The sequence below is a fragment of the Periplaneta americana genome, chromosome 12, assembly GCF_040183065.1.
Source record: "Periplaneta americana isolate PAMFEO1 chromosome 12, P.americana_PAMFEO1_priV1, whole genome shotgun sequence".
Lineage (NCBI taxonomy): Eukaryota > Metazoa > Arthropoda > Insecta > Blattodea > Blattidae > Periplaneta > Periplaneta americana.
The window spans coordinates 98,739,322-99,736,821 of record NC_091128.1 but is presented as its reverse complement, the minus strand read 5'-3'; the positions used below and the strand labels follow the sequence as shown (position 1 = coordinate 99,736,821).

The 997,500-nt window shown below is 35.5% G+C and overlaps 11 protein-coding genes, 1 long non-coding RNA gene and 2 other non-coding genes across 20 annotated transcripts in view; 5 read left to right on the top strand and 9 right to left on the bottom strand.

The window, feature by feature from the left end:
- Positions 1-30,512: 30,512 nt before the first annotated feature.
- TRNAT-UGU (transfer RNA threonine (anticodon UGU)) lies at positions 30,513-30,584 on the top strand. The gene has a single exon. It is a non-coding gene; the product is annotated as a tRNA-Thr (tRNA).
- Positions 30,585-86,522: 55,938 nt separating this feature from the next.
- On the bottom strand, positions 86,523-102,300 carry l(2)k10201 (lethal (2) k10201). 2 transcript variants are annotated; one of them, XM_069841783.1, is made up of 4 exons: positions 102,216-102,300; positions 99,786-99,929; positions 94,831-95,032; positions 86,523-91,962 (listed from the first exon to the last, which is right to left on the bottom strand). In XM_069841783.1, the coding sequence occupies exons 2-4, from the start codon at positions 99,914-99,916 to the stop codon at positions 90,922-90,924; spliced, it is 1,374 nt and encodes a 457-aa protein (XP_069697884.1). In that variant the 5' UTR covers positions 99,917-99,929; positions 102,216-102,300; the 3' UTR covers positions 86,523-90,921. The 2 variants fall into 2 exon arrangements, with proteins under 2 accessions (XP_069697884.1, XP_069697885.1); XM_069841784.1 differs by having other exon boundaries at positions 102,245-102,292.
- Positions 102,301-108,638: 6,338 nt separating this feature from the next.
- Positions 108,639-119,542, bottom strand: LOC138710715 (D site-binding protein-like). Its single transcript, XM_069841782.1, has 2 exons — positions 119,456-119,542; positions 108,639-111,604 (listed from the first exon to the last, which is right to left on the bottom strand). Exon 2 carries the CDS (start codon positions 111,580-111,582, stop codon positions 110,467-110,469), a length of 1,116 nt encoding a protein of 371 aa, XP_069697883.1. The 5' UTR covers positions 111,583-111,604; positions 119,456-119,542; the 3' UTR covers positions 108,639-110,466.
- Positions 119,543-167,728: 48,186 nt separating this feature from the next.
- Positions 167,729-170,322, bottom strand: LOC138710714 (uncharacterized). The gene is made up of 3 exons (XR_011335297.1): positions 170,168-170,322; positions 169,683-169,771; positions 167,729-167,868 (listed from the first exon to the last, which is right to left on the bottom strand). It is a non-coding gene; the product is annotated as an uncharacterized lncRNA (long non-coding RNA).
- Positions 170,323-170,578: 256 nt separating this feature from the next.
- B9d1 (B9 domain-containing protein 1) lies at positions 170,579-180,293 on the top strand. Its single transcript, XM_069841781.1, has 5 exons — positions 170,579-170,780; positions 171,371-171,482; positions 172,219-172,327; positions 174,706-174,824; positions 178,442-180,293. The coding sequence occupies exons 1-5, from the start codon at positions 170,655-170,657 to the stop codon at positions 178,570-178,572; spliced, it is 597 nt and encodes a 198-aa protein (XP_069697882.1). The 5' UTR covers positions 170,579-170,654; the 3' UTR covers positions 178,573-180,293.
- A 4,061-nt stretch (positions 180,294-184,354) lies between these two features.
- Positions 184,355-185,941, bottom strand: LOC138710712 (collagen alpha-1(X) chain-like). Its single transcript, XM_069841780.1, has one exon. The coding sequence runs from the start codon at positions 185,937-185,939 to the stop codon at positions 184,596-184,598; it is 1,344 nt and encodes a 447-aa protein (XP_069697881.1). The 5' UTR covers positions 185,940-185,941; the 3' UTR covers positions 184,355-184,595.
- Positions 185,942-205,353: 19,412 nt separating this feature from the next.
- Positions 205,354-270,981, bottom strand: LOC138709971 (collagen alpha-2(IV) chain-like). Its single transcript, XM_069840653.1, has 10 exons — positions 268,679-270,981; positions 254,625-255,624; positions 252,825-252,858; positions 247,762-248,025; positions 246,685-247,464; positions 218,049-218,233; positions 217,855-218,005; positions 217,582-217,689; positions 215,760-215,966; positions 205,354-208,713 (listed from the first exon to the last, which is right to left on the bottom strand). Exons 1-10 carry the CDS (start codon positions 270,142-270,144, stop codon positions 207,032-207,034), a joined length of 5,877 nt encoding a protein of 1,958 aa, XP_069696754.1. The 5' UTR covers positions 270,145-270,981; the 3' UTR covers positions 205,354-207,031.
- Positions 225,365-235,637, top strand: LOC138710711 (uncharacterized). The gene is made up of 3 exons (XM_069841779.1): positions 225,365-225,733; positions 227,969-228,054; positions 233,763-235,637. The coding sequence occupies exons 2-3, from the start codon at positions 228,043-228,045 to the stop codon at positions 235,281-235,283; spliced, it is 1,533 nt and encodes a 510-aa protein (XP_069697880.1). The 5' UTR covers positions 225,365-225,733; positions 227,969-228,042; the 3' UTR covers positions 235,284-235,637.
- A 10,073-nt stretch (positions 270,982-281,054) lies between the features above and the next one.
- Positions 281,055-774,412, bottom strand: LOC138710710 (regulator of G-protein signaling 9). 3 transcript variants are annotated; one of them, XM_069841776.1, is made up of 16 exons: positions 774,198-774,412; positions 631,014-631,177; positions 381,410-381,506; positions 355,821-355,871; positions 351,379-351,488; positions 349,291-349,407; positions 344,692-344,763; positions 343,573-343,758; positions 337,611-337,786; positions 335,828-335,901; positions 333,519-333,648; positions 328,988-329,209; positions 324,926-325,174; positions 310,875-310,925; positions 297,847-298,812; positions 281,055-289,814 (listed from the first exon to the last, which is right to left on the bottom strand). In XM_069841776.1, the coding sequence occupies exons 2-16, from the start codon at positions 631,062-631,064 to the stop codon at positions 289,754-289,756; spliced, it is 2,613 nt and encodes an 870-aa protein (XP_069697877.1). In that variant the 5' UTR covers positions 631,065-631,177; positions 774,198-774,412; the 3' UTR covers positions 281,055-289,753. The 3 variants fall into 3 exon arrangements, with proteins under 3 accessions (XP_069697877.1, XP_069697878.1, XP_069697879.1); XM_069841777.1 differs by lacking the exon at positions 310,875-310,925; XM_069841778.1 differs by lacking the exon at positions 310,875-310,925 and having other exon boundaries at positions 325,022-325,174.
- Positions 638,668-638,740, top strand: TRNAT-CGU (transfer RNA threonine (anticodon CGU)). The gene has a single exon. It is a non-coding gene; the product is annotated as a tRNA-Thr (tRNA).
- Positions 774,413-812,556: 38,144 nt separating the features above from the next.
- On the bottom strand, positions 812,557-821,115 carry LOC138710708 (uncharacterized). Its single transcript, XM_069841775.1, has 3 exons — positions 820,916-821,115; positions 817,993-818,078; positions 812,557-817,797 (listed from the first exon to the last, which is right to left on the bottom strand). The coding sequence occupies exons 2-3, from the start codon at positions 818,071-818,073 to the stop codon at positions 815,722-815,724; spliced, it is 2,157 nt and encodes a 718-aa protein (XP_069697876.1). The 5' UTR covers positions 818,074-818,078; positions 820,916-821,115; the 3' UTR covers positions 812,557-815,721.
- Positions 821,116-846,043: 24,928 nt separating this feature from the next.
- LOC138710706 (uncharacterized) lies at positions 846,044-921,624 on the bottom strand. The gene is made up of 17 exons (XM_069841773.1): positions 921,549-921,624; positions 921,244-921,296; positions 920,983-921,148; positions 908,812-908,994; positions 894,709-894,961; positions 894,390-894,551; positions 890,875-891,086; positions 887,132-887,278; positions 883,213-883,295; positions 879,241-879,421; positions 876,969-877,178; positions 874,999-875,125; positions 872,175-872,352; positions 871,427-871,673; positions 867,249-867,626; positions 851,459-851,588; positions 846,044-847,707 (listed from the first exon to the last, which is right to left on the bottom strand). Exons 1-16 carry the CDS (start codon positions 921,579-921,581, stop codon positions 851,529-851,531), a joined length of 2,673 nt encoding a protein of 890 aa, XP_069697874.1. The 5' UTR covers positions 921,582-921,624; the 3' UTR covers positions 846,044-847,707; positions 851,459-851,528.
- Positions 921,625-922,226: 602 nt separating this feature from the next.
- Positions 922,227-937,092, top strand: LOC138710707 (uncharacterized). The gene is made up of 8 exons (XM_069841774.1): positions 922,227-922,367; positions 922,609-922,843; positions 927,508-927,709; positions 928,812-929,101; positions 929,185-929,273; positions 929,923-930,181; positions 934,349-934,551; positions 936,496-937,092. The coding sequence occupies exons 1-8, from the start codon at positions 922,288-922,290 to the stop codon at positions 936,596-936,598; spliced, it is 1,461 nt and encodes a 486-aa protein (XP_069697875.1). The 5' UTR covers positions 922,227-922,287; the 3' UTR covers positions 936,599-937,092.
- A 15,588-nt stretch (positions 937,093-952,680) lies between these two features.
- LOC138710705 (cerebellar degeneration-related protein 2-like) overlaps positions 952,681-997,500 on the bottom strand; it is a 398,695-nt gene continuing 353,875 nt past the window's right edge. For all 4 annotated transcript variants that reach the window (XM_069841769.1, XM_069841771.1, XM_069841772.1 and 1 more), the window contains exons 2-8: positions 988,775-988,887; positions 980,899-981,047; positions 973,217-973,403; positions 970,107-970,256; positions 967,193-967,290; positions 963,946-964,102; positions 952,681-954,666 (exon numbers count right to left, since the gene is read on the bottom strand). In XM_069841769.1, coding sequence (XP_069697870.1) covers positions 953,272-954,666; positions 963,946-964,102; positions 967,193-967,290; positions 970,107-970,256; positions 973,217-973,403; positions 980,899-981,047; positions 988,775-988,887 — 2,249 coding nt within the window. In that variant the 3' untranslated portion in view covers positions 952,681-953,271. The remainder of the gene's footprint in view (positions 954,667-963,945; positions 964,103-967,192; positions 967,291-970,106; positions 970,257-973,216; positions 973,404-980,898; positions 981,048-988,774; positions 988,888-997,500) is intronic.

Below are 997,500 nucleotides of genomic sequence, written 5' to 3'. Positions count from 1 at the left end.
ACTGAGATAGAAACCTTACCCCACATCCTGGGATTCTGCCAACATGAAACTCTCATCCGGAATACTAGACACCATACAATACTAGAACTTAAAGTCTTCCTTCCTTCTACGAGGTTCACCAAGAAGTCCACTGTCTTGCAAAAGATGGAAGTTCTTGGCGAGTTGACATCATTGCCATTGATAGAGAAAATGACACAGCAATTATCATCGATCCCACCGTGCGCTTTGAAACTGCAGTTGAACAACCTGTAGCAGTACATGAAGAAAATAAGACAATCTATGACCCTACAATTGAATACTTTAGAGATTATTACCATATACAGTAAAAGGACAGATTGAAGTATTTGGATTATTGTTCGGAGCAAGGGGAACAATTACAAAATTTTCAGTTGAATGTTTTAAGTCTTTTGGAATTCCTTTAAAATTTTTGAAAATTATTGCTGTAGACGTAATGAAATATTCTGTTCAGATTTTACGTAATCACCTGTACACCTAAATTTCCTTATATTCTATCTGATTACTAATACTTAATGAATAAACTTACTTTCCCAAGGGTAGCTTCCATTTGAAAATAATAATCATAACACAAATGTTTATTTTTATTTGTTTAGTATGCTGTGTCTTTCGGCAACCCTTACTGAAGGGCAGCTATCCTTGTGGGATTTATATATACTGGCAATGCCATTTCTCTCTCACATCGAATGAACATTTCCATAAATCAGGAAGAAGAATGTAATAGTTATTTATTGCAAAATGTGTCCCATATCCCGCTTCTTGGTCTGAGGCTCATTACTTCTTATCTCTTACTACGCAAAGAATAGCTCTTATTCGTCCCTTCGAAATGCAACCTGCACTATATTCACAGCATCTGTCAGGAAAGGAATCAGGTCCCTTTTGATGAGAATCTATCAGCTGACTATGCTACTACTGTGTCAATGGCCTCTGTAGTAGTTTAGAAGGGAGCTAAATAAAGAGTTACAATCACGGTCATTTTTTATATTGGGCTGATTAAATTGAAGACCAAAGTCCTGTTACTCTGAAACTGCAACTGGATGATGCGGGCTAGTCATATAAAAATCATCTCCGCCCTCATATTTTAAATATATTTCACCTTATACTGCGCGTTGTCTACGATTCTCAATGTTATTACTGATTAAGTAGGAGAAGCCTGCGAAATGTATTGTAATGGTGACACAATCTGATGAATGCCAATTGGAGAAACTCCCCTGCGGAAAGGAACATCGTGCAAACACGTGACCCGTGGTAGTGCTGTTAATTGGCTGTGACTAGGGGGATGAATTTGCTGAGCACTTCACAATTTGAGTGGCAGAAGGGCTTAAAGCTCAGATCGAGCAGAGCTGTTTTCCGAATAAAGGAGTCAACATTGTCAAAGCTTACAGACAGCACACGTGGTAGATAAGGGGGAACATACCACTTTAAGCTAGTGAAATATTAGTGAAGTTAAATATTTTTTTCTTAGCAATGAATAACTCTGTAACCTTGAAATCTCATATGCTCAACATACTCTCTGTACTTGTGTACTATTTTTAGATTTAGCGAAACTATTGCCCGATATGGGTAATTATCAATTTTTGCACTCGTAACTTGTGCTTACTTCTCTGATAACTCAAACAGTTTTTAAGAGGTTGGAGTGAAATTTTGCGTGCGTGCAACTGTATTTTATACTTGTGAACAAACCTATCTATAACCATTAGTTTAACAATAACAATTTTTTTTCGCCTCATAAAATTTAAAGAAATTGGGCTTTAAATTATAAATTAATATAAAAACAAATATTTCTACTGACGATATTTCAAATATTATAAGTTATGTTGTTCACATGACATTTGGGGATAAGTATAGAAAAGAATCACTCAGAAATATTGATATTTGTGAAAATTATCAAAGAAACGGCATTTCAATGTACAAAATACAGCTCCCAATTTGAATAAAATGGCTAATTACTCGTAATGGTAATAGTCACACTAAATCTGAAAATACGAGTAGTATAAAATTGCAGAAATGGCGTATATATTTAGCATAAACAAATTTCAAGATTACAGAGTTATTCATTACTGAGAAAAAATAAAAAACAATATATTTCTTTTCAGCAAAGAAAGCATGATGAAATTTAACAATTTGACTGTAGAAGAGGTTATTTTAATTCTGTAGTGCTCGGGAAAAGTGGCATAAGTCAAAAATGTTAATTTTACATTAGAAGGAAAAAAACTGTCTTCACGCTAGTTTATGTCGTTTTGATTTTCTTCTGTATGAATTATTGTAATGGGAGAAATACTTATGTCTCTCTTCCCAAGCGAGCAGATGTTCCGTAATTTCTCAATAAATTATTAAGAAATGTTTGTGGAAACTGACTTATGCCACTTTTCCCAAGCATTGCAGAATTATACATGCATGTTTTATCGTATTCATTTATTTTATTAATTTAACCCCTTATCACATACATATGAGATTGTTCATTCCCATATTATGAAGTGGCAATATATAAAAGAGAATAACCACCAGGATTGCCACTGTTGATTGGTAATGACCGCTAGAGGGAAGTACAGTTGCTCCTTGCAATTCAAACGAGAGTTATAACAAGACTTCTTTTGCAGTCGTTAGGTGGCAGCATAGTGAAATTGATAAAAATTGTTGCCTTCAAAGCCCATAAAGCTGATCAATCTGTGATTATGTGATCTGGGATTTAATGTACATTATTTGTCTAATTTTAATGTAGTTTTTTTCCCAGGCTGTGAAGACTAGTGTACGAAATTTGGCACATATCGATGAGAGTGTAGATTTGTATAGAGAACATACACACATACATACTTTCACTTTTATATATTTTATATTTTTGAAATAGGTAGTCTTATTAAAAATCACGCGAGTTTTCATCGCTTTGGATTATTCACTCGCGCTACGCCCTCGCCGATCGACAAGATGAGAACTCTTGCAATATTACCTATCAAAGTCTTCTCGTAATATTACAATACTTTCCCAAATCACAAAGTATTTATAACAAAAAATATCGCACCTCAACGTATATTTACACAAAAACATCTACTGACTTACTGTGTAGAGGTCTACAATGACAAGACGTGTGTAATTTTGATTGTACTATTTATTTTAATTGTTCTGATGTACAGATACTTTGAGCACCAGAATTTAAAACCAGAACATATACTTTTATTCAGACGAACACTCTCTCACTGTGGGTACAGGCTTCATTGTTGTCAGTTCAAGATAACTATCTGTATTTGGAGAAAGTAAGAGCATTCTGTACTCCAATTTCACGGTCCAATTTGCATTCCTACACGGCTGTATAATTGCCTCTTAAGGTCAATGTTTACAAACAGTAGGCTATAATAACAGCTACAAAAATCGTATTCCATTGGCCTCCAAAATGCAGTATGTTCTGGCACAATGAAAACGTCAGTATCAGCTTCATGGATCAGTACAAGAGGTACTCACTGGCCCTGAAGGAATAGAGGTAAATGGAAACAATTTCAGACGCTTTCTGCAGTCCAGTGATATTCGTGCTACACTGGGGAACATATAATTACTGTATTATTAAATAAATTCTACTACCTTTAATTACGAGTGCAAAGTAGCCTACATGATTTAACAGAAATACCTATGTGTGGCACATGATAATGTGTTTTACGTTTTCTTTCTGCGAGGCTGAGGCATCTGAAAATTGGCGTGACATCATAGTATACATTTAACCTTGTTAAGCACAGCCAACTAGACTTTGAAATTCTAGTTGTCCATGTTTCAGGCTATGCTCTTGTCTGAAATTATTGCCTGAATTCGATTGTTCATTATTTCTGTATTAAAAAAAACTCGATGGTTGATGAAGGGTTCAGGAAATCGTAATCCGATATTGTATAACGAATAGATTCATTTACGGTAACTTTTTTAACGACTGAATGAAGAGGAAAATGGGAGAATCTAAAGAAAAATCTTCACAACCTTCGCTTTGTCCAAGTATAATTCCGCCACCGCTGGTATTTGAACTGAGGACTGCTATTGCCAATTGAATTATCGATTATTATTATTATTATTATTATTATTATTATTATTATTATTATTATTATTATTGGGTTATTTTACGACGCTGTATCAACATCTCAGGTTATTTAGCGTCTGAATGATATGAAGGTGATAATGCCGGTGAAATGAGTCCGGGGTCCAGCACCGATACTTACCCAGCATTTGCTCGTATTGGGTTGAGGGAAAACCCCGGAATAAACCTCAACCAGGTAACTTGTCCCGACCAGGATTCGAACCCGGGCCACCTTGTTTCGCGGCCAGGCGCGCTGACCGTTACTCCACAGGGGTGGACTTGAAACTATCGAGGGGGCTTAGAGAATCAAATGGGATTAAGATTACCAGATATTCGGATTTCGTCGAACATGTACTTTTTAAGTGTGTGTCCTGCGTCCGCCAGCCAATGTAGAAAATCAGAAATTGTCCTGCCTTTCCTCTCGCCAATCCTCAATAGACCTATGAAAGAAAAGCTAAGTCTGGATCTATCAGAGGATATACATTTGTAAAATTTAATGTAAGACAACTAGGAACAGTATTCTGTCACAGGGCGTACGGAGATAAGGTTAGTTGTTCATAGACAATAATGGCGTGACGTCATATTTGGCGCATGGCATAGGTACTGTTTATCCAAATGTATCATATCAATCGGGCCCTGGTGGACCAAAAGGATGGGGACTGTATCTCCATATGAAATAAGTTACGATGTCACAAGCCACACTTCCCTGGACTGAATTAGCCATATTGCACATAGCGTCCTTATCCAACCAAAGCCAAGCTGGTAAGCGTCATTTCCTGTTTAAAGCTTCTAGAAAGTTCTATTCATGATTCAAAACTAGATCTCGGAGACTGTTGAAAATTCATTCTAGTGATGAAGATTCATACTACGATGACCTTTCCCTACGATGACATTTTCAATTATTCCTTCATTTATTTATTTTATTTATTTTTACTGGTACTGGCAGAGTTTAAGGCCATAAGGCAGTATAAAAATTCATAGCAAATATAAATAACATCAATACAGAAAATAATGGAATAACGATATAATAATAATAATAATAATAATAATAATAATAATAATAATAATAATAATAACAATGATAATAGTAACAGCAAAATGTAGTTGTGTTTAGTTACATGTAACTCTAAGAGTTATGCAATTACAATTTAGTGTTAAATATGACAATTTGGATCGGAAGAATTATTAACATAATGAAGGGAAATTGATAAGTTATATCAAAAATAAATATTCTACAAACGATATATTTGGAGAAAGATCATATTCTAGAGGCGAAAAGCAGCGTTTCTGACGATCAGCTTTTCAAAGTAGTCAATATCTGACAGCCCTTTACACTATGTACACTAAAATACGCTATTTTCACTATTTTCACTATTACACTATCATAAAAAATGAAGGCTTTTACATTCATCAAACGTTATTTACACTGTTGTACACAACTTGCAAGATAAGTAGGCTATAGCATTATGAAATAAAATCCCTTGCATTACAATATACAACACTGTGCATAAGCTTAATATTGTAAATAATGTTCGATCAATGTAGGCATGCACTCTTTATTATAGTGTAGGCCTAAATAGTAAAAATACCGCGTTCCAGTGTACAAAGTGTAAATAATTTAAACTGTAAATATTAGTGTAATTGTTAAAGTGGTCCATGTTTTGTTTTGCCCCACGTGACGAAATAAGAGTCGCGTGAGCCGTCAGTCAAGAACTTCGCGTGCTAAAGCATGTGCGTCGTCTACTTAAAAACCCCAGTAATACTTAATCTTGTAGCCTCCTGAGACACTATCTCGTGTGGAATTTCCCAAATGTTTACTAGATGACAACCCCCAGTCAGGTCTAGGATGTTTCATTGAAAAATCCATAGTGACACTTGTGGCGGACAAGGTCACAGTTGGGATCTTTCTCGGAGTTCTCTCGTTTTTCCCCATATTAGGCATCTACATCATTCCGTACCATTTCTCCATTTCATTATCATTCCATAGCATTCCCCAATTGCCGGCTGGCGACGCACGGAGAGGGCTGGTCTAGGGACGAGGGAATGTCTGCTCGGAATCTAGGTACGCAGCGAACCTTAGTGTAGTCAGCCAATGTGGGTTTCAGAATGCGTCTAGCTTGAGGGTTAGCGCAATAAATCAAACAGGTCGCAGTGTTGAGCCATAGTGCCACTCCCGTAAATTCCATTCCATTACTAGATGACAACATTTCTTGCTAAAATAAATTGGGTCATCAGAAAAGTACCAACTATCAGGAAATTAAACAAGGTATAAGCTCATTTGTAATCTGTGCGGCTTAATGAATGATTATTAACAGTTTTGTAACAATTTTATTGTATACTGATACTAACAATTTACTTTATTATGAATATGAATATTTAGCATTCACAGCTGCTTCATGTAGTGATGGCCCTCACATTTCTGCATACGTTTAGATTATATAAAATACTGAAATAAACGTCACGTCGCGTGTCACTTTGTTACCATCTTCTGCTCTTTTGTGGAAAATCCTGCTCTTTCAGATAAAATGTCCTGCATTTCTTTTTTTTTTTTTTTTCATCTGGTGATCCTAAATGAGATAGATATTTCTAGAATAAAGCTTTAAGGAATAATGTAATTACAATAGAAAATATATCAAGTTAATTATATCAACTTACTTACATATTTACTTACTTACTTACTTACTTACAGGCTTTTAAGGAACCCGGAGGTTCATTGCCGCCCTCACATTAATCCGCCATTGGTCCCTATCCTGAGCAAGATTAATCCAGTCTCTACCATCATATCTCACCTCTCTCAAATCCATTTTAATAGTATCTTCCCATCTACGTCTCGGCCTCCCCAAAGGTCTTTTACCCTCCGGCCTCCCAACTAACACTCTATATGCATTTCTGGATTCGCCCATAGGTGTTGCATGCCCTGCCCATCTCAAACGTCTGGATTTAATGTTCCTAATTATGTCAGGTGAAGAATACAATGCGTGCAGTTCTGTATTGTGCAACTTTCTCCATTCTCCTGTAACTTCATCCCTCTTAGCCCCAAATATTTTCCTAAGCACCTTATTCTCAAACACTCTTAATCTCTGTTCCTCAAAGTGAGAGACCAAGTTTCACAACCATGAAGAACAACCATTAATATAACTGTTTTATAAATTCTAACTTTCAGATTTTTTGACAGCAGACTAGATGATAAAAGCTTCTCAACCGAATAATAACAAAATTATATCAACTACTTGTTTAAAAATAAATATACGACGAATGAAACTATAAAGTCACCGAAGTAACATAGGAATAGCGAGCGGGACTCGTGCTTCTAAGTCACTCTCGGGCGAAGGTTCGAACCCCGCTTGGAAAGATTACCTTTTTTTTTACTGAGCTTTTCCGAAACTGTAAGGTAAATGTCAGGTAATTACATGACGAATTCTTGAACCCATCTCGCCAAAATGTCATTTCGCTGTCACCAATTCCATCCACGCATGATAACCTCGCAATTGATACATGATCGTTAAATTTAAGTTGTAATATCAGTTATAATGTATGTTCCTGGGCAAACTCTTACGATCTGATCAAACATTCAAAACACTGCACGAGAAGAAGATAATGTTACTACCTCTGGTTCCATGTTACTCCGCGGCGTGGCTTCCCAGACTGCATGTGGAAAGCATGGGAAAATAAGAGTAGGTGTCATTGTTAGAAGAGGCACAGTTTGTCGTCAGAGAGGAGGGCCGTCTCCCACATAAATTACTCATCAAAACACACGTAGCATATGGTTACATGGTGGTGTCTCCTCGTATTTTAACTGGTCGTTCAACGGCTCCCGAGTGGTTACGAGGGCGAGTCACCCCTAATAACGTTACAATTACATAGGCGGGGCGTGCTTGCCTGAAATGTATTCGAATAACAGTGAAACATAGCGCTTCTCGAAACAGAATAAAAATATCATGTGCGCGAAATAAACTGGGAATTCCAGAGTGTTTGTCTTCCTTACACTTTGTTATTGTTCACACTTTCCATTAAATACACACGTATGTATAGTCCTGGATGCAGAGTGGAAGTGCTATGACTGTGCAGATTTGAACGGGGCAATATAATACATTAAAATAGATAAAAAAACGTATTACGTATGCGTTTTGTAATTAATGCATGATTAGTTACAAAATTAGTCCGAAAGTCCGTGTAGCTTGGCAACAGCGCATCGCCAGGCTCACCTACAAATAGGCTACACATAGGAACTTAGGTCTGAATAGCAGCATTTCGTCCCTTAGTCAGTGCAATACTGTTGCCAGACTTCTTAATGGCAGGAAATAACGATACGTGTTAATCTTTTTATTTAATTCCTTATCGGTTTCCCTAGCGACAAAAGTAAAAATCAGAATCGTACGGATAGCGTTTATCGAGTAAGTGTTCGTGTAAATGTATTGTAGGGAATGGGTGAGGATGATGAAGGTGAGGAAGGGTGAAGAGGAAACCCGGTGCCGGCACGTAGCCTACTCCTGTCGAATAGCACCAAAGGGGCCGCCAGACTTTACGTTCCCATCCAACGGACGAATCACTATCAACATATGATTATCTTCATATGCAATGCGGAGAGATTTAGGATTTAACCCAGACATATTGGTGCATAAGTTATTAATTAGGAGTTGTACACCTAGTCCCGAGGTAGAAATTTCACATGAAAATTTCTGAACCCGCCGAGAATCGAACTCGGGTCGGCTAGTCTGAAGGCAGACGCGCTACCAAAGAGCTAACTCGGCGGACAGATTCAAAATAGTTGTTAATATAAAATTAGCTAAGTGGCCTTCAAAAACTTCCTATCAATTTACTGGTCCAAGTTCAAAAGAGGTTTTGCCACCCCTGCTCTACATGAATGAACCCATCATGCATGGAAATGTAAATCTACTTCACTCGATCATATTCATAATCCATTCATAATCCATATAAATTAAAACCAATTCGCAACAAATCTAAACATAGCACAATAACACACAACAGACAGCATAAACGTTTGACACAAAATTACAATAATTCTACGAATCCCCTGTCACTTGCTTTTATTACAGAGTCACTCGTCCTCGGTAAGCTAGTGGCCACCATACTAGTCATTGGATCCGAGATTTGCGAGTTCAAACGCGATCGAGGGCAACAAAATTCTTAGCAACAACAAAACATGTTACTTTGCTATTGGAGCAGGACTAAAACGGATGCCAAATACTTACTTACTTACAAATGGCTTTTAAGGAACCCGCAGGTTCATTGCCGCCCTCACATAAGCCCGCCATCGGTCCCTATCCTGTGCAAGATTAATCCACCCTCTCTATCATCATATCCCACCTCCCTCAAACCCATTTTAATATTATCCACCCACCTACGTCTCGGCCTCCCCAAAGGTCTTTTCCCCTCCGGTCTCCCAACTAACACTCTATATGCATTTCTGGATTCGCTCATACGTGCTACATGCTCTGCCCATCTTAAACGTCTGGATTTAATGTTCGTATGTCAGGTGAAGAATACAATGTGTGCAGTTCTGCGTTGTGTAACTTTCTCCATTCTCCTGTAACTTCATCCCTTTTAACCTCGAATATTTTCCTAAGAATCTTATTCTCAAACACCCTTAATCTCTGTTCCTCTCTCATGTATGCCAAATATGGAGTTAAAATTACATTTATGAAAAATTAAACTTCACTCTTTCTGTAAATACACAACATACCTACATTTTAAGAATCTCGCAGTTTATTGGTAAGTTGCGCCATATTACAAAAATAATCACACGTTGATGAGTAGCCTATGCCAAGTTTCAAATAACTATTTCCAAGTAAAGGAAGGATACAGTTTGTAACTCAATTCACGCAAAACGTAGCAGAAAGAATAGGTTTTAGCCCTGATCACACACACAACTGCAAACTATTACTCAATGCAATTGAAGAGGTTTGATTTCAATGTGTCGTAAGTCCTTTTCTTAAGATTTTAATTTGCTTTATTCACGTTTAAATTTATCTTTCTCTAGCCTATATAATACAGTATATAACTGTGAAAGTTTATTTTACAGACTCTAAGTTTTGTCTTAGATCCGTTTGAAGAAACACATACAGAAACTAAGGGCATCAAATTTATTTTATCAGTTTTTGTCATTGTTTTCATAATTTGTCATTTGGACTTGGGCCAATTTGGAATCCACCTCTTCTATTCCATTGGGGTTATAACGTGACATCTATTGCAGTCGCTAGATGGCAGCATAGTGAAATCGATAAAAGTTGTCTTAAAAGTGCATTAGTCTGATCAATGTGTTATATGTGATCAGGAGTTTCAGATTCAATCTTTCAAAGCATATTCTTTACACTTTTATAATATTATTATCTCGTGAAATCGTAAAATAATTTGGGACTAAGTTAACCATTTGTACCACTTTTGCATTGCTATTATTCACAGTATTGTTAATTACCAATAATTGTTGAAACTGAGAACTAATGTAAAGACGTTTGTAAATCGTGTATTTCTAAATGTGTTTTTAAGATATAATGGGATAAAAATATAACGTAAAATAATTATTTCTGGAAGAAACTCTAAGCGCCGAAGAACAAAATGGTAGAGGATTTTTCCATTCATACTATGCTAAGGAATCGTCCCTTAAAGAATTGTCACTGAACACCCTCCATTCTGTACAATAATCTTTCAACACCATTATCATCTCCAAGGAATGGACTAGCTCTCTGCCGGGAATCGAATCTACATCAGTTATATACAGTACACTATCAATTAGGCCTGAGTGTGTTATATTAAAGATTTTTTTTATTAATTTGTCCTACAGAATAATATCTGTAACATTGACAATTAATATTAGAGGAGAAAAATTCGCTCCGGCGCCGGGGATCGAACCCGGGTCCTTGGTTCTACGTACCAAGCGCTCTGACCACTAAGCTACGCCGAATTCAATCCACAGCACCGGACCGAATTTTTCTCCTCAAATATTAACTGAGTGTGTTATGTTATTTATGCGGTAAGCACAGAATAGATAGGCCTACTGTAGATTTTGTCTTGTAAATAAAATCTCCCGTAAAATGAGTGTGGAGTTTGTTCTTTACGTAATCTTCAAGTCGCTTTGAATGATGCAGTACGTCGATTTATTCGTCTCTGGTATACAACACAATAATTATCCTGAATGAAGACTTCGTCCTCAAAAACTGGTAAGACGACTTGAAGCATGCGATGAGCAAACACACATGTTACGACCGTATTATCGCGTTTCGTGAAACTTGCGTAAAACGTATATCACAACAATCGACGTTTATTAACACAGCGCAATCCTCTCATTGCAAAATTATGACGAAATCTATTATTAAAACACGTGAATTACGATTTCTCTAGTATTGCCAAAACCCTACAGCAAATATAGTGTGCCAACACTGTTAGGTCAATGAATTTAGAGAAGTTTATTGAACAGATTGTCTTCAATGACAAAAGGTCGATCATAACATTTTATTTTTGGTTCTCACAGACAGTCCGTTTGTTTTCGTAGTGCTGATAGACATGGCGGCGCTGAAGATGTGTTATTATTGATGTTGGGATATGTGGGTGGTTTCGAGGGACATGGGAGAATCAACAGCCGTATCACTTCCCTTCGCAGCTGAATTAGTTTCGAATCCTGCAGTCAGCAATCCACAGCTGAACAGCCATATGTGGATAAAGAAAAGTTTTGGAATTTACGAAATAAACAGAGGACTGTATAAGCAAGAATTCTGCCACACAACTTGATTATACATATACAGAACGTTCGCGTAGCTATGTTACAAACTTCTTGTGATGATAGAAGCGATCAGAAAGAACATTTGTAACGAGAAGCCCATATCATGTCCGTCGTTCTACAGCAGTGATGTCAAAGCAAGCGCATTTTTCTGACCTTGACGTCGTGCGCGGGCAGCAAGCGTTAAGTTTAACAAGTACTTAAGATTCTTTAACTTTTTGAAACTTAATTTTTTGTACTAAGTATGTGATAACAAATAACATTAAGTAAAGGAATTGAAATAATTTTGAACTAAATGTCACAGTAATGCAAATGCTCGTACAATGTCACGTTTCCTTTTGTACGGATTGTAATAAGTAGGAGTATAATAATTGTATAATATGTACATAAATATTTACTTATGTTGAACTAGGAGATTCTCACTCAGATTATTCAACATTGTTTTGGGACCATTCTTTTATTAAGTATTGTGTCTGTTTGAAAATTTTTGTTATTGCTAAACTTGTATATAGTTTTGTATTGTAATAAAAAAAAGTATGGAAAGAGGAAGGGTTGTGTATATGAATAAGCAACCTGTTGGATTAAGAAAACAGTGGTGCACAAACTTCAAACGGAACGTGAAATTTTATATCATTTTTATATGGCTTCTTTCTGTTTAATATTATCTATATTGTCTGTAAAACAAAAGTACTAACACTGATTTCTTAATATTGCACTTGTGTTTTAAATCTTAATAACATAATAGAGAGTTAAGAAGGAATTTTCACTTAAATTCCATAGTAGTACAACTATATTGTACTAAATGGATGAAACACATCATTCATAAAGGAAGTGATATTCCAAAGAAAGAGACTGAGTATGACATGATAAGTTGGAATTTATATTGATGGTATCTTTAGCCTTAAAAAAGTAATCAATAAACTAATCAAAACAATATTACAGTACAAAGCAAAGTTACCTAGATACTGTATCTGTTTTAAGTGTGACTAATATTACATAACAAAACTCCTATCGCATTATGCTTTTAAGGTGATATTTGTAAGCAACTTCCTATCATCAGAATATTACATTATTTTCTCGAAATGTGCTGAAGCTATAGAGCTGACATTTTTACAACACATGGGCACATATCTTTTGGTTATGATGTAACAGTAGTTGCTTTGTTAATTCATTTCCTTACAAACAATTTCCATGCGAATATTTTCAAAATTTTCAATACACTATCTTCAGTAATACGTACATACGGTATATTAGATTTACGAAAACATTCTGTAAGGCTACTAAATAAATAGGCCTATACCTGAAAATTTCACTTTTCTATACGAAAAGTTGAGAAAATATTTCTTTTGAATAAAAAAATCAAACTTGTGAAAAATGAGCATTAAAATTAAAACTTACATTCTTATAATGCACTTATACTTCTCAGGCAAATCTAAAAATTAACATGGATACAGTTTTAATAAGTTCTCTTCCCTTTATCTATTGAATCAGTGCTGACCATCCCTGAATATAGCTCGACCAAGCGGCATATACCACCTCTTTCGTCTGTCTCTTTCCTTTCCACTGTAAAGCGCTCAGGCTCTCCTGGGCTCTAAAGCGCGCGCTTGCTCCTGTGGGCATCAATTGACATGCCTGTTCTACAGTTTAGACTAGGGATGCAAAACTGTGCTACAATTGTGGCAATACGTCACAAGCCGAAACAAGTAGCTCATCCCTTCCCTATAACCCTCGCTCATTGTAGGGTAGGGGGAGAAGAAATATGTATTCAGTGTGCATGCCAAACGTCATATTTATCATTGAGGGCTTGAACTTGTGGATGGGGGAACAAACTCTTTTTTCCATTCTTCCACCCCTCTCTTCCCCAGTTTTGCATCCCTGGTTTAAATTGTAGATGCTACAAGCCCAGGCATGTGCCCGCACCACCCTGCACGCTAGGCTGCACCTTTCCCATTTGTAAATGTATAGAAGGCTACACCCGCGATAAGGTGAGATGATGATAGAGATTTGTGACATGCCACAGGGGAACCGGAACTTCCGGAGAAACCCCTATGTTACTTGGACCACGGGCTTGGCCAACACAAGTTATAAATCGGGGGGATACACCAGGGATCGAACCCTGAGTCCACAGGATTATTAAGTCCAGCGCTCTAGCCACTAGACCATCGTGGCGGCAGCCTATATGAGTGATGTTTGTGTTGGCCAATTTTGAATTATGTTGTCAATATAAATATTAAATACAGTACCGATCGGTGATAATAGACCCTTGTCTTATACCCAGTGTAATGCGAAAATAAATATTTGTGGAACTGCATAACAGCACTAGTCTCGTGCTGGAACACGTGACACACGAGCGCGGATTATCTTGGTTTTTGTTAATCTGTCGCCACAGACTCCCACACGGCGGAACGTGACGAAACCCACAGATACAACGCGAAGAGGTGCGATCGTGACTGTTCAATCCTCTGAGGAACATGTCTCGTCAAACAAACACTGCCACTGATCCAGTGAGATCAGGCATATTATTGGACTCAAGAGTCTTTGGCTTGCAAGCCGGGGTCCGCGCCTCAGGATATTCGCGCGTGCAGAAAAACATTACAGGATTGATTACATCACTGCGTTCAATACGAGCTAGGGTAAATATTTTACTTTTCTTTCCTCTAAATTGTATCATCGACATACGAACGCCCACAATGTCAACTTCCCACGTTGGAGACCCGGATTTTAATCCCGGAGAGATTCTTCTAGTAGCTCAGTATTTGAGAGTGGTTTTATTCTACGAACGTTGAATGGAGTGATATACGTATGTGGAGTCGTTCTCGATTAATCTGGTAACCGTTGTATCCCAGATTCGTGGATTTAAACCCGGAAAGAGTGATGAGTTTTTTTAAAGGACATTAAGGAGAGAGGCTGGTATAATTTGAATTTTTCTCTAATCGATGGATATTTTTCACTTTTTTGTATATGTAGAAATATCATTGCTGCAAGAACTTAAATTCGAGATTAGTTTCTGAAAAAAAAGTGGAGCCCAAATTTTGAAGAAAAAAAAATGTACCGGGATACAGAAATTCACTAAAATGGATATACTTCAACCATTTTTGAAGATCAATTCAAAATATCTTTGACATTTTACTCCTAAAAGCACATTCTTTAAAATGTCTGGAGCATTGACTTTCAAAATTTTAAGAATGATTTCCAGAATGAATTTTAGAGAAATATGCAGGAATATTTTTAAAATACAACAAAATAAAAAAAGTTCTCTTCAAGTGGAAAGTTTCGTAATAGCTTATTTAGAATGCATGTTCCAAATAGCATGCATGTAATATTAATAATTCGAGAGATATGCGACTTTTTGTATGAGAATAAAGCAAGAAATTAAAGGTACGGGAAAGTGCAAACAAAGTTTGGAGTCATTTAAAAACACTGTGCAACAGAGCTTTAAAAATGAGCTAACAAGGCCATAAATCGCATGTAATATATTTTTCATATATCAAACATTTTAAAACACGTTATTTAAATTACTGTTTTTCCATCATATTTAATCAATCTTTGTGTCCTTCATTAGAAAATCTAAGTGGACAAAATAAAGTATTTTCATACGCGGATGGCCTACTCTTGATCGGGAAAAATGAGTTTGGAATACGAAATCAGTTTGTAGAATTGATTGAAAAGATTTTAAAAATTGATCTAAACATTAATGAAGTTAAAACAAAGTATATAGTGATAGCAAAAATAAATCATATCCCAAGAAGTCTCAAAATTAAGAATAATATCTTTAAAACAGATTATCAATTCAAGTATCTTTGTGTTTTGATACATGGGTGCAATGATGGAAATATGAATTCCTAAATAGATTACATGTTGCAAAGAAAGTTTTCCATACCTTTCAAACTTTGCCAGTAATGTGAAATTTGGTATCAATTTAAAAATATAATAATTTAATTATGTTTTAATTTAACGCAAGATAGGCGAATGTTTAAATTTTCACAGAATAACTTTTAACATATTATTATTATTATTATTATTATTATTATTATTATTTAGAAATGGCTTTTAGAGAACCCGGAGGTTCATTGCCGCCATCACATAAGCCCGCCATCCCTATCCTGAGCAAGATTAATCCAGTCCCTACCATCATATCCCACCTCCCTCAAATCAATTTTAATATTACCCTACTTCCTACGTCTCGGTATCTCCAAAGGTCTTTTTCCCTCCAGCCTCTCAACTATATGCATTAAATTTGTGGATTCGATTTCCTTTTACCAAATAGCAACTATAAGTATATAAATTTCGTTAGATAATGCGCTTCCACCTTCTTGTATTAATTCTGCTGGAATTTGATCGAACCTGGAGACTTGTACTTTTTCAGATTTTCTATCGCAATTTCGACTTCAGAAAGTGTTGGTTCGGTTATAAATGGCTCACCAGTTTGTATTTGAATTCGTCCCGATCATTTCTATTTGGCCTATGTACATTTAGTAGTTGCCCAAAATACTTTTGTGCGAGATCGTGCGTATTTGCTTGGTTTCCGCACAAAACCAATCCGCGGAAAGTCTGAAATTCCACATTCAGTATTCCCAACAAATAACAATTTTCCTCTTCTTACCGCTTAAGTGACATATTGATTTTACTGCTTTAGGCTTTTATCATATTATTTTTAGAGACGTTCAATATAGTAATAATTATAAATTGGAAACTTACCACTGCAATTTCACCTAAATTGCACTGTTAATTATTGTTTTTAAATATTTGCAAACATTAAGCAAACTCTACAACTCCACTAAAGTTACTGCATTCGTGATTCAAGTAACATTAAGGAAGCCGTGAAAAAATCAACAAGATTCCAGACTCATCATAGACTGGGAGAAAAAAAAAAGACAGACGTATATCACGGCCTGCTGGAGTATAATAAACACAGAAAACATTTTAAAGCAACAATGTTGAAGATAGATATTTTTGTTTTGCAAATTTGCCGTCATTGAACAGAAACCAAGATGGAGATTTCATTGCAACTAATTAGAAATTCCTCTTTCAGGTATGTAATAAACGATCTTCGCACAAAATAATGTACGATACACGAGCGGTATGTTTTCTTTCAATTCTCGGAAATTAAAAAAGCTGAACTACGTTTCGCTTTTTCAAACTTTTCCTCGAACATGAAAACTTCAACATACCGCTCTTGTAACGCATATTACTATTTCCATATATTCAGGATGGAATGAGAGCCTGCAAGCAAGTCGTCATTCTCATCCTTGTTCACGTTTACCCTTGTCTAATACTCTTTCTTAAATTTCTTTATGCCCTTATATAAATCTCTAATGTTTCTATTCTTACTACAGTAGAACTCTAATTATCCGAACTCCAAAAATCCGGATCACGTTTCTGGACAGTTTGAAATTGTTGCATATGTTTAGCTTTCTTTATTTCGTGTACTGTTCTATCATACATAAGTAAAGTTCTGTTCTGTATGAAGTATGAAGAGTTCTTATAATTTTAATCCATTTAAAATTCTATTTTGTTTGAATATGTGTAACTTTGTTCATTATAAACTGTAGGCCTACAGTCATTTTGCAGTTTTAATGCATGCAGTAGCTTACTACTGTTATTTCTAGACTCTTCATTTCCTACCCAATTATCCGGACTTCTGCATATCCGGATGATACTATCCTCTATTATTCCGTATAATTGGAATTCTACTGTATAGTATTTGTTTCTACCTCATTCAATTTTTCCTTCGAGTAATCTCTCTTTTTATTCGTAAGTGTACGACTTGCTTCTCGTCTTTCATTGAAATAATTATCTCTATTCGCCTGAACTGGACCCTGTAAGAATTTCAATTTTGTTCCCTCTTTTCTACTACCATGCAACAATCTTCATCAAACCACGGTTTTTATTATTATTATTATTATTATTATTATTATTATTATTATTATTATTATTATTATTATTAGGCCTATAACTTTATTCGCGCCCTCCAGTAACTACTGTTTGGGCCACCAGAGGACCGCGGTCCCTCGATTGAGAATCACTTTCCTAGCGCACTCTTCATAAACATACAGTATCCCTGCTGTCTGGACTTCTGCTTTGTTTCGTTCTGTCATTATTCTGGTTTCATTGCAATACATCAACACAGGCACAGATTTTACTGATGTATTTTTTTTCGTGTTTTGTTATGTAAATATCCATGAATTGTTCCACAAATACTTTTTAAAATATTCAATTTTAAATCTAAGTCTACTATATCCTTCCCATATGAAATCTAGCTTATTACATAACTTTGTCCTGTTTGTTTTTCCCTAAACGTATTCATTTTAAGTTTCTCTGTTGAGATTTTAAAACCATAATATACTCCTATTTTGTTTTAAACAAGTAAGATTGATTTCTTCAGCTTATCTTCGCTATCTTATATGATTTCTTTACCATCTGTATCTACAAAGAATTTAAAAATAAGCTGATTTAAAATATATTCCTGGATCTACATAAGATTTCCATGTCCTAAACTTAAAACATCAACATTACACACTTTTAATACTTTATACCACTTAAGATTAAGTTATAGAAACAACTTTATAGTGTTAAATTGAAACTAAATTGGTAGTTTACCTTAGTTTAGTAGCTTCGACTGCACTGCTAGTCATCTTCAGAACTAGTGAGATCGTTGCTTGTTTGTGGTTTCATTTGGAGTTGCTTTGGTGGGGGGTTGCGTTTGTGTTCGGTGGTGAGGAGTCAAATAGGATGTATGTATGTTCTGAATGTAATGTGTATTGAGGATATGTTATGGATGTGTTTTTGTGTCTATTGCACAGACCCAGAAACAAAATTTGGACCACCTGAATTTTCAATTTCAGTTGTCATATACTGCGCATGCTCAGTGCTTACCGTTCCAGGGTCTGTACTTCGATATACTGTACTACAGCTGTCTTAGTCCTTTGTTAGTGGTAAACACTTCAGTCACCTTTCCTCCTATGACTAGTAGCATTGTGCTGCTTTCTTCATAGAGACTCTAAAGCAGGTCTGCACAAGGTTTGCGCTCTCCGAGCCGGCTCACAGCTCATGAGCGGAATGCAGAGATTAGCTGCGCTCTGTATAGGGGTGGACTGGAAGAAGGGGTGATCTCGCACAAAATATATACAAAAGGAAGTACTATTACGAGTGTTTATGAAATGAATTCCCGTTCAGTGTTTGCAAAACATTTTACAGAAATAGTAGAAATTCTATATCTACTTAAATGTTATACTTTTATTTATCAGTACATCAAAACGAGATTTTATGCTGTTTGCAGCTGAAAGGAACAGTAGCCTGCTGATCGTAATGTACTGATCGTACAGATGGTCGATGCCTGCCTTTATTAAAGTTGATTATAGAAAACAGTTGTTCCCAAATATAAATGTTGAGCCAAACATAGCAATCATTTTCACAGCCAGCCTGTGTAGTCGTGGATATTATTGCTCATGTTTAGTCTTGTAAAACTCGACCAGGCTAGTAGTATTATTCAAACGATCTTTAGCCCTTAGGTCACATTGAAGATCAATAAGTTTGAGCTGTAAATCGTTAAATGTTAAATGTTACGTTCCGTCTTTTAGATTCCTCCATACTGTACTGTAGCAGTAGGTAAGCAACGTGAAACAGTTACTGAGAATAGGCCTACACACTGCACTCCACTAGATAGCTGAGTGGTCGTTTCCCCTCTCCTCTACCTATAGCAAGTCTATTGCCCACGTGCATCAACGTCGGTTAGTGTAACCATCGGTTAAAATTGTGACCTAATCCCCTATTAAGCATTTTTACGGTGGATCGATCTCGGTTACGACTTAAATAGGAAGTTAACCACAGTAATCTCTAACCGGCCAAATATGAGCGGTTAAAGGAGATAACCAGCGATTAGTAGAGCAAGTAAAGCAAAATGGCGGCCATAACCACAGGTGATTATTTCGAAGAAGATTATTATTGTGCAGTACTTGAATTACTTGGATAGAGCGTGAGCGTGAAGGTTCTTTAGTGGAAAGAGAGAATTCTTGCGAGCAATTAGGTGACAGAAAATTTCAGGAGGGATTTCGTTTATCAAAATCTACAAATGGATCAATTGAAATAACACAAGAACAATCATATTTCTCCTACGGATCGGCTGCTTATATTACGATTCTATGTAACTATTATTTTCTGTATTTTAAGAGGGAATACTCGAATACCAGTATCTCTTTCTCTATGTCACTGGCTGAACAAAGAGAGGTTATGGATTGATCTTAGGATAATGCACAATTCCCTGGTGTAGTCCAAGATCGTACACACATTCCTACCAATTTTCTACATCCTTTTCCTTTATGGATATTCCATCTTTTTTATATAATAGGCCTACATTTAAATCTAGTAATTAAGTCTATCGATACTTCAACCTAACATTGGGATATAATCATTTTTGGATTCAATTTTCCATTTTGTACGATTTTAACCTAAAAGTACTGAAAAACAAATAAATGGAACTCACAAATATAACAGCGCCCAAAGGCAAACAAATGCAACGCAAAAATGTAGGATACGTTCATTTCGATGTAGAACATAGTGAGCGCAGTCGTTTTTAGACGTTGACTATTATCTTTGCAGCGGTATGGATGCTTTCCTTTAGTCATTTTGTAGAAACAATGTACCATCATAGACTTTACTCTGGTTAAATGAGGTGTCAGCTAGCCAAGTTTTAGTAATCGGTGATTATGAATGGTGCACATAAATTACATTTTAACCACGGCTACTGTTTAACCATCGTTTCGTAATCTATGATTACTGCGTTTTTAATCAATGTTGATGCACTTCGCCATATGTCATTCTGACGTATCTTCCTCTCCGTTTCGGCGAGCGGTAAACACGGCTCTCCCGCTCCGAAGGAGCGCGCGCGCTCGTTGAGCGCTGTTTGTGCAGGTACAGATGCCTCAAACTAGGAAGCTGCCTGGAGAGGAGAAGTAGTAGAGCTAACGGAGGGGGCCCACCTAGGCTCCGATACCCAGGTATAGTCATATTATCTGAAAAGTTGACCTCTTGACAATGTATTCAAGATGTACCCTCCCTATGCAGCCTTCTCAACTGTTATTAGAACTGAGCTGTACCGTTCTAGTCCACCGTGCACAGCAATAGGCGGACAGTGGTAGGGGAGAAGTGCTCTATGCGCCTGCGCGAACGAGACAGCTTGCTAGTTTGAGGCATCAGTATGCTCTAAAGCTTTCACAGCCTACTCTTTCTAGAATAATCCATAACAACTTTCTTCTTATGTTACCGAAGGCTTTTTCGATATCTATGTACAGTAGGCTAAGTTTATTTCGCAATTAAATTCTCTCCTTTCTTCTATAATCTTTTCAATGTGAAAACAGCATCTACGTATGATGTTCCTTCCTATAGTCAATTTGCTCTTTTTATATTAGGTGATATGCAATTGTCTTTAGTTTTTCATTTAACATTCTTATATACATCTCGTAAGTTGTATCTAACAGGCTTATACCCCTATAATTTTTTGGGTTTGGTCTGTCACCTTTCTTGTAAATAGAAATGACTTTCCCTTGGCGATATTCTCTTGGAGTCTGTCCGGGTTGTTGTTTTTGTTGTTGTTTAGTCAACTGTCCAAAGACAGATCTGAACTCACAAGTGAAACCAACATGGCACCACTTATGAGGCAACTAGGTCAGGAGATAATGGGGTAGGGTGGCCAGTTCCTTTCCCCCTCCATTGCATACATCGCCGACTAGCTACTGTACATATTACACTAGTCAGACTTCAGATGCATACAAACAATTATTATTGTTATTCCTCTGACACATATCAAGGGAGATGTACTGCCTAATACTAGACGTACATATCAGCTAGAACTCATTTATTATAGAGAATATATTTTGGCAGTTCGTTGATTATACTGGCCACACAAAGTGCTTTCCGATTATAGTGCTTTCAACAACTCATCAACGATAACAATGTCCACTCCTTTGCATGTGTGCTTATTTGCTTATTGTTCCTACTTGTGCAACAAACGTTTGTAATGTTAGATTCAAACTTGCTTTAATATGGCGTTTGTTCCATTATTTTCCTTCATATGTTTTCACCATTTGTTGGCTCAACAACTGTGCAAAATAAAAATCATGCTCGATATATCCTATAAATTTTTCTCAAGAGTCTGTGTGTTTTCTTTATCATTATCTTTGCTTTAGTCCTGGTTTCTCCACATTCTTCCCGGTTATCTGCTATTGGATTAACCGAGGCAAATTTTACAATTTTCCTGTGTATATTCTACGCGACACAGTCTCTATTTCTTCTATTCGTATTTTCAATCCGCTTGTTTTCCTAAATATTTTCCGGAGTTGGCGTCTGTTTTATTATTTTCTGAATATTTTGTCATTCTTCTTCAATATATTTCCATGAAGAGTATTAATTCTGTTGTGATATAGATTTTGTACACTTTTCTAAAATATACATGGCGATTCAAAAGGTAAGTCAACACGTGAGGAGGTGATTCAGGGCGAAATTAAGAGCAAGAAAGTCCTTTGTCAGTTTTATTTATTTGCAACCGTTTCGAAGTTACAACAGGTAAAACATTTACTCACAACTAAAGTGACTTACTTGCAATAATTACTAATTTACAGTACTTTATTGGTGCAGCTGCTCAAAATGTCCTCCATTTGCACGCAAACATGCCTGGGCGCGTTCTCTTACTGCGTTGTGCACAAGATCTAACAGCCCGTTTCGTAGTCTGATATCTGTTGCAGTGCATTAATTCGCTAGAGCAGATGATCTCCGTCTGTAATCTCCGTAGCGTACACCTTTTCTTTCATAAAACCTCGTACAAACAAACGAGAGGCGTTAAGTCAGGGGACCGTGCTGGCCAATCACATTTCACAGCGTGTTCCATTTTCATTCCATCAATGATGGAAATCATGCTTTCTAAACAAACCTAGATCAAAACACCTAACAGTAAATTAGTGTTTATTGCAAGTATCATGAGATTTTAATTAACTGTTTAACCTGTTGTAACTCTGAAACGGTTGCAAAAATTAAAACTGACACAGGACTTTCCTGCTCTAAATGTCGTCCTGAATCATCTCCTAGCCGGTTGACCTTACATTTGAATCACTCTGTACAGTTTAAAAACTTCTCCTTCCATCTTGCCAGAAATTTAATCTGACAATAGGCCACCGGGTAGCTCAGTCGGCTAAGGCGCTTGCCTGTCGATCCAGAGTTGCGCTTGGGAGCGGGTTCGATTGCCGCTTGGGCTGATTACCTGGTTGGGTTTTTTCCGAGGTTTTCCCCAACCGTAAGACAAATGTCAGGTAATCTCTGGCGAATCCTCGGCCTCATCTCGTCAAATATCATCTCGCTATCACTGATCCCATCGACGCTAAATAACCTCGTAGTTGATACTGCGTCGCTAAATAATCAATTTAAAAAATCTGACAATATAATTATATACCTACTTTCACAGCCTCTTATTTTAGTTGCACTTTCTATAGCTACTTACGTTTTACTATTTTCTTATTTCCAATAATATAGTCGATTATAGATTAAAGTCTCTACCTTCCCAAGTAAACTTGTGTATATCTTTCTTCAATTTGAAAGCGTTGAGCATATTTACTTCGTTAAAGGCTACTAGTTCTCTCAGATTTTCTCCATTTGAGTTTCTTGCGTCTACTCAACAAATTCCCTCTATATTTTCTATACTCATTGTTCATTACTCTGCACTATTCGAATTTTATGTTTACATCAGAAAAGATCAAATGATCATAACTTCATAACACATGCACTACAGTTGTGTAACAGAGCAGTAGGAATAGACGTGAGGAATTTCAAAATAAAAGAGGATTGCGTGTTTGAACATGTAATATGTCAACTTCTGAGAAAATCTAAACGCTTCTGCATGAATATTTAGATGTCTGCGTCAGTTATTGTGAATCTTAGAGTTTGAGAAGTTTTCAATCCCGTAACAACAGTGTCACAACAACATTGGGATAAGGGGGTAAGCTTTATTCCCCTAAAATTCATAGAGGTAAATAGTATAGATTTTGCCTTCCTAAAATATTGAGTTGGTGCCAAAGTTCTTAGCGTTTTCTCGCTGTGACAGAAGTTTTTTATTTGGGGTTAATAATAAACAAATTAATCAATAATATATTCTCCTACATTATTAATCTTTCGATTCTGTGTGTGAAGAAATCTGCTAATATGGAGTTAAAGTGTCATCAAGTCAAGTTTGTAAAGCACTATCAAAGGACTTCCCTTGAAGATTGTTCGATAAAGAACTGAAAAGGTGGAAGTCCGAGGGCGAAGATCGGGAGAATATGTGGGATGTGGAATCATCTCCCAACCGAGCTCCTGGATAGCTGCTTTCGTCATGTTAGTGGAGTTCGGGCGTGCTTTATCGTGTAGTAACAGCATTTGATGCAGTCTTCCCGGTCGTTTTACTTCAATTGCAATTATAACTGTCAGCAATTATGGTTAAATTCCTGGGAAGCAATTCTTAGTACACAACGCCTTCTTTATTCCACCAAACGCATAACATCATCATCTGTGGATGGACACTAACTTTTATACGGGTGTTGTGTATTGAAACGGCAGACCATTTTCTTGCAGTGTTTTCTTCGCTTCGACGGCATCCTCGCCGTACACGGCATAAATGTTTCGAGCCGTCTCCGCCGCCTTTGCTCCTCTATTAAAGTCAAACAGAAAAATATGTCGTAAGTGTTGTTTTTTTTTTCTACTTGACACTCCATCTTCTTTAGCCCACAAACTTCCTTCAAATCCGCAAAAGTCAATGCGTATTTACAAGCACAACACTCCAAATAACAAATGACAAACGATAAACAATCTAAACAATGCAGTGTTGTGATGACAAAAATGCTATGAATTTATGCATCAACCTAATATTTGAAAAGTTATATAGTGTAGTTTTTACCCTTCTTTTTAGTGACTAGAATTTCAAGTTTATTTTAACGAGATGAAATAACTTGGAAGTCACTTCACTATAATAAAAAAAAATAATAACAAAATTCTAACCATTGCGACAATCACACGAAACACATCACGACAATGAATTCAGAGTCAGAATCAGGAGCTGGGTGGAAGTGATAGAACTCTGGAAATTGAAAGGGAGAATAGAATACATTAAAATAAATAAAAAAAAAACTATTATGCGTTTTAAGGTTTATTAGAAAATTAGGTTGAAAGTTCGCGTAGTTTGGCAACAGCGCATCGCCGCCTCGCTCACTGTTACATGCACTCGGTCGGAATAACAGCGTTCCGTGATGTTTTTGTAACTGTACGTACAACTTGGTACAACTGCTGCAGCGACGTCAGGTAGCCAGCAGATAGCTACGGGACAGCGACAGAGCACTAGGGAACCCAGGTGCCTAGATAAGTTGCGCGGACAATACCTTAGTCACCGCTTAGTTTTCCCGCTATATATGGCATTCTTCAGTGTAAGTTTAGTGGGTAAAATTTGTTAAATTTGTATTTGTTAATATAGGAATTTAACGGGTATTTTTAGCACGCACAGTGACAAAATAATCTTTTCACATTGACAATATAGAAGCAATTCAGCGACTTTTGCAGTGTTTTGTAGCGGGGTTTTTAAGAATAAAATTGGCAACACTGGTCACCGCAGTAGAATTGCCAGTCATCTTCATGGCAGGAAGTAACGATACGCATTAATGTTTTTATTTAATTTGCAAGAAAACTATCTGATTTATTAAAAACTGCAAAGGGATAAATTGTTCCGTATCAGTTCCTCTTATGATAAGAGTAAATATCAAAATCATGTGAATAGCACTTATTGAGTGAAAAATGTTGACATTTAGGGGAAAATTATTTACTTTTTTTAATTGGGAAAAAGTTTATTTGAGACTAATATGGTTTTATAATTTGTTGTTGCACTCTATCCGAGGAATAAGCTGTTAAAATCTTACGAGTTACTTCCACTTCGGCTAAGGCGCTTGTCTGCTGATTCGGAGTTGCGTTCGGGCGCGGGTTTAATTCTCGCTTGGGCTGATTACCTGGTTGGGGGTTTTTCCCCCGGAGGTTTTCCACAACCGTAAGGCGAATATCCGGTAATAGGTATATGGCGAATCCTCAACTTCACCTCGCCACGTTAAATAACTAACTGAAAAATTTACTTCCACTCTGCATACACATACTATTCACCTCTTTCGCATCAGGGTTGGTCATTCACATAACGTTTCAAATATATATTTTTTCTTTTTTTCCTAATTTTGTTTACAATCAACTTTATAAACATTAACATTTAATATGATTTTTTAAAATATTTATTTCAAATCAACTTCATATAATACAGTATGCAATTAACTTTTTTCACAGTTCACATTTTCTCTAATTATCCTTTGTTCAAAGTCAAATATTCTATTGGCATTGGACTATTTGTCACCGTGGCAAAGGAAAACACTTTTAATCTAGTTCATAGTAGGCTATAGTTACAGTCTATACAAAACTATTTTAATAGAAAGGTATTGACGGTTCAGCAGCTTCAAGGCGCCACCATGGTAACCGCTCAAATCAACCAACCAGAGTCCACGGTGACAGGTCGGCGTTGCCGATTCTTTCACAACGAGCACGTGGTAGCCAGCTGTTTTGTTCGGAAGAGTTTAATCTTCGTTACTGTGTCACAGAAATTGGTTCTGTCGACGCTATTGTTTTCGTAGGTATTCCGGTGGCATGTGCATTAATTATATTACCGACTACGTTTAAAGAGATGCAAATTTCGCTATGAGAAGCAGAATCTTCCACTGTAGTGTTTCTTCTCTACACACTATCGTAAAGAATTTAGGTTTCATATCTCCGGTGGGCGGGCAAATGGACTTAAGTCATTACTTTTCGTAATATAAGATTTCCTTCATTAAATCCGTTTCCTAAAAATCATCCATTTAGCGATATGATAGCGAAGGGATTAATTTATTACCCACCTTTTAGGATCGTCAGAAATAAGTTCACTATCATCTTTTGCCATTTCTAAGTCATAGGTATAATCTGAAATAGGGCTAATTGATTTTGCGTCATTATTACTGATATTCATATCTCAAACACTTAGCGCAGATAAATCACACGCCCCACTATTTTCTGTACTGTTCGCTACATTATGACACTCAAATTTATGTACACCGACACTTTTCCACGAAACATTATTAGCTGACGTAAGGCACCGTAGTCAATGGAGTAAAAACTGCATCTTTCCTTTATAACTTCAAGTAATTTATAGCATGAAATCTTGATTACTAGGCGAAGTAGATATTCGTCTGAAGAAGATTAGAGGAAGACAGGTGACGAAGAAATTGGACATGGATAAATTGAAGAACAAAGAGAAAAGAAAAAAATTTGAAGCAAATTTTCAAGAGAAAGTCGCTACATTACAATCCACACCTGAGAATATTAATGAGTACTGAGCTCATTTAAAAAACTGCATACAGACAACAGCAGAAGAAACAATAGGATACACAGAAGGTGTGAGGATTAAGAAATCTTGGGTCACAGGGAAAATGTTGGAGAAGATGAAGGAAAGGAGAAAATGGAAAAAGATCAACACAGAAGAAAGTAGAAGAAACTACAGGAAATTAAACAACGAACTAAGAATAGAAACTGATAACAAAAGAAGACCGGATGAAAAAGATGTGTGAAAAAATAGAGGATCTAGAGAGAAAAGGAAGATATGATTTAATGTACTGCGAAGTAAAATATTTGGACTTCACAAATAAGAAGAGGAAATCCATGTGGGTGATCGAGGACGACATTGGAAATTAAATAACAGACAGACTAGGACTACTAAACAGATGGACGAAATATGGTATGTAGAAGAATTACATGAAACAAGGAATCGTCCAGATGACTTAGCTATAGAAGATGAAGAAGCCGTATCAAAAGACGAAAAAGGATTTTCTATTTTAAGGGAAGAAGTTGAACTAGCGCTTAAGGAAATGAAGAATGGGAAAGCAACAGGAATTGATGGAATCCCCATTGAATTAGGGAAATGTTTGGGTGAAGACAAGAAGAAAACTCTATCATTATGCAACGAAATATATGAGCGAGGCGACTGGCTTGAAGATTTCACGGAGACAGTATTGCTTTCAATACCGAAGAAAAATGCCAACAAATGTAACGAGTTCAGAACTATCAGCCTGATATCGCACTCGGCGAAGATTCTCTTGCGAATACTGAACCGACGTTTATATTCTAATATGGAAGAACAGTTGGAAGAAGAGCAGTTTGGCTTCAGGAAGAGAAAAGGTACGAGAGATGCAATTGAACTGATACGACCAATAAGCGAAAGATATCTAGAATAAAGAAATGTATGTAGTGTTTGTGGACCTAGAAAATGCTTTTGACAGAATGGATTGGACTAAACTGATGGGGATCCTAAAGAAAATAGGTATGGATTGGAAAGAGAGAAGACTCTTCAGCAATCTTTATATGAAATAACGAGTCAAAGTCAGGATAGGAGAAGAAATGTCAGAAGTAAGTGAAATAGGAAGAAGAGTACGTCAAGGATGCCCTTTATCACCTACCCTGTTCAACGTCTACTTGGAGAATTGAGTGAATAACTGTTTCCAGAACATGGGAGAAGTGATAGTAAGAGGCAGAAGAATAAAATGCATAAGATTTGCTAATAATATGGCTTTGATTAGCAGAAGAGGAGATGATATTAAGAGATATGCTACAGGAGCTAAATGACAGCTGTGAGTAGTATGGGATGAAGATAAATGCAAATAAGACCAAGACCATGGTCATAGGAAGAAAAATGAAGAAGTTAAACTTGCGAATTCTAAATGAGGCAGAAGAGCAAGTCGACAGCTTCAGATACTTGGAGTATACTATAAGCAGTAACATGAGCTGCTGCCAGGAAGTCAAAAGAAAGATAACAATGACAAAGGAAGCTTTTAATAGAAAAAGAGCATCTTCTGCGGACCTCTGGAAAAATAACTAAGGAAGAGACTAGTGAAGTGCTTTGTATGGAGTGTGGTATTGTATGGGGCAGAAACGTGGACATTACGATGAAAGTGACGGGAAGCGAATAGAAGCATTTGATGTGTGGATTTGGAGAAGAATAGAAAGTGTGAAGTGGATAGACAGAATAAGAAATGAAGCTGTGCTGTAAAGAGTGAGTGAAGAAAGAATGATGCTGAAACTGACCAGGAAGAGGAAAAGGAATTGGTTGGGTCACTGGCTGAGAAGAAACTGCCTATTGAAGTTTGCACTGGATGGAATGATGAACGGAAGAAGAGTTCGGGGCAGAAGAAGATATTAGATGATAGACGACATTAAGATATATAGATCATATGAGGAGATAAAGAAGAAGGCAGAAAATAGGAAAGAATGGAGAAAGCTGGGTTTACAGTGAAAGACCTTTCCTTGGGCAGAACACGAAATGAATTAAATCTCGAATACGGTTATTAATACTGTACATAATTGTTAGCATACTGTAACATATTCATATTCACTCTTTTATTTACTTTATAATAATAATAATAATAATAATAATAATAATAATAATAATAATAATAATAATAATAATAAAAATATTATTATTATTATTATTATTATTATTATTATTATTATTATTAATTTGGAGCTAAGCGGGATGAAGTTACAGGAGAATGGAGAAAGTTACACAACACAAAACTGCACGCATTGTATTCTTCACCTAACATAATTAGGAACTTAAAATCCAGACGTTTGAGATGGGCAGGGCATGTAGCACGTATGGGCGAATCCAGAAATGCATATAGAGTGTTAGTTGGGAGACCGGAGGGAAAAAGACCTTTAGGGAGGCCGAGACGTAGATGGGAGGATAATATTAAAATGGATTTGAGAGAGGTGGGGTATGATGATAGAGACTGGATTAATCTTGCACAGGATAGGGACCGATGGCGGGCTTATGTGAGGGCGGCAATGAACCTTCGGGTTCCTTAAAAGCCATTTGTAAGTAAGTTATTATTATTATTGTCTAGGCAAAGAGTTTGTATAATACAAATTTACGAGTTTGCGTCAGATGCTCGATTCCAACACGGAAAGCAGCAGCGCAATCAGTCACACCACACTATAGCACAACTTCACAACGTCGCTCCCTTCCCGAGTATGAGAGAGAGAACTGTCTATACCTTTCTAGTTTTGTATAGGCTGTAATACCTCTATCACATTTACGGTAAGACATGTCGTGAAAATTTACACACGACAAAGTTCCTACCCCCAAAACAAATAACGTTGTAGCGCCACTACGTAAGAAACAGGGAGTATAAATTTGCCGGTAAATATCGAACTGTCCGTTAATAAGAGGTGTCCGTTAAGGGAAGTTCTTCAATGTCTTCGTGAAATTTCCCTTGTTTATCCCGCAGTATATCTAGAGAAGTCTACTTGAGAAACGGAAATATTTACAAAGATTAAGACATAAAAAGTACAATACCGAATTCAGGCAGTATAATAATATATTATATAACTCACTTTATGCAAATTACGCATAAAGCATACCGATAGCACCAAAACCTTGTTCCCTCATTATCACTGAAATTAACGCCCCTATTCAGGTTTTGAGTATCTGCTAAGTAATTGTATAATACATGAATACCTTAGGACGTAAACAATAAGTTTTTAGGCATGACCTGTTTTGAAGAAACCGTGGAAATTGTTACTGGCCGCATGAAGGTCAACCGGCTCGGTGAGGCCGCCGCTTGAGCGTTGCGAGCCGTGCGCGCCTCCTTAGCTCAGTGGCAGAGCACTGGTCTTGTAAACCAGGGGTCGTGAGTTCAAACCTCACAGGGGGCACTTGAATTTTTATTTTATATAATAACTTTACTTTCCTACAAACTTCAACATACAGTACAGAATTTCAAACAGACAACCACAGTATCCGCAGTAATTATTTTTTATTACTTGTTTTCATTTCGCGCAATAATGAAAATCCGCAACACTTCATCTTTATATTTTCTTTGTAACAGTCTGATTCGGTGGTTGTTGTTGTTGTCTTTGTCTTTGCTTTGTAACAGCCTGATTCGAATGTTTTTCTTCTTGCTATTGTTGTCGTTGTTGTAATATTTGTCTTTTCTTTGTAACAGCCTGTTTCGGACGTTCTTCTTCTTGTTATTGTTGTCTTTTCTTTGTAACAGCCTGATTCGGATGTTCTTCTTCTTGTTGTTATTGTTGTCTTTGTCTTTGCTTTGTAACAGCATGATTCGGATGTTCTTGTTATTGTTGTTGTTGTTGTCATCTTTGTCTTTTCTTTGTGACAGGCTGATTCGGATGTTCTTTTTCTTGTTATTATTGTCGTTGTTGTCATCTTTGTCTCTTCTTTGTAACAGCCTGATTCGGATGTTCTTCTTCTTGTTATTGTCGTTGTTGTCTTTGTCTTTCCTTTGTAACAGCCTGATTCGGATGTTCTTATTGTTATTGTTGTCGTTGTCATTTTTGTCTTTTCTTTGTAACAGCCTACTTCGGATATTCTTGTTATTGTTGCTGTCGTTGTCTTTATTTTTTCTTTGTGACAGGCTGATTCGAATGTTCTTCTTGTTATTGTTGTTGTTGTTCTTGTTGTTGTCATCTTTGTCTTTTCTTTGTAACAGCCTGAATCGAATGTTCTTCTTGTTATTGTCGTTGTCGTCTTTGTCTTTTCTTTGTGACAGGCTGATTCGGATGTTCTTCTTGTTATTGTTGTCATCTTTGTCTTTTCTTTGTAACAGCCTGCTTCGGATATTCTTGTTATTGTTGCTGTCGTTGTCTTTGTTTTTTCTTTGTAACAGCCTGAATCGAATGTTTTTCTTGTTATTGTTGTTGTCGTCTTTATATTTTCTTTGTAACAGCCTGAATCGAATGTTCTTCTTGTTATTGTTGTTATCTTTGTCTTTTCTTTGTAACAGCCTGAATCGAATGTTCTTCTTGTTATTGTTGTTGTCGTCTTTATCTTTTCTTTGTAACAGCCTGAATCGAATGTTCTTCTTGTTATTGTCGTTGTCTTTGTCTTTTCTTTGTGACAGGCTGATTCGGATGTTCTTCTTGTTATTGTTGTCGTTGTCATCTTTGTCTTTTCTCTGTAACAGCCTGCTTCGGATATTCTTGTTATTGTTGCTGTCGTTGTCGTCTTTGTTTTTTCTTTGTAACAGCCTGAATCGAATGTTCTTCTTGTTATTGTTGTTGTCGTCTTTATCTTTTCTTTGTAACAGCCTGAATCGAATGTTCTTCTTGTTATTGTTGTTGTCGTCTTTATCTTTTCTTTTAACAGCCTCAATCGAATGTTCTTCTTGTTATTGTTGTTGTCGTCTTTATCTTTTCTTTGTAACAGCCTGAATCGAATGTTCTTCTTGTTATTGTCGTTGTTGTTTTTGTCTTTGGTTTGTAACAATCTGATTCGGATGTTATTCTTCTTATTGTTGTCGTTATTGTCATCTTTGTCTTTTCTTTGTAACAGCTGCTTCGGATATTCTTGTTATTGTTGTTGTCGTTGTCGTCTTTGTCTTTTCTTTGTAACAGCTTGAATCGAATGTTCTTCTTGTTATTGTTGCTGTCGTCTTTGTTTTTTCTTTGTAACAGCCTGAATCGAATGTTATTCTTGTTATTGTTGTTGTCGTCTTTATCTTTTCTTTGTAACAGCCTAATTCGGATGTCCTTCTTGTTATTGTTGTCATTATTATTATTATTATTATTATTATTATTATTATTATTATTATTATTATTATTATTATTATCTTTGTCTTTCCAGGTTATTGTCACGTTTATGCAGATAATAGAGGCCTGTGTCAATAATAAGAGAATACCTTTTCAACCCCAATTAGATTTTTATGTAGATAATGAATTTTATACAGAAACGATATGACATTCGAATTAATTACTTACTTTCTTAAATGTTTTCATTTCACGTAATAACGAAAATCTGTTAACATTCAATGTTGTGATTTCTTATTAACAGTTGTTCTTTTCTTCTTCTTTCTAGGCTATTTGTTTTTTTTATATAAAAAAACAATTACGTGTATGTATGTTTCCGTTTTACGTAATAATTAAAACACACAATTACGTTATTTCTTATTAGCCTTCTTTTTCTTAGGCTATTAGCCTATTTTTACAGGTAACGCAGTCTTACACTGAAATAATAAAATATTTAGGTACATAAATTGTTTTATAAATGTTTCCGTTTTACGTAACAATTAAAGTTTAAAACATGCATTGCTATTAATTCTTATTAACAGTTTTGTTCTCCGTTCTTGGTTATTGTCCTGTTTTTTGCACATATACAGTAGTTTTGCACAACTAACGACATACTACTTATCATTTTTATATTTTCTTTTGCGTAATAATTAAGGTTTACAACATTAATTGTTGTTATTTCTTATTAACAGTCTTTAACAGTCAAGGTTATTAGAACATTTATGCAGATAACCTATTTTATTTATTCATTAAAGGCATCAGCTGAAAGAATTTGAGTGACCACAAGGGTCCTGAATACAATAAACATTTACAGGCCTATCTTTTCAACCCCAATTTTGGAAAAGCTAATTTTATTCTCGGAAAAGCTAACTTCAATTTCGGAGAAAGTAAATTCAGTATTGGAAATGATATCAAACTCAGAAAACAATAGAGTTAATTTAGAAAAATAACCAGCCTCCTTTTCCTTTCTAGGCTATTACTCTGTTCTCATACAGATAATGAAGTTTATACCGTTAACTACATAGCCTAATATTTGTTTCATGAATGTTTCCTTTTCACGTAAAAATTAAAATCTACATCATTCACTGTTATTTCTTACCGATAGCCTCCTTCTCCTTTTTCTAGGCTATTAACCTGTTTATGTAGGTAATAGAATTTTATATTGCTATCGGCATAATATTTATTTTATGAATGTTTCCGTCTTACGTAATAATGAACGTCTGCAATATTTCATCGTTATTATTTATCAACAACCTTCTTCTTTCGAGACAATCAGCCTATTTATACACACAATGAGTCATTTAATTTTTATAGGACCAACTTGGGTAAATAAACAAAAATATTTTTCCAAACGTGCGGACCTAATAAAACTTCCACAAACTGACGACTTTTCACTACGAAACCGAGCTTCCATTCCTGTAAGGTTATGTAACATTCGTAGTGAAAATAAATATAATTATGGGACAGGAGGTGAAACAATAGTAAAGAACATATCCAGGAAGCTTGCAGGATATAAGTTCCCAGATCGGAAAAGGAATGAAGATGTAGGCTATGTAAGGCAAAATTACAGAATACAGAAATAATTACCGGTATAACTGATATACTGAAAGACCAACTGACAATGAATTGCAACCTTCTATCAAAGTCGTCTTCCATTAGACCAAACTCCTGCAAGGATTGGACTTTATAAGTGTGATATTTAGTATTGTATAAACTCCGGTCAACATATACTTGGAGGATTTAGTGAAGAACTGTCTTCAGAACATGGGAGGTATAAGAGTAGGAGGAAGAAGAATCAAGTGTACAGGCCTAAGCTTTGCTGATGATACGGCGTTGTTACCAGAAGAGGAGACGATATTAAGGGATACGCAAATGAAGTTAAATGACAGCTGTGAGCAATATGGGATGAAGATAGTTATCGAAAGAAAATTAAATACCATAGTTACCGAAAGAAAATTAAAGAAGGTAAACGTGCGAATTCGAAATTAGGCAGTAGAACAAGGGGACATCTTTAAATACTTGGTGTATGCTATATGTATTAACACAGGAAGTCAAAAGAAGAATAACAATGGCAAAGTAAGCTTTTAATAGAAAAAGAGCATCTTCTACGGACCTCTGGAAAAATAACTAAGGAAGAGACTAGTGAAGTGCTTTGTATGGAGTGTGGTATTGTATGGGGCAGAAACGTGGGCATTACGATGAAATGAAGATAAACGACTAGAAGCACTGAAATGTGGTTCTGGAGAAGAATGGAGTGTGAAATGGGTAGACAGAATAAGAAATGAAGCTGTGTTGAAATGAGTGAACGAAGAAAGAATAATGCTGAAACTGATCAAGAAATCTTTAAATACTTGAGGTGTGCTATATGTTGTAACGAGCTGTTTACAGGAAGTCAAAAGAAGAATAGCAATGGCAAAGTAAGCTTTTAATTGAAGAAGGAGCATCTTCTGCGGACCTCTGGAAAAATAACTAAGGAAGAAACTATTGAAGTGCTTTGTGTAGAGTGTGGTATTATATGGGGATGAAATGTGGGCATTACGACGAAATGAAGATAAACGAATAGAAGCATTGAAATGTGGATATGGAGAAGAATGGAGCGTGTGAAATGGATACATAGAGTAAGAAATGAAGCTGTGTTGAAATGAGTGAGCGAAGAAAGAATAATGCTCAAACTGATCAAGAAGAGTAAAAGGCATTGGCTGGTTCACTGACTGAGAAGAAACTGCCTACTGAAGAATGAACTGGAAGAAATGACAAACGGAGAAAAAGTTCGGGGCAGAAGAAGATATCAGATGATAGACTACATTGAGATATATTAATCATGTGCGGAGACAAAGAGGAAGGCAGAAAATAGGAGAGTTTGGAGAATACTGGGTTTGCAGTGAAAGACCTGCCCTTGGACAGAAAACTATGAATGAATATTCTCCAGTCAGTTAGTTGCTTTTGAGATATCTAATATAGGTTCTATTTCACGGAGAGGAGAATGTAGTTTCTTTTTCACCATTAGTAAAACATCAAATTTCAAGTCGTCAGTGGACGATCTACCATATCTTTGTATGTTTCTGAAACGTCCATATTCTTCGCATTTCGTTTCTTTTCTACTCACAGTTGCCCGAGGAATAGGAGGGCGATTTGGATGAATTTCGTCAACATTAATATTGTGTGCATACTCTTGTTGTGTACGTTTTCTGTCACCTAATTCTATCATCATAATTTCAATCCTCTAATTTTCTGTTAAGAACACATCTTGAGTTATCTTGAATTCATCAATAAAACCACTTTCATGAAACAGGTACTAACAAAATGCATCAACAATAACCATAACCATAGTGCTTCTGAAAAAAAAAAAAAAACGGGACAGACTGTATCGGAGACACAGTCGCTAGTTTTATGCGTGAATACGTCGCTAATAGAATTGCTGTTGATGTAAACGTCAGCAGTAACAATCATCTCTTCTTTTCTTTGTATTGGGACTTCTGAGAGTAGGCATTTTGTATGTATTGAGAGTAAACGTGTCGATTGATATAGTAACCATTATGCTCTATAGTTTGCTACCCGTTGCTTATACGTCCACTCCCATTTCCGCTGCATATACCTCGACATTGTGAATTTTCTCTCTTCACTCAATTTCACTCGCGAATTTTTTCGATTCAACTTGTCGACTGCTCATTGTTATCAATTGAGATGGTAGCCTGGTTCGTTATGAATCGTTTGACAACGGTGCGAACGTTCTATACCTTCGCATTCTCATTTACATTATCTCAACTGCAGCGCGACCTGATAATTCGTTCCTCAAATTTTCCCTTCCTGCGTATCGCTATATGACGCCACCTGCTCCAATTCAAGGTTACATAGGATACTTCATCTGTCGATCGCCGTTTACTTTAACGAATAAGTTGTGTAGTTTAGAAATTATAGGTGCGACAAAACTGATTATGTCGGTCGACTTTCTGGAATGGCACCCTAGTACTGGTCCGAACTTACAGTATATACGTATTCACGTCTAAAACAATAATGCAGTAAGACTTATTGAATGAAAATTATTCTCTTTCAGGCGGTATTAAAAAATTATAGGGTGTCATTTAAAAATGTTCTCGATGATGTCATAACAGATACAACAATAGTCGCAAAAATATTTAGTTTCCATAAAAGTATTCCTTCCGAAATACAAGGTTTGACTTTACTGAGCTTTTCTTTATTTTCAGCCAAGAAGTTTCGTGACCTACAAAATATTTTTAGTTGAGAGTAAACTACCCAAAGTAAACACATACTGTATTTCAGGTACATAGGCTAGAATAAATATTAAATTTCCCTGTATAGTAATAAACTAGGAGTATTAAAAACAAAATGCCAACACTTGTGAAATTTTATCAACCAATGAGGATAGATCTATTGAAAAGTAATGCTGAGCTGGAAATGACAAATGGCGTAACTTCTTTCGTACACCTTTCTTGATCTGAAAGCTCTGTGTTACAATTCAGTACCAGTCCTCAAAAAACACAAGGAGATCGCCACGGTTGCAGTTAAAATAATATTCAATCTTTGTTTGGAAGGAGAGAGAGGGAGGGAGGTAGGACAAACAGGCTGTGTATCACAGGTTGAAAAGCAAAAGCTCCGAACCAAAGCAAGAAAAGAGCAGCCATCAATCACAAAGTCAGAGCAGAACAAATGGAGCAATAGAAGAATTCCTTCTTGTACATGGTCCCTGCTGGTTTTGACTGGCGCATTAACCACATGTTCGGGTCTTTGACCCCACTTCCGTCCAGTGCACTATATAAAGAACTGCATTCAATGTTTTTTATGCTATATTTTCGTGCAACCTGTAAGATCAGCAAGGGTCTGCCCCCATTAATATTCCTTTGCCCTTCTTCACTGCCACACATGGAATTCAGTCGTCCACCTGTTGGCAGACGGCAACACAGTTAAATCAGCCGTGTAAATTTATGAGAACGTGTCTAATTGAATCGAGGCAGCTGAACTAGCAAATGAGGCGATACGCCGCACCGTGACAGAAGAATTTGAATGAGAAGTTCTCGATTTCTGCAGTCGTGGCTTAAGTAGTAGGCTATTTCAGACGCAGATTAGAATACGGTATGGAAGATAATACATATTTGTGGTTTCAAATCTCGTCTAGGACACTTATGTGTCTTTTATCAACGTATTATCACAGTCTAGTATATACAGTCACGAAGCTCAATACGTAGTAAATATGCATCTATAGATAGTTGCTAATCACTAGGATCGCTAATATCGCCTCATTACAGACAATGTGAAATAGTACCGGCGCAGTCTATTGTTCCTAGCATCCTCACAATCAAGCTTCGTGACTATATATACTGGGTGTTCATTTCAAAGTGTGTCATGACGTCACTATTGTGAGTCAGCGATTTGAAGCGAGTTTCAGCTTTTATGTCAGAGAAGTTGCCTATTAATCAAGGCGTTCAACCTGAACTTGAGAACGTGTACTGTATAACTTGAACTTCGTAGCAATAGATGGCGGTCTGTAAAGTCTGTGTGCTACCATAACCTCTTTCGAACTGTGTTTTGCGCGGGCAAGCCGTACCCAGGGTATTTGTTATCATCGGTTGCGTACGGCAACATTCCACAATACAAATCAAATGCTCCGTGTCCATGTTGATCGTCCAAGTTAATGTCAACAAATACGTAAGTAATCGTCTTAACCATCTCCCCATATCCCGACAGTAAGAAAAAAACTCACCTCAGTACGTGTTTCCAAACAGTTCACATTCCTGCCACTACAGGTGTTACCGTACGTATCGGTAAGTACTCTTCAGAATGAACGCCGCACTTGCTAGGCATCTTCTCTGGCATATAGATAATATGCATCTGCGGAAGTGTAGGAAGATTGAATTCTCTAGGCTCATCAACTAGCCACATGACGGCATACAGCGAGTCATGACACACTTTGAACTGAACACGCAGTACTAGACTGTGGTATTATTCTGTTTTGTCTTACAAGTGAAATTCACTGAGTAGAAACTATTTTAATGAAAATTATAAGGAGGGCAAATCCACACATACAGTCTCTCTCTCTCTCTCTCTCACACACACACACACACACACATACATACATACATACATACATACATACATACATACATACATACATACATACATACATACATACATACATACATACATACATACACGTATCGCTTTTAAATTAGGATTTTGGTAAATAGAAAATATTAGAAATCATTACAATTACAGTGCGACCAAGCGTTCAGCTGTGTCGGCGAAATATTAAACTAAATGTGTGCCTCTACACGGATCAATTTTTCTTTGAACTTCACGCATCCAAGTAATGCATGCAACGCATGGCGCACCATGTAGACACAAAATCTACATGCGTCTAAACAGATTTTTGCGACTCTCTGGTCTTACCAGCGTATATGGAATTATAAGTATGGACACTGCGCGTTGGTACCTTTGATGTAGTAATGCCTTATTTCAGTGACCTTCAAACCAGCTCTATTTGCATCAGCGGGAAGTTCTGCCTTTTTTCCTACAGTTGGCGCTGATATCGCACCAGCAGTCGGCAGCAGAAATACTTTTAGCAGATTTGCCTACGAATCAGGATAGCTGTTCCACCGTTCGCGGGTGTCAGAGTCGATATCCATAGTACCGCAATCCTTTGCGCCGGAAATGCCGACAAATCAGCCATTGCTATTCCAGTGCGCACTATTCAGCGTACACAGTTGTATAGGGAATGAATGTGGCTTATGTAGCCTAAATCAGAGTCAAATATTCTTAATTTTAAGACACATGACATTGGCCTAAATTGAGTTTTACTTTAAATGTTAATATCCCAAGCGTATTGAAATGGAATAACAATGGCGGCCGATTGCGCTATTCGGGGTATCCCGAGCCGTAGCGGAGAAGTAAAGCAGCAGAAAGCCGCCATTTGTATGGTAAAAAAAAACGCGCGGGATTTCGAAAACGCTATTTGAATACGTGTTGTATTGCGTATCCGAAAGTTAAATGTTTTTGTTTAAAGGAACAATACTTCCTTTGCGAGATACCTTTAATACAGTGTTTCTGCTATTAGCAGAGTTGCTAGGTTTTCTGCGAGAGAAATTGGGATATCAAAAGCTAAATTAAGACATTAGACTTAACAACACTTTATCATAAGATTTATTGCAGTTTTCTGCAAAGTAGTGTTTAAGTGCTTTTTAATTAATAGGCCTATTCGCCTCCGTGAGAAACACTAAAATATGAAGGACACACAGTACAGTGAACACTACAATAATATCTTATTTTATTAACCACGAATATGTTTTAACCATTTGCTACTAAATTAACTTTGCAACTTTTCTTTTTGGAACCGGTACTGCAAAAGTTTCACTATCTGACGATGAATCCATGTTTAAACATGGTTCACTAAACTATAAAACGCAGCAATTGTATGTGTCTGTTATTAAAGTCGCGTCGCTGTTATTTCCGACTTGACTCCTCCTCTTTGCTTATGCCTTAGGAAGCGAAGGCTCTATAAAGTCTAGGTAGGTAGTATCGTTCGCCATTTTTGTTCTTTCGTTGCCGACCTACCAGACGAGAAATCTATTTGCCGCACCGTTAAACATTATCATGTCGTAGCTCCTATGATAATAAATCAAATGCACTGTAGGCCTAATTGAGCAAATAGTTGAGCGGCAAATATCGTCCTCGTGTGCTTTCTGCGAACGCCAACGAAAGAGCCAAAATGGCGGGAGATTAGATTAAGTATTTATCGAGCCTTAGGAAGTGCATAACGTCATCAGCAGCGAATGACAAGACGCACACGTTTAAATATAGCCGACCTGCAAGCGTGATTAGCTGTCGGAAATAAGAACGACGGGACTATAGTGTAAAATACGATATCAAAACGCTATCCTTTTTGCCACTCAACGCAATTAAAATACACAATGTTTACTAATTGCAAGAGCAGCAACTAGGGACCGAAACGGATTAATCAACAATGCGGTAGAACTAGGAGTATTATTATTTTGTGAGGTTAGTTGCCTTACGGCAATCAGCTTGGCTACCTCATAGACTTACTAAATATCCGCGGGTTACCTCTATGTTTACAATGTTACCATTTGAGTCAATGTGTAAATAAAAATATCGGATAATAGGAAATACAGATATAATTTGTTTAAATATGTTCTAGGCTAATGTCTGTAAAATCGGGATTTTTGTCAATCCCGACTCGCTTTAATCGGAATTCAACCAGGAAATTTGGAGAATTCCGCCTAAATTGGGATACTCGGCAACCTTGGCTGTCAGACTTGCATCATTTTCATAGGAACTCTGAATGTGAATATGCATAACCACGGTTAATAAAAGTTTATTCTAAAAACTATTTAAAACTTCTTCACATTCTTCTAGTGTAATAGTATCCATATTTATTTCTTTCGATATCAAATAAGTTTCCTTTTATTCCTAATTTTTAGTTCATAATGCTCTAAAAAAAAAGTTTAACCACTCATTTTCCGTTATTGGATTTAATTGTAATTTATCTTGCTCTTGGGCATTTAATTATCTTAAAACTGTATGTGTAAATTCTTGTCCTCCCTGCAGATCATGTCCTAACTCGTTAACATATGTATCCAAACTTTTCCTATGCAACTTTCTTACTTCTCGTTTGACTATCGCACATGTTCTCTTATATTCAATTTCATTTTGTATAGATTTGTCTTGTAAATATTTTAAATAACCTTTCTTTTAATTTGCAATCAAATCAGCAATCACCCTGGTTTCAAATACTCAGACCTCTTTTCTTAACTCTTCTCTTTCTTTTACCAAGGGCTTTCTCAGCTACTTGTAGTATTATTTTCTTTAGCATTTCCCATTCGATGTTAATATTATTACTAATAGGCATTTCTTCAGACAAATTGTTTAGTCTATTTCTATGTAAATAATGTATACTCCCTTGTTTAAGTAGGTGGGTTTTATGTGTTTCTTTCTTACTATTACATGCTAATTTATTCTTTTTCCAGGGGGCTAGAATAATTAAATTGGCCACAACTACTCGTAAGTAATAGTCTGTTTGGATGTCTCTACCTCTATAAACCCGTGTAACCTCTATAAGAGGTGATATCTTAGTATTTGCCATTATATAATCAATTATACTTGCACTGTTTCTATCTATTCGTGTCATCTTGTGTGTATCTTTATGCTCAGAAAAGGTATTTATTATCCTCAGTGCGTTAAATGAACAGACATCTCTCAATTCATTTCCATTTCTTGTTATACTTTGTTCACCTTTATTTCCAACAATTCCTGGGACTGTCTCATTATTATCTACTCTTGCATTCATGCCCCCTGCCAAAACGCAATAATTAATCATGAGGGTTCACTCTGTGAATAGTTTCCTGCAGTTGTTCATAAAATTCTTCATAGTCTTCTCTTCTTCCTTCCTGAGGATCTTCTCTTCTCCCTTGCTGAGGACCATACGCCCCCATAATAGTTAAATATCCCCTTTCATGTTTATATCTGAGCAGTAGGCCTATTATTCTTTAATTTATCCATAGGTAGCTTTGTACTTTATTCTTCCATATTTTGTTTATAAATATTGCCACGTCCACACCTGTGGAGTAACGGTCAGCGCGTCTGGCTGCGAAACCAGGTGGCCCGGGTTCGAATCCCGGTCGGGGCAAGTTATCTGGTTGAGGTTTTTTCCGGGGTTTTCCCTCAACCCAATACGAGCAAATGCTGGGTAACTTTCGGTGCTGGACCCCGGACTCATTTCACCGGCATTATCACCTTCATATCATTCAGACGCTAAATAACCTAGATGTTGATACAGCGTCGTAAAATAACCCAATATAAAAAAAAATATTGCCACACTATCAGAAGCTCGTTTATTAAGAGGGACTCCACTATAAATATAAATAATCTTTTAGTTCTTCGGAACCTTTCAGTTTTTTTTTAGTCTCGGTAATGATCGGTATGTCTATATGTGCTGCTTTAAATTCCTTTTCTAGAACATATGCATTATGTAGAATGCCACTTATGTTCCATGTTGCTATCTTCCATTTACTGTATTTATTTTTCCTAATCGTTTGCTCTTATTCATGTAATAGATCGTCTTCGATTAATCGTTCGGGTAGCCTTTAGGAGAATTCGAGTTTAATTGTTCTCACAGTAGGTAACCGGCCTATTGCTGAATAAGATCGATGGCAGGACGACTGCCTTTAAGTCTTCGGAACTGCTTCTCACTTGTACTATCTTCAAGGAGAGAGCTGCCTCTTTCACTAAAAATATTTTTACCGTTGAGCTCTTCATTCATGTTACCTCTGATATGGGCTCTCAGAAATTTGTCCCTAGAGAGTGAGGGTGCCATTTTCGTCGTTCCAGAAATTTCCGTTATGGACTTCACCCGTAATCCTGGGCAAGAGACCGTTATCGGGTACTGATAGTCGGGTCAGCTAAGCCCGGGATTTTTTACGAGGTGTACTTCTCTCCCTCCTCCTTTCTCAACCGGGCTTGGGACCAGCTATGGCAGAATGCAATAACTGTATAATATTATTAACGTATATCATACAGAATGCGAATTCAATATTTTCTCCAGGGGGGATAATTAAAATTATAACTGTCGATAAAAAATACTGTCCGTAATAATAGCAGTGTTGGTTGACTCGTATTGTTGTCGTGCTCTACTTGCATTAAAGAAGAAATAAGATCGTTGTTAAGCAATGCATTAGTAAACCTATCATATAAAATACGAAACTATAAATTATGCACCTGCAGGGAATAAACGTTGTCCCTGGCAGGGTAAATTAGCTAATACCTTTTCAGTGGGAGACACCAAATTCTCAAAGGAGGGACAATCCCAGACAACTCTCAACGTTAATTCGCACTCTGGTTCCATACGCTGTTTTATGACAGCATTAAAAACAAGTAATGATAAAGAATTACAATATGAAATTTGTAATGAGTAATTTTATATCATGGTCTATGAAGAATGGGTTGCTATTACAGCAGTATTATTGCACGGAAAATCGTTTCATTATACAGTATTAATTTTATGGCACAAGTTATGCCGTCATAATAGAAATCATTACGTTTTAATTGGCATGGTAATATTTTACGGAATTGATAAAATAATGTAGCATATTGTGCACGGTTTTGACTAAAGATAAAGACTGTTTATAAAGCTGGTATACAAAAAAAGCACTCATTATGTAAATATATTATTTCTTGGCAACACTGTAGGAGTCACATGTTTATATGTAACAGATCGCAACACCACCAGGCCTGTGCTTCTACGCAGCAGTATTGAACAGCTGGCGAATTCGGTCATCAGCAGGAAGGAAGGACGGACGAACGGAAGTATGTAAGGAAGTAAATTGTATGAAAGCAGTACGAATTCTTTTTTTAACTCTTTTCATTAAAGAGACAGGCAGATGTTCACAGCAATTTAAAAGTCTCTTCACCTCATATAAACATCCTTTGTTATTCGACGTCAGGTAGGCCTAGCCTGGTATATGGTCAGTTCTCTATTAAGCAAGGTCCTAGACAACTTTCAATGTTACTACGGCTGTTGAAAAATAACAGTCGCAGTGCTGTGTAAAGTAGAGCGAGATATATTGTGCAGCTGTAGTCAACATATTAAAGGCAGCAGTGTCACTTTCTGATGGCAATTCTTGTTCATTTTTCGTTCACAAGATTTGAGTGTCTAACCACAGTCTAGTATATATAGTCACGAAGCTCAATACGTAGTAGGTCTAAATATATATATATATATATATATATATATATATATATATATATATATATATATATATATATTTATTTATTTAAATTCAAATATACAGAGTAAAGAAATATAATTACAAAAACAAACAAAGAGAAATACAAATAAAATAATACAAGCAATATAAAAAGAAGATACAGTAGTATCAACAAAATTTGAGACCGAATGAGCAGCGCTCGTGCTCGGTCGCAGTTCAGATATAATATTAAAATAAAAAAAATAATAATAATATAAATAAATAAGTAAAATAAAATAGGAACTAAAATATAATTACAGCGGCAATGGAATTATATAATATAATATTAACACTAGAGAAGAATAATATCGCACGTGAAAAGTAGGATTAATATATATTTCAAAATTATAGACTACAAATATAATATAGGTTGATTAATTCATACACATAGGCTATAAATTTATATAATCAAATTGAAGATATTAACACGTTTCTAATTTTCTTGTTATATGTTAGTGGGTTACATGTTAGAAGTTCTGGGTGTAATTTAGTTAAAGCATTGTACAACCGAGGGCCAAAATTTATGCTATGCTTTAGACCAGCAGATGTGAGACATTTAGGTTCTACTAATGTTGAATTAATATTTCGTCTTGTGTCATAATTGTGTGTCTGTAATACAAACTTATTACGATTTTTATGATAAAATTTTAACAGCGTATACTTATAAATTTGTTCAATATTAAATACATTAAATTCAGAATAAATTAATTTAGTTGGATAATCGAAACGTTTCTTCAAACAAATTTTAATTATTCGTTTTTGTAGTAAATTTAACGGACTAAGATTAATTTTTGTACTTCCACCCCAAACAATTATACCATATTGAATGATAGACTGAATAATGGCCAAATAAACATTTCGTAGAACTCTAATAGGTAAGTAGCATCGAAGATTAACGAATTTATAAATTGTTTTACGAAGCCTCTTACAAAGATAAGTAATGTGATGAGGCCATTTTAAATTCTGATCAATAATGATACCCAGATATTTGACATACGTGGCTTCTTTCAAAGGTGGACATTTACAACTTTTGGGATCTAAACAATTTTCACTGTGTATTATTAGTCTATATTTATCGCTAAATTTTAAATTTTGAACACTGGCAGCTGTTAACGAAAAAGGAACTAAATATGCATCCATAGATAGCTGCTAATCACTAGGATCGCTAATATCGCCTCATTACAGACAATGCGAAATAGTATCGGCACAGTCTATTGTTCCTAGCACCCTCACAACTCAAGCTTCGTCACTGTGTATTAGACTATGGTCTAACTCTGAACGTTACAATCAAAGTTGTCATCCCAGAACTTGTTTAAGGAAAATTTAAGAGCACAAAAGAAAGTTTTCGAGCATTTAGGGAAACTGCGATAATTTTGAAAAATTTTTACTTCTTATAGGCTAATCAAATTCTCAATTTTACAGTCTTTTTTCTATCTGTTTTTCCTTGCCTTACGGCTTTAGAATACTCTCCTTCGGCCAATCATAGTAAAATTGAGCGACAAATCAAAGATGCAATGAAAGGGAATTCTAACGATTGAAATCTTTTAATGAATATAATCATTTTCTTTACGATTTACTTGAATATAGTGGTGATTTCAGATTATTTCTTAACAAGGGAAAACAAATTAAACAGCGCTTTGCATTCACATATAGAAAAGTCTTCTTCCTATTATTATTATTATTATTATTATTATTATTATTATTATTATTATTATTATTATTATTATTATTATTATTATTATTTTCATCATCATAATCATCGCTCATATCCATGTAGGTGGTGGTGGTGGTGGTGGTTGTTAAGGGGAGGTAACCTTTCGCTAGTAGGCCTATAGACCTACCAGTAACTATACAGTATATTATATTTCAACATATTTTTCCTCATAATCTAGAAGTTCTTTAGAAATAAAAATTGGTGTGCTTAATATAGTCTACACTGCCTGTAAATTACATCACTAAGCAATCTTCATCCTTTACGAAAGCACATTCGCTCTTTTTTGTTTTTCAGAAATTGCCACTACTATTAGGCTACTTGGTCGTCGGCGATCCTAGCGTAAGATTTTGTAAGTTGTGTAAAGAATACAAGATGGCTGTCTGAGAATCCGATGCAAACTCAACATTTGTGTTTGATATTCAATATTTCCTTTTTATGACTGTTAATGACAAAGTTAATGAAGATAATGAAGAGAAGTGTCTTAATGTAATAAGTGTTTTATGCTGTGAAGGTAGTGTGTAATGATGATGTTAAGGCTTAGTGGATTGTCATAGCTTCGAAATAGTGTTCCCTAGCTTGTCATTCATCATCATAAACAACAACATTCATAGATTAAATCGAATGGTATGTACCGATTTATGTACAGGTTAAAATTGATCTCAGCAACGTATTTTCCCGTTTTACGATGTTTCTACATCCTTTTGGGTTATAAGATAAGAGTTTTCTTGATTATATGTTTATCCTCCATTCGATAAAGATGTTTCATATTGTCATTTAATATAATATTGTTTTACATCAGAACCAGGTGAGTTGGCGATCACACTTATGAAATTTTCTGTAAAGTCACATATCATACCCAACATATCACATGCAGCGAGAGCTGGCTGTTCCGTCAAGTAAGCACACCCTTATCATTTTCATTAATTAACTGTTACAGGTCTACATGATCTTTGAGTTACACATTTTCCTTCTTGTGTATCCTTATTCTCTTTTACTCCTTTTCTTATTACTAAATTTTATAAAAGTATTACGATGTCGGAAAGAAATAATTGAGAGGGGATGGGATATACAAGATGGAAAAGCCCGTAAGACCAGTAATGCAGGAAAGTTGTTGAGCGTACTGTAACAATAATGCGATGTGTGGGATGAAAGGGGGAGTATGAATGAAGTGAGATGAGGATCGGCGATGACGTCTTACCTGGAGTGACTATTCTCTACATGTGTTATCAGCAGATTAAAGGCGATTAGCAGCTCGATAACGAAAGATAAGCAGTGAGTGACGTATGTGGCAAACAAGACAGTGAACTGCGGCACGTCATGTTGTATGCAATAGTGTTTGTTGTGTGCTAATGTCTTGTTAAACATGGTCCAGTCGAGATCAGTCAGCTGACGGCTTGTTGTTAAATGGAGACAGGGTTCAATCCAGGGCAGATCCTGTTAGATTTGTGATGGACAAAACAGCAGTGAGACAGTTTTACCGACTGACGTTTAGTTTATCATTGTCATTGTACCATTGCTCTAGTTGTAGATAATTATCTCAACTATACAGGATGTAACTAAAATGTATGTCAAAATTTTAGAGGCATATTCCTCTTATATAAAGGATGAAAAAATGCTATATGAACATTCATCCGAAAAAGCTTTATTTTCTTTTTACAGCCATTTTTATACAATTCTGCTTACATTACATTGTATGATGCGGTACATTGTGGGGAAAAAACAGCATACCACATAAAAATGTCAAAGTTTAGGCTGAGCATTGTTGGTGACGTTTTGCTGGGACTTCATGTTCTTACACCAAGGCTCAACAGAGAAAGATACAAAGTGTTTTCACAATACACTTTGCTTGTTCTGTTACACCATGTGCCGTTAGCAATATGACGAAACACGTACTTCATGCATGATGGAGCTTCTGCTCATTTCAGTGTTAATGTTTCTAAATCATGGATTTATTCCAATTAATCGAAATTTGCAGCTTGATGCTTTACTTTTCGCTGATGATTTAGTTCTCATGGCATCAACTGAAGATGATTTACAATATTCAGTACACAATTTAAATAAGGTCAGTGAAAAATATAACATGGAAATTAATATAGAAAAATCGAAAATCATGTCATTTTGTGGGAAATTCCCTGTACCAAGCAAAATCTGTTTGAATAATAAAATAATAGAAAGAGTAAATACCTTCACTTATCTTGGCTATACACTATCACCTTATGATGAAGTAGATATTGCTGAAAAAATATGTAAATATAATAAAACAATGGGGATCATTAATAAAATCATGAAACCCTCACTAGTACAAAGACACACAAGAATAGGCTTGTATAAAACCTTAGCACAGCCAGTATTAAGCTATGGTAGCGAAGCGTGGACTGTGAAGAATAAAGATGTCAGTAGAATAACAGCAAGTGAGATGAGGTTTATGAGAGCAACAGCTGGATATACTCGCTGGGATCATAAAAAAATGAGGACCTAATGCAAGAACTTCAAATAGAACCCATTATGTAGTTCATCAGCAAATATCAACTTCAGTGGAAGGGTCATCTCGAACGAATGAATCGATGCAGAATTCCAAAAGCACTGCTTCATTACCATCCATATGGCAAAAGATCTCTAGGCCGTCCAAAGAAGAGATGGACTGAAAATTCTAGTTTGAGACCGTAACAGGCCACTTGGCCTAATACTTGTTAGGAAGATGATGATGATGATGATGATGATGATGATGATGATGATGATTCTAAATCAAAGGTTCCGTGATAGATGGATAGATAGAGATGGCCCAATTTCTTGGCCTCTGCGCTCTCCGGACCTAGGGTGACCAGACGTCCTCTTTTATCCGGACATATCCTCCTTTTTAGGCTTTTGTCCGTGGTCCGGGCGGATTTTTTTAAAATCAAGAAATGTCCTCCTTTTCGTAACACAGTAATAAAGTGATATTTTGAAACTGATTTGACGCCTTTTTCAAGTAATTTGCCAGTAGGTGACAGCAGCATCGACGGAATATACTCTTTGCCAACGTTCATAACTCTCTTTGCTCCTGCTTTTGATAATAATTATAGTTTCCTTGGCTTTCATATGTAGCTAACTGTAAAATCATTTTATATTATTAAGTTTTAACATAAGTATGCTATAATAAAATAGATATTGACATAATTTTAAATACAATATAAGCCTAAGCCTAAATATAAATAGACATTTTCTATCCTCTTTAATAATAATAGTTCCCTTGACTTTCATATGTAGCTAATTGTAAAATCATTATTATTAAGTTTTATCATAATTATTTTGCTATAAAATAGATATTAACACACTTTTAAGTATGATATACGCCTAAATTTGTACTGTATATTGACGTAATTTAAAGTATAATATAGGTCTAAGCCTATATCAAAGTAGGCTACATATTTTCTGTCCTCTTTTTTCGAACAATGTCCTCTTTTTTTTTTAAACTTTGTGTCCTCTTTTTATCGATGTAAATCTAGTCACCCTATCCGGACCTAAACCTATTAGACTTTTATTCGTAGGGTCATTTAAAAGAACTTATGTAAGAAACCCCGGTACAAGATGAAGAGAGTCTTCGAGCGCATATTTTGGAAGACGAGACAATACAACATTCTTCAAGGATACATTAGCGCATCCAGGATTCAATCAGACGGCGTGTTGATTTATGTATCCGTCCTAACAGGGGTCTTTATGAGCACTTCCTGTAAGACGGATTTCCATGTGGTATGATATTTTTATTTCATAGTGTACCGCATCATACAATGTAAGCAGAGGTATAGAAATAGAGCTGTAACAAGGAAATGAAACGTTTCCGGACGAATGTACATATAATACAGTATTTGTCCACCCTCTATATGATAGAAATATGCTCCTAAAGTTTTTACATACATTTTAGTTACACCCTATATATTAGCCTCTCTACTTGAAAATGTCTGAAATAATGAATTTGTACTGTACTAAGAAAAATAAGAATACTCATTACTTCTCGCCAAAAAGGAGAAAATAAACTCTCTTTAACTATTAGGCTATTTAGGTCGTTGAAATTGGTGATAATGATATAGAGGATCCCTGGAAAACAATTTCAACAAGGTAATCAGCCCAAACGGGAATCGAACCCACGCCAAAGCGCAGTTTCAGATCAGCAAGCAAGTACGTTTACTGTCTTAGCTATGCCAGTGGGTAATAAATTGTATTATAGGAGGAATTAAAGAAAAAGGGGTGGTAATATTGAAAGAAATTAAAAGAGGTAAAGAAAGAAGGAAATAAATAAAAAAGAAATAAAATAATAGGAAAGTAAAAAACAAAGCTAAAAAGACGAGAAACAAAAAAATGGAATAAGAAAAAATGAAGGAAAGTGAAGATTGATTTTAAAAAATAAATGAGGAAAAGAAAAAGAATTACAAAAGTAAATAATAAAAATAACAAAAAAAATGAAGGAAAATAAAGAGAAATTTACTAAAGAAAGTAAAAGAAAAGAAAAGAGCTAAAAACAATTTTAAAAAGAGGTAAAGTCATCCCCTTTACAGGACATGGAGGCCCATAGGATAGCAGGAGGTTAAAGCTTCCACTTAATCAGCATTAATGGTAGTAGGGATTTCAGTTCTACATGCCCTCCGCTTTTACCTCCAAGTAAATACCCCTGGTACTCATTTCTGTTAGAGCCTGAGTAAACCCCAGGCCCATAATGCGGTCAAAAGAATTCGATCAGTGGAGAAAATCCGTGACTTCATTGGAAATTGAATCCGCGACCTTCAGCTTGCAGTGTTGAGCCTTAACCGCGACGATATCGAGCATCACAGAAAAACATTAAGGGGGGGGGGGAGGAACATGTAAAGAGGGAAAGAAAAATGAAAGAGAGCACTGCAAAGAAAAAAAAGAGACAGAGAAAAATAACAGAGGAAAAAAGAAAGCACGAAAACAGAAAAAGAAATGGATAAATAAATGAAGACAGAGTGAAAAAACGAAAAGAAACAAAGGAGAAAACAAGAATATAAGAAAGAAAAAGATATAAAGAAAGGAGAAAAAAAGAAAGTAATGAAACCAAAAAAGGACGGAATAAAACTGAAACTTGGAAAAGAAGAAAATGACGTAAATAAATGGAAAAATAAATAAGTAAATAAAGGTAAAGCATCTGAATGAAAGAAAAGACAAAAACATAAAACAAGAAAAAATAAATAAGGAAAGCAGAAAAATATATAAGAAACGAAACAAGACAGACAGAAAAGTATAGACAGAAGCAATGAAGAAAGACATTATACAGGGTGAATCATAAGTAGTAATGTCATTAATTTCAAGAGTTAGTCTTTGCGATATTCAAACAAAAAGTATAATATTTTTTTTCTCGTTTTTGCTTCCTTTTCGAGATAAAAATTTTATTATATGAAACATTTCATAGCGTGTTTTGACAAAGCCATTCATTTAATTCCTAATATACTTAGTCGATTTAAGAGAACAGTGTATTATGACAAATTATATTGAAAGAATTTTAGTTTTATCCTTCAAGTATGTGCAGAAATTTGATATGAACAAATGTAACTTTTCGTTCTGCAAAGGAATTTTACAATGTTATATTTGTTCAGATCAAATCTCTGCACATTTAAAGGTCCAAACTAAAAGTTCAAAGTTATGTTTTATTTAACGACGCTCGCAACTGCCGAGGTTATATCAGCGTCCGGCAGGAGTTCTTTTACATGCCAGTAAATCTACTGACATGAGCCTGTCGCATTTAAGTACACTTAAATTCCATCGACCTGGCACGGAATCGAACTCGCAACCTTGGGCATAGAAGGCCAGAGCTATACCAACTGCGCCAACCAGGCCGACCCCAAACTAAAATTCTTTCAATCATTTATTATCATAATATACTGCTCTCTTAAATTGACGAGAATATTGGAAATTGAATCAATGGCTTTGTCAAAACACGCTATGAAATGTTTCATATAATACCATTTTTATCTCGAAAAGGAAGCAAAAACGAGAAAAATTGTATAAACTTTTTTGTTTGAAATATCTCACTGAATAACCCCCTGATATTAATGACATTACTTACGGTTCACTCTGTATACATAAGAATTTTGATTAAGTTACGAAGCAAGTAAAGTTGATTGTAGAAAAATGTATTAAAGGAAGACCAGCAGGAGTCTGGAGCGAAAACCGCAGTTAAAATAGAGTAAATGGGAGCGGCCTTACGTAAGTGCGACCGCTGCAAGCCATTAGCCGTACTCTCCATTAAAAGAGATAACGGGGTTCGCGTTCAACGAATTATTGAATTAAATTTATGTAACCGACAAAGCTATGGTTAAGGCTCCCGTGACTTTAAATATCAAATGTTTCAGAGGTAAACAGAGTCAAGTGTTACGTAAAAGACTGAATAAGATCAGAGCACTTCCTTGACGACTTCAATTCTATTAGGCCTCTTAGGGAGAGTATAGAGAGTTCCCGTTAGATTGATTCGTAACAGTGAAACTTTCCAGTAGCGGACACCTTCCGGGAATAAAAAAGAAAAACCCTGCGCATTGCAGATGTCCGGTATTGGAAACATCAGTAGAATTAAATGTATTTTGCTATGCTCTGAATATGAATACCGTAGTACGAAACACATTATGTAAATTAAATTGTGCAAGATTACAAATAATATGTTAGGCTACATTTACTTATATTCATACATTATTCTAATTCAGGAGTTCTTAATCTTTTTTTGACCAAGTCCCAAAGCGATCAATTTGCGCGACTATTTTGAAGCTAAACAGAGCTAATGTAATAATTAGAGCTAGGAATTATAGGTGTCAAATTTCGGTCAAAAAGGTGTCTTAATTTAGTTGCAAAAGATACAAAGCTCCAAATTTCAAATGTGAATGTTCATTACAGACAGTACCAAGCCCAAGTACATCACATGGACACAAGATTCCTTGAATAAACTTAGTTTCATCCTCTTTTGTGAAAATTTCAGCTGACTAACCTACGCAGATGATATTGACAAGGAAAGGAAAAGAATTAATCTTTTATCAATGTAGGGGAAAACTCAAATTCCTTTTCTTCCTATTCAAAACCAAACGGGAGTTCAATGGAAGGCAAACTAATTTGAAACTTTTACCAAACAGGAATGCACTGAAGCGAAAGTAATGTAGTAGTTGTAGTACCACACTTTAAACAGTAAATTGTAATAAAAACATTCAGAAAACGTATCACAATCAACAGTAGAATAGTAGATTAAGGTGCCTGTAGATAGGTCAAGCCGCACATGTTTGATTTTCCTTGTTAATTTTTATAAGAATAAAATGCAGCAAATAAACCAAAGAAATGAGGGGAAAAGTGCAAAAAGATGCTGAAAGGTGCTGGCATTGGAAAAGATGCAAAAAGGTGCAACAAAAACACAGTTAGGAGTGTTTATTTCATATTTTCTTTGCAAGACAAGCCAATGTGGACATTTCAATAGCAAAAAATAATAATAATAAATAAAGTGTAGCACCTAAAATTCCTAGCTCTAGTTATAATACCGTATAAATAAGTGTAGTTTATTATTATTATTATTATCATTATCATTATTATTATTATTATTATTATTATTATTATTATTATTATTATTATTACAGAGAGAGAGAGACATTATCGTATTTATTTTTGTTCGTAAAAGCATAGTTCGTCTGCTCTAGTAAAAATACAATTCCCCGACATTTCTACTGCAGTATTTCTTCTCATTGTAATAGTGAAACTGTTTTATATTATATCCAAGCAGTGGTATAGCTTAATGGTAGAACATTCGACTGCAAGTCGAGACGCCTTCTGTTCAATTTCGAGTGCTCGAGTACCTTTAGTTCTTAATTTGTTATTATCGCCGCGGCCTCAAGCTTAACATGTCGGCATCATGCAATAACGTGCGGTGTGCTTTTAAAACATAATTTTGCCGACCGATTGTTGCTCTGTAGGTTTCACTCTAAGCGTCACGCTGTCACGTCTACTTCCTAGATAAGAATAAGCACTAGTTTGTTATATTGTTAAATGGCTATTATTATTATTATTATTATTATTATTATTATTATTATTATTATTATTTCATATACGAGTACGTTGACATTCTTAATTCTTAATAATAACTCTTTAATAATAATTTTTAATCACATACCTTAATGTTCATCCTCAGCACAAAACATTGCAACCTCGGTTTTAGTCCACGTGGATTAGACAAGTAGGTGTCATTATTTTAATAATGGAAGCAGCTTGTTGGTTGCAATATTGAAATTGAGGCGAGTGATTGGACCGGCTACATAAGAAATTGAAAACAATAACACAATTAAATTTCAAAGACCTGCCGAATGTTATGCACGTGGCCGCTCAAACACCTGCCGAATGTTAACCATGAGAGCGCAGCGATAATACTGTATATACAGTTATCAATATTGTTGGAGAAATTTATTTAATTTATGTACGTTTCTTAACCAAAAACAGTCATTTTAAAAGTAGGCCTGTCATTGTTTTAACTGCTGTAATGATCGACCGTGATTGTTGCCGTGTGGCTTATGGTGGTAATTGAACACCGGCACAAACAGTTGAAATACAGTGTTAAAAGAACTTTTCGCACGTTGCCGTATAATAAATAGTTCATTTTTAAGACGTTTGCCTAGCATTAAAATATCTACTTTTGGGAATGGCTGTCGGCAGAACCCGACAAATAAGGAAAACCAGCCAACCTCATTGTAACGAGACACTTTTGAACGACGTGGTGACTACGGGAATAGTGAGCTTTCGAAGAATTAGAGGCTGAACTTCATGGGTTCGAACTCTTGAGTACATTCCTTTTTCTTCTTAATACGTACTACGAATATTTACTGCGTCCGCATATTATGTATTATTGAAATTTAAAATACACCTACTAGCTTGTAGTTTGTTAACGTAAATAGTAATTATGCAATCTCAAATAGCCTACGTCAATACACTTTTCCTCTTTCGTTTCGAACACTTCAAAGATTAGATACGATCATCGTCATGAGGGATAAAGACAACTGACGTGTTTGAGATTAAATAACAAATACGTACGGTAACTATAGATTACAAATTACAACGTTTGAATAATACGTGAACGCAGTAAACAGTAAAAAAACCCAGATTTAGAATCCTCGAACTCTTTCTAGCACAAACGATCTCCTTAAACCAAGCGTCCCTAGCTTTCTGGATTGGTATTATGAGTGTCAAACCACATGCCCTAGAGACTTCTTTGCACAGTACTGCCGCATTACTCGAAATTAAATGTCAATTTTTTTTTTCAAAATGTAAGCGTTACACCAACATTTTGGCAAAAGTACCTATTTTCGAATCCGTTCTGAACAAGAAATTCCCTTCCGCGAATACTCTCCAAATATGCACACACATACATGTATGCATTGCACATGCATTGTTTTTGTCTCTCATTTATTCAAACATACGCAGCGTCAAAAAAATAAAGGCTTTCAGGTCAATGACTTTACAACATGAAAATAAATGCTAGTCGATATAAATATTCAAAGTGCAAGGTCATAAAAATTAAATAAAAACAGGCATTAAAATAATTTGTTAGTCAATATGAGTAAAACAAAAACATAATAGAAGCGTAATAATTGCTAGTTAATAAAATTGAAAAAAAAAAAACGAAAAAATATATAGTCTATGCATATAAACAAAGGAAACGGGAATAAAATAAATAGCAAATGCCAGTCAATAAAATTAACAAAAAAAAAAAAAAAAAAGAAAGTGCTTGCCAATAAAAGTAAATAATAAAACACAAATCCTAGTCAATAAAAGCATAAAGGAGCGCAAGTGAGATCGGGCGGTTTTGCCATGCTAGAGATTCAAATCCATGACAATGTCCTTTCTCCGATTCTAATAGCTGTGCAGTTGAGTACACCACGATCTGTACTTAAGAAAAGTACGTCTGAATACTTTTCTGTATATCAATCTTACAATCAGCCTCTGTGTCTATCTACCTCGTCTCCATCCATCCCACCTACTTACTTTTTTTTTACTTGGTTATTTAACAACACTGTATCAACTACGAGGTTATTTAGAGTCAATGGAATTGGTGATAGCGAGGATGAGGATTCGCCATAGATTACCTGACATTTGCCTTACGGCTGGGAAAAACCTCGGAAAAATCCCAATCAGGTAATCAGTCCAAGTGGGAATCGCACCCGCTAGCGCCTTAGCCGACTGAGGCTACGCCGGTGGCTCACCTACTTACAGTACTAATGGACTATAGCGGTTCATACATGTACCTACCCATCCATTGACTTACCTATGCATTCATGTACCTATAGGCCTAAATCCGAACAATGATCTTTATGTCTATCGATTTACTATCCACTTACCGATCCACCCATCTATATACCGATCTAAATATTCACTCATCTATTTAGGCCTACTGATCTATCAATAATAATTTACCAATTCACCCTATCCACCCATCCATTTACAAATCTATCCATTCACCTGCCTATCTATCTCTTTACGCATCCACCCACCCATTTACCTATCTATCCATACATCCTCTTCACCAATCCATTTACCTACATCAATCAATCCATTCAGCCATATTCATTCGCCTATACACATCCATCCATCCATCCATTTGCCTACATCCACCATCCACCCATCCATTAAAACATTCACCTATATCCATCCATCCATTAATCTATTTACCTACATCCATCCATCAACTCATTCACATCCAACCATCCATCCATGAATGTATTCAATGTATTCACCTACATTCAGCCATCAATCCATTTACTTATATCCATCCATCCATCCCTCAACTCATTGACATCCATCCATCCATCCAGCCATCAATATATTTATCTACATTCACCCATAAATCCGTCGTCGTCTTCCTAACAAGTATTAGGCCAAGTGGCCTGTTACGGTCTCAAACTAGAATTTTCAGTCCATCTCTTCTTCGGACGACCTTTCATCTTTGTCATCCGAGGCTTCTGTTGAGACTTGAAAGGAATGTGAAAATGACGCTCAATGGGTTGCTAGCCCAGAGAGGTACAATTGGTGGGGTTTCCACCTATCCAGCATTTCCTCTGCATATGACATTTCAGTTATACCGCTGATACTCGGTCCCCAGAGCCTCGTTCGTTCGAAACGGGTTGCACCACGTGAAGGTGAGGATGGGATTTGGGTAGGAGAGGTTGTAGATGGAATGCACATCACTACCTTTTCGCAACCCCAATTACAATTGTATTCTGCTAACATGATTTGATCGTCGGCAAATAGGTGTTCACTTCCCTGTCTGTTATTTGCACTCAAACCTACGTATAAATAAGATTTGAATGTAAGATAGTTTTGGAATGACCAGTAATCAGTTTAACAGAACACAGAGAGCTGGGAGCACTTAAGGGTTCTTCTAACTTGTTCAAATGTGTTTCAACCAATAAAAAATGACTGGAATTTGAATCGTCGTCGTTTTCCTAACAAGTATTAGGCCGAGTGGCCTGTTACGGTCTCAAACTAGAATTTTCAGTCCATCTCTTCTTCGGACGACCTTGTGATCCGAGGCTTCCGTTGAGACTTGAAAGCAATGTGAAAATTACGCTCAGTGGGTTGCTAGCCCAGAGAGGTACAATTGGTGGGTTTCCACCTATGCAGCATTTCCTCTGCATATGACATTTCAGTTATACCGCTGATACTCGGTCCCCAGAGCCTCGTTCGTTCAAAACGGGTTGCACCACGTGAAGGTGAGGATGGGATTTGGGTAGGAGAGGTTGTAGATGGAATGCACATCACTGCCTTTTAGCAACCCACCCATAAATCCATTTGTCTATATCTATCCATCCATCAACTCACTGACATCCATCCATCCATCCATCCATGTATTCACCTACATTTAGTCATCAATCCATTAACCTATATCCATGCATCAATTTATTCACATCCATCCATCGATCAATGCATTCACCTACATCCAGCCATAATCCATTCACCTATATCCGTCCAGCAATGCATTCACATCCATCCATCCATCCACAAATGCACTCACCTACATCCAGTCATCAATCCAATCACCTATATCCATCTATCCATCTATTTATCAATGCATTCACCTACATCCAGCCAACAATCCATTCATCTATATCAGTCTATCAATGAAATTTATTCACATTCATCCATCCACCTATCATTGCATTCACCTACATCCAGCCATCATTCCATTCACCTATATCCACCAATTCATTCACCTATATTCACCCATAAATGCATTCACATCCATCCATCCTTCAATGCATTCACCTACATCCATCCATCAATCCATTCACGTATATCCATCCATCAATTCATTCACATCCATACATCCATTCATTAATGCATTTACCTACATTCCTCCATTAATTCACTCATCTATATTCATCCGTCCGTCCATCCATTCATTCACCCATCCATCAATCTATTCATCAAAAGTTTTCATACTCTTACGAGATTTACGTAAATCCTTCTTTCTAGAACACAGAAAATCCGGACATACTGTGACACATTTTTAGCATAAAGTCAACAGGACGTCGGCCAACACAATTAACTAATTAATTCATCGATCCTGAGAAAGTGTTCGTACTGCTAACGGAGTTTACTCAAGTCTATACTTGACTTTCTTGACTGACACTAGATGAACGCCAGGTGGGAGTGTCGTGACGTGGAGTTAGCACGACGCCGAACCTCACCTAGCAACAGAGAACATCACGCAGACAGTAGGCAAACATCCATGCCCCAGACGTGATTTGAACCCACAACCTGGCTCTCACCCAGCACTAGCCGCTGCTATACAACAGGAGGTTCATATAATGATAAATCCGAATCCACACGTAATGAAAATTCATGAGCATAATTCTTTTACTTTTCCGCCATTAATCAAAGCACTCGTAATGTGATGGTATTTCTCGCTTCAAGTGCTGTCATGTTTTAAAAGCCATATAAAGGTGGGCCTTCCACGTACGAGCCGAACAAAGAGATAGAAAGCATCGCACGTTGTTCACATCCATGTTTACAAACTTCGCGTCGCATACAAAGTGTGTATCAATAATAGTGAAAGTGCTGTGCATGTATGGAATTCCCAAGCGATAATAATAATAATAATAATAATAATAATAATAATAATAATAATAATAATAATAATAATAATAATGTTTGACGTCTGCTGTGGGAAATGTAATGCAAATGAAGGCGGATTATTACATAATCAGCAGATAACAGACTTCAGAAGACAGGCGGAAATAATCAAGTAGTTAATGACAAGAACAAATTAACTACGCAATTTGTGTCGCAATGCTTAATATTTTCTACCGCTAATCGGCAATTTCACTGTCTGCTACCGACTTCCGCTATGCGGCCCGAAAAAGAGTGGCAAAATAGAAGTAGAGTCACTCATCATCATTATCACTAAACTTATTAATATAATATAGAAAATACAAATAAAATCTATTTTGCAGCTGTATTTTAAAATATTATACATGAGTACTGTCATCCAGGGTTCCCTGAGTCGAAAAATATCGTCGTTCCACGCTCTTTGTCTTGTACTAGTTCCAATTTATGCAATATAAGATCGAATAAGAACTTTGATGTCTGGGAATTCTCTGCAAACCTTCGCAAATGTCGGATAGACGCCTACGCAATAAGCCGAGAAATATTCTTTACGATCCGCGTCTATGGCTCACAGTTAGGGCGCTATTCTTCCATCCAGCTGTAGGTCCCATCCCCAGACGGGGATGGTGAAAAAGGGGAAGTGTAATTATTGATGGCGAAATGAGTTCGAGGTCAAACGCCGAAAGTTATCCATAATTTCTGCTTTATTGCTTGAGAAAAAAAAATAAAATAAGAAAACCTCAACCAGGTAAAGGCTGGTTCACAATAAATCGGGAACGGAAAAAGCAACGAGAACGAGAACGGAAATATTGTTAAAATAAATGTATTTAAATATGAGGATTCACCATTAACTATTGTGAACGCTCAAATTTAAATACATTTATTTTAACATTGTTTCCGTTCTCGTTGCCGTTTCCATTCCCGGTTTATTGTGAACCAGCCTTAACTTGTCTCAACCAGAATTTGAATCCGAGCCCGCTCGTTTTACGGTCAGACATGCTAACCTTTACTCCACAACGGTGAACGTAAAATGGGTCAGTATGAGCCAAAGTAAATGAAGCCATGCCAGGTTCGATCCTTTAAAAGTCAGCCAGTTTATTTCTATTCCAATCACATTATATACAGGGTGTTTCCGAGGTGTTTTTTTTTTATTTTACGACGCTGTTCCGAGGTGGTGTTACAAACTTTCAGAGATGATGGCGAAGGGCACATGTATCAATTTGAGATAAGGAGCCATGGTCAGGAAATGACTGAGTCGAAAGTTATAAGCAAAAATAGTTGTGTGGAAATGGAATTGTAATTTGGCACCACGTGCCCTCCTTCCCTTAACTTTTGAAACAGTTGTGGAAAGATGGTATGGGCCGGATGTCTTCTATGTGGATACTTGTCCTGATATAATCTGTGAGCTTGTCTACTGTTCCCATTGGCTCATCCGTATTCGAAAATCAGTCAGCGCACTGAATGGAATATTGTAAGTAGACAATGTAAACAACGTCAAATGAATACAGTATGTGTAAGATGTACAGATAAGTACACATAAATAAGGTGTACAGAGGAATAAAATTATTTCATTTCCACAGAACTATTTTTGCTTGTAACTTTCGACTCGGTCATTTCCGGACCAGGGTTCCGTATCTCAAATTTATACATGTGCCCTTCGCCATCATCCCTGAAAGTTTGTAACACCACCTCAGAAACACCCTGTGTATGAGCCATATCGAGCAAGAAACTTAACTCTCTTCCATAGGGACAGGATAGTCCGATTATTTTTTTGTTTGTTCTATATTATCTTAATGTTACGTGAGGCCTTAATCTTACAAGCAAACATTCTGATGGGGGCAGATAAAGTTATTTTTTTTTTTCTTCCATCATGTTAATAATGTCAAAAGAAGTGCTTATACAAATTTTGGTCACTCGACCGCAATTACGAGGCCGTCAAGAAAGTGATTTTCCTTGGGGCCGTATACAGAAAAAAAAAAAAGCACAATTGCATGGAAAGATTTATTGAAACAGATACAGAATTGTTGCGCTATTTGTCAACATATTCCCCACTGGAATTAAGATATTTGTCATATTATGGGATCAATTTTTGTATCTTTGTGTCGTAGAAGTCAGCCGCCTGGGATCGGAACGAGCGTTTGACTGCCGTCTGCACCTCTCGATCCCATGATATGAAAAATGTCTCAATTCCGGTGGGGAATATGTTGATAAATAGCTCAACAATTTCTGAGTCTGTTACAACAAATCTTTCCAATGAAATTGTGTTTTCTTTCTGTTAACGGTCCTTGGCGAACTTATTTTTACGGCCCTTATAATTGCGGTCGAGTGACCAAAATTTGTATAAGCACTTCTTTTGACATTATTAACATGGTGGAAAAAAAAATTTTAACTTTTATCTGCCCCCATCAGAATGTTTGCTTGTTAGTCTGCATACGCAGTAAACAGCGTGAGACGCGTAAGGTAAACTATAATAAAGCTGCAGAGTGAAGTGCTATTTAGCAATAGGAAAATAAAAAAGCGCAATATACTTTCCAGCTTTCATTTTAGAATTTAAATAAATATGAAGTGTATTTGTAGAAAAGCATTATGACATATCGCATTGCATAATGGGTTCCAAACTTTTTGGCTCCTAGATTTCTTTGAACTTCACGTACATTCGGCTCTCCTTTATCACAATGAAACATAATATTAAGTTGATGCATAAGTTCGCAGCGGTTCGTCATCACAATACTGCGTTGTTAGGAGATTATTTATCGTTTCTCATTTGGAGTGTTGTGCTTGTAAATACGCCTTGAATTTTGCGGATTTGAAGGAAGTTTGTGCTATTTCTGAGCTAAAGAAGATGGAGTGTCAAGTGGAGAAAAACTAACACTTCCTAAATGTTCTTCTGTTTGAGTTTAATAGAGGAGCACAGACAGGATTGGCGGCTCGAAACATTTGTACCTGTATCATGTACGGGGAGAATGCCATCGGAGCGGAGAAAGCACTGTAAGAAAATGGTTCTGTCGTTTCAACACACAATACCCGTACAAAAGTTAGTGTCCATCCACAGAAGATGATATGCGTCTGGGGGTTAAAGAAGACGTCGTGTACTACGAATTTCTTCCTAGGAATGTAACCATTTATTGCCAACAACTCAGACACCTTGCGGCCGCAATTGAAGAAAAATGACCGGGAATACTGCATCTAGTTCTACAGCAACACGACAATGCACGTCCACAGTTCGCTAACGACGAAAGCAGCCATCCATGAGCTTGGTTGGGAGATGATTTTATTCCCGATCTTGCGCCCTCAGATTAACACATTTTCCGTTCTTTATCCAACTATCTTCAAGGGAGCTCTTTTGATAACGACGATGCTTTACAAACTTGACTTGACGACTCCTTTAACTCCAAACCAGCAGATTTCTTCAGACACGGAATTGAAAAACTATCCCAGCGTTGGCAGAAAGTCATAATGTAGGAGAATATATTACTGATTAATTTGTTTTCTATTCATCTCAAATAGAAACTACTGTCACAGCGAAAAAAAACGCTGCGAACTTTTGTCACAGCGAAAAAAAACGCTGCGAACTTTTGTATCAACCAAATATTTCACAAATGCATTGGCTAATTCAACAAGATATGAATAATGGTTGTCTTTATACTGGTACTACGTAAAATGTAATGTATCGAAGTTTATGAGCAAAAATAAATGAAAATTGCGAACACATTGATCAGAGTCACTATCTCGTAACTCGTTATCCTAGTGCGCGAATGTAATCCTGCATAAAAAAGTGACAGGGGATTAATCGAACCCCGAATACCCATAATTGCATGAAACATTTATGCTGTTCGTGATTGTTATAGCAAGCATGGTTGGGATGAAAGGATGTTTGGGATTTGGATATTTATTTTGATTTGTCTTTACCTCCTCGCATTTAAATTTAACTTCTCGTTAATTACTTCGTAACTGCTTCCTCATTCCATGAGGCCAAGAGGGCTATAGCCCTCTTGCATGAGGCCTGATCTTGAGACGACAATGCAATTGATAGTCGAAACGGTTCACAAATCAATATAACACCAATGAGTTGTTTGAAATTATAACGAATAAAAATATATCATTACAGAGAATTGTATTCATTTGTAAATTAATACCACAATTAAGTACTTTAGAATCAGGCTACGTTAAATTAACCATTTCTGTCTTTATACTCCCCGCATTTATTAATGACCTCATTTGTGTACAAACATTTTTTACTTGGCTACTTAACGACGCTATAACAACTACTAGGTTATTTAGTGTCGTTGGAATTGGCATAGCGAGATGGTATTTGGCGAGATGAGGCTGAGGATTCGCCATAGATTACCTGATATTTGCCTAACGTCAGGTAGTAAGTCCAAGCGGGAATCGAACCCATGCCCAAAAGCAACTGCGACAAGTGCCTCAGTTGACCAAGCTACACCGGTGGCCTATACGAATAAAGATGAATTCATTACGATATTACATTCATTTATTTTCTCTTTGCTTTTTAACACGCCTGTCTTGTTTCGAAACTACTGTACTTCGTTTTAAACGTATCATAATTTAAGTCATCCAATGTCTACTGTAATTAATGACGTCGCCTATTAACAGAATATGTGATCAGGTTTCTCCAATGTCAAGCGCATAAATGTTTAACATTAAAAAAGGTCTGATCGAAGACTCCGACGTCCCAGCGAACCACGGTTTTTTTTTTTTTTTTTTTTTTTTTTTTTTTTTTTTTTTGGTATGTAAATTACAATAATATTTGATTTTAATTTTTCGTTATGGGTCTTCACTGAAGGCGTTCTATTTTAGATACACATTTGCATAGAACTATTTTAGCAACAATATGTTAAGCCACCAAAAAATGATTAATTTTTCGACAAAGTAGTAGATACTGTTAGACTACTAAACATCACACAATTTTCATGATGCCTTTTGTTTAAAGGAAACTGCAAGACAACACATTTTCTTCTTTTGATTTGTAAATTCTTATAAACTTTTAATGTTTATTATAATATCAAAACTGATTCATTTTGGCATAGTACATTATCGTTTCATGGCTCAAGCACTCTACTTATTGTATGGGTATTCTTGAATTGTTCGTTTTAATAATAATAATAATAATAATAATAATAATAATAATAATAATAATAATCCGTGGCGCTACAGCCCGTGAAGGGCCTAGACCGACCAGCCGGCTGCTGGCCTCACGCCCACATGGTGAAGCAGAGGTTGACGATCATCCAACCAGAATGGAGGTATCGTGTGGTTAGCACGATGATCCCCCCAGCCATTATAGCTGGTATTCGCAACCGGATTTCGCTACCTATCGTAGCTCCCCAAGTGCATCACGATGCTGGGTGGGCACCGGTCCCATACACTGGCCGAAACTTCATGAGAAATTTCTTCCCCTATGAGGAATCGAACCAGCGCGCATTCCGTAACGCGAGTCCTAGGCGGGATGCCTTAGACCGCGACGCCACGGCGCGGGACGTTCGTTTTAATACGAGTACATAAATCAGTGTTGCCGCTTTTGGTACAGTACAAGTGTACGGATTTGGTACAATTTTAAATGGTCTGTACGCTGGTACCGTACTTGCAATGGATTTTTGGTACAATTTAATACAATTTGGTACAATGTGTACTTCTTTATTTTATAATATGAAAACTGAGAATTTTACAAGCGAATAGTCCACTGCAAGAATGATGGATGTCATTTGGAATACATTTTACAGGAGAAGCAATTGAAAGTTTGAAATGCTTAGCCCTCGAAGCTTAACTGTGATTTTTCCGATCATTACTGGACAATGATTATCAGTGTTAATGCCATATAACTCTGTATGTACATTCTATATATATTAAGCTATGCATTGACAGTCTTAGTTCATTTTCGACAAGAAAGTGACATCCATCATTCTTGCAGTGGACTCTTCAAATGTTTTGTGGGCAGGGTGACCCGATTATGAAACTGAAAAACCGGGACACATTTTTAGTATGTCATTTTCATCAGCACATTTCTCCACCCCCTCCTCTCCGCTCTGGCAGAAAATAAATTTCAAATTATTACACTCACGTAACGTCAATATTACAGCACTTCAAGTGTATTTTTCAGAACCATGGACTTGTTTCGGGAGCTTCTGGTTTTCCACGAGATAGTCGTAAAATTCTGAACATGTATGACTGAAGTGTGTTTTAACAACTAGTACAGTCTTTAGAATTTCTACATGAAGATTTTTTTCTCGGATCAGTACATATTCATAAGACTGAAGATGCGATCAACAGATGCAGTGGTCCCAGGAACACTCAATACAAACTCTACCATTTTGGAAACATTGTCAACATTGATGTGACAATCTCTACATTGTTGGAATATTGCTATCCAGCACTGAGACACCGTAAGTTAAACTTCAACCAAAGAAAGTTCTTCTGACTGCATTTGTCTTATAGTCCTATCATACACATCTAGTTGTCAGCCAGGAATTTCAGCCATATTATAGAAATCTTCGAGAATACATGGACACTTCTCAATTGACATAAAGTGTGATTTCAAACCATCAAACACAGTAATGACCCTCTGAAGTGCAGAAAATAAACACACTCATCTAATTTTGGTGTGGCTCAATGAAGATCTGAACTCAACCTCTGCAAATTCACAGAATTCCTTCAGATACTCAGTTCTACCTATGTAAATATCGAAGTACTTGTAGATCTTGTAGAGGATAACTTCAACATCTATTGGAAGACAATCTGCAGCTGTCTGGATGCTATTATATAGCACATGTGCACCACATCCAGCTCCCAATATATTTTTGGCAAGTTTGTTTTGCAGTCTTACAAAGACATTTTTTTTTCTTTTCGGTCTATGCCACCAAAATTAGTGCTTGTGTTGTCGGCTGAGAAAGCAATTACTTTCTCAAACAGATTGTACTCAATTTTTCTCTATGTACTCAACTTGGGTTTCTGAACATTCCTTTGGAAGATTTGTTAGTTCGATTAATTTAGTAATGATAGGTACCTTCCCTAAGATCAAAATAACACACAATTACTGAAACTATCTTCACTGCTTTGTGGCTAGAGGAATCTATTAGCTCTGATATATATTTGGCAGAATTTAAATTGACTGCAAATCTTTCCAAGGTAAGTGAAGGCAATACGTTTAGCGAAGAAAGAATAAATTAAACGTGTTTTGCTAGACAGTTCAGGAAACAATAGATGAAGGTCGTGGTGCAGGAGTCAGTCATTGACTCTCTCCCTCCAGTATAATATAAAATAAAGAGAACCTAAACATGTCATTGTTTATTTTTACGTTATTACATTCTTCTAATTTCTTTATTCATATTCCTTAGGAGCGTAGCTATTTTTTTAGTGTTAGTATTTATTTCTATATTCAGTACAAAATAAATATAAATTATTAGTATTATTATTATTATTATTATTATTATTATTATTATTATTATATTTAATTTCAAGCTGACTAAATATCATTGTGTCCCGCGTCGTGGCATCGCGGTCTAAGGCATCCCACCTAGGACTCGCGCTACAGAATGCGCGCTGGTTCAATTCCTCATGGGGAAAGAAATTTTCTCATAAAATTTCGGCCAGTGTATGGGACCGGTGGCCATCCAGCATCGTGATCACTTGGGGAGCTACAATAGATAGCGAAAATCCGGTTTTGTAAACCAGCTATAACGGCTGGGGGGGATCATCGTCCTAACCACACATACCGCCATTCTGGTTGGATCATCGTACACCTCTGCTTCGGCATGCGGACATGAAGCCAGCAGCCGGTTGGTCGGTCTTGCCCTTCAAAGGGCTGTAGCGCCATGGATTTACTTTACTTTTAAATATTATTGTTGACAATAATCATACTGTTACTTCCAGTAATACAGGGTGTCCACCATGAACCTGACACATTTGAAATTGCTGTATAATTCATACTGCTTGGGGTAAAAAGAAAAGAATGCGTGCAATATCAAGAGTAACTCACCAAATTTTATTTAAAAAATCAGTACACCTCAACATGAGATCCTCTCGTTGCACGAAGAACATCTAGCCTGAATTCAATTTCCTGCCAGGTCTTCTGAAGCATCTCGGGCGTGACGGAATTGACGGCATCTCTAATGCTGCCGCGTAGCTGTTGAAGATCACGAATTTTGTGGCCTGTATACACTTTGTTCTTGACATATCCCCACAAGAAAAAATCTAGAGAGGTAATATCCGGTGATCGAGGTGGCCATCTTGTCGGTCCATCACGCCCAATCCAACGACCGGGAAATTGTGTGTCGAGAAATTCTCGAACGATCAGGCTCCAATGTGGTGGGGCGCCGTCCTGTTGAAAGATGACGTTCGGCTGCAAATGCATTAACTGAGGCACAACAAATTGATCCAACATGTCGAGGTAGGTATTGCGCGTAACTGTTTGTTCTGCAAAGAAAAAGGGGCCGATGATCAAATTGTGCATCAATCCGCACCACACATTTAATTTCGGGCTGTCATGAATGTGTTCCACAATGCAGCGTGAGTTTTCTGACCCCCAAATACGCGCATTATGTGTGTTGACTTTGCCCGATAAATGAAAAGTGGCCTCATCTGAAAAAGCAATGTGAGTTAAAACTGTTGGGTCTTCATCAATGTGCTGTAACATGTCGATAGCAAATGCCTGCCTCTTATTACCGTCATCTGGTTTCAGTTCAGGAACCAACTGCAATTTGTATGCATGAAACCCAAGAGAGCGATGCAGTATCTTATGTACCGTAGACTTCGGCATCTGCAGTTCTCGTCCCGCTTGTCGAACTGACTTGCGTGGACTTCGTTCATACGCCTGTCTCACTGCTGCTACACGCTTCTCTGATACGAGCACATTACCGCCACCATGCAATTTCACCACACTTCCCGTTGCCAAAAAGTGCTGTTTCCATGTCTTAATGGTGTTCCGTGATGGTGGGTCCTTCTGGAACACGAGCCGAAAGTTGCGTTGCACTTCAATCACCGAATTTGTTTCAGCATACCACCAGATCGCTTGTGCTCGCGCTTGCGCTGTCGCCATTTTGACTTAAGCTACCGCAGCGCCACGTACAACCTCTCGCGCGGGTTTTTAAAAATAGCCAACGAAATTTCTACAGTTTCTCTACATATTGCAATGCATGTTACCAACTTATTTCCATTCATTGATTTTTGGCAGCCAAATGAAATGTGTCAGGTTCATGGTGGACACACTGTATATTCAGCATTGGTAGCTCATAAACAGGGTGACCAGACGTCCCGGTTTTACAAATTAAATTTAACAATAAATTGTGTTACAGTATATTAGAACTTTTTTCAAATTGATAAAAGCTCGACTAATCTATTAAATTCAAATCGTTAAATGATTAGATATTTTTATCGATCGACAGCACTAGTTGGGAGTAGAACTAAATTTCGCTGTTTTGATTATGAAAATCCCAATAAAGAAATAAGAAATCCAAAAGAATTGTTTGGAATACAGTCTTTTTAATTGGTTTATTTTACGACGCTTTATCAACTTCGATCTAGCGTCGGAGTGAAATGATGGTGATAATGCCAACAAAATGAGTTCAGGGACCACGCCGAAAGTTACCCAGCATTTGCTCTTAATGGGTTTAGGGAAAACCCCGGGAAAAACCTCAACCAGATAACTTGTCCCAACCAGTATTTTATCTAATAATTGCATTAAAATCCATGAAGAAAATGTTTGAAAATCTGAATAAATGTAATCATTTATTTATATTTCTTTGTCAATTAAGAGAAATGGCCGAAGATGAATTTAAAAAATCTTGTTCTGATTTAGATGTTTCCCTACAAATGAATGATGAAAGCGCAAACATTAAAGATATTGATGATACTGAGCTCTTCAATGAGCTGGTAACATGCAGAACTTCGCACAGTGACATTACAGAAATTGATCCAATAAAAAACTTGACATTTAATGCAAAATAAATAAATAAAATAACCGAATGTCATCATTTCGTAATCTGTTCACAATTCTGAGAATTTTTCTCACATTACCAGTTAGTGTAGCATTAGGTGAAAGATGTTTTTCGAAACTCAAAATTTACAGAAATTATTTAAGAACATCAATGGCTCAAGAAAGGTTTAATAATTTGGGATTGTTAGCTATAGAAAAGGAACTAGAAGCATTTGAAATGTGGATATGAAGAAGAATAGAATGTGTGAATTGGACAGACAGAATAAGAAATGAAGCTGTGTTGGAAAGAGTGGATGAAGAAAGAAGAATGATGCTGAAACTGATCAGGAAGAGGAAAAGGAATTGGTTCGGTCACTGGTTGAGAAGAAATTGCCTTTTGAAGGATGCATTGGAAGGAATGGTGAACGGGAGAAGAGTTCGAGGTAGAAGACGATATCAGATGATAGACGACATTAAGATAATGGATCATATGAGGAAACAAAGAGGAAGGCAGAAAATAGGAAAGACTGGAGAAAGCTGGGTTTGCAGTGAAAGATCTGACCTTGGGCAAAACACTAAATTAATTAATTATCAGAAGCTGTTGATGAATTGAAAATAAGAAAGCAAGAAGAGTGCTGTTCAAACTTGATGTAAACAGTTGCATCTGTTCGATGTTTTGTACATTTTTCAACTTATTTTTTACAAAAGTAAAACAAATACTGTATATAAAATATTTTATGCATTTTCCTTTATCATCTACATGGTACTGCCACAAAACCATACTAATAACCTCCCCTGAGATGAGTTAAGTTGTGAATTTACTTGAAATCTGCATTGTTGTGGGCAGCCAATTATCTTTAGCACACAGGGACCTAACACCCAAAACCTTCCCTGTCTGTATTTCTTTATTATTTTTTTTTTTGCGTTTTTTAATTTTTATGACATGAATAATTATAATTTTACTGTATACTGTAATTGAGGCTTTGACCTCTTATAGACAAATAAATTAAATACATTAATGACGAATTACATTGTTTCCATGTACTAAAAATTTACAGATTAGCCCTTTTCTGCTTTACAGGAGTCCTAAATTTCAGTTTACTTAGGCAAAACTGTTTCATAGATGGACATCTCGCGCACAACTATTGGTACACGAACCACTATTTGGAAATATGCAATGAAAATGGATAAATTACATGACTGTAACAACACAATCTCTGCCATCTGTAGGCTAAAATTCTTGAAACATTTCCAACACACTATATTACTACTGCCATCTGTGCAGAACGTTTTGCACTAGTGATAGTACTGAATGTAAACGATGAATGGTAAAAGCAAGACCAAAAATACATTTTTCCCTAGTCACATAATGTGATCAGGGTTTTTTTACCGCATCTGTTCAATGTCTTGAAGTATTTCTAATAATAAACCTACAGTAGATTAATTGAATCACTAAATACGAAAATGGAATAAGTCATCTTCAGTTAGTTTTGAGAAAAACACAAATAACTTCTGCACACAACGAAATATAAACAAATTGCATCGAAAATATTTCTATGAACCAATCCTACAAAATATTTATGTTAAAAAAAAAAATGTATATTTCTCAATTTATCCTGCCCCACAGAAACAATTTTTGTGTGTGGACTTGTTTCCTTTTCATACCTAACGAAATATATTGTAAAAAACTATTAAACAAAATATATCATTATCTCTATTATTCAAATCAAAAGCTTTATTGCATGCCAATTATGAACAACAGTAGAGTGTAGCACACAGAAACATTCAGAGCCATCGGTTATTATATAAGCCAAAAAGATTTTGTGTGGGGATTTGTTCCCCTTTCATATCTAACGAAATATAGGCCTACTGTAAAAATATTAAACAAAATGTATATTGTTATTTCTATTTTTCAAAACAAAATCTGTATTGTATGCCAATTTATGAATAGTAGAGAGTAGCATACAGAAACATTGAAAGCTGTTGACCAACTTTGAATTTTCTTCATTAATCTTCAGTGTTGTTATCAGTAGTGGGCCACTATATGGTCTCATTTCAGAATTCTTTCACTTCCTCAGGTATGTACTTCACCAATTTCTTAATGTCCTCAATTTTGACATTGTGTTGCATAGACCTTTTCTATGGGTAAATTGGGAATAACATTTTTCCTCGACAAGAGCTCAAAAGTGTGAGAGATCAAGCCATGTTCTTCTCATATGCCACAATTCTGCCAGGATATGAGCTCTCATACACATACATGAAATACTGTGAAATATTAAAATTTATTTTTTTATGGGTGACTCTATTGAAAGTGTAGCCTATTCTTCTCCTCTAGATGATAGGAACAACAAACTTGAATTTCTTATGAGAAGGGAACAAGTCGTGGACTAAGCTCCTTTTCAAAGTAAAGTGTTGAAATCTAAACTAAGGAGATACGGACCTATTCCCTTTTCATGCAGAATGAAAGAGCATAGCTAAATTAGTATCACTACAGTCTTAACTCATTTTTGCCAAAACTGGGACATATTCCCTTTTCATATTTAGTGATTCAATTAATTGAAGTATAGCTTATTCCTGTAAATGGCCTGAAGATTCTAAATAACGAACTGTAAAAGAATTACTTTAATGTATTCTACAGAGTTATACATGATGAGCCTTCTATCCAGACAACTGTTAGTATAGTCTTGATGCAACAGATGACATATATATAAAGCACTTCTTGTTACACGTTATGTAATTAGGAAATTCTCATTTTAGACATATTCGAGCAGCAGCAGCAACAACAATGGTAGGTGTTGTTAAACAGCTCATCAATTACCATAATCACTTGCACAATGGTGTTTTGGAAAACCATTTTGGCAAGCATGCCTAAATATTTCTGAAAGTCGGTGCCCATGCCGTAATACAGAATAGTGAACTCCTTTTTTTTTACAACAGCTGAGACTAAAGTGTTAGTTGGGAGACCGGAGAGGAAAAATACCTTTGGGGAGGCCGAGACGTAGATGGGAGGATAATATTAAAATTGATTTGAGGGAGGTGGAATATGATAGAGAGTGGATTAATCTTGCACAGGATAGGGTCCGATGGCAGGCTTATATGAGGGCGGCAATAAACCTCCGGGTTCCTTAAAAGCCATTTGTAAGTAAGTAAGAGACTAAAAGAGAGTAGATGAAGATCTGATTTGTGTCTTGTAATAAAATTCTGGATGTTTTGTTGATTAATAAATAGTAGGTACTAAATGTATCTTAGATTTTAACATAAAATATCAATTAAGGAAAGAATGTACCCTCATGGTAATGTCAATGTTTCTAAATTTTGGAAAATATATTTATATGGTGTTCTTTTATGCACATCTCTATACTGCAGCTTCCTTTTTATAAAAGAAAAATGTGTAGCTTCAGATGAGTTGCACTAGAATATTATGCCCATTATACAATGAAGTGTGCAAAGTATGTCATTTTAACCGTGTTTATATTGCCAATATAACCGCCACAGTGGTCTAGTGGCTAGAGCGCTGGACTTATAATCCTGTGGACTTGGGTTCGATCCTTAGCATAACTCCATATTTTAACTTGTAAAGAGAGTTCTGGATGACTGAGGCCAGAATCGGTCATACAGCTCAATTCCATGATAGTTTCATGACGAAGTTAAAATTAAATTAGAAACATATATTTTTTAAGTTATGTTCATATTGTGCAGTGCATTTGACTATAAATCCAGAGCAGCCAGGCTCGATTTCCGGAATGGAAGTACATACCATATTTACTTCCTTTTCATAGGCTGAGTGCATGTCTTGTGCTTGTTCTTATCATCTTAAGTGGTATGATTGAGCAAAACTGACACATGGCTAGACAATCTCTTTACATATGAAAGTGTAGTGCTGAGTCAAAATTCTCATAAGAAAATGATGGTGGCGGTGATGGTAATGTGAAATTCATGGTAAGTAACTTATTTAATATATTTGAAGTTAAGACCAAGAAAGTTGTATAATACAGCACAAATTCACTGTTACTGAAAAATGAGATTTATCATACAGTGAGCACTTATACCAAGCCATTCCATTCTAAGAAGTCTAGAAATTTCGTTACATACAGTATTTAAAAATAAAACAAGGAGTTTTTCAATGATTAATATTTCAAATGTTGACTTGTTGAATACCCCACGATTATTATAAAACCGTATGAAATGTAATATTATCACGATGTACTTAATATAACGCAATGAAAATTTTTAATTGGTTATTTAACAACGCTGTATCAACTACTCAGTTATTTAGCACTGATAGCGAGATGGTTTTTGGCAGGATGAGGCTGAGGATTCGCCATAGATTACCTGAAATTCGCCTTACAGTTGGGGAAAATCTCGGAAAAAACCCAACCAGGTAATCAACCCAAGCACAAATAGAACCCATGCCTGAGCGCAACTGTGGATTGGCAGGCCTTAGCCGACTGAGCTAGCTAATGGCTTAATGCAATAAAATATTGAAAACAACTCTTAACCGTCTTCACTGGTTCCACTTTAATTGATACTGGTACTGAATTAAGATAATAGAAAAGGAGGGTGGGGACAAGGGGACGAGAGAAGAGTCAACAATTGATTATTAAATAAAATGAATCTATTGAAAAATAAAGTATGTAAAAGCAAAGTATATTTCCATAAACTTTTTCTAAGAAATAAATATTTCAATAAGTGAAATACCAATTGAAGTGCGCAGCAAAACTCAAAATACAAAGGACAATGAGAGAAAAGTTAAAGAAACACTTAAGAAGAGAAAATGAAAACAATAAGCGGAGTGAAGTCATGCAAAATAAACATCTAATCCCAGATTTCCCGAGGACAACATCAGTGGCACTGTTCCATCTCTACACAAGTCATGACTGTTTGGCCCAGTCCAGGTGGGACCCTAGAAAGCCTGCCTGTGTGCTCGTATTGTAGAGTGACTTGCATTCAGGGAGTCAGTCAATACCGGTACTGTTAAGATGAATCAGTACTAGTTTGAAATCTAAGTTCGTTGGCTATTTAGTCACTTAAAAAGATTTGTATTTTCTAGTAAAATAAGGCAGAAAATTCTTGATTAAAGAAACATAGTTTTACAATTTACTGCACTATAGAAGTTCATAAAATAATAATAATAAATAAATATTATACATTTCATTTTCCTGCAAAGTGTATCTGACTCAACAAAATAGTAACACTTAACTTTTGACTAGAGGAGGGGTGGGGAGGGGAGGAGTGGAAAGGAAATATGTTGAAAATACACTGGTAACAATTATTATGAATATCAACAACTATTATAGAAAAAATCCATTTTACCTTTTTTCCTTATCAACAACTAAAAATCTCATGAAGACATCTACAATGTAAAAAAGTTTTTCGTTCTTCAGAATATTGATTTGCTATTCAACTTCTGAGGGACAGATTGCTCTTTATATATGAAGCTTAAAGTTTGAAAGGTGTGCGTTACATTTATATTACCATGATGAAAGGAAAGTGTAAGTAATTTATAATAACTGTTGGCATTTAATGGATATTATGCTGACAGGAAACAGTTTTCTTTATATTTATTATTGGTACGTTTCAGAAGATGATAAAGTAAGTTTTCAGTAGTTTGTCTATATCTGTATGCTTCCTATCAGTTTTGGGTGAGACTTGGTTGATATTTATCAAGCATCTGAAAGCAGCACAGTCTGGAGTACCGTACCAAAACAGTCCTTTCAGGTCACTACCAGGACTGTTTGGAGCAATGTGGAAACCAAACTGTCCACCTGGTTATGAGGGAAGGTTGAGTGCAGGCGAACGATATCATACATAAAGCCCACTCATGAAGGTACACAGTTGTAGGCAGGCCTGAATAAGGTTTTGTCGGTCTCTATTAACAGTGTAATCACATTTGTTGAATGTCAAGTGCACAAATAATATTTCACGTCAAAACTGATAAAGTAATATAACCTATGAACAATTAGTTATTATTGGTTGTAGATATAAAAAAAACACTTAATCGCTGTTAATTATAATTAATTATGCATGTCCTTTCTCTAGGATGAGGGGAGTCATTTCAGTTTATGCTTAGGGACGGCAAGATTTTTCTGGGGAAGAATAGGTGAACACCCTCACAATATCATCGCAAATTAACTATTTTCTATACTGTAAACTGGGGTGAAATTGACAACTGGTGTGAATTTGGCCATAAAAGAACATGATATATCAGATGCGATGTATATATTTTTTAAGTTAATTATATTTTCTAAATTTTTTAAGTACCTATTTTTTATTATTTTGCCACAAATAAGTCATACATCAGTAGCGGCCGGTGATCGAAATCCTCAGTGAGGCCAGATGCAACTAGTTTAAGTGCTTCCGATAGGAAATGTTTATTTATGATATTAATTATTGTTATATTATTAATATGATTACTTTATTATTATTATTATTATTATTATTATTATTATTATTATTAGTATTAGTATTATTAGTCTATTATTATTAGCCTACTATTGATGAAAAATAATGTCACTCACCAAATAAGCTGTTATGCTGTGAGTTTCAGTGATTGTTTCAGTGTGATGAAGCAACCCACATTATGTGTTGAAAATCCCCTCCTTTCTGTTCTTTTAATATTTTTCCCTTAACAGCAACGAATAAGGCCAACAGAGAAGTTTATTTTGCATCACATTAACCATTTATGTTGTCATTATACCAGGATGCAATAGAAACTCGCGTTTTAAGATTATCTGTCAGAAAAATTGTCAGCGATGTTGTAGGTATCTCGGTAGGCTCTCTCTTTATTTAAAACTTCCTTTCTTTCAATATTATTTCTTCTTGAAAAAAGGACACTTTAACAATGAATTAACTACACCAGCATTATTTCTCGCATTTATTTCTGTTTATATTTTCCCGAAATACATAACAACATTGGCCTAGATTCATTACTGTACTATGAATTACAATAGTACAACACCCTCGCTTAAGTCATAAACTGAGACATAAGGGGAGGAAATAGTGTGAGTCTCTGCCTGCCAAAGAGCTGGAATTTGTGTTATTTATGGCCTATTTACGAAGACAAGTCACCACTGCTATTCCCACCCCACTCTACCCTTGAGGCCGGCCCATGGATGTGAGGAGTGAAACCTGACCAGGCCACGAGGCCAGACGAATTGTGCCTCAGCTACAACGTTTTAAGCGCAAGCTCAAGCCCCGCGAAAATACAGGAAATTCAGAAGACAGACCCGGCACGAACGATTCTGGCCTCAGGAACAAATTTTACTGCAAAACAGGTCTATATACATCACAACCAGACCAGCACGAGCGATTCTGGCCTCAGGAGTAAATTTTACTGCAAAACAGGTCTATATACATCACAAAGTTTTTAAATGCTTCTACAGCGATATATGCTTCATTCAAATAACTAATACATTATATAAAAACACAAAATTTGATTTCTGTTTAAGCCAAGTGACCGAGGCCCGGCCTCACTTGCCTCAGTCAATCAGCCGCCACTGTCATACATATCTTTTTTCTTTCATGGTCAAGTTTACCAACTTTACAATAGATTTCGTTTCCACTCATAGGCCTAGTTTTAACTTCTTATACTACCTATACGATACGTAATTTACATGTACCGTATTTTCTATTATTGTCAGTGTCCTTACTCCATTCCTGGACCATTCTCCTCAACTAAAGTCAGCTGGGACAGCCGGAATTACCAGTGTTTCAGTTCAATGGTTCGTGCGTGGTTTGTACGTGACTTTGATCAGTCAGTTCGAAATGTACTGAATACTGATTGATTGTAGGATGACGTACGAGTGAAAAAATGGAAATACAATGTTATTGATAGCCTATATAAATTTTAATTTCGGTTAACAAAAAAAACTGTACTGTACTTTAATTTATAATGGGTAAAAACCAATAATGTAGCAATGGGTAACACCATGGTTTCATTCGAGGTGCCATTAAGTAGCTCGTCTTTTATTTATTTTATAAAAGTGTATTTTAATATCAATATTACAGTTCTCACTGTTTTCTTTAGTAGTAGGTACTATTCAATTATTATTTATCATGAATTAGGGGTGGATCACCGCTGTGGGGTAATGATTATTACGTCTAACCGTGAAACGAGCGGGCCCGAATTCAAATCCTGGTAACAAGTTACCTGGGTGAGGTTTTTTCCGGGGTTTTCCCTCAATACTGTAAGAGCAAAATACAGGCTAACTTTCGGCGTTGGACCTCGGACTCATTTCGCCATCATTAATTCATATTATTATCATCCATACAATGCCTACCGGTACTTGTACAAGAGTGCGGTCGTTCGGCGGCTACCCAATCATTCATAGAATAGTAGTGGTAAGCACAATAAGCCTCAGGCTACAGTGTAGGCTAATCCTTCGGGTGTCTCCTCCGTACAAGAGAAAAAAATCGGGATGGAGGCAAATGACTCCCCTGTCCCCTCTAAAAATGACGCCCTTGCCTGGAATAATTGGAAACAATTGCGTCACATTAGTTGCAGTCATCTCTAGTAGACAGAAAAGTGTTCTAATTTGCATAAGTGTTCATTTTTCAGATTAAATTTCTTACATGGGAAGATTGGAGCAGCAAACGTCAATTGGATTCTAACTTCGTAGACCATACGAAATTTTAACCTCTAAATAATCAAATATCCTTAGATTGCTTGTTTGACTGGATACGTGTTAACTGTTGCTGTTATTGTTTTTAAATACGTGAAGGATTCGTTGAAGATAATCTTCTGAATGAATTGATCCATTAAAATTTTATAAAATGAAAATTATGTACCTGAAATATGAAAACTTTAAGTTTGAAGCATTTACCTTTATTCGGAGTCGAAATAAATTCACAAACACATCCATTTCACTACACACATACAAATTAATTCACTTTCATTGTTCAAAATTGAAATTTTTGAATAACACTGAATTCCTTAGAGTACTTAAAAATGATTCTTATAACAAAACTACGTTACACACTTGCCTCCAGGCAAACTACTCCTGTCAAGTTTACAATAGTCTCATAGTAAATTTATCTCACTGTATATGTATTGTAAAACATCAGTATATTTTATGCTACAGGATTTGTCAGTCCTGTCAGAAAATGACATATTACGTCAGAGTTCTATTCTTTGCAATAGACCATTAATTATTATACAATAGACATTCCATGACTTTCTGAAATGCATCAGTACAAAATAGGTAAAGTAGCGACATTTTTACTAAAATTACAAAATGTTTAATGTGTCACAACTTGCAATCCAAAGGTTTTATACATTTTACAATTCTAGTAGTTACAATAGTTCATTCAATCTCCGTGACTTGAAAGACTTCACACCCAACAATTGTTACTCTGAAGTAATTTTTGCAGAGTTGCAAAACAACCTTTTCCTAGATATCACGTACAGTATAAGCATATATTTTCGTATCTGAGGTAGTCTATTCAAAATTTGATACTTACTCTAAATCGGTGGTCGGAAAAGATTACGTTATATAAAATGCAGCCTGCAATACACAGCAAAGGGGAAAGTAGAATGGGGAGGATAGACAGGCTGCTTAATGTTGAATGAACAAGTGATGGCTAAGGTGTATTACGAAGTTGACTGACCAGTGGCGAAGTTTAGGTGTAAATATCATTCTAGGTAGGCTGAGAAAATCTGCTTACTGGTACCTTGGATTTTTTTTATACAGCAGATGTTTCTTGGCTTTTCTATCAAAATTTTTTGACACAGACCCCACAAGATGATGACCACCCATTTTCACCCCCAAACAAAATAAAGGTATAACATAACTTGTCTCAGAGCACCCTGTTAGCGAAGATATTTCCTATACCATGAAAATTGAAATTTTCTACTGTCTTACTCCATCTGCTATTTTAATATGTAAACATAGTGTAAATCTCCTATCTTTGTAAGCTCATTTTGTTTCATACACCTAACTTGAAAAGTGTCTCTTTTAATTCTGCAAATAATGACCTCAATGTTCTCTCAGTATGAGCCATTTGGCGCAAAATTAGTATGTAAAAATAACACGAGCGTGCGCACACACTTTTGATTAAACTAACAGTCAACAATGCAACACATTCACAGAAAGCCAATATAGCACAGCATATTATACCTCAGTTGAGGCTAGTCCCGCTACTGAGTTGTAGTGAATTGATACCCCCCCCCTCCTCCCTGGCTTCCCCTCAAGCTTGACAGTACTGCTGCCTGTGGCATGTGAGCAAGGCTGTCACATCTCGCTATGAGACTTATGTCACAAGCCTCTTGCAGTGGAATGACTGCCAACAGTGAATTTAATATATGGAAGAATCAGAGTGAAACCAAGTGTTATGATACATTGTTATTACGAAATTATACTGTTACCAGATATAATAACTCAAATTTTTTGGGTACGCTAAGCCTCAAAAGAGCTTTGCCACTGGTTGACTTGCAAGTCACAAAATGCCGAACACTGCTCTTGATATTTAACTTAGGATTTTGCTTCTTCTTGGGTCCAGTCCTAGGAAGGCATATAATTGGAACGTTGAATTCAGTTGTTTGGAGTAAGAACATTTTAAATAAAACAAAAAATATCCATTTATAAGTCATTGGTACAAAGTGTTATGTTATACAGGGTAGAATTTTGGACATTAGACTGAATACATGAAAACAAATTACTGACTATTGAAATTAACTTTTTGGCGGAAAGAAGCGAGAAAATCAAGAAGGGTAAAAAATTTAGAAATTAATTAGAGAAGCAAAATTTCTTTGAGTGAAGAATAACTACTGTATTGTATAAAAATCCTATTTAAAAATGTCTAATCAATTAATTTGGTTCCATTTGGAAATTATTTCATCTAAATATTAAAATAGGGTCGGTGATCATGGACATCCTTTTTTAAAATTGATTTTACGATGCTTTATCGACTGAGTTAGATGGTGATACAGCAAAATTAGTCAAAGATTCAGCACTGAAAGTTATCCAGCATTTTGTTCTTAATGTATTGAGGGAAAACCCCAGCAAAAACCTCACCCAGGTAACTTGTCCCTACCAGAATTTGAACATGAGCCCACTTGTTTCAGTCAGAAATTCTAAACGCTACTCCACAGCGGTGGACCGACAGCCCTGTTGAACTCCATTATTAATGTACCTTTTTTTTCTTCAGATTGTTTTCACTTTTATTTTATTGTTAGCGTATATTTCTACTATGTACTGTAACAATAAATATATATACTGTAATTGTTGTTTAGCCATTTGTCCGAAAACAGGTTTGAATCTCATGACACTAATAAGGCATCACTCATGAGATAACTAGTCCAAGAGATAATAGGATAGAGTGGCCAGTTCCATTCCCCCTCCATTTCATACATAGCTGACAAATAACATATTACACTAATCAGACGTAAGATGTACAGTATATAAACAATTATTCTTCCTCTGAAACATATTGTCAAGTGAGATGTACTGCATGATAAGATGTACAAATCAGCCAGAACCTCAATCAGAGGATAAAAAAATATATCATATTCTAGATTATCTTCTCCTGGTGATTTACTATTTTTCCATAAAGGTTCTTTCAATTCTTCTATTGATAATAATTGCTTATCCTCATTTTCCATCTGCAAAATATTTTCTTGGGAAGAATTGTCTTAAAGTTTCATACCTAATATCTGAAATAAACCGTTTTTGGGGCAAGAATTTATGCTTGTGGACTCTGATTTATCTCTTCGTGTATTTCCTTACTTTTTTATGGTCCAGTTGGTAGGAAGAATTAACTCCAAGCTGAAGACATATTATACCGACTAAAATATACGATATGGAGGACATAATGTTTTGAGATCTATAGCATGGTTCATTAAAGGCTACAGTTTTAGTTCCACCTCAGCACAGATATGTAATATTTAAACAGAAAAGCTAAACGAACCAAAGCTTTTGGCTTGGAGCATGGGCAGTATGGCATTTTTCAACTATTATGTGCCTCATCATACCTAAGATGGCAGTGCATTCTATGCATTCAATGGTTCAGAGAACCCCCAGGAAAAACAATTTAATTGTTTAAATAAATTTATTTATAATTTACACCATCATTCTTTGTTTCTTGCTCATCTTTAATAAGTTTAATTGTGGTTCTGATGTATTTTTGTCATATGAATACCTATGAACAGCAGAGATCGAATACCTACATGCTTGTAAGCTTTTGAGGTTCAATTTCTCCTCTGAACCTTGCCGGGCCAGCTTCTAGACTTGCATGCAGGGCGAAGAGGCAAGGGGAAATGCTGCATGGCAAACGTGTGGTTGTGCTGATGTTTGGACCAGCGCAGCTGTAGTCACATGATCATGAAACAGCCGACATGTGAAAGACTTCGTGATGCAAACCGGAAGTTAGCTCCAATCTGTAGCTGAGATCATGCTTTTAGCACGTGTATGTGTGTGTTGATTTCTGTATTTATTAATGGTTTCTTACAATCCTTTAATGTCCATTTAGTCTTTCTTTGTGTTTCAATCTTAATATATTTATCTGCGAGTATGACCAGTGTTCGTTTCCAAATAAAATAAATAGTGTTCAATATATTTTACAAACAAATTTTTTAGTTTTAATCTTGGAAGATAAGTGTAAAATAAAGAAGCTGGAAGGCCATTACCTCAACTCGATTTAAAGCAAGCACAAACAAGCCGAGGTAAGACATTTTGCAGGGCTCTCAATGTAAAAAAGTTTGAAAGAACCACCTGAATTTGTAGTTGTGAATCTACAAATAAATTATTTTGTTTCTTGTGCCTGCTATTTGCTAAGGGTAAAGATACGAGCTAGATATGCACTGGTGTGTCAGATTAAGCCATTTGACACAGAAAATTAAGAAGCATGAGGAATCTATTGCTCATAAGAATGTTTGTCTAGATTTATCAGTCCCTGAAAGGACAGAAATTAGGCAAAGCTTAGCTCAGCTTTCAGGCAGAATATTGAAAGACAGAATGATGTTGGGAAAAATCGCTATGTTCTTACGAAGATAATTGTATGTATTTATTTACACTGCAAGTGGGCAAGCACCCGGTGGCAGTTGATCATCATCAGGCTCATTTTAATGCAATTATCTACTTTAAAGAACTGTAGTATTTTTTTTTAAATTTTTCAGAAATGAGATATTGTTTAAACTGTTGGAAAACTACGTAATATCATAAAAGTAGTGAATCCTTTGTCATTTTAGGCACGAACCTTCACTGCTAAGTAAACTAAACATATTCCTTGTATAAGGACTTATTTGTATGATTAGTACTCTGACCAAGAATGTTAAGTTATCCCCACTACCTTAAGCTAACAAGAATATTAATGAACTCATTTCGACAACTTTACTCAAACTGCACATACTGTCAGATCTCTCCAGAAGATTAAAAAAAAAAAAAAAAAACTGTTCAAACTAATTGTAAGGTTAACTGTTAATTTAAGCTTAAATAAAATATTATCCAAAACTGAGTACCTTCAGTTCTCAAGGCATGTTAAGTCAGAAATCTACGCTACTAAGTAGCATTTCAGAGATGGCGACTCAATTACTATCTCCAAGTATGCACCGCTTCTTAATGCAACATTCCAAGTAATAAGTGTTCATACACATTGTGTGTATATGCTGTGGAGATCTGTATGCACACTTTGAGGGAAGTTTTCGACGTACAATCACAGTCTACTATATACAGTCACGAAGCTTGAGTTTTGAGGGTGCTAGAAACAATAGACTGTGACGGTACTATTTTGCATTGCCTGTAATGAGGCGATATTAGCGATCCTAGTGGTGAGCAACTACCTAATGTTTGCATATTTACTACGTTTTGAGCTTTGCGACTGTATATACTAGACTGTGGTACAATCATTAAAAGTCCCTTGCAAGATGACTATTTGTTCATATTGCTTGTTTGTTCGAAAGATGTCTACTTTTTTTATCGTAAATTTTACATGCACAGAAGTGTTATTAAATTGGTGAGCAGTAATATAAGTAAAGGTACTAAATTAATTGTGAATTCTTTTTTAAATTTAGTGTCATGTGCAATTATAGGTGTAACACATACAAAAGAGTTTTTTTCTTTAAAGGACATTAGTCAATTGACGTAAATGGGGATGGGGGTAGCAATAAAAAAAATTCTGTCTCTTAATAATGTACAGCAGGCATCGCAAAATTGTGTTTTGTGAAACAGAGCCTGATGTAAGTTCCATGTGACAACATTCCTCTCCGCGCTGAACCCCTTCCTCTAGCATTGTCCGTGCTGTCAGCAGAGGCTCATTCTTTTATCCAGTACTATCTGAATAGTGATTTGGCATTCATAACATATTTCTGAATAGCTGAACAAACTAAATTGCCAACTTCAAGGATGTGATCAGAACATAGTTGACATGTGAAGGGTACACGGGAATAACGAACAAGGTCCATTCAGAATAATTTTGAGATAAATGAAATTTAAAGTTTGAGGACTTGAAACGTATGGTTTAATGTTAACTTATCGTTTTTTATCACACAAGAATGTAGCATTATAAAGCAAATATGTGACAAAATATTGTTTTGATTTTATAAATTACAACAATGCAAAACTGCAAAAAGTCTACTTTGCTACATTTTATAAACAGGAAGAACGAACAATGTCACAATTTAATTGAATATTTGTTGAAAATAGAATCAGGCATAATATTTTCAAACAATGTAGCACATGTTTACTTTCGTGTAGGGTATTATTTTTAAAGGTTATAAATATTGTTGACCCATTATAATTATTTTTATCTTTGAGTGTTCATTGTTCCAAACAATTATTGAAAAACAAATCTACACACTAATCTAATTGCACTGAATTTTCCATTGTGAATGAATGAACTATAAAATCGTCTCATTCACTGTTATGGACTTCTTGTGACTCGTCATTGGTGGGAGGAAGACTGAAATATTCTCTAGCAGTTGGAGAACAAACATTTTTCAAAATTTGTAATTCCTTGTACTTTGCCTTGTAGCTGTTTACAGTTTACAATGATGAATGGTTTGGTTTCCTCCTAGAATTCGCAATCTCTTCCCTCCAGTCATCGGGTACTTCACATCTTGCTGATTGACAAGTCCCATGTTTTTGTCACATTCCAGGTATGAGTGGCCTCGAGTGGGAAATGTGATCCACTGAGCATCAAACCTCTTCTTAGTATTTACTACATAGGCCCTAACGACAAAATCTAAATACCGTAAAGTTCCTATTTTGTCCGGAACAAGAATTGTAGAAGATACGGAGTTCACAACGCAGCTTGGTACAATATTCATACAGTGGTGCCATAACTTAGAGCAAACTTCATCAGAGTCTTTACTTTAAATATTTTGGTCATACGTGTCTTCCTGTTGACAGCGTATGTATGTTACAAGAATAAAAGGGCACCTGTCGACGATAATGGACCTCAATAGTTGAAATGTTTGGAACTGGTAATTCTTTTGGAAATCCATGCAGATAGCCTGTTTATACTCTGACTTCCTGGATTTTAGACATGCAGCCCGTTTTACTTCATAAAACTTCTGTCCTTTTCTCTTGTGCAATTCATTCTACAAAATCAAATTTTGTTTCTCCTTCTCAAAATTATCTAATTTACTTGCATTTTTTCATTGGAAATTTCTGATTTAATGTGTGAAATGTCAGCTAATGTTGTATTTAGTGACAAAAATTACTCTATATAGCTCGTAACACACAGGGTTCGCAGGAAATTTTTCTAAGTGTAACTTAAGCAGCTTAGAAATATTCAAGTCCTCTGGAAGATACAACCTTCGGCTATCGTGACGAGATTAGTGGACTTTCTGACCTCTAAATGATTGAATGTGCTGACAAATTTTAGATAAAATCTCTCCTTTCAGTTGGTGAGGTTTGTTTCCATGTTTAACTCTTGTTTCTCTATGGACTTTTCCAGTAGTAACCAATGACGTTTTCAAAGTGACTAAACGTCTGCCTGTTATTCCACATAGAGCAATAAATGCTTTATAACAAACGGGAACATCAGTATTTTGCCCATCTTTGTTTATTCGCATTTTATATCTGTAAGAAAAATTATGAAAATCAGCTTCGGCTTCTTCTTTGTACAGGAAGTACCGAAATTAGTCCTGAAAGGTGAGCATTTTGAGTGTCATATGATGCTAATTCATTGAAATGTTTAATAAGATCGCTTCTTTCACTTTGGCTTATTTTCTGCAAAAATCCAGAAAAAGAGAACATTTACAGACTTTTCCCATAATATGACTCATAGCACGAATTTTTTTTATGCATCTGTAACACGTCCTGTAACTTTTCTCTTCCTTGAATTTACAGAACATGGAATGGGTCCGGATAATTCATTTTCTCTAACATCAGACATTATAAAAATAAACTGCACTAACCACAAACACTACAATATGTCATAAAAGTATAATAAATTAAATAATCAGTACCCTACAACAGACAACTGAACACTGGAATAGTACAGCTGTTTGTATTATGCTCACAAGTTCTAATGAAAATTAATATAATTTATTGTCACATGGAATAACAGCTAAACATCATACAGTCATTTAATAATATTATTATTGTATAATACAGATCGTATTGGAATATGTAAAAATAAACTAACCAGCAATGTGCTATGACTCTAAGATCGAGTTTGTAACAGATGTCTGCATTAGTTTCTGTGTTTAAAATGGACATTGTTCGTTCTTTCTTGGGATGGATGTGACATTGTTCATTCTTCCAAAGTATACAGAAACTTTAACGCAGAATACCGAGGACAATTTTCGTTCTTATATAAAACCAATGCAGCCACATGAAAGTACTTCCCTTCTACTATCAGATGGCACTATTAACTCAATTTCGATTTTTGATGGACCTTGTTTGATATTCCCGTGTACCCTTCATGTATGACGCAGTGAAATCTTTTTCCATGATAAATGTTTGGAAAGTGCAATTGAAAGAAAATGAGTTTTATCATTTTTCTCGTCTGAAGTCACTTTCAAATGTTTTTGATTCAGAAATAGATAAATACTGCAACATCCAGGAAATATTACTTTCAGAATTTAGAGATAGAAGGTTTTGTGATTTTAAAGAAATGGAAAATTATTTCTCTCTTTTTGCAATCATTCTGAAGGTACGATCAAACTTACAACTGGACAGTTATGCAACAAGAGACCAACCGCCAAAAATCTGTTTTCAAGACACTCGCCATTGAAATAAATCTGGTTTTTATTAAACATTTTACGCAAGAAGTATTGTAACATTCATACTATTAGAAAAATAGCACAATACTAAAAAAAAAAGGGGCTAACCGGTTTTTAATAACAGACCAGCAGTTGATTTAATATTGCAAAGCAAAAAAAAAAATAAATAAATAAATAAATTTTATGCAATAAACGCATTTTGCTTATAAATAGCAGGAAAATGCAGATATCACATTCTTTATTTTTTCCGAGCCAACAACAGAATTGTGCAAATGTTTCAATTTTTTTTTAAATTGTCTGTTGGTCTATTGTTGCGTAACTCCATCCAATTTGAGGTTTCTAATCTCCAAAATGACAGCTTTGTGAAAAGCAACCATAAAGATTGTGTTGGTTTAGATGTATTTAAAAATATTAATTCCTCTAAATATCCACGTCTTAGATCATTTGCTGCCAAAATCGCAGCTATGTCCATGATGTGCTTACAAACTTAATTACAATTACATTAGCATCATACTTATTTCTAACAGAAATTCTAGTAGAAAAAATTACAAACATTTCAAAAGGTTCTTTACAACACACAAATTAATGAATAAACACAAAAACATAAAAAAGGCAGACTCTTACATGATTTAATTAATGAAATTTCTGGCTGCAGTAAGGGAAAGCAATTACTTGTAGAAACATTTTAACAGAGACATTAACAATATAACGAATTGGATCTATGCTGACCTATAAATAATTTACATGCATAATTATTACAGGAATATCCATGGTACATTACTTCCACATTTTTGATCGGGCACAATCTGCATGAACATTTCTGAGAAACTCTCAATACCTTTAACCATGTCCACAACAACAGAACAAGCTGAATGATGTTCTTAATTTCAAAAGGTGTGAAAACATCTGAACCTAGTGCCACATGTCAGGATCAGGAAAGACTATGATTTTCATAGAACATTACTGTGTGTGCAGCATTCTGAAATTTAACGACAGAATGATCAAACAGCTCAGGATGAAGTCTTCCATAAATGACATTTTTCATCAACTACTGTAACCTGTAGTACATTTTAATTTTATGTTTATATAGATTCCACCATATATGGTGCCATGAGATGTACAGAAATGTTGCCTCTAACAGTGCACCTGTCATGCTCTGAAGTTAAGGGTGTTTGTCTGGCATTGCATGCATGCAATTCACCAGTCTGTTGTGAGCTACTGAAGGGATTACTCATTCTTGAGTAATGTAATGCATGCTACTGTATTATTTTTCCAGGTTATAGAAACTAAAGTTATTACTGTTGAAATGGCAGACAATTTCGTGGTAACTGTGTGAGGCGTATGGCAGAAAATGCTGCTGACCAGCAAACATCTCATGGGGGCAGATAAAAAAGTTATTATTTCTTTTCTTCCAACATGTTAACAATGTCAAAACAAGTGCTTATACAAATTTTGGCCACTTGAATGCAATTACCAGGGCTGCAAAAAATAAGTTTTCCTGGGAATCTTTACAAAAAAGACACGATTTCATGGAAAGATTAATTAAAACAGATACAGCAATTGTTGAGATATTTTTCAATATATTCCCCACCGGAATTGAGACATTTGTCATACCATGGGATCAACTTTCATAGCCCTGTGTCCTGCTGCCTGGGATTAGAACCAATGTGTGACAGCCGTCTGCACCTCTCTGTCGATCCCATGGTATGACAAATGTCTCAATTTCAGTAGAGAATATGTTGAAAAATAGCTCAAAAGTTGTTGTATCTGTTCCAATTTTTTTTCAATGAAATTGTGTTTTCTTTCTGTGAGGGAAACATTTTTTATGGCCCTCGTAGTTGCGTTCAAGTGGCCAAAATTTGTACAAGCACTTGTTTTGATATTATTAACATGGTGAAAGAAAAAAAAAATAACTTTTTTATCTGCCCCCATCAGAATGTTTGCTTGTGAGCTTGCAGTATGAGGGAAGCAACATACGAGTATGTGGAGGACCGTGTATATTACTGAGAGTAGGCTATTTAAAATTTCTGTTCAGGTTAGTCATTCATCATTCATTATTTTACAAGTCTCAGAAACACCTGGCTGTTACTAGTAGAGCACCGACAATGTGAGTGATGTAAATTCTTGGAATGATAGCATAGAAAATGGTAATAATCCAAGAAAATTTGTACAAACATCTTCTTTGTCCATTAAAAATACTATCAATTTGAACGTGGATCTTCAGCATGGAAGGCTGATGCTCTGATTATTAGCTAACAATCCATTTCATTTTTTATTGTAACTCAAAATATTGCTAAAAATTTCTTTAGATATCCTTATTAGGATATAACATATCCATGTATGGCACAATCTATAGTCAGGCATTAATCTCAAGTTACCTTTCAAAGTATGAACCAAGTCTGTTATAGGTCATTTATGTATATACAGTCAGTTACTATTGTCAATAAAAAATCTTCTTACACTCTGTTGTACTTCCAGGAAGAAACATAGACAGACAAGACCATTCCTCTTTGTGCTATTCCTCACTATTCTCTAAAGTGCCCTTTTTAATGTTGCATCAAAAACAATTTACTGAAAAATATTGGTACCGGTATGTGAACAAGTAAAATATTTTTTAAAATAACCAGAAAGATTATTCTAACTACACGAAACTTAATGCAAATATCTGAATTCTGAATGCAGTGAAAACTTTGTCATTATAGACATTCATAGCTTTGTGGGCAGAAGAAGAGAGAATAATAAAACACAATCTGTCCATTGCGCTATAGCCCTTAAAGACCCGGACAGACCAGCCAGCTGCTGGCCTCACATCCACATGCCGAAGCAGAAAAGAACGATCATCCAACCAATAAACACAGTAAAGTATACAAATTGCATGTAATCTTTCTTCAACTACTGTTAAGCAGCGTGAAAAATTCTGTTTCTGGGGTGGTAACAGCTTTACGGCAGAATTTATTATTCCAAATGAGAGCACATGAGAAAATAATGATTATGCCTAGCTGGTAGTCTCATAGCAGCGCTCTATTTGAACATGTGCTCGGCAATGTATCATTGTAGCAGTTATCAAGCTTGTCATTAGATTTGACAATCGATAGTTCAATCGCAGCTGGTACAGTGGATTTAAGAGTGATAAAACTCTTTTATCATGACTTTTTTTGGTAGGGAAGTAAAGCTGGGGGGCCCAGGTTAAATATTAATGGAATATGACAGAACCATGATCATGAACGAGAAGACTTCAGGCAAAATTTACAAGACAGATGTCTCTGAAATCAAAATTTACAGGAAACATTTTCAACTGGTAAATTCATAGAATAATCCTCCTCTGTCAAATTTACAAGCAGAGTAGAGAGATTGTGATTTTTTTCTGAATTACAGGACTTTCGAGATTTTCGTCCAATGGTCTTCCAGCTGAAAACATCTAGTTCAATTGGAATCTAGCATCCAGTACAATTTAGCTAAATCAGCTGCCTATCATTTTCTGGTGTTCAGTTACTTACAGATGAGAAGGTGGTCAGTGTTAATTTTCAATCCTGGCTATCTAATTGTGTGCATTCTTCTGATGTAAAGATGTTTATTTTATAGAGGTGAACTGTCGAAATTAAAAGATGAAGCCTTGATTCAGACTTGTCAGAAGGCAGTATTTTATATCCCTAACACTAAAGCCTTAAGGTCTAGTGTATTATTCTTTACTTTACATTTTTTATGTAACTTCACTGAATCAGGTTCTGCAACTTCTGTACTAGATTTTTCCTTCAAGATTTTTCTCTCGTGTCCTAACTCTTCACATATTTTGAAGATAATATTAATATAGGAGACTGTTTCTTCTCCACATGGCCTGCATATGGGGTTTTCTCTAAATATGCTCATTATGTGCAGATATTTCTTCACACTGCAGTAACCAGTCCAAGTACTACCCTGATTTTAGGTCAAGTTGAAGTTAGTCAACTTAGTAAGTAATGAAGATGGTTTCTCCATGATAAGCTTGCTGTGACAGTGTCGTTCCACACAGTTCCAATTTGTCCAGTATCTTTGTTTAATTCATTCATCCACTATCTCACAATTGTGATTTCTGTAATTCCAAATAGCTTAGGGCCAGTGAATGTTTTTTCAGATCCTTTCCTTGCCAGATTATTGGCCCTTTCATTGCCCACAATATCCTTATGTACTGTCATCCACGGTAGTATTACCTCTATGTGATTTGCTAGCTGTATAAGAAGACAATCTCAAACCAGTTTGGAAGTGATCCGAAAGCTTGCGAAGATCATGGCAGTTGGAGATAATCCACACACAATTATTTTGATCTCTCAAACTCGAACTTCTATTGCATATGAGTATATTTCAGCTTGACTATCGTGGTATATATCCCCAATGGCACTGTTGTGTCAAACAAAAGACATTATTAATATGAAAGTCTGAAAACTAAATAGAACAGAGTGGAGCTAATAATAAGTACTGTCATTTCCCATAACTATGGTCCTGGAACACAACTATGGTCCACGATACAACCATTCAAATTTTGTACTTCATAATATAGTACCTCGTTTATATTTTTGCTGCACTGTAGTTTGAAGTCAAGTCACTGCAGCTATCTATAATGTTCTTTGAATGGCTGTATCGTGGACCATAGTTGTCTTCCAGGACCATAGTTATGGGAAATGACGATATTTGAGAATATGAAACTAAGCTAAGACTCTTACATTCTTAACAAAAACAAAAACTAATAATATCCACACACACAGAACTTCAGTTATTTTATGTTTTAACTGACGTTAACTAATATATCAATTGCTATCCAACATGTGTGATACTTGTTCATCTTGTTCACTTTTCATATCTTCTGATAAAGTTTTGTTTTCATCTTGTTCACTTTTCACATCTTCTGAAAAAGTCTTGTTTTCATATTGTTCACTTTTCACATCTTCTGAAAAGGTCTTGTTTTCATATTGTTCACTTTTAATATCTTCTAAAAAAGTCTTGTTTTCATATTGTTCACTTTTCATATCTTCTAAAAAAGTCTTGTTTTCATCTTGTTCACTTTTCATATCTTCTGAAAAAGTCTTGTTTTCATCTTGTTCATTTTTCATATCTTCTGATACAGTCTCATTTTCATCTTGTTCACTTTTCATATCTTCTGATAAAGTCTTGTTTTCATTTTGTTCGCTTTCCATATCTTCTGAAAAAGTCTTGTTTTCATCTTGTTCACTTTTCATATCTTCTGATACAATCTTGTTTTCATCTTGTTCACTTTCCATATCTTCTGAAAAAGTCTTGTTTTCGTTTTGTTCACTTTTCATATCTTCTGATAAAGTCTTACTTTCAATATTTTTAATGACCTGCAAGGCATCTAACAAATCGGAAGTACCCCAAACATTGTCATGTATGGGTGAATCAGATTTGATACTTTTATTAATACTTGCACTAAAAACATTAGAGTTCCCTCTGTATACGTGCCGCTTCCCTCTGCCTCTACCAAGACAGAGAGGCGAAACCTTTGTTTTTTTATGTTGTTCTTCACGTGAAGCTTCGAGCACCATTTTGTCTATAGTTCCTTGTGAAATGTGCTGAACATCCGAAGAATCCATCAATTCAACTGAAGAAGTTGTTTTTGCAATTTTAGTCTTATGTTTTGATTTCTTTGACTTTGCATCTACTTCCATTGAAGATCCTGCTTTACTGTTCTTCCCTCTACCTTTAGCAGGTTTTTGTTTTTTTGCATCATCAAATCTGAAATCATGTGGAAATTTATGATACTCAATACAATGACTTCTTCTCTCTTGTGGTACAGAAAATACGAAATCACATTCTTCCACATAACAACGGTACTGCAAAAAAGAAAATACATATTAATAATACTCAAACAAAGAAAGAAAAAAAATAATAACTACAATCATAATCAATATTTTGGCATGAGGGTGTTGTTCTGAGGTGTTCCTAATTATAACATTACACAACACAATTTTTGTTATCTTAAAGAAAATGGGAGAATTTAGCATAATTTTACAAAGTAATCACCAATCTCTCACTATTTTCTTCTGTTACATACTGTTTGCTCAAAATATGTACGTCCATTTTTTTAATTTCCAAATTTAATATACAGTAATAAAAACGAAAGATTATCCTTAATTGTTTCTATCATTAGAAATATTTTTAATTCTCACATTCTTAACAATAATGAGGTGTGACAAAAAATTAGAGTGAGTAGAGCTACCACTACTCAAGAAATAACAGAAAAGGTTTTATGAGGATGAAGTTCTTTATCCTCACTCTCTAGTTCGTCGCCTAGTCATAAATACCTCATGCACACCCTCAAATAAGCCACACAACCCACTTGTGAAAGGGGAAAAAAAAACAACAAATGTAATCACTACAAATTAAAAACAATTAAACACAAATACAGTTCAGTTAACAGTACATAAATTTTATCCTAGAATAGGACACATTTCAAACCCATCCCATGCGCATGCACTGCATGCAGGTCAGTTGCCTTGCTTAATCAGTAATTTACACGATATCTGCAACATTAATAGTATGCGTCACAATTTCTATATTTCTCTGAATCTTTCATAAATTTTAAGTTCTTTGCTGCAAGTAATGGATTGCAGTCTCATATCTTTAGTGGTACTCATTTTCATAATTGAATATGTAAGATGCACAAACTATACACTTATCAAGTTATCACACTTGAACTTGATTCTGACACATGTACTGCTAATCCAAACACCATATTTAACCATTTTAACAATTGAAATACCTACGCAAGAAGATGAATGCCATGCACTACCACCCTAGGAGTTGTACAGGAGGAAAATCAGGCAATGTTGTCGACTTCATTCTGAGTAAGCTGTGCACCCATATTTTTTAACTTGTATTTCGAAAAAGAAAATTCGCTGGGTATTTGAGAAAATATGGTAGCTCTGCCTGCACATCTAGTTGTGTATGAGAAAGGGAAGAGTGTGAGTGTGTTTTTCTCTTATGTTCACTGCTAACGGGATGTCCCAGCTTGAGTAACATGCTTGGATTTAAGGTAGGAGACGCATATGAAAAATTGAAAACAGCTTATGGTGAAAGTGCTTTGACCCAAAAGAGAGTATTTAAGTGATTTCAGCAATTTAATAATGGCAGATTTTCATTTGAAGATGATCCCAGTAGAGGATGATCATCAACTTTCACAACCGACAATGTTGTGAAAATTAGTGACATCATTACAGGAAACCAAGACCTAACCATAAGAGAAATTGCAGCAGATATTTGTCTTCTCATGGCTCTGTTCAATTGAATATGAGATGAGTCAATACAAAAGTTGTCTCCGCTGTTGCACTCTCCCTCATACACACTGCAGGCTGCTTGATGTCGACTATTCAGGTTACAGCGTTATCTATTTTTTTTTTCGGTACTATCTATAGCGAGCGGGTATCACTAACTTGACATAACTTACATCTTACTTGTATTGAATAGTAAAATTAATTTAAAAGGAAAAATGTCCGTCATTTGCTATAACTCGACTATGATATTAATTCAGCTGAAATGAATAATGCCATTTTGTATTTTGGTAAAATATTAGGGAAGGCACGGAATCCCTTGTCTCCCCTGAAAATCCGCCGCTGTGCTAGTGGTCATCTTGTGGCCTTGATATCGCGAATTTTGGCAGAAACAAAGTTACAAGGGAACCTATCACTAATTAATACGTCCATAATAGGTTATCAGACTGTGCCCTCCTAAACTTATCAACAATCGCTTTGGTTTTGGATACAAAAATAAATCGATCTTATTTATCTATCCTGCAGAATGCTACGAGCATAGGGTTTATTGTAACATTCAAGTACGGTTTCTCCTAATAAATAAAGGATATTTTGATCTGTGTTCATTATAGATGCTTGCTACCAGTTGCCAGAATTCAGGTGTGGTCAATGTATGTTGCAGAGCTGAATGTTGTGTGACTGGTACTGATGGCTTTATTTGCTACTTTTAGGGTTTATGGATGTGTAAGACAAAATAATGTGTTCCAGATCTTTGTTTTGATTACACTAATCTGGCCTCTTCCTAGTGTACTGCTTTCTATATCACTTCTGTGCGAACTTTGCACCAGTGCCATGTGTTACTCTGTATTATTTTTATAATTATATATGTATACACAAGCTGGCCACATGTGGAATGCTCTAGTTTCGATATAGAACTACAAGTGAGGTGGTTGGCACAGCTTACAACATTAAATTTAATTATATTTTAAGCATTCTCAGTAATACGGCACTCTTGTTAATCCAGCACCCCTCTGTGCAAGGAATGGCTGGATTAGCAACAGTCTGCTTTATTACGCTATAGACAAAAATGAGTATCAGAACTTGGCACTCACATTGATGTAGAGGCTTAAAAATATTCATTAAAGCATACAAGAAACTAAGAAATGCCTACAGACCAAAATGAGACATTTTTAAATTGTTCAGAACAACATCCAAGGCATGTGGGCCAACAGTATAGTATACAAGTAGTGACAGGGACTCAATTATAGAACGCGACAGTCCTTTTTACATCCTTATATAGTTACAAAAATGGATTGAAATTCTGACCATAGTATACACTGCTTTAACACCTACTGTAGTTAATCATAAATACTAAGAAACAAAGCTAGTATCTAACTTCTAATGCTGAAAAACATTTTGGTAACCATGCTGTGTACCAGCTGCATTACATACCATTGGCTGTCTCTGAGCCTGAGCAAGAAAGAAAGAGTCATGAGTCTCTGAAATGTGCAAGTCCAATAAATGAGGAGAAGGAAGTCGCTTCTTGCATTCACTACAGTAGTAGCGATGTGCTGAGTTGTAATGCAATTCAAACTGCATCACAGAGTCGAACTCCAATGTGCAACCGAGCACCTGGCATGAGAATCTGGGAACTCTGTGGATAGAAGAAAATTTCACATCTTAGCAAAATTAATATTGTACAAAATCCTGCACTATTAACTTGCTGTTGGCATACATTGTGATCCTGTACTTCTTTCTTAAGTGCCTGACTGGAATGATCATTGACAATCTAATAGCTATCAGTGTCCACTACTGTGAAATAAAGGTTAGCATGTCTGACCATGAAATGAGTAGGTCTGGATTCAAATTCCAGTTGGGATAAGTTACCTAATTGGAATTTTTTCCTAGATTTTGTCTCCTTAACCAATTGAAGAAAAATTGCTGGGTAACTTTCGGCGTTGGACCTCAGACTCATTTAACCTTGATTAATTTCTACTTCATCTATCATCTTTCAACATTAGTTTCAAGTCGACAGAGAATGCACCAGGATGTAGTACCTGACTCACATACAAATGATATCAATCTAATGGGGCTGCAGACTTCTCGGGGGGAATGAGGGGTTTTCATAAGGACTTTTTTGGATCTGGATGTAGCTGAATCATTCCACTGAAACTGGGTGTTATGTAGCTGAATCGATAGATGGTACCAAATAGTGAATCACGATACTCACAGCAATGTGGCCCAGTAAACTCTTAAAAGAATCATCCCTATCCAAGGAGATAAACACAATCAGCATCAAGCAGTGGTGAAGCCTTTGGGCTCTCCTCCACATATATATAAAAAAAGCCAGCTATCGAACTGTACTAGGGAAATGGATGATACATGACAGTCTTCCGTTGCTGATGATAATGATGACAGTGAAATGAGCCTCAGGACCATACGCTGGAAGGTACGCAGAAATTTACGCTAATGGTAGAGGGAATAAATCCTGACAAAACCTTAACCAAGTAACTTATCCCAGCCAGGATTCGATTCCAAGTCCGCAAATTTCACAATGGCACACCGACCATTACTCCAAGTGGTGGACTCTGATCCTGTACATCAGACTTATTTAACATGATCTTGAATTGTGCTTTTACATGACATGATTTTCTTGTAACATTATGTTTAAAATATAAAGATTTATAGAGTATCAAAATATTTTTGTTTTACTTACTAAAAACAGGTCGAAAAATAGGAAACAGTGACGATGCGATATAAAAGTTATATATCACTTACAGTGCCTGAGAAATAAGGCTGTGGTTGGCATTACCTGCTGCCTCGTTGCATTAGAGCACAGTGTTGTCACACTTCCTCTTACTTGCTGTCAGTCTTCAATGGCGAAATTGGATGCAGAATACAAATTGTGACAACGTTGATTGCTTGTTCCTTCATGTCACCCCTGGGTCTTGTGATAGTCATGAATTGTGATTGGGCAAGGTGATGCTGAGCCTCCATACTTGCAAGTTCATCCAAGTAGTGTCAATCACAACATTATTTCTCAGGCGCTGTAGCTATACCCTCATCTAACACACACCAATCTTGTCATAGTCCTTGGCATCCTGTGACTTAGCTACTCATTTTAACCATATCATACTGTATGGTTGCCCCAGGTAAGGGTGAACGAATTTGATTGGCTCTCCCAACAATCGTTTTTACAGCTAACACCTGCAATTGTGTCAGTGTGCGTATGGAGATACTTCTGGCACAGTCGGATGCTATAATTAGTAAGTAACGGCTTCAACAATTGCGGACTTATGGTAGGGGTACATTATGGGGTATCTGATGCCGGTTACAGTCTTTCAATGATTGTAAAATGATGTAAAATGAAACGTCTTACCATAAGTAAGTCGTGTGTGAACTATATAACACTGCTGCACAAAAATTGATTTCCACCTCAAGCACAATCCGGGAAAAAATTAACGAGACAAAGGACGCAACCCACATGAAGAACAGCAGTAGTGGCCAAGGTGAGGATAGCAGTGACACAAGAAAATCCACCAATACAAAAAAGCATCGCCAACCGCACTGGAACATCTAAAGGCACAGTTTATCGCATAATCCATAAAAATTTGGATCTAGAGTGGCTGCATAAGCACTCGGAGATGTGTTGAAAGAGCAACACCTCAGAGAACGCTTCACCAATGCTAGAAAACTGTATGAACACCACCTGGCAGGTGAAAAGTGGCAATGGATGGTTTCTCTGGATGAGGCATGGATTTATCTAGATGATACAAACAAACCCCACAAAAGGGGCATTCCAACTTCATCCGGGAAAACAAAGAAAAGTTTTCCAAGGAGTTCCTGGTGGTTGCAGGTTACTGCGCTCAGGGGCAACTCAAGATACACAGAGTTGCGAAAAATGTAAAGATAAATTCAGCCTATTTTCAAGAGAATGTCATGGGCCAATTTTTTCATGAAAAGATTCCCCGATTGTATGGCAAAGGGCCCAAATGTTTGGAGCCACATGGATAAGGCATTCAGTCATACATCAAGAGCATCCCTTGCCTATTATAACCGGAAATCTGCGGAGACAGGTATTAACGTGGTACCTTTTAACAACATCCCAGTGAAGTCACCTGATTCATCACCAATGGATTTTTGCGACTTTGTTCTGCTGAAATGAGGCCTTGCTTCTAGACGTCCCATCTCAATAGAGGGTTTGTGGAAAGTGTGCCAGGATGTTTCGCATAGTATCCCTCTTTCTATTCTGCAGCACACTCTTCTGCAATGGAAATTGCGTTGCAGAACCATAGTTCATGCGCGTGGACATCACAGTGAACACAATCGGTTGTGGCGAAAGGGAATCTCACCGTGAAAAACGTAAGTAAAGAACGTCTACCCTTAACTGGGGCAACCTCCATAGTCCTCGCCTTCTGTCACTGTCCCCTCATCTAACCTCGTCTCCTCCACCTCCTGTCACTAGCTATTTCCTCACCTAATCCATTCAAAATCTGTCAAGTCCTCAGTCTCCTGTCACTTAACTATTCTTTCATCTAACCCACTCTAACCTTGGCACAGTCTTCGAACTCTAGTTACTTTGCTTGTGCCTATGTCCTGTAGAATACACCAATTTTGTTACACTTCACACAACAAAGAATACATTAATATTGTGACATAAACCTTTTCATGAAAACGTACCTTTTACAATATCGTCCTCAGTGGTATAGTTGTTACTGTGATTGTCTCTAGACCCAAATGTTGTGTATTCAAACACAGCCAAGAAGTATGGATTTTCTGTCAGAAAAAATCTTCAGTATGGCTTCAACCCAATGTTGCATTATTTTAGGTTCCACGTGCCTACAGTATTACCAAAAATATTTTTTCAGACAGAAGCCTACATATTTACTTACGGTGTAAAAATTGAAAACAGGTATGAATTAAGCTGAGATTAATGTAGGAGATTCCATAACTCTGTTGGTAAATTCCCAAAATTGGAAAGAAAGCAACCGAATTTCTGTTGACTATTGTTCAATCCATCCTGTGCCATAACATCACATCATGTCTAGGATTCGTGTTATGGAATGCATCTTGTTTCAAGTTCTCATGGGAAAGAAATTTTCTCTTGAAATTTCGGCAAGTAGGAGAAGTAGTAGGTTATTTTACAACACTGTATTGACATCTTAGGTTATTGTCCGAATGAGATATAGGTGATAATACCAGCGAAATAAGTCCAGGGTCCAGCACCAAAAGTTACCCAGCATGTGCTCAAATTGGGTTGAGGGAAAACCTGGGAAAAAACCTCAACCAGGTAACTTGTCCTGACTGGAATTCGAACCCGGGCCACCTGGTTTCGCGGCTGGATGCGCTGTTACTCCACAGGTGTGGACTTCGACAAGTATATGAGACTGGTGCCCACCCAATATCATGATGAATTTAAGGAGCTATGATCAGTAGCAAAATCAAATTTCAAAAACTTGCTACAACAATTTGGGAGATCATTGTGCTAACTACACAATATCTCCGTTCTGGTAGAATGATCGATCATACACCTCTAATGAGGCATGTGGATGTGAGGACAGCAGTCAGTTGGTCAGCCTTGGCCCTTTATGGACTGTTTGCTTCACAGGTTGATTGTTCAATTCAATTCAATTTTATCCTATTTGAACATTATTGTATCCGGAATATTCTACTGGATCACCTATCTGTAGAACAAATACTCTCAAACAAACTTTCCTGTATTCGGTATCTATAAGTTATAGTAATTTATCCTTGAAGCATGCATCTAATATTCAAAAATTTTTAATGAATGTAATAATACAATTATCTGGAGTAAGGTAAAGTAAAGGTAAGATTGTGATATCATGGAAATCAGAGAGATGAATTTTCACGTGGAAAAGTGATGGCCAGTAAAGTTTTCTTTGAGTCCTATTGTTGAGGAATAGCATTCTACGCAGTTTAAATCTACAATAAAACATTAGTCCTATTTTCTATAATAAAAGATTTGGATAATTATGTACTAAGCACTGGACAAGCTGCCATTTTCCAGCAATAAATGGTCCTGGAAACATTTGTATCAGTCACTGGCATAGCTCAATCGGCTAAGGCGCTTGCCTGCTGATCCAGAGTTGCACTCGAGCATGGGTTCAATCCCTGCTTGGACTGATTGGTTGGGTTTTTCCGAGGTTTTCCCCAACCGTAAGGCGAATCCTCAGCCTCATCTCGCAAAATACCATCTCGCTATCATCACCAATCCCACCAACACTAAATAATTTAGTAGATGATATAGCGTCGTTAAATAGCCAACTAAAAAAAATTGTATCATTGATCTTTAAAATTAAAGGTCAATTGACTCTGAATGAGTGAGTACTGAGTATAATAGTGAGCATAGCAACAATTCAATTACTCAACAAAATATTCGAGCTTACATGTCATGACACAATTCTTCTTCATCTATTTCCACAACGCCTTCTCGTTTATCTGCCCTGCATACTGCATCACCCTCTGAAAAAAATGGATCAGAGGGCTTTCTACGACCAATTCCAAGATGGCGTAACATTCTTCACCATAATCTGAAAAATGTAAAAAAAAAAGTAAGTAATTAATATTTTATAACTCTGATACTAAAATAGAAATGAAAAAGTTTACATCTATTATACAGAATGATCGGAAAATATCGTAAAAAAACAACAATGCAGAATGAACATAATAGGCTATCAGTTACTCATTATGAAGATAGGCCTACTATGGCTGATATCTGCCATCAAATTGGGCACTTTATTGAAGCACGTGAAAATGCAATAATAGGCTACATGCTACTGCTTGCATATTTCGGAATACAGAATATCTGCAGTGATTCGTGGTGAGGTTGGGACCGTGATCCAGGGCGAGATGCATGTTGCAATACTCTGCTACATTATAGGGTCCATTCCATTACAATGATCATGTCTTTGAACTTGCATTCACAATTTCATAAATGCTTTGATACTAATGTTGGGCAATATTTCACCTAACTAACAATTTTCAGGATATATGTATAGCCTATATTATTTTATTAAGTAGGATACATTATTAAAACATTTCAGCTTCCTTCTGCCCTGCCACGTCTTACAATGTACTGCTTGGGCCACTAAGTGCCTATTTCCAATTCCTAAATAAGTCTAATCTCTTCTAATATCACGGAAACAATTTCAGAAAGAATGGGGAATCCTTTAGAGACCAAACCTTGATTGAGACCACGTTAACCTGCAGAAATGAAATGGGCTTCATTTGCTTTCTGACTAAAATTGCTACAGCATTTTCCGGACATCTGTAGTGAGTATAGCAATACCTAAAAAATTCTGTTTCTATGTATTACCTGTACCGGGACTCGTCTTCAAAGGCTTTGCCTGGACTTATTGTGGAAAATCACTGAATAAATAATAGGAAGCTCATCACCAGCACCAAATAATTTTCATCGGCATTTAAAAAGCTTTTGTCTTGTGAACTAGAGCAGCGGTCGTCAGCACACTGTAGTACTCTCGGACTAGCATCTCTTACCCACAGCTCTCTTACAGCACCAACGTGCTACCATGGCTGCTGGCAGGTATGCTGCCACCCTATCCTTTCTGCACAATGGAGCATAATTCCTTGCACTGCTAACACTCTAACCATTTCAGCTAGTGCTGACGACCACTGAACTAGAGCACCATTTATTCTGGGATCCGATCTTAGTCCATTTGCTACACAAGTTATAGGCCTATTCAAACATTTCAAATCACGGTATTCTGAGACGGATCATATGAGACTAATTAAAAAGAAGTCAACTGTAAGAGACCTTAAGTTCGAGTATTAAAAGAATGAACAATAAGTGAACTAACTTATTTGGAACAGTTAGTGATCCACGGTAATGTGTACGTAAGTCGTTTTAATACAAATTTGGTCCCTAGTGAAATATTTATTTTTAAGCTTATTGTATTTTTTGTCCAAGGAAAATACTTGTATTTTTACGAGAATACTCTTCTTTTATTCACTGATTTGCTTAGTAACTTATTCTACACAAATGTCATAAGTATAATAGCGACTGTACCAAACCTTACATGACTTAAAGTTACTTTTCAATCAATACAATGGTTACGTAAGTTTATGTCTAAGTAGGCCCAATTATAAAAAAATATGTACAAAAGTCCAGTAGATGGAAATTAATGAAAAGGTATCTTTTATTGTTTTATTGCTCATAATTTATGTGTTTAGTCTGTATAGTTTTTCATGTTTAGATGGTATAATTTGTTTATGCGTTTAGTTTGTAAGTGTAAGCTCTCTTGGACTGGCTCCCCAAGTGTAGTAGACCTTCAGCTCACCCTACACTCCTGTAGGAGGCCGATGACCTTATGGGATTTCAGGCTTTTCGTATTTCGTATCTTTTATTGTTACCCAAGTTTTGCACGAGTGTAAGTAAGGAGGTTTTCACTTTCACCTGAGTTTGTATGGTGCCTACTTCTGCATGCAAGTGCGTGTATGTGTGAAGACAGACTTACAAATACGCAGTTGTATTGGAAGTCTTACAACGTATTTTTAAGTAATTCAGTTAACAATCATGAGATATCATTTAGACCTTAGTTTCTAAATTAAATACACAGTAATATAAGAAAGTACAAATATATCCTTTACTTAATGTAGACTCTCTTAAGTTAGCAGCCTATACTCATATTCGTCACTCTCACTCGTCTTGTTAATGCGTCGCACTCTACAAAACCAGGTTAGAATCTTTGCAATACCTGTTACGAACATTCGACAAACGCAGACAAATCTATTCTTTTTAGTATTTTAAGACATAATTTGGTAGGTGCAATCCGTGTTCTAAAATTTTCCCCACCAACCTTTTCTAATTTTAAGACGAGAAACCGACCTCTTCTTATCCTTACGACTGTTACTCAAATTTGGTACACAGGTACACAATGTCACCAACATTCTCAAGCATAACATCCCTCACGATTTCTCTGTATGGCCAACGTTCAACTTTTAAATGTTTCAATGGACTAAAACGTAACTTCACAAGTAACTCGACATAGATAAATAATTTACAAGTAGAATTCGCGCAAATTAACTATTATGAAGAAACTTTCTTTTTTTCTTTATTCGTAGACGGCATGTTTTTCCTATTAGGAAGATACTTCCACGGATGGGTGGCAGGCTTATCCCAGCCCAGTATACACTAGATGATGATGATGACGATGAATGATGATGATGAATGATGATGATGATGATGATGATGCAACCAATCGTCTATAGTGACAAATAATAATTTGCGCGTTTTTCCTTTTCACATGCACAATGTGCGCTTCAGGTATTCATCTTTCATTCGCAAGTGTTGACCAATGGTTAATTAGGATTCGAATTGCTACCGGTACTGGAGCGAATTCACTTATTATAACAGATTGATCATCCCAATGTTAAATTCGGTAGGATTTTGAAGAGAACAACCGCCAGGATCGCCACCCGTCCGCCGTAAACGAACACGAGATTGCAGTACAGTCGCTAATGCAATTCAAATGGGATTTATGACGTGACTCCTTATGTGACAACTAGATGGCAGCATAGTAAACCTGACCAAAGTTGTTACCGTCAAAGCCTATAAGGCCGAGCAATCTGGGTATATATGATCTATACTTGTTTTTTTGAAAGATGGGACATGACAGTTAAGCGGCCGAGCTTGGAACTACAGTGCCATGTTGCCAATATGGACTACCATGCTGCCAGCTGATGGAAACTAGCAATTGTCGTTAAGATGGCTGACATTAAAACATTAATTGACAATTGACGCGAAGGTAAGAAAACAATACAAAATCGACAGAGAATCAAACACGAAACGTACCAATGTTAACATTGTGTGCACAATGAATGTCGCCAACAGAGCTATTAAGCACTCGCCATGTGGGAATTGTAAGTTTGGCAACTCAACCGTTGTTACCATAGCAACAGCTGTGTGACATTCAGTTGTTTTTCCGAACGCAACGCTCCTGTCATGTCCCATCTTAAAAAAAAAAAACAAGTATAGGGTTTGCGCATGCAATCTGGAGAGAATATTGAAAGAATCAAGTTGAAAACTAACATTAAGATGCGTGCAATTTTTGTGTCTACATGGTGTGCCGTGTTGAATTTCATCTTCAGTACTAATTAATAAATACTAATTATCAATCCAATACTTAGGTCTTTCTTTTTATTTTTCTTGCACGGAGAAGGGACCCGAAGGCTTGCACTGCAGCCCGAGGCTTATTGTGCTTACCACTCCTCTTCTGTGAATGATTGAGTAGCCGAACAGCCACACTCTTGTACAAGTACAGCATGCCACATTTTGAACTTAACCCAGGTTAATGTATGGATGATGATGATGATGATATTATGTGAATTAATTATGGTGAAATGAGTCTGAGGTCCAATGCTGAAAGTTACCGAGCAATTCTGCTTCAATTGGTTGAGGGAAAACCCAGGAAAAACCCGGAGTTAACTTGTCCCAACCAGGATTTGAACCCAGGCATGCTCGTTTCACGACCAGACACGCTAACCGTCACTCCACAGCGGTGGACTAATACTTAGGCCTACTTGATTCACAAAATTGTGGTTGAACACTCCATAGGCACTCGTATTTGTGATAATCTTCAATAAAGCTAATCGTACTTGCCACCATTTTTAGCTTAAAAGGTCCACCATCATCAAACAAAAGAATTTTCAGTTTATTCACGGTCACCTAAAACAATCAGCTGCTCACTACATGCTACTGTTGAATGAAATAAGCATAAGATACCCACTGTCGAAGGGTAGCTTTCAATTGTCGCATGCACTCTCATTTTTAGTGGAAAAATGCATGCACAATTGAATGCATTTCATTCACTCTTGCATGCATTGCTTGAATGCTTAAAGTTTAACTGTGTAGATGCTTCTTATAGGTAGAGCTCCATGCTTTCTTGAGCTCGGAACTACAGAATGACGTGACGTGGTTGTACCATGCTCTGATTGGCTGTACCCCAGGGAAGACCAACCACTTGGTCTCAGTTTTCAAGCTTTTTGAGACAGTTCCACCTTTCACATGTCACATTTTTTGTGAGACACTTCTGTACTCCCCACCACCCCTCAAAAAATTTCCCAAATTCGATTTGGTGGTATTTTTTAAAGAAAATATCCATTTGCATTACTAGTTTGTATACTTTTAAATGTAAAATTACAAAATTAGAATAAAATAGGTAGGCCCCTACTATATACATATAGTATGTACGGTATGTACTGAAACTTTGCATGACACCCGAGACAAAGACCGGCATCATGGTACATATACAGTTTGAGAATCCCTGGTCTAATGGTTAATAATGCTGTCTCCTAGCCAAGAGATTTTTCACATTTTTCATTGGTTAGGAATTTGTTCCTTTAAATGTGTGGCTTGAGGGTGTTGTCCTTATATTTAAGTTAGATTTAAGTGATAGGAGAAGACTGGCCTAACCTACCAAAAATCCACTGTAAATATTCCATTGAGGGATCACCAGAGCACCCCAATGGATTTTCATCATCATCATCATCATCATCATCATCATCATCATCATCATCATCATCATCACCATCACTACTACCACTATCACCATCACCACTCTAGGGAAAGGCCAGTAATCAATTTGATAGAAGACTGAATGGAAAATTTAGTTATGAGAAAAATACCATCACCACTCAGGATTGGACTCAGAACATTCAAGTCTGCAACCAGTTACATTACCAGCTGAACTATCCAGCATTGCGAAGATTAGTGAGAAATAGATTCCGTAAGCAAGATACCAGTACTTGTCTCTAGATGGCTATACAATCAATCACTGACTGCTTATTGGCCAGTCTATATGTAATTTTTAATGATGCTCCCAACAGAAAAGGTTATTCAGTGTTGAATATTCTTTAATTCTTTATGTAAAGCACTTCTAATATCAGACCTTCTCTCATATTAGGAATCCATTATCTCATATTCAATATTGGTACCTCACAATGGCTGACATAACCATGATTTCGGCATTATTACTTTTAGAAATAGAAATCTCTAGTGCTGGTAGTGGGGGAGAATTGAACTTAATTTCAATAGCTTGCACCTCTACAAACGAAAATAAAAATTTGAAAGTCATATTAAGGTTAAGATTTCAGACAAGTTGAAAGTATATATAATAATGATAATAATGGTTTTATAATTTCAGAAAACAACTTGTCAATTAATACAGAAAACAAATTTCTGTTATTTCACATCACCAAGGTTATATATCTACAAATATTCTCGATTTCTTAAAAATGACTTCATTGTCAGTATTTGAAAAAAAAAATCCAATGCTTTGTTTTCTTTTTTGAAGAAATTAAAAGCAAAACTTCAGGCAAAAGCAGAAGAGGTATTGTAAAGTGGGGTTGGCACGAGGATTCCCCCTTAGGTATTACAGCTTGCTCAATGGTTCAGCTTTTTTTGGGCACATTTCAATAGTTTCTTCAGACACATTAGGGTCTCATTGGGGAAGAGTTCCATATTCAATTTGCCACAGTGGAAGACAGGACGAAAGTGAGATCAGTTTTAAACTTTGACTTTCAGAATAACTCAAAATGCTATATCTTGAACATTTGTGATCATAACCGATGGTGGTTGTGTAGTGATGATGGTTAATTTGACTTTCCACAAGTAAATAATTTTTCCAAATCAAATTAGGGTTGAGTTCATTATCAAGAGTATAGTAGGGTTATTTTTTTACAATGAATTGCATAAGACACAATAGGACTGCAAGAACATATGAATAGGATAGGTACCTAATTAGAAAAATGAAGTATTTGGCAGTGCAATTTTGACCAGACTCTATTACCTTACTAACAAAATGTAATTCCGCATTTAAAGATGTTGCTAAGATTTCATCAAACTCGGGAATCTTTAAAACAAATATTACAATCACATATTTTTACCTGAAGTAATGCTTGGAATTCACAAACACCAGTGTAATCTTATGTATTATATCAAGAAAATTAAATAAATATCTTTGAAATCTAAGTATTTATTAAAATACATTTTAAATACGTTCATAAATATATAGGAAGTCGATAAATATAATTTTATTCAAAATTCACATAATATACTATATAAAATAAATGTACATCTATGAAACATGAACATAAAGTATACATTGTATCCCTGATTTGTCCACACAGCGCCATTTTGATTACATATTGCTTTAATGTGCAGCAGAAAATCAATTCAAATTAAATATTTACCCGTATATTTTTTCTCACTTGTCCTCAAATTGACATGTCTTACATAAGATGTGGAGGACGACTGAACATCATGTCAATAAGATACTATAGAAAATTATTAAAAAATGAAGCAACCAATGCATTTGGATGCTATCTTTTTTTTTTTTTAAGTGTTAATGGCATATATAGGTTACTCACACATGGAAAGTAAAGTGGTTAATGAAATCATCTCTATGCTATTAACTTTCAAGCCACATAAAATTGTAAGAGTCAGAACTTTTCCCCATCTCAGTAGTCTGAAAATAAGTGGTTTATAATTGACTAGTTGCAATAATTAAATTGCATAAAAAAATTTACTCTTATGCTGCTGGTAAATATCCTACAAGAATGCACCTAATACATTTATGATAAAATATTTTTGTTAGCTCTAAATTTTTAAATCTTTGTTCATACATTCTTACACATTCATAAACTACAGAAACAGAGGTATATGTCAAATTGATTTTAAAATTGTTAAATTGCTTCTAATAAGAACAAGATCAACATGATTAACTATAAAATTACACTGTTGCTACTTCTACATGTTGAAAATACAATACTCAGAAAATACAGAACAGATGAAAGACGTTCAGTTATCATAGAGTTATTTAAACTGCTTCCCATATAATAAATAAATACAAAAATAACTTTAAAAATTATTACAGTTCTACATTTTTTCTCTCAGACATAGTTATGGTTGTACAATATTTCAGCCCAGTTTAACAGAAGGTCATAATTACACAATATCCTTTACACTTACATTTTTATACTTAGCTCATACCTAATCTTCAAGCAAAATTTATCAAATTGTGCCAACAGTCCAATTAACCAATCCTGAACTTGTTAGAGAGAATATGCTATTAAAGCATTCCTATCATACTTATACAATATGCGGATTGATAACAGTGTAATTCAGTGTATGAAATTCAATTATGTAGCATATATCGTCCCCTGCAAGACAAAGTATTGCAAACACCACTTTCACCGAAAATGAGTACCTATTTGGTTAGGAATTTGTTCCTTGAAATGTGTGGCTTGAGGGTGTTGTCCTTATATTTAAGTTAGATTTAAGTGATAGGAGAAGACTGGCCTAACCTACCAGCACTGCACATCGACTGTATAAGTTCTGTGAGCACCAACAATTTCTTTTTTTTTCTTTTATAAGTTTATTTAAACTTTCACTATTGTATTCACCACCATGTTGAATAAGTATCGTAATTGCCTCTCCTGTAAAGTTAGTAAAATGGTGCTTATGATCTTTGCCTTGCAGGTGATGATATCTTTTTATGGAGGAGGTGCATATGGATTCCCTTGTACTTGCAACCTCGGAGATGACACAAAGATAGGCTCAGGCAGTTACTCAACAGTCACCATATTATATAACCAATCTCAAGGTGTCAAGTCTCGTCATAGGCATTCTTGGATATTTTTGTGAAATTGAGAAATACAGGAGAACTCTGGAAGTCATCATCTCCAATTTCTTTCAGTTGGTTACTTAACGATACTGTATCAACTACTAGGTTATTTAGCATTGATGTAATTGATGACATCAAGACAGTATTTAGCGAGCTAAGGCCAAAAATTTGCCACAGATTTCCTGATATTCACCTTATGGTTGGGGAAAACGTGGGAAAGAACCAAACCAGGTAATGAACCCAAGAAGGAATCTAATCCACACCCAAATGCAACTCCGGATCAGCAGACAAACGTGCCGTCCACCTAAGCTATGCTAGTGGCTCTCTCATCTTGTCCACCACAAATATCAATCCAGCCAATAGCAGGGTTTTCAGAATGAGCCCATGCTCTACTAGAAGGCTACTGGAGAGGTATTGGTGTGGCATACCAACCCTGATATTTCTACATAATAAACCTATCAAATAGCAATACAAGAATTTCTTGTGCGAAAATTAAAACAAATTTTGAATACCGTATTTATCTGCATAATGGACGCACTCAAATTTTTCGTGTTGAAATTAAAGAAAAAAAAAAAGAATTCCCGCATAATAGAGATTTTTAAAAGTATTTCAGTATTTACAAACAATCCACAGAATGACAGTGCATGAAGGGTCAAGACCGATAAACTGACTGCTGGTCTCATGTTCATAGCAAAGGTAAACGATCATTCAATCAGTATACAGGTGTGATGTGTGATCAGTATAATGATCCTCCCATCTGTTACAGTTCACTTACGAAACCGGATTTCACTACTCATTGTAGCTCCCCAAATTCATTGGGTGCGCACTGGTCTCATACATTGGCCAAAATTCCATGAGCATTTCTTCTCCCATTAGGACTCTAAATGAGTACTAATTCCATACTGTTTGTTCAAGGCATGACACCTTAGACCATGGAGTTATGGCACAGGACTTGAGTGTTCGCATTTTATTCGTTAGTGTTACCGACTCATGCTATCCAAAAATATGAAACATTTCTAAGATAAATTTCAAGACTGAAATTAAGAAAAGATAAAACACTTTAAAAGAGAAATGTTAAAAAAACACAAGGAAACAAAATTAATTGGACATATACAGAGATCTAAAAGCTAATAACTGAAGTCCCTTGCTTTTCACCGTTTGTACACAAGAAGAAAGTATGAAGAAGATATTTGCATTTGTATTCATCAATACTGAACAGTAACTAAGATTGGCCTTGTTATAGAAAGAATTAAAAGTGAATATTAAAACAATAAACTTTTTAATTTTTACTTATACTGCTAGTTAAAATTGAGTTATTATGTCAAGAGAATAGTACAGTATTTAATCCCTTAGTGCGTGACTGTTATAGTAATTGAAATTTAACAGTTACCTTTGTTAATAAAATAAATGATATTATTAAAAGAAATTTAAAGAACGAATTATTTTTGTGAATTTTTAATTATCGGAAACATTACTTATTTGTTTCAACTGATTCTTCATCTATCTAGAGAACATTTGCAAAATGATATAATCGCTGTCGGTGTTTTCTTGTCTTAAGTAATATTGTTATAACAGAGCTTAACAATTTACAATGTTCTTCCAAAACATTTAAAAACATACATTAAATATTTTTTTGCACAAAATTTGTAAATGTTCATGAAGAATATATAATCGTTGAATATATGTTTAGTTCCAAACATTTCTTTATAATATTAAAATATTGTGTGCTTAAAAGTTGATTCAAATACAGGAAGTTGTAGAGTACTTTTAAGCATTGCTCATATTCTGTCAGCTCCACTACTCCAAGATAGGAAACAGGCCGACTGTTTTAATTTTACAGCTAATAAGGATATTGCAACGAAATTTGAACAATCAAGAGTATGTTCGTTGTGTGAGAAATAAAAATGAATGTGTCCGTAGCGATTGTGTCTAATTGTTACGACACAGAGTAGTGGTCTGCCAGCCTGTTTCGTACCATGGGACACACTGTACATATAAATGACAATGAGATATTTGTATCTTAAGGGGACACTCAACTAAAAAATTGGAGAAAAAGTGTCATAGAAATGAAAAATTAAATTTCTACACTAATTTACGTGACAGAACTAAATCAATATGTAGAATTCTTCCCCTATTCATTGAGAAGTCACAGTCAAATGCACAAAGCCAAAAAATAAAAAATGATAATTAAAAGTGATATTTCAATTAATGATTGATTAAAAATTGAAACATTTTTTATTTTGAAAAGTATTGGATCTAATGAGCTGAGATTTTGCATGTTACTTTCCATGTGTATATTAAACTTTTTCTCCAAATTTGAAAAAGATTGGTCAAATAGGAAAAAAGTTCCAAAATATAGTTGAGTGTCCCCTTAAGAAAATAATTTAATCTCCTAAAATATAAAGCACAAAACTCTTACTCTGACTTAAATGTCACTCATACCATGTTTTTGCACATAACTCCTGCCCCTATTGGTCATTTCCCACATCTGTAGCTTCAACAGCAAATTTTCCTGTTCCAAGAAAGACGTTCGGATTGCAAGTTCATCTTCTTTGGCCCTACGAGCATCTCTGGATCTCTTTGCAGCTTCATTATTCTTTTTTCGCCTCTCCCAGTAAGCAGCGTCTTTCCCGTCCTTTGATGTTCCTTCTGAGGATGAAGAAGATGGCTGAGGACTTGTAGGACTCTTATTTGCCATACGAGCTTTCTTATAGCTTGTATGCACTCGTTCCAGCACCTTTTGTCTAAATACTTGATACTTCTTTTCATCTTCTTCTCCCAGAGTAAGAGAGATTGCTTTGAATGGTCTTGTGTTCTTCTTTGTTTGACTGTCAAATGAACTTGTAAGTGGAAGTAACGGAACAGGATTCATAAGAAATGGTGGCGGTTGTAATCCAGCACCAATAGTAGTCGTAGTGGTAATTGCTGATTGTTCTGGTGTGATACTCATATCTGATGAACTTGATGTCGCATTATCTGGTGATGGAATTGGTTGAGGAGTTAGTTCTGGTTGAGGAGTTACTATTGGTTGAGGAGTTACCACTTGCTGAGGAGTTACTACTGGTTGAGGTGTTGTCACTGGTTGAATTGCTGCTGGATTAGGTATTGCTACCGGAGCTTCACTTATAGGCAATGAACGATAACAGAAATATCCTTTTGCATCCGCTGGCATTATCGTATGTGTAGTTCTCACGGGCAAGGTAACTGGTCGCACCATGACATAAGGGTATGGGGCACCTGGAGGTGCAGGAGCTAGCACTGGTTGTGCATAAAGAGTTGAGGTTATTTCTGAAGGAGGTACAGAATTTGGTGCTCCTGAGGTACCATTGTTTTCAGAAACAGCATGAGATGGTGAGGGTACACTGTTCTCTGTTCTAGAACCACATAGACTACGTATGCTAAGATCCAGTATATCACCTTCAGCGATTATATGATGGGGAGGTGGCGGGTATCTTTTACGTTGACATTCAATATCTTCTACTGAAGGATCTGTAAGAGATTTCATTGTAGCCTCTATATACTCGTACGATAGTGGTTCCATGATGTCGGAAACCAAAGTAATTCTGAAAAGAAAGGAAATATCAATTATATTAGATTTCATTAAGATTATACTATATAAAAAAAAAATTAACAAAATAGAAGAGAACAAAATTTCTTTTATTCGATTACAACTGACCAAACACAAGAAATCAGTTATCATGCAGATAACACACATTAGCCAATACAATTTTCAGGAGTTATGCAACACTTTACTTCTTTATCGTGTTATCAATGACCTCCTGCTTGTAGTTATTTTCTTGAGCTATTATTTACTGTCTGAAGGAGATAAAAGTTAAAAGATATAAAAATTGCAAAAAAAATTGGTGTAGGCACAGCCATAGGTTTTATGTGAATATGTATCGGTAGATCTGGGCGAGATCTTTCGTTTGGCACCAAAATCAAAATGCTAGCTGATCGGAGTCAGGAGAAATAGTTCTACTGACCGGACATTTTCGCGCACGCCCAAAATGGCCGCCAGTCGCCGCAAGCCCCACCACGTTTATGCTGGCATCGTAGTAGTATACCCAATCGAACGAGGCTCACATTTATTTCAATCGTGTTATTTGTCACGAAGTTATGGTATCGGAATAGATCACTCTGAAACGTTACATCATTACATTGAAGTTTCCGTTCTGGTACCCCATGTATTGGTCTGATTTTGAGGACTTATTCACGTAGGTATATACATACATGTCCACACCTGTGGAGTAACGGCTAGCACGTCTGGCCACGAAACCAGGTGGCCTGGGTTCGATTCCCAGTAGGGGCAAGTTACCTGGATGAGGTTTTTTTCCGGGATTTTCCCTCAACCCAATATGAGCAAATGCTGGGTAACTTTCGATGCTGGACCTCGGACTCATTTCACCGTCATTATCACCTTCATATCATTCAGACGCTAAATAACCTGAGATGTTGATACAGTGTCGTAAAATAACCTACTTAAAAATACATACATACATACATACATAATATAGAAGAAAAAAAAAAGAAAAGAAAATAGGGTCTACATTGTAACGAAACAAGTGCACAAAGGTTTCATTGTGAGCACTGCATTGCTTATAACCCGAAGAAAATAAGATTACCAATTTCAGTAAGATATACGGTGTAAGGAGATGTAACATTAATTTTGCACAGATTCCCATCATATTATAGCTCTTCGCATATTGTAATTGCTTGTAATACTACCATGCTAGTAAAAATTGGTATTTAATGTTGATAGAAATATGAAACGATGGTAGGCCCAACTCATTTTAAATTAAATCTTAATTTTATCAACGATACCACATTGAACAAATCTTTACAACCAAATGTCGAAAGCAGATCATTCTTCATTGCAAAGATTGATTCTTTCTGATCTAGGTTCTTCCCACTTCTTCAAATCTGTAGCGAGGAAGGAACTGCGACATGTGCAGAAAAATATATTTAACAAAAAAAATATAACACTCATTTTGTTGATTTTCATAATGATAGGGTTACGTTAATTTGGAAAGCAATTTATACACAGAGGTTTTTTTTTCCCATATCCGCAGGGAATTCACTTTCCCTTCCAAACAAAAGTGGCTCTAATACCAAATGAAACTAAATCACGCGCGGTAATATTATGTAACGTCTTTGACCATGCGTAGGTTAGAAGATGTATAAGCGACTTCCTATTTTAATTAAGGGTTTTCTTGTTCTGTTCTGTTTCAGGTGAAAGATGTCTCGAGTTCTATGTAAAACAAAGAGCTAAAATAGCCATCAGGTATACAGGATGAAAATATGAGTAATATAGCGTAAGTAACTACACAGAATTTAACAGCTTATTCCTCGGAGAGAATACAACAAAAAATTCTAATACCGTATTAGTCCCAAATGAATACTTTCCTTAGAAAAAATAATTTTCCCCTAAATGTTAACATTGTTTTACTCGGATAAGTGCTATCGGCACGATTCTGAGTTTTAGTCTTATCATTAGAGAAACTGATAAGAAAGTTAATCTTCATTTAGCTAAACTTGAATCTCGCAGTTCTTAACATTGTTTTAGTTGAGTTGTATGCAATAAGCCTCTAATTTGATTCCAGTGGCGTGAGAAAACATATCCGGCTGAAATAGTGAGAAACAAAACACTGTAAGCGACAATGTAGGCTTATGCCTAGACGCCATAACCACGGCAATGAAAAAATTCTGTATCTAAATTAACCTCATTTCGCACAAGAACATTTTAGTACGGGAGTAGAAAAAACTAGATTTTTCAGTTGCTTAGAATATTAGCTAAGATTGTCTTTGTCCAGCTAAAGGCTTAATCTCAAGATCTGTTTTACATTGTTTCAGTTAAATCGTGTATGTAGCCTACATTACCCTGATCTTTGATTCCTGCAGATCTAGAGAATTATATTATGAAGTGCTATATAATTTGAACTGGTAATGGAAATTACGGGAAAACGGCTCAACGGATTTTAATGAGTGACCCCTCATTTTCATGCCTGGCATCCAAAGTTTTTCGGAAAAGTAGTAATTTTCAGTGAAATGTCAATTTTCCTACACAATTTTCCTATTTTCCAAAATCCATCTGTTGTCAGTTTTGAGAACTAATTTTATTGAATCACGGCCGACTTGATTGAATTTCAGAACAAAACACACACTACAATAAACAATAGGCTATTACACGAAGGCCATAACCTGCAGGATTGCCGACATATTTAGAGCTCAATTTGTTATTAAAAACTGATTCTGCAGTGTTTAATTTTCTGAGTACAGCTGTGTATTGGATATTCAAATCTACGAAACTTGAGGTGGTTTGATGACATTATTACCATTAGAAATTAAATATTATTATAGTTAATATCATGATGTGACTATTTTTCATTAATTATACATATTAATGCTATATTGATGATATGAAAGTGAAACGTTTTGAGGTTATGCAAGTAAATGTAGAGAATATCTTAATTTAGATCTTCATTTCTATAATTTACCGAGTGACTGCTATATACAACTACAAAACTCAAGTAAGATAATAATATTGTTATTAAAAATCAAATATTTTTTATACTTATTAAACCAGTGGGGTTGGGTCTTTTTCATATACTTAATGGCGGTGTAGTGCAGATATTTATATGTGTCATTGTCTTCAATATTGGCTCGACAGAGCGCAAAAATTACATTTCCTAAGGAAAGATAGAAATATATTACTTACTGATAAAATAAGAGGCCTAGAAAATTTTGTAGTCTCCAAATCATTTCAGCAAGATCTCTTAGTAGGATAAAATGATTTTACGCTCTACATTTCAAGTTCTACATGCAGCAGATATACGAAAATGCTATTGTTGGAAAGCTTAGCAAACCTGACATTTTTTTTAACTTTTGCTTACAATCCACAATGACCTGAAATAGCTACTGCTATCGTCCTGACATTGATACTTGCATTTTCGCGTTGAAACTCAAAAACTGAAGTTGGATAGGTTCAAGAAAAAGTATTTGGCCTAAAAAAATCCATTCAGAGGGAGTATGTTTCATTATTATGGAAGCGAATAACTATCAAAAAGACAAATATTCTTCATTGAAAATAAATCTGAAAAAAATTTTATTTGAACGTCTAACGAACTTAGTTTGCAGCAGCATTTGCTGCACAAGCCGCTAGTATAACATAATTTGTGACTCAAATAGTCAATGTCCGGAGAGAATAATATTTACAACCACAAGCCTTTGTTTTCATTTGTTTCTGAAGTTACACCTCTCGTGTGATTAGGTAGATTCTTTCCATACCTTTGTAGAGTATTGTATTGTGTTTGATTGTTGCAGTAGGTTACACAACACCCGACAGATGGTAGCACGCGTGCTCTTTGGTACTGCAGCATCTAACGGAGACTTCATGAACTTCCTGTTACACACAAAATGTGACAATTTGCTCGGTTGTTTCTGCAGTAAAGACGTAGTCACGTCACAAGAATCCTAATATATCGAAAGAGAAGGAAAGAGATAGAATCACCTCTGAAAGATATTTTCGTTTCTTTAGAGCCTAGGAATAGACACACGAGTCAAACCATAAACATGAACACTTGGAATAAATACTTCATAAAGATTTTTATGCTTCTGATTGAGGTTCTGGCTGACATGTACATTATTATCAGGCAGTACAGCTCACTTGACCTGTGTCAGAGGAATAACAATTGTTTGTATGCATCTGAAGTCTTAAGGAGTGATATCAGTGTAACTGAGCCAAGCCCTGTCAATCAGGAGGCCCCTGTCCTTACGGGATCTAGCAGGCTAAATTTATTTATTTATTTATTTATCTGAAGTCTGATTAGTGTAATATGTAGCTAATCGGCGATATATACAATGGAGGAGGAAAGGAACTGGCCACCCTACCCCATTATCTCCTGGCCTAGTTGCCTCATAAGTGGTGCCTTGTTGGTATCACTTGTGAGGTTCAGACCTGTCTTCGGACAATTGACTAAACAACAAAAAAGATTCTGAACATATGGAGAAATAGTTCTGCATATGAAATTATATTAAAAAACAGAAGAAAAGTACACAAAAATAACCACATAGAAACGAAAGAGGTAATAATAGCGTTGAAATACATAACCAGAGACAGATATATGTCTCACTGAAGATCTATATCCCACGTGATCCTGAAGAACTGAATAAATAAGTTCAACAAAATGCATATACCGTGACTATTAACGATAAATGGCAAAGGGAAACGAAGTGACTCAAATGCAATATTTTCTAAGGCTTTAGAAAGATTTTAACCAACAGTTCGACAAAATGAATACACTCACAATTACCAAAAGATTTATGAAAGGAAGAGGCATTCTGCAAGCAGTTGAAAATGTGATCAATGATATGCCATAAGAGCTCTACTTTACGAAAGAGGGAAATTATAATATATACAATTTTCATAGACACACCAAGCTTTTGACCCGCGCGATACCGGTAGCGTTGTGGTGAAGGCATAACGCTGCAAGCCGGAAGATCGCAGGTTCGATTCTCGATGGGGTTATGGATTTTTTCCATTCACCTAATTATTATTCTTTCGGCCGCACTATAGCTGTAGGGTTTATTCTACCTCTAACAGAGATGAATGCAAGGGTTATTTCCTTTGGGGATAAAAGCGGCGGGAACGTAAGATTGACATCGCTATCGTCATTAATGCTGATTGTCTGTGCAAGTGGAAGCCTTAATCTGCCGCTTACTCCGTGAACTTCTATTTCCGAAATAGCATTCTCAAGAGTAGCACACATTTGCCGAGGTGTAAATTATGGTTGATTACTACGAACACTGCATGCAAAGGGGGATGACTTTACCTTTACACCAAGTTTTTGGCCTGCTACACGGAAGATTACTGATAAGGAAATCTGGAACCATAAAAGACCCAAACAACACCTTACAAGAACTGTAAGAAATATACTTGTCTTTAACAAAGGAATAGTTAAACAACTCAGTGAACACATTGAAATAAATCACTCAAAGTGATCTGTGTTTGAAGTGACACTCAGTCCACTGCGCTTCAATGTCGTCGTAATCGCCGACACTATACAAGCGATTAAGACAACAGTCTAACAAAACAATGTTCACATGTACGTTAACGATATGGTTCTAGGGTCCAGAGACAAAGAGAATTTGCACCAAGGTTGCGATTGGCAGAAAGACACTATAGGGAAATGAAAGGAAGAACTGCAAATGGTCTTCAGAAAAGGAAAGTGGGTAGCAACAAATGATTACATATTACATATTAGTCATATTACAACGGAAAGAACAGCTCGAAATTGTACTCCTTTCAATACCTAGGCATGACCATACAATACATCACTGATGAACTGTTATTTGAGTAAATAAATAACGACTTCACTGTGTTAACATTATACATTTTTAGTGTTATGTTACCTGATTTACTAGTTTCGATGTTGTTTGCATCATCCTCTTAATTCTAAAGAGGATGATGCAAACAAAATCGAAACTAGTCAATCAGGTAACATAACATAACGTTAACACAGTGAAGTTGTTATTTAGGGAAAATTTCAGTATAGGATTCCTCACTGACAATTATATCTTAAAATACTAAAAAGAGCAGATTTGTCTGCGTTTGGCAAATGCGCATCATCATGCTTACGAAAAGGCACTTTTCAGTGCCAATAATTTATTTTGTGTGCACAAGGTTGGAATTTTGAAGTAGGCGTAAGAGGGAAAGGAAGGAATCCGTGTTCTGAAATTTATTCAAGATGGGTTTTAGTCTGAGATGAATTTCTGTGTCGGTAGATTCGTATAATATTCATCGTCATGAAACAAACTCTTTTTCTGAGGGAACTCATTCCTTCCTCTCGCAGCTCACATGCAAGGTCTCGCCTCCTCATCTGTAAAAGGCCGCTAAAATGTAATTTCTGGAATTATCGGCGGAATATACATTAGGAGATTTAAAGTGAAATAACGATATTCGATTACTACTAAATTACAATTAAAAGTACCAGGTACACTAGACATTTTAGACAATTATAGATAGAACTGGTATGTACATCTTTTAAGAATTAAACAAACTCTGATTCCGTTACAAATATTGCATATACGGAGTGTATGTTAGAGATAGTCATTAACACTAAATCCACAGGCAGAAAAATGTACGTATTCTCTTGACTTTTGCTTTGCTATATACGAAATATAAAGAGCAAGTGTTACGGTGCCTTAAAAATTCGACTAACATACGCCTAGGCCTATACGTTTTGAGATTGAATCTCCAATGTCGAAAGTTTTTGGCGTGCTGTTCTTTTTCTCCTAAACTCTTGAACGAACTTTCTTCATATTCAGTATTCGAGCTCGTGCATCTGGAAAACGATGTGCATGAAAATGAAATATCCCCAATTTCTTATTCGAATGACCATTTACTTCAAATTGCTTGAATGCTTTTGTCATTAATTTATCTTGCATAAAATTAAGTTACAAAAGAAACTATATAGGCCGCATATCTAAAAAATGTTTGAAATATTAATTACTCTGCAAGAAGCGTTGGGTTGTACCACTTTTTAAATTTACTATATTCTATGACAAAAACTGATATTAATTATAATTTCCAAATTGGCTAAGCTATAATCAGCTACGGTAGTTACTATAAATAAGTGAATAACAGAATAGTTTTCGTAGAAGACGAGTATTCTCCCTGGACCAAAAATACAATACAAGTGGAGTAAAAATTAGTACTTTACCGTGAACCAAATTATTGGTAAAGTACACATTACTGTGGATGATCACTATAACTGTATCTCAGAATTATATAATACTGACGAAGTAAATGTAGTTCTCTCCTTTTACCGTAAATCGTTGATATATTTTGTTGAAAACAATATTACTAGTGTCAATTAAAAATTATGAACATAGAAATAAATCTACAAGTTCAGGTGGAGAAAATTTCGCGTAAAAATCTGTAAATTTGAGACTGACAAATATTAAGGAAAGAAATATTAGATTGAAAATCTAAAAAAAAAAGAAACTAAGTTACAAAATATGAAAATAATTCGGAAAAAATTTCATTTGACACAACGAAGTTTGGGAGAAAAAAAATAGAAAGCACGGGTACGGAGAAAAAAAATTGTGGATGTGAAATATGATCTACCTGGACAAATCTGTGCTGTAATTAGCTATACAGTGAAATTACTTGAGGAAAAATACATAGAGTCGAATGTGCCTTTCATTCGAAACGATCGCACTGTTAAATCACTACTTATAACCACAATTTATTCCTCCATTTAATATATGCATAGAAAAAATAATCGTAAGATTTTCATATAGAATTTTTGTAAATAATTTTATTCTGAGAAACCTCTTCGCAATAAAAGAAGACACGAATGAAAAATTAAGTCAGGGATTTGATTAATCTTCCCACAACAATTTACAGTAGTTACCTGCAAGAGGGTTTCTGCAGAACGGCCAAAAGCCTTCTAGCTGATCCGTCTTAACTCCAACACTTCAATATGCTAACTGCTGGTCACCACAGCACCAGAGCAAGTATTGCGGACACTCCAACCCTTGCCAACCAATCAACGTGTCGGGGGTTGGACCAGTAAGAAGAAGGGGTTATTTTCGGTAATAGTGGCGCGTGCCATTTCGCAGGGTTAAAGTATGATTACTAACAGAATTGCAAACATTTATCCTTACGCACTGTTTTCAATGTTGATATCTTAACAGAAATAGCATGTTACCAGGAAATGATGGTCATCGGCGATTGATTATAATAAAATACAAGTTATCAAGAGCATAAGCAAACTTAATGCAACAGCTGCAGATGGTTCAATAGTAAGGCTCTATTTATACTAACGTAATGTAACTCAGCGTAGGAATTTAGCCTCAAACGTTGCATGTACATTTATATGGAGGCAATTTGCATATTCAATTTAATTTAAGCGTAGAAAAAAGCTTTACATAATTTAAATGGAAACAATATTATGTCTAGTTAATGCAATTTACCTCAAGGACGGATTATACACTAAGCTTTTATGTATATATGTATAAAGTAACTTATATACATTTACCGTATAATAGAGGCAATATACCTCAAGGCACATGCCCATTGTGTGGAAGGAGAGAAGATGACATTCACATTGTTCTTGAGTGTCAAAATACTGAAGATATACGTAAGAAATTTATAAAAGAAAAATTCCTTCAAATAAATAAAGAAATAGCTATAAAAAAGCTCATGAACATTAATAACATAAAATTGCAAAAGCAATTAGGTTTATATCTTTTTTTGGTTAAAAAAATTAGAATGGATAGAATAAAGGAAATAGATGTGAACGAAAGTAATTAAGAAATATATAAATAAATAGTGAAACAATTGTAGTGTATGTGTATGTGTATGTGTATGTGTATATATGGTTCTTTCTTTTTCTTGTTATAGATGTAAAATTATGCATGGAAGAAAGTAACAAGTGTAGATGTATGGAGAAATACGAGGAAAGTCAACATCCCTTAATAATAAACAAATACACGGAAAATAAAATACCGGAGAAGATTGCAAAATTAAAAAATAGAAGGAAGGAAGCATTAAGGGAAAGTACAGTTACTGAGCTGACTAATAAATTCAAGTTTGGAAGGTACGCTTTGTCTAGACTCACAGATAATAACATATTTGACTTAGTTAGAAATTATTTGGCTATCTTTTTTATTTCTAAATTTAATAGTTTTGAAGGTACGTCAAAAGAATATTATGAAATAAAATTAAGGAATGAAGGCTTACCTACGAGAGAGAGCTTGTATGAACTGTATAAATACTTTTGTAAGGAAAGAGGTATGGAAGAAACTAGAATTAGAGATGATTTAGATACGCTAGCTGCACATTGCAGAGTGAAGAGGGAAATACATCTTATATACATTTACCGTAACTTAACGTACAGACCGATTATTTAGTCCTGACAGCTCAGCGACCCGAAAGAGGGGAAGTAATAGGAGGAGTGGGGAGAGTTCTGGAGTAGAGATAAGGGCGAGCGGTCGTTAAAGGAATGCAGTACAGCTTAATTGTACTGGAACCATACCGCTCCACCGCACGCATGACATCCGATCGCTCCGAAGGCAAGCGAGTGAATAACCCAAACATCTCTTGGCGTAACTAAATGGACTCCCAGGCGCATATCGCCGGCGACTGTCAGGATTAAATAATCGTAGGCCTACTGTAAAGAGGGTTCAATACTGGAGTTTTACTTACAATTTAAATTGACAGATTTACACTATTCTTAATGTAACAATATTAGAGAAAGTTCAGTACGAGAGTTCTAGAGATATTTGATGAAAAGTGAAATGATCTGATTAAATTAACTTAGTGAAACGACATTAGACAAAGTTAAACACATGTGTTAAAATGAAATTATTTTAAATTAATCTACTGTAATTCAGTGTTAAGCCAGAGTCCAATAAATGTTTGTACACATTGTAAATGCAAGTTATTTACATACAGTTAATGTAATTTGAGCAGCAGGGTAATTCAGTTCGTTGAGAAACTGGTTACGAACTGGAAGGTGGTGAAGGGATTTCGCTCGTTGTCAACACTTTCAGAACGGTCCCGAGGTTCACTCAGCCTCCTATCAAATTTAGTACCGATCTTTTCCGGGAGTAAAACGCGGTCGGGGTATGATGCCGACCACACACCTCATTCTATAGTGCTGAGGTCAAGAAAGCATGGATAGAGTGAAGACAGGAATTTGATGCTAAGTTATAATGAGTAAAAGTAAAAATCTCTGCCAAAATTCAAATTTTCTACCATAAATTTAAACAAAACCGTTTATGCATTTCATTTAATAGCTTAAATAATTGGAGTAAATATTTATTTATATTTATCTAACGTCGTTCTTACGGCTATTTTTAATATTCGAAACAAAAAACTTATAAGCTGTACGATTTTTACCGCAGAAAAAATAAAGTTTCTGAATTCGCGAATAAATTGCAATTTTGAGTTATAATATAAATTTACGACTTTTCGGACTCCGTTTATTACTTTGATCATAACGTATAATTAATTCGGCGACTTTTACATTTATAAACAGCTCTATAATTTTTATGTGTAATGTTTTAAAATGTATATGGACTTAAACATTCTGAGGATGAGATAGGATCAGATTTCTTATGCCGAAATATTTCTGAAACCACCCTCAGTTTGATCAATAGAGAAACTTTTGTGGAACCTAGCGAATTTGGAATGTATACTTGTTTTTTTTTTTAAAGATAGGACATGACAGTTAAGCGGTCGAGCTTGGAACTACAATGCCATGTTGCCAATATGGACTACCACGCTGCCAGCTGATGGAAGCTAGCAATTGACGTTAAGATGGCTAATGTTAAAACATTCATTGACAATTGACGCGAAGGTAAGAAAACAATACAAAAATCGACAGAGAATCAAAGACGAAACGTACCAATGCTAACATTGTGTGCACAATAAATGTCGCCAAGAGAGCTATTAAGCACTCGCCACGTGGGAACGGAAAGTTTGGCAACTCAACCGTTGTTACCATAGCAACAGACCTACGACGCTATGTGACATTCAGTTGTTTTTCCGATCGCAACGCTTCTGTCATGTCCCATCTTTCAAAAAAACTAATAGGCCTATAGATGAATTTATTTTTCAGCCCTGTAAGCGTCTGGATAACATCAATCGACCGTCACTTCCCTTTATCAAACAGTCTTTTTTATGTTAGATGTATTGCTGAATGGGTCCGTTTTAGATAGAAGAAAAGTTATCCTACTAGTTTTGCCTAAATTAATTTAGTTCTGTCTAAATGCACCCCCTATCAGGGACAGTTTTCCTCATATAAACGTAATTAAGGTTTGTATACAAAACAAATGTACAGTACTACCTGAAACTACTGCACAAAATTTAATGAAAATCTGTTACATAGAAGAAAAGTTATTAATTTTTTCCAAATGCGCCCCCTCTACAAGAGGTAGTTTCTCTTATACAAATCGTAATCAGAGTTTGTATACAAAACAAATATAGGCCTAGCCTACTATGTGTAATTACTGTACAAAGTTTCATGAAAATCTGTTACATAGAAGAAAGTTATTAATTTTCTCTAAATACAACCCCTATAAGGAGTAGTTTTCCTTATACAAACGTAATTAAGGTTTGTATACAAAACAAAACCTGAAACTAGTGCACCAAGTTTCATGAAATTCTGTTACATAGGAAAGTTATTAATTGTCTCTAAATGCACCCCACTATAAGGGGTAGTTTACCTTATACAAACGTAATCAGAAGACCACACGGTCAGGGAGAGGTCCACATTGTGAGAATCTAGTGTTGGTACAAAAATTTACTCTCCCCTATATAGAATTGTATAGTAAATCGGTAAAAAAGGGTTAAACACGAGAGAAAAAAGAAAAATATATAAAATGTTTATGTACTGAATAAATTACTTTAGTTGGTCATTCAACGACGCTGTACCAACTACAAGATTACTTAGCGTAAATGAAATTGATTATTAGCCAGGTGAAGCCGAGGATTCGTCATAGATATCCAGCCATTTGTCTTACTCTTGGGGAAAAACCTCGTAAAAACCTCAACCAGGTAATTAGTCCAAGCGGGGATCGAACTCAAGCCCTAAATAAATAAATTTTGATTATTATTGTATCTGTAATAAATATGGTAGCTTACCTAACCGAATTCTTCCCACCAAGCACGATTTCATACAATGTATTATAACCACCTCGAATCACAATGGAACAATGCTTATGGCATCCTATTTTGAAACCAAAAACGTTGTAGTTACATTTTGAAACATATCAAATGTCTCAAATGTTTTTCCTGTAACATCTTCAGCACAGCAATCAGAGTAGTGTAAGAGCGAGATTCAGATTGTCCAAGTTACGCATAATGAAATGCTAGTAACATGTTTTTGCTACTGGTAGTAGAAGCATAAGCCACTGTTATATTTCGTGACGTTGTACAGAAGTTATAAGGGATTGAGGGGATGACGTAAAGGGATGGAAAACTTTCGTGGAAGTACAGAAGAACCTTTGGTCTAAGACAATGGAAAGCTCGGCAAAACGGTAATACGTATTTCTGTACTGTATTTCTGCTTTGTCTGACCTCGCTGTACCGCACACAAATAAGAACGCGACCAAAACTAGCATACGGTGATGTGACCGTCTTGACCCGTCTGTGTCTGAAGTCGGGATTTATTTCGCTTGGTGTTACGGACATCAAAGATACAAAGCGGGAAAAATTTGGAAAAAGAAATACAGTATGTAAAAGATGCGCGCAATCGGTGTCACTGGAGGAGTGTCGAGACCGATGGAATAGCTATTTGAGCTTCAAGCTTTCTGGTCATTTCTGTCACTCCCATAAAAGGCCATCCCAATGAAGAGAAATGTGAAGTAAATAAATAGATAAATAAATAAATAAATAAATAAATAAATAAATAAATAAATAAATAAATAAATAAATAAATAAGTAAATAAGTAAGTAAATAAATAGATAAATAAATAAATACGTAAGTAAATAAATAGATAAATAAATAAATGAATGAATAAATAAATAAATAAATAAATAAATAAATAAATAAATAAATAAATAAATAAATAAATAAAAAGTCTTACAATTATTTAAAGACGTGGCAGCCAAAACTGACAATAGAAATATGGAGAAAGAAGAAATAAAAAGTAGAATTTTGTGTTTCATTAATTCATTTATGAGTTGATTAATTAATTCATTTGCTCGTCCGTCCATCCATCCATCCATCCATCCATCCATCCACCCATCCATCCATCCATCCATCCATCCATCCATCCATCCATCCATCCATCCATCCATCCATTCATTCATTCATTGTGTTCTGCCCAAGAGCAGATCTTTCATTGCAAACCCGGCATTCTTCAATGTTTCCTATTTTCCGCCTTTCTCTTAGTCTCTGTATTTGATCTATGTATCTTAATATTATTTATTATCTGATATCTTTTCCTACTCCAGACTTTTCTTCCGTACACCATTCCTCCAATATATCCTGCAGTATTCAGTTTCTTCTTAACCAGTAAATGACAACTAACATAAATCAATGGACACAAAATTTCGAATTTATAATCGTAAAATAGTAATTTTTCCTAATATTGGTTTCTGAACACGAAATTTGAGCTTTAAGCAAACCTTAATAATTTTTGAGAATACAATTTAAAGAATAATTATAGGACCTTAAAGTCAGGATCATAGCAAGTCTTCAAGAACAAAAACATCACAAGAATGTATCACAAGACAGCTGTAGCAGGTTGTTATAAATGTCGGTCTTAAAACAGTTTTTATCTTTTAACATCAGAACTTACTAATTACCAGCACAGTTATAATATGATTCTAATCTGCTTTTCAAGTCATCCTGTTCTATTTTGTTCTGTGAGAATTTTAACTACAGATAGCAGTTTCTGAGGATGAAATCACATTATTACACAGTAACCAAACTAGGTTATATAAAAAGCGGCAGAATAAAGATCTCATTTTTATATCTAAAATTTTCCTTTAGAGTCAAAGTAGTAGTTTTTAAAATATTAATTTAAAAGTATACACTTCCTTTTTCTCAATTTTTTGGAACTTCACGTACATTGAGAGACAGAAATGTTGAGCGGCTCGAATACTTTTTAAGTCAAAGAATGCCACACTGCGCATGCTCCGGGCCAAAAGCTTAGTTCATACCATGAAGAGATATTCGCTTCTCTTTTTTTTTTTTTAATATTAGATATCTATGCTGAGGAGACATTAAAAAATGGGGGGTTACTATATTTAAAATACGTATACAAATACAGTACAAGTTCCCATTATGTGAGATTCAGGGGCAATACACAAAATGCTAGATTATGTCTCAAATACATAGCGAACCTGCCACAGTATCAGGTTGGAACTCCCATTGAACGTTTGTACACGGATAAATGTGTAAAAAAACGTGACTACTGAAATCTAGCTGGTAATACTAAACGCAGTTATAAAAATAGGGCTAAAATATAGCTCAAAATGTTCAGTTCTACTATTGTTTTAATTACCTTTCTACTTGCTGTTAACGAAGAGAAGCCAGGCGCGCCACTCCTTACACAATAGTAGATGCAGATCGGTAACTTATGCACCAGTTTCAATGAAATGTGTGCTGTACTATCCGCTAATAGTAATACAATATGATAAAGAAGGCCGAAGAAAATGTTTATATTTGGTCTACAACCTAGATGAGGGGAGGCGAAGGTCACGGCGAGCCGTGCCAAACACGCGTGTACCAAGAATATTCAAATACTAGTTTTACGCTATTTTTGGAAGATGTTTTTATAAGTTACAGTTGTATTGACAGTTTTTTTGTATTTAACTTGCTATTTATAGTAATTATCCGCATCTGACTTTTGTAAAGGGGGGGGGTGTTTGGTTTGGTGATTTTAGAAAGTTCCCCAGTAAGACATTTAGATCGTCAACACGGCCAAAAATATTTATTTTTTGTATAAATAAAAGGAAATATGAAATTTGTGTCGAACATGTTGAATAAGTACCTAAGTTAAAATTTAAAATATCAAAGATAATACTTTGATGAATATGATTTATGCTTTCTAGATCTGTAAACGAAAAGAAAGTGATTATATAAAATCCTCGTCCTAGTGATGAATGTTTAATTTAGCTTACTTTATTAGCCTTAAGAATTACGTTGGATTCATGGCATCGTCAGTACATGAATAAGGTAATATATTGCTACAATATCGTCGCCTGAATGCAAGAACTAGGTAACTCGAAATTTGCGTTTTTTAGTTGCCTCTTTTATAGCATAGAAAAAATCGCACAAAATTAATCCAGCATCTAGGTAACTGATCGAACGATACCAGCGACATCTATTTTCCAATATAACAAACAGGTAAAAGAAAACGAGACATATTCCTTAGTGCAATAAATAAGTAAATAGGCGATATCACAAAATATGAAAAATCAAGTTACCTAGTTCTTGCATTCAGGCGACGATATGAATGAACGAATAAATGAATGAATCAATCAATGAATGAATTAATTAATAAATGAATGAACGAATGGATAAATGAGTAAATAAATAAATAAATAAATAAGAAAATAAATAAATAAATAAATATATATATATATATATATATATATACACAAAAGTTCTATAATATTCCTCCTACGGTAATATTATGCACTTTTGTAATTAAATGTGACATATCAAGCACTATTCTGGTTTACCGTAATGGTTCCTTTTCATCTCTGCCTCTAACTATATCTACGAGCTATAGACATAAAGGAACAAAACACTTCAATTTGAGATTTCTATTACAACTTAAAACTTAAGTATAGATTTATATATAATGCAATATGAATTAATAAAATATGCTTAACTATTGTCTTAAATTCCTTTTAATCAAGTTCTCTAATCTGGTCAGTTCATATCTTTATGGGATACATTCCTAAGACTTCTAGTAAACCTACGGTACAGAACAAAAGGTGGTAACAATCGAACAAATGCAATAATTTTCATTGTTACAATTAATTATACAAGATGGATGTCAAAAGAAAATTGCAATGTGTTTTGCGGCTGGAAAAATTTGAATCTGTGACTCGTGTATGACGTGAATTTCGTCGCGTATTTAACGAAGAACCATCACACGAGAATAACATTCGTCGTTGGGACGAAAAAGATTAGAAGCCTATAAGAGAAAAAGCGTACTGGAAAACCATGACAAATAATGAAATTGTAGAAGCCATCCGAAGAGAATTTGTTTAGAGTAAAAAAAGTCCATAGGTATCATGTCCGACGATCGTGGAGGCCATTGCTTCCATTCACCTCGCTCAATCCAGCGCCGAGGAATTCTTCCATTAAGAACATCATAACAATGTTGGTATGATGTGGAGGAGCACCATCTTATTGAAAGATCACATTGTCATGAAACTGTGGTATTGTTTTTGCACTTTTCTTTGGATATCCATATAATTAATTGTAACAATGAAAATATTGCATTTGTTCGATTGTTACCGTCTCTTGTTTCCTTCAGTGCCTCAAACTTAGAGACGAAAAACTTTGAGAATTTTATTTTCATCTGGCACCAATATTACATTTCTACCTCCATTACAAATAAGTGCTGTAGGGTTGTAACTAAAACTACTCCTTAAAAATATTATTTTCAAAATATACTATCGTGTAAAAAATACTGTACAGTACACGTTTGTGAAGTACATTACAAAATCTCAGAAATTGAAAAACTCGCTCTGTTCGTTTTATAAACTTTTCCACGATTTTCTAAAGCACTTCCCAATCTTGTATCGTAATATATTAGCCTATTGCGTAGAGTTTTTCTATATATGTATATAACATGCTCCTAAAGGTAAAACATGTCGATCATGTCTTGATGGAACGAATTTGGCAATTATTTCCAAAATCTCCTGTACTTTCAGTTTGAAAACCTGGCAACCCTAGGATAGGGTGACCAGACGTCCTCTTTTGTCCGGACATGTCCTCCTTTTTAGGCCTTTGTCCGGGGGGTCCGGGAGGATTTAAAAAAATAAAGAAATATCTTCCTTTTCGTAACTTTTATGCCTGATATTTTGAAAATATCTGATTTGGCGCCTTTTTCATGTAATATGCCTATAGGTGGCAGCAGCATTGACGGAATATACTCTTTGCCAACATTCATAACTCTCTTTGCTCCTACTTGTGTCGTTGCTTTCATATGTAACTGTAAAATAATTTTATATTATTAAGTTTTATCATACCTAAGTATGCTGTAATAAAATAGATATTGACATAATTTTAAGTATAATATAGGCCTAAGCCTAAATCTAAATAGATATTTTCTGTCCCCTTTAATATTATAGTTCCCGTGTTTTTCATAAATATAACTGTAAAATTATTATTATTATTATTATTATTATTATTATTATTATTATTATTATTAAGTTTTATCATAATTATTTTGTAATATATATTAACATATTTTTAAGTATGATATAAGCCTAAATCTAAGTACATGTTTTCTGTCCTCTTTTTCGAACAGTGTCTTCCTTTTTTAAGCTTTGTATCTCTTTTTTATCGATGTAAATCTGGTCACACTACCCTAGAAGCACAATAGGTCAAATCAAGCTTAAATTCAAGGATCCATTCCAGGTCCGGTCTTCGAAAAGCTAAGCATGTTAATTGAGGTGTATGTTATTGACTGTCCTTTATTATGATCATAATTATTTTGCAGGATTTCACATTTTGACGTATAAAAGATACAGTTTACAAAATATAAATCTTTTTCATTTCATTCACAGGCAATGGAGGCCCACAGGATGGTGGAAGATTAAGCTCTCCTCTGTAGAGACAATCGGCACTAGATGGTATTAGGGGGTCAGTCTTTTGTGTCTGCCGCGACGTCTTTAACACAAAGGACGCTAAGTAAGCCCCAAGACCATTCTGCGGCCGGAAGGATTAGATCAATGGAAGAAATCCATATCCCCATCGGAAAGAAAAAGAAGTTAAACGTGGAACTCCCAGAGGACTGAATTTAGTTACATGAATCAGTATAAAGTTTACTAATTTTCGGGGAAACGTGCAGATATGAACTTTCTTTTGTGAGGATGAGAAATACCGTTGCGTGGTGATTACTCATGTGCAATGAATGCGGTATCTAAACCCTCCTTCAAATTGTGTGGCCGAGTTGAATTCCTCGCGACTGTACCCCCTGTTTGCCCCGACAATTGTACCTTTTACCTAACGTCCAGGTAATGGATGACCTGGCTGTCTCGGCGTACGTAAGTAGCACATAACGGGTTCCAGGCGAATAACATTAAAGTTCTCGGAACTATTATGTAGAGGAAAAGTTTTCTTTCAAATTCTTGAAGATTGTATGCGGATATTTTTGTTGCTGTGTAACATTTAGAGAAGAAATTTCAGGTATTGCGCGTACTCCAACTTTCACTATTGACGGCATGTAGACTAGCGCAACGACGCGCTCAAGACAACTTATGGTTCATTGCCTCATGCAACGGCAATTAATAGATGACGTCAAGTTGATAGCACGTAGGAAACCAGTAACAGTAACTGATGTATTTTATTTAATGTCTCTTTTCAACTTAAAGAGACTATTCAGGGCTGCTGAGATGATAGGCAATAACGAAGCAATGACGTGATCACAATGATGGAAGGAGGCGAATTCTTCGAAGAAAACCTGCCACGAAACATTTTAATTGAATATAGATTTCCGACAATCTGACCAGAATCGGATTCTGGCGTGCTTTATTATTATTATTATTATTATTATTATTATTATTATTATTATTATTATTATTATTATTACTGTAGCTTATTGATACAAGAATAGATAATATAATAATATACAAGGAACAATCTATGGAAACGATACGGATAAATATAGTTCAAGAGGCATAAAAAAGAGCGTTAAAGTGGAACTGGGAAGAATATCGAGAGGAGAATGAGAAAATTGTACAAATGCTGGGTAACTTTCGCTGCTGGACCTCGGACTCATTTCACTGGCATTATCACTTTCATTTCATTCAGACGCTAAATAACCTAAGGTGTTGATACAGCGTCGTAAAATAACCCAATAAAAAATTGTACAACTTAGAAGTAGTGAATTATAAATAAATGAAGATTATTAGGGCAAACAGTTGCGATATAGAGAAGAGTGTAAATTATAGAGTTAATAGATATACTACTAGGTTCAAAAAGTTCCCGGAATTTTACTACCATTTTTCGTATTAATATATAACAAGGGATATTTTACATTTGTTTTGTTGGTAACATTCATGATGTCATTTCCTTAAAGTTTGTTGATAATGGCAATTATTGGTTTTGAGTTGTAGGCATTTGTTTATCATAGTGTTTTGTTTGTTCGTCGCATTTTGTAATTATGTCCACAGAGCAAAGTACAAACATCAAGTTCTGTGTTTTGCTGGGGACATGATCAGTATGGCTGATGAAGATGGTGATTTCTTAAACAAAATGAAACTGGTGCTACTTGTACGACCCAGTCCCTAAACGACAGTCATCTGAGTGGAAATCGAAAACATCTCCTCGGAAGCAAAAATTTCCTAGGGACACTTCCAAAGGCAAAGTTATTTTAAATGTTATGTTTTATTTAACGACGCTCGCAACTGCAGAGGTTATATCAGCATCGCCGGATGTGCCGGAATTTTGTCACGCAGGAGTTCTTTCATATGCCAGTAAATCTACTGACATGAGCCTGTCGCATTTAAGCACACTTAAAGCAAAGTTATTTTGGAAGTTTTCTTCGACTCTCAGGGTCTCATGCACCATGAGTTCATTCCAGAAGGTCGTACTGTAACGAAAGAATTGTACGTAGAAACCCTCCGTCGCCTCTGGGACGCAGTGAGAAGGAAACGTCCAGAAAAGTGGGTAGAAAACAACTGGTTCCTTATGCATGACAATGCACCTGCTCATCGCGCAATTATTGTAAAGAATTTTCTTGCCAGGCACAACATAACTGCTTTGGATCACTCACCATACTCTCCTGATCTCTCACCACCTGATTACTTTCTGTTTCCCCGTCTGAAAAGTCATCTGAAAGGACAGAGATTCAATGCTGAAGAGGTTATCGCAAACGCGACGAGAGCACTAAGACGGGTTTCACAAAATGGCTTCCAGGCCTGCTTCCAGGAACTCTACACGCGTTGGCAAAAGTGTGTTGTTGCGGAAGGCAACTATTTTGAAGGGAATGCTGTAGAATAGTGTTTAAGGTACGTTGTTTCTATGATGCTAGCAAATTCCGGGAACTTTTTGAACCTAGTATGTAATGCAAATAAAAAGGCATCTAGGAATGTATGAATAGTGATAAGTATAATAGTAGGCAAAAAAATAAAGATAAAGTGGAACTAAGAAAAGATTGAGTAGTAATAGAGAATTCTTACAATTTAAAGTATTAGATTTTGGTAATAGAGAAAATAAATAAATAAAATTTATATTATGTTTTCTACCATCTGAAAAGTATTGAAGAAAAGCCTCCTTTGTTTCTGAAATTCGTTGAAGCCAACACCATGCTTCTGCATTTTTTAGTGCATGGCTATGAGGAAAGTTGATTTAAATTTCTATGGCTAGTCCATCTTTAATATGTGGAGCCCTGTGTCTTATGAATTTGTTTTGACTTTTTTTGTCCTAATAGATAGGGATGCTTCACATTCCTTATAATTATAATTAAATGGAACTCAGTTATGTTGTCCTTCAAGTTAGTATGAATCTTCTGACTTGCAGTTGTCTGAAGCTGTCATATATGAAGGGTCCACGGAAGTAACATACTAAGTCATTTTTCTTAAATTTTTCAGGGGAGCATTTCTTAGCTTTAATGCACTCATAAGAAGTTATGAATTTACATCTCATATTCCGGGTCCTAATTATTATTATTATTATTATTATTATTATTATTATTATTATTATTATTATTATTATTATTAGATAGGTTTGGAAGTAAATCCCGAAAAGACAAAGTATATGATTATGTCTCGTGACAAGAATATTGTACGAAATGGAAATATAAAAATTGGAAATTTATTTTTTGAAGAGGTGGAGAAGTTCAAATATCTTGGAGCAACATTAACAAATATAAATGATACTCGGGAGCAAATTAAACACAGAATAAATATGGGAAATGCCTGTTATTATTCGGTTGAGAAGCTTTTATCATCTAGTCTGCTATCAAAAAATCTGGAAGTTAGAATTTATAAAACAGTTATATTACCGGTTGTTCTTTATGGTTGTAAAGCTTGGACTCTCACTTTGAGAGAGGAACATAGGTTAAGGGTGTTAAGAATAAGGTGCTTAGAAAAATATTTGGGGCTAAGAGGGATGAAGTTACAGGAGAATGGAGAAAGTTACACAACACAGAACTGCACGCATTGTATTCTTCACCTGACATAATTAGGAACATAAAATCCAGACGTTTGAGATGAGCAGGGCATGTAGCATGTATGGGCGAATCCAGAAATGCATATAGAGTGTTAGTTGGGAGGCCGGAGGAAAAAAGACCTTTAGGGAGGCCGAGACGTAGATGGGAAGATAATATTAAAATGGATTTGAGGGAGGTGGGATATGATGATAGAGAATGGATTAATCTTGCTCAGGATAGGGACCAATGGCGGGCTTATGTGAGGGCGGCAATGAATATGAATATAACCAAGAACCTTACGCTCCTCCGGGTTCCTTAAAAGCCAGTAAGTAAGTAAGTAAGTAAGTAAGTAAGTAAGTAAGTAAGTAAGTAAGTAAGTAAGTAAGTAAGTAAGTAAGTAAGTAAGTAAGTAAGTAAGTAAGTAAGTAAGTAAGTAAGTAAGTATTATTATTATTATTATTATTATTATTATTATTATTATTATTATTATTATTATTATTTTCATTAAAATTTTCAATTCCAGAATTCTGATCATAAAGAATGATTTCTGGATTGTCATTGATCAATATCTGACAACTCCATCGATAGCCGTAGTGGGAGAAAATGCCTTATTCTTAGGGTGAAACCCCAGCCTGACACGCCTTGCGGGTAGAAAAATGTTATCCAATAAACAGCACTGTCAGGCCGCGCGCCTCTCTGGTTGCTAGGGAACAATGAAGGGCTTGAGTGTCATCTGTCCTGACCTACATTCACACTGACCACCAGGAAGGAAGGAAGGCTTGTTGACAAGAACTCCACAGCAGCGGGGTGGGCGCGTGTGGGAACACGTTGAAAGGAACAATAGTTCTGTGGTTGGTTGGGGTGGCGCGCGTTGCAGAGCTGGACAGTCACCAGCTTCACGGCGGCCATTTTATATTCACTTTAAGCTTACGGTATTAGGAAGCGTCGGCCCATGAATACCATTATTATTGCACTTCTCTCATTTTGTTTTGAGATACAGTTGCAAACAACTTCTTTTAAATAAGGGAGATCAGGAAATAGTCAATCTGATATAAGTGAAGATTATATCGCAATAAAATTATAATTATTGTAGCTGCACAATAATATGATTGTATTGTATTGTATTGTATTTATTAACATTTCATGGTATTCATACATGCTTACAGCTAGAATATGGAACAAGTCAAAAAACTTGATACTATTATAAAATCTTAATTTATAGTCACAGTCTAGATGAAATATATATAGACGAGATTTACAATATAGTCTACTAGTACAACACAAAGTTTTAGTATCAATTTCATGAAGTGTTATTGAATGTCATGAATTCACCTACAGAATAGAAGGCGTGAGAAATTAGGTACTTCTTTAATTTGGCTCCAAAATAATCTTATGTTTTGAGTTTCATTTTTTATATCGATAGGGAGGCTATTAAAAATTTTTACTGCCATATAACGCACTCCTTTTTGATAGCACGATAGACTTGCCGATGGAGTATGAAAGTCATTTTTGACGTGTATTTATGCTATGAACTGTTGAATTAATTACAAAGTTTTCACGATTACATACGAGGAAGATTATTAATGAAAAGATATACTGACAAGCCATGGGCATTATATGTAGTTTTTTGAAAATAGCCCTACACGATTCCCTAGATTTGGCACCTACTATTATTCTAATTACTCTTTTTTGTAATAGAAATATATTGTTACTATCTGTGGAATTTCCCCAGAATATTATTCCAAAACTCATTACCGAGTGGAAGTATGCAAAGTAACTTATATTATTTTTAAGGTATTGATATTTACTATCTTTTGCATAGATCTAATAGCAAAACAAGCTGAATTTAGTTTGGGGGTAATTTCTTTAATATGATTTTTCCAATTTAACATATTATCGATTTTTAAGCCAAGAAATTTGGTTGTTGTTGTTTCTAATAGGGATCTATTATTAATTATTGTGCTAGAAATTTGCGACGTTGAATTTGGACAGGATTTAAATTGAATTATGTTAGTTTTGTTGCAATTTAATTCTAATTTATTGACTGAGAACCAGTCACATATTTTAAAGAGAATTTCCTCTGTTGAGGATTGGAATGTGTTGGAGTTATTGGCTGTAATTACTATACTTGTGTCATCTGCAAATAATATGGGATGACCTGCATCTTTTATTAGGGGGGCAAGATCATTTATAAACACTAGAAAAAGTAGGGGATCTAATATTGATCCTTGAGGAATTCCATTATTTTATTATTTATTATTATTATTATTATTATTATTATTATTATTATTATTATTATTATTATTATTATTATAATAGAAGGTCTTTTATTACGAGAAACTTAACCGTGTATCCGCCTTTATTCTGTAAGTATACTCTGTAAACCACTCATTCATTCATTCATTCATTCATTCGTTCGTACATTTCTTTCGCCATTTTTCGCCCAGAACCGCTCTCGCTGAAAAATATAATGAGGATCACGTAAGTGAGGTTCCTAAAAGTTTAATTTGGCCGTCTCTTCAGTGCTGCCAACTAATATCAGTTAACATGTGAAGACAGGGCTGGGCAGTATTTGAAATACATTTGTATTTTGTAATTTGCAAGGGTTTTCGAAAGTATTTTGTATTTAAATACATAAAATTGATGTGTTTTGTATTTCAAATGCTCAAATATTTTCTTCTTCTTCTTTTCCTCAAAACCCATTACCGTAGCCCTTGATTTAATGCAAAATGAGAAGACGTGCTATTAGGGCCAACTTTTGTCCACATTAATTTCCCTCAAAAACAGATTACATATTCTGTTATCTAGTAATCTACGCCATCTATTCCAAGTAACTCCAATCCTAATAAGTTCGCTTTCATCAAGATTTAAAGCGATGTTTGATCTGACCCCAGAAGCAGATTGAGCTATTTTGGCAGCTTGCTTCCACCAATCATTTAAGATGAGATGGCTACCTGGCACTGCCTCACCAAATGATAAGAAGAGGATACAGAATATGTGTGTGAAATCAGCTGAGCAGTTCTCTGCTACACCTTTGGTCAGTTCAGATGATGCAAACGATGCAAACAATTGTTACGTTTTCAAATCAAGTAAAACAGATTTTGAAAAGCAAAAAGAAAAGAACTTGTTTACTGCGTAGTATGAGCTCATACAATTCTTCAATGGCAAAGGGACAAACCCTGTGCACTCTAGAGAATTACCCAACAGTGAAACAAGCTTTTATGAAGGATAATACAAGTTTGTGTTCCTCTGCGCCTGTAGAAAGACTGTTCTGTTTTGCAGAATTTATTCATTTACAAGCAAGGGGATTTTTATCTGATAAACTTCTTAAAAAACGGTTTTTTTAGAGAGCAGTAATTATTCATATGTAGCATAATAATTTCATTGCTGACTGGGAAAAGGAAGAATGTTCAGTAACAGTGTTTATATAAAACTCCGAGGTAAAAATACTTTTAATGTTAATACAATATTTTAGATTTTCAGCAATATTCTTATTTCTTTAGGCCTTGGATATTGTATCGAGTATTTGAAATACAAATGTATTTTGGTTAATTTTTTAAAAGTATTTTGTATTTGTATTTCAAATACTATTCTTTGAAGTATTTTGTATTTGTACTTGAATGTCAATACAAATCGATGTCAGTATTTTGCCCAGCCCTGCCTGAAGAGAGTAAAATCACAATGCTACGTACTTATATAATAATAATAATAATAATAATAATAATAATAATAATAATAATAATAATAATAACCGACCAACCAACTACTGCCCTCACATTCACATGCCTCAATAGAGGTGAACGATCATTCAGCCACTACGGGGTAACCTGTGGTTAACACGATGAGAAAGACACCGACATAGCTCAGGCGCTATCGCGTTTCCCTGCTGATCCGGAGTTCCGCTCGGGCGTGTGTTCGATTCTCGCTTTGGCTGATTACCTGGTTGGCTTTCTTCCGTGGTTTTCACCAATTTTAAGGCGAATATCAGGTAATCTAGGCCGAATCCTCGGCCTCATCTCGCCAAATACCATCCACTATCATCAATTCCATTAACACTAAATAACCAGTAATTGATACAGCACCGTTAAATAACCTAGTAAAAACAAAGCACGATGAGTTTCGTGTTAGAGTTGGGTCGCGGAATCGGACTGAGAAATGACAGTAACAGTAAAATATAGCAGTAATTTCGATACGTTAGGGGAGAATCTGCAAAATAAATTATTACGAAAAAAATTCAGTATTGTTCTCGCCAAGCTAAGACGACCTCACTCACACCACTCTGCTGACTCGTGCCTTACCCAAAACATAATAAATCATACGGTGCATGCATGTTATGCAGCGTTGTCACATTATGACTCTGAATTAGCCCAGCCGCTGGGCTGAAGCAAGTACGATGTTTTTTTTAACAGATAAGTTAGTAGTTATCTCTTGCGGCAAGATAAGCGGGCAAACTGCATAACATAAACATCGAGAGCATGTTGATGTGACTTCTTTCCTCTGAGCTGGAGTCGTCTAATTTTGGCTAGTACAATACGTTCCGGGTATACACGACAGATATCAACTCGAAGACCTGCTTATTATATTAGCATACTACCCTATACTTCTTCCTTTAAAGTTTTTCTCCAATTGATATAACGGACGCAACTAGACAATTAACTCATCGTCGTGTGTGACGCATTCCAAGAATGTTTCTCTGCATCCAGACCCATTAGAGGCAATGTTCTCTCATTGCATCGCTCTGAAAGCTTGAAAATATCTTTGATGTACACGTTTCATCAGATAGCAGGTAACAGCTACCGAACTACCTCGTTAGGTAAGAATTGCATCCCTCAGGCTTATTTCCCGTGCGGAAGTGTGATGGCGGAAAGAATAACTGTCACTAATGTCTTCATTCATATGGATTTATTGTCTTGTTTGTCTAAAATTTTCACAAAAGTTTGTTTGACGCAATCTTACATGTTGACAGAGAAAGGACTTCGGAACTTTCGAATTGTTAATTTGGAAATACCCAAGGTCAATTTCAAGTTACTCAACTGTTTACGGTTTCGTAAACCCTGAATTATATTACAGTAATTTATTATTAATATTTACAATGACATAGGCCTACGCTTTTATTTTCAGAACAAATAGGTTATTGTTATTATGAACTATCTGCAAAGACAGACTGACTGCTGTGTACTCAACACCGCAGGCGCAGATTTCTTGTTACTGGAAGCTATTGTAGTGAGTTCGAATTCCACCTACAGCAGGGCTGGGCAGCAAGAGCGGATTATACTCTCTCACGGGGAACCATATGATTTCTCTTCATCCCCTTTCTTCCCCGCCGAACACCGACCAGCGTTAATTCAGTGACGGGTGAATATTAAGCGTCCCCGTTTAGAGACTGGTTCCGCTCCCGATGCCCAGCCCTGACCTACAGCATGATTATTTGCCCGTTCTTAATGTGTTTGTATTGGGATTGTTAATTTTAGAGCGGGACGTGAAGCACTCCTAAGCACTTAAGCACAAGTAGGCTTCTTGTGCACTCGGTATGGAATGGAGTTGCATGCCGATTGTGTTGTCCGGCTCAGCCGGCTTCACCATGCACCTCACCACGTATTTGTGTCCAGTTAACAAGTTCGAATACCATACTTCTGGTGGTGGTCTGCCGTACCGTATAGACACGCAAGAGTAGTCATATCTCCATCAGAATTAAGGAAAGAAGATGGTGAAATATGGTGAAAAACCAGTACAATTTTTATTTTTTTTTCCTTTAAAGCACTCTTTGAAAACCGAAAAACACATAACAAAATTTAATGAGTATTTTTAGCCTTTTCAGCCAATGTGATACCATTTTTAAAACTCTAGTGCACATGGTTTTTAAATGACACTAAGCATTGCTTGAGATTTCCCGTAACTTTATTTTATTATTTCTTAATTTTCCCTTTTAAAATGCTATGTCATATGTGAAAAATAGCCTACATTACATAAATTTTAATACGTATTTATGGCCTTATCAGTGCCTGTGACGCCATTTTAAAGCTGTGGTACACAGGGATTTTAAATGTTACTAAACATTGTTTGGAATTTCCCGTAACTTATTTATTGTTATTTTCCCTTTTAAAATACTCCTTAATATGTGAAAAATACATTACATTACATTACAATTATGACCTCATCAGTGGCTGTGACGCCATTTTAAATCTGTGGTACCAAGGATTTTAAATATTACTAAACATTGTTTGGAATTTCCCGTAACTTATTTATTGTTATTTTCCCTTTTAAAATACTCCTTAATATGTGAAAAATACATTACATTACAATTATGACCTCATCAGTGGCTGTGACGCCATTTTAAAGCTGTGGTACCAAGGATTTTAAATGTTATTAAACATTGTTTGGAATTTCCCGTAATTTTATTTTTTGATATATTTTTTCCTTTTAAAATACCCTTTCATACGTGAAAAATACATTATGTAAAATTTAATACGCATTTATGACATTATCATCTGCTGCGACGCCATTTTAAAGCTGTGGTACGCAAGGTTTTTAAATGTTATTAAACTTTGTTTGGAATTTCATGTAATTTTATTATTGTTTTAATTTATCCCTTTTAAAATGCTCTTTCATATGTTAAAAATACATTACCTAAAATTTAATATGCATTTATGGCCCTGTCAGCTGCTGTGACGCCATTTTCAAAGCTGTGGTACACAAGGTTTTTAAATGACACTAAACTCTGATTACAATTTCCCGTAACTTTAATCTTTTGCTTTATTCCATACAAAAAGTTACAGTATAGGACTATATCTTCGGAACTATTAATGCTACCTACATTATATTATTTGGTACACAGATTCATTAGGCTGTTAGGAAAGTTTTCTCTAAAATAGAATCTTGTTATTTTGTTGCATTTGAAAAATGTGTCTCCATATTTCTATAAAAGTATCTTTAAAACTAATTCTTTAGATGTAATAATTGTTTATCTTAAAATTTTGAAAATCAATGTCAAAATAATTATTCTCGAAACTTTTTAAGAAACATGCTTTTAGGAGTAAATGTGATAGAAATTTTGAATTTATCTTTAAAAGTGGCTGAAATATACTTTTTAAAGTGAATTATTGTTGCCTCCTTTTTTTAATTTGGGTTCTCCATTAAAAAAAAATTGACTTAAGTGTCTACAGGAATGATATTTCTATATACGAAAAATGAAAACTCTGAGTAAATTAGGAAGGAAAAAAAATCAAATTTCACCATCTTCTATTCTTGAAATCCTGGTGGCCGCAGTTCCTTTCCATAAATCTATGAGTCGTCTAGAATTCATCAACACTGCATCTATCAAACTTTGCACAAATCGCATGGCGGATGATAGATACGGTTCCATACTAACACAAGTTGTGCCCTGTTTTCCGAGACTGAGATTTTAATGAAAGTGGAATTGTGGAGAGTGCTGTTGAAATGACGATAAAAACGGGAGAATCCAGAGAAAAACCTTCTCGATACCGGCTTTATCCACAACTCCGCCATCTCCAAACTTTAAACATGGATATGGTAGTCGTAAGCCAGCTTTCTGGGGCTTTGTGAGCGAACGTAGAAGCTCCGCCCACGACCCATTCCACTTTTCCCCTACTAGCTCACCAGACACGCTACGTGATAGGCGAGTGTTGTGTCGAATGCACATTTCATATGGGTGGGGATAACTTCCCCTACTGGCGTTCGCTATATTGCGATTTATTCGCTTTCTGCCAACTAAGCCACCAAGATGGCATGATAATGTAGATGATTATGATGATGATGATGATGATGGTGAATTTTTAGTTGGTTATTTAACTATGCAGATCAATTACTAGGCTATTTAGCGTCGACGGAATTGGCGATTGTGAGATGGTATTTGGCGAGACGAGGCCGATGATTCGCCATGTAATTACCTCACATACCTTTATACAGGGTTGCTTTCAATCTCTGATAACGAATTTGAATGACATCATGTGCGTCAGGAGTCACACGACCAATAGTGAGTGATCTCATAGTCAGAGTGCACAGCGACTCACAGCAGAAATTCCCAAGAAAATCGAGCCTTTTTGGGAGGGGTACATAACAACCCTTTCCGATGTCAAGTAGCTACAGTTACGTGAAAATCATAGGAGCCTGCAAAAAACGTGGTTTCGTTATTTCCAAGAAAGACATCTTGTTTATGCCTAATAAGACTGGCAAAGCTCGGATGGGATTAATTCCAGAGTAGAAAAAGCAAGCAAATCCACCCCCCGTCAGAAGTCGCCGCACCCCACGAGATGATACAAATTAATTCCATTCGAACTTTACCAATCTTATTAAGTACACAGAAGATGCCTTTCTTGGAAATAACGAAACCACGTTTTTTGCAGGCTTCTTTTATTTTCACTTAACTGCTGCATTGCTACTGTGATACACCGTGCACTCTGATTATAAAGTCACTCAATTAAGGTGTCGGTGTGATTCCTGACGCACATGACGTCATTCAAATTTGTTATCAGAGATCGGAAACAACCCTCTGTAGTTGGGGAAACACCGGAAAAATTCCAATTAGGTATTCAGCCCAAGTGGGAATCGAACCCACGCCAGAGCATAGTTCCGGATTCAAAAGCTAAACTGCCTAAGCTTCGCTGGTGACATCATGATGATGATGATGATGATGATGATTTCTGAAAAAATCTATAAAATACTTCGTGATTTCTCATACAGTGATATCATCAATTTTGTTTTTCTCAAGAGTTGTGTAGATTTATGTGTGCTGCTATTGTAACAGGTCGTGAGGTCTTAATGTGTACCTACCAACTAAGCACTTTGTTTTACTTAATCTATGAAATTTAACATTGTCATTACTGATAGTTAACTCCTGTTGACGTATTTAAGATAACAATAAGTAAATCTGAGTTATTGTGCCTAATTTACGGAGGTCAGTTTCTGCCCTTTCTCAGCAAACAAATCATTATGGAAGAGTTGGATTCGTTAAAACAATGGTCTTCAATCTATGATGCGCGTACCTCCAGAGGTACGCGGGGTTGTCTTAAGAGGTACGCATTCCATTGACTACCTAGTAACTACATATCTATGTAAAAATGCTGATATATTTCGTTACATTTATTGACAATTATTGCAGTTTACATATTTTCATTGTTTGTGTTACATTTCTCATGTAATTACAATGCAGTTTGAGGGTTCGACGGTAAAAAATAAATATATCTTTTCGGTGTACGCTAACAAAAAGACTGAATACCACTGCCCTAAATCATACTTCTCTTAAAAAGCGGTGACCATGCGATGGTGATGAAAATAATGATGATGGTGATACAGATAATACGATGGTTTTGGTGTTAGTAGTGATGACGAAAATGGTGATGATGGCATTGGTAGTGATGACGAATAAGAAGAAAAATTTGTAATTTTTCCTGGATATATCTATACATTTTTTATGTTTTTCACAAAGTATCATTAACTTGAAAGGTTTTTGTAAATTTGTGAAATATTGTAATGGCTCTAGGGAATTTTATTTTCGACATTTAGCTATTTAGTCTACTTGGTTTATACCGGGTGATTCACGAGGATTTACGGACACTCACGGAGCTTATTTCCGAAGACATTCTGAGCAAAAAATGTCATATAAACATGTGTCCTAATCTCAATATTTTCAGAGTTACATTAATTTGAATTTGTTTGTAAAATACCTCTTTTCTTTAGTTCTAAGGGTAAAATAATATTACAAATATAGATTGAACTATTCAGAAGTATCATTTCTTTGATTGGCTAGTGTTATGAAGCTAAAAATGTGTTAATTGCTTTGTACAGATTTTGTTTCTCAATTTTTAATTAAAAATCACTTCATTCTTACGCACTTATCACAACAATGTTACAAATCATACGACTTTAGGAACTTGATTCTTTACTGTTTAATTATGATTACAGTCTTAAACAATTTAAAAGAGTGGTGTGATTTATAACAATTTTTGTGATAAATGCGTAAGAAAAATGTAATTTTGTAGTTAAAAATCGAAAAAAAAAAAAAACTGTACGAAGCAACTATGGAATTCACAACATATTTTTAGCTTCAGAATACTAGCTAATTAAAGAAATGACACTCCTGAATAGTTCATTCTTTATCTGTAATATTCTTATACCCTTAAAACTAAACAATACAGGTATTTCACAAACAACTTCAAATTAATGTAACTCTGAAAATATTGAGATCAGGACAATGTTTATATAACATTTTTTGCTCGGAATGTCTTCGGAAATGAACTCCGTAAGTGGCGGTAAATTCTCGTGAATCACCCTGTATAATTATGTCTGGAATTTAACCCTACCATCCTAAAAGTCGTCCCTTTTGTAAACTTATGATGGATAACACAACGTAAAATTGAGTCATGGAGCTTAGTTCATGATCAGTATTTGCTCTTCAGGGTAAACTAACGTCTATTGACTTCCCATTGAAGCGGGGTTGCATTGTTTTTAGACAGGAGATTTTCCTCAATTTTCTAATTATTTTTATTACTTTAAGCTATACTTATTTAAAATCAACAGAACTTATTTATTTATTTACTCTGGTGGAGTTAAGGCCATCAGGCCTTCTCTTCCACACCATCAGAAATACAATACTACAAGAAAAATTATACATCAATGCAATCAATCTACAGTAATAACGAGTGACAGAATGAATATGACATAAAAAATCAATAGAACATACAAAAAGAAATTGAAAATAATAAAAATTAGCCTAACATGTCAAATATTTGGTATATCTTAGGACAATATATAGGCCTATTTATTTTATAAACATGTTGACATTAATTACGTATAACCATGCATTTAGAATGGTGGGTCTTATGCAATCCGTTACTAAATTATTTTCTAGAATTTATTATTTTTTAGTATTTTATTGGGTAGGCCTACTAGACACATCAAAACTGAATTGAAATGAGTAATTTTTAATGTGTTGAACTTTGGATTCCCGACGACAATATCAAAATGTTTTTTTTTTTTAATCTTCAAAGTAATTAATAAGAATGTAAACTGCGAATCACTCCTTAACAATGTTGGCTCACATGTTGCTATTGAAGGCATGAAAAATCGTAAATTTCCTAAAGCAAATTTTTTTAATATCAAATATCTCCAGCTGTATTAAAACCAGTGGTGTATTTCAGGCCGGGCGTCGGAAACTGCACATCAAAATTTTCTACCTGGATTTTGGTCATATAGGAACTGCACACCAACATTTTCTACCTGGATTACGGCCATATGGAAACTGCACTCCAAAATATTTTCTACCTGTTTTGCCAATACTATAGACAGTTTTAATTTACCAAACTGTTTTAATTTTGTTCGAAATGGAGCGTCTGTTTACATCTGAAAGTGAACGGGGTAATATAGTACTGGTAGGCCTATATGACGACTGTAAATTTTATAAAGCCAAGGAATTGAAAAACTATGAAGTAATGTGGAGGTGTTGTGTTAGAAAATGCAATGCGAAAATTTATAGCTTGCTGAACAATGTGGAAGTTATTAGAGAACGCGGTGGGCATAATATGTGGTGGACATTAGTATATTAAATCGCCAAATAATTAATGCAGCTAAGAAAAGAAAAGCCATCGATGTTGTTAATAGTAAGTCATCAAAAATATTTCGCGCTCTTTGTCAAATCTTGCCTACAGAAAACATTAAAGTGCGTGACATATCTCGAATAAAAGATAACATACAAATCGTGGAAGAAACTTCAACCTAGTCTACCTAAATCGCAACCCGAAATTTATTACCCAACGAAGCGAAGATTTCGTTCTTTTCAATGACAAGAAGTCGGGGATTTCTTCGCTATGGAACTGGCTGAGGTAAAACCGATAAGTACGAGACTTGAGAAATTTACAGATTGTTTAGTCTACTAGAAACGTACATCTCCGAAGATGCAATTTTCTCTCCTACTGTATGGGCAGCCCTGACTGCATCGACATCTCGCACAACAAATGGCTGCGAATCATTTCACAAGCATTTTAATTTCAGATCTTATAGCAGTAATCTTTCATTATATAAATTTGTGAATCAAGTTTTGGCCATACAAACTGAGACTTACATTATTAAACTGGAAAGCACTGAAGGAAGTAACCGAAGTTTCAATGTAAAGTCAGCCAAATGCAAAAGAAACATATTTTGTAAATTGTTGCAGTTTCCGGTAAGATGAGTAAAACCCTCGTGAATGAAAGTGCAACATCCGGGTAGGATTAGTGGGTCCCTCGAAAAGCGGTGTGCAGTTTCCGGATCAAAGTGTGCAGTTTCCACCTACCCTTTCAGGCCTGGCAGGCCCTGGCAGCGCCACGGTACTTTCAATGAATTTCAGATTATCGCCAAATTTTGCATTTATAAAATGTCATATTTTATTATTTAAACAATTTGATAACAAGGCCTACTCTGTAGACGTAACAACTTCTATATCTATGAGTAGATTCGAACCCATGTATTTTCGTCTGACATTCCCTAAGTATTCCTGTGGAAATTATGATGATGATGACGACGAAGACTACTACCGGTACTACCGATATCCTAGAGCCAGGATACTTTTTTGTTTAGAAATCTGAAATACACCACTGATTAAAACTGTAAACGTAATGTTACAAAAACTATAATGGCTTTGCTAAGAGAATACACTAATTTCGAAAGTATTAAATGACATATATGTACTATACAAGGGTTTTCATAAATAACATATGAATTCAATTAAAATTAAACAGTGATTTTTTTAACGCTGAATAATGTTTATCTACGAGCCTGAGCTATACACAAAGTGTAAGATACACCGCAGCGTAAACGTTAAATGCCATAGCCCAGTACCGGTACCTGTAAAAGATAAAACAACACAAACCTGCATGCTTTATGCATGTGTAATTTATTTTATATTATAATGAATATTTTACGCATTGCTACAAAAACTAATGAAAACATGCAACAATTTTCCCTCACTTGCCATCTTCTATCGCTTCCCATGCCCAAAATACAAGAGTTGGATTTATACATATGGAGACTGAAATACGTAAGTAAAAACGAGCTTTCAAATCTTCATTTTGATTTTAGCTAGCTTTCATGGTTTGAGAGTTTTGGTATAGTTTGTTAAAAAAAAAATTATGTCGAAGAAGACGTATACGTAGTCCCGTGACGCAGTCCTCTGTGACGTCATATTCAGATAAAATATGCTGACGAGAAGCAAGCATGTCGAGCACATGTCCGAGTATAATTTACTGTAATATTAAATTTTATAACATTCAAAATATTAATACTATTAGTCATACCCGTGCGCTTCTACACTTGTTATAAAGAAATATAAAGTAATTACATAATTAAAATAGAGCATTTGGTCCAGGTAACATCCGTGTTTGATAGAAGGATAAATCGTTTAATATGTTACTTAATAGAATACTACTCTGACGTTACTGGAAGAGAACGTAAGGACGTTACTGGAAGAGAACGTAAGTCTTCAAAGGAAATAAGAAAACAAAGACGGAAGAGAAGCGTAACCTACAGTTTTTAAACTTCGCAGACTAGTAAACAGTAAGAATGAAACAATTGAGGTGTATTCTGCATTCTGAATTTAGGAATTCTGTGCAGTAATCTTTCCGAATATCGGTACATTAATTGCACAAAACACAATTACACAATCAAGGATCTGCAAGGACGCAGCGACGACCCACTTCGTTGCATGGTCAGAACTGCTACAGCGCAGCGGTTGCTTTTCTTTTGTGCGAATACCGTTATTGGGTAAATACTTTGCGACCCACAGCAAGTTGACAACAAGACTGCAAATTCGGAACACTAGTTACTGCAACAGCGAGACAAGTTCTATTACACTAGAACCATCAAATTTACAAAAACTATTCAGAATGCCTAAAAATACTATAGACTTAATTCTTTCAAGTATCGGGCTCAATGGCCCACTATGTCTGCAATATTGTGACGATTAAATTTCCAACTTTGCTGAAGTAAAATCTTCTCTTTTATCTCTCAGCGCGAGGAGAGAATGAGGAGGGCAGAACTTGAACTTGGTTGTGGTTTGTATCTCCTCCAATTTATAATTACATACGATAAATGCCTTCTTAAAATAGCAGACACAAAAAACGCTGCATTAAATATCAATAACGATGAATGGCTTGATTCTTTACTGTATGCAGATGACTTAGTGTTCATTGGCAGAACTGAAGATAAAGTACCTACAAAAAAAGTCCATAACTTACAAAAAAAAAAAAAAAAAAATCCCCACATAAATGAAAATTTAATTCATTTCGATGACAAGAGCCCAATAGAAATCAAATCTGCATGGAAACTTGTAACAGAACAGATAAATTCGTTTAATTATCTAGGTTGTACTACATCATTAAATTTGTAGGAAGAGATATGGCACTAAAATATAAAAAATAGGGGTCGTTACCAAAAGAGCGCGCAGTCCTACAAGAGTACGCAGCTTTAATTTTCTATGTTGGCTGCATTGCAACGAGCTAAAGTGTAACTTGTAAGAAGGTGCCTTCATAAGCGATGTTCTGATATAGAAGTCACTTTTTATTGCTGAGGATTATATTAGTTATTGGTAAGTTGCAATTTTTTATACTAATCTTGTAATTTTGTGTATTTTGAAATTAGTTCCTTTCTCAGGAAATAATTTTGAAATAGGATTTACAATGTGCGCGTGGAAAACTTTCTTCCATAACTTGTAAGCTCGCACAAAGCGGGAAATCAGTTATTGGATACTAATTCCATCTATTGTATTTTTTGTCAGTATAACCAGGCCTCAAAGAGGGCGCACAGCTGGTTCCCTCAAGAGTACGTGCGTACTCTTGGAGGACAGTAACATTTCTAGCATTGTCGGATAAAGTAGAGCAGTTTAAACTCCTTCTAGAAATGTTAGTGTTTGTTTCTTGTTGATGTTTATAAAGATTAATTTTTATATAAAATTTCCTCAACTGAGAGAGGACAGACAGTTTCAATTGTATGTTGTATGTCTTCAACAAGCATCTATATTCCTCCAGCTATTATTTTTTTTTGGAAGTGACTCAATCCTGAATTGTACAGAGATGCTGCTGAAGGCACCTTGTACCTTATTTCGGATTCTGGATTCATGAACACGGAGCTTTTCGTGGAATGTCTGCAACATTTCACAAAATTTGTAAAGCCAACCAAGGTTGAGCCAGCTCTTCTATCCTGGATAACCACACTTCCCATTGCAGCTTGGAAGTAATATTATACTGCAGAGAACACTTCATCACACTTCTTACTGTGCCCCTACATGCGAGCCACATGATCCAGCCCCTTGATAAAGGCTTCTTGCTTCTTTGGGTCCCTTAAATCTGCCTATTCTACAGAGTGTGATAAATTTATGGTTAACAATCCAGGACGTGTGATAACTCACAGGAAAGTGTCTTCTTTGTTCTGTAGAGCATATGAAAGGGTAGCTACTCTGGAAAAGGCGAAGAATTCTTTCCGTGCCACAGAAATCTTCCCTTTCAACCCAGAAATATTCACGGACGATGATTTCCTACCGTCTGCAGTGACATCTAGACCACAACCCAATCAAGACACTGAAGAGAGGAAGCCTCAACAGGAAATCAGTTAAATCCTGATGTAGAGGAATCTAAAAAAATCCGTCACCATACATTTCAAACAAATTCTATCTCTCGTCCTGACGATGAAAATAATCTGACTGGACAAGTTTGCTCGCCTTCCACTCTGCTTCGTCTACCTTCAGCAAATCTCCAATCAAAAAAGGAAGAGGACGGGGAAGAAATCAGAAATTATGACTTCATCTCCATACAAGAACGCTCTGGAGATATCAGAGAGGAAACAAACCGAAGGAACTGATCAGAAGTCCATTCGGTCAAAGGAGAAAACGCGACTGAGGATTGACCCAGAAACTCCCACAACATCCAAAGAAAATTGCAATATTTTCTGTCCAGGTTGTGGTAAAAAAAATATCAGGAACCGTTGACAGAAGACTGCTGCAATGTGAAAACTGCAGAGAATGGTGGCATGAAGCCTGCTCATGCTATGAGGGAACTGGTGTATTTATTTGTGACATATGTTAGCGCGTACTCTTGAAGGACAGTATGCGCACTCTTAGATGCTTGTTCCTACAAGAGTGCGCAATGCCCAGATTTTGATTAAAGGGCCAATACTCATCTATAATTTCTTGTGTAACTGATTTGTGTTTTATGTTTAAATAAACAATGTTCAACAACTTCAACGACATAAAAAGTTTTTACTTTATCACTCAGCTTTAATGCTGGCAAGCAAATTAATTTATGTGCGTACTCGAGTCCTTTCCCCTATATCAAAATCATAGGAGTAATCAACTAATATTTCAGGTCCTCCCAACAAGTTCATGAACACATTCGGTTGAAAGTTTATAAAATTATTGTAGCTTAACATATCCTAACTCACAGGAGTGAATCAAGGACTCTCTGGAAAACAGAAGAAAGACGATTTACAGCATCCGAAATTAGGTTTATGAGAAAGATAGTAGGACACACTGTTAACATCCAGAGTCCTTGGATACTCAGATTAGTGCAATCGGCCGCCATTGTTATTCCATTTCAACACGCTTGGGATATGAACATTTAAAGTAAAACGCAATTCAGGCCAGTGTTCATGGCCCTTAAAATTAAAAATATTTGATTCTGATATAGGCTACATAAGCTACATACATACAACTATATATGTCAAACAGCGCGCGCTGGAATAGCAATGGCTGATATATCGGCATTTCCGGCGCAAAGGATTGCGGTACTCTGGATATCCACGGACTCTGTTAACAACTGCAGAAATGAAGATATAGGCTATTATAGAAGAACTAAAGGATGAATCTATCCTTATGTATGTATTTTTTTATGAAATAAAATTAATAATTTCGGTGTTAAACCTGGCACAATTTCGGTGGGTATTTCGTTAAATAAGTTTTTAATTCGGTGGATACTTCGTGTAGTAAGTTGTCAATTAATTGAGGACCTGTATACAATAACAGCGTAAGTCTACTCACGCTGTTATTGCTTAAATATCGTTTTCAAAATCCTTAAACCTTCTGCTATCTGATAAACTTCTTCTTAATTCCGTCCGCAGCTCCTAGAGGTCAGGAGCTTACAGAAATGGTTACCATGTGCTACGCTCTTATTACACGGAACAAAGTCAATACCTCGGCTACAGTGTGAATAGGACAAAATGGCGCCTACTAGTGAGATAGTGCGCGAACAATGCATAGAGTGATAATAACAATTATGAATTTAGTGTATCTAATTGTAGTGATTCGGATGTTCAGGTTGAAAACATAGAAACTGTTGAAGAATACATCACCATAATGAAAGTGAGCAGAAAGAATCCAACCTTTTCTTACTTGTATGTCGGCCAACTTGATAAAAGATTGGGCCTCAGCACTCAAACCATTGTTCCTATAAGAGTACCTACTGCGAATGGGTACAAATTTTCAATTCAGAAATATGTGAAACTTCATTATCACAATGGCAATGTATCTGGGTCTCAATCATACTCTGCAAACTTCCAACCATTTACGTTCATAAATAAGAAAGTTAAATTTTTCTCTTACAATGATTTAAAATTAAACAATGTAAAGAAGCCAGGGGTAAAATCACAAAAAAGAACTGATATACGGTACTCTCTTTAACAAAGTATTTGAAACCTGAAAATGTAGAGTGGTATGAGTCTTAACTGTGTGCTGTGAATCAGAAAGTTTTAAAAATGAATCTGATTGTAACAATTCATGAAGGAAATAAAAACGTTAAACTGAATCATAAGCATGTTAATTAATTCAAAGAATCATCCAAACCTGTTTTCCAATCACAGTGCATTCATGTTCATCTGATAAATTAGTTAAAACTTGTATTTAAATCATATTTTACATTCCATGCAATAACAGCGTATGTTAAGAAAATTTAATCATTTATATCCTTGAAATCGTGCAAGATATTCAAGTACAAACTTTAGAAATGCCTTATCTGATTGATTGTTAACAACAATCTGTGTAACATTTAACGTCACACTAGTGTTTACTAGTGTTAAAACTTTGTCTTTCAATTTCTCAAAATAACTTAAATCTATTTACGCTGTTATTGTATCTAGGTCCTCAATTGTATTGAGATATGTTTGATATAAAACTTTTTGTTACTTTTTTCCTTTGGCCTCCGTTGCATAGTTCAGTTTTTGCTACAGTCGACTACAGAAATCCATTTTTTTTCCATAGCCATAAAGAGAGTACATGTGAGTGTATATGTACAATCTCCATAAAGAAAATACAGAAATATTGGTATTACCACAGTCTATTATGTCTATAATCCGTTTCCCTAATAGGCCAACAGTCTGATAGCTATTTGATTTGAAATGATCGTCCCGGGGAGGAGAGGACACTAAAAGAAGAAGATTTATTGCTGACTTACCAAGTCTGTGTTAGTTTCTTCAGTCACAATATCTGCTCTAGCTGTACACATTGTTTTTGGTCGTACTGAAGTGTTTGAACATGTTATAGACACATAAGCTAAAATGTGATGATACTGCAAACCATGACACGATACTGATGTGCCGAAAATAATTTATATGGTAAAGAACATATCCTTTGAAAAGACGTGAAATATTTCATTTCAGAAATGTGAAAATAATTTTTGTGTAATTTGTACAAAATGTGTCACTTTGTATTTTCGATGTCTGTAAATAGCGCTTTATCTGAACATGTAGGATCTATTTTCTATTAAGGGGTTAGGTATAGCTTACAGCAGTAAAATTTTTCGAAATATTCAACATTTTTTCCCCTCCATTTCTTTATCTTGTACAATAAGGAAAATTGATATGTGTAAAACACTATCCTTCTGCTATGTGTGGGAAAAAAAAAAAAAAAAAAAAAAAACCGATTAAAATAAAATTCCAAATGGTGGCAATTTACTGTGCAGTGATAAAGCGTTTTCCTCATAACACATAAACTTGTTAACTTTTTCATGTTATCTTTCTTTTATTTTATTGGTGAAACTCATGTTTACAATATCATGCTCTTTCAACTACATTCCTCAATAAATAATATTTATTTTTATTTTGTGTTAGAAGAAAGTACTGATATTTGACCATTTTTTTAAATTAATTTATTTTTATCAGACAATCTATCAAAGGTAGAGAAGTGACCTTGCATCATATTGTAGATATGACATGCATAAATACACACAAAATATTTCATCACAGAATATTGGCTAGTTTTTCAGTTATGTGGGAAAAGCTTCATCACTGCACAGTGAACTGAATTTTGAAAACAAAAATGTAAATAATTTTTATAAATCGTAAAAATATTTTTTTCATATAGCAGAAGAACAGTGTTTTACACATACTAATTTTCATTATTGTACAAGATACAGTAATGGAGGAAACAATGTTGAATATTTCCAAAAGTTTACTGCTCTGAGCTGTACCTAACCTCTTAATGGAGGACGTTTGGAGTTACCGTAGAAATAATCTAGAATTCAAGATATTGTTATTGTAAAAGCAGACATTGAGTGTGAAATCAACTGTTCTCAGAGTTGTTCAGGGTTTTATTGCTATTTCTCCTCTAAATCATTGCTCCTCCAACCCAAAAAAGTAACAAGAAATATATTCAGGTTTTACGATAGTCACTAATGGAATATACAACAACATAAAGAGTTTAAAAGCTCTAGTTATATAAAGATAATATTTTATTTGTGTGCGTTATTACTCAAGAAGAGAACCAGCAAGCATTTTGCTTACATTTACTAATAAAGAGCGAGATTACTTTATGTTCATACTGAAGGTATATTATTTGCGAGATTCGAGTTTTGTGAAAATCTCTCAACCTTAACTTTCCGTTAATATTTTGGTTTCTATTATTACAGAAGGGTAAGTCATTTCATAATTTCATTTCATGACTTGCTTGTCCTGACAGTAGTATCCGGAAAAAGAAAATTACGAAGGTGGCAACCCTAATTAACAACTAACTTAGATCTATACTGTTAAAGTTACGAAGATAGGCGCTGTACCTTTATGCCATTGATGCAAACGGACTCTTACGAAATATCGTAGACGCAAACGAAATGTGTATGCCGCTCTTGCATGTTCGCCGGGTCTTTGTACCCTTCCGCTTCCGTAACCGAGATCTAACCCTTTCACCCCAACTCTCTCGTAACTAAGAAGTGAAATACGCCCTCAAAAATCTCCCCCATTTTCGCCTGTTTGACTGACAGATACGACACATTGAAGCATCTGGCAAACTCTTCGCATAATAGAGAATAGCAGGGATTTTAAGTGAACTAACGGTACCTTCCTTTTCAGAATCATTTGCAGACTGGAAATGGGCAATATACAGATGTTTAGGACGTGTTGAGATTTTTGGAGAAATGTCTACTTGTTTAACAATGGTTTTGTTTGCACCAGCTCGAAAGTAACGGTAAAGAGGCTGCAACTGCGTATATGAAAATATGTAGACTTACAAGTAAAAGAAAGTTTCGTTAATATAAACCATACTACTTAATGATTTAACACGCATCAATGACGAGTGGTTTGTTTCCACTTGTTAGTCATCGGCATAGCTCAGGTGGTAGTGCGTTTGCCGCTGATTCGGGGTTGCGCTCGGGTGTGGATTCGATTCCCGCTTAGGTTGATTGCCTGGTTGAGTTTTTCTGAGGTTTTCCCCCAACTGTAAGGCGAATGTCAGGTAATCTATGGTGAATCCTTAGCCTCATCTCGCCAATTATCATCTCGCTATTACCATTCCATCGACTCTACATTAAATAACCAAGTAAAAAAAATTCTAATTGCTGAAAGTATATCTATCCAAACAGCACGACGTTTAGAAAGTTGTATCGACTTCCATCACCAGATAAAAGTATGAAGGAGAAGAAAAAAAGGAAAAGAAAACGGGAAAAAGAACGCAAAAGGAGAAGAATGGATGGTAGGAGCAGGAAAAGTTAAAGGGAAAAGCTTAGGGTAGGAATGGGCATGGAGAAAACAACGACGAAAAGAGGATGTAAATAGGAGAAGCAGGACGAGAAATAGATTGAAAAATAGAGGGTAAAAAAGGAAGAGGTATGTGAATGGTACCACTTCTCCATCTGCAGGAAAAGAACGAAATTTGTAATGATGGGTAGCTTGATATCATGGCCTATGAAAAAGGGGTTGCTATGACAATAATGATGATTAAATATTACTGCACGCCAAATCGTTTTATATTAAGTTTATGACACAAGTTATGGCGTCATAATAGAAGCCATGACGTTTTAGTTGGTATGGTAATATATTGCGGCACTGGTACAATAATGTTGCGTATTACATTTACATATGAACCATTTTCACTAACGATGAAGACTTTATAATGCTGGTGTACAAAAAAGTATTACATTTATTTTTATATGAAATAACAATTCAATAACCGGAGAGTCCACTGCTGAGGAGTAACGGTTAGCAAGTCTGACCGTGACGAGCGAACCCGGGTTTAAATTTCAGTTGGAACAAGTTACCTGGTTTATGTTTTTTTCCGGGGTTACTCTCAACTCATTAAGAGCAAATATTGGGTAACATTCTGCGCTGAACCCTGAACTCATCTCGCTGACATTATCACCTTAGTCTCACTCAGACGTTAAATAATCATAGCAGTTGATAAAGCGTCGTAGTCAGTTGTTAGTTACTATAGTATAGCCTACACATTTGAAATAGGGAATGTTGCAACCATACTGAACAATATTACACCATTTGGACCAATATTGTTACATGATGACTAGAGACGAGAATTCCATGCAAATTCATGTTTTATAGTAACTAGGACATAGCTCAAACTTAGTACTTATCCATTTCATTACTTTCCGGTCCCAAATATGTGTACTTTTTCCGTGCATATTTGCATGTGTTCCTTTTTGGGGATAAAAACATGCATAATACATATTTAAGCAATTTTTATCCTAATCACGCATATAATGTACATTATATTCTGTTTAAATGCATGTTTTAATGATTTTGAGTGGACATCTCAGTGTCTCGATTTTATGCCCGTTATTTTAGCTTCAGGAATCAGAAGTGAAGAAGGAAAAGAAAGAAAGAATTAAATAACGGAAAAAGGTTTATTCAAGTTTGCACCCATAACGTCTTGCGATGTAGAGAAGTCATTCTCTGCCTACAAAAACACAGGCTTATTGACTGACAAGCGCAGAAACCTCACAGAAACCATTTTATAAATGTTGTTAGTTGTTAACTATGCAAAAAAGTAGTTAAATAAGAAATTTGGAACAAAAATGAAAGTACATATTTTAATGTATTTTCCGCATGTTCGTGCATGTTTCATAGTTTGATAGTGCATGGATGCATGCATATTTTGGGATTTTATATGTGCATGAAATTCTCGTCTCTAATTATGACCAATCATCGAAACGCAAAATAAGATAATTATTTTACATCTCCGAAATTCGTCCCTTTGTAAAAAAAAATTGAAATGACTCGATAGACATCTGTTATACTAGGGATTGGGGCTTGAAGTTAAGATGGCGGCGACGAGGGTGAGGATGACTCAGCAAGATGAAGATGTGAAAGGGTCAGTTTTGTATTTCTTGAAGCAAATTCATAACCTCGGTTTGTGTGACCGGTGGTCAGCTATTGGCAAATAACAGCAATGTGTCGTATTATTCAAGAGGCAGATGTCCATTAGCGAGAGGGTTGCATAGGATGGCAGCATGGCTCAGAGCTAAAAGGACATCAGTACAACTGCTAAGAAGTACTGAAATATTTTTGGTGGCTAGCTTTTGAAGTCATCATTACTTTGTGACTAGTTTCATCATAAAGATGTACTGTCTTATCTCACAATACTTCAGAATAAAATCCATGTTATGAAGATGACGATATACCTATAGGCTATTCTCACTATATATTAAGCATTTCGTAACAAATTCAGTTCTTTTGATAAAAACTATTGTCAATGATATTTCTTTTATACTTTATTTTCTAGAGCTATAAATTAAAAGATATATACAAATTAAATAATGTACTACTATGAAGCCTAATAAAAAGATACATTTTCGTTCTGGATGCACACAATAATAATTTATGTAACAAGAGACTTAAGTAAGATTTTATTCAAGAGTGGAAAGTTCATCTCCTTCCGCTTCCCTTCGGGAGATAATTTCCACGAGTGAATAAAATCTATTAAGTCTCGTGTTGCAATACAATATTTTTTCCACTACTAATATGGAAGTAATATTTCTGTGAAAATAATTTTAATTGAAATTAAATATTAGGCTAATTTGTTATTGTTTGATTCAAAGCCAGCAGTGTTTCATAATAATGATACAGAGTGATTTATATAGAACTGACACATTTCTTTCATTGTTTCAAAACGAATTGTGCTAGCGACAACTTATTATACCTAAAATGTAGAGGAATTTTGGGAGATTATTTACCTCTATAGCAAATGTTGTCCGGCGTTGTCAAATCCGGAGATCTCGGTGGCCACAGGTTCCTGGAAATTATTCGGTCGTCACATAACCGGATAAATGGAACCATGCTTCATCTGTGAACCATGTGATGGACAATATGGCAGGATTTTGCACAATGAACGTCTGAAACCAATAGCAGAATGTTCTGGAGTTTCGATTCCTTGTCACTAGATGCGCAGATGTTTATGTTTTATTCCTATTGTTGGCAGCTGTTTTCGACATTTTGTGTCAACGTGAAAATACAGTACACATTAAATCAACGATTCTTCCTTGTGAAGCAATACTGGATTACGAATTCAATTACAGCTACTCAAAGGGCATACCAAAGAGAATTTGGTGTTCGCAATCCTCCCAAAAAAAACACAATTCTGGGACTGGTAAACAAATTGGAAACAACTGGATCTCTAGTGAGTGAAAAGGGCAAGCATCGTTCATCTAGGCTTCAAACGGTTGTTGTTGACGTAAGAGCACGACTGGAGCAGTCACCCAAAAAATCATTAAGACGTTTGTCGCAGGAGACAGGGTACACCTACTCAATGTGTCAGAGAGCCTAAAGCCATATAGGGTTACGGTTGTTCATCAGCTACAGGAACCAGATAAGGATAAAAGACTGAATTATTGTCGTTGGTTTCAGACGTTCATTGTGCAAAATCCTGCCATATTGTCCATCACATGGTTCACAGATGAAGTATGGTTCCATTTATCCGGTTATGTGACGACCGAATAATTTCCAGGAATCTGTGGTCACCGAGATCTCCGGATTTGACAACGCCGGACAACATTTACTATAGAGGTAAATAATCTTCCAAAATTCCTCTACATTTTAGGTATAAGAAGTTGTCGCTAGCACAATTCGTTTTGAAACGATTAATGAAAGAAATGTGTCAGTTCTATATAAATCACTCTGTATAAGCTGCTGGTATGAAAATATAAACGACTCAGAACGTTATCGCAACTCATTCATGCAGCTCGCCTACTGGAAATGTCATCGAGGTCAACCTGCCAAAATCGCTGCCTCCGACTGTACTTGATTGAGGTTTTTCCGGAGTTTTCCCTCAACCCAATATGTGCAAATGTTGGGTAACTATCGGTGCTGGAGACCCCGAACTTATTTCGTCGTAAAATAAACCACAAAAAAAAAAAAAGAGAACTTCAGATCTGATAAAGAGTAGGCCTACTCTAGATCTGATAGAGAGAGCCAAACCTCAACATAATACATGTTCAACTGCGATGTCTGCCAGCACCAGTGTCGGTATTATCTGAAAGTTATCAAAACAAAATGTTGATGTTTATGTCTGTTATTATATTAACTCTTAATTTGCTGTTTACCAATTGTGACAATTGAATAAGTAAATAAATTAGTTTAACTTAAATTTTGAAATGTGATTAGCATGTAGGCTAAGATAATAATCAATATATTACATTAAAATAGTCATGCCAACTATTATCTGTTCATTTCGAACTGGCGGATCAAGGTCACGTGCAAAAGTACAAACCACGCACGAGTCACTAAACTGAAAACTGTGAACTGAAGCACTGGTAATTCCGGCTGTCCCAGCTGACTTTACTTGAGGAGAATGGTCCAGGATTGGGGTAAGCACACGTGGCAAATGCAGTCCATTGCTTGACCGTGAGCCACCAGTTCGAAATGCACAGATAATAATTGTGATTGGCTGCACTTTATTCAAATGAATTATGATAAATCATATTTGCCCAAAAAAGTCTGCTCTTAAATTGTAGTTTTTGATTCAATAACTTTTCTTGGCATGCCCCGTAAGTTATGTACAGACCCAAAGTTTAGAACCTATATATACCAGAATGATATTTCATGGTTATACAGTATCTTGTTCTCTACATGCCTCTTTCATTCACTGGTTCAAATACTGAGTAGGCCTATTCCTCTTGTATTTTTTTAAGTACTGGCCTACCCAGAAAATTTTACTACCTAAGTCAAAATTAGCACCTCGTAGTTTTCAACTCAATCCTATGCACGGATAATTATTTCATAATCATTATTTCTCTTCCCAGAAAGCAGCTTAATTTTATCACCCCCAAAAATATGGTTCTCCATACATCACTATTGCAGGTAGCATAATTGTATGTAGGTCACACAAACAAGGCGGTGACGCTGGCAGCATGGTGCACAAACAGACAGGCATTGCGCTTCCTGCATCCGGGAGATGGTGTGCTAACGGTGAGGCAAGGTGGTCCCCAAATGACCAGCACTCCACCCCTTAACAAAAGCCAGCGGTTTGCTATCAACCACAGAGGGCGAGGCCAGCGTCGCCTCTCGCTTTGTTATCCGCTTGTGGAGGAAAGATCATTCTTCAATATTTACAGCGACAAAGCCATTGCTCAACTGACGATTGCTCACCAAACGATAGGAATTCTACTTCCAGAAAGTAGTAAAACAATTTCAAATGGATGAGAAAACAGTGACGATGGCTTCTCTTACAATTCTGTGATAGACCACGGACTTACTACGTCTTTATCCTCACTAGGTATGGGGGCGGGGTTAACTTGGGAATTGAACTTCACTATAAGAATGCAACCATCTATCGACCATGTATTCCCCTCATTACCCAAATTTTCCTTGTTCTTCTTGTATTCCCTTTACTCTTCTTGTTGTCCCTGAATTCCCCTTCTTCCCTTTCCCCTTGTTCTCCTAGTTTTTCCATATTTCCTTGTCGTCCCATTGCTCATCTTGCGTTTCCGTTGTTCTTCTTTTATTCCTCTTCTCTTACCCGTGTTTTTCTCGTCTTCCCGTTGTTCTTCTTGTACTTGTTCTCCTAGTCTTTCCTTTGAACTTCTGGTCGTCCCTTTGTTCTCCTTGATTCCCCTTGCTCTCCTTGTCGTTCCTTAAATTCTCCTTGTATTCATCTTTTCCCCCTGTTCTTGTATTTCCTTTGCTGTTCCCTTGTTCTGGTTGCATTGCCCTTGTTCTCTTGTATTCTCCTTGTTCCCCCTTGTCTTCCTTATCGTCTTGTTGTTCTTGTCCGCTTGTTCTCCCCGTCTTCCTCTTGTATTCCCTTTGTCCTTATTTTCTCTTGTTTTTCCTGTTGACAGGTAATCGCACCCACACGTAATTCTACATAACAGTGTGAGACTCACCTCACCGGCCCTGGCCGGAGGAGAACACAGGGGAAACTGGGAGTGGGAATGTAGTGGAACTGATAAGAGGTGTTGAACAGGATTCAATAATATATTATAGGATCTCTACGCAGTAGCGTAACTAAGAAAGCATGCCCCCTCCCCGCAAAAATGCCCATTCGACCCTCCTTCTCATATCCGTCCACGCGCAATGTTGTTGTATTCCTGTGTTAACAATGTATCTCTCGCAACTACACGTGCCATATTATTTCAGTGGTGAATTTGATTTTGCCAAATTAATAACATACTCATCTCACAAATTTCCAAAGCGTTGTTGCTTCGTCGACAGGAATTCACTGGCTACTTTCTTGACGTCAATATTCGTGCTTTCTTCACTTTCAATGGCGAATACATATAATAAACTGAATCTCGTCTGCGACATTTTACCACGCAACTTACGTTTTTATTAGTTTTAGCTTACTGAATTAGCGCTCGGCTGTTGCTGTAGTGACTGGTAAAGTGAGGAAAAGTTGTAAACTGTAGCCGTACATAGATCAGGAACACTGCTGGCAACAGCAGGATTTTATATTAATAAATCAGTCATTTCCTTTATTGTTGAAAGTTTACGAATCTCTTTCATCATTATGGATCGAATCGAAGACTAGTCAATTGTTGAGGAAAAGTAGGAGATTAATCTATGGCATAATATTCGCAAAGTATGTTGGCTTTTTCGATCACTTAATTTTCGATTAAGGTGCTGAGTTTTGATGGCAGGAGCAGCGAGAATTTAGCTGAGATGTTCAATGCTTTCAGGGTCTATTTTCCAGGAATCTGAGAATTCTTTCCTTTAAAACAGTAGTCGAAAATTGCTGCCTCAACTCTATCATAATATTATTATTTATATCCATTGTATTTTATATTTATGTATTTATTGTACATGTACTGAACTATAATTGGCCTCTGGCTGTTTTTCAGCACACAAATATTAACAATAAATAAATTATTATCGTTAATATTATTATTAATACTCGTATTATCAATATTATTATTATTATTATTATTATTATTATTGTTTGAAACCATAATTCACAGATTTTTTTTGTTAAAAACAAATTAAATTCTGCACAACACGGATTTACTAAATCTAAATCCACTACAACTAACCTAGTTTCTTATTTGAACCAGATAGTACTAGTTGTTGAATCCCAGGGTCAAACAGACGCAATATATTTCGATTTCAGTAAAACGTTTGATGTAGTTCCACACTGTATTCTATTATCTAAATTAGATAATATAGGACTACGAGTAGGCCTAAGCTACGTAAACTGGTTTAAAAATGATCATTATATCATGTGTACGACTTTCGAACACACTCTCTGATCCATTTAATATTATTTGTGGTGTGCCTCAGAGCTCAACTTTGAGACCTCTCCTATTTTTAATTTTCATTGACAACATTTGCAAAAGAGTACGTTCTGACTACCTATCATTCGCTGTCGATCTTAATATTTTTCGAAAAAATAAAAAAACCAAACCCCGCCGACGTGGGATTTGAACTCTCGACCGTGACATCGCGTGAAAACTGAGTCTTCAACTGTTGCGTCAAGACAGCCAGTCGAACTTTTAAATGGGTTAAACAAATTAGTTAAATTAATTTTGTGTATCAGTCGATACGTAAGTACATTTATCCTATCTCGTTTGCGAAATTCAAAGGGTTTTCAGTAGTTTATGAATTATGGTCTGTAACTGTGACGTTTCCCTTGTGAATCACCGGACCATAGATTGAATGTCAGGATTTCTAAATCTTCCCTCATGTTGTACCATATTTTTACCCTCAAAGATGAACCGCAAAGTGGTTAAAACTCATTTCAAAGGATGATGGATTAGGGGGCGCTGTCACTTCTCTTTAACGATTGCACATAACAAGATACAGACGTTCCTAAAGGCAGCAAAACTTCTATACCTCTAACAACCGAGTGAGGAACAGAAGTATGAAATTCAATTGAAAAAGAAGATTTAAAACGTATGCAGTTGTTCAAACACCCTTCAAGCAGAATTCTCCAAGAATACAATTTTTTAAACTTTCGCTGAAAAAGATATACCGGTACTCTATGAGTCCAGATAATGTAAATTACATTATTGTTGAAAGAAAGCTAACAAACAATAAATTAAATCGGGCAATTGTTTAAAGTTTGAAAAGCAATTAACTTGCACAAACTAATAATTTGTTGTTAAAGTGTTAACCGTAATGAAAAAACGGAACAAGGGCGGACCGCACAACATCGCCGACTAGTCAACGGGCCATACCGAGACGAACCATGTGAAAGAAAAGACAATCAAAATGTTGGTAGTAAATTCGCGACTATAATATTGAAATATTCTTAATGAATTGATTGCACTAGTCAAGTGCAAGGTTTACGGGGTATAAGCACTAAACAAAATACTAATTTGGTAAGAGGATATATCAGGTTATCACAAAAAAATAAAGGAGAAATAGGCCTATGTGGTTCGGGGAACGTAATTGAAATCGACGAAATCAAATTTCAGGGCAATCTTCGCCAAAGCGGTAAATAGGTAATTATGACCGCATTCATGTTGTATTTGTGGTTCAGAAAAAAATCAGTGGCTATAAAATTTGATTATATATATATATATATATATATATATATATATATATATATATATATATATATACACACAATGAATCGACGTTTATATTTTAAGATGGAAGGACATCTGAAAGAAGATCAGTTTGGCTTCAGGAAGAGAAAAGATACGAGTGATGCAATTGGACAATTACGAACAATTGGCGAAAGATACCTCGAGAAGAATAAAGAAGTGTAGACCTATATAGTATTTGTGAACTTAGAAAGGGTATTTGACAGAGTGGATTGGAACAAACTGATAGGGATCCTGAAGAAACAAGGTGCGGATTGGAAAAGAAATGTCTGAAGGAACTGACACAGGGAGAGGAGTACAAGGATGCCATTTATCACCTACCCTGATCAACATCTACTTGGAGAATTTAGTGAAGAACTGTTTTAGAACATGGGAGGAGTGATAATAGGAAGAAGAAGAACAAAGTGCATAAGATTTACTGATGATATGGCGATGTTAGCACAAGAGGAGACGACACTATGGGACATGATACTGGAGTTTTAATGACAGCTGTGGGCAGTAGGGAATGAAGATAAATGCAAACAAGACGAAGATCATGGTTGTCGGAAGTAAAAATAAAGAAGATAAAGTGTGAATGCTGAATGAAAAGTAGAGCACGTGGCCAGCTTCAAATACTTTGGGTGTACTATAAGCAGTAACATAAGCTGCTGCCAGGAAGTCAAAAGGAGGATAACAATGACAAAGGAAGCTTTTAATAGAAAAAGGAGTATCTCGTGAGGGGCTATGGAAAAGAACTAAGGAAGATACTAGTAAAGTACTTTGTGTGGAACGTGACATTTTATGGGGCAGAAACATGGGCATTACGACGAAGTGAAGAGAAGTGACTAGAAGCATTTGAAATGTGGATATAGAGAGTGTGTGAAGTGGATAAACATAATAAGAAATGAAGCTGTTGGAAAGAGTAGTTGAAAAAAGAATGATGCTGAAACTAATCAGGAGGAGAAAAAGACATTGGCTGGGTTACTGGTTGAGAAGAAACTGCCTACCGAAAGATGCTCTGGAATGAATGGTGAACGGGAGAAGGGTTCGGGGCAGAAGAAGATATCAGATGATAGACGACATTAAGATATATAGATCATATGCGGAGACTACGACAGTAAGATTTATGGATCGTTTGCGGAGACTAAAAGGAAGGTAGAAAAGAGGAAAGATTGGAGAAAGCTGGGTTTGCAGTGGAAGACATTCCCTTAGGCAGAACACTATGAACGAATGGCCGGTATGTAGGTACCGTATTAAAAAAAAAAAAAGAGTGTATTTTACAGTATTTTCCTGATATGTGAACCCTGACAACGAATAATCACATTTTTACGACGATTTAAGTAGGTTATTTTTACGACGCTTTATCAACATCTTAGGTTACTTAGCGCCTGACTGAGATGAAAATGATAATGCCAGTGAAATGAGTCCGAGGTCCAGTACCGAAAGTTACCCAGCATTTGCTCATATTGGGTTGAGGTAAAACCCCGGGTAAAACCTCAACCAGATAACTTGCCCCGACCGGGAATCGAACCCGGGTCACCTAGTTTCGCGGTAACCGTTACTCCACAGGTATGGACACGGCGATTTAAATATGAATTTAGACTGAATGACATATCAGAACAAGAGCTTTCCTTTTAACGTCACCAAAATCACAGTTACAGAGACTTCAAAGCACCAAAGAAATCGTTACGCACCTATGTCATTTAATAGAAATCGGTTGCGTTCGTCTCAAAATCACGTGAGTTGCCTGTGTTTCGATGTTGATACCCTTCAATAGCCTTCTGTGCAGCTCTGCACACTCTCTAGTCTATATTATACGATAACGTCTATAACTCTATGATTGTAACTGTAAGTTTAAGCGCGCAGGTAAAGGGTCGAATAAGAGGGTGAGGTGTTGTATGTTGGCTTAAGTGCGCAGATAAATCATACTTACCAAATACAAAGTTGAGTAAGAAGCAAGTAAAACAACTATTTTAAAAAGTAAAAAGGGAAAGGTACCGGAGCAGAGCCCTGGACGACTGCACTTCTGGAAAACGATAGTATATAAGGCTTATAATGGTAACATCAATATATTTCAAAATATTAATAAAAACTAACATGGCACTAAAGGGAGTATATTTCAAAATGTTAATTAACCTTTCCAGTATCAGTGCACTAATATGTCTCATCAAAATCTACCTAACTTTATCGCTGACAGGGGCTCTACCTCACAATAATGTTTAGAACGAGGGAGAGAAAGAGCAGGCAAATGTCATGCCTATGTTCGGGATATTGTGTACTTGGTTTTACCTCTTTCTCTATGTTTAGATGAAAAAACTATTTCTCAGAAGGATTTGGAAAAGGAAAAAGTTGATAAAACAGCAAGAATGCTCAATATTTATGTTCTTAAATACGCAGAAGAGATAAAAGTGCATTGTTGGTAAAACACGTCAAAATATGTAAAACGAAGTTAATAAACGTGGCTTTATTCAAACCTAAGATATGAGCAGCGAAAATATACAAGATGAACAGGTTAGGTAGGGTTTGATGAGGTGACAGTTGTCACGGACTATCCCGGGTTACTTTCATTTTAGTACTGAATTGTATGTACTTGCAGCATAATGTTTCTTCATTGACATTTCCTTTCGGATTCCAGGACGACTGTACTGAATTGTAGATCATAATTAAATGTTTTCAATCACAAGAAAACTACACGATTTTATGATGATTTTATCTTCCTAGTTCCTGCGTTTCCTTTTCCAACTTTCACTTGCTATAGTGACATTCAACTGTATGTTTTTACTGGTCCATTTTTTTTATTACTGATGCGCTGTCCTTTCAAGTGCATAATCCATATCAGGGGCCACTCACAAATTCACAATTCTACCCGATAAACACATGAAAATTTCAACAATAATTTTGCGTTTCAGCAACTCAGGTGATTAATACACAAGAAACATAAGCAGAAGCCATTTCAGGAGTTAGCCTATATGCAGACAGGTCAATTTCAAATAGGCCTACACAGTGTTTCAAAATTATGGTAACACTTTCATATGACTATCATTAAATATGTATTAATGATACAATAACTTACTTACTTATAAATGGTCTTTAACTAACCCAGAGGTTCATTGCTGCTCTCACACAAGCCCGCCATCGGTTCCCATCCTGAGCAAGATCAATCCATTCTCTATCATCATATCCCACCTCCCTCAAATCCATTTTAATATTATCCTCCCATCGATGTCTCGGCCTCCCCAAAAGGTCTTTTTCTCTCAGGTCTTCCAACTAACACTATATACATTTCTGGATTCACCCATACATGCTACATGCCCTGTCCATTTCAAACGTTTGGATTCGATGTTCCTAATTCTGTTACGTGAAGAATACAATGCATGCAATTCTGCATTGTGTAACTTTCTCCATTCTCCTGTAAATTCATCCCTCTTAGCCCCAAATATTTTCCTAAGCACCTTATTCTCGAACACAACCTCTGTTCTTCTCTCAAAGAGAGAGTCCAAATTTCACAACAAGTAATATGATACAATAACATAAGATCTCTGTTTATGGATGCAATCGCGGCAATGATCCAATACCTTACTTCTTCAAGGCACATAAATTGCATCCTTCACATACCCCCCCCAAAAAAATCAGTGTCAAGTCTGGTGACCTGGGAGGCCAATGGTGCTGGAGCGGATGTGATGGCGGGGGAACATAATGATTTACATGCAACATTTCGCAGCAACTGTAAGTCAGCAATTCTTGTGTATGCTACGCATACAAATTTATTACACCTCGTCTTAACTCAGTCTGCCAATTTTATGAAACAAGTAAAAGTGATCTTCACTAATCCTGCTGGATTTTCGAGTTTTTTCTCTAAATCATCAAAGTTGGAATGTTTTTTTGAATCAATAATGGATAATGAAGATTGTGAATGGGACCATGAAACTGTGGTTTGTGCACTAGGGGCTGTTAAGTTTACTCCGCTCCACCAATTCATCTTCATGAAGGATTTTGATTTTATTTTCTGCTAATATTATTCGCTGCAATATTCCCACCCACACTCTGATATTCTGTTTCGAAAAGCAACAGATGTTGAGTTTTGTAAAATAAAAATTCATAATTTCGAGGAGTACAAGCAAGGACTGAGAAATTACTTTCAGGAATTTTGGGAATGCATGGATGATTTTACTACTGAAAATTATTCTTAATCTGAAAGATCATGGCTGAATGCAATCCCTGGAGAGGATAAGAAAATTGTGTATAGGCGATTATTCAATGAAATCCTGCACGTTATTAGAATTGATATTATTCAAAAGTTTTCTGAAAATTCCAAATTGAAACTTTTGAGTGTGCTTGATCATACACAATTTACCACCTTTGTAAATTCGCTCCCTGAATAAATAATGTTAAATCTAAAAGAAAACTATGAAGCTTATTTTGAGTTACTGTATTATCAACAGTGTAGTCGGTCTCGTTCTATGCACTTTCGTCTTTCGTGTTTTATGTAAACATGGCCAGGCTTCGGCTCGGTAAATATCCTTATAACTTATGCTACAAGGAAATTATAAAGAAAATTTGAAAATTCAACCCAAACGTTCATCAATACGTGGCTATTTCCAGAAACGCAACTCCCACACATAACAAAAGCAGACTACTGTATTTTAATCATTTAAAAAATCGCATCCCTATGTCAAAATGTCACGTGACACCTCTGGTCTGCATGTTGTCAGATTGCAATAAATAAGATATAACTCTGTAATGTGTTTCTTCTGTATTCCATTTTTGTGATTTTTCTTGGTTTAATCACCAGATAGATAAAAAAAAATAACAAAAATATGTATTTATATGCACTAGAAGCTGAAATATGCATTAACCTCTTAAATATGTATAAATATGCACTATAAAATCTTGACATTTGTTTACAAATAACTTGAAATGCCTTTATGCAATGGTAGCATATGATTTGCAACTAAGAAATAAAATATGCAAATATGCTAAAATCCACCCCGTATTGATGAGTGACAGATGTTAAAATGATGTTTCAGATGTTTACAGATGTTCGTACAATCTAGTTAACAATAGAAATAAATAATTAGTTACGTAATAATATGTCAAACTCTGTATTATGTTCGAAAGATGTCTGTTATCGATGCAAGCAGAAGAAAAACACGTTATCTTATTCTCTTTGATAGCTCATGAAATACATTCATCATAGAGTGAGGCATGAACAAACTACCCCTCCATGGTCAGTTCCCACGGCTGGTGATAGTGAAGAAGGTAGTGATTATGATGACACAATTAGTCAAATTATGGACAAATTAACGAGTTCATTTATGGAAAATTTATTCTGCCACATGTGACAAAACAACAGTTATTTACATTTGCCTATTATTCATCAAAGTTCACAAGCTATTTTTTAATAACATGTGGTAAATCATATTTGCCACGAACACATCTGATCTTAACACCAGGCACATCTTGACATCTTCCAACACGACAGAGAACTATATTATGTTCCTGCAGATTGTGCCCAATTCCAGGGACATATGCCACCATTTCTTTACCAGTGCTGAGTCGCACTAACACACACTTTCTATTTGCTGAGTTCGGTTTCTTTGGCTTTTTGATAAGTGTCTTTAGCACAACACCTTTAGCAAAAGGTTTGCCATCAAGAGGCTGTCTTGGAGGACGTTTCTTCACATGAGGACCGGTGCGATGCATCTGATAGAGTGACGCCATATTCCTTATCCAACAGGAAGGTCCTCCTGCTAGCGTTGTCCCTACTAATTTAATTAATAAAATTAATTTCAATCATTTTCAAAAGATGATGGCTAGACTGGTGATGAGTAGCAGGAACACAGGCATTTAATAAGGTAAGAATCACACATTAGAAGATTCTGACTTTGTTGGTTATTATAGTTTGAGGAAACTCAAGCTCAGAAAAGTAAGTAGAACAACAAAAATAAAAATACAGAGTGATGCGCAGGAATGATTTTATACAGGGTTAACTTATAAAGTGCCGGCTGTGACATGTCCAGCTGCTGAGAAGCAAAACACCATGCCAGCAGTCAGTACATGTAAGGTTCGTTCCAACAAGCGGTTCATGGATCAGTTCATGTACGGTTCCTGTACCATCTTATGCGCATGCGCTAGTTGAGCATCTGCTATGGGATTGAAACTGGACTGGACACTGTTGGAATGCTTTCGCAGATCGTTATGTACTAAATCCAGAGATGCTATAACTGTGGTCATCTTTGTTAAGAACGGGATGCTTATTATTATCGTTTTGCAGCTAATTCTAATTGCAGAAAATAGAATTTCGATCATTTTCTATAAAAAGATGACAAAAAAAATATGAAAGGCAAGAATTCCGCTAATTCAATGTCGTGTACTGGGGGACTCTCATCTAAAAATAGTTCTTTTTTTTTTTTTAATTATTAATGTATGTACGTTATGTATTATACTTCTAATCAAAGCTGCATGTTGAAATTGTAATTAACTATTTCAATACCCAAATAATTTCCATTCCCTTTCCTTTTGGCGAAAATTTAAATTAAATCTCTAGTTTTATTATTTGTCTGTACTGTCACTTTTCATCTTTAACCTCATTGATGTGAACAGTCGATCATGTCTTTCTTCAGTATCCAGGAGACATTGGTGAGCTTATGCGCATGCACGTCTTGCGTACTCTTCTGTACATGCCTCAATCCACAGACTATTTCTGACCGTTCCGAACCCGTGTCAAAAGCTTGTTGGAATGCCCGACTGCAGTACATGTTTCCGGTTCAGGACTGGTTCGGATTGTGTTTGAACGCTTTTTCTGTACTGCGCATGCTCACGATGGTTACGGACGGTTCCTGACTGTTGTTGGAACGAACCTATAATAGAAGCCCTGTATATTTCAAAAATGCATTTCCTAGCTATGTCAAAGTGAATTCTTGTTAGATTAGGTCTGTTTGTTTTTAATTTAAATTCTGACATTCAACCGATTTTTCCGTACACAGGCATTGTCTATTTTAGAGGTAGACTAGGCATTTTCATACTAGTCTACATCTTTGGGAAATTTAATTTAATTTGTATCTTGTTTTCTTCATAAAATCAGAGAAAAATATATGCATACAAATATAAAACATGTTACACATTACCTTGACAAATGAAACAATTTCTGAGAATGGAATGAACATCTAGTAACATTTTGTATCACCTAGCAAGAAAATCCTCTTGCGAAGAACAGTGAACAATTGAACAAAGTTATTTGTTAACATTAAATTAATTTCAAATTAAATTATCAGTTTGACTGAGATTTAAGGTAAACTTAGCTTAACCTTGGATAACTTTCACAAAACTCTGTAAACCTTATTCAACAGTAGGCCTACTAAAAATTAGTCAGATTTCTACTTATTTCAGACGATAGAAGCAATATTGTGGATGAATGTAGTGGTGACTGTTATTTTCTCCAGTAGGATAATTCTTTATTCTATTTGCTACCACCTATCAGTAGGCATTTGGGATAATTTTCGTACCTGACACGTTATTTAAATAAGACACTTATAAAGCTTTAGTGTAATATACATAAACAGTAAGTCGACATACTTACTCATTGATAACGATGTCGAACATACGTTAGAAGTAATTATTTGTGAAAACTTCTGCCGCAATATATTCATTTTTGGTTATACTTCCTTCCTGCGTAAAAAAAAGAACTATACGTTAGAGGTAAAATGTAATACAATGTTATCTGTACGTCCTGGTACTCTTACATTTTTGGTATTATCAATAGGATATCTGGTAATTTCCAAGGAAATAGAAAAAAAATCTTATTCTTCGCCGAACCTAACCCAACCCAGCCGACTGTTTGGTTTAGTTTAATTTTAGACTAGATGAGGTTTGATGAAGGAAAGTGATTCTTTCTCTGAAAATAGCCAGATACTCTTTATATTTTCAGTAATAGTTATGCTTTGGAAGAAGATAATATTTTAGTACCGTCCTTGTAAACCTATTTTATTAGTAGTTTATTATGTATTCACATTTCAATACATATCTTATAGAAATATGTCCAACAATAATTATGCTTATGTTTACCTTAAAACTTTATAAAGCGAAATTAAAATTTTCATGTGTTATATTACTTTCGTTATTCGTCCACAAAGCCTATCACAGAAATATGGTACACCCATTTTCTGCCATTTTGTAAAACATCTGAATAATCATTTGCATAGTCGCCAACATTCGGTTTGAAAGGTTCTATAAAATTACTAAAACCCTAGATATTTTTTAAAATCTTGCAAAAATACATAAGTTTTCTTCTCTCGGGGAGAGTTTCTTCATTGTAACAAATAATAAAGGCAGACATATATGTTTGTAATGTCTAATAAATTGTATTTAACTGAACATAGTATAGTGCTCACTGATTTGTATTTGTACGCCTACTTTCTGAGTTCGTTGGTAGTTCGTTAGTTGGTATGACTTCATTTTCCATATTGGCAACATTGAATAATAAAACAAAAATAAACAAACAAGTCCTAACCAAAGCAAGCAGGCAAGAGGGAAGATCGGCTGAACAAATATTATGACTGGAGGGGGAGTGTTTATGATTTCTGTTGCAGGACAGATAGAAAGTGCTGAATTTCACGACTTTGATGATATATATTGCAAATTTTGTTTCGTATATGGTCCTGATTGGGTTGTTACTTCGGTGAGTAGAGTATTGCTTGAGCAAATCTCCAGAAAAGGTACACCGAAGAAAGCATGGTTTTCTTTTCACTGGCTTATGTGAGATGTATAGTGATGAACACGTGGTTTTAAATTTCAGTCATAAAAAACCTCAACATAAAAATCGTTTGATACTTGTATATTTTAATGCACTATTGTAGCCCTCCTCCCCGCTTGTAAATAGCCTATTTACCAACATAACATATAGAGGTCCAGGACGAATTATTAGGGAAATGGTCAGTTTCCCGAGCATTGGGTCCAGAACTTCTCTCTCCAGTGTTACCGGTATATTTGTAACAAGGGAGGACAGGCTATTCAGTGGCAGAGCTTCTGAGTTTGACATCAATGCTACAAGTTAAGCCATGATCATAAAATGAGACAAGTCAAATAAGAGCACGGTATTCCTTTATTATGCGTTACCACGTTAAAGTACAAATATATTTACATTCATAACACGAGAGTGGTCCTCAATTTGTTGGTTGTCATTTTAGCCTAGGCCTAAATCTTTTAAACCCATTATGTATATACAAACAGTTGGGAATAACAAACTTAAAAGTTACGTGCTATTTTTAGGGACTTGAAGAAGGCATTTCTCAAATTGTGAAGAGGAGTAGAGATGAGAGGCAATTATTTGTCTGGAATTTTCCTCTGGATATCACATTCAAGAGTACAAATCCTCATGGATGTAAGTTACACTGAGATGACAATTTTATCAATAAGGTGTATTTACTCATAAATGTAACCTATATGCTTACTTTTAATTTATTGGGAAAAATTACATAAATTTGTAAGTTATTTAAAATGTACAAATTCATTGTATAAAACTGCAAGATTGAAAGCTAATTATTATATTTTTATACAGGATTCTTTATATATGACCTATGACGCTTCCCTTACAACAACTCCCTTCTCCTCTTCCTCCCCCCCAAGCGTCCTCACGACTTATTTAGGAGATTCCTTTACTTTAAAAGATTTATATATTAGAATATTTTAAAAGTTTCCTTTAGAACTAACCATTACTTCTACTTCTCATCCAAAATTATCTACCAATAATAACCAATCACATTTAATTGATAAATGTATTGAAATGCCGTATATAATTGAAACTAACTGGAATGGATGATAGTCATTTCTTATGAGATGGAATGGAAAGATTTCTCAAAATTCACAAACCACTCCGGTCTGCTACGGTTCATTTCAAGCCCTATTAGGCAGGCAGATTGGGTATGGTAGAATAAAAAAAAGACTGCGCAAATATATATGTCAATGACTTAGTAGCTATGTGTATCAGTTTCCATAAAAATTGAATATCAGTCTAAAATTAATTAGTGAAACATGATTTTATTAATTTACTTCAGCAGTTGTTCTAAAGCGAATTGCATATAAATTTATATTATTTTTGCATTGATTTGCTTTTCCAGGGCCACAGTTGGTCGTGAGTGTTTATGGATTGGACACTTTTGGCAATGATGTGGTAAGAGGTTATGGTTTATGTCATCTTCCCATAGCATCAGGAGTATACAAGAAAACGTAAGTTCACAAGGTTATTTTATTCATTTAGATTGACTCTCGTATTATATGTAACAGTTATGTCTTGCACAGTTGATATTATAGTTCAGCAAAAGGAAAACTGTGAAGCAGTTTTCTAACACACCAAACATTATAAGTTGGTTGTTATAAGTGGGTGGAGGAAAGGGAAAGGTAGTTTATGAAAAAGAGGAGGAAAAGGAAATCTCGCTTTTTAAATGCTCACTGACAGATTGATAATTCTCAGTTGTAGATGGAGACAGATAGAACTCTGATCTTGAAGTTTTCAGAAAATTCCTGTTTTGTGCCTCTAATCTCCACTGGTGCATCAGTTGCAACACTAACTAGGTTTTTCCATTTCACCTACTTAGCTTCTACCGAATTGCATATTTGTTGGAAGATTTCCTTGCCTGTAGCACAATCCTTCAAAGATATCAAATAAAGTGGAAACTCTTGAACTGACAGATTTCCGTCTACTCCACGAATAAACAGAACTAGATGTGCTGTCATCAATAGCAAGCTAAAACCACTAAACTCTTTGCATTTGAACTGCATTTTGTTGATCAACCAGGAACTGTAATATCTTGATTTTTTTGAGGGTTCAAAATCATTTAGGTATTCAGGGAAAAATTTTTTCAGCGATTTTCGTAATATACATTTAATAAATTCACATTCAGTAAATAGTTTCATTGACATGACTATTATCTATGCTACAAGACTAGTTACAAAAAGAGTGTTGTTAATCTCTTTTGTTGGTACATTTTCCTCTAAATTATTTTTTGTCTCTTGTGAGACCCAATTATATGAAAGTCACTAATTATATGTTATTTTTAACGAACATTAGTAAATAGCTCGAGGTTAATTACACATACGTTGTATAAAATTAACTTAACATGTAAACAAGGTTTAGTACTAACACTAACGGATATGTCCAGTAAAATTTGTGGCAACATCACGAAACATAAATGAAATTTGCATGTAAAGCCAGTTAATTTTCAACTGTTTCACCAATGAGAGAAAACCCAATCATCACTACCTCCTGAATTTATGCATCTCAGTGTGTGTGAGCATTATGAACATTGGGTTCAGAGCATGATTTCGTTTTATTTGTGGTTGTAACTGAGGACGTAACCTTTGTTCAAGTTCTTTCACTACAAATTTTGGTAACCAAAATCTGATTTTAAATTAACCTGGAAATAAATATATTAATTTGTAATTTAACTTAACCTAGCAAAAATATTAAATGTGTCTATAACATATTTTAACCACAATTAGAGTTTAAACATTAACAGAAGTCTAACTGCAATGAAAATAAACTCCACTCACCATTTTACTTGTAAGGAGAAACTTTTCTCTTCATAAGTAATATATTAGAATTATTTGGTAAATCCTAAAAAATCCATAAATTCAGCTAATTAATTAACTTGAGAATATTCGTCAATTATGTTTAACTTAAAGTTAAGACGTAGTATTTATTCAACCAAAAATTCGCAGTTAAGTATAACTGAAGATTAATTTGATGTCTTAATTCGAGTTTAATTGTTTATACAGCTGGCCTCTATTGTCCGAAGACAGGTTTGAACTTCATAAGTGACACCAATAAGGCATCACTCATGAGGCAACTAAGCCAAGATATAATGGGGTAGAGTGGCCAGTTCTTTTTCTGCTCCATTGGATACAATGCTGACTAGCAATATATACACTATTCAGACTTCAGATGTATACAAACAGTTGTTCTTCCTCTGACACATATCATCAAATGAGATATACATATCAGCCAGAACCTGAATGAGAGGTAATAGGTATCTCAAATCCTTTCTATATCTGCATTGAAGGAGTCTGGCCTTCCTCACTTCTGATGATTCACCATTGATCAGTCCTTTATATAGAAGTATATAGAATAGTGAAATTTTGTCAATTTCCTGATCTTTCTTACTTTCATAAAATAGTTGGCTATCCTGGGAGGAATGTTAGAATAAGAATTATAGAGGAAATAAAAATATTTGGAAAGTAGCCCCAAGATTCTAATCTTCACGTATTCTTAAGTACCATCATTTCCCATAACTATGGTCCTGGAACACAACTATGGTTCATTCAAATTTTGTACTCCAAAATGTAGTACCTCGTTTATCTATATTTTTGCTATACTGTAGTCTGAAGTTAAGTCACTGCAGCTATCTACGAACAGTCTATGTTATTTCTACAATGTTCTTTGAATAGTTGTATCATGGACCATAGTTGTGTTCCAGGACCATAGTTATAGGAAATGATAGTAAGCCTACTTAATGCTGTAACACGAATAAATATATTTCAGACGAATATTTGTTTGTCAGTTTATCAGGTTTTACTTCATTCCTCAGTAGCATTTGTATGTTTTTCAGGTTGGCCATGTTTGTGCCTGAGTCAACATCATTATTACAAAAGTTAACCTGCTGGTTGACAGGCCGACGTCCTGAATATGTAGATCCAAGAGTCCTTGCACAAGGTGAAGGAAGGGAAGGTGAGTGCTTGTCATGAGACCAAACTCATGCAAGTAAAGTAATCCTCATTGTTTCTTGTTCATGTTAACACTTGTTTAAAATTTAAAACTTTATTAGTTGAAACATTAAAAGTGTTATAATTTTAAAGAGGTTATGTATCTTATGACAGACGCTGAAGATGACACCACACCGGTGTCGAAACGGGACCCATCTGTCATAACGTACATAATCTCTTTAAAATTATAACACTTTTAACGTTTCAACTAAGAAAGTTTTAAGTTTTAAACTAATCCTTTTTATAAAATTTTTACTTGTTGAATAGACCCAGATTGTTTTTAAATTTCTATTATGATGGTTGTAGCTTCTTCAGTAATTTTATCATCATGTGGCAAACATATTAATTTCTGAAGCAATGAAAGAGCCATTTTATAAATTTCATATAAAATATGATCATTATCTGTAATGATTTACATGATTCCAGTGATTATTCTAAGATCTTAATTTTGGACAGTTTCTTATTTTTGTAAATGTGTTGCAGATGATGTAGTAAGTGCTTTACTTCTGTATAATGACATAGATTTAATGTAAGTTCTGTATGTAGTGTTTAATCCACATTCTTTACTTTCTCTTTTCGATTTCTCATTAAAGAAACAAGTACTGTACCCTCATATCAAGAATTTCATGTTATGGGGGATCAATTGCATTGTTCTTTATGCGAAAAATAGCAAAATTACTGATACAGATCTCTGCATTGATAGAATCACAGAGATAAAAGACTTGTATCACTGAGGCCGTATCAAGAAATTGTTAGTTTTAATTTGTATTTCTGGAGCTCTTATTTTAAGACATTTGGCTTTTTGTTGTACAAAGCATGATCAAATGAAACCTCTATGCTTCTCCTCAAGTAATCTACCATCTTTGAAATATGATCACGGCATGATGGTCACCTTGCAGAAAGCAGTCAAGAACAGTTTGGTTCTATACACAGGATGTATGTACATGTTAGGTGTCTGTTAATATGGCAAGTAGCTTACGGCCTCGATTTGTCACCATGTGACTTTGGAGACTTTTTCTGAGGAAATCTACTACATGAATGTATCCAGCTGGTGATATCCAATGCTTCCCCACACGAGGTTCCTGCGTGAATGGCAATGGGAACTTCTTCTAAGGAAACCTATGGCATATCATGCTGACAGTATCTGATGCTTCCCCACACAGTGGGATGCAGTATGAATGCATATGGAGACTATTTCTGACGAAACTTATTGCATTCATGTATCTTTAAATATTGATTTTTCTGTTATCTATCATACTTTTTATGTACCTTAATAAATTTATAAAACAGCTCGAATGGGTTGCATTTGATCAAGCCTTGTACGAATATAATTAAATTGATTTTTTACCCATTTCCTGGCAAATTATATGTGAAGCTATTATATCAAATTCTTCAAATAAAATTTACACATAAGCTACAGTATAAGTCGACCATTATGTGAACATGCATGCCAGATATGCGAGTTACTCCTTTGATGGAATATAATTCCATGAGAAGCAGAGACAGTTAACATAAACAAAATACATTAATTAGGATCAATAATTCAGCTGCTGCTAAGCTGCCATTGGGTCACAACATTGATTGATGTACAGTAGATATAAGCACAATATTAGTGTCTTTGCAATCAGAAGCACTCAAATGATGGACGACAGTTAGAGGTTAAAATTTCCAATTAAAAATGTCCATATACAGGAATGTTCATACATAAAAATGTCCACACTACATTAATGTCCACTCAATTAAATGTCTGCTGGAAAAAAAATGTCCAATTTATTCATAGTCCACCAATTTGATTACATAAATGTCCAGTGTAAAAAAGACCCAATATATTTTTCATAATTTTACTCAACCTCTTCGTCCTGTGCCTCTGGCTGTATACGAAATTTTAAGTTGTATGTTACAGCGCTCAAGTGGCATTTAACGTCGTCGTTTTTATACGCATTGTACCTCCTGATTTAATTTCTTGTTTCCATTTTGTTGGTAATATAATATACCCTGTTTATAGGAGGCCTGATGTTTACGTGGTCTGCTTGGAATTGGGTTATCATAATTTCTCTTAAATCTGTTTCTTTCGGGAAACTATGCCAAAATTTCGTCATCAATTTGTCCAATGATCTCTCTTACAATTATGAATGGTCCTTTGTGTGACCTTTCTGTAGCCCTTTCTCTTAGTGTCGGATTTACCGTAGAACTTCAACTGCAGCAAGGTCTGCCTAATGCAAATATTGTCTTTTCCATCTTTTAACATCATCATGTTATCCAGATCTGAATTGCTTATACATCTTACATTACTAATTTTTCTTTCCACACACACCACGAATACAATTTATTTCCGTCTCTACTTCTGGAGTTATAGTAGTAGGCACATGTATTCATCTTTTACTAAAATGCTTTGTGCCATTATGTTAATTAAAGTTTATAACAGAAAACTTAGTAGCCTATTCCGAATTTTCTTAGCAACAGCTATATTGCAATACAATGCATCGAAAAATGTTATGTATTGTTGTTCAGTTGACATTTTCCTGATTGTATTTGCTTGCCCATGGATATTTTTTCTTAGACATTTTGCACTGGACTTTTCTACATGTGGCCATCTTTTACTCTGGACATCTTAACCTGGAAGCTGGACGACTTATACAGGGTGTAACAACTTTAATGTTTAGAATTTCTGGAACATGTTCCCTGACACATTCTACGTTGATTAAACCTAACATACCTATATCCGAAATTGAGAGGTTACAGAGATAACAGAGCTGGAAAAAATAGAACTTCTTGCAGCTCCAAGCATTATACCGTTTATACAAGGCCTATTTTATGGCATTACTAAGTAGAGATACATAAGAAACATTTGAAAAGCAGTGAATGAAGGAAATTTTACTTTTAAGGGAAATTAAATTAAAATTGTTTAGGTTGCTAAGGAAACGAAACAGACAACGGTTTAAAATAAGAGTTGTGGGAAAAATAAACCGTATTGTGACTAGTCTTTTTATTGAGTTTTGACCATTAAAACATGCCTTTTGTGTACACACATCAGGAATACGCCGACATAGTTTATGTGTATGGACTGTGTGATGGCAATGCAACAGCAGCTGTTTTGGCATATCAAGCACGGTTCCCAAATCGTAGGATTCCTAGTGCACAGGTATTTTCACGTGCCTATTGGCAAATTTCAAGAAGTACAGTGTTTGGAATCTTAAGGACATTTTTTTTTCAAATTTGCACTGCTTCTTTCATACTCACAAGTAGTTGATATTAAAATGTAATATGGTAATAATAAAAATAATGACATAGACATGTCACTTTCGGAAATTGGTGTTACTTCTTTCAGTATTCAGCGATAAAATTAAACTCAAAAATTTAACTTTGGGGGTACAAATACTCCAAACCTATAGAACTTTGGATATAGGTATGTTAGGTTTAATCGACGTAGAACGTGTCAGGGAACATGTTCCAGAAATTCTAAACATTAAAGTTGTTACACCCTGTACATTATTTTATGTCATATGTTTGTGCCTGTGGGAGGTCACAAGTAATGCATGTATGACTGAAGAAATCTGACCACATTGTGATGTTTCCTTTCAGTGACACGAGTTCGATCTCAGGGACATGTTAAAGTTAGTTTCAACATGGTGACCAGGGATCTTGCACGATTTGGCTACAACAACCGTAGTACAGATGTAAACAGATCATCTAGTAATGTACCAACTCAGTGAAATATACAAGACTGTGATTGTTAATTTATTTTATTTGTCTTTTTTTTTTCAGCTGACAAAACTTAATGCATTACATATTTACTGTAAATCATAATTTGATCCAATTATAACTCAGGGAACACATTCGAGGTGTGATCATTAAATTCCGAGACCTGTTCCATAAATGGAAATAAAATTAACTGATTTAAATTTGGCTGTCATCCCCTTCAAAGTAGTCCCTTTGGGCAGCTATATGCTAATCCCAGTACTTCTGGCATTTTTGGAATGCCTCCTGGAAGTCTCATTCTTGAAACCTGTCAAACACCTTCTGCGATTCACGTTGGATCTCCTCCACTGTGCCAAAACGGCGACCCTTTAGCTTCAGTTTCATCTTCGGAAACAAAAAAAAAAAAAAGTCGCAGAGGGCCAAATCTGGTGAGGAAACATGACCATCTCATTATGGGTGCAAAAGTAGCGTGTTGCGAGAGCTCTGTGATCTGGCGCATTGTCGTCATAAAGCATCCATTTGTTCTCTGTCCAGAGTTATGGTGGTTCATATTCAAAATGGACTTGAAGATCATTTGAACCTCTCCAAATGACATAATGACAATGTCAACAATTTCTCTGATGGTGATGCATCGATAATCATGCACAATTTGTCAAATTTTTTCGGCAGTGTTGCACATGTGTGGTCACCTGGCCTCTCGTCGTCTTTGAGAGATTTCTGAAACGTGAATGCCACTCAAACACTTCGTCGAACTCACTGCTTCATTCCCATAGGCTTGCTTCAACATTCCATGGGTTTAGGTTGCCGATTTCCCAAAGAATTTGATGTTGGCTCTCTGCTCCAGTTTCGAGTCCATCGTGATTTCATAAATGCGCAGCATGTGCTAACAAAACCTTGTGTAACACAGGTCTCAATGAAGATAGTGCTTTGAAACTTTCTGTTGCATCTCTTCAAGGTCAGCTAGTGTCTCTGCTGCACACGCATGTCAATCCTGTGATCCCTTCACCCACGGTAGACACAGTCTTGGAATTTAATGATCGCACCTCGTCCTTATACAAGAGAAAGATTAACAGTGCTAAGTAACAGGAGGCTGAAAACTGTGACAAGGTTAGAGGTGGGTTAGAAAAGGAAATAATCAAGTGACAACTTTGTCACAGTCCTCGGGCCTCCTGTCACTTGGCTGTCACCTCATCTAACCCACTCTAACCTATCACACTCCTCGGCCTCCTGTCAATTAGCTATCCCCTCACCTACACAGCTCACATTGTATCTTGAACAATGGGTGATGTCAGAGGATGCTAGAATTAAAGTAAGAGCAGGTACTTGTATATGGCAAACTACAAGCATTGATCACATATCTCATCTAATACAATTGATGTGTTCTAGTAAGAGTGCAGAAATAAGAGTAGCACATGTTTAGTGAGTATCACTTCCAGTCTAACATTTGCTATTGTTAAAGATATGCTGCAAAATATGTAGCCCACTCTAACCTTGTTAATGTTGTTACAGTCCTTGGTCTTTTGTTACTTAGTTATCTCCTCATCTAACCCACTTTAATCTTTCTATTGTCTTGTGGCCGCTAAAGTTAATGCTTACAAAAAAAATGCCTTAATGTTATGAAATAGTGAAAGTTTTGTTATTTTTGTATCTTTTATAATGTGTAAATAAATGATACTTTTTTCTAACTTCGTTTGTAAATTGTATATACAATAAATGACCGAGTTTGATATACACATATTGCTGATTTGATCAGATATACCCAGTAAATACAAGATTTCCTTCCAACTCATTGTTTACCAGTATATTTTGAGCTTCCTCAATATATGCAGCATTACAAGAGTCCAACGAATTAACTATCTCTTTTTAACTGGTTGTAGATGCTGAGCATTATATAAGGCCATAAGTCACTTCTCAAAATGGTAAATACTGGTGCAGATGGAAGTGGAATATTAGGTGCTATCAATCTAAATAACTGAACTCTTCGCTGGACATTTAATAAACATTTTCTTCGTGGAGGCATGCAAGTTAGCGACCTAGTGCATGATATTTGAGTATTCGTATTTCATCAATGTGATTCACACATTCTGTCTCCCAAGTAGCTCCCTGCTTTTTGCGTTCATGAGGGAAAATTCGTATAAATCCACTGGATGCAATTTGCTTCATTATGACTAGATTTTCATATCTTAACAGGTGTAACACTATGAAGAAATTAGCTTGAACTTAATTTCAATAATAATGAGTATCACTTTCACAAGTGGTTATGTATAACCCTTAGAAAATTATTTTAATAGAACATTCATTACTAGTGATCATTTTTCTGGTTTACCAAAACAAATCACGTCACTGGAAACTGTTGGCACTCCCTTACATGTGCCACTATAACCGAAATCTAATCTGAGTTCTGTTCCTGGCAGTGTAGAGCAAAACATACAGGAAGAAGTTACTAACATGATTAAAAAATTCCTGGAATTCCTGGATACCAAGTTATGCAATATTAAGAAAATCCTGTATTGCACTGAAAGATTTATCACTCTACAGAAAAATAGACACCACTTAAATATGCCACACTAACCTCGTGTGATATGGAAAGAAATATTCACGATACAAAATCGTCTTCAGGGACAACAGACGCATTTCTCAATTGAAAACCTGTCACACATTGGTTGTGAACTGCAACTTTTCACCGAGTTTAGACAACAGAACCACCTCTGCTTCAACCTCCGAGGAATAATGTAAGTTCATACTCATTAGCATTCGCACTGTTACGGAAAACGTAATTTCTCTTCACATATTATTGCATATTTATTGACATATTTTGTACTTTTTAAGGGCATATTTGAATGCATATTTAGTAATTTTTTAGGGCATGAACTTCTGATCCCTACAGTGGTTACTATATCGAAACGTCACAAGTTTTCTATTTTCTCAAGCCAGCCTTAATGGAGTTAATTGGTTTGGTTTCTGAATGCTTCATATAACTGTTTAGTAGCAACAAAAAAAAAATTGAGATAGATTCTCTTTCACTTATTAAAGTAGTGTTTGCCTCTCGAGATGTATACCCAGGTGAGAAGGTGGCTTGAAGATCTATTTGAAACCTACTGTCTGTCCGAATGATTATGTCGCAGGGTCATCAAAATGGGAAAAATCACATGACAGTCACTTAACGGGGCCCTTTTCTTTAGATTATTTTAAGCACTTGTATAATATTACGTAGATGTCCAATTCCGAACAGCAAGTGTTTTGAGGAAAAAGCTAAGACTGGCCAGCCAAAAGCCTTTACAGAGGGGCCAGAAGAAATGGGTGAGGGGGAACTGGAATGCGACATAACCACTCGAACAGACAGTAATCATTCTTTAGTAATTCATGCTGTTGAAAGCTTATATAGGATGAATAAAACTCTCTAGATTGTTACAGTACAGTACAGCAGTTATTCATAGGTTTCAAAAAGCATTTAACTCTGTCAAGAGAGAAGCGTTATATGCAGGGGCGAAGCTGAAGGGTAATCTGTGAGCCTTAGATTACCCATTGGATTTTCAAGAAATAAGCGCATTTATATTTTCCTGTTTTCATTGGTATAGGTAAATGAAATCTCTAGTTTTCAGTCTAGTTATGGAAGAATTGACGCCAACTCCTTGGCGCAGAACCAGCACGTAACTACAGTGTGGCTACTCGCTGATACTGCTTCAAACCAGGCTCACGGCAGCAGCTAGAGAAAGCATATGCGCATGCGCCAAGCGGAGTGCTTGCATACGTCACTAATGCTAGACAGCTCTGTGAAGAGCCTAGACTCAGCGTCACCAATCTCAGTACTAGTGAGTCTGCTTCTGCTACAAACGTCCTGAAATTCAGCTACAAATACCAAAATGAAGCCACACACATTCAGAGAGTAATAAACAGAATCCACGACCTATGCTATAGTTACAATGTTGGAAGGCGGATGTGTTGGAAATGTCATTCATTAATTTAGGGCCAGTTCATTTTTGTTGCATAGGCGACTCCCAATAAAGACACTGTCTGGTGTCGGCGAATTCACGAATCCAAGAATTGATGGTTAAACAATGGGCGCTATTCACATAACAGGAAAAGAAAACTGAAAATACCAAAGCTTTCCTTGCCATAAATAATGGTCGCTGTGTCCGGAATTCAGTCCTACCTTAAATTTTCTGTTATGTTTTCGTAATTTTTTGCGGAAGCGGGAAACTTCTTATGGCTATTAGAGTGTGAGAAAATAAAATTTGATGTCAGTGTGTGAGAAATAATAGGGCAGTATTCATTTTTCGTCAGTCTGTTTCCGTAAAGTGCAGATGTGTTCATTATTATCATGTATCATTCATTATCCACTTACGTTTTTATTCAAATAATCACCTGTGGGTTCGGTATTTCGGTACTACGAATACACTTATAGTATAGAATTCGAATTAGATTAACTACTAAAACGAATGTGAAATTGAAAATATATTTAACGGTTGGTAAAGAATACTACGTGAAAACGAACTTTTCCTAATGAAACATTTTGATGCAGGAGCATGACTGTATTGGTTAGCAGCAGCGTCTTTAAATAACGACACGGTGGTGAAGTGAGAGCAGCATTCCAGTGCATGTTTGTGAGTTTAAAAACATGGATCACAAACGTTTATTCTAACCAAACAAAGCATTTGCCTGCAGGTTTTTTTGCTGAAATATTTTCTGAACAATGGCCTAGAAAAAAATCTGTCAAGAAACAGTGCGGCTCATAAGACTGATTCTCACCTTCCCTGTATCTACTGTGTCGAGTGAACGAAGTATGAGTGCATTGAAGAGAGTTAAGACATTTTTAAGGAACTCCATGTCAGATTCTAGACTGAGCAATTTGAGTACTCTGGCTATTGAGAAGGGTTTGATAAACAGTCTTTCTATAAACAAGCTGTAATCAATGTGGAAGAGCAATTCATAGGAAATATGGGGGTGTTCAGAGCACAAGGAAATCAAGTCACAAAAATAAACTTCTCAGAAAATTAGACAAAGTCTTTATGTATAGTTAATAACCCATTAAAGGTGAGTGTGATTTTAAACATCTGCACCATTGCAAATATTGTGAGGACATGATTCTTTCATGCTCTGAAAGTAGCCTTAGCTAAGGTATACAGACGAAATATCTCCCAATTGACCAAAATGGACTTGATTCCCTTGTGCTCTGAACGCCCCATATGTCTTACAATAATTGTGAGTGCTGCAATGCAAAATATTGGAGATATGAGTTAAACACATATAATAAATACAGTAAATGCTCAAAAAACTTTGAAAAACTCTTAGAAAAAAAAAGTCAATGAAATCAGATGAAAGGAGTGGTGAGGAGGAGCGTATATCCTGAAGAATTTGTCAAAAGCTGAACATCAAAAGGAATGCCTCCATCATCAGCTTAAACTGAAGTAGGTGCTGTAATTATACTACTATGGGATTTTATTCCATCACAGGTTCTCTGCAATGGAACAAGATTGACAATTACATCTGCAAAGACACATCATAGAGGTCCGTGTAATCAATGGATTGAACTTACTGTTCTTATTTCGTGCATACCACTCATTCCATGTGATACTAGTATGAATTTCAAATTCACAGGGAAGACTTTTGACAGGCTCCGAAACCTATATTCAGTCATTGGCAACAATGTTTCTCTCTCAAAATTCGATGATTGAACTTATGAACTGTTGCATTTGAGAAGAACGAGATTGTTAATTGTGTCTAGTGTGAAACATAGGAATAAATGAATAAAATGCGTTGATATTTACTTAATAAAGTTTAATATCTGTTAGATGGTGTACCGGTATGTTATGCCAGGCACAACTAGTTTAAGTATATTAGTTTAAAATTAACATCAAACATTTTACATTAATAAGCGATATTAATCAGTAATAACATTGATGTTTTGTAATCACTTTATTTTGATAAATATCTTGTACCAATTTATATAGATAGACCATCTGACCTTTGGTAAAATGTTTTGCATTGTTCAGTATACCATAAAAAAGTGACAGGAAAGATTTCATGCACTTGTTAATCATAAATCCTCTTCTTCAGACTGCTTAGAGGGCGGAAAAGTGACAATTTCTTCTTCTTCGTCTAACTCTTCATTCTGTATCTTACGGAATACAACATATTTTTTCTTCTTTCCGGAATTTGTTGATCTTCCATAAGATCCGGGAAGATAGCCAAATTGCTCATTAGCATTAATTGCAAACGGTCTGTAATTAATAGATGTGGGTAGGTACTGATAGCAGTCAACTAAGTTATAGACTGGAATAATATCCAGTGGGTACAAGTTGTTAAAGAACTGAAAGTTCATATACATATCGAAATACATGTAAAAGTTAACTGCATTAGTGGTGTATGATGGTGGTACAACTTGATCATTTAAGTATATCTGTTCGATAAAGAATACCAAAACCACGCCATTTCCAAATTGTAAATATATCTGTACCTTATTTTCAATTTGAAAAGGTTCTTGCAGCCACGTATACACAATCATAACAATTTTGACATTGGTCTGTATATTGAAATAATACAATGAGTAAAATAATTTGAGTCCATTGGCTATTATCATCTCCTGATTTAAACAATTTCTGATACCGGGATATAATCTGTTATTACAATCATGGGGCACAAGATAGTAAAATGTTATGTTCCATGACATTAGCGGCTGTTGTACTTGTTGATTGGGGAGAATAGGGTAACCAGAGGACCCAGGAATGCCCGAATCTCCTGACATACCAGGATAACCAGGAATGCCCGAATCTCCTGGCATGCCAGGATAACCAGGAATGCCCGATTCTCCTGGTATGCCAGGATAACCAGGAATGCCCGATCCTCCTGGTATGCCAGGATAACCAGGAATGCCCGATCCTCCTGGTATTCCCGGAGAGCCAGGTGCACCTGATTGACCAGGTATGCCGGGAACACCAGGAGAACCAGGTATTCCTGGCACTCCATGTGGTGCAGGAAGACCTGGAATGCCAGGTACACCAGGAACTGCAGGTCGTCCTGGAATTCCTGGTAATGCAGGTTTACCAGGTAATCCGGGTATGCCAGGAAGTGCGGGTCTGCCAGGCACGCCAGAGAAACCTGGAGACCCAGGGAAACCTGGAGAGCCAGGAAAACCTGGAGAGCCAGAAAAACCTGAAGAGCCAGAAAAACCTGGAGAGCCAGGAAAACCTGGAGAGCCAGAAAACCCTGGGGAAACTGGAGAACCACGATGTGGAACCACTGGAGGCCCTCCTATCGTAGGCATGATTATTGGAGATCTTTCAATCGCAGGTCGACCCATGGAAGGTCTTCCTGGAATTAGTCCGCATATATTAGGTGACAAACATCGTGCTGCTATTTCAGTACCATTGTCATTGCTCATAGTGTCGTTTACATTGATGTAAGTTTTGTATTTTTGAAGTATAAAATCAGAATTAAGAATCAAATTCTTTTTTTCTAATTGAATTAACATCTGCAGGAAATATTCAGTTATTCTTTTAATAACTTGTTTTACGTTTCCTGTGAGAGGATCTGTCTTAATTCCTTGGGAATTTTGATGCAAGGGGACTGTGAAATATTTATGAAATTCATTTTCATTTACTGTTAAATTGTAATACTTGTATGTATCATATATATTCTGTATTGAGTCTATGATAAAATCAATAATAACGAGATAGCTAGTCATCAGTGCATGAATTTTACGTACAGAATTTTCATAGAAATTCATTTTTGATTCATTGTTATGAGTCCAAAGTAAAGAAAAATTATTTTTTGTATACAAATGTCCAGGAAATTGATAATTTACGAAGTTTGACTTCCATTTTCCTTCTTTTCTTGTTTGGTTATGTAATGAAGAGTCGAGATTGTTTGCATTTTCTAACACTCCTGAAGGTTTGAGTTTGGAGACAGGAGATTCTTGATCTATGTCGACTTTATGAATGCTCTCGTGCCAATCTGTGAAAGAAGTAGACTTATGAAATGCATTCATTCTGGGCGAAATAGAATAAGGTTTCTCAAATTTATTTTCTAAAGAAAAACTCAGAGTTTCACGACCCTTTCCTCCTTCCATAACGAGGGTTGCCAGACATTCGTAAAAAATATGTATTGTCGATATTTTCCATTCGTGCTATTATTGTCAGACCATCGGATTTAAGCCCCTTCAGCGCAGTCGTCGTTCTTGGAAAAGTTAACGCCTTTACTCACCCCATTCCACCCGTTTCTCTTCCACTACGTCAAACAGCAGGCCACGAACCTTGCCGAATAGGGATGTTTCCAAACTTCCGTCAAACAGTGTCATGTCTCCTGAATATTGCTTATAATACTGTAAGGTTAATTATTACTTATTCATAATTTAATTTAAGTAGGTCTCTTGATGCTGATTGATTTATGCAAAATGCTATTACTTGCTTAATAATATTTCTTTCACCACTCCGTGCTACAGTATTCATGTTGAGTTGACAACACTGGACTGCAAGTGCAAATAAGCTGTCCCGCAAGAAGGATCAAAATTGTGAGTAGTGGGGGAGAGAAAGAGAGAGGGATAGAAAAGAGAGAAATAGGAATGCAGGGAGAGAAATGAATTGCCGAGGCTGAAAAGGAATTAAGGTTCAGTTCGCATATCTTACAGGGGCACAGATCCGATGGTCGGACTATACAAATGAATCATCGCTGTTATAGTACAATTGAAGCTCACAAGGAATGAACATATTAAGATATTCTTTTTTTTTTTTCGAAATGAGATTTCACACATTCTTATGGCTGATTCTGGATATTATCTTACCATTAAATGTCCATGCAAATAATGTGCATAATCATCATGGCACTATTGTCTTCATTTGAGACATGCAGGAAAACAACCAATTTTAAAGTAGAACTTGTAATACGGTGTGTGAATTGAAGTTAAGATTATTTCTTTCCTTTTTGTATTCAGATTTTCAGGATCCACGTGAAATTTGTGGTGGATAAATAGCTGTGCTTACACTAGGGGCAGAAAGAATAGGTAGTTTCATGGTAGTGCAGAACACCTCACGCCACAATTATCCCTATGGTTTATGGTCCATGTACCTGAACCTTTCTAGCTCCATCCAAATGTCAGCTATTACTGCAGGGACGGCACCAGGATTTTTAATCTGGGGGGCAGAGGTGGAGCGAGAAATTAACTTGAGGGTGGATGCTACTTAAATTGTCATTGTAAAGTGTTACTATTGTAATAAGGCAACTATTCTTGTTTGGAAAATGTCCATGCATTTACATACTTATTTAATAATTTTTATAAATTAATATATGTTATACAGAGGGATTACAATTTACCATATTTATTAATTTTATGTCAGCAATGAAAAAATTATAACTTGTTTGCCTCAGTAGGAATGCTAGTGGAGATTGGTGAGTCTATTGTGGAGAGCATCAAATTTGTCCAAGATGGTGTCCTTGTTGAGGTGCTTGGTTAATTAATTCCCTTTCAATGCAAAGAATTACTTGGCAGCCTAAGGGCTCGTCTGCCATTTGGTTACGGATGTATGTCCTTATAATCCGCATACACAAAAATAAACTTCACATAAAGCATTACAAGATGGAATTGTCAATGCAATAACAGCTAGTTTGTATATTTCATGAAAAGCTAACTGAAAAAAAATTCTTTTCACTCACTTTTAGATTCATAGCTGCTTATTGTCTTAGGAAGAAGTTTCAATTCCACTTGAATACTATCTGTATCACAGTGGTAATGTTGGGCAAATGGCTTTAGAACTTCATATGCTAAGAAAAGTGGAGTTTCTGAATGTAAAGCGTTTATTCCACTAAGTCTGGAGCTATTTACGGTAAATCTTCTGTTCAGTTCTGAAATTGCCCTTTCAATTATTGTAGTATAAATACTGATATGCTGATCTGAAATTAATACGATTAAACAATTCGTATATTTTACCAGTATATTTATATCCATATTAATTTAAACATATTTACCATGATGTTGGGAGAAAATAGCCGCAAAAATCACTAAACTTAACACAATATGCAAAAGAAAGCGAATTTCCATCTTGATCCTACCCAGTTTCAGGAGTGTGTTACTTGTGAGAAGCAATGTTAAATAAGGTTCAGTACGTGTAATTAAATATTACTGTTGATAACTTCGAGTAAATTTATATCTCTGGAATTCGCATTAACATATTAACATATAAATACCAGATTTACAACATTCAATAAATAGTACTGTACTCATGTAGTCTGATTTGAAAATTCAGATATTACATTTAAACATAAAATATCAATTGCGTCATAAGGATTGTAGTGATTGTTACGGTATAAGTGCAGAAATAATATTTCTGTTTGCTGGTGAATTGAGGTAATGAACATTATGAACATTTTTATAAATAAATATTCTCGATATATTATAAAACAGTTAAGTTCAAGATTGCGCTCTGCAGTTTTAAAATTTATCATAGTTTAACTTAGCCCTACATGTATCTATGACCAAGAGAATGGGTCAGAAAATGAATCCAGTATAGTGACCAAAAGAATTGAGACAAATTAAGATAAGTAAATCAGCAAACAAGCAAGCAAAACAAGGAAGGTGAAGGAAAACAAATAAAGAAAAGAAAGGGAAACATAAATAAAACATATATAAATAAAGGCATCAATACTAGGTACAAACTAGAGTTGGATCCTCGATACTCTCAAGGGCGACCCGTCCTTAGGGGTCACCCCCGGGGCCGTACCCCACCAATATTTTGTTCCCCAGCAATTTTATATTCGCATTTAAAATGCTTAAGTTTTCTTGAGGTCAGTGTACTGGATTCATAATTGTTTCAGTAAATTTCATAACATGGCGCAATGTGTGTGTCAGTAAAAACGTCAAAGATTGTATGACATTAAATATTGTGAGCTTGGGCCCGCGTCAAAGGGGCCCACAATTCGAATCACTTTAGCGCTCAACTGCTATGGTGCGAGTATGAAATATTCACTATCGACAGAGATTCACGAAGTGTTACAAAGTTACCGTCACGAGTATAATGCTTCTCATTGGAGCCCGACGAGCCTGGCCCGCCTGCCGGACGGAAGCAACAGTCACAGTTATTTGTTGTAGTCGCAGTGGCACTGAACAGTGGGTTAATTCAAGAAGTGTCCATGTGAACTTTGATTAGTGCATGCGAGCGAAGTGTGAAAACATGAATAAAGTGGATTACCTATTAAAACATCGTTTTCTTCGTTAAAATTAGAAGTTAAACGACTAGGCACACATCAACCTAATGACTTCAGTTTTACACAGGCGGATTCTGCAACTCGTGGTTCACAAAGAAGTCCTGGCTAACTGTAAGTTAAGTGACGAAAAGCAAAGTTTATTTTGTTTCTATTATCTATTGTTTGGTGGCGAGGGACTGTGGACGTCGACAGATTGCAAAGACCTAAAACATTTAAGGAAGCGCATCAAAAAAACAAGAAGAAAGTGCAATACATTTAGAAAATTCTTGTAGGTTTAAAGAGTTTAAACTATTTGGGACAGTAGCACAAATTGATTCCGCGGTTAAATTTTCAATCCAGAAACACAACGAACAGGTCACAAAGAACAGATATATACTAACAAAAGTAATTGATTCTTTAGTATTCTGCGGAACTTAAGAATTATAACTGAGGGTTCAGAACGAAAATCAGGAATCTGCAAATCGCGGAAATTTGTTAGACTTGTTATCTTTACTTGCCAGTCTTGATAATGTATTGGATGAACACTTAAACAGTACTTCTGTTTTTAAATATACTTTACACATTATGAGCCGTATTCATAGATATTCTTAGAGTGGGTTTCTGGTGGATGATCAGCAAACTAACGTTTTTCGTATTCATAAACCATTGTTAGCATTATGATATGATATGATATGATATGATATGATATATGATATGATATGATATGATATGATATGATATGATATGATATGATATGAATGCCGTACAAGTAACCAGCTGATAGCCAGGGCTAGTTTAGCACGCTCGTAGCGCGGGCTAGCGAAATGTCTATGAATAGCACCCTTAAATACACAATGAATTATTAGACAGTATGTATAATGTATACATCAAAGGTCTGAAACAACATTAATTCTACAGAATTTGTTGTTGTGCAGGCTGACGAAACAACATACATAACCTGCAAAAGTAAATTTGTTATTATTTTGAGATACATAAAAGGTTGTAAACCTGTGGAAAGGTTTCTTTCTTTCAAAGAGGTAAACAACCGCACGGCTAATGGTCTGAGCGAGGTTCTAAAACATACAACCTTTCAATTTAGAAAATAAACTCATAGCTCAAGCATATGATTGTGCTGCAGTAATGAGTGGTCGTTTTAGTTGTATTGTGCTGAACTAATTTTTAAGCAGAAACAATTAACTGAAATGAAATAAAAAATCTTGGTGCATTATTTAGTGTATACCGCAAAATTTGTGAAATATCTGACCCCACCAACAAAAATGATCACGAACCGCCACTGGATACTCCCCCTCTCTCTTCCTTTGTGAGTCTGTGTGTGTCTCTCTGTCTTTGTGTGTGTGTGTGTGTGCGCGCGTGTGCGTGCGTGCTGTTCCCATTGAGGTGAGGATTTAATATGGTGTTCTTATTCTTAATATATAGGCGTAAGTGTACTTTGTCTTCATTTTCTGAACAGAATACATGTGTGAAGAGCATACTTTCAAAGGAAAGAAGACTCGAAAATAAGACTCATATGAAAAAGGATCCATACGAAAAAGTTCCCATGTGGATTAGTTCCATACGAAAAAGTTTGATACCAAAAAAAGTTATACCAGTATACGAAGAAATTCTCATTAAGAAAGTACGAAAATGTCATACAAAAATGATCTGATACGAAAGTATTTCATACGCCCAGTGAGGATGTAATTTACTTACTTACTTACTTACAAATGGCTTTTAGAGAACCCGAAGGTTCACTGTCCCCACACATAAACCCGCCATCGGTCCCTGTCCTGAGCAAGATTAATCCAGTCCCTAGCATCATATCTCACCTCCCTCATATCCACTTTAATATTATCTTCTCGGCCTCCCCAAAGGTATTTTTCCCTCAGGGCTTCCAACTAACATTCTATACGCATATGTACGTGCTAATACGTGCTACATGCTCTGCCCATCTCGAATGTCTGGATTTAATATTCCTAATTATGTTAGGTGACGAATACAATGCGTGCAGTTCTGCGTTATGTAACTTTCTCCATTCTTCTGTAATTTCATGCCTCTTAGCTCCAAATATTTTCCTAAGTAGCTTACCTTACTTTCGAACATCCTTAACCTCTGTTACGCTCAAAGTGAGAGTCCAAGTTTCGCAACCATACAGAACAACCGGTAATACAGTAGTGTCTCGATTATCCGACTTTCGGTCATCCGACATTCCGTATGATCTGACAGTCTTCGAGGTAGATCTGCAGGGAGAAAACGGCATTCAGCAGGCAAGCAAACATTGATGATAATTTTTTTCTTAAATGCTGTAGGCTACTGTACAGGCTAAACGTTTATAATTACTGTGGGCTTAATGTGTTCTCGTGTTCATTAACGTTTTGTTCTATTTTTTTCATTTAGTAAGTAATGTATTTTACTATAACACTTTTCTATTATACGAGTATATTTCTTTGGTATTCTGCAATATCCGACATTTTCCCTTATCTGAACCCTTCCAGGTCCAGTTTAGGTCAGATAATCGAGACTCTACTGTACAACTGTTTTATAAATTCTAACTTTCAGTTTTTTTAAAGCAGACTAGATGGCAAAAGCTTCTCAACCGAATAATAGCAGACATTTCCCATATTTATTCTGCTTTTCTCTTTAGTGTCATTTATATTTGTTAATTAGCCTACTGTTGCTGCAAGATATTTTAATCTTACACCTCTTCAAAGGATAAATTTCCAATTTTTATATTTCTATTTAGTACTATGTTCTGGTCGCGAGATATAATCATATTGTCTTTTCGGGATTTACTTCCAAACCTATCTCCTTACTTGCTTCAAGTAAAATTCCCATGTTTACCCTAATAGTTTGTGGATTTTCTCCTAACATATTCACTTCATCCGCATAAACAAGCAGCTGATGTAACCCGTTCAATTCCAAACCCTCTCTGTTTTCTTGGACTTTCCTAATGGCATATTCTAGAGCAATGTTAAAAAGTAAAGGTGATAGTGCATCTCCTTGCTTTAGCCCGCAGTGAATTGGAAAAGTATCAGACAGAAACTGACCTATACGGACTCTCTTGTACGTTTCACTGAGACACATTTTAATTAATCGAACTAGTTTTTTGGGAATACCAAATTCAATAAGAGTATTCTATAAAACTTAAAACTTCTCTCTTAACGGAATCATATGCCGTTTTGAAATATATGAATAACTGATGTACTGTGCCCTTATCGACCTACTCCCATTTTTTCTCCAATATCTGTCGAATACAAAAAATCTTATCAATAGTCGACCTATTACGCTTAAAACCACACTGATGATTGCCAATAATTTCATCTACATATGTAGTTAATCTTCTCAAAAGAATATTGGGCAACATTTTGTACGACGTCAATAAAAGTGATATAAAGATGTAATTTACTGTTATGAAATATAGGCTAGGCCTAAATCGGGATTACCGACATAGTTCAGGTGGTAGGCACGTTTGGCTGCTAATATGGGACTGTGCACAGGTGGGAGTTCGATTCCCACTAGGGCTGGGGCTAACTACATGGTGTTTTTTTTATAGGCCTACGTTTTCCCAACTGGAAGTGATTGTAATCACTATACTTCGTGGAATTGCCACGAGAATCGTAAGGTTTACTACGCACGCGGTATAGACTGTATGAGAAGGGGACGTGCAACGGATGGAGTATGCCTCTGATGTAAACACTGAGCAGTATACTGCGGTTACAATAAAACCTGTATCCTACATTCAAGAAATATAATGAATGATCATTGAAGTAGGAAATGTCTAAATATGTAAATACACAATTATTTTGTAGTGATATATTAACTCTTAAAATTTAATGTATTATACTCACATCATCCTTGAATATGTGCATTGCAGTGAAGAGTTACGTACATTTTGAGCGACTGCAAAGTGAACCTCCTCCGATGGTCACTCAAACAGTTTTTATATTGGGAAAATGTACATTCAACATCACACGATGTAATAGGTGCATATTTGAAGCACGGAAATTCACTACTTTTTAGTACACCAATTTCAGACGTCTTGTCGTGACCTGATAGTACATAATTTTGTAATACGAAGTTGTAAATAGGCAGAATTTTTAGCAATAATGTTTTTCAACTCACATTTCACTTTTTCTGAAATTAGTGAATTGTTATTTCGGTTAACGGTTTGTGATACTTTGTACATTATATTAAGGGCTTCTGAGAGTTGTAGTTTAGACGATTCTAATAGGATGATGCTTTTGGGCACGATTTTAAAATTAGAATCAATGAACAGAATATCTTCCAATAGCTGTTCAGAAGGCAATGATTTTACAGCTGCAACAGCGGAAGTGTCTGTGCTATCCAATGCATCAATTACCTCCATTATTTTGCCGTAATATTCTGCATAATAATTAACAGCATCCAACCACGTTTTCCAACGGGTCAAGACTGGCTGCGGGGGGCAATTGTTTGGAACAGCAACATTCTCATTGTGGTATGTTTGATTGAATTCTTGTCTGCACTAAACAAATATTAAGCTTTGACTATTCCAACCACAGTAATGCAAAAACAAGTGCTTATATAGGTATACATTAGCTGTAAAAAAAAAAAGGTAGGAGGATGAGTGAACCTCGGGGCCGTTCTGAAAGTTTGGCAACGAGAAAAAATCCTGTCACCACCTGGGATCGAACCCCGGACCTTCCAGTCCGTAGCCAGCTGCTCTACCAACTGAGCTACCCGGCCGCTATACATTAGCTGTACCTGCTTTATCTATTTGTACCGGTCACAGCTCTTAACATGAACTGCTTATACACGAGACCAGGCGGTCGCTCACCTCCTCTATACTACCGTACATCGGCAACCTGATTGCATGCTGCGTGTGGCAATTCAACGAAGTCTAGTAATCACATTGTAAATTCTCGGCCTCATCTCACCAAATACATCTCGCCATAGGCGGAGATAGCACGATTTCTGTGGGGGCATGATATTAATTCATAAATACGTATTCTTATCATAAGCATATGAATGTGCCCACGCATAAAAAAGACACATACATATACACAATGAAAAAATAAACATTCATTATGCCCTCTGAAACTTATACCTTGCTTAGCTAAGTACAACAAAATGTCAATTATATAAAATAAATATTGTCGGTTTTGTCAACAAGATCCTAAGATCCTTGCTTGAAGCAGAGAGCTGTGCCATCACTGATTCTGTAGAATGCTTCATATTTGTCCACTTCGCCATTTGTTATTTCTTGTATGGATACTATGATGTTTTTCACACGACTTAGTTTATACATTCCATCTTCTACATGGCTGCAATATTTTGTCTGGGTGCATGTAATATTTAACTTATTATAATTTTATTGACAGCGTCCGAGTCTTAACATACAACTCGGCAACGTTGCTTAAGTGCGAATGGCTCGCGTTATTTTGGGTATAACTAAAGCCCTGACTCCAAGAACTAAGTCGCATGAAAAGAGGTATGTACAGGGACGGCGCCAGGATTTTTAATCTGGGGGGGGGGGAGGCAAAGGTGGGGCGAAACATTAGCTTGGAGGGGCTATGTTAAAATTATTTTGCTAAGTGTTAATGTTGTAATGAGGCAATTATTCTCGTTTGAAAAATGTCCATGCATGTTCGTGTATCACAGTCGTTGTGTTACGTGTGTCCCGTGTTTTTCTTGTAGAATTTGTACATAAATAAAAATGTTGTTCATATAAGAAGTTAATTGTTATGTGATGTGTCTCACTTCTACATTTATGAAACATTAAAAAATGAAATGGTTTTGAAGAAATATAAACAAATGTCCATTTGAGCGTGACACACGAACTCTCAACCTTTCTATGTAATAATTGTAATCAAGCACGAAATAATCATTGTATTACAGTTTCTGTGCATTATGATTATTAACAAAGATCAGAACTTTATTATTAATTGAATTTAACATACAGAAGTGATGATTTATTTGCTTTAAATGTGCATTCAAATATGTGATTTCTAATAGATAATTTCGCGCTCTTAAACCACAGACTTCTTTGAGCTTTTTCTCCCATATACGTGTTGTTGCACAATCAGTGTTATCAGATTTAAAAAAATCGGATCATAACAAAAAAATGACATATAACAAGCAGAGATTCTTGAGATTTTTATCTTTCGTGAAAATGTCGTATTTTCATGGAATGACCCGATGGGAAGACAGAGTAGGAAAATATATTACAAATTGAAGGAGATTGACAATAAATAGATAAGCCTGGAAAAAACATCCCTAGAAGGCCGAGGTCCACATAAAGCTGCAAGTCCAGAAATGATAGCGAAGATTATAATGAAGAAGATCCGTTGTGCGAATGAGAAGACAGGATTAACAGAAAGGAGTTTTTATTCAAATATAGTCTTTCAGGTGAAGCTCCCTGTAAAGCAGATTTGAATAATTTCAAGGGAAAAATTGTTCCGGAGCCGGGTATCGATCCCGGGACCTCTGGTTGAACGTACCAGCGCTCTACCACTGAGCTACCCGGGAACTCCACCCGACACCGTCTCAATTTTTCCCTTCATATCCACACAACTCGCGTGGGCTGACGAAACGCCAGAGACCCACGACGAGTGCACACAATCTCTGTGTGACTTGGAATTGTGGTTTTCTGTTAACGTACACAGTAACGTATATATTATGCAAATATAGTCTTTCAGGTGAAGCTAATATATACGTTACTGTGTACGTTAACAGAAAACCACAATTCCAAGTCACACAGAGATTGTGTGCACTCGTCGTGGGTCTCTGGCGTTTCGTCAGCCCACGCGAGTTGTGTGGATATAAAGGGAAAAATTGAGACGGTGTCGGGTGGAGTTCCCGGGTAGCTCAGTGGTAGAGCGCTGGTACGTTCAACCAGAGGTCCCGGGATCGATACCCGGCCCCGGAACAATTTTTCCCTTGAAATTATTCAGGAGTTTTTATTGTTTACTAGACAAAGGATCGAAGATTGAAAATCCGCATGTAACATAGTGCGACAGAATAGTACTATAGGCAATGCAATCAAGGACCTACCGGTAGTCAAGGATCTGTATAAAAATCGAGAAGCCTGAAAACACTGACAAATGTGATAGTCCATAAAATTTGTAACGTAATTGTGTATTTTTCTGAAAACGAAGCCAGTAAAAAGTTTAAAAATTGAAAACAATTTCTTATATGACTACAATGCCTTCTGAATATACACAGAGCAGGTACTAATCAAGTTACCGCGAAAGCTTCAAGTTTTGCATAAAATACTTCTCCTATACCGGTACTTCACTTAACGAGGATTTAATCATTTATTAGCATGCGACTGAAACGCGAAAGTCCTTAACATCTGAATGTGTTTCGTTCAATAATTTCTTATCACATAGTTTAGATTGAGTGTAAACCTAAATATGATTAAACTGAATAAAAAGTTTTATAAAACAGTTTTGTTACGTAAGACATAGACTATATATTTAATATTTAATTTTGGTTGCCAGTATTTATGACCTGCTATTATTTTAATCTCTTTTGTTTCATTTTCTGTCAGATATGGGTCATTTCAGATTATTTCGAACTGTTAATGACTTCACTATATTATATTATATAATTGAATTCAATTGGAGCACATACAGGGTGTATCTATATATGTGTCCATAAATGTGGGAACGTATTCCTGACACCAAACCATAACAAAAAGTTCATATGAACACGGGTCCGCAAACCCTTCGTTAGGGAGATATGAAAGGAATTTCCTGTAGTGACCCCTGATTATGTAATTCACCTCAAACTTGCATTTTTCCCACTTTCTTCATTACAGTTGGTCATGACATTTGTTTTGTTTTGTCTGATTGTCTTTTGTTCAGTTTCGTGTTATTCACAGTAACATTAATCACATCACAAGATGTATTCAGTGAGAGAAATGACGGATATGCACTACATTTATGGCCTAGCAGATGGGAATACGGTAGCAGCACGTCAACTTTATGCAGAAAGGTATCCTGCATGTCAAACAAAAGGCAACCAGACAAAACAGAACAAATGTCATGACCAACTGTAATGAAGAAAGTGGGAAAAATGCATGTTTTCATAACTCCCTAACGAAGGGTTTGCGGACCCACGTTCATATGAACTTTCTGTTATGGTTTGGTATCAGGAATATGCCCCCACATTTATGGACACATATATAGATACACCCTGTATTACAGACCAGAAACTACATAATCTTTCGACAGATTTATTGGAATCAGTTATCTCTGATTTCAGAAAGATGATTTATGAAGTGTCTTCTGAGTAAGGAATTTGTCAGTAATTTTGCTCTGGAAATATCCGTGATAAAAGTTCACATTTCTTCTCATAACAGTAGAATTTCATATGAAACCATAATACGAAATGGGCACAATAGGGCTCGTGATTACATCCTTAATCATTATGATTATGCGTTCAATTTCCCCGGAAGTGCAATCAATAGTTGATAAGCAAACATCGATAACCTTACCACTCGTTACTGACAGTGATAGATTGAGGTGATGAGCTTTTCTCCGTTACCATGCTGCTACCCAATCTGTGAACTTCGCGAAGTGTTTAATTTACTTGAAGGTTTTACTTAGCACTTAGTGGAGTAGTGTTAGCAGAGGGCACTTTTTAAAGTTGAATAACGTTATTGTTCGGGGGTCACTAGGATGAAACGGACAAATTTTCGTGTAACACTGACACAACTCCATGTTTGGATGCAAATAAATAAATAAATAAATAAATAAATAAATAAATAAATAAATAAATAAATAAATAAATAAATAAATAAATAAATAAATAAATAAATAAATAAATAAATAAATAAACTTAATAGCTGACATATAAACATGTTATATGTAAATGAGAGAATAAAAACTGATCTCGAAAAAAATGTTCATTTTATTCCCAAAATTTTCCTAATTTTATCGACTTTCAACAGCCCGTCAAAGCTGAAACGTAAAAGATGGAACAGGACATATTGCAAGTGAAATACACTATCAAATGAGACTTTTTAAAAAATGCAGTTCATTTTGATCCACATCTTAAGATTTAAGAGTTAGGAACATTTTTGTTTGCCTTACATAGAGCCCAATCGCAAACTCGTGGCACCAACATGCGCGAACTTCTTTCTGAGGCTTCGGAGTGGGGGGTTCTGTGTGCGGGCGACTGCTTACTGTTCAAACACTTCTCCAGCAAGACTCTTGGGCGAGTCCATGAAAGTAGATGTCAATTCGTCTTTCGCGCAGATGCCACGAGTTTCCGATCGGGCTCTAACTGCTTTTCTAGCAGCAACCTTAATAACTGCAAGTGTATGACGTCACGCAGAAATAAACATACTTACAGGAAGCAGTCTCGTAGAATATGTGACGAATAGGAAGAGAAAACGTCAGCTACCACAGGTCTATCAAGTACAACCTATCAGCTCAACTCACTGACGTAACTCATGGATAAAGATAAAGATAGCCTATTGTGTCCCATGAAGAGCAAAAGCCTCCTTAAATAAGGGAAAGCTCTACTTGCCTAACGTGGTGAGCTAGTTCACGTTAGACGTGATATTTAAATCTGGTAACTTGAATTTCTTTAATAATGATGCTCTCACTGCCTTTCACAACTTCCTGTCTATGCACAAATGTCTCTCGAGTAGTTTCCACTTTCTTCTGTCTCTTGCCTCTCTGGACCATTGTTGACCTGCTTGTTCTTTGAAGAAGTCTGCCCATCTGCGCCGAGGTCTGCCTTGAAGTCTCCTTCCTATACGGGGGTCCCACATGGTAGCTCGGTATGCCCATCTGTCGCCTGGTAGCCTGGCCACGTGTCCATCCCATTTCCATTTGGATGTAATGGCTGCATATGTGATGTCCTGTGTATCTGCTAGTTGGTACAGTGTCGCATTTGGGATTTTCTCCTTCAGTGATACGCCCATAATTTTGCGCATCATTTTCCTTTGACACGTTTGTAGCTTGGTCCTGTGTTCTCCTGTTAGCGACCATGTTTGGCATCCATAAAGTAATACAGGATAAACACAGATCTCCAGTGCCTGTATTTTAGTTTTTCTGCTTAAGGTTTTATCAAGCAGAATGAATTTAAGGGCCCAAAATGCCTTCCAGGACAGGGAGATCCTTCTATTTATTTCCTTTTCTGTTCTGTCCTTGAAAGAGATTAGTTGTCCCAGATAAGTGTAGGTATTCTCATGAATAGGTGGCATAAATACTTTGGGTGTCGGTGCTATACATAAATAAAGTTATGCAAATCTGGCTTCCAGGTATAGCTCCCTGAGAAGCTGATTTGAATAATTTCAAGAGAAAAATTGTTCCGGAGCCGAATATCGAACCGGGAATCTTTGGCTGAGCGCGCCAACGCTCTATCGACTGAGCTACCCAGGAAATGTACCAGACAACTATTCGATACCCGACCCCGGGACATTTTTCCTTGAAATTATTGAAATCAGCTTCACAGGGAGCTATACCTGAAAGCCAGATTTGCATAATATACGTCACTGTTCGTTAAAATAAAACCACAATTCAAGTCACATAAAGTTTGTGTGCACTCAATGTTGGGTGTTTGACGGAAGAGGGCACTTGAGGTATGTGGATATAAATGGAAAAATGAGCCGGTATCTGATATAGTTCCTGGGTAGCTCTATCAGTAGAGCGTTGGGCGCTCAGCCAAAGGTCCCGGGTTCGATACCCGGCCCCGAAACAATTTTTTTTTCCTTGAAATTATTCATAAATAAAGTTGTTTTAATTCTAAACCTGTTACCGAATATTAATCTGGAACCAAGGTTCCATAATAATGTTTTTCCTTTGGTATGACAGGACAGGCACGAAGGCTAGCACTGAAGCCTTTACCGAATTTATTGTGTTTTATCCCTGATGTAATGGGAACTCTTTTTTTTTAAGTCTGAATAGTCACGTTTTGTAACTATGGCAACTCGACTGTGTGATGCTATCTTCCAATTTAGTATACTACACATGTCAAGGTTGCGGCAGAGTTCCTAGAGCAGCCTTGCCAGATAACAGCGCACGTCTAGGAAGTTGAGGAAAGGGACTAGGCCTTATAGAATATTCGGACCTTTGCAGTACAGCGCTTATGGAGTGCGTCGTTGCAACGTCAACTGCAGAAGATTACGCGCAAGAGTGGCTTAAGCGAAACGTCACAACTACATAAGCTTTCTATGAAACGTTTCTTCTTAATTTGAGAATTCATTTTACACTCTGATATCATATAGGCCTATATCTTATTTTATCTACCACAAGTTTTACTTTAAGAAACTCTACGCACAAGCACTAACACACACACACACACACACACACACACACACATACACACACAAAATTACTATCCTTACTTGTATATAATTGGAAATATTACACTATAAAATTACTTATGATCGTCAATGCACGTGACCGTCTCAAAATTGAAAAGTATATAACTCCGTGATCTCCATGAGGGAAAATTCGAATGTGTATGTGTTGTACGATGGCTGCAAGAGCTATCTCGTCGCGTCAAAACGAAACAGAACAGATATCCAGCCTTTCCTAAATCATAAATCTGGAACTAAATGAGCTACAGACTTGGGATTTGTTTCAAAAATAACTTTCATCTTCAAAGGACATTTCTCCCGCTTTGATCTCATGTATAGACAACATCGAAAAAGGTTTTCCGCTGGCTGACTTTTTCGTGTAAAAATTTCTGACTATGACTAAAAAGGAAGACATTCTGCATTTTTTATCATTCAAATGTAGATTTAAACTTACGTATGTGGAGAGTGAATGTTTCTTTACCAACAGTAAAAAGGCAAAGTTTCTAACGGATTTAATATAGGAATTATGACGAGATATGTTTCGTCTAGCGAAGATTTTGCATTTGGGGTAAATTTTCATTATATTGACATTTTAACCCTTAATTACATCGTAAGATATTTTTCATTAACGCCAACAGATGCAGCTTCAAATTCTCTACGTAACTATATATATATATTCATGTGTTTTAATCGATTACTATATATTTACGGAAATATGGCAACCTCGTTACATTAGAAAATAATAGTGCTTATGGTGAAATTCATGAGAAGGAAAGAGACGAATAGTTTCAATTCTTTGTTCTACTGCAATTTAAGGTCCGAATACTCTCTACCAGAGGTCTCCAAAAAGCGTATCGTCTTTCGTGCTCTCGATGCTTCCCGCCGAACACAGTGTGCCGTAAGGCTAGAGAAGGGGGAGAGACTCGTACCTCAACAGATAGGAAGCGATCAGTGGGAGATCGCGGCAACGGTCTGCTTATGTTTACAAATAATATCAAAATAATAAGAAATATCATACGTTTGTATATTATTTTGACATATATGAAGCTGGAGCCCCGTCTGTTGCTATTGACACAAGCCATTGCAAATTCAACCTCTTCTGTTCTATGGTGCCTTTCAGTGCCTGGAAAAGATCTTCTAGATTTGTATTTTGTAATTACATCTAGAAGACATTCAGACACAGTAAAATGTTCATTAACTCCTCGGATGAAAATGGCTAGGTGAGCTTTGTCATTTCTATCTGTGCTTTCGTCCAATGCAAGTGAGTAAGCTACAAACTGGTTAATTGTGGTTTCGACTTCAGATTCAATTACATTTACAATCTTGCAATTCCTTCTCTGAACTGTAATTGGAAACAATTTAATTTTCTTAAACTTTGACTTTGTTCTGGACACAGTATTTTAGTAACGTTCTGTATGCACGATTTTACAAATGACGCTTCTGTAAAGGGCTTCATTGATTTTCCAATATTCCAAGTTAGAACATAGCTAGCAAGAAGCTTTTTTTGTTTAAGACTGAGGACACGTGTGTGATTTGTGTTTGTATTTTCTTATTTTATATTTATCAAAATATTTGTAGGCCTACGCACTTCAGCTAAAATTAAACGAAAAACTATATGTTTGTCATGCGGAACTGAATGTAAACTTATTGTAATATACTGATTATTATGTATAACCAACAATTATACAGATAGCCCCAAAATAAATTATTTTCCACTTGTCCAACATGCCTGTATTTGTATGATATTCTTTGTGAAGAGTCGAGTATTGTCTTCGCATGTTGAATTTTAACACACCCTTAAATTTTTTCGAACAAATTAAGCATTTCACATTCTCTCCACTAACACAAAAATATTTCTCTTCCTATTCATCCTTGAATGTACTACATCCATGATTAGAAGACATTGTGAAACATTGGAACACTCCGACCAACACAATGATAATGGCAGTCCGCCACTGCTCTTCGTTTGCGCATAAACATTGAGTATAGTACAGGTGGAGATGGGTGAGGCGGAGCGCGCTCGTTACGTACTGGCTTCGGTTCCGTTCAGGGGCTTACTCGCAAGTACCGGTACGCTTTTGGAGACGTCTGCTCTCTACTTATCCAGAGAGAAACTCTCTCGTCAACGTCTGCTTTGTGCATCACAGATTCCATCACAAGGATGTTGGGGATCGAACACGTACCGCCCAAATAGAATACCAGTATGCTAGTGCTGAACCACAGACGCGGCTGGCTAGTCGAGCTAGAAAGTGATCGCTGAATTGTGGGATAACTTATATTGTCTCTTTTAGAAAGAAATTACCTCAAAATATAATTTAAGAATCTTTTAGTAAATCAAAACCCTCTGCAACGTATGCTGTGTCTGCAACGAATTCCATCACGACCGGACCGTGAAGCGAATCCGAGTCTTCTGGATGGAAGACCTGCAAGCTATACTCGTGTTTTTGAAAGATGGGACATGGCAGTTAAACGGCCGAGCTTGGAACTACAGTGCTGTGTTGCCAATATGGACTACCACGCTGCCCGCTAGCAATTGACGTTAAGATCGCTCATGTTAAAATATTCGTTGACAATTGACGCGAAGGTATGAAAACAATACAAAAATCAACCGAGAATCAAAGACGAAACTTACCAATGCTAACATTGTGTGCACAATAAATGTCGCCAAGAGAGCTATTAAGCACTCGTCACGTAGGAACGGGAAGTTTGGCAACTCAACCGTTGTTACCATGGCAACAGACCTACCACACTATGTGACATTCAGTTGTTTTTCCATCGCAACGCTCCTGTCATGTCCCATCTTTCAAAAAAAGAAGTAACTTATAGTGCTGAGCTACAGCGTGACATTCGAATTCCTACGTCACGCTGAATGAACCACTTCCGTAACTAAAATAATGTAAACAACAGGAAACAATTAAGGGCAATCGTGAAGTAATTGATTTTTTATTAATCACTGCTGCTTTACAATCTGTTCCCAAAGGTACATTCAGTAAATGTGTTGCAAGACTGGACAAGAAAATCTAAGAGTTGTTAGACAACACTCTAGTTATTGTTCACAAAACGAAATGTCAAATCAAGAATGTGATGGCGCTTGAGGCGATATTGTTCAGTAAGTTGAATGGCCAGAGGATTTGAAGTAAGTTGAGTCACCACTCGCCGCTGATAGCGACAACTGTAGAAGGTGATTTCTTCCTTGATGGTGAGGATTCCCAGGTCACGGTGTAAGTTAATATTAGATACTAACCATGGTGCACTGGATATACAGAGAAGAGAGTTAGCTTCGAATCTTCTTAAAATATCTATCTATGTTGCAATTGCTGGCAGAACCCCACAATTGTATTCCATATGTCCATATCGGTCTACAGTAATTACTGTTTTATACAGAGTGATTCAGTGACTATGTTACAAACGCTTATGGATGATAGAGGAGACAATTATGAACAACTTTCGTATAGGAACCTATTCCGGAAACATTCTGTTTGGTAGTTACAAGCCTAGATATGTTAGTCAGTGTAACCAGCTAGAATCGAACTCAAGGCAGAAGTTTTGTTGCAGACAACTCGTTCCTCCAAACCTTGGTGATTTCTCATAAACATGGTATAAGCTAGTTGGCATCGTAAATGATATTTTGACTGATTAAATCTTGCAACTTGCTTATATGCATTTCATTTATGGAAGAGTAAAAGACAACATAACATATCTAGGCTTGTAACTACCAAACGGAATGTTTCCGGACATAGGTTCCTATATGAAAGTTGTTCATAATTGTCTCCTCTACCATCCATAAGCGTTTGTAACATAGTCACTGAATCACCTGTAGATAATAATTTTGTTGTACAGGGATTGTTGAGAGCGCTTATTTAACAGCCAAGCTAGCCGATTGAACTAGAGTTTAGCTTCCATTCTCTTTGCTTTGACATGATGTTTCCATGTTAGCCATTCATCTAAATGCAGGCCAAGGTATTTTACAGTAAAGTTGTGGCTTGAAAAAGTTCTATATTGTCTATACTCCGTTTCTGAAATCTGTAGAGTAAGTCGACGCATTTGGATAGATCTGATGACAAGCGAATGGACGGAGCCCGTCATGCAGGGGTGTGTTGCGGGCTACATCGGCCCACGGCCGCTAAGGGGTACGATGCGCGTAGCAGAAAGTGATAAATAATTGTAAGTAGCATTTTAGATTTTCGTCTTCAAGTAACGCTTTTCTCCAGAGCGATCACTGACCTGGTCCCCTCCGCTCACCACTTGTGCAAAGGACTTCTTTCGTCTCCTATACTCTACAGACTTAAAAAACGGAATTTAAGAAGTATTAATCATGTAAAAAATGTTTCTATAATAATAAAATATTTATTTCAACAACATTCAGTGTAAACAGAATTATTCGTTCCCATGACATATGATTGCTTCATATACGAGCCAATTTTAATGAAGACGATAAGGCAAGAATAATTAAGGCGTTCTATGAAACAAGAATTGAACCACAAAATGTTGAATTTGAGATACAGAGCATCAAACATTTTAGATCTGGAACGAGAGCTTTGCGCGTAACAACATTCAAATATTTCTAGAGGACACTGTGTTTGTTGGAGGGAAATAATATTTTTCCAGGAGGGAGACGTGTTACTAACGATTCAATATAATATGCAGGGAAAAACGAAATATACTGGCGTCCAAAGATACCCAACACTACTAATCGATAATGATCGGTAATTTGTTGGTGTAAGTGTGGCTTCTTTAGTTATTACTTCTATGAGTAGATGGCGAAGATAATAGTGTGCCAATCGCCCATAAATATACCCACATTATAGAATTCAATATATCATCCCCCTCTCCTGATTGTAAAACACTGGGTTTAGCTGGAAATCGCAGATATGGTCAATTATGAAAATAATTTAGGCTTAAACTACATAATCATTTTCTCCGACACTTTTTTAATCGCCTCAATAATGGTATTGAGAACTAGCGGAACTATTTCAAAGTTCGTCAATTTGTTATATCTTTGGTTCTGACTTCTCTCGTGATTAGAAAGTTCGCTTACACGACCATGATATCTTTGAACGTCAGTGTACGTGTTAAGTTCTTATTCCTGGGAACGCCTCAATTGTTTTTAGTTCTACAATAATTTGAACAGCTACGCAAGCATCGGAAATATAACTGAAGTTAATGTGATTGAATATTTTCGTCTTGAAAACTTGCAACTTTGTAATAGCTTAAAGTTGTAACGGAACTCTAGACATAGGCCTATTTACTTTTTCTGTAAAATACGAATAATATTATAACAGTCGAAGGAGCAAAGGCATAGAAATATAATCATTACTAAACAAATATTTTACTTTCCTTTAATTCTCTGCGAAACAATTTTGATTAATACATTTTATGAAAAATAACGTACATAGGAAGGTAACATTTTCATACGCAATGAGTTCATAGCTCTCATGGTTTCTATTTAAATTTCTGCGACTTCAGAATGAAGAGTAACTATTTTTTGTCAGATTTATGCGTGTGTTTTAATGGCTATTGATTACCTCAGATATATGAAAATTACAGTTTTTGTATGCAAATTTATGAAGACCTTAAGTCTGACGGAAAGAAATACTGAAATTTTCAAGACATTAGAGGTCGATAACGAAAGCTTGTAATCATGCCGAAAGAAACTTCGACGGATCCCCCGAATGAAGGTGAGCCAGACAATATTAGCTGCTTCAGATTCTGCTACTAACCAAAACAGATTAGCTCAAGTGATCATGCAATTGTACATATATGGCTCGGCCCGCCTTCGTACTTGACGGAAAGTATAGTCTGTCTCTCCCATAATATTCATAGCTGCGCTCATGCCACTGCGCAACTTCGAAGTAGAACATAGTAGGCCTACACCCTCAAGAAAGGTGCGCTCGAGGTCAAATTTAAATTATCAATTTATTAAATGTTATTTGATCATTTCTTAATATTACTGGACAAATCCGTCACCGGTATGTCGCTATTATTGTACGAGGCATCGAGGAAAATTACTGACTAATAAAAAATCCAATTGACTGGCTTCCTTCAGGAAGAAAACTTCTACTGTCATCGAAGTTACAAACTGTGAGAACATCAAGAGGCATTATATTATGACAAAAATTAACTGCCTTACTATAAACCGTAAAATACAGCTCGTTGACTATCCCAGGTGTAATTGTGATTGTTTGTTGTTGGTAGGTAATGCATTCTATGTAAAAGAACATACTGAAATCACGATCTACAAAACGCAGCACTATCTTAACCGCGTTATCTTCCTGCCAGCGATAATATGTGTAAGCCAAAATTTCTACTTTGATACCAGTTTGTATATTGTAGTGATAAAACGTATAATACACCTTTCTTCCCATTAGTTGGTTCTCTATACAATCACCTATGCCTTGATATTGACTATTCATACTATTCTTAATCAGTAAGAAGAAATTTATGTTCCACCCATTCTGAGGAGAATGGTTATGCACATCTTTAACAGCAACCCATCCAGGTACACCAGGTATTCCCGGAACTCCGCCTCCTCCGGGTATACCAGGGACTCCGCCTTCTCCGGGTATCCCAGGGACTCCGCCTTCTCCGGGTATCCCAGGAACTCCGCCTCCTCCGGGTATCCCAGGAATTCCGCCTCCTCCGGGTATCCCAGGAATTCCGCTTCCTCCGGGTATCCCAGAAACTCCGCTTCCTCCGGGTATCCCAGGAACTCCGCCTCCTCCGGGTATCCCAGGAACTCCGCTTCCTCCGGGTATCCCAGGAACTCCGCCTACTCCGGATAATCCAGGTACTCCGCTTCCTCCGGGTACTCCAGGAACTCCCGGTATTCCGTGTTCCCCAGGAACTCCCAAAAGCCCATGTTGCCCAGGTATCCCTGGAAGTCCTTGTGCTCCAGAACTTCCAGGTGCTCCAGTCTGTCCAGGTGCTCCTGGAAGCCCAGGCATTCCGGGAACTCCGGGTTGTCCTACTGGACCAGGCTGCAACAATATTATCTGTTGCGGTGTTGGAGGGGCGGGAGGTAGAAGTTGGATAGGGGTATTGGCAAAAGAGGACACAGTCGAACGTGCCGGTACTAAATTCGGCATTGCTCCAATGATCTTGACAACACTGTCGATTATTGTCACAACATTCTCTAGAGATCCCTTGCCTTTACCTTTTTTACAGTATCTCCCCATCTTTGAACCGTAATAGAAACAGCGTTCCACAATTTCCATCATGTCCAAATCTTCGTCCCTTTTGACTTCAGAAATTGTTTCACTGTCACCGAAATGTTTACGAAGTTTCGTGTAGTCATCGGATATTCCTTTTAGATCAGCGTCTCTACTTCTTACAGACCATCCATTACTTTTAACATCAGTAGCATTTTCTGCATTGTTCAATTGTTTCGACTCCATTTCATGTGTTTTATGTACATTGTTATAATCGCTGCTCGGCGCAGTGACACGTGATGTGGAGGAGTTACTTGAAGTCCCGCCATTAAAATAAAGCTGAAATTCTGTTGAATCTGACAGATTTAATTGTTTCCCTTCTGCTGTAGATTTATATTGTGGTACTGGAAATGTTTCTGTAGGATCGTTTTTGTGATGTGGAGTACGAATATTATTTTCTCTAATCATATCTATGTCAATATTTGAACTATTGTATTTCTTCATAAACGTATTATTTATGTGAGTATCGTTCTCCAAACCTGAAACATAATATGAATCATCACATGCCACTCCTGGAGCCAGGGACAAATATACGCATAAGTAGATTAGGCAGCTGCCTACGGCGGCAAATTTTCAGGGGCGGAAAATTTTTAAATAAAACCGTTTCTTCAGATGGAAAGCCACTACAGTATTAATATTTCTTAATACACGGCTCCTACAAAAACCTTTCCGGTTTCGAACACATGTAATTTATGTTCTACGAATCTGAAGTGCACACAAATAGTACCAATAGAGAGAGAAACTCAAAACGTTTAGTTCCTTACCTTAAAGATGTTCAATGTATTCTCCCCTGGTAACACGACACACATCAAGTCTATAGCCTAGTCAAGTTCCACGTAGGTACGCGTATTTTCCGACCCCCAGATTCTGAGGTTATGTCTGTTCACATTACCAGAAATATGAAAAGTGGCTTCGTCAGAAAACACCACGGAACGAATAAATTCATCATCGTTTTCAATTAAGATCTGCATACTCATGTAGAAATTTCTTCATAGCGCTTTGTCCTCTAGTTTTAGGGCTTGCAGCAACTGTAGTCGGTACTGATGAAATCGTAACCGCTTGCGAAGAATCTTGCCTTAAAATCAGTGTACCATTTACGGATTGTAGACCCACTGGGTGGATCTGCACCAGACTTTGTTCGGTAATGCCGTTTCACATTAATAACCGACTGGTTCACAAGAAAATCAAGCTTTTCTGTCCTCCATAGCAGCCATTTCGCCTCAACAATGAACAAATTTGTTTATATGCGCTGTTATGAGACAGTGTTACCAACTAGGAAAAGAATTTTGGCACAACTAAACTTTTTGAGTTTCTCTTTCCATTGGAGCCATTTTAATGCACCTCATATTCATAGAATGTAAAGTTTATGTGTCCGAAACCGGAAAGGTCGTTTGTAGGAGCCCTGTATGTTGAATTGACACGATATTTTAGATTATAAGTGTCCCCAATAGTCGATTACGGAAACGTCACTTTTTTTTTAGACAATTTGAAAGTTAGTAATTTTGAAATATATTGGCCAGATAGCCTACCATGCTTCTCACAATTTTGTGTTATGGTATGTGCTTCGAGATTTTATAGTGGTTTATATATTATTTTCAGTCAAATAACATCTATTATTCATTTGTAGCCCTATATGACTAGTTAAATGAAAAGCATGTATCTATTTTATCTGAATATTACAAAAATTAAATGCAATTCTCAGGTAACTTTAAGGTAGGTCTACTGGAAACTATAACTCGCAGATAATATTTCTTATACATGATGTTGGCAACATTGACTACAGCAGATTTATCCAAACGTTGACATTGCTCTCCGGATGTACTGTAGCATCCAGCTGCTCAACAGAACGTGCATGAGAAAAGTAAAAAACGATCTGCGCACAAACACAACTGACGATCATCTCAAGTCACGAGCTATCATCTCTATAGAGCAGCCATTTTTAACCGGGTGTTGCAAATGATCAGGTGTGCTCCGAAAAAATGAAAATAATAAAGATTGTCGTAACAAAATTGGAACAATAAATGTGAAAAGAGCAGTAAAAAAGTGAACACACAATAGTCAACTGTCAGCGAAAGTGACACAAGTTAAGATTCAGTAAACATATGTAGGGTGCGATCGACAGAGGAGAGAATAACTGACGCGTAACCAGGGCTGCCAGATCAGTAAAGTTAGAATATCGTACAAACCTTGAACTGAATTTCAATTTAAGGGAGGGGGCACTACGACACAACACTGCGGCCATATTAGATCTAATTGATCTATTAGACCAGGCCTACACAAGGTTTGCGCTCTCCGAGCCGGCTCACAGCTCATGAGCGGAATGCAGATATTAGCTGCGCTCTGTATAAGGGTGGACTGGAAGAAGGGGTGATCTCGTACAAAATATACACAAAAGGAAGTACTATTACGAGTGCTTATGAAATGAATTCCCGTTCAGTGTTTGCAAGACTATATTAATTAATAAAGAAATATTTATTTTACAGAAGTAATATAAATTCTATAGCTACTTAAATGTACAATATCATTTTGTTATATTTTTATTTATCAGTACATAAAAACGAGGTTTTATGCTGTTGGCAGCTGAAAGGAACAGTAGCCTACTGATCATAATGAAACATCAGTTACAGATGTGCGATGTCTGCCTTTATTAAAGTTGATTATAGAAAACAGTTGCTCACAAATATAAATGTTGAGCCAAACGTAGCAATCATTTTCACAGCCAGCCTGTGTAGTCGTGGACATTATTGTTAATGTTTAGTCTTGTAAACTCAACCAGGCTAGTAGTATTATTCAAACGATCTTTAGCCCTTAGGTCACATTGAAGATCAATAAGTTCGAGCTGTAAATCGTTAAATGTTAAATGTTATGTTCCGTCTTTTAGATTCCTCCGTACTGTACTGTAAGCAACGTGAAACAATTACTGAGAATAGGCCTACACATTGCACTCCACTAGATAGCTGAGTGATCGTTTCCCTCTCCTGCAAGTCTATGTCATTCTGACGTATCTTCCTGTCCGTTTCGGCGAGCGGCAAACACCGCTCTCCCGCTCTTGAGCGCTGTTTGTGCAGGCCTGTATTAGATGAGCTCCCAAACCTATACCGGCTGACCAAACTGAAGTTCGATGCGTATCCAGGTTCCTAACAAACAACCCCAATCGTTTCTCTCCACGCGTCGCCTGCCGACGTTCGGGAATGCTCTGGAATGATTACGGAATGGAGAAATGTTGACGGAATGACGTAGATGCCGAATATAGGGAAACGGGAGAACTCCGAGAAAAACCCCAACTGCAACTTTTTCTCTACAAGTGTCATTATGAACCAACTTTAAAAAATATCTTATTTTATTTATTTTATGAAAGAAAACTCTCTCCTAGTTAGGAACCACTGGTTTAGATTATGAGTGGGCCTCGGGATTATAATTATAACTTTAGAGTGCCAAAAAAAGGTTGAAAAACGCTGCTATAGGTAGAGGGCAACATTTTGGAAAAAATGGACTTGTCCAAAATCACTTATCACTCTTATCAGTTTGCTCACAAGAAGGAAAGGTGAAAGATGTTAGAAAGGTGATACTGTATATTATAATTTCCAAATTCCAATTCTCTCCTTAAAATCAATACTGAATTCATAAGCCTTGTTTTGATGTAGAATACATCTTTCCCCGAACCCAGTATGGGCACTCTTTCCAAGATAAGTGGTGAAACAAAAGAAATGATAAAATGTAAAATTCTTACTGTAACAACATTATGAATCACAGCAAACTGCTAAAGATATTAGCAGATAGGCCATGAACCAATGTAACTAGTGTAACCAATTAATATTTGAGGAGAAAAATTCGCTCCGGCGCCGGGGATCGAACCCGGGTCCTTGGTTCTACGTACCAAGCGCTCTGACCACTGAGCTACACCGAATCCAATCCACAGCACCGGATCGACTCTCCTTCAATGTTTCCCTTTGTGGCCTGATTCCAAGTTAGGCATAGGCCTATATGTTGACGTATATGTCGTATGTCAACTGTCATTATACTAGGGGCGCACTCAGCTGAGTGATTTGTTTGGCCGGGAATCCGCAGTTAAGTGCACAGTAATCTGTACAGATATATGTTATCCGGTGCTGTGGATTGGATTTGGCGTAGCTCAGTGGTCAGAGCGCTCGATACGTAGAACCAAGGACCCGGGTTCGATCCCCGGCGCCGGAGCGAATTTTTCTCCTCAAATATTAATTGTAAATATTACAGATATTATTCTGTAGGACAAATTAATACATTTATAATAGTGTAATCAAGTCTAATGTTCTTCACCTGACATAATTAGGAACATTAAATCCAGACGTTTGAGATGGGCAGGGCATGTAGCACGTATGGGCGAATCCAGAAATGCATATAGAGTGTTAGTTGGGAGACCGGAGGGAAAAAGACCTTTAGGGAGGCCGAGACGTAGATGGGAGGATAATATTAAAATGGATTTGAGGGAGGTGGGGTATGATGATAGAGACTGGATTAATCTTGCTCAGGATAGGGACCGCTGGCTTATGTGAGGGCGGCAATGAACCTTCGGGTTCCTTAAAAGCCATTTGTAAGTAAGTAAGTAAGTAAATCAAGTCTAATGATGGCATATTCCCTCACTACGGACATGAGAATAATAGCAGAAAAGAAAACTTTGGGAACTGAAGTTTCTGAGATACATTGCTGAATACACACAGATGACCAGACGTAAGTGCAAGTTTGAACCAATAAATTATTGAGATTTGCGATAAATTAATTAGTTTAGGAAATTGTATATTTATTATGTATAACTAATTTTTATAGAGATCATTTTTTAAATTATTAAGTTTGTACTTTTGTGAACTAATATCGATAAACACAGATGAAGTTCGTTGGACATCAGAATAAAACAATGCGTATACTTCGCATTCAAATTGGAACAAGCGTAATGTACTAACACAAGATATTGAAATTATACAGGTATAAATATAACGAATTTCAAATCAACGTGATTTCGATAAATTTTGGACAACCACGAAGAAAGTAGGACTACTTATGACATGAAACAGAATGTAGATTTCTCTCTCGGCCACGCTGGTATGTCACGATTTTCACATTTCACTTATTCTACACCAACGATCGTCAGCACTCGCTGAAATGGGTACCGGGTAAGAAGTGTATTGCAATATGAACCGTCGTGCAGAAGGGAGAGGGAGGAAGCATACTCGTCAGCAGAGACGCTAGCCCGAGGGTGCACTGTACTGATGACCGCTACTCTACACCATTCTTTTGTACACTACGAGAGCCTTTAATTTATCGTTATTCATCCTAACATTACAAACGTGGTTCATGGCTCTAGTGCCGAGAAGCTGGACTACTAAGTCCTACAGAGAATATCCAGAATACACCACAGTCGGTGGATCTACATTATTCAGGCCTACATAAAACTGAGTGTCATACTGTGGCGAATAATAGGCCTACAGAGAATATCCAGAATACACCACAGTCGGTGGATCTACATTATTCAGGCCTACATAAAACTGAGTGTCATACTGTGGCGAATAATAGGCCTACAGCCAATAGTGGGGCGTGTGGTTTATGAGCCAGGCGTTTCTGATATAGTATCAGCAATAATGACGCGGAATCAATTAGACCTACTTAATTTTATCTCGATGACTTAAAGAAAGATGACAGTAATCCTATTTCTGACGATCCTACAAGATGGATAATTAATTAATCTTTTCCCAGTTATATCGCTAAATGAAGTTACGTCTCTCAAAATATGGACAGTGATTTTAAAAATTCACGCAGACAACATGTCGACTTTCTGAGGTATACTTAAATAAAAGTTTGTTTTACAGAACCGAAGATAGTGTTAGTTCTCTCCATTAACATCTTGTGGTAATTGATTTTTTAAATTTTAAACCTAAATTCTTTTCAATAGTAGGCTAGGCATACAAGAAACACTGCGGTAGAAGATTCCGCATCTCGTAGAGAAATATGCATTTTTTTAAGTAGTCGGAATAACTACGAAATAATAGCCACGATAGAACAACAATACTTTCTGACACACAATAACGAAGACTAAACTCTTCCGAACAAAACAGCTGGCTACCACGTGCTCGCTATGAAACAGTCGTCAACGCCAACCTGTCACCATGGACCCTGGTTGGCTGGTTTGAGCTGTTACCATGTTGATGCCTGGAAGCCGCTGAACTGTCAGTAGCTTTCTAGTTTTGTATAGGTCGTAGGACTTTCTTCTAAAATTTCACAGGGCGTTACGTTATTGCCGGACAATTAATTATCCATGCTCTTGACGTCATTACCAGTCCACAATAATCGCTTCCGCAGAACTTCCAAACTGTACTTAGATCTTTAAAACTACTGTACGTACATTACGGGAATAATCCTACTAGGCCTGCTGCTACTGCTACTAATAATAAAGGTTCACTATTCAGCTATGATTTGCCGATTCCTGTAGCTAATTTGTTACCATCTCTTTTCAAGGAATGAGTTCTATTGTGAGGATTTTGAACCAACAGTAGCTGGACTCTCTGACCACGTGGTCAGCATGGCGCAAGGTCACCGCTTAACATAGGAAGAATGAGGCAAGGAACAAAATATCTTGCTCTAGTAGACCTATAGAGAAATACAACTTCAATTTCAAACCACGTTCTTTGAATTTCTAGTCAGATATGCTACCGGTACAAACTGAGCCTTAACAACGGAAACCATCAATTGCAGAATTACTAATTAGAAATTGAGGAAGGCAAATTTTTGTGTGTTTTTAAGTACAAATATTATTTAATTTACAATTTCAACTTCCTACAACGACTGGAATCCGCATAGCCAGAAGAATAATTCGAAAATACTGAAGCTAGAACCAGCAAAATATTTAATTTTAACTTTGACTCGACCTTTCTGCACCATAACCGTAGCTAAAACCACAATAACTACCAGAGCCGCCACAACCACAATAATAATCACAGCTACCATAACAACAATAAACACCCAAGTCATTAGTCACGATAATCACCACAACCGCCATAATCACAATCACATCTGCCAAAACCACAATCACTATGATCACCAGTCACCAAAACCACAACACTACGTCAACCAAAACTACAATAATTACCACATCAATCATAACTACAATAATCACCAGATTCATCACAATTACAATAATTATCATAGTCACCACAACTGCATTAACAACCAAAACTACAATAATTACCACATCAATCATAACTACAATAATCACCAGATCCATCGCAATTACAATAATTATCATAGTCATCACAACTGCATTAACCATAGCCACTACAGCAAAAGTAATCACCACACAAGCCACAACCACAATAATCATTATAGTCCCAACCATAATAACAACCACGACAGCCAAATTGGCCACTACAGACGCCCTAACGACAATAAATATTACAAAAGCCATTATCACAATAACTAAAGCCACCACAATCACAATAGTCACCAGACCCATCACAGTCACAGTAATCACCAAAGAAGCCACAACCTCAATAATCACCAAGGCCATCATAAACAATGGTCATCAGAGCCACAAAAACCATAATAATCACCAAAGACACCATAAACACAATGCTCATCAGAGCCATCACCACCACAACAATCACCATAGCTGCCACATCCATAATAATCACCACAACAGCCACTATCACAATCACCAGAGCCGCCACAACCGCACTTGTCACCACAACCACAATAATCACGACAGCTGACACAAGCAATAATCACCACATCCTACAAAACATCAACATTCACCAGAACCACCACAAATACTATGATCACCAGCCATCGCAGCCACAGTAATCACCAAAGAGAGTAGATGGGGTACGTTATCAGTGGATACAAGTTTACTATACCCAGACCTTTGTCTACGTCACGAGGTGGGGGAAGGGGTCTTACCTACAAGGTACAGTCATTGTACGTACAGAGCTCTCTGATGCTATATGTGCTGTCTTAGATAGTTTTCAGTACCTGTGCATTTCCTGGCGTATTTGAATTTCCTGTCTTCTTCATATTCTTCTTTATTGGTCCTTCTACACTATTTCCTGTATTTACTTTTTTCCTATCGCAGTCCTTCTAATTAGTTCTACTTGTGTTTACCGTAAGTGCAAATTATTTATTTGCCTTTACATTACAACATAGTTTACGATATGCGGAAAAAAAAGAAACCTCGGCATGTACAATTGCAGCGATTTGTTGAGGAGTTCGGATCGCAGCACTTTTCCACGGATGGTGAAAAACTTACATGCATGGTATGTAAAGTCGATCTACAGGAGAACAAGAGATACCATGTACAAAAACACTACAACTCTAAAAGACACAAGGAATGTTTTAAGTTGTTGAATTTGAAGAAAGTCGAAGCTATTCCCACGAGTTCAAATATGGAATGTGATTTTTACCAAGACTTGGGCCACATGTTCGTTACGGCAAATATTCCATTAAAAAAACTGAAACACTCATGTGTCAGATCATTTTTGCAAAAATATACAGATAGAACACTATCCCGACAATCTACTCTGCGTACGGGTTATTTAGCAAAATGTTATGAAGGTGTCTTACGTGTAATTAGAGAAACATTAAAAGATGAAAAATTGTGGGTATCTATAGACGAAACGACAAATATTGCAAACAGATCCATTGCTAATATTATTGTTGGGGCACTTAAAACTGAATGTGTGGGCAAAATGTTTCTATTGACATCCGAAGAAGTAGAGAAAGTAAATCATATTACCATTGCAGCTCTGTTTGAAACATCAATGCGATTATTGTGGTCTGACGAAATGAAAGTAGAAAAGCTCTGTTTGAAAAATCAATGCGATTATTGTGGTCTGACGGAATGAAAGCAGAAAAGCTCTGTTTGAAAAATCAATGCGATTATTGTGGTCTGACGAAATGAAAGCAGAAAAGCTCTGTTTGAAAAATCAATGCGATTATTGTAGTCTGATGACTTGAAAGCAGAAAAGCTTAATGAAGTATATTGTCGTGCACTGTAACAAATGCAGTCATAAAGAAGAGCAAAGTAGTACAAAGTAAAATACTATGTTTTCTATGTTGTATTTATATACAATATATTGTTCTTATGTAGCTACATTAATATCATGTAACACAGAACTATGTATGTTGTAATTTTAAATGTTAAATATAAACAATAGGTTATTTAATATTACAAAGTGAAATTACTGAATAGTAAAGATAATTTGCTGCAGGAACTGTACTCCAGTCGTCGTTATTGTAGCGACACGATGACATTCCCCCCTCCCTTCCTTGCTCCCTAATACATTACGATATAGTGCATGTAGCAGTTAACTCAACGGTTTACGTACACCAAATGCTCTCTCTGGTAATCACCACAGGCGTCACAACTACAACCACCACATCCGCCAAAACCACAATAATCACCACAGGCAGGATAGCCACCAGAGCTATCACAACTACAATAATCATCAGAGTTACTACATAACACAATGATAAACAGAGCCACCATAGTAATAAACACATGCAACAAAACCACAATGAACATCACATCAACCAAAACCATAATAATCACAGACACTACAATCACAACAGTCAACAGAATCAAAATAATCACCACAAACCGGAACCACAATAATCACTACAGATGCCAGAACCACAATAACCATTACAGAAACATAACCACAAATCACCACAGCCACCACAAAGACAATTACCACATCTGGCAAAACCACAATCATCCCAGTTATTACAACCATGATAATCACCAACCCACTGCAACCACAATAATCACGACTGACGCCAAAACTATAATTACCATCAGAACCACCACAACCGCAATAATCACCACAGTAACCACAACCTCAATAGTCGCTACAACCACAAACACAGCTATCACAGCCACAATAAATATCATAACCACCATAGTCACAATAATCACCACGGACACCACAACCATAATAAGGATCAAAATCACCTCAATCACAATAATCACCACAGACACTACAACCACAAAAATCAAAAACAGCCACTACAACTACAATAATAATCACAGTTACTAAATCCACAATAAGTTCAACCTCCACAACCACAATCACAATAAGTACCAAAATCATCACAACCACAATTAGCATAACTACCATAACCTCAATAATGACCAATATCGTATGCAGAGACTAAGAGAAAAGCGGAAAGTAGGAAAGACTGGAGCATGCTGGGTTTACAGTGAAAGATCTGTCACTGCGCAGAAAACTATGAATGAATTACCACTACAATAACCACAAATATCACAGCCACAGTAGTCATCAAAACTACCAGAACCATAATATACACGAAAACCGCAACAATCACAATATTACGAATATTATCATGGGCATGATAACCACCATCTCCATAACCATAATCACAATCACCATAATTACTGCGATTACCATCAACAATAACAATAATAACGATAAAAACTATAATAACTCAACAATGTGCACTTTAGAAGCATAAAAGAAAAAAAAAAGACAGAACCAATTCAGAAAGTACAGATATTATTAGTTTAGGGGTTGATATGGTGATATTAAGTACATTTCTAAATGAGAATTCCAAACCAAAGTTCTCGTTAAAAGACTGAGTTCGTACATTTTAAATCTCGACTAGAACTGTGGCTGCATTTTTTTTATCCTATAGAACACTTCAAATGAAGATAATAACAAAATTGTAATCTGGGCAATAAAATGAAACTGATTAGTTACGAACAAAGTGTAACGTTTTCTGCTTTGATAATGCTTCCAAAAATGTATTCGTCTCAAAATGAATAATGTTGAGTGTAACGCTTTTATCTATCGTTATGTTGTAGTTATCCAATATCATCCGATGTATTTACCTTGTTCCTTTGCAAAAATGCTAGCAAAAGTCACGAGCAAAATAATCGAATTAAGAAAATTATGCTCCATACTTGATAATGCAATAGTACTTCACTCCCAAGGGTATGTAGGTGCAGACAGTAGCAGAAACTCGTCTACATTCCTCGTACCTTCGTTATTAGTTACCGTTATAAGCAGTGATGTAATATTTTGTGGTTATAATGGCAGTGTTATAAATATTTTATTAAATCTCAACGTAAGTAATTTCAATAAATCTGTTTTAACTCGAGGCCACCTGCCCTGTAAAATAACTTCGTTAAAGTATTAGAAGAAAAACCATTATGCATTTGTAGATATTAAACGCGCTGATTAAACGAAATTTATTCACATATGTAATAAAATATATATATATGTATATATATATATATATATAAAACTATAGAATATCAGAGAACAATAAATTACAAATGTTTAAATGCTACCGAATAAAATAATAAATTGTAACCATCTATTTATATAGCACAAATGAAGAACACAGGAGAAAAAACATAAGCCCAAAATGACTGATTTTCTGTTTTACATGTCATGTAATAGCTCATGTAGTGTAGATTTATGTAGTTTAACTGTACAGAATAACAACCTGATTAGTTCAAAGAAATTTGAAGAATGATAACGCAAAGATATAAGGATATAATGGGTTTTGAAACTTTTCACTTTTTATCCTGTGAAAACAGTAAAACGTGACTTTCCAGGTTTTTCCCCTGTACTCTTAATGTATTCCGCATTAATTTTATGTTAAAAAATGTTATGTTTTATTTAACGACGCTCGCAACTGCAGAGGTTATATCAGCGTCGCCGGATGTGCTAGAATTTTGTCCCGCAGGAGTTCTTTTACATGCTAGTAAATCTACTGGCATGAGCCTGTCGCATTTTAAGCACACTTAAATGCCATCAACCTGGCCCGGGATCGAACCCACAACCTTGGGCAAAGAAGGCCAGCGCTATACCAACTCGCCAACCAGGTCGACAATTTTATGTTCTGTATTATTTCCAAAGTCACCTCTCTCACACAGGGTCTACCGACTGTAAATTCATTTGTCGAATTATTCTTCCAGACGTTCTCCCAAGGATATGAGATCTCGATTTGTTTCTATAATTTTGAATGTCTTCTAAAAGTGTATCAATTTTGAATTCTTCGAAAATGCCAGTATTTCTTTTTCTTCTTCGCCTTCTTCTGTGGAATCAATGATTGGGTTCAAGTCTCTTTTATGTGAACCACTGTTACCGTAGTTTTTTCTCGGTCGTCCCAAATCCCGTCTACCAAATGGAATATAATTAAATCTCTGCAATGGCAAATCCTTAGGGAACATTCTCCATCCACATTATGATATGTTTTTACATCTCCAACCAGACTTATGTTCAGCTATTTCTTGAAGTTCAATCTTCTAATTTGATTTTCTAAGCTGACTTTCAATAAACGACTCAGAAATCTTATTTTCTGCTGCTTCTGTGTTTTTTTTCTCAATATCTACGTCTCACTTCCATAACAAGACATGTTTTGATACCTCTACTCAGGACCGTAGCGAGGGACTGGCGAACTGGGAGGTCTCTAGGGGCGCAAAATGGGTGATGGTGTTGACACGAATAAAATTAATCTCACTATATCATGAAACGATAACAATTTCGTACATCTTCTCACAATATGGTATTTTCTTCTTAAATTAAATTATTCAATTTTAAATTCCTTACATTCCTTCCTTTCATAGTATAAATGAGAGAGCTTTTACTAAAAAAAAAAAAAATGTTGTTTGCACCACATACGCAAAGAACTTTACCGGGCTCTTCCTATATTCCGGACACGACTGCTCTTCGCCCGGAAATACTGAATTCGCTCTTAAAGTTTCGCTTTTCGTACGTGATAGGCCTACATAATACACTATTAATATTAGAGGACCTAATCTAAAACCTCGTAATCTAATGGATAATATAGTGATAAGTTGTTTTCAGAAGTGGGAAGGGTGATCGTAGAGGAAAAAGAAAAAAAAATGTATATGATTTGCTGCTGATATGGCGTTTTTTAAATTAGTTACTTTAAGTCGTTGTTAGCAGAAGAGGAGATAATACTAATGGATATGCTACTGGAACTAAATGACAGCTGTGAGCAGCATGGGATGAAGATAAATATAAACAAGGTGAAGACAATGATTACCGAAAGGAAAATAGAAAAAGGTAAACGGGCGAATTCGAAATGAGGCAGTAGAACAAGTGAACAGTTTCAAAAAGTTAGAGTATACTACAAGTAATATATGATCTAGGTTAGGTTAGGTTATATCGTAGAACTTGGAAATTTAAGTGCTGAAAGTTAAGAATGACACTGAGTGTAGGTGTAGATGAATGGATGTGGTGCCCGTGAGGAGGGTTTTAAGCCTAGTTCACAGGAGTCCGATATGTAATAATAGACAACAGAGTCACAAGGACTGGGTAATGAAGCTTGTAAACCGTGCGCTAATTTGTAAGTGGTAGTTAAGAGGATTAGAGACCTTTAACTGTACCAAAAAAGGAAAATACTGAATGACGAGAATGACTTGTCAAAGAAGTGGGGCATGGCTTCTATTTTATAAACTATGTCGAGAAACAATATTAACTTTTAGCACCTAAAATTCCGGCTCTAGTTATATGATTTAGGAATGTACACACGAAAATAAATTCAAGTAAGAATCACGTTGCCATTGCATGAGAGGTCAGCGCATGCCCCACAGCAAAACTGTTCTTGTCGCGATCCCCTCATCTAAGACACGTACACTCGCAATATTTACGCAAATACATCTTGTCGCTAACAGTGGTGCGATCTCTCAGTAATGTTCAGAACGAAGGGAGAGGGAGGGAGGGAGGGATATATATTTTTTTCTCCTTCTAACGATGTCACAGACCAACGTCATGTTCTTATATTGGCGACATTGTGTATTTAGTTCAATTTGGACGTAACCATAACATCACGGTTCAAAGCTACTGTAACAAATTCTCCACTTTAGCGCACCCACTGATATAAAATGGTGACCATTTTAACTTTTTAAGAACAAAAACAAAGTTTCAGATTGCACTAAGACGCTTAAGACCAATATTATGAATAATTATCTTAATTTACCTGAGGAATCAACGTGACTGATATATTTATCAGAATCTTACTTTTAATGTATGAACTATCGTATATAATGTAACTCAAAAACTTCTTTCAAAAGTTTGAATTGCGTTAGTTTGCTGTCAGTCCAAGCATTATAAAATTTACATGGTTATAGATTTAGCTCAACAAAAATTGAGTTTACGATTAAAGGATTCGAAATAGACAGAACACTATTTTTCAGAACATAGAATCAAATGGTCTTCTAGAACAAAACCATATATAGTACGTACTACTCTAATTAGATATTACCGTAAGTGAAGACACAGATATTTGTTTCAAACACCTTATTCAATTCGTATAGAATTTCGACATTTTCATTCTGTTAATCTTTAATACTTCATTAATACGACTGTAAAAAAGGTTATTGGACTTCTGCAAAGGAAGTGCATTGCTTGATAATATCAATGTTACATCAAACTATTGTCTCCTATTTATGTTTGTATCATAACAAATTACAGTCTACTTATAAAGATTCTATTTTCTTCGTATCTAAGTTCACTTGAATGAAACAAGTAGTAGGATATATATATATATGAAACAACTCTTAAATTCAAACTTACCTTACCGAACCTAGGACCACACTCTCTCGCCCATGAAGTACGTTGGTCTAGTCTAAACTAAACAGAGGCCAGCGTTCAGCGACACGTACTGAACTGCAAGTGTTTCGGTTCGGCCAATGGCATTGCAGGCGGAAATGACATAGATATCGCTGTTCAGGTAAATTAACATATGTTTAATAAAATATAGAGTAAACAATCGATTCAAATAAGCGTATCTTTTGTTGAAATTAATTTTCAATGTAGCTACTTAACTTTCCTATCCGTCTGCCTTTCAAATAATACACACATATGAATAGTTGCTATAAAATAAATTAAGTCTGAAGTTAACTCAATTCAAATATCCACTTCTGCATTCGACCCCATCCACGTAGTATAGAAATTAATCAGCCCCATCGCTTGAACTCACTCAGGGGTGCACAAACACATTCATCCTATAAAAGTATTGGATTGTTTAATGAGTAGTATTATTACTAATATAAAAATGGAAAAAATATACGCAGTAGGCCTAGGTACCTCCAAGATCAGTGGCGCCATTGAAATAATGATCAGTATATACTATACATACCACAGTATATGTTTATACAACTTTGTTTTGGTTAACTATTTAAATAATTCATATTTTAAATCCCTAGTTAACCTTGGTAACATATCAGAGACATATAGTAAGGGCCGGGTATTTATGGAGATCGCGAAAATCACGACGTAATAGATATACTGTACAATAGAGTTTCACTAATCTTTACGAATTAAGTGATTCTGATTAATAATATGCAGATAAAACAATCGCGGCAAATCGGAAATAGGGTTCTAATAGCGAAATATGAACACATTCGCGAATTATTACTATTGCGTCGTTTTATAGCGAATTTCATATTTTGAGTTTCTTCGGATTTTTTTTTTCACTTGAATTTGTTATATACTGTATATCCAAGTAGGCTACATTGCATAGTATTCCAGGTGTTCTGATCACATTAGTGAACTCAAAAGGTGGAAAATTCAAGATTTCACTAATAATTTGAAAGTGTTAATTTGAGGGCTGCAAGTTTTTTTCTCGTTTTTAACGAATTTGTGTTAAATATAGTCTCAATCCAACAAATATTGTCTATTGGAAAGTATTATCCATACCACACCTTTACCAGAATCCAACGACGTTTTAATGTCGATTATTTGGAAAGTATTATCCATATTGAGTTAAGGGGACACTCAACTTAAAAATTGGAGAAAAAGTGTCATAGAAATGAAAAATTAAATTTCTACACTAATTTACGTGACAGAACTAAATCAATACGCAGAATTCTTCCCCTATTCATTGAGAAGTCACAATCAAATGCACAAAGCCAAAAAATAAAAAATGACAATTAAAAGTGATATTTCAATCAATCATTAGTTGAAATATCACCTTTAATTATCATTTTTTATTTTTTGGCTTTGTGCATTTGACTGTGACTTCTCAATGAATAGGGGAAGAATTCTGCGTACGGTATTGATTTAGTTCTGTCACGTAAATTAGTGTAGAAATTTATTTTTTCATTTCTATGACACTTTTTCTTCAATTTTTAAGTTGAGTGTCCCCCTAATATTCCAATTCCAAAATAATTGTAGTTTCCAAAATTTCCATTAATCTCCGCCAAGAGTACAAATCAATCTCCAACAATAGCCGCCAATACCAATATTAAAAAGCACAAATGATAAAATTAATCTCCATAAATACCTGCCCCCTGCATATAGGCTGTTCAAAGTTAGGCACTTTATGTTTTTATTTTATTTTAGTAGGTTATTTTACGACGCTTTATCAACATCTTTGGTTATTTAGCGTCTGAATGAGATGAAGGTGATAATGCCGGTGAAATGAGTCCGGGGTCCAACACCGAAAGTTACCCAGCATTTGCTCATATTGGGTTGAGGGAAAACCCCGGAGAAAACCTCAATCAGGTAACTTGCCCCGACCGGGAATCGAACCCGGGCCACCTGGTTTCGCTGCCAGACGCGCTGACCGTTACTCCACAGGTGTGGACCACTTTATGTTGAATTCTATCTACATGATTCAAGTCTCATATCATTACAGTTCCTTGTATGATAATCATGAAAATTCCAATTCAAAATAGATTCATATTATTATTAATATTCAATTTAATATGCAACAGACAATATTTTTTTATGTTCTTTTGGCCCGTATAACACAGGCGTATTATTGCCACATATTATGACCTAATACATTCATGTTTCTATTACTTAAGTTTTTGATGATGAGTATTTTCAATTGATGAGATAAATTAACATTCTTTTCTTAAATCATGCATTCTTCTGTTTTATAAGTGTTTAGTGCTGTCAGTAGGCCTACTGGCAATTTTCACATTACTCGTACAATGCGTGAATGCTGATCTTATTATTGACAACCATATACACATTTTATTTGATGACCACAACGACATTAATTATTTATTTCCGTATAAAATGATTTTCATTATCTTGTGACTTTCTGCCGTCCTCTCTGGCGACAATTTTCACACATGTGTTGGTAACACCTCTCAAACAAATCAGCTGTTGCGTTGAGATAGTGAAGTTGTGTTGAGATTTCGGATCTCCTCAGCAAAATCTATGAATAAATGCAGTTACACATATAAGTACGTAAAGATGTAAGTTGTACGTTATTAACAGCTATTCAGTTTCATCAAGTGCGAAAATCAGCAAATATCAAAACATTGATTAGTCATTGTTGTGCAACTTCAGATTGTTCCAAACATGTAATAGCCTACCACTTTAATACCTGTAGTGGAAGTGAATTAATACAACATAAGAAAGCTGCAAATTCATTTAGACAGAAGAAACAGTTCCACTGACCTTGGAACCGAATTAAATCACTCCATGTAAAAGAAGAAAACTGACTCCGAATTGGAGGTATGAAAAGGTAAAATTCAAAGCCATTGTTGACAAAGGGGCCATAGATAGTTATTATAGAACACTCACATGAACTGGTTAAGATAGGTTTGTTTCCGTGTACAGATAATTGGCCACGAAACGCCCTGGGGCCCCGTGAGTAGCCCCCATCATAAGTTTGTGTCCCCCTATAAACTTATTAGGTACTAGTGTAGAAAATTATATGCAATAAAAATCTGAAATGCATGCAAATGTGCACTAAAATGCCAAAATACCATAATATTTACTAAAACTAAAGACTTAACACTGTAACACACTAACTACGGTACTAGCCTTCAGGGCCGCATCCTCTGCAAATAAGGTAATTCTCCAGAAAAGCTACACTGAAAAAGGGACAATTTTATTTTGCTACACTGTCTTCTGAGAGATGTATATAGTAATAAACACGTGGTTTTAGTATGCAACCACAAATATTTTCAACATAAAAATCGTTTGATGCTTACCTGTATATTCTAATGCACTGTTGTAGCTCCCTCTCCATTTGTTACCAGTACCAGTACACTCGAGAGATCCAGGACGCAATACTAGAGAAATGGACCATTTCCCTAGTAATTCATCCTGAACTTCTTTAGGTAATTAGCTAATTAGTAACAAGTGGGGAGGGGGAGGGCCGCTACATTGCATTAGAATATACCTACAGTTAAATATCAAACGATTTCCATGTTGAAAATGTAGTTTAACCCTCTAATACTCTTGTCAAGGGTCTGTGTCCTTAAAGCGTTATAAGTGGAATAGCTCTATAGACAGGAAATTATTTATGAAAGGGCGAAAACAATTTAGACACCACTCCATAGGAAACATATTTTAGTGCGCATTAGTTACAGTGCAAAATGCAGATAAAAGCTAATCTCATATGAAAAATCTTTGATTGTTGTTTGCCATGTGTTTGTACTGCTACTGCTATTATGAATGATAACATTTTTTCTGCAATTGAAGTAACTACAGATATACCACTGAAACAACACTAATGTAATTTTTCACTTATAGACAGAGATTTCCGCTTTGTCATTTTGCACTACCAAACTTACTGCACACTTCTCAGATTTCATAGGATGACTAAATTTTACAGAAAGGACAGGAATGTATTGACAGGAAGACTTTTGAGTGTTAAAATTCTTTCATACAAAGGGAAGTACCAGTAAATACATCTTCGGATAGTGCTAACCAGAGGGTTTTTTCATGTAGAGGGTGACATTTTTTTCTTGCACCTGTGGTACAATGACCCTCAGTACAGTCACAACAACATATTTTTTCACCAAGCTTTTAAAAATATGTTTCTCAATTTATACGGATTTTTTTTTACTCATTTCCGATCTGAAAAAAAGCGCTACAGTACAAGTGGAATTTAATAGCGTTACAAGACGATAAAATTATGCAGGATTATTTATATGAAATGTCCAGGAACCGTATAAAAAGAGCATAATAAACGGGATAGTGTTATAAGGGGGAGTGTATGAACGAGGTTTTACTGCATTTGTAGTTACATAATAAAACCGTATGTTTATTATTAGGCAGAGGCATATGCAAGAGGGTGGTTTTACCAGGTTTGAAAACCCCCTACCCCCTTGAACTTAAAAAAACAAATTATGTATATTTCAACATATTTGATTGTTGGATTTTCCCATATGTACTATCATATACTTACAAATAATTGTTGACTATATATATATATATATATATATATATATATATATATATAATGACACAAACATTTTTTATTATACAAAATGAAACACAAGTTAAGATTTGTTAGAAATTGGATGGCTGTGAAAAAATTACGTTTCTAAGATTTTATAAAGATATTCATGAATATCTTCCATTGGAACATAATATAATATTCATAAATATACCATAACATACCGATAATGATAATAATAATAATAATAATAATAATAATAATAATAATAATAATAATAATAATAATAATAATAATAATAATATACAATTTAAAATATCGATAATATAAATTGTAAACAATTTTAATAATGATCCCCCTCCTTGACAAAAATTCTGCGTACAGTACGCCACTGTTAGTAAGCTATATATACATCTTACAATAGAAACATAGACATCTAGAAACCAATGAAGCAATATGACTAAAAATAAACATTTGCTTTGTCCACATTGTTCCGGAAAGATTAGGTTTTTTGAGATGAATTTTGTGGTTTGATGCACCTACTTGTTGATACTGGTACTTTCTCTGTAGGTGCAATTAATACTACACTGCTTAAACGACCCAGGAAAGATAATGCTGATTGTTTTGCAGATGATCCATCTAGCATGAATGAACTTGTAAGTGTAATACGTACTGGTATTGCTTAATGAAACATTAATTATTCAGGTATTCATTAATATGCAATGTGTAACACGTAATATGGAAATTCAAGATGCAACAGAAAATGAACAGAATGATATTAGCAAAGTACTGGTAGGCCTACCTACTATATTTCGAGTTAGGTCTAGTTAAAGAAGAGAACTGGATAGGATAATAATATGTAAAATAATGTCAAGAAGTAATTTAAAAATGGATAAAGTATGAAAAAAAAGGGAGTAATTTGCGTATGGTAGGACAAATATAATGGACAACAGTAATTGTATATTAGTGTAATAAAAGAGCAGAGAGAGTGTGGATAAAGGAACTGAGAAGAATGAAAGGACGATAATAAGGACTATAGAAATTTATGAAAAGCAGTATAAAAAATTAAGATTATAGTATTAGAAGGGTTAGTTTGGTAAGATAGTTACAAATTATATAGAGATAGTGGACTGAAAAACAAAAATGTGAAGGTCCACCATAACTAAAATGTAAGGTTATTTCATAGTAAATTAGCAATATCATTCTTGGAGACACTCTTTTAACACTTATATAATCACTGATGAATGTTATTGAACAGCTACCATCATTTCCCATGGTCCTGGAACACAACTATGGTCTATTCAAATTTTGTACCCCATAACATAGTACCTCGTTTATTTATATTTTTGCTATACTGGTACTGTAGTTTGTAGTCAAGTCACTGCAGCTATCTATGAACGGTCTATGTTACTTCTATAATGTTCTTTAAATAGTTGTATCATGGACCATAGTTGTGTTCCAGAACCATAGTTATGGGAAATGACGGTACTTTACTGTAAATAATTGATTAAATGGTGATCTTACTAGTGTTAATTGTGTAAGCATGTGCTTTACTGTGTTAATATTATACATTTTGGTGGTAAAATACCTGGTTAACTAGTTTCGACGTGGTAATTAACCACCAAACTTTATAAGATTAACATAGTGAAGTAGTTAATTCTTGTCCAATAACATTCATCAGTGATATCAATATCGTTATCAGTTATCAAAGTACTACCTTTAATGTGTACTTAACCCATTAAGACCTAAAATTTGTTTTAATATTTCAAGAGTTTTCCTATAAAACCAAGTCATACACAAAATTTAACTAAGAATATAATTATAAATATTTTGAGAAAATTGCACATACATGTAATGTTCAATATTCATACTTAGGACATCCTTTACTCAAGTTTTCCAGTCTTCCTGCTGAATGTTGGAATGGAAGAGAGTGAATGACATCTCTGTCAACTGCTCCACTTTAGATACAATCAACCAATCAACTACCAGTATTGAGGTCATCATATATAATTACTTGCACTTTATTTTTACACTTGTCTCTTCAGTTTTATAGTGTATGGTATGGGTCAAAACATTTAGCATAGAGTCTTCTTTTAAATTTCTCACAAATAGTTGGTTTTGCTCTTGAACAAGGGACATATTATATTAGTTTTCCTGTAAATTGCTTTTTTTCTATCAATCATATGCCCAGTGTTGTCAGACTGTAAATATATCAGGAATTTTTTTTTGGTTCCTGGTCTTGGAACCGAATTTTCTTCTAATACTAGAACTTGAGAGAGAAGACTTGATTGAAAATTTTAACTTAACTTATATTTTTCTTTTCTCATGTGATGTGTGGAAGAATAATTAGTTTTATACCCTGAATTATGGCAGTATATTCTAATTCATTTTCAGTATAATTCATTTTCAGTAAGTGGTTGCTGGTTGCTGAGTTAAACTTGCTTGCTTGGTGTAATTTTAACAGCCCCAGTAATCAATCTGAGGCTTTGATTCTCTATTTGTTTAATTTTACTTATTTGTCTTTCCTTAAGTAAAATAAAAAGGTATATTCCAAAAAAAAAAAAAAGAAAATTCAGTATTTAAGTTAGTTACTTAACAGCTTTGAATTTTAAATGATGACTACATATCGATCGTCTAGTTCAAAAGTGCAACAGCTCAAAAAAACAAGTTTTGAGATATCTTCAGTTGAAAGTTTCAAATAAATCACTTAGAAAGGAACAGAGTTCTGGTTCATAACCACGACAATTAGAAATGAGTCAGTATTCAGGACGAGTTTATTACAACCTTCCAGTTCATTATTAATACATTTCGAAATGTACTAATAATGAATTAGTAAAGTCCGTAGTTATAATTATGTCTAAAGCAGTTTATTTAATTTTTTTCTTTTTGGTTGTAAATATGACATCTCAATACTGAATCGGAAAGAGCTCCGAAAGGGGCTTTCAGTAGCATAAATAACTAAAAAATGGCAATTTTTGAGTTGTCGCACTTTTGAACTGGACGATCGATATACATTGTTATCTGTCAAGATTTTGTGAAGTTCTGTTCTCCTTACTTGAGTGAAGCCAGCAGCATTCCATTATAAGATTTTGCTATTAACTGCTGTCTTATGTATTTTGTCCTGAGTAGCAGTCTCTGCTTGGGGACCGGAATGTTTATGTTCTGGACATCATCACGAGAAGAAAATGGACAAAATTCTATTGGCTAAGTATGTTTAATGTGTGCTGAATCCGTTAACAATTAAAATTTGTTTTAATATTTTCAAGAGTTTTCCCATATATCATTTAATTAAGAATACCGGTATACAAACGTTTTGGAAAAAATGAACAAAAGTAACAAATTATAGCATGTCCAATACAAATGCCACTAAGATCATTGTAGACAATTACATGCACTTCATTTTCACACTTGTCCCCTAGCACTGAATGCTCTTTTATAAATCACAAAGTAGTTGGGTTCGCTCTTGAACAGTGGACTAGTAGGCATATCTTAGTCTCTTTTGTGTAAGATTTTTATCTATCATATATGCATATTTTTGTGAGACTGTAAATGTGTGAGATATTTTCACTTTGAACTATCTCAGAAATATAAAAATATAAGTACTGTACTCTCTTTTGAACATCAGGAGGTTGTAATCTTCCAATCAGCAAAAATATTGTTGTTGACAATGAAGTCATTAGCTCTCTTGCTCTAGCAATAAATTGAAAAGCCATATGAAAAGAATGAATCAGATTAGAATTTCAAAACAAATTTTAAAACATAAACTAGACCACCGAAGAGGTGGCAACCCACTTGGCCTAATGTCTGAAAGTGTGTGATGATAATCATCACGAGCATGCAGGATATGAAGACTTGAAGAACCTGGACACATGAAGCATTTCTGTATCCATTTTAGTATGAGCATGGAGTTCTACATTTTGGTGATTACCACATCTGTCATTGGTCAGTGGAACCGTTTGACCTAGCTGGTATCTCTCAGAAGAGTCCACAAACAGATCTCACATCTGTCATCTGGAGGTTGCCCCTATATACAATGACAGATCAATTTGAGACAGCAAGAATGTATAGTTATATAAGTAATTGATTAACTAGCGGACTTACTCGTGTTAATTATGTAAGTCTGTGCAGCTTACAGCTGTTTCGGTGCTTCATCACACCATCCTCAGAGCCTACTAGATCTCGGCGTCATCTCGAACTTCTCTGCCTGTTATGTGGGTGCGTTTGATTGTTGATTGTAGGCTCTGAGGATGGTGTGATGAAGCACCGAAACAGCTGTAAGCCGCACAGACTTACATAATTAACACGAGTAAGTCCACTAGTTAATCAATTACTTATATTCAAGTGTTAAAAGTAGTGTACGCAAGATTCAAAATGTATAGTTATAGTTTCCAATATGTTATTACCAAGGTGTCGAAGTTGATGGTAAGAAAAAAAGGAAGTAGGCTACCATTTTTTCCTCAGATTTAAAATTAGTATGCAGTGATTAGGTCATGAGATATATGAACTGTTTTGGTATATTTTTTGTTGTGTATCCTAATGCTCTACAGAATTTTAACTTTTGTTTTGGAAATTAATGATTTCTGCTGGCGGGTGGCTTTTCATGTTATGGACTTAGGATGGATCCATGCACTTAAGCTCATTGCTTTGGAAATTAATGATCTTATCTACTGATAGGTGACAAGCTGGCTTTTCGTGGTATGGATCCAGGTTGGATCCAACCATAGTCTTTGAGTTTGACCAACCTTTCGTCAATCATCAATTAATTGTTAGCTTGACACAAAAAAAAAAAAAAAAAAAAAAAAAAACTAATTTCACCAGAGATCGATTATAGAAGTCTGACTTTATAGTACTTATATTCCGTGTCTACATCACTGAAGTGAATATTCTATTCTTTATATTCTGGAATCTCTTTATGACATGCATTCAGTAACAAATCGTACATTAAGTGTCATGAGGTCTGTCCCATTACTTGTTCTCTGTTGACAAAGTATGGTATTCACTGAGAAGAATAATGCAAACAATGTTTGCTCTAATATTTTATAAAAAATATTATTAGTCATAGATAGAAATACATTGGAACAGATTTTCCTTTCAGATATTCTTTCATACATATATATCTAGGAAAATGGGTTCAGGTGGTCTTTGAGATTGTAGACAGCCTTTTTAACTTTTTTTTTTTTTAAATTTAGGGTCATATGACTTTTATTATTAACAGCTGTATGATTAGTCAGTTGATGATTTGAGGAGACTGTATTAGAAGATGCATTGCTATTACGAAGAGCCACATCATCATCCTCAGGAATAATTTCCACTGTACCTGCTATATCAGGGGGCATGTCAGAAGCTTTTCTGTAATCTTGATGGCACCATCATTATAAATATTTTCACAATGACTAGCAGCATCTGGTGGAAATGAGGCAATGTGAAGTGAAACACAACCTCATCATTCCCGTTATTATTACTTCTTTTTTGTGTGATTTGATACTCTTTTTCAGGAGACAAAAACTACCATTTCCTCTTTCCTAATATAAAACAACCTGTAGTACATAAAAATAATACTCCATATTGTCCTAAATAAGACATCGAATATAACTGTATCTATTATCAAGGTATAGCAGAATTTGTTTTGTTTCATATATTGACACAATTACCTTACTTACTTATAAATTGCTTTTATAGAATCTGGAGGTTCATTGCTGCCCTCAATAAGCTCGCCATTGGTCCCTATCCTGAGCGAGATTAATCCAGTCCCTACCATCACATCCCACCTCCCTCAAATCCATTTGAATATCATGCTCCCATCTGCCCAAAGGTCTTTTTCCCTCAGGTCTTCCAATTAACATTCTATATGCATTTCTGGATTCACCCTGCTAGATGCCCTGCCTATCTCAAATGTCTGGATATAATATTCCTAATAGATGAAGAATACAATGCGTGCAGTTTTGCATTGTGTAACTTTCTCCATTCTCCTTAACTTCATCTCTCTTACCCCAAATATTTTCCTAAGCAATCTTATTCTCGAACACCCGTAACCTGTTTCTCTTTCAAAGTCACAACCATACAGAACAACCAATAATATAACTGTTATATAAATTTTAACTTTCTGTTTTTTTGAAAACAGACTAGATGACAAAAGATACAATACAATAAAAATAAATTGTATTATAACATATAAATAGCGTAAGTATGAAATGCAGACATGCAAGTTTAAGTTGATAGTCTGTTATATAATTCATAAAAGCGAAAAAACTTAAGGTATTATTATGGGTTTAAGTAATTCCGTCCTATGTATAGACAATGAGTCTCAATGGGTTTTAATGATTTGATAGAGTTGAGTTACTAATTACAAATTACAATTTTACAGGATATCACTAAAAAGCTAAACATTGAAATTAGCTCAGAAGATTACAATAGAATTGTGGTGTCTGATGTGTTCATCGACAAAACTTTGCTTGTAAAAGAGTTCTTTCTGGAGTCAGTAGATGAGGAACCAAAGATGGAAAAAGTTCTCATAACGGCACCTGGATACTGTGGAAAATCAATAAACATGGATATGATGAGGAAGTTTTTTGAAATACAGGTGGATGAAGAAGGAAACCCTAAGACGTGTGTGAAAAGAAATGAAGCCGGTAAATGGATGGAAGATAAAGAAAGAATGCCAGCAAGCAATTTCAAACTATTCAAGAACAACAATTTGAAGATTTATCAATGTCAATGTAGGACAAAGTACACAGTCGAACAGTGTCGAAATGGAACATGCCAAAATAGGCAATTCTTCTATGAACATTGTGGTCAACATCCTGTTATTTTTGTGAACTTTAAGAATGTGCAATGTCAGACTTGGCAGAGATTTATGGATTCGCTCAGAAACGTTTTGCGTGACGCATTTCTGGTACACCAGTATTTGGGAGAAGATACTAGTAGTCATTTATCAAAGAGCAAGTGGCAACAATTTGATCGTTATTCTAATGGCGTTAGATGCAGAGATTTAAGTGAAGAGGAGGTGCTGTTTGGCCTAGAATTCTTAGCAGAGTGTTTACATGAACAGTTCAACCGAAAAGTAATCATTTTAATAGACGAATTTGATGTCCCTATTATGCGATTAATATATGATCCAGAAGATTTCAAACTGGAATACATCCATGAAGTTGTTGAGTTTATTAGTATCATGATTTTTAAAGTGTTGAATGGAAATAAACATGTGCTGGGTGGAGTAATCAATGCTTGTTCTCTGCTGGCAACAACACTGTTATTATATGCAAACAACATTGAAATTTGTCCATTTCTGGAAAATCATCGATTCTCTGAATACTATGGATTTACAAAAGATGAAGTAGATATGTTGCTTAATAAGCCCCAATTCAAAGGCTTCGATGAATGGGAAATTCTGAATTACTACAGTGGATACCAAGTATATGGGAGTGGCACTAAACTATTTTGTGTTTATTCCTTTGTCAATTATCTTCAGGATTGGAGTGAGAAAAGGAATCCGCAGAAGAAAGAAAATTATAATTGTCGAGAGAAAAACCAGCACAACCTAGGAAGATATTGGACTGGAATGTATGGCATAGCAGTACTGTGTCTGCAGAAACTGTATAAAAATGAAGACATTAGAAAGAAAATCAGTGTCATTCAGTCACATGGGTCAATTTCAATAAGGAATGTTGGGTATAGATTAACTCCTCAAGATATATTACATCTTAAAATGCTGATATCACAATCTATCAGTTCTTATCCTAATGATAACGATATTGATTTGTTCGTTCAATATCTAAAGGATCATGGTTACTTCAATATAATCAAGGAAAATCAGTGGTGGTGTACATTGGAAGTACCGAGTGGCGAAATTCGAGATGAAATTACACGGACATTTTTTTTCATATAATTCCGACTAATATAAAGAAAGAAGCTCTCTGGTGGTGTACACAGTGGAAGTAGCGGTACAAAGTGGTGAATTTTCACACATCAGGTAGGCAGTACCATACTCCCGAGAACTCTGCCCATGCGTGCATGATTGTGAGAGTGCTTTCATTCGCATTATGTAACCCATTTTGTGACGTCACTGAACTACACCTTTGTTGAAGTGTCTGTTTTGTATTGTGTATTGAGAGATCACTACATTATTATGTGTCTTACGTTAAAGTATGTATTTATTAGGGTATGCAACAATGGTAAACCATAAAAAAATTATTAGAACAATGGGTGTTTATGTACGAGTATGTAAAAAATAAAGAGTCAGCTGAAATAACCATGCATTTTTGATATACCATCTGTTTTTGGTAACTGCACCACGACCAGTAAGACCACCATCCTATCTTAGTATTCATTCATTCATAGTTTTTCGCCCAAGGACAGATCTTTCACTGCGAACCCAGCCTTCTCCAATCGTTTCTATTTTCTGCTTTCATCTTAATCTCCGCATAGATCTATCTTAAAGCCATTTGATATCTTCTGCACCGAACTTTTCTCGTGTTCACCATTCATTCCAGTGCAACCTCAATAGGCAATTTCTTCTTAGTCAGTGACCCAGTCAATTTCTTTTTCTCTTCCTGATCAGTTTCGGCATTATTATTTCCTCACCCACTCTTTCTAGCTTCATTTCTTAATCTGTCTTTCCATATCCAGATTTCAAATGCTTCCAGTCGTTTCTCTTCACTTCGTTGTAATGTTCATATTTCTGCCTCAAACAATGCCACACTCCACACAAAGCACTTCACTAGGCTCTTCTTAGTTCTTTTTCCAGAGGTCCGCTCCTTTTTCTATTAAAAGCTTTCTTTACCATTCCTATCCTCCTGGCAGCACTTCATGTTATACTTATATTACACTCCAAGTATTTGAAGTTGTCTACTTGTTCCATAGGCCCTACTTAAAATATTAAGTTTTGGTTAATTTTCCAGTAGCCCTACTTTAAATTAGTACTTTCTGAAGCAGGCCTACTTATTGAGATATGAATTACTTTACAGTTAGATTTAATAACAGTGATGGTATTTTTATTATACACATATTCTATACTCCACACCTGTGGAGTAACGGTTAGCGCGTCTGGCCGCGAAATCAGGTGGCCCGTGTTCGATTCCCAATCGGGGCAAGTTACCTGGTTGAGGTTTTTTCCGGGGTTTTCCCTCAACCCAATATGAACAAATGCTGGGTAGCTTTCGGTGCTGGACCTCGAACTCGTTTCACCGGCATTATCACCTTCATCTCATTCAGACGCTAAATAACCTAAGATGTTGATAAAGCGTCGTAAAATAACCTAGTAAAATAACAAAAAATAGAGGACAAAATGATATTAAATGATTCACAAACCAAGTTGAAATATTCCGTGCCGGCTACCAGTACTCATACCGATGCATTACTGCTGGTGTTAAAGTAACATTAGTTCATAAAAATATAGGCCTACTTCAAAATATCTACTGTATTACTGGATGTCACAAAACAGAGAAACTAAAACACATTAAATGTCCTTATTCATTGGATGCAATATTTTAACATACGTCATAAATTTGTTCTTATTAGTATTAGTATTCAAAAATCACTTAATCTACCTCTGTCTTGGTGATTGTTTCTAGAGTTGACGATTTATTTTCTTCAGTAACTGGGCGGTTGCGAACTTTTCTTTTCGTAGAGTTAATTTTAGAAAATATACTTTCGTATGTAAACTGACGTTCAAATACATCTGACCTACGACTTTATGATCGTGTAAGCGAACTTTCAAACCACGAGATAAATTAGAAGCAAAAATATAAAAAATTAACCAACTTTGAAAGAGTACCGCTAGTTCTCAATAAGTGGCACCATTGTTGGTGCTGTTAAGGGGAGGTTGTAAGCCCTATCCTCGCCGTGTTAAATTTAGCAACTTCAGGTACACTTATCTCAGAAACTATTCAATCTACATCTATGAAAATTTGCAAACCTGTAGTTGTGAGCTTCCTTAACCTACCGACTTTTTCTTAGTTTATTAGTTCAGCTAAAAACCAAAAAATGTTAATTTTGATCCAAATCAGCTTACAACCTCCCCTTAAAAAGTGTCAGGGAAAATGATTGTGTAGATTAAGCATAAATTGAAGAGTTGTATGTACAAAGGGCGTATACCAGGAAACCATGTTAGGAGAAAATGACATTTGAAATTTTCATTTTTAGTGCTTGTACTAAGTACTTAAAAAAACATTTTTAATGAATGCAATAATGAATATAATAATTTATTATTGAAGACAAAATTCTATGAAACAGATTTGTAACATTTGAAATAGCATACGCCCTTAGTACATATAATGTTAATGACAGGAATTTAATATACCAAAACTAAATTCAAATAGCTGTTTTAAGTCACTTGTAATAATAATAATAATAATAATAATAATAATAATAATAATAATAATAATAATAATAATAATAATAATAATAATATGGTCATACATTACAAAGAAAAGAGAATTCAGAATAAATGAGTAAAGCCTGGTTCAGACAGTGCTAGTTTCTGTGATGGATTCCAAGGTGGCTGCGCTGATGGCTGCCCTGCGTGCTCACTTGCTGGCTCCCCTGTTGCCTACGGTGATGGTAGTTGTTCACATGGAGCTCGCTCTTTTCACAGTTCAAACACAGTCTAGTATATACAGTCGCGAAGCTCAATACGTAGTAAATATGCAAACATTAGATAGTTGCTCACTACTAGGATCGCTAATATCGCCTCATTACAGACAATGCGAAATAGAACCGGCACAGTCTATTGTTTCTAGCGCCCTCAAAACTCAAGCTTCGTGACTGTTTATAGTAGACTGTGGTTCAAATTGGAAAATCATCTGCTGTTTCATCTGTTGCCAACACTCATGGTCAGAAAGAAACTAAACCGTGAGTAGAAAACAACTAAAGTCCTACATTAACAGTAGTAAATGTCGCAATAAAGTAATTGAGCCATAAGTGCAAAACAGCTAAAGTCCGATATTTAATTGTTGTTTCTTAGAAACTAAAGAATATAGAAAAAAATAGGTTTAGTTGGAAAACAACGAACATGGCGACATGGTTTCAGTGGTGATATTATATGATCATCTTTGGTTTCCAGCCTGCAAACCATCACGAAAAATAGCAAGGAACCTACCCTCGAAATCCAGCAAGCTAGCCATCCAAGGAGCCACCAGAGCACATTACTTCCGGCAAGTGAGCACGCAGGCTACCCATCCGCGCAGCCACCTTGGAATCCATCACAGAAACACGCACTGTCTGAACCGGGCTTAATTTATATTTTTCAATAGACTGATGTGCAGTCTATACTAATTTTGTTGATAGTTTAACAAATGATACACAAGCTTTTCTTGCTTGCTATTTTTCATCTCAATAGTCTTCTTTATTTGAGTACTTCGCTCTCGTCCTCCTGCCATTGTGTTTTTGCACACAAAGAGGGAGATGAAATTTTTAATTTTGTAATGCAGGTATAGTATATTTTTATGTACTATTGGAGACGCTGACAGAGTCCGTGGATATACCAGAGTAGCGCAATCACCGAGTCGGCCGCCATTGTTAGTCCTTTTCAACACGCGTGGGATAGGAATATTTAAAGTAAAACTCTGATATTTTTAATTTGAAGGACAAAAACTTCTAAAGGATCTTCTTACATTTTAGAACATTATTGTCAGTCAACATACTAATGTATAAAAACTTTATTTAATAATTATTACAGCATACATATACATTTAAGTGCTGAATACACTCCTTCATAAACGTCACAGTTATAGGTATTACTGCAGCATGAACTTAATACATTACAAGTAACAAAGGAAAACAACAATGTTGCAAATAAAATAACAATAAATGTAAACATTTCCAACTGCATTCCTCGTGCAAACTCTCCGACTTCCGCATATAAGGGGACACTATACTGAAATTTCTCGAATTTCATTAGTTTTAAGAGTTCACAATAGCGAAATCAATAACTACCACACTTACGAAGCTAGATTCACCAAATTTTGATCACTGGTATATCTGCTTAATAGTGACAAGTGTACAAAATTGCATCCGCCTATGATACGTGGTTTGCATTTTATTAATTATTTTATCAAAATATTGAACTGCTTTATATAAAAAGTCGCTTGCACTACAATTGACATTATTCTTAAGTGATTTTCATTTATATGGCTCCTTACATACATGGAATCAAAGCTTAATATAAGGTTCTGCTGTAAAATTATCAAGTAAATTACTAGAATTTGTATTATAAAAAAATAAAAAAAATTAATAGTCATAAAAATTCCTAGTAATTTACCCATTCGCTGTACAGAAAATTCCAATAGTAGGCCTAATGTTTGTTCCAATGTACATAAAGAATCTTATAAGTGAATATCAATGAAAAATAATGCAAATTGTGACGCAAAGGACTTTTTGCATTGAGCAATACACTATATAATTAAGTTAGTAATAAAATGCAAACCACTTATCATAGAGAGAGACGAAATTTTGTACATATGTTATTATCAACCAGATATACTAGTCATAAACATTTTGTGAGTTTAGCTTTAAAAATATGGAAGTTAGTAATTTCAGTATAGTGTCCCCAAGGATACACTGATGTGAGATTTTGTCATTTTTGGTAAAAAAAATCGTTTCTTTGTTTTTATCTTCAAAAATTCATTTATGATCTAAAGATGCCCTCTGCCAATTTCCATGACCATACGACCGGTCTATCAGCTGTTTAGGGTCACATTTTGATTTTTAAAAGGCTGACTGTTAATTTAAATGCTCCGTCCACGACCTCCACTCTGAATTCTGCGACTATTTTGGAAATTACGCTATATTTCATACATTATTTATTATATTAGATTTCCGATTGAGCCAATGTAGCTTCTCGACTTCTCGAAATATTTCTTCATAGAATCCAACAGGTGTTAGACCTACTTCAAAGGCTGCTTTCCTTTAAAAGATATTTAGTTACAAAGGAGAGCACAACTCTTGTCTAAAGGAAAATTCCACTTGTTGCTAGTAGCCATAACAACGTGTTTTCCATGCTTGCTTTTTGTTTGTGATACAAGAAATATTTGCAAGTTTCTAACAGTTTTATTGGTAGTATTATAATAGTGTCTACAGTCCATAGTGATTTGTAAATAATATTTATCTATTACAGTGTTTTCATAAGATTACATAATTTTTTTAGTCATCTTTATTTACTAGTGTAGGTTAGGTGTGCACAGCGTGGTAGCGTATATAAGGATAAGTTCTGTATGTAATATGCTAGTTCTATATGTTTCAAAATGCCTAGAAAATAAAAAAAGACATAGACCTGGTTCATTATTATTATCCCAAACTTTTGAAGTCAATTTTCTCCGCTTTAATTTTCGGTAAATTTTGCATTGCTAAAAATGCTACTCTTTCTATACCTATGTAGGCAAAAATTCTGGCCAAAATAGAGGCAATTTTTGAAAACCTAAATTTACACAATTTAAAATTACAAATTAAAAGTACAAAATTTCATAGATCTCCCTAGAATAGTTTAGAAAATTGAAATTTCACATCAGTCTAACCTTAATAGGGTTTCTAGTTTCTACGGTCTTTGTATTTTCCAATCGAGCCAAACAATACAATCTTGTCTCAAGAACGAATTCAGAACTTCACAAATATATTATGTAATTCTTCCAAATAGCAAATAGGATTAAATTCAGAAATGCTTGATTTGAAAGGGAGAAGATGGTAAAAACTTGACACTGATCCTAATTGGTACGTGATTTTCATTTGTTTTATGTAGAAATATCATTGCTGAAACAACTTAAATTCTAGATTAGTTTTATAAAAATATTTTGGGGCCAAAATTTTGAAAAAATAAATATCAAAATACAGTCATTCATTAATCTCACAATGTATGCTCGCTTAGGTAGCGGATCGTTCCTTTTTATATTTATAGTCACTTCTTTCCTTTTTCCTTATTTCTTTCACCTTGTCACAGAGAAAACAAATGTGCTCTTTTTTCAGTTCTCTGTGAACAGTTCTGAACACAGCAGCACTGCATTTTTTCGCATTTAAATTACATTCTTTCCCTATACGCGCTGGAATAACAATGGCGGATTTGTCGGCATTTGCCGGCTCAAACGATTGCGGTACTCTGGATATCCACGGACTCTGGACGCTGACTGTTACCTTCGCCATCTATTCGTAGAAGTAATAACTAAAGAAGCGATGTTTACAAATTATCGAACACTATCGATTAGTGGGATTAGGTGTCTTTGAACGTCAGAATACTATTGGCGGCACTGACTGTTATCTTCGCCATCTATTCATAGAGGTAATGACTAAAGAAGCCACAATTACAGGAACAAATTATCGATCACTAATATATCCACATTATAGAATTCAAATTTTCATTCCCCTCTAATATTATAAAAGCACTAGGTTTAGAGGCTGAGTAAGGCCAAGGGACATAGTGCGGCCAGAAGGATTACATCAATGAAGAAAATCCATGACCCCATCGGGAATCGAATCCTCGGCCTTTCGGCTTGCAGTGTAAAGTCAATTTGTTGCTGTTTGTACACCATCAACCAGCTCGCAATTAGCTGAGTGCTTATAGACTAGTATACATGAGCTGCGAGGGTCGAATCCCCTGCTTCTACATTTTATTTATTTTCAGTTTAATTATTTTTGAAGGTGAAAGCCTAGATCATATATGTAACAGATTGCTCATCCCTATGTTAAAATCTGGAGCACTTTGAAGAGAACAACCGCCAGGAACGCCATCCTTCCGCCGTAAACGAACACGAGATGGCAGTACAGTCGCTAATGCAATTCAAATGGGATTTATGGCGTGATACCTTATGTAACAACTAGATGGCAGCATAGTAAACCTGACAAAAGTTGTTACCGTCAAAACCTATAGGCCGAGCAATCTGGGTATATATGATCTAGGGTGAAAGGTAGGCCCATCATCTCGCACTTCATGGCGGAGTATAAGGGACATGGAGATAGAGCTCCAAGCTTTTATGACCTCAGCACTGTAATGAGGTGGTGTAGTCAGCACAACGCTCCGATCGCCTTTTACCCCAGGAAAGCAATCTGATAGAAAACTGAATGGATCTTGGAGCCATTCTGGAAGTTTTGGTAACAAGAAAATCTCACTTCTACCTGGGATTGAACCCAACATTTTCCAGTCCGTCACCAGTTGTAGTAATTGCTTTTTACTCTTCGATAATTTGAATTCAATACATTTATAACTATATTATTTATTGACACATACTTACATACATTTATGGTATGAACAAAGTCTGATGGGCTAGAATTCATAATGTAGTTCTGAGAATCATCCGATGTAGCTGCCAAACAGCATCATTACAGTTGAAGAGCTATTTTAGTCTGTATCTCTGTGCCATGTGACACTAGATTTAATGATTTAAATGTATTTTCCTGATCTGTAACGTATATAATATTAGTATTCATGTTAACGTGACATGGCACAACATGGATGCAGGAGATAAATGTTCCATAAATAGGCAAGGAAATTCATTTATAAAGTGCACGCTAGGGAAGCAGAAGACTGCTGACCTTTGTGCCATGTTGCCGAAGCTTAGGGACTCACAGTAGATGAGTTGAATCTTGTGTTGAGAAAAGTGTGCAACTAAAATGTCGGTAAGTGCAATGCTAAATTTAGTCTTATGTTGGATAAACTTAAAACATTCGAACAGAAATTCGTTCTAGTGCAGAGAAGAGATGTACAGTATGTATCACACAAGTTGGGCAAACTTCCAGCATCTACTGTGAGGAGGGTGAGCACCGAATATTATTAATATAACATAGTAAGTTTTAATCCAGTGCAGTGCCACGAGTTGTCGGATGCAAGCAGCTGTGGTAGTAAGGGGAATCCTGCTGCTAACGGCCGACAGAAATGCCAGGAACCTTCGCTAGAACTCTCTGTAGAATATCTTGTAGTAATGGAGTTCACTTAAATAAGTCAACTAATGGAATATATCAGTTACAACTGATGGGTAGTGAGAAATCTCAGAATAACACTATTTTCAAAAGTAGATTTTGGAAAAACGACTTAAGTTTACTGTCTGTTTTTCAACCTTTTTCAGCATGTGGCACACACTAAAGGTGTAATTTAAAATTCCACCTCACATTCATAAAATCTAAACCAGTCATTCCCAACCGGGGATGGAAGTTTTGAGGGTTTTAGGAGGGAATGACAACTATAAAAAATAAATAAATGAGAATTTATGTGCATTAATTTTAATCAACACAGAGGGAAGTGATAGTGGGATGAATGATGAAAGAACGCGTGGACAAAAAAGGTTGAGAAGCAGCAAATCATATACACATTATTCACAAATAAAACTAACATACTTTTTGTATTCATAACTTATTTGATGTTGATGATAGGAATGTAAAATTTGGTGACAAAATTATTACTCGTACGTTGCAATATTAGTGTAATAATATTATCGTAATAGGCCTATGCATGTTTTCTTAATTCTTTATTTAGGAAGTATGAAAAAATAAAATATTATTTCATGTTTTGCCGAAGTATTTGATACAAGTTTTTTTCATAAAAAAGTAAAATACGATATTTTTGAAGGTTGGTAGGATATTATTTTACTGACCTGGCAACCCTACATCATCGTTTAAAATTTGGTTATTTAGGAATATTATCCATAAAAAGTTTTTAATTTTGAAAAACTACGAAGTTCTTGAGCAAGTATCGAGATAAGAATTTAGAAAATTCCTGATTATATTCAAGAGGAAGGTTAGAAAAGGAAGCAAGAAAAATCGTATATTATTCACTGGCTCTTGATGACAGCAGTGACATTACTGATAAGCAAAGCTTGAGATTTTTATCCCCGGGATTGATCAAGATGTTAGTAGAGGAACCACCACTGGTTGTAGTTTTCATGCCAAGTACCTTTCCTTCGTCTCCTTACTTCATAGTCTGTCTGTCGCATATAATCACTGCAGCTCGAGATTTGGTCATCGCTGGTGTAAAGGTATGGGGTTAATGAAAATTTAACGTTTTCAATTTGTCTCCTCCCTTTATGATAATATTTATTGAACAAGTTGTGTACGGAATTAAATAATTATTATGCAAATCATATGTTTAGGAAATTATTATGTGACCTTTCTTGAGAATGCAATATAGATAATACATTACATTATACAATATTTTTTTGTACGCCAGCATTATAAACAGCATTTATTGTTAGTGAAAATCGTGCATAATATGCCACATTACTGTACCAGTGTCGTAAAATATTAACATGCGAACGAAAACGCCGCGCCGTGACTTCTATTAAGACGACATAACTTGTGCCATGAGATCCCGAGCGCAGTAGGCGGACAGATCACTGCGACCACTATTACTATTTAAATAAATGGCAAAACACGCACTCACTAGCCACGACCAAACGGTCGCAACGGCCAACGAAAACGAAGTGAATGCACAGACGAATAACGAATCGCTGCGACCAATAATAATATACAATGTTTGAAATTGCAGATAGCACATTTGAACGGCCAGACCAGTCTGTATATGTCCAAAATACAAACAAGTTGCTGCTTCAACGTTCAGATTGCAAATCAGAAAAAAGTTGCCGCACAGGTGGTCGCAAAGATAATCGCACTCTTCCTTGGCTGCTGTTACGTGGTCGTTGCGACCTGGCCATCTAGTGCGTGCGGGGTCTGAAGTTATAGGCCATTTGTTATTTCGTGAAACCAAATGCATTCGTGTGCCGTAGTTCATAGTAAGAAGGTTATGGTGGGGATAAGCGAGCTAGCTAGCTTACAAGTCGAAGCGTAGCGAGTGATGGAAGCTTCTCAGCCCACGTTTTCCTTCCCCTCACAAGCAGGTATGAGATACCGAATATTATGAAACAATTTGCTGTGTTACAATATTTAATACATCACTGGTGTCACAGCAACTTCATTCTTCATAGACCACGATATCAAACTACTCATCATTACAAATTTGATATGTTATTTCTTTATTAATTGTTTTATAATCCTGTCGTACAAAACATTTCTATAATGTTATGCAGTTACTGCACTCGTTAAAATTTCGAAACTCGCTCCTTTCGTTCCCTAAACATTGACTTAAGTCATAAAATATGACAGTATAAACTTGTTTCATAATATACTATTCTGCATAGTCTATGTATTTGTCCAGATAGCGCACATTGGTAGCCTTCGGAATCTTCATGGCGTTTTCTTTGATCACAGAAACGACAATGGACTCCATGGGTCACTGTAAACATGTCTTAAGTCGAAGTTGGGTTGCTACCATTAGTCAGTTTCCATGACGGAAATTTCGAAATGTCTGGATCACTAATGCTGCTTTTAGTTTCGTGGGTGGAAGTGTTACTCTCCTGCTTATTATTCATATTATGAAGGCTATAAGGACATTAATAAATAAGTCTATCTCTCCTAAGATGTATGTTAGCATAGATATCGTACATTTGGACAGTCTTCAAGGTTTCTCTGATAAATATACTTTGCGTATTTCTAGTATTCTTATGTTGTAATTCTTAAATGAGTCCATATTTGCTAAGTACATAATATGGGAAATATCAAGTAGAAAAGCTATACACCTAGTGTTTTGTTAAAAGACGGAGACTTTGTTCATATTTTTAATCTTCAAAATTGCATTTATTGCTTCAACAGTTTTTCACTCAATGTGTTTTGTAAGTGTTCTACCCGTTATCTGAATCGTTAAGGCTAGGTTTATTTATGACCTCCTTGTTTACGTTACAACATTGTGTAATTATCATTGTCTTGCAGTGAACCGTTCAATTAGAAATATAGAAATCGTGAAAACTAACCACTAACACTAATATCTAAAGCTACTGGTAGACCTGTTTGAGATGACAGAAGTGTATTGCAGTTGTCAATAGTGTAAACTACAAGACTTTTCACAGGGAATTTGCCGTTGATATAAGGATAGGATCTAATTTCTTGAATCCGAGGTTCCTCGGCGTAAACAAAGAAACGCAGATACATTTCTGGTAGATTAAAATGTATAATCTGTCCTGTAGAACTTGCATTAATCTTATGAATAAAAAACTTTATAGTTCTTCCAGATTCAGGTGCATATTGGGAGGAAACGGTTACTATTTGCCTCTTCGGATCCACAATTTCATGCTCAAATGATGTGTAGGCGTAAATAATAATGTCCATTTTCGTGCCTGTCTGCATGTTATTGTGACTTAGCGTGTAGTATATAATAGGTCTTCTTTCCACTAAAGTCGTATCGTAAGTAGGGCCTGGATATTCGGGGTGATTTGATGGATTTGGAACAAGTGAGAAAAAAGTGACGTGCCACAGTATTTGACCATCAAGAGGAGGAGTGGGATACCCAGGCCACGACATGTGAAGAGGATATCCAGGTCCTCCTGGAGACACTTGAAATCCAGGTCCGCTTGGAGCTCCAGGAAAACCAGGTCTGCCTGGATATACGTAAAATCCAGGTCCGCCTTGAAATCCAGGAGAACCAGGTCCGCCTGGAAATGCTGGAGAACCAGGTCCGCCTGGAAATGCTGGAGAACCAGGTCCGCCTGGAAATGCTGGAGAACCAGGTCCGCCTGGAAATCCAGGAGAACCAGGTCCGCCTGGAAATCCAGGAGAACCAGGTCCGCCTGGAAATCCAGGAGAACCAGGTCCGCCTGGAAATCCAGGAGAACCAGGTCCGCCTGGAAATCCAGGAGAACCAGGTCCGCCTGGAAATCCAGGAGAACCAGGTCCCCCTAGAAATCCAGGAGAACCAGGTCCGCCTGAAAATCCAGGAGAATGAGGTCCGCCTGGAAATCCAGGAGAACCAGGTCCGCCTGGAAATCCAGGAGAACCAGGTCCGCCTGAAAATCCAGGAGAATGAGGTCCGCCTGGAAATCCAGGAGAACCAGGTCCGCCGGGAAATCCAGGAGAACCAGGTCCGCCTGGAAATGCTGGGGAACCAGGTCCGCCTGGAGATAGATTAAATGCAGATCCGCTTGGAAATCCAGGAAAACCATGTTGGCCTGGAAGTCCAGGAGAACCATGTCCACCTGGAACTCCATGTGTACCAGGTATTCCTGGAATGCCTGGTTGTCCAGGTGATCCAGCAGGACCTGGTCTATCTATGACAATAATTGGAGCCTGGGTTATAACATATTGAGGCGGCAATTGAGTTACAGAGTAAGAAGGAGAAGGTATGACAGTTTCTTGTATATTTGAGGCCGCTTGTTTGATTAAAGAAAATAGAGATGATAGAAAAAATAAACAACGTCCTGAAACTTCCACTCCTTCGGTTTCCAGATCATTTTCGCTTGTTCTATTAAGAGGTTTATCAGTTTCGTTGTATAACATTCTTTCCTCTTCGCCAACATCAGATACTGATATGCCTTCTTTGTGGACGAATGACATCGTATAATTACCTGTACTATTACTAATATCAAATCTGTAAACTGGTGAAGTATCTTCATAATTATTGCCTTCAAGCAAAATTTCCAATAGTTCTCCTATTTTGCGAAGAGATTTTACAAAGGAATAGATGGTCTGCATTGCTTCTTCTTCATCTCTTGAGCGATGCTGAAATCTCAGTGGTTCTTCAAAGGAAGTTATCCTTCGTTTGTTTCCTGCATCATTCTGGTTGTTGGATGATGCCTGTAGTCCCTTTTCATTGTTTTCATCAGAATTATCTACGAAAAATGGTTTTAACATATCAGCAACAGCATACATAACTTCTTGTTCTTTTATTTGTTTTGATGTTGATTGAAAGTGGAATCTTTCAGCATTTCTTGATGAATTGCCGGAAGTCAAAATGCTAATGTTTTCGCTTGCGGCGGCTATTCCACCAGCATTTTTGTTAATAACATACACTTCTGGTACAAATGAAAAATTCCTATATGGCTTTGACATATTAACATATTTTGAGTTAGAGAATTTCATAGGCTTTGAAACTGCTGTATTAAAAGATTTTACTCCATTGTCAGTTTCTGTTTTCTTGATATTCGTTTTGGAAGCTTCTTCATTCAGACCTGCAAATATAAATTCAATGAATATTAATTACACAAACAATTTGCTAATTTCAGAAGAGTTTAACATTTATATTGGCCGTGTTGTAAGTCACGCAGCGGCTAACTCTGTCTGGAAACTACGGACATGAGCTTGTGACAATTTGTCAATGCGATATCCTGTATTGTCTTAGATGGCGGCCGTCGCCTTGCTGACCCTACAAAGTAAGAGTCCCACTCTGTCAGTGAAATATGAAGTCGAAATAAAAACGTTTAAATGTGTGCTTAAAGTTTGAGTCGCTCTTTTAAGTTATGATTGGGCTATGATATTTTTCCGTCTAAGAGCACGTCTATTGTAATATAATTTTGATTTTCTAACTATTGCAGTTTTAAAACTCTCATTTAATTGAAGGTATTGTAATGCTGCTAAAACAAATTTCGAGATTTCACGAAAATACGCGTTTTCAGTACCCGTGTTACCGGTTGTTTACCTGTGCGCTTTGAATTATTGTAGGCTTTGAACGCATTTTTTTAATTTCATATTCCGTATCTACAAGTCATTAATTATGTCCGAAAACAATGCAGATTAGTTCATTAAACAACAACATATGATTTTTAATAAAATAAAGATGGATCTTTACTTGGAATGTGATACAGATATTTTATTAACCACAAAGTCAATAAATGTTTTGGCTTCGTCAAACATTTATTTTAATATTACAATTATAAACCTAAATTTTATAATTTCTGAGAACCACAGAAATAATTAAGGGCTATTACATGTACTGTATACATACGTATATACAGGATGTTTCAGAAATACTTGGTCAAACTTTGGGGACATGTTCCTCACACCAAAACAAGAAAAAAAGTACATATAAACATATGTCCGAAAATCCTTAGTTTTTCAGTTATTAATGAAACATCTGTTAGGTATTTTCAGCTTGGTAGCAAGTGTTGCAACGTTAATCAATCCAGAAACTCATAACAAATGTTCAAAATGTTCTCCTCTTTCTCCACACACGCATGCACTCGTCGGATCATGGACTCCTTGGCAACACATAGCCATTTAGGATACAATGGGTGCATCAGCAGACTTGTAACGATAACATCATTCGATTATCTAAAAAAATTGAATATTATTATCGGTTACAAACTTACGTCAAGTTGTTGGATTGTACCTCGAAATGCGTTGATCGTAAACTTTCATTGTTATGAGTTTCTGAATTGATTAAAGTTGCAACACTTGCTACCAAGCTGACAATATCTAACAGATGCTTCATTATGTTCTTTCATTAATAACTAAAAAACTAAGGATTTTCGGGCATATGTTTATATGTACTTTTTTTTCTTGTTTTGGTGTGAGGAACATGCCCCCAAGATTTGTCAAAATATTTCTGACACACCCTGTATATATACATATATATATATATATATATATATATATATATATATATATATATATATATATATATATATAGAGTGTAACAAATGTTTCTGGTACAGGAAAATTTTAGTTTTTTTTTTTTTATATTTGATGGTAAATATCATACTTTCAGCCAAATTATTAATAAAGGATTGCATCACACCACAATCAATTAGTACTACCAACTCCTATACCATAACATTTGGTCATGGTTCCGGAGAAAATGGAAACTAAACAAGAACATAATTTTAACATACTGTTACAGAAACTTTTGTTACCCTCTATATATATATATATATATATATATATATATATATATATATATAGCGTAGACTTATAAAGTGACAAAGGCAAAGCAAGTAGACTATATGAAAACTAATTTGTTACTGAACCACCTAATACCAATTAACAGGAATTGAAATTGTGGCTGATTTAAACCTTGGAACTAAAGGATTAATCGAGTGGCATAGAGCCAAAATTGCCTAACGTACAGTTTGAAGAAGAACGTTGCGTTACCTCTGGAAATTCAGTCAGGATTACAAATAGACTGCTAACTTGTTAAAATGATTTTAAATTTTCAAGGTACCGTTGAAAACAGTTCAAACTCTGAATAAAATGTATGGACGAAAAACTGAAGTTATTATAGCCTATTTATAATCAAGAATTAGGCTATGTTTTGAAATTTATTTACTTCAAATGAGAAAATTAGGACTTTTCCATAAAAACACACACATTTAATAATTTTTAAAAAGCCTAAAACCAACATTAGTAAAACTGAAACTGCAAACATACAAAATTATTCTTCCGAATGTAGTGAAGCCCTAGAATTTTTTCAGTAATTTGTCAGTAAATATGTTGTGTGTTAGTTTTTGTAATGGTTGGTGGGTTTCCAATGTGCTGTTTTGTCATTTAAGGCATTAACAATCTAGCTCTCCAATATTTGACGGTGGTACAGGTTTCAGTCGCTGGTGCTGTTAGTTTTTTTAATTACAAATACAATTTGATCTCATCCATATGTGGTAATCATAGTTTTATACAGCCTTCATTAAAATTGTTATACATGTGCTTCAGTTTAACTCCAAAAACACAGAGTAAAAATAGAATGTATTATTTGGTCTTAAAAATAGCAAATCTACAATGAATCAGCAACAACAATTCATTTTCAATTGAAAGATAACAGTCAAAAGTAAGTTCAGCTTCTGGTGTTATTTTATTTAGTATGTTTTAAAGCTTAAATTTGCAATAAAAATCACTAAGATAGTGAGTACGGACGACAGAGATTTTTTTAATAAATTAGTCTGAAGGCAGCAAACAAACTTTTATCAGTTGCTCGAAACAAAATATTTGATGCTGTTTCGAACATCTTCAATACACACTGCAGCAAACAAGTCATTATCAAACACACAGCTGCTGTGATCCTTCAAGTTAAAGCTGTAAATGGCAAAACGTTTTTATATTCACATAAGAAGCTTCTCAGCATTATACTTAATCTAAAAATTAGTTTATTTTACTTTAGATCAGTGGTCGTCAACACTCGCTGAAATGTGCAAAGGGTAAGCGGTGCCGTCGTGCATCAGGAAGAGATAGAGAGCATACCCGCTAGCAGCTACGAGTGCACCATGGTGCACTGCGTTTTCCGCGGGCAAGAGACGCTAATTCCAGGGTGCTCTGTGCTGACGACCTCTGCTTTAGATAAAAAGGCTCGATTTGTTACAGTATCTGATTATAATTAGATTTGTTTCTATACATTAATATAGTAATGCTATTGTATTTTATTATTCTATATATTAAACAGTAGGTTATCGGTCTTACTAATAAACCGTGTATAGCTTTTATACGTGATTTATGCAGAGTTGAAACAGAAAACATTACTAATAAATCATACATAAGCGATGGATGTATAAACAGTCTGTAACTATTCATGGGAATTGCTTTGCAGTAATATAGGCTACACGAAACCCCTTTTTAAGCGTTTTATATAGAGAAAAAAATGACCGCTCCTCTAACAGCTTCAATAGGCTATACACGGTAGCAAACAAATTACATAGTCAGCTGGAAAGATATTTTTAGATTTTGATTTCTGCAAACTGCTAAACATGAAACAACTCACGGCTGTCGCTTCCTGCTTGAAACAAACAAAACGTTTCGTTTCATGCATAATATATTCACGTGACAGGCTCAAACCTGCTTAACAAGGTCTAGTTCTAGTTGGTTGTAGCAAACAGTCTGAGTCAGCTTCAATCAGTTTTGTTTGCCGCAGTGTGAACCTAGCCTAAGACGGTGGCTTGTACAGTAGTGGCAAAAAAGACCAGACCGACCCTTGTAGCTGATTTCAGAGCCTTGTTCACTCCAGAGCACGATATACTGGTAACTAAGACTTTCGTGGTTCAAATCCTGCCTGGAAAGGAAACTGTTTTTTGTTCCTTATTCAAATTTATTCCCAATACTTTTCGATTGCTGGTAAAATTCATGTTCTGGGAATAATAAGTTAATTAAGTAGTAAAATATCGCTGCACTCGAAAAGTATTGGGAATAAATTTGAATAAGGAACAAAAAAAAATGTTTCCTTCCCAGGCAGGATTTGAACCACGAAAGTCTTAGTTACCAGTCTATCGTGCTCTGGAGTGAACAAGGCTTTGAAATCAGATACAAGGGTCGGTCAGTTTTTTTGCCACTACTGTACATAGCATAGTGAGGCTAAAAACTACACTTGTCTTAAATTTTTTACATAATTTAAGAACTTGGTGGGAAAAGAGCCTATCTTACGTTTTTAAACTTTTGAGGTAAAAGCTTTCACCAAGAAGCGAAACAGTGCGTTTAGCTCCTCTTCTTCAACAACAAAAATAACAAGGTTAGGCATATCCCACAATAAAAAACTCGTAACCGTATTCAGTAGATATTTCGTAAAAAAAAAAAACTAATTTTGATGGAAGAATGACATAGACCCTTCTTCCACCAAGCCCTTCGATTACGATTTTGATTCAGTGAAGATATATCTATCTGTAAAGACGAGAAACAGAAACGTTTTCTGTTACTTGGACATTGCGTCTGTACTTACCTTCATGAGGCTGAGCTGTAATGGAAGTGATGAACTGTAGGAGAAGCAAGATTTTGACTCTCATTCTTAAGTGTGTCAAATAGGAACGAAAATCTACATCCACACGATTCTGATAATGAACTGCGATATAATATTTTCATATCTACTGGACTTTAACATCGTAAATAAAGGAGCTACATGGCTAGAAATCTTTTAAGTGGGGATACTTTATGTTTACTTGCAACTGTTACTTCTGAATTTTAATTAAATTGTACAATTTAGAAAGGTATTAAACATCGATAAAGTGCGAAACAATAGATCATAGTCACTGGTCTAGCTCAGGCGATAGTCACGTTCGCCTCCTAATCTCGGGCACTGGTTCCATTCCCGCTCGATCTGGATTTTTCCAAGACTTTCTCTAACTCAGAGTCTATGTTCCACAGGCGACAAATTGTTGAAACACATTTTTGTCGTTAACCTTTCTGGCTGGCAACTGCACGACAACAGTGAAAAATAAAACTGTCGTGTCGTTGGTGTGGGTGTTCTCCGGACACAGTTTTGCTGCCAGTGTCATCCATCACGAATGCAGTAGATGTTGGTGATATTTTGAGTGTTGTAGACTGGAATTGAAAACGACAACGACAATCAATTTTGGGAACCGGTACATCCTATTTATAGTGAAATACTCTCATTTGGACAGTTTTATACGAGTTTTGAAGATTATAGGAATTATGAAACTTTGCAAAGAAGCCTAAATAAGGTAACATTTTTCAGATTTAAAAATTTCCCGAAAATTCACTACAATTCAAAATTTCCACTCCTTAGGTCATTTTGTGCTAGGTTTATTTCAATGTTCGGTTCGACATATATATGTGAGCAATTTCTTTAAAAAATGAGACACGTTAAATGTAAAGCGCGCTCCCGATTGAGGATTGAGAGACCAACATTTATTTGAGTAATTACAAATTGCAACTTATGATGGAGAACCAGATTTCACTTCACTAATTAAAACATCGGGATAGGTTGATGAGTAATTTCAAATCCATCAGAAGGATGCTAAGACATCATATAGTTCGGTTACTTATTTTCAGACTATACGGGGGGGTCGAGGTTCAGTCCTCTCCTCCCCCCCCAGCCTACTGCTTTCTACCACCCCTCATCTTGCAATGCGGGCTGCGTTTCATATGACGTTCTGCCGACCCCTGCCGTAGCGGAACCATAGTTTTAGTTTATAAAATACGAGTATTTATATCTCAGGAGCAAAATTTGTGTTATAAATGTTGGATTTTAAAGTGTTTCCTATGTTTGTCATACTATCTAGAAATCTTCTCCATTATGGGAGAAATCAAACTTCGGCATCAATTTGTATTTTTTTAAAATATAATGATATAAAATAATCACATTGGCACCAGATATGTGAAATGTGTGGAAAACATATCCATATACAAATTCTTTTAGAATTCCTATTACAAATTTCTAGGGGTTATAAAAGGGACTAAGTAGATAAAGTTTTGATTAGAAACCCATGTCCGGAAAAGTATCGCTTCGATGCAAAATAAGTTTGAAGATCGATTCGATTTAAAATCTCCCTCTTCTCGGTACGCAAACAAAATGGGCTGAGGGCGACTTCTGCAGTCCCCTGATATTGTGTGTCTTCTGTACACAGGTACAGTACAGGTCGAGACAGCAGTCCCCTGATATTGTGTCTTCTGTACACAGGTACAGTACAGGTCGAGACAGCAGTCCCCTGATATTGTGTCTTCTGTACACAGGTACAGTACAGGTCTAGACAGCAGTCCCCTGATATTGTGTCTTCCGTACACAGGTACAGTACAGGTCGAGACAGCAGTCCCCTGATATTGTGTCTTCTGTACACAGGTACAGTACAGGTCGAGACAGCAGTCCCCTGATATTGTGTCTTCCGTACACAGGTACAGTACAGGTCGAGACAGCAGTCCCCTGATATTGTGTCTTCTGTACACAGGTACAGTACAGGTCGAGACAGCAGTCCCCTGATATTGTGTCTTCTGTACACAGGTACAGTACAGGTCGAGACAGCAGTCCCCTGATATTGTGTCTTCCGTACACAGGTACAGTACAGGTCGAGACAGCAGTCCCCTGATATTGTGTCTTCTGTACACAGGTACAGTACAGGTCGAGACAGCAGTCCCCTGATATTGTGTCTTCTGTACACAGGTACAGTACAGGTCTAGACAGCAGTCCCCTGATAGTGTCTTCTGTACACAGGTACAGTACAGGTCGAGATAGCAGTCCCCTGATATTGTGTCTTCTGTACACAGGTACAGTACAGGTCGAGACAGCAGTCCCCTGATATTGTGTCTTCCGTACACAGGTACAGTACAGGTCGAGACAGCAGTCCCCTGATATTGTGTCTTCTGTACACAGGTACAGTACAGGTCGAGACAGCAGTCCCCTGATATTGTGTCTTCTGTACACAGGTACAGTACAGGTCGAGACAGCAGTCCCCTGATATTGTGCCTTCCGTACACAGGTACAGTACAGGTCGAGACAGCAGTCCCCTGATATTGTGTCTTCTGTACACAGGTACAGTACAGGTCGAGACAGCAGTCCCCTGATATTGTGTCTTCTGTACACAGGTACAGTACAGGTCGAGACAGCAGTCCCCTGATATCGTCTGTCTCGTCCTGTACTGCTCAATGACTGAATCACAACTGATTTGAAAGCCGACTCCTTAGAACTGATTGTAAACAGAAGATACACGATATCAGGGGACTGCTGTCTCGTCCTATTACTGCTCAATGACTGAATCACAACTGATGTGAAAGCCGGCTCCGTAGAACTGATTGTAAACAGAAGAAACACGATATCAGGGGACTGCAAGAGTCGCTCTCAGCCAATATTGTTTGCGTACCATGAAGCGGGAGATTTTAAATCGAATCGATCTTCAAATTTATTTTGCATCGAAGTGATACATTTCCGGACATGGGTTTCTAATCAAAACTTTATTTACTTAGTCCCTTCTACAACCCTTAGAAGTTTGTAAAAGGAATTATGAAACACTCTGTATATTGGGGGAAAAATTAGAATGAACTTTAAATAAATTGATCCCAAAATTAACATTTTTCTTTAGCGTGTCGAGATGTCCCTAAACGACGCTATATCAGATTGGCCATTCTCATGTTATGAAATGTCAACATATAATAGAGAACAACCACTAGGATCTTCACGGTCGGAAATGAATTTCTTGGTAACTACCGCTAGATGGAAGTACTGAAGCAAGCTACTACTCCATGAAATTCCATTAGGGTTATAATGTGATTTCTTTTGCAATTGCTAGACTGCAGCATAGTGAAACTGATAAAAGTTGTCTTGAAAGTGCATTAGGTTGATCGATCTTCTATGTGATCTGGGCTTAAACTCAGCAACTAATAGTGTTCTACGCATTTTAATTCGCAAAATTAGAACGTACGGGTATAATTCGACCAGAATGTTATTACCCGTGGCAGAAATCGGAACACCTGTGTACAGCTGTCAAAAGAAAAAGTGGCCGCTCTCCTGGAACAAAGTTCCCTTCGGGTATCTTCGCTACAATTCGGAGACAGGCGATGTTACATGTTGTTGGACCACGTTGCCTGATATCTACAGTTATAATTGAAGTATTCTGTGTGTTATCGATAGCATAATGGTAGCGTTCAGGCCTCTTATTCATGAGGTCCTGCGTTCGACTACAGCCACGTGCTTTTTATGTTCTTTTTTGTTCTGTTTTTGAGAGAGACAAACTATACATAATGGCTCCTTTTTCTTTTACGATTATTTTAGTAATTAACATCAGGTTCATTAATATATTATGCCATGACTTTATCATTATGATATTGTGGCTGCAAATGGAAAGAAAAAAGATTTTATTCTCAATAAAAATATCTTTCGTGGCATAAACAAAACAAATTTACTGGCGTCGGCCTTAAAACATTCAAACAATTAAGCGTTCAAAAAACAAAACAAAAAGCCATAATTCAATATTTAGTCTATCTTCCTCTTATCTCGATCATCTTGCAGTCGAGTGGGCATGGAATTGACTAGTCTATGCAAATAGCGACTGTTTTTAGACACGATATTCCAGGCATTCTGAACATACATACATAAGTGTTCTGTCCATGGGCAGGTCTTTCATTGCAAACCCAGCAATCTCCAATCTTTCCTATTTTCTGCCTTCCTCTTAGTCTCCGCATATGATCCACATATCCTAATGTCGTCTATTATTCTTTTCAACCAGAGACCCAACCAGTTACTTTTCATCTTTCTAATCAGTTTCAGCATCATTCTTTCTTCACTCACTTTTTCAAACACAATTTTATTTCTTATTCTATCTGTCCACTTCACACGCACCGTTCTTCTCCACATTCACATTTCAAATGCTTCAATTCGTTTCTCTTCATTTCGTCGTAATGTCCATGTTCCTTCCCCATACAATGCCACACTCCACACAAAGCACTTCACTAGTCTCTTCCTTAGTTCTTTTTCCAGAGGTCCGCAGAAGATGCTTCTTTTTCTATTTAAAGCTTCCTTTGTTCATGTTTGCAGTTTTTCTTGGGAAGGATAGGCCTAAATGCGGTAACATCCCGTTGCTTTCCGCACACCACTATCTCTTTCGCATCTTATTAAATTCCAGGGGGCCCAAGCGTGGAGATGAGGAGAGTGGATTTGACTAATTGGGCCCTCCGGACTTCACCGAAAGTCACGGCAAGGGTTAAATATTAATTCTATCAGGATGTTTGACCCTATCAGAGATCGGGAAATCTCAATTAGCCTTTGCCCCCCGCATCCTGGACTAGCTTCTGCTTCTACGAATCATCAGAAGATCTTAGAGTGTGATTGGGCCAGTTTTTCCGAAAATGTTTCCACACTTTTGCCCTCGTAGCTCAGCGGACGAACGTCGGAATTTAGATGTCAACGTCTCAGGTTCAATTCCTCGTTACTCCTTTTCATTTTATTGTGGTTCAAGATAGTATAATGTAATAATACAAAAAGAAAAACTAATAGCAGTATTATGCAACTGGATTTTTCCAAACCTAATATTAAATTTATGTTATTTATATCGCTAAAGAACGATTACAATATAAATAACTTGAATATTATTTATACAGTATCACTAAAGAACGATAACACAATATAAATGATAAATATCGGTTTGTTTAATTAATATAAGATATTATATAATACGTGTTTAATTATCTAAATAAAGTAACCTATTTTACAAAGAAAGATGTTTATTTGTGTTATAATAATTACCTACATAAAATACAGATTATTTATATTGCGAAAGAACAATGACAATATAAATAACTTGAATATTATTTTATAATGCTAATGAAGGAAAACAGAATATAGGGTAAATGATAACTTGAGTATTATTTATATCGCTAAAGAACGATAACAATATAAAAAACGTGAATATTATTCATATCGGAATTTCACAGATTTATTACAGATGTATTTAAGAAATTGTAGAAGAATAGTAATTAGTAACAGTGTCCTATTTATTCTTCTTGGAGTCAAATTTGTAACTTTTAAAAGTGTGGTTACTATGTTGAAGTGTATGTGTTGGAACGGATGCTTGATTTGTTATGTACGTGAGTCAGTTATGGGATGCTTGATGTCGTCGAAATGTCGTAATTATAGTTTGATTGTGTTTGTGTGACTATTGTGTATTAATTTATGATGTATGGTATGGAAAGCTGCATATTTGTGTTATAGAAGTGTTACGTATGTGTGTTGTTAATGTCTTTGTATGTTTCAAATTGATAACTGATATTTGTTTTGCAATCGCAATGCCTAATTTACGGATTGTTTATGTTTTGTTTACATCGCGTAAGCTAATTTAATTTTCTTTTCCATTTCTCTTTATGCTTATCTGTTTTGTGTATAAAACTATAACCCTAACATACATATGTAAAATAGGGCTAACCCCCACTGGAGATACAATAATAATAATAATAATAATAATAATAATAATAATAATAATAATAATAATAATTATTATTATTATTATTATTCATATCGTTATAAAACGATAACAGAATACAAATGATGACTTGAATTTTATTTATATCCCTAAAGAACGATAACAAAATATAAATAACGTGATATCCATCAAGAACGATAACTGGATATAAATGATAATTTGAATATCATTTACATCGCTAAAGAACGATTAAAAAATAAAATGAAAGCTTGAAGAAGATGCGAACCCACAACCTTTAAATCATTAAACAAGCACTCTACCGCTGATCTGCGAGGAGCAGATATGGAACACTTCCATAGTTCCGTAACTGCTTGTACAAGCACATGCATCGTGTAACATCGCCGCGACCCGAAGTGGACTTTGAAAATATTCGCTGTTCACGAGTGCGGCCACTTTTTTTTTTGACAGCTGTACATATTCGTCCGTCCCCCCAACAACCCGCGGCTTTCTACCGATGAAAGATGACGTAGTGTATAGAAACAGCTGTGCCGTCAAGGCCAGGGGTAATAACATTCTGGTCGGGTTATATGTTTGTTCACAGACGATAACTTTATTGATTCACCTGGAAGATAAACATGTTATTTCTGCTCGTTTGAATTGCTGACGATTCATTATTTTTACGCCATCTTCAGAGTCATCACTGGTTTGGCTCTTAATGTTCCACTTTTTATTTGTTAACGGTTTTGAATTTTCCTTCTCATTTAATAATTCTGCATAGTAAAATTATTAATATAACTGTTCTGGGGGAAAGGAACTGGCCAACCTACCCATTATCTCCTGGCCTAGTTGCCTCATGAGTGATGCCTTATTGGTGTTACTTATGAGGTTCAAACCTGTCTTCGGACTAAACAACAACAATAACTGTTTTCTGTAGCCTATTTCACTATACTCATTAACACATTCCTTTTACAATATTAATGCATTCACACTTCATGATATCAAGGCTGTTAACACTGGAAACTATCAAATGCGTTTCTAGCTTATCACAAATGCAGTAAATATTGTTATGAAGGTAATATTATAAAATAAGTTACTCTATAAAAGAAATGCCTTAAAAACCTAAAAGCAGGATAATGAAACCATTAAATTTGTACAGTACACATAAAAATTCAACAACATAACATTTAAAGTGTGTTTATTAATATAGGCCTATATATACACACATTCAGACACTTTCTCGTTTACGTGCAATGCAGCCGTAACCAAGTACCAACTGAAATTCCGATCCTATCCTAACTAGGCTAAGAAAATTGGTTTTCTTATAGCTAGAACAATAACATACTTCAAGTCTGTTTTAATGACGATGTACCAACTACTAGCTTATTTAGCGTCGATGGACTTGGTGATAGCGAGATGGTATTTGGTAAGATGAGGCCGAAGATTCGCCATATGACTACTTGACATTCATCTTACAGTTAGAGAAAACCTCGTAAATAAACCCAGTCAGGCAAACGCACTACTCGCTGAGCAACGCTCGGTAGCCTGACAATCTATATGACGAGAAACGTAAGTATACAGGATGAAAGTAATAGAACTGTGCAGATTTTAACAGCTCATTCCTTGGATTGAGTTAACAAAGAATTCTAATACCATATTAGTCCCAAATGAACACTTTTCTCAGAAAAGTATAATTTTCCCCTAAATGTTAACATTGTTTTACTCGATAAGTATATCCGTACGATTCTGTTTTTTTCTTGTTAGGAGGGAGGAAACATCCCACGCACTACGACCTTGAGGTCTATTGTACACCCCCTATATGGGATGAGTTGCGTGCCCACCGATTCTCTACGCGCACCGACCTAACCACTTGACCCCCTTAACGACCGGTCCCTACAGCCAACAGAGTCCATGTACCACTCCTGCTTCGGCAACCTCCCCAACGCTCCCTTAACGGTCCGAGACGGAAGTCCTCCCCCAAGAAGGTCTGCTCCGGGTTCCGTTGCAGAAGCTATCCATCATCACATGAATACAATCCACGGAGACCGGTCGAGAGCCAGCAGCTTCGGAGGGCCGCCTGTAGAGCGGTCTGAAAACCAGAAGAAGTAACGGGATAATGGATGAAAGGATTATAGGGGAGGAAAGGAAGTGGCGAAGATGAGTGAGGTTCCAATCGCCTGATAAAGTTACCTGATATTCATCCATAGAAGTGAGGGGAAAACCCCGAAAAAACCGCACCCAGGCAACTCGTCCCGACCGGAAATCGAACCTGGGCTCGCTGGGTTCGGAGTTAGACTCGCTAACCCCTCAGTCACAATGGTGGACATTCTGATTTTTAATTTTATCATTAGACAAACTGATAAGAAATGATTGATACGTTTGCAGTTTTTCAACAAAATGCATGGTTTTATTGCAAATGAAATGAAAAGATTAACAAGTATCTTTATTTTCTTCCATTAGAAAGTGTAGCATCCATGCTGCAGGGACAAAAGGACGGAATACAGATATTCAGACCTTAATTTTATTCGTATGTGTATTCGTAGGTGCAGCTGGCGATGCGCTGTGGCCAAATTACACAGACTTTCATCATATTTTTTTATTGACCATTCACTTAATTACAATACGCTTAATAGGTTTTTTTTATTTATTTTAATGTATTCTATTTCACTTTCAATTTGTACAGTTATATCACTTCCACCCTGTATAAGCAATGAATGTTGTCACTATAGGTAGTGTAGGTCTACGTTGATTCAGATTCCGATTCGATTCCGGGTAGGGTCAGAAATTTTGATGTAAAATTTCTATCTCGGAACTAGGCGAGATGGCGGTGCACAACTTTTAATCACTAAATTGTGCACCAATATCTCTCCGCAGTGCATATGAAGAGAAGGTATATATCACTGTTGATAGTGATTCGTCCGTCGGATGTGGACGTTAAACCTGACGGCCCCCTTGGTGCTATTCTACAGAAGTAGGCTACGTGCCGGCAGCGGGTTTCTCCTTCCCCTTTTCCTACCTTGATCATCATCCTCATCCATTTCTTACACTACACTTACACATACACTCACTCTAGTACACGAATAATTCTTCATATAGCTATACACATCATGTGGCCTGCCGAAGTGGTGTGCAACTTGAGTTGCAATCCTGCCATCTATCTGCAGTATGCGGAACCCGAATTACGCAAGTGAAGTGGGTAGGTATTAGACACAGGATGCTATTCATAGACATTTCGCTAGCCCGGGCTACGAGCGTGCTAAATAGGATTCATATCATATATCGCTGACACTGGTTTATGAATACGAAAAACGTTAGTTCGCTGATCATCCACCAAAAGCCCGCGCTAAGAATGTCTATGAATATGGCCCACACACATACCACATATATAATTCCAGCTTAGAGATTTGCCGCTAAAACCAATATGAAGAAACTTCAGACTCTACAAAATAAGGTGTCTCGTATTAGGCCTATACCGGTATATAGTGGAGATACATGAGCACTTTAACTTTCCATCAGTAATGCATGTTGTCCAAAAATTGGGTAGGGCGACATACATTAGTGCGCGATTAAGTGAAAATGCATTCATACGTGACAGTGTTCTTCCAGCACACATGAAGAGGATCCCCAGCCTGAGAAGATCGTACGATCTACTATAACAGTGTGCTTCATACTGAGAACTTTTCAATAAACATTTCATTTTTCAACATAATTGAGTTTAATCTGCAACTTTTCATGTATTTTACCTCCTTTCTTCTGGTTTCACGGAAGTCAGGAAAGCCTTAAGAAGAGCCTTGGTGACTATTCAAATTGTACATATTCGAAAAGTCATGAGATTATCATCTCGGTACCGGGTCATGCAATGAATGGAAAAACAACAAAACAATGTCACTTCAGTAGCAACAAGGGTACTATAGCAATCAACATTGAGGAGGCCATGATTATGTTGTCTTGGTTACTTTGTTATGTTGGTTTTGGAAATATAAATAATACTAGTGGCTTGTGCAGCAAAGGCTGCGAACTAAGTTCATTAGACGTTTAAATAAAATTTTTTCAGATTTATTTTCAATGAAGAATACCAGACATTTTGAAAGTTATTTGCTTCCATAATAATGAAACATACTCCCTCTGAATGTTTTGTTATGCCAAATACTTTTTCTTGAACCTATCATTCCACCTTCAGTTTTTGAGTTTCAACGCGAAAACGCAAGTAACAATATCAGGACGATCAATAGGTTTTTCATATGGGAGTAAAGCAATAGCTATTTCAGGTCATTGTGGATTGTAGGTGAAAGTTAAAAAAAGTCAGGTTTGCTGTGCTTTCGAACAATAGACGTACTATCTTGGTATAGCTGCTGGATGTAGAGCTTGAAATGTAGAGGGTAAAAACATTTTATCCTGCTGAGAGATCTTGCTGAAATGATCGGGAGACTACAAAGTTTTGTAGGCCTCTTATTTTACCAGGAACCTTAGGAACTGTAATTCTTGCGCTCTCTCGAGCCAATACTGAAGAGAATGACGGATATAAATATCTACACTACACCGCCATTAAGTATATGAAAAAGATCCACCCACTTGATTAATAACTATAAAAATATTTGACTTTAGATAACAATATTATTATCTTGCGTAAGTTTTGTAGTTTATTTATATAAAATAGCCGCCACTCAGTAAATTATAGAAATGAAGATCTAATTTAAGATATTCTCTACAGCTACTTATATGACTTCAAAACGTTTCACTTTCATGTCATCAATATAGCATTAATATGTATAATTAATGAAAAATAGTCACATCATGGCATTAACTATAATAATATTTCATTTATAATGGTAATAAAGTCATCAAATCACCTCAAGTTTTGTAGATTTTAATATACAATACACAGCTGTACTCACAAAATTACACACCGCAGAATCAGACCTATAAATAATTTTTAGCAAGTCTTGAAGTTTTTAATAACCAATTGAATTTGAACTCTAAATATGCCAGCAATCCTGCAGGTCATGGCCTTCGTGTAATAGCCTATTGTTTATTGTAGTGTGTTTTGTTTTATTCTGAAATGCAATTAGTTCTCAAAACTGACGAAGGATGGATTTTGGAAAATAGGAAAATTATGTATTATATTTCACTGAAAACTACTATTTTTCTGAAAAACTTTGGGTTCCAAGCTTCAAAATGAGGGGTCATTTATTAAAATCCATTCAGCCATTTTCCAGTAATTTCCATTACCAGTTCAAATTATATATATATATATATATATATATATATATAGATTCTCAAATATTTTTCTGGAAATAGTAATATTATTACTGCAACTAAACTGAACCAATTGCAATTACCACGTAGGCGATATCGGATGTAATCCTTGATGCAGTGAAAACAGCTTCTAGTTGTTTGAACGATGGATGTTTAATAGTTTTTCACAGATTCCATATTCATAGACAAATTTTCTGCCGTTAATGAAGAGGGCACTAAAATCTTACAAGATCTATTGCGCTCTCAAGCTAGGTGCATTCCCAAACCCACACCGACTGACTACACTAAGGTTCGTTGACAAAGGAGGATTTTCAGTAGGGCACGATGGATTTGGCTGAAAGTGTTAATGTAGACTGATTTAAGGTTCCTGAAAACGTTGGTGAAGGCCTCCCGTTTCGGAATTGCATATTTGTGAAAATGCAGCAATTTTAAAAATCTGATTGCATGTCGTTCTTCCGCACAGCTTGGTCATAACTAGGGCTAGGATTTTGATGACCTATAAATCATAAAAAAATGTCCTAAAAACAATGCATTTCTGACCTAAAAATCTTTCAAAAATACCCTTAAAATGCCATAAAAATTGTTCTTACATAATTGGCTTAGTAGGAAAAGAGCACTACTTAATATTTAGACTAGTAATTAAATTAAGTTCTACGAGTAGTACCAAAATTTAAGTTTATTTAATTTTACATAATTTTTTCTAAGTGGTACACTTTAATTAATTATTTTACCTGATGTAATTTCCATGTAGCTCACCACAAGGCCGCTCTTACCCAGAATTTGAAGGTATAGAGGATTCTATATTGAAGGGGTGGTTGGAGTGTACTACGTTAAAATGACAAATTTATGTAGAAAAACGATTAAAATATTATACAAAATAATGGGTATTAGCCATCGGCGTAGTTTGGTCGGTTAAGGCGCTTGCCTGCCGATCCGGATTGCACTCGGTCGTGGGTTCGACTCCCGCTTGGGCTAATTATCTGGTTGTTTTTTCCGAGGTTTTTCCCAACTGTAAGACAAATGTCAGGTAATCTATGGCGAATCCTCGGCCTCATCTCGCCAAATATCATATCGCTATCACCAATTCCATCGGCACTAAATAACCTCGTAGTTGATACAGCTTCGTTACATAACCAAGTAAAAAAATGGATATTAATGGACAAAATATGTAGACAAATATCAAAGGATATAAAGATTATTTTATGTTAATAATGGGGATTTATGGCCAAAATTAAATTAAAATGCCTAAAAAATGTTCGAATAAAACAAAAGATGCTCTTATGAGTTGAAACAGGCAAAAAATACAAAAAAAAATGCCCTAACAAATATGTCTTAAAACACTCATTTTATCACATAACATATAAATACTAATGCAGCTATGTTTCTGGCTTACTAGAAAAAAGGTGCAATTTCATCAAAATCCTAGCCCTACTCATAACCTACTAGCAGAGAGCACTAGAGGCGAGGAAACTAATTTCTTTCATCCCCGTTAGAAATCTAGAAGTGAAATGAAGGGTTCAGAACCATAGTAGGCCAAGCGCCATTTACTAAAACCGTAGAAAACAAGAGTTAAAATGAAGTTATTACCATAATTCAATGGAAACATATAGCAAGTAATGTAAAGTATATATGTTGAAACTAAATGATATGTCAATCTTCATTAAACTATGGCATTCACTTAACTTTAACCCTTCCTTTCTCTGTTTTTAATAAATGGCGCTTGACCCACTATGGCTCTGAACCCTTCAAATATGTTCAAATTTGCATTCAGTTGTTTGCCATCAGTTCTGATCTCCTCCTCTACAAGACATGTTAAGCTTGGCAAAAATTGTGGATATAATACAGAAAGAAAAATAAATTCCTTCAAAAATGTACTTCAAATACTGTTGCGTGTGGAAAATAGTGTTTGTTGTGTCGATAAGTGTGAAGAAGCAGCTGTTATAAGATGCCTATATTGTGAAAAGATGCTGTGTCCTGAACATTTCTTGGCGATCCCGCTGTTTAAACATAACAGGTGAGCATATTCACAACATATGTGTTTAATAGATTATCACAGCGTCACCTAAGTTTATATAAACTACATTTAACATTCATTTTGTCATTCCAAACCTTTCGCCTTCAATCCACATCCTTTCTATTTACACCAACTTCAATATAACAATCAACTAGGACTGCTTACACCTTTCTAAACTTTTTTGATTTTTTGATGATATTTAGTTCTTTTGATATGTAATATTATCATGTGACTTTCTGTTAAAATATGCAAATTTAACCTAAGAGTCTTATTGTTAAACGAGTATTCATTTTGAGTCATTATACAGTTTATTGTTCCAATATAATAACTCGTTCGCGATCTCTAGCTGTCATAATGATTATAATATGACATTAAATATGTATATTTATCATACAACTACTATTTGTTGCTGTATTTTAGTGTACTTTTTTAGAAAACGTTTTTAGTGTATTTATAAATTTCCATTAATTGTTTGCAGAATTACAACATGTATTATGCAATTATGTACAGATATCTTTAAGGTCTGAAGAGTCCAAAATGGGCGAAAACGTTCACAAGTACAATATTTAAATGTGTTAACAAATATACTTCTGGGTTAACATTAAAATAAGTCAAGACGGAAACAAAACTAAAATTATATTATTATTTCTTCATTATAATAGGTGAGTTTACTCTAAATCCATTTCGTCTTAAATGCAAATATGAACATATTCTACTTCTAGTTTCTAACAGTGATGGAAGAAAGTAGTTTCCTCGACTCTAGTGCTCTCTACAAGCTGCGCGCAAGAACGACATGCAATCGAGATTAAAAAATTGCTGCATTTTCACAAATATGCAATTCCGACACAAGAGACCTTCACCATCGTTTTCAGGAACCTTAAATCGATCTACATGAACACTTTCAGCCAACTTCATCGTGTCTTACTGAAAACCCTCCTTTATGAGTACTCAGGTTTCGAGCAGGCAACCTCTCCTCGTCTCTAGGTCAGTCCCCTCCCGTGCTTCGCCAGCCTGCGTTCGGGCAATACTATGGAATGATCACGAAGTGGAGAAATGTTGACGGAATGTTGCACAAGTAGATGCCTAATATGAAGAAACGGGAGAACCCCGAGGAAAACCACAACTGCGACTTGTCCATCACAAGTGTTAGTATGGGCAATAATAATAATAATAATAATAATAATAATAATAATAATAATAATAATAATAATAATGAACAACAAATTTTTACTTTTTGTTTTGCTCCAAAAGAAAAATAGGTGAATATTACTAATATGTGTACCCTAAATCTGAATTTAAAATCCAAATTGCCCCATGACGTACCATTTTCCGGGGAAATTGAATTGAATTTTTTATGAAAAAACTTTTCATTTTTTTATTTTTCACTGTTACTGATAAAAATACAACACACTAGGGATTCAAAATGCCTCATAATGCTTGAAAAATGTGTACTGGATACAAGAATGATGTTACATAGTTTAAAACAGAACAAAAATAAAAATATTTCATATGTAAAATGAGAAAAATCTCGGAATTTGAACTTACCATTTAAAAGGATTTTCTGGATGACTTCCGTTTGTAACTAGACCCGGGATTGTCTTTTACAAGGAACCAACAATAGTTTGAAGCATGCAGGATAATGATCTTAATTTATATCACCTTTCCGTTTCAGATATTTCATGATGAAATCTTTCCCCATGCTCGTCGCTTACCGCTCCAAGGTTAGGAGAAAAGAAATCCAAATGAGAATGTAAAAAGTGTATTTTGAGAGACATATTACGCCCCATTTTCTCATATGCACTTAACATGGTTTCCATAAATTCGATGTAGTCGTCTGTGCTAGAATTTCCAAGGAAATTTGAGCAAACATATTTGAAAGCGGGCTATGCCATTTTTTCTGTAACAAAAATTTTTCCTCAAGCAAAGAGTCAGCCAAAACTTCGCAAATTTGTGGACCGATGAAAATTCATTATTTTAATTTGCTTTTACTCAAACTAGTAAACTTTTCTTTTAAATACTGAAAACCACACCCTTGTTTGTTGATTGCGTAGACCTCACTTTGAACTGTTATGATATTTACTGAACAGAAGAGACCAATATCCTATATTTTTATTTATTAGAAGTACGAAAGAACATGCCAGAAACAGGCAATAGGTCATAAACTCATAAAATGCATTAGCTTTCGTTTTGGCTTACAACCTCCAACCCGCGCCAGATGTTTCCTGGAAGGGCGCTTATCGAAAAGTGAAATCATAGTATATCTTAAAGACCTTACGTGATGCGAAGAAAGGAGATGCATTTTTGGATTCAGCGCACATCAAAGCATAAGGGGCACATTGTTTTAAGTCGGAGCAAAATTCTTGTTGTTCAGTGTAATATCTTTATTACTATTTCCAGAAAATTGAGAACTACTTATTTTTCCAAAACATATATAACAAAGTAACCAAGATGACAACACAATCATGGCACCTTAATGTTGAACTCTTCAGTAGCTTTGTAGAGCAGACATCTACTGGAATCTCTAGTAACTGCTAGTTAGAGTTCAATCTAGCAGCAGTTACTGTAACGAAGATAACCTACATCTGTTGTGCGGAAACTTTGTTATTTCCCGACCTTGTATAATATCGTAGGCGACATTCTAGACAAATTGTTCGTAAGTAAAACTATTTGAAGGGAATAGAAATATATATGTCCTGGTTAAAATATTGTTCAATACCATACGTATTAAACACAATAAGAGGTTGGAGTGGAAATCTTTGTGTGGAGTGCGCAAAGGAATTAACAACTTGTGAAGGATAAAATATATGGAAGTCTAGAGCACTTACGTCGATGTATGGAACGACATCTTCTACAAAAAAAATTAATGCACGACTTCGATCAATTATCGGGTAATCTGGATGCAGATATATCACTCGCTTATTAAATTCCGTCATAGGGGGGTTTGTATTGTAGGTATAGACTAGAAATTCTATCTTGATGCCTGTAACTCTATTACAATGAATTATTTTGTAAAAAATTTTAATGGGCTGGGTAATTAATGTATTTTCAAATTTTGAACCTTGGTATACGTTGTCATTGGGATTTAAGCAAATTATAAAGAAAAAAGTTATTTTCCAAGTAACTGGCTGACCCGGCATTCCATTTTCGCCAGAAATTCCAGGTTGACCGGGTATTCCAGGCACAGGAGGAAACAAAGCTTGACTCGGTATTCCAGGTACGGAAGGAAACCCAGGTTCTCCCGGCATTCCAGGAAAACCAGGTATTCCAGGTACTGAAGGAAACCCAGGTTCTCCAGGCATTCCAGGAAAACCAGGTTCTCCAGGTACGGAAGGAAACCCAGGTCCTCCCGGTATTCCAGGTTGGCCAGGTACTCCGGGCACAGAAGGAAACCCAGGCTGACCAGGTATTCCTGGTACAGAAGGAAACCCAGGTTGACCAGGTACTCCTGGTACAGAAGGAAACCCAGGCTGACCAGGTATTCCTTGTCCACCAGGTAATCCAGGCTGACCTGGTATGCCAGGTATAGAAGGAAACCCAGGCTGGCCAGGTATTCCAGGTACAGAAGGAAATCCAGGTTCACCTGGTAATCCCGGCATACCTGGAATTCCAGGACCAGCATTTATTCCAGGACGTCCAGGAATTCCATGTCCACCAGATATCCCCGGTTGTCCTGGTAGTCCTGGAGCACCTGGTGAACCAGGCCCTCCAGAGGCACCTGGTGATCCAGGTTGTCCAGGAATTCCAGGAGCGCCTGGTGCCCCTGGAATTGTGTGTATTATGATAGGCGGTGGTGCCTGTTGTTGCACTGGCAATACTTGTGTGACACGAGTTGGAATGACGGGATATTCTTCGCGTAAATTGTTTGTTCTGCGTGGCATCATTGAATTAAAAAGGCATGAGAGTAAGAATAAGCAGCGTTCAGAAATGTCGTTGTCCATAACATGCTCTGTACTGTTAAGATTATCAGTGACTGTTTCGTTTTTAACCTGTGTTTTTCTATCTATTGCAATGACTGTATCATTATTAATTCTAATAGTCGTGTTTGAATAAATAGTGTAAAATGGCTTCTCGTGTTTATCAGATGCCTCTATATTCACACTTCCATTTTTCACTTCTAGTATACCATTCATGTTTAAAATGCTTCGTGTTGTAGTCACTTCGTTTTCACTCGCCGTGTGATTATGAAGGATATCGAACCGAAAAGTAGTTTGTGATTTCTGATTCCGTGATTTTCCAGCAGTCGTGGCAGTTGGGTTGAATTTTCCGTTACTGTTTTCAGCAACTTGGTTGGCCGTTACTTCACGAAAGGTCTTCTTACTTGATGGTTTTCTGTTACGTCTCTTTTTACTTATTCTTGTAGCTACATGAGATGGAATGTTCAAAGTTAAATTTTGTTTTGTTTTCTGAACATCTGGATATTCATAATTAAATCTAATTTTTGAGTAATCTTTGGCACCAGTGTCCAAATCTGTAACAGAAAAATATATTTCAATAATTGAAATATCAAATCTTACAATGTATAAGTTTGTAAAGAAATTGTCAGTAATTCAATAACCACATTTGTATTTATGGGCCTACAGTAGGCCTATATATCAAAATTAATCCAGCCCCTAGCATCATCAAAGATCAAAGGATCGTTGAAATTACTCCAAATTCTGTTAGTGATGCTTTATATATACTCTTAGTGTCAAATTAGAATGGATTTTTCACAGGAACATGAAGCTTTAAAATTAAGGTTTGTCAAAAGTTTACATTTTGAGTTGTTTCCCTTTTGAATTGGGCCGTCTATATGTGCCGACGGAGGTTTCTGGAACTAACTGATTGTTTTGCATAACGGAACTTGTTTACACCATTATTGTTTTACAAAAGAAAGTCCTAAAAATAACAAATGTGCATAAAAAGACATAAAGTAAACAGATTTTCCAAAATTTAGAGGTGTTCACCTTACTTTGTGAGTACATTCTTTCTATGTTTATGTTTTATGTTAAAGTAAAGATCATTTTAATACTAAACACAAAATTCGTAACTTTAATACAAGACACAAATCAGGCCTATTCTCTGTTAGTTTCAGCTGCAATAAAAGTTGGAGTTCACTGTTTATGTATTACGGTCTTCAATGCATTGCCTAAATTATCTTGAAGCTTCGAAGAGCTAAAAAGTTTAGAACAGAAATAACGAAATTTCTACATATTCATACTTTTACTCATCTGATGAACTCTTTGTTGTTGTACATTGAATTATTCATGCATTATATAGTATTTTTGTATAATTTCTTGCTTGTTCTACATCTCAAAGCTGTAATGTTGGTTTAATATTTGTGGAATACAATAGATTAAATGAAAATTAATTAGAAACACACTGTTGCTCTGCCCTCAGAACACTGCACTCGTGTTTGGATTGACTAATACTTCTTGTATCTTACAGTTTGTATTAGCCGCTGCTATTCATTTTTATGGCTCACTTTTTCTTTTCAGTATTTTTCTGTGTACAACTTCTTAAAAGGGATTTCGGTTTGATATTGTGGGATTTTCGCTGACAAACAGAACTCATGGCAAATCTCATATTGCGAGACTGGAAATCAGTGTTTGAAGTAATGTAGGCCTATACAATGTATTGTACAATGATACTGTATCCTCTTTCCAATGCCTGAAGAAATTTTGACTTCGACGAATTTAATTAAAACATCACTTATCAGTTATTTTATGAACATCTGAACATTTTAATTTAGGGATATATGTCATTATATTGAATATAATAACTATTTAGCTATGATTAGGACTAATTTCAATTCATGTATTAACCAAAGTACAAGGTACTTTACTAAACAAATAGAATTATATTTATTTACTAATTTTCACTTTATATTTACCTCTAAATTTTCCTGTTACATTATCAGAATATACTGCTGTCACTAAGTACACAATGAACGCAGCAAGTATTCTTATTACTATATTCATGCTGAGATCTTTCTTCGAACTATTACAAATTGAATCAAAGTTCGTAAATATATAAAGTTTATACATTTAAGTATTTCTATACCAATATAAAGTCAATCGATTTATGATTTCTGTTATCAGCCTTCGTTGCGCAAAAAGATTAAAACTTAATTGCTAACATGTGGGCAATTAATTGTTTGAAACTGCGGGAGAATGTGAGCGTTCATATGACATTTAAAATATTTTATATAATGAACTGATATACCAAAATTACAAAACTAGAAATTTGCAAGAGAAATTATGTGTGTGCCTGTGCTCAAAATGAGAACCTATCACAGCAAAAAAATGTCCCAATCTATCACGGAAACAGTTCATTGTATTCCGTGAGGGAAATGGGAAAAATCCAGAGGCAGTAAGCCACCCTAAGGTTTTCTCCTAGCATACCTCCATTTAAAAAAGGCATACCTCCTCCCTTACAATATACACGTACATGATACATACAATAAATTGTTTCGTGCATTCAGTAACGCGAATCTTTGAAGCTTACGCAAAACATTCAATTTCTTGTAGGCTGGATTCATTGGGCTCAATCCGATCATCACTAACATAATCACTTTTGTGTCACTCAAGTTTCTCTTTACTTCTCGTATGACAAATGTATAAATTATTATATTACAAACACCACTACCAGTAATAACGTAATAACGAAGAATGAGAATTACTAGACTTAAACGTCTATGTTAGCCTAACTGTTACTTAATGACGCCGTGTACTGAAGCAGTAAAGCTCAAAATTCAAACCCAAACCAAACATTGCCAATACCGGTACTGCTTTACGGTAAATCACTAAACAGCGGTGCAAATTAATTTACTTCCTATAGTGTTAATGATTAAAACTTTATTTCTTTCATTGACGATTACTTAAAATATTATGTAATCCTATTTCAATAATAGATACCGGTAAGTAACGATATTATTTTGTCACTGACAAACATTTAAAGGAATAAGATCTGATGACACAGTCACTAAATTGGCAACAATGGCCAGCACAAGCTACAGACTACAGTCTTCTATAGCTACTTCAAATGTTATCATTGTAAGCATTCCATGGGTTAACTTGCCAAATAAACGTGTCAAAATACTGTCTAAGTAGTCTATTTGACAACAGGTTTTTTAAGTAGTCAATGTCCGACAAACCATTAAGGTATGAGGTAGGGAGTTCCAATGACGAAAAATTGAAACGGTGAATAATGAAGAGTATCATGAAGTGTTATGATGAGGTATACTCAAAATGCCGGTGATTTGAGGTCGAGTATTTTAGGTTATGATTGGAATATAAATACACAAGACGAGGCGACAGATAACTTGGGGTTGAGGTGCGTAGAATTTGAAATAGAAGAGAAAGACAGTGTAAAGTTCTGCGGTCGTTGATACGAGATGGAACAGATCAGTCATGTAACTGTGAGAAAAAGATGGACTGTTTCCGTGATAGACTGGAACATTATTTTGCTATGAATGGTTCTCATTTTGAGCATCTGTTGTTAAGTTTGATTAGTGATAATGTTTTGTTTACTTTATGGCCTACTCAACATCATTTTAGATACTTATTTGTCTCAAGTTTGAAGTCCACGAAACAAGTTTAATAAATAGATGGGTAAAATTTTTGCACATTCAGACGTAAAATTCAATGGAAATTCGGAATATGTAAATTTTAATACAGAGTGTCATTAAAAAAAATAAAGTTTACTGTCAAACCCTGTATGCCTGAATAACTTTTTTCGAATACTGGTATCATATTTTAGGATTTATCTCCAGCAGCTTTTATATAAACAATTTTTGTAAAATTAAAATTTAAGAAGTTATTAGTAATATTCCATACTTATTGTTCAACTTGTAGAATATTAAGTACAGGATGAGCGTCTCTAGTAAAAAAAGGTTGTTAATTAGTCGGCAGCAATTTTAACTATAATTATTTATAATGAGAATTAATTCCACAACTTCTAGATTAATTTCCTTATTATGACATTCCTTCAATGTGTGACTGTACTACGAAGACTTTGCCTGTAGCAAAACTATCAACTTGTAACTCCATTTTTCCAGCCGAAAAATTATTGAAGAACACTGCACATACACGTAGTACAAATGAGGGAAAATCACATACGTGCTTCTATAGTAGTTGCGCAACTCGCTGAACTGGTCTCATTAGTGTTGTTACAAGTACAAGGTTCTATTATATGTACTGACCGTTGGCACGGTGTTTTGTTTCTTGGCGGCTGGACATGTCGCAGCTGGCCGTACTTGTACGTTAACCCTGCTACTTAAAACGTGTATAGGCTATAGGATATGCTGGAAATGTCGTCCCCCCTCGGCTAAACAGGAGTTGTATCGAGAAAACACATACTGATTGACACGATTAAATTCGGCCACTTTAATATTTGAAGAGTCCACTGCAAGAATGGTTGATGTCATTTGGAATACATTTTGCAGGAGAAGCAATTGAAAATTTGAAATGCTTAGCGCTCAAAGCTTAACTGTGATTTTCTGATCATTACTGGACAATGGCTATCAGTGTTAATGCCATATAACTCTCTATGTACATTCTATATGTCTTAAGTTATGCATTGACAGTCTTGGTTCATTTTCGACAAGAAAGTGACATCCATCATTCTTGCAGTGGACTCTTCATTTTTGATTTCAATTGTTCTACCGGTATATACGATATTTAACCTCAGAATAATAAAATGCTCAATTTAAGAACAATGAAGAGTAGGCAAAGTGTATTCGGACTGATTTTATTCATCTTGCTCTAACAACACTTCATATGATGAAGAGGGATTTCGTGTACACAATGTAGATTTTCAGAACACCAATAGCGAGTGCTTTGATCGTTTACGCGACCATCGTCTGAAAAGAACACGAGTAATGGGTCGATTAAACTTTCAGTCGCTGATGAAAAACCACACACTTTGTCTACTCTTCATTGTTCTTAAATTGATCATTTTAATTATTGTGAGGTTAATATCGTATATATCTGTAGAACAAATGAAATCAGAAACATTACAGTGGCCAAACTTAATCGTGTCAATCAGAATGTGTTTTCCTTTTACATTGCCTGTTTAGCAGAGGGAAGACATCTCCAGCATCTTTTATAAGACACTATTTTGTGCACGTTTGTAGCGGAGTTAACGTACGAGGGCGGCCGGCTGCGACAGCTGCCCTGCGTCGAGAAGCAAAACACCGAGCAGCGGTCAGTTTTATAATAGCAGCCCTGTACAACAGAGAATTTTTCAAGATCTAAGACTCTTGACAAATGTTCTGATACTGTATGTCAACACTGTAATGCACTGTAATCTATTTTCATTCTAGAAGCTATTAATGACTGAATAAGAAATGGCAGTGACAGGCTTTACAGATAATGCCGCCTTTCTGTGCAAATATCCAAAATTACCTATTAGTTGCGTCTTCGATTGTGAGATTCCTGTTGTTCCAAGATGTCCTCTTGTCATGATCTTTTCAGCTTGCCCTTTCTCTTCTTCCCCGTTGGTTTCCATAGATATAGTAGTTGCTTTGGCCATCTTGTCTCTTTCACTCGTCATAATATTTAGCCAAACCATCGAAGGCATTTGTCATCAATTCTCTAAAGGACGGTATCTGTAGCGTTCTTTATTCTTCTAACTCTTGAAATTGTGGCGCTTCTTCTTAGGTAGTCCATATCCATTGATTTCTAAAATATGCATTTATATTACAAATCTCACAACCATAAGTTAAACATGATTATAATAATACTTATACAATGTACTTTATTAACTTTCCAAATATTTTTGTCTCACCATATCGAATTCAACCAGGAAATAATGCTTTTATTTTGTTTTATTTTATTCTATTACTTCATATTTGCAAATTCCACCTGATGCAGTAGTTATAGTTCCCAAATACTTAGGCTGACTAACTTGCTTAATGTCTATTACTTCGTCCAGAACCAAATCGTGTCTTCCAGTTGAGTTAACTGCCAAATATTCGCTTTTATCATCATTTACTGTGATACCTACCGACTCGTAATATTTTCGTAACATTCGTGTCATAAATTCCGAATCAAAAATGGTAGCCTACACTCAATGGTAGAGGTGACATATTACATCCTTATCTCAAAGCTTTGGTTGCTAAAGTTGGCTTTTAGAAATTTATTTACTTTTTATTACTAGTAAGTTTGAAATGAATACAAGTTAATATAATGTAAGATAAACTAGCCCATTCCTGAATGAGTAAGACTCATGCTCAGGAGGGGATTCCATTACAAACAAAAATAAAATTAAAATTGAGACTGAATATAGATTAAAAAGTGTTTAATATGTTTAAACCCAAACTATAAATCCAATACAATTTTTTTTTATTAATTTGGAGAGGATTCGTGGTTAAAATAATATTAGAATAAAATTTGTTTAATAATCTGGAACCTTGACTCATGCTATGATAAAAAGGTATGATGTAATTTATAATTAAAAAATTAATGTTGTCGTAAACAAATTTCAAACTTTCGTGAATGCATGCATTTTTTATTTCATGACAGCATTATTAAAACAAACTTTCAGCGATTTTAAATGAATCCAGGCTGTTGATCACCTCATTTTTACATAGCCAAGGATCCTTATAGCTGTCAGGGATGATGAAGCTATTAATTTCCCTCAAAACGTTAAATTAAAAGATTTCTGATCACAGTACCTTCTGTGCATTTCTTGCAGTATAGTGTAAAATTAAATATCTTTATTATTTGCGACTGGATAGGCTGTTTGAGGGAAAATTCATATATTTATAATGCATATAATAAAAAGTATTAACGGATTTAAATAAAAAACAATAATAATATTCTTACTGAATAAATCACTGCTAAAAGTTTTACTTTTCATGGATACTGATTCGAAAATAACTTTATTGCGGCATGGCGTTCTATATAAAATATTATAGATATCTAGGAAAAATGAATTCATGAACGTAATAAAAGATATATAAAATAATTTTATGTAGGTGCATAAATAGGGTCTAAAATAAAGTAAATGCAGAGGGCGAAATGGAAATTCTAAATCCGGCTCTATTTTTAAGTATGGGCGGAAAAGAAAATAACGCATGGATTTTTATTATGGGACGTTTCTTTGTCACTCTGTTCAAGTGAATAATTTTTTTCAACATTACTTTCTCTTTATTTCATAAAATTAAAAGTAAAGGAGGAAGTCTACCTACAATGATTATTAAAGTCTGTGAAGTTCTTCTGTAGATCGTTCGATTACATATTGTAGGTCGACCGAGCGGCGCGCGACCGGTACGAAGGCCATGCAACTCGCGGCAAACCGTCTCCCGCATACTTACTCGGCAGTCCAGTCCAATGTCTCTGTAGTAGTGGTTGTGTTGACTTTGTGTTAGTGTAGTATTTAGATTTAAATTGAGAAGTCGTCTTTTGTTGCTGTTACTATGTGGAACGCTAACATTAAGAACTTTTCTTGCAAATCGTCTTTTTACCTATTCGCAATCAGCAATAACTTTTTTTCAGATAAGCCTCTACCATGAAAATCCTTTGCTCTAATGTAAATTTCTGTGGTGTCATGTGAGCAAGCTAATCTAAACACTTCAAAGGAACAGACTTTTCTTTTGCCATTTTGCGCTATTTTTTTTTAGTGGGGAATCGATTTTGTTTCTAGAAAAAAATTGCAACATCGCAATAAACATAGTTGTATTTGCCAACGCATGGAAACACCCTTCTCCGCAGCAGCGACGGCGGTTATGTAGTCAAAGTCAACATCATATCTTTTTCACGAGGTGACTGCTCTTATGTCCCATGGTAGTCAGGCGTTAGGTAGAAGCACGCGTCTGGTAACAGCGTTGCCAAACATCTATTAATTAAAGTTATTTATTAATAATAAAAGTATTAACATACTTTTAAACCATAAACGTAATAGAAACATTATGCAAAATTATTTGTTTGAACAGATAACTCTAATGTAAAAGACAAAATAATAGGCTCGGAATTTATTACGTAAAATAATTTATTTCTGGAAAATCTAAGATCAAAGGACAAAATGATAGAGAACTTCTGCATTCATAACATGCTCAGGATTCGCCCTTAAAAGAACTGTCATTGAATACCTACCATTCTGTATTTTTAGCTGAGACATATAGACTATTATTTCCATGTCTGTTTCTATACAGAGTGTAAGAGGTATAAGTGCCGTCCTTTTCATAGTCGTCGGGGACGGTCTACAGGATAAAAAAAATGTCCATATAACATATGGTCAAAACTTGATAGTTTTCCCCGAAAAAAAATATTTCTTCTCTTATTTTATTCACGTTATACTGCTTATATCGTTACTAAAATTACGAAAAGTTTTCATCAGTATATCTAGCAAAGAATTAATATTAGTTTAAATACATATTTGTGTGTTCTATTACGTTTCCGTGAAATTAAATAAAATTGCATGCTTAAATTTGTTAATATTCTGGCGTGAGAGACGTGGCAACGTGTTCAGCAGGCAGTACTCTGCATAGACGTACGTACATGTCAGCTGAGTTCAAGCTCTCTGTCCATAGGTCTACTGCCGAGCGGATGACAATTCGGTACCGGGTATTCGATAAACAACTTACAATGCCATTCACAGTTTAGGAATGTCATATGATATTAATTTATGGAGAAAGTCGTTGTAATTCAAGTGAGGCAAGATGTACCATCAATGTTTTCCGCAATGAAGGTTACCTAATCGGCGAACTTTTGTAGCGATTTTTCAACGATTATTAGAAACTAGGAGTCTCTTACCTCGTTTCGAAAATCACACAAACAAAAATTTCTTTAAAAATTGGTACTGCTTTATGGAAGCGGGAGAAATTAAAAAGTTGCATTTAGAAAAAAGTTCCTGTGATTTTGTGCAGTAAACCATTATTGTTTCTTTTTTAGACGTACAATAAAAATTGGACCAATGTTGCCAATATTGTTAAATAAAATGGAAATTTACCATAAAGTTCTATTAATGAGATTGAAAGTTTGTATTTGGTGTTCGTTTTATGTAAACATTATACATTATAACAGAGCATCTGTTTTGTGCCGGTATGTCTGTATTCGCTTGAGCTGTACCGTGTACTTGCAAACTCCCTTCTCCCCATCCAGCAACGTTGCCAAACGCCTAATATTGTAAACTTTAATTATTAGTTAAATATTGCAGTTAGAATAAAAATTGTGAGGCACTTATACACCTTACACTCTGTATAGTTGTAATTATTAGTGTTGATATATTCTGCGTAATTCGATTTATTGTGTGATTGATGTATAGCTTTAATATACACATCAAGAAAGGTTTGGAACCAAACAGACTTCAAGAGCCTTTTCATATTCCAGTATTAATTGAGTTTGAATAAGGAAACCCTGTGACTACTTTAATCATATACAATAAAATATTAAACAAAGATTACTTTTAACTTTTTTATTGAGGCATAAATAAACAAAAGACAAACACAGTACTGTAAGGAGAATTAACTGTACAGCTCGATTATTTAGTCCTGACAGCTCATCGACGCGAAAGAGGGGAAGTAATAGGAGTAGTGGGGAGAGTTCCGGAGTAGAGATAAGGGCGAGCGGTCGGTAAAGGAATGCAGTACAACTCAACTATACTGGAAACACAACGCTCTACCGCATGCGTGACATCCGATCGCTCTGACTGCAGACAACAGACTAACCTGAACACTCCTGGCGTAACTTAATGGACTCGCCTGACCCAAACGCAGATCGCCGACGACTGTCAGGACTAAATAATCGGACTGTAAGTTCAATTACATGCAATTGGCAATATGGACATTTAAAAGAAACTGTTTTAGTAATGCATCATGTCTCCTCCGGTTCTGACAATGCCTGGATGCGTCTTGGCATACTCTCGATCAGGTTGTCGAAGTGCTGCTGATCTAGATGATCCCATTCCTGGATCGCAGCCTCTCTGAGCTAATGGAGGGTTTGAACAGGTGGTTGACGACGGCGAATTGCATTCTTTAGCTGGTCCCAAGCATCTTCTATAGGATTGATATCCGGTGAGTAAGCAGGCCATTGTATAAGAGTTATTTCAGCGGCTAGAATTCGTTCATTTACGTAGCTTCTTTGATGTGACCGACATTGTCATCTTGAAAGATATGGTTTTCACCAAAATTTTCCCTATAGACGATGACAAGACTTTGGACAATCTCTCTCCAATATTTCACTGTAGTCATATTGACTATCATGGACACTAGAGATGTTCGTAAGCCATGAATTATGACTGCCCAAAACATGATACTTCCACTTCCCTGCCTATAGTATGGCGGACGCAGGCTGCATAACCAGGTACTCTCCAGATTCGAACTTTACCTGAATCAGGTCTTAGACAAATCTTTTTCTCATCTATGAATAGTACAGAACCCCACCTTTTTTGATCCGATCTCTGATGCTCTCTTGATGCTGCGCGAGTTGAGTGGAGGTATACGCCATTTGCGCCTTGGATGCATATTCATCCAGTGAAGACCACTTCCGAACTAGACGCCCCAAATACCTGTCTTCAGCTTGAGTTGTTACCTTCGGACGACCTTCTCGGAGCCTATCTGCTACTTCATTTGTGTCCAGATAACGCTTCCAGGTCTTTCCAAAACACTATGGCTAACGCCAACACGCAGGACAATCTGCCTTCTTCACACAAGGTGATAATGCGCACAAGATAATTTACTGCTGTGTGTTCAGTCAGGCATGCTAACCTTGTTTTCAGAATCCCTTCAATATTCTCTATTTCAAGGGGAAAAACTATTCAATATCGTGTATTGATAGAATTGAATTATGCAGCGTTGAACATAATCCTGCAAAACAATAATTTATTTATTAAAATTGGTAACCATTGAAACGTGATTAACTTCAATAGAGTGGAAAGATATCAGTGGGATAACGTAGATTTTTTTAAAGAAAGAAAATATATGGAACACTGTTAGTTCCAAATTTTTTGTGTATATGTTCATTTTATCTTTTAGACTATTCTATATAAAAATATTGCAGTACAGAAATTAATTTAGGAACTGGAGGAAAGGGCTGTTTATGTTAATAATGTAAGCAGTAAATGTTTTTAAAATGCTGATTCAAACATTTTATGCTCTCTTTAATTTCACTTGAATGATCTACATCAGATGCATCAGTTTCTATCATCAACATCATACTAATTAGGAATGGTCATGATTATGATGAATAAATGACATTTATGATAATTAAATAAGCATTTAAAAATAAAAAATATATGTGTAAGAATTATTAGGCATTAATATTTTAACTATCAATTTTATTGATCATTCTGGATCAATAATAATAAGCCTTCCATTGTTTAATACAGGGTTGTGATTCGTTACTTGAATTGCAACATATTGTTATCCCCTACCCCCTTGTATCAAGAACTTGATGTACTTTGCACCAAAAATTATATCACTGAATAGAAAGGAACTATAACAATTTTTGAAATTTTTAGTGTTATCATTCAAACTAGATTCCAATCACAACAGTCTGCATGTACAATCAGGCTAATACTGGATGAAGGGAGAGGTTAAGTTCGAAAGCACTGCAGACGTTTGAGCTGTATGTTAGGCCTATACATAATAACCGGATAACGTTACCGTATCAAATTTCTTTGATAATTATATATGTGAATTCTAGACATAAAGAACATCAAGATGAATAAGTGATAAAAGAGAGAGGTAAGTATAATTCGGTAGTTTTAGAAGGTTGTAGATAAACAGTACAAGATTATAATCATAATAGGCCTATTGTAATATAGTAAGAGACTAGGTGTGACATACATCGCAAATGACTGGCACAAACTAAGCAACAGTTGAGTTACAAACCAATGAAAAGAGACCACCAGAAATACATGTCAAAGGTAGGATAGATGTTTATGAGTTCACAGTTCTCCACGCAACCTCATCAGCAGTGTCAACTGTAGGCAGTACTTCATGTTTCACTCACTATCTGTCTTACGTATAAGAGAAACGATAGATGGAAATTAAGGAATTGTTACCTGAGATATATAAGCCATTGTAACTCTGACAAACTTACACTGTCACATAAGTTACAATACTTACCAATCTTGATTGGAACTCAAATATCTGGAGAGACGAATACAATTTGTAAGATAAATTAATGCCACAAACTTCTATACTCATAACTGAATTGAATAACAATTTTTCAACAAGATGTACTATTGTTATGTATATTACATTATTATTATTATTATTATTATTATTATTATTATTATTATTATTATTATTATTATTATTATTACCTTTACTGTAACAACTTTATGAATCACTTCTATTATTAGGATCATACCCATCATCAAATGTTCACTAATAAATTAATGTCATCAATAACATTACAGATTGTTTATCACTGGTATTTACATTTTAAAATGACTATTACAGTTTTACTACGTCATACTACTTTTGACCAATAAAACGGTACGAAAGAACGTCTTTCAACTAATCGTGACTGCTTATCGCACAATTTTATCACTTCCTTAGCATTCGTTTAATTTTGTCGCTTCCTTAGCATTTATTTCTTTGTTTGCCAACATTTCAAACTGCAATTCTTTACGGTACTATAAAACATGCTTTGCAACCGTCATTTGTTTACAGTCAATGGCGGCTCTGTTAAAAAAAAATATCGATAAAATCAAAACCTCTAGTGAGATTACTGTTGATAAAAACTAATATCAGTTTACTTGTAAATGCAGGGAGAAACGAAACAAATATAGTTTCCAAAAAGGGAATAGATCAACAGTCGTATCCAATACCAGTAATTCGTAAGCTTTTATTTTAACAAGGATGAACCTCAGGGTGAGTAAGTATTAGGACTTCAATCCACTTAAATTATCGAATATTATAATACATTCGGGAACATAAAGTGTGGATATTACAGATATTAACGTCCTCTTGCAACTGTGGTCGTTCTTTCTAAGTTTTTAGTGGATATTAGTTCATTTTTATTGCCGATAAAAATAATAATAATAGAAATAGTGATGACGATAATGGTAATAATAATAATGGTGATAATAATAATGATAATAATAATGGTGATAATAACAATAATAATAACAACGTAGATCTAGTACATCTTATTTAATAATTTTAACATATTCTGTTTTAAGTCAATACTACTCATGTCATATTAAACATAATCACAACATTCAAATTATAGTGATTTTCTGACTAGATGGAAATCTAACCATACTCAAAGCATATCATCTTGGTCCACTGAGGTAAATTTCTATTCCAAACAAGTGTTAACTTTTTAATTACAATAAAGACCTTTCTCAGTTATCCCCACCAAGTGGGTGTTTGTTACATTCTAATTACATGAGCATTGACATAACTCCTGAAACATAAGTAGAAATATTTCGGTACTATGATTAACACTGCAACAAGGTTTTATCATACAATATTCCAACAATTCAAACTATTTCTACATCCAACCATATAACATTCCTAAATAACAATTTAATATATTCTTAATTTTTATAATCAAGAATTTCCGACACTGTCACCCCTTATAAAATTGGCAAACTTGATATACAAGTACAGTACTACAACATTTTCATAAAGAAACTTCTCCCGTCTCCATTCTTGACTGTAAAAACTGATATTTTATTATAATGCCATGTATGACTTAAAATATCACCATATTTATATTTTTACATATAAATATTTTGCAAAATGAGCTTAATACCGTACAGTGAGTTTGAACTATAACTCCATTGTAAACTTATCTGCTTTTAATGTTTCAACGAACACTGTACAAACTCATCCATACACAATATGGAGTAATACAATGTTATAATGTTACTATCTAACAATATATTAGAGCAACGTTGAATGAACTACTTTTAAAACAAAGTTTCTTCGTATGGGCTTATATATTTTCACAATAGATGTTTTCAATACATCATTTCCTTGATTTACATATGATAACACATTTTTTTTTAAATAATGTAATGAGTGTTGCTCCACGTGTATAGTTGCTCAATCATTTTCCTGTCTTTTAATACATATAGACGTATCTTTTCTGGTACGAAATAACTTTTTCCGTCCAGTCATTGAACACAACATTAATGCCCTAGTATCGACATCAGGCATATTTTGAGGTCTATGCCACGTCATTATGAAAATGTATTATCATCAAAAGAACTAAAAAGCACTAACTAAACAACTATATCATATAATGAAAATTTTAAAGAGTATTTTTATGTATTATAATATAACTCATGGAGAGTATCTGAAAGTTCGTTGTTGATTTATCACATTGTCTCAACATAAAATCTGAGTAAAAAGTAAGATGTGTGATAACATTTTAATGCCCTTCATGAGAAATGATTAAATAATTATAAGTAACTGAAATAAGTATCAATTAATAAAATTCCTAGACTTATTTTATGTATAGTATCTTAAACAAATCAGCATTCAAAATTTCAATAGACTCCAACACTTTGAATGTACTATACAGTGAAACCTGTAAAGTGTACAATGACATTTTAATGGAACTGACAGAGTATCCATATTTTAGAAATATTTTTGTAACTCCATTTCACCATATCGTATCTTCGTCACTGTTTAGCAAGAAATACGATCGTGTTTAAATACTCGTAGCTACATATTAAAGTAGCTTAATTTTATCATTTAAACATACTTAAGCTATATTGGTTTCCCAGCCAAAATATATATATTCCTTGTGCTGTTTCAAGAAGCAAGTTGGCCTACATACAGTATATGTGTACTTCCATCATGTTCGCTATATATAGGCCAATCAACAATAATAATTAGCTCTTAAATGTCTACTTCTTGTTTAATGTAACAATACAATGATATATAGTCATTAAATATATAAAAGTGGGAACATGAATATGTTTATGCAAGTTGTGGAACTAAAAACGGACAGGTTTTGCTATAGTGAAATAGTGTTTTTTTTTCTACACAATACTTTTAGAAATTTAAGACCTCAGAAGAGCATAGAATACACTTGTATATCACAGGCACCAGAGCACATTTATGTTATAAATGTATAACAAATACAATTGGTTGTTCTGTCATCTTCTATATTATCATAAACAATAGCTCAAATTCTAAGTATGAATAAAGTAATAAAGTTTAAATTCTACAACACATCAGATTCTAGAGATGTGAATAAAGTTTCGAAATTCAGCACTTGGGTTTTATGTCGTCGCAGATAAATTTTACTGTCCGAACTGTTCTACGACAACAAACAGCACAATGTAGTTGGGAAAGCGAGCAGCTACAAACCTCTACGAACACTAAGCTTATTTTATGTTATTAACCCATCCTCACAGTGATAAATCCACATTTAGTACACCTAATTGAATATGCATTGTATTATATAGACACTCACACATATACACACATAATAATGTGAATATTAGGATTTATATAATTAGAACACTTATTATTAGTATGTGCAGTTTACTACAGTTGTAAATGCTGGCTTCTCAGACCATCACCGTTCTGAAGGAGCTATATTATGATATTAGAAAACTGTAGTCAACAGTTTCACGCCAACAGCTGTTGAAATGTATTCATTGCAAAATCCAGATTGTTTCCTTAATTCAACTGAAATTATTTTTCACCCATTTTAGTAAATGTTAAGTGCTCTTTAAGAGTAATTGCATATGCACTGAAATTTTTGCTTACGCTAACAAAGATTGGGGAAAGGTTTAAATACTATGATTTCATAGTCGTTGTTTTGATGCAGATCTTTTAGATATTTGTTCAATGTGCAAGAAGAAGAACCTAGCATCTAAGAGAAAAATGTTGGCTGCATCTTCAAGTTAAATGCTACAATAGTGAAGATGAAGTCAACAGAAATATCTAAAGGACTGCAAGATATGAAAAACCAACCATGAAAATAGGAAAATATAATTTGATTCAAACTAATTTTCCTGTTGAAAATTACACCTTGTGAATATTATTATACAAATCACGAAAAAATGCTGATAGAATAAAAATTTGAAAGGAACTCTTTGGTTAGGTAGTATGTCAGTATTTGCAAGAATGGAAATTATACAGCAGCTTAATAAATATAACGGAATTTTATACGCAAAGCTTCATCTCATTTTCAAAGTAAACTTGAAATTAAGATTTTAAGCGTACCAGTACTTATTGTGGGGCTCTTTACTCGTACATAAAGCTTTTATAATATTTCAGAACTTCTATTTTTTCATGTTTATTAAAAGACATTTGGTTTAAATTCATTTACGTGATGAAATATGGGTATATAAAGTGAACATACAAATTAATTCTTTTATCTTTGAGGTAACAATGAGGCAAAATAGAGAAAAATCTCAACATTAAAAAAATCTGAAACTTAAGCCACGTTTGTGAGATTCTTGAAAGTAATTTAGATTCTGTAATATTTATTATTTTCCCCTTCTTTGATGATATAAAATTCAGAATATATCACATAGAGTGGAAAGTACTTTCCATCAATTTCATATGTTTTTTTAAAACGAATACGAAATATTATATGGATTCGATAATTCAACTTATAGCTACTTATTTTATTATTTTTGTAGTACCGGTAGTATTGGTTCTTGTATATGCAATTGATGCAGTGAGCACAAAACAAAAGTTAAACGTACTCAATTATAATAGCTCCAAAGACCAGTATTGTGCTGTTTGTTGGTAGAGTAATGGCAGACATCTATTCCCGTCCAGTCTGAGGCAATGGCAAGGGCTCAGATTTGTCAGCTCTCAGTGACTGACAGTACTAGTGTCGCCGAATGCGTTCAGTTAGCGATATCTGCAAAACATAGGACATTGAAAGCTCAAGTGCTGTTAAATTAGACCCTCAAATGAACAAATTTTGCATAAATTTCTATGTTACCTAACACTCTTTAACATTTATTATTCTTAAGGATTTGTTTATGCAGGCACCTGAGTTGGAATTACTTCTACATATATGTATATCTTGCATTTAGATCATTTACTATTTATAATTGAAATATAACATTGATAATTTAAAAGAAGTGATATTTCAGAGCTCTTAAACTAATTTTCAGCACCTTGTTAGTTGTTAATAGGTTGTGACAGTGGGATTCAACCAAGTCTTCAACACGTTTTTAAAGAAGAATTTAATAGGTAAGGACAGGAATATACCCAAAAAATGTAACATGGCTGATTTAAATATCAAATCTGTTTCTCTACTGAATTACACAATATGGTTTAAAAAGCATTAAGTCGTCAGTACAATGATCATGTAATAAAACTGTAATATTGTCGCTATAGTTTATTTTAATAGTATGGTATTCTTAACCTACAGCAAAAGAATGCATGTTTAGGTTAATTGATCTATGGACTAAATTTTATTCAGTCGATTTAACGACAGAGACACCAATAAAGATAATTCTTCACTATTCCCACAAAATATGATCATAAATTGAAGATCAAAATCATAAATAAGTAATTTGATTAAATTTTTATCTTCTTCGGTCTGATTATAATAATATTAAAATTCACTATACTGATTTAATATCAGTATGTGCTACTTATAGATAAATATATTTCATATATTTATTATATTTTAAAGAATTAAATTGAAAATCTCGCGGATGTTTTTACAATATTAAAAAGAATTAAATATTTAAGAATAATTTATTAGCTTCATTTTAAGTGACAATCACTTACTTGCTTAAGCAAATAATTATCTTTCAATAGCATCATAGTGCAAGTACCCCAGAACTCTTCATCCCATGCTCACTCATTTCTCACTATCATTTCTGAGTTTGAGTAGTGCAATATGTTACAGATCGATTGTTGGGGTAAATTACTAATCCATACAGAAAGAACATGTAACTTTTTTTCTTAACTTTGAAAATAACTTCGCAAGTTCGAGGCATTACATTCTTAATATCATCTTCTATATGTACTCGTATATTGTACTAACCAAATTACGTCAAGAGCTTTTATTAATAAATCACTCAAATGAGATCACACTTAACCTTATATTCGCTTTCTGGGATTAGAAATATTCGATTAAAATTGTGACCTTGTTGTCAATTTATGATTAAACACAGAGTAGGATGTATAATTTATTTCTAAAAATTGCTTAACTTTCGCATTACGTTATGTGTTCCGTGATATTATGGCTGCATCAGCAATTGAAAATTGTAGCAAAGCTATATTTATTTCGCGAGAAAATGTAGTAAAATGTAAACGCAATTTTAATGTATGTTTTAAGGAATTGTAAGAAATTTAATGGGATTTTTAAGATATATATGTATGTTCCTTTAAATAATATAGCATGTACGATTATTTTACATTCCATATTATTCTATAGAAAGTGTTTTCAAATTCTCTACAAATATCACTTCATTAAAATTGAAGGAAAAGTGTGGAAGTTGGCTACAATAGTATGCGAGTGCTTAATAATATTGTATGATAAAGTTTATACATTTATAAAATCAGATTAGAAAGGCGAGTTGTTACGCGAATTGTAACTGGTGGTTTCAGAAATTAAGCAGTTCTCCAGTTACGCTAAACTTCATCATAATGTTAATCTGAGAATATTATGCAAGACAATTGCTATGAATTATTTACTTAGAGATCTAGTTTTAGTGTGTATAATTATGATTTTTTTAACTAGAATACGTTAACGTGTCAACAAGTGACTAAGATAGTTTCATTATGAAGATCACAATGAACGAAGTCCATAATCTTACTGAAATTCTGAATGCAGATATTTTCCTATGTTTAACAAAACGTTGAAAAAATGAATCCATACGCAAGCCCTTAAACTGAATTTAATTTGTTACGGAAATGCGTATTAGTATAACTTTGAAATAATAATTCAAGTTCCTTTTTATTTCACTCTATCTTTTATGTTGTTCAGATAGTACACCAATGAACAGAACACGTGAAGTTTGTTGATGTACATGTTTTAAATGCAAAGTTATTTGAATATTTTGGTCAGCTGCTGTGTATTTTTATTAAATGAATGTATATACATCTGTCCTGTATTTATTTCTTGTAATGCACCTCCGAGATGCCTTATGATTTCTCCATTATACATTTTTACTTAGATCAGGAACAACTTTATTCCAGAAATAATGTTTTAATTAATTTATCTATAGCTTATTTATTTCAAAATAATAAAATAAGTTTAGATGTGAAGCTACAGGCCGTAAGTTTCATATTTTAAGCATAATTATATACCTACGTGAAATTACACACGCAAGAGAAAATACATGCGATACAAAGGCTTCGATAGGGTATTTTATATTCAGTTTCTTTGAATTTTACTTTCATTTCAATTTAAGACTGAATATTGTTTTCTCTCCCAGATACTAATTATGTAAAACTAGCAACAACAATTAATTCTTGTCATGTGAAAATAAAATTTCTTTCCGGCGAAATCAGAGGTTTGAAAGTGATATTTTTATGTAGGCCTATATATCTTGATTTAAGTATAACACTTATTTTAATAATACACCTATAAACTTAAATCAATAGTTTTTCTTTAAATTACTTAATGTTTAATTAGTGCATTTTAGCAAAAGTTTGTTTTTATTATTTCTTATGTTCATTTCATTCAGGATTACATATTATAGTATAAATTAAAAAGTAATTGTTTTAAACGTTCAAATCAGTGTGTAGTTTAAAGATCCAGGATTCTTGATCCATATAACCAACAACAAACGCACCCGAAAATTTCATTTTCAAGTGAATATTTTTCTATGTTCAATGACTGGCAGTTGTGAAACATATACCTTTCAGAGGTACCCTAGTGTTGCATATGTCTTCACAAATGGTGTATCCACCTTACAGCTCTCCCTGTAGGAAAGAACAGAGCAATCAATTAGGACCTATTTGCTAACGGGAAGAGATAAAATGTTCAATTGGTGAAATAGTTACCGTGGATGAATTAAAAGTAGTATTAATTTATACAAAAGACGATTTCCCATTCTTGTATCATAATTTTCATGAAGCTATGTACAGTAATGTAAAATTCATGTTTCGTATATTTAACAATATCAATGTTTCTAAGTTAGGGATATAATTCATTTTGGATATATGAACTTTGAGTGCGTAAGAAAATGAATATAGAAAACGAGTAGTAGAAATGAACTATAGTTTACAGGATTGATAGAATTCAGAACCAAGGAGGAAGAAGAGTAGATGAGAAGGCGTGGTGAAATAGATGGGCGATAGGGCTCAAAATTGGTTTGGCCTTGCTCTTCATATGAATGAATAGATGTGGTCGGAAATTACGAGTACCGTATATTGGACGACACTAGAGTGATGGAGGACATATGGGCCACGCTGATCATGGAATGAAATATATTGAAAGTTATGGGAATAAACGTCAGATCCTGAAGGTTTCTCAGATAGTCTTGTTTGATGATTAAGATAGACAAGACGGTGTTAAGCTTTGTAAAGCCACATTCTATCTTTACATATTGTGATTAAAATAATTTAAAGTAGGGTTATCACATTCCGGTTAATCAAATTAAGAAAACTACAATATTTGGTTCATCAAAATGAAGACTCCTCATACCGAAGATAAATGCATACCTAGTCATCCGAATTGTTTGCATAGGAATATTTATAGAATTTAAATTTAAATGAATGGTTTATAATAACATTACAGTTATTTCTTTCTTTGCCAGTCAACTTTCCTTACAACACAGTTCTTCAAAACCTTTGTAAATATTTTCAATTTTAATTCCACATTTGTGCTCATGAAATGTAGGCCTATAGTTGTAATTTTAATGAATTTTATATTTGTTATTAGCATTGATTAAGTAAAAACATTAAATGATATTATGTAAGATACATTTTCGTACGGTAACGAAATCTAGAAACTTCTGCCGGATTGTTTTTCAACACACAAAATGAGAACATGCCCTGAAAAGGGACATCGTATGATAACCCTAATTTAAACTAGGACATATTATTATTCATTATGTACTAAAATCTATATATAATTATTAGTTGTTCTCCTTTCAGTTGAACAAAACTACATAAATGACCAAGTCCATACCTTCGACCTACAGACTTGGTACCTAAGTCGTCAGATGTATGTGGGAGAGAGGGAAGGTGGAAATTTTTTCGCTACACATTGTTCTAAAACATTTGCTTAAATGTTTCAAATTAATCGGTAAAAGAAAGTTGTAATTAAATCACTATGATATATAAGTCTCTAACTTTCGCGTGATTGTCTTCAGAAGAAGTTTTATGAATTAACAAGTGTTTTCTCCCCTTCCCTTCCGCATACAAATTTCTAGCTATTCTTTTCTGGTGCAAGTTTATAATTTAATTCTCTATTTAGTTATCACTTCTATAAAACACAAACACGTTTGAATTCTTAACCAGACATTTAGCTCTGTTGACAATTAAAGAAATGTCACAAAGTCTAGCATATATATTTGAATTATTCGTTCTCATTCCAATATGACTATAGAAAATAACCTTAAATAGATATTATTTGGGACGTTCTAGTCGGCCGAAAAACTTATAATAGATTTCTGCCTCTCAAAACCATGATTGTACTACAAATAAGTCATGAGTAGAGCCCGGAATTTCAAACATTTATTTCGAAGAAAATAGACAGACAGAAAGGTATTAAAATATGAGAAATAGGCACTAAAAGGGAAAAACACCGAAAATAGGCCTAACTTATGATTGGTGATCATCAAATGTTGAAAGGTCTTGTATAAAAGGATAGCGCCATCGATAGACAATATGTCTTCGTCGAATTCACGAAAAAAAAAGAAAGATGTAATTTACTTCTTAATGACACACTACATTAAGGCAGCATAACTCACAATTTAATACAAAACCAACGTTGTTATCTCTACAAAGTACTGGGATAAATTGAATTAAATTGCTTTTAAATTCAAGCTGATTGTCGTGGCAATGTATTTTGATACACAGCTACAGGTTGTAACTTTAATAATGGCAACTATTTATTCATTACGAATATACAAGTGATACATCTGTGAAACTTCTACAGTCCTTCAATGTAGTAACCAGCATTGTCTACAACTCGTTGCCAGCCATGTAGAAGTCGTAGTATTCCTTGTAGCAGCTCCTGTTCTGTTGATGTTTCTGATGGACCGCCCTACTGCCTGCATAATATCGGGAACAGTCCGGAATCGAACGTCACGAAGTGATTCCTTCATCTTTGGGATTAAGTCATAGTCATAGGGGCTTAAGTCCGGTGAATGTGGTGGTTGGAAAAGCACTTCCCACGCACAGCGACGGTACAAATCAGCTACAGGATGTGCCGTGTGCCTCCTTGCGTTACCCTGCAAAATGATGGGAGGATTCTGCAAAACATGTGGGCGCTTTCTTCGCAACGCTTGTCTCAGATTATGCTCCAAAAACGACAGAAATACTGTGCATTAACTTTCTGTCTTTGCGGGACGGTGTGTGTTAGGATGACGCCGTCACAGTCGTAAACAACAATCAGCATAACTTCCACATTCGTAGAGGTACGACATACCACTGTTTTGCGTGGTGACCCGTAATGACGCCACTCATTTTATTGGCGCTTAAGTAGAGGTTCGTATGACCTGACCCATGTCTCATCAAGCGCAACAATACGCCGTAAGAAGGCGTCTCTTTCACGATCATAACGCTCCAAGTGAGTTTGAGCGGTGTCGTATCGTATCCATCGCCGTGTCTCTGTCAAATCCCAGGGAACCCACCGTGATGCAATTTTCTAATTTTAGGCGATTCTTTAGAATACGAAACACAGTCATATGCGATATTCCTATCTCCTGGCCTAACTCACGTACCGTCTGTCGTCGATCTTTGTCCAATAGCGCGGAAACAGCTTTAACTTCCTCTTCATTAACACTCGGACGACCCGGCCGAGACATGTTTTCCACGTGGTCACGCCCCTCGTTGAAGGCTCGAACCCACCTCGCCACAGTCTTGTATGGAACGCCGTCTATCCACATGCCTCAACAAGACCGTCATGACATTGTCGTGCTGTACGACCACAGGCAGATTGAATTTTTAGCCAAGATCGCTGTTCCTGCTTTGTAAACATGGCGAAACAACCGCTTAGAGCTGTAACTAACAAGAGACTAACTTCAACTCTCCACAGCGCATGCGCTGTGGGTCGGATGGAAGAATCCTTTTAGGGGGGAGGAGGTCAGACATAGACTAACATGTGGTAGAAGTGACAACAATTAACTCCGTCTCGTTTCGCTTTTACAGCAGTGTTGCCACCATTAAAGTTACACCCCACGTATTATTCTGCGGCAATGTCCTGTTTCCCGTTGATAGACTGTCTGTTAAATTTGAGCTGAGCGTCACTACTTTTTCTGTTGCCAGATCATGGTTGGTGTTATAAAGAGACAAAAAGGATAATAAGAATCCTTATGCTTTAGTTGCTTCATTTTTATGTATTTATTTTATTTATTTATTCTGGTGTTGTTAAGGACACAGCCTTCTCTTCCACACTACCGGAAATACATAACAACAACGAAGTTAAACTATAAACAAAGCAAAATCACACGAAAATACGAACATGTACAGGTTACAGTCACATAAACTTCGAATGAGAGACTTACTTTCAAGTGACTTTTAGAGAACCCGGAGGTTCATTGTCGCCCTCACATAAGCCCGACATCGGTCCCTATTCTGAGCAAGATTAATCCAATCCCTAGCATCAAATCCCAACTCCTTCAACCCATTTTGATATTATCCTCCCATCTACGTCTCGGTCTCAAGTTTTCCAACTAGCACTCTATACGCATTTCTGGATTCACCCATACGTGCTACATGTCCACCCCATCTGAAACGTCTGGATTTGATGTTCCTAATTATGTTAGGTGAAGAATACAATGTGTGCAGTTCTGTGTTATGTAACTTTCTCCATTCTCCTGTAACTTCATCCTTCTTAGCCCCAAATATTTTCCTAAACACCTTATTCTCAAACATCCTTAACTTCTCTTCCTCTCTCAAAGTGAGAGTCCAAGTTTCACAACCGTCCCGGACAACCGGTAAGATATCTGTTTTATAATTCTAACTTTCAGTTTTTTTGAAAGCAGACTAAATGACAAAAGCTTGTCAACCGAATAATAGCAGCTTATTTATTCTGTGACTGAGTATTATAATTATATCATTTAATTAACAGAGAGATTATTAAATTAATAAATACAATCAGAATTTTAAATTATATAATAGACCTATTCTTACGCTTATTTCGAAACATATAAGATTAAAGTTTAAGAATACGGCAAATGAGTTGAAAGTGGCAAAATAAGCAAAATGTAAATACGCACGAGAAACTGACAAGAATGCGAAAAGAAAACATTTATTCATTGAGGATATATTATGTCGATACCCGCTGCCGATTAAAAAGGCATTTTGCGAAACTTCCGGGCTCTAGTCATGAAAATGATAGTGGAAGTTTGTGTACATTTTACTGTTGTTGACCGGCACTTCCCATGAAATTCATGTCATGCCTCAAAGGAAGGTCCAAACAGTTCATAGTTCGGCGTAAGGAACAAACTACAGTCTTTGCGGTAAGAGAAAGTGCCTGACATTTAAACACAACAGCATTGCCACTCCGTGTAAATCACTGCTACGCAGCGAAGTTTGCCCGTGTAGTGCTTAAAAAAGAGCTGGCAACTATCCACATTTCCATGACAACCTAAAAGAATTCAATACCAATATTAGTTCTAGGAATAAACTGTTGGGATTTGTACTAAGTATACTAGTATGTACTAGTATATATGCTGTTGTTGACCTTGAATTATGGTGGCGTGAGAGAGTGAGGTAGAAAGGGTAATAGTTGTCAAGCACTTTCTTTCCTTGCACGAACTATAGTGACTGTTACTTTACTCTGGAAACAATTTTGGTTAGATAAATTCTTTGCTAACGAACATGGATATTGTTAACGTATTCTACTGGAAAGAAAGTTAAAACAGCCGACGGATTTTTTTATCAAGTGAACCAGTTCGTTCACAGTCGTATAAAATTCAAAATTGGTAATGCAACTATGAGAAGAATTTTCTTAGAGTAATTTATTTTACCTCTGTAATTCTGTTGTTAAATAGGTGTTATGAAGATGATACAGACTTTCTCATTATTAAGGACAAGAGAGAAGAAAGGAAAATGGAGGCTGAGAGGAAAGAGAAGAGAGAGGGGTAAGGAGAGGAGAAAAAGGGAGAAGTAAAGAGGGAGGGATTAGAGAGTAGGGAGAAGAGATAAGAGCAAAACAAGAGGAAATGAGAGTTAAGAGAACAAGGAAGAATTGAGGTAATGATAGGGAATAGGGAAGGGGTAAAGACAAATGAAGAGAACAGTGAAAAAAAACTATGCGAGGGTAGGAAAGAGGAAAGAACAGGTATGGTAAATAAATAACAATCTGTCGAATCAACTTGCACATCCTTGCCGTTCCGAGGGTTTCACTAGTGTCTTTCACCCCCTCGAAAGCTCGCCACGTCTTCTCAGACTAATGCCATCTGCGAGCTAGCCACAATCATCACATCGGCACCATTTTGGGTAATGCTATTGTAATGATGATAATAAATATTGAAATGTAGAGTGACGGTAAAATGATGGAGGGAAATGGGAGAACTCTGAAGAAAACACTCATGAATCTTTGTTTTGTCCACTACAAATAAGATTCCGCTATCACCGGCATTAGAACAGGACTCGCATTGAACGTAAGCCAGTTTTATATCAACTGAATTATCGAGGCAGCTAGACTTATATGAACACAGCGCCAGGATAATGGTTGTAATGAGGGCTAATGGAGAAAGTTGAAATTCTGGCAACGGAAACGGGGTGAATTTGCATTAAATTAATAATATAAATATATTTAAACTGCACAATTCATACATTAATTCAGATATCGTACTTTTTTGATATGATAAAAAATATCACTACTTGCAATTCAGAAGAAAGATTTTTTAAAATTTGGGTGAATAGTAAGTGCTTCATTTCTCTATACAGCGTGTCAAAAAGGTTCGTTTTCAACGTTTCGGAAATAATAGAGGAGGTAAAAACAAACATATTTCCTATGTGATAAAAATCTGGCAGATGCACCATTTTGCCAATGGGTGTTCTAAAAGGATAGGTCGCTTGGCTTCTTACAGTCAGTTCTGTTTTGCCTGCAACGCGATGTAAGGTAAATCGTGTTACAAACGCAATGAGTGGATTGCTAAGAAAGGTAGATTTGCATTTTGCTAGCAAGATCATGGCCACCTCGATCGCCCGACCTAATCTCTATGGATTTCTTTGAGTGGGGGATATGAAATGTCTGTTTTACGAGACCCCGATAAATATGGCAGAAGAGCAGATTTTTCACGTTGTTGAAGCTACAGCGATAATTCGACAAACTTCTGCCATATTTAGCGTAGCCTATCAGGCAGTCTGTACTACTTAGAAATCAATTGTGCATTCAGTAGAGGTTTTTTCACATCACTGCATTCAGGTAACAGAGTCTGGACACAATCTCTTCACACCTCTTATTAACTCACAGCGCCGAAATGACAAATCTGAGAGATATTTGTTGCATGAAACATGTGTTTGTTTTTACCTCCTTCACCATCCCTGAAACGTTGTAAACGAACGTTTTTAACACCCTGTATATTTTGAAATACAACTAAAAAAATGGACTAAAACAGGCATATAAATTACAATATGATAAAATAACTCAATTGTTGGGAAATGCGTAAAACGCATTATGAGAGAGTTTGTGTCATATTTGAAACACCGATCTTTTTATTACAATGGGAGTTGCCATAAAGATCAGGAAAATGCTAAATCGCTGAAGTAATGATACACGAGATACTGGGTGTCTGACATACGAGGAGATGAGCAAGAGGAAAAAATGCAGTAGGTACTGCGAAGTCACCGCGACTCATGCGTTCAAACAAGTTCTCATTCCCGCTGGGAAGCCAAACTGTACTCGCCTAGTAGCTCAGTAGCGTCACTGACCGTTGTGATAACATGTATTGTGTATTGATAAAGAATTAATTATTTTGCTAAACTTTAAAACTGAAGATGTAAAAGATAATATCGTAGAACATTTTCAGATTCCCAGATACCTAATACGTTTATTATTTACAACTTAGTGACAAAATTTTGTGCTACGGGATCACTGCTGTATAAAAATAACAATAAAAGTAGAGATATTCTTACTGAAAACAAATTGCACGAGATGGGTGCCTGTTTAGAAGCAAGTAAGAGAAAGTCTATTCTTAAGTCATTACGACAGAAGTACATCGAAAGAGTGTGTATGCCAACAATCCATATACGCTAAATAATTTGAAATAAAATAGGCCTATTCGTATAGAAATTAGCAACATCACTGAACAAGAACTTTACCGTGTTGCTATAAATATTAAGCCATGTGAGGTATATATCTTAGCAGAGGGACAACATTTCAAGATTGTACCTTAAATTAAGATGAGTGCAAATTTTTGTATCCCTAAAATGGCAATTGTTTAACAGCCAAACGGCGTAACGCCTTTCGCCATCAAGGCCGTAAAGAAGTCGGCAGAAAATCTCCTCATAACTCAGACACCCGTTATTTTCTTTTACAATAATTATATCATTCTTGTTTATGTTAGTGTGAAGTATTGGTTCGGTAATAGTCACTGATAATCGACACGATATTTTCAACAGATTTAAGAGAGGGCCGCTTGTTCAGCGAAGAACAATCACAGTGTCCATGTTTAGGAGAATACATCCATAATGTGCTGAAAGATTTGGAATTATGAAGTGGAAAAAGAAGCAGAAGAAGAGTGAATGAAGGGCATATTGTGAGGCGTAGTTTGAAGAAGAAGAAGAACACCATACAAGTGCATTTTGTTGCTATCGAGTTGTATGTACTTACTCGTCTTCCCATGGACATATTTCATTGACTTTCCTGCTTTGAGGATCAGCACGTTCCTCCCACGAAGCAACAACACTTTCAGTATGTAAAGCACTATCACCACCACTCGGGCAAACTGCGGGACTTTCTTCAGCTACTACCACAGGGGTCGGCTCCAGTAAAGTCTGACTGGCACTCGAATCTTCAACAGTGCTATCCACAACTGAACTTACACTTATGAGGGGGGCCACAGACACAGAGGATCTCTTACGAGACTTTTTATAAGTCCTTAAACATGGATCATCCCCACTCCTATTGGTCCTATCCTGTTTGTCTGGCAACACGGTCGTGGTGGATGACGAGTCAAAAGAACGTTGTGCTGGTGTTCCCAGGGCAAAGTCCTCCGAGGAAGATACCGAAGGCCTAGTACTTCCAGGAGGCTTCGTTGTTACCGACGATCTGCGCGATTCAGACGACCCTAGGCCAACGATGGAAGCGGTCGAGTATTTTCTGACCGTCGTCTGGATTCTGGCGATGACGCGCTCTTCAGATGGTACGCGAACATTTTTCTCCGGCTCCGGTATCGGGGCTCCGACCGGACTATGTTGCTGCAAGGCGCACGATTTTCTCAGCCTGTCAGAAACTTCCGTTATAGCGACACTGACGTCAGAAGACGAGCTCCCGGAATCCAACTGCATGGAATTCTTACGGGAAGGTCTTGGCTCTGGCAAGGATAAGGGTTGGCTCGATGGCATATCCCACGGATATACATCTTCGCACATCGAAGAGGACCCTGCCGTGACAGAGATGCTGCCCGTTTTCCTTCTGGCAACTTCAGGCTGTGAAATGACCTCGGTTGACGTTGCTGGTGTTTCTGAGGGCGAATCCCAAGGACAAACGTCGTCCTTAGGGTTCTCACCACCACCGCCACTACGTTTCTCTTGCGCTTTCGATCCGTCTTCTGTTGATGCTGCCCCAGACGGCTCTCTGAAACACCACCATATGAGAAGCGCTTTTACGTTTCAGATACAGGTGCCAGTTCAGCCTTTGCATATTGAAATACAAAACGTATTTATACCAACGTTCCTCTATTTTTAAAGCTGTGCAGACCTACTGCTACTCAGAGGGGGAACATTTTTGCACTACCTGCCAATCTTATGAAACTTTAAATTTCTTGTAACCTCGCTTTCAAAGTAAAATTCCAAATACAGAAGCGACAACTGAGTATGCGCCGGAGCATTTCAGTTACTGCGCGGTTACGCTTCTGCGCAGCATGAAGGAGGAAACATTGATTTACACATAAATGCAAAATTTTTAATACAATTATATAAGGAACATCAAATGCACTTGAAAAGTAATAATATAAAATATGTACAAAATGAAAAGAGAGTAATCCCTTTTCTACCTCAAAATATTATTAATCATACAGCATAACATACTAAAGCCTTGGTTTTTCTGAACCGACGCATGCGACGTGCGAGGCCCGCCTCGCACAAATCCGGACTACACGAGAGATAGTGAGTGGTTTCTATAACTGCGAGATGCGAGGTCTGCGCACCTCGCAGTTATACAAACCACTCACTATCTCTTGCATAGTCTGGATTTGTGCGAGGCAGGCCTCGCACCTCGCACGTCGCATGCGTCGGTTCAGAAAAACCAAGGCTTAAAAGTACCATATAAGTAACCCACAAAGAAAATCCAACACTACAAGATGCATGCAAAACAAAGTTACTACTGAAATTGAAATATCTATATACAAATCACACTGACTCAGTGCTCGCAGTAATGTTTCGTATTAAATAGCTACATTATTACATAATTATTGTGAAGTTGTAATCAGTTTGCTTTGTTAGAAATTATCATAACCTTTCGTTAGATATTGTAATTGCCTGGTTCGTTTTGTGTCTATAAGGTTATACACCAGATCCTAAATATTTACTTGTGAGGAAATCCTTCATCATATTATTTCCATGTCACGAGATTTCTGCTTTAGACAACTCGAAACAATTACGACAGAAAGCAAGATGAACGTCTTCAATTCCCTATCTGGGAATGGAAATCTGTTCCCTTTGGTTTCTTAGCCACCACTCCCCAACTACTTTAAGTCGCAGTGGAAAAATTGTTATAAAATATGCCTTATCAATGCAAATGGATTAGGAACTGAATGACAAATGGATATAAATATTATTAGAACTTCTATAAAAAAAACAACTGTAAAACATATTTGGGTCAAGAAAAACAAGAAAGATCACCAACTGCGTGATTAATAACTATAATGACATATTGTTATTATTTAAATGTAATTACACCAAATGCTTAACCAATACAAATTGTTTTAATATGCAAATATTAATATATGAGAAATACATAACAATTTTTATAGCCTATTTGATAGTTATTTTATAATCCCCATTACATTATGAATTTCTTAATATATTTTATTTATTTTATTCAGTACTCCGACATTTTATTTGGCATATAGTCATTATTATGATTATAATCATTTTATTCTTTGTCTTCTCCGTTACCATAATTGTTATTAACTGTTTTCTTCACGACAGCAGAAATATGTAAATGACAATGTCTTTTTTTTTTAGTAGGTTATTTTATGACGCTTTATCAACATCTTCGGTTATTTAGCGTCTGAATGAGATGAAGGTGATAATGCCGGTGAAATGAGTCCGGGGTCCAGCACAGAAAGTTACCCAGCATTTGCTCATATTGGGTTGAGGGAAAACCCCGGAAAAAACCTCAACCAGGTAACTTTCCCCGACCAGGAATCGAACCCGGGCCACCTAGTTTCGCGGCCAGACGCGACAATGTCTTAACCAACATTCTCATTATATTTACATCCCTACATTTATTATCTGATGGAAGATAGTCTGACAATATTATTATATTATTATTTAAGGTTTCTTTACATAATTGCATCCTTTCCACTGCGACCAAGATTGACATTTTGTAAAAGTCTTTCAATATCTGTATCTAGATCCTTTTATTTCGGCTCTCCTGAAGAAGCCCATTATTATTATTATTATTATTATTATTATTATTATTATTATTATTATTATTATTATTATTATTATTATTATTATTATTATTACTATTACTATTATTACTATTATTATTACCATCAGTTCAAAACAACAACAAAATGTATTGTACTCTTATGCTACCATGAATAAACAAATACCTGGGCGCAACAACCCATAGAGGACAAGGTCGACCAGCCGACTGCCAGCCTTATGTCCGCATACCTCAGCAGAGGTGAACGATCATTAACCCAGTATAGGGGTATAGTGTGGTTAACATGATGATCTCCCGTCCCCACGATTATATCTGGTTTACTGAGTCGGCTGTTCACTAATTATTGTAGCTCCCCAAATTCATCACGATGCTGTGTGGGCACCGGTTCCATACAGTGATCAAATTTCATGAGATGCGTACTATGATGACTTATACCACGACACTATGGTGCGGAACTTACGCTACCATGTCTCACTGTTAATGTAATTATCTTTTAACAATTCATGCAGAAATTTCTATTCTTTCAGATCATGACCTTAATGTTACCGAATACACACAAAATGTTATACCACTGTTATTGTATTTTATATATTCTCATGGTATGTTTTACATAAAACATAAATACGCATGGACATCAAGGGATTTATAAAAAATCTGTTTGTAAAATTAATTATAAGTTATTGATTTATTTTTTGCTACAAGTCATATTTACATCATAAAAATACGTAGAGTCCAGATTTAAACTTGATGTATGCATAACTGCAACCATTACTGTGTGTTGATATATAGTAGTATTAGAAAATATGCACAAAATCTAAGATTAATAATTATTAAAACTGTATACCTGTTAAGTTGATTATTTCGAATTTGACTCACTTGTACTAAGTAGGGAAGTATCAATTGTATCATCTCGTAAATACTGAAGAACAATGGACGTAAAAATCCTATTTGAATGAAGATTAAATAAACAAAAAATGCAAGCATACGCTGAAGTAAGCGGCTAACATTACACGATAAACAGGGTGAATGTAAATTCAACCGATAATTAATTGTGTTGACTGTAGAAGACATCACTTGACGTATTTTGAAGTAGTAAATCACATGCCGGAAACCCTTTGTTTCTTAGCAACATGACGCGAAAGTGTCCAGGTAAGAATCCGATGACATTTCTTCCTATAAGACGTAGGCGCTCACACTGTAATTCAACTGAGTTCACAATGTAAGGCACTATGTTTACAAATCGACTACGCAAATAGTACAATGGCTTGGTATACCTTGACAGTGCTTTTCGTGATAGATGGATTGGGAGTGGTGGTCCAGTATTCTGGCCTGCTAGTTCACCTGATTTAAGCCCGTTAAACTTTTTTGAGTGGCGACCGAAGTTTATAGTATTCCAGTTGCTTTAGTCGAAGATCATGTGGTACGGGCCGTTGCTGCAGTCCACGAGTTAAGAGAAATTCCTGATATGTTTGCAATGGTCAGGCGATCAATAAATTATGAGTTGCATAGCCTGTATCGAATCAGGAGGACCACACTTTGAACGAAATCTACAGTAATTTGTTTTTGTTGGACGACTGTGTAAGTGCATCTTAGTGCTAATTTTTGCTTTTGTGTGTACAATCTTAGATTATTAATTTGATTTTTATTAACTAATTATGGTTTGTTGAAATTATAAGTTAGAATTATTGTACTGCAAGTAAAATTAAAAATAAAGTAATAAAACGTAAGCAGTTTTAAAATAAAAATAAATAATTAACACCCTCTACCTTGAGAATAATTGGCTTCTGACGATTGGTTTGTTATCTCAAATTGTTTACTTTGATGTCCTCTACAACTGCTGGAGTTTGTCGGTTGAATTTAAATTCATACTGTAGCCTATGCTTAAGAAACGTGTTTGATAGAAAATCAAACAAATGATCTAGTTGGTCGTTATCTTGCCAAATCTAATGTGTGCGTCTGGTAGCAATGCGAGGAAACTTAAAAGTTTATATTCTAAATTCAGAAAATGTTAGCTGCACGAACAGAAATTTCAACACTATGAAATAGCAAAAGTCGTAAATACCTCCACCAAAAATAATAGAGAAACAAGTAAATATTGAAAGGACAGACTGACTGGTTGCAATCCAAAAACAAGAGACATGTTTAATCATGGTTAAGAAGTAAATGTATGAAAATAAACTTGGACGATCTGACAACTACTCTGCGAATTTTGCACTGAATTTTCTAACAAAATCTATAGCTCAAAGTAAGATGTTAGTTACTATGACTTGCCAAATTACAGAATGTATATATACTACCTGAATTATCGTGTGCATTCCATATGCTGACAAAGATATAAACATTCAGTTTACCTTATATGTAAGATCCTGTCATCAAACTCACTTGCATAAAAAAGGAAGTTGAGAATTCTCTTAAAATACAAATTTCTGCTTGCTATTTTCTGCTTTACCCGTATATTAAACTTCAATATACCACAATGTGCATACATCACACTAAGAAACAACTGTGTCTGTCTTACCTTTTATTTGTAATAGTGTGTCATGAATTCTTGTGTTTCACTTCTTTCCTGGTCATTTGAATAAAAGCTTCAAAACCAACAACATGCAAAATCTGTGCAAGATCAATACCTGAAATTCCCATTTTCCTTGTGATATTAATGTTTATATTTTACAGTACAATATGCATACTCACAGTATTGCTCAACATTAGCGTCTTTATAAGTTGTTGTCAACAATTCGAATGAAACTTCTATATCTTATGTGAAGCATTAAGGTACATTATTTAGCAAACTTCTAAAAATATTTTGATCAACAAAGTATTTCATACTTGTATACACTAGGAAACCCTAACTGATTAATATAAGAAACAATAACGAAGAAACACATTTTATGATTTGCGGATGGAATTGTACAAAAACGTCATAGAGCCAGGCAATGTCAATGTCAATGGGGGAAATGAGAGGAGAAACACTTAAAAGGTACGCGGAAACGCATTCTTACAAGAGAGATCGGGGCTGAGAAAAAAGAATATGTGAGTTCCAAGCCTGTTGACCACTTTTCTCACTCCGAGTTTCGCCGTTCCACTGAAGGGACTTTGAAAGGGAAAGCCAAAAATGGAGAGCACAGGTACCACAGAAGGGCAACAGGCCAGGATCGCCGAAGATGTTAAAAGCCGCAGTCCTCGCAAGAGAATGGATCCGAACCCTTATATTGTGCGAACGACACTCTAGTAAACTCGCTCCAAGTACCAAAGGTAATATGCAAAAGCAAGCATTCGATTTAGAAAGATTTAATTTGAAAAAATGCCGAAATTTGAGTGGAGAGGGAAATGTAGGTCTGTAGCCCAGTTCTCTTGGGGCTTGTTCAGACAGTTGTCTCAGCGCCTTAAGAAAACCATAGGCAGGATATGTTGTCTCAGTTTAGAAGACTAACCAATTCTATCTGAGGTGACTCTATTAAAATATAGCTCCATCGACTTTGGGGGCATGATTTTGGAAAGGATGGGTGTTATTGTTATTGAAATAGCCTGACTTGAACTTCAACACAAGACAGGATGTTGGGGAGGTGTTTCTGGCATAAGATGAGCTGGGGATGGGTCTTGAACATGAGCCTCGGTCAGGCAATAGGTGGTTGCCACTTCACAGGTTGCTCCCGCTGCTATATTCCGGGTCTCAGGAGACAGAATTCAGCTCCGCCAACTCAGGATAAGGGAAGGAACGAAGACAGGAATTTGGGGAGGGGGTTCTTGCTTAAAATGGGCTGGAGGTGAGATCTAATCAAGAGCCTCGATCAAGCAAAGGATGCTTTATGCTTCTTAAGTCTTTCCCGAAGCTTCATACCTGGCCACCTGTAACCGAGTTCAGCTCCGAAAGCCGAAATTGGAAAGGTTTACGGGTGGATTAAGCCTGGCTTAAGATGATTTTGAAGTGTGTCAGAATCGGGAACCTTGTGTATGCAATTCGCCAGCCGTAACACCTGTTCTTTATTAATGTATTATGGTCTTCAATGTATTGTCTAGTTATTTTGAAGCTTTGAAGTGCCAAGAGAAAAGGATCAGAAAAATTTCTCCACACTCATACCTTTTACTTAACTGATAAATTGTTTATACTTGTAAAATGAATTGATCTACTTGATATATATTTTATATTTTTGTATAACGTTTGACTTGTTCCACATTTTAAAGCTACAATACTGATATAAGGTCTATGGAATATAATACATGAACATAAAGAAAATTTTACCTAAAAGTCAGGATACTTCTGAAATCGTAAATTTTGCCCAGAGGATAATTCATCTCTGTTAGTCATTATACTAGCTTTTATATAGTCTTTTCATGGAGATAATGAGTTCTGCCTTGCAGTCATCCCACCCAAGGAATACATTTTTTACGCTGCCAGAATATCGGAATCCAGGAAGGTATTTAGCAAGAGTATCTGAAAATATAATCAACCAATCATAATTCGTGGCAAGTTTCGTCGGCCGTATAGTGTCAGTGAGAATAAATAAATCCTTGATTTTATTTACAAATAAAGTAAGTAGAAAGCTCACTAAAAATGTAGCAATTTTTGTTTGTCTAAATGAAATACTGAAAAGTGAAATTCTTCGTGGAATTTTCATATGGGACCTAATTTATGAGGACAGAAGAATTATGTAAAAAAATGAGGACTTTTGTACGTAAAATAACAAAAAATTGTTAAGATATACTGTAGGTACTGTTTTAATTTCCGTATTATAATTAAGTACATTTTTTTTAAAACTATTAACTACGCAAATATTACGATTTTACTTTATGGTGAGAAATACTGTGATAAAATATCAGAACTGTCATGAAATGTATTGTCTGTAGAAGCCAACAAATATGATTTAATATATATCTTTTGAGAACAAAACAACTCAAAACTGTTTGTACTTTCGTGACTTATTCACATGCACATGTTTTTATGGATTATAGTTAATGTTCAACATACCTGAGAAAACGAGATTTTATGTGAATACTTAACACCAGAAGATAATGCTGTCTGTTTTGCATAGGATGTTGTCAATAATACTATCATTCCCCGAAAACCTGAACTATACTGCGTTCCACAATATCTGACAGGCGACGTAAACATTACCGGCAGAGGAAGGGAGAACGATAATTGCTATTCAACTAATGATAAAGGTCACATTCAAGGTTTATCTTGACGTCGGACGATCTGAAGCGTTCTACCTCCAGTCAACTTCAAGATAATCCTAGAATGTGACCTCTGCCATTGGTTGAACAGCAATTATCCTTTTCCCTTTCTCTGTCGGCAATGTTAAAGTCGCCTGTCAGACATTATGGAACGAAGTACAGGTAACCTGGAACTGTTTATGAGTGGTGATGTGAATTTATCGTCAATATTCCTCTTGACTAAGCATAAGATATCATGAAAGCTCTAATTTTACTGGCTTGACAGTCTTTGAAGATACCAAATAATCCGCTAATCGGAGAAAAATAAAAGTACCAACCATTATTCAAGAAAAATTAGTCTTTACATAGAATAATTTTAAAGACAATTAATTTAATGAATACCACTCAATTGTCAAGAAATCGTCCTCAGAACTGTTGCTATTCGGAATTATTGATTTAGAGTAAATGATCCAGTTAATCATGGAATAGTGAATGGTAAATTAATTTTGGATTTTTATGTGGCATCGTATTTTCGAGATATATATGTAAATATGCAGAACAATTCTCAAATCATGTAACTAAATAAAGGCTACAAAATTCATTCTAAATGTTAAGATTATGTGTTTGTATTAAAAAATGTAAGCAACTATTTCCTCTCAATTTGTATGTTATCATCCTTAGAACTGCATGACAGAAATAAGTGAAAGAATAAGTAATCTGAGAAGATAGCAATATACAGGGTGATTCACGACGATTTACCGTCCCTTACGGAGCTTATTTCTGAAGACTTTTTGAGCAAAAAATGTCATAAAAACATTTGTCCTAATCTCAATATTTTCATAATTACACTAATTTGAAATTGTTTGTAAAATACCATTATTCTTGAGTTTTAAGGGTAATAGAATATTACAGATAAAGAATGAACTGTTCAGGAGTATCATTTCTTTAATTAGCTAATATTCTGAAGCTAGAAATGTATTGTGAATTCCATAGTTGCTCCGTACAGATTTTTTTTTTTTCGATTTTTAACTACAAAATTACATTTTCTAACGCAATTATCACAACAATTGTTACAAATCACGCCACTCTTGTAAATTATTTAAGATTGTACATTAGACTGCCCTAAAGTCGTATCATTTGCAACAATTTTCTTGATAAGTGCGTAAGAATGATGTAATTTTTAGTTAAAAATTAAAAAATAAAACTGTGCAAACCAATTAACAACACAGTTTTAGCTTCAGAACACTAGCCAATTAAGGAAATGACACTTCTGAATAGTTCATTCTATATTTGTAATATTTTTTTATCCTTAAGACAAAAGTAAAAATGTATTTCACTAACAACTTCAAATTAATGTAACTTTGAAAATATTGAGATTAGGACAAATGTTTATAATACTTTTTTGCTCAGAATGTCTTCAGACATAAGCTCCGTAAAGGACAGTAAATCCTCGTGAATCACCCTTTATATCAAAATGGATATGGAAAAGAATGGAGCGTGTGAAATGCACAGACAGAATAAGAAATGGAACTGTGCTAAAAATAGTGGGTGAAGAAATAATAGTGCTGAAACTGATACTGAAGAGAAAAATAAATTGGCTGGGCCCCTGGCTAAGAAGAAACTCTTTACTGAAAGATGCACTGCAAGGAATGCTGAACGAAAAAAAACGTTCGGAGCAGAAGAAGGTATCAGATGATAGATAACATGTAAGATACATGGATCATATACGGAGACTAAGAGTAAGGCGAAAAATAGGAAAGACTGGAGAATGCTGGGTTTGAAGTGAAAGACCTGCCCTTAGGCAGAACACTATGAATGAATGAATGAATGAATGAATGAATATTAAAATTAGTGTTACGTGGGTCCGGAACATTACACGTACAACTGGAACAAACATTAATGTAATATTTGTAAATATTAATTTTTGGTCCTACAGAATTTATCTTTTATGGTAACAATTGTAATTAGAGGAGAAAAATTCGCTCTGGCGCCGGGGATCGAACTCGGGTCAACATATATGTCGAAATTGGAGTAAGACCACAAAGAGAAAAACACTGGAGGAGGGGGACTCGATCCGGTGCTGTAGATTGAACTTCGGAGTAGGTCAATGGTTAGAGCGCTTGGTACGTAGAACTAAGGACTCGGGTTCGGTCCCCGGCGCCGGAGCGAATTTTTCTCCTCTAATTACAATTAATGTAATAGCCAAAGGACTGTCACATATGGAGAAGGAACATAGAATTTCCAGACAAAGAAAGAATCAAAAGTAAATTATACAGAAGTAGTTATTTAGCCGGTGATCGACGAGACAAAATCAAGAACTGCATTAAACAAAAAAATAATGCTAAAAATTAAAAAGAGTATTTACATTATTATACCAGGAAGAAGAAAAGAGGAAGATTTTAAAGAATTTGAATGTAAGGAATAGTAGATAAAATGCAAGACAAGGTTGGAAGAAGGTGATTACGAAGATTGAGGAATGAAGGAATGCTGTAAAAGTTAATCCTTGCGCCGAATATGCTCTTGATCTTGGAAATTGTAAAATAAAAAAAAATGTAGGTGTACATAAAGCAATATAAAATGAACAAAAGCTTTTGATCGTTTAATAGCTTTTATTGATTTCGAATTCGTAAGATAATTTAAGGTCTACGCGATTTTGATGTATATTCTAGTTACTATTCCTACATCTAACAACTAACTTAAATTAAAAATAATTTTTTCCGATACTAAAATTATTTCCAAGTTATTTTATTACTGCAAAGATGTTTTCTTTGCAATATTTCACATTCCATTTTTTCGCGTGACATTTCGCCAAAATTATATCCGGAATTAAATTTTAATCTTTGTTTACTTGTTAAAATAGTTTAACATACTCTATCTTATTGTTTAGCTTGGTGAAGTTTTTGCTTTGTAAGATTAACATTGTATTGGGAGTTTAGTTACACAGTTTTCACATGTGCATCTTTTGTTGCTCTAATGATGTCTAATCGATTATTAATTTCGGCACAAGTTTTTGAAACATACCTTACGAGTAACCTATCTGTTGGGTTTGTTACCAAAAGCTACAAAGGACAACAATAATTCCAAAGGCGATTTCGGCTAATCTGGCTAATCTGTTTTAGTCAGTTGCTAAGTGCTGAAATGATAACACTGAATGTAATAACCTGCATGTAAAATCTACACTGTACATCTCTGGCAAATGTGTGAGGACTGCCACATGTTTGCTACATTATTTTTATGCAGGAGAATTTAATGCTGATTAAAGTGGTATAAAATCTATGCCGGTAATCAAGAATAATGAACATGATGTGACTTCCTCTACGTACAGTAAAGCTGATTGCTTTACGAGAGGAGTGTTAGCGCTAGAGGTAGCAGAGGAGGTAAATGTAGGGAGGGGGTTAGAGATACAAGTCGACTCGACATGCGGAAGCAATAACAACCCAAGTTACCCCAGCAAGTGGCGGACCAGCAAGCTAGAACCTTTGATGGTGTTTGTCTTTTCTGTTCTGCGTCTTTGTCATATTTATTTTTTTCAGAAAGAAAAGCACTTAAGAATAATATGTTTAAGGAACCAGATATTTAATAAATGTAACCGATTCATTAAGATCTAAAATCATGTTAATATTGTATGCATAAGACATTAATAAAGAGGCACAATAAAACATTGCAAAGAATCTGAAATGTCAAAATAAAATGAATAAGGATAATTTCTTACAAATGAAACTTAGTTTTCTATTACCATAATTAATAGTAATAGCAATTCTAATAATATTTAGTACTATTCGTCATGATAATAAGTACAGTATACAAAATAATGCTTTTTAGTTCGAGCGTTATACAAATTATGGAGGCAAGTATTTTATTGTACATTGTGCAATAAATACCGTCTCTGTATGCAAAGAAATAATTCACGCCCCATTGTTCTGTATAAATCATTGCTTATTTTTTCCATCGGTTTGCAGTGGTGTTTAAAATTACTAAAATTTCGCTACTACGTCTATTTGCGTTGATTATCCACTACTAGGTCGTGGTGGAGGGAGAAAGAAGACATGTGACATTATGACGTATATGGCCCCGGGTTCAAATTTGCTTTACGAGATCATGGGGCCGCAGTACATAAGCAGAAACACTGAACTTCGCCGCCTTCATAACAGACGGTTGCTATAGTTTCCAAAATCCAATAGACAAGTTCATCTTTCTTTGTCTTTTCCGACGATCGAGCCAATATGTAACTCCTCAGCGTCTGATATTTCTGCTTCGACGGCACAAAATCCCCTCCCTCCCAAAGAAAGAAACTGTCACCAAATTGATACAGTTAAGTATGACTTGATAGTATTATTGTTTACATCCTTAGAAATCTGACAGGATTCCTTTCATAATTAAAGTTTATGCAAAAAATGTACTATTTAGATTAAATTTTGTTTGTTCTTTGTTTAATTCTAGGAAAGTGGGAATTATGTTCCGAGCTTAACTTACATATTAACATAACATGTAGCTGTATTTAAAGGTTTTGATGAATATATATATGGCAGTACATTCTTTCCGGAATGATAAACCACAGAAATTCAAGAAAAGATAATTCAAACATTATTTCCTTACTGTTGAATGCAGTGTATATTCGGTGGAACAGTATTGTGAATAAAATTAAATACAGTACGACAAGAATAGAGCTTTATACATGTTGGCAGTAGGCCTACACATAGAGGAAGAAGAAGAAATGTGTAATTTACATTAACATGTAAACAGTAAAAATGTCAGCTTCATTTTTCAGCAATGCTACAACACTCAGAAGGTAGAACGAACCACACTGATTCGCACACAACACCTAGAAAATGTGACACAATTTACTAAAGGAAAGGTTCCTATTGACTTACAGACTAGACCAAAGTGTTGAGGAAGCCTTCGACTGACAAGGTAGATCTCCCCTGAAAATCAAGTCATCATTATGTTACTCATGCTACGTACAAAATAAGTACCAACACAAATGTACCAAGCAATGCGCAATGAAATAGAAGCAACAAATGAAGCTGTAGAACTCAATGTCCAAACAATGTTTTAACATGACAGTGACTCACAAAAGGAATGTCGTGACCTGGATACTCGGTATTTTAAAGAAACCTGCACCAAATTATAGGACTTGAAGAATAGATTTGAAATCACCTAAGTTATTGTACTCCAACGGTTCTGCACAACACAAAGGGGCGAGGCGTGACGACATTCTATGCTACTACTCACTAAGAAAGCAACAATCAGGTACCTACTAAATCGTAATGCAATGATCTACTGAACAGTGCGAGGGCAATGTTTTCAAGTTGAACATAATTGAGAGGCTTGTCTTATCGCCAGCCAATCACAAATCTAGATTCAACCTCTGAGCAATAGATCCTACTGCACACCTCTCTGCTGTCGTACGAATTCTCTCGGTTGGAGTACTGTAGATATGGTGTTAGGCTATCAGACATTTCCCTTAAAAATGAGTTTTGCGTAAGTGCAGTCACTAGATTCATTGCCTAAATTACAATTTAGAGATCATAGACGAGAAGTAGTCATACTGGAGCGGTCAACGTTACGGAGTACTATGAGTGAGGTCCCCGGTTCGAGTCTAACTCTAATTTTCTATTCTTGCATACCCGTATGGAGTGTTATCCATTCTGCTGGAACTATCTTCACAAGTCATCATTGTTCAGTAGAAAAAAAAACTTATTTTTGTTTATGAATGGTTGACTGCACATACCTATGACCTAGGTCTCTGAATCTATCCTTCAAAGCCTATAATTCAATAGAATTTCATTAAAATATTTCGTTTTCAGATTACAACCTACCCATATCAGATTAATAGCTTTTATGTTCAACAATGCACAGAAATTTTCAGCACTTTTATTATATAATGTGTTTACGCTACTATATAGCACAATATATTCAGTTTAACAGCAATACAACACGTCCAAAAGAAGTATGAGTTGACAACTTAAATATGATACGTTGTTATCAATTAGTTTCGGTATCATAAAAGAGAAAGCATACAGAATTCACCCGTTATATAATAAATTAAAACGATGCTTAATTAATAGAGTTTTAAACTTAGTTCTTACTGTAAATCAATTATGTATCTTCTTTTGTATTATATTGATATATTTTGAAAGCAATAGATTAAGTTAAAATGAAGTAAATTTTAATATTAATTTTCATAACTTTCTAGCCTATTTCCGAAAATAAATATGAATTTAAATCCTATAAATTAAGATGGGGTAGATGGGTCATATCCTCATAAAATATTTATTGTGAACAAGGGGAAATTTGTTTCGTGTGGCAACACTTATACAGTTCAGAGCCTGAAACATGAAACATATGATTTCCCATTTTGCAGGTGACTGTTTATTGACAGAAAGAAATTGTGTATACTTTTCTGATAGCTTTCACTTTGAACTGTGGCAAATAAAGAATCAATCACTACAAAATTAGCAGGTGGAGAAATTTGTAAATTCACAATTCTGTTGCCCTGTTACTTAGTCAAATAATGAAATGGAAGTACACAGAGAAATAAATGGGGTGGTCTATTTACCCCAAAATTCTGGGGAATTGGAACACGAAGGTACTGGAAAGGAAAAAGTGAAAGGCTAAAGGCTGGTTCACAATAAACCGGGAACGGAAACGACAACGAGAACAGGAACGGAAATAATGTTAAATTAAATGTATTTAAATGTGAGTATTCACAATAGTTAATTGCAAATGCTCACATTTAAATACATTTATTTTAAAAATATTTCCGTTCTCGTTCTTGTTGTCGTTTCTGTTCCCGGTTTATTGTGTCCTAGAGCCGGGAAACAGCCGCTCTCAGAGCGCTTAGCTTCTCTCGCTACAGTTGCTACAGCACGGGTACTCATATACCGACTGCTCTGTTTATGGGTATACGAGTTTGCCACTCCTGCAAGTGTCGTTATGATTTTAAATGGACAAAAGGATAACATCGAAAGAAGTGTTTACTGACATTATGCATAGACGATATACAATCATGCCAATTTAAACACAATGAAATGAAATGAAACGAAATAGCCCAACATGTCCCATGAAGGGCAAAGGCCTCCTACCCTTGGGTAGGGTTAGCTCAGTTTTCCTAACTTGGCGAGCTACTCCATGAAATTATATTTATATGGATTGCATTGGGGGGGTGTAAATCTATGGCCCATGTACCCCAACGTACTAATACTCTCAAGAAACGCAGAATTCCTGCATGGAAATATCATATGTACTTCGGTACATCGCTATAATATGATATGCGTATATAATCACTTAGTGATTTAAGACGGCGCTCATTCAATCGGATCCCGGCCACTTAGTCACTCGTAATGAGTGCACCTCTGCACATTAGTGTGTTGGACATTGTGCCACTGTCACACATCTGTGGCACAGTGCATGAAGGTTGGCCACTAAAGGGAAACTAAGAGGTGGAGCTTAAACTGAGGGGATTCAATCCGGTATCGGAATTGGAATCCGGTGTGGCTTAGTGGATAGAGCGTCAGCAAGTAGAGCTGAAAACCCGGGTTCGAATCCCGGTGCCAGAGAGAATTTCTCTCCTCTCCACCAATCCTTCATCATATGACAACGCAGAATTCCTGCATGGATCTATGTACTTCGGTATATCGTTACAATATGGCTTTTAAAGTCAAGGAGAATACCAGATATGGATATCTGACGAAGATCTGCAAGTATATCAGGGGAGGACAAAATTAGAAATAATGTTATAAGAGAAAAAATGAAAATGCAAGGATCGCTTGTAGAATCTATAAAACTAAACAATTAAGATGGTTTGGCCGTGTGAAGAGAACGACAGACTATAGATTATCGAAGGAGGTGTATGAATGGATTACAACGGGGAAAAAGAAGAGGAGGAAACCAAAACTGACATGGATACAAGGAATAATTAGAACAATGAGAGAAAGGGGACTGGAAGATGGAGCATGGAAAATAGACAAGAATGGAGGAAGACTATAGAATCCTGAAAATTGGCAAAGAAAGCTGCCTTAGAACATAGTAAAACTTGGTCATAAATAATAATAATAATAATAATAATAATAATAATAATAATAATAATTTTGAAAAGACCTCTAAATACCACTGTGTTTGATTTTCATACACAAATTGTAGCACACTTTGCTTTCACTCACAAGCCGCCACTGGTTAATACATTATTGTGCATTATTATACTGTGAAATTGTTTTTCAGCGACTACTACACATCTCTACAAAAATTATTTCTTACACAAAGGATATCTAAGTTAAGTTGAAGTAATTATGTATCGAGGAAACCTGCCTTATTTCATTGAAGAATAAACATGATTGTAATGATTATATGCATTTACAAGTTAAGTTCTTGTTTATTTTTTAAGTGAAAAGAATAAGCACATTGTGCACAAGATTTTCACTTATTTGTTTGTTAAAATTCCTCATTAAAATCTGTTTCTTATGTATACATTTCTATTTAATAGCAATTGTTTTCAGCCATTTGGTACTTCATTCGCCGCATACACTTTACAAGCACAGTATTTTTTAATTAGCAGCAATTTGTTGGTTTTTCTGGATCATGCTACCTCATTATAGAGTAGGAAAAAATAAAATGAGAGTGTTTGTCAGCAGGTGGAAAATGTTCGGAATCCTCGTGTGTATCTGTCGGACAAAGTTTTAAGTCGCGGTACAACAAAGTACGAGTAAATAATTTATAGCAGCTATCTAATATCTAATCCAGTGATATCTCTTGAGACTTTTGACAGCTTTTGTAATTTGAAACAATGAGTTATGACTTGCTCACGGATAGATAAAATATGGCATTCGGAGCTGTTTATGGCTGACCGTCAAACTGAGGCCAATCCGTAAAAATTTGACTGGATATTTGCTGCATTCGAAATGACTGTTGAAGTAGAGGGGCTTATCGAAAATTACATAAAAGTCAGAAAAGAGTCACTAAACTACCGTTTGCTGAGATGACAGCTGACTTGAGGGAGAATTTTGAACAGATTTGATGTATAAAATCAATAATCTATTGTATTCTAATAACATAACGTTTATCATGTAAGGTTGTTGTGTCGAAGATCGCGGGTTGAAATCATAACAAAAAAATAATAAAATTGATTTTAGTTACTTATCTTTAGATTTTAGTTATTACTTTAATCTTTGAATATATTAGGCAATTAATACAGTCGATTTCGTAAAAAAAATAGTTTCACTATTAATGATTAATGTTATTTTAAACTTCTAAGAAAACTGGGAGAGGAAATGAAACTCGAAAGGCGAAGGCGGCTGAGCAGACAAGTCATTCTTTAACAGGACGTTTGCAAATCAAGCGATAATTCAAGATTGGGTTTAGAACAGATGAGATCTCCGAATTTGGCTTTATCATGTTATCTTGTTTCCATACACTACCTCGAACACGGTTTGAAAGGAATGTAATTTGAGACCGATCATATGATGGAAGGAGTGAATTACTGATTTTAGTCAAAGAACTTCTGACATTTATTTGGAGGCTAAAATATTATCAACACTGTCCTTCATACCGGGTGGTCCACTTAATCTGATAATGGAAAAAATATTAAAAAAAAGTTTCGGAAATAAATGTTTCAAATAAAAGTTAATTGACTTTAAAAGGGGAAAAACAAGTTGTATTATTTATTTTGCGCTTGGAAACGTTTTCATGGTCATTTGAAACTCAATATAATTTTTCTTAAAGGGACGCCTACATTTTTTATTTTTATTCTAATTTCTAGTAAAAAATTAAACAACTTTTGTATAAACCATTTTTAAATTTGGCGAGTAGTTTCACAGTTATTTTAAATGTAAAATATTGATAAAACTAATTCGTGCATTTCATAAGCATCTAAATTTGTATTATGAAAACAAAAAAAGTAGGCCTAACATTCAATTACATTATTCTAACGAGAAAGTTGATCAATATACCAACGGTTCCAGAAAAGAAACAGGAGCGAATATTGAGAAAGAAGTGAATATCGCACTCACCAAAATGAAGATTGATACAGCTCCAGGACCTGATCGAATTACTGTCCGTGTTCTTAAAAGAAATCATCGTGTACGACATGCTTTGGCGACATCGTTAAAAACTTTAAATTGGGAGATTCATGAGGAAGTACATTGTGTATCATCAGATGGTTCTTTTAGACGGGCAGACAATATTGCTATCAATGGACGCTTAAAACGGGCTCTTGTTCTTGACCCTACTATCCGTTTCGAAAGAAACCTAAATCAGGCCACCGAAGTTGATATTGAGAAGAAGTCTATATATGAACCTTGTCTGCCTTATCTTTCTCAAAAGTACAACGTCCCTCTTAAACAATGGTCTGTCATTAGTTTGCTGTTTGGCAGTAGAGGTTCTATTACAAAATTCACATGGAATTATCTTAAGGAACTTCACATTCCTATGTAATGTCTGTCCTTATAAATATTATCAAGGATTCTCTTCAAATATTACATCATCATCTCTATTTCAATTAATCCACTTATATTTGCCTTCAAAAATTAACTTTCTTTTTTCTTTAATGTATCACATTACATTATATTGTGCATGTTTATTGTATTCAGGACCCTTGTGGTCACTCAAATTCTTTGAGCTCATGTCTATAATTTAGAAAAATATATACCTACGTACATATCAATCTTTTCTTTTAAGAACCGAGAGGTACATTGAGGTACTAGGTCATCACTTCGAGAATTTTTTAAAATAATTTAATTGAATGTTACCCTTTTTGTTTTTATAACAATAATTTAAATGCTTATCAAATGTATGAATTTCTTTTATCAGTGTTTACTTTTCAAATATCTGTGAAACTACGAGCTAAATTGAAATACAGTTCATATGAAAGTTGTTTATTTTTGTACGATGAATGATAACAAAGAATAACTATAGGCTTCGTTTTAAAGAAATTGGATTTACGTTCAAATTACCTTGGAAACGTCCTCTAAATACAACATAAATAATGCAATTTTCTTTCCCCAGTAATGTTAAATTAGCTTTTATTTGAAAAAATTCTTTCTAAAACGCTTCGTTTTCGAGATATTTCGCAGTATCAACTTAAATGGTTCACTCAGTATACTTATACCTTTGTAACAGACTTAAGATCTTATGTTTTGCAGAAAATGCCAGTTTCACGTATTTTTGTAACAGAAGGACTTGAAAGTATCACACTATAAAATGCAGGTTTGAGGATCAGCTGAATCACCCTGTATAGCCTTAAATTTGAAACAAAATTTTCTAAAATAATATTAAATACGTAGTAAACCGTTATGTATACGTTTAATTAACGTTTCAGCATTTACCATTTTTTGTGATTATATAGGCTATGCATATTTGATATCTTATTCTCAAGTAGGCCTATATCCATATAATTTTAATGTTGAAATCTGCAGTAAAATTATAATGCATGCTGAACAGGCTGCCATCACTCACGCCTGGAAAAGCTAGATATGCACACAAGTACGAACAATAACATTTTGTAGATGCAACATTCGAGCAACACCAAATTACTGATAAAGACAGAGTAAGGCTGTCCTGTAGGTAAATTATTGATACTGTGTATGGGATCTTATTTACTGTTAACTAACAAACATTAAGAGCGAACAGAACTATCAGGATTAAATTTTTCATTTTAATTCATTCTGTATTTTTAGGATCCATCTGTTATCCATTTCTATATATAATTCACCATATTCCTATATTGGTTCCACCTTCATATATTTTTTACGCTGTTTCACAAAAAGTGAAGTACGAGTAAAACAAAGGTGAAATTAATTGCGGTTAGAAACACGTTCTTGACGTGGAATCTGAAAGTGTGTGCGGAACTGAACTGAAGGATGAAATGGCACACCATGAGAAATAAATTTATATTACCGGTACTGCTTGATATTTGACTTCAATATTTTCCATATTATGTGCGGTTGAAAATGGGGAGATATTTCTGCCTCACCTTGTACGAACAGAATTAAGTGTTTGACAATAGTAATATGCGTTACAAGAGCAGTATGTTTAAGTTTTCATGTTCGAGGAAAAGTTTGAAAAAGCGAAACTTAGTTGAGCTTTTTTAATTTCCGAGAATTGAAAGAAAATATACCGCTCGTGTATCGTACATTATTTTGTGCGAAGATAGTTTATTAAATACCTGAAATATTAGTTGCAATAAAATCTCCATCTTGGTTTCTGTTCAATGACGGCAAATTTGCAAAACAAAAATATCTATCTTCAACATTGTTGCTTTAAAATGTTTTCTGTGTTTACTATACTCCAGTAGGACGTGATATAAGTCTGTCTTTTTTTCCCCCAGTCTATAAATGCGAACTTAAAACAAACGGTAAGGTTATGTAATGAGTCTGGAATCTTTTTGATTTTTTCATGGCTTCCTTAATGTTACTTGCATCACGAATGCAGTAACTTTAGTGGAGTTGTAGAGTTTACTTAATTTTTGCAAATACTTAAAACAATAATTAACAGTGCAATTTAGGTGAAATTGCAGTGGTAAGTTTCCAATTTATAATTATTACTATATTGAACGTCTCTAAAAATAATATGTTAAAAGCCTAAAGCAGTAAAATCAATATGTCACTTAAGCGGTAAGAAGAGGGAAATTGTTGTGTGTGTTTGGTTGTGAATACTGAATGTGGAATTTTAGACTTTCCGCGGATTGGTTTTGTGCGGAAACCAAGCAAATACGCACGATCTCGCACAAAGTTATTTTTCGAAACATAATAATTTTGTATATTCGAGATTATCTAGTTCAATTTATTCAATTTGTAAAAACATTTGATAAATCAATGTAACTACTATTTAACTGACAGACAGACAGAGATAGAGCCACATAGATAATTAAACAAACAAAACAAAAACACTTACAAAAATATAAAAACAAAAACACACATATAGAAATACAAAAATAAAAACACATATACATAAAAACAAATGAATAAAATAAATACATGATTAAATCATTAAATGAATAAATATTTAAATAAATAAATGAAAAATAATTAAATAAATAAATGAAATAAATAATTAAAATAAATATCTTAACAATCAACACTTTGTCATGTGCAGTTAAGGTCATGTCCAGTTGTTTGGATATGCAAATATAAATAACTCAACTGAGACAGAGATTTAAAGAAAAATAAATCTTCCGGCCTTAATTAAGGGTGACCAAGAGGATCCGGAAATTAAAAGCAATAGAATTGAAGATGAATATCATTGTAAAAATAAATTGTAATTGTTAAGCACTGTTAATATCAATTACAACATAAAATCTTAAAAGATAACCTTAAAATTAAATTTATAAATGAAACATTTTAGTTAAAATTAGTATATTGCATGTCCTTAATTAAGACCTTCTGAGTTATATAAATGAAATTGCATAATCTGCAGGGAATCTTTAAGAATTTGGGTGATGATTTTTTTTGAATTTCAAAAGATGGTATTGATAACTGTTAAAAAAATATATGTAAATTTTGGTAAAGAGGGATGTTATACTTGACACTAAGGTAGAGAATACAATGCTCATAAATGGCCCTCTTTCCATGATCAACCTGATGAGCTTGGTTGAGATCTGTCTGCATGCGTATAGTTGGATCTATGACAACAGCCTTTTGTTGTTGCCTGTTTAATGCTATTATATCCGCTTTTCTGCGAGAGTCGTCTCCAGAAATATAATAGACCTCTTCATGAACTTCCCAAAGAATTATTAAATTACAATTAAATTACTACTTGTTTATATTATTTATTTTAAATGTATTTTAATTGGTAGTGTTTTCAATCTTATTGTGTCTGACGTGTACATCCATGTGTATATATATATGTATAAAATAATCAATCAATCAATCAATCAATCAATCAATCAATCAATCAATCAATCAATCAATCAATCAATCAATCAATCAATCAATCAATCAATCAATCAATCAATCAATCAATCAATCAATCAATCAATCAATCAATCAATCAATCAATCAATCAATCAATCAAATCATCCCTTGCCCCGAAGAAGACAGAGAGCTCCACGGACTCTATGACGCCTGTTGTTATGCAATAACTCTCCTTTCCGACAGAAGTCTCCTAACACGTAATAATTCCAGATTTCGAAAATTCTTGTACTGAGAATAGAACTTGTGAATATCTGCAAACGCCGAGGAAATTACATTCCAAAAAACAGTTGTAAAATATGAAAAATCTTCTTCACAATTCAGTCGTCACAAATGCTGCAGTCTCATACAGTTATTTTACCTTCAGTTAGTGTAGGTACGTGTGTGACATCTCTAGTTCAATTACATAATTATTATTTTATTTGTATTTCATACATAACTATATTTTACTTTTGGTGTTACTTGCTTGTTGCATCTTTCCTAAGACAGAAATACTTGCCTCATACAGCTCTCAAAATTAACATAGAAGACAATAGCACATTTATTATTTTGTCACTTAGCATAACTTACCTGAACAGACTACATATTTTTTTAAAATCCTATGTCCTTACCTGAATAACAACCCACAATTGTTATGCATTGCATTAAAGAGAGTTCTACTGTACTAGCTACATTAAGCACCACATAAATCTAGCATCTTTAAAATATGCACGGAAGTATACCTGCAGAAAATGTGGACATGAATTACACAACCTCCTACTTACAAGCCAAATTTAAACTGAAATTAATATCTTGGTTTAGGTGCGACTCCGGATACTTTAACACTGTTAAAGTTTCACGATTCTATAGCACGATATTCAATTAAGGTATTTTATTCTACCATCGCAGACTACCTAGTCTTGCAGAGACATCTGAACACCAAGAAAAAAAAATTAAGAGCGAAATATTAGCGGTGAACTAAATTACATTGTATTTGGAATAAGGCTAATCAGGACCTTGTATCATCCCTTCGTTTCATGTAGAAATACGATTCGAATTTGCCATATATTAAATTATTACTCCAATAATGGTACCATCCATATTGTCTTTTTTTCTCGCTAGAAATTTAAAGTTTTACATATCTGAATTTCTGCTATTTTTTCTTTCTTCTTTTTTTAAAGGGCCACCTTAATTCAACCATTCCAGTTGTCACGGATGCTACATTTTTACTATTTTTCAAACTCTATATATTAAAAATGAAATGACTTTTGTCAACTTTTATTATTAGATTCAATTTAGAAGATCAGTATCATTTTAATATTAATATTAATATCAGAGGAGAAAAATTCACTGCGGCGTCGGGGATCGAACCCTGGTCCTCGGTTCTACGTACCAAGCGCTTTAACCATTGAGCTACGCCGAAGTTGAATCCACAGCACCGGATTGAATCCCCCTCCTCCAGTGTTTTTCCCTTTGTGGCCTGATTCCAAGTTCGACATGTTTGTTGACATTTTTATATTAAGTCAACTGCCATTAGGCCTATACAAGGAGCGCACTGAGTTGAGTGACTTGGTGGCCGGGATTCCACAATAATAGGCAGTGTTGCTCGAAAGATCTACTTAAAGATTAATTTTTGGTCCTACAGAATACATCTGTTACGGTGACAATTAATATTAAGGGAGAAAAATTCGCTCCGGCGCCGGGGATCGAACCCGGGACTGTAGTCAACTGTAGTCAGAAGCTCTGACCACTAATCCATAAGGCTGATCAATTTTTCATTGTCATTATTTTGTTTCTGTCAATTAGATAAAGTTCACAGTCGATGGTTCTGCTCGTATTTGTAGAGAAAAAGGTTTTCTTTACGAATATAATGGGCCATGCCACATAATAGTATGTTAGTAAATTAATATCCCATTTAATAATTATAACAATGTGCGTTATTATATCTTTATTAATTGCTATCCTATTCGTGATATGTCTTAGTAAATAACACTTGAGGTTTTGATTTTCTATCAATTAAAAAAAAAAATTATTGGTAACTGACGTTGCTGATAAATATGTCAATAACTTAAAAAGTGGACACTCAGAAAAGCATATTAAAAGAAATTAAAAAGATATGGACTAAATGCAACTCGAGATCTCACCATTATCAAAATAACTCGTACGCACTGAGCTATCACTGCAACCTGATGGAAGAGGCAGAGGTTAACATTTTTTTTGTTTGCTATTTTCCAACATGTAGGTATTGCATTTGCTGTATTCTTTCTACTAGTTACCATTTCAAACAGTACAATTAAAATATTGGAGATGTATTAAGCGTATTCTCGCCTTGGTAATTTAAATGAATTCATTTGTATTGGCAATGTTCTGCTATAAACAATGCGCCAACATAAAATATTTGCTCTCGTATGTGAATTTATATCTGTTGAGGAGGTTGTGTAATCCAATGAGATGCCAGAGGTAGCTTCACACTACCAAAAGTACGGAAGTATTGAGAATGTGCTAATTGTTTCTTCAAACAAAACGGATAAAGAGCTCAGTCTTCAAGAATCTTCAGACGTTTACGTTATAATTTACTTTCATATGTATAAAACAGTCTGACTTTTATCGTAACCTAGATAAATATTTTAACGATACCAGAAGTCAGATATGATGAAACATTAATCTAAGTCAATAAAATACACTTAATTCTAAACCAAATAAATTATAATGAAGCCGAAAGTCGATGTTAATTTATATTAATTTAATGATTGGAAACGAATAGTGCGTACATTAACATTCAAAAGCCTTTGTTTAAATGTCTCAAATTGCAATATTGTATAATTTTCAAACATTTAGCAAGCAACCCACAAAGCAAGTAAGACAAAGAGTAATAAGAGTGTATTACAAGTAATAAAATTATATTTCATGTGTATAATTCCCGATTGAGTTGATTCTTAGATACTGCATATGAATAAAACCCATCGAATAGCTTAGAAGAAAAGGCTGTACAAAGACAGGTAGATTGTCCAGACAGAGAGCTAGACAAACAGACAGTCTATATGTCTTAAAAATACAGTTCGCCAGGAAATAGGCTCCACTTAGGTGAATGCCGTCGACTGCCTAAGATAGTAGAGTATGCACGTATATTTCTCCTGAATCAAACTTAGCAAATTTTGTATTGCGTGGTATGGACAGGTGGCACGGTTTTAAGAAAGGATAAGGTTACTGAATTAGTATACAGCTGACTTCCATTCAGTGCAGTTCAGTTTAGTTCGTGGTAATGTAGTATACATTAAAACAGCGAATGTTCATTTGTGATATGTACTGTATATTGCGAAAGGATCTTATAAAAAAAAAAAAGTCGTGCTATATTTGTATGAAAATTTCCAGGAATTCATTGTAGAAAGCTAACACACCCAATCACCGAAATTCTACATAATGAGTTTCTAGGCTGTCATTGTCTTTAACTTACTGATTTTCTATTAAAACAATCAGCTTTTAGACAATCAATTTTATTATCAGCGCCTATGATAAACTTTTCAGTATCTGACTGACAAAGTTTGGTACATGGAAATACTTTAACGTGCCAAAAATTCGACAAATTTAACACGTAACTCTATTTAATGTTTACTTTGAAACTGAAACATAGACAGAAATTATCTTTATCTCGATGATAACGTTGTGAAACTTGTCAGTACTTTGATAAGCTTAATTTATGGAGATTATTTCGTTTACATGACGTCATTCAATTTTCGGCCAATGAAGTCATATATCGCGATAATTTCTGCAGCTCGATTTATCACAAACAATTTATCAAATGGTCGTTCTTTTGTTTAGTCAGTGTCGCCAACTGTTTCCACGTAAATCGATGAGCATGAATCCATTGTACTAAATATATCTTACTTCCACATCTACACCTTCATCTTCTAATTCCATGTCCATTGTATATAAAGAAAATGACACTCCTTTGAAACAATTGTTCACTTAATTAATGTATTAATCAGGTTATTTATAATTATACTATAACAAGTTTAAATTAAATTATGATTTCAGTAGATAATGAAGACGCATTTCTGTTATAATAACAAGAGAAAAGCGCAGTATATATAATTAACATTTTTAAACCTGTATTTCGCTTTTCTCAATTGGCATTACTGAATAGTCGGTTAAGGCGCTTGCCTGCCGATCTGAAGTTACGCTCGGGCGCAGGTTCAATCCCCCCTTGGGCTGATTACCTGGTTGAGTTTTTTCCGAGGTTTTCCCCAACCGTAAGGTGAATGCCAGGTAATCTATGGTGAATCCTCAGCCTCATCTCGCCAAATACAATCTAGCTATCACAAATCTCATCGACGTTAAATAACCTCGTAGTTGACACAACGTCGTTAAATAACCAACTAAAAATTACTAAATAGCATTCAATTTTTTTATTGCAGTAATTGTTATTCATCTATTTCGACTTCACAATGTCTGAATAGGTTAAGTGTTCATTTAATATACAATTATTAACATTTTGTGAGCGAATTTTAGGGATATATTATTTACATTTTTATTTTATTCACGAAATAGTCCTAATAAAAGTCACTCGAGGTCTGAGATTAATATAGACAGTATCGCTGTTTATATATACATTTATAAAAAAATTACCGACAGAAATATTAAACATTTATATACAAAATAAAATTGTTTTTACTTCTCACAAAAAAATCACCGCTAAACAGGCAGTTACTTGCCCATATGAGTCTTCGAACGGCGCCGTACTAAGCGAAACTTGTTTCCAGGCGTACACCCGTTTATTTTTAATATCAGCTATTATGAAAACATATATATACCAGTGAATAACTCGAAATCGATTTTTTGCAGCATCATAAGATTTTCCGTTTTGTAAGCTACTTCTTAAAATGTGGAAGTTGAGCACTCCATCTCCGAGAACTGAAATGAAGCAACAAGCTGTAACTGTTTTTTTTTAAATAATTGTCAGAAACGGAACATTCTCAATACTACTCCTTGCTGGAATATTAAGATGAATTGCGGAGGGAGGCAGTGTGTTCCCCGTGACTCACCTGTAAGGGATGTCACTGAGGTTGGACTGGCTGTGAGAGTGAGTGACCCTGCTAGACATGTCCTTCACCCCCGACACAGCCAGCTCATGCACTGACCCTGACAAACTCCTGTCGCTGCCCCGACGCCGTCCCAGCGCACCGATCCCTTGCTGCTGAAGCGAAGCCGCGACCTGCTGTTGCAGCAGTCCACTGGGATTGGGGGCGCTGCTCGTCGACGTTTTCTTCTTCGCAGGACCGAATCCAAAAAACCTTGGCATAAAATATACTTGTTAAAACTGCACTGCAGGCTACAAACAACTCAATTAACCCTTAAAGTACTAATAGCCATTACATCGCGATTTTATAATTTTTCTAGGATGGTGGTGGTGGTGATGATGATGATGATGATGATGGTGATGTACTTTCTTTAACCCTTAAAGTGCCATTGCTGGAAGTGCCGGTCACGTTGATCTAATCGTGATATAGTTTCCATTTTAATACTACGCCAATACTACTAAGAGGTTTAAAATTTGCAATAATACCACAGTCTAGTATATGCATATATATTATTTTATGCTCGACCATGCCGAAATGTAGTAATTATACACCTGGCAGTAGCCCTTTAATGCACCTCATTAAAGTACACCTATTCATTAAAGTTCAAGTGTTCAGCCAATGGCAAGTCAGCTTTGTACCGTTATAAAACCGCAAGTATCGATTATTCTCGGATATGCAATCGAAAGACAATTAGCGAAAAGTCACGGAGGCTGGAAATCCAATACTGTCGCAGAAGGTTATGTTCTGTTACTATAATAATTAGCGTTAATTGTAAATAATACTCAAATAAATTCAATTTGTCATCTCGTTTTTCAATTCTAAATCAATTTCCAGGTTATATCAGACTAATGTTCATCTTATTCTCTATCAAGGTCAATGACATTCGGCCTCGGAAAAAATCCATACTTTCGCGTCTGCGCACATCTCACAATTCAGGTCAGTTCGCACATAACCATAACATGACCTAATTTTGAATAATTTCAAGTTAGAAATATGGTCGAGCATAAAAAGTCGTATGAAACTTGCCTATAATGGTAATTAAGACGCTCGTATGAAAATTATGAAACTCGCTTGCGCTCGTTTCATAAACAAACATACTTGTGTCTTAATTACTACCATTATAGGCTCGTTGCATAATGTACTATTAATGTACCGAAGTACATATGATATTTCCATTACTCTTTCATCGTATGATGACGCAGAATATCTGCATGGAAATATCATATGTACTTCGGTAAATTAAAATAATATATATGATATGCGTAAATCACACATCAGCACGTAGAGCTGAAAACTCGGGTTCAAATCCCGGCGCCGGAGAGAATTTTTCTCCGTTTCATTACTCTTTCATCGTAGTACATGCAGTCACGAAGCTTGAGTTGTGAGGGTACTAAGAACAATAGACTGTGCAGGTACTATTTCGCATTGTCTGTAATGAGACGATAGTAGCGATCCTGGCGGTTAGCAACTATCTATGGATGCATATTTACTACGTATTCAGCTTCGTGACTGTATATACTAGACTGTGATAATACTATCCTCTCTCTCTTAGTTATCAGACGCTTTATTTCAGTTCACGAGTTCTTTGTGCGTCATAAATGGAGTTTGGATTTCTATGTAGTAGCCTACCATTTAGCAAATATGAACATTACAGGGTGGAAGTGAAATAACCTTGTAGATCGAAAGGGACGAGAGGGTACGCGTAAATAAATAGAAAACCTATATTACGTTTTGTGATTTATTTATTTTTATTTATTTATTTATTTTGCTAATAATTGTAATATAAAATATAATATAAACAGAAAAACTTTAGCTCGCCCCTGAAAGAGCAGAACTCGTCCTCAGGGGCGGATTCTTAAATTGAAATTAAGAAGTATATAATACAATTTGTCTTATGTCTGCTACGCAGTAAGAATATATAAATTTAAATTTACAATTTTTCAATTTTTATAAAATCCATACATAACTTTTTAAATTTAATACTAGAACTATTAGAATTGACAAGATTAGGATATTTAAATGTAAATTTGTTATATATTCTTGGGCCTAAATTACTACTATGATTAAATACTGTAGCAGTGTTGCATTTTGGTTCAAACAATCTTAAAGAATTCATACCTTTTGTTTCATAACTATGAGAATACAATACAAAATTATTTCGATTTTTATGTATGAATTTTATTAATACAATATAATAAATTTGTCTTATTTTAAGAACATTAAAGTCTAAAAACAATTTTTGAGATAGAAAATCAATAGGTTCATGAAGACATATTTTAATTATTTTCTTCTGTAATTAATAAAGTGGATTAAAATTGGATTTAAATAAGCTACCCCATACATAATTACCGATTGAAATAAAGTTAAGTATATTGTGCCTAATAGACTTATTGACAAGTAATTCCTCAATAAAACAAAATAATATATTATTTTACGTAATTTATTACAAAGGTAATTAATGTGTTGGTTAGATTTTAAATGATTGTCAAAAGTTATGCCTAAATGTTTAACTTCAGAGGACTCCTTAATAATTGAGCCATTCAGAGCAGAAGTGGTGTAAGTCAAAAATGAGTAATGAGGGTTAAAGTAAACATTCTGTAAAATACAGCGCAGAGTAGCAATTAATATTGAATTTATTTAAACTATTAGTAGTCAGTGGATAGCACGAAGGATATATTAACTGCTACTTTGCGCTGTATTTTACAGAATTTTTATTTTAAACCTCATTACTTAATTTTGACTTACACCACTTCTGCTGTGAACGGCTCGATTGGACATTTACACTGTACAAGGCAACAATTAGATTAAATGCACGGTTAATTCTTTCATGGGCGATCATAAGAGTACAAGTCAATTTCTGGCTAAATTGAGATATGTACAGTTTTGTCATCATCAGCTCGATATCTATTTCTGGTAAAAAGAGTACAAGTCAAAACCTGCTGTAGAACGCCGCATTCTCTGATGCACATAACAGTATCTTCAAAATCATGTACGATGTTAAACAGTTTTTTTGCTCTCCTGTAAAATAAGGTTTTTTGACTTGTACTCTTATGATCGCCCATCAAAGAATTAGAAAATTAAGTTTGAAGTTTCAGCAGTCCGGCAGCATCGCCGTTTCTCGTGTTACAGACGTAAGAAGGTTAACGAACAAGAGCTGTTCTCTGGCGCTGTGTTGAAACCTGCTCGCATGTGCAGCGACTTGAAATTAGAGGTTTTTAAAATTAAATTTACCCGAAAAATGTTCATACTATTGAAATACGCCAGAGGAATAAATTATTCTTTATTAGTTTTTCTATCGATATGGACAGAAATCACGATCCTACTCCCAATCGTTACCGAATAAGAGGTTCTTAAACATTTGAGTTATTCGCTCTGAAAATCTCCAAGGCTATTTCACTTCCACCCTTTATATACGAGAAGAGTGAAAAACAGTGACATATGTAGTAAAATATGTAAAATCATAAAATATGTAATACAGTCGAACTTCGATATCTCGAAGTGCTTCCGGAAACTGATGTTTCGAGTTATCGAAAATTCGAGATATAGGAAACATGAAACATTTTCAGTACCATATACTATTATTGATAACAAATACTGCCGTTTTATTTTCAACAAAGAGAAATCTCGAGTTTCTTTCTTTTTCAGGACGACGACTTTAGCAATTCATAATAAGGTTTGAGAAGAATAATGTTAAAGACATGCCATTATGTCCGCTCAGTGGTGCTCATTGTGCTATACCGCAACGGTACAGATCTAGGCTATACAATGCTGTAACTTCATCCCTCTTAGCCCCAAAAATTTTTCTAAGCACCTTATTCTCGAACACCCTTAGCCTCTGTTCCTCTCTCAAAGTGAGAGTCCAAGTTTTAGAACCATACAGAACAACCGGTAATATAACTGTTTTATAAATTCTAACTTTCAGGTTTTTTGAGAGCAGACTGGATGACAAAAGCTTCTCAATCTAATAATAATAATAATAATAATAATAATAATAATAATAATAATAATAATAAAAGGAGAAAGAACCTTTTCTTCTGCAACGGTTGTACTCCAGCAGCCAGCAGATTCTTGTAGTGCTCGGAACGAATGAATCGCGGGTAACAGTCTTTCTTGAGTAACAGCGTGTAAACATGTTCTGCCGCCGAGTCGAACGTGAAGCGGCTTGGTGTTCGCAGCTCTTGGTGCACGCGTTCCATGGTCTTCCCATCAATGTTGATTTCACACGGCGCGCCGGGGGCTAGAAATTCACTGTGAAATAAGTTACACAAATTATTTGCGGTGTTTATGAAGGAAATGAAGAGTTTAGAGTATTAGAGGAAGACGTTTTGGTATTCCACCATGTTTAGATTTAGATTTATATTTATTTAATAATGAAATATACATAGAAAACGCTACATGAAAATACCCCGAAAGAGCAAAGATCATATTCGGAGACAGTTCCATTTTAATAGAAAGACTTGAAAATGACATACAATTTTACAATTCTGGATCTGAAAATTTCATTGCTTAAAGTAGTCAATTCTGGATGAAATTTTATTATCGAATTATATAGACGTGGACCATAATTTGTACTGTGTAGTAAAGCAGCAGATGTGAAACATTTAGGTTCAACTAAATTAAGAATTTAATTTCGTCTTGTATTATGATTATGTGGCTGAGCTATTTTTATGACAGAATTTCATTAAAGAGTATTTATAAATTTGGTCAATTCTAAAAACATTCAATTCGGAATTGATCAAATGGGTGTGCTGGGACTATCTCGAAAGTTACAGAATTACATACATGTTCCATCTTGAGGGCAAGACCTGAAGAGTCCCTATTCTGTTGCTCCCAATGAGCTCTATACTAAATAGGAGGCACAACTCAATGCTTTAAAAGCGTGACGCGAGTACTGAGCGCCTGAGGGTATTGCTCTTTCCAACATAGTGTTGTCCTTGTCTCTCTTGCAGTGAATGCTATCGTACACAATAACAGTATTTTTATTGCGTATTGCGCAAGACTCACGAAAGACTGTTAGAAAGAGAGAGCAATACTCTCTCCAACATGGCGTTCAGACAGGGAAGAGAATTGCGATTGTGTCTCCAGTTTACTATAGAGCTCACTGCTTGCGCCTCGTTATACCTGGATACTCCAAACAACTGGGCTTAAATATTTGTCTCACAAAGGAACTGTTAATGAGCTCATATCGAAACCTCACTCCTGAATCACAAACGAAAAGTGCTAAAATAACTTACACATAATTACCAAAATGGTCTTATAAACAAAACACGACAAAAATAAAAAAGTATATATATATGTATATGTACCCTAATAACTAGCCTACGTGCTAAAATACTCAATTTGTCATAAATATGTAGCCTACATACTAAAGCAGCTATATTTCTGGATTATCAATAAAAAGACGTGCATCCATCGAAATGTTAGCCCTAGTTCTAAGACAATATTAGCTAAACGAAATGTTAGTCGACACATTTAATAAAATAACGCGATTATCTATAGTAATCAGTGTTTAAATTACAGTCAAAATACACCGTCTGCCGAAATGATTGCTTGGATTTCACAACTTCATCTCTGTAACTGTATAACGCTACAGCAACGTAATAAGTAGGGGGTCGTATTCTGTCCCAGGGCCTATGGAAATAAGGTTAGTAGTTCATAGACTGTATTGACGTGACGTCATCTTCGACGCGTGGCCAGGTGCTATCAGGATTTGTGCTGCAGTTGACGTTATATTCATGATTCAAAACTAGACTCCGCAGACTGTTCACAATGCATTATAGATTATAGTGATGAAGATTGATACTACGATGATTTTTTCTACAATTTAAATTATTATTAATAATAGTAAGAGCAAAGTGTAGATTTGTTTAGATGTATGTAATTTTAAGCGTTAAACATTTACAATTTAGTGTTAAATAAGATAATTGGACCAAAGGAATGATTAACATAATGGAGGAAAATTTATATATTATAAATAAAAATCATATTCTACAAAAGTAATATTTGAAGAAAGATCATATTCTAGAGACGAAAAGCAGTCTTTTGACAATCGGCTTTTGAAAGCAGTCAATGTCCGACTGACTAGGCCTACATAATGTGTTTCACGAGGATTTACTGTCACGGAGCTTATGTCCGAAGACATTCTGAGCAAAAAATGTCATATAATCACTTGTCCTAATCTCAATATTTTAAAAGTTACACTAATTTGAAGTTGTTAATAAAATACCTTTTTTTCTTTAGTTTTAAGGGTAAAAAATATTTCAAATAGACAATGAACTATTCAGAAGTGTCATTTCCTTAATTTACTAGTGTTCTGAAGCTAAAAATATATTGTTAAATGCTTTGCACAGATTTTATTTTTCAATTTTTAACTAAAAATGACATCATTCTTACGTAATTATCACAAAAATTGTTACAAAACGTACGACTTTAGGAGTTTGATTCTTTACAGTTTAATTAGGCCCTATGCATCCTAATGTACAGTCTTAAAGAATTTACAAGAGTGGCGTGATTTGTAACAATTGTAGTGATAAATGCTTAAAAATCGAAAGAAAAATTCTGTACGAAGCAACTATGGTATTCACAACACATTTTTAGCTTCAGAATACTAGCTAATTAAAGAAATAATACTGCTGAATAGTTTATTCTTTATCTGTAGGCCTAATATTCTTTTACCCTTAAAACTCGAGAATAATGGTATTTTACAAAGAACTTCAATTTAGTGTAATTCTGAGAATGTTGAGATTGAGGCAAATGTTTATATGACATTTTTTGCTCAGAATGTCTTCGGAAATAAGCTCCGTAAGGGACGGTAAATCCTCGTGAATCATCATGTATACACAAGAATACGCCATTTTTAATATTTACACTATCATAAAGAATGTAGGCTTACATTGATCAAACATATTTACACTATTATACATATTTACAAAGTAAGTAGTCTATACTATTATTAAATAAAATACTTTACATTACAATACACATCACTGTACATAATAGTGTAAATAATGTTAGATCAATGTAGGCCTACATTCTTTATCCTAGTATAAATAGTAACAACAGCGTATTGTAGTGTACATAGTGTAAATAATTTAAATTGTATGTATTAGTGTAATTATTAAAGCGGTTCACGTTTTGTTCTGTACAACTTGATCAAACAAGGGTCGCGTGCACTGTCTATCAAGTACTTCGCTTGCTAAATGCACGCGCGTTGTAGACGTCGTACTCCAATAATACTTTATCTTGTTATAAAAAAATAACGGGGAAGATCCAGATTATTTGGCTAAAAAATATTCTTCTTCCCAATTAAGAGAATTTTTAGGGAAAAAAAAGTTTTAATTTTATTTCTTTCAATATATATATATATATGAAAAATTCCACCAAGATGATCCCATGAAAAAATCTTCGTGGAACAAAGTACGGTCACTCGTAATAAGGATCAATATACAGGTAAGCTCTCCAAGTTTTGTTTGATGTACGTTATAAGTTCTGGATATATCAACCTCTCAGCACACGACACACATCTAGGCAATATTCAAATTCCTACCGCACACTGCGCAGCGTGTCACCAGAGTCTACTATATGCAGTCACGAAGCTTGAGTTTTGAGGGTGCTAGAAACAATAAACTGTGACGGTACTATTTTGCATTGCCTGTAATGAAGCGATATTAGCGATCCTAGTGGTGAGCAACTATCTAATGTTTGCATATTTACTACGTATTGAGCTTCGCGACTGTATATACTAGACTGTGGTGTTACCATCTATAGCACGGACGCGCAAGAGTGACTGCACTGAGCCACTGAGCGGTGCTCACCCGAGTGAGGGGAAATTAGCAGGAGATGTTTCATTACGTCACAACGGTAGATGGGGGGACTTAAGTTGTTCCCCTCACTCGGGTGAGTTGCGCAAGCATAATCTATAGTCTGCATCGCAGCTGTGATGTGCCACCGTAGTTTCTGCAGGTTACTGGTCAAAGGGAATCGTAAAAATTGTTCTTCATATAGTCCCACAGAAAAAAGTCACAGGAGGTTAGGTCAGGTAAATACGGAGCCCAACTAATCACGTTTTGATCTTCGGCAGTGTAACGGCGAGGGAAATGTTCTTCATTGAGGTGCTCATGCAAATGTTTGTGAAACTGAGGCGATGCACCATTTTGCTGAAAAATGAACTCTTCTTCCTCTTCAACAGAATGACGAGCTGCGAAATTCAGGACACAAGAAGCTCTCTGAGGTTTCGACAGCACCATTTTCTAAGAATGACATTTTCCAATAATAGCCTGTATATGCGCATATTGTAGCCGTATGCTTAATAAATTAGGAGGTATTAGCTGTCTATTGAGGCTAACTGCGTTCCTATAACTTATACACTTTCCGGAATAAGGAATATTAAAATCGTAGCAATCATTTTGGGACACGATGTATTTTTGTTTTATTCCACTTGTATATCTCTGTTTATTTCTGTTGAAATGAGCGACATGAAAAGAAAAATCGGTTACACAATAAAATTTTGTTCAGAAAGTGTACAAATTAAAAATATTTACAGTGAATGTGAACTTACTCAAAGATCTCTCTCACTTTGCGCTGAATCTGAGACTGCGCACTTCGTCTCAAGTCATTCACTGCCATCCAGAACCTGATATTCTCATGACTGTATTCCTTGCGCAAATAGTTTGTGAATTCTTGCAGACCTATAACAAATACAGGACGAAACTGACAACAATAATTAATATAAAATACAGTATTGATTGTATATTAAACAATTCGAAAGCTACAAAGTTGATCATTTAATCGACGTAGATAACATAGAAACACATGCCCTGCGTCGACCCAAACTGTTAAACAAAAAGAAATTGAACAAAAGATGACAGGGGATGCATAGAATCGCTATAGGCCTAATGCGTGGTTTATGATTGCAAGGGTTTGATTGTGTGATATAATGTGTATGAAATACATTGAAGATCATTTTTCTTGGTCATTATTAAGAGTTATTTTATTTGTATCCTTTATGGTAATGTTGCGGTTTACATCGGCCCACTGCAGCTAAGGAGCAATGATATGTAGCGGGTTGCATCGGTGTTTCCGTTAAGGAGCAAGATGTGCGTAGAACAGTGTCTCCAAACCTTTTCGCTTCGGGGAACGCTAGAAATATTTAAATAATCTCGGGGAACTCCGGCAACCCGACTCGTAATGTTTTCACCTAGGTCATAGTGTAAGTTTGTGTTGTACAGTAGGTGATTCATATCACATTTAAGCTTATTACAGTTCGAAAACAAATTAAAACAATATTTATTTAATAATACTAGTCTATTAATAGAAAGACATTCGCTTTCAAGTTATATCTTACAAGAACCAATTAACAGATAATGTATTTATATAGGATGTAACTAAAATGTATGCCAAAATTTTAGGGACATATTCCCCTTATATAGAGGATGAAAAAAATGCTATACGAACATTGATCCGAAAACGCTTTATTTCCCTTTTACAGCCATTTTTCTACAATTATACTTGCATTATATGATGCGGTACATTATAGAAAAAAATAGCGTACCATATGGAAATGGAAATGTTTCAGCCGGACATGGTTGGTGACGTTTTTGATGGGACCTCATGTTCTTCCACCCAGGCTCAACAGAGAAAGATACAAAGCGTTCTTACAGTACACCTTGCTTGTTCTGTTACACCATGTGCCGTTCGCAATATGATGAAACACGTATTTCATGCACGATGGAGCTTCTGCTCATTTCAGTGTCAATGTTCGTCGATTTCTAAATCAAAGGTTCCATGACAGATGGATAGGTAGAGATGGAACAATTTCTTGACCTCTGCGCTCTCCGGACCTAATTCTGAAAACACACATAGCGCATTAGGCTCGCAAAATTTTAGAGCTGATGCGGAGACATAGGATATTGTCGAATTACTATTTTTTTTTTCTGCCACAAGTCGCAACTTTTCCGCACTAGCCGCCTTCATTTTTCGAAAGAAAAAAAAAAAAAAAAAGAAGAAAGAAAAATTCGATACACCCTACCGTACAACATTATTCAATCTTTGCTGCAGTCGACTACAAAAATCGATCGTTTTTCGAAGACCATGGATAAATGGATAGTAAAAATGTGTGAGCCGGTACAAAATATTCATAGAGAATAGAGAAATATTGGTGTTACCAAGCAATTGACAAATTAACTGAAGCAAAAGCCACATAACATATAATTTTAACAATATTGTGAATAAAATTTTGGTATATATTTCGTATTTTTTTTCGATAGAAGGGGTATATTCGTAGTTATTGGCATATTTCGCATAATGATCCAAATTTCGGGAGTATATTCACTTAAATATGGCATTTTAGGTTACCGGTATCTAGAAAGGTAAATGCAACAAAGAAAAATTTCACGCGTATCGCTATTACCAAAAAATACGGCCCCTAGTTAGCAACAATTCAACTACACTTACTGTTGTACATAGTTTTATGCCGCATGTTTTTCGGAGAGCGATGGTCTTTGACGGAAAGCGGCCTAATTACAGGATGTTGTGCAACTTAAATTGGCACTACAACATAGTCTACGTGATTGAATATCTTATTAAAGGTTTGGAAGTTCCATATTAATGGTTACAATTCTGAAACATATTCTCGATTTTCTAGTCTATGTACATTTTTTAAACTGTTGAAAATTTTGATTATTTTACAATAATGAAAATCATTTCTAGAAAAGAAATCATATTCTTCTTATTTTTTTTGACATTTCTTGCAGAATAGAAGACATCGCTAAAACACTGGAGGTTCTTTATATATTTTATGTCAATTCTGACCTGGTTTCAGATACGAGATACGCATGAAATATTTATTGTAAGACAAGGAAGCATTACCTGTTGGATCCATAACTAACTCCTCCATTGAGAGAGCCCATCGTTTCACCCTTTTTTCAGTTGGAACTTCGACCCTGAAAATATTACATTATAATTAAAATCATTGTCATGTTTAGAAGAAAAGTTTTGAGTTTTAAATCATGTACTTGGACTTAATATGCCCGATATTACATAAGCCCTTCCCTCACGTAAATTCCTATTTAATATTTTGATGAAATTAATTTAAATTAAATATAACATATTTTCCTCCTCTAGTAACGAACTAATTAAAAATATGTTGCGCCTTTTAGCTTTTTCTTAGTTTCTGTATTTAGATGTCAGAAACTAATAATTTACAATTAGCTGGCCATAAACTAAATTGTAGGAGAAAGCAAATATAATTTGAAATTTTAAGGAACGAAATACTAAAGTAATATCATTTGAGAAGAAAAACGTCGTATATATAAAATAATAACGATCAAATAATAGAGCAAGTGAATAACGTAAAACTTAAATTATCTGAGATTTTAGGTGTCCTATTGTCGAAAAGACGATGTTTGTAACAAAACGCAGCACACTAAAAATAAAACTTTACAATATACACAATTTCAATTTTATAAAATGATGGCAATACCGATGATAACATACGCAAGTGAGAATTGGACACTTAATAGATCCGACAAAAGAAATATAGAAACAGAAGAGATAAAGTTCCTATGTTCACTAACAAGAGTGACTCGTCTGGACAGAAAAAGTAATAAAGATACCAGAAAAGATCTGATCATTTTTAATGTTTCAGAAGAGTAAGTGAGCTGCAAGGAACTTCATATCAACATATTCAATGAATAGACCCCGATGGAACACGTCAGCTTATTAAACTACATTACATACATTTTATCTTTCCACACTAGTGGAAGTAGAGTAGAAGTGGCAGTGCAGAGCGCAGCTGCCCACACACGGCTCGCTGAGAGCTCGGTTATGAGTCTAAAACACGAGAGAGAAAGTGTAGAAATAGCAGTTTTTTACAACTGAAATTGTAGAAGTGCTAAATAGGGCTTAATTTTTGCGAGACGATGTTGAAAATGTTTCTCATTTGCTGTATGGCAGATGTTGTAAGGTCTGAACATATTTTGATTCACATGTTTTATTAATTTTCTACAGCATTATGTGCTGATGTACGGCTAGTCCCTGCTTGTTGTGCTAATTTCGTGAGAGATTTTCGCTTCGATTGTTCTAATTGAGCATCGATACAATGCAACTTTTTGCTCTGCTAAAACATGACGCCTTCGTATTCTTTTCTTGCCCATTACTCATCCCGTACGAGTTTTGCATTTATTCACTATTTTATAAACTGTAATCCTTTCCGTTGGGTCAATCCTAAGAAAACGTTCTTGAAATTGTGTACGACATTGAGCAGATGATTCATTTTTAAAAATGTTACGGAAAATGAAAATTATTTTCTCTGTATTAAATCTCTGAAAAACACAGAGAAATGAAACTCAACACTGCACACAATAACAGATGTACACCTCTGAAACTCAACTCATTATAACACACAATAACAGACAATCGTCTGAATCAGCGATTATACTTGTATTTAAATGACAGCGCGCTCAGTTACTTGCTACTGACTCTGGTCCCGTACGCGAGCGTGGAAAGATAAAATGTATGCACTGTATAAATCCAAATGAAGGTGAAACTTTGAACAAATTTTCTTGATGTGGAAACGAAATATAAGATTTAAATATGTGGTGTTGAAAAATGAGAAGATATTAAAATTGGAGAATGAAGGAAACTGACATACAGTGGGCTATTGAGCTGCCAAAACGTCGGGTCTTCAGTGATCCACGGGTTTGATGGTTGGGCTCCAGAGCTGAACGGATCGTACTCTGTGTATGTTTCACAATGCTGAATCAGGTTATCTAATGCTTGTGATACCTTGACGCGAGTTCTCACAAGACAGCTTCGCAAGAAATCAACCTGTAAACAAGACAAATACGTGTTAAAACAAAATTTGTTTAGTAGCAGTGATGAATTCAATGGAAGAGAAGGAATTGGGAGGAAAAATAATTAAAAGGTACGAGATCGCGCGTTCTTGTAAAGAGAATTTTGGACTGTGAGAAAAAGCCTATGTGAGTTCCAAGAGTTTTGCCTATTTGTCTCATTCCGTTATCCACCGTTCCGTTGAAAGAACGTAGATGATTTTGAAGGAAGAAAAGCCGAAATGGACACAATCTAAGAGCAACTACATAGGTTCAGAGGATGGGCTGGGAAGAGGAATTAATCTTCCTCAGAACTAAGCCATTCTTATCCGCCGGGGATTTCAAATGCATGTAAAGTATTTATATTATTTACAATTTTACTTTAAGAAATCTAGTGGCGATAGCTTCAGGCGCATCATTAAAAATGCGTTATTCTTCGTTTTCTTTACACCGTACGCCATGAACGCCGTGACACACAAAATAGTCGTCTGTTAGCGTATCCAATGAGAAGAGAGCACTGCAATGCTGAAAATATTCACCATAGACATTTCCTTCCATACTGTCTACAGTTCGTGTAGGTAAAGAAGAACAGATCTATTTTCTCTGGACCAAAAGGGCAGGAGACAAGGATTGTGACAAGGTTAGACTGGATTAGATAGGCTAAAGAGATAGTTAAGTAGCAGGAGGCGAGAATTCTCTCCCTCAACAATGCTACAACTTTTCCAATGTTGGCAACATTATTTCTGCGATTTCGCTAGAGACCACTCTAATAGAATGAGTCTCACGTAGGCAATCAGAACACTTTTCCTGGATGTCCTTCCTACTTCGCTTACAAGGGAACCGTTCAGGTCGTGTAGCTTGAATTTAATGAAAATTAATATTGAAGTTAATTTTCGTTCGTTAAGAAACGTGGCGATAGTCGTTCGTTTCGCTTTTTCCTCGATTACGAAATATACCCACTTTAAAGTCGTTGTTACTTATACCGCTTCTTGCGCGCACTCGGATCCTCCGCGACACCGTATCACAGCTCTCGCATTAATGCCCCAGTCAATTTGTTTTCTCTTAACTCGCATTTATACAGTAGTAGTGCAATCCATTGCATCTTTCACTCATTCGTACACCGTCCAAATCCATAGGTATGAAACTCTCAAAAAAGATTACGCTGTTATCCCTAAGGTAATTTAATCTTATAATCAACAAAAATGGATCTAGGAACACGATCCTGTACATACTATGCTTTCAAGAACCGAAAGGGGAATTTGGGCCTAAAGTAAAACAACGTGTAGACAATAATAAGCCATTTAATGTCGTGGTAGATGCAAGTAGTTCCGGTAAACTGAAAAAAAGAAAAATCACGTGAGAAGACAGTTAAGAGATGTATTTCTCCCGGATGTTAAGAAAGACACACTACTACTTCTGTATTCCTGGAGTGGTCAGATAGATGACATTATATTTACTTTTGAAGGAGTAAACAATATTGTACATGGTAAGACAATTAAAATAGAAATTGTCCATCCAAAACTACAAGATTTTTGTAACCCTTGGATGTCTATTTTTTAGGCAATATAAAATTGTAATTCGAAGGCTAGAAGAGTATTTCAGATAGAATATTATCTGTGAAAACTTTCCAGGCACATTGCACGTTAGGAGCTTCATAATGACATTCCATTCTGTTGTGTATCAACAGTTTCATTCACCTGTTCTCAAAAAACTTATAATAAATGCGTGACAGAGGTGTGGATATGTGACGGAAAAACATGTGAGAAAGTTTGATAACGTTCTTGCAACAATGTTGCATGTTGTAAACAGTGTGTGTGTTACAGAAGTGTGTGAAAAACCAGTCTACATAAAATGTTTGTACTGTTCAATGGCTCTTTGTTCCGATCACTGCATTTCGAATCCCACCATCATATTTAAGGTGAGTCACAAAGTTAACATATTTCAAATTCAAATTGAATTTGTATTTCAGCAAGAGAACTCTATTAATATGAGTTAAGAGAAAAAGAAAATAGTCTAGAGCATTAATGCTGAAGCTGTGATACGGTGTCGCTGATCCGAGTGCGCGCAAGAAGCGGTATAAGTAGCAACGATTTTGAAGTCAGTATATTTCGTAAACGAGAAAAAAAAGCGAAACGAACGACTATCACCACGTTTCTTAACGAACGACAATTAGATTAAATATGCATTTTCATTAAATTCAAGCTACACGACCTGGGACGATTCCTTTGTTAGGCCTATAATTCTTGTATAAAAGGAACTGTGGTATTTAGGGTTGACAGGTGGGTCACACACCTTGCGAGAAAAAGAATCTCTCTCTCAAGACAATCTAGGTAACCTTCTACATACATTCTATGCTCGGATATTGGATCCTTAATTATGGTGTGAGAAAACGAAGTGTTTAAAAAAAAAATGCAGGACGCTAATTTGGTTTGCAACTTACCGACTTTCATGTCTAGGGCAGGTCATAACTTATCAATTCTCATGCTTTAATCTATCGCAGCTTAGAATTTCTTTTAAAACTTTCATAGGACGAGGAATCCAGTTATCGTCATGGGAACTATAACTAGTGACACTTAAAGATAACACAAATATTTTGAAAACTTCTCACACCTTTAACTGGGATACGTAGTCTCATACCGTTTAGGAACACTTAGTAGTTTATTTTTCCTTTAAAACACCACCTAGGGAAATAGCATCAAGATAATGTAATCGAGAATGTAATGTAGTGTTACACTTTAACAGCCACAAGGTTTATTTTTGTACAAGTTCTTATGTTTATGGGACAAGTACATCCAAATCATAAAGAAATAAGCGAAATTTATATTTCCCTTAAAAATATTGGCTAGGAAGAGAAACGCCAGATATTTTCGTTGGGAATGTAAAGGGTATCACTTTAAGAGAACATAATATTACTGACAACTAGTATCATTAAAGTCATTACAAAAGAAACCAATACGAATATCAGGATATGGATTTAGGTTGAATATACTCTATTTGAGTCCGTTTTTGTAAAGGAATTCCAAACAACAAAACTATTCCAATTTTGTTGTGACTAGTACAAAATAAATTAAAAAAATGTGAATATACTATTATAAAAAAGTTATGAACCTTACTAAACCAAACATTATGAGTGAATGGTCATATAAAATAATTTTTATGGGAATAAACTAGGGTTTCCGACTTTTCAAAATAAAAAAGGAAGGTTTTATCGACTTTTTAGTGACTCATGCTTTCTTAATTCACATTAAAAATTACATATCAAAAGAAAAAAAAGCACACGCACGCACACGTGCACACGCACACGCACACACGTGTCTTAACGACATTTTCATATTTTGAAACTTATTTAGCAATTTATTGTTGTTTTTAATACATTAAAAACTCTTTGCAGAGCATGTCAAAATGTATACAGTTTTAATACACACTGTTATACAGTACTTTACTATTACCCAACGCCGAATTCGAAATTAAAGAAGAAAGTGTTGTACGGAGGAATAAAAAAAAAACGTAAGGCCACATTAGCATCCAGAACACGTCAGAATAAGGGAAAAAGGTACAACTTGGCAACCCTAGAATAAAGTCAGCTGTCCAGTAGAACATCAAGGTCATTAACATAATCAATTATGACAATTTTGTATTGATTTCAATTAAAAATAGTTTTTTAAGAAAAGGCAAAACAATTGTTTTGAAAAAAAATATTTTCATCAGACCATTAACTATAGAGAGAGCGCCACTTATAGAGAGACTGGTAGATACCAATATCTCCGATTGTACGAAAGGTTTTTAAGTTGTCAGCTAATAGTAAATAGTTGGAACTTACTCTCATCCAGTTGTAACAAAATTTGGTTTTGGAAAACAAAAGGAAATAACGAGATCTGTCCGAAAAGTATCCAGTTCCTTAAATATTAGGCCTAAATATTAGCCTACCTGGGGCAATGACGCTTTTCTTTCCTTTACAATACTTCCTTTGGGACTCCAAACTCTTATCCCAGAACCCTTTCCCCTTTTCAGCTGCCTCGTCGCGTTCTTCTTGATTTCGTTTGTAATCTTCTATCGTTTAAGGGCTATTTCTGCTTTGGGATAAAACCAAATGTTCGCTGAGCCCAAGTCTGGACTGTATGATAACAGAATCTGATGCGATGTATTGCCAATATATACACTGCACTGAATTTCCTCTGTTCTTTGATAGAAGCCGGGACATAAATTTTGTTGCCACACATTATTTTCATACCGAGATGATCCTGAAAAACTTCTGAAACTGAAGTCCGTATAATATCCTATTCTTCTTCTAATTCTCGCAGTGTCAGTCGTTGATTTTCATTGACTACAGCCCACCTGCCTCAACGTTTTCGGGTGTTTTACTTGTTGAACGCTTTATGCAGAATTTCGCTACGGTTGGCAACACCGGCTTCACGCGAGATGCGACTATTCACGCATGCGCAGTAGGATTCCCTCTGATTGGCTGCCAAGTTATACCAAGGCCACGGTGACCGATTCCCAAGATAATAAAAATGGCGGGATACTTTCTGGACATACATACCTCGTAATTTCTAAACCACTTTATGTAGCCTGTAGCTGGACTAATATTTCCCAGAATGTGAGGAAAAATGTAGCGTGTAAGAAAGGCGAAATTTTTAGAAAAAAATCCCAATAGACCGAGTCTATTTAACCACAAGTTCCAACGATAGTTGGTGTTCTTTTATTTAGGTATGAAACTAAGTTGATAATGATAGAATTAGACTTAACACATCTACGCTGATTTGAAGCAGACTGAGTTTATTTTTAAAAAGGAAATACACTTGTTGATTCATGTTCAGAGGGAATGGGATTGGATTTTGGATGACATTTTTATTTTTATTTTTTAAAATTGTATATCACACATGACTATACCTACTAAATTACATTCATTTTAATTTTTAGATTTTCCGAGAGGAGGTATACAAGTTTTAATTTTAACGCTCAATTTCCAAAAATTTACCGATTCTGGGCGGACAATTTTATATATATATATATATATATATATATATATAATTTTTCCAATGTATTATTTGATTTTTCCTCTTTAAAATGGTATATTACATATGATTATACTAAAATTATATCGATATTAATTTTTCATTTTTCTGAGGAAGTACTTAGTCTTATTTTAACGCTATTTTTCCGTAATTTCATTTTCCCAGATTATATTCAATATAGAAAACTGAAATTTTCAGGAATGGTTTATTTTCATATTTTACAAGTACTGAAACAATATTTTTGAACTTTGTTAAGTTTTGGAGGTTAATGCACTAAAAATCATTGAAAAACAATATACGAATGGGGAAAAATTATTTTTCAGAAAGGAAATAAATTAAAGAAAAACTACTATTTCAACATAAATCAAGTTATATGTACATGAACTATAAAGAATCAGCTATCTAGCTTCAATAGTTTTCGAGAAAAAGTTCCTTATGTAAGACAAATTAACATTGTCAAGTTAGGTAATTCCGTATCTCCTTCAATCTCTCTCTGACTTCATAATTTTGTGGCGTCTCCTATGACGTGTGATAGTATTTTGTTTTGAAATATGTCAAGGAGTATAGTAATAATAATAATGGTGGTGGTGGTAGTGATAACAATAATAATAATAGCAATAATAATAATAGCAATAATAATAATAATAATAATAATAATAATAATAATAATAATAATAATAATAATGAATTCAAAATACGTACATCAAATTAAGTTAACACGCAAGTTTTACGATACACCAATCTTGAAATAAATGATCGTGTATCTTACATCACGTTTCAGATCTTCAGATGTTCGCTTTTTGGCACGACATCCCCCCCTGCTTCTGTTGGGCACCGGGACCGGCTCGAGGAGGCTCAAGTAGCCTGGCGGGGGTCGGTACACTCGCCAGTACGCTCGTTCCTGGCTGTCACTCACTATTTTGTCACCTTTCTTTCGCTCCTTTGCTAAACGGACCTGAAAGAAAATATAAAACACTAATCAGAATTAAGTTAAAATCATAAAATAAAATAAAATTTAGCTATTGAAAGTACAAATGAAGAGTACAGAACGATTATTTAGTCCTGACAGTCGCAGACGTGTGCGCCTGAGTCGGGCGAGTCCATTAGTTACGCCAAGGGAAGTTCAGGTTAGTCAGTCGCTTGCATTCAGAGCGATGGGATGTCATGAATGCGGTAGAGCATTGTGTTTTCAGTACAGTTAAGCTGTACTGCATTTCTTTACTGACTAAATAATAAATCTGTACAGAGGAAAAAAACAAACGAAGTCACAATATTCTCTTAAGACTGATGTCATCTTCTAATTCAGTATACTAGTGCAACATATTTTTGATGTTCCTAATGAAAAAGTAGGAAAGAATAATTGTATCCATGGTGATAATTCTCCTTTACCATATTTTGATAAGAAAAACACTGAAGTTTGCAGTAATACACAGAATTAGATGAAGACAGCACCCTTATGAGAAATGTCACTTTGATTGTTTTTCCGCTGTACTCTTCAAATGGACGACTATTTCGGCCATATCAACTTTCAGCAAAGTGCGGCTGGCATACTAGATCGGTCACAGAAACCTCCAGGAACTTCAGTCAGTACGTTACTGGCTGACTAAATCAACCATACACTCTGCTTTGAAGTACAAATGGACGACTAGATCGGCCATATTTGCCTCCGCCAAAAAGCTGTCTGCAGTCTAGACTGAACAAGAGAAACTTCACCAAAGTGCAAATGACCCAGCAGTTCTGGGGTAGTTGTAATTATTGATCTACTGCACCCCAAGATATTATATTGCATTTTATCCTGAAGTAGATGTAGATATTACAGCAAGTCACATACATATATAAAAGAGAATCAAACAATAGTATGAAGATGAAAAATAAACACACGCATTACCTGTTCCTCTGCCTGCATGGATATGAAGTCCCATTTATTTTGCAAGTTCTTCTTCAGACTGTTCAGTGCTTCCTGTAAAGGAAAGTAATATTTCTTGTTATCACAAGCAAATTAATTGTACAACGCAACATATACCTGACAAAACATAATACAATCTCACAATTAATTGAGAATGTTAAATTATAATGTACTTTTTATGTACATTTTTAATTATATTTTTAATTGTGTATTTATACGACTCGTTTTCATTTCATATCACCAAGAATTTAAGTCTCGTGTGGAATGAGGCAAATGGGGAAAGAGGTGGAATAAAAGTTCCAAAGACGTGTGGAAATATTGTATATCCTTAAGAACTTTTGATGCTTACTGAGTAGCAGTGTGAACTATAGCCCTATGGCTCATCTATTTGACATCGGGAATCACAGGCTCATTAAAGGTATTTATGGGTTTGCAAGACTTACACAATTTACACTTAGAAAAACTAGAATAATTAAAACAAAACGAAGATTTTAACAGATTTATAAAATTTAGGGGACTTACCAGTAGATATTAAGGGTAATGTATAATTTAGAAGACAAATGGAATGAAGGAACTGAAGTATTTAGAAGAATCAAATAAATTTAATAGCCATAATTAAGGATGCTGACGAAGCCAAGGGAATTCAAGGAGAAAAGGATGCTCACGGAACGGAAGAAAGGATGTTAATGGAGCGATGAAAAGTAATGGAACGAAAAATGCTCTCGGAGAGAAAGATGCTTACTAAGTGAAGGATGACATAGAACGAAGTGTAATCTCAAAGTGAAGGACAGTATTGGAACAAAGAATGCTCACGGAACGAAGGATGTCACGTAACAAAGGATAGCCACAAGGCGAATACTAATCATGGAACGAAGGATAATCGCGGAGTAAAGGAAAGTCGTGGAATGAAGAATAATCAAGAAACAAAGGATAATCACTGAACGACTGACAATCACGGATCTAGGGACAATAACGGAGCGAAGGATAATCGCGGAACGAAAAATAATCGCGGAATAAAGAATAATCGCGGAACGAAGAATAACAGCGGAGCGAAGGATAATAGCTGAGCGAAGGATAACAGCTGAACAAAGGATAATCATGGAGCAAAGGATAATCACAGAGCGAAGTATAATCATCAAATGAAAGCCAATCACGGAACTAAGGACAACATAGGAGAGAATAATGATCACGGAACGAAGGATAATAACGGAACGAAGAATAATCACGGAATGAAAGGCAATCACGGAACGAAGGATAATCACGGAACGAAGGATAATCACGGAGCTAAGCATAATCACGGAACAAAAGGCAATCATGGAACTAAGGATCACGGAACTAAGGATAATCACGGAACTACAGACAATGGATGAGCGAATTATAATCACGCAACGAAGGATAATCACGGAACGAAAGGTAATCACGGAACTAAGGATAATCACGGAACGAAGGATAATCACGGAACGAAGGATAATCACGGAACGAAGGATAATCACGGAACGAAGGATAATCATGGAACTAAGGATAATCACGGAACTAAGGATAATCACGGAACGAAAGGCAATCACGGAACGAAGGATAATCACGGAACGAAGGATAATCACGGAACGAAGGATAATCACGGAACGAAGGATAATCACGGAACGAAGGATAATCACGGAGCTAAGCATAATCACGGAACGAAAGGCAATCATGGAACTAAGGATCACGGAACTAAGGATAATCACGGAACTACAGACAATGGATGAGCGAATTATAGTCACGCAACGAAGGATAATCACGGAACGAAAGGTAATCACGGAACTAAGGATAATCACGGAACGAAGGATAATCACGGAACGAAGGATAATCACGGAACTAAGGATAATCACGGAACTAAGGATAATCACGGAACGAAAGGCAATCACGGAACGAAGGATAATCACGGAACGAAGGATAATCACGGAACGAAGGATAATCACGGAACGAAGGATAATCACGGAACGAAGGATAATCACGGAACGAAGGATAATCACGGAACTAAGGATAATCACGGAACTAAGGATACTCACGGAACTAAGGATAATCACGGAACGAAAGGCAATCACGGAACGAAGGATAATCACGGAACGAAGGATAATCACGGAACGAAGGATAATCACGGTACGAAAGGCAATCACGGAACTAAGGATCACGGAACGAAAGGCAATCACGGAACTAAGGATCACGGAACGAAAGGCAATCACGGAACTAAGGATAATCACGGAACGAAGGATAATCACGGAATGAAGGATAATCACGGAACGAAAGGCAATCACGGAACTAAGGACAATAGATGAGCGAATTATAATCACGAAACGAAGGGCAATCATGGAACTAAAGACAATAGATGAGCGAAGGATAATCACGAAACAAAGGGTAATCACGGAATGAAGGATAATCACGGAGCGAAGGATAATCACGGAGCGAAGGATAATCACGGATCGAAAGATAATCACAATCATGAAACTAAGGGCAATAGAAGAGCAAAGGATGAACTCAGAACGAAAGATAATCCGAAATGAAGAATAATTTCGGATCGAAAAATAATTGCGGAACGAATGGTAGTCCTGAAGGAAAATCGAGAAATAAATATAATACCTTAGTGAAGGATGCTCACGGAGCGAAGAATGTTCAAAAAGCAATGAATAGGCCCATTGTGTATATGGAGGGAAGGATGCTCACAGAGCGTAGAATGTCTAAAGAGGAAGGGATGATCACGGGGCAAAGTAGGCCTATTCTTACGGAAAATACGTTGCTGATTAGCGAATATGATTTGTGTATAGAGAAGACAGTCCATTTTGTTCATTAATTAGTAACAGGTTCTCTTTCAGACTCTGTACATAATTGAGAAAAAATTCTGAGAAATTTTCTATATATTTTCTCAGAGCCTTGGCATAATCTCTATACCAATCCGTATCTTCAGAAACTGCAACCATTACTTCAGGGAATACATTTGAGAAAAAACGTAACAGCCCGTACAAAAATAACTTAACTATATTTGTTGCATATTGAAACAAACTTTATCAAAGTAAAAGAAATGAAATGACTGAAAAAATATCGCGAAACCCAAATGATATTTGAAATACATTTTTTAGTTTCCATGTAGGCCTAAGCCTTATTTTTAGAAAAGAAAAATCAGCGACTTTTAGCGATGTACTGATTTAAAGGTATTTCTCATTTGCTTTTTATTTGTTTGTTTATTTTTTTGCAGTCAATGAGTTACTCTTAATATGCTATTTATTATAATTTAAATAAGTGATGTTGCATTAAAGTTCAATATTTGTTCATTGAAAAGTATGTACTGAATTCCTCAAATGAATGAGTATGCCAATTTGGACCACAAGCATACGCAATAAGTTCTTCTATTTTCTATCACTCGTAGTCTGTTTTCGCCTCTAAATTCTAGAATATATATTATGTGTCGGAGGATTCGTAATTCTGGCTGGCAGAGAATTTCCTAACACAATGACGTTAGTGAGCGAAAACTGGTACAATGATAGGGTTTGAATTGTGTCTTTGGGACAAAGTCTTCTCTATAGCAGTTTGACTAACGATGTGCTATATTCTAATCAAATACACTGCTCCGTCCACTTAATACAATGCGTTTGAGTCTAAAGAAAGCTACAAAACAGTACAACGTGGTCTGTTGTTACGAGAACCCAAGCCCCCGAATACTGGTAAGGAATCGTGTCTCAAACACGTTCACGTCTAATTATTTCTGACAAAGTAAATATTATTCAACGCCTTGAAAACGGTGCAAATATTAAGGACATTTCTAGAGAGTTTAAGAAAATATTTTTTTATTTGTTCACTCACTCACTATTTATTTACTTATTTACGTAGGCTACTTGGATACTTAGACCTACTTACATTCACTCATACATGCATTCAGGGTTCTGCCCAAGGGCAGGTATTTCACTGCAAACCCAGCTTCCTCCAATATATTATTTTCTGTTTTCCTCTTTGTCTCCTCATATGATTCATATATCTTAATGTCGTCTACCATCTTATATCTTCTTCTGCCCCGAACTCTTATCTCGTTCACCATTCCGTTCAGTAGGCAGTTTCTTCTCAGCCAGTGACCCAACCAATTCTTTTTCCTCTTCCTGATCAGTTTCAGGATCATTCTTTCTTCTTTCACTCTTTCCAACACTGCTTAATTTGTTTATTTACTTAATTTATTTACTCATTTACTCACTCACTCATTTATTATTTATTTATTTATTTTATTTATTATTGCATCTTACCGGTAGGTATAGGCTATTCTAGAAAATAAAATTAATTTGTATTAACGTTGTGTCAGATTCACTTTTTATAACGAATTAACAACTCTTAAATATATTACTCATTCCCGTATGATCAATGTTTTACTGCCCGTAATATTCCTTGACTTTCATGCACTACCTAAACATGACGCTTGCCGATTGCAGGGGACTTGCTACGCGTGTTATATCCGAAGTAGGTAAACTTTGGATTTCTCCTATATCAACGGAGCGGTGTAATATTTATTTATTGTTATTTTCAGCTTGATATTATGTAGTTGAAGACACAATAGCTATATACCATCTCATATTCTTCCAGGCCATGGCGCTGTTTGTTGCGAAGGGTTCGCTTCACCAGGTAGATGGCATACTCTATGTTATCGGGACTGCGATGCTGCCACGGCCAATAGTAGGGAGTCTGAAACACACAATTAACATGTTCATAGGCCTATTGCATATCAAGGGAGTAAGAAAAGTATTATAGGTGTACATCATATTATTTCGTAATTTCTCATTTTGTCATCGCTTGCTGGAAACAAGCTATTTTGATCGGTCGTTAAATTTTTCATTGTCAATTTGCTAGTATTTGTGTCATTTATAACATAGTGAACTGTTGAATAGTTTACATTCAAATATTTTCAATTTATCGATAACTGATATGGATGCCGACGTGGTTTAGTTCCCTACTGGCAAGCTTTGTGTTGGATATATTTTTTATACTTGTAATGTCAGGCGGTGTTGTCACGTTTTCATTGTAAAGATTATCCCTATACAGTTCTTATATATTGACATCAATACACACAATACTACCACTCACATTTTAGACTATAATATGACTTTAATTCAAATTAGAATTAAAATTGCTGACCTTTTTTGTCGCCATAAATCAATTCGAGATATGATAACGTTGTTTTATACTCGACGTGGAATTGATATGTTGACATTATTGATTTGATTTCTGAAAATACCGTCAAGTGTTCATTTGTCGAGCCGCGTCAATCAGCATGTCGTTCTCGCCAATCAGATTCAGTTATAGCCTAACTACATTTCACGTGGAGTCATTTCCATATAACCAGATTGTTTTCACTTATATGATTAATCAGTTATTTTCATAAGTTCGTAGATGCTAATAGCGTTGTGATTCAGTCGTTCTTTTATTAAGATTAAGGATGGAAGGTTATTCGAAAATAATCAGCAATAGGTTAACCGGTTATTTTAAAATTAATTTAACCTGAAGGAGATTAGCAGATCAAATTATCCTTACAATGTCTTAGACCATGTGGTTTGCGATGATTCTTCTGTCGTTCTGAACTTTCCTTTCCAATTGGCATAATATGTATTAATAGTTATTTACGATACAAGTCACGTGGGCTGCGGACGGACGAGAGTATTCTCTTTTTCAATATTCAGCCCGATAAAATAATTTATTTTGTACCAAGAAAGTCAAGAATACGTAAAATTACTCTAGTTTTCTCATAAATGTCGATAGCAGTGACAAAAGAAAATTAACTGTCACTGGAAAAGATTCTCGGCCACGAATCTCGATGCTTCAAAGAAGGTTTTAATCTTGATTTGTATGTTCGACCGGTTAACAGATTATTTTTTGCTGAAAAGAAAAAAAACATTTTTAAAGTCGAAAAATTAGTCAGGAAAACAAAATGAAAGATTGTCAATAGTTGTTTTACTGCCACTTTTCGCAAGTTTCAGTAATGCGTCTCGTTTGACCGATATATACCAACCACTATATTTTCGTAACGAGTGATCGTGAAGTGTTAGTTTTTACATACAATTCAATCCATATTGTCCTCGATCCTACAGTGATCTTGGACGGCATTTTCCAAACAACATTGTGTATACAGGGTGGAAGTGAAATACCGTTGCAGATTTCCAGAGTGAATAGCTCATGTTATATGTAACAAAAAACTATAATATCGTATTGGTGGAAAGTTTATAATTTTTTTTCCAGAAATTTTTTTTTCAAATGTTAGCAATCTCTTATTCGGTAACTATTTCGATTAGGATCGTGATTTTTGTCTATATCGATAGGAAATCTAATAAAGAATAATTTACTCCTCTCTGGTGTATTTCAATAACGTTCACGGTTTTCGTGTAAATTTAATAACCTATCACGAGTAGAGTGTGTTAGCGGCGATGTTGCCGGACTACTGGAACTTCAAACTTAATTTTCTAATTAACCGTGCATTTAATCACAAAATGTAATATAGGTTTTCTATTCATTTACGTGTACCCTATCGTTCCTTTCAATCTCCAAGGTTATTTCACTTCCACCCTGTATGTACACATGTATAGATAATATCAATGGAAAATATTTGGTGGGAAATAATCCAGTCTAAAGTTTACGTATAAATGAATATAAAATTGCACTTGCCTGGAATCGATAGAGGGAGCTATCGTCTTTGACAACCAAGTTTTTCGAATCACTGACAGGAAAGAAGTATCCATACTGGCAGAGCTGATTTCCTATGTGGACAGCCTCAACTGCAACATAGACACAGTTTGTGTACTGCAAGAGGGCATTAACGCATACTAGCTACTATAACGAAGTATAGCTGTGCACTCTGTGTGTCTAGGAACAAAGTTAAGACAAATGACCTCACTTTTATATTTCTTACTATGTATTTTGATCTCTGTCTTATGTCGCTTTTTTCGTTGTTAACTTAAACTTGTATTGGAATGCAGGCAATTCCGATTCAGCGATGATTTTCTCATTTATTTGTTTTAAAAACGTTTTTATCATTTAAAGAATAAAATTATAATGCCTTTTTATGTTGTATTTCGTATAGGGTAACGTCTAACATGGTGTACCGAGGGCAACGCTATTGCGGCTGCAAAAATAACTACACCTTTGGTGTGTGACATAGATGGAAGCGTTTGGGTGAGTGGTGCACAGACAAGTATTTATTGGTTTCCACGACTTGCAGTTTTTCGAGTAGTAAAGGTTTCATTATAGTAAGCAAAATAGGCTACTTTTAAGTCATTAATGCCAGGAGAGAAGAACCAGAAATGTCGAAAAGACAACCTGGTGGCATTGGTTAAAAAAATATAACTAGGCTATAGGCCTACTGTACCTTATTTCACTAAGAGCGGGTGTTCGTTTGTGCTATTTTCATTTTCTTAATGATTCTTAATAAGAAAAGGCTTCTCTATGAGCGTATTCCGAGTCTCAGCACTGAGCAATCTAATGGCATCACGGTGTTCGAAATTTCAACGATGACGTCACTGATCGTCCACCGGTGTCGCACCGATTCCATCAGCTTGCAGAGGTGGTGGCAGTATCCATCAGCCGCCATCAGTGAATCTAACTGGTTCTTGTATAGGGCGGGAATTAACAGACGAATGAAATCGTCCACTGTTGTGTCATGGGGGTGTGTTCTGCTGTGTTGTTTGTAATGAATATAACGTAAATAAAATATGTTAATGGCTTATGAACGGATATGTTATTACTACTGGTTCAAGAAATAAATTGTTTATGTTCTCTCTTCTTTGAACGAGATGACAGTATGGAAATTTCGCAAAATCTTGCTAGCGTAGCACATACAATAACTTGTACAGCCACCATGATGGCCATTGAACCTTCCAGCAGTTTTGTTCCTATTTCGCTGCAGCGTGACGTCATTGATGTCCATCGGTCCGGTGAGATTCGGAATACGCTGTATCAGATCCAACTCCCAATAGTTTACGAGAATCTATTTATACAAGATAGGAGGCCAATGCCATTCTTGAGGCACTAGGGGCTAATGTGGACTTCCAACTTCAGAATTCACAATAGTGTTATTTTCATGGACAGCCGCCTAGGTAACATGGACAACGCCTTTATGGTTGACTGTATTCTTCATCTTCATAAGGTTTAGTTCACAATCAATTTCATTTGGTTTTTTGCCTTCTCTGAAAACCTCATAAAATCTGAGACAATCGCTTTAGTAAAATAAGGTTCTGAATAATAATTAATTTTTACCAAAACGAATTAATTATTTTAAAACAGAAATATCAAAGGCTCGCTATTGTGGTGAAAACAATCCTCCTTTTATCCTCTTGGTTTGTGATTATCCTTAGGGCTAAGAATCCTAACATGAGACTCATTTGAAAGAAATATATTATTATCCACACTTACAGGATAATGGTTGGTGTTGTAGTCGGCGCAGGTTACACCAAAATTATTAAACTCAGAACCTGAAATCTTTGTTCAAGCCTGGAGAAGTGAATGTTTTGAATAACTATTATAAATGTATTGCACGGGATTAAATAGATTGGCAGATCCTCTTAAATTATACGAAATTCTACATTTCTACAGTGGTTCAGAGAAACTAGCAGACACATCTTTGGAGAGGACTTTGCGATTCTAAATTGATTAACGAGTTCTGTAATCTACTCATTCTGGAACTTATTATATTAGATTTAAAGGAAGATTTCAAAATATCTCAATACAGTAATCAATTTCCTTGCACCTATCGAGGGCAAATCAGAAACTGTTATTGATTCTAACGTTACCTTCAATGTTGATGCAGGAGTTAGGCAGGAAGGTGGTTTATCTCCAAACTTATTTAATATTATATTGGAAAAAGATCTACGGACAGTTTAGTGTTGAACTGCAAACTGACTACTGCTTTTCTGCATATTCTCTTAGATGATTTATATACGTCTCATCCAGTGCTGTCATGGTATTTTTTTTCTTGGCCATACGTCTCACCCCTTGTTTTCTCCTTTGAAATATATTTTTCTCTCTTCTCTCTATCTCTCCGATCGTAATTTAATGATTTTTTAATATTAAAGAAGAAGTAAAGAAATTGTTTTGCTTTACATTTTAATTGTACATGCAGCTTGATTTAAAGAATACGTCATGTAGCACCACCGTAGATGCACACTTGTCTCAATGAATCTTGGAGTGTATATTTGCAGCACTTCTTGTTTTTCAACCATTATTTTATATAATTCTGGATTCCAATGCTGCAGAGGTGGACAATTTTTGTTTATGAAAATCAAAGTCCATTAGGAACAGCAAGAGATGATCTAAGATCTGTACAGATCTCCGCGTACAAAACGTAGGCATCATATGCTGTATGGCTCCATACAGACAACATTTTCTTTTCCCCATATGGTTAATTAAAAAAAAATTGTAGGTTTTCATACGGTATATGACCCCGTATGGCATCCATGACAGCACTGGTCTCATCATGACAAAAGCTTGAAGATTCCCTGTGTAGAAATCTGGCCCTTAACCTTCTATCAATCTTGGCAGCATCCTGTACAGCAGAGGTCGAAAAAGTCATAAATTAATCGAAAAATTAACAAATTAACTGTCTCTTGGCTTAGTTGCCTCATGCGTGATGCTTTATTGGTGTCACTTGTGAGGTTCAAACCTGTCTTCGGACAGTTGTAAAAAAAATACCTAGTATGATTACTACTCGTAAGCACAGAATGAAGGCTAGAGGTGGGGTTAATTCGTTATAGTAAGAAATCTTGACCCTATTTTATGAGTCCATTCTTTTTTTGATGATGTTTTATATTAGGATACTTTCTAGAACTTCAGCTGTTGAAGTCTGCGACACGAACTGACGAAGTGATAATGGTATCTACCCAATTATACACTTTTATGTCTGTTTTAGGTTAGGATATATTATATAATGTGTTGTGTTGTGTCATTCTCATTTTAATATGTGTGTTCTTTTAGAGAGTGTTTGGATATAATCATAGGTGAGGGGAGTGAAGCCTACAAAGTAGAACTTGTTTTAGGTACAAAGCACGTACGGCCAGAAGACCTGTGCATTGGATTTTAGAGAAAATTATGATAATATAAAATCTGTATGTATAATATTACTCAATAAATCCATCTATCTACTATTTTCAGTACTAATCAAAACATTCATAATTTTAATACAAGATACAAATCAGATTACCATCTATGTTCTGTTAGTTTCAGCTGTTATAAAAAGCAGTCCACTATTCTTGCAGAACTGGGCACCAATTGTAGCTTTACGTCACACATCGATATACGTCACTCACCCCTTCCTTCCACCCCCGCGTCATTGACTTGGTAGGGGAGGGGATTTGTATTCAGTGTCTGTCTTATGTGATTGCGTACGGGCCACAGATACGTCATTCAAAACCGGTGGACTGTGAACGGGGAACCAACGCTTTCCCCATGCTTTCCATCCCTCTGTCGCCAGTTCTGTATCCCTATATTAGTCTCTTCAGTGTTGTTTTTGGTCAACTGTCCGAACACAGGTCTGAACCCCGCAAGTGACATCAAGAAGGCATCACTTATGAGGCAACTAGGCCAGGAGATAATGAGGTAGGGTGGCCAGTTCCTTTACCTCTCCATTGTATACATCGCCCACTAGCTATATATCACACTAGTCAGACTTCAGATGCATACAAACAAATTGTTCTTTCTCTGACACATATCGTCTCAAGTGAGATATATTGTCTGATAATACAGTAGATGTACGTATCAGCCAGAACCTCAATCAGAGGATAGTCTTCAATGTATTGCTTAATTATTTTAAAGCTTTGAAGGATAAAGACAAAGTTTAGAACTGAAGTAACAAAATTTCTCAATATTCATACCTTCTACTCAACTGAAGAACTGTTTATCTTGTATTAATCTATTTAGTATGTAATAATAATTATGTACTATATATTTTTGTGTAATTTTTTTGTACTTGTTTGCATGTCAAATCGGATGTAAGATATGGGATACAATACATGTAATGAAATTATGTATGGTGTATAGGCTAAGTTTAAAGCACAAAATATGAATTAACTAAAATCTATTTTAGAAATATTTCTCCCAATAAATTTTGATATACTCACCAGATTCTTCGATGTTAAGGCGCTCCATCAACCATTCGATGAGATCATAGCCTGCAATGAAAAAGAAAATACTGAAAGATGGTTTCATTTTAACCGAAGTTATTATGTATTCATGAAACAATATCCTCTGCTAATTGAAGTTCCGGTTTAATGTTTCAGTCATTAGCAACATTTAGCGTAATTTGCATAATATGCATTAATCGCCATTAGCATTACCACGCATTAGACACAACATATTTATTCTGCTTGTAAACAAACCTACAACACTCCATTAATTGTTGAGAGTTGTTATTATTACGATAATGATAATAATAATAAATTTATTTATTTATTTTATATATTTACTAATACACCGTGTTCCTCTTAGAGGGATCGAGAAATAAGTGATAATTTCAAGTATAAATAATAGTTTATTAACATAACTTTTTCATAACTTTTTTGTTATCTTTTCCTTTATTATATAGGTCTTCAGCATTTTTAAATAAATAAATAAACAAACAAATAAATAAATAAATAAATAAATAAATAAATAAATAAATAAATAAATAAATAAATAAATAAATAAATAAATAAATAAATAAATAAATAAATAAATAAATAAATAAATAAATATTATACTTGAATTCTGAAGCACCTAATACAGTATAATGTATGATTAATTGCAACTCTCCAAACAATGACGCTGCATTAGAGCATACTGAAGCATAAAGAATTTGCTATATCGCTTGAGAAAGGTTAATGCTGATTCCCGAAGGTCATATGACCGTAAAATGTGTGTGTCTAATGACTACCCGTTTCACTTGCGTGATATGGGTTCCGTATACTTCGGAAAATGACACGATTGTGACCCATTTTCAAGTTGCACACCACTTCGGCGGGTCACTTTATGCATGATGTGTATCTGTGAAGAGTTACTTCGTGTATTAGGGTGAATGTATGTGTAAATGTTCGTGTAAGTGGGGAATGGGTGAGGATGATGTTGAAGGTGAGGAAGGGAGAAGGGGAAACCCGGTGCCGGTACGTAGCGTACTCCTGTCGAATAGCATCAAGGGTGCCGCCAGGCTTAACTTCCCCATCCGATGGACGAATCACTATCAAAAGTGACGTATACCTTCTTTCATATGGACTGCGAAGAGATTTGGGGTTTAACTCAGGTATATTGGTGCACCGCCATCTCTCCTAGTCCCGAGGTAGAAATTTTACATGAAAATTTCTGATTCCGCCGGGAATCGAACCCAGGCCGGCTAGTCTGGAGACAGACACGCTACCACAGAGCTAACTCGGTGGACCGGCCGTAAAATGTCAAATGTTTATAAATCAGATTGCTGTATATTATAACGGGGATACACACGGTTACATTAATTTACTGTTTTAATGAGTTTGTAATGTTCTCGTTTGCAGGCAAATACTAAACTACATTGACTATCACGTACTTGTGAACATACTGTATATTAATAAAAGGTGACTACCGGCATAGCTCAGAGTAACGAGTGGAACTCGTATCCTGAAGGCTAAGCCAGTTCTTGAGTTCGAATCCCGCTTGAGCTAATTGCCTGGTTGGAGTTTTTTCAAGATTTTCTCAACTGTAAGGCCAGTATCAGGTGTTCCGATTGCGAATCCTCTTACTTGTCTCAATAAAATTCCATTTCGTTTTCACCAATTTTTCCGACACCAGAAACCGCACGGTTGATACAACGTCGTTAAATAACAGGTTGAAATTAAATAACAAGCGAAGCATAGTCTGTTGTGAAGCGCAGTTTTATTAGTCACAATAGAATTTACATGTATGGTGCTAGTGTTTCTATACATTTACGAAATAGATCACCGGAGTTTGTTGTGCCTTTGGTCGATATGCTTAAGCTATTTTCGATAGTGGAGTGTCTTGTACTCGTGATAAATGGTCTCCTACTTTTACTATATATCTGACTGATACTTGTTGTGCTGTCAATATTTAATTTTATACTTCGTTTTTATTCTTTTCTCCGATAATTTCTAGCGCGCTTCTGCTATTAGGAACCACAGTCATACAACTTCAAACTTTTTGAGGTATACAGTACAACCTCACTAATTCGGATTAATTTGGGGGAAATCCAGTCTGAATTAGTAAAAGTCAAAATTATAAAGAATTTACTGGAACAGGATCATTCTTCAATTGAAAAAAATATGATATTGTACAGTTTTTAATTAGTAACTTTGTGTTTTAATCATTCTATTTAACAAACATGTGAAGAACAAAATATTAATTTAAAAAAAAGAGATGATTGAGTTTAAAGTTCTTTAGTTTAAGTCAGTTATTGCGCAGAAAGTACATAAACCTACTGTTACTAGCTTTTACAAACATATGAGACACAAAACATTATTTAAAAAAAATTATAAATTTGAAGCTCTTTAGTCCAAGTCAATTACTGCACAAGCAGTACTAGTAGCTTCGGAATTTTCAAACTGTGATTTAAAGAAAATGTCTGAGTCTGTTTGCGCTGTTGTTCTTCATGTACAATACCATAAAAAGTAATGGGCCGAGTCTTGATGGCAGTCCTCTTGTATGTAGGCAACAAGTTTCGCAAGACTGCTTACAAGTAAAATATATACAGGCGCTCTTGTTTAGTGCGCATACACAATGCGTTATATCTGAACTTAGTAAAATCAGGCACCTCATTTCTCTTTTCTTAAACTTTACACTCATGGAAAGAAATAGTGCTTTTTTAATTGATCAACAAACGGTACAGTTATCTGCATAAATTCAACCTGAATATAAGTCAAGTAATAAATTAAAACTAATCATGATGCTGTTGTATACAAGAACATGCATATTAATAAAGGTTTAGAAAGTTGAGAAGCTATGTTTATATGTGTAAATGATTCTTAATCTAAAAATAGATATTAGAGATCATCTAGTCTGCTGTCAAAAGATCTGAAAGTTCGAATTTATAAAACAGTTATATTACTGGTTGTTCTGTATGGCTGTGAAACTTGGACTCTCACTTTGAGAGAAGAACAGAGATTAAGGATGTTTGAGAATAAGGTTCTTAGGAAAATATTTGGGGCTAAGAGGGATGAAGTTACAGGAGAATGGAGAAAGTTACACAGCGCAGAATTGCACTCATTCTTCACCTGACATAATTTATTAGGAACATTAAATCCAGACGTTTGAGATGGGCAGGGCATGTAGCACGTATAGGCAAATCCAGAAATTCATATAGAGTGTTAGTTGGGAGACCGGAGGGAAATAGACCTTTGGGAAGGCCGAGACGTAGATGGGAAGATAATATTAAAATGGATTTGAGGGAGGTGGGATATGATGATCAGGCTTCGGCCTAGGGATATAGAGTAACCAGTATGAGTTTTAGAGTACACGGAGTATAAATGACGTCATGATCCGTGTGGGCTGACTGTAACAGCACAGGTGGGTCCGTAATGTGCATTACCGTTGTGTGTATTGCTGCTTGGCTGGAATACGTGTAACAGTCTTCGGCATAGGGACACCTGATTGAAGGTTACAACTCACGTTAATACTTTAATGATATACATTTATTGTCTACACTAGGAATGTACTGTATATACTGCATCTGTACAGGGTGAAATATATTTTGTGACTGACTGTTTACATGTTGAGACACGAAGTAACTACGCGCTCCATCTCCCAATCCACTCGACCAACACAACACTATCGCCCGTGCGTTCTGAACTTCATGCGGTTTTGTGCCGAGGACCGAAGCCTGATGATGATAGAGGGTGGATTAATCTTGCTCAGGATAGGGACCGATGGCGGGGTTATGTGAGAGCGGCAATGAACCTTCGGGTTCCTTAAAAGCCATTTGTAAGTAAGTAAGTAAACAATTAAGTAAGTAATTAAGTAAGTAAGTAATTAAGTAAGTAATATTATATGTCAGTCACCTTCAATGCATGCATTCTGTATCTCCTTTGTAACAATGTATAGCACGTTGGGCTGCTAAGAAAGCGTACCGTGTTCGGTCCCCGGTCGTGACTGTTTCTTTATTATGGTGTATTATACTATTAAATCTTCGCAATTTGAACGTGTGTTACTCCAAGTTTGGTACAGAGGTTCTGAATCATTCCGTATATATGAATCTTAATATACAAGTAATGTATGTAAGGCCTGATGCCCTTAACGACACCAGAATAAATAAGATGATTTCGGTACCTGAACTACAGCTGTTTAAAATGAGTTAACTCTAGCAGGCATTTGGCTAAGAAGTTCATTAATTCTTGTAAGTGACGCTACGTAAAGATTCATCTTTATTGACGAAGAAAGCTTAGTAAAGACAGTTCGTTTCGGTTTTCTGTATAGTTGAGTTTCCGAGAAGTATAACAACTAGTTTAATTAAAAGTAGAAGCAAAAAAGGAAGAACCGGGCAAGTTCATGTGCTTTCAGCTAATATAAAATAAAATACACTAATATGTTGAAGATAGTTTCGCAGTGGAATTTCCCCTGTCAATCTTTTCAACACTTTTATACACATATGATTTAAGTGTTCATCCGTGCAATTAGGCATTTTAAGTTCTTCCCAGAAGATTTCAGTAAAATTTGAAGTAATTTGTTATGTTAATGATGTACAGATCAAAATTTGTGAAAACGTACAACAGTAAGATATTGCAAGTACTGTACGTAAACGGTTGCGAAGGTGTGAAATTCAACACGCAACTGATTGCACAAATTCTGTTTCCTGCGTCTGATTTCATGTAAGTTGTTGCGTTAATATGAAAGCTGACAATAATTCAGAAACATTGGCGAATATAGTATACTGTACATAAATCTCGAAACTCTCAATACCCTGTTTAAAAACCCCAAATCCACTTCAAAACTCAACCACACATGAACCGTGACATCTCATATTTTGTGACTTGTTTTAAGGCTGCATATCAAACAATTTCCGTATAGTTAAGCATTCTGATTCCGCCTTTAAGTCTAGGCCGCTGCTGTGCGACACTTTAATGCACACAATGCACCGTTTACACACTGCATTAAATCGGTTTACGTACGCCCTGGTGATCTTGTATTGAAACAGGCTATGATTGCCGGCATTGTGTGTTTAATTGGCATGCTTATCGCAGCACGCCGACTTCTTGAGAAGTCAATTTACCACTGTCACAGTAATGGCTAATTCGCAGAAACGCTCGTCACACTTCAGCGACGAACCTTTGGCGAATCTGCTTTTCTAAGCAAAATCATCGCCTGAAACTAAACAGGAATAATACAAGACAAAAAATATGCAATTCCACTTCTCAGGAAAGGAGGGTAAATATGTATTTCCTGGCAGAATTTGAAAATTCAAAATATTTTACCTACAGTTTTCATTTTTTGCACACACATTATTTGGCGTATAAATAGTATTAATTATTATCAATGGCTAAGAAGTGTTACCTCGTGTATCTACAAAAATGGTAATTTAGTTTAACTATACACATATTTAGATCAATTACATTCAGAACAGAAGGAACCTTTATTTTACTGCAGTACGTAGAAAATTAAATTAGTTAACAGAACAGAAAGTGAAGCGACACAAATATCAAGGCAATAAAAATTCTCTTTTCCAGCATCTACAGTACCGGTAGCGCAAAATCTTCGTGTTGAACTTGAAAATGTGTGCTAAGTGAGCTTGACATCTGAAGCTGAGTTTTAAATACAGTTAATGATATAACTTGCATATGGGAAGACGGAAAGATTTAAGTTAAATCTGTCGGCAACAACGGATCAGTTATATTCGCCAAAAACAAGCATGACGAAATTTTAAACGTCCATTAGCAATGATTATGAGCAATATGGAAAATTGTAAAAGAAACGCTCTGTGTAAATTAAAAACAAAGCCTTAATTTAGTTAATACCACAACACTTCTGCACATTCATTCATATCACACAATATTCCCACGATCTGAAATCGCGTAAAATGTAAAAGTACTGGTGCCAAACTACACTGTCACTCAGTTTCTCACAGGCCTTGGTAAATTTGGTTCCTATTTTCAAAGATTTTATATTAATGAGAAAATTATTATTTCTGCAAATTTAACGAAGAATTACAGACTGTTAACCATGTGCTGTTGGATTGCCCAATTTCCTGGAGAAAAGATCTGTGTAGATAATTTAAGATCATATTTATACAAATGTAACATCATATTAAATCTTATTGTCCTCATATTTTCAAAACGTTTGTTAGACTTTATTGTTGTAAAAATGTTTTCTTGGTTTTACTTGTAATATTTTTAATATATTGTAAAAGCATTTGTGTTGTTATATATTATATTTTATTTTAATTATAACCCTAATATAATATCTTAGATGCAATGGGGTTACTTACAAATTTTGAAGATTCAATAAATAAATAATTACATAAAAACAAAAAACTTACGTAGTTATTGCACACTTTGGCAACATAGAATAATTCAGCTAATATTGTTACTAGTTGAATTACGTACTGTAATCGTACATAGCACGTGTTCAAAATCGTTTGTCAATTATTGAAAGCATTAGGGATTTGTTCCGTTTAATTTGATGGTACTGTTTTATTAGTATCTAACGGCCAATCCAGTTAACTTAACAATTAGCGTACGTGATAGTAAACAAACCGTTTATAGTGCAGTCCTGTGAGCATTTAATTTAATTGTAATTGCTGAACACAAAATAAGTTTTCTCTATTTCAAATGTTAGAGCTTATTGAAAAGGTTTTTTTATACAACTATTTACTTTATTTGGGATTAAATAACAGAAAGAGATTATTCTCTATTAGTTATTAGACAACTGGTTACAGAAGTGGAGCTTTAGTAACGAGAGGGTCAAGTTAAAACACGACAGGAGGGAGTGTTCTAATACCCGCGACTTACTAAAGCTAGTTTTGTAACATGTTGACTACATTTTATCAACGTTTCGTCTATTTTACGAAAATTATTTTAAAAGTGTGAAAAATAAACTTATAATAATTTGTAGTTTGAGTCGGCCAAAGCCTACTTGATTGTATACAGAATCGTTTCCAAGGAACAAGATTGTGTATGTAGAAATGAACTAATATTATGTGAAGTCGCCATTTTCAAACCTGATAATTGCGATTAAATATCGGAGGAAGAGATTGAAGTAGAAGAGTTTGCTAGTAACCCGCCCGAAATTCTGGAAGCTGTACAGAATGCTATATTAAATTTGCTGCCTGATAAGTCACGAAAACTGTATGAAATTGTCTATACGAGATTCAAGGAATAGTATGTAAAGAAAAAAAAAATAAGTCAGAGTAAAGAAATTGGGTTACTTGCTTATTTTTAACAAAACTCTAGACAAATCAAACCTTCTAGTCTTTGGTCAGAGTATTAAATGATAAAATCTACTCCTATTATCAATGATAATGTAGATATTAGTAAATATGCTAAACTTAGATAATTAAAATAAAACAGTCCGTTGATTTTCGTCCAAAGAAATCCAAAATTTTAGAGAAGAATCAATTAATACAGTTTCTGAAAAACTCAGCCGATGAAAGATATTTTATGATTAAAGTTGCTCTCATATTCGGGATAGCTGGTGCATGTACGCGAGATGAGCTTTACAAATTAACAGTCAACGATGTTGTAGATTGGTTCAGCTTTTGTCATTAGAATAGTTCAATCCAAAACAAATGTTTCAAGAAGTTTTGTTGTTGGTGCCCATTCAGATTCCATTGATTTGCTTAATATTTGCAGAAAATACAATGAACTTCGAGTTCGTATAAAACAAACTAGGTAATAAATATTTTGTTGTTTATCGAAATGGAAAGTGTGGAATGCAGGTGGTTGGAATTAATATGTTGGAAAAGCACCAAAACTAGTTGCCGAATTTCTAGGCCTTGAAAATGCTAAGGAGTACGCTGGATATTGTTTTAGACGGTCATCTACGACGGGGAGCGGATATCCTGATACTGAAACGACATGCTGACTGGAAGTCGAGAACTGTCGCTGAAGGGTACGTGGAAGAATCCTTAGAATTCAAGAAATCAGTAGTAAATCTTATCCTAAGGGGATTCTGTGGAATGTGTTGCAGGTACGTCCGTGGATTCTGGAGTCGTTCATAACTCAAGCCATGCAGATGTGAGTCCAACTAATGTCCCTAATGTGAGCATGCAAAATTGCAGTAATTGCAACATTTCAATAACATTTCGTTAATGTTTTTTCCTTAAAAAGTTACATTTGTTTCATTGCGGTAAATAGAAAAGTGTGTTATAAAAGTAGGGTATAAAATACTTCACAACACGTTGCTATGGAATCTCACTATAGAACAATAAAGTCAAAATTTTGCAATGTAAAAGTATCAAATGAAATTCTTCTTTTGCAACATTAGTAGACTAAATAAATTTAATTCTTGAATGTAATTCTAACCCATTCTCAGTCGGCATGTAAATTTGTCGCAGACACCTTTCTTTCTGTTTGAAGGTGAAACACTCTCGACATACGTTTCAGTTCCTTCACTTATTTAAACCGCCGTGTAGGCCTACATAGAAATATTGTTATGGATCCGAACAAGCCGTATTCCTTTTTATTCAATAGCGGGTTCTTGACTTTGCATCGTCCACTCACACGTCCTCATCTATGAGTGAGTCACAGAAGCTTCAGCTTTTTTTGCTCTCGGTGCATCATGGGAGGAGAACTACATAGCATTGCATGATGATTAATGGAGCAATAGTGGAATGTTGGTATGGGAAACATGAGTAGGTATATTTTACGAAAACCTACCATGTCTACCACAAATTCCACATGAACCCACCAGGATTCGAATCAGCGCAGAGTATGTAAAAAAGCAAATATCTAGCTGGACAAGATTAATAACTTCTTTGCATTCTAACAGATTGTTATGAAAATTTTTACTGTCATTGTAGGTAGCACTTACTTTTTGTGTACAAACTTTGATTACGTTTGTGTAATAGGAACTACCTCTTTATAGGGGGTGAATTTAAACAAAATTACCAAATACTCCACAACATATTTTATAAAACTTTGTACAGGAGTTACAGATAGCATATATTTTTTGTGTACAAACTCTATATGCTACCTATAATAATAATTCTTGTGCAGAGTTTCGTAAATGTTTATTGTAGAGAAGTTATTGATGTTGCCTAAATACATCACTATAAAGGGGAAGTTCCTCTTATAGAAACATAATCAGACTTTGTAGGCAAAAACTATACTACCTGAAACTTCTGTAAAAAGTGTCATAAAAATCTGTTAGATAAAGGAGAAGTTATTAATTTTGTTTATATGCACCCCCTGTAAAGGGGTAGTTCCTCATTTAGTATTTAGCCTATGACATCCCTTGAGGGCTAAGTCCTCCCGCACGTAGGCAGGGTAGCTCTGATTCACTCTTTAGGTGAGTTAGCCTAGAGAGTGTTCGACCTTGTTCTCTTGTTCATCGTCTCTCGTGTTGGGTATGAAGCACTTTCACTGGTTTACGGTCACTATTCACTGATTCTGCCGCGCACTTTGCATCATTTCACTATTCACATTATCATTCGCATTGCTGCTGGCACTTTAGAACACATTTCACTTTCCACCGATTGATGTTTCTTCGACAGTTTTTTCTATGTTGATCTGCTGCCCCGCTCTCTGTGAGAATGTATCCGCCCATCTGGTTCTCTGTCTTCCTGCACTCCTCTTCCCTATCCTGGGGTCCCACATGGTCACTCTGTATGTCCTCTGGGTGTCACGCATCCTAGCTACGTGGCCTCCCCAATTCCATTTAAGTTCGTCTGCAACCTGTACTGCATCTTTCATGCCCGTGTTCTTCCTGAGGTCCACATTGCGGATTCGGTCTTTTAGCGTCACTTGCATTATTTTTCGCTCCATTTTCCTCTGGCATACTTTTACCATCCGAGTTCCTCATATGAAACCGCAAATATAGTTTGTATACAAAAATATACGCTACCTGTAACTTCCGTACAATGTTTCATAAAAATCTGTTAAATACGAGCGAAATTTATTAATTTTGTCTAAATGCACCCGCTATAAAAGGGAACTTCTTCTTGTGCAAACGTAATCAGAGTTTATATACAAAACGTTATTATTACCTGTGAGGCTTGTACAAAGTTTCATAACAATCCGTTAGAATGTAGAGAATTTATTAATTTTGTCCAGCTACTAGATTTGCGTTCTGATCCACGGTGCATTTGTTAAGGTTACATAAAAATATGTCCAATGTATTTTAACGTGATGTTCGATGTCATGTGAATAATTTTGAAGGCCTAAAACACTCGCAAAGCTATTAAAAACTTCCTCGTTCCATGATTATTTTCTGCTGTTGAGCTAAACATGGAATAGTTGCCGCCTCATTACAGTGTGCCTCACCACTGAAAAATAAATAATTACTGATAAACGCGCAAGAACGCGAAAACTTTAAAACAGGGATTCAACACTCTAAATGATACTGTATTAAATGGTAAAAAAATTATTGTAACCGGACATGACCGACTACACTAAAACTCACATTATAGGCCTATTTGGAGAACTAAACATTTTTTTTCAATTGTAATATTTAAACACTACTGTAAAAAGAAAAATACTTTAAAAACTTGAAATTAAAGTTACATTAGTACCTGTGTGGAAAGATCTTATGTCTCACAACACAGTAAATCACTAACAATTGGCTATTTTTTACCCACATAATAAGCCTCACTTTCTACGAATGGACAGGAGCGAGAAATGTTAGGAAGAACTCATTGTTCATACCCTTCTAAATATAGCTTGATGCTGATAAAACAGTAAAAGCTATCCCTCACAACATTCTCCAAACACTACATTTTTTTATTATCGGGTTATTTTACGACGCTGTATCAACAACTCAGGTTATTTAGCGTCTGAATGAAATGAAGGTGATAATGCCGGTGAAATGAGTCCGAGGTCCAGCACCGAAAGCTACCCAGCATTTGCTCGTATTGGGTTGAGGGAAAACCCCGGAAAAACCTTAAATAGGTCACTTTCCCCGACAGGATTCGAACTCGGGCCACCTGGTTTCGCGATCAGAAGCGCTAACCGTTACTCCACAGGTGTGGACTCAAATGTTAAAGAACATGGATTCATATTCACCTATATGTGTATTCACAAGACGAAATTTGATTTTTGTCCACCTACAGTAGATTGGGAAAATTACACACTGTGCAGCGTTACCAGCGTGAAAAACCGACATCCAAGCCGTGTGACTAACGGTGCGGCTTCGTAGTAGTATGGGAAAATACCTGGACACTAGCAGCACTTTGATCCCATGTAATTTCTATTTTTTTTTTCACCGCGTCAATTTGCCTGTGTTCTGGAGCGTTGTATTGTTGGAAAGTGCATGCAGTCCGTTGATCAAAGCTAAATATCGACGCTTTAAAACTTCGTGTACTCGATCCAGTTGTCCACAGTATAGTTGGAGGTCAGTACTACGACTATTTGTGATAAGTGCACAGTACTCTCATAGTTTCAAAAACGAACATAATCTTGTATGTTTCTTTTTACTCCAGCAATTAGTTGTCTTTATAAGCATAGCGACGAATTATGGTTGCTCAGTTGAAGTCGTCAGACATAACGAGCCCAACAGAACAGGCGACCTTTCCGGTCTTAACTATTTGCTCTGATTATGAAACGTCTGTGTAGTTCCGAAACATTTGAAATGCCAAGTTTCAGGACATGGTGGAATACATTTCTGATAACCAGTGCCGGGTATTTATGGAGATCGCGAAAATCACAACATAATAGATATACAATTGATTTTTACTAATCTTTAAGAATTAAGTGACTCTGATTAACAATATGCGGATAAAACAATCGCGACAAATCGCAAAACAGAGTTATAATAGCGAAATATGAACACATTCGCCAATTATTACTATCGCGTCGTTTTATAGAGAATTTCATATTCTGACGTTTTTTTTCGGATTTTTTTTCACTTGAATTTGTTGTATATCCAAATAGGCTAAGTTACATGGTATTCCAGGTGTTCTGATTACATTAGTGAACTCAAAAGACGAAGAATTAAACATTTATCTAATAATTTGAAAGTGTTAATTTGAGGGCTGCAAGTTTTTTTTTTCCGTTTTTAATGAATGTGTGTTAAGTACAGTCTGAATCCAACAAATATTGTCTATTGCCCATACCGCACCTTTACCAGAATCCAAAGAATCTCTAATGTTTATTTGGAAAGTAATATTCATACTGAGTTAATACTTCAGTTCCAATATTGTATTTTCCAAAATATTATATTTTTCAAAATTTCCATTAATCTCCGCCAAGAGTACAAATCAATCTCCAACAATCTCCGCCGACACCAATATTTAAAAACAGAAATGATGAAATTAATCTCCATAAATACCTGCCCCTAATGATAACATTCACCGTGAAAACCTAAAAACGCATTTATCCCTTTAAGTTGTTCCATACCATGCATTGGTACTTCTGTTTGAGGTTCTAGCTGATATGTACAGTAGTGGCAAAAAAAAAAAACCGGACCGACCCTTGTAGCTGATTTCAGAGCCTTGTTCACTCCAGAGCACGATAGACTAGTAACTAAGACTTCCGTGGTTCGAATCCTGCCTGGAAAGGAAACTTTTATTGTTTCTTATTCAAATTTATTCCCAATACTTATAGATTGCTGGTAAAATTCATGTTCTGGGAATAATAAGTTAATTAGTAGTAAAATATCGCTGCAATCGAAAAGTATTGGGAATAAATTTGAACAAGGAAAAAAAAAAATCCTTCCCAGGCAGGATTCGAACCACGAAAGTCTTAGTTACCAATCTATCATGGATATTTAAAAGTACTCACGTCGTTTAAAATGTGACAACTGCAGTGAAACGACGTGAGTACTTTTAAATATCCAATCCGATTACAATTTACATTTGATATTCCCATTTCTATTATATTTTTATACATTTCAGATATTCACCACTCATTGGACTGAACAAGAGTTCCACATATTATGAAGTTTAATTACTAAATGGTTTTAACATTTTTAACATTATTAAGTTTACTACCTGTAATATTACATTTTAATAATGGAGATGGCTTGTACATCATTAATTCAAATAGTACTCACCACCAATAGCTACGTATGTGACATTGAGATATTGTATAACTCTGCCTGAGGATGCCTGAATAGGCGAAAACGTTCGCAATTTTGTAATTCATGTATATAAACTTAATGACTATAAAATAAGTCATTATTTTACATTGATTTGTCATTGACTGAGTAATAAAATATTATATTGTAGCCACCTATTAGGTTCAAGCCCGTCTTCGAACAGTTGACTAAAGAAACAACCAAGCATTGGAACTATACTAGTTTCTACCTTATGAGGCGACTAAACAGGAAGTGACATCATGTTGCTGGCAGTAGAGGCTCGGTTGCCACATAGTCGTGGCGCGAGTTCGAATTGAGTTAAGGTCTTTGCAGTTTTCACCAGAATATTTAAAGTATACGTATGACGGAGTAATTGAAATGCTTACGATTTACACCAAGGCTATCTCTAGGCTACTACAGAAAGCTTTGTTTACACACTTACACTCTCAATAGTAGAGGCAATGATACAGCACACGGAAGTAACTACATAAAACGCACGTGGCCTGGCGCTGTAAGTTTGGCAACATTGTCCCGCCGAACAACAGAGCAATACATAGCGCTCGGTTGGTATTGTATTGTCAGTTTGTCGCTAGCAGTCGAATTTTTGCATTATAAACTCCAGTGAAAAGTTACGTTCTCACTCAATGTGATAACACTGTACAAGCTACTCCTCTACCCGCACTCACCCTTCGCCCATAGAACAACTTCCTGTTTCGTCGCTTTAAAACGTGGAACCAGTATAGTAAGCTTTCTGCTTTAAGGGGTCCTTACTGATTTGGAAAAAAAAAAGTGTAGTATTTTAACCACTTTCCACTAAATTTTTAGTCTTAATTCAGAATCGTTAAAAGAAATACATCATTCAAATTCGAAGCGATGTTGATGCATAATTTTGGATTTATTGTATATTAAATATATATGTGAAGAATTTTGAAAAAGTTCCAGGTGTCCTAATTTTTTAGTTATCACCCTTAAATTTATTTTAGGATACAGATATGAAATGCATAACGTGTATTACAGGTCTTCGTTGTTGTACTGTTTTAACGTACAAAAATATATGTGATATCAACTTTTTAAAAATTAATATTTTTCGACTTTTCAGACTTCGACGTACAGTGTTTCTGAAAGTAATACATAATTTTTATGTTTATAGTAGACACATTTTATGTACAACATATATTGTATGTGTAATATGTATGTACATTTTCAAGGAGATCGGAGCAATAATGAAGCACTTGGAACATTTTGCATTGTAAAATGTTATTTTGAGAAAAAGTTACTGTAACTTCAACAAAGAATCAAAAGGGCAGGTATATGTCATTTAAATGCCGTTGTAGTTCCTTTCAAAATGGCCGTACGAAAGAAAATAAACATATCCTTGTGTGACGCAAGAGTTGGGATATGATTTTATGCCAAAACCCCAATTTTCGTTTCAGGACCTTTTAGCGTAAAAACTCATAGTGTCCTTCCTTGAAGCTTTATCAGCTTTGTAAGATATTTGACAGCCAAAATAACTAAAAAAGAACCTGGATCTATTGTGCAGGTTTATCATTGCTAAAATAATTTTTAGTGGGTTATTTTACGACGCTTTATCAACATCTTTGGTTATTTAGCGTCTGAATGGGATGAAGGTGATAATGCCGGTGAAATGAGTCCGGGGTCCAACACCGAAAGTGACCCAGCATTTGCTCATATTGGGTTGAGGGAAAACCCCGGAAAAAACCTCAACCAGGTAACCTGTCCCGACCGGGAATCGCACCCGGGCCACCTGGTTTCGCAGCCAGACGCGCTAGCCGTTACTCCACAGGCGTGGACTTGCTACAATAAAAGTGTTTAATTTTTGTTCATAAAATGTAATAAAGTATTTTAAATATATGTTTTTAACATAAATCCATAGTGTAAACACAACTTAATACGTAACAATTACTAAAATTAACTGAAAGTTGAAGCAAGATTCTTGCAAAAACATTCTATGAATGAAACGAAAGTGATAACGCAAAGAAAACATTAAGTTATAAACAGGAGGAGTAATAGTGCGCTATCTGAAGCAAAATGGACGGATGATGTTCAATTTTTATGAAAACGGAACGGCCTGTTGGTTTTTGTTGACGATGATGATCATGGCTATGAAAAAGGACTTCAATTGTCTGAACAGAAAGGGATTTCTTTTGAGCTGAAAGAGGGCAAAACCACTGTATGTTTTGTGTGCATAAAGTTTTGAATCAAGTACGTATTATATTTACTCTCTGTATTTATTATGTTTTTCTAGCTCTCTTTCAACTAATATCTACATTACATAACTCAAACACGCAACGAACAGACATAAAATAATACGCAATACAAATATCAACAAGAATTCAGAATTACACAGTGTGCACAATGTTTGTTCAGCATATATTAATGTTCAAATTCCAATGTTGTGTCGACTATATTACACACCAAAACATACAGAGTAAAAGTCTGTCATTTATAAATAATACAAAACAACCACCAGCCACTTCTATTGCACCAAAGAGAAGGAACTGTAATAGATATAAATTCCTAATTAAGGAAAGAGAATGAATGTAATATTATTCCCGCTATGTTTAAGGGGTTAGATACAGCTTACAGCAGTAAAATTTTTGGAAATATTCAACATTTTTTTCCTCCATTACTGTATCTTGTACAATAATTAAAATTTATATATTTTTTTTCAACATTCAAAATGGTGGCAGTTCACTGTGCAGTGATGAAGCATTTCCCTCATAACTCATAAACTTATTAACTTTTTCATGTTCTCTCTCTTTTATTTTATTGCTGAAACTCATGCTTATAATATCATGCTCTTTCAACTACATTCCTTAATAAATAATATTTTTTTGTGTTAGAAGAAAATACTTCTATTTGACCAATTTTTAAAATGAATTTATTTTTTATCAGACAATCTATCAAAGGTAGGGAAGTGACCTTGCATCATATTGTAGATATTACATGCATAAATACACACAACAAATTTCATCACAGAATTTTGGATAGTTTTTGAGTTATATGTAATTAATTTTTTTTAATCGTAAAAATATTTTTTAATATAGCAGAAGGACAGTGTTTTACACATACTAATTTTCATTATTGTAAAAGATACAGTATTAGAGGAAAAACATGTTGAATATTTCCAAAATGTTACTGCTGTAAGCTGTACCTAACCCCTTAAATGAAAGTGCAACTTTGCATCGGATCCAAGTACGAAATCTGTAATTTCATGTGAATCAGTTACAGAATGAATCCGTCTGATGATTCAGAAGCAATCACTGCAGATAGATGCCCAGAGAGAAGGCACGCTCCAAACCACTTTCATGTAAAATACGTCTTTCCATTTATCGAGTATGTGAACCCGTTCCGCGATCCATGGTGAAACAAAAAAGTGACAAAATTCCAAATGCTTACTGTTACAAGATTATGAGCCACAGTCACATGGTATTAGGGCATGAACCAATGAACTAGAGTGACCACGATCATGATGCCACATCCCCCGGCTACGAGCGTCGAAGCCGTATATAAAATTAGCGGTCTCGCGAGAACTCAACTCTCTAAGTAATGTCTCAGTATCGGGAGTAACTACTAACCTGTCCGACCACTCATTTGATTTTGTAATTGCGAGTCCTGCAATATTAAAGTGGCAAAATACACGCAAGATACATTTTGAGTGACCCATAGTGGAAAATTTGTTATGAACCGAGACTAATTTTGGAATGTACCTTCATATGAAGATAAAGTATGTCGCATGTCTTTAATTAATTGTTCATTTATCATAGACGCATAACCTCCATTTGTAAACCGAAACAAAAACAAAAAATTCAACATAAGCCTAAATGTAGTTTTATTTCCCAAACTGGGTGACGTATTCTACATGCCGATGTATCCCTGATACAGCGCAGACATTTTTCTGTTAGCCTACTTGTGCTACATAAAGATATGGAAATAGATTTTGTTCCAGTATTACATTACTTTCTTTTTATGACGCGACTATGTCTTCATTGGAGCTACAGATAGGGAAAGTGGTACATGTTTTATGTAACAAAGCGGTGATATACTCTGATATGGAACAGCCCATTCGCGGTAGTACTGCTGCCGGACTATGTAACAGGAGGCAGTGACGTCATGTTTTGAAGAAATGAAACTATATGAGGAGTCCGTTTCATACAAGAAGAGTATCGTAAAAAAATGAAGGCATAGAATGGGTCCATCTCGTACATGGAATGATATCTGGAATGGAATTTTTAATACAGATTAAATCTTTATAGTTAAAAATTTTATTTAATACTCTGAAACGTTTTCCGTACTGCTCGGTATAGCCTGAAAATTATATACAATCTTATACTATATATATATATATATATATATATATATATATATATATATATATATATATATATATATACATATAGTTTATGTTTTATTTGCATTAAAATAATTAATTTCTTTTGTGTTTTATTTACTGTAAATTAAAATTAATTAATTGCTTTTGTATATGAAGAGCACAGGAAAAGAACGTGCTTTGTCCACTTTATCAAATTTTTTAGGAGAGCAATTTCAAAGTTTGAAACCGAATTCCATGGATACTAACGGAGATATTAATGAACACTGAAGTCAGTATGAAAGAACAGGTTATCTGAATGAATTTGAATTTAAGTTTGCATCCTTATTTTTGAAAATTGTAGTTTTATTGACATTTACGTAAAGTAATGTCATAAGTTACAGGGAAAAAACGTGCTTCTTATGTACGGAGGAATTAATTTTAGATTAAATATTACAAGTAAAACTGTTCTCTTCCGGAAACGTGTTTGTATTGTGTGTATAGAAATTTTGAATTAACATTCAGAATTTCAAAATCACGGGATTGACAAACCTTTAAATGATAACATAAAGTTAAACATTTTCTCGTTCCTTTTTTAACTTTTTCTCTAATGAAGTGGAGTGGGGCATAATAATAATAATAATAATAATAATAATAATAATAATAATAATAATAATAACAACAATAATAATAACAATAATAATAACAATAATAATAACAATAATAATAATAATAATAATAATAATAATAATAATAATAATAAAGATCACTTTTGTCACAAAATGCGCAGGGCCTCATAAGAATAAAACAAGATCAATTCTGTCCCAAAACACACAAGGTATAATAATAATAAAGATCACTTTTGGCTCAAAATACACATGAACTAATAATAATAAAAATCACTTTTGTCCCAAAATGCACAAAGCCTAATAATAATAATAATAATAATAATAATAATAATAATAATAATAATAATAATAATAATAATAATAATAATAAAGATCACTTTTGTGCAATTTTGCCCCAAAATGCATGGACATAATAATAATAATAATAATAATAATAATAATAATAATAATAAAAATAATAATAATTTATTTATTTATTTTTATTTATTTATAATATTAATGTGCGAAACAACAGCACAAGGCCAATACTTGCTCACTTTTGACTCAAAATGCACAGAGCCTAATAATAATAATAATAATAATAATAATAATAATAATAATAATAATAATAATAATAATAATAACAATGATCACTTTTGTTCCAAACTGCACAGGACCTAATAACAATAAAAATCACTTTTGACCCAAAATGCACAGCCCAGTCTAGTGTGGAAGGTTTGTGTAAAACACACTATCTTCGTGTCCACGAAATTCCTTCAAAATCTGGAGGTCCTAATACTTTTCCTTCGATATTACCAGAGAAGTTTCTTTGTTAGAAATAATGTTACCGATATTTAAATTATTAGCGGATATAAAATAAATTATTCAAAATAATTTGTGTTTTGCCTCTGTAAGCAGGACATGGGTATTCTTCAGATTGCTGCTCTCGAAATCGCAGTGAAGCTCTCACCACCGATGAAATCCTAGTTCCATTACACATATCACGATGTTGAATGAGGTGAGGGTGTTCTTTTATGATGATTACCCCTCTGATGGGCCTTGTAAGAAATGAATATTTCCTCAAATATTTCTTCTGCAGAAATGACTCCCAACTTCCCATCATATCTTGATTGAACACCACAACATCAAAAGGCGTAGGTTTACTTCGAGCTTGTACCATGATCCGCACCCAACCCATTGGAAGTTCTGCTACTGCTTTTGTATTAGTTAGTCCTATACTTTATTACATTCTATAAACGAATGTTTCATTCTGTTCATAAGTTTCAATTCGTTCACAAGATAATTAAGAAACTTCAGAACAATATAATTCTTGCTCTGGCCTGAACATGAATCACAAAAATTTTCAAGATATCCGCTTTGTTGTCCATTATTCCTGTCACAAAGTGATTTAAAAAGGATACGACTTCATTGGCTCCTTTTCTACCATTATCTTCAGTACAACTAAAAAACACTGAAGTTTCATCTGAAATTTGATGAATATTGAAAGAGTAAACAGATAATTGCCTTCTGTAATACTAATGGACAACATTGATACTAATGTACGGTAAGCATACATTTTTTCGTAGTCCATGAAAATTGCTTCTGTTTCTTCAAACTTCCGACTTCTTAAACGAGCATTCCTCTTTCTGGTATAAAATATTTCAACTTTGAGTTTATGGACCTTGTTGTTACTGGTGATCTTATTAATTTATTCCAAAACTTGTTTCTTCATGTTGCCATCTAAATTATTATCAGTCAGTCTTGCATTCAGCACTTCCATCTCAGCTGTGTACTTATCGTATGCATGTATCACTCCTTGGATATCCAAATGCTATATTGAATTTGGTGTTGAACATTATTCTGTATGTTTCATATGAAATTATTAAATTTTGGTATTTTTTCTTGAACATTTCATACATCTTTTTCACTGATAGTTCTTCTGGGAGATACAATTTATTGGTCCTTCCATTGCTGTAATGACTGATCGCTTTCGATAAACTGCAATTATTGTAATGAGCCCAGTCATATGTAATGATTGTTGATTCCAATCTTCTAAATCATTAAATTGCCTTATAATACTTGATCTTTCTTCAGCACTTACTTCCTCGAAACACTTTAACTAACAGTTGCAGTCTTCTCCTACTTCATGTGATTGAACCCTTAATTTCTTCATGATTGCAGTCATTCTCCCTCGTACTTTCTTTTTCTTAACACTGTTAGAAGTCGAAGGTCTCTGAGTTCCATCCTCAGATGAAGTACTCAACATTCAATAATATAATAATATTAATAATAATATTAAAATTTAAGTGACAAATTTACAACACTTATACTTCTAAACTGAATTTCTCAAACTAAAAAGATTTATACTTGTACATAAAGTTTATGCAGCAAGAACGAATTTTCTCATTATAACAATAATGAAAAACAATGGAATATTAATTTTACTCCAATTCCCTTCTTCCTGCTATAAAATGCATGCCAATCCGTAAGGAAACTAAAAATTAAATCACAGAAACAGTGGACAGAGCACATTATTTCCCTGTAGTGAGAGGACTTAGCACGTTCTTTCCCTGTACGCCAAATCTAAAATCTCTTGTAGCACTTCGACTATTCACATTATCACATTGGTCGATTAATAACTTTAGACTACATGGAATCCTGCATCTCATAGCATGCATAACTCATTTTTGAAAAAAAGTGGACAAAGCACGTTCTTTTCCTGTGCTCTTCATATGTTATTGTAGATTATTTTTTTTTATTATGGTTCACTTTTATTGTGTGGGATATTTTATTAAATTTTATAACTAGAATTTTTTGTTGTACCTTGTGTATCAGGTTTTAAATTTTATTATATTTCTTAATACTACAATAAAAAAACAAATATTGGACATAGAAATTAAGAATTGAAATTAAGAATAGAAACATTTGAAATGTGGATATTGAGAAGAATGGAACGTATGAAGTGGACAGAAAGAATAAGAAATGAAGCTGTGTTGCAAAGAATGGATGAAGAAAGAATGATGGTGAAACGGATCAGGAAGAGGAAAAGGAATTGGGTCACTGGCTGAGAAGAAACTGCCTACTGAAGTATGCACTGAGAAATGTTGAACGGGAAAAAAGTTCAGGGCAGGAAAAGATATCAGATGATAGACGATATGTAGATTGTATGCAGAGACGAAAGGGTTATGGAAAAGATGGAATACTGGAGAATGATGGGTTTGTAGTGAAGGACCTGGGCAGAAAACTAGGAATGAATAAATAAATATTACAATATTTTAGGTAGGAAAGAAAGCAATGTTGTTGGGCAAACGATGGTGTTTTTCATTAGTTATTTTTGGATTTCTATAAAATTACTGTTTTGTTGATTAGAACATTTATGATATTACTAGTACTGCTACAAGAATTTTGAAATTTAAGACCATGGTTCTATCATAGATATCAGGATACAGATAGTCCAATATTGTTATGAAAGCAATAGGAGTCTTTCTCAAGATCTGAGAAAATTTAGAACACTTGTCGATGTAAGTACACTTGAATACAATCTTTTTATTTATTTTGAGCTAAGACACGAATTTATTAACTATGTGAAATTAACGAATTCAGATATGCGAAGAAATTACAGCTGTTCATTGGCAACATTCACTGTAGTCGTTAGAAATGTTTGAAGATTTATTTATTAAGTTTAATGCCTCCACTTCAAGATATTTCACCAGTTTAATTCATTCTTCTATATTTTATTTGTTTATATTTCGCTTGGTGTTTGTCTAGTAGTATCTTCTTGCAGACAGCATTATGTGTGATTGCCTGTATCAAATAGTTTCCCCTTTTACAGGCTGAATATATAAATAAATCAGGGGCGAATGCTAGTCACGAAAGTTAGGCTTGCTCTTTTATTCATAGGGGAAGATGGGAGGATATAATAATTAATAATTAATAATCAATAAAAATAATCAGACCCACATAAATAATTAATTTTATAATTATGAAATCATTATGAGTCATGGATCATATTCGCTTATCAGATGTAGAAGTTCGATATAATATAACAAACATGGCCAACAAAACAGTTTATTTAGTTTTTTCGACCCTGCTAACCAATATACATTGTTGTATTGAGCTGTACTGAACGAGCGCACATATTCTCTATAATGTCTGTCTTCTCTTGAATAGTCCTTCAAGAAAATGGATTTAATAATAAGGTTTCAATGACACACAATTCCGAACTCATTGCAATTCTTCAAATTAATGTTTAAGAATTAATAATACATGCAGCAGCTAACATATCCATTCCGCTCATACAATTACATTGCACTCGCAAATCACAGCACATTCCGGCTGCCAATACTGGTCTGTGTAGCTCTCGGACCAGAGCTTCAAACAACACATAACAGAAGCATGTGCGCCTAGAACGGGCCAAGGAGGAAGGCACTTGCGCGCGCATCATATTCTCGCTATTTCTACGTCTTTCCTGTAGCTCCAAGAAACGAGCAAGCGTTGCGATATTTGCGGTGTGCAACCTGCGGATGGTATTACGCCTATACAGTATTTCAAAACTCAAAATAAAGTTTAATGTACATAACGCTATTTTGAGAAATACACATTCTACGAAAATATTGGGCTTGCGCAGCAAGCGTAGCATGCCCTGAGAAATCGCCCCTGAAATAAATTAAGAGATTCGGCTCGGCTCAAGTAGACGCATTTAAACGCAGCCATTTATGCCAAGACGTCTGAGCGCGAAATGTTCTACGTTTAGGCTTGAGACAAAACGAGGTCAGGAGCAGAGAGTGGCCGAGTTTGACAGCAACGTTGCAGACTACAGCAATGTAAGATACGAAAGCATTGTCTCGTGTGTTCCTTGAAGTGTAATATTTCCTGTTTGTTGCCTTAGCAACGTATTAATTCTTTTATTTGCTCTTTCGCTTCGTTTCTCAGTCTTCCAATATCCTGTATTGCTCACAGACGTGTCTCAAGTGTTGATACTTCTTGATAGACCTACAAGGGCATCTTTGTAATCAAGTTGAGTGTTCATCTTCTGTCATCGACTAACGTTCCATTATTTAGGTTTGGAGGAAATCCTTGAAGCCTCTGTTAGCAACAAGAGCAATAACAATAACGAAGACGAGAATGGATAAAGTAAAAAGAAAAAATAAAGAGAAAAAGAAGATACGAAATGGAACACAAAGGATTGAGCATATTGGACGATAATGCACATGAGATTTGATTTTGAAACGACAATTCTGATTCCACTAGCCGAATTTTACATAAGAGTTAAGGCATAACCTACAAATTTCATATTAATTACAGTCCTGGGTTCGAATATAGGTCAGGGCATGAATTTTTCTGCTAATATTATGTCTCAGAATGACTTTCAACCCGATGTATGCATCAGAGACATGATTAGGCTTTGTATTCCAGCTATATAAAAGCTGAAGTTAGACACATCAGGTATATACTTGGTGAACAATCCTTCGCGCACCCGCGCTTTTAAGGCTTACGGCTAGTCGTAGGAACTAGCTGCTAAGAATGTTATAAATTCCCCGCCTTCACCGCGCTCAAGGTCGCGTCAGGCGTCAGTGTGAGTTGAACGCTTGCAAGATGAGCACTGTTCTTTAGGCGACGTAATACAGTGTGTTAAGTCAATATGGCTCAATTCAGGTCAGGTTAAAAGGCCATGAACTATTGTCATGATCCTCTTTCTATTGTTATACTTTATATATGGCTTATAATTCATTTAACTGATTTCAACTTTCAATGTATGTATGTATTTATTTACACTGCAAGTGGGCAAGCACCCGGTGGCAGTGGTATACACAATATAAACAATACACAATAAAATGATAAGCAATACACAATAAAATGATAAGCAATACACAATAAATTTACAATACACAATACAATTTTATACACAATACAATAAGAATACACAATATAATTTAACGCAATAATAATAAAACATAAATAAAATACCTAATTTTACATTACAACCTACATAATTATGTATAGGCCCTACATAAGTTTCAATAGTCTTTCACTTTACTCTCATCTCACTCACTGTAGTGGCACTATGACGCATTTCACTGACACTTTAGCACACATTTCACTGACACACTATAACATATTTCACTGACACTATAGAACACATTTCATTGACGCTATAAATTATCACTGATGATTATGATAATGATTATGATAAAAATTAAAATAGTGATAATTACAGTACCCTATGTAAATTTCCATGCGGCATTTGTCTTTTCAATGAGGGAGACAGTCAGCTTGGTCGGCTACGGGATTTGAAACCCAGATCTCTCGAATGCGGGTCTATAGCGTTACCACTGATCAATAACACTACTATTACGCCTATTATTATTATTATTATTATTATTATTATTATTAGTATCATTATCATTATCATTATCATTATTATTATTTTCATATGTTCGACAATACGCCATGTTTGGCTGACGTGTTGACATGGCTCAGTTTTCAAGGACCGAACCCTGAACGGATTCATGCACTTAGCTTAATTTGGCGCACTGTGAGTCCGCTCTGTATATTGTCGTTGTTTCTGCAATAACTCCTATGTGCAAAATATAAAATTTTTCAGTAGGAAGAAAAAACATGGCAGCCGTACATAGAAGACTGTGAATTCTTACATTTCCGAAACGAAGAAATATAATTACATATAGGAGATTTTATTATTTGCTGTATCAGTATTAAAGTTATTTAATAGCGCAAAAATCTGAAAAATCAATAAATATGTCACATAGGAGTTATTGCAGGAACAACGACGATATGATATGATTGTTCCAAGTCCGACTAGTGGCCCAGGTGGCATTCGTGAATATATGCTGACAGATTGGCCATTTGCCTCACTTCTGCCGTATGTCCTATTCCCAAACAGTTACCAGATAAGTCCCAGAGTCCAGAGTGCAAAGTCCTTAAATATTATATCAGCACCGGAGACCCTTACCGCCCGCAACACTTCACACTACTCTATTTTAACTATTTCAGATGATAAATGAAATGAAGAGAGATGGATTTTTTTATATTTTTATTTAAGTAGGTTATCATACGACGCTTTATCAACATCTTAGGTTATTTAGCGTCTGAATGAGACGAAGGTGATAATGCCGGTGAAATGAGTCCGGGGTCCAGCACCGATAGTTACCCAGCATCTGCACATATTGGGTTGAGGAAAAACCCCGGAAAAACCTCAACCAGGTAACTTGCCTCGACCGGGAATCGAACCCGGGCCACCTGGTTTCGCGGCCAGACGCGCTAGCCGTTACTCCACAGGTGTGAACAAAGATAGATGGAGAGTGTTGGTGGAATGAAAGGGGAAACGGTAGAACCCCGAGAAAAACTCTCTGCAAGCTGAGCTTCGTCCTCCAGAAATTCCATTACGACCAGACCAAGGGTCGATCTCAGGGAGTCTGGATGGAAGATCACTGCGCTGAGTTACATTAACCACGCTATCTCCGTAACGACAAGTCATGAAGTGTTTGTTCCCATACTTAGCCTAACGAGTATTACGCGCTCTATTCTGCATTGCAGTTATTGGACGGAATTTTGCAAACACTCTATATAAACTTACCAGAGAAGGCGGAAGGAATTGAGGTGAGGAACAGCTTCTGGCTCCGCACCGGGACTCCGGTCTCAGGGTCCTGCATCTCCCGCACCAGCCCCTCCATCTGCAAAAAACCAGATCACGGTTATATTCACGATTATGGAGTTTCTTCACGGAATATAAACATTCCCTGGCATTCCATTCTTGCCCACAGCTACAGCTCATGCATTTTGTCAAGACACTCGCAATGTGCAGTACGGGAACAACGTTTCTGTGGAGGGGGTAGGAGTAAAAGGGAAGGTCGGGCGTGTGTCTACCGAGCTCAAGGAAAAGAATAACCCATTCCCCTATAATTCGTAAGTAGACTCATCCGATCTCGTGCTCAGCTCTGTAGGAAGAGTGGGGAATATCTTGACAAAATGCATGACATGGATAAATATATAATAGGATGCGAAACTGCAGTCAGCACCATCTGGCGGCGGGGGGCTGAAATAAGATGATCAGCGCCCAACGTCGTAGGTGGTGAACATTAGAACTACGTGTTGGGTACATTACCCAGAGTTCTCTATTTATCCGTTCGAGATATTGCTCGAGGAGACGAGATGGCAGACAGAAACGTGCTAATAAGTGAACATAGAGTGATACGTGTGTGTATAAGCAGTGTAATGTTAAACAGTGATGTTTATGGACGTTGTAAAGACAGTGTTGTTGAATGTATTGTAAAGTAATAGTAATATAATAAATTGAACTATCTAAGTCGTTCTTGCAGACTTTTCCATTGCGCAGTACAATAAATACCCAAGGAATACAATCCCAATTATCTAACCTTTTGCTTTATTTTTTGTCTCTGTCTGGTTATATTTTAATTGGGTAGTGTAAAATAGATGTCTCTTTTATCTTCCTGTTGGCTCCGGTAAGAATTTTCAGCAGAAGATGCTGTGAGGAATAAAAATGTAAATGTTTTATTTTAAATTGGGTTAGTTTTGAATATCGATGAGGGTGGGAGGGAATACTTTCTGCACAGTTCAAAATTTTCGTCACCAGGTGCGCTGCTAAATGCATGGAGTAATTACTCTTTTCGCTACTTGGTGCGCTGCTAGATGTAATAACGCCCCTGTCCCCAACAGGTGGCAGCAAGATCAATTTCTACAATAGCGCCTCTAGTATCTGTTACAGGAAACTCACTAAGTTTCGCATCCTATTGTATATTTATCCATGTGCATGAGCTATACATGCTGCGAACATAGACAGTTCTTAGTAATCATCGGAAAAATACAGTAAGAGATGTTCGTGGCGTTACTAGGAAGTTATACCTACATTTTGTCAAACATTAATCATGTTTTAATATTCTTCAGCGACGGAACATGGTTTAATAACAGACGATGTTAAAGTAAAAGATCTTGACTCTCGATTAAAAAATTAGCAGAGCTGAAAAGCGTGTATTTATTTTCTTATATTAATTTTTTTATGAGTGAGCCATTGTCATTGCTATTGCAAATCAAGATTCGGTAAAATCATGTAGGGTTAACTCAATACCGAGAGAGATACAGCATTTTATCAAGCTATATTGGAAATCAACAGGAAGAGAAAAAGAAATATGCTGGGCCACTAGCTATGAAGAAACAGTCTACTGAAGGATGCACTAGAAGGAATGGCGAACAGATGAAAAATTCGGAGCAGAGAGAGATCAGATGATAGACGAACATGGATCGTATGCGTAGACTAAGAGGAAGGCGGAAACTAGGAAAGATTGGAGAATGTTAGTTTGTAGTGAAAGACCTCTTAGGCAGAACATTATGAGTGAATGAGTACTAAAATAGGGTCACAAATTTTAAGAATTGTTAATTATACCAAAAATAATTGTCTGAAGATTAAATTCTTTTACATTCACGTAAAAAAGACATAAATAGTTGTTGTTTAGTCAATTGTCAGAAGACAGGTTGGAACCTCATAAATGACACCAATAAGGTATCACTCACAAGGCAATTAAACCAGAAAATAATGGGGTAGGGTGGCCAGTTTCTTTCCCCCTCCATTGCATACATCGCTGACTAGTAACATATTACACTCAGCAGACTTTAGATGTGTACAAACAATTGTTCTATCTCTGACACATATCGTCAAGTGACATGTACTGCCTGACAATAGTAGGCCTATATATCAGCCAAAAATTAAATAAATAGTGTGGTGTGAAAATTTCAGTATTTAAATTTTTTGGGGTTACGACCTTTAACTGTAGATATGGTTATGTTAACATTAAAAATAATTGCTATTTGAGAACAGGAAATCTCAAATAAATTTAGGAGAAACCCGTACCTTAACATTTGAACCTGTTTTTACAACATTAAAAGTAAATTATTCGTTTTTCATGCAAGATAATGGCAGTGTACATGCCGTCAACCATTCAACTATAGCAGGGATGCAAAAATGTGCTACAATTGTGGCACACGTTATAAGCCGAAATACGTGACTCATTCCTACCTTTCAACCCCATACGTCATTGGATATTTTAGAGGGAGAGGAAATATGTATTCAGTGTACTTGCGGACGTCACAGACACGTAATTCAAGGCCGGGGATTGTGGACGGAGAACGAACTCTTTCCCCATATGTCCACTCCCAGTTATGTATTCCTGAACTATAGTGATGTCTTTCGTGATTAAGTTACGAAGTTTTCTAACATTAGTAAATATCATCTTTTCTAAATATTCTCCGGACTTTACTACAATAAAAGTAAAACGAGCAGCAAACAAAATAACGACATAAGAACACCACCATCACTTTCTATTGTTATTGTTATTTCAGTAAATTAATAACGTCACCAGTTTATATTATTCTTTTTCTTGTATCATACAGGCGTTTCATCTTAAGGATAAAAGTTTGATAGAGATATTTGTTTAATTATTTGCACTAGGAGCATGTAACGAACATCATTATTATTCTAGTTTTATTTTTTTGCCTAATTTCTGCTGTGCTTATGGCTATCGTCCCTTTAAAAACAGTGTGCTTAAAATATTTTTTCTGATTAATATTCGTTCTCTATAGGTTAGATTTGAGAGCTCTTATGTGCTCTTAAAACTAGCGAGCATTGCTAGGCGATAGCGGATATTTAATGTAGTAATTTTAAGAGTCTCACACTATATATAATAAGGCTGGTTGAGTGGAAGAGAAGGCCTTATGGCCTTAACTCTGCCAGCGAAAATAAATTATTATTATTATTATTATTATTATTATTATTATTATTATTATTATTATTATTATTATTATTATAACTAGACTCAGAAGGTATGCAGAATTATTCAGAAGTCAAAACACATTTCAAATCGATCAAACTGTTAAAAATTAATATTTGTATTAACCCCACAAGAGCTACACTTTGTAAAGTAAAATACAAAATAAATAGTACAACGATCGAACTACAAATTTTTCACAATTAAGGGTCTATGGAAAGGTAATGAGACAACATGAATTTTATTTAACATAGCTCTGGAAAAGGTAATAAGAGATGCAGAAATTGGTACTATGAAAACAATATATTCGAAAAGTTTCACTAACAAAAACAGATGGTAAAAGACGAGCTGGACGTCCTAACATTACATTGGTAGAAAGTATTGAACAAGATTTGAAAATGCTGGGAGTACGGGGGTGGAAAAGAAGATGGAAGATAGGAACGAATGAAGGCGCATTGTAGGGGCAGCAAGGCTTGCAATAGGAGGCTGTAGTGCCAATAGCGATGGATTAATTGATGAATGTTCGTGTAAACATAAAAACATGCGTTCGTTGACAACAGAAGGGGTTTAAAATCACAATATTTTTTGTGTTCAATTTCTTTTCTTCAAATACCGTACTTTGGCAAAGTTTATCTCGTAGACTGACAATTCAAAACTGTTTAGGGCACTACCGGTATTTATTGGGTTCTTTTTCGCAAATCCAATTCTCTAAGCAATTTATTTATCTCTTCAAATTCTAATTTGTTTTATTCAGTGGTAATATGAGTAGAGTAAACTAATTTCAAACGCTCTGAGCAGATTTGTAACTAGGCCCTATAAATTTTATGAGACATATGCCTTGTAATCTGTTATCATTCCAGAAACTTGTTCGAGTTTAAAGAGTCCGTTACGTGGGAGATAATAACATCGATATCCGGAAAAGTAGCACAAATTTTCGTCATAGGTAGACCTACAATTCGTCACATACCTACTCGTCATATAAAGTCAACTTCTCCTAAACAACTTTAGTTATACGCCACGTAACTTCACTTTTTTCAACAAAGCTATGGTTTCCATGGTTAATTTTTTTTAAACTGTGCTATGGTTTCTATCTTCTTTTAATTTCATATTTACACAACAGTTTCTATAGTTCTAAAAATTTCACATTTTCAACAGTGCTCCGATTTATATGGTTTTAACATTTTCAATTTTTCTAACAGTGCTATGATTTCTATGGTTTAAAAATTTAATATTTTCTCAACATGTTACGGTTTAAACATTTTATATTTCTTAACAGTACTATGGTTTCCATGGTTTTAAGAATTTAATACTTTGTCAACAGTGATATGATATCTATGGTTTTAAAAATAGTCATACTTTCAACGGTACTATGGATTCCATGGTTTTAAAAAAATAATATTTTCTCAACAATGCCATGGTTTCTATGGTTTAGTAATTTCATACTTTGTCAACAATGTTATAGTTCCCATGGTTTTAAAAAATTCATATTTTCAACAGTGCTACGGTTTCTATGGTTTTAAGAATTTCATATTATTTTCTTAACAGTGCTATTTTTTCTATAGTTTTAAGAATAACATTTTGCCAATAGTGCTATCGTTTCTATGATTTTACAAATTTTATATTTTTCAACAGTGTATGGTTTCTATGGTTATAAGAATTTCTTAGTTCTTAACAGTACTATGATTTCTACCGTTTTAAGAATTTCATATTTTATCAATAGTGCTGTGTTTCTATGATTTTAAAAAAATTCACATTTTTCAACTGCTATAGTTTCTATGGTTTTATTTAATACTTCGTCAACAGTGCTAAGGTTTCTATAATTTTAAGAATTTCATATTTCGTCAACAGTGCTATGGTTTCTACGGTTTTAACATTTCATATTTTTCAACAGTGCTATGGTTTCTAAGGTAAAAAAAACTTTCAGGTAAACAGTTTCGTAAGTCTCACCTCTAAATTTATCGTGGTATATTTTAAGTATGGAGGAAGAAATAAGGTTCAATATGACAGAGGGAGGAAAATCTAAATTAATTTACAGCAGGGTACATGTATAATAAATAGACTCCAAAAATATCGCATAGTTTGGCGTTGTGATTTATACTACGTCGTAGTTGAACGAAGAGAGGTTATGGATGGATTTTAGAATATCGCACTGTTATCTGGTATATAATTGGGGCCCTGGATTGTACACACATTCATTTAATCTTCTGGTAGTCTGTGCTTTCTCTTTTCCTGTATATTCCATTTTTTAAATATAACAAATTTAAATCTAGTAATTAATTTATCAATACTTCACACTCACGTTGAGATATCAGCATTTTGACTTTTTATTTTTAATTTTGCAAGATTTTAAAGTAACAACACTGTAAAACAACCCGGAGACATAACAGCGCTCTATGAGAAACAAATGCAACTCGAAAATACTGTATAGGATACGTTCATTCCGATGTAGAACGGAGTAAGCGCAGTCGTATTTAGATTTTGACTATTATCTTTACAGAGATGTGGATACTTTACTTTCGTCATTTTGTAGAAATAGTGTACCATCACAGATTTTTTACCCTGGTTAAATGAGGTGTGAGCTAAGCGCGTGCAAATAATCAGTGATATCAATGGTGCACAGAAATTATATTTTAATCATGGTTACTTTTTAATCGAGGTTTATGCTCATCGCCATTGAAGTATTATTTATTTAAGTTTGCAATTTTTATGAACGAATTTTGAAGTACTGATGAATAAGACCAGCCTCTCTTGTTGTATTGTTGAGTGAAATAAATACGATAATTACAAATCTTAATGAACATTGAACGACTATATTCAGGATCTCTTATGTAAAGCAACTAAACTGTTTTAAATCGTGGTCTTAGCAATAACCTGGATATTTTCTTGTACCGTAGTGGCCTACATTCTTACACTTACAGAAAAGTACCCGTATACGATTTCAGATTTCAGAAGATTAATCACGTTTTTCATCATCCTGCACGACTTGACTCATCACAAGTTAGAGGCAGTACACTGACAGGGCACCCTAGTTCCAGCTTCTAACCTGTCTCTGACGGAGCGTTTTGTTGACCAGTAATTAAACTTTTATAACAGCAATAAAATACATTTTGTACCAAAAATGTTAAGTATCTAAAATGTTCGTATTAATAAAATTATCTTAGGTATCTGAAAATAGAAGTGTGTAAAGATCGAAGTGTATAAAAAACTAAACGTTTAAAAGTCGAAGTTCCTAAAAATTTAATTATTCAAAAATTTAATTATTCAAAAATTTAATTACCTCTCTGAATATATAATGAACTAAATTTGAAAACCCAGAAAATCTAAAGCTGAAAATTAAAAAAAAGATACAAATATAAATAATGAAATCGCGAATATAAATCCAAATCTAGAAGAGCAAAAATTCGAATCTAAAATTGTACCAATTTCAAGAGCCACCACCAGACTCCTAAAACCTCGTTAATATGGTCCAGAAGTTCATGCATGTGCATACTTTTTTCTTGAGAGTAATAACTACATGCTTACACAATATCTATAGGAAACATACATTTTTGAGTCTATTGAACATGGTTTTATATTGCAAGTACGTGCGAATTTTCGACATTTTTATAAATGTATAGTATTTTCAATACACTGCTCCGTCGATTTAGTAGAATGCGTTGAGTTTAAGGAAAGCTGAAAAACAGTACAACGTGGTCTGTTGTCAAGGCGAGAATCCAAGCCCCCGCATACCGGTAAAACATCATGTCACAAACACATTCACGTCTGAATATTTCTGGCAAAGTAAATGTTATTCAACGCCTTGAAAACGGCATAAATATTAAAGATATTGCTGGAGAGTTTAAGGTAATGTTTATTTATTTATTTATTCATTCATTGTTGTATTTTATAGATAAATATATTGTAGGAAATAAAATTAATTTGCATTAACGTTGTATCAGATTCAATTTTCATAAAGAATTAACAACTCTTAAAATACCTATTACTGTATGATCGATTTTTTACTGTCCATAACATTCTTTGACTTTCATGCTCTACCTAAACACGATGTTTTCCGACTGCAGGGGACTTTCTCTGTGTGTTATATCAAAGGAGGCAAATATTGGCTTTCTCCTATATCGACAGAGCAGCGTATCTTAAGACCTATAAGGCATAATTATTTAAGATTTACAAGATTATTTCCCAAGTAAACGCAATACGAAATACGAACACTTAAACACACGTACTAGGTCGCTGACTTCAGTTCCTCCATAAAGAAAATTTTTGTTAAATATCCATCGAAGAGTTCGGTTACTTAGATCAACAGCACCTAATATTCCACTTCCACCTGCACCAGTGTTAACTCGATGGAAAACGCGACACGACGTGGCTTTATAATTATTATTATGCTCAGCATCTGCAGCCAGTTAAAGAGGTGATTAATTCGTTGGACTCGAATAATGCTGCGTCTATTGAGACAATTCAAAATATCCTGACAATAAGTTGGGAAGGAAACTTATATTTATATCTGCCCATTTTTTCGATTTACCAAAAGCAATGACGCCACTTGAAAATTGACACTTCCTTACATATATCGGACGATCAAGGATATAATCAAGAAGATTTAGGATTTCATGACCTCTAATTGAGCCAAAATGCAAGACCAAAGCAGATGTAAGGCACAGCTCAAGTTTTGACCCAAGACTGTATAATAAGTTTACTAAGTCAAACCCAGTTTAAAATTATTGAATAACAAAATATTTAAAAAGAAAATACTCGAACTGATTAAAATTTATAATCATTAATCTACATTATAATTTCTTCAAATATATATATGAGTAACATACATTTCGTATTTTTATTTAAGTATTATTTGTTATTATTTATTTTTCTATTTATTGTGATTGACTATAATTCATATTCATATTGTATGTTGCTCACTTTTTTATACTGTATTTTGTATATATCATATCTTCAATATCTTCATTGTTATCTTTGTGATGTCTGTCATACATTTCGTATGTGTTGTATCTGTTCACTCTTTTATATTGTTTTTACTAGGTTTCTTGACGACGCTGTGTCAACTACTGAGTTATTTGATATTGATGGAATTGGTGATGGCGAGATGAGGCCGACAATTCGCCGCGGTTTGCCCGACTGTCTTTTTTTCGGTTGAGGAGGACTCCAGAGTAAGCCTAACCATATAGTCGGCCCAGGAGAGAGTCAGGCCCACGCGACGGATCGGCGAGCAGGCGCGCTACCAACTGAACTACGACGGTGGAATTTCATATTCTATTTTTACTTTTATATTGTATTTTATATATTATATTAGACCTTCATTATTATCCTTGTAGGTTTTCCCTCAACCCAATACGAGCAAATACTGGGTAACTTTCGGTGCTGGACCTCGGACTCATTTCACCGGCATTATCACCTTCATTTCATTCAGGCGCTAAATAACCCAGATGTTGATACAGAGTCGTAAAATAACCCAATAAAATAAAAAAAATTATATCCTTGTATTGTTTCTAATTCATTTTGTATGCACTGTAATATGTCTTGGTATTTTTTAGTTGATATTTGATATATATTTGATGTCAACATCCGTGATGTCCATTAGTAGTAGTATTTATTTATTTAACCTGGTAGAGATAAGGCCGTCAGGCCTTCTCTGCCCCTCTACCAGGGGATTACAACTATAACATGAACAATAAAATTACAATTAATATTAAATTTACAATTACAATTACAAAAAAATTAAAGTACGACAAGAATACCTGATTAATGAAAGCTAGACATTTTATCATAGAAGTTAAGAACAAAGAATATTTTTGTATTTACTGAATTACAAATTAAACCTACAATAACAAAATTCTATAGTGATGAAATTACCGGATATTGAAATATTTTGTGATAGATTAAGAGAACTATTTACAAGAAACCATGTCTGAACGAGTCTCAATTACTGACCAAGTACCATGTAACATGGACGTCACAATTTTGTATCCGGTGCCACAATTACATTCATTACAAATATATCTTTGTAGAATCTGTAGTTTGAAACTTTATTACAAATACTAATTCGGCAAAACTGGAAAATATTCAAAGGAAATGTATATCATTATGTTCGTACAGATTTCTGCCTAATAACTCCGGGTATAACTATGATAAAAAATGCGACCCCTTTAATTGTCGAAGCTTGTATGCTATACGTCATGATCTATATTATTTATTCTTATGTAAGGTCCTTAAAGGTGACATTAATTGTCAATCTTTCTTAAACAGTGTCAGCCTTCGTATTCCTATGAAAAACATGAGACATCACAAACTCTTTTAGGCTATATTAGAAATTCTAAATATTCCTCGCCGGTCTCCAGATGTAGGCCTATTAAAAATGCTAACATACATGTAGACGAATTGGATCCATTCAATGTATAGAAGTATTAGGACATGGCACTGTCTTTGTTAATATTATTTTCATAATCTTTCTACACAAATTGGTAATACATTTGTAAGAATCAACTCCTTTCCATAAAATTTAATAGTATTAATTCTTGTAAATTAATCATTGTAATCTACGTTCTTCATTTTGTTGTTATCTCAATTATTTAATTCGTACCATAGTTATTAATTTTATTGTATTAATTGTATCACTGTGCTGGACTTTTATTGGCCTATGGCAGTTGTTCACCAAACAAACAAATTATTATTATTATTATTATTATTATTATTATTATTATTATTATTATTATCATTATAATATAGCTTTTGCATTATAGCTCAAGGGATTAAATCGTAATATCATTAGCAACACGATGAAGAATCTGAATTGGTGTGAAATATGTAAACCGTGTAACTTAGCGAGAAGTAAGTCATGTTTTATCTTCGTAACAATCATTTTGTTCCCTTCAAAAGACAGATATTAAATTTTACTCGACGCTGAGTGAGTAGCGGAGCGACTGTGGAAATTGTGCCTTTATCGAGATTTGAACTCGGCCTCTGAGTTCTTCGAACAGAGCCACTCGGCTCCGCTCTCCACTGTAGAAAGTCTACAGTCTACACATAAGTCGTCCTGCTAGCGTTGCTTCTTTACTATGGAATCACTTATTAAATTAGTTTTTGTATACTTTTTCTTCAGTTGTGACTTACCGACCTTTAAGACTTTGTATCTAATATAATCTCGCATAAAATGAGACTTTTACATGATTGTTTCTATCTTTGAGATGTTCCGAGGAAAAATATTTAATTATAAAATTATAGGAAACTATTTTGCTCGGAAGTTCCAATGTCCCCCTACGCCATCGCAAACGCAAATTAAATTTCCTTTGCCTAAGTAGTTCGGAAAACTTTGTCATTTAAAATTTTCGCGTCTACTCAGAGTTGTGTGGGAAGTATAAAGTTCAGGCGCAGTGCAGCAAATCTTCAATGTCTGCTGCTCCACTATATTGGGTATCAGTTACGGAGGTGACAAGATTCAGATTACTGTGAGTACACAGTCTCACAATCTCTCAAATATATCTGATTTAATCAGTCAATAAGCAATTATGTACTACACTAAGTCCATAGCTTATATCCTTCATGTATTTAAACTTTATACACTATCTGTAATAACTTTATTAATGCCGTACGTCTTGAGTTAACTCTGCGGTAAAACATTTTTATTATAAGATAATCATAAAACGTTTTACAAATAATGACTAAACAAAAAATCAGACAGACTGGAAACTAAATATTGTTAAGGTTTAAAAATCCATTCAAAGAAGTTTGTTCACGAAGTCAGGTAACTGTGCAAGCACAGAATTTCTCAGGGCTTAAGCCACAGTCTCATTTGTTGCATTTTCCTACTCGATTTCTGAAAATGCTATACATTTCATTGCATATGCAGAAATGCGACAAACACATTGAACTTGAGAAAACTTCAGAAACGAAAAGGATTATGGATAAAATTAAATCAAAGATGTGCAGTTTTGCTATTCGATTTGATTTATTTAATTTACACAATATTTGATAAGCAATACTGAAAAAATGTGCAAAACTATTAAAACACATTCAATATTAGACCGTACAATTAAATTAACTCTTTCTGACCTGAATTTATGGGTGCACAAGGTCATAGACACATCATGGAGGAACAAAAAACAAAGCAATCCTCTTCCACATAACAGCTGGCCAAGGAAATGGCGGGTGCTGCATTCTATCGGTAAAGAACGAAACTACTTCTAGTACTTTCTGTATTCTTCCACTTGTAGCATTAATTACTTTATTATTTTAGTTATACCCCAAGTTATTTGTTATATAGTGTTAGTAGTATTCCCTATTAATGTTACTGTGTCTAGAATTTATTAAATGATCCATCGTCCTTCTGGGTCAACAATAGAATGGGTCAAGTAACGTGAAACCAGAAAGAAACTAATCCTCTAATACCGTTTTTGTTACTACAAATTCCATGTGAAACCACCGGGATTCGAATTTGGTTTACCAGCGTGGAAAACCGATGCTTTAGTATTCGGCTAGGAGTGTGTCTATTGAACGGTGAATTTGCAAAACGACTTAAGTCCCTAGAAGTAGTTTTGAAAAAATTAAAGAAAACTGTTTTTGGCCTCGCTGAACCAGATATATGTAAGAGATATGTAAGACAAATAGTTTTATTATAAAAATTCATACTTTTGTATTCTTCTTCAGATCGTAAAAAATTTAATTATCTTCAGAACTTAAGTTGTTCTGCAAATTAACTTCAATCCTGCATCATAATTATTAGGTTACTGACACATAAACATGTTTAACTAAATGTATTTAGATCAAAATCATAAAATAACCTTATTGCAATTGTTGAACAACATTATTTTGAACAATTTGTTAATCACAAGAGCACAGACAACTCTTAGGAGTGTTATAACGAGACCATAGCTTAATTTAATCTTTCAATTCTTTGTTGTCTCCCATGCTATAATGTTTCCATAAAATATATACACATCTTCATCTCGAATGTACTTAAGGATTTTACGAATATCTTGAATTTTGGTTTCATTGATCGGGGATAAACAACTGTGTTGGAAAGTTGGAGAAAGAATGATGCTGAAAATGATCAAGAAGTAGAAAGGGAATTTGTTGGGTCACTGGCTGAATAGAACTGCCTACTGAAGGATGCACTGGAAGGAATGGTAAACGTGAGATAAGTTCGGAAAGGATTACCAATGACAAAGACAATTTGTCAGCTGAGTGTATGATTAGAATGACATATTATGCAAGTTTCTTCAGTACTTGGCAGGAAAAACAACTGAAGTCCAGGACTAAAGTCGTTTTACCCCTTAACCAAATATTCTGCTGCTAATAAAAACTATACAAAAGTCGTGGATTAAAGTCATTCTGCTACTAAACGATGCCCCTTGCACACAGTAACATAATCATGCTCTCAACTCAAAACACCCAAAATGTGGACTTAAGTCGTTTTGAAAATTCACCATTCATATATATATATATATATATAAGGGTAAGTTTAAAATGTATGAATGTATGAGTAAAATGATTTTAATAGCAATTACAGCTTGTAATCCCCAAGCAAGTGTTTCCGCACTTGGTATTTCTATTTTAAAATTACTTCTTATGACCCTCCATACCAGCCCTGAAAGTACAGTATGTAAAGTTGTAACAAAAACACACTGTATATTATATAATTAAGCAGAATGATTATAAAATTGCTGTGAGCTTGTATAGGAGAATGAGAGTAAAGAGAAGGATGATATAGGTAAACCATATTCGTAAACGTTTTCTTGGGCTGTTATTAGTTGCACCTGCAATAGGCGTCCCTTCTTACATCTTACGTTGTGCCATAGATATTGCGGAGTAGACGGTAAGCCAGTTGTTATATTGTACGAGTTTTCAGAATCAGGGGTACAGATGTTCTGCAGGAAAACCGCAAAAAATTAGAAGCGCTTATGTAGAAAATAATTGCAACATATAGGCGTATCTGTCTTCGGCACTTGATACGCCTCACCTTGTTGTATGAAGAAACAATGAATGAACGATGGAAGAGGAAGAAAGGGGAGGAGAAACAATTAAAAGATACGGGAACGCGTTTCCTTGTAATGTGTGGCTATGAGAAAAAATCTACGTGAGCTCTGAGGCTGTTGGCCACTTGTCTCACTCTATTTAGCATAGTTTCGTTGAATGAACTTGAGAGAATACAGAAAGGGAGAAGCCTAATACATAGTTACCACATGAGGGAGAGAAATGTCTCAAAGCACAATCCGCAGCACGACTGAACAGCAGCAGAGCAGAGTAGCGGAAGATATTAAAAACCTGAGTAGAACAAGTACGAGTAGTGAGAGGGGCGTCGCTATCCCCGCTGTACAAGGAATGCGAGATCTTGGGCTAGGCAAGTGACATCAAGGTCGTCCAGCAGTACAGAAAGTGACATGTGAAATCTGAAGCTCCAATTTGTGAAGCTTCTCATTTGAGAAATTTAAATTGGCAAAATTTTGACTGGGAGTATGTAGATTCTTTTAGGGCTCATCCAGACATTTGAACCGGTTATTTGAGAATCCACACATGTCCTTATTTACAAGTTTTGAAAAAAAACTGCAAAAAACTGTCTGCAGCTTATAAATATTTGATGTACGTTCTTAATATATCAGGGTGAATTTTTCATTTGAAAAATATTTTAAAGCAACCTTTAAATTATATTCGAGAGTGCAAGGATGCCCTGAACTTCGTGAACATATATTGTTTCTCAAATGCAAGAAATATTTGCAGTAAAAATTATAACAGTTTGTATTTATTTTGTATGTAGGCTAGTGGGAACAAAATATATTTAAGTACAAATTTAACACTTATTTTAACATTATTACTAATTACCAATATAGACATAATAATTAATAATATGTATAGAAATTATAATCCACGAAAATATTTATAATAAGCAAAATGAAATTATAAATTCATTAACAAAATTATATAATCAACCAACAAATTTAATCACAATTATGCTTGCTTCTTATTTATTTCTAACATTAATTGTTAACGTATTTTGTCCTTCATATTACAAAATGAAAATAAAAATTCTTAAAATATCTGAAAGCGAAAACACATATCTTATTGAAGTCCCACACTACAGCTCCTCAGGTGCGTCATCACTTGTTATGACTAAGGCCGGGAAAATACATCTTCATAAAATCTTTTGATTTCATCTTCTTCAGGGGAATACTATCACGACATCATCACTTAAAATAAGGCGGGGACGCCTACTTTCTCCTAAAGACGTGCAAATACATGTATTAATGTCAGCGAAACGCAATAAGCTCATTTTGGCTAAAAATGGACTTGTGTTGTTTCTGAAATAACTGATTCATTTGTTTTAGCACCATAGGAAAACTATGGAAAACCAAAGGCAGGATGAGTTGTCGCAATTTAGGAGACTGGCTAATTGGCTGTGAAGTGACTCTAATGAAATATGACGTCCTGCTCAATAGCGTCGTAGTCAAAGTTATCATATCTACACTGCGTTCCATGATGTATGACAGCCAAAGTAAACATTGCAGGCGGAGGGACAAAGGTAATTGCTACTCAACGAATGGCAGAAGTCACATCTCACGCTTATCTTCAAGTTAGGCGATCTCAAGTGTTCTACCTCCGCCCAACTTCGACATAACACTGGAATGTGACCTCTGCCATTGGTTGAGTAGCAGTTATCTTTCTCCCTTTCTCTGCCGGTTATGTTTACATTGCCTGTCATATTATGGAATGCAGTATAGGACTTGACTTGCGAATTGGTTCGCGCTGGTTTGAATCCTTATAGGGAAGGAATTTTCTCATGAAATTTTCGGAGAGTATTATATATGGGTTCGGTGCCCACCCAACATAGTGATGAATTTGGGGAGTTAAGATCCAAATCCGATTACGGAAACCAGCTATAACGGCTAGAGAGATCATCGTGCTAACCACATGATACTTCCGTCCTGGTTAGATTGTCATTCACTTCTGCTAAGACATGTAGACATGAGGTCAGCAGACGACTGATTGTCTTTGACCCTTCATGGGCTGTCATGCCACGGATTTAATAATACAAAATGGCTCGAGCCTGTGGTGATAGTGTAATGTGTGCTACGTTGGCTATTCTAACCAATTGTGTTAAGGGATGCCTAGCTTTCAGGCATACAACAATATTAATATTTTGTACTCTAAGCAGTAGTATTGTCATAATAGCGCGTATCTAAATATGAGTTTCCTGTGTCGAAATCATACCCTTGTCTCTCTAACCTTGCCTCTCTTACCCTGTATAAAGTTAAATGTACTATGATTAATTCATGTGTTAGTGGGGGTTTAAAAAAGGGCGCGTCAGCTACTATGGCTATTTGCGCCTTTGATTAATTCATTATTATAGTTTTGTGTCTCGATTCCTCATGGAATCTCTTAGGGACAAGAACTTATTTCATGGAATAAGACTAAATTAATCAGTTCACGACAGCCACTCAAGAAACGTTCAGCTATTTCCACTCTGTTTTTCTTTCGCTGACTATCGATTGCCGGATATTTCTCCATTTCTTCAGGCCGTCTGGTTATCTGTCCCCTATGGCCTATCCGCGAGTCTCTAGACTCACGTCTATGGTCCTATCGTACCACACGTCTTGTCCACCTTCATTTAAGGTTTCTGACGACGACCACTGCGCCTTGAATTCCCCATCTTTCTTTCTGACTTCCTCGTTTAGCACTTAATCTTTCAAGTTGTCATCTAGAATATGTCTTCCCATATTTCGTATAAAACTTTGAGGGTACATATGTTCATTATATATTTTTTTCTTTGCAAGTTGTTGGCATTGTCTAATATTAAACTGCAGATGCCGATCATTCTGTTGATATATGTCTTAATACTTCTCTTCCGCTAGTGTTAAGAAACGATACAGTTTGATTAAAATAGGTGTACAACAGCAACTAAACTGGTTCTAAGTCTACGGAAAATATTCAATACCAAATGATTGTATGGAGTTAGTTGGTATCAGAGTCCTGTCAAAAATACTTTTAATCCCCCGTCTGTACATGTACAGTACAACAGGATCTTCGTGACATTGTTGTCCATGTGTAAATTCAGTTTGGAGTCAGAAGTGTTAACAGATGGAAGTGCAGTGCAGCGATCTGCAGCTTGAAATCGAACCAGTGTGATTAATTTAACTTTCTGTTGCATCTGTCAGGGTCACTGAGACCCTGGTATATAGAGGAAGTTACTATTGTAAGTTTACTAAAATTTACATCTATGTTGTTAAATTATTATTATGAATAAAAAGTAATTAATATTTTATGTTCAACATTATTATTGTTGTCATCTTAGAATTTTTTCTTCCCCCACAGTTATAACTGCTAAAATTAATATTGCACTTGACGAGACAGCTATAGCCCGACCACTGACATAAAAACCTGCGCCACAAACCAGTGTTCGTTCGTGCGCAGGTTGTCATAGTGGGGGTTAGTTGTGTTGTAGATGCGCTCCCTGATCGACGTCTCGCAGCGAGTACGTTTTAAACTATTCGAAACAACAGTCATGTTCGCGTCCATTCTTTCACTTTTCAATCAATTAATATTCCATTTCGACTTATTGTATATAGGCTAGTGAAAACAGATTGTAATTTATAATAATGGAAGGGAAACCAAGTGTGCGCGGCAGGCCTTTGAAACGTGAAAGCTCCGCTACAGACACAGCTTTTGAATCGGATTCACAATTGGAGTCTGACTAGTGTAACCCGGCCTAGCGAGCTGCTCGCATAGTGATGACGTCTCCATGGCCACGTGAGTATTGGAAAAATTGAAGGTCTTTTTGTAGTTGGTCGAGCTATAGTAACCTTGCTCTTGATGAGGAGGTTAGAGATCGTGAATTGAATGAGTTTCCTGGTGAAATGCCCTATAAGATGAAGATTCGTGCGAGGAAAAAGTGCACAACTGTGTTACTGACGAAAGTCAACTTTCATCGTAGAGTAGTAGTCAACATATATTTTTTTGTGTTCAATAATTGTTTTGCTACGGAGCAAGTAATTTTGTTAGGAATTCAATACGTATCAACAATTTCACAAATAAGCCACCATTTTCAGTTGTTGCGTATATTAAAGTATAATTAACGTAAATAAATAATTGTAGAACAATTTCTAAATTGTTGTCGCATTTTATATTCATTTATAATTCTCCAAAATCGAGAAAGTATTGACAGGGTCTGCCTGACCCAGGTATACAAACCATGCGATAAAAATATACAGCCTAACATCTATCACGAATCTCAGGTTCTCATATGAATTTGTAGCACATCAAGGTGCTTTCCTGACGATTACTCTCGTGCCTTTGAATTTAAATGCAAAACACCCTCTGCATTTGTCCTGCATTGCTGTCTTTCAGTGCTGTTGATCTTCATAAATGAGGTTCTTAATAATTCATGAAATGTAGGCCAAGAAATGGCAAGAATAACTGCCAGAAGAAGGAACTTAACTCCACACGTAATAGCGGCATACTCGTAAACCAGAGCAATAAAGCAACGCCATAAATCGTTTCCTACCTTAAAAATAGAGTTTCATAATGCGATAAAAATCGAGAGTTTCCGGATTGTTTTGAATTACACTTTACATGCAAAGGAGAAGAAAGAAGTCGGTTTAAAGCAATAGGGCTACTAAATGTACTGCAACACAGTCTTACCAATGTTAATAGAAACAGCGAGGATGGCGAAGAATAGGTTGTAAATTATATTACAGAATAAAATGTGCCATGCATAGATTTTTACTTGTGAAAAGAAAATTCTAGCCTAATATACTGCCAAGTTGAATAACTTACACATTATTTTAAAAAATTGCTCAATTAGCAATAGCATTAAAATTAACTTTACTATCATTCTTGTCGGCGTTTTAATTATTATGCTTGCTTTCTTTCTATCACATGTGTTTTTTTATCTGTCATGTTTGTCGTTATTATTGTTGTCATCTTTTCGTTATAATTCTTCTATGCGGATGACGTGAATATGTTAGGAGAAAATCCACAAAAAATATTAGGGAAAACACGGGAATTTTACTTGAAGTAAGTAAAGAGATAGGTTTGTACGAAATGGAAATATAAAAATTGGAAATTTATCCTTTGAAGAGGTGGAAAAATTCAAATACCTGGGAGCAACAGTAACAAATATAAATGATACTCAGGAGGAAATTAAACACAGAATAAATATAGGAAAAGCCTGCTATTATTCGGTTAAGAAGCTTTTATCATCCAGTCTGTTATCAAAAAATCTGAAAGTTAGAATTTATAAAACAGTTATATTACCGGTTGTTCTGTATTGTTGTGAACAGTGCTGCCAAATCAGCGGTTTTCCCGCTAAATCTAGCTTTTTTTGTATAACCGTCTCGCGGGTAAAATTATATTATCCCGCTTAGCGGGAATACTAGCGGTTTTTAATTTTTAAAGTTTCTGAAATGAAATTCATATTAGCATTATAAGCGGCTTTCATAATTACATTTAATTCGTTCAGTGTGTGTTTTGTGAAATAATGGATGTGTTAATGTAGTGATAATTCCATATTATATATGTTAAAACCCGAAATCCGTCAAAACCAGTTTCAACTAGTAAAAACTAGTTTAAGCAAATGCAGATAGATAGAAAGTGAGTTTTCGTATGATTTAGAATCAGTGCCAGGTTAGGTTTGGTTTGTTTAGGTTTTTAGCCTAAAAAACCTAAACAAACCAAATCTGACCTGTCATTGATTCTAGATCTTACGAAAATTCGCTTTCTAGCTATCTATATTTTAAAACTAGTTTTTACTAGTTGAAACTGGTTTTGTCGAATTTTGGGTTTTAACGGTAACATATATCGTGCAATAAGAATTTAAATATGTTGTGTCTGTGATAAAAGTGTTCAAAATTGCTTTATAGCGCCATAATGGCAACGATAATAGTGTGCAATATTAGTTACATTGGCGGGTGGATGCTCTATATTGACCATTATTATTATTATTATTATTATTATTATTATTATTATTATTATTATTATTATTGAATAATAAGTGTACATTAAAATCTAGAGATATTTGTCAGAAAATCGCGGGTTTTCGAAAGCCATCTAGCAGGATTATACGAACAACTGTTGGCAACACTGGTTGTGAAACTTGGACTCTCACTTTGAGAGAGGAACATAGATTAAGAGTGTTTGATAATAAGGTGCTTAGGAAAATATTTGGGGCTAAGAGGGATGAAGTTACAGGAGAATGGAAAAAGTTACTCAACAAAGAAATGCACGCATTGTATTCTTCACCTGACATAATTAGGAACATTAAATCCAGACGTTTGAGATGGGCAGGGCATGTAGCACGTATGGGCGAATCCAGAAATGCATATAGAGTGTTAATTGGGAGGTCGGAGGGAAAAAGACCTTTGGGGATGCTGAGACGTAGATGGGAAGATAATATTAAAATGAATTTGAGGGAGGTGGGATATGATGATAGAGACTGGATTGATCTTGCTCAGGATAGGGAGCTATGGCGTGCTTATGTGAGGGCGGCAATGACCTTCGGGTTCCTTAAAAGCCAGTAAGTAAGTAAAGTAAGTAAGTAAGAATGTTTTCCGTTATTATTACGCTTGCCACTGTTATTGTTGCCTGTTTGCCTTTGCTATTGTTGTGTTTACCATCTATTTCTACGAATTTTATATCTATAGTTGCGACGCTGTTATTCCCGGCGTGACTCCTCCTCTTTGCTTACGTCTTAGGAAGTCAAGGCTCTATAAAGTCTAGGTAGGTGGTATCGTTTGCCATTTTTGTTCTTTCGTTGCCGAATTACCAGACGAGGGATCCATTTGCCACACCGTTAACATTATGATGTCGTAGCTCCTATGATAATAAATCAAACGCACTGTAATTGAGCAAATAATGGAGCGGCAAATAATGTCTTCGTGTGCTTTCTGCGAACGCCAACGAAAGAGCCAAAATGGCGGGCGATTATATATTAAGTATTTATCCAGCTTTAGGAAATGCTTAACATCTTCATCAGCGAATCACAGACGCACACGTTTAAATATAGCCGACCTGCAACGTGATTGGCTGCCGGAAATTAGAGTGACGGGACTATAATAGATGAAAGCAATACACCAAAATTATATTGGAGATCAATATTGTTGCTACATTATTGTCATGTTTGTTATAGTTATTTTTGTCATATTTGTTACAGCCACCTTTTTTCACGTTTGTCGTCGTTCATATTGTCATTCTTACCGTCGTTATTGCCACGCTCACGTCGTTATTGTTGAGATTCTAACGCCGTTATTGTCATTCTCACGTCGTTATTGTTCTACTGCTGATGTCATTGTTGTCATGCTTGTCGCCGTTATTGTTGTAGTGTTTACCGTCGTTATTGTTGCAATGTTTACCGTCGTTATTGTTCTCATGTTTGCCGTCGCCGGGGATCGAACCCGGATCCTTGGTTCTACATACCAAGTGGTCTAACCACTGAGCTACGCCGAAGTTCAATCGACAACACCGAATCCCTGGCTCCGGAGCGAATTTTTCTCCTCTAATAACCATTTGTACCATAACAGATAAATTCTGTAGGACCAGAAATTAATCTTTACGTAGATTCTTCGTCCAACAGTGCATATACTGTGGAATCCCGACCATTAAAGTCACTCATTTGAGTGCGCTCCTTGTATAATGGCAGTTGGCTTAATATATTATGTCAACATATATGCCGAACATGGAGTCAGGCCACAGAGGGAAAAACAACAGAGGAGGGGGGATTCGATCCGGTGCTGTGGATTGAACTTCGGCGTAGCTCAGTGGTTAGAGCACTTGGTACATAGAACCAAGGACCCGGGTTCAATCCCCGGCGACGGGGCGAATTTTTCTCGTATAATAACCGTTGTTACAATAACAGATACATTCTGTAGGACCGGTAATTAATCTTTACGTAGGTTAAAACTATTTCTGCAAAGTGTGTAAACTAAACATTAGATCGTAATAATTTGTATAGTGAAAAATAAATAGATTTTAAAATATGAATATATATTCTCACCTATTGCGCAAAAGTATGAAGTTAGGCTGATGTGTTAGGACTCCAATAAAATGAAAATCTTGTGAAAACGATCCTCGAACACATAAAAGTTTACGAGTCACTGCTCTAAATGATAAATAAAATCTGATTGCGGAGGAGGATTGAGGCGACACAGAATGAGATGGAAATACTAAGATTCATGAAGACGAAACCGGCTAAATAGCCTAATTTATTATTATTATTATTATTATTATTATTATTATTATTATTATTATTCTCAGTTTTCATTCTGTCCCAACTAGTAAATGTAACTAAGCATTATTTATCCATGACAATGAAACAATTCTGAACGTGCCAGTCAAATTAAAACCGGAAACAAGAACTTTTGAGCCCACTCATGTGAATAATAAGACCTCGCGCTGGCAGATAGGAACACAATTTCCGCACAACCGCGGAGGCGACACCTGTGGAACGCGGTTTCCTGCAGCCCAAGGCAATAAATTTAATTGTTAGCCTAGGTCACATTTGTTCAGGGTCTCGTAGGAACCGCAAGTACGCGCAGTGATATTTGGCTTGCACAGGGATGAAGATTAGTTAGTTAGTGGGGTTTAAAAAGGGCGCGTCAGCTACTCCGGTTATTTGCGCCGTTTGGGGGATGAAGATAACGGTGTTCACGTACATACCACTGTGGTGCACGGAGAGCAGGAAAGTAGAGCTCCCTGCTTTATTAGTATCGGTGCTAGAAGAAGGTAATATGGTCAGTAGTACGATCTAGTGAACGTTACTCCCAGGAAAGACCCGGTACTCAGTTTCGTAGACAGCGAAGTCGTTCTGGACGTTATCACGAAATACAATTCCCACCTTCATATGGACTTGAATCCGGGCCCCCCCCTATTTCGTAGTCCGTCTCTGTACCTACTTATAGGACAACTGAGATTCGCACGACACCAAAACTAAAATCGTAATGAGTCTAGAATTTAAAGCATGATGAACAAATTGAACACCGGATAAAATTCCTTAGAGGTAGCCTATTTATGTTAAATAGGCTAATGGTCTCTTTTATGTTATTTGATATTTATGTTGATACAACTATTAGTCAGTGACAATATATGCTACGTTAAGAATTTTATATACAGGAAAAGGTAAAAAAAAGGTAAAGGTATCCCCGTAACATGCCATGAAGGCACTTGGGGGGCATGGAGGTAGAGCCCCATGCTTTCCATGACCTCGGCACTAGAATGAGGTGGTGTGGTCGGCACCACGCTCTGACCGCCTTTTACCCCCGGGAAAGACCCGGTACTCAATTTTATAGAAGGCTGAGTGAGCCTTGGGGCCGTTCTGAAAGTTTGGCAACGAGAAAAAATCCTGTCACCACCTGGGATCGAACCCCGGACCTTCCAGTCCGTAGCCAGCTGCTCTACCAACTGAGCTACCCGACTTTTATATACAGGAAGTGTTACAAATATGAAATACCATTTTGTCTTTTTCGTTTTGGAACTTACATGTTTTGAATAGCCTACTGAACGTAAATTATTGTCCTGTATATTGCTGAATGTCCCTGTGAATGGTACACCGGACTTAAAAGTTCGTAATATGTTATAAAATGGCGTAAACTGTGAACTCGTCCGCTTCACTTGTATACATGCTTTGCTTGCTCTTTATATACAATAATGCCAATAACTAAAGATAGGAATTTACCCATAGAGACTAAAAAGTTAGGTATGCATAGTGCAGTGATGTAAACTGATGCCCATAGGAGCAAGCGCGCGCTTTAGAGCCCAGGAGAGCCTGAGCGCTTTACAACGGAAAGGAAAGAGAGAGACGAAAGAGGTAGTATAATTATGCCGCTTGGTCGAGCTATATACAGGGATGGCCAGCACTGATTCAATGGATAAAAGGAAGAGAACTTATTAAAACTGTATCCATGTTAATTTTTAGATTTGTCTGAGAAGTAGAAGTGCATTATAAGAATGTAAGTTTTAATTTTAATGTTCATTTTTCACAAGTTTGCTTTTTTATCCAAAAGAAATATTTTCTCAACTTTTTTTTTTTTTACAGAAAAGTGAAATTTTCAGATATGTTTGTTTAGTAGCCTTACAGGTAGTAAAACAATGTTTTTGTAAATCTAATATATCGTAAATACGTATTACTGAAGATAGTGTATTAAAATGTTTGAAAATATTCGCATGAAAAATGTTTGTAAGGAAATGAATTAACAAAGCAAATACTGTTACATCACAAACAAAAGATATGTGCCTATGTGTTGGTAAAACGTCAGCTCTATAGCTTCAGCAGATTTCGAGATAATTTAATATTACGACAACAGAAAGTTGGGCACCAATATAACCTAAAAGCATAATGCGGTAAGAGTTTATTATGTAATATTAGTTACAGTTAAAACATATACCTAGACAACTTTGCTTTGTACTATAATATTGTTTTGACTACTTTTATAAGGCTAAAGATACCATCAATATCAATTTAAACTTAACATGTCATATTCAGTGTCTTTCTTTGGGATAACACTTTCTTTATGAATGATGTGTTTAATTCACTTATTACAGTATAGTTGTAGTTATTATGGAATTTTTGTGACTATTCCTTCTTTACTCTTTATTATGTTATTAACGTTTAAAACACAACTGCAATATTAGACTAAGAAATAGGTGTTAGTACTTTTGTTTTACAGACAATATAGAAAATAACAAACAGAAAGAAGCCATATAAAAATAACGACATAAAATTTCACGTTCCGTTTGAAGTTTGTGCACCACTGTTTTCTTAATCCAACCAGGCTGCTTATTCCTTCTAGCATACCTAGCACTTAATGCCAGAAAAATGCGCTTGCTTTGACATCACTGGCATAGTGTGTTGTTGTTGAAAGAGAGTGTGAACGTAGTTAGTAATACAGGTGCATGTTAAGAAACTCTGCCTGGTATAAGCAGGGTGAGATTGTAGCGTTATGTGGTTAACCAATAAAAAAATCGCAGTGCAAACCAATTGCCGGAGCACAACGCTGAACTCTACGCACGAGAAACATATCCCCATTCAATTGCTGCGATACAAAACACATTTCAGTTGTAACTGGCCATATCTCAGGCTTCACGTCATTCATGACGTAACGACAGTTTAAGCACAACTAACCTAATATCCTCATGTGGTGGTATAAATTCCTACCTTTAGCAATCACTAAACACGTGCTGGTGTGTAAGGCTAGACCTGCACTGCGGCAAACAAAACTGTTTCAGGCTGATTGAAACTGACTCAGACGGTTTAGGTTCACCGCCGTGGAATAACGGTTAGTACGTCTGACTGTGAAAGAGTGGGCCCAGGTTCAAATCCTGATTGAGAGAAGTTACGTGGTTGAGATTTTCTCCGAGGTTTTCCCCTCAACCAATTGAAGCAGAATTGCTGGGTAACTTTCGGAGACATCATAATTACACATTCCCTCTTTCATCATAATTTCCATTTCTTTCCTAGGTTTCGGGCTTGCTCCGATGTAGACCTAGAGTCGTAGAGTAGTGGGGGATGGGGACCTGATGAGGCCTTGCAAGTGAAGCGGGTAGGCATTGGATACACACACATTCTAGGCAAGATCAGTTTTAACAGAGGTTAAATTAGACGAAATTGGTTCAAATTTCGAACGTTTGTCTCAAAAATTTTCAAAGAAATTAGCCTCTGCGAGAAATGCTGCACGTCTGTTACATCTCAAACCCTATCGCTATACACGAATGCATGTTGTGAATGAAAGTGAAGGAGTTAGACTGACATTTCCAGTATCTGCTTTAAGACAAGACTCTTATAGTCCATCGTTACGCAAATAATTTCCCGGGAATATCAGTTCTCTTGCCAGGGGACGTACACGCCCTGATATCGGTCCTGATATAGTATGAATAATGAATTTGTATGACTGGATAACAGATGAATGTGACGATTTGCACAAAATTGTCGGAAAGTTGAAATTAGATTTTAGGTACATAATTGGGTTATTTTCGACGCTGTATCAACCTCTAGGTTATTTAGCGTCTGAATGAAATGAAGGTGATAATGCCGGTGAAATGAGTCCGGGTACAGCACCGAAAGTTACCCAGCATTTGCTCGTATTGGATTGAGGGAAAACCCCGGAAAAAACCTCAACCAGGTAACTTGCCCCGACTGGTATTCGAACCCGGGACACCTGGCTTCGCGGCTTTTAGGTACATAAATAAATAAATAAATAAATAAATAAATAAATAAATAAATAAATATATATATATATATGTAGTAGATTATTTAACGACGCTTTATCAACTTTATCAACATCTTAGGTTATTTAGAGTCTGAATGAGATGAAAGTGATAATGCCTGTGAAATGAGTCCGGGGTCCAGCACCGAAAGTTACCCAGCGTTTGCTCATATTGGATTGAGGAAAAACCCCGGAAAAACCTCAGCCAGGTACCTTGACCCGACCGGGAATCGAACCCGGGCCACTTGGTTTCGCGGCCAGACGCGCTAACCGTTACTCTGCAGGTGTTGACACATAAATATATTATTTATCTATCAGAATAAGTGATATTATACATATTGTGCTAACTATGGGCGAGAGTAATCCGTCACAGTTCATGTATAGGCTATAATTACTTTAAATCTGAGCGCACAAATTATTTTTCAAATTCAAGTTCAAATTAAAAAATTCAAATTTATTCATAATTTACTTTTGAAATGGTACATATGAATAGATACCCGAAATGAAATGTGCTCGTGCTCGGGTACAGTCCAGTAGAGTCTACATAAATTTTACAGACATCAATAATAATATTGATGATAGAAGAAATAGTAACAATAATACTAATAATAATAATAATAATAATAATAATAATAATAATAATAGTAATAGTAATACTAATAATAATAATAATAATAATAGTAATAATAATAATAATAGTAATAATAATAATAATAATAATAATAGAACAACAGTGACGGAGATAATATAAAGATAGTAATACAAATTAATTAATTAATTAATAATAAAATAAACATATTAACAATAATAAAATAATAACTGTAAGACTAATAAAATAAATGAAGAGTCCACTGCAAGAATGATGGATGTCATTTGGAATACATTTTGCAGGAGAAGCAATTGAAAGTTTGAAATGCTTAGTGCTCAAAGCTTAACTGTGATATTCCGATCATTACTGGATAATGACTATCAGTGTTAATGCCATATAACTCTCTATGTACATTCTATATGTCTTAAGCTATGCATTTTCGACAAGAAAGTGACATCCATCATTCTTGCAGTGGACTCTTCAAATGTAAAAATCATTTAGCGAGAGTTAACACAACTGATAAGCATATAATAACCAGAAAAAAAAAATAATATACCAACTCGAAGTAAACTAAAAATTTCCTTCTATCACAGACGACAGCAACCGCCATATTGATATTGTGTTATGCATTATCGGGGGGAGGGGGGAGCCGAAGGTATTCTTCATAACGTTCTCTTCGAATCTTCTAAAATACAAACATAGGGAGTTAATGCTGAAAAACAAAATATCTATGAGTCAAACTGTTCATTATTACAAGGATAAATACAAGTAGCCTAAAGTACCATATTTTATTTGTGTAATAAGGTACAATGTTTTTGCAAAATTCCAATGGATTCTGAAGAAATTTCTTTTCAAATTTTCCCGCCATGTAGCCTATAACAAAATATTGTCTAAATCCATCTTTGAGTCGGCCTCGATAGCGTAGTCGGTATAGCGCTGGTCTATGCCCGAGGTTGCGGTTTCGATTCCGGTCTAGGTCGATGGCATTTAAGTGCGCTTAAATGCGACAGGATCATGTCAGTAGATTTACTGGTATGTAAAAGAATTCCTACGGAACAAAATTCCGGCACACCGGCAACGCTGATATAACCTCTGTAGTTGCGAGCGTCGTTAAATAAACCATAATTTTAAAAATCCATCTCTGATGGATACAGTTTTCTATTTAAGAACTCAGGGTATTAAGTTTGTTTATTTTGCAATATCATTATACTGTATACACGATCAAGATTGATAGAAACTCGTTCAATGAATTCACGTACGAAATGTTGTGGCGAGTCTTACATCTAATGTGACTTCTACTTCCCCGCTCTTCGTAGGCTGCTCCCGGATGATTTCCTTCCTCTTCTCATTTCAAACATAACTGCAGCAGTTGATGAAGAGGTTTCTATGAATCGAACAGCATGCTGCCTCCCGATAAATCGTGTAGCTCTCTCAACAGTACAATAACGATTTTGTTGGTTGAGGAATGAATTGCGAGGTTCCTGGAACCGGAATTCCCAGAGAATCCGCATTCATGCGACAATATATCTTCAAGATATACAGCCAATATCAACTTGACGTTAATTACTGCCTGGAGGCCTTCCAAACGGATCCTTATGAAATACGTTTACACTGACGAAAAGCAACGTCAAGAAAATGTTCACGAGCTTTACACGTGATGTGGGGAAAGAAAGGAATAATGAAAGAAATAGGGATTTGAAAGAAATTAAGTACGAAGGGAGGAAAATCGACAAAAGGAGCAGGAAAAACAGAGTGGAACGAATTAATGAAACCGACTCCCATGAATTGCATGGAACATCTTTATTCTTAGTATTATATGGACCCTCCTCACTATAATTGGGCTTCATCTTGGTGGCAATTGTATGCAAAATAATTATTATTTTAGTCGGTGTACATGTATCAACATTTTCTAATAACCAAACACAATTTAACATAACACAAATAGAGATATAAATTCGATTAACTAGGCCTATATATGGCACGAACTAGTGAAAACCATTCTGCTCGGTCTAAACATTGCTCTTCTCTTAACATGCTACTTTCCATAGCTTCCTGAATATCTTTCTTCCAAGTTATCTGTAGTTTTCGCCTTTTTATTTTTCTTGGTGGAATCCATTCATATATCATTCTTGGTAACCTCTCTTCACATGTTCTTATTAGATGACCATACAAAATTAGTTGCTTTATTGAAATATCCTCCACATAGTTATTTTTATTCCAATCTCTGTCTTATTGTATCACTTTTGGTCCTATCTCTTCGTGGACTCTTGTCGAATGTCTCCAATAAACCCATTTCCATTGCCCAAAGTTTATTTTTTTTAATTGGAAGGAGTTATCCAATAAGAGACCAAGCGCCAAAAGCCTGTTTTGAGATATTAGCCATTGAAATAAATGTTTTTTTATAAAACATTTTATGCGAGAAGTATTATAATTTTGATACCATTACAAAAAATAACACAAATAATACCAAAAAAGGCTAACCGATTTTTAATAAGAGATTAGCAGTTGAAATAATATTTCAAAGCAAAATAAATAAATGAATTTTATGCAACAAACGGATTTTTACTTATAAATAGCAGCAAAATTCAGATATCGCATTCTTGACTTTTTCCGAGTTAAATTAGTCTGCAATCAACAGATTTGTGCAAATATCTCATTTCTTTTCAAATTGTCGGTTGGTCTATTATTGCGTAACTCCGTCCAATTATTAAGTTGCCAATTCTCTGCACAATATAAAACTGTGCTTCTACTCATAATAACTGATTTATAAATTTGGTTCTTCATGCAACAGATCGAAATACAAACAAGATGAAAAATAATGAAACCCTTTATATATATATATATATATATATATATATATATATATATATATATATATATATATAATTGAATCGTTGAGTTGGAAAAGGGGTCATGTCCTGAAAAGTAAATTGTTCAGGAGAGACAAAAAACTGTTTTACTATACAAAGGGTTTAAGCATGATGTCGTGGAGTTGCTACGAAGCAATGGGTTCCAGAGTGAAACAATATACACCATTACAAGTTAATTTAGACATTGAGTGTGGTCAGTAATCCAGTTTAAACGTACTGGAGATGACCCCTTTTCGAATCTGATGACATTGATGAGACCACTAGCCATCTGTTTGCAGGGGAATGGTCATGTTATGCAAGGTTATATGTTTCGTACGTTAGATATCAATGAAAGAGTGTTTTGTGCATACACGTTTATTCACAATGTACCCAAAATACAGTCACGAATGCAGAAAATGGTAGGTATATTTCAGCCATCTTTATCTTCTCCATCCTTTGCTGGCCACTGGCAGATAGTGCCATAAAATGGTTTGTGCTCGTCAGGTATGTATTGCAGAATTTTCTTTACATCATCTAATTTCTTCCTGTTTATTGGAACAGGTTCACTACATGCTTGTTGATCTGGAAGATCTGCGTTACATCCTCCTTTGAGCAGTGAAAACTGTACTGAAGAGAGGTCATCAATGGATGTCCTGGCTTCAATGATTCCGGGACAATCGCAACGGAAAGTGAAGTGGCTGTACATAGATATTTAAAATTTCACTTTTGTTTTGCTACCATAATAGCACACTGAGGTAACATTCCTTTTGTAGTGGTTTGGCCACCACGACTTGAACTTCAGAATATCTTCTGTTTCCAGGTTTATGACTCTGAAGTTGTTCTTCTGACGCGATGAACGTATCAAAGTTTCATACTCCTCTGGAGCATATATCCTGTCCTCTCGTTTTATTTTCCTTTTTGCGACACTAAAGTCGCGATCACATGCATTGAATGAGTGACCATGCATGGGAAAGCAATAATGTATCTCTGGAATAAGGTGCGTCATTGTTAGCAAGAATCTAAGAACGGTATTATTCTTGTTTTGGCCAGGGCAGTTGTCAGCAAACAAATACAACTGCTTCACATCAGAAGTTAGGTTTTTCATGATGCAGTGCAACAAAGAAGTAGATACTTCATTTGGTCCTTGTTTTAGCAAGACCCTCATGGTAGGAATAAAAGTATGCTTCGCCCAATTTCAAATTATGAATACAAAATTCGTACACCCACAGCTGGCGATAGTAGAAAATCTTTTGGACAGGAATGTGTGGTAGCGGAAGATTTGACACATAACCAAAGACAAAGCCTGCCAAATCGTCTCTTTCTTTGCACAATTGCTGAACTTTCTGCATTATGTGGTAGAATTTCCTTGTTCTACGATTATGAATACTCAGTTCACCAGCAGCAACCCTTTTCACTGCATCACATAATGTAGAATTCCGCAATTTTGTCTTCCTTTCTTCACAGTAACCACAAACACCAACTTACGGTTGCCCAAACCCGATGTTGAAATTTTCATGCATGTACCTCACAAAGAAGTCATATTTCACCCCACTCTGAGGATTTTTCGTGATAAACATGTTGTGCAGAATTTTCATGTTCAAATTGCTTGAAAAATAGTACTTCTTTGTGTCACTGTAATGCACTTCATGCACAGGAATCGACTTTATGAAGTCATGGATTGAGAGAAAAATGTCTCCTGTTATGACATTATGTCGGGAACCGGCACTTCTACCTCGTTGATCTTTCGGCAATTTATCTTGAACCTGCAGCTTTTGCAAACGCTCCACTCGTTTCTTTGAAACACTGTGTAAGTTTATGTATGCTGTTTTACATACTTTCACTGTTTCACCGCTCACCTTCACATAATATTCATACGAATATGTCTTGGGTTTTGGGATAGATTCCATTGTTTTATTCCGGCTTCTGTGTCTTTCAACAGCATGATATTGAATGAGGCACTGTAAATAAGAGTCTTGATAATTTTTGTTGTCACATTCATTGATTCTACTAATTATCTGCGTTTTTTGTTCACTGGAAAATGCATCAAAGCATCTCAATTGACACCTGCAAGTAAAACACGACACGTACACAAATATAATATCTAGTGGATAAGTGGTACGTGTGATAACTAATAAAGTAAACAATCCTCTAGTGTTACGCGTCAATAGCATAAACAAGTACTTACGAACAGTCAGACCCAGTCTTGCGAGGTGCGATATGTTTCCCCCTACATACTGTGAAAGGTTGTCCTTTAACTTGTGCAATTTTCTTCTTATACGGTGAATAGTTTGTCACATCGCGACGTCGACGTTTTCGCCGTAACACATTTCCACTACTGCTGGATGTATCATTGTCACTACTCATTGTTATCGACTAATAAACTCTACACCAGAGAAGTGTCACTCACTGAACTTAACAGACGCAAAAAAAAAGCTTAAAACAAAATGGAAGTTCTGACTATAGGCCTACACAATTCCGTAATATGTGCGACACCTAGTATCTTACCATAGAATACTTCGAAAAAGGGTCATATCCGGACATGACCCCTTCTCCAACTGAATACTAATCTAACGCACACTTCTGTGGACGGGACATGACCCCTTGTTATACCAAACGATGCGTACAGACATAGCAGTTAGATATCGCCAATAAACGCCATTTTGAAAAATGATGGACTTGACCCCTTTTCCAACTCACCGATTCAATTATATATATAATATAAGAAACATTACAATATACATCTCCTCTTTATTTTCTCCCTAAATAGTAGGTAATTATCATTCGAGAAAAGAGTCTCCATCACTTTCGCAGGCAATTTATTCCAAACAGCTACCATCCTATTCACGAAGGAAATTTTCCTTACATTTTGTATTTCACTTGCCTTCACGTATCTTATACAGTACAAGTGGCTACTTTTGTAGTCTGAAACAAACGTCGCTCCAGGCCGGTTTTCCTGAATATGACTTAAATAAGCCACATAAATTTGCCAAAGGGAAAAATTCTATTATTTTCTGTTAAAAATAAGTTATCGCAGATGGATAAAAAGTGATACCTCGTAATCTACAAAAATGGTCATTAAGTTGAACTACATTATTATTAAATTTAGAAAGTTATAATTTACAAAACAGTTATATTAGAGGTACCTATAGTAGAGGTCTTACGTTTTGTTTCTATGGTACTATGAGTGACGTCAAAACGTAACAATTTTTCCTTTTCTTATAGGTCGAATTTGGCATAAAAAATTATGGCGAATTTGAAATCGACCCAACACTTTTTTTTTTTTTTTTTTTTAATTTCAGTTTTTCATAAGTTGAAGGAGTGCACGAAACGAGCTCTCTACTATGTTCCCAGGCCTCTACGCTTCAGAGAAATTAATTATAATTAACTATGTTGTTGTTGCTGCTGCTGTCCAACAGCATGGGAATTAGGTAATCTGCATAATTTCCCTCCGGCTTCACAATGTACTCGTAGTCCAACAATATTGTCACTGTTAGTCCTTCAGATTTCTTCATGCGGTTCTTGTTATGCATAACATCTTTATTTTTTGCTTATCACGCAATTATCAGATTGCACACACTTTATCCTGTACCGGTGTTCAGATAGGCATTCGTGGAATATTTATATTCTGAAAAGAGCAATTGTTCTCTTTCTCGGCTCGCTTAGTATGTCATGTTTGTTCTGAAATTATTACAGTCAGAATTTCTTATACTTTTCGTTGCGAATATTTTTAGAATCACAGTAGCCCTAGTAGTCTCCACTGCCACATATGTATATAAAGTAAGAATGTAGAACGTAAAAAACATAATACAAATTTAAAGAAGAAAAATAATATAGATGAACAGAATAAATTACGTAAAATAAAAATGGAGACAGGAGATAAGAAATAATAAAGGAAACTGAAGTGAATTAAAAATTAGAAATAGTAGAACTGAGAAAATAAACCGCGAATATAGAAATTAAAGAAAACGAAAGGAATAAGATTATAAAAGAATGAAGTAAACGGAGGAAGAAGAGAAGGGAGAAAAAATCAAAGAAATAGAAAAAGTAAAACATAAGGCACATGAACAAATAAAGGGGCAACGAACAAAAGCAATAAAGGAAGAGAAAATCGGAGTATGGAAAGTACTCAGGAGATAAATTCAAAATTACACGAAAGTGAAAAAATACAGAATGAAGAGAAAGGCAGACAGTAATAGAAGAAGTGAAAATTACAGATAAAAAAGGAAAATGAAAGCGTGTATGAAAATAAAAGAAAAAAGTAAGGACGAAGAATGATACAAAAGTAAGAAGATAAGATTTCCAAAAAATAAAAGAGCTAGAAAAGAACAAAATAAATAAAAGAAAAGAGAAAGATGACAAATGAAGAAAAGACAGAAAGAAGTTGAAGTAAATAGTGAATAAAAGAAACGAGAAAGGGGAAGAACAAGATGAAGAAAATGAAGTTGAAAGGAGAAAATAAAAATAAATCAAAGAACTGGAAAAGTTAAAGAACAAAATGAGTAAAAGGAACTAAGCAGTTGAAGAACAAAGTGGATTAAAGACAAGAGAAAGGGGAAGAATAAAATCAATAAAAAACGACAATGGGAGGAACAGAAATAAATCAAAGGGAGGAGAAACGTGAATAACAAAATTGAAGACAAGAAAGGAGAAAATGTAGAACAAAATTGAAGAAAAGGAAGGAAAAATGAAGAACATTTAAGAAAAGAAAGTAGAAAATGTGGAATAAAATTGAAGAAAAGAAAGGAGAAAAAAGAACAAAACTAAAAAAAGGAGAAAAGTGAAGAACAAAACTGAAGAAAAGAAAGGAGAAAATAAAGAACAAAGTTGAAGAAAAGAAAGCAGAAAATGAAGAACAAAGTTGAAGGAAAGGAACGAAAAAATGTAGAACATTTAAGAAAAGAAAGGAGAAAATGTAGAACAAAATTGAAGAAAAGAAAGGAGAAAAAAGAACAAAACTAAAAAAGGAGAAAGTGAAGAACAAAACTGAAGAAAAGAAAGGAGGAAATAAAGAACAAAGATGAAGAAAAGAAAATGAAGAACAAAATTGAAGAAAAGGAGAAAATAAAGAACAAAACTGAAGAAAGGAAAGGAGAAGAGTGAAGAACAAAATGAATACAATTATAGAGAAATGTGAACAACATCAATACAAAAGGAAAGGGAATAAACACAAATTAATGAAATGAGCAAAGAAGATGAAGAACAAAAATTAGTAAGAAAGGAGAAAGATAAAGAACAATATGAATGAAAGGTTGTTAGGATGTATAGGAATGAAGGGGGAGAGCAAAGGTACAAAGGAACGAAATGATAGATTAGTGAAACACCTAATTGTGGTGGAAAAGAAACGAAGCAAGATTTATTGGAAAGAAAAAGTATAATGAGTAAAGAATAAGAGAAGGAAAAAATGAAGGAGGCAAATAGAAGGATTAGAGAAAGAAAAAGTAGCGGTAGAGTAGAGTAAACATACGTATACAAGTCAGCCAAGTCAATGCCATTAACTTGATTGCAGAATTTCTCAGTGTATTATGCACTTCTTTGAAAGGACTGTGCTCATTAGAGATTTAGAATCCGAAGAATAGTCATGACCCGTTGTCTAGGAGCACTGGGTAGGATAAATTCATCCCATGCTAATAGATCCTGCGAACTCGATCATCAGTACTCCAGGAATAACTGGCTTCCTCTTGGAAGGAGGAGAAACCTTCGAGATGACGTCTCAAGCTAAATTGGGGCTCCTATAAAATCAATAACTACCCGTGACTGTATTTGGAATGGTCCATGATATTTCTACAAAGATACCTCAGACTACGTAAAAATGTCCAAAGAATTGGTAACAATAAGATATGTCAATGAAAAGTAGCTACAAAATTACCCAAATTTCGGAAGGTGTATGATATCATTCGTAAACATTAAAACAATTAGCCAACGAAATAGAGAAATAAGTTTCTGTCATGAAGTATTGGCTATAGTAATCAGATAATAAGTTTGTCAAACATGGGTGCTGAATGTAATCGAAGATATTAAATTGACAATATTTTTGTACTTTGTTATTAACTATCAGAGAGAACAGACGCAGAAACATAGAGACAGAAGAAAGTATTAGAATTGCTGCGAATTCAAAACATTAGAAAAAGAAGAAAATGAGGAGGAAGAAGAAGACGAGAGAGCAGAAGAGGGAAGAGAAATGAGAACAGGAGCAAGAGGATAAGAGCAGGGGAAGGAAGGAAAAAGAAGCAGAAGGAAGAGAGGGAATGTAAGTAAAACAGTTGCATTTAGTAAGGGAAGTTGTAAACGATTAAAAAGGTAAATACAACTCTCGAAAATGATATTTCAATATTTGAACAATAATGTGTTGTTGAAAATAATCTTATTAGAGAGAGTAAGAACAGGAGACGAAAGGGGAACTAAAAGAGGAGGAAAAGAAGGAAAAGATAAGGATAAAAGAGCAGGAGGAAGAAGAAACAATGAGCTGGAGGAGGCAGTGCCAGCTGGAGGAAGAAAAAGAGAAGGAGGAAGGAAAAAGAAACAGGAGGGAAAAAGAAGCAGGAGGAGAAAGAGAGGGGTAGGAGGAAAGAGAGAGAAAGTAAGAGGCGAATAATAGAACGGCAGGAAGTGAAGGAAAAGTAGTGAAGGAAGAAAAAAGAACAGAAAGAGGAAGAAAAAAAGTAGAAGGAAAAAGAATCAGGACGAGGAAGAATAAAGAAGCAGGAAGACGAAGGAAAAAGGAGTAGGAGGAAGATAAAGGAGCTGAAGAAAGGAAAAAGAAGCTAGAGTAGGAAGGAAAAAGAGCTGGAGGAAGAACGAAAAATGTACTGGAGGAAGAAGAAACGAGCAAGAGAAAAGGAGGCGGAAAGAAAGAGGCGATGGAGGATGAAGGACGAAGAAAGGAGTTGGAAAGAGAAGGAAAAAAGGAGTATGAGGACGAAGAAAAAGACGCAGGAGGAAGAAAAACGATAGTGCTCTGTAACAAGGAAACTCCTGCACGTAGAGTAGGTTACCAATTTCGGGACCGTTAGCCACGTTTCAGGACTGAACTATTCGTTCACTTCTTGTTGGTTTGAATGTCTTATTTTCATTTCGGTTTACAAATAAATTATTATCTATTATTACAGAATTAATAATAAATGAAAGGTATGTAGTCTAATACAACATATTCTCTCACAAGAATCAACATTCCGAAATTAGTCCAAGCTCCCAACAAATTTTTTACTGCGGTTCACTCAAAGTGTATCGTACGCGCCCATTACCACTTTAATATTGCAGAACTGACAATTAGAAATCAAAGGAATGGTCGGGCATGTCTATAGCTACTCTCGATGCCGAGATATTACTGAGAGAGGTCGCGCGGCTTGGCTAATTTATACTCAACTTCGGCGGCCTCATGCCCGTAGCGAGTGAAAGTGGCATCATTGGGCGTAGTCACACAAGTTACAGTACGATTATTTAGTCCTGACAGTCGCCGACAATGTGCGCCTGGATCAGGCGAGTCCTTTAAGTTACGCCAAGGGGTGTTCGGGTTAGTCAGTCGCTTGCATTCAGAGCGATCGAATGTCACGCTGCGGTAGAGCAGTGTGTTTCCACTACAGTTAAAGCTGTACTGCATTACTTTACTGACCGCTCGCTCTTAGCTCTACTTCGTAGCTCTTCCCACTACTCCTATTACTTCCCCTCTTTCGCGTCATCGAGCTGTCAGGACTAAATAATCGGTCTGCACATTGGTCCAAGTCTTAACTATTAATAATATTAGCATTCCGCTGTGTCTCGTAGTGGTACCACAGTCTAGTATATATACAGTCACGAAGCTCAATACGTAGTAAATATGCATCCATTCTTAGTTGCTAACCACTAGGATCGCTACTATCGCCTTATTACAGACAATGCGAAATAGTACCTGCACAGTCTATTGTTTCTAGTACTCTCATAAACTCAAGCTTCGTGACTGTATAGGCCTATACTAGACTGTGGTGTTACTATAATAAGCATTTGCATTTCTGTCACTTTTTGTTTCATCACGAATCCCGGAATGGGTTCCCATACTCGGTGTGGAGAAAGACGTGTTTTACGTCAAAAGAGAGCAGAAAAAGGGAGAAAGGGAGGCGCAAGATAATGAAGCAGGAGAAAGGATGAAGACGATGGGAATCAACAATAGCATGCCAGAAAGAATAACAGAATGAAGAGAGAACTAATAAAAAAGAATAAAGGAATGCAAGAAGGAGAAAGATGACGGAAAAGGGAAAAAGAATAAGTAGGAAGAATAGAACTTGAAGGAGAAAGTGAACGAGGAAGAAGAAAAGATGAATGAGGAAAGAGATTGGGAAGGAAAGGAAGAAAGAATTGGAGGAAGTCAGAAATATGAGGAGGAAAACGACGAAAATAATAATAATAATAATAATAATAATAATAATAATAATAATAATAATAATAATAATAATAATAATAATGTTTTATTTTCGCTGGCAGAGTTAAGGCCATAAGGCCTTCTCTTCCACTCAACCAGCCTTAATCAATACAATACATAAATTTAAATTACAAATATTTTCACTACACTTAAAAGGTTCTCCAGCAATAATCTTCACTACACATTTATTTAAATTTAGATAAATCTATAAGGTAAAGTAGTAACTTAATTTATGAGCTAATTTAATTCAATGAATTATAATTAATTTAATATTTGAGATAGCTAGTAAAATGATGAAAATTAATTTAATATAAGCTTACTAGGACTATGTTACAGGGAGAATATATATATATATATATATATATATATATATATATATATATATATATATATATATTTCTATTTCTATAATGAGAATATTAATGTAATTGTCATTAGAGGTTTTGTAAATCTATTTAGAGAAATTAAAGATAATAATAATAAGAATGGACAGATGTTAGTTTCATTATAAGTAACAAATATTAATCAGCAATTCATCTGTTAAGTAAGAATTTATGTAATTTTGACCTAAATGAAGCTATTGTCCAACAACCCCTTATATCGCTCGGAAGCGAGTTCCAATTTCTAGCAACTGAAACTGTATAGGATGAAGAATATAAAGATGTCTTGTGGTAAGGTATAATGAGTAAATTGTTATGATGAGATCTTGTACTTAGCTGATGATATGCGGATAAATTTTGAAAACGAGAAGCGAAATATATTGGGGTAGCGGTGCGCAGAATTTGAAACAAGAGAACAAGGGAATGCAGAGCTCGTCGATCGCTTAGCCTTAGCCAATCATAAGGAAGGTGGGAAGTGGAAGAAGTGGAAGGGATAAGATAAAAGGAATAAGAAATAGGAGGCGAAGAAATAAGTAAATGAAAGTTAATGGAAGGGAGGGGACATACAGTTCGAATTGAAACGAATGTTTGTAGACCACAAGCAGAAATATCAGGAGGAAAACAGTCTCAGAGGTGCTTTTCTTTACCACAAATTTCAGAAAGTCTCCAGGGAACTGAAACGCCAACCCTTTGTTGTGAAGCTGGTGGTGGTTGAGCAACGGCCGGACCTTGAGACGCTGGGGAAAACTTGGTCCGTAACGCGCTGTAAACTCCCAAAGAAGTTCACCACAACTAAATCACCGCGTCAAAGCTCTAATCTCATAAAGAGACGCATTCCCCAGCAGCCTTTTCACAAGTCTGAAGATACGATTGCCGGCGGCCTCCTAGCAAAGAACTTGGGTTCAATTTCCTGAGGATCCTGTGAGATTTGTGGTAGACAAAGCTGTGATCGAATAGCTTTCTTATTCGCAACTTCGGTTTCCCCACGAAATTCTCATTCCATCACTCCTCCACCGTAATCAATGGAAGTTGCTTTACCTAAAGCGAATAAGGCTGTGTCAAATGGTATAACCCAGTAACGTGACATATTTGCGTTTTACCAAGGTATATGCTTTGTATAAAAAGATTGCGCTTTTGCGTTCATCGATTTTGATCAATCTCTAATTTAGCGAATTCTTTTCTAAATAATCTCAGCGTTATTCCTAATGTTTTTGAATGGTTGAAATTTTAAAGATGAAATTTTAAAGACAGTTACCAAATTTAAAAGTTCTAAATGCAGGTATAGTTTTTGTTTCTCTTGATCTTATAAAACTGTAATTGATCTTGCTGCTGAGCTACTAATATATCGTATAAACCAGCGGTACTCATTACGCGGCCCGCGGGCCGCATGCGGCTCTTGAGGACCTTTATTGTGGCTCTTGGAAAATTTTACTTTCATTACATTTATATCTAAATTCTAAAATCTAAATTATAAGTATAAATGTAACTTTATTGAAATTCTACTAAACTTTGGATATCCCTGTATCATTCCTAGCAGTGCAATGCAGTAGCGCACGTGTTGAACAACGTAATGTATTAAATTTCTATGTTCAGCCTTAATGAAACTAAGGAAGAGACTAGTGAAGTGCTTTGTGTGGAGTGTGGCATTGTATGGGGCAAAACATAGACATTATAACGAAGTGAAGAGAAACGACAAGAAGCATTTGAAATGTGGCTATGGAGAAGAATGGAGCGCTTGAAGTGGACAGACAGAATAAGAAATGAAGCTGTGTTAGAAAGAGTGGGTGAAGAAAGAATGATGCTAAAATTGATCAGGAAGAGAAAAAGAAATTGGTTGGGTCACTAGCTGAGGAGAAACTGTCTGTTGAAGGATGCACCGGAAGGAGTGATGAACGGGAGAAGAGTTCGGGGCAGAAGAAGATATCAGATGATATTTACGACATTAAGATATATGGATAATTGGATAATATGCGGACACAAAGAGCAAGGCAGAAAGTAGGAAAGATTGGAGAAAACTGGGTTTGCAGTGAAAGACTTCCCTTGGGCAGAAAACTGTGAATGAATTATTATTATTATTATTATTATTATTATTATTATTATTATTATTATTCCATTGTTTTCTGCCTTAATGTTATTTATATTTAATATGTATTTTTATACTGGGTGAATGGAAGAGAAGGCCTTACCTCAGCCAGTATCAGTAAAAATAAATGAAATGGGTTAACAAATAATTTCAATTCTACGAAAGGTCATCGTAGTATCAATGTTTATCAGTAGAATACATTTTCAACAGTCTGCGAAATCTAGTTTTAAATCATGAATAGAACGTCAACTTCAGCAGAAAACAAGATGCAAATATTCCCTGATAGTACCTGTGCCATGCGCCAATTATGACGTCACGCCAATCTGGCCCAGGTCTCTATACGACCTGGTACAGAATACAGTTCCTAATAATAAGTATAATAATAAATGTAAACAATAAATGTAAATATTTGGAAAACAGTAAGCGACAGCAATATACACATTTAAGTCCTCGTAGGCCTAGTGTTAATTGGCTTTGTAGACCCCATGCTCCCAATCTCAAAATGTTCAGCAGAGGATCCCGTATTTTCTGTTTAATTTCTTGCACGCTTTTACTGACCCACCCTGAAATAAAAAGAAAACAAAACAAAAACAAAGAAACACGGCTCTAACAATTGTTATGAATTATTATTTTTGCATGCAGCCGTCCTGCACTTGTTCTGTATTGTGAGATTCCATACACGAAATGCATGCCTGCTATCTCTCCATTCGAGTAAGGGTTCACTATTACAAAATGCAATTACTAACAAGCTTCAAATTTAATGCAGTTATCGAGAGAATCAACAGAAATAATTCAAAGCAAGGTACGTGATCTTGTTAAACAACTATCAGCGAGGCCTTCTATGAGATATTAAACGTTGTTAGTCATATTTGAATACAGCCGGCAACGCTAATTCTGTTTAATTAAAGAACTGCTGAAACACAAACCTGGCTGGAAGTTGGAAACAAGGTAAAATCAGACCTTGAGTATTGTTTTAGATGAGTGTTTTGTTCTCGCACGTATTCGGAAGTGAATATTGTACAAACGCAGTGATACACATTAGAGTCGTGCATTTCATGCTCTATGTTCGATTCAAGTTTGTCGAACCGTGACAAGAACCGAAATCTGCTTTGAAGAAGCGGATCTGTCTCGCTCGCTCGGTCTTGCCCCTTGTATGATCTGTGCCCTTGAAGTTCGCTGGCCTCTCCTACACTCCTCTCCCAACCCTTCATGCTTTAAAGTGAGTAAGGATTTTAGAACAAATCTTGTGAAGTTTTATATAGATATAAGGACAGGTAATTTGTATTACAAAAACATGATTAAACTTCAACAGAAATATACGTGCATATAGGTACATCACATTATGTTTTTAAAATACATGACAGTTGTTACTACACCAATTACCGAAAGAAAATAGCTATAATTATTGCATTCTTCACATAATATTCAAGTAAAACACAGTTGCTCGGTAACAATATTTGTGTGACTGTACGGATGATGGAAGTATTACAGGCACTATGTTTGATTCGAGTTAATCGAGTATGACGAAGTTCGACATTTGTCGATGTTCGCTCTACAGAAGAAGGTCTGTTGTGTTTGTTCCACTTTGTTATAAAAATATTCGCTGTCCTCCACTCCCACCACTTCATGTTTCAGCATAGATCTTGCGATCAGTTTTTCATATAAAATAAGACGAAGTTTGTAATGTCTTGGTTTTCTCTCCCATGTTTGAACATTGCATATAGGCCTACTAGTCGGTATTTTGAACATATATATATATTTTTAAGTATATTTTGATTTATTTATACGTATTTTTGTTTAGCCATATTAATAACAAGAAAAATTACCTATACTCATTACTATGCGTAACTTCGCAAGATATGTGCCTGATATCCTTATGCAGCTAAAGCATAAAGACGCAGGGAGAGAAGGAACGAAAGAGAATGCCACCGAACATATGTAAGGAAAGGGAAATATTGAACAATCGCAAAGAGAGCTTCAGTTCTACAGACACTCGGCAAACCTGAACCGAACATGAGGCCTCTTACCGGTTTTCAATAGACTCGGTTATTTTAGTTTACATGCTTCACTTCCACGTACTGTTGGGATGTCTATGTAGTAGGGCGAAGTTTGTAGTATCTTGATATTCCCTCTCCTGTTCGAACATTGCACTAATACGCATATTGTGCTATTTTCTATCAATTTTGGAGTTACGGATGGTTTAAACATGAAACGCTTATGATCGAATGTCAAACGGATAACACGTTACGAAAATTTCAACATTTGATGTCACTTGATTAGCAACGGCAACGAGTTACGTCGCACTATTCTGACATTACTTACTCACCAACGGATAAAACTCTTGTAGTGTTTACTTTCTTGCATTAATCCCCATTTCTTATTTCGCTTATCATAGATCCATAATTCATTCATTCATAGTGTTCTGCCCAAGGCCAGGTCTTTCACTGCAAACCCAGCATTATCTAGTCTTTCCTATTTAGATCCATAATAACGGCTCTTAAAGCAATCAATACAGATGAAATTTCAATGTAAATACTTGTACAAATATTTGATAGACAGGGTAAACCGTAATTAATGTCAATTTCAGGGGTTGTTCTTTGAGATATTTCAAACAAAAAGTTTAATACAATTTTGCTCGTTTTTTGCTTCCTTTTCGATATATAAATTGTTTTATATGAAATATGTCATAGCATGTTTCGGGAAAGCCATTGATTGAATTCCCAATATCCTTAGTCAGTTTAAGAGAGCAGTGTATTATGATAAGTGATTGTAAGATTTTTTTTGTCCTTTAAATGTGCAGAAATTTGATCTGAGCAAATGTAACTTTTCGTTCTGCAAATAAATGTTTAAAGTTACATTTGTTCTGATCAAATTTCAAAGGACAAAACTAAAATTATTTCAATCATTTTTATCATAATACATTGCTCTCGTAAATCGACGAAGTCCACCACTGTGGAGCACCTGTTAACAAGCCTGACCGTGAAACGAATGGATCTGTCTTCAAATTCGGATTCGGACAAGTTACCTGCACGAAGTTTTTTCATGATTTTTCCCTCAGTCCATTAAGATCAAATGCTGAGTAACTTTTGGCACTGGAGCCTGGACTCACTTCGCTGGCATTATCACCTTCATCTCACTCAGAAGCTAATATAATCATGGCAGTTGAAAAAGCGTCGTAAAGTAACCAATTAAAAATCGACTGAACATATTGAGAATTAAATCTATGGCTTTCCAAAAACACGCTATGAAATGTTTCATATAAAACAATTTTTATCTCGAAAAAGAAGCAAAAAATGAGCAAAGTGTGTTCAAATTTTTTTGTTTCAAATATCTCAAAGAATAACCCCTTGAAATTAATGACATTATTTACGGTTCACTCTGTATAATCAAGAAAGCATAAAGAAAATAATAGGCAGTAATAATACAACGCATAAATTGCGTTAAATTTATATCACTTTCAATCATGTTGTCAAGAACCCCCCCCCCCCAAAAAAAAAAAAAAAAAACGAAACATCTTATCTTCACCTGTCCAAAACTAAAGCAACAGAGGGATAAAATGGTCAGAAGTGAAGAATGAAAATTGGCCTGTCTCTCAAGAACATCTAGTAACAAAGTTTCTAAGACAATTTAAAAACTTTATTCATTCTATGAACTTCACCAAATTGGAAATATTTATCAAATTGTAAATAGTCATAAATTTAAATTCGTATTTATTTACTTACTGAAATAGAAAGAAACAGGACTAAAACAACTTAGAATCATTATATTTGTTTAGTTTATGAAATTCATAGCAATGTAAAATGTGTTAAGCATCATGATTGGATAGTTGATTGTAAAAATTTTGTGTAACCAATGATGACCAGTTCTAGCAGTTCCGCGAAGACTGTAACGGACACCCTTAAACCGTTAAAAAAGATGCAGCTCTTTACACCCCTGGCTCAACTAATAATCGACCTTAATTATCCAGTGACGTCAGCGTAAGTGGGGATAACGATTGGCTGTAATTCTCCGCCTGGTGTATTGTTAAAGGAGAGAAGTGGCGTATTCGGGAGAAAATCAATTCTTGCTCCAGCGGAACCGAGATCCCAGCATCCACACACCGTATGAAGCCATTTAGAGATACTATCGTTTTATGCTATGGTTCAAGCAGTAGCGTTTCAGGATGCAAATCTAGAGGACACAGGTTAAATTCCTAGGAGGGAAACTATATTTATCTCCGTTTCATATGGACTGGTATGTCTCTCTTATCTTGTGGTTCTACCGTATTGCCTTAGTCTAAGCTTTGATATTGCCCCATGGCAACCATGCTATTTCTTACCTATTTGCAGCTAAAATTACTGCTATAGTACTTACACTTAATTTACGAAATCGGTAGTACAGTAGAGGAGGCAAGACCTGTCCTGTGACCTTATCATGTGCCATGACTATATCACCAATGAGTATAGAGGGGGAAGACAGGTTTCAGTCTGAGATGAACTTCCGTGTCGATAGATTCAAATAATATTAACCATCATGATATAAATTCTCTCTTTCTGATACCTCATTCTCTCCCCTATCGCACAAGTCACATGCCAGGTCTCGCCTTCCCATCTATAAAAGTAGTGTTTTACACTGTATCCCATTAGTCATGGTGCGGTTTCAGAGGATTATATGTTTGAATGAATAGAAGTAGAAATGTAATATTGGTGCAGGAGCGTACGCAAGGAAGGCGTTACCGGTTTTGAATCCCTCCTTGAACTTTTTGAAAAGAAAAATGACATATTTAGAATGGAGTATTTTTTTATCCATAATTGTTTCCCCTTCTCTAATTTTCACTGTCAGAATAACACAATCTACATCGACTTAAGGCATAGTCCTCCAATCTTTCCTTCAATATAATCCCTGTGCTTGGTCCTGCGGCACGTTGGAATTATAACAATGCTATCTTTATTACATAGAGACTTACAGCCTAGTACCGACCTTATAATAAAATGAAGCTAACACCAGTCAACGGCGTAATTACAGTAGTTCACGGCGTAGTACGGCAGTCCACGGCGTGCTACAGAAGTTCATGGCGTAGGTACAGTATTGCACGCCGTAAGTACAACAGTGCATGATGTAATAATTAGGGACCGGATTTTTATGTAATATCAAGGTGTGAAATATGTACATATTTATGTAAGAAAAACAAGCTGAATATGTACCAAAATATGTAAAATCACGAAAATATTTAATATCAATATCTGGCAGATATAGGATAGGTAAGGCTCTCCAGTTGCGATTTCATAGAGCACCCGACTTTTTTGCCGCACACTTGACACATTACTATTTTTCCATCTGTAGTGAAAGCTTCGTCCATTGCAATCCATGATTTTATTTTTGTCGTTAGGGTTGAAGATACAGGGGCCATTTTAGTTAGTTAAAAGCAGTAGATAAACTCACTTGCACTTTATAGGTACCGTATTGTAAGTACTAAAACTAGAAAATTGAGTGAAATGAATGACACAACAGTAATGCAAGCACTGTTTCGCAGTGGATTAGGAGAAAATAAGAGGAGATGTGGGACACATGCATTTTAGCTGCTCCTTGTAAGAAACAAGTACCTACTAAAACCTTAAACTATAGGCATTTACAAACTGTTGTTTGAAAAGTGACATTCCTGTCTCATTCAGAAGGGTAGGATTATTCCAGTCAAGAAACATACTTTCTAATTGCTTGGAAAATCCAATTTCCGTATAGATCTACTAAATTTAAAATAAAGAGGTCAAGCAATAACCTCAAAGTCTCATGTCAGACTTTACACGAGTTTTCCTTAGAAGAATTAGGAAGAGGGTGGGTAAGGTTGCAAATTGCATGGGAATGACTTGTTAAGACGTGTACAGAACAATTATAGTTTGAAACAAATCATGTCGTCCTCGTCCCACTCCACCGCATGAAGGCAATGCTACTTTCTGAGTAATTTTTACAATACAAGGTAGTTTTATGAGAAAGGTTGCCTTTTGTTCACTCATATTTACAGTGAGCGGTATTGGGTGAGTGCCTCTATTACTTCCTGGAACTAAGGACGTTATGTTTCGTCCCGAAATATATCCTTTCTTGGGTAGGTAAAAAGCCTTTTTAAATCTGTGTATTTCAAATTGTAAACTTCCCCAGCAGAAGGTTTTTTTTTTTTTTTTTTTTCCTTTCAGAGAAGTAAAAATGAATAAAACCCTTAAATATGTAGATTTATGTAATACCAAGCCATAATATGTAATGTGGAGTAAATATGTAAAAATATGTAGTATCAAATTTTAATATATTAATGGTAATTACAAATTCGCAAAGATTTGTTATTTATATTCGGTTAGGTTGAAAGAAATATAATACGTAATTACATAAAAATCCGGTCCCTAGTAATAATGTAGTGCACCGCGTAGTTACAGCAGAGCACGGCGTACTAAAGTAGTCCTTGATGGATATACCGTAGTGCAAGACGTAATGCAGAAAACTTATTGCGGCTACTTAAGAATTAAGGGGAATTTTCCAGACCCTGTACAATGTTATCTAGAGTTTCTCATGTGATTACTGCACGTGGCTGTCTATGCTTCTTATCAAGAACACTTCCCATTTCACGAAATTTATGTACCAATCTTTAAAACAACTTCGATTTGGAACGTGGACATAATAATCTCTTTACATCACGAGTCAATTCTGTACGAACGTATGAATCTTACATGAATTCTCTTTGGGGAGTAGAATACCTGAATTGAGCCATATTAACTTAATTAACACACTGTATTACGTCTCCTAAAAACACGTGCTTATCGTGCAAAAGTACAACTTACACTGACGCCTGACGCGAAGGATTGTTCACCTAGTAGACACAAAATGTAAAATGCATAAACGAAGATTAAAGAATAACAATTATTGCTTGTGAAGTTTCTCTTAACAAGGCGAACTCAAGTGCACGTATGGCAGATTTAACTTATACGTATTTAATGTGACTCTAAAAAAAATATATAACAGAAATATATTTATGAAAGAAAAATATTTAGAAGTATCAGATGAAGATCCATTTTGTAAGAAGAGAATTAAAGATCGGTCTTCCTGTCACAGAAAGGCCATTAGTTATACATTGTACGGAGAGAGCTTTGATTGCAGTCGGTTTGCAGATTGTTCTGCATGCAACGCCAAATACCTGAATACAGCGTATTGACTGGGTTAAGTAAACAGATAATTCAGTGTTAGCAAATATTAAAAACGTGTGGGAAAAATCGTGTTATTGTACATACCGTGTTTGAATTGCTGGCAAATATGAATATCAGTTTCACTGTGTACTGAAACTCTAAAATGATTTAGTATTACGCATTTAGCTTGCAGAGAGAAAGTCAACATCTTAGTGTATGCTGATGATATTGTATTACCAGCAGAATAGGGAGATAAAAGTAGTTCGCTCATTAACACTTTTGTGTTCAGCTGACATTGAAAATAATTCATTTAAATGTTTTTAAACCTAAAAGTTTTATCAACAGTAATCTCACTAGACGTTTTGATTTATCTAGAGAAATCAAAACTCGAGTGGGATTTAATTGACTATTACACGATTAGAAGAAAGTATATAAGATTAGAAGTAACGAAGTACTCCAATGCAATAAAATATTAATTGACTTACGAAAATACAACTGTCTTCAAATGTATTATTGTACCATCTCAACATTACAAATATTACGCTAGATGCATGCCAGATGGCAGTAGTGAGCAATGCCTTCTCGTCGAGAAGTTCTCGATCTATTATACGCGATGGCAATGTTACTGGTCAAGAAGGCTTTGTTGATTCAGTTTCATTTTTATTAAAATGCAACATTCCACTTCAATTATCCGAATCCCAGTAATCAACGTCACTTGACAGATGATTTTCAATAAATCTTAGTATTAAACAATCTCTGATACGTGACTATCCATAATATCATATAGCAGAAGCTATAACATAACCTAACTAATATACACAAGTGTTAGAAAAGTTTTAATTAACGACGATGACATAAAAAATAAACATGAATAATTTTAAAAGGAATAATTATTGAATGTACAATATTCAAATTTGAATGTGGTTGGTGGTTCAATTGATGTTATATTGGACGTGTGCGTAATAGAAGTGGAACTCGTTGATTTAGGCCTACATGGTGTATTCAACTTATTCAGAATTTCCGAATGGTGCTCTTCATTTATTTGTAAATCGGATTTCAGAAGATGCATAGGTATGATCAGTGATTTTTATTAATTCTTGTTCTTGAATGCCAATGCGAGTCATATTTGAAACTGCTGTGCATCGACTGGAGTGGTTTGTAATTATATATATATATGTATATATATATTTTTTTTTTTGACGTCCAGACCAGCGCAGTTTCAAATGTTGGCAAACAAAGAAACAAATGCTAGGGACGCGATAAAATTAAACAAATGCTAGGGACGCGATAAAATTGTGCGATAAGCAGCCATGATTGGTTGAAATACGTCCTTTCGTACCGTTTTATTGGTCAAAAGTAGTATGAGGTAGTAAGAGTGTAATAGTCTTGATAAAACTCTTTATTTGAGCCTTAATTAATTATATAATTATTGTTCAATTTTGTAAGTTTCTAAGTAAAAAAAATGCAGGAAAAAATTACCTAAGCGAATTTTGAGTAAAAAACCCGCTGTGGCGTCTTACGTGACATTCCCACCTACATGTCAAAGAACTGCATCACTTTCCTTCTTATTTTTTGTTATACATATTTTGTAGTCAATATAAAGCTCAGATTCTATTCATAAAGAAAGACACTAATTTAAGGAAGTGTCTAAATACAAGAAACTATATTTAATGACACAATAACATATTTTATTGAATTTACACTGAAAATTATACCCGTTTTCATGCTACTTAATTCATAGAGATCGCGGCTTTCAGCCGCCCAGAACAACACAGGCCATTTGCGCTTAAGCAACATTGTCTAATTGTAATGTTAAGATTCAGTTGCTGTTATAGTAACTTAAATATTACATGCTCCCAGACAAAATATTGTAGCCACAAATATGATACGTATAAACTAAGTCGCATGGAAAGCATTATAGAAGCAATAATTCATTATTTTGTCGATATTAACATGTACATTTTCTTAATGATACTATCAGCCGTCAGACTGAAGTAAAGCAATTATTTACAAGTATTTTACTGAGGTTAACAACATTTTATTTTAATAATAATAATCACTATCAACTATTTGGTATTTCACACCTTGGTTGCAGTCTGGATGAAACTCTGAAAATGTTTTGATTTGTTGTCAACAATTGCTTTGTCCATTAATCCCAGTTCTAAGTGTTAAAAGAGTATAATTAAGAATGAAGATTAAGCTTTCAAGTAAATAATTTTGCACGTTGACGGGTTATCAACCTCCAGAACAACCGTTAACTACTAAGACTGGGGTCGTTGAATATTTTGGTACTTTAAACTATGGAAATAATTGCAGTTTTTTACATAATTTGGTATGCTTATCGTATTTAATACTGGTATTATACCAGGTGTTAAAAAGACGTAGTATTTATCAAAACAAGAAAACATAGGTCCGTAACTAATATTTTTGGAGAACCAAGTACTGTGAAATTGACATTGTAACAACAGCGTATCTTCTAATGTGAAATTTTTCCTAGTTTCTTTTAACAATGCCGTAAACGAAAGAGTAAACAGGCAGCAATGACATTCCAAAAAATATTAGATCTTTAAACACCTGTATATATGTGGTGATAGAGAAAAGAAAATATCAGAACAGACTTTAACGGTATACAAATTTTATAATGACATCAATTCCAAAAATCTTCTGTTTATTATAATTATACAAGTGCTTTCCGAACAACATACGTTACTATTGGTATAAATGACGACGAAGAAGATGGTGATAATGATAATGATAATGATAATAATAATAATAATAATAATGATAATGATAATGATAATGATAATGATAATAATAATAATAATAATAATAATAATAATAATAATAATAATAATAATAATAGGATAATGGATTTACAAAATTGAACATTAAGAAAGAATATGGGAATGTATAGGTTTTCTTTTTGAAAATTATTTGAAAATGTTACATGTAATAGTATGCGACTGTACTTCAAAGGAATCGCTTCACTTCGCAGAATTTCTTTGTAAATCTCATTCATTCTACAGTTGATTCAGTTCCAACTAACCATGCCATGAGCACAGATCAAATCAATATCAACACTCAATTTTCCAGTTCTTGCGATTCCTGGAATTGACGAAACGTATCTTACTGCAACATACTATACTTATGCTATACCGGGTGAATCTTCTCATCCTGCGGATTGAGAAATTATGCAGTACCTTCTCTTTTCTTGATCAGTTTCAGATTATTCTTTCTTCACCCACTTTTTCTAGCACAGCTTCATTACTTTTTTTGTCTGTCCATTTCACATGTACTTCATTCTTCTACATATATATCAACCACTTCCAGCCATTTTTCTTCACTTCGTCGTAATGTCTATGTTTCTACCCATACAACGCCACACTTCACACAAAGGACTTCAATTGTCTTTTCCTTAATTATTTTTCCAGAGGTCCGCAGAATATACCCCTTTTCCTATTAAAAGCTTCCTTTGCCGTTGCTGACTTCCTGGCAGCAGAACATATCACTACTTATAGTACATCCCAAGTACTTGAAGCTGTCCACTTATTCCACTGCCTCTTCTTGAATTCGTACGTCTACCTTCATATTTTTCTTCCAATAACCATGGTCTTAAAGATTGGGTGAAGAAAGAATGATGCTGAAACTGATCAGGAAGAGAAAAAGGAATTGGTTGGGTCACTGGTTGAGAAGAAAGTGCCTACTGAAAGATGCATTGGAAGAAATGGTGAACGGGAGAAGAGTTCAGGGTAGAAGAACATATCAGATGATAGAAGACATTAAGATATCTGAATCATATGAGGAAACAAAGAGGAAGGCAGAAAATAGGAAAGATCGGAGAAAGCTGGGTTTCCAGTGAAAGACCTGCCCTTGGGTAGAACACTAAATGGAAACAATGGTCTTCGTCTTGTTTGAATTTACAGTAGCGCTCAAAAATATTTTGTAGAAAGGATATGTCACAATTACATAAAGATAAGTATTGAATAGAAAAAATGCCAATGGATAATTGAAAGGTATGTATTTCTAATCCATTTAATACGAAAATACATTTAGTTTAAACAGAGTTATCTTGCGTAAAAAATAACTGAAAATTCTTCTGGATAAAACGTAATTTGTAAGTCCAAGAATGTAATAATAAAACAAAAATATTCTGGACTCTGAGAAAAAAAAAACTAATATTTCGTTACATACCCCTGAGATTTGATCGCAGCAGCACATCTGTTTGGCATTGAATCCACAATATTTTGCAATCGCTCGAGTGGAAGTTGTGACTATTCTTCCAATAAGGCAAGAAAGAACTGATCCTTATTTGAGTAATTTCTACGACGAACATGTCGATCCAGTTCATCCCACAGATGTTCAGCAGGATTAAAATCCGGACTCTGGCTTGGCTAATCCAAAAGTTTTAATTTTTTTTTTCTGTAAAGAATTTTTTTTTAAATGGCCGGCATGAAATGCACCAACACCTTTCTTCTACAGCTCACTTCATATTCAAAATGTTCCTCTATACTAATATTCGAGTCTTTTAATGCTTTTTTACTGTCCATAATCTTCTCCATGATCATCAGGTTTGCTAGTCTGACCAAAATGGAGTTATTATTCCCTTTCCCTATCCGGTACACTTCCTTCACTTGTCCATTTCCAATAACAGTTCCTAACCACTTCCAACACACATTCACTAACACTTTGTACGTGTCCCAAGACTGTTCTTTTTCCTGTTCTTCTATCCCAAAGATGATCAGATTGTTCTTTCTTTTCTCTTCTTCTAAGTATTTCACCTTCTTTTTAAAAATATTATTATTCTTCTTTTTTAGATCTTTTAATTTTCGATTAATTTTGTCGATGCTCTCCCTTAGGCTTGTGGTATCCATTCCAAACAGTTCCTTCACCTCATTTTAATGTTCACTCGGTGCGCTGTGATGGCGTAATCAGAGGTTGTGACTATTAAGTTATCTAGTGCATAATTATGTCCTATACACGATGGTATATGTCACTTAGCTCTAGATTGTATGCTTTCTGAGATATATGCGTTGACCACGGCAGTCGAAAAATGTCTCGTGTCGTTTTCATACTGCCATCCATACCTCGGACCGAAAGAATAGATGATATTTACACATAAAAATGTGTTACTTTGTAATACACAATCCAATATATCAAAGAGAAACAACGACGGGTCTACGACCTAAAAAGAAGAATACGAAGAGTCTTTCACGTGATGTTCGAGATTGGTTTCGTAATCATCAGAGGGATTGACGTATTCTCCCTTTCCTTCAGCCCCTTGGTTGTTTGTGTTCTCGTGCTGGTAATAGCTTTTAAATCGACAGAGCAAAATGAAAAATGTAGTGTCTTAATATACCTAATAGAAGCTATCATATTGAAAATTGATGTAGTTACAAGAAATGTGAAAATATGCAGCTACATGCAACGTATGATAATGTTTAATAAACTTAACAATTGATAGTATGTATAGATAAGTTATCAGCCCCTGGAAAATGTAGATATGCATGACACTGTAAGCGCTAATCACAACACAATATAACAATCATGAAAACAGAACGTGATATGTAACAGAAAGCGTGATGTAAACTAGAGTAGGGAAGCGTAACATGACATAACGTGACTTAACATGAGAAAGCAACACAAAATAATATAACGTAATATAATGGACCACCTTTGTAGCTTACTTGACACAGCACTGGCCTACGATTTCTGCGGAGCCTATTCGATTCCATGCGACGGCAGAGTCATACAAGTATTTGTGGTGGATAAAAGTAAGATTTCTGTGGTGTTTTCTCGGCGTTCTCCAGTTTCCCTCATTATTTCGCAATTACTCTCCATTTCAATGTTCGTTATCAAAATTTAAATAGTATGTACCAAAAACGGTGCGGCGTGACATGATATTAAGACTGGGGTTCAGATGTCGTTACTCTGAGGAGGCGTAGTATGCTTTTGGAAGGGTGAAAGGCACTCTAGTGGGAGTCCATGGGGCCTTTAAAACGCACAGGCTTAATCGACAAATGACATCACAAAGATGAATAACAATTTCTACAAAAGGGGAACTATTCGTACTTAAAAAATCCAATCCCAGTATAGACGTGATGAAGGCACAATAGCCTACTAGATGCAGTGCTAATCTTCGAGTCCTTCCTTCTACCAAAAATACCAAGGAAAGATAATATATCTATATTCGACTTACCTCAGATTTAGTTCTGACTCGCAGAGCAAACATCAGTGAACAGAAAAAATAATTATTATTAATTTGAGAATATAGTTATGCGCAGTAAGGTGGTATCTGAAAATACAAAAGTGAGTGGAAATCTTTTGACTCCTTTTCTCTGATACATTTTACCGACATAAAGTGACTTAGCAGAAATCATACCCCGAGATGGGGGTAGGAAAATAGATGCATAGGTAAACCTCAAATGCAAGATAGATACATTCTTTTGTCAATGGGGAAATGGGAGGAAACACATTTAGAAGGTATGCGAAAACTCGTCCTTAGCAAGGGAATTTGGGGCTGAGAGAAAGTGTCTATGAGAGGTCCAAGCCTGTTGGCCATTTGTCTCACTCCGATTGAAGAAACACTGAAGAAATCAAAGGAGAAAAGTGGAAAATGGACGTAACCTAATAACTAGGACTTGAGAGAGGGAAAAGCGTGACAAAACAGCAACAAGTCAGGATCGCCGAAGATGTTAAAGCCTGCACACCGAGTGTGGAGCCTGGATGCAGCAGTCCCCGTGAAAGAAGGGAACATTCCTTTAGAATAGAGGCGGTAATCGGCCTGTTAAAAGTTCTTGTAATTATGGCATTTTTATTTAAATTCACAAATTATATAGGCTTAATCACAAGTAACAATTCTGTCTTGTCAAATACCGCAGTAGTACTGTAGAGAGATTGCGCGTAATCCAGAAATAAGTTGCAATTGAAATAAACTAATACCTAGTTGTAAACAAAAATTAAATAGTGGCAATTATAGGCATTTCTTTTTTTTTAATAGTATATGTTACTGAACACGAATAAGTCTAAAAAGAGAAAAAGTTGAAGATGGTAATCGCCAGGGTAAGATTTTTTGATGAAAACTGCTTAAATGTTTCGTGAAAAATAAATAAAATATCGTACTTATGATTAAAAATGCGGCAATTTAGTGAAAATTTCGTTATTATTTGCACTTTGTAATATTATACACTTTCACAATTATAAATCGCAACAATTTTATAATCTTATAAACGACATTATATTTGCAACATTCTTAACAAAATTAAGTTAATAATAATAATAATAATAATAATAATAATAATAATACCAATATAAATAAATAATGATTTTACCCTCTGTAAATCAGTCGTTTTGTTACTTAACTTAGTTTTATACAAAATCAAACTCATAAATATTCCTATGGACCATTAAAGAGAAAAATAGAATTCCGAAATAATTTGTCTCATTCTTTTGCAGCGAACATATTCAAAACAATTATAGTTTGGCTTCAGGAAGGGAAACGGTACGAAAGATTCAATTGGACTGCTGCGAACAATCGGCGAAAGGTACCTAGAGGAGAATAAAGAAGTGTATGTAGCATTTGTGGACCTAGAAAAGGCATCTGAGAGAGTGGATTATAATAAACCCATGGGGATCCTGAAAAAAAATTGGTGTGGAGTAAAAGAGAGAAGGCTGTTCAGTAGCCTTTATATGAAACGACGAGTCAAAGTTAGGAAAGGAGACGAAATGTCCGAAGAAAGTGAAAAAGGGAGAGGAGTGCGACTAGGATTCCCTTTATCACCTACCCTGTTCAACATCTACTTGAAAGATTTATTAAAGATCTGTGTTCAGATCATGGGAGGGGTGATGGTAGGAGGAATAAGAATAAAGTACATAACATATGCTGATCATATGGCGTTGTTAGCAGAAGAGAAGACGATACTAGGGAATATGCTACTGGAACTGAATGACAGTTGTGAGCAGTATGGGATGAAGGCAAATGCAAATAAGACGAAGACCATGGTTACCGGAAGAAAAATAAATAGGTAAACGTGCGAATTCGAAACGAGGCCGCAGAAAAAGTGGACAACTTCAAATACTTGGAGTGTGGGGTACTATAAGCAGTAACAAACTGCTGCCAGGAAGTTAAAAGGAGGATAACAATGTCAAAGAAAGCTTTTAATAGAAAAAGGAGCATCATCTTCGGATCTCTGGAAAAAGAACTAAGGAAGAGATTAGTGAAGTGCTTTGTGTGGAGTGATACATTATACGGGATAGAAACTTGGACATTACGATGAAGTGAAGACAAGCGACTAGAAGCATTTGAAAAGTGGATATGGAGAAGAATAGAGCGTGTGAAATGGACAGACAGAATAAGAAATGAAGCTTATTTGGAAAGAGTGGGTGAAGAAAGAATGTTGCTGAAACTGATCAGAAAGAAAAAAAAACGATTTTATTGGATCACTGACTGAAAAGAAACTGTCTGCTGAAGGATGCACTGGAAGGAATGGTGAAGAAGAGAATGGTTCGGGACAGAAGAAGATATCAGATTACAGACGACATTAAAATATATGGGTCATATGCGGAGACAAAGAGGAAGGTAGAAAATAAGAAAGATCGGAGAATGCTGGGTTTGCAGTAGAAGACCTGCCTTGAGGCAGAGAACTATGAATGAAATGTACTGTCATAAATCAGTCACATTTATGATAAAATCTACATACTTGTATTTCTTGGTACATCTCTCTGTCACATTTCGCGTTTATCTCTAGTTACAAAGAAACCTGGCCCTGATAATTGCGATTGGAGAGACATAACTAGGCCTATTTATTAATCTCGTTACAGATAAAATCAACTTCCTTCTATTACTTTGATTTTGTAATGAAACTGCAATGTTTCGAAAAGAATACAACGTTAGCTAGGTTTTCAAAACAGAACATGAAAGTTGCACCAGGATCTGAATTACGATGAAAAAAGTGTCCAACTTAAGTGCAAGCTACTCCAGAGTGTCTTCTCTTATGAAGAAAAATCATCACAACAAACTAATTGTTTCCGTGTTTCTTTGGGAAATTGTCACGTAGTAACAAGCTTTTCTGCGACACTGAGGTTGTTAAAGAGTGCACACTTGCTTCGTTGGAGGTGGTTTGTGATGACTGATGACAGTGTCAGAGGCAAGGCTATTTATTATTTATTTAAGAAAGTCACTCTTTCCAACAATACTACTACATGTCAAGTCGAATAGCTGAGAAGAAATACTTTTTAAAATGTAATAAGCGACTTAAAAAATTGACGTATTTTTAAATCCCATAATTGCATGACTTCTTCTTTAGTTTATTGCTTTTGCATTTTATAGTCTTTTTCTAACGTTCAATAATGTTTATATACGAGCCTGCGCTATACACAAAATGTAAGTCACTCTCGGGAGCAACATCATTAAATATAAATAACTCAGAATCTGTAAAAGATAGACAACACAAACGTACACGTTAATTAAGAGTAAATAAAGAATTTCCTATCTATTTAATTTATGTTATTCTATAATGAATATTTTGAACATTATTACATAAATTAATGGAAGCATGTAACAATTTTTCTCTCTCCCCCATTTTCAACCGCTTGCCACGCCCAAAATACAAGAGATGGATCCATATTTATTGTGAGTGAAATACGTAAGTAAACACAAGCTTGTCAAATATGTATTTAGATTTTAGCTAGCTTTTATGGTTTAAGAGTTTAAGAGTCAAATATTTGAGTATTCAGTAATTCCTGCCCACTGATCTGCATCTGAATACTACAATTTTCACGTAGGCCTTGAAGAGTAATTGATAACCAATGATCTGAATATTGTGGTCTCACTGGCGACTAGCGGGCCGTATCTGGCCGGCGTTCGGTCATAAATTGGCCCCCCAACACAAAATCACTGTAAACTGCTACATTTCTTACAAGACTTGGATGCTACAGTACGTAATACTGACACTTTCCTCTATTATGAAACATGTTGGCTTAGCACCGGAAAAAATTGGACCAGTTTCTTAATGTCAGGAAGAAATTACCTCGAAGTTTGCAAGAACATGTAAAAACTAAAACTTTCAATTACAAAATAAAAGTTGCAAAACACTTAATGGTTCTGTATATTGGCTTTTGGAGTGATCTCACAGAACATCTGAACAGCCTTAATTTGAGACTTCGAGGTAAGAAGCAGGACATCAAAGAGCTAAGTCACATTGTTTCATTAAGGAAAAACTAATACTGTTTAAAGAAGATGTTCCTAAAAATGACACGAAACATTTTAAATGCTTCTCTGCGATGAAGGTAAAGTGTGTAGATGCTGATTTTTCTTCATTTGCTGAATATGTGGCAGAGATTATGAAGGAATTAATCACAAGATTTTCTGATTTTCATGAACTACAATCTAGATTTCTTCTGTCTAACAACCCTACAGAGGATCCAGATCTGCAGATGGAGCTACGTGACCTATAAAGTCACAATTTTCTTATATCAATGACTCATTTTCAGCCCATTGAATTCGAAGCCTGGTTAACAAGAAACAGTATCCAAACTTGTAAAGTTTAATTTTCAAAATAATTACAGTCCATGTTTGGTAGCATAAACGTATGTGGATGTGCATTTTATACCGTTAAATTTAAAAACTTAATACGGAAACAAGTTATCACAAGATTTATTAAAATCGTCACTGTACAAATTCAATGGATATTATATTTTTAGTAAACCAATATACAGCTCAATTTTCTCAAGTGTATCTTATTGTTATTTTTGTATTCTTTAAGGTTATAAATGCGAGTCAAAATAGTTTGATACATCATATTTTTGTCCACTTTCTAATATAATTTTATTATACCATTCCGGCTTACGAATCAATTTTGGAAGTGTCATCTGGCCTTTTAAGCAGGAACATTTGGACCACATTGGTCTAAGACATTTAACCCCTGATCAAATAAAACAGATTGATCAGCCTAATGGACTCTGAAGACTACAACTTTGATCAATTTCACTATGCTGCCATCTAGCGACTGCAAAAGAAGTCACTTATACAATTTATTGCATGGAGTAATAGTTTGCAACTGCACTTCCATCTAGCGACCGTCACCAAAAGATGCCTTTTCGACAGTGAAGGCGCTGGTGGTTGTTCTCTTTTTATGTTGTCATTTCGTAATATGGGGTCCACAACTGCGAAGTAACGGCTAGCGCATCTGGCCACGAAACCAGGTGGTCCGGATTCGAATCCCGGTCGGGGAAAGTTACCTGGTTGAGGTTTTCTCCAGGGTTTTTCCTCAACCCTATACGAGCAAATGCTGGGTAACTATCATTCATTCATTCATTTATTTTATTTCATAGATCTTACATGAGCAATGAAGCTTTAAGATGTGGAACAAGTCAACATTTTACAATATTACAATTACAATTTTTACAAATTTTTATAGTTTTACAATTTAGTAATTTTCTACAATTTTGACAATTTTGTGCAATTTTTTACTTTTTTTTTTTTTTTTTTGCTGGACCCCGGACTCATTTCACCGGCATTATCTTCTTCACTTTATTCAGACGCTAAATAACCAGAGATATTGATACAGCGTCGTAAAGTAACCTACTAAAAATAATAAAAAATAATAATATAGGAATGACCAATCTGATTATTTGTGATCAGGGCTTTGACGATGCTCGAATTTCGGTTCGGTATGAAAGTTGTACGTTTTCAATGTGTTATTTTAGCGTAAGGTCCAGCGTCATATTCACACAGCATTTCGCGAGAGTCATGTATGTTATGTTAAATAGGGGAAAAATTCAGATATAGGCCCTTGGAAGGCTGTGAGTGCTATATAACGAAAAAAAGGTATGCAATAGTGTTGTTCACAGGTTATGCAAAGAAAACAGGCAAAATATTGTCGATGAAATAGAAGGCAATCAATAGCCCAAGTATAACTTTGACTGTCGAAGCGGACAGCACGCCTCGTGTTGCGGCCGATCAATGCCGGGCAGATAAACGTCTGCTTCAGAGGATAAGTATTTTCCGTGTGACGTTTGGAGTAGGCCTCGCACACGGTATATCGATTTCACAGTTCATGTAATAAAAGTGTGCTATCAAAGCCTCCTGGACACATGCATGTGTCGCGACAAGAATTTATCCCAAGAAGGTCCGCATCCATGCATTAACAATCGCGTTTCGAAACAGCTGACAGATACCAGGACACAATAAAGCAATACAAGCGACAATCGCAATATATCTTCCCTTCTTCTAAAAGCCTACATTGAAAGGAAAAAGTGTAGATATTACTTCAAGTGGTATCCTCCCTGGACGCAAACGATTTAAAAAATACGTCTTTTTTTCCTTAGAAAGTATTCTTATTTTTTTCTCTATATGCGATAAATGCAGTATCCATTATGGATTCTACCAAACTTTTAACATATTTTGGCCTGTATATACAGGGATTAATAAAAGTAGATACACCGTTATGTATTATTATTATTATTATAATATTATTATTATTATTATTATTATTAAGTAAAATACTAACAATAAGAATTAAGGACAAACACAGAACAATTAATAATAATAATAATAATAATAATAATAATAATAATAATAATAATAATAATAATAAAGACTGATATAGGGGAAATTCGACTAACTTCGTAACACGGCTAATTTCGTGATATTTTTATTTAAATTTATCACGAAATTATACAAGCGACAAATGTAATTCTGATGGTATAGTATAAATAGCAGAAGATGCATTATAACATAGATTTTGTTCGCTTGCAGTGATATGAGAGGATATTTTGGAAACTACTTGAAGAGTTGTTAGAATTATAGCTTTGAATTTGTGAGTGAATACGCCATCCGATTTCCTTTGTTAAAAGAAGAGTTTTTTTTTCTGTGTTTTGTGGTCTAAATTGTTTACAATGGTGAACAGTGACAGTATAGCCCATACTTCTTAGTGGTCAGTGCACTATGTAACACAATCTTATCTCGGGAGATTATTTTCTTAGAGTTTTTCTCATTCCACGAGGTCATTTTTCTTCTCTTTAAATTTTTTATATGGTGTAAGAACATTCTCTGGTGGAAGAAATATCAAATCCGTGAAATGTAAAGTATTTGTGTGTGTATTCGTAGCATTTCTAATATATTGCAGGCCTACATGCCATGCAATGTTGCGGATAGCAGATAATCGTATGGTCAAATGTGAAAAGAAATACAATATAAGTGGTAAGATAGAGGCAATTGGTTGTATCTAAAACAGAGGAAAACTGCCGCAGAGAAACCTCGTCTTTTTCTTGGCAAGTTAGAAGAGGACCAGAAGGGACCAAAGCAGCATAAAGAAGAATGAGCTTCTAAAGTGAAGTTAAAAGAGGTAGACAACGAAACAGAATCATCTTCAAGAGCCACACGAAGATGAGCTGTGCTTAAAGAAAAATCGAATGATAAGCCTAATGATTTGTGTGCGGATCTTGTTCAGGAAATTTCGAGGGCGACAAGCGTGGTGAAAGATGGATTCAGTGTGTCAGTTGTGATCAATGGTTTCATGATACATACCAATAGTTACCTTTCAAAATACAGAAAGAATTTAAAACTTGACTGAATATGCCTAAGTATTTTTAATTGAAGGACTATCACAAAAATACCATTGTACTATCACGAAATTATACCAACATTCTAAAGTGCTATTTTTTTGTTTATTTTTATTGCTTGTTTGTAATTATTGTATACATTTACTTGAGCTATATGTGCAGATGTGCAACTTCCTAATAATGTACATACATTAAAAATACTAATGTTTTACATGGGAATTATATTTTTGTACCAAAACCTTAGTATCACGAAATTAGCCGAGTCTGCCCTAGTCTTATCAAAACACAAAATCATGAAAAAGAAATATTAACAACTGTATTCCTACTTTTGACCATCCCAGCAATATACTTTAAGAGTAATCTAATTTAAATTCCTGATGTCTTTGATTATGGAAGTAAATCCCGAAAAGACAAAGTATATGATTATGTCTTGTGACCAGAATATTGTACGAAATGCAAATATAAAAGTTGGAGATTTATCCTTTGAAGAGATGAAAAAATTCAAAAATATCTTGGAGCAACAATAACAAATATAATTGACACTCGGGAGGAAATTAAACGCAAAATAAATATAGCAAGTGCCTTTTTTATTATTCGGTTGAGAAGTTTTTATCATCTAGTCTGCTCTAAAAAAAATGAAAGTTCGAATTTATAAAACAGTTATAGTACTGTATGGTTGTGAAACGTGGACTCTCACTTTGAGAGAGGAACAGAGGTTAAGGGTGTTTGAGAATAAGGTACTTAGGAAAATATTTGAGTTAAGAGGAATAAAGTTACAGGAGAATGGAGAAAGTTACACAACTGCACGCATTCTATTCTTCACCTGACATAATTAGGAACATTAAATCCAGACGTTTGAGATAGGCAGGGCATGTAGCACATATGGGCGAATCCAGAAATGCATATAGAGTGTTAGTTTGGAGACAGGAGGGAAAAAGATCTTTGGAGAGGCCGAGACGTAGATGGGAGGATAATATTAAAATGAATTTGAGGGAGGTGGGATATGATGGTAGAGATTGGATTAAACTTGCTCAGGATAGGGGCCGAAGACGGGCTTATGTGAGGGCAGCAATGAACCTCCGGGTTCCTTAAAAGCAGTAAGTAAGTAAGTAAGTAAGTAAGTAAGTAAGTAAGTAAGTAAGTAAGTAAGTAAGTAAGTAAGTCAGTAAGTAAGTAAGTAAGATGTCTTTGTTTATATTATGAAAATAATAAGATTGCTCTTTTACTATGTGAAGGACAATGTACACCCCAAAATGATTAGTATCTGCTGTTATTTTATCAAGAGCGTCACCTGGGGGAATCAGTGGAGGCAGCTGCCATTCTAGACAAATGAATGATGAAAAAAGTAAAAGGAAAAAAAGTGGAGAACTTACGAAAAAAAGAAGTGTGTAACTAAAAATCCGTTTTTTATTAAATTGAAGGAAGTAAAGAATGCTGAACTGCTGGAATATGATTAAATTCCGGAATACTCTGGAAAGCCAGTTCACAAACGAAGTATATGAAACTTTTCTAGAATCGTGTAGAACGTGCGTGATGTAGCCCCACCCACGTTTCCTGATTGACCTTTGGGTACATTATTAATCGACTGGAAATTATCTTTCTCTTCACGTTCTCTTTTCCTATAAAATCTCCTATATTTTGTTAGAATTCTTCATGTACACATGTTTATTTGTGCGTGGTCATATGCTTGCAGTTGTTAAGGTTATTGTGTCATGCTCTCAGCGTAGCAGTTACGTAAGCCAAACAAAAGTGGCCGTAACTCCTAAACCGCAAGAGAGAGATCGAAATGAATTGCATTTTTGGAAAGGTCGAATTTATTAACGTATTCCACTCTCAATATTTCCGGATCCATGTTTTGTTGCTTAGTCGTAGTAAGCAGTTGAAAGTATGTAAAATTGTGAAATTCATTGCATGTTTTGGGAGCATCATTTACACAATGCACAATTTTATTTTATTTTGGAAATTAAATACACGTCATTTTCGATAGATCAATATTCATTGTTCCATTTACATATAACAATCTCTAATAAATACGTAATAGATATTATCACTAGCATCCAAAAACGGAGTTGCGACAATGTTATGCGAAAATCTGGCGGTTTCATCCTAGTAACCCTATAATAATTTAATAATATTATTCAACATTAAAAAACACAATTTCGTCTATAAACATGTACTAATTTGTACAGTTATAACCAACTTCACTTGCAGCATATCATTCCATATTGGAGTTTAAGATGGTTTCAGCTGAAGAAGTTTTCTTAAATTTCCTAATATTGAAGCACTGAGATTGGTTTATTTTGAGTTAGGGTTTAGTTAGACTGTAGCAGATGTTGTATACAGTCATACGTTTTATTTGGAGCTCTTAGTTCATGAATTTTTACGCTGGAGGTTTCTGAATCACATTAAACTTCTTAATTAAATGGAACAGATGGCAGTGCAAAACATTCGTTAAAACGGACTTCCGTTCGTATGGATTAATGAATGTATAATAGGGAACGCAGACTAAAGTAAATTATGTCTCTTTTACGTGCAAAACAAAGAGATTATACCTAGCAGGCTACGAGTCCAAAGAGAGAAGCCTCTGTTGCATTATGTGCAACTCCCTATCGGTCTCCTCCTACAGCACTTTACATCCTCCTCACCTCTCCCTATTGCCCTCTCAGGGGCAAAGGAGGGTTACACGGTTTGAACTTCCCTTGAACTTTTTAAAAAAATCACATATTTAGATCTGAGTATTTTTTTTATCCATAATCGTTTTCCGTTCTCTAATTTTTCACTCTCGGAGTAACAAAACCTACATCGACATAAGGCATAGTCCTCCTACGCCTCCTTCAATATAATCCCTGCGCTTGATGCTGCGGCACGTTCGAGGTATAAGAATGCTATCTTTATTATAGAGAGCCCTACCGCCTAAACGACATTTCATACAAGTTGAGAGGATGCGAAGGCATTTCTTTCCCCTTCTATTTGCCCTGAGTCCGTCAGTAACAGACCGATAGCTGTTACCTCTTATACTTGCACCCCCCCCCCCCAAGTTGTACACACAAGAAAATAAAATACTAAATAAAATACGTAAGTGGATATAAAATACAGTGTCACAGATGTTTGACAATTACATGTTTCAGTATATTTTAGTGTCGTTCTTACAATATTCTCAACTAATAATTAATTAAATTAAGGGATGCTAGTTTGTATTATGAAGTCGGGGGGAGCGACACAGTGCAGATCGTCTCTTTGTGTATGCTTAGAGTAGCAACTAGCGGTGAAGAAAACATTTATCTTCTGCTGTCAGTAGCTTTTTAATGTGCCAGTTGATATAAACAACTATAAAATGAAATACAAACGCTTGGTATAGATTTTCGAAATAATATAGATTACCAGTAAACATTTTCAATAATAAGAATTTTCACTATGTTCAACGAACATTAGTAAGATAGACAGTAGCATCTTCTTATTCACGAATGGTAAAGAGTGTGAGTAGAGGGGAAAGCCTATCAACCAAACGGAAATGGGGATTAGTACCGACCTTGTAATAAAATGAAGCCGACACAATATGAAATTTAATTTTTTGTAAAACATATTGAGGTTGTTGTTTTGACAATTCTGCAATGCATATGTTAAATATTGTACTTTAAACTCATTTTAGGAGTCGTATTCACCTGTTCGTTAGTTTGAGTTCTGCCTTTATTGAGTAATGTTCGTTTAACTTTATGTGCATTTCACAGTTCATATTTTAAATACAAACTTCACATTATCGTTCCGGGTTCGTTGGTATGTCTAAGCGACCGCAAAGCTCAATTTTATAATTTTTTATATAAAAAAGCGTCGCATAGTGATTCTCGTGAGGTTAATGAAAATTTCACATTGGCAAATCTTTCTTCGCAGCCACATCGTGACGATGTTGCGAATGTTCTTCCTGGCACTAATTTCACATCGCCCTGTGAAATCTCAGCTGATGATGATAATAATAATAATAATAATAATAATAATAATAATAATAATAATAATAATAATAATAATAATAATAACAACAACAACAACAACAACAACAACAACAACAACAATAATAATAATAATAATAAAAAAACCCAGTTCTTTTATTTCCAATTTTTCCTGGTAAGTCAGTTTACCCAGTTCTTTACTGTTCAAAATTGCTTGAACAGAGTTCATTGTTTACGTTTCTTAAAAATTAATACATGCCACATTGCCGTTATTTACAAAATCGTGTGTTCAGTACTACATTTTGGTTCACAACACATTGATACACTACAGCCTATACCAGAACTGTAATCCTATTCCCATAGATTGATTACTATAAATACATGCTAATAAATATTATTCTTAAATAATATACACCACCATACAGATACTTAAATTCATACCACCATCACATTCAGCCAGCACTCTCGTAGCAGCACTGTACACAAATCCACATAAAGTAAACGTTCCGACAGTGAGAAATGCTGACACCTACAGGCTAAAATACAGACTATTAAATTTCCTCCTCGAGATATAGCACGTGAACGATAGGCATCGATGCACCTGACATCTGTAGGATAGATTCACTGTTCACTTAACGCTTTGTGCTCTTGACAAGTCATAAGCGGCCAGCGAAAGACAGTTTTCTCCAGCCCATGCGTGAAATTCCTGTAACCTTGAAAAGAGCACGGCTTATACGTGAACGCATGTTGCGAAGTTTACATAAGACGTTTATGCAAGATTTGGGAAGTTTAAAATACTCTATTCTTATATTATACATCCCCACTACGTCAATACAGTATTAGATAATAAAACTAGTCGTGCATTAATGGAAACAAGGTGTTCACATACTCTTGTGCTCTTATTAACGCACCGCCACTGATAAAGAGCCCGGTTGAGTGGAAGAGATGGCCAAATGGCCTTAACTCTGTCTGGCTAAATAAAACATTATTGTTATTACTACAGTAAAACCCCTCTTAACCGAACTTCTGTTAACCGAAATCCGGCTTATCCGAAACAACGTAAAAAAAGCCAATGTTTTGTTTATCCTTGCAATATTTTGTTCATCCCCTATAGCAGGGATGCGAAGCTTACTAGTAATTCTGAGCGCGAGCTTTTTTAAGCTCCTTCTGCCTGAAGCACAAGGGTATATAGCACATAAAACGTTGCAGATCATGACAGATCGCAAGAGAGATTACAATACAGATTTTTATATAATGAACACGGTGAAGTGCAGTGTTTAATAAGTACAAAATATATACTATATTATTTTGTAAAAAAAGTCAAACGTCAGTACGAAACACAACGCAACACAGATATAGACATTATTCTGGAGAAGAGAGAAATTGATTTCAGACAAGAAATAATTATGAAAACATAAGAAAATCCACGTTTTGTTTTTTATTTGTTTGTTTTTATAATCGTAACTATATTTGAAACTGTTTAAAATGATTTCACCATATAATCATATATGGCCATACATGTCGTGTGTGAGTTTAGAGGATTTTTTTTTTTTTTTTGTTTTTTTGTTTTTTGTTTATGCTGTTTTCTCGACTTTAAAATTTTAAGCAGTGTACTGAATGAAAAGCTCCTTGCATAACAGTTATTGTCATATTGGTCTGAAACGTCTCACAAAGATCAATTAAATGTTGATAAATAAAATTTAACTAGCATTTGTATGAAATATTAATATTAAGTTTCTTCGGGGAATATTCATATTGCACTTAGATTAAATATGCTGTAATGGTAAATTCATAAAGTTTAAACATTTATTGTGTCTCTCCATTTAGACTTATCTCCAAAGCCAATTAATTTTTATCCCCATAACTATTTTCAAGATTTTGAGAAAATATGAAATAAAAATTTTGAAAACTTTGACGCAAGGAGCCTTTTTAGTGATGTCAATATAACATATATATAAAAATATATAATTTCAAAACACTTAATGACACCAAATTGTGTATAGGTTATATAGTATTGTAGATCTTTTTAAATTTAACAAATTTTGGCCGAAAATTGTGGAAGTTTTAAAAATCATACGTATCTCCTTAAATGATTGACCCCAAAAATTACGATGGCTCTTCACTAGCATAATTTAATCAATTTGTTTTTTCGTGTTACTTGCATCTCACAAATCACTCTAAGAAAACTCACTACATAATCACGACTGGAGAGTAAGGACTACATTTTCACAATCACACAATCAATATACTCTATTTCAATCAATAGTGTCATTATTTTTTCAACAAATGTTCAAAAATACTTAAGAGATCACACACGTCGAGCAGATAGACCCTATTAGTTTCTCCTAACCAATGAAGTTAAGTATTTACATAATAAATAATTGCTTTTAACAACAAAATGGTTTACAAACAATTAACTTTTCCTATTTCTCTTTTTGTTCTTAAATCCCCTTTCCTTTACGATTTGTTTATATATGTACATGTATATTAAATGATTAAATAATTAGCCCTATTACATAGCCAGAAAATTAGTAACGCAAATTATTGTAGTAATTGCTGCCTTTATTCGATGCATATGCATGTACATCCCTGTGTCTATGGTGGGACGCTATGTACTGGATGCGCTATGCGCCCGTGATCAAGGTCGAGCTCTTCTACCGTGATTTAGAGCTAATATCGTCTCATCCCTGCCCTATAGCATGGCTACAAATTAAGTGCCAATGTCCTCACATCAATGCTACATCTGTTTTCCACCTCCATTCCCCCAAACACTTGTTTTGTATAGTAACAGGGCGCGGCCAGTTCCGTTAAGCGAGACGTTTTTTTCGCCACACCTCCTCCCATCTACCCGGGAATTACAGTATTATGGTGTTTGCATTCGAGGTAAGTTTCCAATTTCTCATTCATTTTAGTTGTGTTGCAGTTATCTCGTTATCGGTATATCGGAATGTCTTATTTTTTTTGTTACGCGAGTGCGATGCCGAATAAAAGAAAACGTGTTGTTGTGTCCATGAAGGATAAATAAGAAGGCGTGTGACGTGTAGAAATTCAATGCATTTGATTGTAATTGCACACCTAATTTTGTTTGTTTTTTTGTTTATAATTTACATGCTTAACGATCTCTTTTCCTTTCCAATTTTAACGAAAATATTTCTCATAGATTATCCAAAAAATCATGTTATCCACCAAAATGGCTCCGCACCCTTTATTTCGATAAACGGGATTTTACGGTATTATTATTATTATTATTATTATTATTATTATTATTATTATTATTATTTTATTATTCGTTCGTCCTCGAGGTTGCGGGTTCGATCCCGGCCGAGTTCGATGGCATTTAAGTGTGTTTAACTGTGACAGGCTCATGTCAGTAGATTTACTGGCATGTAAAAGAACTCCTGCGAGACGAAATTCCGGCACATCGGCGACGCTGATATAACCTCTGCAATTGCGAGCGTCGTTGAATAAACCATAATTTATAATTTTTTATTATTCGTTCGTTCATTCATTCATCCATTCATAGTTTTCTGACCAAGAGCAGATCTTTCACTGCATAGCCTACTCAGCATTCTCCAATCTTTTCTATCTTTTGCGTTCCACTTTATTATTATTATTATTATTATTATTATTATTCATTCATTCGTGCTCGAGGTTGCGGGTTCCATCCCGGCCGAGGTCGATGGCATTCAAGTGCGTTTAAATGTGACAGGCTCATGTCAGTAGATTTACTGGCATGTAAAAGAACTCCGAGTAAAAATTCCGGCACACCGGCGACGCTGATATAACCCCTGCAGTTGCGATCGTCGTTAAATAACACATACTTTATAATTTTTTATTATTATTCTTTCGTGTATTCATTCATCCATTCATAGTTTTCTGTCCAAGAGCAGGTCTTTCACTGCAAACTCAGCATTCTCCAATCTTTTCTATCTTTTACGTTCCACTTTATTATTATTATTATTATTATTATTATTATTATTATTATTATTATTATTATTATTATTATTATTATTATTATTATTATTATATCCTCTTTTTTATCATGGAGTCCACGGCTGTCCACAGTTAGCATGTCTGAAAGTGAAATGAGCGACCCTGGGTTCAAATTCTGGTTGGGACAAGTTATCTGGTTGAGGTTTTACCCAGGATGTTCCCTCAACCTATTGAGGGCAAATGCTGGGTGACTTTCGGCGCTGGACCCCGGGCTCATTTCCCTAGCATTATCACCTTCAACTCACTCAGACGCTTGATAAAGCTTCGTAAAATAATCCAGTTTAACATAAGAAAATACAACATGTGGTCAGGTGGAATAATGATGGTAAGATAAACAATACAATGTCTTATAAACCTATCCCATCACTACCTTACTTTGTCCTTCACCATGCGTTCTAGTTAAACCTCGGGACTGCATTCGCCAAGTAGCCAAACCCCTTAGCGCATAGACCAAATTGAATCAATAGAATGCGCCTCGGTTCACGTGGTGCGGATCCGCGCCTCCCTCAAGACAGGTCGCGTCTCGCCCTAGTATGTGGGTGCAATAGCGCATTGTAGGGAGACGAGATGCGCCGTGACGTCACTGCCGGGTCCTGCCCCTGGCCTCCGCTGGCATTTCGCTCCCTTGCAAGGAAGGATCCAATAAACCAGCATAGAAAAGAACGCACACAAAACTCTTCGAGTTAGATTCATGCAAATTGTAGTAATAGGAGTTCGTAGCAGTGACGACGTAGCATTGTAATAGTTGTAATAATAATAGTAATAATAATAAGAATAATAGTAATAATAATAATAGTAATAATAATAAAATAATGACAATTAAAAAATCAATACTGAAAAATAATATTCTGGCGAAAATATGAGTAACTGCTAGAGTAGCTTTTTTATTTTAGTAGGTTATTTTACAACGCTTTATCAACAGCTTAGGTTATTTAGCGTCTGAATGAGATGGTGACAATGCCGGTGAAATGAGTCCGGGGTCCAACACCGAAAGTTACCCAGCATTTGCTCATATTGGGTTGAGGAAAACCCCGGAAAAAACCTCAACCAGGTAACTTGCCCCGACCGGGTATCGAACCCGGACCACCTGATTTCGCAGCTAGACGTTCTAACCGTTACTCCACAGGTGTGGGCCCCTAGAGTAGCGATAATAATACAAAGATAGTAAGTGACGCTAGTAATCATAGCAAATAGCATAGAAAGACTTCAACTCAACGTATACGTTCGAGAAACTATTGAAATTTATAAGTGAATATTAAAGCTAACGGTGGCAAAAATCGGAACTACATCTCATGTTAACACTAATAGCTCGATCGATATTATAGGTATCTTCTACTACTGCTGCTGCTGCTGCTGCTGCCGCCACCACCACCACCACCACCACCACTACTGATACTGCTCCTGCTGTTTCTACTGCTACCGCTACCACTATCACCATCACTACTACTACCTTAAACGTAGGCTTTCACTGCTCTCTAGCCCGGATAATACCAATCCTAACGACTATTACCACTACCACCACCATCGCCACCACTACTACTACTACCGCAACCACCACAATCATTACTACCACTATCACCACCACCACTGTTACTACTAACACTACCACCACCAGAACCACTACCACCACCACTACTGAAACTGCATCATTTTAGCTTGGACATAAGGAAAACATTTTGTATCGTTACATAAATGAATAAAATTTAAAAAGTTAGTAATTATTAGTGATATAGTAGGTTACACACAATTTTAGTTAGGCCTACTTATTATAAATAATATATTTCATTAACACAATATATAGCGTTCCGCCGATGCATTTATACTCGTAACAAAAAAAAAGAAAAAAGTATAATGATAATTATCAATATTACAGACTACAGTAATTACACTTTGAAATTAATTCACTGCAATAATGTTTAATGATTTTATATAGACATAATAGTTTCTGTCACACCCAGAACGAAAAGAAATTGAAGAAATTTTTATTGCATTAGACCAAAAAAAAAATAATAATAATAAAAAATAAGCCATACGGAATCAGATGTATGTAGTAAATAATGATATCAATCACTAAAATCATAATTTTAATTTGATTCTAATCTATAGAGCAAGTCAATTTGCCTATTTTATATTAAAAATAGAAATACTTACAGAAAATACTCCTATTAAAAACATTTACCTACATTTACCTATTGCTTTTGTACAAGAAGAACCATTTTATTTCTACAACAGAACTTCTTAACACTTACAATAACTCGTTAATGGTATTCTTTCATATTCTAGCTAGAATGTAACAACTGTGGGAATATATGTAAATCTTACAAGCTTCTTTATTAATACAGTGTTGGCACCTGTTAGTTTAAATACAGACACATACAAATCTTAAGTGGTCAACATAATATTTCTCCAGTATCATATAGTAATAACACTAAGGGCATAAACCGTTAATAATATCGAAAAAAATGTTAGAAAATAAGACTTAAGGCAAAATAATCATTTTACTGTATTACGACTTGCATTCCACGCAGACACAAGTCCGTAATGCCAAATGAAATATCTTTTCAGAAACTAAAAATTGCAGAAAATAAGTGACTTGAGCCCCATTGACCATGCACCGAAGAATTACGAAAATGAAAATAAAAATAATTAATAAAATTTTGCTTTATGTAGGCCTATACGATAATTTTTAGAACTTCTGCGGCTCTGTTAAAAATGTAATCAGAGACCTAGTTTTTTTTAGAGATTATAATAGAGACTACAAGACTATAATAGAGACTACAAGACAACTTTTGTACAAACTTACGTTTTGAATTTCGGATTTTTTCGATACGCCCCAGTGTAGGTCTACAGGCCGACAGAGAAGGAACACAATGTAGTCACAGCCATAACAGATAAACAGTTTAGTTCGCAGAATTGCCGGGTCCTCACTCGCCTTGGACGGGTAATACTGCACGACCCACTCTGCAAAACGCTCTGTGCCACGCTGTACTCTGGCCTTAGGGTGAAGCACGCATCTACAGGATGTATAAAAAAAAGTATCGCATATTTTTACAGGAGGTAGCATTGGTCGAAACTAGAAAAAAAGTTCCTATAACATGTGTGTTGAGATATGGGCCATGTTGTATTGTCATCTGCGACACACCCCTGTTTGTTACGAAGACACTACAGAAGGTGCTCTATGTGGTTACCAATAGCGCGGGACATTGATACTAAAGCGATCCTGATGCCTCACCTGTTGAGCTGCTCGAGGATTTTCATCTGCATCCAAGTGTGTATTGCAATAATTTATTATGCCGTTTCTTGTGAATCCCGCCTGGTTGTAAATAAACTGCAGGCTGTGAACTGCGGATCTTCTGCATTCTGTAATAGAATGCCATTGACAGAACTCTAATTTGGCATGGTGATCTGGTAGCTTAAGCGCTTGTACACGTTGGATATGGTATGGATAAAATAACTTTTCGTACAGAATTGACCAGCAAAGAATGTTGTTGATAGCTTCAGCAGCTGCAATTCTTCGAATACTTGTTACGTACTAACAAAAGTAAACTGACTCCGTAGTATCTTGGACTTTTGCTTACTACTACATTCTCTGTTGACTTCTGTTGAGGAATGCTGTCCACTCTCAAAACATGCACCATTGTTTTATGTTCTTAAGGGGTTAGGTACAGTTTACAGCAGTTAAATTTTGGAAATATTAAACTTTTTTTCCTCCATTACTGTATCTTGTACAATAATGAAAAATGGTATGTGTCCTTCTGCTATATGAAAAAAAAAATATTTTTACGATTTAAAACAATTTTTTTGTTGTTCAAAATTCATAATAGTGGCAGTTCACTGTGCAGTAATGAAGCGTTTCCCTCATAACTCATAAACTTGTTAACTTTTTCATGTTCTCTTCTGAAATTCATGTTTACAATATTATGCTCTTTCAACTACATTCCTTAATAAATAATATATATTTTTTAATTTTGTGTTAGAAGAAAATACTGTATTTGAATGAATTTATTTTTTATCGAACAATCTATCAAAGGTAGAGAAGTAATCTTGCATCATATTGTACAGTAGATATGATATACATAAATACACACATAAAATTTCATCACTGAATGTTGGATAGTTTTCGAGTTATGTGGGAAACGCTTCATCACTGAACAGTGAACTGAATTTTGAAAAAAAAAGAAAAGAAAGTAATTTTTTTTAAATCATAAAAATATTTTTTTTTATATAGCGAAGGACAGTGTTTTATACATATTAATTTTCATTACTGTACAAGATACAGTAATGGAGGAAAAATGTTGAATATTTACAAAATTTTACTGCTATAAGCTGTACCTAACTCCTTAAACGAATGACGATCATAGGCCACAATACAGCATGGCCCATTTCTCAACAAATATTTGTTTCCGGACATATGTTTATAGTAACGTTTTTTTCTAGTTTCGACCAGTGCTATCTCCTGTAAAAATCTGCGACACTTTTTTTAAGCATCCTGTATATTTCGACAACAGCGTTGCCAATCATCCATTATTTAAAATTATTTAGTATTAATTAAAGTATTAAAGCACTCTTAAACCGTAAATGTGACAAAGCAATTTGGAAAATTATTTGTTGGAACAGGGATCTCAACTGTAAAGGAGTTTAAGAAATGTGTATTTCTAAACCTATTAAAAATATAATCAAATCAAAAATTATCATACAAAATAATTACCTCTGGGAAATCTATAAATCTTCTCGCTTTAAGAAAAATCCTAATGTAAACAATAGCACGTGACTGAAGCGAGGCTTCATTGGCCGCAGCGTGACGACATAGATTCTCAGTACGCCTACTGTTGCACATTCTGTTTCATGTTAAACAATTCCCGTTACTCGTCAAGTAGACCTAAACTCACTACTATGCATTAGTTTGCTTAGGAAACTTTTACTTTATAATCACTGTAATTAAATTATTTTAAACTTATGTGTAAGGTCAATCGCTGCCGGACAAAGGAGCTATTCCTTCCAGAAAGCAGAGCCATACTACAGTACCACGTGCTTACGTGAACAACTACGAGCTCAAGTGACGCCAGCTTGTTACAAGAACAGACTACCTCGGTATTAATCTTGGTATTCATCCGCATTCATAACAAATAACACAATATAAAAGTAGCTTTTCTTTTACATAGTGTTTCACATATAAGTGAAGTTATATATTTTATCGTATTTAAAAACTAGAATTCAATTTTTTATTTTCAAATAACACAAGATTATGGTTTCCAAATACGGAACTACATTTTCCTGCGTCGTGTGAGTGTTATGACTGGGAGCCAATCACGGGTATGACAGCAACGTGCTTATGTTTACATTAGGATTTTTCTTACAGCGAAAACAGTATAGGCACAAAGAAACAATATGGCACATAACTTTTCCATCCATACTATGCTAAAGATTCATCCTTTAAAAGGACCGTCATTAAACACCTACCCTCTCTCATATTTGAAACTTATTGAGCATATTATCGAGTATGAATAGGCCTGTATTAATACAATCATGTTTTTCAAATTAAAATAGTCGTGACGTTTATAAGTTGTCACGCTTGCAGTTAGCAAGACATAACCCTGTTTCTGGTGCCAAATAAGGTTAACTGTAGTTATCAGGTGTCCCATTCAACACTGGCTCTGAAATTGTGTATGCATTCCTCCAGGACAAGAATGGATGGCCTCAGTGCAAGTTGCTGAATGGAAGGCATTGTCATCGTCACCTCGGCGACGGCTTTTGTGTTACGTACGTTGATGGACGTTCGTCAACTATTCGCAGGAACTCGAAACCGTGACACGAACAAAAGGCGGTTAACAGCCAGCCATGAGAAATATATTCCAGTATTACCATGAATATTGAAGCACACTGTCACTGTTAGGGTCTAATTATAAACAGTAGCAAAGATAATAGTACGCCTATAGTACTACTGTAATTTCTACTCCTAGATCCTAATAATAATAATAATAATAATAATAATAATAATAATAATAATAATAATAATAGAAATAAATAAATAAATAAATAAATAAATAAATAAATAAATAAATAAATAAATAAATAAATAGTCCACCGTTGGGACTGAGGGGTTAGCGAGTATAACTCCGAACCCAGCGGGCCCGGGTTCGATCCCCGATCGGGACGAATTGCCTGGGTGGGGTTTTTTCGGGGTTTTCCCCCCCTCACTCCTATGGATGAATATCAGGTAACTTTATCAGACGCTTGGAACCCCACCCATCTTTGCCACTTCCTTTCATCCCCTATCATCCTTTCATTCATCATCCCGTTACTTTTTCAGAGCGCTCTACAGGCGGCCCTCCGAAGCTGCTGGCTCTCTCGACCGGCCTCCGTGGATTGTATTCATGTGATGATGGATAGCTTCTGCAACGAAACCCGGGGCAGACCTTCTCGGGGGAGGACTTCCCCCTCAGGCCGTTAAGGGAGCCTTGGGGGAGTTGCCGAAGCAGAGTGGTACATGGACTCTGTTGGCTGTAGGGACCGGTCGTTAAGGGGGTCAATTGGTAAGATCGGTGCGCGTAGAGGATCGGTGGGCAAGCAACTCATCCCATATAGGGGGTGTACAATAGACTTCAGGTCGTAGTTCGTGGGATGTTCCCTCCCTCCTAACAAAAAAAAAAAAATAAATAAATAAATAAATAAATAAATAAATAAATAAATAAATAAATAAATAAATAAATAAAGTGAAAAGACCACATAAGGGATAGATAATGGACGGGGAATAGCCTCTCTCAGAGAGCATAGGCTCTCCCGCTGCCTTAGTTGCAGTTGTATCGAGATTCTCATGCTTACTGCTCTGTTTACAATATGAGTTCCCCGTCCTTGAAATAGTACCATAACATCCCTTCCTCCTTTTCATTCCCCCAACTCAAGTAATGGTGGCTTCGATCAGCTTCTTTCAGTCCTGCATAGTGAATACCACTATACCATTTCAATCCAATTTCGGAAAATTTTCAATTATATCAGAAAAAAGTATAGGCCTATACAGTTTCGGAAATAGTATTGTTAAGTTTGGAAGCTGTAAAGTAAATTTAAAAAATAATAATTCAACATTAATAGAATCTAAATGTTTCACATCTGCTGGTCTAAAGCATAGCATTAATTTTGGCCCTCGATTGTATATTTAATTTTTTTTTATTGGGTTATTTTACGATGCTGTATCAACATCTAGGTTATTTAGCGTCTGAATGATATGAAGGTGATAATGCCGGTGAAATGAGTCCGGGGTCCAGCACCGAAAGTTACCCAGCATTTGCTCGTATTGGGTTGAGGAAAAACCCCGGAAAAAACCTCAACCAGGTAACTTGCCCCGACCGGGATTCGAACTCGGGCCACCTGGTTTCGCGGCCAGATGCGCTGACCGTTACTCCACAGGTGTGGACTCGATTGTATAATTCTTTAGTTAAATTACACCCAGAACTTCTAACATATAACCCACTAAAATTTAACAAGAAAATTAGAATTGTGTCAATGTCTTAATGTCTTCAATTTGATTAATTCATACACATAGGCTATAAATTTATTTTATCAGCCTGTATTATATTTGTATTCTATAATTTTGGAATATATAGACCTATTTTTTTCATAAATTGTCCTACTTTATTCACGTACGATATTATTCTTCTCTATGTTAATATTATATTATATAATTTCATTGCAGCTGTAATTTGAATTTTAGTTCCTATTTTATTTTATTTTCTATATTCCTCTTATATTAATTTATTATATGATATAATTTCACTGTAGCTGTAATTTTAACTTTAGTTCCTGTTTTAATTTAATTTGTATATTCTCTTATAGGCCTATTAATAATATATCTGAACTGCGACCGAACACGAGCGCTGCTAATTCGGTCCTTAAATTTTGTTAATATTACTGTATCTTCTTTTTTATATCGATTGTATTATTTTATTTCTATTTCTATTGTTCTAATTATTTTCTGTATTTTGTATACCTAAATTTAAATAATAATAAATAAAATGAAAAAGAAATTCAATTTAGGAAACCATAAATTTAATTTGCGAAGCTTTAATAATTATTTAAATGTATTTTTATTTTGATTAATATTGTATTAAATCAGATGTAGTTGCGCTAAATTAATCTGAATTGTGATGATCGGAACAATTCTTGTTGCCACGTAAACGAATATTGCCAACAAATGATGCTTATTGAATAAAATGTAACCCTGTAAAATTTCTTTGCAGAATGAAAAGTTACATTTGTTCGGATCAAATTACTGTACATTTAAAGGACAGAACTAAAATTCTTCAAATCATTCATAATCATAAGTCCACCTGTAAGTAGGCAACAATTTCGCACGAATGTCCACAAGTAGCACAGCCTATATACAGGGTCTCTTGTTTACTGCACATGCGCAGTGTGTTGTAAGCGAAACTTGCACAATAAGTGAGCTCCAAATTTTATTTCCGTATCTCTACATCCCCTTCTGAAATTGAAGACGAAAGTAGCCTATATAAATACACAAGGTGGTGAACATACAGTGCTTAAATGGATCAATAAAATTAAAATTTCATTTTTGTAGATCCATTAAAGGAGGGGGCCTTCCAGATTGCGTCATGGACGACATTCCTTTGTGTTCCACTGAGATGGTACCATTGGTCAAATCCAAATCTGGCATTTAGAATGGAATTATGAATTTTTTTATGTTCCCGTTCTCCTCACAAATCGGAACAATTTTGTTTTAAACATTTTTTTTTCCAAAGTAAAGTCGTAAGAAGTTGCAAATGAGGAATAGTAGGTAAAGATACTAAATAAGTAATAACAATTAGCTAAACTATTACTTTGTATCAATTTATTAAGTGCTTAAAGTAACCTCCATTAACATCTAAACACTTATTAATTATGTCGTGTGCATCGCTGTAGAGTAACGATTATCATGCCTGACTGTGGAACGAGGATTCGAATTCTGGTTGAGATAAGTTACCTTGTTGAAGTTTTTCCGCGATTTTTCTGTCAACCCATTAAGAGCAAATGCCGAGTAACTTTTGGCGCTGGATCCTGGACTAGTTTAGTTGACAGTATCACCCGAATCTCATTCAGACGCTAGATAACCTTAACAGTTGAAGAAGCGTCGTGAAATAACCAATAAAAAACTTTCGTGAAGCTTTCTTCTAACATTTTCCAATATATATAGGGAGTAATAGTGTCACAGATGGTTATCAGAATGTTACTGTAGCCTTTCTTTCCAAAGTTTCTTTCTCTGGTTCGAAGAGTATTAAGACTATTAAGCCCCTGCGGTGTCTGCATGCCTGCAGCACCAGACTGTCACGCAGGCGGACTAGGTTGCAGTTAGGGTTTTCTCGGGATCTATATTATTTTCAAACAAGCTATAACTTCTTGAGACCTCCCTTAAAAAAGTTTCAAACAAAAGTTGCCCGATTTGTTGTGGCGAACTAGAGTATTCAAAAATTTTCCAAACTATCAGAGCTGTCCCCTTTCCATGTCCCATGACTCGAGCCTAACGGAACGCCGTCAATTAAGCAATCTGAAAAGTCCTCTCCTCTAATGAGATTTAGAAGTATCAGCATTTAGTTTTATTGACCTATTAAAGAGAAACTTTGTTATATTTTCTTATTTCCAAGCCAAATTTAAACCCGCAGCTGTTATGTGCTTTCGTTACGCGCCTCACGCTGTGTACAAAGCCTAGGATAACGAGGGAATACAGGTCAAATACCACTCACCAGTCCCCATGCAAGGGAGTTGAATTTCCTGCTGGGCAGTGCAGTATGTATGAGTGAGAATTTCTATCATAGTTATTAAGTTATTAGAATGGACGTTTCTCGGTTTACTATAACATAACAGCGAATATTAATTTATTAATTTATTTACTTAGCCTATTAATTCTGTAGTGCTCGGGAAAAGTGACACAAGTCAGTTTCCACAAACTTTTTTTGATAATTTATTGACAACTTAAGGATCATCTGTTCGCTTGGAAAAAAAATACATAGGTATTCCTCCCATTACAATAATTCATACAGAAAAAAATCAAATCGACATAAACAAGTGTAACTTGTCAATAAATTATCAAAAAAGGTTTGTGAAAACTGACTTATGTCACTTTTCCCAACCACTGCAGAATTGATTTACTTATTTATTTATTTACTCATTAATTAATTTGCGTATATATTTACTTAGTCATTAATTAATTTTATTTATTTATTTACTCGTTAACCAGTTTACTAACCCTTTGTTTATTCACTCAGTCACATATTTATGTATATATCTATTTATGTATATATATATATATATATATATATATATATATATATATATATATATATATTTATATTTATCAAATTTTACTTCAAGCAAGTAAAGCGATAGGTTTGGAGGTAAATTCCGAAAAGACAAAGTAGGCTATATGATTATGTCTCGTGACCAGAATATTGAAAGAAACGGAAATATAAAAATTGGATATTTATTCTTCTAAGAGGTGGAAAAATTCAAATATCTTGGAGCAACAATAACACTCGAGAGGAAATTAAACGCAGAATAAATATTGAAATGCGTCTTATTATTCAGTTGAGAAGCTTTTGCCATCTAGTCTGCTGTCAAAAAATCTGAAAGTTAGAATTTATAAAACAGTGATATTACTGGTTGGTGTGTATGGTTGTGAAACTTGGACTCTCACTTTGAGAGAGAGGAGAAGAGATTAAGAGTATTTGAGAATAAGATTCTTAGGAAAATATTTGGTGCTAAGAGGGATGAAGTTACAGGAGAATGGAGAAAGTTATACAACGCAGAACTGTACGTTTTGTGTTCTTCACCTGACATAATTAGGAACATTAAATCCAGACGTTTGAGATGGGCAGGGCATGTAGCACGTATGGGTGAATCCAGAAATGTATATAGAATGTTAGTTGGGAGACCGGAGGGAAATAGACTTTTGGGGAGGCCGAGATATAGATTGTTAGGATAATATTAAAATGGATTTGAGTGAGGTGGGATATGATGATAGAGACTGGATTAATCTTGCACAGGATAGGAATCGTTAGCGGGCTTATGTGACTGCGTCAATGAACCTCCGGGTTCCTTAAAAGCCATTTGTATTGTATTATATATTATTGTAGTATATGTATTTATCTATTTATCTGTTTATATATTTATTTATCTATTCACCTATCTATTTATCTATCTATCGATTCATTCATTCATGGATCTCATGTACTTGCTAACTCTGCCTGCCAAGTTCAAGGAATATTTCTAGAAAATTTTCCAGGTACCGGCACCAAACTTCCTAGTATTCCTACAGTACACGATCTTGCTAGGAAACTGAGGTAGAGTCTGAAAGCGTATAAGACAAATGCTTAAAAGGGGAGACATGTGTCAGTCAGAATACGCTTCCGTCAGATTGATCTGACAAGTTGAGTAGTTACAGTCAGTCATCACCGTAGAACTTGGTTTGTAAAACCACTGCCCTAACCATTTGGAGCCATGTACTCGTAAGTGTCTGGATCAGGTTATTCCGTTATTATGTTAGTGCAAATTTCGAATTCCACTATATTTATTCCTGGTCGTCTTGATCTTTGATCTTCAGTCTTTTAGATTCTCATGCTAAGTATGTTTAATTTTATGTTCGTTAATAGTATTGCCATTCATACCATTTGGGTAAAAAGTATGAAATATTTCTTGTAGTTTTCCTATTTCCAGTTTTATGAAGAAACGCTATGTACAAAAGTTACAGAGAACGAAAAAAGCATTCCAACACCATGGGAAAAAGTTTAGCTTATTTCATGTCCCTCTTGATCTCCACAATGATTATTTGATATACTGAAGTAGGCTATTTTTCTTTGTTTATAGTCAATATATATCAGTGATAGGTTATCGTATTTAGTACTTAAGGGTAGATGGTGCGATATCGTAGATATAAATGCTCACGCCCCTACAGAAGAGAAAGACGACCATATAAAGAATAGCTTCTATGAGGAATTGGAACACACTTTTGATCAGTTATCTAGATGTCACATGAAAATGTTATTGGGAGATTTCAAAGCTAAAGTAGGATGGGAGGATATTTTTAAACCGACTATTGGAAAAGAGAGCCTACACGTAACTAGTAATGTTAATGGAGTTAGGTTAGTCAACTTTGCCACTTCAAAAAAATTAATTGTCAAAAGTAGAACATTCCTCCATAAGGATATACATAAATATACTTGGACTTCTCCAAATGAATTGACACATAACCAGATAGATCACATCTTGATAGATAAAAGAAGACATACTAGTATAGTAGACATTCGAGCCTTCAGGGGGGCAGAATGTAATTCTACCATTAATTGATAATGGAGAACTAAGAGAAAGACTATCAGTAGCCAAGCGAGTAGAGCAACAAGTTACTATTAGAAGAATCAATATTCCGAAATTAAAAGACGAGGAAACTAAGCAACATTATCAGGTCAAAATTTCAAATAGGTTTGCCGTATTAGCAAGTTCCGACGAAGTTGAGAAAGAGTTAGATGTTAATAGCGTGTGGGAAAATATCCGAGATAATATCAAAATTGCAGCTGAGCAGAGCATAGGTTACTATGAAACTAAGAAAAAGAAACCGTGGTTTGATGAAGATTGTTGCATGGTAGTATAAAGAAGGAAACAAACAAAATTGAAATTCGTACAGGATCCAGTCCAGGCGAATAGAGATAATTATTTCAATAAAAGACGGGAAGCAAATCGTACACTTAGGAATAAAAAGTGAGATTACTTAAAGGAAAAATTGAATGAGGTAGAAACAAATAGGACAAATAAAAACATCAGAGATTTATATAAGAGCATAAAGGAATTTAAGAATGTATATCAGACAAGAGCGAACGTGATCAAGGATGAGAATGGTGACTTGCTTGCAGACTCTCATTCAATCCTGAACAGATGGAAAAACTATTTTGGGCAACTACTAAATATACATAGGCCAAATAGAAATGATCGGGACGAAACCGAAATACAAACTGCTGAGCCACTTATACCCGAACCCACACTTTCTGAAATCGAAATTGCGATAGAAAATCTGAAAAATTATGTCTCCACGTATCAATTAAATTCCAGCAGAATTAATACAAGAGGATGGAAGCGCATTATCTAACGAAATTTATAAGCTTGTACTTACTATTTGGGAAAAAGAAATTGTACCAGAACAATGGAAGGAGCCCATAATCGTATCTATCTTTAAGAAGGGGGACAAGACTAACTGTAGTAACTTTCGAGGAATATCACTTTTGTTGACGTCGTACAAAATTTTATCCACTATTCTTTTGAGAAGATTAACTCCATATGTAGATGAAAATATTGGGGATCATCAGTGTGGTTTTAGGCGTAACAGATCAACTATTGATCAGATATTTTGTATTCGGCAGGTAATGGAGAAAAAATGGGAGTATAAGGGTACAGTGCATCAGTTATTCATAGATTTCAAATAGGCATATGACTCGGTTAAGAGAGAAGTTTTATATAATATTCTTATCGAATTTGGTGTTCCCAAGAAACTAGTTCGATTAATTAAAATGTGTCTCAGTGAAACGTACAGCAGAATCCGTATAGGTCAGTTTCTGTCAGATGGGTTTCCAATTCACTGTGGGCTAAAGCAAGGAGATACACTATCATCTTCACTTTTTAACTTTGCTCTAGAGTATGCCATTAGGAAAGTCCAGGATAACAGAGAGGGTTTGGAATTGAACGGGTTACATCAGCTTCTTGTCTATGCGGATGACGTGAATATGTTAGGAGAAAATCCACAAACGATTAGGGAAAATACGACAATTTTACTTGAAGCAAGTAAAGAGATAGGTTTGGAAGTAAATCCCGAAAAGACAAAGTATATGATTATGTCTCGTAACCAGAATATTATACGAAATGGAAATATAAAAATTGGAAATTTATTCTTTGAAGAGGTGGAAAAATTCAAATACCTGGGAGCAACAGTAACACGTATAAATAATACTCGGGAGGAAATTAAACACAGAATAAATATGGGAAATGCGTGTTATTATTCGGTTTAGAAGCTTTTATCATCCAGTCTAAAAGGTAAAGGTATCCCCGTCACATGCCATGAAGGCACTAGGGGGGCATGGAGGTAGTGCCCCATGCTTTCCATGACCTCGGCACTAGAATGAGGAGGTGTGGTCGGCACCACGCTCTGACCGTCTTTTACCCAGTTAGAATTTACAAAACAGTTATATTACCGGTTGTTTTTTATGGTTGTGAAACTTGGACTCTGACTTTGAGAGAAGAACCTAGGGTAGCCTACGGGTGTTTGAAAATAAGGTGCTTAGGAAAATATATGGGGCTAACAGGGATGAAGTTACAGGAGAATGGAGAAAGTTACACAACACAGAACTGCACGCAAGGTATTCTTCACCTGATATAATTAGGAACATTAAATCCCGACGTTTGAAATGGGCAGGGCATGTAGCACGTATGGGCGAATCCAGAAATGCATATAGAGTGTTAGTTGGGAGGCCGAAGGGAAAAAGACCTTTGGGGAGGCCGAGACGTAGATCAGAATATAATATTAAAATGGATTTGAGGGGGGTGGTGGGATATGTTGACAGAGACTGGATTAATCTTGCTCAGGATAGAGACCAATGGTGGGCTTATGTGAGGGCGGCAATGAACCTCCGGTTTCCTTGAAAGCCAGTAAGTGTGTAAGAGTATATATGTGTGTGTATGTGCGTATATATATATGTGTGTGTGTACGCGCGCGAATAAAGGTCATTCTACCCGAAGACCTTCATATCTAATTTTAGATTATAACCATTTTTTAGATTTCTTCTACAAATAATTCTCACTGCCATGTCATCGGTGAAAGATAGAACAAGTCCTTGCTAGTTTTGAGTTAAAATAATTAAGACAATAATATCGTGCATACATTATGTTCATACAAAATATTTTGTCCTAAAAGTTCCTCATTTGTGGAAAATATTAATGATTTATTTAATAGACTGAAAACATGAAATTCCTTAATTTTTAATCCAGTACTTTACTGTTATTATCCGTAAGCAGTTTAAAATTGAATTGAAACTCTCTATATGTTCGTAAAAGTACCAAGGGGTAGAAATTTTGAGCTCTTGCAAGTATTTTATTCTTAAGCTACCTCCTTAATTCATCACTGTATAAAATAATGTGGGTTTAAATACAGCTGTCCCTAAAACGCCATCCACATTATTCAAATAGGTAATCTAAATCACGCACGCCATCAGGAATGAGTAAACATGCTGACATAACGACTTTTAATACTTAAAAGAAAAGAAAATTTTAATTGAATGTAACTTTCAACACCCCAGATACTCCTTCAAAATGCATCCAACATGACTCGTAAACAATGCGAATATATAGTACAGATCGATTATTTAGTCCTAATACCTTCCGACGCGAAAGAGGGGAAGTAATAGGAGTAGTGGGGAGAGCTCCGGAGTAGAGATAAGGGCGAGTGGTCAGTAAGGAAATGCAGTACAGCTTAACTGTATTTGAAAAATAACGCTCTACAGCACGTGTGACATCCGATCGCTCTGAATGCAAGCGACTGACTAACCCGAACACCCCTTGGCGTAACTTAATGGACACATTGTTGGCGACTGTCAGGACTAAATATTCGTACTGTACTACAGTATAATTTGAGGAAATGGATGGCGCGTCAGGAGCACTATGTATATCTTCATGAAGTCTTAACTTTAAAATACAGAAAGTAGTTAAAGAAAGTAAGTTGTCAGTTAGAATTTATTGAAATATTACACACTGTTAGTTTTTATATCGTAATTTAGAAGTGACTCATTACAAAATTATTGTAGAGTATTTTGAATATAAATACTCTGTAACGACAGTTTTATAGAATGTGTCGTTAAGATGCATTTGATCTAATTTGAAAACCTTATTGAAGTAATTTCCTTTATCATTCGTATTTATTTTTGTCTTTCAGGTAGTTGCAGTCTCAGATATTTGCAGTCTACTTGAAGTCGTCCGGGAGGCCGTGAAGAGTGATTTCATGAATAAATTGTGTTACCACAGAGGACAATGTGTTCCAATGCAAGATGTAACAGGTTAACACCTCTACTCATCAAGTAAAGTGCCGCAGTGCCGAAGGGAGCTATCTTCCGTTGCGCGAAATACTCGTATATACGGGCTTTCGAAAACATACGGCTAATTTCATAGAGTGGACCATGCAGTTATGAAATACAGAGCACGCAATAATTACCTAAGCTCTTTTCCACAGTTACGCATATTCATTTCGAAAATCGTTTACCCATTACACCCTACGGACTTCAAAGCTTCATAACTGTGACCAAAGGAAGTGGTGACTAGGGGAGGAATTATTTCTGTACCCTCAAGGAAAATACTTTTTTATGGGATGCAGTTACACAAACAAATATTAATTTCTAGTGCCTAGAACATTCACAGACGTAGTAAATATAGGAGACTCTCTCTCTCCCCCCCCCCAGAGAATGACATCTATTTCCAACAAGATGGAGTTCTAGCTCACTATGGAATAGAATGTTCGTCAGCACTTAGAACTCAGACCAGGTTTTTTCACAACGATGGATTGGTAGGAGAGGTTACATAGAGTGGCAAGCAAGATCCCCAGATTTGTCGCCTTTGGATTTCTTTTGGTAGAACCATTTGATGTCAATAGTGTACCGAGAAAGGACCAACAACTTAGAAGATCCGAGTATTGAATAATGAAAGCATTCCTAAAGCCTGATTAAGTCATTCCTTAAGTGGTTTCTATGATCGACTGGCATATTGTCAAGCAGCTGAGGACCACTAGTTCGAACACAGAATTTGGATGGTGCGCTAGTCTTCTTTTGGTTTTGTTAAGGAAGGAGCATTTTATTATTTTATCATTCGATACAGTTTTCTGTTTTCTTGATTTAGCAACAATAAATTTGTACAGAAATATCTAGTGTGGGTACTTCTTGAAAAGCCTTAATGAGTATTATTCGAAAATACTTCCGGTTAAACCGGAAGTAGAAACAATTCGGCAATACCATTATTGTTTTCTTAGTATCCGGCTATTCCCACACACAGAGTTTCATGTGACATGTTTCAAAAGTTATTTAGGTGGAGCGGAACTTTCTACTAACCCTGTATAGAAGTTAATGTGATATTAGTTCTTCTGAATTCATAATGTCGAAGCATCATTTTTTTTAACAATTTATTGATCGATCAGCACATTTAGCGCTATACAGATCATTTCTAAAAAATATGAATACAATATATGACACTGAATTGAGGGCAGCCTAGATTGGGCTCCTCAATGAACAAAAATAATTGTTAATAAATAATTATTTAGCCTACATAGGTTGGTGTGATGATAAATTTTGATTATAATATGAGGTCCATTGGAAGTCGGCTCTTGATTCTTGAATGTGGACTTCCTTCCTAGAGAGTAATGGATGGCGCCTGGAACATTTTCTAGGTTGCTATAGAACTTCTTAGCTTGTGAATGAATAAACTGTTTGATTGTGTCAATACCAGTTTCTCTGTGTATTTGGCTGTTACTAACAAACCAAGGAGAATTGAGTGAAATTCGTAGGACCTTATTTTGAAATGACTGGATGAGTTTAATTTCACTTATTGCAGCTCCTCCCCAGACAGGACATGCATAAAGCAGTAGAGGTCGTAGTAGAGATGTGTAAAGTAGCATGCAATTCTGTAGCTTTAGAGATGATTTCTTGTTGAGGAGCGGATATAATTTAGCGAGTCTTGAGTAGGCCAATTTAAGTTTGTTGTTGATGTGATGTTTCCATGATAGACGGCGATCTAAGTGCACTCCAAGATATTTTACAGCTTCATCCTTTGGTTTCCACGGTATCACGTTGGTTGAAAGATTTATGCATGGAGGATTAGCAGGACGACACAAAGTAAATATCATTGCTTCGCATTTATTGTAATGCAGTGCGATGCGCCAATTTTCAATCCAAGGGCATATGATGTTTAAGGTTTCATAAAGGTGATTTGAGGCTATGTTAATGTTGCGATGGGTTGCATAAATAGCTGTATCGTCTGCATACATAGCAATTTGTGCAGTTGGTGATGCACAAGTTTAAAGATAACAAATATCGTTGAAGTGTTTTCTTCTATCGATAACTTGAATTTTGTATGGATATGGATAAAACATGGCAGTTAAGGTAAAGTACAGTACATTACAATTCCATGATTCATTACTGCATACGAGTGTATAATTCCTTTATTTTCATGAATTTACTGAAAGAATAACTTTCTGGTTAATTCGAATTTTGAATATTTTAAATTTACTGATACAATTTCTAACTTCTTTATCGTATTAATATTTAGGATTTATCTTGCTTGACTAGTTTCGAAATCTTGTGCTTCATTTAATCAGTGATATATAAGTGTTAAAAGTGTACATAGAAAAATTAAGAATCATGACTAAATAAGTTATTTTAAATTTATCCTAATTCCCCTTAGAGTTCGAATTAAAAAGACTCCACTTGAGCACCTTCATAGATTGTGGGTGTGATGTAGAGAGAGATAGAGAGAGAGAGAGAGAGACGAGGAGACGGACGAAAGTCGTTCTACATTTATATCACAATATTACGCAGTCTCTTTTACAGCTTTACTTATTCATTTCGCAAATGTGCTACTCATTTTAACTATAAAAAGATTACAATGTTTCAAAACTGCGACTAATTGAAGTAATGAGCTGAAGAGAGATTTCTGTTCACTCAAAGGAAATTATTTTCTCCCGGAGGCGATTACAACAAACAACAATCAAATAATAATCTTTCCCGTATTTAGAAAATTACAGCGGATTATCAACGACGTGCTTTATGACAGAAACGCTGAAATTATGAAAAGGTTCGTCATCTAGCTACACACTTTACATGTCGTCGCTTTTTTTTGTTATTTTACGACGCTTTATCAACTGCTATGGTTATCTAGCGTCTGGGTGAGATGAAGGTGATAATGACAGCGAAATGAGACCAAGATCTAGCGCCGAAGGTTATCCAGCATTATTTTGCTCTCAATGGATCCCAACCCGAGCCCGCTCGTTTCACGGTCAGACATGTTAATCTTTACTCCACAACGTTGAACTTGTCGCTCTAATGTACAGGGTGTTTCCGAGGTACTGTTACAAACTTTCAGGGATGATGGCGAAGGGCACATGTATCAATTTGAGATAGGGAACCCTGGTCCGGAAATGACCGAGTCGAAAGTTACAAGCAAAAATAGTTCTGTGGAAATGAAATAATTTTATTCCTCTGTACACCTTATTTATGTGTATTTATCTGTACATCTTACACATACCGTAGTCATCTGACGTTGTTTACGTGCCTATTTATAGCATTCCATTCAGTGCGCTGTCTGAGGGGTGGGGACAGGAAACTACACTAAAGCAATGCAGATAGCGTAATGTGTAACGGACATGGTCGATCCTGATATGCACGTCTGTAGACAGCAGTGTATGTGTACAAGTTGCAGTGTCCAGTCGTTCAGTCCTAGTGAAATGGAGGAGTACACGAGGGCGGAATAAGCAGACCTGATTTTCGATTACGGATGAGCCAATGGAAACAGTAGACAAGCTCACAGATTGTATCCGGCATAAGTACCCACGTAGGAGACATCCGGCCCATACAATTTTTCCACGACTGTTCCAAAGGTTAAGGGAAGGAGGACACGTGTTGCCAAATTACAATTCCATTTCCACACAACTATTTTTCCTTATAACTTTCGACTCAGTCATTTCCGAACCATGTTTCCTTATCTCAAATTGATACATGTGCCCTTCGCCATCATCCCTTAAAGTTTGTAACACCACCTCGGAAACACTTTGTATATAACCTTCCGGAAGCATTACCTAATTGCAGTTTTCAAGTTCTTAGTAGATATTTTGACATACAGTAGAATACGTCTTTGGCACCCGTCCCGGGATCCGTGGTGAAACAAAAATGGCAGAATTTTAAATGCTTACTATAACAACACTATGATTCACAGCCTAATGCTAATGTTATTATCGTGTGTCCACGTTCAATGACGCTACCTCCCCTCGCTACGGACACGAGGGTGCCGAAATTGCGTATAAAATTAAGAGTGCCGCGCGGCTTCTCTTAGTAATGACTCGGCATCGAGTGCAGCTACAGACCTCTACGGCCACGCTTTCCATTTATAATCGAGAATTATGCAAGATTAAAAGTGTTAATAGACACGTACGATATTACACTTCCACTAAATCATAATGAGAGATTTGTTATGAGATGGGACTAATTTCGAAACGTCGCTTCACATGAAGAGAAAATGTACTTCATCCCTTCATTAATTGTTCTCCTAACATACACTGTTATTCTCCACTTGTAAACCGAAACAAAATTAAAACATTTAAACCAACACAACTGCAGTTTTATTTCTGAAACTAGGTGCCATATTCTACGTGCAGGTATCCCTGATAAAGCACAGAATTTTTTATCGTTTAGTGAAAATATATATTATCTATTCTACACACAGTGCTGTAGTTGGAAACAAATTTTAGGGGATACTGTTGAAATCTCATTGGTCAGACTAGACTCTGTATGGACTTTTACTGCACTTCTTTTCCAAAGTTACTTCTTCGTCATGCAGTCGGCTCTGCATATCTCCTTCTAGATCGCAGCCTCAATTGCATATAAGGCAAGAAATTAAACGCTGACATTGGTGGCCCAACATTTTTTAGGAATAAAAAATATTTCCCTCCTCTAGCAAACTGCTGGCATTACGCCTGAGCGAGTTTTAAAATTAATGAATCAGTGCAGCAGAATTCTTGAGGCGCCACATCATAAAATTAGTGTTATGCGAATGCATCTACTCAGATTTATTGAGGCGCCATGCTATAATGTTAGTGTTAATTATTTATATAAATATCACGGCGTTATATAAGCTTGAAACTAACAAATCATAACTACTGAAGTGCCAGACCATGGTTTTCGATTAAACAACGAATTTACAAGCGTTTAAGCAAAGGATATGAGGTGCCTGCCACTACTTTTATGCCAGATATCAAAATCAAAATGTTTTACAAATAGCTAACATCCTACATTTCAAAGTATATTAAAGATTATTAAACAAAGTTAATAAATTTTTTCCGGTACGGTAACAGCGAGTTTTTATTTTTGACGGTACGGCGTACCGGTCCGTACCTGTCCAACTACAGCACTGTCTATACAGCTTAACATTTTATCTTAACTAATTTTTTTCCATTCAAATAATTACAAATGTTAACTTAAACAATCGTTTTCTCAAAACATCAATTTTGCACATACGAAGTGACTTTGGCATAAGGGCGAGTATGTCTAAAAGGTCCAAAGGAAGTTGTAACCTCAATTCACCGCAGTTCAAGAGATTTATAATCTCTCGTGCCAAATGTTCCATCAATCGTGCACCAACTCGTAACACACTGCTTCTGAACAGCACGTGCTTGTGGAACTGAATGCTTTTAGACTGCAATCACATACATTCCGTGCCAATCCCAACCACGGCACTCGAGATACGAAGAAAAACAGTGCCAGTAACATTTTGCACGTTGAAAATCATACGAAACAGTTATTAATAATTCCCATCGCTTTTAGAATGAGCGATATTGTTAGTGTCGCATACCTTCCATACTGACGGATATTCATGCCCAGATGAAGAGGAGCTTTTTTTATGTCTTGAAAACTTGATAAACGGTTCCAGAGTCCAACAAGCGTTCTGTAAATTCGAGTAATACTGGATCTTTTCCGGAAGTGAAAAACAACAGAGTGTGAAGCTAACTACATCAACTTCATCTCGTGCCGTGTTGTAGAAAGCATAGGATTTCTACTACCCCACCTCAGGTGCGGCTTAAACTGGAACATTTTGAGCAACTGCTCTGAAATTCTTGTAAGATTCTCTTCATTTCCTTCAATAAATAATTCAATAGTTAGCAAAAGTTCAACTGATATTCTAGTACCGTGAAGCAGCAAAAACGTTATCCGCGAGATCTGGCTATCTACTTGCCAGACCGTAGTTCCGAGAGACGGCAAGAGTAACGGTCCCTTAGGTTTGACTCGCCCTGTATAACGAATTTAAAGTAAGGCAATAACAGTCCAGTAGGTAGGAGAAGTATTAAAACAAAACAGACAGAGGAACAAATAAAATAAAATCGGAGACAACATAAATAAAGATTAAATTGAAAACTATTTCTAACAAATTCATACAAGTTAAAGAAATAATGAAGTGAAAAAGTGAAATAATTGGACCGAGATTCCGTATCGTTCCTGGATACCTCAGTGGTAGAGTGTTGATGCGCTAAGCCAAAGATCCAGGGTTTGATACCCGGTCCCAGAACAATTTTCTCTTTAACATTATTTGAACTAAATCTGGAAGCCTAGAAATGAGCAAGTAAGTGAAAGAGTTCAAATAGTAACTAAAAGAAAGCAAAGTAAATATTTACAATTCATATTGAGGATGTTCAGATAAGTCTATAGTTAATATTCAAATACATATTTTGTTATACTGGGTACGGGAGAAACGATTAGATAGTTTGTGTTTTATTAGCATTATAAAACTGAACTTATTGTATGCAGTGATTAATATAATAAATAATGAATCTAAAAAAACTCAGATGAGGTCACCATATTGAAAATTATATGTATAGTATCTGATGATGCTACAATAGTGTCGAAAACGTTCATATAAATATGTAAATTGTGTAATATAATATCATAGAGTAAAACTCAATATCATAAATCAGTGACGGAAATATAACAAAACATTTATTTGAATGTTAAAGTAAATATGTTGAATTGAGAACTATTTTTGACAGATGAATCGGCTATAATAAGTAAGAGAGTTCAAATACCTAAAAGTAAGCAATCTCAATAATATGTTGAATTGAAAACTTTTGTTTTGGCAAATAAATATAATAAGCAAGAGAGATCAAATAAAAACTAAAAAAAAAACAAAGTAAATATGTTGAATTGAAAACTATTTTAGACAAAATGAATAATAAGTAAGAGAGATCAAAAACAAATAAAAGAAAACAAAGTAAATAATATATTCAATTGAAAACTATTTTGACGAATGAATAAAACAAGTAAAAGAGTTCAAATGACAACTAAAAAAACCAGAGTGGACAATATGAGAATACTTCATTCAAAATAAATAACATAATACAATACTGTATCATTTTCAGACGAAATCTCGATATGATTTTGCGGTTAAAGTGACTATATACTTAATACCATATTTACTCGCATATTAGATCCCAGAATTTCCTCTTTTTTAATGTAAACAGTCTGGGAGATTTTGTATGCTCATATGTAGAAATCAGTAAGGAAATAAAGTTTTTAAAGGTACGTAACAGTAGGCTAAAATATGTAAATTACTTTTAAAATGCTAATTTATTTTCTCCGCGAAGTCAATCATATTCAATTTAAATGACACAGAATAACTGGTTCACTTGTTTATTTTTACATTCACACCTGACACCGACCTCTTTCTCTGAATGACTGAATTCTGAAGTAGCCTACGGTGTGCGAAAACCGATATCATCAGTAGAAAAAGGAAGAGAATTTGTCTATTTGTGCTGTGACAATGGACACACTGACGGGAGAGAGTACCGTAGATAGTTTGAGGATAAACAGACAAAGGGAGATGTTGTTCTCCTTTCTTAGCGCGAAGAAATAACTGGCCAACAGCATCGAGGATGGTTTCAGAAGTGGTTTTCACCTTGCAATCTTTTCACGAGTATTTATGATTGATAATGTTAGGCCTACTACTGTGCAAAAGTCTTAGGCAGGAAGTTAGAACCTGGAGTCTTATATTGTATGTACGTATGTCGGAGGGGTCTAAAATGCGGATAGGCCCATATTTTTTGTACATTTTCCTGTTAAAGTAAGGGCGTCTTGTATGTGAGGGGTCTAATAAGCGAGTTAATACGGTATTTAACGGAACATACGTAATTTTTAAAACTTCTACAATTTTCATCCAAAATTTGTGAATTTTAAACCACATGTCTACAATATTATTATCTGTACAAAATTTGGTGCCATTAGGAATAATGGTTTTGAAATCATATTTTCTAAATATATTTTATCATCTGTACAAAATGTGGTGCCATTAGGAATAATGGTTTTGAAATCATATTTTCTAAATATATTTTATATTAACGTCACTAAAAAGCTCCTTGCGACAAAGATTTCAAAATTTTTAGTTCATATTTGCTCAAAGGCTTGACAATGGTCATAGGAATAGAAAGTAATTAGTTTTTTTGAGCTCAGTCTAAATAGAGAGTCGCAATATATATATATATATATATATATATATATATATATATATATAATTATTTAATGAATTCACCATTACAGCTATTTTAATGCAAGTGCAATATGAATATGCCCCGAAGGAAGTTACATTAATATTTCACGCAAATGGTAATTAGATTTTATTTATCAACATTTAATTGGCCTCTGTGAGAAGTTTCAAACAAAAATTAATTTATAATCCAATTCTTGCCCCTAATAATGAACTGGATGAAATTAAAATTAATTTATTATCATTTATTCCCCTAATATCAACTAACAAGTATAACGCTGACCTTCTGTGCTCGAGGTTGCGAGTTCGTTCCCGGCCCAGGTGGATGGCATTTAAATGTGCTTAAATGCGACAGGTTCATGTCAGTAGATTTACTGGCATGTAAAAGAACTCCTGCGAGACAAAATTCCGGCACATCGGCGACGCTGATATAACTTCGGCAGTTGCGAGCGTCATTAAAGAAACCATGATTTAAAAAAATATTCAACCAAGAAATTTTATATATATATATATATATATATATATATATATATATATATATACACACACACACACACACACACACACACACACACACACACACACACACACAACAAAAGCCTCAATAATGTACTATATTGTATAAGCTTTAGCATCATCAATTCTGACAATAACTGTTATGTAAGGAGCTTTATTGTTCAAGAAACTGCTTAAAACTTTTAAAGTCGAGAGAACAGCATTAAAAAAAGACATTTCTCTCAACTCACGCACCGTATCTATGGTCACATTTGATTAAATAGGACGATACCTTTAGAACGATGAAGGTTTTGAGTCTGTATTAGCCACAGAAAGCATTTTGTAATATTTTACAATATGTTTCTTGTCTATTACAATATATAAAAGTCACGTGACAGTCTCAAGGGCTTTCAAAGAGGAAAAGAAACCATACTATGGAACTAGAAGTTTCAATTATAATTACGAACATAAAAACAAAACAGTGGATTTCCTTAATTTTTCACCATTATTTCGCTATAGTTTCCCCTTAAGTAAATATGAAACCGAAGCAAGTTTGATAACGAAATAATACAAGTAAATAAAATAAAATACAGTAAATATCAGAGTAATAAAACGGCAGAAAAAAAACTAATAATTCGTAGGCAGAATAAGAAAGAAATATAATATACACGTTCGTATTTATACTAAATATGTGTGAAATTGAATCCATCCATCCATTCGTTCTTTCGCTCATTCATAATTTCTGCCCAAGGGCAGGTCCTTCACTGCTAACCCAACATTCTCTAATCTTCCCTCTTTTCCGCCTTCCTCTTAATCTCCTAATACGATCCATATATCTTAATGTCTGTCATATTATAATATCGTCAATACCAGTTCAGTTAATTGTAAATATAGGCCTATACACTACATAATTACATAAGTCTGCAGAATTATGTATGTGTTAATTATAATACGTTTTCTACCTTATCGTAAAATATTTTGCTACAGATGATACACTGCACCTCATTTTAGCTATAGAAATGCACAACAATTATGTAGTACTTATCGTCGATGAAAGCAGCAGAAGTTCTCATTGCATACCTGAAATAAGAAGAAATATTTATTACAAATAACATCACAAGAGAACCCCAAAAATAAATAAATTATATTGAAAAAATCGATAGGGAATTTAATGAAATCTCAATGATGGGGTGAAAAACCTAAACTCTAATTAAAGCAATAAAATATCATATGCACTTTCTTTAATACTGTACTTTAGTTCATTTTATTTGATATTTATGTTTATATGCAACTCATAAAGGCCTACCCAATATTTCCAGGACAACTGTGTGGAATGAATGAATGAATGAATGACAAAGATGAGGAAAGGAGAGTAATAACAATTAAAAGATTAGCGATTGCGCCCCCTTGAAAAGAAATTTGGGATATAAGGAAGTGTTTATGTGAGCTCCAGCATGTTGGCCTCTTACCTCACTCCGATTTTCACCGTTCCATTTGAAGAAACATAAGAGAATTTTGACTCGAAAGCAGAAAATGGATGTAATATAATACCTACCATTTGAGAGGGCAGGAATATCGCAAACAGAACTGAACAGTAGCAGGGCAGAGCCGAGAAGAATTTTATAAACCTGGGAAGAGGGATTGGTGAGAAGGGAGTGTCACTGCCCTCGCTAGACATGTGATCAGCGCCCTAGCACTGGGCGAGTAACGCTCAAGGAAACTCGCCCTGAAGTATAAAACCGAAGCGAAACGCTAAAACAAAGGCTTTAATTTCGATAATGCTGACATTTATAGTATGTGGCTTTTTCATTCAGAATTCCTTCTAATAATTTTACTGTCCTATCGCTTAGGAAAATTACACAAAACCATAGGCAGGATGAGTTGTCTCTATAAAGAAGATTATACATTTATTGGCTATGAAATGGTTCTAATAAAATATGGATAGAATGGGGCTTATTCAATTATAACTACACCACGTAATGGTAATGTACCATAGGGCAAAACTTCTAGTGTTTATGCCACCCCTTTGATGTCAAAATACCTTGATTTGTTGATGTGGAAAGTGAGTTCATACATGGTACACAAGAATTAACAGACACAGAACCCATCGTGTGTTACACTCTATATCAGATGTCTTTGGAGCAGACCATAACAAAGGTCTCGATGCATCTCATTTATCGCTGCGCTCCCATTGGTTGGCGAGTCATTACTTAGCTGAGAGCGTTGTAGACACTAGCGCGTGCATATCCTGGTTACGAGACGGTATTCAGAGTCGCGTCCACTACTACAGTTCTATTGCGTCTAGCATCTGTGCGGTGTATGAGCAGACGACAGCAGTACAACTAGTGACTGATGCAAGAAGGTATGTTCAAAGACACATTACTTTAATTTTCACTTTTCGTTATATGAACGTAATCGGTAATTAAATTCATACACAGACATTTAGTATCGTGTGAACCGCGCTCTCTTGCATTTCGTTCGTTTATATCTGCTCCAAAGAATCTGGTATAGAGTGTAGTTAGGCTCGAAGTTGATCGCTCGAAAAGCCGTGGGAAGGCATAGGTTCGCTGTAGTCGAGAAGCATTGCATGCAGGGTTTCGGTACCCCAAAGTGCGCTCTCCACTAATTCCGCTATGAGTGCAGCGCGCGAATGAAACTTTTACAGTCGTGTACCCACGTTCTCTTCTTTCGAACCATACGCGGCAACGCTGTTTCCACCATGTCCGACTCGGTGACAACAACATATCTGCGTTACAAATTTTTCGTTACATACAACTCCGAAACGTCACCTCTGAGGAAAGACCGAATAGACTTAATTCTAAAACAAACGATTGTCTGTTGATTGGCACTTACCCGACCAGCCCACGTCGCGTACTTGTCGAATTACGAGCGCGAGGATGCGAGCGAGAGCGGTTTCGGTCATAGAAATATAACATATACTGTAAACAGGGTGCTAATTAAGATTTCAGATGAGGGCGGATAGAATCCTAGATACTGTTCTCCAACCAGGAGATTAACCGTGGAAGGAATGTGCTTACTATTGCGTCATCTATTGGAGCGAAGTAGATAGATAATATTACCGTTATAACGTCAGTTTAAAAAATATGAGCTCTCCTGCATATGTTATTTCCTGTATGGAGGGATTAAAAACCAGAAAATTAACCGTGATCTAATTTTGTAACTAGGGTAGTATAAATATGTGTGTATCAGTGTTATCGTTTGTACTTTGATAGTTGGCTAATGGAGATGCGTGTATCCACGTGTGTGACCTTATGACATCTTATGACATCAACATTCATTCATAGCATCACCCCGCTTCGTCTCATTCTCCTGAGACTTTCTCCTGGTTGGATTACAGTAGAGATTACCATACATAAAATTATTATTATCCTCATTCGATACGGCTCAACGCTTGGTCGCACTGAGTTGCTTGTCTTGCATCTTGATCATAATAATAATTATATCCATGAGCAGGCTTACGATAAGATGTGTAATTCCTAAGTTATTGATTGTTGTCAGCTTGCCTGTCATCATAATGCATCAATATTATTTTCTTTGCTTACTTTATACTTTATAAAGTAAACTCATATTAAAACAAAATTATATTTTGTGAGGGGGGGATAGAAGTTATCCCTGGCAGGAATGTTAATATGAATTTATGGGAGGGGGATAACTTTCCAACAGGAGGTGAAATCCCCCGTTAATTCGAACACTGCATATAAATACTGTATCTCCAATTTAAAGCGATGTTAAATCCAAGTCAACGGTGGCAAAAATCGGAACTACGATCGGTGTTACATTTATCCATTATGCAAACATTAGGCCTATTGTCACTAGTATTTTTCATATTACTTCTCAAAGGACCGTAATATTATAGCAAATAGAAGTTTTTGGTTTGACAAATGGATATGAATATAATGGTTAAACATTAAACTGAAAACCATTGACAATACATTCCCTCTACTACCCGAACTGTTCACATCAATCGACTATGTCAATAATATTGAAACGTAATAGATTTGCCAACATCTAATCACTGACCAACTTGAACAAAAGTGGCTAATATTGCTACTTTTACGTATCCGACTGGAATTCTAAATCGGCTATACAAAAAGACGATTTATACTGTAATTCAATAATAATAATAATAATAATAATAATAATAATAATAACAAAAACAATGGTAATATCAATAATAATATTAATGTTATAAAACTGATAAATCTTGTAAATAATCGGTATTCATATTATCTGTTTAAAATTATCAGATTGAGAACACTTATAACCAATTTCTAACCATCATTCCCAACGGAAAACATACCACACTCCGACCCAATATGGCAAACTAAGGAACTTCTATGAGGACACAGTTTCCACCATAAGAGTTAACCACCCCTCTGGTTTTAGTACCCCAATGTGCGTCCTCCATAGTACCGCTAGGAACGCATCGCATGATCGAAATTTTCACAGTCGTATACCCACATCCTTCCTCTTTCGAATTGTATACGGCGTTTGCAGTTTCCATTTCGTTCGAATCTGTGATTTTTATTACATCCAATTCCGAAATGTCACCTCCCAGGAATAATCGGATAAACGTAATTCTGGGTAAAAAAATTCCCCATACGGATTACTAACACATGTTTGGGCACATATAGCCATATTAAGGTATTGAGCGAGAAAGTTTGCAGGCCACAGTTTCATATTTACTCCGCAGTGCCTTTCATGTATTGTAGACACAGAGTCAACAAAGAAGTGATCACACTTGCTACTTGTACTCGCTATTATTTTATTATTATTATTATTGTTATTCGATTATTGTAGCGTAACAATAGCTTCGAGTCTCGAGTCTTTCTCGCTAGTAAATTTTGTTTCAGGCAATAAAGCGATAATTAAAGTCGTGTTCTGTACTATGCAAGTTGTACATTTATTAGGTTACGTCTGTTTATTGAGAAAACATAATTTCCTTGATTACCGAGTTCAGTCGATGCCGGGCCGCCACCGGTAGCGCGCTTCACACTGAAATTGAATTTAACTCCAGTTATGCCGCTGGGACACTGGGCGTGGCTGAACAGGCGGAAAACTACCAGACGCCGAATAATATCGTTAAGTATGTGGTTACTCGCATAAAAATATTACAATTTATCATTCAAATATTCCCTTCTTATTTAAAAATGTGTCGTCATAATCATGATCGTAATCATCGTGTCAGTTCTTAGACAATATTTTGAGAATGTGCAGTCCATATGTAGGCCTACATATTTAGTCACTTTACTGCCTAAAAATATATTTTATAATATGTATAATATATTATATTCACTTACTTGTATTTGATTACACAGCAAAGACATCATGTACCAATATTCTCACAGTTGGTATCGTAAAGTCTATACGAACTAGAGACAAACTTGCTAAGAAAATACATGAAGAACCATTCAATACTGAACTTAAATATAAATACAAAAAAAATATCGAAATATTCTAACAAATGTTATAAAATACAGGAAAATTAGCTATTATTCCGAAAAACTAGAAAACAATCGAAGTGATCCTAAAAAATTTTGGCAGACAATTAGAGAGGCAAATAACTTAGAAGCGAAAGTGAAAGATGATATTACGGAATTGTATAATAAAGATGGTGTATTAATTACGGACAAATTTGAACTAGCTCAGGAGTTTAATAATTATTTTTCAAATATTGGCATTGATATTGCTTCTAGTAGCCTATAAGAACTAGGAGGAATAGCATTTTTTGTAATGATATGAAACAACTACAGTCTTCTATGTTTTTGTTCCCTGTAACAGAAAATGAAATAATTAAACATATTTCCTCATTAAAAAATGACACAAGCCCTGGTGAAGATGCTATACCCTCCAGAATATTTAAACTGTTCAGTAGTTTCCTGGCAAAACCGCTTGTTCATGTATTTAATTTGTGCTTCTTATATGCTAAATTTCCAGGTAAATTAAAATTGTCCCTATTTTCAAATCAGGAGATAAAAAATGCATGAACAATTGCCGACCAATATCTTTACTCTCATGTATATCTAAACTCTTAGAAAAATGCATAAAAAGTCGTCTATTAAATTATTTGGACAAATACAACGTACTTTCTTCAAATCAATTCAGTTTTCGAAATAAACTTGACACAGATGATGCTATTACAAGCAAAATCATATATGAGTTAGACCGAGGGAATAAATGCTTGGGTATATTTTTGGATATTCGAAAAACATTTGATACCGTTAACCACAATATTTTATTAGAGAAATTAAACTTGTTAGGCATTAATGGTCATGTTCTAAGTTTATTTAAGTCATATTTGAATAACAGAAATCATGTAACTAAAATTGATAATGAATTTAGTTTTACTCAAAACATAAAAGTAGGGGTCCCTCAGGGCACTGTTCTTGGTCCAATTTTATTCTTGATTTATATAAATGACTTGTTATTAACTGATTTACGCAAATATAATGGGATTATATATTCATATGCGGATGATACCGTAATTCTTTTTGGTGACAAATCTTGGAAAGGCACTTATATTAATGCGAATAATGGATTACAGGTAATTAAAGAGTGGTTTGATTCAAACGCTCTTTCCTTAAACTCATCCAAAACAACTGTTGTTCCGTTTTCACTAAGGTCCAGTGGTCTTCAATCTCCTCAATCTTCTTTCAAGCTCAAAATTCATCATTCTGATTGTTCTTCTCAAAACTGTGAATGTCTCATATTAACAAAATCCTCAGAAGTTAAGTATTTAGGCATTACGATCGACCAACACTTACGATGGAATAAACATATTACATATTTATGCAATAGATTACGTAAAACAATTTATATCTTTGTTATACTTCGGTCATATTTACCAGTTAATATTTTACGTGCCATTTATTTAGCTTTATTCAATCCACTCTCCAATATGGAATTTTAGGATGGGAAAATGCTTGTAATTCTAATTTCACTCCACTAATACTAATTCAGAAAAGAATAATTAAAATATGCCTTAATAAACCAATTGATTACTCATCCGAGCTTTTGTTCACTGATTTTAATGTTTTGAAAATTAAACATATTTATTACATTGCCTTATTAAACTTCATACATAAACATCGTAATACATTCAAATTATATCATCATAAATGTGGAACTAAAAGATCCGATTTTATACGACTAGAAGAACCAAAGTGTTTCACAAGCACAGCTCTTAGCCATGGTACCTACTTTGGTCCAAGGTTATATAATAAAATAATACCCAAATACCGAAATTTGGAAAATTTTAGTATCAGAAATTAAAAAAATAGCATTAGGAATTTAATTTTTAAGGAATATATGTTGATTTAATATGCGTATATATTTGTATGATTTAAATTGTTAAAATTGAAATTGTATTTTTAAAGTTAATTTATTCCTATATATATATTTTTTTTCTTGACCCACTTTGTGTCAAATAATTATCTTTGTTTGTGTTAAGTATGTGTTTAGATAACTCCCTGAGCACAAGTTTTTACTCCTTCAGGGAAAAATTAAGACTGTATTTTTGTGCATTTTATTTTACTAACAATAAACAATAAACATAGAACAGCTTTTCGAAGTCAGGATTAAAATATTTAATAGTCTCTCATGCAGAAGCCAATGCTGTGTGAGTACAAATTCTAAACGTGGAATAGTTGTTTCAGTTTCAGACAGATGTGGTAGTAGCGAGCATAAGCGGAGAGAGAACAGTTTCCTTGGAGGAGGGGGGGGGGCAAAGCAAAACCGTAGAATCCCGATATACAAAGGTTATGGGGATATTATTTACCTTCTCCTCCCCTCCTTACCGTGGTACAGTATATCGGAATATGATCATTTAATAAAGGTATTTTCGGGAGGCATATTTCTTACAGTGTTACATCCATAACCGCGATGTTTCGGACCGAGTTGTATAGGGCTTGAACAAATTATAATAGGGCATAACTTAAGACAATCTCCCTCTTTTCTCTGTCATACACAAACACATGTATACATCAATAATACTACGTAACAGTGCTAACAGAAACCTTTTTATCTGAAGCTTACCTTCCTGAAGGTATATGAAATGTAAATTCTAATTAATTATTCTACTTAATCGCTTGTCTTTAAGTTTACACATATCGGGATCACTTTTCTTTTTTCTGCATTGTTGTGCAGTATATTATTCATATTTCTCCAAGTGGCGGCCAGAACACCTGCAAACTTCTAACACATGAGTGCAGGCTCTTACAAAAGAAACATTACAGTGCTTCCATTCCTCAAATGAGGGTATAGAAATTCTTATACATTGAGAAATTTAAAATAAAATAGTATAGTCCAGACACATGATCTGAATACATTAATTCGTCAATTTAAGCACAGAAACTTAATCATACACAAAACCAAGAAAAACCTTTTGAATTCAATATTTTCTAACGTTAATAGAAAAAAGAAAGAAAAGTTTGGGGGGGCAGTGCCCCACGTGCCCCCCCCATAACTCCGCCTATGGTAGCAAGCCACGATAGAACGAGGCATGCCACAACCAGCAGTAGGTAACCGTGACATCCCTGATGTAACCTATTTAGAAATCTATATCATGATATAACATATTTGTAAAGTTATGCCTTGCTGATTCCCATAAATTTACAACTTACTTTAAATGTATTTTAATTTTTTATCTTGGATGGAAGAATACCCAAGTTCATTTTCATTCAATATTTATTCCTCTGTTTATGCTGAAAATCGATGAAACTATAATGGAACGATATACGATAACAAGAAAAGAACAAGAATAAGAAATACAGCTGAAGTACACGTGGAAAACCTGCGTCTAGATTCCCAACTATGAGCCTCACAGCTGCTCTCTGAGACCGAAGCCTGATTCAATGTTGTCAACAATTATCACCTCAAAGTCGTCAAATAAGATGTCAAATGTCGCTAAATTCAATTTACAAGTAAAAAGAGTGTATCTAAAGAAATTGGTAAGATTAACAACAGAAAAATGTATTGTAACTTTTAGAGATATAAATCATCCATATCCTCCAATTCTATTGAACAACTGCTGACGCGGAAGACAGGGATTCATACAGGCAGGAAGGGGAACGTAAATACGCATCAGTAATTCCAGTCTTCACAAAATTCGGTATGTGTAAACGGTTTTCCCGAAATCAAGTTGCTCCTGGCATAAGGTATAGCACTAACAACTGTTTTGATATTAATTCCATTGCGTAGTTTTGGTTTCACTATGTTAAACTGACTGAATAGGGGTTCTACCTCATCATTCGAATAGGAAAGAGGAAGTATGGCCATAGCAAACCTTGTTATATCAGAGAGAATCTTTGTTCTGGTGTTCCTGCACCCAAAAATTTACTGTTGATGAAATACCGCACCAATTAAGAACGCGATAATTTCGCCAGGAGATTTCCTAAGACGTTGTCATGATCCGTCGTGCAGGAGTGTTCTTATAACGTTTTGAAATTGTGCCAAGAAAGATATTTTCTCTATAATAATATGAAAAATGCCAAAATACATAATCAATATTTCCAAATACATCTTATTAAAACAGCTAAAATGTCTAAACGTAAAAATCGTCAACTTCGTCGCCAAATAATGAATAACTCCAGGAAAGTCGTTGGTCGCTATTGCCTCACTTTTGTCGCTACATCTAGCGACTTGTCGCTAAAGTTGGCAACACTGGCTTGATATTATTGGGCAAGAAGCCGTCAGCTGACTGAATAGCATTGACTTCGAACCTGAATCCCCTGAAGTTTCATTCATTTGATCCACAGAGAAGAGTCAAAATGTGACAACAAAAAGTTTAAATTCAACACATACAAGTGCAATCTAATTTCCTGGCTTCCACAGGTCCACTTCATTTTATTTTTCAGTACGGACGACATCAAAAACATGCAAACGATTACCACAGTCTGGCCGGCACATTTGATCTTAGCACATAAATGAACTGCACTGATGTTCATGTATGAGTGTGTCCAGCGACTGATCGATACGCTGGAAACAATTGCGTGTGTGTCCAACAGCAACAAAGCTGAACTTCTCCTTCATGACTGTTACCGACTATTGATGCGTGCAAGGGACATGGAGATGAACTCCAAACTTGTATCCAATACTATCTAGCTATAGCCTACACTTTCGAAAGGTTTTATCCAGTACACAGAGAAATTACTGTACAGAGTAATTCAAAATTCGAATTTCATTTTGGTGAGAAATTTAACGCTGCAATTTATTTCTACTTAATATCAACAAGTGGCTATCCAGTACATGGGTTGTCTTATGAAGAGGTACAACAAAGAGTTTTGGTGGCTATTGGATACTTCAAATTAGAGCGATACCATGTGACAAATTTACGGAACTATTTTACGTTAAACAGAACAGTTTTTTAATAAATTTTACATGATGCGGACAAGTAATTTTGTGGACAGGTAAACCGATGTCAGTGGATCAACGTTATAATTTGAACAAAATGTTATAACTGTAACAATACGTTATAAGTAGAGCAATACATAAGTATAATATCAATACGTTATAAATAGAACAACACCTTGTGAGTGAAACAATACGTTATATGTACAACAATACGTCATAAGTGAAATACGTTATATGTACAACAATGCGTTATAAGTAGATACAGCAATATGTTATGGATGGAACAATACGTTACAAGTAGAACAATACGTCATAAGTAAAACGATACGTCATAAGTGGAACAATACGTTGTAAGTGAAACAATACGTTACAAATAGAGCAATACGTAAGTGGAGCAATGCGTCATAAGTGGAACAATATGTTGTATAACAATACGTTACAAGTAAAGCGATACATATGTGGAGTTATACGTTATAAGTGGAGCAATATGTTACAAGCAGAGCGATACATAAGTTGAGCAATGCGTCATAAGTGAAACAATACGTTGTAAAAACAATACGTTACAAGTAGAGCGGTACATAAGTGGGGCAATACGTTGTAGAACAATACATTATAAGTAGAACAATACGTTACAAGTAGAACAATATCTTACAAGTAGAGCAATACGTCATAAGTGAAGCAATCATAAGTGAAGCAATACGTCATAAGTGAAGCAATACGTCATAAGTGAAGCAATACGTCATAAGTGAAGCAATACGTCATAAGTGAAGCAATACGTCACAAGTGGAACAATACGTTACAAGTAGAGCAATAGGTACATAAGTGGAATAATACGTTATAAGTGGAGGAATACGTCATAAGTAGAACAATACATTATAAGTAGAACAATACCTTACAAGTAGAGCAATACGTCATAAGTGGAGCAATTTGTCATAAGTGGAACAATACGTTATAAGTAGAATAATACGTTATAAGTAGAACAATACATTATAAGTAGAGCAATAGGTTACTTAAGTCGAGGAATGTCATAAGTGCAACAATACGTTATAAGTGAAACAATACGTTATAAGTGGAGTAAAACGCTACAAGTAAGATGAGCATGTTTTAAACTTACTATAAGTGCTGTGTAGTATAATAGTCATGAATGACACATCCTCGTTCCAGTTACTGCATTACAAAAGTTACGTAATTAACAGTACAAAAGTGAAAATACAGTACTCTACACATAAATTACACGAAGGCCTACACTTTCTCCTGTTTTTATTTTATAAAATGTACAAATGTGATTTACACATTAGAAAAATCCAACACACACAACCACAAAACATCAATAACAAATACACTATTATTCCACTTCTGTACTTTATAAAAAATAACACATTATTGGAATTTAATTTTCTGGTTTTCTACATTCACAGCAAAGACAGTCTTCAATCTAACTGAAAACAGGAGTTAGAAAATAAGCGTTACATTATTGTCAGTAATACCCAAATACGTAACAAACAAAAATCAACATTTGACTTCATGCCCGATAAATTTCTCTGAAAATGTGATAAAAATAAGTCGTTTTATACGATAAGTCGCAATAAGCGATTTCGTACTAAGCGACTTTTTAAATACAGTGTTTATAGCTATAGGGTTTAGACGGGACCTTCAGATTTCGCCGTTATTGCCAATACGTCGTTAAAAGCGATGTCGCTATAAAAGGTTTCGACTGTATATGTCTCCTACTGGAAACTGAAAGTGTACTGGGCAAGATATGTTCAAATAGACCAGCGATCGACAGAACCAGTGCTCTGTAGCATCATCCTTCAGGGCAATCGTGCTATGTTTTAAGATTAAACATCGGTATTTAGAATTCTGAGTGGGTGGAGAAGGATTATAAGCTTCAATTGAACTCTACAGTGACGGCTTGTACGTCTGATTTCATGCACATAATACACCCACGATTGTATTGATAGCAAATTAATCTAAAACACGGACAGATATTGCAATTCATCAAAATTAGACTATATATTGACAATAGAATATCTGTGAACACAAAATAAAATTACTGTTGTAACTACAATGAAACAGAATACTGAGCAGCTAGCTGTTCTTTGAATTGAAGAGTTCAGAACCATAGTGGGCAAAGCGCCATTTACTAAAACCGTAGAAAACAAGGTTAAAATGAAGTTATCACCATAATTCAATGGAAACATATAGCAAGTAATATAAAGTATATATATTCAAACTAAATTATATGTCAATCCTCATTAAACTAAGGTATTCGCTTAACTTTAACCTTGCTTTTTCAGTCTTTAATAAATGGCGCTTGGCCCACATGGCTCTGAACCCTTCAATTGTTACATTAGTTGTATTGCCGATCATCCCCCTTATAGCTGCCACATTCATTGGCAAGACATGGTGAATAATGATGCTATAAGTTGAACCTGAAGGGAGTAAGTTTCTACTTTACAGTAAATTAAATTATTTGCCATTGTCATCATATTCCATAAATAAAAATAAATTTTCCCACACTGATATAAATGTTGTGGATGTTAATGGCTTTCACTAGTACACTACTGTATCTCCGCCATAGCGTATATACTCACTTCAATATAAAGAAGTCTTCCAATAACTGTATCACACTTTTAAAACGATAGAAGTTTATTTATGTAATTACTATTATTTTATCGCACACTTAATACCATTACGTATGGAAGAGACTTCGCGACTTCGTTGAATTGCGCGTATAGGGATTTTCCAACTTTCTATAACAGACAAACATAAGCCAGGCTCAATTTCACGAATAACGCACGTGATATTGTTCCTTAGGTAATTAACTGTTTTGGCTTAAACCCATTATTTAACATAACCCCATAAGAAGTAATCCAGCGGCGTTAAATCACATGATATCGGGTGCCAGTTAACATCACCACCACGCGAAATGATGAAGCCTCTGAACTTCTCCCTCAAAAGGTTGACTGTTTCGTGAGCGGTATGACACGTGGCTCCATCTTGCTGAAACGAGACTTTTCTGAGATTCATACCTTCCAATTGAGGCCAAAAATAATCCCTTAACATAGCCCGGTATCTTACACACGGTACACTTCACGTAATGCACGGAATGCTTGGCGAACAGATGACATTTTTTTATAATAAATTGTAATGGTTTCTACACGTTGCGGAATGGTGTTACGTTCTATGATTATTTATCAACAAGAACTATAACCATTAAAAAAATATGACTGCTATAGCTTCATAAACACGGAAATTGTTATATGTTAAAAGTAGAACATTCTTATTGGAAGACTCTTTACAAACCAATTACCACGTATAAATTAAATCAAAACTTAACCAATTCTCCCAAACTACCTACTACACAAGCCGCCACTGAACTGCACAGCTTGCCTCGACGCCATTGCTATGCTCTTCTTCAAGCACGTATGTAGACTAACCTTGATCCGATGTTAAAACTGCATAATCTGCCGACCACCGAGATGGACAGTTGAGGATATTCAACAAATTATTACACACAGTCCGACAGTACAAGATCGCAGTGTATATAGGCCTAACAGCTAGTAGTATCGAATAGAACAGTCCCAAGCCTATCTCATTCAAGTTCTTCATGGATTGGGACAAGAGAGCTATGCAGCACGCTAAGCTATATTTCATGATCATCTTGAAGCTGTTCAAAATGAAAACTCCGTGGCCAACATTCTTTTCAGTGTGCGGCCGTGTGAAGATGTACAGCTGTTGGATGTGGGTAGAGGAGCAGTCAACATACAGTACATGTTATGTTTGAGTGACAGAGAGTTACGCCAAAAATAAATGTGTGGCTAGATTTCACAAGAATTAAGATCTATGGTCTCTTCATGTTTGGAGAAGCTGCCATTAACGGAGCAAGTTATCCTGATAATCTGAAAGGTTCCTACATTCGAAACAAACAGAATTAAGTTTTTGGACCCTCTTGCTTTGTAAAAGAATAGAGTACTACTTAACTCTGCAACAGATGTGAATTTCTTCAGAACGTGGATAAGTAGAAGTGGGCAAAGACTTTAGACTTAATGTTCTCCTAGTTTTTCAATCAAAGATTGTTTTGTTTGGAGATGTATTATATCTCAGGTGTACAAAACAAATCCGTGACTTTGAGCACTTAATGTATCGGATTTCCGATGTAATTGACGCCTTTACAGAAAACATGTTACAGAGTGTTTTCAGAGAACTGTGGAGATCTGGGAACTGAGATTTACTCGGAATTCTCCCGTTTCCCTACGTCATGTCATTCCACAATCACTATTCAACCTCACTTGAGGACGGATGATTTTAAATAAATCTTAGTAGTACTCTTAAATATGGCGCCAATAAATCAATGTAGAAATTATTATTACGGGAAGCCGAAAGCTCATGGAGTAACTGTTACGAAAATTTGTTCTCCACAAAAATCTCACATGACCCGATCGTAGTCGAATACCGGTCTCGCTTGATGAGAAGCTGTAGTTGACGCAGCTTCGTTTTTCGGTCGATCGCATGAAGGAATCAATGGCTGTTATTAATATGCCGTTAACGAAGACCAAAAAGTAATGCTGAAGCACGTGTTTGTAATGGGTATTCAGAAATAAATGATTTCCATATGGCGTGTACAGATGGAATGTATACGTACACTAGATACGCAACGTATAATTTTTATGGTACATAATGCCAAATGAAAATGTGACACAAATCACACAATAGCGTTACACATGCAAACGTATCTTGAATCAGGTGCCAGTGCAATTCAGGCCTTGATCAGATAAAAACTCTACAAATAGTGCAAGAGAAATACTTGCGTGAGTCTGAGAACTGAACCACTCAAGATCAAGAAATAATTGAAACTTTCCTGTTAGCACGAAGTTTCGTGTGATTACAAGATACCAGGTGCGTTATTGTAAACCAAAATGACACTGGTTTGTGCTATACTCGTGATATATAATGTTTTATGGAGAATGTTTGCACTGAAATGAGGTAGCAATTCAGAGCACTGGCTTACTATGATTGAGGATCCTAGTTCGAATCACAGTGATGATGCAGTTGTATCGAAAGCCTGTTTCATAAAAACTAAGTTTTGTAATACTAGTGTTTGACTCGTTATTTTGAATGGTTTTACAAGACTGTGTTTCATGAAACTACTCCTGTACGTTACAAGCAAAAAGTTGCATCAGCTAATATTCCAAGTATTTTCCTTGTAATAAGTAGAGGTAATAATAATAATAATAATAATAATAATAATAATAATAATAATAGTGAAAATGTACTAGTTCGAATGGAATGGAATTTTCGAGAGGAGGCACTATGACCCGATACTGCCATCTTTCAAGAGCTATTTACTCTACTGTAACCGTCAAGTTGGGCGCATTCCCGCATACCGGCTGACTACACTAAGGTTTCAGACGAGTCACCTCACTCGTCCCTAGACCAGCCCCATCCGTTCGTAGTCATCCGACGTTCGGGGAATGCTCTGGAATATAGACGAAATGATGTAGATGCCTAATATGGGGAAACGGGAGAATCCCGAGAAAAATCCCAACTGCGATCTTGTTCGCCACAAGTGTCACTATGGATTTTTTCAATGAAAAATCCCAGGCCTAACCGGGAGTCAAACCCGTACCGCCTGCGTCACAGGCTTAAGATCTGACCACTCAGCTACCGCAGGGGACATACTAGTCTGAAGTTTTGAGTCAAACGTAGGTACAAGAGTGTGCATTAAGTTTTCGAAATGTGGTCTAGGGACTCAGAAAGAGATGAACTTGATGTTATTCAAATTCGAAGTAGAAGGGCGTCATTCATTCCATTAATTGATTAGTTAGTTAATTCATTCATTCATATATCATTTTCTTCCCAAGGATAGGTATTTCATTGCACACCGAGTTTCTCCAATCTTTCCCATTTTCTGCCTTCCTATTAGTCTCCGCATATATCTTAATGCCGTCTATCATCGGATATCTCTTCTGCCCCGAATTTTTCTCCCGTTCACCATTCGTAGAAGCTGTATAAGTTTGAATTTGATACGGTACTTTATAAAGAATTAATGAACGAATTATTTAGAATGAGTTCGCTGAAATTGAAGCGACTAATGGTGGATATAATATGCCCTTTCCTGGAAAATACTACGGAACGGAATCATACCCTTACAGCCAAGCAACATTTATTACAAATAATTCTACACTGGCTTGATAACGCTTATCAATACCATTCGGAGGGAGATATGCACGGATGTTTCAAAAGCATCTGTCTGCAGAGCATTACACGTCACAGTGAATGTAATAAATCGAATTCTACTTCATCAATTATTGAGACGATCCGAGAATATGGCACGTGTTGCGTAACAATTCCATCTTTTTAGTGGAATGTCAAGTGTGTGAGATTGCTTGAATGGAGCATTATTAACATGCAGCAGCGATGTCAACTGATGCCCATAGGAGCAAGCGCGCGCTTTAGAGCCCAGGAGAGCCTGAGCGCTTTACAGCGGAAAGGAAAGAGACAGACGAAAGAGGTAGTATATGCCGCTTCGTCGAGCTATATGCAGGGATGGCCAGCACTGATTCAATGGATAAAGGGAAGAGAACTTATTAAAACTGTATCCATGTTAATTTTTAGATTTGTCTGAGAAGTATAAGTGCAGTATAAGAATGTAAGTTTTAATTTTAATGTTCATTTTTCACAAGTTTGCTTTTTTATTCAAAAGGAATATTTTCTCAACTTTTTTTTTACAGAAAAGTGAATTTTTCAGATATGTTTGTTTAGTAACCTTACAGGTACTAAAACAATTTTTTCATAAATCTAATATATCGTAAATACATATTACTGAAAATAGTGTATTAAAATGTTTGAAAATATTCGCATGAAAAATGTTTGTAAGGAAATGAATTAACAAAGAAAAATACTGTTACATCACAAACAAAAGATATGTGCCTATGTGTTGGTAAAACGTCAGCTCTATAGCTTCAGCAGATTTCGAGATAATTTAATATTCTGATAATAGAAAGTTGCGCACCAATATCACCTAAAAGCATAATGCGATAAGAGTTTTATTATGTAATATTAGTTACAGTTAAACATATACCTAGACAACTTTGCTTTGTACTATAATATTGTTTTGATTACTTTTATAAGGCTAAAGTTACCATCAATATCAATTTCAACTTATCATGTCATATTCAGTGTCTTTCTTTGGGATAACTATTTCTTTATGAATGATGTGTTTAATTCATTTAGTACAGTATAGTTGTAGTTATTATGGAATTTGTGTGAATATTCCTTATTTACTCTTTATTATGTTATTAACGTTTAAAACACAACTGCAATATTAGGCTAAGAACTAGGTGTTAGTACTTTTGTTTTACAGACAATATAGAAAATAACACACAGAAAGAAGCCATGTAAAAATAACGAGATAAAATTTCACTTTCCGTTTGAAGTTTGTGCACCACTGTTTTCTTAATCCAACAGGCTGCTTATTCCTCCTAGCATATCTAGCGCTTAACGCCCGCGCTCGACGTCAAGGTCAGAAAAATGCGCTTGCTTTGACATCACTGACATACAGTATATGCAGCGAATGAAAATGAGCCAGATTTTGTGGATCGCCAAGGTAAACATTCAATTAATTGTATGGTGGTTTGTGGACCTGGATTATAGGTGCTTTACTAAGTTGATGCCAACTGACCAGGGAGTGTTCACAACGCTCGTTTTCTCAGGAACATCACCCTGTGTCACAGGACGGATGTTGAGGGATCAAGTCCTGTTACTGATGATGTGATCCTTACTGACAGTGATTCTTTCTAAATAATGAAGCTGAGGGTCGTTTCCTGAGACATCACAAACTCGGAGGGTAATATAAATTTTATTTGCCGTCTTCTAGACATTCTAATTCGTGCTTTGTGAACTACTGATAAGTGCTGCCCACTTGTCATATGACATCACAGACGTTGTAAGGCGACTCTACTTATAGAAATGTAGTACGGTAAATATTTATGAAATACAAATTACAACCTAACGAACACTGTTTACACCACCCCTTCATGTTTCTTCCATAAATATTCTACCTGTCTGCTTGTGCGTACAGCAATGATGTCAAAGCAAGCGCATTTTTCTGACCTTGACGTCGTGCGCGGGCGTTAAGCGCTAGGTATGGAAGGAGGAAGGGTTATGTATATGAATAAGCAGCCTGTTGGATTAAGAAAACAATGGTGTACAAACTTCAAACGGAACGTGAAATTTTATGTCGTTATTTTTATATGGCTTCTTTCTGTTTGATATTTTCTATGTTGTTTATAAAACAAAAGAACCAACACCAATTTAATTAATATTGCAGTTGTGTTTTAAACGTTGATAACATAATAAACAGTTAAGAATGAATATTCACATGAACTCCATAATATTGATATCCCAAAAGAAAGATGGTGTCTTTAACCTTGTAAAAGTAATCAATAAACTACCGTAATCGAAACAATATTATAGTACATAGCAAAGTTACCTAGGTATAATTTTAAGTGTAACTAATATCACATAACAAAACTCTTATCGCATTACGTTTTCAAGGTGATTCTGGTGCGCAACTTCCTATCATGATAATATTAAATTGTTTTCTCGAAATCTGCTGAAGCTATAGAGCTGACGTTTTTACAACACATGGGCACATTTCTTTTGTTTATGATGTAACAGTTGTTGCTTTGTTAATTAATTTCCTTACAAACATTTTCCATGCAAATATTTTCAAAATTTTTAATACACTATCTTCAGTATGATAATAAATAAAAGTCAATATTACGGTTTATGATGAAACTTACATTCTTATAATGCAATTATAGTTCTCAGACAAATCTAAAAATTAACATGGATACAATTTTAATAAGTTCTCTTCCCCGTTATCTATTGAATCAGTGCTGGCCATCCCTATAAATAGCTCGATCAAACGGCATATACTACCTCTTTCGTCTTTCTCTTTCCTTTCCGCTGTAAAGCGCTCTGGCTCTCCTGAGCTTTAAAGAGCGCGCTTGCGCCTATGGGCATCAGTTAACTTGGCTGGCGTACAGTAAACAAAGGCTGAACCCGATACTATAGCGTTATAATTATGGGTGTGTAAAGTGTTCGAATATGGCTAATACGTGATAGGTTTCGTTTTAATTTCCAAGAAGCATGGGAATAAGAAGATTTTATTATTAATATGAATAAAAATAAAGATCAGTGTCTCAACTGCTAAGTTTAAATTTACATGAAACATCAGAATATCAATCACTTTGATCTTGAACGGGTAATAGTTACTCGTTTATGTAAACAGAAGCAGCTCCGTCCGAAATATTGTGGAAGGAGTGAACTCGATCTTCTATACCTCCCCTCCTTTACTCCCATGCCTGCGTTAGGGAGATGTTATAATTGCTGAAGGAATGAAGATTGGACGGGGTGACGTTGATGCCTACATATGAGGAAACGGGAAACTCCCGAGAATAGCTTCAACTGTGACCTTGTCCATCACAAGTGTTACTATGGACATTTCAAATGAAAAATTCTAGTTCTAATCGAGACTCGAACCCAGACTACTGCGTGCCAGACCAGAAATCTGGCCACTCAGTCACCGCAGGGATAATGTTTTAGTAAAAATGTAATTCAAAATATTTACATGACTCGTAGATATTAAATACAAAGAAACTGAAGTCCTTAGTTTGGAAGAAGTTGCTGTTTGCACAACGCACTTAGCAATACTACAACGATTCCCTTTATATTTCTTACGAATAAGTAAACATGCATTCGAGAAAGTGTACATCCTTTCCCGATACCTTGGTTTATGTCTCCTGACTTTTTACCACAAGATTAAGAACTTACTGTCTATGTGAATGAATGGAGCACTCTGCAAGTAGTTACGTATCAATTATGAATTGGGTTGTGGGTGCAGAAGTTGTGGGTAGTGCGATAACTCCACATTCCAACAGGTTGTCCTGCTGTTCAACAGGTGAGAGGCTCCTTCAAATGACACTGAAGGTATAAAAATAGGTGTTCAAAGCAGACAGACTATAAAATAAAAATATAGATGGCATAAAGACGGCGAACTGCCAGTCCAGCAACCAAGACGTCAGTTTTGCACGCTTGGAAGAAAATTCAAATCCCGTCTAGAAACAATGAATTTAATGGCGGACAAGTACAATGTTGGAATAGGTTTTTAAGTAACTTTCATTTCTTATGATGGAATTTCTCAGTGGTGTCATTAAAATAAATTAATAATTGAATAGTAGGCTACTTCTAAAGAAAATGTGAGAACAGTACTTTAAAATTAAAATACTCGTACTCCACTTTTATGAACGTTTTTAAGGGATACAAAGACTGAGTTTTGCAAAAAACAAAAAATAAAAAAATAAACACATAAATAATAATAAACAAATAAATAATAATAGCCTAAATAAATACATACATAATAATAGCCTAAATAAATAAATAAATAAATAATAATAGCATAAATAAATAAATAATAATAATAGCCTAAATAAATAAATAAGTAATAGCCTAAATAATTAATAATAGCATAAATAAATAATAATAGCATAAATAAATAATAATAGCATAAATAAATAATAATAGCATAAATAAATAATAATAGCATAAATAAATACATAAATAAATACATAAATAAATAAATAAATAAATAAATAAATAAATAAATAAATAAATAAATAAATAAATAAATAAATAAATAAATAAATAAATAAATAAATAAATAAATAAATAAATAAATAAATAAATAAATAAATAAATATTCTGTTTTTTGTACGAACATATCTTTTGGGGACTTATGAAGTTGATAGTAAGAGGTTTTTTCCTCTACGTCTTCTTTGTGGGGTCCAGGAGCGATTTTTATGTAGACCTGCTCCATATGTCAATATTGTATCTCTTTTCACAAATTTACATTTTTATGGAAACTACATTTATGACATTCAAAGTGCTCCATGCGCATACAGTTTTCACCAAATTCAATTAAAATATTCGTACGTGTAGTACATGCATATTTTACCTGAAACCTGACGTTAAGAAAAGTTAAGTGTCTTGAAAATTAGGAGCTAAATTATTATGTTAATAAAAAATTGAATAACTGTCTGGTTTTCAAAAATGTATTGTGCTGCTTTACAGCCTAAATACCATGAATTTCTCAACGTTAAAATATTGGCCGTGAATTAAGAAAAAAAAAAGAACTTGCTCTATTTAAATGTAATGTGCATGAAACATTGATTATATCACTAATTTGCATAATTAAAATAAAATTAACGTCGAAACTAGCAGTCCGATTGAGCTGAAAATTCGCACACACCTTATTCTTAACGCATCTATCAGACAGTTAAAAAATAAAGAAGCCGAATTAAAATTGTAAAAATTTTAAAACTCAGTCCTAGTATCCCTTAAGAAATAAAAGATGATCTAGTTAATAACTTTGCTCAAATTAAACCAAGGCGTTACCACTTGCTACATTAGTCATTGCTATCTATTTCTAAAGAAAAGTACTTGCTGTTGTTAATTGAAATTATACTTTCTTTATCAATAAAATTATGTGCGCCATATTAACAATTACACGTAAATTACGTATCGTGTAAGTAGGATGAGAAGTTAAATCTTGGCATGTATGTGGAGGCTTGAAATGTACTGTAAAGTGGAGTAAACTTTACCATAAAACAATAGAACATTATGCAACGAGCCTATAGTGGTAGTAATTAAAACGCAAGCTCGTTTCATAATTTTCATACGAGCGTCTTAATTACCATTATAGGCAAGTTTCATACGACTTTTTATGCTCGACCATATTTCTAACTTGAAATTATTCATAAGTGTTCATGTTATGGTTATGTAAGTGAAGAGCGGATGTGACCTAAATTGTGAGATGTGCGCAGACGCGAAAGTATTGATTTTTTTCCGAGGGACGAATGTCATTCACCTTGATATAATCTAGAGAATAAATGAACATTAATATTGATATAACCTGGGAATTTATTTAGAATTGAAAAACGAGATGACAAATTGAATTTATTTGAATATTATTTACAATTAACGCTAATTATTATAGTAACAGAACATAACCTTCTGCGACAGTATTGGATTTCCAGCCCCCGTGACGTTTCGCTAATTGTCTTTCGATTGCATATCCGAGAATAATTGATACTTGCGGTTTTATAATGGTACAATGGTAATTTCTCATTGGCTGAACAACTGAAGTATAATGAATAGGTGTACTTTTAATGAGGTGCATTAAAGGGCTACTACCAGGTGTATAATTACTACATTTCGGCATGGTCGAGCATAAAAATAATTAAGCCACGATATCAGTTTTATTTATACCTTAAAATAAAAAAAAAACTAAAATTGGGAAAACATGATACACATCAGTGCATCGTGGGTTAAATTCATTTATGGTCAAATTTATTTCAGTGGTCAAGTTTATCTCAATTTATGATATGCAAAATAATTTTCAGAGGAAATAGGGAGGGACTACGTCACTGTACACTATAAGGCAGCGTTGTCAGACACAGCCTAAACGGAGTGGAGCGCTCCTCTATAACTCGTTGCGAGCTCCGGTGCTTCCACAGACATAAGCAAGTTCACGCTCCGACTGGACGTCTCTAGCACCACAACCGGTTTCGGAGCTTACAACTCTGACACTACTGCTATAAGGGGACATAACAAGAAAACTGCTTTGAGACCTTTACAAATTATTCAATATAATACTTCAAGAAATCGATTATGTTTTGATTGTCTTGACTCCAGTTAAATATCTATATCAATTGTCCTTAATTCTACCAGTTGAATTACTTATCAAATTAAGTGCTGCTATTTTCATGTATAAAGTTATTAACAATTTAATACATAGCCATATTATATTTCAATTTAATGAATATGTACATTAGGCTACTTATTCTACAATACAAAAAGAAAAAAAAAAAATTTTTTCTCAGAATGGCTCAGTAACTTATGGTACGAAAGGGATTAGGCATATTTAATAACAGCTTATAATCAACTTCCTTCAGAACAGACTACACAATTTTACCAATTACCCGGTATTTTAAGAAATGTTTAAGAAACATTTTTGGGAAGATTATTTATTTTAATTCTCGGTTGGTTTATTTATTTGATGGTTTTAAACTTTGTCCTATTTCTCTCTAAAATTCTAATGCTACCTTATTGTTCTTATTTATTGTATTTCTTTAATTCTTGTCATACTGTAAGTTTTTCACAGACTGTAATTTTATGATTTATTTTATTATATTGTACAAAATATGAATATATATTTTTGTGTAATCCCTAAATATGGGTTTTACTCGTTGGGGCATAGCCTACTCAATAAATTTATTAAAAAAAAATACATCCAACTGGGAATTTGCATGACTCACAGGAGAGACGAATGGAATCAACGGGTCCCAGTCGTAATTCAGTGAGCCAATTAATCAAAATAGTAGTTCATCAATCAGGTTGGTCCCTCGGCTAATCAGTCCATCAGATCAGATTTATTAGTAGATAAGTTAGTCCGGTCTGTCACATTGGTCAGCCAGTCAGGAAGTTGGATAGATTAGTCAGACTGACTAGTTACATCAGTTAGCCACTCCAGTCAATCCTACCAGATTGATCAGTTAGATCAGCCAGTCAGTCAGAAGGATCAGTCATGAAGTAAAACTGGCCAGTCAATCTGTCAGTCAGGTTGATCAGCAAGGTCAAACCATTCAAAGGATCAAGTTGATCAATCTGATCAGGTCAGTCAATGACTTATACATTCAATCTATCAGGTTGATCAGCCAGTCAGTCAGGGCAGATATATCAATAAATTCAGTCAATCGGCTAGTCGAATTGAAGAGTTAATCAGTGCGTTAGATCAGTCAGTCGGATGATTCGGTCAGTATCAGGTGAGTTAATCAGTTGGCTCAGTCAGTCAGTTAGTCGGCTCAGTCAGTCAATCGCATCAGTCAGTCAGTCGGATGAATCAGTGTCAGATGGGTTAGTCGGATGGTTCAGTCAGTATCAGGTGAGTTAGTCAGTCGGCTCAATCAGTCAGTCAGTCAATCGCCTCAGTCAGTCGGCTCTGTCAGTCAGTCAGTCGGCTCAGTCAGTCAGTCAGACGGCTCAGTCAGTCAGTCAGTCAGTCAGTCAGTCGGATGAGTCAGTGTCAGTTGAGTTAGTCGGATGGTTCAGTCAGTGTCAGGTGAGTTAGTCAGTCGGCTCAGTCAGTCAATCGGATCAGTGTCAATCGGATCAGTCAGTCGGATGAGTCAGTGTCACATGGGTGAGTCGGAAGGTTCAGTAAGTGTCAGTTGAGTTGGTCAGTCGACTCAGTCAGTCAGTCGGCTCAGTCAGTCGGATGAGTCAGTGTCAGATGGGTTAGTCGGATGGTTCAGTCAGTGTCAGGTGAGTTAGTCAGTCGACTCAGTCAGTCATACGGCTCAGTCAGTCAGTCAGTCGGCTCAGTCAGTCAATTGGATCAGTCAGTCGGAGGAGTAAGTGTCAGATGGGTTAGTCGATGGTTCAGTCAGTGTCAGGTGAGTTAGTCGGCTCAGTCAGTCAGTCTGTCAGTCAGACGGCTCAGTCAGTCAACCGGATCAGTCAGTCAGTCAGTCAGTCAGTCGGGTGAGTCAGTGTCAGATGGGTTAGTCGGATGGTTCAGTCAGTGTCAGGTGAGTTAGTCAATCGTCTCAGTCAGTCAGTCAGTCAACCGGATCAGTCAGTCAGTCGGATGAGTCAGTGTCAGATGGGTTAGTCGGATGGTTCAGTCAGTATCAGATGAGTTAGTCAGTCAGTCAGACGGCTCAGTCAGTCAACCGGATCAGTCAGTCAGTCGGATGAGTCAGTGTCAGATGGGTTAGTCGATAGTTCAGTCAGTGTCAGGTGAGTTAGTCAGTCGATTCAGTCAGTCAGTCGGCTCAGTCAGTCAGTCGGATCAGTGTCAATCGGATCAGTCAGTCAGTTGGATTAGTCAGTGTCAGATGGGTTAGTCTGATGGTTCAGTCAGTGTCAGGTGAGTTAGTCAGTCGGCTCAGTCAGTCAACCGGATCAGTCAATCAGTCGGGTGAGTCAGTGTCAGATGGGTTAGTCGATGGTTCAGTCAGTGTCAGGTGAGTTAGTCAGTCGGCTCAGTCAGTCAGACGGCTCAGTCAGTCAACCGGATCAGTCAGTCAGTCGGATGAGTCAGTGCCAGATGGGTTATTCGGATGGTTCAGTCAGTGTCAGGTGAGTTAGTCAGTCGGCTTAGTCAGTTAGTAGGCTCAGTCAATCAGTCAGTCGGCTCAGTCAGTCAGTCAGTTGGCTCAGTCAGTCAGTCAGTCAGTCGGCTCAGTCAGTCAATCGGATCAGTGTCAATCGGATCAGTGTCAATCGGATCAGTCAGTCAGTCGGATGAGTCAGTGTCAGATAGGTTAGTCGGATGGTTCAGTCAGTGTCAGGTGAGTTAGTCGGCTCAGTCAGTCAGTCAGACGGCTCAGTCAGTCAACCGGATCAGTCAGTCAGTCAGTCAGTCGGATGAGTCAGTGTCAGATGGGTTAGTCGATGGTTAAGTCAGTGTCAAGTGAGTTAGTCAGTCGGCTCAGTCAGTCAATCGGATCAGTGTCAATTGGATCAGTCAGTCAGTCGGATGAGTCAGTGTCAGATGAGTTAGTCGGATGGTTCAGTCAGTGTCAGGTGAGTTAGTCAGTCGGCTTAGTCAGTTAGTAGACTCAGTCAATCAGTCAGTCGGTCAATCGGATCAGTCAACCAGTAAGTTGGATGAGTCAATCAATGTCAGACGAGTCAGTCAATTGGATCAGTCAAAAAGTTAGTTGGATCAGTTACTCAGATCATTCAGTTAGTCGGATCATTCAGTCAGTCGGGTTAGTGAGAAGGATCATTCAGTCTGATCAGATCAGTCAGTCGGATCGGATTAATAAATCCGTTAGTCGGATCAATCAGACGGATCTGGCAGTCAGATCAATCAGTCAGTAGAATCAGTCAGTCAGGTGGATCGGTAAATCAGACGGATTAGTCAATCAGATTAGCCACTTAGTCGGATCAGTCAGATTGATGAGTCAGTGAATCAGTAAGTCACTGAACTCATATCATGTCTGCATAGTTTCATCTCCTAACAGAGTTACACGGTACTGTATGTGTCGTCCACACATAGGTATGCTACGTGTAACTTACCTTTGAAGTTTACCCCATCACGGCATTTTCACCCATTTGTGAATACATAGAAGGGGCGGAATGAGAGAAATGAACAGATTTCATTGGAAATTTATACAGGAAGGCTTTGTGAGGTATTATTTCATAAGGCTCATCCCTCGTTCAGGTCATATAATTTTAATAATCGATTCGCATGAAAGACGTCAGGCAGATTTCAGTCTCCATCACGCACACAACGGACTAACTCAGGTGGAAGATGGAGTCGTTTCGAAACGAGGATCATACAGCGCCATAATCATCCGTTCTGCGTATTGAGTTCAACCTGCCTCAAAGTCATGCCCACTGTATTGTTTAACTGGTGTACCTGGAAATTCCATCCTCTGAAAAAAAAAAAAAAAAAACAGCAAAAATTCAAGGAAAAACTTGTATAGACTGATACGAAAAACTATTTCAATAAATAGGCCCTACTAGCTTATAACAGAACCAAGTATACCATTTTAAATTCCGACCGCGATGTATGCAACGGCTAACAGTTAAGGTACGCTACTTTAACATGGCGGCGATCGTGGATTAAATCTGAACTAAGTCATGGACGTTTATGTCTTCTTTCTTAGTTGGTTATTTAACGACGCTGTACCAAGTACTAGGTTATTTAGCGTCGATGGAATTGGTGATAGCGAGATGATATTTGGCAAGATGAGGCCGAGGATTCGCCATAGATTACATGACATTTGTCTTACGATTGGGGAAAACCTCGGAAAATACCCAACTAGGTAATCAGTCCAAACGGAAATTGAACTCACGCCCAAGGGCAACTCCGGATCTGACAGGCAAGCGCCTCAGTCGACTGGGCTACGCCGGTGACCAACTATGTCGTTTTAGGTGAAGGTTCGGCGTCGTGCTAACCCCGCGTTATGGGAGCCTGATCGAAAAAGACTAAAATTAAGATAAGATTATTAGCAGGACCCGGTTTTTTTTGGTAAGGATTTAAAAAATCTTTCCTGAAAATGAATAAAACATCGTACTTATGGTTAAAAATGTTATAGTAATTTCGTCTTTTTTTCCACCATGTAGCGTCATGTATAATCTCAATAAATTAGCAATAATCTTGTAGACTATTTTAGTAGTAACAGCTTGGTTGTCACAAGGGTACCGGTACGTTGTCACAACGGTAGTTTTCGTGTCAACATATGGCAGGACATGCTCTTTATTGTAAACGAATGGTTGCCGCCATTGTGTTAGCTGTTTCTGTTGAGTTGTAGCGTTGTGAATGTTCGTATACGTCTTCTGTGTTGTATCATCCAAAATAAAAACATTAGACAACCTACCCCATAGTCTGCTTCGATCAAACCTGGGAATGGGATAAGTTGTCACATTTTCCCTACATAATAATATGAGTTGATAGCATTCCTTAAATATGATAACCAACTAAAAATGTTTTATTCTAAATGCAAGTATTTGAATGTTATACTTGAGGTACAAGGATATTTATGTGTTCACAAAACATTTTGTATACTTTGCTCATAAGTTAATAAAATTAAAATAATGAAAACTGTGATACCACAGGCGGGTAGTAGCAGTAGTACGAGTGGCAGTAGCAGTAGCGATAGTAGTAGTAGCAATAGTAGCAGCAAAACAGCAACAATAGTAACAGTAGCAGTAGCAGATGTAGTAGTAGTAGTAGTAGTAGTAGTAGCCGCAGTGGCAATAGTAGCAGTAGTAGCAGCAAAAGTAACAGCAGCAGCAGTAATAATAGCAGTAGTAGTAGTAGCAGGAACAGTAGTAGTAGTAGTAGTAGTAGTAGTAGTAGTAGGAGTAGCAGTAGTAGTAAGAATAGCAGTAACAGCAGCAGTAGTAACAGCAGGAGTAGGTGCAGCAGTAACAGTAACAGCAGCAGTAGTAGTAGTAGTAGCAGTAGCAGAAATAGCAGTAGCAGCAGGAGTTGTAGCAACAGTAACAGTAGCAGAAGTAATAGTAGCAGAAGTAACAGCAGTAGCAGTAGTAATAGCAGTAGTAGCAAGAACAGCAGTTGCAGCAGCAGTATTAGTAGCAGAAATAGCAGTAGTAACAGCAGGAGTAGTAGCAGCAGTAGCAATAGCAGCAGCATCAGTAGTAGCAGCAGTAGTAGTAACAGTAACAGCAGTAGTAGTAGTAGTAGTAGCAGCAGCAGTAGTAGCAGGAACAGCAGTAGCAGCAGGAGTTGTAGCAACAGTAACAGTAGCAGAAGTAACAGCAGCAGCAGTAGTAACAGCAGGAGTAGGTGCAGCAGTAACAGTAGTAGTAGTAGTAGTAGTAGTAGTAGCAGTAGTAGTAGTAGCAGAAACAGCAGTAGCAGCAGGAGTTGTAGCAACAGTAACAGTAGCAGAAGTAACAGCAGTAGCAGTAGTAATAGCAGTAGTAGTAGCAAGAACAGCAGTTGCAGCAGCAGTATTAGTAGGAGAAAGAGCAGTAGTAACAGCAGGAGTAGTAGCAGCAGTAGCAATAGCAGTAACTTAGTAGTAGTAGTAGTAGTAGTAGTAGTAGTAGTAGTAGTAGTAGTAACAGCAGCAGTAGTAACAGCAACAGCAGTAACAGCAACAGCAGTAACAGCAACAGCAGTAATAGTAGTAGCTGTACAAGTAGCAGTCAGTAACAGTAGTAGCAGTAGTAGTAGCAGCAGTATTTTATTTAACGTTTTCAACTGCAGAATTATTTAGCGTCAAAATTCTACGTGGAAGAGAAAGAGCAGGCAATGTGTTTCCTATAACCCCCCCTATTACGAACAGAGCTATTTTGCATGCAGTGAATTTACGGTACGAGACCTGTGACAACTTCTCTTCCGAAAGAAGTTATACTGAAGATTTCATCGCGTCTTAAAATATATCAACTTAGGCCAGATTTGACTCCGCGAACCTAAGATACAACGGCCAACTAGTAACAACGACACGACCGAAGAAGATCTGGCAGAATGGAGAATAAAGCCTTTTTAATTTAGAAACAACACAGCATCGTTAGATCCTTGAAGTGATAGATGATGGATATTATTAAATTTCAGTTTTCATTTGTAGACTTTTCAATTCTTCAACGTTTGCCTATTCCCAGATGTCACTAGTGGAGGTCCTTCCAATCTTCTTTTTGCAGACCTCCCTTACTCACGTCATTATTGATTTCCACTCTCCAAGTAGCCCCAGGCGTTCCTCGGCTACGTCTGCTACGGCTTGATCATCGAACGAACGTGGGGCTACCTCCACTCATATCTGTACCATCTCAGGGTTTGGAGTTTAACCAGCTTCTGTTTATCCTTTTGAGCATGAATATATTAATTTCTTACGCGATTCATATGTGATTCAGCATTCTCTTTCTAAAATGGTCCAATTCGATTTCAAATGTTTTCTTTCCATGTCATTCGGCGTCCAAATCTCACAGAAATATGTCCCTAAACTTCAAAAAATTACTACGAGACATTACAGCTCCATAGGATCTGATTCAAAAATATAATAGATAAATGCACCTTAGTTGCCAGATTCGACTTAAGTCGGGTTCACAAGGTACAAATAGAGAAGTAAGGTAAGTTGGTAACTTGCACCAAATCGCTTAATTCAAATGGAAGCTTACTTGCTATATTCCAGAATCTATGTCTCGGCTCAATTTCCTTCGAAGGTTTGACTCTAGACGTCTAGACTATCCATACACTTAGGCTTAGTTTGGACCATTTTGCGTCTTATATGCAATGATTGTTCCAATCCGACAGGTGACCCAGCATATAGATAATTATACAGTATGGACGGTACCTTTGATGTAGCAGGACTGATTTCAATGACCTTCAAACCAGTTTGAGCGTGAGATTATGCTTTCTCCCAGGAGTTGGCACTGACATCACACCAGCTAGCAGTCGACACAGCGGAAATATAACACAATTAATACATCTAGATACATTATGTACTCAAATAAAATAAATTGGACTGATGAAATAATAAATCCGTCATTAAATGTAATGTCTAGACTCTAGAGTTCCTTTATAATGAGAGTTGAGACGTTGACCCCAACAACAATTAAAATATGTAATGATTTGATAGCGCTGAAAATGGAAAAACAAAGCTTCTATGGGAAGTAAAACCATATACCTATATTATATTGTATAGAAATATTAAACGAATTTGATACATAATTTTATAATGTATTATGTTATTTTATAATATAGTTTATTATATATATATATATATATATATATATATATATATATAACAGAAAATATTATTACAACTAGTTTGTCACGGAGAAATAAGGAAAAGCTGTTAACTTGAATTTATTTGAAGCAAAGCGTTACTGGATTATGCAATAAGGTAGGCAATATTTGGATCCTGTGTCTCAACTCTATTCTCAATTATTATCTAGCGCTTGAAAGTGGAACTAAACGCCGGCGCACAGAGAAACAAAACACAGGAACATTCGCTCAGTGTCCGTTCTTTGTAATCCCTATTCGCTGGGTGGCCCAGGTAGAATTAGTGAACGCGATGCTGACAGGTGGGTCACATTATCTCAGCTCTGAAAAGTACGTGATCAGTACAGTCCTGCGTTTGGTTACTTTGAGTACAAGTCTACATGGATCATATACTAGCTTCGCTCTGCGAGTCAGACCTGTTCAGGCCGTCTCCCCGCTCCGTTTCTCGTGTTTACATTTGCTTATTCGTGTGTTTGTATAACGACTGAACAATGACAATAGCACTCACATACAGAATTACACTGTCACGTGAATTTAATAACAAAATAAATATTTAAATAAAGTCACCTTATGAGCAACAGAAGATTATTTTTACAAGAAGTAAAACGCATCTACATTGTAGATACTTTGTTTCATTATATATATATATATATATATATATTTTCATCCAAAAAGTAAAAACCAATGCTCATTTATCTCCTATATAGAGAGTTATGAATATTTAAATTGCACATGTTTAAAAGAAGTAGATATTTTTATCGAAGCGAAAATAAGTTTAGAAGTGAATAATATGATAATTTATAAAAGGAACTAAATTTTATTTGAATATTCACAATCACAGCTGAGTTAATATTGAAGTATATAAAATATACTTCGGTATTGATGTTTCAACTTTCTTTCAGTTAGAAATATTTGTAGAATTTTTTAATCCTTGTATTACCATCTCTAATGCCAGATTGTAGAAATTAATTATGAATACTTGTTTTCACGTGAACTGAACACAGGCCTATGTATGTACACATACAGAGTATCCCAAATGGATTTATACACATTTTGAAACACTATATCTCAGCAACGAGATGAGACAGAAATACGATTTTAGCGGTTTTGTATTCCTTAAGCCAGTACATGTTCAAAATGCCCCCTTCCGACACAGTACACTCCCAACAACGACGTACAACAGAGCGACATACCAACTGGATTGTTGCTAATGGAATATCATTACAGGCATGTTCAATCTGAACTACCAGTCCTCCAGTGTTTGTAGTTTTGTGGCGTACAATATGTCCTTTAGAGCTCTTCATAGGTAGAAGTCTGGAGGGTTAAATCCTGAGATCGAGGCGGGAACTCCGCAGCACTTCCTCTTCGTCCTATCCATTTCTGGGTCGTCCTCAGTGGACACTGGTCTCGGAATGTAAGACTTCCATTTTTGAGCGCGCAAAATTCGATGAATACTGGACTTGCTGATACCAATCTCACGAGAACATTGCCTCATTGATCTCTTTGACCTCTTTGGGGATTGTGCAAAAGCCTGCATGATTTCTGCATCAACACTCACGTTATCGGTGGATTTCTTCCGCACCGCCATTTCAACACATCTTACACCGTTACGTGAACTTCAAACTTGTCTCGGATTCTTGTGATAGTTAACCTTGTTGGTGGTTGTGTTCCAAATTCAACCCTCCAACGTCGTTGAACCTCTACACCATTCTCCATTTTCCAATAACATTTCGGTATCCACTTACGTTCATCAAACAATAATTGCACCACCATGTTTGTTTATAAACAGATGAACATGTTTCCATGCATTCCAATGCCTTCTGAATCATAAACCGCAAAAATCGTATTTCTATTTCATTTCTTTGCCGTGAAATAGTATTTCAAAGAGTGTATACATCAATTTTGGACACTCTGTAAATAAATAAAATATATATATATATAAAAATACATAAATAAATATATATAAATAAATAAATATAAATAAATAAATAAATAAATAAATAAATAAATAAATAAATAAATAAATAAATAAATAAATAAATAAATAAATAAATAAATAAATAAATAAATAAATGTTGGAAATTGAAATGATACAATGAATTTCAGTAAAAGCAAAATTATTTACACTGACTACTACTACTTTTTTCGTTTCGGCATGTACACTGTCTTACTCACTGAAGGCAGAATCGAAATGTGTGTCTAGGATTCAATGCCACTGATGTATACCCCATACGCAACTACACTGTTGATGGTTGCTTGGTGACTCTAGGTAACCAAACGCAGGACTCTACTGATAAGCCTCAAGATGCGGAGCCCCAAGCCCGAAGATCAGTATCGGAAATCAGTACTACCCTCAAGACTTCACCCCAGCCTATTTTAAATATTGCAGATGATAAATGAAATGGAAGGGAGAGTTGAGCATTTTGGTAGAATGACCTGAATAATTCGAGAGAACCCTCTGCAACGTATGCATCGTCCACCACAAATACCATTACGACCTACCGCTGAGCCACAGATGCTTCTTCATAAGGCACAAGTGGAGAAGCAAGGTGAGTGAGCAAATAAGTTTATTACCACAGTCCAGTATATACAGTCACGAAGCTCAATACGTAGGGAATATTCATCCATAGATAGTTGCTAACCACTAGGATCGCTACTATCGCCTCATTACAGACAATGCGAAATAGTACCGGCACAGTCTATTGTTCCTAGTACCCTCACAACTCAAGCTTCGTGACTGTATATACTGGACTGTGTTATTACCCCTACGCTGACTGCGTGGACGACTCTCCTACAGCCGGTCCAGAAAAAATCCATAGTGACGGGTTATCCCGTTTCCCCTCGTAAGACATCTACATCATTCCATCAAGATCTACATATCATTATCATTTCATAGAATTCTCCGATCACGGTTGGCGAAGAGCAGATGAAGCTGATTGGACACATGGGATTGCTTGCTGACAATTCGAATATACAGCATACCTTAGTGCAGTTAGTTGATATGATTAAGAATTCTTTTAGCTGTGCGTATTAATCGTCACCACGTGTGAATATGGCGCTCTGATACATTTAATGGAGGCTTTGTGAACGAATATGAGAGAAACAGTACGAAACAATGTGGCGGGGCCTCATATGTCCGCATTATTTGATCATTCCTTCCTGTAGAAAATTCAGTGATCGTGACTATGCACTCGTCCTAACTAACTTCAACGAACCATAATTTTCAATACAATGAGACGTCTTTACATTGGGCTATTCTTGTTAGATAGCTGATTGTTGAATAGGTCTATTATTTTCCTGAACGACAGTTAGGTCGGAATGGTCATTCACCTGGCCATCAAGGTCGCCAGATTTGACCTTCGTAGATTTTTTTTGAAGTGGTTACGTAAAAGACCTGGTTTACAGAAGGTCCCTTAGAGTCTCCAGGATTTGCGTCAAAGAATCACAGATGTCATAACTACAATAAATTATGTAAGACATGTTAGTGCGCACATTGATCGAAATGGAGTATTGATTGGATATTATATGAGCAACAAATAGCATATATGAAGAAACTCTACAAGAAAATTTTCACCCTTTGTGAATACTGTATGTCGAACTGAGTTTAGAAAGTGTAGTAGTTATAAAGTTAGTACTTCAGTTTAATATTGTAGGACTCTTTTATGTGCACCACATTATTATTATTATTATTTTTATTATTAACTTATTATTATTATTATTATTATTATTATTATTCCATTTATGCATTATTTACTCCATTACACGTATTTGTTTACCACATTTTATAGCACACATTTATTTTTTTTCTAAATATATTTTTTAAATTTCATGTTTTTTATATCATTATAATATGGTACATTTTGTCAGTCCTGGTAGCCATTAAATAAAATAATTTTTAGTAATCAATTCTGCATACTAATACTTAACGTTTCTAAGCCAAATATCTTACCGTCGTCAATTCTAACTTCATCGTATATCATTTGTCAGTTTGAGCTAGTATTATTCAAAAGGCACGGAAGATTTGAAAGGCCTCAAACTTTGTTAAGAAGTTTATAGAAAAACAATAGTAAACTTGTTTTATTGTTTCACTATTGTTGCTGTAACAAAGAACATGAGTAAACAATTCAAGCTATTGTAGAGTTAGGGTATTTTTTTTTTTTGCAAATTTATTACTTATTTACTTACAAATGACTTTTAGAGAACTCGGAGGTTCATTGCCGCCCTCACGTAAGCCCACCATCGGTCCCTATCCTGAGCAAGATTAATTCGGTCCCTATAATTATATCCCATCTCCCTCAAATTTATTTAATATTATCCTACCATCTACGTCTCTTCTTCCCCAAAGGTATTTTTCCCTCAGATCTCCCAACTAACACTCTATATGCATTTCTAGATTCTCTCATATGTGCAACATGCCCTGTCCATCTCAAATGTCTGGATTTAATGTTCCTAATTAGGCCTATGTCAGGTGAAGAATACAATGTGTGCAGTTCAGCGTTGTATAACTTTCTCCATCCTCCTGTAACTTCATCCCTCTAGCACCAAATATTTTCCTACCAGAAAATAACGATAATGGTTTTGCCTCTAAAATATGAATTGGCCTTATTTAGTGTTATTATGAACGTAATAGAGATTGTTCCAGCAGTGCATGAAAAGATTAAAAGTCTGCCCAATTTCATCAACAGGGGTTAAATATATATCAACCCTGAGTTTATTAACTTCAGGTTAAAATTTTAACTCCTCGTTGCGACTGAAGCATTTCATCTTTACCTTTTTTTTTTTTTTTTTTTACCAAGACGTTATTCATAGGAAAGAAACTTCATGTACCTTTGCCTCATTGATACTACAGCTGCAGACATCTTAGAGACAATTCTACTAACAGTAGTTTTTGAAACTCCAACATTGTCTCCAATCACTATATGAAAAGATTCTGTAGCATAATATCTTAATGTTAACAGTACCTGCAGCATAGGAGAGAGGGAGAGAAAGAGAGAGAGAGAGAGAGAGAGAGAGAGAGTGAGAGAGAGGGGGGATCTGTTGCCTCTTCTTTCAGTTTTATATTCTAACCTCTTGTGAATTTCATCAACAATCTTACTGACCACGGCTTTCTATCTCCTTAAAAATTGTTTCTCAGGTAAAATTGAAAATCATTTCTCTGTTAGGAACACCACTTAACATATCTGAATAGAGAAATTATGCGTCAAAAACATGATTTACAACAGCTATTTGTTGTTGTTTTTTAACTCGCTTATTTAACGACGGTGTATCAACTATGATATTATTTAGCGTCAATGAGATTGGTGATAGCGAGGTGGTATTTGGCGAGATGAGGCCGCGGATTCGCCATAAATTACCTGAAAAATCCAACCAGGTAATCAGTCCAAGCAGGAATCGAACCCGCGCCCGAGTGCAATTCCGGATCGGCAGACAAGGGCCTTAGCCGACTGAGCCACGTCAGTGGCTCATTTTGTTTTGTTTTTAGTCCAGAGTTGAACATTTAACCCAATTGAAAGTAGGTGTTAACTTAAATCCAAGCTTAACCCTTTGTTAAAATTAACTTCTGTTGATGAAACAGAATTTTAGTCAAATTTAGAGTTAAAACTGTAGCTATAACACGAGGTTAAGTTCGATGAAACCAGGCCTAAATGGATTGAGATTTTTTTGAGTGAGTTATTTTACGACACTGTATCAGCATCTCAGGTTATTTAGCGTCTGAATGATATGAAGGTGATAATGACGGTGAAATGAGTCCAGGGTCCAGTACCGAAAGTTACCCAGCACTTGCTCATATTGGGTTGAGGGAAAACCCCGGAAAAAAAACCTCAACCAGATAACTTGCCCCGACCGGGAATCGAACCTGGGTCATCTGGTTTCGCGGCCAGACGCACTAGCCGTTACTCCACAGGTGTTTGAGATATTGGACCCTGCAATTTCTTGTGATTGTCTTGTAAAATTATTTTCCCCATAATGTTTACCATGGACATGAAATGACGTCTCTATTGTATTGTAATGCCGTATACAACGAAATTGAACGTAATATAAGACAGTTACATTTATTATCTCCTTCAACAACAAAATAATCATATTCCCATTCCTCACTGAAACTGTATCTCGGTACTGTAGACAGTGTCATTTTCAAATATTTCGTAAACTGCTCGCCACTGAATGTTTACGTTCTGCAGCTAACGACCGACTAAACAGAATGAAAACAGAGTCGCGGACAGGACAAGCATCCCGAGATTAAATGTTCAAAATTTCAAACTCCTGCCTGAATACGTGTCGCAGCTCCTCGTCTCATCGAGATTCCAACTATTTTTCTTCTCTATATATGCGAAACTCATATCTCAAGTTCGCCTACATTTTTCGTTACACCCTGTATAAGCAAGATGCGTGTTTGTTTGCCTGCCTCCTCCCTGGCATCGTGTAAAGCCGGCTTAAGTATTACATGGTAAAGAGAAGTGGATCCCTACAGATGAGCGCGCCACTTGCTCTGTTTACCAACCGTGATTCAGAGCTGGGAATTAGTTCCCCGTCCTGCCGCGACTCCACTAGTCTTTGCTGTATTATATCTATGTAAGCTCGGATTGTCAATAAAATCTATCTCAAGTATGCTTACTTAAAGATTCTGCATTCTTTCATGCCATTATGAATTCGATGACCAATATATATAACGAGTAAAATCCGAAAAATACTCTTACTTTAACTGTGACAGAAAAATCTTCAAACACTAACAAACAAAAGTTCTGGCCTACAAGTCATCTTTCTTCTATAACCATTGGCATATTAGAAGAAAGCATTGCGCTATCCTTCTTATGGATTTGTCTATTGTTACTAGACACAAAATCTGTCAGATGTTTTACAGAGTGAACTTACAATATGGGGAAAACTTCAGGGGGTTATTTCTGACAGGAGAAGGAACAAAGAAGTCATCTGGACGTAATGTTCGAAAATGAAATATAATGGCAATACTGTTAATTCATAATGTCAGTCCTTTGTAAAAGCAATCATATCAGTTACATTGTGTTTAAGTGGTCCGCCGAGTTAGCTCTGTGGTAGCGCGTCTGCCTCTCCAGACTAGCCGGACCAAGTTCAATTCCCGGCGGAGTTAGGGATTTCCGTGTAAAATTTCTACCTCGGGACTAGGTGATGTGGCGGTACACAACTTCTAATCACTAGATTGTGCACAAATATGCCTGGGTTAAATCCCAAATCTCTCCGCAGTGCATATAAAGAGAAGACATATGTCACTGGCAATAGTGATTCGTCCATCGGACGGGGACGTTAAGGGGTTCGGTACACCTTACAGTAGTAAAATTTTGGAAACATTCAACATTTTTTTCCTCCATTACTGTATCTTATACAATAATGAAAATTAGTATGTGTAAAACACTGTCCTTCCCTAGGCCTATATGAAAAAAAAAATTTTACGATTAAAAAAAAACTTATATATATATATATATATATATATATATATATATATATATATATTTTTTCAAGTGGCAGTTCACTGTGCAGTGATGAAGCTTTTCCCTCATAACTCAAAAACTATCCAACATTCTGTGATTAAATTTTTTGTGTGTATTTATGCATGTCATATCTACAATATGATGCAAAATCACTTCTCTACCTTTGATAGATTGTCTGATAAAAATAAATTCATTTTAAAGAATGGTCAAATACCAGTATTTTCTTTAACACAAAATAAAAAAAAATATTTATTAAGGAATGTAGTTGAAAGAGCATGATATTGTAAACATGAGTTTCAGCAATAAAATAAAAGAGAGGGAACACGAAAAAGTTAACAAGTTTAGGAGTTAAGAAGGAAATGCTTCATCACTGCACAGTGAACTGTCACATTTTGAATTTTGAAAAAAAAAATATATATATATATATATATATATATATAATTTTTTTAAATCATAAAAACATTTTTTTCATATAGCAAAAGGACAGTGTTTTACACATATCAATTTTCATTATTGTACAAGATACAGTAATGGAGGAAAAAAATGTTGAATATTTCAAACAATTTTACTGCTGTAAGCTGTACCTAACCCCTTAAGCCTGGCGACCCCTTTGGTGTTATTCGACAGGAGTAGGCTACGTGCCGGCACCGGGTTTCCCCTTCTCCCTTACTCATGTCTTCATCATCCTCACCCATTCCCTATACATCACTTACATTTACACTCACCCTACTACACGACATAACTCTCCACAAATACGCATTATGCATAGCGTGGCGCGTCGAAGTGGTGTCCAACTTGAAAATGGGTCAGTCCTGCCATCTATCCCAATATGCGTAACCCGAATTACGCAAGTGAAGTGGGCAGGCATTGGACACACACACATTACGTTTACGCTTATTTTCAATTGTTGCTCAGCTCCATAGTGCACGTTGCAAAGTGCTGTTAGAATAGTTCAGTATTCAAATCGGAAACAAGCTGAGATGATATTCAAGTATGGACAAGCAAATGGGAATATTCAAGTGGCCGCACGAATCTACCACGAAAGATATCCTCACAGACAGCAACCGCGGCATGAAATATTTGCTACAGTGTTTCGTAGTCTGTGTGACGGAACATGTGACAGCATCAAATTCGTACGCATGAACTACAAGTACATGTTCTACAAGACATTGTCAATAACTCCCGTGTGAACTCTAAGCATGTGGCCCGTCAGCGAGGCGTAAAGGATTTAAATCCGATGGATTTTAAATAACGATAAAATCTTAGCATACGGGAAGGAAGTAAAGTTATGGGGTCCTGTGTCGTGGATTTACGACACGTAGAAGAACCCAGACTTTGTTAGAAGGCACCAGCAAATACCTTGGACGTTTTTCACCCACCTTGAATTTAAACGCTTAGTAGCAGACTTAGGATCCGGAACATTTTAGCAACCAATGTGCGCACAACTTGACTACAGAATTCCTTGAACATAGTAGACAGACATACTGTGAATGTAAACAACGACGTCAATGTGCTGCGTTATATTATACTGTTAATAGTACAATCTAGTGACGGTGGGAATTGAAGTAGGATACATACCTCAAGTTTTCATGTCCCTCGGCGACGTTGAAGGCGTTAGCGTTACAATGAACAATCTTGTACATACTTGCAACTAGTTTGAAAAAACTGATCACTATGAATGGAAAATGCACTTTGATGACCTGAATTCGTTTTTTTTTTCAGACCGGCCAGAGGCCGTTTACCAAAGTTAGCTTTGTTTTTCTGTTTTTACTTTTTCGTTTGTTTCCTTTGCTTCACTTACACTAATACAAACGAAACACCCATGCCCGAGGCTGGACTCGAACCCACAATCCTTCGGACCAAGCGATAGAGACATGCTGTGCCCCTAACGCTTGAGCCATCCGGGCTGACCGTTTCGTAGGGAGAGACGGAAGAATTTTGTACCTCTGATCACGAACCGGATTGTACACTAACGCATAGGTAAACAAAATTCACCGCGCCACCTCACTCCATCTGCACTCCGTTGCACTGTGCTTCACTTTATTCTTAAGTTGTCTCGGATCCTAAGCTGCTTAGTACATTCAGTAGTCTAAAGCGTCGCGCCGTTAAATAAAATAGAATTGGAAAATAAGATTAAAAATAATAAAAATTCTAGCCATAAATATTTTATATCACAAATATCTAAACTATTGATTAAATTTGTGGATTTAGTGACCGAATGTACTGACAGAAAAGGAAAATAAAAAAATCCGTCAATAATGCAACAGATTATCACAGCTTACTTCTAAGCAAAATGTATCAACAGACAGTTAATAGTTATTTATGATACAAGTTCGTAAAGATTCTCTTTTTGAAATGAGTGTAAAGTTTGTGAATCGTGGGGAAGCCGACTTTTACAAATCCACGAGAGCCAAAATTGTATGTATGTAATACAAGCATACATACATATTACATACAGTTCTGCCCATGGGCATGTCTTTCATTGCAAACCCAGCATTCTCCAGCCATTCCTATTTTCTGCCTTCCTCTTTGTCTCCTCATATGATCCATATATCTTAATGTCGTCTATCATCTATCATCTGACATCATCTTCTGCTCTGAACTCTTCTCCCGTTCAACATTCCTTCCAGTGCATCCTTCAGTAGGCAGTTTCTTCTCAGCCAATAACCCAACCAATTCCTTTTTTCTCTCTTCCTGATCAGTTTCTGCATAATTCTTTCTTCACTCTTTCCAATAGCGCTTCATACCTTATTATGTCTGTCAATTTCACATACTTCATTCTCCATATCCACATTTCAAATACTTCTAAGCGCTTCTCTTCACTTCGTCGTAATGTCCGTGCTTCTGCCCTACATCTACAATGTCACACTCCGCACAAAGCACTTCACTAGTCTCTTCCTTAGCTCTTTTTGCAGAGGTCCGCAGAATATTCTCCTTTTCCTATTAAAAGCTTCCCTTGCCATTGTTATCCTCCTTTTGACTTCCCGGCAACAGCTCATGTTACTGCTTGCATGTTACAGCCAAGTATTTGAAGCTGTCCACTTGCTCTACTGCTTCATTTCGAACTCGCACGTTTACGTTCTTCAGAAGTACATATTAATGAATAATGACGGTTCCTTCTTCACAGTGTTGTTTTTCAGCTTCACTTGTTTCTCGTTTATTGAAGGACGCCTTATCTCTAGATATTGCGACTCAGTTATGTGGTGCCATCTGTCGATTCAGCCATGTAGACTTACGGTTTCGATAGAGTACTACTACAGCGTCCTTCCAACTCTACCGAAAGAGTACTACTTCTCCTCAGTCTGATGCCATTTGTACACACCGATTATTTAGTCCTGACAGCTCAGCGACGCGAAAGAGAGGAAGTAATAGGAGGAGTGGGGAGAGTTCCGGAGCAGAGATAAGGGCGAGCGGTCGGTAAAGGAATGCAGTACAGCTTAACTGTACTGGAAACAACGCTCTACCGCACGCATGACATCCGATCGCTCCGAATGCAAGCGAGTGAATAACCCAAACACCCCTTGGCGTAACTAAATGGACTCGCCTGACCCAGGCGCAGATCGCCGGTGACTGTAAGGACTAAATAATCGTACTACATTACGACGCGTCATTTTTGGTGAATACTATTGAAATTGTTGATAATGAATATTTAAATTGAGAGTGACGGCGGTATGACGGAGGTAAACAGGAGAATCTGAGAGAAAACCTTCGGGTACGTTGACTTTACGCAGCACAAGCACTACTCTATCATCACAAGGATTCGAGCTCGAGTCCGTAGCTACCGTAAGTCAATGCTTTTCTGAGGAAACAAGGAGACACTGAGTTGATGTCATAGAATTTGTACAGGTGGGCCTCTAATGTCAATTTGCCATCACTTGTACCACTGCGATTCTTAACATAATACACTTACAAGAAAACATTCTGATGGAGGCAGATAAAGTTAAATTTTTTTCTTTCACCATGTTAATAATATCAAAACAAGTGCTTATACAAATTTTGGTCACTCGATCGCAATTACGAGGCCGTCCAGAACGTGATTTTCACTAGGGCAGTTTACAGAAAAAAAACACAATTGTATGGAAAGATTTATTGAAACAAATACAGCAATTGTTGCGCTATTTGTCAACATGGGATGAATTCTTGTATACTTGTGTCGTAGACGTCAGCCGCCTGGAATCGGAACCAATGTTTGACAGCCGTCTGCTCCTCTCTGTCGATCCCATGATATGACAAATGTCTCAATTCCGGTGGGGAATATGTTGAAAAATAGCTCAACAATTGCTTCTGTTCCAGTAATTTTTTTCAATTTAATTATGTTTCCTTTCTGTTAACGGCCCCTGGCGAACTAATTTTCTTACGACCCTCGTAATTGCGGTCGAGTGACCAAAATTTGTACAATCACTTCTTTTGACATTATTAACATGGTGAAAGAAAAAAAATAACTTTTTTATCTGCTCCTACCAGAATGTTTGCTTGTTAGCTCTAAAATATAATATTAAGTTATAAACTCGTATTGTGTTGCGGCTGTGGAAGAAGGTACTACCTAACCCCTGCAAACGAAATCAATGTCTTCCATTTGCTCTAGCGTCAGCTGGTAACAACGTTAAAAGAACTGCAGGCTTCGAAAGAGGGGGAAGAGTGAACGCTTGTTACGTAACAAGTTCAAGCTGTCCCCTAATATTTAATTATTTAGCAATGGGCCTCACGAAAGCCCCTGAAACATATTTACGCGGCATCGGGGTTGAGCGCGTGCTGTATGTAATGCGTATCGATCCAGATCATGTCAATGAACTTGCAATGCGGCTGATACATGACGCCGAACAACACAGCGTGTGAACTGGACCTTCAGTTTTTTTGGTAACATTTGCATTTCAAGCTTGTCACATTACATAACTACAACGCAAAACCAAACGAACAGTCCAACCACATCCATATGTAAGTATGAATAAATTACTGTTCCATCGAACGCATTTGGAGTGTGGCTATCGCAACATGAATCAACTGGCTTTCCAATCAGCGGATTACGAATAACCTTATCATTTAACAGCCTTGAACACGCCAGTCAACAACAAAATTACAAGTGCAATTCTTTATTCAATGTTTTCGAAACTACAAATCCTTTTCAGAAACGTTGAGATAAGTATATGGTGTTAAAAAGCAATAGCGAGATTATAACGGAGGAACTCTTTAAAAATCAACAGGTGCATAACTTCATCATGCTCTATACCTTTACATAGAACTGCTACTTGTGGGTGCGATTACCTATCGACAGATACATAGCTTTAGTCATCGTGCTGACCACACGTTTCCCCCCGTACTAGTTGGATAATCGTTCACCTCTGCTGAGGAATATGGCTAGTCGGGCTTGACCCTTCATGGGCTGTCACGCTAAGGACTTTTAGTTACTAATTATATCTACGAAAAATCTCTGCCCAATAATAACTTATAAATCGGTTACTTAATAACGCTGAAAAATTATTGGTGAAGAGTGTACCAGGATTAGTCATAGGATTACCTAATATTCGCTTTATGGTTGCGGAAATCCTCGGAAGAAACAATCAAGTAATCAGTCCAAGCAGGAATCGAACACAAGCCCGAGCGCAGGCTATCTCTAAGTCGGGAAGTTTAAGAAAAATCTTGACGGACATACAGAAGACGAGACCAAAACCATATTTTTGGTATCAGAGATGCTTAAAACATAATTATGTATTTGTGGAAAATCTACAAATTGATTCTTTTTTCAATTATCAGTATACTTAACATTTTTTTATCAACAGTAATCTCACTAGAGGTTTTGATTGACCTAGAGAAAATCAAAACTCGAGTGGGATTTAATTGACTATTACACGATTAGAAGAACGTATATAAAGAATAGAAGGAATAAAGTATTCTAATACAATAACATGTTAATTGACTTACCAAAATACTAAACTGTCTTCAGATGTATTTTTGTACCATCTCATCATTACAAATATTACGCTAGATGGTAGTAGTGTGTTATGATTAGGTGTTCTCTTGTTACCAGTTGTGGCAACTATACAATCTTCATTGAACTCTATAGACGATTACCAGTTAAAAAGACTTTGTTGATTCAGTTTCATTTTTATTAAAACAGTTGCATTCCACTTCAATTATCAATACATATTAAACAATCTCTGATGCACGACTACCCATAATCTCATACAGCAGTAGCTATAACATAATCTGAGTAATGTAAACAAGATAAATGATAGAAAATTTTAAATTAAGGATGGTTAAATAAACAATCTTTTAAAAGGTATAATTATTGAAAATACAGTGTTGGCAAACAAAGAAACAAATGCTAGGGAGGTGATAAAAACCAAATGCTAGGGAGGTGATACAATTTGTAAGATAAGCAGGATTGTTTGAAACACGTTGTTCCGTACCGTTTTATTGGTCAAAAGTAGTATGACGTAGTAAAAGTGTAATAATATTGTAAACAATTTTATTATTATTCATATACAACAATTCTAGCACTCTCCTGAGCGAGCTCATTGAGGTACGAGAAAGTAGAAACATAAACTCTCCGCAAGAATATTTGTTGTTAACGGAATCTACGAAACATAAAACTTGCAGTACTGATACTTCCATTAATTAGTGAAACGATGTCGGAAATTCCGAAATGAAATTTAATTGAGCAGAATACGGTCACCGTGGTTCAATTATCTGTTTGTTTCGCTAGCTTGTTAGCTTGGCCGCGTGAGGGCGTGTTTAATTGCCGGATGTTCTTCGCTGATAATGACTCAGAGTAGCGAATCGGAAAGCACATTTAAGTTAAAGGGACTGGCCGAACTCGCTAATTCACATACGAGTATACATGTTCTTATCATGACCATACGGATGCTTCTACACACATAAAAGAGAAAAGCACATAGGCCTTACGTACATATACACAATGAGAAAACCAATATTCATTATGTCTCTTGAAAACTATACTTTGCTTAGCTAAGAACAGCAAAATGTCAAATCAAATAAATAGGCCTATTGTAGATCTTTGTTAACATGATCCTAAAATCTTGGTGTTAACTAAAGAGTTGTGCCATCATTTATTTGGTAGGATGCTTCATATTTTTTCACTTCCCCATTTGTTATCACTTGCATGGTTACTATTTGTAGTAGGTTGAATGTAATCCAGCATTTGGTCATCGACTGAAGAAAACAAGTTAGCTGTGCTGTGGAGTATAGATGGTAGTACAAGCACACGGCACGTTCGGTACATACAGCGCAGAGGATTATAGTATAGGAGTACGGATGGTAACGTGGTTAGGTGCCAATTATTAACCTGATAGAAATTGTTTTTTTACCAGCCTACACAAGAAATTGAAACATACAAATAGACCATAAATACACAAGCCACCCCAGCCCGCCTAACTCGATTATAATTAGTAAATGTTTGCATGTTGTGGTGGACGGAGATCATGCCAATACACACATCGTTATGTCACATTTTATGTATGCACCAGTAACTTCTTATGACACTGAAAAAGTTTCCCGAAGTACAAACAGTGCTTATCAGAAAGAAATAGAAGGAATTTTAAAATGTACATAGTCATTCATTGTAAGCTTAATGGATTTAAAGAAAGCTGTTGAATATCACATTCCTAAAGTTCATTCTTTTTAATGATGGAAAATGGGTTATAGTTTTTTATTGTTGTGAAAGTCCTGCGATATTTTTATTGCATTTATAATTTACTATATAGGTTTATTTTTTTTAATTTATAAACAATTACGGAGGGATGAAGTTATAGGAGAATGGAGAACGTTACACAAAGCAGAACTGCACGCATTGTATTCTTCACCTGACATAATTAGGAACATTAAATCCAGACGTTTCAGATGGGCAGGGCATGTAGCACGTATGGGTGAATCCAAAAATTCATAGGCTATAGAGTATTAGTTGGGAGGCAGGAGAGGAAAAAGACCTTTGGGAAGGCCGAGACGTAAATGGGAGGATAATATTAAAATGGATTTGAGGGAAGTGGGATACGATGGTAGAGATTGGATTAATCTTGCTCAGGATAGGGACGATGGCGGGTTTATGTGAGGACGGCAATGAACCTCAAGGTTATCTAAAAGACATAAGTAAGTAAATATAAACAATAATGCATGTTTTTCTTATAATATAACCCATCGTAATTTCATAAAATAGAGTTTTGTAAATCAATACACTACTTTGTCTCGTGAGCTGACTGAACAAGTTTATAAATACCCAGTATCAGGAGTTAGGTCTTAGCCGTATCGTTTCATTGCACAAAACAGTAGCGAGCGTAAGTATGTGTCCACTAAACTTGTAGTTCAATGTAACAAAACACTGGGCTCTAGTCATCATTCATCACTAGAGACCGGAATCTTAGCCATTAATCTTTGAAGTTAAGTGAGTACAGAGTTTGTGTAATGAACCAAATGACTTAATGAAGAGTAGTGACACGCTCATCAAGGACAACCACAGTACACACATAAAAGAACGATTGCAAGAGTAGGACTGTGTTGTGTACTACAAAAGAAAGGAATAAACATAGTTTTTGCTGTGGATTTTTAAATTAAAATGTTATTGTTTCAGAGGCACTACTCTTAATGAAATGTTTAAGCCTATATTACAACAATATTTGATGTAAAATTTTAATTTAAAATGTGTGACTGTATCAGAGGCACTACTCTTAATACGTTTAAGCCTATATTATAATAATTTTGGTGTAAAATTTTAACTTAAAATGTTGCTGTTCCATAGGTACCGCTCTTAACGTTTAAGCCCATATTACGATAATCTTTGTTGTAAAATTTTAACTTAAAACACCGGTATAATTTCAACACAGGTACTCCTCTCATTGCAATGTTTAAGGTCGTATTACGATAATTTTGGTGTAATTTTAATTTCAAAACCCTTGTTTCGTACGATATTTAATTTTAGGACTCATGTTTATTAGACTTTTTTCTTGTTTTAATAAATACTAATACCTTTCAGAATAAGGAATGCTTTTTTTAAACACTTTGTATAACGAACTCGAAAGTTACTAGGCTGAAGATGGAATTTTCAAGGAGCTCGATACACCGGAGAAATTAAATTTCCGTACTCGTTTCAAAATCTAAAAATACTTCATCACAATAACATCATTGTTATGAGTAGACGTCGGATTTTAGGTAAAAAAAAACAACTTTGATCGTGAAGAGATGGACGCATTTAAAGTTGTATTAACACGTTACTAGATTGTTATGACTAGACTTCGTTGAATTGCCACACGCAGCATGCTATCAAGTTGCCGATGTACGGTAGTATAGAGGAGGTGAGCGACCGCCCGGTCTCGTAGTAAAAGCAGTTGACGTTAAGAGTTGTGACCGGTCCAAATAGATGGAGCAGCTACAGCTAATGATTACCTATGTAAGCACTTGTTTTTGCATTACTGTGGTTGGAATAGTCAAAGCTTAACATTTGTTCAGTGCAGACAAGAATTCAATCAAACATGCCGTAATATAATATTTCAGAATCGGCTCATGTCAGTAGATTTATTGGCATGTAAAAGAACTCCTGCGGGATAAAATTCCGGCACATTCGGCGACGCTGATATAACCTCTGCAGTTGCGAGCGTCGTTAAATAAAACATAACATTTTTTTTTTCGAAGATACTATTCTGTACATTGATTCTAATAATTTTAAAATCGTGTCCAAAAGCATCATCCTGTTAGAATCGTCTAAACTACAACTCTCAGAAGCCCTTAATATAGTGGATAACGTATCACAAACCGTTATCCAAAATAACATTTCACTAATTTCAGAAAAAGTTAAATGTAAGTTGAGAAACGTTATTGCTAAAAATTCTGCCTATTCAAAACTTCGTATTATAAATTATGTACTATCAGGTCACGACAAGAAGTCTGAAGTTGGTGTACTAAAAAGTAGTGACTTACCGTTCTTCAAATATGCACCTATTACATCGTGTGATGTTGAACGTCCATTTTCCCAATATAAAAACTGTTTGAGTCACCATCGGAGGAGGTTCACTTTGCAGTAGCTCAAAATGTAGGCCTACGTAACTCTTCACTGCAATGCACATATTCAAGGATGATGTATCTTACATTTAAGAGTTAATACATCTCACTATAAATAATTGTGTATTTACATGTTTAGACATTTCCTACTTAAATGGTCATTCATTATATTTCTTGAATGCAGGATACAGGTTGTATTGTAACCGCAGTATACTGCTCAGTGTTTACATTAGAGGCAAACTTCATCCTTTGCACGTCCCCTTCTCATACAGTCTATACCGCGTGCGCAGTAAACCTTGCGATTCTCGTGGCAATTCCACGAAGTCTAGTTATGACTATCAGTAAGACTGCTAATTTTATAGAGGCTAAAATGCCTAATTTGATGTTAGAACATATTTTATTTAAAACAGTGATAACACTATTTTATTTTGGTTTTCTTTCTTTGTAACAATGAAAATCAACTCGCTTTCATCTTGGCATAGTGGCAGGAAGATAAAGTAACTTGCATCTTCTGTGATACGGATCTTTTTAAGACGACTGTGGCTTACATCATGCAGCATTTTACATTCTTAGTTGCTGTGATTGCTTCTTTGGAAACTGCGGGAAAACCAATTTATGAACAACTTCACCTTCTAGTTCATGACAGGTCAGTATCCGAACCAGCTGGAGAAAAAGTAAGCAAAAAAAAAAAAACAAAGAATAAGGAATGTTCTCCAGAAAAATCTTAGATTTACCGATATCTATACAGTAGCGAATATCTTGTAGGGGAAATGTAACAAAGTGGAAAATATGACATCAGTAGACGTTAACCCTTAAATTCGCAAAGTATCCTATAGAAATATAATTGTATATAGGAGATTTTATTATTTGCTGTATCACTATTTAAGTTATTTAATGGAGCAAAAATCTGAAAATCGATAAATATGTGACATAGGTGTTATAGCAGGAAGAACAATAGAAAAAAATTTGGTAGGAAAATTAAAATTTCACAATATTATAATATATCTTATATCTTTGTCCCCTTTGCTGTGGAGACCTTCGGTCCTTGGAGTCATGACGCTAAAGTTTTGGTATGTCAAATCGGCCAAATTTTGATCTCCATTACTGGTGATCGTTGTTGCACTACTTATTTGCATCAACGTTTAAGTATATCAATTCAACGCGGAAATGCAATGAGCGTTTTGGGTACTCTTCCCGAGTTTAGCTCTTTGGATGAACTCTTTCTCTTGTAAAATATGGACATTGCGACAGTTGTTTTCTTTACAGTCCGACACGGTTTAATAAACTAGTGTGAGAAATGAAGTTTTGCCAATTTAAAGGTTAAGCGTTCGTTTTTTGGTTATAAAGTTTGCATTTACTGACCAAAAAAAATGTAAATTGTGTCTCGAAGGTTTAGAAAAATTACAGTCCATCAAGAGGTGCAGGGACTAGCCACAAAAGGAAGTGTTCGGTGAAATTGATATCATTGCCATTAAGAACAACTCTCGATCCCACCATCAGATTTGACTGGTGATCGTCGTTGCACTATTTATTTGCATCAACGTTTAAGTATTTCAATTCAACGCGGAAATGCAATGAGCGTTTTGGGTACCTTCCCGAGTTCAGCTCTTTGGATGAACTCTTTCTCTTGTAAAATATGGACATTGCGATAGTTGTTTTCTTTACAGTCCGACACAGTTTAATAAATTAGTGTGAGAAATGAAGTTTTGCCAATTTAAGAGTTAAGCGTTCGTCTTTTGATTATAAAGTTTGCATTTACTGACAAAAAAAATGTAAATTGTATCTCGAAGATTTGGAAAAATTACAGTCCATCAAGAGATGCAGGGACTAGCCACACAAGGAAGTGTTCGGCGAATTGATATCATTGCCATTAAGAACAACTCGGCATACATTCTCGATCCCACCATCAGATTTGAGACACATGCAGATCAACCGCATGAGGTGGACAGTGAAAAGAAACGGATCTATGAACCAACAATCCCGTTCTATAAAGATAAATATAGCCTGTCCCACATTGATGTAATAGGTCTGATGGTGGGAGCACGAGGTATCATACCCTCCTTCTTTGCCAACAAATGTAAAAACCTAGGGCTAACACACAGCATTGTGAAAGAAATTGCCATTAGTGCCCTCAAAGGATCGGTTCAGATATTGAGAAATCACTTGTATGGGAGTGATAATGGAAATTTCAAGTTATCTTAACCGATGGCTGTTGATTGGTTTAGATATCAATCCCAATAAATCCGTCCTATTATTTTTCTCGCGGTATATGGCATTCAAATCATTCTAACCTATCTGATGATATTTTTTTCCCCATTTTTTTAACTGTAAATGAGCACAAACGCTACTTAGGTGTAAATTTTTTTTGACATTTTGTATATTCGATTCCCTAACCGTTTCAAATGTAAATCATTTTACCTTTCAGGTGTGTTTCCAAATTATATGCAATATGCTTTGTAAAATCTGGCAACCTTTCAATAAGGGAAGCTAAATTTATTATTTATTATTATAGAGTGACTGCAATTGAATGTGTCACTACAGAAAGGTACCTAAGTCACTTGAAACAAAGTTGCGGGAAATGAAAAAAAAAACTGTCTACCACAATAACTGAGAATGTAGAGTAACGAATGAAACTACTGCATAATCTTCCGATTATGAGAAATAGATTCTGTGTAGGTAAATGCTCGTAATTGAAATAATTTAGCGTAAAAATATTCAAACTTGGTTGACTCAGGTACCTTTCTGAAATGAAAATTATATAATTACCATTCCGAAGGGATATGAGTTTTATGGATTAATTGCACTACAAAATGAAGGACGTTATTATTATTCATAGGTTAGTAGCGTAACACACAGCTTGACCATAAACCATGAGAACTATTATTATAATTTGTTATATTTAAATGGTAAATCAACACTTCAGGCATGTTAGCGTCGCATTTTCTTTACAAAATATGTTTTACTGTCGACATACTGTCCTGCTTTGTAATTTATGAATGTTTAAGTTTCAGCAAGTGGTCAGGACAAAACCTGTTCATAAAAATGAATGTTTTCCTGAGGGATATATCGAAGGACTTTTTAACATCCTCTATCTTTCTCGGTTTTGTCAGAATTTTTGCATCTGGATACAATGCTTTAGTAGGAAATGTGTGTGGAACTCTACCTGGCTGAGACAGACGAAAGATGTGCTCTATCATTCCACCAATTCAAAGTCTTGTTACCAGACCCTTTTCTTTTTGGACTAGTATTCGAAATAACTAAACTGGGATACATTGAAGTGTTGTTTTATGTGTCTAAGAGCACGTGATATTTCTACATATACAGTCATATTCTTATAAAATTAAGGCCACCAGTTTGAAAAATCTTTAACATCACTTATCTCAACTATTTTCAACGATAATGCACCAGTCTTTGAAAAAGAAGCAATAAGCCGCAATATTCATAGGGTCTGTAAATTCTGTTTCTTCTACTAAGAGTACGTTTTATCATACAAAACTTCCGATCACTTGGCAAGAACGAATGTCCTCTCAGTCAGTGGATAGAAGTGGAGAATTTTATCAAACCGATTCATATCAGTTAAAGCCAAACCAGTCCTTACATGAGTGTTGTTTTTATTTTGTCCACAACAGTTATCAGAAAATATATATAATTCTGATATATTCCTTGGAACAAATTCATGAACATAATCAATGAGAAATGATGACACTTTATCTGCGCACTTGAGATTTAATTTTTAGAGCTTGAAGTCCGAAGTCTAGTTATAACCAAAGAATTCAGCCCTAGTTTCTGGTATTTTTTGGGAAGTTGTATAAAATTCATGATTCGAAGTTGTTAATTTTTCTCAGTACAGAATCTATTGAGAGACGGTAATATGACAGAAATTGAGCAATAATGGGGAGGAAATAGCGGAGAAACCGAAGCGGTCTAAGAAATTATATTTACAGGAGCTTGTGCACCGCACTACCCTACTAAACACATGGGGGGGGGGGGGATGGCTGCACATTGTATGAATAAAATAATGACGTATAGCAATTCTGTGCAGTATTTTCCGAGTGATATTAGACTTTTATGGTCTCCAAATATCTTAAAAATGATATACAACTACATATGCATTTGCATCCATGTTATACTAAACTTTCAGTGCAATTATCTCAGAATTAACTAGATTGCAGTTACCCCTTCCTGTGCTTAATAGGACAGGAAAAAGCTCTTTGATATTTTCTGGGTTATAACCCTAATCATTTTGTGAAGAAACTATTGCCTGACTGAGCTGCAACTGAGAAAAAATTATTTCCAATGTTTGGACTTCAAATTTCGTATTTACCAGTTACTGTAAAAATTGTAATTACCATGTATAATTTTTAATGCTGTTACAATGTCGCTACAACGATTTCATTAAAAATTGCTTATCGAATTCCATACTGTTACTGAGAGCAGAATAATCGGTGCATGTATAAACATAACTTTCACAAAATACTAAAAAAAAAGTTATTTTTTAACCATACTAATAAATATTTACCGAAATGTGACCAAGTCATGTGTTTATATAACGCAGTATATTCAATGTAAACACCATAGTTTATTTAAAATCAATTGCAAACGAAGTAAAAAAAAACAACGGGAGGACGGATGATGCCTCGTTAGCTGATGGAAAAATCAGCCTCCCTGGATTACGGGTTTTAAAACTATGATCTCTTTCCAATTCATATAGAGGACGTTTGACAACATTTACTATCTACATGTACCGTACATCAATAACCATTTTATATGAGCCATATTCAATTCTTATAACAAAAACATATTTAGTTGCTGAAATATTTTAGAATAATTACATCAGGGATACGATTTCTTATCTGCATTTTTCACACCAACATTTCGTAACGGGAAATATGTAGGGATTGTAGCCAATGTTTTTTTTTCTATAAAACCATTCCGTAAAACTTAGTTTACCTTCAGCGCGCGACCTTCAATATATTCACTTCGAGATGATCCCTATCCCGAGTATTTTTCCTGGACTAAAAATGTACTAAATCTGTGAATAAAAGACCTGTATTTCCCCTGGACCAAAAATATAATTCAAATTGAGTGAAAGTTAGTGTTTCACAGTGGACGAAGAGAATAACAATGGAGTAGTTTCCCCTCGATATAATTAGCGGCATGTACAATTCCATAAAAAAAATGGCCCTCCTTAATTTTCAAAGTTCCAGATTCAACGCATTGCTCATGCTCAGAGCTCCAAAGCAGTGGTACACACGAGATCGCTTTGGTAGTTATGAAATTCATTTTACTTCGATTGTTGTCGTAACCCGAAAGACTTTGAAAAGATGCAATGGAAATTGTTCTAAGTATTTATTAATAGAGGACGAATATTTATAAAACGTACAGTAAAACAGAATGCTGGTGAACGAAATTAACCTAATTCTGATCACAGTCACCGTGAGAGCATAAAAGCTAACGACATTAATCTGTACTATAAAATTAATTTAAAAAACTCTCTCCTCAACGGTATCCGAACCCTGGACTTCATAGCCTGCGGTGGACTGTTATAATTGGGAATGTCGTACTATATTATGTTAATTTAATAATTACCCTTATGCATTGATTTGATCTTTTTAAAATTATTTTCATACTTTCTGCATTAGTTGCAAACTACCTTCGTGTAAATCTAGTCTTTAAGGTAAAGCTCCCTGTAAAGCAGATTTGAATAATTTCAAGGGAAAAATTGTTCCGGGGTCGGGTATCGATCCCGGGACCTCTGGTTGAACGTACCAGCGCTCTACCAACTGAGCTACCCGGGAACTCCACCCGACACCGTCTCAACTTTTCCCTTTTTTATATCCACACAACTCGCGTAGGCTGACGAAACGCCAGAGACCCACATCGAGTGCACACAATCTCTGTGTGACTTGGAATTGTGGCTTTCTGTTAACGTACACAGTGAAGTATATATTATGCAAATCTAGTCTTTCAGGTAAAGCTCCCTGTAAAGCAGATTTGAATAATTTCAAGGGAAAAATTGTTCCGGGGCCGGGTATCGATCCCGGGACCTCTGGTTGAACGTACCAGCGCTCTACCAACTGAGCTACCCGGGAACTCCACCCGACACCGTCTCAACTTTTCCCTTTTTTATATCCACAAAACTCGCGTAGGCTGACGAAACGCCAGAGACCCACATCGAGTGCACACAATCTCTGTGTGACTTGGAATTGTGGCTTTCTGTTAACGTACACAGTGAAGTATATATTATGCAAATCTAGTCTTTCAGGTAAAGCTCCCTGTAAATCAGATTTGAATAATTCGTGTAATACTATTTAAAATAATATTGAGTTGAAAACCGTTGTTAAATCGTTGTGGTTTGAATAGTCCTCTATAAGGAGCTTCAAGAGTCGGAACATTTTTTTGTTTTTGAGTCTATGCATTCTGGTGCTGAATACTTTAGAAGAGCAAATATGACATGTTAATTCGCTACAAAAACTTCTACATAAGACAGACAAGAAGATAATTTCAAATACGTTACAAAGAACACATCACAGCTATCACCAAACCACAGAAAACTTCCACATAGCAGAACACATCACAAACGCGGACCACACCTACAGCAACATAAATACAGAATTTCTACATCTCCAACCGAAAAACCAGAAACTAAACACACTAGAACAATACGAAATATACAGACACACAAAAACACACTCGCATCAAATCCTCAAAACACAACTTAATTTCAGAACATACACACTTTTTGACTCCACATTACACTACACAAACACACCCCCAAGGGAAATGCAATCAGAAGGCGCGAAGACCACCCAGTTCTGAGGATAGCCCACACGCTGAAACTAGTCAACAAGGTAACCTAGTTAATTAACACGTGAAAGCATATTATATACTTTATATTCCGAAGTGATATAGTATTAAAAGTTGTGTAATCAAATGTATAATCAACTTTTGTCTTACTTGATTAGATTAAATATTATATTCATGTCTTTGTTCATATGATTGATTATCGTACTATGTTTTGAGAAACAGGATAAAAGTCTTGTATATATAGTGATGTAAATGCATACCGGTATACGTGTTTAATTAATATGAAACCGTAATCGCCCAGTATGGAATTATATTGCATACAGGATTTTAAGTAAATTATATTTATTTTAATGCATATTGTAATAAACAAATAAACAAACAAACGTATTTGCGGAGGAATTGCTGATATTTACGGCCATCATGCACTCAGCTTTGCGAGGAGCAAGGGTCGCATTCCCAGACATACATCACTCAATGATATCATTAAAAGATCACCGACTTCTTGTGGCATCCCGTCTCTTTTGGAACCACCAGGTATTAGTCGCGCGGATGGTAAACTACCTGATGATCTCACCTTAATTCCATGGTCTAGAGGAAAATCTTTAATTTGGGACTCCACTTGCGTTGACACTCTAGCTCCATCTCACTTGCCGAATACCTCCAGACGCTCAGCATCTGCCGCTGAATTAGCCGTGAAAAATAAAGTCAATAAGTATGCTCATCTTTTAGACAATTTTATTATATCTCTGTCTCCTTTCCTGCGTAGACTTTCGGTCCTTGGAGTCATGACGCTAAAGTTTTGGTATCTCAAATCGGCCAAATTTTGATCTCCATTACTTGTGATCGTCGTTGCACTACTTATTTGCGTCAACGCTTAAGTATTGCAATTCAACGGGGAAATGCAATCAGCGTTTTGGGTACTCTTTCCGAGTCCAGCCCTTTGGACGAACTCTTTCTCCTTTAAAATGTTATTAAGTATTCCGTATGTAAACATTTGTATTTAGTTTTATAAACCGTATTGTTCAAATTGTTCCAAATTTTCAGGAAACTATTTCCAAAGAACTGCACATTGGACATTAGTTACTTATTAATAAAATTTACCATAGTGATATTAACTATTTAAAAAAATTAATTAATTAATTTCAGTTCATTTTAATAACCGTTCATTATTGCTGATGTGAAAAATCAATTTCCATGCATAGTACAATGCATTATATAATGCGCATCTCATCTTTGTGAGAAAGTTTGAATTCACAGCAGTGATGGCCGCTTATAGCCGGTGTAGAAAGTTGTGTTATAGTTTATTGGTCTGTCTACAACCTAAGGTTTGCTGAGTATGCTCATCTTCTACGATAGTTTCGTGTAGTAGTAGTATCGGGCATTATCACTGTTTTCATAACGATACAAACCGGAGTACTGAGTCCTTGACGTCACACATAAAGGCGAATACAATATGTCATCCGTCAAATCACGCTGTAGTGCTCATCAGAATCGGGAAACGCGATTGTACAATTTATTCCTGTTGTATATAAATATTACATAACGGGTCACACATTTTGTAGAAGAGTGCGTTTGGACATGTATAGTTTACAGTAATTAGTGATTTAAAATGCAAAATTATGCACATAATTGTTAGTCAATTACTGGATGACGGCATGGGAGTTCATGTTTTGTACGCTTACAGAAGTACAGGTTTCATTAATTATAAATAATATCTTTTATCTACTTGAAGTAGTACTGTCTTTTTTGTACACCTAGTGGAGAGTATTAACATCTGTTTGTTTTCTATAGTTGGATACCATCCTCTTTCACACCATTTTTATTGGATATCTGAGTTCCTAAACAGTTGAAGTTGTTGACCTTTCAAAAGTTTGTGTGAACTTTCAGGTTATAATCTTTATCATCAACATCACAACATCATGTAAGATGACGTAGGGTAAGATGCAAGTTCGAAGAAGACTCAAGATTGTTGTTAGTTTTTTCTTTTTATCCCTAACTTCCCAGTGTGAGAGAAGTTGCTTATGCCAAACGTGTTTTGCGGATGTATGCAATCTATTGAATTACATTTCAGTTACTACTTTAGTACTTAGGCATATGCTTTGATTCTCTTCTTATTTTTCTGTTTCTTTCTCTCACACCTCTGTCTTTTTCTGTCTGTCTCTTCCTTTCTTCCTCCTTCCCTCCTCTTCTTGCTTCCTTCCCTCCTTCCTTCCCTCCCTCTCTCCTTCCCTTCTTTCTTCCCACCCTCCTTCCTTCCCTCCCTCCCTTCTTTCGTCCCTCCCTCCTTCCTTCCTTACCTTCCCTTTCATCTTCCTCTCCTTCCCTCCCTCCCTCCTTCCCTTCTTTCTTCCCTCCCTCCTTCCTTCCTTTCCTTCCCTTTCCTCCTCCTCTCCTTCCCTCCTCCTCTCCTTCCTTCCTTCCCTTCTTCCTTTCCTTCTCTTCTTCCCTTCCTTCCTTCTCTTCCCTCCTTCCTTCCCTTTCCTTCTTCATTCTCTTCTCTTCTACCTTCCTTCTTTCCCTTAACTCATTTCCTCCCTCCTTCCTTCCTTTCTTCCCTCCCTCCTTTATTTCTTTTTTTCTTTCCCTCCCGCCTTTCCCCATCCTTCCTCATTTCTTTCCTCCTTCCCTTCCTTCTTCTCTCCTTCCCTCCCTTTCTTCCCTCCTACCTTCCCTCATTCCCTTCTTCCTTCCCTCCCTCATTCCTTCTTCCCTCCTTTCCTTCCTTCTTCCTACATCATTCTCTCACTTCATTCTTTTCCCCTTCTTCCCTTCCTCCTTCCTTCCCTCATTCCTTTCTTTCTTCCTTCTCTCATTCCCTTCTTTCCCCCTCTCTTCCTTCTCCGTTCCCTCCCTTCATCCTTTCCTCACTTCATTCTTTTTCCCTTCTTCCTTTCTTCCCTCATTCCCTTCTTCCTTCCTTCCCTCATTCCTTTCTTCCTTCCCTCATTCCTTTCTTTCTTCCTTCCCTCATTCCCTTCTTTCCCCCTCTCTTCCTTCTTCCTTCCCTCCCTTCATCCTTTCCTCACTCCATTCTTTCCCCCTTCTTCCTTCCTTCCTTTCTTCCCTTATTCCCTTATTCCCTTCTTCCCTCCTTTTCTTCCTCCTTCCTTCATCCTTTCCTGACTTCATTCTTTCCCCCCTTCTTCCCTCCTCCCTTCCTTCTTCCTTCCCTCACTTCATTCTTCCCCCCTTCTTCCCTCCTCCCTTCTCCCTTCCCTCCTTTCATCCTTCCCTCACTTCATTCTTCCTTCCTTCCCCTCTTCCGTCTTTTCTTTATTCCTTCATTTGTTTCTTTTCTTAATTCCTTCCTTTTTTCCTTTCCTTCTTTCTTCCTTTTTGTTTTATTTGCCATTATGTCATCCTACAAACGTAGGAGAGATTTCTTTTGCTCAACACTATAAATATTGTGTCTCTCTGGCCGCGGAATGGTCAGGACTCAAGACCACAACAGAGACAACACAGAGCAATCACAAGTCACTAAACAAACACTCAATGACATGAAAATTTAATGGAGATAAATTTCCGTCCACTCCGGGAATCGAATCACGGATCGCTGAGTTGGAAAACGCGTACGCTAACCTTGATAATTACGTGGATAATACTTTGCTGTTCGTACGTCAGGTTCAGAGCCCGGTACTTAATTTCAAATAGGTTATCTGCTCGAACAATGTTTATACTCGTACGTACGAAGCATGCAGTTGTACTTCACAACACAGCGAAGATGTGAACATAAGAAGCATAGCCAACAAAAATAAATGTTACATATGAATTGGTCCAAAATGAGATTGTATCCACGGACAGAAAATGATTTCACGAAGACAGTGACAGATAAATACTTTGTATAATTTGTTCTGTACCAAATGCGTGATATGGCGAGTGGTAGGGTCTGTTGATCCGAGCACCGCAATGAGCATGCAACTTATTCCATAAGGGGTACAAAAAGCCTACTTGGACTGAAGTGTTTAGGGATGCTCCATGTCCCGCTCGATAACACTAATATTAATAATTATTATTAAGTACTAAACACAATGTGTACAGAGGAAAACAAGTATTTGGGGATATAAATAATGATTGACCAGTCTTTTGCAAAACAACTGATTGGTTTTGTTCTTTTTGCACAGTTTGTCAAGTGGTAGCCGGTGCATTTGTCTTCACAGAGTAGGCATCTGCAGTCATCGTTTGGTGCGTGGTATCCTTTGGTTGTGCAAATTTTTCCATGGAATCCGTGAACAGCGAGACGGGTGTAGACGTGTCGCAACTTGAAGTTGGGCCCTTTCCATATGTCGGTTTTCATGGTTTCAGTTTCGAAGAGTTCTCTGGGGATCTCACGTGCTTTGTCTCTCCTTTCTTGCAAGACTACTTGAGAGGCAGTTGTGTCTGGTAGCCCGAAGGTCAGTTTTATGTCATCCAGAAAGAATGACTCATTGGCAATTATGTACGTTAATCTGCTTTTCGAAAATTTTGAGGTGTGGACACGCTTGAGGTATCTGGCTTTAATATTTTCTAATCTTCTAAGGTTAGATTCTGTAAGTCTATGCCAGATCAATTGTATGCCGTATGTCACTGCTGGGTCCACTTTGAGTTTGAACAGTGCCATTGCAGTGTCTGTTGAGAGGTTGTAGGGTTTTCTTATTTCGTACATAGCTCTGGCTGCTGCTGCTGCTGCTGCTGCCTTTTCCTTGATGTGTAAGGTGAAGGTTGATCCTGTAGTCTGCAGTGTGATTTCCAGATGTTTGAAAGAAGAGACAATTTCTAAGGAAGCGTTGTCGCAGGAGAAGTTATTTGCACTTAATCTTCCACCTCTTCGGAATTTCATAACTTTTATTTTTGCATTATTTACTTTTAGGGAGATGCTCTCTGCCCACTTCTTAAGGTTATGGAAGGTTGATTGTAGTGTGACCTGGTTTTCGAAAGTATCACGATGTCGTCCGCGTACATTATCAGTTTTGCGTCCATCCCGTTTAAGATCTCTGTGACGTATGCGGTAATCAGGTTAAATAACAGAGGTCTCAACCCAACATAGTATGTCTGGACCCATATTATCTTGATCCTGGGAAATTGTAAGGTCGAAGTGTTGGAGATATCTCACTATATGCAAGGCATTTCTAAAATTATATTCTTAAAATAGTAGTAATAGACAGAACAAGTAAAAATGTGAAATTTCATATTCTAAAACTATGGAGAAGTCTGTTGGTTCTAGAGAATCAAATCAGTTCCACATAATACCAAAGGTGGATTGATAAGTTTGAAGCCAATAATTTAACGCTTATGTCAGCAATTCAGGAGGTGGAAGATTTGAGCAAAATTGTTGTAGAAGTTCCAGGACCAAAGGCAGAATTGTGTCAGAAAAATTTGAGTCTATGCTGGACAAAATTAGATGTCACAAGGTACTGAAAGAAGTGTATCAAGTTCTTAGAGTTAAGACAAACATTATTCCACTAAACATTGAACAAATAAATGTAGAATGTTACAAATATATTTCCATTATATGATCTAATGTGGAACGAAGCTTCTCATCATACAAAATAATATTGACAGACAATGCAGTCTGCCTGTTCAAAATGTAGAGAAATAGAAGTGTGATCCCAAAAATCGCTCAGTCCATTCGGACATGTTTATGATGTATACATATGCATGATTATGTTTGAGCTGTCTGTCATATTTTAAGCACGTTTTCTTCCGAAACAACGCCAAACCTCATCTAAAAGGTTGTGTTATTGTGCATGTCACTTGAAAACTCGTTCAGTCCGTAGACCGGTGAACAAAAAAAAAAGTAGCCCAATCCTTTCACAAAAATGGACTCAACGCGTTTTGGGATCACACTCAATTATTGATTATATATTGCAACAAGTAGATTAATTTGAGTCTGTATTGTTGTTTTAAACGGGGTGACAGGTGAAATTTTGGTCATTTTCAGTCAAAAATAACATTTTCGTTTTCTTGTAAAAAATGAATCAGCAATCTGTTATTTATATGTTGAGCAAGTTTCAATGCTGTGGCCGTACTCGAAAGAATAACAGTTACTATGCAATATATAAATGGCTGCACCCTTGAACTCCAATTTCATACAACTTTCACAAGCTGTTTTCTCACACTTTTTTTCAGCACATTTCGTCAGATCCAAAGTGTAAAGGCTCTTAGAATTTCGAACATGAAATTTTTACTGCATTTTCTATACGTTACACAGTGCTTAACGAAATAACGCAAGAGTTGTATGATTAAATGGATACGTTGTGAAATAGAAAATGAAAGATTTATAGTGGCAATGGAAAATTTATATTTTTTGATATGCAATGGTTATAAATGTTTTCCCCCTTTTGTAGTGAAGATACAGGAAAACTGACGCGTGATGTTTTTCTGAATACCGATATACCACTGGTCTTGCAAAAAAAAAAAACTTCAAACATTTTACTCAAAAATTGAACGACAGTTTCATTTTCAAATATGGAAATGTTTGAGAACACTTTTGTTAATAATTCAGACTTGCTTGCAAATGCTCATTCAATCCTGAACAGATGGAAAAACTATTTTGGACAACTACTAAATATACATAGGCCAAATAGAAATGATCGGGACGAAATTGAAATACAAACTGCTGAGCCATTTATACCCGAACCCACACTTTCTGAAGTCGAAATTGTGAGAGAAAATCTGAAAAATCATAAGTCTCCAGGTATCGATCAAATTCCAGCAGAATTAATACAAGAAGGTGGAAGGGCATTATCTAACGAAATTTATAAGCTTGTACTTGCTATTTGGGAAAAGGAAATTGTACCAGAACAATGGAAGGACTCCATAATCGTACCTATCTTTAAGAAGGGGGACAAGACTAACTGTAGTAACTTTCGAGGAATATCACTTTTGTTGACGTCGTACAAAATTTTGTCCAATATTCTCTTGAGAAGATTAACTCCATATGTAGATGAAATTACTGGGGATCATCAGTGTGGTTTTAGGCGTAATAGATCAATTATTGACCAGATATTTTGTATTCGACAGATAATGGAGAAAAAATGGGAGTATAAGGGTACAGTGCATCAGTTATTCATAGATTTCAAATAGGCATATGACTCGGTTAAGAGAGAAGTTTTATATGATATTCTTATTGAATTTGGTATTCCTACGAAACTAGTTCGATTAATTAAAATGTGTCTCAGTGAAACGTACAGCAGAGTTCGTATAGGCCAGTTTCTGTCAGATGCGTTTCCAATTCACTGTGGGCTAAAGCAAGGAGATGCACTATCACCTTTACTTTTTAACTTTGCTCTAGAGTATGCCATTAGGAAAGTCCAGTATAACAGAGAGGGTTTGGAATTGAACGGGTTACATCAGCTTCTTGTCTATGCGGATGACGTGAATATGTTAGGAGAAAATCCACAAACGATTAGGGAAAACACGGGAATTTTACTGGAAGCAAGTAAAGAGATAGGATTGGAAGTAAATCCCGAAAAGACAAAGTATATTATTATGTCTCGTGACCAAAATATTGTACGAAATGGAAATATAAAAATTTGAAATTTATCTTTTGAAGAGGTGGAGAAGTTCAAATATCTGGGAGCAACAGTAACAAATATAAATGATACTCGGGAGGAAATTAAACACAGAATAAATATGGGAAATGCCTGTTATTCGGTTGAGAAACTTTTATCATCCAGTCTGCTATCGAAAAATCTGAAAGTTAGAATTTATAAATAGTTATATTACCGGTTGTTCTGTATGGTTGTGAAACTTGGACTCTCACTTTGAGAGAGGAACAGAGATTACGGGTGTTTGAGAATAAGGTTCTTAGGAAAATATTTGGGGCTAAGAGGGATGAAGTTACAGGAGAATGGAGAAAGTTACACAACACAGAACTGCACGCATTGTATTCTTCACCTAACATAATTAGGAACATTAAATCCAGACGTTTGAGATGGGCAGGGCATGTAGCACTTATGGGCGAATCGAGAAATGCATATAGATGTTAGTTGGGAGGCCGGAGGGAAAAAGACCTTTAGGGAGGCCGAGACGTAGATCAGAAGATAATATTAAAATGGATTTGAGGGAGGTGGGATATGATGATAGAGAATGGATTAATTTTGCTCAGGATAGGGACCAATGGCGGGCTTATGTGACGGTGGCAATGAACCTCCGGGTTCCTTAAACGCCAGTAAGTACTGTAAGTAAGTATTCAGAAACTAATTGACTCACAGAAGTAAACATCACTATCTATTATACCGTTATTATGTGTACAAAAAATCAAGGTCATAGCTTGAAAATGTACAAAATATAAATTTTGCCCATGAGCTCCCTTAGTGAAAATATTATTACCTTATATCAGCCGTGGCGAAAATGTGATCGTGCGCCGAGCCACTGTGTAACCTGCAAATTGCATAGCACCTATGGAGGGAGGCAACACCGGAAGGGGAAGTGAAGCAACTGTCTGACTTATTAACGGATTTTCATTTTCCTTACGTCAAGCACTCTAATACAATTTTATACAGTATAAGGTTACAAACTAACGTTTAGTATGTGTAACGAAAAAAGGAATGAATAAGAAAACATAGGACACATTATCACAATCTAAAATTAACTCTCTTCAGAATGTCTCAAAATCAGAGTTTCAAAATCAGGAATTATGTCACTTACTGCCAGTCGTAGTTGATCACGAAGGTATTTTTCTGTCAGTCGTGACTTAAATTTAGGTTTTACTATTTTCATTGTTGAAAATAATTTTTCGCAAATGTAAGTTGTAGCGAACATGGTTTCAACAGAGCAAAAAAGAACGAAGCTTCGGATATTTATTTTTTGGCAAAGATTTGAAAAGTTCAACATTAGTCAAGTACTTACATATATCTAGCTTTCAATTAACATCACATTGTAAATCTGTGAGCTAACCGTATTATTCGTACATCTTCTGTAAAAGGATCGACATACAGAGCTAATAATAATAATAATAATAATAATAATAATAATAATAATAATAATAATAATAATAATAATAATAATAATAACACTTAACCTTTTAATGTTTCATGAGTCACACGTAGTATAATGCCGTTTTATGTTATACAACCGTTTTCCTCGTAATACTTGTGAACAAATCATACATTTAATATTCTCACCATATTGGTAGCAAAAAAATGCGTCCTCTCATTCTACTTGAAACTTTCGTTTTTGTAGAAGTAGCCTACATGGTTTCGAGAGAGACATTGCGACGACGCCACTCGCAGGTCAGAGACAAATACAAATGGAACGGAGTTTTACTCCTGTGAGTCAGAGGGTGGGACGCAGGAAGCAAGAGAAATGCATAGCTATCAATGTGAGCCACAATGTGCTCTCGAGTCACATTTTCGCCACGGCTGCCTTATATGAATGAATAAGTATATTTTTAATTACTAGTCCTACGTTTTCACTTCAATGTAGATTTTTTTTCCTTCCCAGTGGAAATATTGAAGTCGACAAAAAACAATTCATATTATTTCATATCAAATTTCATATTTCCCATTTTTTGACATTGTCTTTTTCATATTTCAACAAGCATATCTTCATACTTTTACTCGCTATAATAATAATAAATTATTAAGAGGCAATTAAAAGCGATCATTTTGTGAAGCCAGCTTTATTATTGGAAACGAGTCTCAATTAGAATACACTTTGAAGGTGAGTTGTGTAATGTCCTTGTGATGTACTGTACGTAGGAGGCTAAGGAATGGCAGAAGAACGCAATAGGGATGTGGCTCCCCAGCGTCAATGTGGGAACTTAATGAAAGTCGAGAAAATTGGCTACGAGTTTAGTGGAGCTTCTAAATGGAAATGAACTTAGAGAGCGAGAACCAAAGGAAAACAATGCCGACTGCATGCACTTTTGCAATTTACTGAATTTCCAACCGACTGAACTTGAAGTTCTTTTTTTAATATTAAAGACTTTCTGTAAATGTAATACAATTTTATTTAAGAAGTCCTCAGTCAGTATTAAAAGTTAATTACATTTGGATGTACGACAAAATGTAATAACTGGATGTAAAACTTCATTGCTAAGATAGGCAAAAACTAAAATTGTCATCACTTTTTCATCATCATCATCATAATCGTCATCGAGCATATAATCACTGACAGAAGTATAAACATCAGCAGAATACAGATTAACAAATTTATATTTCACTCTATTATACATATGGGATGAAGATAAATGTAAATAAGACGAAGACCATGGTCAAGGAAGAAAAATACAGAAGATAAATTTGAGGATTGTAAATGAGGCAGTAGAGCAAGTGGACAGCTTCAAATACTTGGGTGTAGGCCTACTATAAGCAGTAACATGAGCTGCTGCCAGGAAGTCAAAAGGAGGATAGCAATGGCCAAGGAAGCTTTTAATATAAAAAAGAGCATTTTCTGTGGACCTCTGGAAAAAGAACTAAGGAAGAGACTACAGTCGCGTTCAAACCTCCTGACGTTTCGCGAGCGCCAGTAACATGCGAGCGCGACGTTGTCACAACTACTCTCGCCATCTGTCTCTCAGAGACAGAGTTTTAAAACTGTGGAGTGCGACCCTCTACCTGAGATTGGTTTGATAGGGAGATGCAGAAGGTTTCTTAATAATAATAATAATAAAATAATAATAATTAGATAATTCATTTTTAGCCCCATAACACGACAGACCGCGAGTGTTAAGTTAGCTGTACGGAGTATGGATGACGTCACTTGACTTTGCGTACGTACGGATCACATACAAAATAGTTGCGGAGTTGTAAGACAGACCGTCCACGTAGAGCACACAGCGAACGTACCGTGTCAATTATCTTTAGTTGTACAAGATCAGTGCATTTACAATGCCGAAAGCAAAATGTTCTTTACAAACGTTTGAATAAGATTGTGGAGGACTTTGGAAATGAACATATAAAATTAATGCCGACTCTATAATATGTGTTCTGTGTAAGACGTAAATAAGGGAAAATAAAAGTAAGTAGGCCTACTTGAAACAACATTGTAATTCGAAGAAATATATTTATCACGTAAATTTGTTCACTACGGTAGGCAATGAACAATCGTCCATCTCTACTGACAATCAGCTTAAGAACTCGGAATTTTACAGAGATTTACAGTATGTGAAATAATGGTTAAATATAATAAGCTCGAAAATAGTTATTTTAAAAACTTTCTGGAAAAAGTATACACAACGAATCGTTCGCTAAGTGCTTCAGGTGTTGGTAGTTTCAGGGTTCTCGAAAACAATTACACGTTTAGAAGCTCGCTATCTGAAAATGTCAGACGCCCTTAATTTAATAGAAGAACTCGAAAGAAACGTGAATGTTCCAGTTGTACAAGGTAATACCGTTGGCGAAAAAATTAAGAATAGACTTAAAGGCGTCCTACACAAGGTCCCTGGTTATTCGGCATTGTGGCAAAAAACTGGCACAAGGGGTAGTAAAATCCAGTAACGTTACTTATTTACTGTTTGCTCCAGTAACGTCTTGTGATGTTGAGAGAAGTATTCTCTAAATACAAATTGTTGAGTGATCGGAGGAGAAGCTTTAATTTCGATACTTTACGCATGCACTTAGTCATAAATTGCAGCATTTGAAGTTCATTTGTTTCGCTCAAGAATGATTAACAGAAGTGGCTCACCTTTATATTATTGCGAGTGTACGTGTCCAGTGTGTCCCAGCGGGTACTCCACCCCTTCGATCTGATGTCAACAAACAACGACGTAAACTCCATGTGCACACAACTAAAAGGTAAGGGGCTAAAAATGAATGCTCTAATAATAATAATAATAATAATAATAATAATAATAATAATAATAAATATCATCAGATTGCATCGAATGACATTAAAAGTCACAAAATATACAACAATTAGTTGAGTCAGACGTAAAGAATCATACTCGCTGAGTTTATATCAGTTTTTGTAATAGGCCTAGTTTTACGTTTATTAGGGTTAATAAAGTTGTCGAATAACACAAAGGCGCAGTGTGATAAAATAAATTGAATGATGGCTTAATTTGAAATAGCCCCACCATATCCTATTGAAAGAGGTGGAGAATGCTCTCCATACCGCCGTTTCTCTCTCACCCTTAAGGTTTTTCTTTCGTCTTTCCCCGGCAGCTTTTTGCTCAAATACACGGGAGAGTTTTCTTCTGCCAGAAGAGAAGTGCGAATCATGTATTTCAATAAAGAAAAACGCTAATAGATACTGTAGCCTATATTTGTGGCTCTTGGATACCACCGCTTAAGTTTCGTTTGGGGTGACGCGAGATTCACACGATGAAATGTTAAGCATCGAGGTCCGAAGAAGAAATCAAGTCGTAGCAACGACGTATCTGTATGTCACGAAACGACATATTCCTTTATGGCTTAGTGATATCATTCTTTCTTCTCGATACAGACCGGGCTTCGAATCTCTCTATATAAAACGCACGCGTATAAACAAGCGCACACGATGACTCGCGAGCTATTCCGAGGTGGGACTTTCTGAACAGCGACCGATTTCCGTGTCAAATGATGTACATGCGCGAATATACTTTAATGTTTAGTAAAATCTAAAATATACATCTATAAATAAATACATTACATAACGTTATCCATCGGTAACTTGGGAACAGAAGTTTCCCTGTTTATTTTTCTGTTATGTAAAATAATTTTATGAAAATTCACACACTAAAAAGAATCCCAAATTTCCCTCCGTTGGCTCTCAAGAAGAATTTAGTACAGTGGCTCTTGATGCCTCATTTTGATTACTGTGAGACTTTCTACACTGACCTTAAAATGAGACTACAGACAAACTAAACGTGTTCATAATGCATGTGTTCGATTTATTTGCAACCTCCGTAGATTTGACCGTATCACTAAATATGCTGTCCTGGGTCCGTCTCAAAGAGCGAAGAACTATTCACTCTCTCACATTACTCTTCAATATTCTTCAAAACTCTAACCTTAGCTACTTAGCTTCTCATTTTCAACACTTGTCCTCATATCACGAAATAAATACTCGCTCACAACACCATATCACATTCTCCATTTCTAAACACAGAACATCCTCCTAGTCTTTATCTCGCACCGTCTCTGCAGCTCATCTCTGGAACTCTCTACCACAACATGTCACAGACTGTCGGCCATTATCTAGTTTAAAAAATAAGCTAAAGTTGCACTTTTTCAATTCAGATTCTTTTCACTTATAAGCCCTTTTCTCTGCGATAGTTTTGTAAAAATATGTTTCTTTTTCTTCCTTTTCCTTTTTTTGTTCTATTGATCGCGAGATGAATTTATTATCGTACCCTTTTTATTGTTAATTCTATTTAAATTAAGTATATTTTCTTTTTTATTATTTTATTCCATTCCATTTGTTGTATCCTTTCTTACGTTTTTCCCTGTTAACTATCTGTACAAACTGAGTTGCTTTTATTATATTCCAATCTTTAGATTTGTATTTTACTTTTTTTCTATTATGGTATTACTTTCATATTTTTAGTGTCGATTTTGTTATGCTATTATTTTTTGTAATATGTTAGTACCCTGTTCTTTAACTTTTTGTTAAATTTTCACTCCTTGTATACTTTGTCACCTGGTAGAGTGTAAGAGAAGACCCTATGGCCTTAACTCTGCCAGTATAAATAAATTATTATTATTTTTCTATTAAGTTTATTAGTTGAGATAAGTCGTAACATAGTGGTTGTACCGGAAGGAGAAATTATAAATATAAAATATACCAACCAATAAAGGCAGTGATGCTAATAAAGTATAAAATAATAAATAAGAAATAAAGGAAACTTTTATAAATACTTAAAGATTAAATAATCTCATTAACATCTTCAATGTCACGCTCTATAATATAAGCTTTTCAAGTTTAAATAATTAATATAAATATTATAACAACAATCCATATTACAAAATCTGAATCGAAAAGTCTCACCTTACAGCAACATTTTGCGTCTTTATAAAGTAACAATAACATCTGGTGTTTTGGTGTGACTTCAGAGTATGGTATGCGCAGCGATTCACAAAAGACTATCTGCCATTCAGGAGAACATAAGAGTCATCCACTAGAACAATGCTTGTCCTTTTGTTAATTGTTGCTGCAAGCTGCACATTCTGATATAGGCCCTACGTGGCATCGATTTTCTTCGTCTTTGATCTTTAAATGAAAAAACCGAGTCAGCAATATTAAATCCAGTTTTAGAAGTGCAGAAATCTGGCGTAGTTACAAAGACTTCATACACAAGAGTGGTGCTTATTCTATTGACGTGAGCATCTACCATCTACGCTTTTACTCTTACGGTGATGAGGCAAAATAGGGTTAGAGCTTTGCATACAAATTCTCATTTTATTAAAATCAAACATTATCTTTACAATCATGTAATGAAAAAAAATCAAATTTTTTTTTGTTTCTAGACACTATTTATTTTGGGACCTATTTGTAAGTAGGACATTGCATTTTTATTGATTTAAATAACGGAAAAGCAAAGATAAATTGTTTAGAAGAAGTGTAGATGGGACTTCTTCCGTGGTTGATGAAAGAGGAAATCACAAAATTTAGAAGACTCGAGCTATCTTCGTCTATTGTTCGACAAAAATTGGGATGAGAAAGGGTTGCTACTCGTTGGTTAGTTACAAAAAATAGACTTTACGTATTTACTCATTATACGTTTTCACATATTTCGTAACAACTCAGTTCCATCATGTTGCTAATGATACAGGAAGATCCATATAAACCTTTATCAAAAGGCATCTCTTATGAGGCAACTAAGCCAGGAGATAATGGGTAGGGTGCCAGTTCCTTTCCCCCTCCATTGCATACATCACTAACTAGTAACATATTATTCTAATCAGACTTAAGATGTATACAAACAATTGTTTTTCGTCTGACACATATCGTCCAGTGATATGTACTGCCTGATAATAGATGTACAATGAGGGACATAATAGTTGAGCGACTTGAGTGATATGTACTGCCTGATAATAGATGTACAATGAGGGACATAATAGTTGAGCGACTTGAGTGATATGTACTGCCTGATAATAGATGTACAATGAGGGACGTAATAGTTGAGCGACTTGAGTGATATGTACTGCCTGATAATAGATGTACAATGAGGGACGTAATAGTTGAGCGACTTGAGTGATATGTACTGCCTGATAATAGATGTACAGTGAGGGACGTAATAGTTGAGCGACTTGAGTGATATGTACTGCCTGATAATAGATGTACAATGAGGGACATAATAGTTGAGCGACTTGAGTGATATGTACTGCCTGATAATAGATGTACAATGAGGGACGTAATAGTTGGGCGACTTGAGTGATATGTACTGCCTGATAATAGATGTACAATGAGGGACGTAATAGTTGAGCGACTTGAGTGATATGTACTGCCTGATAATAGATGTACAATGAGGGACGTAATAGTTGAGCGACTTGAGTGATATGTACTGCCTGATAATAGATGTACAATGAGGGACGTAATAGTTGAGCGACTTGAGTGATATGTACTGCCTGATAATAGATGTACAGTGAGGGACGTAATAGTTGAGCGACTTGAGTGATATGTACTGCCTGATAATAGATGTACAATGAGGGACGTAATAGTTGAGCGACTTGAGTGATATGTACTGCCTGATAGTAGATGTACAGTGAGGGACGTAATAGTTGAGCGACTTGAGTGATATGTACTGCCTGATAGTAGATGTACAGTGAGGGACGTAATAGTTGAGCGACTTGAGTGATATGTACTGCCTGATAATAGATGTACAGTGAGGGACGTAATAGTTGAGCGACTTGAGTGATATGTACTGCCTGATAATAGATGTACAGTGAGGGACGTAATAGTTGAGCGACTTGAGTGATATGTACTGCCTGATAATAGATGTACAATGAGGGACGTAATAGTTGAGCGACTTGAGTGATATGTACTGCCTGATAATAGATGTACAGTGAGAGACATAATAGTTGAGCGACTTGAGTGATATGTACTGCCTGATAATAGATGTACAATGAGGGACGTAATAGTTGAGCGACTTGAGTGATATGTACTGCCTGATAATAGATGTACAATGAGGGACGTAATAGTTGAGCGACTTGAGTGATATGTACTGCCTGATAATAGATGTACAGTGAGAGACATAATAGTTGAGCGACTTGAGTGATATGTACTGCCTGATAATAGATGTACAATGAGGGACGTAATAGTTGAGCGACTTGAGTGATATGTACTGCCTGATAATAGATGTACAATGAGGGACGTAATAGTTGAGCGACTTGAGTTATTTATAAGTCAAAGAATGCCACACTGCGCATGATCCGAGCCGAAAGTTTCGGTCATATGTTGACGAGATATTCGCTTCTCTTTTCTGTTGCTGAGAAGTGTATATTTATTTATTTGTCTATATATTTATATACTGGTTTATCTATTTATTTGTTTGTATATTTATTTGTGCATTTATTTATTTGTGTATTTATTTATCCATATTTATCTATATATTTATTTATGCATCTATTTATTTATTTACGCATCTATTTATTTATTTACCCATCTATTTATTTATTTATTATTTCAAACAGTGTTCATCATGGTGCCATATCAAAATTATTGTAAAATGAAAATAACTTAATGTGCACAAAGGGAATGGAATACTGCAGTTTGAAACCCTTGACTCCCATGAACCCGTGAACTTTTTACCCAACAGCTAAATACTAGAACATTGACGATTATTAAATATTGTTAAACACTTGTTGACATTTTTGATTGCAGTTCATTATGTTATGTGCCTCATTCTCTGATTAACTCAAGCGTAGAAAATTAATATGAACAAAACTTGTCCACTTGTTTAGGACCAATCGTTTTAAATTACCTTACATTCGCCTCTCGATTGGGAAAAACTCGGAAAGCCCCAACGAGTTATTCAGCTCAAGCGAGAATGGAACCCACGCTCGAGGGCAACTCGGTATCAGCAAACAAACGCGCTACCACCTGAGCTATGTCGGTGGCTCTGCATCGTACTAACTCCACGTCAAGGAGGCTCGCATTATGCAGTTATCTAGTGTTAGATTACAGAAATTATTTTGAAGTAGGCCAGAGATCCACAAGGGTTTTAGACACTTCACAAAAATTTTAACTACCGTACTCGAAAGAATGATTCCAGTCTTCGTTATCTTAAGTAGTGTCTCTCTTTTTTTGCTCTGAACTGGAGAATTAGCTACGGTAGCTTTCAACCATGTATTGTGGGTCCCTATCACCACGGCATGGCGCGTCCTCAGGTTGCGGATCGAGGAGACGGCCTTCAGATATGGAGGGTAGCTGTGAATATATTGAATAAGCAGTCGCGGACAGCCGATGAGGGGTGGTCCTCCAGCTTGGGGGTTGGGAGAAGGGCTAACAACCCATCACCGTAAAAAACAGCTTGTTACGAAACCTTCAAATAAGCCTCGGAGCGACAAGGTTAAGTAGGGTTTGATGAGGAGGTACGGTACATGCAATATATTAGTCTAAATTAGACACATGGGCAGTGCTAAGGGTTATTAATATTTTGAAATAGGCCTATACTCTCGTTAGAACTATGTTCTTCTTTAAAAGTATTTTGAAATATATTCTCGTTAGAATTATGTTGTTCCTTATCAATATTTTCATATATATATATTTACGTTAGTATTAGATACTATTATTTTTCTTATTACCAAATGTTTTACTCTCTCCCGACGTGTATTTGCGTAAATACTGCGAGCACATTATGTGGCTTACTTGAGGGGATAGCTAAATGACATGAGGTTGTGGAATGTGACAAGGTTAGATAGGGTTCGATAACGGGATAGATAAGTGACATGAGGTCGAGGAATGTAACAAGGTTAGGCTAGGTTTGTTGACAGTGACAGGAGATTTTAATATAACTTCATTTACATAAGTGTAATCATATTTTATGTGGTTGACAAAACTTATTAACATAAACATAAGATTTTATTTCATTCTCCATGTACTAATTTAAATTATATAATATTGCACTCAATAAATAATTTGTAACTTTATACATAAACATTTACACATTACTCGTATGTAATACAAAAATGTTAAGTGACGAGGTATTTACTCGAGACCAAAAATAAAACGGCAACGCGGTCATAATTACGTAATTAACGCTTTGGCGAACATTAACCGCAAATTTACTTTCATTCATTTCAATGATATTCCCTGAACCACAACTTTCTTTTTTCCCTTATTTCGTTATGATAACCTACTATAAGATCTTACTACATTTGCATTTTCTTTCAGTGTATTCAAAACACCACCGTTATACTCCGTAAACCTTGCACTTGACAAGTGGAGTCAATTATTTCAGAATATAGTTGCGAATTTTACTACCACCATTTCGATTGTCTTTTGTTTCACAAGGCTCGGTACGGCCCGGTGGCCAGCGTAGTCGGCGTTGCTCTACCGTGCGCATTATCCAGTTGTTACTTTTTTAATTGGTTATTTTACGACGTTTCATCAACTGCTGTGGTTGTCTAGTGCCTGAATGAGATGAACGTAATAATGCCAGCGAAATGAGTCCAGAGTCCGGCGCCGAAATGATTTGCTCTTAATGGGTTGAAGGAAAATCCCGCTAAAAACCTCAACCAGATAGCTTGTTCCAAGCAGGATTGGAACCCAGTCCCGCTCATTTCACGGTCAGGCATGCTAACCGTTACTCCACAGCGTTGAACAAGTGTCTCTTGTTTTAAAGATAAGTTATATAAATAAATATTAATTATATATTTTCCGTATCATTTCTGTAAGGAAACTTGCATTGACCTTACCTTTATTTCCGAAAGATCTTGCATAGCTTGGAATAGCGCCTTTAAGGTTAGAAAGTGAAATGCAGGGAAGAGTAATGGGTTGCGTTGAAATTACTCTTTTCCTCACCACCAATGTCCAGTCATTGCAATCCTGACCTCTTATAGGTCCAGTGGGTGGAGTTCTCAATCAATCAGATCGCTATGGGTTTGCAAATTAGAGCGACTTTCGATTTCACCTACAGCCACGCCCCAAACCCACCCCCCTCCGAATAACACCCTGAAAAGTCCTAATTGCTTTTGTAATTGCGTCGGTGCGCCGCATCCTCGTCACGTCGATTTCACGTCTGCTTATATAAACCTCGCATTTGTCACTTGAAGTGGCCGAGAGAGGGATGAGGGTAATTGCAATTCTTTATTCAGAGCCCTTTTCAAACAACATAGGCTATTCAGAGGCAATGACGTGGTGCTAAGACAATACAAGAATGATGAACTGGTGAAGTGATTTTTTTTCTCGTAGCACTAAAACATCCTACAGATGTTGTGAGCTTCCTCTAAACCAGTGGTTCCCAGAGTGTGATTCGCGATCCGCTGGGGGTTTCGTATAAAGAGCAGAGGCGAGTCGCGAGATGATTTACAAAATAAAACAAAGCAGTCTACTTACATAGGCCTACATTTATTTGGTATTTATAAGCAAACTTAAACAACGTTGAAAGTAAAAATTAAGAAAAAAGTTTCATTAATTATAAAATAAAAAATAATTAATACGATAAAAATGTGCCTGTTTTCAGAAAGTAACTTCTCATATCTGGACCCTATGTACGATACACACAAGAGATGAACAACGATCGAGAAAGCAAAACTAACACCGCCCGCAAAGCCGAAAACCCGCACGACAATGTCCTATATGTCGCAAAGACTGCTTGTGAGTGTTTCGAGACGCCGAGATTGATCACTCCCGAAGTCCCGAATGTCAAGCAGCTTGAATCGCCACAGTTGTTTATACCTGACTGAACTTTTATCTACTTTGACAACTGTTATACATGTATAAACAATCAAGTAGCCTATTTTAAACCATCTCTACCTTTCAGTGTATAATAATCCGTTCCCCAATATTTATTTAATTACTGGGCCCTTATTAAAAGGCTAGAAATTTTCTTTTCATATGTTTGAGATCAAGTGCGCAGTCTCAAGTAAAAAGATATTAACGTTATGTTTATGTTTCTTAGAAATGCAAATTTATTTGAGAATTTTTTTTTCTATTTATATAACCATAGGTAATATCTTATAATAGAACCAGAACATTTTGATAACTAAGATACCGTCCTGTTTTGTCTTTTTGTCTCATTTAAACATTTATAATGTTACTAATTTCAATGATGCATGTTATTCAAAGTTACGAAATCTTTCCACGCCGACCAAATGCTATTTCGAGAATGATGAGCGAGACTCGAAGTGCACGAGAATGACAAGACGAGACTCGAAAGACAAATGCAACGAACACAGCGAGCGAGAGCGGCAGTTAGTTTTGTTCATCTCTAATACACACATACAGTGGCATCATTTTCACATTCAAGGGAGGAGTGACTGAAGACGTTAATGATACTTGTAGCGAAATGGTAGCGCTCTTGTACAAGTACAGCACGCCGTACCGTGAACTCAACCCAGGCTATAGTATGGATCATAAAGATATATGAATTAATGATAGCGAAATGAGTCAGAGGTCCAACTCCGAAAGTTACCCAGCAATTATGATTGAATTGAGAGAAAACCCAGAAAAAAATCTCCAACCAGGTAACTTGTACCAATCAGAACTTGAACACGGGCCCGTTCGTTTCACGGTCATTATTACTCCACAGCGGTGAACTGTAAGCGTATGTTAGTTTTTTGGGTACCTATCCGGTAAAAATGTATTTCGAGTAAGTAGATATTTTTTTATTCTTGAAACTCAGGGCCTATAGAAAGAGTTTTCTGTTGCTTGATGGATATTCCATAAAGCTATAACAAATGGAAATTCTATTATACGGTTTGCGATTAAGTGCACGGTTAATTAAACAAATGCATCCAAAGTTTAAACGCAATGCCGAATATTCCACTCATCCGACATCAGATGTAAACAAAAAGTTGTATGCTTCGGCCCAGATTTTTCTCGGCCAAATTTAAAATCTCCTCTTTCCTTTCAACAATTTCTTGAGATCGTGGTTGGAACAAGAATCCTGGTTGAGGTTTTTCCCAGGGTTTTCCTCAATCCATTAAGAAGTAACTTTTGGCACTGGACCTTGGACACATTTCGCTAGCATTAACGTCTTCATTTCACTCACACGTTAAACACAGCATCTGGTAAAGCGCCATAAAATAATAAATTAAAAATTAGTAACGGGTGTAAGTTTGGGAATAGGATTCACTTATTACGATGCCGAACCGTTCGAAAAGTGACGTCAGTACCAAGAACCCGCTTAGTGGTGATTCAGAGCATCAGTTCTCGGCAATAAAATCTCGCGACATTACACTGCATATGTAATTAAATTGGCTTACCTTATGATGAGAGCTGGAACTGTCAACCAATCTAGCTAATATAATTTCACAACTTTTCATAAGAATTGTAGATTCACGCTGGATTTCTTCTCTATCAACAGAATTGAACCCTAGGCACATGATGCTTTTCATTCAATCTATAAACGACTATTGTTTTATAAGGCTTTAGTTTCAACAATTTCGTCGCTTTCCAAGCTGTTGTCTTTGCTACACCTGCCTGTATTCAGCTAACTTCCCTAAAGACTTCGTGGAAGTCTATGTTACTGATATTTTCTTCAGTTAGATCTACAACTCTTCCTTAAGTAAAGATTATATAGTTTCTCTCATTTTTTCATCGAATTCTGAACTGTTAAATCAGATGTTTTTTAGTAGGTTCTTTGGCGACGCTGTATCAACTACTCGGTTATTTAACAACGATAAAACTGATGATAGCGAGGTGGTATTTGGCGAGATGAAGTCGGGGATTCGCCATAGATTACTTGACATTTCCCTTACTGTTGGGAAAAGCTTCAGAAAAACCCAACCAGGTAATCAGTTCAAGCGGGAATCGAACCCACACCCGATCGCAACTCTGGATAGGCAGGCAAGCGCCTCAGTCGACTGAGCTACGTACGCTGGTGGCTTTAAATCTGATGATTGTTTAATGCCAGGATGTTTCTGTAGAAATATAGCAGTCCTTTTTGTAAGATTTCTTCGTAATATAAATAGGCTATCATAAATTGAGAAGCTTGCTTCCAAAAGGTACTACTATAAGCTTATTCACTTTTGAGAATTTTTCAGTTTGAAGGAAAAACGACAGGATATATGTATAATATTTATGATGTAATGGGAAAAAAATATATTTTAAACTGTTGATTTTAATTGGCAGCACAAATCGAATCGGCTACTTCAATATTGTATTAATATAAAAAAAAATCAAAATTATTTAAAAATGGATGTAGTACCTTTTGAAACAAGCTTCTCAATTAAGATTTGTAGTTTTAATATTTACTGCATTGCCACGAAATAAACTGAACTGCACTGAACGGAAGTCAGCTGTATACTAATGCTCTAACCTTGATATGTTTTTGACTGTGTTATCTGTCCATACCGAGCAACATAAAACCTTCCCATACTCGTTGCAAGGGGAATGAACATACTACTTCTCGGCAGTCGCATTCGATCGGCTTACGGCATTTACCCGAGCCAAACCCCTTTCCTAGCGAACGTTCTGTATAAAGAGTAAACTCACACACGATGAGATATCAGGGATTTTAATAATTTAACATCTTTTGTGAACAATAAATACGATTAGACGAATTATGTTCGTAATTGTTTGTTTAACATGTATTTCAAATTTAAGAGGATATTAATCAGGAATGAAGAGATTATCAGTGAACTAATTGTAAATTAGTTACCGTTTCTTTTTAACTATAAGCCTACATGTTATTCAAGGACAATAAAGTAATGCAATACAGTTGTTATTCTTTATTTAGCGTTCGTTTAAAACTAAAGACTATACGGAGGCGAGAATATTATAACTCATTATTATTGTTATTCATTCTACCGTCCCTTTAAAGCTACAAAGACTAATGAGAATCGATGAGATGATCATTTATCATTGTAATACTTTGTTAAATGTCTATTTAAGCTACGGATGCTATATGAAATCATGACACAATTAAGTATAATTATTTAATTCTTTATTTAATGTCCAATCTAAACTACATATTTCTGAAACTATGAGAAGATGACACTGTGATATAGGCGTAATGACAGAATGAGAATCGTAAGAGAAGTCAGGCAGTCGTGTATATATTTCAGCCCCTTTGTACACGAAAATCTCGCAGTTTCTGATTTGGACATTCACAAATAGGGAGACTTCTACGCCGAGTCGGCAGCAAGGCCAGAAATCGAATCCGGAGGCCGCCTGTTTTGCAACTGGAATTATTTAATATTACTTCTGGCATAGCTACGGATAAATAATTCATTCATTCATAGTTTTCTGCCCAAGAGAAAGTATTTCACTACAAACCCAGCATACTCCAACCTTCCCTATTTCCCACCTTCCTCTCAGTCTCCGCATACGATCCATATAAATAAATAAATAAATAATAAATAAATAAATAAATAAATAAATAAATAAATAAATAAATAAATAAATAAATAAATTTATTTATTTATTTATTCTGGTGTAGTTAAGTCCATCAGGCCTTCTTTTCCACAACACCAGGAATACAAATATACAATAATATAGAAAAACAGAGAAAAAAATACACTATATACAAAATAAAGCTACACAAAAAAATAAAGACAGAGAGAGAAAAAAACACTATAAACAAAGTAAAGTCACACAAAAATATACACAGGTTGCAGTCACACAAACTTTAAATGAGTGATTAAGTATCATAATTAATTGTGTCCTAACTAATTAACTAACATAAACAAGAAACTTGCAATTTTAATCTAGATTAAAAAAGAAAAAGAAAAAAAACACAAATCAATACTTCTAGCAATACCTAAAAACATTAACTAAGACAAAATTTTCCAATTTAATTTTGAATTGTGATAAAGTCCGGCAGTCCTGACGTCATTAGGTAACGAATTCCAGAGGCGAGGTATTTCTACAGTATAGGAAGATGAGTATAAAGACGTTCTATGATGAGGGATAGAAAGAAGTACTTGATATCGGTTTCGCAGAGTTGTAAGAAATTGAAAGCGCGATAACAAATAATTCGGAGTAGAAGTATGCATGACTCTAAACAGAAGAGACAGTGAATGTATTGTTCTTCGTTCCTTCAGACGCACCCATGAAAGTAACTGGAGGGAAGGTGTTATATGGTCAAATTTACGAGTATTGCAGATGAATCGTATGCACACATTATGAACACATTGTAGTCTCTATGTTGTCTATCATCTGATATCTTCTTCTAATCCGAACTTTTCTCCCGTTCACCATTCTTTCCAGTATATAATTAAGTAGGCAGTTTCTTCTTAGCCAATGGTCCATCCAATTTATTTTTCTCTTCCTGGCTAGTTTCAGCATTATTCTTTCTTCACCCACTCTTTCTAGCACAGCTTCATTTCTTATTCTGTCCGTTCATTTCACACACTCCATTTTCCCCCAAATCCACATTTCAAATGCTTCTAGTCGTTTCCCTTCACTTCGTCGTAGCGCCCATGTTTCTGCCCCATACAATTCTACTCTTCACTAATGTCCTCTTTGGTTCTTTTTTCTAAGGTCCGCAGAAGAAGCTCCTCTTTCTATTAAAAGCTTCCTTTGCCATTACAAAACTCCTTTTGACTTCCTGTCAGCAACTGACGTTACTATTTATAGTACACCCCAAGTATGCAGAGTGAATCGTAAGTAATGCCATTAATTTTAGAGGGTTATTCTTGGAGATATTTCAAACAAAAAGTTTAAGCAGGAATTTGATTCGAACAAAAGTAACATTTTAAAATTCTCTTTCAGAACGAAAAATTACATTTGTTCGGATCAAATTTCTGCATAATTAAAGGACAAAGCTAAAATTCTTTCGATCATTTATTATCATAATACAATATTCTCTTAAACTGACTGAGCATACTGGGAATTCAATCAATAGCTTTTCCAAAACACGCTATGAAATGTTTCATATAAAACAATTTGTATCTCTAAAATGAGACAAAAACGAGTACAATTGTATTAAACATTTTTGTTTGAAATATCTCAAAAGAATAACTACTTGAAATTAATGACATTACTTATGGCTCATCTTGTATGAAGCTGTTCATTTGCTCTATTACCTCATTTCGAATTCTCACATTTACAGTCTTCATTTTTCTTCCGATAACCATAGTCTTCGTCTTGTTTGCGTACATCTTCATCCCATACTGCACACAACTGTCATTAGATAGTTGTTTAGTCAACTGTACGATAACAGGTCTGAACCCCACAAGACACCACTTATGAGGCAACTAGGTCAGAAGGTAATGGGGTAGGGTGGTCAGTTCCTTTTCTTCTCCATTGCATACATCGCCGACTAGCTACATATTACACTATTCAGACTTCAGATGCATACAAACAATATTATTGTTCTTCCTCTGACACATACCGTCAAGTGAGATGTACTGCATGATAATAGATGTACATATCAGCCAGAACCTCAATCAGAGGATATCATAGGAGTAATGATATTAATAATAGTAATAATAATAACAATAATAATAATAATAATTATAATAATAATAATAATAATAATATTATTATTATTATTATTATTATTATTATTATTATTAATCATCATCGTTGTTAGCAGGAGAGGAGATGACAGTAAAAGACATGCTACTGAAGCTAAATGACAGCTGTGAGCAGTATTGAATGAAGATAAATGCCAAGGGGACGAGGGCCATGGTCATAGATAGAAAAATAAAGAAGGTAAACTTGCGAATTCTAAATGAGACAGTAGAGCAAGTGGACAGCTTCAAATACTTGGGGTATACTATAAGCAATAACATGAGCAGCTACCAGGAAGTCAAAAGGAGGATAGCAATAGCAAAGGAAGTTTTTAATAGAAAAAGGAGCATCTTCTGTGAACCTCTGGAAAAAGAACTAAGAAGAGACTAGTGAAGTGCTTTGTGTGGAGTGTAGCATTGTATGGGGCATTAACATGGACATTACGACGAAGTGAAAAGAAGCGACTGGAAGCATTTGAAATGTGGATATGGAGAAGGTTGGAGCGTGTGAAGTGGACAGACATAATAAGAAACGAAATTGTGTTGGAAAGAGTGGATGAAGAAAGGATAATGCTGAAACTGATCACAAAGAGGAAAAGGAATTGGCTGGGTCACTGGTTGAGAAGGAACTGCCTACTGAAGGAAGCACTGGAAGAAATGGTGAACGGGAGAAGAATTCGGGGCAGAAGAAGATATCAGATGATAGACGACATTGAGATTATATGGATCATATGAGGAGACAAAGAGGAAGGCAGAAAATAGAGAAGACTGGAGAATGCTGGGTTTGCAGTGAAAGATCTGCCCTTGGGGTAACACTATGAATTAATAATAATAATAATAATAATAATAATAATAATAATAATAATAATAATATATGTTTGTTAAGGAATATCTGCCTATTACTTTCATTTAACGTGTGCAGCGAGAGAGACCCGTAGGGACGGAGATAGAAGGTGGGTTACTCTTCAAGTTGGCAACCCCGGAGAGGCATCGGCGGCAGGGACCGACGGGGGATCGATAACGGGGAGAAGGCGCCGTGTAGCGAGGACGACAACGCCCCGAATCAATGCAGGCCGCATCCTCTATGCTGCACAGTTCCACTCCATTCAGCGCCGAGTCCGGGCCGCCGCGCCGCCGACCGCCACTCCGTGCCGTGGCCGAGGACGGCGCAAAATGCAATCGCCGATCTCGGCCTGCTAGCGGGACCTCACCACAGGAACGAGAGCACGACACCTTTGACATTCTTCCAGCTATTTAGTAGTTAAAGCTGATGTGGGACATAGTAATTTCCTCAAGAAATATTGCTTCCCTCTCATTTTTATTCCACCACTGCTCCATGATTACTGTATTATTCCTATGTGTTTCAGTAGATTTTTATTAGCGTATTCGGAGCAGTTGTTTGGGCACTTTCATTCGGATGCCTCCGGATTACCTCCGATTGATGCCGCACAGCTAGTAGCCTGTATGTGCTGTGGCGCAGATATACACTTTCCGCTGAGCATTCCTTTATTCGGATCATGTAGGGTTCGAATCCGAGTATTTTTTCTGTAAATATGTAATTTTTAAATGGAATTTAAAAATGGAACCGAAGAAACGTGAGGTATGAATGTGTTAAGGTTCACCGTTTAAAAATAATTTATTCGGGCTCTTTTAACTCTGGAAAAAAGTTTTACGTAATATTCGTGATATTAGAACATATTATAATATTAATAAATATACCGTAACATAATAATAATAATAATAATAATAATAATAATAATAATAATAATAATAATAATAATACACGAAATTTAAAATACCGATATTGTAAATTGTAAAAAATTTTAATAATAACCCCCTTGACAAAATTCTGCTACACTGACAACTACCGCCAGTCTCTCGTTCGGCCGGCCAACCGGTCGTCCTTGAGAATTCCGTCTTTCGATTGTCGCTTCCTCCGGAGTTCCGCATCCCTCCGTATTCTCTCTTTACCATCTACAGTAGTACCGGAGATCACCGGAGGAGAGCTTTATCCGTAATAGTCGATTCCTCCGTCAGTAGTATTCGTCCGCTGAGCAGCTCTGATTTTTATCTTTTGGTTTCCTCTCTTCAAAATTGTCTTCAAGTCTCATCATCATAACAACATAAAATGTGCATTCGGAAGTGACCTAGCGGCCAGCTGGCAAGATCCTCACACAGTTATTCCGTTACTTCCGCAACTCCTTTTAAGGAACTGAGTTGTGCACATCTCCTAGACTTTTTCTCTCCCAAAGTTTTTATTGCCACTGCCACTATCATTGACACTTATATATACATTTGCACATTCATTTCATTACTAATTCATTTTCATTGGACCATTGACATTATCATTGTTTCATAGCCATTGTGCTATTTCCATTATCATCATGACAATGCCATTGTACCACCGATATTACCATTGTCATTGTGTTATCGCTAGTGTGTCGTTTTGGGCATGTTATCATGTTCTTTCTTCTGAATTATTGCACCAACTATGTTAATATACAGAGTGGAAGTAATATAACCCTAAACATTGAAAGGAGGGCTAGATTATATGAAAATAAACAAAACATCTATTATACGCTTTTCGATTAAGTGTATGGTTAGGCCTAATTAAATAATTACGTATAAATTTTAAACTCGCTGGCAACGTCGCAATGCCGAAGATTCCACACGAAGGCATTGAACTCATCCGACGTCAGATGTAAAGAACAGATTACGTACTGCACAATCAAGAGACTGCTTCGGTCCGGGTTTTTCTCGACCAAATTTAAAATCTCCTCTTCCCCGTCATCAATTTCTTTGGGTCGTTGTCGACCCCGATTGCGAAATGTCGGAATTACGCTGCCCGTGTCACGGACCAGCTAGCAGACAGTGATGAGTGACTCTGCGCTGGGCACTCTCCTATCGGCATTCGAGTTGCATTTCGTCTCTCCGTAAATTAAAATAATGCCCAGACATTCCGAATTAGAAAATCTCGGCATTGCGATATACTAATATACAACACAATATTCACTTAAGATCGGAAGACTCAAACACCCATTTCCACTGGATATTTACGTAATACTGGCACAAGACGACCTGACTACCAGTTATCCCAGCGGTGACCAAAGCTGGTGTCGTGATTACATCGTGTAATCACAGCCATTCAAACGGGTACGAGGAGTTTCCTGTACACTGCTGTGTGTTTTATTCACGTACTGAAGGCAAGCAGTGGCGGTATTATGTCGCCCTACAAACTCTGTCTCTACAAGCAGTAAGAGATGGTTTCGTAAAGAACGAGAAGTAGGACTTTTTTGTTCTTCTGTCGGACGAAATGTAATGTTTACTTTCCTCAGCGGTTCAATTAGGAGTATATAGAAACATTAATTGCCACGCTGAATAATATATTATTATTATTATTATTATTATTATTATTACTGATCACTAAGTACGTGTTTCTATAATTCATCTATACGTGCAAGAATATTGATATTTTTAGATCTTCTCCCTAGAAGAATAAAATTATTAGGTTTTATCTCAATTTTAATCATCTTAATCTCTAGATGAAGGTAACTATTTATTACCTATTCATTTAATAATAATATCGTAGAAAACTGATTCAATATTATGTGCCAGCGAACTGTTAAACGCCAGGAATTGACATGTCTTAAATCAGAGCCAGGAAGAGAAAGATGAGACAAATAAATGTAAGGAAGTCAGCTACCTAATGGGGTTTGAAATATCTCGTGCTCTAAAGTCTTTTAATAGAACAGAATTTCGGAAAAGAGTAATGATTAAAATAGCTTAAATAACTTGTCCATAAGAAGTTTTCAATTTTGAAAAAGTACGAATTTCTCGACCAAGTATCGAGAGAAGAATTTAGAAAATTTCTGATTATATTCAAGAGGAAGATTAAAAAAGAAGCAAGAAAAATCGTATATTACTCACTGGCTCTTGATGACAGCAGTGACATTACTGATATAGCAAAGCTTGAGATGTTTATCCGCGGGATTGATTAAGATGTTAGTACAGGAACCACCACTGGTTGTAGTTTTCATGCCAAGTACCTTTCCTCCGTCTCCTTACTTCATAGGCTGTCTGTCGCATGTAATCATTGCAACTCGAGTTTTGGTCACCGCTGAGTTATTCGAAAGGAAATCGAGAATAGCTGATCAGTGTTGCCACGTCTGGTCATGTTAGTCAGGCAACAAATTTCCAATTATTTTTATTTGATTTGCATGAAAACCGTAAATTCAATCTAAATATGACAAACGAAAAAAAAAATGCTTTATTACATTCTCTATTAGCATTGAAGAAATCAAGATCCTATGCACAGTAACGATCCACAAGGACGATGTTAAACTTTTTTTGGCGGGGGGGGGGGTGGTGGAACTTAAATTTTTTCGAAAACTGTAAACTTCCTACCGATAAGATATTAGACTCTTTTTTGTTATACTCAATATGATGAATTCGCGTTACAAATCGGTAAGGTTATTTCACTTCCACCCTGTATATTCAGTATCTATAAGTAAATTTATTCGAGAATGATGCACATGAAATACAATAATGTGTAGTATAAAATTAATGTGTTTATTTGTAAAAAAAAATTGTCTATGAATTAGATATCACCTCTCGCATATTACGAAGCGCTAAGTGAAACGAACTGCCAGCATCCCACGAGATCAATAAGATTCGGAAAAATTAAGACTCAGTTGCTCAGAGTGACAGTGACCAGCTTTTTTTTTTTTTAAAGAGAGGGACTGTTGCCCAGTGTGACTAAAAGCTACAATATAGCTGCTACATGTTTTAACGTTCTCTGAAGTCCATATTTTGCCCACTAGATTGTCAATATTTATTCCACAACCCTACCCCGTTATCTCCTGGCTTAGTTGCCTCGTAAGTGGTGCCTTGTAGGTAGAGGTTCAGATATGTCTTCGGATAGTTGACTAATCAACAACCATTTTATGACTGCCCAATGTTATCTGGAAGTCACAACAATGTTATGTAAAATAAAAGAGGAATACCCTGCAAACACTAAGTTATCCCGGAACGATGCACTCGACGCAGCAAGAGCCCTGCATTCGTTCAGATGTAATTGTAGGTACAGTAAAGAGGGGCAAAGAAAAACTATTAAAGCGAATCTGTTCCTTATTAATATGAACCATATTGTTATTATTATTATTAGTATTACTATTATTATTACTATTATTATTACTATTATTATTATTATTATTATTACTATTATTATTATTATTATTATTATTATTATTAGCATGTAGTTAAATATACAATTATTGTTGTTTATTGTTGTTAGTAAAACAACATGTACAAAAATACAGTCTTAATTCTTCCCTGAAGGAGTAAAAACTCGTGCTCAGGGAGTTATCTAAACACATACTTAACACAAACAAAGATAATTATTTGACACGAAGTGGGTCAAGAAAAAAAATTATAAGAATAAATTAACTTTAAAAATACAATTTCAATTTTAACTATTTAAATCATATAAATACATAAACATATTAAATCAACATATATTCTTTAGCAATTAAATTCCTAACGCTATTTTTAAAATTTCTGATACTAAAACTTTCCAAATTTGGGCATTTTTCAATTATTTTATTATATAACCTTGGACCAAAGTAGGTACCATGGCTAAGAGCTGTGCTTGTGAAACACTTTGGTTCCTCTTGTCTTATAAAATCGGATCTTTTAGTTCCGTATTTATGATCATACAATTTGAATTTATTACGATTTTTATGTATGAAGTTTAATAAGGCAATATAATAAATCTGTTTAATTTTCAAAACATTAAAATCAGTGAAGAAAAGCTCGGATGAGTAATCAATGGTTTATTAAGGGATATTTTAAATACCAATACCAAAGTAGTCTATTCATTTTAAGTGTCATAAGAAAAATTAAATTCCTTCTATAAATAAAATATACATCTCTTTAAACACAATAAAACATAAATGTAATATTTTCATAATTTCAACAAAAAATTGAATAAATAACAAATATATTTCCATGAACTAACTTATTTTGTGACATAATTATAAAATTAATTACATAATAATCTCTGAACATTAATCAGATACCTTATAGTCAACTTAACTACTGGGTATTAATTTAGTCCAGCTTCTCTTTGTAGTTTCCATGGATACTTCCTTCCAAGCATTTTCAATGTTATCAATTGCATATTATTTTATAGAGTATTTCTTTAAGAACTCACGGACATTAAAATTTCTATTTGAATCTTCTCTTATCATGCACTGAATTGCAATATGGACGCTTCACAAATTGAGAAACAGGCGATGTATCAGCACTTCGTTGTTCGCCTAGTATTGAGATCTGGCGAATGCCATGACGTGCTTTAAAATTCCTTAACCACCGATTGCTAGCTTTAAATGTTGTATCACAACCAAGTTTGTTGTTAATTTCACAGGCTTTCACACACAGGAATTCCCTCACTTCTCTTTTGCTTGAATCATTCAAACGTTTCATTCTCTAATAAAATATTGTTTGTTATCAGGAAGTTTCATAGATTTTCTTTTCTTTGCATTACCTCTTTATTTTTCAGTTTTTCTGCAAAAGCTTTCATCTTTTCATTGTCACATTTTATCATGTATAGTGAGTGTATACAACAGATAAGGTTAGACGACATCGCTTAGCAATTTTGCTTATTTGTTCACCATTTTCTATTGCAGCAATAACCTGCAATTTTTCTCCTAGGCTAAGTCTTGTTCTCTTCCCTGACATCTTTATCGTGTATCGAGTACTCGCTGTGTACACGACAGCAGCGTCGCATGAACTGAACCAACCCTGCTTGCAAGGAGAATGCCGCCCTCCTCTAATTTGGAGTTCTACTGTATTTAGATCACTATCAACTAATACAGAGGCAGCCATCGGGGTAGCTCAGTCGGCTAAGGCGATTGCCTGCCAATCCGGAGTTGTGCTAGGGCGCAAGTTAGATTCCCGCTTGGGCAGGTTATCTGGTTGGGTTTTCTCCGAGGTTTTCTCCAACCGTAAGGCAAATGTCAGGTAATCTATGGCGAATCCTCGGGCTCAAGTCACCAAATACCACCTCGTTATCACCAATCCCATCGATGCCAAACAAAATAATAATAATAATAATAATAATAATAATAATAATAATAATAATAATAGGTTTATTTTCCCTGACAGAGTTAAGGCCATCAGGCCTTCTCTTCCACTCAACCAGGATCAAATCACATATAGAAAAATACATACCGGTATACAAATATTAACTTAAAAAGTAATAATAATAATAATAATAATAATAATAATAATAATAACAAAATAAAAAGAGATTGAATACATATACACAATCAGTATTAACTTAAAAATAATAATGATAATAAAAAATAAATATAATTAAAAAAAGAGAGATTGAATACATAATCACAAACAGAAAAATACATTCTAGTATACAAGTATTAACTTTAAAAAAAGAATTAATACATATGAATATAATCTCACAAATAAAGAAATAGTACAATTAATATGATCAGCACAGCACGGGTTACATTGAGGCAATGACAATTACCTAGATATTAGTGTTAATGGAAAAATAATGACTGTATATAATAATAATAATAATAATAATAATAATAATAATAATAATAATAATAATAATAATAATAATAATAATAACTTACCTAAAAAAACTAATTCTGTGCATTAAAAATATTTCTAAACAACCTAATTCTAAACAACTGAGGACTAAGACTACCCCTGATTTCCAGCGGCAGCGAATTCCATGAGCGGACCATGGCTATTGAGAAAGAACTTTAGTACAGAGATGTCTGATGACGTGGTATTGATAGCAACAGATTGTGCTGTGAACGTGTATTACGATTATGATGTGAAGCTAGGAGAGTAAACCGAGAGGGAAGGTAGTTGGGTGTGGAATCATGTATAATTCGATATAGCACGCAAAGAGAATGCACTAAACGTCGATCTTGCAAGCGGAGCCAGGAGTATCGTAGAAAATATTCCGATATATGATCATGTCGGCGGATATTGAAAATAAATCGGACGGAGACATTATGTAGGCCTACACGTTGAAGTTTTTGAGAAAGTTCAGCACTTACATGGCTATATAAAACATCACAATAGTCAAAGTGAGGCATTACAAGAGTCTGTACTAAGATTTGTTTGAGTTTAGTAGGAAGAAAATTTTTCAGGTGTTTCAAAGAATGCATGATAGAGAAAACTTTTCTACAGATATATCTGATTTACGTATTCCAGTTCATATTAGAGCCGAAATAGATGCCGAGGATTTTTACAGTAGCACTGAAAGGAATTATTTTGTTGTTGAGAGAGACAGGCTGAAGGGTGTTCAACCTCGTAGTTTATACAGCGTCGTTAAATAACTCAGAGAGAGAGAGAGAGAGAGAGAGAGAGAGAAAGAATATATATAGGCTTCAAAACATTTTCTGATTTCAGGAAACTGTTTGCGCTGTAAAAGGTTAATTAATGCATAATTATTTTCACTCTTCGTTGCAAATTTTATTAGAATTACAAAACGTTATAGGCTTTTAGCAGGCAGAATCAAATATAGTCACTACTTAGTCTTGGCTAGGTTTTGCGACGGCTGGACCCGGTGTGGATCCAGGCACTCAGGTCCGTTGTACGCCTTTGATGCGATAATTATCCAAGTCCGACTGGTGATCTGGGTGACGTTCGTGAATCTGATACTGATAGACAAGCCTCCTGTCCCAGCCCTGACAAAGCAAGTCCCCAATCCCAGAGGAGTAGCAGATAAACCCCCAGGATCTGGAACTCCAAGCCCTTAGAATCAGCATCGAAAATCCATACGGCTAAGGAAGGTTCCCTGTCTACTTTTAACTATTTCAGGTGATAGATGAAATGAGGGGAAGATAGAAAGTTTTTGTGGAATGAAAGAGGGAAACGGGATTACTTTAAAGGAAATCCTGTGCAACTTTTGTACTATCTACCACAAATTGCAACACGACCAAGTCACAGATCGAACCTGGGTACTCTATATGGAGAATCAGTAAGCTAGTCCTGAGCTACTGACAGAGCAATCGTTATGGGAATGACATCCCTTGTAACAATATTTGTTACGTTTTAGTGAACCAGTTTTAAACGCCCAATTTCATATATACAGTAGAAAAGGATAATAATAGAGTTATTCAAAAGTTAGAAACGATTATCTTATTTTCACAGATAATTCCCTTTCAGTAGTTTCACTATTGTTGCCACAGCAAATGAAAACTGTAATTCAAACTATTTTTTATTATTTTTTTGCAATTCCATACCGGAATATAATGCGTTTGCTTCCACAGTTGCCAATTGGTTAAATCAGTGCTTCTGGTATAATTATATACTAGAAATTATTGTTCCAGCGCAGTAAGATGATTCAGAACTCTAAAAGGATTGAGGTATAGACCCTGAAATTTTTCGTTATTGTGGAAGCTTGTAAAAAGTTTGAAAATGTTCCGCAAAACTTTCTTCTGAATGTTATTCATTCCCTAGAAAAGAGGTGCTAATGATGGAGGAAAAAAATAACCAACTTATCAGAATGTTTGGAATTGGTTTATACCTGAATAAATTCCAATATTTTATGAATAAAATTGTATTATTATTATTATTATTATTATTATTATTATTATTATTATTATTATGTTTGAATGCATCAGTTTTAAATGCAGAGTTTCATAAAATATCAAACATACAGAGTTATTCAAAAGCCGGGAAAGATACTTTATTTTTACAGAAATTTCTGTATCAATTGTTTCGCTACAAAGAAACAAACAAAAACAAACAAACAAATAAATAAATAAATAAATAAATAGCGATTCGAGGTATCTTTGATTTTTTTTTTTTGCAATTCAATAACAGAAAATTAGAGGAAAAGACACACTGATTTTTTTATGCTTTGAGGAACGTTAATGGACGTCACCCTCTCCACAAGTCTCATATTGTTTAAATGTTAATTATTTAAGCACAATTGATAGTACCAGTGTACAAAAATTTTCAAATAAATAAAAAACAATATCAGAAAATAATGTTTTTATCTCTACAAATGCTAACACTTCTTCACCAACATTACTGTGAATGTAATAGAGATTGTTCCAGAACTCTAAACGCTTTTCTTCTTAATGCTGTTTATTCCCTAGAAGAGAAGCTTCTAAACAGAGAAGAAAAATGGCACCTAATCAGGATGTTTTGGAATTGTTTTATACCTAAATTAACCCTATTCTTTTAAGAACAATACTCCATTGTAAATTTTCTATAAACTTAATTCTTAACAAAGTTAGAGAACTTTCAAATCTTTCTTGACTTCTGGATAACAGTATAATTACATTTGAGATTATTACAATTAATTCACAATTATTTTACTAGGCATATATGAGTTCGTGCACTATTAAATTGTAATACATGCATTTACTTAATCAGTACCACAATTTCTGTCTTCTTATTGGGGTGCATAAATTAATTCATTTCATTTATGGGTGAATTTCTAAGAGAGAGAGAGAGAGAAATAACTCGTCCGGCCTTAATTAAGGATGTCAACAAGGATCCGGAAATTAATAGCAAATAAATAATTATAATTAATTAAATATGAATATTGTTATAAAAATAAAAGGTAATAATTAAGCACCATTGATTATCAATTATAAAATAAAATCTTAGAAGATAACTATAAAATTATACTTATAAATAAAAGATTTTATTCAAAATTAGCATATCCTTAATTAAGGCCTTCTGAGTGGTATAAATGAAATTGTATAATCTGCAGAGAATCTTTAAGAATTTGCGAGATGATTTTTTGAAATTCAAAAGATAATACTGATAATTGTTTAAAAAAAATTATATGTAAATTTTGGTAAAGAACTCCGAGCACCAAAAAATAAACCTGTTACTGACCAATTGAAGAGAGGGATGTTATACTTGGCACTAAGGTAGGGAATACAAGGTTTATAAATTGCCCTCTTTTCCTGATCAACCTGATGAGTTTGGTTTAGATCTCTCTCCATGCGTATAGTTGGATCTATGATAATTGCCTTTTGTTGTTGCCTGTTTATTGCTATTATATCAGCTCTTCTATGAGAGTCGTCTTCAGAAATGCAGTGGACCTCTTCATGAACTTCCCAACCCTTGTTCCGAAGAAGACAGGCGATAGCTCCACGGACTCTATGATGCCTGTTGTTATGCAATAACTCCTTTCCTACAAAAGCCCAACACGTGGCCAAGACATTCTGTCTCGTTGCAGCCTGGTTGACGGCAACGGGTCGTGTTAACAATCCGAAGACTGGTTGGAACCACATAAGTGACACCAGTAAGGCATCACTCCTGAGGAACTATTAATAACTAGGACCAGAAAGTTCATGCAATTGCATGTATTTTTCCATTGGCTGTAATTAATTGCTGATTAATTATTTTCACGAATCATCAACATTTAAGCTAATCAAACCAAATTTTATGTTACATATATTTCCATATTTTGGCGTTTTTTATAAATACATAATATTTCATGATATTTATATTATTGTGGCGTATTTTCCCGTTTAAGCTCCTTAAAGCTTATTTTATGTTGCATAAAAATGCATAATTCTTTTGAAAATTGGTATTGAGTGAAATTATTATAATTATTTTTACTAGAAAAGTATTGAAAGTTTCGTGGCACACCTAGCGAATCTCACGGCACAGTAGTGTGCCGCTCTCAACAATAAAGTAAGTTTAATCTAATCTAGTTGACCTATAATGTTATTTTATTTATTTATTTGCTTATGTATGTATTTATTTATTTATTCACCTACTTATTTATTTATTTATTTATTTACTTATTTATTTATTTACTTATTTATTTACTTACTTATTTATTTATTTAATTGCTTATTTATTTACTTATTTATTTATGTATTTATTTATTTATATATTTATGTATTTATTTAGTTATTATTTACGTATTTATTATTATTATTATTATTATTATTATTATTATTATTATTATATTAGACTACTATTTATTAGTAATATCAAGAAATATAGAATTTTATTAGTGCATAGGCCTATTTATTGGCATATTTTAAGGTTTTTAAAGGCATACTTATATCCATATTTAGTAGGTTTTTAGGGCATGAACTTCCTGGTAATAATAATAATGATAATAATAATAATAATAATAATAATAGAGTAGATCAAGAATGTGTACTATAAACAGTAACATAACAGAACAGAGTTGTTACGAAACGCATAAAACTTACAATGGAAAAAGCATAATATGACTACTTCGAGACACTAATTTTCATTTTTATTTTTTTTAGTAGGTTATTTTACGACGCTGTTATCCCGAAAAGACAATGTATATGATTACGTCTCGTGACGAGAATATTGTACGAAATGGAAATATAAAAATTGGAAATTTATCTTTTGAAGAGGTGGAGAAGTTTAAATATCTTGGAGCAACAGTAACAAATATAAATTACACTCGGGAGGAAATTAAACATAGAATAAATATGGGAAATGCCTGTTATTATTCGGTTGAGAAGCTTTTATCATCCAGTCTGCTGTCAAAAAATGTGAAAGTTAGAATTTATAAAACAGTTATAATACCGGTTGTTCTTTATGATTGTGAAACTGGACTCTCACTTTGAGAGAGGAACATAGGTTAAGGGTGTTTGAGAATAAGGTGCTTAGGAAAATATTTGGGGCTAAGAGGGATGAAGTTACAGGAGAATGGAGAAAGTTACACAACACAGAACTGCACGCATTGTATTCTTCACCTGACATAATTAGGAACATTAAATCCAGACGTTTGAGATGGGCAGGGCATGTAGCACGTATGGGCGAATCCAGAAATGCATATAGAGTGTTAGTTGGGAGGCCAGAGGGAAAAAGACCTTTAGGGAGGCCGAGACGTAGATGGGAAGATAATATTAAAATGGATTTGAGGGAGGTGGGATATGATGATAGAGAATGGATTAATCTATCTCAGGATAGGGACCAATGGCGGGCTTATGTGAGGGCGGCAATGAACCTCCGGGTTCCTTAAAAGCCAGTAAGTAAGTATTTTACGACGCTGTATCAACATCTCAGGTTATTTAGCGTCTGAATGATATGAAGGTGATAATGAGGTGAAATGAGTCCGGGATCCAGCACCGAAAGTTACCCAGCATTTGCTCATATTGGGTTGAGGGAAAACCCCGGAAAAAACCTCAACCAGGTAACTTACCCCGACCGGGAATCGAACCCGGGCCACCTGGTTTCGCGGCCAGACGCGCTAGCCGTTTCTCCACAGGTGTGGGTCACTAACTTTTATTAATGCACAAAGTCTCCACTTCAGATAATACAGAAAAGTAACAAAAAAGGCAACAAATACATTCCTATAGGACGGAGATATACTTTATCAGAGTAAGAATTGAGCGAGGTCCATTTAGTTGCTAACTACTGAGGCAGCACACGCTGTGAATTATTATAAAAGACATGTACGAGTAGTCCAGCAGTGCTGTGATATGACTTAACACGAAGGGCACTGGGGTGCCATAAAACTTCACAGATAAGGTCGCTGTTTGTTTTAATAATGCTATGGAGACCAACTGGGTTTGTTTCCGTGATTTTAAAGACGTGATAATGCTTCCTACAAATTACAGCTCAACACTAATTTTCTGAGTGATGCATTCTTGTATATTATAGTCGTAAGGAAGTTTACACCTCAAGACTTCCACTATAATTCGATATTAGCGATTCCGCATACAAAACCAGCAATCCAGAATGTGATCACCCTACAAAAACGAAGGTTTATATATATGTCCTTACCACAGAGACTGCATTTATTTCTCTTTTATTAACCTTAAACAATGGCCTTGTACCATGCTATCCACTACAGAGGACAGCAGCAATGATTGTAAATGCCAAAGCTGGTTGAGTATCAACAACGAAAATTTCAATGGACGATGATGATTATGATTATGACGATATAGACAAACAAGGGTGTCTCTATAAACTGCTATTTTTAATCTTTATAGTACAATGGAAAAAGAAAACTGACAAGAAATTTAAAAACGTAATTTTAAAATAAATAAAAACTAAGGCATTTTTACTTGCTTTTACAGACTTAATTTATATTAATATCGAGATTTTATTTATTTATTTTTTTTCATTGTTTCATATCTCAAAACTATAATTCTTATGTAAAGACATAAGGGATGTCCGCCTTCTTGGTCTTGAGGTAGCGTGCTGGACTCCTGATCAAGGTGGCCTGGGTTCGATTCCCGGTCGTAAAGTCAGGGGGATTTAATCCGGACCTGTTCACGCGGGGACTGGTTGTCTGTCCATTGTCCCAGTGTGTGTGGTGTCTCGCAGTGGCCCCCGGGTACCCTGACCCAGTACACGGGGGAGTCCTGCAGTGTGTGCGTGTGTTCAGTAGAGTTGTGGGTCTAGGCACAATAAGCCTCATGCTGCGGTGCCGAAATTAGTAAAATACAAAGAAAAAAAAAAAAAGAGACATATGGGATACAATTAGGTAAAGGAGTGCGCATGGACAGCATGGAGTTAAGCCTTTGTTTTTCTGAAACGACGCATGCGACGTGCGAGGTCCGCCTCGTACAAATCCGGATTCACGGGAGATAGTGGTTTCTATGGCTGCGCGATGCGAGGTCTACGCATCTCGCAGTTACAGACACTCACTATCTCTCGTGTAGTCCGGACTTGTGCGATGCGGGCCTCGCACCTCGCAACTCGCATGCGTCGGTTCAGAAAAAACCAAGGCTTTAGAATTCCATGTTTAATGACCTCGGTACCAGCGTATGAGGTGTGGCCAGAACTACACTCCGACCGTATTTTACTACCGAGAAAAACACAGTACTACTCAATTTCACAGGACACTGAGTAGATCCCAGAACTCTTTTCAAAGTTTGATAATAAGAAAATCTCGTCACCATTCGGGATTAAACACAAAATCTTGCAGTCTGCAGCCAGTTGCTTTACCAACTTAGCTACCCGGCCGCCATGGAATACAATAATCAAAATTAATAATGAAATAACTATTCATAATCTAACAAAATAGCTACCGAATATAATTTGGAAACGTCTTCAAGAAAAGTTAAGTCATTTTATTGGAAAGGTACAATTGTAACAAAAACAATTATTATAATAATATCTATATTGAAGAAGCAATAGATTTTAATTAGTTAGATGTTTTCATAAAAACTAAACAGTTTATATAAATAGAAAAATATATTTTGCAAGAGAACATCAGCAAGAAAAGTACGTAAGGAAATCCTATTTATATTTTATAATGTTATGGCAGTGTCTGTGTTGTATGGTCCTCAAAGTTACACTTTCAATAAAAATTCAATACGAAGATGGGAAGTGACAGAAATGAAGTTTTCGGGCCGTATTCATAGACATTTTTAGCGCGGGTTTCCGGTGGATGATCAACGTTTTTCGTATTCATAAATCAGTGTTAGCGATAGGATATGATTTGAATTCTGTACTAGTAACCAGCGGATAGCCGGGGCTAGCTTAGTACGCTCGTAGCGCGTGCTGCGAAATGTCTATGAATAGCACTGTAAAGTTACATTCCTATGGATAATAGAAGAAATGAAGATATTCGCGAAGAACTAAGAATATTTTAATTTGTCAACAAAATGAAAGAATATGGAAGGAATCTGTATGAACATATTTGTAGAATAATGACGGTAGAATATCCCACAGTGTTTTGAACTATGAACCTGAAGGACAACGAAGTCAAAGACGATATGTCAGATACAATTTTATTAGTCTAATCTCCGACATGATGATTATTACGACAATATAAACTAATTAATTAGTGGTGTTTTTTCTCAATCACTTAAGGTTGCTAAGGATTTATATTTTTTCAAGAAAGATGATCCTTTGAAATTAGAAAATTATAGACCAATTTCTATTTTGCCTGTTTTTTTAAAGGGACACTGCTAAATCTTAAAATTGCCTCCGCACGATTCTTATCAAGGCAGCATATTTTGATGAGGTGACTATTTTGTGCTTCTGGAGAAGTCGCCAATAAAAGGAACGCCGGGCGCTTCAGCACATTCCTTTATATCACTTGGAACTCATGAATGATTCAGTGCTTGGCCGGCCTGTATGTCGTTTATGAAATATCTCACAGAATAGCAGGACTTGTGTATACAGCAGTTAAGGTGCAGCTTCAACGAAGAGTGGAAAACATAACCGTGAATTGTAATCCAGAGTAAATTAAAATTATGACAGTACTAGGAGAAACATTAAAAATAAAAATTACCTTAGCTGTAATGTCCATTGACGTCACCCAACGGTCGAGGTATACCGCGAGGTATATACATCTTTATTTTCAGGTGATCAGGGATCTATTACAAATCTAACGTATACTGGCCAAATTTTAAACAAAAAAAAATTAAAAAATATATATATATATAAATTTGGGATTTATAATTCGTAATTCTAAAGATTTGAAAAATATTTTTTTATTGATCACACTTTATAACTGGTTTGTCCGCACTAAATTGGATTTTACTTTTATAATTTGATCTCCAGTAAGTAAAATGCACCAAAAACAAATTGCAATAATTCTAAAGTTGTTTTCAAGATTCCTACATTTTAAGAAACATCATTCTACCAGCTTTTCGAAAGAGAATATCATACCAGAGTTCTGCAAATTTAATATAAATTAGCATCACTTACAAATAGTAGAGTATTATTTCTGAACAAGTATTTCATCACAAACTGATCAATAATTTAATAGACAACAATGCTCTTTTAAGTCAAATTAAGTTTAATATTAGGAAATCTAATTTACGAAATCGTCAACTGTTGCATTTTATGACTTCAAACACACTATGTCGTCAAAATTCACCTTTATTGACATTATGTTCTGTAGGGGCCTTTATAATGGGCTATGTAAAATTTGGGAATTAGATTTCAATTTTTCCATTATGCAACACAAGTTGATGATACTGAAAGCATTTAAGATGACAAACTTTCAATTATTTACTTAATTTTTGTATGTACGTATAAACTTCCTGAGTCCTGAGAGCATAGTATACTATACCGTATTTCATACATGATTATGATATAATATGTATGTACAGAGACCCGAAGTATAGCATAATATACCTGAATATGTGCTCTAACTGTAACCTGCAGAATTTTTTCAGCATTTTTCCTCATGTCAGTGACATTTTTTTTAAATGTAGAATTATATTGAACTTTAAAAATAAAACAACAAATGTTACAGGACTCAGGAGGGTATATTATAATTTAATTTAGAATATTGTCATTTTCATATTTTGTTACGTATTACATTAATACTGATCATCTCTGTTTATATTTATAATTTTATTTTATGTATAACATACTATAGGCCCTAATACGTAGCTACTGTAATTGGAGTATCTGCTCTATAGTAGCACAGCTTTTAATTGAATAAATGAGTGAGTGTCGACAGACAGAGTAAATAAATAAATAAATAAATAAATAAATAAATAAATAAATAAATAAATAAATAAAAATAAATAAATAAATAAATAAATAAATAAATAAATAAAAATAAATAAGTAAATAAACAAATAAAGAAAAACAAATATTTATTTATTTTAGTAGGTTATTTTACGACGCTTTATCAACATCTCAGATTATTTAGCGTCTGAATGAGATGGTGAAATGAGTCCGGGGTCCAGCACCGAAAGTTACCCAGCATTTGCTCATATTGGGTTGAGGGATAACCCCGGAAAAACCTTAACTAGGTAACTTGCCCCAACCGGGAATCGAACTCGGGCCACCTGGTTTCGCGACCAGACGCGCTAACCGTTACTCCACAGGTGTGGACAAACATAAATAAATAATTAAGAAATAAAGAAATACCGGCAACGAAAGAAATAAAGAGAGCAGGAAATAAGGAGAGGCGGAAATAGATAAAGAAAGAACGGAATAAATAAATAAATAAATAAATAAATAAATAAATAAATAAATAAATAAATAAATAAATAAATAAATAGACAGGTAGATAAATAAACACGTAACTAAATCAAATTCCGCCAGACCAAGGGATAATACGTCGCAATTCAATGGTAGCAAATAAAAGTTGTAAAATCAGCAGTTGTAGGCCTACTTTTCTGTTGCAAAAAAGTGGTATATTATTATAATCTCTGTCTGACATTTGCGGCCATGCGAAATATTTTAACATGCTAATAATAAAATACAAATTTGCAAGAAGCTCTTGTGGAACACATTTTTCTGATTTTCATTAGTTACAAGCAATTTTTTAATATCTGTTACTAGGTTGTTTACTGTTGATGGTATTAGTGACAGCGAGATGGTAGCCTATTTGGCGTGATGAGTCCGAGTCCATGTGAATACCTAGCATTCGTCATACAGTTGGGGAAAAAAGGTCGAAAAAAATATAACCAAGTAATCAACCCAAGCGGGACCGCAGCTCCGAATCGGCATCGACCACCTGAGCTACGCCAGTGGTTGCAAGCAAGTTTACTTTTGAATGGTATTATGGAATAGGCTCCAGCTTATATTCCTCAGATCTGAAAAGCAATTTTTAACAAATGCGCTATGTTTTAAAAACAGGATCTAAAATCTCTACAGCAATAGTATTCAGCATTGAACTAAAAGTAAGCTTTTCTTTCTCCTCTTTTTTTTTTTTTTTTTTTTTTTTCATGTATCGGTTTCTTTTTATGCCGATTAACAAGCCAGTGCGGTGTAGGGAAGAGTATAGACTGTCTTTGAATCAACATTACACAATATATTCACGCAATGTGGGGAGAAGTCACAAAAGCATAAGACAAACGAAATACACCTAGTCCCGTGGAATGAAGGTAAAACTCCGCCCACTCTGAGATTCGAACCTCGGACCGCTTGACTGGGAAGCGCATAAGCTATGCATAGAACACAACGATGGACGATAATCTCTTATTTAAATATTTTTTTCCTAAATCATTGTTGTTTAGAACAAGTCAGCACCTTTAAATGTTTTGAACAATATCTGTCACATAATCTATCCAATGACGTAGGTCGAGATTATATAAATTTAAACAACACTACGGAAGAAACCTTACAGGATAAAGTAAGAAAAGATACTGTTTTAAAGTTCTATAAAACTACGGTACTGTTAGCAAAACTTTACAATTTCTTCTGACGTCAGAGAAAACAAGGGGAGACGCTAGCATAGAATTAATGGTAAGATACTAACATTAACAAACTTAAAAATACAGGGTGATCCGTTTAGATATGGACAAATGAAAACTGTTCTTTATTGTTCGAGATCTTTAAATTGGTTATTTCATATCTCTGTTTCAACTAGTAAATAATTAGCGTCGATGAAATTGGCAATATCGAGATGGTATTTGGCGAGAGGAGTCTCAGGACTTTCCATAGAATTACCTTACGGTAGTAAAAGCCAAAAATCTCGTAAGACGCCAACCAGTAATCGGTCCAAGCGCGATTTCAATTCATGCTCGAATGTAGCCTCGGTATTTTGAAAAAAGAAGGAAAAAACTTTTCTTTCCTCTGTCTACATTAGACTTTAACCTAATCGCCACCGATTACACTAGTAACTTACACAAATCACAACGTGGGAATACTTCCTCCCATATATGATTTAATATCTCAGACGCAATTCCCGTGGAAAACTAAGATTATCTTGGCGATAAGATCAGCAGAATGTTGTTGTGCATATACAATGTTTCCCCACAAAACCCCACAAAAACCCCACACAAAAAAATTAGAGTCGGATCTAGTGAATTTAAAGTATGTGTAATTGACAATCAACGAGAGCATAATATGCCAGTACCAAGCACTGCATGTCGCACAGTTATTTCTGCAGATAAACACTTCGTAATTTAATTGAGACTCGCTGATATAATAGCATCAACAACAGCTTCAATTTAATTACACGCCTACGGCCACTAGCACACGATTTATAATGAATGCAGCTTCTTCAATCGTGCGATAATAAATCATTAATTACTCGTATTTTTTATACACATGATGAAACAGAACTTGCATTGCTGTAATACCGAAATTCAGCAAAATGCAAGGCGCTCTTCACTAGTTGTTGTAAAGTAGTCGTTCTTTCTTTCTCCTTCGATGCATCTTCCAGTAGGCAGTTTCTTCTCATCCAGTGACCCAGCCAATTCCTTTTTCTTCTCATGAACAGTTTCAGCATTATTTTTTCTTCACCCCGTCTCTTATTCTGTCTGTCCATATCACACGCTCCATTCTTCTCCATAACAACATTTCAAGTGCTTCTAGTCGTTTCTCTTCACTTCGTCCTAATGTCCATGTTTATGCGCCACACAATGCCGCACTCCACACAAAACACTTCACTAGTCTCTTCCTTAGTTCTTTTTCCTGAGGTCCGCAGAAGATGCTCCTTTTTACATTAAAGCCTTCCTTGGCCATTGCTATCCTCCTTTTGACTTCGTGACACTTATATTACACCTTAAGTATTTGAAGCTGTCCACTTACACTACTGCCCATTTAGAATTCGCACGTTTACCTTCTTGACTTTTCTTCCTATGACCATGGTCTTCGTCTTTGGAAACAAAAGTCACTCACCCATTAAGAAGTCAGATTATTCTCAAAGAAGTCTTAGAATACACTCTTATTAAAACTGTTACTCATCCGAAAACCATTAAAAAGATATAGCATTCAATTGTTCATTTTTTTTTCAGTAACACTGCATCTACTTTCACCAAGCAAACTCTTGTAAATAGAAAATTGAAGTTCTATGTCGATAGACACAAAGGATACGTATTTTCGTTTTAAATGGTAATAATATTCAGACCCTTCTCAGCTGCGGACTCCTCAACATTAGGCTTCCTAGCTAAGTTTTGCTCCAGTTTCTATTTTGTACTAACCTCCAGGGTTTCCTTAACATCCATGAGAACAGTTCACTGTTCTTCCTCCACAGTACTCTGCTCTTCCAGTTTTTTCATCAAAGTTGCCGGAAAGGAGTAACAATGTATAATGTAAACTTCATTTTGCAGTTCCTGTTTGCCTGCTAGATCTTTTCCTTTTTTTTATAGGTGAAGAATCATTTGGATAAACATCTAAAAAACTGCATAATATAGTATGAAAATTGTTGCAAATAAACACTAACTTTTAATCAGATACGCCATCTAGTGAGAACTGGGGAAGGTGATGGAGTAAGTCCTACAGTTTCTACATACTTTTATATTCCAACAGGTGAATTTTTAAGTATTTCCTTAATGCAAGACACAAATTCGTTTACATTTTAATATTCATCTTTTAATTCTTTACAAACTCTACGATATGCATGAACAATGCTGTCACGTGATGGATATTTTACAGCAGACAGAAGCATTTAGCATGTCGTGCACATTCGCTTTTTGCTTGTTTAATTTCTTGTAAGAAAGAAAAAGCAATAAAACGTGTCAAAAACAGGAAAAGAGAAGGTGTAAAACGTTCTGACATTGAGAGAATGTTAAAAAAAGTACACCCAAAATAAAGTCAAGTGTGTACAGTCTGATCCGTTTGGGTAGGGATAATATTAATTTATTAGTATTATAAAGCTATTATGATAGGAAAAATTTCTTGCTGGTTATATCATGATTAAAAGGTAGAAGTTCTATATATTACAATCAACAATGCATAATGTTAAGTACAAATGAAAATCGTAGATGATTAATTTTTTATTTTATTTTAGTAGGTTATTTTACGACGCTTTATCAACATCTTAGGTTATTTAGCGTCTGAATGAGATGAAGGTGATAATGCCGATGAAATGAGTCCGGGGTCCAGCACCGAAAGTTACCCAGCATTTGCTCATATTGGCCACCTGATATCACGGCCAGACGCGCTAGCCATTACTCCACAGGTGTGGACTAGATGATTAAAATGGCTACTACAAATCAACAGCAGGCACAATGTGTTCTTTGGTATGCTAAATTTGAGAATGTTAAAAGAGTTCAAAGGGAATTTCGAAGTGAGGATGATGTGCGTAATGTACCTAAATACGATTCCATAATGTTGTGGTATCGAACATTTGTAGAAAGAGGTTCTGTGTTAAAAAAGAACATGCAGAAGGTAGCAGGCGAAACCCAGTACGAGAAGCAGCTAATCCCTTGGCTTGGCCCCCAAACTCCCCAGATCTAACCCCTCCTGACTTCCTCGTGTGGGGTTTTGTTAAAGAAATTGTCTATTCACAGAAACCCAGGAACATTGATGATCTGAAAGTAAAAATTACTCAAGCTTTTCAACAAATAACCCCTCTTATGTTACAACGGACATGGGCTGAATTGCATCACAGTTATGAGTTGTGCAGGGTGTGCAATGGGGGTCATGTTGAGCTCTGAGGAATCTCCCCTCTTTCAGTGTTGTATGCACAGAGTTTCAACAAATAAAGTTCAATACTAAATGTTTTACGGGTTTTTATTTTAACCATACCCAAACGGAACACACTGTATATTTAATGTTCGCTTTGGGAGATTAGTCATTTTAACAGTAAAAATACCTCGGGTCCAGCACCTAAAATTCCTAGCTCTAGCCACTAGCATTACTGTGAAATACGAGATATCAGACGCGATAAAAAGTGCAAAGGCAGACAAAGTTATTTAAAATAATGCTATTATCTCATTAAAAATAACGGTCTTATGATTTCAGTTAAGTCACTTAAACATGATGTTCTTCTTTATTACAACATTTAATTAGTGCATCATATCATTTATTACTATTTGCTATGAACAACTTGATCAAGCTTTCGAAAACGAGCCACACTTTAAAGCTTAAAGAATGGTTCACATTACGACACGCAGCCTATCTTTACTTAGAAAACATTAAGACGGGAACTGAGAATAACACTAGTCGGACTAAAATAAAAATAACATTTTTGTTACACTATTATGTATTATTAGAGATGGTAGATTTTAGGAACTTAAAATTAAAAATTTGGTACTTTTAAAATCAGATTTAGCATTTTATAGCACTTTTGATGTTGGAATTAGCATTTGCAGCATTTTTAGATTAAGCATTTTTATGGAAAGTTGGGTGATAGAAATTCAGTGTCATCATTGTGTCAACAGGTGAATTTTTTTAATGTTCCAGATAAAATTCTTGAACATAATAAATAAGTAAAGGAACATATAAAAGTACGGTGAAACTGTAAACATTAAGAAACGTGCCAAGAGAGAAATCTTGTAACTCAATCACAATCACCCACTACCACTTACAACTATACTCAGTTTCTGGAATCTGTAGAGTATAGGAACCAAAACAAGTCCTTTGCGCAAGTGGTGAGTGAAGGGGGCCAGTCCAATGATCGCTCGGGGGGAAAGCATTGATTGAAGACACGCGTCTAAAATGTTCACGAGAAGATCCGAGCAAGGAATGGAGTTTTTCCCCCCCACTCTTATAACCTACCCCCGACAAGGAACCGGCCGGCCATTGACTGAGCCCTTGTTTGTACCAGCCGACCAATGACATCACTCCTATCCACTTGCTCCTTCAAGAACGCTGAATTATTGGCTTACTCTCTCCTCTTACCCCGCAAGGACCATGCTCCCCACGAAGGGATCCTCTCGTGAAATTTGGACAGTACCTCTACCTGTCACGCGGATTTTACCCCTTAGCGGCCGTGGGTCGATGCAGCCCGCAATACACTCTCGCACTGACGGGCTCCACCCATTCGTTTGTCACAGGCTCCACTCAAATGCGTCGATTTACTCCACAGATTTCAGAAACGGAGTGCACTTGTTTGTGAGCGAACACTGAACCTAGAGAGATCACATAGGCAGTCAATATTCTGTTACCAGCACCAGACATATTAGTCGAAATCTCAAGACAAAGGTACAGATAATAACAAAGAAAGGCCATCAGGTAAGTCACATTCCTGTGGTATTCATACTGTAAAAGCTAAATTGGAAGGGGGAGTATGGGGTCATGAAACTATTTGAAAAAAATGTTATTGTCAGTCCAATTCCCAGGCAACTGACAATTACATCATTCGCCGTCTTGTACGCCAGTATTATTTTTGGCAACGCTGTGCACCTTTGGTGTGTTCCATGTTCATCTCTTCATTTACATTACACAATACACAGGTGGATGTATGGGAAATTCATATTCTATGTACACTACCGGTCAAAAGTTTTCGATCACCTATCACAACTATGGATTTGTGGTTAAAACAGGGATTTCGTTCTGAATATTCTATCATATCATAACGCTAGGGAGAGAAAATATTTATTTTGTTGGTCTATTTAGTTTTTTCGATGTGTTTGTACATTGAAATAAAGTATATAGTTGTTTTAATAGCTGATCGAAAACTTTTGACCGGTAGTGTAGGTGGCTTGTCAAACAATCATGACCTGTCATGAACTGTTATCAATTGAACATCACAACAGCTTATTTACGTGGCCCTTGGGATATTATCTCGGGGTAGTCAGTAAAATTCCCCAGGTTTTATGTTTTCCTCCATCCGAATTTTGTTGTTTTGTGCAGATCTTAATATACTTTTGATTTGTTATTTTACAGAATAAAATAGAATTCCGTTAATAGATGGTTGTAAAATTCAGTGCCTCTTTTAGCCAAAAAGTCTGCCGTTTCATTTTTCCTCATATCACAATGAAAAGAAATCCATAGGAAATTATTTTCAGTAATTGAAAAAGTAAGAACCTATATTTCGTGGCCTTTAGGTAGAATGATTCCTTTTTTATAAAAATATTAAAATATCTCATACAATGAAATTTCGCTCTTATTTCGCAGAAACGCGCTATATATTTTGCATTTTGTATTCAATTTCACATTTTATCGCGGATTAAAAACTGCACTAACTTATTTTAACGAGTTTTTAAACAAACTGACTTATTTTGACAGCATTTGGGCATATTTAGGATTTATCGCGATTACGAAAATCTACCATCTCTATCTTATTGTATATTATTATTACTATTATTATTATTATTATTATTATTATTATTATTATTATTATTATCATCATCATTATCATCATCATTATTATTGAAATCTCCAAAATTTATAAATAAAGCTATTACTCTTAAGGTATCCTTCTCAGTCCTGATACATTTGTTGTTTTGTTTTTAAAGTTAATGTAATTCTACACTTCAAAAGAAAACAAGTCACTGATATGAGGAAAAATGCTGAAAAAATTCTGCAGGTTACAGTAAGGGCACAAATGCAGGTATATTATCCTAGACTTCTGGTCTCTGCACATACATCTTGTACCATAATCATATATGAAGTATAGTATAGTATAGTATAGTATAGTATAGTATTAGTATAGTATAGTATTAGTATAGTATAGTATAGTATAGTATTAGTATAGTATAGTATAGTATAGTATAGTATAGTATAGTATAGTATAGTATAGTATAGTATGTTCTCAGGACTCAGGAGAGTTCGTTAGAATAGTAGTTAAGAAAAATAATAAATTAAGACAGAAAGAAAAATAACAATCTATTAAGTAAAACAAATGGTGTTGCAGGTTTCATGCAAGTTGCAAGTAGATACAGCATACCAAGTCAATCAAAAATACACAGAAGTAGAACTAATACATAAGAAATATAAATAATACTTACTTACGGCTTTTAAAAAACCCGAAGGGTCATTGGCGCGCTTACATAAACCCGCCATCGGTCCCTATCCTGAGCAAGATTAATCTAGTCCCTACTATCACATCCCACCTCCCTAAAATCCTTTTTAATATTATCCTCCCATCTGCGTCTCGGTCTTCCTAGAGGTCTTTTTCCCCTCCAGCCTCTCAACTAACACTCTATATGCATTTCTGCATTCGCCCTTACGTGCTACATTCCCTGCCCATCTCAAAAGTCTGAATTTAATGTTCCTAATTATGTCAGGTTAAGAATACAATGCATGCAGTTCAGCGTTGTGTAACTATCTCCAGTCTCCTGTAACTTCATCTCTCTTAGTCCCAAATATTTTCCTAAGCAGCTTGTTCTCAAAAACCCTTAACCTCTGTTCCTCTCTCAAAGTGAGAGTCAAAGTTTCACAAGCATAGAGAACAGCCGGTAATATAACGGTTTTATAAACAATAATAATAATAACAATAACAATAACAATAATAATAATAAAAATAATAATAATAATAATAATAATAATAATAATAATAGTAATAATATATTACTCGTACGAGTACGTTGACAATATTTTAAAACTACTGCAAGTGAGACTCCGAAAATATTTATTACAATAAAGTCTAATAAATATTTTTAAAAGAGAAAGATAATATCGATGACATGCTGTTCATATCACATTTCGTCTATAAGCTTGATGCCCGTCTGCTATTTGTACACCACTGATTTCTGATCCCTCTGCAATCAGCAGGTTCCTACACTATTCACCTTATTAATCTCCAGGCAATGTCCTAGCGCCTGGCGCCCGAGAATGATTTCAAGGTCATAAAATGCGCTTGCTTTTGACATCGTTGTTATACCCGGTACTCTTTGGAGAGAAAATGTCAGATAATTGATCTATAGCTAGTAGACTCTATTATACCGTTATGCAACTAAGACCTCTGACTTTATACGCGTAATACATTTCCTGGGTGAAGCTGCGGGCTGGATATATTAAACACATTGGACCAGAGAGCTCCGTGACTTCACATCAGTTAGAGATCTCTCCTCGTTAAAATAATTGGATGGCTGGCACGTTAATCACTTCGCAATCAATAACCCGCGAAATTTTAATTGAAGTGCTTTCAGCGTCGGTATTCAACATTTTTTGTGTGTGACGAAAGTCATTCGTGGCATGAATTTCTCAATAATCTCACCGCAAGGAAGTATATGAAGGCTGCAAGACTATTAATAATACGTCCGTATCGAAAGATTTTCTGAACTTTCTTTATTAACTTCGTTAACAAATACGTTTCGAAAATATTTTTCGATTTTTATTTATAAAATTACACTTCTATTAACGTTTGATTTTATTTGTGAACAAAATACTTCATAATAATTTGTGTATGAAGCTTCGTAACGGTTCAGATCAAATAGAAATATTTCACTGGTAATGTACGCAGCAAGTAAAATGACAAGTAACTAATCCGATTGGCTCAGACAGCACTATGCGATCAAATACGCAAAAACATTTAAAAAAATGAATCGGACTCTAAAGTTATGGACATAATAAATGTTACAAATTTACAGCCATTCCGCCTCTCACTGCAGTACGGTACCTTTGCAATTGGACGGTATTCTGTATAGCCTACAGAAACCAAACCACAAAAAATATAATAGGCCTATTTCAATAATTACAAAGGTCATATTTTTATAAAAGATACATCCTATAATATGCTTTCGGTTAAAGCAGTTAATAGATAGATGTGGATTTATTCATTATTTATGCATATAAATGTATTTCACTTACAGAATTTGCTCTTAAATCCAGTGCACGGGTCTTTTGACCATGCGTGCTTTACAAAACAGGTCCTAGTTTGTAGGTTGTACCTCCCCCCCACTTGCGATTGAAATCCAACTACTCTCCATAAAAATATAGATTAATATGCAAATGGTACATACAGAATGCATTATAAAATATACCTTAGCCTAACTTCTTAATTGTATAATTCAAAAGTTGTCATTATCAGTGTAATACAGGGATCGGCAGAAATGTCATCGGGATCACAGGCAATAGTGACGTCACAGGGCAGCGCAATAAACTGTCTTTGCTTCACCTCCTCCTTTCCGTCCAACTCTCCTACAGCTCCAGTTCACAGGCATCTATCAGTGGCGGGTTACCTGATTAGATGTACAGTAAGGTCCGAAAGTCTTGTCACTCCCCTTTTTTGTATGTTGATGTGCATCCATTTTGAACATGTCATAGCAGATGTGTGACAATGGTTGATACTTTACGTTCCAGCTTGTTTGGTGATCCAGAACATCAGTATGGGGACTATCATTGTCGCGGCACACAATGATGCGGCGCCATGTCCTGTGTGAAATTTTCCGCAGCAAAGGCGGTGTGATTTCCCTGTGGGGAATAATTAAGCACATGTCTCGAAACATCGATACCAGACAATTGAAGATTTGAAGCAAGCTGTTAGGGGGGCATTCAGGGAAATCACACCGCCTTTGGTGCGGAAATTTCACACAGGATATGGGGCCGCATCATTTTGTGCTGTGACAATGATGGTGCCCATACTGATATTCTGGATCACTAAACAAGCTGGAACGTAAAGTATCAACCATTGTCACACATCTGCTATGACATATTCAAAATGAATGCTGCTGGGTAACTTTCGGTGCTGGACCCCGGACTCATTTCACCGGCATTATCACCTTCATCTCATTCAGACGCGAAATAACCTAAGCTGTTCATAAAGCGTCGTAAAATAACGTACTAAAATAAAATAAAAATGAATTCACATCAACATACAAACAAGGGGGGGGGGTGACAAGACTTTCGGTCCTTACTGTACGAGTAGAGTGCTTCTTTCTCAAAACCTTCAACGTCTGTTAGAAAACGTGGGTTTAAGGAAGAATGGGAGGAATAGTATTTGTTGTGCATATGGTGACAATGTAAACGTCTCTTGTGTTCTAAAATTCTAACAGGCACTTATAAATCAAACATCTAGTGACAATACGACACGTCATAAGATTGTCACGAAATCATAGGTAAGCAAGAACATCTATCCAATGTAATAAAATTGTAAACGGAAATGTACACAATAGAAAATAAGTATAAACATAGTTTTCTTTCCGTAGGGCTGTACGGGACGAAGCAATTAAAACATTAAAGGAAACTAATTTGAAATAATAGTTCCGGTACTAAAATATGATGAAACAAGCTATGAGTCAAAGGGAACTCCATGCAAGTTATGTTATTGCTTTGGAAATCGCAAAATCATCGAAGTCCTATAATGAAGAACAGTTCATCAAAACATGTCTGAATAAAGTTGCTAACATTATTTGTCCCGAATAATCTGAGGTTTTCAACAGTATGAAATTATCCACACGGACAATACAAAGGAGGATAAGGGTTATTGAAACACTAGCTGAACGAGAAATAAAATCAAAGATGCATAAACAGGGGTTTAATCTCTCGCTTTAGGTGGAAACACACATTGACAGAGCAGAACTGGTAAAGTCCACCCGCGGAGTTACGAAGGATCTCTCTGTATAAGAATATTTGCTCGATGTCATTGCACTTAAAAATAAAAAGGATACACTCTATTAAATTCCCAACTCCCGTATTTCATCTCTCATAGGCTGGCAGGTCTGACGTTACATGCGCTCTGCGATTGTAACAAGGCTATGGATTGTAAAGAATGACGTAAGATGTTTAGTTCAGTATTTTGCCGCTACGGCTGAACGCTTGATTGCAAAACAGGTCAAATTGTATTTATGAAAAATTCAAAATTAATAAAAAGAATCATGGAAATTAAGAAGCTTGCCAGATCATTAATATATCAGTCATTAAACACTTCCAAAATTCAACTCTGCCTCTCTTTGAAGAATATTCCTTGGCCACACTTTTTGGCAAGCAGTATTTTAACCTATCGTTAACAGACAATAAATGAAGCATTGGGTATTCCGAAGAAAGCACGGATTGTAAGACCATCCCCAGAAGCATACTTTTTTTAAATACAAATTCCATAATGGACTATTCAAGTTAGCGATTCATCTAAAGGAGCGAAAAAAAAATCCATTACACGGAGTCTTAGAGGACAATAGCAATGGAGTAACCCGAGCATTTTTATATATATAGGACCTAACAAAAAATATTATCTCGAGGGTACGGAGTAGAAGACTTACACAAAAAGCACAAGAGAAAGAATGCTTTCAACAATTGTGATGGTGTCACATTTCGGTTTACGTTGTTAATACGCATATTCATTTTATAAAGTGCAAACCAACTGAAAAGCGATAGAGGACAAACTAATGCCGTGATACTTCATGCGAAACACGCAGGGGAAATACGTGCAAACAAATGAGTGGTTGAATAGCCAACGAGGACGATGGCGCTCGTGTGAAGTTAGGGAATTAGCGAAAGCGTACGGAAAGCAACCGCTTTGCTAGGTAGTACGTGCATTCGTTTGTCAATTTATTCTCCCATTCACTTAAACTCCCATTCTTTTATTTTTAAGTTATTCCCTCATAATTGATTTATTAGTTTGTGTTTAGCCTAATATATTAACTGTAATATTTTTGCATTGATTTCTTTCAACTATTCGTTAATTAAATTCGATTACCAGTACCAATTTGTCTAAATTCATTTGTTAATCTCTCTATATACGAGTATTTGTGTATCCCAGTTTTTATATTCAAACTTTTATTTTCAATTGAATTATAATTCCTTTATTAATATGTTTAACGTTTATTTATTAATTTCTGTTCAATTTGTTTATTATCATGTTTAAATTTAGTTTCTTAAGTCCTATTGAATTCGTTCATGGTATTTAAAATAGTTTATTTATATGTATTGCATTCCTTTATTAATACGCTTATCTTTTATTTCTTTATTGTTAGCCTATGTTAAAAATTAGTTTGTTTTTTCAAGTTGGCTATTTAACGACGCTGTATCAACTACCAGGTTATTTAGCGTCGATGAGATTGGTGATAGCGAGATGGTATTTGACGAGATGAGGCCGAGGATTCGCCATAGATTACTTGGCATTCACCTTACGGTTGGGGAAAATCTCGGAAAAAACCCAACCAGATAATCGAACCCGCGCCCGAACGCAACTTCAGACCGGCAGGCAAACGCCTTAACCGACTGAGGCACGCCGATGGATAGTTTGTTAATTTGTACCGAATTCCTATATTAACATATACTGAATCCATCATATATAATATATATTAATACGTATGTTTAAAATTCCTTTATTAATATCTATTTAACGAACGAGTTGACGAAAGCGTTTGAGACTCGCATTCGGAAGGTGCCGGGTTCAAACCCCATGACTGGGATTTTTCATGTTTCCCCTCAGTTACAAAGACAAATGTCGGATTGAAATTTACATGCATGATTCATCATTGCCTCAGTCACCAATATCACAAACATTAATCAAAATCTAAAATCAGTTACATGAACAAAAACCATCTGAAAAACACAATAGAAGCAGGAACTCAACAATAGTACAAAAAAGACGTAGTGGTATAACCATAGATCCTAAACACGCGGTATGACCACAGATGGCACACACACACGCACGCACACGCACACGCACACGGTGCTGCATTTAAACAGGCCACCTGAATAGCATGCCATTCGTAATGATACAAGACAAATCTTCAGACAAAAGTTGTTTGGCGTGAAGGGGGACATATTGTGGTATAGGGAAGACTGTAGTACTTTGGAACACTTTTCATATTTTATTTCTTTAATTTTGGGAAATGAAATTTCTGAAATGAAAAAATGCTTAAATAATTATTGAAGATTCCTTTACAACTTCCTGTATGTATTTACCTGTTTTACAGATTTATTAAGGATGGAAGAAATAAAAAAATGAAGGGATATGTAATGTATTCAAAGGTACAACAGGTTCATGTACCTTGGAACATACTCTCTTGTAAGTTGGAACACGTGTAATATAGGTGGGAATATAGCTGTAAAAACTGACAATCACATTTAAAATATATTTGCCATCACAAACCAGAGCAGGCTTCTCTGATTGAGATTTTATTCCCTGCAGGAGCAATAACTGCTTCAACAGCTTTCTTCAAGGCATCCGTATCAATTGGAGGCCTCTTAATTCCAGACTTACTTCGTAACATGATCTTAAAATTAAAAAAAAAACAAAAACCGATAGTATTATGTACCTTGGAACATGTTCCACAGTACAAGATGTTTTGTATTCAAAGATACAAGAGGGTGCACGTTTAAACAACTATGGCTCCCAAAACTAGCTATAGATTCGAATAAGTCATGGAAATTAAAATATGTTATTACTCACCAGGTGATAGGGAACACACTCTACTCGATTGATAGTAACAAATAAAATCTGGTTTTGTGTTAGAAAACATATATCAATGGACGAAATGTTTACTTTTGGCACTAAAAAATTGTTTTGTCCACAGAACTCACACTTTGCAATAAATCAAACCGAAACTATGATCAGAGCTACTTAGCGGCTTTCTCTACAATCTACTTCAGTTTGAGTCCTCTAGGTAGCAGCAACAATTAAAAAACAAAAAATGTTCAAAGGTACACTATGCTAAAGACACAACAGTCTCCCCTAGATATTTGTTTGATAGGTGCAGGTGTAAAGAAGATATGGAAGCCAATTTCATTATTTTAAATTAATTGATATGATTTATTATTAACTCTTTAATAGTGCGTTTGAAGACGTATACAACAACTGTGTTTTAATGGTCATTGATGATAGAAGAAGGTCAAATATTAAGAAAAATTAGTTCACTTCAGTGAACAGATGTACTGGTTGCCAGATTATACAGTTTAAACCGTACAAATCGAATGTAAACAAAGATTCAGCTCGTTGTACTGTTTCCTTTACGTATATGTGTGCATGAAGGCACAAAATGGCCTGCACGTTCACCAGATTTAACACCAATGAACTTTTATTTGTGGGAAAAATTAAAACTAGCAGTGTACCAAGAAATACAGATTGTGTGATTGAAGCACAAGTATACTGGTGATAAGGACCCATCTAAAGGGGCAGAGGTCTTTCCCGAGTCGTGACGTCCTGCTAACGGGCATTGTCGGGATGCTCCTCCGGGCCTCCTCCCTGGTGAGGTGGTGGTTGGAGTTGTGGGCGACGCTTGGTTATTTTCCGAGTTAGTTAGGGTGTAGGTAGGGACGTAGTCCCTCCTCATGAGTGCTACCTTGACTTGGTTGGAGGGCTTGCGTGTCTCTTCAATCTTGAATGGATCAAAGAGACCAGACTAAATGCAGTCAGCTAGGAAAGATAATTGGGGACAGTTGAAGTTAAAAGAAAGGATTCCAAAAAGAAGAAACAAATGAAAGGTAATACAAGCATGAGTTTAATATAGTTTGTAATGCATTTTTTATCAACATGTTTGAAATTCGTTCGCTGATTGTATTTAATTTCTTCATTAATATGTTTAAATGTTAAGTTGTTATTGCATTTATTTTTATTAATATGTTTAACTTTTGTTTACCAATTCGTGTTCAATTCCTTTTTATTGTTGTGTTTCAAACTCGCTTGTTAATTCTTATTTAATTCATTTATTACTTTCTTTAAAATAATGAAATTCATTTATCAGTTCCATATTCATTATAGTTATTGAACTGTTCAAAATTCGATGTTTAAGTTCCTTTTATTATTTTATTAATGCACATATTCACGTTATAACTTCGTCTTAATCCAGGGCTGGGGTTAAGCCTCTCTCTGAGCGCGCTCGTGCTCACAGAGAAACCAGGTGGATAGGAACGATAAACAACGCTGAGGTTCAGTGGCGTGTCATTCACAATGAGTGCATGCTTCGCCTACATACTAGATTTAATTTTCTGTTTACAACAAATGTAAATGTAGCTTACACATTGCATGCCACTGATCGATTTTTATGTCCACGATGAACACAATTGTGGGGGTAGAAAGAGACCGCTATCTCAAGATCGCTCAAGCTAACGCATAAATTCCCCAGACCTGTTTAATCCGTTTATACTTGTTAAAGAATTTGTATTATTTCGTTGATCTGTTATTTACATATTTTATTAATCGGTTAATGGACTTATTTGATTACACAACTAATGACGAATAATTAATTATTTATTTAATTAACGAATAGGCCTAATTATTTACTTGGCACGTATATGAAATGTACGCACTTTCCTGCACCTAAATCCTGCTCGCTTTATTATTTCATTAATTAATTATTTGGTTTATTATTTTCTTACTTAAGCCATTTACAACTCAACGCAAAATTTCTTTAATTTACTATCATTTTTACTCTTCATTTCTATTTATTTCAGTAATGTTTTCATTCCAGTGTTGTCTTTAAATCAATTTTCAAAGGCTCTACACTAGCAACAAGAATGGAACAGTGTTCTATGATCGCAGATTCACTTCGATCCAAAAATCTAGACGTTCACGAGGAAGTTCATTGTATTGCTGATGGTGGGAGCAATCGTAGGGTCGATATCATAGCTATAAGTAGTAATAAACAGACAGCCGAAATAATTGATCCTATGATCAGATTTGAAATCTCAGCCACTCAACCATCTGAAGTGAACGAAGAGAAAAAGAAAATCTACGAGCCTACGATTCAGTACCTATCAGCGAAATACAACATTGAAAAAAATCACAGTTACCGGTCTCTTCTTCGAAGCGAGAGGCACCATTCCGAAAACCTTTGTAGAGTGGAGGGAAAATACAAGCTGACGAGAGATCTTCAAGATGTCATCGTCACCACCATAATACAATTTTCTGTACCGATATTTCGCCAGCATCTTTATGGTGTACACTCAATTTAAATTGTTCTAGGTTCTATTTCTTCTTATGTCTTAATCTCTTTTGTTTGAAAGATGTTTATATAATTTTTCATTTTAAATTTTATTGTGAGCTATTCTGTGTCGCAGGGAAACCCAAAATATTGGGTCAGACTAATAAATTAAAAATAAGAAAAAGAAAATACAATTTCTATGACCACTGCGATTGTAAAATGATCTGTCGGTCATCGAACTCCAGTTTGTTTAGTGAGAAGTCAGATAATGAGAAAGGACACTGAATTAAAAAAATGTAATCCATTGCCATCAGTTAAGAATTTCACATTATCTTATGCTTGATACACGGATTGTGTCCATATTAAGGCAACCATTGTCAACACACAAGCGCTGATGAAAGGGATGGGGTGTAATTAAGGGTTTAAAGCATAGTTAGCAGAGCCCGCGGGGAAGCCATTGTTAAGTCAAGGATGTGGCTGAGTAAATAATACAGAATGCAAAGTGTAAGAGGGCAAGGGGTTGCCAGCCAAGAAGAACAGGGAAGCTTGGAACCGCTTAAGACATACGGAAGTTTCTTCAACTAATTTATAACTTAACTAACAGAATTCTGTGATATGAGGAGCTTGCGATCAAAAACACGTTTGTCCACTCTGAAAGAAAAATGAGTCGGCTATGCGAATGTGAAGATAAATGGGATTCGCAGCATAAGTAATAGTTTTCATGATCGTATCTCTGTTAGTCTCACAATGCTGGAACGGAGAAATATGGTACGTATTTCTTTTATAACTCGGTATGTCCTGTATTTTGTTTTCAAAACTTTGTTAGTCCAATTTCGGTCATAACACACTGGCTTCGTGCAATTCAATGAAGATTGTTGTCGTGATTTATTTACCAGCAGGCCGCGCCTTTGAACGAGTTGAAAAACCATTAAGAAAAGTGTGTAGGCCTGTTATTCTCACTCCTAAGAAAAGTGTGTAGCCTGTTATTCTCACTCCTAAGAAAAGTGTGTAAGCCTGTTATTCTCACTCCTCAGAGGTACAGGGAAATCGGCAAGGACGTTTGGAGAGGTGATAATCAGTGGATATGTTTAGATATTGTACGAGTATGATATTCAGGGGTGTTACATATATTTCAGTCATTTTTTAAGATAAATAAAATTCCGAATTTCTACGACATTTAACTCCTAATATCTGCAACACAATTTTCATATTGACTTTGAAAATTGTAAGATAAAAATTACATTTAAACAATAAATTTTAGAAACACTTTCATAGAAATAGGCCTATGGGTCCACACATGAGGACTAACGGTCAGCGCGTCTGGCCGCGAAACCAGGTTGCCCGGGTTCAAATCCCGGTCGGGGCAAGTTACCTGATTGAGGTTTTTTCCGGGGTTTTCCCTCAACCCAATACGAGCAAATGCTGGGTAACTTTCGGTGCTGGATCCCGGACTCATTTCACCGGCATTAACACCTTCATTTTCATTCAGATGCTAAATACCTAGATGTTTATACAACGTCGTAAAATAACCCAATAAAATAAATAAATAAAAATATGGAAGCATACTTTTCAAATACAACAAAATAGTAATTTTATATTTGACAGAAGAGTTTGCTAATAGCCTAAAAATGTATGTACCAAATATCGTACATATAGCATTAAATAGTTTCGTGGATATACCAGTAGGCCGTTGTTATTATTGTTGAGATCCTGTTTCTATTGTGTGTCATAGATGGCTTGTGTTCATGTAACCGACTTCAGATTTTGATTAAAGTTTATGATATTAGTGATTGAGGCGGTGATGGATCATGATATGTAAATTTCCCTTTGCCTTTGTGATTGAGGTAAACCATGAAAAACTCCAGTCAGTTTGGCCGACCACGGGGTTTGAACCCGGAACCTCCCGAATGCGAGTCTCAAACGCTATCGTCTGAGTCAACTCGCTCGGTATTTTCTTTTCTTAAAATTAAAAAATTGTTCTCACTTTTAAATAACCCCATAAAGCTTGCATGCAGGCCTACATACACGTCTTGCTAACTAGCAGGGATTATCGAATATCGAAAATATCGGAGCTTAAATTTCTCAATGTGGTATCGATTATCGAATATCGGAACTTGAATTTCAAGTTTCGAGTATCGATAAATCCTGATGTCTTCCCATCCGTAATTAAATTCTGTGTCTTTGCGCGAAGCACCGGGCTTTACGCGTTGTTTGAAGTTGATTAAAACTTTCTCAGAGCGGTGGTTTGTAATAAATCACATTTTCCTTGCTTTGTGAGTGCTACAAATTGATACCATATTACACCAAAAGCAGCCCTCCTACGCTCAATATTTCCATTAGTATTTCTCTCAGCTTTTCCGCAGATCGTCCCGCAAGCTGCTGCATCAACTTTTCTGCCAGAGTCTCCTCCCACGCCACTAGGTCTATGATGTTGCCCAGTATGCGCCAGCAAAAACGCGCAAATACGTGAGGAAAATAGTGATGCGTCAGAGGAATACTGTCAGTTGCAACTAGAATCTATACTCTGCTTACCATGTTTGTCTTTGTCCAAGAGATGTCTACGATTGTCAGATCGGAACAAACCGAAATTCCTCCTTCGGAGAGGAACGAAAGGAAACAAGAAGCTCTGGCCTCGATCTTGCTAACTTCAATTTATTGTGAATGGTACCAATAATTTATTGTACTTGATTATCTGTTCATAAAAGTTCAAAGTAGCGCAGGGTGATTCTTACAGAACCGAATCCATTATCTGAACTAACTTACAAATGGCTTTTATGAAACCCGCAGGTTCATTGCCGCCCTCACATAAGCCCGCCATAGGTCCCTATCCTGAGCAAGATTAATCCAGTCTCCATCATCATATCCCACCACCCTCAAATCCATTTTCATATTATAATCCCATCTACGCCTCGGCCTCCCCAAAGGTCTTTTTCCCTTCGGGCTCCCAACTAAGACTCTATGCATTTCTGGATTCGCCCATACGTGCTACATGTCCTGTTCACCTCAAACGTCTGGATTTAATGTTCCTGTTTATGTCAGGTGAAGAATAAAATTTGTGCAAGCCACCGGCGTAGCTCGGTCGGTTAAAGCGGGTTCGATTCCCGCTTGGGCTGATTACCTGGTTGGTTTTTTTCAGAGTTTTTCCCCAACCGTAAGGCAAATGTCAGGTAATCTATGGCGAATCCTCGGACTCATCTCGTCAAATATCATCTCGCTATCACCGAATCCATCGACGCTAAATGACCTCGTAGTTGATACAGCGTCGTTAAATAACAAAGTAAAAAAAATGCGTGCAGTTCTGCATTGTATAACTTTCTCCATTCTCCTATAACTTCATCCCTCTTAACCCCAAATATTTTCCTAAGAACCTTATTCTCAAACCCCTTAATCATTGTTCCTCTCTCAAAGTGAGAGTCCAAGTTTCACAGCCATAAAGAACAACCGGTAATATAACTGCTTTATAAATTGGAACTTTCAGATTTTTTGACAGCAGACTAGATGACAAAAGCTTCTCAACCGAATAACAACAAGCATTTCCAATATTAATTCTGTGTTTAATTTTCTCCTGAGTGTCAATTATATTTGTTATTGTTGCTCCAAAATATTTGAATTTTTCCACTTCTTCGAAGAATAAATCTCCAATTTTTATATTTCCATTTCGTACAGTACAATGTCCTGGTCACGAGACTTAATCATATACTTTGTCTTTTGGGGATTTACTTCCAAACCTATCGTTTTACTTGAAGTAAAATTTCCGTGTTTTCCTTAATCTTTCGTGGATTTTCTCCTAACACATTCACGTCATCCGCATAGACAAGAAGCTGATGTAACCCGTTCAATTCCAAACCCTCTCTGTTATCCTAAACTTTCCTAATCACATATCTGAACCAACCTACAATTCACAAACAAATGCAAGCAAAACAGTAAAATTCGCAGGAGTCTTAATGACTGTTGCTCAGGTTAAATTTTTTGGTTAAATTTATTGTACAATAAATATAATGAAAATTTTGATAAATATTTTATGAAATTGGTTCCTTGCTCATGGTCAAATTTTTCATCCAATTTCTCTCAAAAACACTACAGGTATTTCTATCTATGCATTTAATTTGACACTACTATCTGTTTGCCCAGCCAACTTTGAGTAATATTTTGTAGTGTTTTCTCAATTGAAATCTGTTATTGTCATTCGTCTAGTAAAAGATTGCAACTTCATTGATCCACCTAGAATCAGCCATGTTTAATGTTTATGTCTGAACTTCACAATCTGCACATCAGATACCGCTGCTTCCACACACCCGCTTTGCTGATTGGTTGGTTTCATTCAATCTTTGACGAAAATAAGATCTGTTCTATTTGGGAAAAGTTGTGTTCTGTGTTTAATCAAATTTGGTTTTACTAAAATTTAGCCGTGAGAAACAGGAATCTTATACAATTCAATTTAATTAAATTTCTTGAACAATAAGTTTAACGAAAAATTTTACCGTGAGCAACAGGCATTACTTTACTTCATGGGAAACACGTTGATCAAAGACTTTCTTAAAACCTTCCTTTCAAATGAAGCAACCTTTCTTTCATCGGTTTAGATTAGGGTCCTTTGCTTCAGCGACGTAACTTAACACTGATCTTGCCAATGTTTTATACAAAGAACTTTTCGTTTTTCTGCTTTCCTTCTTTTCGGCACATTTTCCATTCTATCCGTTTTCTCACTCTCCATCTTCTAATCCTCTTGTCATCTAACACTCATCAACCTCATCCATAATAATGATCATCTTGGTCGTCCTATTTTCCTTTTTCCCATGGAACTCCAGTCAGTAACTTTTATTTTATCCACTGGTTTCCGTCTGTACTTCTAACGTGGCCGTACAGATGTAATGTTTCCTTCTTACAATAAAACATATCTATATGGTTGCATTTGCCTTAGGAGTCCCTCATTTCTCATTTTGTCCATTCTTGTTTGGCCACATCATCATCTCCGGTAATCCACATCTGTCGCATTTATTTTTATTTTTAATTATTTCCTTTTGTTCATGACGAATTTCCTGTACTATATATCAGAATGCTTCGTCAGAAAGTATCTATATTTATCTCACAATACCTACGCGATCTTCATAATATGTTTCCAACTAGAACAGAGACCTTGTGTATAATGAGATTCTAAGCATGCCTCTGCGGTATTGTTATTCACACGGTTGTGAAACTAATTACTTCTGTGGAATTTACTACACAAAACAAGGCCTTGAACTAGTAACCGCTAATAATCTTTACAGGTAGAGGGACAATGCTTAGCATCTGAGCGATAAAACTAGAGGGAAATTACAACGATAATGGAGGTATTTATTCTGCAATGAACTTACTTATATGAACAATTAATCTGTCATCTGTGTGTTCTTTATTTTGCAATATTTATTTCATATGATGCAAAATGTCACAAGGAAAATCATGTGGTCTTATTTACATCTTTCTCCTTTCCACCCCACGCTTCTTCCTCCACTTTCTCCCAATACTTCTCCCACTCCGTCTCCACACTTCTTCCTCCACTCCATCTGCATACATTTTCCTTCACTTCGGCCTCACTTTTTTCTCCAATCTGTCCCCACACTTCTTCCTCCATTCCGCCCCCATATTTTCTTCACTCCGCTCCCACACTTTCTCCACTCCGCCCCAACACTTCTTCCTCCACTCCATCCAGACACATTTTCCTTCACTCCGCCCTCACTTCTTCCTCCATTCCGCCCCACACTTCATCTTCACTCCGTCCCACCCTTTTTCCTCCACTCCTTCCATAGACTCTTTCTCCACTCCGGCCTCATAATTTCTCCACTCCGCCCCCACACTTCTTCCTCCACTCCGCCCCACACTTCTTCCTCCACTCCTCCCCCACACTTCTTCCTCCACTCCGCCCCCACACTTCTTCCTCCATTCCGCCCCCACACTTCTTCCTCCATTCCGCCCCCACATTTCTTACTCTACTCCATCTGTACATCTTCCTCCACTCCGCCCCCACACTTCTTCCTCCACTCCGCCCTCACACTTCTTCCTCCACTCCGCCCTCACACTTCTTCCTCCACTCCGCCCTCACACTTCTTCCTCCACTCCGCCCCACACTTCTTCCTCCACTCCGCCCTCACACTTCTTCCTCCACTCCGCCCCCACACTTCTTCCTCCACTCCGCCCCACACTTCCTCCTCCACTCCGCCCCCACACTTCTTCCTCCATTCCGCCCCCACATTTCTTCCTCTACTCCATCTGTACATCTTCCTCCACTCCGCCCCACACTTCTTCCTCCACTCCGCCCCACACTTCTTCCTCCACTCCGCCCCACACTTCTTCCTCTACTCTGCCCCACACTTCTTCCTCCACTCCGCCCCCACACTTCTTCCTCCACTCCGCCCCCACACTTCTTCCTCCACTCCGCCCCCACACTTCCTCCTCCACTCCGCCCCCACACTTCCTCCTCCACTCCGCCCCCACATTTCTTCCTCTACTCCATCTCTACCTCTTCCTCCACTCCGCCCCTACACTTCTTTCTCTCAGCCTCCCATACTTCTTCCTCAATTCCTCTCCCAAACGTCTTCCTCTCCCATCCGGCAACCTTTTTTTTTTCTCTTTTCCTTTCCATATGTTTTCTTCTCCTCTCATTTTACTCTTTGTGCTCCTTTTCAGCAGTATCTACCTTCAACCCACCGCCCTTTACATTTTCCTCTGAGACAAGAGACTACGTGTACATAATTATTTATAAAAAGTTCAAACTTTCGATTCTTTCTGTCCTCAGTCAATGATGTTATGCACAAATACTGTAACGATTCTCTTCTCTTCTGCACTGAAAGGAAAAGGAACCCATATCCACTTTAGTAACTTTACCATTGATTCACAGGGGAGAACTTTTTAAACAATGCCACTGACGTCTTACAAAAATACTCGCATCTTTATGGTAGAAGAAAAGCCAAGTGTTGCTTGTGGGATGTCAACCAGCTCCTGCCTCCCTCACTGTTGAAATGTTTCCAGGTCGGAAGTTCCTTGAAAAATGAGAGGCAGATATCGACACTGGCTACTACTAGCAGCTCGGTGACAGCTTTCTTCTCTTCCATTCCAAGTATAGAATAAGACTGAAAGTCGGGCAATCAGTCATGTCCCAGCCCGCATTGTTAACTGTCCAGTTAGATATTGCTATTAGTAGCTTTTGTCCGTGTAAAATGTGTTGTCATTTTGACAACAGCTACATATCACAGAGAAATGTGAAATTTTAATCTCGCTTTATAAAATAAAACATTAATCATTGTAAGCATCGTTTTACATAACAAGTGTTAAGACCATTTTTCGGAAGACTTGCATAAAGATAAAGATAAATAATTCTAAAAAATAATTCATAACTAGAACCATTTAAGCAAATAGTAGTCTCTATAATATCAAAAACAATAACAAGATAGTGAATTGTAAAATCAATAAATAGCTACCGACGTAGGTCAGGCGGTCCAAGGCTCTGTAATAAATAACATTCAATTTGCTAATGCTCCTTATTTAAAAAAATAAATGAAAAAATTACTGTTTAAGGAGAAAATATAAAGTACTTTCAATTACTGTAACATTTGTTTTTTTTCTCTTATTACTTTTTATTATATTCATTAATAAAATGTCTTAAAGTTTTGTGGAATGCCGCTTGAGCACGAGTATGTAGGCCCTACTCTTTCTGAGGATGTTAGAGTGATTTTTATATACAGGGTTCCTACAAACCTTTCCGGTTTCGAACATATGTAATTTACGTTCTATGAATCTGAGGTGCATGAAAATAGTACCCATGGAAAGATAAACTCAAAAAGTTTAGTTCTGTACCTTAAAGATCTTCAATATGTCCCCCCTTGGTAACATGGCACATATCAAGCCTACAGTCAAGTTCCACTTAGGTACGCGGATTTTCCGACCTCCAGACTCTGAGGTTATGTCTGTTCACCTTACCAGAAGGATGAAAAGTGGCTTCGTCAGAAAACACCACGTAACGAACAAATTCATGATTTTTTCCAATTAAAGTCTGCATATTTATGCAGAAATTTCTTCATAGCACTTTGTCCTCTGGTTTTAGGGCTAGGAGCAACTGTAGTCGGTACGGATGAAATCGCGACCGCTTGCGAAGAATCTTGCCCTAAAATCAGTGTACCATTTACGGATTGTAGGCTCACTGGGTGGATCTGCACCAAACTTTGTTCCGTAATGCCGTTGCACATTAATAGCCGACTGGTTTACGTGAAAATTAAGCACAGAAAAAGCTTTTTCTGTCCTCTATAGCAGCCATTTCGACTCAATGAACAAATTTGTTTATATGCGCTATTATGAGGCAGTGTCACCAACAAGGAAAACAATGTTGACACAACTAAACTTTTTGAGTTTCTCTTTCCATTGGTGCTAGTTTCATGCACCTCAAATTCATAGAACGTAAATTACATGTGTTCGAAACCGGAAAGGTCTTTTGTAGGAGCTCTGTATATGAAAATTATGTGTAACTTACGTTTGTTCTATTAATAAATTATTATTATTATTATTATTATTATTATTATTATTATTATTATTATTATTATTATTATTATTATTATTATTATTATTTGAAACGTATTTATTTGTATAACATTTAAAGTCTATTAATTGTTGAGAGAGTGAAAACGATTCCTATTAACTCCATGCGCAATATCTGTAATTTGTAGTGTTTTGCACTGAAGGACCGTTGTCCGCTGTTCCACGGAGCGTTCAGTTGCCCGGCTTCGTCATAGTGTGACAGTGATTCATTGATTGCCAATCACTAGCGTGAATTTTTGTGACTGGATGTTGCAATCCTTTCATGAAGATAACGTACTATTGATCCATCTCAGTTAATAATGACGGAAAAAGCTCGGTTCCATTAAAACGGTTATGTCCCTTTCAGAATACAACGCACTGGGTCACTGAAAATCCCCATTTAGGGCATGAAGTTCCTCTTCACCGATCAGAAAGTGGGTGTGTGATGTGACATTACTGCGCTCTGGATAATTGGTCCTATATTTTTTTAAGATACATCCAACTTACAACGTTGTGTGTGAGACATACTGCGATCTTTTGTTTGTTTTTTTCTTTCTCTCTCTCCCTCCCTCACTCTTTTTCTTTCTTTGCAATATTGACTGAAGCAAAAATAGTATGCTTACTTCCAGCAGGATAACTCCACTGCACATATAGAAGCATTGTAAAAAATTGTTTGACGATCGTGTAATTATTGGCGAACTATCGCCAGCTCGTTCTCCGTATTTAACGGTTTGTGAATTTTATCTGTGGTGGAATTTAAAACAGGAAGCGTATGTAAACAATCCACATACTCTTGAAGAGATGGAGGATTAAATCAGGAGAGTGTTGAGTGAAATTACAAATAGATAATTGCAGAAGATGTTTCAGATTTTTCTGCACACTGATGTGATTCTTGCTTCCAGAAAGGTGGAAATAATTTTTAAGGGTCTAGGAGTTTTCACCACCTGAAATTTCGTGACAGGTATAAATAGACACATTGTTTTAGCCATAGTAATGTGTGGTCACACTATGTGTTTTGGTCACGTTGGGCCATTAGTCACTTTGTAAAATAGTCACAATGATGGCTTTCGTCACGGGAAAATTCAACACAGGCATAGATGGTTACAGATAAATATTTATGTTCTTTCAGAGTGAGTTGTACAATTTTACAACTAAAAATTTCCAGCAATATTGTGCCCAATCGCTAGCAGATAACCGAGAATATCGTCACTAGTCTTATAATTCTCATAGCGTTCCACTAGAAATCTTGGCATCTGTATTAAGACACTTTCTCTTCTTCTTAGTGGGTGAGAAGCTAGACTGCAATCTTTTGATGTCTCGATCAATTACCACTACCTCATTCTGTAGCTGTTGATGAACATGAAGAAATGAAGGTTGTGGTTTTCCCATCAAGGTATTAATTTTCCTGTGCCATGCTTCGCAAGTATTAGTTGTTCTCGGTAAATTGTGAAGAGTAGATTGATAATTCCAGATATTTGAAGGAAAAACTTATTGTTGGTGTCCTCTACCGCGTCTACGACTTTTGATATAGTTATCTTCAACATAGTTCAGGATTACAGACAATAAATCATCTGCATTTTCTATCAGCAGATCAAAAGCTTCTCAAATATCGTCCTCTGGAACGAAAGCCAATGCCAATAAGGAGTAGAACTGTGTTTTTAGTTGCTCATTTTCTTCCCTGCGATATTCCTCAGCTAGTCTTAATTCTATGCATGAAGTTCTAAGTGTCGAAAATGTTACGTGCGATGATGAGGCTCTATCGAAAATGTAATGTGTGACGAAAATTCCGCATGTCAAAAAATTTGTGACGAAAACGCCGGATCCCAATTTTTAACATAGGCTATGCTTTGATGGAAGCAAGATCAACATAACGTTTTCTTATCTTACCGGCGCGTTATTTGTACGTCACTACAGGCCTAAATCATTGCCATTCACAGCCGATTCGTTATCCTTCCTTGTGAGAGAGCGGTCGGATCTCCCCATAAAACATGCGCGTTACGGTTGGTTGTAACGGCGATAAGTTTTGTATGCAGCACACTGTATTGGAAAGCTTTTCATACTTACGTTAGACCTACGGATAGTAATTCAGAACCAAATGTAACGTCGAGTGATGTCTTGGACCTATTGGAAGCTAGCACGCAACGTCAGAAATATCTCGTGCAGAGATTGGGTATTATCATTAATAAAATGAGCATCAGTGCATACATTTATCTTCTGAAATGAAACCATCTTCAGACATGCGTGACTGCACTGATGGACTTGTTGCTTGTGGAGCACGAGATGGAGCCATTGAAAAGACTTGTTGCACCGCAACATCTTCACAATTGACTCAAAGCAAGATGAAGAATATTCTTTAAATCCTTTGTGTGGTGCTCACAGTTCTTGAAGAGTCTTACACAAAGTTTGTATGTTCAATTTTTCGAGATACAACACATGCTTAAATAAATACATAGTGGGAATAATATAAAGTGCTGTTAGCATGATTCCAGAACTACGCCTACGACAAAATGATGCTGGTATGAGAACATTTTATAGAGAAGTACCATCAGAAATTTCACCAAGATGAGACTTGCACAGTTGACTAGCAATTTGTTTCTTGCAAGGAACGCTGCAAATTTATTTGCCCAAGTAAGCCAGGCAAATATGGAATTCAATTTTTGTGGCTTTGCGAATGCTCAACATAATATGCTAAGTATGGTTTTATTTACATATATAAAAGAATCCTAATCAACCTCCCTCATCAAAGTAATAGTGAATCCAATGACGTGGAAACTATTGCAAAGACACTTAAGAGGGAGTTCAATTAATATCCCCATTATTGTCCCTCTGTTGCAAGAATTGCTGTAAGAGAAAATTACACCACTTGAAATCTGTGGCTAAACAAAGCAGAGATTCCACCCGAAATGAAGCCATCAAAGACACGTGAGGTTTTGTAGTCAACATTTGGACAAAAAAACAATTTGTGAGTATTGTTTTCTATTTGCGTAATTACAAAAATTATATTTCATGTATGCCTACAAGCCCTTATGGTACTGCATTTCCTTTCTTTGAATATTATATTTAAATCGTGCAGTACTGTTTACTTCAGTAGTCTATACAATAAGCATATTTAATGCAAATTGTTATCATAATATGTTTATTCTCAATATGGCTTTAGAGCTGGTCGTAGCACTGTAGATGTGGTTACAGATTTTATTAAATGATGTTTATATGGTCTTTTGTCTATAGTAGATTTTTTGATCTATCAAAGGCTTTTGACACGGTTTGCCACATCTCTCTTCTTCATAAGCTAGCTTTTTATGGCTTTGATAATGCCAGTATTTAACTTTAACGTCATATTTAAATGATAGATATCAGTCTGTGAGTAATACTTCTCAGTTTAAGATAGTCAAGCATGGTGTTCCCCAGGGTTCTGTACTTGGGCCAGTCTTATTTTATATATATATATATATATATATATATATATATATATATATATATATATATGATTTATCTTATAATGTTCAAAATGATTTTGCTGATGATTTGGCCATGACTGTGATCAATATGAATACTTATATATTAACAGGCGCACTTGACGAAACTACTGGTAAAATACTGCAGTGGTGCAATGCTAATAAATTAAAATTAAATGATGAGAAAACATTAGATATGAAATTTAACATTAATCGTCCAGGGTATGATTAAGAAAAATCTTTTAAGTTTTTCGGCATTCACATTGACCCTGATTTAGAATGGCGTACGTACATAAATTCTATTGCTAATAAAATTATTAAAGGTATTTTTATTTTAAGATTATTAAGTCACAGTCTTGGTTCAATTTCTTTATTGACGATTTACTATGCTTTTATTCAAAGTCATCTCAGATATGGGACCCTGTTGTGGGGGAATCATAGCTTGACTGTTAAACTTCTTATTTTGCAGAAGAGAGCTGTAAGGATCATTTGTGGAGCTCCTCTACGATCGCACTGTAAACCACTTTTTATCAAATTGAGTATACTTACTTTGCCAACGTTATATGTTTTAAGCTGCCTCCTTTATATGAAGAAAAAAATTTAAATTCAACCGCAAATTGTTACCTACATGATTATTCCACCCGTAATAGAAATAATATTTATCCTAATAAGAATAAATTTAGTAGGTATCACTCAAAACAGTTTGGATACGGTTGCAATAAGACTTCATAATAGATTACCTTCTTATATTAAGGAATCTTCTTTTCAGTTTTATTATTTAAAAGGTCGCTCAAGCCTAAATTGAAGGCAAATCCTCTTTATGGCCTTGATGAATATTTTAACATTAATTGGTAGTATATTTTGTTTTTGACGTTGCTATACATTTTTTAAATGTCTCCAGCATTAAATATCCATCCATCCTTCCATTCATTCATCCATCCAAATTAATTAATTGGATAAAAATAACTGTGGATGGTTAAAAAGAACACAATAAAATTGGTATCAACTCTATATTTCAATAAATGCAATAAAAAAGTAAAAAAAAAAACACTAACTCCATTGATATTACATAGGGGCCTCCGAGAGTCCCATCATGCATTTTTGCAAGACTGTCACTCATGAATCCTAGGGTTAATATTTTAGGTGCAGAAACATGGAATATAAATGAAAAATTAAAAACAAAATTACATTGCTCAGCAATGGATTTTTAAAGTCAGCGCAACGTTCTAAACTAGACAGAATTAGATGTGATACAATAAGAGAAAAGGCGAAATTTAAAAATTATAGTATACAATTTGTGGAAACTAAAAAATTACAATAATTGTTTCGACATAAGAAAAGTATGCATGCAAATAGGTTACCAAAGAGGAGTTTAGAATGGGTTCCAACTGGGAAGAAAAGAAGAGAAAGCACTAAAAAAACTATCGCTGAAAAATGTTAGTGGTGATAGAAATGAGAGGATTACAGGATAGTAACTGGAAAGATAGACGTGAATAGAGGAATAAAATTGCAATTGTATAAAAGTTGGACACAGAAAGATGTATTTACATTTACAACCTGTATGCTATACCATCGGTTCCCAACCTGTGATCCGCGGGGTTTCGTGAGTGATTCGAAAGAGGTCCGCTGAACCAAAGTGCGTTTTAAAACGGTATTGTAATTAATCTTAACTTTATCACGTTCTCAAGTTAGGCCTATTGGAATATTTTTTACTTATCTCAAAACTTTTAAACATATAATTTAACAGCCTGAGATCAAGTGAGGGACGTCTCTCGGCTTTCAAGTCTTGGGTACTTATCTGATTTTTTTAAGTTTTTTAATTATCTAAATTCAAGTCTTCGTGGTCCAACTTAAACAGCGTTCACAGTTCAGGATGAGATTGAAGCAACGATAAATAACTTAAACTTGTGATCTCGCTGAATTCTTGATCGAGAATTCGATTCATCACCCACTCTCAGTGACTTTCTAGCAACAAATCATAATCCACTCTCGTCTGTTATCGTTGTAAATATAAAAAACACCTTGATTCATTAATTTTAATATTAAGGAAATATTTTCCGTTTCGAAATAAGAAAAAAGTTGATTAAAAACCTCTTCTTGGTGACAAAAATAGTTCGTTTGTCAAGGGAGAAGAGGAGCTGTTAGAGTTATTATCTTCTGGTTCGAGTTTAAAAATCGTATTTCCTAAATACAATTGCAAACTCGGTTGTATGCTCAAACTCGTAACACGATATTCCCGAATTGCAATAAAACACTTGAACTTGCATCCACGTACAGCACTTGCACTTCTGTGAGTGCATATTTTGTGCTCTAGTCTTCTTGAAGAGCAAATATAAATTTAATTTTGGGCCAGACTTCGCAAAACTGACAGCTGCAAGGACATGTTTTTGATACCGATAATGATGGATTTAAATAAATTATGAACAGTAATCTCACTAGAGGTTTTGATTTATTTAGAGAAAATCAAAACTCGAGTGGGATTTAATTGACTATTCAACGATTAGAAGAAAGTATAGCCTATAAAGATTAGAAGAAATAAAGTACTCTAATACAATAAATTAATATTAATTGACTTACTAAAATTCTATTTCGCTAATGTTAGCTTCACTAAAACGTTTGAACGGAGCCGTCATTCTAAGTTCTCTAAGTTGAGCAAACAAATGACGATCGCAAAGCATGTTTTATAGTACCGCTAAGAATTTGCAGTTTGAAATGTTGGCAAACAAAGAAACAAATGGTAGGGAGGTGATAAAAACAGAAAAAGTATATCAAGATTAGAAGAAATAAAGCACCCTAATACAATAAATTAATATTAATTGACTTACTAAAATTTTATTTCACTAATGTTAGCTTCACTAAAACGTTTGAACGGAGCCACCATTTTCAGTTGACTATCTATGCGGTAAACAAATGACGATCGCAAAGCATTTTTTTATAGTACAGCAAAGGATATGCAGTTTGAAATGTTGGAAAACAAATAAACAAAAGCTAGGGAAGTGATAAAAGAAACAAATGCTAGGGAAGTGATAAAAACAAACAAATTCTAGGAAAGTGATAAAATTGTAGCGATAAACAGCCATGATTGGTTGAAACGCGTCCTTTCATACCGTTTTGTTGTTCAAAAGTAGTATGATGTAGTAAAAGTGTAATAGTCAATTTAAACAATAAATTTTGAGAAACATTAATTTAATCACAAAGAACACGTACTTATTAATGACACAGAAATATTTTCCTATTTTTGAAGATATGCCCTTTTACAGACAATAGTTTTCATTTATTCGTCAAAGTCTGAGGTTCTATTATTACAGAACTTCCATCGAGAAGTGTAAAGAACTGTTTCAATGCACATCATGTTTGCTGAATGAATCTTTTCAGTGTATTCCAGTAGCGTCACAGACGGCAAGGCATTGTTGATGTCCGGTTTGTGTTTCTATGGCTTTGTTTCCGCGTGATACTGTAAATACAGTTTGTTGGTTTTAACTTGTGTTCAAGTGACATTCATTTAAACCTCTTTCAGAGCACAATCTCTCTGCGTGACGACATTGATTTTAACTTGCCTATAATTTGAGCAGCACACCAAAGCCAAACGCAGATCGCCGTCTCTTCTACATGATCATATCTTCAATGTCAAGAGAAATTTATGTATAAGAACTGTATTTTGTATATTTATGTCCAGTCAAACCTGCTTAATATTGACTGAATATACTTACAAGTCGTGACTGATAAAAATGTTCCATATCCTGGAATACCAGTTATCATCTCATGTTGAAAGGATCTCGAGGGTTTTATGATCACATTTAAACAAACATACAAATGTTAAATCAATATCTCAATTATAGCTAAGCCTGCCAGAGATGTATCATGAAAATACAGGATACTATTACTACCGACGGTTTTTTGAGGAGTTTGAAGTTAAAAGTTATTGCAAAATGTATGAAGTAAGCCTACCGGTAAGACTGAAAATAGGGAGTTACGGTAACAAAAGAAAGAACACTATTGCCTTCAAACAAAAATGTTTATTGATGTCAATTTATTCACGTCACTTGACAGTACTTGCACTTATCTTTTTTTTTCTTTTCCATTTTTATATAATGTATATCTAGGGTGATTCACGAGGGTTTACCGTCACTTACGGAGGTTATTTCCGAAGACATTCTAAGCAAGAAATGTCATATAAACATGTGTCCTGATCTCAATATTTTCAGAGTTACACTAATTTGAAGTTGATAGTAAAATATCTTTTTTCTTTAGTTTTAAGGATAAAATAATATTACAAATAGAGAATGAACTATTCAGAAGTATCATTTCTTTAATTGGCTAGTGTTCTGAAGCTAAAGATGTGTTGTCAGTTGCTTTGTACAGATTTTGTTTTCAATTTTTAAGTAAAAATGACATCATTGAGTGGTTGAGTGTAAGAGAAGGCCTTACGGCCTTGACTCTGCCAGGTTAAATAAAGCCATTATTATTATTATTATTATTATTATTATTATTATTACGTACTTATCACAAAAATTGTTACAAATCATACGACTTTAGGAACTCGATTCTTTAAGGTTTAATTATGCATCCTAATATATAGTCTAAGAATTTACAAGAGTGGCGTGATTTGTAACAATTGCGTAAGAAAATGTAATTTTGTAGTTAAAAATCGAAAAAAAAAATGTACGAAGCAACTATGGAATTCACAACACATTTCTAGCTCCAGAATATTGGCGAATTAAATGATACTCCTCAATAGTTTATTCTTTATCTCTAATATTCTTTTACCCTTAAAACTAAATTGTCATGGTATTTTACAAACAATTTCAAATTAGTGTAACTCTGAAGATATTGAGATTAGGACAAATGTTTATATGACACTTTTTGCTCAGAGTGTCTTCGGAAATAAGCTTCGTAAGGGACGGTAAATCCTCGTGAATATATTTATTTATTTATTCATTTATTGTATTCCATAGATCTTACATTAGCATTAAAGCTTTAAGATTTGGAACAACTCAAGAGTTAAACAATATTTTGGCGAGATGAAGCGGACTCTAATAGTATCCTTCATTCATGCAATAGTTCATTTATGTTTACTGATTTAAAAATCAAACATTTACACAAATCAAAACAACGATTCCAATATTAATTTATTTAGTAAACATTAGTCAGAGGAATTATTGATTTTTATATTATGAAATAAAGTTTGATTAAAATGTGGGATTTTTGCGCGTCCCGACAAAAATTTCGGAGACGCTGGACACCTAGGCCAAAAAAGGAGACTGTCCCGTTTTTTTTACGGGACGTAGCCCATGTTAAGCTTAAGTCTAGCGAAACTAAAATAATGGGTATCGGTAACTTGAAAATGACACATGCTCTCTCATTACACATTTAATAACAATAATAATAATAATAGTAATAATAATAACAATAGTAATAATAATAATAACAATAATAATATTAATAACAGCAATAATAATATCAATAACAACAATAACAATAGTAGACATAATAACAATAATAATAACAATAATATTTATTCTGGTGGAGTGTAATGAAGGGGCTAACGTGAGGGTTAAGCGGAAAAATCGAATACTTTGTAGCACACATTATGATTTCCGCTTGGGCTGATTACCTGGTTGGATTTATTCCTACGTTTTCCCCAACTGTAAGACGAATGTCATGCAATCTATGCTGAATTCTCGGCCTCAACTCGCCAAATACCATCTCGCTATCATCAGTTTCATCGACTCTAAGTAACCTAATAGGTGGTACATCATCATCAAATTTAATAATCGATTAGGTAAGAAGTGAGGGAGAGGATTCGTACAATCCCTATAATTGCAACTGGTGGTTATATGATTGTATGGATTTGGATGTGTGTAGGTTATGATGACGATGCCTATGAAATAAATTAAAGTATATGCATGTTGCATTAAGAGTCATTTTATTTGTATTCTTTATGCTATGCTGCGAATTGTATCGGTGCACTCCCGCCAAAGGAGCAAGATGTGCTTAGAATAACTTTTATCTAGCTCAATTTGTTGTGATCTTTGTAGTATGTAAAGTTCATTCATATGTATGTACACTTTTTGCTGGTTGAGTGGAAGAGAAGGCCTTACGGCCTTATCTCTGCTAGCTAAAATCATCATCGTCATCATCATCATCATCATCATCATCATCATCATCATTATTATTATTATTATTATTATTACGAGTTAGAGTCAAAAAATAACCTTAATAACTGTCTTATTAATTGAATATGTACAATAAGATTACAAACACTTTATCACTTTTCAACATAGTTCCAACTACGTTCAATGTAAGTGTTCCTGCTATACTATGTTGAAAGTGATGAAGTGTTTGTAGTCTTATTGTACATATTCAATTAATAAAACAATTATTAAGGTTACTTTTTGACTCTCCCTCGTATTATTATCATTATCATCATTACTATATTATTAATATTAATATTAATATTAATATTATTATTATTATTATTATTATTATTATTATTATTATTATTATTATTATTATTATTATTATTATAGAAATTTTAACTTACATTTTTCCCGAGGAGCCGCCTATCAGACTTTAGTGCAAACCCTCGTACTACCACTGTTTTACTATTGCGACGTAATACTTGCAGACTTGACAACTGAACTTTCGAACAAGCTGCAGCGTGTGCACAATGTGTGTGTGTCAGATTCATCAGCAATGCTCACAAATTTGACCATATTACACCCTCGTTCAAATCTTTATCCTGGCTGCAACTTAACAACCGTAGAACACTTCATTCGCTGTCTCTTCTGTTTCGAGTTCTGCACACTTAAATTCCAAATTATCTTCATTCCCGGTTTAACTACTTATCCTCCAATCACAATCTAAACACCAGGTCAAGGAGAGCCAAATCCTAGCAATTCCTGCCCATAGAACAACCCACTATTCATCCTCTTTTACTGCCTCAGTCTCCCGTGAATGGAATTCTCTGCCCCAGAAGATTAGGGGCTGCCAGACAACAACCACTTTCAAGAAAAGGCTAAACGATTTCTTACGGGCGCAGTCAAATTGATGTTATAATTGTGATCGAGTTTAATAATTTAATTTAATTTAATTTAGGTATGACATTATTATTATTATTATTATTATTATTATTATTATTATTATTATTATTACTACATAATTATTTTATTGGTGTTGTGAAGATAAAAAGAATTGTCATTGTATTATATTATGTATTATATTGTAGTATTGTATTGCTTTGTATTGTATTGTATTAACTATGGCCGAATGGCCTTAACTCTGCTAGTTAAAATAAACAATTATTATTATTATTATTATTATTATTATTATTATTATTATTATTATTCAAACGAGCCATGTTAAAATATTGTAAACAGGTTCAAATAGCAGTTAATTTACACAATTTTTCTAAAAGCTAAACCTCATTTTCTCCACAAACTTGTTTAACTTAGATTCGTTTTCGTGATTATTGCGACAGTAGCCCATTGATGACAGTAATGTTGGAAAACAGCGTATCATCGAAGTTAACTATGACATGCTTGAAATGGAATGCTTAGCTCTCTGTGTCAGATCTATAATTGGAACTACAAGGTATTAACACAAATAATCCACATTGTATTGTTTTCGCTATGTGAATTCCACACGAGATATTGATTTTATATGGTTTTGAGTCACTGTGACCTAACATTTAGACCATTGCTGATCCACTGCAGTAACCCTCAGTAAGGCGCATTCTCACGTACACCAATCGACTGTGTTAAAATTCGCTTGGTATCTTGGGTACATGCAAGTAACCTCACATGTCCTACGATATATGATCGGAGAGATGCTATGAAGCTGATAATCAATGAAATCGGACGGAATAATGTAGATGCCTATAATGTGAAAGCGGAAAAATTACGAGATAAGTTGCAATTGTGACCTTGTTCGAAGGCCTAACCGGGACTCGAACCCGGCTCGCTCGAATAACAGCTTGATCTGTTAGACTATACAGTCTGTGCAGAGGTCATACAATGTTGAAGTCAATTGTTGCCAATAAAAAAAAAACTCGCGGATAAAATCGCATAAGTTACTAATACGTTAGTCGGATGACAGTCTAAGTTAAATTCTACACCTAAAATACTTCACTGTTATTCTGAATTACTTTTACTTACTTAAAAATGGCTTTTAAGGAACTCGCAGGTTCACTGCCGCACTCACATAAGCCCGCTATCTGTCCCTATCCTGTGCAAGATTAATCCAGTCTCTATCATCATGTATGTATGTATTTATCCACATTCCAAATGGGTATATACCTGGTGGCAGTGGTAACCAATTACACTCAATAATGACAATTAATAAACACAACTAATAAAAGTACAATTAATAATACTAATAAAAGTAATAATAATAATAATAATAATAATAATAATAATAATAATAATAATAATAATAATAAACGTCCTAAATTAAATGAAGCACAATCACTTAAAATAACATTTAAAGTAAATCTAATTTGTATCTTAACCCTAAGTTAGAACTAAAATCCACAAGTATGATATGTTCATACCTGCACAAGTACCTTTCAGCACTACACTTACTTCGCTGTCAACTCACTCACTGCACTGGAACTACGACACATTTCACTGATTCTATCCTGATTTCACTAACACTTCAAAAACATCTCACTGTTCAAATACTTTGCACTGCCACTATAAACTATAAACTTCACTGGCAAAAGACACTTTACACTTCATTGACACAACACACTTCTTCACTGATACAACACTTCAAATAACAAACTATCAATTACACCCTTTAAATAGTGTGTATAATATACTACCGTCTATTAGAAAAGTCCTTCAGCCTATTTTTTAAAACATTTTTGGTTATTGGTAAAGCCTTTAGTAAGTCTGCAGGTAAAGCATTCCAGTCCCTGATAGTACCATTGAGGAAAGAAAACTTTCCAGTGTCCGTCCTCTGTCTTCTTTCCCTCAGTTTATATGAGTGGTCGTTCCTTGAAGAGTAATTTGGCGGTTGTAACTTATTTTTTATTTCTCTCCAGGCAGACTCACCTCTGTATGTTTTGAACGTTGCGCATAATCGAATTCGCGACTAACGGGAAGAAAAAAATATATCTTATGCTGTCAGTAGCTGTTTAATGTACCAGTTGATACGAACAGCAATGAAAATTAAATACAAACGGTTAGTATAAACTTTCGAAATATAGATTAGTGGTAAAAATTTTCAGTAATAAAATTTTTCATTCTGTTGAAAGTCAACTAGTCGAACGTTCATGAGATGGTAGAGAAATGTGAGTAGAGGAGAAAGACCTATCAACCAAACTGAAATGAAGAGTACAACCTCAGCAACTACTACAACCACAGCGTTTATATTTACCGACAACACTACGAGAAGTGTTACTATTATTACTACTGGCATTGTCAAAAATACTATTTTTATCACCACAACTATCATTATCATCACAAGCAACACCACACTACTACTACAGTCACATGTTCATTATCTTTACCACAACCACAACCACAACACTATCATGATCATTATCATTAACTTATCAATGTCATTATCACTATCCTTCTTTACTTTTTGAGAATGTGATATTCCTGTCACTTTTTTCTTCTCCAGATATCAAGAAACCATAAAAACCCGCTTCCTGAACCGTCTCAAATTCATACATGGTGATTCACAAGTTGTGCTCAAAATGGAAGAGCTTCCAGATGAGTTTGAATAGAACACTTTTACAATAGGATTGCAAGGTCTAGGAAATAATGCGAATTCAGTGTAAGCCTGTGAAAGTCACAACTACATGATAGACAACATACCAATGAAGTAGCCTAATAGTAATTTCTGTAAAAATTTCAATAGTCAAAGATTATAGGTACGAACTTCGCAATTAATTATGTATCACACCAAACATTACTGGAACTGGGGACCACTGCACTGCAGGCATTGCATCAATGAAGGAAATTCTAGCGCACTCTTTCTAATATCCCAGGTTCTCGAACTACATCGGATGCTGCAAGTATCTTGGTTAAAAGTCTTTCTCGGTGTTCCATCGGTGTCTCGTAAACACGACTTTTGATATGCTCTCAGAAGTAGTGACCAAGAGGCGTCAAATCAGGGGAGCGGGCTGCCTATTCAATCGGACCTCCTCTTCTGATCCAACGCCCGGGATACTAGAGATTTAGGAAGTCTCGTAGAGCAAGAGTAAAGTGTGCTGGTCCTCCATCCTGTTGCACGATAGTGACAAGTCTTGTAACAGCTCTGGAACAACTTGTTGCAGGAGATTGTTATAAATCTTTCTTTTCCATGCACGGGGAAGGAAATGAGCTCCGACCACGTGATCTCCGATATCTTCCCATACGTTCACCGCAAACCCCTCTTGTTGATACTGCGCCTAACCCAATACCTCCTCGAAAATTATGATTACATCCGCAATGTAGTAAATTCCTGGTATTTCGGAATTGTACTAATCGAGGATTACTAGAGTGACCATTAATTAATTCCTATATGAAAAATGTTATAATTCGATCCCCTGTAAGTTTCTTCAGTTCCATCAAACCTTTTGAGTCACCCACTATGCGGACAGTTCACCCTTTACCTTTACTACTCCTTCACACTCTCAAAGAGGGCTGGATCCCAACTATTTCAGTCCACTGCTCTCTGTCATTGGACTTAGTACTCAATCTCCCTGCTACCTTCTTCTCTAGTTCCGTTCCAAGTCATCAATCCACCTTTTCCTAGACTTGCCTTTCTGCCCACGCCCTCGTGAATTCCCATTAAGATATTCTCGGCGTATCTCCCTTCAAGCATTCTTACGGATTTGTGCCAGCCACCTAAGTATGTTGCTTTTAAATTCCACTGACAATATTCGGCTTTTTATAGGGAGCTTCGAGTTCTACATTCGGGCTCTTATCGTCCAACTACCTACCTCAAGAATTCTGGTGCAGGACTTTTCTTTTACGTTTCTTATTATTTCCCAAAGGAAACTCAAAATATATATTTATGATCGCTTTTGAGAAAGAAGCCTAAAATGTGATTCTACAGTGTATTGTTGTTATAGAAATCTAGAAACAAGTGTCGTGGGAAATAAAGAATAAAAAGCAAGTGCCTGTATTAAAGAAATCCATATCCATGCATATGCCAACATTTAGGAATCGATATAGTTTTCGTGTCTCCGCGGCATGAATTGGCTGCTGGACCGGACGCAAGATTGATGCGAGGAGTCTTCCTCTGTGGTTTCCGTAGTTACGTTTCCGATTACAAACTCATCGAACCCGACTTCGATTCTCGACTCGCAAATGAAAGATTACTCTTCATTCTAGAGAGTAACCATGTACCTTTATCTTTCTTTTTTGCCAATTTTCTTGGGCTGCTGCCTTTCGCCATGCTAACAACATAGATGGCCACTCCTATGCTAGAGTAAGAGTTTCCTCTTTAATAGGGAAACTTACTAACATTTTCCGAAAATTCCTAGGTTTAAATACATTTTTCTACCGTTATTAGGAAGTTATACTTCTATAACTTCTAGGAAGATGAGAAAGGAATGCACTCACAAGAATTTTTGCTCCAGTGGAGGAAGGAAGAAACAAGTGATGTTTCCACTTTCTTGTTCCACAAAATATTAATATGAGTGACCTTACTTGTACCTTAAAATGATACAGGTGCATAGCTTTACTATGCTGCATAATTTCAGGTAGAAAATTATACATGTAGGTACGATTATCTGTCAACAGATGAGTACAAGGCAAATAGGTGGAATACGAGGATAGAAGCGGAAATACAAGGAGAATACAAGGAGAAGAGGGTGAATACAAAAAGAATTAAGGGAATACAAAAGGCAAGGACAACAAGCAGAAAGTAAGAGGAGCAGTGGTAATACTAAGAGAAAAAGGAAAATGTAAGAGAATAAGGGGTATACAAGAATAACAAGGGAGAGTACAAGGAGAAGGGTGAATACAAGGAGAACAAGAGGAAATACAAGAAATAGAAGAAGAATACAAGGAGAACAAGAGGGATACAATGAGACCAAGAGTAATATAAAGGAAACAAGAGGAATGCAAGAAAAGCAAGGAGAACGCAAGGACAAGGAGGAGAATAAGAGGAGAACAAAGGAAATACAAGGATAATAAGGGGAATAAAAAGGTGGAAACTAGAATAACAGGGAGAATGCAAGGAGAAAAGGGGAAATATGAAGAAGGGAAGAGAGTCTAAGGAGAACAGGGGGAATACGAGAACAACAAAACGGAAGACAAAGAGAATAATAGGCATAAAAGGTAAAGAAAAATCCAAGGAAAACAAGAAGACAAGAACAACAAAAGTAAGGCAAGGACAATAAGGAGAAGGCAAGGACTACAAGGGAAAGTCAAGGACTACAAGGGGAAGGCAAAAACTACAAGGGGAAGGCAAGGACTATAAGGGAAAGGTAAGGGCTATAAGGGGAAGGCAAGGGCTACAAGGGGAAGGCAAGGACTGACAAGTGGAAGGCAAGGACTACAAGGAGAAGGCAAGGACTACAAGGGGAAGGCAAAGACTACAAGGGGAAGGCAAAGACTACACGGGGAAGGCAAAGACTACAAGGGGAAGGCAAAGACTACAAGGGGAAGGCAAAGACTACAAGGGGAAGGCAAATACTACAAGGGGAGGCAAAGACTACAAGGGGAAGGCAAAGACTACAAGGGGAAGGCAAAGACTACAAGGGGAAGGCAAAGAGTACAAGGGGAAGGCAAGGACTACCAGGGGAAGGAAAGGACTACAAGGGAAAGGCAAGGACAAGGGGAATAAGATGAGAATAAAGAGAATACATGGATAAAGAGGGGAATACAAAGAGAATACGGGGGATACAAGAACAAAGAGAATACAAGGAGGAAGGAGGGAAGACAAGGAGGACAAGGGGAACAAGGAGAATACAAGTACAGTAAAAGGGATACAAGGCGAACGAAATAATGTGGGACATTTCGCGACGTTGTCAGCTAACTCAGGCCTAACCGACAGTGGCCGTTCATATATCGTTTAACACTGTGTTTCTTCCTCTAGCCAACGGCAGAATATATTCATTATCTGTCTGTGTCTTTTATATGCGAGCAGCAGTAGCAAGAGGAGGCAACATTTTTATGTGACTATCAATTCATATGTTCCCTCTCATACTTAGTAAAAGAAAGACTAGTTCTACGTAAAAAATGTTGGTCCATTGTACATTATTTACCTACGACAGGGACTATATAAGCAGCCCAGAGACAAGTATGAACTTATATCGACTGATTAGTTTCAGTGGCAAAGCTCTTAAGAGGCTTTTCAGGTTTAGCCTACCCAAAAAATTGGGTTATATCTAGTAACAGTAGACCTAATAACGATGTATCCTAATACTTGGTTTCACTCCGATTCGTTCTTATATTAAATTCACTGTTGGCAATCATTCCACTGCGAGAGGTTGCAGCAGAAGACTCGTAGAGAAACGCCAACGGCCTCGCTCACAGGCAGCGGCACCCGAAAGCTTGAGGAGGAGGCCGGGGAGGAGGGAGTATCGATTCGCTATGACTGAGTAGCAGGATGCATTATTGAGTGTTAGTTTAATAAAGAAGTGCATACGTGCGCGCATGCGTGCGTGTGCGTTGTTTCTTTTACATACTAATTCTGTATAAAATGGCTCATACTGAGAGAACACTGAGGTCATTATTTGCAGAATTAAAAAAAGAAACCGCTTTCAAGTTGGGCGTATGAAACAAAATGAGCTTACAAAGATAAGCGATCGACACTGTATTTACATATTAAAATAGCGGATGGAGAAAGATGAAATAGGAAATTTCAATTTCCATGGTATAAGAAATATCCTTGGCTAACAGAATGCTCTGAGTCAAATAAGTTATATTGTATATTGTATTCTCCTTGGAGGTGAAATGAGTGGTCATCTTCTTGTAAGGTCTGTATCATAACAAATTTTGATAGAAAAGCGGAGAAGCATCTGCTGTACAAAAAGGAACAAGGTAAACATATTTTTTTCAGCCTACCCAGTATTTTAATTGTAATTGTAAATTTAATACTAATTGTAATTTTATTGTTCATATTATAGTTGAAATCTCCTGGTAGAGGGGCAGAGAAGGCCTGACGGCCTTATCTCTACCAGGTTAAATAAATAAATACTACTACTAATACTACTATTTACACTTTAGCTTCGCCACTGATTAGTTAACTCCTTAACTCCTCGAGAACTAAGAACAGTTCCCAAGGTATTTGTTTGTCCTGACTTCAACCAGTTCTGAGCACCGGAGCAGGACACATGAAGTTTCTTCTTGCTTACCTCATCGGGATTTTTAATGGTATTCATAACTTGTAGATGTTCTTCCAAGTAACAGTGACCTATCAGTACATACGTCGCCATATTTATACTGCTATTTAAAGACAGAATGAATGGACTGAGGACACGTCATGGTCCCTCAATGAGGAATTTAATGTTACAACTAAAGCTTCACTCCAAGTCCTCCATTATTTACCCTAAAGCAGAAGTGCCCGAAGCTTTGAAGATCTTCTCTCAGTGTACGGAGTTCAGTGCTTATAAAAAGGTTCATAAAAGTATATGGTCCAAAAGGAACATTTGAATCCCCATCTTCGCTCAAAGGACTATTAAGATCGTTGTCATCTGTCATGCCACTTTGTCCAGAACAAAACGTACGTTATATTTCAATTTTATCTCGCTATTATGACTTGAACAGTTTTCTTTCTCCACGATAGATCTGTAAACTGCTCGATTAAAAAATCATAGACTTTGTTAAGAAATATAAGAATAGCTACTGAGATATATTTGATATTCATAAAACATTTCGCAAATGTTTTGTATTCAAAATACATATATTTTTTAAATTTACAAACAGCTCTTACATTATACGTAAGTTCTGTTGATTCTGAATTCATAAAAGATGGTAGTACAGTAGGCATCTTCAATGTAGGAAGTTGCCGTTGTCATTCGTTTTGACTAAATCGTCAATTCAAAAATTCATCTACTGTTCATTTAAATAATTTTAGCTCGTACATTATTTGATTATTTTCTGCCAGTTTACTAATTGAACAATTTTCGCAGGCTTGCTAATCGATTAAATTATTTTTGCTTTCTCATTAATCTATAGAATAATTTTTAACGCCCTCTAGTCTATCGAATAATTTTAGCTCGGTCGGTAATGGATCGAAAGATTGTCGCTCGCACACAGTCGATCTAAATCATTTTCGCTCGCTCTCTAATCGATCGAATGATTTTAGCTCGCTCCCTAGAGGATCGAATATTTCGTTTGCATACTAAAGAATGGCATAATTTTCGCTCGCATACTAAAGAATGAAATTATTTTCGATTGCACGTTATGGATGGAATTATTATACTCTAATCAATTCAATGGTTTTTACTTTCACTAATTGAAAAACTTGCGCTTATTCACTTACTTACAAATGGCTTTTAAGGAACCCGGAGATTCATTGCCGCCCTCACATAAGCTTGCCATTGGTCCCTATCCTGTGCAACATTAATCCAGTCTCTATCATCATATCCCACCTCCCTCAAATCCATTTTAACATTATCCTCCCACCTTCGTCTCGGCCTCCCTAAAGATCTTTTCCCCTCCGGTCTCCCAACTATCACTCTATATGGATTTCTGGATTCGTCTATACATGCTACATGCCCAGTCCATCTCAAACGTCTGCATTTAATGTTCCTAATTATGTCAGGCGAAGAATACAATGTGTGCAGTTCTGCGTTGTGTAATTTTCTCCCTTCTCCTGTAACTTCATCTTAGCCCCAAATATTTTCCTAAGAACCTTATTCTCAAACACCTTTAATCTCCGTTTCTCTCTCAAAGTGAGAGTCCAAGTCACTAGTCGAATCATTTTCGCTTTTTCAGTAATTCAATTGGATAATTATTTTTTCTGCTGTACATTAATGGAATTATTTTCATTCATATATTGTTTTTCACTTGTATGCTGATTTATTTATATTCATTCGTTCACGAATTCATTTGCCATCACTAAACTTATTCATTAACGCACTAACGACCATCTATTCACCGACTACCTTCCGCATATATTCACTATCTCCCCCTCCCCCATACATTCGCTGACAATCCCGCTACATTCACTCATTACCACACACTATCTTCCACCTATTTACTGATAAATACCCATACATTTACTGATTACCGTTCATATATTCCATCATTCGCCCATTCAATCATATTATTCCAATATGAATCGCGTATTCATTTTAATTTTTTACCGATTCGTCATTAATACATTCATGCACTCTCATTCTTGCATTCAAACATTTGACTCATATTCGAAAAAGCCTTTATAACAAGATAAAAGCTAAATTTTCAAACATTCAATTTGCTAATGCTACTTATTAAAACTCAATTAAAAATTATTCATCTTGATTACACAACTTTTAACACTATATCACTTCGGACTATATACTGTAGTTTACTGTTTCACGAGTTAAATACAATGTTACGATTACTTTGTTGACTACTTTCAGCCTTTTTTGGACTATCTTTAGAATTGAGTACACAACAGGCTGAAACTAGTGAACAAGGTACCGTAACATAGTATTTAACACGCGAAAGCAATACAACCATAAAAATTATTGCTTAAGGAGGAAACATAAAGTTTCAATTATTATAATATCTGTATTTTGCTTTTTCTCTTCTTACTTTTTATTCTGTTAATTAATGAAATACTAAATTATTTATTTTAAAATTTTGTGGAATGCCTCCGAGCACGAATATTACTCTTTCCGGGGTGCTAGTGTGATTTTTATATAAAAATGTTTTTTTCTAGCAATAAATGGTTATCTTCTTCTTCTTCTTCTTCTTCTTCTTCTTCGGACATGCACATATTCATTTCAATCGCTCATATAGCTACTGTTATCAAATAATCATTAATTTCTCCAGTTTAATTTTATTTACCCTTATTCATTCATTCATTCGAATCCCTAAATAAATAAGTGAATGAATATACATATACACTGTCAGTCTTACTAATAAACCGTTTATAGTTTTTGTACGACACTTATGCAGAGTTGAGACAGGAAACTTTACTAATAAACCATGCATAAGCAATGGATGTATAAACAGGCTGTAACTATACAATGAGAATTGCTTTGCAGTAATTATATACACGAAACCCCTTGTTTAAGCGTTGTATATAGAGTAAAAATGGCCGCCCCTCTAACAGCTGTTCGTATCGACTGTCATTTTATAATGATGGTTGCCTTGTAACCACAGAAGAACAAACCAAAGAGCACAGAATACTTAGAATAATATTGCTATAGCTTGTACTCTTTGATCAAAATAAAGTGTGGCAATCGATTAGAACCAGTTGTACTATCGATACTTAACACGCCACACTAGAGCGCTCTACCGGATGCAATAGAGAACCTCAGATATTCTATTACCTTTCGTAACGAAGTAATGACGAAACTATGACGTAGCTGTGTAACAGTTGTACTGTTATACACGACGTATGTAGTGATTATTAGTAAGGAATTTACACACGACTTATAAACGAGCTACTCATTGTATTAGTATAAGACAGTTAAACGTCTGTATATGGAGTTTTTATTAGTAAGACCACGTATATATAAATGAGCAAATAAATTCATTTATTCACTCAATTAGAAAATTCGTTCACAGTACAAAACTGTTCAAAGTTTGCTATCCATTTAAAACTACTCAGGGTCTATACGGCATCGAAGCCCAGTCTTATTTGGCGAGTCTCCGATAGCTGATTGGTCATGTAGAAAATTGTGCCACGCTACATTAAGCCCGGAGTGCCTGCACGTGGTCTCACCCTGTTTGCTCGCTGCGGTCTGTGCAATAAGCGGTGTTGATGGAACGGAGGTAAAAATATTGTTATTGATTTTGCCGAGGCACGTGACAGAAACAGATTAAAGCTGGCGGGTGGGTGCGCCACACTAACTGATGATACTCACGCCGCACCCATGCATTCTGCGTGTCGCTCTAATTTAATACATACATACGCGAAAACATTTAGACCGCGGCACCAATTAATCTTCATAAAAATGGATGTTATTAAATGACACATTCATTCTCATATACGCTGCAACGTAACAATTAAATTATCCTCTATGAAGGTTTGTGAATTTAACCACTATCACGTTCGTACAGATTAACTTTTTTCCTCCAAAGTGTATAAACCTTCCACTGTAAAGACTTCATTGAGTGCTCAATCTTTCACCTGTGATCTACAACACATGAACAATGAAACATGATTACAATTCTCGTTTCCAAATCTGATCTGAGCCTTTAACTATAGTTTGGTTTCTTGATTGTACCAGTAACCCAAGCTCCCAAAAACTTATTAACAAGCAAGGGTAAGACAACAATATTTCTACATTAGCTGTCTTAGGCCTACAAATAAACCGTGTATAGTTTTTATATGAGACTTATGCAGAGTTGACACAGAAAACGTTACTAATAAACCATGCACAAGCGATGGATGTATAAACAGTCTGTAACAATACAATACATCCATCGCTTTGCAGTAGTTATATACACTAAACCCCTTATTTAAGAGTTGTATATAGAGAAAAAATGGCCGCCCCTCTAACAGCTGTTCGTATCGACTGTCATTTTATGGAGAACAAACCAAAGAGCACAGAATAATTAGAATATATTGCTGTAGCTTTTACTCTTTGACCAAAATATAGTGTAGTAATCGATCAGAGCCAGTTGTACTATCGATACTTAACACGGCACACTAGAGCGCTCTACCGGATGCAATAGAGAACCTCAGATTTTCTATTACCTTTCGTAATGAAGTCATGACGAAACTATGAGTAGCTGTGTAACAATTATACTGTTATACACTACGTAAGTAGTGATTATTAGTAAGGAATTTACACACGACTTATAAAGGAGCTACTCACTGTACAAGACAGTTAAACGTCTGTATATAAGCCGTTCAGAGCAGAAGTGGTGTAAGTCAAAAATGGGTAATGAGGTTTAAAGTAAACATTCTGTAAAATACAGCGCAAAGTAGCAATTAATATTCAACTTATTTAAACTATTAGTAGTCAGTGGATAGCAAGAAGGACATATTAATTGCTACTTTGCGCTGTATTTTACACAATTTTTACTTTAAACCTCATTACCTAATTTTGACTTAAACCATTTTTGCTCTGAACGGTTCATATAGACCGTAAGCCTATAGTATTTTTTGTTCACTGATGGTTTTAGCCAGTGGGCAGGGGTTGTAATTGTCCAAGTTGGAGCCAGTGAAGCGTATTGCACACGACATTTTCAAGAAAGCAAGTGCGGTTCCAACAACTTAGTTGAAGAGGCTAGTTAGCGTACACAATAACATAGAAAGACCTCCAACTCAATCTACAAGTTCTAGAGTCTATTGAAACTTACAGGCTAAGCGAATGTTAAAGTCAATGGTGGCAAAATTCGTAATTACATATCATGTTACACAGTCTGACCGACATTACACGTAACCATTATACAAATAATAATAATAATAATAATAATAATAATAATAATAATAATAATAATAATAATAATAATGTTATAAAACTGGCAAATCTTGTAAATATTGAGTATTTATAATACAGTGAAACCTGTTCAAGACGGAAGTGACATGGTCCTAATTTTTTTTCCGTTGTGGACAGGTTTCCGTATTATTCAGATGCGACATTAAAATGGAATATTTTGTCATTCATGTACATGAAAAACAAAATGGCATGCCGCAAACTGCAAGAATTACAAAATATTCCACTTAACACTAATCACATTAAATCAGCTTTCTGTCGCTTATTATGTCGGTGAATCATCTTGATTAAAATCTCATTTACTGTATAAATATTATCGTAACTCACTCATTAGTCATTAAACATTACTAAAGTTTACTAATCTCATTATATTTAATATCTAACACTATAATCTAATACTGTACTGCATATCACTGCACATTATTAATTAATTGGACTAGGAGCCATCCATTAGAAGCCTTGAATTCTGGTTTATTTAATTTCTTTCCCAGTTCAGTAGCTTGCTTTGCAGAATAGATCCAGAAATTAGCTTGTTCTTTGAAAGGTCATGAAGAACCCACTCCCACAACAGTTAATTTATTTTCACATAAACAGTTGCTTTCTGGTTCCTTTTGTGTCACCAATATTGGCCACACACCACTCACTCATTATGATCTTTATTTTTTAAAGTGTCGCAACTGAGTTTTCCACAACTTTACTTCAATATTATTTCACATAGACTTTGTTTCTAATTTTCCTTTATCTCGATAACTTTTACTTCATCACTTATTGTTAATGCCACATTTTATGCAATTTTTTTTAAACCTGGAAAACACTACACTTGCGCTCTGTTTAGCAACGACAGTATACGGGTGTGAAGCATTGAAAATCTTTGAAGGGACTCGTCTGCCTAGTCAACAGGGTAATAAAATTTATGACCGACAGGCCAACACACCCTCGTACCCTCTAAAATTTTGCAAAGAAAATTTGTTTTTATCTTAGTGACCTACATATTTCGTATATCCCTTGAAATTAAACGCTGTTTCAAAATATAGTTACAAACTATAGTGTGTCCAAAATATTGTTTCCGTTTTGAACAGTAGCAGACAGTTTCCGTTTCCGCGTTGGACAGTTTCCGTTTTATTCAGGAAAAATTACACATAATACATACAAATTTCGCCGGGACCAATAAATTGTTCCGAAATAGACAGGATTCCGGATTATTCAGGTTCCGATTTGAACAGGTTTCACTGTATATGTTTCGAATTGTCAGACTGGTAACACTTAGACCTATGTATATACAGTTTCCCCATCCCCTATCACACCCATCGGAACACAGCTAACAACTCTCCAGCCCCGATGAGGCAAACTAAGAAACTTCTACGAGGAAAAACTAACTATACTTCGTTCCATAATGTCTGACAGGAGAAGTAAACATTGCCGGCAGAGCAGGAGAGAAGTATAATTGCTGTTCAACCAATGACAGAGGTCTCATTCCACGCTTGACTTGAAGTTGGATGGTCTGAAGCGTTCTACCTGCTCCCAACTTTAAGACAAGCGTGGAATAATACCTCTGTCATTGACTAAATAGTAATTATACTTCTCTCCTTCCCTACCGGCAATGTTTGTCACTCCTGTCAGACATTATGAAACGAAGTATAGTTAGTATTCTTTTCTTATGAGCTGAAACTGACAAGCAAACATTATCATGAGGTAGATAAAAAGTTTTTTTTCGTCCATATGTTAATAATGTCAAAACAAGTGCTTACATATATTTTGGCCACTCGAGCGCAATTATGAGAGCCGTAAAAATAATAAGTTTTCCTGGGGTCGTTTACAGAAAGAAAACACAATTTCATGAAAAGATTTATAGGAGCTGATACAGCAATTGTTGGTGTTTTTCAACATATTCCTCACCGGAATTGGAATCAACATTTGTATCCCTATGTCGTAGAAGTCTGCGGCCTGGAATCAGAACCAGTGTGCGACAGCCGTATGCACCTCTCTGTCGATCCCATGGAATGGCAAATGTCTCAGTCCCCGTGGGAAATATGTTAAAAATAGCTCAACAGTTGTTGTATCTGTTCCAATAAATTTTTCCTTGAAATTGTGTTTTCTTTCCAGAAACGGTCTCAAGGAAACTTATTTATTTACGGCCCTCGTAATTGCGCTCGAGTGGCCTATATTTTATAAGCACTTATATTGACAATATTAACATAGTGGAAGAAAAAAAAATAACTTTTTATCTGCCCCCATGAGAATATTTGCTTGTAAGCTTTGTGTTGGAATCAGTGGTTCTGTGGTATGGAAGCTCGTATTCATTGTTTTGTTGTTGAGAGAGCTAAGAATTGTGTCTATAATAGCTAATTTGTTTCGCATAAAATTCACACACTGTTCTTCGAATTAGATCACGACTAAATAAATAGATTCTACAAAAATCTCTTCTCCTGTTTTGGACACAATTTTCGGCGTGGAATATTTTACTATATCTAGCTCAACTGCTTTCTTCAACGTCGAGCGTTGTACTCGTGTCGCAACTATTGTTCTTGCAAGTGGGCCATAGAATTGTCCTTTCCCTCACAATATTTATACACATTTTAGCTGACTATGCAAGTATGTGTGTACCGCATCCCAATGGTGACAAAACGTTCGTTTTCATCATCACTGTGAAAATTTCGAGAGACAGATTTCCAAAGACACCATATGATAACAACTGGTTTACACTTTAACAAATCATAAAACACAACTTAGTTTTAGCTCGTGGACGAAGAATATCAACTAGCCTCTTCAAATAACGTTTTGCAACCGCACTTCCTTTCTTCAAACTATCGTGTGCCTGTATGATTCACTTGCTATAAGCTGGACACGTACTACTCCTTGCCACTGGCTGAAACATCAATGAACGCAAGGAAAGATTTTGCGGACGTTTGCAGGGTTGTTTCCGATCTCTTATAACGAATTTGAATGACATCATGTGCGTCAGGAGTCACACGACAGCTGAACTGTGGCGCGAGGTGACAGACCATTAGTGAGTGATTTCATAGTCAGAGTGGACGGCGACTCACAGCAGAAATTCCCAAGAAAATCGAGCCTTTTTTGGGAGAGGTACATTACAACTCTTTCCAATGCCAAGTACAATTAAGTGAAAATAAAAGAAGCCTGCAATAAACGAGGTTTTGTTATTTGGAAGAAAGGCATCTTCTGTGTACTTAATAAGATTGGTAAAGCTCGAATGGAATTAATTTGTATCTTCTCGTGGGGTGCGGCGACTTGTGACGAGGGGTGGATTTGCTTGCTTTTTCTACTCTGGAATTAATCCCATTCGAGATTTGCCAGCCTTATTAGGCACACACAAGATGCCTTGGAAATAACAAAACCACGTTTTTTGCAGGTTTCTATGATTTTCACGTAACGGGTTGTTATGTACCCCTTCCAAAAAGGTTCGATTTTCTTGGGCATTGCTACTGTGATACACCGTGCACTCTGATTATGAAATCACTCACTAGTGGTCTGTCACCTCTCGCCGCAATTCAGCTGTCGATGTGATTCCTGACGCACATGACATCATTCAAATTCGTTATCAGAGATCGGAAACAACCCTGTATGCTTCTTGTTCCATTTCCCTTACGGCTATAGTTAGGTTAATTTTTATTTGTATAGTTCTCTTCAATTGCTGAAATAATTGTCTGAAGGAATGTTCGGTTGGACGTATATTTCTGTCGACAGTGTGTTCTTTTTTTCTTGACAGTTCCTGCTGCCACTGAGTGTAACTAAAAGAACGTTATGAAATTTGAATATTATAAATTTAACATTTATTCGGAAGACATAGGAAATGTTTTGAAATATCAGAATGTCGCAAAACACTTCAAATTTTACTTCGTATAGTAATGGCTCGATGCGGCTGCCATTGATACTGTGGCAGACGACCCACATGTAATCAATTTCTTCTCATACCCTCGACGTAGCATCTTTGGCACAATTTCTTTAACTCCGCTGTAATTCGAATTCTGAGCTTAGCAACCACTCGATATTTTACAGATACTCATTCAAAAAAATCCAGAGATGTAAGATCCGGAGAACCAGGTGAGCATGCTATTGATGCTCCGACCAGTCCAACCTGAAATAAGGGTGTCGAGGTTCTCTCACACTTCTCCAAGGTAATGGAGGTTGCGTTGTCTGGCTGGAAGTAAATTTATATTTCTTCGTCGTCTTAGTTTAATTGTAGAATCAGGAAGAGCTGGACCATTTTTAATATGATGATTATAATAGCCGTGTCCATGAGAAAGAAGGGGTTGTTCTCTTTTTCTTTATTACGGGCACAAAACACAGTCACCTTTGGGCTGTCACGAACATATTTCAGGAAAACATGTAGGTGTTGACCTTACCAGTAACACGAAGCTTGCTTTCATCACTAAAATTATGGATTCCATAAATGCCTCACTGCATTCTAAAGGATGAAACATTACCAATGGAAGTCACATCAAATCCATAAATATACAAGTAAAAGTACAAGAAATACAAGCTATATTCTTACATCTCAAAACAATCCGTTAGTTGTTTGAATGAATATTTATAATCTTAAACATTTCTAAAGTTCTTTTAGAAACACGGAATATGGGAGGGTGAATAGTGCAATTTATTTATTTAAATATTTATTTATTTACTTATTTATTTCTTACTTATTTCTTATTTACTTATTTATTTACTTACTTATATACTTATTTACTTATTTATTTATTTACTCTGGTGGAGTTAAGGCTATCAGGCCTTCCCTTTCACAGCACCAGAAATGCAATACAACTATAAGAAAAATTATACATCAATGCAATTAATCTACTGTAATAATGAGCGACAGAATGAATATGACATAAAAACAACTGAACATAGAAGTAGAAATTGAAAATAATAAAAATTAGTCTTATCATATTAAATGACGCAGAAAAAGGACAACAAAAAGTAAAAACATATAAAATAAATATAGACACAAAATAACAGTGACACTCATGTCAGCATCATTGTTATTAACCAAAGGACAATAAGCTGTTTTAGTATCCTGGCACAAAGACAAGAGAGGGGATTAATCTCATAAAAGGAAATTATTGCCAAAATACTGAAGATAAAAACTTCGGCATAAATCTAGCAACTTCTCGGAAACATACTTTTCTAGTTTACTTCTAAACTGTGACAGTGTCCAGCAATCCCTGACGTCACTAGGTAACGAATTCCAGAGGCAAGACAATGAGACAGTATAGGAGGATGAATATAGCGAAGTTCTGTGACGAGGAATAGAAAGAAGAGATTGATGCTGATTTCGTGAAGTGAATATAGGATTGATGCGGAGAATAAATTATATAATGAAGATGATTAATATTGTGTTACTGTTGTAACATACACTGCTCCATCGATATAGACAAAAGCCAATGTTACCTACTTGGATATAACATGCGGAACAAGTCCCCTGCAATCGGAAAACATCATGTTTCGGTAGTGCATCATACAGGAATGGATATTCACGAGCTTTTAATTCATTGAAAAAAAGTGAATCTGATACAACGTTAATATAAATTAATTTTATTTTCTAGAATAACGGTCTTACTAATAAAAACTCTATATACAGACGTTTAACTGTCTTATACTTTTACAATGAGTAACTCGTTTATAAGTCGTGTGTAAATTCCTTACTAATAATCACTACATTCATCGTGTATAACAGTATAACTGTTATCGCAGCTACGTCACAGTTTCGTCATTACTTCATTACAAAAGGTAATAGAATATCTGAGACTCTCTATTGCATCCGGTAGAGCGCTCTAGTGTGCTGTGTTAAGTATCGATAGTACCACTGGCTCTGATCGATTACACACTATATTTTTTGGTCAAAGAGTACAAACTACAGCAATATTATTCTACTTATTCTGTGCTCTTTGGTGTGTTCTTCTGTGGTTACAAGGCATCTATCATCATAAAATGACAGTCGATACGAACAGCTGTTAGAGACGCGGCCATTTTTTTTCCCTATATACAACGCTTAAACAAGGGGTTTCGTGTATATAATTACTGCAAAGCAATTCCCATTGTATAGTTACAGACTGTTTATACATCCATCGCTTATGCATGGTTTATTAGTAAAGTGTTCTGTCTCAACTCTGCACAAGTCTCTTATAAAAACTATACACGGTTTATTAGTAAGATTGTAAATCTGTAACAAATAAATAAATAAACAAACAAATAAATAAGAAAGTAAAAAAAAAACTAAGAAAGTAAGAATAAATAACTAGATGGTTGGATGGATTTTTTTATTTTAGTTGATTATTTAACGACGCTGAATCAACTACTAGGTTATTTAGCGTCGATGAGATTGGTGATAGCGAGATGATATTTGGCGAGATGAGGCCAAGGATTCGCCTTAGAATACCTTGCCTTCACATTACAGTTGGGAAACACCTCGGAAAAAACCCAACCAGGTAATCAGCCCAACCGGAGATCGAACACGCTCCCGAACGCAACTTCAGACCGGCAGGCAAGCGCCTTAACCGACTGAGCCACGCCGGTGGCTTGGATGGATGGATGGATGGATGGATGGATGGATGAAAGAATGGATGAATGAATTAATTAATTAAGAAATGAAAATATGAAGAAATGTATAAATGAAAAAATAACAAATTATTAAATAAATAAATAAATAAATAAATAAATAAATAAATAAATAAATAAATAAATAAATAAATAAATAAATACTGTATTCGTTAAACGCTCCAATAATATCCTTAATATCTGCACCGTTTTCAAGACGTTGAATAATATTTATTTTGTCAGAAATATTCAGACGTGAACGTGTTTGTGACATGATGCCCACCGGTATGCGGAGGCTTGGATTCTCGTCCAACAGACTACGTTGTACTGTTCCGCTGCTTTCTTTGGACTCAAACGCATTTTACGAAGTTCACGGACCAGTGTGTCGACATATCAATTTGCATTGTATTAAATTATTCTAACACAGGCATTCTTGAAAAGTGACAGTCTATAGCAGCTACAATTAGCGTAATTCATATTGGATGGTTATTAATGTGTAAAATTGTAGAAACTTAAGTACCATAATAGGCTATGTGAATTTAAATCATTAACAAAAATATTTGTGATGAGAATTGCTCTCTGTTGAACAGAATCATGCAAACTGTAGGATTCGGGAATTTTTATGCCCTACAAGGAAAAAATGTCCTGCAAGCCAGGGAAAAGCTTTCAGTAGAGGGCTAATTCTCTCCCAACTCCCCAGTTAATTCCCCACTCTATATCTGTCTACACGCAACACTGACATACTGTCGATGGTTTCGATAGAAATGGGAAATACCAGGTGCCAAATAATTCCGATAGAACAGTTTAACAATTGATCTGTGAACTGGTACTGTTATCTAGGAAGAACGTTATATGAGATTAAGACGTAACGATTCGATATCAACTGAGCGTAACGAGGTGAAATGTTCACACACACAACTCGAGTGGTTTCAAAGAATTCAAAGTTCTGTTTTAAATAGAAAATATCTTGTTATACTGCCATTTCGAAACTTCGCAGTCTAAGTAGATCTTAGCTATTTATTTAAATTAAATTTAACTTAAACAAAAACACGTAAATTTATAAATTTAGAAGAAGTTCAAAACCAGTATTAATTTCATTTTAGATTTCACCTCCTGGTTCCCCTCCATTCCCTCTTTGAAATTTCAAATGTCTCTTGTATATTTTCTTACTTAAATTTGAAAAAGTATTCAATTGTTTATTATACATCTCATTTAGACGGGAAACAAATGAATGAGATGCATAAACAATTTTACTGCATAATCTTTCAAATTTAAATATCAATATAAAGGGTGTCATTTGAAATTTCAAAGAGGAAAGAAGGAGAGTGAGGAGTTGAAAGCTAAAATGCAATTAACACTGGTTTTCAACTTCCTCCTCAATATCTAAATTGACATGTTTTTTAATTTAATTTAAATTTAATTTAAATAAATAGTTATTTAGACGGAGAAGTTTTGAAATGAAATTAAAGGAAATAGGATTACTTCAGTGCTGTGAAGTGGTCAATGCACACTTCTAAATAATTTATCTTTGTAAACAAAATTTGCAGAGCAAATTGCAGAGAACTGCTGTTGCAAACAGGGTGGAAGTGAAATAACCTTGCGGATTGAAAGGGACGATAGGGTACGCTGAAATGAATAGAAAACCTGTATTACGTATTGTGATTAAATGCACAGTTAATTAGAAAATTAAGGTTGAAGTTTCAGCAGTCCGACAACATCGCCGGGAACACACGCTTCTCCTGATACAGAAGTAAGAGTTCAACGAACTCGGTAACCAAGTGTGTCTCACTAGATGAGCTGTTCTCCCTGGCGCTGTGTTGCAACCAACTCGCAGCGTACAATGGTTTGAATTTAGAGGTTTTTAAAATTAGATTTACACGAAAAGCGTTCACGATATTGAAATACGCCAGAGGGATAAATTATTCTTTATTAGCTTTCGTATCGATGAGGACAAAAATCAGGATCATACTCTCTATAGAGATTGTTAAACATTTGAGGAAAAACTTTTTTTCTGAAGGAAAAATAACTCAACTTTTCACCAATACGATATTATAGTTTTTTTTTGTTACTTACAACATGAGCTATTCACTCTGAAAATCTACAAGGCTATTTCACTTCCACTCTGTACATCCAATGAAGCACGAAATTGTCAAGCGAGTTATGGAGTACAAAATGTGGCCTATGCATGGGTGACGAGTGCAAATAATACAGAAATGTTGCACATTGGCATAATACACTATACGTACGTAAGTTTTCTTCGTATGCAACTTTAGACATCGTAGCAAGAATAGACATCAAAGTTTATACAACGGATGACGAACAAGCATTTGGTGAATCGTAACCCATAAATGTTTTATTCTGTTATCACACCAATGACTTTGTCCTCGCGTCACGTGATAGTAAAAAAAAAGGTAAATTGTATCAGTATATTATTTGCATGTCTATCAAGAAAGATAAAATTTCTTAGGGCATTGGTGAGAAGATTCACTGGTTCTGGCTTCAACTGTGATTTTCTCAACACAATAGTATTCGTGGAAATAGAGTAAATATGATTTTTTTGAAGAGCCTAATTTGTTATTTAAAAAGAAAAAAAGGTTGCAATAAAGAAGTGAATTATTGCAACTTAATTTATAAAGTAACGCATTTATGCGAAAAGTCATCTACGGAGATCCTGCATTGAATATTGTGTAATTCAAACTGCCAAAGGTTAGAAATGAAAAGCATTAACCCTATGATATTCGGCACTCATCAACCAGTTGAAACACCCGTTAATTTTTTCTTGCTATGTCCCATCAGTAAGAAAACAGTGCCAGTAACTATTTCGGTGACAGATTCGCGCTACAAAATGAACATGAACAGTGTTTTTCGAAACTGAAATAAAGAAGGAATCTTTTTCATGGCGCTTCGTTACCAGTGTTACCAATTCAGCGGTTTTTCCGCTAGATCTAGCGTCTTTCAGGATTAGTTTAACGGGTAAAATTTATGAAATTTGTATTGCCCATATAGGGATTTAGCGGTTCTTTAACACTCACAGCAGTAAAATAACCATATTTCGACATTGGTAATATAGCAATTTTTCGGTTTCTGCACTGTATCTTAGCGGGCTTTTATAAATCGAGTTGGAAACACTGTTCGTTACACTGACACCTGCCGAATGGGTTATTCAGGGTGAAATAAGAGATTGTAAAAGTTGCAATAGCTCTCTTATTAACAGGTGTAGAAACCTAAACATATAAACCTATATTAATTTCATCTTTGCCTTACACTGTCATATCCGTTTTTCGATCGGTACCATTGATATCATACATAGCAAACGAAAAGCCATCTTAAATATTTGAAGTCCACCTTCTAACCAATCGCTGTTTTTCCCCCTATTTCATATTATGATACTATAAATATTTCCTATTAAAAAGCCGAGTCTCGGTGAAGAATAAAATGCATATCTCCCATTATTACATGAACATCTTAATGACTTGTAGACTAATTAATACTTCGTATTATTTTCTCTGAAAATTAGTGAAATTATATAGCCTAAATGAAAAAATGTACGTTAGCATATTAATAAGGTACTAACCTTGTCAAAGGCAAGAGGCCTATGCCCGCGGTCCCGGTCGGGTTGGTCCATGTTGTTCTTGGAGTGGGATGAGCGGGGGGGCTGGGGAGGGGGGGAGACGGTCCTAACCGAACTCCATGGGGCTCTGGCCCCACCCCATCACTCCAGTCACCCGCACATGCGCACTGAAAAAAATATATATGTTACCGATAATTCAACAGTGCTTTGACTTAGATATACAGTACATAGTTATATAGTGTGGCCAGATTTCCAAAATAAAAAATGGGACACTTATTAAAGTTGATATGAATAAACATGTTGTCTAAATATTCATTATTACTTGTGTTTGTATAATGTCAGTGAGCAATAAGGTCCAGTATTATTTATTTTAAAATAAATACTACACTGTTTACAATAACTAGGCTATAATAATTATGCAAGTACATAATAGAGTAGCAAGGATATTGTAACTAGTCTGGATTAATTAGGTTTACTTATTTGTTTAAAATACTTCAGCTTAATTGGACTTTATATCATATCTATATCACTGTATTCTGAACTTTGTTCATAACAAAATTTTTTGCCTCATTACTTTTTAACTATTTTAACTTTCTCCATGAAGATCAACTGTACAATTTGCATCATATTTCTTTTATGAGTGAATTTTCTCTAGAAGTGTTTGCCTTTCCTTCTGGAAACTATAGAAGTTCATGCAAAACACATTTTTGAATCCATGTTGAATCTTTCGTACACTACTTTTAACACTTGAATATAAATAATTGATTAAATGGCGATCTTACTCGTGTTAATTATGTAAGCATGTGTGGCTTACAGCTGTTTCGGTGTTAGGCTCTGAGGATGGTGTCAAGCAACACCGAAACAGCTGTAAGCCACACATGCTTACATAATTAACACGAGTAAGATCGTCATTTAATCAATTATTTACATTTTTGAAATTATATTTTGTGATTAATATGGCCTTTATGGTTTTAACTGAAAACTGGTTCCTTTCGTAAGACCAAATTGAATTCATCAATGAAAACACTCTTTCTTATGATGCATTGGTGCCAGGCATTCCTAACATAACTCTCACTATCTGAATTATGTTTGTAAAACTGAAGGTTCAGAACATAGTGGGCCCAGCACCATTTACTAAAACTGTAGAAAACATGGGTTAAAATGAAGTTATCAATGTAATTCAATGAAAACATATAGCAAGTAGTATAAAGTGTACAATTTCACACTAAATGATATGTCAATCTTCATTAAACTACGGTATTCATTTAATTTTAACCCTTGCTTTCTCCGTTTTTAATAAATGGCGCTTGGCTCACTATGGCTCTGAACCCTTCAACCTGCCTTTGACTTTCATAATTTGTAATGTTTCAGTCCATCTGTCTGTAATTTTAACATCGCACTCCTTCCAATATTCAATTTTTGCTCCGTAATATGTTCTTCACGATTGACTTCACTGAATAGGACATCTTCATCTATAACTTTTAAAATATTAGTGTCAATTTTGGCAGTAATGTGAAGACATTTTAACTTGAGATCAAGATGAAGGGACATTTAACAGTGCCCAAAAAATAAAATAAAAAGAAATATTTTAACAATAATTTAGAGAAACGGGACGTCATTTAAAAAAACGGGGGACAAGAGGCTGAGAAAAGGAACAATCCCGTTAAAAGCGGGATTTCTGGTCACCCTATATAAATGACAAAATTACGGAACATACAGATACATTATTAGATAAGTGATTCAGTGAGATAATGGTTAATTCTGAACTGCGAAGATCGTAGAAAGAGACATCAAGTTAACGACACAAATTACTCCTGGGTTTATGTCTATTCTTGGAAAGTAATGTAATATTACTCATCTAGAAAGATCTCTAGGCTGACAGCACACTGCATCGGACATTCTGTCTCGGATGGCACATTTTCGTCTCGGACAGTCCGATACCATACAAGGCAGTTTCGTCTGTCTCGGACAGAATTTCGCCGCGATGCGACAAAAACCTACGTAAAGGGTTTGTCCAAACACTGCTACTCTCAATAATATGACATGATGACAATTGATGACGAAATTTTAGACAATGATCTATTATTTTATGTGCTTAGAAGAAGAAAATCGCATAAAATTTCAACCCATGCTCTGAATGAAAAATTAATGTACTTGGTTTATAACTGCATCAATTTATTTCGTAATTTTTTTCCCAATGTTCATCGACTAGGTCCTTCTTATACTGTTTTTTTTCAATGTATAACCAAAAAGTGGGGGCACTGCATGCAGACATAAAAAATCTATTTGCGTCAAAATGGAAAATAGTCGTAAATAAAATGTAAGTATATAATTATGCCATTAATTCTGTAATGCTTGGGAAAAGTCGTTTAAATCAGTTTCCACAAACATTTTTTATTAATTTATTGACAATTTACGGAACATCTGCTCGCTTGGGAAAAGAGACATAAGTACTTCTCCCATTACAATAATTTATACAGAAGAAAATCAAATCGACATAAACCAGTGTGAAGACAGTTTTTTTCCTTCTACTGTAAAATTAACATTTTTTACTTGTGCCACTTTTCCGAGTACTACAGAATTACAAAGTGTCTCAAAATAGACCGTCAAATTAATTGTGGTAGTAGCCACAGAGTAAATAAATATGCCAGTGAAAATCCCACAGTCCTATTTTAAGTATTTTTCAAGTTATCATTCTGTGAATGTCCCAACAATAAAAATTAGACAATCCCTGAAAGGTCGAAAGGAGGGAAAGGGTATTTGTTTTCTATAAGAAAGGCATTCCCGATATTTTGTTTCTTTTTGCTTAAATGATATTTACAAGGTCTTGAAAATATGTTCAGATGAATCACACGCGAAAAATAATTCATCTGCGCATATAATATGTCTTCCACCAGCAGGACCGGCGGGTATTCACCTTACCACTCCTTAAAAATCACTTGTTAATGACTCGGGCCATCCTACAATACAAATGACAGCTCAGATTCCATGTCATATTGTGATTCCAATTGGCGATTACTGCATGCAAACCCTGCGCTTGGTGGGGGGAAGTCAACTGACATAGAAGTCCGCCAGAATTATTTTTATATGTGTTACACACACACACACACACACACACACACACACACACACACACACATATATATATATATATGGAGAAGTGACATAGTGTTAAGTATGTATAATAGCCCAAAAAACCAGTAGACTGACGTACACAGACACCCGCACCCTGATTGAAACAAATGAATTTCAATTCAATCTAATCCAATGCAACAAAACTGGATACAATCTAACTTAAATCTAGCTAATCCAGTAATTTCAGCTTATTTTAAAATGTTATAACTCAGAAAATACAAGCCGCATAGATAAGGCAGCCTACTTAAGTCAAGCTGCTTGGAAACGAGTCAGTCCTCTTGGAAACTAGCCACAATGCTTGGAACCTTCCATTGCGCTTGGAAACTGGCGGCGTCACTTGGAAATTAGCCAACTATAAAAATGAAGTTAAATCAACTGAAAATTAACCAAATGTATTAAAAAAATAGATAACCGACTTGAAAAATGAATCAACTCACTTGATAATTGAGATAAACTGCTTAAAAATAAATCAAATAATTTGAAAATAAATCGGCATACTTGAAAAATAAGGCAAATCACATGGAAGATTAATCACGCAACTTGAAAAATTAAGACCACTTCTAAATCAGCAAAATCACATGTAAAATAGCGGAATTCGTTTCAAAATTACGAACCTGGTTACTTTAAATAAGTTATGAAAAAAATCCGTTTAAAGTTAACAAAAGCCCTTAAAATGACCGAAATCACTTAAAAGCTGTCTAAGTCATTTGAAAAATGCCCAACATAACCAAAATTGTGTAATTATCTTGAAAAACGACGAAAGTAACTATGAAATGTATCAAATCAGCGGAATTACTTGAACAATGAACTAAACATTTGGAAATGAACCACGTCACCCAAAAATGAGATACATAGTATATAAAAAGCCAACATAAAAATTCACATAAATATACCCCGAAAGAGCAATATTCGTGTTCAGACACAGTTCCCTTTTTCATAAAATGAGAGAATTATTACACAAATTATATGTAATTCACAAAAATATCTGTTGTTTCTAAACTAAAATTTAAAATTCTAATTCAAGGATCAGGTTCTTAAGAGTAGAAGAAAGATAATAGCATACATAATCCGCAAATATATATAATTTATAGACTAAAATTTAACATGGATGAGATACTTAAGAAGTACATGTAAATAATAATGAAGTTAATAATAATAACACTAGTAAGTATGATAATTTACACAGTATACTTAAATAATTTCAGTATAAATAAACGATTATGTTGATAATGATCATAGATAATGATCATAGATTATTATTATTATTATTATTATTATTATTATTATTATTAGTCATAAACTCTTCTGTATTGTAAATTCTACATCTTTCTCTTCGGTCTCTAGACGTATTAAAAATTTCATTATTTAGGAGATTTCGATCCATTCAACGTATAGAATTATTGGAACATAACAATGCTTTAATATGAATTGTATAAACTTTCTACACAAATTGGTAATACTTTCTGTAAGGGTTAACTCCTTTCCATAAAATTTAATAGTATTTATTCTTGTAAATTAATCATTGTAATCTTTGTTCTCTATTTTGTTGTTATTATCGCAATTATTTAGTTAAGTTGTACCATAGTTGTTCATTTTATTGTATTAATTGTATCACTGTGCTGGACTTTTATTGGCAAATGTCTGTTGTCCAGCACATAAATATCAATAAATAATAATAATAATAATAATAATAATAATAATAATAATAATAATTATTATTATTATTATTATTATTATTATTATTATTATTATATCATCGTCATTATTAGCAAATCATATTGTTACAATAATAAAGATAATTTATTTATTTTATTTAAATTTAAATATACAGAACAAAGAATATAATTACAAAACAAACAACAGAAATAGAAATAAAATAATACAAGCAATATAAAAAGAAGATACAGTAGTATTAACAAAATTTGAGACCGAATGAACAGCGCTCGTGCTCGGTCGCAGTTCAGATGATAGAAATAATATACTTAGGGAAGAAATAAACTTTCTTTACAATACATGGTAAATATTAAGGAGAGATACCTCTCATATGAGTTGTTTAATTCTATATTTGAAAACGACAGTATGGAAAGTATCCAATTCTGGACGAATTTTTACTGTAGAATTGTATAGATGTGGACCGCAAGTTTTACTCGGCCTACTAGTAAAAGAGCATTTAAATTCAAACTAGAGTAAGAGAGTTATATTGTCGCATTTATTGAGAAGTGTTTTATATCTCATGAAAATAAACCAAATATCATAGGCCTATATATATATATATATATATATATATATATATATATATATATATATATATATATATAGACCTAGGTTAAAAATAACTTGAGAATAATCCAAACTACCTAAAATGGTCAACTTGTTTGAAACATGAGCCTATTATTTGAAAATATGTTTCAAATATCTTTCAAAATTGATTCAAATCAATTGGAAAATGAGCTGAATCTCTTGAAAAATCAGTCCTCATACTGAAAACTTAAGTTAATGCTATCGGAAAGTGAGTTGATGGGACTGGACGAAACCTGTGAGATTAATGGTTGACCATATTGTATACAGAGTCGTGCCACAATGTGGCAGTTGAACTACACTGACATGGTAGCTCAATATACAATGTTACAGGAAGGCCATAATCTGACACAGGTTATGGAGACAATGGAGTGCTATTAGCGTATCGAAAATTGTATCATATAGGATTATGTTATCGACTATTGGACGTGTTGTGAAATGTGCTGTTTACAACTTCAATAGTAGAAATGTGTGTCGGTAATTACATCGAAAATTACACGATACAATGAAGTCTAGTGATTAAGGGTTGTAGGATGTGGTAAGAAGAGGGTACAAACCTTTGCAATAAAATAAATATAATTTGTACTAGCCCAGCGTTTGTAAGGGAAGACTTGAGAAAACAAGAAAAACCCAACCCGGGATAACAGGCCCTTAAAAACGAACTCCAGATCTCCAGAGTACAAAGCAGGCGTATTAAGCACATCGTGTTCTCAGTATACTATCATCATCATCATCATCATCATCATCATCATCATCATCATCATCGTCGTCATCATCGTCGTCATCATCATCATCGTCATCATCATCATCGTCAGCATCATCATCGTCATCATCATCATCGTCATCATCATCATCATCGTCATCAATAATAACAACCGAATTATAATTTATTTCAAAGTCTTCGGACAGTTGACTAAACAATAATAATCTTTCTATTCGCTTCTCGAGAATAGAGATTTCTACGAGCTCCACGATGCTTTTCCTTTTTCGGTCCAATATTGCTCCATTATCGTTGTACGAATATGTGTCTCGAAGCCCTGAATTCTCTTTCTATATAGTTCAAAGAGGTCGCGTAACAATGGCATTACCAGCATGTCTGCCACCCGCATGACAAGCGTGTCAGAGAAGTTGCATGTGTGCTAGGTGACAGTTTCCTTCATTGTTTTCCGCGTGTGCAACGCCAGCATTCACTTCCAGATGACACCAAATGGAAGGGAAATGATGTATAGGCATATATTATCATGTTAATAATAACACTGTAATAATTGAAAAAATAATAATCATCATCATCAAGAATATCATAATAACGGTATTAATAATAAAATGATAATGATGTAATAATATTAAAACAATGTAATAATAATAATATTATTATAACAAAATAATAATAATTTTGTTTTACTTTCTGGTGGAAAAACCTGATATGATGCATATAATAATTCAAATAATGGACTTAATTAATAAAAAAAATGGTTTGACATAAATTATCTTTCTATCAACGAAAATAAAACCATAATTATTCCATTCTCATTATCTGAAAAATGTAACGAACCTCCTACACTTCGGATATAGTGAACGAAATATGCAAGTCCGAAGAGGTTCACTATATCCGGAGTTGGCTGTAATAATAATATCAGTGAGAGAGCATGCATTATTTATTTTGTCTCCTATAGTGAGCCATATTTATTGATTCGTATTTATGGACGTATATTAAACAGGGAAATTTAATTTATTTCATTAACTGATGTTCGTACTTTCTTTATCCATTCATGCGTACATTTGAGAATGTCCAGGGTGTGCTGTTATGATTTATTAAACCTAATTACTATTGCATCAGTGTGTATTTAACGGAAGCAAACTCACACCTGCTGTAATTAAACCTCTTTCGGGACTTGCGCTTTACACTGGGCAGAACCGCTCCCATTATTCCTCGAATCTCGTGTACGTTTCAGTGTTCATTGATTTCATACTGTATTATTATTATTATTTTTTTTTTATTATTTCGCGTTTCGAATGCAGCATTTCGATTCCCAGTAGGCGAGTGCAGATTTCTCTCCTACATATAACTGCGCATTCCCGGCCAACAAGTCAATCAGCTGAGTGCGCTCCTAGTATAATGGCAGTTGACATTGGATATACGTCAACATATATATGCCTAACTTGGAGTCAGGCCACAAAGGGAAACATCGAAAGGGGAAGGTTCGATACGGTGCTGTGGATTGAATTCGGCGTAGCTCAGTGGTCAGAGCGCTTGGCACGTAGAACCAAGGACCCGGGTTCGATCCCCGGCGCCGGAGCGAATTTTTCTCCTAAAATATTAAGTGTCAATATTACAGATAAATTCTGTAGGACAAATTAATATATCTATAATATTCTCCCTAATTATGTCAGGTTGAGAATACAATGCGTGCAGTTCTGCGTTGTGCATAATAGGCTTCCGGTAATAAAATTATCTTGTAAACGAACGCTGCGTAGATAACACCACGCGATTGTGTCTTACTCTACCGAGAAATATGGCAGACAGCACTCAGGCTCCGCTGGTCTGCTAGAGGAGCAGTAGTGCATGTGGTGTTTTGAATTCGATTTGTGTTTCGTTCATTTATGTAACAGATAAGTATAAGTTGGACATTAATAATTTCGGGTAATGTTCTGTGAGAAAAGATTTTATACGTTAACGTTAGGCAGGCAGGCCTGTGTTGTAGACTACTTGAAAATTTCATCTTATTGTAGCCTAAGTTTTCCGATAAGCAAGTTACAATATAATAAAGTTTCAATTGACCGTCTGTGCTTATATAATAAGATAAGCACAGACAGTCAATTGAAACTTTACTACTTGAAAATGCAAAAACAAAAGACTCAGTTATACCAAAACACTTATGCCTGAAGGAAAAACAAAATTCGGAGACTTAATAAGAGAGAGAACGGGAGAATCGTTTTTGAAATAATTATGCAAACATTTCAGTGACTCGAGCAAGAGAAACTAGCTTCGAACGCTTTGATTGACATGCCAATAAGAAAGTTCGAACTTACCAGGTTCGAAAAAGAGAAAACAGTGCTGAACGTTCTCAGAGAATTAACAAACAACGAGAGCGTATTGCTAGAACTAGAAGCATAGTCGAGAGTTAATACGTATGTTAGCATTTCATTACGATCTAAATATCGATGTTGCTCATTTTAATAATATTCAAATAGGTAAAACGGATAAAATGAAACGCAAAAATAGGGTAATGGATCAAACGGATTATGTTGTGCTGCTGGAAACGTTTTCTCTGATACTCAAGAGCCCCCACAATCATTTAAAACTTACTTATAGTAGTACATCCGTTTAAATACAAGTTTTAAATAATACAAGATAGTGCAACATCTTATTTCAAATGGTGCCGTTTGGTGACAAAACAGAGAGAATAATCCTTTTTTTTTGTTATTTTACGACGCTTTATCAACATCTCAGATTATTTAGCGTCTGAATGATATGAAGGTGATAATGCCGGTGAAATGTGTCCGGGATCCAACATCGAAAGTTACCCAGCATTTGCTCATGAGAATAATCCTCAGTTCTTACAAATATAGGCCTATTCTATTTCAGACGCTGTTAGGTCTAACGTAATAGCAAGTTTAAAAGTAGAATTAATTGAACAACTCCAGAGTGTATTGCATTGTAATAACAATTACATTTATGCTTCTAAACATAACTTTGAAAATAATTCAGGAGCAAACGACTTATAACTTATAATAAACTAATTATGCCTATTCATTAATAAAAACAAAGCTGTATTTGGAAATATAACAGATTTAAGTAAATGATATTTATTTATAACAAGACGTGCAGCGAAGCGCAAGGGTATGGCAAATAAATAAATAAATAAATAAATAAATAAATAAATAAATAAATAAATAAATAAGTGAATAAATAAGTGAATAAATAAATAAGCGAATAAATAAATAAGTAAATAAATAACTAAATAAATAACTAAATAAATAAGTAAGTAAGTAAATAAATAAAGTGAAAAACAAATGAAACCGCTGTACATAGATGACATACCAACAGCAAATATTTCGGTATCGAGGATGATAGGAATGTATATTTCGTTGAAAATTCCAAATATAAGTAAAAGGAAGATTGAAAGTTTCGAGAAGGAACCATAATTGATATTCCAGCTCTCAGACATATTTCCAATAGTCTGTCTGTGAAGTACGACTAAGATATTTTGAAACTGTATTTTGTAGAGTTTAATTCCGCAGTATATCGCAAGAACAAATTCATTGTCTCGGGCCGTCGTACTTTAAGCCAGTCCATCATTAATCTAGAGGAAGGCAAAATGAAAAATAGGAACTCTCTCTCTCTTTCTCTCTCCCTGTAGCAGTGCTTAAATATTTGATGAGGGCGAAGCGGGCCTCTCCACTGGAGTGTCTCGTTTTAATTACAATTCTAACGTGTCTTTTACGTGTGCCATACAGAAGGAAAACGTCCTCCACGGACATTAAAATACATTATGTTATAAATTGTAGCGACAGGAAGCAAATTTATGTAAATCTTCAGAAAGTCTTAAGAAATATTGTACTGACTTTCTGAAAGTACCAGAAAGCTTGGAGTCATGTGTTAAACCAGCTACACTGTTCCTCTCTGTCGATTTTTCTCTACTTTGTCTTTCTCGATACGCTTGAATCAAAGTCTATTACAAACGAAATCATCTCTTAGCTCATAGCAAAGAAGTTATTTCAAACTGTGCAATTTTAGACTATATTGAAATATATTGATAAAAACTGATACTTTTAAGGACCCTCGAGTTATTTATTCTTATAACTTACGCAATACATTTACTCTTAAAATGCACAGCGGCCATTAACCTCAGAATTAGCGGAATATATAATAAATTGAAGATAAACGAGAAAATAGCCTTCACAAAACTAAGTGGGCAGTTAAACACTAACAAGCTTAATAACTTAAAGTGAATATAGGTTTAATGGGTCCGTCTGTTTGCTTATCATGTAATGTGTAGTCTTGTATTATTAACTAAGCCACATTTATTGATGGGATTAACGTTTTCGGCAATTGTTTGCCATCATCAGATCATCACAAGTATCATATTATACACACAAATACTAAATACAAATGTGAGTTGAATGAAGTAATATTCGGGCAAACAAACTTGGTTACCACTTGACTTAATGCACGTTACATTATGATTAAATGCGTCCTGACTCAGCTGTTTACATGAACAGTATTTACATTTTGTCATAAGTGTTATTGAACTCCAAATTATGACATAAAATAATTACATATGTTATTGATTCTTCGTGTGGAAGTATTATGTTCCATATATTGCATAAGTTAAAACTAGCAGGTTACGAACATACTTAATGCTAAATAATTGTTGTGTTTGAAAAATTATGCTGTTGAAATTATATTTACTTGTGTCAAGTAATCACCCGTAGTATTGCATTTTATCATAAATGTTAAAATTGAACATACAATAACTAAAACTGTGACGTGAAATGATTACATATAATATTCATTCTTCATGTAGGAAGTATTATGTTCCATATATTGCATAAATTGAAACAAATTGCCGAAAACGTTAATCCCATCAATAAATGTGGCTTAGTTAATAATACAAGACTACACATTATATGATAAGCAAAGCTCGGAACTTGGGGACTTGTGTGTCGTGTGCATGAGTAAGGTTACAGGTACAACGTAAACAAAGCTCACCCTGCAAGTGCTCAGGGACAGTCGTGTTTACTAAGAAAGTGGTCACATCGAATGGCAAAAAGACGAACGAATAAACTGTGTCATGTCGAAGCAAATGACATTCAGAGAATTACAGGTAAACGATCTGTTAGAGGAACGAGAAAATACGTGGTATTCGAATGGGTATTATATAAGTTTGAAAATATATTTCTTAAATTTTAGGTACAGAATTTCGTGGAGGAATTCTGAGGAGATACATTATTTTCTTCGAATGAAGAGTTTATATTTTGTAAGTTGTGCCACACACACAAACTAAAGACTGGAAACGGGCATTAATTGAAAGACATTGCAGTCTCTTAAATCGGTGGAAAATTTGTCCATAGCCATGGATCAAGTCATAGTGGAACCTTCCCTAGTAGTGACATAGAAATTGAAAACTATTTTCGAGAAAAATTTAGAACACTTATCTTTCTCAGATACGAGATCAGCTAACAACTGCTGAAAATCGAAAAGGAAACAGTGACAGTGAAAACATTCAGTATTTTAAGTTCGCTCCCGTCACTTCATGTGACGTGGAAATAAGTTTCTTTCGTTTCAAATCATGTTTAACCAACAGACGAAGAAGTTATGGGTTCGAAAATCTTCGAATCCATGTAGTCATATACTGTAATAAAATGTACAGAGCAGAACTGTAAATTTGATATATTTTGCATGTTTATATATATATATATATATATATATATATATATTCTTTAAAATTGCGTATTTCAAGCTACCATAATATTATCAATATGTTGTTCCGGCCAGGAACCACCTTTATAGCAGACCTGACAGTACCTCTGTGCTGGAAGCGGGAGTTTGTTGACATTGAAGTCCGGTAGCTTAGCCACGTTCAAAGACACAAGTCCCCAAGTTCCGAGCTTTGATGATAAGCAAACAGACGGACCCATTAAACATATATTCACTTTATTCAATTGCTTATCGGTCTACACCGCCTCTTCAAAATGAAAATATTAAGACCTTAAGTAAATTTCTGTTCAGAGTCAAAATTAGATGGGAAAAAAGAATAAATGAACTAGTTGAAGAGAGATTATAATGCGAGAGAATCCTTCATTCTACAAAAGCTATTAGTTAAGGAGTTGCCAGATTAGTAACTTGTTAAACTGTTTAGTAAAAAAGAGAAAAGATAAAATAGAATAATAATAGTAAAACATTTAGGAATGGTAAATATAGTGAAGTGAGTTTATTATGATATTATTATTATATTATTATTATTATTACTATTACTATTATTATTATTATTATTATTATTATTATTATTATTACTGCATTCGTGTTGTGTTGTATAGTATAGTATGGTAGATATACAATATTAAATAATACTATACTGTTACTAGTAAAGCTGGAAAATTAAGAAGTAGTTCATAGGCTAGTACTGGTAAAACTATTGTTATATTTACTTTGTATTTGATATGGGAATGACGGATCTGAACTGGAATGCATCAAATCCGCCATGTCCAGACAAGATTGATGATAAATAAATAAATTCGTAAATATTAACTATATCTATTTATCCTTATAAACAGGGACCGTATTCTGTCCCAGGGCGTACGGAAATAAGGTTTGTTGTGCATAGACTATATTGGCGTGACGTCACGTTTGGCGCGTGACTCGGGTACTATCAGGGAACATTTGTATCTTGTTTCTGCTGCAGTTGACGTTCTATTCATGATTCAAAACTAGACCATGAAGATTATTGAAAACACTGTACATTCTAGTGATAAATATTGATAATATGATGAACTTTCCCAGAATTTAAATTATTTGTTACTCTACTTATTTGATTTATTTTTACTGGTACTGGCAAAGTTAAGGACATAAGGCCTTCTCTTCCGCTCAACCAATATAAAAATACATAGCAAATATAAATAACATCAATACAGAATACAATGGAATAATAATAATAATAATAATAATAATAATAATAATAATAATAATAATAATGCAACAGTAGCAAATATAAATCATACTCGGGAGGAAATTAAACACAGAATAAATATGGGAAATGCCTGTTATTATTCGGTTGAGAAGCTTTTATCATCCAGTCTGTTGTCAAAAAATCTTTAAGTTAGAATTTATAAAACAGTTATATTACCGGTTGTTCTATATGGTTGTGAAACTTGCACTCTCACTTTGAGAGAGGAACATAGGTTAAGGGTGTTTGAGAATAAGGTGCTTAGGAAAATATTTGGGGCTAAGAGGGATGAAGTTACAGGAGAATGGAGAAAGTTACACAACACAGAACTGCACGCATTGTATTATTCACCTGACTTAATTAGGAACATTAAATCCAGACGTTTGAGATGGGCAGGGCATGTAGCACATATGGGCGAATCCAGAAATGCATATAGAGTGTTAGTTGGGAGGCCGGAGGGAAAAAGACCTTTAGGGAGGCCGAGATGAGAGGATAATATTAAAATGGATTTGAGGGAGGTGGGATATGATGATAGAGACTGGATTAATCTTGCTCAGGATAGGGACCAATGGCGGGCTTATGTGTAGACGGCAATGAACCTCCGGGTTCCTTAAAAGCCAGTATGTAAGTAAGTAAGTAAGTAAGTACTGTACTCACAAGTTAGGTAATTATTTATACATTTTGAAAAACCTTTTACAGGATGTATTTTTATGCACATCTGTCATTATCGTTATAGATTTCCTAATTGAAACTCTATCGATGGAGATTATTAGAGTGACAAAGAAATTAAAATAAAGAAAAAACAGATAATCAGCGCTTACGCATTATTGAAACCTGACTGTTAAGACATCAGAAAAATGTCGCCTCCGTCAGCCAGTGTTATACCTGTACATTTGGTATACTGGCATTTAAGCAATTGGCATAGGACTAATGTAATTGGAATAGAAAGTACCACAACAATAACCCCCCCCCCACTTACAGGTTAAGGGGTTAGATACAGCTTACAACAGTAAAATGTTTGGAAATATTCAACATTTTTTTCCTCCATTACTATATCTTGTACAATAATGAAAATTGGTGTGTAAAGCACTGTCCTTCTGCTGTATGAAAAATATTTTTACGATTTAAAAAAAAATATATATATATTTTTTTCAAAATTCAAAATGGTGGATTTTTACTGTGCAGTGATGAAGCATTTCCCTCATAACTCATGAACTTGTCAACTTTTTCTTGTTCTCTCTCTTTCATTTTATTGCTGAAACTCATGTTTAGAATATCATGCTCTTTCAACTACATTCCTTAATAAATAATATATATATTTTTTATTTTTGTTAGAAGAAGATACTGATATTGGCCATTTTTTAAATTAATTTAATTTTTATCAGACAATCTATCAAAGGTAGAGAAGTGATCTTGCATCATATTGTAGATATGACATGCATAAATATACACTACAAATTTAATCACAGAATGTTGAATAGTTTTTCAGTTATATGGGAAAAGCTTCATCACTGCATAGTGAACTGAATTTTGAAAAGAGAAATGTAAATAATTTTTTTAAATCGTAAGAATATATATATATTTTTTCATATAGCACAAGAACAGTGTTTTACAAATACTAATTTTCATTATTGTACAAGATACAGTAACGGAGGAAAAAAATGTTGAATATTTCCAAAATTTTACTGCTGTAAGCTGTGCCTAACCCCTTAAGCAGGGACATAGCTAGTTCGCTCAAAGTACTGCATGGGTATTTTTCTTCTTTGCTCCTCATCACAAAAGCTCGTTTTATCTGGAGTCTTCATCTTACCTTTCAACTCTACATTAACCTGTCGGCATGCTCATCATATTTATATCACATAATATAGGTACTGTCACTTCAACTACAATCGATACTCGTATTCAGGAATGATAGTGTATTGCAGATGGTCTTGTTCCCGTAACAGAGACTTCAGTGTTTTGTTTCCGCATGTTCCAGATAAGATTAGCTCATAATGAAAGGACACAGTTTTGCTTTCATCACATATTTAATCTCTAAATTTCTATTTCAATACCATGTCACAGCTATGTGATTGATGCCTACACTTTTTTACTATCTTCGTAACACTACATATTCAGTCTTTGGTAATTATTATTATTATTATTATTATTATTATTATTATTATCTGAATTTAAAGAAGAAATATCTTATATATGTAACATTCTGCAAGATATACAGAAGGGATATAAAGATATAAAGAAATATTAAAAGGTCGAGAAAGATGTGAATAATCTCCAACTTTGTTAAGAAGTAAGTTCACAGAAAAATAATAATAGAAGAATAAAATTTATTCGGATATAAACAAGTTTCACAACATTCGGATATGGTCGCCATTTATGTCTATCATTTCTAGCCTCTTTTCCAGTACATACAAAACACTCTGAAGAAAATATTGCGGAATAATTTCACAAGCTTCCATAATGATAAGTTTCACGGTCCATATCAATTCATTTAAAGTTCTGTATCTTCTCAGCACACTAGAGCAATCTATTATATTTATAATAACGTTTAATAATGCCAATTCGCATCTGTAAAGACAAAACCATTGTATTCTGTTATGAATTTGCAAAAAAAAAAAAAAAAAAAAAAAAAAAAAAAAAAAAAAAAAAAAAAACATTTACTCACTCAAGGATAGTTTGAATTGTTGTTCGTTTATTTCATTAGTATAGCAAGAACAGTGAAACAATTGAGGCGGTAGCCGGAAAAGGGGCCCATGGGTCTATAGGCCCTTTTTCGGGAGAATGTTTAATTCGATTCTCCGTGTTAAAATCTACTTGCTTACGTAGTTTCTTTTCAATATCTTGTACACAGAGGGGAGGATAGCTAATTGAATGAACCCATGCACTCTTGCATAGTTGTGGAATGCAGCAAACATGAACACAGTCAGCTTGAGGCAGGCACTGCAAGCAGTATAATTGTGTTGTGTGTAGCAGTTGTGATCTGTGTGCGATCTGAATTGTTTCAAAATGGGATGAAATGAACATAAACGAAAAAAGAGGAGAGAGGACATGAAAATGAACTTAAAACGGGAAGACAGAAAAATGAATAAACAACATGATATCACTTATGTAACTTCGAAAGGTGCTATTGTTGAAGGTAAGTTTCTAACCCATTACCTCCTGCTGCCAGAAGGAATGTTTCTCCAAGTTCACTGCTGATGAACGGAAAGATCTCTTCGAAATATTTTACAGGGGGCAAACAAAGTTACTACACGATGCTACAGTGGCAGGCCTGTTATAATAAAAATCTACTAGTCATAAAAACTTAAAATCCAAAAGTAAGTCGTGAAAATGCATGGAGATTTTCTCTGCGTCGAAGTGGTGTTCAGCAAGAGGTGTGTCGTCAAATGGTTTTGGGAATCTTCAAAATGTTTGCCAAAAGACAGAGTAATACAAGGGTAAATATTAAAAGATGAAAGATTTGAGAGAAAAAGGAGTTCGCATGAAAACAGACCATATAAAATTAACAACAATATAATGGGATTTACTGCAGTCATACCTACAATCGATTCCACATAACAAGATCCTTTATTGTCCACTAACCCAAACCTAAACATCAAGATTCTCTTTGGGTTATCCTGTGATTATTACAAAGAAAAGACTGGTGAAAAACTGAATGTGAAGTGCAAAACATATTGAAGAGAGAAAAGTTAGATTGGGAGAAAACATCAATGTACTTAGATGATTCCGAAAGTGAGTGTGAGTCCATCCAGGATGTGCACTGAAGTGTAAACTGCACTGAGTGTGAATCCATTCTAGATCAATATTAAATAACTTGTAATCTGTATTCTGTACCCAATAGACATTCTTGATTCTTAAGTATTCAGTATAATTTATGACGTAACTACGAGATATATGTAAGAAATATAATTTTACTAAAATGATTATGAAATCGTAAACCTCTGTAATGAGCGGTGTTCAATGCTGATATCAAATTTTGCTAAAATATAATCATATTGAAAGTATATTGATAAAATAAACTTGTTCTCTGGAAAAAGGGCCTATAAAATGCTTCAATAAAATATATTCTTTTATTAACACTATTAAAGTCGGAATATATTATTTAACAAAAACTTGTAGACAAATATTATTTTAACAGTATGAAAATTCTTATCTTGATAAAAGTGCATCCCAATCGCAATGATATACAAATAAATTTTTCAATCATTGTTTTCTCGAAACATGACATTTGCTTATGGGCCCTTTTTCCGGCTACCGCCTCAATTGAAGTTTTGTGAAAACGAAATAATTCTTCCTGACTTTTGGATATCCCTATACTGTGAGTCTATAACACATAATTTGGTTGGAAATTTGACATGTTCTATGTTAACATAAATTTCAATATAACAATATTTTGCTTTAATATTTTCTATTTATCCAATAAAACGCGTATGTTCCATTAATATTGCATTGTTTCAAAATTGTTTTCCTATAAATGTTCTACTCGTTTGTCTTCGGGCTGCTACACAACGAACGATTTGTTTACGCAGTATTTGTTGCAGGTATTGTTTTTAAACACATTTCAAAAAGGATTACCATAAATAACGTATACCAACTTCAATTTCCCATTGAAAATGTGCGTCGACACAATCGTAATTCGAATGCTAGCATTTCTTGAAGGAAAAAAAAATGCTTCACAAGGAAACGTTCAACACTGGGAGGTTGCGTAGGACCTTCAAATTTTGCACACAGATACGTCTTATTAGTGTAAGTTGTTGAGCCAAAAATAAGTTGCGAAAATAACGTGCAAGGCATTAAAACGATGTTCCGAATAACGCTGTGAATCTCTGTGAATATAGTAGTTGCGGAGCTTTTTGAGTGCAGAGTAGGGATCAAAGCATTCGTGGAGATGGATGACGGACTCTGCTAATTCGTAGAATCAACACCGGTCAATTTACAACGGACGGGTAGTAATTCAAGAATGAAATCTGATGTCAACATATGCACGTGTTCTGACGTCTCATGATTGGCCGTCTACCAAAATATACTTTCGGCATAAAGAATATAGTCCGATATCATATTCTACCACGTATTCTTTATTTTCAAATAAAATCAATGTTAAATAAACAACTATAGGCCTATTTCATTTTTAAATACACCGTGTCCCTTTCAAACCTCTCATTCATTTTAATTGATCATTGCTAACAAAGTATGAGGAATTATGAAATTAGACTGGTATTAAAAGAAAGAGAAACTCAAAGAATTTTCATTACCACACACTAATACACCTCTACATGTGCACCATTGGTAGCACGAACAATATCAAGTCTCTAATCGATTTCGTTCCACGTTCTGTCCAACATGTTCATTGATACTGTTGCAATCGTGTCACGCGTACGGGTTCGAAAATCTTGAAGATCTTGTACTGAAGTCTCAAACACACGGTCTTTTACATAGCCCCAGAGGAAAAAGTCCAGTGGAGTGATGTCTGGAGAACGTGATGGCCACCAAATTAGTCTGCCGCTTCCAATCCAGCGATCTGGGAAGGTTTCTGTGAGGGAATTCCGAATATTCAGGCTCCAGTGTGGGTGGGCTCCGTCTTGTTGAAAGATTACTTGAGGTTGCAGATCAGCTACCTGGTGGTACAAGAACTGTTCTAATATGTCTTGGTATACCGGGCCAGTTATTGACTCCTCATGGAAGAAAAAAGGACCGACAATCTTGTTCATCAGGCCGCACCAAACGTTTACTTTTGGGCTATCCCGGGCATGTTCACGGTAGACTAATGGAATTTGTGTATCCCGGATTCTTACATTGTGCCAATTGACAGATCCTGATACACGAAACGTTGCCTCGTCTGAAAACAAGACGTTTCCAAGAAATTGAGGGTTCCTGTCAATACAATCCAGCATTTCAATAGTGAATGTCTGTCGTCGTGGCCTGTCATCTGGTTTTAATTGTTGAATAATTTGCACCTTGTATGGGGTACAAACAAAGTTGCTTAAACATGAAGCACTCGATGCACAGTTAATCTCGGCACATTGAACTGCCGGAATGCATGGCGAATTGATTTTTGAGGACTTCTCTGAAATCCTGCTCTAATTTCTTCAATCTTCTCTTCTGAGACACGACGAGAACCTCCGGATTGTTTGTTCACACTTCCAGCCGCCAGAAATTTCTCACACCAAACTTTAATTGTTTCCCCATCAGGTCCATTTCCTCCATATTCTCTCCGGTAATTTCTTTGCACTGTAATTATTAATTTCGTCTCTGCATACCAGAAAACAGTTTATGCGCATTGCTGCGGAGTCGCGATTTTGTTTTATGCCATTGTTGCCTAACATATAGTAGATGAATTGGCCTACTTCAAACAAATGAAATAATTATTTGAGATTCTGCGGAATCGTCATTTTGTTTTATGCCATTGTTGCCCAATATATGACAGATGAATTTTTTAGTAGGTTATTTTACGACGCTTTATCAACATCTTAGGTTATTTAGCGTCTGAATGAGCTAAGGTGATAATGCCGGTGAAATGAGTCCGGGGTCCAGCACCGCAAGTTACCCAGCATTTGCTCATATTGGGTTGAGGGAAAACCCCGGAAAAACCTCAACCAGGTAACTTGCCCCGACCGGGAATCAAACCCGGGCCACCTGGTTTCGCGGCCAGACGCGCTGACCCTTACTCCACAGATGTGGACGACAGATGAATTAATTTCAAACAAAAGAAACAAGAATTTGTTTAATTTCTCTTTCTTTTAATACCAGTCTCATTTCATAATTCCGCATACTTTGTTATGCAATGATTAAAATGTGGGAGGTTTAAAAACAACACAGTGTATATTTACTGTAAAATTATATCATTCGTTAGCCAACACTTAGTAACCAATAATTACATTCAACGGCCGCCTCTAGAATGACATCATTTGGAAGGGAAGAACGTTATAATGTGACACGGCCCACTTTATAGTTTTGGCATTATTGCAATGTTGTTAAACATGAAAGTAGCAACGCTGTAAATTGGAGTAGAAAATTGTTTAGAATATATTTTTACTACTTTCCTTAAACGCTATCCTTGTAATATCATGTACAAGTGAACTGAAGTATAAACAAATGTTATGTTTTATTTAACGACGCTTGCAACTGCCGAGGTTATATCAGCGTCGCCGTAGTGCCGGAATTTTGTCCCGCAGGAGTTCTTTTACATGCCAGTAAACCTACTGACATGAGCCTGTCGCATTTAAGCATACTTAAATGCCATCGACCTGGCCCGGGATCGAACCCGCAACCTCAGGCATAGAAGGCCAGCGCTATACCAACAGCGCCAACCAGGCCGACACTAAAGTACAAGTTATTTGAATAAGAACATTGAATTTATGTAACAACATGTGATAGACATAACATGTGTGTTAAGGTAAGAGTGCGTGGAATCCTACAGCGAGACAGATGTGAACCAATCACGCTCCTTGAGGGTGGAGTGATACAAACTACATTTTTTTTAATGTGAGACTTCTTTGAATTGGGTGGATAATAGCATGCGGAGTCGCTAGTGACCAATCATAGACGCATCGCAAACAGGTTACCATCAAGTACCGGCGTGAGGGGTTGGTAATTTCAGTTTCATTCACATCACTTGAGTCTTTTTAGTAGCTCCGTGGGCAGAAAGCCTTATAGAAAAAGAACTTTGAGATGATCTAATATGTTTTCCTTTTATATCTCAAACTTATTACAAAAGCGGCACTCTTTTACTGTAGTGGCTATTGAAAAATAACTCTAGCCATTTTAGCACTAAATGTTTACGTAAACGTTCCATCCTACTCTTCTTGTTTCAGTACCTAGTGGTTACTGGAGAAATCTTGTGATGTAGAAACGTTTTCACTGTGTAAAATATTCTTGAACGATAAATACAGAATTTACATCGAGGAAAATTCCCAGAATAATTCGTTATGTACTGCAGCAGAATAGAAAATAAATTGACATTGCATTTTTTCCCCACTGTCTGCATGTTCATTCATTCATTCATTCATTCATTCATTCATTCATTCATTCATTCATTCATTCATTCATTCATTCATTCATTCATTCATTCATTCAAGAAGTTAAATGTTATGTTTTATTTAACGACGCTCGCAACTGCCGAGGTTATATCAGCATCGCCGGTGTGCCGGAATTTTGTCCCGCAGGAGTTCTTTTACATGCCAGTAAATCTACTGACATGAGCCTGTCGCATTTAAGCACACTTAAATGCCATCGACTTGGCCCAGGATCGAACCCGCAACCTCGGGCGTAGAAGGCCAGCGCTATACCAACTGCGGCAACCAGGCCGACTTCATTCATTCAATCCTTCATTCCTTCATTGCATTCATTCATTCATTCATTCATTCATTCATTCATTCATTCATTCATTCATTCATTCATTCGATCATTCCATTCGTCGCCCTGGGTAGCATAGTTGGTATAGCGCTGACTTTCTGTGCTCGGGATTGCGGGTTCGATCCCGGCCCAGGTCGATGGCATTTAAGCGTGTTTAAATGCGGCAGGCTCATGTCGGTAAATTTACTGGAATGTGAAAACTTCTATGGACAAAATTCCGGCACACTGGCAACGCTGATATAACCTCTGCAGTTGCGAGCGTCGTTAAATAAACCTTAATTTAATTTTTCATTCCACTCATTCACTCATTCATTCATAATTCATTCATTCCACTCACTCATTCATTCATTCCACTCTCTCTCACTCATTCACTCATTCTCTCACTCATTCACTCACTCTCTCACTCATTCACTCACTCTCTCACTCATTCACTCACTCTCTCACACATTCACTCACTCTCTCACTCATTCACTCCCTCTCTCACTCATTCACACACTCTCACTCATTCACACACTCTCTCACTCATTCACAGTTTTCTGCTCAAGGGCAGGTATTTCACTGCAAACCCAGTATTCTCCAATCTTCCCTATTTTCTGCCTTTCTCTTCGTCTCCGTATGCGATTCATATATCTTAATATTGTCTATCATCTGATATATTCTTCTGCACCGAACTTTTCTCCTATTCACCATTCCTTCCAGTGCATCCTTCAGTAGGCAGTTTGTTTTTCTACTGATCAGTTTGAGCACTGTTTATATGTGGACTTAATCTATTTTAAGCTCACGTTTTAGTAAGCTGTTATGCATACGTTCATGCATATTTCAGTAGACAAGTTAGTTTTGAAACATCTCTCGTCTCTAGTAAACATTTAGTGTTGCTGTCCAAATATGATTAAGCGACTATTCGGAGCTGCGTTTCTTCGTGCAAGTTCCCTTTTAAACAACAGAGAGTATTCAGAGAATATAAGGTGATGAATATTGTAAATGTGATTATAATTCAATCAGCGATCCTTAATGGTTGCACACAGTATTCAGAAACGATAGGGTGAATTATGAATTTAATTGTTATTCTTTAATCAACGTTCCTTTTCAACTACAGGGAATATTTAGTGACGACATGACGAATTGTCATTGTAATTATAATTCGATATTCATCGCCTGTTAATGACTGCAAAGACTATTCATAAAAGAGATACAGTTGCAATCATTCAACGTCACTTTTAAACTACAAAGAATATTCAGGGACAATGAGACGAGCTGTCCTCGATGGTCTGGTAGTTACTTAGCTATCCGTTGGATCAAAGGTTCTCAGGTTCAAAACTGGTCTATGACGAAGGACGAGAGAGTTGTCAGTATACACGCCGCGCTAGTCACTGTAGTTGATATAAGACATGGCAGCGGTATATAAATTCAATTCACAGAAGAGCGATAAACATAAACATCCGTCGGCTCGTGATGAGAAACATGTGTATTCCTCCTGGTTTGTTCAGAGATAAGTAGATGGGAGTGATATTGGTTTCTAGACGACTTGGAAATTTACAGACAGGAAACGGAACACACCATAATCACCATGAATAATCTCAACACAAAAATAACACTGTAACAAAATCGCTATTATCTATCAGAATATTTTTACGGAGCTGTGATGGGAAAACGCTGTCACAATCCCCTAAGGTTACCACCCGCCCAGCCAAAAGAGGACATGTTCTTTGTTTATTCATTTTATCCTGTCCGGCAGGCATTAAAAAAAATTTGAAATGTCCGCCATTTCGCATTTCAACTAGAATTAATATTAAACGTAACTTTAAGACCAGCATCATAGGAGTAGGCTGTGCCGCTCACATATTGCACAACTGCATCCAACATTGGTGCTGACAGTTTTCCGATCGGTGTGGAGAGTATTATACTAAAAATGTTCAATTATTTCAGTATCTATACAGTTCGCACTGAAGAACTGAAGGACTTCTGTGAATATGTTCATATAAACTATTAACAACTTCTGAGTTAATCACAAAACAGTTGGTTAAGCTTATTTCATGCTTTGGAAAGGCTAATTAAAATGTTCCCAGCTGTGAAATCATATTTTATGTCCCAGCCATCTAAAACTGTGACAGTGATAAGATCTTTGTTGAAAATGAGTTCCCAGAACTGTATCTTTGGTTTCTTTATTCGATAATGTACGTCTTCCACACCAAGATCCCAAGTGTTGAAAGGGAACATAATATATTCTGTAGTGGAAGTTTATGACTTGCTATGTCAGTTCTCGTTTCTTTGCAAGATGGCTGAAAAAGGAGTTCTTGCCACTAAAGGAAAACAGTCAAATTCATTTTCTGAAATTTGCATAGGATATCTAAACAAATGGTCAAAACCTATGAAAGAATATAATTGCTTTCAATGGTTGAAGCTGGAGCACATACAAAACATAAAATATGAGCTATTGACATGCATTGAATTCTTACACTCTAAACATATCACTATTCATGAGTCTAAGCTATTTGATCAATTCTGCAATATACAAAGATATGCCACTCAATTTAATTTTGACAAAGATTTAACTTTACATAAACAATTGTGTAAATTCTTTAATGCCAATAGTTCTGTGAGGGCTGAAACTTTCTCAGAACTTAAAAAAATATATCAATTCTATTTCTCTATCTGAAGTCACAATGGAAATATTGAGAGAATATTTTCTCTAATATCTGCTCAATGGACAAAAGAACGAAATCGCATGCTAACGGAGACAGTCAGAGGTATCATCATGGTGGAATATAATTTCAAGGACATGTCCTGTGAACAGTTCCATAGTTATTTGCTACAAAAAATGTTTGTCTCTTCAGGCTCTTGCGCACAAAGTGGGCTTCACTGATAAGTAGGGTACAGATGTAATACTGATCCAGCAACTAGTGAGGAAACTGACTAAGGTGAGCCATTATTTTTATCTTTAATTTTGTTCATACCAATTTTTAAGAAGTCCTCCTTTTTTCAGCAATGTCCTCTTATTTTAGATTCCGTGTCCTCCTATAGAATTTCTTTTCATGGTAATCCTACAATCCAACTCTACTTAGGATCGGTTTATATTCAATCGGTCCGGAGTACATTCGTAATTGTCCAGCAACCGACCGAATGTTCGAACTTGAAGAGGTGACTCCTACCGTTCTGCAGACTAGACAGAACACCAGGCGCCCTTCATCATTCACTAACACTGACATTTTCTGAGTATAGAAACGAAGTAAGAATTGAAGGAAATTTACTTTGCCTAAATAGAAAAATGTGTTCGCTTGAAATAGGCCTACAATTTATTGGATACTTTAATACATTTAACGTTTTTATTATTTTGATCTTGTGGTAATTTCGCAACTAATGCATGTATAAATGAACAATTTGACATCAGTAATAGCAAAGGAAACACTCGTAATAAATAATGTGAAATATGATATGTAAACAAATTCAAAAAGATAATTAAATTTAATTGCTTAAAATACAGAAGAGCAAATAAGTACACATTCCATTCTAACGCTTATATTTAAAACTCAAAATGTATACCTACAAAACTGCAGTTGTTCATATATTATATTATAATCCTTTTTAATTACTCCAAGTTAATCCATTATTACTTCTTTAAAAATAATTTTTAATAAGATAGAACGTTATTGACAAAAAAGTAGGCTACTTTCAGGCTACTAATGGCTGTAGTTTAACGCTGCGTATTGTTGTTTTTGACAATACCCAACTGTAATACCTGGATGACTCAATGTGATGTTCTTTTATACTTCAGAGGTGTCAACTCTGAAAGAGTGCGAAACAACTCGAATATTTGTTGAATCTAACACTAAGGTAACAGACCAATTATTTAGTCCTGACAGCTCGACGACGCGAAAGAGGGGAAGTAATAGGAGTAATGAAGAGAGTTACGGAGTAGAGATAAGAGCGAGCGGTCAGAAAAGGAATGCAGTACAGCTTAACTGTACTGGAAGCATACCGCTCTACCGTACGCATGACATCCGATCGCTCTGAAGGCAAGAGACTGACTAACCCAAACACTCCTTGGCGTTACTAAATGGACTCGCCTGACCCAGGCGCACGTTGCCGGCGACTGTCAGGACTAAATAATAGTACTGTAGTTCCAAAGACACAAGAGCTTTGCATATTGCCTACAGCGCCGAGCGTTGAGTAGCAAGCAATATATTTATATAATTTATTTCTTTGTTTTCTAACTGCTTTAGCAGGACTCTAGTCTCAATCCTTCTTTATCGTTTATTCTAGCACACTTAGATCTAAAAGAAATTATATTTGAACAACTTCGAATGGTTTCCTTGGTCCTGCATTTGTAATAACCTCTACTCAATGAAATGGTAAGAAAACTTGTGTTGTGGCTTTCTTTTCCTCCACATGTGCACTCTGTACATAGACATATTATTAATTCCAGTTCTCGGTTCAGGATACTTCACAGTTGGCTTATTATTGTATTCCTTCGAAATATATTCTTCGTTCATCCTTCAGTGTCTTACGCACCGGTACATTCTCCTTCCACTTCATGATATTAATTTCTTATTTCCTCTTCCTATTAATTTAATTACCTTAAGGGTGTTTGAGAATAAGATGTTCAGGAAATAATTTGGAATTAAGAGGGATGAAGTTACAGGAGAATGGAGAAAGTTACAACGCAGAACTGCAAGCATTGTATTCGTCACCTAACATAATTAGGAACATTAAATCCAGACATTTGAAATAGACAGGGCATGTAGCACGTAGTCAATGGGTAAATCCAGAAATGCATATAGTATGTTAGTTGGAGGCAGAAATTATGGTCCCAAACTATTGAACCTCTTGAATTACCAGTTTCTGCTAATACTGAAATTGAACCTATCTCAAAATTTGAACTAATTCAAGTTTTAAAGAAAATGAAGAACAATAAAGCTCCAGGAGAGAATTTGCTGAATATTGAATTCTTTAAATATGCAAGCCAGATATTTATAAATAGACTCTTTCACTCTCTAAATAAGATATGGACAGGAGATGATATACCAACAAGTTGATAAAATCAATCTTAGTTCCCATATTCAAAAGAGCAGATGTAAAATCGTACGACAACTACAGAGGGATCAGTCTATTAAATACAGGATATAAACTCCTTACCAGCATAATCAAGAACAAATTGTACAAACATTACGAAATACTTTTCGGAGAAGAACAAAATGGCTTCCGAAAGGGAAGATCATGTTGCGATGGATACTTTACATTGAAATTATTGATGGAAAAATACAGGGAATTCAACTTAGAAACTCATATTGCTTTCATTGATTTGGAAAAAGCATTCGATAGGGTGAACAGAAATAAATTATTAAATGTATTAGCCACAGACCATGTTCCACAACAACTTATAGCAAACATGTAATATCTATAATAATAATAATAATAATAATAATAATAATAATAATAATAATAATAATAATAATAATAATAATAATAATAATGATAATAATAATAATAACAATAACAATAATAATAACAATAACAATAACAATAATAATAATAATAATAATAATAATACACATCTTTTTTCGATGAAGTAGACGTTTCACAGAAAATTTCTAAATACACCAAAATAATGGGAATAATTAACAACATTATGAAACCTTCCCTAGTACAAAGGCATACTAGAATTCGCCTATACAAGACCTTGGCGAGACCTGTGCTTTGTTACGGCAGTGAGGCATGGACATTGAGGAACAAAGACGAAAGCAGAATAACGGCCAATGAAATGAAATTTATGAGATATACAGCGGGATATACGAAATGAGATCACAAACGCAATGAAGATTTAATGGAAGAATTGCAACTAGAATCTGTAATTAATCACGTAAAACATTATCAGAACAACTGGATAAATCATCTGCATCGCATGCATAGAGATAGAATCCCAAAAGTCATGCTCCACTATAGTCCAAACGGGAAGAGATCTCTCGGTCGTCCAAAAAAGCGCTGGATTGAAAATTCAACTGTGAGATCGTAACAGGCCATATAGCCTGATACTTGAAGGGAAGAAGAAGAAGAAGAAGAAGACGACGAAGACGAAGAAGTTAGAGATCTGAGTTAAAAAGGCCTTTGGGGATGCCGAGACGTAGATGGGAGGATATTATTACAATGAATTTGAGAGAGGTGGGATATGATGCAAGGGACTGGATTAATCTTGTTCAGGATAGGGGTCGATAGTGGGCTTATGCGAGGGCGGCAATGAACATTTGGATTCCCTAAAAGCCATTTGTAAGTAAGTATCTAACCATAAGACCTTGTGGCACATTCAAAATATTCTTGTCCGCTACATCATTTGTATGACTGCGTTCTTAAGCTCAACAATAAAACCTAAACACTACAGCTCTAAAAGCAGTGCGAATATTGCCAAGAAAATAGCAGCACATACCATAAAATATTTTTAGTCGAAAATTGACTTTGGTGAAAAAAAGTGACTTACAGCGTCATTCAAGACAGCCCTTCAATTATAGATATTAAGTGCTTTCACTCATGGAATTTTTATGGAGATTGCTTAACTTCTAGATCAGCGGGTTTCTAACATGTTTCAGACAAGACAAAGTCAACTAGGCGATAAAATGGCCGACCCATAGGTATATTCTGAAGTTCAATGGCGCTAATTAATAATACCGTATTGCTATTGCTATTGTTATTGTTATTATATAGAATACGCATTAACTTATCATGTTTCGTTACTGTTCGTAAGACATAGTTCTAAAACACCGGAAAATAAACAAATAAATAAAATAAATAAATGCATAATTTTTCTCTTAACGCTACAGCCCAAGAAGAGCCAAGGCCGACCAGACGGCTACTAGCCTAACGTCCACATCAGAGGTGAAAACTCATCCAACCAGAACGAAAGTATCGCGTGGTAGAAAGATTATCCCTTACAGTTGGTTTCCTTAGTCGGATTTCGCTATATATCGTAGCTCCCGAAATTCATCACGATTCTTGGTGGGCACCGGTTCAATACACTGACCGAAATTTCAAGAGAAAATTCCTTCCACATAAGGACTCAAACCATCGCTCATTCCGTAACTCGAATCCTGGGCATGTCGCCTTAGACCAAGACGCTACGGCAGGGGACAAAATAAATAAATTAATAAATAAACACTCTTGATTTTCTCACTAGTCAGTGATCGACAAACATCGATTGCAGCGCTTAAAAGCGAACTAAAATACATAATCAATCAATGTTGTATATAAAAGAAAGCCCTAGGGAGTCAGTTACAATATGGCTCGTGTCAATTACAGTATGGCTAGCACGAGTGATGATAAACGACGCTCAAGGTCTTAACTGAGTCCTCTGTGGGAAAGTGATTATTTATCCTCGGGAACAGGAAAAAGGGCACAGTGTTCAGTTTGTTGAAAGTTATTACCATTATATCATTGCAAATTGTATCAGCTTCTTTTGTTTCTGGCTAAATGGAAGAGAAGGCCTGATGGTCTTAACTTCGCCAGAATAAATAAATATTATTATTGTTAGAAAATTCCATTTAGAGCGCCATTATTAGGCTTCGTATTCCAGCTACCTATAAACTGGAATGAGGTTGTCTGATTCGAAGTATATATGACGTCACAGCGCTGGTACAGGTACGTTCGTATACAAAATACTGTAGTTACGCATCTTCTGCCCTCTTCCTCTAGAAAATCAAAACCGGGACGCAGTCATAGTGAGTAGTCTTATCGATCACTGCTCTTACTAATCGTATTATTTAAATAACTACATCTTTGTGGCTGATTGAAGGTTCATTACAGAGGTAAAATGCCTTAGGTAAGACGCTCAAGCGTGTAATATTGCAGGGTATAGTTCAGGATGTTTTTTAAATAATATTTCCACTGTAAACATAGACAACATTACATATAAATTGTGTAAAATGAACGTAAAAGTTACTAAAACAGTGCACTGAAAAACACTGCAATACCAAAAGGCATAGAAAGTGTGTTGAGCATAATCCAAAAGAACCAGTACCATCAAAATCTGAAAATTATGAAGATATTAACTCGACGTTAGCATGGATTTATGTAGCCTACCATGATGTTCAGTGCCAACATCCCAATTAATAAATTATATAATCTACATTTTAGAGAATTTCTAGAAAAATACAGTTTCCCTGAAAAGGAATGAGACGATTGAATATTCCTAAGTCTCAGATGTAAAACACTGCGCATGATCAGAGACCAGAGCACTGATACACAAGATAACGAATATTGAGTTACTTAGATTCAAGCTATTTGGTTTGTTACTAGCATCGTTCCGTAATTCACTTCAAAAACTGCAAAAAATATGATAATATTACGTAAATAAGAGATAAATATATACGTAAATCGTGTATTTAAATCGACAATAGACCTTCATGACTAGATCGACACTCCGCACAGAAAGTAAAGCTTTCGTGTCGTTGCAATAGCTCAGACGCTAAGATCTCTGCGTGTTGTGTAGAAGAGAGCGAGTTCGATTCTTAGTCTATATCAACGATTTTTTTTCTAAATAACGTTGAAATAGAGTTTTACATAGTCCTCAGATTAAGTGTTAATGATCACAGAAATTACAAAATTACAAGTTATAATATTATAAACGTTAATCTAATGAATGCATTTATATACACACACATACAATGTAAATGCATTATATATATATATATATATATATATATATATATATATATATATTAAAAACTAACCATTAAAATGAAATTAAAAATATATTCCTAAGCCACACGGACAAACGATTACAAAGGTTTAGAGTCCTTAGGCCATGTCATTTGTTGAGTAATTATTACAATATTTTATTAGTAGCTTTCCCATATGTGTAATAAATGCACTCGCACAAAACAATTTTTGTTAAAAGCGTGGCTTTGGATTATTTAATTCTCACCCCTTCAGTTGATTTTAACTATTTTATCTGCGTGTTTAATTTAATGTGCATTCAATTTAATTCATGTTATGATTGAATGTATAAGCACTGTTGCAGTTATTTATTAATTACATATATTAATACTAACTATTAAATGCATGTGTTAAGTAACTAATTGCAGTATCTTTTGCAAAATCTTGAATGTTTAAGTTGTCAATAATATTTCTGTACTATGTACTATAAGACGTTAAAAGAATTTGCAATAGATTTGGGATCCTCTACTTTATAATCACTAATTTTAATGAAAAATATTTTCTTTCTTAGGATATCTACAAGTTTAACTTTAATAATATTCCGAATAGCTTTAATTGCATTATCTGGATTTTGTGCTTTTCTATTCAAGTGTGTTCTATTTCCCTCTTTCATAAATTTTGATAAATTACACTGTACTTCTTGTAGTATTTAAGAATATGAGGATAGTTACATTGCAGCTCATTACATATAGATTCTTCTTTTTAATACATGAGATTTGTAAGCCCTTGCATTATTTACATGATTTTACTTTGCAATTTTTTCACAACATTGAATGGAGAACATCCACTGAAGTGATTCTGAAATGAAGTGAAAAATACAATACATTTACTCTTAATATCAGTAGTACCAGTAACATAAACGTTTTTCCAAGATTCATTTTGTAGACATAAATGTAAATAATCACTAGATACAGCATTTACGACCCTTTTTTAGTTTTTAAATTAATATTTTGAAATTGTTCAGTAACATTGGAAACAGGATTTGTTTATCATGTTCATACAAGCCATTGATTATAGGTGCTGCCGAATAGGAATTCAGTCATCTGATTTGAATGTCATCAAAAATTTATGGGCGGAATTGAAAAAAGAGAAGCATAGCCACCTATGCCTACCGACGCCCTCGAAATCGAGACGAATTGTGGGATCAAGTTCTTGAAACCTGGGAAGATCTCGCCGGGGATTAGAATTTATTCCACAATCTCGTGACATCCATGCCGGACCGACTTAGAGCTGTAATAGAAGCTGATGGCATGTGGACAAGATTTTAAGTTGACAGGTCTCTTTTTGTTTCTTGTGATTTTTGTTTGAGGAAAAATACTCTTAACTTTCAAGTAAGATTTATTTTTTTGGCGAGGTTCAGCCCACTTGTAAGACCCAGAAATTGGGCATAAATTATTCATATTTTTCGACAAATTAGATAGTCTAGGAACTCTGAAGAAATTAATTACACCTCAATAAAAAAGTTTCACCTGGGATCGAACACGAGATATTTCGGTTAAGCAGTGGAACCGACACGCTACTATATGAGCTACCGAGACAAGACAGTGACAACAGCAGTCTAGAATGTAGATCCCATAGCAGGCATTTGCCATTCGGTACAGAGAAGCAATGATAGCTTGTGACCCTAGCTATGTTGTGAAATCGTGGCCTTAAATGGCTGTCTTCTTCGTGATTCTTATTTTGGTCCTTGTCCTTGTTGTGGTCCTCGTAACAATTCTTGCTGTATTTCTCATGTTATGTATCGTTACGTCGACATCGAGTGAACCGCGCTGTAGAACTTTAACTTCCGACGACCAAGAGTCGTCTCATTCCTTTTAAGGATAACTGTACATGAAAATTAGTGGGTTTTCAGCGATGAGCGACATATGCAATATCCTAACGAAACACGAAAATATATATATATATATATATATATATATATATATATATATATATATATATATATTATACAATTGGAATATCTTGTACTACATCATGCCCAATAACGTCATGTGTTATTGAAATAATTTCTTGCAATATAAAATCATTTCAAGTGACATCCGCATATGTTCAAGTTCCGTAAGTTACGAATGAAGCCGGCCCGGATGGCTCAAGCGGTAGGGGCACGGCATGTCCTTATCGCTTGGTCCGAAGGGTTGTGGGTTCGAGTCCCGCCTCGGGCATGGGTGTTGTGTTTGTATTAGTATAAGTAAAACAAATGAAAAACAGAAAACAAAAGAGATAACTTTGGTAAACGGCCTCTGGCCGGTCTAAATAAAAAAATAAATAAAAAAAATGCACGTTCTTATTCACTGCAAAGATCACGACGAAAATGAACATCACGGCTCAAGCACGTGTTTATTAGTATAGCTTCAGAATGTCTGGAGTTGACTGTACTCCACGAACACGCGGCGACGACCTGTTTGTTTATATCCTTATCCGTTGCAATACCTGTGTCCGGCGTACTATATATCCAATGTATCTTTAACTTCAGTCTTTAGGTAGCTGGAATACGAAGCCTAGCCATTATAGAATATACCATACCAGTCAGTATGAATATGTCATAGGAGTGGATCATGAAGTCCTCGTAATGATAAACTTTAGATAGACGTAAGTTTATTAAATCTTACTGTATAATAATAATAATAATAATAATATTATTATTATTATTATTATTATTATTATTATTATTATTATTATTATTATTATAAGCCATAGATCTTCAGTGGGTCAAGACCTCCTGCTGGGCAGAGGTGGCTCGAGTCTTGACCATCAGAAGAGCCGATCTGATAGTCTATTTACATTCCTAGTTTTATTGTCCACAATTACATTAGCACTGGTTGTTGCTGCCGCTCAAAGTTGGTTGACTGCGTCCTTCCACCGTGTTCTTTGGCGTCTATTCTGGTCCACAGTCCTCCTAGCTGCAACTTGAACTCGTCCCTCCATCTGGTTCTCGGTCGTCCACGGTTTCTCCAGTCAATTCTTGGATCCCACAGTGTCGCCGTGTGTGCCCATCTGGTAGGTTGGATTCGTACCATGTGTCCTCCCCAATGCCATTTCGTCCTATTAGTTAGTCTGACCACGTCCTCTATACCGCTTCTTCGTTTCTGACTCTGTCCTTCAGGCTTATTCTGAGTATTTTCCTTTCCATTCTTCTTTGACATCTTCCTAATTTTAGTGTCTGTTTGTTGGTGAGTGACCAGGATTGCGCCCCGTACATAAGTACAGGTGCAATGCAGCTGTTGAAGATCTGCCCCGTGTTCTGCAATTTCTGGCTCTTGTCCATAAGAATGAAGGACAAACTCCAAAACCTTTTTCCATGTTGATGCTATTCGTCTATCGATTTCTTTATCCATGCTGTTCTGAAAATATGATATGGTCTGGCCAAGGTAAATGTATTGCGTGACAAAACTTACTGTATACCATGAATATATTATACATTATTAGAAATATTTCCAGGAAAAAAAAATTTCCAAAAGGAGCATTTCTTTGCTTTGTGTTCTTTTTAAGTGGGAAACATTTTTCCTTACTCTTTATGGTACAAATTCGTCTGAGAACCGGTTCTGCGTGCATGAAATATGTACGCCCCTTACAGTCTCGCATAGTGCATGCATGCAGTGCACGAATCTGCCTATCAATGGTATAAGCTAGTCATGTCAACTGATGCCCATAGGTACAAGCGCGCGCGCTTTAGCTCAGGAGAGCCTGAGCGCTTTACAACGGAAAGGAAAGAGATAGACGAAAGCGGTAGTTATATGCCGCTTGGTCGAGCTATATACAAGGATGGCCAGCACTGATTCAATGGATAAAGAAAAGAGAACTCATTAAAACTGCATGCATGTTAATTTTTAGATTTGTCTGAGAAGTATAAGTGTATTATAAGAATTTAAGTTTTAATTTTAATGCTCATTTTTCACAAGTTTGCTTTTTTATTCAAAAGGAATATTTTCTCAACTTTTTTACACACAAGTGAAATTTTTAGATATGTTTATTTACTAGTCTTACAGGTACTGAAACAATGTTTTCGTAAATCTAATATATCGTAAATACGTATTACTGAAGTTAGTGTATTGAACATTTTGAAAATATTCGCATGGAGAATATTTGTAAGGAAATGAATTAACAAAGCAACTACTGTTACATTATAAACAAAATATATGTGCCCATGTGTTGTAAAAACGTCAGCTCTATACCTTCAGCAGATTTCGAAAAAATAATTTAATATTCTGATGATAGGAAGTTGCACATCAACTTCATCTTAAAAGCATAATGCGATAAGAGTTTTGTTACGTAATATTACAGTTAAAATATTTACCTAGGTAACTTTGCTTTGTACTATAATATTGCTTTGATTAGTTTATTGATTACTTTTGTAAGGATAAAGATACCACCAATATCAGTTCCAACTTATGTCATGCTCAATCTCTTTCTTTGGAATATCACTTTCTTTATGAATGATGTGTTTCATTCACTAAAGGTACGGTTTGTTTACGGCGATCATCGCCGGGCGCACATCGCCAGCGATTGTCGCCGGAGTTGCTTGCAGTTGAAATGAGTGGGCACGGTTTCTTTACAGCGAAGATCGCCAGCGCAGTTAGTTGGACGCGACGCAGATCGCTGGAGGTTGCTTCTGAAGCAAATTCAGGACGCACATCGTCGCATTCGTGTTCAATAATCGATATTTAGACAAGGTCATGTTGTAATATCGAATATCTAATCTGTACACGTTAACCACGTCTGTACGTTTTGGCTGCAAAACAAATCAAGACGTTTTGTAATTTTTCGCGGTCTGAAGACGAAATTATTATTGAATATGTGTCACAACATAATGCTCTTTTTAATATGAGCATGTGAATTAATAAACAAATTAAACAATAAACCCTTACATTACATATTACATTTTTATCACGCCCGAGCCCCAGAGAATTTCGTTCAGTGTTGGGTAAGGGGGAAATTCTCTCTTCTGTAAGTTTTCTGTGACTAGGCCTACCTAAGTATTTACGCGGTATTCGGAAATATAGCGGTTTTTTTTTGTAGAGATGTAGTTGATCGTATATACAAGGCATAATAAAAGCCCAAACGAACCAAACCTAACCTATCACATGTTCGTACATGTAAAGTGTATAAGCGGATTACGAAGGGAACTACCTCTGCGCTAGTTTTGCCAATTTTTTAAATTATTGTTTGGAATACACCATGTAATGTAATACAGTATAATAATAATAATAATGATAATAATAATAATAATAATAATAATAATGATAATAATAATAAGTTCATAACCTGAGTTACTGCCAATCATTCAACTGGAGTTACGGGGGTCTTGACAAAATTTGTAGGTAATTTAACATTGTCATTTTCAATTAAACTCAAATCATAATCAAACTGGTCAGATGAGAGTCTGAAATATTTCTTAAATTTTGTAGCGTTTTTATAAAGATGTCTCATTATCATTGCGTTAAAACAGAATTCTGTAAACCTATTCCTGAATATTTCATTAGTCTGTAGCTTGTTCCTTTTATAATACGCATGCGAGATTTTGATATCATCATCTCCCTCTTCTAGAATAAATAGCAACTTCATTATCTTAGATTTATTCATATAATTTTTAGGTTATGTCCGTGGCCTACATTAATTTACTTAACCATATGTAGTAGATGAAGGAATAAACAAATGAGAATCTACCACTTCTCGGCGATCATCGCCAGCGTTTATAATCGCCGGCGATGTGCGTCCGACGATGATCGCCGTAAACAAACCGTACCTTTAGTACAGTATGGTTATACTACTATGGAATTTATGTGAATATTCCTTATCTCTTTATTATGTTATTAACATTTAAAACACAAGTGCAATATTAAAAAATTGGTGTTAGTACTTTTCTTTTATATATAATATAGAAAATATCAAACAGAAAGAAGCCATATAAAAATAACGACACAAAATTTTACTTTCCGTTTAAAGTTTGTACACCACTGTTTTCTTAATCCAACAGGCTGCTTATTCATAAACATAATCCTTCCTCCTTCCATAGCTAGCGCTTGATGCGCGAACGATATCAAGGTCAGAAAAATGCGCTTGCTTTGACATCACTGGTGTAACCTATAATACGATATGATGCCGCAGCGCAGTGATGGAATCAGAACGGCAGCAGAAACAAAGCACTGAGAGAAAAATCTACCTCGGAATCGTTTATCTACTAAAATGCCCCAGGATCCGACTCGGATTGGATTCCGTTCTCCTTTAGTAAGAAAGCATCCGAAGAACGACTGCTCTATGACTGGAAATCCGGTAGAATTCCTAGGTCAGTACCGTCTGAGCACTGAAAGCTCTTCAAACAGACACGTTGCTCTGTGTCCCGAGGCCGCTCGTCTGTTTAACTGACTCTCTGAGGCTGTCATATAATGAAACGTTTGTTTGTCTTTCAGCAGCGGAGAGGCCAGCAACGTAGAAGATGCAAAGAATTTGATTTGTTACTCTCTTTGTAGTAGAGCACGGATCCAGAAATCTCGTTTCTCCGACAGACGGATAGAGAATGACGCAAGTTCGAAGTATTTGCTTCACATTAGCTTGTTTGTTTGTTAGTAATAATAATAAAAAGTAACAAGGAAGAAGGTAGACGGTAAATTCTAAGTGGCTGTTGTCACGGCAACTGCATGGTTTCTGCCCGCTCCGTCGCGAAGCGTTGCTCTTAAATTCAATTTCATAATTCTATCGTCATTTGTTATCAAGACCTTCAACCGCCTGTTGACTAAATAGACATTTTGCGAGGGGGGAAACCGTAGAGGCAGAGCACAAAAAATAACCCAATTTTCTTCCCATGATACCACGCGAAACATTTGAAGACTACAGAAGAAAAACGGAGAGACTCAACTTTTTGTCACAAATGAGTTACCTAAGCTACCTTGTGGCAAAAAGCATATAGAATATGTTGTACAAAGAATGTTGGAGTAACATGCATAGTTAGGCTTGCCAATCGTCCCTTTTTTCCCGGGACAGTCCCGATTTAGACCATTGGGTCCCGCGTCCCGAAAAATCTGCACACGTATCAAAATGTCCCGATTTCATGGCATGTTTTCGTTTCTCTCAGATTGTTGGTTTTAGCACAGTCTAGTATATACAGTCACGAAGCTCAATACGTAGTAAATATGCATCCATAGATAGTTGCTAACCACTAGGATCACTAATATCGCCTAATTACAGACAATGCGAAATAGTACCGGCACAGTCTATTGTTCCTAGCACCCTCGCAACTCAAGCCTCGTGACTGTATATACTAGACTGTGGTTTTAGTCTGGATTGAAAGATATTTCCGTACAATCGCATACAGACATGCTTCCAATATGTGACGAAACGGAAAAATGGCTCTGGTACGAATGTTCATTTATACGACCACTTCTACGACAGATATAGACATCAACGAGGATAACAACAAAGACTTGTAAAAATACCGCAGTTCCTCAAGTGTGATAAGGTCTGATAACTCTGGTGATAAATCATGTAAACGTCTTATTATTTTTTCGAGAACAGTGGCTGAAATCTTTTGTGTAGGTAGGTTAGTTCGGGTTAGTTCAGATTATGTTAGGTTAGTTTATATTATGTTAGTAATTACATCAATCAATAAGATAGGTTTCTAGTTTCCAACAAGTTAACATTAAAGAAATGATACTGTTTTTCAACTTTGGCAAGTTTTATTTATTTATTTTTTTTACATATGAAGTGAAGTCATTCTGTTAAAATATACATACACAGTTATAAGAGTACTACTGTTGAATATGTGGGTTGATAGGTGGAAATTAGTGCAATAAAATTGTCAGTAATGTTTGTGTCCCTAATTTTTACTTACGAAAGTTGACAAGCCTATGCATAGTCATCTAGTTAAATGCACTGAAAGAAATGCTAAGATTCATGGGAAAATGAGACTCAATATTGGCAAATATATTATAGCCTAGATTTTTTTTTTATTCTACAATTAAAACTTTCCTATGAAAAAGTATGCTATCATGTTTCCATAAAAAAAATCTTCTATAAACCTTCAAGATGTTCTATTAAAAATCGTCTTCGACTGACAATTTCGATTTCTCTCCTGTAGTCATCATATATTTTAACTATAATATGAAAAGATACATGATCAATTTGTGCTAAATGTAAGTGGACACAACAAAGCAATTTACATTTCATATTCAGAAACTTTTATGATGGAAAAAAAAAAAAAAAAAAAAACGGATTCCAGAAAGACCTTTTCTCTGCTAACAAATCTTCTGCGACAGGCTCATGTCAGTAGATTTACTGGCATGTAAAAGAACTCCTGCGGGACAAAATTCCGACACACCGGCGACGCTGATATAACCTCTGCAGTTGTGAGCGTCGTTAAATAAAACATAAAATAAAAAAATAGACCGCGTAGCTACGACGCGGGACAAAATACATCTGTATGTGGCGCAACAGCCCATGAAGGGCCAAGACCGACCAGCCAGTCGACTGCTGGCCTTAAGTCCACATGCCGCAGCAGAGGTGAACGATCATCAAACCAAAATGTGGTAATGAATGGTCCTCACGATGACCTCCCCAAATGTTATACCTGGTTTTCAAAACCGGATTCGGTACGTATCGTACCATCCTAAATTCATTGCAATGCTGGGTGGATTATGGTCCCACACATTGGCTGAAATTTCACGAGAAAATTTCTTCTCCCGAAAGGACTCGAATCAGCACTGATTTCTTAACGCCAGTCCAAGGTATGACGTTTAGAACACGTAGCTGCGACATGGGACAAAATATTACATAGCCTATAGTTCAAAATTACTAAGGTAAACTGTATTACAATTGCTAATTATTTTCTTTTCAGCTTCAGTGGCTATTCAGAGAAGATATAACAAACAGATACTAAGGGAGTAATTGTGGAATAATAACGGTAGGAGGGAACTGAAGCTTTATATGAACTTTAATTGTAATTTTAAAGTATTTATTTAACACCACCCATCAACCTTACATACCGTTCACATATAAGGTGATGTTGAACTAGCGGAAGACGCAATGCATAAAGCGTTAAAGTGTGAGGCAACGAATGATTTGAGAAATGATTGGGGTGGATAAAAGAATACTACAAATAAATGCTATAGTGGCTTATTAAAAAAATATGAATTGCCCCTTAAACGTTAGCAACCTGCATAATTTCAGACAGTTTTTTTAGAGTTAAAATTAGATGGAAGAGAAAGTCAAAGCTCTAACGGATGTGGTTTATAGATGTTGAGTATTCGGACCCGATAGGAAGCTATGAAAAGTATTCAGTTAATTTAACAAAATAATTTTTAAGAGAGTGAGTATTGAAATGAAAAAAAAATTAAAGAGTTTCAAATACAAGGACTATATTTATCATTAGTTTTATTATCATCATCATCATCATCATCATCATCATCATCATCACTATTATTATTTTATTGTTAATAGATACTGATGGTGAATTATATAAATTAGTTAAGAAAATAAATGATAATAGATTAGCAAACGTAGATTTATTAGTATTATACCACAGTCTAGTATATACAGTCACGAAGCTCAATACGTAGTAAATATGCATCCATAGGTAGTTGCTAACCACTAGAATCGCTAATATCGCCTCATTACAGACAATGTGAAATAGTATCGGCACAGTCTATTGTTCCTAGCACCCTCACAACTCATGCTTCGTGACTGTATATACTAGACTGTGATTATACTGTATTCTTAATAATAGCAAAAATAATAACATAGTGTAAACAGATACTTAGTATATACTTATAGGTTTCATATGTATTTTTTTTTGTAATAATTGTATAGAGGTGACGGCGGATTAAGAATTGGAATACATCTAATCCGCCATGACGTGAACACAGATTGATGAAATAAATATGGTATCAAATAAAATGTTTTAAATGTTATGTTTTATTTAACGACGATCGTAACTGCAGAGGTTATATCAGCGTCGCCGGATGTGCGGGAATTTTGTCCTGCAGGAGTTTTTTTACATGCCAGTAAATCTACTGACATGAGCCTGGTCGCATTTAAGCACACTTAAATGCCATCGACCTGACCCTTGGGCATAGAAGGCCAGCGCTATACCAACTCGCCAACCAGGTCGATGATATCAAATAAATATCATATCAAATATCATATAAGGTGATAAAGTGGTGACAATGGAGAAATGACTGAATAATGAAGGCTGAAAATCGGAAATACTATGAGAAATATGATAAAGACAGTTCTATCGTATGTTGTAGTATTTGTATATATAATATGATTTACTTTGGTAATTTTATTCAGTTTTTAATTATCCTTGCTGACAATTATGACTTAATAATAATAATAATAATAATAATAATAATAATAATAATAATTATTATTATTATTATTATTATTATTATATTATATATTATATTATATGTTATAACATATTATAGCCTATTATAACATATATTATAACATATTATATTATATAATATTATATATTATATTATATTATATTATATTATATTATATTATATTATATTATATTATATTATATTATATTATATTATATTATATTATATATTATATATTATATTATATATATTATATTGTATACAGGATGGAAGTGAAATTACCTTGCGGATTGAAGGGGCGATAGGGTATACCGATATGCATAGAAAACCTATATTATATTTCGTGATTAAATGTACGGTTAATTAGAAAATTAAGTTAGAATCTTCAGCAGTCCAGCAACATCGCCGCTAACACGCTCTTCTCGTGAATTCGTGATACAGATGTAAGAGATCAACGAACTCTGTGTGTTTCGCTAGATGAGCTGTTCTCTGGCGCTGTGTTGCAACCAATTCGCATCGTGTAGTGGTTTGAAATGAGATGTTTTTAAAATTAAATTTATACGAACACCGTCCACACTATTGAAACACGACAGAGCGATAAATTATTCTTTATTAGTGTTCCTATCGCTATGGACAAAAATCACGATCCCACTCGCAATAGTTATTGAATAAGAGGTTGTTAAACATTTGAGAAAATACCTTTTTTTCTGAAAAACTTATGATATTATAGTTTTTTTGTTACATACAACATGAGCTATTCACTCTGAAAATCTTCTTCTTCTTTATTGTGCTAAAACAACATGTTCCATTGCATACAAGATTTGCAATACTACATGCTATGTTTATGTTACATATTTTATAGTTCATAGTTGATATTTTTTATTTTAGTAGGTTATTTTACGACGCTTTGTCAACATCTAAGGTTATTTAGCGTCTGAATGAGATGAAGGTGATAATGCCGGTGAAATGAGTCCGGGGTCCAACACCGAAAGTTACCTAGCATTTGCTCATATTGGGTTGAGGGAAAACCCCGGAAAAAACCTCAACCAGATAACTTGCCCCGACCGGGAATCGAACCCGGGCCACCTGGTTTCGCGGCTAGACGCGCTAACCGTTACTCCACAGGTGTGGACTAGTTGATATTCATATAGCAGTACACTATTGCAATATACAAAGTCGGTTAAAATAGATATTGGAATCCAAAAATTAAAATAAATAAAAATTATCTACTCTACACAATACATGATCAACTAGCCAATTATAAATCTTATGTTTAAGTACATTACAAATCCACAATCAATTAATACATTACAAAGACACATTACAAATCCACAATTAAATTATCTATTTACTAGGCTATATATAATCAATCCGCTCGCCAGTTACAAAGCTTATGCCTAAATGCCTATATTATATTATATTACAATACAATATATTACAATTACATTACTAATTATTATTATTATTATTATTATTATTATTATTATTATTATTTTGATCTGAGAATAATGTAATTCCCTTTACTGAGAATCAGTTAAACAGCTGAACTACAATTAGGCCAAGTAATTTATTATATAATGGTAGGAGGAGTCGTATTCCTAGGAATTCTCTCCTAGTATCGTATCGTACAATAGTTTTTTAAAACATATTCCAGCTTAAACAGTCTAGGATTTGAACAACATCTCTGGTCTGAGAAAGCCTATTGTGCAGGAATTGCGTCACATGTCCTCTTTTATCAATATGCCGACATATTCCGGTATTTTTAGTACTCTCCTCCTACGGCAGTCCGTGTCGAACTTAAGAATTAAAGAAGCCAACAAATACCTTCAGTACGTGCAGCATCACAATGGAGTTCTGCGCCCACGCATTTCTCGTTTTAATAATATTGTTAAATTGAATTGAAAAACGTCAGATGAAGAATAGTCGAAAATGAAAAGAAATGGCTGTAATTGTGAGGAAAAACACAATACCTTGAACAGCGCTGAGAACTGCATTCATAAGAGTCCATCTAGGATAAAAATTTGTTTTCTCATTTTACGACATATAAATCCAGAAGGCCCAAGAAAGAGAGTTTTGAAAGAAACACACATTTACGTTAAACCGGATGCTGTAACACTATTTTGAAATTTACCTGTGCCTGTCTGTATTTCGTCACTTTGTCCTACAGCCTTCCTATCTGTCCAATATTTCTGTTTTCTTCCTGTTCATCTATACTTCTACTTGCCCGACTGTTTGTTCAATTCCTTATCCTTTGTCCTCCCATCCACCTTTACGTCTGTCCTCCCGTCCATCTTTCTCTCTGTCCTCTCCTCCATCCATGTTACCTCTCTGTCCTCTCGTCCACCTTCCTTTCGGTCCTCCCAATCACCCTCCTTTCTCTCTGTCCTCCCGTTCACCTTTCTCTTTCTTCACCCGTTCACCTTTCTCTTTGTTCACCCGTCCACCTTTCTCTTTATCCTCCCGTCCTTCTTTACGTCTGTTCTTCCGTCCACCTTTCTCTGTCCTCCCGTCCATCTTCCTCTCTGACCCCATCCATCTTACCTCTCGTCCACCTTTCTCTCTGTTCACCCGTCCATCTTTATGTCTGTCCTCCCGTCCATCTTCCTCTCTGTCCCCATCCATATCTTACCTCTCGAGCTCTCATCCACTTAAACATTACGTATCCCAACTGAATCTTCTAATTCCTTAAAAAAAAAAAGTTAAATTCACTTATCTATCAGTCGTCCTGGTTGGCGCAGTTGGTATAGCGCTGGCCTTATGTTCCAGAGGTTGCGGGTACGATCCAGGGTCAGGTCGATGGCATTTAAGTGTGCTTAAATGCGACAGGCTCATGTCAGTAGATTTACTTCCATGTAAAAGAACTCCTGCGAAATAAAATTCCGACACACCGGCGACGCTGATATAATCTTGGCAGTTGCGAGCGTCGTTAAATAAAACGTAACATTTTTTTTAACATATCTATCAAAAGTTTCATGGTCCCATGCAGAGAAACATAAGTTCGTTAGTGTATAACTACGAAATGGGAAAAACATTCGTCAGTTTTATGCAGCACAAGAATGCACTATGATTCCATTTACGCAGTTTAACAGTAGTACAAATAAAATAAACTATATAAACACTATTCGTCTAGTTGTATGTAGCACTCTTTGTCCTCCCGCCCACCTTTATGTATGTCTTCCCGTCCACCTTTCTCTCAGTCCTTCCGTCCATCTTCCTCCCTGACCTCATCCATCTTACCTCACTGTCCTCCCATCTACCTTCTTTTCTTTCTGTACTTCCGTCCATTTTCTCCCTGCCCTTCCGTCCGTTTTCTCCCACGTTTCTCTCTATCCTTCTGTCCACCTTTCTGTCTATATACTGTACATGTTTCTGTCCGTATATCCATGTTTTTGTCCATCTGTTCATCTGTCTGTCCACGTCCCCGACCTTCCATGTCCATCTGTCCATATCGCTGCCTATCTTTGAATGTTCTAGCCAGTCTGCCTTTCTACCCATGTCTCCGTCTGCCTGTCCATATTTCTTTCTTGTATCTGCTAGTCTGCGTACCTGCCTGCTCATGTCCCTGTAGTTTTGTTTGTCCATTTTTCCGTCTTCATATTTCTCTTTATTCATATTTCTCCAATCGTATCATATATCTGTCAGTATTTCTGCCTATCTTTGCCTCAATCTACTTTCCGTCTGCATACTTGTAGTTATGCACAACATTTTCCCTGGTTTCCTGTCTGTTTGCATTGAGATACTCTTGTTGAAGTGTTTCAACTCGTTACGTTAATGTCTCAGCCGTCGCTACAAACAAGTCTCTCTTTATTATTTCCATGATTATTTGACAGTAATCTAAAATGTAGCACTAAATTTCCCACAATTGCGTGCGGGTACTCAACGCGCTGTTCCAGATAACGAACGCGCAACGATTATTTTCATTTACGTGACAACGGACGTTTCAAAGCATTACGATAGTCCACGTATAAACCAAAGCTTTAATAGTAATAATATACATAAATTAAGTTGCTTCATTAAATTTTTAAACCGCAATATTAGTGGCGCTGAAGCGGTGAACAATAAATAATAACATCAAACAATATGAAAACAAAGCTCTGAATAGCCTATAAAGCCTGTTCCGTTTCCTGGTTGATCTGCTCTTTTCATTCTATTTCGTCCATTGAGTAATTTTTTTGAGGTCCTGAAGCTGCTCTTTTCATCCTATTTTGTCCACCGAGTTATTTTTTAGGATCCAGAAGTTGCTCTTTTCATCCTATTTGGTCCATTGAGTTAATTTTAGGATCCGGAAGCTGCTCTTTTCATCCTATTTTGTCTATTGAGTTATTTTAGGATCCAGAAGCTGCTCTTTTCATCCTATTTTATCAATTGAGTTATTTTTAGGATCCAGAAGCTGCTCTTTTCATCCTATTTTGTCAAGTGAGTAATTTTTTATAAGTCGATTTCTCCAATATGTGAATCCATTACATCAATATTTAAGTCCATTACATATTAACACAGTTATTTATTTAATTTTTACATTTCAAATCTTGATCCTTTTTATTATCACAGACGAAAATAGGCCTAGTTAGTAAGCTAAAAGAAATTTTCACATCAATCACATCATGGTCACTTTCCGACTCAGTTCTACACGTGTTATTCGATTGTAATACAAAGGGCAATCAGTAAATTTGAATTTTTTTATAACGTTTTTTGTATTTTTTTCACAACTTTGTAAGTGGAGCTACCTCGTTTTTGCAGGAAACACTTCAATTGCTCAGTGATAGAGAGCTCTGTTTATTTTACTTAATACAAAACAATCATGAAGAAAATCGCTCATTTCATTTGGACGGTAATAGCCTTTGTGTGTTTACATTTCAAAACCATTAAATATTAACCAAAAATGTTATTATATTTCATGTATACACTATTCGCTGATAGGACTAATACATATCAAATATAAACAAAATTGCTCAAGCAGCTTATGAAAAATCGATGTACAGTAATGGCAAAAAAAACCGGACCGACCCTTGTAGCCGATTTCAGAGCCTTGTTCACTCCAGAGCACGATATACTGGTAACTAAGACTTCCATTGTTCTAATCCTGCCTGGGAAGGAAACTTTTTTTTTTTGTTCTTTATTCAAATTTATTCCCAATACTTTTCGATTGCAGCGATATTTTTCTACTTAATTTACTTATTATTCCCAGTACATGAATTTTACCAGCAATCGAAAGGTATTGGGACTAAATTGAATAAGGAACAGAAAAAAAAAAAGTTTCCTTCCAGGCAGGATTCTAGCCATGAAAGTCTTAGTTACCAGTCTATCGTGCTCTGGAGTGAACAAAGCTCTGAAATCAACAATAAGGGTAGGTCCGGTTTTTTTATGCTATTGTACATAGATGATAAACCTAAAACCATACTTTCGTTGTCAGGGATGCTAAAAACACACATTTCTGTGAAAGCGCAATAACAGAATTTTGCAGCATTATATTATTTTACCTTTGTATTCTGAATTAATGGGAAGTTATAATTTTATTCTGGTTGTCAACAGATGTAAGAAAGTCGAGTTTTTTTAGAGGACAAATTCTGTATCACATAAAAATACACTAAAAATAATTTAGATCATAATAACATAATGTGACTTGGAAAGACGTATTCACGATACAAAATTATTTTCAAGGAGAACAGAAAAACGCTAGCAATTAACTGCAATTCAAGACAATTTTTAACAATAAAACCGCTTTCACTTCAACTTCTGAACAATAAATGTAAGCTCTTATTCACTTATAGATAAATAAATAACAGGATAACTAATTTTATCGATTTATTAATATCACAAAGAATTCATTAATTAAAGTATTAATTTTAGTATATATTTAAAACGTATGCTCATTAATCCAGCAAGAAAATATAAAAACGCTACAGAATAATAAGTAATTAAAGCCTCTTAAGTCAATCCCATGTGTACGGATTAATGTGACAATAGCGTCATATTACTGCATGTTCAATGAGATTTTTTAGCTTCCTGAGATCTCAATTGCATGCCTAATTAGCACTTTTTAGAGCATGGATTCTCTGCTCCTGGTCATTATTTTTAATGAGATGCAATTTTCACCAACTCAGAGTACGTGCTGGTACACGAAGTCCCTGAAGTTCAGATACGACCAATTCAGCTACAGAGATGAAACCTCTTACAATATTTGTTAGCAGAGAAAAGTAAAGAAGTTTTGCAGGAAGGAACTCTTCTACAGTGTCTTCCTCGGTAATCTCATTGTTAATACACTCGTCTCTGGACCCAAGGCTATATCGTTTTTAAAGGACAATAAATCCCTGCACGACTTCTCCCGGAAGTTCCACGGATCTATTGCAACTGAAATGGCATCAATAATGGCGTTCACTCCCTATCCTCCCTGTCTTAGCCACAGTTACTGCCAATCTAAAAACGCCCGATCTTTTTGCAGGACCCTATAGTATCTGTGTCGCGCACAAAACATGACGCCATGTCAGAATAGTCTATGAACAACAAACCTTATCTCCGTACGCTCCCTATTAATCATCATGGGGTGCTATGAAAATCGCCTTCGATGGTGCATTTAGGCCCAAATCACATATATAACAGATTACTCATCCCTATGTTAAAATTGGCAGCACTTTGAAGAGAATAACCGCCAGGATCGCCACCCGTCCGCCGTAAACGAACACGAGATGGCAGTACAGTCGCTAATGTAATTCAAATGAGAGTTGTGACGTGACTCCTTATGTAACAACTAGATGACAGCATAGTAAATCTGACAAAAGTTGTTACCGTCAAAGCCTATAAGGCCGAGCAATCTGGGTGTATATGATCTAGGATTTAGGGTATGCTATTGCGAAAAAATATCTACATTAATTTGCTACAATGCTATATAATTATTCTCCCATTGCGGATAAAATTGTCTTAATAAAGTACGCAGGAGATTCAGTTCGTATTGACTGCACGTGTTATATGCAGCTATTTCCTGAGTTGTGAGTTACTATGAAAATAACTGAACACACAGGCTACTGGACTGCAGTCGAAGTCGAATGCCCTGGTCTCTAAATGAGGGCAGTGTTTGACACCACTGAAATACGCCATGACCTCTACAACAGAACGCACAAACATAAACATTAACAACTTATGTATGCAACACTTTCTATGATGATGGTCGTGATAAACATCATTATCATCATCATCATCATCATCATCATCATCATTATTATCATCATTATTATTATTATCATTATTATCATTATTACAATAACCATTATTATTATTATCATTATCATCATCATCATTATTACTATTATCATTACTAATATTATTATAATTACAATCATTAAATAGGAAAGCTATATGATCAAAAAAAGAAATCGAAAAGGATATAGAAAGCATTAGAAGGATTACGAGATACAAAAACTGTATGACAAAAAGAAAAGAAGTAAGAGGACAGTTGTAACAAAAATAGAGAGAAAACGAATAGGGAGATTGGGATGAATGTGGAGGAAAGAAGGTTACAAAGAAAAGAAAAATTGAGATTTGCAATGAGGAGGAAAATGGAGGGAGTGCGAAGAGGAGGAAAATGGAATACAATAAGCAGAAAAATGGAGGAGTACAAAGAGGAGAAAGATGGAAAAGCACAGCGATAAGAAAAATTGAGGAGTAGAAAGAGGAGGAAAATTGAGGAGTACAAAGAGAACGAATATGGAGGAGTACAAAGAGGAGGAAGGTGGAATAGTACAATGAGGAAGAAAATTGTAGAGCATAATGAGGATGAAAGTTTAGGAATACAAAGAGGAAGAAAATTGAGGTGTAAAATGAAGAGGAAAATTGAGGAGTAGAATGAGGAGGAAAACTGAGGAGTAAAATGAGGAGAAAAATTGACGAGTACAAATTGAGTACAAAATGGAGGAAAATGAAAAAGTAGAAAGAAAAGAAAAGTAGAGGAGTAGAAATAGAAGGAAAACGAATTAGTATCAGGAGGTGGAAAATGGAGTACGAGGAGGAGGAAAATGGAGAAGAACAAGGAGGAGGAAAGTAGAGAAGTACGAGGAGAAAATGGAGAAGTAGCCTACAAAGTGAAGGAAAATGAAGGAGTAGCAAGAGGAATGAAGTGGGAAAGTAGAAAGAGAGGTAAAATGGAGGAATACAAGGGGTGGAAAATGAAGGAGTAGAAAGAGGAGGAAAGTGGAGGAGTAGAAACAGAAGGAAACTGGAGTATAAAGAGGAGGAAAATGGAGTAGAAACAGGAAAAAAGGAGTAGAAAGAAGAGGAAAACGGAGCAGTAAGAGGAGAAAAATGGTGGAGTACAAGGAGGAGGAAAGTGGACGAGTACAAAGTGGAAGAAAATAAAAGAGTAGAAAGACTAAGAAAATGGAGGAATGTAAGGGTAGGGTAACTGAGGAGTAGAAAGAGGAAGAAAATGGAGGTGTACAAAGAGAAAGAAAGTGGAGGAGTAGAAAGAAGAAGAAAATGGAGGAGTTGGAGAAAACGTGTAGATACTGTCTATTAAGGTGAGCTTTTTTTTGGAAGCATGCTGAAAATGACGTGCGAAGTGGCCTAGTGAAATAAAAACTGATCAGATTGCAGGGGCTCCGAGTGAAATATAATACGATTGCCACACAATTTTCCTTGCCAATCACAACTCGACGCGCGGAACTGCGGAATTCACTGCCTACTGATAACAATTCCAGGTCTAATGAGTGTGTGCGAGTCCAAAATTCAATTAATGCTCGATGTAACTGGTTAATACTCAATCAGAGCCATCCACCCAATATTGACAGTGACATGATTACAGTGTCTGGTCATGAGTTTGATCCGGAAACGAAAATATCAGATTGGTTTCCACCGTGAAGTGTATTCAAAATGTGGATCCACTCTCCTGAGAATTTCCTAATATCAAGATTTATTGATATGAGAACATGAGTCCGAATAATGAAATATCCAATATTCAGGTGCGAATTACAAGAGTTCAGGTTCAAGATGTACTCAGAGCTTGTACAATAATTTTGAGGTCCACTTTACCTGTAACAAAACTGAGTACTAAGTATTTTTCCGGAATAAAGGAAGGCTACACTAGGCCTATCGTTCTCACATTACCCTCTTCTAGAATCGAGGACAGAACAACTGCGAACTATTTAACTGTTTCTCCCACAATTCAAAAGTGTTAAATGTATTGTTTACTTGTAAGCTGCTTATCGTTTACATATTTCTTTCCTCTTTTATACGGAGGAGTGGCCCGAAAGCTGAAACCGCAGTCTCGAAGTCGAATGAGCTTACTGTACTTTACCACTCCTTTACGAGTAATTAGGAATGTTGGAAATCCGGACGGCCGCTTTCATTGTACATAAAGTGTTATGTTTTATTTAACGACGCTCGCAACTGCTGAGGTTACATCAGCGTCGCTGGTGTGTCGGAATTTTGTCGCGCAGGAGTTCTTTTACATGCCAGTAAATCTACTGACATGAGCCAGTCGCATTTAAGCACACTTAAATGTCACCGACCTAGCCCGGGAACGAACCCTCAACCTCGAGCATAGAAGGCGAGCGCTATACCAACTACGCCAACCAGGTCGACTATTGTAGATATATGGCGACTCTACTATGTAGTGTAATCTGTTGATAGTTACGTAGATTTAAAGGTTCCAATGAAATCCCACTTTAGTGCCTTTCACGAGAATAAAATTATAATCTAAGAAATAACTAAAATTCTCTTCGAATTAATAACACTTAATAAAAGAATTATATTCCAATTGATACCATCCCATTGTGGAATCCTGGGAAACGAGAATATGGATATTTTAGCAAAGAAGGGCACCACTGCTACTTACAGACTTGTTACTAAATCTACGTATTACTCTGTGAAGAGATTTATTAAATCTACATACTTAGACTTCAACAAACAAAATTTGGTAATACAATCTCAAGGAAAAAATGGAACTCTATGCATCATAATCCACAGTTAATTCCCGATTTACCACGCAAATCGTCTGTAGTTGCATTTAGATTGGCAACAGGCCATGACTGTTTGGCCAAACACCTGCATAGAATTGGAATATATCAGTCCCCTAACTGCTCATTGTGCAACTCAAACCAAGAAATGGATTCGGAATACCTTAAAATCTGTGCTTCAGTAGCTGACCATAACAATATCTTTGAAAAATATTGGAGTGCAAGAGGTCAAATGACTTTATTGTCAAACGCCAACTACAACAACAAAATATCAGAAATTGGAGTATAGAAGGTCTGAAATAAGGCATTAGAAGAGGGTAGTTGGGAATACTACATGGAGGGTTATTTTAGTACTAGTATTGTTTCAATCAAGAAAAGGTTGATCAATTTTATTATGAAGAGACGTTAAATTAGTGAAGGCGGATGTATAATTAAGTGGTAATAATTTAGTGAAGATTGGAAATAGTAGAGATTTCATGGACCTATTACATGGAGGCAAGAGTGTGTGAAAGCTTGTAAAGTGTTAAAATAAGAAAAGTTAACATGGTATTTTGTAAGGAGACGGGTGAAGGACTATGAATGTGTTATATTTATTTTGGAGTGAATAGAATAAAAATATGAACATTAGTGGAGTTTTAACTGTGAAAGAAGTGATATAAGGAAGATATTGAGATGAAGTAAGTGGGAGGGATAGACATAAAAAGGGGTACATTAAGTTTAACTGGAAAATAGACTTCGAAACATTTATTGTAGCTAAGCTTTTTTTTTATTGGTTACTTAACGACGTTGTATCAACTACTGGGTTATTTAACGTCGATGAAATTGGTTATAGCCAGATGGAATCTGGCGAGACGAGGCCGAGAATTAGCCATGGATTAGCTGACATTCGCCTTACGGTTGGGGAAAACCTTGGGAAAACCAAACCAGATAGCCCAAGCGGGTATCGAATTCACGTCCGAGCGCAACTCAGGATCAGCAGGCAAACGCACTACCGTCTGAGCTACGCCAGGTGTTTTTGTAACAGTGTTGAATTAATTTTTAACAGCATCAATATCAGTTTGTTGTCATCGGGGTATAAGCGCTTTATTTGGAACTAGAATTTTCGGGAGGAGAGCACTATGACCCATCACTGCAACCTTCTACGACCTATTGGAGCGCTTTACTTACCTTAGAGACACAATATTACCACAGTCTAGTATATACAGTCACGAAGCTCGGGAATATGCATCCATAGATAGTTGCTAACCACTAGGATCGCTACTATCGCCTCATCACTTACAATGTGAAACAAGCATCGGCACAGTGTATTGTTCCTAGTAAACTCAACAACACAAGCTTCGTGACTGCATATACTAGACTGTAGTATTACTATAATTGGAGGAAAATGTAAATAGTATTGTGAGAACTATTATGCAGAGATGTGAAGATACACATGTCCGGATAATGTGTTCCAAGTAATTCGTACCTCTATCAGCATCGGAAACCCGTACTACCTCCAGACTTCACTCCAGCCTCTTTTACTATTGCAGATGATAGATGAAATTATCGGGGAGGTAGAGAGTGTTGATAGAATGATAGAGGGAAATGGGTGTACCCTGAGAAAAATCCTCTGCAACGTCTGCTTTGTTCACCACACATTCCATTACGACCTGGCTAGGGATCGAACCCGGACCGCCTGGATGGACGGCCAGCGCGCTGGCACTGTAGCCATAGACGCGGCTTTTAAAATATGGACAAGTATTCAGAAGTGACGGAATTATAGTAACAAAAGAGAAACATTGAAGTAATAAATAAAAGGCGGAAAACAAAGTAAATGAAGAAAGCATTCCGCGTTGTCGCCCTGTCCACTGCTAGTCTCAGAGTTAATCGGAAATTTAATCCCAGTTGATATGAGAAGCGATCAATTGGTGGGTCTCGGGTTAACTCACGATAGCGAACGGATGGACGGTGGAATTTCACTAGAGGAAGTGACGATACACAGAGAAGGCCTGCTCCAAACCGTCTTTGTCGAAAACAATACCACTTGGGAAGTCGAGAATTGAATTCGATCTGCAGTGCAGAAACACGATAAATGCTTAATCGTGTAATTCTCTTAAGTAAACACAGCAGGCCAATTAATTACTACTCAATCTGAATTACCAGACCTGTAGCCTATCATGTTACAGCGATTAGACCTATGTACCCATAGGCTAATACATGAATGTATAGTGAGGTGGTCATGCCCAGCTATTTTTTAGGTTACCTAACCTGTTCTTATGTACACGTACTTCAAATCTTCAAATTTTTGGTCCGATTCTTCCCGTGAATACGCATTGTACGCATAAGCCTATTGTGCGATTCACGTAGGACTATTTTCCTAAAAAGCTAATATGGCCGTCTTTTCAATATTGCCAACCGTTACCAGACATCACCAAAGCAGGTGAAATCACAATGCTATGTACTGAAACAGTAATAATAATTATTTATGTATATATCTATTTAACTGTTTACCTCTTTATCTATTTACGGTGGTTTGATTGGGTTGGTTCGTTGGACTGATTGAATTGATTTGATTGATTGGTCTATAATTACTGAAATGTATTTTGTCTGGCAAAATCAAATTCAAATTGACTAACAGTTTATGGTTCACGAGAACTAACCTAAAAATTTGTTATATTTTCTTTGACCACATAAAATAATTAGTAACTCCGAAAACCGAATACCACTTTAAAATGTATGTTATTTATGTATTCATTATTACTACAGATTATTAATTAATTTAAATTTAAAATAACATTCCCTATTAACTTTCGTTGTACGAACGTTGGTAGATTCTTCAAAGGCAAAAGTCTGATCAACATAATCGTTAGAAAGTAACTGCTAGTTGTAATCTAATATTTTCCAGTATCGAAATTCGAAACAAAGTTGACAAAAGAAAAGTCAACCTGACAACTAAAAAACGAGTTTATAATCCACTAGCATGTGCAGTAATAGGGGAAAAATGGTTAGGTTTCACCCTTACGGTATAAAGTAAGAAGATCCGGACTATACGTGCAAGTGTATGTATAGGCCTTTGTGTATAGGGTAAAGGTTGGTAATACTATCATACGAGTAATATTGTGACAACTCTTTTTGAGAATGTATTACAATTTTGGTGGGCGAGAGAAGAATCGGTTTTGTGCAGCAACTTGTCTACGAACATACCCTTAATACGTTGACGCAAAAAAACGATCTTCCTTTCGCTCACTAAAATTGTAATACATTTCTAAAAAGAACTATCACAAAATTACCAACCTTTACCCTATAAGAGGGGCAGACATATGAAAACGGGTCAGATGCCAAAAAGTACATTTGTTACCTCTAAAGTAATCTCCAAAACTGTATACATTTATCCCACTGCGAGACAAGACGATCAAACCCAATTCTTTAAAAAGCTTGTGGGCTGTCTACCGAAACAGTTCTTTACCCAGTCACACACGTCTTCATCCGATGCAAAACGAAATCCACAAATGTCTTTATTCAACTCTCCAAAAATGTGAAAATCTCATGGGGAGAGATCTGGGCTGTAAGGGAGGGGGTGTTGAAGCGTTTCCCAACCAAATCTCTGAATCTTATTCCTCACGGAGTTGACAGTATAGGGGCGGGCATTATCATGAAGAAGAATAACGCCGTTCAATAGCATTCCAGGCCGTTTTGACTTAATGGCGAGTCTCAGTTTCTGTAAAGTTTCTTCATAACACTGTGCATTGATTGTGGCCCCATCCTCGAGATATTCAACAAGCAGAGGGCGCCTAGAATCGAAGAAGAATGTCAACATGACTTTACCGAAACTTGTGTATTGCTTTGGACTTTTCCGGTGGGGAGAATCCATGTGTTTCCATTGTTGGTTCTGCCGTTTTCTCTCTGGTTCAAAATGGTGACACCACGATTCGTCCCCAATGACAGTACGGAACAGAAATGCATACTCTTCCTCGTGGTATCGTTGCAAGTGATCCGATCCAGTGAAGCAGCCATTCTGTTTGTTTTTTTGTTCCTCCGTCAACTGATGTGGAACCAATTGCGCGCAGATTTTTCGGTAATGCAGGTGCTTCGTCGCAATGACGTGTACGGAACCGTGACTTATTCTCACCAAACGACGAAGTTCTTCCTCAGTGATCTCGATTTCCCTGTATAAGACCACCAGCCTCAGCAATAATGGCAGGAGTGATGTCACGATGAGCAAACAAGGAACTCAAGCACTTTCATGGGGTTTTTAATCTCGGACGGCAAAATTAGTTTCTGTGCTCCAATTTCTTCACGAAGCGTGAAACCATCTGCATCAGCCACTTTTATGTTATTCACTTGTTATTTTTCCTGTCCTAGCGTGCCACTTCCAGGTATGCTGCGCATTTTCTTACAGTATTCTTAGGTGCGGAGCTGCTCCCTTAGATGCGGGGCCCGATTGGGATAAATCGGCCCAATCGGCTTAAAGTCGGCCCTGATGTAGAGTATTGGAAAATAGTTCTTGGTAAAGAATCTAACCCTATGGGTTCTCAATTCTTTGTCTTCTCTGCTGCCCTGGAGAAAAACTTTTGGTAATAGATCGAACGGGTAGGTTTCACTTTACTTATATTATCTGATATGGAACGGAGAAAAATTCTCAGTAATTCATTAAACAGAAAGTTAACGCCTTTATGACGAAGAGAATAAGTAGCTTTCCATGTTTATAGCACGGCGATAAAACCTAAAATCTTCGCAGTAATACCGCCGCAATTATCCGGAAATACGGCTCTTTCGATAACTACTGTAGAGTACTCATTCTTCGTTCCCAGATTCCTGTAATAACGGGATTTCACTGTACACTGCAGCATAACTCTGCAGTCGCTGCTCGGAATGCACCTTGTCTGTGAATTGCAGTAAATTGCCTTGCCCAATTACAGCTCATGCATGTTGCACGGCTCAGCATAATCGTATTAGTCCTTATTAGCAGATGCGCTCCTTCCCTCACTTCCTTATCCCTTCTAATTATGCATGTGGTGGTGACAGACCCCACCCCCATGTATACGGCGCTGTTAGACATTCTGAAGTTAATCTGCTCCCCTCGGCTTAAAAATAATCAATAATGAACAGAACGAGGAAAGTTGAAGCAAAACAAATGAATAAAATATTGTTTTCCCCATCAACATCCGTTTTGAAAGACAAGGTCATCCAATCCTTTCCAGCCTCACACTTGCGAGAGTCATGAACGAAAGCGAGTCTTTGTCCAAGAAACTAAGAACAATCTATTTATATGAGGGGCCAAGAAATAAAACGTATCACGTAGAAAATCGCGTTGTATTGTTAAAAAGTGCCTATTTAATCCCATTCTCCATTTATACAGTGTATCCTAATATTCGCCTAAATGGACTACATCCTTTGAATCCTTTATGAAAATTCAGAGGAAAATATCTGACAAAATTTCGTACGAGGCAACACTGTATTATGAGAAGAAATATTACGCCTATGATCGTAGCTGAAGCTAATCATACGCTATTTTAAGACTAAATGTTCATACTTCAAACCGCTTTTCTTGTACTATTTTTTTATTAATTTATTTTAATTATCCTTCTGTAATGTAGGAAATATTTCTGCGGTACATTTTATTCCTTCATAAATTCATAATACATTATTTTAGTTTTTGTCCACGAAACTCAAAATAATCGCTTTATATGAGGGGCCTAGAAATAAAACTTACCACGTACAAAATCGTGTTTATCGGGAAAATGCAAAAACGTTCTACAACTTTGAGTTTAAATATTTTCAATTTCCTTTTTTTCCTTATTAATAGATTTCAGTGATATAAATGAAATGTCGTTACTTTTGAAAATAATTTGTTTAGAGAAGTACTCAAACTTTTAATTTACATTTCCACTTGGTACGTTTTGGTGCCAAAACATTGAAATTACATACTTTGAAACTTAAATTTATTCGATTTTTTTTGTATAAAACATTGCATAAAGGACAAAAACTCTTAATAATTTGTCTCTATAACAGATTAAATAGGACAAGCAGTCTAAATAACTTGGAATTTTCGTAGTTATCGAAGTACTAGACCAGGGATACAGAACTGGCGAGAGAGATGTGGAAAGCATGGGGAAAGAGTTGGTTCCCCGTCCACAGGCCACCGACGTTGAATGACGACTCTGTGATCCGTACGCAGACACTGAATACAAATCTCCTCTCCTACCAAGTCAATGCGACTGTACCCGAGCACGAACACATGCTCATTTCGGGAACTGTTAATACCATTAAATGTAAATTATGAATAAATTTTAATTTTAATTTTAATTCCACTCCGAAAGATCAATATCTGACATTGCAAACTCCGATTTTTTTAAATATTTTCATACATATTTAACACTAAAATAATTTTGATCCGAGTATATTTATATTAAATAATTTTGCTCTCTATTAAAAAAATCAATATTTCTGCAGACATTAAATTACGAAATTTTCGAAAAATTGCGTGCACCACTTCCTTCGATCAAACTATCTCCGGTTAAATTTAGTTGTGAACTCAGATGAAAGGTAAAAATGTATTTACGTATTGTTATGGGGATTTACATCTCGTGATCAGAATATTGTACGAAATGGAACTATAAAAGTTGAAGATTTATACTTCGAAGAGGTGGAAAAATTCAAATATCTTGGAGCAACAGTAACAAATATAAATGACACTCGGGAGGAAATTAAACGCAGAATAAATATGGGAAATGCCTGTTATTATTCGGTTGAGAAGCTTTTGTCATCTAGTCTGCTGTCAAAAAATCTGAAAGTCAGAATTTATAAAACAGTTATATTACTGGTTGTTCTGTATGGTTGTGAAACTTGGACTCTCACTTTGAGACAGGAACAGAGATTGAGGGTTTTTGAGAATAAGGCTCTTAGGAAAATATTTGGGGCTAAAAGGGATGAAGTTACAGGAGAATGGAGAAAGTTACACAACGCAGAGCTGCACGCATTGTATCCTTCACCTGACATAATTAGGAACATTAAATCCAGACGTTTGAGATGGGCAGGGCATGTTGCACGTATGGGCGAATCCAGAAATGCATATAGAATGTTAGTTGGGAGGCCAGAGGGGAAAAGACCTTTGGGGAGGCCGAGACTAGATGGGAAGATATTAAAATGGATTTGAGGGAGGTGGGATATGATGATAGAGACTGGATTAATCTTGCTCAGGACAGGGACCAATGGCGGGCTTATGTGAGGGCGGCAATGAACCTCCGAGTTCCTTAAAAGCCAGTAAGTAAGTATGGGGAGTTATATACATTAAAAGTATAGAAATATGATCTAGGGCTTTGTTCCACAACCATGTATACTTCCTAACTTCTTCAATTATAACACTCATATTCACAATATTTACCCGTTTATTCAACTGAAAATGTGCAGACAACACAACCTGATTGTTGCAACCTGAATGCGAGTTCTGCAATTGGCGTGAAAGAAGCCTGTCCAATGGTCTACTGCGCATGCCCGTACACAGAGACGTTTTGAAAATGTAGCCCAGAATCAAATACTCCGCGACGCAGCTAAGATAGCGAACATAGCGTACGCAGCTCTGTGTGGCCAGTCCAACTGTGAATAAAGAGAGCTGTATTTTTCAAACGTAGCGAACATTGTTCTATCTCTGCCTATGAGCGTTAAAATTAAAACTCGTATATCCCTTCTCAGAAAAACGAAAAATTTAAATGAATACAATTATACAATTATAGTATAGGCTAGCGATGTGTAGAGCTCGGAAGTTGCTGAAATATCAATTTCTCCTGAGATCACAGGCAATACAAACTCGTTTCACTTGAACACGAACAAATACAGCCTACTTTTATTTTACATTCTTCGGTCTTTTTTGTGTATTGGTAATTTTTTTAGGAAATGTTCTACTTTTTGTTGAATTTTTGCCCTTTTCTGCCAATGAACGGACATTTTTTATGGTGTAGTCCAAATTCGAGAGCCCACTGCAGATTGCTTACGCAATTCGATTGCGTCATGAAGAAATTTTCCTTATGGTTGCATCAGCCTCGACTCACGATCACGTATGTTACGTGTTTCCCCCATTCAACGCAACAGAACAGCAGCCGCAGTGTCCGTAGTCAGCATATTGCATCTCTCAAGAGAAGACGTAAAAATGCCGACAGTAAAACAAAGCAGAGAAAGTTTTTTCCTTTAGCTACTCACTGAGTTTGGTGACAATGTATTTTCCACAGACTGAAGTATACTTGTTTGTTTGTATTGTGTTATTAAAATCATAGTCATTTCTAAAAATTTTAATGTCATATTTTCAGAAATTTAAGGTCATTTTATAGGTTATTTTAATATGATTTTTAGGCCATCAACTTCCGAGCCCTAGTCATGTATGATAACTATACAATATTAAAGAGGGAAGACCAAATAGTGATATATTGGACAAATAAAAAATAAATAAAAATTTTCATCCAAAATCCAATTACGTTTCTCCTTAAGGGGTTAGGTACAGCTTACAGCAGTAAAATTTAAAAAAATATTCAACATTTTTTCCTCCATTACTATATCTTCTACAATAGTGAAAATTAGTATGTGTAAAACACTGTCCTTCTGCTATATGAAAAAAAATATTTTTACAATTTAAAAAAAATTATTTACATTTTTTTTTTTTTTTTTTTTTCAAAATTCAGTTCACTGTACAGTGATGACGCGTTTCCCACATAACTCAAAAACTATCCAACATTGTTATGAAATGTTTTGTGTGTATTTATGGATGTTATATCTACAATATGATGCAAGATCACTTCCCTACCTTTGATAGATTGTCTGACAAAAAATAAATTCATTTTAAAAAATTGTCAAATATCAGTATTTTCTTCTAACACAAAATAATAAAAAAAATATTATTTATTAAGGAATGTAGTTGAAAGAGAATGAAATTGTAAACATGAGTTTTAGTAATAAAATAAAAGAGAGAGAACATGGAAAAGTCAACAAGTTTATGAGTTATGAGGGAAACGCTTCATCACTGCACAGTGAACTGCCAACATTTTGAATTTGGAAAAAATATATATATATATTTTTTTTTAAATCGTAAAAATATTTTTTAATATAACAGAAGGACAGTATTTTACACATATCAATTTTCATTATTCTACAAGATACAGTAATGGAGGAAAAAAATGTTGAATATTTACAAAAATTGTACTGCTGTAAGCTGTACCTAACCCCTTAAAGGAAAACAATTACAGTACTGTATACGTGAAAGGTTTGTATCGGATACAGTAGGTTATCCCTAAGAGAAATGACGTTTGCAGCAGTTCCAGTATTTCACTACTGCAGCTGGCTGCACAACTGTGAACAGCGTGGGCTGATCAGCTGATCCCACGTCTGGGCAGGATGTCTCTGATAAGACTACGTAGGCGGATACAATCGAAGGTCAACATTGTGACAGAAGCTGATATCGCTGCTAGGATATTGACAGCTGCTTTTACGTCGCTGTGTAATTGTACTGCATGCATTATGTGGGAGTAGAGTAGACAATAACAGAGACTCTTATTTCTTTCACCGGTAACAAGAACTTATCGATCTGCAGAATTCCTGTTCAAAGTGATGCAGTTCTCGACATGAGAAATAACTATGCAGCTATATGGAATCCAACACATATTCACGTAAACATTTCTGCTATAAATTACTCCAAAGCCTCCGGCGTAGCTCAATTGGCTAAGGCGCTTGCCTGCCAATCAGAAGTTGCATTCAGACGCGGGTTCGATTCCTACTTGAGCTGATTATCTGGTTGGTTTTTTTCCGAGGTTTTCCCCAACCGTAATGCAAATTCCAGGTAATCTATGGCGGATCCTCGGCCTCATCTCGGCAAATATCATCTATCACCAATTCCATCGACGCTAAATAACCTCGTAGTTGATACAGCTTCGTTAAATAACCAAGTAAAAAAATTGAATAATTTAAAAAGAAAAATTGTTCCGGGGCCGAGTATCGATCCCGGGGCTTTTGGCTTAGCCCACCAACGGTCAACCGACTTAGCTACTCAGGAACTACACCGGACACCATTTCAATTTTTCTCTTTATATCCACACACCTTAAATGGCTGACAAGACGCCAGAAACCCAACTTTGAGTGCACACAAACTCTATGTGAGTTGAATTGCGGTTTTCTGTTAACGTATCTATAGTGACGTATATATTAGACTATGCAAATCTGGCTTTCAGGTAGCACACTAGTACCCTGTGAAGCACACTTCAATAATTTCAAGGAAAAAATTGTATGTCAACGAGCTTTAGATTTAACTCTATTCACTGTTAGATTTTTAAGTCTGTTATTTAACGATTCTATATCAACTGCGAGGTTTTCTAGCGTCGATAGAATGAGATGAGTCCAAGTACTGGGAACTGATTACCTGGCATTCGCATTACAGTTGGGAAAAACCTCGAGAAACCCAACTACGCAATTAGTCCAAAACGGAATTCGAACCTACGCCTGAACACAGATTAGTCTGCTTGGTAGCCTTTACATTCTACACTATACCCGGTAATCTCTAAGACGGCTAAAAATATAAAATGGGAAAAGTGCAGAACGAATCGAAGACTGGATTTAACTCCACCTTGAAATAAATAAATGAGTAAGTAATAAGTAACGAAAGAAAGTATAAATAAGCAATGAATAATACATAAGATTAATTTTCGCTAAACTTATATATGATGTCCCCAAGCTAAAATAATAAAAATTGACATATGTTGTTTCTTGGTATAAAATTAAATTTCTCTTAAATTTTTTAACATACATACAGAAAAACACGTTATTCCGGACCCCGATAATCCGATAAACCGGACTTCGCTTAATCCGGACAGGCAAAACAAAAATCTATGAGTTTGGATAAATTAAAGAACCTTGTTTTAAGACTCACTTGTACTTCAAACCAACTTCCGCAAGCAAGAGTTTCGAGTGATGCAGAGCCAGGTCAGTCAGCCTATGCCCTTTAAATACACTCTAATAAACGTGTTCTGTTGCTATAAACGGAGTTTTAATGCACTTTCTACTGTTCTTTTAGGTTATTTCAGTTAATCCGGACTTTCGTTAAACCGGTCAACTTATCCCCCAATTAGTCCGGATTAACGAGCTTTTACTGTACTTGACTTTAAGAAGCTGTATTTCCCGTTTTCTATATTATTACAAGATCAGAAAAAAGTTGTTGATTGTGAGAACACAGAAACGCAGTGTCCTCTCTAGCATTTTGCGTTTGTTTTTCATACACATAATATAAAATGTCATTATTTTATGTTTTTATTGCAATTTCACCTACTGACACCAATGAATAGAATACGGTCTTACTTTTAGCTAACATTTTTCACCAGAGAGTGGACCTAGATCGAAACATTGTGGACGTTTTGCTTTATTTCATTTTATCTTTTCAGTTTCCCACTAGTGAAGGAAAATGATATATACAAAACTTCTTTTGAGTAGTTCAGCATTGCTTTCTTCTTTATGTAGAATGATCCTGTACAGTTATTTAAGCAAAATATTAGGAAATTCGTCTAACTTAAAAACTACAAATAATGCTTCTGAAGATCGCCACTATGCTCGGAGCCATATGAGTAATGTAATATATTGTGTCGTGCCAATAACTCGAAAGTCGGTAAAAATTGCCGATCGGTTATCTCAAGCAGTTTGGGAAGCACGGATAAACAGCACCAGACGTTAACTGTCAATCCCATGTACTCCAAGCGTCGTTGCAATGCGTCGTAAATTTTATGCGGAATTTATTGCTATTCCACCGCCGCAACAAAGCGCTGCGGACATCAATCTGCGAGTCAGTTTATCTTGTGCAATACAGCAATTCTTTACTTGATGTTCGCTTAAAACTACTTAGACTATGATGGAGATAATGGAGAAATAATTAAATCGGATGATAGGAAAAATAAATTGCTCTCTGAAAACCTATTCCGCGGCATTGATGGCGACAATACTCACGGTAATAAAAACTGACCCCCGATCTCTTTTGGGGGAAAAAAAAGGGCCAAAAGAGACTAGTGAGTCTGCTCAGCGGCTGACTTGAAGGTTGGATTTCTGTCTGTCTATTTGTCTATTCAAGTTTTCTGTCGATTGCCTGAGCGACCGACTTGTCTGCCGCCTGAGTAACACAGAGCATCCGAATTATCCGCCGGCTGACAGGCTGACCGACCAACTTTTCCGCCGGCTGACAGACTGAACGACCAACGATTCCGCCTGCTGACAGGCTGATCGACCAACGATTCCGCCTGTTGAAAGGCTGATCGACCAACGATTCCGCCTGTTGAAAGGCTGATCGACCAACGATTCCGCCTGTTGAAAGGCTGATCGACCAACGATTCCGCCTGTTGAAAGGCTGATCGACCAACGATTCCGCCTGCTGACAGGCTGATCGACCAACGATTCCGCCTGCTGACAGGCTGATCGACCAACGATTCCGCCTGCTGACAGGCTGATCGACCAACGATTCCGCCTGTTGACAGGCTGATCGACCAACGATTCCGCCTGTTGACAGGCTGAGCGATCAACGTTTCCGCTTGCTGACAGGCTGATCGACCAACGATTCCGCCTGTTGACAGGCTGAGCGATCAACGTTTCCCCCTGCTGACAGGCTGATCGACCAATGATTCCGCCTTTTGACAGGCTGATCGACCAATGATTCCGCCTGTTGACACGCTGAGCGATCAACGTTTCCGCCTGCTGACAGGTTGATCGACCAACGATTCCGCCTGTTGATAGGCTGAGCGATCAACGTTTTCGCCTGCTGACAGGCTGAACGACTAACGTTTCCGCCTGCTGACAGGCTGAGCGACCAACGTTTCCGCCTGTTAACAGGCTAAGCGACCAATTTTTCAGCCAACTCGCAGACTGACCGATCGACTTTTCTGGCAGCTGGGAGACTGAGCGACCAACTTTTCCGCCCGCTGACAGGCTGAACGACCAACGTTTCCGCCTGTTGACAGGCTAAACGACCAAATTTTCAGCCACTGGCAGACTCATCAGCCGACTTTTCTGCTGGCTAACAGACTGACCGACCGATCTTCTGCTGGATGAAAGATTGACTGACCGACTATTCTGCCGGCTGACAGACTGACCGACCGACTATTCTTCCGGCTGACAGACTGACCGACCGACTTTTCCGCCGGATGATAGACTTAGGCTACCAATAGAATTTCCGCCGGCTAAAGACTTACCGGCACCAATCGACTTCTCTGCCAACTAACAAACCGACTGACTTTCTTGCCGGCTGAAGGACAGATCGACCAACCGACCGGACGACAGACCGACTTTCTTGCCGGCTGATCAACCGAAAGACTTTGCTGCCGGCTGACGAACCAACCGACTTTCCTGCCGTCTGACAGATCGACCGATCCTCCTGCCAGCTGCCTGATCGACCGAATTTCCTTCCAGCTGATAGATCGACAGACTCTCCTGCTGACTGATAGATCGACTGACTTTTCTGCTGACTGACTGATAGATCGACTTACTTTCCTGCTGGCTAGCTGGCAGATCAACCGACCGACATTCCTGTTGGCTGACGACATGCCGACAGAACGACAGTCCGACTTTCTTGCCGGCTGATAGACTGACCGACTCTTATGGCGGCAGCAGATGGACCGACAACCGATTTTCTTGCCGGATGATAGGCCGAATTTTCTACCGGCTGACTAACAGACCGACAGAATTTCCTGTCGGCTGACTAACAGACCGACCAACTTCTGCCGACTGACTGACAGACCGATCGACCGACTTTTACTGAATAGTTTACTACCTACTGATTGCCTGACTAGACTGAACGAACTGAACTGTCTGGAGCACATCTACTGGATCAGACCGGCTTAAGCTACTCGTAAGTCTTGAGCATTATTATTCTCATGTGACGTAGACATGCGAGTTTCATTGCTACATTAAACCGTGGTAAATCAATCTCTAGAAAAAGTGTCTCTCTCTCTTTCTCTCTTTTTCTCTTGTAGCAGATATTTCAAAACTACGTAACTTAACTCGAGGTGCGATCGCAGAGCATTGCATGACTCAGGAAAAACATATGAAATGAGAAGCAACAACACTTTGCTTGAACGAGACTAACAGGAAGCGACAAGTTACCCGACCGACCAACAAATAATTCACACCTTCTTATTCCGATATGAGCCTGGAAAGGAAAGCTCACCCACATCTGTAACGCACGTGTACGGCGAGAGGCATGAGGCATGAAGGATGGATGCCTAAAATAATCACCAGACCCGCCAGATGAAATTAATACCAACATAAACATTGATTTACGAGATGATTTTCAAAGGAAAAATAAAGAACTAAAAATAAATGAATTATGGCTGAGTAACTATTTATGTTGCCAGAGCAATCTATAAGCATCTGCGTTAGACGACTTTCCAAACATAGCGAGGGCGCTTCGAAAGCCGCGGCTAGATGAAATGATTTTGCCTTCAAATAGCGTAATAATGTAGAAATGTTTAAAAATATCTCGGATAGTAAGACTGACAGGAAAGAACACAGGTGAAAGGAAATTAATGTAAAGGCATGAAATAAGGAGACAGGGGAAAAGAAAAGGAGAAGGGTAAAAGAATATAGTATAGTGAAAAGAAAAAAGAAAAAGAAGAAAAAGATGGAAGAAATCACAAATTTTCTTATTAAGCCATTGTTGTCTAAATATTGGAATGTATGGATTTACATTCTGTGTTAATATCATAATTATCTTATACTTACATTTCACTCAGGACAAACGACTTAATGCCATTTTGTCCGACTGATAGTGAGATGCGCTTGGTGAAATTATAAAAATATTTTGATTCAAGTTCGCCTCGGTAAGAACTTTTACCGTCGATGTGAAACCAAACATGAATTCAAGAAGATTTTTTAAGAAATTTAAATTATGTTTTATTTAACGACACTCGCAACTGCCGAGGTTATATCAGAATCGCCGGTGTGCCGGAATTTTGTCCCGCAGGAGTTCTTTTACATGCCAGTAAATCTACTGACGTGAGCCTGTCGCATTTAAGCACACTTAAATGCCATCGACCTGGGCCGCGATCGAACCCGAAACCTCGGGCACAGAAGGCCAGCACTATGCCAACTGTGCCACCCAGCCCTAACGATTTTTTAAGAAAGTACGGAAGAAGCATGGCTTCAGCTGGTGGAAGACGAGAACTTTTAGTCCGTTATTTAACGACGCTCTATCAACTGCTATGTATTTGGCAAGATGAGGTCGAAGATTCGCCATGTGATCACTTTACACACGCCTTACAGTTGAGGAAATATCGAAAAAAAAAACAGATAATCAGCCCAACAGGGTATCGAACCCACAGCCCTGGATCAACAGACAAATGTGTCAACTACCTGAGCTACACGGTGGTGAAGACGCAAGAAACGAAGGAACTACTTTATGTAAGTAATCTAACATATTTCTATGAATTTATGTATAAATTAAATAAATTGGGCCTATAGTTTTATTTGTAACAAGCCCTAAACTTAATTAAATATTCTTGGATTTTAAATTATCTGAAATGAATTAAGTTAAATCTCTTATGAGTAGGCCAAAAATCAGCATAGTAAGTAAAACAAATGATGCTAGCCAAAATGTGTAGCCTAGGCCTATAAAGATATAAATTAGGTAATCAAATGAAGCGTTAAGATAATTAATAATTAAAAACAAAATTAAGTTAAATCTATTACCTCTGCGGTAACTGAGTGATCAGACTTTCGACCTCTCACGTAGGCGGTACAGGTTGGACTCCCGGTCTGACCATGTGAAAAATCCAGTGAAACTTGTGGCGTACAAGGTGGCAGTTGAGGTTTATCTAGGGCTTCTCCCTTTTCCCCATATTAGACATCTAAATCATTTCGTTTTGCTCTCCATTCCGCCGTCAATTCACAGCTTTTCCCGAATACCGGCTGGCGACGCGGCGCAAGGAATTGGCTGGTATTGAACCTTATTGTAGTCAGCCGTTGTGGGTTGAGAATGCGCTTGGCTTGAGAGTCAGCTGAATATAACTTTTAAGGTCTCAGTGCTGGGTCGTAGTGTCCCCCTCCCGAAATTCAATTCAATTTAAATATATTTCATTTTGAGATAGCTATAATGATGGTGTCAGAATATAACCTTATGAACGGAGCTAGGAAGTTGGTACCAAAACTGATAAGTTGTGTGGGCTTGGATTATATCTCTACCGAATGAAAAGTAGTAGCGTATCTCTCAATGTCAGAGAACCAGAACGACAAACATGTACAGTCGGCTGTAACCAAACATGTGCGCCAATCGTCCACAGTCTTAGAACAAGAAAATAATGAACGAATAATATTACAAAAATAATAATTTGTAATCATGAACTTCGTAACTCCCAAACTGAAATAATTTATCCATACATATAAAAACATACAAAGTATACAATTATGATTCTAGCCTCATTATAACAAATAACAATGAACATTTTCATTTTATCGAAAGAAATTCTCCTTTCAGGTTCAGAAAAAAATTAAAACAATATTTGTACTCTGAAAATATTCCTTCGACATCGCAAGACTGAAGCAAATCTTAAATATGATACAGTATAGGGTTCCATCCGTCCGGTAAAAGAAGGACATGTCCTGTTTTTAATCATTTTATCCTGTCCGGCAGGCATTAAAAAAATTGAAATGTCCGGCATCTCGCATTTCAACTAGAATTAATATGAATATTGAATAATGTGCGATATTATGCATAGAATATCTAAACAAATGGTGAAAATCTATGAAAGAATTTAACTGCTTTCAATGGTTCAAGCTGGAGCACATAAACAACATAAAATATGATGACCTATTGATATGCATTGAATTCTTACAACCTAAAAATGTCACTATTCATGATTCTAAGCAATGTATAAAGATATGCCAATCAAGTTAATTTGGACAAAGATTTAAGTTTAGATAAACGATGGTGCAAATTCTTCAATTCCAATAGTTCTACGAGCACTGAAACTTTCTCAGAATTCTTAAAAATATGTCAATTCTATTTATTTATCCCAACTCACAATGGAAGTGTTGGGAGAGTATTTTTCCAAATATCTGCTCAATGGACGAAAGAACGAAATTGTATACTAACGGAGACAGTCAGAGGTGTCATTATGTCAAGGACATGTCCTGTGAACAGTTCCATAGTTATTTGTTACAAGATATGTTTGTCTCTTCAGGCTCTTGTGCACAAAGTGGGCTCCACCGATAAGTAGGGTACAGATGAAATAATGATCCAGCAACTAGTGAGAGAACTAAGGTGAGCCATTGTTTCTATTTTTAATTTTGTTCATACAAATTTTTAAAAAGTCCTCCTTTTTCAGCAATGTCCTCTTATTTTAGATTCCATGTCCTCCTATAGAATTTCTTCTCATGGTAACCCTAATACAGTATATCTTATTATCATCAGGTGAACAACTACTTTGTGAATCTAATAGTGTATCTCTATGTAGCACATAATATTAAACCCATAATTGTTTTCAACAAAATGTTCAATTTCTATTGTAATGACTAGGGCTAGGATTTTGATGAAATTGCATCTTTTTTCTAGTAAGCCACAAACATAGTTGTTTTAGTATTTATATGTTATTTGATAAACTGTTTTAAGACATATTCGTTAGGGCATTTTTTGCATTTTTTTATCCTGCTTCAACTCATAAGAACATTTTTTTTTTGTTTTATTCGGCCATTTTTAGGCATTTTTATTTAATTTTGGCCATAAATCTCAATTATTAATGCAAAATAATGTTTATTTCCTTTGATATTTTCTCTACATATTTTGTCCATTAATACCCATTTATTTTGTATAATATTTTAATCGTTTTTCTATACAAATATTACCATTTTAACCTAGTACACCCCATCTAATGGATCAGTCCAACCACCCCTTCAACATAGACTCCTCTATACCTGCTAGTTCCGGATAAGAGTGGCCTTGTGGTGGACTACATGGAAACTACATCAGGTAAAATAATTAAAGTGTACTACTCAGAAAAAATTATGTAAAATTAAATAAACTTAAATGTTGGTACTAGAATTTAATTTAATTACTAGTCTAAATATTTAGTACAAAACCTCTTTTCCTACTAAGCCAAGATGAATTTTTAGAGCATTTTTAAGGGCATTTTTTAAAGATTTTTAGGTCATAAATGCATTGTTTTTACGACATTTTTTCATGATTTATAGGTAATCAAAATCCTAGCCCTAGTAATGACAGCTAGGAAGTTCGTATCGCAATTCCGATGTTGATCTGGGACTGTAACGCAACTGAATGCATAGCAGCACGAGACATCAACATTTAACGAAGAATAATCCGGGAAAAAAATAAACGTGTTACACACTCCTGTTTGCATAATTATATAATAACAGATGTGTTTACTTTTTTGGAATCAAGCATAATATTAATATTACGTAAATAATACAATAATAACAGAATAGCTCACTTAGTTCAGAACCTAAAATATTAATATAAATTAACAATAGTCTTCAAACTATTCACGACTCTACACAGCTCCAGTGAATGCCGCTATCTATGCGTTGTTTATGTGAACCTGTGTATCGTCTACAGCGAGCGGTAGTAGAGCGCGGAGCGCATGATACGCCCCGCTGTACTCAACTGAAATCTACTGTTTTGGTACAAACTTTCTACCTATGCTTAAGAATGTTAGTATTGTTATTGTCAGGAGACGAACGTAGTTATAGTAAACCATAGCACAAACCATTCGACGTAAAATTGCAGTGAGGCATAATAAAATTAGTGTCAGATGTGAAGCGTATGGATTCATAACAAGCATTTATAAAACATTTATAACAAGAATTTATAAAACAGTTATATTACCGGTTGTTCTGTATGGTTGTGAAACTTGGACTCTCACTTTGAGAGAGGAACAGAGATTAAGGGTGTTTGAGAATAAGATTCTTAGGAAAATATTTGGGGCTAAGAGGGATGTAGTTAAGGAGACTGAAAAAAGTTGCGTAACGCAGAACTGCACGCATTGTATTCTTCACCTGACATAATTAGGAATATTAAATCCAGACGTTTATGATGGGCAGGGCATGTAGCACGTATGGGCGAACACAGAAATGCATATAGAATGTTAGTTGGGAGACCTGAGGGAAAAAGATCTTTGGGGAGGCCGAGACGTAGATGGGAGGATCATATTAAAATGGATTTGAGGGAGGTGGAATATGATGATAGAGAGTGGATTAATCTTGCACAGGATAGGGACGGATGGCGGGCTTATGTGAGGGCGGCAATGAACCTCCGGGTTCATTAAAAGTCATGTGTAAGTAAGTGAAACGTAACGTAACTGATGTCCAGTTGTGACGAGCCACAAGCAGTTTTGTCAACACCTTCAGAATATTTAAACTCTTAATGGTTTGAGTTTTAGGACTGGTGTACACAATATCTAATTGTGGCTTTTAATTATTTAAAAACAACATGGCAGCCACCAGTGGCGTAGCATGAAATTTTGAGCAGGGGGAGAAAACGTATTACAAAGATACAGTCTTAAAATAAATAGTAGTCAATGTCAAGTCAGCAGTCGAAGATTGGTTGAAACATCGTAAGTAACACCAATAAGGCATGACCTCAAATGATACGTAGTAAAATATGATTTCACGGTTTACACATATCTCTTAACAAATAGACACGTATACGTATAACATTAGCTCACTCCCTGTCATACTTAGAGAAATCACAGTATTAGTATCATTACGTAAGTATGCGTCTGTCTTTTGGTTGTGTCCTTCATTGATAGCAAGGGAGTCAGTCATTTGTTTTTTAAATCACACTTTTGTTCGTAAGTCAGTCTTGATAATACAATTGTCCTAAAAAAATTCAAGTAAATTAGTGTCAGGAACTGTTATTTCGCTCATTATTTATTATATCAGCCACAATGCACACTAACACTTCAACTGAACACAACTGACGAAAAGGGATAACTTTGAAACTATTATTTTAAATTTTAAAGCTAGCTTCTTGCGAGCCTTGCGACTAGGGTAGTTTAGTTAGAAAGGGATGGAAAATCTGCGGGGTGGATTACACAGAAGAAACCAGTCTGCTTGGAAGCTGATGTGTGCAGGCTTCTTGTTTACTGCTGCATCACAAATCATTCTGAGCTGCCGCATCACAATATTTAACGCGTAAATATAAATTCTATTAAAATTAATAAATAATTTTCTCCTTAAACTGCAGGTTTATTATGAAATTATTATTAACTGGGGAAGCTAAGCTTTTTAGCTTACATTGACGCTACGCCACTGGCAGCCACATATGTAGTACAGTATGTATTACAGTAGAGCATCGATTATCCGAAACAATTGGGGACGGGGGGTGTTCGAATAATTGATTTCTCGAATAACCGATCATTTACGAAAACAAATTGTGTCGGTGATATAGGAGCAGTATGAAACAAAGAAACACTGATATTAAACACAAAACTGTAAACGGAGTATATATTTTGTATCACACGTCTTATAAAATAACACAGAAAACTGACTAGCCTAGTTTGAAAAGTTCAAAACGGCCATTAAAGTAGGCCTAAAGTTTAGGAAAAGAAGTCCAAATTTTTTTTTTTTTTCGTTTTTTGCCGCTAAATCTCGCAAACAGTGCTAGCGAAACTTCTACATGGCACGCGCGCAAATTCAAATTTTCTGACTGGAACGCTTTCGGTTGATCGGTATTCGGATAATCGATGCTCTACTGTAATATAAACTTCACTTTTTGATATTGAAATTATTATTTTTCCATAAAGATATATAAAGAGGTTCAAGAAGTGAATCTAAAATATCTATCACAAATTCATTGTTTCGAGGACCGAACCCAGCACCTTTAAAACAAAACCAACACGTTGTTTCTTTGGTTGCGGATCAGCGCATCATTTTTTCATTGTTATTTATTTAGCAGATGAGTATTCGGACTTCTCCAGCGTCATAGGAATCGGCCATTTATTTACAAAGGTAAAAATAAATGGGAGAGGCGGGGTTTGTGCAGGTAAACTAAAGGAAAGTAATCGAACCAGAAATAAAAGCAGCTAGATCTTACTTATGCACCAGCGTGAGTGGAGAGTTTATTGATTACACAAAAATCTCCGTGTAACCTTCAGAACTTAACACGCGGTCGTTCTGAAAACTTTGTTTGTGAACTATGGGATAAACAAGATGTCAGTTGTGTAATTGGATTACTGCCAAAGCGTCGAGACGGGCTGAAGCCACAAAGTCAGGTTACTGCACACCACACCTGTGGAACACTGTAGCCCGCGAACAGGAGGAAGAAAGAAAGAAAGAAAGAAAGACAGAAAGAAAGAAAGACAGAAAGAAAGAAAGAAAGAAAGACAGAAAGAAAGAAAGAAAGAAAGACAGAAAGAAAGAAAGAAAAAAATAAAAAGAAAGAAAAAAAAGAAAAAAGAAAGAAAGGACAGACAGAAAGACAGAAAGAAAGTTCAAAGAACGAAAATGAAAATTGAAAGATGGAAAGAGACAAGCAAGAACAGTGAAATAAATATAACGGACGAAGAATAAAAAAGATAAAATAAATAAGTATAGAAAATAGAGAAATCTAAAGCAATTATAAAAAGAAGAAGACAAAGAAGAAGAAGAAGAAGAAGAAAGGACAATGACGTATAGCAGGAACAAAAAATTGAATAGGGGGAAAAAACTAAGGAAAACAAATTATAAAAAATTATAATAAAGAAAGGAATGGGACAGAATGGAATGAACAAAAAACAAATACACGAACAAACGAACAAAGAAACAAAACAAGGAAAGGAACGAAAAACATGAAGAAAGGAACGAAAAAAATGAACAAAGGAACGACAGATAGGAACGAACAAAGAAATCAACAAACGAACAAAGAAACCAACAAGCGAACGAACAAAGGAACCAACAAACGAACGAACAAAGGAACCAACAAACGAACGATCAAAGGAACCAGCAAACAAACGAACAAAAAAAAACCAGCAAACAAAAGAGCCAACAACGAACGAACAAAGAAACCAACAAATAAACGAAGGGACCAACAAACGAATTAACAAAAGAACCAACAAACGAACTAACAAAGGAACCATCAAACGAACTAACAAAGGAACCATCAAACGAACTAACAAAGGAACCATCAAACGAACTAACAAAGGAACCATCAAACGAACTAACAAAGGAACCATCAAACGAACTAACAAAGGAACCATCAAACGAACTAACAAAGGAACCATCAAACGAACTAACAAAGGAACCATCAAACGAACTAACAAAGGAACATAAAAACGAACAAATGAACAAACAAACGAGCAAACAAACGAACAAGGGAACACAAAAACTAACAAAGGTACGTAAAAGCGATCAGAGGAACGTAAAACGAACAAAGAAACGAACAAATGATGCAACAGAACAAATGATACAACAGGCGAATAAAGGAACGAACAAACGAAATTACAAAGAAACGAACACAGGAACGAATGAACGAGCAAACGTACTAACGAATAATAGAAGAAACAAACGTACGAATGAATAAACGAACGAACAAAGAAATGTACGAACGGTTAAAGAAACAAACGTACAGACGAATAAACGAACTAACATACGAACGAATAAATGTACAAACAAACATATGAATGAATAACCGAACAAACAAATGTGCGAGCGATTAAGGTAACAAATAGAAGAGCAAATGAACTAACAAAATATGTACAAACGGACGAGCGAATGGACGAACAAAAACATGTACAAATGGACGAGCGAATGAACAAACAAAAACGTGTGCAAACGGACGAGCGAATGAACGAACAAAAACATGTACAAACGGACGAGCGAATGAACTAATAAAAACATGTACAAACGCACAAACAAAAAAGGAACGTGCGAATGAGCTAACAAGAAAAATGTACGAACAATCAAACAAATTGAAGAAAGTGCGAATATATAAAGAAAGAAATGTACGAAGAAACAGACGAATAAACGTACGAATAACAAACTAAGAAAATGAATATCTATACCAACTAATAAGTGGACGAATGAACGTATATACGAAATAATAAATGAACGTGCGAAGTAACGAACACAAACGAGTAAACATACAAAAAGGCAAACAAATGAACTTGTAAAAGAATTGAAAAAACTAACGAATTTAAGTCGAGAAGAATGCATATATTATGATGCAAGAGTGGTATATTCATTAACGACTATAAAAGTACTCACACTAACAAAAGTATACAAACGTGCAGCTCCACATCTGAAGTGAACCCGCGACCATGATTCCTCTGTGTTGGAGCTGTGAGTCTTCACCGTTGCGTACATCGCGATTGTCAATTAGCAGTCGAAGTCGTCAAATTAGTTACAGAAAGTCATCCTCAGTCATAGCCGTTTGGAGACGGGGCCCGCAACTATGAGATACGGCAGATAAGATCCAGAAATATTACGAGGCTTGCGAATGACTGATCTGTGTACTGGAGCGTCTTAAAATAGTCGCTCACTTCTCGGCGCACTCAGACAGCCTAATTTCCGTTCCCATTTAAAAATAACACTTCATACCTGTGGGTTTTAGACCCTCCCAGATGAGTAGAATTAACACAAGTTCTGCGAAAACTTTACGACGCGTACTATACTTCCATCTGCATAAACAAGCAAGCTGGGTGTAAAATGGAGGCATGTGGAACTTCATTACAATCACTCCAGCAGCTTTGGTTCTGCAGTCTCGTTTTCGAACTACGATGAATTGGGATCATTATATCCACAGGTCTCTCTCTATCTGTAGGCTATTCAGCTAATAGGAGGGGATGCTGTTTAGAAGTCGCTGGTTTTGATTACTCTCTCTCGGTTGGAAGTGAATTATACCATACGAAGTGTACGGTAGCAGTCAAGTTATACAACGATCTAAGGTTTCAGTTATGTTAGCAATCTTCTTTTAAGTTCGAGCCGGGCAACTGGAGCAAATATGAGCAGTGAGCAGTTGAGATGCTAGTGAGCGGCAGCTGAGAGCGCGGTGTTGGCTCTGTCACGTGGTCAGAAATTGATTCATACGTTTGACTGCAGTACGGTAGCACTTTGAGATTGAACAGGACATCGATTCCTGCATCTTGTTAACAGTTAGCTGGTATCCTCTGGTATTAACAAATGTTCGCGCGGAATTCAAACACTTCCAACATCATAATACAATATAGGCCTAATAATTTACCTTCTAAACTAGGTCCGCACAAACGGCGCTCATTGAGCACGGCCACGCCTTCGGAGCGGGAGAGCCGCCTAACAGCTCGCCGGAAAGGTACGTCGGAATGACGTAAGCCTACTATAGGTAGAGGAAAGTCCACGCAACTATCTGGTGTAGTGTGTATTATCAGTAGCTATTTCACTTTGCCTATCTACGGATACATAATGGAGGAATCTAAAAGACGGAAAAGTGATCATCAGGAAAATTCTTTCAATATTGCATGGGAAAATGCTTATTTTTTCACTGCAGCTGGAGTCAATACTCAGTGCCTTATCTGCCACAAAAGATTGAAAGAAAGTGGAAAACGTAATAGCCTATAATAACTTACGTCATTACTAGTCCACACATAGAGATACGATGGTTTTGTTGGTGAAGATCGCAGTAAAAAGGTTCAGGAGTTGAAAGTTGCATTATTACACGAGGTAGGGTACGTTAGAATTTATTTATTTTCAACAACTTAAATATCTCTCTTCAGGGAAAAGGCCAATTCATTGTTGATGTGTTGAATAAATTACGAGATTTCAGTCGTAATCTTACACTTTTCGTAAGTCAGTTTTGGAAAGGTAATATGGCTCACTTTCCAACGATAGAAACTGCTCGTGATGAAGCCATGTTAAACGATTATGTGCAAATATTGATTGAAATTCAAAATGAATTTAATTCTAGGTTCTAAGATCTTGCCTTAATTGGAAAGAAATTTAAAGTTATCATAATAAATTCCTTCAACACCAGTTGAAACAGTGTCATACGATTTACAGCTTGAACTTATTGATCTTCAATAGGGCCTAAGGCCTAAAGACCGTTTGAATAATACTACTAGTCTGGTTGAATTTTACAAGACTAAAACTCAGCAATAATATCCACGACTACACAAACTGGCTGTGAAACTGATTGCTATGTTTGGCTCAACATTTATATTTGTGAGCGTCTGTTTTCTATTATCAACTTTAATAAAGGCAGACATCGAACATCTGTAACTGATGTTTCATTACGATCAGTACTGTTCCTTTCAGCTGCCAACAGCATAAAACCCCGTTTCGCTGTATTGATAAGTAAAAATATAACAAAATGATATTGTATATTTAAGTAGCTATAGAGTTTCTATTATTTCTGTAAAATAAATATTTCTTTATTAATTAATAATAGTCCAAGATAATTTTGTAAACACTGAACGGGAATTCATTTCATGAACACTCGTACTGGTACTTCCTTTTGTGTACATTTTGTACGAGATCACCCCTTCTTCCAGTCCACCCTTATACAGAGCGCAGCTATATCTGCATTCCGCTCTAGAGCTGTGAGCCGACTCTGAGAGCGCAAACCTTGTGCAGGCCTGTTCTAAACAATGCATCCAACTGTACTAAACAACAAAAAGTTTCAGAGAAATCAGTATTTTAGGCAAATCCTATTTTAGGACGGTATGCAGTAATGGGTTAATTGTTGAGAGAATGAATATGATTCCTATTATATCCATGCGCGATATATGTCAGTAATTTGTAATCCGTCTCTGCACAGCTGTTTTGCGCTAAAGAGCTGGCAGTAGCATTTCGTGAGCAACAGCCGCTCTCCGCTGCTCCACGAAGCGTTCAGTTGCCTGGCCCTGATTTAAGTTTAAGTAATATCCACTTTCCTCTATCAGTAACTGCGCTAGCTCAGTGCATATACGTAACACTGGTAATGGTAGTGGTAATCTTATTTTATTATCGACGCTTTCAGCTCCAGAGTATTCATCATCGAAATTCCACTTGGTATATTCAATGTATCCTTTAGAATTATCACTAGAGGGGGTAGATTTTAGCAAATTCAAATTGAAAATTTAGCAACTTAAAATCAAATTCAGCATTCTATGGCACTTTTAATATTATGATTTAGCATTTTGTAGAGTTTTTGGATAGAACAGTTTTTATGGAAAGTTCTGCGGCAGAAATTCAATGCCATCACTGTGTTACATTTTCAATATAAAATAATAAAATAATAAGTAAAGGAATTTACAGTATACAATTACAGTGAAATTGTGAACATTATGAAATCCGCTAAAAGATATTAACCTTTCTACACAGAGGCCGATATGTATTTAAAATCAATCTTCCAGATATTACATCCTTTTTTCAACGCGGGCTTTATTTGCTTTGTTTTCGAGCTCTGAAAAAGTAGCATGCCGCTTAAATCCACGTTGTGGTTTTCAAATTGAAGTTTTCTTTCGTTCACATGTACTGTTTATTCTCTTTGAGTTTCTCTAATACATCCTTTTTCTTCCAAGCCAACCTCTTATTACACAATTTGCACATCAAAATATTAAAATCACTAACATAAAAATGCCATGACTTTTGTTTTCTCTTTTGAGATTTCTATATTGAAATCTGAGGCGATTATTTGCAAATTATAAATGGCTCTTTGTAAAGCATCCTCTGTTTTAGCGATAATAACCTGATCGTCGGCAAACATTAGTGTATCGAGAACTGTGTTTCGATTAATTTGAATTCCAGCATGATGACTTTGCCTCCAAATGTATAACATATGGTTCATATATATAATAAACAACAGAGGGGAAAGACCGCATCCTTGTCTAACACCTTGGTTGATTGAAGTCCAGCTAGTAGTTCCGCGTTCAGTTCATATGACAATTTCATTTTGTTGATATACATTATAAATGGAGAGAATGATTTGGTTTGGCACATTATCACAGCGTAAAATCTCTAAAAGTTTATTCTATCAACTCTATCAAAAGCTTTTATGAAATCAATAAAAGCTAAGTGGGTTGGGATAACATAAATGCCCCATTTAAAGACGAAGCATTAGGCAAGAGGGCATTTTCCGTTCTCATTGAGGCTCGTACCAGTGTATAATCTCAACGGTGTATTCTACGTTGAAAATTCAAGCACGTTAGATCCAAAACTACATATTTCTGACGACTTTCCTCTTACCATTTTTCGCTATCTGCACAAACAAAAGAAGTTTGTCCTTGTTGCCGGGTATTTTAAATCACTCTGTAGGCTACAACTTACTTGTGGGTAACACTGGAACTAAAGAGATCGCATAAGCAGCCAATGTTTTACAACCAGCAAGAGACAAAGAAGCTTAAAACTCGAGATAACAGTACAGATAATAACAAAGGAGGTTATCAGGTAGGTCACATTGCTGTGCTACTCATACTGTAAAAGCTAACATGGAGAGTTACCTAACTATTTGAAAAATATAAGAACCTCTGTGTGGCGGGCTCTTTAGTTATATCCTCATTTTTCTACAAAAAGAAAAAAAAAATGTCTTTTCGTAAAAACACATACTGTATATGGAGCATTTTGTACTTAATTTCGCATTTTATGGCGGATTTAGAAACTACAATTAGGGTTCATTAGGAGTAACATAATTTCAAACCTAAAATTACTTGATGAAGGATCGGTGGAGCGGAGAAAAATTCTCTCCGGCATCGGGATTCGAACCCGAGTTTTCAGCTCTACTTACTGACCCTCTATCCACTAAGCCACCCCGGATTCCAATTTCCGATGCCGGATTGAATCCTCTCAGTTTAAGCTCATTTCACCGGCATTATCACCTTCATCCCATTCAGACGCTAAATAACCTAAGATGTTGATAAAGCGTCGTAAAATAACCTACAAAAAAATATTTCCATGCAGAAATTCTGCGTTATCATATGATGAAGGATCGGTGGAACGGAGAATAATTCTCTCCGGCACCAGACTTGACAGCATTTCGGCACATTTCGCATTTATAATGATTGAGAAATTTTATCATCTCTAATTATCTCTATAATTTAATTACAGCATTTTCTCATATGTTGAAAATAATAGAAAAATATGTGTATTACACATTCCCTTAATGTACAGGTAGTACATAATGAGTTACATTATGTCGACCTTATTCTGTGTTTACTTTAAAAGGAAAGCTAGGCTCACATTTGTACGCCTTATAGGCCTATAGTACCATTGTTATAGTCCAACAGATGGCCAGAGTGGCATTCGTGAAACCGATGTGGACCATCTTGCCAGGAAAAGTTCCATCCTCAGACGAGTGTATGATAGAAACTATGTATCTCATTTGCAATTCATTTTGAAAGTGTTCAGATAAGTCTCTAAATAATATCAAATACATGTTTTATTATATTTTTTCGTCATTGAATTATATAGGCCTAATATCATAGGGCCGTATTCATAGACATTTCGCAGCACGCGCTACGAGCGTACTAAGCTAGCCCCGGCTATCCACTGGTTACTAGTACAGAATTCAAATCATATCCTATCGCTAACACTGGTTTATGAATACGAAAAACGCTGATAATCCACCGAAAGCCCGCGCTAAAAATGTCTATGAATACGGCCCATAGACTGGAAGTCTTTATATCACATATTTTACAATTTGTATGAACGTTTTCGTCACCATTGTGACATTGTACATTATCAGATAATGTAATTTCAATGTATTAACCTCATTTTTATAGCATTTGATTATAATATAGTAGAGTGGAATTGTTAACACAATATTAAAGGTGAATGGTAAAAGTTAAAAACATTTTAAAAGACACTACGAGCCCTCACTTACTAATAAAACAAAATTTTTTGTCCATTTTGAATCTTGAAATCAATTAATTATAAAATTTTTGTGTTATATGTTCATAATTAAATCCTGCTATATTTTTGTATAAATCATTTATTTTATATAGTTATATGAGTTAGTTTTATGTTATTTGGTTAAATTAATAATACTCAACACATATTTGCACATCTTGTACCACAAGGAACTCCTCCAATTCTAATACAATTTATGGTATGCATTGAAACCATTAGAAATATGATCCGACCTGGAACACTGGCAGTACGATTAGCAGCTAATATAATTGCCGGACACTTTGAGTAAAAACTCATTTACAATTTTTTATTTGTATCATGTACAACGATTTGCATTTCATATAAACTTATTACATGCCATATCTGTAATCGGTAATCAATCGGTACTGTTTACGTATCTATGTGATGTAAAGTTTCGTTTGATAGACAACATTTCAGTATATGTAGTTGCTCTCGTATTCCAGTCTTATATAATTTCATGGTGCAAACTGTGGAACTATTGTCGAATTTTATCTAAAAAGAGAAATTTCTGTTGTAAGATTAATCGATCAAAAATATTTAATCGAATAATCGAGTCTATTAAAATTAATCGGTTGTAGTTGATATTAATTATTATTTTGTTAATACAAACTCATACTAAAAATTCCGACAATATTTCTCTTTCGGAAATTGGTTACTTAAAAGCACAATAGTACTGATATTTTCTAACTGTAAACCAAGTAGCGTAGGGAAAATCTTTGCACAAACACTTCAGAAAGAGATGGAGATATGAGCACAGTGACCTAGTCTACCTCTATTGAAAGTTGAAACACAATGCGAAATCCTTATTATGTTTTATGGTTTTCCAAGAATACTTCCACCTTGTTGTCAGCTCATCTTCCTAGCATATCAAATATATACTTTTCTGGAATTCGCCACCCTCATCCCTTATAAAATAGCCATGTCTACACTGTGTGCAAGTGAGAGCGTAACTATCTTCTTCTCTTTCTAAAATTTGGTAATTCGATTACAATAGGGGCCAGTCTTCTGTTTCGACCGCTGTACTTTTGCTGGTGTTTGCAGTTTCTGTACTGAGTTTGTATATGCAGATTGTGTATTTAGTTTGATAAAGAAAAAAAATCAGTTTTTGTGGTTTGTGAGAAGTGTAAACTCCATTATGTCATATGAGAATTTGAGAGATAAACTCGGTGAAACGTTTGGTTTAAATTGAACGATCGTGGAGAAGTGCTTAACAGAAAAAAAAGGTTTTTTCGTGTTTAGTGATGCAGGAAACATTGTTACTAAACGCAGAGCGGTACTTAATTCGGAGCATGTGAATGCACTCACATATTTAAAATCATGGATGAAGCAGTATTAACTAGGTAAGTCTTCATACTTTTTGTTATTTATGTTCATTTCAAAAATTCCCATAGAAATTGACACAATAAATTATAGGCTTCATAATAAATATATATGTTAGTAAATAATTAAAATAGTTGTTTTGTAATATAACGATACAATATATGCAGATATACAACATTTAATACTTATGATTATCACCGAACATTTTTTCAACTCTATCAAAACTCGATTTATCTATCGATTAATCGATTAAATTCAAATAGTTCATCGATTAAATATTTTGATCGATAAACAGCACTAGATAGTATATTAATTGTTAGAGAGATATTGTCTAAGTAGACTGATTGTGCGGTTAGTCTTATGTGGTTATTTTTATGTAGCTTTTACATACCTAATATGGAAGCAGTGGAGTATATTGTGGAACTTAATCGAAGATTATCTAAAATGAAAATTAATTATTGTAAGTAGGCCTGTTATATAGATTGTAAAAGAAATGTGTTTTGAATGATGTGCAAATTAAACTTACGTTGTTGTTTTTAAGTGGTTTACGACGATGTTATCGTGCATTTAAGTTACAAAGTGAATTCAGTATTATCTAAAATAAAAGTGAGATATGTTTTATTATTGTTGGATAGAGGATGGAAAAGGTGGAAATCTGAGGGCGCAAGATTAGGAGAATATCGAGAATTTAGAATCACCTCCCAAAAAATCTCCTGGATATTTGCTTTAGTCATAATGAGCGGAGTACGAGCGTGCATTATCGTGTTACAGCAGCGCTTGATGCAGTATTCCCGGTAGTTTTTCTTCAATTGTGGCCACAAAGCGTCTGAGTTATTGGTACTGGTAATGAATGTCAGCAGTTACCGTTACAATTCGTAGTACACGACGCTTTCTTTATCCCACCAAACGCATAATATCATCATCTGTGGATGAACTCTATATTTTGTATGGAGTGTTGTGTATTGAAACAGAACCATTTTCTTGCAGTGCTTCCTCCGATGACATTTTCCTCCTACGCGGCACAAATGTTTCGAGACGCCTTCGCTACCTTTGCTCCTCTGTTAAACTCAAACTGAAGAACAGGACTATGTCGGAGGTAGTGTTTATTTATTTATTTTCATTTTACACTTCACCTTCTTTAATCCACAAATAGCACAAACTTTCTTCAAATACGCAAAATTCAAGATGTGTTCACAAGTATAACATTACAAATGACATAACAGACGATAAACAATAGCAATGCAGTGTTGTGATGATGAAAAGAAACGCTACAAACTTAGGCATCAACTTAATACAATCCATAATATATAGCTTATATTTATTATTAGTATTAGAATTAGAATTAGAATTAGTATTAGTATTATTCATAGGGTTACCATCCGTCCAGCAAAATGAGGGCGTGTCCTCTTTTTAATCATTTTATCCTGTCCGGCAGGCATTTAAAAAAAATTTGAAATGTACGGCATTTCGCATTTCAACTAGAATATGAATATTGAATAATGTGCGATATTATGCATAGAATATCTAAACAAATGGTGAAAACCTATGAAAGAATTTAACTGCTTTCAATGGTTGAAGCTGAAGCACATAAAAAAACACATAAAATATGAAGAGCTATTGACATGCATTGAATTCTTACACTCTAAAAACATAACTATTCATGATTCTAAGCCATTTTATCAAGTTTATTGTGCAATGTACAAAGATATGCTAATCAAGTTAATTTGGACAAAGATTTAAGTTTAGATAAACAATGGTGCAAATTCTTCAATTCCAACAGTTCTGCGAGCACTGAAACTTTCTCAGAAGTCTTAAAAATATGTCAGTTCTATTTATTTATCCCAAGTCACAATGGAAGTGCTGAGAGAGTATTTTCCCTAATAGGCCTATCTGCTCAATGGACAAAAGAACGAAATCGCATGCTAACGGAGACAGTCAGAGGTATCATCATGGTGAAATATAATTTCAAGTACATGTCCTGTGAACAGTTCCGTAGTTATTTGTTACAAGATATGTTTGTCTCTTCAGGCTCTTGTGCACAAAGTGGGCTCCACCGATAAGTAGGGTACAGATGTAATACTGATCCAGCAACTAGTGAAAGAACTATGGTAAGCCATTGTTTTTATCTTTAATTTTGTTCATACCAATTTTTACTAAGTCCTCCTTTTTCCAGCAATGTCCTCTTATTTTAGATTCCATGTCCTCCTATGGAATTTCTTCTCACGGTAACCATTATTATTATTATTATTATTATTATTATTATTATTATTATATAATGCACAATTGTAAAATAGTAATTATGATCATCACTGATTGTTCGTTTTTGTGACGTATTCGGTCAAAATCAATGGGTGGTAATAACTAATAACCCGCAAATCTGCTCCGTATCGGAATGATTGGTTGGGGTTTCATGGGTCGGTCGCCGAACTGGTTTGTCTGTGGTAACGACGCGGCGTGCCAGGTAATACTGGAGTCAGTCGTCAGAGTAGCAGGAAGCAACGAGCTCGTCAGAGTAGCAGGAAGCAACGAGCTCGTCGAGCGGGGTTGATAGCTCAGCACGGAAGCGCTCTTCCGCCCCCGTTATCGAACAGCCCCGACACCTGGGGTAACTGAGCACATCACCTGCATTTCATGTGCTCTTTCAGTCAGGGTTGACAAGTTTAGAATGTAAAGCTGCTTGTACACGATCAGATTCTTCTTCCAATTAAATACAGTACTTCCTAAGAAAACTTGTCAGAGATTGATCAATACTGAAAAAAAGATTTGTCGAAGACTCTGCCTTATTTCTAAAGATTTGACAAGGTTTTAAAATATTATGTGCTTCAAATTCATTGCAACATGTAAGTCTACCAGAGATGAACAACGATCGAGAAAACGAGACTAACAGCCCCCGCAAAGCCGAAAACCCGCACGACAATGTTGTATTACGTCGCGTCCTTGACTTAAAGACTAGTTGTGAGTGTTCCGAGACTCGACATTGATCATCTCCCGAAGTCCCAAGTCAGCAGTTGTTTATACCTGACTGAACTTTTATCTACATTAGCAACTGTTGTATATGTATAAACAATCAAGTAGCCTATTTGAAACATCATCTCTACTTTTCATGCATAATAATCCGTTCCCCAATCTTTATTTAATTACTACGTCATTATTAAAAGACTAGGAATTTTCTTTTCATATGTTTGAGACCAAGTGTGCAATCTCAAGTAAAAATATATTAACGTTATGTTTTATGTTTCTTAGAAATGCAAATTTATTTGAGAATTTTTTTTTTATTTATAAACCATAGGTAATATCGTATAATAGAACCAGAACATTTTGATAACTAAGGTACTGTTCTGTTTTGTTTTTTTGTCTCATTTAAACATTTATGTTATTTATTTCAATGATGTATGTATGAAATCTTTTCACTCCGACCAAATGCTATTTCGAGAATGACGAGCGAGACTCGAAGCACAGCGAGAATGACGAGCCGAAACTCGAAATACAAATGCTGCGAACACAGCGAGCGAGAACGGCAGTTAGTTTTGTTCATGTCTAAAGTCTACCTATCAATTGATTATTTTGCATCGTTTTATGATTATTTAGCGTCTGAACGGACGAAGGTGAGAATACGAGAGAAATGGGTCCAGGGTCTAGCCCCGAAAGTTGCATTTGCTCTTAATGGGTTGAAGGAAAATTGCCAGGCCTGAAATACACCCCTGTTGTGATGAAGAGGCGAAAAACAAATGCCCAACTATAAATATCAAGGCGAATTATATGGTTTAAAATTTCTCAGCCACTACTGTATTGAGAGATTTGTTAGTGTAATTTGTAATATACAGTATACTGACTTAAAAGCTGCATTCCGTAAGCTCTAATAGCTTATGAATTATGTACTTGGAGTTTTGATAACAATGTTTTTAATTTATGAATTTGTGTTTTAGTAATTATGGCTAGAGTGTCAGTTTATGATGATAATTTTTTTCGTTTTATTTATTGTGCTTTAGTAATTATTAGAGACCGGATTTTAAAGGGAATCCCTTTTTTATTTCAACACGAAACATGAAATAATTAATTACGATGTTCAAAACTATCTCCCACCGACCAAATTATCTGGTTTTGACTTACATTTTTTTCTTCTTTTTGTCTATATTCACTTTTTTCCCCTTTTGAAAAAATCTCTTATTTTGATCCTTTATATGGCAGAATGTCGCAAACATTTAAATAATTTTCCTATATTTTTTCCGATATGCCTATAACTTCCTGAGCAAGCGAAAATAAATATCATTCTCATTCTGATTCCAGACATTGAAAAACTAATAGTGTGCTGATTCAGAGTTCAGGATAAAAAGAAAAATTTCACCTCTGGTTTCAGTTGATGTTGAGCGATCATTTTCTGTTTACAAAGACATTCTGGATTCAAAGAGGGAGAATCATATTGAAATGTTGAATGTGATCAAATACAACACTTATATTGCTATGTTGTGAAGCGATAAATATAAGCTTGTGTGCGCTATGTGTATCCATGAATATGCTGAAGTGTGTTTTCAATTAAAATGGCACCCTTTTGAGAGAGTGATATAGTCCTTTTTGAAGTCTTTTTTGACTATATCAAATAAAACACTTTCCTTATGTTGTGAAGAGATAAATGTAAGAATGTGTGTGTCATGTATATCCATGAATGTGCTGAAGTGTGTTTTGGGGAATAATTAGTCATTTTTCCAAGTCCTTTTTGGGGGGGTATAAATTTCTCTTCCTCCCCCTTTTTTGATGAAAAAATTTCCCTTTAAAATCCGGTCTCTAGTAATTATAGTCTACTGTCTTGTTTACCAAAATAATTTATTTTAGAAAATACAAAGATCCACCTTCCATACCCACCTCGCAAGCTTTATTCCCATACAGCACATATAGGCCTACTATGCACATATTATACAAAACGCACAGTGTACCAAAATTGTATCAACACGTAGTTTACGTAAAACTATGCAACATAGTTTGAACAGGAGATAGCATCCACATGTATTTATATGTAAAATTATGCAGCAGATTAAAACTATAAATCTTTGAACAAGTGATCGCACCCACACGTAGTTCTATGTAAAGAAATGCAAGAGAGTAAAGCTATGTACCTGTCGACAGGTGATCGTGCACACACGTAAAGATATGCAGCATTTTACTGTAAAACTATTCATCTGACGATAGGTGATCGTATCCACACGTAGTTCTATTCATTCATTCATTCATTCATTCATTCATCCATGTGTAGTTAAGGGCATCAGGCCGTATAGTTAAGGCCATCAAGCCATCTATGTAAGGATATTCAGTATGGTGAAGCAATCCAGCTGTCTATTTTTATCAGCCTTTAAAATCAATCTTCCTCGGCTGAGTTTGAACCCGCGAATCTCGGCACAGACCACCAAGAAATAAGGAAGGTACTGTAGTGTCTTAGTGAAGGTGGAACTATCTCAATATTATCCTTAACGTCTGACTGTATATTGAAAGGCACTCTTCTTTGTCATGAAAATACATAGATACGACACTACAATCAATTCGTTTCCTTTGTTAATTAAAATACATTATTACATAACAAATCATATTTTCGTATACAGGAAAATTTATGTCCCATTAACACTAGCCAGAAATTGAACCCGTGCACCCCGGATGTAAGACTAGCGCGCTAGCACTTCAGCCAAAAACACGGCACCGTCTTATACTATTTTTAACATAGGAGAAATACGTTCATAAATTACAGCTACAGGGTGATTCAGTAAAAGCATCTAAAAATTAAAGAGTAAATAGGATTTGCTCTACAGAACATTTTGAGATAGGGAACTTGGGAACTGCGGGAGTCAGATTAAGAAGATATTAGGTGAAACATGTATATCGCTATCTCTTACTGTTTTCATAATAAATATTGTCTACATTATTTACAGTTATTTACACGTGTATTTATATTTTTAATAGGCCTATAGTTTCATATTATTTACAAATTTACTGTACGTACTCTAACTCTTTGAATGGTATGAAAGGATCTGTCGTTAACTCGTGTCATGTCTTGTATGTAAGTAGCCTATGATAGACAGAACCACCTTGTGGATAGGTCAACAAATAAAACATAATGGATTGCCTACATGTGAATAATAAATGTAATTACTGAGAATGTAAATAGTAAATGTAAATAATAAACGTAAATTTAAATGTAAATACTATATGTAAACAATGAACTTAAACACAATGTTGGTGGCCGTCATTCCGAGCACCTGTTGTGAGATAGAAAATGGTACGTTAATTCAGATTTGTAAATGACAGAAAAATAATTTTAAAATGTAAGTAAATTATGTAAATATTAATTGTAAATGTCCACACCTGTGGAGTAACGGTCAGCGCGTCTGGCTGCGAAACCAGGTGGCCCGGGTTCGAATCCCAGTCGGGGCAAGTTACCTGGTTGAGGTTTTTTCCGGGGTTTTCCCTCAACCCAATACGAGCAAATGCTAGGTAACTTTCGGTGCTGGACCCCGGACTCATTTCACCGGCATTAACACCTTCATATCATTCAGACGCTAAATAACCTAGATGTTGTTACAGCGTCGTAAAATAACCCAATAAAATTAAAAAAATAAAAATTAATTGTAAATAAATGTAAGTAATACTTATAAATACATGTAAATCTGTAAATAAATGTAAATAATTTGTGCAAGTAAATATAAATAATAAATGTATAGATATACAATGCGATCGAGAAGTCTCTCCGCAGTGTTGTGTAACCGAGAATCCACTAGGCAGTGAATTCAAGTATATTTGGTAAAGAATTCAAGTGGCAGCACTGGCCGCTAAGCATATGATGGACTGGAGGTGTGAGGTTGTCAAACCGGAATGAATGGGGGAATGTCAACTTTCTACAGGGTTATATTTTATAGTTACTAGAACTAATAGAGCTGCGGAGGGACTTTTAGATCGCACTGTATAATATGGAAAAGAATAAGCGATAGCGATAGACATGTTTCAGCTCAAATCACTTCAATCCGACTTCGCCGACCGTAAAATATCGTTGCGAAAATGAAACTGAACAACATGGTAACAAGCGACGTAACATACAGAATTTTCGAATTTGTTAGTTTGGGACGTAAGTTCAAAAATAGATGACAGATGGGACTTTGTTGTTACTGAATCCATAACCAACAGCGATCCAATACGATACATGTCCTCAGAAACGTCATTTCACGGCTAGGTAAAGTAAAGTAAATCCATGGCGCTACAGCCCTTTGAAGGGTCAAGACCGACCAGCCGGCTGCTGGCTTCACGTCCACATGCCGAATCAGAAGGGACGATAGTCCAACCAGAATGGAGATATCGTGTGGTTAGCACGATGATCCTCCCAGCCGTCATAGCTGGTTTGCGAAACCGGATTTTCGCTACCTATCGTAGCTCCCCAAGTGCATCACGATGCTGGGTGGGCACCGGTCCCATACACTGCCCGAAATTTCATGAGAAAATTTCTTTCAAAATGAGGACTCGAACTAGCGCGCATTCCGTAGCGTGAGTCCTAGGTGGGATGTCTTAGACCACGACGCCACGGCGCGGGACATTTCACGGCTGGGTACTCTCCAGAATTTGTAACAAATTTGCTCGAATCTTATGTATTATTCGTTCATATCCATTATTAAACTGAAGTTAGTTACGTTTACATTGAATTTCCTACCTTAATCAGTAGTTCATTTGACCTCGATTTTATCTAAGAATCAGACAAATCGTAAATAGGGCCTATATGTGAAAGTGATTCGGTGGGTTTCTTGCCCAATCGTTTGGGCTAGCCAGACATAACTAGTCAACAGAGTAGGCGACACAACAGTCTTTGAGGATAAGATTCAGATGATGGAATGTGTAATTCTGAAACGTCTGAAATATTAAAGTCGGAAACATACAGTTCTTCAGAAAAAATGCATATTTCCATATTTCCTGCCTGGAATGTAACCCATATCCGTTAAATATGTATGCTAGAAAGCCACTACTAGAGGCGGAGTAGGAACTGTGATACATAACTCGTAACGTTAAAGTACTGTCAAGTGTCTTCACGTTGATTGATGTAGCTAGATGAACATGTTAAGTGTACAGCGTGCAATTGGAGTGCAGAAAATAGAACTAAGAATACGAGTGCAACGTCTGAGAGATTTGTGGCCAGCAGCAAGAGCTAATAAAATCTTACGAACAAGCGGGCTGCAGCACATATGTAACACAAAATGGAAGTTACCGCCTGGCTGTGCAAACAAATGCGGAATCTGCTGTTCACTGACCTCTCATTCATTTGTACACGAGGACCAACAAGATAAAATGCTGGAGAGCGGCACGTTGACCTGCACACGACTTCAATTGTGGAAAGTGTTTTATTTCGGACTACACCACCAGCAATAAGTTTTATAATCATGAGGAAAGAGATTTTCCAAATTGCAATGAAAATAGGCAAATAGCTCATGAATAGCCTATTCTTCTTTCTCTACTTTCGTGAGTGAGGAGTGAATAGTGATTGAGTGAATTAGTGAGGCAGTGAGTAAATTAGTGAGTCAGTTGGTGAATTAGTGAATGAATGAGTCTGAGATTGAATGAAACAGTGAGTCATTGAATGAGTTAGTGAGCAACTGAATGAGTCGGTGGGAGAGCGACTGAATGAGTCAGTGAGAGCTAATATTGAGTGAGCCAGCGAATGAGTTGATAAGCGAGTAAATGAATCACTGAGTGAACTAATGGGTCAGTGGCGGAGCGAATGAATCAGTGACCAAGTGAATGAGTCAGTGGCCGAGCGAATGAGTCAGTGGGCGATCGAATGATTCAATGAGAGAGGAAATGAGTTAGTAGGCTATCGAATGAGTTTGAAAATGAGTGAATGAGGCACTTAGTGAGCGAATTAGTCACGGAATGTGCGAATGAGCGAATGAGCCAGTAAATGAGCGAATGAGCCAGTGAATGAGCGAATGAGCCAGTAAATGAGCGAATGAATCAGTGAGTGAAAGATTCAGTATGTAAGTTACTTAATGCTTTAATGCGTCAGCGAGTCAGTGAGCTCATCAACGAATTAGAGCGTCAGCGAACTAGACAGTGAGTCTGAAAATTAGTCAGTGAGCCTGACAATACTCAGCGGGTCTGAAAATTAGTCCGCGGGCCTGAAAATTACTCCGCGGGCCTGAAAATTACTCCGCGGGCCTGAAAATTGCTCAGCGGACCTGAAAATTACTCCGCGGGTCTGAACATTACTCAGCGAGTCTCAAAATTACTCATCGGGTCCGAAAATTACTCAACGTGTCTGAAAATTACTTAGCGGGTTTGAAAATTACTCAACGGGTATGAAAATAACTCAGCGGACCTGAAAATTACTCAGAGGGCCTGAAAACTACTCAACGTGTCTGAAAATTACTTAGCGGGTCTGAAAATTACTCAACGGGTATAAAAATAACTCAGCGGACCTGAAAATTACACAGAGGGCCTGAAAATCACTCAGCGGATCTGATAATTACTCGGCGGGTCTGAAAATTACTCGGCGTGTCTGAAAATTATGCAGCGAGACTGAAAATTATGCAGCGAGACTGAAAATTATGCAGCGAGACTGAAAATTATGCAGCGAGACTGAAAATTACCCAGCGAGACTGAAAATTACCCAGCGAGACTGAAAATTACCCAGCGAGACTGAAAATTACCCAGCAAGACTGAAAATTACTCAGTGAGTCTGAAAATTACTCAGTGAGTCTGAAAATTATTCAGTTAGCAAATGAATCAGCGACTCAGCAAATTAGTCAGTAAGTCAACGAATGGTCAGCGAGTGAATTAGTGATTAAGTTGGTGAATTAATCAGAGTGAATTAGTGATTCAGATGGTAAATTAGTCAGTGATTCAGTTGGTGATCAAGTCAGTGATTCAGTTGGCGGCTAAGTCAGCGATTCAGTTGCTGATTCAGTCAGCGTTTCAGTTGCTGATTCAGTCAGCGATTCAGTTGCTGATTCAGTCAGCGATTTAGTTGCTGATTCAGTCAGAGATTTAGTTGCTGATTCAGTCAGCGATTCAGTTGCTGATTCAGTCAGAGATTCAGTTGCTGATTCAGTCAGCGATTCAGTTGCTGGTTCAGTTGGTGAATTATCCAGTGAATCAGTTTGTGAAATTATCAGTGAGTGAATTAGTCGATGAGTGAGTATGAATCAGGGAGCAAGTGATTAAGCAGTTGAAGTGTGAGACAGCGAGACAGTGAGGTAGGTATAGAAAGTATCAAAGTGAATTAGGAAGAAAGTAAATTATACTGTGGATGACAGATTTACAGAGTGAATAAGTGAGAGAATGAATAAATATACGACACTGGACCTACAGCTTTCCTTCTTTCCAGAGGAAGTTTTGGTAATGTTATTGTCGTGCTTTAAAATCCATTACTCTCGGCTAGATTTCAACTCTCGAACCGCGGATCCGATGCGTGTCATGGTGACAACTAGACTACCGAGGACATTTTTGAGTGAGTGAGTGAGTGAGTGAGAAGTAGTGAAAATAGATACAGCATAATTAAAAGATGGAAAAGCGAAAAAAGGAATTAATACTCGTATATTAACAATATATTTGAGAAATGAAGTAGAAATAAAAAAATAAAATAAGTATGAGAAGTAACATAGAAATTAAAGAAAATTTAGTTAGGAAGAAGAAGAAAGAAAGAAAGAAAGAAAGAAAGAAAGAAAAAGAATAATGGAAAGTGACAGAAGAGGAAGAAAGTGACAAGATGGAGTAAATAAAAGTGAAGGAATAATACCTACAGTTTTTCTTTTTGTAAGAAAATTATTTAAACTCTGGGCAATTCTTAATATTTAAATTTCGTTCTGATAATTTTAAGCGAATAACTTTGGCGCTGGTCATGACAAACAAAATGTCATTTTCGTAATAAAAATTGAAAGTACTCTTTCACTTGTTCATTACGAAGCTGCTTCACTAAGGCCTTGTCGCCAAGCAATCACAGCCCCTTACGTTAATATATTAGAAAAGCTAAGTGGAATACTTTTATCCGCTTTGGAGTGCTCTGTGGTCGATAGCCGAAATGGAAACTTCAGACTAAGTTACCTCCTAATTACGAAGCCAAAAGCAATGTGAAGTAATTCTATTTAATATTCAGACGGTATTACGTGAATGGAAGAGACTCACCACTCGCCCATCCTCTTTGATTAAGTTCTACCATTCTAAGTACACCGGAAATTATTTCTCAGCCCCCGCGTGCGCGCGTACTTTCTTCCTCCTTTTGTTAACATTTTGACGTGAATAGTCTAAAAATTCAGTCCAGTACTAGGGTGCCATCCGAGAAAGTCGACCGACACATTTTCAAGCCAGTTTTGTCGTGCCTATAATTTCTAAACTACACGACATATTCCAATGAAGTAAACGGCGATTGACAGAGGAAGGATCAATGTGTACAATGTGACCTTGAGTTCGAGCGGGTAACGTCATCTAGCGATACGCCGGAGGAGGTATTTGAGGCAAGAATTGGCGGGTCGTGCGGTATCCGAGCAGTGTAACTCGAGAATGCGAAGCAATAGAAAGTTTGTAGTAGAGTCATACAATTCGTAACAAACAAGGTTAGAATATCAATTGAACAACGATCAGAAGTCAGCAAGTTCAATATGAACAATTCACAAGAGGATAGAGTGAAGAGAGAAAATCCACAAATCGAGGTATATGCAAAGCAAATGCGTTTAAGCAACGGCTATCTTACATTCAACATCTAATTGCGAGAGATGTATTCATGTATAAAACTTTCGGCTGTATCTCCCATACAATCTACCCCCATCTTTCTTCCTCCCCCCACTCCCATAATATTTTCCTGCCCTCTTGCCTTTTTTCGGAGCCTGTATTAATAATAATAATAATAATAATAATAATAATAATAATAATAATAATAATAATAATAATAATAATAATAATAATTTATTTTAGCTGGCAGAGTTAAGGCCGTAAGGCCTTCTCTTCCACTCAACCAACAAAAAGTATATATACATATGCATGAACTTACAAAGAATTCAACCATTTGATTTAGATGAGAGTTACATGTATACAAGAGTTATTTACGAATTAAACAACAAAATACTATGAACTATTAATTAAACACTGAAATAAACTGTGTAGCAGAATTAAGCTAAAATACATAGAATGTTAATATATTTCAAATAATATTAGATAATAGAAAGAGATTATTATGAGACAATTTTGAAAATACAGCACTATCAGGATGATGTCTACAGAAAGAAGTAACAATGTAATCAGTGATATTTAAATCACTATGATTGGAGTGAAATGCTAATAAAGTTATCTTTTAAGTTGTTTTTAAAGGTGTTTGTGCGAGATCGTGCGTATTTACTTGCTTTCCGCACAAAACCAATACGCGGTAAGTGTGAAATACCACATTCAGTAGCCTATTCCCAACGTAACACACATAACAATTTCCCTCTTCTTACCGCTTAAGCGCCATATTCATTTTACTGCTTTAGGCTTTTAACATATTATTTTAGAGACGTTTAACATAGTAATAATTATAAATTGGAAACTTACCACTGCAATTTCACCTAAATTGCACTGTTAATTATTGTTTTTAAATATTTGCAAAAATTAAGTAAACTCTACAACACCACAAAAGTTACTGCATTTGTAATGCAAGTAACATTAAGGAAGCCTTGAAAAAATCAACAAGATTCCAGATGCCGATGTTATTACTGCAATATGTTATATAAATAATATTGTTAAAATATTAAAATGAAAAATAAATCATTACATAACCTTACCGTTTGTTTTAAGTTCGCATTTATAGACTGGGGGAAAAAAAGACAGACGTATATCACGGCCTGCTGGAATATAGTAAACACAGAAAACATTTTATAGCAACAATGTTGAAGATAGATATTTTAGTTTTTAAAAGTTGCCGTCATTGAACAGAAACCAAGATGGAGATTTCATTGCAACTAATTAGAAATTCCTCTTTCACGTATGTAATAAACGATCTTCGCACAAAATAATGTACGATACACGAGCGGTATGTTTGTTTTCATGTTCTCGGAAATTAAAAAAGCTCAACTACGTTTCGCTTTTTCAAACTTTTCCTCGAACATGAAAACATCAACATACCGCTCTTGTAACGCATATTACTATTATTGTCTTGCAGCCCCTAATACTTTGTGACAAGGAATTCCATTGACGCGAGGTGGATACTGTAAAAGATGATGAATAACAAGTTGTTCTATGAAGAGATATACTTAGCGTGCCACAGATAAGTGATCTGGTATTTACGTCGTGGTTAGAGTATAGATAAGAGAAACGAGACGAAAGGTAATTTGGTGTTGAGGTGTGCAGAATTCGAAAGAGTAGAGACAAATAATGTAAAATTCTGTGTTCTTTAAGTGACAATAACTTTAAGATTGGCATCACTTTAGTTTTTCTTCTCCGGCGTCTTTCAAATATCTATTACCTATTTTCCCACCTCCTTATTCTTAAATTAATTTTGTTTTCAATAATTAATTTACGAGAATTACTGTCGTACTAATATTATACTTCTGCATCAAGGGTGAACTAGGAAGTATTTGACCAGACATTAAGCAATATTGTGATATGTGTATGTATTTATTCACACTGCAAATGGATAAATACCCGATGGCAGTGGTAAAACTTGGTAACTAATTACACTCAATAATGACAATCAATAATAAACACAATTAATAAAAGATACAATAATAATAAATTAGTAGTAGTAGTAGTAGTAGTAGTAGTAGTAGTAGTAGTAGTAGTAGTAGTAGTAGTAATAGTAATAGTAACAGTAATAATAATAATAATAATAATAATAATAATAATAATAATAATAACAATGAGCATCCTACATTAAATGAAGCACGATCACTTAAAATAACATTTAAAGTAAATCTAATTTGTATCTTAACCCTAAGTTTGAACTAAAACCCACGAGTATTATATGTTCATACCTGCACAAGTATCTTTCAGCACTATACTCATTTCGTTGTCAACTCACTCACTGCACTGGAACTACGACACATTTCACTGATTCTATCCTGATTTCCGTTCAAATACTTTGCACTACCACTATAAACTATAAAACTTCACTGACACAAACTCACTTCACTTACACAACGCACTTAACTGGCATAACACACTTCACACTTATTCACTGATACAACACTTCAAATAACAAAATATCAATTACACCCTTTAAATAGTGTGTATAATATACTACCGTCTATTAGTAAAGTCCTTAAGCCTATTTTTAGATATATTTTCGGTTATTGGTAAAGCCATTAGTAAGTCTGCGTGTAAAGCATTCCAGTCCCTAGATTTTATGAGAGAATAAATTTTAATACAAAGTAATTACTTAGGCATATTTTATGTTATTTTTTTTACTTATGTGTGTAACGCTGTTTCTGATCACGAGCTGACAGATGTTTATGTTTATCGCTCTTCTGCGAATTGATGTATCGGTGCTATAAGTACTAGTAGGAGCTCACTGGTCTAGTGTCGCCCGGTGAAGAAGTGCTTGGAAGGAACTGGGACAAAAGCTAAAAAATGACCAAAAAACTGAAATGTGCTGTGATCCCAGTAGTTAGATCCAAATAGCATGTAAATCATCCCACTTATTTGGAGTAGCTCACCACGTGAGTTACATACGTGAACTTTCCCCTTTCTTAAGAGGCCTTTACCCCAGAGATGGGCGTTTCTTCTCTTGATGCACGAAGCCTACTCCTCCCACTATCTCTTAACTGAACACAGGTGCTAGTCCTACAGTTGTTGGTGAGCAGGTGGGTGGAGGGCAAGCCGGCCCAAGTTCTAGGAGTGGATCAGGACAGCACGTTTGCACATCTCCTTTTTTATGTTAGGTTAGGTTCTTTTCAAACTGAAATGACGAGTGAAGCGTACAGTTAAAATTACTCTAACCTAACCTAACCTAATTTAACATAAAAAGGTTAGGTTAGGTTAGAGTAATTTTAACTGTACGCATCACTCGTCATTTCAGTTTGAAAAGAACCTAACCTAACATAAAAAGGAGATGTGCAAACGTGCTGTCCTGATCCACTCCTCAAGTTCTCGCTGTGTGTGTGTGTGTGTGTGTGTGTGTGTGTGTGTGTGTGTGTGTGTGTGTGTGTGTGTGTGTGTGTGTGCGCGCGCGCGCGCGCGCGCAGTTTCCAGTGCCAGTGGCGTACTAAGTATTTGAAAACCTACGTGCAGTGTTATTACAGTAGTGAATGAGAAAATAAATATTTTCTTGTTTTAGGTGAACAGAAGACATTGCTTAATATGCCTAACCATTATTGGACATATAATACATTTTCCAGGTACGCGTAGACGACAGAGAATTTGCTGAATTGCAGATCGCGCCAGAGGAAGCGAGAGAGAAGCAGGAAACGCTGAAATCAAGAATACAAAAGAAGAAAACATATGTGAAGAAATGAGATAAGAGCGGCTTAAGTACCACAAATGCAATGAAGTTTAGTGACACGAGTAAAAATTCAAGTGATTTGGGAAGTGATTTAACCAGATTAATGAGAAGAAAGGTCAGTACCGAGAGGAGAAGTGAAATTGTTTCTGTGAATGCAAGAGCTGAAATGGTGAGAAGTGAAATGAAAGAAAAAAAAAGAATGACGAGTTTATAACAGAAAAGGGTGAAGTTGATGTTTCTGGTCCAGAGATGGCTAAGGAAGAGACGACTAAGGACTTAGTAAGTAAATTGAAATATGAAATAAAGGAGTGTAATAGGAAGTTAAATAAGACGATAGATAAGACGTTAGAGGTATTGAAAATAGATAAGAAGTATGGTGGAGGAGGCTAGCTAGGATAGCGAAGTATAATATGTAGAAAATTAGTGAGATCTGAAAATGAAATGTACACAAGAAATAGACATAATAAGGACATATCAGACAATGGTGTAGTATGTTTTAGTAACAAGTATTATTAGAAACAGTGTGTGTTCGATATAGACTAAGTGAACTGAAAATCAAGAACGGGGTGATAACAGTGTCAATTTTTAATGAATTAGAGGAGTGTAATAGGAAGTTAAGTAAAACGATAGAAATAAGGAAAACAGGTGAGGAGTATGGCGGGGGAGGCTAGCTAGGATAGCGAAGTATAATATGTAGAAAATTAGTGAGATCTGAAAAGGGAATGTACACGAGGAACAGACATAGTAACGAACATATTGGGCTATGGTGTAGTATGTTTTAGTAAAAAGTATTAGAAACGGTGTGTGTTGATATAAGTGAACTGAAAATCAAGAACAGGGTTGTAAAAGTGTCAATTTTGAATGATCTAAATTAAGTTAAGTTTTAAGGGTGGAAATATTGATCAATTTAAATGGAGTCGAAATTTAAATTATAAGAACGTCTACAAAAGGTATATCTGTAATGAATGTAATTGTGGCACCGGATACAAAATTGTGAAGTCCACATTACATGATATAAATGTTGACATAAAAAAAAATATATATATATATATATATATATATATATATATATATATATCAAATATAATACATTTTGCGTTAAGAAGGCATTTTCAAAACGAACGTTTTGGGAAGAATTTTAGATAAGGGCGCAAATAATCATACTAGCTGACGCTCCCTTATTAAACCCCACTAACTTTTCAAAAAGGACATCAAGAAGATTATGACGCAAATTGTATTATATATCGATGGTGTTCAGGTGAAGGGGGATAAGTCACATTTGCGAAAATTGAGTTTTGTTCCCCAGGTGAATACACAGGTTAAATTATACAAGTGTGTAGAAAATTATTTTCAATAAATTTCCGAAGTTAAATTATCATGTATTTGTTATCATTTATCTCAAAACTCATTTTTATGACTTCTCTCCCTTTACCCAAACTCCATCGATATATCCAATCTGGGCTAGACATATTAAGTATTGTGCCCTCCCTTCACTTAACACAGGCATGTCAAAACCCTGCACATTTTGCAGTCGCGCACATTGTGCAGTGGTCTCTGTGCAACGTGCAGTTCCTATTCTCCTACCTGGAGGGAGCGACTCGGCTTGGAGGGGAACGCGACAGGGCTGTACAGTACCTATAGTAGCAGATCAACTTTTGTTTCAGTAACACAGATCAGTACGGGTGTGCTCATTGAGCTGTGATTGTGAATGCGTTATGGAAAATAAAGTGAGGAGTCCACAGATATAACGATGATACATAATGGCGAATTTTCCATTTCACATTACTATATTATCTTAATATACTTACGTTAATAAATCTTTAAACCTGACATAAAAAGAATGTCCTCGCTTCACTCTTTTAACTCAATTCAGTAACGCTCCCAACTTGCTAATACTTGCTCTCAACGTTTTCCAAATAAACTATATATAAATTTAAATTCAAGCTTAATGTATCCAATTTATTAATAATAATGTGAATTTATATTACTATACAGCAAGGAAATGATTCCAGTGTAAAAGCCTCACAATGTCCTACTGCATGTAATTATTGGGAGTAAAATATTTTCTTTAACATTTGTGCACCAATGGTCCCAATAATGCTTGAGGAATAACGAAAGAGTATTACTTTGATATAATCAGTACCTACTACGTAAAATGAAATATTGTGTTCGTTTTCTGTTGTTTCGAAATTACTGCAATATTTATATTTTCTTCAAATACTGTATACAAATCATGTAAATAAATGATTCTTTATAAACGACTGCATTGTGAATTGTAACTGAGTAAGTCTATTGTTTCTTGTGTTACAATTATTGTCAAATATAGACACTGACAATAATTGTGTTTTTTCCTTTTGCTAAGTATGTTTATAATGTCCAAATGTCAATTTATTTGAACACTAAAAGTGCAGCATAGATTCTTGTATATCCCTCGCGCTAAGAACTGGTAAGAGCAACACGTGAATGACTCAATCTGCACAGACCGGCGTTCCGCGCACATACACTGCACTTTCAGTGTCAGATTTCTGACATGCCTGACAGCACAAAAAAAATTCTCCTCCCATCCACTATTGAAATAACGCTGCGCGCAAATTTTCAAGTACTTAGTACGCCACTGGTAACTACTGTACATACACAGCGAGAAATCACACCGGCGAGATTTGCCTTCCTCCATTCAACTTGTCGGCAATAACTGAAGGACAAGCACCTGTGTTCAGTTATGGGTTACTGGGAGGAGTAGATTTCGCACATCAAGAGAGGTAATGCCCATCTCTACCCTAGCTCTTTACGAGACACAGCGGGCTCATTCATTAATTAATTCCATTAGATTCACTCTGCAAATCGATTGAACCCTTCGTATCTTGTATTAACTCGTGGGTGGTATCACAATACATAAATGTCTCTTGGGTCGCTTATGAAACAAACTTTCTCCACTTTTCTCCTCAATCGTCGGAGTTAAAGTCCGAGTCAGATTACTTCATACCCTAAGGATGAAACCTAACCATTTCCCCCCCCCCCATTACTACATATGCTAGTGGATTGTGGTGATTTTCTAGTTTGCAGGTTGAATTTTCTTTTGTCAACTTAGTTTCGAATTTAGATACTGACAAATACTACAAATGGTAGTGATTTTGTAAGTAGTATGTTGGCAGCTGAGACAAATATCGACAATATTTGTCGGTACTGGAGTTTCATGAAATTAAAATTGTATTAGATTTCTGAGTCTGTTATTGGAAACTAGTGAAATTTGAACATACTAATAATAAATTAATACTTACTTACTTACTGGCTTTTAAGGAACCCGGAGGTTCGTTGCCGCCCTCACATAAGCCCGCCATTGGTGCCTATCCTGAGCAAGATTAATCCATTCTCTATCATCAAATCCATTTTAATATCCTCCCACCTACGTCTCGGTCTCCCTACAGGTCTTCTTCCCTCCGGCCTCCCAACTAACACTCTATATGCATTTCTGGATTCGCCCATACGTGCTACATGCCCTGCCCATCTCAAACGTCTGGATTTACTTACTTACTTACTTACTTACTTACTTACTAGCTTTTAAGGAACCCGGAGGTTCATTGCCGCTCTCACATAAGTCCGCCATTGGTCCCTATCCTGAGCAAGATTAATCCAGTCTCTATCATCATGTGCTACCTCCCTCAAATCCATTTTAATATTATCTTCCCATCTACGTCTCGGCCTCCCCAAAGGTCTTTTGCCCTCCGGCCTTCCAACTAACACTCTATATGCATTTCTGGATTCGCCCATACGTGGTACATGTCCTGCCCATCTCAAACGTCTGGATTTTATGGTCCTAATTATGTCAGGTGAAGTATACATTGCGTGCAGCTCTGTGTTGTGTAACTTTCTCCATTCTCCTGTAACTTCATCCCTCAATAATAAATTAATATCAGTATTAATATTAATTCATAATAGTTATTTTATATGTTGCGTTGTGGTTATAATTCAAGACTACAGTCGGATAAGTTTTCGGAGTTAATACTACTAATAATTTTATGTGGTCAAACAAAATACATTTTTAGGTTTGGTCTCTTGACTCAGTTGTTTAGTCAAATCAATGAATTTCGTATTGCCAGATCCCTTTCTCGTATAGTTTGCCTGCGAAAATATGTTACAAATTATTGAATTATTTACAATAACCTTCCAACATAAAGTACGGTAAGTAAATAAGTCATTTAGTACGAAGGATCATGTGGTTTCTGGTAACAGTTGGCAACACTGACAAGACGGCAATATTTACTGTTTAGAAACTGTTCTTATGTGACTCTCATTATATAGATCTTTTTAACGAGAGTTGGGAAACAGTGTAACAGCTACATTGGACGTAAAATTTTCCTTTATTCAACTCTATACGTGAATAAATTGATTTTTCACATGAAATAATATAGGCCTACATTGCGTTTTACATATTGCCTTCCCCATTTGATTTCCCCTCATAAAAGTGCATTATCTTCTGCCAGGACCGAATCTACATTCTCAAGATTCGATTTTAACATAGAAGAATCTCAACATGATACACAGTCTTCTCACGTCACGTGGAAGTCAGTACGGTGCCGAACTCCCACTTACGACAGAACAATAAGTTTGTCTTAACAGAACTCAAACACCCACACCGTAGACGGATTTGAATCGACGACAGTGGCTACCGAAGAACATTAAAGTTGCGCTTCAGGTGCTGCGTAGTCCATGGCTAAAACATCTTCACTATACTCCGCATAATATCAGGTACAGTAGTTAGAATGAGTGCTCTGTGACGTAATCAGATAGCAACAGCATGGCCGTCACATAACGTTCAGCGGCTCTGAATGTTACACTCGTGAAGCTTGTAGATCGTATCTCCAACACGCTATGCACACTCGTTTATGGAGGACACAAATTGCTTTTTAGGTAGTCATCCTTAAAAGTAGATTTTTAACGCTAGACAATTTCACCAGTATGGAGTAACGGTTAGCATGCCTGACCGTGAAACGAGCGAGCCGGGTTCAAATCCTGGTTGGGACACGTTACCTGGTTTTTTCGGAGTTTTTCCTCACAATTACCTGAAGTAGAAATTACTGTGTAACTTTCGGCGTGGGACTCATTTCGCTTTCATTAATTTCAACTTCATCTATAATTTTCAATAATTTCAGGTCGACCGGGAGATATGGCAGATGCGGTACCGCGATTCCCCTACAGATGTCATCTGTTCGGAGAAGCTGCGCAGACTTCAAGGAGGCGTAGGGGCTTCCATAGCGGGCTACGGCAAATCAGGGAGTGTAGCTCCCTCGGACAGATGGCGCACTATCCGGTTGAATATTACACTCTTGAAGTTTGTAGATCGTATCTCCAACACGCTATGCACACTCGTTTATGGAGAAGGACACAAATTGCTTTTTTTTTTAGGTAGCCATCCTTAAAAGTATGTTTTTTAACGCTAGACAATTTCACCAGTATGGAGTAACTGTTAGAATGCCTGACCGTGAAATGAGCGAGCCGGGTTCAAATCCTGCTTGGGACACGTTACCTGGTTGGGTTTTTTCGGAGTTTTTCCTCACATTACCTGAAGTAGAAATTACTGGATAACTTTCGGTATGGGACTCATTTCGCCTTCATTAATTTCAACTTCATCTATAATTTTCAATAATTTCAGGTCACCGGGAGATAAGGCAGACGCGGTACCGCTATTAACCTACAGATCTCATCTGTCGGGAGGAGCTGCACAGACTCCAAGGAGGCGTAGGGGCTTTCTTAGCGAGCTACGGCAGATCGGGGAGTGTAGCTTCCTCGGACAGATGGCGCACTGCCCGGTATACACGGTGCCACGATTTGCAGGTCAATATAAGATGCAAGAGAAAGTAGTACGTGACTTGCGAACAGATGCAATAGATATGAAGAGACAGCAGAACATCAACAGGGAGACAGGGGGCGCGTTCCTGTTCACGCGGACTCCATCAGAACTGGATTTTGTAGCTAAATCGATAAGATTAAATCAAGCAGTGAATCACGTGTTCACAGGAATGAGATCCTAAAGACGCCAACAATCATCCACAATACATACAAGGCGTTTGCACAATAAGCCTCAGACTGAGGTTCTAGCCTTTGAACCCTCCTCCGAAAGAAGAAAAAACGCTAGGCAAGAGTGCTGAAATAGACTATTATACGATAGCGTGCAAAAAGTAATTTTAACTTTATTACTTACGGTTTTAAGGGAACAGTTATGTGAGTTTTAAATATTTTACAATTTTCATCCAAAATTTATGAATTTTAAACTACATAAACATGTCTACAATACTATCATCTGTACAAAAGTTGGTGCCATTAGGGCTAATAGCTTTGAAATGATATTTTTTAAAAATATATTTTATATTGACATCACTAAAAAGGCTCCTTGCGTCACAATTTTTAGTTTATATTTGCTCAGAAGCTTCAAAATAGTCATGGGAACATAAATTAATTAGCTTTTTGAGCTCGGCCTAAATAGATAGTCACAATAAATTTATAAGTGGATTTTCTTAATTTTTCACCATTATTTTACCATAGTGTTCCCTTTAGGAACCCGGAGGTTCATTGCCGCCCTCACATAAGCCAACCATCCATCCCTATCCTGAGAAAAACTAATCCAGCCTCTACCATCATATCCCACCTCCCTCAAATTCATTTTAATATTATCCTCCCATTTACGTGCTGGCGTTTTATCCACTAAGCCATACCGGATTCAGGCTTCGATGTCGGATTGAATCCTTTCCATTTTCAGTTCTACCTTACGCATTCCCCTTTGTTCTACCCTCGTGTACCGTGTCACAGTATGTGTGACAGTAGACACAATGTCCAACTACAAGTACAGAGGTGCACTCATTACGAGTGACTAAGTGGTAGAACTTAAAATGAGAGTAATTTACAATTCATTTTTATATTTCAGATATGCCTAGTAATATAATAAAATGAGTATATATAAATTTCAATCATAAGACACATCTGTCTTATGATTGAAATTTATATATACTTATTTTATTATATTAAAATGAGAGGAATTCAATCCGGCATCGGAGCCTGAATCCGGTGTGGCTTAGTGGATAAAGCGCCAGCACGTAAAGCTGGAAACCCAGGTTAGAGTCCCGGTGCCGGAGATAATTTTTCTCCGTTCTAACGATTCTTCTTCATAAGAATAGTTACTCGAGTATTTCAGAACAGTGTTTTATGCTTTAATAGGTTACTTAACGACGTTGTATTAACTTCTAGGTAATGTAGCGTCGATGAAATTGGTAATAGCGAGATGATTGAACTATGCTCGACCTCAACTTCGGAAACACAGACAAACGACCTACCGCCTAAGCTACGCCGGTGACAATCCGAAGTTGAATCCGGCATCGCTAGTCATGTAATCGCCACTTCATTGTAGTGAATTCTTCCTATCTCCCTCCAGATTCAGAATTTTTTGAAAAGGTATTCTTTACTGCCTTCCCGTGTCTGGCACTCAAAGATTTCACGTGGAAGTCTGTTTCTGCTCAGTCATCAAACATATTCAAACCATTTGTTTTTGGAAGCGTTTAATTTTTCTAACTCTATGTTTGTTTTCAGTTCTTGTAAAATTTCTTAATTCTGTGGTTTCATCATGTTTATTCAGCTGTTTTTATTATTAATTTCGTTTCTCATGCTTTTCATCTGGATTCATCTTTTCACCATAGTAACCGTGAAGCAGACGGGTGTAGTTAAATTGTTTATTTGTATTCTGGTCTGAGTTTTTATTGAAGAAGGCTTTAAATATTTATTAATATCTTGGACCTCATTATTTTATGCAAAAGACTTTAAATTCTGTCTCACTGACATACAACTGAGTCCTCCGCTAAGACTCTAACAAAAGCGATTCTTGCTACAAATACAGTAGGCCTATACCCGGCTCTGATTCTAGACAACGAAGATAAAATTGCTCCTTCACATCTGTAGGTAAATGCGCAGTTATTATCTAAATTCTTACAAAAGTGACGAACAAACGAGGCAAGTGTCCACTGTTTGAAATATATACAATTTTTAATATAACAACGCTGTATCTACTGCATTGTTTTTAGTAGGTTATTTTACGACGCTGTATTGACATCTCAGATTATTTAGCGTCTGAATGAAATGGTGATAATGCCGGTGAAATGAGTCCGGAGTCCAGCATAGAAAGTTACCCAGCATTTGCTCATATTGGGTTGAGGGAAAACCCCGGAAAAACTTCAATCAGGTAACTTGCCCCGACCGGAATTCGAACCCGGGCCACCTGGTATCGCGACCAGACGCGCTAACCGTTACTCCACAGGTGTGGACTACTGCGTTGTTAACTAGCGTCGCGTCGATGGAATTCGTGCTAGATTGTATTTGCCATAGAGTTCGATATGGATAATCTTACATTCGCTATGCTTTTGGGGAATATCTCGGCAAAACCTAATTATGTAATCAACCCAAGCGAAATTCATTCCCAGCCTTTGTGCACGAGTTCCGTTCGTTATCACTATATCAAACTGATGTATAGCCAATGACCTCAGGTGACCATTACTTTAAAAATATGAGTTTCACTTTAGTTGGCAGTATGAGTTGTAGCTTAAATGACAATATGAATTGCAATATTCACTCACTCAAGGACAGGTCTTCTACTGCAAGCCCAGCATTATCCAATCTTTCCTACTTTCTGTCTTCCTCTTTGTGTTCGCAAATCATCCATAAGTCTATAAATGTCGACTATCATCTGATATTTTCTTCTGCCTCGAATTCTTCTCCCGTTCACCATACCTTCCAGTGCATCCTTCAGTAGGCAGTTTCTTCTCATCCAGTGACCCAATCAGTTACTTTTTTCCTTCCTGATTAGTTTCAGCATTATTCTTTTTTCACCCACTCCTTCCAATACAGCTTCATTTCTAATTGTGTCTGTCCACTTCACACGCTCCATTCTTCTCCACATTCACATTTCAAATGCTTCTAGTAGTTTCTCTCCACTTCGTCGTAATGTCCATGTTTCTGCCACCATACAATGCTACACTCCAAACAAAGCACTTCACTAGACCCCCTACGTAGTCATTTTTTCAGGTCCGCAGAAGATGCACCTTTATCTATTAAAAACTTTCTTTGCCATTGCTATCATTTTGATTTCAAATGGTAATAGTGGTAGTATAAATGGTAGTAATAGATGCATTACAAATTATAGTATTAGCTGCAGTTTAAATTGTTGTATAAGATTAAGTATAATTTGTGATATTAGTGTAAGTTTAATTGTGGTAACTTATTAGGTGGAGTATAAATTGAGGTATTAGATTAAGTATAAATTGTGGTATTCTATGAGAAATAAATTATGATAACTCATTAGGTGGAGTATAAACTGAGGTATTAGATGAAGTGTAAATTGTGTTAACTTATTAGGTGAAGTATAAATAGAGGTATTAGATGAAGTGTAAGCTGTAGTATTAGATGAAGTATAAATTGTAGTATTAAATGAAGTATAAATTCTGGTATTAGATGAAATAGGCCTATCAATGGTAGTGTTAGTTGCAGAGTAAATGGTATTTGTTGCAGTGCAAATGGTAGTATCTATTGCAGTGCAGATGGTAGTATTTATTGCAGTGCAAATGATAGTATCTGTTGCAGTGCAAATGATAGTATTTGTTGCAGCTCAAATGGTAGTATATGTTACAGTCCAAATTGTAGTATTTGTTGCAATGCAAATGGTAGTATTTGTTGCAGTGCAAATTGTAGTATTTGTTGCAGTGCAAATGGTAGTATTTGTTGCAGTGCAAATTGTAGTATTTGTTGCAGTGCAAATGGTAGTAATAGTTACACAAAGCGAGTCAAACGTAAGGGAATGGTTTTGCGCTCTCTTGACACTGCAAAGAAATAAATTTGATTGTAAATAGTATTAGTAATAATAGGTGAGCAATCTGCTGTAATAGTAAAATATTAGTAGTAGTAGTAGTAGTAGTAGTAGTTTTCATTTAACATGGGTGTAATTGGAAATTTTAACAGTAGTAGCAGCAGCAGTAACAGTAGTAGTAGTACTGTAGTGGTAGCAGCAGTATCGCTAGTAGTAGGTCTAGTAGTAGTAGAATAGAAATAGTAAAAGCAAAGTAGTAGTAATGTAGCTACTAATAATTGCTGTATTAGTTGTAGATAATGAAAGTACTTTCTTTGTAGTAATTGTAGCTTTTAAGGAGTTTTGCTTTAAATCCATATCCGAAAGTTTACATTCGTAATAAATCAGCACACTTTCGGATTTACATAAGACATTACATAAATTTACATTAACAAAGAACTAGGGTTGCCAACTTTAAAAAATAAGAAATACAAAGGAATACATAAAATATCGCATAGAAAATTAACAAATTATTCCTTTTAATTACTAAGAAAACAATGTTACTCTCCTGTTTCGAACATGAGACAATTTTTTCATGAGATAAAGCATCCTCTTTGTATGAGCATTAATACTTGGTATGCTTAGAATAAAACTAGCCAGTTTCTTCCAAATTTATAATATTAATAATGTTTAATTTTAAACAGGGTTAACACTATATCCATTCTGGCAAACATTATCTTCTAAAAAGTCTGCACATTTTCATGCACTTCTTGACTAACAAAATTCATCATATAAAACATCACTCATGGCAAATCAAATGTTTAGAAAAATGATTTTTACTTTGTGTAAAAATAAGAGAGTAAAATGTTCGAAGAGAAGAAAAATGCGGGAGCTGGGAGTCTGTTTAAAATTAGCGGCAAATACGAGGGGGTTGGTAACCTTACAAGGAACGAACATCCACGTTTCAAGTGGACCTCTAATCAACGATGGTCTCCTGAAAGTATTTTTTGAGCAGTCTGCCACAATCAGTTCTTCCATGAAAGTGGACATTCATTTTGCACTAACTCTTTGGTTTGATAGAGATGAATAGAACAAGTGACAGAGGAATAGAACATCCATTCATGTCTAAATCCCAAACCAAACCAGAAACGCATGCATTCGCGAGAGATGGGCACTCTTCCCACTCTTCAGCCCTTTTTTGAATTTCACAAACAAATTTACATTCTGCGATTAATCTGCACATACGAGTGTGATGTATACCGAGGAGGACTGGCGAAAGCAAACAAAGTGGAATATAAAATCAATAGCGTACGGATACCCCTACATGCATGTCCAGTCTACGGTGAACGCTTCTGTTTTTCTGTCATTTACTGAACGACATTAAAAGAGCGCACGTTCCTAATAGCCGGACCTAGCGTATGCAGAGATTAAGGTATACTGCGCGAAAAGCACGGTAGAGGGTCATACTCAGATGTCGACTTCTTGTCCCATGATGTTTCGGATGATTTTATATATTATCGTTCTCTTGGTTAAAAAGAAGAATGACAAAAAATGATATCATAAAAATGAAATGAATTTTTTCATTATGTGCTTTATGCGTACAATAACTATTTTGTCATATATAAGTATAACTAGTTCCTATATACCCAACAAGATGATGAAATTTAGTTTCCTAGATTAGGGGAAAATATAATTTGCACAACCCTTGTTAAGATCACAACATATAGGCCCTAAAGGATTTTCCAAATGTAACGCGTAATTCCAATTAAAATTGAATGAGAGCATTTTGAACAAGAAGCTTAGGAACATTAAACCTTTCATTTAGAAAGGAATATTTTTATAGAAATAAAACACTTTCGCGATAATTGTGCAAGTATGACCAAATGAAATACTAGCATAACCAGTCAGAAATATTAATGCAAATTTATCTCTTCCACATTCATAATTAAACCCTGAAAATAATTAAAAAAACATACTAATATTAAAAAATACACTTAAAGTAAAATCAACAAGAAGAAGTAAAAAACCGACTTCATTGAGAACATTTTAAAATGAAAACCTAAAGTTATTTTTATAATCTGAAAGGGCATTTTTTGTATCGCTATGCAATACTTAATTTGTTTTATAATTACTATGTTAACAATTTAATTGTCCACACCTGTGGAGTAACGGTTAGCGCGTCTGATCGCGAAACCAGGTAGCCCGGGTTCGAACCCCGGTCGGAACAAGTTACCTGATTGGGGTTTTTCTGAGGTTTTGGCTCAATCCAATTTGAGCAAATGCTGGGTAACTTTCGGTGCTGGATCCCGGACTCATTTCACCGGCATTATCACCTTCATCTCATTCAGACGCTAAATAACCTTAGATATATAGCGTCGTAAAATAAACTACTACTGCTGCTGCTGCTACTGCTACTGCTACTACCTAACAATTTAATTTTTGGTGCATTTTTTTTAGGTCTTATGTTATAAAAGCAGTTTTATGGATGAAATCAAAATAAAACAAGATATTCTTAACAGAAAATGAGACAGCTGAGAGCCTGATTATGGTAGAATTTGGTGACAGAATACGTATTGATCGAAAGGTTTTTAACGGAACTCATCCAAATCGGCTACCGATTTCTCAGTTAGGCCTGTGAATAGAGTAGAAGGGAAATTCATAGAAGATGGAAATATCACTAAATTCTATCATCAAGATCTCAGTTTTCTTATTTTCTGTTATAATCATCTTGTTTTACGTTGATTTTATCAATAAAACTGTATTTTTTTTTTTTTAGTTTATTTATTCACGCTTTAACATCTGTGATCATAACGCATGTGTAGAATCTGTGCGTAATACTAGTGGGCCATTGTCACAAATGTTGAGTTCCCATTTCTGTTGTGTTGTAGATGGCTTGTGTTCATTAACTGAATATTTTATTGTTGTTTATGATATTGGTGATTGAGGCGGTGATAAATAATGGCATGTAAATTTCCAATCCAACATTTGTCTTAATGACTGAGGGAAACCCCAGTCAGATTGTTCTGTCACGAGGTTTGAACCCGGTGGCTTCCCGAATGCGGGTCTCAAACGCTATCGCCTGAGTCAACTCGCTTTGTAAAAAAATTGTTTTCATGGCAGTGACTAATATAATGCATCAACAATTAAATTGTTACCACAGTATCCGTAAAAAATAAGAACTGCATAACGATATAAAAAATGCCTTCTTTCAGATGGTATATAAAAATGTTCTCGATTGCGTCTCGCACTACAATAGTCGCAAATATATTTTGCTTCAATAAAAATATTCCTTTCTAAATACAAGGCTTGACGTATCTGAGCTTTTTGTCCCAAAATCCCTCATTCAGTTTCAATTGGAATTATGCGTAACTTGTATATTGACGTAAATAAATCTATCAAAAAGGGTCATTCGACAAAAACGGCGTCAGGTTAGAAGCGAGTGAAAGATTTAAATGTGAAATCTGGCGCTGATATACCTCCAACTGTTGATTATTCAAAAATAGTTAGTATCCCGTGATCAATTTTGAAAGAGAGCTTCAGGCACTTGTTTCTGTATATCATCATCACGGAGCGAGTTTGATCCTCGAGGCATAGATAAACGGTGTAGGCCATGTCTGTTGTCGACATTGGATATTGTCGTTTTGTTTTGTTTTGTTAATAAATTAATTCAGCCGTGTATTAAAAACAAGAAATAAATATCATCCATTCCATTATTACAACTAATTTTCATTTAATGATTAAACAATTTTAGGGGTGAAAAGAATTTCACAACAGAACCTTATAAATTTATTTCTGAAACTTACTTCCGCACAGGAGTTTTGGTTTGATAGCAGTATCGTTTTGATGTTGATCATTGCGTGAATATCAATTTTTGGTCAATTGGCCACACTTCCAGCAATTTTCTGAACGAAATCTTCTCAGAATTGTTAACAGATAAATCTAATATGTTCTTCTTCACATCATAAAATAATACACGTTTCCAAAATAAAGAAAACTGAAATACTCTACTATATTCACAGAAACCTTACAAGTTTCAAAGAAGAATACAAAATTGAAGTCACTTCCCTGTCTCAAAATACAAATAAAAAGGGTGTCCAATATCCAGGATAAAGGGGTGTCCGAAATATAGAAAATCGTGGACATGTAAAATTACAGGGTTTTCATAGGTTCCATTCAAATGCGTCCAACATACAGAGACATCAAGATATAGGGATGTCCAACTAGAGGGGTTTTACTGTACCTACACTGTATACCAGATGTCTTTGGAGCAGACCATAACAAGGGTCTCGATGCATCTCATGTTATCGCTGCTCTCCCATTTGTTGGCGAGTCATTACTTAGCTGAGATCGTTGTAGACACTAGCGCGTGCATATCCTGGTTACGAGACGGTATTCAGAGTCGCGTCCACTACTACAGTTCTATTGCGTCTAGCATCTGTGCGGTGTATGAGCAGACGACAGCAGTACGACTAGTGACTGATGCAAGAAGGTATGTTCAAAGACACATTACTTTAATTTTCACTTTTCGTTATATGAACATAGTCGTTCACTTAATTCATACACAGACATTTAGTATCGTGTGAACCGCGCTCTCTTGCATTTCGTTCCGTTGTTTATATCTGCTCCAAAGACATCTGGTATAAAGTGTAGTGCGAAACTCAGACATTGGAAAGTAACACAAATTATTAAATCAGTAAAGTTATCTGTCTTTCGTTAGGCTCGGCCTACAATACGAATACTTAACTTCTATAATGCCTATCTATCAAGACTCTAAGTTCAAATTTACGTGAAGCAGCAATGCGACAGGAACACTGCGCCCGATGGTAGTCAAGAGCAACGGGGAGATCCAAATGAACAACAGGTGGGGGAAGTAGCATCAGGTGGACGGGTCCAGAAGCCCCAAAGAATGCTGAAGTTCCTGTAAATAACTTGAAAGAATCAAAAGTAAGTTAACAATTCTTTGCGCTTTTTTTTTTCCTACAGCGCACAATCTGCAGAAAAATCAATAAATTTAGCAAGGAACTCCAAAGTCGTAAAAGTTTATTATGATAGTTCCAGAATACCTACAGCACGTGGCAGAGAAATCCAACTAGAGCTTCACAACACTACAACTGCCATAGTAAAATGTAAATAATATTCTGTTTTATTATTTCTCCTTCACCTTCTTTCTTGCTGTCCTGGTTTATCTTTACTTTCTCCTACTCCTCCACTATTACTCTCTTTTTCTTACGATCACTCCATCTTATGGTCTCATTCTTATCTTCTTTCACCTTATGCATCTACCTTTCCCTCTTACTCACTACTACCTCTCCCTCTTTCTTCCTCTTCTCTCATTTCATTCCGTTTCAGTTCCTTTCAACCTATCTCCCTCTTTTTTCCATCGTTACAGTCCTCTCCTTCTCTTTCTTTCTTCTTTCCCTTATCTTTCTCACATCTAGATACTCATCCTCTTCTTCAACCCAAAATCTCATTCTCCCCTTTCTCCCATTCTAGTTTTCCTCCTCCTCCTTCCTCTAATTCTCGTTCATCTCTCCTATTCTCGTCCACTTCCTCCCATCTTCCATTTCCTCCCGTTCTCGTGCAATTCTTCTTCCTCCCGTTCTCGTCCAACTACTCTTCCTCCCGTTCTCGTCCAACTCGTCTTCCTCCCGTTCTCGTCCAACTCCTCTTGGTCCCGTTCTCGTCCAACTCCTCTTCCTCCCGTTCTCGTCCAACTACTCTTCCTCCCGTTCTCGTCCAACTACTCTTCCTCCCGTTCTCGTCCAACTACTCTTCCTCCCGTTCTCGTCCAACTACTCTTCCTCCCGTTCTCGTCCAACTACTCTTCCTCCCGTTCTCGTCCAACTACTCTTCCTCCCGTTCTCGTCCAACTACTCTTCCTCCCGTTCTCGTCCAACTACTCTTCCTCCCGTTCTCGTCCACCTACTCTTCCTCCCGTTCTCGTCCAACTCCTCTTCCTCCCGTTCTCGTCCAACTCCTCTTCCTCCCGTTCTCGTTCAACTCCTCTTCCTCCCGTTCTCGTCCAACTCCTCTTCCTCCCGTTCTCGTCCAACTCTTCTTACTCCCGTTCTCGTCCAACTACTCTTCCTCCCGTTCTCGCCCAACTCCTCTTCCTTCCGTTCTCGCCCAACTCCTCTTCCTCCCGTTCTCGCCCAACTCCTCTTCCTCCCGTTCTCTCCCAACTTCTCTTCCGTTCTCGCCCAACTCCTCTTCCTCCGGTTCTCGTCTACTTACTTCTGTTCTCGTCTACTTACTCCCGTTCTCATCATCCTCCTTTTTGTCTCATTCCGATTTTGTTCCCTTTTACTTCTCCCTCTCCATTTTTTTTCTTCCTTTTCTCCTTTAAGGTTGGATCACAATAAACCGGGAACGAAAACTACAAAGAGAACGAGAACGGAAATATTGTTAAAATAAATGTATTTAAATGTGAGAATTCACAATAGTTAATTGTGAATGCTCACATTTATTTTAACAATATTTCCGTTCCCGTTCTCTTTATAGTTTTCGTTCCTGGTTTATATTGAACCAGCCTTTACTTTCCTCACTTTTTTCCCTTGGCCAATTTCTTATCTTTCTCCTTCTCTGTTTTTTTATCTCTTATTCACTTTTCAAAAAGTTCTTTTCTTTCTCGTTCTTTTTTATAGTTTAATCTTGTTCTCTGTATTCTTCTTCCTCGTTCCCAATAAAATCTCAAATTTCTTGGTCTAAATTTGAAATTATTTTCCAACCTACATAGCCTATGAGACAATTTAGTGCTCTGACGTGATGAAGAAAATTCAACAGGCTCGTAACTTTAGAAAATAGATTTAATTTAACAAACTAATTTACATTTTAAGGACATAAATTAGCAATAAAAACATTTGAACAATATTAAATATTTTAAAATGTATTCGTATATGTTGTGTGTGCGTATTTGTGTAAGCGCAAGTAGTTATTTTTTCCATCACAATGACTGAATACATTCGAATAGCATAAGAACACTCAAAAACAGGCCTACAGGATGATTGCACCCAACACGACCTGAAGTTAATCATCCTTATCCGTCTTGGCTTGACTTCGCATTTCAAATACCGCATGTTCATAGACTTACATTGACACATATTCCATGATATTATAGCATTCGTGAATCAGACACAAAAACTTCACCCCAGCCTACTTTAACTATTGCAGATGATAAATATGAGGGGATAGTAGGCCTAAATAGTGTTGGTGTAAAGACAGAGTGAAGCTTGAATATTCCGAGAGAAACCCTAGGTAAAGTCTTCTTTGCCAAAATCCAACACCAATCACAAGCTGGCCAGGGAGCAAACCCGACTCGTCTGGATGCGCGGCGTTGTTAATCTAACTCAGCAAACTGAGATAATTCCAGACCAATTCAGTTCTCATGCAGTAGCAACTCCTACAGTTTTATTCATAGAGAGATCTTGTTATGAATATGAAAGTGAAAACACTGGATATTTTAAATAGCTTATTATGGGTAGTAAGGACGTGGGCTTGTCCACTTATTTGAATTCATAATTCATATCCATCAAGAGGACTTTCATTTATTTAAAAATAAACTACAAACAATTTACACTCCATATCCATCGCGAGTGGACTCTTCGAGATTTCGCTCGATCGTACGCTTACCAGTGCCAGAGGCAGGGAATGGTTCGGTGTCCGTTGGCATGGCAACGTCATTTGCAGTAGCACAGCTGAGGGATCTGACAAGTCCATCCAAGTATTGCGCATTGCCTAACTCACAATAAGCAATTTGCGTGTAAATAATTTGAATATGTATCAGGAAGTAAGTAATATAATGAAACATCAGATAAATGAAAACAGAATCGTTCTGAATTATTTTCACAGAGAAACAGGTTCTCCGGCTGCCATCACTGGCTGCACGTCTAGAAAATTACAGTTGTTTAATAATTTTGACTATCTACGTCCTTTTTATTGCTTTACGAAAGCGATGTAAAAGAAATGGAGTGATGTTAATTTCCTCTCAGAGGGTCGTTTACATTGTTTTGAAGTCCGTAAATTGCCTGCTATTTACTGGAGATGTGATAAGTAAATTAACTCCCATGTATCTAAAATGTCGAATCTTGAAATCCGTCAATTTCTGATACTAGCACAGTCTAGTATATACAGTCACGAAGCTCAGTACGTAGTAAATATCCATCCATAGATAGTTGCTAACCACTAGGGTCACTAATATCGCCTCATTACAGACAATGCGAAATAGTACCAGTACAGTCTATTGTTCCTAGCACCCTCACAACTCAAGCTTCGTGACTGTATATGTATACTAGACTGTGATACTAGTTCACGTATTCATCCGTCAAAATAATGTACCGCAAAATTCAACGTATAAAATTAAGCAGTGTATATCGAGGAAGAATAGGATGAAGAGGAAGATAGGAGAGTGAATTAAATTATTTTTCTTGTAGAATCCGAAGATACTGATGAATGCTTTATAGATATGTCATTACAACTCAATAACGGAGGAATAAAGCGAAAAAGAAGACATTTATTGCTGAAATTATATTTTAATCGTGAAAACTATGAATTCTCAAATCTTAAAATGTCACAAAATTCTTTCTCTGAGCGCCTGTCCTGATCGAGGCGCATTCATTATTCATATTCTATAGAGAAGAAATTAATGCAAACCATTCACAGTAACGATAACTTCTATGCCCAGGTCATCGATGATTTTGCTACTAGAAAGAGGAGAATTGCTTTCGTCTTCAAATATATTTAGGTTAGCTGGCTGCTATCAGTTTTGTACTATACATATAAAAAGTTTTATTATTGCTTCCCTCACATAAAATTGCATCGCTTGCCACTGATTTCTTTAAATGATATGTTTCTTAGTGTCATTTAACACTAATTTCTTAATTGAATCGTGTATTGAAGAAACCCCACAAGTCACTTTTTTTCTCAAATTCAGATTTTCATGTGGTTGTAATATACTGTACATCCACAGACCTTTCAATTGGTTCAGAAACTCCACACCTCCAGTGCTTAGTGTACATTTCACTGGGACAAAATCTTACAGTGAACTGCAGGAAATTACAGGAACATCATAAAACAAGGAACGTGGAATATTTTATAAACTAAAAGAAAAAAAAAAGTTTGCTTTTCTTTACTTTTTCTTAAGGGGAGAGGATGGTTATTTTTTGTGAAAAAAGGAGTAAATAAAAAAAAAATCTTTAAAATACTCTGTGATATGTGTGGAATGCATAGCATAACATTTTGTGGGTATTTGTGCCCTTATCGAATGTTGAGTCGCCATTTTTAAACTTCTTGCGTTATGGAATTTTTAATCACTCGCCTACTTTTATTGTTGTTTCCGGTAAATTAAATTTTCAAAAAAATATTTGTTTCTTTAAAATACCCTTTGATATGTGTGGAATGCATTTCATAACATTTTGTGGGTATATGTGCCCTTATCGGGTGTTGAGACGTCATTTTTAAACTTCCTGCGCTGTGGATTTTTAAATCACACGCCCGCTTTTACTAGTTTCCAGTAACTTCATTTTTTTTTTTGCTACATTGCCAGACAAAAATGGATATAATTTCTGAACTATTAAAGATACATGCATGAAATTTAGAACACACATTCTTTAGACTATTAACAGAATTTTGTTAATTGATTTCATTTTAAAAATACGTATGTTTGTTTGCAAGAAAGGAAATCAGAAAATTGTTATTAAATTTTAATTGTTTACTTTACAAACTTAGGGACTAATATCAAAATTCTGTTACAGACAGTTTGTAGAACATGCTTTCGCAAATACATTGCAAAAAACTGTTGGAATCTATATTTAAAAACGGTTTAGATATATCGGTTTTAGTACAATCCTGCATTGGGTATATTTTTTTCAAGTTTGGGCCCCCAAATAATTTTTTTTTCAAAATATTTTTATTTGGTTGAGTTGCCACAGCTATGAGCTCTCTACATAAAAAAATAATGTTTTACACCAAATAAGAAAAAGATTTAAAAAAATACCGTCCTCTCCCCTTAAGTTTAAAAACAATTTAAAGAATTAAATAATAGCATATTATGCTATTTATATAAATTTGCATGCGTACTTTTTCAATTTCGCTTAAATATACGTTTAAAGTTGTTTATAAGATAAAAAATATTGTCCCTCTTCGTCTTCATTATTTGAAAATTGTTTTAAAAAAATAAAATTCATGTTATTAGTCATGAATTGCAGAATTCGCACATGTCCAAGTAATTCGGATTTTTTTTCTAGAAAATACCAAAGAAAAAAATTAAAGTAGTCATTGCAAAATACCAAACGCTTTTGAAGATAAACAGTTTTTTACGTCTCCTGAAAAATTTAGACAAATGGACATGTGAGGTTTCCGCAATTCACGATTAGATTATCAAATGCTTGCGCACATTGCGTCTCCTCCATATACATTGCATAAGAAATGAAGAGCCCACTCGGACCGAAACTTGTAAATCTTTTTTTTATTTTTATTTTTTTGCTTTTATTGTGATTTGCTGTACCATATTGCATTGCACAACCATAGTCTAGTATATACAGTCATGAAGCTTAATACGTAGTAAATATGCATCCATAGATAGTTGCTAACCACTAGAATCGCTACTATCGCCTCATTACAGACACTGCGAAATAATACCGGCACAGTCTATTGTTCCTAGCACCCTCACAACTCAAGCTTCGCGACTGTATATACTAGACTGTGGCACAACTCTCGCGGTACTCGTTGAGTACCCTACTTGCTCTATTGGCGCACGCACGTGTTCTAGCCTCTATGCACCGCAATTGACACAGCTGTTTAACGTTTAATATTAACCTTATGTTATATTGAAAAGTGTCATCTAAAACTGACGTTATTACAATTGAACCGATGAGTGGGAAAAGAATAACATTCCAAAAAAAAAAAAAAAAATGAGAAATTAAACTGAAATAGCCATTTTGTAGATTTTAGCTTAAACTATCCAATGAGTGTAAAAAGTAGAATTTTCCAGTCTGATATCATTATTAAAACCAGCATTGAAGCTTTAGCTGAGTGGAAGAAGGATAACATTCCAGGAATTATCTTTTTTTTTCTACTCAATACTGCATAGGCATAGATCCGAGGTCACAGTTTTCTGCCATGTGACAGAACATTTTCAGTCATTAAACGACAATTTTGAAGATTAGATCGGATTTACTCTCCAAATTAGTATGATGACATCATTCGAAATGCCAGGAAACTCAACCCCCCCCCCATATCAAGTAAAGAAGCTTCAAAACAATCTGTACAGTCAATTTCAAACACTGGTGGCCACAGTATTTCAAGAAGACATGTAAAGATATTGAGAATAAAATCTGATGTTGAACATCAACAGGCAATTTATATTCTCTTAGAAGATGAAAAGCTGTGTCGAGGCGTCAGAGTACTCTGATGGTTTGCACCATGGAACATTCAGGTTGAAGGAACAAGATCATGTGGAGCTCCCCACTACTGCAGCATATAGCCTAATGGAAAACGTTGAATCAATATCAAAAAGTTAGAGGACATCTCAAAAGTCACGCACTACATATCTATGAGTACAAGCCATTCTACAAAGACATCTTTAAGTATCCAACTTCAAATATAGCAGACAGTGATACGGATGAATAGAAACTCATTATGGTCATCATTGTATAGAGTAAAACCATTTTCAAGTGTCCTTTGTAGTATTAAGATTTAATATCACAAAAATACATTATAGTTAATAATTTTATCTGTTGTCAAATCATTGAGTGGAAAAAGGATAATATTCCAACATATTTAATTAGGTTAGCAGGTTGTTTTGTCCCGCGCCATGGCATCGTGATCTAAGGCATCTGCCTAGGACTCGCGTTACGGAATGCGCGCTGGTTCGAGTCCTGATGGGGGAAGAAATTTTCTCATGAAATTTCGGCCAGTGTATGGGACCGGTGCCCACCCAGCATCGTGATGCACTTGGGAAGCTACGATACACAGCGAAATCCGGTTGCGAATGCCAGCTATAACGGCTGTGGTGATCAACGTGCTAAGCACACGATACCTCCATTCTGGTTGGATGATCGTCCATCTCTGCTTCGGCATTTGGACTTGAGGCTAGCATCCGGCTAGTCGGTCATGGTTCTTCATGGGCTGTCATGCCTCGGATTATTATTATATTATTATTATTATTATTATTATTATTATTATTATTATTATTATTATTATTATTATTATTATTATTGTTTCAACCTGCAGAATTATTTCACTTCCACCATGTAAGAGGAAATACATAAAGCAAAATCGTAGTAGCATTTCTTTGTTTTTTTTACTATGTTATTTTACGACGCTTTATCAACATCTCAGGTTATTTAGCGTCTGAATGATATGAAGGTGATAATGCCAGTGAAATGAGTCCGGGGTCCAGCACCGAAAGTTTCCCAGCACATTTCATTGTCTAGATAATGTAAATATATTGTAAAAACAATTCTCTGACTTGAAAAGACAAATTGAAATGAAGCAATTAAATATTATTGTGAAAAAATAAAAGGAAATATATAAAGCAAAACATTTTGTTGTGGCGAAGTTCGATATTCGCCGATGTTCGCTCTGCAGGAGGAGGCCTATCGTGTTTTTTCCACCTTGTTATACAGAAATATTCGCTGTTCTTCACTCATGTTTTAACCGTTTAAGAATTTAGCACATATCTTGAGATTAGTTTTTAATATGAAGTAAGACGGAATAATGCAAATGTCTAATATGGGGAAACGAACTTCCCTCGTTGAGACTTTGTCTTCGCTTTATATTATGGAATAATACTTAGTTTAATACTTAGTTTTTACATCGGTTTCTATTTTCTGACTGACGAAATAGGAAATAGTTTTATGGATGGGAGAACAATGTAAGCTAAGAGTATTGCGAGTACAGTGCTGGGATTTTGAGGGAGAACGAAACGATGCACTGGGATTTCTCGCTTGAAATGTCGTCTGCTAGCGTTAAATTGACAATACGATCCAGGAGACGATATAGCGAATCTTACTTTTCCAGGTCATGTTGAATTAATACTGTTCTGTACTCCAAGAGTTCAGTTCATATGTTGTAGAATTTTTAACGCTATCACCGTACTCTGTTTTTTATGCAGAGGGAAACTTCCCGTCATTAAGATTAAACATTACAGCGAACCTTCCAATCAGTAACAAGAGGGCTTGGATGTGTGCTACTTACTACAGTACTCTGTTTGACAGGATGTTCCTGTAACACGTTAACGTTCTTTGTTATCCCACCCTCAGCCTAGGCCAGCTTGTAACCTATTTCAGTTCAGTTATTTTATACACACCATTTACAATTTAATTTTCATTCAACATTAAGAATATTGTAACTGGTGTGCTGGTGTTGGTGTACTTGGTAATTACTTTCTATTTAATAGGTGATAAAGGATAATACATATTCTTATACGAAGTCGTGTGTCTTGTTTATATGTATTTCCAGAGCGAATATAACAAAGCAAGAAATGAAAGACAATGAATTTCCGTTAATCATGTTTTGTAGATAACACTTACAGGACGGGTGTGTAAAATTACTGTATACATTTGCAAGAAAGAAAATGAATCGGGAGAAAAACTTAAAAACCCTTCAAAAACGTGTTCGCGACTGACCACATTTAATCAGGAAGCTTTAAGACGGACAATAATTTCTTTATACAGGGTGATTCAAAACTTCTGCAACAAACTCTGAGGGGTGATAGATCTAACAATAAGAAACCTTTTTTGTTAAACAATCTATATCTTCTGACGCGTCGTTTCGAAAGAAACATAGGTGCTCTGTTATGGTTTCATTTTATTCTGCAGATTGGAACAAATTTCAGGAGGTGTTCAAAGTGTGTGCCCTGTACCTGATTACACTCGTTACATCGTCGTACCATTGCCTATCGGACTCTGGCAAACATGTCAGAGTCTGTGTGTGATTTGATCAAACGCAGTGAATATTCGCTCAATCAGTTCTTGTCTTGTGTTAACTGGGGTAATGTAGACGACACTCTTCACATGCCCCCAAAGGAAAAAATCTGGGGGTGATAGGTCGGGTGATCGGGCTGGCCACGTAACAGGTACCCCTCTCCCTATCCATTTCTCCCTGTAGGATATGTTCAGATGTGCTCGTACAACCAGACTGAAGTGCGGTGGAGCGTCATCATGCTGGAACCACATTTCTCTATGCATCATAACGGGTACCTCCTCCATGAGCAGCGGAAGCATATTCTGAAAGAATTCCAGGTAAGTCGCCCCATTCAAACGGGTGGAATGATGACAGGTCCCAGCAGATAATCGCCAACAATTTCACTTAAACAAGTTAGGAATATTTTGCCGGAAGCTCGTAAAATATGAAACACTATAAATTAAAATTTCACGTCCCTCACTGCGGAAAGTAGGCCTACTAAAAGTCTACTGGATTCCAGTACATCAGAAACGAGGACAATAAGAAATATTTAATGGAATGTGGCGATATTGTTGCCAGTCGCAACGAATTTTTAAGAATAATGAGAAAAATAAGTAAATTAGGAAGATCTATAGTATTTTTAGATAAAATCATTTTTAGTTATAGTTCTGTATTTTGCGTTCATATATTTCTTTAGTTGAATTTGTTTTTGTCAACTTATTTCTTAAATATCCTATACAGTAACTCCGTCTCGAAGTGGAGATGGTCAGACCGTTTGAAACTCCAGCGGGAACTTTCCTCTGTATGAAAAGCGGAGTATAATACCGTTAAATTATATCCCATTCTTCCTTAATACTCGTACTTATAATATAGGCCTACTGCTAATAAGTACAAGAAACTGCAATAACTTCGAATCTCGAACCACTGATTGACAGCAGAACCTCGACTGTTTGATATAACACGCCGATTTGCATGTTGCATGTAATATTCTGCAGCATAAACAAAACAATTCACATTCATGATTCTGTTCACGATTTTACTTGTGTACATACACATGCAGGCCTACGTCTGGTCTAGAACTAGATCATAAGTCCCGTTGAGGTCTGGAATTTTTCATTATAAAATCCAATATAACTCTTTTTGCGGACAAGGTCGAAATTGGCAGTTTTCTAGGCTTCTCCCATTTCTCCAGTATACTGCATCAACATCATTCCCTCCACATATATCTATCTCAGTCATATTCGTCAGTATTTCTCCGATCACCGATCGGCGTCTAGAGGAGGTTAGTCTAGGTGTGTGTGAGATTGCCTAGATATCCCCTGGATACACAGCGAACCTTAGTACAATCCACCAATGTGGGTGAAAATGCGTCTAGCTATTTATTGCTGGGTTCGTTATGACCGCCTTATTAAATTAATCAATCAATCAAATCTTACCCCACTTTCTCTTCACTAAACACCAAAATGAATAAACATTAGACGTCTAAACAAGAGAAAACTCTGAAATTGAAAACTTAAACGTGAAAATATAATTATATTTATTATTTTAATAACTGACATGTAAAATTCTTGTATTTCACAAAATATGTTAAGTATTCATATTTTGATATTTATCGTATTTTAACCTCTTGATCGGATGATGGCATTTTTAATGCTGAATACGTTTATCTAACATTGTTTTAATGCATACCTGCACAAACAGCGCGCGCGCGTTCCTTCGGAGCGGGAGAGCCGTGTTTACCGCTCACCGAAACTGAGAGGAAGATACGTCAGAATGACATAGACTTGCTGTAAGTAGAGGAGAGGGAAACGATCACTCAGCTATCTAGTGGAGTGCAATGTGTATTCTCAGTAACTGTTTCGCGTTGCTTACCTACTGCTATAGTATGGAGGAAGCTAAAAAGACGGAAAAGTCGTGATCAGGCAAATTCTTTCAATGTTGCATGGGAAAAATGCTTATTTTTTCATAGCTGCTGGTGTAAATATTCAGTGCTTTATCTGCCGCAACATTTTGAAAGGTAGAAATAAACATAACAATGCGTCATTACGAGTCCAGACATAAAGATACTAAAGATATTAATCTTAAAAAATTTGAATATCTCTCTTCAGGGAAAAGGCCAGCTCAGTGTTGATATGTTGAATAAATTACGGGATTTCAGTCGTAAACTTACACTTTTCGTAAGTCAGTTTCGGGAAGGTAATATGGCTTACTTTCTAACGATAGAAACTGCTCGTGATGAAGCCATGTTAAACGATTATGTACAAATATTAATTGAAATTCAAAATGAATTTAATTCCAGATTCCAAGATCTTGTCTTAGGGTCCACACCTGTGGAGGTTAGCGCGTCTAGCCGCGAAACCAGGTGGCCCGGATTCGATTCAAGATCGGGGAAAGTTACCTGGTTGAAGCTTTTCCGGGGTTTTCCCTCAACCCAGTATGAGCAAATGCTGAGTAACTTTCGGTGTTGGACACCGGACTCATTTCACCGGCATTATCACCGTCTTCTCATTCAGACGCTAAATAACATAAGCTGTTGATAAAGCGTAAAATAACCTACTAAAAAATCTTGTCTTAATTGGAAAGAAGTTTAAAGTTATCATAATAAATTCCTTCAACACCAGTTGAAACAGTGTCATAAGTTACAGGTGGGCCTGGTTGGCGCAGTTGGTATAGCGCTGGCCTTCTATGCCCGAGGTTGCGGGTTCGATTCCGGGCCAGGTCGATTGCATTTATGTGTGCTTAAATGCGACAGGCTCATGTCAGTAGGTTTACTGGCATGTAAAAGAACTCCTGCGGGACAAAATTCCGGCACACGGGCGACGCTGATATAACGTCGGCAGTTGCGAGCGTCATTAATTAAAACATAACATTTAACGATTTACAGCTCGGACTTATTGATCTTCAATGTGACCTAAGGGCTAAAGATCGTTTGAATAATACTACTAGCCTGGTTGAGTTTTACAAGACTGAACATAGCAATAATATCCACGACTACACAGGCTGGCTGTGAAAATGACTGCTATGTTTGGCTCAACATTTATATTTGTGAGCACCTGTTTTCTATAATCAACATTAATAAAGACAGGCATCGAACATCTGTAACTGATGTTTCATTACGATCAGTAGGCTACTGTTCCTTTCAGCTGCCAACAACATAAAAACTCGTTTTGATGTACTGTTAAATAAACATATAACAAAATGATATTGTACATTTAAGTAGGTATAAAATTTCTATTATTTCTGTAAAATAAATATTTCTGTATTAATTAATAAGTCCAAGATAGTTTTGCAAACACTGAACGGGAATTCATTACATGAACCTCGTAATAGTACTTCCTTTTGTGTATATTTTTTACGAGATCACCCCTTCTTCCAGTCCACCATTATACAGAGCGCAGCTAATATCTGCATTAGGCTCATGAGCTGTGTGCCGGCTCAGAGAGCGCAAACCTTGTGCAGGCCTGTTTTAATGTATTAAGTTGTATTGGGATTATAATTCTCAGTGTATTAAGACAAGCTAAAAAGACTGCAATAAATCTAACATATCAATTTCAATATTCAGCTTATGGGCTCCCACAAACATGACTACTAAATAATATTCATGATGACTAAAATCCCATTAACCCATACTTTCGTGGATAAATACACTGTGTCTCAAAAGTTATGGCAGGGTTTCGAAAGATTATATCTATTGAACGGAAAATATTACTGAACAGTACCAGAAAAGAGTACTGAACCGCTTGAATATTCAAAGTCCCAGATATAAAACACTGCGCACCCTCAGAGACCTGGCACACTTATGCACAAGCTATCACTAACAAAGTTACCGGTATTGAAATTCGTTCTATTTCGAGTGTTGTAATCCGTTCTTAAACACACTTCAAAAGATGCGAAGAAAATGGATTTGCTGTAAATTATATAGTCTACACAGTGTATACAGGGTGTAAGAGGTATAAATGCCATCCTTTTCACAGTCATCGGGGATCGTCTACAGGATCAAAAAATGTCCATACAATATAGGGTCAAAACTTGATAGTTTTCCCAGAAAAAATATTTCTTTTCTTATTTTATTTGCGTTATACTGTTTATATTGTTAGTAAAATTACAAAAACAATTATATCAGTAGGTATATCTAGCAAACAGTTAATATTAATTTAAATAAACATTTGTGTGTTCTATTAAATTTTCGTGAAATTAAATAAAATTACATGCTTAAATTAGTTAATATTCTGGCGTGAGAGAAGTGGCAACGTGTTCAGCAGGCAGTACGCTACACAGACGTAAGTACGAGTCAGCTGAGTTCAAGTTCCCTGTCCATAGGTCTACTGCCGAGCGGATGACGGTTCAGTACAGGGTATTTCATAAACAACTTACAATGTCATTTACAGTTTAGGAATATCATATTTTATTAATTTATGGAGAAAATAGTCGTAATTCAAGTGAGACAAGAAGGATGTACCGTCAACGTTTTCCTCAAAGAAGGTTACCTAATCGGCGAACTTTTGTACCAGTTTCTCAACGATTTTTAGGAAGTAGGAGTCTCTTACCTCGTTTCGAAAATCACACAACCCGAAATTTGTTTAAAAATGATGCTGCTTTACGGAAGCGGGAGAGAGAAAACTTTTGCATTAGAAACAAGTTCGTGTGATTTTGTGCAGAAAAACATTATTGTTTATTTTTTAGACATACAATAAAAATGGAGCAATATTGTTACATAAAATGTAAATTTATCATAATGTTCTATTAATGATATTGAAAGTTTGTATTTGCTGCTCATTTTATGTAAACAACAGTATTATCATGGCCCTCTCCTGCATTAGAACAGAGCATCTGTATCGGTATGTCGTACTCGCTTGAGCTGTACTGTGAACTTATAAACCCTCCCCTCCCTATTCAGCAACGTTGCGAAACTTCTAATATAATAAACTTTAATAATTAGTTAAATATTGCAATAAGAAAAAAATTGTAAGGACGTTTTTTCTTCCTTATAACATGAATAATCATTAGTTAAAATAATGGCACTTATACCCCTTACACCCTGTACTGTATATAAATCTACTTTTTCTGAAAGGGCATCGGTCATTAATTTGCATCGTTTGAAAATTTAAAAGAAATCATAAAAAGATAAATCATTATTACAAATTCTACTCAAAGTATCACGTAGTTACATGGGTCTATTAAAAAAAAACAGAAAACTCAGCAATTGTTTTTTTAAACCTCTTCATAGTTATTTGTTGTTTTCCTAAAATTTACGTCAATTAACTGATTCCGTTTAAAAATAAAGTAATATATTCATATATTAATATATTATCTTGCACTAAAATCGAAATCTTGACCTTTGTGGGGATATTAACACGAAATACCGCGCAAAAATAAAGCCTTCCGTCTCATCTCAGTAGCACAGATGGCTCAGACATCTGAGTGTAATGTGGAGGGGAGCGGTTTCGAGCCTTATCTCAGTGATTTTATTATTATTATTATTATTATTATTATTATTATTATTATATTATTATTATTATTATTATTATTATTATTATTATTTCCTGAATAACGTTGAAATGAAGTGTTATACAGTCTTGTGATCGATGATTCAGTTTGTTATGACAAAAAGTGGAGTAATTACTGCTCAACTCCTATCAATTATTACTGGCTGCAAAGACGGCGTCGCTATTTCGATTATTGCGCGCTCTATATGCAAAAGGAAGTTACTTTATGAACTTCCCTCGTAGATATCACTGCCTACCTTACACGTCTTGTAAGTTAAATTTTAATTTTATTGAGTTTGTTTCATCAACTCTTAATGTGTTATTATTTTTATTTAAACAAACTTCTCCTAAAATAGGGGTTGCCCTGAAGGACAAAGTATACCAAATATACAAGTATTAGTAAATGCGTAAAATTTTCGTGAGAAATATGATTATTATTGTTGTGCTATTAATTTACTTTATATATGTGATTTCTCAGAAGATAGATTGAATATTTTAGAGCTGTCAAAGAAACAGTCTTGGCCAAAGAGGATTCAAGATTGAACTCTTTGCAGAAATTAATATATATATATATATATATATATATATATATATATATATATATATATATATATATATTGTAATCGTGCCTCTAGCACCCACTAATAAAATCCAATAATTTCTCAATAAATTGTAAACTATACATATTTAAATAATCAGGAACAGTTGGACCATAAATTTGATTCTTTTCATTGTTGACATCTTCCGGTTGAGTTGTATTCAATTCGAAGTGGATAGTAGATCTATTATATAGCCTGTTGTGTTGTTAAAGGCTAATATATCAACCTGCCGACAGCTTCCTGTTTCCGATAGACCATGAATTTCTTCATAGGTGGTATATCCCTTACGTAAAGTCTCACCATGCGGGCAAGATCCAAGAACGTGGGCGAGGGTTTCTATCTCGTTGAAGCAATGACGACAATACATCCATGGATCTGCGCGTACAGCCGCAACATTACCGACCATTTTTATAGCATCCCTCCATTCACTGCAGCTCACTCCTTCATGATGAATGATCCACCGGTTTGTGGCAAGATGTTCCGCGAAAAGAGAAACTCCTTTCCCTTATTGAGAAAGCGCGCTCCATTTCTAAAATTCCAGTTATAGCATAATGCGCGTGTTCATTGACGAACTTGGAAAATTCAGAAGGCCTAAATTTTGTTTCTGAGTCTGTACAAATTATCTCGTGTAATTTTAACTGCATTTTTTTCTGGCGTTCCATAAATATGTTCTCCGAGCTTGACAATGTTGTTACCTATTTGACTTGAACGCTTGCTAACCACTTTTTTAACAACCAGATCTCTTTAAGAATCTTATTTTTATTCTACAATAATCAGTACTATAAAATGCAGTAAATCATTTTATCACTTAATGCATGCGTAATTCGACAAGCCTAAGTTCCTTCGTTTCTGTAATTATGTGGACATTACCGTTTGCAACATAGTCGATTTCAACGATATTCTCTGAACCGCATCATATTTCTCTTTCATTTCGCTCTGATAAAATCTGTATTTTTTTATTCGATTCAAAAACAGCCACTATATTCTCTAAACCTTGTGCTTTACAACTGCAGTCAACTATTAATTTGTTATTAAAGAATATAGTCACGAATTTCAGAAATGACTCCGTCACAGCATAAATTTTCTTTAGTGACAGACGACGTTTCACGAAGAAAAACATAATGAGTTTCATTGCATATAGCAGAGAGTACGGGATATTCATTGGCCTACTGTCTAGCCTATTTTCTTCTCCTGCTCCGTCTTTTGATTAGGCTACTAGCCAATTCAAGTAAATTGAAAGCCGAAGCCATCTGTCGCCAAATCTTTCTGGATTCCTCCTCTCACGGGATGTCTTGAACAACTCTAGCAATCTTGTCCTCATTCATTCTCGAGACATCTAATTCCATCTTGCTCTGGTAACCCATTCTTCTCTTGGTTCGATTGCACACTGTTCTCTAATATCCTGGTTCCTAACACGATCTAGTCCATTTTCCTTAGTGTTCATTCCAAGATTTAGGGTTGATTGCTAGATTCTGTCCGTTTCCATTCCAGCCCATATCCGTAAATTGAATCGCTTATTTCAGAAACCAATCAAACGCCAAAACAACAAAAAATGAGTTAATTATGGCATAATGTTCTATGAGTGTGTCTCAGTGAAACGTACAGCAAAGTCCGTATAGGTCAGTTTCTATCAGATGCGTTTCCAATTCACTGTGAGCTAAAGCAAGGAGATGCACTATCACCTTTACTTTTTAACTTTGCTCTAGAGTATGCCATTAGGAAAGTCAAGGATAACAGACAGGGTTTGAATTAAACGGGTTACATCAGCTGCTTGTCTATGCCGATGACGTGAATATGTTAGGAGAAAATCCACAAACGATTACGGAAAATACGGAAATTCTAGTTGAATCAAGTAAAGCGATAGGTTTGGAAGTAAATCCCGAAAAGACAAAGTATATGATTATGTCTCGTGACGAGAATATTGTACGAAAGGAAATATAAAAATTAGAAATTTATCCTTTGAAGTGGTGAAAAATTTCAGATACCTGGGAGTAACAGTAACAAATATAAATGGTACTCGGGAGGAAATTAAACACAGAATAAATATGGGAAATGCGTGTTATTATTCGGTTGAGAAGCTTTTATCATCCAGTCTGTTGTCAAAAAATCTGAAAGTTAGAATTTATAAAACAGTTATATTACCGGTTGTTCTTTATGGTTGTGAAACTTGGACTCTCACTTTGAGAGAGGAACATAGGTTAAGGGTGTTTGAGAATAAGGTTCTTAGGAAAATATTTGGGGCTAAGAGGGATGAAGTTACAGGAGAATGGAAAACGTTACACAACACAGAACTAACTGCACGCATTGTATTCTTCACCCGACATAATTAGGAACATTAAATCCAGACGTTTGAGATGACCAGGGCATGTAGCACATATGGGCGAATCCAGAAATGCATATGGAGTGTTAGTTGGGAGGCCGGAGGGAAAAAGACCTTTGGGGAGGCCGAGACGTAAATGAGAAGATAATATTAAAATGAATTTGAAGGAGGTGGGATATGATGATAGAGAATGGATTAATTTTGCTCAGGATAGGGACCAATGGCGGGCTTATGTGAGGGCGGCAATGAACCTCCGGGTTCCTTAAAAGCCAGTAAGTAATGTTTATGAGGTTATACGTACATTTTAGTGCTAAAAACAGTCAAATGCTGTCCTCCTGTAAATGACGAGGCATTACGTTAAATTTCGTGTTTAAGTCAGAAAAAAGTCAAGCGACACCGCTTAGCTGGTTTCTGCAGTAAACTGCGGGCACATTCTGTGTTCATAGTTTTGTGACCAACTGATTGGGACAATATTTTGTGGTTAGCGCAGTGTTTTTGTAATAATAACAATAGACCTACAGTACTATATCGTAGTGAAATGTCTCAAAGTTCAGAAGACGAACCTGTATCTAAAAGAAAACAGGGAGTGGTAAACTAAAACACTTATAAACCTAATACTATTCACAATGCAAGGGTAAAAGGAGAAGGCTATGTTTCTTATTCTGGCAGGAAGTAGGCTACTTCAGGAAAGCAAGCCCGACATTCTCACTTGTAAGTGCAATGCGAAATGTTATTTAAACATTAATGAGGAAGTGATAAATGAAACCTGGAGGCATTCTAATTCTCTTGAGAATAAAAAATCTCAAGATACCTATATTCAGACTTTGCTTCAGGTTACCGAAGTTAAGCGTATACGTAAAAAACAAGGTCCAGAGCAAGAGTTTGGCAATGAAAATGTTAATAAAGGCACTTTTCAAAGAACTCATCCTTACAATTATAATTTAAGGACTGGTGGTGTACTGAAACATGTTTGCAAGAATGTGTTTATGAAAATCCATGGTATTTCACATAACATATTAGGCAGAATTTGTCAGTTATTGTTTGAAAATACTACCCCTAAAGACATGAGGGGCCAGAACAGGAGATGTTCATTAATGACAACTCTAACTTTAAAGATGTAGTCAAATACCACTTTTTTCTATCGTTATTTTCGTTAAAACTTTGGGTACTCCTTCTGTCGGTCACAGGTTGACGTATGCAGTCAATGTGAAAACCTAACATCAAAACTGAGGGATCAGACTTTAAATGATAATGTTAAACATACTGCAGCAGCAGAGCTCACTGTACGTTAAAGGGCCAAAAATGTTTATACTAGTATGCAAGAAGCATCTAAAAATGACGATGAAGAAACTGCCGCTTTGTGTTTTGATTATACAGTATGCAAAATTTGCGTCTCTCGAATATTCCTGTACAGGAAATATTTTACTTGAGGCTAATATATTATACTGTACCCTAAAATATATTTTTGGACACTCTTCATTAGTGTTTCGTTCTGAACCCCATATTTCTTAGTTATTGTTTTAGGTTTCCATCAATATCAAGAAGCTACAAGACCTATATGCTCTAAAATCTTACCTAGTGGGATACGAACACTTTTATGACCGCATTTTACAATGACCTGCTACAGAGGCAGAATGTGCTGTGGAGCTTGTTTATGAGGACTGATTAGCTCCTACCATGATGAGTAGGTATAGCTGATTATTTTGTTTTAGCAATGTAGTCTGAACCTAGCTACATATTTATTTTAAAAAATACGGGTTTCATAACAAAATCCTAAACAATACGAGAATTATGCCATAAAAATACGTTTCCACCACTCGTTTATTGCAGAAACCAGTTAAGTGAAAAACTTTTTCGCATTTTTTACTGCTAAGTTAAAACGCACAAAATAATTTTCCTTAGATAAAAAGTATTCAAATATATATTACTTTCAGCAAAAAATATTTAAACCACTACCAAACCATTTAGTCTGATGCTAGACAGTTTCCCCCCCCCCCACAATTGGCTAACTTTGCGCTTGACTGGTTTCTGAAATAAGCGATTCAATTACAGTTTCTGGAGTTTTAAATTGGTTACGTAACTGACATATTATGCGAAACGTAAAGTTTGTACACCGGGTGAACCCTTTGTCATCATGTCATTAATTCTGGAGCATGATTTCTTTAGTAATGAGCAACAAAAAAAAAGTCAAGTACCATTTAAATGTGCCAACGTGCAATGTTGTAATCAGTGGCAGAGTGCACTGGTGTCGTGTTCTGGTGACCAAACCCTTCACCAGACGACGCATCGTAAGAAAAGTATGTTATGTAGGCTACTTTTTTAATTTTTCTGTTTTAAACGTGTAGAGAGAAGCTACAAACAGTATTTTGCTACAATAAACTAGAAATAGTTGCTTCTCATTACAATTTTTAAAGTAGTTAACCGTAAGAGAAAGTAGGCCTAAATGTTTCGGAGCAGTATTTAAACGCAACTGTTCATGTTTATGTTTATTGGTCTCACTTTTTGTTCTCTCTAACAAATGTATACACGATCTATTCAAAGATGTCAGACACAACTCAGAGATCATGTGTTGACAATGATTCCTTTAATATATCCACGGCAAGCGTTGCTCTTGCGAGGTCTTTCTGGACGTCTACTATCAGGTCCAGTTAGCATTAAAAATAATAATAATAATAATAATAATAATAATAATAATAATAATAATAATAATAATAATAATAATAATAGGGTAGATGAGTGTAATTGTAAACAGGAGGTAACTGTAAACAAATGCTGTGAGAAATACAAAACTGTCAATACAAAAATTTTAATTCGGGGGAATATTTAAATTAACATGTTGGCTAACCTACAAAGTAGTTTGGCGCCAAATAGGAGTAACTGCTTAGTTGTGAACGAATGTTTTGTAAGGGTCTACAAAAAAAGATGAGAAAGAATTTTGCTTCACCTTCATTTTTGACATTTTAAGTAAACGTACGGTGCTATTTTTTTAAGAATGTGTTGTTTTTATGAGTAATGTATAGTAGTTAACATTTATTACAATGGTTTTGAGATCTCCCATAACCACAGTTCATTAAATTATGACGTGTTTACATTTGCCACATAGTTTTAATTGCTTGGGGGTAATTGTAAACATGTTTTACTAAGGTTACATTTCGTACTTTTCAGTAATCAAAGAGACCGCCACCCAACTACACTGTAGTGACTTTAGAGAGGGTTGTCACACATGTGAAAAATAGTAACTGCAGTTATCGTGAAGCTCAGGAGAGGTACCGAGTTCCTATATCGTCATATATATCATAGTTTAAAGGGATGAAATGTACCAGTGACCAAAATTGGAGTTGGAAGGAGTACAGCTCCTTCTTCTGAAACAGAACAAAAGGGGTAAATGTAAACAGGTGGGGATAAATGTAAACTAGCAAGCAATTAAAAGATGAAAAAAGTCAACCTTATTATTTTAAACCCATTTTCAGGGAAAAGAAAGATCTAAAAATAACACAATGTTTCTTTGTCATGCTTACCGTTACTGAGGGTTGTGTAATATTGAAATATATTTTAAATCAGTGAAAAGTGTTTACAATTACCCTGGTCCACCCTAATAATAATAATAATAATAATAATAATAATAATAATAATAATAATAATAATAATAATAATAATGTCATAAATCTAAATCAGAAATTCATCTATTGCAGTAACACCATAGCGTCTAAAATCTTCTTTAGATACCTTCTTTTGATTCATAATTATAACTTGGATTATTATTATTATTATTATTATTATTATTATTATTATTATTATTATTTACAGTTTGTTACAGTCTATGTTCAACATAATCACACTGAAACTTCTTGCAAGAAATTTCTGGACTCTTCTCTAGTTGATAATAATAATAATAATAATAATAATAATAATAATAATAATAATAATGTCATAAATCTAAATCAGAAATTCTTCTATTGCAGTATCACCATAGCGTCTAAAATCTTCTTTAGATACCTTCTTTTGATTCATAATTATAACTTGGATTATTATTATTATTATTATTATTATTATTATTATTATTATTATTTACAGTTTCTTACAGTCTATGTTCAACATAATCACACTGAAGCTTCTTGCAAGAAATTTCTGGACTTTTCTCTAGTTGATAATATTTAATAATAATAATAATAATAATAATAATAATAATAATAATAATAATAATAATAATAATAATAATAATAATAATAATAATTCATAAATCTAAACCAGAAATTCATCTATTGCAGTTTCACCATAGCGTCTAAAATCTTCTTTAGATGCCTTCTTTCAATTCATAATTATAACTTGAATTATTATTATTATTATTATTATTATTATTATTATTATTATTATTATTATTATTATTTACAGTTTGTTACAATCTATGTTCAACATAATCACACTGAAGTTTCTTGCAAGAAATTTCTGGACTTTTCTCTAGTTGATAATATTTAATAATAATAATAATAGTAATAATAATAATAATAATAATAATAATAATAATTAACAAGTCAGGCAAACAAGCAGCACACAAATAACTGTTAAGATGAAACAGGTTTCATATTCATCCTCCACGCTCATCTAAATTGTATTGTACGAACTAAGTCTGGTCCCTCCCTTATCTAGTACAGGCCATTACGCCTGGTGCAGTCGTCTGTAACTACCATACAAGTAAAATGGTGGAGCCGAGTCTAGGACCGTTGCCAGGTCATATTTCGACTGCTAAAACCCACAGCTTGCGGGGACTGGGTCACGATCGAGATTGAATGGACCATTAAAATACGGGTATATGACAGATTACCGGCTAGCCGAGTGGCTCTTGCATCGACCCTCAGCGCCGAGGCCCGGGTTTAGATATCGACGAGTCTAGTGTGGAATTTTCGGTGGTCACTGACGCAGTATGCTTCCCTCCTTCCCCGTCATTAATTCACCACATGCATCACAGGCAAAGCTGCATGACGGATCATCAGAAATACCAATGTCGTCTATCTTCAGCGTAATAATTACCATTCATGCTACCATTCATGGAATTCGTCACTGATATAAAATTGTATTATGATCTCTAATAAATTACTACCACAGTCAAAATAGTAATAATCATCTTTCACTCCCTATGCAGCAATTTTGCCTCTATAAATTTACATATCTTTTTCTATCCATCGTTTTCTTGGACGCTCGATGCTGCTTCTTTCTGTTGCTCTACAGGGTGTAAGGGGTATAAGTGCCGTCCTTTTCACAGTCGTCGGGGACGGTCTACAGCAGGCCTGCACAAGGTTTGCGCTCTCCGAGCCGGCTCAAAGCTCATGAGCGGAATGCAGATATCAGCTGCGCTCTGTATAAGGGTGGACTGGAAGAAGGGGCGGATCTCGTACAAAATATACACAAAAGGAAGTACTATTACGAGTGCTTACGAAACGAATTCCCGTTCAGTGTTTGCAGAACTATCTTGGACTATTATTAAATAATAAAGAAATATTTATTTTACAGAAGTAATAGAAATTCTATAGCTACTTAAATGTACAATATCATTTTGTTATATCCTCATTTATCAGTACATCAAAACAAGGTCTTATGCTGTTGGTAGCTGAAAGAAACAGTAGCCTATTGATCATAATGAAACATCAGTTACAGATGTTCGATGTCTGCCTTTATTAAAGTTGATTATAGAAAACAGTTGCTCACAAATATAAATGTTGAGCCAAACATAGCAATCATTTACACAGCCAGCCTGTGTAGTCGTGGATATTATTGCTAATGTTTAGTCTTGTAAAACTCAAATAGGCTAGTAGTATTATTCAAACGATCTTTAACCCTTAGGTCACATTGAAGATCAATAAGTTCGAGCTGTAAATCGTTAAATGTTAAATGTTATGTTCCGTCTTTTAGATTCCTCCACACTGTACTGTAGCAGTAGGTAAGCAACGTGAAACTAGTTACTGAGAATAAGCCTACACATTGCAGTCCACTAGATAATGAATGGTCGTTTCCCTCTCCTTACCTACAGCAACTCTATACTGTTTTCGCTGTAAGAAAAATCCTAATTTAAACATAAGCACGTTGCTGTCATACCCGTGATTGGCTCCCAGTCAAAACACTAACATGACGCAGGAAAATATAGTTCGTATTTGGAAACCATAATCTTGTATTACTTGAAAATAAAACATTGAATTCTAGTTGTTAAATACGATGAAGCATTTAAGTTTACTCATATGTAAAACGATATGTACAAGAAAAGCTACTTTTATATTTTGTTATGTACTATGAACGCGGATGAATACCAACAATAATACCGAGGTAATCTGTTCTTGTAACAAGCTGGCGTCAATAGAACTCGTAGTTGTTCACGTAAGCGCGTGGTACTGAAGTATGGCTTTTGCATCCTCAACTGTCCATTGTGAAGACATAAGACTTAAAAATAATTTAATCACAGTAATTATAAAATAAATGTTTCCTAAGCAAACGAATGCATAGTAGTAAGGTTAGACCTACTTGACGAGTAACGGGAAATGTTTAACATGAAGCAGAATGTACAACAGTAGGCGGGAACACGTACTGAGAATCTATGGCGCCAAACAGCGGCCAATGAAGCCTCACTTCAGTCACGTGCTATTGTTTACATTAGGATTTTTCTTACAGCGGAAAGATTATATGTCCTTCTGACGTATCTTCCTCTCCGTTTCGGCGAGCGGTAAACACCGCTCTCCCGCTCCGAAGGAGCGCGCGCGCTCGTCGAGCGCTGTTTGTGCAGGCCTGGTCTACAGGATCAAAAAATGTCCATACAACATAGGTTCAAAACTTGATACTTTTCCCAGAAAAAAATATTTTTTCTTGTTTTATTTGCGTTATACTGCTTATATCGTTAGTAAAATTATGAAAACAATTACATCAGTAGGTATATCTAGCAAGAGGGATAATATTAGTTTAAATACATATTTGTGTGCTCTATTACGTTTTCGTGAAATAAAATAAAATTGGATGCTTAAATTTGTTAATATTCTGACGTGAGATACTTGGCAACGTGTTCAGCAGACAGTACTCTGCACAGACGTAGGCCTACGTACGAGTCAGCTGAGTTCAAACTCTCTGTCCATAGGCATACTGCCGAGCGGATGACAGTTCAGTACAGGGTATTCAATAAACAACTTACAATGTCATTCACAGTTTAGGAATATCATATGTTATTCATTTATGAAGAAAGTCGTCGTAATTCAAGTGAGGCAAGAAGATGTACCGACAATGTTTTCCGCAATGAAGGTTACCTAATCGGCGAACTTTTGTAGCGGTTTCTCAACGATTATTAGGAACTAGAAGTGTCTTACCTCGTTTCGAAAATCACACAAACAGAAATTTCTTTAAAAATGGTACCGCTTTATGAAAGCGAGAGAGATTGAAATGTTGCATTAAAAAAAAAGTTCGTGTGATTTTGTGCAGTAAACCATTGTTTATTTTTTAGACGTACAATAAAAAATGGACCAATATTGCAAATATTGTTACATAAAATGGAAATCTATCATAAAGTTATAATAATGAGATTGAAATTTTGTATTTGCTGTTCGTTTTATGTAAACAACAGTACCCCCCCCCCCCCACCTGCATTAGAACTGAGCATCTGTTTTGTACCGGTATATCTTTACCCGCTTGAGCTGTACCGTGTACTTGTAAACTCCCTCCTCCTCATCCAGCAACGTTGTCAAACGCCAAATATTATGAACTTTAATAATTAGTTAAATACTGCAATTAGAAAAAAATTGTGAGGACATTTTTTCTTTCTTATGACATCAGTTAAACAATCATCAGTTAAAATAATTGCACTTACGCCCCTTACATCCTGTATATCTTTGTCTAGCCATAGTTTTCTTGCACGCTCGATGCTGCTTCTTTCTGTTGCGCAATATATTTTATTTTGTAGGGTAGTCTGCTAGTATCCATTTTTAAACGTGGGATATCCACTTCTGTATTTCTTTAATTTATTATTTAAATAAAATATGTTTAGTTCCTAAGGAAGAGACTAGTGAAGTGCTTTGTGTGGAGTGTGATCTTGTGTGGGAGCAGAAACATGGACATTGAGAAAAGTTCGGTGCAAAAGACAAACTTGGCTTGAATGAAGCGTATGGAAAGATGAAGGGAAAGTCGGAAAATAGGGAAGATGGAGAACACTAGATTTCCAGGGAAAGATCAGCCCTTGGGCCGAAAACTACAATGAATGCTTAGTTCATTACGTACAATATATCTTCATATTTATCTTTGTCCTAAATGGGTCATTCGAAAGTTAGTAGTAACATTTTAATTAAGATCAAAAATTTATTCACAACTGATATAATTACAGTCCTTAGAAGTAACCTCCTCCAGTAACACATAAACCTACCCATCGCCATACTTGTGAAAGACGACGGATGCCATTCATAGTGTCACTTTGCTGTAAGCTTCTAAACGACTGCTCTACAACAGCTGTTCTAAAAGACTTATTTCTAAAGCTTACTCCTCTCAGTAGGTCTTTCATGGAGAGAAGAGGTCGTAAATACAAGAACTCATATCCGGAGAATACGGAGGATGTTCTAGAACAGAGCCGGCAAGGAATACTCCCCGCTTTGGCAATACAGAACTGGAGCGTGCACGTATGGGAACACAACTGAGTAGCTGAGGTATCTGCAGTAGTGTGGTGACGTGAAGTAGGGCTGTACAGTTGTACTGTACATTAGCAGCGCGGTGGTGGAAGGTCATGCTTATTATTTATCAGTAGTACCACTGCTTGTGTGATTGTAAATAAATTGTAACTAATAAAATAAGCAGTAACTACAGAAATAAACTAAATGAGCAGTAACTAAACATGTTTATTCTACTAGTATTAAATTATAATACTCTTTACTATGCTTCAGCAGCAGCAGGAGCAGCAGTAGCAGTAATAAAATTATAGTAAATAAATCACAGCTTTTACGTTAAATTTTTTTGTCAAAGAAAATCAGATTATCACAGTTTGCAAATCTAAAACTTTATAAACAACAATAGCGTACACATCAAAGAGCACATTATAGTGAAAATAATTAACGCACAGAAACGAATACGTAAATTTCATACGCGCCAACATTTTTGAAAATCAGAAACTGCAAAATAATAAATATATCTTACTGCAAAAAAAAAACAGATTTACAAAGGTCTTAGATTTATTTTCCCCCCTCTCTTTTAATAATATTTTCAATGGATGGTGTAGTAGACTATGATACAGCAAGCCTCTCTACAGCTCTTAACCTACGACGTTCAATCCGTCACTTTTTATTTTTTATTTTAGGTTATTTTACGACGCTATATCAACATCTTAGGTTATTTAGCGTCTGAATGAGATGAAGGTGATAATGCCGGTGGAATGAGTCCGGGGTCCAACACCGAAAGTTACCCAGCATTTGCTCATATTGAGTTGAGGGAAAACCCAGGAAAAAACCTCAACCAGATAACTTGCCCCGACCGGGACCAATCCGTCACACTTGCTCTTAATTTGTCTTCATTTTTTTCGGTCTCTATATTATGCTCCAGGATCGAACTTTAGATTGTTAAACACATTAAACACAAATTGAAATAATACCACTTAGACTTACGTCCTCACTTAGTACCGTGAGTAAATCCATCCTTTCTTCACTAACGATGTCTTTATAATTTTCAGCATGGAACACATCTTAATGCCGCTTTAAATTATATTTTCTGCACCTGACAATTTTTTAAAAATAAGACACTGTCCATCTCCCTACTATGATTCTTTTAAAAAATAAAACAATTTCCACTCATTGTTAGACTCAGTTCCAGGTTTCTGCTTTGTGACATTCATGGAGATAAGCAGTACATACATACTTCAACTCTGATCTCTACGAAACGAACTGTCTACATTCCCCTTCACCGCTACCTTAGAAGAGGGGTAGCAGTCCTGCCCGCGAGGGAACAAACATGATTTCATTTGTCCGTACGGGTAAAACGCTTATACGGGAAGCCAATTGCCAACTCTGCTCTAGAATTTCCAAGTTCCACCTGTTAAGTAAATTAACAACTTGGGCAACCACGTGACAACGAACACCATCGTGAATACAGACTACGCTACCGAGGCCGACTTTTTGTGTCTTAGGCCTACTACAAAAGTCGTAATAAAGCGTTATAAGACACAACTCAGTTCTAAAAATTCCTTTCCTGTTTTCAATCTGATATCCCATAATTAGAAGGGAATTGAATAACTTCTAAATCAAAAGCGCCATATATGACGTAGTACATACTGCAGGATGCAGCGGAGGAAAAAAGTTCTTCAAAGTTAAATTTTACGATTAGCTACATCTATTTGTTATTAACACACACACTCTCTCTCTCTCTCTCATTCAGCGTCATATGGCATTGTTGTATGAAGCTTAGAAGGCAGATCGAACTTAGCCGTAAACACAGAAACAAAGCGAATACAGTGTCATTCAACGAGTATACGAATGTATAGTATACGTTCACGTACAGGAAGAAAAGACACAATGTTATCAGAGAGTTTATTTTCATAAACTTGAGATAGATTGAAACTTGTCACATGTACTAGTACTGCAATGTCACGACGAGGATATCCAAATATGTTAAATCTGGTGTTGATTACCTGGTTGGGTTTTTCAGAGGTTTCCCCCACCGAAAAGGCAAATGCCGGGTAATATTTTGGCGAATCCTCGGACCTCATTTCATCTCACTACATCTCGCCAAAATGTAAAAAAATTGTACAACATTGTAAAAATTGTAGAAAATTACTAAATTGTAAAACTATAAAAATTTGTAAAAATTGTAATTGTAATATTGTAAAATGTTGACATGTTCCACATCTTAAAGCTTCATTGCTCATGTAAGATCTATGGAATAAAATGAATGAATGAATGAATGAATGAATGAATGAATGAATGAATGAATGAATGAATGAATGAATGAATGAATGAATGAATGAATGAATGAAAATCTTTCTTTAGTATTCATAAGACAATTTTCATAATTTTTTTTTAATGTTGAGATTGTTGGGAAGATATATTCGCTCACTTTTTGACTGACTATAAAGGCTTTTCCTTCCTTGAATGATTTAATGTGGTTGAGCACACTTTCGTTGACATCATCAGATTTTTTGTTGTGATGATAATGATGTTTGCCTCGTTGATCTTTAGGTGGCATACCTGTAGACTTGAGAGAGTTCTGTAGCTAGTATCTGAACGCGATTGTAAGAGATCCCATGCAAGGAAGTGAATGCTTTCAAACACACTGGTATTTCTTTCATATCAGATTTTAACACCCTTGCCTTATAAGAATACTTCCTATAATGTAATTTAACTGCTGCAAAGGAATATTTCAGAAGGTCCCTCATAAGAGAAAGTAAGCCTATAATTTCAACAGTCCATGAACTTTTGTTTTTATATGTGAATTTACTTTTTATGACTATACCTAGTGCCTCTCTATTTCATTATGCATTAATTGTATCAAAGCACCTAGAACATATTAATATTTTTCCCTTAAGAATTTATGTTCATTAAAGGCTTGATTTAAATAGCTATTAGGCTATATTATAACAATTTATTTGGTTTTCTTCTTTAACCCGATCATTCAGTCTCTTCTCTTACATAGTATATTACTCTAATAGTTATTAAATTAATTAATATCGTAAATTGTATGCATTAAATAACATAGACCCTATGACTGCATCATAACAAAGTACTAATGCATTGCAAACTCTTTGCTGCGGGTTAGCCTACTGGTAGAGTATGAAGGGACAACTCCTTGCTTGCCGCTCCTTCCTCCGCGCAAGAAAAGCACAAGGAACATCATGCGCTATTCATCCTTCTTGCGTATATAATAATAATAATAATAATAATAATAATAATAATAATAATAATAATAATAATAATAATAATAATCCGTGGCGCTACAGCCCGTGAAGGGCCTAGACCGACCAGCCGGCTACTGGCCTCAAGCCCACATGCCGAAGCAGAGGTGGACGATCATCCAACCAGAATGGAGTTATCGTGTGGTTAGCACGATGATCCCCCCAGCCGTTATAGCTGGTATTCGCAACCGGATTTCGCTACCTATCGTAGCTCCCCAAGTGCATCACGATGCTGGGTGGGCACCGGTCCCATACACTGGCCGAAATTTCATGAGAAAATTTCTTCCCCCATGAGGAATCGAACCAGCGCGCATTCCGTAACGCGAGTCCTAGGCGGGATGCCTTAGACCGCGACGCCACGGCGCGGGACTCTTCTTGCCGTATAGTCCTCATATATGTGTGTATGTGTGTGTGTGTGTGTGTGTGTGTGCGCGCGCGATTGCTCCCTTTGAGCTATCTCGCATGGAATTACTTGACATTCACCTTACAGTAACGTGAAACCTGGGAAATCCGAAACAATCAGTCCAAACGGGATTCGAATACACACACCGAACGCAGCCGTGAAGCATTGAATCTAGCTCACAGTTGGTAGTTTTTTTTAACTTTGTTATTTAACGACGCTTTATCAACTACGAGGTTATTTAGCGTCGATAGAATTGGTGATAGCGAGACGATATTTGGCGAGATGAGGCCGAGGATTCGCCATAGATTATCTGACATTTGCCTTATGGTTGGGAAAAACCTCTGAAAAACCCAACCAGGTAATCAACCCAAGCGGGAATCGAACCCGCGCCCGAACGCAACTTCGGATCGGTAGACAAGCGCCTTAGCCGACTGAGTTACACCGGTGGCTCGGGTTGGTAGTTGTTCGAGAAATAGTAAATAGGTCTACAGAATCTCCGGCCATGACCTGAAAGTTGCTGTCTGCTAACAAATTGCCTGAATACGAAAGAAATGCTTGTACCACTAGCGGCGAACTTCAAGGAAGGTTCCAAGAGTGTGCAGGAAATGGTGGCAAATATTTGAGTATCATAATTTTGAATGATTCATCGAAGGTTGATAAACTTATAATTGAATCGACTTTTGCAAAAAGGACACATGTTACAAATGTAATGTTTTGAGATATTCAAGAAAAACATAATAGCAGGTAGGGAACTTAAAGTTGGAACTTGATATTCTTGTTACAGGAAGTTAGCTACAAATGTGACTGATATATGTTATAATTTACTCATATTATTATTCCATTGGTCATCCATTAAGTTACAGTTTCCATGAAGAAACCGATTTTGACAAAAATATATAACATATTTCCTTTTTGCAAAAGTCGATTCAATTAATATCCTTCAACTGTCATAATAAATTTAATTACGAGTTAAATTTCCCGGAGTAGAGTTCATTTTCAAATTACTAGGTTTCTCTGCAGCAACCTGCCTATGTAAACTTTTATATTGATGCATCGCGAAGAACGGAACGTAACAAGGAACTGTATGCAGTGAAATGCCATATTTGTGTATGTAAGAGTTCTCAAGACAAAACGACACATTATTTCCTTAAATAGTCATATATAGTACGAAATAAAAGCCGCACTAATAAAATAGATGGACCTAGATCATCACCACCATAATCATCATTATCATCAACATCGTCATGGTCTTGGTCACAATCTCTTCGTCATCGGTTGTAACAACCTCGTCATCAATATCGTTACAACCTCATCGCTATTATCTCATTGTTAGGGGTCTATCGATCCTCGTCGTAGTCAGAACATCTTAGTCATCGTCACCTCACCTCATCATTATCAACAACACCGTAACATTACCGTCACAACCTTACCATTACTATTATCACAAAAAATTAATATCATAACCTTATTGTCATTCTTGTCACAACCTCGTTGTCGTAACTTCATCGTCATCACCACAAGATCATAGTCAACATCACAATCTCATCGTCATTCTTCACAACCCCATCGTCATAATCTTATAGTCATTGGCACAACCTCATCGTTATCGCCATAATCTCATCGTCATCACAACCTCATCGTCTCGTCACAATCTTATCGTCATTGCCACAACCCATCGTTATAGTCATAATCTCATCGTCGTCACAACCTCATAGTCATTTTTCACAACCTCATCATCATCGTCGTCACAATCTTATCGTCATTATCACAATCTCATCGTCATTCCTTACAATTACATCGTCACAACTTCACAGTCATCGTCACAATGTTATCGTCGTCACAGTCTCATAGTTCTCGCCACAATTACATCAACATCGCCACAACCTCATAATCATCGTCACAACCTCATAGTCGTCGTCGTCGTCGTCATAATCTCATCGTCATCGCCATAAACTCGTTACAACTTCATCTTTGCCATAATCTCATCATCATCGTCATAACCTCATTGTCATCTTCACAACCTCATCCTCCTCGTCACAACGTCATTGTCATTATCACAACTATCGTCACAACCTCATCGCCATCTCTACAGCCTCTTCGTCGTCACAACCTCGTCATGGTCCTAACCTCGTCATCTTTGTAACTTCATTATCATCGCCACAACCTCATCGTAATCGCTACAGCCTGATCATCGTCACAACCTCGTCATCCTCGTAACTTCGTTATCATATCGTCATCATCACAACTACGTCATTATCGTAACCTCATTGTCATCGCTACAAACTCATCGTCACAACCTCGTCATCTTCATAACCTTATTGTCATCGTCATTGCTACAGCTTCATCGTCATCGCTTAATCATCATAACCTCAATGTCATTATCGTAACCCCATCGTCATTGTTCACAACCTAATCATCGTTACAACCTCGTCGTCTCCGTAACCTCATTCTCATCGTCATCGTTGCCCTCGTCGTTAGACTCACAGTTGTCACGATGTCATAAACGTCATTGTTACCATCGTCAACGTCATTATCGTCGTCAGTGTTGTTCTAATCGTAATATTGACATCGTCATCATCATTTCTTCCAATGTCATTGACATCGCAAAGGTTTCACCATCGTCATCAGTCAACTGTAATAACAATAGCTCTAGTGGAATGTACCGTCAAATGAGACAACAAATGCCGGTCTAATAACTAAAAAGAACATCATTAGAAGAACACTAGTCTCCGTCACTTATCCTACAGTCTAAACCTAGCACAAATTTACATCCTTGCTCTCCTTCCCTTAACAGACAGACATGAGGTGCAGACTCACCAGACATGTAATTGTGCAGCTTCATCCGAGGCCCCCGTAGCTCACACCATGCAACACTCGAGACGGCAGCAGCAATAGCGTCCTTGTAAGTGCACGACACAACACTAACCACTGCGCGCCTATCAACGCCCAACAATTACTTGAGCTCAGAAACAATCGAGGGAGCCGCGAACCTCCCTGCGGAGTCCGAGCCTCAAGACGGAATGGGTCGTTCCGAGCACTGCAGTGTTGCCAAGCTTCCAGGAGGACCCCAGTTTTTACCCCCGCCTAGAGGGAGGTAGGGGGGGTTATTGATCGACCAATGACGATGCCCGGAAACTGATCCGTCATATGACCGTCACGCCCACCGGAACATACGTCATAAAATAACAAAAATTCATACATTAGCGCCGCTAGAAAATGTAGACCTGTGCGAAATTGTATTGGTAAAATATGTCAAGATGTTTGAATCAATACGCAGCCTTGTTTGGATCTGCAAGGTTTTAAACTGTAGGAATGAGATATTTATGTACCCTGGTCCAGAGTAAGAGAAGGTGCCTCGTTTTAAAATGCCAGACGCGGAATTTTATTTTAGAACTAACATCTCTAGACGGGAAATGTTTACATCAATATCGCATGCTTAACTCCCACATGTCCAAGCATCCCAAAGATCTTTTTCTACGATACGGGTGTATCAGACATCTATATTTCCACTAAATTCCTTCAGAAATTGTATAAAAACTTCTTCTACTTTTGAAGGTTACAAAAAATTACACCTATAAATTTTCTCATCAATAACTATTTTACGTTCCATTTATTGTATTTAATATATTTATTTTCTTGATTTCAAAAATGTTTACTGTAATAAATATGTACAATTTGCACAAAATGAAATTAAATTCTTAGGCATTCTTTGTCTCATACTAAACCTGTAATTACAGAAACATTGGTTAAATTATTATTAGTGTTATGATTATTATTATTATTATTATTATTATTATTATTATTATTATTATCATTATTATTATTATTATTATTATTATTATTATTATTATTATTATTATTATTATTATTATTATTAATTTATCCAATCTTCCTCAACTTGGTGAGGTTGCCAAAGACAAAGAATGTTAAACAGTAACATTTAAGATGACCCAAATTACCCCAACAAAATAAACCACGTATAGAAAATATAAATAAAAAACATACAAGAAATATTAATGACTGAATTATTCATCAAGAATTACCTAATAACAATAAAGGGATTTAAAAAATTAAATATATCAGAAACTATACTTTAAAGATATTTAAAACACTACACTTTCACTGTAGAAATAAAGGAAACTTTTATAAATACTTAAAGATTAAATAAATATCATTAACATCTTAAAAATGTCTTACAAGAAATTTGTTTACAATAAACTAAAATTTACAGTAGATAATATTTTGCATAATGAAAATTTGCAGTACAATAAAAAATAGATAAAAAATAGAATGAGAAGCTTCAATTTGAATTGAAATACAAGTTTAACCGTAAAATCTGCAAAGAACCCTTTTTTAAGGCTATCATAGAAATTTCCTTAATTGTTGTTGTTGGGACTCCAATTTTATGACAGAATGACACGAACAGTTTTGTTATGGTCCCTCTAGCGCCCACCATTAATCCGATGACTTCTATATCCCTGAGTTTATATGATGTTTTATAATAAGGGATAGTTGGTTCATAAATTGTCCTTTTCTCTAGATTAACCTCCTCGGGTTGATTCTGATGCGTCCCGAATCTGATGGTCGGATCCAGAATATAACCTTTTGTCTCTCCAGGTTTAAATGTTATAATATTAATACGCCGATGACTTCCGGTATCCGCTATTCCATGGACTTCTTCGTAGGTAGTGTAGCCATTGGACTTAAGGCATGTTGCGATTACAAACCTGATCTTGTGATGTTTGCTGTTACGAAGAGTTATTATTATTATTATTATTATTATTATTATTATTATTATTATTATTATTATTATTATTATTATTATTATTATTATTATTATTATTCGGAATTCTAATATCACGCAACAAACAACTGAAAGAATTTCAAGTTATTATATTGTCATCACTGATTAATTTACCACCCTCTTATTTGCAGATGACCAAGTTCTCATCTGTAATTCTGAAGATAATTTACAAAAATCAACATACAAACGTAACAAAATAACACAAGAATATAACTTAATCTCGATACAAAAAAAACAAACAAAAACAATGGCATTTAAAGGTCAGATACCAGTAAGAAGGAAAATTGTTCTAACAACCAAATCATTGATCAATTAGTGAATCAATTTAAATATTCAGGTAATATTATTCCATACGAAAATGAATTGGATATAAATCACAAGTTAAATAACTTTATTATGATTACCGGCGTAATAAATAATATATTTAAACCAAAACAAACTTCAACTAAAAGCCGAATAAAATTCTACAGCATGTCAGCTCTTCCGACCTTATTATATGGTTGTGAGAACTGAATGATTAAGACCAAAAATAAATCTACAATAACTGCAGAAGAAATGAGATATAACTTATGAGAAAAGCATCCGGTTATAACTGGGATGATTTTAAAACAAAAACAGAGATTCTAGAAGAATTAGGAGCAGTGCTGTCATGGTAATTTTTTTCTTGACCATACGCCACACTTTTTATTTTTCTCTCTTGAAATATATTTTACTTTCCTCTCTCTCTATCATCCGATCGTCATTTAATGGTCCTTTTAATATATATTTTACGATGCTTCATCAACTGCAATGGCTGTATTTGCTGTTAATGGGTTTGTGGAAAAACCCCGGAAGAAACTTCAACCAAGTAATTTATCCCAACTAGGAGTTGAACCCAGTCCCGCTTGTTTCACAGTCAGACTTTCTAACCGTTACTTAGAATATTTTAATATAAAAGGAAGTAATGAATTATTGTTTTCATTTCCATTTTCACAATTACAAAATAAGCGTGATTTAAAGCATATCCCATGAAGCCCTCACAGTAGATGCACACGTGTCTTGATGAATTTTGGAGCACTTCGGTGCTTTTTTTTCAATTATACAATTATAGTTCTGGACAGCGCTGGACCTTTTATGATCATAAATATCAAGTAAGATAATTATACTAGGGACAGTAAGTGAGAATCTAAGATCAGTACAGATTTCCGTGTAAAAATATAAATCTCATGTAGGCCTACAAAACTTAGGCACGCATAAACCGTATGGCTCCGTATAGGCAGCAATTCTCTTCCCCAATCGATTCATTAAAAAATTGTAGGTTCCCATACGCCATATGGTCCCGTATGGCCCCCATGACAGTACTGATTTAGGAGTATAGGTACTCAGTTCTCGATAAAATCCAGAATTATAAATCACGACGGAAACAACATGTGAACTAGAGACTTGCAAAACTGCGCACACAACCGGTTTAGATTCGACCGGTCGGAGCTCAATCGGCTACGATGAACATCGGGCCGAATAACTCGGTTGTCGAACGGTTACGCCTGATGTATTGCAGAGTAGACAGAACATCAGGCGGATTTACATGAAACTAACGTTTTTGAGTACACAACCGGAGTAACAAGGAAATTTACGTTGTCTTATTGAAAAAAAAAAGTGTTTGCAAGTATTCTTACAGTTCATTCGACACTGTAACACATATATTTTCTTTATTATTCTGAACACGCAGTGACTTTATAAGTATCGTTTATATTTTAAACTTTACAAGTGAAAGTTGCTTACAGATATGTTAAACAATGTTATAGTTTTTCACAGAACAAGACGTGCACAAGCCATGTATATTATTTCTTACCAATAAACGCTATTTAGCTGGCGTTTTTCTATACCAGTGTTAAACAGTATACGTCATAACTTCATAATTTGATTACGTCGTAACTCTTTCTCGTCACATATTGACTGAATCTTGTTCGATTTGTATAACCCAATGATCGATATTACGTAAGTTCATGTAAGATCGCGAATTATTTAGAACACAAATCTCACACAGAAAGAAATGGTAAGGAGGAAGAAAATACGATCTCCAAATAACACCAGGTACATTTCATCTTACAATAACTCTTTAACATTTTCTCAGTATACAAACAGAGTAATAATATTGAAGGATATTTATTTTGTTTAATTACAAAAATATGTTTGCTTCAAATAGGAATACAAATAATTTGACACTTTAATACATTTATTTTTGTATTTCGAACTTGCAGTAATTTGACTAGTAACAAATAAATGAACAATGGACACAGTGACATCGAAGGAAATAGACGTAATGTATAATGTGAAATATCATAATGTAAACATATTAAAAATATAATTACAATTCATTATAAAACAAAATAGGAAATAAGTACATAAGTTCATTATGACGTTTGTACTTTAAACTAAAAAAAAATGTATAGGCCTACCTCTAAAACAATAATTGTATGCTTTTTAATTATTCTAATCAGTTGCAATATTATTTATTAAGAAATAAATTTAAAAAGATAAACAGTAATGTTATTTTCAACAATACGATTGCTTTGATTCCCAATGGTTGTTGTCCTGTACAAAATAAGTATAATTTACACATTTCTAAACTACGAACAACAAAAGAATAGCAAGGTTTAGAAACAAATCATTCTGTATAGAAAAGATCTACTTCAGAGAAAACAAGTGTCATTCAAAGAAGTATTTTATTACACACGTGCTAATATCAACTATTTGATGTTCACAATTATTATTAGGGCCTATTATCATAGACTACATGATCAGAGTTGACTTCTTGTGTTTATGTATTAATAAATCTGTTTTACTAGTCTAAAGTTACGCTCGGTGGAAACACTTATTCATGGAATGCCCATATTCGTTTCACAAGTGTTGCTAGAGAGGTTAGAGTTGTTTGGTGATCTTTCCATCAATTTAATATGTAGAAAATGAAATGAGTATAATGTATAATGTGAGATATAATAAGTAAATAAATCCAAAATAGAATTACAATTAATCACAAAACATAAAATTAAATAATTATAACTCTAAATGCATTCCTCCAAAACAGTAGCTATTCATATACAGGGTAGAAGTGAAATAACCCTGCAGATTGTACGGGGCGATAAGGTTCACTTAAATGAATGGAAAACCTATATTACGTTTATGACTCTAGTCATAGTAAACATACTAAAAGCATTGGTTGTAGTAGGTTTCAGAAGATATAAAGTTATTTTTGTTTTAGTTTTACTATTGATCGAGTTTACTGTTTTTAAGTGTGTCATTATTGTAATATTATAATTCAGTTTTCTAGTGTAAGCAAAAATTACAACCTTGGTAATTTGTGGATACTGAAAGTTTTTTTCTGCAATTTACGCTTTACAACGTCTGTAGATTCACGCTGCATGCTGTTTGTTCCTCTTGATGATCCGCAGCTATAATATCTGGATGGTTCACTGTGATCTTCCTTTTATACGCCAGAGCCGTCCACCCACAGAGAGATCGAATCAACTCTAATACTCGTTAAACCGAATACTGAGGCAGTACGCAAGCATTATGTAAGTTCCTTCGGTTTTCAACCGGTTTTGCAGGACTCTAATGTGAACAGAATTCCACCCATAGATTGATAGATTACTTAAAAATTACACCCCATCAGGCACCAGAAACCAAGGAAGACCACTGAAGAGACTCCTCGACATCTGATTTGAGATCGGAACAGGCCAACAGTGGCCTAACTCCCTGAAAGCTGCATCATGAAGAAGAAGAAGAAGAAGAAGAAGAAGAAGAAGATGATGATGATTATTATTATTATTATTATTATTATTATTATTATTATTATTATTATTATTATTATTCTCGCTTAACACATAACGTTTTTCATAGAATACTCGACTGAAGTAATGTTGTAAGTATATATCACTCAAATTGCGAGTGTTGATATCATTACCATTAAGCCTGTTTTATCATCAAAGCCTACATGTTTGCCATATGAATCCCATGACAGAGGGTGCTACACTAAAGTCTTTACACAATTACGCCATTTAAGAATTTAGTGTGAGCCAGTTTTCTGTCTTATTTGTGTGTGTGCTTTTTTAAATGTATTTCCTGCATGCTCCATTACTTTGGAGTAATATTACATGCATGAAATAACCGTTTTACTTGTACCGTCAGCGTAACTTTGTACCAGTTCCCAATTTTACTAAAAAAAAAAAAGTAAATCCATGGCGCTACAGCTCATGAAGGGCAAGACCGACCAGCCGGCTGCTGGCCTCATGTCCACGTGCCGAAGCAGAGGTGGACGATCATCCAACCAGAATGGAGGTATCGTGTGGTTAGCACGATGATCCCCCCAACCGTTATAGCTGGTTTGCGAAACCGGATTTTCGCTACCTATCGTAGCTCCCCCAGTGCATCACGATGCTGGGTGGGCACCGGTCCCATAACTGGCCGAAATTTCATGAAAAAATTTCTTCCCCCATGAAGACTCGAACCAGCGCGCATTCCGTAACGCGAGTTCTAGGCATGATGCTTTAGACCACGACGCCACGGCGCGGGACTGCCAATTTTACTAGAAGACTTAATTTCACATTTCCTAAGTGTGATATCTTTGGACTGAGGCCATCTCCATAACCTACGATCTCTATCCTTTGCTTTCTATTTATCGCTGAAAATATTTCAAGCTCCACGTAATTAAATATTGCATTCTAGCTGGTTTATGAACGATTTTCAACTTTATATTATAAATATACAGAATGTTAGGGGTATAAGTGCCGTCCTTTTCACAGTCGTCGGGTACGGTCTACAGGATGAAAAAATGTCCATACAACATAGGGTCAAAAATTGATAATTTTCCCAGAAAAAATATTTCTTCTCTTATTTTATTCGCGTTACCCTATATTTCTTATATCGTTAGTAAAATTACGAAAGCAAAATTACATCAGTAGGTATATCTAATATTAGTTTAAATACATATTTGTGTGTTCTATTACGTTTTCGTGAAATTAAATAAAATTGCATGCTTAAATTTGTTAATATTCTGGCGTGAGAGACTTGGCGACGTGTTCAGCAGGCAGTACTCTGCACAGACGTACGTACATGTCAGCTGAGTTCAAGCTCCCTGTCCATAGGTCTACTGCCGAGCGGATGACAATTCGGTACCGGGTATTCGATAAACAACTTACAATGTCATTCACAGTTTAGGAATATCATATGTTATTCATTTATGAAGAAAGTCATCGTAATTCAAGTGAGGCAAGATGATGTACCGTCAATATTTTCCGCAATGAAGGTTACCTAATCGGCGAAATTCTGTAGCGGTTTTTCAACGTTTATTAGAAACTCGGAGTCTCTTACCTCGTTTCGAAAATCACACAAACAGAAATTTCTTTTAAAATGGTACTACTTTATGGAAGCGGGAGAGATTAAAATGTTGCGTTTAAAAAAAAGTTCGTGTGATTTTGTGTAATAAACCATTATTGTTTATTTTTTTAGATGTACGATAAAAATGGACCAATATTGCCAATATTGTTAAATAAAATGGAAATTTATCATAAAGTTCTATTAATGCTATTGAAAGTTTGTATTTGCTGTTCGTTTTATGTAAACAACGGTCCGCCCCTGCTTTAGAACAGAGCATCTGTTTTGTACCGGTATGTCTGTATCCGCTTGAGCTGTACCGTGTACTTGTAAACTCCCTCCTCCCAAACCAGAAACGTTGCCAAACGCCTAATATTGTAGGGCCGTATTCATAGACATTCTTAGCGCGGGCTTCTGGTGGATGATCAGCGAACTAACGTCTTTCGTATTCATAAACTAGTGTTAGCGATATGATATGATATGATATGATATGATATGATATGATATGATATGATATGATATGATATGATATGATATGAATCATGTACAAGTAACCAGTCGATAGCCGGGTCTAGTTTAGCACGCTCGTAGCGCGGGCTAGCGAAATGTCTATGAATAGCAACCAAAAACTTTAATAATTAGTTAAGTATTGCGATTATAAAAAAAAACTGAGGAAATTTTTTCTTCCTTATGACATGAACAATCATCAGTTAAAATAATGACACATACTCCTTACACTTTGTATGTTATCTTACCGGTACAATTATTCTAAATGTTCATGCTTATCCTTTCTTCTTTAAAATACAGTAATATCCTCGTAACATACATAATTCTGTATTGTAAATTATAAAATTAATCCGACAGTGCTGTTTGGTTCTATTTCAGGGTTACGTTTTACCGCTACAAAGTTTGCATGATAATGATTCTAATAAGTATTTAAATTTATTAAATGATGAGACACTTATATACAAAATGTAACTACTAGATCTACTACAGACAACCTTTAAATTTATATTTTAAAAATAATTTTTTTACTAAGTCCCGCACAGTTGGCTTATTAATGAAATTTCTTCGACCTTGTTTATTCAACTACTGTTCTAATTTTTACACTCGTCTTGGATTTCCATAATGCGTTGCAAATTTTAGTTGGCAAGAGATCAAAAGGATTCACCAGAGAGAAGACAGTAGGTCAATGCAACAAAAGGCAAGATATTCCAGTGAACCGCTATAGCAGACATTAAATGATATACACACCGGAAAACTTGGTCAACGAGAAGCTGCACGTCTGTATTCCATCCCAAGACAAGCACTAGTTAGTAAATTGAAAAATAAACACAGAAATAATTTTGGGAGGCCAAATAATTATATTTTCACCGCGAATGTTGGTGCTCTGTGCTATGATGGCTTTGTAATAGTCTCATATAAAGGATCACTGTTCCCTGGCAGGCTTACAGTCAATGGCATTAAACTGCATGGTCCTATCTCCAGATAGGCCTGACCAGTTTGAAGTAATGAAGGAAGTTAATAAGTTGGTAAATAAAAGGGGCTAGTATAGGCAGCACCACCGTTTTTGGCATGTGAAATAAGTAATGGGAGCCTTAAGTGCGAGTGTCTTACCTTTGTAGCAGTCTTGAGCGATAAAGTTGACAATTGTGATTGGCAGATTGTTGATGTGACGTGTATTTAGGAGGCGGTACCGTTCTCAGCTGCAGTGGCAACAGAAACCCACTGACTAGACATTGTACTCAAGGACACACCGCAGGAACGCTAGCGTACGGAGAGTTAATGCGAGTATCTTACTTTTGCCGCAGTCTGAGCAGCAAGACTGACAACTGTGGTTGGTAGATAGCTGACGTGACGTGTACAGGAGGTGGTAACATTCTCAGCTGCACTATCAACAGATGCTCGCAGACTGTGCATTGTACTCAAGGACACGCGCCAGAAATGCTGGCGTCAGCAATATGAACTGATTGTGTTAAGACTGTGAAGAATTTGATTAGTGAATTAAAAATAACTTATATCAAGTAAGTCATTAACGAGACATGCACGATGGGCGCGAGAATTATCGTCCATTAACACGAATTCTTCTTTGAAATTCTGGAGAAACAGTTGCGCTATAGGTCGGAGAATTTCATCCCTGTATCGTATAGCCGTTTCATTACCTTCCATTATTACGAATGGCGTACGGTGGCCTCACATAATGTCACCCCAAAATATCAGGGAACCACTACCTTGCTGCACTCGCTGGACAGTGTATTGTACTCGCCAAACTTAGATGGCCCCAGCTCAGAGGAAAGGAGTCAAAGAAGTCACATCAACATGCTCTCGATGTTTATGTTATGCAGTTGGCCGCGTCAGATAACTGAATTACTTTATAACAGCGTTGACAAACATAGATGGCCTCAGCCAGAGCAGAGAGGTCAGCTTATCTTGCCGCAAGAGATAACTACTAACTTCTCTGTTAAAAAACATCGTACTTGCCTCAGCCCAGCGGCTGGACTAATTCATAATGTGAAACACTGCATAACTAACAGGCATGCACGGTATGATTTATTATGTTTGGGTAAGGCACGAGTCAGCAGAGTGTTGTGTGTGAGGTCGTCTAAGCTTGGCGAGAACTGTATATAAGACGTGTAGCCTAACCAGACTGCCTCCAAACACGTCTCCGACGATCGTCTGGTTGAAGGTACATGCAACACTCATCTGTGAAAAGAACTTTATGCCAATTCTTCTGACGAGTCCATTCAGCATAATGTTGGGCCCATCTATATCGCTCCCCATGATGTCTAGGTTTCAGAGCTGGACCTCGCCATTGACGTCGAGATTAAAGTCGCGCATCATGCAGCTTATTTCTTACAGTTTGAGTTGAAACGTGACGACCTGTGGCTGCACGAAAATCATTACTGAGCATGGTGGCATTGCGTTTCGGGTTCCTCCGAGCTGAAATCCGTAAGTAGCGATCATCGACTGCAGTCGTAGCCCTTGGACGGCCTGTGCGGGGCAAGTCGTCAACAGTTCCTGGATCTCTGTAGGGTAAAGTTGCCTAATTCCGAGATACTCCTAATTTCGTGATACGGTTTTTTTTTACTGAATGTTACGGGGTTGGGTATCTTGCTAGGAAGTTCACCGATGTCTCAAAAGTAGGTGAAAGATGCACTCTTTCGAGAAAGATGTCTGGTGCTATGGTCGAACGGCAAAGCTTTGACTGACATTCAATTTGAAAAAAGTATCACGGGATAAGGGGAATCACGGAAATAGGCAAAAACATCGCTTTGGTTCACTCTGAGACGTCTCGAAACTTCCCATGATGACAGCCCTTCCTGACACAATGTGACAATGTGGACACGATAAAACGTCACAATTGACCTTCTAGCCATAGTAGACCTGCAGACAACACGAATAGTGTACTTCTTCCTGATGTTATGACTGGAACTGATCGGCGTCTTACCTGCTCCGTTTGACAGTTACAGCTCGTGCATGGTTGTTTACATCTTTGTGCAGGTTTAGTGACATTTATGAATAGTCTACTCTAAGGGGCTATGTTATTGATGCAATATAAACATTCAACGTCAAGGTTCAGGAATTCTTGGGACCGAGGTGATGCAAAACTTTCTTTGATGTGTGTAAATAACAAAATTGTATTTCAAATCCCAAACAACCTTACAATCCCAACCATGCTCACAATAACAATCACGAACAGCACTAGCGTTTCATGCAATTACTATATAAATTCGATTAATTTCCTGTCTTTTTTATGTCTTAGTGAGAAGAAATTAAAAATTGTAAAAGATATTAGCGACTTCAACTGCAGAAAATATTTCACAAAAATTAAACTAATTTTATTTTATTCAACTGAATAACCTTTAGGGTGCTGAAATCCCGAAATATTTGTCTGATGAACTCTTTAATAGAGGCATAGCCTAATTACTATGTACGTAAACTATTTCACTAACTTAATGTAAACCAATAACAACAAAAAAAGTCTGCGCTCTATTAGGCACACGCCTACATCGGCACATAAAATACGTCAACCGTTTCGGGAATGAAACTACAGTCATGTTGCCTTCCATGTTTTACTTTGTTCCGGTTTACAAATCAAGAATATGGGTCTAGTGATTTAAGAAGTAATAAATGAAGGGCAATAAGGGCATATATATACAGGGTGTTTAAAAAATACCGGGCATAATTTCAGGTATGTATTTCCCACATGTAGACAATCAAAATAGTTCATTACAACATGTGTCCGGAAATGCTTCATTTCCGAGTTATGGCCTTCACAACATTGAAATTCACCCGAACGTTTTTCTTTCCACAGGCCGTTGTCATTACAGAAGATGTTCAAAATGTCCACCTCCTGCTTGAATACAGACCTCACATCGATGTCTCATTGACCTGCGAACACGATCCCAAACTCCAGGAGTATTGCGTATGTCCTCAGAACATGCCACAATTCGATTCCGAAAAGAATTCCAAATCAGGCACCGGAGACGAATAAACCAATGATTTTAAATGGCCCCACAAGTAGAAATCGAGAGTTCAGATCAGGTGAGCGTGGAGGCCAAGCAATTGGGCCACTCTACCTATCCATCGATCAGGAAACCTTCGATCCAAGTACCGGCGAGCCGTACGACTCAAGTGTGCAGGAGCGCCATCATGCAAGAAGTGAATGTGTTGACGATTGATCAGTGGAGCGTCTTCTAAAACATGAGATATGGTGTTTTCCAGGATGTTTGTGTACGCCTGCCCCGTAAGTCTGTTTAAAAGTACATGGGGTCCAACTAATCGATCACCAATGATACCGGCCCACATGTTGAGGGAGAACCGCACCTGGTGATGAGATGGAACAGTTGTACGTGGCTTTTCATACGCCCATACATGCTGATTGTGGAAATTTGTTATGCCATCTCGTGTGAACTGTGCTTCATCTGTAGATAATACTAAGGCAGGAAAATTCGGATTTACACCACACTGCTGCAAGAACCACTGACAGAACCTAACTCGTGCAGGGTAATCTGCTGGTGACAGGGCCTGTAGCTACACATTGCAAATGATAAGGATACAATTGATACTCTTTCAACAGTCTCCAGACAGTCGTATGAGGAACATTGACTTGCAACGCTACCCTTCGTGTGCTGATAGAAGGAGTCATGTTCACAGCCTCCAGAATCTCCTCCTGTACTTCTGGAGTTGTAGATCTTGGTCGTCCCCTTCCGAAACCAGGAGAATTAAAAAAAAATTTCTATACTCGCACAGACGGTAATGGAGACGTACAAATGTCTTCCGATCTGGACATTGTCGCTGGTACAAACGACGAGCCAGCGCAGCATTGCCGTCCGCCTTACCGTACATGAAGTGTATCTCTGCCAGCTCTTGATTTGAATACATGTCACACAGTGTAACGCCTACACAACACTGAATGTAACCTTCGCCTCGGAATGAACTGTCAGAGTGCCCTCTTAATGTCTCCTTTGACGGCAACGATCTGCGGAAAGAAAAACGTTCCGGTGAATTTCAATGTTGTGAAGGCCATAATTCGGAAATAAAGCATTTCCGGACACATGTTGTAATGAACTATTTTGATTGTCTACATGTGGGAAATACATACCTGAAATTATGCCTATTTTTTTAAACACCCTGTATATATATACTCTTCATATGAAGCAACGTTCCGATATTAATTCCAGCTCACAACAAATTTTTCACTATGGTTCACTCAAAGTGTATCGAATGTGTCTAATATCACTTTAATATTGCAGAACTCGCGATTACAAATCAAATGTGTGGGCGCAAACGCGTGGTGTGCTTTCGTTGCCGAGATATTACTGAGAGAATCCGCGAGGCATGGCTAGTTTTATACGTAATTTCGGCGCCCTCATGCCCTTAGTGAGGGGAGGCGGTGTCATTGGGTGTGGCCACACAAGCTACATTGGTTCATAGTCTAACTACTAATCCTACCTTGGGCATATTGGAGAAGTTACGCATCTGAGATCTTTAAGGACTCCTGCACTTTGTTACAAGAAAACTTGTGGTTATACAGCTAGATCTATTGTCACTTCACTGTAGTCATCACAATCCCAAATAATTTCTTACATGGGTACACAATATTTATTAGACTGATCCTTATTCTTTGCTGGGCATGTTGGAGAAGTTATGTAGATGGACACTTGGGGTCTTCAATAACCCTTGAATTTTTACAAGAAATCTTGTGGTTATATGTAACTTCATTGTAGTCATAAGGACATAAATTAAAATTCTTATAATAATAAAGTATTTTCACCTGTTTAAAATATTAGACCTGAATTAACAAACATCTCAAGTCCAATATTTACCGAATTTGACTTCTTCGCTGGCATAGTTGTGTTTTGTATAGGCTACCATCCTGTAAAAAAGAATATCCAAGTCCGACTCTAACCTTGTGCATTTAATCATACAAATATTAATTTTATTATTCTCATATGGCAAGTCATATTATAGTTTTTATGCTCTCCTGAAAACTTTACTAAAATGGACCTGGGATGTTTGTCAATTCAGGTTTTCAAGTACAAGCAAACCAACGATTAAATGATATCTTCATTGGCGTCTTCGAAAGCTCCAAGTGCCCATGGAACGAATTGTTAAAATCAATTTATCACAAGAGGAAAACAAATTTTTAAAGTACAGAAAATTATTAACGTACAAAATCAAAGTGATACATTTTGGGACGCTGGTGATCCAGGTATGTACAATACACCACTCACTAAACATTACAGAACAATTTTTGGGTCTCAAAATACCCCAAGTGTCCTTCGGAGGTTTAATAACATTAGCATTCGGCTGTGACTCATAGTGTTGCTGCAATAAGCATTTGAATTCCTGTCACTTTTTGTTTCACCACGGATCCCGGAACGAGCGCCCATACTTGGTGAAGGAAAACAAGGTGAAGTAAACCAATCACAATTGTGATTATTTGAAGTTTTTATCATTATATATTAATTATAGTTTCGATACTATCACCTCCACGTTACTGAAGATTTTTTTATTTTATTTTATTGGGTTATTTTACGACGCTGTATCAACATCTAGGTTATTTAGCGTCTGAATGAAATGAAGGTGATAATGCCGGTGAAATGAGTCCGGGGTCCAGCACCGAAAGTTACCCAGCATTTGCTCGTACTGGGTTGAGGGAAAACCCCGGAAAAACCTCAACCAGGTAGCTTTCCCCGACCGGGATTCGAACCCGGGCCACCTGGTTTCGCAGCCGTTACTCCACAGGTGTGGACGTTACTGAAGATGTTTAAGAATCGATATGCAGTGGAAATGTACGCGCGAAAATTCGAGTCAAGAAATTTCGGCCAGTGTATGGGACCGGTACCTATCCAGCATCATAGTGCACTTGGACAGCTATAATAGGTACGGTAACGAAATCCAGTTATGAAAGCCAGCTATAACGGCTGAGGATCATCGTACAAAACACAAGATATTTCCATTCTGGTTGGATGATCTTCCACCTCTGATCCGGCATGCGACCATGAGGCCAGCAGCCGGCTTGTCGGTCTGGATTCCTAAAAGCGCTGTAGCGCCACGGATTATTATTATTATTAACTTCAGATGTTTGAGATGGACAGGGCATGTAGCACGTATGGGTGAATCCAGAAATGCACATAGAATGTTAGTTGGAAGACCTGAGGAAAAAATACCTTTGGGGAGGCCGAAACTTAGATGGGAGGATATTAGCCTAAAATGGATTTGAGGGAAGTGGGTGCGGACATACAGTCCCTTCCTATACAAGACTCCGTGCTGGGTAACTTTCGGTACTGGACCCGGACTCATTTCACCGGCATTATCACCTTCATTCAGACGCTAAATAATCTGAGATGTTGATACAGCGCCGTAAAATAACCCAATGAAAAAACAACACTCCGGTATTTTTCCAAACATTTAATACAACCATTTCCCAACTACTATTACTCGACCGAGCCGCGGGCGTAATGTGAACTATCGCGATGCGGTATTACAAACGCAGGAGCACTAGCGCCACGGCTCCGGGCTGCAGGACTCCACTGGCCTTGGTCGAGTAATACCCCCTCGCCGATCGCGTCCTAATCGAGTCACCAAAGAGCCAATTGGGTGGGCTCTACTTTCAGACAACACATCCGAACCCCTCACCTAAGAGCCAATTGGCTAGTATCTTAAATTGAGAAAACTCATCCTGCCTAAGCTATTTCCGTGGTTTTCCTAGGGTGCTAAGACAAATGTCGGGATGAGCCCTAAAAGAAATAGGCCACAGACCTACATGATCTTCCCTATAAAGTTACCGAAATTCTCGACATGTATGCTCTGGCTCAGCTTCTATATATTGCTCTGTTACATGAGCGAGGTTACTCGACTCTACTCGCATTACGAAAGGACAATGGACCTTTCAATGTGCATATTTACAACTCCCGGCGGCCTTGCCTTAGCTTTCGAACATCACACCTGTTACACGAGCGAGATCACTCGACTCCACTTGCACTAAGAAAGGATAAAGTACCTTTCAATGTGCAGGGTTACGCCTTCCAGCATTTCTTCTTCCGATTCTGCAGTCTCTTCTTGAACGCATCCTCCTCCCCCCAATATGTGGTACCTAATAGGTTACGTTCATTTTCGGCTTTTCCCCTTCAACATTTTCTAGAACCCCTTCAGTGGAGCAGCGAGACTTTGAGTGAGACAAGTGGCCTACAAGCTTGGAGCTCACATATTTAATTTTTTTCAGCCCTGAACTCCCTTTGCAAAGCCGTGGTTTCACGTACCTTTTAAAATTCTCCTCCCGTTTCCTCTTTTTCAATTCAATTCAAATGATGCTAGTGACTGGATTAATCTTGCTCAGGATAGGGACAAATGGCGGACTTATGTGAAGGCGGCAATGAATAATAATAATAATAATAATAATAATAATAATAATAATAATAATAATAATAATAATAATAACAATAATAATAATAATAATAATAATTCTTACTTACAAATGGCTTTTGAGGAACCCGGAGGTTCACTGCCGCCCTCACATAAGCCAGCCTGCCATCTGTCCGTATCCTGAGCAAGATTAATTTCTACCTCGGAATTAGGAGATATGGCGCGGTGCACAACTTCTGATCGGTAAATTGTGCACCAATATGCCTGGGTTAAATCCCAAATCTCTCCGGAATGCATAAGAAGAGAAGGTATATGTTACTGTTGATAGTGATTCGTCCGCCGGATGGGGACGTTAAGCCTGGCGACCCCCTTGGTGTTATTCGACAGGAGTAGGTTACGTGCCGGCACCAGGTTTCTCCTTCTCCCTTCCTCACCTTCATTATCATCATCATCATCCATTCCCTACACTATACTAAACGAATACTTACACATAAATTCACCCTAGTACACGACATAACTCTTCACAGATACACATCATGTACGCGTGGCCCGCCGAAGTAGAAATTGAAAATGGGTCACAGTGCTGCCATCTATCCGCAATATGCGAAATCCGAATCACGCAAGTGAAGTGAGTAGGCATTAGACACACACTTGCACGTGTTAACTTGAACTAAGTTATTTTTAAACTTAGTTCAAGTTAACACGTGCAAGTCACATATATATATATATATATATATATATATATATATATATAGAATCACCCTTATTTATATATATATATATATATATATATATATATATATATACAGGGACATCACTTTATTTTACCAACATTTTTAACATTAACCTGGCTATACTCGGAAACACTGTTGTCTTCTTCCATTACAGGAGTTTGATGTTACTAGTGCAATATGTAAACAAATCATTTTACTGGGTATAGGAGGAGAGAAAAGTAGTGTATCCATTTATGTTGTAGAGAAATACGATATTACAATTTTCAGTTTGATCATCACTTTTACGAAATTTATCAAAATACAGTAGAGTAGTAACTTTTTTTTTTTTTTCAAAACCTCAACTTTTCAGGCGGCTATGTTCGTTATGTAATGTCTACTTTATTTAGCATATTAATTATTGATGTTAACATACAATATAGAGATGCATTTAAATTGAGGGGGTCATAAGTAAAGGGCTGTAAGTGCACTTAAGTTACTTTTGAGAAAATGGGGTTTAAATATTTAAGCTTTCGTAAAATCGGTGAAATTTTTATTTAAATTTTAATGTGTGATGCGATTAAAATATCCCTTTGCCACTAAAATTTTAGATACTTTTGCTTACACTGGATGCACTTAACTCATGTTATTACAAATGTCACTAGCATTCCTTTGCTTCTAGCCACCTCAATTCAAAAAAAGCTAATCTGAATTTTTAAACAAGTTGCTGAAAATGGTTGCCGTTCATTACAATGCACGCTTCAATTCAGTACGCATATTATTAAAAACATTTTGAAGCATATTCTATGAAATTGAATTTATCGTTTTTTGAATATAATTTTTAGTACGATATTATTAATATAGGTTCTTTCTTCTATAGAAAACGCAATCATATTTATGAAACACACTATACACTGCAGTGTTTACTTCACTGCTTGAAGACTTCGAATGCAACAGCGGCCGTAAGTTTGTGTGTCTGACGGGAGCAAGGACATTAGTGAAGGGGTGGGAGTGAAGTACATTCAGAAATGCAGGTACAATAAAAATGCAAGTAAAAATAAAATATATATATGGGTGATATATAAGGGTGATTCACGAAGATTGTGCCATACTCTAGGATCGGATTTCGGACATTAGTGTGAAGAAAAAAGTTCATATAAATCTGTGTCATATTTTTTTTTAATTGAGTGAATTACATGCTGAATGTTAAACATAAACGTGGAAATTGTGAAGGTTTAAGCACTTAAATTATTTATGAGAATGCTACTGAGGGTATTATAAATTCATATTCGCATTATTACTCATCTTAAAAATTTGCATTAAACTCTGTTTTCAAAGAGCCCACCTTCTGCACCAATACATAAAGTCGCCCGAGTGTGAACTGCGCGCGCCACATTCATTAACTTCCGTTGTTCAGATGCTAGGTAGATACATTGTACTAATGCGTTATCTCTACCCCTGACCCCGATGTCACGAGACTTTGTGTACTGTAACACACACAGCTACAGATGCCCAGAGAGAGAGAGAGAGAGAGAGACAGAGAGAGAGACAGACAGACAGAGAGAAAGAGAGAGAAGTTCACAAGGATGCGTGTTACGGGAGGAAGAACCGTGATTTTAACCAAAACTACTAAAAATCGGACATATATAATATATGAACTCTTTTCTTCAGGAATCAGATCCTAGAGCATGGCACAATCTTCGTGAATCACTTTGTATATTTATTTATTTATTTATTTATTTATTTATTTATTTATTTATTTATTTATTCCTAAATAAATTCTGAATAACTTAAAAATAAATACATATTTATTTATTCCTAAATAAATTCTGAATAACTTAAAAATACAAAACATCATAGATGAAGAACTTAGCCTACCTACTGCCTTATACCTTTTGAGAAGCCGAGAGAAGGTAAAGAGATTTCTTAATAGCGACAGACATTGTTTTGACAGACATGGCGTTAAAACTGCTGAGATTTTGGCTTCCAGCGCAGTATGCAGCAGAGTGGAATGGAACATGCAGACACAATTTGGGATTACTTGTCTTACAAAGAGAAGACAGCTACGATTGACACCGTAGTGGCTTACACACAAAGCAATTGCCACTAGTGCTTCAAAGCTAAGCCCCCTAGCTCCCGGCTCATAAGAGTGCTCATTTGAATACACTTGCAATCATCTGCCACGTAATGAGTGCAGGTTAAAGGTCATGTGACAATGCGCAAGGATTCAAACAGAGGGCCCGGTTGCATCTCAGTCAATTACCTAACTACCGTACTTCTAGCAAAACAAGACAGGGCTTCAATCTCGAGGCACAGCCTGTGAGATTTTATTGCATTTACTAGCCGTACCCGTGCGCTCCGCTGCACCCGTTAGAAATAAATATAAAGTAATTACATAATTAAAATAGGACATTTGATCCAGGGAACATTCGTGTTTGATAGAAGGATAAATCGTTTAATATGTTACTTAATTTAAATTGCATCCAAATAATTAAAATACGATCATTTTAGTCCAGAGACCACTCATTGGTGCAATGACAATTCCTTTAACATGTTTCTAATTTTTATTACATGCAACCATAATTTAATAAACATTGACATCATTTAGATTTAATGTGTATACTTTATTTTACTTGTTATAGGTTTCCATTGAATTATGGTAATAACTTAATTTTAACCCTTCTTTTCTACGTATTCAGTAAATGGCGTTTGGCCCGCTATGGTTCTGAACCCTTCAAATAACTTAAATTATATTATATAATATTATATTATATTATATTATATCATAAGTTACTGTAATAACATTATAGTATTATGTCCATCTAGAGAAACTACACTTTCCAATGGTGAAATAATAATTAATTATACAAATCGGTTAATTTAGCTTCCGATATTACTTCACACAAACACAGAAACATTCTCTGTAGGCTATCTTTCATAGCTTTCGATTGTTGCTGTCCAAGGCCCCTTATAGACGAAGTCATTTGTTTTTTATTTCATTATACGGCCTTAGATGGCAGTTATTTTAATTTTAAAACTCATTTATCTAATTAAATATCAGTCCTATCAAACTTTTTCAAGGAATAAAACTTATCGCAAATTATTTTTAAAGAAACTTTTGTTATGTAACATTTTTCACAAAAATCAATAATAAGCGAGATATTTCGATTTATTTAATTCAGGCCCCCTTATAACCCCCCTTCTAAATAACGTATTTTGAATGCCATATAGCCTAAAATGTAAGTTACAACGAACATAATTTATATTCCAATTTTCATCGAAATCCGTTCATCCATTATCGCGTGAAAAGGTAACAAACATACATACAGACAGACAGACAGACAGACATACAAACAAAAATTTCATAAAAGCGATTTTCGGTTTCAGGGTGGTTAATTATATATGTTAGGACTAATTATTTTTGTAAAATCGAAAATTACCAGAAAAATTTCGGCTACAGATTTATTATTAGTATAGATTATTTGAAGGGTTCAGTGGGCCAAGCGCCATTTAGTAAAAACGGAGAAAGTAAGGGCTAAAATTAAATGAATATCATAGTTTAAAGATTGACATATCAGTTAGTTTTAATGTGCACGCTTTATATTACTTGCTATATGTTTCATTAAATTATGTTAATAATTTAATTTTAACTCTTGTTTTCTCCATTTTTAATAAAAGGCGCTTGGTCCACTATGGCTCTGAACCCTTCATTTATTAATCGCTTAATCATCGACACTATGTCAACTACTCATTTACAAAGAATGAAAGGCGTTCAATGACAGCAACGTCACAAAATAAATCCTTAATGCTTAAGATAAAATAAAATTTATTTTGCCATGTTGCGTTGTTTATTTCATTTAGCAGGAAATTGATTTTGTTTCTAGAAAAAATTGCAACATCGCAACAAACTCAGTAGCATTTGTCCGCAGCATTGAGGGAGTCTATGAAGTCAATGTCAGGCTGTTTCACGAGATCATTGCTCATGGTAAGAAACCATTACTACTCACTAAAGACATTTTACTTTTATGTGATTTTTAATAACTTATTCCATTCACTTTTCTTATGTAATGTGAACTTTACATCACTAATAAAAATGTTGTAAACACATTCATTGCACAATTATAGTGAGAATCACATAAGAAGTTCCTAAACAGCAAATATTGCCGTCTTGTCAGTGTTGCCAACTGTTACCAGATATCACACGATCCTTCGTACTAAATGACTTATTTACTTACCGTACTTTATGTTGGAAGGATATTCTAAATAATTCAATAATTTGTAGAATATTTTCGTAGGCAAACTATACGAGCAAGGGATCAACATGTCAAGTATTTTGTTTGGCAATACGAAATTCATTGGTTTGACTAAACAATTAACTCACGAGATCTAACCTAAAAATGTATTTTGTTTGACCACATGAAATTATTAGCACTAACTCCGAAAACTTACCTGACTATAGTCTTGAATTATAACCACAACGCAATACATTAAATAAGTGTTATGTATTAATATTAATACTGATATTAATTAATAATCAGTATGTCCAAATTTCACTAGCTTCCGTAACCGGCTCAGAAATCTAGTACAATTTTAATTTCATGGAACTCCAATACCGACAAAATATTGTCGATATTTGTCTCAGCTGCCAACATACCAGTTACAAAATCACAACCATCTGTAGTATTTGTCAGTATCGAAATTCGAAACGAAATTGGCAAAAGAAAATTCAACCTGCAAACTAGAAAATCACCAAAATCCACTCACATATGTAGTAATGGGGGGAAAATGGTTAGGTTTCATCCTTACGATATGAAGTAAGCTGACCCGGACCATATACCGAGACCGTTGTAATCTTGCACTTAGCAGTAAATAGTTATTTGCGTTGTCAACCTTTTCTACGGAAAAGTTTAAGTACGCTGTGCGGTAGCCTTCTGAACCATTCAGAATGTAGTATTTTCTCTCAGCTGTTACTGCTGCTACCCGGAGTGCTACTGCGTTGCCAGTTTGCTGCATGCTGTGTTACATGGTGTTACTACCACGTGCTGAATTTTTATTAGTGTTATAAAGTTACAAATAAATTTGTAGCGGTGCTGTGAAATGCCGCAAGAGAAACTGGTTACTTACGTAGTGACAATTCTTTGCGTAAATAGTCAGACGCTAGAATTGGTGCTAAGGACTCGTTAATTTTACGAGCAAGAGAAGGAATTTGTCCGTGTATATGGGCGTCCCTCCAGTCAACATGTGGACATCCAGTCCATTGGACATCAACAAATTTTAGGCTTTCTAAGAGGACAGTAATAAAGAAAGGAGTTACATAATGATTACCTTTTCAATTAACGATACAGAACAGTCAACTCCGCGTTAATTGTCAGTTGTTGTGTAGTGATCATTGTGGCAGCATCCCATCTCTCGCTACCAACATTACATAAAACTGTCAGGTGCAAGGTTACAATGGCCTGGGTATAGCTAAATAATGATACTTCTATTACGCTGCTAGTTACTGTCTTCCTCCGACGAGTTTAGCGCTGGGACCTGAGGTGTTCTTGCCATCGGTGCGGGGGGGTTGGAGGTAGATTCTTTTGTTGCTACAGCCAAGCCGAGCCGAGCGGAGTGGGCAGTATTAAATTAATCGCCCAAAAATATGCAATCTTCAGTTTGTAGTAGAGTGTGACTATGTGCACATGTTAGGTATTCTATATACGAGTGAAATGTTTTCAGTATGATTGTACTTCCTTCCAGACTGCCGCTGTCACTGTTTCCTCCCACACCAGTACCGCGCTAGACTAGTCGGAACCGCATTCCTCTCAGCACTAAACTCCTCAGAGGATGACAGTAGGTCAAGCCTGAGCGTAAATAGCTCAATTGAGGTACTGCAGACTACCCCATAACTCGCCACTCCACATTCCCCGGCAGAGACTGTTATGTATCAGACCGATATGAGTAGACCTGAAGACAATCATTGCTAAGTGACGGATTGTACAAGGACATCATTTTATTTTTACTTCAATTTTTATTGTACCTGAGTTTTTTAATGTACTTCACTCCCATCCCCTCTACTAGTAAACTTTCAACCGATCTCCACACAGAACCAAGCGTATACAGTCAAAGTCGCCTTACGGTCTTAGTAAACACAAACAGTACTGAGTGAGCATAGTACGTTCCAGAAATATGTTCGCTTTCAATATTGAATCATATTCTCGCACAGGTACTGTAGTCCGTTTGCCTATGTCGCATCCCGGTTTCCCCCACCCACTTCTGCCCGTCCCTTTGTGGCTGGGCTGTCTTAGCTCTTTTCTGAAAACATTAATTTCTGTTAGGAATTGGACATCTACGTAATATTATACAACTGTTTAAAATAACTTAAATAAAAAGGCCTCGTTAAGTAATTAACTGTCACGTGATTTCCCTCCTTTCTACGACCAAAACCACTTGAACGGATAATAAATAGCATGTCTGAATAATTTTATCTTTTCGGATCGTACAGAATTACTTCAACATGAGTCAGTAGTACGAAAGACGAAACTGGTAATTGGAATTAGGTACAATAGTACTCTATATAGTGCGATAATATGGAAAAAAAAAAAAAAAAAAAAAAAACAAAAACCTGTATAGAAATGAACGGCCATCATTTTCAAATATGTGTTTAAATATCCATATTATGATTATTTTTCAATTTAACTTCATTCTCGACATTGTACGCTAATGTGCTATAGACAGTATAATATGCGCTGCATAATGAATACGTCCGAACGGACAGCTCAGTTCGAGAGTAAAAACACTTATTGTTAATATTTTACTGTATTTTGGTTAAATAAAAACCTAATGAAAATTATCAAACTCAAAATTGCGATATTTCCTACTTTACGTAAATGGATGAACTACTTTTCATCCCTCCTATAACTAGTAAAGTGATTTGTTTGTATCTTACGCCAGTACCATTGACCTCCAGTGGAAGGGGTGTTTCCGGTTCACAACCGTTAAGCCAAAGGTATAGTCAGGTTAATATTAGAAATGTTAGTAAAAATAAAATGATGTCCCTGTATAAGGCAGTGATGTCAAAGCAAGAACATTTTTCTGACCTTGACGTCGTGCGCGGGCATCAAGCGCTAGGTATGGAAGGAGAAAGGATTATGTATATGAATAAGCAACCTGCTGGATTAAGAAGACAGTGGTGTACAAACTTCAAACGGAACGTAAAATTTTATGTCGTTATTTTTATATGGCTTCTTTCTGTTTGATACTATCTATATTGTCTGTAAAACAAAAGTATTAACACCAATTTCTTAATACTGTAGTTGTGTTTTAAACGTTAATAACATAATAAATAGTTAAGAAGGAATATTCACATAAATTTCATAGTAGTACAACTATAGTGTACTAAGTGAATGAAACACATCTTTCATAAAGAAAATGCTATCCCAAAGAAAGAGATTGAGTATGACAAAGTTGGAATTGATATTGATATCTTTAGCCTTATAAAAGTAATCAATAAACTAATCAAAACACTGTTATAGTACAAAGCAAACTTACCTACGTATATGTTTTAACTGTAACTAATTATTACATAACAAAACTCTTATCACATTATGCTTTTAAGGTGATGTTGGTACGCAATTTCCTATCATCAGAATATTAAATTATTTTCTCGAATATGCTGAAGCTATAGAGCAACAAATGGGTACATATTTTTTGTTTATGATGTAACAATAGTTGCTTTGTTAATTAATTTCCTTACAAACATTTTCCATGCGAATATTTTCAAAATTTTCAATGCACTATCTTCAGTAATACTAGGCTATTTACCTGTTACGCTACTAAGTAAACATGGCCTATCTGAAAATTTCACTTTTCTCTAAAAAAAAAAAAAAGTGAGAAAATATTCCTTTTGAATAAAAAAGCAAACTTGTGAAAAATGAGCATTGAAATTAAAACTTGTATTCTTATAATGCACTTATAGTTCTCAGACAAATCAAAAATTAAAATGAATACAGTTTTAATAAGTTCTCTTTTTCATTATCCATAGAATCAGTGTTGGCCATCCTTGTATATAGCTCGACCAAGCGGCATATATTACCTCACTCGTCTGTCTCTTTCCTTTCCACTGTAAAGCGCTCAGGCTCTCCTGAGCTCTAAAGCGCGTGCTTGCCCTATGGGCATCAGTTGACATGACTGGTATAAGGCATGCATCATAGCTTTCGGCTCTCGCCGGTCGCCTAAAATTCACAGAGCTTATCCCCCATAATATTTATATTAATAAAATAAAAAAAGATAGAAATATAAATAATAATATATGAATTAAATTCATTCATGCTCAGTGCTTTACTATGTGTTCGTTTCTAAAGCGGTGAAACCAACGAGTTCGAAGTATTCTTATTTCTAGCTCGTTGGGTGAAACGGAAAGGACATGGGCGAGGGTATCTTCTTTCCATTTTCCTTCCCCTTTATGTCCAGGACTAAGTTAGGTAATGACCAGAGCTAGGAAGTTCGTACCAAAGCAGTAGATTTCAGGTGAGTACAGCGAAGAGTATAGATATCACCCGCGTCTCGTCCTCTGCCGCTCGTTACAAATGATACACACTATGTTCACAAACAACGCACGGTGGCATTCTGATTCTGTGAATCTGTATAGAGTCGTGAATAGTTTGAGGAATATTGTTAATTTATATTAGGCCTACTATTTTAGGTTCTGAACTAAGTGAGCTATTCTGTTATTGTATTATTTATGTAATGTTAATATGCATCATTCCAAAAAAGTAAAATCATCTGTTATTAAATAATTATACAAACAGGAGTGTGTAACACGTTTATTTTTTTTCTCGATTATTCTCCGTTAAATGTTGACGTCTCGTGCTGCTATGTATTCGATTGCGTTATAGTCCAAGTTCAACATTGGAATTATGATACGAACTTCCTAGCTGCCATTACAATTGAAATAAAAAAATTTCTTGAAAACAATTATGGGTTTAATATTATATCCCACACACGAGTTACACTATTTGATTCACAAAGTAGTTGTTCATCTGATGATAGTAATAAGTACTGTATCATATTTCAGATTTGCTCTAGTAACATCTTGAGACGTAAAATGAATATTTTCAGAGTACAAATATTTTTTTTCTGAACTTGAAAGGAGTATTTCTTTTGATAAAATGAAAATGTTCATTGTTATTTGTTATAAAGAGGCTAGAATCATGATTGTATACTTTGTATGTTATTTTTATATGTATGGGTAAATTAATTTAGATTGGGAGTTACGAACTTTATAATTACAAATTATTGTTTTTTATATTATTTTCTTGTTCTAAGGCCGAGAACGATTGGAGCACATGTTTGGTTACCACCCGGCTGTACATGTTAGTCGTTCTGCTTCACTGACACCGAGAGACGCTCTATTACTTTTCACTCGGTACAGAGATAGTCCAAGCTCACACAACAGCTCACTTAACAGTTTTGGTACCAACTTCCTAGCTCTAGTAATGACACTCCCATTATGCAACTAGTTAGGCAATGATCAGGCAGCGAAAGTTGTTGCCCGATGAAAGAGGTTTTATGTTACTTTACTATAGATACGAGTTTGTTTACTTGTGCGTAAGTAGTCATGGACAACGGTGGAGAGGGATAGGTAGTGACCACAGATTTTCGTATAATGACTTTGTAGAATGAATATAATAATTTCTGATGTTAGGGGAGTCGGTAAGCAAATTAATTACCATTTCAGTTTTGACTTAAAGACTGAAATATAAGAATTATTTAAGCATGTCAGTAAACTGGTGATTCGGAAAATTGAAAAATACTTGTTACATGATTCATATTCATTGTTCGTAAATTTAAATGAATTATCCAACCCCGCAAATATTGTACAGATAAATGCACTCACAGGAAGGGTTCAAACAATGAGTTAATTCAAGGATATAAAAAGTGCTGATTGCAGTGTAGCATTTGTTACTTTGAAAAAAAAAACAGTTTTGAAACAATCATCCAACACTTCCAATGTTAAACTTGACGTCATTGAGGCATTACGAGCTCTCATGTTGAATTACCCTGAACTTACATCTGCTGTATTGAAATGTGTTTGGGTTCCTTGACGCAGAAAGGTTTTTCTGAATGTATAATATATTAAATGTTAGTGACTGTAGGCGCAGAATGAAAGAAAATAATATTGTCACTTCTGCTATGTTTTCATTCCATAAACATAAAGGCAGATGTTACATAATATAATGTTTCTTTTTCAGTGTTATAAAGTTATGTTTAATTTTAATATGTAGAATAAATTGTTCGATTAATTAAAACGTGTCTCAATGAAACGTACAGCAGAGTTCGTACAGGTCAGTTTCTGTCAGATGCGTTTCCAATTTACTGTGGGCTAAAGCAAGGAGATGCACTATCACCTTTACTTTTTAACTTTGCTCTAGAGTATGCCATTAGGAAAGTCCAAGATAACAGAGAGGGTTTGGAATTAAACGGGTTACATCAGCTGCTTGCCTATGCGGATGACGTGAATATGTTAGGAGAAAATCCATAAACGATTAGGGAAAAAACGGGAATTTTACTGGAAGTAAGTAAAGAGATAGGTTTGGAAGTGAATCCCGAAAAGACAAAGTATATGATTATGTCTCGTGACCAGAATATTGTACGAAATGGAAATATAAAAATTGGAAATTTATCTTTTGAAGAGGTGGAGATGTTCAAATATCTTGGAGCAACAGTAACAAATATAAATGATACTCGGGAGGAAATTAAACACAGAATAAATATGGGAAATGCCTGTTATTATTCAGTTGAGAAGCTTTCATCATCCAGTCTGTTGTCAAAAAATCTGAAAGTTAGAATTTATAAAACAGTTATATTACCGGTTGTTCTTTATGGTTGTGAAACTTGGACTCTCACCTTGAGAGAGGAACATAGGTTAAGGGTGTTTGAGAATAAGGTGCTTAGGAAAATATTTGGGGCTAAGAGGGATGAAGTTACAGGAGAATGGAGAAAGTTACACAACACAGAACTGCACGCATTGTATTCTTCACATGACATAATTAGGAGCATTAAATCCAGACGTTTGAAATGGGCACGGCATGTAGCACGTATGGGCGAATCCAGAAATGCATATAGAGTGTTAGTTGGGAGGCCGGAGGGAAAAAGACCTTTAGGGAGGCCGAGACGTAGATGGGAAGATAATATTAAAATGGATTTGAGGGAGGTGGGATATGATGACAGAGAATGGATTAATCTAGCACAGGATAGGGACCGATGGCGGGCTTATGTGAGGGCGGCAATTAACCTCCGGGTTCCTTAAAAGCCAGTAAGTAAGAATAAATTGTTGAATGAAACCTTTTTTATCATTACTTTGACGCCTAATACGTAATATAGAGTTTTTTTTCATGTAAAATCGCTTTTCTATCTATACGAAATTATAGCGATTATCTTACGACTAATTAGCGATAAAACGTGACATATAACATTTTTATAACGATTTTTTTTCTAAATTAATACGAAATTCTGTGGTCTCCAGCTCATGATGTAAATTACTCGTCGCAGTTGATAAAGCGTCGTAAAATAACCAACTAAAAAGTTACACAAAGCAAGTAAACAGCAAACAACTAAGGCACAGTAGTTCAACGAGGCACGACCCACCCCGCCTTCTAGTGTACACAGAAGAGCAGGGCTGGGCACCGGGAGCGATTCCAAACTCGAAACAGGTACGCTTAATATTCATCCGTCACGGAATCAACGCTGCGCGGTGTTCGGCGGGGAAGAAAGAGGTTGAAGAGAAGTCATATGGCTCCACGTGAGAGAGTAGAATTAGTTCTTGGTGCCCAGCCCTGCAGAAGAGGGACTCCAGATCACAGTCAACCTGAAACCACTTGCCTCTCTCCCATCAGGCACTAAGTTTCGCTCCCTGGTAATGATACTCACTAAAGTATGCCAGCACTACCTTCTTCCACACACTTTCTACATTTTTCTTGGAACACCAATCTTCAAATTGTTTTATATCCCATTTGATATCTTGCGCGGGATTTAGATGGTATTAAACATTCAATTGCAGTATTTTCAGCATTTTCAGTATCTGAATCCTCGCTTGAACTCATTTTAATAATGTTTGTTTATTTCTACTAGTACTGCTGTTCTTCTTTTACAAAAAAAAAAAAAAAAAAAAAAAAAACCTATCGTGTTCAAAACTAATAAAACAAACATAAACGAATCCCCTCTCGCAGGAAGAAACCAATAATAATACAATGTCCTCCCCACAAAAGACATGTTAAAAACTAATAAAAATAATACAACTACTTTTATCAAAAAATTATTTTTTTTATCAAAGTTGATAAAACGTTGTACGATATAGGCCTACTTATGGTAACTTCATATTGCAATACTGCAGCCTCATTTGACAACTTTACAATCTCGTATTGTAATGTGAAACTTTATGTCACAGCGTTTCTCAAACTATGGTCCGCGGACCACCTGTGGTCCTCGAGGTCTGCCCTTGTGGTCCTTCAAAAAAAGGCAGGAGAAAAAATAAAATTCAAACAAATTGCGTAACACTCTATAGCTGAAAATCTCAGAGTTTGGAAATGACACACGGCAATCGTCTTTCACTTTTTCTCTCAGTACTAACATTTTATGAAATTTATTACCCTATCCGTCTAGTGACTTCCCATTCTACTCCCAACAACAAAAGAGGGATTTAAAACACTATGAACGTGTGTTTCTCGCCATTTTTTCCGTATACATCTGGCGCCGCCCCTATAACCCAGCCAGGAACTACCCAAATTCATAAAAGGACCGAACCTTTTCATGTATTTATGACGTTCTTAATAGTTTTGCTGACACCCAGTCTATACATTGAAATGGTCACATACTGTACCTCGTACACCAATAATACAACTCTGAGGTCACAATTTGAAACTTATTTTCCAAGTAAATATGACGAATTTTCATGGGTTCGTCATCACTTTCATTGCTATATTGAAACTAAGAAACTTTCATTGAGTGAAAAAGAACAGTTAATTGAACTCTCGAATGAGACCGGCCTTAAAATGAAATTCCAAGCGGAAGGTATGGTTAATTTCTGTACAACATCACATGTGAAAAGAGAATATAGTGAACTGTACAATGGCGCTTTAGAAATTACAATTCAGTTTGCTTTTATGTACCTGTGTGCGAGTTTTCATCACTAACTCTAATAAAAACAAAGTAGGCTACCGAAATCGACTCGATGTATGTGACGATCTCTGACTTAAGCTTACCGGCATACGTCCAAATATAGAACAACTGTGCAAGAATCGGCAGGCTCATCCATCTCATTAATGTAAGTACCAACATTTATTTATTTATTTATTTATTAAAGTTAATAAGTTAAAGATTATCCAAACTCTAATTCCCTTGAATTATTAAAGAAACAAAAATGAATTTTCTTCTATTAACATTACCTTAATTAGTTAATACTAATATAAAATAATTTAATTAATTAATTTCATTTTAAAATATAAGTTTATTGTCCGCGGAACTGTTCTGATTTAAAAAAGTGGTCCGCACTTCAAAAAAGTTTGAGAAACGCTGCGTTATGATATAACTATTACACTCGTGTAACGAACTTTATTGTGAACTATTCAAGTATCGGTAGTTAATAATATCAGTGGCGTTAAATTATAACAGCAAGGAAGAGGTGTAAAGAAATAACGTCGTTGTGTAGGCCAGCGGTGGCGAAAATGTGAATCGTGATACATAGCGAATCTGTTTACAACGTATTTCTGACACCGACTTAACCCCCTACCACAGATAATGTGCCCCTACCACCGCTAGGCTTGCAGTGTCTCTATGCCAGTCCCAAGCTCTTGAACTTGCTTATTAGCTGGTATACGTGACGGATTACAATGTCGCTTTCCAAACCGTCTACCTCTAACAAGCGAAAATTTCATAAACAGTGGGAGTAAGAGTTTTTGTTCTGAATATGACAAAAACATAAAGTGCCTAATTTGCTCAAGAATGTTACTTTAAACATTACGGCGCAATATAAAATGTCATTACAATTTATGCCAAGTATAAGAAAGTACAAGATGTGTTTTTGCAATTACGCTGTTATTATAATTAATTTATTAATTCACGAAAAATTATAATTATTTTTGTACGTGTGTAGCATCAGTCTTCCATGAGATATTTTTAGCATTTAAACCAGTTAAATGTACTACAAGGTCGCCAGCAAAATACTGTCGTAATGTTAGGTCAATTCAAACATTCATGAACAAACTTGTTCTCTTGATCGAACACTTAAAACATTATGCAATTACTAGAGATGAACAAAACTAATTGCCGCTCTCGCTCGCTGTGTTCGTTGCATTTGTCTTTCGAGTCTCGTCTCGTAACTCTTGTGCGCTTCGAGTCTCGCTCATCATTCTCGAAATAGCATTTCGACGACGTGGAAAGATTTCGTAACTTTGAATAACATACAGTACATAATTGAAATAAATAACATTAAAGATGTTTAACTGATACAAAAAAAAAACAAAAGGAAACAGTATCACATTTATCAAAATGTTCTGGTTCTACTATTAGATATTACCTATGGTTATATAAATTTAAAAATCTCAAATAAATTTGAATTTCTAAGAAACATAAAAATAGCGTTAAATAAAGCGTTTTTTTTACTTGAGATTGTATACTTGATCTCAAACATACGAAAAAAATTTCCTAGTCTTTTAATAAGGGCCTAGTAATTAAATACATATTGGGGAACGGATCACTGCACTGAAAGATAGAGATGATGTTTCAAATAAGCTACTTGACTGTTTATACATATTATATAACAATTGCCAAAACAGATAAAAGTTCAGTCAGGTATAAACAACTGTGACGATTCAAGGCTGATTGACGTTCGTGAGTTGATCTCTCCCGAAGTTCCGATATTTTGAAAAATTTGCTTACAAGCAATCAACGACAGGCAATACTGTCATGTGGGTTTTCGACTTTGCGGGCGCTGTTAGTATTGTATTCTCGCTCGTTGTTCATCTCTAGCAATTACACTCCTTTCCCTACATAATTTCTCTTCCTAACATACCTTCTAATAAATTGAATAATAAATTATGATGTCCTTGTGCTTCTAAGAGATCAATTTTCTGAGCACATATTATTTCCTGACTTAAGCCTTCTGGAGCGCGACATTTATTTTTATGTTGATCATTTCTCGGTAAAAAAAAAAAAAAAAAAAAAGCTAGAATGGATTTCCAAAGAGAAATTACTGATTTACAACATATTCTACAACTAGTTATAAGGAATTAAAAGGTGTTTCATTTTCAATAACTTGTGTAAAAGCAAAATCAAAAGTTTCGTTCCTTTGCCTATTCCATTGAAGTTGTTCGCTACAACGCATGTTTGTGAGTAACTATTTAGTATAATGAAAACATATAAAATCCAGATGTAGATCTCGACAGATAAATAATCATCTTTTTGATAAACTGCGGCTGGCAGTAACTGATTGAACTCCCGATTTTCAGTCACTGATTTTGAGAGACTAATACACTGCTCCGTCGATTTAGTAGAAAGTCAATGTTCACCTACTTAGATGTAACACGTGGACCAAGTCCCCTGCAATCGGCAAGCATCATCTTTTGGTAGAGCAGTGGTATTCAATCTATGGTACGCGTACCTCCAGGGGTACGCTGGGTTGTCTCAAGGGGTACGCACCCCATTGATTACATATGTAAAAATGCTGACATATTAATTTTATTCTATACTTGTTGATAATTATTGCATTGTATTATAGTTTTTTTTGCAATATCAATTCTTGCTTTTTCTTGCTTGAATATAATTTTACGTAAATCATTACTATTACTCGTACTTATTATTGCAATAGTAACTATTGCATAATAATAATAAAAATAATAATAATAATAATAATAATAATAATAATAATAATAATAATAATAATAATAATATATTTTAGTGATATATTTTGGGGGTAATGCTAGCAAAAAATATTGAATGCCACTGAGGTACAAGAAATTCAAGGAGTATTATGAACAGTAAAAATCGATCGTACGGGAATGGTATTTAGGAGTAAGTTGTTAATTCAATATAAAAAGCGGATCTAATATAAAGTTAATACAAATTAATTTTATTTCCTAGAATATATATTATTTATACCTTTAAAGAAAATACAATGATGAATGAATGGAAATATCTATACGGTACTAATAATAAATCTGTAGCCAAAATTTTTCTGGTAATTTTCGATTTTCCAAAAATAATTGGTGTTAACATGTATAATTAACCACCCTGAAACCGAAAATCGCTTTTTTGAAATTTTTGTTCGTATGTATGTATGTCTGTCTGTCTGTCTGTCTGGATATTTGTTACCTTTTCACGCGATAATGGCTGAACCGATTTATATGAAAATTGGAATATAAATTAAGTTCATTGTACCTTAGATTTTAGGCTATATGGCATTCAAAATACGTTATTTAAAAGGGGGGGGTTATAAGGGGGCCTGAATTAAATAAATCGAAATATCTCCCTTATTATTGATTTTCATGAAAAATGTTACATAACAAAAGTTTCTTTAAACATAATTTCCGATAAGTTTTATTCTATACAAAATTTTGATAGGACTGATATGTAATGAGATAAATGAGTTTTAAAATTACAATAACAACGCCATCTAAGGCGCTGTACTGAAATAAAAACAAATGACTTCGTCTATAAGGGGCCTTGGACAACAACAATCGAAAGCTAAAACATAGCCTACAGAGAATGTTTCTGTGTTTGTATGAAGTAATATCGGAAGCTAATTAATTGTTTAATTATTATTATTTCACCATTGGAAAGTGCAGTTTCTCTAGATGGACATAATTCTACAATGTTATTACAGTAACTTCTGAAACATATAGCAAATAATATAAAGTATACACATTAAAACTAAATGATATGTCAATCATCATTAAACTATGGTTGCATGTAATAACAATTAAGAAACATGTTAAAGAAATAATTGTCATTGCACCAAATGATTGCTCTCTGGACCAAAATGACCGCATTTTAATTATTTAAATACAATTTAAATTAAGTAACATATTAAACGATTTATCCTTCTATCAAACACGAATGTTCCCTGGATCAAACGTCCTATTTTAATTATGTAATTACTTTATATTTATTTCTAACAGGTGCAGCGGAGCACACGGGTACGGCTAGTATACAAATAAACTAATAAATAAATAATAAAGAAAGGAAGGAAGGAAGAAAGAAAGAAAGAAAGAAATAAAGAAAGAAAGAAAGAAAGAAAGAAAGAAAGGAGTAAATAAATTAATTAATAAATAAATAAGGGATTAAATAAAGAAAGAAAAAAACTAAATAAATATTTCATGTTGTATGATTTATCCAATAAGCAGGTTGTAATGCAATGTTAAAATTGATATATACCGTCTATACTTATCTAGTATTATATGATTACTTATAACATAAACGTTTTCGGCACTAATATGCCATTTTCAAATGTATGAAAAATTGCCTAATTACATGTTCAAATAGGTGCACATGAACTGTGTGAATGAAACATATAATGTGTACCCTGGTGATTTCATGTCACATATAAAACAATCTGTTTGTAGATAACTAATGATTAAAATTTAAAAACACACACTTATTACTAACATTTAAAATTTGTTTTTCTGCTGCAATTATCCATCAGTTTGTGGAACACTGGGGTTGTCTTGACGTATTGTGTGGTCAAATGCAGTTATTGATTTACTTGAAATGTTGTAACCTTACCCTAAGATATTCACTATTAAAATATTAAAATTCTTTATGTTGATTCGTTATTATTGCACCAAGGTTCCCTGTGTTTGTTCACTATCACATGTTGGAGCACTTTACCATAATCGAATGTGGTGCGTAATATAAGTTACATTGATACCTGTTTTTTGTTTTCCTTTGGTTGCTGTGGTTGGATTATTACATACTCATGGTTGTCACCGTCCGATTATCAGTCAACCACAGCAACCAAAGGAAAACAAAAAACAGGTATCAATGTAACTTATATTACGCACCACATTCGATTATGGTAAAGTGCTCCAACATGTGATAGTGAACAAACACAGGGAACCTTGGTGCAATAATAACGAATCAACATAAAGAATTTTAATATTTTAACAGTGAATATCTTAGTGTAAGGTTACAACATTTCAAGTAAATCAATAACTGCATTTGACCACACAATACGTCAAGACAACCCCAGTATTCCACAAACTGATGGATAATTGCAGCAGAAAAACAAATTTTAAATGTTAGTAATAAGTGTGTGTTTTTAAATTTTAATCATTAGTTATCTACAAACAGATTGTTTTATATGTGACATGAAATCACCAGGGTACACATTATATGTTTCATTCACACAGTACATGTGCACCTATTTGAACATGTAATTAGGCAATTTTTCATACATTTGAAAATGGCACATTAGTGCCGAAAACGTTTATGTGATAATTAATCATATAATACTAGGTAAGTATAGACGGTATATATCAACTTTAACATTGTATTATAAATAAATATTACCTTACTCTCTCCAGTATTATCCTTAACATTTGCGCCGTTTTCAGGGCGTTAGATAGTATTTAGTACTTTGTCAGAAATACTCAGACTTGAAAGTATTTGTTACACAATCCCTTACCTGTATGTGGGGGCTTGGATTCTCGTCACAATAGACCACATTGTACTATTTTCTGCTTTCTTTAGACTCAAACGCATTCTACTAAATCGACGGAGCAGTGTATGCGGTAATGTTTTGTCGTGTATGGTACCCAATATACAAGATGAAAGCATATTAACATTATCGTAATTATATGAGGAGTCTAGAGTACAAGGGATATAAATGACATACATCTAATATTGAGAAAAATGAGTTTAAATTCACAATGGAAAATTGTATGCAAACTCTACAACAGTAGTCGGCAGGTTGTGCATTTGTGACGTTGGATGAGGTCAGACTAGATGAGCCTTGGAAGAGAAGCACAGCATTCGCGCAGTGGAAAGCTAGTGCAGTTGTATGATATGTAGTTCGGGAGAATTGGTTAAGTTCTGAATTCATTTATACTTGGTAATTTGTCTGTAGACCTATACTGTAGTGAGTGTAAAATTGTGGTTTTCTGTTAACATATCTACAGTAACGTATATATTATGCAAGTCTAGTTTTTTAAGTAAAGTTCCCTGTAAAGCAGACTTGAATAATTTCAAGGGGAAAAAATTATTCTGGAATAGATACCTGATAGAATTTGGTATTCCCAAGAAACTAGTTCGATTAATTAAAATGTGTCTCAGTGAAACATACAGCAGAGTCCGTATAGGTCAGTTTCTATCTGATGCTTTTCCAATTCACTGCGGGCTAAAGCAGGGAGATGCACTATCACCTTTACTTTTTAACTTCGCTCTAGAATATGCCATTAGGAAAGTTCAGGATAACGGGCAGGGTTTGGAATTGAACGGGTTACATCAGCTTCTTGTCTATGCAGATGACGTAAATACGTTAGGAGAAAATACACAAACGATTAGGGAAAACACGGAAATTTTACTTGAAGTAAAGCGATCGGTTTGGAAGTGAATCCCGAAAAGACAAAGTATATGGTTATGTCTCGTGACCAGAATATTGTACGAAATGGAAATATAAAAATTGGAGATTTATCCTTCGAAGAGGTGGAAAAATTCAAATATCTTTGAGCAACAGTAACAAATATAAATGACACTCGGGAGGAAATTAAACGCAGAATAAATATGGGAAATGCGTGTTATTATTCGGTTGAGAAGCTCTTATCATCCAATCTGCTGTCCAAAAATCTGAAAGTTAGAATTTATAAAACAGTTATATTACCGGTTCTTCTGTATGGTTGTGAAACTTGGACTCTCACTCTGAGAGAGGAACATAGGTTAAGGGTGTTTGAGAATAAGGTGCTTAGGAAAATATTTGGGGTTAAGCGGGATGAAGTTACAGGAGAATGGAGAAAGTTACACAACACAGAACTGCACGCATTGTATTCTTCACCTAACATAATTAGGAACTTAAAATCCAGATGTTTGAGATGGGCAGGGCATGTAGCATGTATGGGCGAATCCAGAAATGCATATAGAGTGTTAGTTGGGAGACCGGAGGATGGGAGGATAATATTAAAATGGATTTGAGGGAGGTGGGGTATGATGATAGAGACTGGATTAATCTTGCACAGGATAGGGACCGCTGGTGGGCTTATGTGAGGGCGGCAATGAACCTTCGGGTTCCTTAAAAGCCATTTGTAAATAAGTAATAAATACTTGGCCCCAGAACAATTTTTGCCTTGAAATTATTCAATAAAATTTCTTTTGTAATCTGTCGTAAAGTTGTTCTTTTTTAGGGTAAATAAAAAAAGTCAAAATAATAACAATAATGGCGATAATAATAATAATAATAATAATAATAATAATATTATTATTAATAATAATAATCATCATCATCATCGTCATCATCACCAAATCGTAATGCAAACAACATTCAGTGCATTCCATCAGAATATAAGAAGTGTAAGAAATAAGACTGATGAACTCCTTGCATCCTTAGATTCTGATGTACTATGTATTATCGAACACCATATGAAATAACAGAAAATATTGTCTCTCTCACTGGAAGGAGTTACTACAGCAGGATGGAGGCGTTGAGTGCATTTCTCAGATCTGACCTGAATTTAAAAAATATTGACCTTTCACATTTTTGCAAAGACAGGTATTTGGAAATTTGTGCTGTTCAATTAGAAAATGATACATATAATTTCATTATAATATGTCTATATAGAGCACCATCTGGAGCCTATGAAAATTTTATTCATTTACTGGAAAAGACACTGGAATATTTAAGAAACTGAAACATGAATGCATTATTTGTGGAGACATCAATGTGTTTATCTAACAGAAAGCAATAGGTATGATAAATTAAATCCATTGCTAGCATCTTTCAATTTAATTTATACAATAAATTTTCCGACCGGAAAACAATGGGATTCAGCTACTGCAATAGACAACATATTTATTGGAAAGGAAAGAATAGGTGTATCTCAAACAACCCCAATAATTAATGGTCTTTCGAATCATGATGCTTAACTCCTAAATATAAATAATAACACATCATCAAAAAACCAACTATATAAGATTCAGAAATATAGACAGAGAATCATTAAATAATTTTGAAACAAATCTTAAAAATGAAACATGGGAATCAGTATATAGTCAATGTGATATGAACAGTAAATTCAACGAGTTCCATAAAACATTTCTACATACTTTTTAATCCAGTTTTCCTGTAAAGTATAAAAATGCAAAAAATATGTAACGAAAGATGAATTACACAAGGTATTAAAATCTCATGTAAAACCAAGAGATTATATAGGCCTATACAGAGCAGAAATAATAAAGATACAAACTTCAAATAACATTACAAAATTTATTCAAAAATATTACAGAAAGTTATTCAAAAAGCTAAAGAATTACGTACACTATAACACAATAATACAAAACTCTGATAATAAACCAAAACAACTTGGAACATAATTAAAAGGGAAAGTGGACGATCAAAAAGTAAAGTAAGAAACTATACCCTATACCCTTATATCTAACAATACAAAATGTCAGACCCAAATGAAATTGCAAATATATTTAACAAATATTTTATTTCAATAACAGATAACCTCAACATCCCCCAAGATAATGTTACTACCAATTTAGACTCTTTAACATAATATTTTTCAACAAAATTCTCAAATATTCATATATTTCCAACAAATAAACAAGAAATAATTGAAATTATTAAAAATCTAAAGTAAAAAAACTCCTTAGGGTATGATCAAATAGCAAGCAAAATATTATAAGAGAGTTCACAATATTATAGCTAGGCCACTAAGTTGTTTATGTAACTATTCAATGTACCTACAATGGTATATTCCCCCAAGAGATTTAAATATTCCGTGGTTATTCCTATCTTCAAAAAAGGAGAAAAAACGTCCCCACAAAATTACAGACCTACATCACTTCCACCAGTCTTTTTCAAAGTCTTTAAAAAAGTAGTGTATAAAAGATTATATCATCATCTAGAAAGATACATTTTAGTCCCAGAACAGTTTGGATTTAGGAAAAATAAATACACGGAAAATGCAACATTTAGTTCAATGAGTTTCGGAATAATATTCTGGGAAAATTCTTCAGATCTTAACAGTATACTCCTACTACAAAAAGAATTACGTAATTAGAATAACAGTGGGTGCCAAATCTAGGGAATCATGTAGGACCATTTTCAAAAAACTAAAAATAATGCCCATGGTTTGTCAGTATATTTTTTCATGAATAAACTTCCACGTATGTAATCGTGAAAACTTTGTAACTAATTCAACAGTTTATAGCATAAATACACGTCAAAAAGATGACTTTCATAATCCATTGGCAAGTCTACTGTACTATCAAAAAGGAGTGCATTATATTGCAGTAAAAATATTTAATAGTCTCCCTATGGGAAGTCAAAAGGAAGATAGCAGTGGCCAAGGAGAAAAAGGAGCATCTTCTGCGGATCTCTGGAAAAAGAACTAAGAAAGAGACTAGTGAAGTGCTTTGTATGAAGTGTGGCTTTGTATGGGGCAGAAACATGGACATTACGACTAAGTGAAGAGAAACGAATAGAAGCATTTGAAACGTGGATATGGAGAAGAATGGAACGTGTGAAGTGGACAGACAGAATAAGAAATGGAACTCTGTTAGAAAGAGTGGGTGAAGAAAGAATGATGCTGAAACTGATCAGAAAGAGAAAAGGAAATTAGTTGGGTCACTGGCTGAGAAGAAACTGCCTACTGAAGGATGCACTGGAAGAAATGGTGAACGGGAGAAGAGTTCGGGGTAGAAGAAATCAGATGATAGACGATATTAAGATATATTGATCATATGAGGAAACAAAGAGGAAGGCAGAAAATTGGAAAGATTGGAGAAAGCTGGGTTTGTAGTGAAATACCTGCCCTTGGGCAGAACACTAAATGAATTAAATGAATGAGTCTCCCTACGAATATAAAAAATCAAACTCAAAACATAAGGTTATTTAGGATCCAATTAAAGTAGCATCCAATTTCTCGCACCTTCTATTCTATAGCTGAATTTATGACAGCCAATAATGCTTCATGAATATTTATGTCTTATGTCAAGTATTGAAACTAAACCTTTGTATTGTACTAAAGTCTATAGTGTAAATCTCTTCGGTATGTACTTCAACTAGACTGTGACTATAATTAAGACTTTAAATTACTGTTAAGATTTTTTTTGTTTGTTTGTTTGGCATGTTTCATATTCTAGCTGTGAAGTGATGTACGAATACCATGGGATGTAAATAAATGCAATACAAAGGAACTGGCCACCCTACCCCATTATCCCCTGACTTAGTTGTCTCATGAGTGACACCTTATTGGTGTCACTTATGAGGTTCAAACCTGTCTTCGGACAGTTGACTAAACAACAATAAATAACAACAAAATTTCAAGTTCAACATACTCTTATTCAGTTTTCTTAAGATATCGCTCCAGAATATGCCATTAGGAAAGTTCAGGATAACAGACAGGGTTTGGAATTGAACGGGTTGCATCAGCGTCTTGCCTATGCAGATGACGTGAATATGTTAGGAGAAAATCCACAAACGATTAGGGAAAACACAGAAATTTTACGTGGAGCAAGTAAGTAAAGTTTGGAAGTAAATCCCTGAAAGGACAAAGTATATGATTATGTCTCGTGACCAGAATATTGTACGAAATGGCAACATAAAAATTGGAGATTTATCCATCGAAGAGGTGGAAAAATTCAAATATATTGGAGCAACAGTAACAAATACAAATGACACTTGGTAGGAAATTAAATGCAGAATAAATATAGGAAATGCCTATTATTATTTGGTTGACAAGCTTTTACCATCTAGTCTGCTGTCAAAAAATCTGAAAATTAGAATTCATAAAACAGTTATATTACCAGTTGTTCTGTATGGTTTGAAAATTGGACTCTCACTTTGAGAGAGGAACAGAGGTTAAGGGTGTTTGAGAATAAGGTTATTAGGAAAATATTTGGGGCTAAGAGGGATAAAGTTACAGAAGAATAGAGAAACTTACACATCGCAGAACAGCACACATTGTATTCTTCACCTGACATAATTAGGAACATTAAGTCCAGACGTTTGAGATGAACAGGGCATGTAGCACGTATGGGCGAATCCAGAAATGCATATAGAGTGTTAGTTGGAAGACCAGAGGGAAAAAGACCTTTGGGGAGACCGAGACGTAGATGGGAGGATGATATTAAAATGGATTTGATGGAGGTGGGATATGATGATAGAGACTGGATTAATTTGCACAGGATAGGGACCAATGGCAGGCTTATGTGAGGGCGGCCATGAACCTACGGGTTCCTTAAAAGCCATTTGTAAGTAAGTAATTACACATAAATTTCCCAACATTTCAATACAATTTATTGCATTATGAAGATTAGTTGTTCGAAACAAAAGACCAGTATACATCTTACAGGAGGGTCTAATCATCATGCTCGTGCCAGACACACGTAACACATAACATCTTTTTATCAATCACCCAACATCTGTGTAGTGACTTCTATATTTGCCGCATTTTTCTATCACCTGTTGCATGTTCACATCATCCCAGTTCTCAATAATTGTGTTCTTATCAGTTGCAAGAGCACAAACAGTAACAATCCCTGCTGTATTAGAATGCAAGCCAAGGTATATTTTTTGATTTGTAATGTTATGTTTTTCAAAAGCTTTGTACAACTCAAAATCAAAGATCTGTTTCAGACCATCATGAGCAGTATTCTTAGACCCCCACTTCACGCTCACTATAACTCCAGTGCCATCCTTTCTGTATATCAGAAGACCAAGTTCAAATCTCCTTTCAGATTCAAATAATATTTCAGAGTATATTCTCACCTGGTATGCTGCAAACGTAAAGAGAGGTCCTTTAAACTCATCATGGTTTTTTGGTATTTGTACATCTCCAGAAAATAGCTGTGCTATGGAACCTGCGAGTATCTGAAATGATTCATCGTGATTCCCATCTATGGAACTTAAAGCAATGCCGTATTCAGAAATCTGCTCTTCAGTAAAGTTGTATTTCTTCTTGTAGAAACGTCTGTTATAAAATCTCTTTGTAATTTCATCTCGAACTTCACCGATCGGTAGTTCCAATGTACACCACCACTGATTTTCCCTGATTACATTAAAGAAACCATGATCCTTCAGATACTGAATCGACAAATCAACATCATTATTATTAGGATAGTAACAAATAGGTTGATTTATCAGCTTGTTTAGATGTAATACATCTTGAGGAGTTATTCTGTACCCAACATTCCTTACTGAAATTGACCCATGTGACTGAATGGTACTAAATTTTTTTCTAATCGCTTCATTTTCAAATAGTTGACACAGACGTAACATGTCACTACGTTCACTCCAATACCTTTTTGGCTTGCATTGGATCTTGTTTTGACTATGATCGTTAACTTTCTTATGCTGATATCTTTTCACATCCCAATCATGAAGATAATGTACAAAGGAAAAAGCACAAAATAGTTTAGTGCCACTCCCATATACTTGGTATCCGCTGTAGTAATTCAGAATTTCCCATTCATCGAAGCCTTTGAATTGGGGCTTATTAAGCAACATATCTACTTCATCTTTTGTAAATCCATAGTATTCAGAGAATCGATGATTTTCCAGAAATGGGCAAATTTCAATGTTGCTTGCATATAATAACAAGGTTGTTCCCACGACAGAAGAAGCACTAAGTAGACCACCCAGCACATGTTTATTTCCATTTAGTACTCTAGAAACCATGATAGCAATGAATTCAATAACACTATGGATGTATTCCAGTTCGATTTCCTTTGACTTATTTATTAATCGCTTAATAGGGGTATCAAATTCATCTATTAAAATAATTACTTTTCGGTTGAAATGTTCGTGCAAAGACTCTGCTAAGAATTCCAAACCAAACAGCACGTCCTCTTCACTTAAATCCTTACATTTGATGAGATTAACGTAACACTCAAACTTTTGCCTCTTGCTCTTGGATAAAAGACTAGTAGCTTCGTCTCTCAAATATCCATGATCTTTAAATGCTTCACGCAAAACGTACGTGAGATTTTTCACAAATTCTCGGTGGCTATCACATACCCATAGCACTTCGAAAAAGTCAAGAAAGATAACCGGATGTTGGCCACAATGTTCATAGAAAAACTGCCTACTTTGACATGTATCATTTCGACACTTTTCAACAGTGAGCTTCGTCTTACAATGACATTGATAAATCTTTAAGTTATTGTTCTTGAATAGTTTGAAATTGTTTGTTGGCGTTATTTCTTCATCTTCCATCGATTTTCCAGCTTCAGTTCTTTTCACACAGGTTCTAGGGTTCCCTTTTTCATCTACCTGTATTTCACAAAACTTCCTTACCATATCCATGTTCACTGATTTTCCAAAATCTCTAGGTGCTGTTATGAGAACTTTCCCCATTTTTGGTTCCTCACCGTCTGTCTCCATAAACAATTCTTTTATAAGCAAAGTTTTGTCGATAAATACATCAGATCTCACAAGGTATGTAAAATATTCTGACCGAGGGCAAATGTTAAGTCTTTTAGCTATCCCCTGGAAAATTAAAATTTGTAATTAATTATATATTTCATAGAATCATTTTGTAAATTTAATTAAGCTCACATTAGACCTATTTGCCAATAGCATTTTGTTCACGGTCTTCTACATTTTGAATGTCCAATTGCGTATTAAAGACTACATTTTAGTTAATAGGTTAAGTAAGATTTTATTAAACATTATTGTACTTACATGTTCACTCGAGGTAGATGGACCATCTGCAAGGCATTCAACATTATTCTTACTGGATCGTTTAGGTTGTGTAGTATCCATTGCACCTAGAAAGGAAGGATTAGTATTTAGGTACATCAAACCAACAAGATCATGTCAAACGAATCTGCTATTAATAATTCAGGTCAAGTAAATTTGCGGAAAAATATTTTTAACGATAATAGTCAATAAACATTCATTACAGAAAACACACTATATTGAAATGCCGCCAACTTAAGTTGTTGTAGTAGAGACTAAAAAGGCACAATGAAATTAAATCCCCCACAACAAAATGCACAACAAACAACTGAAAAAGGATTCACTAAATGAAAAGAAACAAACATTAGAAGAAAATTACATGTATAGCAGAACAGGCCATAGAAATTGTGGGCTCCCCCCCATCACAAACGTTTGCCAGAGCCCTCCACCTCGCCAATATTGTAATCAATGTTGAAATTCTATAATTTAAATACAGTATTGCTAAACAAGCTAAAGATTTTTTAGTAAAGAGCTCGCAGAGAGATAGCAGCTTTCACCATGTATGGTGCAGCATCGGTCAGTAACAGTAGTAAGTTGTCATGTTGAATTCCACTCAAAGATCTATCAAACAGTTTACTAATTGTTGAAAAATTCAATTTTTCTAGTTGTTCACAATTTATTAAGAAAATTTCACCTGAAATATTTTCTTTCATTGTGCCTACCACAACGTTAGCCACATAGTGTCCCTGTGAATCTGTAGTTTCGTCCATACATACGCAAATTCTTTTCTCATTCACCTTTTCCCTAATCTCCTGTATTGGTTTTCGTTGCATTTCCCCATATAATTTTTTTCTTAGTGTTGAACAGTTGGGCATAGCTTTTCCAGTATATTTTTCTAGGAACTCATGGAACTTCACATTATTCACTTTCGTCAGTGGAATATCAAGCACAAATCAAAGCTTTGCACAGTTCTGCGAAAAAAAAGGAGAACTCGAAGAACGTGCTTGACCAAGTAACATTTGTTGAACTAAGTTACTTGTTTTTCGTCTTGAATTCGTTGTAGACCTCTTTTGTGCTTCTCTCTATTCACGGATTGATCCACAGAAAACTTTCTTTCAGCTCCAACTCTGACGTCGCATATTTTGCAATACAATATTTCACCATCTGTGCTGAACACTTTTACCCCGTACTGTGAAACATAATGTTTTAATTTATATGTTACTATTTTTTTCCTTTTGGCATGGCTTCACTATACAACACTTACTACACTAAAGAAAGTGACAAATAAAATGAGGTGATAACAACAGCTAGCATGTAGATATGGAGACTTGGGAACTGTATAGGGTTGCCATGGTTACCATGGACACCGACCCCTAATCCCTTGCTAGGACTGGTTTGTAACCCAAAAAAAGATGCAGTAAAACTTTAAAACACATATTTTTCTCTTGCTGTGGAATGTCACTGGACTGGTTTGGGCACATCCATTCTCCTATGCAGCTGCAAAGTGGGCAGAATCCCTTACTCGTTTCATAGAATAGAGGTACAAGTCAATTTTCGCACTGGTAAAAGTAAATTAAAGAAGAAAGCAGAAAAAATGGGACTGAGAGTTAATACAGAAAAGACAAAATATATGATAGTACCAGACTCACAAGAAAAAAGAACACCATGTGATTTGCAAATTGAACAGGAAGTATTTGAGTAGCAAAATTCTGCTATCTGGGGAATATAATGGATAGTGAAATCAAAATGAGTGCCACAATAAAAGACCGGATTCAAGCAGGGAATAAAGCATATTTTGCAAATCTGAAATTGCTAAAATGTAAAATATTAACAAGGACAGATAAAATACAGATATATAAAACATTAATAAGGCCAATTGTTAATATGGCGCAGAAACTTGGACACTGATAAAATCAGACCAAGATTATTTAAGGAAATTTGAACGTAAAATAATGAGAAGAATTTATGGACCTGTTTTGGATAACGGCATGTGGAAAATTCGATATAATGAGGAAATCAACCAACTTATTAAAGGAGAAGATATAGTAAGATTTATAAAATCATGAGGCTGCAATGGCTAGGTCACTTAGAACGAATGGATGAGAATAGAATATCTCTAAAAGTGTTTAAAGCAAGATTTCATTCAACAAAGAAGAGAGGAAGACCTAGAATATGATGGATGGATAAAATGTGATGGAAGATCTGAAAATTATGAACGTGAAGAGATGGAGAGAAAAGATTGGAAATAGAAGAGAATGGGGACTGATTGTGAAGGAAGCCAAGGCTCACATAGGCATGTAGTGCCGTATAGTAAGTATGTAACAATGGTTGAAACAAGCACTAATATGCTATAAAATCCACAAAAAAATGCAATATTTCACAAAATCGAAAAAAATTCAAATAAATGCAACAACAAAGTTGCATGGATCAGATCCTTTTCCTGCTAAAACACATTTATAATTAAATGAGCAATGTATAGCCTTCACAAAAAACTTAAGTGGTCAACATAGAACTTGAAACTATATTAGTTGAATCGTTAAAAGTGTTATGATTTAAACAGGTTATGTACTTTAGACAGACGGGTCCCCATTTCACCGCTGGTGCGGTGTTATTTTCAGTGTCTTAGTTCGTATAACACTGAAGATGCCACACCAGTGTCAAAACGGGGACCCATCTAAGGTACATAACCTGTTTAAATTATAACACTTTTAATGGTTCAACTAATACAGTTTCAAGTTTTAAACAAGTGTTAACGTGAACAAGAAACAATGGTCAACATAACATTTCTCCAGTACAACATATCATCCTATTACTAGTAAAACCAGTTACGTCCAGTAATGCATGTTTTGTAAAATTAGCAATTAAAACTTTATTAATGCAGGAAAGATCATAATAAATTCTTTAAATAAAGTAATTAGTTTGTTACCTATAACATATTCGGCGGCCGGGTAGCTCAGTTGGTAGAGCAGTTGGCTACGGACTGGAAGGTCTGGGGTTCGATCCCAGGTGGTGACAGGATTTTTTCTCGTTGCCAAACTTTCAGAACGGCCCCGAGGTTCACTCAGCCTCCGGGTCTTTCCCGGGGGTAAAAGGAGTTCAGAGTGTGGTGCCGACCACACCACCTCATTCTAGTGCCGAGGTCATGGAAAGCATGGGGCTCTACCTCCATGCCCCCCCAAGTTGTTGGCATGTTACGGGGATACCTTTACCTTTACCTTTACCTATGACATATTCGATTTTATTAGAATACAGAGCACGGAAAGACAAGTCGGGGACTGTACTTAACTTATTTTATACAAAAAGTGGACTTAATCGGTTTTACTGGTAATAGGATGAATATGGTGATGACAGTAAAGGCATATGTTGACATAAACCGTTAATCTCGCAAAATGTTAGTAAATAAGACTTACGGCAAATTGATCATTTTACTGTATCATGACTTATATTCCACCCAAGCACAAGCCCATAATACCAAATGAAAACTAAAGTTTTTCTTTTTAATAGCTTATTAGAAACTGAAAATTGTAAAAAAGAAGTGACTAAAGCACCGAAGAATTATGAAAATAAAAATTTTACTTTAAGCACTAATCTTTAGACCTGCTGTGGCTTGGTGAAAAATGTAATCAGAGACCTAGTGTTTTTATTGCTTACAATAGAGACTACAATGCAAATTTTGTACGGATACAGAATTAAAATTTGGGGCGAATCACAATACGAATCAGATGTCAGCTCCATGTGTGGTGTGTAAGGAGATTGAAGAATCAATGCTTTTTATTTTGGTTTTGTTATCTGGAACACCAAATCCCTCAGTATTCATTACCGTCACAATTTTCTTGTAAGCAGCGTCACACATATAATTATATGATGTTCATTTTTATATAAGATTAGCCGTAACTTTCAACTATCCTAGGTTAGGATTTTTGTGATGTATTAGCGCCTGCCATATTTGAGCACAATGATTGCAAAGTACAGGTGGCTTTTAAATTGAATAGGCTACTCAGAGGCACACATAATCACCTCTCCTCCATACATGATTACTCAGTATAGAAGGGGAGCATAGGCTACATTATTCTTTCTTTCTTATTCGGGTATTGCGAGTAGGGGAGGGAGATTCTTTAAATTGTACTTAACCCTTTACAGCATAGTGGTTGTTCAGAAGAACCACCGTTTTCTTCCTTTCTAAATTTTATGCCACAAATATTCCACCAAGGAACCACCTCTTGAGTATACATAGAGGTGCCATCTATGTTTTGAAATTATGTGTAGAGTTAAAATGTTGAAAAAAATTGATCGAAGCTTTGTTATGATCCATGAAATGAAAAACATAAAAAATCAATTTGTGCTGCAAAGGGTTAAGACACCTCACAAAGCGGACCTTCCTGGTTATGGGATCGGAGCATGACGCTGGACCACCGCAGAGACATCACAAGATAAGGAACAAACATCCAGTCCATTACACACGTCAAGAATCGAACCTCGGACCAATTGTTTGGGAAGCGTGCATGCTATCCACATAGCCACAACGGTGGACGGCTACATTATTAAAGTAAAACATAACGAATTACGCCAAGTACGGTATAGTAATAAACCCACCCCAACTACCACCACCAGTGACGTCGCCAGGATCAGGGCAAGGGAAGTGCAGATGGGGTGCGAGTCTCTCATGCACTTGCTCGCATACTATACATGTTTTTTATTATTATTATTCATATCCATAACGATACATTAAGGGGCGTAGTTTTTTCACATCCAAGAAATTATTTGTTTTTTGTTCTTCAAAATAACTTCACCTAGTATTTTTTTTAAATAAATTGCCCTTTGGGGTGCTCCGATATTTTATGGGGTGCTTGCGCACCCTTTTCGCACCCCCCCTAGCGACGTCCCTGACCACCACGGTCAGACGTTCCGGTATTGCTAAATTTACGACTGAACTCCTGATGGGCTGATTACTCATAGATATATAGCCACAGTTTTGAGTTTTTCCTCGAAAATTAGGGAATAGAAAATATTGAGAATAGGACGCATGTTTGACATTTTTTTCGATCAATTCACACGATACACATACACCTAAACTGGGCTCTAACCTTAGATGAAATGCCAATGCCACTGCCCCTGTACGGAAGTGCGCCCACATAACCTCATTCATAAATATACTATAACTTACTATCGTCATCATCTGGACATATTTATGGGGATGCAGTAACAGTAGACGATGTTCCTGGTATAACGTCTTCCTGATCTTATGTAAGGAAAAGCACTTAAAAATATAATTATGTTACCCACATTCACTGTCAGCAGAACTTGCAATTCTGCTGCATTCAGAGTTACCAACTCCGTTTGCAGAAATATACTAAACGCTTAAAAAAAACGCTAAATAAAACCACTAGATTTGATAAGTATATTACATTTTGAAGAGTCGCTGCAAGAATGATGGATGTCACTTTCTTATCGAAAATGAACCAAGACTGTCAATGCATAGCTTAAGACATAGAGAATGTACATAGAGAGTTATATGGCATTAACACTGATAGTCACTGTCCAGTAATGATCGGAAAATCACAGTTAAGCTTTGAGCACTAAGCATTTCAAACTTTCAATTGCTTCTCCTGAAAAATGTATTCCAAATGACATCCATCATTCTTGCAGTGGACTCTTCATTTGAAAATAGCAGGGGCGTATACTGGTTAAAGGCTTTGGGCTACCGCTGACCCTATTATTACACAAAATATATCTAACAATTACTTTAATTTTAATTACTATGGTAAAACTAATAATACAAAATTATTACATTATGTTATATTATAAACTTTTTCTTTTGTAACTTCCTTGGGCTACCGCCGGTAGCCCGCAAAATACGCCCCTGGAAAATAGTAATAGTATGCTATAAATAATTATTAAACACTTACCCAAACTACAAAAGAAGAGATTTTACATAATCATTATCGTCGTCTTCTCCTTCTTCAGCGTAGTTGAAAAGTTGAAGCACCTGCAGTTTTTGATCTGTATGTTTCCATTGTTCCGATTTTTTAAACAATGTGTTCTGGCAAGTGAAAATCATTGCAACATTTACCACACCGTCTCAGTGCAGCCTTAACTGTCAAAATTGACCGTGATACCTTTGTCCCCATCCTATTTCTAATTTTGGTTTCAATTATATTCATCTGGCTAAATAGGAATGACGTCTCGTGATCATTTTTGTTGGTGAGACCAGATATTTCACAAATTTTGCGGTATACCTTAAATAATGCACAAAGATTTTTTTATTTCATTTTAGTTAATTGTTTCTGCTTATAAATTATAGTTCAGCACAACACAACTAAAACTACCACTCATTACTGCAGCACCATCATATGCTTGAGCTATGAGTTTATTTCCTAAATTGAAAGGTTGTAAAATTAGTTCAGCACAACACAACTAAAACTACCACTCATTACTGCAGCAGCACCACCATATCCTTGAGCTATGAGTTTATTTCCTAAATTGAAAGGTTGTAAAATTAGTTCAGCACAGCACAAATAAAACTACCACTCATTACTGCAGCACCACCGTATCCTTGAGCTATGAGTTTATTTTGTAAATTGAAAGGTTGTAGACTTTGTTTTAGAACCTCGCTCAGACTGTTAGCCGTGCAGTTGTTTACCTCTTTGAAAGAAAGAAACTTTCCAACAGGTTTACAACCTTTTATGTATCTCAAAATAATAACAAATTGGCTTTTGCAGGTTATGTCTGTTGTTTCGTCAGCCTGCATAACAACAAAGAAATCTGTAGAATTAATGTTCTGTTTCTGATCTTCGATGTATACATCATAGATACTGTCTAATAATTTATTTTGTATAATGCATAAAGTATATTTAAAAGCAGAAGTACTGTTTAAGTGTTCATTCAATACATTATAAAGACTGGCAAGTAAAAACAACAAGTCTAACAAATTTCTCCAATTTGCAGAGCCCTGATTTTCGTTCTGAACTCTCAGTTATAATTCGTGAGTTCCGCAAAATAACGGTATTAAAGAATCAATTACTTTTGCTAGTATGTATGTGTCTTTTTTTTTTTTTTTTTTTTTTTTTGTGGCCTGTTCGTTGTGTTTCTGGATTGAAAATTTGACCGCGGAATCAATTTGTGCTGCGATATTTACTGTCTTAAATAGTTTAAACTTACAAGCATTTTCTAAATGTATTGCACTTTCTTCGTTTTTTGATGCACTCCCTTAAATGTTTTACATCTTTGCAACCTGTCGACGTCCACAGTCCCTCGCCAATAGACAACAGAAACAAAATAAACTTTGTTTTTCTTCACTTACAGTTAGCCAGAACTACTTTGTAAACCATGAGTTGAAGAAAGTTTTCCTTTTCATACCATCCACCTGTGTAAAACTAAAGCCATTAGGTTGATGTGTGCCTAGTCGTTTAACTTCAAGTTTATCTTCTAATTTTAACAAAGAAAATTATGTTTTAATAGGCAATTCACTTTATTCATGTTTTCACACTTCGCTCGCATGCATTATTCAAAGTTCACATGGACACTTCTAGAATTAACCCACTGTTCAGTGGCACTGCGACTCACAGTACAACAAATAACTGCGACTGCCACTTCCATCTGGCAGACGGGCCAGGCTCTTCGGGCCCCAACAAGAAGCATTATACTCGTGACGGTAACACTTCGTGAATCTCTGTCGATAGCGAAAATTGCATACCTCGCACCATGGCAGTTGAGCGTTAAGTGATTCCAGTTGTGGGCCCTTTGACGTGGGCCCAAGCTCACAATATTTTGTGTCATACAATCTTTGACTTTTTACTGACACACATTGCGCCATGTTATGAAATTTACTGAAAAAATTATGAATCCAGTACTGTCCTGAACAAAATTTACGCATTTTAAATGCAAAACAAAAAAATTGCTGGGGAATGAAATATTGGTGGGGCACGGCCCCAGTGGCCCCTAAGAATAGGAAGACAGAGCATAGAAAGTGCGAATTCTGCTAATTCTTTGAATGAGTTCATATTTGAAGTATCTTTATACTGAAAAACTTCATACCAAAACCATTTTTAAAACATGATGTGGTGCCTCCACATGTTATGTATGATTCAGGGCTTCTGCTTTTCTACAGACAAGAGAAATGCTAACACAGGACAAAGTTGAGTATAGTTGTTTAAAGAAAAAAACAAATTTTCAATTATCTGAGCGCGAAAAAAAAATTAGATTCCCCACTGCCCATGTTCATTAATTTTTCCCCAACGACAGAGAGGAAAAAAAGAAATAGATTTAGTCCACCATGTTGGCAACACTGGCAGCATTTCCTAATTTCCCGCAGTGCTGTCAGAATTCTAAAGCCCAGATTCCCTCCAGACTTCTAGAAATTCCCATCCAGACTAAACCCCCCCCCCCTCTTACCAAAATTAAATCTACAGGATGAATCAAAAGTCTGGAACCATATAAATATCGTCCATGTGCTTGAGTTTCGATTACTATAGGTGTTATCAGTATTTGTAAGACCAAATGCTCTACCAGTGACACATTCGATTCTAGTCCTCAGCTATCTCAAAAGCCGCCATTTTGAATGCAACTTTGAAATTTTAAATGGAAAGAGGATCATGTAGATACTCAAAATCAAGTGAAATTTTCTGAGAAAACCAATGGTGTAATCCATTTTGAGATATATATAATTGTTTGCAAGTTATTTAAAGATAACTGTAATAATGACACAAACATTAATTACCGGTACTGGATCTACAGATATTTTCTAACATGGTACGGTACTAAGGAGTCTTTGGAAAAGGTGTTTTATGCAATTCTGGTAATTAACTTTTCCTGCTTTACTGTTTGGTTAACCTGTGACAGTTTCAATGCATTGTTGTAATTATTGAAGCTTTTCAATAACAAATTTCTTTATTTTCGTGATGACATTATCGAAAGAGGAAAGAATTGATATTCTTCATTCTGATAGGTTAAGCCACAGAAATGTTGCAGCAGACTGGACGAACAGTTCCCTGGACATTGGATTGGTCGACGTGGACCAATAGAATGGCCGACCAGGTCTCCAGATTTAACACCCCTTTATTTGTTCTTTTGAGGTTACATAAAGAGCTTGGTAGGATGAAGAGAAAATTGAGAATGTGAAACATATAAAGAGCTGTATCATTAAAGCCTGGGCTAAAGTCATCCTGGAAATGCTACAAAATGTTCTATTCACAAACGTTTCATGGAGTTATAGAGATCTGATTCTCCTGTCACTTTTTGAAGTTATGATAAAACCACATTTATAATAACTTTAATGAAGATCGAAGGATGCATAAAATCTAATATTGATTATGCACGATTTGTTGGGTGTGAGAGGGGAGTTTATGTACAGTCTTAGACACAAAAATGACCGATCTTCTGTAGCGTGAATTTAAGACCAGCTCTGGACAGCACCTGGTTCACACGAAAATGTGTCGTATTCATGGCCATTAAGATGAGATAATTTACCTCTTACATATATCTTTGTTATTTGTAACACTTGATCTATAAACAGACAAGACAAAACAAACAAAAAGGAGTGTTTACTACATAGCCACGTTACTCCTAGACCGTGAGTTCGAGGCAACAGTGTCATTTCAAACACTGACAATAATTGCCGCTGCATAAGAAATTCAGTTAACATGTAAACCTAAGCTTTTACGAAATCAACCAAAGTTTTATGAAGCAGACATAAAAACCGAATAATAAATAACATACTACTTCAAGAAATATCTTGTAACTTATTTTATTAATACTTATTATACCATCATGACTTCATAATGGTAATGATAATAATACATATTAAACTGGTATATCATTCCTTATTAAACTAACAAGGATAGGCAACCTTCCTAATATGTAGTCTTAGTAACACAGAGATGACAATGTTAGTAATCAAAATGCAGGAGGTGAGATACTTAACCTACATCCTTCCATTTTAAGGTGAAATTATGTGGGAAAAAAAATCTCCTCTCATTATGAATAACCTGATTAATTAAATTTCTTGATAAATTAGTACATCAAACCTCCAAAATGAAGAAGTATGGCAGCTATTCCTCAATGTACCAGGTACAAATCAACAGCATCAAACACTCCAACACCTCATCTAGAATTACGATAGCTGAAAATGCACACAACTACCTGAAAGCTTCTGTTATGACTGTCTGGGAAATGTTTAAACTATGAGCACACTACACATGTTTACTAGATAACTAAGAAACAGAGTTTTACAATCAATAACAAGAGCAGAAGAAAACAAATTTAACATCAATGTATAAATTACCCTTTAACAAATTTCTCGCAGTTTAAATTGTCACTCAAAAAATTGCCTACTTGATATTCCAGGCTGGGACAGTCACGCGACATAGAAGGAAAACGAATGTTATCTCTAAAAATCTTTAGATCTCTCTTTCTCTCTTTTTTTTGTTTTGCTACTATTTATTGCAATAAACTTGCATGAAGAACTCAGAAAATTAAACTAAGGTTTCGATATAAGTCTACAGACTTTATATTTAATAAAATAATGTATCTCGTGAATAACATTTACTCCTATAGTTTCTTGCATAGTTGTAACACTCCAGATCATTAGAAATAGTGTTGTTGTTGTTTTCTAATGCCAGGCATTTGACAATAAAGTCATTTGACCTCCATTAGAAATAGCATTATGTAAGTAATCGCAATGTATGATCACAACAAAACGAAAGAATAACAGGTAGGTATATAATCATTTGCAGAAGATACATAATCATTCACAGAGTTTAGCGAAGTTGTGATGGGGTATTTATTACTGGTTAACTGTTATAATATATAGATGAGGTGAGATCTGGCATGTGAGCTGTGCGAGAGAGGAAAGAAATAGCTATCAGAAAGAAAGTTTGTTTCATGATGGCTAATATTATACGAATCTACCGACACAGAAGTTCATCTCAGACTAAAACCTATCTTTCTCTTCCATATCCAATGGTGAGATAGCCACGGCACATGATAAGAACACAGGACAGGTCTTGCCTTCCCTGCTGTAAACAAATGAAACATTTTCTTTACATGAACCAAATTTCTGAATTACTTTGTGTTCATCTATGATAATGCAACTTTAATCTTTAAATTTATACAAAAATGAAAACACCTATAATATAGAGTAATTCTGATTATAAAACAGTACCATGGGCAGGAGATATATTTGCAAATCTCAGGCTATTGATAGAACTGGCACATGTTTTTCCTCTGTGTATGGAGGTAGGGCCCAAAGACTAGCATCACAACCCGAGATTGCAGGAATGGTTGAGTATCAATGGTCGCCTTCTTATAGATGACTCAGCAATGTAGCCGCAAGGTCCTAACAGGATCAGAGATTTTCGTGTAAAATTTCTACCTCGGGACTAGGAGAGGTGGCGATACATAACTTCTAATCACTAGATTGTGCACCAATATGCCTGGGTTAAATCCCAAATCTCTCCACAGTGTATTATGAAGAGAAGGAATATGTCACTGTTGATTTGATTGTTAGGGAATGTTAAGTCTGGCAGCCTTCTTGGTGCTATTCCACAGGAGTAAGCTGCGTGCTGGCACCGGGTTTCCCCTTCTCCCTTTCTAATCTTTATCATCATCCTCACCCATTCCCTACACTACACTTACCCATCTTACACGTACACTCAGCGTAGTACACGACATAACTCTACACAGATACACATCATGCACAGCGTGGTATGCTGAAGTGGTGTGCAACGTGAAATGTGTCACAATTCTGCCATCTATCCACAATATGTGGAACCGAGTCATGTAAATGAAGTGGGTAGGCATTGGAGACACACACAGATTCTGATGATGATAGGATTTGGTGACAGAAGACGTACATGACAAGAGGTATGCACACTTAATAAAACTCATCAAAATTGGCCACATATTTTTCAGTCAGATGTGAAATAGGCCTAGAATAGAAGCGAAATTCAGAAAACATGGACATGTTAGAGACATAAAAGGATATTTTTCTGTTAAGATAATATTGTTTTATGTTGATTTCATTAATAAAACTGCTTTCATAACACAAGGACTAACAAAATATATCGACAATAAATTGTGATCATAGTAACCATAACTATAGTGTTTCTGTACACAATGAATTAACTTTTACATAAAAAACATGCTCTTTCGGGTGATATTAAAAACCTATAGGATGCGGTTTAAAAGTTTTCTCGATGACATCATAATTCGCAAACAACAGTCGTAAAAATATTTTGCTTTCATAAAAATATTAATTTCTAACTACAAGGTTTGATATGTCTAAAAGCCTTTTGTCCCAAATCCCCTCATTCAATTTCAGTTGCAATTATCCGTTACTTTTGAAACACACAGTATACAAAGTGTCTCATTTATCTTGTGCACCTATTATAACTTTATCTGGATAGGTATTGGGATTTTTGTTTTTGAGAGTTATGTTAGAACGAGGGGCTAACATGAGTGTAGAGATTTGGTGCATATAACTACATTATGGTACAAGATACAGGTGACGTCATCAATTTTTCAAATAGCACTACATACTTTAATCATATTACATTGATTACACACATTAAGACGAATTCAAAAATATATCACAATGTCACCTTCCCAATCAATAACAAAATGCAAAATGAATGCCATCAAAATGTGTCGTTTGTTTGGTGCCCCATTTGTCTTGTGCATTAACTTACACAAAACGAAAGACTACTAACCTCAGTACACGTCGTGTGTTGTGTGTTTGCTGTCTTAACATGTAAACAAACCACAACAACTGTCGACGCCACAATCCACGTACAATGACCTGCACGTTCTCCGGACCTGTTGCAACTCGACTTCTTCCTGTGGGGAACTGTTAAGAATAGTGTATACCAGAACATTCTGACAACACCCGACGACATACAGCAACACATTCGACAGGCTTGTGTGTCCATTCAGCCAGCAACGTGCCAGGCAGTCCTACAGTCTTTCAGGGAATGCCTTCGAATGTGCATTAATGTGAATGGTCACCATTTGGAACATCTTCTGTGACTCTCAAAGCATAACATCATATTGGAAGCACGTTTTTATTTCGTTTTGTTATTATTGATTAGGAACGTGACATTGTGATACATTTTTGAACTCGTCTTAATGTGTGTAATCAATTTAACATGATTAAAGTATGTATGCTATTTGAAAAATTGATGACGTCACGTGTATCTTGTACCATAATGTTGTTACATGCACCAAATCTCCACACTCATGTTAGCCCCTCGTTCTAACATAATGCTCAAAAACAAAAATTCCAATAACTATCCAAACAAAAAAGTTATAATAGGTGCATAAGATAAATGGGACACTCTGTATATTTGACAGTAAATACGCATAAAAGTAAATACATTTTCTCGAAACTAATGTCGCGTGCATTCTTTTCATTTCTTCACCCATGCAGGTACTTCCGGTTTTATTTCTGATCGTGCCTTCCACTTAGGTAGTGGTATAATAGCAGTGACCCATATATGTAAGTTTCAGTATCTTCTGACAGAGTAGCTTCATCCTCGATCTTTTTTTAATTGGTTTATTTTACGACGTTTTATCAACAGCAAAGGTTATCTAGCATCTGAGTGAAATGAAGGTGATAATGCCAGCGAAATGAGTCCAGGGTCCAGCACCGAAAGTTACTCAGTATTTGCTCTTAATGAGTTAAGGAAAAATCACGGAAAAAACATCAACTAGGTAACTCGTCCCAACCAGGATTTGAACCCTGGTCCACTCGTTTCATAGTCAGACATGCCAACCATTACTCCACAGCGGTGGACAATCCTCGAGCTTGCAGAAATATCATTGCCAAATACAGTTCTCCTTGCAAGTTTCCTGGAAGTATATGTCTAACTTCGTAAAAACAGTATTATTCTGAATTTGTCACATTCTTGACAGTTCAATCTCTTCAATAAACGTCAAATTCTAAATGACACTGCAGTTTCATACTTCAATCCAATGAGGCAAACATTTCTCAAGTTACCATTTGAATATATCTAAAAGGAATTTTAGGTGAGAAAGGGGCAATATTTACGAAAATTAAGGCAGAAATACTTCACTATAATAAATAATATTAACAACATAAAAGTTCACAATTTATCACACAGCTCTCATCATAAATGCAAATAATGTTTTTTATTAAATTAGATATCACATCCGTAGTGCAATATCAAGCAGCAAAACCTTCCCTCTGTTATCATGAGAACTAGCATTCTTGTCAAGGCCTTGAATATCTTGTAGGCAACATCCCAAATCAACCTCTTATCATAACATATACATCTCATTTGATGCCTTGTAAAAATTCACGTAATATTAAATCAGTGACTAGATTTCAAGATGATTTGTAGAGAAGACATATCCAACAGTAACATAACATGAGGTTACGGAAATTGTATTCAAGTTAAATAATGTCTGTCTCCCAATACATAATCACTCATAAAAATGTACATTATAATACACTGTTAAATTTGTGTTAATTTAATTTTTTAAATTTAATTGTTATTAATACAAACTTAAGTCTTAAACAAATTATAATATTACATAGTAAAAACCACAATATTATTTGTAAATTATACAAATAACCACACATTCACACTTCAAAACACGAGGAAGAAAGAACAATGCAGAAAATGAAGGGAATTCAAAGGAACACATAAAATTAATTATGCCTCCTCATGACACATCTGTCCACAAATTTGCGCATCAAGACTAAACGTATCTTTGTGGAGAAAAAGTTACAGTTGGAAGAAAATGTTTGTAGCATTCAATTACACAAGATCACATTCATTTCATATTATCTCCTTTCAACAAGTGGCCTCTGACTAAAATGGGGACTACCAGATTTCACAAACATTCGGGGATAGGGGAATGCTAGAACGAAATCAGATAGGGGAATGCTAGAACGAAATCAATCATTTTCTCCTGCATAACTCTTCATGTCTCTATAAAAAATTACATAGGTTAATACATATATATCCATCTTAAAATGAACATGTTTTGGCAGTGTTCCAATTTAAAAAAGGTTAAACAATATCTAAGGCGATGTGAATACGTACCTCATAAGAGTTAACAATTCATTTATATTTTTGTAGTAATTTACCATATTTTCTTTCTCTCATAGAAACACAGGAAACTTATGCAAATCTGGCTTTCAGGTAGAAGCTCCCTGTGAAGCAGGCTTGAATAATTTCAAGAGAAAAATGTTCCGGAACTGGATATCGATCCCGGGACCCTTCGCTTAGAGCACGAATGCTCTATCAACTGAGCTACCTCAGAAATCATACACAACACAATTTAAGTAACACAGAATTGTGTGCACTCAAAATTGGGTTTCTGGCATCTTGTCAGCCCATTTGAGTTGTGTGGATATAAAGGGAAGAATTGTGACGGTGTCGTGTATGGTTCCTGGGGTAGCTCAGTCGGTAGAGCATTCGTGCGCTAAGCAAAGGGTCCCAGGATCGATACCTAGCCCCAGAACTTTTTTCCCTTGAAATTATTCACACAGGAAACTTGTTTGTGTATGTGTGTTTCCTGTAAAATAATTGCAAATTTAGGTCAGTTTACTTAATTTTCTGACACAACGCAGTTTCCAATGCAATTCCAGAATAAATACAACAGATTCAAAACTGAAATGCACATAATGTTAGAAATAACTCACTTCTTGTCATTTGTACAAAGCATTCCTCAAGTTACAGAAGTTTAGTCAATTTCACAGGACAATTTAATGCGTTAAAAATATAAAAGGAATAGGTCTAAAAATGAAGAAATGTTTCCTTAATTTTTTAGATGTTTGAGTTGTAATTATGGAATTATACCTCATGCACATTCTTAAATTCACAGAAAACAAAGAGATAAATCCAGGTAAGTGAGTTATTTTCCTCGAAATGTGGATCATATTATATACAAATATGAAACTTGTAAAAAAAAAAAAAAAAAAAAAAAAAAAAAGACAGACAAAATAGAAACATATCGACAAAACTGAAAAGATTACAAAGAATGAATGAAGAAAGATATTCCAAACAACACAAACCAAGAGGAAGTGAGATGTGGACAAACCTAAGAAGCGATGAGTTGAAGTCAGAACAGGTCTAATGAATTACAAAACCCGTGAAGAAGCTGATGGTGATAAGCTTGTAAAACTATATCCATATGATTATGCTTCCAACTCTATGACAGTTTTGTCTGGAAAAAAAAATCAGTAAAATTTGGAACAATATTAAATTCTGGAAATGTTACGCGCCTTTTGAAATGATGCAATATGTATACGAAGGTACTGTGAAAAGAATAATAGCTTTTCAAACCACACTTTTCCTTTCGCTAGTTCACTTTTACTGAATGCAAAAACTAAATTTAAAGAATACATTTTGGAGTTGATTTTTTACATTAAGAAAGAAGTGAAAAGAAAATCATTACAATTTATTTTTTAGCGAATCATACATATGTAATATTTTGCCTAACTTTCAAGTAAATTGTACACACTTCTCCAACATACTCATAAATATAATGTAAAAAATAACTGTTCATAATTTGCGTGGAAAGACTGTCCACGAGACTGATAGCATTCCAAATATCTTTCTTGTATCTGAAACAGATACTAAAAACATATTCATATTTTTTAAAAATATCAGAACAGAATTTTCGCAGCATTATAATACTTTCTCTATACTTCCAAAAACAGAACATTTTAGTGTGGCTTATTAAATACCGATAATAAATTAATAGTAAGCAATAAGGTATTGCACTCTACTATTCCAACTTAAAATAACATATAGTGCATGCATTTTATCTCCCCAAGTTCGTGGAAGAGGGTATGCTCTGTACCTCTTCCTGCTGCACAATGGTGCACATGGGATGGCACTGATTACCCTCTGCATATTTCAACGAGTGCTGACGACCACTGACTTACTGTTACAACACTGATGAAAAATTTGGTTACATCATGTTACAAATGAATATATGACAGCTGCATACATATCACGAATGTATACTCAAATAGGGAGTTACCAAGAAAAAATTCCTCACCTCTGCTCGTGATGCATTCTGCCCCATACAAAATTAAGTACCAGATCATTTCCGACAGTAAAGTCAGCTACAGCATGGTAATGATACCACCTCTTCCTAATGTCGAGATTCAAGAAGAATAGAATCTCTGCCTCCATGTTTCCTGTATGCCTCACCAGCATACATACAATCACGTTTTACTGAATACTTCAGAACCATCATTGGCACCTTAGTAGAGAAAAGTTCTCAAACAATGGTAATGTCTTAATTACAACCTATTTGTACTGTGTGAAAAGAAAATAACTGCAGAAGAGATGTCCACTAACAGGAAAGTAGTGATGGAAATTATTTTTAAATAAGTCAAAGCATAATAATAATATATTGCTCAAAAAAATTAGCGGAACAAGTTTTTTGTCTGCTGTAAATTTTTGGCATAAGGCAACTGCTGTGCTGTAATGATATCTTTTGCGTTAACATCTTTTTTATTCAGGAAACACGAAATTTGGTTTTCTTCTTCACGGCAGTCCAAGGAAACCGGATAGTAATCCATTATGGTGAAAACCAGTATGATTTAGCTCGATTTTCTCCGTTTGATTATGGCCGTTTTACAACATTTCGGAGGCTATGGTCATTGTTGTGGCAAAAGAACTACAAAATGGTTGATATCATGGAAGTTGAAGTTCCACAAGCTGTCACCCTCATTCAGTAGGGATCGACTTATCATCAGATTGCGAATGACCTCCGTTACTCTGTGTCAGTTGTGTATAGAGCTGTCAAACGTTACAGGGAGACAGTGCAGTACGGAAGGAGACGTGGGCAAGGATGTAAAAGAAAGACAACTAGAAATGTGGACAGATTTTTAGTTCTTTCTCCTCTGCATCGGCGTACATCAACTGCTCGTGGCCTGCAAAATGACCTCAGGTTAGTACATGGAAAAGCAGTAAGTGACCAGATGGTCAGGAATAGATTGTGGGAAGCTAATTTGAGAGCTTGGAGACCTCTACGTGCCCCTCGTTTAAAGGTTCATGTTGATTTGTTGTCCAATGGACAACCATAACTTCATTCTGGTGCTTTAGTTTTGGGTAAAATCTGTCAAGACAATTGTTCTCTTGTTGCCCCATGCTTCGAGTTTTATTTTTGTTTTCTTAGTTCTAGTGCTCGTCATTTTGTGTGAAAATTGTGATCCAAAATTTTTTTGACATGTTCCTTCAACGTCTTGGAAAAATCATTTACAGGTATGGTCTGTTCCTCAATTATTACTCCAACCTACTCAGGAATACCAATGGCTTCATTGCAATCATCCATGTTCTTCATAGCAGTTGAAATAATATCATCAAGTTTGTTACTGCAGTTCTGACAAGTCTGTGTCAGCGTGCATTCTGGATTACTTTGATTACAAACAACCATACAAATTAATTCTCTAATTCTTATAGCATTTGATTTGAAAGCAGAACTTTCTAACAGGAACAATAAATTCTCGCAATAGGGACAGCAGCATACAGATTGATAATTCGCGGGTGCTCGTGTAAAGGGGGTTAAGTCAAATTTTAAGGTATGTAAACATCTCTCCTTTAATACTGAACAAAACTCCTTTGTCACAAAATATGGAGCACTGTAACTGCATCATAAATGGAAGAATAATTTAACCCCTTTAACACAAGAGAAAAGTAATTGTGGATAGTTCAAATCTGTACTTATACCAGTTGAGGCAAATCATACTTAACCCCCTTTACATGAGCACCCACGAATTACATGATGACAGTTCTACATGTAGTGTTTTGAATTCCTGAAATTTTGTGAAGCCAATTCGTATATGGGGATACTCTGACTTGAATAACTGAAACCCTTCTTTCAAATTGAAGAATTCAGAGTCATAGCGGACTAAGTGCTATTTATTGAAAACAAAAAAAGCAAGGGTTAAAGTTAAATAAATACCATAGTTTAATGAAGACTGACGTATCATTTAATTTTAATGTGCCGACTTGATCTTACTTGCTATATGTTTCGTTAAATTATGGTAATCACTTAATTTTAACCCTTGTTTTCCCCATTTTTAATAAATGGTGCTTGGCCCACTATGACTCTGAACCCTTCAATTGAACATCAAGACCCTTTTTTGAATCTTTAACTCCTTTTTTTTTATTCTGGATCTGTTACAATTTTATAAGACACTAACGTAATTTATAACCCTATCGATAAAAGTCTTGTATCAATTTTTTAGTCTCTTCTTATATGGAGTTCACTCCCTTAGTTTTTGTTTGTTTCTCATTTTCCTCACAACAAGCTTTTTAGGACAACTTTTCTCTTGCATGGACTTGCTAGAAGTGAAGTGGGAACTCCTCTTACAGTTTTTCCAAATGTTTGGTGAATTGTATGGAAATGAAGAGCTATGGACATCTGCTCTTTAATTAGCTTTTTTTCTCTCTCATCTTACGCATACAGATTTTTCCTACTTCTGCTTCCTTTGCTTTTTGCCTTTCTTCGGCTATTTTATCTGTAGTTTTGAGTGCACGACTGTCTTGCTTTCTCCCCTTAGAAGTCTTTGCCATGCTCTAGAATCCACTATTACAGTACCTAATGACAGAGAGACTTTGGCAGGAAGAGAGTACGTCTGTTAGCTATTAACTTTTCAAACAGGAGATGAGACTAACGTAACATCATTTTAATGTTACGTTAGTAGCAACTGAATGTTACGATAGCCACAGTAATAATTAAAAACTGTTTTTAAATTTTAAATTAATATATGGCTGATGGCACTCAGTATATGTAATACTAAGACAATGTAGCATTTTAGTTCAATAAATATTATACATGTTTCAGGAACTGAAAAATATTTCATTTTTGTGACTAACGTAACCCAAGATTTAGTTCGTATTCAACATGTTCCAAGTACTTACTGATTCAGAGTAGTGTGCAAACACAACCACAAATTACAACTAGAATACCTGTACCAACAGTAAACAGCATCTTAGTTATGCAGACACAATCAAGTCATGTGATTTTTATCGTGCAGTTAGAAAGGTTATCAGTTATGGTGCAAAACATATTCATAACTTACTCCACTCTCCTAGAGGAATGAACCATCACAGAGTGTTTCTTTTATGCGGTATTATCAGATTAATGAAGCTCTAGTAACATATTTTATTACTAACAATGTTCAGTTGGTTCAGTTGATGGGACTAGCACTTCAATTTTTTATATTTATGTCTGCTGTATCGTGAAATTTCCCTGAAGTGTATGAAATTGACAGACAGAATAGGAAATTAAGCTGTGCTAGAAAGAGTGGATGAAGAAAGAATAATGATGCAACTGATCAGGAAGAGGAAAAGTATTTGGCTGGGTTACTGGCTAAGAAGAAACTGCCTACCAAAGGATGCACTGGAAGAAATGGTGAATGGGAGAAAAATTCGGGATAGAAGAAGATATCAAATGATAGATGACATTAAGATATAAGGATCGTATGCAGAGACTACGAGAAAGGCGGAAAATAAAGAAAATTAGAGAATGCTGAGTATGCAGTGAAAGACCTGCCCTTGTGCAGAAAACTATGAATGCATGATCAAGTTATCGATCCCTTCTAATTTCAAGAAGCAACCATCACTATGAACTCTTGCCTGGATATGTTGCAATAATATGCAGCACCTAAACTATACGTTATTCTGCAACAAAATGGTGTTCCTCTTCACTGGAATCTGTAGTATGGGCACATCTGGATGATGGATCAAAAGAGACGTCCCAAGCCTTTGATATCCTCAATCCTCAGACATATTACTGCTTTACTTCATATAGGATTACGTGAAGTCCACTATTTACCAATCATCAATTACTGATATTTATGATCAGAAGACTCATATCTCAGACGCAATCACAAGTGACGCTGGCATGCTATTCATAACATGGCAAATGCTTAGACATTCGTGCTACCAAAGTCATTTAAGAACCATTCTGTTCGAAAACTCTGGAGGACACTTTATGGACCCACTATAATTCTCACAAACAGTGAACCTAACAATGACCTAGAATGATATTCTGGCATCATTACTTTTAGGTGACTGCATTGCGATTATGGTGCCAAAAAAACTTTGTTATTAATTAGTAATTAGTACGAACTACAACATGCACTAATACATCGAACTCTACTGATTGCCTCAGTTAATGTTTAATATTAATGTTTAATACGTGGCTTACTGTCGTATCAGATTTTTGAACTAAGAAAACAAAAATAAACAGCACTGTCTTCCTCTACACATCAATCTCCATCACTGATATTTTATGTTACCGCAATCACACGAACTACACATTGTATGAGTCACAGACAGAATTCGGTCATGCAGCAGATCGAATAAGGTAGCGGACAGAATTGGGATCAGTCACAAAAGCCACAGTGCCCCTGCGCATACTATTAAACCTCAATTAAATAAATTGGAACTGTACGGTATATAGTTTAATTTAAAAAAAATCAAATGCTTTTAACACAAAAAAACTGAAGTAAGAATCAGAATAAATTAAAATCAAATGAAAGTTTAACGAAAGCAACGGAGTATCCATAATCGTGTCTCTCTACTATCACCTTACAGTAATTGATACAAAATGCAATTCAATAATCAAATTTAATTACACTTTCTCAATTATTTTCTGTTATCTCAAACCCACCACCATCATCATCTTTTTGATACAACTGAAGGTTAAAAATGTCAACTCAATTCAAAATCAACTTGTATACATTATGTTTATTACTAAACAAATTTATTACAAGCCTTCGAATAGCACACATTTGTACCAAGTCAGACTGAGTCAAAACCTAATAAATACTTCAGCAATTAATGCTATTAGTTCATTAAAACAAAAAATGCACTTATAGTTACGGTACATTGAAATATGTCACCATTTCACACATTCTTTAATACTGATAGTCATAAACATACCCACATACACGCATAGTTGGAACAGTAGAAGAACTGAGCAATGTAACAGGAAAGGCAGGAAAAGGAAGAGAAAGACATAATTCTTGCTTGATATACTGTGGATGAAATGCCCCTCAACTTACTGTATATCATAGGGATTAATTAAATTCTGAAACGAGACTAAAATTACCCATTTATATGTTAACACGCAGAAGTAGCACAGAGTTAGGAATGAATTAAGAAACAATGCTGAAGCACTATGTCAGTATTTCATGGAAGTTGTTCTCTTGAACAAATATGAGTTGCAATTCAGATAATTTCTTAATACAAATTTCATTTTCTTTTTTCGGTTGGTACACATTCAATTCAATAACATTGCATTAATAACACAAACATTTTAAGATTTTGTATCCAGGTCTGATAAATTTTACTATGTTCGAAGTGGTTATGTGTTGTTAATATATCAGTTAACATATTTCGGTTATTTCTGTATTGGTATATCAGAAGTTTTGCAAAAAATATATGGGTTGACGCAAAAGTTCGTAGCGTTTTTTCTCTGTGGCGAAACTTACTTGAGATAAATAGAAGACAGGAATTAATCAGTGCTATATTCTTCTACATTACCTATAACTCTCTGTCAGTGTTGGGGTAGTTTATCGATTCTGTGTCTGAAGATATCTGCTGGTTTGAAGTTAAAGAAGTGGTCAAACCAAGTTCGTAAAGCATCTTTGTTATCCAAGTTCCTTTGAAGATTGTTGGACAGAGAATGGAAAATGTGGAAATCTGAAGGCGGAGTGTGGGCATGCATTATCATGTTGCAGCAGCACTTGATGTAGTCTTCCCAGTCATTTCTCTTCAACTGTAGCGCAAGGTATCTGAGTTACTGGCAATAAATATCAGCAGTTATGGTTACATTCCTAGGAAGCAATTCGTGATACACAACACTTTCTTTATCCCACCGACACATAACATCGTCTGTGAATGGACACTAACTTTTGTACGGAGTGCTGTATGATAAAACGACAGAGCCATTTTCTTGCAGTGCTTTCTCCGATGGCACTCTCCCTGTACACGGCACAAATGTTTCGAGCAGCCTCTGCTGCCTTTGCTTCTCTATTAAACTTAAACAGAAGAACATGTCGGAAGTGTTGGTTTTTTTCCACTTCACTCCATCTTCTTTAGCTCACAAATAGCACAAACTTTCTTCAAATCCGCAAAATTAAAAATGTATTTACAAGCATAACAAATAACAAATGATAAACGATAAAAAAAACCTCCTAATAATGCAGTGTAGTGATGTCAAACAAAAACGCTACGAATTTATGCATCAACCTAATAACAAATACCTTGCTATAATAATACCGGACAGCTGGCAGTTATGCGCGCACACGACGCTGGTGCTGCTACCTAGGCGATCGGTGTGGAGACACTCGCGAAACAAGCTGTAATCAACTGCAATGTATATTGTTGCTGGGCTAGTTAATACTTTTATTAATTAGTGCTGTGTTAAAATGTCAGCGTGTGTATGTGCTGTTTATAATAAAATTGCTACAATTACAGCATTACAAATTCCTCCAAATCATAGTTTCGATTTCCGAGAGTTCATAAAACGTGAGTCAACAAAATTCTTTGTCTCTGTGTTGATAGAAGAATAAAAATTAGCTTTTTTATTTAGGCCTAATAAATGAATAGAAGTTAAAATATATTGGAAATTTTAAGGTTTTAGCAAATTAAGTTTTATTGTTGTCCACATGCCTGTATTAATTATTACAAGCATCAGATTACTACCATTTTTATCTTTGCAGTTGTCAGCAATGGGTATATAAAGCATTATTGTAAATTCATTCTTAATGTCAGAATTAATTTTTTCTCACTAAAGCAAAGAAAAAATACGCAACAATTAATTACGGAAAATAATATGAAGCATGCAATATTTCTCATAATTTGCAGCTTTGATATAAAATAATGTTGATTAAATACGGTACTATTCAACATTTCTGAAGTGTCTCGTATATTATTCCACATTAGTACCTCATGTTTTAAACAATAATCCGATTTCCGCTATGTTAATATTTGTATTTGTGGATCTAATTCCACACCGCTCCGCTAGATGCCAAGTCCGCGATATTTCGCACTCACGTCAATGCTGCTAGTATACAGTTGTCCGGTATTATTATAGTAAGGTATTTGCTAATAGTTCCAGATTTTTTAATATACAAGCATAATTTACGATATTTACACACTCATAGTCGATATTACTATACAAATCTAAAGATATTAAAATGCTATCAATATTAAGTTTAAATAAAGTTCATAATACATCAAAGTAGTATAACACTAAACCAACAACGATGTGTGTTTGCATACAATTTTAAATAAAAGCGTAATTATTATATAATTAAAATTTCCTCAAAATAACTACTTTACTTAAATTCATAAGAGAGGAAATGTTAATTAGACATTAGAAGGCTAAAAAATAATACTTCTGGATTTCATAAAATCCTTGTCAATCTCAAAAAGGAAAGTGTTCATAAAAATATATTTATAATTCAGTTATGCTAAAGAAAGACAAATGTCTGTAACACATGTATAAAAATTCTGCCATGATACACATTTTTGTCCACAAAAAAAGTGAAGCAAAAACTGTAACTTATAGCAGCCAGCTTGTTACAAAATTAGTCATATATGATGCAAGAAAAACAAGAATAATACTATTCATGCCATTCACAACGGCAGTCTGTTCATAATATCCACAGCAAAGCAATAACACACTTCAATGAACTGTATGGTCATAAAACTAAAAAGCTACCACCAAAAGCTTCCAGAATTAAATAATTAAAAGAATACAAATAGAGGTCGTTCTCAGCAATTATAAAAATATTAACAAAATTCAAAATCTGAATTAAAAATCTTAAACTTTCATTATTTGAAGACTATACACGATAATTCGTTCCATCAAGTAATCATACCATCCAACTGAAAAGAGAACTTATGCTTCATTATAGGAAAAAGAAGCACATTAGCAAGTAGTAGTAGTAGTAAAGTAATTATTGTGATGGGACAACAGTAGTAATACAAGGTAGGTCAATGAAACGAGAAATTTTATCTTTATTATTGGCAGACCTTGAATTATTTTGAAAGGACTAAATTGATGACTGTTTAACCTGATCAATGCCTGGGATTGTAAGCAATGAGAAGTTACTATAAAATCTTATTATAAAAATGGTGACTGTGCTGAAGCTGCTCATATGGAGTTTTGCAACCATTTTCAACTTCGTCATAATCCTATGCTCTCTGCACATGCCATTAAAACCTGAGTTCGCAATTTAGAAGAAACAGGCTAAGGACTGAATAGTCCAAGGTTGCAGAACTGGGGATGAGAAGGGTGGAAGCATGAGGAAAGAGTTTGTTTCCCCATTCACAAGGCCGGAGCCTTCAATGAAGTATCAGTGACGTTTGACAAGCATACTGAATGCATATCTCTTCTCCCCCTACCATATCCAATGACGCGAGGGTTGAAGGGAAGGGATGAGTTATGTGTTCTGGCTTGTGATGTATGCCGCAATTGTAGCACAGTTTTGTCTGAAATAGTCTGATGGGTTCAGTTCAGAGCCATTTTCTGTCACTTAACATGAGTCTCACTAGTATACAACAAATACTGGTGAGTTGAAAATTATGCTTAAATTAAATCCTCAGGACTTAAATAATTGTGTAATTTGTTGTGAAAGATTTTTGAATGAGGTCGAAAAGCTGAAGATTTTCTACCCAATCTGTGGATGTCTGATGAAGCCCATTTCCATTTAGACGGTTTCATAAACAAACAAAACTTCTGGTATTATGCACAGGAAAATCCATGGCAACTTCATGAATGGCCTTACATATACAGGATGTAACTGTTCCGAGTGTTGTCTGACCAAAAGGAATTATTGAACCATATTTTTTTTTAGGATGACGATGGTCATCCAACAACTGTTAATGCAGTTTGTTATGTCAGAATGTTTAAAACATTTTTATGTGGTCATTTGAGAAAAAGAAGATTCCATAATAGCAGATCAACTTGGTTTCAACAAACTGGTGTAACAGCACAGACTGCAGTTATCTCCATGATTGCACTGTGCAACTTGTTTAGGAATCGTGTTATATTGCGGTATGGAGACATTTCACAGCCTATATGATCCCTGGACTTAAGTGCATGTAACTTTTTTTATGGGGGTACCGGTACCTTTAAGAACTTAAGACAAAAATTCGTGAAGAAAATGCAAACATCATAGTTGAAATGCTGCAAGAAGTCATGAGAAAATTCAGAGAGAGATTACAAGAATGCATGTTGATTGTGAATATTTGAAAAATGTCATTTTCAAAAAGTAGTGTTTACATAGTAATCTGTAAATGGCATTTTATACTCTATACTTTCATATAATTAAAGTTAAATGAGTAAAATATTTGAAATCTCATTTTACTATTTTAAAATTTCCTGTTTCATTGGCACACCTTGTACAAGTATTGATAGTAAAAGTAATAATGTTAAAAGAAATGCGTGGTGGCAATGGTGGTATTAGTAGGACTAGTAGTACAGCATTAGTGAATTCAGTCACAAAGTTGTGACAAAATGCTATCTGTAAATAATATGAAATGCGATATTTTGATTAGGATTTATTAATAACCTACTTGAACTCAGAATGAAAGAAAATACTGGCATGGGATTCTAGTACATTATAAAAAAAAGTAGGTCTACATGTAATACAATTTTATGAAGATTTTCTTTGGATCCTTTAAAACCTGAGCATCTACTGAGGAAATCCACAATTATATTTTAAAGAGCAAAAAGTATAATTTTCATTAGTCTTATATAGGGGAGCCTAAGATTCGCTATCATAATTATATCTTTATAGCCAAAATGGTAACTGATAGTAGACTGAATTATTCCAACGCATTTCTTTCAGATTAACACTTTACTCTTTCTTCAGTTATGTAGGATATCATTTACCAACTAAGAACTTAATTTTTTAATACAAGATATTGAATTGGACAGCATAACCAGCATCTACCATTTTAATATGAACAGTAATTAGAGAACAATAAAATTATTCACTGAGAAACAAATAAGTTCCAGCATTGTTTCCTATAATTGTAACACACAAAATGGATTGCATTACATTGTCTGAATTGGAAATTTGAGACAAAGTAAGAATGACGCATTGGCTAATATTTTTGTACAATAATACTGATGAAAACATACAATGACAAGACACATTAATAATGTAACAAATTATACAATAAAAATACTGAAAATAGTTACCCATATTGATGAGAGTTGACAGAATAACAATAACTGGAATGATTTCCATTATTACATAATTTTAACAATGGTGTCACTTGAAGTGATTAGAGGTTTATGGAAGACTGTTTAGTAGTCAGTAAATTAAAACATATAAAGAGCTAAAAGGAGAAGGTTTATGCAATGTATTACTTAACACAAGAAAATTCCAAATGTAAAAAAAAAAAAAAAATTATCACAACTTCATGTCGTCTTCTTGTATATAAGCCATGACCAAAAAATTTTCGGATTGACCTCCAAGTGAATCTGTTATTACTATGTTACCAATATGTTACATAAGACAATCTGCTAAGCCATTTTCTATTTAGTTCTGTGTGGTTATTCTGCAATTTTTTACTGCAGAGGTGAAATATTTCAAAGAACAGCGTGTGTAAATCAAATACTGAAATTGCTATGCAAATTCATGAAATGTTGAAAGGAGCATTTGGACAACATGCAATGTGCAGAACACAAGTTTCCGAAATTCGAAAAGGAGTGTAATTTTCATTGAAGATGCTGAATATTCTGGACATCTATTGTTGAAAAGAACACAAAAACCTCATTTGTACGAGATTTTGTATGATAGAGGAGGATTACTTGCTCTAACGATCCAATAAAACATGAGTGGAAATCTGGTCACTTCATCACAGTAATGTTTATTACAAATTCATAGCTAAGCACAAAGTTCCTCTAATCTCGCACTCTCTTTACCAGATTTAGCTGTGACTTTTTCCTCTTTCCAAAATTTAAAAAGGCATTGAAAGGGAAGTGGTTTAACAATATTTCTGCAACTGGAAAATATCATAAGACACTTGTCAGATTAAAAAAAAAAAAAAAAAAAAACAAATGTTCAAAACTGCTTCTGGCAGTGCTGGAATTAGAGCATCATCATTCAAGAAGACTATTCTGAAGGATAAAACATGGACTAGCATGATAGAGTTACCGACACAGAGAAAAAAATATCAGTCCGGAAACTTTTTGATCAACAATCGTTTATGGCAAACGTACACTAAGTCTGTGGCAAATTTGCTCTATCATATCCATGTACACAACCACACAAGACCACATTCGCTCACAACCATGTCCACAAACACACATACAAATCACTGCACATTTACAAATGAGATTTTTTACATTTTTTCTAAGTCCAATTTCACTGCCATGATAAAATCTATGTAAGCTTCATATTAATACTTTAAAGCTATCATTAGGCCTGCTCAAAACTGCATTTCTTTACTACGATTAGACCTTTCAGACAGTTTTCAACTTTCATTTATTCATATGGAGATAAGCGAGTAAAATAATAGTTCATCTATTTTAAAATCTGCTCGCTCTAATTACTGTGAACATGCAGCATAACAAAACAATCGGCTATATATTCCAATGAAATATTTTAATTTATAATTTGCAATAACTTATATATCAGCATAACTACATAGACTTGGCGAAACATTCTGATAAAAAGAGAACTGTATAAAGAAATTCAGAACTAAAACTTCCCGAAAATAATAATATAAAATGTGTGAAAGATCCAATTATATTCAGTAAATAAGAATTTATATTGCATACACAAAAGCAGTGCCCTATGCAATGATAATTGACAGTAAATATCACTTTTTTTAAAGTGATGTTCACATTTTGAGTGGTAAAGCATTGAATTTCTTTTAAATTCTTATTATAAATTCAAATGAGATGATGAAGAATGGCAGAGAAAAGGACAGTGTGGGAAAAATAAATTTTATAATGAATGTATGATAATCAAATTTCTTTCTCGTTAAATAAAAAGAAAAAAAAAAACACATAGCACTGGAAATATGTAAATGCTCACCTAGTTTTATAACACTGCAGGGGTTTCTATTATAAGGAAATTCCAAGGTTATGCATGCCTAGCTGATGAAGCTTGCGATGCGTTACGGTATAAAATCAGGTGTACCTCTCTCAAGCCATTTGTACTCAATGTGCATGTTTTCATACATGTGTACCTACTTACTGCATGACAAAGACAATTTCTCCCACCTAAAATAACACATAAAGCATTTAAATGTATAGATATTGCTTTCAATGTGGCAGCAAATGCTTTTTCTCCTGCTACTACGCCAACTCAAGTCCAAGAAACAGCCTATTCCGATGTAGAGACAACAACAAAGTGACTTCTTTAACTGTATATTAACTACAATCTGTGCTTTTCAAATCATTCCTCTTCCATCATGTACTTTTAAAAAATTAAAAATCTGAAAGTGTTCATAGAGAGATTAAAGCTAATAGATTCAATCTGAAGAGGAGGAGTAAACAGAGACAATACATGATTTGGTGCTGACCTTCCTTTTCACAAGCTTGCACTCTCCACTCTGCGAGGTCCCAGCAATGGCTGTGAGTGCAGGCAGTTTCCAGAGAACTGGAATACCCCAACTGGGAAATTCTATTCCCCAGTCCGGGCAGCAGGCACACTTCCTATGCGGAAAGTTTGATTGCTACTTACAAGACTGCAACCTGAAATATATATAAACAAAATATTGCTACTTAGTTAACCACAACCACTTTGTGTGATTTCAAGAAGTATGGCGCATCAATGGTTTATACAATATGTTTCACAATATACACTAGCGTGCAAATTAATCCGAACAACGTAATTACTTATGCAAAAACACTCAAACGGGATTAAAAAAAAGGATCTAAGACATATCTCAGTAATCTATGTGGCCTCTCTTGTTCCTAATAACAGCTCTGAGACGATTTGGCATGGATTCCACTAATTTCCCACAAATATTCTTCATTTCTTCATCACGAAACCATACACCAATGAGGGCAGAAATCATCTTCTCCTTTGTAGAACAATCCATTTTTTGCATTCTTCTTTTGCAAATTGACCACAAGTTCTCAATGGGGTTGATGTCGGGTGAGTTGCCTGGCCAGGGGAGTACCTGAATATTCTTCTTGTTGAAGAATTCTGTAGTTTTTCGAGACGTATGGCATGGTGCCAGGTCTTGTTGGAACACACCTCTGCCATCCGGAAATGATTTTTGCAGCTGGGGTACGATTCTGGTTTCCAATAAGTGAATATATTTGTCAGAATTCATCATTCCCTTGATAGGTATTAATGCTCCAGGCCCTTCATGTGTAAAACAACCCCAAAACATTACCTAAGGGTATTTGGGTGCTTGTTGGAGATGAGCTGCTGTTACTTTTTCGGATCCTTTCCATACGTAAGAAACACGGTGGCCGTGGACCTCGAAATGAGACTCATCAGAAAAAAGTACATTCTTCCAGTCATTCACTGTCCAGTGTTGATGTAATTTTGCCCACATTAAGCGTTTTTTGCACATAACAGGGGTTAGCAGTTGCTTCTTAATAGGCTTACGAGCCCTTCGTCCAGCTTCCAAAAGCTTACACCGCACTGTTGTGACGTGAATATTCACCCCAGTGGTAGCCATTAACTCGCGGGTTAAGTCGACAGCAGTTAGTTTGGGATTTAATTTACTTTTCCTGACAATTAAACGATCATCTGCAGGTGAAGTCTTCCTTTTCCGGTCACAGTTTCCTTTTTTCTGGGGTGTGATGGATCCAGTCTCCCTGTATCGTTTTATGATCGAATTAACAGTAGCCAAACCGATGTGACGTTCTGCAGCAATTTGCCTCTGTGTCATAGAAGAATGCTCTGCTAATGTTATAATTTTAGACTGTTTTCGTGGAGTTGTATCCATTTGTGAAGACGACAGAATGTACACAGGATTGCAGTATTAAGTCTTCAACACAACTGAAATGCTTATAAGTACAGAACGACAGGCAAAATGTCACATATTATAAAAAAAATAATGACAGACCTTCAACAATGGAATTACATGTACTACAGATGTCAATTAAAGCGGTATGAGCAGCTGTGAGACCAACAATGACAGAAAATGTAAAAATATGTCGTGTTCGGATTAATTTGCATGCTACTGTAGGTTTAACTGCAGGAGTGACTACATAACAATAAAACAAGGCAAAAAGTTTCAACACACATAGGTTCGAAAACCAACCGTTTCCGAGATATGTCATCACTGTGGTCACCAAATGAACACATGTCGTACATTTGCAATCTCATTTCTTACCTTGCAGATTTAATGATCGTCTGTACTTCCATTTCTTCCAACATGAGCTAAACGATCTTTTGGATGATGTGCTTCTATGGGAAAGGCAGCTGATGTAGTACATGCATGATGGAGCACTGGCTCACTTTCATTTTAACATTCGAGAGTTCTTATGCACAAGTTTCCACAACAGATGTATTGGCCAAGGTGTACCAACACCATGACCTCCCAGGTCCCCCATCTTCAATCCTCTGGAGATTTTTGTTTGGGGATATTTTATATGTTTTGTGTATTTTTCAGCCTTGTTAATAATGTTAACTGCCTCCGGAATGCATTGTCAATGGTTGTCAACACATTACAGACATACCAAGAATATATGAACGTGTAATCAAAACAGTGCGTATTCATCTTTTGTGCTGTGTTTTATGTCTGTTTGTATATTTGCACCTTCCATTAGGCTTTTCCAGGTTCCAATGTTGGTTGGATCTAGGATTGGTTCTTAAAATAATACACCCGTGGATGTAGGTAACTCATATTAATGGAATGAGGTTTTGTCTTTTTCTCTTGTAATTATGGTTGGTTCTCTGTCTTGGAGTAGAAGTGATAAGAACATACTTTTACTGGGGTTTGTTACCCCTTGTATTACAAATGAGTTAACTTTTTGCAAAGACATGTCATGTATCAAGATAAATGTTGCAAGAAATTGTTCTGGTTTTATTCCATTTGTAAGTAGTAGCTAGTTGAGATACTGAACATTTTCATATTTTACTTTACTAATGTTTGAATTGATTGTGAGTTTCCATCTTTACTAGTAAAAACGTGGGGCTAATGTTATAGTTTTGTTCTGGAATGTTGTTATGGCCAGATATTGTGTCTTGTCATCTATCTGATCCATCCATAATTCTGTTAGTTTCATGTTGGTACTCATTTCGAAGTCTTCTCGGACGTAATCCCAATCTTGGAAGTCTCGTAGTTCTGGATGTTCTTGTAGTTTGTCTAATTCTGTAATAAACCACTTTCTATCTTGAAGTTGTTTTTTACTATTTTTTTTTCTCCCCCAGTGAGCGCTAGTTTTTCACACACTTCACTGTCAATACAATGACTTTCATATGTCCAACAAATATTACAGCTACACTTTGCGCGATTGTGTTTGCATAAGCTATGCGACATTGTGATAATTTTATTGTTGGTTATTTCTCAGGTATTTACATCCTTTATCGCTGATAGGTTATCAAATGACCTCAGTTTAATGACTTTGATAAATAGTGTTATTGTATCCTATATCCACATCCGACATCCAAAAATGGTGTTTGTATAGTCTATCATCCATTAAATGATTTATATGTATATCCTATTCGTACATCCAACAAATAGAAGCGACATTACATAACCACCCCTCTGCACTCCCTAATGCGACACGATTTTATAGTATGAAATCACAAATATACTATAGTGGAGAAACCTATGAAAAAAAAAAAAAGGGCAATTGTCGATGAGAAAACGTGCTGATGCCTGCTTTATCATAAATGGTAATCATATTGAATACATGTTGTAATGCTCGCTTTCTTCAGTGCATGTCGGATGTTATACTACATCAGAGCACCTGTACTGACGAGACATAATAAAACTACACTGATTTCAGAAATTGCTGTTTTTGTCTTGTTTCACTGTCCTCTATTCACTCACCTATATCGTGAAACATCCTGTATTTATATAGCAGAATCTCATTCAGTTATTCGTAATGGCCTAGAGATTCCCATGTTTGCTGCAGGCTATGGACCGGTGATATTTTTTTAATTGGCACTTTCATTCTTTTCCACCATAGACTTCCCTGAAGTGGTAGAACCAGCATTTTTAACCTGGGGAAAATTTGGATGTACCTAACTTATTCAAGGCAGGCCATCCTCCTTTCTTGCTCCCCATTCTACTACAATTATTATTAGAGTATTACTGGTCAAGCAAAATTTTTTATATTAAATATTAGTACAGATTAGCATACTGTTAATTTTTCATTTGTATAATATGGACCACCTACTAGATGCAAATTAAAATTGGACAAAATTTAGAAGAGATTTAACAAATTGAAACAGGAAGACTACTAGTATGTGCATAAGAATATGAGAAGCTGTAAAGCACAGACTGCCATGGAGAACTTTAAAAGATACACTCACCATGTAGATCCAGTTCTCATTAAGTACTGTACTAGGTACGCCGTGGATTGAGGCGACCTCGCTGCCACCTTCAGGATGAATAATAAAAATTAAGGGCTCGGTTAATGTCATAATCAGCTGCCAATGCAACCTAACAACAAAGAAAAAAGTATTTTATTGTACGATATAACATCATGATGATATTCGAAATTAATTTTCTTGCTCATGATTTTTATTACTTTAACTATTCACAAAGATGAGAGCATTTATTTAAAACAAAATAAATCTAAATAATAAAAACATAATTTATCTTTCAAAATGAAACACTTAAACTTATCGAATTTGGTTTTTTATGTGCATTTGTACATATACACCTTAATTCATATCATGCATGTCTGTCTATGTGCATATTCAGCCATGTTTCATTTATTGTCTGTCCAGCTGATGGCATGAAACAAGTCAGTTATTCTAAGGAGGAATTTGATTAAATTTGACATATCAATGAGTCCAAGTTTGATTAAAATTGGTTAATTATTTTGCACTTAGAATAACCAAAATAATGTACTTTAGTTACGGGGAAATGGAACTGAATTTTGGGTGAAATTTATATTTATTTTTTATTTTTAAAACGTATTTGATTTTCTCTATTCGAAATGGTATGTCACATAATATGATTACATTAAAAATTGTATCCACTTTAATTTTCGATTTTTCGAGAATGGGTCAGGGTTGCCAGACGACCTAGATTTCCCAGAATTGTTCCGGATTTTAATGGTGTGTCCTGTGTCCTGGATTGAGTTACATTTCTCTCGAAATATATATAATATAAATTTTTCCTCATTTCTATGAAATTATTTTTAAATTCCTTATTCATTTTTTCAAGACCCTGTCCAACCTAAGTTTGATGTCGTCATCAATGCTGCCTCGCACCTCCTATTGGGTTGTATTGAAATAGAAATGATAATACCATAGCATGTATTAGGTATTATGCAGTATCTTTATTCTTTACTCTTTTTGAAAGTTTATTTATTATTGATAGGATTTAAACACTGTATCACGCATTTTTTTCTGTATAGATCAGGCTGTAATATGACATTTTTCGAGACTCTGTCAATAATTCAAAGAATTCAAAGGAAATTTCATAATCTAGCAAAAATGTAACAAAATTAAAAGTTTAGGCTCTATACACGGTAATTAGTTGAAATAACATAAAACAAGTAAAATAAATTGATTGCAAATTGAATTAATTCAAATGTGTAGTCATGTTAAGGTAGGGACGCAATATCATCACATCCTGGTTTCCTGATTAGAGAATCTGGCAACCCTGGAATGGGTATAGATCACAAGTTTTAATTTTAACACTCTTCATAAATTTACGGATTTTAGGCGGGAAATTTTATATTCTTATATATATATTTTTTTCAAATTATGACTTGATTTTTCCTCTTTATAATGGTATATCACACACGATTACACTAAAATTATATCCATGTTAATTTTTCGTTTTTCTGAGAAGAGGGTGTAGTGATATGTATACAAGTCTTATTTTAACACTCATTTTCTTTAAGTTTAGTTTTTCCTATCAAAAGGAAACTTTTCTCAGGTTCTATTTAATCTAGAGAGCTGAAATTTTCCGGAATTGTTTATTTGGATGCTTTGCATGTACTGAAACAATGTTTTGTTAAATTTTGGAAATATTACAGGAGTTACTGTAATGAAAATCGTTGAAAAAATATTTCTGAGTAATGGAATAAATTTAAAAAAACCTACTGTTTTATAATGAAGTTAAATTATGACGTGTTCATGAACTGTAAGAAAAAATCAGCAGTCTAGCTTCAACAGTTTTTAAGTAAAAGTTCCTTATGTTAGATATAAATAATTAACACATGAAAATAGGCAATTCCGTAAAATCTGATAAAGAGTTAAACAATCCGTCATATAACAATATCTCTGTTAAAATTTTTCAAAATTGATGTGATGCAGATATTCCATGCTTAATTATAGAATTTTTTTTAAGAATACAATTTGCTTATAATTAAAAACAACAAATTTTTAAACCATGAATTTTTCAAAACCTTGAAATTACAAAATGACTGATAAATGTTTCAATTTGAGATTATATCCTATCAAAACCTAGTGAAGCTATATTTTTGAGGAGCCAAAAAAATGTCCTGTTATTGAAAGTTTAATGAATAAGCTGCTACCTACTAGATTTCGGATAAAATAAAGTTATAAAAACTTTATATAATAGATATGACGAGCACTTATCTTCATTACATTCGATATTAATAACTAATCATCCTCCCACTTCTTTTGCCAATGACTGAAATAACAGTCACATATGAAAATGCAAAAATATAAACTAAATTAATACCGGTATGTATATTTTGGATTATTTTCTTTATGTTATAAGTATAAATAATTTTACAATTATTTCTGAGAGGGGAAACAAGAGTGACAGAGTTACATGAACATTGGAGGCTCAATATATAGGGCTTTCATTTCAAAACTTTCCAGTTTAAAAAACTAATTATTTAAATTGAATTCAATAAAAAAAAAATACGTCAATTTAAATATTGAGGGGTAAGTCTGAAACCAGGCTTAATTGCATTTCAGATTTCACCTCCCATCCCCACTTTGAAATTTCAAATGGCACCCCTACATTTTTATACTTAAATATGAAAGAGCATTCAATTGTTTCTACACCTCATTCGTTTATTTCACATCTTTTGCCTGACAACCTGACAAGAAACAGTTTATTTTGCACTAAATCAAGTGTTCAAAATGTGCTTCATTGTTAGTTAGACAGTAATACAGTCTATTTTGGAACTCCTTGCGAATGTTTTGGTGTGTTTTCTTACTAATCCGATTACATTCTTGGGTTATTTTATTTTTCAGTTCTTGGGTATTCTCAAGGAGTATAAACAACTGATTTCAAATGACCCCATAGGAAGAAGTCAAGTGGCATCAGGTCTGGAGATCTCGTCGGCCATTCTACACCACCTCTTCTACCAATCCATTTTCTAGGAAATCTTCTATCCACCCATTGTCGTACAGGTACTGCATAGTGTGTGGGAGCTCCGTCCTGTTGAAAATGCAAATTTTGTTCGTCCAACACTAGGTTTCCTCCATTGACTTGGTTCTCTAGCGACAGTGTGACAAGTAGATCAATTACATTTTCTAATATGTTCAGATAAAATTCTCCGGTCAGGTTTTCTTCAATGAAAATTGGTCCAACAATATCATCCCCAAAAATTTCAGCCCCCCACATTGATCTTCTGAGGAAATTGAGTATTATTTTCATGAAACACATGATTTTCAATGACCCAGTATCTATAATTGTGTTTGTTGAGAAACCCATTTAAGAAAAACGTCGCTTTATCACTAAAGCAAATATTTTGTGTCAAATTTGGATTATCTTCAATTCTCTGAAACATCTGTTCACAAAATTCTACTCTTCTATTAAAATCGTCTTTGCTGAGCTGTTGGTGACTTTGTATTTTGTAGGGGAAAAATTCGTTAATTTTAGCATTTTATGTATGGAACCACCGAAATGTTTGTCACAGCAGCTACTTTTAGAATGGAGGTGGTGGGTTCATTAATGAAATGACCTAGTATTTCAATCTGCTAAGGTTCGAGTTTTCTACATTGGTCATTTGCTTTATTGCACACAGAACCAGTTTCTTCAAATTTCTGTATTAGATCTATGACATATCGGTAACTTACGTTTTTCTCAGGATGCCTCTCATTGAAAGCTCTAGCAGTTCTATGAGCACAACGGTTTTCAGTTCCATAAATATGATTTCTGTTCTCTCTTGAAGGGTATACACCATTTTACAATAATTTAATACACGAACATAATGAGGTGTATAAACAATTGAATGCTTTTTCATATTTAAGTATAAAAACATAGGGGTGCCATTTGAAATTTCAAAGTGGAGGTGGCTGGGGGTGGGGGGGGGGGTGAAATCTAAAATGCAATTAAGCCCGATTTCAAACTTCCCCCTCATCATCTAAATTGACTTTTTTTTTTTTAAATTGAATTCAATTTAAATAATTAGTTATTTAGACTGGGAAGTTTTGAAATGAAAGCCCTGTATAACATTTTAAAATGGTACAAGAAGACAAAACATTTTACAAAACGTAACATAGTTTTCTAAAAATAATATTTACTCAAGTTTGCAGTATTACCACTATCATACAATAATATTTTGCTTCAATATTTTCTACTAAATTTTACACCAGAAATTTAATGCATAATCATGTATATGGGAATCCAACTTAAATAAAACAAAAGGTTTTCCCACACAACAAATTATAATGAAAAAAGTAAATAGCCTTATATTTCACATTTTACTACTTTCTTCACTTTATAATATACGTATTTACTAAAGATGTTATTAATAACATGCATGATTCCGTACAGACTGCTGTGCACTTTACTGTGGAATCCCGGCCATTAGTCACTCAGCTGAGTGCACTCCTTGTATAATGGCAGTTGACTTGAAATATATGTCAACGTATATGCCCAACTTGGAGTCAGGCCATAAAAGGGAAATAATACTGTAAGAGGAGAGTTCGATCCAATGCTGTGGATTGAATTCGGCATAGCTGAGGTCAGAGCACTTGGTACGTAGAACCAAGGACCCGGGTTCGATCCCCGGCGCTGGAGCGAATTTTTCTCCTCAAATATTAATTTAATATATGAGCCGTTTCGAGCAGAAGTGGTTTAAGTCAAAATTGTGTAATGAGGTTTAAAGTAAAAATTCTGTAAAATACAGCGCAAAGTAGCAATTAATATGTCCTCCTTGCTATCCACTTACTACTAATAGTTTAAAAAAACTGAATAGTAATTGCTACTTTGCGCTGTATTTTACAGAATGTTTACTTTAACCATCATTACCCATTTTTTACTTACACACTTCTGCTCTCAACTGCTCATACATTTATGTGATATCTGACAATCAGGTAAGAGTTTTAGAATGCAATAAGGACTACAGAAACTGGAGTGTCATTACAACAGACTGCCTTTATAATAGATTTGTACACTTGAAAATTATAGTCAAATGTCCAACCTGCCAATATAGGCCTACAACGAAAATACGAGTATCTGTACAATAGGCCTACTGTAAGTGTTTCATTAATACTGCATAAACTTATAATGATACAGGATTAACATCGTTTTTGCACATGTTATTGTTTGTTATAAATCTAGGTTTTAACAAAACTCAATTTTTTTATAATCAAAAATATTTCTGTAGAAATAAAATGAAACAGTATAATATATAAGAATATGTAGCAATATATAGTAAGAATAAAATTGATGATAAAAGAACTGAAGAATTTTTGTGATTATTTTAGTACCACAACAAACAGTCCTGAAGTAGTGCATTGACTTCTATTTGCATGTATAGTCTTTGAATCCTGAGGCCACTTATCTGTATTTCTTTCATAATTATTTTAGTCTATGCAGGAAAAACCTTTCTAGCACCGTACTTTTCTATGCCTGCAATAAATCTTCTGTTTTAGTGGCAATAATTGAACTCTGCAATTGAAAACATTAAATTACATACTAAAAGATATAGTGGAGAGTAAAAACATCAGGCTGTCTTAAAATAAATTAATTTTTTGTTTCTGACAGATTGGCTACAATGTACGAAAAAATTAAAAATCTACGTTTATTAAATGGTGTGACTTTGAAGATCTATTATATTCCACTTTTTCTATTTCGTTTCCTACTTTGTCTGTCAGAGGTTTCTTCTGTTTCAAGGCCAGTTATCCTGTAAAATCATCTGCAGTCTTCATGAAGACATTTGTACTTAAGAAACATTTGCTCATGAAGCAAGGAATTTGATGAAGTGAGAAAGAGCTAGCACGTAATTTTGCCTGCGTCAAGGTTCTTTTATACGCCATAAATCTCTGATAGGGAACTTCTAAGTTTTATTATCCCACTTCAGATTCAATAGTAAGCATGGAAATCACTAGATCATCAAGGATTACTAGGAGATATAAAAAAAAAAAACCACCTGCATTTATTTTATTTTATGGATGGTCTTCAAATCATTTTTGATACCACTTCATTTCACCTTGTACACTGTTTCCCCTAAATAATTAAACAACTGTTGTAACCACCAGTTATAAGTTAATTTACTCGGAAAACACGCAGAAAAATAATGTACTTTAATTCCCATCTGTCGATTTTGTCATAAACATTTTCCTTCCACAATAATTCTATATAATTATCAAACAGCAATTACTAATTCCTGTTAATAAAGTCTAGATAAACTGTCAAGATTTTAAGGAATTTTTATACCACCATGTTTCATGTTATGTACATTTTCTTCCAACAACGGAGTAAATGTTATATCCAGCAGTTATAAGTTAACAAATATGCTTGGAAAAGACTACAAAAAATTGTACTTAAAATCCCATCTGTCATAAAAAATGGTTGACAATGGTAACTTCCAACATTCATGTTTAAGGTACCATACTGTTAACTTACATATCAAAATCTCTCAGTTTCAGTGCACTACTTCTTCGTTTAAATCTGTATTTGTACGTTCCTTTATCACCAAGGCAATATTCAGCCCCATAGATGTGAGATTACCGTGACAGAAAGTCACAACTGTAGTTTTGATTGGTTCAATATCACCAGAGCTAGCTTACTCATGTCTGTTTTGCTGGCTGAAAAATTACCCAGTTGGAATGAAATTTCAAACAGATGAAAATGTTGTTGTTGTTTTCTAATGCTAGGCGTTTGACAATAAAGTCATTTGACCTCTTGCACTCCAATATTTTTCAAAGATATTATCATGACCAGCCAATGAAGCACAGATTTTGAGGTGTTCCGAATCCATTTCTTGGTTTGAGTTGCACAATGGGCATTCGGGGACTGATATATTCCAATTCTATGCAGGTGTTTAGCCAAACAATCATGGCCTGTTGCCAATCTAAATGCAGCTACAGACGATTTTTGCGGTAAATCAGGAATTAACTGTGGATTTTGATGCAGAGAGATCCATTTTTTCCCTTGGGATTGTGTTATCAAATTTTGTTTGTTGAAGTCTAAGTATGTAGATTTAATAAATCTCTTCACAGAGTAAAACGTAGATTTAGTAACGGGTCTGTAAGTAGCAGTGCTGCCCTTCTTTGCTAAAGCATCCGCATTCTCGTTTCCCAGGATTCCACAACGGGATGGTATCCATTGGAATACAATTCTTTTATTGAGTGATATGAATTGAGAGAGCATTTTAGTTATTTCTGCTGTTTGAGATGAAGGTGTGTGTTTAGAGACGATTGATAGAATAGCTGCTTTGGAGTCTGACAATATAACCGCATTCCTAAATTTATTGATGTGGCATAAAAGATTCCTGAGACATTCACTTATTGCAATGATTTCACCATCAAAACTTGTTGTTCCATATCCAAGTAAGCTATAAAGTGAGAAGAGACAGCACGTAACACCTGCACCGGCACCTTGTTCTCTGGAGATCAAGGACCCGTCAGTGTATAAATGAAGCCAGTTTTGTGGAGGGTACCTAATATTGTCTCTAAAGACAATTGTTTCAGTATTTCAGTGTTTACTTCTGATTTCAGTATTTCTTCTGTTAAATTTAGATTATATTCTATATTTAATAGAGTTAAAGGGTTTGGTTTAATTTGTAAGTTTTCTTTTAAATTCGGGATATTGATTTTCTGTTTTAATTCTTGAACAATGGATATGAAACTTACAGATGAAAATGTGAAAGCTGCAGCAAAGAACTTTTTCCATAGCAAAGAAAATTTATTTTTAAAATCCAGAATAAAAGTTCTGGAACATCGTTGGAATAAGTATATGTATGGCCTTGCAAGAGACCTATTTATTTACAAATGGTTTTTAAGGAACCCGAAGATTCATTGCCACCCTCACATAAGCCCGCCATCGGTCCTATCTTCAGGAAAATTAATCCATTCCCTAATGACATATCTCACCTCAATATTATCCTCCCTACAATGTCTTGGCCTCCCCAAAGGTCTTTTCCCCTCAGGTCTTCCAGCTAACACTCTATATGCATTTCTGGATTCACCCATATATGCTACATGCCCGGAGCATCTCGAACGACTGGATTTAATGTTCCTAATTATGTTAGATGAAGAATACAATGCATGTAGTTCTGTGTTATGTAACTTTCTCCATTCTCCTGTAACTTCATTCCTCTTAGCCCCAAATATCTTCCTAAGCACCTTACTTTCCAACACCCTTAACTTCTGTTCCTCTCTCAAAGTGAGAGTCCAAGTTTCACAACCATGCAGAACAACCGGTAATACAATTGTTTTATAAATTCTAACTTTCAGCTTTTTCGAGAGCAGACTGGCTGATAAAAGCTTCTCAACTGAATAATAATATCAGCTATTTCCCATATTTACTCTGTGTTTAATTTCCTTCTGAGTGCCATTTATATTTGTTACTGTTACTCCAAGATAACTGAATTTTTCCACCTTTTCAAAGGATAAATTTCCAGTTTTTACATTTCCATTTCGTACTATGTTCTGGTCACGAGATATAATCATATACTTTGTTTTTTCGGGACTTACTTCCAAAGCTACCTTCTTACTTGCTTCAAGTAAAATTCCCATACTCAAAAATAAAACATAGTTTTAATTCAAACCAACTAGGGTTGTAACAGAAGACTCTAAGGTGATCTGGCTGTATAAAAATTCAGAAAATATCTGTATTATTAGCATGGTTCCTTAACTTAAAAGCAATCAATATTAGTAAATATATTTGGAACTATTGATAAAACTACTGAATATGAGGAAGGGTATAACCGAGAAAGAGCAATTGGAATGTCTAGCAAGGTGAGAGTGATGAAAGGGCCACTGCATTACAAGTGAATGTAAAACTCCTTAACTCCGACTTTCTAGTACCCACTCTTAGTCTTCTTAATCTTGGCATCTCTTCTCCTATTTAAGTTTCACTGGGGTATTATGTAGGCATCATTTTTCCTCGAAACCGAATTCAAAACAACCAGTGGCTTGTTTAAACATAAGTCTCAGGAATTACGTAATAAACAGCTGCATTCATCCTTTTAAAGAGTATTTGTGAGGAACATTTGAAGGATACACAGGAAAAATTATGAATGTCACAATTCCCTTAAGAGTGATGTCATTACAAATATCTAATTCAATAGATTACTACAAACTTTGGTATCATTCTTATCAAAACTGGTAAAAAGGAGAATTATCACTATGGATATAGTCATTCTTTCCTTCATTTTCAATAGAAACAGCAATAAATTTTGCAGTAATACAGTATTTTGAATTAGATCAATATCTCACCCTTAACGGAAATATGACATCATTTTTCCTCTATACCCTTAATTTGGTAAATTTTTTACCAGACAATGCCAAACTCTTGCAGATCATTCAGACCATTTCTGTGACTGTTGAGATATATATATATATATATAGTTGAAGAAAATAACAACCTCCTGGGCTGCCACAAAGGGCAGAACATAGCAATACAAACAGTTAAATAGAATTTAACATACAAATAAACAAGAAACATTCAGGAAAATAATTTTACAATATTAAATTATTGGACGCTCATTTTTATGGCTGGTTAAAATATAGGTGGTGACGAAGTAATATTAAAAATCCTCCCAAAACAAAAATGAAAACATCTTTAATTTTGTTTCTATTTACTCCAAATTTGGTTCAGCCGATGAAAGCATTTACTCAGAATACAGCGAAAGAAAATCGACTTTGTGTTGAAAAGCAGATGTTGGCATTACTTCAATGAAAATGCACAGATCACTTTGTAGTGCAGAAAGAAAGAAAGAAAGAAAGAAAGAAGAGCTGAATTTATATCCAAAGTAGATAAAATTAGGGTGGACTTTCCTCGTGTAAAGTGGTCATATTATCAAATAATAAGTTATTCCATTATTCTAACAACCTCATTATCCCACTAACCATTAAGAGTTTATTTCACTATGGTACATCAATTCCTTTCCAAAATTTTAGTACCATTAGCTAGCTGAGTCAAGCATTTTCTTCATATCTAGTAAGAACTTCACAACAATCTCTAATATGTTCGAATTTCAGCATATCTATTCTAATGTTATTTGGGAATAGCCACCTGAATAGACTACAGTGGACTATAGTGGACTTTATGTAGTCAGCAAACAGCTGGATACATTAAGAAGATTGGTTGATTGATTATTATTTGGAATGTGGAAAGAAACACACATTTAAACAAAATATAAAGAGTGACCATAATGATTTCAGTAGCTGTTTTTTTTTTTCTGAACGAAAATAAGTTAAAAATGATTCACAATATCATGGGAAATGTACAAGTTGTTAATAAATCACTTACTGTATAAAACGTTTTATGTGAAATCATTAATTAATTAATTTACGATGAAGTGATTTAATAGTAAACAAAATTAATATAATAAGACTTCGTGCAAATATTCTTTACACACATTCATTGCTTATAAAAAAAGTAGGTGACCAATGGACAACAGAACAAGTGAAGTAAAATTAAAAATTAACAGCTTCAGAAAGAAAAAAGTACTAAGAAAACTGCCCAACATAAAAAAAAATAGAAAAGTTCAGTTATTTTAAAGTTTGCAAAATATGTGAACTTAAGCACTCCTGGCTTCTTACAGACTGGCAATCTGAAGAATTCTATTTCTCAGGTGTAAACATCTCTACAGCAGAATTCTTTAACCCTAACATAATTCGACATGCAAGAATGACTAGAATCTATTGGCTATTACTCCATCCTCTGCCATATAGTGATGCCTCAAAAAATTTACTTAAATTTTCGCATTTTAACACTCTTCATACCAAAAAAATAGGTCAGTCCAGCATGCAGTCCATTTGTCTGTCAGTCTATATACAGAGATTTATCCTAAACTACTGATTGTATTTTGTTCATATTCGATATATGCATTCAATTCATTTCGGAATTGTATAGGCTACATGAAATATAATAATTTTTGCTACAAAATGGTCTGTAAATTTGCCATGAGCCCTTTGCTCTGGGACAGATTTTTTGTTAATAATGCATTCATAGATCTTCCATCAACACTGTTGCTGTAAGATTAGGAACAAATAAAAAATTATACAAAAATTAATATGTATAATACATAGTAAGTAGATTGATTTCATTTACAGGCATAAACAGTTCATTAGTTCTGCAGAGGGTATAAATATGGAGAAATTTTATTAATTCTATTCTAAACTTTTCCTCTTGGATCTTTAAAGCTTACAGATAAATTACACAGTGCACTGAAGACTGTAATACATGAACAGTGAACTCCATTTTATAAAAGCTGAGACTAACAAAGGGCAAATATGCTTGTATTAAATTATGAATGTTCTGATTATAACTAACAGTATCTTGATTTTTAACATAAACCATCAGTCAAAGAAAAAATGTACAGGTAGTTTCAGAAATTTCTTTCTTAATTTGGGTGAATAAATGTAGTTCTAACTGCTTATAATTAATAATATTTTATATTAACAATATATGGTTGGCTGAATCATCGAATATTGCACCATCTGTCAGTGTAAGAAAGTGCACCCACCAATAGTAAACATTACACTTTCCAACCACGAGGTAATTTGTTCACACAGCATTTAAAATATGAGAAAAGAATCCATATATATTTTACAGAAACTATTTCACTCACAGCCTTGAATCTTCTTTGAATTATTTATTGCTACATAATTATCGCTCTGTTATTCTCATCTCCTCATTTTTGAAGAGATGTAAGAATCAATGTGGCGTGAAAATTGTTCGAGTAATGTTAGCTGTAACTGTTTTTAAATTAATGAGTATGACAAATAAATGCTGAAAAAGGTTCGGCTAAGCACCGAAACAAGAAATAGATAATCATTCTATTAGTAATATATTTTGTTTCTGTAAATAAATCTGATAAGGTAGATGACTTAAGACATTACGTTATCCAGCTACAATGACTGAACTCTCAACTGTGATAATGTAAGTACTGTATGTTAACATTGGTAACCTCAAAACTCGCTGGGTTAATTTGGATGCACTAAGCATGCAAAGAGTAGACACCAGGCTGATTGAAGAATGCAGAATTGCACTGGAAATCTTATTCAGAGTAATAGACCTTATCCAGAAGCAATAAAGTACAGCTCATTTGGGTCCCAAGACAAGCCAATTTACTGATCCAGGATGAAACTACCACCCAATGCTATTACCCAGAACCTTGTCTCAGTATCCCTAAATTTATAATGAAACAAGCTATAAAGAACAACCTGATGAGAGGTTTACTGAGAACTTTGAGATCTACATCGACTATGATATAGGCCAAACTTCTCATTGGGAAACCAACTAAACTAAATAGCTCCTAGCTCTGGAAAGGAGTAGTTAAAGATGGGCAATTGGATTTCTAACCAGACAGTGCCATCTGAATAAGCACGTACATACAGATACTCTCTCATAAGTAATGTTGGTTTTGTAGCAAAATTTTAGTTGGAGTGTGCTGTGACAAAAAATTAATCTGATCTTCAAAGTAAAGGCCATTTTATGGTTTGAACCACCTTTCAGTGAGGTTTGTTATCCTGTGATAACAGTTTCTGGATTCTGATGCGAAGAATTCAGTGATATCCATTTCAAAGGCTTCCATGTTTTGAAAATTTCTTCCACGTAGTTAGTGGGCCATGGATCGAAACAGATAGTAATCTGAAGGCTCACTCATACTTAGCGGAATCGAATCAAACAGAAGTTCTCTTCACAATGTACTTAAATGGAAGGTAGCAGAAACTGGCACATTGAATCGAATCGAACAGAACAGAATTCAGAAGCTAGAATATTTATTCCACTGCCGGAACAGAATTTCTCGTTTCAGGTATGATCGTAAGTTCTTGTGAAGCGTTTGTGAAAAAAACAAATGAATCATATTCATTCTTGGCGGCTTAATTCATTTACTATTGAAGTTATTGCTAATACAAACATTACAAATTAATATGAACGAAAAATTAATAAATCTTGTGTAGAATTATCCTCTTTTGTACGACAAAACACAAAAGTACTGTCCAGTTCGATTCCACTAGATGTGAGCAGCAGCAGACATTTCGTTTCGATTTGATTCAATTCTGTTACGTGGGAGCGGGCGTTGAAGGTGCAAGAGCAGGTTTATATGCTGGGTGTAGTAGCAGTTCGATTTCCAATAATTCCTGGATTTTTTTCCATGGTTGTCCGAATGGAATGGGGTCTCACATTGTCCTGATGCAAGAGAATTATATTTTCATTTACTCATGCCGAGTACCAATCTCTCAAAACTTCATGAACTCGTTCTAGCTATTGAGAATACAGATCCAAATCGACTGCATGTCCATTTGGAACTCTCACACTTTTAAAATTCCACCCGAAACATAACATTACTTTGGAGCTGAACCAATTTTGTTTAACAATGACTTTGGCAGGCTGACAGGGATCGAGCCAATGTTTCGAGGTGTTAGAGTTGCTGTAATATATCCATTTTTCATCACATGTGACTATTCTCCTAATAAATCTAATATCCATGGGATTAGCAATAAGCTGACAACAGATATTCACTCTGTGTTGAGCCTCTTCAGGTGTCAATTCATGAAATATAAATCTACAACTTCTGTATGATTTTCTAAGCATCTTAATGTGGCGATGTACTGTATTTTTTGTAGCACAAAGTTCTTCTGGCAATCTACGAATACTTTTTTGTGAATTTTCTTCCAAGACTCTCCATGTATTCTCAATGTTCCATACCTTAGGTCTTCCAGGACGTTGTAGATCTTTAATGTCTCCTCCTCCTTTATTGAAATGCTAGAACCATCGCTGTACTGCACATTCACTAATGACACCTTCAACTTCGACTTAACATATTCTTCGAGTTGTGGTAGCAGCTTTATAACCTTGTTTCCAGTAGTGCTGTAGGACTCAAAACTCAAACTTTATCATCTCCATTTTATATGGTCTGTATTAACAATTGGGAACTATCATGTGCTCATAATATGCAGTAACAACCACAGCGTCCTGTAAATAGCATTGCCCAACTAAAGAAAATCATTAAAATCTTACAAAACACCAAACTTAAAAAACCGACATTACTTATAAGATGTCCTAATATATTGGGTCTCAGAGAGGACCCAACTTTTAGGAAATGTGGGACGGATGTTGGGTCATCACCTCACATTCTGTTGGATTGTCCAGGTTTAAGCCACATCAGGCATCAATACATCAGGGAACACATGGTGTCTCCCAAGGAAAATCAGGAAATCACACCTAGCAGCATCGTGAAGATGGTCACCCACTGTGGTCTCCTGCGTTGATTTCGAGTGTATGGGGCACACAATCGGCCATTCGTGCCTAAGTGTTTTAGTAGCTGTCTACGCCCTTACTGAGGAAGAAGAAGAAGAACCTCAAAACTTCTCGTGGTATTATCTATGATAACTCTAAAATTAAAATACCAGGACAAGAACAAAAGAAAGAAAAAAGCAGACCGACTACAGTGGTCTCAAAACGCAAGACTTCTCTGTTACCACTGTTGTGTCTAATGCATTAAACTATAGTGGCGATCTGATCTACAGAAGGTAAATTCATTAAATAAAATATGTCGAATGATTTTACTGTCAAGTGTCTTGGCACTGGACCAACACAAACATTAAATAAAATTAGAGATCGAGAACTGCGAATTTCTCTGTCAATAACTCTGCAACTTTGAGCACTACTTAATGTAGCTTTGTATAAGTAAAATATACATATTAAAAATTACATTGAAAACAGAATTATCGAATTCGATTATTCTGAAACTGTAACCTCTCCTCGTCAGTCTGCTCTGAAATGAACCAAAGTTTCATCATGTTCTGATATTAGATGGTGGGTTCAACGCGGACTATCGATTAAGGGACAGATTCCTCTAAAAAGACTAAAATACCATTAGCCTTTTAATTGTGGACTGGAATGAATGGTTGGACGAGGAATATACTGTTTCTTATTATTTTTATTGAATTTAATGTTTATTTTTTTTAATTGGGTTATTTTACGACGCTTTATCAGCTGCTGTAGTTATCTAGTGTCTGAATGATATGAAGGTGATAATGCAGCGAGATAAGTCCAGGGTTCAGCGCCGAAAGCTACCTAGCATTTGCTCTTAATGGGTTGAGGGAAAACCCCGTAAAAAATGTCAACCAGGTAACTTGTCCCAAGCAGGATTTGAATCCGGGCCCGCCTGTTTCATGGTCAGGCATGCTAACCATTACTGGATGTTAAATGCAACTGTACTGAAATTTATTCCTTGAAGTTAGCCAAGTCAATTAACAGCGGTGAACAGATGAGTATTAGTATTCATAGAATAAAATAACCAACAGCAGTTCAAACTTCTTCCACTCAAAACACGATGTCGGAATACATTTAAGTTGCAAAATGACTAGAAGATTTGTTTTAAACTGTTTCATTATGTTTCCTGATCAATCAAAACTACCAATTATGAATTAAAAGAAGTTACTAGTAACTTAATGTCTAATCATTCATTATCTATCCACATAGTTCTTCATCTGTGCTTAAGGCAATCGTAAAATAAACTGATTCTTGTATCTTAAATACAGCAAACCCTAACTTAAAGTATGTTCACACATTCCAAATTGTTAAACACAGATGTACTGAAAAGTAACATATCTTGAATGCTATGGATGATAAGTACCAGCACTCAAAGAAACGTATTCACAAAGTTGAATGGCTTTCTCAAATTTCATTATAACCTATCATTCTGTAACATCACTTCACAGAAAACGGAAATTAGAAAATAAACAAACATGCCTGCACAAGCTCTTCTCTAGAGACTTGCTCTCCCACAATGTCCCGTAGCTGCACCAAACAGCTCTCTAATCTGGCAGAGTCTTGTGTGAGAGGCAATTCCTCCAAGGAACTGCTGTCTGATGCTTCCACCTCCCGACTGTTGATGTGTATGTTGGATGCCATCTCTTCAATATCAGCAAGACTTGAGGAAACCGATGTTGGAGTTTCAGGACTAGGACATTCCGGGAAAGGCAACAACTTCTCTGTAGTCTGAGATTTTCTGGGTTTCACCCATATAACTAGATCATAAATTTCTGCTTGCAGATTTTGTGGCAGTTCTTCAAAAAGTTCACTGTCCACGATATCAGGATTAAGGGAAATGAAATTTAAGCACGCACTCTGAAAAGAAAACAAAATGACAATCACAAACCTGTGAATAATTTATCCATAATGTATGAACTTCAAAGAGCATTTAATTACAATTACATTTATTTTTAAGAGTAACAAAGTGTGGTGAATGTCACAGATGTAGAGATATCCAGTGTTTTTGAGTTAAACTGACTCCATTATTAGAGAAGCAAGAAAACAGGAACCTATTTATTGGAGTAATTACAAATCCTGGATGACATTTTTTGTTATCAGATCCAAAAAACCAACAGATAGATTCTTCTTTTCTCCCCTACTCTAATATGAGGCAGTAGACAGCTCCAAAACATTGGATGTCCTTACGTCTATGGTACAATACAGACTGTGAAAGTCTCAAATCATATGTAAAAAATGGTGTTATGTTATTTTAAATGGTTTGAAATACAGGGTGCCCATAATGTAAACATATATTTCACGGAAAGCATAATTGTGGCTCATTTCTGTTATTGTAGGTGCAGTGAAGATACATTCAAATGTTAACCATTGCTAAGTGAATCACAGTGGTGGAAAGCCGTTTGGGTGGCAAAAGCTGATAAGTAACAAGAGGCTTTAAGTTTCTATCATAATGATGTCAATATTGTGGATGAAGACATTCAGTTGTTGAACGAGATCGACAATAATAGCAACAATTCAACAAAAAGTAGATTGTGTTTTATGGTTTACAGAATTAAATTAGTTACACGTGTCCATAAATTCAGACTAGTGCATGGTGGTTCTACATCTAGTTTTAAGTCAATTAAGAAGTGGTAGAGGCATCTAAATGAAATTGACTGTGTTGCACACAAAAAATCACCAAGATGACCAAAAACATCTCACCAAACTGTTGAGCGCATTAGATGATCATTCCAACAAATCCCATTTAAATCAATTCGTACAGTCTCTCTACACAACTGCAGCTTTCTCTTTCTACAGTCCATAATGTAGTTCACAAACGCTTATGTATGTGTGCGTATAAACTCCAACTGTTACATCACATTAAACCAAATACTCATGTACTTAGAAGAGGTTTTGTGATAACATGTTACTGAAAATGGATAGAGATGGAAATCAATTCTGCATGCTTCACCTACAAGGTAACATTCCATCTGAATGGTACTGTGAATAAATACAAGTGTAGAATCTGGGGGAAACCCACCACCTCAACAAAACATCAAACACCAAAGAGATATGGAATTGATGCTTGCCAATATATGGATCTATGAATGAATGCTCGTGTCTCTGTACCCGTGTTTGTATCTCTCTGTCTTTGTATGGTGTGTGTGTTTTAATATCCATATTTTATGTATATGTTTGTGTTTACAATACAACCTCAATTATCCATTTTAATGGATGGGTCATAGTGAATGGTTAATCGAAAAAACGGATAATCTGTATTATAAATATTTATGGACTTAAATCTATCTGATGTCATTTAAAATATTTTAAATAGTCTGTTACTTTTCTAAACCCGCCAAAGCCTGTCCCAAGCCAGGTTGTGAAAGGGTGAGAGGGAGGAGTAACCACTTCAAAAAAAAAAAAAAACCTGGGTTCAGTTGGCTCCAACTGATAGTACCCTCTAAGGGTCCCTTGCCAGGATTACAGTGAAAACCTCAAAGACAGTGGCAGTGGAAATGGAGACTATTGGAATGGCAAAGCTGGTGGAAGAGGCAACCCTTCCTCTGCAGGGAATGCAAGCAGAGGGATCTGGTGCCTTGCAGGTTGTGGAGGGTTCCACAAAGGCTAAGGGAGAGAACCCCAACAGAAAACTCATGGTAAGGAAGCAGCCCTCCCACCACGATTTGGATCGATAACTCATGACCCCGAAGTTAGCTTACCACAGAAACCACAAAGAAAGAGAACCAGACAGACAAAGGAGAGAAGTGAAGACCCTAGTCACAAATAGGTCAAAATGACGCTCTTACATTTTGATCCTATGCTCCCCATAGTGAGACACAAGACAGTGCTTGCTTGCTTGCTTGCTTGCTTGCTTGCTGTTATTTTCCTGCACTGCCTTACAACTAATTTTGCTTACGTTCATTCTCATCTTAGTAATTAGTAATTACTAAGGAATATTGCAGCTAGTGGGCACGAAGTGACATTTTTTATGGTAGACCAAAGAGGGTAATCTGAAAGTTAGAATTTATAAAATAGTTATATTACCTGTTGTTCTGTATGGTTGTGAAACTTGGACTCTCACTTTGAGAGAGGAACAGACGCTAAGTGTGTTTTGAAATAAGGTGCTTAGGAAAATGTTTGTGCTAAGAGAGATGAAGTTACATGAGAATGGAGAAGTTACACAATGTAGAACTGCACGCATTGTATTCTTTACCTGACATAATTAGGAACATTAAATCCAGACGTTTGAGATGGGCAGGGCATTTAGCACATATGGGAGAATTCAGAAATGCATAGAGTGTGTTAATTGGGAGGCCAGAGGAAAAAAGATCTTTGAAGAGGCCGAGACGTAGTTGGGAGGATAATATTAAAATGGATTTGAGGAAGGTGGGATATGATGATAGAGATTGGATTAATCTTGCACAGGATAGGGACCGATAGCGTGCTTATGTCAGGGCGGGAATGAACCTCTGGGTTGCTTAAAAGCCGTAAGTCAGTAAGTCCAAAGAGGGTGAAAGTGTTTATTTAGTACTGATAAAACGAAATGAAAATTACGCATATGGTGAAGTTGCTTGATAGCGTAAGGCACAATTCAGAAAGTAGACAAAAGCAGTTGTAAGTCATTACTGTGTTACGCTTAAAAATCGAGTTTCCTATTTAGGCTATAGATAATTGAGGAACAGATAATCAAGGCTCTACTCTATTTGGATGAATGTTGTGTGTCTGTTTTTGTATGAGAGTGTCTACCTCTGTCTGTGTTTTTACTACCCGTCCCTTGTAAATTGATTCCACCAACTAGCAGACTGCATCATCTCCCTCTATGAATGCATTGATTTTCTCAATGCCACACGCTCCATTAATTGCCTACAATGTCTTGTATACAACGACAATGGCAACATCAGTATTACGGTCATGTAATATGTAACACATAGTATGTTTTCGCATTTTTTGTACTTATGTGTATCCATGTTGTATTTGTGCATCTGTGTATGATGTTAGTATGTATATCTGTAAAGTGAAGTTATACCTCATCATCTTCCTCTTACCACCACTGAAAGAGTTGATAAACTACGAGTATGTATTTGAACTATTTAGAATTCACTTTCTCATGAAAATGTGATTCTACAATTCAATGCTCTCTCAATTAATAACACTCAATAAAAGAATTGTATTTCAATGGATACCATCCCATTGTGGAATCCTAGGAAACGAGAATATGGATGCTTTAGCAAAGGGCAGCACCGCTACTTACAGACCTGTTACTAAATCTACGTATTACTCTGTGAAAAGATTTATTAAATCCACATACTTAGACTTCAACAAACAAAATTTGATAACACAATCCCAAGGGAAAAAATGGAACTCTCTGAGTCATAATCCACAGTTATTCCCGAATTACCATGAAAATCGTCTGTAGCTGCACTTAGATTGGCAACAGGCCATGACTGTTTGCCCAAAAACCTGCAGAGAATTGGAATATATCAGTCCCGTAACTACCCATTGTGCAACTGAAACCAAGAAATGGATTCGGAACACCTCAAAATCTGTGCTTCAGTGGCTGACAATGATAATATCTTTGAAAAATATTGGAGTGCAAGAGTTCAAATGAGTTTATTGTCAAACGCCTGGCATTAGAAAACAACAACAATTCACTGTTCGCCATACAATGTGAAACTCACCCGCAACAGCTTAGCATTGAACTGATCACCCATGCTGAGGAAATAAAGCACCGAGTCCTCATCTATATGCCTCTTAAGTCCCTGTTCACAAGCCTGCTTCAGTGAGTCCACCTCGTATCGATCACTGAGCAGCATGAGATCAGCAAGTTGATCGACACTTAGCTCTTTTGTCTCCAGCTGGCCACTGTACAAATAGTTCAGGAATGTCGAGAACAGAAACGGACTGGTGTCATGTATAACAATTTTCCTGTGGAAAGTAAAAACAAGCATTAATTTACTCCTGCAGATTAAATTCCAGTTTACATTATCTTAAATTATAGATGTAATACTGTAATAGGATGGAGCGTGTGAAATGGACAGAGTAAAAAACGAAGCTGTGTTGGAAAGAGTGGATGAAGAAAGAATGATGCTGAAACTGATCAGAAAGAGGAAAAGGAATTGGCTGGGTCACTGGTTGAGAAGAAACTGCCTACTGAAGGATGCACTGGAAGGAATGGTGAAAGGGAGAAGAGTTCGTGGCAGAAGAAGATATCAGATGATAGACGACATTAAGATATATGAATCACATGCAGAAGACAAAGAGGCAGGCAGAAAATAGGAAAGACTGAAAAATGTTGGTTTGCAGTGAAAGATCTGCCCTTGGGTATTCATTACAGTATTCATGTCAATTCTACGTCGGCATCAGAATGGAAGGGCTTAAGCTAATAAACTGATCATAAGAAACACTGTCTACAGGTGTTATGTTTACCTATCGATAGCTTCTCTCATACCAGAGAGAAGTGCACGTCGGAACCAGTCACAACGGGCTGCAACAATGACTCTGTGTGCCTGTATACTGCACACTTCCTCCCCCTCCTGCTGTTGTTCAGTTGGTGTGGCCTCCACTGCCTGCCCTTGTGTGTGATCTATCACACAATCTGGAGCTTCTAAAAAATATATATATTTTTATTTTTAATTTTATTTTCTATTCTGTCAATTTACTTGCAGTCAAGTCACTGACCAAATAATTATGAGCTCTTATTTTATGTCCAATACAATGATGCAGTATTGGTTAGCAAAACTAAGGGATGATGATAATGATATTGTGATTAAGAATTAATGCAATGACGCCAGAGGTAAATGGGTACACTCTAAGAATAATTCCCAACTACTCGAACTTGCAAGTATCTGTACTGTGATATATTTACATGCTGCAGGGATATTTTTTGTATGTTGGTGGCTATATCTTGTTCTTTTCCATTCTTGAATGCACCCCCTTTTCGTGCGTCTCCAATTGGAGACTGGGGGATGATAGAGGGAGTACCTTGCCTGGCGAAGAGGAAGCAGCTGCCCCGTGGGACAAGGTCTCTCACTCGGCAGAAGGAGATAGCCAGGGCAAGTTGTGTCCGAGCTTCAGCATATCACTCGTCGGCAGTCTGTAACCCGTGATTGTCTAGCCTGGGGTTGCACGGCTAGTTGGACGGGAATATAGTCGACTACATGGAGGACTCACTTCGATGGGATGCTGATTTGACGTTATAGTCGCATAGACCTGACTATGACGCATCTCATTGTAAGCAGAGCATTGGCCAGCTCTCTATCATTTGTTACATTCCGAGTATTGTTATCATTGCTATATGACTAGAGAAGATTCTTCATATGGAAAATATGGTGTGTGGTAATAGTTGTGTGTGCCTATGACGACATGGCTATGTGGATTGTGATCCGCGTCATCTCAAGGTTGGAGTTCTGTACTTTATTACTTTATTTGAGGCAGCTCTTGTCCAGTGTGGATATCGTATGTTATTCTACAGGATTTTCATCTTTTTCCAGTGCCTATCATTATCATTATTATTCTCCATCTTAGGCTAAATCATTAGTTTTCTCCTTCCGAGAAATATTTAGTTATTATAGTTGGGTATCTCAAAAATCATTCTTTGCTACCAGCCCTATACTTGGGGTTATTTCTTGTGTATCCATTTTTATAATTTGTTATTCTAGTATTATATTTGTAATTTATTACTAATACTCTCTACTCTGTTTGCTTATTAAACTGTTAATTTCATGGTGCCTTTTCTTAAGGTAATTATTGTTAGAGGCAACCAAAATCCTTGCATGCTAGGATCCATATTTCTTTCCTGGGTTTTCCCCAGGCACACTGACAACAGTACAGAAAGTTGATACACTAATCATTTAGATAACAGAACACAGTAAAACACTATTAACTGATGATGACGCTGACATGAAATCTAATTAAACATCAGCAGCAGTAACAGCAAATTTGAATGGTCTCTTTCTGTCGTGTAGCTTCTCAGGATAATTTTGATTCAGAATCAAGACAAGATAAAATCAAGGCAGAACATTTGAATACAGGGTCTCTGTTTATTACTGAATTTTCTTCATGGAATAAAACATACTTCTATCATGTAGATTTTGTTATAGTTTCATTGCCAGAAGTCATTAATGACCTGCTATGATGCTTTATGTTTAGGTGATCCTACAAACTTTGGTAATTAAAACAATGGTTTTCGAATAAATTTTACAAAATATTAATATGTTTTAAAAGCTCACTGCAACTGATTTAATGATATGATATCAGTCTTAACTACCATTTATTAATATTGTAATGTAAAAAAATAAAAAAATAATAAATGGATATTTGCACACTGATTTAGCCATTTAACAGATTTTATGTGAAATTTCATTCTTATTATGCAATTAAAGCACGATATAAAATAACAGAAATTGCAATTCAACATTCTGTAATATTCCCACAAGCCCAGAAATTCTTGTCATTTAAATACCTAACTCGAAATTCATTCTCTGGTTACAGGGCATTTGAAAGTTTTTTTACATACTTAAACACTCTTTAATTATGTAATAAAAAGTATTAAAACTTATTTTAACAAAAGACTTAGCCATCTAAAAAAGAGATGATCAAGGCCATAACAAGCTACTGGACATTCTCAAAGAGAGTATTATGAAAAGGGAATGCTGTTTAACAATTTTCCAGAGAATTTCAGCTCTTGATGACCCTGGTCACTGTACTTCCCAGATCTTTATCTATGTAATTAATTCTTATAGAGATTTTCAAAAGACAACATATAGGCCTCTGCATCCATATCCACATAAATAAAAATTTTCGACATGCAATTCTGGCAGCAGTGCTCCATGTCATAGAAGAATGTCATAGAAGAATCACATGCTAATGTTTGTAGAAATTTCCAATGACGGATATGGATGGTCCTGGATATTGATGTTGCACATACTGAAAATGTTTTCGCATGAAAGTACTCTCCCTGGCTTCCTGAAACTATAGATATGGTACTGCGAAGTTAGTTGTGATATGTAGTTTCATTTTTGACTACCCATAATACATTATTATATTATTCATTCCTAAAGAAAAAATTAAGCAATACAATTATGTTAATATATTGACAAAAGATAAACCACAAATTTCGGTAAGCATTATTATCGCAGGTAAAGTTTCCCCCTCAATTAAAATATTACAACATTTTCTTAAGCATTTTTAGTCATATTCATGCCATGTGAAAAGTGCCCCATGTAACATTAGGATAAGTCTTATTACAAACCTTGTGAAGTGACCACTTCAAACACCATATCTGTTGCTTGACCAGAACTGAGTAGCTGAATGGCAGATTTAGATAATAAACTATTTCTAGACATTGGTGGTACACACAATGACTCCACCAAATTCAGCTGGAAAAAATAAAACAAAAATACATTGTAAGGTGTGAGTTGTATTGTAAAGAAGTAAATAAAATTATATCCTAATTTAAATTATTATTATTTTCATATGTTTAATTTAAGGTCTGATTACAATAGGTGTGTGATTGACGTTTCTGCTGAGACAGTACAGTGCTGCCAATACTTGCCTTACTGGTCACATGCATGCTCATGCAATTCACTGCCGTTTCACTGCACGAGAGTTTTTTGTTAGTTTATACTGTTTATGCGTCATTATCAATCAATCTTCTTAATGTATCCAGCTGTTTGCTGACAACATAAAGTCCACTATAGTCCACTGTAGTCTATTCAGTTGTTGTTTTTCACGAGAAAAGAGGGGTATTTTGATCAGTGTTTATTATAGACGGACTAAAAGTGAAAATAATAAGGGATTTTGAGGTTTGTCCTCAAATAACACTATCGCATATGGAAAAAAAAGTATAGTTTGACAAGTACTTCATTATGGGGAATAATGAAGAAGAAAAAGAATTTTCATTGCTTAGTTTTAGTGTGGTTCAGGTTCAACAAAATGGAAAAACATTCATGCCTCACCATTTGAAGAGTTAAAAAATATTAAAATGAAATGTATTGCAAATAATAATTATAGACCTAATTAAGTAATTGTAATAAATAATTTCGAATGAAAAATTGTTCCGGGGCCGGGTATCGAACCCAGGACCTTTGGTTAAACATACCAATGGTCTACCAACTGAGCTAACCAGGAACTCTACCAGACACCGATCCAATTTTTCCTTCTGTATCCATAGACCTCAAAGTGGGCTGACAACCGTCAAGCACCAACAATGAGTGCACACTAACTCTGTGTGACTTAAATTGTGGTTTTCTGTTAACGAACAGTGACATGTATTATGCAAATCAAGCTTTCAGGTATAACTCCCTGTAAAGTTGATTTGAATAATTTCGATTTTCATTCAAAATATACCTGAAAGGCTGATTTGCAAGTAATTGTAATGTTTGGTATATATAACACACGTTAGTACTAGTTATTTTAGCCTTTCCTTCCCATTTTATGTAAACCCCCTTTTAAGAAAAGGAATCCCTTAGAGATTTGTTAAAAGGAGTTCTACTGTATATAATAAGGATAAATTCAAGCTTTATATTTTTTTCCATGTTACAATAATGACTAGTTGTTGAAAATAAAAGTGTGTTAAATTTAACTTAGATCACAAGAGTTATCTAAGATGAATAGCATATATTAAAAATAGGCTAATAATTAAGGTGAGTACCTGAAAAACAGAAATTTGACAAGACCACCATTAATGGATGATGTGGAATTTGTATATCGACAAACCTGTTCAAAAGGAAAACAACTCAAAATGTAAAGTTTTGAGATAATTTCATTTTAAAGTTTCATGTTGCTGTGAAAAAGCCAAGGATCATTGAAATTACTCCAAATTAATAATGCTCTTCATAAACTATAAGTTTCAATTAGAATGATATTAACTGGAGTTTTACAGCAATATGAAACTTTAAAATGCAGTTATCTCAAAGCTTTTCCTTTTGAACTGGCCCATTGATATGTTTTGATGACAATGAACTTTATTATTAAATACTTATTAACCAAGCAAAAATTTTTATTTTGAAATGTAACTCATATATCTATCTCGTGGTTTAAATATTTCTTCGCTTTTTTTATCAGTTTTACTCCATTGCACAGTATGTATGGAATCTCCTTCCTAATGTAGAGAAAGCAGGATTCAGAAAAAGGTTAAGAGACCCCACTACAAAATACCAGTGTGTACTCGTTCAATTTTTATTCCTTGTAATTACTGATGTATTAACAGAAGTGAATTACCTTGTATCCATGTTGCTTTGGTGTGGAGTGCATATGACCCCTTGCACTATGATTATTCTCACCAGTGGAACCACCATAGTGTGCTGGATCCAACAGCCCCAAAGTGAACAATGACTGTGTGAAAGTGTCTCTTTGCACGAGGTCGCATAGTTGTACCAACACATCCTGCAGAGTACTACTATGGGTCAACAACTTCTGCAGCATTCCAGACTATAAAAAAGAAACGTTACACTGCTTTACACATCGCGAATATACCAGTTTTCTCGTTAATAAATGTTAATCATGTGTGTAAAAGAAATTATACACTATGTAAATACAAGAAAAATGAATGAAAGAGATGCTGGTCTACGTTAGTACAAAGCATTAGAAAGTCTCTCTTCAGTGAGTAGAGAGTAGTGCAGTCATTCCACCTCCACAGAAGATTGACATAAATAGAACTCAGATTTCGATGATTTTACATTTTTTTATGATGATTCTAGGACGATGCTCTGTAGAAAATAAACATGACTCATACCTAGAGGAGTGAAATGAAACCATTTTAGAGGCCATTTATTTATTTATTCTTTTTTTGACATTTTTCTCAGACAGGGCATTTTGTACAGTTTATAAGAAATTCTGAGGGCATTTTAAGGGTGGAGATGATGAAAATTTGGCAATTCTTCGTCAAAAATAGCATTTCTTGTTTTTTGTAGAAAATGAATCTATTGGTATAATGTCTACTTTACACTTTGACGAAGGTTTAGAACCCTACAGCAGTTTTGTGTCATTAATTACGACTTCTTCAAAAGAGCTATGCTCGTAAGTTTAAAATACATTCAAACTTCTAAACTCATTTTCTCGCCTTTTTCTCTTTAACTTTTTTTTGCTCACTTCTCTGCATTCATATTGCTAAGGATTCCACAAATTTTATGTTAGGAAGCTGAAATTTTTACTGCATGTTCTTTAAGGGGTATACCTAACAAAGTTGGCAGTTTTTCAAAAAAGAAAATCATTTTTGAATAAATAAATAATAGAGCGCTTGAACTCTGTAAATTTTATATATTTGAATATCAACAGGTTTAATTTTTTCCTCTCACAAATATGAGAACATGTTGTTGTTTTCTAATGCCAGGCATTTGGGGCAATAAAGTCATTTGACTTCTTGCACTCCAATATTTTTCAAAGATACTGTCATGGTCAGTCACTGAAGCACAGATTTCGAGGTGTTCCGAATCTATTTCTTGGTTTGAGTTGCACAATGGGAAGTTAGGGGACTGATATATTCCAATTCTATGTGAGGCTACCTGCATTGTTTGTATGCACTTTTTTTTTTCCGTCGATATTGAACGGAGCTTCTTGATATATAAGGCCTTTTTAAATGACTAGTTCCAGTCCTTCACATTTGAAAATTTACGAAAGGTATCTATAACTTCCTGCAAACCTGTATTGAGTGAAAAATGACTGTGTAGCAAGATCAAAATAAATGTAATTTAAGTTTTTTTTTCTTTTCTATTTTGGTCATTTTAAATTCATTTTTAGGTCTTAAAAAATCATTTTTAAAGCCTTTTTTAAAAGTATTTTTAGGTCATTAAAATCCGGGCCTTATAATGATAATACTACTTCGAGATCATTTGAACAGTCCTCAACAAAGTAATGATTGCAGATTCTTTATAATCAGTGTTATACAGAGCTTTATTTATAATTCTTGTCTGCTCATGAGATGTTTTAAGTCTCTGCTACCACTCACATGCCATTCTCAAAGTTCAACTCTGCTTCCTCCCCTGCTGGCCAACAATTCAAGACTTACTCTGTTCTCTAATGGTCTCGTAACAATAGCCTATACAGTCAATCGTGGAGATAGTTAGACAGTTGACTCTAGAGCAACGCATTTTTCTGTGTAAAAATTATTTTAAATACAAATCAGCCTGTCGTGTGCATGCACAATTTATTCAGATATCCAAAGACGAAACATGATAATGGCGCAATAGTTGAATAAAAATGACAAAGGAAACTGAGAAACTTGAAGAAAATCTGCCCCACAATTCCTCTGTTCACTACAAATTAGACAGGACCTACCACAGATAAACAATCGTTCATTTGGTGAGAAATAGTCAAATAACAGACAATGACAGACTGATCTGATATTGACTGAAGTATAGTTGAGTCAAACTTTTTCTTACTAGTAAAATGTAGCGTAAATGTTTGAACATTTCAATTATCTTAAATACTCTACAGTTTAACTCTGTTTAAAAAACGAAATAAGATGTTTAATTGCAGGAATCCTAACACTCACCACTTTAGAAGTGCCAACTTTGAAGCAGAACTTGAACTCTCTCCACTCCAGCTTGTCATCAAGAGCAGCAGTGACCTCTTCCAAGCGAAGTAGAAAAATGGGCAACTCCTCTATCAATTGTTCCAAGTTGCGAGCTACCGAGCGCACCTTATTGGCGCTTGTCATGTCATTGAAACTTTCCCTGCATTTCAAAATATTATATTAAACTACTGCACTAACATAAATACTTAACAAATAAAAGCATATTTCTCTCTCTCTCTTTCTCTTTTTTTCATTTCCATCACCATCATCCAAACAAGTATATTGCCCAAGGCCTGTTACAGTGTCAGTGAGTCATTCTCGATCTTTTTTATTTCCAACATTTCTTAAAAAAGATATGACACTTCTGTTTGGGGACTGAGTTACAGACACATACACACTGGAACAAGCTTGCCTTAAACTTACGGTATTACAAAATTTAGATTAGAAAATGTATTTTACAGAAGTCTAGGAGAGTGATATAGATTTAAAAAAAAAAAAAAAAACAAAAAAAAAAAAAAACACCAAAAAAAAAAAATGCGTAACTATATCGTCAGCTTACAAACAAAACACATTAAGTCAAAAATATTATATCTGAGGAAAAGGCTCTTGACAAAACCGAATCCTCAAAATATTAGTTTTAGTGGGTTGTTTTCCTTGATGAGTATTTAATTTTCCAATAATTCTAAGTTTCCACACATACATTATGTACATTATATACGCTTTTTTTTTCTCAGAAGTAGTATTTTTGACTTAATGTCTTTTACTTGTAAACTGACGATATAACATATGTCGTCTGGTCAAAAAGTATCCAACCTGTGATGGAGAAAGAAGAGTTCGAGTTCAGACCCTAATCTGCTTTGAAGCAGACTCCTTCTGACATCATACACTTGTCCCAGCAGTCCTTCCATTTCTAATACATTTGAACATCTGTAATCTACAGTACGCTTCACCTTTATATAATATGTTTAGGAAAAAATATTGTTCAAGTCATTTCACCCACTTCTGGCAGGCAATCAATATAATTTTAAACTTTCATTTTATTCATTACCATTGCTACCATTTTTAAATGTTATTTACTTATCTATTACCAATAGTGTTTTGTGTTTTCTTTGTGTAACTTCTATTCTGTATTGTGTTTTGTATTTCTTTGCAAACCAAACTAAGGCCCTAGGATACAATTTATGAAATAGGACTATTCTAAGTTGGAGTTTTAATAATAAAAATATGTAGGTCAATTAGCTGGTCAATGAGTATGTCCAAGTCTAGTACAGCTATGTTTGATAAAATTGCAGAAACACAAAGAATGATGCACTTCTCAAAATAGAAAATAACTGCATAATCATTTGGAATCGACCTATGTCCATTTAAACATTTATAGTGGATGAACAGGTTGTAGAGAAACCGCAATGCAGCAATCTGGTTAAAGGCCAAGCTGCTCATAGATTCCACTTATGCAGACAGCATGCTATCAGTGGTACCCCATGCATTACCGGCAGAGTGCGAATTATGATTTCTGATGAGGGGGGATAGAATCCTAGATAGAGAATACTATACATAAAATTATTATTATCCTCGATATGGCTCAACTCTTGGTTGCACTGAGTTGCTTGTCTTGCATCTTGATCATAATAATAATAATTATAACCATGAGCAGGCTTAAGAGATAAGATGTGTAATTCCTAAGTTATTGATTGTTGTCAGCTTCCCGGTGATGATAATACATCAATATTATTTTCTTTGCTGACTTTATAAAGTATATCCATATTAAAACAATAAAATTATATTTTGTAAGGAGGGGATACAAGTTATCCCTGGCAAGATGTTAATATGAATTTATGAGAGGAGGATAACTTTCCAACAGGGGCGGAAATACCCCCAAACCCCCTGTTAATTCGCACCCTGAGTACCGGAAATTCAACACACTATAATGTAAAATATTACACCATACAAATAACTAAAACATAATTTACTCATACAAGTGAAGAAAAGAGATGCCGAAACTCTTTGCCTTCTTGTTCCAAACATTTGCAGTTTCCATTGAGAAATAGATGCAATATTTTCTTGGATGATATTTTTCAGTTCTTCCACGGTATGTGCGTTATTTTTGTTGTTGTTTTCTAATGCCAGGCATGTGACAATAAAGTCATTTGACCTCTTGCACTCCAATATTAAAAATGGCAAGTTGTAGCCGATTTAAGTGAACACCATATTTTAACGTTTTGGTGGCTACTTCATTCACACACAACCCCCAGAATGTCTGGAGGACCACATCTGCTGTTGGTCGAAGGGTCCACTGGACCTAGTTGGGAGATCTTGTTGATCACCAGCTTTTCCTCCTTAAGTCACTGGAGGACGATTTTAGTGCCATAGCAGGTCAGCACTAGGAACAGAAAAGTAGAAAGGGTAGGAAGGAAAGTGAAATGAACTCCTAGGCCTCGAATGCTCTAATACTATCAGGGTCGAAGACAGTAAGAGTTCAGTCAGAGGACTGGATACGAAAGGGTAAAGAGAGAGTTAGGTATTGAATAGAGAATACCAAATTCGGCCAATAACTCACCAAGCTGACCAGTGCTAATTGATGAGTAGCCCCTCCCTTTAGTTCAGCTTGTAAAATTATGCTTACTAACAGCTGCACCACGGGAAGGTAGGGATGGGACATTGGGTATTTGTCCAGGTTGGTTCCTTAACGCCTTCAATGGGAAGGATTAATGGCTCTCCCCCTGTATTCGACAAATACCGTTTTGCAGCCACGTTATTTTTGTACACTTTGTCCTCTAGGGTTCCCCAGAGATGAAAGTCAAGGGAAAAAGCTAAATCATGCTCCGTTTTCAATGGAATTCTACAACAGCACATACAGCCAACTATTCTACGGACGAACTTCTTTACACTATTCGAGGATAAGAACTATCAATAGAAATTTGTGACCCTTCTATCACCTGACCTAACACCTTGTAACTTTTTATCTCTGGGAAATTGTAAAAGACAAAGTGTACAAAAAATAATCCACATACCCTGAAAGACCTAAAAAATATGTAGTACCAGGGAAAACATCATACCATTCTCAATGAGAAATGCAACAAGTGATAAGTCACGTCTTAAATAGGTGCAATGTGTTTGGAACAAGAAGGCAGAGGGTTCCAGCATCTTTCTTTTCTAATTTAACTGCTTATAATTAGTAATATTTTACATGAATAGTTTGTAGCATGTCAAATTACCGATACAGTGGAGCATATCACTGATAACAAGACGTTTGCATAAGTGGAGTCTGCAAGAGCTCAGCCTAGAGCCAGGTTGCTGCATTGCAGTTTCTTTACAATCTATTCACCCAGTATTCAAAATGACTGCACAGTAAGTTCTGTATGTGTTTGAATCAGATAGTATAAATTAGACAAAGAGATTTAAGACATTCAAAGAGGAAGAAGAAATTCGAAAAATGAGTGAATGACAGTGAGAGAGAAGCAGAGAAGACGGGAGAAAATAAGACTGTGAACCAGAGCAGGTGAAAATCGGAACAATGAAATGAAAGAAGAGTGGAAGGATAAGAAAAGGAGAAGAGTGGAATAAAAGCGAGAGAAGAAGGGAGGGACAGAAGGGAAGAGGAGATAAGGTAGAGTGAAGGGGAAGATACGAGGGAAGAGGACAAGAGAGAAGAGATTCTCAGAAGATTAAGGTGAATGTTGAATGAATAAATTATCAATAAGTAAATGTGTGAGTGAAGCAAGGAAAAGGAAAGAGTCAATGATCAAGCATGCAAGTATATGAACAAGAAAGTTAAGGTTTCTGATGTCATTATAAAGAGATATTAGAAGTTTCGTAACACTATGAAAAGGCAGGGAATAATTTACATGAAAAATAGCGTGTAAACATACATATATATATATATATATATATATATATATATATATATATATATATATATATATATATATGAGAACGATATAATTTACTCACTTCTTTTGTAGAAGATGAACAAGGCTAAAAGTTATTCTTTGATGGAAGCTACGAAGTTTGCTAAGATCCCTTATGTGAAGAATCTGAAAATGAAAAATTAGTGGATTGTCACTAACACAATTTAACTTCTTACATAAAATTGATACCTTATCATACATCTCAGTATTTCTTAAAAAAAAAACTCTTGGTAACAGATGTCACCACAATAATAACTATGGAGACATCTTATGAAGAAAAGTAAGATCACATCAACTCATAATATTCTGCTGGTCCCAAGTCTGTATGTGAGTCATCCCATGTCAAATCGAACACCTATGAAACATGACAACTTAATATTTGCTCCAATTTTTTTTTTTATATATTCTATTGATGAAATTAAATAACCCATGTGTAATTTTTTCGGGCTGACACAATTATTTAGTAATTTATTAAATGTTACATTTTCCGTAAATTTGGATGCAACGTATTATGAAAATGGTTATACTGAAGATTCTATAAATCGTAGAAATTTCGTATTTATATCATTTTAAAGTGCAATAATTGCAGTATTATGTACTAATTTTTAGTGTTCAATCAAAATATAAAATGGGCCCCTTTTAGGGGGTTATATTTTTTAAATACTTTTTCATATATCAGGGACTTACTTCTAAAAAGGGGAAAAAATATCATTATATTCTTTGAAATGTTTTACATAGAACTGCGTTGGTTTTAGAACTCTATTCGAATCAGAAGTCGTTGTGCAAATAATTTACTGATGGTGTGTTCGGGTCGGAAGGCTCGGATTGAGTGAGACCGCGCGCCGGAGCATGCAGCTGCGATAGTGAGTAATACATTATCAGAGGTGCGGTGTTACTTTACGTAAATAAACAGATAACCTCTAGTTCTAAAAGCACGTAATGTCCCTTCAACACTTAGCAGTTTCCCTTTAATTTATCTAACAATAATTCCTAAGTCTTTCGAAGTAGGTATCGTGGTTGTGTTGTGTGCATGTCAAATCAAACACCTGTATACGAAACGTGACCATTTAGTATTTGCTTAAATCTTCTAAAATATGTTGTGCAGATCAAAATAAAAAGTCTGTAATTTTTTCTGGGATCAAACTTTAAAATTTTACTATTTATACTCTTTTAATTATATGACAAATTCATCCATGACGCATTATGAAAATGCTCATTGTTAAGATTCTATGCATCATAGACGTTGAGTGTTGGTGCCATCTGAAATGGGAAGAAATTAATTATTATATTAATTTTTTAAGTGTAAGTTGAAATACAAATGGGGTTGTTTTAGAGGGTCACTTTTTAAACATAACTTAATATTTTTTTTTATAACAGCTTACTTTAAAAACGCAAAAAAATATACGTACAATCTATTGTATTTTACATAGAACTACGTTGGTTTCAGATTGATTTCGAGTAAGAAATAACTTTAAAAATAATTTTTTGAAGATGTGTTCGTGGTGCGCCAGTGGTGCTACGCATACTGTGTCAAGTGACAAGAATCTGACCTTGGACAAAAACATTAGGAAAACATTTCTAATATTGCTTTTAAATTGTTTACCATTAGTGAACACAAAAAACATAGCAATATTTTCTACTCAAGGTACCAACAAGCAAAAGTGGTGCGAGGTACCTTACAACTTCATTCTTTTGTTCCACTGACAAAATCTCAGGCCATGATAAAGAACTATTCCCTTCAAAGTGAGAGCAAAGTGGTGGACATTAAATAGAATTGATATTGGTTGTAGTTGATTAGTTTTAAAAGTGCAGTGTTGTGTAAACTGTAGTTATTTTCACAAGTGTATATTTTACAAAAACAATATTTAAATACAGTACTGTGTTATGTAAATTACGTAAAAGAGTGATATTCTGACCGTGGAACAGTGTAAAGTGGTCACACGACTCTCATCCGGAGCTGCACCTGCACATCATCTTGCAACAGTACTTATGCAGCCCGCGACCTCAAGACGCGCAGCTTGGTGAGTCATTTAATTATTCTTCAACGGCTCGAAGTAGAGTTCTGATTTTTTTAAGGGCGGTTAAAATACTTTCAAGGTATTTAAGGATTTTTTTTCTGTAATTTTAAAGTAAGTCGCTGCCATTAAAACATATTTTTATACATTTAAATGTTTTTTAAAACGAAGTTAACAAACTTATATTTTTATATTATTATGCGAAGAATAAAGTGTGTACTGTCACCTTCAAATTGAGACAAAGAGCAAATCTCTGTGATGATTATTAGTGGAGATAATCACGTTTAACAATAATGATGCGCGACCTATTTCAGAATCTTTGATAACACATATCTACTACAATAATCGATATAGACAACAATAATAAAACCCGTATTTATTTTTTCAATCCATAGAATGTGTAACATTTGTTTGATCTAAATCAGAGACATGAAAGTCAATTCCAAGCTAAATTTGTGCGATTTGACGTGGAATGACTCATGTATGTAGCAATACTCGCTGTAGCACAAGTGTGAAGAGCAGAAACTGAAAATGGATGCCAAATAAGTCGAGACAAGTTGAAAAGAGTCAAATGCTCGACAATAGAAATAAATTATTTCTTTAAAAACTTATTGTCAAAGATTACTACATTTTACACTGAGCAAGCAGACTTAAAAAAAATATTTCTTCCCTTGTTCCATCACAAGATCAAGATAAAAGAGTCTATTCACGGGACCACTAAATAGTCTTTCCTCTTTAATTAAGGCGATGCACTACTGAAAATAGTCGAATTTTGACAAATTTTATAATTTATTTATTTTCGCGCTAAAAAAATGTACAGTTTCAATAAAATTTTATCTCAATATCTTAATTATATGTAAACTTTTATATAATCGATACAAATTGTGTTAATATACGAGTTATGAGTATCTAAAACTTTAAATTTAATTATATAAAAAAAAAATTTTTTTCTATATTTTCAACAAGTATTCATTTTATTTCTCAGAGGTTAAAACTAGAGTGATGAAACTTGGCATACTTATTCATTAATACCTCTGTTATGAACTGGAGCATTTGATTGGCCGTATTCAACACAGTTTTATTGCTAGAGAATTATATGTAAAGCAGTATTATTTTTTACTAACGTTTGAACATTGAAGAAATTATATTTTGTTTTACAAATGAACAAATAAGAGTAGGGCATTATTAATGCTCCATTGCACAATATGCAGTGTTATCTTTAAGAAAAAAAAATTAAAAAGTAATAATTTTTTTAGAAATAAGATTTTCACTAACAATATGAAAATAAAAAAACAAAATAAGTTTAATTTTTTTTAATTGTGTATGAGAGAAGATTGAAATTTACAATGTGGGATTGAGATATTGATTAAAACATTTAAACTCTCTAGCTAAAAAATTGTGGATTTTAGAAACTTCAGTAGCGCATCACCTTAAATGAGGATAATCAAGCGTAATGATTCTAATAAGAAATTTACCTCCAGTCATATTTTAAAATGTCACAAAAAATTAAATCCTTGTAAGTTCAGCTGTATGTTTTACCCTACTGCATTCTACTTAGCTTGTATTTTGCTAAATCATAAGAGAAGTTGTAATTTATATTAATCTTTTCATTGAATGTAGATGGTATTTATGTTAAAAATAAATATAACTAAAATATCATGTAATATTAAAATATGTAAAGCATTTATGAAGTGTAAGTAGAAACCACGGAGCTGAAAAGAATTAAGTCAATTTTTCTAAATATTCTTTTTAATATGTATGAAGCACTGAATTTGTCTTTCTATTGTGGCACACACAGGATAGAAAATTAACATAAACATTCAATAAATTTACTTGGTTTTCTTCACGGTATAATGTTTATTCCTTCCCCTGTAAAGTTGCAAAAACTGACTTATTGCCTTTCAGCTCCAACCGATTTAGTTATTCGAAAATATCATATGAACTTACATTTTTTAATGACTTTCCTAAAACCTCACCAACATTCCCCTTCTGGCTCCGACAACTTTCTGATGGGGACAGAGCAAGAATTATTTGTTCTAGAGCTGACTTAACTTCCACAACCAGAGCCGAGACTGTATCCAATATAGTTTCAATCTGTAAAATGGAAAAATTTGATGAACGATAACATATCAACAAATTACTGCACAAGTACATAATATATAACTAAATAACTGAATAAACGGATAAATCAATCAATAAATACACAGATACAATACTATAGGGTGCAGAACAGATTGCAAATTTTAGCTGAAGGGTGGTGGAAGAGGGATAAGCTTGTTGATAACTCTGTCATTAACCAGCAGTCTTCGCTATCTGACTTACTTACATATGTCTTTTAGAGAACCTGGAGGTTCACTGCTGCCCTCACATTAGCCCACAGTGGGTCCCTATCCTGAGCAAGATTAATCCAGTCCCTACCACCTCCCTCAAATCCATTTTAATATCATCCTTCCTTCTACGTTTCAGCCTCTTTAAAGGTCTTTTTCCCTCCTGCCTCCCAATTAACCTCCATGCATTTCTGGATTCTCCCATATGTGCCACTGTCCTACCCATCTCAAACGTCAGGGATTTAATGTTCCTGATTATGTCGGGTGAAGAATACAATGCGTGCAGTTCTGCATTGTGTAACTTTCTCCATTCTCCTGTAACTTCATCCCTCTTAGCCCCAAATATTTTCCTAAGCACCTTATTCTCAAAACACACTTAGCCTCTGTTCCTCTCTCAAAGTGAGAGTCAAAGTTTCACAACTGTACAGAGCAACCTGTAATATAACTTTACTGTTTTATCAATTCTAACTTTCAACTTTTTTGAGAGCAGACTGGATGACAAAAGCTTCTCAACCGAATAATAATAGTTATCTATTACTCATTTTATAGTAAATAGGGGATTTATTCATAATTAGCATTGAAACTTACTCAGTCTTCAGTCTTCTTCTTGGTATATGTAAAGATACATTGTTTTATATTATTGGCGGAATAATTTTGTAAATAATCTTGTTTAAGCTATTGCAGTGCATTAATGAATGCTGAGACGAGTATTTTCTAAAAGGACAGTAGCAATACTATTTACAATTAATATTCATAATGTGCTTCACTTGAACCAATGACGGACATTGTCCTCAAGTTTGCAATCTTTCCTGTTACCTACTTCACAATATATTTTAAGAGACAAGAAAGCACATGGATTGATAAATGGATTGAGCTCTGCCTCTTGTGTATTAAGATTTTTATCCCCTCATCATCATTCTCTTATTGTGTCCACCTTTCAGATCAATTCCAAATTTCTCTATTAGTGATAAAAACACCTACAATATGGCATATTTTCAATATTTCATTCTGTAACCAAATTTCAATTATTTTTTGTGCACTGACAGCCCATAACTTGCCATTATTCACCCGACATCTACGAGAGTGGCTAATATCAAGAAGTCTAGTCTACTAAGTTCGTCAGAGACTATGCAAAGTGCACCATGGGTGGAATTTTATTTATTCATTAAAGACATCAGCTCAAAGAATTTGAGTGACCATAAGGGTCCTAAATACAATAAACATGTACACTATAATGTGATTTGAAACATTAAAGAAAAAAGAAAGTTAATTGTTGAAGGCAAATATATAAGTGGATTAACTGAAATAGAGATGTTGATGTAATATTTGAAGAGAACCCTTGATAATACTCGTAAGAATAGACATTACATAATCAAAAGCAATGTAAAGTTCCTTAAGATAATTCCATGTGAATTTTGTAATAGAACCTCTACTGCCAAACAGCAAACCAATGACAGACCATTGTTTAAGAGGGAAGTTGTACTTTTGAGAAAGATAAGGCAGACAAGGTTCATATATAGACTTCTTCTCAATATTAACTTCAATGGCCTGATTTAGGTTCCTTTCGAAATGGTAAGTAGAGTCAAGAACAAGAGCCTGTTTTAAGCATCCGTTAATAGCAATAATGTCTGCCCGTCTGAAAGAACCATCTGATGATACACAATGTACTTCCTCATGAATCTCCCAATTTGAAGTTTTTAACGATGTCGCCAAAGCATGTAGTACACGATGATGTCTAGCATTGATCAGCAGCTCGCCTTTAATGCATTGTCCAAGCACGTGTCAAGTGTTTCAAGCTCACTACAGTCTGGATGACAGCAGCGGATTGTGCTTAGAGTTCTGCCTGGTATTGCGCGAACCGCCAAAATATTGCTTGACATTTTTAAAGCATTGGTCCATTCTGAGGAAAATAGGTCCTTTCAACTGCTTACCCATGAGTTAGCCTTGGGGAGATCACTATAAACAATAACCCCTTTACCACGCAAGGTATGGTTTGTCCAAGTTTGGAATGCTTGCTTCATTTCTTAACTGTTCACGAATTTTACGACATTACACTCATAATTGAATTATGGTTATGGAGAATTGTTGGGATGTCACAAGGAAATCAGAGTACCTGCAGAAAATTCCTGTGTTGCCTGGATCAGGGCTTGCTCAGCACAAGCTATACTGTCTATTAATATTCTGGACTAACTCACCTGAAGCTAAATATATTTTTGTTTGACAAAAGAAAGTTCTAAGAACAGTGACAGGTGTGCATAAAACATCATCATGTAAAAAGATTTTCCATAGTTTAGAAATCTTTGCCTTATCTTATGAGTACATTCTTTCCCTAACAATGTTTTATATTAAAAATCAAGATACCTTCAACACTAACCAGAGCACTCCTAATTTTAATACAAGACACAAATCATATCATCTACCCTCTGCTAGTCTCAGCTGTTAGAAAAAGGACTTCACTAACCATGTATTACTGTTTTCAATGTACTACCTAATTATCTTGAAGTTTTAAAGAGTCAACAGGATTAATAAAATTTCTCGATATTCATACACCTTCTACTCAACTGATAAACTGTCTATGCTTGTAAATTAATTTAATCTACTTACTTTCTATTAATAATTATTCTGTATAACATTTTACTTCTTTCACATCTCAAAACTGCTGTATACGTATAGAATAGGCCTACATAAATGCAATGTAATGTAAAGTAATGGTAGACAGATGAAGAGCCAAAAAACACATAACCAACTGGGCAGGCGCACAAAAAAAAAAAAAAAACAAAACAGAGAGAGAGACAAACTGTCAAATAACAAAATAACACTTCATTATTAAAAGAGATACTTAAGACATGTTTTTTGTCAAAAATTCTTACAATGATTTTTGCATTGTGGTAACAATTTCTTTATATTTTATATAAGCTGCCACAGTGATCTACTGGTTAGAGCAGTGGACATGTAAACCTGTGGACCTGGAATCGATCCCTGGTATATCCCTACAGGACAAGTCCTGGGGCAGGTAGCACAGGGCTTCTCTGGAAGCTCTGGTTCCCCTGTGGCTTCCCAACAAATCTCCATTATCATCTCATCGTGGGTGTAGCATAAACCAGCATTCTATGATGCACCCTGAGCATGACATTGTCAGTAAATTGGTCTACACAACTGGCTTCATATGGGTGAATGACGAACAGTTAAATACCTTCAATTAGTAAAAACAAATTATTTTATATAATAAAAACTCTATGTTTAATTATGAATATTAACCTTGCATATCTTTGCCCAGTTGTAGGATATACATTTCTTTGAGAAATCAAATGTTTTCTGACTGCATTTACCCTTTCTCTGCATCGCTATATACTTACTACTTACTTCTGGCACAAGATATGTTGCCACCTCCTGTCTCTGACTAGGCGACATGCTGCTGAAAGTTGATTTAACACCCTGAAGAAATCTATGCAGCTGGCTCATGAAGATTGGAAGTCGTGATTTTGCATAGCGAATTATTTCATGACGTTCTTCACGAGACAATTCCGCTTTTCTTTTTGTGAAAAGGTCACAAAGTAACAGTAGTTTCACAGCAGCTGTAAAACAAAAAAAAAGTCATAATTTACCTCCATGTACAACACAGACAGTGATCACAGAGACTGAATTAATCTTGCACAGGATAGGGACTGATGGTGGGCTTATGTGAGGGAGGCAATGAATCTGCGGCTTCCTTAAAAGCCATTTGTAAGTAAGTAAGCAAGTAAGTTCCCTATAGGTAATTTACAACTTAGTTTTCCATTTCAACACATGAAAGTTGTTATTTTAACCATATTTCCAAATGAATACAGGATGTGACTGCCTGGCAGTTCATCTCTTCTGATTTGGATTTTATGAGAGCCTCCATTGGTCCATTTTTTAATACAAACATCAACATGTATATGCAAATCTAGCTTTCAGGTATAGCTCCCTGTGAAGCTGATTTGAAAAATTTCAAGGGAAAAATTGTTCTGGGGCCGGGTATCGAACCCGGGACCTTTGGCTAAGCGCACCAATGCTCTACCGACTGATCTACCCAGAAACTCTATCAGACACCGACTCAATTTTTCCCTTTATAACCACATACCTTTAATCTGAAAGCTAGATTTGCATAATACACGTCACTGTTCGTCAACAGAAAACCACAATTCAAGCCCACAGAGTTTGTGTGCACTCAATGTTGGATGTTTGACAGTTTGTCAGCCACTTTGAGGTATGTGGATATAATGGAAAATTTGAGTCGGTATCTGGTAGAGTTCCTGGATAGCATTGGTGCACTTAGCCAAAGGTTCTGGGTTCGATACTCGGTCCCAGAAAAATTTTTTCCTTGAAATTATTTTAAACAACATGTATAGTGACCACATACTGCAGTTCCAGATACTCCACTCTACTATGCTACACGACAAATATAGACAGAAGTAAGAGCAAAATTGAGGTGGGTTCCAGAATAAGGGCACATAGGCTTATGTGCCCTTTTTCCAAAGATTGCATTAATTGACCACTCGAGTTCATAGGAATATACCTATCACTTTTCGTTTCTTGACTATGCTTCAACGAGGCAGAAGAGGTGTTTATGCAACGATATTAGGGGTAAGGATTGAGCATCCTATTTGCATGGGCAGTTCACTGCTCACAGGTAGGCCTATACCATTCTGTCCGTATGCTGTTGTGCAGTTGGTTCGACCATTTACAGATTGAGGCCTATAGAATATGTACTTATTGGTGATAGTGTTTTATGTGTAACAATTTAAAAACTTATCTTGTAATTATTATTATTAAATAATGAAAGATACTTGGAGTAATTTTGTTCTATTATTGCTTCATGGAAACTCCTACTTCAATTGTTTCATGGAAACGCAAGCAAAAAATAATGCTAGTTCAGTGGAATCGTTTTTGTGTGACTGTCTTCAAATAAATCTTTAAAAATGTCCTAACGTGGAAACTGTCATAATGATGTCTGATGGTGCAGGAGGACAAAATATAAATTCGATGTTTCTGAAGTTTTCTGCTTGGTTTGGCAAGGTATATCAGGTTCAAATAAACCATGTTTCCTGTTCGTGGCCATTCATTTACATAATGTGACAGAAACTTTGGACTCGTGAGATCTGCTATAAGAAAGATACCAGTGGAACTGCAAAACCATGGTTGAAAGCTATAGGAACATGCAGAAAACATTCTAGTAACTTTGAGATTTTAATGAATCATACTACGTATTATAAAAGAATGGGATACAGCTTTAACGCGCTATTTCATGAAGACTCTATCTCCTAGACGCAAATTTACGATTATGAAGTATTTTATAGTGAAATATATACAAAGTGGATGGTACTTTTCTGTGCTCCGAAAACTACAACCCCTTATGGATTCCCTTCAACTATTCCATCAGACTGAATAGAAATAGGTATAATGATATCAAACCTACGATTGTTCCATTCCCAACAATCAGCCAAGCCAAAGTTGACGACATCTCGATGGCTGAGAACCAGACTGTTCTAAGTCAAAATTTTTATAAGAAAGAAATATGTGTTTCATTGTGTTCCATGTTCTTGTCAGCATGTATAAATCGAACAAAATTGTAATATTCCTCTTCATAAGGTTGCTATGAAGCTATTCCAAATTGTTTCATGAAGCTTTGAATGTCAGGAGCTTAAAACAGTAAAATGGACTTGGAACAGTCTGGTTCTGAGCCATCGATCTCTATTTAAGTACTTAACCGAAGACGACGAGAAATGGCTAGAATTTGTCCTCGAAGAATGTTGTAACGTATAGAAAAACAAAGTTGTTGTTTTCTAATGCCAGGCGTTTGACAATAAAGTCATTTGACCTCTTGCACTCCAATATTTTTCAAAGATATTATCATGACCAGCCAATGAAGCACAGATTTTGAGGTGTTCCGAATCCATTTCTTGGTTTGAGTTGCACAATGGGCAACAGAAAAACAAAGTAGTACTAAGCCTATGCATATGCAATAAACGTTTTGTAAAATAAGTTGATTAATGAGATATTGTTATTATGAGTGCTATATTATTAATTGAAGTACAATGAGATTGTGAATATTTTTATGTTAATTTTTTTCTATTTGAAATTATTTTGTAAATAGTTATACCCTTGTTCATTCTTTCGCTTTTATCACTCCTTATGTTTATCTAAAGTAAATAAAAGTTCTTTGGAAAAAGGGCACATAGGTCGTATCTACTGTACTTACTATTATGACAAAATATCGGTAGGTTTACAAATGTTGTTGTTTTTTTTCTAATGCCAGGCATTTGACAATAAAGTCATTTGACCTCTTGCACTCCAATATTTTTCAAAGATATTATCATGACTAGCCACTGAAGCACAGATTTTGAGGTGTTCCGAATCCATTTCTTGGTTTGAGTTGCACAATGGGCAGTTAGGGGACTGATATATTCCAATTCTATGCATGTGTTTGGCCAAACAATCATGGCCTGTTGCCAATCTAAATGCATCTACAGACGATTTTCGTGGTAAATCGGGAATTAACTGTGGATTTTGATGCAGAGTTCCATTTTGTCCCTTGGAATTGAGGGTTTACAAATGTAATATATACATATTAGCATATTAACAAACGATGAATTTATAAAATATAAGGAACTAAATCAAAATTGTGTTTGAAATGCGTACTGGCAACACAACACCTTTGCAGGTCATTATCTCAAAATGCACTTCATGGGTATGTGCTCTTCTTCCAGAATCGGCCTCAATTGATTTAATTGTGTGCCTCTGTCGATTTATCTGTATTTTATGAGTAATGATGCTGTGAAGTTCCACAGCATTTGAATAAATAAATAAATAAATAAATAAATAAATAAATAAATAATTAAAACCTTTAAAATACTCACCAACTGCAGCTTCCCTCACTGACTGCTTAACAACGAAGCAAAGTTTGGCAGGGTTCGAATTGAGGCTATCTGCTGAATGTTCACCAGGAGACATTTTTGTGCTGAAGTGTTCTATTATCTGGCTGGCACAGGCATGCATGTCAGACACAAGGCCAATAATTTCTGTAAAACAAATTGCTCAGATATAGAAAGACTAGTTTTACATGAAGTTAATTACATTATTTCAGACAAAACCAAGTCAACAACTGAACACAGTTACGTGCTCAAGATTACTTTCTGACATATACTACAAGTCACAGGGCATACATGTCATACATACGTTGTTTCAGAGCCATGTTCTTCAGATACAGCTCACACATACGGACGAGCCTCTCCAAGCCAGGCAAACTTGTAGCTGCTGCTATGCACTGTCGAGCTGTCTGTTCTCCGAGATTTGCTGGCAAACATTCTGCATATAAGAAGTGAAGGATTGTCCCAAGAACATCTTCAGGAAGTCCCGAGAGTGGTGGAGGTTGCTGACTCCAATCCAATTCAGGAGCACTTAACCGAAGAATACATGTGTGGACTGGGAACTGAAACCAAACATTTCAATTTTATAACATCATGTAGTACATTTAAATGAAATATTACGTGCAACATACAACGAAAATGTACACTTTCGTAGATCTTGTCTCCAAATATCAGGACGCAAGAAGAAAGATAATACTATGGGGAGATATTAATGAAAATTGTCAAAAATTCTATTTTTTAATTTTATTTTATTCTTTGATGTTTAAAGATTAGGTTGCCAAAATTTTATTTCGAAATTCCAACAGAAAGTGCCCCAAAATAATCATTAAATGTCATGGTGCCACATCATTCTTCTTTATAATCCAAAATGTTACGCTTCATTTTCCGAAAGTTACAGTTTTCTATAATTATTATTAAGGAACGTTTCTCAAAAAACTATTTGAGCTACAATAATAAAATTCTGCACACCTCTTTATTATTGAATAATACGAATTTTCATGTTAACAGATTATTTTTATCTGCCAATTTAAAGCACTTCACTTAGATAAATATTAACATTTTATATATTTCTTAATACATACTTAAGAAATTTATATTAAAAAACTAAATTATATTTTTAAATTCTGTATACAGGGAACTGTTAGACATAACATAAGGAAAATGTGTACAACATTTTATATCCATATCTCTAACAGGTCATGAGAAAATGTTCATCTTCTGTAATATCAGGTTAGATTCGTTTATAACTGGACTTCCTGTAAAACTATGATATTGTAATTAACACCCAAAATACATAAATTCATTTTAAATAAACATACCAAATTTCAAATAATTAGTTCAAGAACTGTGGGATCTGTGATAAATTAAAATGTAATATCAATTTGGACAGATGACTCTCCTTAATAATCAATAGGTAGACAGCTCATGAAGGACCAAAGCCAACCAGCTTCAGCCGAGGGGAACAATCATTCAACCAGCACAGGGATAATGTGTAGAAAGCATGATGATTCCTCCAGCTGTTACAGCTGGTTTTCGAAACCAGATTTTGCTACCAAGCATGTCAGTAGCTCTTCAAATTCATCATGATACTGGGTGGGCAGCAGTCCCACATACTGGCCAAATTTTCATGAGAAAATTTCTTCCCCATGAGAACTCGAAACAGTGCTTTTTTCGTAACACGAGTGCAGGAATGATATCTTAGACCATGATGCTATGGAGTGGGATGGAAGTTAATTGTATTGTTACATAAATTTAAAGGCCCTGTTAACTTAAAATAAAGATTTTGTTTAGAAAATTATAACATATATACAGTGAAACCTCTCATTTACGGACATAGAAGGGACGTAACAATCTGTCCGCATCTGGGAGGTGTCCTTTATTGGGAAGGAGGCTCTCCAATCTAACAATAAATTTATAATACACATTATGTATCCCTTCACGCCTTAAATTAACTGTATTACTGTAGTTTAATTCTGAATACAGTATACTGTACTACAGTAAATTCTTTGCAACTCTGAACTACAGTAGATAAGACCGAAAAAGGAAAATACAGTACTATGCCATGAAATTTTATTCTAGGTCAACAGTTATGCAGTACTGTAATTTACAGTTTTCAAGTTAACTTTTATGTTCAGGTGCCATGTCTCTCGAAGCAGAACAATTGATTAGTTGAAGTGAAGAGAATAATCCTACTAACACTATCACGTGTCAAATACAATTTCACAATCGCAGAAACCTTGGACCCATCAGACAGGTTAAATTTTATGATTATGTTTATCCAACCGCTTCCAGCAACAAGGAGTAGCCGGCTGGGATAGCGGTAGCCTACGAGACTCTTATTATCTTCTTTCATGTTAAGGAATTTATTTACAATACTCAAAACTAAATTTTCCATTTTTATAACACATTAAGTCTTGAAATCCAACTTCTCTCCGCAGTCAAGAGGTAAAGCAAGCTTTATGACTGTGAAATAACTGTCTGTGTCCGTGTCTGAGAGTGTCTGTAAACGAGAGTTAAATTTATCATTATTTCTATATTATTTCAGTTGGGACATAAAAATCTGTCCGTATATGAGGCGTGTCCGTATCTTGTGGGTGTCCGTAAGTCGAGGTTACACTGTATATCTAAATATTATTTATCATCTGAAATCATCTTCTGCCCCGAATTTTTCTCTCGTCATTCAAGGGATTAAATAAATTATGTCGCAATAAAAGAGTATGGCTATAAAACATAACATAGTAGTCAAATAATATAACTACAACTTTTTAAAATAGATATCTACCTTATGCCAATTTTGTTATTTTTTTCTTTATTATTCTGAAAAAATTGGTACCGTATTGCATTGCAGAAAACAGATGTAAATTCTATAATGTAAAGTAATTAAAATACAACTCGCAATTATTAAGAATGTAGGTTGAAGAATTCTGTAATTTTTTTTTGGCTTCAGTTTTTTTAAATACTGTATCTGTAAATCAATCCCCATTCTTCTCCAACCAAACAAAATTCACAGCACACATCAGCTTTCTTTCTACCACTCTCGAGTTTTATAACATAAACTTCGCCCACTTGCAAATTGAAGGTCTAAAGTTACAGTACGAATTGAATGTCTGGATTATATTAAGGTACACAACTATAAACGAGATCCTTATTTGTTATAAAAATAATAAATCATATCTGTTTAATACAGATAAATACCGTACTTCTTGATGACAATCTCTGTAGCCGAGGTACTGCACTAACTGTGACTGCCATAACCAAGTTCAACTGTATTTCAATTGAACATAAGAGAGCATCGTCTATTGTTTATGATGAACCTCGCAAGCTGAATCATTGAAATACTTGTATGATTCATTCATTAGACTAATCTTCATAATAACCAGACAATGCTGAACATGATAAATCATAAAGCATACCTATTACTGTAATTACTAATAATGTTGCAAGATTTTGTGTGTCAAACTTTTCCTAAATCTAAGTCTGCCATACATAAAATGAAATTAAATTGATTTTAACTAAATTAAAAACTGTAGATTGGAAATTTTTCAGTCAATCATGACTAATATATTTCAGTAGCTTAAGTTATTAAATTTAAGTAAAAATTACAATTTAAAATATGTTTTATTAATTCAATGTACATCAGAATAATACAACTTGTTAATATCTCCCTACCAACTTATGGGGATGGGGGAGAGGAGCAGAATCCATGTGTGTCCCAAGTAATACCTAGTTGCGTCCCTATGAAGAATTAAGTTAATTCTACTTTTGGAAGCGAGTTAGCCATTATTCTTAGTGAAAGCACAACACCAACGGACAACATCAACATAATCATTTCATTAATATTTTGTATAATAATATACGAGGGTCACTTCTAAGTCACTATGGCAACTATTTTTTTGCAGACAAATGTGTTGTTATACAAACATTTCATAATATACAAATACACAATGTACTTTACCAATAATGTCTGTTACAGGAAGTATTGTACACAAGAGAGAAGAGTATAATTAAAAAAAAAATTCATCTAATGTAATAATGTTGAGCACAATAGTCTGCACGCACATTAACACATTAAGAACCATTGAGGAAGGCAACAAATACCATCCGCTACTCCATTGTACAATCTGGTAATCTCACATTGCACTGCATTGGTGACGTCTTCTTGTGTAGGGAAGCATCTCCCACATAATGGAGCTTCCAATTTCGGTATTGAAATCAAAATCGTATGGTTTTATTTATTTCAGTAGGTTACTTTACGACGCCTTATCAACATCTTAGGTTGTTTAGCGTTTGAATGAGATGAAGGTGATAATGCCGGTGAAATGAGCCCGGGGTCCAGCACCGAAAGTTACCCAGCATTTGCTCATATTGGGTTGAGGGAAACCCCCGGAAAAAACCTCAACCAGGTAACTTGCCCCAACTGGGAATCGAACCCAGGCCACCTGGTTTCGGGGCCAGACACGCTGACCGTTACTCCACAGGTGTGGACAAAATCGCATGGTAACAGATCGGACAAGTAGAGAGAATGGTCTAGTACTGTACTTCCCAACTCCAGTGCCGTAAATGGACTGTTGCATTATCGTGAAGGATGATTGCATTGTTCAACAACTCGGGATGTTTATTCCTGACAGCGTGACAGGTTATTCTGTAGATAAGCAGCATAAGAAGCTGCATTAACAGTCTGACCATGGGAACAAAAGAATTCCTCGAATGTCATATGCTAAAATGACCGTAACTTCACTGGAGATAGATTATGATGGACTGTGTTTCTGTGATTATCCTTGATGTCACCATTCAGCAGACTGGCTTTTAAGCTCAGGTTCATAAGCTCTAGCCCAGGTTTCGTCAATGGCAATGATCCTGTTCAGCTTGATGTCTCCCTCACATTCATATCATTGCAGGTTCACACGACACGTTTCGTAACGTGTCCACTTTTGTTGTTCCATCAGTGCATGCGGCATCCATTTGATAGCAATTTTACGCATGTGCAGATCGTGTCGTAAAATTTTATGCACAGTTGCCTGATCAATACCTGTTTCTGTTGCCAATTCCTGTCGTTCTATAAGCATCACCTGTCATTCTATAAACATTGTGCAATTATGGCAAGAGCAACATCAGTACGAACAGTCATATGCTGTCCTGTAAGAGGCATGTCGGTACTCGCTACTCATCCATGTTGGAAAGCTGCTACCCATCTTGCAACAGTTCTGTATGAGAGCACGCTCTCCAACAGCTTCTATGAGTTGTGCGTGACATTCCCTCGCGTTTTGATCACGAAACACTGCTATTTTTACATATGCACGTTGTTCTAGTTGACTGACATCCATACTTGAAAACAAATTAAAACCAACTGACTTTCGGCATCCCTTCCTCTTCCTTGAATATCTACATCATATAGTGGCATTAACTTACACCATCTAGAGGCATTAATAAGTACCATACATCTCAATGTCATTGCTGCATATCGAAAAATGTGGATCACGGACTGGGATTCCACTGAAAAAAATTAGTTATGACTTTGTAAGTGACCCTCGTATATAGATATCTTTGTTGCAATCGGCACACTAAGTTTTCAGATATAAACTAAACCACGTTTACTTGGGAATAATGTAATGACAGTCAGTTGTATTTAATACACAATTTAATAATTACTAGTTTTGTTCAAGAAAATAATTTATTATGCTATCTTTCTCATTTCAAAACAGAGATACTTTTTCCACTTACTGTATCAAACACTGTTGTCATAATAGTTGTATCTTTCTAACAATATTTTAAATTTTAATATCTATATATATAATTTGAACTGGTAATGGAAATTACGGGAAAACGGCTGAACGGATTTTAATGAGTGACCCCTCATTTTCATGCCTGGCATCCAAAGTTTTTCGCAAAAATAGTGGTTTTCAGTGAAATGTCAATTTTCCTACATAATTTTCCTATTTTCCAAAATCCATCTGTTGTCAGTTTTGAGAACTAATTTTATTGACTCACGGCCGACGTGATTGAATTTCAGAACAAAACACACACTACAATAAACAATAGGCTATTACACGAAGGCCATGACCTGCAGGATTGCCGACATATTTAGAGTTCAATTCAATTTGTTATTAAAAACTGATTCTGCAGTGTATAATTTTCTGAGTACAGCTGTGTATTGCATATTCAAATCTACGAAACCTGAGGTGGTTTGATGACATTATTACCATTAGAAATTAAATATTATTATAGTTAATATCATGATGCGTCTATTTTTCATTAATTGTACATAATATTGATGCTATATTGATGACATGAAAGTGAAATGTTTTGAGGTTATGTAAGTAAATGTAGAGAATATCTTAATTTAGATCTTCATTTCTATAATTTACTAAGTGGCTACTATATATAACTACAAAACTTAAGACAATAATATTGTTATTAAAAATCAAATATTTTTACACTTATTAACCCAGTGGGGGTTGGGTCTTTTTCATATACTTAATGGCGGTGTAGTGTAGATATTCATATGTGTCATTGTCTTCAGTATTGGCTCGAGAGAGCGCAAAAATTACAGTTCCTAAGGAAAGATAAAAAGGTATTACTTACTGATAAAATAAGAGGCCTAGAAAATTTTGTAGTCTCCAGATCATTTCAGCAAGATCTCTTAGTAGGATAAAATGATTTTACGCTCTAAATTTCAAGTTCTACATGCAGCAGCTATACGAAAATGCTATTGTTCGAAAACTTAGCAAACCTGACTTTTTAACTTTTGCCTACAATCCACAATGACCTGAAATAGCTACTGCTATCGTCCTGACATTGATACTTGCGTTTTCGCGTTGAAACTCAAAAACTGAAGTTGGATAGGTTCAAGAAAAAGTATTTGGCCTAAAAAAATCCATTCAGAGGGAGTATGTTTCATTATTATGGAAGCAAATAACTATCAAAAAGACAAGTATTCTTCATTGAAAATAAATCTGAAAAATTTCTATTTGAACGTCTAACGAACTTAGTTTGCAGTAGCATTTGCTGCACAAGCCACTAGTACATAATAATTATATTTATTTACTTATTTCAGCTCATTCATAATTTGTAAGCTTGTAAAAACATAAATCATCTAAGTGTGAATAAACGCATATGAAAAAAGTTTCACTACTATGAATGCTTTCAAATTATATCAGCAGTTTTGCTGAAGTAAGTACTTTTTATAGATGCCTGTGCCAAACACAAAGTATCCTGAAGTACATATAATATCTTATGAAGCTTATTTATGGAATTATTTCATGTAAAAAAAACTTCAGGTATGGATCTATTTCTGGTTAATTGAGCAGCTACTTTCCATTTTGAGAAGTACATCACTGTGGCCTAGCTTCTGTAGCTCAAACAAGATCTAGTTCCAGATGAAAGAATACGAGTTTCTCTTATCATTGAACTCCCACGTGATACATGCAATAATAACTGCACTTTCTCTTATCATATATCCCATGTTTTAACATTTAAGCAACTGTCAATATCCCAGCAGCAACATAGCTCCAACTGGTAATGAAAGTTCCTCCTATCAAGCCTTATCAACATATAGACACACTCCGAGATCACTTCCCAGAGATAAGATTAAAAAGAATAATAATTTCTAGTCGCTATAACATCCACAACAAACAGATTCAAGTTTGTCCATTAGGAAAATATTTGAGGCTAAGAGAGATGAAGTTACAGGAGAATGGAGAAAGTTACATAAAGCAGAACTGCACGCATCATATTCGTCATCTAACATAATTAGGAATATTAAATCCAGAAGTCAGAGATGGACAGAGCATGTAGCACATATGGGTGATCCAGAAATGCGTATAGTGTTAGTTGAGAGATCTGAGGGTAAAAGATCTTTGGGGAGGCCGAGACATAGATGGGAGGATAATATTAAAATGGATTTGAGGGAGGTGGGATGTGGTAGTAGGGAATGTATTAATCTTACTCAGGATAGGGACCGATGGTGAGCTTATGTGAGGGTGGTAATGAACCTTCGCGTTCTCTAAAGCCATTGATAAGTAAGTATGAATGTGATCAATGTGAAGAATAAACCAATACCTTAAAGCAGAAATTCCCAAAAGGCAGCCTATAGACCACTTGTATGTGACTCGCCAAAGATTTAGTTTGACTAACACAGAAAAATTAGTTATGTGAGAAGTCAGATGATGTAGTTGAGCAAAATAAAGTAGCGTCCAAAAATTTAACATTCTCACAGGTAAACAATATTTTTGAAGAAAAGCAATGTTATCTGAGCCAGACCAAGGTAGCTCACAATTGAAATTTGTCATGACTCATGATCATGCCTCAAAAGAACTAAAAATTCATTTTAATGATATTACAGTTTTACGACGGCGGCCGGGTAGCTCAGTTGGTAGAGCAGCTGGCTACGGACTGAAAGGTCCGGGGTTCGATCCCAGGTGGTGACAGGATTTTTCTCGTTGCCAAACTTTCAGAACGGCCCCGAGGTTCACTCAACCTCCTATAAAATTGAGTACCGGGTCTTTCCCGGGGGTAAAAGGCGGTCAGAGCGTGGTGCCGACCACACCACCTCATTCTAGTGCCGAGGTCATGGAAAGCATGGGGCTCTACCTCCATGCCCCCTAAGTGCCTTCATGGCATGTTACGGGGATACCTTTACCTTTACCTTACCTTTACAGTTTTACGACAAAATGTGTTATTAATTTTCCGAATTGCAACAAACTAGCAATGTACGTTTTGTCAATGTTTGCTTCGAACTACAGGTGCGAATTAAACGTCTTTGACATGAAGAATATAAAAAATTGTTACAGAAATATGCTTTGAGATTATCCATCCTCAAATTAAATAAAATCTCTAGAGAATATCGTGCTCATTTCTCACATTAAGATGTTGGCTAACAAAGTTGTTACAAATTATGCACAATGATGCAATGACACACATTTTTATAAATTAATTAACGCGAAACAGAAACAAATTTTTTCTAAAGAATTTCAGTTGAAAGAGTATTTCTGTACTTTGTCCTGTGCCTGAACATTAAACATTCATTGAAGAAAAGCAATTGAGAACCATAGTCTTAAAGTCACAGAAGTGAAAGTTTCAAAGTAGTCTAAACAATGACGTCTATATCTTTGTGGTCTAATATTCTTAAATATTGAAAGGGTAAAAATCACAGCAATACAAGTGCCTGAATGCACCAAATACAGTAAAACTTCTTTTATAGATTTTGCACTTGTGTTTTTTCATACTTATTAGTTTTTTTCTGAGATGCTGGTGAAATTTCTATACTTTTCATGTTAATTTATTTCGGATATACATTTTCGTTTTACACACTTATACGATTGTATTTTAAACTCCAGGATATACAAAACATCATTCACCTGGTATGAGAGATTTAAAGAGGACTAAGAATCCATGAAAGATTACAATCATTTCAGGCTCCCTTATATTACTGACGATAATGCAGTCAGAATTCATGAACTAGTGCAATCAGACCATTTGGAAGGAGGCCAGTGAACTAAACTTCAGTGCAGAAAATTATAACTGTATGTGACACGTGTCTGCAGAATTTGTCCTAACATCGTCAACAGACAAACAAGTGCGTCAGGACTTCTAGAATGGTCATAGTGGACTAAATTTAATGAATCTAATAATTACCGATGATAAACTGATAAGTAATTGGTTTATAACTACAACTCTGAAATCAAAACTTAATTATTCCAATGAAACAGGTTAAGGGAATGAACAGGTGAAATATTCAAATTATGCATTTGTGATGCTAATGGACTGAAATTTTTACCACAGGGTGCTGATATGTATTTAAAACATCCCTATAAATTTCATCAATGTATCTTAATTAGTTTTGAAGAAATTAATTATTTACCAATTAATACTAATTAATATTTAAAAAATGCTGCATGATGAACGCTTAACATTATGAATTTAAAAAAAATATGGAACAGTTCCTCTAACAATAATAAAACATCTATCACATGATTTTTAGTTAGCACTTCTTAGTTTCTGAGAAAAAAATTCAAAACTGGGTGAGTGCCAAATTTAAAGAAAAAAATTAATTTCATGCATCTTAATCAATTTATATCTTGGCAAATAATAAATATTTTAAAAATCTATGTGACAGTCTTTTTCCTTTAGGTAATGTGGGCTTGTGGTAAAAATTTCATCACAATTGGTTAAGAAATGCATCATATGGAGCAATTTGAACATGTTAAAATGTAATAAAATTTAAAAGGGAGAAAATCAAGTTTTAAAGTACAACACTATGTTTGAGTACTTACACGTTATGGAAATTGCTTAAAACCCTCCTGCCTGATATGTTGACCCCTCCTGCTGCTTTTTCCTACTTTCAGTGACACTTTTTGACAAACGTAGCTTCTTCCTGCTTGTTTTGAAGTTCTCACTAGTTGAAGTAGCCGCTTGCTGCAGTCGACGCTTGTCTCTCCTATTGCCAATTTTGTATGCTGCAGGAGATAATTTCACTGTTGACACTAAATCTCTCATGGAAATGTTTGCTGTACAACCCATGTTAAATTCAGTCACAGCAGAAGTAACAGCCACTTCAAGTTTTTTTTTTATACAAAAATTTCTTTTGGGCACTTCCGCCATATCACACTATGAACACTTTCATTCACATTTTGAGTTTTTCCTGCAGTGCACTTGCTAAGAAGTTCATCACTAGCTAGTCTACAGTACACTGGCATGATTTTAGCCACAACATCAGGTCGCAACACTGTCTTCATGGTTTTCAAGTCATGCTTCGGAACAGCTTCTTGCTTCGCAATGGCCCGGTTGAAGAAGCACCATGACTTTTCACCACTAGGGCATCTTGACTGCAGGGGCTTGTCATCCGTGGACATTGCATGGTCAAGTGTTGCATAGATGGCTTTCTTCATCTTGTTTACATCGGGGATATTATCAATAATGGCCTTTCTGTAGTAATTTTGCAGTCGAGGTATCATTTCTGCAGTCAGACTTCCCTTTTTTTTGCCTCCGATTGAGGAATCTGTCCCTCTCCATTCCCTAACAATATTCTGTAGACCTTTACCTACTCTCTTAGCAACGTGGTTCACACATTCTTCTTTTCTAATGTCAATGCCTTCACCATAAACTTGAAGCTGCTGAAGGTGATGGTGTGTTTTTGCATCCCCGTCAGACAATAAGGTTGTGTACCTCATATTACACAACCTAATGGACCGGATCCAAAGAATTTCTGCAGCTTTCATCTCCATGGCATTTGAAGATCCATCAAAATTTTTCTCACAAACACCAGCATATTTGTGACTTTGATACCACTGTTTATATTCGTCACTTGCAACATCCATTTTTTTTTTCTGTCTTTTCACAAGTACTGCAATATTTTGACATTATTTCAAAATCTAACACTAGCCCTGTTAAAATATCTATGACTAAACCTAAACCATACTTTGATGTATGTCCACGCTTCATCCATGTGCCATCGTATGACACACCAATATTTATAACATCACTATCACTAATAGAACTGTCCACTTCCATGTGAGCTCGTCTAACTGCAGAGTGAGCATTTCTCAACACATGTTGTCTAACAAGTTTGTTTTCTTCCGTCAGTTTTATCAGGTGAGAGTTGAAGGATGGTGAGCTCAAACCTGCCATACCCATAGCCATACAATGTTGTTCCATAGCAGAGTGTCCTTTTCCCATGGTAACAAAGGCGTTGACCATTCTCCTATTTACATCGAAGGGAGGTCGAGTTGACTTCAGTGTTACCTACCTTAGGGCTTGTATACATTTCATTCAACACTGTGTTGCAATTATAACACTTCACTATCACTTTAAATGCAAAGCCTGATGGTTCAGTAAGCTCAGCTTTTGCACTATCCATTCCACATTCACCACATTTTACTCCTTTATACAGTTCACTCCACAAATTTACATGCACTAATGTGTAGTCTTCACTACACTGGGGGGCACTTATATTTGAATTCTCCTGCAAGTTGCCATATTTTATCAACTTTATCTCACTAGCACTTTGTTTATTATTTGGTTCTTTTGACACTTGATCTTCATTATCACCAACTAGACCTAACACATTTTCTTGTTGCACACATTCCACAATAGTTTTGGCATTCTTCCACCTTATATTTGCTAAATTTTTAGCCCTATTAGCATATTTTGATCGTTTCTTGCCCTTATTATGAATGTCACTTAGTATATTCATGTTTAGAAAACTAAAACTATGCCTAAAATGCTAAATGTTGAGTTATACACTTGGTCTTGAATGTTATTGTGACGATTCCTAACCTAATGCACTTATACTAACTTATTCACACTAATATATACAACTAATTGAATACAAAATTAGTGTAAAACTTTAATAACATCCTAAATAACACGAAATCAGCAAAACAAGTATGAATATTCACGTACAAACGCACAAACTCGAGAAGAAACGATCCACAAACAATATTTTGCCATTCACAGTTTCAAAACAAAGTATTTGCAGGGCTGACAGGCAAGCTGATAGTGTATTCAGGAGTGACAACAAACTTAATTTCACTAGATACACACCAGAAAAAAAACTAGCCCGCTTTATTCAAATTACAAAGCTCAACATAAACTTTAGAGCTGACAGCTCGTTTAAAGGGCAACGAAGCATGTGCAAGCAGACATTTAAACGTCATGTGACACGGTTTAAAGGGCTCCCAAATAAAAAATGAGGCCATATTATGAAAGTAGAAGGTTTAAATAAAATTATGAACATAAAAACAAAAATTTGTATTTTTTTCCATTTTTCCACATTTTTCACCTGTTCGTTCCCTTAAGCATAATCAAAAAAATTAGGCAAGTAGGTCCAATGTGAAGACAATATTGTTAGTTTTCTTCAATTCGTCATATATATTGAGAATATGCTCCAAGTCATGAAACAGTAAGCCAACTCTATCACAAAAGTGTTTTGGAGCTATTACAGAAACAAGTGAGAAGGAATGATACTGTGTTGTAACAAGACCTGGATCCTGATCCTGCATCATGAAAATGCTGTACAGTGTAAACTTGTTAAGGTAAACTGTAAGGTTTTTGGCGAAATTCGACAGTCCTGTGATCCCCCCACAGACTTTTATCTGTTCTACAAATTTAAATTGCCCCTCAAAGGAAGATAATTTGATTCCACAGAAACAGTTTTTAAAAATTCAGAGAAAGTTCTGAATGCACTGAAGAAAAAAGGACTTCGAGGAATGCTTCTAAATGTAGAAAGCTGGTTGGAATCAATGAGTGCTGAAAGGGACTATTTTAAAGAAGACAACTGAGAACAGCATATAGTACTACTATTACTTACAACAGTTTTGGAACTTTTCAATCATAAGGGTATACAATAATAACAGAAAGGAGGTGCAAGCATTTGTTATGTCTTGCCCCATCTCCTCCAATTTTTTTTACATAGGAGGCTCCTGAAGACTTACACCACAGCCTGAGGCTTATTGTGCTTACCACTTCCTTGGTAAGAATGACTGTTTAGTCCTGTGAGTATCATGATTCAGTGCTTGATACCATTTCCTGACCCAGTTCTGACAAAGGCAGTGATTAACGCTCCTCCATCTCTCTGAGAGTTCTGCAGTATTCTCACATTGATGCCATTACTATGACGACGAAATGGGTCCAAGAGCAATGCCGAAAGTTATCCAGCATTTGTGCTCCAATAAACCCCAATGTGTGTGTGCGTGCATGCTTGTGTGTGTCTGTTTTTTATTAAACCCTTCCACATGCTCCATTACTGAGTAATACTACATGCAATTAATACACTTACATAAATCTTTACAATTCAACTTTCTTAAGTAAACTACACATCTTACACCAGTAAACTTTCACAGATAACATATTGTTGCTTATATTTTAACATTATTATTCTGTCACTGAAATAAGCTTATACTTGTTTTTCCTTGTCTTATATCCATAATTACGACTTAATTCTGATCTTATTTTGTTATTTCGACCACAATTATCTATGTTAACAGTACCAGCATAATATTTACAATTATTTACAAAATCTCTATTCACACCCACACATTCACAAAATTGGTATTGGCATAAGCTATTTACATATTTAAAATGCATCAAAGTCTATTGTTGCAACAAACTGTGCGAAGAATTTTCCATATCTGTGAATTAGTTCTTTCTCGCATGGGGGGCCATGAGCCACCATTTTGTCTTAGACCAGTCTTTAGTTTATCTCTTTGCAGTCGTATCTTGTTGCAGTCATATATTATGTGTTGTGTATGTGTGTGTGTGTGTGTGTGTGTGTATGTGTGCGCGCGCGCGTTTTTTTTTCTTCTTTCAAAGTGAGAGTCCAAGTTTCAGAACAGTACAGAACAACAGGTAATATAATTGTTTCATAAATTCTAACCTTTTATTCAAGCTACCATAACACAAAAACAAATAGACGTACCTGTTTATTGTTGCTGGCTGTGATTGAGAGATCAGAGAAGTAGCCATCCTCTAATGCAGGAAGGAGAGAGAATGACGAATCAACAGGAGGTTCAGGATCAGATGCAGCTACTCGTTTACAATGCAGGTGACACCAACCTTCACATGTCAGTAACATGACATCCTGTGGCTCTGGATGGTCAACCTTCAAGAACAGAAAGAGTTCTTATTTAACATTTAGCAATATATGAAGAATTTAACAAACACAAGCTACAAAATTGAACAAATTCATAGAAACAGCCACGAGTATTTACTTATTACATTGCTGTATTGTAACGTAACTTCAAGCTAAATGTACAGGTTTTCTATTCAAAGAATAATAACTCAAAAATAACATCAGAATTAAATCAATATGTTACTATGATTTCTAACAAAGGAACTTATATTTCATATCAAAAGATCTTGTGGAATACTCTATTTTTCGGCAGATTTTCTCCAAGTATTTCGGTTCTCTTACTTACTGGCTTTTAAGGAACCCAGAGGTTCATTGCCGCCCTCACATAAGCCCATCATTGGTCCCTATCCTGAGCAAGATTAATCCATTCTCTATCAACATATCCCTCCTCCCTCAAATCCATTTTAATATTACCTTCCCATCTACGTCTCGGTCTCCCTAAAGGTCTTTTTCCCTCCGGCTTCCCAACTAACACTCTATATGCATAACTGGATTCGCCCATATGTGCTACATGCCCTGCCCATCTCATACGTCTGGATTTAATATTCCTAATTATGTTAGGTGAAGAATACAATGTGTGCAGTTCTGTGTTGTGTAACTTTCTCCATTATTCTGTAACTTCATCCCTTTTAGCCCCAAATATTTTCCTAAGCATCTTATTCTCAAACACCCTTAACCTATGTTCCTCTCTCAAAGTGAGAGTCCAAGTTTCACAACCACAAAGAACAACCGGTAATATAACTGTTTTATAAATTCTAACTTTCAGATTTTTTGACAGCAGATTGGATGATAAAAGCTTTTCAACCAAATAATAACAGGCATTTCCCATATTTATTCTGTGTTTAATTTCCTCCCGAGTATCATTTATATTTGTTACTGTTGCTCCAAGATATCTGAACTTCTCCACCTCTTCAAAAGATAAATTTCCAATTTTTATATTTCCATTTCGTACAATATTCTCGTCACGAGACATAATCATATACTTTGTCTTTTCGGGATTTACTTCCAAACCTATCTCTTTACTTGCTTCCAATAAAATTCCCGTGTTTTCGGTTCTCTACCATTCTGAATTCAAACCGCCATCTTTATTAATTTTGGATAGTCTTTCTTGTTTAAAACAGTCATTAACACTTTCAGGCAGAACTTTTAAATACATTCTTATTTCATCATAGTATTTCCATGCTTGAAGAGAAATTGTAACATACTGCTCGAAACTTTTCATAAATTTCATGTGATGAGAGATTTGTTAGTTTAGGTGCGAATATTCATAAATAATAAACACTATCTTCAGATAACTGTAAACACTACTTGTACTGTGTACAAGAGCGTCCAAGCTCATAAACTCGCGATCATGCATATGAAACCACTGCAAAGTTTAGTGTAGACAAGAAACACAAACTGCTGTACTGGTACTTTCAAAGATAGGAGTATGTATTACAATATTATACTAACATAACCTATCTGAAAAATGTTTGTTGTCTGTTATAAAATTTATGTTTCATGATACCAATGTTCATCCCTATAAATTTCTGAAATGTCCATAAAGTATCTACACTTTGTGAGGACATAAACTCATAATTAGGCCATTCAAATTATTATTTTTCCATCATCTGTATGTACCTACTAATAAAAATAAATAGAAGAATGAGTAACGATGATGGTTAGTAAACGTGGTATATTATCATATGAACAAAGTTCTATAATTTTTAACTAAAAGTCTTTGTAGTATTACCATCTAAGAAATTACCAAGTGGACACTTTGAAATAAATGGAAATAGGACTATAGTCAGTTGGTCAAAATTTGATGTCCAAATAATACGGTAATTAACATAGAGTTAAGGGAAATGTTATTTCTTGAATGAGAGTTAAATGTATGACCAATTATATCACTTCCTACAGTACACCTACATAAAAATATCTTCATCTAAATCTTATGGAGGTGTATTTGGTGTATGAATTGCAAGGTATAAATTAAATCTGAGGCTCAAGTGCAGCTGTACTCTACAAGCTATCTAACAATCTGTATACTTCTCTTTTTTACGAAGGAAGGTTCCAAAGGCATAAGACCCTTCCCACTTAGTGGAATCAAATCAAACAGAATTTCATTTCACAATATATTTAAATGGAAGCTAGCAGAAAGTGGCACGCTGCACCATGTCAAATCGAATCGAACAGAACAGAATTCAGGACCTAGAATATTTATTCCACTGCCGGAACAAATTTTCTTGTTTCGAGTATGATTGTAAGCTCTCATGAAGCCTTCGTGAAAAAAAAATGAACCAAATCCATTCTTGGCAACTTAATTTGCTTACTATTGAAAGTTATTGCTGAAATAGTATGTATACAAAAGTCACAATTTAATATGAACGAAGTCCACACCTGTGGAGTAACAGTTAGCGCGTCTAGCCGCGAAACCAGGTGGCCCGGGTTCGAATCCCGGTCGGGGCAAGTTACCTGGTTGAGGTTTTTTCCAGGGTTTTCCCTCAACCCAATATGAGCAAATGCTGGGTAACTTTGGGTGTTGGACCCCGGACTCATTTCACCGGCATTATCACCTTCATCTCATTCAGACGCTAAATAACCTAAGATGTTGATAAAGCGTCGTAAAATAACCTACTAAAAAAAAAATATATATGAACGAAGAAAAATTAATAAATATTGTGCAGAATTATACTCTTTTGTACGACAAAACACAAAAGCACTGTTTGGTTCGATTCCACTAGATGTGAGCAGCAGGAGACTTTTCGTTTCAATTCGGCTTGATTCCGCTATGTGTGAGTGGGCCTTTACAGTGCAGCTTGAGACTTAGTGTGCTTACTACTCCTTTTCTGTAAATATTTGTAGCTGAATGGCCGCAATCTTGTACAAGTACAACAAGTCACACCGTGAATTTAACCTGGGCTATGGTATGGATGATATTTGAATTAGTGATGGCGAAATGAGTCCATGGTTCAACGTCAAAAGTTACCAAGCAATTCTGCTTCAATTGATAGAGGGGAAAACTCCGAAAAAACCCCAACCAGGATTTGAACCTGGACCCGCTCGTTTCATGGTCAGACATGCTAACCATTATTCCACGGGGAGGACCTGGGTGGTGTGTCATTCATGTTACAAGAAGGACTGACAAATCAGGGAATCTAGTTAGCGATAAAAATAGGAAAGAAAGAAGTACTACAAACATGTTATAAATTCGGGGGAAAAAAATGCACGCACATGCACACATGCACAAACATAAAGTGAACTGGACATAAACGCTGGTTATTACGGTGACTACTTACAGTACATTACAAGGTTAGATACCAAATATTTCACACAAGGCTCTACAATGAGTTGTCTAATGTCTTTAGCATGCGCAGTATAGTATATTAATTCGTTTTTCAATTTCATAGCAGACAATAAAATTATGAAAACATAGCCATTCTTTTGACTGTCAAACAGCAGTTGTTCATCATCACCTACAGTTATTGGTGGATTAATACAATCCTGCAGACTCTGCTACACATCAGGTAGAATTCATTAACCCAATCATATGATGATAGGTGAAGATAACTAGGATCCAGAAGTTCATGCTCTAAAAAACCCTAAATATGCATGTATATCCTTAAAAAGTTCAAAATATGTCAATAAATGAGGAATTCAAAGCAACAGATTTTTGAAATTTCAATTTATGAATGTAAAAAAAAAAGGTGAACTTTTCTCTTGAATTTAGGCCTAACCCCTTACCGCATTGTGGGACAGATATGGCACATACCAGTTTTATATTCATATAATTTATAATATAAGCATATAATATTTCAAACTGTATACTGGGACAGATATGGCACACGGTCAAGAATTGGATCTGACCATATGTGACATCAGTTGAGAAAGAAAGAACTACTTAAATTATTTGAATATTAAACCTGTGCGTGCAAGACTGTCCCAAGCGGTAATGGGTTAAAATATCAAGCAACATTAAACTTGTACAAATAGCCACTTAAATTATATTTCAACAGATTTTTCAATTGCATAGAGCACAAAAGCTAAAATTTCTCATTTCTTACAATTACCGACTTAAGTCACTGTTGCTTTTAATCCTTCACATATGCACTATTACATGAAGAGGAATTGCGTTTCCTGTAACAGTATGAATGCTATTGAGTATGAACTTACATTATTCCTTGGAGGTTGAAGCAGAGGTGGTTCCATTGTCTAAATTCAGCAAAGAGTTTGCAGTTCACAACCAATGTGTGGCTGAGGTTTTCAATTAAGATGCTTTTGAATCTTGAAAACTTCTTTCCACGACATACTAGGTTATTGGGGCGTATATAAATGATGTTAATTGTTCCGCGGACAGTGATAAATCTTTTGGTGTGATGGAAGATTTTCCTTCGAGAAAGTCTTCAATATGGCACAAATATTGATATCCAGAATTTTTTTAAACAATGTTAGTGATTTTTTCTTTAATTTTCGCCCTACACTGCTAGGAATAGAACTCAGATTAGATTTAATTTCTTAAAAAGTGGCTAGTAACACACCAACGGTTCCAGTGATGTGTTGCTTTCGGTAAACTGAAAAATTGAGCAACTCATTATGCAAATCTGGCTTTCAGGTAGAAGCTCCCTGTGAAGCAAGCTGGAATAATTTCAAGGAAAAAATTGTTCCGGGGCCAGGTATCAATTGTGGGACCCTTCACCTAGAGCACGAATGTTCCTGGGGTAGCTCAGTCGGTAGAGCATTCGTGCGCTAAGTGAAGTGTCCTGGGATCAATACCTGGCCCCGGAACAATTTTTACCTTGAAATTATTTGAGCAACTCATTGTTTGCCAATATATTTTGAATTGTCTCAATAGACGCAGTATTATTTCAGTCCAATGAATTAACCACAGATTAATAAATTAATTAATAATTAAAGAGATCTCTTTTAACTGCTTGTAAATGCTGAACATAATATAAAGCTACATCGAGCTGTGTTCCCTATTGGGTTAACTTTGGTGCTGGTGGAAGTGGCATATTAGGTGCTATTGATCTAAATAACTGAACTCTTCAATAGGCATTTTACAAAAATGTTCATTACGGGAGCATGCAAGTCAGCAACGTAGCACGTGAAGTTTGAGTTCCATATTTCATCACTGTGATTCACACATTCTATCTCCTATGCAGCTCTCTGCTTTTTGCGTTCATGAAGGAAAAAATTTTGTAAATCTTATAAATAGGCCTATGCTGTATAGATCTTAAAGTATTGAAAAAATTATAAGTATATAAAAAACTCAAAAATCGATAATTCGTATAGAAAATACGTCAACATATAGTTATACTCTCCAGGGAAAAGTACGCAAATGCATGAACTTCGGGGCCCTAATGATTGGTATATTTACTTTTAGATTTTGAAACGACGAAACTGAACGCCATGTTTCATTGCCATAAGCAGAGGCTCTATTCAAACTTTGTTTGCACCTTACAGTTCTCACTGATATATTTAAAGTACGAGGATAATGAAAGACACCACTTATGAGGAAACTAGGCCAGGAGATAATGGGATAGGGTGGCCAGTTCCTTTCCCACTCCATTGCATACATATTGCACTAGTCAGAGATGCATACAAACAATATTGTTCACCCTCTGATACATATTGTCAAGTCAGATGTACTGCCTGATAATAGATTTACGTATAATCCAGAACCTCAATCAGAGGAAAATTTAATAGTAAGAGCAAAAATAATTGAACTCCCGTAAAGATTAGTAATACACAAAATCAACATACAGAGTCCGCCAAAAAAAAAGTATACACTCTTTGCCAGACTGTATTGGGATATTGATATTGTCAACTAATTTGAATTACAAGTATTTTGTAGTATGGTCTTTCGCTCAACAGATGTCAGTACTTTCATCATGATAGTGAGAAAATATAATGGCTGGAGCATGCTTGACGTTCGAGCAGCAAAAATGCATTCTGAAGTGGTGTATGAGGATTGATAATGCCATTGAAGTGCAGTGTCAGTGGAGGCAGGAATACGAAACAGAACCCTCAAACCCGCCTAACAATTAAACACATTGTCAAGTTTGAGGTGCATGGAACGATTTGTAATATTCACAACAGAAGATCGGAAAGACCGCATAGAGCTACAAGTCCTGCTTTGCCAGCTCTCATGTTGGAAAGGTTTATTACTTCTCCACAGAAGTCTGCTACGCAATGTGCACGTGAATTGGGGATTAGCAGTACAAGTGTACGACCAATTCTGAAAGCTGCTAAGTGGAAAGTTTACATCCCATGATTACTGCATGCAATTAATGATGACGATCCTGATTGTCAAATGCAATTTTCCGAATGGTATGAGCGAATGGTAACTGAAGACGAACAATTTGTGACGAAGGAGTGTAGTCTGATGAGACCCAGTTTAAACTTAATGGAACAGTGAATCAGCATAACTGCATTTACTGGGCACAGGAAAATCCACATGTTCATGTGGATAAGGCGGTCAATCTACCAGGGGTTCATGTGTGGTGTGGACTATCATCTAGGGGCTTAGTACGACCCTTTTTCTTTGATGGTACTGTCACTGGAGAAGTGTACCTCGAAATGTTATGCACATCAATCTTACCAGGTGTATGTGAGCTTTATGGAGCTGATGATGAGGTCTTCTACCAACAGGATGGGACACCACCACACTACCACCTAGCCATACGAGCTTTCCTGAATGACAATCTGCAGGGACAATGGATTGGATGAAGAGGGCCCATTGAGTTCCCCCCACGGTCACCAGATCTAACCTCTATGGATTTTTACTTGTAGGAAACTGTGAAAGATCAAGTATATCGATGTAAGCCGCGCATGCTGGAGGATCTTCGCCAGGAGATTACAGTGATCTCCATTGAAATATTGACCGACATAGCTGCGGCGATCACTCGTCGTCGTGTTATGTGTCTGCCTGCCAATGGCAAACATTATGAACATCTAAAGTAAAGTAACTATGTGCTTAACTGAAGACAGTGTAATCAGGTAGTCAGTTCTAGTGGTATTTGAACCCATACTCAAGGGCAGCCCCATATGTCGAGTTCAACTCACTATTGCCTTAGGTATACTGATGGCTTTTAAAAAAAAGTAATACTTTCTTTTGCCTAAAAATGATACGTAATTTATAGCTAATGTTGTCAAAGCTATTCCACAAGAACTTACAATTTATGACCAAATGACCAGATGAAATAACTTGATCAGCTTAACCATGAAAACTAACAATATATTGACTGTAAGACAATATAAATTCCATCCATAAGAAATTAATTACAGGGTGGTGAGTAGCCTAATCTCACAGCAAATCCTCAGAGATCAGTACAGGTTAAACAATAAATTAGTATTATTAGTAGTGCTGTTGATCGATCAAAGTATTTAATTGATTAACTCTTTGAATTTAATCGATTAATCGAGTTTCGATCGAGTTGAAAAAATGTTTTAATATACTGTAATACACAATTACTGTTAAATTTAACTTGTGTTCGGTGATAAGCATAAGTATTAAATGTTTTAAATCTGTATATATTGTATCATTATATTACAAAACAACTATTTTAATTACATACTAACATATTTATTATGAGGCTTATAATTTATTGTGTCAATTTCTCCGATAAGTTTTGAGACAAATATAAATAACAGAAAGTATGAAGACTCACCTAGTTAATACTGCTTTATCCATGATTTTAAACATGTAAGTGCATTCACATCCTCTGAACTAAGTGCCGCTCTACGTTTAGTCACAATGTTTCCTGAATCACTAAACATGATCGTTCAATTTAAATTGAAACGTTTCACCGAGTTTACCTCTCAGATTCTCATATGACATAATGGAGTTTACACTTTTCACAAACCACAAAAAACTGATTTTTTTTCTTTATCAAACTAAACACACAACCTTCATATACAAACTCAGTATAGAAACTGCAACTGCAAAATTACAGCGGTCGAAACAGAAGACTGGCCCCTATTGTAATTGAATTACCAGAGTTTAGAAAGAGAAGAAGGTACTGGTGAATGTTACTTATGTCCCGCCCACTATAGAGACATAGGCCAGTTTTACATTAAAAATATTTAGTATAACTTGTTGCTTGTGGGCCATCCCAAACCCCAATCTCCACCCCTAAGAGCGCCGGTCCTTATATACCCATCAGTCAAGGCCTTCTGAGAAATAAAAGCAATTGACAATAGATATCTCAGTCATGACAACCTCATAAAATATCCTATCAATTGAATAATCGATCTTGCTATGTACAAGATAATAATATTATAATAACTGATTTTCTTTGCATTTTTTTAAGTCATCATATTAAACAGAGAAATGGAATAACTTCACAAAGCACGAATTAATAAATATATCACGCTTAATAAATTAAATTTACACAATTCTACTCAGTAAACAATTCGCAAAAAAAAAAAAAAAAAAAAAACTGTGGTTCCAAAGCAAAAAATGAATGTCAATTTTCGGACATAATGAGATTTTGCGATGTATGTTTAGGGTTGCCAACTCTGGTAAATAAAATTACCGGCGATTTTACACTTGCAGCAAATTTGCATGAATGAAAGTAAATAACTGAAAATGCCTTTGAATTATACTATGGAATAGTACACACCTAATCTAATCTAACCTTTCAGAATACTACACACATAATCTAACCAAACATAACCTTATATAATACCTTTCATATAATGCTACACATCTAATCTACCCTAACCTAACCCAACCTACCCTAACCTAACATAACTTCATATAATACCATACACCTAATTAACATAACTTAACCTTTCATATAATGCTACACACCTAATCTACCCTAACCTAACATTTGAGAATACTACACACATAATCTAACCTAACATAACCTCATATAATACTATACATAACATAACATAATTATAGCAGCCCCGATACCCCGCTTTTTACATCATGTGCTACACGTTGGATCATCATCGGGGCTTGCAGCCCCGATACCCCACTTTTTGAATCATGTGCTACACATCGGATCATCATGGGGGCTTGCAGCCCCGATACCCTGCTTTTTACATCATGTGCTACACGTCGGATCATCATAGGGGCTTGCAGCCCTGATACCCCGCTTTTTACATCATTTGCTACACGTCAGATCACCATGGGGGCTTACAGCCCCGATACCCCGCTTTTTACATCATGTGCTACACGTCGGATCATCATCGGTTACCCATTTCAGCGAGTACTGATGACCACTGCAAAATACGATAATTTGGTCCAGGGAGCATTCTCTTTTTGGCACAAGGATGATTTATGTAACATGTTTCTAAATGCTACGAACAACATAATTATATTATATTACTCATTTCAGTGAGTACTGACGACCACTGCAAAATACGACAATTTGGTCCAGGGAGCATTCTCTTTTGGCGCAAGGATGATATATGTAACATGTTTCTAAATTATTAGCCTTTTAAATAGCAGTACATTCTTTAATAAATCACTGAAAAACAAATGTGAATATATAGGATGTGGAGTGAGTACGAAATTATTATTATTATTATTATTTATTTTTTGGCGCATCATTTTTAAGTAAATATCGACAAATAAAAACTAACATGCCACATAACATTATTTTAAGAAATACAGGAAACAAGCATGAATAATATTCACCATTCTTAATGATCGTGGGATAGAAAAAAAACGTATGGAATAGAAATTACATACAAATGTGCTTGTAATAAACAATAAGCAAACCATCTTCGATTAATCATTTCAAAACAACGTGAATATAGCGTGGATTGTGTAGGAAAACAATTTCTTATATGTTGCTCCCAATGTGCATGATCGTTAGCTTATGAAAACAAATGAAAATTAACATGGCAAATAAACACTATTTGAAGAAAGATAGGAGATATTAAGTAATATTCATTGTTCCTAACGATCTTTGGATGGGCAATAACAATGAAATATGTATAAAATAAAAATTAAATAACAGGTGAGTGTATAAAAACAGTAAGTAGAATCATATCTGATTAATAAGTTCAAATTACTCCAGTTTAGTGTAAGAGTGGTCTATATCTAACGATGCCTCCCAGCAAATTACTTAATTATTTAAAAACAAAAAAAATCGTGTTAGAAGATTGAATTTGTGAATTTTCTCTGAAACTTTCCAAATATCTGTAGGCAGTCTTTTACATTATATTGCCGAAAATTGGTATATAGCGCACTGGCAGTGATAAAAGTGTGAAATATTCGTTCAGTGGGTGGTGGATACTCTACATTGACCGAAGAAGGTAGTAGTTACACTCTCACTAGCACACAGTGTAGACATGGCTATTTTATAAGGGATGAGGGGACGAATCCCAGAAAAGTATGTATTTCATATGCTAGGAAGATGAGCTAACAACAAGGTGGAACTTTTCTTGGAAAATCATAAAAATTAATAAGGGTTTCGCATTGTGTTTCAACTCTCAATAGAGATAGACTAGGTCACTGTCCTCATATCTCCATCTCTTTCTGAAGTGTTTGTCCAAAGATTTTCATTACGCTACCTGGTTTACAGTTAGAAAATAACAGTACTATTGTGCTTTTAAGTAAGCTATTTCTGAGAGAGAAATATTGTCGGAATTTTTAGTATGAGTTTGTATTAACAAAATAATAAATAATATCAACTACAATCGATTAATTTCAATCTACTCGATTATTCGATTAAATATTTTTGATCGATTAATCTTACAACAGATATTGGTCGATTAATCTTACAACAGAAATTGATCGATTAATCGATTAAATCCCACAACACTAATATTATTAGTATTTATTTATTTAACCTGGTAGAGGTAAGGCCATCAGGCCTTCTCTTCCTCTCTACCAGAGGTAATTAGGAGATAATTCTATCAGAACCATTTCTCTTTAACAACTGTTTAATAAGAATATTAGCCTATAGAGTACTAAACACGTGGTTTTACTTTCCAGCACCCAATAGGCCCTACTTTCCATAGAATAACCTAGAATTATTCACCTGTGGTACTAATAATGAATGGATGTATTGCCACCATACTGTCCACATCAGACGTCACAAGCAAACGGATGTTGCTAACGAGAAAGACAGGCTACGGCGCAAATTGGAGTCACAAGGTTATCATGGTCAAGTCATGCTCATCTTGACAATCGCCTAGGCCTAATATAAATACAGGTGAAACGAGCGTTGAGCGACTTCCGCTGATTTTGAAATAGACAGCGACGCACTTGAACTGCCAACATAGAAAACAAGAAATCACACTCAATCGCTTTCACCTTCATCTTGACGGGATAATAAAAGCCTAAACTAACCTAACCTAACCTTATTCAATGTTGGCCATGTTATGACTAAGAATGTGATGTCATGCCGTAGCCTGTCTTTATAGTTGGCCACGGAAATGGATCACCATTTAAACACCCTCTCTCCAGAAATTTTCACCTCCATTGGCACTAAAACTGCATGAGGACGTAGGCCTATGTGTATTTTTTCAGACTGCTTTAACATGCTAATAGGCTATAGCCTATGCTTTGAGACAATAGCTAAGTTACTTATAGATTCCTCTCTTCTTTTTTCTTTCTCAAGTTCCTTGTATTTTCGAGTTAAATGTACTTGTCCATTATTTGCATTCCCAAATCCTGGTAAACCTAAGTTGTTGGCAATAAGCCCTAAGTATATTAGTCCTACTTTACTTGCTTACCAATTTAACATTTATAATAAACAAGTTAATTTCAACACGAAGGAGAAAAAGAGTAAATCACTCAGAGAAGTATCTTTAAATAAAATAAATTTTACATAGGCCTATTCCCCAAATCAAATCAAGGAGTTCTGAATAAATTTTGCCGAAAATACGCGCCGTCAGTTATAGTAAATAATTACCGATGTCTGAAAGATTACGATAGACTGAAACATAATCAGAAGTACACTATACAATACATTATCAATACAATCCATATCTGTAACATTTTGATCACCTTACCCTGAATTCGATGACATGTCCAGCATATACTCCAAATCTGACCACTACACCAGAAAGTGATGTGCTGTATATTTCGTAAGTTTCACAGCTAAATAATGGAATGGCTTCGGTCTCTTCTGGCACTGTCCATATCACATCCCCACTCTCATCCAAACGGAAAAGTGTCCTAAAATAAATGACATGTATTTTAACAACTATTTTCAATGGACATGAAAATTTGTTTTAATGGCAATAAAACATTGCGTATTACGATATCCTCACCCTTCTATTCCTGTTTTCTCTGTATTACCCGACTGTGAAATACACCCCACGACCTGAAAAGAAAAGTGATAATTTTTACTCTTTATCAGATGAAGACACAACGCGTATTATCGGCTATGAATTTTGACAGCAGATGACAAAATTTGCTACGCCCATTCTGTTGTCAAACGTCTCAGGACTGACTCGGTATGTTTACACTACTACAATATCAGTTACAATCATTCGTATAAACACTCCTATAATATGTTATTTTAAAAATAATTATAAAAATAATATTTAAAAACCATACTTTACAGTTTATTTACCTCCCATGTCCCAATGAAGGAATGGGCAGCCATCACGACACTTTATCTTGCCTGAAGTGACGATAGGTAGCAGCAGCTCAGTCACTGTGCTTTGATACAAGTGCAGCTGAAGAATGTTCCATTAGAGATCTAGGATGCCACTGCCGTAAAAAACCATACAAACCCTAGAAAGTTCTGGGAATCCTAGACGCTTCCCTATTGTGTTTAGTGTTAGGAACCCTATGACGAGTATAAATAACGGATATGAAACCAATATAAATTAAAATACTATGCTTGTAGCCAATCTCTGCACACACACGCACATTTCTTTAATTTCTGTATATGTATCTATTAAAGGCAAAGATTAATTTCCAAAGATAAAAATTAAGAGAGTGCGAAAGAAGAAAACTATTTCTTTCAGCTTTTCAATCTTTTAAGAACAAGGCAGAACAGAAATAACTTTTCGTTTTTCAGGATAATTAATTTAGTACCTATCTTCGAAAACTTTACCTATTAAAAACACATTTCCATTCAAGCATTGGATGTTACCCTTTTGGTTCCCATAAAATAATAATCTGTAATATACATATTTTTGAAATTACTTTCTGTCGTTTATTCTATATGGAAGGACACAAAAACTTTTTCTTTCGAATATTGATATTAAATTTCCATAGAGAAAAGATAATGAAAAGAGACAAATCTTTTATATACTCCGTGGTCAACGACTATAACATATACGACGACAGATGGTTGTTTCGGCATGGCAAATATGGATCTGAGTTTAGATGACATAATTCAAAAGAAGTTTTCCAAGACTTCGAATATTCGAGGAAGAGGAAGGTACGTGAAATATCATTTTATTCACGTCAGAATGATCTAGTTCTTAAAGCCACCAAGAGTTTCGTTCATGTGTAAATTCAGTTGTTGCTGTCTTTTTATCCCGCCTAAATAATTGCATTTCGTTAATTTTGGCATCTATAGCATTTCTGACTGAAATTACCAGTTAAAAGTATATACAACTTCGAATAAAAACACATTCAGCATTTGAAGTCATAATTTAAAACATGATTTGGTTTTGCAGGGGACAAGTCAAGAGGTTAGAATCTGGTGGTCGTGGCCCAAGTCACAACACAAATAATAGAAGAGGTGGTCTTCAGAGTCGTCGAAGTGGTAATGTTACAGGGGCGGTCGGTGATGCTCGACTGCGAATTATACAAAAGAACCGTCAGAAACTTACTGACGCTAGAGACAAGCTAGCTGAAATAGCCAAGCAAACTGATGCACGCTTGAAATTAGATAAACTTCGAGAAAACAGGGTAAATACGCTTATTTTTAGTGTGAGCATTCAACATTATGAAACAAGAGAATTAGGAGTGAAATGAAAGGAGGGTTGCTTATGTCAGTCCCTACAGATTGTAAGAATTCAGAAATTTACAAAGATTGTGGTTTACTTATGTCGGTTTTTGCTGTAATGTAAAACCATGGTCACTGTTGGTAACGTGGATAATCACATTTATTTTAACTTCATTAATTTCAAATCACATGAAATTGTATGATTACAATTAGGTAGGGCCTATATGATCCGTTTGCCCTAGTAATTACTCCTGGACCTCTTGGTCTTTGTAAATAATTAACAAAACTAGTAAATCTATTTCTTTTTTCTCTTCTAAAGCTCTAAACGACGCCTGTTATCAACATTAGGTTTTAACTTTATTTAACTGTCAGTTTTACGTGCTTAAACTGTTAATGGCTTAAACTTCAACTAAAATTACAAATTTCATAGATATGTATAATTTTTAGTCCTTTCTGAGCTACGGTATTAAAAAAACTAAAGAAAATTAACTGTATACCTTTTGTTACATTGTGGTGATATTTAAGGTTCCCTGTATTTTTATTGTTGTTAATTTAATACTTATTTAAAGTTTTGTGAATTATTGTGTTTACTGATTCTATATCAGGATACATGTATTAAGCTTACATTTTATGGACTTTGCTGTGTACCAAACTGTTACATTAGATTGCAACATGTGTTTTAAGTTTTTTCCTCTCCTTTTATGTGCATGTCCTAAAATGTTTTAAATAGAACACTTATTTTCTTCTATATTTCTGTTTTCCTTAATCTTTCTCTAAGCACTAGATAATTTTTATATTACCATAAATAAAGTACCAGTACGTGAATTAGTTCTGCTGTTGGCTTTTGTGAAAATTTCTTTCTTACTGGATAGCGTGCCATATCTTCAGTCATAATGAGAATCTTCCATCGCAAATTATTACATTTTTTCAACTTCTATTTCAATTCACTTAAAAAGTGGAAACTGTAGAAAATAGTGGAAAATTTATTAATAGTTAAGTTACATTGTTCATGTTAGCTGTACACACCATTAGGTTGAACAAGTGATATGGAGGTAGCTAGCTCCTATGTGGTTTAAATCTGGTCTTTGGAATAGACAATGTAAACAGAATGCCCAACTTGGAGAACCTCTGTATTCTCCACTGCCCAGTATGTGGGTAAAAGAGAGAAGGAAGAGTTGAATAAAGAGATGATATTTGTTTTGGACAAGAGCTTTTGGCTTTTGAACTAAACTATCTGAACGAACCTGGAGAAAAATATATTTAAAGACATTTTAAAATAAAATATTACAAATATTATTAAATGCTTCAAACCATTTACATTATTTTTAATTCCTAATAATGTCCGTACTCTATCTTTATCCATTTATTATTTACATACAAGTAAATAACAAAACTAATTATTATTATTTTTTTTTAATCCAACAATGGATACTTGACTTTGCGTCATTCATTCAAGCATCCCCTTCTATGTGCAACATGCTGAAGCTGTAGTCCTTTTTGCCACTGTAGGCATTGTCCTTGATGCACCATGGAAGGCAAACTGCATGGTACTACATGATGATGATTAATGGCGCATTGGTGGAATGCTGGTAGGGGAAACAGGAATACCTCGCGAAAACTTACAATCAAGCACTGACTTTATCCACCACAATTGCACTTGGACCCACTGGAATTGGAAGCTGGGTTCCAGCGATGCTCTAGCTGTTTGGCTAACAGTGCGTTACAAATTTAGTTGTTACGGTATATGCTTTTAAAAAATAATTTCATAAAACTGAATAGTTTGATACGAAATTTTAGAGTTACAGAGGTCTATAAAAATAAACTTCAATATTATAATTGTCATCTTAAAAATATAACGAAGTACAGTATTGAAGATACTCAAATTTAAACAAGTTCTTGGAAGTGTTGAACTAGGTACTGTGCACTAGATTTTAGCAATATTTCCAAAGATTAGACGTAGATCATGTATACAGAGATATTTTCAAGTATATTTTTTGCATAATAATTGACCCTACTCCATTATCTCATGGCCTAATTGCCTCATAAGTGGTGCCTTCTTGGTATCAGTTGCTACTACTAATTCCACAATTTGGGACATGTGACCGACATCTACAGCTGACCACTGGGATCTAGAATATGAAGCAGAGGTTTTATCTTATACGAAATTTAACCATTATATGGCAGGAGCGTTCCATGTGGCACAACATGTTGTAGGGCACTATTATGTCCTATGCTATAGTTGGTTACGTTCTCCCACTTGTTGGTTTTCTGTGCGTGTCAAAATTATATTTATAATTATTTTGTATAACCTAGTATAATTTAATATAATAATTCAGTATTTTCTTACCTCATAATTCAATTTACAATAAAGAATGGCATAAACTTGTATAATACTGAGCAATTCCTCTTAAGATATGGATGAGTAATCTGCAATATACAAAATATAGATACAAGTAAATTGAATGTTCATGAACCAAAACGAAAACTTTGAGAACGAGATGCATGAATAAAAAAATGAAATAAAAACTTTGTCTAAGGTGAATATTGCGTCTTTAATCATTAGTATTATAAGTACTGTACGTGAAAAACAGGATATGCAGTCACCAATGTGTTTTTTAAAGGGAAGGCACTATCAGGCTTGAATTCCTCGTATTTTTTTTTCTCTAGTTGCAGAAATCTATGGAAATCTATGTGGACTCTATGGAGGATGGATAGAGGACCTAAAGACAAGGAAAAAAAATTTCATGTTTATATATAGTCTATTTCACATTATTCTTTAACTGCTGATACTTCTTATTTTATGACGTGGTTTAGTTCTTACATTAGTGGGTCATGTTTGTTAAATTAGTAGGTTTTGTATATGTATATATATATATATATATATATATATATATATATAAAGAGATTACCCATTATTGCTTCCAGAAAACGAGGAATAGTGAAAGCTTCGAGATGCATGATGGAACACCACACATTTTTCTAAGTCATCATTTCCCTATATATAGGTTGCGGGGGATCAACATCCTGACCTGCTTGTTCCTCTGACCTCAGTCCATTGGATTTTTACTTACGGGGACATTTAAAAGCAATTGTGTATTCAAGATCTATTAGAAACCTTGAAATTCTTCACCAGCATGTTGAAGAAAGATGTAAGCAGACTCCTGGTATATGAGAGAGAGTAAGACAACAATCCCATTCTCATTTCTCTGTCGAGAATCGAATCTAGGTCTACTGAGTTAAATTGCATTTAATTCACAGTGTAAAACTTTCTTCAATTCAAATAGAGATGTTTCCTGAATATCATCTGATTGTTATTTCTTACATACTTTCAGTCTTTGTTAAGAATACTATTCTAAAGAGAGAGAGAGAAAAAAACACGAAAGAATAATCCTTGGAAAAGGTATTCATTTAGATTATGGGCTCCCAGTACCAAGTAATGTCCTTACAGACTTACATATATGTTCAATAGAATTGTCAAAGAATACGCAGCAGTTATATGCATAAAATAAAACATAAAAATTTAGGTAAATTAATGAACATTTTGATTGGGATTTTAGATTTAGATAGCAATACTAGAAAGACATTCAACTTATGTATTCTGACAACCAAACAAGAGATGTAAAATGCTCAGGTCAGAATCCATTTATTATCAGTTTCCAGGTTGATGAACTGTGATAATTATATAGATAAAATAACTTTTGGATATTCTTAAGAGTGACAATAAAACGAATACAAATCTTGCTGTAGTTCAGACGACTTATTTTCATAAAAGATATCAGCATTCCATTCCTGACACCTTAGATTTGTATCAGATGAATCAGCTATATAGATTGTATTTTCTTTCAAGTGTTTTAAGTTCTTCCTGCTGCTGTTGTTCCACCACATGTGTCGTAGAATTACAGATCTCACTGAGCCCAGTTACTTGATAATCTTATATTATCCAGTTCTGAATACACTGTGGTCTCTTGACTTATTGTGCACGCCATATTTGCTTCCTCTTGTCTGCCAAAGGACTCTGTGGTCTTACAAGATGTCCTGCAAGCATCTCTAGTCTCACTCGAAACACTTGCCTACAGAGGCATCTGACCACGAAGTAGGGAACTTGTTGAAACAAGAGCTTGCTAGTAATTTTGCTTGGAGCTCTGTCAGTGAGAGGAAGAAAATTATTTTATTTACCGAAAGTCTGTGACATGGGATCCCTAGTGTTTTATTCTCCTCCTAAAAAAAAACCATGATAAGGATTTTTATTGTCTTTAAAAATTCATTGCCCTCCCTTGGGTTTGAACTCACGAACTTTTGATCTAGATGGTGACTATAAGACCACTGAAACTATACATTAAATGAAGTTGTAACTGACGAGAGGAGACTGCAAATGGGAAATATGATATTTTCATTAAATTCATACCAAGCTATATGTATAGCATTTGAAGAGTAGAATTTAACACACATTCTGTGGGTTATAGGCATAGATAGACAGCTGTTTTCCCATGTCCCTCTAAAATGATATTAGTAGTACTATCCTTTCTATTTGTGGTATTGTTTGATTTTTGTTTTGTTTGTTTATTTTTAATTTAATATATAATGAATTTGTAGGAATAGAAGTAATAATATTATTTTCTTTTTCCAGAATGTTGGAGGTTCGAATTTAGCCCGAGTTGGTGCCAGCATCACAAGGCGTACCAGTCGAAATGGTCAAATCACTTTAAGTACTAACAAAAGACGTGTCCCTCGCAATGGAAATAAAGTACAGGAACGAACAATTACTACCAGTGGCCGTGGATTTGGCATGGCCATTTCAAAAATGGATGTTGATGTTGACATGGAGGAAGGTAGATGTGACGTTATAAAATACATAGCTGTATGAACAGAGTATTTTATTTGAAGTTCATTAAAATTGAAAAGCATTAAATTTCTCTATTGTCAAATTGCATAATTGTAAAATATTTATTATTAGTGTTGTTATTCTTATCATCATCATCATCATCATCATCATTATCATTATTATTATCATTATTATTATTATTATTATTATTATTATTATTATTATTATTATTATTATTATTTTGTGGAGGAGTAAAATTTCTTTGGATGAAGGATTACTGTATTGTAGAAAAATCCTAAAAAACTATTATTATTATCATCATCGTTATTATTATTATTATTATTATTATTATTATTATTATCATTATTATCAACATTGAGTTATTTACTATTCATCCACATATGATCAGTTATAGAAAGGTTTCAAATGTAAATACATCTTTTTGTTTCCAATTTTTATACAGTTGAAATTTTATTCCTTCATTTCTGTCTCAATCAGTCAATCAATCAATCAATCAATAAATCAATCAAAATTACCATCATTCCTATGTGGAACATAAGGCTCTCAGAGAACTCTATCTGATTATTTTTGTTGAGTTCCTCGATATCTTCCCATGTTTTGCCTCTGCTTTTTATTTCTGCTACTATTGTACATTTCCATATTACCTTCGCTCTACTTATTCCTCGACTTCTTGTGAGTTCCAGTCAAGTGCTTTCCTGGCTGTATCGTTTGGAGGTTGGTGAAGTGTATGTCCCAGCCATCCCAACTTCCTCTGCCGAATTTCCAGTTCTGTTGGTCTTTGTTTAGTTTTTATTCGTAGATTTTCATTTGTAATCTGGTTTAGCCAGTATGCAAACATTTGTTAATAAAGACTTGTAACTGGCCAGTTGCCATCCTGTAATACTCTCCCTTCCATCATCCCAAGAACATGGTACAGCCATGTTTTCTTGGTTTTCCACTTCTTTTTCTTCCTAGGATCGGTCATACTTATACAGAATTCAGTAATATCACTTGCAACTTGATAAATAACTAAATTGTTGTGAAATGCAGAAAATGTTTAATGAGAAAGTGTGTGTCATCTTCATGATGCTGATTTTTTCATTTTCCAGATCTCTTGGCCACTGGATCCACAGTGCTCAGGCGTACAGTGAGCAATGACAGGACGTCACTTCCACCACCTCCATTATTTGCCCCTCCCATGCAGCGACGGAGTCTGTACACATGGGTAAACCCAGTTCCCCAAGATTCACCATCTTCATTAGAAGATTACAGTTCCATTACACGCAGCACAATACGGTCTCCCATCTTGCGTGATCCTGTGTTGACGTCACCTGTAACACGAAGAGGGCCTGCTCAGCCTACAAGTCTTAAAATTATTGCAAGAAATACACCCCAGCCGGTAATATGTTAAAAATTTATCAGCTATTTAATCTAAGGGATGTTAATTTTCTTCGTAACTTCTTTTGGGTTTTTCACTTTCAGAAGCATGGACCAACTCTTCTGTCTGAGAGAGAAGAATGGAATTTTGAAGCTCAGAACATCAAACACGGAAATGTTGCACCCATGGCACGGTATTTGTATACACAATTCAGTAACCATTCCAAATATTGGATTTTATTCTTAGAACTTTTATGAATTCATTCATCTGGAAAGTATGTAGATAGAGATTAAGAATCTTTTGTGTAGAAGCCGTTAATGGCAAAAAAGTAGCATAATATAATTTTAAGATGTAATAATTTTCCACTCCTTACACGAGAGGTATTTGCTGTGTGTTTCCATTTCAAGCATGCAAGAGCCATTTAGGATATTTCCCATGCATTTATACTGCTGGTATTTAGAATTTTGGTTTGGCTAAAGCCGGTTATTCGCAGGTTAGTATGCATGAAGGCATATCCATACGTTCCAATTTATTTTAGCTGTTACTTTCTCATTAGAGATGCTGCAAAAGTAAAACATTCTACTTATATAAAAATTACTGAACAGTATAAAAATGAACTGAGAATAAAAAACAACAGTCGAAGTACTAGGATCTGAGGTTCTGACGAGATATCTCTCATTTGAATCAAATTAACTTCTCTTTGATCTATCATTCATAAATATTAGTTATACTATGATTGACATAGTTTAAAGACAATCTTAGGCTTGGCTGGCTCTGACCAGTATGAAATTCACACAGTATTTAAATTTGACATGTCTGCATTCATATGTTGCATTTTCTAGCATTGAACCTGAGGACTCTGACGAAGATGATTTGTCTCCTTGGAGACGAGGCAGTGGTCCTGGTAGCACAGGAGTCTTGGCTGGCAGGATGAGCTCTGAACTCAAAGCACGATTGGACACTCCAGTTGTTGCACCTCGTACAATGGGCATCCTCTCAGCTGGTTCGAAAACATCTGCAAGTACAACACCATCAACGCCTGCTGGACACAGAATTGTTGTGTCAAATCTGCAGACATCAGTTACACATGAGGATATAAGGGTAATGTTTATCGACTTACCTGTAAAAGAAACACATTCTGCAGGATGTAATTGGTTGAGTGAATTTTACTATCCATCAAGAACACGCACACAGAAAATAATAATAATTTAATTTTGCAAATTCTAATCCATGCATCCATGATATTGTAAGATGATTTTTAGCAGTCTGTGATCGTCATCATCAAGAATTGTTTCCTTCTGTATCCATGATGATGATATATTCTTCTTCTAATTCTTTTTTGTCTTAACGGATTAGGTCCTGAAGTCTTCAGATTTTGAAGGAGTCAGTCCATTGCTTCTTTAGAAGTTCAATATTTCTTTTTTGTTACGTTCTATAATTGAGCAGTTTGTGTGCTATTTTATGAGGGACCATTCTTGATTCATGGTCCTTCCATCTGTTTCTGTTGTGGAGTTTATGCTTGTTGCTAATAATTCATTTCTGTCTTTCCTTTATTTATGGTTCAGTAGTGTACATCCCACTATTGACTTGAGTAAACTCGTTTTTGATGCTTTATTTCTTGAAATATCCATTGCGGTGTCCAAGTTTGGGGTTGGTAAGTTAAGTTAGGGTTGACCATTGTCTTTGAAAGAATTTATGTTGACGACAATAACGATAATGATATCATTCATGGGTTAGGTAGGCTATATTTAATATAATCAAATATGTACCAAACCTATACGCACATAGAATTATACCAATTCAGAAACAACTAAGGAAAAAAAAACTCCAAAAGGGAATTTCAATGGATACTTAATCATTGTGGCATATCTGGAAACGAGAAAGTCGATAATATTGTAAAACAGGCAACATATTTGCAACCAAGACCTCTTCAAGTGATATCTCTATCCAGTGCTTTTGCTTCAGTAAGGTCTCATTTTATAAACCTATGGATCAACATTGGCTCTCTTCTGCAAAGGATACATTTTACAGTCCATTCAAAAGAAACCAAATGACCTGAAATGTACAAAAACTTGCCTAGACATGTTCAAACTTTTTTAACAAGAGCGAGAACAGGTCACAATTGTACCTATACCGATTTTACTTTTGTGATACTCCTACTTGTCTGTGGTGTAATAATCCTGATGAAGATCTGGAACACGTTCTTCTATACTGTCCATCCATAAACCACAAAAGAAGTCAATTAAAATCATCAGTACCAGTTGCAGAAGACAGATCTGCAGTATATATTTACTACACTCCAACTCTGGCTACTAGCAACAGGCATCTATAATGAACACCGATCAAAATACTCCTCATTTCTCATGAAAAACAAGAACTGAAAAGACTATAATGGACTTTATGTTGTCAGCAAACAGCTGGATACATTAAGAAGATAGATTGATTGATTCATTCATACTCACATGTTGGATCCAATTATATCCTCATTTCTCTACTTTGCCATTGTCAATTTTACTTTCACATTCTTCTACAAATATCCACATTTTTCTTCTAGTTCAAAAAATGTGTACCTGTTTCTTTTAACCTGAAAAATTTAATTTCAGATGCTTTTAGTCTGTTACTGTTTTTTAGTCTCAGTTTAAACTTAAATTCCATACAGCAGACTGTTATTAATATATTATTAAGTATAGTGAACTCCAAATTATTCCTGTTCGGATTATTTGGTTGCTAAATTCATTTTTTTAACTTTCGATGTGAACAGTAACTCTTTGGATGCAATAAAACACAATACCATTTTCACTTGCTGTGATTTGAACTTCCATCATAAGTGTGGAAAGCAATATTTTAGACATCTGGCTAATTATAGACCTGACATTTTTACTCATGTAATATCTACAGGGACATCATTTTATTTTTACTTCAATATTTATTGTACCTGAGTTTTTTAATGTACTTCACTCCCACCTCTTCTACTAATGAAGTTCAACCATCCTCCACACAGAACCAAGACTGCATATGCAGTGAAAGTCGCCTTATAGTCATAGTAAACAGTATTGAGTTAGTGAATATAGTACGTTCCAGAAATGTGGTCGCATTTTCCAGTGAAGAAAGAGCTGTCAATATTGAATCATATTTTCGCACAGATACTGTGCGTCTGTTTGCTTACTTCGCATCCCGGTTTCCTCCACCTACTTCTTCTCGCCCCTCTGTAAAGGCTAGTGGGTGGACTGTTTTAGCTCTTTTCTGAAAACATTTTCTGTTAGGAATTGGACGTCTATGTAATATTATACAACTGTTTAAAATAACTTAAATAAAAGGGCCTCGTAAAGTAATTAACTGTCACGTAATTTCCCTCTTTTCTATTATCCTGTGACATAACCATTTGGATGGACAGTAGATAGCATGTCTGAGTAATTTTATCTTTTTGGATCGGGCAGAAGTGAAGATTGAATTTACAGTATGTAAGGTACTCTTTTATAGAGTAGGTACAGAATTATTTTAACATGAGTTACTGGTCCGAAGGATGAAATTGGAAATTAGAATTAGGTAAAATAGTCTACAGTGCGATAATATGCACAAAAGAACTGAAGCCTCTATCGAAATTAATGGCCACCATTTAAAAAAAATATGTTTAAATATCCATATTATGATTATTTTTCAATTTAAATTCACTCTATATTGCATGCTAATGTGCTGTATACTGTATAATATACACTGCATAATGAATACGTCTGCATGGATAGCTCAGTTCGTGAGTAAAAACACTCATTGTTAATACTGTACTGTATTTTGATTAAACAAAAACCTAATGAAAATTATCAAACTCAAAATTGCGATATTTCTTAATTTATGTAAATGGATGAACTACTTTTCTTCCCTCCTATGGTACCTAGTAAAGTGATTTGCTTGTATTTTATGCCAGTATCATCGAACTCCAGTAGTGGAAGAGGGGTAGCAAATGGTGCTTCCGGTTCTCAACCGTTGATCCAAAGGTATAGGCAAGTTATTATTAGAAATGTTAGTAAAAATAAAATGATGTCGTGGTATATTTAAAGTTCTTGGACAGAATCTTAGTTATAGCCATGCTAAATGCTGGATCAGTAATTAAAATACTGAGTACTTAATGTATGGACTTACCATGCTAGAGATTTGAATTCAAATCCTCATAAATCCGAATGTAATTAATGGTGAATAAAGATTATGTGTAGGCGAATTTTGTAGGGACACTTTCGTTTTTCTTTTTGACACTGCAACAATTCTCATTATTCTTCTATGATCACTGTGCTCTGTATCAAGTAGCTCAGTAACGTATCTGGCATATAGTACAGGTGTTCCAAAGGTTACAGAGTTGTTTGATGTGCTTGCATTATATGTATTGTAGTTGGTCGATGTGGGCCTGTGGAGTGTTCATCACACAGCCTCGACACATTACCACTGAATTTTTACCTGAGGCATCACATATGTAAAAGCTTACATTCATGAATAGAAGATCATGTCACGTCCTCATTTTAAGGCCAGAATCACACAGGCATGTCAGTAGTAACCCTGACATCTTGGAATGTGTGTGGAATGATTGGGTTATCCATCTGAACCTGTCCATGTAACAGAACCAAAAAAGCACATCTAACAAATTGTGTGAACTACTCAGCCTGTGGTGCGTGACTTGTGGGACATCTTTAGAATATAATGAGTTGAATGGAGATTTAAAGAAAAAAAAATAGAATGATTGTCGAATGTTTACTAATTAAATAATTAAATTGGTTGTAAGAGTTAATGAAATTGTATATTTTATATGTTATTACATCCATTGCTTTGGGTAGTTGTCAGCATGTCTGATTGCGAAACTAGTGGGCCTGGAATCGAATCCTGGTTGGGACAAGTTGTCTGGTTGACATTTTTCCGGGGTTTTCTCTCAACCCATTGAGAGCAAATGCTGGGTAATTTTCGGTTCTGGACTCTGGGCTCACTTTGCCGTCATTATCACCAACTCATCATCTTGTCTACTGCCATACTCATGTCATCCTATCATATGGGGCAAACAGACTCGGACCTAATGGTTGTCCCAGTTTTAGAACGGAATTCATCATTATTCCCCAAAAAGTAGGCAGAAGTGCAAATGGCTACATGCCAATGTATGTGGCATTAATAAAAAACAGCCTTATTACTAGATTTAAAAAAAAAACACATTTACATTTTAACATGCACTTATATAATTAAAAAAATTTTGTTTGTCTTGTATTTGAATGTACATTTCGTATATTGATTCAGGAGTTATTTGAGGACATTGGTCCACTCGTGACATCACGTCTAGTTCGACCAGGCACAGCAGAAGTGGTGTACGAGAATCATAAAGATGCTGTAAAAGCTGTGGATGTGTACCACAACCGACAACTTGATGGACAGCCTATGAAATGTATGCTAGTGAATTCGAGGCCTCCATCAATACCCGGTGCTGTAAGGAATTCATCCAGGTAAATAGCCATGTTCAGTAATAGAATCAATTATTTTCAGTTTGAGTTTGTTGGATCCGAACATCCACAAAGAATGTTTTACCGGTAATAGCTAATAATATAGTTCAGATCTGATTTTTTCAAAAAGGGGGGAGGGAATACACTGAGATATGGATAACCCACTTTAAAGTTGGCACCTCTGCTAGACAAGGACGGACGTTTTAGTAATAATGATGAGAGATGAATAGTAATGATGATAGAAGGGAGTCTTCTGTACAGTAGGAAATGAAAATCAGTGTAGTTTTAAAACAACAGACCATTACAATATGCATAGTATAATCTTCAAGTAACTACAGATGAGGAGGCGAGACCTGGCATCTGAGCTGTGCGATAGGGAAAAAAATGTGCGATCAGAAAGAGAGTTTGTTTCATGGTGGTTAATATTATATGAATCTACCAACATGGAAGTTCATCTCAGACTAAAACCTATCTTCCCCTTTTATACTCATTGGTGATAATAGCCATTGCACGTGATAAGCTCACAGGACAGGTTTGCCTCTGCTTCTATACATAAGGACCAGTAAACAGTGTAACTTTTCAATAAAGACACAAAGCAAGTAGACACTAAATGAGACACATTCAATAATAAAATATTTACAAAAATAAATATTAAAATCAGATTTGTAGAAAAGTATGTACTAATCAGAGAGCAACAATATGTAAAGTAATCAAGTCAGAATTTAGTAATATGATACTGAAATGAAGCAGACCAAATGAGGTTAGGTTACTTACACTTGGCAAGGCCGAAGGGAGCAGAATATCTCGACAGTCAAGCTCTAAAACAAGACAAGAACTGAAAGGCTTTCCACTGAGTTTCAAACCACACAAGAGAGACATGATTGCTTGGACACAAAGGAGAAGGCATTTATGGAAGGAATAGACCAAATAATAGCAATGTCATATTTCAGTCATATTAGGTAGGCCCTCCACAAAACTGGCTTCATTTATACACTGATGGATCCTTGATTTCCATGGAACAAGGTGACAGTGCAGGTGTTACGTGCTGTCTCTTCTCACTTTATACATCTCTTGGATATGGAACAACAAGTTTTGGTGGAGAAATCATTGCAGTAAGTGAAAGTCTCAGGAATCTTCTTTGCCACATCAATAACTTTAAGAATGCAGTTATTTTGTTAGACTCCAAAGCAGCTATTCTATCAATAGTCTCGAGACACACACACCTTCATCTCAAACAGCTGAAATAACTAAAATGCTCTCTCAATTAATAACAGTCAATAAAAGAATTGTATTCCAATGGATACCATCCCATTGTGGAATCCTGGCAAACAAGAATCCAGATGCTTTAGCAAAGAAGGGCAGCACTGCTACTTACAGACCTGTTACTAAATCTATGTATTACTCTGTGAAAAGATTTATTAAATCTACATACATAGACTTTAACAAGCAAAATTTGATAACACAATCTCAAGGGAAAAAATGGAACTCTCTGCGTCATAATCCACAGTTAATTCCTGATTTACCATGCAAATCGTCTGTAGCTGCATTTAGATTGGCAACAGGCCATGACTGTTTGGCCAAACACCTGCATAGAATTGGAATATATCAGTCCTCTAATTGCCCATTGTGCAACTCAAACCAAGAAATGGATTCGGAACACCTCAAAATCTGTGCTTCAGTGGCTGACCATGACAATATCTTTGAAAAATATTGGAGTGCAAGAGGTCAAATGACTTTATTGTCAAATGTCTGGCATTAGAAAACAACATATTTCAGTCAATTGAAGCATTTAGTGTTAGTTCAAATGACACACAACAAAACAAAAGGAAATCGTGTAGTTGTTACAGAACTCTTTTCAATCAACTTGATAAATTTATTAATTATTATTAAGTCTTGCTTATGTATGTATATGTGTAAATTTTATTAATTGAAATGTTGTTTGTACAGCTCCCGGAGTAGTGGTAGCTCTTTCAAGCTTCCAACTGGTGGAAAGTCGTCCGTCATCCCTGACATAGGGACAATTCACAAGGCACTGTTCAACAAATCTTGAAATGGAGTTGCACAGGACTTGTATGTACAGAGCTTAATAAAAGTGCAGGCGGTTAGCTATAGACTGTATCATGAGGACCGAAATGCATTCTGTTACTCTGCAGCAATATGTTGGGAATGTAATGTAATCTGTTACCCTTTGTATTACCAGTTGTCATAGATTCATATCCCAAAGAAATTGGTACAGAGTAAATTGTTACAAAATAAGCAGATAGTTCTGTGGGCAACTAAGTTGGGTTCTGATTGAATGAAATTTTTAACATATTTGTTGTAAGAGGCATTCGACATTTAATTTTTAGAAAAAGGAAAGAGAAAGCTCTGATCTTGGGTTTATACCTGACCCCAGTTCGGTATTGTTATTGTAAATTGCTTAAAATATTTCACAATATATTTACATTACTGTAAAATCTCATTAATTTAATACAGAATGCCACAAATTTTTCGAATCTTTAATGATATACAGTAATTATGAATATCAGTTGCAAAATATTCTTTGGAGCCTTTGATCCTTGAAAGCACAGACTAAGGGCCGAATTCATAGTCAACACTTACTGTGAGGAAACCCTTAAGCAGTTGCTTATAATCATTTCCAATTCATAAATCCCACTGAAGTGAACACTTATTCAAATAAGGTAGCTTGTCAGCTTACTCAAGTATTTCCTCATATGCATTGCAATCAGCTAATTCAGTATACAGTGGATTATGATTATGATTATGATTCTGATTCTGACGAATTTGAGTAATGAAAATGAAAATGTGTTTCGGTGAAACAAAAGATATATCAGAGATATGAAAAACCCTTTAGATATTATGTACAATGACCAACAATTTAAGAGGGGATGCTATTTTGACAAGAACACTGTTGTGGATATTCTGGTGTGTCACATTCAAATTCACAATACAACCATGAGGCTTACCAATTTCACCACTGCAAAGTATTCACGTCCCAACAAAGTGTTATTTGCATTTTCGTTTGTATTCTACCCAAGGAATAAGCTGTTAAAAATTTGCGTAATTATACCACTTCCACTTTGTTTACCATACAAATAACTGAAAAATAAATTAAAATGATTTACTTACAGGAATAATTCCGGAGCTTGCATTAAACTCAACTGCAATTTTGTTTCATGTCAATTTATTCTTTTGGAGAGACCAATTATCAGATTTTTAACTTCCGAAGATATCTCTATATTTCATAACTAGTTCTCTTAGCTCACTTTATTCTTCTGTAAAATGCTTTCTCGAAATTTTGTATAATTTTTAGCTCTGTAATATTCACTTCTGTATTTGTGTATGATAATAATGCCGATTTAACAATTTGAAGGTGCTGGAAAACAATTGAATGTACGAAAGCGCTCATGTCTAGCCATGTTGACATATTTCTTTCAATGTCAAGGGAATGCTTAGTGCATATCGTCGTCGTTCCTGCAATAACTTCTATGTGACATATTTATCGATTTTCAGATTTTTGCTCTATTAAATAACTTAAATAGTGATACAGCAAATAATAAAATCTCCTATATATAATTATATTTCTTTCGAAAATGTAAGAATTCACAATCTCCTATATACCACTGGTATAGAATGAATGAATAATTGTGTTTTTTCTTCCTATTGAAAATTTTTATATTTTGCACTTAGAAGTTACTCAGGGAACAATGACGATATGAAAGAGTAGCATCTCTGCAATATGATCCAAAGTAAGTGCTAAGGAAATGCTTATTATGTGTCTCCTCATTTTATAGGTGACGACTATGAATTCGACCCTAAAGCATTATTTTTATTTACAAGTTACTTGCACATGGGAGTAAATATCTGAACTCAGAAAGGCTGCTTGTTATATTCCAAAGAGTTAATGCTAAAGTTCATTTTATTGTACCAAGTTTACTTAAAATACCAGCATTTATTAGAAATGACAGCAATTTCAAGTATCTCGATGGATGACTTAAAGAGTCAAAATAAATAAATCATGTGTGGTATACTGAAATTATATAATTTCAAATATTTTTCTACTAGTGGGTATCACAATGCAATAAAATCAGTTTCAGTAACGTTCTTTATAAAGTTAATTCCAGTTCAGTATTGTACAAGCATTCAAAAGAAGCCAGTTTGTGTATCATATTGAAAGGCTAATGTGTCATGTGTTTCTCAATAAATTACTGATTACAGCTCTCTTGAACATGTTTCAAGTTTTCTTTATATTTGCATTTTAGATACGAACTAGAAAGACTGCTCTTAGTATTACCACGTACTGAAACTTGAATATCTAATGCATACAGTAAAACCTTATCCTATAACTCTATCGCTACAAATAAATACTGGGAAAATGACGTGTGTTGCAATTGTCACTGAATTAATAATGTATTTACAGTTTTTTGTTTTTATTTCTATATCCTATTCCCTTATAAATTTACGTTTGTTTACTATAAAGTACAGTTTTAGAAGTATTTCGATGTAACGAGTAGAAATATATTTCCCTTTGTATATATTTATATAAACATAATGGAAATAAAAATCTGAAAATCAAAAGCCATATAGAGTTTTTAGTTTACACCAGTTACCTTCAACTAGCCAACATGTGACATCTGAGGGTGTTTCACCTCTCGGACTAGAGCTATGGAGCATTCATTAAAGCACGTGAAGGAGAGTAATGCTGTGCCCCGAAGATTGTATGTCTGTAAAACAGACACCATCAACTCGAAAATTTGTGGTGTAAGAGGAACTCTTAAGGTCGACTGAGAACATGAACAGAGATATGGTGATACAGTGTGTGGGACTTGTAAGAGGGTGATGACTGTGGTGAATTGCAAATTAACTGGTTAGTAGTATAACATATCTAACAGGTCATTTAAATGACTTGGAGATATCCCTTTAGGGTAAAGGGATGATAATTAGCGAAATGTACGACAGAATTATAGGATTAAAATAAAAGCTATACATGTTCGAAAACCAAGTGATCAACAGATTAATACTTCTCATTTTCCAAAGTTAACAAAGGCGCTTGAATATTCTCCTTCACTTACAATATGGAAGAGTATGTGCATGCAGACATTACAAATACTTTTATTAAAATTTGAATAAAGGTGTAAGAACTAAACTTCTTGAGTCAAATTTTCAGCTGTTTGCTATACCATATTCAGTTGATGTAGATAACATTGTTTCAGAACTGCAATTGATCTGAGAATGATAAGTGAATAAAGACCATTTTTTTATGAAACTGAGATTTTAATGCAAAACGCAACTATAGCTCTTACTCCATCCTATTGGTGTGAGATGGTAATCAAATACTTCTTAAAAAGAGAACTAGATAGCTCTGAACATTAACATTTTTTTATATTTTCGCTTTTGTTGAGATGGAGAAATGGACAAAGACCAGACTTAACCTGTTCTTACTCTCAGCGTGACACACAATATGCTCATGTTTGATATTTTTGTTGCTATGAAGAAAGGAGTGCATGTGGATGAAATTAATTTGGATTTAGCTGAAAATCTGTATGATTCGCAATTGCCAATAAGTCAAAAAACTGGGTGTAATTTTGAAGCTTGAGAATTTCATTCCTCCAGTGTATGAGCAGTGGTATGATCATATTCGTGTAATAGATGTGGATAGTAAAGAAAAGGACACAGACATGGATACAAAGTGACAATACTAGCATATGAATATATTGTAACTTTTTATTCTGATTTTACCACCACATACCCGTCAACAATGTGACTTTTATTCTTAATAATTCACCCTATAACAATGGGTATTCCATTCAACACAGCAACACAATAGTTATTGCATTCCACACGACGACAATGGCAATACAAGTGTATTATTGAGAAGAAACAACAATGTACTCCTAATCTCAATTAATGTTCACAAAGCACTATATGCAGAACAAAACTGTCAGTTCACAGTTCACCTGCCTTGGCTAGTTCTTCTAGCTCACTGTTCAAGTTCACTGCACATCGAACTCAGATCTTCTGAATCCATCACCCTCGCCTGGATGCTGCCACAGTTACGGACTCAAGTTTACTGCATGTCGAACCCAAGTCCTCCGGATAAGTTGCGCCTGCATGGTTACTGCCATAGTTTACAGACTCTAGTTCACTGCACGTGGAACTCAGTCCACCTTGCTCGCTGCTGTCCAAGTCTTGAAGGCTGGCTGAACTACTACTGACTGAAGACTGCTTCTCGCTTTTATTTATTAAACTGTAACATCTGGAATCTTCGATTCGCGTGGCTTTCTATCTCCTGACAAAGTACAACTTACTCTCTCTGAAGTTTTTACTGGTATTAACAACAATGCTTACAAAATTATGGAAGCATGCCAAGCGAGGAACATTGAGGAACAACTAGCAAGTAACCCGAGCAGAGTCAAAACACAATCAGAACCTAAGCAGAATTTTCGAGTTAGCATACGAATCTAGTGTGCCATCGATTCTAATGTGCACCTTGATTTTGGAGACTAAATTCAGCTGAAAAAAAGTGCGCATTAGATTCGAGTAAATATGATATATGAAAGGTAGGGTAAACCTACACACATATTGGCCATTTGTGAGCACACTGAGTTTTGACCTAGGCAAGAAATGACTGGTAAATAGAGTTAGATGAAGTGACCCATTTTACTTTTGTGAAATATTTGAATCAGCTCAGTATTATGCCTTAAATCATCCTGTTAATATATATGACACAGCTCTAAGCCAGATGTGCCAACTACCAACACTGTATCAAACCATACACATTTCTTTTGAGTTGTGATTTTAAACATGTCTGTGGCATAACATTAGGACATTGGTCTTCCAGTCAGCCGGATGGCTGCTTCCTAACCTGGTTTGCTGGACGAAGCAGTAGATGTTGCAGAGGGTTTTCCTAGGAATACTCCCATTTCTCTATTTTATTTCACCTCCACTTCATTTTATCATCCCCCACTAGTTAAAAATAAGCTGAGATGAAATTGTGAGGGTATACAGATTTCTGATGATGATGCTGCTGCTACTGCATCTTCCTGACTAAAGGCATAAACAACTACTGAAGCACTTAGGCCCGAATGGTCCATTGTACACCCCATAGACAAAATCAACCAAGGAGACTGCAGTTGATGACAAATTCTCTGTGCTGCTGAGTTTGATTTCCTTAAGGTTTCTGATGTTGATACAGGTTCTAAGGTAGAGTGTCTACCAGGAACGAAGGTAACCAGAAAGTAACTAATTTAATTGGTAAAGAAGGTAATGACATGTAACGAATTTAAAAGACTCTTATAGTAGGGCAGGGGTTCCCAACTGATGTGTCACGCAGCTCCGTGGAGTGTGTCGCGAAATTTTGGAATTGAAAAATAAACTTTATATCGTCCAGAATGTCTCTTTACAAAGCATTTTTTTTTATTTGTAACAAAGTCTTTGATATAATACATTTTATTTTGAGATAGACTTTGCCAATGAAATGTGAACAGCTGCAACAATGCCCAGTTCAGTTTCAACCATATGGCCATCTATAGAGAAACTCTGTGCAACCCACCAAGCGCAGACTTCACATTAATTTGCATATACGAGTTTTCAAAAACAGTAATAAAAATCTTTTATCAGACATCCAGCATAGATAGGTTGGTATTTTTGACACATACCTTTTGTTTTTTTTTTTTTTATAATGCCACTCAAGCTTGTTCTTTTAAAATTTTCGATTGCATGTTAACATCAACCTATCTACAACACTGGATGTCCGACACTACATAGAAATTGTTATCAGTGCTGTTTTTCTGGCGGAACATGCCGAAACAGCATTCCGGCATCTTTTTTGTTGCACTTTTCATCATGGAACCGAAATATGTGTGAATAACTATGTTTTTAATATATATTTTTTTTTTAATTCCGCTTAGATCTTGAAAGTTTTAGTTGGACGAAAAAGAGGTTAAAAACAACAAAATTCTCATGCAATGAACAGTAATCATCTCCCTGTCCACTATAAAATATTCTACACACAGTTCTACTACCTTCTCCAGAAGAAAAGTACTGGTTTTATATTATTATTATTATTATTATTATTATTATTATTATTAAAATCAAATAAGTATGCCGCAATATCGTGGGCATTCAATAAAGTGTCGGGAACCGCTGTAGTAGTGGATAACGAAATTACAAATATTGTCCTGCTTCACTTATTTAATCTTGGCACCACTGCCTGAGCTGCTGTGGTCGGTAATCAACGATTACATAATACTAGTCTAATACAGTCTACAAGCTGGGAGAGAAGTTGCTGCACATCCATTGAGATGAAGATCAGAGAACTTAGGTAACAAGTCTGATGACAGATCGTAAGATGATTGAAATATAATTAATGTTTTTTCATTGTGCTTATGAGTTATTAAGTAACTAGTCCACTGCTGTGGAGTAACAGTAAGCATGTCTCACCATGAAACTGGCGGGCCCGGGTTCAAATCCTGTTTGGGACAAGTTACCTGGTTAAGTTTTTTTCCGGGGTTTCCCCTAAATTCATAAAGAGGAAATGCTGGGTAACCTTCGGCACTGGACCCTGGATTCCTCTCGCTAGCTGTATCACTTTTATCTCACTCAGACAATAGATAACCATATCAATTGATAAAGCATCGTAAAATAACTAAAAAAAAATTAAGTAACCAACTTTTGTTGCACATTTTTGGTAGACAACCTGTGAGGGCCTGAGGCCCCAGGTCCTATGTTGTATCAGATCTCATCCAGGGATTGGGCCTGACTGTTGGGACTGAAACAGGATGATCCACCTGTCAGCATCGGATTTATGAATATAACCCAGGGTTGAAACAATCATCCATATACAGAGTGTACAATTGACTACTGTGAACTTAGTGCATGGATCCTTGCGAGAACTGGCCTTTGAAAAGTCAGTAATGACACTTCTAGAGATTAACTGTCAGTACTGTTTAATCATGGATGCTTTACTCTTTTGAAATTAAATTAAAATAAGTACCCCTTGTTACATCAATTCCTATTATAAATATACAGAATTCAGTAGGTCTCATTCAGAGCTATTAACAGATTTTTGTTTGTCATTAATAAGATTTTAAATAAATTTTATGCAGAAACCTTGACTCTTAACCATACTAGCAAAAAACTGTTTGCGAGCATATGTGCTGTCACTAATCAAGATAACTGGCGTCAGCATGTGAGGCGTATGTCTAGGACTAGAATCCCTCGTGCAATCCTGCATTACCAACCTAGAGGCAGATCAACTGGACGTCCAATGAAGAGATGGGCTGAAAACTTTTGTGGACCGTAACAGACCTTCTGGGACTATAACCTGTATGGCTGCTGATGATGAATTGTAACCAGCATGATTTATCAATATGGCATCCTATCGGATAAATTTTCAATAAATTGCTAGACAATAGTATGATAAATAATTAACTGATCAGAGAATTAACTGTATCATACCATAAAGTAAAGCTTCTAGTAATATGTAATGAAAATTTATATTTCTTAATCTCAGACATTAAAATTTCTATTAATAAACTGTCTTCTTTGTATCGTTAATTATCGTATTGTGCAGTTGTACCGTAATAATATGAAATTATGCACCACTTCTTTTTGTGAAAGTGTACCTATCTTGTCACAGCACAATTCTGTAAATACTGTGATCTTTATAAAATTAAAAGCTGACAGTTCTAAATGTTTCTAATATTAAATTAGAGTATTGAGTGATCACTGATTAGTATTTTTATTTATGATAATTTTATTATACAGCTTTCAGTCTACAGTTTTTTTATTTGTTAATAACCTAGATTTAAAAAAAAAGTAAATAATATAGAGATAAAATTTAAGAAAGATTTAATAATCAATTTGAATGAACAGAGTTGATTTGTGCAAGGTGTTAAGAAAAGCTACCAGTATGAAATTTTTGTTAGTGAAAAATCGTGATCTATGTATATATGTATGTATGTATGTAGGTATTAACACTAGAATTTGGTATACACCTGGTGGTAGTGATATATAATATACAATAATTACAATTACATAAAATAAAATAAAATAAACGTAAATGAAATAAAATAAAATAAACGTAAATCTATGAATAGTAGATGCAATAAACCTAGGACTATAAATAAAAACTATTCTATAATAATGCCTACGATAAGCAAAAGTAAATCTAACTTATAAGTACTTCCATTTCACCTAACTATTACCAATTTAAGTAATTACATATCACCTTAATTAATTACATACAAACTTAATCACATATCATCTTAATTAATTACATATCACCTTAATTTATTTACATATCAACTAAATTACATATCATCTTAATTAATTACATATCAACTTAATTAAATATATATCAACTCAATTAATTACATGACACAACATAAATAAATACACTGCACCTCCAATTAAATTTTCAGTCTAATCTTCTCAACCTTTCCTTAAATGTATTGATTTTAAGAGGACCACCCTGAAAGATTGCTGTAGGTAAGCTGTTCCAGTATTGTGCGGTTAACAAAGGAAAATTTTGCCACGTCCATTCTTTGTTTTCTACATTTAAACTTCCTAATATGATCAGTCATTTCTAAGTATGATAGTGTTGCTAATCTAGCATTGATATCGGTCCATGCTTTGTGTCCCATTTGTGCCTTGAACAATGCGGTGAGTCTGGTTTTTCGTCGCCTTGATTTGAGAAGTTCCCACCCTAAGTCTTTTACTATCTCCTCACCATGTCCCTTCCCCATTTTGACATATTTTGCTGCCTTGCGTTGGACCTTTTCTATTGAATCGATTTGGTTTTGTCTGTACGGATCCCAACCTACTGCTCCATATTCCATAATTGGGCGAACAAGGGTTTTGTACGCTAATTCTTTTGAATTTCGGTTAGATTTCTTCAGAATACGCATAGAGAAATGTAGTGCTTTCCAGGCTTTCCTTGTGGTATTAGTGACTTGTTCCTCCCAACCCAGTTTGTTACTTAAATATATACCTAAGTATTTACAAGTGTTTATTTGTGGCACCGATGTACCATTCAGCTGATATCCGAGACATATTTCTTTATGCGTTTTACAGAAGGATATTGACTTACTTTTACTGACATTGATTTTCCATTTTATTTTCTGTCGTCCAGGTTTCAATAATGTTAAGATCGTTTTGTAAGGTGGTGATATCGGATTCATCATTAATTTGTCTATATATTATACAGTCGTCCGCGAATAACCTTATCTGAGACATAGTGTTTCTATTTATATCGTTTATATATATATAAGAAACAATAGAGGTGCAAGGACTGCCCCTTGAGGCATGACTGCTGTTACATTTCCTAGTTCCGATATTTCTTTTCCTAGTCTGACTTTTTGGGTTCTGTTCTCTAAGAATTTATTTATCCATCTTACTACTCTATTATCTATTGGAAGCCTGCTTAGTTTCTCTAAAAGTTTTTTGTGAGGCACTACGTCGAAAGCTTTAACGAAATCGATCACAACTCCGTCTATTCTTCCCCTCCTATCAACTTCATAGGATAAATCTTGTATTAAGGATGTGATTTGACTTTCGCAAGAGTATCCTGATCTGAAGCCGTGTTGATTTTTGTTCAGCCATTCGTTATTTTCTAAAATGTTACGAATATATTGTGTTATTAGATGTTCCATTATTTTGCGAATAACTGATGTGAGACTGACAGGTCTGTAATTGTTCGCATCGCATTTGTCTCCTGCTTTATATATGGGGATTATGATAGCCGATTTCCAGTCGTCTGAAATACTACAATTATTTATTGATATATTAAAAATTCGCATTAAGTACGGGATCATGGCTTCACCTCCTAACTTTATAATTTCTGTGGGAATATCGTCTGGACCGCGCGATTTTCGGTTTTGTAGTCTCTCTATTCTGTTCCGAACATCTTTAGCAGTTATTTCGAACATCTCTGTGCATTCACTTTCATCGATTGTAATCTCTTTTTCCTTTTTATTGAAAATAGAAATAAATTTTGAGTTTAGTAAGTCTGCTTTTTGTTTGTCCCCTGTAATTATTTGGTCATTAGCATCTCTCAAAACTGGTATTGATTCCCGATTTCCCCTTCTTCTGCGCATGTAATTATAAAACCCACCCCAGTTATTTTCACCTTCTTTCAATAAATTTTGCAGGTAGTTCACTTCTGCCTTTTTCTTTTCTCTTTCTAACTGTTTCGTAAGGTCCTTGAATTTCTGGTAATTTTCTAAGTTCACATTCCTTTTGTTGTACGCTCGCCTAGTAAGTAAAATAATGAGTAAATAAAATTGGATTAAAAGTGTTCTCAAGTTCTGGCTGCACTTACAACACTTACGCGTAACTGACTGGACAGAAGAATGTATGCTAGCTCATCAAAGCTCTCTTTGCTGTTATACAAGAAGCTGCATCTTGTAAAGATACTCAAGACGACAATATTTCTTCTATTTGCCCAATCAGCTAAACATACTCCTATGTAGAATCTTTAGTAATGAGTGATCGTGAATTTTTTTTACACTTAGAGTTTTCAATTTAAATTTAAATTTTATATTATATTATTAATATAGCCCATATCAGATATGACGACAATGCATCTGTTTTATAATGCTTATATACGATCAAAATTGACCTATGAATGTGAAATATGGGGAGGAGCATCAGCAACTCATCTACAAAAAATTTCTGTTCTTCAAAACTCAGCCTTAAGATTATGCCTAGGAGTAACAAAAACCACATCAATTGTTGCCCTAGAAATTGAATGTAATATTCAACCAATCAGACACTATGTATTAAAAAAGGATCTGAAAATACATTTAAAATTGCAAGCCTCATCCAGATCTCAGATGTTCTTCAAACTGTCAGATAATATCCTGTGTAATTTCTACAAAATAAACAAAGAAGAAATACCAATCTACATCACAGACACATGCATTGCTAAAACTCCAGTTGTGAACGAAATTCCTCCATGGAAATGGGTGATTCCAGAACATAGCATACAAATTCCAGGAAATCATTCCAAAAATTATCCTCCATGCATTAATTTAGATACCATGGAACTAATCTGCAGCACATATAAGGATCACCTTCAAATTTATACAGATGGATCTCTAAACCCTAATGATGGGACATCAGGAGCAGGATATTGTATTCCAAAATATCAAGAAAGTTACTTCATACCATGTTCATCCTCCTCCAGTCTTGACACTGAATTGCTAGCTGTTGATGGTGCTCTTCAGTGTGTTACTCAAATTTCTGAAAAATCTATTTGCATACTTACCGACTCCAAGGGGGCTATATTAAATATAATCAAATATGTACCAAACCAATATGCACCTAGAATTATTCCAATTAAGAAACAACTAAGTAAACTGAAAAAAGAAAATAACATTTCAATAGATACCTAGTCATTGTGGCATACCTGGAAGCGAAAAAAAGTCGATAATATTGCAAAACAGGCAACATTTTTGCAACCAAGACTTCAAGTGATATCTCTATCCAGTGCCTTTGCTTCAGTAAGGTCTCATTTTATAAACTTATGGATCAACTTCTGACGAGGAAAAATTTTACAGTCCGTTCCAAAAGAAACCAAAGGGCCCGAAAATGTACAAAAACTTGCCCAGACATGTTCCAACATCTTTTTAACAAGAGCCAGAACAGGTCACAATGTCACACAATTGTACCTACACCGATTACACCTTTCTGATAATCCTACTTGTCTGTGGTGTAATAATCATGATGCAAATTTGGAACATATTCTTCTATACTGTACATCCATAAACCACAAAAGAAGTCAATTAAAATCATCAGTACCAGTTGCAGAAGATACAGCTCTGCAGTATAAATTGACTACACTCCAACTCTGGCTACTAGCAACAGGCATCTATAATGAACACCGATCAAAATACCCCTCATTTCTCATGAAAAAAAAGAACTGAAAAGACTACAGTGGACTTTATGTTGTCAGCAAACAGCTGGACACATTACAAAGGTTGATTAATATAGCCCATAATCTATTATGTAATAATATCATTAATTTATTTTAGATTTTAACCTGTACCGTAACAAATCTTACACTATAGCTTCATAGTTTAATGCATATGCCTGTAAGACATGTACATCTGTCACTTTATTACTCATAGTGGAAACATGCAAAACTTTCACTTGAATACTCATCTCAATATTCTACTTCTTTTACATACTCTTACTTTGTCAGAAATTTACTTTTAATGCAGAGATCCTGCAACAGATGTACAGGATGAATATGAACTAGAGGGACAAATTTTAAGACGCGATTCCTGACAGGAAAAGGAACAAAAAAAAGTTCATGTGAACATATGCCTGGAAACGCTTGTGTTCCATGATAATGACAATACTCTTCTTAATGACGTTACTTCCTCATAAGTGCACTCATCAGGTTCAGCATCACTGTTTGGCCTGGTATTAATTGGTGATCATCTACTGGACCAGTAATTCTTCCACGACACCTCAGTATTCCTGGAGAACACACTGCCTCTCTTGCTGAAAGATGCGCCATTGGCAGTACGACAGGTCACATGGCTTATACATGATAGAGCTCCTCCCCACTTCCATGTTGACGTTCGGCAGAATCTTGACTTCCCTGGCAGATGGATCAGACGATGAGGTCCTATTGCTTAGTCTGCCCAGTAACCAGACTTAAATCCACTTGATTTTTACCTGCATCTTTTATGCTGAGCCAGTTCCTACGTGCAGACACTTGAACAGCATTTCAATGCAGCCTGTGATGCTATTCACACTCAGGCCTTAACATTCAAACAGGAGTGTTAATCCATGATGCAACACATAGGTGCTTTGCATTGAGGTTCATGGGGGTCACTTCGAATACCTATTCTAAAATTTTCAGAAATTAAATGGCTTGTGTAATGTAATGTAATGTAGGCCTAATGTAATTATGCTGTATTCCGACTCACTGTGTATTTCTGGATATAATGTTCATATGACATTTTTTGTTACTTTTCCTGTTAGATATCACTTCCTGAAGTTTGTCCTTATAGTTCATATTCATCCTGTATACACAAAAGAGGAGAGCATCCTCCCATTTCATGTGCAAGTAAAGTATCCACCTTCTCTCTGGGAATCGAACCCGAATTTGAATATTTATAACCTGGAACACTTTTATTTGTAACTTAATGAAACAATTTTGAATATCAAAGTAGGGTGCTAAGTTCTAAGAAATTTTAAATATTTATTTTATAAACAAGAATGTAACAATAGTCATGTTTTTAAACAGACTCTTAAGAATATTTAATAACTTACGTGTAACAGCATTTGACCGACCATCCTATCTGTGCCCCTGGACGAAATGAAAACTAAACACCAATTTCACGTCAGTCTCGGCAATTCATTTTCTTCCCTGCACTCCGTTTTCTCTCCCACTACCCATAATATTGATCGTTTTTGCAGGGGAAATTTTAGTTATAGTAGAATCGTTCTATGCATCCCCAGCTAAAGACAGAGACTACCGCATACTGAGCGGTTGCCTTTGAAGTAAGCCGGTCCCTCAACATTTTCTGTCCACTCGAAGGATGGAGTAATCTCTGTTTCCACTTTCCGAGACAAATATAAATGTTGCCAGTTCTCCCCTGAATGCTAACACTAAACTGCAATCTTTCTTACATGTTCAAATAATTCAACATGTTTTTGGTTGAAAGTCTTCTGTAATTATTATTACAATAATTATTTTGTGGAGTATAATATAAATTACTTAGTTTTTTTTACAACTCCAAGACAGCAATGATAAATGAACAGCTATGTTAAAGACATAATTAACTTTATGAGGCACAATAATATTACCGTGCCTAACCCCATAACCTCGAGGCATTTACATTGCAGGAAATCAAATCAGCCAATATTAGTAAGAAATATGCAGTGGAGGAGCTCGCAGCCTCATACAGATACTAAGTGTTACGATTTCCTCTGTACCACTGTATTCTAAATCTAAATCCTTTGAAAATGATCTGGGCAAAACTAAAATCTTATGTTAGGAAAAACAATATTGCTCCGACTCTCAGTACTAGTGTGTGTCAACTTCTGCGTGATGGAGCTGCAACAATCTGTCTCCACAATTGGTCCTCCTTTGTTCAACATGCAATTAAAAAGGGAGAGAATTACATGAAACATGACAGAGGCAGTAACGAAGAGAGATTTGGGATTCATTTAGGAGAGAGTGACGACGAATAGAGGTAAGAGAAGCAAAATGCTATCATATTTTATTACATAGCTATCACTTAAGTTTCACTGCGGATTTGGACACGAAACAAATTCACATTCACATAATAATAATAACAATAATAATAATAATAATAATAATAATAATAATAATTATTATTATTATTATTGTAATTATAATTATTATTGTAATTATAATTATACTTATAATTATAATTATTATTATTATTATAATTATAATTATTATAATTATTATTATTATAATTATAATTATTATAATTATTATTATTATTATAATTATAATTATTATAATTATTATTATTATTATAATTATAATTATTATAATTATTATTATTATTATAATTATAATAATAATAATTATTATTATTATTATAATTATAATTATTATAATTATTATTATTATTATAATTATAATAATAATAATAATAATAATTATTATTATTATTATTATTATTATTATTATTATTATTATTATTATTATTATTATTATTATTATTATTATTATTATTATTATTATTATTATTATTATTATTATTATTATTATTATTATTATTGTTGTATAGAAATATATTAGTTTGAAGAAGTTGATCGCATAATGGCTCTATAATGGATCTTTATACACACAGTAACTCAAAATAATCCATTCATTAATTCGCGATTGAATGAATGAATGAATGAATGAATGAATGAATGAATGAATGAATGAATGAATGAATGAATGGACAGTTTGTGGTAGGCCTGTAGAAATAAATATACGATTGTTTTATACCCACATGGCGAAGTCAAAGTAAAATGTGACAACTGCGCATCTAGAAATTTCTGCATGCATCCCTTAATGACTGGGTTGAACTGTGCAGCAAAGTCCTTCTAACAACAAGAAAGACTGACTATACAGATCAGTGTTGTCAAATTCAACATAAATACCGTAGTGCAAAGTGAAAAAAAGAACATGTATTAAACAAATTATGACGTTCTGCGATGAAGAGAAACAAATTCGTAATTATCCGTTTCCTACAACGAAAATACCTACTCGTAGCAGTTGTGATCACAAGTAATAGTAGACTTCTTTCAGTTCAATACGTTATTTCAGTCAGTCCTGAATTAATATCAAAATTACTTACGTGACAAATATTTTTATATAATTTATATGGACAAGTCAGAACTATTAATAAAAGAAATGATGAGAGATAAAGTCTGTGCAGAAGATTAAAATTTACTATCAGCCCAAGAGCAGGATTCTTGTCGATATGAACTGGTGTAATTTAAGAAGAAAGATGCAAGAATGTTATACTGTCGCATATTTAAAGCTGCTTGCTTGTTCTAGATTTTTTAATCTATAAAGATATTTGATTTCTTGTGATGATTTCCTATAAATGCCATTTGTGCTTGATATTTTAAGATCATGTCGACAAGGAATAGAACTGTACATTTCAATAGTGTACTCGTGGAGATGCAGGTTTGGCTCTCATTACAGCCTGGATGAGAGAGGAGGGTACATAACTATTTGTTCTTTTATTTCTTCGACTTTACTAATGAAAGATTTAAAAAACGCGCTCCCAACATAGTGAAATAAAATAATGTGAGAGAGAACTAGAAAATTCTTATGTAAAATTGAAATAGATGCCTTTATAGATTTATTATTAAAAATTATGCAATATTCAACAGCCATGGCAGTACTTCTGAGAATTTGAAAAAATCCCTAGTCCCATTATGTTCGAGTGGTCTGCTACCTAAGATGAGCGAAGATAAGCCAGGGGGTGTGGTATCATGCGAGTCAAGCAGAGTGAAAACGTTAACCTTAACGATCACAGCACCAAAAGGGCACAGATTGTCGGATTGGACAATGATCAATTTAATTAAAAAAAACTTATTTAAATTCGAGAAACTACGAACAACTACGAACAATTATAATACATTTGACTTTGATTTTATTGTATTGAAAAATCATTATTTTGACAGTTGGTTTGTAGTATGTATTCAATGCCGCACTTATACAATATTTATACATTTTCATACAGAATTTTATTTAATTTCCAAAGTTATAACTCCCACAGTTACCAGTCAAAAACTGTTCATAAAATGGAATAAAAATTTGAATATTTTTTGCTTACTGCTGTTTTTTATACACATAATTTACAATACAACTGTTCTACAATATGCACATACACTACACAATATCTCATACAAAGCCTGGGTAAAACATGAGAAAATATACACATGGCACAAGAGGCAGTTTGATTACAATCCCGATAAACATTTCTGAAGTACACCATCCACCATGATCCATATACAAGTGCCATATGAACAAGGCTGAAGTAGAATTTAAGTAATCCTGCTTGTTTCGACGTCAAGGAAGAAGGAACACTTGGCACTACCTCACAACCGTAACTCAGTTCAGTTATTTGCAATCTTTGCTGCATAGTCCTCTAGTCAATATTAAGACACAGCACAACTCCGCATCACTTGCTCGAATTAAGTAGAGGCTTCTTTAAATAAATAATTTCACTTTCTTTGCCCATTTGCATTGCGATTGCTGCATTTCTGAGGTCCAAGGCGAAGAACTTCAGCATAAGACTTTTCGAGACGTTTAAGCTTGGCAACTTCCTGAGACGCAGAACTGATGAACGGTTGGAAGTCCCACGTGCTCTGCTGCTGTCCTAACCTCTGATACGAAGACTGCCTCGAATACGGGGGCTTCTGTTGGTTACCAGGAGAGTTCTGAAGCTCTCCCTTTTTCCAAACCTCAAACGGAGATGGTGACTCTCCTCTCATTGGTGATTGGTTATTGTAACTTCCTCTTCCTCTCTCAGAATTCTTGTATTCTCTCCTCCTCCTTCCCCCGCCACTGTTGGTAACCCTGCTGGCGTATGTTCCAGAACCATTACTTACAGATGGCAATGCTTCTATCTGTTCTACTCTTTCCGCAACTGTTGGTTTCAGAGTTTTCATTGGAGAATGTTTTCTTCCATGCGATTTCTTCCTGATACCTACACCAATAGATAAATACTCCAGTATGTCCTGCTTTGGAGCAGGCTTTGGTTTCAAAGTGTCATTTTCTTTGGCTGAATTATCATTTGAACCTTGTGTGGTATCTGCATCGACCGTAAGAGGTATGTTAGACTCTGACTGAACATCAGCAGAATTAGTGTTCTCCTTTGTCTTGCCCGCATTGTCACCAGAAACTGTAGGTGGGGCTGGAAGCTCAGGATTTGAGGACTTGTTGCCGCTATCACGATTTGGAAATTCTTCTGGAAGCTCCTCTTTTGCCGGTGTTACTGGAGGTACTCTGGGTGCCTCAGCCACTGGTGTCAGATCTTCTAGTAAAGGAAGCTGTTCACCTTCATCTTTTGCTTCTGCCGCTCTCTTCAGGACAGCAAATATCTCGCGGAACAGTTGACGGTACTCCGGCGTTTTCCTGAAACGACTCTCAATAGGACTTGCATCGTCATAGATACTGAAGCGGCAGTCATCTCCATCAGCGATCGAACACAGAAATGAGCCTGGAGGTAGATGTCCTTCTGTTTGCGTTGCTTTGTTACTGGTCTCGTCTGAAAAGCCAGATGACGAAGTTTCTGCCTCTGAGAAGTCTGTAGGAGTTGCAGAGAACGCCTTTTCGCTCTTTTTCTGTGTATTGTTTTCTTTCTTGTTATTCTTTTTGGGAGCGGTTGTCTCGACAGCTTCATTATCACTCTCTGCATCAGCCTCAACTTTTCCATTAAAACTGTTGAAATCACCAGAGAGCTGGAGTTCTTCTTGCAACGACAGACAGTTGTTGTTGGACGTCACTTGCTGCTGCCTGGAAGAAGCTGGGTGCCGCTGCATCTCGAGCAGAGCTTCATATTTCTCGACCAGCACGCGGTAGGGGTTGTCATTGGTCTGTTCCTCAGTAGGATGATCCTATTAATCACACAAGCACAATCATGTGGATTTAGAAATAGTTGATGGTTGGTAAATTTAATTATCTACAGTTGTCATGTCCTATACTCGACTTTTTAAAACCTTCTGTGGCCGAAAGAAATATTATTCCTCTATAGAATAGCTTTTTTTGTGCAATTTGTTAGATTCGTTCTAAAATAGTATGATTCGACATTTTATCTGCTTCTTAATTTCTTTTATGGTCTAACAAAGCTCTACCTGTTCTCATAAAAGGTTTCAAGCCAGTGCATTGATTCTATTATTTGGTTTAGCTCTCTTGTTCAGAGAAATTGTATGCAGACAACTTTCTTCATTGCTATATTAAATATGATAGACAACAGTGGGTCTCCTTTTTTGACTCCAGAGATGTAATAAAATGTTAAAATCGTAATTATTTACTTATAACAAGTATGACTGTCATACAGCAAGTCACTTTTACAATGTTTTACACTTAAGGTGTGTTTACACTGTCTGTTACTGGCTAACCAGTTTCGCAGTAGCTGTATTCCCAACTGGCCAGCAGCTACTGGACAGACAGTCGGACTGACCATTGTTCACATGGTGCCAGCAATTGGATACTTAGAAGACCAGCTCAACTGGCACTGATCTATTGTCCACAGTTTGTTGTATTTAGGAGTAAATACATTATATAAATTTTCACGGAGTCCTTATAGATTGTTCTGCACATACTCACTACCTCTCAGCAACTGGCTGGTGTACTGTGCACTGTTTAATCAGTGACAGCAACTGGGCTGTGAGGTGGTTGGGGAACGCCAGTGAGCAATGAAAACAAATGTGTTAGAATTCACTGGCATGGCCAGATGCTGTACACCTGGCCTGTCAAGCTACTGGCTGATGTGTTTACATAGGAATAGTATCCGACTTTTTTTTTTCTTATATTTTGTCGATATCCTGTGGCAATCTACTATACATGTTCCTGAAGATGGAGCCAGTATTATAAAAAATCGAGGCAAAAACATGTTTGAATCGCACTTTTTAGAAAGGAACTAAGTCAAAATTTGTCATTTTTATTTCTTCTGATGAAATGATTAATAGTTCCAAGATGCAAAGATAAACAAAGGAAGGAACTTAAACAAACCTTTCCCTGTATCTCTAACATAGAGTTGATGTTTATATTATGGCACTGGTACACTGGTATTTATTCATGAAAGTAAGTTCTTTTGCTCTCCTGAAAAATAGAACATTTTGACTTAGTTCCTTTCTAAAAAGTGCGATTCAAATGTAGCAGCACATATTACATAAGAATGTTAAATTGTAATATTGATTCTGCTACATTCTATGGATATTGAGAGGCAAGAACAAATACATGCTCAATAACACACACAAACATACACACACAAATGAATCTCTACAATCTCAAATCACATGTATCATCAGTGATGCCAACTTGTATGGGCCCATGGGACCCGAGCCCACCCAATAATTCGTCATGTTATTATTGTTATTATCAGTGAGGGAAGTGGGGAAAAAACCAGAGGCGGTATGCTACCCAAGATTTTCCTCTGGTATACCTCGATTTTAAAAAAGGCATACTCCATCCCTTACAACATTGACATAAATGTTGTATACAATAAATTGTTTCGTGCAGTCGGTAACACAAATCTTTGAAGCTTACGCAACACATTACATTTCTTAATAAAATAATTTCAAGTTACTTCAGTTATTTACTAGATCATTTTAAAATGTCCTTTGAGACTTCTCATTTAAAATAGTGCTAAGGCTTCAAAGTGTCTTATTTAATTATTGATAAAAAGTGCAACAAAAAAATGACACAGTCACTAAATTGGCAACAATGGGCACCACAAGCTACAGATCACAGCCTTCTATACTTGAAATACTACCTTTTGTAATCATTCCAAGGGTTGAGTTTATCAAATAAATGTGTCTAAATACACGTTGAATTCAGTTCCAGAGGCTGTGATTTAGATTTATGAAGCAAACAGATAGTATTCTTTGCTATGAAGAAATGTATAAACAAATTTTTACAATCACATTTTTCCAGTGATGGTATGTTATTTTTCACCAACGGTATGTTTTCTGGCCATAGAAACCAGTAGTGGTATTCCATACCATCACATACAGTCTCACTTTCCTCACTGGTTATTATTATTATTTATGAGATTTATTTATTTATTTTAACTTATAACTCAAGTGTTTGAGCCCACTCAATATTTTCCAAAACTTGGCGTCACTGCGAAGCACACTCAAACTGAATAGCTACCAGAGTCTAAAATATTTAAGTGCAGGGAAATGTTAATTAAATATTTTTAAAGATCAATCTGACATAGCATAAATAATCCGTCCTGGTTTTCGTAGGACAGTACTTTTTAATGTTCTGAAAAATATCCTACTTTCCAATTAACTCCAACTTCAGTTGACAACGATAAACATTATTTCAATGAACTCATACTTTGTGGAATGCACATCTAAAAAGGATGCATAACTCATGAAGGACGTGCCATCAAGCATATTTTTTTTTAACAAAAAATGACCCCCTCTGTGTGATCTATCATTCCTCAAAGTTTGTCAGTGAGGTTCTGTTACACCCTGTATAATCATGAAAGTTTGAGCCCTTTATCATTTTGTAAAAAGATAAATATTTAACAGTGAATACACTGCACAGAATTCTCTGTCATATATTCAATAGTCAATGGAAGGTAGATTGAAACATCACGGCTCATATAAATTATGAAACACAAATTAATCCAATCAACTGGTATCTCCTGGGTCTCAAAGAATCACATTAAAATTACATGCTAGGTAATTTCCATACTTTATACCTCATAAAGCTTACATTTGGACTTTACATTACAAAATCTTATCTTTTACGTATTTTCTTAGGGTAAGGATACAGTGCCCCGTCGCTATGCCCATCCTAAGGACTGAGAAGTGAGTATTGATTATTTGGAAATCTACTGGGTCTTTCAATCATTCCTTTATTGGTTCAAGCAACTTCTGGTATCATTAAGTTAATGCACACAGGAGTTAAGCTTAAATATCTTGACCACTCTGATTAAATGTATTAGATTTAAAACGCATTAATGTTCACACTGCAAATCCATTTCAGTACAGCAGGCAACAGACTATGTTCTTTACATACCTAGAGACGATGTCTCTTTATCAGAAACCTACACCATTTGAAAAGTGTGAAGACGAACTGATTGCATAGCCCAAGCAACATAGAGAGTAGATAGTGGTCAAACCACACGTAAGGAAAATGTGATATATTGCGTTTACCCTGAGAACATAAAACTTATGTTAATTTCCTTACTCAATATAACAATAGGTAATACCAAAAACAAGCAATTTATACAACATAGGAATTGTTAGTTGAGAGTCTGCGAAATCAATCCTTAAGTTTACTTCACACAAGTGTTCTGCCCATGGGCAGGTCTTTCACTGCAAACCCAGCTTTCTCCAATCTTTCCTATTTTCTGCCTTCTTTCTAAATTTACTATAGGCCTACCACTAAAAATGAAATTTCTGTAAAGTTTATGAAATCTTCATTACCGGTACTTTATACAGAGTGATTCAGGAGGAGTTACTGCCACTTACGGAGCTTATTTCTGAAGATATTTTGAGCAAAAAATGTCATAAACATGTGTCCCATTCTCAATACTTTCAGAGTTACACTAATTTCAAGTTGTTAAAAATATAGCATTTTTTTTTTTGTTTTAAGGGTAAAAGAATATTACAAATAGAGAATGAACTATTAAGAAGTATCATTTATTTAATTGACTAGTATTCTGAAGCTAAACATTTGTTGTGAATTCCTTAGTTGCTTCGTACAATTTTATTTTTCCAATTTTTAACTACAAAATTGCATTATTCTAATGCATACACTTGTGTAGTAGGCTATATTGTAAAACTCTTTTGCATATATTTTAAATAGACTGTGGCTATAATTATTAAGACTTTATATTATCATTAAGATTTTTTTTCGTTTGACATGTTCTATATTCTTGCTGTAAAGCAATGTACGAATACCATAGAATGTAAATAAATAAATACAATACATTTTTGCTAAAAATGTCTTCGGAAATAAGGTTCATATGTGATGGTAACTCCTCCTGAATCACCCTTTGTAATAAAGTTATTAAATAGAAGGAATATTTTTCTCTCTTCACTAGCATCAAAAAGAATAAACGCAACCTGGTGAAACTAACGCAGAAACTGTAGTATACCGGGTGATTCAGAAAAGCATGCAAAAATTAAACAGGAAATCCAGGATATTCTACTGAACGTTTGGAGACAAGGAACTTGGAGTCTGCGAAACAAGATTAAGACGATCAAGTCAATTTTGCTGTAAATATCTGTGACCTCAGCATTGTAGACAAGACCATCTCCTTGGGTCGTATCTCCTATCTGCCTGTCTGAACCACAAGTACTGAACCTGTACTTCCGGTTCGTGGTAAAAGTTTTTCCTGAGTTGCTGGAGGACGTACGCTTATCCTTTGCTGCTCTTGAGAGGATAAGGATGCAGCATGATGGAGCACCGCCACACTTCAGTGTGCATGTTCTCAACCACCTGGATGATACTCCTCCTGGTCGCTGGATTGGAATGGTAGACCCTATTCCATTTTCTGCGAGGTCACCCGATGTGAATACATTCGATTATTTCCTATGGGGATATTAAAATCACTAGTTTATAAGAAATCAGTAAACACAGACTGGGAAATAGTTGCCAGGATTGTAGCCGCCTATCATGTGATAGAGATAGGGATATTTAAAAGGGTGCAGCAGAATATCGTATGCCGATGTCACGCTTACATTGAGGTTAGTGACCGTCATTTTGAGCAATTGTTGTGAGAGAAAAAATGGCATGTTGTTAACTCGGGTTTGTAAATGATAAGAAAATAATTAAAAAAAATAAATCATAAGTGTAAATGTAAATAATATGGAAACTAGAGATGAACAAAACTGCTGCTCTCGCTCGCTGTGTTTGCTGCCTTTGTCTTTCGGGTCTCGGCTCGTCATTCTCGTGCGCTCGAGTCTCGCTCGTCATTCTCGAAACAGCATTTGGTCGTCATGGAAAGATTTCGTAACTTTGAATAGCATACATGATTGAAATAAATAACATAAATATTTAAATAAGACAAAAAGGCAAAACAGAACAGTAGTTTAGTTATCAAAATGTTCTGATTCCTTTATATGATATTACCTACGGTAGAAAAAAAAACAATTCTCAAATAAATTTGCATTTCTAAGAAACATAAAACATGACATTAATATCTTTTTACTTGAGATTGCACACTTGATCTTAAACATATGAAAAGAAAATTTCTAGTCTTTTAATAAGGGCGTAGTAATTAAATAAAGACTTGCGAACGGATTATTACACACTGAAAGATAGAGATGTTTCAAATAGGCTACCGGTATTTATTTGTTTATACATACTGTATATAACAATTGCCAAAGTAGATAAAAGTTCAGGCATGTGTAAACAACTGTGGCGATTGAAGGCTGCTTGACTTCGGGAGATGATCAATATAGAGTCTGGGAAGACTCTGAAGTCTTTACGTCAAAGACGCGACGTAATACAACATTGTCGTGCGGGTTTTCGGCTTTGCGGGCGCTGTTAGTCTCGCTTTCTCTATCGTTGCTCATCTCTAATGGAAACAGTAAGCGATGGCGATAGATATTATGTTTAAGGCCATATCTCCTTAATTTGGCTTAGCAGACCCCAAGTTCCTGATCTCAAAATGTTCAGTAGAGATCCCCGATTTGCTGTGTAATTTTTGCACGCTTATACTGAATCACTGTGCACACGAAAAAAAATCACAACGTCACATAGATAACAGCACAACGTGCTTTGGAGAATAGTATTAATTTAACAGCCACTCACTTCAGAATGTTACCAAGCATCAGAGGAGCATCACACTATAATAGGATCGTGAATTTCATCATTCTTGTTAGACTTTCATTTTGGTATCATAAAGTGCGTTATTTTTAATTTAATATCTTTCAAATTCACTCCATCTGACCACGATAGAGAATGACTCAATTATGAGAAAGCGTCCTATCGGGAATTTGAAGTGAAGACCAGACAGTGGACTTCCATGGAACTGTTACTTTCTTGGAATATGTCTGAAGTTTCGGGTACAATGTCGAGATAAACATATAGAATCAATTTTATTAATGTTACTACGAAATGCGATGCGTAGTATGTATAACAGACTACTAGCAAGTTCAGAATGACATTAATCAGAGAATAGTTTCATTTAGCGAAATGTATACTATTCGTACACACTCAAGAGAAGGGCAGTGGCCATTACACAACAGAAGGAAAATTTGTCCGTCATATATTTAACCCTTTAAGGGGATGTGAGTTTTAAAACTTCTACAATTTTAATCCAAAATTTATGAGTTTTAAATTACACAAACATGCCTACAATACTATCATCTGTACAAAATTTGGTGCCATTAGGTTTAATATTTTTAAAATTATATTTTTCAAGTATATTTTATATTGACGTCATTAAAAAGGCTCCCTGCGGTAGAGTTTTCAAAATTTTTAGTTCAAATTGACTCAAAAGCTTGAAAATAGTCATGGGAATATAAATTAATTATAAAAGTAATTGATTAACTAGCGGACTTACTCGTGTTAATTACTGTGTGGCTTACAGCTGTTTCGGTGCTTCATCACACCATCCTCAGAGCCTACTAGATCTCGGCGTCATCTCGAACTTCTCTGCCTGTTGTATGGGTGCGTTTGATTGTTGAAAAGTGTTGAAAAGTGGAGTCAAATAGTGTGTGTGTACTGAAATTGATCTGTGTGTTAAGAATTTGATCAGGGTGTGTTTTAGTATGTTTGTATATTGTTCTAGTGCATATTTCATATTGTTCTAGTGCACTAGTACAATATGAAATATACAAACACACTAAAACACATCCTGATCAAATTCTCAAGACACAGACCAATTTCAGTACACACACACTATTTGACTCCACTTTTCAACAATCAAACGCACCCACACAACAGGCAGAGAAGTTCGAGATGACGCCGAGATCTAGTATGCTCTGAGGATGGTGTGATGAAGCACCGAAACAGCTGTAAGCCGCACAGACTTACATAATTAACACGAGTAAGTCCGCTAGTTAATCAATTACTTATATTCAAGTGTTAAAAGTAGTGTATGCAAGATTCAAAATGAATTAATTATATTTGAACTCTGTCTCAATACAGAGTCACAATACATTTTTAAGTGAATTTTCTTAATTTTTCACCATTATTTCACCATAGTGTCGCCACTTCCGAAAGTAAACACAATCTGTTACTTTCGTTGACATTAGTATTTGCAGGTAAAAGAGACGCCACTCTTACTGTACGCATTAAGCGCACATCTTACTGCAAGTGTTGTACATTGTGCGAGCTGTTAAGCTGGAGAACTAGCTCCATGATGCTTCTATAGAACTCACAATTTATTCTTAACAGTAAAACATTTTTTGTAAGTGAAAGACAATCTATTCTGTTTTTATAAGGCACACTTGTGCCATTGTGCTACGTTTCACTACACGAATAACAAACTTATCTACAGATTCATATACAAACCATGTTACTTTGAACAGACTGCGTTCATCAGCACTTCAAACCTGCAGTATGACAAATATATCTTTAATATTATTAAGTAACTTTCATAGAAAATAAATTAAATTCACATTATAGTAATTTTAACGAGGGACAATTCGTCATAGAAAATTAATAAATAATTTTACTGTATAAATTCTTTAACAAAATTTCATTTATTAGGTCGAAATGGAAATATAAAAATTGGAAATTTATCTTTTGAAGAGGTGGAGAAGTTCAAATATCTGGGAGCAACAGTAACAAATATAAATGATACTCGGGGGGAAATTAAACACAGAATAAATATGGCAAATGCCTGTTATTATTCGGTTGAGAAACTTTTATCATCCAGTCTGCTGTCGAAAAATCTGAAAGTTAGAATTTATAAAACAGTTATATTACCGGTTGTTCTGCATGGTTGTGAAACTTGGACTCTCACTTTGAGAGAGGAACAGAGACTACAGGTGTTTGAGAATAAGATTCTTAGGAAAATATTTGGGGCTAAGAGGGATGAAGTTACAGGAGAATGGAGAAAGTTACACAACGCAGAACTGCATGTATTGTATTCTTCACCTGACATAATTAGGAACATTAAATCCAGACGTTTGAGATGGGCAGGGCATGTAGCACGTATGGGCGAATCCAGAAATACATATAGAGTGTTAGTTGGGAGGCCGGAGGGAAAAAGACCTTTAGGGAGGCCGAGACGTAGATGGAAAGGTAATATTAAAATGGATTTGAGGGAGGTGGGATATGATGATAGAGAATGGATTAATTTTTCTCAGGATAGGGACCAATGGCGGGCTTATGTGAAGGCGGCAATGAACCTCCGGGTTCCTTAAAAGCCAGTAAGTAAGCCTACAGTATTATTGGTAAGCTTGCAGGACTTACTAAAGCTTCAGAATGAATAAGTAATGATTTAACGTTTATACTTCGTTTCACAGGTAACCTAAATATTACCGGCAGAGAAAGAGATAGAGAGGATAATTTTATTGCTATTGAACCAATGGCAGAGGTCTGATTCACTCTTGATTTGAAGTTGGGCGGTCTGAAGCGTTCTACCTCCTCCCAACTTCAAGACAAGCGTGGAATGAAACCTCTGCCATTGGTTGAATAGCAATCATCCTTCTCCCTCTCTCTCTGCCGACAATGTTTACGTTATCTGTCAGACATTATGGATCGAAGTGTAGTATTGATTACTCGTGTGTTTTTTACGCCAGCTATCTGAACTGAAATCATGGAAATTTGGGATGGAATTCATAATGAAAAAGATTAGAACAATAGATTTTCTGAGGTCTTCCTCTCAATAATTTACTTTTTTAATTAATAAAATCGCAATAAATGAACGGAAATTTAATGTCATTTTTGTGATCACAGTGTTAATAGCCCTGTTCAATACGAAACACAACAAAAAAACGTATTGACAATATACAAGTACAATTGAATAAAGTGTTCTTTACACGTCTTTCACGTGTAGGCCTATATTTTTGTACAAAGAACTTCCATTCGATTTCTTATTTAAATGAAGAATAATAAGAAATAAACACAGAAAATTATGTCATTTCGTTGCAAAAATTACGACTTTTACCATGAAGCTAAAAGAAAAAAAACTTAAAGAATTTCTCTCTATATTATTCTATGATATTTATTTTATATTTATAAACTTTCAATACCTCAATCTGGAGCACGACCATGCTACGATGCGTTTCACTAACAATGGAGTTCACCACACTGGCATCTTCTTCTTCCTCATGGTCCAGCATCAGCGACAGTTCGTCATGGCCCCTAGAGTCTACGTTTCTCAGGCATCGTCCGCACAGGTGTCCCTGTCTGTTTCATTATAATGATGATTAATACACATAATTTCACAAACTCAAAATGTTGTTCTTGCAAAGATATTTATGGATATCAGTACAAGTTAGCGATGAATACAGAGACTAGCTAAGGAGGGAGGGGCGAATTCCAAATTCCCCTTACCTCGAAACTGATTTAAGATTTTAATCTTAACTATTTCAGTTTCATTTTAAATTATTTATAACAAGATTACCTTTTAATTAAAACTAAATCAAAATTATATTTTGTTTACAGTCGCATGTAGATTAGTATGAACAATAACAATATCTATTTACTTTTAACAAAGTGTAGCCTATTATATTATGCTATAAACTACTGTATAGTTTTGTTACAATTCATTAACTTTAACTGAGTATTCATCAAGCATGTTGAAAATGGTACCAATAATGGTAACAATAACAATAATAATAGCAACAATAATAACAATGATAATTATTTATTTTTATTAATGTGCTGAGTCGGCCTGGTTGCGGGTTCGATCCCGACTCAGGTCGATGGTATTTAAGTGTGCTTAAATGCGACAGGCTCAAGTGAGTAGATTTACTGGCATGTAAAAGAACTCCTGCGGGACAAAATTCCGGCACACCAGGGACGCTGATATAACGTCGGCAGTTGCAAGCGTCGTTAAATAAACCATAATTTTGTTTTTTAATGTGCTGGTCAACAGCGGTTGGACAATAGTAGACTAACACAACAGTTATAATAATAATACAACAATAGAGGTAGAAAAATTTTTTACAATGATTAATTGATAGGTACATAAATAAAACAATAGTAAATTTATCAGTAATTATAATAGGCAGACCGTGCATTCAAATTTTGACAGCAAGTATCCACCGCTGTGGAGTATGGTTAGCTTGTCTGACTGCGAAACGAGAGGGCCCGAGTTCAAATCCTGGTTGCTGGGGTTTCTCTCAACCCATTCAGAACAAATGCTAGTTAACTATCGGCGTTGGGCCATGGACTCATTTCGCTGGCATTATCATCTTCATCTTACTCAAATGCTAGATAATCATAGGAGCCGATAAAGAGTCGTAAAATAAACCAATTAAAAGAAAGAGATTGAGTCATTTTTGTATGACCCTCTTCTACGACCAAATCATAGATATTAGCATGTTTATTTTTTTAGTGCTCCACATTAGTCTATATTGGCCACGGAAGTCCATATATCAGGCATCTCGATCGTTCATCTACTTGAAGAAATAAATATTTTTGTTTTCAATCTATATCCTGGGTAAAGGAACCTGCATGTCTCCTCTCCAATCTGTTCGAATTCATATTATTAAAGCGATCGGAGTTAGAAAATACCATTGGGAATATTGGCATTTTCTTAGCGGACTTCCCCCTCTTTCTACTGTCTGCAATTTAAATAAGTTATTTGTGTATTTTCTAACGTATATAAAACAACAGAAGTAAATCTATTCAATTTATTCGGTTATTGGAAATATAAATAAAGTAAGATATAGGCCTAAGCGTTTATAGCCTATTTGAAATTTATTTTTTTATTGGGTTATTTTACGACGCTGTATCAACATCAGGTTATTTAGCGTCTGAATGATATGAAGGTGGTAATGCCGTTGAAATGAGTCCGGGGTCCAGCACCGAAAGTTACTCAGCATTTACTCGTATTGGGTTGAGGGAAAACCCCGGAAAAAATTTTTAGTTATATTACAAAGAGGGGAGGATGTGCTCTAATACGACGTCTGGTATATCCCAATGGTATTTTCTAAACTCCGAACGCTCTATAGCCTATACGATGTAGACTGTACAATGCTTTACATCCGCCACATCACTATTCTCAGACTCTGCAGGCAGCTCCGTGCACTGCCCCGTTTCTCGCTATATGCCCTCGGAGCTGAATGCCCCCTGTGGGCAGGGTTGCAATAGACAATCGGGATTCTCACTCGTTTCTAGTGCGCTCATCTATACTTCGTTTCTGGAATCTGGAGTATAGGAACCGAAACAAGTCCTTTGCGCAAGTGGTGAGTGGAGGGGGTCAGTCCAATGAACGCTCTGGGGGAAAGCATTGACTGAAGACACGCATCTAAAATGAAACCTCTATCTATCACCTTCTGTCACGCGCATCTTATCCCTTAGGGGCCGTGAGCCGATGCAGCCCGCAATACACTCTGGCAATGATAGGCTCCACTCATTCGCTTGTCACAGGCTCCTCCCAAATGCGTCGATTTATTCCACAGATTTCAGAAACGGTGTGTAGCATAGTCGTTAAACTACGTTTCAAAATATAAATACATACCGTTTATTATAATCGTTTACCTTCTTTTTCTCCAAAGAACATTTTGTTAATTTTGGAGAAATATCTTTTCATCAGGACGAGACTCGATTCATAGCCTACTGTAAACGCATGCAATCTTGAATATTCTCAATGAGAATTTTTAGTGTTTTCTGACCGATTTTTGGAACGATCCAGTTATGAATGGTCCTGACCGTCATAACTATCCGATCTGAATTCTTATATTTACTTTTACGGATTTTCCTGAAGGATATATTAGTGTAGGCCTACAGAGATAATTCACACAGTAGTAAAGAATTTAAGATAGAAATTTCGATAGAAGTGATTCGTATCACAAGAGGACTTCAGAAATCGATTACGGATTATCTCGAGTAGAAATGAAATGAAATAAATAATTGATCAAATGGCGATCTTACTTGTGTTAATTGTGTAAGCATGTGCGGCTTACAGCTGTTTCGGTACGCCGAGATCTAGCAGGTTCTGAGGATAGTGTGAAGAAACACCGAAACAGCTGTAAGCCGCACATGCTTACACAATTAACACGAGTAAGATTGCCATTTAATCAATTATTTATATTCAAGTGTTAAAAGTAGTGTACGAAAGATTCAACATGGAAATGAAATAGCCTATATTGAAAATATTTTCACATGATTACCATCTTCCTAAGTTTACTGATCACATAATATACATTAAAAATTTCAAACTTATTATGTAGTTTCTAAATAAAATTCAATAAAAATTGCAGCGTCTTTTTTTAAAGATCCTGTAGGCCTATAAGCAGTGCACAGAATAAATTTAATTAATTTACCTACCTGACTTCTTCCAAAGTAGATATTTCTTCTTGCAGAGATTTCATATCCTCTTCCTTCTGGCGCAACATGGCAAGTTGTTCTTCCAAGGCCAAGTTTTCCTGAGAAACAAAGTTGATAACACTAAGTTTTACTATTTACTGTAAGCTACTTATCAGGTGACGGAAAATATTTTTTTTCTTAGAGTGTAGTGTTTTACGAGACTGACAACATAGGTTATGATGGAAGAACAATATTCTATTGTTTTTCTTCAACTTTTCCGAGTCTGGCTCTTAGATGTGTCTAAGCCTAGGCCATTTAGTTCGTCAGAGATTATCCAGAGTAAACCACTGGCGGTGGATCTACATGCATTCGTAATGAATGATGACGTTAATGGAGAATTGTTGCCTTGTCTCAGGGAAACCCGTGTACCCGCAGAATAAATATGGGAAATGTCTTATTTTTCGGTTGAGAAGCTTTTGTCATCTAGCCTGCTGTCAAAAATTCTGGAAGTTAGAATTTATAAAACAGTTATTTTACCGGTTGTTCTGTATGGTTGTGAGACTTGGACACTCACTTTGAGAGAGGAACAGAGATTAAGGGTGTTTGAGAATAAAGTTCTTAGAAACATATTTGGGGCTAAGAGGGATGAAGTTAGAGGAGAATGGAGAAAGTTACACAACGCAGAACTGCACGCATTGTATTCGTCACCCGACATAATTAGGAACATTAAATCCAGACGTTGAGATGGGCAGGGCATGTAGCACGTATGGGCGAATCCAGAAATGTATATGGAGTGTTAGTTGGAAGACCGGAGGGAAAAAGACCTTTGGGGAGGCCGAGACGTAGATGGGATGATAATATTAATATGGATTTGAGGGAGGTGGGATATGATGATAGAGACTGGATTAATCTTGCACAGGATAGAGACCGATGGCGGGCTTATATGAGGGCGGCAATGAACCTGCGGGTTCCTTAAGAGCCACTTGTAAGTAAGTAAGTAAGTAAGTAAGTAAGTAAGTTATCTAGACTATGGGCTTGCCCAATACAAGTAATAAATTCAGGGTGAATCAATCGAAATTTGAACCGGAGCCCCCTGGTTAATAAGCCTAACGTGGTAACATTGAACCACCGTGGCGGTGCAAGCTTCTATTGTTTTTTTCTAGAAATTATTGGAAGAAACTTGGTTTACTGTCCATTAACGACATTGGGAAGAGATCTGAGCCAAAAGGAAATAAAAAAAAAAGAAGAAGACACGAATTTTAATTTTTCTTTTTAAAAAATCCAGGAACCTTTGCTTAGAACATTTAAATACCTTGGAAACGAGGTTTCAAAATTGGCGCCACACCCATTGTCATGTTTTTGTCTTTTTGTCTTTAAACTTCAGGTACACTGACGTTCAAAGATATCTTAACTACTCCGTACAATTTTATGATCGTGTAAGCGAACTTCCCAGCTGCGGGATAAGTCAGAACCAAAGATATAAAAATTGACTAACTTTGAAAGAGTTCCGCTAGTTCTCAATATGTGGCACGATTATTGGAGCAGTTAAAAAAAGTGTCAAGGAATATGATTATGTAGATTAAGCATAAATGATTCTCATAATTGACAATGCCAGCAGTTTCCAGCTAAACCCAGTGTTGTTTTATAATCAGTAGAGTGCTATGAAAAATTGAATTCAATAATGCGGGTATATTTATGTACGATTGGCAACACTGATATTTATTTTCGCCATCTATTCATAAAAGTAAGAACTAAAGAAACCACACTTACACCAACATATCATCGATCACTATCGATTAGTAGGGACAGATATCTTTGAACGCCAGCGTACAATGGTGTACATAGATATCAGACCTACAATTTTCAGATCTTGTAAGCGCACTTTCTAACCACGGAATAAGTCAAAACCAAAGATATAAGCTAATAAATTGACAGACTTTGAAATAGTTCCGCTAGTTCTCAATAGGTGACATTTTTACTGGAACGGGTAAAAGAAGTGTTGGGAAAAATGGTGATGTAGATTAAGTATAAATTATTTTTATAATTTTCAGTATCAGCAGTTTCCCACTAAACCTAGTGATTTTACAATCATTAGACGGGGATGAAATTTTGAATTCTATAATGCGGGTATATTTTTTATGTAGGCCTACTATTGGAGACACTGACTTATCTTCGCCATCTTTTCTTAGAAGTAATTACTAAAGAAGGCACACTCAATTTATCGATAACTATCGATTAGTAGGGATCAGGTATCTTTGAATGCCAGTGTACACACTTTTCTCCGAAACTATTTATGTAGAAGGCTAATTTTTTATGCAAATGCTTTGTATGGATTGATGTTAAAAAGTTTTACCCAAATATGATTATTCACTTAAAAAACACATGTAAAAATTCATTAAATCAGACCACATAAATTTATGTTAAAATAACTACTGAAACTTTGTTAGTGACGTGATGATTCGAAACTTCCACGGGCTTCTAGCCAGGAAAAAAGTTGGCGAAGTTGATCTTCCTCGAAATGTCGGAGTATCACCAATTTTTTGCCTGGTTATAACCTCGAGAAAGTTTCGAATCATAAATTAATATTTTTAATAAATGATATCAAATTAGTAATTTACAAAGTCTTTTACCTCCAATCACCCCGTATTTAGTCTCAACATCCTTCAGCAAAAATTCCATCATATTACTTTATTTAATTTAAAATATTGCAACACACTAAATTTCTTCGAATCACAATAATATCGTCTTATGTAAGAGAACTGCATTTAGTGTGAAGTTGAGAACAAGTTCAGCTATAGACTTAAGTTAAAACGCTAGTAGGGCCATGAAAAAATCTCGAAGAAAAGTTCTAGAATCAGTTCCTAAAGCAAAAGGATGCAACCCGTTATGTTCAACCTCACTGTTCTTTGTTTTAAGACATAAACCACAACTATACCTGTAGAAGTCCTGCTAGCTGCTCTTCCAGTTCGGCCATTTTCCTCTGGTCCTTGTGTCTCTGAGACCTCAATTCCTGGAGCTGTCCTAGCAGTCTGATCATTTCTTCATCTTCTGCAGTATCCTTAACATCCACTCCTTCATCTCCATGCTGCAATCAGAGTTTATTTATTAATTTAATACTTATTACGAAATTGGTTAATGGTTGTCGTTTATCGGATATAAAATTATGAACATCCTGCCGCTGAGATCAATATCAACTAGCAATATCGATGTGATATCTTCTATCGTCCACAACTACAACAGCATGTGCGTCGCCAAAGACTACAACGGGATGGTCGTTGTCCAGGGTTACAAATGGATGTGCATTCGCCCAAAACCACAATATCATGCGTCGCCTATCAGTACAATTACAAAAGGATATACATAGCCCAGATTTTAATAAGTTGGACATCAACCTGAACTACAACAGGATATGCGTCATCCACAAAGTTACAACAGAATGTGCATTGCCCACAACTAAAATAGGATGTGCGTCTCCCAAAATTACAATAGGATGTGCGTGTCCCAGTTAGTTCCTTTACGTCTACTATGAAAGCAGTTTTATTGATGAAATGAATGTTTATGGAACACGCTATTCTTAACGGAAAATGAGAAAATTGAGATTCTGGCAGTTTTCATTATTAGTCACACCCGACCTCAAGCATCTTGCTTTTTCGGGTGTGACCCAGTTACCTTGTATTTATACAATAATTTGTAATATGTAGACTATTTGACTATGAGATTTGTAATCAATTTCGAATTTTGAAGAAAATTCATATACGAGTATTACAATAGTATTGTAAAATCTTTGTTATTGTATGTAATTTTTGCTTGCAATAACAATCTTGTAATCTTGTAATCTTGATGAAGATAGGGTTTATTGACAGAACATATAAACAACAAGAGGTAACGAAACTCATTCAAATCGGCCATCTATTTCTCTGTCAACTGTGAGAAAAATAAAAAGCGAAGTTCAGAGAACATGGACATGTGAGACATAAAAAGTTCATTTTCTGTTAAGAATAATATTATTTTATGTTGATTTCATGAATGAAACTGCTTTCTGAATATGGTGCTGCATGTTGGGATCCTTACAGATTAGAACATATTAAGACATTGGAAAAGATTAAAAAAAAAAACAACAGGCTCTCAAGCGTTGTCGTAATAATTCACCATTAAAATGGGACACACTCACGGACAGGAGAACGCGAATTCGATTATTCGCAATGTTCAAAACATACAGAGGAGTCTGCCTGGAGAGAAATAAAAAATAGGTTGCAGCCGCCAAATTACTCTTCAAGGAACGACCACTCATATAAATTGAGGGAAAGAAGACAGAGACAGACACTGGAAAGTTTACTTTTCTCAATCGTACTATCAGGGACTGGAATGCTTTACCTGCAGACTTACTAAAGGCTTTACCAATAACCAAAAATGTATTTAAAAATAGGCTTAAGGACTTTACTAACAGACGGTAGTATATTATACATACTATTTAAAGGATGTAATTGATATTTTGTTATTTGAAGTGTTGTATCAGTGAAGAAGTGTGTTTGTGTCAGTGAAGTTTTATAGGGCCGTATTCATAGACATTCTTAGCGCGGGCTTTCGGTGGATGATCAGCGAACTAACGTTTTTCGTATTCATAAATCAGTGTTAGCGATATGATATGAATTCTGTTTAGCACGCTCGTATCCCGGGCTAGCGAAATGTCTATGGATAGCACCCTTAGTTTATAATGTTAGTGCAAAGTATTTGAACAGTGAAATATTTTTGAAATGTTAGTGAAATCAGGATAGAATCAGTGAAATGTGTCGTAGTTCCAGTGCAGTGAGTGAGTTGACAGCGAAATGAGTGTAGTGCTGAATGTGCAAGTATGAACATATACTCGTGGACTTTAGTTCGAACTTAGGGTTAAGATACAAATTAGATTTACTTTAAATGTTATTTTAAGTGATCGTGCTTCATTTAATTTAGGATGCTCCTTCTTATTATTATTACATTATTATTATTATTATTATTATTATTACTATTAATTATTATTAGTATTATTATTAATTGTATTTATTGTCATTATTGAGTGTAATTAGTTACCACTGCCACCGGGTATTTACCCATTTGCAGTGTGAATAAATACATACACATACATAATACAGGGACTAACAAAATATATCAACAATAAAATTGTTACCATAGTGGACTAACCATAACTATAGTGCTTCTGTACACAACGAATGAAATATTACATAAAAGTATGCTCTAAATATGCTCTTTCAAATGATATAAAAACTATAGGATGTCCTTTAAAAATGTTCTGGATGACGACAACTTGCACAACGATAGTCGCAAAAATATTCCCTTTTAAAATGTAAGATTTGCCGTGTCTGAGAGTTTTGCCCAAAATCCCCTCATTCAATTTTAATTGCAGTTATGCGTTGCTTTTGAAAACTCTGTGTACAAATAGGAAACATGAAGTGGGTAGATAAAAAATCGCCGGAGAGATCAATTGTAATCAAATTTGTAAGTTTGTGAAGTTTGAACAGGCTAATCGGCCTAACCATGCAGTTTATGACCATCAAATTTTGTCTGCAGTAGCTATTCCCATTCAGGGGCCAGATTATTTCAAGTACGGTAGATTTACAACAAGGATTCCTAACGCTTCTTCCTTTCCGAAGTACAGTACGATTATTTAGTCCTGACAGTAGCCGACAATGTGCGCCTGGGTCAGGCGAGTTCCTGAAGTTATGCCAAGGGGTGTTCGGGTTAGTAAGTCGCTTGCGTTCAGAGCGATCGGGGTAGAGCGGTGTGTTTCCAGTACAGTTAAGCTGTACTGACCGCTCGCTCTTATCACTATTCCGGAATTCTCCCCACTACTCCTATTACTTCCCCTCTTTCGCGTCGCCGAGCTGTCAGGACTAAATAATCGGTCTGTAATTCTAAGTATTTTTACGGTTCTAAAAATTAATCTCCGTCAATAATGTTTCAGTCTGCGAATCTGGGAAGTAAACTATCAACTCTGCCACCATTGACCCGATTTCTTACTGGCAGGTTAGTGATGAAATATGCTACCTGATCTGTGCCATTCTCCAGTTTGACGGTAGGCTCAGTTGAAGTACTGTTTTCTGTAGTATTGGACTGGGCTTCCTTTGACCTCTGCTGACGCCTCAGCTGACTGTTCTGCTGCAGTGCCATCTCGTCTAGTGCTCTCTGAAGCTCCTCGCATCTTGACTCTAGAGTATCAATGTTTAAGCAGAGGCTGTAACAATACAAGCATACTTGTCATAATTTATATTCAAACTACGCGGGCACTCTCTCATCACACTGCTGACATGACTAATTTTCACTTATTTTTAATGTATTTCATGTTATCGAGCTTTAAGACTGACAAGAAGCATTCTGACTATATCGATATCTCATGACTAGAGCCCGGATTTATATGCAGTAGAAGTTAATATTGTCAGTCGGTATAGTTCAGGGATGTCAAAACGCCTGCACCGCGTGCTCTCAAGAACCCGCACAACATTTCCTTAAGAGCGATGATTGTATTTTGTCTTTCAGATAAGAGAACCTTGTTGGATTCATATTGCTTGTAGTATGAGTACGTAATTCAGGCGTTTGGACATCCCTGGTATAGTTTATGTACATAAAAGTCATGCCACGACTTCTTTTAGATGACTTTTTGTCGTTCATTATTTCCCTTCGGTACCGTTAACTGTTTTTACAAATCAGCACGCTGTTTACAAGATGGATTGTCTATCCTTTGTGACCAAGTTATCTACTGTTGCATTTCAGCATCTTGTAAACCAGGCTCAAAAACCCCCTTTAGCTGACACCACATCCACTCAACTATACTCGATATCATTCTTAACTTTTAGTAAATATAAATCCGGACTATACTCATGGCAATTGCAATAAACTACCAGCTTGAGTTTAAATGCACAAGCAATCATTATGTTTATATAAAGATTCACTTCTCTATATAGTCTATGGTCGTACTCGCATTCATAATCTTTGCCGTCTCGTTACCGTCGTAATCAAAATCGTTTGGTCATAGTTTTTGTTAGACTTGAGCTCTGAATTTACTAATTTCGACCGAGCGTGAGAAATCTATAATTTAGTTGGCTATTAAACCGATAGATGCTGCGAGTGTATGAGGCTTTATCGCTCGCCATTGAACACAGAGCGAGTGATTCTCAAGACAAGCGAAACACACTCGTAACAGTTGCCCCAGTAAATATGGATGGACAGGCTGTGGAGACTAAACTTTCAAGTCATGAATACAAATCAAGCAAGCGATTAGACCTCAAAAGTGATGTGTGGGAAGAGTACATTACGATACAAGGTTGGGAAGTGCTTTTTACAAAATGCAGGAAAGTTTGAAAAACGAGTAGATGTAGCGAGTTTTTAATTTCCGAGATTTTTTAATGCACTTCACAAACGTGTATTGTACAATTTTTTTTTGCACGATCACATTTTTAAAATTCCAGACACAATATACACCGTGTCCCGCTTAGAGGGATCGAGAAATAAGTGCTAATTTAAAGTATAAATAATGTTTTTATAACATAACTTTTTATACAACTTGATATAAAAACTCTCCGAGTTTCGGAGAATGATCGGTGCAACAACTCGATATGTGCGCCTCGAGCTACCCTGAAGACATCCAAAAGGTACTCAACCTTCTGCCAAGTAGGATGCGTATTTTCCGGGCTAGAGGGCCGTGGTCTGTCGGTGTTACAACCAAACGTTTCGTCCACTACTCCGGTGGACATCTTCAGTGCCGTGGTACACGTGTGCGGAGAGATCTGCTGTGTGTATCAGGAACTGGCATTGAGACTGGTAGCACGTCGATATTTAAGGTGTGGGACTGTTGTTGCTTGTTGTAACTTCTGCCAAGTGTTCCATAACATTTGTGGAGTGATTAGCGCAGCTGCATTTATAATGCGTTGTCTCAGTTTTTTCAAAGTGTCAACTGTACTACATTGGTACACAACACTCGTCATAAAGTCCCAGAAAGAGGTCAATGGGCGTCAAGTCGGGTGACCTAGGTGGCCAGGCAAGGGTTCTCCTTTTCCGATCAACCTATTGTGAAAGTTTGCATTCAAGAAGCCAAGCAGTGCTCCATAGCAATGGGGTGGAGCCCCATGTTGCTGAAAAACCGATCCTGGGGGGAGTTGATCAACAACAAAAATTCTGCACATGTCCAGATATACATTCCCTTTGATTGACGCTTCGATGAAGAAGAATGGTCCAATGATGGAATGTTCTACTGAATGGCGCCAGGCTTGTTTCCACGATAAACGTTAGTTCGCATGCGCATGAACATGCAACTGTTTTTAAATCATTGGTGCATAAACTTGGGCAGTTTCTGCATCTTGTCAGATGTAAATCAAAACAATATCTTCATCTGATTTTAAATAGTGAGCATTTATTTCTCGATCCCTCTAAGCGGGACATGATGTGTATTTTGTATTGAAAATTTAGAGCAATATTATTCCAAAGCCTTCGCAAAACTGCACTGTAATGGTAACTAAATAACAATAAGTGCACTGTAATGGGTATATTTCAGTATAGTATTATGTTAAGAAAAATGGTTTCTCTAGTAACAAGTTCCTCTACGGGAATTCTAACTTTCAAGGATCAACAATAATAGCTATAAATACAACAAACAACACGATCGTGCAAAACAAATTGTTACAGATACAACATATATTAATTTAATTATTACATTGCCCTCGGTTATTATTCTTGTATTATTTTTATTTCCCAACCGAAGACAATTTAATGCGGCATTTATTGTTGCATTATTTCTATTTTTGATCCCATTATGTAAGTTAATATAGAAATTAAATACGAGGACAAATAAATTTGAGCACAAAATATAGTAAATAGAATGACAAGTCAGAATGAACATAAATATGATTCTATTATTTTATTCTTCATTATCTCGCAGGCCATATCTAACTCAGAGTACTGTATGCTATGTGCGCTTCTGAGTAAAAATTTAGATTCCCGGTTGCTTCCTGTGAATCTCCTTCCACGCGAGCACAGTTTGCTCGTCAACATGATTTAAAGCACTCTTCGCTCGAAGGAAAGATCTTCGAATGCGGTACCTTCGAACGAAAATGAGCGAGCGAATAGTTTGCATTAGTGCTCTAGTACAAACATCAGTGTGATTATCGTCGTCGTCATCGTCATTATCATCTAACAAATTAGAAAGATTATATCTCTTTCCAGGATTAAAAGAAAACTGATCACCAAAGCCAGGATTTCCATGCCAATGTTTTTATATAGCCTAAGCTTGTTACACTTCTCAAACTTTACAAATATTAGTTTTATGACATCGATTCCAAATAACCGTAATTTTTTCGTGCATTTTGCATGTTTTGGACTTTTTTTGGGGGAGTAAATTCATACATAACGCATATTTGGAAGATTTTAGATTTAATAGCATAATTTAGACTTTTATATTGCTTATTATGTTTTCTTTTTCTGGATTTAGTGCATATATTACGTTAACTTGCATAATAGTGCCTTTTGTGTGTGTTGTTCCACGTTATTTGGCTATTGACAAAAAATAAAAGGAAGCTACCGGTAATGCAGTTTTGTGGCATCCTATCCGACAAATAGTCTTTGGACTTTTCACTAAATTCTCCCTTAGTTTACACTGGAATTTCCAACCCTCAACTCCCGCTCATTACAAGCCGGAGACCAAAATAATGCAAGAAAGGAAGGCAGAAGCAGCATGCTTGCAAACTGCAATTTAGTACACTTTTGTGTCGAATTGTGAAGTGTAGTTATAGCTCCTGTTAGAACTGCAAGAAGAGATCTTGGGCATGTAGCACGTATGGGCGAATCCAGAAATGCATATAGAGTGTTAGTTGGGAGACCGGAGGAAATAAGACCTTTGAGGAGGCCGAGACATAGATGGGAGGATAATATTAAAATTGATTTAAGGGAGGTGGGATATGATGGTAGGGACTGGATTAATCTTGCTGAGGATAGAGACCGATGGTGGGCTTATGTGAGGGCGGCAATTCCAATGTTGCATAACGATTTTTTTATTTTCATATAGCTTGTCATAATCAATTTCGTCACAATGTGGTCGGCGTGACGTAAGATCATAGTTTCAGACGACGCAGGAAAACCCAGCAGACAGCTAGTAGTGTATCCGGAGGAGAGAGATCTCTCTTCTTGTGCCAGAAATCGAACCCTGATGTGCTTGATTAGTAATGGCGTGTAATGCACTGTATGCATTAAAGTAGGTCTTTTTCGTCTAAGTTCGGATTTTTACCACATTATTTTTTTTCCTGCTTTTTTTTTTTAATTAAGGCACATATTATAACTTTTGTTTTCATAAATTTGCATGCAAAGTAAGTTGAGAACCTTGACAGGTGTTCTGTCTGAAAGGCTTGGCAGTATGAGGTCTAAGCTCTTCGCATTGCGAAATCACAAGTTGATGAATAAATCAACATCCGTATTGCCATTTAAGTATGTATTTAAATATCCTTGAATCAACACCGTTCCTGGAGAGGCTTGGCTTAAATTTCTGCTGTTGTAATATGTCAAACAGAATGCAAGAAAGCGTTTCTCCTTTCCAAGAAAAAAAAAATCTTTAGGTTCGAAGGACATCCTTAAAAAAAGGACAATGCTCTTAAGAGGAGATCTATTGATAGAAGTTTGAGAGATGACGCGCGTAAGAAATAAGGCTAGAATTCCTGCCATATTCTCTGCTGCATATGTAGGCCTAATACCTTTTCTGAAAATACCAGTATCTGTAGACCTGTAACTTCATACACAGCTCAACATGTACAAAGCGTTTCTACAGCACGTTACTGAGATAATTACACGAAACGAACTAATCTTCTTTGCTACATATTTACTATTATATGTAGGCCTAATACCTTTTCTGAAAATACCAGTATCTATAGACCTGTAACTTCATGCAAAGCTCAACATGTACAAAGCGTTTCCACAGCACGTTACTGAGTTAGTCACACGAAACGAACTAACCTTATTTGCTACGTATTTACTATATACGTAGGGCTAATATCTTTTCTGAAAATGCCAGTATCTGTAGGCCTATAACTCCATGCACACCTCAACATGTACAAAGCATTTCTACAGCACGTTACTGAGATTGTCACACAAAACGAACTAACCTTCTTTGCTACGTATTTACTATATATGTAGGGCTAATATCTTTTCTGAAAATGCCAGTATCTGTAGGCCTGTAACTTCATGCACAGTTAAACATTTACAAAGCATTTCTACAGCACGTTACTGAGATTGTCACACGAAACGAACCAACCTTCTTTGTTACGTATTCACTATCCTTCGTGAAAATATCAATATCTATACAATTTCAAGCATAGCTCAACAAGTCCATTATTAAAAGAGCTTCTACAGCACATTAATGAGATCATCAGACGACACGCTCTAACCTTCTTTACTACATATTTACTACCTTTCCTGAAAATATCAGTATCTATACAACTTCATGCACAGCTCAATATGTCCATTATTGAAAGCGTTTTTACAGCACATTACTGAGATAGTCATAAGACACAAACTATACGACTGGAATGGAAGAAAAAATATATGAAATTAAGAGGCAGAATTTTTGAAATGTAAAGTACAGCTATGGGATTGGTAACTAACCAGCTAATAATCATAACTTTGAGCATCTTAGTAGCGCCTTATTTCGTCGCAGTCTGAACTCGCCATCTCTCCAGCTACCAGCATGTTTCTCATTGATAGTATCAGTCACAGATTCTTGCGTCCCTTATTTCCCATGAGGTGGCTGAATTGTCTAAATCAGGTCTGGGCGCTAATAATTCGATTGAATCATTACAGACCACTCCTTAAATTCTCCACTCCACCTTCCCCTGCTGAGACAGTAGGTCTAATGTTTTGGTGCGGTACGAGCAGACAAGGAGGTCAGTCACAGATTGTATCAGGCGGGCATCATAGCTTTTACAAACTTTCGACTCTCGTCGGTTACCTAAAATCCATCACTGATGCACAGATCCTTACTGTGTGTTTGTTTATAAGGCGATGTAAGCGGAAAGGACATGGGAAGAGTTTCTGCGTCCCTTTCACTCCCCCCCCCCCGCTCTTATGTCCAGTGCTGGTCTATGTCTTCAGTATGTCACGCAGATGGTCCGGTTTCGAATCCCGGTCAGGATTGAGATTTTTTTGTTGAAAAATCTATATTGCCAGTTCTTGTGGACAAGGTCGCAATTGTGCTTTTCTGGGAGTTCTCCCGTTTCCCTACATTAAGCATGAATATCGTTCCATCATATCCCGATTACATTATTATTCTATAGCATTCCCCTGCTAGCGATTACACAGATGGGACTAGTCTAGAGACAAGAAGGGTTGCCTGTTGAAAATGTGGATATTCAGCGAAGTTTAGTGCAGTCAGCTGGCGTGTGTTGGGATGCGCCTACCTGGAGGATAAGCGTAACAGATCTATAAAGTCGCAGTGCTGGACCTTAGTGGACGTAGTATCCTTTCTATAACAATAATTCAACTCAAACGATATAAGTGAATATTGTGTATAGAATTATATACTCAACTATTGACGAGAGTGAAGGAAAAAAAAAAAAAAAACGTACTTTTTAGTTTCTGAAACGACCAAATCGTGTAGTGCTATAGGTATGAGAATTTGATAAATGCCCGTTTGTAATTGTTTGTTTAAAAATAAATGTTGTGAGATATTTTTGCTTGAGAGGAAATTAAATTAAGATACAAAGCAAAATTAAAAATTATATACAAAAACAATTTTCTTTCAATAAAACCAGAATGTGGATAAATGTTTAATGTGAAACTTACTGCCAGAAAAATAGAGAAAAATTGGACGATGTAAAATAATATTTCTGCATGTATTTAAAACAATGAGGCAACATTAACAATACAATTATGGCAAAATTTAGTGTAAGAATGAATTATATCTTGTAATTCACAGAATTCTTATATTAATTTCTTAGGAATTTCTAAGAATGAAATGTAAACATAGAAAGTTCCACCTTTGTGGCTGAGGGGTTAGCGAGTCTAATACCGAACCCAGCGGTCCCGGGTTCGATTCCCGGTCAGGACGAGTTGCCTGGGTGAGGTTTTCTCCCCCCTCACTCTTATGGATGAATATCAGGTAACTTTATCAGGCGATTGAAACCCCACTCATCTTCGCCACTTCCTTTCCTCCCCCATCATCCTTTCCTCATCATCCCATTTCTGGTTTTTCAGATCACTCTACAGGCGGCCTCCCGAAGCTGCTGACTCTCTCGACCGGCCTCCGTGGAATGTAGCTAAACGACGTTGGATGGCTTCTGCAACGAGCACCCGAGGCGGACCTACTCGGGGGAGGAGTTTCGCCTCGGACCGACAGGGGAGCCTTTGGGGAAGTTGCTGAAGCAGGAATGGTATATGGATTCTGTTTGCTGTAGGGACCGGTCGTTAAGGGAGTCATGTGGTTGGGTTAGTGCGCGTAGGGGATCTATGGCACGCAACTCATTCCATATCGAGGGTTAGCGCAATATATCTCTACAGGTCGCAGTGCTGGGTCATCCGTACCCCCCTCACTTAAATTCCATTCCATTCCAAACATAGAGAGAATCAAAATGTGTATGTTAGTTCTTTTCAGTTTTTTGAAGACAAGACATATTGCTGTGTAAGTACGAATTAAATGAATTGATATGAATAAGTGCTATGATTCAGTTTTCAAAATAAGTGAAAATTACGAATCTCACCTCTTGATATGTTTCTTGTCCGCAGAATTGTCGAGAGCCAATCTCTGATTTGCTCTTTCCAAGTCCTGAATGCTAACTTCCAGCTGTTCGTATATTCGAAGTCTTGAGTCGTTCACTTCTCGAAGAGCTGCCGTTTGTTTTGTGAGGTACTGGAAATAATAACAGCGGCTACAGTAATAATAATAATAATAATAATAATAATAATAATAATAATAACAACAATAATATAGTAATATAATAATATAATAATATAATAATAATAATATAATAATATAATAATATAATAATAATAATATAATAATAATAATATAATAATAATAATATAATAATAATAATATAATAATAATAATATAATAATAATAATATAATATAATAATAATAATAATAATAATAATAATAATAATCAACACAAACTATCAAAATCAGTGCAAATTCGAACATTGAAGAAATTAAGTAGCTAATAATGTGGAAGGTAACATTCAATATTTCGATATTAAATTACAAGAGTTAAACATATTATCCAGATTCTTAAAAACTTCACACTCCTTAATACTTTTCACACTGTGAGGAAAATTCTGCTGAATATGTAATATGTGTACTTTTATATCATTAACTCTGTTAATTGATACGGCGAACATTATGTTAAAGTGAGAGCAAATAATACGATAGTAACTGACATTAATGTACCACAGGCAAGCAAGATTCAGAATAAAATATTCCAGCACATGTTTACGGTTCGAAAATGAAATTAAGCATTTCTGGCAACTAGAAGAAATCTTGTTAGTGACGGTGATAGTGCTGATGATAATTATCAGATAATCATGATCATGATAGTAATGGTAATGATGATGATAATAATGATAATAATGATGATGATAATAATGATAATAATGATGATGATAATGATAATAATGATGATGATAATGATAATAATGATGATGATGATGATGATGATGATGATGATGATGATAATAATAATAATAATAATAATAATAATAATACGCTAGTAAGAGAAGGAATTTGCAATTCTTCACTGAAATATCTTAGGACCATATTCTCAATAGTAGTAGCGTGACCATAAAGTATTTCAAACATTACAAACATTTCTTACAAAGAAACTATTACAGTTATAGCTGCGTGGTTAGTGGAAAAAGAAAGATGAACCCATGAAGTTTTGTTACAATGTCAGTACACTTCCACATGTGCATCCTTGTCGCCTGCAGAATGTCTAAGCAGTATTCAATTTCGCGTCATGTTTTGACAACTTTTTTGGGGGACACTATCAACAGCGTCAGTTATCTACTCAGTGTGCCTAGATCAGGTACAGACGTTGCATACACTCTCTTTTTGATATAACCCCATAGAATGATAAAGTCATTGGTCCCTTTTGTTTGTTTTTACCTGGATTTTACACAACACTGAGCGTGAATTCAACTTATTGACTTGCAACTTACGGTGATTTTACAGTAAGGCAGCACGTCATATATATTAGGGATTATTCATTCGAAAGTTTTTGGATGACATTTCCTAACAGGTGGATTGGACATGATGGTCAGAACTCTGGCCACCATGATCGCCGTACATAATTCCCTTGACTTTCCATGTTGAACTAAAACACACCCTAATCAAATTCTCAATACACAGATTCATCAATATTTGTATTTATTTTTTGTATTTATATATGCTATCTGGTGGGATGAAAGAGAAGGCCTTATGGCCTTAATCCTGTCAGATTAAATAAATAAATAAATTATTATTATTATTATTATTATTATTAATTTCAGAACACACACTATTTGACACAACTCTTCATCACACGAACGCACCCACACAACAGGCAGCGAAGTTGAGATGGCGCCGAGATCTAGTAGGCTCTGAGGATGGTGTCAAGTAGCACCGAAACAGCTGTAAGCCACACATGCTTACATAATTAACACAAGTAAGATCGCCATATAATCAATTATCCCTTGACTTCTTCCTATGGGGTTATATGGGGTTATATCAGGGACAGTTGCAACACTTGTACCTGATCTTGACACTCAGAGAAGGATAACTGACGCTTTGCTAGTGTCACCCAAGAAATGTTGCACGAAACAGGGTGCGAAATATCGCTTAGACATTCTGCGGGCGACAAGAGGTGCACATGTGGAACTGCACTGACATTGTAACAAACCTTCATGAGTTTGTCTTTCTTTTGTCACTAAACACGTAGCTATAACTGCAGTAGTTCCTTTGTTATAAACATTTGTAACGTTGGAAAGAATTTATGGCCACTCTGTGTAACTGTGTTTAATTTAAACTCCTTGTAATTTAATCGATGATTTATTTAAACCATGCTCCATATTTTCAACACTATTTTGACGGTAGATTAGTTTAAAGGAAAACTTCAAAATCCTGTAAATTTGTGTCTCTTTATTTCAATCTCTCTTCATGGTTTGTGTTATTTCTGTGAAAAATAGATTCATTAAGCTATACCGGTACTGTATATTCGGGAAACGAAACGATATAAGAAGGCATTAAGGTAACCATAAATAACTGCAAATAAAGTAGGTAACTGCAATAAAAGGAGATACTACTACTATTAATAATACTAATAATTACAACAATAATAGCTATAATATCACTGTTTCATATCATATATAAGTTTTTATGTAATTTTCCTGTTTTTCATGTCTTGCCTGTGTATTTTATATATGTCTATTCTTATGTGTTGAACATGCATTTTTATGTCATGTGTCTATTTCATGTCATTTTTATGTCATATACGCCCTTAAAAGTAATATGTATGTTTTTATGAAATGCTTACTTTTTATGTAAAAAGTCTGTGTTTCATATATTGTGTACCTATTTCTATGTATTATATCTATTTTATCTCATATCTACGTATTTGTATATAACTATGATTTTATTATGTCATACACATTTAATGTAATAGCCTATGTGTATTTTATGTAAGTATTTGTACAGAGCTATAATATGTATGATTTAATTAGTCCTAATATACCTTCGGGTAAAATAGGGTTCTATAAACTTGGAAATTCAATAATAATAAAGTAACCATAATTACAGAGAAAACACGAGTAAATAGTAACATTCTATGAAGCCTTAACCTGTTAAAAGGAGTTAAATATATTGTGTAATTACAGTTTCAAGTCTCCTATATACATACACAGAGTGAACCATAAGTAATGCCATTAATTTCTGGGATTTATTCGTTAAAACTGCATAAATTCTTTTCGTTTGAAGTATCTTACTCATTTTTGCTTCCTTTTCGAAATAAAACTTGTTTCATATGAAATATTTCATAGCGTGTTTTGGGAAAGCCATTGATTTAATTTCCAATATACTTAGTCATATGCGGAGACTAAGAGGAAGGCAGAAAATAGGAAATATTGGAGAGTGCTGGGTTTGCAATGAAAGACCTGCCCATAGGCAGAACACTTAGGCTAGTCAATTTAAGGGAGCAGTGTATTATGGTAATAAATGATGGAAATAATTTTAGTTTTGTCCTTTAAATGTGCCGACATTTGATCCGAACAAATGTAACATTTCTGCTTATAAAAAGGACAAAACTAAATTTATTTCAATCATTTATTACCATAGTACACTGCTCTCTTAAATTAACTGAGTATATTGAGAATTAAATCAATGGCTTTCTCAAAACACGCTATGAAATATTTCATTTGAAAAAATGTTTATCTTGAAAAGGAAGCAAAAACGAACAAAATGGTATTAAACTTTTTTTATTTGAAATATATCAAAGAATAACCCCTTAAAATTAATGACATTACTTACAGTTCAGTCTGTATAATTGTAGCATAGAGGGATTTACAAGAGATGTTTAAATTTAATCAATAGATGACATTACGAAAATTGTTTGTTGATTGTACGATAAAGTTTCATAGACTTGAAAATATCAAGCGAAAGAATTTTTATCAGTGGAAATATCAGTTACAGTATTATCGGTTTTGCACAATGTACAGCAGTAGCAAGGTTTGAGTGGCAGACGAGACATCTTGCCACTTGCCACAGCTTCTGGAACACGAGATAAGTTCTCCTGAAAGTAGGCAACTTCGAGCGCAGTGCGTGTGGGTCGATACAGTTCCCATGCCAAAGGTCACCGAGCATCTGTCTCAGTTCGAAGGTTGTGTTTTCACAGATCGTCTGTGGATATTTACGCCATAAGTAATCACTGCACACTTTGCAATTAAAATTGTGCGTGAAAACAAAACAATTCAGATTTTGAATGCCAAATTCTCTACAAGAATAGGTTCTTATTTTTACTTGGACGTTAGCCTACAGCTGGAAGTAGTATAACTGTGCAGATTGTAGGGCGCAATAGAATATATTAAAATAAATCAATTCTCACTTAGCGACGAGTGGAGTTAGACGTGAATGACCGCGAGCAGTATAAAGCAGACTTCACATTTCGCAGTTACAGAAACCAGTCACTATCTATCGTGTAGTCCGGATTTGTGCGAGGCGGGCCTCGCACCTTGCACGTCGCATGCGTCAGTTCAGAAAAACCAAGGCTTTAAGTAGCGAAGCGAAATAGTACATGCAAATCATTTTAAAGTTTAAAGAATTTTGAAGTGAGGGTTCCGATTAAAATGGATCCGGAAAGTCTTAGAGAAACCATCGTTAAAATTAATAAGAAGATAGAAGAATTACAAGAGGAAAACAAGATGTTGAAGAGAAAAGTGAAAGACGTGAAAGAAGAGAAGAAGAAGAAGAAGAAGAAGAAGAAGAGTTGAGTATTTTTCGGGATTGAAGAACAGAAAAGAGAGCAATCTTGGGAAACATATAAGGTGATATTGAATGTGTGTTGGGAGTGAATGGCATTAGACATAAGTAACGGGCAAGTGAAAGAAGTCTATAGAGTGGGACGTGAGCCAACAGGCTTATATTAGTCAAAGTGGCGAAGGCAACGGTAAAGAAGAAGATTGTGAGCAAAAGGAAGAAGTTAACAGACTGAAATATTAGCATTGAAAAAAACTGAGTACGAAGTGAGGTGTAGGACAAAAATGCTAGTGCCATTTTTGAAAGCAGCAAGGTCAACCGACACTACGCGAGACTAGTAAAGGATAAATTAACAAGTGTAGTGAATGAACATGGAGGACATCGTGGTTGAGGATTTTCAGACTTTTTAAATTGATTTTACGACGTTTTATAAAATTCTGTGTTACCTAGCGTCTGAGTGAAATGAAGGTGATAATACTAGCGAAATGAATCCAGAATGCATCGCCGAAAATTACCCAGCATTTGGTCTTAATGGGTTAAGGGAAAATCCCGGAATAAACCTCACCCAGGTCACTTGTCCCAACCAGGATTTCAACACGGGCCCCGTTCGTTTACGTACTCCACAGCTGTGGACTTTCCAGACTTCATAACGGCAGGAAATGATACGTATTATTTTTATTTAATTTGCAAGAAAACCGTCCATTTTATTTGAAAACTGAAAAGGGATAGTGATAAAAGTAAAAATAGGAATTGTACGGGTAGTAGGGCCTACTTATCAAGTAAAACAGTGTTAATATTTAGGGGAGCTTTATTTTTTCCGGGAAAAGTATTCATTTTGGACTAAATGGTAGACTATTATAATTTTTTGTTGTACTCTATCCAAAGAATAAGCCGTTAAAATCTGCACAGATATATTACTTCCATTCTGTACAGAGTTCTCAATATCTCTAACACCGGGAAAGTGGATATGTTTTGACCATTCCGTCTGTGTACAGCAATGTATTCTATGTGTCTGATTTTGTTGGCACATTTTTAATAACAAGCGTTTTTGTTTTAAATGAAAAACAGTGTCGATCTACTTCAAAAAACGGCAGGCGATTTTCTTAGTGATTAGGCTAACTGTAGGCCCTATTAGGTGTAAAAGACGAAACACTCATGTGTTCTTTACTCGTTCTTGATACGTATAATCTATCTGGTGTGTTTCGGTCTCCAAATTAATTTTTCTGCCAGTTTCTTTAGACGCGTAAGCCATGCCAATTTATATTTTCCCTTTAGGTTTACTTCGTAAAATTTATCGGGAGGGTTTTCCCCATTCACTACCTAGATACTATATTGTAGTCAGTATGTTTCATTTCAACGTTTATATAAATTTGGTATAACCTGAAGCGTCTGTAGGAAACTTTTTATGATTCAAAAGATGTAACCTACTTTCCTTGAGAGGATGTAGTCCAGAAATGTCAATCGTGGACATATTATAGGTATACCCTCTGACAAGAGTCTTAGAGGCCTTCAGCGTACAGAATCGCATGTAGGCATACTATTAAAAGAGATTCTACGTCACTGTTACACTTTGTTTAAAGGCCAGAAATGCCCCGCTTGACATACCTGATGTAGCCTGTGGGATTACCATACAGTTTCCTGAATCCAATTTCCCGAATGCTTTTCTCCCGAAAATAGATTTCTCGAATTCCTTTCCCGAATGTTTTTTCCCCGAATTCCCGAAAATTTGTTGTTATTAGGAAATGTGTGTTTGGTTCAAACTGTGAATTTATTAAACTTATTTATTTTAAATTAAACTTACAATTAATTTGGTGTACAAGGCTAAAAGAGTTTCAAGGTAATTTACCTAGGAACGTTAAGTTTATGGTTATATACGTTAAGCGTATTGAGAGAAGTTCCAATTCTAATTTATGACAATAGTTTTTACAACTTATTTACAATACATTCAATTTTACATTACTTGCATACGCAAACGCCTGGAGAGGATAAGCCGCTTGGCAGACAATATCAATGGCGAAGCCAATTCCCAAGAAAGGCGATTCCAACGAAGAACGTGGGTTAATTTAGACAAATCAAGAAATGTAGAAACGAAAAATTTGGAGGGAAGAGATTAGGTCCGTGGCCCATTCCTTTTAGGTCTCATTCTGACATTTGTCTTAGAGCCCGAAAAAACCATGGACGTCTCTTTTCTAACACAAAGTATGCGAATCGCTATTTATTCGTCACATAATCCGAACTCAGTAACGCGTCTTTTTGTTTAAAATAAGAAAAAACCAACACGTATTAATATGGCGACAGAAGAGAGCATTATAATAATAATAATAATAATAATAATAATAATAATAATAATAATAATAAAGTTAAAGTTATGGTTTATTTAACGACGCTCACAACTGCAGAGGTTATATCAGCGTCGCCGGATGTGCCGGAATTTTCTCCCGCAGGAGTTCTTTTACATGCCAGTAAATCTATTGACATGAGCCTGTCGCATTTCAGCACACTTAAATGCCATCGACCTGGCCCGAGATCGAACCCGCAACCTTGGGCATAGAAGGCCAGAGCTATACCAACTCGCCAACCAGGTCGACTAAACAATAATAACTACCCACATAACTTTTTTGAAATCTTTTGGAAATTACATATTAAAACTATTCTAACATTCCTCGACTTTTCAACCAATCTAATTGGCCTACTTTCGACGTCTTTACTACAAGTTTTCTAATAGTAGGCCTACTTTCAGCTTACCAGTATTATGCATTGGTATTATTATTAGTTTCTTGGGACGCAATTACATTTTATAATATGATAAACGCATTTACACTATTTGGAATTGGATATAATTGCATATTGTTTCATCAACTAAATTATTATTAATATTGTTGTGCATTTATTAGTCTTTCGCTTAATTCTAACTAACAAAAATTGTTCAACAATTTTTTCTTACTCTTCAGTGACTAAACCGAGTGTAGATTTTGAACTATTGAAAGTAAAGTTTTGGTATCATCTTGGAATATTGAAAAAATTCCAACATTTTATCTATGAATTTAGTGAACTACAAGGCCATGTATTTATTCTTGCCTCTCCCTATCTAACGTTTAATGAACACAGCGTATTTCAATATTTATTTCATACATACTTCTATCTCCTGAGCTTGGTCTTCAATTATGTTCTGATGGTGTTTCAAGCTGTTTTCCAGTTCTTTGTTTCTCTCCAACAGTGTCTTTCCAAGTTCTGCTGCCAACTGCAGGTCTGAAAAGACAAAAAGCAGGTACGTGATTTTTTTTCGTTACATTTAATGTACTTGCAGCAAATATTTCTTTACAGTGAACAATTTCCTTGTTGTGAAATTGAGCAATGACTTAAGTGTATTAAATCAAAACAAATTCAGGGACTTTATACAAAAAGGAAAGGATAAGATTGGGGAAAAGAAAAGGAGAAGAGAGGGGAAAAAGGAAAGAAGAAATGGAAGAGAGGGGGAAAAAAGGGGAAGAGAGGAAAAAGGAAAGGGGAAGACAGGGGAAAAAGGAAAGGGGAAGACAGGGGAAAAAGGAAAGGGGAAGACGGGGGAAAAAGGAAAGGGGAAGACAGGGGAAAAAGGAAAGGGGAAGATAGGGGTAAAAAGGAAAGGGGAAAACATGAAAAAAAGAAAAGGGGACGAGAGGGGAAAGGAAAATGGGAAAACAGGAGAAAATTATAAAAGACAGAGGAAAAGGAAAGGGAAAGAGAGGGAAAAGGAAAGGGAGAGAGAGGGAAAAGGAAAGGGAGAGAGTGGGAAAATGAAAGGGAGAGAGAGGGAAAATGAAAGGGAGAGAGAGGGGAAAAAGAAAAGGGGAAGAGAGGGGAAAAGAAAAGGGGAAGACAGAGTAAAAGGAAAGGGGAAGACAGAGAAAAAGGAATGGGGGGACAGGAAAAAGGAAAGGGTAAGAGAGGGGGAAGAGGAAAGGAGAAAACCGATGAAAAGGAAAGAGGAAGACAAGGGGAAAAGAAAGGTGTAGAAAGAAGAAAAAGAGGAAAGGGAGAACTAAAAGAAGAAAAAGTAGAAAGTAAGAGGAAAAGAATGGTAAAAAGGAGTAGGTCTAAGATTTTGACCTTTAACTGGAGTTACTCGTGCAAAAATAACTGTAAAATAATAATCAAATGATGAAGAGACATTGTACGAGAACGAACATATGAAACAGGAAAACAAAAAAGGAAATAAAGTGAGGAAGAACACTAGAAAAGGAATGAAACAAAGAATAAGGGAGAGGATAAAGGAAGAATACGTACAGAAAGAAAAGAGGAATGAAAGAAAATCAACCTTGTAAAGTCTCCATTCATAGTTCTCCATTTTAACAGTCTGAGGCTTCTTGTATCATGCTACTGACATTAGAGAGAGAAAGAATGGAAGAAAAATAACAGACAAGGTAATAAGGCTAAATTATGTTATTGCAAGCGAAATAGTTTTCAAAACACAGACATCAGGAAGTTTCTACTTATGTCCGCTATGACGTAAAATTGCGTAAGATTCTACGTTACTCAGGAACAAGAACAGACACAAGGCACGCACAATAAAACATACTGCACAATTCTTGAGAAAATGAGTATGTACACAAATGAAATACGTGTCGCTTCGGAGTCAACAATAACAATCTTTTTCCCATGATTAAGGAAGCACATCCATGTAGGCTATAACGTAAGGAAGGAGAGTCTACTTATTTATCTATACTGCACTCGTATTGGGGCAGTGCACAGTGGGACAGAACGCAAATATAGCTTAAAAATTAATACTTTTCTCCTATGCAACATATTTGATGTAACTTTGTACAGGAGTTACAGGTAGCATATACGCAATTACGAATGGTTGGAAATAAATTACGGACCAAGAGTTAACAATGGGTCCAAGCTTGGGAAAAAAATAGAAAGATCTAAGAAAACATTACTGGAGACAGTTACTTGCATGATGGAAGTGAGGGGATTATAGGATGTTGACTGGTAAGATAGGAATGAATAGAAGAAGAAAATTTCAATTATATGAAAATTGGATACAGGAAGAAGTATTTACATTTACCTATAAAATCTGTATGTACAGGCTATGCGGAGATCATTTGAAACGTACCTAATTAAGTAAGAGAAATTTTGAGTAACTCGTAAAACAGTTAATGTGAAAGTATATTTGACCCTTGTGACATTATTTTTGTTAATGGAGATCACCATTTTGGCGCAACTACGTTAAAACGATGGAAGACTTAAATTTTTGAAGAGAAGGATATCCATTATTGGTTGGTTGCGTACAGTTAATTTGACACTGAAGTTACATAGAAGTGATATTTATTAGTAAGAGTTATTGGATTATTTTACGACGCTGTATCAACATCTAGGTTATTTAGCGTCTGAATGAAATAAAGGTGATAATGCCGGTGAAATGAGTCCGGGGTCCAGCACCGAAAGTTACCCAGCATTTGCTCGTATTGGGTTGAGGGAAAACCCCGAAAAAACCTCAACCAGGTAACTTGCCCCGACCGGGATTCGAACCCGGGCCACCTGGTTTCGCGGCCAGACGCGCTGACCGTTACTCCACAGGTGTGGACTATTAGTAAGAAGTTCGTACTGAAATAGTTAAATTATGTGAGCTTGGACTATACAGAGTGATTCAAAAGGTAAGGTCAACCGGTGAGGAAATGATTCAGGGCGACATTTATAACAGGAAATGTTCTCTGTCAGTTTTATTTTATTTGCAACCGTTTTAGAGTTGTAACAGGTCAAACCTTTACTCACAACTAAGGTAATTTACTTACAATAATTACTAATTTACAGTACTTTATTGGAGCAGCTGCTCAAAATGTCTTCCGTTTGCACGCAAACATGCCTGGGCGCGTTCACTTAGTGGGCTGTACACAAGACCTAACAGCCCGTTTCGTAGTCTGAAGTCTGTTGCAGACTGCATTAATTCGCTGGAGCAGATGATCTCTGTCTGTAGCCTCCGTAACGTACACCTCTTCTTTCATAAAACCCATACAAAGAAGTCCAGACGCATTAAGTCAGGAGACCGTGCTGTCCAAACACATTTCACAGTGTGTGTTCCACTGTCATTCCATCAATGATGAAAATCATGCTTTGTAAACAAACCTAGATAAAAAAAACTGACTGTAAATTCGTATTTATTGTAAGTATCATGAGACGTGAATTAACTGTTTCATCTGTTGTAACTCTGAAACAGTTGCAAATAAGTAAAACTGACAAAGGACTTTCGTGCCCTAAATGTCGCCCTGAATCATCTCCTCACCGGTTGATCTTAACTTTTGAATCATTCTGTATATCCACCGAACACTAGTAACGCAACTCTCAACGTCAACAAACCAGCACAACAATCATGTACAGTATGGTGGCAACTAAATTTGTCTCTGTACCTTAGAATAAGAAACAAAATAGACAAATAATATTATATAAATAAAGACATTTGACAATTATTAGAATTTTCTTAATTTTCAATAGAACATTATTTACCCATATATAAGAATAACGAACAAAATACAGTACACAAATATATGTACTCATATCTAGCCGTGTCACAATTAATAATTGCACAGTTTCAGTTTATCAAAAAGATACTAGACTATTATATATTTTGAAAAAAAAAAAAAAAAAAAAAAAAAGTAGCGTGAAAATGTTCCTTCTACGTCACAAGACGTAACTGGAGAAAATCTGAAATATGATACAGTAGGCCTTATTGTATCGCCAAATGAACGAACATCAGCTTTGTGAATCTGTGCATTTCGTATATGACACGTCAAATTAAACTCGTAATTATTTTCAAGAACACTTCATTTTTGCTGTAATGACTATTGGGACTTCTGCGGATTGGTATAGCTATACATATATTTGAACAGTTTACTATTCTTCCACATCTCGCGGAGTCGGTCACTTCTGCATTTCTAGAATGCAGCAGAGTGATTGCTGCAGATAATTGTTAGAAGGAATCTTGACATTTACATAGGTCGAGAAATAATACTTATGTCTACTTGAGTCAGATTTTGAAGTAGAATGTTTCTCTTTTCCATGCAAAGAAAGTCATTCCATACACTATGTATATATAATTTCACAGCAGTGTCCCTGAACTAATTTTCGTTTCATAGATATTTTCACATTAGGCTATAGGATACTTTCCAGTAAATTTCTCTCCATTTCTTGATATGTGTTTATCAAATAAATCTCGAAGTATTGCATTCAACTTTGTGCGATTGGAAGATTTAAATTCTTCATGCTAAAAACCGTTCACTAAACTGCACAGCTCCACTGCGAATGTTAGCACATATTGAAACTGTTTCTCTACTGTGCATATTGCTGTAACGCAGTTACGAAAGTCATCCATCCACACTTGCTGATATACTGTGAGTTGTTTATATGAACAGAGTATAATATACACAGAAGACAGCTAATACAATAAAGCCGGCGTGATCTATATATATATATATATATATATATATATATATATATATATATATTCGTGGCTGCACTCACCGTGAAAATGATTTGGTACGAACTCCCTAGCCCTATTTATTAGTTACTAAGTCAATTCTTATAGAGAAAGAGAGACCTATATGCCATTTACATAGCACTTTTTATTTTTATTACAAAAACTAAATCAGAGGTGATAGCACGATGAACTTTAAATAGTAGTCCATTTAATGTCCTTTTGTAACTCCAGAAACTCTTCAGAGATGTTAAAAATCTTGAATTTTGGTCGAAATTCAATGGTTAAATAAGAATGACAAGGGATTGCAATTAACATTGCATCTAATTTTAAGTCCTGATATTTTGTACGGCTACTCAACGTCACAATCACGGTCGTGGATTAGAACTATACAGATTTCTCAATCACGGTCGTGGATTAGGACTATACAGATTTCTTGTGAAGTTTCTGGCTCCACGTGCGTCATCCGATTCCTAGCTTCAGAAAGTCCTACTATAGACTTAAGGGGCAAATTTGTACGGAATAAGACAAGACCTACATAAGCTTGATGCTGCAAATACCGTTTTGTTAAAAAAAAAAAAAAAAAAAAAAAAAAAAAAAAAAAAAAAAAAAAAAAAAAAAAAACTAATCAATTCGACAAGTCATCTAGATGCAGTCGGGCAGTGGAACGGTCACAAGTCTGTGCAGACCAAAACTTCACGGTCATAACTGCCTACTCAGCTGTTTAACAGCATGACAAACTGACCTTCTGCGATGGGGGCGACAGGAAGAATATTGTGAAATAATACTTATTATATTTAATTCTAATTGTTAATAATAATGAGAATAGCAATAATAATGAGAATAACAATGACAAAAATGAAAATAATAACAATAATAATAATAATAATAATAATAATGACAATGAGAATAATGAGAATAACAATAAGAATAATAATGAAAATAATAATCATGACGACACTGAGAATAACAGTAATAATAATAATAATAATAATAATGATAATAATGATAACGAGAATAACAAAAATAATAACGAGAATAAAATAATAATAATAATAATAATAATAATAATAACAAGAACAAGAAGAATAAGAAAAAGAAGAATAACAATAATGATAATGAAATTAACAATAATGAGAATAATAATAATGACAATAATAATAGACTAATAATATTATTTTTATTATTAGTGTTCTAATTAATTTTCTGCCATTAGATCTTTTCAAGATGTGAATTCATAATGTGATCACATTCCACAGCCATTAAATGTGAAAAAATTAGATCCTCTAACTGCTCTCTTTCCCTCTTCTGTATGACAATCCTCCACTTCTCATGATGACAGTTACTAATTGGATTTTAATTGCTAATACGTTGCTATGACAACATCGATGCAGTACACTCATTTTATTAGAGAGAGTAATTTACGCGTGACATTCCTTTCACTGCACTTAGAGAGGTTTTTTGCTAACGACTTGCCACAGAAGGAAAGCTTCTGTGAAATTATCTTGTAAATCACGAAATTTATTATATTCTTACTCTGTACTTCATAACATAAATAACAGATTCTCCGTTTTCCATTATAGATCTCTATTCATTAATAGAAAGGGTAATAAAATCTGAGTACAATTCATAAAATGCTAATCATAAAATACATCGTGGTTACAAAATACACAGCTTCAACATGTTATAAAATCAAGGCCATTGAATATGTAGAAATTATATTATTTGTGGACTTTTGTTCAGCAATAATGAAAGTTTGTATTCGCATATTATATCGATTATGCATGCCACAATGTCGGTAACATGATCGAAACTGCTGTTGAAAGGGTAGTTTACGTGCTTAAATTAACCAAAACGAATTATATCTACATTCCACAACAATGGGAAAACTGAGCAAAATTGTTACAACGTCAAATAAAGTACGAGATAAGCTAATGATTACACGCATATGCAATTACAGAGTACAGAAGGAAATTGCGTGAACATCCCTATCAGATCCAAACTCAAGTATTATAAGCCGTGAAGAAACTGAAGTTTAGCAAACCGAGTGAACGCTGAAGACCAGTTTTAAACCAATGTGAAATCAACTAGATCTACGCCAGGTGATTTATGACATCTGTGAGTGTGATTAGGATGATTAAGTGCGACTGTAACAGTGATAATGACTGTTCATGTGAAGGTGCTTCAACATAAGAGTGTGATAATGTGAACAAGTGTGAGTGGAATGTGTGTGTGGTAGAATGCGAGTGTAATAGTGAGTGTGAATGCTAGTGCGATATTATGAGCGAGTGTGATGGTATGAGCGAGTGTGATGGTATGAGCGTGAGAAGGTGAGCGTGAGAATTGAGCGTCAGAATGTAAGAGTCAATGTGACGATGACAGTGAGTGTCACGGTGTCAAAGCTGCAGACGGTGAGTGTCACAGTGACGTATGATTACGGTTGAGTGTGATGAACATTTCAGTCTGATGAGTACCATTCACATGTATGCTTTGTTTTCAGCGGTCACCTACTATCGTGCAATACAATTAGTGGTCGTTTCAGACAGGTTTCACCACGGTAATGAAGAATGGAATGTGCAGCTTGAGCGCCAGTAAGTGCTCTACATTTTCCACTTGTCGCAAGTTGAAGGGCGGCGATAAGGTGTGGACCCCGACAGACAGGAAGACGCACTATCTGCAGCCGCCAGTTCCGCGTTCTTGTTGCCAGGAAACCGTAAGACGTGCATCATGCACACCGCAAGACTTTCCCCACCCGCGCATGCGTGCAGTGCTCTGTTCTTCAATTAAAACTGTGCTTAAATGCATAAAAAGGGACAGTTTTCATAGGCGTTCCCAAGGTTTCTCCAAACTAAAAACGCCGCCATCCATGTTTTTTTCTTTCCCCTTCTCCAGCCCAGATTTTATGGATCCCTTAACATTGTAACATACTAGACACGGAGAGCACGGATGGATAGGATTCTGCTGTCGGATAAATCCAGTCGTGTGTATGCTGTCCCTTTCGAACTACATCATTGTCATGGTCGTCACCAGCTAGCCAATAACATTACAATGGGAAACAAGGCAAGGAAAATAATCGCACACAATTAATTGCGTATAGAAGTTAACCTTAGTGTTACTGATCATAGGGAATTGGGAGCAATTCTAAAATAGCTCCAAAATAAATCATTTCTAAGTATCGCTTTAGTCATTTTTAGATGCTATACACGACATATAATATAGTCTAATGTAGACCTAATTATAACACAATATCAGATGAGTAAAAAGTATAGAACGCTACTTGTAGCTTCGGTATTTATAATTTTATAGAAAATAAACCCTATATAGGACTACAAAAAGTTATAGCAGGTCAAAAAGGCTTATTTTGAACATGTTTGTAAAAATTATGTTCATTTCTACAGAGCTTGTCAAGGAGTCTTTCTTCCAAATGACACCATGTATCTACCCATTTTTGGATTCTTCGAGTCTTCATTTCATTTAGTGTTCTACCCAAGGGCAGATCTTTCACTGCAAACCTAGCTCTCTCCAGTCTTTCCTATTTTCTGCCTTCGTCTTTGTTTCCTCATATGATCCATATATCTTAATGTCTTCTATCATCCGATAACTTCTTCTACCCCGATCTCTTCTACCGTTCATCCTTCAGTAGACAGTTTCTTCTCAGCCAGTGACCCTATTATTATTATTATTATTATTATTATTATTATTATTACTACTACATTAGGATAATAAATTTTAGGCAAATTTTAGAAAATAATAGTAACAAAAATTATAAGATTTTGTAGACCCACGGATTGATATCTGAAAACTCCAGAAAATAGAAAATTAAGTAGAAGATGTCGTTAAAAAACCGTTTTCCTTTGTACAGACTTTGTAAATGAAATACAGAGATCTTGAATATAAGTTCAAAATATTGTTTTTTTTTTATTCCCTGTAACTTTTATATTTAGAGTTTAGAGTCCAATTGCTTAAAGTTTGTCCTGTGATGTCTTACTATTATCTCTGAGCTCGATTTTAGCCAGCATACACAGAGTCATGTCCGTTACGGGAATCTCACCTTCTGTGGAAGTGCCGCTTAGCGTTAAAGAAATAAAAACAGACTCTATAACACTGTATAATTATATCTGAACAACCTTTATAGTTGAAAAGATCGTTGAATATACACGCATTATGGTATACTAAATTATTTTATTTTAACAAACGGAAAAAGGGTCAAGCGTGAAATAATATTTAAGAACATAGGCTAATTACCTCGAAAGTAATATCGGCTGAAGAAAAAAGTTATTAAGTTATAAATCAAGGATTATAAATGACAGTAACAAGTACATATTTGAAGGATGCAATTCTACATAAACCTACATTGATGATCGAAGCCCGAACTTAGATAGACTGTGTGTAAAGCCAGATTGCATAAGTGC

Bases quoted from the DNA above. Each gene is read 5' to 3' on its own strand.
- LOC138710715 (XM_069841782.1), bottom strand. From the start codon at position 111,582: ATGGAACCACTATCGTACGAGTATATAGAGGCTACAATGAAATCTCTT.
- B9d1 (XM_069841781.1), top strand. From the start codon at position 170,655: ATGACTGGAGGGGGAGTGTTTATGATTTCTGTTGCAGGACAGATAGAA. The intron at 172,328-174,705 runs GTAAGTTCACAA...TATGTTTTTCAG, and splicing joins TCAGGAGTATACAAGAAAAC to GTTGGCCATGTTTGTGCCTG. The intron at 174,825-178,441 runs GTGAGTGCTTGT...GTTTCCTTTCAG, and splicing joins ACAAGGTGAAGGAAGGGAAG to TGACACGAGTTCGATCTCAG.
- LOC138710712 (XM_069841780.1), bottom strand. From the start codon at position 185,939: ATGAGCAATGACAATGGTACTGAAATAGCAGCACGATGTTTGTCACCT.
- LOC138709971 (XM_069840653.1), bottom strand. From the start codon at position 270,144: ATGAATGGTATACTAGAAGTGAAAAATGGAAGTGTGAATATAGAGGCA. The intron at 255,625-268,678 runs GTTTTACTTACG...GTTTACAATCAG, and splicing joins ATTTCTATTCCCTTCAAATA to TTCTACGGAGCCGGCTTTCA. The intron at 252,859-254,624 runs GTACGGAAGACA...CTTCTCCTACAG, and splicing joins TCGACCTGTACTGTACCTGT to TTCATCACTTCCATTACAGC.
- LOC138710710 (XM_069841776.1), bottom strand. From the start codon at position 631,064: ATGGACCAACCCGACCGGGACCGCGGGCATAGGCCTCTTGCCTTTGAC. The intron at 351,489-355,820 runs GTGAGTATATCA...TCTATGTTGCAG, and splicing joins CCTTAACATCGAAGAATCTG to TTGAGGCTGTCCACATAGGA. The intron at 349,408-351,378 runs GCAAGTGCAATT...TGTGTGTTTCAG, and splicing joins GCTCCCTCTATCGATTCCAG to ACTCCCTACTATTGGCCGTG.
- LOC138710708 (XM_069841775.1), bottom strand. From the start codon at position 818,073: ATGGATACTACACAACCTAAACGATCCAGTAAGAATAATGTTGAATGC. The intron at 817,798-817,992 runs GTAAGTACAATA...TTAATTTTCCAG, and splicing joins CATCTACCTCGAGTGAACAT to GGGATAGCTAAAAGACTTAA.
- LOC138710706 (XM_069841773.1), bottom strand. From the start codon at position 921,581: ATGGCTGCCCATTCCTTCATTGGGACATGGGAG. The intron at 887,279-890,874 runs GTAAGTAGTAAG...TCCATTTTACAG, and splicing joins CAACATATCTTGTGCCAGAA to ATTGAAACTATATTGGATAC. The intron at 867,627-871,426 runs GTGAGTTTCACA...TTTTCTTTTCAG, and splicing joins TCAATGCTAAGCTGTTGCGG to AGTGCGTGCTTAAATTTCAT.
- LOC138710707 (XM_069841774.1), top strand. From the start codon at position 922,288: ATGGCAAATATGGATCTGAGTTTAGATGACATAATTCAAAAGAAGTTT. The intron at 927,710-928,811 runs GTAGATGTGACG...TTCATTTTCCAG, and splicing joins TGATGTTGACATGGAGGAAG to ATCTCTTGGCCACTGGATCC. The intron at 929,102-929,184 runs GTAATATGTTAA...TTTCACTTTCAG, and splicing joins CAAGAAATACACCCCAGCCG to AAGCATGGACCAACTCTTCT.